Here is a 1,099,183-nt window from a genome sequence, read left to right as displayed (position 1 = left end):
CTAACCAGGGGTGGGGTTGCTTAGTCCTCAGATGGGAGGACACATATTAGCATGCTGTCTCAGCATCCTGCTGTCCCCTCCAAAGGGACAAAAACCCAGCAGGCATTGAATACATTTCATCCTGTAGACTGGCTTTAGAACTATCTCTAAGGAGAACAGAGTTCCCATCTGTCCTGTGCCCACTTCCCCTGCTGCCCTGCCCTTAGATTAGCTTGGCCATTTGCCATAGAAAGTGAGATAAGATGGATACACTATGTGATCTAAAGTCAACACTCAGAACCAATCACTCAGATGCCCTTAGCCTTCCCCATGCCCTTTCCCTGCACCAAGACCCCATCTAGGACAGGACACCGTGTGGCCATCAGGTCTCCTCAGGCTCCTCTTGTCTACTATGAAGCCTAGGGCATGTCTCTTCTTTTGACTGGTACAATTTAGAGGACTCCTGGGCAAGTGTTCTGTAGGTTGTTCTTGACTGGGGTTTGGTTTGGGGGCTCTTCTTATGATTATATTGGGGTTCTGGGTTTGGGAGAGGGCCATTTTCACCACACCTCACCAAAGGTGTATAGCACTAACCTGTCATCACTGTGGAGACTGGCAGGGTCACCTAACTGAGGTGGTGACTGGCAGGTCCCTTGCCATACAGGCTCCTCACCATACAGTTACTGGTTTCCCCACCTGTGCACTTTGCAGGGAAGTTGCATGTCCAGGCCACACCAGAGTAGAGACATGTTCCCTCATGTGAGGACAGAATTGCTGCACAAGTTCTTTGGAATCCCTCTGTGGGGGAGATCTGTATCCTCTCCCTGACTAACCCACGCCATAAATGTTTGTTTTATGCTTTGGGTTATGATCTAATACTACATTAAAAAATATATATGTTGCTTGAATTGTTCCAGCTTTGGCCACGGGGAGCTTTTTGGGTTGGTTTCTGTATTTCTCTGGCATACATTCAGGGTTGTATTTTTATTGTTTGTTTGTTGAGCACTTCCTGACTTTATGGTACTACAAGCACTCCAAGCTCAGCTAATAAATTCCCTACCTCCATCCTAGCATCAGCCATTTCTCGGTGTAACTCTGGTCCTTTTTTTTTTTTTTTAGTGAGAAATGGTATTACAAACCAGAATCAGGGAGAGTTGATATTTGTTTTAAATGCCCGTGAAACCCTGCTTGGTCTTATTTGCCCACTGCCACACCATCCTTTGTCTTCTAGATAGAATCAATTCCTATCTGGTACAATTCTACAGACGGACTGAACAAAAACTATAGGATGAGCCAACAGACCTTCAATCTTTTACACTTAATGACCTCCGCCTTCTCTGTGAGCTGAGAAGAAAACCAGAATCTCATGTTCCACAAGGCAACTTCTTAGATTAGCAAGTGGCCAGCCATGTCCACACTGTTTCTTTCCCCAATGTTTAAGAATTGTGCACCAACACCAGATATAGTTACTTGGAAGGCTGAGGCCAGAAGTTCAACGCTAGCCTGGACAACATAGCAATACCCTACCCCAACCTCCCAATTTTTCTTTGCTGAAGAATAATTATTGCTAAATTGCTCCAGAAAATAAACCCAAAAGTTGCAGTGCTGCTTTGCCAGTGTAATGTCACTGGATAAGTTTCCCAAGGTTATACAAGGCTGCAGAAGCCAAAATATGTGGTACTCACCATAGTCTGGCCAAGCACTTGACATGCATTACACCATCCATGGAGAGCCACTCTGTGGCTCCCACTTAATAGCTCCATCTATCACTCATTCAGTTCACTGTGCACTAGGCTGGCCCAGTCGCTAGGGATGCAAGGCTGACCACTGATGGGTAAGTTCATGTTCTCATAGTTGATAATGGAAAAGGCAGAAAAATATCAGGTAGCAGTAAGTGCTGAGAAGACATCCAGCCAGATGCTTCCCCATCACAGGGGCCAACCTTGAACATGCCTCTATTTTCACCATCACTCTCCTTCTCAGATTGCTGCATTTGTCTTTCCAGCAGTGTGACAGCAGACACAGTGCTGAATATAACTATTTATCTGTCTGCCTCCTTAGTAGACACTATTTCCACAGGAATGCAGGGTGGGTGTGGGAGGGGGTTAGATTTATCTTACCAGCAAAGTATTTTATTATAAGGACCAGATTCCAAAGCAGGTAAAGGGCATGAGGTTCTCTGAAAAGAATAGGTGTGTGGTTTACATCACTGCTGTATCAGTTGCTTTTGTATTGCTTTGATAAAATACCTGGACTAAAGCAGCCTACAGAAGGAAGGGTTTGTTTGAGCTTAGGGTTCCAGAAGGGTAAGAATCCATCACTGTCAGAGCAGGGAAGCATGGCAGAAGGCAGGCATAGTGGCTGGAGCAGCAAACTGACATCTCATATCTTAAACCCAAAGCAAGAGAGCAAATGGGAACTGGTGTGTGGCTTTTGAGCCTCAAAGCATACCCCCAGTGTCATTCTTCCACAGGAAGGCGACGCCTCCTAACCCGACGCTAATAGAACCACAAACTGGAAACCAAATATTCAAACATCTGTGCCTGTGGGGGTTGGGGGGGGGCACATTCTCCTGCAAACTGCCACAATGGCTTTACACCTGAATCCTGTCTTTTTAAGCCTATCGCTTTGTTATTGCCTCATGAACCAAAATGCCTATGTTTTACATCTGCAGGTTCATAGCCCAAGCTCTCCAATACCGTGGGAGAGCTAACAAAGAAGCACATGGGTGAAAACCTTAGCTGATGAAAATTCACAGACCCGAGAAGCATGATGGGACCGAGGGATGTGTTCCGAGGGAGAACGGTGGTAAGCAAAGCCAACTAACACATTCTTCCTGCAATTCACCACTTCAGTGCATTTCCCTGGAGGTTTAAATTTTTCCCTTTATGATACAGGAGAGATAATCTCTTGGAAAGAGCACATATTGTACAAGCAGGGGGATCTGAGTTTGAATCCCAGCCCCCACATTTTTTTAAGAAACCAGTGTGCTTGCACATGTGCCTGTAACCTCAATGCTGTGACGGGGGGCGGGGGGGGGGAGCTTACTGGCTGCCAGCCTACCTCTAGGTTTGTGAGAGACCTGATCAGAACACCTGAAGTCCTCTCCCTCTAATCATGCAGAGACATGTACATTCAAACACACACATGCACATACATACACTACATGTACCACACTAACACACATACAAAAAAATAATCACCTTGTATTATTTATAAGTAAGGTTGTGTACATGGAATTCTTGGGACACAGCCTCTAATAACCCTTAGTAAGTGGTATTGATTAGTGAGAAACCAATACTTACACTCTCACGGCTACTATCATCCAATCCACTGTAAACTCTAAACCCTAGCACATCAGTACTCCTGATAATCCTGTGCACCAGACCACGTGCTTTAATACCCCTACCCTATCCAAGCCCATCTGTGACTGAAATCTTCAATCTCTAAGACAGCCAGTGGCAGTTCTAGAAGCATCGTGTCCCAAACGCCTGATCTAAGACGACAACCCATTTCACCTCTTAAATGCTGTAGCTAAACGTTTCCTGCCTGAGATACACAACACAGATGCACGTTTTATATGCAGGTAATAAATACGTTTGCACAGCTGAAGCTACCGCCAGGGCCACCGAGGAGGCCATCCAGGTGTGAAACCTGCGCGTGCTTAGATGGTGAGGCAATGGGCCCAAGGACTGGAAGAAGTCTCAGATGTGCTGAGAGCAAAGGGTCATCCGATTTGATGCAAGAGCCTTGCTCTGCTACCGGATTTTCTGTGGCCTTCCCTCCTTGCCTGGGGTTACCTATGCCTCTTACCGCATAGCTCCCAGATGCTGAACAACAGTCTGCCACCATGGAACAGAATAGGACCAACCAGTATGATGGCACAAGCATGAAACCCATAACCAAGGCCTTGAGAAGACCAAAGGTCACTCAGGATACTGTCTATAAAAACCATTTATTCATTCAACAGGTTTTATAAGTTCACCTAGTATCTACCAAGTAATTAGTGACCAGTAGGAATACTCTCATGAATATGCTGGGTGAAAATGCCTTTTGGCACAAAGCAGTAGTCCAGCAGTGTCTAGAAGTAGTCTTACAGCCGCACAATATTTGTCACTAGTTACATGCACTGAAGCCCTTGAAGGGGTCATCAGTTGAGAATGTGCTTTCAGCACCTAACTACTAAATACCCCCCAGCTTAGCCACATGGTACCCTGCTGAGCATCTGCTGTCTCCCTAGTGATCACAGGGAAGTCTAGGATCTGTGCCCACTATTGCTGCTCAGAAGCACTAACAGAGAGTTTCACACCATATACTACCAGTTGGGGGAAAAAAAAGTTAAGAATTCAAATTTTGAAGTACAGTTTCTATTGACTATATACCTTTGTAACACCATCAAGAGGCTAAAAACTCATAAATTGAAAAGGTATTCCATATCTAGCCTGTAAAGTGACAGCAGCAACATGGTCTCCATCTTACAATGGAGGACCCATGCTTCCCTTTGGTTTAGTGGTAGAGTGAGGACTGGGGCAGGTGTCTAACTCCTGTATAAATTCTGTGTAGGTCAGCATCAGAGTTCACCAAACAGAATGCCTATTTGACAGCTAAGACATCAAAGCCACTCAGTCCTAGTGACCCTCAATCCAGCTATTGAGCACCGTCCCAATCCTGTCACTGTGGGGAATATCAAGGCATCAATGCCAAACTGCTGATGAGTGAGGCCAGGCTTGGTGGATATTTTTGTACACCACAGCCGGTAGCCAGCACAGTCAGGCAGAAGCCAGGGATGAAGTCTGTCCAAAGCACCACATGTGCCCATCACCGTCCATCATGTCTACCAGATCTGGGGCTCTTTTGGCAACAGACTCACCTTCTGTGATTAAAACGAAGCTTGGAAATGTGGGTATCATTTCATTAATCTTCATCTATTTTGTCCTGTTAAGCGGGAGAGAAAATGTCTGCAGCGCAACAGAATGAATTGGCATTTACAATTCTTTACTTTGGCAAAGAGATTTATCTGTGTCTACCTATATAAAATACTGTTGAAATGAAAAATGTCAAGTCTAGGTTTCTTTGGCAAGAGAGGAGGAATTTTGTTAAGACTGTGGGGGTGACATGTGGCCTGCATACTCTCTCATACATACGGGCTGCGATTATAACATGCCCAGCGGAGCTCAACATGGGCAACCTGTCTCCCCACTGAGTCTGCAGTCTGCCCTCAGAATCCCCTGTGCCCTGTCCTGCCTCGGAATTTACATGCTGACATGAGCCTCTCGTGCAAAAGTCATAGTTGATACGCTTCAAAAGTTTATCTACAAAAACTACTATGTACTTTCAGAAATTAATAACCCTCAAATTTTACCAATTTAAATATATATTGCCTTAAATAATTCATATGAGATTTGGGGAACGTTTCCTTGGATAAGTGTAGGCAAACCAGGAAAGAGATTTTCACACTCTCAGATCTTAATCTTTTGGGAAGCCCGAAGAAGCCAGGAAATAAATACTCCACCAATAAGACTGAAGGAAAGAAAAAGAAAATCTAGTGATATGAAAAAAAAAATCTAGCTATATGACCTTTTCAATTTTGCCTGTTTTTAGCACCAGAGACTAACAACAGTAACCATTTTGAGAGCTGTACACCACAGCATAAGATGAAAAGAGGAAAAAAAATGTTCGCAGAATTATAATCAGCACTGAATAAGTTGAATGTCTTTTCTTTTTCCTTCTTACTTAGAATTACGCATACCTTTATCACCACCACATCCTCTCTCTCTCTCTCTTGCTATGACTACTACTACCCTGAATCATTTAGCAGCACCACAAGTTACAGAGCCAAAATGATAAGAAATTCCAAGACGCTAAGAAAGCTAAGAATGTGATCTACATCCAAATCATTAAAATTCCATGTTCTGCTCTAAACAGGAAACAGAAAACAAAGGTCCCAGAAGAGTAAATTTGGATCGTTACATTGCAACCTTCTCAGAGCAGCTACTGCACAGTGCGGAGCTGGTGTCTCCATGTCTGAATAGCCAGTGTATAAGCGAGGCTGGGTGAAAAAAAAAAAAAAAAAGACTAACATAGGGCGGGAGGAGCTCAAAAGGGCAAAGCTATGCAAGAGTGAAGACCTGAGTTCAGATCCCTAGCACGCACATTATAAAGTCAGGTACAGTGCCAAGTGCAAACATGTAATCACAGGGCTGGGGAGCTGAAAAGAGTCGGCCTCGGGGCCTTCTAGCTAGTCAGTGTGGCTGAATGGTGGCCCGACCTTGTCTTGAAACATAAGGTGGCATCAGTCTCTGGACTTCCCACACATAAATGTGTTATCTGCACACTTATGTAAACAGAGACACAAACAAAAGAAGGCGTGGCTACTCAGATTTCCTTAACCGTCCCCAAAGTTTCAAGTTCTGCATAGAAACGACTAGCCCTTCAGCCTCAGAAAGGTACCTACCTGACCTCAGGTAAAACACAGCTGACTGTGCAAATGGCCTCTGGAAGGATGTACTTCTTCCATGAAAACTAATGTGGTTCCTCAGTGGGGAGAGAGAAGTGGGACCCTGTGCTTTCCAGTAACACAGAGCAGTGGTCCACAGGCACCTGGGAAAACCCAATCTACACACAGGACAGCAGAGGCTGCAACACTGCATCTGTGTACTCCCAGGGGACAGGGTGACTGTGCCAGCCCCTGGTGCCACTTGTGAGGACATTACCCAGCTACCACTGCAGGCACCCTGGCCAACCTGAGCAGCACCTGCAGTGGTGGGAAGCTGGGTGAAGCTGCAAGCAAGGTCACAAGCCTTTGCTTTCAGGGTTCTTCTTTCAAGGTCTCAATTTCCTGTATAAAATAAAAGGTCTTGGAATAAGTGACTGGAACCCCTCTGAACTTAATAAATGGATCACTAATAGACTGTGGCCATGTGGCCACCTCCACAAAGACAGGCCCATGTTCCCTCCAGAATCAATGCATACTTGTTTATTCACTCACCTTAAGTGTGTTTGTCAGTGGAAGGCAAGTATTGCTCCCGTCACACAAAGATGAAATGAAATTTGAGAAGTTAGGTCCTCCCACAAGAAGACATGCCCAGTTGAGAGAAAGAGAGATTTGAACCCAGATCTCTGCTGCACTATCCTGCTAAGAAATCCAAACTGGGGCAGGGGGACTTCAGGCTCAAGATGTGTATCCGTGAACAGGCAGCCTCTGTTTCCTAGCATCTAAAGTCAGGTGAAAAAAGTCAAATCTGTTTGCACCCTGGCACTTTCCAAAGTCCAAATTTCTAACCACGGCATCTGGGAGATGAGGCAGACATGTCACCTTTAAAAAAAAGTCATACAGTGTCACCTCTTCGAATTAAGCTTGCTTGTCTGTTTATTTTTCAGTGTTGGAGAACACATTCATGGCCTCAAGTTTGCTGAACACATCATGCTACTGAATGACAACCAGCATGTAAATTATAATTTAAAAAAGGATCAGCAAGGTGGGGTGACTCATGCCTGTAGCCCCAGCACTCAGGGAGGCATAGGCAAGCAGATCTCTATGAGTTCAAGGCCAGGCTGGTCTACAAAATGAGTCCAGGACAGCCAAGGCCACATAGAGAAACCCTGTCTCAGAAAAAAAAAAAAAAGACATATTTAAAAGGGTCTATATAGATCTCCTGGAACAAAACCAGTCCTGCTGCACCAGTGGCACAGCAGAGCAACACCATGAAGTTTGCAAGGAAGAAGCACTCAGAACCATGTATTGCTGCCCAAGAGCGTGGCTTTGCTTTGTCCCCTTACAGAAGTCCTCACTTCCCAGTCTCCGTATGAAGCACAATTTTAATCTTCATTTGTTTTTCTCAGAGCTGCTTTTAATTGGGAATTCCATACATGCTTATAATCTTCTGAGCAAACCTATCCCCTAACCCTCCCCGTCCCCCACTTTCTCCCACCATCACCAGATTCCCCTCTCAATTTCATGTGGTCCTCTTTTTTTTTTAAAGATTTATTTATTTATTATTATGTATACAGTGCTCTGCCTGCAAATACATCTGCAGATCAGAGGAAGGTATCAGATCACATTATAGATGGCTGTGAGCCACCATGTGGTTGCTGGGAATTGAACTCATGACCTCTGGAAGAAAAGTCAGTGCTCTTAACTGCTGAGCCACATCTCCAGCCCCCCATGCGGTCCTCTTTTACAGCTCATGGGGTCCACTTGGTGCTGCCCATATGTGCATGGGTATAGAACCACCTATGGGAGCATGGGTAGCTTTTTAGGAGCCACATCCCTGAAGAAAACTTACTGCCCACACCCCATTAGACAGCAGTTGCTAACAGCTTCTTGCCTACGGGGTGGGACTTCACAATTCCCTCCCATTTGGAGCTGGAATTTTAGATGGCTCGATCTTGGGCAGGTCTTGTGCGTACACTATTAGGTCTTGTGTGCACCAGCACTGTTGTGTGCAGCAAATATTGTTTCACTGCAGATGCACACTACCTCTGGCTCTAATAACCTTTCCACCCTCTCTTCTAATCCTTTAAACTGTAAACGTGTCCCCAAGTCAACAATTTTATGGTCCTATACTGCAAATGAAAGCTGAGAACATGCAGGAAACCTACAGGTGGCTTTAACAATCCATTCCCAGGAAATAAATAAATAAATAAATAAATAAATAAATAAATAAATAAACAAATGCACAGCTAACATTATGGGTCACAGCACCAAACACCAGAACCCTAAAGTTGAGAAACAGCGCAGTTGGTACTACTGCACTGCAGCATACTGTTAGTCCGGACCTCTGTGCTTTTTTCCGTGTGTGCATCCCTCCACTTGAGTTATTCTCAAGTTTCATATCGCATTGTGTTCTAAAAGGCTCCACGAGGGCCTGCAGGGGTGTCAGCACACAGGAGATTAGCTCCATCTTCAACCTGACCTCAGCTGCCTGCTACAGCGATGGAGAGCGGTCCCTGCATTGTGATTCCTGCGATAATGGAGTAGCCCCAAGCAGACAAGCACACCTGCTGAGAGCAATTAGGAGAGCTAGAGACAGTACAATTAGCACTTATTTGAAAAATATAGATCTATCAAAACAGCCAAAGGTTAAGGCCAAACTTCTGGGAAGATTACAAACCAAGGCCAAATGCAACATCCACACTGACCCCCACTATGGCACTAGGTAACTCAGAAGCTGAACATGGTGTTGCTAAAGGTGTGGGGGGGGGGCGGCTTGAGGGGTGCCAGGATCCTGGCAACATGGCAGCCAGGAGCCAGGGGGCTAAGATTCTATCCTATGAGGGATGAAGGACAAGCCAGGGAGTGTGACAGCCTAAGTCACCTCTGTCCTTCTGGTGTGAAACCTCCTTGATAAGTATTCTGGGTAGAGAATAGTCAAGCTCCACAGAAAGAGGCCCTAGAGAGGCAAAAAGGCCTTGGGTGTGCCTTGCTCACCCAGTGTGTGTGTGGCAATAGGGTTAGGGGGTAAAAGTGAAAAAGAGAAGGGAAAAGAGAGGAGGCAGGGGGGAGAAAGAGAAGGTAATAAGGGAAGGAGGAGGGGGGAGGGAGGGAAGGAGAGAGGCAGAGAAGGAAGAAAAGAAGGAAGGAGGGAGGGAGGGAGGGAAGGAAGGAAAGAAGGAAGGAGGGAGGGAGGGAGGGAAGAGGAGAGGGAAGGGAGAAAGAGGAGGCCTGGAGTACAGTAAGTATAGTTTAAAGAACACAGAAAAGGGCTCAGGACATGAGAAAGACAAATGAAGAAGGCTCTGATAATGTTTCAAATGGAAATGACTCAACAGTTAGACTGGGGGGCTACTCCTTCACACCAAAGCAATGAATTTGGATTTATTTTTCTTCGTTTATTTCTCATTTCTTTATTTCACAGATTTACTGCTGTATATATACATGTGGGCTGTGTGCTAACAGCTGCCCTCTGCCTAAGCAACACAACACTTGGTATGAATGAATGCTAGACGCAATGCTACAAGAAGCCTCTACCGAGCTTTCAAAGGAAAGCCTGAAGGGCCAACTGATATGTTACAGGTTCAGAGTTCCTGCAAGCACTCCCCGGTGCTGTGAGAGCAAGGCCAAAGAGGCAACGGAGACCCTAGAAATATAGCCAACAGCATGAAAAGCCATCCCAAGAAAGTGCCCATGTGGGACTCAACCAGCAAATCTATATGACTGGTCTACCCAATTCTTGGGGAGCCCATACCCTACACAGTGTGCCCCAGATGCTGGACACACAGCTGTAACAATCCAACTCCAAGGCTTCAGCCCTGCTTTTCTCTAATCCCTTCTTCTATTCTTCCTTCTTGGTAACAAAAACATGGACCCTGGAAACACGCAACTTACCCTTTGGACTACTGTAAGGGGATTGCAGCTGAGACTTTGTTTTGAGTCTTGGTGGATACTTTGGACACAGATGTACGGGCACAGCTGGAATAGGTAAGACATTGAGGAAATTTAGAAATGGGCCAGGTGCATTTTGCTCTGTCAGATGCATATGAACCTTTGGGGACTTAGAGTGGGGTGCTGTAGTTTGGATCCTGAATGCTACCCAAAGGCTTGTGTATTAGACTTGATGGTAGAAGTCTTAATAAGCGGGCCCCAGTGAGGGATCTTTTGGTCATTAAGGGGATGCCTTGAAGGAGATCACGGGCCTCCCTATCTCTTCTCCTTCTCCTTGGTTCCTAGCCATGAAGGATCACACATTTCTCTTAAGCAATGAAGAACAAAAGATCACAGAATGTGTTTAAAAAGCCAAAAGAACTGTGACCTCCAAATTCCTCATCTGGCAGTTAAGATGTCCAAAGCCAAAAGAAAAGTAGGTATTTGCTACTGTCTTTCCAAGAACCAATGGGGGAGAGCACCCTTTGTACCCAAAGTGGACGATAAGGGACACTTAGATGTTCAAGCAGGGAGGAAGGCAAGGAAAACCCAGATCTTAGAAATGTAGTGCAGATCCTTTTTAAAAATCAGTGTGACTGGTGAAAGCAAGAATGGTGAGATTGTCTGTGTGGAGGTTTTCAATGCAACTGTCAGACAACTGTAACACAAAGGTGTGTGTGTGTGTGTGTGTGTGTGTGTGTGTGTGTGTGTGTGTGTGTGTGTGTAACAACTGAAGAAAAAGAGGACATGAATTTGAAAGCAAATAAGGAGGTTACATGGGAGGGGTGACAGGGAAGAAAGCCAAGGAAGGAAATAATGGAATTAAAATTTTAAAATATAGAAAAAGGTTGACTGGTATCTGTAGGGTCACAAGATTTCTCCATTTTACGGGACATGGCACCGCATTTGGAGTAAGCTGTGAAAGATTAAGTGAAACTCTAGGGGTGTGAATAAGTGAATAGATTCATTGGGCAAAATATTTTTCTCCAGAACCATTCATGGCTGAATAGGTCAACAATACAGCCTTCAAACCATCTCTCTAGTCAAAACTCACCAAATGCAAAAACCCAGTTTATAATGTTAACCCAGCAATAATTGAAATAACTATATAGACTTCAATTTAAACTGACTTATACTTAACATGTACATTCTCAAATACACCCAAGCAATTCTCTTTTATAGGTCATGTGAGGTTAGACGGGGTCAACCAACTAGAAAGATCTAGGGAGTAAACTACAACCATAAAACAAACTGAGAGTCTCAACCAGAAAATAGCAGAACGTTTAGGTGTAACTGGTCAGTCCAGCCCCCATCCATTGATCGCCTCCATCATCTGCATGTTTTAAGCTCTGGGCTGAATGGAGTCCTGGATTGAGTGAGGTTGACATCCACCTTTCCAGCGCTCAGCAAAATGCCTGTGATGTGGTAAGCGCTAATATTGGCAGCATCCATGCTGAAGAGAATTTAATTATGTTTTAAGACTTTAATTGTCAGGATGGTTGCGAAAATGCACTTGAAAGTGCTTCATCTGGTGCCTGACATGGAGCAGATGTGAGAAATGTTAGCTGACCTTACCCAAACTCTTCCTCACCTCCAGCTGGCCACCCTTGCCTGTGCCCATGCACTCCTCAGGATGCCGCCAAGGGCGAAGCACTGTGCTGGACCCAACATTATTACTAAACAGAGCAAGCTCAGCCCCTGACCTGGGGAGAAAGACACAGAAGTGATGGCAGCTGAGCAAGGCTACAGCTTTACCTAGAGGCACAGAAGACAGCTGGCTGTGTGGGTAGCAAAACTCCCTGGGACAGGACCTTGGGAGGCTGAAGCTGGAGCAGGTGCCTTGCACAGTGCAGGTGGCTTTTGGCATTGCTGGAAGGGGCTGGGGGAAGAAGGAAGGGCTCTGAAACCAGCATCTACATGCCAACACCCTGAGCCTTGTCCTCTTAGATGACAATCCTTCCAAACTCAGGCACCACTCAAGCATGGCTTAATTCTCCTTCCTGAAGCATTATACAAATGTCCAGGTCTTTGTAAATTTAGACATATTTTGGTTAACCTGTCTTTTTTCCTAAAGTTTATTTTTACAGACTTTCTCCATGCAGGGAATATTAGATAATAATCACACACCTAATTAAGAAAGCTTAACTGAACGCTCGTCTGATAAGAGTAATTATGTTTCAAAAGCCCTCCCAAACTGTGCACTGCAAAAACTGGTCTGATCAGAAGCCCAGTTGATGAAACAAAGCTGGAAGACAAATTCACAGCAGCCACCAGAGACAATTAACCAGCTACTGACACAGAGGGTAGCGAGAAAACACACTGCTCCTCATCTTGTAGATAGCCCACTGCATAGAGAAGTTCTTCATCAAAACATTCCTTGCAAATCCATGACTAAAAGAGTCGACGAGGACGATGATGAACACACAGGATCACAATCGCAGAGTCAGGAAGCTGTTAGCACAATGAAGTTCCGAGCACAAAAACAGGCTTAAGTTTTAACAGTGTTTATTCTATAAGAATGTTTCAGCTAACAAGGAAAGACAGTGCTTCTATTAAGGAGAATTATTAATTCTCCTTAATCACCTTGTGATTATGTCTCAAAATATGCTTGAGTTTCCTAGGCTCTGGGGATTATTAATGAGAGCCATCACCAAGCTTTCAACAGGACCAGAGTTGCTGGATAAATCTACTGTGCATGCCCGTCAGTGTGAAAATACCAAGAGAGATTCTGAGGGTCACCTAACACTGTAACACATCAGAAATAAGTGCAAATACTTATGGAGGTCAGAGGTCATTGTGGCAAAGCCAGCTTGCTATGTTTCCATTGTTCATAAAAAAGGAATAATGTAATGTACATCTGGAATGATCTGACAGCCTGGCTTCCTTGGGAGGACAGGAAAGCCATTTGTGTGGCTTATTATTTGAGCCTACAGAGTCTAGGCAGCTGTTAGTGATTGTCCATACCAAGACCCCTCAGAGTGCTTCTGAGACAGCCACACCCATCTTCCTAAAGCCTAGGTGAAGTGACAGGCCCTAGGCTAATGGAGGAACTTTAAGGCATGCTGGGAACTGTTTAAGATCCAGCCCTCTAGGGAAAATGTTGCTGAAGAGCCCTGAAATGTGCACTTGCTCACTGTCAGTATACTAACACTCATTCTGGCCAATGCCAAGCTCTGTGGTGAAGCTACCAAACAGGCAGTTCTCAGGTGACTGCAAGAGGCAGCTCTAGCACTGACCAAGACGGGTAGGAAGAAGGCGAAGCAGCCATAAAGGTTTTTCATCTACAGAGTATGGAAGCCGATAGGTGAATAAAACTACAATAGCTATGACCCCTCCCTCTACCCCCAAACTGCCTATTTCCTACTGCCCAAACCCACAATACATCACCTCACATGGAAAATCAACAACAACAAATAGGCTTTGCTAATGCAGGTGTAAGGACCCCATGGTAGGAGGCTGTCCTTGATTGATTGATTGTAGGCTTTCCATGGTCACAAAGGTCTCACAAGGAAGATGAGGAAAGAAAATAAAGGTAATAGATGCAAATTTTAAAACAATCAAACAATAACAAAAAAGAAAAAAAAAAAAAAGCAGGTCCTCTGGGGGAAGGGCCACAAGCAAAAGACAGCCTCCAGGGACCAGGAATAAAAGAGATTCCTCCTTGAAGCCCTCAGAAACCACATAGCTCTGCAGACACCTAGACTTTAGCCTTTATCTAAAATTAGGTGGTGGGGGGTGGCGGCATGGAGAGATGGCTCATTTGATACGGTGGTAGTCACACAAACATGAGGACCTGAGTTAAGGTCCCCAGCACCCGGCAAAGATCCTGGCATGTACCTACAACCTTAGTGCTGATAGGATGCAAACAGGAGGATTCCTCATATCTCACTAGTCAGTCAGTAAAGGCAATGGCCTATGGGTAGATAGGTAGATAGATAAATAGATAGATAGATAGATAGATAGATAGATAGATAGATAAGGCAGAGAGGCATAGATAAAAAACACTCAACATCAACTTAGAGCCTCCAAATTCATGTTCACAGGAACATATATTCAGGATGTACACATTAACAGACACAATTTTAAAAATCACTTTTAGCTTCTTCTTGAAATATAAAATAACAAATACATGCTTCTCTAACCCATAGGCTTGTGGTATTTGTTTGATTGACAATAGAAGGTGAACACGTTGACTAAATTACAATGGGCATGGAAATGTGGAAATTGCTGTGCCAACACTGAGATAACTAGACACAGGAAAACGGGAATTACAAAGTTATAAAAGAGAGCCCTTTATCTCATGCTAGGCTCAAATAAAACCTGGAGATGAAAGAGCTTGAGCCCCCTTTCAATATCAAACAGTTTCATATTGGAGGGGGAAAAAAGTCAACCTGGTGCAGTGTTCACCTGCAATCTCCATGACTAACAGAGATGATTCTTAAGTTTGAGGGTAGCCGGGTTACATAGAAAGTCTCCATCTTTTTTTAAAAAATCATTTTTCAGGTTTATCTGAAAAAAAAAATCAGACAATGTTACTCAGTTGCCCCTGCCCCCTGAACCCATGTGAAATGTCAGTTAAGGAAAAATGCAGCTGCCCAGGGCATGTGCCAATCCAAGTTGTTAACAGAAACTGAAATTCCCAGGGGGGAAAGGACACCTATAGGAAAGGTTTTACAGAGGTGATTAAAACTTGGTGATTGTGTAGAGGTGGAATATTGCAGGTTCAAAGCCAAGTTAGCTTGGACTATCTTCAGACATTAACAGGCTTTTGCTGGCCAACACTGTGTCTACCTACTGCCCTTGTGCCTACTATGTGAATCTTTCCGGGATGTGTGAGCAGATTTCTACCTTTCAGCACCCAAAATCCAAAAATGTCATCAAATAGAAACCTATAGCAGAGGTGTACCCCTATTCTGCTATAACCCCCAACCCCCACCTGATGTTTTTAAGTGCCTAAGTGATTACTTTTGGTTTTTGTTTTTGTTTTGTTTTTTTCTGTTTCCATGTTGGAGTATGGCATTGCAGGGGGCGGGAGGAGGGTCACATGAATTTGTGGATCTTGGTCATAGTCATTAACAGTGTAATAGTATAAACGATTGTTCCTCTTGAGAGATGAAAGTTGTGTTTTGTTTCCGCAAGTTCTAGCTGCCCACTGTCATCTTCAACAAGGGAGACCATGGAGGAGTAAGAAGGGAGACTCTGGCGTCTTCTGGGCTAGGCTGGACCATTTAAAAACAGAGGTTGTGCACTGACTGTCCCACAAAGTAGGATGGGGGTCTTCCATGACCCTTGACCCTCCATCACTACGCCCAGGCCTCGGAGGGGACAGAAGCACATGACTGTCTCCTGTACTGATTTCCTGAGGCAGCTCTTACGAATGGCACAGACCTGTGGCTTAAAAACCATCCACGTTGACCCACAACTTGAAACCACAAGCCCCAAATGCACATGGCAAGGGCCGCTGTCCCACCAGAAGCTTCCTCCAAGGGACACGCCATCCGCTGCCCTGCTGCCACCTCTGATTCCCATCCTCTCCTCCTCTCTTCCGACAGTTACTTTGGTACTAGAGAAGGACACTGGTGATAACATTGAGCGTCCTATGTTGGGCATCCAGGACAGTCGCTTTGTCCCCCAAAATCTTCACTAATGATACCTGAAGGCCCTGGGACGGTTAGTTTTAATTGGCAACTGGACACCATCCAGGCTCGCCTGGGATTAAAGCCTCCCTTGGGGCACAGTCTAGATCAGATTGACTCATGGTTATGTCTGTAGGGGACTGTCTTGATGACACAATTGGTAAAGCGATGTGGGGAGAGCCACCCTGAAAGTAGAGGCAAGATTCCCTGGATTGCGGTCCCAAATGCATGAGAAAAGGCAAAAGTGAGGCAAGCAAGGGCCCAAATGCCTCATTCTCTCTCTGCTCCTAGCTATGGACCTGACCATCTTAAATTCCTGCTGCGTTGACTTCCTTGCAGTGATGGCTGACAGCCTGGAATTGTGTATCACACTAACATTTTTGTCCACTAAGTTGCTTTTGTCAGGGCATTTTATCACAGCAACACAAACAAAACAAAGACAGGAAGTAGCTGGCCTATCCCAGTGTCTATTTCCTCTTCAAAACATAGACCAAGGAGTAAAGTGGTCCTGGGGAAACTGATGTCTGGCAAGAGGCCCTCGGAGCTCTGGTGGTTTCTGCCCAGGCCTTGCCCCTCTAGAAGAGATGGGTGTATTCATTCTCATTCTCCCTCTCTCTCCCTCCTTCCTCTCTCCCGCCCCCCTCCCAACTACAAAATGGTACCAAAGCCTGCAAGGGATAGGCATACCTCAAAACCATATACAAGAGCATTTCTTGCCTTCTCCTTTGGTCTCTACCAGCAATTATCTACTGTAATGTATTTCATATGTATCTCCCTCCACCAAAGAGAATTCTAGAAAACCGAAGACCCTCATTGGATGTGTCCCCTGTGGCAACCAAAAAACAAACAAACAGACAAACAACAAAAGCAAAACAAAACAAAAAAAACCATAGTGACAGGTGCTCAGAAGGATGTTAGGAAAATGAGTGGTATCTTCACGCCTCACTACAGTGATTTTAAGGCCTGGCAGGGTACTACTGTCTTACACCTGGTCTTATTTTTATTTTTATTTTTTTGACAAAAACAAAGTAGTTAATGCATTTATTCCTGGATTTCCCTCAAATGTGTTCAGTTAAATCATAACCATTAAAAGGCTTTTCTAACAAGACAATTAAGTTGTGCCACTCTCCAGCTGGCGTGAGAGAAGCCATTACGTTTTCTTTGGAATGCTTTCGCCTCATCTAATTAGTTTAAAATGTTGACATTAATCCAGAAGTTCTATTGTAAGCTTAGCACTGCACTGTTCGCCCACCCTGCATGCACTTGGAGGAGCAACTGTGACACTGTAGTAACACACACTTTAAGAGAAAGCAGACTGCCTGCAGAGAGCAGACAAACCTTCACTTCAGTCCAGTATTGCATTAAGCAAACATTGCCTGGAATAGGTATAGATTTTTAATAATCATTGAAATGTAAAGAAGTATTTTACTGCAGTGAGATTGACATTAAAAGTCCTCATTTCCAGCACACAGATGAACCTCATCTGTCACAATAGCCTTTGCAATAAGTGGGTCAGATGCCCTCAACAGAAGCCCTGCCATAACCACATGCTCATGCACCTGAAGTCACAGATGTCTGGGCTCATGTGGTCACATGGGAGCAGAGGGCACAGTTCTCAAGGCATCAACAACTTATGAAAAATGAGGGGCAGGGACTGCTGGGTTTTCATTTGATCAAGGACAATAAAAAAGGAATATACCTTCTCACACACACACACACACACACACACACACACACACACACACAATCTAGTGACATGATTTATCATGTGTGCATGTTCTGGTTTGGGTGCCCACATGTGCACATGCAGAGGTCAATGTCAGGTGCCAGGTGTCTTCCTCAAGTGCTTTCTACCTTCCTTTTTTCCAGCCAGAGTCTCTCGCTGAGCTCAGAGCTCACCGTTGCAGTTAGACAGGCTGGCAAGAGAGCCTTCAGCAACTGCCTGACTGTCTCACAGGACTGGGTTTACAGGCATGATCATTCCTTAAAATAAAGGATCTTTTAAGAAGGAAAAAGCAAGCTTGTGATTAAAAAAAAATCTTCCCTGTGGAATGGGATAGACTTGCATGTATGAACGCCTCCCTGCTTTTTCCTTATTTCTCTTCGGTCAACTGAGACCTGAAAAAATAGATTTTTCAGCCTAGATTCTGGGATGAGTTTGTAAGCCAGTGGCTTTGGAAATTACATTCGGGAGCTCTGTTCTAAGCACTGAGATGGAGTGACAGATGAGAAGGCAAAGGGTGCATTGCTTCTCTCCTGTTCTCCAGGCAATGCCTAGCAACCACTGGCAACAGGAGATACATCCTGGCTTCTGGAATCATAAGATCGACGCTGTGTGTGCATTGTTTGCTTTTTAAGGAGGGTCTCACTGTTTGAGCCCATGGTAGCCCATGGCTCTCTTGGGCCTCACTACTGGCCAGCAAGCTTCTGAGAGCGGGGGTTAAAAGGCATGCACAGCCATACCTAACCACAGATACTTTTACTGAGTGATGACAATTGTAGTTGTTGCTCAAGGGCATAGGTTTCAGTTAGGATTAAGACATTCTGATTAAGACATACTGACATGGGCTGGGTGTTGGGGAAGAGAGAGAGAGAGAGAGAGAGAGAGAGAGAGAGAGAGAGAGAGAGAGCCATGCGTATATAGTGACTATAGCTAATAACACCATATTGTACACTTGACAACTGCTGCAAGTAGATCCAAATGTTCTCACCACAAAGAATGCTAAGTATATGAGGTGTTGGGTATGTTAATTAGCCCTATTAAACAATTTCACAACATATGCATACAGCAATCAAACTATCACGTACTATACCATAAATATATGCAGTTTCTGCCAATTATGCCATACTAAGGCTAGGGAAAGAGCACCGAAGTGGGGAGTAGGTGGCTTTGGGCTTGTGTGGCTGTTCCTCTAAAGAGCAGGCATCAGCAGAAAGGGCAGAGAGCTGAATGATTCTGTATGGGCAGTTGGGATGAGGGATGTAGTGAGGACAGTGGGGGAAGGGTGCAGGGTAAAGAGCAAGAGAGTGAGGACAGGAGGATGGGAGATGCAGAGTAGCCAGTAGGTAGGTTAGAATATATAGTATAGGCCTCTGGGGAGAAGGATACAGCAGGGCAACAGGTGCAGGAGGTTCAGTGTGGGCAGCTGGGTGCAGGGGAAGCAGCATTGGCTTCAGAGAGGATGAGGGATAGAAGATGGGGGATGGGGGTGGAGGATGGAGGATAGAGGATGAAGGATGGGGGAAGGAGGATAAAGGACAGGGGATGAAGGATGAGGATGGAGGATGGGAGATGGGGGATGGAGGATGAAGGATGAAGGATGGAGAATGGAAGATGGGTAGTTAGGGCAGGGGAATGGAGGATGCAGCCAAGAAGTTGGGCAAGAGCAACAAAACAGGAAGGAGCCACACCCCAGTGGAGTGAGCTGCCACTATTCTCCTCTGGAGCACAGGTTAAGTGGTCCTTATTCTCAAATGCTTGAGATCAGAAGTGTTTTCAAATGTGGTAGTATCTACAAATACACAATGAGGCATCCTAGGGATGGGACTCAACTCATTTCTGTTTCATATGCAGCAATCCACATGAAGGAAGCTGATCATACATGAAACAGTTTCATGATATGGAATTGTCTACTTTTAGGATGTCGTGTTGACACTCAAAAAGTTTTGGATTTTGGAGCATCAGATTTTTGATTCTCAGTTTGGGAATGCTCAGCTTCTGCTGTGTTTGAGTCTGTTTTATTCATGACTTCTTCTATCACCAGGCACAGTGGAGCCTCCAGCCTCAGGATGACTTACAGTTGGGAGCCGACTGTGGCCCTTGTTGGAATCAACCTCTAAGGACTAAATGATGAGAAATATGATGACCACTTCTCAAGTTTGTCACTAACACACCATTGTGTCAGGATTACAAGAGATAAATCAAATACTACTTTTCTTCTAAAGGAATGTAGCAATAAAATGACTTTTAATGACATTTTGCTGTACTCATAGATAAGTGTCTTACTCAGCCATCATCAGAGCAGACTCCTTCCTGTAAAAATAAACAGAGAGACCTGCAGGGAGTGAGAGATTTGGAGATATTCAGCACTATGGAATGTCTCCAAATGACTCTAAATCCCCTGCACTGGGGCTCAGGGAACCCTGCAGAAGAGAAAGTGAAAAAAGTATGAGAGCCAGAAGGGACAGAGGACACCAAAGAAACAAGGACTTCTTACTACAACAGGGCCAGTGCATATGAACTCACTGAGACTGTGACAACATGCATAGCACTCAAATGGGTCTAAGCCATATAGTGTCCCAGCACTGAAAAGAGAAGTGAACGCAAGCCCCCTTCCCTAACCCGGAAGCTATAACCAGTTGATAACCACTTACAAAGGAAAAATTAGTTTTCTCCAATGGAGTCTTACCAGGTATACAAACCACAGGCAGCAGTAGGTGGCCAACACAAATCAAACTCAATGGTATATCTGAAGATTCTTTTTTTCCCTCCCATTACAGGTCTCTCTGCATATATACTATGGTTTCTGGTTTTGTGTTTTTATGGGATTTCTGTATGTACATATGGGTGTGTCTCTGTACCTATACATGTTTCTTGTGCTTTTTCTTTGCCCTCTGTTTTTTGTTTGTTTGTTTTGTCCTATTCTGGCTTTTTTTTTGTCTGTCTGTTTGTTATTATCTCATTTTATTTTATTAATTTTCGATGCCAATTTTCTAATGAGAGGAAGAAAAGGGGATATTAATTTAGGTGGACAGAGAGATAAGAGTTCAGGGAGGGGAAACCATAATCAGAATATATTGTATTTAAAAAATATTTTCAGTAAAAAGAAAAATAAAGGGAGACAGAGGCAAAGACAGATCAGCACTGTAATTTCATGGCTGTGTCACCTCCAGACACTGGCATAGCACATATGCCACTTCCTCCCAGCTGCACTGGGGCAGCTATCCACACAGAGACATGCTAACTGAGCAGACTGGGAGCTGCATGAATCAACAGGAACACAGCCACACCCACCCCCCAGCCCCCACAGGAGGACAGCCACACCCACCCCCCCAGCCCCCACAGGAGGACAGCCACACCCACCTCTCAGCCCCCACAGGAGGACAGTCACACCCGCCCCCCCCCAACCCCCACAGGAGCACAGCCCCACTTGCCCCACCCCCACCCCATGCATCTCTAACGCAGGAGCCATCTGGGGAACCACATGTGATGAAGGCCACAGGAGATGACAGGCACACCGTTCTCCAGAGCACTCTGGTGACAACCCACTGAGCCTGTACCAGCTCCTGCCTTTGGCTCCAGTTTTTGCTCATGAGAGACTAGGAAGAGGGGCCTCTGCCTGCCCCATGTTGACTTGAGGCAAAGTCATTTTTGGAGGCTCTCTGTGTGCTTACTAATTATGAGAAGTTTCCAGGAAATATTAATGATGTGTCAAATGATGTGTCATACAGAAATACTTGCGATTGAAAGAATGTAAATGTTGGATGTTTGAGACACAGGAAGAGATGAGTGTAACAAAATGATTGCTTCAGATAGAATCTTCTGGAACAAGGACGTTTTTCCATGAGAGTCTTCATATTCTACCTTTATGCCTGCAGGTGTTGTCTCAAGTGTGTGTGTGTGTGTGTGTGTGTGTGTGTGTGTGTGTGTGTGTGTATGCTCTGAATGTACACTATGCATACTATGTGTATACTTGTGTGCATAGTGTATGGTTAGGTACATGCATATATGTGTGTATGTATGTGTGTATACACAAGCATATGCTCTGCATATGCACTCTGCATAGCATGTGCTCATTCATGTGCACAGTGTGTGGTTGGGTACATGTATATGTGTGTGTTCTACATGTGCACTGTGTGTGCTCTGTACACTGTGTGCTCTCCATACACACATATGTGTGAATGTGTGTATATATGTATGTATGTGCACTATATGTGCTCTGCATATGCATGTACTCATTCATACACATGTGCACAGTGGGTACGTGTTGGCGTGGGCACACAGGTTGTGTGTGTGTGTGTGTGTGTGTGTGTGTGTGTGTGTGTGTGTGTGTGTGATCTTCCTTTATCACTCTTTACCATATTTGGGGGACAGGGTCACTCAGTGAAGCTGTAGCTCATCCATTCTGCAAAATCAGCTGACTAGGAAGCCCCAGGGATGCCCTTGTCTCTGTTCCCCCCCTCCCCCCGGCCGCCTTACTAATTGTGAAGGTTTCAATGAGAAATGTGCCCCATAGTCACGGAAATTTGAACCCTGTTGATGGTGCTACTTGGGGAGGTCTAGGCCATGCGTCTTGCTGGAGGAAGCACATCTCTGGGAGCAAGCTTTGAGATCAAAAGCCCCACTACTTGCAGTTTGCTCTCTCTGCTTTGTGGTTATGGTTCAGAATTAAGCAACCTTTCAACTTCTGTTCTTGCCACCATGCCTGCCGTTTGTCGCCATGCCTCCCTGACATGATGGGGTCCTGTTCCTCTGGAACTGTCATAAGTTGCCTTAGCTAGGGCATTTTATCGCAACAACAGAAAAGTAACTAATACACCAGCTGAGCCATCTCTCCAGTCCCTCAAGTCTTTGCGAGTTATCACGAGATAGTCTGAGGACCCCAATTCCCTCCAGTCCTGACCTGCAGTGTTCAGAGATCTCAGCAAAGGCCTCCATCCTAATATTTCTATGTAAAATGCTGCCATGGTTTGCATAAGCTTTCTCCTGCATGCCCAAGTGTCCACATGCTAAGAAGGGCCCACATCACCCTCACGTGGTAATGCTAGAGGTCCTAGCGCTGCTAGAAGGTAGGAAGGAGCAGCCGGGAGGCTCGCAGCTCGCTGAACACTCTGCCATGTTCTAAGTTGTTCCACCGCCCTCAGTAGCTTTCAGGGGAAAGCTGTCACCAAAGCTTGTTCCTTCGTGCCACCCAGCCCCTAGCTGACTGGTGATGTGAGCATTCAGCCCACACGTTCGCACCCTACCGTTACAATGCACCAGAGCCTACAGCACAGCCTCTGGACCTTCAGCCTCCAAATCGGGGCACAAAATAAACCCTTCTTTAAAATTTGGTCTGTTCCAACGTTTTGGTACAAAAACAAGAAGATGAGTTATAAAAATGCTAAAGCTCAGAGCATCCCAGCGCGGACAAGCTGACTGGAGGGAGACAGGTCACCCACCTCAGCCCTGCAGCTCTTGTTCTGAGTGCTCTCCTACTGAGAGGGTTCTATCAGCAATGGGTGCCGGAGCGGGACCCAAGGGCGCACATGTCAACACCTTGAGCTGCCCCCCCACAGCCCGCTGCACTCCCCTTCCAGAGAGCCCAGCAGACACCATGATGAGCAAATCTCTCCAGTAACATTCAGTTTTACTTCTATCCTGCTGTCAATATGCCAATACTATCAGCCTTCAATCCTACTTTTTCCCATTTTCAGCAGGAAATGTGGCAGTTTTATTCAATCATAGGCGAGAAAGCTTAAGACTGAGGGTTCCACATCCCATCCTGCATTGGACAGCTGAAGTCAGAAAGCCATACCAACTTCTGTCTCTCAGCCAACATCCTTCAAGTGGTATAAGGCTAGGCACCATCCTGGAGTGAGGGCCAGAGAAGAAAGGGGCTCCTGCTACTGCTGCTGCCTCAGGCTCTAAGGAAGATGTCCACAAACTGGGACAATGAACTGTGATAGAGAAAGAACATGGAAGGCAGCTCTGTTCTTGCCCAGCTGAGGGACTGGCTGAGGAAAGGTCTTTAATAGCTTAAACCTATATTGGGAAATAGCCACATTAACATTATAGAAATGCCCTAATTAATAAAAGCATAGAGAGCCTGAAGAGATATTTTATTATTTCTACTTAAATTATCCCATTAACAACCTTTCAAATGGGGTGAAAAATCAGGTTTCCAGGAAGCTAGACCTGGGCATTTCCTAAAGGAAGCAAATCTGACCCAGTTTCAGTGACTAAGCGCCATGTGTAGAAGCATTTGTTAGCTCTGGGCACTGTTCCCAAGCACTGAGGCAGAATAAACAATTGACAGTAGATATTCTGACCTTGGATCATCAACTCAGAAGCCCACACCATGTGCACAGATTAGAGGCTATTTGTAAAATGCCAGGGACACCTAAGTGCTAACACACAACAAGAGCTAATCCGGTAGCCTGCTGAGTCTGGTAGGCCCTGCTTTCAGCATCCCTCCAGAACAGCCTGCAAGGCTAGGGGATGCCAGCATCCCCATCTTAGTGGAAGACTGAAGCCTGATGCCCAGCGTGGGTCCTTCTTGCCTTCTACAACCATCTAGTACAGGTCAGACTCAGGTGGCAGGTTTCCTCTCCTCTATTGGGAGAGACTTTACCCTCATTCCCCGAACCTGTAACGCAAGGTTCCTCAAGGGCTCTGGTATTTTCTTGGTGAGAAAGACAAAGATGAAGTCAGAACTTTTAGAGCCTTCTCCACAGTCTTACCTGCTAAATGAATGCATCTGGTTTCATTTATATCTTTGTTTCACTGTGCACCTTGCTTACCATGTTTTAAAACATCTAATACCTATACACCTAAGACAAGAAAGGAAGAATGAAATAAACTGTTTTATAATTATTTTTTTCGTAAAGTAATTCCTATGTATCCTTAAGTAAGTCTCCTTTTTACTAATTGGGCATTAGCTCATAGATGCCTTTCTACTTTGATAAATAAGCTAAAAACAGGGAAAATTAAAACTATGGAGTCAGTGTCAAGTGAGATAGCAATTAAAAACATTCAGAGAGTAGGAGGGATGTATTCAGTCGGTTTCAATGCATGGGTCTGAGCTGCCTGTGAGCAGGCGCACCTGCAATCCCAGCACGCAGGAAGACAAGCAGGAGGATCCCAAGTTCAAAACCAGCCCGGGGCCATAGGGTAAGCTTGAGAATAGCCTGGAATCCACTCAAATAAAACAAAAGAAAATGAGCGAGTTCTACAGACAAACATGAGAAATACAGGTAGGGCAGAGCAGAACGTGAGGAGGTCATGAAGGGTGGGGCCCTGAGGACACAGCGGGGACTCAAACATCTGCTCTCATCCTATACTGACAAAACTGGAAATGGTGGCATCACTTGTGCCTGGTGGGGTGAAACTTGCTGCAAGCCCCTCTAAGGGTCAGTTAGTGGGACCTAATCAAAATTACCCACACATCCATGCAGCTTTCATTCTCATAAAGGAAGTTACCCTTAAATAAGCGTGAGAGGTGATATCTCGCACACACAGAGCTGAGAGACAGTGTGTGCTGGCTCTAGGCTGCTCCATCCGTGTCCCTGGTCCCCACAGCCTGCCTCTATCACTCCACCCTCTAAAAACCGTTTTTTAAATTCTTTCATTTATAATGCATATCTCGACTGCCTCTTGCCCATTAGTGTACAAGCCTCACTTGGGCAAGGATCTGTTTCTCACTGAGGCATCCTAAGTTCCTAAAGCACATGACGCACAGCAGATGCTCAGCAAAGCCTTGCTAAACCCATCTCAAATCCAGTCCTCAGAAATCTTCATAAAGCAATTCATCCTGCAGCATTCATCCTGAAAGGTATTTTGGTTTTTAAAACAAATTGCTTAGATGTTCTGCTATATGACATAGGCAAAAAGAGCATAGAAAACTTACACACACACACACACACACACACACACACACACACACACACACATACACACACACAAAACAAAACAAAAACAAAAAACTTTTTTTCCTTTTTTTTTCCCACAAGCTTAAGATGAAAGCTATTTAGTGACAGCTAACATACTTTGGAGACCTATCTGGAGGAGTCAATTAAGGTTATGTTCCATTAATACAATCCAAGGGAACTGCCTGAATCCGGGTTTAAACAAAAAAAAAAGAAAAGAAAAGAAAAAAAAAGAAAAGAAAAACCTTTGTTCTTGAAATAGACAGCAAGATGAGAGAACCTGCACTGCCACCGAGGCCCCTGTCTTTCTCGCACCAGTTAAAAGCTCTTCACATTATGCTTTCTTTAAATAAAGTTGTAAAGGAGCATATGTTGAAACAGAACTCTGGAAATGTAATTTAATGGGTGAACTCCTTTCAGCCTCACTCGGTGCAGAAGAGAGTGTCGGGAATTATTACTCTTGACCTTTGTTTCCCTTAGTGGAAAGTTCCGTGAAAAGTTCTCTCGTACCCCTGAGACTCAGCCCTAGTCACAGCTTCAGCTCCACCAAGGTCTCCGGGGGCAAGCTAAAAACGCCGAAGGGTTATAGGGTGTGGGCCCAGGACCTTCTTCAGAGACTCTTCTGAGATGGGCATTGTGGTGCACACCTATAATCATAGCACGTGGAAGCGGAGGCAGGGGGACCATGCATTCAATGGAAGTTATGAGTTCAAGGCCAGCCTAAATTCCTGGGCTACATATCATCTCAGCTACATAAGCAGATCCTGTCCCCAAAATTAAAAAAAGAAGAAGAAGAAGAAGAAGAAGAAGAAGAAGAAGAAGAAGAAGAAGAAGAAGAAGAAGAAGAAAGAAAGAAAAGAAAAAGACTTCTCCTGAGGTTCCCCAGTGCTCTGTGTATCTCTTTACCTTCTATAGTCTTAAGATTCTCCAATTATTTTCTTTTTTAAAATGTATTTATGTATGTGAGTATTTTGCCTACATGTATGTCTGTGTACCATGTGTATGGATGGTGCATGCAGAAGCCGGAAGAAAGCATCAGATCCCCTGGCACTGGAGTTACAAAGAGCTGTGAACAGCCATGTAGGTGCTGGGAATCAGACCTGGGTCCTCTAGGTGTTCTTCGCCACTGAGCATCTCTCCAGCTTCAGCTCCAATTGCCTTCGATGTGTGCAAAATCCTTTGAAATTTGTGTGAGCCCTTGGCACAAGAACACAAGAGACACTGAAACTCCCTTCCTTATCACATTTTTCACACCAACTATTATTGAGATAAGTGGGTAAAATTCTTGCATTAAGCCAGGGGTGCTCTAAGATGTGTGTGTGTGTGTGTGTGTGTGTGTGTGTGTGTGTGTGTGTGTGTGTGTGTGTGTGTGTGTGTGTACACAGAGATACCTATAAGTGACAGGGGCCCATCAACGGCAGGACCACGAAGAGACTAGCTCTGGACTCTCACTAAGTAGAGAAAGTAAGGTGACAATGGGCTGAGTACCAGGTACGTGGTCAGAGTTACAAACTCTCCTGAGCCCATGCGGAGCCACTCATCAGGGGCTTACTAAAGAAGCAGCTTTCCTGGTGAGGCTTCGTGGAAGGCCCACAGCTTCAAAGGCAGTTGGTAGATGACCAAAGAAACACAAGAACCCACTCACTACCCAAACTGTTTAGAAAAGGACTGCAGGAGATATCATCATAAATTAAATCAATGGCACTGAGGAGTCCCAACACCCCCAGGAGTGTGAGTCACTTAGGCTCAAGTGACAGGGATGAAAGAGGTAGGATTCACGCAGTCACTCAGCCAGCTGGGCTGAAGGTCACTTCTGCAGATAATGGATGAGGGTCATGAAAGCGGATATGCTGGGCAATTAACCCAGAGTCAGCCGATCTAAACACTTTCTGTCGAGTGACACCTACTTTCAACAACGGGGGTTAAGTTACAGAAACAGGAGCACCTTTATTTCCCATTGCAAAAGGTGGCATGTCCACATGGCCCAGTCCCAGACATGTCAGGAACTATGCACGCTATCCTCTCTGTTGGCCTGGGAGGCTGTCACCATGAGTCTTACAAACATCTCCATGCATCTAGGCAGGTGAGTGGAAGGTGTACCAGAGAGAGGAGCACACTGCTCCAAACCTCAGATGCTGTATAGAAAACGCTGTAAGATCAGGCTCATGAGAGGTTTGCAACCCACCATAAATTGCTTAGTATTCTTTCTTTATAAGAAAAAAATAAGTACACCCAGGTGGTTCCTAACCCTGGAAAGCCCAGTTCCACTACTTGCTGGGCATGTGATTTTTGGCCAGTGATGCTATCTCAAAGCTTCAATTCCCGAGTGGGAATAGAGACCCAAGGGCTGGAGAGATGCCCAAAGGTCATGAGCATGATTGTGTACAACTCCTGCAGAGAACCCAACTTCAGTTCCAAGAACCCACTTTAGGTTCCAAGGAATCCCACATCCTCTTCTGAACTACAAATACACACACACACACACACACACACACACACACACACACATACATCTTTTTTTAAAAAGATGGATAAGGACCCAAGCAAATAGAGACTGAGTAAGTAGGTTAGTTTATGTATTAGCATATTAGGGCCTGTGAAAGTCACTGCCTAGAGGCTTATTGTTCTAAAACCCCATTCATTCTTCTTCCTGGAATCCCAGGAAGACTACATTTCCCAGAATTCCCTGTGGTGAGGTTAGGTCCATGTGACCAGGTCCTTGTCAGTGGCTAAAAACAAAAGTAATAAAATATTCAGGCTTGGCTCCTCCAATGTGCTTTTCTAGATGGTGTTTTCATGGCTGACTGGTAGGGTAAGAACCGCTAGAGGCTAAAAGAGTCCTGAGGGAGCAGCAGGGCCTCCAGGAGAGAAGCCCAGGAGTGCAAGTCAGCCACCCTTTGCAAGAAAATCCTATCAAATGATCTCAACTAAGAAGGAAAACCATGTTATGGCGAGTCCCCCAAACTCTGGGGGGGTTATTTATTTCATCTGTCATCCCTGACAGATTCGGCTATTTCATAGATGTTCATTACTAAGGTGCTGCCCAACCCCCAACCACAACAGGGCTTGGCCTAGCTCATTAATGTAGAGGAGGGCAATGATTTCAGGAGCGTCAGGTACAGGTCCCCCTGTTAGATTTTAATTTCAGATAGGCAACAAATACTTTACAAGTATGAGTGAGTATGCTCATGGGATTTACACTGGCCACATGGCTCAGTGGGTGGAGGGTAGGGGCGTTCGCCACCAAGCCTGGAGACCTGGGTTTGAACTCCAGAGCCTGCATGGTGGAGGGAGAGACTCCAACCCCCAACAAGTTGCCTTTTAACTCCCACATGTCTGCCCTGGCATATGTGTACCTCCTTCCTCCACATTTAATAAACAAAGAATTAAACAAGCAACAAATAAATAAATGTAATAATAAAAGTATACTTGTGGTTTATCTGAAACTGAAGTATGACTGAATACCAAGCTTTGTGGCTTAATATGTTTGGTTGTGCTACTTTGATTAGAAACAATCGGAGCCCATAATTAATTAAACATTGAAAGGTTTGAAGATGATGCAGCTAATTTAGTTGTGAGTGCCTCTGGGTGTGTCGATGGGGAAGGGAAGAGACTTTAACTTTACCTCGCATACTTCTGTATTTGAACTGTTCTACTGTGAGCACATATTCATTTTTGGAGAAGAGTCAGGCTGGGTGTGGTAGTACACTGCAATTTGAGACCACACAGAGCTGCATAGTTTGACCCTGACACAAATTAACAGAAAGAGAGAGAGAGAGAGAGAGAGAGAGAGAGAGAGAGAGAGAGAGAGAGAGAGGGAGGGAGGGAGGGAGGGAGGGAGGGAGAGAGAGAGAGAGAGAGAGAGAGAGAGAGAGAGAGAGAGAGAAGAACTGAAAAGAAAAAGGAACAGTGGAGACGACGCTGGGCCCTGACAGCCCTGACTGGGGTACCCAGGATGCAGAGGGAGAGGTTTGCAGATGCAGATGTAACCAGATGTGTGCTGGGTGGTCAACTCAGGGAGCTTAAGGAGGCGAACATTTCCCGCTGGGTATAAAGCTATTCTGAAGTTACCAAAAAGAAGATCCAAACTGTACTGAGGCCATGCTTTGAAGATTGCTAGGAGGAAGGATGTCCCCACCGTGACTCTCCTCTCCTCCTAGCTCTGTTGAGGTGCACTGACTGGCCTCAAAAATAAAATCAGTGAACCCTGCCAGTTTCCAGGGAGTCTGCCTTTTCTCTCCGAAGGAGACTTCCCCCACTTCTACCTAGTAAGCTCACACTGGCTGCAGGGAGCACAGTACCCCTAGGCCTAGTTTGACGGGCTGATTTTTTTACCCAAATGCAGACTCTTTGGGGAATGAACAATAGAACAATACTGCAACTCTCATGGCATAACCTCTGACTCTCTCGAGACATCTATCCACGTCAAGAACGGTGATCAACAGAACTTTCACTACACACACACACACACACACACACACACACACACACACACAGTTTTTCTTTCAGTGAACATGAGTGCATGTATACATCATAGTAAACAAATCACGTACACATACACTTTTCTACTTCTTTGGAACAACAGTAAAAGAGAATGAAGGAATAAAGTGGGTAACGCTCGTAGCATAAGGAGTGGGGGGTAAGCTAGTAATGCTTGCTAGGTGGGCATGAAGTGGGGGTTGTGGGGAAGTAACAGGAGTTGGGGCTGCACTCTGGTCTGATGAGCAACTGTAACATTTGAGATCCAGTGGATCTTGCAGAATCCTAGAATCCTAGTGTGAGACACAAAGAAAGCCCATGCTCCAGAAGCCAGCAGGGAAATGTTCAGGTCACTAATTAGCATCCTGTTTCCAGGGCAACTGAACCAAGCCCCTTCTCAGGGTGCTGTCCACTTAGCCACTCAACCTCTGCTCCTCCTTCCTCGTGTATTTAGGGGGCTGGGATTCCCAGGCCTCGGGTGGCCAAGGACAACACAGAATGTCTCACTAAAGTCAAATAAGTCACTCTTTAGCAAAAGTATTGCATGGCATGCTTTTATACTAAAAACAATTTGTTGTTTATACAGGTCTCAGGTTTTAACCGGGTACCCATAGTTGAGTTTGTTAAGTCTGACGACGCTATTTAATGGACAGGAGACTGGCAGGCACAAGGCCGTGTGCCCTCACACACATCTAAAGCACATTAAGTATCATTTATCTTCTTCCTTTTAGGGCTCGAGGATTGCTGAGGTGGGCGCCCTGCTTTTTTATGCCTGACTTGTTCAACATTTAATTCTATCAAATTCCTTTTAAGGAACAGTTTGATTTTTTTTTTTCTGTTGCCAACTCAATTTCTCCCTCTTTACTTTCTTCTGGCTGTTTTATCCCTGCCGATCAAATGCGTCCTTGACTAGACGATGTTATAGTTTGTTTCAGTTGCTCCGTTACTCACATTTCATCCTCTTACCAAACACTTAATAAGTTGTAGTCTATTTTACCGAATAATCTTCCATTTCCCTCAAAGTAACTTAAGGCCACCTTCACCTCCACACAAATGCTGTATCTTATTCTCAGCCGGCTCTTCCTTCCACTTGCCTGTGACTCTTACTGTTAAAGGCCCTTTTGTTACTGTAGCTTTAAACAGGATACTATTATTCTTCAATACCCAATGAGTCAAGATTCTGCATCATTGCCCCAACAATAAAAAGATTTCCCTATTCTCATTTTAACATTCAACACTTGCCAAAGTAAACGTAACACCAAAAATACATGTAATCTTAAATTTCCTAATATCCACACACAAAAAAAGTAAATACAAGTAAGCACCAGTGGTATATTTCATTTAATTCAACATACATAAAATAGTTTATCTCAACATGTAATCAATATTTTACATTTATAAAATACTCCAAATTCTTTTTATTGTGTCACATTTCTAAATCCTGCTGTCCCCTCCTCTACCTAGATCAGCCACGTGACAGAGTGTTCCACTGTTCTATGTGGCCCAATGGCTATTGAATTAGCTGGTGCAGGTCTAAGCAAGGCACAAAAGTATCTCCCACCAAACATTACACCAACCCTGAACTATGCAGCACAAAGGAGCTTTCATCTTAAAATCCCAACCTCACCAAAAACATTCTGCTTCTATAAGCCACTTGCCTGTAATGCAAGAGAAATAGAGAAAACTTGAAAAAAAGTCTATCAGTCAATATAATCTCTTAGCTCTCCCTCCCATCCTAAATAATCAAATGATGATGTGAGGCTCTGGAACATTCTATAACAGCTCTCTGTGAGGCATGGCTCCCACTGACAATTACATCAGGAATAGATACTAAAATGAGAAAATCACCAGTCTATGGGAGAAACGGTTTGCATTTTATTTTACTTCGGTGCTTTCCTCCCAGCTGGGTACCCACTGCTGATAAAGCTGGAGGTGGATTGATATCACAGAGGAAAATCAGCCCAACATTCTGCTAGGAGGCTCACAGTCTCTCCTATTTGGTGGTAAATTACTCAGATTCACAAGTATCTTTCTCATTTCTTTAGAATGGCATTTCTATTAGTCAACATAATAATTTATGGGACTGGCCATCAGAAACTTAATATGAAACACTTCGTGTGAAAAGCACAAATGATTTCTGCTCTGGGGAAAAAAAAAGTCTCCAACATGAGGTTAAACTCAATCTGAAATACTTAAAGATGTCAGCACAAAGTTTAGGGTAGGGGCTTTAGGATGGGAAAATCCAGGCATGGGAGCTCAACTATGTTCATAGCAGCCTTATTCATAGTAGCCAGAATCTGGAAACAACCTAGATGTCCCTCAACCAAAGAATGGATAAAGAAACTGTGGTACATTTACACAATGGAATACTACTCAGCTATTAAAAACAAGGAAATTGTGGAATTTGCAGGCAAATGGATGGAGCTAGAAAAGGTCATTCTGAGTGCGGTAACCCAGACCTAGCAAGACACACACGGTATGTACTCACTCATAAGTGGATATTAACCATATAGTATAGGCTAACCACACTACAACACACAGACCCAAAGAAGATAAGCAACCAGGAGAACCAAGGAGAGATACTTAAGTATCACTCAGAAGGGGAAATAGAATAAACAGCAGAAGCTTGAAGAAATAGAAGGTTGAAGAGAGGGAACAAGGTAGGAGAGGGAACACAGAGAGAAATGAGGGTAAATATCAGACCTTGGGAGAGCAGGGCCTGGAGGACAGAGGGCCTACGGAAAGAAGAGAAGCCACGGGAGGGGCATCTCTGTGACAAGCTGGAGACCTAGGACAGGGTAGGCTTCTGGGAGGATTTGGGGGTGACTCTAGCTGAGACGCCTAGAGAGATATAAAGAGGATACCCTCTAACTAGATAGGACTCCTAGTGGAGGGAGGGAACACCAACCCACCTACAAAAACCTCAATCCAAAAGATGTACAGGGATAAAGATAGAGCAGAGATTGAGGGAATGCCCAACCAAGGTCTGGCCCAACCTGAGACCCACCCCATGGAGAGAATCAACCGCTGACACTGTTAATAATATTCTGCCACGCTTGCAGGTGGAAGCCTAGCCTAGATGTCCTCTGAGAGGCTCCACCCAGCAGCAGATTGAAACAGATGCTGAGACTCACAGTCAAACACTGCGCAGAGTTCAGGGAGTCTTCTAGGAGAGTGGGGGAAGGACCCGGAGAGGGTAGGAGTTCCACAAGAAGGACCAACAGAGCCAACTAAGCAGGGCCTAGAGCGACTTGAAAAGACCTAGGCCTCCTATACTGATATAGTCAGTGGGCAGCTCAGGCTTTCTGTGAGTCACCTAGTAAGGGAGCAAGGGCTGTGTCTCTAACATGAGCTCTGTTGCCTGCTTTTTCTATCCCTTCCCCCATCGTGAGGATGCCTCACCAGAACACAGGGGAAAAGGATGCCTTCAGTCCTGCTGTGACTTGATAAGCTAGGATGGGTTGGTGGGGGAGGCTCACTTTTCTGCGAAGTAAGGGAGGGAGGATAAGGAGAAAAGGGGGGGGGGAGAGGGACCAGGAGGAGAGGAGGGAGGGAGGGAGGGAGGGAGGGAGGGAGCTACAATCTGGATGTAAAGTGAATGACAAATAATTTTTTAAAAGATACCTGTAGTTTAAAGGTTAGCAAAGGATGATTACACCAAAGTATAGAGTAAGAGCAATAGCTTTAGGATGAGGAAAGTCAAGGGTTAAAAAAAAAAAAAAAAAGAAAAGAAAAAAGAAAAGTCAAGGGCAACAAGATGGAAGGAGACCAGAAGAGTGGGGGAAAACAAAGGCAGTAGCCTTCCATTCCACAAGACACTTCTCAGGTCCTGGTGGCAGCTGCCACTCATCACAGGAAAGTCAGCCAAAGAACAAAGGGTTTGGTGAGCAGCCCTGCCAGCCAGACTTTTGCACCCAGGGTAGAGCTGCAGGGAGGCCTGGCCAAAGCCTGAGGCTGTGTACAAAGCCACAAGGTACACCCTGGGAGCTGGCACCACCACCTCGGCCTGATAGGGAGCAGAGCTGCCTGCAAGTGACAGCCAGGCAACCTTGAATTCCACCGTGCTCCCAAGCTGTACATCTTCTCCTTTAAACAATTCCGAGGGAGGCTCGGAGCCAAAGCTGAAGAACAAAGCTGTTCAATGTGCTAGAGATGGGTCAGTTTAATTTCATTGTCTAAACATTGTGGAACTGAAGCAGAAAAAAAAAAAGGAGCAAATGGCATAAATGAACAAACTGAACCCCACTGTGAGCCTGGCTACCAGTCTGTTATTGAGATAGCCTGGCCTGCAGCTTCCAGCTGGTTTGCAGAAATTTCAAGGACCACAGGAAAGCAGAGCACCCCCCCCCCCCGCCGCCATTGTCCCTAGTAGACTAGAATGAAAAAAGGCTAAAGACACTAAAGCGCCCCCAGGAAGATGAAGCTGGCAACTGGGTCAGGCCTTCTGGGTAGGCAGTTCACTGCGACAGGCCCCTTGTCTGTCACAGGAGTCTACAGGGACTGGAACTCTTTCAGGTATAATAAAGACAGGGAACACAGGGCCGCTGCTTCCGCTTGTTCTATCTTGTCATCCACAGGGAAAGGAATGAAACGGGCTTTTAGATATTTTAGGTTTTTACAAAAGGCAAAATATGATAAGAAAGCAGGGCCACTTGGCCTGTGACTCTTTCCCCGGAACTTCACTCACGTCCCTCTGGCTTCCTCCGTCAGGTCTGTATTCAGAGACCCACAGGCTACCACTTCCCTAAGCACAGCCGAGCTTAAGGCTGCTTCCACACGGGGCAGCCAGGCCCAAGGGCGTTCCTGAGTCCCAGAGGCTACAAACTTTCAACCTGAGATTGGGAATAGGAAAGAGAAAGGAGGAACTTTATACATAGCTGATCAAAGAATGTCCAGGAAATCAAGAAATGGCAGAAGGAATGTGGACACATCCCACTTCCCGTTGGTTCCCTCATGGCCTACAAAACAGCTCCTGGGACAGTGGCTTATGGCACCTTGTAGACCAGAGCATCACACATGGGAACAGTTCAAAAACCAGATTCAAGAAGCCGCCTTTATGAAAAATCAAGAGGAAAGAATTCACTAAGCCTTCTGATTCCCCTTTTAGAGATCAATACAGCCAGAGAAAGAACACAGCACCAGAAAAAAAAAATTAATAAAACAATTCCTGATAATTTTCAATATGAAAAAAAAAAAGGTGCAGAAGATGAAACGACATTGGAGTCAGACCTTATATGGCTTCCTGTGAACAGAGGGTGAGGGTGTGCCGTAGGTGATATCTCTTCCTACAGAAATTTATATAAATATGGCAAGGAGCAGCAGACTCCAGCCCAAGTGACACTTCTGCCAGCCCCAGCCTCAACCTCCCCAGGCACTGTCACGGGTCCACTGGCCCCCATCCCATATTGTCTTTGACAGATCAACTTTCTGCCTGCAAAACTCATAGAGGGGAGAAAAGTAAGTCTAGCCCAGAGTACATTTGAAAACTCGACCCGTCATGCGCTAAATGTTAAAACTGTTTACTAACAGGTCCTATTATGGCTTTTATACAAACATTTGTAGGGAAAGAGGAAACACATTTTACACTGGAGCCTCATAAATAATGCAAAAGGTCTAATTTACCATAATCACATCTGACATTTATCTCTCGTCGATAATGTATCGGGCACATGCGTCATTTTATATAGACGCAATTGCAGGGCAGCAGGGGAGCATCTGTGTTGGGGACTCAGTAAATTCCACTGCCCTTTGAACCTATGTGCAAAAATTGCCATCTCCAAAGATGCTCACCTAGGCAAAGGATGGAAATGTCATTATTTCCTAGGTGAAATTAAGTGGGAAATTACAGAAAATGCAATTTAGATGAGAATTTTTTTTCCAAGACATAAATATTCATAACTTGCAAACTGACAAAGCCCCACAGATACCATAGGAACCACTTTGTAAGGAAGCTGATTCCTCCAGATTCCGTTTGTCAGTGACAAGATAATTTTCATAGCAACAAATTAACATCTCAAAGAGAGCTGGGGAGGCTGTGGTGTGTGGGCAGGAGGCAAGCTGGGGTCTAGCAAAGGCGTTCCACACTCAAGTTCTCATTTCACAACTTTCCCAAGAAGACTCACGTACCAGACATCTCTTTCAAGAGCCTAGGACCTTCTCAGCCTTGAAAATTTTTTCTACTGCCTTGTTCTTAATCTGAGTCAGACTTGAGACCACCTTTTAAATCATCTTTTGTAATATCTTCCTTACTATCCTGAAAGGGGATAAATCCACATGTTAAAAAACAAAAACAAATAGAGGCCCAGTTTATCATATAAAAAGAAGTTCAAGGCAAAGGGTTTATAAGAAAACCAGATGAGCTTCAGTAGGTCACCACTTCAGCATGACTACATTAAAGGCGTATTGAGGGCTGGGAAGAATTAGCTCACTAGGCCAGAGCATTTGCAATGAAAATGGAAGGGCCTGGGGTCGAATCCCCAGCACCCAAATCTATGCATAGAGAAGTCCTCCTATAATCCCAGTGTGGGGGCAGACAGAGACACAGGAATCCCCGGAACTCCCTGGCCAGACATCCTAGCCAAACCAGGCCAGCGAGAGGCCGTGCCTCAAAAGGGATGACTGAGAATGACTGAGGAAGATAATGGAAATCAACTTCTGGTCTGTACCCACACATGCACTCATACACACCCATGTAGTATATCAGACACATACAATAAAAAAAAAAATAAAAGTTAAAAAGGCACAGTGAAATATAACTTGTAGCCCTGCATAGGAAGTACAAAAGTACATAGATACAGTGTCTCTCAGTGCCTGTGGCTGCTTCCTTCAGTGATGTCCCTCCTGTAAAATATGAGCAACTCAATGATATACAGTAGACCTGCTCCTGAAAAAAAAAAAAAAGAACTTATTAAAACCATGAAATACAGGGATGTGCTTAGATTAGAATTTAAGCTCAGGCGACTATCCATAGATTTTTTCATCCACCTAGAGTGCCAAGGGGGTATCTGATGTTCACAGAAGGAGCAGGACTCCTGTAGAAGGAGGGCTGATGGGCACACTGAAGAATGCCTATTATGGCTGATGCTTGTACCCCCAATCCCATCAATGGCTGCCACCCATGTGACAGCACAAGCCAGCACCACACAGATGTGATGGAAGGCATCACTGTTACCCTCTTCCTCCTGACACCAAGTCTTAGCAGAGGTCATCTAAGTGGCTGTCTCTGCTCACAAATTCCACTCCCTCTGGAGAGTGGGCTCTGGACACCTTACCCTTGAGATCATGCTCATAAGCAGGGGATCAAATTAAAGCCCAGCTTGGATGCTAAGTGCCAAGGCTCAACATTATATTCTGATTCAGCCTTGAATAAGAACACTTTCTACAACATGTCTGCTCATGTCAAGGGACCTTCCTGAGGGCAGCATCGCCCAGTGGTCCTCAGGGGAACTCTGAGGCAAGTAGTCCAGGTTAAGAGATACCCAGTGGCATAAGACTGGTCCATGTGAGACCTGGTGGCACTCAGAGGAAGGACAGCAGGTTACCAAGAAGAGACTTGATACCCTATGAACATATACAGGGGGAGGTAATCCCCCTCAGGAATAGTCATAGGGGAGGGGAATAAGGGGAAAATGGGAAGGAGGGAAGAATGGGAGGATACAAGGGATGGGATAACCATTGAGATGTAACAAGAATAAATTAATAAAGTAAAATAAAAAAAAAGACTGGTCCATGCATCAGGCAAGGAACTGAGTTTTCTCATCTATATACCTGCTTAGGGCTGTTGTAAAGATTAAATTAAATAATCTTAGAAAATATATCAGGCAAGTGCCTGGTAAGTATTGTTTAGGTGTTTGCTACGGCTATGTTGCCTCATGCTTTTGTTGGGGATATAGGAGAAGGTCTTGTTAATTCCAGAGAAAACAGACCATGGAAAAGGTGTTGCCTATGACAGGTGATGTGCAGGAAGGTGAGGAAACCTGTGTGGCTTGCTGTTTCTCACTGGGGGAACTGCACAGCATCTATCCACATGCAAAGAACAGCAGGGGCCCCTTCATCTCACAGCCAGGACTGTGGCCATGGAGGCTGGGGACAGATCAAGCAGGATCCCTGAACCATACTGAAAGCAAGCTCTGCCTTACCACATGACCAGAGAGTATCATTTCACCGGTTAGAGCTCTGTTCCATTACTGACAACATAGTAATACTCTTTCAAGGCCCTCTGCAGAGGACTGACATGACCGTGCAGACTGAAGCATGTAACAGAGGGCCTTGGCCAACATCACATGCTGAAGACACACTGACTCATTGCAGACCCTGGGAGAGGCAGCTGAAGAAGTACCGTCTAAAGGGCTATGACAAATCATTGTTTCACTGCCCGACATTCTTATGCTCCTACTCCTTACGGTGGGTCCTCTGTAACAACTGGACTCTGTGAGAATTGAGCAATGGTGCCAGCTCAGCTAAAACCTTCATTCTTCACACCAGCTATGGCAACACCAGGGCATGTGGTATAACCACCAGACTACGTGATCTATCTATCTATTTATCTATCTATCTATCTATCTATCTATCATTTATCTACCATCTATCTATCCATCCATCTACCCTCCTACCTATCTATCTTCCTATCAACTACCTATCTACCTACCCAACCTACCTATCATCTAGCTATCAACCATCTAGCTATCTATCATATATATATATATATATATATATATATATATATATATATATATATACATATACACACACACACACACACACACACACACACACACACACACACACACATTATATATATGTGTATATATCCCCTATGGTATGAGAGAAAGCATATGAGAACCGAGGCTGTCTCACATCTCTCCTGCTCATTCCTCACTCACAGGGTATATTCATTACTTCTCTTGTTGCCATAACAAAATACGTGACAAGAGCAACTTAAGAAAAGGAAGGATTTACTCATCTCATAGGGCTCAAGTACAATCTGTCACACTAGAGCAAGTCACAGTAGTAGAATCTTGAGGCAGCTGGCCACACTGCATCCACTGTGAAAAGCAGAGAGCATGGAATGTGAGGGTCCAGCTACCTTTTTCCTTCTGGTTCCCATCTACAGTTAAGGTGGGTCTTTCCATAGCCAGCCTAATCGAAATAGTCCCACACGGGCATGCCCAAAGGCTTGCTTCTTAGATGATGTCAGACCCTACTAAGTTGATAATCAATCTTAAACATCACATGGCTTGGGCAGGAGAAGAAAGTGACAGACTCAGAAGAGTCCTTATCTAAGATCCGGGCCACCACTGCAACCTGAAGCTCCAGACTCAACATTGCTGCTCTCTGTGGAGTCTGTCTTTGTGTCTCCAGCTTTTAAACACCACAGGAATTTGTTTGGACATTACTGTGGTTTGCACATACCAGCAAAGAATAAGGTCCAGTTCATATTCTCTCTCTCTCTCACTGCCTCAGTCACATGTCCACGTGTAGCATGAAGAACTTTCAGTGTCAACACGGGCAGCAGAAGAAACGAGCACCACTGGTAACCGAGATTTCCCCTCCAGCATATTCACCACCACGGAGATGCATGATTGTCAAAACATATCATTTGTGTTAAAAAGAAAAGTCTTCCCCCTACACCCCCAAATAGTCTTTAAAGGAACTTTCTGGAAGTGGGAGGAAGAAGGTCCACCCACTCTTGAATTACTTGATGCTTCTGACTGACAGAATTTTCTGAAAGAAAAAGAAAAATCACTGTACCCCAGGTTTATCATTGTCATGTCACAGACGTGCTAAAGAAAACTTTCAGAGAGGATGTGAAAGTTCCAGAAGGCATCAGACAGATCCCAAAGGGATCCGGGCCTCCTGCAAGCCAAGTCAACACAACCTTCTACTCCCAAGTCTACATCCATCAGCTAGCTCTCAGGTAACTACTCTACTCGTGACAGGGCTAGGCTCCAACTATGCCCCTTCTTCCAATCTTGAAAACAATGGGAATAATTAGGAGGCAAAGGTTTGGAGAAGTTACGTAACTTTCCCCAACTTGAATGGCTGGGGCACTTAAGTACAGCTCTGCCCACTCCCAAACTGAATGATACCAGGCCAGGATACTCATGCAAGCTGCGTCTGCCACTTGCCTTGCCTGTCACTAGGCATGGGCATGAGAAGAAAGGATGTCAACCAGGCTCTGCATGGTGGGTGAGCCCAATGTGAAAATACAAAGAACACTCCTCACCTTCCCAGGCATTCCCTGGATAGCACACTACAAGGTCCACTGAACAGTTTGGACGGCTCACGGTGGCTATAAACAGAAACACTGAGTATTATGATGATGGTAATAGTGCTGATGGCATTGAACAAAAACATGAGATCGTTAAGTACAGCTAGAAGGCAAATGATACTCATTTTAAAATCGTTAATTTAATATCATTTCCCATCACAGGAAGATATTGAAGGTTACGTGTGTGTCCTTGAATTGACCCTGCTCAAACTCGAAGGTCACAGTGATGTGAGGTTTTAGGTCTATAGGTTTGGGGAAAGAAGAAAGTTACATTTGTGCAGATAAAAGAATGGCACGCCCCCTCACTCAAGCACCACCCGTTAGCCACCATCAGCAAGCCCAAAGCTTAGACCCTCCCTCTCTGTCTCTTCTATGTAGGACACCAAGTTGAAGAAATATCATTCTTTCTGACCACTTGACCTTACCTGCCTCTTTGAAGGTAGCTTCACCTATATAATAACAAGGAATCCTGGGGCTACAGTCTGAGTTGCTATGCCAAGTCCCCCCATAACTTACATAGTGAAGCCCTTGTCCCAAGGTGATGGCGGTAGAAGGGAGACATTAGTCCACCATGATGGCAGAGCCCTCATGATTTGGTATGCTCTTATAAGACAGGCCCCAGAGCACTAGTGTGCCCTTCTATCATAGGAAACACAGCCAGGAAACTCCACCTACGGACATATAAGGAGTTATCAGCAGATAGAAGCCTGTTGATTCCCAGCCTTGGATTTCAGCCTCCAAACCTATGAGAGATGCAGTTCTGACGTGTAAATGCCACCCAGTTTCTGCAATCTTGTCACAGCATCCCAAAGAAACTAAGACAACTGAGAAAAGACCACCGTGAGGATGTATTTTTACAAGTGAATATTAAAGACTGGAATATATATATATATATATATATATATATATATATATATATATATATATATATGACTCACTGACTTTAATTGTGTAAGAATAAAACTCTCTCTTTATAAACAATCTATGGTGAGGGCATGATCTGAAGACTGTGATTTCCTGGACCAGGCCTTGGCTCACTTCTTTGTCCACAGAGATGGGAAAGACCTTGAAGCAAGTCTTTGTAACCCAGAACAGGTCCAGAATTGTGTCCTGAAGACAGATCAGCAGCAGCTTTCAGCCCAGGAACTGGTCAATCCTAAGACGAGAGCCAACCTGCTCTACCTCACACAGGACACTCACCTAACTGAGAGCTGAGATCCTCCTTGCCAATATGAGGCCCCGGTAAAGGATGGGATGGACATCAGGGAACAGAAAGAACAAGATGCTGAAGGAGTCAGAAGATCACTCCGTTTCCCTAACTGAACAAGTACAGAGGAAAGTTATGCAACCCCAATAAGGAGCAAAAAACATATTAAAAACCACCTTTGCCCTTACCTTCAGTGGACTTGAAGTCTGACAACCCTCTACAAAAGCTATACACCCTGATGGTTAGTTTCTTCACACATTAGATAAGTCCCTGAGGCTGGCTACATTCTTCACAGAGGTTAGGACAATGAGCCGATTCCAAAATGATTGATGATTGCAAATAAACCCAAATGCAAGTCCTTCTAAGAAAGGACCCTGTGTGACTACACTGGGCATATTCCCACGAAGCTGCCCCTGCCTCATTAAAACTCATGAAGGTCTCAGAGCAGGACCTACCTTTGCCAATTTGTTTTAGAAATATCCATATTTTTAATGCTCAAAACATTTACCAGAGATACACTGCATGGGAAGTCTGGCTTTAGAGAAAGCAGTTCCCCAATCCTCTGACTGTGACTACCCAAAACAAATAAAACTCACCATTAGCCCCTTTTGGGGAACTGAGTCCAACAAAAAGGTGAGCCAATTGATCCTCTGGCTAAGTGTAGATGGAAAGGTCAGGAAAAATGACCCATAATTCTAAGAATTCCTTCCACAAATGTGAGCCTTCATTCCAATCATAGCGGAGGTTAGTGAAGTTATTTATACATATACATGTGTATATGCAGATACACACATGCATGCAGAGTCTCATCCAAGGTCCAAATGCCAGCACTTCACTTCTGACTTGGGCTGAAGCATTGTGGGAAGGGTGAGGAACATTCTGCTGGCTTAATACAGTCAGTCAAAGACTGAGTCCATCTGAGTTGCTCGGGAAAACACTACAAATTATGTCAGAGTGGCCTGCCAAGTACAAAATGAGAGGCATTCTACATCCTTCAGGATTTGGCTGCTGATGCCACCACTAATGCAACTTTACTGAGAAATAATAAACTAGCTCTTTTGGAAGTCTGGGGTCTGCGGGTACTTGCAGACAGGGCCCTGCATTCATTTGCCCATGACCCAGAAAAGTCATAGACCATCCTCAAGAGGGAACCAGGAGAAAAATCACAACCTTGAACCAACAGCCAAACAGGAAGCCAACAAGCATGGCCTCACATCTGCTTCAAAGGGCAATAGAAACTCTGTAGTGTGATCTCAGCTCCAAGGGGTCTATTCCAAGGGGAGTGTCGCCTCTTTTGCCATAGGGCACTGTCACTCAGTCAATGGCTTTCCTAAGGCACGGTATACAGACTCCACCCTGAGGATAGTATTCTGCCCCTTCAGCATCTCTAATCATGAATGAAGGATGTAGCCGGCCTCCACTTGGCCGTGTGTTGCTGTCCTTGGTGCTGAACATCAGGCAGCAGTTCTCAGCCCTGTTGTTCCTCCTAGGTCATTCTGGTACAGCTTCTCCTACTGTTTAGGTTATTTCATCTTTCCTAGTTTGATCGAAGAATAGGCAGGCCCTAGTATGACTATGACCAGTGTTTAACAATCTACAACAAAGATTTCTGTCTAGTTTGATCAAAGAATAGGCAGGCCCTAGTACCACCATGACCAGTGTTTAAGAATCTACAACAAGGATTTCTGTATACAAGTGACTCATCCCACACACTCAGATGCCCCTTAGAATTTTCTTCTGAATGGCTAGCTGGGACAGTACCTGCCTAATGCTGTGTCTGAAGATCTGACAGTTATGTTAGAGCTCAATTCTGTCTGTTTGAAATGCCTGGAACCCCATATCTCTATGCAGTGCACATCGGATTATCCTTAAATATGACCTCATCTAGGAAGCCCTTCTTGGCTGTCTTGTCTTCGTTCTAGACAGAAAACTAATTATGCCTTCTCGCACTGCCACCATATACTCCAGCCTTGAGGTGGGGGGCTTGTGTCTGTATGCCAGCGTCATTGATCCTGATATGAGCTCCTTAAGAAAGGGGTCTGCATTTTCACAAAATTAAGAACACAGATGTAGTGTTCAATTATTTCTATTGTCAAAGTTTTACAATTTCTGTCATTCCTCTACATTCAGTTCCTAGAGAAGCAACACAAGAAGAGGCAAGCTTGGTAGCATTTGATATTAGAATGACTGGGTCACGCTTTCATTCTCAACTTCTAAGACAACTCAGAGCCAACAGGTCACTCCAGAAATAGATGGAGTCATTGGAGGTGGAAGGCTAAGATGTCAAGCCACTTGCCCAAGGTCACCTTATCCATCAGCAGTGGTGTAGAGGTGGGATATAATCTCCAATCCAGACCTCCTCTGAGGGTCATTATACCCTCAAGTGCTCATGGGAACAGCAGACAGGCATCTGATTGCTGACATGTTATAAGATTCCCAGCAGGATGTAGAAAGTGCTCCCATAGTGTCTCTTCCAGGAAAAGGCAGGTCATCTCTTACAGAGCACTGAGCCAGCCTCTGCCTTCTTTGTCCTCATCACTGGGCTCAGGGCAGGATCATGGTCACACTTGGTGCTCAAGACTCCTCATCAAGGAAGTAGATAGGAGCAACGCCCCCTCCCTGTGCCTGACAGATGAGGGCAGCTGTGAGCATTTGGGCTGGATCTTCGATTTTAAAGGCTCATTCCCCTTTAATTCCCCTACTTTATTTTAATATTAACTTGGTTAACTTTCTTCCTTCAGAAGGCATAGGGAAGGAAAGAGGTCATAAATCCAGATACAGGAGAGAACACATTAAAAATGCAGTTCTATTATCTTAAAACTGGAGATGTAATTACAGAAGTCATGTAATATGAAGAGAAATTACTAGAAAAATATTTTAAGGGGCTGGATAAAAAGAGGGAAAGGCCCATACTATTCAGTCTCTAATACACACACAAAAAAAGGGAAAAATATGCCTTCCAGATCTTTCAAATACCTCTCCATTGCCCCCTAAATTATCATCCCACTCAGCTTTTCTCTTCTACATGAATAATTTACACTGATGCACAGTAGCCCAAATCCCTTCCTTTCTTCACCAGAGAAGCATGTGTCTTGGGAGGGCAAGGAATTCACAACCAGATTCATCCAAATGACCTGTGTCCTTTGGGACATTTGAAATTGCAATGTGCAAAGAGCACATCCTCCTGCCGTACTTACTGTTGATGTTGAGAGTTTACCCAAACAGAATGGGATGCCCACAGTAGCAAGTCATTGGGAGGGCACATTCGTCCTACAACTTCCCAATGAGCCCCTGCTATGTGCCAGGTAGAGTGTGCCTCATGATCCTCAGACTGGAGATGCAGCTCACAGACAGGTAGAGCCAAGGAAGAAAATGAGTGATGGAAAACCAATTGGTTTGCATTATGACAGAGGATGCTACAGAGAGCCTGAGAGGGGCCAGCAGGATTCTAAGTGGTCCTAGGAACCCAATACATCCTCAGGGGAAGGAATGCTGGAGCCAGAGGCTGAACAGGTCTTATTGAGTTTGTGAAGGGAGATTACAGGAAGAAGAAAGGCATAGAATATGAATCAGAAGACCAGGGCTCCAACAAGGGATTCTCAAACTCTGACCTGTAAGACACACCTACTCTGATGTCATCTGTGTTTGTAAATAAAGTTTTATTAGAACACAGCCACAACAATGTGCCTGTGTTTCCCATAGTTGTTATCTCACTATAGAACTAAGTAATTGGAACCAAGACCCTTTGACTCACAAAACTCAAAATATTTATTTCCTAGCCCCTCAAAGGGAATGTTTGTTAATTTTTTTTTATCTAGAACAGCTGTTTTCAACCTGAGGCTCACAACCCCTTTTTGAGTTGAACAACTCTTTCACAGAGGTCACATACCAGATATTTATATTCCAATTTATAACAGTAGCAAAATTACAGTTATGAAGTAGCAATCAAAATAATTTTATGGGTGGGGGGTCACCACAACACGAGGAGCTATATATTAAAGGGCCTCTGCACTGGAAAGGTTGAGAAGCACTGCTCTAGAAGGAGCTATAGGAAACTATGCCTGTGAGTAAATATCACTTGTCATTTTCTGTCATGCTATTGACCTCTACAGTGCTAATGTCCCATTTCTAAAAGTATGCTGCAGGCAAATAAAAATTGTGGATGCTAAGGAAATTTGGGAAATGCCGGGGTAAAATTAAACAGATTCCTTTTTTGGATTTCTCAGAGCCATTAGTATGCAAAACTATAATTTTCAAGGAAGGGAAAATCTAAAAGGTAGGAATTCCCAAGTATAACCACTTCAAAATACTCATTTTTTATGTATGTGAGGCTGTGGGAAACCCCTCTGTGAAAAGGTCATTTGACTCCAGTGTAAGTAGTTCTGTGCTTTGCAGAGCTTACGCTTGAGAATAGAAGACAGCGTGGCAATGTCTGGAATCTGGGCCACTAAGAACTGAAATCTGGAAAAGACGGCAGTCAGGACCTTGTGCTTCTGAGGTAGGTTGTCTTGTAATCACACCTTCCAAATTGTCAGGCTTATCACATGCAGGCAATAGAAAAGTCCCAGGAAGCATGCACATACTCTACGTCGAAACCCTGGACTCCAGCCCTGGCCCTGGAGGGATGAGGTCTCTCCGTTCTGGGTTCCTCTTCCTAAGCTAAGACTAGTAGTAACTGAGCAGGACTAAAGGCAGTTAGGTGTCTCCACTCAAAATGCTTCTGACAGACACAAACTGCAATGTTCCTCTAGGAGCTCCAGGAAACCCTACAACTCCATTCCCAGAGAAAACTTTCCTTGCTTGCTCAGTTGCTACTCTGAAATGTGAAGCCATGTGAGCCATGAATAAATGTGAACTCAAGACACCAAGCTTTCTCTTGGGATGGCTCCTTTCATGTGAGCACCAGCCATAGGGGAAAGGTAAACAGACCAGGGATGTACAAACATCTGCCCATGATTCTCAGTGGGATTTACCCATTCTCTTAAAGCCGGTGCTAGGCAAGCCATGATGGAAACCCAAACCTGGGGACTCCAGGCTTGTTAGCTGCAACAAGTCCACAGGCTATTTCGACTTCATCATGCCACCATAATTTGGGGAAGGAGGTCATTAGACTTCCACACCGAGCCTGGTATAGAGAATATCCATAGGAGGTGGCTATGATTTTTTAAAATGCCTACCTCAAACTGACCATGCCAGGCATGAGAGAGGCAACAGCTGCCCTCAAAGTCTCTCCTAGTGCAGCAAATTTTCTGATGCATCCTTAGGCTCCCAGTTTTTTCCAGCCAGCCTGACTCTCTGGTTGAAAATATTTTGTTTCCTGGCTCTATGAGAATGAGTGCTCTCCATACTCACACTGATGAGGACAGACAAGTGCCCTGCCTGCTCTTGACTCCTGACAACTGCATCTCACCTACAATGGCCTTCACAGGTGCATGGTGACTTCTGACAACTGCATCTCACCTACAATGGCTGTCACAGATGCATGGTGACTGCTGACAACTGCATCTCACCTACAATGGCCTTCACAAGTGCATGGTGACAGATACTCTGCCCTGGAAAACGTAGTAGACTACACCACAGAGGCAATTCCGCCATTCCACTATACCTAAATTAAAGGAAAGAATGTTTACAATGAGAAAATGGCTCCATCAGTCATCAGAAGTGCCCGAGACTAGCCATTTGCTTTTCAGCTCCTGCTTAATTCAGGAAAATGTGAACCTAGAAACCAAGAAAATGATATTCTGGTATTTCAAAATAAATAAATAAGTAAATGGGCTTCCTGAAAGGAGAATTTCAGAGAGAGTAAAAAGACACACCTTGGCCAACAATTCCAAGGACACAGGTCTATGTGCAAATCCAGTCAAGTGACACATCAAGTGCTATCATATCACATATTGAAGTGTGCTCCCAAATAATAACAGGATAGGCACTGTACCCTCAAGCTGTCTGCCACCCTCAACACTGAATGTTACGTAATCACATTCTCCTTCCTTCCTTCCTTTTCAATATGTTTTCTGAATAGCAAAATAATATTTTTAAATCCCTGCTTCTCCAAAACTCAATTCTACTTTCTCACCCACTGGTAACTGTGATGGTTTTTAATTCCAATTTTGTTAGGGTTACATAAATTACATTTCTAATATTAAAAAAAATTCTTTTTCAGAGACAAGGTGACAAGGTCAACCTCAGAGAGAAAATATAGAGCAAAGCTTTGTCTGATAATTTCCCATGATAATATGCGGATTATATCTTTTAGATGGAGATGAATTGTAATTTGGAGAGATGCTGTCATGGAGTACTGTGAAATGAACTCAGAAATAGGATTTCAACCCAGTGCTTGACAGATTCATTCCTGTGCTTGTTAGCTGAGCTTCAGTCTCAGCTTCCATTCCCTGCTCTGATTATTTTCAAACTGTTACTTGAGTTATATGGCCCTTCCAGGACTTATTTTCTGTTCTGTGCCTTGATAAGCCGTTCTGCCATCTCAGTGGAAACCCATGGCAAGGAAGTAACTGTCAGGGGTCCACTTCCCTGGTACCCACTGCAGCATGGGCAAAATGCTCACCACCAAAGGAAGCACACACAGAATTAATTAGTGAAGTTATCTGTGTGTGGCTGGGGAGATGGCCCAGTGTATGGTACATGTATGTGGGTGTATGAGGACTGGAGTTTGGATCCCCAGCATCCACAGTTTTTCTTTTCTTTAAAGTGAGCATGACAGCTATGCTGTGTGCAATCCCAGCATACAGGAGGCACAGACAGAACATCCTCAGGGCAAGCTGGCTACCCAGGCTGGTCAACTCTGGAGAGCTCCGTGTTGAAAGAGAGACCCTGACTTAGTAAGTAAAGGAATACAACATAGTAAGGTGCTTGGTGTCAATTTCTGACTTCCACATGCATGACCACACAGGCATACATGCAGCTACAAGCACACACACACACACACACACACACACACACACACACACACACACACATTTTTTAAACGTATCTATGCAGTTTTTCTAAATCAAATAAGGTAGGACTATTGCTTGGGACCTCAGTTTTCTCTCTGAAAAAGACTTATCCAAAGTGACTACAAAGTCATTCTCTAGATTTTCAAAGACAGCATCAAATTTCTCCAAACTTAAAAGCAACCTTCCCTTCCCCTCTGTGAAGTTAGGGATGCGTTATTCACACCAGTGATGAGGGGACTGCTAACATCTGTTTTTTATTTATTATACTGGCTCATCACACAATGCCATTTGTTACCTCTCCTTTACACTTATAATAAAGGGTGACAATATTTATCAAAAAACTCATTATTATGTGAGACAAAAAGCTAAAATTGGATTTTCAAAATAAAAATCGCAATCAAGCAAAATCTCACCGAAAGCAAATAGATGTTTCCATCCTGACATAGGCTCTGAATGCTGATGAGTTCCCAGCGGCTCCGGACAAGGTTGTATCGCTAAGTGGCTTACCCCAAGCATCCTCATTTTTCATCAGTCTTAGTGTGGAAAACACGGCATTTGCATTACAATTCATTTATAACTTCAGCTTTGGGGCAATGCAATGCCTAACTTTGATAAATATCATTGCCTATAAGTACATTCCCAGGAGAGTATATTTATTGACATTTCAAGCACACAAGATTATTAAAGGCATTAAAAATCAGCTTCCAAAGTTAGGTATTTGCCTTGAATCATTGAAATACAATTTTCAATTTTTTTCCCATTCTTCTTATTTTTGGAGACTATGATTACATACGGTATGGTTTGAAAAGTATATTTTCAGGCAAACGAGAAGGTCTGACAGCCTAAACGTAAGCCAGACTCAGTCCTGGGGTTGCCCGTTGTTTCATTTCTCGCTACGAATCATGCCATTGCCATTGGAGGCTCTTACCACGTGAACACTGGGCACAACAAGGAATTGACTCTGAACGTATGTCAACAAGTCTTTGTAAAATGCATGTGTGACCCAGGGTGGTTCACAGAACTATTTAAAGGTAAACAGTTGATGGCAAATAACATTTTAGAGGTGCAAGTAAAGGCTTCAAATCCCAACTTGGCCCCTACAGGTGTAACCATGGAAGTCTTCCCACTCAGAGATTGTGACAGGCAGACTTTCTTAAGTTATTTAATGGAGGCTTAGGTCAGGGTCAATTTTAAGAGGTGCAAACATTTTTAAACTCAAGAAGTGATTTGGAATTAATTGGAAATAATTATCAGTGTCTCCTTCGTGATGGTAAGAATGCCTAGCCACAACTGTTACCCAAATGTAGGCTTTTTACTAACTTTTAACGTCAAGTTTGTAAATAAATAGCCAGCGTTCCAAATGGGAAGGCAATCACTGAATGGAACAATTTGTCTTGGAGGAAATTTATTTACTTTCACAGTCCTTTGTGGTTGCCACGACTGCTAAATATGAATATCTTGAGTAATAGCAGTAACATAATTGGTGTCCGATATCTATTTATCAACACAATTCCATTTCATTATGAAGTACCTCCTTATATAATACATAAGACCGTTGTGCTCCACCTGACAGCGTGATTTACAGTCCTACAAGGAAAGCCTGTTTCTGCAGTAAGTGAAGGGTGGATACTGTACATGTCAGCTGTTCTGATGTTTGCACTGGGGACACAGTGTGGGAGAGGCACGGCCTGCTGCGTGTGGCAGGGGGTCTGAGCTTAGGAAGCTTCGTCATCTCTTACACGGCTGAGAAGTTCAACGATCCCTAATAAAAGCCAACATCTATCAGATGCCCTCCTTCCACTGGCATTTTCAGAGCAATTCCTGGGTATAAAATGAGGAGTTTGTAGGACCCTCTGGGTCCAGAAGAACATCTTGATGGGTAGATCAGGGCCCGGGTTGGGGGCGGGGCATCTGCTCAAACTATTGCACTAACCAAGGACAACACAAGTAGTAAACATCGAACCCCTACTCTGATCTACCCAATGGACAGGACATTCTCCACAGTTATGTGGAGAGCGGGGACTGACTCTCACATGAACTCCGGTGCCCCATATTTGACTACCTCCCCTTGGTAGGGAGGCTTGGTGGCACTCAAAGAAAGAATAAGCAGGCTACCAAGATGAGACTTGATAGCCTATGACCATATAGTGGGGGAGGAGGTCCTCCTCGGTCGTAGACCTAGGGGAGGGGAATAGGGTGAAAATGGGAGGGAGGGAGGAACAGGAGGATACAAGTGATGGAATAACAATTTAGTTGTAATCTGAATAAATTAATAAAATTAATTTTTTTTAAAAAAAATGAGAAGTTTGATCTCTACCTTCTGGGCCCTCTTGGCAGGGCGAGTGAGCATAATGTGCCCTGCTCTAGAGCCATTGACCAAGCAGACTCTGGAGAGCCAGTGAGCAGGCAGAACAGCTGAGTGGGAGGCATGAATGGTTTTTAAAAGACTCCAAAGAGGGAGGCACCTTGTGTCCAAAAACAACTACAGAGTAAGTGACAGCTAACTGCTGGCAGTGACCAAGGCAGCTGGTGGCAGGGAGACCTGAGCTCCAATCCCAGTGACCTCAGTGAATTGTGGGCAGGCTGCTGGGGCTTGGGTTTCAGCGGTGTGTTCTTTTCTCTCTTGGTTTCCTAGTTGTGAAATGCGGCAGGAAGGCAGGCATGCTCATGGCCTTGGTCAGGAGATCTGCCTTTCACACACGCGTCCCTCAGCACGTAAAGTGTTTGCTACATTAAACAAGAGGACCTGAACTCACATCCGTAAGACGCACCTGTAATCTGAGCGCTGGGGAGGCAGAGACAGGAGCATCCCTGGAGTTCAATGGCCAGCCAGAATGGCCTTATCAGTGAGCTCTGGGTCCACTGAGAGACCGTGTCTCAAAAAATAAGGTAAAAAGTAATTGAAGAAAAATATCTGACTTTTACCTCTGGCCCCAACATGCACAGTCCTTACACACACACACACACACACACACACACACACACACACACACACACATACACACACACACACACACACACACACACACACACACACACACAGGGAAAAAGGCATAAAGGAAGAAAAAATTACCAAAACTAAGAGCAATGAGATGGTGTGGCCATTACCTAAGAGACTGTGAGACACACACAGGCCAACACAGTTATGAAGAGGTTCAGAGACTTTCCTGAAGAACACCAGCAGATAGGTCAGCTCCTGACGCTATGACAAAACACCAGAGACTGGTGGCCTAGACAGCAACCACTCCCTGGAAGTCCATGGTCACAGTGCCAGGTGATTCTGTCCTTCCTGGAAGGCAGATGTTCTCACCAAGTCTTCAAGCTCTCACTGGTGAGAAGGGTACTAATCAGGACACTTCTATCCTCATGAGCTCATTATCTCCCAAAGGCCCCACTTTCCGAATATCATCACCCCCGGGTGCCAGTCTTCAACATACAAATGGGAGCAAGGGGCACAAGAATTCGATACACAGCCGAGGACCCCAGCAAAATTCCTCTGCTATGGCTTTCCCCATCTCCAGGCAGAAAGATCAGAAAGATGTCATCAACAGCTACCATGGAATGTCACAGCCGGGCACCTTGAAGATTCAAGAGTCTCCGTGGGTCAGAGGAGAAGCACAAAGCACAGGTGTCCAAGAGGAGTGGCAGGATTACGCAGAAGGGGCTTCTTCAAGTCACAAATGAGAGCAAGACTTCTGGAAGGCTCAGCATTCTGGATCTTTCTGCCTGTCAGTAGCTCACAGGCAAGGCCACTACATTTCTTCTTTGGGTGGAGCAGGTTAACCCTTGGTAGCTGTACAACTCGTTCTCAATTCTAGTTTATTTTCACAAAAATGTAAAAGATGCCCAAAATCCAAAGCGGATAGCAGCTCTCCTAAGTGTCAACTACCAATGGCCCCTTGAAGTGGAGCTTTGAGCACAGTTCCTGCTGCCTCTCCCCAGAAGGCCAATGGAGTGGTTGCTGGAGGTGCTCGGTCCCCTCAGCCAATCAACAAATGGATGAAATGTTAAGAAACATGATGGTTATGTACATGAAGCTTAAGACCCTTCCTTCCCCTCAAGTGTCTGCCACACAGAGGCCATGTAGAGAATCGAGAAACAACCAGTTGACAGGGGCCTTATCTGGGAGGGTCCAAGAGTCTGCTTTTCTGAAGCATGGCACTAAAAGAAGAAAATCCCCCTCAGACATCCCCATTTCATCCTTTTTATTCTTTCTAAGGACTTTCTTCAAGAACATCGGATTTTTATTTTGACAGATTATTTCTGTTAATGGCATCAATTAGCTGACTTCTGACCAACTGTTCTGTTAAAGATGCAGACTGACTGGGGCTTAGGAAAAGCATAAGGTCAAATATGTGATTTCCAGGCAAACAACCTAGACAGCCCTCAGAGACGACAAAGTGCAGCTCAGTCAAGTTGACAATGCCATTCAACCTGGCGTGTGTGTGTGTGTGTGTGTGTGTGTGTGTGTGTGTGTGTGTGTGTGTGTGTTTACTGAGTAAGTGCACAGGAAATATGAAAGCTGCACCAGTGGGAAGCTTCAGGAAGGCTGAGCTCCTGGCAGACAAAAGATGCCTTCTCTCCTGCCCACCTTGTGAGGCAGGGATACCACGATTGCCAAGTAATCAATACCTGATTGTCTCCATAGTTTCAGAGACAATTCTAAAAAGATGCCAAAGTAGGGATCCAGGAGCACCGAGGCTGCATCTGAAGCTGATTCTGGATGACAAATACGCATGGAAGTCAGCAGAGCCTCCCTTCTTCAATGCCACCAAAGGCTGTGACTAACCTGGCCACAGAGCAAACCCAGAAAAGGGCCCTGACATAGCCCAGGGGGCAGATCCCCTGCTTACAACTGCATGGGCTCTGTTTTACTTCAACTTCCTCAGTTTTGCTTCTATCTCTATGGTAACTGGAGTGGGAGTCAGGAGGCAGCCTTGAAAATGATCACCAGAAATCATCTTCTAATTCTATTTCCATGGAAACAGATGACATATCAGTGGAAATAAGGTAATATTTTTTAAGTGAGGTAATCCTTAAAGAGAGAGAGAGAGAGAGAGAGAGAGAGAGAGAGAGAGAGAGAGAGAGAGAGAGAGAGAGAGAGAAATCTCCTACCTAATTTTCCACCAATTTTCAGAGAGCTGGAATTTGAGAATATATACTGCTCATAAAGTGTAAGTGCAATGGCATTCTTCTGAGGTTAAAGGCAAATTGAAGAGACAAAGAAGTGAGGCTGAGACCATACAGTAAACCAGCATATATCAAGAAAATATTGTCTCAACAGTAATCTTAAGAACTTCAGGTAGAACATCCCGTACCCATCACAAGCAAGCCCTGTAGCCTTCCATTTGTATTAGAATTCCCACCACACAGGAGAGTTCTCACCACGGAAAGCAAATGGCTTGGCTGGCAATGTTCTTGCTTCACCAGCATAAGAACCCAAATTTAGGTCCATAAAACCCACAACTAAAAAACCAAGTGTGGTGGCATGAGTCTGCCAACCTAGCACTGAAGACGGCATTGATGGGTGGATCCCTGGATCTTTCTGGCCAGCTGGCCCAGCCGAGCCATTGAGAGACACTGTCTCTAGTAAAAAGGCAGAAGGTGCCTGAAGACTGATACTCAAGGTTGTCTTCTGACCTCCATATATACTCATGTCCATTCATACACTTGCACACTCAAAAGAGCACACACACACACACACACACACACACACACACACACTAAATGAAGCTTTGCAAGAAAGTCAGGTATAAAGATAGAATAATTTTATAGTCAAATAAAGCCAAAACGTTTCTGGTACCATAACAAAAGCACAGGGCATCCTGAGTGTTCGTCAGGATTGACACCAATACCCAAAGGCATCAACCCGGTCATGCTTGCTGCCTCCGCCAGCACAAGTGTAGCTTAGCAAACCACAGGTGACCTTCCAGGTCCTTCTTGTGACATGATGTTGGTCCAAGTCCTAAAATAGAGAACAATGGGTAAAGGACCTGGATTTGGAGGATGAAATGGTAACAAATCACAGCACTTCGGGTCAAAAATAGACGGGGCTCATGAGAGCTTGTGGCTGCAGATAGGTGGCATTTCTGCTAAGTAAATGGAAGAGGCAGATATAGAGGGCCTGCCCAACCGCATCCCAGAAGCATGGTAACAGCTGCCATGCATAAGAGACTTGCTCTTCAGGAGGCCTGTACTAACATGTCACAGGCATCTCACGCAACCCGCTCCACATAAGAAGCAGCATCCTGAGTGACAGATAAGATGCTTGTGGCTCCAAGCCATTCAACCAGGCCTCTACTTGCCTGCCTAATTAGTCACCACAAACACCTCCAGAGTACTCTACCCTAACCAAGGAAATGGCAAGGCCTTTCAGGAGCATGGTAAGCAGAAGTCTCCTAGGGTAAAGGTTCATGTCATCCACTTAAAGACATAGGCAAAGGCTCTTTGGATGAAGATTACAATTACATAGGGAAAAAAAGCAAGTTCTCATGGCTGGAGATGGATCAGCCATTAATACCAATTGCTACTCTTGCAGAGGATCTGAGTTTAGCTCCCAGAGCCGATATCCAATGCCTCATAAGCACCTGTAACATCAAGGCAGGGAAATCTGATGCCCTCTACTGGTTTCCACAAGTACCTGAAAGCATGTGCGCATACACTCATTCAAACCCAGAAATTACAAAATAAAATAAATATTTAAGAAAAATAAGAAGCGAATTAAAAAACAACAACAAAATTATACATGAGGAATAAAGCACCAATGTTCATATTTAGACAGCACAGAAAAATGTGGGTTGTTTAAAGAATAAAATAAATAACCCTTAACAAGAGATAGCCTTAAATCACATTGTAATGAAGAGATGTAAAGAGGTTTGGGAAGTAAATAAAATCATGTCAAAAGGAAATGTTCTCATATTTGGTAACAGAGAGATGACTGCCACTTCACAAACCGCATTAAGATAATGACCACAACAGACAGGTCGAAGTCACTGGACTGTTAAGGCTGACCCAGAGAAAACAACAGGAGCATACGGTTGTGCTTCCAGCACATGCTGCAGCAGGAACATAACTGAATTAAAACATTATAAAATGCACAAATTGGACACCATCATTATCTCTACAAAAGAAATCAGAAAATAAGATAATAGCAAGGAATTGCTGTGGCACAAAGAGAAAAAGTTTCAAGGATATGAGCGGAAGCTCTGAAGGCATTAGCCGGGGCAGACATGGCTATGGGCCAGAGGAACTGTCTCTCTTAAACACATAAAAAGAAACTTTGAAACTAAGGACGGCATTCAGAGCAAGGAAAGCAGAAAGCCTCACAATGGGATGGATGCCTAAAGTCAGGACAAATGAGCCACACTTGCTTGGTATGACATAAGATGTATCAAGGCCTATTCTCTGATGCTTACCTGGAGCTCTTACACAACAGGGCCCTTTCCTACAAAGTATCCTCAAAGCAATGAACACTAGCTATGAGAAATTAACAGTCTGTGCTACGAAGGCACTTGAAGACAGCAAGGGAAACCAACCTGCTGAACTTACTTGCACCCTGGAAGAGTTTCTGGGTCTATGACATTGGTTAGGTACAGATGCAGAGGTAAGGATAGAGTGACTATGCCTGGCTTCTATGGTGAGGTCTAAGAGGCAGGCGGTACAGGAACTCAACCAGTGCGGTGAGCAGGATTGGAAAGAAACTTAACAGCAACTGGGCAATGACCAACCGATCACTACTGCCGCTCCTGTCCTCCACTTCCAGGAAAACTTGAGGTCTTTCTTCAAAACAGATTCAACTTTGTCATGTTATGGTTGTGATAGCCCTGCACCAGGAAAAACTTTAAGGTAACTAATTGCCATAATATTTAAAGATGGACTTTTTAAATAATAACTAGTAATAGTAATATAATAATAACACCACCAACAACAATGGGAAATACAAAGCTTGCTCTTCCCGAGTTCTTTACAAAGGAAAACTTTCTGAGTGGAAAGGGGCAAAGGTCAAATACCACTTGTTTAGTCTGCAAGGACTACAAGGGCTTCACATAAAAACTCCATTTCCACTTAAATTCAGCCGGCCATGCCCTGTAATTATTAGTGAGGTGCTGCTCTAAGATGGGGCAGACCACGTCTGTTTCCATAACGACTTGGTTCAGACTTCAGTGAGAAAGAATCTGTACTTTCAGAAAGAGGTGAGCAGCCAGCTTGCTCGTGTGCCAGCCTGAAAGAAATCAGCTCACAGTAACTCACGACCCTCCACAGCACATTAGCAGCCCTTCTGGAGACCTTTTAATCCCCAAATTGCATTATTATTAAACTTCCTTGCAGCAGGCTATTTTAATGCTAATTGTTGTCTGAATTATGGATCTGAGTAGACACACAAGGGGAAAATGTACACGTTAGGATAGAGAAGGATGCAATTTCTTTTTTTGACAAAGGGCAAAGAGGGGAGAACCTGAAGATGTTCTCACAAAAAGAGTTCCAAAGTCAAAAAAAGTTAAAGAAATTCTGATTAAACAAATTGAACATCTCTTTCTGCCCTGCAACCTTCCCCAGGCGTTCATCTTACTAAAGGTTTCCTGCCTCTTCCCAGGCGGAGGAGTAGGACTTCACCTAAGGCCATGAACTATGTCACCACCTTTCTTGCTCAGGTGCCTTCGGTTTTAAAACTGGCTATTTTACCCAGGGCTTTTCAGTGTGAAAACAGGAGCCATCCTGGACAGTCTGGCGTGGCTGCTCTTCCTTCCCACCCTGCCCGCAGCACCGTGAGCGGCTTCCTCTGAGCCCCCGACACTGGCATTGGAGTTGGCAGAAAGCTGGTCTTCCTGGTGATGGAACTGGGAATCACTCTGGATTTCTCTTTGAAAGCCTAGCACCTACCAAAATGCTGAGCACAAGATGTGTAACAAGGGTTTAGTAAGTGAACTAATGTGGCTGACGAACTGGAGGAGCATTTTAGGCAACGCCCACTTCTCTTCCTATTTGCTCATTATTACTAGGTCCAGGCATATGAGACTTCTTTTATCTAGGCTGAAATGATCAAAGAGTAACAATTCCTAGTTTCAACCTAATCCCCGTACTTTTATTCTAGAACTACGAAACCCTTAACATAAATTCGGCAGCCACCTTCCCCCTACTCCTGTGGCAGAAGATCGAGGACAGAACTGGAACATCACGATTAACATGGGAGAGAAACAGGAGGGTCTGGCTTCTTCTGACGAGCAGATGTCGGGGAGAGTGGAAGACTGCAAACTTGAGGGAGTCACAGTATGTAAATGTCCTATAAGGCTCATAGGCCACATGGGCCAGCTCTCAGGGGCTCTGTTCCAAGCCCACTCTCATTTGGGGAGTGCCTTTCCTGCCTAAGCAAGTTCTGTTTCTAAATCCAACCATGAATCCCCAGAGCAACCCTTCCCCGGGAAACAAGAACCCAGATAGGGGCAGGTTCCCTCTGAACACAGACCTGCACCTCAATACTCCTTCCCCTGCACTGTTTCCTCATGTTTTTTTCTCAAACCCTAATACAATTGTCCTTGAGCTTCTTTCTGAGTCCATTTAAAAATTATTTTATTAATGAGAAACCAAAGGGAAGCTCAGTTGTCCCAGCAGCAAGTCAGTGTCAGATTCTATGACCTCTTAGGTGCCAAAAGTCTTGTCCAGTTCAGTTTTCACCAACATCCTATACATGGAATGAGACATTCAAAAATCCCTTTATGAATGTATGAAGGGTGTAAAAGGAGATTTTTCTGACTCCGGGGTGGGAAGGCATCCACTTTTGACACATCCAAGCAGCTTTGTAGCAATGTTATAGCTAGCAATCAAAGTTTGCCAAACTAAGTCAGGGGCTCAACAGAAATCAAGCACATGGGTCCAGAATGAATAATATACATTTTCTTCCAAGTAAAAGAAACATGTTTGCTCTGGGTTTGCACTGGCTGCCCAGAGTCAAGAGCCTCACTGACTGTGGCCTGTGCAGGAGAGCTTAGCAAAGATAATGCCCAGATAGGCCAGCTTTCTCCAGACATGTTGGAAGTCTCTCAATGGCTGGCCACTTACAGGAGCTAGCTAGAGGCCAGGAGACAAGAAAACATGTACTAAGTAGGGTTTCCTTAAGCCTCTGATGAGGGAGAAAAGACACCCAAACCCAGAAGAAAGGGTCGGAAGTGAAGTAGACAAAAAGACTAAAGAGGAAAAAAATAGAAAGAGAAGATGAAAAGCACACACACACACACATACACACAGAGGGGGGGGGAGGTGGCGTTGCAGAGAACATGCTTAAACAACTCAGAAGTTCAGTAGGAAGCCAGCCTGTGGAAGGAGCAGACCACCTGTGACAGAGCAGCACTTGGGTGTGAAGCGGGAACTCCACTCCTCGGTTCTTTCTCATGGCTCCTGGGTTCCAGTCTAGGAGGAGCTCTCAAATACCGCCTGGTCCGGCCACTCGTGCTTCTAAGTCTCAGGAATCTCTGGGTTCCCTCAATTAAGTCATAGTTCTTGTTTGCATTTTCTTCTATGGCTTTGGACAGAAAATATTCTGTATCTGGATTGCAGAAATTTGTGACTAACCCCTTCTTCCTCTGTAACCTGCAAAGTGCTTACTGATGGTAGACTCTGCCGTCCTTGAATGCAGTCCTGATGGGAGTCTTGTCACTTCTGGAGTCAGTACTGCCACCCAAGAAAACAGCTACAGTGTGCAAGGCATACCCAGATCACACAGAGACCCCATATAGGTTAACTAAAGCCCTTCTATGGCTCCTCTGGAGCATTACCAGGATCCCATTGGTAAAACAGGGTAACTAATGCCTTTGTGTGTGTGTGTGTGTGTGTGTGTGTGTGTGTGTGTGTGTGTGTGTGTGTGTGTGTGTGGCCATATTTTAACATGTATATATCATATATATATACGATATAATATAGCTGCATCCTCTCTGAAGTCTGATGTTTCTAAGAAATGGTTTTCATCTTCAAATTGTAACAAAAATGACTAGAGAGAGGGTTCAGTTGGTAAAGTGTCTCCCATGCAAGCAGGATGTCATGCATTTGGATCCATGGCACCCATGGAAGATCCAGGAATGGAGGTGAACAACTATAATGGCAGTACCAGGGCAGGGTGGAGACAGGCAGACCTCTGAGGCTCTTCAATAAACCAACCTAGCTGGATCAGTGAACTCTGGGTTCAAGGGAGACTGCCTCCAAAACTAAGATGGGGATCAATCACAGAAGCCATCCAGTATTGACCTCTGGACTTGCCGTACACCCATACACATGTGCTCGCTCACTGAAACACACACTCATACACCACACAGACATTGTTTACATTACCAAGTATTTATTAAACTAACTAGAAACAAAGACTCGTGAAACAACTCCATGAAAGTCCTAAAATGGGAAATCCTCAACATCTTGAGGACTTTTTAAGAGCCCTGTGCTTTATGTTTGTGTGATCTGCAGGAACTCCATTTCCCTGCTCAGATTGACAACTCACAGTCTTGCTTCTGCCTATCAATGCAGAATGGCTCCAGCTACTCAATCTGATATGTTCCTAAGAATCACTCTCTCTGTATTTCTCTTGTGTTTGACACTGTTGGACGCGCCTGACAGAGACTAGAGAAGCCTAGACTCCGCTGACACAGCAAACGACAGAATCCACTCATCCTCCCAGTTGGGTTCCAGGTTCATGAAATTTTGATTTCTTCAACATAAGAGAATCTTTAAGATACGAATTTGCTAGACTTCATAGAAACAGTTTCTATTGGGTGCAACTGAAGTCAGTTGGAGGAAGTTTAACTCACTGATTCAACCTTGACTGATACTGCTGAAATGGGAGGGAGGGAGGAAGGGAAGAAAGGAGGGAGGGAAGGAAGAGGAGAGGGAAGGAAGAAAGAGGAGGAGAGATGGAGAAGGAGGGGGAAGAAGAAAGGAAGGAGGAGGGGGCTCCCTAGACTTTCTCAAGGCAAATCATGATCTTGATCATAGAAGAGGTTTGGGGCAAAGAAGAGTTTAGGCTTCCAAACTATGTCTCAGTAGGGATCGAAACATGCCCATGGAGATTGGTTCAAATATTTTTACTCTTTAACTGTTTGAATTTGATACAAAGCCCCCCCCCTTTTTTCAGTAGAAATGGGCAGCTTTCTATCCTTGGAAATCTCTTACCTCGAAGCTGATGGAATGTCCTTTGGTCCCCCTAATTAGGTCTTTAGCAAAGTCACCTGAGTGCCTATCACTGGACTGGCCTCTCCACACAGCATCCATTCCCCTCATTCTTCACTGGAAAATTCGTTGTCACCATTCAGAAATACCTTCTGCTCAGACAGAGATCTTCCTTTCTCAGCTACATAAGAAGGTCCCTCAACCCATTGTCACTTGCGCACCTGATTCTCTATCCCTAGTGCCCATATTTCCTGTGCTGAGTTTGTCAACAATGGGGAGGCACATACGTATTCATAAGTATGTGTCAACACCATGTGTCTTCCTCTCTCCTTCTTCTCCATCTTACTCTGTGAGGGAGGGTATCTCACTGAACCTTGAGCTCAGCTCACCCATTGAGTAGGCTGGCTGTAGAGCAAGCCTCAGGGGTCCTCTTGTCTTTGCCTTTCCAGCTTCAGGGTTACAGGCCTGTACTGCCATGCTAGCTCTCATGTGAGTCCAAATTCAGTTCCTCACGCGTGCCCAGGAGCCACTGTTACTGTGCCGGCCCTGCCACTATTTTTAAACATGTACTGTTTTCTAATTTTCCCACTAAACTCTAAGATCCATTTGGGCAAGGGTCTGGATACATAGTACAACTGCAATAATAAACTGGGAAATAAATACATAAAACAGGACCACACAGGAGAGTCCACAGCCAATTGTACAAAATCTGTGTTAGTTCCCTAACCATCTCCATGAACCTTGAGACAATATATTGTTTTAAAGGACAACAGGAAATTCTATATCCAAACTAGACAAACCCTTTTGCGTAGGGTTTGGAGTCCTAAAAACTGCCCCAATTCTCACCAGCTTGTATTTAGAGGTTCTGGAGAAGATACTAAATCTCTCTCAGCCTCCATAATTTGGCTGACACTCAGCTGTTTTCTGTTGTTTTGTTGTTGTTGTTTATTTTTGTTTTGTTTTCTGATTTTGTGTCTATAAGACTCCTGGGGGCTAACAGCCTGCAACTAATATCACTTATAATAAGCAACACTCTTTTACCCAGTTTTGATGTTTCCCACTCTCGACCAACCAAAAACATCAATCTCACGGTGTTGGAAGCCATGAAATAATACTGAACTAAGGAGTAATTCACATCTTGGTCTCCTGTATCGATACTAAACCAATAGAGGTGAAACAGGAGGAGTTAGGGCGTTCAAGCCAATAAACATGGCCACCCTTGGCTGCAGAAGCCATGACATCCATTTTCCTGCCACTCAATATTGGAGTTCATAAGGCTTTGCAAAAAAAAATTGTGCTCCACTGAGCTTTAGATTTGAGGAGCACAGGGCTAGCCTTGGCCACCTGGAAAAAAATTTCTTCCAGTCATTTCTCATATGCAACAATCTGTGAATGCCTTTGCATAAGCAAACTCCAGAATGTCAACAAATCTGTCCTAAAGGCAGAGCCTTCCTGAACACAGGCTCCTGGGTGTGGAGGAATGTCTTGAGTGGATGTAACAACTGTCAATAAAGTGCTGTTTAGCCAATCATCTGGGCAGAAGGACAGGAAGTGGAAGGTGGGACTTCCTGGAGAGAAGGAGAGGGAAGATTGAAGATTGACAGTTGGGAGGGACAGCTGATTGACAGTGGAGAAGGAGCAGAGAAAGGGCCCAAGGATCATAGTGGCAAGTGTTTGGGATATATGTATGTTATGAGGTTTAGAGTAATTTGTTTAGTTTACCAGTAGATTTATATCAGTTTAGATTCTGCCAGAATAACACAGGCTGGAATGCTGAGGATGCTGTAGATGCCGGCAAGAGTTCCTGAAGACTCTTTTAACAGAAAACAGAATTAAGACAGGTTTTCTAAGAGGGCCCTTCAACACTTTAGCATTGTGAGAGGAAAGCATCCTTGTACAACAAAACTGGGCACTCCATTTTAAAACTGCAACAACGTTCACCTCCAAAGCACTTCACTTACTCATCCACATATTTGAAAATGCAAGTCCACAGTCATCTAAAAAATTCAAAAGATATTTTTGCAGGAATTAACAAAACACTACCTACCACTACATCACACAAACATGAAATACTGTTAGTGTGAGTGAATGTAAACCCTAACTTTGCCCAGTTGCAATGCTGATGGAGAAACTACAGTGTCCAGGATTCTGTGTAAAAGGCTCTAGTGACCTTGCTGATCTCTTTTTCTCATGGGCTTGTTTATCCTTCTATATCAAAGAGTCAACTATAGAGACTAGGAACATGGCTTGGTGTATAAAGTGCTTACTGAACAAGCATGAAGACCTAAGTTTAAATCCTCCAAACCCACATAAAAGGCAGTCACACAATGCGCATGTCTGCAATCTGTCTTGTTGGAAGACCCTAAGCGTGCAGTAAACCTAGACCCCCTTTTCAGATCTAGCCAATGGACAGCTCATTCTCCATGGTTGTAAGGAGAGCAGGGACTGTCTCTGACATGAACTCTGGTGCCCTCTATTTGACCACTTCCCCTTAGTGGGGAGGCCTGGTGGCACTCAGAGGAAGGGGAAACAGGCTGATATGGTAGGAGAGGAGGTCCCCTTCCTGTCACAGGTCTAGGTGAGGAGAATAGGGTGACAGAGGGAGAGAGGGGGAATGGGAAGATACAAGTGAGGGTATAACAATCTAGATATAATCTAAATAAATTATTTTTTTTAAAAAGAAAGAAAGAAAGAAAGAAAGAAAGAAAGAAAGAAAGAAAGAAAGAGCTGAGTCCACCATGTCCAAATAACTCTCCAAGCTCAGCACAAAGTGGGGTACCTTTATCAGCAGAGCTTCCTCTTCTCTGCCTGACCTTATCTGGAGAGGGTCTCTAGGCTTCGATGCCTGACCTGGCTTGGAGGACGATCCTATCCAGACCTCCTGCAAGCACTACTTGACTCAGCATAGGACTCCAGCTTTTCCCCCCTGCCTGTATGATAATTAGGTACTGTGTTATGACCAATCAGCCCTCTCCATTTATATGATAATCAGGTATTGTGTTATGACCAATCAGTCCTTCCTGCCCATAACCCTAAGAACCCTTATATTCCTCACCCTGAAAAACTAAAACGAGCAGCCTCTCTGAAGCTGACTCCTGCAAGTGTTCTCCTTGGTATTTGAACTCCTTTGTTGCTTCTGTCCCCTGTGTCCTCATGGGCTGGTGTCCAACGACCCCAGGGGGAAGGGAAGACTACACCTATAGGGAGGTGGGAGGAAGACCAGGAGGATCCCTGGATGCTTGTGGGCCAGCTAGCCTGTGGCACACAGCAGAAAAACAACGAGGAGCTCCTGCTTCAAATAAGATAAAAGGCAAGGGCCAAGGTGAGTAAATTATAGCAGTTGTGAATTTGTTCAACTGAAGGACTTACTAGCAAGCAAAATATAAGAAAGAAAAAGAAAAGAATGAGAAATAAAATGCAGAACGAGAAAAAGAGCTTAGATCAAAAATGAAGGGAAAAATGAAGAACAGAAACCTGGATAAATAGAAGAGCCTATGATTTATGGGGGAAAATAAGTAGAACCAAAGAATACACTGTGAGCCCAACCCAGGCTCATTCCAAAGCCATACAAGACTTGCGTGAGGCTTTCACTAGCTAAAAGGCCCTGGAAGGGAGAGCCTCTGCACCAAAGACTGCCTTGAGGTGAGGCCTCCTACAACAATCACAGCAAATGAGCTCTCTCTGAGGTTAAGGGATTCACCAATACAAGGCAGCTCTGCCCATTCCTCCAATGCCAAGGAAACAAAGAAGCTGAACAAGGTGACCTTTAGGCCATCAACAATTTGGCTCCACACTGCATCAAGAGCCCTCTGACTGGAATGAGGTCACCCCTGGCCTCGCCAATGTGCCCTGGGGCCAGCCAACTTGAACACATTGCCTCCCAACTTTGAGCTCAGTTGTCACATAGTTCCACAGACATTGTCGTAATGATAAATGGTTCAAAGGTCTAAAGAACCCACTGAGAGCTGCTATCTCGAGAAGAGGAAGGCAGATGGCTTGGAATGTATTAATTGGGGTTAGGGGTTATCTGGTCCAGTCAGTGCCTTTACAGGACCAGGGGAAACCTATACTTCTCTGTTTAATGGGCCTTCTCTAGGAACAATCTACTGTAGAGCAACTATGTGCCTTGTGTGTAGATGTCTATGACCTAGTGTAGGACATTACCACACGGTGAAATAACTCCAACTGAAATCAAGCCAAGCTCAGAATGACAAACATGTCATGTTCTCTCTCTCTCTCTCTCTCTCTCTCTCTCTCTCTCTCTCTCTCTCTCTCTCTCTCATGCAGATCTTAGCTTCTAATTTTTGTATGTGTGCATTTATGTGGGAGTGAGGGCATGAGGGCATGTCCAGCCCAGGAGCCCACGAGAGGGGGAAAAAGAGGACTTAAGGTGGAGGAATGGAAGAGGAACATAACACATGGGATATGAAAGGAAAGGGGACATGCTGAGGGTAGACAAGTTTAAGTGGGGATGAGAGGGAAGGCAGTAAATGAAAGGAGGGATCAACCAAAACCAAGTGTGAGTGAAAATGCCATGAGGACACCTGTAACTCTGTCAGCTAAGCAAAGCAAAACAACACGAAAGAAGGCAAGGCAGAGCAATCAAGCGGGAGCCTCCGGAAGCAGCAGGAATTCTCATCCTGCTTAAGGAATAAAACTGTCCTCAGCATCTAAAGACTGCATCAGAATTCCTTTCCCCAAAACAATACCACTGGGCTTTTCTTTTCCTCTTTTTATAAACTCAGTTACATTTAATTTGTGTAGTATTAAAGCTCATAAAGAATTTCCCTTAAGATACTACTTTTCATCAGAGTACTTTTGTTAGCAGGAAGTCTTTAACATCAGCCAACAGTCAAATGTAAATAAAGGTGTCATCGTTATTCAGACCACTGAATCAGCCATTTTCACATCAGCACTAGAGACACACAGAATGCTGTCATGGACAGTCATATAAAAAACTCTCAAAATGTCCCAAAGGTCCATTAAATTGGACAACAAATACATCAAAATTCACCTTCTAGGGGCTAAAAGGTGGGTCAGTGGATAACATGCTTGCTGTGGCAATCACTGTCCACACAAGACCCACACAAGATGGGGCAAACCAGCATCCAGCATGGAGTACGGAGGGCTCACAGGGAGCTACTGACAGCTGATGACTCTGGGGAAGGGCAAGACCAGCCTTGGTCCTACACCCATACATATACAAGCAGTACAAATTAACTTCAGGGCAAAGTTGGGTAGGGTTGGATAGAAAGGAGTTAACAGGAAGAGTGGAAGTGAATATGACCAAAATACATTGTGTGCATGCATAAAAGCAACACGTTAAAAGATCCATAGCTGTGGTGAACCGATGTTTCCAGGAAGGCCTACGTGAATGCGATTCTCAGAGGCATGCTAAGTGGGAATAAAGAAGTGAACAAAGTGCTTGTTGTGCATGCACCAAGACTGGAGTGTACATCTCTAGTATCCAAATACACAAAAAGCTACATAGGCATAGGTGGCCACCTTTAAGGCCAGCACTTGAGAGATAGAAAGAGGGAAAAGCTAGGGCAAGCTAGCTAAATGGAATAGCTGTAATTGGAGCTCTGGGGTCAGCAAAAGGCCGCGTCTCATCTCAATAAAGTGGGGAGCCATCCAAGAAGACACTGGATGTCAACTTTAGGCAGGCACTTACATGTGCGCATGACACACCACACACAATACACACACATATGCACACCAAAAGGTAGTTTATAGAAAGCAAGCACTATCAAGATGTTGATATCAACTAACAGCTTTTTAAATGAGGAAGCTTACAATAAAAGAAAGAGGGCAGCGCAAGGGGGGGGGGGAGGGAGACCTTCTCCCAAATGCTAAATTTGAATAATTTAATTAGGGCACTCAGGGGTAAAATTAAAGGGACAGCCCATATCTTGAGACAAATGGTGCTCTCCGTTCTTCTCCCACATACCCAGTTAATACAGGGCCAGGATGGTGAGGTGATTTTCATGCCTGTTCACAGGATGCCGAGATGATCAGCTAATAGCCTGCAATACGAGGCTTGTTTAAGATTAATGGTGTGGAGCAAGCAGCATTATAATTTAGAGCTGTTGACCTTGGGAGAACAAATGTGGGGGACATGATGGATCGAATGAGCAGGGGTCCTCAGGACAGCAAGATCATCAAGAAAAGGAAAAGTCCACCAACAGTCTAATCCCCGGCCTGGGCTCTTCTCTTTGAATGCCGCACCAGGCTGAAAGGAGAGGTGGCCAGTTCCACACAGAAGCAGGGGACATTTCGGAGTTCATCACTTAAGTCCCTGTACATCTTTTATGTTCTCAGCATACAGGGAAATATGGGTTTCAGGACCTCGCCTGCTACCATTCCAGGACTGAGCTCCTCTGGTGCAGAGTGCTCAAGGTCCCTCCTCTGTGACTCCTTTTTCTGGGTCACACACCTCAAGTCATACTACTGGAGGTGAAATGTATTTTTAGTGACCACATGGCCACTTTTCTACCACCACAAAAGGGTTTATCTATCACTTGCCAAGAACATGACCAGTGGACAAAGAGGGACCCTGGGCACAGAATAGGTTTTGTTTCTTTTTTGTATTCGAACACCTTCCTTCCTTGGTATGTGGGGCAGGGAGGAGAAGCAGCCCACTCTGAGCACATGTGCAGAGAGTCTCTGAGGGCCACTCCCTGCTCACCTTGCTGAGTTCTTCCTGCTCTGGTACTGACAAAGGTCTCCACATCATTAGCAGAGGGCAAGCTGAGCTGCTCAGTGGTACCCAAGCAGGGGTGGGACCATCACCAACTCTCTGGGATACTTAGAAAAAAATTGGGAAGGAGTATAGTTTGTGAGTTGTAACAACTGGGGCTGGGGTGGCATTTAATGTAAACAGATCCAAACTAAGGCACCAGTCAAGGACAATACAGGCGGTAAACCTTAAACCCCTACCCAGATCTAGACAATGGACAGAACACTCTCCACAGTAGAGTGGAGAGTGGGATATTACTTTCTCACATACTCTGGTGCCTCACCTTTGACCAAGTCCCCTGGAGGGGGAGACCTGGTGGCACTCAGAGGAAGGACAGCAGGTTACCAAGAAGAGACTTGATTTCCTATGAGCATATACAAGGGGAGGTAATCTCCTCAGGAACAGTCATAGGGGAGGGGAATAAGGGGAAAAGAGGAGAGAGGGAAGAATGGGAGGATACAAGGGATGGGATAACCATTGAGATGTAACAAGAATAAATTAATAAAGAAAAAAATTTTAAAAAAATAAATAAATAATAAAAAAAGAAAAGAAAAATGTAAACAGATCCATAATGGGAAATTTCCCTCAGCAGATACTACCAAAGTCCCTTGTTTTAAAAGACAAATCTCAGACTAGATAAGTCAATAAAGTATGTGAACCTGAGTGCGGAGCCCACACCCGCATAAAAGCTGAGCGCAGTGGTACCTCTCTCTAACCCTAGCCTTGGGAAGAAGGGATGGAACAGGTGGCTCCCCAGTACTTGCTGCCCAGGCCTAGCTACTCACCTAGTGGGTGAGCTATGGGTTCAGTGAGAGATCCTGTCACCAAAAATAAGATGGAGAGCCATACACACATATGCAGAAACACATGCATACGCAAACTATCATGCACACACATACACTTCAGGAAAGAAACATATCACTCTGTGTGTGTGTGTGTGTGTGTGTGTGTGTGTGTGTGTGTGTGTGATCTCTCTCTCTCTCTCTCTCTCTCTCTCTCTCTCTCTCTCTCTCTCTCACACACACACACACACACACACACACATACACACACACACACACAGAATCTTAGGGGCTTTTAGGGGGTATTTCTTCTAGTCCAGTGACAAATGCTTTGGCTAGATCATTTAGACCACATACCCATGTGCTCTTCATGAGCCAGGACAGATCCCACCCTTGCTTCATTCTCTCACCAAGAAAAGAAGTAAAGCCTTCTTCTTAGAGAAGAAGGAAGCCCTCAGCTCCAATCCTGAGGGGATCTGGAGCAGAGCCACAGCTGACTGACACAGGCCGTGTTATCATGCGGGTTTGGGTTTTGGTTACCATGTGTCTAGACTAGACCGCAGCCATCCCTTTGGGTTTCCTGTGAGATTTCTCTTCACAGTACTCACCTTAACCTCTTGTTGTAGGGCACTGAGACTGGAGTATAACCTATGGTGATGATTCCTTTCCTTCTCCCTGTGACAAAATACTTGAAAAGCAACTCAAGGAAGAAGGGTTTTTGGGGGGGTCAGTTTCATAGTCCATGTGGCAGGGAGGGTGAGGTGCTAGGAACATGAAGTGGCCGGACATACTGCATCCAATCAGGAACCAGAACAAGCAGATACACCTGCTCAGCTCTCCTGCTCCTTGTGATGAAGTCCAGAACCCCAGGCCACGGATGTTGCAATCCACATCCATGCTAGATCTTCCTACCTCAATGGAATGTCTTTGGAAATCCCTTCATACCCGCCCCCAGAGGTTTTTCTGCTGAGTGATTTCAGATTCTATCAAGCTTCCTCAGAAGGGTAATGATCACACCTAGCAAAGGGACTATTACAAGCTTCCATCACACATCACACCAAATACAGAACCATCACCACAACCTGCACAACGCTGTATCATTTGGCTCCTTACTGCTCCCCCAACATCATTTCTACCATTCTTTCTCCTCGCTGCTCTCTGGCTATAGCATTCTCTGATCACTTCTCAACCTTGCAAGGAATAGTTGTCTCTGGACCGCCCAGCTGTTTTCTACCCAGTGAGGTCTTCTTCTATATCCCTATCTTAAATAGTATTCTTTATTTCATTATCCCACTTATTTTTCATCATCTGGTGAGTACCTAACGTTACACTCTATGTTCTTATTTATCATAACTTCTCATCATTTTTGCCACCAATGGGCATGCTTCAGAGCTAGGAGAAATATCTGTCTTCTCTATCTCTAAATCTTTAAGACAGAAGTTAGCATATCATGTGCACAATAGATATTTGTTGAGTAATTAAAGACATGCTGTATTCATTACTAGATTATAAGGTCTGTGAGAGCACAGCATCTCTTCTCAAATTGATCACAGTGGTATTTCCCAACTACATAATCTTACCATTCTCTCTTCTTTCATATGATCAGACCAACCAAAATGGTGCAAGTGATGACAAACGGAGTCAGGTCCTAATCATCTCCTTGGGTATTTGTCCTTGAAACTTAACTGACCCACTATAAATAATCCCAAGCAAAGAGACTACATGCTAGGTCACCCGCAGGGTTTTGGCCGATAGCTTAACTAATATTTGCCATTATCTGCCTCCAAAAAGTTCCAACCAACAGCCATCAGTTATCTCCAGACCACATCTTTCCAGATGTGCAGAGGCCACCTGTCCATGTCTAAATCCCTCATCCCAGGATCCTCGAACCTGGCACAAGGTTGTTTATTGATGGGAAGATTGTGTGTGGGGGGTCAATACCAGTAACCCAAACTTGAAGTTAGCAGAACCTCAGTGAATATCCTTGAGGGGTACCCCAGCTCTGGCTATAGTCCTCACTTCCTGATCTAGGTTGCATTCCACACATTGTCTTGACTCCAGCAACTCTTAGGAAGAGCACTACCCATGACCTGAGACACATGAAAGCACTACCAAGACCTTCCAGACTGCCAGGGGCTCCAGATAGCTCTAAGTGGCCATGACAGTGAACGTGAACCAGACTGTGAGCTTCAGGCTCTCTACACTCATGGCCAGGAAGGTATAAAGATAAAGTGGTCACTCTCCAAGAAATGCCTGCCACTGTCTTCAGATCAGGAGATGAGGAGGCACTGACACACACTGCAGGCTGGCTTCAGCTCAACCTGCACAGCATTCCTAAAGGAGGCACCTGCCAAGTACATAATAGAAACTAAAGGGCCATACAAGACAGCTGTTTTGTGCATCGTGATCCTGAGCAGTTGGTGAAGCTGCTACCTCAAAAAGCAACAGTAATTTCCCTTAAGGTGAAATGGAAACAAAGGCACAAAAGTTGGAAGCATTTTCTAAGGTCCTTGGGCTGAAACTGTCTTATTTACTCCCTCTTAAACTTCAGCGTTGCCAGTACATATACTCAGTTGCTAACTCACTCACAGAAATAAAGGTAAACTAACTCTGAGGCTGGGGAGACTCAAGACTCCTGGGCTCCGGCTCCTATGAGCTCCACCCAAGAGAACAAGATGTGTGTTCATAAGATGTATGACCGAGCCGGGTGGTGGTGGCGCACGCCTTTAATCCCAGCACTCGGGAGGCAGAGGCGGGCAGATTGCTGTGAGTTCGAGGCCAGCCTGGTCTATAAAGCGAGTCCAGGACAGTCAAGGACACACAGAGAAACCCTGTCTCGAAAAAAAAAAAGAAAGAAAGAAAAAAGATGTATGACCTGCAAAGTAAGATAGCCTACACAATTTTAACCTCATTGTGAGAACAACACTCATCATGCCTTTCATATCCTGGTACCATCCTCCTCCCATGAAGGAGACATCACGTGGCCATGAGCCTTGTGAGGCTCTGATGGAGAAGTAGTTACACGGGTGTGTATTCAGTGTGAGTGCAGAGGCTACAAATGCACAGGAAGCCATCTATGGCCATTGCTGCTCAGACATGTGTGCAGAGCTGAGAGTCACAAAGCTGATATATGTGCCCGAAGGGAATAGCCTTCATGCTGCATGATGCCATCTTTCGTGTGCTCACTGACATCTTAAAGGCAGAGTGTCCATCCTCCAGCATTGTGCCCTATCATGCAAGCCTCCTTTTCTAGTGGCAGCTCCCACAGCAATCCCCCATGCACAGAGCTATCCGCACACTACTTACCCACTGAATCAACCTCGGCGTCTACTCCTCCTCTGGCAAAATGGCCTCACTCCATCTCATTACTTCAGACCATTTAATTTCTTATTTCTTTGACACAAAACACTGATCTCAGTGAAAAATAGCATAAAGCTCATAGAAGCCTAAATAAAAGAGGATGCTGATTATAAATGGGCTAGTGACTGTCTTCAGGGAAAAATTTAAGATTAGCAAATGAGGGTGTAGCGGGGAGTCTTATGGAAAGGCTGGGGGTAGAAGGACCTGAAAGGGACGGGAGCTCCACAAGGAGAACAATGGAGCCAACCAATCTGGGCCCAGGAGTAGGGTAGGGGCTACAGAGACTGATGCACCAGCCAAGGGCCATGCATGGTGAGGACCTAGACCCCCTGCTCAGATGTAGTCTATAGGCAACACAGTCTCCTTGTGGGTCCCAAAATATGGGGAGCAAGGGCTACCTCTGACATGGACTCCGGTGCCCACACATTGCTCATTTCCCCCTGGCAGAGCATTCTTGCCAGGCCACAGAGAGAGAGGATGCAGGCAGCCCAGATGAGACTTGGTAGGCTGAGGTCAGATGTTAGGGGAGGAATAGAGGAGGAAGGGGGGATGGGACCGGGAAGAGACAAGGGCAGGGAGAGGGGGAACCCTACAGTCGGGATGTAAAGTAAATAAATTAAATTTTTGAAAAAGTAGCAACTGGACAGTAAGGGTGAAGAACCCTCAAGTCTTATGGTTCAGGCACAACAAAAGTATAACGAATTTAATTCCCCAGATCTGACAATAAGCCTGAAAATATCTGTGATGGTCCTGGTGACAAGCAGTGAACAAGAAAAACAATGCCAATCTAACTTCAGGCATCCATTCGGAACCTGTGGTTCTCAGAGATGCCTTCACAGAGCACCAATGCCAGCATCCCAGCTACCCTGATGTACAGAGTCCATCGGGGGCATCCTGAACACCAGCATTCCCCGAGGGCCCCCCTCTGCAGTCCTGTGGGAGCCACTGCCAGGAGGAAATGACTCATCTCTGTATTCTCGATGTAGAAAATGATACTACAAAACCGCCACCCGCCACCCAAGGAAGAGCCAGTCAACAAACACTCCGCCAAAATCAGAAAAGGGAACGAGATTACAGAGTATGTTAGGCAGCTAATTAAAACAATAATCATTTCATGTTTAGTGCCTGAATTTCATAATGCTTCTGGTATGTTTGTTATATAACTGGCACGTTAAGCTTTCAAATTAAATAATGCGCTGTGATTTCTTTTCTATTCCTAATTTTGTGTTCTTTGTCATGAACTGCTTTCTCCTCAACACTGTAAATGCTAATGTCCTTTCCAGAGGAAAAAACTGTGTGTGCGCATGTGCGTGTGCGTGTGCATGTGTGCGTGTGTGCGTGTGTGCGTGTGTGTGTGTGTGTGTGTGTGTGTGTGTGTGTGTGTGTGTGTGTGATGGAGCATGTGTAGAGACCAGAGGGCACCTCCAGTGTCAGTTTTTGTCTTCACCCTTGATGGAGACAGGGTCCTTTCATTACCTGTTACTGCACATATCAGGCTAGCTGGTCTGCAAGCATCTGGAGGTTCTCAAGCCTTGGCGTCTGATCTCGCCACTGGTGTTAGAAGCAGACCCTGCTATGGCCCCTGCCTTAGGTAGGGTTTTGGGATCCAAACTCAGGTCCTTATGCTTTCACTGACAGCATATTCAGCAGTCTCCCCAGCACATATGAAAACTGCTTTATCAAACAGGTAGACTCCATTGGTTGAATAAGATGTGGGAGGGGCAGACTTGTGGTACAAACTCAAACTGGTTCCAAGAGGGTTAGGCAGAAACTGAACATTTATATGTTCTAGGGCCATGGAAATTGAACAGCCCTGTTGCATTTGATTCTACACCAACACCCAGAACAAGCCCAAGACTGCGGGCACTGGATAGACCCTCTCTGTATGTTTTCCTTTTCTTATACCTTCCTCCAGTAGTACAGAATGTAAATCATGTAGTATTAAACTTTAAACTTATTGTAAATCCCATCCATACTACAAGACCCTGAAAGGGTCTCTCAAAAAGACTGTAAATGACAGAACATTCAGAAGCTGAAATCTGAAGTTGTAGATAACAAATGATTGCATCCGAATTCAAACAAGGCCCGCAATGACGTTTGGTGTGTTTGGTTTCTGTTTTCTTTCTACACTGCCCCATTTTCCAAATTACCTTAAATGAGCATGCACTGCTCTTCTGATGGCTGAATTGATCAGGGCTCCAACAGAAGATAACAACACAAGCCGACTTGGAGATTCTGAAGAGGGGTCAGGCTCAAAGGTGGAGACAAAGCTTATACCACCTAAAATTATGGCAACTACCGTGCAGTCTGTCTGATCTAGGACTCACAGAGAGCTGCTTCCCAGTGTCCACCAGGTTCTACTAGACAGAAGAAGCCATGCGGCCACTTCAACAGGATGGGGAATGATGAAGGCTCGATATACTCAAAAACAAGATAAAAGGAGCATTTGCAAATACCACTGCTGACACATCCATGAATGCAAACGGAAGGGTCTGAGAGGAAGCTCCAAGCCACGCAGGGACAAGAAGTACTTGCTAGGTAGAAGCCATGAAAATTATCTCCTGAATGGAATGCTGCCTCTGTCCCCTACCTTGAACAATACAGAAACGGGTATCGGGTGAGGTCACTTGGAAGCTAGCCATGAATAATGCAATGTCAACTCTGGGGACCAGGTGTGTGTGAGTGGTGGAAGGAACACATCTACTTACAAGAGTCCCATTCAGCATTTAGAATATTCTTGGTATGGGGAGCTAAGTTTTTAATGCAAAGGGGAAATCTATTTATTCTGTAGAGAAGAGTCCATGCTATTCTGACTGGGGAGGGGCTAGAATCAGGCCCCCCTCCCCTGCAGGCTGCTCTGATGTTCCTGGTGGGCTCCTTCATTCACCTATTTTCTGACGAGTATGGTTCTCTCATATGCTGTTCAGAGAGAATCAATAGTGGGAACATTTCCAAGTCAGTCTGGAACATTTCTACAGACGGCATCCGAAACAGAATAGTTCACAAAAGCAAGAAAATTAACAGGTATGGGGATCTGGCTGCACCCAGGGTGACCGCACAGCCACTGCTGCAAAATACACCCCCTACAGAGTCCAAATAAAGGGCCCCCAAAACACAGAACCAGGGGGTTCCTAATACCACCATGGCACCTGCCAGAGAATCACAGAGGAACAGAGGGCAGAGATTACAGGCGACACGGACGAGAGCAATCTTCAATGCTTCCAGCACCAGGAAGCCGCTGTGCCTCCCACCCTGGGTGGCAATTTCCTTCTGAAACAGCGAGGCTCCTTTTGAAATTGTATGTTGCTTCTCTCCCCTCCCTAAGAACTTCTGAATGTAGTGATTACAAGAAAGCCGGCTGCTGAAAAGAAGCCCTATGCTACCGGTCTCTCTCTCCATCTTTCTTTGTGTTCCTACCAATGCCTCACCTTTGTTTGGAATGTCAGCCTCCCTTGAAGAAGACAAAAGCTGTGGGCTGAGGTTGACTTGCCAGGCAGTAAAGGATCATGGTGAATGCTACGGAGAAAACCAGGTCTTCTCCTCTCTCTGAGTTCATGCACTGGTGTTCCAAGCCCCAATGTGATAATATTACAGCTTTTAGGAAGGGAATTGGGTTCAATAAGGTCATAAGGATAGGGCCCTACTCCAATAGTATTGGTGGCTTTATAGGAAGAGTAAGAGACAGCTAATCTATCTATATCCCTTCCCTCAGCTGTCTACCTGTCTACACACACACACACACACACACACACACACACACACACACACACACACAGGGACATCGTAAGAAGATGGCTACCTACAAACCACAGAGAGTCCCTCCTTCAGAAACAGATCATGGAACTGCTTGACCTCAGAACTTCTAACTTCCACAACTTGAAGAATATGAAATTCTAATTGCTTAAGCCACCCTGGCTGTGATGTTTTGGTGTGACAGTCTCAACGTCTGAGTGATGTGTTGACGTATAACAAGTTACCTCAAAACCTAGTAGTTTAAGCAGTAGTAATTTATTTCCTGTGGCTTCTGTGGAAGAGGAGCTAGGGAAAGCCTCCATCAGGCTGATCTCACCTGGGATCTCTTGTGGAGGTGTTATCGAATCTCAGCTGGGGTGTAACCGCTGTGGGCTAACCAAGATCAGAAGATCAACTTTCAAAGGGGCTCGCTCATGTGGCAGTAACTCGCGGTCAGATGTTGGTCAGGGCCTTCAGCTCTCCTTTACGTGTGCCTCTCACGACATGGTGGGTGACTCCTCACAGCCAAAGGTCCATGAGACCAGATCTAGACTCAACTCTCAGAAGTCAAATACTGTCTCTTCTGCCAGGAAGGCCAGCTACATAGGAAGATGACGGCCAGGAGCAATGGGACCTGGATAGTCTATACCTAATAGATTCGGAGACCAGTCATCAGGTATAGTGGGTAAAAATGGCCATCTTACCAAATGTAATCTACAAATTCAATGCAATTCCCATCAAAATGTCTACACGATTATTTACTGACCTTGAAAGAATTCTCAACTTCATATTGGAAAACAAAACAAAACAACAACAACAACAACAACAAAACCAAATAGTTAAGACAATTCTATACAATAAAAGATCTTCTGGCAGTATCGCCAACCCTGATCTCAAGCTGTACTATAGAGCAACAGAATTAAAAATGCATGGTACTGGCACAGAAACTGATAGGTGGACCAATGGAATGGAATCAAAGACCCAGAAATAAACCCATACACCTATGGACATTTGATTGAGGCTCTTAACCAAACAAACCCACATGTTACACTTTATTTCCGAATCTCCTTGGCTTTAGACTGTTGTGGATGGTGGGCACAATAAGGGCTGAATGGAGGGCACAAGGGGTGAATGGAGCCAGGATACATACATTCTTACTCTTTCTCTCTCGCCTCCCAGAAACCACCAGGAAGGCCATGTGACATGCTGGTCAGGCTATAAAGAGGTATTCTGCAACATGGCAGATGCAGGATGGACATCCTGGAGACTTGTTCAGCCTAGAAAGGCTTTGTGGGTCCCACAGGTGAAGCTTTTCTGGGTAGATCCACGGGCAGCCAAGATAGCAAAGCCACACTATGAAAACCCCCTCTCAAAAGTCCCTACAAAGAGACACCAGGCCTAGAGCCAAGGCCTTCGGAAGACCAAAGTATCAGCCATGGACCAATCAGCAAGAATGGGAGTTTGCTGCCAAGCTTGACAACCTGAGTCAATTCCTGGACCCATATGATGCAAGGAAAGAACCAACTCCTGCAAGTTGTTCACTGATGTGTACCAATGCAATTATATATGTAATTAAAAAATAATGTCCAAAATAATAATCACACCATTTAGAATGAAAGGCTGCCATTTTCATGGCAAGTACTTCCACAATAGCTGGAGACTGTGGGTTGTTTTATTGTAATATGAACACAGGGTTCTATATAAATGATTTCACTGAAACTATAGAAAGACATTAATGATACCAGATGAAGCCATAAAGGTAAAAACAACACCTGAAATGTAGGGATATAGCACCAACCTCGTGGGGCTTGTGGGGAGACTGCCAGGCCACTGCTGCCTCTGTCTAATGAGATTGCTCTATACATCTACTAAAGATGTACATATTTAAACTGTGGCTGCACAGTGTGCCCTCACATGACCTCAGAATCAGGTTGGACCAGACCTCACTTGGCTGGCCTCTACAGGGCTGGCAGGTCAGTAGGCTCCGAGAGTGGCTCAGAATATTAACATTCACACGGAGATGTCTGTCCTTGAGGCAGGCTTCCTAGAGGAGGAAAGATGAAGCCCACAGATTGCCTGCAGAAGGGAAAATTATAATCATTTGGCAGATGGGTAAGGGTACTGGAGCACAGAATATGATTTAAAAAAATGTCCTCATGACCTGATGATGTGGTGTATACCAACAATCCCAGAACTGAGAAGGCTGAGGCAGGAGGATCATGAGCTCCAGGTCAGCCTGGGCTACACATAGAGACCCTGTCTCAGAACCCAAATAAACCAGTAAGAAAACAAAAATAATATTCTAATAATAAGGCCCATTGACTTGTATGTGATTTTTTAAAGTAGTTTTTAACAAACTGGACAATCACACAATTTTAAAACATGGGTACCTATGTCTCAAAGCCCTGGGTTCAAACATGAGCCTGTTGCTTAACCTGAGGCACATTATCCAACCTCTACAAGCCTGGGTTCTTGTTGGTAAGGTGGGAGGTATTAGGACCTTCCTGATAAAGTTACTGTGGATACTAAATGAGTTGCTACATCTAAGTGTGTGAATTAATGCCCTCCATAAAAGAGGTGTCACAGTAGCCTAGCATACAGTTTAAATTTGAATATAAGAAAATAATAATTAGACTGAAAAAAAGCATTCAAAATCAGCGGGCCAGATTGAATCAATTATTTGTTCATCTACTCTATAGTATTAAGAAAGAACATACATATATGTGTGTATGTTTGTGTGTGTGTGTGTGTGTATGTGTGTGTATGTGAGAGAGAGAGAGTACACACTAATACAAATACCCATATTTTATAGCTTCAAAGCCAGGACTAGGTCTACAATTCAGGATTTGGTTACTTAGCCCCTAATTCAGCACTGGCTGAATGCCCGTGCAGCCCAAAGGGAGGCTTTGAAAATGTTTATATTGCTGTGCATTTTATTGGGAGATGTGCTCCAGCCAAGTCCCAGAAGAAAAGGTTAAGTGTGGCTTGAGAGAAGTTTTTCAGACAGCAGTAGCAAACCGACATGAGACAATAAAAGGAACTTAATGGGCTGGAACTTCTTTTTTTTTTTTTTTAAATAAAAAGAACAAAAATCTCAGTGTGGTGCAAATATTGGGGAAAACAATAGCTATGCACACCCCTGGGTTTGCTGGGGTAATGTTTCTTACTGTGGGTCACTTTAATAAGTCTCCAACAGGAGCTACAGCCCCATCCCTCTAAGGTTTCTCTTCACCAACTGTTGTTTCCTCAGCACCTGCCCATCCAGGACCCATTGGCTCTATGCCTATCTTGTTCACCCTTTGGAAGCAGCAGCCCAGGCATAGCCCACACACACACAATGAACACCTAATGAATGCTGATCAAGTGAATACTTAAATTATAGCCCCATAACCCAGAGATCATCCACTTCCCAGTTAACATGTTGTTTTGCAGAATGAACCTGCACACATTTCTCCTTTCTCCATCTTCAGGTATAGGACTCATCCAAGCCCAAGGAGCTGACCTACCATTTTATCAACTACTATGGGCAGAGCTTTCTAATATCTTAAGAAGGACCACCATGCTCTGCAGACAGATGTGAACACTCAGCCACAGAAGAATGAATAAACACTCCCCATGGTCGCACATCTTCCAGTACTTCTGTGACCTGATAGCAACTGCCCTGCCCAGCCTATGGCTCCTTTATACAAAAGAACATGTCTGCACTTTCCTCCAACCAGAAACTGTAGATGAATGAGTCTGTGGCCCATTTACATACTACAATGAACTCACGAGGAAAGAGGAGACAATGTCATTAAAACGGTCCTAGATAACTATTGTTACCTGTCCAGGTCTCTCAATCAGGGTTACTGTTGTTGTGATGGGACACCATGACCAAGGCAACTTGGAAAGGAAAAGGTTTATTTCACTCACAGTTCCATATAACCATTTATCACCCAAAGCAGTGAGGGCAGGGACTTAGGCAGCACAGGAACCTGGAGGCAAGAACTGATGCAGAGGCCATGGAGGGGTGCTACTTACTAGCTTGCTCTCCATGACTTGCTCATCCTGCTTTTTTATAGAACTTAGGACCACCAACCCATTGACGACCCTCCTATATCAATCACTAATTAAGAAATACCTTACAGCTGAATCTTACAGAGGCATTTTCTCAGTTGAGACTCCCTCCTCTCTGATGACTCCAGTTTGGGATCAAGTTGACATAAAACTAGCCAATACACCAGGGCAAAGACAAAGTTCCTTCCCAGAAGACATTATGTCCCTTTAAAGCCTCAGAGAAGTGGCTAGCCATGGGACCTCAGAATGTGACTGTCCTTCTTTACCTTATCCAACTTTAATAGTGTTTAAGGGACATAAACACATGGGCATTCTCATTGTTGAGAGAGGCCTGAGGACACAATCAAGCATACGTCACACTCTGAAGAACCTGGAGGTGTTGCAGATGAGCCATGCAGGGTCACAGTGTGGCGCAGACATGTCTCTAACTCAAACCACTGAGAGTTGCAGCAAAAGCTCCAGAGAAGGAGGCAACATGGAAACCTGTTCTGCAAACCACTACCACCGGCTTGATCAGAGTCTCCATGAGCATCACCGAGAGGGACGCATGCACGGCTGGTGGGTGAGGAGGGTTTCCTCCAAGGCAGGGGTTAAGGGAAAGGCAGATGGGCAGTGCCATGGGCTTCACAGCATCCTTACTGCCCCAGTGGTGGAAGGAACAGGTACCAGCCACGGAGAACAGAAAAGCAAGCCTCCAGGTATGAGAGGAAAGCAAATTCTCCCTCATCTGTGGGCAGGCCACTGACCCAAAGCACTCTTTTTATCAGAAGATGTGCTCTCCCTGGTGGCCTGTACTGACCTAGTGGTCACAGTACTGACAAAGCAAGAAGTCTGCAACTTGGCCAAGAAAGCAGAATAGCCAAGAGTCCCAAAGTACCTGAGAACTGAGTACGAAGGGTTTTTTTTAAAGTATATATTAATGTTCAGAAAGTACAGTTACTTTCTATTCTCCCCTCCCCCTCCCATCCAACTATCCATATTCCTACTCATTTATGTATTCACCTATAGATCCATTTATTCGCCTAAGTACCCAAACACTCATTCCTGCCAGTCATCCACTCATCCATCTTCCCACGTGTCTGCCCAGCTAACTACCCGTTCATATAGTCACTCATTCACTCACCTATCCATCCTTCTGGTCATCCATCCATTCACCATCCACCTAAGTCCTTTTGCACCCATGTGTCCATGCATCCATTGTGTATTAAGCATCAGTGTCATAACCAGTCTAAGCCTCATCTCTGTAGAATACTCCCCAACTGGCCTAACTGAATTTTAAGTACCACTTTGCTTATCCTCCTGCAGTGTTTTTGTTTGAATGTATGACTTATGCTTACAAGGGCAACTTGACTATGGCTCTACCACATAAATGAATTAAATTGAACCAAAGACAATGATTGAAATCATCATTGTGTTAGCATTTATTAAGAACTTACCATACCCCTGGTTACTGGGTGGGCCCTTAGAAGGCTCTCAACCTAGACTTCATGGGTACCTAGTGCTACAGAGGCAAGTCAGGAGGGTACCCAGACCTGTCCAGTGGCAGTCTGAGTTCTTAGGAACAGCAGAGGCCTAATGAGGGACACGTGTGGGTTTCACACATCCACAATTTCCTCCTCCCTCCAAAATAAAATGATCCTTTTCTGCCTTTCACAATCATTACGTTTCTCCTTCAGAATCTTCAAAGGATTTCCCTGAAGCATAGCCCTTTAACATATAAAACGAAACTGAAGAGCGAAACTGGAAAATGACAAATTTGACCCCTAGCGGGCCAGCCTCATCTTAACTCACCAGCAGTCTAGGGGATTTTCACAAGTGTTGTCTTTGGGTTTTGATTCCCAGGCATGACTAGAAGCACTGCTTCCTTCATTCCTTTTCTTTCCTCTTAGGAAGGAAGCGGATATTTGAACCGCACTTCCCCAGAGAAGGTCAAATCTGTGTCCATCCCTGCGTGTCACTGTGTGGCTCTATCTGAGAGAGACATACAGGGAAGGTCCCTTAGGAGCGCCTTCTCTGCTCCGATAAGATGAAGCCCGGCATTCATCCCAGATGCAGACACAGCCTATGCCCTGGCGTGCAGCTCTGGCAAGCCAGCGGGTCTATGGAATGGGAAAGGAGCAAGCTACAAACTGCTCCTCTCCCTGGGACCTTTATTGTGATCCTGAATCCTCTCAGTCCCTGGAGGTCCTGCTTGGGTCCTAGCCAGGAGTTTTCCTCCAGCTGTCCCCTCACCATGACTTCCCTGAAGGAAGAGGATGTCCTGTGGGCCTAAGAGATGTGTCTAACCTACACCCAGTCTCCTCCCCTCATACTAGGTGCCCGTGATCCTTAAATTCCCTGCCCAGTACCTGCCTTCTTGCAGGACAGTACAACTCTTTAGTGGTCCTCCTCTCATTGTGTATAGCCTCATCAAAGAGATGAGATGGCACAAGACATGGAAAACATGGCTCATGGTGGGCACAACATGGAAATGCAAGCGGAGACATGCATGTGTGCACACTGGTTCTCTTGCCATGCAGATTCCAGCCAGGCTGACAAAGAAAAAAGAAGACCACGCTGTCACTACAGGAATAAGGAATCCATTTTTTTTTCTTCTTCTTCCCTGCCTCCTAGAAACATATAGTTACCCATTGTCATTGCCCTGATATAAAACCTTCACCCTGGGACTTCCTGCCCTCGCAGGCTCTTCCCAGTTTGTTCCGTGACCTACATTAGCTGCTGCTCCAGCCATCATCTTAGAGCACAAAACTGGTCAGATCCTACCCTTATCTCCACCCAACCTAGGGCAAAAGCTTCTTCTGAACCAAATATCCCTGTTATCCACTACCTCCTGTCCACCTCAGCATCCCCCTTTTCCTTTCTCTCTGTATCCATGTACAGAGAGAGACTGGACCACATCAGCCTCTGAACACTTCCAACCTTGCCCTGTCAAGTACACAAACTATGCCAGAACTGTGATGCATACTGCTTTGGGCAAGCCAGTTCCACTTCCTGCTATGTTCAGGTTAGCCCCCTTTCATGGGGTGGGGGGTTCTCCTGTATCCCATGGTCTCTAAGGAAGAATTAACCAAGTGGATTATATCCCTTCTGTCCTAAAGTCTATCCATCCCTCTGTACCATGAACCTTACATGAGTGGGACCACAGCTTACTGTCTTTGTCCCAACACCATGTGTGGCACACAGGGGGACAGCTAAAATAGAAAGCAACATCTGATACTACAGTTCCTCCATGCCCAGTGAGCGCTCCTAGGCCATTATGGAAGACAACAAAGTAAGAACTGATTTGACCATGTTACATTTTGAACACCTCGGAAAAGCCCACTTGGGCTCTCAAGCAGAGAGTCCTTGCTTGGCCATTCCCCCAATACCGCGCTCCCTCCCAATGCTCCAAATTCTAAACCCTTTTGAGCCACAGTGATGATGCTCAAAAAGTTGAGATTTGGATGCACTTCACATTTCACATATGCATAAACTATGCAAATTTCCCCCAAATCTGAAACATACTTGTTCTCAAGCATTTTAGATAAGGCAGATCTAGTCCATATTAGCAAAACAACCTCACAATAGCCCCCGTTTTACAAATGAGAAGAGAGCCAGAGAAATTCTACCACAGATATGTGAGAGTCAGACACAGCAGGGCCGTGACCTCCTCCACTAGAGGAGAGTGCTAACAATAGCAGAGAAGGCTAGTGAAGGGACTTGCTTCCATCTTGATCCAAGAGCTACATGGGAAATGCTCCAAGCGATGGCTCTTCTGATTTCTTCCCTCTGCTAATTCTAGGCACACTGAACACTGACTTGAGAAGAATCCGGACCACTAATGAGAACTTTCCCTCCCCTAAAAACCTGCAATACAGACAAGAAAGGGCTGCATGTGACCCTGGGCTCTGCCAGTGGCCTTACCTGGAATGTGCACTTCAGCTCCAGGAGGGGCCAGCATCCAGCCTAGCCCTTCCCACGGCTGTGGCAGAGCAAAGCTAAAAATTCCTCTGCACTAAATTGGTGGTCTTAAAATGCATGTGACACATACTTCTGACAATACCCTTATGCCAAGGATGATACTGATCTCCCCATTTTACAGATGGGGACACCAAGGCCCTGAAGAACAGAGCCGCATGCCCAAGTGCCAAAGCCAGTAGAGCATGCACTAGGAACTCAAGGTTGTAGCTTCCAAACCCTTCCTCTGACATTTATCTTCCATCTTTTTGGGCACCTTTGTATTAGTATTCTGGGAAACATAACGGTTTAGCAGAAAAGGCTAATTAGAAATCAGGGACTATAATTAGCATTATTCACTAACATGAAATATCCCTCTTCTCTGAATCTACAATACAGACAAAGAAAGGGCTGCATGTGACCCGGAATTTCCTTGGTGTCACAGGAGGGGCTGGGCACCCAGCCCTGCTCTGTCCATGTTTGGTAGAGCAAACCATGGGTTCCGCATCTGACTCTTGCTGCCACCCTGTGACGAACAGTGGCAATGGCAAGCAAGTAAACCCTGGGCTTAAAGCAAAGTTTGGGACAGGGGGGTCTCTGACACTAAGATGCCCCACCACCACCAATGAATCCCTCAGCATCTCCTTCTGGGTGTCCCCAACCATGGGCTGTTCAGCAAGACCATGTGGGCTGGACATGTTCGTGGTCCCCAGAAAAGCATTGAGTATTGGTACCAAGGAAAATGAGAGGGTCACAACAGGACTGAAGTACCTTAAAGGGCCCCAAGGACAGCTGAGGCTCCTAAGTTTGTATTCCCTCTACTGAGTGTGCCCCCAAGGTTCCCAAAGAGGTGCTTGAATGCAAACTTAGAATCCAACAGAACCGCCGGTGGTGCCAGCTGCCCCACTGGTGTCAGTATCATCCACTTTCCTTCTGGTTGGTGCAGACAGGGGCTGAGCAGTGTGCTCACCACACCACCAGGAGATGCCACAGAGAATGCCTTCCAGCAAGTCCCCACCCCCATCCTTTGGATTTCCTACCATGTTCTTTCCCAGAGTTGGGAGCAGGAGATGAACCTACTTCATTTCTTTTGGAGCCAGAGGAAAAGGCCCAGTGCCCCTGACAACCACTGCATGGTCCTCTGCTTGGGAGAGTTACATAGGAAGCGGGTGCATCCACACTGTGGTAAGTAATTATGGGCTCAGCCAGCCCATGCTGTTGTCATGAGCACAACGTCTCTTGCTTCAGGTTCGAGCTAATTAAGCTCCCTCTTCCACTGCCAATTCCTCTCCGGGGCTCACTGACAAGGCTAGGGGACTCTGAGCAAGGGGCACAGCCTATGCCGTCATCACCCCATCCGTGGGGCAGGCATATTAGGAGCACGCTTGTCCCAGAAGTGGTACAGTTTGAATAATACAACCTAAGCTCCCAGGCATGGCTCTCTGCTCTTCTCAGAGAAAACTCTGAAAGAGCAGTAGTTTAAATAGTTACTGACTAGAACCAGGGAGGGACACAAGTCACAAAGCCCCAGGGTGGTCAGAGGAGAGGGTAGGCTTATCCCAGCACTTATAAGTTCAGCCTCTAGGGGTACACCAAAGGAGCTCTCCGCAAAGGAACACTAGGATCCTTAAGTTCTCCTCAGCAGGAGAAAGGGGAAGTCTGCTTGCCAGACTAAAAGCTGCTTCCACTGAATGTTTCCCTCAATTAGAAGAGATTTACATAACAGAATAGTAGCGGCCCTGGCAAGGCAGAACTGAGCCTCCCAGTCTTGGGTATGACTCACCTGCGGGTACTAAGAGGTCAGACTCAAGAGTGGGTCCAGTGAAGCTCTTGCACAGTTCCTCGCCTGCTCTCCGGATTCCCTCTGGAATCCATGCTGGAATGTGAAAACCATCCAAGTGCTGTAAATGCTGCGAATGCTAGCCCCCTTCCTGCCACCATCCCTCCCCCACCCCACTCTACTCAGTTTTCACAGAAGGCAAGGACACTGGGCATAACCTGAAGCTTCTGAGAGCTGACTCCACCAAGTAATGGTCACCTGAGCCCTTAGGAGACAGTGGACCTGCAGAGTCTGGAGGTCTTGGTCATCACCACACACAGCTTAACAAAGAGCCCTCCTGCCACGTCATCATCACTTGAGCCTCCTTCAAGGCAAAGGCGAATAGCATCTCGTGTCGTAAAATAAGACTCTTGGATTCTGTTGCAGAGACAGACTCCCACATCCCGGAGTCATTGCCGCGGGCTACCTGGACTCATGAAGGGTACTGCGGTTCTCGGTGCTTGCTCATGAGAGGGACTCTGACTCCTTTTGCTCCTAAGTCAGAACACAGGATGGGAGTGTGTGCTAAAGACCACATTTCCCAGCTGCCTTGACCTTCTCAAAGAGAGTGGGAAGGGGAGAAGGAAAGGATGAGAAAACGAGGGATTTGGTTGCAGATACTGCGGTCCTGCCGCTGTGTGGATGGAGGGGCTAACCACTCTCCTACAGCTCTCGTGGCAGCGGGGAAGGCGAGGAGTCGTTCCAGGGAACCTTAGCTTCATCCATCATTTCTAGATGTGCCAGGCTGGGCTCTGTCCCAGCCCTCACGCTCAAGCACTAGAGCCCAAGGTCACCGACAGTTACCAGAGGACACAAACCAATTAAAAAGTTTGTAAATTTGGTTATATTCAAGACCAGTACTGTCAAAGGAGTCATGGTGGTAGAAAGTGCTGGGTGGGTTTAATGCCCCTGGTTAAGCAAGAGCAGGCACCAAGGCTGCAGTACTGCAGGATGGCTAGCAAGAAGAAGATCCCATCCTTAACCAGGGATCAAGAAGATGGGCAAAACCAGCTCCTATTTGCAGAAGTCTCGCTTTGAAGCCAGAATCCCAATCCTTGTCGCCCAGGGAAGTGGGGACATAGAACACAAAGCCAGGCCCTGTTATGCTGTTCATAACCAATTCAGCACTGAAAAAGTACCTGGACTCAGGCCACTTCTTTTTTGTAAATTTTGATGGTATTAAGTGGCCAGAGGATAGTCCCTTAATAACAGACAGTCCTTTGTGGTACCCAGACTGTCCTGTTCTCAAGTCATCACCAAGCAGCTTGTAGCTTGACAGGCACTAGGTTCCACAAGCTGAAGCGACAGCCCGGCCCCAGACACTGTATGCAGCGCAAGCTCACATCTGTAAAGATCTGCATTTACTCTAGAGTCTAGGCATCATGGCGTAATTACCTTATTTTAATTAGCTGTTGTTAATTCCTGTTATTACTGTTACCCTTAATTTATTTGACTGCAAAATGAGGGCATTGGGGATCTGAAGGAGGCAGCATGCTCTCTCCTAGCAAACTATTACATCATAGTTTATCTTTTTAAAGTCAGTCTTAGGAAGAAGAAAGAAAAAAGCCAGTACAAGCCAATCTAAAAATCTCTAACTATAACGATCTTATAAGCTGGTAATAACAATGAAGAAAGATGCCCTAGGATCTTTTTCTAAACCAATTTTTTTTAAAAAGTGGCTAAAATCAATGCAATCCATCTGTAGAATATTTTAAAGCATAATTTGTATGAATAGCAGTGTTTCAAAATCATCCAAATCCATACAGTCCCACTGTCTAAAGGCCGGAATAAATAGTGGAAATAATTAAACCGCACTTGCCATTACTGAGCCTTTACTGTTTAATTCTACCCTAAAACATAACAAATATGACTTCACTCAATCCTAGTGACAGTGCCAATGAGTGGATTTTATTTTTTCCCCTCAGCAAAATAAACCACAGCAAACTTGGATACCTTGATTAAGTCCACACAGTCTATGAGAAGCCAGGCCAGATTTGAGCCCAGATGTGTGAGGCTGTAGGACTTGGCTCTAAGTGTCATGTGGGTTATCTCCTGTGGAAGCAGGAATGGCTTGATCACAGAGCTCTTATGAAGGCTGAGTGACTGTAGAGTGGGCATCTCAAATGCTGCCTGGCTCTTGGCGAATGTTACGTTGTTGTCAGAAGCATCACCACCATTACCATCATCAGAGAGTTTTGTGCTAGGGAGCCACAAGGAAGAAGAAAACAGTAAAGGGGCCTCCAAGAGCCTGTGGAGATCAGGGAAGAGCCCAAGCATCACCAAACAGTTAGCCAGATGCCGAGATCAGCTACGATGATCTGAGTAATGTTCCAAAGGCAAAGGGGGTGAGAGGGAGGATGGCAGAAGCAACTGCGGATGTAGCACAGAGCCCCTGGCAGAGTAGGAACTCGGACACTAAGCTCGAGACTGTGCTGAGAAAACTGGGAAATGAGCAGGCTGCTACAGGAACCAGAGCAAGAGACTCAGATTGTAGGAAGAAGAGAAGTCCAAGGAGAAGAGACTATACAGATGGGTTCTTGGGACTCGAGCACAGCATCTCTGAAGGCAAGGCTGGACCAGCATGGGTAAGAAAGCCCGCATCTCGGCCACGTTACTTCCTACTTTCCTCTCCAGTCTCAGTGAAGCACCATCTCATTAGCAAAGCTTCCTTTGACTCCAGACCAGAGCGGGTCCTCTGGTGACACGCTGTTAGCATTGCTTACAGCAGCACAAAGGCACCTGCATGCACTAATCATTTGAGAAATTTCCTGATTCCTGCTCTAGACTGTGAGGCCCATGAGGGTGTCTTACACTGTCCTTACAACACATGATTCCTAAGTCAGAGGAGAAGGCTGAAAAAAAGATGCTTGTGGAACAATAAACGAATAAGTAAACCATCAAGTACAGACTATCTGCTCCTGCTCTAGCCAAGTACCAACCATGGTCCAAGGCAACAAAGTCCTCTCTGGAGATGCCTTTCACCTCTTCCCTATAAGTGAAATGGAGAAAGAATGGATGGTTTATGGATTCTGACATCCTGGACTAAAAGCTGCTACACAAGAAGGAAAGTACTAACAGCATCATCTCTCAAATGGATGCTGTGCCACTCGAGAGCTGCATCCAAGGACTTCCGTAATGAATGGGACGTGCTTCTCTCTGTACTCCAGCGCTACCCCCCCCCCTTGAAGCCAGCCAAACGGGGTCTGAGAAAGGAGACAAACAGTGCAGTGCCGCAACCCACAACCCACTGCCACGAGGATGTGGCAGTTTCACGGCCACAGCTGAGGCCATGTTTAACTCACCACTGCACACAGAGAGAACATGTGTGGGAAAGGTTCTCCCTTCCCAAGGCCCAGAAACAAACACCTCAGATCGAACTTTGGTAGCTACAGACTGCTTCAGCTTCCTGGAGTCCTACCAACAAGTTAGGGAGCTTTCTCCAAAGAAAGAGGGGTTACCAGCATGGCATTTCACCCAAGGAAAAGAACTGACCAGATTATCTTCTAAGCAACCATGAAGGCTCATCTGATATGACACATCTTGAGTGCACACGCATAAGTGCACACATTCATATAAGCATGTACACACACACACACACACACACACACACACACACACACGGGGGGAGAGGAGAGTTCATCTGTAGAGCACAACAAACAGAGGACATTTCTCTTAGAGGTTCAGCTAGTGAATCCCCAATAGCCAGCGGTCACAGTTGAGGACAGGGTAGAGCTGGTGTGAACCTGTCTTTTCCCTTACGATCTTATTGATCTCAGCCTATAAAGCTCACTCATTCTCCACAAATATGTATGGACAGTGCCTGCTATCGAAGCTAAAACAAATACAGCAGTAACCAAGCCAGACACCAATCCTGCTCTGGAGAATAAACATTCTGGAGATGACCCTGGGACAAAAACAATGGAGAGAGGGTCTGTGACTGATGCAAAGAGCGTAAAAATTGGAAGACTGGTTGCCATTTGCTGGATTCCTAAGACTCTCAGACGTTGGGCTAAATTTTATCCTCATGATCTAATTTATATTCGTGACAGTTCAGTACGACAGAGGTCATTTCAAGATGAAGAAAACATGCAGCTAAGAAACTGTGCTAGGCTACATCCTGCCCGCAGGAAGAACCAGGATTTGAACCCATGACTAGCTTCTAGCCTCACGAAGCTCGCTCTTCTGCTGCCATGGTAGTGGGGGGGGGGGCTCACAGGGACATTGCTTCTGAGATGTTCACATCCCCTCTCCTGAACCACTCTCCTTCCCCACCTCTAGCCTGGGCTGTGAATACAGCACACTTGTTGAATCTAGACTAGAATTTTTTTTTTTGATTTGGCAGTTTAAAGCAATTAACGTCATTTAGTCAAGCATGTTATTAAGTCAACATTCAAGGAAGGGTGGATCGGGAGAAATGAAAATACCAGGTTATATAAATACCAATTTACTCACTGTCTAAAATATCACAGAACGTAATCATAATGTCAAATATTTCAGTCCCTTTATTCTTGTCTTTCGCATTCAGACCTGACTCTATTCTCATACGCAGCCCCATGAAGGAGGCTACGGTACAAGGCATCCTGGGGGAGAAGTTAGCAGAAACAGAGAAATGTTTACTAAAATTGAGTATCAATTCTGCCTCCTGTCATGCCGAAGCTGTTCTAATCCTCTCTTAGCCATTCAGCTAAGTCCTCCCTGGTGAGTCTGCTGCCAGACTAAAAAAGCTAGGTAGAGCCAGAAGCAACCCCACAGCTCCCAGGCCTCCTGCAGATGCCAGGTGTGGGCAGCGGAGAGGCAAGAGGCACGGGTAGGAAGGGTGAAAGCCGGGATCAAACAAAGTGAAGAGAGAACCTCTGTCCTCCTGCAGTGTAGACTGGGAAACGGGTGTGACTTCCACTCAAGCCCTCTGCAGCTCAAAGCCCTCAGCCCTGAAGGACCTTCGAGCTCTATCACGTGCAGACGCAAGGAAAAGGCATCAAATGCTGAACTACAGAGCAGGGACCTGCACTCTCCTACGCGGAGATTTCATCATGCCGAAACAACTGTAAGGAGGGGGAACCCGGGCCTGAGCAGCGAGAAGAGATGGTCTTGGGAAGGGGTGGGTGATGACATTCAGCTTAGAAAAGCAAAACAAATGTAAACAGAATGACTACATTTGCACCTGGGGTGGAACCATCCAAGAGGCTCTCTCACCCTCGGCTTCAAGATCTTGGCCTGGTTTCCTTACGTAGTGCATCGTGAAGATGAACTGCCAATTCAGGAGCTCCTTGTAAGGGGCTGGTGGAAAGGAGCGGTTCCATACTTACTCATCTGGGGTGAGGTGCTACCTCAGGCCTTGTCCTGGCACACTGAGAAAAGCAAGTTCCTCACTTGAGAAAGGCAGCAGATGCACAAACAATTAATTCCTCAGTAAGTAGAGTGAAAAATCCCAAGTGCGGCCGACGCGCTGTGAGGGTGGCAACCAGAACAACACAAGTACCAAATCACTGTGTGGGTTACATACGAAAGCAACGTTCTGTACGTTCCTAAAAGGCCACTGCCCGGTCTGTGCTCCCCAAAGTCCACTCTTCCACTCTCCCGCTGCCTTCCGATATGTCTTCCCCCACTGTTTGCACTCATACCATCTCCACATTTCTCCACATTTTCCCCACTGGGCTGGGCCAATAACATTGCAAAGCCCCACGGTGACATATGGAGTCCACTGAGGCAACTAACAGCAGCAAGGGAAGCAAAATGCAAATGTAGTTAAAATACAGGTGTTTCTCCACATAGGACGGGATAGTACCCAAGAAACCTGCTGTAAGATGCCAAGTTTTTCATAAAGCACTAACATGATGGCATGAGACAGCGCAGTTACGCAGTCCACTCTACAACGAGGCACTCCAGGTATATTAAATAGGTATACAAAGCAAACAGTCACTGAGAACAAATCATAAAAAATGCATTTTTAAAACAACTACTTGGTATATATATAATTTTTATCATTTACAACATGCTTGTTTATTTTTACATTAGAAATTAAACCTTAGCTGAATACCTGACACTTCAGAACACAGAGAATCTTGCTCACTTTCCAGAGCTGATCAGTCTTTGCATTGTATAATCATGAATACTGAGAACTCCACATCGCACAAATACGCAGTCTAAAAATGATACAAGTATGTTAGGGATCCTTTTAGAAATCCTATAGAGTTATTTTTTTTCCTTTTAGGAAACTCATCCACAACTCAAGCAGCTACTTTTTAAAAAAATCAAATGCTCTAACACAATACAATTCAAAGAAATAGATATACTTATGTTGATACTTATATGCTGGGGGATTGTGGTCAGAAAGCATTAAAGGCCTCGTTTACCCTAAGTAAACCATTATATTTCTGTAGGAGCAGAAAGCTTTGTATGTACAGTAAAAACACTGCAGTTCATGACACAGGATGACCCGACTGGAAGCCAATGTGCTTCACACAGCATTCACTGGCACCATGTGGCACGGTACCATGCACAGTGCGAAGTGCATGTTGTGTGTTGGGAACCAGGGATGAAATGAAGCCACAGACATAGTCCAGGAGAGTGCTGGAAACAACCTATGCTTGGTAACCATCTGGTTTTGAATTTATTTTTTTACTGTTACCAGATTTTTCCCAGCCCCCACATTTGGTTATACTACTTCATATGAGGGTGCGGCCCATGGTTTAAGAAGCTATGCCATTGTGGGGTGCCAGCTGGATGCCCTCGAGAGCGCATGGCTGTATGAGAGCGCCCAGAGTGTTATACTGCACATCCTTAGCCCAGGACAAGAAGAGAATTAAAATTTTACAGCAGCTTCGACTGAATGCATAACACCATCATAAGGCTGAAAATTTATGAGTTGGGCCATGGGTAGGTCAGAGCGTGTCTGCAGAGGATTCATCATTCACACAACCCTGCATTCAAGAATAAGTGTTATGGCTTACTAGCTTTACCAGTTTGTGTTAAGTCACGTGATCACCCTGAACTTAAGTTCATCTAGAAAACTATGAGAGGACCTACCTCGTGCAACTATCAGGATGATAAAATGACTGTTAACATTGTAACTATTTACCCATCATTATCGTTGTTGTTGTTGTTTGCTGTTGTTGTTGTTGTTGTTGTTGTTGTTGTTGAGCAAAGCACATCTTCAGTCCTAGAGTCAAACTAAACTAGCCTGTCACTTACAGGTAACACCTAGGGCACCGCTTTGTATATAGTAGATCGTGAAATCAACTTATCAGGCATAACTAACATTTCAAGATGATCAGAACAACAGAATAAGGGTGGAATGCTGTAACACATCAGAACAGACTCGGGGCGAAAAGAATAAGACAGAACAGAAGATAAAACGCAACACCAGACTGCAACCAGGCACGGTTGTTGAGTGATGACAGTCACAGCACCCAGAAGGCTGCGGGTCTAGAGTTCAGGCTAAGTCTGGGTTATAAAGAAAGATCCTATCTCGGTGATGATGATGATGGTGGTGGTGGTGGTGGTGGTGACGGTGATGACAACAGCAACAATGATGATGACAATGAAGAATAGCAAATTGCATTCCAGAGAATAAGCATAAGCAATGATGGAGGAAAGAGTCTCAGCTCCGAGGCTGTGTGACAAGCAACATAACGTGTATTACTTATTGGGCACGCGGTTTTTTTTTAAAGTTTGAAAGGCACTGCCTCGGGAAAGCATGCATTTCTGTACCCATCATGCCCCTGGGAGAGCAATCCTTGCACAAGGATGAGGAGAGACCTTTTATTGGAAGCAGATGACACCTTTCCTACTGAGGCTCCCCAAACAATTTTCTGTTAAAGGGCTGGAAACCACAGGTCCCTGTAACCTATTTGGGGGAGAAGAAATGCCATCGGTGATAGGTCAACAAATTTCTCTCCATCTCACAAATTGGAGAGTGGCTACTTCAACTGCACTCAGTGATTTCTAAATAAACCGCTTCAACAATCAGCCGTGCACCTGGCTGCTGCCTTCAGACTTAGGGAATGAAATGTCTGGCTTGTTTCAAGGTCTACATTTCTACTGCAGAGGAAGCTTCCATTTGGGTGAGCCATTCTGAGGAAGGACAGACCCTATGCCAGCTTGGGGTTCCTCCCTGAGTCTGGAACAAAACAGCCATAGCCTCCCCCGGCCCAGCACAGACTCCACACACAGAGAAATGTCAGCAAACCAAGGTACACAGGCCAGAAGGGGAAGTCAAAAGCCTTGGGCACGGCATTTCTCAGAGCATGGTCTGAGGGCCACCAGCCCCCAGAGATGGTACTTTGTGCAGATTCCTGGGCTCTGAGCACAGGCACTGAATCAGAATCTCTTAATGTAAGGCCTTGAAACAATGCATTTTAAACAAGCCACGTGACATGACACACTGCACACTCATGCCAGATCCTGCAAGATGGGGCTGAGCAGCCAGACACTGGGAGCAAGGTCAGCAGTAGGGTGGGTAATGACACAGTCAGAGCCACAGAGGTGTGACACAGACAGATGGCTTTGGGGAATGTATACGCAGTACACTGTCACCAAAACACTCAGGGAGTTGAGAGTGACCTCAGCGGCAGAGGGATCCTGGCACCCTATCCCAGCACAGCACCTCTCATTGAGTATTCAGTGGGTGTTTGCTGAAGCAGGAAAGAAGAAAACATTTCCAAGATTTCATCAAAAGCAAATGTATGCATGTGCGCCTCAGAAGACAACGATGGAGCTACCCAAAGCGCGGTCACGGTTGTCTATCCAATCAGACTTGTACTGAAGGAGAAAGTGGAGGCCTTGGGTTTCAGGATGGGTTATGAGTGTTGAATAAACATTTTTTTAAAAAAACGTGCTGTCTCCTCCCAACCTCACTTATTATGGAAAACTCTCCTGATGACCCAGTAAGACAAAATACTTTGGTTGCTAGAGACTCGCTAGGGAACGGACTCTCCAGGTGAAATTCTGGCTTAAATGTGATTTAACTAAGCATTGGTTGCAAATATCCCCCTTTGCAAAAGCAAATGAAGTTGATCTCTAGTAAAGGCCAGCCATGGTATCTAGAAGGTCCCAGCAGTGCCCATGACTGCCTCTTCATGTCACCCAAGAAGCCTACCCCAGAGGCATAGAGTCCTTCCTTCCCTTTGTAGCCTCAGTGCCCTGACATCTTCTAGGCAAGGGCTCAGGCTTGACAGTCAGGGCCCAGCTTCGATTTGCCCATCCCTGATTTCCCATGAGGCTCAGATCTATCCCTGACTCCTACATACTCTCGGCTAGAAGGGCTAGCTCCCAACACGAGTCGCCACTCCCAAGTTCCTTCTCAGTGAACAGGCAAGGCTCAGCTGGAAGGCAGAATATGCACAGCTGATTCTCGGCCACATGAGTGCTCTGTTGCAGAGATATGGTCTCCACAGAGAGGTCCCACATTTGAAAGGAGCTGGATATAGGCCTCCCCCTCCCATCTCCACCATGATCCCGCCCCACCCCACCCCACCCCCAGCCTCTGCACACAATACCTGGTTGGGTCTGATACTACAGGTGGTAAAGACTGGAGAAAAAAAATTCTTTTTGGAAAAACTGCCTCCCACTGAAATTATGTCATCTGCTTCCCATGCCCCAGAGAACAACCTGTACCCTTTCAGAGGGTCTGTACTTAGTGGGGGTTCTCAAATGGGCTGGAAGAACAGACAATCAAACCTGGAGAATGGGCACGCCAATAGAAACAGCCCAAGGTAGCTCCGGGCCTCTTCCTCCCAAGATTCCCTTCCTGGGTAAAGGTGCTAGAACCAGCCCTTGCCAGCTGGGCACAGGTTAAGCCACCCTGTAAGCAGGGCTCTGTGCAGTCTGCAGGTGTAGGAAGCTGCAGAGATGAACCTCCAGATAGTCTGCAACACAAAACTCAGAAACCTAGTGTCACGCATGTAGACAAAAGACAACACAGAGATTCCTAAGGAGTCGGGGTTATGCCCTGCACACAAGGTGAAGCTAGAAGGGCCTCCAGGAAAAGACAGATGAAGTGTGCCACCCTGTGAAGGTGAGGGGGGAGAGAAATTCAAATTCACGTTCCTCCTAATGTCACTGGGAATGTGGCATCCAAGCACTTTATGGAATTAGCTGCAGCAGCTCCCTAATTGCCTTTGCCGAGTCGCCTCCCCCAGGTTGATGGTGGCGGCTGCTGCGGCCCCATCAGTCTCGCTTGGTGCTCCTCACGCACCGCCCCGGCACTGCGGTTGCTCCTGCTGCAGCTGCCAGGTCCCCGCGCTGCAGAGGCACTAGGACCCCCTCAGCCGGGCTGTGTGCTTCCAAAAGAGACTCCCTGCACTAGGGGTACTGATGCAGAAGAGCAGAGATGCTCCAGAGGGGGGAGGAAGAGGTCACCTGGCTGAGACAAGTGTAGTCATCAGCGCCTGCTGGCACTCAGGGGGCTACCGGGTGAAGGACCTGCCTACAGGGCTTCAGCGATAGATATTCTCCCCAGATTAGCCCTCAGGATTTTCGGCATCCAACACCCTAACACTGGAGCTCAGAAACTGGGCATTGGACAGTAAATGGGGAAAGGGGCAGACACTCTGCATCCTTTGCCCGTGGCCGGGAGCATCACTAGCCTACAAGGACAAGGAAGAGGCTGTGCAAGCTATGCACGTCTTCCTTTCTTTATCTGAACACTGATGCATGCTACAGGAAAAATGCTGAGTCCCACTCCAAAGGTAGGTCTATGCCAGGTGCCAAAAGAGGACCCCCTCCAGGTCAGTAAGTATAAGCTGGTCCTGAGGAATCAAATTCCTGCTCATTGTACCCTCCCCACCACCACCACCACCACCACACAGGAGATAAGGGGGCCTCCGGATATCACACATCCCCAGACCTGCCAGGGGCATGGATGAATTTGCCAGACTCATCCCACACAAAATGAAACTGACCCTGAGGGTCAGAGGGCCATGGCTTTCAAGGTGACTGCCAATTGTGCAGAACAACAATAAAATAAAAATAAAAATTAAAAAAAACAGGCACCAACACAGCAAAACATTCAGGAAAGAGAGACGAATGATGGGACAAGAATGTTACTAACCCATTAACCAAAAGACAAAAATTGACCAACACTTCCTAGGCACCGGGCTCTGTGTGACTCTGTACTTACCATGACCTCATTTTATAGAAAAGGAGCCTATGACTTCAGTGCAAGGCTAAGAAAGGTCAGGCTGGATTACAACGCCAGATCTGTCTGGACCCAGGGCCTCAGAGCCCAGGCTGGTTGTTCTACATGGCCGTTGAACAGCCCTGTAGATAATACACAAGGGGCGGGGGCGGTCTACCAAATCCAGTCAGATGCTCAGACATCAAACCTAGTGACAGGGAGGGCTGGCCCTCAGAGGAAAATAAAAGACAAGTGACATCATCTTCCTGTTATAACAAAAGGAAGAACTATAAAAAAGTAAAAGTCTGCACATCTTCCTCTCCTTCCTCTCTCTTTTAAATCCCTTGTTAGACAAGAAACAAGACATTCAAGAAACAAGACAATGAATACAGCTGCAAAGTTAGAGCCGAGTGTAGACAAAGACCAAATCAAGGGATCAGTGACTAGTCCTAGGAAATATCCCAAAGCCTCTCCTGCCCCACCCTACTCTAAGTACTAAAGGTGAGACTTATATAGCCAAGGCCCAATGCCTAGTTGTTGAGCACAGCTACATCTTCTGTCTCTGTTTCTGCATCTTTAACAGCCTTTGTGATGTCATTTAAACAATGGCCCTGACGCCTGGACATCTACTGGCATCTCCGCAGCCAGAGCTTCCTGGTGTGGAAGCTATGCCTCAGGAATAGTGATGATGATGATGATGATGATGATGATGATGATGATGATGATGATGAAACCAGCATCACATCGGTCTGTCCACCATTTGTGCACACTTCCTCAAGAATACTTACTGCTAAGCACCCATCCTCTTGCATTTTGCCCATTGGCCCTCTCAGTTCTACCCTAGAAGCTAATACCTCTGAGTCCATTTGCCAGAGGCTCTGCAACTGACTTAGGGTCCCTGAGACTCTGAAGCCGGTTCATCTAGACCCCCAGCCTGAACGGCTGACTCAGACTCTCTGTTCTCCCCAGACATCTGCTCCCAGGACCAACGACTCCTCTTAAAAGCAGATTTTAAAGTCAATCCTCTGATTTCTAAGTCTCTATATATTTCCTATCAGTCTTAAGGCATTTATTTTCAGAAAAAGAAAAAAAATGCAAGTCTTGCTACTCAAGTAGAAAATCCAGCTATGGCTCCATAATTCTGGAACTCCTGTTCTGGGTAATATTTATTCTCCACAGTTTTCAAAAGATAAGTGATCTGTGAACACTCTGTAGAGAGGATTACATCTTCTTTCAGAGTGGCCAGGACCCTTGATATTCTGCAATACTTAAACCTGGGAACAAAATTTGGATTTTTAAAAAATTAATTACCAATATTCCTTAAAAAAAAAATAAAACAGCACATGACTATCATACACACCTACATACAAACACAAAAGTCCTGGGTGTGTTGCCTTTTAGTGACTGGCTTGAACTATGCCTTTGCCATCTGAATCAGTATGCAAATAAGTTTGTAAATCAGCATGCAAATTCTGTGTAAAACCAAATGACAACAGTGTCCCCACTGGGACCCAGGCCAAAGCTAAGAAAGAATGTTCAAATTTCAGCATCACCACCAAGGAGAAGCCAAATGAGTTCTACTTATTTCTGGGGAGACAAGAAGTCTGCGCCTGTCGAGCTGTTTGCATATGGCACACTGATACTATTCTAATAGACAGTCCACTAATAACGGGAACCCATAGTAGGTGGAGAGCACAGCTGTGCGTTATAGGACTCACATCTCTTGTTCTCTATATGTTTTCCCAACTCTACAACAACAAAATACAATGGGAAAGTCACTGTGGACAGTACAGGCACAAAGAACAAAACAGTTGCCCAATGTGTTTAATTGCACCTTGCTTTGAGAATTACTGGACAACGTCACAGCAAGAACAAACTATCTTAATAGTGACCCACCTTTACCAGGCAAGGGACAGGACTGGGAGAGTTTGGGCAAGAAAACCAAAGAATATCACTTCCTGAGCATGTATAATAAGTGCTTCTCTTTGCCACCACGTCTCTGTCCATTAATGTACACGGTGCATGTTGTCTCCATGTGATTTCCAGGGAGTCAAAGGGACAATAACTTCAAGTCTGTCTCTTGTTCTTCACTAATGACAAAGCAGGATAGTAATGTGATAGAGTAGACAGAAAAGTAAGGCTTTCCTGGGCCATATATTGAGTTTCACACCATCATCCTCAGAGCCTGATGTCACAGACACTTGCATTATTTGTGCCACTTTTTAAAATGTGCATGTGGGCGGTGAGTATGAACGCATGGGTGTGAGTGCCCAAGGGGACAAGAAGTGGGCATCAGATCCCCTAGAACTGGAGCCGCTGTAAGACACTTGACATGGGCTCTAGGAACGGAACTCCAGTCCTCTGCAAGCACTCTTAGCCACTGAGCCATATCATCCATCCGTCTTTGTGCTACTTCAGAATATACAAGTCGAGACCTAGGATGAGCAAGGTAGTGACTAGCATGGCACAACTCAGCCCTAAAACCAAGTGGGAAACCAAATAAACTGAAGAACGTCCTCAGTTGTCCCAGGCTCCCTGCGGGAAGACTCTAGAACCAGATACAATTACAGGATCCCCTCCTGAGAGTCAAGGGTCGGGAGGTGTCAGAAAAGTAAAAAGGAGCCCAGTGTGGTGGCACACCCATAATCCCAGCACTAGGGAAGCTGGGGAAAGAGAAACTCCAGGCCAGCCTGGGCTATTGTGAGCTCATATCTCAAAGAAACATAAGATACGTTGATAAGGAAGAGTGAGAAGGGAGAGAAGAAGAGGGAGCCACAGGGGAGGGAAACTAAGAAAGAAATTCTAAGTCATGTGAAGAGCATGTGGGTGGGTCCAGATTTGGATCCAGACTTGGGGGTCCCATAAGCCAATTATTCCCTTCATCTTTTTTGAAAACAGGATCCCAGAGTTTTAGGAGAATAAGTCACACACACACACACACACACACACACACACACACACACACACACACTTAGGAAGTTGAGCAGAGATTATGGCTGGTCTGAGTTTTCAGGGAAAACAGGAAAGGGAAAGGCTCCCTGGGATTTGAAGAAGAGTTGAGTCTTCAAGTCATAGCTGGAACTCGGCCAGCAGTTTTGCAAGGTCACTGTTTCTCCTGTCAGCCCCATCTCCTGTGCTAAGATGGCGCTGGAGCAGCCTAGACGTGTGTCGCCCCAGCCGACCACCGTCTTAGCAGTCAGCTCTGTCGCTGGCTCTCAGCAACTGCTCACATCTGGTGTGGCACAAATCCACACTGCAAGGTAAGGCAGCTTGGCCTCATCTTGGGGACCCAACCGTCAATAAAACTGCCAGGAGAGCATGCTCTGCGCCCCCCACCTGCTGAAGACCAAGATTCTGAGGGAGGATAAGCAACAGCAAGGGCATCATTGTTGTTGTCGTCCACAAGCTCCACCTGCCGCCTGAGACCTCACAGCTTTGACTCCAGCTGCACCCAATGCAAAGAGAGGCAGAGTCCTGAGGAGCAAAACACCCTGTTACCAAGATGTTTCACCTCCTGAAACCTGAGGCCTGTGAGGTTTCAAACCTCAAATCTGTGAGGCAAAAAATTCTGGTCACCTCTGTGTCAAAAGACCCAAATGGGCACCAGCTACTATAGCCAGAAGTGCTATACCAAACACGCTCTCTGGCTTATACTTGTATACCTGAGCTGATGATGACCTTGGTGGATTTCCAGAAGTCCAGGGGCCAGTCAGACACTACAATTCTGTGACATTCATAAAAACAAATGGCCCTTGAGCACATTCTGCCAACTGGCTTACAACAGCTTTTTTTAAAGTACTTAGTTACTATAGCAGACCCCACCTCCAAGACTTCAAGATGCTGGTAATTCTGAGGGGGGATCGGGGAGGGAAGGAAGGGGGAGTTGGGAGTTGGGGGGGGGGGCAGTTTGCAAGTTGTACTCATTCAACCTCTTTAAGGACGCAGATCAGGACTGCAGATGCTCACGGCCAAAATATAACAGCAGGGCTGCCAAGCAAGCTCTAGAGAGGACAGGGCCAGCAGGAAGAGCCAAGGAACACCAGGTGCCCTTGCCTCCTGTGGGGGGGTGACAGATGGCTAACCAACACTGCTTCACCTCTCTATAGCCCTCCCACCTCCTTTTGGTGTCCAGCATCATTCCGCATGAAGCCCCCGGGAGAAGTCTGAACTTTCAAAAGGCCAGCAAGAGTATTGTCCCAGCAGGAAGTGTCTGTCATGCTGTCCAAGAGGACCCTGGAGTTAAGATGTGTCCACTGTGGCTGATGCACCCATCCTGTAGCTTATGAGCCTCTTTCTCTCTCTTTATGGGGCAGAAGCAGCCACGTCTTCAGCTGACCCACTATCCAGGAAGCAAGGCAGACCATGACTGGCAGGCTCGTGTGGGCACCTTCTCCTGTCTAGGAGAAAGGGGGCTAGCCTTGTCCCACATATGTGACATTCATCCTGACAGGAACTGTACTGTCATGGCTACATCCCCCCGCTCTATGGTACTGGTTCCCTGTCAGCTACCAGGTGCATTACCTTCCTACGAGGTCCTCATATAGTAACCCATGTTAACTGTTCACTCCTGAATCCACAGGTATTTAGGGATCCAGGCCCCAGAGTGCTTAGCAAAGATCATCTGCAGAGCTTCGCATGGTGCATCCCATAATGCCCACAAGGAGTCATTGCCAGGAGCTTTTGATGTGCCAGGCATTGTGCTAAGCACTTTGTATATTTTATTCCATGGACTGTATTGGTCTCCTTTCCCATTTAAAGGCACAGGTTCTGAAATGCTATACCACAAGGTGGCCCAGATAGGAAATGGAGATAAGGCAGGCAAATCTACGTTCTTATGACTCCAAGACTGTCCTCTCAGCCATTATCCTGGCTTTAATTATTTCTGAAGTAATTTCCCAGATGTTACCTCATTTCATCTCCAAAGCGCTCCATGCTAGAGAAAGCCAGGTATTATTAACTCCCCCGCCCCTAAAGAGCAACTTGGTGTTTTAAAAGATCACATAAAACATGTGGCCAGATGTGCAGACTCCAGCAGCCCCGCTCAGCCACTTGGAGAGGCTGCTTGACTTCTGTAGGCCTCAATTAGTCATCTGTGAAATGGGCAGAACAGTGACCCCTGACCTAGCTAGCTTAAAGAAAGATCTGCTGTTGATGTTTTTGAGAGAGGCTTTGTTGTATAAGTCAGACTGGCCTCAAACTCACAATCCTCCTGCCTCAGCCTTCCCAGTCCTGGGATTGCAGGTCTGTGCCACGCCACTGTATCCCAGAACCTGAAATAGAGAGCCTGCAAGTGAATGTCCCCTGCTTCTGCTATCAGATTAAGGGACTTGCCCAAGGCTACTCAGGAAATGACAGAAACAATAAGCAGACAAACCTCTAGACCAGGGACCCCCTTCTTTTAACAGCATGTCTCTAAGGGACAAGTATCTCTGAGTATGCTCCAAGCTCTCCAATGGAACAAGGAAGGGTGAAGGAAGCATCATAATGAGTGAGATGCCTGGGAGGAAAACTAGCAAGCTGAAATGAAGGCAGCTTGCCCCCACGGAAGGCTTAGCCGGGCATCAGCAGACCAGGACTTGCTTCAGCACTCCGCTTTCAACAGGCCCTGAAAACTATGCAGCTGCCTGTGTTCTTCTAGCAGGTCCTCGCATTCCAGCTGCATACACCATCCTGTATGCTAGCCAGAGCCACGCCTGATGAAAAGCGGTCGCTTGGTTCTACACGGGCATCCTGGTTTGCTCTGTTTGCTGAGCCTCTCTAGCAACCCAAGAAGATGAGGTCCTCTCCATCAGCAGGCGGCAGCAGGCACTCTCTGCAGTGGGCGGCAGCCACCTTGTTAGTGCAGGTGTAGACACAGGCATAAACTTAGTAACTGTAATGGTAATGACAGGTGCAATCCCCTACATTGACTGGCAGTTGCTCCCCTTAAAAACGTATAACCAGCGGTCTGTGGTATGAACCCACAGCATTTATGGCTCTGATCAACTTGCCAGTCCGGATCATTTGCCCGTGTCAATGCTCTTTTAACCTCAAGGGAGTTAATCATCTTCCAATAGCAGGTGTCAAGATAAAGGTCCTAAAATATGCAAAGGAAAAGTCATGGCCATCCACTCCTGGTCGAGAGAGAATGCTTTGCTTTCCAATGCAGCCTTGAGACACACAATTTGGCCTCTGAGTTGTTTGTTTTCATAATCCTGGTCAGGAGTAACTGAAAAGCTATCTAAGGTATATATTTAATACAAACTGCAAAGTGGAATGCCTCCTTTAGAGGACCCACCAAGTGCCCCATAAGTGTTGCTCAAAGCAAACAAAAACTTGTCGTGTTTTAGAAACATTATATTTTTTATCAAAGTCTATTTGTATAATAACTTTCTGCTGGCTTGGCATACAGATCATCCCACAACACGCCAGCTACACAGCCAGCAGCCCAAGGTGCTGAGGGTGAGTCCAGGCCCAGGCTGCTGCCTTGTGAAGGGCACTGTGGGTCGGCTTCAGAGTCTGCCAACGGCTAACCACCCAGGGGAGCCTGGGGAATGTAACAGCTCTTCTTCCTCTCCTTGAAGGAAAAGGTGCATTCTGTTTAATGGACTGAGGAGGACAGAAGAAGGTTCTAGCAGGGTCATCAGAGACAGGTTTCGGGAACTTTTCCCTGTGGACAGTCCTCAAGAGTTCACTGGAGTCATTCAAGATGAAACATGGACCATTAAGTCTTCACATAAAAATGGCATTAAAAGAAAGTAAAGTCTCATATGCTAATTCACAGACTGACACTCTATTAACATATATTTAATTTCTTCTATGGTCTCAGACACAACAAAATCTCGAAGTCAAAGGATAGCATCTTAAGCAACTTACACCCCTATCACTCTTGCCTCATAGGCCCTGGAAGGCTGGACTTTGGGGCTGTTTCCTCTGGTACTACCGTTACAGGAGGTGGGGGACCCTGACAGACCCTGTGTGTGTGGATAAAGAAAAGGCCCATTTGTTGGCTTCAGTGACGGCAAATCTGGATTAATGACAACCCTGAGACAAAGGATCCTGCTCACATGACATGTGCACTCATTTTAGCAAGCTCAGCACACTCAGTCACTTACTGGCTGCCTTATGTGGGAGCACCATATACCGCTGGAGATCGATCAAAAGCAGGGTCTGAAATCCCAATTTGCACTCCCGTGGATACATGCTTCCAACCAAAGAAATGAAGGGGGAGTAAAGGCTGTTAAGTGTGCAGGGATGGCGGCCTCACAGTTCTTACGGCTTTGGTTATCCTACCACAAGGTGATATCGTCACCAAAAACTGGAAGCATGGATTGTGTTTGTCCATCCCCAAGAGGTTTCATAACCATAGACTATTTTATTTTATATTCATGTGTCTTCCTAAAATCACACTTATCCTAATAAATGGATAGCTGGACCCATTTATTAATTAATACTAGAAAGATCATCACACTAACAGATCAAAACTCATAGCTGCAATGGAATGGAAACCTGAGGTTTGCCTCTAACGAGAGAGAATTTCATTCATATTTTCAGTCCCTTAATCTTAATAAGCATATGCAAATCTCTTTGAGTTGCACAGGCTGCAGCAGCTCCGAGTAAAAGACAGAAAGCAGGGTATCTCTGACAGAGATGAAATCTTAGGAAACACAATAAACCAAAGAGGTTCACGCAAAAACTTATCAAGGGACCATGTGAGCATTAAGTAGACAGACACCTATCAAACGTGTGTCCTGGTGACAGGGCTAATGAGACCACTAATTGACCAGAAAAATTGGAACTGTCATTTGAGAACTGTCAAGGCTTTAAAAGAGAATATGAAAGGACAAAGTCTACTAATCAGAAGTGGTGCTGTGAATGGACCACTGGCAACACAGGCTAAGCGTGTATCTTTGGGGACGGCAGGTAAATTGTCTTCATTCTAAAACACAGAGCCTCCTTCGTGATCTGTAGAGCTGTGCTTCCTCAGGACAGCACAGCACGAACTCCCAATTCATAATTCACAAATGTTCATTGTTAATTATTTAAAAGTCCATTGATTTCCACATTGATGAAAAGTCATAATTGTACAAAATGGCTAAAGGAACCGGCCTTTTACTTTGCTGACTCCGTCCAGTGGAGAGACACATCGAGAGTTTATGTATTAAGGCCATCTCAATAAATAGTTGATAACACAAAAGCCTGCTTGAGCATTTCAAGAAGCAAATGGCCTGGTGAGTGCTGCTGGAGGTGTCCAAGGTAACGGGGCCTCTTTGTTGTTGTTGATGGCAGAAGCACGTATTACCTGTGCTTACCATCACGGTTCTGGGAAACGTCACTAGAACCCATTATTCCAACAAACATCCATCGCCTGAATGCAGGTCTAAACAGAATGAAAGACTCAGCCTCCATGGAAATCCCCCTAAGGGGGAGGGGATGAAAATCACACTTGCTTAATGACTCCTACTGCAAAGGTTAAAGGTGTGGTGCCTTTGTGTTTAACAGCCAGGCTTTCAGACCTGTTAGAAGACTTCTTGACTCCCAGAATAGAGAGGTGACACGGAACTATGCCTCCCTAAATGGACCCAGCAAAGCACATCTTAGGGGAGAGGGAGATGAAGCTGAATACTGGCACGGATGTGTCCAATAGGAAGTTAATTTAGAGCTGACAAGAAGGGAAAGCCCTGCAGTATGCGCCAGTGAAGGCAGCAGCTGACAGGCCCTCAGGGGCACACCAGTACTGGCCTTGGGGTGGGCGGAGGTCTTCTAACAACCCCTATGCTGCTCATGACTCACTCCCACCTACTTTTCTACAGCCAAAACATACCACTTTAAAAAGCATTTGGATCCCATGTCCAAAAAAAAAAAAAAAAAAAAAAGAAAGAAACTAAGAGGGCAAGACTGCATAGATGACCTACTGTAGTGTCCTAAGCTACTGGCAGGGAGAGCCATGGCACCAAACCAGGGACAACTGAGGAAACAATGACCCTGTGTAAGGTGGTGGTGACTTACAGTCCCTGTGAGTGTCTACTTCAGAGTCCACTGCAAGTCACATCACCTAACAAAGAGCACTGCCAAAATGGCAGACCTCCCAGTCTTCAAACACATCAAAGTGGATGGCCAATTCTTATTTAATTTATATTCATAATAATTACTTTGGAAAGTTTAGGCCCTGGGTGAAAAAAGAAAAGAAAAAAAAATGAAAAAAAATGAAAGAAAGAAAACTTCCATTCTAAAGATGAACATGCTACCTTGACTGAGAGCATGAAGCACCAGTTAGAAAATGACACGAATACAGAAGATTATATTGTGGCATACAGTGCATTTTTCCTTAACTGAGAGTCAAATGTAAATGTCCACACCTTACAAGTGAAATTACGGTCTATTATGCAACCCAGTATTATCACCTGTGAGTTCCCCTAACACAGTGTTAATGCATTTTTCCAATTGAATCTACCTCGTTTTCAAGGCACCTCAATTGTTAAGATACAGAAAAGTGCACAGGGTTGATGCACACTGTTTTGGTTTAGAGAAATAATTCCTAATGCAAGTTGCCAGAAAATTGAAAATAAGCAAGAGGGTGACAGCACCCTCGATTTTCCAAGTGGCATTCCGTCTCTCACACTCAGAGCATCTCAGATCTCTTCCCATTCATGCTGAACTCTCTAACCCAATGTTCTTCAGCGTCTTAAAGAACACAGTCATATCTGGGAGATCAATAGGGCTCAAAGATCTCGGCAGAATGCTCCCCAAATCATCTATCACACACCCTTCTGACCACTCCTGAAAGTACTTGCCAAGCAACCCGAAGCCATGAGTATCTCATGACCCCTGTTGTGGAAGACGGCACACAGCAGCGGATACCCGCCCTGGACCCTAACTGAAAGCACTGCTTCGCCTTCCCCTGGAACGACTGACACGGTGCCAAACAGCAACAAGGAAGGGCAACTAAGCATCACACAGCTGGAAACAATCACACACTTGTCCAGCTGCAGGCCCAGCAAGAGCGGAGCAAGGCTGGCGAGTTCGATATCAGGGGCCACCCTGATGAGAAGGCGAGAGAAGTGTCTGAGCCATTTCCAACTTGCTTGTACAATGAGCAACAATAGGATTGATGGAGTTTGTGCAGCATACGCGTTGTGTGCTCTAACTTCCAGACGAAGAAAAACATGTATTTCACATGCTTCCCAAAAGCTGAGCTAGAAGCTATGTAAGTACAACCAACACCAAAAAGGGGGGTGGGGGGGGCACAACTCCAACATGCAGATGAGAAGAGTCTCTTTAAAGTTATACGATATGGTCACTTCTTTCAAAGCACAGCCAAAATACATAGGCTATGTCACAGTCCGGAGCTCGTCACATAAAACATCTGACAAGCAGGCAGCAAGCCAGAGTACGGCCAAGGCTGGACCAAATTAAAAGAATACTAGGAGGGAAAGGCCATTCTTATAAATGTGGTGGGTCCAAGGCATGTAAATGACCGTCTTATATAAAAGCAGATCAACGCATTAAGTTTTACCAACTGACTAAATTTCAGTGCACTTCTTCCCAATCTAAAGGTAAACAGTCTTCTCTATGGCTTTAAGGAACCTGGTGCCTGGCTCTTTTCCCCCAGCCAGTATACTTTGCCATCCCATTATTGGATGATGCTTTATTATAATACTTGAATTTCATGTGACAAACGGTTTCATATAATGCCCCGATATGCTACTCTCTGAAATGGAATGCCATAAATAAAATATGGACTCTGTTACCAGGCAGCATGCACAACACATATGGCACATTGGCCCAAAAAACACATTTTAAAACGCTTAAAAGTTAACTTAACAATTTTAGCTGTTTATACCCATTCTCAGAGAATGGTCCCCTAAAGGCCACTTTTATTTTCTATTGTCAAGAGAATATTTGGATTAACTTGGTTAATTTGCTAACTTGAAATCCTCTTCACCCGCTCTGATTTCCACCCCTACCCACCCACCAGCTCATTCTTTATCTTAGAAGGAGGAAAAGAGGCCATATAGCTCACGATGTAATTTTAAGCATAATGCTGCCTATTTGAATTAAAACCGATGCAGCTTCTGATAAGTGCCTAATAATCAATTCTCCATTCTCATTACTCTACAGAAATATATGGACGCAGACCAATTTCTGAAGTTTGTGGACCACTCTCCGAGCTTATTACCCGGCAGTGCAGCTGAGTGGAAAGATAACCACATTCATTCTCCTTATCTGTAATGATGTAATGCACCCCAGCCCTGGGTCTAGATGATTGGGGAATAATGGGATTGTACAACTGCAGGGCTGACAAACAATGCTGCTGGTGTCTGTCTGATACATTGAACCCCACGACTCCCATGCAAGGTGGAGGCTCAAAAAAAAAAAAAAAAAAAAAAAAAAAAAAAAAAAAAACGAAAACAAAAACAGGAGCCGGTTCTGCCCCTTGGATGAAGTTAGCATCTTTTGGCCAAGGAAGCATCTGCTCTCGCACTGAGACAGCAATATAGACAACTGAGAGGAGAGCCGGGCAAACGCACTGTTTCCAAGCCCCAGCCAGGACGGTGTCGGAGTGAGTACCCTGCTTTTCTTTGTGTTTAGAATCAAGTGTCATCTAAAAATAACCGGTCGGTAGGGAGAAGTCACTGCACAGTACAATGCCAAGAACCCGGAGATAGGAGACTACTCTGTTAACTGATGCAGCTCTGGGCTCACGTTTGTTTGGAAAAACTAAATCTGCCTCCATTTTCTGTGCTAGAAAAATCATCGCTGTCTGTCACCACAGAAACCTTACCTTTTGCAGAAGCTGGGAACCGGAGTACTTGGCAGCAATGGATTTTATCTCCCCACCAAAAGCGGAAGCCCACAGCTTCACTCTATGGGGAGAAAGGGCAGAGGAAGAAATTAACACCTAGTGTCACCGTCACACACGCGCACACACACCGGGGCTGAGGCTGAAGGAGCAGAACGATAGAACATTAAAGAAAATGGGAAAATAAAGAGAGAAAACGCTCTCTCTTAGAAACTACCAGCACCAAACTGCAGAACCACAGAGGAGCGCAGGTGGGGTTCTGGGGTCACCAGAGTTCAGAATGTGTCATCTCCCTGGCTCTCCAAAAAGACCATGGGCTTTCATAGAAACAACTGCCTGGTTACTTAAACACCTTAAATGAGCATCACCTGGCAAATACTACTCAGAAGAAATCCACCCATCCCCCGCTTCCTGGAAAAGTGGGATGGCAAGGTAGCAGAAAAGAGGTCCATTAAAACAGCCCGTGGAAGTTGCAGTCGGTAAACCGGCTCCAAACTTGGTGCTGTCACTTGAGGTGAACCTCTCCAGGTCTTACACCCTAACCCTACCGAGAGGGCGAGAAGGTCCCACCCCAGTCTCGCTGCTCCACGCTGATGCTGAGAGGCAGGTGCAAGAGGCGAGGCCCGCACCCGCGGCGGGTCCTGCCCAGCCGCACCTGCAGGCGCCCAAACTTGGGTTCCCCGAGTCCCCCGGGCGCTGGCGGCCCCTCCCCGGGAGTCCCAGCACTAGGCACTTACACGGAGAGCGGGATCTGCTGCTCCGAGCGCACCCCGTCCCCCAGCGCGGCGTAGAGAAGCGCGGTGACTAGGAGCGCCGAGGCCCCCCGGGACGCGCAGCGCAGCGAGCCCGGCCCGGCCATCCTGGGCTCCCTCCGACACGCCGGCGGCGGGCGGCGGCGGCGACTGGAGCGGCCGCGGAGAGCTGCGCCGGGCGGGCGGGCGGTGGGCGAGCGCGCTTGGCAGCCTGCTCCGCCGCGCGCCGCCCCTCCTGCCTCTCGCGCTCTGGGCTCACTTGGGGAGCAGGGGAAAAAGGGAGCGGAGTGGGGGGGTGGGGTGGGGGGGAGGGCGGAGAGGAGGTGGGAGGGAGCGCTGGGAAGGAGGCAGGAGCGGGAGGAGGGAGCGAGACGCGCCTCTTGCCGCGGCAGCTGCCCGGCCCCGCCTCGGCGGCCCCGGGGAGTCCGGCGGGCCGCGGCGGGAGGGCGAGAGGCGTCTCGCGGGCGGTGACTCTCAAACTCTAGTGTCCTTGGCCGCCACGGCTCGTGCCCTGCCCTGCCCGGCCCACTGCGGCCGCTGAGTTCTTTACAACTCCGCAGTCCGCCGCCACGGGTGCGACTCTCGGTGGCCCCGGGCGGTCCCCAGGCCCTAGCAACCAGAACGGAGTGGATGCGGGGACCCAGGAGAGAGGCCAAGGACCCCGTTGCTCCACACTTTGCTAGTGCTTGCTCTGGTCAAGAACCCCGGGGATGGGTCAGAGGCGTTGGGATAGGAGCCTGCGGAGGCTAGAGATGGTGCGACCCCTTCCCCATGCCCCTCGCGGTTCCCTGGGAAGAGGCAGAAGTCTGGAAAAGGCCAGCAGGCGGCGGCGGTGGCAGCGGACCCGCTGGTACTGCGGCGGAGCGGGCTGGGGATGGGACAAGGGGGTCGGGGTCTGGAGAGTGCAACGCGGCGTGGCCGCCCACCGTTGCTTCACTGCCGCGGCGACTAGTGAAAAGCGCGGAGGGTGGCGCTGCAGTCGCAACGCGGGCGCCCGAGTCTGGGTTCGGACACGGGGCGCCGGCACAGCCACCTCAGGCGCTCAAGACTATGGGCTGGGGTGCTTCCGAGCTAGCGAGGCTCGGGGCCCCCACCGTTATGCGGCGCACCCAGAGACCGGGGTGTCCGAGCGGGAGAGGAAGCAACCGCAGCACGGAGTTGGGCGGACATCCTTCATTATGCTCGGAGCCCTGAGGCTACCCGCACCAGCCCCAGCCTCGGAGGAGGCAGCTGAGCCTTAGCGAGGAGGCTTCTGAATAACTACAGTGGAAGCCCCAGGACTTCCCTTTCGCCTAGGTCCCCACCCATGGAAAAGCCTTGTCCCCATCCTCACACAAGCTCTAGGGTGTGACTAGGAACTTTGTGGAGCCCTCGCGCGGGCTGGCGGTAAAGACCTGAGTCATCCTCGCCTGGCGGAGCGCAACTCCGGTTGACCCGGGCAGCTGTGCGCGGCTGACCTCGCCTTGTCTCCTAGCGCTCTCGCCACCTGGGTTCTCCTTATGTACATGTTTTTTCTGCCCCTGAGACTTTATAGTGGTCCTTTTTTTTTTCTGTCACCCTGAACCCCAGCTTGCAGAAAACTGAGTAAGGGTGGGCTCTGGCGTCCACTGGGTGGTATCTGACTAGGATCTATCCCAGCTCCCCTAGACAGCGGTCTCTGGAAAAGTTATCTTAGCAGTGGATGCTTGGATTACTGCGTTGCCTGTGAGGGGCTCTTTAAGGGGCCTTTTTCCGAGTACCAGCAGAACTCAGCCTCCATGGGCTTAAAACTAGCCATACATCTACCTAGGGAAGCAGCCTCGGGAACAGGCCCCCCAGGAGAGCGCCAAGAGCACCCCGCCCACGGGTAGTGTCTCTATGGATGACTAACTGGTTATAATGAATTCTCCGCTTCTGCGCACACCTCCCGCCTATGAAAGCGTGCCAGCCCTTCCCAAACCGAACCAAGCATAGCCTGACCCCAGGGCAAGTGGTCCGTATGGCTTTGACACTCAAATTGGAGACTGAGATAAAATTAATTTTCTTGCCAGAATGCAATAGCTTTCTAAATGCAAGCTTGAGTGCTGAATAGGTGAGTACTTACCATCCCTGATTCATAAGGTTTCATCGGCCCCTGTTTTGTATCTGTATGCTAAAAAGCCTTTCTCCTACATTTGTCCATCCACTGAGTAAGGGCCAAGCATCTTGGACAAGATGGACACAGTAGGGCATGCTGTAGGGGCTGAAGGTGAGCTAATCCAGCAACCTGCCCTCCTAGCATTTGTACACAGGAAAAGACCAGGCCTTTCTCCGATAGCAATAATGGAAAAAATGCAAATGTACATTTTGACAGAGGATCAACATTAATGTGCATCGAAAAAAAATACATGTTATGCCTTGATTGGTCTTGTGCCCCTAACTGATGAGAAGTTGAGACAGGGCCAAATGATAGGGCTCGTTGCAAGCAGCCACCTGAGGGTACCAAGGCTGTGACCACCTTTGGTGACTAAGTCATTATGTGCTGCCACCTGGCACAGGTGGACCCCACAGTGGTTTTAAGGCAGATGGAGAGTCTTAACCCAGAGAGAGGATTTTGAGAATTAGTAACTATTAAACACAACGGTCTTAGGCAGAAACATGGTACACTTCCATTTAGAAGGGATATACTAAGTATTTCCTGCTTGTGCAAAAATGAAAAGATCTCAAAGGGTTGTAAGGATGTGGGAGCCTACCACCCAAGTGTTCTGTCCCTTTTCATTATTATAACATCCCATGAATAAAGGGAATCTAGGTGTGCACTCTTACTTAACAGAGGGGTATAGTGAGACCCAGAGGGCTTGGTGAATTGTCCAAAGACCATAGCTAGTTACAGGAAGGTGACCTGGCTTCAGACCAGGATGCTCTGAACAGCAAGGCACTTTCTGCTACATCAAATGCAACATGGAGGATTTGGGTCCTGCTTTTAACACCCAGAGGCAGGCACTTCAACACACAACTTTCAGCTGCAGCACTGAGTCCAGCCAAATTGTCACTGGCCAGTCCTGCCGGCTACCGAGCTTGCACTATGCCCTGCAGCAATGAGCCATGAGATGGCAACAGCTGTAAAGAATGAGCCAGAAGTGGATGCTGTAAAATGCTCAGCTGTTCCTAGAGTAAGGAACCAGCTCAGCAGGAAGACCCCAGAGGACCACTGCCTGGAGGAGAGCTTTTGCCAACCCACCTGCCCCACCTCACTCCTGAGCTTTAGAGCAAGTAAAACCCCTATGTTTGTCATAATACCTTGAGGTTGTGGGGGCATTTCGTAAGTGGTAACAGGACAGCCACACAAAGGTTGTTCGGTCCCACAAGGATTTTCAAATATCCCACTGGACGTTCAAGGAAGAATTACATTTAGAACTAGCAGAATGCAGGACTTAAATCTATTTTTATGTATGAATATATCAATACAAAGGAGCTTGTCTTAATAAACTGAATGCCACTCCTGTGTAACTGTAGGAAGACGGTGCTGATCCTTACCAAGAGATGTGTTTGTTTGGTAAGTGGATTTCTGTTTGTTTTTTTCTCATTAAAAAAAAAAAAATTACTTCCCCAACAGCAACCAAGCTTCCTCGTTCTGAGTCACTATCACAGCTCAACTATACAGGATTGCACAGGCTTTGGCATTTGTGCTTAGTACACACAGAGGCACAAACAAGGAATGGCCATTATATCTTGTGTTTAATCTTGAGTGAGCTTCCCACACTGAAACGCCTCTTATTTTTACAATAATAACTTATTATTTTTTTATTAAATTTTTTGGTATTATCAGATCAGACATCATTGATCTTTTTTTTTTTTTTAAATAAACCAAAAGCAGGTCAGAGTGCGAATCCCAAGCCAGGATGGCAAGGGTGGGGCAGGGGTATAGTGTCTGGCTGGGTAAAGCTGTGCCCTTGTAGGCTGGAAAGAGATACCAGCTAAAAGGTGGTGGTGGTGCTAATGGAGATGCAAACTGTTTGAAGGAACAAAGCATCAAATACTTTAGTGAACTTTTGACCCAGCATTTCTGAGACCTTATCTTACATTTACTAAATAAAAAAGACTTAAAATCCTGGGCCCGTGGAGAGATGATAGGATGTCAACAGCTCTCTTCCTCCGAGAAAGGCAGGTAAATAAAGGCACTTACCACCAACCCTGATGGCTTGAGTTCAGTCCCTGGAACTCAGCTGGGAGAAGGAAAGAACGGACTCCTGAAAGTTGTCTTTTGACCTCTGGGTATATTCTGGGTACACACCGAGAGAGAGACACATGTGAAACATTCACACATAAATGCAATAAGTAAATATTTGTTCTCTCCAACAGCGTCCCCCAAAGCCACCTACCACTTCATCCTATGAACACGGACAGCCTTTTCACACCCAGGTGCCGCTTTGGCTCTCACTCCTCCACACCCGGCCAGTGACACTGGGCCCTCACTTGAAGCCCAGCTCCCTGCTTCCCAGACACACTGGCATACATGCTCACACCCAGAAGCCATCTCTCCCTACTATTGCCACCTGGTCCAGCACACCCCAATTTCAGCCTTCAATGCCTTCAACCACTTCTTGATTGATCGAGTCTCCTTCTGCACCTACGAACACCACCTCTTTAGAAAAGAAAAAAAAAGGTCAAGATCCTCTCTCCGGTGCCTTCTGCATTAAGATCCTTGGCTCCTCAGCTAGCTTTGTGCGCTTACTGTCATCAGCCAGTCTACTTGGAGTTCCAAGGGAAAGCCAGGCTTATTTTCTCCTGAGGCCTTTGCATGTACGATGTCCTGTGCCACATCCCTCTTCCTCCTGATCAGCCTGAGGTTGCTTCTCACGAACTTGAATCTCTGTAAAGGGGCCAGTGTGGAGAGAGCTTCCTGGAGAGGCTCAAAAATAAAAGTATGCACACCTTGGTGCTCCTGGCTGCAGTTCTTTCTCTTCCTAGCAGCTACCACTACTCGTCGATTGGCTGGCTGGTTGGTTGGTTGGTTGGTTCCTCCCATGGCTATAGTAAGATGTTCAGAGTTCTAGACACATTCCAGAAAGGCTGCTGCACGCTGAAACCCCTTTCTCCTAAAATCATAACTTTCATACTTTTTATACTGCAGCATCTTCATCCCTGAGACCCCAATGCCTTGCAAACAGCACTGGGCTTACCAAGACAGTGAGGACCAGGGAAACTGTGTTTCCAGAACTGATCCTCCCAATTCTGGAGGGAGATAAGGAAGATGACACCACATCAAGCACTGGCTTTTGACCTAAATGCTGCTTTCCACCTTTAGAGCCTGCCTTCCCTCCAGGATATGCTGAGGAGACTGTACTGATGACAGGGTATTCTGCTTTCAGAAGCAGTTCAGCCATGTCTGACATACAGTCCCAGGAAAGCACAGACCTGGAAACAGCCTCGGGTCCACTGTGTCAAAGCTCCTGCATAGAGTAGATGTTCAGGCAACCTTGAGCTGAATTCAACCAGATGGGATGATTCTTTCCAATGTTAAGCCTTCTGCTGACCTGGAAGAAGTAGGCCCTGGAGCCCCCAGCACAGGAAATAGCAGTAAGTGGCCAGGGAGCTTACTCAATACCAGATGTGGCCCTTCTATTTAGCAGCTGTCCCAACTCTGAAAAGGTTGTCACAGGAAAGGGCAAAGTGCCACCACAGAAAAAAGGTTCTTGGAGGGATCAGCTGGCATGGAACAGCTCCCCCAAGCCAATGGATGCCAGCCACTGGGGCTAGCGCCAGTTGGTTAGGGGATGGACTTAAGGGCTCTGGGGCTAGTGCCAGTTGGTTAGGGGATGGACTTAAGGGCTCTGTGGTCCTCTGGTCCTTTCCCTATCCTAGCCCCTCTCCCAACATGAGAACAAGCACCCAGTGAGCCTTTGATCTTTATTAGCAAAATGACTCCGTGTGGGTGTTTGTGCCCACGGCTGTGCCTATGTGTGTACATGATTGTGTGTAAGGCCACATATGGCGTTGTATGCATGCGTGTGACTGCACGCACATCTGCGGTAATCATGCCATTGCATTTTCTTAGTCTGCAAACAGAGGTGTGTCCTACAGCAGGGGAGGACTGGCATTCAGTTGAGAGGATCCCAGGAAACTGATTCCAGCTGCCCCCTTTGTCTCTGGGGAACAGGTGCCTCACATTCACATAGCCACCGTGGCTTGCACAGTGAGGTGGCAGCTCAGCAGCCACCCTCTCCAGTCAAGAGAAGATGCTCCTGTGAAACAGGAAGTGAACAGTTGGAACATATGCTGATGCTGCTGTTCTGGTTCGCATCAGGCTGAATGGAGAAGAGAAGGAGGCATTCACGCATCACACACCTTCTAATTGTGTGAATCGAGAGTCTCTTATTTCCATAGAGGACAGGCTGTCTTTTGAGAGCAGAAAGCATCTTTCCGTGGTAAGATCTGCTTCCTTTAAAATAGTTGGAGAAATTGCAAGGCTGCCAAATGTCTATCAAATAGAAACTGGTTTAAAAAAAATTAACCACAGATCATGGCATAATGAAATTTCAGATAGCTACTTAGAAAGGGGGAACACAGCCAGACATGAGGGTGCACACAGGAATCTGTTGGCCCAGAAATGGAGACAGAAGGGTCAAGAGACAAGACTGGAACAATTTAATAAGACTCTGCCTCAGAATAAAGTAATGGAACATGGGTGAGTGATAAAGCATTCTCTAGAATACATGAGGCTCTAGAGTCAATCTCTGTCCCTCCATAGATAAATGAATGAATAACTAACTCATGCTTTTTAAATAAAAAAGAAACGCAAGTTCTAGGTACTGATATGCCTATATGGCAAGCTGTCCATTATACTGCACGTGTTGGGAAAAAAAGCAGGCCATAACACAGTACACATAGCACACACACATCTGTGTCATATTAAAACCATGGATACAGGTGAAGACATTTATTTTCATATGTTTTAATTTGCTGTAGTTTGAATGTGGGAAGTCCTCCATAGGCCCATGAGTTTGCACAGTTAGACCTCAGCAGGTGGTGGCTGTCTTGGACTGTTGTGGAACTTTTAGGAGGTAGGGCCGAGCTAGAGGGCAGTCAGTTTGTGAGGGGCGCTGTAGTCTACTCTGATTACAGCCTAGCTCTCTGCCTCCTTACCAACTACAGGTAACAAGCACTGGTTACATGTTCCTGCTGATCACCATGCCTCTCTGACCAGGATGGAACGTTCCCCCTAAACCAGGCACCAAAATAAACCTCTCTTCCCTTAAGTTGCTTCCCTCAGCGTTTTGTCATAGCAACTAGGAGCATACTTAAACTGGCAACAAGAATCCCCACAACAAAAACAGGGCTGAAGAAACAAAGGAAAAGTATTTTTCTTTTCTTTTTTCTGTTTTTGTTTGTTTGTTTGTTTGTTTGTTTGTTTGAGACAGGGTTTCTCTGGGTAGATCTGCTGTCCTGGAACTCACTCTGTAGACCATGGTGGCCTTGAACTCAGAGGTCCACCTGCCTCTGCCCCCTGAGTGCTGGGATTAAGGGTGGGTGCCACCACTGCCCCAGCCCCAAAAGAAAACTTACGCTTTTGCTTTTAACTCACTGGGATTGTTTGAATCCTGATGAGGAGTGTGTAGAGTAGATGACGTCAGGGGCTAGACACATGCGAAACAGCAAACTGACACAGGTATTTCCAAAGGGTGGCATGTGTGTGACAATCAGCATCTAAAAATCATTCGTGGTAGGGAACGCTTGTGAGCAAACAAAAAGAAGGTCACTTCCCTGGGCTGGAGCAGAGCTCTATACAGAGGAGGAAATACTCCCTACTTTTTGGTTGCCTAGCACCACAGACTCAGCAGTGCTGCTTGGAGCATCCTTAGGGCCCCTAGAATGCATCCACTGGTGCTGTTCTCACTGTGGACAAATGTTCCTAATGCAGAATTTCATTCTGATGCTGCTTTTCAACCAGTTACATGTGAAAACTTTTTTTTGGGGGGGGGGAGCTTTGGGAAGAAAGGATAAGGTAATTAAACTCTGGAGATATCAATAATTGCAAAAGTAAATTTCTCTGCTACACTACATGTATAATAAAGATAAACAAAGTATTTAAAATTTTGCATGAAATGACTGAATCCTTAAGAAAATAAATTCAAACACCACACACGTTTGTATATGTACACACAGAGAGACACACACACAGTGATCTCCTCACACACAGTGTACATAAACATTTACATGGATACATATCCGTGTGTGTGTGTGTGTGTGTGTGTGTGTGTGTGTGTGTGTGTGTGTTTGAAATCAATCTGGGAGCATCCACCTTCAATTTCTTACCTCCAGTCTGACTCTCAAATGCCTTCAGAAGGCGTTATGCCTTCAGTGGGCTGTAGTTTGGAAGATACGTTTATACTGATAAATAATCTACTAAAACATAAACACGTTCTCCAAAAATGCACATTTGGGTGAGATTAGCCACATCTTTATTACATTTGCTTATTTCACAATTTATGCTTTTCCTTGGTGAAGAGATGAGGAGGAGGTATGCAGAGGTGAGGAGGAGGTATGCGTGTGCCACGGCACAAACATGAGAGTCAGAGGACACCTCGCAGGAGCTGAATCTCTCCGTGCACCATGTGGGTCCCAGGGATCAAACTCAAGGAAGTGGTCAGGCTTAGCAGCAAGCACCTCAAGCACCTGAGCCATCTCACTGGCCCTAGATACTGTTTCCATTCTGCTTGTTAATAGTCTGATGCAGCATAGAATAGAACTGGCAGAACAAACAGAACATAACTCCTGGGGCACAAACAGGACCCCCTCGTTGTGTGACCGTTGCATCCTGTTCCTTCTGTACCTGTGCACTTCCTGTTATTTGAGTTGGGATGGCGTTGACTCCCTGTCATGGCCTACTTATTCAAAGCTTCTTGTGAAAAAAAAAATGAGAATGGTCACTTCTTCTTTAGGTCTTGAACAATTATGTATTTCAGGAGTATGGCTTGACGTTAAAGTAAGGGTTCTTATCCAAACTCAGCTGAATGAATTAGAAAGCATTGGATAGGTGTGTTCTTCATTCCATGCATTAAAGCAGCAGTCTTGTTTAACAGAAATTTTGTAAATCCTTTTAAGAACTTGGTGAAATAATTGTGAAGACAGCAACATTTTGCTGTAAGAACATTTATCACAATATTATCTATAGAAGACTGAGAAACCATGCCACTGTCTGAAAATGCTACGTTGGTTAAACTAATTATGGTTGATTCATGTAAAATTATGCTGCTGTTAAACTTGCTATTACAGCTATGGATGTGGCACAATGAGGGAGCATTTCCCAGCATGCACAAGGATTTGGGTTCCATCCCAACACCAGAAGAAAAAGAATGGTGTGACTTGTGCCAGTGCTAGCTGTACAGGTTAGTTCTGTCAACTTAATACACTCTTGGGTCACCTGAGAAGAGGAAACATCAGTTGAAGACTAGCCTCCATCACATTGGCCTGTGGGCAAATCTGTGGTGGCATTTTCTTCGTTAAAGATAGATATGGAAGGGCTCATCACACTGTAAGCAGTGCCACCCCTGCGCATGTGTTCTGAGTTCTATAGGGAAGCAGCTGAGCAAGTCTTGAACAGCAAGCCAGTAAGCAGCACCCCTCTCTGGCCTCCTGCAGCCTCTGCCTCGAGTTCCTCCTTTAGCTCCCCTCAATGATGGAGCCTCTAAGCTGTAGGACAAAATAAACTGTTTCCTCCATAAATTGCTTTTGGTCAGTGTTTTTGGTTTTTGTTTGTATATTTGATTAATTGATTGGTTTTGGGTTTTTTGAGCCAGAGTTTCTTTGTGTAGTCTTGGCTGTCCTTGACTAGCTTTGTAAACCAGGCTGGCCTCAAACTCACAAAGATCTATCTGCCTCTGCCTCCCCAAGTATTATAATTAAAGGTATGTGCCACTGTGCCCAACTAGGTCAGTGTTTTATCATAGCACACACACACACAAAGTTGGATACTACCTTAACTACAAAAAGTCACAGCAATCAAACCCTTTAAATGTATATTTCTACAATAGAAATCCAATGCTTTAAATTTTTATTCTGCCAATGTAGGCATATAAGCCAGAAACATCTCTCAAATATCTTTATTATTAAGGAGTTACTATGTTTTCTTTTTTTTATTCAACTTTTTCTTTTATAATGTAGAAGCAACATATGCATGTAACTTTTAAGGGTTCAGACAGTATAGAAAAGTAAAAGAGGGTATGAAATCTCCCTTTTATCCAAACAAAAAAAACTATTAACATCTTTTGCTTTCAGTGGTTGGTTTTGTTTGTTTTTTGTTTGTTTTTTGTTTTTTGGTGTGTGTGTGTGTGTGTGTGTGTGTGTGTGTGTGTGTGTGTGTGTGTGTGTCTACCACTGTGATATTTATTCTCCAACTTTTTATTATTTAATTACCAACTTAGTCACTTTGCTTCAGTTTGCGTTGTTTGTATAACAGTGGTAGGGATTGAACCTGAAGGTTTTGACAACAATAGGCAGTCTCCTTCCACGGAGTTATAGGCCAGATGTGCTGGCCACTCTTGGTTGTGTCAACCTGCTGATATCTGAAATGAAATACAATCCAGAAATGGGGGGGGGGGGGGAGGGCACACCTATGAGAGATTTTCTGCTTGGTTTGAAGTGGGTGGATCCACTTCTAGTCTGGACCTTTGAGGTAGGAAGACGCACACCTTTGATCTGGATCTTGAGGCAGAAAGACATACATTTTATGGGACAGGCCTTCTGCTGAAAGGCTATATAAGGGCATAGAAGGAAACCTTTGCCCTTCGTCTGCTTGCCTTCGCCTTGCTAGCACATCCATTCCTTCACTGGCATTAGAGCCCACTTCTTTGGGATTCCAGCATATACACAAGACCAAAGAAGACGTCTAGCCGTGTGGGACTTTCTGTTCACAGCCAGGCATTGTTGTATTAGCTGGACTGCAACCTGTAAGTCGTTCCAATAAATTTCATTTAGATTGACTGATAGATAGATTCCTTTTATATATACATAGAGAGATTCATTTCATAAGTTCTGTGGCTCTAGAGAACCCTGACTAATACACCAAAGACCCTGGATATTTATATGATGCCCTCGCCATGGCATGTGTAGGGGTTCACAGAGCAGAGCCATTGCTATCCTGGAGATGGATGCCTGGCGCAACAGGATCATTAGCTTCATTCTCCCACACTCTGTCTCCTTGGGCTTGTCACAATGAGAAGGAATGTTCAGATTAGCTACCCTCCTCCACCACCACTCTATTTCAAGTATGGATATTTGGCACAAATATTTTTTTTGCATGATCAAGGTTTATTGTATGTGTATTTATAAGTTAATTATCCAGGCTTTGTGTACAAATTCACTATAAAACATGAGATCCCAAAACTGCACTTATGATACTAAACTGTTATGCATTTGTTATTGTCAGATTCCGTGATGCTGAGGAGGCTGAGTGGACCCACAGAGAGCACACAGACTTCTAATATGAACAAGCCTCTTTCAAGTCAGCCCTTTCCCTTTCTTTAAACAGCCACAACAAGATGAAAGATCCACATATCCTATGTTCATTGGAAGTTGAAAGCAGTTATAATCTCCAGGCTACAGAGTTCAGGTGAAGGCCTAGAAGAGCACTTGATACACAAACTGCAGGATGATGGGAAGATGGAGGACAGAGAGGACAGAGAGGCCCCAGCATTAGCACTCTCCTAGGCACTGCTATCCCTATTGCAAGGCCTCTCCCCGAAGCAGATGCTCTATCTCCTGTGGCCACTGTGTACGCAGGGCTGAAGTCAAACAACACTGGAGGCAGGATCCCTCCAGGACAGGGAGAGCCGCCTCTGAAGCAAGTAATCACATTGACAATATTTCATGATCTGTTTCCCTGATAACAGAAAAGGAGAAAATATATATGAGTTGGGAAGCAGGCTAGAAAGAAGGCTACCTTACTTTTTACCCAGCTGTCCTTCAAAGGGTGATTTAGGACATCCAGCGATTTAATAAGTGAGGAGAAAGAAAGGGAGGATGGTAAAGATGAATCAAGAGAAAGGAAAACAATGAGGAAGGAGGTGACTAAGAAGATTATCTGGCCAGGCACAAGTCTGAGAGTTTATTTTAAAACGTAAAAAGAAAAGTAAGACTTATCAAAACATACAGAATACTCAGAAAGAAAGAAAGAAAGAAAGAAAGAAAGAAAGAAAGAAAGAAAGAAAGATATAGGCAGACACTTAAACAGAAAGAAAATTTGCTTCCAAGCAGATAAAACCTATGTCTTACTTAGGGTTAGTATGGCTGTGATGTAACACCAAGACCAAAAGAAAGTTGAGGAGAAAGAGTTTAATTAGCTTACACTTCACCACATCACTGCTCATCAACAAAGGAAGTCAGGACAAGAATTCAAACAGGGAAGGAACCTGGAGGCAGGAGCTGATGCAGAGACCATGGAGGGGTGTTGCTTACCCAGCCTGCTTTCATCTAGAATCATCTAGAATGACGAATCACCTGCCCAGGGATGGCACCACCCAAAATGGGTGGGGTCTTTCCTCCTCAATTACTAATTAAGAAAATAGTCTACAGCTGGATTTTTTTTAAAGCTATACTTATTTATTTTGTGTGTATTAGTGCTCTAGCTGCATGTATGCCTGCAGGCCAGAAGAGGGCATCAGAGAACAATATAGAAAGCTGTGAGCCACTATGTGGTTGCTAGGAATTGAACTCAGGACCTCTAAAAGAACAGCCAGTGCTCTTAACCTCTGAGCCATCTCCCCAGCTCCTACAGCTGGATCTGATAGAGGCATTTTCTTAATTGAGGTTGGTTCCGTCCTTTCAGATGACTGTAGTTTATGTCAAATTGACATAACAATCTACGTTATCAATGCTGACAGCATAAGAAACAGTTCCCCTCAGCAATGGAAGGTCACAGCACAACAATGCAAGAAACTCAGGTAAAACATGATCTAACAGTAAAAGGCATGAAACATAAGCTTTTCAGAGTTTAAAAAAGAAATTGAAGAATATAATTTTTTAAACTACTAAAGAAATAAAGTTGGAAGAGACAGAGGAGGAAAGGATTACTGGAGAAAATAGTTAAGAGGCAGAGAGTAGAAATTGTAAAATGGAAATAAAGAAAGGGTTAAAATATTAGCCAGAAATGGATCACATGCAAAGATGATCCAAATATCCACACCTATATTCTTCAAAGAAGGAAACCAAGATAATGAGCAGAGAAAATATTGAAAGATATAATAGAAAAATGTTCATGGGAACATGAAACTTGGACAATCATATAGAAATGATACCTTGCACATTAGGGAAGGGTTAGTGGTGGGTTTTCTTTTCTTTTCGACTTAGTAAAGAAGAGGCGGAAGAAAGCCAAATAAATGGAAATAACAACAAAGAAAAGGAATTGTAATTTTAAAAATATATGGTACAGTTTTTATCAGTAAGTATTTTTAAAGGCGAAGAAAAGTAGCTATAAAACTAAAATGGATCAGTTTACAGTGCAAATATAACTATATATTTATAAAATACTAAAAAATAATAGACATAACAGAAACTAGGGGAAACAGATGTATACTGTTACCATGAGAGAGTGGTTCACTATGGTGTTTTCAGTAGGCCAGAAATGTAAGAACAAAGAGTTCCCAGGTGGCGTAATTAATAAACAGAACTGACTGATATACTTTTAGCATCCTGCTTCCCAAATAGAGAACATATCTTCATTTCAAATGTTTGTATGGATTAACAAAAGAATGAATAGTAAAGGCAAGGAAATGGGTCAGCACTTGCCACACACACACATGCACTCACACACAAACACACACAGGCATGCACACACGTGCACATACACATGCACACAGGTACATGCACACACATGCACAAATACAATTACACATAAAAACACAACTGCACACATGTGCACATACTCACACTCACACATGCACACTCACACACACATGTACACACAAACTCAACAAATGCAAGTAAACATATGCATGTGCATACACAATAAATAAATGGTCCCTGATCATAAATAAAAATAATAAATTTGTTTTTCTCCCTGAAAATGTAAGACTCCCCACTCTTTGGTAAGAGAAGAAACACAAGCATAAATTGCAGGTTTGAGAAACATAAAAGTCTAAGCACAGCTAAGGCTGTAATGAGAGGGAATTTTTTTTAATTTAAATTTATTTTTAAAAATTAATTCACTTTACATCCCAACTGTAGCCCCCTCCCTTGTCTCCTCCTGGTCCCCCCTCCCTCCCACTTCCCCCTATGCCCCTTCCTCTAGTCCTCAGAGAAGGGGAGCCCTTTGCCACTATCAACTGACCCCAGCCTACCAAGTCTCATCAGGACTGCCTGCACGAGAGGGAAATTCTTACCTTAAATGTTAACTATCAATAAAAATAGCTGAATCTCAGCCAATGAACAGACATATGGCTCCAAATTAGAAAAAGAGCCGCATAAGAAGCTGAAAGGCTGAGATGGGTCAAAGGGTAGGAGATGCCACTTTTCCTGAAGTACCCAAGGTTGGTTCCCAACACCCACATCAAGCAAATCACAACCGCCTGTAACTCCAACTTCTGCTCCAGGCATTCTGGCTCCCTCTGCTGGTATCTCAGGGTACCAACACACTAATTTGTTTATTTGTTTATTTATTTGTTTTTAATTTATTTTATTCATTATTTATCATTAAGTTTATTTTATTAATCAATGAATTAATTTATGAATTTAATTAATTAAATTTCATATATGCATATTTCATATATATATTTATATATGTGTCAAGTAGAAGATGAGAGAAAATACCCCAGAAACTACAGAAAAAAAAAATCTAGAAACAAACAAGTATGAAGAGCATTAAGGCACAGAAAGGAAGCCTTGAAGGAAAAGAAAAATGATTCTATCTTGAACAGTATATAAATGATATCAATTATCTTAAAATTAATTTACATGTTTACAATTATTTAATTAAACGTCTAGATCATTTTAAAACAGAAACTTCAGATTTCAAATGAAAAAGTGAACATTCATCAGGTAATCCTAAAATCAGAAATGCTATTACACACCCGAGGGGACCAGAGAGCACCTAGATTGACCCATTGCTCAGCCAGATGCTGGATTCTGCTGTGGTGCTGGAACTCAAGCTAGGGTCTTGATTACTCCAGGCACTGATGGCACTATCTAGATTGTTATTCAGAAACACCAAGAAGAAACTGCCCTATGCCCTAAATTGATTTCCAAACCTTCATATAGGATCCTTTGCAATAGAAATGACTAAGTATGGCAACCTGGTCTCTGTGGGTTCAGAGGGTAGCACAGCCCTGTTTGAGCAAGAATCCCCTGATAAATGCATTGGACCTACCACCATGACATCAGCACTTCTTCCTTAGGGATCCACCACCGTGTCCCACCTCAGGCTGGTTGTGACTGTTCTTTGTAGGAATGCCCCTAGTGTTGCTTTCAAAATGACTCCAGATGGTGGTTTGGCATGACAAAGTATGTACCAAATATTAAAATATATGTTCAAGCCACATTAATTAAACACAATGATAGTACACACACACACACACACACACAGAGAGAGAGAGAGAGAGAGAGAGAGAGAGAGAGAGAGAGAGAGAGAGAGAGAATCTTTTTGTCTACAAAAAAGACATAGAAAATTGTGAAATAAGCATAATAAATCTTATGTAGGTCATTATTATATGACTAAAGATGCATCTCAATTAAAGAGAAAAGAACCATTCCTGGTGTTGAATCAATCTGGGAAATTAAATTTGATTTTGTAGCACACTTGAGGACATACTTATAAGATTTCTATATGAACAAGGAACCAGTTCCTTCCCCAGTACACATACTGAGGGAGCACATGTAGAAAACGTGGGCAGATTCCTTCAAAAAGTTCATATGTGGAAGCTTTTATTAAAAAGCGTATTTCGCAGATGTGGATGGTGTGAGGACAGGAAGGGTGGTGGGAAGGTGGTTTCCTAGCTTCCTTCCTAGTGCCGGGATAAACAGCATGACCAAAAGTACTTTGATAAAAAGTTTGTGTCATCTTACAGCTCACGGCTCATTGTGAAAGGAAGTCAGGACAGAACTCAGGCAAGACCCCCACGGCAAGAGCAGGAGCAGAGACATGGGAGGGTGCTGCTTACCGGCTTGCCGCACCCAGAGGTCGGGTGGACTGGCCCAGCCTATGCCCTCCTCATCTTCCTTCTTGCCTCTGAACTGATTTACCCTGTTGCTGCAGCTGCAGGTTCCTCCTCTGATATCAGAACCAGTGTTTCCAGCCTTCCCTCTCGGCTTGACGACCAGGGACTCTCCAGGAACGCTCCAGGTTTTGGACAGCCGATTGAGATGGCAGCAGCACCGAGCCTGTGTACTGAGCAGCTACTGGGCTCTCACATATGATTCAGCTGTGATTGCTAATTCAATGTAAGCTGAATTAATAAATTCTTTACACACACACACACACACACACACACACACACACACACACACACACACATCCTGTTCCTGAGAACCCTGACCAATGGCTGGACTGCCTTGTTTTGTGGTGATTGCCATTTTACATCATAACTATGTGTAACTCTATAGCGTATTCATAGATGCAATCAATTATAATAGTAAGTTGTAAAGCACATTAGAAGGACAGCTGGTAGACTTATCTCTCAGACAAAGGGTTAAAGACCTATCCATATAAGAATTCCTGCTGGGCAAGGTGGTACACACCTTTAATCCCACACTTTTGATGCAGAATCAGGTGGATTTCTATGAGTTCCTGGCCAGCCTATTCTACATAGAAAATTCCATATCAGCCAAGACAATATAGTAAGAGCCTGTCTCAATAAAAGAATGGGCTTAGACATATGGCTCAGCAGGTATGAACAATTATTCCTCTTGCAGAGGATCCAGTTCGGTTCCCGGCACCTCCATGGCAGCTCACAACTGCCTTTACCTTCAGTTTAGGGGACTCTGGTGCAGTCCTGTGTGCATGTGGTACACATAAACTCATGCAAGTACACACACACACACACACACACACACACACACACACACACGTGCGCGCGCGCACATACACACTTTTAATAAATACATAAAAAAGAATTCTTACAAGCTGAATTTTAAAATATAATAAGTTACCAAATACATAAAGCTTTGCTAGTGGGGTAAACTGGTTTAACTATACATGGATTCCACTCTTGGCTCTGACCACTTTACCTATTTCTGACTTCATCTTCATGTCTACTGGTGGGCTGAAAAAGATGAGAAGGGAGATAGGGCAGGAAACAGATATCTTCTTCAGGTCTAAGAAAGTATGAACTAAAAATACCAACACATCAATGATGTGAGTGGCACCGTGAGAACTGCTCTAATAGATTGTCTCCGTTTCCTATGGTTGAACATACATCACTTGCTTTCCATATAGAAAATGCTGTAATGCAAATGAGAACTATTTCCGGGGAAACTATTACACTTACAAAGTACTTTAAATAATTTTCATGAAGCTCAATTTATGAGTCAAAAATCTTGTTCCTTCAACAGGCAACAGTTTTATTATTCATGTGTCCCACCCACAGAACATGGATGAATTAAGAGAGCTTTGTGAGCTTTTACTTATAAATGTTGCATAATTTCATATTCCAATAGCATGGAATGATTTTAAAGCTCGTTTAAATCTACCTAAGTTATATTTGGAATTTTATTCTATAATTCATTAAAGATGAGGCCTGTGATGGTTCCTAAAAATAGATGATAGAGAAAAAGAATTCATTGGTAATTTATTTGTCCTTAAAAAAAAAAAACAAAAAAACAAAAAACACTCTATTGTAAAAATGCTTCAAACATAAAGAGAACTGTTAACTGACTTGTGCATAACTATCACCCAGCTTTAACTATTTTACCATACTTCATATGTTTACTGTGTATGGGTGTTTTGTCTACATGTACGTCTGTGTACTACTTACCGCATGTCTAAGTTTGCTTTCTACTGCTGTGATAAAGCACCAGGACCAAAACAGAGTAAGGAAGAATGGATTTATTTCACCTTACAGTTCCACATCTCAGTCAACCATGAAAGGAAGTCAGGCAGGAACCTGGAGGCAGGAACTGAAGCAGAAAAAAACAAAAAACAAAAAATGGAGGAGTGCTGCCTGCTGGCTTTCTCCTCAGCACTCTCTCTGTTTGCTTTCTTCTACACCCCAGAACCAGGTGTCCAGGAATGCTGCCACCCACAGTGGGCTGGGCCTTCCCACCGTCAGTCGCTCATGGGTGAGCCTGCAGGCCAATTGTAGGGAGGCATGTTCTCCATTGGGTTTCCTCCTCTCAAGTAACTCTAGCTGTGTCAAGTTTAAAAAAACAAAACAACACATCCAAACAAGCAAACATACAAGCCTCAAATGCCTGCAGGGGTCAGATCCCTTGGAACTGAGGTGACTGGCAGTTACGAGCTGATGTGGGTACTGGGACTCAACCCCTGGTCCTCAGGAAGAGCAGCCAGTGCTCTTAACCACTGGGCCATCTCAGCAGGCCTCTACACTTCATCTCTTTAAAAAGCACAAATGAAGAGCTCCTTCTTATAATCACAGCATGCAGGACACTGAGGCAAGAGGACCACAAGTTGGAGAGCAGCCTGGGTTATAGAGTGGTTTCTGTGTCTCAAAAACAAAAACAAAAACAAAACAAACAAAAAGGACAAGCAAGGGCTAGAGAGATGGCTCAGTGGTCAAGAGCGCTGCCTGCTCTTCCGAAGGTCCTGAGTTCAATTCCCAGCACCCACATGGTGGCTCACAACCATCTGTAATGTGATATGGAGCCCTCTTCTGGCTTGCAGGAGTACATGCAAGCAGAGCACTGTATACACAATAATAAATAAATAAATCTTAAAAAAAAAAAAAAGAACAAGCATACAAACAAATTCAACATTGGGATATTCCATCCATAAGTATTTCAAAATACGCTAAAAGACAGAGGTGCCCTATAGATCCATAAAACTGTACTTTACACCTAGGAAAAGTAATAATAATTCCTCAATATTATTTAATGCTTAACTTAAATTCAAATTCCTCCCATCTAATTCCAAAGTGCATTTTTTGTAGTTCTTCCTTCAAAGAAGATCCTCTTTCAGGGTCAAGTGACTTTCACTTTGAAAAACCTCATCACTCACAGTTTAGAACAGTTGTCGCAGGCCCCACCCTCCTCCTCTCGGTATCATTGTCTTTCTTCATTCTTAACACTCTAACTTAAACTGCTAGCTTTAGAGCATCTCCTAAAATTTAAAGATGGACTTGTGAATTGTACCAAAAAGCTCATTGCAATAAGCCATCACCTCTAAACCCAGCAGCAGGCTCATATTTTTAGCATCAAATTGTGGCACACGGATATCAAAGCTACAAGAAAGACGGGAGGATGGCAAGCTCACGTCATAGGCGCTGTGAAGCTGGTGTGTAGTGGGCTGAGCTGAGTCTCCTTACTTTTTGCTCTCAAAGTCCTGATTCAAGAAAATTGCCTCATCCTGTGATGCTCTCAACCTGGAACTGACATCACAGTCTCCCTTCGGGCTGGAAGGAACACAAGCTTAATCTAGCTCACAGGAAACTTGACTGCAGTGAGCTCTATGACCATAGAAGGAGGGAAAGTGTGAGAGACGGCACCGCCTTTGCAGGAGGCTCATCTGATCACAGACAGCAGAGGTAACAGAAAACGTGCCGAGCTACCGGCACTTAGGGCTAACCAGATCACTGGACTCCAGTTCCCAAGTCTCATCTCTTACATGATTAATTTACATGAGGACACTCAAGGACCAGAAGTACCCAGCAATATTAGTTGCTTCTTCTTGATGTGACCAAGTGCCTGATAGAAACAACTAGTTTTAAGTTAGCTTGACATATTTAGTGTCCTTTAGAAGAGGCCTTCAATTGAGAAAATATCCCCCACCAGAGCAGCCTGTAGGGCGTTTTCCTAATTGATGATTGATGTCGGGAAGTCCAGCTCACCGTGAGCAGTGCATCTCTGAGATGATGGTCCTGAGTGCTATAATAAAGCAATCTAAGCAAGTCATGGGAAGAAACCAATAAGTAGCACCTTTCCATGACCTCCACATCGGCCCCTGCCTCCAGCTTCCTCTGAGGGAGTGTGACCTTAGAGTTGTAAGCAGAAATAAACCTTTTCTTCTCCATGTTGTTTCTGGTCATGGTGTTTTATAACAGAGCTAGAAACCCTGAGTAAGACAGAGCCTGAAGGGAAGAAGGATTTAACTTGGCTCATGGATTCAAAGGGTTCAGTCCCATGGTTGCTTGATCCTGTGTACTTGGAAAGAACATCACGGTGGTGGGAGAGTGTGGTGGAAGAGATTGTAAAACACAGAGAACTGGGGAATGGGGGTTAAGGAAAAGGAAAAGGAGAAAGAGGAGGAGAAGGAACTGAGGACCAGATATAACCAGGAAAGGTATGCTCCAGGGATGCAATTCGTTCTAACTAGACTCTACCTCTGGAAGTTTCCAGAACCTCCCCAAAATAACACTATCAGTTGGGGATCCAGCACTGATCATATCACCATTGGGGGGCATTTCATAGTTACACCAGAACTCTTGCCTTTATATTTCTCTGAGAATTATGTTAGACCATGAATTCCTCACACAGCAAATTAGCTGTCTTTAAGCTTCCCTTCCTGGGTTGTTACGAAACTATGTGTGTTAACTCAATGGCCTCAAATTTTTCTGCTATTGAATGGAAACCATACAAGAAACAAATACTAAATATGGGGTGTTGCTAGGGAGACTTTTACAAGGTGTAACCAAGAAAAAAAAATCCATTTAGAGAGGAAGGAATTCTTAAGTAACCACCACACAGCTGAGCATCTTGTGTCATGTTGACACTTTTCTACACTGGGCTCTAGGTTTTGGGAATGGGTGGTGCTTTCCTTGCTAGGCCAGTGTCATTCACTCACTCCTGAGACTAGAGGTCAAGTCAGCATCACCCAGGCCTAAATCTAGGAACGGTGAACTAAGCATTCCCCTCCAAAGAAAATCAGAAAGCAGGTACCAGCAGATGTAGCCAAATCAACAGCTGGGTGGCCACAGAACAGGGACTAAGTAAAATCGGGGGCTCACACATGGTGAGAAGGGGTGCTCACAGTGTGAATCCCTTTCTCACTTTCATTGCCTGGACTCCCAAGGGCTTCTAGCTAGCTATCCTTGACTCTTGTGTCTATTGGGTCTGCTGTGTCTTCTCTCCAACACAGAAAAAAAAAAAAGTCCCCATACTAAATGTGTTGTTAAATTCTTTCAGGGAAAGACTCCAGTAAAAAGGAGTTTCTGGTCCCAATCCCTTAGAATCATATCACAGTTTAACATCTACGGTGGTGGAGTCTAGCCATAATGGAGAAGATGATGGCTCCCTTGCTTTGGTGTTTTTTGACACCTCAGGAGACAACCTCAGAAGCAGTTATTGAGAAATGGAGGAAAGCAGTTTTCAAATCACTAAGCTCACTTGGCTTTCAGGTAAGAAGAGATTCCTGCTGGGATATGGTCCAGGGCCTTCTCAGGATCCTTGAGGCCCATAGCCCGTCCCCATCCCCATCCCACCACCACCCCTACCCCAAATCCCTGCCTCAAAAGAAGAGGTCCTCGGCACAGAGAGTGCCCCATACTGTTTGTGGTTCTTGCCTTCTTTCCCCCTCAGGCAAGCAGCTCATGCTCAGAAACCAAACTCCATAAGCAGGGTGAAGGGCACCATGAGGTCCTTCTGACCCTCACAGAATCAGAGTCACTTAGAGCCTTCCAGGGAAGGCCACAGGCCTGCTGAAAGATGCATAGCACACGCTGAAGGACAATAAATAAAAAGAACAAAAGGAGAATGAGTAACATTTACAAGTGAATTTATGTTTATACAAAAAATATTTGTGGAAACATGCCTTTCCACTTTGGAGACTCGGCTAATCCATCACGGTGACACTAATGTTGCAAGAAGCAAAGCTGTCAGCCGGTGACCATTACTTTTTAATAGACCACTCCATTTTCAGCAATCACTAACAAAATTGGAGCAGCCCAGTGTGCTTGCAAGAGATGCAAGCTGGCAAAAGCTCCCGGGGAAGCGCCCTGCTGCAGGCAGGGGGCATGCTCACACATAGTCTAGCTGCACGCCAGGAGGGGCATATCCAGGAAACACCTCACACATCTGTGTGAGGCCGGCACGCCATAGCACAGGAGGTGCCTTTGTTTTCTCAAAGCTGTTCTCGTTTTCCATAGAAAGGCTATGTTCCAGGGCTTGGCAGTATGGTTTCCACTTTCAGATTATGTAAGATACTAAAAACACACAGAATGTGGATTACATAGGTTAAACTGTGCTTTTAAAAAAGCTTACCAGTGACACTAAGAGGGAGCTTTCTTAAAGCCATTTTTAGACTCTGATGCATTTGTCTCCATGCCAGAATACAATGAATCCTATGAACATTCGTTCACTCACTCACTCACTCACTCCTTTGACTATCTTCTAGCAGGTGGCAGGTGGGAAATGTGCCTGGAGCTATGGAACATGGATGCTTATAAGCCATGGTCCTGGCTCACATACGAAGCACAGTTAGCCATGCTAAATGTCAGAAGTGGGTGAAACCAAATGTACCAGCAAGGGGCCACTAAGGCATAAAAAAATTGGTGATTTAGCTGGGTAGTGGTAGTACACACCTTTAATCCCAGTACTTGGGAGGCAGAGGCAAAGACAGGTATATCTTTAAAGGCCAGCCTGGTCTACAGAGTGGGTTCCAAGATAGCTAGTGCTACAAAGAAAATCCTGTGTCAAAAAACCAAAATGAAAGAAAGGAAGGAAGGAAGGAAAAGAAAAGGAATTGGTGATTTCTAAAATTTCATGGGAGGACCAGGATAAGATAATGGTTCAGCAGGTAAAAGCACTTACTATGCAAGCCCGAGAGCCTTAGAGACCCAGAACCACAGTAGAAGGAGAAAACTTACTCTAGTGAGTCGTGCACTGTGCACATCCACACATCATCTATAATTCTCAGTCACATGCTTAACAAAGATTTTGAAACTTCACAGGACTAGAAACAAACTTGAAGGGGAGAAATCGAGGTAGAAGGACATGATCTTAAATCTTAGCTATGTTACTCTATATTATTATTATTATTATTATTATTATTATTATTATTATTATTATTATCATTATCAATTATTATTATTTTCCCTTGTTACCTAATTTCAAAAGTAATGCCTTTATAGAAAATATGCAAAAACCACACAAATATAACTACTATTGATATTTTCATTTCTCCAGGAATACATTTTTTTTCAAAATATGTTATACTTCATAATTGCAACCTGCTTAATCTAATACTTTGTACATATGTGTGAATGTGTATAAATGTGTGTGTAAATGCACGCACCTGATATAATATAGCTACAACATATAGAAGTATCAGACAGTTGGTCAGAAAGCCCCAAAGCAACAGGTAATATTTGGTCACCAAGATGGCTCAGCAGGTAAGGGCACTTGCTGCCAAAGTGGATAACCTGAGTTTGATTCCCCAGGACCTAAGGGGAAAGGAAGGAATCGACTCACCCAAAATTGTCCCCTGACCCCAACAGGCATGCTGTGACACATCCTTCCATAAATAAATAAATGAAACAACCAAATAAATAAATCATATTTTAAAATAAGAGGCTATGTGAAGAATCATCAAATAGAAGAAGAAAAAAAAAAGACATAGGGCGAATCATATTTGAACTCACAGCCATATGCCGTCACTTGCCATTCTCCTGAGAAAAGCTTTTTCCTCTGTCCTGACAGTGCTGAGGGGACCATCTTCTAATGTGCCCTGTGAAAAGTACTAGCTTCAAATTCTCTAATATGTAGCAAAGATTTAGAGCCACCCTCAGAGTATTCTGAACGCAAAGATCTTCCAGATTTTAATTACCTCGTAGTCACGGATAGTGTTAACTGTCAGCTTGACAGAGTCTAGAGTCACCTGGGAGATGGGCTTCTAGGTATGCCTGTAGGGATGATCTTGTTGGTACTAATTGAGGTCAGAAGACCTGCTCACTGGGCTGGACCATTCCCTGGGCAGGGGATGGAGAAGGCAAGTTGTGGCCTAGCATGCATCCATCCTTCTGTTTTCTGATTGTGGATGAGATGTGACTAGCTGCTTCAAGCCCCCTACTACCTTGTCTTCCCTGATGTGATCTCCATCTTTGTGGAACAACCCCCCCCCATGTTTGGCATAGTACTCAGATAAATATAAGTGCATAATTATAGCCAGCTTGATTAATTGTCAGCATGTTTGAAAGTGCTTGACTCAACCAGGAGGAACAGAGAACACAGTATACAAGTCACCAGCAGCCAGTAGCATATTCAGAGTACCGTGGACTTCAGTCAGACTGATTGCTGGTCTTGTCAACCTGGCAGTGTTTAGAATCAGCCCTGAGACTGGCCTCTGAGATTGTAGGGGCATCTCAGAGAGGACTAGGAAGAAATACCTGCCCTCCCAGTGGGTGGCACCTTCCGGTTGCCCTTTTCTCCCTGACTGCATGTGTCTATAGCTGCCATGGCATTCCACCATTGACAGTACCAACTGCAGCTTCTGCCTATATGGATTAAACATCAGTGGCTCTCCAGGAATCTTCCAGCACTATTTGGGACTGCTGGGGCCTCCTGACCTGTGGACTGAACAGCTACTAGGTTTTAACCCTCTTCAGAGTACAGATGGCCATTGCTGGGAGACCCAGGCCTGTCCTGCAAGCCCTCCTTTCACAGAATCTACACATTCTATTAGTTCTGTTCCCTGCCCACCCAGAGAACCGTGCTACTACAGTGAGCTACTGCTATTAGCATACATTGTTCATATGACACAATAGGTTTCATGTGGGCACTGCCACACATGTAGAGATCATACTTTGAGCATATTTACCCTCACTTCTCCCACCTTTGATTAGCACACTTTCTCTTCCAAGTAATAGTGCCCCTTTTATCTTCATGTCTTCTCTCTTTTTTTCACAATTGTATTTGTGTGAGGTGGGGCACACGGGTGCCACAGCACTAGAGTGGAGTTCCAAGGATGACTTGCCTTTGAGTCAGCTTGCTTTTCTACAATGAGGGTTACTAGGATGAGACTCAGGTAGCCGGGCTTGGCAGCAAGTGCCTTCACCCACTGACGGAACTCAGCAGCCTGTCTTACCAACTATTTTGAAGAGAAAAAAAATCCATCTAGATTCCATATATGAGACAGCACATATATTTGTCTTTCAGAGTCTGCTTATTTTGCTTAACATGATGATCCCCAGTCTTGTCTGGTTCCCTGCAACCAAGTTGGTCTTGTTCTTTAAAGCTAAATGATGCATCCGTGTATACCCCTGTGGGCTCTTAGGCTATTATGAACAGCACATGATAGACTTGTGTGCACACATCGCTGTTGCTTGCTGACTGTGATTCCTTCAGGCATGCACTCAGGAGGGCTAGAACTTCAGTCAGCGATTTTCACACATGACATCTCCAAGTCCAACGAGGGAGTTGGATTCTATTAGTTCCTTGTCTTGCTGCTGTGACAAAAGGGCATGACAAAAGCAGCCTAATGTAGGTTAAAAAAACAAAAAGCAAAAGCTGCCTGAAAGCAAGGATGTCAAGGGCAGGGTGAGCCCTGGCACATTGGCATGAGCTCTGTGGGGAAGGCCGGGGAGGGATATTCTTGGCTCTTTTCACATGACCAAAGATGATAAGACATGACACCAAGTGTATCCCTCAGTGTACTTGCATTTGCTCAAGCTAACTGTAAATGTCTCCTGTTTTGCTTGCTTTAATAATAATAAAAAGGCTACTTTGTTTACACCACTCTTGAGCTCAGACTCCTGGAGTTCCCCCTTCAGTGTATCCTTCAACCTGAGGAGACTCAGTCTCACTGACCACTGGATGGGTTGACGCCGAGGGAAAAAAAGGTCGATTTTGGCTTACAGTTGTAGGGTACAGGCATCCCAGCCAAGAAACCAGGACGTAGGAGTTAAAGTAACTGTTTGATCACGCTGTATCCACAGTCAGAAAGCAGAGAGAGGTGAATGCAGTGCTCACCTCCTTTTTGCCTTCTTACTCAGTCTGAGAGGATACCAGGGCACTGACTGGTATCACTGACATTTATCACAGGGCTTCCTATCACAGATTCCCTTGTAGCCGCCCTCAGAGGTTTGTTTCAGGGTACTTTTAAATCCTATCAAGTTGACAACCAAGATTATCTGCCAATGGGCAGTGGTAGCACACAACTTTAATCCCAGCACTCAGGAGGCAGAGGCAAGTAGATCTCTGAGTTCAAGGCCAGCCTGGTCTACAGAGAAAGTTCTAGGACAACCAGGAATACACAGAGAAACCCTGTCTTAGACAGAGAGAGGGGTGGAGGGAGAGAGAGATTAACTACCATAGTAGTTAAAAGCAATTTCTATTTCATATGGTAAATTGTCACTGTTACTTTTTTTTTATTGCTATAGAAACAAATATCAACCACAGTTTAAAACAATACCCACACTAGGCCCAATTCTATTGACAAGAAGTCCTGGTCTCTCTAAGTCTCTCAGTGATGAAGTCAAAGTGCTGACCAACTGAGCTTTTATCTGCAAGGTCCAGGAAATGCTTTATGTCCTACCAATAATTTCAGGTTATTGGTAGAACTGAGTCTCTTGTAGCGCTAACCCCGAGGTCCTGATTCTTTTGTTGCCTATCAACCTAGCTCTATTCTCAGCCTCCAAAGGCTGCCTGTAGTCCTTGGCATGTGACCTCTCTAGCCTCAAGCTGGCAAGTGCATGTAAAATCTTGCCCTGTACTTCAAATCTATTTTCTCTCTCTGCTACCAGAAAATTCTTTTTTTTTTTTAAGGGCTTGTATGTTTGGTACAGGCCCACTCATCACCCAGTCTGAATATCAGCTATGTCAAATGTTGGTGCACAGTCAAAGGGGTGGCAGCTTGTCATATCTGGGGATTAGAGCATATATTATTTGGAAGCCATTTTTAGAACTCTGCAGACTGCAGTCTTTAAAATGAGAACAGAAGGAAGGAATTTCCCAGGCTGAATGAAGAACATTAGCAAAGACACGTGGCACTCTGAGTACAACCTGGGAATAGCAGTGCCACGCCCCCTCCAGGCTCAGCTGTGAACCCTGCTGCTTCCAGCATCCCACCTAAGAACAGCTGCAAAGATAGGGAAGGAAACACTATCCTAAGATATCTACAGTATTCCTTAGAGCACGTTAGGCAACGGTGGGCAAAGATGCTCAGGAGATGGGCTGGGCAGTGGTAGAGCACTTACCCAGCAGTATGAAACCCCGAGGTTAATCCTAGAGCCGCAAAAACAAATCAACAATGAACAACAGCTAATAAGCAATGGCAAGCAAACAGAAAGAGAAGCTACATCACCACATTCTTCCCCAAAACAACAAGAACAAAGATTAGGAAACAACTTTCCCTGTTTACCAACAAAGAAACAGAATAATTGTAAAACGCACCCACTTTGCAGGCATTTACATAGAAAATAATTTAAACGAGGATCCCAGTGCTAACAGATAAAGCTGGTACATCCAGAAACTCTTAATAAATGTAACCTGTGAAAGAGACAAGTTTGTACTACATTAAAAAGGATGAAATTATTCCTATCATCTGACCTCATTTTAAGGACTCTACAGAGAGAAAATTATACAATAAAAATATGCTTTGGAGAAGCCTATATTTATGTACTGTGTTTTCATCTAAATGTTTACGAATGAGAAATGGTTAGGCAAACAGTGGTCTCCCCCTCAACAGCACCAGACATCGGTCTCAGAACACCCGCTGTGGAGAGAATCACGCTCTTGCGTTACTCTGCATTATCAAAAGGATAAACTTTTTTTTTTTAAGATAGCAATAGTTCCTACCACAGCTGCTGGAATGTAATGCTCAGCCAGAAAGTTACATGAGAAATTTAGGTTCCTTGAACCCATTCACTCACACACCCTATAACCTGACCTAATAATCTAGTCTCCAATTTTTTTTCTCATTCTCTATTTGCAAATGTCTCTAAGTGAGAACGTACCAATAAAAAGGAATATCAGGGAAGAGCAAAACTATTACATCCTGAGTGTAAAGTTAAAATAGAGACTCTTCTTCTGTTACAACTATGCAAAACACACACACACACACACACACACACACACACACACACACACGGAGTGTGTGGGGAGAGAGAGAGAGAGAGAGAGAGAGAGAGAGAGAGAGAGAGAGAGAAGGGAGAGAGAGAGAGAGAGATCTGCATATAAGCAATATTTAAAAGAGAAGTAGAAAAATAGGAACGAGTTCATTAAAACTAGGGAAGAATCTTTTCTTTTGACCCATAGCAATCATGCTATCAAGCCATTTGTGGGAATTAATAACAGAGGCAGAAAGCTTTCGAAGTCACATACGCATTCTTCCACACTGACTACCGAGCATGCCACCTGCACTCTTACTGGTTATAAAGGGAGTGGGGATGGTTAATTTTTTAAAATGCAGATTACAAGTCAGGGCCTGTGTAAACGTGCACCCTCACCTCTGAGCTCAGCTCTCCAAGCAGCTCAGCAGAAGACAATCACAAGTACATCTCTTCCTGCGTCCAGCATGTTTTGAGGAAATGAGCGCACGCGGTATGTATTGGTGCAGTTTGTGAGCCCTGCAAAAAGTGCACTGCAGAGAAGTGAAACAAAAACCTCCTTTATCAGACCTAGCACCTGCAGTTGTTAACAGCGCTCTTACTCCCCCTCAGCCTCTGACAGCTTTGATTTAAAATCTCTCTTAAAGGTTCTGGGGAGACACTTGAGCAGGTAAGAGTGCTTCTTGTGCAAGTACAAGGAGCTGGGTTCATGTCTCCAGCACACACATACGAAACAAAATGAAGTGTCAGAGCCAGTGCGATTCCGTTCCTGGCCCTCGGAGACAGGGCTTGCTGGCATGCCTGCTTCATTAGCTACAGGTGTAGTGAGAAAACCTGTCTCAGAGGACAAAAGCAGAGACCGACAGAGCAGGACAGCTGAGCTGATATCCTCCTTGAGCTTCTGGGCATGCGCAAACACATACCACATACGCCACAAATACAAATACACACACACACACACACACACACACACACACACACACACACACACTTAAATAAGAAATAGAATATCTCTTAGGAATTCATGTTTCTAACTGAACTGAACAGATATTATCAATTGTTGTGAAGTAATGTAAAAAACAAACAAACCAAAAGTCATGGCATTTAGCCTAAAGCTGAGACAAACTAACCCATCCCATCTACTGTATAGATTTCATTGTTGGCGAATACACATCATCCACCTGTTGTGTTTGCAAATGAAAACTATTTCCATCCTGCTTTACTGGGAATGGGCTATAACAGCCCCCTGTACCTCAGAATCACGAATCTGCTGGAATCTACCAGAAACCCTGCTATAGTAAAGAGAGGACCGTGGTCTCAGTGAAGGTTGTGGTCCATAAGTAACCAGGGTGTTAACCTGCTTTGCCTCCACTGGCCCTGTTGCCCTGTAGCTTTGTTTCTGTTAAAAAGGGAGGCCCCCAGAAGCGGTTTACTTTTAGTTCCCCTACTGTCAGCCAGAAAAAAACAACTCATGCCTCCCCAATGCCGGGGGATCTGCCGCAAAGCCTTCAAACTGTCATGTTTTCCTTTCCATTTGTTTCTATTTTCTCAGAGCAAATGATTGAAAGTTAGACTTTTATTTGGAAGCGTAATTATTTTAAAGGGTACCAGGGCTTCATGTTAAACTAATTTACCTCGCCAAATAGGATGAAGATGTGGGATGTCGATTGGCGAGTTAATGAAATCAGCATAATTCGGTTAAGTGGATCAAGCAACATCATCTTATTCATTTCAACAGATTTCACTCCCTATTTGCTTAGGTGTCACCTATGTAGCTGTGTTACTTGTGCCTTAGAAAGCATCTCAGCCATGATTCAGAGGGACTCAGACATTTTTTTAAGACAGGAAAAGGGATTTTCTACTTAGATAAAAATGAGATGTATGTCATTGCCTCAAAAGAGTGGGACTCTATATGTCACAACAGTAGCAATGACCACGCTACTCAGCTTTGCTTGTGACCAAGACACATGACAGAAACCACTGAAGGGAGTTCCATAGGACGCAGGTCACTTGGCTCCATGTTGCGGGGTCCAATCATCGTAGCAGTGGGAGCCTCTAGTAGGAAAGCCTCTTCGTAGAGGACAAGAAGCTGAGAAGGATGTGGCCATGTGGAAAGGTCATCAATATTTAACAATGAATTATCATTTTAGTGCAATCAGCAGTTACTCCTTAACCAGCTTTATGGACAAATAACCACACAGAGAGACCAGGATCTGTTTCATTAGCCGATTAAATGAACAAGGGTAAACTGTCCACAGTCCACAAGAACACTGGGCCAGCACGGAGTGCTCCCAGGTCCTTTCCCTTTCCCTTTTTCATTCCATCCAGTCCCCAAGGCTTTGGATGGTACTGGCCCAGACTCAGGGTGGGTTTCCCATCCCTAGTCAATCCTCTCAGGAAAGCCCCCATGGTCACACCCAGAGATGCACCTCCTAGGTCTCTTAGGTGACTCAAGGTCCAGTCTAGTTGAAAATGAAGATTCGCCATCATAAATGCCCATATCAACTTCTAATCTTTTACGGGCCCCCTAAGGAATGGAAAATTCTGTTCTGAATTTCCGAGATAAACCAGAGATGCGGGTTTTTAAAAGTTTAATGCTTAGCCTGCTGCATCCAGCATGACTCCAGGGACTGACTTGTCTGAGGTAGAGAAGGAATGAAAAAAGCTAGGAACACACAGACTTGGAAAAAACTGGGATCAGGTGGGCCGGCCTGTCTGATAGAGAAGGCACAGCATCCTGGAAGGGCAGCGTGTTTATTACAGACAGTTGAACAGGAAGGTGGGGCTGTTGCATACAGTTGAACAAGGCAGCTTTATTAAATACCAATAAACAAGGAGAGAGGGTTATTAAATATAGCTGAACAAGGAGGCAGCTTTATTAAATACCAATAAACAAGGAGAGAGGATTATTAATAGAGCTAAACAAGGAGGTGGTTTTTATTAAATACTAATAAACAAAAAGAGAGGGTTACTAGATATGGCTGAACAAGGAGGCAGGTTTAGCTAATTTTGGTAGGAGCAGTCTTCAGACCAAAACACCTAGGCAGAGAAAGCTAAGGTGGACATTTATGCACCTCCTGTCAACACTGACATCCAAGGAAGGCCCTCTCTGTCCCTGAACCTCACCTAGAGAAGGCTTGCTGCTTGCATAGGGTTGAAGCATTGAGGTTCTTCACATAGCTGAGCCCCTATCAATAACCCACATCCAATGGGGTCGTCACTCATTCCCTGCTTTAGCTCATTGCCTGGAAAGTTCTAGAACGGACGGATGAACAAATGGGCTGATTGTGGCAAGCAGCCTTCCAGGGGTTCCTACCTCACGGTGCTCACACTACAGTGTAGCCCTCTCCCCTTGAGTGTGGCCTGGATTTAGTGACGTGCCTCTAGGACATTAAGTGTGAAAGTGAAGGGGTAAGTTTCCAGAGAGTAACCTACAAAACACCAGCCAGGCCATATTGCTCCGCACTATCTCACGTCTGATAAAGCCCAGTGCCAGGTTTCCAGCTGCCCTGCCAGGAGGCCAAACAGCAAGGATCTAACAGTATCTTCTGGCCAATAGCTAGTGAGGACTAAGGCTCGGTCCTACACCCCACGAGAAACTTACCATTCTTATTATTGTGTATGATACATGCATTATTATGTATGTAATATATATATGGTAGTTGGTGTTTCCCAGTCTAGGCTTGAGATAACTGTAGCCTTGGACACCAAAGCAAAGGACTCAGTTAAGCTGTACCCAAGTTCCTGACTCCCAGCACTCTGAAATGTCACTCTTAATTTGAGGGGTGGCAATAATTCACCACACAGTGGCAGAGCATCACTCCCATGGATGCATTCCTATTGTAATGTCCGAGCCTATACAACGGCTCAGAGGTAGCACATATGCTGATCCAGACAGCAACCTAGGTAGTTGGGCACCATGGCAAAGGGCCTGGGAGCTGGCAGGAAATGTGGCTGCTGCATGGCCTGATAGCAATACAATGGGAGTGTCACCTTCTTGTCTCCTCTGCCTCAGGGCTGTATTCTCCCACACCAGCAGCCTAATAGGCCTCCTAGATTTTGTTGTGGAATGAGTTTTAAGGGGATGCTGTTGGCCAAGGCTGTCCCTAAATTTACAGATAGGAATCGGGGCTACAAATAAAAGTCCATATGTTATTATTTAAAAGTTGTAAGCTGGGGAGATGATCAGTTGGTAAAGCGCCCCCTATGCAAGTACGAGGACCCGAGTGTCGGGCTCTAGCACCCAGGTAAAAAGGCAGACATAGTGTCCTGGGGCTCTAATCCCAGAGCTGGGGAGGCAGACAAAGGGGATCCCTTGGACTCACTGGCCAGCCAAGCTAGCCAAGCAGAGAGCTCCATGTTCAGCAGAGAGCCCTTGTATAAAAATATAATGTAGAGATAACTGAAGAAGCAGATGTTATCCTGTACTCCCCTGACCACATGAATATGTACCAACATATTAGCCATACAACGCATCCAAAAATATGCTCATGCATGTGCGCGTGCGCAAACACACACACACACAGAGAGAGAGAGAGAGAGAGAGAGGAAGAGGGAGAGAGGGAGAGAGGAGAGAGATGGTGGCTCTGGCCCTGGATCTGGAGCTACCATGTATTCAGATGTTAATTGCTTGCCCCCCAAGATTCTTACTACTCTAAAAGCAAACCCTCATGTAACCAAAATGGCCTTTGTGAACCTTGTCTCCCAAACTATCTCTGATTGGCCAATAAAAAATGCCTCCAGGGGGCCAGAGAGATGGCTGTCTGGTTAAGAGCACTGCCTGCTCTTCCAAAGGACCTGGGTTCAATTCCCAGCAACCACATGGCAGCTCACAACTGTCTCTTGTAATTCCAAAATCTGACACCCTCACACCAATGCACATTAATTAAAATTAAATAAAATATTTTTTTAAATGCCTACACCTGGGTTGGGCAGAAGAGAAGCACACCTAGCTGAGGTGTGAGGGCTTAGAGAACAGAAGGATCATAGGGAGAAGAGGAGAGAGAGAGAGACAGGAGAAGAAGAGGAAGAAAGCAGGAGTCACCATGAGGTGAGCATGAACTAGCAGCACATGGCCAGGAAGATCTTGCTCTGAGGATCAGCATGCTGGAGAGAAGCAGCCCCAGATGGAACATGTGCAAGGACCTATGGGGATTTTGGATGGGAAGTAGCCAGATAGGAATGATTAGAACAATGTTAAGGCATATTAAAAATCTAATAGGTATCTGAGTACTTTTACTTATATAATAATGAGTTAAATACTAAGTGTTGCATTAATAATCATGCATATTAATAGTAAATATTAATGACCATACTACAATACACACAGCCATGCAATGCACCCACAAATATGTATACACACACACACACACACACATACACACACGAGAGAGAGAGAGAGAGAGAGAGAGAGAGAGAGAGAGAGAGAGAAAGAAGAAGAAGAGAAGAAGAAGAAGAGGAGGAGGAGGAGGGGGGAGGGGGAGGGGGAGAGAGAGGGGGAGAGAGAGAGGAAACTATGATATAGACAAGCCAGCCCACAGTTAGACTCACCAGGAGTTCCCTGACTCCTCACCCACACAGCCTTGTTCTGGAAGCCACAGGATCCCACTCTGGGTTTCAGGACCAGCCCCCTTTCTGCTACCAGCCTGAAAGGATGCATAAATATATTTACACAGATGGGAGCTAGGCATGTCTCTTGGCTAGCACAAAAAGGGGCAGGGCTGGGGTGACCAAAAACAGTGTCATGTTCCCTAGGGAGCCAGGTCTGGCAGGGCATCCAACAAAGACCTACTGCTGAAAGACAGCTAAGTGTGGGGCGCCCACCTGCTGGCTCAGGAGAGTTATGCAAACCTCCCACAGTCCTTAGCCAGAGCAAAGCAGGTCAGAGGTGTTCGGATCTCCATGAGGCACCGCACATGACTAGAAGGCCAAACTGAAAGGAAGGCCTGAGGAAGGATATAACCAAGCAGCCAACAGCCACTTAAACATGCAGAATCCAGTGCCATGCTTTTGAGTGGGCAATACCCCTCGGCACCCGTTAGACACTGTGAAGAAGTCAAGCAATGAACTTCAAAATAGCTTACTCAATGGTCTACTTTTATTCAGAGGGGAAAATGTGTTTATTGGTTTGTTGTTTGTTTCAAGTCACAATGGTAGCAGCCAGTGCCTACGCTTCACTGAAGTCAGATGCCACCACATTGTCCGTGTCTTCTGGACCACTCAACCAAATCTTGGAGACAGTCTGTTTGCTGGGGACCACAGTATATGAGGAGGGAGACAGCAGCTGCTGAGGCATTGCAGAGCAGGTAGTCAGCATCTTCCGAGATGTGTTCTTACAGACCCCTTGGCTGATTCCAGAACAGGCTGCCCTATAAGGTCCTATTCTTGAATGGAATAACCTAGGCCCTAAAATATAGGCAAGCAGCTTTCAATCACACACCTTCCTACTTGACACTCCCCATCCCTTCCACCTCAACCTTCCCAGACCATGAGCATGGAGCTGAAGTCTTTATAGTAAGACCACTCAACGCCCCCTGGGAAGGTCACTTAAACACCCCTTTGCCTAGTTATGCATCCAACAGGTCTGATATTCTTATGAGTTCATCCATCTAAAACATAGATATAATTGGTCTTAATGCAAACATATACCCATTCCTTACAGAATTACATATTCATCTTTGAGTACTAAAAATATAGATACTTTAAATAAGAGGCAGATTCATGCAAACCCAGTGTTTCCATAGACTTCGAGTCTGTTGTTCGTAACATACAGAGACAGACTCTACGGCAGAAGGGCTACGCTACCTTTCTAGAAAAAACAGACAATATTGTAGCTATCATTCCGCCCAATATAACATCTAGCAGGTATTCAACAGTCAGTGAATGAAAAAAAAAACATTCAAGCTTAGATTAAAATACTCAGATCTCTTTCTTCAGGTCGTCTGACATATGAGCAGGTGTGTAAGTTTTCACTGACTGTAATATCCATGGATCATCTGACTTATGCCTCTGTCTTCCACTGGGTCCTCCCGGGTATGGAGTCTATTTTGTGCTCCAGGACCAAGGACAGTGGCAGGAGCATAACACCTCCATAAATACACACTCGAATGTTTATTGAACGCCGCTGAACACAGCCGCAGCGCCCTGCGCTCAGAGCTTGGTGGTTTAATGAGTCCTTCACTTTTTCCCGCAGGAGGAACTTAATAAAATGAGCACTAGATGAAGAATTAAAGATCATAAACTCTTGCCTAGTTTCTGTGCTAACTCCATGGCCTCAGGCAAGTCACTAAACTCTCTGGGCTCCCTTGTCTTCTCTCCTTAACACCATTTACTTCAGTTGCTCTGCCCATTTCATAAAGGTGCTGTGGGGTCAAAAGTGCTATAACAGAGTCACTTTTTTTTTTTAATGTGGGTGATCTACAGCCCCAATAGAAAGAACCCAGGCCTACATGTTCAGGGATTTTGGACTGTCTTGTTGATAGACAATCCCAAGTTCCTGTCTATGCTGGCATCTCAATAGCAACTGAATACACTAAATGGACTCAAAGATGACCACGGAGTCCAGTTATTGAAGCCACTTACACTATGGCCTTCGGGTGACCACTCCAGAATACCAGAGGCAGGCCAACCCGTACCCCTTATAGACCTGTCACACATGATCTTTCTAGAATCTGCCACAATTTCTACCTCCAGCAAGAATTAATTCCACCTATGATGCTGACATGATACCACCGCCTCACAGTTGAAGCATATACAAATAGTGTGTGTGAGGAAATTATTAATTAATTCAATTAATTAAAATAATTTACTTTTTATTCGTCATGCTTTTCAAGGAGAAAGCCCCAATGGGATGGGAGGGGGTAATGGTTGCTAACTCTCCAATAACTTCCTACAACCCAATTTTGAGACAGGACAAGGCTTTGGTCAACTAAGATAGCAAGCCACATAGCAATAAAAAAAAAATGTAGCAATATGGTTTCATTTTCAATACTTGTTCACGACAACACTTCTTTGCCATTTACAATAAGAGTATAAACTTTTTTATTTAAAAAAAAAAGCATGTAGTACTCAATAAAGTTGTTGACTATCATAGGAGGGCAGCTTTGTCACCACCTCCCCATACCCCAGGCTATCTCTTCCTCGCCAACTATATTAAGGAAATGCCTCCTTTCTCACCTGTGGGCCTGCTGCCCTGAGCTCGGCAGGATTCCCTGCCACCGACACAAGTGAGAAGCATGTGCTTGTCAGTCAATACCAGCACACGCTCAGCTTTGGGATGAAAGCCACTCCCACGCCCACCATTTTCCCTTTGAGTGAGAGAAGCAGGAAGCTGCATATCTAAGGGAAACTCCCAGGAAAGATCCCCTAGGGAAGCTGCAAGCACTAAGACTACTACTTACAACACACACACACACACACACACACACACACACACACACATAACACACACACACACACACACACATAACACACATGCATACACACACACACACATACGCACACACACACACACACACACACACACACACGCACACACACAGGCACACACACACACACACGCACACACACACACAGAACACACATGCACACACACATGCACACACACACACACACACACACACACACAACACACATGCACACACACACATGCACACACACTCATACACATGCACATACATGTGTGCGTACACACATTCATGCCCCCTCATACCTGGCCCACACCTCCCTCTCTTCACTGACTCCAAGGGCTGATGTCCCTATCTTCAGTGCTTTTGCTCAGTGACTGGCTCGGAATGACACCACAGCCACCAGAGCTCAGTACTCCCCAAACTGGTGCGCAATAGGTACTCAAGAAAAATATGTCCATCCTAGATGGTACAAATAGTTCCTTCAACACTGCGTATAGCCCCCTGGACCTAGCCCAATCCCAGCCTGGGTCCCCATTACCTTCTGGGCACTGGACACCAAGTACCCAGACCTCTGAGGAAGTCTGCCCAGGAACAGCTATGACTGTGGCCATCTCCTCTCTTTCGGGTCCCTGGTTCCTCAGGGCCACAGTGTTCAGTTTCAAAACGCATTTCTGAGGACAAAATGCATAAGTAGCACAGAGAAAGGACCAGGCAGGGCCTCAGGGGAGAGGGGCAGGGAGCGCTCCAGCCAGGGTCCCAGATGGAGCAGAAGGAAAGCCATTAACTAGATCCATCAGACTTCAGGGGACTGGGTAGGGCCACCCCTCGGCATACATTATGGGCCTTCAAATCCTGAGATCAGCCCCTCCAGGCCACCGGGGGCTGCTTATAGCTGCAGAAGTGATTCCCCCACTCTGAGAAGTGGGCCACCAGGGTCACCTGGGAAATACCAAGGGAACTGTGGGTACCTGTTTGCTCTTGGTTTTGAAGATCCAGCATCTCTCACAGCATCCCCCAGCCTCCTCTTTCAATCTCTCTCAATGTTTCCTTCTCCTTTGTCCCCTGTCCCCAAAGCTCTCAAGTGCACTTAAGCTGGAAGAAAAATTGACCAACAGAGGTATCTCCATTGTACCTGAGACAGGATTTGAGCTCCTAGTGGCTGCAGGCAACCCCCCAGGGCCCTGTTTCCAATGAAACAGGACTGAAAAGTGGGGGAACCAGTTTCCATACCTACCAACCATCTTTAAAACCATGGCTCCATTTCAGGCTTGGAATATCTGATTACAACTGGGTCTTCTCGGCCTAGACCCAGTTTTCTGTATAGCAGTCCTGTGCTAGGGGTCAGTGTTAAACCCATCTTCTACTTTCACTTATATAACTAAAATATTTTTGTTGTTGTTGTTTTGTTCTTGCTTTTTATTTATTTATTCAGATTACATCTCCATTGTTATCCCCTCACTTGTGTCTTTCCATTCCCACCTCCCTCCCTGTTTCATTCTATCCCCCTCCCCTAGGCCTGTCACAGAAGGGGACCTCCTCCCCAGCCACATGATCACAGCCTATCAGGTCTCAATCTAGTAGCCTGCTTACTCGTCCTCTGGGTGTCACCAGGCCTCCCCACCAAGGGGAAGTGGTCAAATAGGGGGCGCCAAAGTTCATGTCAGAGTCAGTCCCTACTCTCCACACAACTGTGGAGAATGTGCTGTCCATTGTGTAGATCTGGGTAGGGGGTCTAGATTTACTGTATGCATTTTCTCCTTGGTTGGCACAGTAGTTGGAGCAGACTTGCCTGGGTCCAGATCCGCTGGCCTTAATGTTCTTCTTGTGGGTTTCTAGGACCTTCTGGATCCTTCTATTTCCCTATTCTCCCTTACTCTCTCACCTGGAGTCCCCATAGGAAGTCCCAGTATCTATCCCACTCTCCTGCTAAGTGAAGACTTTCAGGGTACATCTCTGTTGGGCTAGTGTCCAATTATAAGTGAGTATATATGATGTGCATTTTTCTGTGTCTGAGTTAACTCACTCAGGATGATCATTTCTAGTTCCATCCCTTTGCCTGCAAATTTTAGGATTTCCTTGTTTGTAATATTGTATTGTATGAGTAGTATTCCATAGTGTAAATGTACCACAGTTTCTTTATCCATTCTTCAACTGAGGGACATCTAGGTTGTTTCCAGTTTAGGGCTATTATGAAGAAGGCTGCTGTGAACATAGCTGAGCAAATGTCCTTGTTGTGTTGTGGAGCATCTTTTGGGAATATTCCAAGGGGTGGAATAGCTAGGTCTTGAGGCAGTCTTATTCTCAGCTTTCTAAGAAAGTGCCAGATTGACTTCCAAAGTGGTTGTACAAGTTTGTACTCCCACCAGCAATGAAGGAGTATTCTCCTTTCTCCACATCCTTGCCAGCATATGCTGTCACTTGAGTTTTTGGTCTTAGCTATTCTGATGGATGTAAGATGGAATCTCAGAGTCATTTTGATTTGCATTTCCCTAATGACTAAGGACATTGAGCTTTTCTTTAAGTGTTTCTCGGCCATTCCTCTGTTGAGAATTCTCTGTTTAGTTCTGAGCCCCATTTCTTAATTGGGTTATTTGGTTTGGTGGTGTTTAATTTCTTGAGCTCTTTATATGTTTTGGATATTAGTCCTTTATCAGATGTAGGGTTGGTGAAGATCTTTTCCCAGCCAGTGGGTTGTCACTTTGTTTTGTTGAAAGTGTCTTCTGCCTTACAGAAGCTTCTCAGTCTCGTGAGATCTCATTTATTAATTGCTGACCTTAGAGCCTGGGTTGTTGAAATTCTGTTCAGGAAGTTGTCTCCTGTGCCAATGAGTACCAGGCTCTTCCTCACTTTTTCTTCTAACAGATTTATTGTCTCTGGTTTATGTTGAGGTCTTAATCCACTTGGACTTGAGTTTTGTGTGAGGTGATAAATATGGATCTACTTGCATCTTTCTACATGCAAACATCCAGTTAAACCAGCGCCATTTGTTGAAGATGCTATCCTTTTTCCATTGAGTAGATTTGGCTTCTATGTCAAAATTAAATGTCCATATGTGTGTGGATTCATTTCTGGGTCTTCAATTCGATTCCATTGATCAACCAGTCTATTGCTCTGCCAGTACCATGCTCTTCTAATTACTGTTGCTCTATAGGACAGCGTGAGATCAGGTACAGATCCTCCGGAGGATCTTTTATTGTACAGGATTATTTTAGCTATTCAGGGTTTTTGTTTTTACATATGAAGTTGAGAGTTGATCTTTCAATGTCTTTTAAAAATTGTGTAGGTATTTTGATAGGGATTGCATTGAATCTGTAAATTGCTTTTGATAAGATAGCCATTTTCACTATGTTAATTCTCCTGATCCATGAACAATGGAGAGCTTACAATCTTCTGATGTCATCCTCAATCTCCTTCTTCAGAGATTTGAAGTTTTTTTCAAACAAGTCTTTCACTTGCTTGGTTAGAGTTACTCCTAGATATTTTATATTGCTTGTAGCTATCATGAAGGGTGTAGTTTCCCTAATTTCTTTCTCAGCACAATTGTCAATTGTACCCAGGAAGGCTACTGCCTTTTTTGAGTTAATTTTGTGTCCAGCCACATTGCTGAAGGTGTTTATCAGCTGTAGTAGTTCTCTGGTGGAATTTTGGGGGTTACTTATGTACACTATCATATCATCTGTGAATAGGAATAATTTGACTTCTTCATTTCCCATTTGATCTCCTTTTGTTGTCTTATTGCTCTAGCTAGAATTTCAAGAACTATATTGAAGAGATATGGGGAAAGTGGGGAGCTTTGTCTGGTCCCTGATTTTAGAGGAATTTCCTTGAGTATCTCTCCATTTAATTTGATGTGGGCTATTGTCTTGCTGTAATAAAATATCTTAACCAAAAGCAGTTTATAGGAGAAAGTGTTTTTACTTTCAATTCCACTATATGGTCCATCATTATGGGGACATCAAGGCAAGAACTTCAAGCAGCTAGACATGTCACATATCCTGCCTAGGGGATGGTGCTGCCCACAGTAGGCTAAGCCTTCATTTACCAACTAACTTAGCTGAAACAACCCAGCATAAAGACTCCAAGTCTCTTCTCAGGTGACTGTAAGATGTATCAAGTTGATAATTAAACCATCACAATTCTGTTCTCAGCTCCACCTAGTGAAGCTGGTTGCAAGCACTTGTTCTCCCAGCACTGAGTGTTATGATCATTCACTCTTTGCGGACTACTCACAGGCCACCGTAGCTTCTGGAAGCTGCATTTCATTTGGCTGATTCTCTGTGGTCCATGCCTGAGCACCATCCATATTCCTGCAGTTCTAGTGAGTCTCGGTGCTGTGTGGAACTCAATTTGGGCACACATGCAATTGAGATGGATGTGTCCCCATCCATACTGACATTAGCATCATAGGATGTTGGACCTGTGGGGGCCCTTTTCCTTGGTTACATGTGACTGTGTTTAAAGAATTCCCAGGATTGTCATCTGAAGTCAAAAGCACGATGTATATTTCCGTGAAAAAGCTGTAACCACAGGTTAATACTGTGGAGGTTCAAATGCAGCATCTGTGTAAGTCTGGGATTTAGAGCAATGGTGTTACCAGTTCTCCAGTCTTCCCCTGGAAGAAAAAAATTTCCATTCTACCAAGACATACTTATTATGTTAGATAAACGCCTATTTCTTCAGCTACAGTTCTCCTTTGTTTGGCTTTGATGATGTGATTAAAAGCAAAATATACTAATAATGAAAGATCAAGATGTGGTAGGACCAAGAAAAAAAACCTTAAGTTAAATTTTATATTAAGGGCTGAGGAGAAGGCTCAGTGGGTAAGAGCATTTTCTGTGGAAGCAGGAGGACCTGAGTTAGGGTCCCCAACACCTACAGAAACCAGTAGGCATGCTCCCCCACACCTATAACTACAGCAGTGGTGGGGTGGGCAGAGACAAAAGTATGTCTGGGGGCTTCCTGGCTGGCCAGTCTAGCTGAGAAGTGGCAAGCTCCAGGCTCACTGAAATACTCTCTCAAAAAGTGAAGGGGAGGACAACAGGGAAGGACACTGATACCGTCCACTGGCCTCATCGTGTGTGCACATGGCCTCATCCCTGCACACACATGCACACCCGCATTTGCACACATGCACGCGCACACACACACACACACACACACACACACACACTACATTACATTACACTACACTACACCACACTAAAATATAACCTCAAACTGCCAAACCGCAGAATAAAGCTTTCCCCTCCTCAGTGTTGACTGTGTATCTGTCATGGGCCAGGCTCAACACTAGGCACCGGTGAATAAGAGAACCAGCTGTTGCCTTCATGGGTCACAGAATAGTGGGGAAGATGGGACCAAAACCACTAGTTTAGAGATCATTTACAAAATCAAGCCAGAAGTTATAAGAGGCCTGGAGTGAGGGACGTTTCCCCCGAAGGAACTCAAGGTCTCAGCTGAGTGGGAAAAGAGGTAAGGAGAGGGAATGGATTACCAGGTACTGTAGGGGACAAATAGGTGGGTAGAGGGGAACCTGAAAGCTGGACGAACTGAGGAGATTCCAGAATGTCTGCAAGACCAGAGGCTGCAGCTCTCTCTGTCAGGTGAGGTAGGAGAGGTTCTGGCACACTCACAAGCTCTGCTGGGGCGATGGGAAGCTGCCCTGCAGCCTAGGCCAGTGAGAGATGGAGGGAAAGGGAGAGGAGGAGAGGGAGGGAGGGGGAGAGAGAGGGGAGAGAGAGAGAGAGAGAGAGAGAGAGAGAGAGAGAGAGAGAGAGAGAGAGAGCTCCCTGAGAATAGGGCCACACCCACTACATGTCAGACCTGGCCTATTTGATAGATCAAGCTAGCACAGGAGGCACTCACTAAGCAGCCTTTCTTGCCTTCTTTCCTTCTCTCTCTCTCTCTCTCTCTCTCTCTCTCTCTCTCTCTCTCTCTCTCTTTCTCTGTCTTCCTCTGTCTTCCTTCCTTCCTTTCTTTCTTCCTTTTTTCTTTCTTTAAATTAATTTCTTTATTCACTTTACATCCCAATCATAGCCTCCTCCCTCCTCTCCTCCAGGTCCCAGTCTCCCTCCCTCTTCCCTGTGTCCCCCCCCCCTCCCCTACCCCTCAGAAAAGGAGAACCTCCCACTTACCCATCCCAGCACATCAAGTGTCATCAGGACTGAGTCCATCTTCTACCACAGTGCCCTGGCCAGGTAGCCCCACTAGAAGGAAGTGATCGAAAAGCATGCCAGAAAGTCCATGTCAGAGACAGCCTCGCTCCCCTTACTAGGGGACACGCATGAAGACCAAGCTGCTCATCTGGTACATATGTGTAGGGGGCATAGGTCCAGTCCATATATGAATTAGTGTTTGAGTCCCTGCAACCCCACCCTGACCCCGGGCCCAGGTTAGTTGGCTCTGTTGGTCTTCTTGTGGCGTTCCTGTTCCCTCTGTATCCTTCTACCCTTCCTCCCACTCTTCTACAAGGTTCTCTGTGCTGTGCCCACTGTTTGGCTGTGATTCTCAGCATCTGTTTTGATCCGTTGCCGGGTGGAGCCTCTCAGAGGTCAGCGATGGTAGGCTCCTGTCTGCAGGTATAGCCTAGTGTCATTAATAGTGTCAGGGGTTGGCTCTCCAGCATGTTGTGCCCAGGCATTAGTTGGGCATTCCCTCAATCTCTGCTCTTTCTTTATCCATACACATCTTATAGATAGGGTAGATTTTGGGTAGAAGTTTTTGTGGGTAGGTTGGTGCTCCCCTCCCTCTACTGGGAGTCATGTCTGGTTAGAAGGTGGCCTCTTTAGTCTCCATATCTGCTGCTAGTAGGAGTGTCATCTAGAGTCGCCCTCATATTCTCCCAGGAGCCTACCCTGTCTTGGCTCTCCAGACTGTCTCAGAGATGCCCCAGGCCAAGGATTCTCTTCTCTCTTCAAGCCATCTTGCCCTCCTGCCCCGCCCCTCCCCACATCAGAGTCCCACTCTCATTTCCCTCAGCACTCCTCCTCCTATACTGCTCTCTCTCTCTTCAAGCATTTCCTCTGTCTATTCTGTTTCCCTTCTCAGTGAGATTCAAGCATCCTCCCTTGGGCCCTCTCGTTACTTAGTTTCTTAGGATCTCTGAATTGTAGTATGGCTTTCCTGTGCTATATGGCTAATATTCGCTTATAAGTGAGTACATACCGTGTGTGTCTTTCTGGGTATGGATTACCTCACTCAAAATCATCTTTTCCAGTTGCATCCATTTGACTGCAAATGTTATGATTTCCTTGTTTTTAATAGCTGAGTAGTATTCCATTGTGTAAATGTACCACTGTTTCTTTATTCATACCTCAGCTGAGGGACATCTGGGTTGTTTCCAGCTTGTAGCTATTATGAATAAACGCCGCTATGAACATAGTTGAGCAAGTGTCCTTATTGTATCGTGGAGCATCTTTTGGGCATATGCCCAGGAGTGGTAGAGCTGGTTTTTAGGTAGAGCTATTCACAATTTTCTGAGAAACCTCCAGATTGATTTCCAAAGTGATTGTACAGTTTGCACTCCCACCAGCAATGGAGAGGCGTTCCCCTCTCTCTGCAGGCAGCCTCGTTCGATGATGCTGATGCAGTTCTCACAAACCTTCACACACAGCCATCCCCCTTCCTCTCCATTCCCTTCCTCTGTTGCTGCTTTTGTTTCTCAAGGTTCCCTCTTCCGCTTTGATTCTGCCCTATTTGTTGCTTCCTATTTTGCATACAAAGTATTTAACAACTCCTTGCCGTGTCAGACAAAGAGGAAAATCATCCAGTAAGATCATAGTAGGGCAAGATGAGGGCACAACACAGGCTCCTCTTAAAGCTTGAGTCTACTCATTTTAAGGGAACAGCTAGTAGTGTTTCTAGGAACAACTTACAGAAACAAGAGGGGCTTTTCAGCCTGTTCTCTAAGTGGCCTAACTCACAAGGGAGCCCCTCCCCATTGACTGTGATGCCAAAGCTTAAGGGGGCACAAAGAAAATACTGTGTGCCCCAGTGCCAAATTGATCCCTCTGGGACTGGAAACACATTTTAATCATCAGAGCTCATCCCTTTACTATGGCAAAATTGCCAAGAGTCTAAGAATATTGGCACCCGTGCATAACTCTCTGGGTCCTCAGAAGCATATGCTACATTTTGTTTGTTGTGTTTTCAAGCAATATGGATTTTGGGGAGACCTTCCTAGCAACATGCACAATAAGCCACCTGTCTTGGGTTTGTCTGAATTTGTGTGTTTGGACTCGTCAGCCTGCTGGGACAGTCGCCTTTTGTTTTAATAACCAACTAAGATGACTCATCATCCCACTGCCCACGGGCTTCCCCTGGTGGTCAATGATGCAAGCTCCTGCCCAACATGTCTTGGTAGAAAAAGCTGAACAGCTCCATCAGCCACCCTTTATTATCCAAAGACCTCTGCAGAAAATGGAGTGGATACAAGCTCGTATAGCACAGGGCTGGAGAGGAACTCAAACTGATGTTTATGGAACAGTTGCTGAAAAATACATGAATGAAGTTGTCCCCTGAACTGAAGGACCTGACTACCTGTCACCTCCATGGCACTTGAGTCACTAGTCCTGCTTCTGTTTGTTCCCGAGGGTGATTCTCCCTCACTCTCACTCTGCAGATGAGTTTCCCATTCCCCCTGTGTTGGGAAGTGTTGCCCTCTGAGCAAAACAGCCTCCATCTTCACGAGATCAGTTGTGTCATTCCCAATCCAGCCTACGGACCGTTGACTTTGCTCGCATAAGGAGGTGCGGGGAGAGTCGTGAGATCCTCACTTGAGTGTCCAGACACTTCTCCCAGGCATTAATATGCAACTTCCCCCTAATTGCATATGGCCTGAAGTCAGGGGACTAGAGTGTATAGGCTGGAAGGGGATGCAGTCTGTGCAGCCATGAGGGAGCCATCACCCACGCTGGGTGAAGACAAGCTGCTTTCTGGACACCCATGCTCCTGGCCTTAACCAACCTATCACCTACGCTCTGTACGTAAGCCCAATAAATGCTAAACTTCAGGGAAATTTCAGCTAAGTTGAGGCCTTATGAGGAAGGGGTAGACATAAACATGCTTGCCCCAGGAAAGGAATGTTTTACAATGAGTCACAAGCAGCTGTAGCGATTTGGCAGTTGGTTTTCCTCCCGTTGCATGTTTCCAGGAAACCCCTAGGAAGAGCCTGCCTTCAAATGTCAAAACCTGCATCCCTTATTTCAGTGGTGCCTGAGCCCTCATGGTCTCCACATCTCTTGGTCTTTGACAATGACATTTTAACATAGGGAAACGGCCCTAAATTTACTATTGCATGAGAACCTCCTGGCACCAGATATTTCCCACACCAGATCTCATTTAATCTTTATAATAACTCTACGTAGTTAGTAATGTTTTACATTAGAGCTAACAGTCACTGACTAAGGTTTGCTCAGCTCCTGTTACGCATCAATCCACGGGGCACATTGCATCCCTTGCTGAATTCCCCCTTCTCTGTGAAGACGGCAGTGCTATGGTTCACATTTCACGGATGAGGAGACCGAGGCTCAGAGAGAAGAGAGGGTGGGTCTGCAGCACCCAGGCAGGAGCACAGCTCAGGTCTCCACAACCCCATGACCACAGTTTGTCGGTCCGCTATTGTTTTCTGTACGACAGAGCTGCTTGAGATTCAGGGAATCCAAGGGCAGGTCTCAGAGAAGGCCTCTGCAAATACTTGTCAGACGGGTGAAGGATGTGGCTCTGTGCTCCTCTGCAGAGACTCCCAGAAGCACTCATCAAGAGAGGCTTATTACCCACCCTGGGCCTTTGCTCAATACCATTCAGTGTCCCCGGCGATGGCTCAGGTTAAGCAGTCCCCATCAGTTAGGGAAACGCATCCTTGCTGTGGGCGCAGCATTAAATTTTCATGGGGAGAAAAAGAATGGTAACAGTGGCAAGAGTAAGCTGGACATTTTCCCTAACAACACTGCGGCCAGAATCATCCCTGGTTTCTTTCCATCCCTGAAGTGCATTTGACTGTAGGATGATGGAATGTCCTTTTCTGCCACCACAATCCTGGGCCCTCCCAAGTCAGCCAGCAGAACCTCCCCCTCTTTCTAAACAGTGTCCAGAATGAAGCGGGACCCTGAACAATCAGAAGATCAGGGTCCTGAGATACAGGGAGAGGGGAAAAAGCTCCTGGCTTATGAGATGGCAAAGCTGAGGTTTCTGGCTCTAAAGCAGCTTCCTACAGGGAGCACCTGCTGTTCTGAGCAGACTTGGTCCCAGAAGAAAGATGTCCCTCTTTGGGAGTCACTATAGAAAGAAGTAGCAGGAAACAGCGTGATTCCTGACCTGATATATGGACAAGCCTGCCCCTCCCTTCAGATGAGGAGGAGGAGAAGGAGGAGGAAGAAAGAGGAGGAGGAGGAAGGGGGAGAAGGAGGAGGAGGAAAAGGAAGAGGAGGAGGAAGGAGGAGGAGGAAGAAGGAGGGGGAGGAAAAAAGAGGAGAAGGAGGAGGAAGAAGGAGAAGGAGGAGGAGGAAAAAAATGGAGGAGGAAGAAGGGGGAGGAGGAAGAAAGAGGAGGAGGAGGAGGAAGGAGGAGGAGGAAGAAGGAGGGGGAGGAAAAAGAGGAGAAGGAGGAGGAAGAAGGAGAAGGAGGAGGAGGAAGAAAAAGGAGGAGGAAGAAGGGGGAGGAGGAAGAAAGAGGAGGAGGAGGAAGGGGAGGAAAAGGAGGAGGAGGAAGAAGGAGGAAGAAGGAGGAGGAGGGAGGAGGAGGAAGAGGAGGAGGAAGAGGAAGGAGGAGGAAGAAAGGGGAAGGAGAAGGAGGAGGAAGTAGGAAGAGCAGGAAATTACACCCAGTATAAGCCACGGTTCTCTAGAAGAACACAAGCTGCAGAATCATGTGTGTTACTAAAAGGGATTACACTGGCTTACATAACGTGGCCTGGGTAGTCTAACAATTGCTGTCTGTGGGGCTGGAGAGCCTGAGAACCTCATGGCTGCTTATTGCACAAAGTCGGATGTCTCAGCAGTCCCTATCTGGTGCTAAGGGCTGGAGGATTCCTGTAGCTGTGCTCCATTGGAAGGTCACAGAAGCTGCATAGAAAAATCAACGATGGGTGGCTTCATTAACTGCAGCAATGGAGGAGACGCGCTCACCAGCAAGAAGGCAGGCAGCACAACATTTGCCTGGGATCTCTTAACTTCTGCCTCCCACAGGCTGCTGCCCACACCAAGGAGGGTCTGATTTGCTCAGTTAACACTGGGAATGGCCTCACCAACCCTTCCTGAAGTGTTTCTTTTAGTTGCATCCAGATCCAATCAAGTTAACTGCATTAACCATCACACCCAGAATTGCTGAGAACAGACATCAGAGAAAGCATGGAATTGTGAGGCATGGAGCTTTGATGGCACACACTTCCTTCCATTCACCATTCTGTCTAGAAGCTTGCCAAAGGGAATAATTCTATGTGTGATATTTTAGCTATGAGGATATTCGTTACCAGCAGTGGCTCCATAACAGCATAAAGCTGGGATCAACTTAACTGACCAAGAAAGGAAGGTCGCTTCTAGATTCATCTCTACACTGGAAGAGCCACTAAAGCAATAATGTCCTGTTCTCTTTGGGGACATATAAAGGCCCAGTGTAATGCTAAGGTAGATTAAATCAGAAATCAGTAAGCCTGGAAATACTATAGGCAGGACAAAGGCCAGTGCTTCTAGTTTTCAAAAAAAAAAAATGATTCAAGGGTTGGAGAGGTGTCTCAGTAGTTGTATGTGCATCATGCCGCTCCCACAGAAGACCTGAGGTAGGTCCCCGGAGCCTGTGACAGGCAGCCCACAATTGCCTGTAACTGCATTTCCAAGGGATGCGACGCCTTCCTCCAGAATCTGAAGGCATTGCACTCACACATGCACAAACTCATGCTAAAACACACACATACATAACTACCTTTTTTTTCTTTAAAAAAAAAAGATTTCAGAAAAAATGACATCTTCCACAAGAGCTTCAAATAATATAAAACATACTGGGGTAATTCTAACCAAGCAAGTGAAAGACTTTGTGTGATAAGAACTTTACGACATTGAAGAAAGAAATTGAAGATCTCCCATGCTCGTGGATCAATAGGGTTAGTATAGTAAAAATGGCCACCTTACCAAAAGCAATCTACAGATTTAATGCAACCCTCATCAAAATTCTAGCACAATTCTTTTTTCTTTTTTTTTTTGTGGGGGGGGTGGGCTTTTCAAGACAGGGTTTCTCTGTGTAAGAGCCCTGGCTGTCCTGGACTCACTTTGTAGACCAGGCTGGCCTTGAACTTAGAGATCCGCCTGCCTCCACCTCCCGAGTGCTGGGATTAAAGGCGTGGGCCACCATGCCTGGCTCTAGTACAATTCTTAACAGATCTTGAAAGGACAATTTTCAGCTTCATATGGAAAAAAAAAGCATGCATGTCACAGGTGTACACACACACACACACACACACACACACACACACACACACACACACACCCCAGGGTAGCTAAAACAATCCTATACGATAAAAGAACTGCTGGAGCTATTCCCTATCTCTGATTTCAAGTTGTACTACAGAGATATGGTGATTTTTAAAAAGCATGGGTTTTGGCACAAAAAGTGGATACAATAATCAATGGAATCGAATCGAAGACCCAGACATAAATCTATGAACCTATGGATACCTAATTTTTTTTTTTATAAAATACCCAGAAATACACAATGGGGAGAAACCAGAATTATAAAAAAAATAAATTATTCTGGTCAAGCTGGAATGCTGTGTGTAGAAGAAACCAAATATACCTATACTTATCACCATGTGCAAAATTAAACTCTAAGTGGATCAAAGACCTCAACATAAAACTAGACACACTGAGCCTGGGAGAAGAGAAAGTGGGGAATAGCCTTGAACTCGTTGGCACAAGAAAAGATTTTCTGAGTAGAGCGCTGTTAGTATAAGTACTAAGATGGGCAGTTAATAAGTGGGACCACATGAAACTGCAAAGCTTCTGCACTGCAAGAGACACCATCAATCACACACGGTGGTACCCTACAGAATGGGAAAAGAGGCAAGCAGTGATGTCACACGCCTTTAATCCCAGTACTTGGGAGACAGAGGCAGGCTATCTCTGTGAGTTAAAGGCCGGCCTGATCTTCAGAGTGGGTTCCAGGACAGCCAGGACTACACAGAGAAACCTTGTCTCAAAAAGCCAAAACCAAAAAAAAAAAAAAAAAAAAAAAAAAAAAAATGGGGAAAGAGGTTTTTTTCACCAACTCCACATCTGATAGAGGCTTAATATCCAAAACATATAAATAACTCTAGAAACTAGACATCTAGAAAACAAATAGCCCAATTTTAAAATGGGATACAGATCTAATTAGAGAATTCTCAATAGAGGAAACTCAAACAGCTGAGAAACACTTTAAAAATATTCAACATCCTTGGCCACCAGGGAAATGCAAATCAAAACTACTTTGAGATTTCATATTACACCAGTAGAGTGGCTGAAATCAATAAAACAAATGACAGCTCATGATGCTGAGGATATAGGGTAAGGGGGAAAATTACACATTGCTGGTAGGGCTGCAAATCTGTACAGCCGCTCTGGAATTCAGTGCGGTGACTCTTTAGGAAGATGAAAATTGATCTACCTCAAGATCCAGCTATACTCTTGAGCTTATACCCGGAGGAGGCTTCACCCTACCACAGAGACACTTGCTCAAGTGTGTTCATTGTTACTCTATTTATAAGAGCCAGAAAAGGAAAACCACCTGGATTGTCCCTCAACAGAAGAACAGATAAAGAAAATGTGGTACATTTACAGTATGGAGTATTACTCCTAAAAAAAAAAAAAAGAGGAAGAAGAAGAAGAAGAAAAAGAAGAAGAAGAAGAAGAAGAAGAAGAAGAAGAAGAAGAAGAAGAAGAAGAAGAAGAAGAAGAAGAAGAAGAAGAAATCATGAAATCCCCAGGTAAATGGATCGAACTGGAAAAATAATCATCCTGAGTGAGGTATCCCAGACCAAGAAACACAAATATGCTATGTATTCACTTATATGTGGACATTAACTGCAAGCCAATGATAACCAAGCTGCCATCCAGAGAACCACAGAGGTTAGGTGTAGAGTAAGGGAGCAGAGGGGACAGATACCTCTCATTAGGAAAGGGAAATACAATAGAATGTTATAGAACAGGAGAATCAAGCGGACAGAAGCACAGAAGATGAAGAGGGGAGTATGTAGGCTTCACCTTGTCCAAAGCTACTTTATTTGGGGTTCTTTAATGCTTATACCTCCCTTCCAACCCACCTACCCTAGATAGGAGAGAAAAGAGGCTTATGGGAACAGGAGAAGTAGATCTTTTTTAATTCAGTTCCTGGGAGCAATTCCCCCGACGTCAGTCGGCAGGATTTCAGCAGGCCCGCAATTCCACCAAAGTTGCTGCTGGAACCTGGAGCTGCAGCCAGAGCTCAAAGCTTTGAAGCTTTCGCTGGAGCACTTTGCTCTCAGAGGTCTCAAAATGGAGCAATGAACAGGCAAACAATACCAAGACCCAAAAAGCGCCCCCACCCCCAATGAAGTGGTTTGACATCTAAGTGGGTAAACATCACCCGTTCTCTCACAAATCTGTTCCCCATCCCATACTTGGGATCAAAACAAAAACATGTTTACATCCACTACAGGAGTATGAGGAGACAACTAAAATTAGGGGCCATTAGAGGGGGATTTAGAAACCTAATACAGTAAAAGCATCCTAAAATATATACATATATGAATACAATCTAAATGAAATTGGCAAACATTGGAGAGCTCCAACTGGCTACTTCTTGTCACCAAATGGAGCTTCCAGCACTGAGACTGTGTCATATATAATTGAGATGTTGGCTAAGGGGGTCCCATAGGAACCCCCAAACAACTCAGGCTGTTAACAAGTCGATTAGGTTGCTCTCCACAAACCGACAGCAAAACCCCATTGCTAAAGACAAGGCCTACACAAGTCCTTGATCGTGGAGAAGTTGAGCTGGTGCCTATATAAACACTTCGCTTCTATGGTGTAGCATCTTTAGAATAGGAAGGTACTCTGCATACTATCACAAGAGAAACATAAGCAACAAGCCAGCCACAGACTCTTTGATCTACAATGGTGCCGTGCCTGCAAGCTATGCTAGGGCAACAGTGGCACAAAGCTTGTGGGCGCAACCAACCAATATCTGATTTCACTTAAGCTTATTCCACGAGATGGAGCCCATACAGAACACTGGTGGGGTGATGAACAACCTGAAACTAGATAGCACAGGCATCTAGGGTAAAACCAAATGCTGCCGTTCTAAACAAAACAAAGCAAAAAACTAGCAATGAAATGGATCCCAATGACATTCTGCTCTACTCAGCTCAGTGCCTTGCTCAGCCATCATCACAGATGCTTCCCCTACAGCAGATGGGAACAAATACAGAGACCACAGCCAGACACTATGCAGAGAGTGAGAGACCTGGGCCTCAGGGAACCCCGGGGACGAGGAAGCAGAAAGAGTGAGAGCCTTCTAAATCAACCTAATCAAAGCTCACACGAACTCACTGGAGCATCACGCACAGGCCCTGCAACGGGTCTGTACCAGGCCCTCTGCATTTCTATTAAGGCTTCCAGTTTATTGTTCTTATGGGGTTCTTAGGTGTAGGAACAGGGGAGTTGCTGATTTTTGTGCCTTCTCTTGGGATCTTTTCCTTGTTTGTTTGTCTTGTCCAACTCCAATGTGTTAGTTTTTGTCTGCAGTAACAAGGTATTTCTTATACGTCCCCAGGAGAACGACGCAACACCATTCAGCCTTTCTATTTACTGGCCACTTGTCCCCTGCATGATACTGAGCTGAGCACCCCAAACCAAGAGGCCAGGAAAGGGTTCCACTATCAGAAAGGAAACTTCTCCATCCCTCACGGAAGTAAGCATTCTCGCAGGTCCCATTCGCCTAAAACCTGCATCTCCTGGGCCTGCTCAATTTTCTTAACCAATATTTTTTTATTACAACTTATTAACCGAGTGTACGTCACTTGTAACCAAACTCACCAAGCCAATAGGAAAAGAGGATTAAGGAACACAATAACAAAACTGGAAGGATACCAGTTCTCCTGGCGTAATCAGCAGGATTTCTTCTGCTGGAACCTGGAGTAACCAGAACCCAGAACCTCAGCAGGAGCTGGAGCTCCGAAGCCTTCCCTCGAGCTGTTCTCCCTAGGAGTGTCTCGAAGTGGAGCGATGAACAGCCAAAACTATCCAAAGTCCCCAACAGCCCCGCCTCCAGGTCTGGGCTCATTTATATATCTCCTCCCAGAGTCTGTTAACAGGATCTTTTCAGCTGGCAACAATCAAGCTCCTGTACCAGGTGGTTGGTCTTCCATTGGATTAACCTCACCTGTTCTCTCAGCAGACCATTCCGATCCTATACTTGGGACTGTAAAGAAAACAGGTTTACCTCTCCTTCATGGGCCTTCCTCCCTTCCCTCCTCGCGTCCTTTCCCACTTGTCCTCACTCCAAAGCCTCTTCCCATCAGGCCGTCTGTCTCTTGGGAACAGCTCTGAATCTCCCACAGCTTATAACCGAATGGATGCCATAGAGTAGAAGCTCAATAAATATTTATGGAATGGCCAACAGAATATAATTACTTCCAGAAAAGCATATTTCCTTTATTTAGATTTACGTGGGTGCGATGTCTGATACCATGCCTCGGAACTTTTTTTCAGGCAATTGTGACAGAAAATACAACCCAAATCATCTTAGCAAAGGAAGGAGAATATATCGTCTCCCATAAGTAGGATATTTACAAGCACAGCCTCTGCTGGATCCTGAGGCTCAATAATATGGAAATTGGTTTCTTTCTCTCAGCCTCAACTTATCCTTTTTGGCATCAGTTTCAGATTCTTTTCTCATGAAACCAAGATGGCACTGAGCTTTCACAGATCTGAATCTAACATGGAGTACAAGAAAAGGAAGAAAAGAGGGGTGGAGGGGGAGACCTCTTCTGAAATCCAAGCAAGGATATCTAGACTGGCTAATTAGTTCCTCCCTGCTTGGCTGGCTCATGGGGCTATTCTGACACAATTACTCAGTTTGGGGTGAGGGGAAGTTGGCTCCCCCAACATAATCAGTGTGCTCTTTCCAGAAAAAGAAAGGCTGGGTTGGGGAAAGTGGGGAGACAGAAAACTAGAAAGCCCATCTCGTCTCACCTAAGCACTCCGGCCTGGAATTCCAAGCATACCATTAAACATAAATGTCTCTGGTTTTTCCTCCAACTTGGACAGCAAAACTGCCCGCAAATCCACACAAGACAGCACCTTGTCACAAAGGAAGCCACATGCAGTTCATGAATTTGAGCCTGCCTCTACCCGACCCACTCCAGCTGCTTATGGTGGATGACCTGGGTGTGCAGCTGGTGTGGATAGGAAGGATGCCAGGATGCATCGCTCCCGTTCATACTGGCATGATATGGCAGGACTCACCTGTCATCCACAAACCCCCATTGTGAATGACAGATCAGCAAAGGGAAGACAACTTTGACTTGCATCGCTGACCTAAATGGTCCCTCTCCTTACTTGGAAAATGGGAGTGGGAGCCCAGTAGGCACTCAGAGATGTTGCAAAGATGGAACAAAGTGCAGCAGACAAGATTCGGGGGCTAGCAGGGCCTTCAAAATTCTTGCAGGCAGGTTCCAAATAAGACAGCCTCGGGACATCTGTTACTCATCTGAGAGCAGAAGCAAGGTATGCTTTGTTCTCCACCAGCGTGTTTTCCAAACGCCAGCAACTCATTCCACGCCTGGGCAAGGAAGAACAGCGTGTCAGGATGCCTAAGCTAAGAAATCCCTCTTAATATTATCATAATGTAAAATGATACTTTTTCAGGAGAGTTATTGTGCGCCATGCTCAGATAGCATGAAGTACAAAAGAGACGTGCATATGCAAATTAACCTTCTGAAAAGTGCACTCCAAAGACACTCTCTGAATAATGAATGTGAAGAGCAGCAAGATTACTGGTCACCCAAGCACCAAAACCTGCTCCAGAAACATCAAACATTTGTTTTCTATATTGTTGATATTATATGAAGGAAAAGGTCATAGGGGGAAATGTAAAGAGATTTTACTATTTGAAACAATTACAAGAACAGTCTCCCTCCAGAGCGGGGACATGTACAAGGGCTTAAATGTCACTAACAGTCTCAAATTTATTACATTGGATTTGAAGGGAAAAGGGACATGAAGGGTCTTTTTCATTAAAAATGCTCTTTGATTTTCAGTTGTAGTTTTGGCAGCAGAATCAGCAGGGGAACAATTGCAGGGAACACTGTTCAGAGGGAAGAGGGGACTCAGGCAGCAAGGCACATGGGGCAGCGTCACATGACAGAGCTCCACCTCAAAGCGGAAGCTTGAATCAACCGGCTGAGCTCACTTGGTGAGTTCTAGAAGGAAATATGGACACTGGATGGGAGTACTCACCCTTGTGTGGAACCCAACTTAAAACCCACTGTCAGCTGCCATACTGGGACTGCAGGCTCTACTCTGTCCATCCATGCCACAAGCACTGACATTGTTGGGGCCTGGGCCTCGGGCTGGGGCTGGGGCCAGAGTTACAGTCAGAGTGAGGCCTTCTAGAAGTTCAAAGTCTACAGGGACCTGGCAGAGCGCAAAGATGAGGCCCTCAAACACAAGGAATACAAAGGACTGAGGACAGCCACCCTGGCCTTTGTGTTCAGGTCACTCCTAGCCAGCGGTAATGTAGCAGCAAGCACCCATGCAGCCCAGGGGCATTTGGGGAGGCCTCTGAGGTGTTGGTTTGGCATGAGAACCCTCCTATTCCTGGGAATGTATAATGTTTCCTCACAGCTTTCCTTCTCTTGTGCAGTGGGACTTCCTCTGTGGCCTGACACCTCTCTAGGCTGCTCCCATTTTACTGTCTTTTTTTTTTTTTCAGCTATTTCCCTCAATAAAATCCCCTCACAGACTCTGTTTCTTGGTGAAAATTGTCTTACCACTGGTTCTACAACCAAGATACCTAATGGTGAAATTGAAGAAGACAGAACATATGGGGAAAAGGTTTCTCTGTGCCGGCCACTGTCGCATGCTTGACATGGAGCTGACTGTGAAGACATTCATACTCACTGTTATCATTAAATAAATAGAGTGAGACAACAGATCTGATATGGAGAGATTTATGATAGAAGCATGGGAGATAAGGAAAAGGGGAGAAGGGCACCCCAGGGAGACAAGAGACAAGAGAGAGAGAGAGAGAGAGAGAGAGAGAGAGAGAGAGAGAGAGAGAGAGAGAGAGAGACGGATGATGATGATGATGACGACGACGACGAAGACAACGACAACAGGTGGTGAGTTCCTCCTTTTATCCTGGGCCCCTGGCACTCACCTAGTGGCAGGTGGGTGATGATGTCAGAGGTTGCTAAGCAACCTAGGGGCAGGCCTCTTCTATGGCAAAACTCATTAAGGTGCCACAGCTTGCATTTCTGTGGGGAGACACAAGAGGTACCAAAAAGATGAAACTGTGAAGCAGGTAGTGGAAGAAGCAAGATCTGATCCCACCTTCCGGATTTAGGGCCTATGGGCTTAGCTTGTCCATGAGGCAGGGGCCCTTCACAATCATCACAGCTTTGGGGAAACAGGATGCAACCTCATGGATGCCTAGGAAGAACAGTGAAGGTGCAAAACCAGAGGCCAGCAAAAAGCTGTACTTCCCAGCTGCCTAAAGTAGGGTGACAAAGGGAAAGGCTGATGTGATGATAAATGTTGAGTGTCAACTAGGCAGGATCTAGGGTCACCTTACAGACAGATCTTGGCCATGCCTGTGGGGCATCATCTAGACTAGGTTAGTTTAAAGAGAGAATACAGATCTTGGCCATTCCTGTGGGGCATCATCTAGACCAGGTTAGTTTAAAGGGAGAATTCACTTCAATTGCAAGCAACAGCATTTCATGCCCTGGGATCCTGGACTGAGTAAAATAATAATAATAACAATAAAGTCATCTGACCCCCCTGTCCTCTCTCCTTCAGCTTCCTGACTGCAGTGCAATGAGACCAGCAGCCTCAGGCTCCTGCCACAGTGTCGGTCCCTGTGATGGACTGTTCCTTGGACCTACATGCCAAAACAAACTCTTTTTTCCTTAAGGTGCTTTGGTCAGGCTATGTTGTCATGGCAATAAGGCAAGTAACTAATAAAGCTGTCCAAAGTCACAGATCAAGAGCCAGGAAATGCTGGTATCTGATACAGACCAATTTCCCCTCCCCGGGCCCATGGCCCTTTTTTTTTTTTTTTTTTTCCAGTTTCCCTTTTTAAGACCTTGCTCTCAGCTAGACTCTGACATGCATGCTGCTATGTTCCCTTCTCCTGCTAACAGTGCCTCAGTTTCCTTCTGGGGACTTTCATCTCTCATGCTGTGACCCTTATGTTTGGAGTATGGTTTAACTTCTGATAAGATAGGCCTGGCATTACATTCTGCCTGGAAGAGGGAATTGGTACCGCAATGGGTTTGTGACCAGATGGAAGCAAAGAGATGTGGCAAGACTTCCGCATCCAGTCCTGAATGGGCCCTTCCTTTCCCACTGAACTTGAACTTGCCATAGTACAGATCCAGAGCCATCAGTAGTCTGTCAACATATCCAGGAAGGAAGCCAGTAACAGAGCTGAGAAATAGCGATGTTGCTTGAGCTCTTATATAGAACTGAGTCTGTACTCTGTCTGTTTGGGGAATAGCTCGTTACTCTGCTTTAGACTTTAGGCAGGCTGGGATGGGTTTGTTAGAATGTACAATGGAAGGGAAACATTAGCCAGAGGTCTTGGCATCATACAGAAGAGGAAGAAGGATAGTAAGAGCCACAGAGGTCAAGACCACCACAAGACCACCCACACAACCAACTAGCCAGGGCTCACAGGCGCTCACAGAGACTGAAGTGACAATCAGGGAACCTGAATGATCTGACCTCAGCCCTCTGCATACATGTTATGGTTGTATAGCTTGGTGTTCTTGTGGGACTCCTAACAGTGGAAGCAGCAGCTGTCCCTGATTCCTTTGCCTGCTTTTTTGTTTTGTTTTGTTTTTCAAGACAGGGTTTCTCTGTGTAGCCTTGGCTCTGTCCTGGACTCGCTTTGTTGGCAAGGATGGCCTCGAACTCACAAAGATCCACCTGCCTCTGCCTCCCGAGTGCTGGGATTAAAGGCATGAGCCACCACACCCGGGTCTTTTGCCTGCTTTTGGGACCCCCTTCTCTCCTACTAGGTTGTACCATCATCCTTAATATGAAGGGGCTGTTTAGACTTATTGCAACTTGATATGCCGTGTTTGGTTGCTATCCCTAGGAGGGATGCCCTTTTCTGAAGGGAAACAGAAAAGGATGCAGTGGGAGGCATGGAGGAAGCAATGAGAGCGGAGGAGAGAAGGGAAACTGCTGTTGGGATGTAAAATACGAGAGAAGATTAAATAAATAATTAAAAAAAAACAAACAGTGGAAATACCTTTGACTACCCAAGCCTGTCCCCCCACACTTTATCCCTGCCTCCTAACCTTCTTGACTGGCTGCATCCCAGCAATAAAGGTCCCAGAGTTCCCTGAAGGTGGCCAGAGTCAGTACAATGGCAGCGCCTCAGCAGACTGCTGGCCATCTTCCTGAAACTGCTGACTATAAAGTCCTTGGCCAACCTGCTAGAGGGGCCAGGACTGAACACTAATTCCAGAGGTTCTTGTGGTGACAAGGAACAGGGGTTCTATGCCCAGAACTCTTCTCTCCTTAGCAATCCCTCTGGTTAGTGGATATGAGGAAGGCAGAACTAGGCTAAAGGAGCAGGTAGTATGGAGGGAGCATTTGCACTGAAGAGAGCCAAGAACCACAGGCTAGACACTGCTCTGAACTCTTATCCTCATTAACATCCCATGATGCTGGGCCACTAGTACCCTCATTTTACCAATGGAAAAATTACTCTTAGAAAGAAGGAAACATTGTGGATGTTTCTTGTCCTTTTCCCTGTTGTTTAAAATCCCCTTTGAATACTGGTGATTTTTTTCCACCTTAAAAAAAAGGTAGTATTGGCTGGGAAGATGTCTCAGTGGGTAAAATGCTTGCTGTGGAAGCATAAAGACCTGAGTTGGAATCTCCACAGATGTGGTAGCAGGTGCGTGCACCTGTAATCTCCGTGTTCCTGTGAGGAGATGAGAAGTGGAGACAGCAGAATCTCTCTGTGGAAGTTCTTGGGCCAGCTAGCCTTGTATATGCAGCAGGAAAAAAGGCAACCTGTCTCAAGCAACCTAAAGCAAGGACCAATACCTGAGGATGCCCTCTGACCTCCACATATGCCCTGTGGTATGTACTTATCAATAATCACACACATTAATGCTCATATACACAAAGGGTTCTTTTAAATGAATAAGGTATATGCATAATATAACCTTTCAAGCACTATCAAAGAGATCAGACAGAAATAAATATCTCTCTTGAGTCCTGTCCTCTGAATCCTGATATTTTCTGGGTGCAAGACCTCTGCCACACTTTTAAAAATCTTTAACTCGTGATCAAAATGTGGATAATAATAATATTATTAGCCCCTCTTCATAGCATTAAATTGAGACAGAATTAGATAATAAAGTGCCTACGATGTTAGTCCAAGTGCTCCCTCCAAAGTCTATGCCCTCAGACACACATACTTACCCTCCTGCTTGAGGCCAGGACTTTCCCACCTTTCCCACTACAGATTCTGTTTGCAACAGGTAGGTACTATGAAGCCAGGTGTGGTGGTGAAGGAGAAGAAGGAGAAGAAGGAGAAGAAGGAGAAGAAGAAGAAGAAGAAGAAGAAGAAGAAGAAGAAGAAGAAGAAGAAGAAGAAGAAGAAGAAGAAGAAGAAGAAGAACAAGAACAAGAAGAACAAGAAGAACAAGAAGAAGAACAAGAACAAGAAGAAGAACAAGAACAAGAACAAGAACAAGAACAAGAACAAGAACAAGAAGAACAAGAACAAGAACAAGAACAAGAACAAGAACAAGAAGAACAAGAAGAAGAAGGAGGAGGAGGAGGAGGAAAAGGAGGAGGAGCAGAAGTAGAAGAAGGAGAATGAAGAAGGAAACAAAGAGAGAGGCAGGGGACCAGGACAACAACAACAACAAAAAAGCCTACCCAAGCATAAAAGATGTGTTAGGGAATTTGACTTAGTGGCTGAATGTGTAAGTCCCTCAGTTCTACCCAAAGGAAGGAAGAAAAAGGAGTGGTGGGGTGTCATTTGGCTTTTCTGAGGCTATTTCTGCAATAAATGCAAAGTGCTTCCTACTTCATCAGAAAGATCCCTGTGCCTCCCCATCACGCCAGGGGATCTTTTTCCACTTTGGACTTAAATCCCAGACCTAGCAGCCATCAAGACCCCTCTGAATGTGCCCATGACCAGCACGTTGGTAACAGAGCCCAGGCTTTCTTGCTTTTGCCAAAGTGACCCTCTGTTTTCAGGCTGCTCATTGCAAGCTCAGGATCCCAACAACCCTTCTTGTCCCTTGAAATCTCTCCCACTTGGGTATCTTTGTAGTTTAGCGTGAAGCATGTCTGATGTTTCATGGATGACAGTTACTCCAATTTTACTCAAGCTTTAAGAGTAAGATTGGGAATCTGCCTCTGGAGTTTTTTGCAACACACACATTCAAAAATATGTTTTCCTTTGCTTATGAACATTGTCAAATCCTTATGGCCTACATAAAGCTGCCCTAACCCACGAGGTGCCACAGTGTATGGGCAGCTTGACGCATCTGATTCCAAACCAGGCAGCTGCTTTCCAGCTGTGTAACCTTGACCTTAAAAGAAGAGGGTTCTCTCTGTGCTGTGATTTATTCCTCTGTACAATGAGGACCATCATAGCTGCTCTACAAGGCTGTGTGAGCTCTAGAGACAATGGCTGGCACATAGTAAGTGCCCAGGAAGAATGCCTTTCTTATTTTTAGAGCGGGGTTTATATTGAGGAGAGTGCCTTGGGTTCACAGACTATCTTTTCTGCCACAAACTGCCCACTGAGGGGCCACTGTCAAGTATAGAGTAAGCTGTACCAAGTTTGTGCAAAAGGGCTCATTCCAGCTATAATGGATTGCTTATAGCATCCTTAGAAGCTTAAAGAAAAAAATCTCAGCCTACATTTTCTAGATGGCAAATTGGGCCATCCAAAAGCTTGCCATCTCTTCTTTAACATGAAAGCTCTGATCTAGAAACTTCCGGTAAAATGTTAGCCCCACCACCACCACCATCATCAGGCATCCACGGCGGACAGGAAGGCCTCCAGGCTGGTTACAGTATGCAGTTCCAGATGAATGGATGCAGATAGATGGACATATAGCTAGTATAAGCTATGGCTCTGTGGTTAGCACAGTCAGCAGAGATGCAGAAGCACAGTCTCCACCCCATCCCTCCTAGCTCCTGAGTCCATGGCAAGTGGAGATGGGGGCTCCAATAGAAGCCAAGGTGTCAGGGAGTGTAGAAAATCCCAGCCTCTGTAGTACAGAGGACATGCCTGTCGAGGGCAGAATGTGTGCTGAGTGCCACATGTCCATCTCTACGACAGCCTGTCAAGCATGCTGTGGCTTAGTGGACTGTTTGGGACAATCACTCTTTTCCTGGTGCCAGTATAGCCTAGTCTAGGGCACAGGGATCCACTTTCAGACACTATCTGCTTGGCATTTGGTTATCCTCAAGATGGTCTCCCTGCATGTCTCTTGGGGTGGGTTATGACCTTTATGACCAAAGGTGGAGTAAGTATCTGTGCTTGATACTCTATTTATTTGGCCTCCCACTGTCAGAGGGATTGATCCATCACAGCAGTGAGGGCATTGTGGAGGTGCTTCGATAGCACCAAGTGATACCCACAAAGCAGAAAAGAGGAATGTTGTTTAGAAAGCTGGATGTTGCTACTTAGAAAGTAGTTGCTAAAGTGCTGCCAAAACTAGGAGTGATGAGGTCTGGGGTGGGCTGGGGGTAGGGGTTGAAGTGAAATGGAGGGAAAGTTCAGGAGGAAGAAAAACCTCACCCTTGGGTCTTCATACTAGGACACTAGGTGGCCATCTGTAGGTCACCAAGCATGATCAAGAGAGCAGAAGTGGAGAGGGAAGTGTCATGTCAGTGGTTTGCTGGCCTCTCCCCTCCCACCCCCTTTATCCTATCCTTATAGCATCCCTGCCTGCTACAGTGGCTGTCTTGTAGTGTTATACTTTGCTGATAAGCACAGATCTGGGGCTAAGGCTGCTCCTACATACAAAATAGTTGCTGCTGTCACCCACATTCAGGACCCATCTTCTCCTCCATTAAAGCCACTCTGGAAATACCTTTACTGACACACCTAGAGGCATGCTACAATCTCCTACTCAAGTTGACAGGAAAAAATTACCCATCACTGCATCTCTCATTTGCTCCTCCTATCATGTGTGGCCCGTGTCTCAATTGTTCTCTCTCCATCACCCCAGTTTCTGTGAAGCCCACACTGCCCTCCCTTTCCTTTATTATTCTTTTTTTTTTTTTTTTTTTGCTATTATTTTGGGGGGTATTCTAGAAATGTGTTCATACTTTCACTTTCCACTTTTGCTCTTTTGATCATGCTTGGTGACCTACAGATGGCCAGCTAACATCCCAGTCTGAAGAGTCAAGGGTGATGTCTTTCCTCCTGCTGAACTTTCCCTCTCCTCCATTTCAGCCCCTACCACAACACATCCTAGATCTTGTCACTCCCAGTGTTGGCAGCACTTTAACACCCCTACTCTGCCTGTCCTACTTTCTAAACATCATTCCCCATGCTCACAGCTCAGCTGCTCAAGGACACTTGCGTTCTTCTAGTCTACTAGAAGCTCCTATGCTTTGACCTTATTGCTGTTCTAGTCTCCATCATGTCCTCTCCATCTTCCTTCTCTGCTTACACAGCATGGCCTATCATCATCATCATCATCATCATCATCATCATCATCATCATCATTATCACCACCACCACAACCACCATCACCACCACCACCACCACCACCACCACCATCACCACCACCACCACCACCACCACCACCATCACCACCACCACCACCACCACCATCATCATCACCACCACCACCACCACCACCACCATCATCATCATCATCATCATCATCAGCTTTTTACCTCTCTATAGTTTTTTAGCAAATCAGTTTAGCAAAATCCAATTTAGGCTTAGCCCACCTCACCCCTGTTCTCTACCTGGATGGTTGAAATTGGTCAAAGGAAAAACACCCTGTCATCAGGACATGTGTCTTGGTGTCTCTAGATTGGAATACTACCAAGTCCCCCACTGAACTCATTTCCCATGCCTTCAGCCTGTTTTCAGAATTTCTGCTTTCCTTTCAAAACATCTCACTTCTCTCCCTTCCACCCCCCCCATCAGCTGTTGATTATGTGTAAAACAGCACAACCTAATCATCTCCATCCCCAGACCACCAAGCTGAAGCTTATGTATGGCTCCCCCTCTGTTATGATGGGTAGCATGACTCTTCTTTTATTTATGGAAATAATCCCCACTTCCCAACCTCTGATTATTGTCTGTGTAATTCACCACGCTAGTCAGAGTGAACTGTGGAGGTCACAATGTCCCTCTTCTTGATGCCTCTGAGAACACACCTGTGCACCATGCTTACTACCCAACTCTAGAGATGGAAGGCCTAACCTTCACCTCCACCTCAAGCTGTAACTTCCCAGAAGCCCACTGCCCTTGCTCCCTACCCTTGGGAATACCATTTCCACCTAAAAAAACATCTTGAATTAAACAGAATCTGCCAGTTCACAGGAGCACACATGGTGGCCTTAGTGGACAACATCTTTTTTTTTTCCCATAAATAATTTATTTAATCACTTTACAGCCTGAGGCCAGACCCTTCCTTCAACTGCTCCTAGTCTCACCCTCATACCCCTCCCCCATCTCCCCTTCTTTCAGAGAAAGGGAGCTTCCCTCCCCCACCCCACACCCCACACCCCACCATGAGTACCAACCCATCTTGGTGCATCAAGTCACATCTGGACAAAGTGCATCCTCTCCCACTGAGGCCAGATAAGGCAACCCAGCTAAGCAAAAGGGATCAAAAGGCAGGTAACAGAGTCCGAGACAGGCCCCACTCCCGTTGTTAAGGGACCCACATGAAGAACAAGCTCCACATCTGTTACATATGTATAGGGGGTCTAGGTCCAGCCCATGCATGCTCTTTGGTTGGTGGTTCGGTCTCTGTGAGCCCCCATGGGTCCAGGTTAGTTTACTCTGCAGGTCTTCTTGCGCTGCCCTTGACCTCTCTGGTTCTCTCAATCCTTCCTCCCATTCTTCCACAAGACTCCCTAAGCTCCATCAAATTTTTGGCTGTAGGTTTCTGCATCTGTTTCCAACAGCTGCTGGATGAAATGTCTCAGAAGACAGTTATGCTAGGCTCCTGTCTGCAAGTGGAGTATAATTAATAGTGTCAGGGGTTGGCTCTTTCCCATGGGGTGGGTCTCAAGTTGGGCCAGTCATTGGTTTGCCATTCCCTTAGTCTCTGCTCCATCTTTATCCCTACACTTGTAGGCCGGACAAAATTTGGATAGAAGGTCTCAGCAGGGGAGTTGGTTGTGGACTATATCTTTTATGAGTGTCATTGGAGAGAAATGAAGAGCAGATTGGAAGGGACTGCCATGTCTCTGTCAATCTCCTTACAATCACAAACTGCCACACCAAGGACTTTCTTTTGACACAGCTGTAACCCCAAACAAGTGGACTTTAGAAAGAGGGCAAGGACTAGAGAAGACTTCAAGAACCCTCCAACCCAGCCCTCTCTTCCTGTAAAGAAGCAGCATATAGCACCAAGATGTAAGAGAGTAAGGTCAGACAGAAAGAGTGAGTGACGTTTTCTCGGTGGTAAGGCCTCCTATGGCAGAGCAGGAAGGACAGCAAGCACTAGCTCAACAGTGCCCAGCCTTGGCTCCTAGAACCAGAGTCTGGGAGGGGGCTTGTGCCAGACTCCTGTTAACAGAATGATCTCAGGGCAAATCTATATGGGAAGGATGGCCATCAGTTAGAGAAGATGAAATTAAAGATGTAGTTTAAACAAGATCTAGGCCAGCCTGACTCTGCAGAGGTTCCAGCACATGCAGTGGTCACAGAACAGGAGCTACCTCGTTCAGGGAGGGGCTTCTTGAAGTTTCTCAGTGGGTAGGAGTTGAGTGCTCCACACAGTTGGCAGTTACTTTCAGGTACTCTTAGGTAAGACCGCCTGCACCTCTGAAGGGCAATATTTCTCAATAGGTCCTAGCTCTGGACAATTCATGGCACTGTGGCCAGCAGTTGTAGGAGGCAGAGTCTGAGTCCCAGGAGATGCAGACCAGGCACTGGCCGTGTCTGCATAGCAGCTAAGAGAAAATGCTCTGGATCCCAGCAAAACAAGTAGGGTTCACTATCAGCTGTGTGACCTTGAATAAATTACTTAGACTTTGGTTTCCCGATCTGAAAACTAAGGGGAAAAAAAAAAGACATTCTCTTAGGACTGTTGTGAGCAGCCATTGAGCTAATGGGTAGTACTTAGTCTAATGACTGCATTCAGTAACATTATTGTAATTATTATTAATAATTATATTACTATGATTGCAAGTAATTATAGAGATGATAAAAATTGACAGCTGTGTCATGGAGCTATCTGAAGTTACCGTCCATCCCCAGCATCCCAGAGAACCAGACAGGCATTGTCCATGTCTCAATAACAACTTTAGGAGCATCCAAGAAATAGCGTTATTTTTAGCCACAATGTGGATTTGAATGTGTGTCATTGGCGCTCCCACCTCACCACTGAGATAATTAACCAGAAGCAATTACACTGCACTTGGCAAATTGCAGCTTTGCCCTCTTTGCAAGAGACATGTTTTATTTATACTTCCTCCCTTGGGGCTTTTTGATTGATCACATATTGCGTTCGATAGTTAAAGGTGAAATCCTGTCCCGGACTTTACCTAGGTTCCCCTCAGGGTTCTCTGAGGAAGAAATGACCTCCCATCTTTGCCGCAGCAGCCATCTCCCTGGCGATGTGCACAGCTGAGCAACCATGATGCCTCCCCCGCCTGGGCACATCTGCAGAAGGACCCCTTTCCACGGGAGGCGGGAGGACCAATGCCACACCCTGACTCGGAGGCCTCACCTCCCATGCCTTGCCTTTTCTAATTTTGGAACTTCTGAGAGCCAACACTTGTACAGAATATCGAGTCCTCGGGAGGCAACAGAAGATGGACATTAAAAGTAGAGGCTTCCTGTCGTTCCATCTCTGGGACTCTGGGATGCCGCAGCTTATGAGAGGAAGCTGTATGCATTACTCTCCTGAGCAAGAAGTGAGAGAAAAATGCACATCTGGACAGTTCAAAGTGGACTCGATTACGCCGATCAACAAGACAGTGACTAGAAACGCCTAAGAGGCAGAGGCAAAGTGTTTCTGTTCAGGTAGCTTTCCTCCCCAATATGATCATATGAATTATGGCAACTTTTGTTCATTCTGGTTGTTTATTTGATTGCTCATTTTAAAGACAGGGCCTTTACACCATAGCTTAAGTTTTCCTGGAACATACAGCGTAGTCTGGCCTCATGTCAAACTTAGGATTCCTCTGCCTCAGTCTCTGGCATGCACTACCACATCTGTTTTGTATTAGTGTTTGTGACTTTGTGTGTGTGTGTGTGTGTGTGTGTGTGTGTGTGTGTGTGTTCCTGTTTGTTCAAACACACATGTGCAGTGTGGTTTTCACAACACATGTGTGTGCTTATGTGTGGTAGCCAGAATACAACCACAGACACTGTCCAGCTTTTATTTTCTTTTTGAGTCAGGGTTTCTCAGCGGGCTGGGTAACTGGTCTGTCTGGGCACTGAGTCCCAAGGGTCAGCCTGTGCCCACTTCCATAGCAGATTACCAATACACACCGCCACACCTGACTTTTGACATAGGCCCTAGGGGGTGGAAATAAGGTCCTGTAAGCAGTGTCCTGGCTAAGCTATGCCCCACAGCCTCTGTATTAGAATTTTTATTAGTAGAAGTTTGATATTTAATAATAATAAAAATGACTAAGTTGTTAGCCTTTTAATATTTAATACTTTGCAGAGCAAACAATGTTCTTTAATAAACCTTCAGTACATTGGAGGTCTAAAATTTATAAACTCATGATTTCCCTTTTTCAATAAAGCATGTATTTTTTATAAAATGAAACAAAAATATCCATTTCTTGACTAGATTTTTGTTCTGTTTTACATCCATACTTATCTCTTTTGTGTGAGAGAGAGATACAGACAGAGAGAGATAGAGAGAGAGACAAAGAGAGAAAGAGAGAGGCCTTACTTCATTAGGTGACAAAATAAGAAAGGAAAGGACAGACTGGGCAGCTTTCTTCATAAACAAACCCTGATAAAATCTGCCACCGTGGTGTGGTGAGTTGCCATTTAACCACATCGTCACAAACTAGCATCTGTCACATCCCATGCTCCTCTGGCCTCTGTATCTGGGTGTCTCCCCTGGCGGTATCATTGGTAAGCATCATAGCCATTGCTATACAAGATAATACTTGAAAATAAACAAGGGGAAATACTTTATAACAGATTTTGATCATTCAATTTCCTCTTGATACACTAGCAACTAACTTCTATTTAAAATTAGCCTCAGTTACTAATTATTGGAGTTAGAAGTTGACTATCAGCACCTCGCACATGGCAGACACCACCGCATTAGGCCCAGGAGATGAAGTTGTGGGGTAAACCCTGCTCTAAGGGAGGCTAGAGAGGATGAGTAAGCATCTGTTAAGAAGGATGCTACCAATAAACACACCAAGGAGTGCGAGAAAGAGGAGCAGCCTGACCCTTGCTGGGGGAAACGGGAGCCGAGCTTGGGTGGGTGTTAGCTAATAAAAGACAAGACAGGAAGAAAAAAAAAAAGAAGACAAGACAGGAAGCTAGAGCATCTATGAAGAGCGAGCAGCTGGGGCAAAGACCCCCCAAGGTTCAGACCACGCCCCGCTGCAACTGAAATTAAGAAACAAAACATTCAGACGCCTGGGAGACTGGAATCGTAGGCAGGGTTGCAGCAGTGACACTGCACAGGGTCACTTCCCTGGTAGCTCTCTGACATGCTCCTCACATTTCCTACTAGACCCTCAATCTCATCCATACATTCTAAGTCACGTTGCCATGTGATACAGCGATGATGTCACCCTCGGTTCCAGGGATGGATCCCGGTAGATGAGAACGGTGCTTCGGAGCCCGGTTTAAACATGGCACAAGACACCTGCTGATAAGCCAAGGAAGGAGTGCGGCCTAATCTGGACCTTAAAATGGTGGCGACCCTCAACTGCGTGAGAGAGAAGCCTTCTCGTTCCCGCTAGGGATGGAGAGGGAAGCCCGGGAACTGTGTTCCTGCTGCCGGCCATGGAACTGAGGCAACTAGGTGATCACTGAAGAGGAGAAGCAGAAGGAGCGTGGGCCTTGGTGGCCCTACATTGTCACTAGATCAAGCAGCCCTGAAACCTGAGTCACCGCTGTGCCTCTTATAACAGGCAAAATTGTCTGTGTGTAGCGCGTTGTCTGATACCTGCTTCCAACAGCATCACCCTGGATATATCTCGGGATAGGCGTCCTTACTGCCTTATCCCAAGCTGAGCAATGTCCTGGGGTTTGAGAGGAGGCTGGATAACTGTGTGAGTTATAGACGAGGCCCTGGATAGTCCTCACTCCACCTAGGCAGTGTAGAACTAAGCAAAAAACAAAGAAAAATAAATTTTCTATACAAATTTCAAATGGCTCATATGCAGTGTGTACACACGCATACACACACACACACACACACACACACACACACACACACATACACTCACAGAAACACAGGTAAGAATTATTTGATTATTTCTCTGAGGGAATGGCATTGTCACCGGCCTTTTCAGCTTTGCCTTGCTTGGTCTGCATCCTTTCACTCTCTGCCACTGCTTGGGTTTTCTAAAGAGAATCTTCTTTGCTTCTGTAATTAGACATCAAAGGCAGTAACTGTTTTCTCTATGAATTAATTCTACCCATCACAAAAGAAGGAACATTTACTTTAAAAAATACATAAGAACCCAAAGAAAAGTAATCAGACACCTATCTGGCCCAGACTGTTAGCAAAGGAGAAACATTTCAGGTCTTTGTGTACTGTGTCCGGGTAGTTGAAGACTTATCACTGGTCATATAATAGAATAAAATATCTTGAGAGCATAAATCTGCCCAATTTGTATTTTTAAACCCTCAATTTATAAAATAGTTACTCTTTCTCATTTTAAAGTTCCATTATATAAAACAGACACACTTGCAAATTTTGAAACCCTCGGGAGATATCACTTAGCATCTTTGGGAAACATAATATTTAATTATCATAGCATGAGGTTCTTCTAATGGCGCATTTCAACATCGCTATTGAGAGTTGATTTCTGAGAGGCAAATTAAGTGGTATTTCTCCTCTCACACCTTATTTAAATACAAGCTACATACATAATTATGCTTGATACCATTGCCTCTTAAAACACGTGAAAATTCACTGATGCCCACAGAGGTTTGCCCATCAGTAACGACAATCAACAAAAAGCACCACAAGTGCCACTCCACAGTGATGTGCCTCTAGCGCCTTCAGAGCCCTGACCGCCAGCTGACGCTGGTAGCTGAATGGGAATTACGTCAGCCTTCCTGTGACCACAGCCATTTCAGATAAAGGGGTGCTATAAGAGGGAAGACGGTGCCATTTTCACTAATTACCTTTAAACCTAATACTTGCTCTTTTTTCTTCAGTTTCTGCTTAGTCATGCACTTCTTGCTGCCCTTGAAAAGTAATGTTTTATTTTTTGTTATTTATTTGCTCTCTAAGAATTGTAAATTTATATTTTAAAAAAAATGGCATGAGCAAACAACCTAAAAGAGATAGGCGAGGTGGCACCTTCCCAGCCAGGCCTGTCTCCATAGTGAGTAAGCAATGATGAAGGGAGCTGGTCATGAACGTCTGGGTTCTCCCCTAAGTGAACACAGGGCAGGGCTACCCTTCTCCGTCTCCTGTCAGGTTGGGTTGTGAGCCTAACCTTTAATGGCCGAGCTATCTCTCCATACATCTCTCTGTGACCAATATTTGTGGTAAAGCTCTCTTTAGCTGTGAGAGAGATGCTAGAAACACACGTCAAGGCCACGTGTCCATCAGCCTCAGCCCTTATACGCTAACATGAGCGTGATAGGAGAAAACTCCTTCCATGCAGTCCTGGAAAAATGCCTCCTTTTAGGCAAAGTCACTGCCTGCACTGTTGCATGGGAGAAAGCTAAAAAGAAGGCCAAGATTCCTTCAAATAATGTTCATCACCTCCTTTCCATTTGGTTAACTAAAAGTTCAGCGAACACTTTGGAAAAGATTAAAAACCATCCAAAATCTATACAAAGGTCACTGTATTACAGTAAAAATATTTTCATTATAGGCTTATGGTCAATAATTTAATGCTAACCCCACCCTTAGCTGTGATACGTAGACGGACACTGGAGCGCCCGTGAGCTATAAGGAAAGACTGTGATGAGTGAGGTCAGTCTTTGTACTGATGGAAAACTGCTGATGCAAGCATATTCTGTACCATCTGGACAGCCAACTCAGATAAGGCAGTGCCAAGCCCAGGTTCACACTTGGGTTAACAGTGGCACGGACATCAAATGACATGACTTTGTCAGAGGCCACTTCGTAAAAAAACAAGACGGATGCAACACCAAAGCATACACTGCATTTGTGCCTAGGGAGCTCACAAAGAGCTGAGGCGGTTGGCACTGTGCCTTGGTTTAAAACCCATATGATCTTCGCTTGCTTACTTCAGTTTTATTGGGTTCACCGTCTGGCTCAAATCTAACCCACAAGTGAGGAGGCGTAGGTGTTATTGTTGTTGTTTGACTTATAGTTATGATGAATACAAGCATGAGCTATTTAGATCCAATTTATGGAATCTAAATTTAATATTATAAAATAAGCTATACACTCGTGATGATGGTTAAGGTGTGGTTCCAGGGCCATATTTCCTCTAAATGACTTCTTGAATGGTGTGTTTCAGACTAGATTCAAAGCAGTTCTGACTCTATGAATGGCTGTATTGTCAAGATCCACCGACTTTCTTACCCCCAGGGTCATCCGAAGCAAAAGATCTAGCTCACGGCCTCCATGCATTTCCACTTCCTGCTTCTGACAGAGGAAGCCAGAGAAATAAAGGATGCTGTGAAACCAAAAAGAATCAACCCTGAAACAAATGCATTTATAGCCATTTTTGAAAGGCAGGACCGAATACAGCAGAGTATTTCTTTGCGGTGACTGCGGTGGGAGGGGACAGCGGCACTCCCATCTTCAGTCTTTGTTACCTTGTGGAGAGGAGTAAGAGGTCGGTGTACTATTTTGAGATGGAGCACTCTGCACTAAAAACATTAGCCAAAAGAGCGTCAAAGTAGGCTATTGTATAATGCTGAAAACATTTCAACCCCTTTCAGTTCCTTTTTCTTTTGTTTGTTTCACTGGGTGTTTCTAACTGATTTGATTAATGTCCCCATTAATGTGAAAACACTAACTTATGCTTGCTTCATTGTAGCACTTAATTCTGTTCATGCCTAAGGATGTCCTAGGAGAACCAGTGAGGCTGTGGCAATGCTCACCAACACGTGATGCTGACCTCACTGCGGACCCTAACTGAATCAGGGAGAAAGCACATCTATACACTGCCAATAAGAGCTGTGCCCCTGAACACACTCAATCGTCAGCATACGGTGCTGATGGAAAAATGAAAGTAGCAAAAGAAAAGACTAGGATGATGGTAGTGGTGATGAAAAAGATGATGGTGATGATCTGGGTTCTTTCATGAGTTCAGAAACGCTTAGAGGGTGCATCATGCACCAGGAGGAGAGCCAAAGCAAGTGCCATAAAAATAGATGGTGTGGGAGCTGGAAGGATGGCTCAGCGGTTCAGAGCGCTGGCTGCTCTTCTAGATCTGGATCCAATTCCCAGTACCCACATGGCAGTTCACAACTGTCTGTAACTCCAGTTCCAGGGGATCTGATACCCTCACACAGACATATATACAAGCAAAACACCAGTGTACATAAAAACAAAAATAAATTTTAAAAAATAGATGGAATAAAAGGCAGAGACTGCTCTGGTTTAGAATAGAGTTTTTAGTCTCTTGGTTTTCTGGCTGTGTTACTTTTGGCTTTGCTGTGACCAAAATAAGAGAGCAATCTGTTTTAAGTCATTGTTTCTGAGGGTTCTGTCGCTCTGGGCCTGAAGCAAGGCTGAGTATCACAGTGGTGGGGCTATACGGACAAGGATGTGGTTTCTCTCGTGGCCAATAGGAAGCAGAAAGACACTCATACAGTGTGCCACAGTGGCCCAATTCTTCTACCTAGGCCGTATCTCCCAGTTTCCACCATCTCCAGCCTAGTGCCACTAGCTGGGGACCAAATGTTTAACATGTAAACCAGAACATCTAGTTTGAAAGTAGAGCTTCAGTCACAGAGCCCAGCTTCTTCGCCAGTGTGCAACTGACTCATTCACTCGCTCATTCATCCATCAATCATTTATGGATCAGCCAATGATTTGTTATTACACTGGCCCATATCAGGGAAGTGGGCAGCCAGTGCTAGAGCTAACCCTGGCTCAGGCTTCCTGGACTTTGCAACACGTCTGTTTATACAGAATGCCTCCTGCCCTGACACTGCTCTCTTATGCGTCCGTTGCTTGGTGGAGCCCACTAGAGAAGACCACTCAGACACAGTTCACAGCCCATTGAAAGTCTTTATTCTAGGCTACAGGGATTACACTCAGTTATTCAGGACTTAAGTATGGGGGGGGGGGTAGTGAAAGGCAAAAAAAAAAAAAAAAGCACAGGCTGGTGTCTCACTCTGTAGCTACAGGGGGGAGGTTTTGCACAAGCAAGTAGTTTAACAGAAGCTGAGATCATTTAGCTGGGGCATCTTGATCCTGGGATTCTAAAATTGGGTTAGGTAATTTTCCATGGGGATCTCCATCAAGAAGACCAAATTCTAGTTAAACTTAAAGTGGTCTCCGCAAGAAAGAATACAAGACAGGAAGCTCTGTACTATCTTGCCCTATCACACTCACGACAGTCTTCCTCGGGTGATTTTCTATTATCCTATTTTACTTCCCTCCCCACCCTGAGGTGTTTCTTGGCCACTTTATTCCTCCATTTATTTATTCATTCATTCATTCATTCATTCATTCATTTAATCACTTTACAGCCTGATCCCAGCCTCCTCCCTCATCTCCTCTCAGTCCTATCCTCACGCCTCCGCCCCTACCCACTCCTTCTTCTCAGAGAAAGGGAGGCCCCCCAAGGGGTACCAACCCACCCTGGCACCTCAAATCACAGCAGGACTAAGCACATCCTCTCCCACTGACGCCTGACAAGGCAGCCCAGCTAGGGGAAAGGGATCCATAGGCAGCAACAGAGTCAGAGACAGCCTCTCCTCCCATTGTTAGGGGACTCATGTGTTGGCCATGCTGTGCATCTGCTACACGTGTGTAGGGGGTCTAGGCCAAGTCCAAGCATGCTCCTCAGTTGGTGGCTCTGTTGTAGTTCACAGTCTTTCCTCCTCCCAGATAGCCCTTCATCGTCTATGTAACAATGAGGTTCCTTCTTCTTGCTCTCCACTGTTCTATTCTCTCTTTTGCTATTCTATGCTATTTTTCCCACTTCTCACCATTCTTTCCTGAGAAATAAGCTTGGATGTGTTTGTGTCATGTTTGTGTCATGTCTGCTTTCTCTTCTCTCTCTGTCTCGTCTCTCTGTGTCTCTGTCTCTGTGTCTCTGTCTCTCTCTCTCTCTCTGTCTCTCTCTCTCTGTCTCTCTGTCTCTCTCTCTCTGTCTCTCTCTCTCTCTCTCTGTCTCTGTCTCTGTCTCTCTCTGTCTCTCTCTCTCTCTCTCTCTCTCTCTCTCTCTCTCTCTCTCTCTCTCTCTCTCTCTCTCTCTCTCCTTTCTCTTAGAACAAGCAAGAGAAGCCATCACAGCAGCATTTACCTCTTCACAGAAGAGAGTCGCTCTATCCCTGGATTTATGTTTTATCTGACCAATGTCTCTGTGATGGGAATTTCCTCATTATAGGAAACAATTCCTTTATACATTAGGTCATATGTGAAGGATTGAGGCCATGCTGTATACACTGACCCAGAAGGACAGTGAGGTTCATTCTGCATACACTCTGGGTATCTTTACTGGTCCCAACACTCTGTATTTGAAGAGCAGTTTTGCAAAAACATTTCCCCCTCCACCTACCATCCACCTGAGTCTGTATTTCTCAAGGAAAATATAATTCATCTGAGGTTGATTTGTTTGCACTTCTCTCATCACAATTTTGTTTTGAAGAAGCTGATGTGCAAAAGGCTTCTCTGCAGCTTCCTGGGAGCTTTTCCCTTCGCGAGAGGAAAGGAAACGTGTTTACCAAGGGTAAGCAAAGCCATTTAAAAAAAAAAACCCAGGAGCAGATCTGAAATGCAAATTTACCAAGGGTCAAGGAGGTTTGAAGGGTACAGTCTCTGCTCTCTACCCTGGAAAAAAAGGCCACAGCCCAGTGTCGACCACCTGGTCTTCTCAGTGGAAGTGAATGGGAGCCTCCAACCTTGTACCCGGGTCCACTGAGCAAGCCTTACTGCACATTCTGAGCTGGGATGCGTTCACTGCAGCCAGTAAACGCACCTAATGATGCTCTCAACAAAGCTCGCGTTTTAAGCCTTGTTTTCACTCTTCTTTTCATGTTGTTTTTCTCAGTGAAAGGATCAAAGCAAAGGGGCTACTTTCCCCCCCACTCAATCAGGCAGGAGTTCTTTGAAGTAAATGCGATCCCCTCCTCCTTTTCTCCTTTAAGGACAAACCTTCATAATCAGAGGCTGCTGTGCACCGTTTTCTCTAGTACCAGTCCCTTAGCAGGTGTGCACACGTCTCAGGAAGCGACATCTGCAATCTTTTTCCTTGGATCTCCATGCCTTGTTTTTCACTTGATGAGAGCCACTGGGTGGATTTTAATATGCCCAGGATGGTTGAGAACATCTAAAGACAACATCATCCATTCATCAAAAACACAAGAAAACAAAGACACAAGAGTTCAGCTGAACAGAAAAATAAATCAGGGAGTTTTTGAAAAGACATGTGTAGTTACAGCTTCAGGCTGTCTTCAGGAAAAAAAAAAAGTATCAAAATAACTCCATTAATGATCATCTCAGAAGCAAAATGAAGCTGAACGCTTGTTACTATGGTTCTTGCTTCCACGGGGAATTCAAAGTATCTTACAAAAAAATAATAGGATGGGGAAGTTTTAAAAACAAATGCAGAAGTCAAGCTGAGAGTATGTGCTAGGGAGCCTGTGAGTCTCCAAGTGTGAAGACTTCTCTAATGGGAGATAAATAATACCCACAGCCAGTGAGCACACTCACTGTGTGCTGGCCGCTGCCCTGGGGCCTTATACACTCTCTCCTTTTTATTATACACAGTGTCCTTGTCAAGTGTTTCCATGGTGCTTTGAGCACCGTTTTGATAGAAGAGTCAGCTGAGGCTCAGACTGCCCAAAGCCAACAGGTTGAAAATGGCAGATAAAGCCCAGATCTATTTGTGGGGTTTTTCAGTGCCTGTTATTTGCCTTAGAGTGTTTGCCACACAAACACTGAGGTCACACCTGCCCTCGCTGGGCACATTGAACCAAGAATCTCACCTGAACAAAATTCCTCTCTCATTGTTCTCAACCTCCAAGAGAAACCATCCTGCAGAAGTCTCCAGGCAGGCCTCAACACTCCCCGCTGCATGGTGGTTGTATCGGCACAATTCTCTAGATATTTTTACCTTCAATTTTTTTTTATTGAGTGCCAATACCTATCGAATGATATACTTAAAAAAAAACTAGCATTTTGTCATGTGTAAATCAGACCTTAAAAAAGTCTTTTCAAAGTGAAGAACTCAAGACACATTGCTGAGTCATCAAACCTAAGGACAGAGCTCAATCCCGCACCATACACTCTGCCCCGACCTCCCACAAATAAATAAAATGTATTTGTTCTACTTGGTTTCTCTGTTGCTAAAACAAAACACTGACCAAAAGTAAGTTGCAGGGAGGTTAAGCTCAGTTTACAAATTGCAATCCATCCTTGAGGGAAGCCAGGGCAGGAAGTCAAGGCAGGCACTTTACCTTTTGCTTACAGCCCAGGCCCCACTGTCTAAAAATGGTGCTACCCACAGTGGGCGGGGCCTTCCTACATCAATTTACAGACTAAAAAACTGCTCCATAGACACTGCCACAGCCAATCAGACCTAGGCTATTCCTCAGCTTTGGTTCCCTTTCGCCAAGTAAGTCTGGGTTATGTCAAGGTAAAGACCTCAATTCCACCCCTGTAACTCACAGTGGGTGGAAAGCACCCATGCCCAGGAGTTTGTCTTCTAACCTCCTCGAGTCATGAATGTGCATGTTGGTGTACACACACACACACACACACACACACACACACACACACACACACACACACATATACCACCACCACCATCACCACCACCACCACTTAAAAACATTTTAAATGTTTTTTAAAGTACTCACAGTGGTGGACTGGGGAGATGGCTCAGTGGTTAAGAGCAGTGACTGCTCTTACAGAAGACCCTGGTTTGATTCCCCATGGATTTGAAATCATTTGAGTCACTTCTGGGAGTGTCTAGGAAGCTGCTTCCAGAGACATCTAACTGAAGAAGAGAAAGCCTTCTGCTTGTAAGTGTAGAGCTAAAAGTGAGGAGAGCATCCATCTCGCTCTGCTGCTTGACCACAGACATAATGTGAGGCACTGCCTCGAACTCTTGCTACCACAGCTAAAGCCTCTTTTGACACCACACCTACACTGCAATGGACTATACCCCCCAAACTGTGTGCTCCCACTTGTTAGGTTGCCCAGAAAGATCGCTGATATACTGAGTAAGGACTCTGTAATGAGCTATATACCTACACATTTTGATTTATTGTGTGTTTTGTTTTGTTTTTTCACTTTGTGTTGGGGAGGAGAGACATGCATGTAAGTTGGAGGTCAGTGTGTAAGAGAAAGTTCTTTCCTCCCATGCTGTGAGTCCCAAGAATGGTATTAGGTCATTGGTCTTGGCAGCAAGTGTCTATCCTGAGTCATCTCACTAGTACCATTTTAATTTAGGTAATAATATAATATAACATAGTATATTATATTACTGATGAAAATACACTAAGTGAAGGGAGTTTCATCCACCGACATACTTACTTGTCCTCATTCCAGCTTTCTGCTTTGGTTTGTTTGGGGGTTTTTTGTTGTTGTTTTTTGTTTTTTGTTTTTTGCTTTTTGTTTTTTGGGGTTTTTTTTGTTGTTGTTTTGTTTTGTTTTGTTTTGTTTTGTTTTGTTTTTTGTTTTTGGTGGGGTTTTTTTTGTTGTTGTTGTTTTTGTTTTTGTTTTTTGCCTTTTCCCTGAACTCTCAGCATCACCATGGACGGTTCCACGAGACCATGGAAGTTAGCATGGAGGCTTGGCCTGAGTTCTGCCCAATAGCATGTGAGCAGAAATGATGTGTATTACTTTTGGGCCTACCCCGTAAACCTTCCTCCACGTGTGTACCCTTCTTCTTCTTCTGGCCCCTGCCGGAAAGGAAGCACTGCAAGCCTCACACTGAGATACAACATGGGAAAGGCTTGAGTCTAGGCATTTGGAGCACAGATACCACTAGCCCGACAGAGCTGGTGCAAGAGCAAGAACCAAGCCTTACGTTGTCGTTGAGCAAGGACTCAGCACTCAGCCCAGCACTGCTCTTAGCAGTGGCCCTCCTTTCTCCACCTTTCCTTCTTCCGATTCCTGCTGTTACAAGTTTTTGACATCCCTGAGAGACCACTCCGATGCATGTATCAAAGCTAAGCAAACGCCTCTTCAAAGCGGTGATTTGCAATGATGTTCAGCATCATTGCAGCAATAGCAGTCTCTTTCAGAGAAGAAATTTGTCGCTTACTGCCTCTTCCCTCCTTGTTGCCTGGGAAACTGCTCCTCCTTGTGCCTGGTCATGTGCTGCAGTGAGGTGCAAAGCCAGCCAGGCTGCTAGAACAGGCCAGTGGCACAGATGTCACAAAGCACCACTGAGAGGAGCAGACATCACCCTCCTCTGAGAAACTTAGGCTAAAAGGTTCCCTCAGCCCAGAGAACACATCTCAGTGATGCAAAAGCATAGAAAGCTTAGAATTTTCTGCCCACCTTGCTGTAGAAGAGAAGCTGGGTAGCGAGGACCATAGTGGAAAACATCAAGATAAAAATTCTGTGCCATGTGGGAGAGGTAGAACTGGTCCTTGGGAATTCCTCCCATCTGGGTCAGCACCAGACTCATTTCAGATATCCTGGGCAGCTCAGCCTTATGGGACTACTGCTCTGTTTTCCAACGAACCTAAGCTTCCAGTCCTACACCACACAGCTTTGCCCTTTTATCCACTCTGAATTTGGTTGAGTAAAGAATTCCAGGGTGTATGGTTGAAAAAGAAAATGCTGAAAATTCAATAATGAAATATGTATATTATTTTCTGTCTTTATCAAAAATCCTTTTTTTTTTTAAGCTGGGCAGTGGTGGTCCACGCCTTTAATCCCAGCACTCAGGAGGCAGAAGCAGGAGGATCCATATGAGTCCAAGGCCACCCTGATCTACAAAACGAGTCTAGAACAGCCAAGGCTACACAGAAAGACCCTGTCTCGAAAAGCAAAAAACAAAACAAAACAAAATCTTTTTTTAAAAAACTTCTCACAATCATGAATGCTTTTAAAGCAAGCCTAACTGGTGTGGTACTATCAATCATTCCTGCAACAGTAACTGAGCCTCGGTGTTCAGAAAGGATTCAGGTTTTAACTACAGCTGGTTATCAAAGAACCCCATCAGATTACTCACAAGTGTTGCAGTCATTTGGATGTTCTGTACTGTGATGTGCATTCACTGTGTAAATTAGAGCTATAATCGCTGGTTCACATATATTCCCATCCTCAAGTGCCCCACAGAAAATAACAGAGAACTCTGGTTCAGATTACGCTGTGACCTCCAGACCTTCCCCTGACTGTGGAAGCTTGGAGCTTGGCTAAGTCATAGCTCACTCTGTGATTCTGGCCTCTGTGGCCACCCTTCCATTCACTAGTTCTGAAATAGGGAAGAGAAAGACTGATGACTTAGAAAAGGTAGGAAATTGCCTTCCCAGAGAACCTGAGGTACTGAGCACACCGTTGAACCTGCAGCAGCATTAGCTTTGTCTTCATTCAATCCTTCTTCATCTTTATTGCATATATGAGTCAATACCTTTTTGCTGACAAGTGACAAGCCTATCCCATAGTGAATCAATCAAAAGAAGAAGAAAACTGTTGTCTTTAGTGATGGAAACATCCTGGGGCAGGTCTGGTTTCCAGCAAGAGAAAGCCTAGGAGTGTACATGGAGCCAGCAAATACCTCCATTACTGTCTCTCGAGTCTGTTCTCTTCTGAGTCCGTGCTCAAGCATGGTTTCCTGGTGTGATGCTCCTTAGCACTTACATCCTTACTTGGCTTCAAATCCATCAGGAAAAAAAACAACAACAACAAAACCTTCAGAGGCTAGGGAGATATTATAATAGATACAACTGCTGTCAAGCCTGACAATTTGGATTCAATCCCTGGTACCCACATGGTAGAAGAGAACCAACTCCAATAAATTGTCCTCTAAACCCTATACTTGCACTATGGAAAATGTGTGAATTTGCATGTGCACACACATACTAAATAAAATAAAATACCCCCCTTTTCCCTGTGCTACCTGCAGCAGGCAGGATCGCTAGCCCTGATGTCGTGAGAGCGGGAGAGCTATCCCTGATCCTCACTGGCTGCAGGCAGCACTTAGGAGAGTGGGCCCTGCACCTTGCCTGGACAGCACAGTAGACAGAGAGAGCTGGCCCCACCCCTTGTCTGTGGTGGGGTGACATGGGTGAGGGGGAGATGCCCTTGCCACAGGCGGGTGAGCTGTCCATGTGGTCATGAGTGCAGTAGAGATAGCCCCACATGACACAGGGCAACAATAGGATATCTAAGAGGACTCCCAGTGAGGATCCAGCATTGATAATGTAGCAGAAACCAGAGGCCTCAAAACAGATCAATGACTCATTGCCATGAACATTTTCAGGTAAAGATATGCAAACAAAAGGGTGTACTGTATGATTCACTGTGGCACACTATGGCTTTGCTTTGTTGTTTGTTTTTTTATTCTTCTTTTTTTTTTTTTTTTTTTTTTTTTTTTTTTTTGGTGGAGAGGTTGCAAGGGTGGAGGGCAGATATGAAAGGACAGAGAGATGTGTGGGATTAGGGTGCATGATGTGAAAGTCACAAAGAATCAATAGAAAAAAAAATTAAGCAATTTAAAAAATTTTAAAATCTAAAGAAATAAATCAATAAAATAAAATTTAAAGCTTTACCCCAAAACACTATTTGGGCCATATATGTTCATGCTAAGCCAATTTCTATGGCAGGGCTGTGTATAACGCTCCTGTCAGCAAGACTCACATTACTTACACATCCTCTGTAGCTGTCAAGAATGCTCAGAAAAGGGAACGAGCACCTGATGTTTGGACCAGTTGAGGCAATTAATAGTAGCTGCTATAATAAGCAAAACCAAATATCCATGGCTGAACGGTACGCTGCATCTTTTATTCCTGCGGAGTGAGACATTGAGAGGTTCTGGTTCGGTACCTCCATTGGCAGGGCTCCACCAGCACTAACTCAGAAACCCAAGCCTCTTCCACACCAGAACACTGCTCTCTGTATCACATAGTCTCTAAGGTTGCCATGGGAGGGGAAAGTGAGCCGGATGAGGTGTAACTGTTTGCAGCTGCCTTGGCTTTAAAGTGACACACTAGTCTGTCCCTGCATTCATTGGCGAGAGGATGGTCCTGCGGTCCTGCACAGATGCATGGGGGGCGGGGGGAGGATGGGAAAACGCAATTGAGATGTGTGCCTAGGAAAAGGAAACAGATCTGTGGCCACCTGGACAGTGTCTGATAATAAAAGAAAATTCCCAATTTGCATCTAACACAGCCAGAACTGCTCAAAGGCTCTACGTGGTTCAAACAAACACTGAATTGGAGGCAGCCAGGGTCTAAGAGGTGATCTGGTTGTATCCCTTACTTAGAAGAGTGAGAAGGGAAGGGCATTGGTCCTGATACAAGGCACTGCGGATTGTATTAAGTATTTCAAGGGGACTAAAGGGACGCCCTCCTTTCCCAGACCAGAAACCCACCACAGCCACCGACTCGTCAAACCTTGTTCATATACCGGGCATAGACTGAAGGAAATGTGGTGGGAGTTATAAACAGAACGTGAGGCCCTAGACTACTAGACTAGACTAAGCACCTAGTCCAGTTCTGAGCTCGCATTTGTTTATCTGCCGATTCCGAACTTTCAAGGAGCATTAAACATCTGTTCAGTTTCATTATCTCCCATTGTAACAGCAGCAACGTCCAGATTTCCTAACTGGTAGTCAACCTTCTGGAAGCCCCAAGAGTATATTTTCCTGGTTGTTTGTGTTTGGGGCACTATATCTAAAAATAAAGCTACAGCAATCTGTATCATCTCTGAGGGTAAGAGGTGATGTCTCTGTGTAGAGATGAATTATCTTCTATGCATCTAGCAAATAGTTTACTCCCACAATGCACTTTGTACGTGCAGTCATCACAGCTCCTGCTAATGCTTGGTGAGTGTCAACTGATAAAAGCATGGAGAGCAAGTGTCTGTGGCATCTACAGCCACAAATGGAGCATTTATATCACACACACACACACACACACACACACACACACACACACACACTCAAACCACTGCCCTGCCAAGGCTCAGGGACCACCGCAGAAGAAGGAACATAAGGATTGTAAAAGCCAGCAAAACAATGCCTTCTAGATGTGACAGGAGCACATTTAAAAAAATCATAAAATCACAGTCGCTGTGGCCACGTGCACAAGACCCTCATAAGACCAAGCCAATCCCTATTCCATCATGGAGGGCGAAGTGAGCCTCCGCCCCTAACTAAGAAGCTATTGACAGTTGATGACTTCCAGGAGTGGGAGGTGGGGGTGGGGTATGGGGGTGTGTGGACTCTGATTTCTTTAGCGATGTGGTCTTTGGAAGGTCCACAACAATTCAGTGGCTAGTGCCACACTCATGAGTGTGTGGGAAGCATAAATTTGACTCATTGGGTATAGTTTTTTTTTAAAGGAGAACACAGTTAGGAGGAATGGGGGGGGCAGATGTGGAGTATTTAGGAAGAGAGGCGGGAGTGGTGGATATACTCAAAATACTTTGTACGCATGCCGGGAATCCTCAAAATTAATAAGAAAACATTATCTGTTTACTTTTATTACTCCAATCTCATGGCAACAACATACGGAAGATTTATTTTTGGCTCTTGGGCTCAGAGATCTCAGGCTAGCCTGGCAGCAGCAAAGGTAAGGCAGAACAGTTACAGCAGGATAATTGGGAAGCAGAAAATAAGACTCAGGAAGTAGCCAGAGCAAGATATAATAGTCCACAGGGATATGCTATCATCAACCACCCTCGGTGGCCTACTTCCTCCACCAAGGGCCCACCTCCTATCTCTGTCCAGGACCATATAATGCCATCATATTATAAATCCGCCAAAAGATTGGTCCATTCACTAGACTGAAGCTCTAAGGATCTAATTGAGGCCGGGAAACCTTACAGATACGCCCAGAGGTGCACTTTACTTTTCTTCTGGGCACTTCTTTGTTCAATAAAGTTAAGAGTCAGGGTTAAGTGTTGCAGCAAACGATGCTGAAGATGCCGTGAAGAGAAAGAAGCTTCTCTTCAAGAGTCACAGCGAGGATGAGCATCGCTTCCCAGGAGGAAGTGGCTTCATGTGGGAAAGAATTCTATTTCCTTCACCTACTATAAACCTTCAACTTGCATTTTTGAAGACCCTTATCTATAGTCCTCGGGGCTGTGGATGCTGTGCTTACGCTGTAAGCAAATCGGCCCCCACGAGGTTTATGTGTCCTTTCAAAGAACATTGAGCTGTTGGCAGAGTCACCTTGACAGCTTCTGGTGGGGCCAGACAGGAAACTCATTTGGCTTCCAACACTCCAAACAGTCCCCTCAGCGCTCCTTGATTCGGAAGCTTCTCTCTCCAAGCAAGCCTCCAAGTCAGGGTGACTCTTCCCTTCCTTACCTCATCAAAACAGAACTGTTGCAATGGCTCATTCCCTCGGTCCCTTGCCAAGCATTCAGCTAGCCAACCAACTTGATAACGTGATTCATGATTGCCTGTGTAACATTTCCCAAATAACACATGTTCCTTTTCATAGAGGCCTCTCGGTGAGACATGACCTGCCTCCGTATCGACAAGGACACGTGCAAATCGTGGTGGGAAAACGTCTGGTTGAGAAAGCAAGTCTGGCTTAGCAATCTCACGCTGAGTTCAGCTGTGGCTGGAGGTTTGCTGGACCACAGCAGCTGCCTTCAGATGCACGAGGCAGGTAGCAACTCCTCAAGGAATATGGCTGCAGAAAACCGCCTAATTTTCACCCCACTCCCTCAACTGCCCGGATGCGGGGGGGGGGGGGGAGGACTTATTATATGCATCTGCTTACCAGGCTCCATGTGGATTTTTTTTTTCATTTCATGCGAACATTTTTGAGAAGCCATCTCGACTTTTCTCATAACTTTAGGGACACCAGGGTTTGGTCATCCTAACTCCAGCTTTCCTAGGAATTTTTCTTTCTTGTGTTGCCTTCGGGCTGACCTTCACAGCCTGATCCACAAAAGCAGTGTGCCTGAAGCACGGAAAGCCAGGATGAAGGGACACATGCCAACTGCACCTCGGCTTACTCCGATACTCTCACTCCTGCTTTAAAGAAAAAAAAATGGTATTGCGGTGTGACTGCGGCGACAGCAGCACTTTCTGTTAAGGATCCCATTTGATTGGCTATAGTTCAGTGCTTACTGAGAAAATATTTAAGGGCATGCTTCCGAAAGCAGCTTACCACCCTCCCACGGGCACAAAAACCTTAGTGATTTTACACCCCAAAATAGAGCAACACACATAGCTCACTGCTGCCTTATTTCAGTCCCAGGCACACCTGGGTAGCCCTTGCATCTCATAAATTCAAAGTTGGGGGAAAACCTTTCTGAGAAGCAGACCAACTTAGGTTTCTTTCCATCAGGCTGGCCAGGGAGGACACCAGAGGTGGCATCGTGTGCATGGGTCACCATGACCTCTAACTAGGAGGAGCCCTGGTCGAGGTTTCTGGGGAGCGCGATCAATACCTGTTCAGCCATATCTGCCTGCTGGGTCTCAGGAGAGCTCCCCCACTAGACAGAGGCTGGGGAGCTGGGAAACCTAGGGCTCTAAGGAGAAGCAAACCGTGTATGACCTTCTGCTAGGACTGCTGGGATCCCTGTTCTTCTGTTTTCAAGATGAGCTGGGATGAAGAGAGTTTGGCTTCCATCCGACTCAGCCTTTCCACTGCTGGGAGGTGGCGAGGGGGAGGTTTTCTGCTCCAAGAAACAGATGAAGGGTTGGATTCTTTCCCTAAAATACATGCAGAGACGGAGAATGCTATGTAGGGTTAGTGGCCTGAGATCAGCTTAAGGTCCTTCCTGCAAGGTATCCCCCCAAAAAACCTTCATTTTCCTAATAAGTTTTTTAAAAGTCAGTAGATGGTTTTTCTTTTTTTTTTTTTTAAATGAGTTACTCTTGAATTCTTTCCTCTCCACCCTGTCCCCACCTCTAGCTCTTTGCCATTAGCACTAAGTAAGAATAGAAGACAGTCCCAAAGGCATCCTCTGCTGTCACCCACCCTTACCTAGTCCTTCTCACAAATGCTGCCCTCTGTGACTTCCTGAACCCATTTCCTGCTGAAAGTTGTTCTGCCCAGAAGCTCCCATGCCTCTGCCATGACGAGGCTCCAGCCACACGTGACAAACTCCTTTCTAAGTGGCGATTTCCCTCAGCCTGGACCGGGGTGTCACATGGCTTTAAGATCTCAGTCTCAAAAAAAAAAAAATAATAATAATAATCTCAGTCTCACTGTTCCCAGGAAAAGCCCACCTGTGGTCACCAGTCTGCCCACCCTGCTGTCACCATGATGTGAAGGTTAATTGTATCAACTCGATCGGGTTAAGAATCATCTAGAAGATTAACACAGCATAAGTCCAGGTCTGTCTGTGACAGTGTTTCCAGAGACAACTAGAACATAAAGGCAGTGAATGGATTAGTGAATGATTAATTAATTCACCAATTGATTAACGGATCAGTCTCTTGATGGATTCATAACAGGGTGGCGTTATCAGGAAGGGGTGCTATGCAGGAGGCACGTCCTGATTGGATGATGTAGGTTACTGAGGACATTTTTCTGGAGACTATATTTTTCTCTGACCTTTCCCCTTTTTCTCTGATGCCTGTTTACCACGGTGTGAATTACTCAGCTATGCCACATCCCTTCCCATCATGATGAGCTGTGTGCTCTGAAGCCGTAAGCCCAATCCTCCTTTAAGTTGCTTTTCTCTGGTAAGCAATCATAGTTATGCTAAAGTCTAGTACAGGTAGGTGTCTTTGCAGCATCCATCACTGACTGGACACACCCTGGTCCTACATCCTTCACCTCGTCTGCCTTCCCATCCTTCTTCCCCATCTACACCAAATGTGCCTTCTACCAGGCTCCTCTGGTCCTTCCACAGCTTGTGCATTGTGTACCCTGGTCATGGGAAATGCTTACTATATATTTATTGAACTAATTAAATGACATCATTCCTTTGATGACATGCAATAAATAACAGAGTGACTGATTCCTTTTAAAAGGATGTAAATTGACCTCCAAGAAGACATCATTCGAATGTTACTAGTTTCACCATAGGATAGTTCTGTAGACTGAGTTATTCTTATCCCTCAGAGATTGCCCACCAGTTTTGCTCAGGTCGTCCCTGAAGGCTCTGCAGTTTCTCCTTTTTCTGCCTAAGAAGACAGATAACCCTGTTCTGGTTGGGACCCAAGACATCTCTACAAAGGAGGCGGGCAGTCACTGTGTAAAGCAAGGACTTAACAGTGTGGCCACTCTGAGCAGACATAGGTTCCAGCGTAGCCATTGCCTTATTTAGCTCCCTCAGAGGAGGCACTTTCTTAGCTTCTGTTTTCCTCCTCTACAGAGGTGTGTGGGGTGAGACTGCTAGGGGCTCTCTCCAACAGCTGTTTGCTGCACACTAAGTAGAAGCCACACTGTGAGTTCAGATTTTATAGGAGGAAAAGGTGAGTGTACTAGCTACCATTGTAATAAACACCAAGACCGAAAGCAACTTAAGGGTACTTTACTTTTGGTTTATGGTTCCAGAGGGCTAGAAGTCCATAATGGTGAGGAAAGCATGGTGATAGGAGCAGGAGGCTGAGCAGTCACATCTCAACCACACACAGGAAGCAGGGAGAGCAAGCAGTCAGTACAGGAAAGAAATAAAATGTCAAAGACAGCCCCAAGTGGCCTACTTCTTCCAGCAAGGCTCCATGTCCTAAAAGTTCTATAAGCTCCCCAGACTGTGGTATCCACTGGGAGCCAAACGCTCAACTACACAAGGACATGTGAGTGATTTCTCATTGAAACAATAATAGTAATATTAGAACCACAAATAAAGTGGCCCACAGCACAAAAGTCTGTCTAAATCCTGTGACTTCAGGGGAACACACAAAACAGCCATCACTAGTTGCTGTTGCCCATGGAGTGAGCTGGGTATGAAGAGAAGCAAGTGTGAGGCAGTGGGTGAAGGCTGCTGTAACGGAGATGATGCCCCTTCCTTCGGAAGTACTAAACAGTTAACCCAAAAGGCTGACTTGGAGTCTAGGAAGGTGGCTCGGTCAGTAAAGTGCCTGTCGCGCATGAGTTTTTGACTTGAGATCTCCAGCAGCCGTGTTAAAAGCAAGGCATGGTGGTGAAACTTGTCATTCTAGCTCCAGGGGGCACTTGCTGGCATGCCACCCTAGCCAGCTAGTGAACACTAAGTTCAGCGAGAGGCCCTGTCTCTAAAAGCAAGGTCTAGGCCCAGCAAGTTCGCTCAGCAGGGGAAGGCGCTTCCTACCAGGCTGAGTGACCTGAATGTGATTCCTAGAACCCACAGGTTAGGAGAGAACTGACTCCTGCTAGTTGCTCTCTGACCATCACGTGTGCACTGTGGCATGTGTGTCCCTTCCAAAGCAAACAAGACAAGTAAATAAAATTAAGCTAGAAAACAATTGAGGAAGACACATGATGTCCATTTCTGGCCTCCACACATATGTACACACACACACACACACACACTTGAATTCCTGTGTTCTGACATATGAAGATTCTAAATAGATGGTCAAGTGACAAAGGAGAGATGCAAAAATGCATAGGACTCAGGGCAGCGAGAATCTTCCTCTCTCACCTATATGGGAATATACAGAGAGCTGCTACAAACACAGCCCCATTGCTCATCCCTGATACAAACTTCTCAGGAGGACAGTCACCTGGGACATGTGTCCTCTCTCAGGGGCAGGGAAGTGAGAGGAAGCTCCCAAGACCACCAGGTCTCATTCTAAGTAAAGCAGATAGGGAGACATCTTATGGGTATTTATTTCCATGGTTCCCCTCTGCAGGTGGGAATGTTGGCAGGGAGTTGGGAGAGGGTGCTGATCCAGGATTTGCTTTCAGAGCCCCTCCTTGTCGGAGAGGTTAGGTCAGCCTACCACAGCCCTAAGCTGCAACCCTGACTACCTACCATTCACTGTGCCATTGTGGCCTTAGCCAATTAGTCCAATCCAGCCATTAACAAAGCTTCCAAAAACATAAAAGCTTAATAAAAAAATTAAAAAAAAAAAGAGGAAAGTATGCCTGTCCATGATGGTACACACCTTTAGTCCCAGCACCTGGGAGGCAGAGGCAGGTGGATCTCTGAGCTCAAGGCCAGCCAGGTCGACAGAGTGAGATCCAGGACAGCCAAAGCTACACAGAGAAACTGTGTCTCAAAAACAAAACAAAAGGAAAAAAGAAAAGAAAGAGGGAAGTATTGCAGTGAGTGAGCAGACCCTACAGACAAGTGTGAACATCCCTCACTCTGTTTTTGTAATCCTCTCCTTTGAGAGTAGGCTGCCCTGGGGACTTGCTTTGAATTCTTTAACAAAGGTGAGGCGCAGGGCAGGAAGCCAGTCAGTGTTAATTGCTGTGCTGGAAAATGGCTCACAAAGAACTTGGTGAGAGATGCCTCTGTCCAACTGCCTGAGAAAAACCAGATCCTGCCAACAACCACGAGAGCTTAGAAGTGAATCTTCCCCTCGCTGGATGCTCAGATGAGTCCTCGGCCCTGCTCATGCCTTTATTGCAGCCTGAGACACTATGGGGCAAAAGACCTGACCACACTATGCCAGACTCTGTCCCCAGAAAACCATGAGAAGGGTAGATGTGTGTTTTAAGACCCGAAGTTTGTGGTAATTTGTGCAGCCACAGGTAGCAGATAGCAGTGCCCGATTGACTCGGGATTGGCAGAGCATGGGGTGGGGGTTGGGAGTCCACAGCTGGAGGCCACTGTCTAGACTGTATCATGCCTCCCATTTGTATTTAAACCTCCATATCTTCAAAATGAATAACACTGGTACTTTGTCCTAGCCTCAGGTAAGGGTTAGAGGTGATGATATAGGCCAAGTGCATAAGGCGGTGTGTAGCCCATGGAAAGAGCCCAAGAAAGACTAGGTAGACCCTGCTGGTGCTTGGTCTTCCTTCTCATTTCCACACTACAGTGAACCACAATCTCCGAGGAGGTTTAATGTGGGAATTACAGCATTTAAAGGCACGCATGTCTGTTTTCTTATTACAAAAAAAAGCATGCAATTTTATACGCAAAAGTTCCTTTAACTTTAATTTGCATCTCTGGAAATTGACATCCCCGGTAAGGGTACAGGTTGGTGGCAGAGTACTTTCCTCGCATGTGCAAGGACTTAGGTTTGAGCCTTAGCATGGCACGCATCAAAAACTAAATAAAATGGAACAAGCACCAGGATCCTGTCAGATCCTTCTAAGGACACAATCTTTCTCAAGTTTCTGTAAATAACAAAAATCCATGAAAACAACTGAAATATACTGAGGAAGGGGTTACAGATAGACCTGAAGGCACAGAACAGCTGAGGAAGTAGAGAAATGTCCCAGGCCTTGCAGAAAGCTGTCCCAGGGACGGATAGTGTGGCAAGACCCAAGAGGACAAAGCCACAGCCTTTTCGTGGCCTCGGGGTCTCAGTTACCTCTTCCTTAGACTACTCGAGCTCATGGGAGACCATGACACCACTGTTGCTTTTATGACCAGACACTCAACAGACACTGATTGACTTCTCCGTGTTCTGGTACTAGATGCCTGCTCTATGCACTGTCTTCTGGACAAAGAGACCCCTGGCTGCTCAGGTGGACACTGGTGGCCCCACTACCGTTGACTGAGGTCTTCCAACATTAGCTGAACTGTGGGGACAATAACCAAAAGTGAAAGTCCAGAAAGCATGATGGGTACACCAATATGTGTCTGTGCCAAGTCCTTTCTTTCCAGCAAAGAAACTGAGGGTGTAGTCTAAGACATCTTTAGTGACTTTGGGTGACAGACACTATTATACAGTGTTTACAGTGAACACTAGACTCAAGAGAACATTCTCCTTTGGGGAAGATCAGCAAATTCCCTTAATCCAATGAGCCCATTCTTTTCTTCTTGACATCCTGATGCATACAGGCTGCCGCAACTGGAGGGAACTTGGCAGAAAACATGAGTGGAGCACAGGGTGCCTGTGCCTAACTGGCGTTCTGCCTCAGTGTGGTCTCACATGATGTTTGGGACCACAGGAGTCAGCACTTAAGATGCCAGCTAGTGACCTAGGCATACAATATCCAGAACCCAACTCTGGGGAAACACCCCCTCTGGCTTAGTCCTTGTAACACTATTTATAAATACAGGATCAGCTCCAAGTCCAAGCCAACCTCTGAACCTCATGCAAAGATGCTAAAGATAAAAAGTACCACTCAACTGGAAATTAAACCTCATTCAGTAGAAGCATTATCTTCAATTAGCGTAACTATCTAATGAACACTAAAATGGAAAAAAAAAAAAACAAATTACAGGAGTCACAACTGTCTGGGTTGAAAGGAACCTCACTGGTCAGTATTAAACTGCGCTCTTTCCCCACCTTGTCTAGCCATACCCAGGTGCCTCCTTCACCATGTCTCTAGCAAATTTTTCTCACGTCTACTGAAGCACTAGCTTCTCTTCCAGGTCAACTACAGTTCTCAGGAAATTTTACCTCGAATAGATCCAAAATTGACTTCCTAGGAGCACCTATTAGTTGACAGAGTTTTGGCCAAATCTTGCCACTGGAGCATCATAAACACACCTGCTTCTGCATACATGTCCTCCATGTTTGAAAAGTAAGCTTATGCCGAGGCGTAGATATGCACATTCGTCCTAGAAACAGCTCCTCCACACACCCTTTCTTCTGGGATAAGAGAATGTTAGCTTTTTGTATTGCTATAATTAATTAAGAGATGGGCAGCAGTGTACTCATTGAAAGACAGCCCCTTCCTTCATATGAAACCTAGATAATCTTTGAAACTGAAGAGCCAAAGGGACAACCACGTGATACAACCTGACCAATGAGTTATAAGAGGAAGCCCATTAAGAAACTTCCGGGAAGGCTTCTACTTCCTGATTGAAGGAAATGTACTTGAGAAGAGATCCCAGTGTCTGTGGCTTGTACTTCTCCTAACCTCGAATGCAGTCGTATGGGGAAGTGATGCTGAGAGCAACGACAATCATCTTGGTACCGTGAGGTGACCAAATTAAAGATGAAAGGCCAAGACACGAAGTGTGCAAAGCATAAAGCCAGGAGGAGCTTGGGCTTGGATAATAACGAAGCTATTGTTGCTTACACTGAGGTGGCGCACTTCACTCATCCTGCTCAATGACACAATTGTGGCTTTATCATCCAATCATCATGTACGTTATAATGGAATATATTTTAACCAAGAACAGTTCCCTGGAGTTACAAGTGTCTAGCCTCCCCAGCTGAGACTGATTAGATATTTGGAACCTTTTTCTGAGCCCACCTCTTGACCTCTCTTCCTGGTACAACTCATCTGACAGGTAAAATAATGAAAACTCAAGTCTGTGAAGTCCTGCCAGGCAGAGCTGTTTCTTCCCCGTTCAACATCCCAGATAGAACTTACCCAGCAGCCATCGCCCATGTTGGTTTCAGTTTGCTACAAGTCAAAATTCTCCCATGCTCAGGCCAAGCACTTTCCCCTACGTGGACCATGCAGACCTTCCTGCTTGAAACGAGTCTGGGGCTTTATTTACTTCTGTCTCATTTTTAACATTTGTCTCCATGTTACTTGGCTTGACCTGACTCCTTAGGTTGTCAATGTGGCCATGAATCATTATTCTTTCATCCTGTTGATTAGCTTTTTTCTCACCCCTATGACCGCCTAGAAATGTGACCATCCAGCTTTCACTGTACTCTGACCAGACATAAAGGGCTAGGAGTGGGGAACCAACCCACAACTGAGTAAGGCCAAAGATAAATGCTAACACAACAGCAGCAGTTGGTCCAGCCTTGCTAACAGTCCTGCTGATGTCTAAAAATACCCCACCTTCACACCCATTTTAATTGAATTCTTTCTGATACCAATACCAAAGGGAGGCAGGAGTCATCCCATAGGAAGGAGCTAAACATGCTGAGGAAGAAATAGTGGAAGGGAGCCAACATGTCACATGCTTTAATATTGTGATGTGACATGTGTCAGTCTCTGTGTTCTGAGTGTCCTTATAACAAAAGCTTGTTGGCTTGTGTGCAATGCAATACAAGCTGAAAGGAGTCCTGGGAATTTAAGAGCCCTGCTCTGAAGGAAACTGCATTGTGATGGAATGCCAGCATTTGTTCGATAGCAATAGAACATTCTCAGAATTTATAAAGGAAAGGACCTAACAGTATATCTTTTTATTGTAGACATAATAAGCAGACCCAAAGCAGGGGGAGGGAAACCTGAATGATGTCTGTGACAAATCAGAATGCAGAGAATAAGAGAAAGGGGAAAGGGGAGAAAAAGAAACAAATGCTGAGAAAGTAGTCAGGAAACGTGCTTTTGAACTGCTTAATGTTTGATTCTTAAAAACTCGGGCTATTTGTCATAGTTACCTTCAGCTGTCACCTGATGCAGACTTAGAGTCAATTGAAAAGAGGGAACACCAACTAAAGAATTATCCAGATCAGACTGGCCTGTGGTCTCATGTCTGTGAGCCGTTTTCTTGATTGCTAATTGATGTGAGAGGGCTGAGCCCACTGTAGGCAGTGCCATCCCCGGGCAGGTGCACCTAAACTATATGAGAAAGGTAGCTAAACAAGCCAGAGGGAGCAAGCCAGGAAAGCAGTGTTCCTCCACGGTCTCTGCCACGGTACCTGCCTCCAGGTTCCTGCCCCGGCTTCTCTCAATGATGGTGGGACTCTCTACATCAAAATAAACCTCCACAGGCTGCTTGTGGTCATGGTGTTTACTCCAGCAATGGAAAACAAACTAGAAAAGCCACACACTCAATGTTATGTCCAACATCCACCACAATTTCTTCACATGGCACATACTGCCATTGCCACTTCCACCAACACCACCATCGCCACTGTCACTACTGTCACCAGCAGTAACCGTACAGCGAGGAACAACTCCATCACTGCCAGACAACCACCATCAGAGCTGCGATTATGGAAATATATACGTATAGCCACCAACACTGCTACCAACCATATCCTTACTCCACTGGCTATTCAAAACGTCTCTAATCCTCCCTAGGTACTGTCTGGGGTTCTGAAGAGGAGACCCAGGTTACAGCTCTGGCTCTGCTGCTTGGCTGGCGTGCCTGCTGTAAGTCACTTTGCTTTTCTGCATCTCGAATCAATGAATGCATGTGGAATGAATGAAAGAAATAATATCATATTATTTTTGCATCTGTTCTTAAAGTCCACAGACACAGAATGTTCTATGACGCAGGCGAGTTTATTGCTCTGCATCTCCAGAGAACCAGAAGCTGAGCTGTCTCTGACTGCCCATGCTTCCCTAGTCTAGCGCTGATGATTGTAAGCAGGAAACACAAAGCCACTTGTCCTAAAGTTTCTGTTCCTGCGAAGAGACACCACAGCCAAAGGAACTCTTATAAAGGAAAACATTGGGGCTGGCTTACAGTTTCAGAGGTTTAGTCCGTTATCATGGTGGGAAGCATGGCGGCATGCAGGTAGACATGGTGCTGGAGAAGGAGCTGAGACTTCTACATCTTGATCCTCAGGTGGCAAGGAGGAGACTGGATGTGTTTTACACTGGGCATAGCTTGAGCATGTAAGACCTCAAAGCCCCGCCTCCACAGTGACACACTTCCTCTAACAAGGCTCCACCTCCTCCAATAAAGCCACACTCCCTAATAGTTCCATTCCCTATGTCCAAGCATTCAAAGACATGAATCAATGGAGACCAAACCTAGTCAAACCAACCCCCCACACACACACACACACCTGAAAATGTACACAGAATGTATGTCTCCACATGTGTGGCTTTTAAATCTATTCTCAAAGTTGGCCTTTGAGAATACTGACCAGGATGGCTGGCGTTCAGATGGGACTTGATATTTTGAAGGTGTTTGCTTATTTGTTCAGTGTCTCTTTCTCCCATAGAATGAGACCTGCAGACAACTATGTCCTCACCTTTACCACAGAAGGTTCACAGAATTTTATTAATGAAAAATGGAAACAGCTGTTGCATCGATGTTTGGAATCATTGAACGGAAAGAGCAGAAAGGCTGTGAGCAGAAGAAAGAAATCTTTGTTGGTTGAATAACTGAGTGAATTCATAACCACGGAACCATCTACAAGAAGAAAATGGAATAATGGTTGATAAAAGTTGACCTCAAGACTGCCTGCAACACTGAATTTGGGTGTTAACACTGATGGAACTTGAGCCTAAAGCCAAAACATCTCAGAAGTCTCAGCTACTCCTAGAAACCTGCGAGTGTAAATGGTAGAACCAAGGGCAGATAAACACGTTGCCTCTGCATAGGTCACACAGTGAAGATGCAGAGCCGAAGCCCACAGGACATGCTGGGGAACGACTCCATCTCTCTTTTCTGCCTTTGCCTCCCCACAGGGTCTTCCCAAAGGCTGCAGAGTTCCATCCTTATTGTTCATGAACATTCGTTGAACTGTTTTGAGCATTTTGCACGCATGACATACATGTAACATGAGGTAACTAGATGCTGTTATGTTTGGGAAACCGAGACTCAAAAAGCCAGAGCATTGAGCTCCATGAACACAATTGTGAGCAGCCCTGCTTGGGTGCACACTTTTGAGGGAGCCGGGAACAGTAGCGAGCAAACGAGGGAGGCCATTTGGGACTGAGTAGAAGTGGGAAGGAAATCTCGTGGAAGACTTGCCTAGCCTTGTTTGAGTCATAAGACACAAGACACCTAACATATCCCTCTGCTGGTCCACACCAGAGGAGAGTCTCCCGGTGATCACATGGCTCCCATGGGAGTTTGCTGACATTGCCAAAATGGCTGTTGAGGGGGCGCTTAAAGTGACATAATATGCACAAAACAATGTCAGAAAAGAAGAGTGGATTGTAAAGTTTCCTATACAAAGTGCTTAGAGCAAATAATAACCATGTGAATTAACAACACTCTTTGTGCCCACATATTTACCTACTTAAGATTCCTCTTTCCTTAAAATACAACCCTCTAGTTGAAGATGTGTCATTAAAATGTTAGATAAAGGTCATCCAGAAAAAAAAAAGATAAAAAAGAAAACATCATTCGAACTACAGATTCTTCTAAATGTTCAATTCTTTCCCGGAAAGATTATTCCAGTGTAAACTTGGCCAGTGCTACAGCACTGAGCATTAATCACTGATATAGGTCTTTGACAGTTTCACAGGATAAAATCATACCTTACTTCTCCTCTGATTTGCATTTCTTAGACTATTAAAAAAAAGTTTCTAAAAATTGTATTTGGTACGATTTTTCTTTGACTTTCAACAGGGTCTTTGTAACTTGGTGGGCAGAGCATGTGTTAAGTGTTGTGTGGCCCTGGGCAAGGTTAGGCAAGTCTCTCCCATGTATTTGCTTCCTCAATTTTATTTCAGGGCACATACGCCTAACTTAGTTACTGTGCCATCAACATGAGCCCTGCACAACATATCAGGGGACAGGCTTTTGTCTGAGAGACATAGAAGTGGGTGTGTGGCTGTGTTTTGAAATCAGGAAATGGGAAACTGGAACAGAGCCCTGTCCAGGAGCTGGTATTGACCTCCACATCACCTGTGTAACACAGCTCTTGATTAGCTCTTCCTAGATCCTGCCTAAATCGTCAAATTCGGAAAAGTTTTAAGGAGAAGAAAGGCAGAGGAGTGAGGAAGTGACTCACTCCGTAAAGTGCTTTCTACCAACCACCGTATGTATGTATGTATGTATGCATGTATATATCTGTATGTGTGTGTGTGTGTGTGTGTGTGTGTGTGTGTGTGTGTGTGTGTATGGAAAAAACACAGCTGGGAAATATGAGGTGTCTCTGTAATCCCAGCAATGGGGAGGCAGAGACAGACAGATCCCTGGAGCTCATTGGCTAGCCATATGAGCAGGTGAGCTCCATGTTCACAGGTTTAAGAAGAGAAATGTCTCAGCAAAAGCAAAGTGGGAAGAATCCAGAACATGCCTGATAGTGACTTCCAGACTGTGAATGCTGCACATATACAGATACTTATGCTAACACGTGCACACACACCCACAGACACATGCCAAATAAAAAGGGACAAGAAGCACTTCTTGGAGCTTTCCTGGGACTAACTGAAGCTGGAGGGAAGCAGAACCACATCTCACTTTAACAGCCTTTGCAACTCATTTGGAGGACAGCGGTAGCCACCTTGAGATGTATTTATTACGAGTTTTCAGTGCAGCACCAGTGGGGGTACAAGGAGAAATTTTAAAATAACTACTTATAAACCTTAAATGAATTTAATTAGACAGCTAAAATGAAAAAAGTCTAAATTATAAGCCATTGGAGACATGATTAATTACATGCACATTATGCAGAAAGCACAGAAGCCACCCATGGCTTCCCTCCCGAATCCAGACATTAATATGTTGTTGCCAGCAAGATAGCTCGTAGTGGGGGCAAACGCAGATCCGATGTCTGAAATCAAAGAAGCCATGGGATTTGAACAGAAAGTGTTTCTACCTGTTCTTGAGCCCAGAGGCCACTGAGCAGGAGAGCTACTCCTATCTTTTTCCCAGAAGGCTAAGCCCAGTCACTCCTCATTCTGCCATCTCCTCTGGATCAAGTACACAGCATGGCTTTCACCTGCCCTGCCTGCCTGTTCTGATGGAACGCGCTCTTGTTCTCACATGTAGGGTGAGCCATTGCTTAGGGAGACTAGAGGTGTCAGGCAGGCCACAATGTCATTATCTCAAGAGGAAGCAGTTTTCAAACAATGCACAAATAGAACAACCCAAATTTTAATCTTATAACACATTTACGTGAAAGGAAACATTCTGGAAAGATGCTCTTATATGCTAGCCTTCAAGAATGGAACAAAGAGATGAATGGGCCCTGGCACGGCCTCTTTCTTTGGTCAGGGAATGAAATGGCGTGGAAACCTCCTCCTGGCCTGGCTCTGTGTGACCAGGGTCAGCTGGGAGATGAGATCCTGGGTATTTAAGCATCCACAATAGCAGGTGGGCAAAGAAGAAAGGAATCAGAGTTAAATGACAAGTTCACCCTGTTCAGCTGTGGTCCTGAGTCTACGGGAATTTAGTGAGACCCTTGCTGGGTGGTTGACATGTTTTTGGGAAATGGGCCCCACAGTAATCAGCACAGAGACCCCAGATCTTATGGAGATGTGTTTCTCTAGAAAGAACCAGACATCTTTACAATAAACAAAAACTACATGGTATGTTAGGAGGCAGCAAGGCCTGTGTGCACAATAAGGGTGACTCAGTACCAAGTGATAGGTAGGGCTGGAGCCCAGGACTAAGGGACCTGCCAGATATAGGAGCTAAGTTGGAGGGTGTCTGAGGAAGGAGCTTCTCTAGAAGAGGAAACAGCCAGGAGAAAGGTCCTGGAGGTTAGATGTGTCATGTGCCACAGCATGGAGGCCAGTAAACCAGCTTAGACACAGCTGGGGCAGAAATTTGAGGTCAGATCACCTCCTGGGCCACGGCACATGGTGAGGTTGCAGGTCTTACTCAGAAACACCAGAAAGCCTCTATGGCATGCCAAGCAAAGGATCCAACTTCTCTGTGTGTGTGTGTGTGTGTGTGTGTGTATGTGTGTGTGTGTGTGTGTGTGTGTGTGTGTGTGTGTGTGTGTTTTCATGTATGTGTGTGTATGTATAGAGGTGTGCACACGAATGTGAGGTCAGAGAAGAACCTTGGGCCTAGTTCCTTGATGGCTGCTCCATGTTTCTTTCCCTTGGTGAGTGAGATAGGCTATCACTGCCCTGGAACTCGCCAAGCAGGCTGAGCTGGCCACCAGTAAGTTCCAGGTCTCTGCATTCCCAAGACTAGGATTCCAAGTGTCACCACCACGGCAAGCACCTTACCAACGGACCTTTCTCCCCAGCCCCACTTCTGCTTTTTTTTTTTTAACAGCTCTGCTGACTGTAATTCATCTGCCATATAATTCAACCATTTGAAATGCAACGATGTTTAGTAAAATAATCTGGGCACCCTAATTTTAGAATACTTTTGTCTCTTCCCACAAAGCATGCACACCATTAGTATTCAGGACGCACTTCCTTCAGCACCTCCAGTCCTGGCAAACACTGATCCACTTCTTCTGTCTTTCTAAATGTGCCTGCTGCGGGCATGTCAGCTCAGTGGAATCAAGCGCTACATTGTCTTTTTGCGACTGACTTTTTCATACTGTGCTTAAGGCTCATCCCGGCTATAACATGTACTGGCACCCATTCCTCATGACTATACCTAGTTATAGGATAGTCTACACGTTAATTAATTCATTTCCTCTTAGTAGATATTGGAGTTGTCTCCACTTTGCATTATGATGAATACTTCTTTGAACTTTTTGTATGAATGTTGTTGTTGTTGTTGTTGTTGTTGTTGTTGTTGTTGCTGTTGTTGTTGTTGTTGTTTTATTACTGAAGAATTATCAAATTTTGCTGGGTGGCTACACCATCTGCCCTTCCCACAAGCCCTGTGAGAGAGCTCTGACCCTCCACACCTCACCCATGTTCGTATTGCCTGTCTTCTTTATTTGGCCACAGTAGTAGGCATAGAGCCATTAGTAGTCCACCTTGCCAAATAGACAAGCTGCAGGTCCACTTAAAGAACCTACCTGCCTGAAAAAAATAAGATAGAATGTAACCCAAGACAACTGACCTTGATCTCTGGCTTCCACATCCGTGTGTACAGCCACATACACACACTCACATCACACTTGCATCAAACACACACACACACACACACACACACACACACATACACACTACTGAAAACTAGACTGCCTCTGAGTTTCACTGTTGTAATTTACAGGGCTCAGGGGGAAAAAAAGATGGATGGCTTCAAATGAGGAAATTGGGGTGACTTGATCTTGAACATCACCACACAGGGCTCAAAGGCAAGGTACCCGTAGGGCAGACAGACTCCTAGTAGAAAGAGATAGCTGTAGTTCCCTACAATGAGGTACACCTGACTATACTATGGGAACTAGGTTTGCTTGTTGAGTGCTTAAGGGCAAAGTTATTCTCAAACATGAGAAGGGGTGATGGGATGGCACTTCATGCTGTACCGTCATGTGAATGTCGCTCCAGAAGAGGATTGTAGAATACAAGGGAAAGCACAAATACCTCCATGAATATTTGTGTGAATATACAAATAGCCGTAGGGCACAACACTGGAAGTCACTGTAATGAAAGGAAATGGCAATACTATGTTGCTTGTTCATATGGAACGGCCAGGATGGTTGGAAATGCTGCTTAGCTGGGGCAGCCATGCCTGACTGTAACTCTTTGTTTGCAGAAAAGCAAAGCATGCCTTGGTGGCCATCCCAAGGCAAGGTCTCCTCCACACACACCAAAAGGTCTAAGCAGCCATAACTATGAGGCAGGTTTGTTGGTACTTTCTTCTTCACATAGACAATACTTGCTCAAGGGGTCATATAGTCTTCAAGCTGTTAGTCATAGGCTCTAAGGTTAGACTGTCTAGATGCAAATCAGCAGCACTAACTGGACATCAGTGTTTAGGCCTATGGCTTCTCCTCAACTGACCCTCTGGTTCTCCTAAATGCATCATGGGAATAAGAGTAGAACACACTCCTCCCCCCTACCCCTACTCAGGCAGCCATCGAGAACTAAAGGACGGGCTTGTAATATGCTACAGAAAGTCTGGCCCACAGTCACCATGTACTGACTAGTACAGGGTACTGTCTTGGCCCGTTTGGAATTGCTATAACACATTATCTGTGGCTGTGAACTTTATACAAAATAAGAGGTTTATTTGATTACGTATGGGACACTGAAAGTACAAGATGTGGAAACCCCATCTGTTTGGCATTGGGCACAAGCCTTCTGGCTACAGCGCAACATGGCATATGGCAGCATGGAAGGGGTCCTTATCAGAAGGGAAGAGAACTCAACAGCAAAACCAGAATCAATGGGGACAAGGTGGTGATTCTTTTTATAGCAACCCACTCTCATGGGAACTAATCCGCACCTACCAGACGTGACCCACGCACAAGGCACAGTACTAACTCATTCATGATGGCAGAACCCCACAACCTCACGGCCCCATCCACAAAGACAGACATCGAGCATCTCCACAGCCAGGATGAAGTTTGCCAGTATAGGGCCACCTTGCACAGGCCCTGGCTGTGATTGGAGCATCACTCCCCATGAACTGCAGTCTCCCTTTCTCTCCTACCATGTCCTCAGCCCTTTAGACAGGTCCATTTATTCCCCCAAATACTCAAGACTCCTCCCTCTCATCCTCCCCCTCCTCCCTCTCATCCTCCCTGCTGTCTTCCCCTTAGCTCCAGCGTATTTCTTCTTTCTCTTTTCCATGGAGATCTAAGGTTTGGGAAGTATCCATGGATACGGCTTAGCGGTAGACATAGAAACTGCCTCTCTGGTCCCTGAAGTTTCTCAGCTGTGGTCCTCGGGGATGGAATCACTATCATACCATTTCTAAGATGTTCTAAAAGGGGATTTCAACTTTGTTCTGGCCCCTTCCTCTCCCTTACTTTTCCTTCTTACAACCAAACATGCGCGAGCCTGACTGAACGAACACAAGTTGAGGAACCTTTTTACCCAGCCCATTAAAAGTATTAAGATCTAAAAACTGACCTTGGGAAATGGCTGTGAGAGCTTTATTACATTGCTGGGGGGCGGAGAGGGGGGGGAATAGGGGGTTAGAATAGCAAGCCTGGCTGCCTTGCTTCTGATTTCTCAAGGCTCTCCATACAAGCTTCTAAATTTAGATCTCAAGAATTATTGAGCGTCTACTGGGGGAAAAAATAGTCTGAAGTCCTGCCAAAGCTCAAAGTAACTCTCCAGCTCTTTCTCCTAGAGCCCTTGGAAAGAGACTGGGCAAGGATTTTACACTTGGGGCGGGGCTAGCTGTGGGGATGGTTGTTGTGGAATCCATTGCTGAGGAAAAGATGAGTAGAGGGAGGATTCCCTGCTGACCTGAGCTCCTTCCTTAGGACCTGGGGCTGAATCTTTGTGGGCATTTATGGCATATAGGAAGTGGAGGATAGACAAAACGTCAAAACCCATCTAGCCCATTTAAAAAAAAAAAACAAGATTAAAAACATATTTCAAAAGGTAAAGACATGCCTCAACTCTTTGCTTTATTTTCTAAAAGAGTTGGGTGTTGAGTGCTGAGCACCATTGGAGCAGAAGTAATAGATAGCAAACTAAGAACCCAGATCACTACACAAAAGTGTGCCTGGACATGTGCACATGTGCATGTGGTGTATGTGTGTGTGTGTCTCTGTGTGAGTACATGCATGTGCATGTGCACATGCACTTACAGCAAGAAATGAGTGACGAGGGCTTAATCTGAAGGTCAAAGGGGGTCCAGGGATAGGCCTGCTCAACCAAAGTGATGCACAATCTCCCTCCTGTCATCCCCTGAGGACAAAGGGAAGAGTAGTCACTGGACATCCTGGATCTCTCCCAGTGTGCTCTAAAGAGTTTACTAGCCCAGGGCCTGTCTATTCTGAGCACCAGCTATGCATCAGACATTGTATTAACTATGTCAGTAGACTCTTTGGTCCTCATCACTAACTCTCACAGCATCCCAGTGTAGAAGGAAGATTTCTCAGAAGAGACCAGATTGGGACACGGAAGTCATTGGCAGTGAGGTGACAGTACACGGTATAGTTAGGGTCTGAAGTGTCTCCCATGTGCTAAAGGCTTGGTCTCTAGCCCGAGGCACTAGGGGAAGTGATACTAGTTTAGGAAATAGAAGGTCACTATGAGCATGCCAACCATGGCCACCATGGCGCCTAGCTCTACCACATGTGTCCCTACCCTGATGTTCTGACTCACCACAGGACCAGAAACATTGAAGTCAAGTGACCATAGATGGAAACATCTAAAAGCATGAGCCGAAATAAACCTCCATCCTTTATGTTGATTTCTGGAGGTACTGTGTCATGGTGATGGGCAGCTGACATGTGCATACAGTGTCAGAGTTTCTGCACTTGAGGATAGGTGCACATGCATGTGTGACAGGAAGGGCTGGCTTCATAATTTGCATTTGCAGTTGCTCTGTCTCCTGCCCTTATCACACTGAAGGCCAGCCTGTGTGCAGATCCCCTGTGTGCCTCCAGGGCTAAAGAGAGAAGAGAACAGAAGATGGGGAAAGCAGAGTTTCTGTCCTCAAGGTGCTAGGAGAATCAAGCCTCATTTCTCTAATATTCAAACTGTGACCAAACTCACTCACTGCATGGAGGGCTCTGGATAATTCCCCAATGCAGTCTGACATTGGGAAGTGCAGGGACCCAGAGGTCCTGAGACAGTCAGTAACCAAGTTTCGCCTTCAGAGTGAGAGGTGCGATACTTGTCTGGGTAATGTTCTGTGCCTACACTGGGTATTTTCTGTGGCCAGAAAAGTGTTCCTAAGCACTGGGAAACCACTGGCGCCAATGACTGGCATTTCCAGAAGTCCAGGAGTTGGTGCCAAGCGGAGCGAAGGGAGGTACCTGTGAGACGCTCCTTCCTGCCTACATCTGTGTTGTCTTACAGGCTGCACAACCCAGCCTGGCAGAGTAGGACAGAGGCTGTGTCTGAGCAGACTCACAGATGGCTCCTGTTTCTATGCTGTGTGACCCTAGGAGCCTTTACTCACTCCTCATCCTTGGCTTCCTCCCCCAAAACAGTGAGATGGTGCCACCTTCTTCCTCTTCTTCTTCGCAGGATTACTAGAGCCTTGAATAAAAGTCTTGAATGTGCTGAATGCTAGTTGGCAACATAATTATTTCGATGCAAATTGCTCCTTTTCCTCTACAGACTCGGAATTTTCCCTACACCCAGTTTCCGTTTGGAACTTAATTTAAGGAAACAAAAATGACACCACACTTCCCCATCTCGTCTGCCAGAGTGGCACACCCTCAAGTTTGGCAGTACAGACTAAGGGTACGGCTGCAGGAGAGGGGCACTCCCACCCACTGCTCATGAGGGACATAAATGCTACAAACCGCCAGCAGCCCTCACCTTTGGCACAGCAGGGTTACTTCCAGCAACTTACCTTAGAGATACACTAGGAAAATGAACAGAAAGATACAGGTCCTATTGACCCGTGGCAACCCATGGAGAAATCAATTATAAATACAAGACAGAAATATGAGCATGGGTTCGGGTTTGACAGTCCTGAGGAACTGCCATTGATGGCTTTCGACGTGGTCGTGGTCCTGTGGTTTTGTTTTTCTTTAAAGAGTCTTATCTCTTAGCAGTAATTGCTGAAAATTTTATGAATGGTACACAATGTCAGATGTGCTTTTTTACAAAAGCCAGGGACAGGGAATGTGTGGGTGACAGTACTTGGGGGTTTATTATGGGGTCCTATTTTTGTGTTTGTGTGACAGTTCCCATAATCAAATCAGGACAGTACAGATCAAAAGGAAATCCTAGCAAGCTCACTATATTCCTAGGGCTCCTCCCTCTGCCCAAGGAACCTTAGTTCTCAAGTGCTCTGAAGCCCTCCACACATTTTCAGGGCATTTGAATACTATCTGTGTGCTCACAAGGGGCGGAGTATGGTCCTGTTTTTAAAACTACAGCTTTTGTTTCTATCTTCATTTACCCTCACTGATTAACTTCTTTACTTCTCTGTGTCCTATGTCCTGTGTCCTGTGTCCCGGAGAGACTCCCTATCAGCACAGGGAGATCTCTGTTGCTTTTCCATTGCTACATAACAATAGCTCCACTCCTCCATATGGCCCAGACTACAGAGAGGGTGATGTAGAGACCTGCGTCATAATCAGACACTCTTCTCTCTCCCCCGCTGTCCTTCGGCATCAAAAGGTAGGCTTGGCTTAGTGACCGCTACATTCTCAGTGGGGGGGCCCGGTGCAAAATAAAGGTGCAGCCTCCCCATAGAAAAATAGTTATGAGTTTTTTTTTTTTTTTTTTTTTTTTTTTTTTTTGGTTTTTCGAGACAGGGTCTCTCTGTGTAGCCTTGGCTGTCCTGGACTTACTTTGTAGACCAGGCTGGCCTCGAACTCACAGCGATCCGCCTGCCCCTGCCTCCTGAGTGCTGGGATTAAAGGCGTGCGCCACCACGCCCGGCTTGTTTAGTTATGAGTTTTAAGACAGAGACAGCCAAGCATTAATTCAAGTACAAAAACCTTCCTGTATGAACCAGGCAGGGGTCACGGTCTAGTGAAGTGGCCTACAGCCACCACAGTACCGGTGCTTCTGTGACTGAACAAATAATGCAACCTTACACATTTCTAGTCTGAATTTGAAGCTGAGGTCTCCAATCTTTGTTTCTCATATTTGATGGGGGCCTTCATGAGCCAACCCAGGACAGACTTAGCATCCAAGGGCACTCCCCACTCCATGCAGTGAGGATGCTGTGATGCCTCCAGCCTTCCACACTCTCCTCCTCAAAGTCACCTCCCAGAACCAGCCAATGATGGACTCTTAACCTTCTAAAACTTGATGCAAGATACAGCTTTTATGCATCTCCCTCACAGGTACTGTACATCTGCCCTTTCCGCCATCCTCAGACAGAATGTTCTAGCCAAACTGGGCTTCAAAGAGAGGCCATCAACCACCACCACCCCCTTTCTTGTGACCTACATTGCCATTGGTTCCATGAATGGTGCATTCATTTTGTAACTCAAGGAGACGGATGTTACTATGACAACAGCTCCTGGAGCCACAAGGATGCAAAGCACCTACTTTAAAAAGTTCACTCACCTGTATGGCAAATGGCCTTCATCAGTTGTGTCTACATCTGAATCCAAACAGGGTGAGCTGAAAAGGGCTGATCTGTGGCATCAGAGCTTCCATGGAGATGTCAAACAACGAAAGCAGAGCACAAGAGTTGTTTGGGTTCTTATTTATTCCATTGGTTTAGTGGGTATGTGCCATCACGTATATCACAGAATGACTCTTGGGACTCACTTCTCTCCTCCCACCATACGGAACTTAGGCGTCAAACTTAGGTTGTCATGTTTAGCTAGACGCACCCCTACCTATAAGTGATGACACAACCCCTGGGATTGTTTTAAAAACAATTATTATTACAAATTAGCGGTGCATTCGCTCAGGAATGTGAACATGGCCATAAGGGTGGAAACAGAAGTCTACCAACAAGGACTGATGCTCCATTCAGAAAACATCACCGTTTCCTTACGGATTTCCACTCCACCATCCAGCAAACACTGTGTATGACAGGACGAGAATGAGAGGACGAGGTCCCCTCAGGCCTACATCCTTTCCTTTCACTTTGTCTGTGCACAATGTGACCTCGGGTAAGTTATTTCATCTCTGAACCACAGTTTCTTCACTGGATACATCTGTTTATTCAGTCACGCAAACATTCAGACCTACTCCTTGAGCAACTTCTAAGAGCCCGAAGGACTATCTTCTCCCTCAGGGTGGCTGTCTGGCCTGAAGACAGTGTCCAAATCAAAGTAGATGTCATGATCACTTGTTCTCTTTGTTCCTTCTCCTGACCCATCCCCACTGTTGCTGGAAGTCGGGGTCTCCTGTAATTCCCAGAGCCCCAGGGTTAAGTCCTTGACTGTGTGCATGCGCATACCCATACCCTCTACCTGGATTCCAAGTAGCTTCCCTGAGAGCGAGGATCATCTTGCGAGCCCCTCAAGTCCACTGAACCTGCCACTGAACAATACACCGTGAGCTCACTTCCACATAATCCGAGGATTTGCACAGCCAAGGTCTACAAGGAGGTTTGAACTTTTCCGTGTATTCTTTGTACAATCAGTGACCTTAAATCCAGTGGCAGCTCTGTAATGCTTGTAGTGGGGAGCTTAAAAGAGATGCTTGGGGCCTAGAGAGATGGCTCAGTGGTTAAGATCACATGTCTCCCATTGCTGAAGGCAACACCTACACTCATTGAACTTGGAGAAGCTGAGCTGGTGCCTAATGGAGCCTCCACCCCTACGTTCTAGCATCTTTGGTACAGATAAGCACTCTACTTGCTACCAAAAAAGAAACATAAACACCAAGCCAGCCATGAACGCTTTGATCTACAATGGTGCCCTACCTACAAAATATGCTAGGGTGATGGCAGAGCAAAGCTTGTGGGAGTGGCCAACCAACATCTGGTTTGACTTAAGGCTCATTCCACAGAATGGAACCCATATCCAACACTGCTAAAGTGACCGAGAACTGAGACTAGATGGCCCAGAAACCACATAATACTATTCTACTGAAATAATGACTCCTAATGACATTTTTGCTATACTCATGTATCAGTGTCTTGCTCGGCCATCATCAGAGATCAGAGAAGCTTCCTCTTGCAACAGATGGGGGAAAATGGAGAGACGCACAGCCAGAACATTACCCAGATCGTGAGAGGCCTTGGAACACTCAGCCCTAAATATTTCCATTAAACACCTCCCCTCAGGGTTCAGGAAACCCTATGCAAGAGGAGGCAGGAAGGGTGTAAGAGCCAGAGGGGATAGAGGACACCAAGAAAACAAGACCTTCTAAACCAACCCTATAAAAGCTCATATGAACTCATGGAGACTGAGGCATCATGCCCAAGGCCTGCATGGGTCAGCCCCAGGTCCTCTGCCTATTTATCATGGCTTCCAGTTTAGTGTTTTTAAGAGTTTCTTGAGGGTGTGAACAAGTGAGTCTTTAAGGCTTGTGCCTTCTCTTGGGCTCTCTTCTCTTTGTCTTGTCTAACTTTATTGTGTTAGTGTTTGTTTTATCTTATTTTATTTTATTATAATTACTTAGAAATCTGTTTTCTAATAAGACAAAAAGAATAAATCCAGATTGGAGCGGGGAGGAACTTGGAGGAGTAGAGGAAAGGAAAACTGTAATCAGGACATATTATGGGAGAGGAAAAAAATCTCTTTTCAAAAAAAAAGTCATTTTTGGGGGGATCCAGAGGACCCAAGTTCAGTTCTCAGCCCCCATGTTAAATGACTCACAACTGCCTGTAACTCCAGCTAAGGGGATCCATTGCCCACTTCTGGACTTTGCAAGCATCTGCATACAAGTGGGGGCACACATACACAATAGAAATAACTTCTTTTTAAAGATATAATTGTCCAAGGGCCAGTGAACAAATAGCACTATAAGCAGATTGTTCTGGTTTGGGGGGACATGAAGCCATACATCAGCTGTCAGCAGTCAGGCTGGGGTTGGATTATGTGTACATGGTATGACTTGGGCGAGGTGTAAGAAGAGACTAAAAATTATTTTCTTCTCCGCCCCTTTTAAAGTCCCCGGTCCTCATCGCCTTCCAGTTGTGTATCTGTATTTGATTCTGCGCATCCCAGAGGGGTCCGTTACTGTCCTCACCATCTCCCTACAAAAAAGGCCTCACTCATTTTCAGTCTTAGCAAAAATCTAGGGCCCAGGGGAGTGCTACAAAGATAGAACCAACACCTAACAGAGCATCAAAACTGCAGGGACAAGGGCCTGCATCCACATGCCCTTCCCTTCACTGGAGAGAGAGAGAGAGAGAGAGAGAGAGAGAGAGAGAGAGAGAGAGAGAGAGAATTGCTAATTCCTTCCGGATGCGGTTCTGCTCCGGCTACTGTGTACAATGATCTTCTTACTATGTCTCGTCTTACCATGATTGCATTCAAAACTTGATTACGTTCTATTGATCCTGTCATTTAAAAAAAAAAAAGGCAGAATGCTTTCCCCTGCAGCATCTCATTTGCTTAGTTTGAAAATCTACCTGTGCTTCACACGTTTCAGTGTCTATTTTGTTCCTCACCCCCAACCTCGCCGTTCTGCCCTGTGCACGGCTTTAGTGTCTATTGCTGCTGTTGGCTGGTCTCTGTTACAGCGATTTGCTTTTCACAGCCACCAAAGAGGAACGGAGAAATATGTCTCCAATTCCCAGATAGTGTCACTGGCCAAAGTGCTTCACAATGATTTCATTTATGTTTATTGGTTCCAAGTGTTATTTCTTCCCATTCAAAGTGTCTCCCCTCGTGACGAAGGAAAGGCTGCCTGTGACCTACAATGAGGTCAGCTTCCTAAACAGGTCCTATCCCCACGCTACTGCACACCAGGAGCTCAGTCCTTGTTCAAGACCCAGCTCAACCATCTGCCAAGTCCTCCTTGGCTGCCCCTGGAACTGCAAGTTGATGGAAGAAATTATGGAAGAAAATCAGGCTAAGGACCCAAAGCAGAACCATTAATGCAGTTCCCGTGAAGAAAGCAGCACCTTGAAGAGCTCATGCGGGCCGGTTACCAGCGAAGCCTGCGTTACCGTGACTTCCTCACACTTCAATTGTCTAAACGTCATCACAACTGATGTCAGGTAAGCTGGTTTGAAAACCGCTGGGGCCAGAGCTCTCCCTCATAATCAACAGCCTATAAAATCAAGACTACATTTGAGACTAAGACTTCAGAACTCTAATTACTGATCAGAGGAATGGGACCCGGGTTCTATCTCTGGGCCTAGGAGGACATGTGACATCCTGAACTGCCCAGAAAGTCATTAATGGATAACTATCTAAAACTGGCTGTAGGAACACTAAGGGTAAACTACATAGCTGGAGGCTTTCTGATAAAGAACAGGGTGCAGCATTGCCCCCCCCCCTCCTGTAATAGGCCTGTCAGTCACTTGGAAAGGGAAAGACCCTTGGGAAGAGCCGCATAAAGCCTTTCTGCAACGCAGGCTGGCGCACTGCTCCCTCCAGCCCTTGTTTACTGTTACACCTTGAGAGGACTCTACCTGGCAGTAAACTCTTGCCTTCTACCCTTCGCTCTGTGCGCCTTCTCTGCATTCCTTCAGTGGACATCTCAAGGCCTGGGGGGCAGAACACGAATCCAGAACAAGATCCCAATGACAAAAGCTGATAGTTTTCTTATTTGCTGATTTCTTTTGCTGTTAAAATCTAATGTTGGTACATTCTTATATTTATTTTGTGTGCGTAGGCATGTTTGTGTCTCCGCAGGTATGTGCGTGTGCGGGTGCGGGTGTGTGTGTGTGTGTGTGTGTGTGTGTGTGTGTGTGTGTGTGTGTATGTGTGTATGTGTGTGTGTGTGTGTGTGTGTGTGTGTGTATGTGCGGGTGCGGGTGCGGGTGTGTGTGTGTGTGTGTGTGTGTGTGTGTGTGTGTGTGTGTGTATGTGTGTGATATCAGAGGACAATATCAGGAGTCATGCCTCAGGTACTATCCACCTTTTTCTTTTTCTGAGAGAGTCCTTTTCTGACCTGGAATTGCTACCAGAAGACTCCAGCGCCCCCCATCTCCACCTCCGCACTGCTGGATTTCCAACTGTTTGCCACCAAGCTGGGTTTTATGTGCCAATAGACTGAACTCAGGTCCTCATGCTGCATCTTTCTTATATTTATCTTAAGGAAAGCTTTACCTCTATAAGTCTTACCATAACTAAAAGATAACTAGCTAATTTACAATAAAACACAATGAAAATGAGACAGCATAGGGACTAGGCATGAATTCTGACCATGGATATATGAGATGAAAAGATTATTTTAAAACCCAACTCAGTGGCAAAACCCCAATCCTTTTGGCCCTCCACGCTTACTGTTTGTCCTTCTTCTTTCCCTAGACTTTTAACAGGCTCCTCAAAACAAACAAAGAAACAAAACACCAATCATCTGTGCAAACACTGCTCCCTAGAGAAACCATGCTTTGTACAATGAGATGTTCTAGGGACAGATTATGTCCTAGTAAGTTAAAAAATGGCCATTATGACATATACATTCACCTGAAGCACACATACACAGAGTGAGAGAGGAGAGAGAGAGAGAGAGAGAGAGAGAGAGAGAGAGAGAGAGAGAGAAAGAGTTATGAAAACACTAAGTGAGAAAATTTCAAGCTCCCAGTAATAGGATATATCTTCCACAATCCATAGGATACCCAAGTAAAAGAATTGTATGCAACAATTAAAAATTATGTTTTGGGCCTAGAGAGATGGCTCAGTGGCTAAGAGTACTGACTTGTTCCAGAGAACACAGGTTCAATCCTAGCACCCACATGGTAGCTCACAAATGTCTGTAACTCCAGGATCTGATGACCTCTCTCTGACATAGGCAAAACACCAAGCCACATAAAAAAAACATATATATATATATATATATATATATATATATATATATATATATATATATATGTTATAACAGGAAGGCGTTTGATGAGGACAGGATTATTGTGCCTTGAAGTGCTGAGTCCCTTCCCTTTCTCTAGGAAGAGTTGAGGTGACCTTTCCAGGCCATCAAGGTATGAATACGAAGTCCCAAAGCAGAAAGCCATGGCCGTCAGAAGAGAAAGAAGTAAACATAGCAAGCATGATGCTATCACAATGCTTAGGATTTAGAAAAACAACCAACCAAAAAAAACTCTCAAGCAGGGCATAATAGTTCACGCTTATAATTCTGGCTCTCAGGAAGCTGAGGCAGGAGGATTGCTGTGAGTTTCGGGCCAGCGTGGGCTACACAGTGAGTTACAGGCAAGCCTGAGATAAATGATGTCTTAGTGTTTCATTGCTGTGAAGAGACACCATGACCACAGCAACTCTCGTTAAGGAAAACATTTCATTGAGGCTGGCGGTGTGCAGGCAGACACAGAGCACGCTACATCCGGATCCACAGGCAACAGGAAGAGAGAGAGGCACACTGGGACTGGCTTGAGCATTTGAAACCCCAAAGCCCACCCCCTAGTGACAGACTTCCTCCAGCAAGGCCACACCTCCTAATCTGTGTAGTAGCACCAGTCCCTAAAGACCAAGCATCCAAGCCAGGCGTGGTGTCACACGCCTTTAATCCCAGCACTCGGGAGGCAGAGGTGGGCGGATCGCTGTGAGTTCGAGGCCAGCCTGGTCTACAAAGTGAGTCCAGGACATCCCAGGCTAACACAGAGAGACCCTGTCTCAAAAAACCAAAAAAAAAAAAAAGACCAAGCATCCAAATTTATGAGCCTATGGGGGCCATTCCTATGTAAACCACCACATATGGTGACTGTAAGGCTAGCGTGGGCTACATAATGAGGATGCGTCTAATCAGTGTCAGCATTAACATGAAACCAAAAAGTAACTTTGAGCTCCCTAGCAGCCAGGAAAAGACAAGAAGCACAACAGCAAGTGGCTAAGATAAAAAAAAAAAAGTAAACATTTGGAATAATTCAGGTGAGAAGAAGGAGTTTCTTCGGGGCCTGAAGTTTAAAAAGAAACAGTTTACATGGACTTCATACATACAACATCAACACGTATACTAAGCAATTGCCCTTGACTGGAATTTTACAACAAAGTCTCAAAGAATGGTTTTATGTGGTTGTTTTCAATGACTGTTTGCCATATGAATTAATAAGTAAACGAATAAACAAGTGAAAGAGAAATCTCCGCCAGCTGGGCTGCTCTCCCCTCACACAAAACACATTCATGTAGGTGGGTGTGGCGGCACTAAATGTCCAATGGAGGCTGCAATTACCCCTGAGCTAACTTATTTTTAAAACCTCCCGTTGGATAGCAATAATCCCTTCAATCAAACGAAAATACTAGAACTGGCCGCACTCTCCTGCTAGCTAGTTCCACCGCTGTCTGTGAGGACTGCCTAGCCTGATCTTAATAGGTTCACGGAGCTTGCCTGATGGAGGGGTCCCTGGCTCATTGGCCCATCTGGGTTTATAGCTCTGGTTTGATAACCCAGCTTTCTTAAAGAAGGTTTTCAGGTGTTTCTGGACCAGATCTGCTCCACAAGCCACTGGAAAAGTTAGGAGGAACACTATATAGACACGGCTGGCCACTGGGCCTGGCCACTTCTGTCAGCTGAGGTATCTCACCATTCCCAACTCAAACCCCTCAGTCATTCATCTTGAATTTCAAGAGGAAATTCCTCCTCCTGGTGTGTAGGGTCACGACCTTTGTAGGCGACAGTTTCCAGTGAGAATAGGTGGGGGGCAGTGGGAAGAAATGCCCTGCAAGGGACATCAAGTTTCGGAAGATACTCCCCAAAGGCTACATCAGTCGTTCACCCAGGACTGCTGGCATTGTGTCTTTCTTCAGTGCGGAGATCAAGGCCAGGACCTTACCTGTACATACAGCACGGGCTGTTTAACTCCGCTACACCCCAGCCCTGAGCTGCCTTTAATCTAAAGTTGTCTCCTGCATTGTTTTTATGATTTGTCTTACGCTTCTATTCCTGATTTGTGAAAGCTATTGAGTTTTGTCTTAGTAAAAAAAGCAGGAGAGGTAGAGAAAATAGGCTGCGAGTGAGAGGAGCCACGGCATAGATGGCGCTCATCCGTCCCTCGGGGTTGTCAAACTTTGGATGACTCCTTCACTCTTTCTCCTCCCATAAGCCAGGGGCGGACACTCTCACGTCACAAAAGCTAAGACCAGTGGCTCAGATTCAGTTCCTGCTTATTACATATGCATGGTATCATAAAAAGAAACTAATAACATCACCAATTGACATTTGAATTTCACAGGAAGGCAATGTGTTTTGTTTTGTTTTGTTTTGTTTTGTTTTGTTTTTCTGAGATGGGGTTTCTTTGTGTAGCCTTGGTTGACCTGGACTGTGGAGGCCAGGCTGGCCTCGAACTCACAGAGATCTGCCTGCTTCTACCTCCCGAGTACTGGGATTACAGGTGTGTATGTGTGTGTGTGTGTATGTGTGTGTGTGTGTGTGTGTGTGTGTGTGTGTGTGTGTGTGTAATCCAGTTTCCTCAACTGACTTGAATGTAGTTGAGATTGTATTGTAGTATAGGCTGGAAAGGTAGCTCAGCAGCTAAGAGCACTTGTCACTGTTCCGTAAGGACTGGGGTTCGGTCCCCAGCACCCACATGGTGGCTTAGAACCATCCATAATTCCAGTTCTGAAGGATCCAACCCCACCTTCTGACCTCTCCAGGTACCAGGACACACGTGCGATACATATACAAACATGCAGGCAAAACACTCCAACACACAAAAAAATAAAGTAAGTAAATCTAAAAACACTTCTTAAAGGGTTATACTGCAAATGCAGCCTCTGTCTTCTGATTTTAACAAAACGTCCTAACAAAGCATAACAAGCATTTGCTGCTAGCTATGAAGCAGTAAATGATTATTTTAAAGCTATATGCATTCAGGGACAATACGATGCAATGACCCCTTGTGCTCCCTAGCAGAATCAGTGCTCTCCACATTGCCTAAATTAAAATCAGGATGAACAACTCTGGCCCTTGAAGAAACCAATTCAGTACAGTATAAGCAATGTCACCAGGAGGCCAGCAAACCAGGCCACTTTGGATGGTGATGGGACATTAACCTTTTATGAGGCTGAAAGCCGCTGGGTCTCACATTGCTACAATTTACAAACGTACCTTGGAATGTGATCCCCCCAGTGGGCTGCCTCTGCCTGTGTGCGTGCAGTCTGACCTCCAGCAGCAAGCCTAGAATGTCTACCTGGAGTCTGCGAACCAAATAAAGGCCTCTGCAATGTGCAGGCTCTTCCTTCTACATGCCAAAACCTGGGCGGATGAAAGACAGGAACAACGGGGCCCCCGGGACAAATCCCTGAGCCAGACTGAGCTAGCAGGAACGCAGCATGGGCTATTTAGGAACAGAGTGTGTTTGCCCAGTCACACTAGAAAGTGGCGAGGAAACCCAGTGGTAACATCAGTTAGCCTAAGGCTCATGGTAGAAGGCGTGGCTAGGTGGGGCACCAACACACACACACACACACACACACACACACACACACACATACACACACCAGTTGTTCCAAAACTTGAGTAATTCTATTAACAGGCTTGAATATAATAAGATGCTTACTGGAGAGCTGTTGAGAACTGTAGAGCAAGGAAGCAGGCCAGCCAAGTGCCACCTAGAAGGAGATGAGTGACGTGTGGGAAGATGAAAGAGGAGACAGCTGTGCTGGAGTTTGAAGAAAATGACCAAATAAATGTAGCCAGGGAGTCAAAGGGCTGCGTCCAGGTTCTGCTCTGTGTATCTTGTCTCTAGTCGCTAGTTTAACCCTTGTCAAAATGCTTTTAATGGGGTCCTACGATTATACTTCTGTTTTCTGATTTAAAATATCATCAAGGCTGGGAACTGGGGCCGTAGCTCAGTTGGTAGAGGCCTTGCCTCACATGCTTGAGGCCCTAGGTTTGATCGCCAGCACCAGGCCCCACACTTGTGATCCCAGCACTTGGGAGGTGGAGACAGGATGACCAGATTCAAGGTCATTATCAGGTAGCTAGGGAGTTGGAAGCAAGCCTTGGGGTACATAATGCGCTGTTTCAAAAGATGAGAGGAAAACCATCAGCTTGGCCGAGTCCCAGAGGATTAGAGGTGGCTCTAGGTTGAAATGTGGGCAGGGTGATCTCCAGGCCTGGGTGCCCAGCTCCACATCAGGCAGCTCTAGAAGCCAGGGTCTAGTGAGGACGGTCACAGAGAGCAGCAACAAGGATGAAGGCACCATGTAGAACACAACGTATCTAAGGAAAGGTAGAAGCTGCAAGGCAGAAATGAAGGAAGAAAGGTTTCCCTGAAGACGGTGTGGTTTGGATAGGAAGTGTCCCCACAAAGGCTGCATGCGTTGAAGTCTAGCTGCTGTTTTAGGGGGTTCTAGAAACCTTAAGAGGTGGGGCCCAGCAAGAGGAAGCAGGTCATAGGGTGGTGGGGGGGTGGGGTCCTTGAAGTCTGCATTTTGCCCCCATCACCTCTGGTCTCTCTAATTCCTATCTGCCTTGAGCAAGGAGGTAGGTAAATAGCTCTCCGCTCTCCACACTCCCATTTCCAGGACAGTCTGTCCAGTGTACAGGGCAAAGCAAATCAGAACTGAACCCTCTGTACCTGTGGGCAACTCAGTCTTTCCTCCTTTGTCACAGTGATGCAAAGTAACTACCACAGGAGAAGATAAACCACATCTAACCTCTGGGACTGGAGATATGGAGGGGTCCACACGATAGACCAAAACATCCCCTGCCTTCCCTACTCTAGGCAACCTGGTCCCAGGAGCCTGCACCAAGCTATGATTCACATCCTGTGTCATTACAGCCAGTGAGAGATGCTTTGGTTGAGGCCACCTTCAATACAGTCGTCCACCCCGCAACCTAACAAACACTTATACTGTGCTCTCAGGATAAAGTACTGGCTCTCCAGAGATACACAAAGTGGCACAGTCCTTGCAAGGCCCAGACCTTATGAGAACCTCCTTCCTCCCAGCATGGAAGAAGCTTGGGCAAAGAGCCTCCTTACAGGGTAAATCAAAAGTCTTCTTTCTTTCTTGGGAAAACCTCATTCTTCATAGCAATTTGCTCATACAGCTTCCTGGTAGAAAAGATCAGGTAATAAACAGCCCAGAAAAATTTTCATCTTGACTGTAGCTGCGCTGGTACCATCCGGTCCAAGCAAGTAGAATCTCAGAATCTTCCAGCCAAAGCATTTCCTGTAAGCCCCCTGCCATTGTATCTATGGGCCACTGATGGCTTCCAGATCTGAACCTAAAGGAGCTCTAAAGACAGGTGCTGGAGCCCAGAGACCTGTAAGTTTTAAGACTGCTAACTCTGAGCGAGAATGAGAAATCTTTTCAAAGTTGTTATTGAAGATATTAAAAAGGTTCAGAACGTGATTGGGTCCCCTGAAGTTGGACTACCCATTAAGGTACAACAACAATAAACAACAACAAACAAATAAAAGCCACTTGTTTTATTCTGGTTTTTTGCTGCTATTTTTTTAAATGCCTGAGGCTGGGTACTTTATAAAGGCCTGGCTTCATGTGATTTTAATACCAGCGCTTGGGAGGTAGAGACAGGAGGATCTCTGTAAGTCTGAGGCCAGCCTAATCTAAATAGCAAGTTCCAAGTTCCAGGACAGTCAGAGCCACATTCGGAGAACCTGTCTCAAAAGGACAATGAAGAAGAGGAGGAGGAGGAGGAGGAAGAGGAGGAGGAGGAGGAAGAAGAGGAAGAGGAGGAACAAGTAGTAGTAGTAATTTTTTTTTTTATTGTTTTGGCTTGTAATTAAAGAAGCCAGAAAGCCTAAACAACATGGCTCTGGCAATGTGTAAGGGCCTAGTGGCTGTATCAAAACTTGGCAGAAAAACAGAAAGGAAAGTGGAAACATGCAAAAAGGGTTGAGACATAGAGTGGTCTTTAGTAACCTGTCTTCTCAAATATTAATATGGCCACAGGATACCTGGGCCACTCCTCAGTACAACACTAATCCACTCAAGATGGAGATGCCCCATTATATCCCAAGGACTCTACATCCCACGACAGCGGCACTTGTTCATCATGTTCACTGCTGCTCTACTCCTAATAGCCAGAAACTGGAAACAGCCTACATGTACATCAATGGAGGCAGAGGCAGGTGGATCTCTGTGAGTTCAAAGCCAGCCTGGTCTACAAAGTGAAGTCCAGGACAGTCAGGGCTGTCACACAGAGACACCCTGTCTCAAAAACAAAAACAAACAAACAAAAATATGGAATCTGAAATCTGAGACTAGATAGGCTATGACTTAGAGGAAAATCAACTACTACTGTTTTGTTAAAGCAATGGTTTTCAATCTGTGGGTTGCAAACCCTTTGGGGATTGAATGACCCTTTCACAGGGGTCACATATCAGATATTTCCATTAAAATTCATAACAGTGGCAAAATTACAGTTATGAAGTAGCAACAAAATTATTTTGTGGTTGAGGGGGTGACCACAACATGAGTCACTGTATTAAAGGGTTGCAGCATTAGGAAGGCTGACGACCACTGTGCTAAAGGAACATAGAAATTACATAATTCCTAATGACATTCTGCTATACTCATAAGTCAGTGCCTTGCTCAGCCGTCATAGAGACGGGAACAAATACAGAGACCCACAATTGGACGGTGTGCAAAGAGTGAGAGACCTTGGAACTCTCAGTCCTAAATGGGATATCTCCATCAAATCCCTCTCCTCAGGGTTTGGGAAACTCTGTGGAAGAGGAGGCAGAACGAGTGTAAGAGCCAGAGAGGCTGGAAGACACCAAGGAAGTGAGGCCTTCTAGGTACAACAGGACCAATGCACATATGAGCTCACAGAGAAGCAGCTTGAACAGGGCCTGCAGGTCTAAACAGATGGGATCCCAGTGCTGAGGGGGCACATGGACAGAGCCCCATCCCTAACCTAGAAGCTCTTTCCAACTGACAACCAATCATAAAGAAGAAAATCGTTTTCTCCAACAGAGTCTCACCGGGTATTTAAGGGCAGGCCTCATGCCCAGCGCGGTAAACGGCCAACACAAAAGGAGTGGGATTCTTGGAGGTTTTCTATGTCTCACAATGCTTGGTCTGGGCATTTTCTTTCCCTTACAGGTCTTTGGCTTATATATTATGATTTTGGATTTTGTTTTTATGGTTTTTCTATATGTGTGAATGGGTGTGTCACTGTGTCTGTATGGGATTCTCATGCTTTTTCTTTGGCCCTTTTCCTGTTTGTTTTGTCCTATTCTCGTTTACTTGTTTTTATTTTTTTTTTATTTTTATTTTTTTAATGTCTGTTTGTCTTCTAATGAAAAAAAAAAAAGAAAGGGTATAGATTTAGCTGAGGGGGAGGTAGGAAGCGTCTGGGAGGAGTTGGGGGAGGGAAAAACCATAATGAGAATATGTTGTTTGGAAAATATATATATTTTAATAAAATGAAAATGAGATGCTCCAGGACCTCTCTGTCTTCCACTGGGCTCACGTCTTAAAGGTTCTGCCAGGTCAACACAGCCACAGGTTACACACAGAGGTCTGACACTTCCATCACAGATACTTACCAACACAGCAGCCCTGCTCGGCACTGGCTTTGCACTATCTTTCCAGTGTCCTGCCTCAAAAACTTACCTTTCCGCTTCTCAAAATCACCCTTTCAGCTACAATGTGGATGAACAGTCCTCCGACGGCGTCATCAAGACTGAGATACACTTGCCCCAAGTTTGGGGGGGGGAATGCTGAGAATGCAGTGGCCCAAATGGAACTCACCACACAGGTGTCCAATTATCCTGGAACTAACAAGCCACTTATAAACACAGAAGCAAGAAGGTTTGTGAAGCACAGGTCTGCAAGGGACCTACATCTCTACTCAAGGAAGACTGCCTTTTACGCAATTGACACAACCCTTCCATCTGTCTAAAAACCACTTACATAAGCATCCCCTTTCTCCTTCATCCCTGCTTCGAGTCATGCGTCTCTGCTGGTGAATGCCATGGCAAAAGCAAAAAGTATATACAACTCTATGCCGCCCAGGGCCAGAGGCTAAGGAGAGAAGCCCCCCAGCAGGTCACTTGTTTTAGAAGCACACAGGAGCCCTGCCTCCTGCCTTGCTTGCTCTGCCGCTTCCTGACCCTATGAAGCGAGGAGGGCAGTCAGGCCAGCACCATTCCACTGGTGTCTCAGAGTCCATCTTGAGAACATCTCTCTCAGGAGCCTCCTCTTAGGAGGGGGCAAGTGAGCATTCTTGTGTGCACATGAAAAGAGGGAGGAGTTGAGGCCATTCGAGCAAAGGGATCTTGCTGGGGGATGGTCTAATGTATTTTGATGCTAATTACTGCTTGCTGTCTCTGTGACCCACGTTTTGATTAATAAAAAGCCATCCCACCTGGGCAGGGCTGAAGAGACAGAGGTGTGGTTAGGGTGAGGGGGGGGGTGCGGATCCTGGGAAGAAGAAAAAAGACCACCATGAGAAAGACTAGGTGAGATCTGAAAGGAGGAGGAGAGGATGGAGAATTCGGCCCAGATGAAAAACATTAGCAATTATTTGGCATTATGGACGGGAGGTAGCTGGATAGAAGTTATTAGGAGCAGATGGGATGGGATTGAGACAGGGATCCCATGCCTGACCCACTATGGGAGGTAGTTTAGAGGATTAATGCTTGCCCTGCCCCAGGTTAACTAAGGCTTTTTAAAAATATAACAAATGTCTGTGCCTTACTTGGTTGCTAGCCGGTTATACTGAAATAATACTGATAATGATGATAACTTAAAAAACAATATGACCTCTTTGTCCTTTTTGCTCTGAGAGCTGCACTGGGTATGTACAGGAAGTGCTTTCCCCCCACATCCATTAGCATAGGGTTTTATTGGCACCCCCACTGCGAATAGTTTGGAGGCACAATAAAGCCGGAAAATAGTATGTATGTCTTTCTTTCTTACTTTTATACTATGATTGAACCTACACCCTAGGCACATACTAGACAGGTATTCTATCACTCAGCCCCCCTCTCCCTCCCTTTTTTCAGTTTTTTGTTTGTTTGTTTGTTTCTGGTTTTTTGAGACAGGGTTTCCTGGACTCACTTTGTAGACCAGGTTGGCCTCGAACTCACAGAGATCCACTTGCCTCTGCCTCCCTGAGTAGGGGGATTACAGGCCTGTGCCACCACTCCTGGCTGGTCTCAAGCCCTTTTTTTTTTTTAATGTTTTAACTTTTTTTAAAAGATTTATTTATTATTATGTATACAGTGTCCTGCCTGCATGTACACCTGTAGGCCAGAAGAGGGCATAAGATCTCACTATAGATAGTTGTGAGCCACCATGTGGTTGCTGGGATTTGAACTCAATACCTTTAGGAAGAGCCGGCAGTGCTCTTAATCACTGAGCCATCTCTCCAGCCCATGTTTTAACTTTTTATTTTGAAGACAAGTATATTGGAAATTTTGGCATCTTTAAAAGTCCAGTTATGTAAACATGTTTTTGTTTTAATCCCAGGTGTGGGATATTGAGCTGCTTTAGATTGTCCACAGCAGCAGACTGTTTGCCTTGTGCGGGCTTTGAGAGCAGCATGATCTTTGGCAGCTGCGGATAAGCTTAAGTCCGAGGAGTCTGGAGAGGGGATAGATGCCAAAGCCCAGAGACGACAGGGGGAAAGTGTCGCGAGCAGAGAGTTTACACTCAGAATCCGGAACAAAAGAGTCAGGCCAAGAGCAAGTGGTACGATTAACAAGAGAGGTTTATTAGCAATACAAAGGCAACTACAACAAAAGGCAGCGGCTAAGGCTCCAAGGCCAAGCCACCAATACCATTTCATTACACTCTTAAAACTATCTTAATTCTAATAGGAGTAGCATTTAGCATCTTATAATATCAATGTTCTGGGAGTTTATGCCATTAGGGTATACGACCTGATATCGTGAAGTTCTGCCGAACAGGTTCGCTGCTGCGACTTGATTCAGTTCTCGGGTTGTTTTCTGACAGCGTGTCTGTCTGCTCTGTCCTGGGAGAGCGCCCCGTTGGCTGGCAGCATTTCAAGTGATCATGGTGGCAGCGAGAGAGAGAGAGCTAGCGAGCGAAGAGAGCGAAGAGAGCTGGCTGCTTCTTCTCAGGGTTTTTATACTTACTTTTAACCTTACCCTCTCTAATTCACACATCTAGCTTTCTGCGGCACTCTTATCACTAACTTGCAGTCCTGGCTGCTCCTAGGTCAGAACTTACTACTAAGGTTTTATCTATCACTCACACATCTGGTCAGACGTCAGCTTTTTGGGCTGTCAGCTATTTTCTACGCTGGGCTTTGAAACAAGCCCTGACATGTAGCTGCTTCCTACACTGGGCTTTGAAACAAGCCCTGACATGTTTATTACAGAGAGAGGAGAGCTGGAAAGAAGAAGGAGGCTGCTGCTCCCCCTCTGCTGCTCCTGGTGGCTGTTGTGGAGGTTTGAGGAGAAGTTGGAGACATCCTAAACCAAAGATTGGACTTTCCCCAAGGAACCCAACAACCCTAACCAGCAGGAAGTAGCCCCCTCTCCCCACTAACCTTCCTTATCTCCTACCTGGTGCTGAGAGATTGGAAGGGATTGGAGTGGAGAAGGGAGGTAGAGGTATAAGAAACCCCAATAAAGTAGATAAAAAAATAAACACTCACAGACAAGGTCTTGCCATGTTTCCCATGCTGGCCTTTAACACATTGTAGCCCAAGCTGTAGCTCAGGCTGGCCTTGAGTGACTGGCCAGCCTTGACCTCCTAAGTAGCTGGTATTACAAGTCTCTACAACCAGGCCTAGCTACTCATTCACTCCCTCATTTATTTACTCACTGTTTTATGGTTTTATAGAGCTCATCTGTTTTAGACAAGTGCTCTACTACTGAGCCACATTCCCAGCCCATTTCATATTTTTGTGTTCATTTTTTGAGGTATTTGGGCAAATAGTATTGTATTCTGGATAGTTCTCTAATGGCATTTTTGGGATGGGATTAACATGGTGGTGGTGAGGGGGAACCTAGGCGTTTGGTCGATGCTAAACGTAAACTATGTATGTCCTTAGCCTCCAAGATAAACACTGACGTGTCTGGACTCTGAGTAAAATAGTTATCATCCATAGTATCTGTGACCCATCCAAGTAGATGTAGGCCTTGATTGGGCCAAGACTGACCTCTCATGAGTGAAAGCAAACGCTTCCCCACACTGTCTTTGAACTTGAAGGGTAACTTCCTGGCATTTGAGTTAGCCCACTGTGAAGAATTTAGACTTAATTTACATCTCCACCATCTCACAGAATGATTCGGGGGTTTTTGGTTGGTTGGTTGGTTGGTTTTGTTTTTGTTTTTTTTATTTGTTTTGGTTTGTTTGGGTTTGGTTTTGGCTTTTTGAGACAGGGTTCCTCTGTGTAGCCTTGGCTGTCCTAGACTTGCTTTGTAGACCAGGCTGGCCTCAAACTCACAGCCATCTGCCTGCCTCTGCCTCCCAAGTGCTGGGATTAAAGGCATGTGCCAGCATGCCCAGCTCACAGAACGATTCTTAAGTAAAGCTCTTAGCAGGGCATAGTGACATACACCCATAACCCTGGTCCTGAGGAGGCTGAGACAGGAAGATCCACAGTTCAAGTCCAACTTGTCCTTATAAATACTAACACAGAACTGAATTGCCCCCACACTTAACTTCACAGTCGCTCTTCATGTGTCTCTAAAGAAGAGTGGGGAGGGGCTGCAGGGTTGTGGGATGGGGGCCAGGGGTCTAACTCAGTAGTTACAGCACTTGCCTAGCCATGGGCAAGGCCTAGATTCTATCCCAGTATTGTAAAACTGATAAACTTCTATATAAATACACATCCTGTTGGTTCTGTTTCCCTGGAGAGCCCTAGCTTACACATTATCTAGTCTGTTAATAGAGAAACAGCTAACAGGGTACGCATTTGCCCTTCTTAGCCTGGAAACAAACTAATGCCAGCTTCGCAACACATGTGTGAGCTTAAACAGCCAGAATCACACCCGTCTAAGCAAATTCACGAACCTGATTCACACACACTCTTGAACAGTTAAAAATCGTGAGTCCTACTTCAATAAGAGAAGAAACTGAGGTTCAGTTTCCCAAGTTTACACATGATAGTAAATTGCAGAAACTGACCCCACTTCCTCACCTCTCCCTGTTCTCAAGCCCTTCGCCATGTCACGGGTCTGTCTACTCCAACTCAAATGACTCCGTGAGTTGTTTTGGCTGATGGGACACTAGCAAATGTGTGGCAAGCAGTGCTTATGTGCCGGGGCTCTGCTTCCCCTCAGTGCTGCCTTGCATGGCCTGTCTATCCTGCTTGCAAAGGGAAGACAGGCGGGTTAGAGTGCCCTACGCCCACCCCAAGAAATGCAGGAAAGCTAAACGCAAAAGAGCAGAGTTATGAGGCTGAGCAACCCCCCAAAACCAGTCCTGTTCTGTGTGACCTAGGGTTGGACTCCATGACATAGGCTCCAGCCCGGTTCTCACATCCAGAACTCGCCACACCGACCAGGCCTGCCTACCTGCTCAGTATGGCCACCTCAGGAAATATAGATGTCAGAAGAAGGTGTGGTCTTACAGCTGAAATAAAACTTCTAAAAGTCATGCAAAAGTTTCTTTGTAGTTTTGCCACAAAAGAGCAGCATTTTTTTTTTCCTGCTCATGAAGTGCCCAATAAACAGCAGGCTAAGCTCAGGAACCAGGAATGTCCCAGAAAAGTGGGGATTAGCAACAGAAAAAAAAAATGAGATTAAAAAAAAAAAAAACTTGATATTTCAAAAAATAAGCAGTGAAGTAGTCATGCTAACTTTTTTAGACTCCCTTATGTTACTTTATGGGCTGGGCTTTGCAGACTGGGCATCACATCTGAAGAGGTGGGTGTGGTTCCAGACTTTAGCCTTAGTCCTAGGGTCCCCCTAATAGGCCAGTGCACCTGCCGGGGCCAGTACATTTGCTGTCCAGGAGCTGCCTGGGGAAGCCAGATCTATGTTTCACCCAGTAGCCATGACCAAGCAAGGCATGCAGGAAGGCCAAGGAAAGCTGGGGGTGGAGGGGACACCCAGGGACACCCCAGTTAAAGGAGCTGGGCTCCTGCAATCTGTTTCCTTCTGCTTCTGCCTATGAATCATCCATCCACACTCCCTCCCAAGCAGCGCGTTACATAAATAATGTACAAAATGAGCAAATCTCCACCACCACCATGGAGGAACCTGACCTTGAACTATCACAGAAGAGCTAGGAGATGGACTTCGGGGAGTCCGGGGCCACTCCCGAAGGACAAGGTCTGCTTGACTTTTTTGCATCACTAATGGCTTTTTAGAAGCAGTCACCTTGGAGGCCAAGCGCTGAGGAAACTATCCTCAATGTCAATTTCTCACTAAATAAGATCTCTGAGAAGGAAAAAAAAAAAATCAAAGTAGGCTTACGCACCGATAACAAGAAGGAGCACTGAGCAATCTACTGCTGAGGGCTTGGAACGCCGGTGGCATCCAACTTTGGGTGAGAGTGGGCGTAGGAGGAGGATGCTTGCTAATTAAATGACCAAAATTGTAAGTGATGAGCTCTTTCAAAAACTCTGGGGAGTGAGGCTCTTGATGTGTTTCCTCTGAGAGCCTTTCATAGGCCATGGGAAAATATCACGGCCGGGCTAAGCTGAACACTGAACCACAGACACCGGCCTTACTTCCTGGAGATCAGGTGTGGAAACAAACAGGAGAAATGGTCCCCAGCCGGTAAGGTAGAAAGAAGAGAGGAAAGAGGGAGATGAAAGAAAAGGAGGGGAGGTGGAAGAAGCAGAGAGAGTGTAAGAGCTGGTGTTGAGCACTCGCAGCAGCATAGTCTCATTGTCTTCCTGACAGCTCCATGACGTCAGCGCTGTTGTTACTCCTGTCAAATAGATGAAAGGACTCTGCTTAGGCAGCAGATAGGTCAGCCAAGGATGCATGGCCTCAACTCACGGCCTAAGGCTTGGTCTCCTCCTGACTCCTGTCAAGCTACTTACAGTAAGGAGAACCTGGACATTTCCCATCTGGGTAAAAGCATCTAGGTTTGCAAAGACCTTCTTCACTTTGTATCAACACAGCGAACGACTGTTCTCAGAGCACAGTGTTTATTTCTGAAATAAGCTTTAGCTAGTAGAGCCAGCCTTCGCTGGCCTTAAGTGAACAGCGCATGAATTTGTTTTAGTGGAGATTGCTTCCTCCACATCCGGCCTCCCAGCTGTTCTTTCTTTCCTTTTCTTTCTTTCATTCTTTTTATTTATTTATTTTTTTTATTCTTCCTGTTTTCATTGACACTTTCTTTGGTAAGACGGATCTCACTATGTAGCCTAGGACAGCTTTGAACTAGCAGCCCTCTTGGTTCACTTCTCCAGTGCTGGGATTCCACCAGGGGCTTAAGGACTGCTCCTTAGAATCCTGTTAGCTGATGCGCCCTTCGTTCCGCTTCTGTATTAGTTACTTTACTGTTGCCGTGATAAAGCACCATGACCAAGGCAACTTACAGAGAGCTTTTTTTTTTAATTGAGCAGTTACAGATGGATAAGAATACATCACGACAGAGAAACATGGCAGCAAGCAGCAGGCGGGGCAGCTGGAGCGGGAAGCTGACAGCTCACAGCTTGGACTGCAAACACAGAGAGCTCGCTCAGCATGGTGTTAGCCTTCGCACTCTGACAGCCCACTTCTGGTGACACACATCCTCCAACCGCCCTCCCCAAATACCACCACCAACTGGTGAAGCAGTATTCAAATGCCCAAGACAGCAGGCAGCACGCCCTTCAAACCACCCCAGCATCCATTTGGGAAACATCATCGAGCACCTGCTAAGTTCCAGGCACACACTGATGTTTAGGACTGAGCAGAAGAGATCCCTGCCCTAAAGAGGATCCTAGTCTTTATATGGGGCTGTTGAGGACAAATCATTCATAATTCAGTCTACTAGTGGGACTCAAGCGTCAAAACAGATACACAACACAAAGAAAGATTAAGCAAAGAAAGCTCTATTATAGCCAGCACGCCAACATTATTCCAAATGGGGGAAAACTGAGAGCATTCTCTAAAGTCAGGAATGAGGCAAGGGCGCCCACTCTCTCCACTTTTATTCAATAAAGTACTTGAAGTCATAGATAGAGAAATAAGACAAGAGAAAGAAATACAAATAGAAAAAAAAAAAGACATCAAATTATGCTGATTTTCAGGCAGCATACTCCTGTAAGCTGACACATACGGGGGCGGGGGTGGGGTACACAGAGAGACAGATTGAGTACGCATTTCTTAAAGGAAGAAATTTAAAAAAAAAAAAAAGAAATGTTTGTGAAGTGTTCCACACCCTTAATCTTAATGAAATGGAAGTTAAGACACAGAGAGGATGTGTCTGCCATCCCAGCGCTCAGGAGGTAGAGGCAGGTGAGTCTGTGTAAGCACACGGTTACCCTTGTCTACATAAGTGAGTTCCAGGCCACCCATGGGCACAGAGTGAGACATTGTCTCAAAAATAAAGTTGAGATTATATCTCATCCCAGACTTGATGGGTAGCATTAAGAAAGCAACAAGTGCTGATAAGGATGTGGAGGAAAAGGAGCCTTATAGATTGCTGGTGGGGGTGTGAACTGGTAAGCTGGTGTAGGCGCTATAGAAATCAGAAAATTACAAATAGAACGAATGAATCCAGACATGCCTACCCTGGATGTTTACCCAAAGGGTTTAAGTCAGCACACCACAGAGGTGTTTGCACATTTATGTTTCTTGCTGCTCTATTCACAATAAGCAAAATATGAAGCCAGTTTGTATGTTTAGATTCACCAAATAAATGAAGAAAATGTGGTTTACACGAGAGAATTTTATCTAGCTGTTAAAAAAAAAGTAAATAAATAAGTATGTAAGAAAATGGATGGAACTGGAGATCATTGTGTTAATCAAAATAAGCCAGACTGGGGAAGACAAATATCAGATGTTTTCTCTCACATACAGACTTTAGACTTAAATTCATGTACATATATGTAAGACATAAAAGTAGAAAGGGACCATGGGAGCTGGAGGGAGAGATGTAAAGGAGAAAGCCAAGAGGGGGAAAGAGAGGGGGTTGGAATTTATGTGACACAAAAGAGAAGGGAGCAAGGGAAGGTACGAGAAGAGTGGGGAGTCAAAAAAAAAAAAGAATAGGCAAAAATTCTCTACAGGCCTAAGTAACTGAATGACCACCTCCTACTGACCAAGTGACTTATCAACCACCCAACCAAGTCACCCACATGTATAAAATAAATTAAAAATTAAAAAATATAGCATGGTGCTCAATCCACCACTTCCTCATTTGATTCCAACCAGTATAGCACACTCCCAAAATAAAACAAAAGAGTCAAACATTTCAGCTTTCCAGAACTGGACTCAAGCCAGTACTCTGGGTTTTTGCTGCAGAATAGCCAAGACCCTTTCAGTAAGCCTAGAAATACATTTCAGCAGATGCCAGGACTCAAAGGGTCTGAGCAGAAAACCAGCCCACTGGTCCTCGGAACTCTGTGCGCGACCTCCTTTCCTTACTCCCCGCCCCCACCCCCAACCCCCCCCCCCTCCACCAGCACTAGAAGGCTATGCTTTGGGAACTTCCAAATGATAGGTTACCCCCAGAAAATGCTAGGAAGGCACATGCCCCCATGGAGAAGAGAATAGCTACAGCGTCCTAGATGCACGGCCTCTCCTACTCTAAGGTACAAGGGATATGAGCCATGAGAGCCACCGTACAGACACTAAGCTCCTGGGCCAGCTGCTCCTTCTCTGTTGTTGACTTCTCAGGACGCCAAATTACAAGTCAGGGATGCCAGCCCCTACTACCCTAGTGTTAGAATAAGCATGGCGCCATTTCCACATACTTTCCAAAGTAACTATATTCATTCAATTTGAAAAGAGGAAAGAGCCATCGACCCCTTTGAGGAGGCGGAGGAGCACAAAAAGACCGTGCAGCAAGGGTAGTAAACAACTGTGGTAATTAGGATAAAGCAGGACTTTACTATTTTGTCCTCGGTTGAAGATAAAGTGCCCGAATATTTAGGTGTTTAATCCAAGGCCACTGAACGAGTTTATAGCTGATACCAATGAGGAGCTTGGTGGTTTGAATAAAGTGGCCCCCATAGGCCCACAGGGAGTGGCACTATTTGGAGGTGTGGCCTTCTTGGAGTGGCCTTGTTGAAGGAAGTGTGTCACTGTGGGGGGGTGGGGGGGCGCAGGGGGCGGGCTTTGAGGTCTCAGAAGTTCAGACAGTTCTTTTCCTGCTGCCTGCGGATCAAGATCTAGAACTCTCGGCTCCTTCTCCATCACCATGTCTGCCTGCATGCTGCCATGTTTCCGGCCATGATGATAATGGACTAAACCTCTGAAACTAAGCCAGTCCCTATTCAATGTTTTGTTTTGTTTTGTAAGAGTCGCCATGGTCATAGTGTCTCTTCGCAGCAACAGAAGCCCTAACTAAGACAGAGCTAACTAACTAACCGGCTCCTGGGCTAGCTAGCACTCTGACTTAGTCATTGTTCTGTTGCTGTGAAGATGCCCTGACCAAGGCAACTCTTATAAGAGAAAGCATTTAACTGAGGCCTTGCTGACAGTTCCACAGGGTTAATCCATGATCGTCATGGGGCGGGGCTCGAGCATGATGGCCTGCTGGCAGGCGCTGAAGCAGTAGCTGAGAGCTGCATTCTGATGCTCAAGCAGAGGGACCTACCTGGCCTGGCATGGGCTTTGGAAACCTCAAAGCCCACCCCCAGTGATACACTTCCTCCAACAAGGCCACGCCTCCTAATCCTTCTAATCCTATCAAAGCGTTCCACTCTCTGGTGACTAAGCATTCAAATATATAAGCCTATGGGGGCCATCCTTATTGAAACCACCACATACTCCATCCTCGTTATTTCATTAAAACTCTCGATCATTAGCCATAAAGTCATACAACGCCAGTCTGTCATGAGGGAAACTGAGGTGCATATGCATCATTTCTACACGGTCATGGAGCTTCAGGGGATCCAGGCTCTGTGGGCCCTAAAATGTATACAATTTGGGGATATCTACTTTAAGGACTAGAACATCAAACTACGACTACAAATTTAGGCATTGTATTAGTCAGGGTCTCTAGGACAGAACTGATGGGATGAACACATATTACACAAGGGATTTATTAGGTTGGCTTACATGATGTGGGCTGGATAGTCCAATAATGGTCATCTTCTTCCTGGAAAGACTGAGAACCCAGTAGCTGCTTGGTAAATAAGACTGGATGCCTCAGAAGCGCCAGTATTCTGGGATGGAGTTTGAGAGACAGTCACTGGTATTCAGTTCAGGTTGGAAAGTTGAAGAACCTGGCATCTGATGTCAGCAGTAGCAGTGGTAGAAGCATAGATGCACTTGCCAGCTAGAGGCAAAGGCAAGCAGGCAAAAAGCAGCAGCATTTCCCTTGGACCTCCTTACACCTGGGGTGCCATGTTCTCTAAGGGTAGGTCCTCCCCCCTCAATTAATCCTTACAGAGGTGAGAGTCTTAGTCAACACCAGATCTAGTCACGTTGACAAGGTTACCCATCACAGATCGTAATAGTCAGTGATTTTTTTTTTGTTTTGAAAGAAAAAGTGGTTACAACATGTTGCAAATGTCAAAGTATTAAAAATATCGTAAGCCCAGAAAAATTAGTGATATTTAAAATATGTCTGACATCAATTACTGTCTCTTATACTTGTTGACCACATCTTTTTTTTTTTCTAGAAAAAGAAGAGAAAAATCATTTCATTTCTGTATCATGGCTGATAAAATTTTGTTTTTATCATTTTCAGCTTTAAGAGTGACTGTAGATGGTAGTAGATGGCTCCTTGCGGTTTCTGCCAAATTGTGAGGAAGTTCTGTCAAGTTTTTCTCATCTGAGTCATGACAGTCCAGAGAATTACTCAGTTTTTTTGCCAATGACGTTGGCCTTAAACCAGCATCATGGTGTTGGCCCTACCTGTTGAGCTATTCGTCATACACAGGCATCCTTACAGCCATGACTGCTTCCTTATCACTTATTTACTTTTGCTTTGAACTGGCTCAGAACCTGATATGTGGCCAAGGCTAGCCTCAGGCTAACAATCCTTCTGCCTCAGCTTTCTGAGTGCTGAGACTATAGGCATAAGCCGCACCCCCAGCCTTCAGTCACTCATTTGTAAAATTATTTAATACCTTTATTCTGCATTCAGTCAGTCAGAATTAGAACTCTTTCTCCAGTGAACTGATAGGAGTCATTTGTTTTCATTAATTAGCATATCAAAATTCCAGGAAACCTTTTATTATTTCTAATAAGTGTTTCTTATTATAAATGAACAAATAAATATTCTTTCTGCTAATGGATTTGATAGTATCTGAAAATTTTGCATACACTTGTGTATGTGGTTGTGTGTGTGCACGTTTGTGTGCTTGTGTGCATGCATGCCTTCATGCATGCGTGTGCATGTGTACGTTGCAACACGCATGCCATGGTGTGCCTGTGGAGATCAAAGGACACCATTAGGAGTCAATTCTCTCTCTTTCCACCATGTAGGCTCCTGGGGTTTGATCTCAGGCCCTCAGGTTTGCCAGATTGCCTTCACCTGCCAAGCCATCTTACCACGCCTCTCTCAGTGTTTTCACTTTGTCTCTACCATTTCTATTTCATGTTTCCAGCTATAAATGAAAATGAAGAAATGGAAATGAATTTCCCTTTATTTGCTAAAAATGTTCAAAGATGATTATTTAAAAAATTCACCTAAATTTGAATCAGGATCTTCCATTTTTCACTTGTTTTATTGATGCATCCCAAAAGAGTTCCAGCTGAGACATGTTCATTGTTGTTGTTGTTGTTGTTGTTGTTGTTGTTGTCATTTCATACATTACATCCTTATCACAGTTTGCCCTCCCTTCTCTCCTCCTAGTCCCTTCCTCCTCCTCCTCCCCCAGATCTACTCCTCTTCTTTTTCCCTTCAAATAAAAAGCAGGCCTCTTGGGAATATCAATCAAACATGGCATAACAAGTTACAATAAGACCAGACACCTACCTCATATTCCCAGTAAGAGGGAATAGGTCCCCCAAGCCTTCAATGGAGTTGCAGACAGCCCCCACCCCCACTGTTAAGATTCACACAAAAAAAGGCCAAGCTACACAGCCATAATATATATTCAGGAGACCTAGGTCAGACTCATACAGGCTCCTTAATTGTCACTTCAGTTTCTGTGACCCCTGTGAGCTCAGGTTGGTTCCGTGGGTTTTCTTGTGGTGTCCTTGGCCCTTCTGGCTCCTACAATTCTTCCTCCCACTCTTCTGCAACGTTCCTGGAGCTTTGCTTAACATCTAGCTGTGGGTCTCTGCATCTGTTTCCATCAGTTGTTGGATGTAGCCTCTCTAATGAAGATTATACTAGGCTCTTGTCTATGAGTATTGCGTAATATCTATCGTTAGGAATCATTTCATTGACTTTTTTTTCCAGTCGTGTTTGGTTGTATCACAGATCTCTGGGCTATCCAGCCTCTGGTTCCTGGCCATCCAGGCAGTGGCAGGGGTGGGCTCCATTTCATGGTGTGGGTCTCAAGCTGGACCAGTCATTGGTTGACCACTCCTACAAGTTCTGTGCGACTTTTACCCCAGCACATCTTACAGGCAGGACAATTGTAGGTCGTAGGTTTGTGGCTTGATTGGTGTCCCAATATCTCCACTGGAAGTTTTGCCTGGTTATGGAAGATGGCTGGTTCAGGCTCCATATGCCCCATTACTAGGAGTCTTCACTATGGTTGCCCTTGTAGATTCCTGGAAGTTACCATTGCACTAGGTTTCTACCTCACCCCTGGGTTGCACTCCCAATTCCAATTGTCTCTCCCAGTTCTCTCTCCCTCCATCCCATCCATTACCTGATTCCTGCTGTTCTCATCCTCCCTAGTCCACCCATGAAATTTATTCCATTTCCCCTTCCCAAAGAGATACACACACACACACACACACACACACACACACACACACCATCTCCTTGTTACTTAACCTTTTCAATTTAATTTCCCTTAGCCATACCCTCAAAATGCCGTGGGCCATTTAGTACTACCCCCACTCCCACCACCAAAAAGGACACAGAGAGGAAATCAGAACAGAGACAGCAGGGCTCCACCCCTCCCAGGGCTTTGAAAAGGAGCATAGAATTCCATTGCCATCCTTTCAAGGTTAGGTGCCTTCCCACTGTAAGTGGTGATGCCATTGCAACATTGGCCTGGCTCTGGACTAGCTAAGAACCTGAAGAAACTGCTGGGCAGCATAGGCTCATCTGCCCATCCGCTCGGGAGGCTAAGACAGAAGGATCACAAGTTCAAGTCCAGCCTGATCGGCTTACTGAGGGCCTGCTGCAAACAAAACAAGGGTGACCCATAGGGCTGTAGCTCAGCGCCATGGCAGAGCATCGACTAGCATGCAGGAGGCCCTGAGTCAGTCATGAGGGCTGCAAAAATAGAGAAAAAGAACTAGGCAAAACCGAATGCATATCTTCAGGAGCAGCAGGCTGCTTTCCTGTAGCCAAAGTCCTGTGTTAGATGCCAAGGAATATTCCAGACAGGTTCTGGAAAGCCACACAAAACAAAGCCTTCAGCGAAACCGAGTTCAAAGGGTTAAATTAAACACCAAGGGAAGGAAAATTATACTTAACATATCATCAAACAACAACAACAAAGTGCACAGAAAAGTCCATTTCTGCACTTCCTTGGGAACAAACAGGGCCTCTTGGTCACCTGGGGCCCCAGCAGGTCATCTGCTTTCCAAGAGATTTGCACCTCTGAGCATCACCAGTTCTGTACCAAACTCATCGCCTGAGTGCTGGAGTCCTCCGCTCAGGGGCTGAAACCCTTCAGCACTGAGCAATTGAGGGTACAGCTGTCCCATCTTCCCACAAGGGCACAGAGGGATGATCCTTGTTCCACTCCGGACAGACAGACAGACAGACAGACAGACAGACAGACAGACGGAAAGTACATGTGTGTGTGTGTGTGCATGTGTGTGAGAGAGAGACACAAGAGAGGATCCAGTTATACATTGTGTGCATGCACTTGAGGGTTGCATGTGTACATAAGTGTGCAAGCATGCTTAACAGGCTTTTTATATATACTCTGGAAACCGTAAACAAATGTAATTAAGTGAAGGAATGTTTCACAGCTGACACATCCATCTTTTCCTCCTACTGATGATTAAAGTTATAAATGAAGTATGTATTCCTCATCTCAGAGTCACCAAAACAGACACGCCAAGTGAAAACTCTCATTATAAAATTATTCTGTAACTTGGTTTTCAAAATCATATTCTTAAAATAACAATTCCACCTACTCATGCCACTGGGGAATTTACTGTTGGTAAAGCATATATAAGCATGATTTTGGCTCTCAACAGACTCACAATCTGAGGAGTGAAGCAAAGGATGAAAACAGTCTCAATACCATGTCGTAAGTGAGGGACAAAGAACAGACCCGACACGGTGCTGTGCGGCTCCAGGAAAAAAACGCTAGAAATTTCCAACGAGGGCGTACTAGAGGCACTTAATGCAGTACCAATCATCCAAATCAAAACTGCATTAAAAACCCAAAACAAAGCTAATGCAGTTCTGAGAACCTGAAAACGTCTTGACGAGTGGAAATGAAAAGGCGAGGTGACAGAGCACCTGCTTTCTGCCTCCCCTGCATGTGGTTTTTACACAAAAGTCAATATCATATTTATTCCGTGTAATTGTGCTTCCCTAATCAGAGACCCTGTTCTACCGTCCTCTGGGTTAGCTTGTTTCCCTGCCTCATTGACTTTCTGCTTCCACACCCTGGCAGCGTGTTGCCCTACATTATCCCACAGTAAATTTTAACTGAATTTGCAATTTGAAATCATTGATTTTTTTTTCAAAGTTTAAACAAACAGAAGTAACTGCCAGATATTTCATAAGGAAAACCTTCTGGAAGGGAGTGTTTTGTGAAATCCCTCCCTGAAAGAAGAAATGTGAGAGAGAAGAAGAGGAAAAATTTTAATGAATCAAAAAAAAAAAAGCACCTCAAAGAAGGGTACAGAGTAGAGAATTTCCACAAAGCTAGAGCAACTGGGGAGAACTTTCTAGAATCAGTAAGAAGAGCACCTTAATTTTTTTCAGCAGGACAGAAAACCTCAGGGATGCTAGGCAAATGTTCTGCCACTAAACTATGCCCCCAGGTGTCTTATGCTTTTTATTTGTGCATGCATGCATGGGTTCATGTGCCTGAGTGCATGTGTGTATGTATGCCTGTGTGCTCATGTGTGTGTGTGTGTGTGTGTGTGTTTATGTGTGTGTCATGCGTTTGGGGGTTATATGCATGTCATATGACTGTGTGGAGGCCAGAGGACAATCTTCCACACAGTTAGAGGCAGAGTCCTGTTGTTTGAAGCTGCATGCATATATCAGACAAGCCGGCCACTTCCCATCTCACATAGGAGCTGTGGCCTCACACATGGGTCCTGCCTCCTCCAGCTTTCCGCGGGTTCTGAAGACCTGAACTTAGCACCTCACCTTCTCACAGTAAGCACTTTACTCACTGGGACATCTCCCAGCCTGCCCTTTCTATTTTCGATGTTGCTGAGCATCAAAGAGGCTTGCCAGATGGGCTGGGAGAAGTCTACATGAAGGAAAGGAGCAAGGCGGACTAGAGGCCTGAGTCTCCGAGAGCCCTGGGTTCCTTGCCCTGTATAAAAAGGCTGAGATTTTGCTTCTTCCCATGCTTGTGTCAGTGGAATGGAGCACCAGCACCCAGGGGTGGAGCTGAATGGACCTTCATAAGGAGGTGGCATCAAACCAGGCCTCGGATCTGCGCCTCTGGGTCCATTCGCCTGTGTTACATTCTTTTTATATTTAAGTTTGAGCCAGAACCCCACCAAGTTGCTTAGATGGCCTTTAACTCACTCTATAGCCCAGGTTGACCTTGAACTTGTAATTCTCCTGCCTCAGCCATCCTGAGAAGCTGAAATAATAGCCTGCACTGCCAGGCCTGGCAGGCAGTGAACTTTTTCCTTTTAACATTTTATTCTTTTAATTAGGTGCATGGGGGGGTGCGGGGTGGAGAGAGAGGCATGTGCACATGAGTGCACCTGCCCTAAGGCCAGAAGAGGGTGTCATGTCCCCCTGAAGCTAGAGTTTCAGGTGACCGAAGCTACTCAGTGTGAATGCTGGGGACCAAGCTCTTGGGCTGGCCGTGGCAGCGCACACCTATAGGCATGCTCTTGGGCAGGCCGTGGCGGCACACACCTATAGGCATGCTCTTGGGCTGGCCGTGGCGGCGCACACCTATAGGCATGTATGAGCTAGAGGCCAAAACGGGCTCCATAGTGACTTGAGTGACTCACGGCTATGTAGTGAGACCTCTACCAAAAAACAAAAACAAGACAAACAACAGCAACAACAAAAAAAAACAAAAAACAAAAAAACAAAGCGGTGCCTGATCCCAACAGCTAAGCCATCTCTCCAGCCCAGAAAGGGAACATTTCCAAGATCCTTTGATTGATATCCACCTGTCCTGCTTGGCAGTAACTTCTCTAGTTCTTTGAAGGGAGAGGCTATAAGGACAGGAACAAAACATACTTGAGGCTAAAACACTGTCAACCGATGAAAAGGGAGTGCCCCACTTTGACAAAGTAGATGGTTACCAAAGGCAGAAAAAAAAGCAGCAATGAATATGGGAAACTAGAGTTGGCACAATGGACAAGATCAGCGTGAGACCCCAGAAGCCACCTCTGACAGCCTGCACCGGCAGGGGGGAGAGGGTGCGGGGGGGGGGGGGGGGGGGAGGCAGATCCCGGAGGACCAGCAGAAAATTCCAATGGCCTGGAAGAGGATTCTAGAGCCCTGGGAAGGAAAGGGGAGGAAGGGAAGGAGGGTGGGAGGAGGGAGGGAGGGAGAGAAGGGAGGGGGAGGGAGGGAGGGAGGGAGGGGAGGAGGCTGGCAGGAAGTAGAACCTAACATGGGCTCCAAAGACAGAAGACAGTGAGTAGGCACTCAAAGCCAGAGACTATCACCACTGCCACTGCCGCCCACATATCTTGGTTCCTCTCCTCTGAGATGAGGAAAAAAAAGAAAGAGAGCGAGAACTCTAAATAGCTTGAGCTCCCACAAGCACTGTGCAAGCCATATTAATAGTGCCCAAAATTCACTAGCACCCATCCCACGCAGTCTTACACAGTTAGTGTTGAGCAGCCCCGAGGCGGCTTGTCTGGGTCACAGACACCCTGGGGTTTTACTGGGGTCTCTAATTGGTGTCAGCTTTCTTAGGTGGCCCTGGGACTCTCCTAATTCTGGTACATGCCACAAGAAAGTTGATGGCCATGACTGGATACTGGTTACCTGAAGCCCCAGGGCGACCCCTCCCTAGTGACAAGTTAGGACCCAGGTCTCTGAAGTAGGCGCTGCAACCAAGTCTGCACAGCCCTTTCTATACCTTGTCTCTCCTCTGCCCCACCCTGTGCTGCCCGCAGATGGCATCATCTGTGCGTCCGCAAGGCACACTCCTGATTGGAAACTGCTCAGTGTGTCCTGCAGGTCTCTCTAGAGGACTCAGGCATGCATACGTCCAGTGGCCCCTGAGAGCTAAGGGAAACACATAGTACGAGACAGAGGTGACCCTTGCAACTGCTCAGACACAAACTAAATGGACAGATACTAACCAGGAGCCAAGCCTGGGACTTCTGACCCTCAGGTAACCACTGTCCGTGTAAGCTGGGCACAGGAAAAGTGTGGGTGGGAAGGCCCTGCGCTCTACTGCAGAGCGAATGTGAACTTGTCATCTTCCTTGCCAGAACCACCTTACAGGCAGCTGGGGGTAGGGGAGTCTCTGAGCCATCCTCCTGCCGTAGCAAACTACCATGGACTTAGTATTTATAAAGAGCAGAAAAATATTCTCATTCAAGCTACAAGTCCAAAATCAAAGGACCAGAAGATTGGGTATCTGGTGAGCCCCTCCCCCTACTCCTCCTCCACAGATGATACCTGGGTCCTAATGATAGCAAGGGCTACCTAAAGCCCTAGGCCTCCTGTGAAAAGGCACTAATCTCAGTCACGAAGGCTCTGCGCTCATTACATAAAAGTCTCCCAAAGGCCTTGTCTGCTGATCGCATCCCTTTTGAAGGTTATATCTCAATTTATAAATCTGGAGAGGGCATAAACATTAGGAAGGCAGGAAGGCGTTCAGAGACGGAGCTGAGCGACTAAACTCAGGCAGGCCGAGGGATGACAGGGCCGCGACAAATTCTTCTGGTGCCTCAGTCATTTTTGTTCATTCTAATTTTACTAATAGATTTTTAGGTCAAATCACATTTCCCAGGCATGCACCAGGAGCCACCCACTCAGCACCCTGACGTACATTCGGCACCTAAGCTTCCTGGAGAGTAAATAAGCATCAGTGAATTGCAGAGCTGAAAATTACCAAAGCTATTTCGCTTGTAAACTCTGGGGAACCCGAGGGCCACAGATGGATGGTTGGTAACTGATATTTGTAAACAATCCCCTCCACAGCTGGGGGAACCTGGCTGGCACCACATGAGTCACTGGTTCCGGGGCAGGCCTCACTTCCGGGCTCCCCGCACATCCTCTGTGCAGGAAGAGCACCTTTGGCTTCCTGGCTCCTCAGCAGCTGGAGAGCCCATTTGCCTGGAACCGGATGTGGCCTGAGCCACTTGCCTGCGCGTTCCTGTTCTGTGGCTACTTGTCAAGATCTTCCTTCACAGGAACACCCTGCACCAGATTCCTTGGAGTTCTCAGAGATCTAGAGTGGAGAGGCGGCTCTGCTCCAAGGCCTCAGAAATAGCACAGAGTGAAATCTGCCAGCTAGCAGCTTCAAGAAGGCAGCTCACCTTTCGTGGCGGAAGCAAGCCCCAAACAAATGAAAGTCTCTGATGTTCCCATTCGTCTGGCATATTATTCCCCTTGGAGATGAAACAGCTATTCTTCAGGCCTGCAACTAATGATCATCTTGACCTCTGATGCTCAAACTGGGAGCAATTAGCCATGTCGAGCCATCAGCTCTGAAAGACTTTGGAGCAGGGAGCACGGGCATGCTGGAAACTGTGTGGAGACGTGGTCCTGTGTCACTTCACCACTATGTTATAAGCCCATACTCCCCATGGGCCTCAGTTTCTCCAGGCTCTAGGAGGCACAGAAGAAAATTCATATTCTCAGCAAGGTCTAAGAGGCAGGAACACGTTTCAAATTCTTAAAAAGCAGGAGAAGAGAGCAGACAGATATGGAACTGATTTCTGGGGCCAGTGACTGGTTTACCTTTCAGGAACATTAACAACCTCCTCCCAAATCCTTGCTCGCCTTTATCTGAAATTTTAAATTCTCTGTAGTAAACATCTAGCAGTTCTTTTGGAAGTACTGGGTGCAGGAGCTGGGTGGCAGAGGTAAAATTCTAGGACAGCACTTGAAGACTGATCTCAAGGCCGAGGGTTGGGAGCAGTACGTGGACAGATGCCCTGCCCCTTAACATTTGAAAGCAGGAAGGCCAACAGATAGAGATGTGGGTGGTTATTTACAGGGTTAAAAGGACTCTGGGTAAGGACAGGACCATACACCTAAATTTTTGTTTCTGGGCAGATCTCGGGAACATCGGTTGATGGCAGGCATCTCTGTGAGCTAATTATGGCACAGGCACTCTCAGGTCATTATCTCTGCAGTCCCTTTTAACTGCCCCATAAACAGAGGCAACCGAAGTCACATGATCTACCTAGAGTCACCAAAGTCATAAATGGAAGTAGGGTTTCAACCAGGTTGCTTGGCCTCCGGGCTCCTGTTCTTCCCATGATCCCCCATGGTTCTGCTGGGACAAGGTTTGAATTCATGAATACTTAGGACTCTTATTTGAAGAAAAAAAAGTCTCCTTAGATTTAGGCATAACGTAATTGAAAGGGAATAGGGTTCTAGTAAGACAAATGCATCCTTTGTATGCCAATCCGTAGAAGCTTCGTATCCTGAAAGCAGGCTCACTGGTGCTTACTGTTGGACCATGCTGGCCTTGGCCCTAGGATCCTCTCTTGTTCGTACAACTCCACTCAGGGGGATGGAGAGGACTTACCTCATTACATTTCACTACGGCAGGCTCTGCATGCCGAGGCTCATTTCAGACCCAAGTCAGTGCTTCTCTATTTTGGCTAGAGGACAACTTTATGGTATCAGTTCTCTGCACTCACTTTTTCAGGGACCAAACCCAGGTCCCCTTTACCTGCTAAGCTGTCTCCTTGGCTTGTCACAGCCCCCCTTGCAGCTAACCTTGCATAACCCATGTCAAGAAAGTGGAGTGAGGGCTGGAGAAATGGCTTAGTGGTTAAGGGCACCGCCTGCTCTTCCTAGAGGTTCTGAGTTCAATTCCCAGCAACCACATGGTGGCTCACAACCATCTATAATGTTATCTGATGCCCTCTTCTGCAGATAAAGCACTCATATTCAATAAAAAATACAATAAATAAATTTTTTTTTAAAAAACAAAAGAAAGAAAGAAAGAAAGAAAGTGGAGTGTTACGCAGGACTTCTGGAGAGAGTCATTGAAGGCAGCTGACTTGCCTGGGAGGGACTCTTTGCATTTTTTGTGCTCTGTATGATCTTGAATTTGGATGTGATGCCCAGAGTTCCTACAGCTACTGGAAGCCAAGAATTGGCCTTGTAGGTTGAAGTGCTCCAGAAAAATGATGAAGGAGAAGATAGACGAAGCACCGGTTCCCAGAACCCACTACATCAGCCCTGCACTGCCTACCTTTGGACACCAGAAGAAACACCTATCTTGCTCAGGCCTTATTCTTTGGTGTTTCCTCTAAATAGAGTCAAACCTAACTCTAGCTAGTAGTGCTTTCTTAGATCACCAAATCTAGCAGCAGACAATTAGCTGCCTATGTGAAATCCACATGGTAAAACGTAAGCACCCAGGAGGCTGAGGAGATAGCCCCATAAGGAAAATGCATATTGTGCACAAGCATAAAGACCTGAGTTCAGGTCTCCCATACATACAAAGCCGGGCATGGTGCCATGTGCCTGTAATCCCAGCACTGAAAGGTGGTACGGAAGGACCCCAAAGAGCTCACTGGATGGCCAGTCTAGGCCATTGTTAACCTTCAAGTTCAGTGAGAGACCCTGTCTCAAAAAATAAGGTGGAGAATGAAAAAGGCACCTAATGTCAACCTCTGACCTCCATGTGTGTGCCTGTGCACTCCCCCTACACACGTAACACAGACACATGTACACACATGCATATACGATATGTGCATCCACAAAATGAAAAACAAAACAAAAAACCTAAGCAGTCATTCAAGGATATTATATGGTCTGGTGAGATAGCTCAGTGGATAAGGGGACCTCCTGTTAAGCCTAAAGATCTAAGTCACATTCCCCGGACTCACATGATAGAAAAAGAGAATTAATCCCAGAAAGCTCTCCTCTGTCCTCCGGTTCCATCCATGACAGGTGTGTGCCCACACACATATATATATACACATAAATATATAGAGAGTCATATATTGTTTACATTTATAATTAATAATAGTTTAATATAATATTATATATTAATATAATATTAATATAATATTAATATATTATATGAAGCTGGGTATGATCATGCCTAGCTGTAATCCCAACCACTAGGATACTGAGACAGGAGTTCAAGACCAGCCTGGGCTATGTAAAAAGATTCTGTCTCAAAAGTGTAGGTGGTTTTGTAAAATATATTCCCAATGCTTCAGTACTTGATAATGATATACTTAAGCAAAGTTCCATATGATTCTCATTTTTCAGAACCTGAAAAGTAATATTTAGGCATTAAAAAAAGAAAATCTAGAGTTATACACCAAAATGTACTAGCTGCTATCTATGAGTGGCAGGATTGTGTAGCCTGCTCCTTATACAAAGTATCTTAGTCACTTCAACAGGTATTGGGCATATGACCTGTGGGAGACACTAAGTCAGCCTGGAAAACCTACTGACATCCAGTTGATCAGAAAGACTTCAAAAGCCATTATTCAAGGGACCACTGTCCCATGGTGCAGCAGAGCCTGTGCGGAGGGTGAGACTAACCCTAGGGGGCGTACTCACCCTCACAGGTCACAGTTCTGTTCCACAAGCAGCAGTTAGTCCCTTGAGAGGCCGGAAGGGTTAAATCCAAAGGCATGGGATTTTTCAGTGGCCATATGTGTCTCGAGTAAGGAGGAAGCCCGCAGAGACGCTTCCAAATGTTCAAAGGACACGTTTCCAGGTCTGCAGCTGTGCTTTATTAGGGGGCTGCAGTCAGTACCCAGAAGAATTTGGCAGAACTTACTTGAGAAAACGCTAATGCGCAAGGAGAGCAGATTCATTATATTTGCTCTTTGGAACACAGGTACCAAACAGTGTAATAGTCGTGTTCCGGAGACTTCTGTGGGGTGTTTGTTTACTTATTATTTAGATATCTGTATATATGTGTGTGTGTGTGTATGTGTGTGTGAGAGAGAGGGGGGCCGAGGAAGAAGGGAGGAAGGGAGGGAGGGAGGGAGGGAGGAAGGGAGGGAGGGAAGGAGAGGCGTGGAGGTCAGAGGACAGCTTGAAGGAGGTCGTTTGGTTTTTGTTTTGTTTTGTTTTGTTTTGTTTTTTTCTCCTTCCACTATATAGGGCCTAGGGTTCAGCTCAGAAGATTAAACACACAGCAAGTTCATTTGCATACTGAGCTTCCCATTGGCCCTCTGTGGGCCTTTTGAAACTTGCTAGGCATCTTCCAGTTTCCTAAGAAGAGGCTATAGATGGCTCTCTCCTCGACAGGGAGAGCCATGTAAAAAGCATGCCACCTGGGCTTTGCCATCGTTAACAGCATCTCGGAGGCTTCTAGCACAGGCCTCCTGTTTCCAAAGGTTATGAGTCTTGCTTTAACATCTCTTCTTTTTCCCAAATAGCAGCAGTGAGCTGGCAGCAAGAACACGTCAGCGGCCTCTCTCTACCGTGTGCTGGGGTCTTTTTTCTTCTTCTTTTTTTTTTTTCAGTCACATGGAAATCAACAAGAAAAAAAATGGTTGGGGTTTCAAACAGCTTTATGCTCCCATCTGGAGTCCAAAAAAGGCTCATTTAACTTAACACAGCCACATTTTTCAAACACCTGGTTCTTCACTGGCATTCTGTTAAAGAGGGAAAAAAGGGGGGCAGGCAGGGGGAGCCAGTTCTTGCAAAACAGGAATAAAATCTCAGTTACTGTTTAGCTGCTCGGCAGTGCGTGTGGTGAGAGGTCCTCAGCGTCTGTGTGTCCAAACAGGTACAGACATTAAGTAATTAATGGCAGCACCACGACCGCCTCCTCCACCCGCTGCGGAGCACTCTGCAGAGATACACTAGCTAGCCGGTTAATGTACATTCCACAGCAACTCAGTGAGTCACAAACTCTCATCCCCACCTTCAAAGCAGAAAAGTTCAGAGATGCTAAGTCGCTGGCCCAATTCTTATGGGTGGGAGGCAGCACAGTTAGAATTCCTGTCTTGGTCCACTTGCTCTCTCCATCTGCCACACCTTGTTCTTTTATTTTAGACTTCCTACACACACACACACACACACACACACACACACACACACACACACACACTTATTTTAACTAGTTTTTGTTTCTTTGGAGGGAGGTATGCAGGGTCTTGCCACGTTCCCCAGATTTGCCTCAAACTATGTAGCCCAAGCTGAACTTGAACTCATGACCCTCTTGCCTTGGCCTCCTGGGTGCTGGGCATACAGGTGTGCACCACCATGCCTGGCCATTTTAACATGTACATTTCAGTGGTATTGAGTAACGTTCAGTGGCACAGTGTAACGTTGCCACTACCTATTCCCAAAACTGTTTTTGTCATTTCTAAGACAGAATCTCACTCTGTATCCCAGGCGACACTCGTAGCAACTCTCCTGCCTCGGCCTCCTGAGTGCCCGAATTACAAGTGTCAGCATCCCTGGTTCTACAACATCTTATGAGACAAAGCGAGCTCTGTAGTAAGCAACGACTCCTCTTTCCCTCTCCCAGCCCTGGGGTTCTGCTTTGCTTGTATAACTGTTCCTCTTCTAGGTGCCCCCATTCAACAATATCCCTGCTATGCTTGTCTTTTTTGTGTGAGCCACTTAGCATGTGCATTCACAAAGTAGCATGTGTTACAATCACTCCTTTTACGTGACTAATTGTCTATCACATGTGTACTCCGCTCTCAGTCTCTCCATTCAGTCTATAGAAACTTTCATTATTTTCACTTCTGGCTACCAAGAACACCGCTGCAGTGAAGGCTGGAATATGAGTAACTATTTGTGCCTTTGGTTTGAATCCTTTAGGGTATATGCCTAGAAATAAAATGTCCATGTCCTATCATTAGTCTGCATTGAATCCTTCAGCAACCCAAATTTACTCCATATATGAGCTGATTTGTGTTTGTGATGGAACCTTACAGTGTTGGAGGTGGAGGCTGGCTACAAACTCACCATCCCCCCTGCTTCAGCCTCCAAAGCGTCAGGGTCACAGATATGTGCCTCATACCTGAGGTACAGTCAGTTTGCTCACTGCCATGACGGAATATTCGAGAAAGCAACTTGAAGAAAGAAAGGTTTACTCCGACTCACAGATTGAGGGTAGAGAGTTCATCACGGCAGAGGAAGCCTGCGTGAGGAACATGAGGTAGCTGGTCACAGTGTGTCCCACAGGCAGGAAGCAGAGAGACATTAATGCTGGTGCTCAGCTCCTTTTTATTTAGACCAAGACTCCAGCCAGTGGAACTGTCTGCATTTTAGGGTGGGTCTTCTCATCTTCATCCATTACCTGGAGATCCGTTTCATGTTGTTCCTGCGCCCCATTAAGTTGGTGGTCGTCACACCCGATGATGATCCCAAAGCACATATGAACATACACATGTAGACGCACACATGAGAAAAAGAGAAAGGTAGTTACTAGATAGTTAGTTAGTTAGTTAGTTAGTTAGTTCATTTTTATCTTGAGTAGGAAGAGAAGGAACCAGGCAGACCGACCTAGGTTTAGACTCAGGCTACATCATAATTCAAATGATGGGCAAATCCTCTCTCTGAGTTTGGCTTCTTTGTCTGTAAAATGGCAACAGCAAAATCTAGCTGAATATCTGAAGATTTGAATTCAAATGCCCACATGCCTGTCTAGAATAAGCTGTGGATAGATTGGGAACTTTCCGCATTTTCACAGCACAGAGAAAGGAGAAACTTAGGGTTTTGACTCACAAAAGAGAATGCCTCTTCAAGTCCAACTCATGGGTGACAAGCCACATCAGGACAAGTCTGGGGATTTTGGCTGCCTTAGGGACAGCAAGATGCATAGCTTCCCAGTTTCTGCCCAGAGTGTTAAGAATGAGTATGCCTACCTGCTGTGGTTAGCTTTTCCCGTGGCCACAGGGCCATGAATCAATCAACCCACATCTTCAATAAAGCTGACTGACTGCATGTGGCTCAGAGCACTAAACAACTAAATCCAATTTACCTAGGTGACAGAGAGCTGCTGCATCTCTGTGGATGAGAAAGAAAGCCCTTTACTGTGGAGATTTTTTTTTTTACCATTATTATTATCCGTATGTCCACACTGGTTGGAGTTTGTGAAACTACTCTAGCCTGGAGGAACACTTGCAGAAGCGGGGTGATCAAGGATTCTTTTCTCGTCCCTCATCCCTCTCAGCCACAGACAAAAACTAGGCTTGCTCTCTACTCAGGGTCTGCTGTCCTTGAAGAGATGGTCAGCTGGTGTCCAAGACCTGTGATAGCATGCATTCCCCAGGGCACTTCAAGAAATATGGCTTGATAAAATGGCTGACTCTTCTCAGTGACTTTTCTCTGGGCTCACATGCACAGAACAGCCTTTTATTCCCGGTCGCCACTATCATGGTGCTCAACACCGTCACTTGCTCTGTCAAGGTCAGGTTAGATTTCCATCCTGCTTTGTCAGTTTCCTTTTACCTTCCAGAGCAGTCACCATAGATGGTCCTCTTTTTCAGAAAGGGACAGAGGCCTACAGAGAGAGAAAAAGCATACTGAGGCAACAAAATAGAGCATTGCCCATGAGTAGCTACAGTCAGAGGGAACAAACACTTTCTTTTTTCAAGAGACTTTCCCCTGTGTAGCCTTGGATGTCCTGGAACTCACTCTGTAGGCCATCCTGAACTCAGAGATCCGCCTGCCTCTGCCTACTGAGTGCTGGGAATAAAGGCATGCGTGCCCACCACTTCCTAGCAGAAGACAAACACTTTCAAAGAGCCCCGTTCTCGCCTGAAATCTCCAGGTTACTACTTATATGTGAAATGGTGGCACTACTCAGACACTTGGATGCCCTCAGAGTCTTCGCGTCCCCCCGAAAATGGGGCCCAGGAAAGGATGACAAAGGTGATGGCTGCCTCTGGAGGCTGGATCCCTGTTTTGGGGGTCCCATAACAAGACTCAATGCGTCATGTTTTGTCTTCTCCTCTTTCCACTAAGTCTAAAGATGCACACTTGACATTTAAAGCATGCGAACACAACCTCACCCTCCATCTGTAAGCAGAAAATAGTTCATGTCTGTTGGTAGTACATCTTGAACACCAAGTCTGGTGTTTGATTCAGCCCTGAAAGTGTTCTAATGAGCCGGTTCCTGAGCACCCTCATTACGTTAGTCTGCATTCCTTCAGGAGCAACTGAGATAAAGGTTGGAACTGGCAGAATCTGTTGGTGGATGGACCAGAGGCCCTGGCTGCCACCACGCATCTGAAGAGCCCCTGCTCCTGCATGTCTGGAGTGCATGCTGCCCTGACTACAATGCTTTGCTCCTAATCTTTTGAGCTGCTCCCTCATTAAATATGTAAAGCTTGCCTCGCCTTAATTTGACTAGAAACTGCAGGCACAGAGTTTATATTTTAGGACGGTCAATGAGCACCCAGAAATGTGACTGAAATGTTAGTGCTAGCCTGACTGGGGATGAGACAAAACTGTCTGGTTGGATATCATCGCTGAAGGGAGATCACTCCTATTTTGGGCTAGATGGTAAACAAGCAGAAAAAAGAAAGGGCCATTTACAGAGGCTCTGTCAAAGTTCTCTACTCAAACAGACTTTTAAGAGTAATGGATGGCTGAGTAAATAACGTTTAGAGGAAACATATTTTATCTTTAGGTGGGCCTGGCAGCAGGCACAGGCTTGTAACCCCAGTTACTTGAAAAGTAGAAGCAGGAAGGACGCAAGTTCAAGGCCTGCCTGGACAAATGCTTGTGTCTCTTTACCTGGTACGATGATCTATAAAGAAAAACAAGAATAAAAACAAATAAACAAAACAAATAAACAAAACAAACAAAACAAATAAACAAACCAAAAGAACCCCCCAAACTACCTTGTCCCAGTTTGCTTTCTGATGAAACAGCACAACTAGAAGCCCCTTAGACAGAAATCAGCAGGAGGAGAGTGGAGTATTCCTGGAATGTATCTGACCATGTTGTTTTGAAGGGAGGCTTGTAGGAGGAAGTATTTGGAACTTTGAGCTGGAAAAGGCATTGAGTCCTCAGAGTTTAATGACGGGCTTTCTTGTGGAATCTTAGAGGATGTGACGGCTGAGAAAACTGCAGACAATGAGGTTCTGGCCAGTGAAGTTTTAAGGAAAGTTTAAAAGTTCCCCCAAGACTCTACCAGGGTCTTTGTGTGGTACACTTGAACTAAAAATCCACGGCAGTGCACCTTTGCTCTGCTAGGCCAATGGATGGTGGTTAGCTGTGGCTGGAAAATCAACTGTGATTGATCAAGATAATGCATCACTGAGGCAATATCTTCTGAAAACTATTTCTTCAGGCTCAGCACACAGACGCTGTGGTCCAAGGGAGCCAAGGCTGCATCTCAAGCTGTCAGCCTAACTCGGCAATCTGTAAGAGTCTCCCATGTGATACTGTTTTTGAAGGCATGAGAGAGAGAAGACTGAGGAGGTTCTGGAGAGCAGATGAGGCCCGGCACCAGGTGTGAGGGTCAGAGACCCTGAAGAGAAGTCAGCTTGACTCCATGGCCCCTCCCCAGGCAAGTACCAAAATTCTTGGATACTCAAGCACCTCCTTAGAAATGATGTCCCAATTGCTTGTGTTTAATGTCCACATATATATATCCCCCCACTTAAATCATCTCTGGGCTATTGAAAATGCCTAATATGATGTAAATGTCATATAAACAGTTGTATTGTTTTATGAGCAACAACAAAGGGAAAAGTCTGTCCATAAACATATACAGAAGAAAAGAGAGGGGGGAAGATGGAAGGAAGCGGACAAAGGAAGAAAGAAATAAGGAAGGAAGGTAGGAAGGAAAAATAGTTGGTAGGGAGAAATGAAATGACATGTTTAAGTTCCTCTATTCAATAATTTTACTTGTTATGTGCACCCAAAGATATCACCTGAAATTTTTTATTCATACATTTACTAAGAAATAAAGTTTATTTAAAGTTACACATGCTGAGGATGTACCAATTTGTGAGTAAGATTAAGACAAGAATCTATCCATACAGCAGTTACAGTTAAGAGCACAGCTGGTGAAACATAGCAGACACACTGAGCTAGTGTGGGGACTGAGAGAAAGGGACAGGGGTCAAGAAAGGTCAAGAAAAGCTTTTCAGCAGAAATGGTAAAAAGCTTCCCTGACTCCTGAAGGGAGGGTCAGTCTTGGCTCTGGCTCTGCAGAACTGGCAGCGGAGACTCGGAAGAGTATGAAGTAATAAGAGCTTGGAACCTGGAAGCCTCGGCAAGAGGAACATGGGGCTAGAGGCAGAGGGCAACACCTAGACATCATTGTGATGTCATAAGATCAGCCTTTTGGATGCTCCAGAAAGACTGTAAACTCAGTATCGCAACTGGGTGGCCAAAAGAGATGCCGAAGAGTGGTCGAAGTAATTTATCTATTACACCATTAGGAACCACGCCCCTCCATAAACCTATTTTAGTTTAACTTGTATGGCAATGCAATTTTATGGTCCATAGATTTCTATGATAGAGAAGAAAAAGAGAAAGTGACACCTTTAGTAGTCGTGGCTGGAGTAGCCTCAGTTTATGAAAGCATGCGCATCCTACAGTGTTTACCACAATCATGCAGAGTTGGCGTGATTATTGTCCCCATCAAACAGATAAAAAAGATGAACTTTGGAAGGTGGAGTGATTGATCCAAGGTTACAGCTATTAAGACTCATCTGTGAGATTGAAATCAAAGCCTCCAGAATCCAGCAGCATACTCTCAATTACCATGGTACTTGGTCGAAAAGATGGGACAGCTGGCAACCTAAGACAGCAGACCCAATATTGTAAAGACTGCAAAAAATGAACACAAGCTTAGTTTCAATCTCTTGCAAAATCCCACAAAGTTTACTGCAAAAGAATTCCAAAGCCTTTGGGGGTGAAGAACATAAAACGCTGGTAGGTAGAAGGCAGATTAGCAGCCTAGAGAATGCTGGTTCCTGAGTCAATATTAGGGAATGGAGAACAGAGAATCAAATTCACGTATGTGGGAAACCCTCATGTGAGAGGCGAATCTAGGAGATGAATGTCCAAACATTTGTACTTCTAGAAAGAGAATATGGAGGATCGAGAATGTATACGTCTATCTTCACTAACTCTAACAAATACCTGAGGTAATCAGTTTACAAAGCTAAGGGGGCTGGGGGCGTGGCTTACGGTCCATAATACTTGATCCTGTTGTTTTGGACTCATGTCAGAGCACGGCAAGAGCACTAGGTGGAGAGCAGAGCTACTCAACTTCTAGTGGGGAAGTGAAAAAGAAAGAAGGAGGAGGAGAAGAAGAAAAGAGGAGGAGGAAGAGGAGGAGGAGAAGGCCACCAGCCCACCCAGGTCAAAAGGCTCCCAAGAAGCTTCCTTAAGAAGATATTACCAGGAAAGTGGGTCAGAGGGGAGGACATCCTACTGGGACTTTAGGTGAGAGAAGCATGGGAGAATGGGGAAATAGAAGTATCCAGAGGGCCCTAGAAACCTACAAGAAGAACATTACGATGGGCGGATCTGGGCCCAGGGGTCCTCCTCAAAGTATGGCACCAGCCAAGGACAATACATGCAGTAAACTTCAAACCCCTACCCAGATCTAGCCAATGGACAGGACATTCTCCACAGCTGAGTGGAGAGTGGGGACTGACTTTCACACGAACTCTGGTGCCCCATTTTTGACCACCTCCCCTTGATGGGGAGGCCTGGTGGCACTCAGAGGAAGGATAGCAGGCTACCAAGAAGAGACTTGATACCCTATGAGCATATACAGGGAGAGGAGGTCCCCCTCAGCCACAGTCTTAGAGGAGGGGAGTAGGAGGAAAGCGGGATGGAGGGAGGAATGGGAGGATACAAGGGATGGGCTAACAATTGAGATGTAATATGAATAAATTAATGAAACATATTTTAAAAGAAGAAGCTATCTGATAGAGCACAGAATGCTTAGATGCATTAAAGGCAACTTGAACTGGCTTCTACCAAATGTTGGCTGGCCAGCAGGTGCAGTCCATGAACGGGCTGTTCTAGAAATGTGTCTTAGCGAAGTCTCTGTCTGTAACAAATTACAATGTTTAAAAAAGAGCTAACCATTCATCACAGATAGTTTTAGAAGCATTGATTTTAGACAACGGGTTGAGTCAGAAATAATATGCAAAAAAAAAGTAAAGCAAATTTTGAAACAAAAAATGATTATTAACTTGGGGGAGATTTTGTTCAGGAAAAGGAAAGTAATTATAGTTTTCTACATGACTGAATTCTGAATAACATAAAGTCATAATAATGTAAACATTGACTGTTGATTTAGCTAAAATTATGATAAATTATCTTTGAAGCATGGGAAGTGAGCATGCGTGGTAGAGAGGGAAAAGGCAGGAATCAAATCCTATATTCCCTGGTGAGAAGCCAGTAGATGTTACCAAACAGAGAGGAATCAAGAGGTAAGAACACCACCATGTTATTTATAGATATGGAAGGACAGTTTTTAATCAGCCGTATAAAGGTGGTTTCCTGTAGGGAAGAGAAAGACTGAAGCAAGGCAGATGTGGACAACAACCCTGTAAACTTGATCCTGGGAGGAGGAGCCAGGAAGATCAGAAATTCACGATCAGCGTTTGCTAACATATCAACTTTGAAGCCAGCCTGGGCTACGTGAGACTCTGTCGTAACAAACAAAAACACAGAGAATTAGTTATCTGTTTAAAATATGCACTTGGATTTCTCTAACAAATCAAAATCTGAAGCAAACAACTCTCACATACTTGAACAGACAGTGAGATTACATACTCTGGACTCTGTAGATGGCTCGTTGGGTAAAAGCACTTGCTGTGCAAACATGAAGACCTGAGTTCAAATCTCCATCACACATATAAAAAGCTACATGACCACACATGCCTGTAGCCTACCTATAGGAAATGGAGACAAGAGGGTTGCTAGGGCTTGCTGGCTGCCATCCTAGCTTCATGAGATACCCTGTCTCACACACATACACACACACACACACACACACACACACACACACACAGAGAGAGAGAGAGAGAGAGAGAGAGAGAGAGAGAGAGAGAGATATGCCAGATATCTTCATGAGCACATGGATGTGCACACACTATACACATACAAAATTGCCTAGAACTAAAGAATATTAAAGTCCATCACATAGCTCAACATGTTACTGGTCATCTAAAATGACAATTTCCTTCATTTCCTGTATTCTGAAAGAAATCAGAAAGTAGACATTAGTGAAGGAACATGGGCTTCCTTAAAATTTGGCCAGAACAGAAGAGAAAAATAAAACCAACCTATTTCTTCTCAACCATGTCTGTGGCAGTCATACAATTACAGGCCACACCCATTGTCCCCATTCTCAGCAGGCTGTCCTCACTGTCCCTGTGCTCACCATGCTGCCTCCTGCTTCCGTTCTCAGCACAGAGGGAGCACAAGTGTCTCTCTTTAGAATTCAGAGCATCGCCTCTGCTCCAACAGGGCACAAGTGTCTCTCTTTAGAATTCAGACCATCTTGTCTGGCCCACCAGGGCTCCAGCCTATTTTCTCTCAGCATGGGATCACAGTTACAAATATAATAATCAATACTCATAAGGGGAGGCTATGTTCCAGATAATCTGCTTAAGAAAGCAGTTAAGTGATTGGCATGTTTCAACCAGCTAGAAGACATCACTTTCCAAGCCAAATCCATCGGGCTGCCGGCGATATACAGAAAGCTAACCTTGACTATCTGGTTACAGACCTCAGTGAACGGTTCTGAGCACAGTAGGTCTAGTGATTAATTCTGACAACTTCAAATAATCTTGGAGCATGTATCTATCTTCATCTATATGCTAAAAGATGTGGAGTCTTAAAGATGAAGTCCTGGAGATGTTTAATTAACCCCATATTACAACACAGAAGCACGAAGTCCCTTAAATGCTGTCAACCTCCTATTTTGTACAGGTTTCAAAATATTATTATGCTCTCCTCGGCTTATCGAGGTTTACGGATGGCATTATGCCACGATCCCTATTATTATAATTAGGCATTGTTAAGCCACTGCATTCTAGCTGCTGGAACAAATACTTACAAAGACAGATAGCTTTGCCTGGTGGGACTTCCCTTTAAATAGATGGTGGAGTAATTCGAAGGGAAAAGAAAGAACAGAGTGGCTAAGAAAGGCAGCAGCATTTTATCCATGTTTCTCTGGAAGAGGGAAGGTGATTTAAAATGCTGAAGAGGGCATGTCTTTGTTTGGAGAATCATAAAATCAGAGAGTTAAAGAACATGAAAGAGCTTTGGGAAGCACCTAATTCCGTGGGCTGCTGGGGTGGGAGAAAGGATGTACCTCCATGAGTGTGTGTGTAAATCCTTCCTGGATTTTCCTAAGAAGGTCCTGGGTGTTCATAAAATTCCCAAAGGGTTGATTATATAATCTCTCTCATCTGAGCCTCGTTTTACATTATTATGGAACTAATAGAACTCAGACTTCCAGCATGCTTTACTTTCTATTTGTAAGAAGGGGGTGGGGAACTCTGGGAGGAGCCCCGCCTCTGTCTCAGAGACAACCAGAGCAGTGGCAGAACTCGGAACTATTCCTCACCTCCAAGAGCCCTGGGTTCTCCATCTGCTTCCTAGTGCCTCTAATACGCCATCTCTGTTTATAACCAACGCACTGAGCAGAATTCAGTCATATCCATAAGAGGTGAATGCTTTAAAATAGGCCAGTGGATCTTACATGCAACATGTATCTCCCCAGTTGTGCAGACCAAAAGCCTAGACAGCATCTGTGGCCCCTGTTGCTGGGGGAGGAGCCTCTAGATCAGCTGCCCATTAGACATAGGCCTGAGCACCAGCAGGATGAGTTCCTCACTGCCCTGGAGGTGGGTGCTTGGGGGTGGAACTCTACATTGTAGCTATGCAGCTTGGGTCTCTCTCATGGGGCATTAGTCAGGTGCATCTAGGGTCTTGAATGCCTGGCAAGAGAGAAACTTCAGAGCAAGTAGACTGCAACAAAGTGAGTGAGTTTGTTAATTAAGCATCAACAAGAGAGCGAAAGCAGGCAAGAGAGGACCGGAGCTGGGTGTGTCAGCGGCAGCTATTTACTTCACAGGGGGTTTTGAAACTATGTAACGGATGTGCCACTGTGCCGCTTTTTCTTAGCCTAAACTTTTTATTCTTGAAGAGAAAGCTTTCGGGTACACCACGTAGGGAGGGAAGGACGGAGCTAGAGCTACGACATCGCTCATAGGAATCCATATTTACACATAGGTCACAGGAGGGATAGACTTGGGACATGGCTCCTTAGCCATTGTAAAATCTCATTTGTGATCCTGGCTAGAAAGGAGAGTCCAGGTCTACAGGAGGTCTGGCCAGTTAGTAGAAATCCCTAGGCGTCAGGCAGGAAGACGCTTATATCAAAACCCTCAGAGTGCAAATGCCCTTTCTTTTCTCCTCTCCCTTCTAATTCCCAGCTAGCTATCCTGCCTCCTGGACATACACTTTCTAGCCAGAGAGTAGGTCCAGGTCACCCCAGACCTCTTCCTGAGACTGTGCAGGTCTCGGTGAGTTCGAGACCCAGGCAAGACTCATCTTAGGAGCAGCCCTGAGTAAGTGACTGCCTCTACCAACTATCTCCTAACACTATCTCCTCCTCGCACAGCCATCACCAGGCTGATGCTCACACACAGGGCTCTAAAACTTCCCTGGTTACAGGCAGAGAGACCTGCATATGGGAACAGAGTCCTGTTTTGGCCAGTGTCGTCACTGCCTGTGATTTGGGTCTCAATATGCCTCTGATACCATCCTGATCCCGTTTCTTTAAGACTCAAGCACAACCCAAGCTGGCGTTGGCCCAAGTGGCAAAGGTCTAGCTTTATGTGCGCTACCCCAGCCGCAGGCAACAGTGGAGGATACAAGGGCCCACTTTACAGGGAGGGCAGGATAGCAAGTGTGTGACTTTGCCCTGGAACTTAGAGCTGGGCTAAAGAGGCCACCCCAAACATCCTAATGGACCCCAGCTAAGAAAAGAGCCTCTCCTCAGAAACAGCTCTGAGTTTGGGAGAACATGAAGGGAAGGCCTTCCAGCCCAGCTAGACTCGTCTGTGGCTAATCTTTGACCATAGGTCCATGTTATCAATAACACATAGCTCTATGGGACTTAAGCCCTGGCTGGCCACAGGTGTAACAGGGTGCTGGGGCTATGCCGTACACATTGACTCTGTCCAGGGCTGGGCAAGAGGCAGCGGTGCTTAACCAAAAACTAACTGAAGACCAGGCTAACCTGATTTAAGCATTATGTAATGTGCACGTGCATCAAAACATTATGTGGTATCCAATATATATAATATATGAATATACATATAATTCTGTATTTTTATATCTCAGTTAAAGGATAAATTTTTAAAATATAAGTAAGTTAAAATTCAGCAGACAGCATGAGTCTGGATTTGTTGCAGATTTAGGATTTCCTTTAACTTTTAAAGGTATACTAAAATTCGGTTAAGTTGATAAAGGATTATGGGAATGCTTAAAAATAATATGGTTGTCAGGCTCGTACATGTGTAATCCCAGGACTAGGAAGGAGGATGATGGGATTGAAGCCATTGTAGGCTACATAGAAAGAGCCTGTCCCAAAACAAATGCATATGTAAATAAAAATTGCACACATATTATTTGTGGTATTTCAATCCTGTTCTTATTATAGTTATAGAAAATACTGGGGGCTGGAGAGATGGCTCAGTGGTGAAGAGCACTGGCTGCTCTTCTGGGGGACCCAGGTTCCATTTCCAGCACCCACATGGCAGCTCACCACTGTCTGCAACTCCAGCTCCAGGGGTTCCGACACCTTCACACAGATACGCATGCAAGCAGAATGCCAATGCACATAAAATAACAATAAATAAATTTTTCAATAAATAATTTTTTTAAAAGGAAGACATACTTAAATATTTAGAAAGTTGTTATAGTAGAACCGTTAGGGTCAGAGTCCAAACTCTGACAGCCATAGCAAGCCACACTCAGCCACCTGTCCTCAGTCACCAGTCACATGAGTGATAATGAACAGCAGAGAAAGGAAATATGTGTAACGCGGCACACTGGGAAGAGGAGCAAACACATAGGCCCAGTGACATCCTCCTAAGGGTTCTGACATGATATTTGGGCTTAAATAGAGGGCAAGAGGTCTGCATAGTTAAGCACTCCTGGCCAAGGTGTGGTCACCCACCTCCACTGCCTTGGCTGCAGTCTTTTCTGCAGGGTAGACTAACGAGTTATCAGAAATTTCTTTCCAGAAGACCATGTCCTCCTCCAGCTGGTACCAGAGCCCAACCTTTTCCTTTCCCAGCATATCCCAATTCTCTGGGGAGCAGTGCTTCAGGAGTGTGGTAGCCAAAGGGGGAGACACCGATGTCTCTCTCCAGCAGATCTACTTCCTCCGTGAACTCTCAGAGTTGCAAGTCTTCCCAGGTAGGCATTTGGAAGTGCTTAGAAAAAAGTCAGATTTTGTAAAAGCAGTGTGAAGTTTAAGATGATTTAGTTAATGAATTGTATAATCAGGGATGGCTTTCAGGGACCCCATCTAACCCACACTAATGAAAATGTTTGCTTTCACCAGCAACCAAACGGGACACTAAACCTTCCAAAACGCTGACCGTGCCTGGAGCACTAGCCAGTCTAGGAAATCATCGCCAGCCCGTGAAGCCAGCATGCTGTACATCAGACTGACGGTAGAGCCAGGCATCCTGCCAGCAGCAAGCAGATTCTAAAGAGAGCTACTAAGGCCCCTTCTTTTTTACTATGAGATATTACTGAGTTGATGGGCCCCACATGCATTCCACCCCCAACTCCTTGCACCCCTGACTTGGGAGTTTCCCTAGGAATCTCATGCTAGGGGAGGGGGGGGGGAGAAAGGGAAGGTAAAGCCTGAGGCCAGCAGGAAGGGGGAGCATAGAAGAAATTCATGGAGTTCTGACATCTCAGACCGTCTTGTAAGAGATTGCAGGCAAGGCAGTCCTGGGTTGGTGATGGGAGGGACCACTCCTTGCCCAGGAATGCTTAGCTCTGCATACCTCCTGCCCTCTTAAACCTAAGCTTCATGTACGGCTCCCAAAGATGGACTAGGATGGGCCACTGGACCTCTGTGTTGGGTCCTCTTCCCAGGGAGTAAATCCCCTTTCTCTGCCTGCTTCTCACTGTTACTTGCGTCTTTAACTGGCCTGGTGAGGACAGGTGTTAGGGCCCAACCACACTTGGACCCGATCAACTCAAGAGAAAGTAACCTGTGTTACCAGTTGGCACAAACCAGCAAGGCATGATGAATAGTTGATGACTTTCCCAGGTTTTGTCCCCCGCTTCCAACTATGAACTGATCAGAAACAGCCACCTATGCTGCTATGACCGGCCACATCAGATGCCCAGCCATCGCCTCCAAATAGAACACCTGAGAAGCATCTTTTGGAAAGACCATACAGCTGTCCTGTTCAGCCTGCCTTCAGCCTCTGCCAAAACGTAAGGGGAGGTAGCTTTGAGTAGACAGTTTTTCCTCGTTGGCTGGTCTTCGTTTATTGCCATACTAAAATGCTTTCACAGACATTAAAGCTCTAAACTGACCCAAACATGGGTCTCTCCAATTCCTTCTCACACACTCTCCCCTAACTTGCCTAGCCACCCTCTCCATGGTCAGGCTAGGAGAAATTTCTGCCGGCTCCTTATCCTCACACGCTCCCTGCCACCCCCACTGTCTGCCAACTCCTCCTGGCCCTGTGGTAAACATGACTTCCACTCCTGCCTGTCCTCCACCTACCAGAACTGCATGTGACTGTTTACTCGTCTTCTTTTGTGTCTTGCTCCTTGACCACAGCCTTCAGAAGGAAAGCAGGCCCCTCTGCTTTGCTCACTGTACAGGCAGCTACCAGCTCTGTGCGAGGCACAAGACAGGCCCAGCGGTGAGAAGCCAGGGTTTTGTGTCCAAGACTATTTACTGTTTCGATGACCTCCCCTAATAATGTAGGGATTTTTACAAGAGCAAAAGTTGATACCACTAAGAAAGAGGGGATGTTGTATTTTATTTATCATTATTATTGTGTATGTATGTGCACATGTGTATGTGTGTGTATTCATGTATGTGTGTGCATATATGTGTGCATGTATGTGTACACGTGTGTGGAGGCAAGAGGTTGACACTGGCTGTCCTTCTCTATTGCTTTCCACTTTATCACTTTTGGAAACAGGGTCTGTCACAAAACTTGATGCTCCTAGATGCAGCTAAACTGACTGGCTAGTGAGATCCCAGTCCCACCTGTCTCTGAGGCATTCACCAGCACATCTGATTTTATTTTAATTACACTTATTTGCATGTGCTTATGTGTGTGTGTGTGCATGCACACGAGCACATGTATGTGCATGCATGTATCATGGCACGTGTGTGGAATGTCAGAGAGCTTGTGTCAGTTCTCTCCTTCCACTGTCTGGGTCCTGGAGATTGAACTCAGGTCAGAGAACAGCTTCCAGAGCTCAGATTTCTCCTTCGACTGTGGAGGTGCCAGGGATTGAACTTAGGTCTTCAGACTTGGCAGGAAATGCCTTTGCCCAGTGAGCCAACTTGTTAGCCTCACACACACCCAGCTTTTTATTAGTTCTCAGGTCTGCATGCTCCATCACAAGTATTTTACCATGGAGCCATCTCTCTAGTCAAGGCTGTTACATTTTAGCTATTTCAGTTCATCCGACATTTTCTACATGCAAGACATGAAGTGCTCAGAGCAGAAAGAAGCTAACAAGTGTCCAGCTGCCACTGATCCCATTGAGTGTCAGTGACAAGATGATGACGATATGTTCCCTGACAGCGAGAGACTCCCATTATAATGACAGTGACAGGCACGAAGAAAATGAAACGTGGAATGTGGTAGCTAAGCCACAGAAATACACCAGAGGTGTAAAAGAACACACAGTGTGCCCACACAAGTCACACCGATTTTATGCTCCTCTCGAACACATCTTCCTGAAAGGCTGGGTACAAATTAAGTATGTGGGAATCACATCATTTGAAATATCTACTCCTATGGCTCTGTTGAAGGAATTATCACAATGACACTTTCAAAAATCAATTCCTAATTTAGTTCTTTTGTAAACCTGACACTTAAGTAGAACAATCTTTTTTTCCCAAAACATAGGTCGCAATTGCATTACATTTTGAAGAGCTGAGTGGCCGTGCTAGGTGAACATGGGACGCTGTAATGGGAAGTTCCCTAGCTGGGTTTCTTTAAAATACAGTTGGGCTAGGGAGATGCTCCGGTGAGGAATAGATCCTGTTGCACAAACCCCGGAGATCCGAGTTCACTCTCTGGATTCTTTGGTAGAAGAGAACCAACTCCCAAAAGTTGTCTTCTAACCTCCACACACACGTGATGGCATATGCGCATCTGTGTGTGCACACGTGCTGACACACAAATAGGGTTTTTAAAGTTCATTTAAATACAGGCAGGCATGTGCCTCTTAGCAGCAGACACATCTCAGGTGACTCTGTTGCTTTGCGATCACATCTACAATCTAGATGTGGCAGGTTGGATCCTCCGCAGGGCCTCACTGATGTGATCAAGGGCGTGGGACACAGCAGCCATGAAACTGCTGCCGGCATCTCTCGGAAACATATTTATGCGCAGCCTTTCTTTAAAATGAGAAAGCACACACTCCAAAATAACAATGCTAAGCGAAGTAAATACATACACCATTAACAGATGCTTTTCCTTTTCAAGTGGCGTGTACTGCGCATACTTGTACGCCTCATTCTTGTACAAGACTGGCAGCACTTCGCTACAGACATGAGTAACGCACTGTGCTGCGGATGTCTTCACAGCTAAGAAGTGAAAATTCCAGCTCATTATAATCTTGTGGGATATTTGATCTGATGTGAACCAAAACATCATTAGGTTAGCATATGACTCTATGTTGGTTAGAAAAGGCCATTGGGGTGCATGAAGGGGAGTATGGTGTGGGGTGTGTGCGTGTGTGTGTGTGTGTGTGTGTGTGTGTGTAGGGATGGGTCTGAATTTTAAGTCACCTTCTCAAGGGCAGTAAGAGAGTAATGAGAGAAAAGCATACTACAAACAACCACACAGGAGGAAAGTGTTGCCTAGGCCAAAGCTTAAGGGGCCTCACTGGGCTTCTGACAACTTAAGTTAGACCTGAAAGTGGCCACCAAGAAGCAGCCATTCGATACAGACAAGTAGGGTGAGGGGAGCAGATCTGAGCCCTGGCTCGATGCTATGCCTCACACTGCTGGGAGCTGGGGATGCCCTCCATTAGCATATACCCACAAAATGAAGCCAAGCTCAGCCTTTCTACACTGAACAATAAGCCAGTGGTCAGTGGAGAGTCTGAGTGTCCTCCAGTCCAGCCTACTCACTCCCTAAAGTGGACGTTTCACAGCTGACCTGCCAGGCTTCCTAATGTCGTGTAGCATCAAAAATAGAAAGGCGATTTTCATTTCCCCATGTGTTCTTCTTTCCCGTGGAGACTGGTGTGAATCACAGTCCGTCCATTCACTAAACAGTGCTTTTAGCTCCTACTGGGTGCAAGATCCCAAAAGACAGGTGCCTTGGGCAGAATGGAGTAACCAGAAGCCTTCCACCCCTGGCTTTACCCTTGAGAGTAAAGGAGGCCAACGTGAAACACTGAGTGTCCTAGCAGAAAATGTAGGGAATCTCTTCAAGACATTGAAATAGACCAGAACTTCCTGAACTGAACATCAGCAGTCGCACAGGATCTAGGCCACGTGTCAACAAATGGGACTGCATAAAATTAAAGTTTCTGCACAGCAAAAGAGACTATCAGTAGAGTATATAGACAACCCACAGAATGGAGAATTTTATTAGTTCTACCTTAGGCAAGGGGCTAATAACCAGAATTAAAGAAAACTGTATCCCGAGTGCTGGGATTAAAGGCATGCGCCACCACGCTAATCCCAGCACTCGGGAGGCAGAGGTAGGCAGATCGCTGTGAGTTCAAGGCCAGCCTGGTCTACAAAGTGAGTCCAGGACAGTCAAGGCTACACAGAGAGACCCTGTCTCGAAAAACCAAAAAAAAAAAAAAAAAAAAAAACTGTAGATATTAAATATCAACAGCCGTCAATCAACAAATGGACTAATGAATTGAATTTTCAAACAAGTTTCAAGCAGAGAAATACAGCTTCCTCAATCATCAGGAAAATGAGAAATACAGCTTCCCCAATCATCAGGAAAATGCCAATTAGAACTACTTTGAGATTCCACCTCATTCCAGTCAAAATGGCCACCGTCATCAAGAAATATAGGGACAAATGGTGGAAAGGCTGCCCAGTGAAGGGTGAGTGTGATTCCCTGCTAGCGCACAAATTAACACAGCCATTATGAAAATCACTTTGGATAGTTCTCAAAAATTAAAAATGGAACTACTGTGTGACCCAGATATCCCAGTCCTGAGCGTATACCCAGAGAACTTTCTCCCCTACCACAGAGATATTTGCATTTCCACGTTTATTGCTGCTATATTCACACCAGTAAGGAAATGGAACCAACCTAGGTGTCCAGCACAGATGACTAGGAAATGAAAATCTGCTCCATATATAAGATAAAACATTATTCTAAAGAAAAATGGAATTACAGAGTTTCCAGGAAAATGGATGGGCTTATAGTGTATACTACTAAGCAAGGCTGCCCAATCTCAGAAGGAAAAAAATAAAAGGCATGTTCTTCATCAAATGCAAACCCTAGCCTACGGTGTATAGTGTATATAACATTACAAATGTACCTGTGGGTACAGTGTAACATTTAGAAAGGAAAAGAAGGGTAGTGGCTTGGAGGGCTTCTTTGTTTGGTTGAGGTTTTTTTTTTTTTTTTTTTTTGCCCAAGACAGGCTTGCCCTGGCTGTCTGGACCTCACTTTATAGACTAGACCTGCCTGGTCCCACAGAGACCACCTGCCCCTGCCTCCTGAGTGCTGTGGTTAAAGGCATGCGCCACCACACCCAGCTTGAAGAAAGCATAGTTTTAAAAGGTGAAATTTCTTACTAATGAGGTCACATAAACAGTATATTTGTGTACGTCCTTCGAGTGCTCTCTGAAGGCACAACGCTTTCAGTGAAGAGGAAGCCCTCAAGTGGCCACTGCTGCACGTGATTCCATGACGGCTGGTATTTCTAGGATACCAAATTTTTAAATTATGGTTTTCTTTTTTTTAATTTATTTTTTATTTCATGTGCATTGGTGTTTCACTTGCATACATGTCTGTGTGAGCGTATTGGATCCCCTGAAACAGGAGTTACACACAGTTGCTAGCTGTCATGTGGGTGCTGGGAATTGAACCTGGGTCCTGTGGAAGAGCAACCAGTACTCTTAACTGTCCAGCCATCTCTTCAGCCCCCTTAAATTATGTTATTCATTGCATATTCCTGTAGAATGTAGTTCTTTGTAAGTGCTACTAAACTTAGTGTATTTTATTCTTTAAATAAGAATTTTAGACATGCAAATTATAAAACTTGTTAGAAGAATATTTAAAATATCATAATTTTGAAAATACCTGGGACACAGATTAATGTAACACGACAGGAAGTAGAACCCCTGGGAAACTCCTTTGCTTCACTGTATGCTATAACTCTAAATTGTATTTATGGTGAAAAAAATTGCTTTATTTTGGGTTAATAAATAAATAAAATATAGCCCATGGGTCAACATCTGAATGCATCAAAACTCTGTATTGATATGCCCTCAAATAAAATTACATTCATACTGAACACATATAGACACTTTTCTTGCCATTTTCCTGAAACAATGCAATATCAAAACTATGTAGCATTTGCTTTGGTTTCGGTTCTGTAAATAATCTAGAAATTAAAGTGCATGATGGGCACAGAGAGATGATTCCATTGACAGACTGCCTGCGGCTCAAGCCTGAGGTCTTGAGTTCAGATTCTGAGCACTCAGATAGAATCCAAGGCATTGCGTGCGCAAGGTGGATCAGCAAGTAAAGGCGTTTGCCACCAAGCTTGACAATCTGAGTTTAATCCGAAGAACCCACCTGATGGAAAGAAAGAACTGACTTCTGCAGGTTGTCCTCTGACCTTCACATATGTGCTCCGGTGGAGAGAGAGACAGACAGAGGCAGAGACAGTAAGAGACAGACAAACAGACAGACAGATGACAGAGAGAGAGAGAGAGAGAGAGAGAGAGAGAGAGAGAGAGCTTTTTAAAGCTAGGCATAGTGGTACATGCTAGGAAGGCAGAGACACAAGGATCCCTGGAACTTGCTGGCCAACTGGTTTTGTCAAATGGCTGAGCTCCAGGTTGAGTGAGAGATCCCATCTTTAAAAAAAACTAATGTGGAAAGTAATAAGAAAGACACCTGATGCTGACCTCTGACCTCTAGCCACCTCACCTTTGCAGGGCACTGTGACAGGTCCCCAGCAGTGGGGAAGAGGAGACAGGAAGATCCTTAGAGTTTATTGGCCAGCCACACTAGCTGAACAGATGAGGTCTGGGTTTAGCAAGAGACCTTGTTTTTTGGGTTTTGGTTTTTGGGCTTTGTCAAAGATTTATTTATTAAGTATACAGTGTTTTGCCGGCATGTATGCCTGCATGCCAGAAGAGGGCACCAGCTCTCATTGCAGATGATTGTAAGCCGCCATGTGGTTGCTGGGAATTGAATTTAGAACCGCTTAACCTCTGAGCCATTTCTTCAGCCCCAGAGACCTTGTTTTAAAATAAGTAAGTAAAATGTGGAGGGCAAGAGAGATACTTGACAAAAACATTTGGCCTCACACAGAGAACTCATTTTTTTTTCTAAAAGGAAATGTTAAAATGAGTAAAGTACATGATACACACACACACACACACACACACACACACACACACACACATATATATATATCTCCTTTTATATGAGATCTGAACACCATTTCGTTTTTGTGCACAGCAGTCCTGAACTCAGGCCTCTGTGGCTATCAAGGGATGACTGTAATTACAAATCAAGAGAAGGGATGGAGCAAGCACCCTTGCTGATTTCTTTTCAGGTGCCTTTGGGAGTATCAGGCAGTGGCTTTGCTTGCCTAAAAACAGATGAGAACAGTAGATAGTAGCCCTGCCACAACCTTGCTGCAAGGTCACTAAGAAAGTAACCTGTATCATATTCCAACTGTGAGCAGATACTTTATTCTCAAGCAGGAAAACTCCTGGCCTGTCTACAGGTGAGGAGAGCTCCTACTCAGCCCTTGGCAGGGAGGGCAGCACTGACAGCGAAAGACAGAACCTCGGAGCATTTCAGACAAGGGGCATGACTTAATGACAAAAATACCAGCCTGCCGGACTGCCAATAGCTAGCGTCCATTCCCTTAAGATCTGCCCACATTGCTCCTGTTCCTGGAACTGGTGACAGGAGCTTCCTGCAACAGCGATAGCACTCATGAAAGGGCTCGTGCTTGGCTTCATATACTGCCATCGTCACACTGACAGTCCTAATGTTTTCACCCATGAGCTAACGTCCAAAAGGACAATGACACATGTGCTGGAGGACAAGAGCTACAGTCTGGCTCCTGCCGCCCTCTGGGTGGGTTCTCAGCCTTCCTCTCTCTCACCTGTGGCATCCTGGACTCCACCTGGCCACGTCCACCACCTTGTCCTATTAATGAACACCAATGTTCTTTACCTTCTTCGGGGACCAAGGAATAAGCGTGGGTTCTATGGGCTTGGCTCGGGTGCCCTGTAGTGGTTTTTAATAGGACATGGAGATGACTAGCTCCACTCCAAGATCCTACTGCCACATTGCTAATACGGCAAGGGTAAGCCTCTTACAGGACTCAGTCAGGTACCTGCATATCTCTGGTCAGAGGTTACAGTATTCTCAGGGCTTCCTACCCCCATAGGCTGGGGAATGTATCTATGGAAAGGAGAGATACCTAGCTTGGTTTAATTTACCTCCTCTACAAAAACTGGCAAGAGAGGAACCCAGAAGTTGGTGAGCTCTGTGAGCCAATTGAGTCATAAAGCAGGACCACTGAGCTTCCATTTGAAGTCTGGGGGCCTCTGCCTTCACCACACTCTTCCCGGTGAGGGGTGGCTGTCCTGAGGCACTGTCAAATTTGTCCTGTGGTGTGGGCAAAGAATTGTACGGCCTGGAGAGAAGGCCTGATCAGATAAGAAAGCGAAATGACAGGTGAAGAGAGAAGGGCCACTGACTAGAGTGACAGCTAGAGATCAGAGGCAGGGGGGTTGCTAAAGCAGCGGCTGCCTGAGAGTAAAAGCAGAGATCCAAAGAGTCCCTGACAAAATGTAACAGTTAACTGATCCCAGAGGGCAGCTGACAGACTGAAAGCAACAGTTACAGAGAAGCACCAGGCACAGAAAGAAGAACAAAACTATAGACTTTGTTAGAACAGGCAACACATCCCACCTGGGGTGGGGGTGGGGGGGCTGCCAACCCAGAGGCAGCCCTTCTTAAAGGGGCCAGACCCCGTTTTACAGATCAGCCCAAGTTCCCCAGACCTTCCTCCACTGTGGCTAGGGAGAAAGTGACACTGAATAGAAAAAAAAGTTAAACACCATGGAGTGTCTTAATATATTTTATGTTGTTGTTATAAAATATCTGATGCCAGACAATTTATAAAGGAAAGAGATTCACTTGGCTTACAGTTTTGGAGGATGAGTTAAGGTGGCTTTATCTTTTTTGGCACCTGGTGAAGGCTTTCCATCTGTGTCAAGACCTGGCAGGTGGTATTGTGGGAAAAGAGGACACACATGGAAGAGAAGGGAGCAGGTGGTGAGACAGGCACCAAGAGGCCAGGGGAAAGGCCAGGGCTGCCATCTTTATAACAGCCTGCCCCCCTCCCAACCCTGACCTATTCCTAGGAGACCAGAATTCATCCACCCATGAAGGTGAGGCCTCTGTGACCTAATGACCTTCCCTGGGCCCCAACTTTTTAGGGTCCTACCCCCTCCACCCTACCACACTGGGGACCAAGCCTCCTGCACAGGAACCTCGTGGGGGTGGGGGGACAAACTACATCCAAACCAGAGTATCTGGTCAAGAGAGAGTGAGAGAAACATGTTACACGGTAGGATCTTTAAGCAGCCCTTTTTCCTGCTTTGTTGACAAGAGATCTTGAATTCCGCTTAGCTCTGAATCCGGAAAAAATCCGTCCTGCCTTCTGCAACCACACTAAAGTCTCCAGTCAAAAATTACTTCTAATCTTCCTATGCTTATTAACTGAGTGTAGGGATTTCAGATTAGGACTCTTCATATGCTAATTAGCCCCCCCAGGGCGTGGAATAGAATTCATGCATCCATTTTGAGACTGAGAACCACTGACTCAATCCACGGGGGCGGGGGGTGGGGGTAGGGGGGCGGCACTGGAGAGAAGGGGACACAGTGGACATGCTACTTCAGCTAAGGTGGCTGGGGACAGCTTCACCGAATTCTAGGTTCAGCCAAGTGCCTGGTTACAAGATGGAGCTTTCATGTAACATATAGTGATTTGTCACCTATGGGTGGGGATACAATATGAAAAAGAGTTGGCAACATTGGAGCTGGAGAGATGGCTCAGAGGTTAAGAGCACTGGCTGCTTTTCCAGAGGTTCTGAGTTCAATTCCCAGCAAGCACATGATGGCTCACAACCATCTACAATGTGATCTAATGGCCTCTTCTGACATTCAGGCATACATGCAGACAGAGCACCGTATACATAATAAATAAGTAAGTAAGTCACCGAGCAACCATCAGAGAGCATACTGATGATCTCAGGCAGCTGCTGCATCATTGGGTGATATGATCTTAAGTTACCATATTTCGGGGAGCTGTCTGTGGTTGTAGGACATGAATCAGATAACTGCACTTGTCTGGGAACACACACACACACATACACACACACAGAGAGAGAGAGAGAGAGAAAGAGAGAGAGAGAGAGAGAGAGAGAGATGGGGGGAGGGGGAAGAGAAAGAGAGAAAGGAGGTAAGGGGGTAAGAGAAGAGAGGGTGGAGAAAGGGCCAAGAGGAGGGTTCGTCCTTTTATATGGCCCTGGGCAGGGCCACGCCCCTGTGGAAGGTAGGCAATGACATGACAAGTAGGCAGATTGAAGCAGAATCCTAACAGTTCTGGTTTCATAAAGACCTGACTGAATTTGGAAGGACCACCTAGTGGTCCTCTAGTGAAGAAGCATGCTAGGCCCCACCCACCCCCAGGCTTCTCTAATGAGCATACCAGCTGTTTCAAGCCCCACAAGGCAGAAAGTGGCAGGCCCCGCCTTATAAGGGGAGTGGGGGGGGGGGGCGGATGGTGAAGAAGCCCAGGATCAGGCCAGAAAATCCCACCAGTCCAGGCTACTCTGGAAAGTCCCTTCCCTCCCCATCATCCCCACTTCCCCCCAACCTCCCCAAAAGAAGTCCTGTATAGAGCCTGCCTCATGCTTAGTTCTTTGCTGCTTCTCTCCTGAGCAGTGACAACCACCCTCCTGGGCTTTTCCCAATAAATCTCTTGTGTGAGGTTTGTTGTGTGGTGTGACTGTGGAATTCTGAGGCTTCTGACTGCCAGGATACCTTTCCCCTCAGAGCTACAACACACACACACACACACACACACACACACACACACACACACACACACGGTCTCACTTCATAAGCTGCCCTTGAATTCACAATCTTTCTGCTTCCACCTCTATAGTGCTGGTATTACAGGCCTATGGGCCATATCCAGTCATTGCCTGCATTTTAAATGATGGTATCAGAAAGCCACCTGTGACTTTAAGAGCTGATTTTTCAAAGAAGAATCAATCACCCTCTCTTATGTAGTAGAGGCTGCAAGGAACAGGCTGGGAGCCTGAGTTCACGCCTGCTGCATTTAATCTGGAGGATCTGTCTCCTCTGTGCTTTAATTTCCTTCTACCTAAAATGATGGTATGTTGGGAGGCAGAGGCAGGTGGATCGCTGTGAGTTCGAGGCCAGCCTGGTCTACAAAGTGAGTCTAAGACAGCCAAGGCTACCCATAGAAACCCTGTCTCAAAAAAACAAAATATAAAATAAAATAAAATGCTGGTATGAGAGCCCACACATAGAAAAGGTGTAAAGATTAAATGAGCCAGTCCATATGTAGGACTCCAAACATGCTGGGTACCCAGTCAGTGTTCATAAGGACTCGTGCCATTAGAGGCAAGTTGCTCCTGATTGGAGAAGACGGTCAGGGAAGGAGTGGAAAAGCCTGAGCCTCCTCTGAGGTTCAAAGTCATGGGAGCCTGTGAAGGCTGGACACAACCATACCCCAGCTGAGGGCCTAAGAGGGTCAGTGAACCCTGCAATCCCATAGAACCAGCCTCAGTGTCTGGTTCTTAGACCACCAGCCTTTGGGTCAATTCCTGGGCCCTAGCGGTCAGTCCTAACAAGCAAGGCCCTGGCACTCATCCTCAAGAGGACAAATAAACAGTAGTGAAAAGTGGAGAAGGAAATCAGCCAGTGTGGTCACATGGGGATGGACAACCAAGACCCCCAGCGTCCACCCCTCACCCCACATATACGGGTTCATCTTTGGGGTCCTGACATGACACAAGGCTTAGGCTTAAATAGAAGGCAAAGATGTGTGCAAATAAGCAGTCCTGGTGAAGGTGATGTTCGACCCGCCATTGTCCCTGTGGCTCCAGTCCCTTCTGCAGGGTGTTCTGACAAGTTGTCAGAACTGTGTGAAATCTCTTTCTGGAGGAGAAAGTTCCTCCTCTGGCTGTCACCAGGCTCTAGTCTTTTCCCTTACATAGCATGAGATTTCTGGAGCAATTCCAATACTCTCAGGAACCATCTCGTTCCAATGGTCTGCCAGCTAGCGGTGGCAAAGTGTCTCTCCCGAATATCCTCTTTTCTGCCTCAATGCCGATAGCCCGGAGCAAGACCATTTCTCCCTGCCATGCTCTCCAGAAGACAGAAGCTTCTGTGGGACATGACTGTCTGTGAGTGCTAGACTGTGGCTGGACTGCGGGGCCCAGGGCGGAAGGGAGAAGCAAGGCCTGGCCCCAGATGTCAAGTCTTCTCTGCCTGGGGCTTCTCAGAACTAGAACCGCGCTCTGATTCTCCAGGTTCGCCAGGCAGTTACACACCATGTCTGCTCATTCCTTCGCTTTACTCTGACTGATGGACGGGTGACTTCCTATTGGCGTACCCCCCACACTAACACACACAAATGACACTTCGAATTCAGAGATGCCTCATAAAAAGAGGTTCTGAAAGGCGTTCCTCACCATCCGCTTCCTCGAGCTCGGAGGCAGGTGCCAGATGTGTGGCAGAGCTATAATGCCAAGCAGAGCAGCAGCAATTTTCTCTCTGGCCCACACAATGCCAGGAGCAAATGCAATCAGAAGGCCTCATCTTGCAAGAAGAGGCCCCGCGCCTTGAAGGGCACCAGCCCGTCCACCCACAGTGAATGCTTCAATCAGCAGAAGAAACGGATATACCTTTTACAGGGGGCTGGCTGGCAGCAGAAGCAAGGAAAGCTTAGCTGGGGTGCTGTGCCCCCTCTCTCCAGTGTACAGAATGGGAGACGGGGTGTCGGGAGGACGAATTGCCCTCCTCCACAGTGGCCACCTCCTTTCTCCACCCAAATACTGCCAAACCCATGGGTGACCCCTCCCCCCGAATCGAGGTGCCAGGTGTAGAGCTGACAAAACGGATACAGTGGTGAGCAATGCTTTTGTCTGCTTCCTTCCTCTGAGAGCAGAGTCTGAGTCACAGGCAATCATAAGAGCACGTGCCCACCACCCAAAGCTGCACTCCTTCTGTGTTACGCCACTGTCATCAAGGCAGTGAGGAGCGGATGCGCCCTCTAGTGACTCTTCTTCTTCTGCCCTGGGTTGATGTTGAGACACCCCGCCACCAAGGCTTTAGACCAGTGCTTCTCAACTTCCTAATGCCGAGATCCTTTAATACAGTTCCTCATGTTGTTGTGACCACCAATCATAAAATTATTTTCATTGTTACTTCACAACGGTACTTCTGTTACTGTTACGAATCATAGTGTAAATATCTCTGTTTTCCAATGGTGTTCGGTGACCCCTTTGAAAGGGTCATTTGACCCCTCTTCCAAAAGGGGTCACGATCTACAGAGGTGAGAACCACTGCCTTAGAGGCCTGAAGAGATGTCACCTTCGCTGCTAGGGGTCCCTGAACTGGAGTCTTACTTAGCCTGAAACCGCTAGCATGTAGGGGTCATTGCTGCAGCTGTCATTGCCCTAACAACACACCGCAGTCGAGAAGAGTGAAGATGCCGTGAGACGGCCAGCTTCGTTCGTGTCATCCGAGGGGCCAGAACCACTCCTTGGTTTCTAGGCTGTAACCTGAAGCGAAAGTCCTCATGGGGCTAGCCTAACGGAAGGAAGAGCAACTTGCATCCCAAGAGAATGGATGGCCTGTGTCTGGACATTCAGGAAGAAAGGGGGGGAAATGGATGTCCCAGGACTAGGAAGTGAGGACAAGTAGAGCAATGGGAAAGAAGGGAGAAAAGCAGGAGAAATAAAAGAGTGGAGATGGTTGAGGAAAGGTGATGGGGCAGGCTCGTAATCCCAGCCAGCCAGGAGACTGGGCCAAGAGCATCATGAGCTAAGGCCAGCCTGGGCAGGTTAGGGAGACCTGTCTCAAACTTAAAGTCATAGTAAAGCCTAGGGATATGTAGCTCGGTTGGCCATGAAATTGCCTCATATGCCTGGGGCTGAGTGCAATCAGCAGTGCAGCAGAAAAACAGCGCTAGTAAAGCACACCTACAGTGTAGCACTTGGGAAATCGAGGCAGAGGGGGTCTGTTCAAGATAACCATTGGCTACATGGCATGTTGAATGCCAGCCCAGGGATAACAGTGGCAGCAATGGCAGCAGTGATGATGAAGATGAAGACGATAATAGCGAAGGGTCTTGTCTCCCATCCCTCAAACCTACAGCTTCCTGCTGACGAGCTTGGGAAATTACAAAAGGGTTTTCCTCGGGGAATTGTCATGATGAGGTTTATGTTTTAAGCGGATCCCGGTGCCTGTGGTGTAGAGAACAGACTGCAGTGCCCTTGGAAGAAGCTGTGGTTGCTATTTCCTTTTCCTGCCAATAATGTGCCAGGAGAATGGTGCTCCAACAATGTGACTAGCTACTGCTGGACATTGGAGGGCTTCCCAAACACCACTGGCCTCAGGATTTGCTGGGCTGTTGGAGCGGAGCATGAACAATTTTTGCTTACATGTCAAGTCACCAGATGAACATCTAGGGCCTTAGAGGAGGCCTGAACATGGCCAGGGGCAGACAACTAGTACCTCGGGGCTTCACTGATGATGGAGGTGCCCCCCCCAACCAGCCCTATTCACAGGGCCTCAGTCAAATTCCTCAACACACAGAGGAAAGCTGTCTGCCCACTGAGTCCCCTGGCCAAAGCATGCTTACAAGGCCTGAGCTGCTGGGAAAGGAGCACATGCACACACACACACATGCATACGACACACCACACACACACAACACATCACACACACTCTACTAACCACATTCACAGAGACCTACACACCTTCTTTGTAGAACTCCCTAATGTGAGAAGGAAGAAGGAAGTTCTTTCCCAGACTCTGAGCTCTCTGAAAGTGCTATCCACTTTTCTTGGTTTTTTTGTTTTTTTGTTTTGTTTTGTTTTGTTTTTAAGCAAAAGGTAGAACACGCACAAGCTAAACTCCTGCAGGGCCCCGGCAGGGCAGGGGTGTATATGGAGGAGTGCTTGTCTACCTAGTAGTGTCCCTTAGGTACTTTTTAAATTCTGGTTTGGCTGTAGAATTTCTGAGGCCACAGTCCTACTACTTAGCCCAGACGGCCTCAAGCACTCCGTCTTCCTTGCCTCCACATCCTGAGTGCTGACTCTAGATACCCTAAGCCTGTTCCTCTGACACACAGAGAAATGGGAACACGTGCCTTCCGCCCCTCAGTAGGACGATTTGGCTTAAGTAGGTAATGATGCCAAAAGCTTATACCTAAGGATGTGATAAAAATATAGCCGAGAAAATTGTCATCTCCAGGAAAGGTGCTACTGAGAATACAGCCCACTACCATTACTAGGGTCCTCTGTATGGAGACCATGGGGGTGGTGGGGGGAGGTTTCTCTCTGGTCTAAGAGATGTCAGGAATTACTGTCCTGGTTCTGAGCATCTGACTGGTCATGGGACTGACCATTCCCCCTTAAGAAATGCTAGAAAGCTAGGACCATATCTGTGATCCACCCCAACGCAGAGAGTGTCAGTGTCCTCTGGGGCTCTTGTGGTTCTCCACCATAGTTTCCTTTTGCCCTCGTTGCCTCACTTGCTAATCTTTACTGTATTATTCTTGTAGCACATGGCTTTTTAAGGCCTACCTTACCTCCTGTTAGAGCACGGCGGAAATAGATTTTTTTTTTTAAGTACAGCTATGTGGGTTTGGGGATACTTGCCTAGCATGTGCAAAGCCCTTAGTTTGCTATCCAGCACTGCATAAAGTCAGATATGGTGATGCGTGCCTGTAATCCCAATGCCATAGAGGTGGGAAAACCAGTCATTCAAGGCATGTAGTGAACTTGTGGCCAGCCTGCACTACATGAGACTGTCTCTGAAAAAAGACCTATTAGTGGGGGCTGGAGAGATGGCTCACAGATTAAGAGCACTGGCTGCTCTTCCAGAAGTCCTGAGTTCAATTCCCAGCAACCATATGGTGCCTCATATCCATCTGTAATGAGATCTGGCACCCTCTTCTGGTGGGCAGACACACCTGCAGGCAAGATGTTGTATACATAATAAATAAATAACCTTAAAAGAAAAAATAAATGCCTATTAGCTCTCATTTGCCATCATTGTTGCAAAGCAGCTACTAATGACAAACATCATGACACTCAAGTAGAGCGTGACTCCCGGTGATTAGCTGGAGCAGGAAGCCGGAGAATCATTACAAATGGTGTGGCTTAGCCATAGACAGAAGAGAACTTTAGGGTATTTTTAAATCCCATTTCATGCAGAATGTCTCAAGTAGACTTAAAAGGAATCCTCGTCCACCCAAAGTTGGCAAGATACAGGTAATTGTTGGAGGCAGTCAGGCTGGGTGTCTACCTGCCACTGATGGCCTTGGGGTGCTCTCATTGAACCAAGTCTTCAACGATTCTTCCCTGAATCAAATGCTCGCCTCCCCAGTATATATGTATTATAATGCTGGTTTTTCTAAACAGTAACTTTCCTGTTGCAGCTACCCTCTGCCTACCCCTTTACCTGTCTGTCCATTACCTAGACAGTCATGCACTGATGCAATGAGGACCGGCCTGAAAATCCTCATTAGAAACTGGGAATTTGCCATTCATCTTGCCTCCACCCCCACCCCCTGCTCCCCCCCCCCCAGAGGCAAGCAGACAGGCTGTGCTTGTTCTCCATAATTTTTTTTCTCTCTCTCCTAATCAAGTAAATGATCACACCCAAAGCTGTTTTCCAACTGTTCAGCCACAGGCCTCCCTCTCCCCACAGTAAGTCACCAATGACTTCCCTGAATATCTTTTGAATTTTAGCTGCGAAATCTAGTGTTTCTAATGGCATATCAAGTTTCTGATAAAAAACCGCTGCTTTCCATTTTCCTCTCCTGTTACTTTTGGATAAGTTTTTCAACAGATTGACAAGCTGACTTAGAAACACGAAAAAGATGCAGCCCTGGGTTTTCCCTAAAAGCGGTGCCCTTCCTGCTTTTGTCTTCCTGCAGGGGCAGCTAAGACGGTTGGGGGTGGGGTGGGGGGATAATGATGACAAAAAAATGCAATTCTGGAGTTGTCACATACAGCCTCCCAGAAAATGCCAATTTTCCACATTAACCTTTCTTCTAGAAAATCACATGAACACAGACTTTCATGGGTGCAGCCCTCGTCCTGTCCTTGATGGTTACTCGGTGTTCCATCTGAAGGCTCAGGGGACAATAGTGTGGCTTCTCCATCTCAAGCTGCTAGACACCTCTTCTGCATCTCCTTAACTTGTGGCACCTTCCTCCAGCTTCAAAGACAACAAGTTCACGCCATAGGCTCCTTCCACTGCCCTCTTCTGTCTCTTTGTTGTACATCAAAGGGCCCTTAGGATGATGCTGAACCCCCTGGCTTATTTCAGAACAATCTCCTTGCCTATACTAGGGTCCATCAATAAGATTCCACCTGCAACTTACAGCTCCCTTGCTGTGAAGTGTAATATAGTCAGTGATTTTATGATCAGGGCTCAAATATCTTTGGGGGATGACAATTCTCCCAGCCAAAGCAATGAGTCCTTGAAGAGAAACACTGATAGAGTCTCCGTTAAAGCTTGCAACATTCCTTTTTGTTTGTTGTTTGTTGTTTGTTGTGTTTTTAAGCCAGGGCACGCTACGAAACTTGGGCTGGCTTCAAGTTCAGCCTTCCTGCGTCAGCCTCCACAGTGATTTGATTACAGTTATGCACCAACATGCACAGCAACTGCAACATTCCTAAGTTGTTAACAGTCACTTTCAAGCTTTGTGGCACTGTCATTTCAGTAGCATCGAGGCATCTCCCATTTTTATTTCTTTACTGTCACGCTGTCACATTTATCCCCACCCCTATTCACCAATCAAAGGAAAGACAAAAAATTGTCCTTGATGTTCTAGCGGCCTGATCTGAATCAAGCATCCTCATCATCAACTTTCAGGAACACTCCACTTCTACGCTCACCTTGCTCCTCAGCTATGGCCAAGTGACATGCAATGTGGCCATGAAACCGGAATTGTGCACATCCTCTCTGTTTCATTAGTGGGCATCTAATGGGATGCTCACTTGCCACAGTGGTCACAGAGGAGCACGTTAGCGAGGATATGGCATAAGAGCAGTAGCTCCTGGAACGCCTTTTGGAGACCTGCTCTGTCTCCGCAGACTCAGCGTGAGTGAGTGGTGTCTGAACCACTGTTGTGCCAAGCCAGCTGGGCTATTTTTTACCATAACATAGAGCGTCTAGCTTAATTGATAGAAAGCCCTTCTATGAACTAGAAGCACCTTCTTCAGTGCCACCACCAAGTGAAGGGAAATAGTAACCACATCATTTAAGGACATGACGGGCACAACTCCCGAGCTCGACTGTTTCTGACACCTGTAAACCATCAGACTCAACTCTTACATTATGTACGAAGGCCTACTGCAGGATAATAAGAGAAAATGTTAATCTTTACATTTTTTTTTACAGTGATAAAAGTGAACTTTGGGCTGAGCATGGTGGTAGAGGCCTTTGATCCCAGGACACAAGAGACAGAAAGACAGACCCCTATGAGGTTATTCGAAGCCATCCTAGTCAACATATAGTAAGGCTGTGGTGGTTTGACCAGGTATGGCCCCAATAGACTCATGGGTTTGAATGGTTGGCCCATATAGAGTAGCAGGATTAGGAGGCGTGGCTTTTGGAGAAAGTGTGTCATTGTGGGGGCAGGATTTGAGGCCTCCTATACCTGAGCTACTATACCTGAGCTACTATTCCCATTGATACACGGTCTTTCCTCTACTGCCTGTGGATCAAGAGATAGAAATCTCAGCTCCTTCTCTGACACCACACACAATGCCTTGCTCCCCACCATGATGATAATGAGCTAAACCTCTGAACTGTAAGCCAGCCCCAAATTAAATGTTTTTCTCTATTAGAATTGCCATGATAATGTTGTCTCTTCATAGCAATAAAACCTAAAACCCTAAGACAAAGATCCTGCCCTAAGACAAAGGAGCCTTGAGATGCTGGTGGTCTCAGCTTAGTAGACTACTATCATGTGTGATGCCCTAGGTCCCATCCTCAGCACCAAAACGCTTGTAACCCTTTATATGGCATAGTATTCTTTGCCTGTTAGCAAAGTATTGATCATTATGGAGGATGAACCAGATATTCAGAGGAAAAACCTTTTGATTACATTACTCATGCTGACAAATGTCAAACCACCCTTGGTCTGTGCATGGCAGCTGATATCGAACTGCACATTAAGAAAGAGTTAAACATTTGCTTCCTTTACTGTACCCTAACAATGATTGGGAAGTGTGTAATGCAGGTGTTCCGGGCACAGTGGTGTATGTACCATAGGAATCGAATACATCTTCATGAATGAGGATGTAATGACTGTTGTTGAGTAGAGTAAATGACCTTCACAGCAGATCATATTCAGAACACACTTTCTATCTTGAAGTCAGCACTCAAATCAAATATGCGCCCTTGATGCCAGGCCTCCAGGATCCCCCATGACAATATGGCTATAGATTTCCCCTGAGGATTTCTGAAGCCCTACTAGTTCTTTCTTAGAGGTCAAGCCTCGTTTTCTTTATGCTGTTCTTCTCCTTCACAGAGAGGCGGCCTAAATGCCACCATCTTACCTAGAACATAAATGCCTGGGTCTTTCCTGATAGTGACTCAATAGTGCTCAACAGCTTGCAACGCAAACTTCTCAGATTAATTTGCTTCCCCCTGTTGGGATAGGCATAGATGATTGGGTCAGCCATATGGAATATTAATTTCATATGCAAATGAGGCATTAGTAACCATTGACTACTGTGCAGTTTGGTGAGCAGTGAGCCATTTATTATTTATCAAACACGAGATTAAGAGACAGTTTGGATCAAACGTCCTTTTGCAAAGAATTTAATAAAAACTTCCCTTAATTTTCAGAATAAAAGAGAATAAATTAGTCAGTCATTACATGACCTTCACAGCCTAAGGAACTGAGCTGTCCTGGAAACTGCAAAATTGGGGTGTTGGCTTCAGCCTTGGGCTGCCAGGGCACCTTAGGGGACCACTAACGAGAGAAGAAGCTGGCAGGGCAGAGCTCGCAAAAGGACAACTGCAGAATACTGAGTGTATTCATACACACATCTGCCGGACCACAGCTGTTCCCACAGTGTGTCATGAGTTCAGAAGTGGGCAGCGCATGAATTCCCCGAGAGTACAAGCTTGGAGTGACCTACCAAGGACAGGGATGGAGTCGCCATGGCCGCTAAGGAAACAAGGATTTGAAAGCAGTACACCCTGTTTTTTTTTTTTTTTTTTTTTTGAAAGCCACGTCTCTTTGCATTTCATTGCTGATTTACAGTGGGATTTGTTTTGTTTTTTCTTTGTTTTGAGAAAGGGTTTTTGCTATGTAGCTCAGGCTAGCCTGGAAATCATTATCCTCCAGCCTTAGCCTCCTGTGTGCTGGAAGTAAAGGCATGTGCCACCATGCTGGGACACACTGATTCTTTGATGATTTTTTTTTCCTCATAGGCTAAATAACATTACGTCAATGTTATTACCGTGAAAACTGTCACCAAAAAGAGTCTTAAGCAATCAGGTTGAGATAAAGGAGTGTCTCTCCCTCCTCCTCCCAGCTGTTTCTGTACTCATCAGAAGAAACCAAAAAGGGCGTAGCAAAGGGGTGTCTGGTTGAGACCGTTGCCAGTTGCTGCAAAGTGTGGGATAATACCAGCAGGGTGTCGGAGGAAAGGAGAACTCCCATCCACGGCTCCCAAATGCCTGCCTTCTCACTGGGTTGCTGCAGAGAGACCTCAGCTGGTTTTATGTTGGGGCTCTACGGCATCATATCAGATTTAGTTCCCCTTCCTCACTAAATGAGCCCAAGTTGTAAAGCAACTCAGCTGCAGTGAACAGGCCTCCAAACGATGCTGGACCACGGATCTCTCCATCTGCCATAACACTAGGAGATGGTGATGAATTTTGATGGGGCAGAAAACAACTCTATATATGCTGGTAGGACAGCACACGACAAAGGTCAGGGAGAAATCTATTTCAGAGAGAAGTTTTCGGCACGCTCACAGTTGCTCATGTGTTTCTGCAAAGGTGCTGGCCATTTTACAAGTGTGGTTCATGCAATGCTACATCTTTTCTAGAGATGCCACATTTAGTTACTCAAATTTTAGCCCACATCACACAGAGACAACAGTCTGAAAAGTAAAAGCTTTGTCAAAAGCACGTTGTTTTTGTAGCACCTATAATCCCAGCTACCTAAGAGGCTGAGAAAGGGGCCTTCCTGGGCTCAAAAGTGAGTTCAAAACCCAGGAAACTTAGTGAAATTCTGTCTCAAATATTAAAAATATATGTATGGTGTGATGGCTTCACTAGGAATGGCCCCCATAAACTGCTATGTTTGAATGCTTGGTCACCAGAGAGTGGCACTATTAGGAGACATGGCCATGTTGGAGGAAGTGTGTCATGGGGCAGGGTGCAGGCTTTGAGGTCTCAAGCCTGGCCAGTGTGGCATTCTCTTGCTGCTGCCTGCCGATCCAGATGGAGAAGTCTCAGCTCCTTCTCCAGCACCATGTCTGCCTGCACGCTGCCATGCTTCCCGCCATGATGATAATGGACTAAACCTCTGAAACTGTAAGCCAGCCCCAATAAAATGTTATAAATTATAAAGTAAAATGCCGGTAATCTCAGCATTCGGGGAAGCAGAGGCGGGCAGATCTCTGTGAGTTTCAGGCCAGCCTGGTATACAAAGTGAGTTCAGGACAGCCAAAGCTACACAGAGAAACTCTGTTTTGAAAAACAAACAAACAAACAAAAATTTTTAAGTAAAAAATAAAAGGAGTTGCTGTGGTCATGATGTCTCTTCACAGCAATAGAAACCCTAACTAACAGAGGGCCAAGGCTATAGCTCACTGGTAGGACATTTTTAAAAGTCTCACACTCAGTCCCCAGTACCAAAACAAATAAACAAATAAACACTCTTATTTACAGCTAATCAGTAATTGGGCTGACTTAAAAGCACTGAACCAGTAAACCTGACTTTTCCATGCTGGCTAGGTATTGTTGTTAAAAGGCCAATAATAGTTTGATAAGTCTCCTCCTTTACAGCGGCTAGCTTTTAAAGCAAATCTTTCCAAAGGAATTCTGAGGCCACATTCAGGCGCTGAGCAACCTTTGCTAAGCTGTATGAGGAGATGTCATTTGTACGCCGATGTCAGAAGAAGCAATTGCACCATTTACGTGTGGGATCTCCCTGTTGTGGGAACGGAGCCTTGATAACAGAGCTGAGCCCACAGTGTGCTGCAAAGGGCACTGTTGCCAGGCAAAAGAACTCCGTGGTCCTCTCACAACAGGAGGAGTGTCCTCCTCCACTCAAGAGCATTTTTCTACCAATGATCAAGTTAAAATTATTTAATAAATACAAGGCACACAAGTTCCTGCCATGATGTGATGACTCTGTGCCTGGCTCCCTTTATCACCACAATACAAAGCATTAAAGCACCAGTGAGGCATAAAACTGCAAGTCAGAGGGAGGCATCTTTCTTCTTCTTCTTCTTCTTCTTCTTCTTCTTCTTCTTCTTCTTCTTCTTCTTCTTCTTCCTCCTCCTCCTCCTCCTCCTCCTCCTCTTCCTCCTCTTCTTCTTTCTCCTCTTTCTCTTCTTTCTCTTCTTTTTTCTTCTTCTTCTTTCTCCTTCTTCTTCCTCTTCTTCTTCTTCCTCTTCCTCCTCTTCTTCTTCTTTTTGTGGTGGAGTCAACACATTTTAAAAGCATCACTTACAATTATGAAGGTATTACTTTTAAAAAAACATTTTAAGAATCACAAGAGCCCTTTAAATCAGCACAAGAGCACAGATGTGAGAATGTGGCCTAATGTCAATTCACAGGATAAATTTAATGCATTAATACTTGCTCCATTTAAAAATATCCAAAATGTCCAAAAATTATGGAAGAATTTTTGACATTAAAAAGCCTCTATTCAAGAAATGGACAGATGATTTTCTTGGGCAGCCTTAATGACCAATACAAATTGTCAGAGAGGAAATTAAGCTGTGTTGAGGGGAGTAAAAATGAACAAAAGATTCTCTCTTTTTTTTCCCCTATAGACTCCAAACATAAGCTGTGACGGCCTAGCATGAAATCGTAGGTAAATCTATTGGCTTTCAATCCCACATATCAAATTGCTTTCCTCTCCACAAGGGTGGGAGGCAAAAAAAAAAAAAAAAGAAAGAAAGAAAGAAAGAAAGAAAGAAAGAAAAAAAGAAAATGAAGGCCTGAAAAGATGGAAATTTGATCCTGAACTCCTCCAAAATATTAATAACAGTAGTGGCTACAGCTTATGAATCCTGACCCCATTGGCTAGGCATGGGGCTATGGTTTTAAGTATTGCTATTATCCTAAAGTTATAGATAAGGAAATTGTCTCTCTCTCCAAGGCTCCCCGTAAATCCAGCAGATGCAATCAAAGTTGCCCACAACTAGCAAGAGTGGAGTTACCTAGGGCTGGGCTCTTTGGGGTCCCCTAGCAAACAGGAAACTGAAAGCTTGACTCCACCTAAGCTTCATTTTGTCTGGGTTCCTGCTGGAACTCAGAGCAGCTGAGTCCTAGTGAAATCCCTCATCACACTGGAGCACATCTCTAAGTGGGCGCTCTTCTCAGAGGCCAGCAGGTGCCATGACAATTCACACTGTCCTGCCCCAAACCATCAAAAGTTTATTATATATTCATGCAGACACATGGTTTTCTGGCTTTGTTAGCTTTATTTTTTAAATTATTTTAGTTTTCTTTTCTTTTTTAATTGGATATTTAAACTACTCACCCTGTAGCTCTGGCTGGCTTCAAACTCACATTGATCCTCCTACCTCATTCTCTCAAATGCTGGGGTTATCAGGACCAGCATAAAGACCTTTTGATATATACTGGCTATATCATATTTTTTGTTTCTATAGATTAAAATCATATCACTTATGTTATATATATATATATATATGTATATATATATACACACAATCGTATGTGTGTATATATATATACTATATATATATGATATATATATATATAATTCTACTTCATTCTTTTTTATATCTACCTAGATTTCTACCAAATGAATATATTTTATATAACCATTTGCATACTGCTGGGTATTTAGGCTGATTATCATTTTCTGCTGTGTTGTTTTGTTTTTCACAGTGCTGGAAAACAAACCTAGGGCCTTACTCACACAAAGTGCACACTCTGCCACCCCAGCGCCCAGTCTCTGTTATTATAGACATGCTACAATAATTGTCGCTGCATGCTGATGCATTTCTGAATCTATCCATCAAGAACTCCCTGGGTTTGGGGACTTCAAATGCTGGCAGATCCTCAAACCAACTGCTTTTTTTTTTTCTGCACATGCTCCTCAGGCTTGGAAGACAGGCTTTTGGCTCGGTTGTCCACCCCTTGTCCTGCTTGCTTCTCTTACACTCTCCCTTCCTCTTCTCTGTTCTGTCTCTTCTGTCTTTCCTGCACCACTCCCCACTTCCTGGCCATCCTTTTACTACCTCACTTAACCAACACAGAGCATCCTTAAAACAGAACTTATTTTGTGCCAAATTTTCTGTTTCTGTTTATAAAATATCACAGTAACTCAATTTCAATATCTTTAAGATAAACAGGAGTTTAGGTTTGGGGAACACCTACATTAAACTTTCTACAAGGCTGACTGACTGAAATGTCAATATTTGTGGAGAGTTAGAATGTTGCAAATATAAAACCAAGTATCTTAGACCATTTTAGCCCACGAAATAAGCTTTTATTTCCCATCCTGTGTGTGACCTAATATCCTTGTGGTTATCAGGTAAGTCATCTCAGGATGAGCAAACAGGCCCAGAGCTTCCACCAGCCCAGAGTCTGAATACGTCATCAGACAGCACCTGAGACTGGACCAGAGCTGGGGCCCCTCAGCTCATGCCTCCTGGTGCATGTGAGGTGTCTTCACTTAGGGCTTTAGAGATTTTCTGGTATTAAAAAGACATCACAAATGTTACCAGTTTGGAACACAGTATCTGGGCTAACCTGAATCTATGTTCCCAAGCTATAGTCACTCACATTTGGCTCCAGAGTAAACTGTCTCTTATTTCCTTTAGGGTAAGAGGTGTGTGTGTGTGTGTGTGTGTGTGTGTGTGTGTGTGTGTGTGTGTTGAAAATGGTAATCAAGTCACTTTCGAGTGGCTCTGTATTTCAATGATCTACAACAGCAAAAAAATTAAAATTTAAATTAAAAAAAAAAACTAAAAAATTAAAAACTTCTCCATACCAGATGCATAGAACCAGTGTATAAAATATCAAAATCTTTCAACAAAGACAATTAAAATTCAGTCTATTATCTGCAGTTTCTATGTTGTTACTTCTGTGTTTTCTGGTTTGGGGTATACAATGCTGAGGTGTCAAGACATTCAAACTTATCCCACCATTTTTTTTTCTACCAGCCCTTTAGACAAGAAGACAGTGAACATGAAGAAGCCGCTTAACTTCGTATTTACACAGCCAGTCCCCCTAGGCGCAGAGCTTCTCCTGCTCACCTGCATTGCTCTCCTAGAGGAGCCCACAGAGTGTTCCCAGGCAGACACGCGAAAGCAGTTCAAGGAATACCAAAACCATGTTAGACCCCGATTAACACTGTACCCAGAAGAAAAAAAAAAAAAGAAGCGAAACTTTGATTTTCTATTTCTAAGGTAAACACTACTGGAAATATAAGCATTGATTTTGATAGGAAGAAAATCTATATAATATGCTTTGTATAAAGTTAAGTTAAAAAATAAAACCTAATAAGTAGACAGATTTCCCTTGAACTACATGGAGGGGGAAGAGGTTGACAAGACTATGTATGTATGTATGTATGTATGTATGTATGTATGTATGTATGTATGTACGTACATATGTTAGGGAACAGGAAGATATAGTCATAACTGGAAGATAGATCCGCTTGAAAAGTCTAGAAGGATATGCACCAAATGACGATACTGCTAATCTCTGGGGGTTAGGATTTGAACTACTTTTTTAGTCCTACCCATGTGAGCCCCCCAGTTCTGCCGTGGATGAAGATAACCAGCGCACACAATACTCCGTGGCAGCCAGGCGAGAAGCTCAGGCCTGCAGGCCAGCACTGTGGAGGCTGAGATGGGAGGCACGTGAGCCTAAGGCTGGCCAGGCTGTACCCTGAGACTTGGTCTCAAAAAAAGAAAAAAAGAAAAAAGCACTGAGTGTTTAAAATTATAAAAAAAAAAAAACTTTGTTAAAAGTAAAAATATTTTCAAGTCTTTGCAAAAAATATACCTAGAGCTTCACTAAATTCCAAATACATGACATTTGACACGATAAGTTTTGTTGATTCCAAATTTTCATGCTTCATCACAGAGTTGGTAGCCGATTTTTAAAAAGCTCTAACAGTACTCACTGATGGTAGTCAGTTTGGTTGTAGGTATTAAATAATTTGATATTCACACAGGGTGATCAATAGACTATGGTTACCAGCAAAGACTTGTTCCCGCAGCAGTTTAGTAGCCTGAGCAAATGAACAGTGTCAGAGCTCCCAACCAGCCCCAGGCGTTTCTGTCCTACCTGTTACATGCTTCATGCTCACTGTAGTTAATTTATTCTCATACGCTTACCCCAGGGAACTAACTATTAATCCACTTTCTGTGACTATAAAGTTTGCCTTTCCTGGGCACCTCATGAAATAAAATCACACGTATGTAGTATCTTACAAAGCTGGCTTTTTAACTTAGCGTGTATTTTGAGACTCATCCATGACACAGTATGTCATTAGTTCATCCTTTTTCACTGGCTAGTGGTACTCCACTGTGTGGATATACCGATGGTTTGTCTATCTACTCAGCAGTCGGTGGACATTTGGACTGTTTCAGTCTTGAGATACTATGGATAACACTGTTCTGAGTATCTCAGGCCGAGCCTTTCTTACCATTATGCTTTTCTTTCTCTCTATACCTAGGAGTGAAATGGCAATATTATGCAAAAATTTTATGGGTTTTTTTTTTTTGAAAAGTTGCAAAGTATTCCCAAGTGGCTACACTATGTCACATTTCTCCAGGCAACGTATGGAGTTTCTGTCCCTCCACTCCTTCAACAGTTCGCATTGTCGGCCTTCCTTATAAGAGCCATTTGAGGAGTGTGAAATGTTATCTCACTATGCTTTTAAATAGCATTTCCCTAATGAGCAATAACGTTGGACCTCTTCTTTCATGGGCTTATTAGTCATTCATATGCACATACATACATACACATACAAGCATACACACATACATACACACAAACATACACACATACACATACAACTTTTTTTGCAGAAAAAAACTATGTCTCTACCTTTTGCCCACTCAAGTCTTTATCTTCCTATACTTAGATTGTACTTGTTCTATGTGGACTCTTTGTGTCTTTCATTGAGTGTGTTTTACAACCATGTCCTTTCAGACTATTTCTCGGCCTTTTACTTTTTTTTTTTTCTTTTAAAGGCAAATCTGCTGGAGTTCTGGTAGATATTTCATTTTATATTTATCTTTAGATCAATATGAGAAGGGCTAGGATGTTAATAACACTGACTCTTTCTTGCCCTATCTACTTTTTAAATTTTGTTTTAACATTTCTCTTAGCAAAGTTTTTTTTTTCCTTTTGACACAGAGTCTCACTTGTCATCCTGGCTGTCCTAGAACTTGATATGTAGACTAGTCTGAGGGGGTAAGTGACACAGGCTCCCACGCCTAAACAAGAAGCTGACGCATGCTTACAAAGGAAAAATTAGCTTTCTCCAATGGGTCTCACTATTAACCACATTATTAGCCATAGTTAAGGGAAATTCCCATTGCCAGCACAAAATGAATACAAGACATTCTTACAGACTTCTTGTCTCCTATTGCTTTGTTTGAGGGTTTTTTTTTTCCTTATTGGTCTTTTGCTTGCATATTATGGTTTCTGATTTTGTCTTTTTGTGGTGGGGGGGGGGTGTTTCTTTTGTTCTTTCCTTTTTTAAATTCTGGTTCATTTGCTTTGTTTGCCTATTTCTAATGAGAAAGAGGGTGTGGCTTTGGGTTGATAGGAAGATGGGAACATCTGGAAGAATCTGAGGGAAAGGAAACTCAGCAGTGAGGAGGAGGGTGTAACTCAGCAGTGAGGGTGTAACTCAGCAGTGAGGGGGAGGGTGTAACTCAGCAGTGAGGGTGTAACTCAGCAGTGAGGGGGAGGGTGTAACTCAGCAGTGAGGAGGAGGGTGTAACTCAGCAGTGAGGGGGAGGGTGTAACTCAGCAGTGAGGAGGAGGGTGTAACTCAGCAGTGAGGGGGAGGGTGTAACTCAGCAGTGAGGAGGAGGGTGTAACTCAGCAGTGAGGGGGAGGGTGTAACTCAGCAGTGAGGGTGTAACTCAGCAGTGAGGGGGAGGGTGTAACTCAGCAGTGAGGGGCCTGGTTTTACAATAAGCTGGATCACGCACTTTACAAATAGTCTTCCTGGTTTTAAATTCTTCTTAGGTACTTCCAGGTTTAAGTTCCTGATTGCTTGTGGTCAAAATGCCCACTCATCATTAGGATCCTTGCAACAAACATTTCAAGGAAGAGAGGGCAAGCATACATGTCCAAGCATGAGCGTTCTCTGATGGGAGCTGTACACAAGCAGTGGATGTTCTGTCTTCACTAACCTCACTCATTTGCATTGGTCTAAAAGGAGAAACGTATTTGTAAATAAATTTAAAATAATAATTGAGAATTTATGGCTAAGACCTTAGTGGTCATCTAAACAGAAATCCTAACAAGACAGTCATGTTGGTGATTATAAAAGCTGTGTGAGGCTGAGGTGGGGGTGGGGGTGGGGTACTTTTTATGAGACGTCATCAGGTTGATTGGGAAAACAAAAGAAAGGAGAAAAAGAAAAGGGAAGGAAGGTTATTCGGAAACCATAGTGGTTTTCCTGGCATGTCAGCATCTTTTAACAACAACAACAACAATGCATAGAACAATTTAAGAATCTAGAATGTATAGTTTTAATATTTTCATGGATTGAGTTTGCTTGTTTAGGGACGGGCTTTGGAGTCTTCCATTTTAGTTTCATTTGGTTTTTGAGGTTTTGGTCTTATTTTGCAGTCCACACTGGTCTCATAGTGAAGATCCTCCCTGATCAGCTTCCTGAGGGATACAGTGACAGGCATTCATACCTGCAGCCGCTGAGTCTGTGCAACCTTGGCGTTTTGTGTATTTATGACATTTATGTGAAATTAACCTAATGCAGTTAGATGTCAGCTTGACATCCCAATTTTACATGTATAATTGATTTAGACTTGTGGGTTGTTTTAGTTTAAATCTTCATAGGTCTATTACAGAACTTAATATTTTTAATAACTAAAGATTTTCCACATTTATAAATTTAACATAATGGATTTATATGAGTTACTTAAGTATTCAGAATGTTTTTAAGTCAGACAATTATGATACTTAAAAAGAAATTGAATCTATTAAACTCATAAAAGTAGTTTAAAAGGAATATGGTCAAATTTGTAAATGGGACCAAACATTAACTAAATCCCCTTTTAAATGGTCGTTGTGATTTGCTGGAGTTTTAAATACAATATTTATAATTCAACTTAGAAGTTTCAGGACATCCAAGTTTACCCCTAACCCTAAGCCTAGTAATAAATCAAAGACTAAATTTTAAATCAATCTTACTTCTGGGTAATCTCTTTTGTGTATAAAACTGTGTCAAGAACCTTAGAAATCATGCTTGGCCATTACAACAGCCCATCTCTGGGGAAGACACATCATCACTCAGCAACGATGGATACAAACTTACTGCATGCCAGGTAGACATGAAGACAGAGGTGCTCACAGCTATGTTGTTATAAATTTTAAAAGTCCCAGTTGTTTGATTTCACCAATAAAGACTGAGGAGCCAAATGCTGGGGTGAAATCCTACTAGCTCAGACAGGCAGAGAAAGCACTGGCTGACCTTCAGACTCAGCTCCTGTCCCAGAGGAAAAAGCCAAAAGCTAAAATCCCAAAATCCCCCTCGTCTCCAAGTTGTCTTAAATAACCATTTCAAAGCCCCTCCTTTCTGTTTAATCCCTGTCAGCTGGTTTCTTGCTCCACCTCTTGACCTAAGGTTGACTTTATTTAGCTCTAGGATTAAAGGTATATTCTAGGGCTGAGCCAAAACCACAGTACTTGTTTATGGTAAACAGAAAACTCTTGAGTTAAAGGTATTTCTTAGCGCTGAGCCACTCCACAACTAGAAACAGGTTTTTACAGTTCCCAATCTCCGAGTCCACAATGGGATCAGATATCCTGCAGCACAAGTTCCTTGCAGCGCCTCCGCAGGGATCTACAGTACACGTGCATGTGGAAACCAGAAAGGCAGCTGTGGTGGTTTGAATGAAAACAGCCCCGATAGGCCTATGGGAATGGCACTATAAGAGGTGTGGCCTTGTGGGAATGGCACTGTAAGAGGTGTGGCCTTGTGGGAGTAGGTGTGGCCTTGTTGGAGGAAGTGTGTCACTAGGGGTGGGCTTTGAGGTCTCAGATGCTCAAGCCAGGCCCAGTGTCACTCTGCCTCCCTGCTGCCTGCTGATCCAGATGTAGAACTCTCAGCTTCCTCTCCAGTACCACTTCTGTCTGTGTGCTGCCATTTTCCCACCATGGCAAGCGTGGACTAACCCTCTGAACTACAGGCCAGCTTCCGGTAAATGCTTTCCTTTATAATAGTTGTCATGGTCATGGTGTCTCCTCACAGCAGTAGAAATCATAACTAACACACTAACCAGAGGCATTGACTTGTGAAGTAAACCCGAGAGGCTGACGGGGTGCTATTTTTGAAGTAGCAGAGCATGCTGATGTTTGTCTTTTGAGCCCAAACTTCTCCTTAAGCCTGTGAGCATGTGTGGCAGGGGTCCTGTGATAAACATGTACGGGGGGTGCCGTAATGAAACCCGTTATGTTGCATATTAACTAACTATAACAATAATATTAAAAGAAAAAATAGAGAAGAAGGAGGGGGGAAGAATAAAAACCAGGCTGGTGAGACGGCTCAGCTGCTGAAAGCACTTTGTGCAGTAAACCTGAGTCTAGTCCAGGAGCCCCCATGGTGGAAAGAGAGAGCCAGTTCCTGGAAGCTGTTCTCTGACCTCCGCATGTGTGTTATGCGTGTGCGTGCACAAACACTAACGGTACTGTTAAAGAAGAAACGTGTATGGTGGTGATGGTTTAGCCAGCCAAAAGCTGCCCTCCTCTTCGTGGGGGAAACCATACGGGCTTTGTGCCAAGCGGAACACGGGAGAGAAGGGAAGACAGGAAACTGAAGCAGAATGCTAATGGATTCCGAGAGGTATCATGGGCCAAATTCAAGATGAAAAGGAGGATCAAACTCCAGCAGATAACGCTAGGCTTTTGAGAAAGGTAGAAACTACCCTCTGACCCCAGCAAGCCTAGCGGCTCACACGTCCCAGCTTCTCCAGGCCCTGTGTGGTGAGGTGCATACATCTAGGCAAAGAACTCAAGTAGCAGAACTCCGCCATGACACCGTGAAGTCAAAGAAAGCTCAGACACAGAAATTTCCAGAGCCCAGCTTAGGGCCGGGGCTGTGCATGGCACTGAGCACTCCCCCTGCCTGTCTTATGGCACCCTGACCACAGGCATCCCAGGAGGCAGCCTCAGAAGCTGTGCCTGGCAGCCTTTGACTGAACAGTGCGCTCAAGGACACAGCTCAGCAGTGTCAAGCCAGGACTTGAATGCACTCTCCCGGCCAGTGAGCAATATTGCTCCCTGTTACAGAATATATGCTGCCTGTCTCCTCGCTTAGAGATAGATGAGGTAGAGACCTGTCTTCGTGTTTTGTGGCATGCGGAGGGTGGCAGCCAGCCAACGGCAGGAACCCAAGCAGAGAAAGAGGTAATTCAGGCCCTGAGTCAGCATTGTTCCTGATGACAGTTAAGCTAATGGAAGCTGCAAAAGACGGCCAAGAAAATTCTTTGTTTTTCTCCCTTCGCGGATCAGGATCCGGGGGTCGTTTGAAGGCTCTGCCATGTGAGTGTCTTGAATAGTGAGGCCAAGCAGCAGCCCCAGTGTGCCCTTATGGAAGCTCAGCCCTCCATCTGCCCCGCTTCACCGCAAGAACACCTCTAAGAGGAAGGAAGAGATCGCCTGGAAAATGAAGAGCTTCAGAGCAGATTGTCAAGAGAGAATCGTGACCAAACCACCCGTGTTTGCCTACAGCATGCACGTCGGGGTATTTGCACAGAGAGCAACCTGCTTGCTCAGTGCAAGGGTGGGTAATCCCATCGGCATCTGGGCCACTGGGCCAAGTGACAAGGTGTAAGTTCCCAAAGCAAAATGGCTAGCGTTTGAGTCCTGCCTCTGCCTCTCACTGGCTATGGAGCCCTGCGTGGAGGAACTGCCTGATCTGAGTCTAAATTTCTCATATGTAAAATAAGAGTAGTAGTGGCTTTCCCTATGCAGGGTTGCCATGGCGGCTAAGTCAAATGGTCCCTGGAGTGTGTTCAGCGCCAAGACTGGCACACAGCAGACACTCAGGGATCCTGTGTACAGAAGAAGTCCACCCTTCTGGCTTTTAGGCTGCTGCCCAACTCTCTTCCTCCCCAAAGCTCAGGAACAGCCAGCTCCAATGGAACCCAGAGTTCACCCACCACGCAGTCACTCCTCAGCCTTTGAGCACCTCAGGCTGTAAAGGAGTACATAAATGCTGGCAGTGGTGGTGCTCGGCTTTAATCCCAGCACCTAGGAGGCAGAAGCAGGTAGATCTGAGTTTGAGACCAGCCTGGTCTACAGAGCAAGTTCGCAAGTTCCAGGACAGCCAGAACTACACAGAGAAGCCCTGTCTCAAAAAAAAAAGAAAGAAAGAAAGAAAGAAAGAAGAAAAAAGTGGATAAACAACCTCAGTAAGAAAGTCTTTTTAAGTTTTTAGTCACTGGGATACTTGACCAATAGGAAGAAATCTCTGAAAAGTTTCAAGGACCTTGAACTCCATCAAAGACAGAGTAGAAATACAAGACAAGACAGAAGGTCCCTCCTTACTGAATTATGCCTGGGTGCTACAGAGAGGCAGACTGTTCAAAGGCTTTCCTTCCTCTCGGCTCAATCTGTAATGTTAGACAACATAACTTCTCCAAGGATTGTTTCCCTTATCTAAAAGACAAGGACGATCCCTACTGGCTGACGGGACTAATATAGGAACTGCTCATAAGCACACCACAACCCAAGCGTTAGCTGAGTGTGGCAGCACCTGTACTCCCAGCACTCAGGGACCGTGAGGACCATGATTTCAAAGCCAGCCTTAGCTACCTAGAGCAAAGCCAAACCAAACAAAAACCCAATCAAACAAGCAGAAAGCACAGCAGTCTTCTTTCACCTCTCACATAGAAAGCCATTTCCTAAAAACAATTTCTGCTTGAGGCTTATGTATTTCGTTTCATGGTGATCCGCCCGAGAGGAGCTGTCTAAGATGCAAAGCTCGGGGCCTGAGATGATCCAGCTTTGGGGTTCAATCCTAGCTAGAACATGCTACGTTAATTCTTGCAAAGAAATCAAAGATAAAGCTTGTGAGATGTGGCCCCCAGTACTCTGAACACGGTGGCTTTCTATTGGGGAGAGCAGGGGGTGGGAGTCGGGGTGGGGTGGGGGAGTGAAGTTCTGTTTCTCTAAGAGACATTCAGAGACCCACCTCGCACCTGGCCTTCGATGACGCCGAGGGCCTAGTATAGATGCTGCACTTCACAGCCCGCCGCACCTCCCTGACATAACTTAATCCACATAAATGCCAACAAAAAGAATATGGAAATGTTTATTTAGATAAGCCTAAGAAACTGACATGAAAATAATAGACCCAAACAGATTCTTCTCTTAAAGCGCCTGAACCGGACTAAAGCAGCTCAACGGGTCCACCTGCAGACTGAACCGAGCGCCTACAAGATGCCAGTGGGCAAATCTCCTCAGAGTCTCTCAGAGACAGCCCCAGAAGACCCCTGCCCTGAAGCACAAGACACAGAGTTGTGACGGAAAACATACTCATTTAGGGCCTACTGTGTGTCAGCTTCGGCACTTCTGTTCCCTTCCTGACCGTCACACACTGGAGCCCGTATGTTTCACAATGGCTGCCGGCAGAAAGGGCTGTCAACTCTGTGCTACTCTTTCTGGGCATTTCATTCAGTATTTTATAGATATGAGCTCATCAAGTCTGCTCAAAAACCACATCAAGTAGGATTTATCAGTCATTGAAATGAAAGGTGAGACACACAAAGTATTATAACAAGACAGGACCCTTAATCTGCTGTAACCCAAAACCTAACCCTAACCCTAACCCTAACCCTAACCCTAACCCTAACCCTAACCCTAACCCTAACCCTAACCCTAACCCCAACCCTAAACCTAACCTTAATCCTTTACCCTAACCGTAGCCCTAGTCCTACCCTAGCCCTAAACCTAACCCTAACCCTAAACCTGCCATAACCCAAAACCTAACACTAGCCCTAGTCCTAGAGCTAACCCTAACCTTAAACCTAACCTTAGCCCTAGCCCTAGGCCTAACCTTAACCCTAAACCAAACCCTAGCCCTAGCCCTAACCCTAAGCCTAACTCTAGCCCTACCTTAGCCCTAACCCTAAGCCTAGCCCCAACCCTAAACCTAACCTTAACCTTAACCCTAACTGTAGCCCTAGCCCTAGCTCTAACCCCATTTCACACAAGGCTTATTCTAACCTTGCATGGTCTTGTCACTCATGGAGTGGTCCTAGTATAAAGCTACAGAAATGCCAAAGGGGATGACCCTGAAGTGGCAACACCAGGAGGTCATCATAATGTAGACCATCACAGTAATTTTCATAAAACTGGAACTGCTTGGCTTTTTGTGGATTTTGTTGTTTGTTGGAGGATCTGGCTTTCAGTGGTGATGTTCACTGTTGTTGCTTAAGTGGCTAAATACCTTCACGCAGTTCAAAATTAAAAAGGAAAAGCTGAGGTAATGGTTCAGTTGGGAAACAGTTTTGTAAGCAGAGGATCTGAGTTTAATCCTGATATTAAAAAAGCAAACAAGTAGACAAAGCAGCAAACAGATGTGGTCATACTTGACTGTAACACGAGACATGGAGGTGAAGGACCCCCTGAGGCGCACTGCCAGCCAGTGTAGCCGAACCAGTAACCTCCAAATTCAGTGAGAGACCCTGTCTCTAAGTAAATAGATAAATAAAAGGGAAAGCGGTTGTGGAAGGCACCTGACATTGTCCTCTGACCTACACATACATGAACACATAGACCCATAAACAACAGTTCAGAAGGACTCAGCAAGTGTTCTGTTCTTGTCTGTGCTAGTCAGTCTCTCTCCCTGTAGTCGAGCAAAGCTGCCTAGATTATCTTTACAGAGCTTCCTTATTGCAAATGCAAACATAAAAATGCATACATACATACATAGACACATACATAATACATACATACATAATACACATGCATACATGCATAATACATGCATAACATAATTTGTTCATATATAATGCATACATGCATGATATATACACACATATACATATATGTATGCATAATACATGTATCTATACATACATAATACCTACATGCATGCATAATTTATACATACATAATACATGTATACACACATAATACATTTGTGTATGCATGCATACATACATATACACATGCACTCGTACACACATACTGGGAAATGGAGAGAAGGGAGAGTACTTACAGTCACATGTTTCTGCACCTTGCCCTGTTCCTGAGATCCATATCTAGAGATTCTTCCTTCCCTTGAGATGCCTTGTTCCCCGTGAGAGCCGTCCTCCCTGGACACTCAGGTTATGTCCAGGCTTTGGCTGTTACCAATGATGCTGCAGACAGTGGCTCAGTCGGAGGGTAAGTTTTCTTATGTGAGAGTGGATCTGGTAACAACGTAAACATGGAATTGCTGGTCAAAACTGTGTGATTGAAAGATGGCACTTTGTTCCCTTACACAGATTGGTCAGACTTGGAGTGTGTAACCCCTGTCACTCTCACATACTTGATCCAAGTGTTCCTAAGACAAACTGCTTAGCTGCCATGGTCAGGTATAACTTATGATTTCAAATTTTTACTATCACCAAAAAGGGAGAAATTTCCCAATGATGGACTATTTAATAAAGGTAAATGAAAATAAAACTGGAAAGTGTAGCTTTTACATTACTGGAACTCTGCCTTTGTCTATTTACGTGTCACCAGGTACCGTGATGGTTAAGGCAATAATGATGCAAACGTCCCTCAGAGGTGTACACATTTAACCCCAGAATCTGCCTCACAGCCCAAGTCTCCACTCAGGAAGGTGTGGGGAGGTGTTCTGTGTGGGGTAAAGCACATGAACTCACACTGAGTTAGGCACAGCTAAATGCCTTATAAATGAATGCTGCTGGATGCTACTGATGCCAGCTACTCTCCAGCCCTCTTTGAGAGCTTACAAGCTCCCCACACATTTCCATGGGCAACTCAGACACCATAGAAACGAAACTGTCAACTCCGCATCAAGAGGAAGGGCTGCATGCAAAGGCATCTAGTCTCTACAGAAGACCATAGAACAAGACCAGCTTTCTGATCACTGGGGGTTACTTTGCTACCCTCAGGAAGTTGGATGCACCATGCAGAAGGTCTGCTGCCCAGTACAGTTAAGTGGTATTAGCTGTCCATACCATCCACAAGGCACTTCTCAGCATCACTCATCCTGGTAGACATGTTGGACCAACTGAGCTTTGCTTTCCACTGAGTACCTCCCATCCCGAATCGGATTTAACATAGAGCAAATAGAGCCTCTGCTGCCGAAGGTGGGAGGAAAACAAGGAGAGCTTAGATCTTGCCACCAGGGTAGCTTGGCTGCTGGGTACCTGAAGAAGGAGAAGCTATTGAGGTGGCCACGTCTGCCCCTCCCCCTTTATCTCTGGCATCTTATCTGGGCCTCACAGAAGAATGATTGAAAGGGGCCACAGTAGAGGGAAAAAGGATGTGAAGGCGATGAGGGTAGAGAAGGCTCATGGCTAATCCCCAACAGCTCCAAGAGCTCAGCCCTAGTGATAAAAGGATCTGGCAGTAATCCATCCTCTCAAGAAAGAGATTTAATATCCTGGAGGGTGAGATGCACGGGCTGGGCATGTGCTCAACTGATTTAGTCCAGCAAGGTTGTTACTGATAGAGTCAGCGACTTTAAGCTTCTCTTTATTCGAGTTTACAGGAATGAAAGTGAATGAGCGAGGTTACTTACCGTCTAGCGTGATTATATAAGATTGGCATATCTATTTTCAGAGATTTATTTTTTTATTTTATATGTGCGTTCTTGTCTGTATGTACACCGCGTGCGTTCAGGTACGCACAGAGACCAAAAGAGGATGTTGCAGCCCCTGGGACTGGAGTTAATGGGAGGTTTTCAGCAAGGGGTAGGGGAACAGGATAGAGGGCAAGGAGGGAAGGAGGGCGGCCATGTGAGTGCTGGGAACCAAACCCAGGTCCCCTGCCAGAGCAGCAAGTGCTCTTAACCACTGAGGCACGTCTCCAGCCCCAAGATTGTCATATCTGAATATTACGTTTAATTAAATAAGTTAATTACACCCAATTTACAGCTAATCTAAAAACAATTGTTCCACTGGTCTAAAGTCTTGCAGCACTCTGGCCATCATTTTTTCCCCAACTCAATATTATGTACTGTGGTGCCACCTAGTGGGCAAAATGGAGGTAGCATCCACACAAGAGCCCACAGAAAGGGCTCATGGAAGTTATAGAAAACTGCTCCTCGGGTTTTATATGCGACTTCCCTCTACTGGAAGTCCCACCTGGCTACACAAAATGGCAACTTCAGGCTCCATATCCCCCGCTGCTAGGAGTTTCAACTGGGGTCACCCTCAAAGACTCCCAGGAGCCTCCCCAGTCTCAGAGATGCTCTCCCCACACCGATTTGAGTTCTCTCTCCTGACCTTTCCACCCAACCACGATCCTCCCTTCACCTGATCCCTACTCCCTGTTACCGTCCCCACCCCCTCTTCCGCCCAGTTCCCTCCCTCCATCTACTTCAGATGTCTATTTTATTTCTCCTTCTGAGTGAGATTCAGGCATCCTCTCTTGGGCCGCCCTTGGCTCCTTTGGGTCTGTGGATTGTAACATGGTTACTATAGTGTACTTCATAGTTAATATCCACTTATGAGCGAGTATATAGATGGAGCAGAGATTGGGGGAATGGTAAACCAATGACTGACCCAATTTGAGACCCATAAGAGGAAGCCAACCCCTGGCATTATTAATAATATTCTGCTATGCTTGCAGACCGGAGCTTAGCGTAACTGTCTTCTGAGAGGCTTCACCCAGCAGCTAAAGGAACTAGATGCAAAAGTCCACAGTCAGTCAATAAGCTGAGCTCGGAGAGTTTTGAGGAAGAGTGGAAGGAAGGACTGAGGGAGCCCAAAAGGTCAAGGGCACCACAAGAAGACCTACAGAGTCAACTAACCTGGGCCCGTGGGGGCTCACAGAGACTAAACACCAACCAAAGATGTTCAGGTTAGACCTAGACCTCATGCACATATGTAGCAGATGTGCAACTTGGTTGTCATATGGGTCCCCTAACAATGGGAATAGGGGCTCTTAGTTGCCTGCCTTTGGATCCCTTTCCCCTAGTTGGGCTGCCTTGCCTGGCCTCAATAGGAAGGATGTCTTTAATATTGCCCTGACTTGATGTGCCAGGGTGTGTTAATACCCCTTCGGGGGCTCACCTTATCTGAGAAGGAGATGGGGGAATGGGAGAAGGGACGTGAGGGTAGGGCTGAAAGGAGAGGAGGGAGGAGGCTGGGATCAGGCTGTAAAGTAATTAAATTAAAATAGTAGTTAATTAATTAATTGATTAGAAAACTGCTCCTCAGGGCCACCAGTTTCAGTTTCAAAGTGTCCTAGAATCTCCTCTGATCCTGAGACCAGGTTTAGATTTGTGGCTTTAATAAAGCAGAAAGGTAAGAAGTCAATAAACCCATCTGTTCCATCTACAACATTCGCCCTTGTGGAAATGGCAATGTCAGGCCTGACAGAAGTCTGAGGGCCAGTCAGGTCACACATGACTATCTCTTTTAAGGTGAAAATTAGTAGAACTAGCCAGGGTGGTGTAACAATGGGGTGGCCAGGTCAGACTACAGAGAATCAGTAAAGATTTGGTAACCCCTTGAGTGTTCCCTCTGTCACTTGTCAAGATGCTACCGCTGTGTAACGCATTCCTTTGGAAGTTGGAAAGCATCTGCAGCCCAGCATACCTTGGTGATGCTTTAGGCCATGCCAGCATTTGGAGGATGGAAGGTGAATTAAGGGTGAGAGAAATCTGAGCATGGTGACACGCACTTCTAGTCCCAGCACTCCCGGAGAGGCAGAGGCAGGAGGATCTCTGTGAGTTTGTGAACCAGCCTGGTCTACAAAGCTAGTCCAGGACAGCCAAGGCTACACAGAGAAACCCTGCCTCGAAAAGAGGAAGAATGGTACAGAGAAATGTTTGAAGAAATAATGTCCAAAATCGCCTCAAATTTTGTGAGTGAGTGAAATAAATGTATAGATTCAAGATTCTCCAAACTCCAGGCAGGCAAGTATTTATTTTTAAAGACCAGACATACAAACTGCTAAAAATCAAAGAAAACAAAAAACAAAATCTTCAAGCAGTAAAACATTGGTTTCTCCTCAGGGACGAAAAGGTCAGAAGACAATAGACAGCAGTGGATGGCCTGTCAGCCCAGAACTCTAGGTCCAGTAAAGACATCCATCCTCCAAGAGGAAAGGTGCTCTCTGGTAAATAACCCCAGAGGCAAGTCGGCAGGCCCGGCCTGCTGCCGAGAGACACTCCTGGGGCTGTAGGAAGATGATCCCACATGAAAACTAAGACACAGGAAGGAATAAATGACAGCAAAGAAAAACCAGAAGGCTGGTTTCCCTGCTTAAAAGTGGTGATTTACAGCAAAAATCATAACATCTTATAATGAATGAAGTTTATAATATACACATAAACTATATTTAAGTAGCACAATATTAACAGAGTGAACAACAAAGCTATGGATGTATAGTATAATAATCCTCAAAGCAAACACACACATGCACACACACACACAAAACACTATAGAGATATAGCTATAAAGCTAATGAAATTATACTTTCATTCAAAAAGACATACAAATCATAATAATATTTCAAAGGTAAAGAGAGAATTGGGTGAGATGATGACTATGGTTTGGAGAAATTTATCAAATGTTTTCTTCACCTCTCACACCAAACAGAACATAGTGACAAAAGAGTGACAGTGCAGAAATAACAAAGGTGGGGAGCTTCCTTCATAACACGGAAAAACTGACGGAACGGGAATTTGCATTGTAGCTCTTAATTTGCATTTGGGATGAGGATCGGATGGATAACATATTTGAAAGTCCATCCAGCATGTCCTGTCTGGACAAGGCTAATAAGAGTTACCACGAGCTAAGGTCTCCCAGACCAGAAGGATCTACAGAAGTCAAGAAAACTGTCTACTCTTGCTTACAGTTTATTATAGTGAAAAATCCTATTACAAACTAAAATACACACAGAAGGCTATGTACATAGGGTAAAGCCCAGGAGAAACCCACGCAAAGTTCAAGGTCGGGCTGATGGTAAATGTCTCTTTCTGGTGTAAAGGACTAGAGTATGGCCAACTAGGTGGAGACAGTAAATACACAGCTACATAACTTCCCCTATTGACACTGGGCACCAGGCTCAGGGAAGCTTCCCAAGTTGAGAATGCTTGACGTGTACATCATCAGAGCCCAGGTAGTTAAATGTTCTTGGGTGATTCCACTGGCTAGGCTTCCAAGTTTTACCCGGCTTCACAATCTTTGTATTTCAAGAGGGACACTCAGCCTCAATACATCTGTTACCACTGGTATATTTATTTTCTCTACTCTTAATTCTTCTACCTTTTCAATGAGTTTGTAGGGTTTTTCCCTACACTACCTGTTCTTTGGCGTAGTATTTTGTACTATTTTATTTTTCTCTCTATTAATTATTGACTGTAAACAAGTGCATTGAGCTGTCCGTGGGTAACCAGATATAATAAGACGAATTCTTCACACATTATAAAAATTAATATTTTCACCAAGAAGATAGACAAGCCTACTGCCCTGGTGGGTTAAGAGACACAGTGTTTGGCTGTGGGTCTCTGCATCTGCTCACACTGGTTGCTGGCTGATGCTCCGCTCATGACAACGGGGCTAAGCAGAGCTAGGTCCTCTGCATATACCTTATGGTTGTGGAGCTGGGTGTTCTTGTGGGACTCCTAAATGTGAGAGTGGGGGAAGGGGTGTCTCTGACTTTTTGTTTTTTAGGAAAACAGAGGAGGAGTTGATCTGGGGAAGAGGAGAGGTAGGGGGAGGGACTGAGAGAAGTAGAGAGAGGGGAAACTGTGGTCAGGATGTAATGTAGACAAGAAGAATAAACATTGAGACAGACAGACAGAGAGACAGACAGACAGACAGAGACAGAGAGAGACAGAGACAGACAGACAGACAGAGACAGAGAGAGACAGAGACAGACAGACAGAGCGCAAAAAGAAGACAAATGCCAAAACAGTAGACTTAAGTCCAGCCACAGCAAAAGTTGTACTAAATGTAAGCAATAGCTACAGTATCCAAAATGGCAGCCTCTCGGCACATGCACCTACTTAACTAAACTAAAAGACTAAAGCTTCCATTTCACAGTCACACAGGCCACTTACTAACTGCAGGAGAGTCACATACAGCTAATCGTGGCTCTTGTGCCACACACGCAGGACATACATGGAACATCTCTTCCATGAAAGGAAGTCCTGTTGGTCAGCGCTGGCCTAAGTCCTGACTAAAAGGTAGAACTTATAAGGTAGATGAAATTATGGTAGCTCCATGTTCTCTCTAAGAGAAATACTCTGGGTTTGTTTTTATTTTGGGTGTTTGAGACAAGCACTCATCTTGCAACCTAGGCTGGCCTATTAACTCATGATCCTACTGCGTCAGCCTCCGTAGTCATGGGCCAGATCGCCATGTTTGTGTGTATTTTAAATGACTGCTTAGAATTTTTTTTTTGTCCATAAAAAATAATTTACTTAACTAGTTTTTTCACTATTGGACTTGTAACAGTTTGCTAGCTTTAAAAAAAAAAAGTACTTTAAATATAAAGACAAGCTAGATTGAAAGAACAATGACAGAGCTAGGTGTGGTGGTACACACCTGTGATCCCAACACCTAAAAACGCAAGTAGTGCTGAGTCCTCCGCAGAACGTGGCTTTCTCTATATGTACATACTTATAATGAAGTTTGTCAACGGGGCACTGTAGCCAGGTGTAATAAGCCATGCCTCTAATCTTACCATTCAGGAGGCTGAGGTGAAAGATCACCTTTGAAGCCAGCCTGGGCTAAGTAGTAAGTCACAGTCCAGCCTGAGCTATATATAGTCTATCTCAAAAACAAAACCAAAGCAAACGGGTACAGTAAGAAAGAGATTAACAACTAATTATATAATCGAACAACTCCAGCAAGACCATAACAAGAACTGTGCAAACATCTCTCCGATTATCCTAGTGCACTCACTACACATGCGTTCTTGTCATGTGAGGTGACAAAGTCCCACATGATGACATGAAGAGAGATGAATGACTAGGCATGTACATTGGTGCCATAAACTCTGCAGCCTGAATTGTGACTGCAGAGACAGCATGACTCGTCATTCCTTCCTCACAGTTTTCATGGGTATGGTTTTTGTTTTCGCCATAGATCCTAGCAGCCTCAGGGTAGGACGGTTGAGGACGTTCATCCTTTCACCCAAGGGAAGCATATTATCACGTTACTGTAATGTGCCTAAGTTGCAGAACCCCATTCCTACTCTTTTAGGAGTAAGAGTCACTGGAACACAAGCACCTAGCACTGTGCCAGTCAATCTGAGAAATAGAGTTGGCTGCTAAGTGACTAATGGGCAGAGAGCATCTGCAGTGTTAGTGAAAGGATGCTTCACAGCCTAGGGAGCATAGGCTGGTACAGCAGTGAACAAAGAGCACTGCTAAGGAACATCCAAATATGTTACATGTCAGAGACATAAGGACAAGTCATAGAGGCTTTGCTAGACAAAGTTCCACAGACCTCAGCTGCCCAGCATGATCTCTAGACACCCAGAATAGCTGTTGAGGTTTTGCTTGACAAAGTTTCAAAGATCTCCTCCTGATCACCACTCCCCTTACATATTACATATGGTCCAGGTATAATTTTGTCTAAAAACTACCTTGAAATCTGCCTTTTCTCCTACAACTGTCATTCTCTATTTCTCACTTTGTCTATGAGCCCTAATGATATTTACACTGGGAAAATTTCTTCCCTGAGAGAATGTTGAAAGAAGGCATCTGGCCAAAGGTTTGAGACATGATTGAGTTTTTTACTCTGACTGTGAGCACCCAAGCAGAAACTGCTTGAAAGAAAGTTAGGATCTTAACATAACAGTACTTGGCTAGATAATGTTAGCTGTAGAAAAGTTTCTTTAGAATCTGCTTTGAGAGCAATAGAAGGTGGGCGTGGAACATCATTCTTTGCAGATATTTTACAAGAGAGAACTCTTTGGCAGTTAGCCTAGGCTTGGATAGCACACCTGTTGGCTTGGGACTGGGAGTAAGTCAAGTTTTTTCTTTATTAGAGAACATTTAGCTCAAGCTATGTTTGCTATGACAATCATGGAAACACAATGGCTTTAGCCCAGGGAAATTTATGATTAAACTTTCCCAAGCATTGTTTAAAAAATAATAATCAGGTCATGCTGACCATTGCTTGGAAATTGATTTATTTTTGTTGTATGCTTTATTATAGATTATACATAACTGTTTGTATTTCTTTGTGAGACTCTTCTCTTGCTTTGTTGATTTTTCAATGTCCTATTGATTATAAAAGATGAGAAAAATCATGATATAATCTGTAATGAAAAAAAAATGAATTTCACTTTAAATAAAGTGCTGGAGTTAGCCCAAACGGTAACAGAGACAGAAAAGTAAGAGTAACAGAGAGTAAGAAAGAGACACAAAAATGTAAAGGTCTCCTGGGCTATAAGACCTTTCAGTTTATACCACATATGCCTGAGCTAGTATTTCTTTTTCCCTCTGTCCCTCAACCTCTCCTCAACAGCTGGCTCCTATAGCCAATTGTTCCCAGTGGTTGGTTTCCCTTAACCAGCTGCTCACTGCCTGCCTACTTAACTCTCCCTGCCTCAGATCCACCAAGACTTTCACTTCGTTCATCTTCACTGGTTCCCAAAGGGGAGCTGCAGGAGTTATACAGTTAGTTATACATAGCGGGAGGGGGGCAGGGAGCCCATTCTGGTTAGAACTGTTTAAATCCACAGGAAGAAACTGTTCTGAACAGGACCACACGCAGTAGAAAGTGTTCATTGCACGAGCCCTCTAAGCTAGGTTATCTCAGAACAAACTAGGTTAGCACAGAACAATAATGGACTTTTATACTTATAAACCTGTTAACAAGGTGAAGCTGTAGATCGTATACTGTTACACTTCCCATACTGTTAAGGTATATTATGCAATTTGTAAACGTTTCCAATAGAAAAGATTAAATAGTTACATGTTTTGATGCTTAAACATCAATTATCTAAAGAATTCACTATGGGGGCACTAGCTTAGTCAAATAGTCTCTATTACAAAATTATCTTATTTTTATTCTTTGACTTTTTTGTTTGGCTTGTTTGTTTTCATAGAGGGTCTCAAGGATGCCAAGTTGGCCTTAAGATTGCTGTGTAGCGGAGTCTGGCTTTTAATTTCTGATTCCTGCCTCTGCAAGTCTTAAATCCTCTTCTTGATACATCTTGAATCTTCCTTTCTAACCTTCAAACCCAAATCCCAAATTGTAGCAATCTGCACAGGTGTACTGAGGGACAGCATGCTGTGACCATTGGAGACTGTCACCATGGCAACAGGGTGGATTAGAGAAGAGGACAACTATGTCTGTTCCTACTTGAACAACTCATCATATAATAGTCCAGTGAGATGACAGTATCTCCAAATGATGTTGCACAAAGTTCAGTGTTTGAGCTGTGCACCTACCAGGTGTAGTGGCACACACCTTTCATCTCGGCTTCCATGAAGGAAAGGCAGGCAGATCTCTGTGAGCTGGATACCAGCCAGGACTATAGAGACTTTGTCTTAGAAAAAAAATCAAACCAAAATGAAGCATTCAGGATAAAGCATGAAGCTCCTTGATCTGCCCACATCAGCTTGTATCCTTCCAAGAAGTACCAGCTTGTTTTTGTCCCTCCAGTCACTCTCCTGCATGTGAGGTGCATTCTCACCCCATGTCCCCTCTGCTGCAGAGTGCCTGAAGTGAGGTTTAATCTAGTCATCACGCAAAAACTTGAAGCTCTGAGCTTTTTTCAAGTAAAGTTCCTTCTGCAGCATTGGTAAATCGTAATTCATTTGCCAGGATTTGACAAATCCGCCCAGTATTATTCCCACGAACACACAGAGAATCTCTGAGCTACTTTAAATATGGGAGACCTGGATATCCCAAAAGTCTTCTAAGAGCCAAATTCTATCAAAGAACCAGGAAATGAGAACTTAAAAATCCAAACCCACTGTCATCACTGACAAATTAGTTTTACCATCAGCAGTGTCTTGATTTCTTTCTTGTTGCTGTTATTTTAAAAAAAAAAAAAAAAGCCTGACTGTGACGCCGGTTTCCTACCTCCCTGAGGCGCTGGCCAGCTTCCCTGGGCAATCAGTCAGCTTCCTCCCTTCTTTCCCTGATCCCGGTGAAACCTCCACTTGTGGCGCCTGCGCCACCGTGGTACCAAGTCAAGGGCGAGGGACTGCGGATTTAACTCATGCGCGCGCGCATGCGCGCGCACACACACACACACACACATACACACACACACACACACACACACACACACTAACACAGCGGGTCCTTTGTGCTAAGAGAGCAGCAGCCGCGGCAGCGGTTTATTCTTCTCCTTCCCAGCGTTCCAAAGAGCCTTATAGGCAGCCAAACAGGAATCCTCCTCCCAGGTGAAATCCCTCAAGAGGTAATCGCACACAGGTGGAAAAGTCTCGAGGAAGGGAGGGGCGCGTTCTCAGAGCAGTAAACACGACTAGCTAACCAAGATAAGCACAGACATGGAAGCTGCTAGAAACAGGACATGAAACAGCAAGACAGGCAGGCAGCCCAGTCTGGCCTGGTTCCTACACCTGACAAAAGCACCATGAAGGAAATTCAGCTTATTGTGGCTCAAGGTAGTCTATCACAGCAGAGATGTCAAGACAGCAGGAGCTTAAAGCAGCCGGTCACATCATGTCACAAGAGAGCAGTGAACACAAGCATGCTACCCCTGTCTCCATGTACAGAGTCCAGGCTCCTCTCTCAGTTCAGACAACAGCTCCTCTTCCTACTGAGCTGGGTCATCCTGCATCCATCAGCATAGCCAGGGCAATCACTCGCTCACAGATGTGCTCAAAGGCCTGTTTCCCAGGTGACGCTAGATGGTGTTCAGTTCACAAGTGGTAATCAGCTGATTTCTTCCAAGCCTGAGTGTCAGTTCTGCTCTGAGGATTATAGACAACACACACACACACACACACACACACACACACACACACACACACACAATTTAACAACCAAAAACTAGTGAGATCCACAGCCTGGAAGCTGGAAGGCTGCATCTTGAAAAGATTTTCAAAAATTAAATAATCGCATGACAGATTTGTAAAGATGATCAAAATTCAGCAGGCCGCATATGCTGCCGCTCTGCGATGGCTTCCTGGGCAGTCACAGTAGTTGGTGAGCACCTTATCCTAAAGCTTTTGATATTCTGCTAAGGACTGATAACATCCACTTCCTTTCAAATCAGACAGTCTGGCAGTGTGCAGCAGCCAGCCAATCAGCATGCAAGGCTTCCCTGCTGTAGTGTGCAGCAGCCAGCCAATCAGTATGCAAGTTTCCTTGCTGCGGGTGGTTCTGATGAGAACCCGGAAGCACAAATGCCTTGAAACTCTTCATAAGCCCTACACAGACTGACAGCAAAAGTGAGCTTCCTTTCAGCAAGGCATATGAAAGAGGAGCCCCAGCTGAGAAGATCACCTCATTTTGGAGAATGGGGAGAAATGAGGCAATTGTAATGTTGTTTCCTTCGTCCATGGAATCAGAATTCCATTTAGTTGTGTGACAGAGAAATAACCTGTGAACTTCAAAAGTGACAAAATAAAAATATCCAACAAAAATCATCCTGGCTTAGTCAATGTTCTATTGTTGTGAGGAGACGCCATGGCAACGGCAGCTCTTATCAAGGAAAGCATTTAATTGGGGCTGGCTTACAATTGTCATCGAGACAAGCAGCGTGCCAATGTGCAGGCAGACATGGTGCTGGAGAAGGAGCCGAGAGCTCTACACCCAGATCTGTAGGCAACAGGAAGAAAGATATGCTGGGCCTGACTTGGGCCCTTGAAAGCTCAGAGCCAACTAGCATTGGCACACTTCCTCCCACAAGGCCACAGCTACTCCAATAGGCCACACCTCCTAGTCCTTCTAAGTAGTGCCACTCCCTGATGAATAAGCATTCAAATATATAAGCCTGTGGGGGCCATTCTTCTTCAAACCACCACACTTCCCATTTCTAAAACTTAGAAGAGTCAGCTAGCTTATTTTTAAAATTATACAAGTGACATGATGGCGTGCTTAGGGCTGTCCTAACAGATGGGCTGTAACAGATGCCACAGATGGTTTTAATCAACAGAAATTCATTGTCTCACAGTCCCAAGATTAGAAGTTAAGAGTTGATGTAAAGGCAGTGTTGGTTCTCCAGGGGAAGAACCCATCCCAGCCGTTCTCCTTGGCCTGCACCTGGCTGTTTCATCACTTCATTGCTTTGCACTGCCTTTCTCTATGCATGTCTGTGTCCAAATCTCCTCTGTCATCAGGACAGTAATTGTTAGCACATAGGCAGCTGCCTCTAGGTTGCTTAGCAACTTATGACATCATCGCCTGCCACTGCCAGGAGTGCCAGACTATAAAGAGGCCGACCTCCCACCTTATCTCTTTCTTACTTTGTCTCTTACTCTGTCTCTGTCTGGGGCACCCCTCCCCCTCCTCCTCCTCTCCCCACGCTTCTGCAATAAATCTTGTACATGTTGTGTGGTGCATGTTTTACAGTAATAACAAGATTAAATCTCACCCTAGTGATTTTACCTTAATGATTTTAACTCAGTAAAGACTCTATCTCCATATATAGTGGCATTCTGAGGGGTTTTGTTTTTGTTTTTGTTTTGTTTTGTTTGCTTAATAGGCACAAATTTGAGCCTCCAGTTTATGGCTGAATCACCAAGGTTCTTGTGTCCCGAGGCAAAGGATTGCACAGGGGACATATAGTTAGAAATAAGAATAGACAGTTTATTTAGAAATGGAAAGACAAGGCCATGACAGGACATTTTCATAGTACCAGCCTCCCCAATATTTTTTATAGTGTGTGCTTTTCCCACACCATGCTCTATCATTACGGGAAGTCCAGATGGGGCAAGGCTCCCAGTATCTCTCCATAAACTGCCCTTAGGATGTTCTCTTTGTTATAGGAAGCCCCAGGTAGGGAAGGCCTTCCAGGGTTTCTCTGTAAACTGGCTTTTTATATGTCAGTCTTTTTATGGTACTATCTATATTTAGATAGATAGATAGATAGATAGATAGATAGATAGATAGATAGATAGATATTTAAATATATACATATAGGCCAGGTGTGATGACACACCCCCTTTAATTCCAGCACTTTGGAGGCAGAGGCAGGTGGATCTCTGTGAGTTCCAGGTTAGCCTGGTCTACAAAATGAGTCCAGGACAGCCAAGGCTACACAGAGAAACCCTTTCTTAAAAAAACAAACACACACACATGCTCTTTTCTTTTTTAAATAATATTTATTTATTATTTATAAAGTGTTCTGCCCGCATGTGTGTCTGCATGCCAGAAGAGGACACCAGATCTCATTGTAGATGGTTTTGAGCCACCATGTGGTTGCTGGGAATTGAACTCAGGACCTTTGGGAAACCAGACAGTGCTCTTAATCTCTGAGCCATCTCTCCAGCCCCCGTGATCTTTTTTTTTTTAAGAACTTCATATACAATGCAGTGTTCATATGTCAATCTTGGTGTAGGTTTCTCAGGTCTCTACACTGGGATTTATCATTGCAGCATATGAACTTATGGAGTTAGTGGCACACATCTGTAGTGCCAGAACTCAGGAGGCCAGGCCAGGAGGACTGAGGCTTGAAAACATCTTTAGCCTGGATGGCATCCTGAGACCATGCCCCCAAGAGCAAATAAGTCCTCACTCCATAACTCAAACCAGCCTCAAACCCTGCATCTCCAGTTTAATGTAAAGACCTAAGATTACTTACTTCTTCCTCCCTTTGTCAGAGTTATGAAGAGTTTATGAAAATTTTGTTAATTTTTTTTTTTTTTTAGAGAACTGAGTCCAGGTTTCATTCTCCTTCTCTATTTCTTTTCTTTTCTCCACTTCTTTACCTGCTTACCTTTATTTCATCCTATCTCTCTGCTTTGGGTTAGTTGGTTCTCGTCTATACGGCTTCTTTTTCTCGGGTTCTTGATTCTGTGCTAGGAATTGAACTCAAGGCCTTACACACTAGGCGAACATTCAACTACTGGGCTACACCCCCAGGCCACTCCAGCCTCCGAAAATGGAAAGTTAGGTTGTTTAAAGTTTTCCTCTTGTAATTCCATCCTCATCCTCCTCTTCCTTCTCCTCTTTCTCCTCCTCCTCTCCTCCTTCTTCTTTTCACAAGGGTTTCACATAGCACAGGCTAGACTCAAACTTACTATGTAGCCAGGAAAGACTGGGCTTGGACACCTGACAATTCTACCTCCATGCCTGAAGTGATGAAATTACTGGAGTCATCACACTTGGAATTCTGGGTTTTAAATACAGGCATTTGAACCTGTAAATTCTCTTCACCGGTGCCTTTGCTGAATGGCATGTATCTGGGTGTTGATCTGTGGAGCTATTTTAGGTCTTCTCAAAATTGGAGAAATCAATCTATCATCTGAGTTGTTGCCCCTTTTCCAGTGACTTTTTTTACGCGTGGGTTTGCATACATTGACATAGTTGATAGTGTCCCCATTTTCTTTATTGTTTTTCTCTCTTTTTTCCCCTTTAAACAACTATAGTTGCTGATAGTTCCATGGTTCGGGCTGAGTGTCCAAGATCAAGGTGGCAGCATGGTTTTTCTATTATTCACAATGGATAATATCATTTTACCAAACTTTGTTTATACATTTTTCCTACCTGCTTAACTTCATTATTGAGCCACAGAAGTAAATTTTAATTTCAGTTTCTGTAGTTTTCCCCTTTTTAAAGATTTAATTATTTTATATCCAGTGTTCTGCCTATATGTACACATGCAGGCCAGAAGAGGGCATTAGATCATATTATAGATTGTTGTGAGCCACCATGTGGTTGCTGGGTATTAAACTCAGGACCTCTGGAAGAGCAATCAGTGCTCTTAACCTCTGAGTCAGCTCTCCAACCCAGTCTCTGTAGTTTTCAATCCAGTATTTTTTTTTTTTTGGTTTCTCTTTATTCATCCTCTTTCCCTCCCTGCCCACCCCATGTGTCATGCGTGCATGCGTGCGTGCGTGCGTGTGTGTGTGTGTGTGTGTGTGTGTGTCCTCATTTTGTTTGATTTTTTACTGAGATTTCTAAAAAGTTTGCCTAAATTGAGATGAAATAGTTAAGGAGGGTAGTGGTGGCACCAGTCCTTAGTCCCAACACAATAGAGACAAAAGCCAGGCAGAACGCCTGAGTTCCAACCTGGCTTCCACAAGCTTGACCCCCTACTGATAAAATAAGTTGTTTAAAAGAGACTGTTGAGGATTTAAAGTGATATTTTTTGGTATGTTCCTTTTTCTTAGCAATGGATCGTATATACTTACTGATCTAAAGGATAGATACACATCAACCTGAGGTTTGTGTTTTTAAAAAAGGGGTAATAAAAATGCTTTAAATATGTTTTGTTGGTCAAGGTAAAGACATAGGTTGAATGGGGAGACAGATGTGAAGCTAATGGCTCCCACGTTGAGAAGGAGTGAGACAAAACCACCCACAACAATCATAAAAAGCCAGGTACATGATACCTATGGCCTAAGAGATATATTTTGTTGGTCAAGTTAAGGACCAAGGAAAGGTTAAGAAACAAACATATAAGCTGCCTACGTAGGTACAAGATACCTACTATATACATAAACACTAAGATAAAACAAGAATCTATCTGATGTTTATTTAAAACTTAATGCCTTTTTTTTTTCCTGCTCAGGGCAGCCAGCTTGTTTCTAAAAATGAGAAATATTTGCTTGGGAAACAGGTTGTGGCCTAGCTTATACATCAAGTGCCACAGAGCCTAAAAAAGGACATTTAAAACTATGCAATCTTATTTGATTCCAATATAATTGTATGTTCATTGTTAATGGTGATGTTATATTTTTGCCTTTAAAAGAGGTCAAAATGAAACAGACCTGAGTAAAAGAGAGACTGCTAACTTAAGTCTATGTTTACATAAATTCAAACTGCAGAACAAGCAGTTACCTTATATTGCTAATCCCACTACATGGGAATAGCTCTGAGACTGGCTGAGACATGTGCATCCTGCACACCTAATACATTCATAGTTTTAAGACTGTCAAATGCTTGTGAGAAATGTTTTCAGAATAAAAGAACCGGACACTAACGCTGGATCAGACCTGACAGGATTCATTCCTCCAACAGGCTGAGACACTGACATCCTGCATCCTTCATGTTCCAGCCCCAAGTGCTTTGGTTGCTGTTCCCCATCACAGAAGGACAGCTTCAAAGAAGACTCCTGATCCAAATTGGTCCAGCATTTCAGACTGTCCCACACAAGACTAACATTAAGCCTAGAATTTCTCAACATTTAGAGACTGGACCACAAATACTGTTTCCAGCTTGTTTAACTTTTTTTTTTTTTTTAAAATTTGGGCCCCCTACAGGTATTATCTGCCCCAAATCAGCTTGAAGAACCCTTAAGAGAAATACATCCTTTTTCCTTAAGGGGGCTTGGGTAGGTTTTTGGTTGCTTGCTTGGGCTATAGATATATATTGTCATTAAAAGGTATAGAGATAGGGGTGATAATGAAAAAAAGGGGAGTATAGAGATATGTAGGGATGATAGGACAAAAAGTAGATTATTGAATCTACTCCTCAACTTGAGGCCTTAATTGTTACTTGTAAATAGGGTTAATTTTGACTCATTGATATAGAATGTTGTATATTGATACAAAGTAGGTTTAATTTTGATACATTGAAATGGAATTCAAATTTGATATTGTTCTTCACACATTATATTTCTACTCTGGCATGAGGTATTGTATACATACAGTTCAATTAATACATAGTTTACTTCCAATAGTCTGATGTGTTATTGTAGGCTGTTTAGGATAATTAAGCGATACAAGTCAATTGTTGATTAATTCATAGTCATGTATACATGCTAGGTTTAACAGATATGATTCTATAGATAGATATGGTAAAAATAGATAAGGGCTTCAAAAACCTCAGAGACCTACCGAATATAGCATTTTAAAATGTTTTTATTATTTTAAGGATTCTTTGACAATAAGACAGGTTAACTCCTGGCAGCACCCAGCCTAGCACAAAGAAGATGATGAGCATTGAGTGTGGCAAAACAGCCACTGGACAAAAATTCCTCATTTCTCCCAAAGACAGAATTCTGCCTAAAATGGGCAAACTTGGATGCAGGCAGTCGACAGCCAGACTCTGCCAAGACAGGGTAAGCAAGTCCTCAATGGTTCCTGCTTCACAAATATGTCTGTCAGATATATTGGGCCAGAAGGCTGAAGATGATGCTCCAACATCATAGAGGGTTTTGGGTGACTGGTCAGGCAGTAAACTGTCTCTGTCATTTTCATTTGGAAGCTGCTAACCTGCACTTCCCTTTTACTTAGGCACTAAATTTATTCCTTCTCAAGCCTCTTATGGTGTTGAAGACCAGATAGTTAATTTTAAAATTAAGCTTAGTTGTTTAGGAATTAAAAAGATACTTTTAAGTCTAGATAGATACTTTTAGGTTGATAGATTTGAGCTTTAATAGATGTTAATTTAGGTTCAAAACTTTAGATTTACCAAGATAAAATAGATAATATTTTCTACAAGGTTGCCAAATACATTTTGATTAAAAATTATGTGTGTAAGTCTTACCTATTGGTTTTTATAATTTCCCATAATTGTACTTACTGTATATTAAAAATGGCCTTTTTTTTTATTTAGACAGAAAAGGGGAGATGTTGGGAGATGGTCTGATGTATTTTGATGCTAATTACTGCTCACTGTCTCTGTGACCCACCTTTTGCTTAATAAAAAGCCATCCCACGTGGGCAGGGCAAAGGAGATAGGTGGGGCTAGAGAGAGAGGAATTCTGGGAAGAAGAAGGACTGCAACATGGAGAAAGGAGAGAGACCTGAAGGAAAGAGAGGAGGGCTGCCATGGGTTAGATGGAGGAGAAACACGTGGCCTGTGTGGATGGAGAATCTGGCCCAGATGAAGAACATGAGCAAGTATATGGGATTATAGCTGGGAGGTAGCTTGATAGAAGTTATTGGAAGCAGATGGCATGGGACTGAGGCAGGGATCCTGTGCCTGAGACCCTACTATGGAAAATAGTTTAGAGGATTGATATCTGCCCTGCCCCGAGGCTAACTAAGGCTGTTTTAAAATATAATAAGTGTCTGTGTCTTGATTGATTGCTAGCTGGGCCTACAGATAATTTAAAAACAATAAAAACCACAAAGAGGTCATGGCACTTGCCCAAGTTTTCATTTCAAAGTATGGAAGAACTAACCCCACTGAACAACTGTAAATGAATAGAAAGGATCACAAACAAAATTATTCATCACAACTTGTAATTCATGTTGTTAAACACAACGCTACTTATGGAAATTGGTTGGAATAGTATCTGCGACACAATCTGTGCTAAGCAAATATTAGCTACTTATTGTCTGCCTGCTCTCTTGCATAATAGCAGCACACGGTTAAGACCTGTGAAAGTCATCTAAGTAAGAAGGGCGGGGTGTTTGAATGCGTCTAAGATCTAGAGCAAAAACTAATGGTCCAAAACCTTTCTGAAGCTCTCTCCTTACCGAATCCTACAATTTGTGCAACATGTAACACACACACACACACACACACACACACACACACACACACACACACCACACACTCCTTGACCATGATCATAGCAACAAGGCAAGCTCTCAAAGAAGCTCCCAATCACTCAGAGAATCGAGGAAAACCATTTCCTTTACTGGGCTTTAGTTTCAAAATTACTTCCTTCATCCTTAAAGCTGAGATGCTGCTTCTCAAGGGTCTGAGTTAGAGAAAACAAGTTTCTCATGGAGTACTCCAGGCTACTATGTAGAAGACCTCCTCAGATTCCCTTGGTCCCTGGGGATCCTTCGGCCTTCTGCATATGCTAGGGACATGGGCGTGGTGGGAAGAAGACCTAAGGGGACTAACCACAGAAGTCCTTATCCACAGTGCTTCATGATTAAGTTGGTGCTCTTTGAATCCAGTGACTGAGCAGACGGGGGCGGGGGGCGGGGAGGCGGTCAGCAGACTGCCTGTGTCAGTGGGTTCTCTCTGTGGGTCCCGGCCGTGGAACATGGGTCTCAAGCCTCACAATAAGCTGAGCCATCTCACAGTTGCCAGATAGCAATATTTATTCACACCATTAAGGCGAACTCTTAGTTTCTAACAAGAATAACTTTCAAAAAAAAAAAAGTATAATTATCTATTTCTAACTATAAAATGAGTGCGTGTTTGTTGTGGAAAATTGGGAGCTATAAATAGATACAATGGAAAATATACAGCTTTTATGTAACCCTATTAATGTGCTTCTATACAAATATACTTCTGCTTTTGCATTTCTATACTGCATATATTATTGTATATTAGCTTTCTTTAACTTAATGTGGTTTTCCATTATTTTAATGTATCATATGCTATTGTAGTCCAAAATTTAATCCCCTACTGTATAATGAAATACAACTTTTTATATTGTTTCAAAGAGAACCAGGATAAATATCCTTGCATACAAATTTCTCTGAACACTTATTGTTTCTTTAAACTAAGTCCTAACATTGAAAATACTCGGTTAAAGATATGAACACGTCCAAAGGTTGTGGTCAAACATGTAGTGCAGCCTGAGTTCTTTGGAATTTTAATTTTCTAAGAGCAGTAACCTAATCAGTGACAAGAGGCATATTCTGGGTGGCTTCCCCGTGGGAACAGCCTCAGATCCATTCCTAAGTTCCTACTTAACTACCACATCCCAGTGTGAACTGTTTATACTGTCACCTCCCTGAATCAGGAGTCTGAGCAAGGCTCTATGTCTTGCATGCCCTGCACTAGCTCCCCCTGCTTCCCTCCTCATCCCCCTTAACCCCCCCACACCCCAGCCCTGCACCCAGGGCACTATGGCAGCAGACTGAGGGAGCAACAGGTCAGGACCCACAGAGGCTATCAGCACTTCCATTTGCTTCTCTCCTGTTCAGCACATGTGGTCTCCAAGGTACTTGTAAAAGATCTCAGTCTGAATGTGAAAGGTGGGCTGCCACTAAGGAGTGCCTAAATCCATTCAAGAAAAATGGAGAAAAAGTATCAAGCAACACTTCTTCGGTTGCCAGACTCTAGTTTCAATTTTGGTTTTGTGCTTCCCGTTGAAACCAAGAGAGGATTCTACAGGAAAAGAGAGGAATTTCTCAGAATTGTGAAGGATGGTTTTTGAAATTAAGTCCCATTCAACCTCAGGTAACAGTTACTGTTTTTGATGTGATGACAAAATACCTGACAGAAGTGACATGAGGGGTGAGAAGTCAGTTTGGGCTGACAGCTTTGAGGGGGCAGGGAAGGCAACGGCTGCTGGGGCAGCTCCACCCATGGTGTTGGGGATGTGAGCCTGACTTCTTCAGACCTCAACAGGGAACAGCAACCAAACTCTGGTAGACAGCCAGCAAGAAAGTAACAAGGCTTCAACAACAATCTCCCTAGCTGGGTCACAGAGATGCAGTTATGTTCATGTAAGCCCAGCTGGCCATCCCTCATCCACAGACCATAAAGATGCCCGAGTCATTTCCACTGACCCTATCATTAAAATGGCAGAGTGCCAAGGAAAATAAGGTCCTATTGATCTGTTTAGTCATGAACAGATTAAAAGTAGAGCCTTTGCTGAAGGATAAATGTGTTTAAAGCAGCCATGCCTTAGTTTACTATTCACAACTCTGTTTCCTGCTATAATTAATCATGGGTTTTGACTACATTAGAAAAACAGTAGTTGTTCTGGGAAGCTTACACATAAAGAACCTAATTTTTAAAACTCAAATACAAGCAGCGTCGGATGCTCTAATTCCTAATCTAACACGCTGATTTGGGAAATAGATGAAACACCTTCCACTTTTGTCAAATGGGATTAAGTAATAGGTACTAACTTTCCTTCTGAGGACAACTAAAGGGGTAAGAACAGCATGAGAAAGATGGTTTAAAAATTAAAGAGCTAAGCCAGGCAGTGGTGGTGCACACCTTTAATTCCAGCACTAGGGAGGCAGAGGCAGGTGGATGTCTGACTTTGAGATCAGCCAATTCTACAGAGAGAGTTCCAAGACAGCCAGAGAGAAACCTGTCTCAGAAGATAGATAGATAGATAGATAGATAGATAGATAGATAGATAGATAGATAGATAACTGAGGAAATGCTTGGCCAAGGTTTAAGAGAATCCAAGCTTGGTATACAATAGTAACTCTACAATACTAATAAGGAGGATAAAAGAAGGCCAGCCTAGATAGTGTGACCCACCTCTAAAAAAACAAAAGAATCAGATTATCTGGATGTAGTGGCACACACCTGTTTTCCCAGCATTGAGAGGGAGAGGTAGCAAGACTGTGAGTCTGAGGCTAGCCTGGAGTTACTTAGGAGAAGCCTGTCTCCAAAAGGTAAGAAGGAGCAAGAATGCTGTAAGGATAAGAGATTTTGACACCAAGCCTTCTTTCTGATTTGGATTCCCAGTGTCCACATGATAGAAGAGACCCAATCCCCAAACACTGTCCTCTAACCTTCACATACATTCAGTGGCTTGATTACACACACACCACCACCACCACCATCACCACCACCACCACCACCACCACCACCACGAAATAAAATATAACAAAGAAAGAAAGAAATGGCTCTAAGGGACTATGAGAATCCAGAGTTGACCTGTCAGGGAAGTTCTACTACCTGTTTGGAATTCACTAAGCAGTGCTTAAGACAGTGTCACTCAGCCACAGAGGCAAACCTTGCAATCCAATGTTGCAGGGATACCATGGTGTATCCACTGTATCTTTTTATTTCAATATTGCTATAGGGGTCATATTAAAACAACACAAGATGAAAGAAACACCAAATGTATTTTACCAAGTCAGTGTGTTAATAAAAGTAGTAAATTATATAGGTTTTGAAGTCACATAGCAAATAGTCTATATCCTAATTTAGTAAATATAAAAATTGATGCTATGTTGAGATCCATAAGCAAGCTAGTGAAATGTGTACTTCTATTGTTTCTTAAACTCCATAAGGAATAGAAAGTTAAGAAACAACAACAGGGTTTCATACTGCATTCCACATTGGCCTGAGATTCATGGCAGTTCTGCTACCTCTACCTCCCAGATGAAATGGAACAAAGGACTCAGTTTATCTGGAATTACTTGTTTGAGCCATCACACCTGGCTAGGAAAGTGTTTGGGGACTACAGAACACAATTCTGAAAACAAACAAACAAACAAACAAAAATGCAACGATTAGTTAGTGCCCCTAAAAGGCAATCAATACTTACACGGTGTTGCTGTGAAAATTGAGACCAGTGCATTCCATTTATCACTACTATTGTTTGCATTGGTCACTGGGATAGCTAAACCTAGATGGATGTAAAAGGTTACAAATTTGGGCCACCAGAGTTCGTGTGAAAGTCAGACCCCACTCTCCACTCAATTGTGGAGAATGTCCACTCAGAGGAAGCATAGCAGGCTACCAAGAAGAGACTTGATACCCTATGAGCATATACAGGGGGAGGAGGTCCCCCTCAGGAACAGTCATAGGGGAGGGGAATAAGGGGAAAATGGGAGGGAGGGAGGGATGGAAGGATAGAAGGGAAGGGATAACCATTGAGATGTAATATGAATAAATTAATAAAATATATTTTTAAAAGGTTACAAATTACCATTTGAGTAGTCATTTCTCTTTTAGGAACGGTGCTGGAGGTTGGTCTGATAGTCTTTGATGAAGACTGTACCTTGTCTAAGAGCTCATTTCTGTTTGACTAATGAAAAGCCATCACACCTGGGCAGGGCAAATGGGGTAGGCGTGGCTAAGGCTCTGGGCTTTGAGAGAGACAGAGAGAATCTTGGGAGGAGAGAAACCAGGGAAGAAGAGAAGGAAGGAGGCTGGGGCCATGGGTTAAGTGGAGAAGCGCATGGCCAGCCTGGGTGGAGATTTGTCCCAGATGATGATAATTAGCAAGTATTTGGGATTATGGATGGGAGGTAGCTCAACAGAAATGATTAGAAGCAGACGGCATGGGATGGGGGCAGGATATGGGATACCTGCCCCAATATGGGATGCAGATTAGGGGATTAATAGCTGCCCTACCCCAGGTTAACTAAGGCCATTTTAAAATATAACAGGTGTCTGTGTCTTGATGGATTGCTAGTGGGTTAGAAAATACTGCTGTAATAATAATAATTATAGGCCTTATAATAAACATTATTAGGCCATACTGATAAAGTAACCACAACAGAAGGGAACTTGTATTAGTTCTTTACCTCATTCTTGTGACAATAGCTAAAGGAAGGGTTATTTTTCCTTCCATTTCCAGGGCACAGTCTATCACAGTGAGGGAGTCCACCTCAGGAGCTTTCAGCAGCTGCACCTACATTCATTGCATCTGTAGTCAAGAAGCAGAGAAAGGTCCGTGCTTGGCTTGCTTTCTGCTTTCTTTCAGTCTGGGACTCCAGCCCATGGAATGGTACCACCCACGGTTAGGGTGGGTCTTCCCACACAACAAACCTAATCTAATTATCCCTCACAGGCATGCCCAGAGATTTGTTTCCATGGTGATTCTAAAGACCATCGAATTGACTAACAATATTAACCATCACAGAACCAAAAAGTTAAAGCTAGATATTTAATGTTGTTTTTATCTTGTGTGTGTGAATGTCATGGTGTTGGGATGACACAGAGATCAGAACAGGGCACCAGAGCTCTTAGAGCCTTAAGTGCAGGCAGCTATGAGGTACCTGGCATAGATGCTTGGTAGTAAACTTGCCTGCTGTAGCTGTATTCTGAATGATCTGTCTCCCTAGCTACGGGATTGCTGCAGTGACAAGGAGGTAATCCACTTGAGAGACACCCAGAAAGCCTTTTCTGGGGTGTCTAGAAGAGAAAAAAATGGACAGCTGTCCTGCAACTTTGAGAAAACGGAGATACTTTCAAATAATTTCTAGAAAAGATCTAGCTTTCTATAACAAGAGTACCACCATTGACTGTATCTTAGTACAATACCTCTGCTTGTGTGGAGAGTTAAGGGTACAAATTACAGGACACAGAAGCTATGGCCATACTGCATGAGCTCTTTAGGACTCAGTTACCTCATCTGTGGAATGGGAATAATAAGAAAGCCTGTTGAATGATTATTAATAATAGATTCATATCATAATTAATATACATTAATTATTCTATTATTATTAAAGCTGATTGTTAATTCAGTGGCAGTTATTCTTTAACCTGCTCCTTTATAAATTAAAGGCACAGAAACCTGTTAGGTTTTTAATAAGCCTTTATACCCTGGAGTTGGGCAGATACCAACCCCCTAAGCTACTTTCTCCCAGCCACACGTCCCGTGCCACTTGCCTTAATCACTCCTATCTGGGCTGCTTCCCGTGCAAAACCTCCATAAACACTTGCACATATCCCACTTGGGCTGCTTCTGCTCCATCAGGCCAGTCCTCAGAGCAAGATGCTGTCAGCCCCATGCTTCGAGTTAACCCCATGGTGACCCGCTCCTTTCTTCCTCTTCCTCTCTCCCTCCTCATGGTCCTCCCAGACCCCAAACCCCACAAACCTTGGCTCCTCCTGCCTCTTTTCTGCCCAGCCCAATGCCAGCAACTTTATTATCCAATCAAGGATAATTTGGGAGCCAAGGTTCACAAATATCATTCTGGACACGTGAGAGTTTGCTCATAGGACAGCAAGGATCTTGGGGGGTAAGCAATTAACACTTGAATATATAGTAGTTCAGATCAACCCCAACAGAATCCATTTATTATCTGTGGTGCTTTGACAAGGCATGGCCCCATAGACTCATGTGTTTGAATGCTTAGCCATAGGGAGTGGTACCATGAGGAGGTGTGGCCTTATTGGAGGAAGTGTCACTGTGGGTGTGGACTTTGAGGTCTCCTGTGCTCAAGCTACGCCCAGAGGCACACAGTCTCCTGCTGCGTGCAGACCGAGATATAGAACTCTCAGCTCCTTCTCCAGCACCATGTCTGCTTGGATGCTGCCATGCTTCCTGCCGTGAGGATAATGGGCTAAACCTCTGAGACTGTAAGCCAGCCCAGTTAAATGTTTCCTTTGTAAGAGTTGCTGCTCTTCACAGCAATGAACCCCTAAGACATTAGCATTGAGATATAAAAAAGTTAATACATGAACAACATTCAGAACACTGTCTGGCACTGGTAAGTATTACATAAACATGAATGTTTTGGTGATAACTGAATCAATAAATATACATAGAACATGCACCTGTTCGTTCATCCCACAAACATTTACTGAGTGCTTTTGTTGCGGGAATCTTCCTAGAATAAAGCACTCCAACATCAAGCAGAAGAGAGGAGAGGTCACCAGTGGACTGTGGAATAAAGTTGTGATTGTTCCTAAAGGCCACCGTATTTAATCTAGTTTGCACTCTCACTTTATACTCTAAAGCCACAAGGTGAGGTGAAGAAGCAAGCAATATTTTACAGAAGTGTGTGTGGCAGTTAGCATGTTGTTGAGGACAAAAAACAAATAGTTGTTTCAGCTGCTTCTCCAGGTTGTTCTGTTCCAGGCGGCAAGTGAAGTCATGGTTGGCAAATAGGCAGCACAAACAATGCTTTGAACAAATCACTAAATAAATCAATAAGTCTATATCTAACAATTGGCCTTTCCACCTTATTCTACCTCACCTTTTCTGCACCAGTCCAATACTGTTCTTATATTAGACCAGTCATATCTAGCAGGAATGTTCAAAATCTGAGACAGAGAAAAAAAATTACATTTCTCTGGTAATCACATCAAGATGTAAAAGGAGAGCCGGGCAAGGTGTCCCATACCTGTAATCCCAGCACTCAGGGAGGCAGAGGGAGGTGGATCTCTGAGTTTGAAGCCAGCTTGGTCTACAAAGTGAGTCCAGGACAGCCAGGACTACAAGAGCAACCCTGTCTAGAAAAACCAAAGTAAGAAGAAAAAAAAGATAAAACTATTTTAATCAAGTATTTTGGCTATTTCTTTCCTGGTCTCACACTGCTCTTTCAGTGGAACCAGGTCTACTTCCCAGCACCCACTTCCCAGCACCCACCTGGCAGCTTACAAATATCTGTCACTCCGGTTGCACCTGTCATGGCCACCAAGTATGCAAGAAATGCAAAGACATGCATAGAGACAAAACACCCTTACGAATTGTTTAAATTAAGTCTAATCAAACTTTTTCAAAGCAAGGCATGTTCCCATAAAATGAAGTGACAACTTGTGAAAGCTGAGGAAAAACTTACGGGAACCAAAGCCGGGAAAGAGAAGACAGTGTTTTGAACCCTGAACCATTTCTCCAGCCCTGGATTAAAGTTTTAACAGGTAGGCAAAATTCTCAATAAGACAAAAACACACGCACCTAAGCAAGAATTCAGGAAAACGATGGGTCTGTTAAAGACTTAGAAATTAGAGAGAAAACTCTAAGCTCTATCAAGGGACCCTTCTGCAGCAGACCAGGAGTTAGTTGGCAGGCAGTGGCTAGAAAGGCGAAGGAGCAGGGGATTGGTAAGGCCGCATTGACCCAGCAGCCGAGAGTATCATGAGTTGGGATGAAAGGAGGCTAGGGACATTTAGCTAGGAAGTCACTGCATTAAGGCTAAATAAAATCTAAACAGAGGAATGAAGAGGAAGGATCTGGTACTCAGGTCCCAGGGTTTGCTCCCTTCCGTGTGTGACCATCGGTACTGTCTCACGATGTAACACGCCTGCTGGCCTGGAATTTGCTATGCAACTCAGGCTGGCCTCAACCCACAGTACTGCCCAAGCCCTCCAACTGCTCAAATTACAAGTGTGCACCTTGTACAAGTGTACAAGACAGGTAAGGTTCCTGCTCCCTTAATGTTTTATTAGGGAAGAGTGACAAAACTAAAAAATTAGGTTAATAATTTAATATTGTGATAAGAGCTATGAATAAGATGACCAGAGATGAGTAAGCATGGCAAGGCAAGCACTCTGGAGGATGAAAGGTGCTGAACGGACCATGAGTCAGCTAAAGTAACTGTGTGTGTGCATGTGTGTGTGTGTGTGTGTGTGTGTGTGTGTGTGGAGAGAGAGAGAGAGAGAGAGAGAGAGAGAGAGAGAGAGAGAGAGAGACAGAGAGAGACAGAGAGACAGAGAGACAGAGACAGAGAGGAAGAAGGAGGAGGAGGAGGAAAAGGAGGAGGAGGAGAAAGAGGAGGAGGAAGAGAGGAGGAGGAGGAGGAGGAGGAGGAGGAGGAGGAGGAGGTGCAAATTTCAGGGAGGGGAGTGAGGTGTTCCCAAAGCTCTAAAAAGACTATTTCCAGGGCATGGCTCCGCTGGGGGTGTGAAGCAGGAAGCAGTACATCAGTAGACAATGGAAAAGACCCAGACTGTAAGAGCAGTAGGAAGTCATGACATCTCAGCGCCTCAAAGGTTCTAAGCAGAAGAAGTTTTTAATAGAAGGCACTCTTCTTGCTGCAGCTTAGGAAACTGCTTAAGGATGACAAAAGTATAACCTCGGACTTCAGTCAGAAGGAAGCAGGGTACAGAAAGTGAGCGCCATCGTCATGGTCTAGCTCAGGACGAGAAAGGCCCTTGAGATAAATCACTGACCCAGGGTGGGAAGATGGCTCAATGGGTAGAGCGACCGCTACATAGACACGAGGTTCCAGCATTCACGGAGAAGCCAGGTGTGGGCGTGCACACCTGTAACCCTGGTTCTGGAGGAGGAGGAGGAGGCGGATGGCCAGCGCTCCCAGCCAGGCTACCCACTTGGCCAGTTCGATGATCATTGAGGACAATATCTCAAAAAATAAAGTGGAAAACACCCAACATCAGGTTCAGAGTCCACATAAGCACTCACTCGCTCCCCCCACTCTCTGTGTGTGTGCGCATGCGCGTGCGCACGCGCGCAGGAAGTCACCATGGAACACAGGCTGCACACAAGCACAGGTATATGCCACTACGCCTCACTTAGCACCACTTTGTTTTACACGGGTCTATGTCCTGGAACTCCTGAACTCACAGACACTGATCTGCCTTGGCTTCCTAAGCACTGGGATTAAAGGCATGTGCCACCCTGCTCAGTTGAAAACGCCTTCTTAGTTCCAAAATTTATGTATTTTCCCTTTAAGGAAGGAGATAGGGTTCTTCCAAAAATGACATGGAGCTTAAGAACTAAAAAGAAAAAAGGACATACATTAAGTCCCTACAGTGGAAAGAGAAGCTACATGCAGAAGCTTGTTGACTGTCAAATTTATGGCGGAGAAGTCGCCTCGGAGCTGAAGCAGCAAGGAATATCATTCAAATTGACTGACCGCCCAAGACCTGTCTTCTAATGTATGTCACGTGTCAATGCTGACAGGCAGGGAAAACTGTCATTCTGCAGTTGATTTCTTTTCCCTGGTTGTACCACTGCGCTGTTTAAAATGGCACTTCTTAGCTGCAGGTGGTGCACGCCTTTAATCCCAGCATTTAGTAGGCGAGAGGTGGGTGGAAATCTGAGTTTGAGAGCAGCCTGCTCTAGAGAGTGAATTCCAGGACAGCCAGGGCTACACAAAGAAACCGTCTCGAGGGCGGTGGTGGCGCAAGTCTTTAATCCCAGCACTCAGGAGGCAGAGGCAGGTGGATCGCTTTGAGTTCGAGGCCAGCCTGGTCCACAAAGTGAGTCCAGGACAGCTAGAGCTACACAGAGAAACCCTATCTCGGAAAAAAACAAAACAAAACAAAAAACAAACAAGCAAAACCCCAAAAAGACAACAACAACAAAAAAAAAAAAACGAAAAGAAAAGAGAGAGAAAACAACAACAAAAATGCTACTTCTTGAATTCATATAGATCCACTTGCCTCGGCCTCAGAAGTACTGGATTAAAGGCCTGGTCTACAAAACAAGTTCCACGGCAGCCTGGGCTACATAGACCCTGTCTCAAAAACAAAACAAAACAAAACAAAACAAGAAAACCAGCTAGGTGTGGTGGGGAACACCTTTAATCCCGGCACAGGGAGGGAGGAGCAGAGGCAGGCCGAGCTTTGAGTTCAGGGCCAGCCTGGTCTACAATGCGAGCTCCAAGCCAGGAATACAGAGTGACACCTATTTCAAAAAAAAAAAAGGAAAACAAAAGTCACGTCTTGTGAACTCAGAGCAGAAATACTGGTTTAACGGGGATACGCCCAAGAGGGACCTATCAGTGACTTCCCCCAAATCTGATGACTAAGTTCTTCATGTTTGAGCCATCACCTCAAGGCCTGTCCCTTCCACGCCACAAAACAGCAACACATCTGGAAATCTGAGTAAAGGCTCTTCAAGCCACTTCGCGCCTGGCAACCTTGCTGACCCGAACCCTGTGCTTATGTATCAACTAGAAAGCGACCTCGAGCCGGTAGCGAAGTGGAGCCAAAAACCTTCCACAGTGAAGCCGGAACCAAGTTAGGGAAGAAAAAAAAAAACAACTCAAACAAAGGCACGCCTAAACGTCATATCCGGTCTCCTGACTCACAGAGCGTCCACACCAGTGGAAGTGACAGGTGATTGGGCGGAACATCCAGTTAGGCGTGATCTCCCAGTAGCCAATGGGCTCTACCCACCTCTACCCTGTCTCTATTAGTGGCTGTGACGTAAAGGGCGGGGCGGGAGGCTAGTTAGGGAAACGGCAAGGGGCCGGTCTTCTTAGTCGCTTGGAGGCGGGCAACCGGAGGAAAGATGGTTTACATCTCGAACGGTGAGTGAGCGCCTTTCCCTAGGTTGCTTCTGTCTTCGCTCGCCGGGTCCGGAGCTTAGGGCGACCTCCCCTCCATCAGTGCCCAGTAGCCGGAAGGAGTCGGCAGCGATGGCGGGGGCGGACCCGAGGCGCATCGCCGAAGGCCCCTGGCTGCCGCTGGGTGGCCCGGGTGGTAAACACCGGCCCTCCGAGCCCCGCCGGCCTCTAGTGGGGGCTTCCTGGTACCGGCGAATCTCCGTTTGTGGATTTGCGACTGTCATCTCAGGTGCTGGTGTCTTTACCCGGTAATGACAGTGCTGCTAACCCGGTGTACGTAGCGCTTTTGGTTTGGGCCACTATGACAGCGTTCTTTGCTTACCAAATGGTTCGTCTTTGTAACTGTTCTGTTCAGGTGGTATGTTATTATCCCTGTTTTTTTTTTTTCCGGATGCAGACTGAGACGCAGATAGATTGAATAGCTCGCTCACGATCACAAAGGCAGTATATAACTTCGGTCAAATTGAACTCCAGTATTACCAACCATACGTACTGCCTATATAATGCGTACAATAATAAGGCAGACCTAGCACGACTATGAACAAAAAAATTGAGCCCGAGTCTCGCTTTGGCGTTTTGTCTGCCCTATGTACGTTAAGCTGGCCACTAAGTCACAAGAGATCCTCCTCCCAGGCAATACAAAAGTTCCGATAGGCTTTTCTCCTCTGAGAGCCTAGGCTAGTCTAAGCCTAAGATTATTGCCTAAATTTGAAAGAACCTGGGGAGCAAGTCTCTAATTACTGAACTAGGAAACCTGAGGAGGACAATTCACTAGGAAACGTGGAAAGACAAGATACTGTGTGGCCAGGTCATATAACTGTCAGAACTCTCTTTGTGTCGTGGGTGAAAATCCTTGGTGCAATCCTAGAAGCCCGTCTTGGGTCCCTGGAAGTAACCTGGTTGTATTTGATCCATCTGTGTATCTCCAGAGTTTACGGCAATGGTGAGGAGTCTTTTTGGCTGCGTGCACTTTGAATTTTCAGAATTTCACCTCCTGCTTACAAAGCTTTGGGATAGGTGGTGAGTTGGGAATTGGAGGCAGAAGAAGCGGTTCATCTTAGTTTTTGGTTCTTTCCGATTTTGTTATTTGTGATTGAGGTTACTAGCTGTATGCATTATTAAATAATTGTATAGGGCATAATTATTGTACAGTATGTAGCGTGCTCTAGAGGACTTTTATTTACCAAAGTTTTGTAGTTAGCAAAGGCAATTTTATTCTTACTGCCCTCTGGGGACACAGAATTGTGTCAGGTTCTGCCTTTGCAATTTAGGAGAAAGCGCAAGAGCCGTGTAGAGTGATAGGTTTAGTGCTTAGGGTCACCAAGGGATAATTGATGGGCTCCAGCTGGATCCCATCTTTGGACTGCAGTGCATCAGTACTTCAGAGAGGACTTCCTGCAGCTGACGCCTCTTAATCTCCATTCGCTGCGAAGGTTAGCAGTGGAGTAAGTTTCCTCAGACGCCATCAAAGCAGAGCTAGAAACAGAGACAAACTCATCCCTTCCCTCACCCTTGCACTGTCTAGCCCCCTTTCTGCTCTGCCTCACTGAGGTTAAATTCAAGTGAATAACTGAAAGTGAGCTGATAAAGGACCGAGAGAAGTCAAGCCTGCCGGGGTGGAGGAGGTAAACTGCAGAAGGCCTTCAGAGAGGGGAGGACAGGTGGCTGATGGCCGGCTGCTCCCCCGCCATCCGTCCTCTGGGTACAATTCTGCTTGAGAGAAAGAAGAGTCCATTGTTTGACTCAGAAGCACAGAATTACAGAAAATACTGGCAATTTTTAATAAAGAGTGCGTGAACTTTTCAGTATTTGAACCATATACATTCTTGGTATAAGAATTTTATTTTATTAGCTGGGTATGGTGGTGCACACCTTTAATCCCAGCATTTGGGAGGCAGAGGCAGGCAGCTCTCTATGAATTCATGCCCAGCCTGGTACACAAAGCAAATCCAGGACAGCCAAGGCGACACAGAGAAACACTGTCTCAAAAAACAGAGAGAGAGAGAGCGCAGTTCACCCAACCCATTGGTGTTCTTCAAAATGCAAGAGTAAATATGTTTGTATGTTCGTGTTCATAACGGCATGATTCATAATAGAAAACCAAGATGTCTTTACAGGTGAACAGGTTGTAAATATATATATAAAAAGAAGTTTTTGATAGGCTGTCATGTGGCTAAACCCTAAATTATGCTAAGTGAAGCAAGCTGTTCACAAAAGATGGAAATGGCTTGATTCCTTTTATGAGATTTTACAGAAATTTACAGAGGTAAGAGCAGATTGGTGGTTGCCAAGGGTTACAGGGAAGCAGCAATGGGAAGTCAAAGTTGAGTGGGCAGAAGACAGTAGTTTTGGAAGTAGGCAGTGGTGATTGTGGACGAGCTCACACAGCTGTGCACTCAAAAATGATCACTTTTATGCTGCATACATCTTGCCACTAAGCTGTGTGCATTTTACCAGTGAGGCAGGGAAGGCAGATAGAAAGGAAATGCCTGGAGTGGGTTCCCCCACCAGAACTGCATACATAAGGAGGCCCTTAGCAAAGGACTGGACTCTGGAGCCCAGAATTTTACGTCACTCATGATGGACTTCTGATGTTTACGGTTGTGAAATAGGAAGCAAGTTAAAACTACTGATAAATGCAATGTCAAGTTGTGGACTTGTGGCACTCACTCAATTTTTTTTTTTTCAAATTCTCTCTGTAGGACAAGTGTTGGACAGCCGGAATCAGTCCCCATGGAGATTGTCGTTTATAACAGATTTCTTCTGGGGAATAGCAGAATTTGTGGTTTTTTTGTAAGTATAAAAGCATTTATTTACTTGCATTTATACTAAAGCCGATTGAATTACATTATGTTGGTTCTCTTTGAGAATGTCCTGCATGTGTATAATGTATTATGATCACACTGACCCCTCTTTTTCTCTGCACGTCCCCACATGTTGTCCATGCATCCTCTCCTGACTTTATGTCCTTGCTTCTTATTTTTATGACCCACTAAGTAAAATTGCTGCCATATGGGTGTGGCCAGCCCCAGAGCATTGTTTCCCTACCAGGGACCACAGCCCTAAGGAAAACTGCTCTCCCTCTCTGAGCAGTCATCAGCTGTCAGTAGCTCTGTGTAGCCCTTCCACATCCATGCTCAGCTGCCTCCTGGCTGCATCGTGTGCAGGCACCCACAGCTTGAAAGAATTCGTGAGTGCAGCATGTTTGGGAGACACTGTTTTGTCCCAGTTCTTCCTGGCTTCTGGCTCTAAAAGTCTTTTTTCCCCTTTTTCCATGCTGTTCCCTGAGCTTTTGGAGACATTGTGTGATAAAGATGCCCACTGGTGGCTGCGCATTCCATAGACCCTTAATCAGGGCACTTAGACCAGCTGTGAGTCTCTGCATTCACTATGGTCCAATGCATAAAGAAGCTGAGGCACCTTCTTCCAATTGCAGTCATTTAAATAGCTTCCCAAAGGAAAAGTAAGGCTTTTATGACTATGAATATAATGATGAATTAGTGAGCTTGACCATGCCTGAACCGTTATGGGAGCCATGGCAGCCTATAGCCAGACCTACCCATTCTCATGTCAAATTACTTCTTGGTTTTTGGCTTTTGAGACCAAATGCTGTTATGTAGCCTTAGATAGCTGGTTTAGTGTTACCTATGTAGAGTCTGAGCTGGCCTAGAATTCACTGTAGTCATCCCGCCCTGGCGTCCAAAGTGTTGAACTTATAGGAGTGTGTCACCAGTCCTGGATCCGCACTCTTAATGAAGGGTTAGACGTCAGTAATAAAAGAGACAAAAAAATGAGCTTCTCAGTCATTTCAAGCAGTTCTTTATTAAATAAGATTTTTTGTTGTTTGCCTTTTACATGCTGTGTTTTCAAAATTACCAATTACAAGTCTTATCCTGAATTTGCATAAATATTTGAATGTCTCATTGAGCGTTGTGCCAGCTAGAGCTAGAGTTATCTGAGAGGAGGGGACTTTAGCAAGCAGCCCTCCTCCATGGCCTCAGCATCAGCCTCAGCCTCCAGGGCTCAGCATCAGCTTCAGCCTCCAGGGCTCAGCATCAGCCCCAGCCTCCAGGGCTCAGCATCAGCCTCAGCCTCCAGGGCTCAGCATCAGCCCCAGCCTCCAGGGCTCAGCATCAGCCTCAGCCTCCAGGGCTCAGCATCAGCCTCAGCCTCCAGGCCTCAGCATCAGCCTCAGCCTCCAGGGCTCAGCATCAGCCCCAGCCTCCATGGCCTCAGCATCTGCCTCAGCCTCCAGGGCTCAGCATCAGCCCCAGCCTCCATGGCCTCAGCATCAGCCCCAGCCTCCATGGCCTCAGCATCAGCCGCAGCCTCCATGGCCTCAGCATCAGCCGCAGCCTCCATGGCCTCAGCATCAGGCTCAGCATCAGCCCCAGCCTCCATGGCCTCAGCATCAGCCCCAGCCTCCATGGCCTCAGCATCAGCCGCAGCCTCCATGGCCTCAGCATCAGCCCCAGCCTCCATGGCCTCAGCATCAGCCCCAGCCTCCATGGCCTCAGCATCAGCCCCAGCCTCCAGGCCTCAGCATCAGCCCCAGCCTCCATGGCCTCAGCATCAGCCCCAGCCTCCAGGCCTCAGCATCAGCCCCAGCCTCCATGGCCTCAGCATCAGCCCCAGCCTCCAGGCCTCAGCATCAGCCCCAGCCTCCATGGCCTCAGCATCAGCTGCAGCCTCCAGGGCTCAGCATCAGCCCCAGCCTCCAGGGCTCAGCATCAGCCCCAGCCTCCAGGCCTCAGCATCAGCCCCAGCCTCCATGGCCTCAGCATCAGCCCCAGCCTCCAGGGCTCAGCATCAGCCCCAGCCTCCAGGGCTCAGCATCAGCCCCAGCCTCCAGGGCTCAGCATCAGCCCCAGCCTCCAGGGCTCAGCATCAGCCCCAGCCTCCAGGGCTCAGCATCAGCCTCAGCCTCCAGGGCTCAGCATCAGCCCCAGCCTCCAGGGCTCAGCATCAGCCCCAGCCTCCAGGGCTCAGCATCAGCCCCAGCCTCCAGGCCTCAGCATCAGCCCCAGCCTCCATGGCCTCAGCATCAGCTGCAGCCTCCAGGGCTCAGCATCAGCCCCAGCCTCCAGGGCTCAGCATCAGCCCCAGCCTCCAGGGCTCAGCATCAGCCCCAGCCTCCAGGGCTCAGCATCAGCCCCAGCCTCCAGGGCTCAGCATCAGCCCCAGCCTCCAGGGCTCAGCATCAGCCCCAGCCTCCAGGGCTCAGCATCAGCCCCAGCCTCCAGGGTCCTGCCCTGACTTCCTCAGTGATGGACTATGACTGTGGAAGTATAAGCCAAATAAACCCTTTCTTCACAGCTTGCTTTTGGTCATGGTGTTTCATCACAGCAATAATAACCCTAACTAAGACAGATATAGTATCAGTAATACTAGTTTGCATGTTCAGTATAACTTATTATATTCAGTATAATGTCAGTCTTCATATTGCAAGGGATGGCGAGGTGAGTGTCACTGTGGAAAGTGAACAGCAGAGGAAGTTACCCAGGAAGGGACAAGCTAAGGCCCTAACTTTAAGTTACCAGTGCAAAATTTAATGACTAATACATTTCACCTAATCTATATTATCTATTGTTTTGCCTTAATTAACACCTCCATCTCAGAAATCCCAACATTCAGAATTCAGAATCCGGCAGTGGTCAAGCCAACCTGGCCTACACAGAATGTTCTAGGCCAGCCACAGCTGTACACATAGTTGACCTTGTCTTTGGGGTGAGGAAGAGGGGGAAAAAGAACAGAAATTGCATTTTCTTCTGACATTCTAAGAGGCTCTGTGCCTCTGACTATAATACCCTCATCTAGTTCCTCCACAGATGGAGACTGTTGCCTGAGGAATTCAGGCATGGTGACTGTGAGATACTGGTAACAACAGAATTCATCGGGGGTGGGTGATGACTGTACGATACTGTAAAAATAGATTCTGTTGAAACTGAACAGAAAGCATGAAACTGATGAGGACTCTGGTTTCATGCTGCCTACAGGGGTTCTTAGCAGATGAGAACTGCGAGGGCAGGTGGCTTTGCTGTACAGTGTGGCACAGCTTGTATCAGACACCTGCTTAGGCTAATTATGTCCAGTGGATTTGAGGAAATGTAGGCTTAAGCTAATAAGTTGGGTTAGTCACCGTCCCACAGAGATCTTTAAAACCATGGGAACACACTTGGTGGTGGTGTCAGAAGCAATACCCCTGCTGTCTTCTGTCCCTCGTTTCAGTTTCAAAACTCTGCTTCAGCAAGATGTGAAAAAAAGAAGAGGCTATGGCAGCTCCTCTGATTCCAGATACGACGACGGAAGAGGGTACGCGGAGCCTTTCTTACTCATGTTCACCCCTCATCCATTGTGTTGCTTACGTGAGACTTGCAGAAATTAAAAGATTAAAGTCCTTGTCACAAAATTAACACGTTACTACAAATCAAAAGTCAGGTTGCATCTTCTGATAAACAGAGTCAAACCGGCAGGATGATAAACATTGTAAATATACCGTGGGAAAGGCTGAGGACTAAGGGTCAGCATTCAGGTCGAGAGACTTCACAGCACAGTCTGAATGCCCAGCAGTCGAGAGACATTACGGTGCAGTCTGAATGCCCAGCTGCCAATCAGCAGCTGACATGAGAAGCAGCACTGGGCTGAGCTTGGGTTTACTCGTCACAGTTCACATGCATTGTGCAGCTGACAGTTAGTGTTGGAACTTTTGATTCCTGACTTAGAGTTTGCTTCTCTTTTGCTGGGAGAAAGCATTGATCACAAACAACTTGGGCAAGGAAAGTTTTGTTGCAGTCCGTCATCAAGGGAGATCAGAGCAGGTACCGAGGCAGAGAGCATGGACAAAGGCTGGTTTTGACGCCTGGCTTGCTCAGCTGTCTTTATTATACGGCCTGAGCCCACCTGCTCAGGAATGGCACCATCCATAGTGGACAATTAGCAATCAGCAATCAAATGCACCGGAAACATGCCCTCCCTGTATCCCAGTCGGAGGGAGGAGATCCCTCAGCTGAGGCTCCATCTTCCCAGGTGTGTCAAGTTGACAGCCACGATAAACCATCCTACCAACTGTTAGGTCTCAAACCTGGGACAAATGGCTGAATGGGGTGTCCAATAACATATCAAAGTAGACACTGGCGGACAGTTTCTCCCTGAGTCCCTACCTGTTAGAAGGGAGAGCTGCATACCCCAGCCTTTACCCTAATGTTCATATAATCCAGCCATTTTGGTTACTTGGCCCTTTTGCTCTACCCTTTACCAGCCTGGTCAATGGCTTCTCTTCCCTTCCCCACTCCTCCTCGTGTGGCCCTGTTTTCTCTGGACTCTCCCAGGTGTCACTGCCTGACTATGATCTCCCTTTCGTCTACAGTAAACCTTCTCCACCATACCTATAGGGTTTTGTTTTGGAGCACTGGGCCCTCATCCAGGCTGCATATTCCTAGCTGGCCTTGAACCTCTGATAATGTCTATGTCCCAAGTGCTGAGAGATGGTTGTAGGGTACCATGCTGGTTTTCCTGTGTTACTGAAAAAAAGGTGTAGTTGAATGCTGAATAAAAAGAACCAATTGGCCAGGTGTGGTGGTACACAACTTTAATCTCAGCTCTTGGAAGGCAGAGGCAGGCAGAATGTTAGTTTAAGGGCAGTCTGGTCTGTATAGAAAATTCCAGGCCAGGCAGGACTGTATACATAGCAAGGCACTCTTAATAAAGAGAGAACCGACTAAAGCTGGCTTTACCAAACAGTAGATACTTTTCTTTTTTATTAGGCCCCCAGGAAACCCTCCACGAAGAATGGGTCGAATCAGTCATCTTCGTGGCCCCAGCCCTCCTCCAATGGCTGGTGGATGAGGAAGGTGAGTTAAAAGCTCAAACTATTTTGCAGGATTTTAATAAATGCCTCCTTAGGAATATTTTATTTAGGAAAACAAATTGTATTTTTGGTGGGGAGCTTTTGAGACTGTGTGTGTGTGTGTGTGTGTGTGTGTGTGTGTGTGTGTGTGTAGGTATGCACATATAGGGATGGGTACCTATGGAGGTCAGGAAAGAGTCAGTTCTCCTGGAACTTGAGTTGCCAGCAGGTGTAAGCCGCCCAGCATGGGTACTAGAATTCAACTTTTGTCCTCTGCAAGAACAGCTAGTGCTCCTAACTGCTGAGCCGTCTCTATAGAAGTTGTTTATTATCTAGAGAGATGTGTCTTAACCCTTGAAAATTTATTGATTCTATTATCAAAATATCAGTTAAGAAAAGTTTTTTTTTTCCTTCCTGTTTATCATTCTTTCCTTTAGACCGCCGTGGCTGCCAACCCTCTTCATTCTTCCAATCCCTTAAGACTTTCATGGTGTGTGTGTGTGTGTGTGTGTGTGTGTGTGTGTGAGAGAGAGAGGGGGGGGGAAGCAGAGAGTTCCTGTTTAATAAGCAGTAGCTAATTGTTTTAACCTCTTTTAGGTAAATGTCTGCTCTAAGAAGCAGACAACGAGACATGCACGTGTGTAGAAGGAAGCCATCAAGAGGTGAGGAGCGGCTCGCGCAGGATAAGATGGTGTATGTCTAACCAAGGACTGCTCTGTGTCCTCACAGATGGATGAGGTCATGCCGGGAAGTCCCTCTGCAGGATCTGGCCTGACTGAAATGCAGTTCTATAAATGTACATGTTTGTCTCCTTATCTTTTTTTGTATAGTTACTAAAGTACTAATATGAGTTTAAAAAGTGAATATTTTTCGGTTGCAAAACTTGATTCTTCATCTTTATATGATCAAATCCAAAATCTTTGACCTGGAAGAAATAAAGGCCATGTGTTTAGTCCTGTGTTTTTAGTTTTGTTCAGCTCTTTGAGCCACCACGCCCTCTGCTCCAATGTATACAGTCCTGTTAATGTTGCCTTTTTTCAGCTTTTGAAATACTGTTCATTGTTATTTTGCTCTCATTTATAAATAAACTACAACATAATTGTTTCAATAGTATACATTTGCTTGTGAATTTTTGCTCTCCCTTTTTGGTGGGGGTAGGGGTTCGAGACAGGGTCTCTCTGTGTAGCTTTGACTGTCCTGGACTCGATTTGTAGACCAGGCTGGCCTCGAACTCACAGTGATCCGCCTGCCTCTGCCTCCTGTGGACTGGGATGAAAGCCGTGCCCACCATGCCCGGCTTGGTTGTGAATTTTTAATCTTTAATTATCAGGACTTTGTAAGACCCCAGACATCAGAATTGAGCTTCAAATGGCTGGCTGTATGCTGATCAACCTTCAGCGGACTCCGCTGCTAGCAGTCTTGACAAGCAGGAATGTGGTCCCATTGCTTAAGATCCTTCCTATTTGCCTTCGGCTCTTCTGGATCCCCTTCCATGTCTTCCTAGAACCCTGTTCACCCTGTCCCTACTGGGTACACTCATCTTTGGAGACTCTTAGTAGGCTGCTTTACTGCTGTGAGAAACACTGATCAAAGGCAACTTGGGGAGAAAATGGGGTTTTTGCTACTCTACAGCTCACGGTCCTCCGTGGAGGGAAGTTAGGGCAGGGAGCATGAAGGAACACTTCTTACTGGCTTGCTTTCGATGCTTGCTCAGCCTGCTGTGTAGTACAACCCAAGGCCATCTTCTCGGGGGTGGCATTACCCACAGACGTCCTTACATATTGATCAATCAAGGAAGTGTCCTACAGACTTGTCTAAAGGCTGTCTTGACAACGACAGCATTTTCTCAATTACGGCGGCTCCTCGTAGGTTATTCTGAATTTCCAAAAACTAATCGGGGCAAATGTACAGCCGAGGCTGGCCTTGAACTAGAGCCTGAGATCTTCTTACCTACACCTCCAGGGTGCTGGGATTACAAGTATACATGCATCAGCTCGCTTGGCTAGTGCCAAGCATGGAACACTCGATAAATAGGCATGGAAACTCTAAACACGGATAGCAGTACACACCAGTGTACTAGGGTTGAACATACTGAGGTAAGAGCTATTTATACCTACCTATCAGAAAGGGGTGGGGGGTTAGTATCACAACACACTGGTGTCCAAAGAGAAGAAAGGTGATTGTGTTTTACAGTAAGAGCATTTTTTCGACTATGCAGTTAGGACCAACCCGTTTTATGTTTTTAGCTCATTCTTAAATTACACAAATAAATATGAAGGCCCAGAGCCCAGCAGCCCCCTAGATTGTGTGGCTGTGACTGGCGGAAGCATTAAATTTCAGCTAATTGTAGTAAGAAGAACATGGCCTCAGTAGGTGACTTAGGTCACAGGCACAGAGAAGCTACAGCTTACACTAAGAGCCTTCTCTGACTCTCAAGATGGAAAAGACACGGTGTGGGGTGGGAGGTGATCCAACTGAGAGCAGTCTTCTGGCTGACCTGAGTTCTATTCCTAGGACCCACAAAAAAGGATGCCCTAGAGTTCTTATCCTCTGAGCCCCACATACGCTCCTTAGCATGAGTATACACACACAGACACACACACACACACCAAAACAAAAATCAAGCGTAGCTTTATAGACCACAGGCATGGGAGGGAGTGGAACAGCTTAGAAATGTGGCTAAAGTGCGGCTCACTGGGTAAGAGCACAATCTGTGCTCTCTTGAGGTCTTGAATTCAGATCAAAGCACCCACATAGGCTTGGGCATAAGACCTGTACTCACCTATATCCCCAGATGTCAGGGAGAGAGGATATGGCTGTTTGCTGGCTATCAGCTGAACTCAAAGGTTAGCGAAAAACACTTTTTTTTTTTTTAATGTGGAGTAATAGAGCAGGTCAACCTGCTGTCCCTTGGCTCCGTGGGTGTGCAGTGCACACACAAATACAACAGGAGCTAGATCAAGTATGGTGCTGAAGGTAGTTGGCCATAGGCTTGAAGCGGTCCTGAGTGTGAAAATGTCATGTGTACAGCCACAACCGACTAGTTTGTAATAAAACACGGAGCAGCTATATGGATGGCTCATCAGAACAGGAAGCCCAGCTTAGGGGCTGCTGGAGCCATCAAGCAGGAGTGGGCTATGTAGCATCACAGCCAAAGAAGTGAACGATTCAAGAGACAGTTGTGATGGTTTGGGTGTTAAGGCAATGGATGAGCAGCCACATTACATACCTGGTTTATTATTGGGGGCCTTGCCATCCCCTGCTCCACCTCCTGCAGGGAGTGGGACTAAGAATTCTGTATTTACCAGGCAGTGGTGGTGCAGGCCTTTGATCCCAGCACTCAGAGGAGGCAGAGTAAGGAAGATCTCTTGCAATTTGAGACGGCCTGGTCTACAAAGTAAGTTCTAGGACAGCCAGGGCAACACAGAAAAACCCTGTCTTTAAAACTAAAAATATTTTTTAAATTCCGTATTTAGTTTTAATTTTGCAATGCTTTTGTAGAAATCTGAAGTGCAGCTATCAAATGGGTAAAGCCATGAAATTCAAAGAAGTTATTCAAGGAATGTGCCAAGAAGGGACCTACTCCCAGAGAACCCAATCAGCAGAGGCTGGACTTAGCAGGACCAGCGAACTGTGAGAACTAGGAATATTATGGAACCTGTGAGCGAAGACCTGCGGGGTCGAAATGAGACAGGTTAACCTCAGACTCACACAGAACCCTCAGAATGTATTAGGGTTAGATAAGGCGGCATACACCTGCAATTTCTGTAAGTTGGAGCTAGCCTGATCTACATAGCAAGTTCCAGGCTAGCCAGGGCTAAGTAGTGAGGCCACGTCAAAGAAAATTAGTGGTGGCGCACGCCTTTAATCTTGGCATTCAGCAGACACAGGCAGGCGAGTCCAGGGCAGCCAGGCTACGCAGAGAAACCCTGTCTCGAACTCCACCCACCCGCATCCCCCGAAAAAAAAGAAAAAAAAAAAAAACTGTATCCTGGAATGTAGCTCACTGGTAATAGGAGCATTTCATTCATAAGCCCTGGGTTCAATCCGTACCATCACCAAAAACAACGGAAAAAACAAACTCCACCCCTGCCGGGCCCTCATTCCCAGAATTCTCTAGAGCTGACGCCAATGGCGGCCATCTTGACTGTGGGCAGCTAAGAGCAGCTGCGCCTGCGCGATGGCTCTCCTCCACTTGCTGTAGCGGCAGTGTTCGTTCCTGAGTTCCGGGGCTGGCGGTGGTCGGCAGTGGCAGAGATGACTCAAGCCGAAAAGGGGGACACGGAGAACGGGAAGGAGAAGAGCGGAGAGAAGGAGAAGGAGCAGCGCGGCGTGAAGCGGCCCATCGTGCCCGCGTTGGTGCCCGAGTCGCTGCAGGAGGTGAGGGGCGGGGCGGGGTGTGTGTGTGTCTGGTCTTGGTTAGCCTGGGCCTCTGCTGCTGCTGGGGCCGAGAGGGACCGGTGCATAAGCGAAGGGATCAAGGCTCCCTTCCTCTGAACGCTGGTCCTAGGTTCCCTGTGCGAAGTAGCGCGCGGAGCAGGGCAAAGCCAAGTCCGTGGTGCACAGCTTTCAGGTCTCAGCTGTAAGACGTCACAGTTCGGTGCCAGCCTGGCTCCCAGGGACGCCAGTCGATACTTGTTCAGGGATGGTTATAGCCTTAGCCTGTTCCTTTGTTCGCAAATCTCAAGACAGTGGAGGTCATTTCACATGTAAAAGCAGGCAAAGGGTAGCCTTTCCTTAAATAGACATTAAAAGCCCGTGTGTCGATAGATAACAAGTTTAAGTCAAAATTTTTTATTTAGAATAGCATGGCTCACACTCTTACTAACGAGGGCACAGTGATAAGAAAACACCTTCTTATAGGGAAATCGGCCAGGACAGTGCACAGCTCTCAGAAGAAATAGGGAGGGATTAATTAAATGGGACCGTCCCATACGTGGGTTAATGAACTAACCGGCGGGGCCTCTGTAAAACGCATTGGCGTGGTGTGCCATAGCTAGTTCAGAGGACCGATGGGGGCTGGGACACACAGCCTTAACAAGGAGGCCAGAGGTCTCAGGGAGTCTAGAGACGTAGAGGGAGGTTACAGAGCTATGCATGGTGTTATCAGCGGTGAGTCTCGAGCCCTTTGAGAGGGGGCACCTATCTGATAGCCTGCACATCCGATGTTCACATTATGCTTCATTACCGTAGCAAAATTAGTTATAAAGCAGCAACAAAATAGTGTTATGGTTGGGGTCACCGCAACCTAAGGAACTGTATTAAAGGGTTGCAGCATTAGGAAGGTTGAGAACCACTGAAGGTTCTGGGGAAGAGACGTGCCTGACACCTGGACCTAGAGAGACTGTAAGCGACTGGTGACGTAGACAGTAAGCATTGAGAAAGACTGTAGATCTGTTCAGTGTCCGCGCAACAAGCTTGTAGCCTCATCTCTTCATTGAGGGCAGTGGAGAGTTTTGGAATGAGATGCTAACTCTTAATGAATGGCGTTGTGACACATCATTTTTATTTACCCTTACCAAAAAAAAAAAAAAGCAGCAAAATAAATCTTGGTGTTGGCCAGGCAGTGGTGGCGCACGCCTTTAATCCCAGCACTCGGGAGGCAGAGGCAGGTGGATCCCTGTGAGTTCGAAGCCAGCCTGTTCTACAATGTGAGTACAGGACAGCCAAGGCTACACAGAGAAACCCTGTCTCAAAAAAAAAAAAGGAAAAAGAAAAAACAAAACAAACAAACAAACAAAACCAACTAGGTTGAGAGGATTAAATAGACTGGAAAGATCTAGAGCTAGGCACGGTCTTGATTGAGCAGGCTCCAGCCTTTCTTATATGAGTGAGCCACAGAAAAGTTTTGAAAGAAGATACACAGCAAGAGCAGGGTAAAGGAGGTACCAAGGACTTGGCTGGGATTATGGTTCTGAATAGATAATTCTGTTTTCTTCCTTGTTAATCAAAGCTCTTAAAAGAAATAAAAAAAAGAATTCTAAAAAATTACGTACATGGATGGGTACCTTGTAAGTGCAGGTACCCATAGAGTCCAGAAGAGGGCGCCAGATCCATGAAGTTGGAGTAAGTGGTCGTGAGCTGCCTGACACGGGAGCTAGTAACCAAACTCTGGTTCCCCCCTCAAGAACATTGCTCCTTCTTCACTGCTGAGCCTTCTGCCCATTCCAGATTCCCTGCTTTCAGAAGTATGGCCAAGGTCTGTCCTTCCCTTACACTCTGCTGAAACTTTGCGTGTCTCAGCAAGTTTTGGAAGCATAAGTTTCCCCCAAGTGAGCTTGAATTCTCTCCCGTGAGAATTACAGACCTAAAGCAGTTATTCCATAAAAGCCCACGGCTGTCACCTTACACTTTTGGACTTGTGCTGCGTTGTCCACTTCTGACTTCCTAGGACGGGAGTCGTAAACTCTGACTTTCAACCCGAGGCTCTTGCCAGGTCAGGTAAAGAGCACACAGTGACCAAAACACAGGTGACAACGGCATGCTGGGGCTGTTGGTGAGTGTGGCTTCCGACACTGGGAAGCTGTAGTTCTGTGCTTCATTGTTTTCCTCCTAGAACTCCACACGCAAACCTGACTGAGCGTAATTGTCACCCCAGGAACTTTTTAGTTAGCCAATTCCTAAGCCTCCTGGGGCTTCTCCGTCTAAAACTCTGCAGGGAAGGCTTGGGCTCTTTCCTCTTCTGGGCACAGCTGTCTTAGCCGCACTTGGCACCGTCTTCTCTTTCATCCACGTGTATTCCTCACTCAACAGAAAGTTCTGTGATAGTAGAGACTTGGCCTTGACTACCATTCGACCTATCCTTCCTGGCATATGCTCAATTAACTATGTATTAATTTGCGCTGGAGGACTTTGGTTTCATTCATATAAGTTAGAATTTATTGGAGTGGGTACTGAGTCAGCTCAAGTGAACACAGAAGATTGTGTTCAGAAGAGCGATGTAATAGGCTATCTCTCAACTCTTTACTGAAGTATTTTGGTGCTTTTCAGTCTAAGTCTGTGTGTGCTAGCGAGTTTGTGCCAACTTGACATAAGCTGAAGTCATCAGAGAGGAGGGAACCTCAAGTGAGAGGAGATGCTTCTACGAGACCGGGCTGTGGGCAAGCCTGTAGGGCATTTTCTTAATCGGTGATTGCTGTAGAGAGCCCAGCCCGTTGTGGGTAGTGCGTCCCTGCGCTGGTGGTTCTGGGTTCTATAAGAAAGCAGGCTGACCAAGAAGCCAGTGAGCAGCACCCCTCCGTGGCCTCTGCATCAGTTCCTGCCTCCAGGTCCCTGCTGTGTCATGGTCTTTCGTCACAGCCATTGTAACCCTAACTAGAACACATCTTGACAGGAAACATCCTATAATGTGTTACCTGAGTGTTAGAGAATCTGTTACCTGTGTATCACTAAAATCACGGTTTGTTTTGTTTTGTTTTTTATGTCTGCAGCAAATCCAGAGCAACTTTATTGTTGTCATACACCCAGGTTCAACAACTTTAAGAATTGGTCGAGCCACAGATACGCTTCCTGTCAGCATTCCTCATGTCATTGCTCGAAGACACAAACAGCAAGGGCAGCCCCTGTACAAGGACAGCTGGCTCCTGAGGGAAGGATTAAACGTAAGTCAGAAAGGAAGAGGCGCTGGGAGAGCAGCCTGGTTATTTCCAAGCGTACCTAGGAATCTTGAATAAAAGTCCGGAGAGTTCTACTTTTTAAAAATAAAATCATTCAGGGTTGTAAGTATAATTTTCATCTTAGCTAGTTTCCTGTTACTGTGATAAAATACTCTTAACAAGAGCAATTGGGGGAGAAAGGGCTTATTTTGTTCTCAAATAGGGAAGTTGAGGTGGCGGGAACTTGAAGCAGCCAGTCACACCCCCAGTGTAGCGCCAGTTGAGAAGCACATGCATGCACGCTCACTGCCACCCACAAAAAGTAATTTACAATATTATAGTAACTTGAAATATTTCTTGATTTATCAAAAATATATAAAGGAATATAAGTATTATATAGAGGTATAAAGAGTCTCTGAAATACTTTTTTTTTTTTTGAGATGGAGTCTCACAATGTAGTTAGCTTACCTAGTACTCACTATATAGATCAGGCTGGTCTTGAACTCATAGAAGTCTTCTAGCCTCTGCCCCTGTAGCACCACCACACCCGGCAGCAATTTGCATAGCTTTGAAATTTTTTTATCGGTCATAAGACACTTGCGGTTATAGGGTTTAATAGGTAGTAGGGTTTTTGTCTGGGTTCCATTTTGATATTTTTGTTTGTTTGATCTTTGAAATAGGTTCTGTCCTTATAGTCCAGGCTGACCTAGAACTCCAGATCTTCCTATCTCAACCTCTCCAGGACTCAGATGCTGCCATGCACTGCCACACCCAGCTCTGGAATTCTTAGGGTTACCCTGTCTAAGCAAAGATTCAAGAAGTGCTACTTGTTGATGAGAGAAAATCTACCCATGGATGGATTGTGTTTATAGCATGCCTTGTTTTCTCTTTACACTAAATATTTTATACTGATCATCCTTCATTTTCTCTCCAGAAACCTGAAAGTAATGAACAAAGACAAAATGGCCTTAAAATGGTGGACCAGGCAATATGGTCTAAAAAGATGTCAAATGGCACAAGACGAATCCCTGTGTCACCAGAACAGGTTCCTGTCAAATTTATTATCTTCCCACCTCTGTTGATTTAGTCGTGTGCTGCTTAGCAATGGGGATGTGTCCTACAGCGCTGGAGGAGTTTGTTGTCCATACAGTAGCGTCTACGGCAGAAGACTAGATACTGCATCTTATGCACATCTGGACTCTATGGCCCAGCCTGTTGCTCCAGCCCCCAGATGTGTACAGTGTGTTACTATGCTGCATTCGGTAGCCAGTTTTACCTCAAAGATGTCCATGTATGTAAATAGTCAAAAAATACAGTCCGGACTGGGGGGTTAGGTCAGTGGTTAAGAGCACTGGCTGCTCCTGCAGAGGACCCACACTCAGTTCCCAACACCACCCGGTGGCTTACAGCCATCTGTAACTCTTCTCCCCGGGGATCTGATGCCTTTTTCTGGCCTCCGAGGGCATCAGGCAGGTATATAGTCCACATGCAGACATGCAAGTAGACACTCATACATGTAAAATAAAAATGAAGAAATCTTTGGAAGAAAACCCATCAGAGCCACAATGTGCAGCACACACTTGTCATGACTGTGTGACTGGAAGCTGCCCTGGGTGACAGTGAGTGAGTGGTGGGTGATTGTAGGCCTAGGGCATGCCTGTCTACTGCTGTAGACTTCATAAACACCACACACTAAGTTTATCTTATAAATTTCTTAAATAATAATTTAAAAACTTTAAAATGTTTCAACTCGTTTGGTGAAGGGTTTTGTTTGCATGATCTGTTGGGGAAAATGCATATACAAAGAATTGAATTGTGCAAAAGCATGGAGTCAAAGTAATGGCTCTATAGTAGCTAAGATTTGCGGGAACGGAAGGAATCACCTACACTTTTTTAGAAGTTGGGAACTACAACCAAAGTCGTCTGTTCGTTACTCAGGATGTGCGGCAGGTTTTACCAACAGTGCCACCATCCGCAGTAGTGCACCTAATTGTGGGCAGCACAGGGGAGTTTTGTGTCCACTTCTAGGGTCTCAAAGATTTATTTTATGTATACAGTGTTCTGCCAGCATATACTCCTGCCCACCAGAAGAGGGCACCAGATCTCACTATAGATGGTTGTGAGCCACCATGTGGTTGTTGGGAGTTCTCATGACCTCTGGAAGAGCAGCCATTGTTCTTAACCTCTGAGCTGTCTCTCCAGCCCCGACTCCAGTGTTTTAGTTTTGATGTTGGTCCTACCCCACCAGGATGTTCAGCTGCATGGGGCATCCACAGCTGCCAGGCAGGGCACTCACTGGCCTCAGCATGCAGGAGATGCGCCACCCAGTACAGCTTCACTCTTTCATAATAACTCTTGAAGGTATTGGTGTTAGTAACAAGCATGGTGGAGCTCTGAAAAGTCTTTATATCCTGTAAAGCTTTTTGAATTTTTTTTTTTCACTTGAACTTTTTGTTAAACCCTGAGACACACACACACCCTCCCAAGCCCACACAGTTTCTAAATCACTGATATATATCGCTGTCTCTTCACGTGGGAAAGTCTTCATGGGCAATAACATGTGGGGCGATCAGTTCCCATGGTAACTACTTCTTCTATATTACCTCCTGAAGGCCCTGCCTCGGGGCTGGTCCTTTCTATTAAACTTTTTGAAAATTTATAAAGAGAAGGCATACACTACATATAATAAGTCTGTAGTGCTAACTGTTATATGGAATATAAACTAAAGTGTGCTTGTTTATTTCGGGGTCACAGATTGTGCGGGGTTGTGCATGCTGTACTGCTGTGTGACACCCGAGTGAGGCTGTGTGCTGTGTCCTGTGGGTGTGTCGTCAGAAGGTCTCACCTCCATTGTGAGCCTTTACATCCACTGCTATCTATGTGGCCTGTCACTAAAATTCTGTGGCACCTGCAGGATGCGCGTTCACTCCCTAAGTCCTTATGCGCATATGAAGTAGAATTTCCAAGAAGAAAGGGAAGAGCGGAAAGAGGGGAGAGGACCAGTCGGTATTTTGCCATGAGTCTCGGTTGTGGGGAGGAGACAAGGGGGCTCTTGGACTGGCCCCGCCTGCAGCTCATTTTCCAACTTCTCTTCCCAGACACGCTCCTACAACAAGCAGATGCGACCGGCCATTCTGGACCACTGTTCTGGAAACAAGTGGACAAACACATCTCACCAGCCTGAATTCTTGGTAGGAGAAGAGGTAAGAAGCTCTGACCGTGAAGGGAACGCGAAGAAAACAGCTGACGGTCCTGAAGTTTGCTATGTTGTTCCCTCACAGTCCCTGAGCCTGTTTCTGAGGAGCAGATGCCTACCGTGGCCCTATGTTTTATTGGAGACCCTATGCTCAGGGTCTACAGCATTCAGAAAACACTAACTTCTGGCCTTAGAGTTCTGAGTGAGTCCAGAAAACCCTGAGAGACAGCTGTAACCGTGTACTTCTTCCTTTCCTAGGCCTTATACGTTAACCCACTGGACTGTTACAACCTTCACTGGCCTATCAGAAGGGGTCAGCTGAACATCCACCCAGGCCCCGGGGGCTCCCTCACAGCCGTCCTGGCGGATATCGAAGTGATATGGTCTCATGCAATACAGAAGTATCTGGAAATCCCGCTGAAAGACTTAAAGGTGAGGGGAGACCGCAGTTATTTGGGCTGTCTTTAGGATTCTCGAGGAGCACAGGTGCTTATTACTGAGTTGGGCATCACATAGTGTCCTTGAAGCGCTCTCAGCTTTTGGGTAGTGGGGATGTGTCCTTTACTTAGTCCCCTCCGGTGATTTCGATCCCCTTACAGACTCCTTGGAGTCTGAGCAGCGCTCTGAAGCCTGCAGGCCTGCTTGTGTCCTGGCTTTGCTTTGTACCTCACTCGTCCACATAGAGGCTTGAGCTCTTGCTGCTGCCGCCCCCGTGCAGGGAAGCCCCCCTAGGGGTAGGCATTATGGGATTGGACTTGACTAGAGTGTTGACACGGCCTTCTGTTTTCCACTGTTCTTTTTCAGTATTACAGGTGCATCTTGTTAATCCCTGATATCTATAACAAACAACACGTGAAAGAACTAGTCCATATGATACTGATGAAGATGGGCTTTTCAGGTATGCCGGGTGCCTGTGAAGCCCCTCAGACTTCCGCGTCACTGACAAGGGTAATTGAGTTCACCAGTCTATTTAACTGTGTAACCTGAAGATTGGTCTCACGCAGTACAAAACTTAGATGTTTTCCCAGAGACCCCTGGGCTCCTAAGTAGAGTTGGTCATTTGTGTCACGGTGTCTGCTGCTGTGCTTCTGATTGTCGCCACTCTGCCTCTTTTTCATATTAGGGATCGTGGTCCATCAGGAGTCTGTGTGTGCTACATTTGGGAGTGGCTTAAGCAGCACCTGTGTGGTAGATGTTGGGGACCAGAAAACGAGCGTGTGCTGTGTGGAAGATGGGGTGTCTCACCGGAACACACGGTAAGGCTCTGAGGAGGTGTCATTTCCTGATTGCTGTCCCATCGCAGTTGGGTCAAACCATCACAGGCCAGAAATTATCTATGAAATGAAGTCTGCACCGGAGTCCAGAGAGACTGGGGAGTATATGTTCTGGTGAGGCTAAATTTATGCCGACGACCTTTAGGGGCTTTCCAGCACACATTCACAGTAGTGGTTCCTGAGGGGCACAGTGTGCTGCTGTGCAAGTTAGCTCTGTGTCTCTTGTGTGGTGGGTTACATCCCTATAGCAAAGCTTTATTAAGCAAGTCTTGTGGAATCCAACCAAGCTTTTCAGGTCTAAATTCTAGGGTTTTGAATATCTGCTTTCCTCATCGTAATGGTGCATTGCTGTTCAGTAGTGAGTAACGTAATGATGTCTGTCTCCTTGTCACACCGCTGCTGCTCAGGTTAGTAAAGTGAGCACTGACTCAGGGCTGTCTGTAGCTTTCAAACCACAGGGTAAGGGCGAGTCTGTCCTTTCCCACCAAAACGTGCACTGGGATACTCGTGTTTCATACGCTCATTAGAGGGCAGTTGTCCCAGCCTCTCCCGTGTACGTCTTGTCTGTGCCTGACTCTTTGCTCTGCTAGTGAGGGAGAAGCCAGCCTGCTGTATGGTAAGCACGTTGCTTTATCCACAAACTGGACTCGACTTTGTTTTCCCTATCCAATACTTATTTGTAAAAATCTGACAGTTTTTAGGCATTCCACCATTCTTGGAGTTCTAGTCTCTCATCTACCTGGTTTTGTTGTTGTGTTTTGTTTTGTTTCAATTCTTACAAAAGATATTTCTTAAAACATGCTGTGTGTCTTCTTAGCTGAAAGATTAACCATCTTCCCTTTTCTGTTAACTTTAGGCTTTGTCTGGCATATGGAGGCTCTGACGTGTCGAGGTGTTTTTACTGGCTCATGCAGCGAGCGGGGTTCCCTTACAGAGAGTGTCAGCTAACAAATAAAATGGATTGCCTCCTCTTGCAGCACCTCAAAGAAACCTTTTGTCATTTAGATCAGGTACTAACAGAATGAATTTTGCTGATTATCTCTGGTTCCAGGGAATATGTAAGATATTAAAAAGGGATTTACAACTTTGCCAGCCTCATGCTGTCTATTCACCTAAATTGGTGAAGCCTGGAAGCTGAAGGCTCTTCTGCTGTGCGAGCTCTTGGGCATAGTCAGGGTTGTAGAGACTGCCTCGGATTGCGTGAAAAGTATTAGGCACTGCCACAGGCCCTGACCCCTGTGCCAAAGGAAGGTTGAGGGAAATGAATAAAACACATAAGGGCATAGGTTCAAATGCTCAACTACATGTGGCTCTACGCAATTTTAAATTGTGGATTATCACATCTAATCATTTCACTGCTGTATGTGGATCACTTCAGCCTTAAACTTTATTTGGGAGATATAATTATGTATCTTATAAAAGTTGGGAAACATAAAGACTGTAAATGTCCCAGCTACTGAGGACATATTCTCACTGAGTATGTATACTGATGTCTATAAGTAATGGAAAAAACAAAATATAGAGGGGGCAAAGGTTTCAGAAATTAAATAGAGAAAGTACAGTTGAACTCTTGCTTTATGAAGTTATAGTAAATGGTACAAAGCTAGAGGGTAGCCAGTGTGTGTGTGGACTTTGTACAATGGAGAGGCCGATGCTTGCATCCTTACTGACAGTATCTTTTCCTGGAATCAGGACATCTCGGGGCTTCAGGATCATGAGTTTCAGATTCGGCACCCAGATTCCCCTGCCCTGCTTTACCAGTTTCGGTTAGGCGACGAAAAGCTCCAGGTAACTAGGTGTGTGTGTGTGTGTGTGTGTGTGTGTATGTATGTGTGTGATGACAAAAAGCTCCAGGTAACTAGGTTGTGTGTGTGTGTGTTATGTGACAAAAAGCTCCAGGTAACTAGGTTGTATCTGTGTGTGTGTGTGTGTGTGTGTGTGTGTGTGTGTGTGTGTGTTATGTGATGAAAAGCTCCAGGTAACTAGGGGTGTGTGTCTGTGTGCGAGTGCGCACTCACAGGTAGACAGAAAATCATCCCGTTCAGTGAAACAGACTGGGACTATGGAGGTCAGAGTGCCAGCTAAGCCAGAGTAGCCCCGGATAGAATACAGATTAGAACAAATCTGCTCCCCTACTTTTTTAAATATTGTATTTTAATTAGATGTAGATGTGTATGTCTGCATGGATGTGTGCATGTGTGTGTGCAGGTGCCTGCAGAGTCCAGAAGGGGGCATCGATATCCAGGAGCTGCCAGTGTGGATGCTGGGAACTGAACTCGGCTCCTCTGCCAAGGGCACTCTCACCACCGAGCCCTCTCTCCAGGCCCCAGGCTCATCTTTTCCTTTTCAGAGCCAGGTGGGTGTAAGATGGACAATGGTCTTCTCGAGACTCAGAGGGTAGATTATAAAGTACTGACTTACATTTGCGCTGAGTCTCACATGGTGGATTGTGAGTTTTCTGGTCTGCCGGTCTTTCAGTCTATCGTGCTGCCCAGTGTGACATGGGGCATCTGCCTGGTGCCTTTTGTCTGGGGAAGAATAAAGCTCCACCCTTCTTTGGAGACAGCATCTTTGCCTAAGCATCCTTCCTTCTGTGCCCAGGCTCCAATGGCGCTGTTCTACCCAGCAACTTTTGGGATTGTCGGACAGAAAATGACGACGTTGCAGCACAGATCCCAGGGAGATCCCGAGGATCCACATGATGAGCATTACCTGCTGGCCACACAGAGCAAGCAAGAACAGGTATGCAGCAGCTCTGCTGGAAAGAGGAGACGTCATCTCCTCACCAAGGAGAGCTCTGCCAGCATTAACAGCTCCTTGGGAGCAGTGCGACTTCAACAGCCGGCCTGGTGCTGTCTTCAGAACAGTATTTACATTTTTAATTATTCTGTACTTACTTAGTATAAAAAGTATTGGTATAGGCATCAAAGCTGAATTATTTGTTTGTATTTTGGGCCCAGTAATTGGATGACTGCTTAAGGACATAAACTATAGTTCTTGACTGCTAATTTGATATCAGCAGCTCATGATGGAGACCAGAGGTTGAACCCTTGTTCATCTTTGTTCCTTTCCTAGCAAGAAGGAGGTAGATTGGTCTGAAAATAAAGATTCCCTCACAGCCACTAGCCTGTAAATCCCATTGAAGTATTCCAGTGAAAAGGCCGCTGACAGGGAGCAAGTCTCTCAGGGTTGACATTTCAGTTTTAAACCCACATGTCCAGCACCTATTTTGGCCTTGACAGAGCATCCTCAGGCTGTGTGTGTGCTGTGGTGACTTTTGCTTAGGGTGTCCTGAGGAAATAGAAGAGGTAGACCATTAATTGGACAGCACCAGCCATGTCTGTTCCAGTCAGACCATCGACTGCTTTCTCTCTTATTTACAGTCTGCAAAAGCTACCGCTGACCGGAAGTCTGCATCCAAACCCGTTGGCTTTGAAGGGGACCTCCGTGGCCAGTCCTCTGAGCTTCCAGAACGGCTCCATTCCCAGGAGGTGGATTTGGCTTCCTCACAGGGAGACTGTTTGATGGCTGGCAACGACTCTGAGGAGGCCCTCACCGCACTGATGTCCAGGAAAACTGCCATCTCGCTGTTTGAAGGAAAAGCCCTAGGCCTTGATAAGGCCATCCTGCACAGCGTAGACTGTTGTTGTAAGCACACCCTGGGTACCAGCAGACCGAGAAGGGAGGTGGAGATAAGTGAACTGGCCCAGCCTTGCTTGTGAAGTGCAGCATTTTCTCTCAGAAGTCATCAAGCCTCCTTCATCCTTTCCTTGCCCGGGGCTGGAACACAGTAATGCGGTGCAGATGGTTCCTGGCCCCTTAGCACTTGTACTGCCATTTAGTCTAGTGCTGGCAATGAAGATTGTCACACAGACCATAACATTACAGCCCTGTTAGGTGCTAGAGTTGAACTAAAGAGTCCCAACTGAGTTTCCAATCAAGATAGGTAATAAAGAATTCTTCCTTCTCCGGAGGAGCTAGAGGTAGCTCTCTTGAATCCTGAGAGAGAGGAAGGATGAGTGGAGGGGAAGCATGCAAATGCTGGTGGCATTCTGGGCTGAGGAATCCTGAAAAAGCAGCCTGGTTAGTCAGGCGTCCACATTACACCGGAACCCGCATGTGCCTGCCTCCTTAAAAGTTGGTTCTAATCCTAGTAGTGGGATGGGCACTGGCTGCAGGTCCCTGGCTGCAGCGCCATGCGTGCGTTTGGGGACAGATCCTTGAGGCTGTTACATTGTTCAGGTGACAGATAGTGGATTGGCCATCTAGGCGGGTAATTGATTTCACTATCTTTTCAGCATCTGATGACACCAAAAAGAAGATGTATAGCTCTATCCTGGTTGTGGGAGGCGGTTTGATGTTTCATAAAGCTCAAGAATTCCTCCAGCACAGAATTCTCAACAAAATGCCACCTTCATTCAGGCGAATTATTGAGAATGTGGACGTGATCACAAGGCCCAAGGTGAGTTGTTTCATGATGCAGGCTGGACAGTACTCACATGAAGCCAGCATTGATCACATCTAACTGTAACATGCATGGAGAGTGAAATCTAGGGAGGCCCAGGCTTGTGACTGGGGAGTCTTGGGGACTTGGAGAAATGAAAACATTAATTTTTTAGTGGGTCACAAATATGGCAGAAGTTCTGGACTCAGAGCTAGATTTCTTTTGGTTTGGTGTTTTTATTTATTTATTTATTTATTTATTTTGGTTTTTCGAGACAGGGCTTCTCTGTGTAGCCTTAGCTGTCCTGGACTCACTTTGTAGACCAGGTTAGACTTGAACTCTCAGAGATCTGCCTGCCTTTGCCTTCTGAGTGCTGGGATTACAGAGTGGAGATTATAGGCATGCCCACCACACCCAGCTGGTGTTATTTTAATGATTGATTTTATGTTATATGTTTAAGTGTTTTGTCTACATATATGTACATGGTGCCTGCAGAGGTCAGAAGAAGAAATCAGATGTCCTGGAAATGGAGTTAAGATGTTTGTGATCTGGTGTGTAGGTGCTAGGAACCAGCCCAGGTCCTCTGGAAGAGTGGTTATTAATGCCTGCACCATCTCTCCAGCCCTGATTTGGTCTTTTGAGGTGTGCAAACTCACTGTGTAGTTAAGGCTGGCCTTGGATTCCTGGCCCTCCTGCTGCTGCCTCCCAAGTTTTGAGGGTTAAGGCTGGTGTGCTGGGCCAGTGGCGAGACTGGCTTTCTTTTTCTGGTCCCTGCTCTCTTTGACTTTAGCCTTATGCAGACTGTAGGTGGGTCAGGAGATGACTGGCTTTCTCTTGCTCTGACAACCAGCACTGCTCCCGTTTTGTCTCTCTGGCAAGAGTAAGGAGCTGGTCTGGGTCTGTAGACTAGGGATTTTCAAGGACTTTTTTGTCTTGAACTACTTTAAAAAGAAACTCAAAGCCACAGGAGTTGAAAAATAGATCCTGCCTATATCTGGAACTCCTGGCAGTGTTTTCATATGTTTTCTTTGAGGAGAGGGTTTGAAGGTCCCCTTCATCTGCTAGCACTTTTATGTGTGTGTGCATGCATACAGAGCATGTTCAGTGACATCTTCAGTATTAAAATTGAGAGGTTCTTATCAGCTAGAGCAGAGATGACCATGTGGCGAGTTCTGCCTTTTGTTCTGGTTGTCATAGTGCAGGGAATTGAACCCAGAGCCTTGCATGTGTTAGGCAGGTGCTTTATGCTTGAGGTACACCCCAACCAATTTCCTGTTTTGTCTGCTATTGACTGAGCAGGAGTCCCAACCCCACTTGTAGAAAATGATGCCAAATACGTCTTACCTGCCTTTGCCGAAAGAGCTTTATCTTTGTCTAGGACATGGATCCCCGGCTGATCGCATGGAAAGGAGGTGCAGTGTTGGCGTGCTTGGACACCACTCAGGAGCTGTGGGTATATCAGCGAGAATGGCAACGCTTTGGTGTCCGGATGTTACGGGAGAGGGCCGCTTTTGTGTGGTGAAAACCAAAACCACATCTCTGGACACGAAAGACTTAAAGAATCTATGTATTTTAATTTATTGACCTTGAAGCTTAATTTTTCCTAGGATTAAATGAATTCAACTTTATGTTAAAGTATGGCGTTGATTTGAAATTTTTTTTAATAATTTATTCATTTTTATTTTATGTGCATTATATGTCTGTGGGTGTCAGATTTTGGAGTTATAGACAGTTGTGAGCTGGGAATTGAACTCGGGACCTTCGGAAGAGCAGATGGTGCTCTTAACCTCTAAGCCATCTCTCTAGCCCCTGATTTGAAATTATAATCTACTCACAGTCCGATGCACTCCCTGATAGGGAACCTTGCTGTCCAGCCTTCTGGCCTGCAGCCTCAAGGGGTGCTGTGTGACCACGGAACCAGCTGTGGTGTGTTTCCCCTTTTGTCTAGCAGCAGAGCTAAAGTCTCTCTGGGTTCTGCGCACATTATACAGGGTCTTGGAATTAAGCCCTGTCTTTGTAACAGCCACCCCCCAACTTGTGTGTGTGTCTGTTTTGTTGTTTGATTTACAGAGTGCCAATGCAGAGCCTAGGCTTCCTGAGGCAAGGCTTCAAGGCTGTTCTGGCTGGTTTTGTCACTGTGTTTCCTCTAGAGTAGACTTAGGAAAGGAGCAACACAGTACCAGAAAAGGAAACCTTGTTCCTTTCCTAAGCTACAGAACCAATTTAGAGCTGTTAGCCTATATTGTGCAAGTAAAACAGGTGGCTGCTGCAATTAATAACTTCATCTTTAAGCATCTAGTTTGCCTTTTCCTGAAGAACCAGGTCAGCTGACTTGACTCTGTGAATGTTCTGGAGAAAAGTTGAACATGGCCATCCGCACCGCTGGTCCTGGGCCCTTAGGAAGCCCCTGCATGCAGCAAGTAAAGGACGGCGTGCGTAGGCAGGGCCAGGGCGGGTGGAGCAAAGTTGCTTTGGCTGGCTGGCAGGCATCTGATCCTGGCTTGGAAAGTACTGGGAGAGATAAAAGTAGGGACAGACGAGGCATGGATGTAAGCTAGGACTGGAGGAGTCCATGGTGGGGAGACATACTGGTACCATGAGGATAACTGGGCAGAGCTCAGTAGGCTAGGTGCAAGAGGAGTCTGCTGAGTTTAACCTGATAATACTATTTGGATATATACTTCCAAATTTGGAAATTACCTGTTCTTTTACATATTGGACCAAATTTATAGAGAGTATGATTTTACATTTCTGGGCTGTTTGAACACAGTTTACATTCACTCCCATTGTACTTGTTCTCCGCATGAATGTCTCTTACAGTGGTAGGTGATGAATTGGAGGAGGCTGGTTTCTGGGCCAAGTCTGACACAAGCCATATCCATCTTCTCTCACTTTCATAAGCCTGTGGCCACTGTCTTCCGAGTAGCTGAGCCCTGCCACACCTGCACTGCCTCAGCCATTAGATTGTGTGCTCATGAAGGTGGATTCGTAAGACGTGGCTTAGAATGCGTGCTGTGCCCCTTCACGTTGGTCCTTTTCTGCTTGCTTTTGTATTGCTGCAGATTGAACCCAGGGCCTTTGCATGATATACAAATACTCTATCACTAAGCCGCACCCCCAAAACCTGACCTTTGAGGATTATGTGCAAGTACAGCCTGTTTTGGTTGTTTAGACAGTCTTACCCTTTAGCCTGTAATTCACAGCCCTGCCTGCTTCCCTCCAGAGCACCGTGATATAAGGTGTGTACCACGGGGCCTGGAGAGACAGCTCAGTGTTTCAGAGCACTTGCTGCTTTTCTGCAGGATCTGGGTTCGATTCCCTACACATGTTAGGCAGCTCACAACCATCAGTAACGCCAGCTCTAGGAGATTTGAGGCCATTGGCTTCTTGCGAGTGCATTCTCCTGTGAGTGGATTCTCACACAAACCTACCCACATGCAGCCACATAGCACCTACATAATTAAAACTACATATTTTTTCAAAATGTTTGTTACAACCCTAATCAAAAAACTTTGCTTTTGTTTTCTTTAAACAAGATCTCTCAAGGTAGCTCTCTGGCTGTTTTGGCACTCACTATTTAGACCAGCCTGGCCTTCAACTCAGAGATCTGCTTGCTTCTGCCCCTGCCTCAGAGCCCTGGGATTAAAGGCATGTGTGACCATGCCCAGCCTCCAGGTACAAATATTTTAATAGTCAACTACCTGAAACTGGATCACATTACAAAACAGATTTATTATACTGTACAAAGCCTTACTAGACAAATGCATATGCTAATATACATTTTTGTGGTTTCTACATTAAGAAAAAGCTGCTTCAAGATAGAAAAGGGCTAGAAGACTCAAAATATTACAAGTCTGTGTCTTATGACTGCTTGTTCTGCTTTTGTTTTGTTTTAAATAAGATTTATTTATTTATGTTAGGGGCTGTAGAGAGGTAGCTCAACAGTAAAGAGCATTTGTTTTTGCAGAAGACCCTGGTTTGATTCCTAACCTCCACACGGTAGCTCCCGTTCCAGGTGATCCAGCACGTCACGCACTGAGCATGTGTGTGGTACACAGACACGTGTAAGCAAAACACTGCTAGAGTGTTTGGCATGTAGAGTGCCCTTAGAAGCCAGAAGAGGGTATCAGAGCCCCTGAAACTGGACTTAAGATGGTTATGAACCACCACGTGGGTGCTGGGAAGTAACCCAGGCGCTCTGGAAGAACAGCCAGTGCTCCAAACCTCTGAGCCATTTCTCCAACCCTTGGTTTTTTTCACGTAATTGATTATAAAAAAATATATTACTTCAAGAGAGCTAATTTCAGTTTAAGATTAGCTTTGACTTGAACAGGAATGTTCTGTAATAACCAAGAACTCTGGGAGCTAGAACAGGAAGCTGATGAAAGTAGACACCGGGCTAGAAGCAATGTGGTTTTGTTTGTTTGGGACAGAGTCTCACTATGTATCTCTGGCTGGCCTCAGACTCAGAGGTCCTCCTGCCTCTGCCACCTGGGTGCTGGAATTAAAGGTACGTGCCACCACATCCAGCTGGTGATGTTTTTATATTCAATTACCGTCACCCGTAAGGGACTGGGATATATTTCAGTGGCAGAGCATCTGTCTAGGATGCCCAGTGCCCTGGCTTCAATTCCTGGCACATCTAAGATTAAAAAGTAAAGGTTGCCTGTCCAAAAGTTTGGCAAGTGAAGACACTGTACAAATAACAAACATTACAGTAGTTACATGTACACTGGGTCATCTGGTCAGGCAAGATGGGTCCAGCTTGTGTGTGAATTAGCGAGTGCCTCTGAAATGGATTATTCATTAACAGATTAAAATGTTACAGGGCTAAACAGTCCTATGTGTAGCATAGAGCTTGAGCGTGCAAGACTGGCCACCTGACTGGGAAATGCCCTTCACTTCAGCACCAGGATGCTGAGTTTTCAGTGACAATCACTGGGCTTTGAGTATGTGACTGAGCTTTGCAGATTTAGAGTCCGCTCATTGTAACTGCTATCTTCCTAAAACTGGCTAGTGGCTAGCCTTAGGCATGTGTGCTCGAGTTCTGACTCTGCAAACTGCAGGGTTAAAGCAAGTTTTGTACATAGCACTCCCTATACATAGCCTGTACATTTCAGGGCCCCCCCAAAGCTTTTGGTCAGTGGAATTGGTAGAGGAAGAAGGCTCAGGGTCTCTCTCTTCTCCTGGGCAGACTACCAAGGCGGACAGCTTCCTTGGCAGGCTTGCGACCGTTTTCTCATTGACATGTTTTGTGTCGCTTTGAGGAGTTCTGTGTGGAAAGCAGCAGCATCCTTCATGAGACGATACTTAGGGCAGACGCTCAGAGCACTGTAGTTGCCTTTGACGTCCGCTCCTCCAAGACAGACTACCAGGTATTTGTGCAGATGAGTCTGGCTGCTGAGATCGCTACAAAAAAGGTTAAAGGCCAGAGGGAACAGATCCTGAGAGTCCTCCCTGGCACTGCCCTCGCTGTGGCCACAGGCACTGTCACAAAGGGTGTGCACGTCACCGGAAAGGAGGAAGACCACTTTATCTGCTGCTTGCTTCTGTGTGGTAAGCCACTGCACAGGACCCATCTCAGCTATTTTCTTTTTCTGCCATTTTTCAAGGATGACCTCACTTCTGCAATAGTTTTGAAGAAAGTCAGTGAAGCGACAGACTGTGTGGTGGAAACATATCTCAGAAGGGTAGACCACCAGGACCTTAACAAGGGGCAGGAGCATGGAAGTAACTGGAAAGGACGTCTTGCTCCTTCCTGTGGGGGAAACATTTGTTAGTTGAACAACAGGTAGCAGGCCTTCAAAGTAGGCTAAAGCATCACTAATAAGTGATCCCCACCAGAGAATGTCAGCCAGGATCAGGGCTTTGAGCACCTGAAACACTGATGCTTAAATCTCAAAAGCATTTTAAAAGGAGCATTTCTAAATCTCTATCAAGAAACCAGCCTATCTGCCTTCATAGTCAAGCTCTCGCCCCTCTCCTCCCCTTCTCTCTCTCTCTCTCTCTCTCTCTCTCTCTCTCTCTCTCTCTCTCTCATAAACCCATAAGCTATTTAGGTTTAATGGCACCGTATTTGAAGCAAGCTGTTAAAACTTCTGTTCTTTGACACAGATGTGACCTCTGCACATCAGGAGTTGGGTCATTTTCCACCTGCAGGTGTAGAATTCTTTATATCACTTTAAAGTTAAGCCCCATGCTGTGCTATGCAACAAGATCATGTATAAAGCAACTCTAACCCTGTAGCTAACATGGTGCCCACAGCATCTTCCAAATACAAGTATTCTTGAGGGAAAGCACATGTGGCTTTCTTAGCTTTAAGTGTGGAATTTCATCCTCTGCCATGCCGTAGCAGTAACTCACCGGGTACACCAAGAACTCATGTAGCTGTCCTTGAACAGTAACTTAGGATGTTCTTTAGACCCTGATCCCTTCCTCTCCCCCCCCCCACCCCAAGGGTGGAGAGTGCAGGTTTCTGCTGCCACATCCTGCTGTATTTCTTTTCTACACATGCAGACTATGGGGATCTCACTAGAGCATCTTCAGACAGGGACCATCCTTACCTCGCCTCCAAGTTAGGTAGATCCCAACGGCCAGCACCCATGTAGCCACCACCAGCACCAGGAGGAGAGGCAGCCAGCCTCCCAGCATGCTTCTGTCTACAGGAAACAGCTCTGTTACCTTCAGCAAGCAAAGCTACATTTGTCCTCTATTTGTAAATCGATTCTTTTGTTCTCCTTCCTGGATGTTTAGATCTTTTCAAACCAAGGGCCAGAAGGTCTTTCGGTAGGGGGTGGGATGTGGGGTGGGGGGGTTGGGGTGTGGGTCTGTTGATTAAGGGTTCTTTCCCAGTATTCAGGTCACTTCCAAAAAAATGTATTACTGTGGGCTGGAGTGATGGTTCAGCCATTTCAGGCAGGCTTACACAGACACTAACAAAAAGGTATTACTGTGATGTATGTAAACGCAGGCACACATGTGCCACACTGGGTGCCAGGAGGTCATTCCTTTCACCTCAGGTTCCAGGGCTGAAGCCCAGGTTGTAAGGCGCGTATAAAAGTGAGTCTCCCGGCTGAGTGAGCTCACCAGCCTTCTCCCTAGATTCTCAATGGAATTGGGGACCGTTCTCTAAACTCAGGCTTCTAGATCTTAAGCATACAAGCATTTCCACTGTGGCAGCTAGCTTGTGAATGCTGGGTTTTGTTGTTGTGGTGCTCGTCGTTTGAAGAATTTTTGTTCCTCAGGATGAACTTACGTACATAGCACACACAGCTCTTTGTCTACATAGAAGTCAGGGTTTAGGGTGGCTATCTGCTGCCTGCCTGGCTACTTGGCCCCACCCGTGGGTTGGTTTCAGAACATTTTATTTGTCCATTGTTAGTAAAAAGAACTGACGCATCTCTAAACCCAGAGACATTTCCCAGAACACAAGCTCAGGCACCAGGGAGGTGCCAGGGACCTTGATTTGTTAACCAAATAAGATCCAGAAAAACTGGATGCCTTGAATGCATGCTCCCTCCTGGGCCCCTCATGGACCCGGCCCCTGCTCACGCCAGTTCTTGATTCCCATTCCATAGCCTTGTGACACCTTGAGCAGCCATTTTGCACTCCCCCCCCCCCTTATCCTGCTTTTGAAAAGATAGTGTCTTCTTAAAAAAAAAAAAAAGCCTTTATTCTTATTTAGTTATGAGGTCTCAGTTCAGGGTACAGGCAGGGACTTCTTAATGCCCCTCACAGACACAGCATAACCTGTTACTATCAAAGGGGCCCTGTGTGTCCAGAGCCTGTTTGGCCATCCGGTGGTACTGACAGGTACTTACTGCTCTCTGGAGGGAAGGGAGCACTGGTCTCTGAGCATAACGTAACTGTTCCCTCACGTCGGATGCAGTCATTGCCACAAGTGTGTAAGTATGGAGTCAGCTAAGGAAAAGGAGAGGTCAGAAAGTTCCAGAGTGCCTTGGGAGATGCTCTGCAGTGTCCTCACTTCCTCCAACACAACTCTTCTTCCCCCTAAACCCGACCCTTTCTTTTTCTGTTGCCTCTTGACATGGTCAACAACTAGCCCACAAATCCAATCTGGTGACCCAAGACCAAAATACCAGCAATGCCCTTGAACTTTGTACTTGTTGCTGACATGGTATTTTCCTTATCTAAACAGGCAGCTACATCATAATAAACATACAAATCTTCTCCCTGGACAATAGTCGTGACTTCCCAGGCACTAGGAGAGCCCGTGACTTCCTGAAAGGTACAGTTACAGTGGTGCCAGGGTCTGCTTTCTTGGCCACCCTGAGCACTTCATGTTCCAGGGAATGGAGAATGACTCTTGGGTGTGGTTGTGTTGCACTGTGACCCTCTGTATACCCATGTTGTAGACTACAGGGACCTGACTTTCTCTTTCAATCTGGGCGAACTGAGGCTTTCGGAAGACAGACAATTGCTCTCCAAAGTTGAGGCTCCAGCCTTCCAGTTTTAACCCTTTGCAACTCTGCTTTTCAATTAAAACTGGGGCTTTGGAGAAATAAAATGGCTCTTCTATCTTAGAATTACTCTGAGGATCCGTGGTAGAAAATAGAAATAAAAGCCCTTTGGGAAGTCAGCAGCCAAAACACCCCACGTCTGTGAAGACCACTAAAGAGTCCCTGCCAATGCTGCCTGACTAGGGCTATTGAAAAGAGACTTGCCATCCTTAAAACGCTGCATCAGTGGGCTAGTTTGTATCAGTTGTTGAATACTTACCTGGAACTCAAGACATCCTACCACATTTTTCTGACCATAAGACACATTCCTCCCCCCCCCTAAAAAAAAGTGGGGGAGGAAGGGGATTAGGGTGTGCCTTGTGGTCCGATTACTGTTTTTACTGTTTTTCTTGTTTTACTGCTCTCTAAAAACTGGTCTTATGGTCAGGTGCGTCTTATAGTCCAAACAATACAGTAGTTCAGTCCCTAGCGCCCCACCACACATGCACACACAGAAAGCATGCCTGATTCTCTAATGTCCTTCCCTTCCCAGACACTGCAGCTCACCTGAACCACAGCACCTTCACTTTCCGCCTCCACAGGAACGGCTACAGATGTCCGCGTCAGTCTATTCTGGTGTGGATAGGTGAAACACAGTCAAGAGCTATCAGGTGTGAGTGAGTGGACAGACTGTCAGTCTTTCTGACTGACTGCTGATGCATCAGGCTGTGTGAACAAGGACTCGCTTCAGAAGCCTATAGCTTCCGCCTTTAGTTGACTTTAGATTCATTTTCCCCAGGATGTCTACAGAGCCTTGTTTCTGCTGCATTAATCAAGGTCGCCTAGCATGCTTGGACAACAGTTAGCTCCAGGATCTCTTGAAAGGAAACCTATTCAGAGGATCCTAAGTGTCTGTACTTCCCTTCAAGATACCACAGCTGGAGGTTGGGGTGGGGTGATAAGGAAGTGAAGGGGAGAGTACCTCCAGCACTTTAGAAACCCCCAGCAACACGGTCCGCCGGATGAGAACCGTGTATGTGTTTCCAAGGGGATTGGTTGTGAAATTCACTTCAACCGTCTTCTCGTTCTTCTTACAGGCAGTGATATTTGGGTCCCACAGGCTTCCTACAAGTTGAGAGAAAACTGCATGGGTGACCTGATAACTCCTCCCTTATCTTAGTCCCCAAGGGGGCCTTACAGAAACAAATTAAGTCCTTAGGCACACACCCAAGAGATAGGGACGATAGTCTCTCTTCTGACAGGGTTCCCAGAGCAAAGTATCTGATGTCTGAGAAAGTTAGGGACTCGCCACCGAATGCCACTACTTTGTTAAAAATAGCTTCCTTGAGCTGGCAATGGTAGGTAGAGATTGCAATCTGTGACTCAGTTCAGTGCTCACCCTACATTTTAAGGTAAGAGAGCTAGGAGCTCTGTTTTCTCCTTTCTAGGGGAGGAAGAGGAGCCTGAATTGAGGAGGTATGCCCCAAAACATGGAGTAAATGCACTGAGGCTCCAGGGCTGACAAGGCCAAGCTGCCAGCTCTCCTGGATACGAGGAAGGAAGGAAATGCCACACACATTACAGGAACCTCTGACAGATCAGCTATCAGAAAGTCCGTTGTCTGGCTCATGTGACTTGCAAATAAGACTGGACAAGTTTCCAGGAACTTGTATATAATAGCATGGATTATCTTCCCTGCCTGAGCCCTGGCTGGGTACTGGTTCTAGGAGGGATTCACAGGGCTGACTCCAGGTCCTGGACCTCACCCCCCTCACAGCTCCATCCTTGTATGGTGCTTTTGGTGGGAGGAAAGAGCTTCTCCCCACCCCCACCCCCACACACACCCCACCCTGGCATCACTAACTTCATTAGCATCATCGCAAGGCAAGACTATACCGCTCTGCAGTTTATATTCACCCTTAGAAGTTGGGATGCGGAACGGTCCTAACGCAGCTCCTTCCTAATTCAGAGGTTAAGTCTACCATAGAGAAGGTAGTCTTTCGAGAAGGCAGCTGGGGCCTTACTGGAACAAACTCTCACCCTATTTGTTAATCTAAACAGAGGGTACCCGGAGCCTCCACTGACCACAGGTCAGTTGTGATAAACAGGTGGAAAGGCTAGTGGGATCCTCCAATCACAAAACAGCTTTCCATGGGCAGTGCCATTAAGTGAGGTTTGGGATAATGATAACTTGTTAGTTTAGCTGAATGGGGGGGGGGGGGTGAGTTCCTGTAGCTGTTGCTGCCCTATGTAAGCCTAACAGTCTGTCCCCGTCTGCTTGGCTGCTTCACCTGTCAGGATAGATGAAGCTTCATGGGTCCAAATCAGTATCTCCAAATGATAAAATCAAAAACGCTACATCTACTTACCAGCCTCAATGCACTGCTTCTTGTATTTCATTACATGATTCAGGCAGCCTGGAAATTTGAATGAGATTGTTACATTTGAGTAAAAGGTATCTCTAGTATAACTCTTTGCCCAGTATATTAATATTCTCTCCCCTCCCCCTCCCTCTCTCTTTCCTCCTCCCCTTTTCCCTCCTCCTCTCCTTCTCTCTCTCCCTCCCTCTCGCTGTCTCTCCAAATATGAAAGAGACAACAAATCTAAACAGGATACTAACATACTGTTAAACAGAAAACCATCCACCCATGGAAGCTGTAATCAGTCCCATTTAAGTACGACCTTTATCCAAACAATCTCCTTGGGGTGACTTGGAAACTGAAAAGTGAGAGTTGATAATACGTGTAGGGTCTGCCTCTTCCAGGGACGAGGCTCTAGGCAGTGGGTCCCAAGCCCTCACTAACATCATCACACACCCAGACAGAACTTAATGAAGAGGATTCAATGCCTTCTGTGGGATTCATACCCAAACCTCATGTCCCTGGCCTACATATGAAACAAGCACCAGACAATCACACACAAAAGACAATCTAGATAATGTTTGACAAGGTCATGAAAAACAGCAGCCAGAGGAGGCTGAGGTGGCAGAAGGGACTAAGTGCCTGTGGCACAGGAAGAAAATTTAATGGAAAAGCAGCTGAAATCTAAAGAGCCCAGGGTTTAGTTGACAGAAATATGCTGATATTATCGTCCTAGTTTTCACAAATGTACCCTGAAGACCAGAGGAACCAAGAGATATGGACACTAACTTACCCTCCCCCCCCCAAAACAAAATGAAACCATGTCACCAGGAAAGCTGCGAAGTGCTGTGTAGTAAATAGTGTGGCACCAAAGCCATCCTGTACAGCTTAAGGCATCAACCACAAAGGAGCTTCACCACTGCTATGGGCACAGCCCAGGGCAGGTACCTGAAGAGATGATGCATTCTGCATCCTGCCCTGGACCCAGGGACATGCTTTCCTCATATTCACCTAGAGTAACCCTCTCCTCCCTAAGTGAGGAGTAATTAGTACTGTGTCCACGGGATGACAAAACTGACAGCTTCAAAGGGTTCCCAAGGCTCTTTGCATCAAACCACATGCCATTACACACATGAGACAGTAAGACAGAATAACCAAAGAGGTGAGGAAGTTTACCTGGCGAGGTGAAGTTCACAGACAAAGAAGGGCTGTCCTCATTCATATTAGCATTGGGGATATTATGGGCCCCAATGAGATAGAGTGTGCTCAGCTCCACAGGAAAGCCTACATAGAAGAACGTCCACTGCAAAGCAAAGCAAAGCAAGGCATGTGTACAGTGCAACAGCAGAGCCTCTGAATGGGGCCATTTTCATTTGTAAAATTTTTCACATTTATATTTAGTGTGTGTGAATATGTGTCAGTGGGGGATCATGCCATAGTGTACATGGGAAGGTCAGGACAACTTGGAGGAATTGTTCTCTCTACCATGCAGGTCCTACAGACTGAAACCTAGGTTGCCAGGCTTGACACACACACACACACCACCACCACCACCACCACCACCACCACCACCCCCAGCTTTTCACCTGTCATTTAATCTCTGTGTTCCAGCTGAAACAGGTCTCTGGCCAATGCCCATGTAGGGACTGGGCCCAGCCCAATTTGCTGATATAACTCAGAATTAGAGAGTGTGGTCTTTTAGAACCAGGATATAATTGAAGTCTAACTCCCCTCACTTTGCTGGGCATTCAGTCTCAAAGATGCTGACTTCCCAGGCACTGGGCAGACATGTGGAGTTTGAACCCAGGCAGCTTGTTCTGCATCACAGGTTTTCTTGCTCTGCATCATCAGGCTTTTCTAAAGCACGTTCACACTCTCCATGCAAAGGACCCATCTGTAGAATACAACCATGTGCCCAAAAGTGCTTACTTTGCCGCCGGAAGGTCTGGTCTGACTTTGGAAGGCCTCTGTGTAGTTGCACCTCACGCAGCTGTATGACTGCATGTTGTTTTTGCCAGTCACACAGATCTTGGTGGCCTTCAACAGGCGTATGCTGGCTGCAGAGACAGTGAAGTGGGAAGTTGTTTCATTAGCGCTTACGTGGCTCACGTGGTACTCAATGGTTTAAAAGACTCATCTCAGCTATGCGTACCGCAGCAGCCAGGGTGCAGACAGAATGAATGAGGAAGTTTGGGGAGTTCTGGGGATGTTTCTGCCTGGGCTTCCACAGCTCCTCAGTGGTGGATGTAAACTCAAATTCCCTGACCCCTGCTGCTTCTAGGTTGGTCTGAAGTGTATAAAGTGCCTGTGATTCGTGGTGCATCTTCCTTGTCCTTGTTCTAGGTCTCTAGAGGAGGACCGACTGCTGGGGGTAGTCTTCCAGTGCATGCATATGGATACTCCTGTTACATGTGCCTATGAATGGAATTGATGGGTGGGTCCTATACACTGCACATTTCTGGTTTAGTAAATGCTTCAGGCTTTGGCTTTGACTTATTTTTTTTTCTACAAAGACCCTCTAAGCATCAGTACCAGACTATGCCTGCTGCCCTAGGTCCATGCAGACTATGCCTGCTGCCCTAGGTCCATGCAGACGTTCTTTCTTGTGTGTCTGATCCTCCATCCCTACCTTCCCAAGTTCCTTTTAAAATCCATAACAACATCAACTAAAGACCTCACCCTGCTTGACATGGGGCCAATGCCTATTGTAGCATCTCACAGGAGTCTCTCTCTTGGGGCCCCTGCCCTGGTCCTTCCAGCCCCACTCCACTCCAGAGAGCACAGCTCTCTTTGGGGGCATCTCTTGACATTGCTTGTGGCTGCCTGTCCTACTGCTACTATGAAAAATGTACTGATGAAGCCTGTCACTCATTTTCCCAGGTCACACCTTGAGTTTTTGAGACAAGGTGTCACCCTGTAGCTCAGGCTGGCCTGGAACTCAATATATAGCACAGGTTGGCCTCAAACTTGCAGCAAGCTCCTGTTTCAATCTCCTTGGTGCTGGGCAAATGGACTCTTGACTAAACCAAGCTTAACTCTGGCAGATGGAAACCACAAGCCCAGGCATTAGGATCCCAGGATTGGCTTGTCTGAGGAACTTACATGTTGCTTTCAGCATAGTCTGGAGGGAATGCCAGGACTTTCCTGACGTCATTTGGGAAGTGGGAAAGCTTAAGTCAGAGCTTTTCCTAAATACAGGGAATCATCTCTCCCATGACATACGACTGTAGAAGGCCACTGCTCATCAGTGACTTTGCACACTTATTCACACTTACACATGCTTATATCAGTATAAACTGCCCCTCAATGCTGACCATGCTTCCTTTAAATCACTTACAAGACAGAGTGGTCCCCAAACCTCCATCCTGACTTTGAACCTCTAGCTTAGTCTGGTTCTTTTGTGTGCCACTGTCAGCAAGATTACAGATACAGCTGCATAGCTCTTTGCACTCTGGCTGCTTGTGTTTGTGGTGTTCGTATTGTCACAAACAGAGAGAACATTCTCACTACAGTGCTAAGCTCCAAGCTTTCCAGTTTGTGGTCCTTCTTTGCTCTTGGTCATCTGGATGCAGTTATGAGCAATGCCACTGTACACATCCTAGGATGTATCTTTTAGTATATACCTATGCATGTCTGTGGTGTGTGCCTAGGAGAGGAATTAATGGCTCCTATATCCTACACTAAACATTTCTGGTTTAGGAGATAGGTTTTTGTTTTGTTTTGTTTTTAAGATTTATTTATTCATTATTTATATATTATTCTGCCTGCATGTGAGCCAGCAGGCCAGAAGAGAAGAAGAGGGCACCAGATCTCATTATAGATGGTTATGAGCCATGAGCTATGAGATAGGAATTGATCACCGGACCTTTGGAAGAACAACCAGTGTTCTTAACCTCTGAGTCATCCCTCCAACCCTAGGAGATAGTTTGATGCGAACTTACCATCTGCCCGGAGTATCCAGCTTATGTTCATCAAAATTGAAAAGTCCTCTGTTGCAACACCTGTTTTAACAAGTTCCACTTGGAGGTCCCTTAAGTCTCCTGGAGTGAGAGTGTGTTGGACCATCCACTCTGGAGATGGTCCTGGGCAAAGACAAGAAGACGTCTATGACACTTGTACTGGCTGGTTTTATGTGTCAACTTGATACAGCTAGAGTCATCAGAGAGGGAGGAGCCTCAGTAGAGGACATGCCTTCGTGAGATCCAGCTGTAAGGCATTTTCTAAATTAGTGATCAATAGGGGAGGGCCAGACCATTGTGGGTGGGACCCTCCCTAAGCTGCCAGTCCTGGGTTCTATAAGAAAGCAGGCCAGTAAGCAGCACCCTCCATGGCCTCTGCCTCAGCTCCTGCCTCCAGGCTTGATGAGTTCGTGCCCTGACTTCTTCCTTCAGTGATGGATTGTGATCTGGACATGTAAGCCAAATAAACCCTTTGCTCCCCAACTTACTTTTTGGCTGTGGTGTTTTGCTGCAACAATAAAACCCTAACTAAAACAACACTCTGGTTTCGGGCCTTGTCAGGTGATCTGTCCTGTTCCACCTCTCATAACCCACATCTGCTAAGGAAAGTCAACTTCTAGATGCTGCATAGATTCTCTCGGCCTCATAGTTCCAAACTACATGGCACTTGGTGTGTTCCAGGGTGTGTGTGTGTGTGTGTGTGTGTGTGTGTGTGTGTGTGTGTGTGTGTAGTATAGTGTGATGTGTGATGTAGTTGACATGCTTTCTTTCTCTCTCTCTTTCTCTCTTTTTTTTTTTTTTGGTTTTGAGACAGGGTTTCTTTGTGTAGCCTTGGCTGTCCTGGACTCACTTTGTGGACCAGGCTGGCCTTGAACTCATATCAATCCACCTGCCTCTGCCTCCCAAGTGCTGGTATTAAAGGCGTGTGCCACCATGCTTTCTAACATCAATTCTGCGTTCTCCACACCTCAGCCATGGACTCCAGCCAGCTAGCCCACACTGTGACCAGTTTCTCAACCCCTCACCTTTGCTGCCCCAGCCCTTCCTGCTCACTCTCCCAATTCACATTCTTGGGCAAAACCCACTCACTCGTCAAAGGCTGCCATGTGTTTGCTTCCTACTCCCAACACAGGTGTCCCTTCCCACCACAGTCACTATCCCTCTGTGGCATGGCAGCAACCGCTTCCTGCTTAGCATGGTGAGTCCACTCTGCCTGTGTGCTAACTCATCAGGAGGCCGGCCCATCTCAAACACATCCTTACTCCCCAAATTCTGCGTTGAAAGCCCTCGTTCCTATTAGTTAACAAGGCAACGCACCACCCCGTGCCTGGTCCCCCGTGGCCCACTGCCGGATTCAGACCATCTTAACATCCAACTGCACTTCCAAATACCCATTTTCTAATGAACGCACCTACCTCTCTCAGAGCCACACTGAATAGTCTGCAGGAAAGAGAGAAACCAGATGTCATATGGAAGCCAGGGTACCGCAACACTTTACCAAATTAAGCAAAACATCATCTTTTTCCTTAGATGCATGCACGGGTGACACATTTTCAAAGAAAAGACAAGCCAGGAGCTGGAGAGATGGCTCGACAGTTGAAAGACCATATCGGTCTCGCAGAGGACCCTGCATCTAGGTTCCAGCTCCCGGGTCAGACAACGCACAACTGCCTCTAAGTCCAGCTCCAGAACTCAATGCCTCTGGCTTCTGAGGACTTGTGCACTTGTACATGTGTGCACTCACGCACCTGTGCATACACACACTCAACTAAAAATAAAAGTCTTAAAATGTATTCAGAGAAAAGAGCTAGTTTGATTGCACGTTACCACTTGAGGGGGAATTAAGCTACCCCACTGTAGGCTGTGATGGGCCATGGTTTGGGTGAAGTCATCCTTTGTCCCTGTTTTATGACATCCTTTTACTAAACAAAAAGAGCCACCTAGGAGGAACTAAGATCGCGTTGGACGGTAGTGAGACAAAGTGCAAGAAAAAGCCAAGCAACAGCTCTACACTTCAGACTATTTCATTTTCCTCACAGCAGCTGCTCCCAGGACAGGTTTCCTTTTGCATAGAGGACAAAGACAGCAGCTGGCAGCTTGAGGACACCATAAACAAGCATTGACTTCCCACAACATCTAGGACACCTTACACTGTGGGAACCAGAGAGGGGTTACAGCTAAGTGCCTTTATGAGGATGAGCTTTTTTTCTTTTTCTTTTCTTTTCTTTTGAATGACTCGAAAGATCTTTCATTCATGGGACCTGGAGAAGAAAGGTTGATGCCTACAGGAATCAACGTGGTCCAAGACGGGAAAGAAAAAGCAAGCAAGCAGACAGGTACAGGCTGTCTGGTGAGCCAATAGGTAGGTAGCACAGGTGTGAGCAATACTGTCGTCTCATCATGAACCTGGAGACGAGGCATGCCACCTTGTGAAGTGAGTGCCACCCTTTTATTGAGGGGAATACTAAGACTAGATGAGCTCAAATGCCCAGGGTGGCATCTGTGACAGACCTAAATCTCATGCCCCCAGGCTGGAAATAGAAGGATGGTGAGAGTGTAAGGCCCATTGAGGTCATCTCAGGGGGGCAAATCTGGCCCCTTCCAGAGGGTGGTCCATGAACAATTTCCTAGACAGGTGAGCAGTCAGGTCTGGCAACTGTCAGGGTTCAGCTAAAAGGATAGGAACCTAGGGAAAGGATGCGGGGAGGGGCATGCTTACCGGCTCTCGGAGCAGGGCGCTCCTGCACATTGCAGCTAGGCTCAGCAACACTGGTAGCATGGCCCGGCTACCACACGGAGCTGGGGCAGGCAGTTCAGGGTCTTTTTTTTTTTTTTTTTTTTTTCCGAGACAGGGTTTCTCTGTGTAGCTTTAACTGTCCTGGACTTGCTTTGTAGACCAGGCTGGCCTCGAACTCACAGAGATCCGCCTGCCTCAGCCTCGGAGTGCTGGGATTAAAGGTGTGCTTCCAGGGTCTTCTTATGCAGGCGCCCTAGGCTGCACTATCCGGGCTCCACCTCTTACAACACCTCCCTGGGGGCGGGCGCTGGCCAGGTCCCAGGACAGTAAAGTGGCGGCTCTGTGGCCCGCAGGGCTCGTTGGGGTGGGCGGGGTACGAATGACTCGGTACAGCAGCCTCTGCGCTCTTCCAGCGAGCCTCGCGCACAGGTGTGTGCCGCAGGCCAGGTGGGGCGACCGCACCCGCGCCTGGAGCGGGAGAGAACTGTCCCGACCCTTCCTGAGGAAAGCTCGCGACGTTCTGGGCCGCCAGTTAAAGCGCAGCGGGCGAGGATCAGCGGCTACCGCCTTCTGGGTGCTCGGAGCTCCTGTTCAGTAGCCGACCTAAACCAGCCCAGGTGCGGAGCTACCCTGGGTAAGTAGCGATCGTCCGGCCCTAGACTGGGTGGGTCGAGGGGACCTGGAGCTTCTTTTACCAAGAAAGGGTCCCAGAAAAAAAAGGAGGGGTGGGGTGGAGACTCGAGCCTCCAACACCTCCTCGGCTTCTTTGAGGGAACCAGCTACAGGAACTTACAGTTACAAGGCAAGAGCGATAGGAATCTCTACCCCTGGCCTCTCGGGCTTTCTGGTTAAGTATATTTTCGTAGAATGAGGTCTGGCGGTTACATCTGGGGGTCCCGACGCTGGTGTCTCAGCGTTTGTGGGTTCAGAGCTGAGGTTCTGACATTTGGCAGTGCCGCTGCCTGAAAAGAGATCTGCCGGGCTCTCCACCTCCCAGACCTTAATTCTGGGAAGGTGGCCCAGGGACCATCCTTCTGAGATGAACCGGCTTGAGGGGCTGGGGGTGGGGGTGGGGACAGCTCAGTGTCATCTGGGATTAGAAAAGGGCTACAGAGTTTAGAACTCAGCTGCTTCATACGGGCAGTAGCAGTGTTGGAAAGACCAAACTTGTACAGAGTGGAATTGGAAGGGAACCCTAAGGCACAAGTCCTGTGAGAGATCGGTTCCTGCTGAGAGGTTAGGCAGAGTCAAGCAACTGTGTTTGCTGAATAATCCTTACTAGGATATAGACTTTGGTTATCTGTGAGACTCAGGTGAAGGTTCTGTATTTGGTCCACATGGAACAGGCCCAGTCCCCAGCCTCTGTGGGATTGCAAGGGATAGTTTCCTGAGAGAATTGTCCTGGTTCCTGACCACGGGGGCTTTACAAAAGGGAGGTTGTAGCCCCACCTAGGCCTGGTACTGTGCTTTCCTGGGCCCCCTCGCTCAACCTCTGTCACCTGCTTGGGCCCAGTGGTCCCTGGGAACATTTCTAGTTTTTATAGTGGCCTTACTGAACGGTAAACACTTGCTGGCTACTTGCACCAGGGTACAAAGGTGAGCGCTCTTGGAGATGAGCGCAGAGACAGGGACTTTCAAGGCCAGAGTGCCTGCCCCCGTGCAAAAGCAGAGCGGAGATGGCCTTGTTTTCCAGTTTTCCGTCTGAGAACTTTGTCCCATGGGGCTGAGGGACGGGCCAGATGTTTTGATGACAGTCAGTCTTTGGGTTTGAGAAACAGCCTGTCTGTTCCTGCAGATCAAGTAGGGGGAACACAGCTGACTGCCAACATGGCATTCATTCAGCGAGTGCTGAGTGCCAGCACCTGGCCAGGCTTGGCGCTGCCCTGGCAGAACACACCCCACTGTAGTAAGGTCTGAGTAAAGAGAAAAGGGCTTTGGGACAGCAGGGAGTGAGAGGTCAGGCCCAGGGACAGGTCTGCTAGTCAACCATTTCTTGGCCCTTGAGACATAAAGGCCAATAGGAGGCATTTCAACTCCAGCACCAGAGCTTATGGTGTCACAGGGCTGCACAGTGGGCAGTGAAAGGAAATACAGGCAAGGCTCAGCAGCCACAGATGGGGTCACACCTGGGCCAAGAGGACATGTCTGCCTACCTTTGGGCAGTTCCATCCTGCCACAAGTGCCCTCCTCGCCCCACAGTGATCCTCTATGATTGAGCATTCAGCGCCTAAGGTGACCTGCTGGAGTGGACCCACTTGCTTAGCTATCTAAGCCTCCATAACCAGAGAGGCGGGGCCACGGATGTCGGGAGGGCTTAAGGTGCTTCTCCCGGACCGCAAGCCACTGCCCTTCTCATGGCCTCGGGTTCCTTCCCTGTACAACGAAGTGAGTGAACCATGACAGCGAAGAGGGGACTGGAATCGGAAGGAAGCAACCATTTAGAGATTCTCCGGCTCCTGCCTTAGTCTTGCATTCAGCCTGCAAGCCTACAAGAGCCACTGAGCACAGCGAGTGTTCATGTCCAGGGCCTCGGTGGGTGTTTATTACATTCCTGAATGAATGAATGAATGAATTCACATATGCCTTCCTCCAAGGCCTAAATCTGCACACATAGGAAGGTTGCTTTGGACTTCTTTTATTCGTTTGTTTGTTTTATTTCATTGCATATACAGTATTGTGCCTGTACGTATGCCTGCACACCAGAAGAGGGCACCGGATCTCATTGTAGGTCATTTGCTGGGAATTGAACTCAGGACCTCCAAAAGAGCAGCCAGTGCCCTTAACTGCTGAGCCATCTCCTCAGCCCCTGTTTTGGACTTCTTCTGTCATGTAGGACAAGGTCACAGTGTGGTCCGGAACTGAGACCACACCTTTGCCCGTCACCCAGACTTCCAACAGGCTGTGTGTTGCCACCTCAGCTGAGACTTCAAGTCTACTGGCTCCATGACTCACTTGCTATCTGTTGGCCATGGCCAAAGCTCTTGGTCTCTTGCTACCTCAGTTTCCCCGTGCACCTACAACATGAAAGTGACATTTGCTTGTCACTCTAGCAGGGCCATCAGGAAACTCAGAAGAAACCAGAGTCAGTAAAGCAAGTTAAAGGGCTTAAATTTGCTGTGTGGTTTAAGAGCAGGGGAGATAGGACAATTAAGAGGTTTTTTGTTTTTTGTTTTTTGTTTTTTATTCTACTATATCCATGCTCCTAAATGGGAAAATTCCGTTGGAGCCCTAACTTTTGTAACTCTGCTGTATCCTGAGAGAGAGAGAGAGAGAATAGAGCTGTGAGGGTTGTTGACATATCCTGAGGCTAGCTTCCACCCACGCAGGTGGAATTTTCCACTTTGGGTTTTTTTTTTTTTCTTCAAATATAAATCAAGTCACTGGGCAGTTAACAGTGGATTCATTGTCTTGTGAAGAGGGAGCCGGTTCTGGCGAATACCAACTGCCTGCCAGGGCTTTTTGGCCAGCCCTAGCTGGGAGAGCAGCCACTGGAGCATTCCAGCCTCTGGCGCTGCCTCTGCCCTCTGTTCCACTCCAGCTGCTTGGACTTGGCCGTAACTAATTTAATGCTATTTTTGAGCCAGAGACCCTGAGGGTCACCCAGGGCTTACAGTCCTTGATTTCCAGCCTGGGTGTAGAACTCCATATATTCTCCTCCTGGTAGGAAGGGCTGGCACAGAAAAACCCCTAGACTCGGGAGTGATTATTATAGTTCAGTGTTAATGCCACCCAGCCAGGGCATGTGAGAACATGGCCTGTTCACGGCAGTGATCTCAGTCCATGGACACTTAGGGTAATTTACAAGTTTGTTATCATTACGTTGGGACTTAAAAAAAGTATAGACCACAGAGGACATGGGTCCTTTTTCCACTCTTCAGAGCCTCATTACAGATGGAGTCAGGCACTGTCCTGAAGCAGAAGGCAGGAGGTGAGAGGAGTTGTTGATCATTAATCATTGGATTAACTTGTAGTTGATATTTCTATTGGTCACAGGTGAGGAAGGGTCACATTCTGTATGTTGTGGAAGAAAAATATGTGATACATCAATGAGGTTAAGAAAGGGGGAGGGGGCTGGAGAGATGGCTCCGAGGTTAAGAGCACCGGCTGTTCTTGAGGCTGGGGGAGTTGGGCGACCTCTACCTTGATTTGTCTCTGCAATGAGTTTAGTGATAGCACAGTTGTCATTTACTACAAGGAAGTGGTTGGATACTTTTAAGTCGCTCTCCTTGCTGTCTTGGGACCTCCTGCGTTACTCTGGCTCAGAAGTCTAGGAGGGGCCACGTATGTAAGATGGAGGCAGGAAGATGGTTGTGAAGGGTCTTGCGCAGGGCAGGTGCTATGGACCCACTTGAAGGTGGCTTGTGGCGGGGGGGGGGGGGGGGGCGCTCTACAGCTGGTAACATTCAGGTGAGCATGCGCTTCAGACCTCACAGGCCTTATGGAACTGTTGCGCCTAGTGTAGCCAGAGTTTCAGGTCAAAGGCCTGCCTCCAGCAACCCCAGCAGGCTAGGCTAAATCACTCATCCCTGTATGTCAGTTGGGCGGGGGGGGGGGGGGGGGGTGATGGTGATGGTGATGGTGAAAACCGAAGTGAGGAGGTTGAATCCATGTGGCCGCATTAGGAAGGTGGGTAAAGAAAGCCCAGTGACCCCCAACCTGGCAGGGTGCATCTGTATGGTTAGTGAGGGCAAGAAGGCTGCGAAAAGACACGTCTTTAACAAGCTGGAGCCTAGAAAGGCAACCCTCGGTCTTAAGAGAGGAGGCAGCTGTGGAGGTCAAAACAAAGTACAAGTATTTGTGTTGGATTTGGAAACCTGGGAGTCTGGTTGTACCAGCAAACCTGCATTGGAAAGGACGTAAGATGAGACCCACTTCGCAGACATAGGCTTCGCACAGACTTAATTCTGCTTCCCTATTTCTCCTGTAGAGAAACAAATACATTTTCTTAAAGAAAAGTCAAAATAAAAAAGAATGAGGACTAGGGCTAGAGGCGTGCAGTCCTGATTAAGGTGCGGTCCCCTTATTCTCTCAATTCTGGTTCTGCAATGTGGTCGAGGGAACAGCAAGGCGGCTCTCCCCCGTTCCTGGCCCAGGATTTGACCTCACCCAGGGGTAACTGCCCTCTTCTAGGGTTGGTCGGCCCTGGCGGGTTCTGCAGTTGTTAGACTCCAGAGTGACTGCAGGCTGAAGACAACAACTTAGCTTCTAGGGGACCAGATAGGCTAGGTGGATAGACATGCCTTCGTGGTCCCTATGCCTCTGAGAGTCCTGCTGGAGTGTGACCGGCAGTAGACAAGACACACAACATGAAGGTAGCGAAGCCCGGCTTCTGTCCTGCTTTTAGTTGCCCCGTGAGCCCAAGGCAGGGCTGTGAGTAAGAGCCGTTTCCACACCAACTGTTGTATTCTGGAGAGACAGACATCACTCTCTCTCTCTGGTGGAGAGAGCTAACAGCTTTGGGGTGTCTTCAGCATTGAGGGTGCAGTTTATGACATGCTCTAGGTGTCTATGGTGAGTGTGTAAGTGTTGATTACTTAGGTTACTTTCAGATTTTTTTTTTTTAATCTCTCACGGGCTGATCTTAAAGCACACTGAAAATTAACCCCGAGGGTAAAGCAAGCCACACCAAAGTCAAAGCTGTGTCCACTGCAAGACCAGAGGTGAGGTCGCTGAACCAGAGACGCTTGGAGAAGTTTCTCGACTCTGCCTTCCTTCTGTACTTCTCTTTCTCAGAGAGTCAGGATAGTGTGCGGGCCGCCCCAGCGGAGACTGCACTGTGTCCTGCCACCTCTGACATGAGGTGAGTTTGCTAAGGGAGACTGAGAAACTTCTCCAACTTGAAAGAGAGTTGCAGCAAGGCAGAGCATCTAGAGGCAGTCCCAGGTTCCAGGGAGCAGCTCTGTCTGTGCCTTCCCCACCTCTCAGCTTGATCTTGAGCCTGGACCAGACCTCTGCTTCCCAAGCTGGTGCTCTCTTCCCTCCCTTGTTGGTGATATTTGAGATTCTAAGATAGCAGTGGCTGAAATTCTCCCTTGTATGGAAATTTGAAAGCCATATACAAATCTAGCGCGAGGGAATTGAGGTGGGGACTCCTTTTCCCTTCTCTAAGTTTCCTGCCTTCCTATCACCTGTGGGGAACCTTGGTTTTTGTTGTTGTTGTTGTTGTTGTTGTTTTCTTTCATTCTAAGATGACATTTTTAAAAAATGCATAATCTGCAATGTAAATGTTATGTAAATACAGCACTGAGGAAATGAAGAAAACATATCTACGCATGAGTATTTCCCCTCCCCCTCCCCGGCCAGTTTTTCAGCTTGTATTTCTGTTCATTAACACCCCACCCACACACCCAAGACCATTGTCATATCTTCCAGACAATGGTTTCTTCCTCAGATTCTAGTCCCTGGATTCTAGTCCCTAAGATCTAGCTAAGAGCCACGTGATCTCTTATTTCTCTCACAAACTGTAGATCCACCCCCCCCCCACCCCACCACCTGCACACCATTTTTATGTAATTGAGTATACTTTAAAGAAATGTGTGTGGTTTTCTCTCAACACAGATTCTGTGGACAAATGTCCCTCATCACAGCCCTCTGTTTTCTGTATTTTGTGTGCTCTATGGGCGATGCCGAATGGGCGTATCTGAAAACACGTTGTCATTCCAGTTGAAGTTTTAAGTTAGCATCACAGGGTATTTCCCAGGTGGCACTGCAATCTTCCATCTAGACTCTGTTCCCGGATGTCAAGAGGAATCCTTTGTTTTCAGGTGTCTCCTTTGGGTGACGTCACTTTGGTGAGGTCCAAGCTGACCCTTACCCACTTCTTTTCCTACCTCCGGTTCCAGGAACCCCCTCACTCTTAGGATGCTCCAGCAATTGCTGTGGAGAAGCGTGGGACGGAGCTGTGGGGAGGGCAGTGGTGGCAGGGCACTGTTAGGACACTGGGGAGGGTTTAGGGAAGGAGTTGTGAAGCCTGGCCAGGTAGGGTCTGTCGGGTGGACAGAAGTGGACACCAATTACGTATAGAAGACCCAGTGCCCCTCTGTACCATGGTTTCCATGTCTGCCCCACCCCCTTTTATACCAATCTTTAACCCGGTACCTGCTTCTGACAGCTTTAGGCTCCCCCGTTGCTGCTGGTAAATGAAACATCTCCCATCTCCGTGTTGGCCCCTGATGGGTAACGGTTGCTGACTCAACTCCACCAGGCTGCCAGTCTTTTTGCAGCTCTGGCACCTGCACTGGGCTCGTCACAAGAAGGGCCTTTAATAATCCCTGAAGAATAGTTTGTTTCCTCTTGTTACCCTCTGTTACTAGACAAGAGCCCAGACACTGAGACCTACACTTGCTCAGCTGGAGCCAGTGCACTGTGTGTCCCTGCTCCAAGGCCCGCTCTGCTGTCCAGCCCACCCACCCATGTACAGCACAGCACAGCACAGTGTGTGGGGAGCTCCTAGCTGGAGTGTACCATCCTTGAGCCAACCTGAGCTGCTTCCATTTCCTTCTGCTGGTCCCTTAGCTCAGGGAAGGTACCCAACAGTAACCCTGCTGCCTCCTATCTTCTTAATACACCTTCCTCTAATACATCTTGGGCAAATCAGTGTCCCTACATGCGACTTCAAGGGAAAGGTGTGGCAGGTAATCCCTCCCCTCCCCAACACAGGAGCAACGTATCCCCTGGATTGCAGGATAATGAGTGGAGAGGTTTGTTTTGATTCATAGCTCAGGGGGTGCAGGCTGTTAGGGTGCAGAAGGCATGATGGTAGGTCAGAGCTGGTAGCAGTGGCTTTGTGCAAGATGCCAACCAAGAGTGCTTCAGGCAGAGTGGGCTGGGCTAGAACCCCAGGCCCATAATCCGCTGCCTCCAGCCACGTCTGGATATCCCTCCTAAAACAGCTCTGCCAGCTGGGGACCAGGTGTTCAAACACACGAGCCCATCAAAGATAGTTCAGATTCACACTGTAAAAGGCAAGTGGGCGTCTAGCCCACGTTAGGTCCCCGGGGCTCCCCACCTGGTGTTCTGTCTTTTATGATGCCCATTATAGAGAAAGGCGATCAGCTAGAAAAGTAGAGATGGGCACAGGGCGGATTCTTGAATGCAGAACCCAGTGTGTCACTGGAACTGGGACAGGTGCTATGGGAAGGGAGCCGGAAGGAGCAGCAGTACGTCCAAGAAGCCTCACAGCAGGCAGTGTCCACCTCTGAAGTCAACATGCAGGACTCCAACTGGGAATCACCCACTTGGATTTTGCTGCAAAGAGAAGGCCCCGGGACATGTGGCGTCAGCATTGAAGACTCCCAACCCTTAAGAGTTTTCTTGGCAGCCTCTGCTCCGTGTATGAAGTAAGTGAGAAGTGGAAGAGTGAACTCTGTTTGGACTGGTGAGAGCAGACTTTGCAGGGTGGGTGCCCCCAAACCCTGTGACTCTCTATGTAAGGATATAGGAGAATGGGGGTGCAAAGCCTAGAAATTTCTGTAGAGGAGAGGAGAGTGGGAAGAGCCTGGCTTCACCTGGGCAGGGTGAGAGGCAAACCAGATGGCCTGTTTTTTGATACCTCCTGGCTCTGGAACGTGTGGGGGAGAGTCTCGATTCCTTGGACAACGGGTTTAATGGCCCTGATTTGGGGGTAGGGAATTTCCCTTACTCTGTCTTGTCCCATCCACAGTGACTCCAGCAGAGTAAGGGTGAATTCTGCCTGTGCTACAGGGGCCAAGAGGGTGTGGCCTTGTCCTCCCTATCCAGATAGCATCTCTGAGAGGCCAAGGAGCTCTCTGTTGTGGGAGATGAGCATCCCTCCTGTAGCTCTCTGCTCTGTGTCTGTGCAGAAAGATTCTTAGGAAGAGAAATTTTAGTTTAAGAAAATTATGATCCTATGTTGATGATATGAGAAATGGAGGGAAAATAGATTTTTGAAGACAATGCCTTAAATCTTGTTAACATGCAATTTTGTTTATTTGTCAAGACATTTATTTATGTGGCCTACATAGGCCGACCTCTATGAACCCCACTGTGACCCTTGTGTCTCATCTTCCTGAGGACTAGGACTACCAGAAACATGAGACCACACACCCCACAGGCAAAACTTTTTATTTAATTGGGTTGCACTGGGGATTCAGTGAAGTGCATGTGATACTTGCTTTATCTGTGTCTATGTCCAGGTAGCCTTGGCCAGGTTAGGATTCAGAATTTCCTGTGTCAGGCCGGGTGTGGTGGCGCACGCCTTTAATCCCAGCACTCGGGAGGCAGAGGCAGGCGGATCGCTGTGAGTTCGAGGCCAGCCTGGTCTACAAAGCGAGTCTAGGACAGCCAAGGCTACACAGAGAAACCTTGTCTCAAAAAACCAAAAAAAAAAAAACAAAAAAACCAGAATTTCCTGTGTCCCTCCTGCCTGATGCTTCCTGTCTGTTGTACCACAGATGTAGATGTATGTATATGCATATAGGCCTGGCCCCGACATCTCAGACTGCCAGGAACAGTTGGCTATAGGCCATATGCATGCAGGTCCATCCTTAAGTGTATCTTTCCAGCCAGTATTATAGAGTGCAGCCTCTGAGCAAGGCTCAGCACATGGAAAGTGGGACACAGAGAAAAGTCCCAGGATGAGTGTGGCCAGTGTAGACGAAGGCTTCTCTACAAAGCTGATATTAAGTGAGGCCAGAGGAAAGGAAAGCGTGAGTCAGTTCAACAGGAACTGCCACAAGCACCTGGAGTGGAGGACAATACATGCACTAGGACCTGAGGAGCTCACAGTGGAGTGGGAGGCGACAGGCAGTGACAGGGATACCCTGCACAAGGCCCTCAGAACAGCAGGGACTCTGAGGCCATCAGGAAGCTATCTCTGGTATTTTAGGGAGTTAGGTTGCCTGGGATGGAGGTAACAGTGAAATTCCTATTAGAACCACTAGACCGTAAGTCTCAGCTCAGAGACTGAGCCTCCACGCTAGGCCACCCCCGCACTCACCCAGAAACACTGTAGGCCTGGTGATGAGGTAGTGGGACCACTGGCAAAGATCTGCTAGGCTGCAGGAGAGCAGCCAAACCATTGCCAACCCCCTGGCCTCCTATGCTCCAGCATGGTGTTTGGTGCCTCCTGTCCATCCCATGTTCAGACTACGACCTTGATGTGGCTTAATCGATAGGGCTGGTGAAGATGCTTGCATCCCCTTGTACGTTTGGGGGGGAACCCATGCCCAGAGCTCGCTTGGTACAGGCAGCTGTTCCTCATGACAGTTTGATGCATGGCACGGTGTCCCTGTCTGATGACACAGACTCTTCCTACTTGGCAAATCCATCATCAGTTGGCAGCTTGTGCCAGGAGTAGAAGGGCAGGTGACAAAGTTCAGATGATCTACCTCAAATCCCCCAGTTCTGAAAATGACTCCCAGATTGGTGTGGGTAACCATGGCCTCCAGCATGAGGATCCGGGCCCTGGGATCAGTGACAGGTCTGAAGGCCGGGTAGCCTGGAGCGGTGCTGGGGCTCTCTGGGAAGTGATTTTTCTGGGCCTTGAAGCTCCTGAGTAGATGATCTCTGGACTCACATCTACCCGATCCTGCCTAAGATGCTAGGGCCATATAGCTACTGTTTAAGTGGGTTCAGGGGACACTTTTGTATGGATGGACTCCCTTTTCAGCAAGCTGAACCCTGTTGGTGGGCGTTCGGGTCGTAGTTTGTGGTATTAAGGCCGCAGGATGGACCCCCTGGTGCTTTGGGCCTAGCTATGCAGCATTCTCTTTTAGTTGAACTCCTCTGAGACCAAGGACTGTGCCTTTAAGGTTCCAGTGTGCCCACTGTCTCCTGGAAAGGATTACTGCCCCCTAAATGCTTCCAGAGCAGAATCAATATTTGTCAAGGAGCCTAAGTTCCTCAGACCAAAACTACTCCTATGCTTGCTAGGCTGTGGGCCTGGCTGGGTGTGGTCAGTCTTCCTCAGAGCCAACTCTTCAGATGACTGAAAGCCAGGAGTTCTTGGGGCCATGGGTCTGACCCTAGTATAGCATGTACCTGTTATGTACTGAAAGAATATTGAAAAGAACACATGCACGGGTGCACACACAGTCACACACTCATGGGGATAAGGAAAGGAGTGCCTTTAGGAGCCCTGTTCAGAAGGTCCTTTCAGATGGTGTGCAGCATTCCAGCTGCACAGCTCTGAAGTCTGATTAGATCCCAAGTTAGGGACTTGTGAAAAAGTGGGTAAGCACTTTATTCTAGCTCCAGTTCCTTCATAACTTAGCAGCACCCCAAAATCACCAGACTTGGATGACTGGTCATGGACTCAAAACCATGAGCAATACAAATGTTCTGGCCACAATACATACAAACATACATACATACATACATACATACATACATACATACATACATACATTTGTTTTCAAGAGAGGGTTTTTCTGTGTAGCCTTGGCTGTTATGGACTCACTCTGTAGACCAGGCTGGCCTCAAACTCACAGAAACCCACCTGCCTCTGTTTCCCGAGCGCTGGGATTACACACGTGCACCGTACATACTTTTTAATACCTACTGATGTGAGCCATCTTAGGTCATGCTATGGAGGCCTGTGACAGCAAAACCCACAACAGAACAGCAGGGTGTGGTAGCCTTGTGTTTGGGATTCTCCATTTAAGTTCCTCTGGGTATTTGATGTGCACACCACATCCAGACAGATCCAAACTACCCTGAGGTGGGGGCGCAGGTGTCATGGTGGAGGAGTTGAGGGCTTGCTTGTGGTAGGAGATGTGGTTCTGCAGTGCCTGGGGTGATGGAGAGGAAAGGGAAACTGGCCCCTCTTCCTGCCTCCTCTGGCCCACAGTCCTGGTGAAAGGAGTCCACTTTAATCACTGCCCTTTCTGTTTCGGGCCTTGATACTGGTTGCCTGGATTGGGAAATAAAACACAGCAGATGCAAACTGAAACCTTGGGGTGCGTTCCCTCCTCAGAGTACCTGATTTCTCAGATCTGTGTGGTTTGATATGAAGGGTTTAGTTGTTTAATGTCTTTTTGGCAGTGCTTGGCTTCGCGTGCTAAGCTGGCCTGGAGCTGCCTTCCCTGCACCACTGAGCTCAGCCCTATCTGAAATCTCTATGCCTTTCTCATTTAAATAACAGTTACTTCACAGTTGCGAACTGCTTGTGTGTGTGGGGGGGGACTGTTTTTTTTTGTGTGTGTGTGTTTGTTTGGAGAGGGGTGGGGAGTGGCTCTTTTAACCACTTTTTAAGTTTACTGTTCAGTGACAACCTTTACCACCACTGACCGGTCTCATAGTTCTTCAGCTAACCCGACAGAAGCTTGCCTTGGCGCCCATTGAGCAGTTTTCTTTTCTCTTGTCCCTGCCTACAAATTAACCTATCCTTGGCTTATTTCACTTGCCACAGTGGTTTCAAGTTCCATTTGTGTTTTAGTTTATAGCAGAATTCCATTTCTTTTTAAAGGTGAGTAATATCCCATTGTCTTCACGTACCCCATTTTGCTTATCTAGTCACCTGAATACACAAGTCCACGTTGCCCTGTGTGGCTGTGACACTGCTGCGCCATTGCCCGCCTGAGTCCGTTCCTTCCCCTCACGGTGAATACCTACAGGGTAGGACTGCCGGATCCTGTGGTAACTCTTTAACTATTTGAAAATCTGCCAGCTTGAATCCCCCAGTGGCTAGCACTGGACTCCATCACAGCAGTGTTCAAAGGCCATAACTTCTCGACGTCCTTGCCAACTCTTGCTATTTTCCACTCCAGGCGCACTGATGGGTACGGACTGATAATTCTTTGTGGCTTTGACTGGCATTTCTCTAATGACCCGTGAAAGCTTACACATATTTTTTTTTTTCTCTCCACTACCATCTGCTTTAGAAAAACGTCTATTTAAATCCTCTTCTGCTTGTGTTCATCCGGCCTTTGCTGTTAAGTTTTGGGAGTTTCTTGTACATCCTGGGATGTTAGCGCCTTATCAGACATGAGGCTGGCAGATGTTCTCTCTCCTGTGGGCTTGTCATTTCACTTGGATTTTGTGTTTTGCAACAGTATCTTGCAAGGTACCCCTGGACCCCTACATAGATCAGGTCGGCCTCACACAATGATCTTCTGTTTCTTCCTCAAAAGTGTTACAATTACAAAAGTGTTCCACCCAGACCCTGCCTGTCACTTCACTCTCATCAGTGTCCTTTGATGCACCAAAGTGTTGTTTTGAGGAACTCAAATTTATCTATTTTTTCTTTTATTACTTGAAATTTCGGTATGATATCTGAGAAACTATTACCAATTCTAATGTCATGGGGATTTGTCCCAGGTTTTCATCATAGAGTTTTATAATTAATTTCTGTGTGTATGTGGTATATTCATATGTGCATGTTCATGTGTGTTCATATGTGTATGACTGTGTATACATGAGGCCAGAGGTCGTATCCAGTGTCTGTCTTCTATAACTCACCATTCTATCTATCTATCTGTCTGTCTGTCTGTCTGTCTGTCTATCTATCATCTATCTATTTATTTCCATAGCCTAGGATACTTCAAACTCAGTGTACCCCCACACCTGACTCCACTTTAATTTTTGAGCTAGGGTCTCTTATTGAACCTAGAATTCCTGACTCAGCTAGGCTGGTTGGCCCTCCAGTCCCAGAGACTCTCCTATTTCTGCCTCCCCAGCAGTGAGATTATACACGTGCACTACCACATCTGGCTGTGTGTGTGTCTGTGCGTGTACGCATGTACACATACACATACCTCTGTTTGTGCTCATGGTCACCAACAAATGAGGACACTCACCTTTTCCCCCTGAAACAAGTGAGCCATAACTAGGCTGGTGGCCAGCAGATTCCACCAATCCGTCTGCCTCCATGTTCTCCAGCGCTGGGGTTACAGCTCCCTGTGTGGCTTGCCCAGCCTCTTACGTGGGCATGGCAGATTTGAATTCAGGTCCATATGGTGCAGTAGCATTGACCCATCTTCCCAGCCCCTCTCCCTGCCTTTGTGCACAGATCCTAGGCATCTGAACTGAGGTCCTCAGGATGGCACAGCAGACAACTCTCCTAGGCAAACACCTCCCCCGCTTCTCTGGTTCACTCTTGTCTGTGGCAAAAGCAGAGGTCCAAGCTCATGCCCTCGTCTGTGGCTTGCGTCCCATGTAGCATTTGTTAAGAAGGCCCTTGTTTTCCTCTTTGAGTGATTTTGGCCCTGGCTGAAAGCCAGTTGGGCCACGTATGCAAGAACCCGTTTCCGCTCTGTTGCATTAGCCCGCATGCAGTGCTGCAGTTTTGGTGGCCCTAGAGCAGCAATTTTGATTTGAAATTCTGAGTCTTCTCTTTTTGTTTTTCTTCCTGGGGTTTTGGGTTGGTGGTTTTGACGTTGGTTTTCTTCCTGGTGTCCCTTGAGATTCCACATAAATTTTTAAATGAATTTTCCTTTTTTTTTTCTTTCTTTACATTAAAAAAAATAATCTGTCGTGTGTGCATGCACCACTGTGTTCATGTAAGGGTCAGTGGGAGTCACTTCTCTTTTTACAACACACAGGCTCTAGGCTCAGTCTCAGGTTGTCAGGCTTGGTAGCAAGCACCTTCACCGGTAGAAATTTCACCAACCCCAAAATGAGTTTTCCTACTGCAAAAAGCAAATGCCACTGAAACTCTGGTAGGAATTGCATAAGCCCCACCTTCCAGCCTAGGAACTTGGGATGCTTTTCTATATTTTATGTCATTTTTAAAAATTGTTTTGAGCAACATTTTATGGTTTTCAACAACCAATGTGATGGTGGGCCTTGACTGTCCACCTGCCAGGATTCAGAATCTTCTAGAAGCCACACTTCTGGTTGTGTTGGTGGGGGCGTTTCCAGAAATTTGGCAGGGAGGCAGGAGCACCTGCCTTAAATGCAAGTGGAACTGTGTCACATGCTGAGACCCTACACTGAATAATCTACCATCCACCTCTTTCCTGCTGCCTGAGTGCAAACACAATGTGACCAGCCGCTTCACACCCCTGTCTCCTCCTTCCCCTCCGTGTATCCCCTCAAACCGTGAGCCACTAACCTTGCTGTTTGTCAGGCATTTTGTTATAGCAGTGATAAAGTAACTAATACAGTATTTCTTTCAAATCTCTGGCTAAATTTAATATTTAATCCTAATCTTTTGCGTTCTCTCTCTCTCTCTCTCTCTCTCTCTCTCTCTCTCTCTCTCTCTCTCTGTCTCCCTCTCTGTCTCTCTCTCTCTCTGTGTGTGTGTGTGTGTGTGTGTGTGTGTGTGTGTAATCCTTTTGGCAAGAACTTGTGTGTTGGTTCCATTCTTAATTGAAAAGCTCCCTTGCTGCCAGCACAACTAAAGCTTAACAATTCTGCTGTTGCTCTGTGAGCCAGCCTTTTATCTTCATCAGTTTCCCCCATTGTATTTTTTTTTTAATCTCTGCTCTGATCTCCAGCGTTTCCTTCCCTCTGCAGCCTTGGTTTAGTTTGCTCTATTTTCTAGCTGTTCACAGGATAAAGATCTTCCCTCTGTCTGGAGGTGGCAGATGCAGCTCTGGACACCCGATAACACCATGCTCGTTCACCGCATTGCATAAGTTGGGGTGTCCCGTGTTTTCTTTCTCATCTGTTTCACACGTTTCTAATTTCCGCCGTGATTTCATCTCTGACACACTGGGGTTTTAGAAGTATTCATTTCGTATGTTTGTGAGTTGTCTTTCTGCATATTGATTTCTAGTTTTGTTCCACTGTGGAACAAATAGATTCCTGATACGTTTTCTGTCTTTAAAAATGCATAATCTGTCCTGGAGGTTTGTGTGCACTTGAGAAAAAAAAAATGTGTTTCTGTTGTTGGGTTGGGTGCTTTGTATGTCTCTCTTATGTCCAGTTGGCTTGTGGTGTTTTATCTTCTATTATTAATCTGTCGTTATTGAACTCTGACCATTGAAGTCTTCAATCACTGTAGAACTATTTTCCCTTCAAAAATCTCAGTTTTTGTTTCATAAGTTCTAGGACTTTCATGCCTATATGAAAGGCACGGTTTAAAAACATTCAGGCTATAAGCGCCTCTGGTTTTCTTTCTATAGTATGGCCATACTTTTAGGATCTTCTGTGCTGACCTGAGGTACTGCGGTTCATTCACTCTGTGGAGTTTCTTTTCCTCACTGTCCTCTCCTCTCCTCTTTTCTCCCCTTCTCTCCTTCCTCCCTTCCCATCTCCTTTCTTTATCTCTCCTTTCTTTTCTGAGGTAGATTCTACGTAGCTCTCGCTGGTCTTACAATGCTGTCCTCTTGCCTCAGTCCCCCACGTGGGGAATAAGAAGCAAGCGCCACCATGTCCAGATGTGCACATTTCTTCGTGTGGCTCGCCTTGCACAGCCTGTAGGCCGCGGTGATTGGGCCTCAGTTACTTTTTGGTTGTAGTTCACTGGCTGCGTGCACGGTGCAGCTTCTCGTCGCATGTTTAAGAGCCAGACGTGAGGATCTCCTTTGCTAAGGTGTCCGTTAATGTCTCTGACCCATTTTAGGACCCAGGGCGTGTCTGTAACTGGTGGCCTTAGGGGTGTTATTCGATGTGTGTATTTCATGTGACAGTCCTTAGTCACAAGGCCAGGCCTGGTTTGTCCTTTCATTCTCTTGATGGTAGCTTAGTAGACATTTTTTTTAAATGAGATCTAGTTTTCCAGTTTTTTGTTTTAGTATTTGCCTTCAGCTTTCTATCTTAGGAAGTCATCATCAGCCTCCACCCCCCCACCCCAAGCTTTCCTTTGTGCTCTAGGACTTTTTGTTTTAGGCTTTGTGTTTTAGACTTGGGCTTACGATCCATTTTGAACTTTGAAGATGCATCCAGGTCTAGCTAGCATCACTTGTGTGCCTGCAGTGGCTCTGGCTCCATTTCGCTGCTTTGTTTCTTGGTCGAAGATCAGTTGATGGTTTCCTGTCCCTTTGGCAGTGCCACACTCTCTGTTACGATGCTCCGCAGCAAGACTGGGGGTCAGCTAGTGCCAGCCCATAACTTAGTTCTCTCTGAATGTTGTGTTGGTTGTTTTGAGGTCTTTTGCCTCAGTATATGAATTTTTGGATCAGGTTGTCAATACTCACAAATCTTGCCGGGATATTTATTGGGAATGCATTGATTATAAATCAAATTGTAAAGAATATAGACAATCTTGAATCTCCCTGCTTATCAATACGAAATATCGCTTCATGTAGCTAGTTCTTCTTGGACATTTTTCACTAGAGTTTGGTGGATGTCCATTGCAAACGTGCTTTAGATTTATTTCTATTTATTTATTTATTTATTAAATTCAATGGCAGTGTGTTTTCCCTTCAAGTGGCCTGTGCTCGCTGCTGGCATTTCAGAGCATGGCGTTTCATCTCAGCCTTGTCTCCTGCCATTTTGTTGAGTCTGCTCCTTCTTTTCCAGGAAACTTTTTGGTCAGCTCTTTGAGATTTTCTACCCAGATGTTCATGTTGGGGCCAGGTGACATCATGTCTTTCTTCCCAACCTGAATTCCGTTGACTTTCCTTCACTTGACTGTTGAGTTAGCTATAGTGTCCAGTGCGATGTGGCGGTAGAAGAATTGGAGAGAGACGGTGTCTTTGCCTTTGCTCCTGATTTTGGTGGGAGAAAGCTTTTGAGTTCCTTGCGACTAACCCTGGAGTTTATTATAGGGGTTTTGTAGATAATCTTTATCATTTTGGACAGTGGAGAGGTGCTTTTTAAAAGTTTTGCCAAGTACCTTTTCTGTATCTTTTGTTTCCACATCTTGTGTGATAATTTACTTTCTTCCTTCTTTTCTTTCTTTCTTTCTTTCTTTATTTCTTTCATTCCTTCTTTCAACACAGGGTGTCACTATGTGTGGTCTGTAATTTGCTATGTAAACCAGCCTGGCCTTGAACTCACAGAGATCCACCTGCACTGGGATTAAAGATGGGTGCCACCACACCTGGCTTCATGAATTGATTTTTCTTTCTTTTTTCCGTCTTCTTTTTTTCAGTGTTCTGTCACTGTTTAATGGTGTTTCAGAACAAATAAAATCATATAATCTCTTAGAAGGCATAAGAAACAGTTGCCAACAGAAAAAATTTTTTATAATGTCTGCAAAGTTCAACCTTGTGGTACTTGCGTCACTTCACACTTGAATGACATTTACAGAGATGGAAAATTAAGAGTTTTTTTTGGGGGGGGTTGTTTTTGTTTTTGTTGAGACAGGGTTTCTGTGTATAGCCCTGGCTGTCCTGAAACTCCCTTTGAGGCCAGGCTGGCCTCGAACTCAGAGCTATGCCTACCTCTGCCTCCCAAGTGCCTGGATTAAAGGCATGCCCCACTACCACCTGACAAGAGATTTTTATTTTTTAAATTACAGACATAATAATGCATAAGTTGGCCTTTACTAAAGATATTCAGTAAGAAAATGGAGTCCCTATAATCTCAGTTGTCTCGGTGCTGTTTCGTCTCTGCCACCTGCTCCTTGCTGGGTGGCACAGCCGTGCTCCTCTCTGGATGCTCACCCCGCGCTTGCTCCTCTGTAGCTATCCGTGCCGTGGCTTTTGGTGTCCTTTCTTCTGTCCGCTCTTCACCAGGACCCTACAGCGCTCACCTCCTCACCTCCCTTTGCTTGTGACCACCAGGATTCCTACTGTGGTTTCTCCGGTTGTTCTCAGCCCTGCAGTGACCTCAGCTCCCCCACTTCCATCAGTCACACCCTTTCTTCTTTAGACTAGGATGACAGCTTCTGTATTTCCTGTCAGAACAAGAACAACCTTCTTTGCTATAATAGCCTCAGGACTCTTGTTTTAGAAGCCTCTGGCACTGTGACTGCTAGAAAGTTCTCCATGAACTGTCTTCTAAACTTGTCTTCCTAGGGTCACTGCTGTTAGTTCCTGGGCATTTTTCTTCTCCTTCTCTTTTCTTTTTCTTTTTTCTTTTTTCTAGTTTTTTGAGACAGGGTCTCTCTGTGTAGCCTTGGCTGTCCTGCACTCACTTTGTAGACCAGGCTGGCCTCGAACTCATAGCTATCCGCCTGCCTCTGCCTCCCGAGTGTTGGGATTAAAGGCGTGCGCCACCACCACCCGGCTTCCTTCTCTTTTCTTTATTTTACCTTTACTGCTGCTTTCTGAAGTCTCAGCAGAGGAGGAGGAGGAGGAGGAGGAGGAGGAGGAGGAGGAGGAGGAAGAGGATTTGTTTTATGGAATGTGTCTGTGCATGTGCTTACTTCTGCTCTTCTGTAACGTTTTCTCCTTGTACCTTTTCCTTTTTTTTTTTTTTTTTTTTTTAATCTACCTAGTTTCCTGTGACACTTCTGTTTGGTCAATAACTCTAAGAATTCAATGTCAGGGCCTTCTTCACAGTCACTCCCGACACAGTCCTGTCACTTGAGGTCAAGTTTCTCCCCAGTGCATTTTATTGCAGCGCACACCCACTGTTTCTCATCTCTGCTGTTATTAGCTCCAAGAGGTAAATTGATGGCCCCGGGGCCTCAGTAAGAATCGAATTGGAATTGATTCCAGGAAGACCAAACAAGGGGCAGTTTCCCTCTGTACTGGCATGACCCGACTTGTGACATTGAATACGTTTTGAACCTGAGCACTCATGTCATCGTTGGCATCTCTCTCTCTTTGGAGCTCTTTTCTGCCGTTCACATCCTGTTCTGTCTCTCCTTCCATTTCCTCTTTTTCTTTGTCTTCTTTTTTTAACTCCTGCTGGGGCCCTATCTGTGCCGTTTAGGGCATTTTTTTCAAAGCTCTTTTCCCGCCAGCAATCTACCGTCACGTGACTCTTGTTCTCGAAGGCACTGCTGTATGAACTCTTGTTTCCTTTCGTCACGCGCTCTCTCCTGTTCTGCCATCCACGCTTTCTTGATGTTGGATTTGGACACAGGATGAAAGTCCTTTTTGCACATGAAATGGGTGAACGATTTCCCATTTTGGAATTGGAGGTAGGGAAGGCAGCATGTGGGTCTGTGAGGTCTGTAAACAAACTCAGGGCACTGTGAAGTGATTTTCAGATTTGAAATGTTTCAAATGATGAACATCCCAGGGGCAACCCTACTTGGATTTGGTACATAAGATCTTTTTTTTTTTTTTTTAAATAGAGAACTGGAGTCAAAGCAGTAAAAACATTGTAAATTTTATTTATATGTGTGTGTGCAAGTGCAAGACAGAATGTTATGGCATGTGTGTGGAGGTCAGAGGTCCTCTCCTATAGTATAGTCCACAGGAACTGAACACAGGCCAGCATTCCTGACAGCAAGTACTTGCCCTCTAAACCATCTCCCTGGTACAAAGTGTCTGGATTCAAGTCACTACTGGTTGGTTGTGGGATTTTTCTTGCCTGCCCACCCCTTTTCCCTCAGCTGCATTTGCCCACTGTGAGACCCACAGCAGGAGATGTATTCATCTTTGCTCATGAGAGATGCTCATCTATAGTTGTCTTTTCTGTGATGCTTTCATCTGTCTGGTTCTGGTATTAGTGTCACACTGGCCTTTCAGAATGGGTGAAGATGTCTTCGCTCCATTTCTTCTTACAGAGACTGGAGAGCATCTTTGCACGCCCGCCCTTAGTGTTTGGTAGAGCTCTCCCAGCACCCACGTCTCCCGGCTTGCTACTTTGTTTTAGATTGCTGTTGTTTACTATGTATACTGACTTAACCTAGCATTTTGGCACATTGTATCTTTCACGGAACTGATCTGTTTTTGTCTAGGTCTCCAGCTTAGACCCTTCTTAGCCACATGTTAGTGTGGTGGTCTCAAAATTCCCACGTCCTCTTTCTTTCTCTGCTATCCCCTTTCACTTCTCTCTTCACATTTTTATCTACAGAATTTTCTTCACCTAGTCTTCCGTTTCACTGATCTCCCATTACATCTAATCAAAACATATTTGTCCCTGGTATTGTACTTTTTCTTGCATTTTTGTTTTTAAATAAAGCTGATCATTTCAAATGTCTATCTCTTTAATAGTGGGGTGCGGGCTCTATGCATTGCCACAGTGTGGACGTGGAGGTTACAAGACAGCTTTTAGGAGTTGGGACTCTCCTTCCGCAGGGTCTGCTCTCTCCTGTCTCTGCCACCCTGCATACTCGGGACTAGTTGGCCCACAGACTTCCGGGTGATTCTCCTGTCTCCCGCTCTCATCTCACTAGAGGAGTGCTAGGATTACAGATGTGTGCCACTGTGCCTGGCTTTTATTTACACGGCTCCTCAGGACACCAGGCTTGCTCAGTAAGTGCTTTTGCCCAGAGATGTCTCCTCAGCCCACTGGCACTTTCTTGAAATTCTGCTCGACATGTCCGCTTGTCAACTAAATCGTTCCTGATGGAGATTATCTTGGCTTGTGTAATGTCTTTGTTTGATGGTGTTAACACCAGCAGGTCTAGTTCTGTTGCATGCTTTTTCTCTTGTAAGGAGAGCATTTGGATGGTTGTTAATGGAAAACTGGCTTGTGTGTAACAGGCCAGTGGAGCCTGGGTCAATGTTGTCTGCTTACGAAGGATGCACCTGTCTTGGTGGGCTATTATGAGGAGAATGTGTCCACCCATGGAGAGCCGAGCATTGGGCCATTGCTACATGGGGCCTGCAGCTGGAGGTGTTGGGGGGGGGGGGGACTCTGCAGAGTTCCTGCCTCAGACACAGTGTTCAGAAGGCTCTGCTACCTTTTTCTCCTTCATCTGTCCCCCCTCCCTCTGCTTCTAGGGCAGGCCCTGGTTACCCAATACAGAGCTGAGGGAAAGCTGGGGGGGGGGGATTTGTCACAGTCTGCATCTAGGTGTGCCAAGAAAATGACAAGGGACTTTCAGCCCTTTAATGTCAGCTTCAGTGTCGACTAGAAGTTGTTGGGGTTTTTTCAGATGCTCTTGTCACCAGGAGTTCAACGGCTTACCTAGGATATTTTCAACCTTTGCACCAGCATGTGGGGCATGGGTGAGAAAAAAGCCATCAAAAGGCATTGGCATATACCTACAAGTAACATAATGTGGACTGAGCCGGTTATATTTAATTGTATTATAATCTCAAAAAACAGCACTGTTTTTTTAAAAAAGCCATTGGCATTTCTCGGTTAAAGCTCTACTACTCTACAAGGTGCCCTTGCAAAGTATGGCTGTGACCCTGTGTCCTGGTGCATCCCAGGACCTCTCAGGCTGTGAGCTCCACAGTCTTGGCCCCTCGCCCACAGTTAGTTGCTTACTTTGTCCCTCTCCATCTGGAAAGCTTCCCACCACCCGACCCCTGTGCATTTCTGTAATAAAATGCAGTGGCCTGCCTTAAATAGGATGAACAGCCCCTTGTCTTTCGGGCCGGAAAACCTTCCCATTCACCAGCTAGATGCAGTCTCCAAGTTCCTGTGGACATCAAAGCCTGTGGAGGGAGCTCCCCTCTTCCCCAACCCCTGTTCTAGATTAACATCACCTTAATGAAAGTTCTAGATCCCCCAGGGCGGTGGCTATCCCATGCGACAGCCTTGCCTAAGCTAGGCAGGTTCTTCGCTGTGTCAGCATGGCCACCGAACTCCACACTGCTTCCGCATATGCTGTAGGATTCAGAGCCTTAAAGCCGTCTTTCCTGTTCTAGGAAAAGAATCTTCCCACTCCTGTCTGTGGATAGAGGAACCAGGCTGGAATCATGTGGCTGGTCCTTAGAGGCTGGAGGAGAGGATGTCTGAGCCCTCATGGAGCCCTGGCACGGGCTGTGCAGGGCCAGCCATGGCCTCCCTGTCGCCGTGCTGCTGCCAGCGCAGCCTCTGTGGGCCAGGATGAGTACAGCTTCGTGGTGGTCGGCGCAGGCTCTGCTGGCTGTGTGCTGGCCAGTCGGCTCAGTGAGGACCCCAGCTATCAAGTGCTGCTGCTGGAGGCAGGGCCCAAGGACTTGCTGCTGGGGAGCAAGAGGCTCCAGTGGAAGATCCACATGCCAGCTGCCCTTGTGGCCAACCTGTGTAACGACAGGTACAACTGGTACTACTACACTGAGCCGCAGCCAGGCCTGGATGGCCGTGCACTGTACTGGCCACGAGGCCGGGTCTGGGGGGGCTCCTCATCCCTCAATGCCATGGTCTACATCCGCGGTCATGCCGAGGACTATAACCGCTGGCACCGCCAAGGTGCTGAGGGTTGGGACTATGCACACTGTCTGCCCTACTTCCGCAAGGCGCAGAGACACGAGCTGGGTGCCAACAGGTACCGAGGTGGTGACGGCCCACTGCATGTGTCTCGGGGCAAGACCAACCACCCCCTTCATCAGGCCTTCCTGCAGGCAACACATCAGGCCGGCTACCCTTTCACCGAAGACATGAACGGCTTCCAACAGGAGGGCTTTGGTTGGATGGACATGACCATACACCAAGGTACCAACTTTTAATTATTCCTCCCTCTAAATTAGTCGCCCCTTCTGACTCCCATCATGGCCAGTAAGTGCCAAAATAAGACTGGTGTTACATGAGAGGGAGATGCTGTCCTCCCCTCCGTGTCACAGGACACAGCCCAACTGCTTGGGCATTCGCTGAGCCTGTAGGCCATGTGGCACAGCAGAGGTGACTGCAGAGGCTCCAGGGGCCTGCCAAGCCTGGATGGAGCAGTCAAGCCTTAATAGCCACAGGTCTAGGAAGCTGAGAAGGAGGTAGGGATTTCATTCCTGTTGTGCCAATGGCCAGGACGAACATGGTGGCCTGACTTGGGGCAGGAGAGGCTGTGGCAGGGTGAAGAAACAGCTCTGTGTGATGAATGGGCCATGGTGTTGTAGAGACTTGCAAGTGAGTGAGCTGGGGCAGGAAGAGACAGTGCAAGACCACTTGCCATCACCTCTTTGTAGATGGGGCAAATAGACACAGAGCAGGCAGTAGAGGGCCTTGCTCACAGAAGGACAGAGCCAGCCACTGGGCTCTCAGTCACCTGGACGGCAGGATAGGGTATCCAGGTCACAGACATACCTTGAAGGCAGGCCTTGCATTGTCAAGGGCAGGGTAGATTTGCTTTCTCCAGCAAATTTCTCCTGCCAAAGTATGAGGGGACCTTGCTTCATCCCGCAGGGAAACGCTGGAGCACAGCCTGTGCCTATTTGCACCCAGCACTGAGCCGGCCCAATCTCAGGGCTGAGACCCAGGCTCTTGTGAGCAGAGTGCTGTTCGAGGGCACGCGTGCAGTGGGTGTTGAGTACTACAAGAACGGCGAGAGACACGAGGTGAGTTGACGCCTATGGGAGGCGTGGCGACCTTTAAGGGAGGAAGGGATAGGCAGCAACAGCCACATGCTCTTGTCTCTAAGATGAGTTGAGACAGCTGGTAGCAGTGGCGAGATTGTCCCCGAGGTCTCACAGGACAATAGAGGTCAGGAGCCCCCAACTCCTGCCACCTGCAGACTCTAGGGTACCCGAGTACCTCCATAAGCCTCTGCCTGCCACATCCACCCTTAGCACCTTCTCCATGGTTTCAAACCCTTAGATCGATGCGAGAAGGTTAAAAAACCAACAAATGTAACCGTACTATTTATACACGGTGCTTCTCTTCACTCGGTAATAAGTCAGAGACAGCCTTGCTCCACACAACCCCCCCCTCAGGCGCTCTGGCTATTTGTGCACTCTATTCTCTGCCACCCCTGCTCCGAAGGCCCCTCTTACTGCTACAGCTACTCCTGATAGTCATACATGGTGCCTCGATGTGCCGATTGCTTTTAAGTAGCCAACCAGCAAACTCTGCCCCCACGACCTGGGAACATAGTCTCCACAGTGACATCGTTCCCCAAGGCCACGTTCTTGCATTGATTGCTAAAACTGGGTGCCTCTCCATGAGGCAGTAGAAGAGCTGGCTTTTCGAGAAGTGCGACTTGTGGTCCCCTGCCTCTTCCAGGCTTATGTCAGCAAGGAGGTGATCCTGAGCGGGGGCGCCATCAACTCTCCCCAGCTGCTCATGCTCTCTGGCATCGGGAATGCAGATGACCTCAAGAAACTAGGCATCCCTGTGGTGTGCCATCTGCCTGGTGAGCCCCCTCCCTGACCGCTGAGCAGAGGCGGGCACTGTAGAACCCAGCAGCCTGTTGCTTGGGGTGGGGAATGTGGGGGATGTAAAAGTGCCCCATCCTTCCTATAAATCTGAGGGCCTCTGGGCCTCACTGGACACTCCTATTCCTACACCCTGGGTCTCTATGCTACTTTCCTTCACCCTCCACCAGTCAGCCTCAGCACCCTTTAGAGAGCATCCTGTAACAGCAGTAGGGCTGAGATCACCACCAGGGCAGGTCTGGGGTGTGAGATGCCTAACCCCAAGGTTTACTGGTTGCTCTAAACACAAAGGAGGCCAGCTCAGGGCTCCCGAGCCACTGTGCACATGAAGACCCGAGCTTTGTCTTGAAAACTGCCTGGGATGTCCTTGAGGGATAAGCTGTCTTGTTTCTTTCCACATCCTCCATATGCAAGGGGCTGGCCTCTCACAGGGAGCTTTCCTTGAGAGGCCTAGGGAAGTGGTCTGTGCCTCGACTGCTCAGTGTGCCCGAGATTAAATGAGCTTAAGTAGTGTCTGCCTCGCATGCTGGGCCTGCTGCTTCCTTCAGCTGACCAGGGGAGACGATGAGGCTGACAACCATCTACCTGGACCACAAACAGTTGACACTTACTAAGCAGGACCTGTTGTCATTGTGGGCCCTGTCCTTGGAGGGTGCTGCTGAGGAGTGCTAGTCAAGGGCACCCAAGTGGCTGCTGTGGAGGGAGTGACAGAGCAGGTGGCTTTAGCAGCATTTGAGAAGGACCAAACTTGTCTACTAGAGCAGAAGTAGTGTCTTGAGCAAACAACTTCTAAGCTGGGGCCAGGGCAGGCAGGTGCCCTACAAGATAAGTAGAATGCAGAGAAGTTTCCAAAACCAGGGCTTTGCCTCTGCATTAGCCAATTTTTTCTAACCACTCCTTCCTGCCCCAGGAGTTGGCCAGAACCTGCAAGACCACCTCGAGATCTACATTCAGCAGGCATGCACACAGCCTATCACCCTCCACGCGGCCCAGAAGCCTCTGCGGAAGATCTGCATCGGTCTGGAGTGGCTCTGGAGGTTTACAGGTGAGCCTGCCTCCCGGTAAACTTGGTGGCTATGGTCTCTGGGCATCATAGTTTTCTTCCTAAAGAGCTTCACGTTGCTAGGCATAAAGCTGATGGCAGTTACCCAAGCCCGTTTTCCTGTCTGCAAGGTGAGGGTACAAAGGTCCTGTGTGGCAGGCCGCCATGAGGGGACAAGAGCACATGTCGAGGAGGACCTTGATCAAGGTGACACCTATAGAGCAGGATGTGAAGGGCTCATAAAACAAAGCAGGTGGCCTTCGCAGACCTGAAGCTGCTCACTTAGTATTCAGCTGGTATTTTAAAGTGGCTGCCTGGAGAAAGAAGAAAGTGATGGACAAACCTTGATGTCAAGCCCCAAGCCCAGGTCGACAGGGAGAGGGGAGAAGAGGGACACTGGGAACAGGTGGTCCCCATGTCATATCCTGACCGACTCTTCTGTTACCCTCATGTGACCTTCAGGAGATGGAGCCACTGCCCATCTTGAGACAGGAGGGTTCATCCGCAGCCGGCCTGGGGTCCCCCATCCAGACATCCAGTTCCACTTCCTGCCATCACAAGTGATTGACCATGGGCGGAAACCCACCGAGCAGGATGCTTACCAGGTATACAGAGAGCCATGGCCTGAGACTCTGCCTTCCTGCCTCTGCATTAGAATAGATTTCCATGGTGTTATCTGCCCTACTATGTAAACCTTCATTTGGTACTCTACCCCCAGTGGCTTCTGGCTGGCTGGGAAAGGAAAAAGAACCTAAACCTTAACCAAGGGAGAGAGGCCAGGAGTCAGCCCGCAGGCTCATCCCTTGAAAGTCTCAGACACAGGAGTAAAGGGCAGACAGGGGATGGAAGAGTCCGACGCTAAACCCTGTGTGCTCTACACTGACTGCTGAGTCCCCACCCATGGGGATCCTGGGGCTGCTCTGAGTTTCCAAGTTGTAGTGAATGGAGATTACTTGAAACTGTTTTCTCTGGACCCTTCTAGGTACATGTGGGACCCATGAGGAGCACAAGTGTGGGCTGGCTCAAACTGAGAAGTGTCCACCCTCAGGACCACCCTGTGATTCATCCTAACTACTTGGCAACAGGTAATGTAGGAGCTCCGTTTGTATCTCCTGGGCCCAGCATAGAATTCAGGAATTTTTATAGGGTTCCTGTTTGTCCCTAATCCTTACTCTTTGTCCTATTTCCTAGCACTGGGGTTGTCCTCAGTTCTGGGTCACACGAGGTGGCCCGGGGCCTCACTGTGCACAGCAGGACAGGGGTACTGTCTTAGACACACCTGCAGGAGGAACAGGCACCAGGCCTGTGCCTACTACCTGCCTGGCCTTTCCTGCTCTTACTTGCAGCATCCCCAGGCCTGCCTCCCTGCATTCAGCAAAAATACTCACGCCTTTTACAGCCCATGGCAAGGGAGTTTGAGAGCCACATGGTAGTAGAGACAGCTTGTATATCTTTATCACCAGTTTACAGGCGCCAGACCTCAGACTCAAACCTGGCCAAGAGTGGCACCGTGTGTCTAGGATGCTTGGTTACCAGTAACTGTCTCTGGGAAGGTGACAAGCACTTGTAGCTTGGTTCTCCATGCCCCTGGTCTTTGCCCCCTGGTTCGCCTTGGCCAGCAGAGTAAGAGAAGGGTCCCTTGTTTATTTCTCCTCCACAGAAACCGATGTCGAGGAGTTCCGCCAATGTGTGCGGCTGACCAGAGAAATTTTTGCACAGGAAGCCTTGGCTCCCTTCCGGGGCAAAGAGCTGCAGCCTGGAAGCCACGTCCAGTCGGACAAAGAGATAGATGCCTTTGTGCGGGCGAAAGCGGACAGTGCTTACCACCCCTCCTGTACCTGTAAGATGGGCCAGCCCTCTGACCCCACCGCCGTGGTTGACCTGCAAACCAGGGTCCTAGGGGTTGAAAACCTCAGAGTTGTCGATGCCTCCATCATGCCCAGTGTGGTCAGCGGCAACCTGAACGCTCCCACAATAATGATTGCAGAGAAAGCGGCTGATATTATTAAGGGGTACCCTGCACTCTGGGACAAGGATGTTCCTGTCTACAAGCCCCAGACTCTGGCCACCCAGCGTTAAGGGACTGCTTGAGGCAAGTCCCTCTTGCAGTGTTTCTCGGAGGGCCCTCTGAAAAAGGCTAGCATGTAAGCTGGGTCCCTCCTCCCGACCTCCTGGGGTTAAAAGGGAGGTTAACTCTCGCCATGATTTTGTCTCTTCAGTCCTCCAGCCATCTCCAGCCACGTTCTGCGGCTAGGAATGGAACTATCCTTTCCCGGGTCTCCCACCTAAGGCCATTTCTGCAAAGGCAGGGTGGTTGAACTGGCCTGGGCTCTCCAACGAAGCTTTAGCTGAGGCCAAGAGCCAGGCAGAAGCTCAGCCAGAGCCGGCACCTGAGCTCACGTCCCTGGTTAGAGGGAAGGGCAGCCAGCTGGAGGGTACACTTCCTCGGCTTCACTTCTCTCCAACTTGTTTCAAATCTGAAGAGTGAGGTACAGGAAAGGGGGCTCGGGTGGGCTGCGTAACTCATGCCTACCTCTCTGGTTCTGGTTCTGACAAAACTGTTCTTGATGAGAGGCTTGCAGGATATTGTTCAAGAAAAGGCCATTTTGACCTTACTGCCAAGGATTTCATTATTTAACCCTTACCACAAAATTATAGGAATACAGAGCCAGTCCCACATACCAGGTCACTACTGAATACCAAGGACATGAGCCTAAGGGGACCGTTCACAGTGGCCCTGGAAGTGGCCCAGGCAACCCTGCAGTCAGGCCTAGGGATTTCTTATTCTCTAGACATGGGAACAGACAACATGGCACCTAGGCTGATGGAGTACAGCAAAGTACAATGGAATGAAAGATAAACCAGTCAGTATCTGAGTCTTGGGTGGGAGGGGGACAGGTGCCACCTCAGTGATCTGTAACTCCTTCCTGATTTCAATGTGATCCAGTAACTTGTTTCTGAGCCAAGATGCCGCATCCTGACTGTTCTTACAAGAGAACTGAAGACCAATTTTCTGAAGCTGTCTGAAGCCACCATCTGTAGTGGGGAAGAAAAGGATCACTGCACAGAAGCCTGCATTGCTGAGCCAAGAATGGAGCGCGAATATCAGAGCTCCACTAGTACTGCCTGGGAGGGACATGAGCTGCCTTCTGGACTGCTGAGTCCAGAGAAAGACCCTTCCAAAGGTTAAACAAGGAGTATAAACCACTACGTTTGCTTTGAAACCCAGGCGGCTCATGTTTCATCTTACATGCACCTTGGCACCTTCCCCGCCTTTTCCTGTTCAAAAGGAAGCTCAAGAAAGAAAATCCTAGGCCTGTCAGGAGATTTTCAAAGAGCAGGTGTCACACAGTCATTCATAGCATCCTTAGCAGTGTAGGCTCCACCCCTGGAAGGGAGACAAACTCTGGCGTGCATGCTCCTCAGACAGAGCCAAGCCTTTCTCTCAGTTTGGCATACCAAGCCCCGGTCCTTATGTTGATGTGACTCAGCCACATAAGGAAAAAGACTTCCTGGAGGCAAGAAGTGGATGTTACATGCACAGAACTCACAGATGGTATCGGGGTCCTTGCTGAAGCCCTGATGGCCGCTCCTGTTTGCAGCCCAAGCGGAACAGCTGAACATACAGGGCAGTCCCGCCTGCAGTGTCTGGGCCAAATGCCAGGGCTGCCTGCAAGTCCCAGTGCCACCAGGAAGCCAGAATGATGCAAGTTTGCTTCGGTTATAAATTGAGGCTCACACACTGAGTCTCATGGGGACAGACTCATTAGCTAAGTAGGCTCCTTGGTAAGGGGCCTGTAATACCTAAAACATGGAAGGCCATATGTTTCCAAAACTGGTGCACACACACACCTAGCAGGCGTATGGCCCAGGGTTGACCCCCCAGCATTAAGAGCTGCACGTGTGCCCAGAGCTGTGAGTGGGACCCTGCTGTGTTGGTGGAACTTGGGCCTATCTCTCACTGTTGGCCGACTGTGTTCGTGACATGTTAATAGGTCATACAGGGAGACGGGAACAACTTGCCAGCAGGCGGTGGGAGCATTGTAACATACAAGCCCTTCTGCCCCAGTGCCAGCTGCAGGGTAATTTCCATAAATTCAAATAGTTTCTTCTCACCCACCACACCACATCCCTCAAGCCCCAAGATTTTTCATATTTCCACTGATAAACTACCACAATATCAAACCTAATGCAAAGATTTTTTTTTATCTTCAAAATTGGGGGGAGGGGGAGCATGAGCTACTCCTGGGCCCTAGCTGGTGGCCTGGGTGGCTCCTTCTGGTTGGCCTGCCACCTCCACTGTATATTCTTCTACCACTCACCTCGCCTTGTTCTGATATCAGAAGCCAGAGACCGAGAGCCTCCCTGCTTCCCACAAAACAGAGCTGGAGTGGTTTTTTTTTTTTTTTTTTAGGGGTGGGAGGGGACAACGATGATGTGGTACTGTTTTTTACAAGTTAAACCAACACCAACACTCCATCCCCCGCCCCCCCCACCCCAAATGCAGACAGCATCTTAGATGGTAAAGAAGCTCACAGCATGAAATCAAACTGGTTTGGCTTGAGACCTGGCCCACTGTAAGCAGGCGGTGCCCCCAGCTATATTCTCCTCAAGTGGCTAGGGCTAGACCCTCAAAGTGCACCCTCTTGAGCTGGGGGGGGTCTACATACCTAACGGATATTCCAAATGAGGTTCTCACTGTTGGTTAGCAGATCATAGTAATTTCCACATTTCCTAATGTCGTTAGAAACATGAGCTTAAACTAAATGCACCATTCCAGAGAACGTGAAATCATTTAGGGGGTAGGGTGGGGTGGGGTAGGGAAACCAAAAAGCAGAAGCATTTAGTCTTAAAACTTCCTTGGGAGGGGGAGTTTAAAAAACATGCTCTACAACTTCAAATTTTTCTTACAAAGAGAAATTTAATATCAGATGAGAGGTTGAATCAGGCTTAAAGCAGACATACGGGGAAGTGGTGCTGCCTCAGAAGCCAGGCAGCTGTGACGGGCTCAACTCTGGGGAAGGTAATCACCCACTCCCGAGCACACGGTGTGAACTGCTGATGTTAAGTTGCACAGTCAGACAGACAGACAGACAGACAGACACCCAGCAAGACAGAGTCCAACGGAAATGCTGATGGCAGTTTAGCCCTTTAGGAGAACAGCGCTCTCTGAGCTGGTGTGAAGTCACTGCCAGCCTCGGGGGAGTCCGAGGGCAGAAAAAGCTGCCTGAAGCTCTCAGGGCAGAGCCAGCTGTGTGAAGAGAGCTTCCCATACAATGAAATTAGTACACAGTTTATTCTGAAGAACATTTTGCATTTTAATAAAAAAAAAGGCCTTATGTCAAGAAATAGTCATTTACAAACCTTTGAAGTGATTTTTTTTTTCCTGCATCTGGAGTAAGAATGTCTTCAGAAGAGGTTGTGAGGTCTTTATGACAAAATTTATTTACAAAAAAAAAAATTGTTCCCACAGGTTGTCTGTGTACTAGTTAAAAATTTTGAACCCAAACTGCTACCTGTATTTTTAATTGCAGAGAACCCTTAGCAAAGTAATGGGATGACGTCACATGACTACTGACAGAAAGGGAAGCCTTGACAGGTCCAATGACCCCAAAGCTCACAGTCCCCAGGCGTGCAGTCAGAGTGCGTGTGCTCTCGTGAGAACTTCAGCCCTCATTAGTTTCGTATAACAGCTCTCCGAGAGCACACACTGCAGAGCAGCCGTGCAAGGCAACAGGGCTCTGTACAGACCCCAACATTCATAGGTGGCCACAGTGCTCCCCTCTCCCCCCACGCCAGTACCTCATATTTCTTAAGCATCCTTGGGGATGTGAGCAGATGTGCATCATTCACTCCAGCATCAGAGACCCAGAAGTATCCTGTATGGGCAGCTGAGGAAGCCAGACCAGTGGATGCCACTGGGCCGAGTAGCCAGCTGGACCTGCTATATAACTGACCAGAGAATTATTAAAGTGAAACCAAACCAAAGGCAGTTGCAACCCATGTGGATACAAGGTACAATACAAAATCATAGAACCCAAAGAAAAGACTGCAAGTAGTCAACTCGATATCTTATGTAAAGATAGGTTTATAGTGACTCAAAATATTTTAGAAAAAATTCTGAAGTGTCAAGTTCTTTTGAAGTTTCTCCCCCAAAAGGTTCTTCTGCTGAATATGTGAGGACTGGCTCTAATTCTCCTAGTTCTGTTTAGCCCAAGTAAAAATACTAATAATTTCTAGATTTTGGCGGGAAACTACAATTGTTAGGACCCGTGGATATTGCTGCAGTTCAAATACGGAACGATAATTACAAAATATAGACCATCTCTTTACAAATACAAATTGTATATTACAAGTCATGTACAGTAAATCTATAATTTTTAAACAAACTAACGTATCTAAGTTTTACCTGGTTTGCAAGTGCGGTACTCTTCCAGTCTACAGTTGCCCTTAGTGTGACAGAACTGGCCATCTCAGTGATGTTCTCCTATGTAAACTGGCATCGCTTAGCAAAACTGTCCAGTCCCACTCCCCTTGTCATGGTCACTAGTGGCTGGGCTCTGATGTGTACCATTCAAAACAGCTGCACAGGAACCAGGAAGCAGTGTGTTGGGGGAGGGGGTTCAGAAATGGATATGCTGGGCCCAGTGAGTGTCAGATATGCTAGACTGATGGCTGAGGTAATGACACAGGTGTGGTGACTGTCATCACCTTTAACCTTCCTCTCTCCTGTCTTCAGGCAAGTGGGCATGTGCAGTGGGTGTGAGATGTGGACTCCTGGGCAGCCCTTCCAGCTTCTCTGCAAGCCGGGCTGCCCTTCTCACCCATCCTCTCAAGGGGCCAGACACACGTTAGTCTTCTGAGGCTGGGTCTGAGTATGTGGCATACCACATGCTTGGCCACTCAGAACCTGTTCCTACCAGGTTTATGGCTTCCGTGAGGCGTGGTATCTCTTGTACAAAATTCTAATTGAGCATCTGTCTCCCAACCGGTGCCTAACCTTTCCTAACTATGAGGCACTTTATCCTTGGCCCTCCTGTGCCGTCTCAGGCTGGAGCCAGCCTGCCCTCACTGGGCTACAAGGTGGTGATGCAGATCATTTCATCCGCCAGGTCCTCTTCCTCTCGCCCAGGGTCTGGCTCTTCATCACTGTAGCCAGGACCAAAGTCCTGGAGTTCATAGTCCTGGCGGTGTGAGCTGGGGCCCATGTCCCCATTGGCTCGAGGACACACGCTGCCATTGAGCAGAGTGCTGGCCGCACTCTCCATCTCGTCTATGGTTAGGTCACAGGCGTCGGCAATTTCATGTTTTGTTGCTGATACAAATTTTGGATCCCTTGCGTAGCGCCCCAAGCCTTCAGATATCAGGACCTGCACAGGAAAGAGGATCAGTGGCGTGAGTGGAAAGGTCTGCCTCAGCTCTTACCGCATGGCATGCTTTAGGGAGGCCATCAGCCACGCCTGCTAGACTTGACACCACGTGAAACTAACTGCAAATGACTCCAGCTCTGGCCATGTCAGAGAGCAGAAAAGCTGCACATGGTTGAGCAAGAGGGGCACAGTTCGTAAGATGATGGGACTCTTTGACAGGGCTTGGCAGTGCCAGCTGGTCTTCACCCAGGTCTTAAACACCACACGTGCTGCTGAGAAGAGGCCACCCTCAGGTGATGTGGCTGCAGAGCGCGCCCACCATGTCACCACTGCTCCCTCCCCAAGGGAGGGCAGGCGGTTCTGTTTCTGTTTCCGCCTTGAGACTTGCTGCACCCGTACTCACTGCCTCCACCAGGCTGTCCGCGCTCCTTTGCTTGTCACTGTTTTTGTTCCGGAAGCTGCTGGGGACAGTCAGGCTGGCTGGTGTGAACGTCCTATAGGAGATGTCGGGCTCATCTGTGTACCAGGAACTGCGGTGTAGGGATGGCAGGCTGCCATTGACCTGGTCCAGAGACTCTGATCCATCCACCTGGATCAAGGGAGTGTAGCATGGGGTCCAGTCCCGGTACGGAGGGGTTGCTGGAGGGGTGGCCCACGACCGCGTAGAGTGGCTTGGTGAGTACTTCTGGGCTTTACTGGAATCTAGGCCTGCAACGGCCATGATCTGAGGAGGGAAGCAGAAAGAAGGAAGTCTCAGCAGTCTGAGCCCCGACTTGAGCCCCGACCCCAAGTCTGCCTTGTGGCTGGCTGCTGTGCGGGGCTGCCTCTCAGAATGCTGAGGAAAGATGCGAGTGTAGCAGAGAAAGCTCAGGAAAGCTGGCAGAGGAGCTGGGGCCTCCTAGCAGTGATTTTCCTTTTCCTCAAAGCCATGAGGCACTCTCCATGACTGCGCTGTTAGTTGCCGACTCACATAGTTGTGTCAGGATGAGGAAGAACTGGGATGGAGGCTACGTGGGGTGCGTGAACACACCTACGCAGCGTCTCTCTGGGCTTCAGCACTGAAGCACACTTTAAGAAATGCACGGACTGCGGCTCATTTCCCTCCGCTCCAGCGCCACTCATCCTGCAGTGAGCGTTCTGTCTGCCCTGAAATGCTGGGCACAGCCTTGGTTCTCACATGGCCTCCGTGGGAGAGCCACCTTGAGATGTCTGCACTGACATTGTGGTTGTAGCCAAAGAATGGAGGACAGCCTAGGCCAGTGGCTGAGACAAGACCTGGGCGTGCAGCTGCTGGGTCACAGGCCCCTTAGAGACCTCCTTGACTGGCATCTAGTGATCTGGGCTTTCAAACAGTTCAACTTTTGCCAGGCGTGGTGGCACGCGCCTTTAATCCCAGCACTTGGGAGGCAGAGGCAGGCGGATCACTGTGAGTTCGAGACCAACCTGGTCTACAAAGCGAGTCCAGGACAGCCAGGGCTACACAGAGAAACCCTGCCCCCCCAAAAAACAAAAACAAACAAAAAAAACTGACTTTCTTCCATGTTGATACTGGCAAATGGGCTCAGTGGTTAAGAACACTGACTTGTCTTCCAGAGGACCCAGGTTCAATTCCCAGACTGCACGTGGTAGTTCACAACCATCTGTAAGTCTAATTCTGGGGATCTGATGCCTTCTAAACCCCAAGGGGACCAGACATGCATGTGGTGAGCATACACACATGCAGGCAAAAGAAAAAATAACTCCAATTTTTTTTTGGGGGGGGGCAGTTTTCAAGACAGGGTTTCTCTGTGTAGCTTTGGCTGTTCGAGATTCACTGTGTTGACCAGGCTGGCCTCTAACTCACAGTGATCCTCCTGCCTCTGCCTCCCGAGTCCAAAGCAGTTTTGTTTTGTTTTGTTTTGTTTTTAAGTGCAGCAGAGGCGACTAAAAAACCTGCAATGGCTACTGAGTGCTAATGGGTTCAGAGCCTGGGATCAGAACCTCAGAGACCTGTGTCTGTTAGCTGGCTGGATGCAAGTTTCTGGCATCTTCCCTTGATCACCCACTCCACACAGCATCTCTGATGAGAAACACACACACACACACACACACACACACACACACACACACACACATATGAACATGTGTATTCATATGTATACACATAAGCAATGCATGCTTGCACACATACATCTATCCTTACACCTCAGGGGAATGGGCGCTGGGCTCTGGTTCAGTTGCAGGTCTTGTGGGCTGGTAGCCCCCTTAACCCACAGAGGAAGGTTATGACCAGAGGGCCAATGCACAGGAAGTTACCCAAGTAGCTCAATGGAGGAACCACCTCTCTGGGGAAATACTTGGTAGCAGCAGGCATTACTGGAAATCTTACAAGTGGCCGCATTGCCTTAATTCGGACTGCACCAGCCCGAGTGTTCTCTGACAGGAAGCATGGGATCCAAGCCCAGTTCACCCCTTGCTGCATGCGGAACTCCAGCAGGATGGGCCCTGGGGGGTCTACCAGGGAAGAGAGTGCATCCCAGGTGGGGCCCTGGCAAGGGTGAGGCCAGAGTGGCTCACCTGCTGCTGCATCAGGTGCAGGGGCAGGGCAGCACGGTGAGGCAGGGCAGGTGACGGAAGGACATCATCTTGGCTGCTTTGCCTTCGCAGACACTCAAAGTTGAAGGAGGACCTCCGATGGGCTGAGAAATGAGAGCACATGATGCATGGTGATGTAAGTCCTGGCTGGAACATTGCGTCTCAAGAGTCAGGACCACTCCCTGAGGGGTTTAAGCAAGGAGCCCAGGAAGAAGCAGGCCTCCTGTCTCATCCAAGAGAAACAACTACACCTTCCTCCAACTAGGGATGGGAGGACTAAAGGGAGCAACCCAGCTGTGAGATGTTTCTATGAGGTAGCAATGAATCACTTTCCAAATGTTTGCCTGCTCTCAGGCAGCACAGGGGAATCTGTGCTGAGTCACGAGCCCTGGGGTGTATAGCAGAGATCCACTTAGATCTTAGACACCCCACGTCCCACGTTACCCTAGCTCTGCCTTCCAAACACTCTGCAGTCCCCAGACTTGGGCCTCTAATTTAAGTGAGAGATTCAGCTGATCAGCTTAACGAGGCAAAATAGTCAAATTCTTTGCTTGGAAAAACCTTCCTTCCCTAGCCTAGATGTGGGCACATCTAAGACCCGGCCATGAGCTCAGCACTTGCAGACAGAGGCTCGCCGATGACCCACAGCTTTCGGATTTATAGAACATCAGGCTCAGAGTTCCGGGGTCCTTTGGCAAAGCCAGTGGGGTCCTAGGAGCCCTTCCGCTCTATCATGGACTTCAGGGAGCCCGATCCGTGCTTTGCTTTGATCTGACTGCACTTTCTGAGTTGCTGGGTGTTCGTTCCTAGCCCAGTAAAATCCAGCATGACCTTGGTTCACGTATGGGAGACCCTCAGGGACTGGCCCAAAGACGCCTCTCAGACATCTCGGACTTCACAAAAAGCTTTACAGACAGGTCTGCAGTGAAAAACAGGCCAAGACCTTGGGTGGCAATGGCCAGTGGAGCTAAGGCAGAGTCAGAGCTATACTCAGGACCAGTGATCACTGAGGAGTGTGCTGGGTGGGGCCTCCCAGATGAGCTGCCACTGCTCATAATGCAAGCTACTCCTCGCCTGATAACCAGTGTGACCACAGAACATGGGACTCTAGACTCCAAGACCTGGATAGGCCAGCCGCTTGGAGCTGTAGGGGAAACAGCCCTGCCCACGCATTCAGGATCTTCCTCTAAAATAAGCCCCAGGTCCCTTGATCCAGGGACCTCTCCATTACCGTCTCTGGAAGACCCGGCTTCCGTCTGCCCTCACCCACTCCCATTGGCTAAGAATACAGGCCAGTGTAGCAAGCTGTTCTCCTGGCTCCAGGTCTGCAAACTGGACAGCAGAGCCAATGCCCTTCCAGGTGAAGAAGGTAACTGGTTCTCCCTGGCCAGGCTGGGCCCGGGGACAGGGTGCTCAAGTGTTCCCTAGGCTGTATGGGTTGGGGGAATAAGTGAAGATAAAGACCCGAAGAAGGAAGCAGGAACCAAAGGGCAACAGACCTCTGCTGAGCCTCACTTACACCTGTTTCCTTTGGCAGCGGGGGGGAGGGTGCAGGCTTTCACTCAGCAGCATGTGTTTAGGGCTAATTAAATATTAAGCACTCCACTGGATGTGACTTTCCTCCCAGCAGGCTGTGCCAGCTGGAGTGGGACACGGCCAGCCTGTTCTTTCCTGTATGCACAGGCACGTTTGGGAACTCCTGTGTTTCAGCTGCTTTTGGTTACTAAACAGAATCCTCAACAACTCTTCATTCCTCAGAAACATTAGGGATGGATATTCTCAAGTATCACAAAGCACCCACACTTGCAAACTTCAGCCTCCCTCCCAGGGGTTGGAAAAGGCTTGGGTATAGCCATGGCTATAGGAGAAAGGAGAGCCCCGCTTTTCTCTGGGCCAGCAGAAGAGGCCTGCTCCTTCTGGAGGTCGGCCAAGGCCCCATACTGCCCCGTGGACAGAAGGCGATGGCCGACCTGAAGCAATGCCGGAGAGAGGGAAGGAAGAGGGGGGAGGGGCAGGTCTGTCGGAGGCAGGGGTCCTTAAGACAGTCCTGGGCCCCCGTAAACTCTGTATCTAAATTCACCCTCCCCCGCAGAGGCTCAGTTTCCCCATTGTGAGGTGACAGAAATGGGCTGACCATATGAATCTCAGAGTAGACACAAGCTCAAAGGCAGTACCTGCCCTGCCACAAAAGCCTCTTCCTGGATGTGTGAATATTTGGGGCCACACCCCACCTCTCTCTGTTTTCTGGAAGAGCCAGTTTTGGGGGTATAGACAACACACAGGAAGGCACTGTTTGTGGGGAACACTGGCTGGTCTTAGGAGTTAGCTGGGTCGCCCTGGGAGCACAGCGTCATCATTCATCCCAGGGGTAGGACAAATGCAGACACGGTGCCTTCTGAGAGGCTTCACCCTAAACAAGAAAGCTGGCCTCACATGGTGGCGTGGGAGGTAGAAGGCGTCTCCTCGGAGATCTCCGTGAATCGTAGCCAATGGGTGAATCATCATCTTCCAAGAAACCTTGGGGGTGATGGTAGCCTCGGGGCCTCTCAAAGTCCATGGAGCTGCCTGGGTAATAGCTGTTGTAATAGCTGTAGTTTTGCCTGGCAGTTGGCAAGAGAAAAACGAGAAGGTGCATGTGAGGTTCTGGCCAACAAGCCTTGACCTAGCTCTGACAAGCTTCACGGTGGAGAGCAAGGACCACCTTGGGCAACTAGGGGAGGAGGCTTGTGGTAAGCCACACTATGGTTGTTTTCACGCCCAGGCAGGCACAGGCCCAAGGCACATGGTGATCACACAGACCTTGTCAGCCTGGCTGCCTTTTATTTATCTCCTGGAGACCATTGTCCTAAAGACCTGCCCTCTCCAGGTACCTGGCAGGGCATGATTGTTTAGAGAACTCCATCAGCAGGCAGGCAGGCAGGCTTGACACAATGTGAGAAACAGGGGAGGCCATGGTGGGCTCCATGGCCGGGTTCCCCTCTGAGGGGCATGATTCAATTCCAAGAAAAGCAAATGAAAAGCCTTGCCTGTTGCCACTGTTAAGGTAGACTGAGGCCAGCAGGGGTGGCAAAGGACCTGGGAGGAAGAAGCCCCCAGAAGTGGGAGTCACAGGCCCATTTGGCTCTAAACTAGTGAATGTGGAAGTTGGACATTGGAGGAAGCTGGTGGGAAAGGGTCTGTCAGCGCACAGGGAAGGGTCAGGCTGTGTCTCAGGTGCCAGACATGGCCTCACTATAGCACCGGGTCAAGTTTGTGGCCCCAGCGGAGAAGACAGTGAGTGATCTTAGGTCAGGGAAGATGGGTGGGAGGTGATTCTTGTCCTACTGCACTGGCTGTAAAGTCCTAAAGCAAGGTGACTATTTTTTTTTTAAAGATTTATTTATTTTTATCTTATATATGAGTGTTTTGTGTGCATGTATGTGTGCTTTGTGCACGAGCAGCAGGAGGCATCAGAGCCCCATGGAACTGGAGTGAGTGACAGTTGTGAGCGGCCATGTGGCTGCTACAAACTGACCCCGGGTCCTCTGCAAGGTCAACAAGCACTTTTCATCCCTGAGCCGTGTCTCCAGCCCTGAAGAAGGCCTACGTTAGCCAGCAGCATTCTTTCTTCAGGACAAAAGTTGGGAGAGGTACCTCTGCTTGAGGGAAGTTGTTCTAACCTCTTGTCTGTCCCCTTGCCCTCAGCAGAGACCCTTTCATTGGAGCAGGAAGCAGGGGCTGTTCGCTGAGACCCTAGACAAGCTGCTGTGCCAACACAGACAAGGTTGGTGTTCCCAAGTCAGCTAATAACTCATCTCTCAGGCCAGGTGTGGTGGCACACACCTTTAACCCCAGCACTTGGGAGGTGGAGGCAGGCAGATCTCTGTGAGTTCAAGGCCAGCCTGGTCTATATAATGAGTTCCAGGACAGCCAGGGCTAAGTAGAGAGGCCCTGTCTCAAAACGCCCCCCCCCCAAGAAGAACTCATCTCTGAAATGACAGGGGTCTGTCAGCCATGGCAGGTCTGGTTCCCAGGTCCAGAGCCCTTGCTGAGGGTCTCCAAGGCCCCTGGTGACATAAGGTAAGCTTGATGTTTGGAGGAATCCTAAGCAGGAGCAGATGGAGTTGGGGGAGGGCTGGGCTGAGCTCCTCACCTGCTCCAGGTGGGAGAGCTGTCGTCCTCACAGCACTCCTCACTACTGAAATACTCCTGCTCCCCTAAGCAGCGGGGGTCTCGGAAATAGCCGTGTATCTCAGGGTCTTCGCGACAAATAGTTGGAAGCTGTTCATCTCCGGACTCAGACCTGCAGTTGGGAAAGAGATCTGAGGACTTGAGCAGGTGGCAGCTAGATCCTTGAGCCATGCCTCTGCACCAGCCTGTGCCCCCTCTCAGAGCGCTTGCTTCTTCCTACGCACTCCTGCCCCATGGCAATGAGACTACGGAGGTGCGTGTGTCCAAACCACTGTGCCCAGAGACCTTGAGACTCCCGCCCAGCCACCCACTGGCCCCAGCTCTAGTCAGTGTGACTTCAGAACCTAGGACAGAGACCTTTGTCCTTCTGACTGCACTGGGTCAAACTGAGGCTACCGGGGAAGTTCTGGCTTTTGTGTCACCAGAGAGGGGTTCCTGGGAAATTTCTCCCAAGGTTCCCACAGACTGCCCTACCCCAGGTCAGCACAGTATTTCCATGAAATGGCCCGCTTCCTCCTGGCCTCAAGCTGCAGGAGGCCTAGTGAGCTCAGTGACATCAAACCAGAGCGCCTCGTTCACACATTCCTCGGACCGAGCCTCCTGATCTTACTGGAAGCAATGAACCTGCGGCCCTTTCCTTTCTTGTCTCCCCCAGACTGACCACTCCACCCATAATTAAGTCCAAGTTAACACATATACATGAGGGTTATCCCATGCACACACACTGAGGGTTATGGGAAGTCAGCCAGATGGATCTGGTCCTGGTCTTCAGGATGTCAGAGCTATGATGCTAAGTCCACATGAGGATATGGACCCTAAAGCAGCTAGACCTGCCCAGCTACCCAGGGAGAGCAGTGGGCACCAGATGTTTGCAAGAAATATAGTGGGAAGTGCTCATGAATGCAAAGCTCTGGCATTTCGAAAACGTATTAGGTGACTTGGCTAAATGGCGCGATTCCTCTTCCTTGGCACTGAGCAAATGCAGCGGGTAACAGGACAGCACAGCATTTTAAACAAAGACAGAGGCAACAGGCACCTACCTAATGTAAGTTTCATAATAGCGGGTTCTATCCAGGGAAAGCACACCGTGGGAGGGAGGGAGAAGAGAAGAGTTAAACATTCCCTGAAGCACTGACAGCAAAGACACTAGCCCCCCTTTTCAGGAGTATGGGTGGGCAAACTACAGTCTGCTAGCCAGGTATGGCCTACTATCTGTTCTCATGTGGACCGTGAGCTGGGAAGAGACTTACATTTAGAAAGGGGGCAGAAAATGAAGTAAAAAAAAAAAAAAAAAAAAAAAAAAGAGAGAGAGAGAGAGAACCCTTTCATCCCTTCTAATCCTATAAGGGTCAAATTTTGGTGTCTACACGCAGAGCATGATGGGAACACAACCACATTAGTTCACTTAAGACTGTTCCCTGGCTGTGTTCACCTTGCTACGGCAAGCTGGGTAGGTTTGCAAGAGGGACTGAATAGTCCTCCCAAAAACTAAAATACTGGCCCTTTACGGGAAGTAGTCGCCAACCCCTAGCTCAAAGCATGTTGTCATAACTGGGGAAGGCGGGCTCTGTGGCTGCTGGTGTTTTAAGAGACCACTCCACACGACAGAAGGGTGGGTAGCGGGTGACCCCTCACGTGGTGGGTGCCTCACACGGAAAATGTATGGAGAGACCAAGAGATGTGTGGCACTCCGGTTCAAATTCAAATGTCTTCTGGGAATTACCACGTGCCAGAGCACGGGGCAGAGGACTTGCCTCATCTGTGGAATGTGCGTGACGGGGAGGGGAGGGGGGCGGGGCAGACGCCGTAACGCCTTTTCAAGGTTACCTTTTAATACTGGACCTCCTTTGAAGCTCTCGATCGTGCTTGTAGGAGTAATGCCCATTTTCAGACACATGCTCAAGGTCCCCAATGCTGGGCCGCTTTCCGTGGGCAGCTTTGGACATATTGGCGTTATTGAGATTGGCATTGGTTGAGGTGGGAACTTGCTTCCCTGTGGAGCTATGGTTATGATGGTTATGACACACCGAATTTCCTGCTGGAGGAAACAGCGGTTTCTCAGTATCACTTGCAGGTGGCATTGAAGGCCTTTGGACATGCAGGGGACGGTGGGTGGTATTGGTCTGCTGAAGGGACTCCCTCCTATCACTATTAACATGATTGACATGGTTTCCAAGCAGGGCACCATTTCTCTGCAAAATAATGGGAGACAACACCAGGTAATTTAACAAGTATTTGATGCAGGCTGGCTATGCTAGGTCATTTTTTTTTTCTCTCTCTCTACATGAAACACAAACTCTAGGCAAGCTCCAGAGGATCCCTGTGAGACAACCTGAGTGTCTCGGTGGTCAGGTGAACGTACTCATGTGGCGGTTGGCCCACCTGAAAGGAGGAAGGTTACCAAGTTCTGAGCTGGGGGAGCAATTTCTCTGCTGCCCCTTGGGCATGTTCTTCCAGTCGCTCCACAAGATGAGGTGACTTAAGGCCAGCTGGCTTGGTGGGTAGCCCCAGAGTCGGTGGGGGGGGGGTCCTTGACATTTTCTGTGAGCTGGGAGGCTGAGGGCTGGCTGGCAGATCAAAGAACTGGGCTAGAGCAGAAGAAGGGCAGCGTGGACAGCTGCTAGAAAGACCCAGAATGTTCCTGTACTCTGGTCAGTTGGCTGTGGCCAAGCTGAGAGGCTGAAGGCTCGGGGTGGGGGAAAGCTCAGGAAAGGGGCTGCTGGTCTGGCCCACAGGAGGTGCCGCCGGACGGAGAGATGCCAGGGTGGAGACGGGCAGGGTATGCAGGCCTCTCCCTAGCCCCTGCCACTGGTTTGTATTCTCTACACTCCTCTGTGGATCAGCACCACCCCAACCAAAGTCCTGCCCCACTATCTCCATGTGGCCAGTGTGTAGCTAGGCGTGGAATAATTACTTTGAATACATCTTCTTCTTCTGGTTTGGATTCTTCTGGCTCATCATCTTGCAAGTCACAGGATATAGCACGTCGGATTTCTGGCCCAATGTCATGCAGAGTCCTTAATCCCGCCTAAGTCAATGAAAACGGCAGAACAGGTTAGACATCAAGGAGCCCTGGTGCAGCCTGATGGAGCAGTGGGGTGGAAGCCTTCTCCAACGGCCAGTCCAGAGAAGTACTGACTAATTTCAACTGTGACCTAGGGTGCTTGGGATGTGGTCAGGAGGTCACAATGGGACTAGGATGGGCTGATTAAAACCTGTCATCAAGTACTTCCTCAGCAAATACCTCACCTACAGTACTGCTTCCCAGTACTATGGGCGGTCACAGCCAAGGGTGCGTGCCCCGGACTAACTGACAGTCTTCAGAAAAGCTGCTTGCAGAGAACAACACCCTGAGCCCTGACCAGGACAAGGAATATCACCTAGTTATTCTTAAAACAAAACAAAACGAAACAAAAAACAACAAAAAAAGAGGGGACAAGAATTGCCTGGCTGCGTGGAGGATGAGCTGGCCTTGGTGCAGGGAAGCAAGAAGCCACTGGGGCCACTGACTCACTGTAAAGCATGGAACCGGTGAGTGACATCATACATTGCAGTCACCAGCACACTCAGATCACAAGCAAACAGATCCACAGTCACACAGGCTGCTGTGTAGTGAGGCCGCTCCAGCCATCAGGGTGCCCGTGGCCTGGAGCCCATGCAGGCTGAGAACTCAGCGGCACTGGCATCAGGGTTTGGAAGTTCCACACAAATTGAGGTCTTGCTACCATCTCTGGGCAGGACAAGGGCCACGGGTGACAGCTCCAGGTTTTATACTTCCCCACAGACCCTCTCTGTAGGGCAAGCCTCTGCATTGTCCACAGCTGTGTTGGGGAAACACCCTGAAGTGCATACAGCCTGTAGACAGGGGAAGGTGGGATCATTAGCTCTGAGAAAGTTGCATTTTCAGCATTATTTGAAGAAGATCGAGATGCTGACTTCAGACTAACAGGGAGTTCATCCCCCTCCACGGTTGCTCCCTGGTCTTAGGCTCTACCTCCAGTATCCAGGCAGCAAACAGTAGCCTCTACAGGCTAGCAGAGATTTAAGACACTAGCTGGGCATCCTTCCTTCAGCAGTTTGTGCTCCAACCTCAGGGCCATTTACAGAAGAAAGCTGTGGAGGGCTGAATCCCTGGGTGGAGACCTCTTTCCCGTCCTTTCTCCTCAGCACCACACAGAAGGCTAGTAGCTTTGGGAAGGGCTGAGATAAAGCACAGTGTTCATTCCAAGACACTCCTGTGGTGGGACAGATGCCTGGGAGGAGGGAAAGGGAGGGAGGGGGTAGGGGAAAGGGGGAGGGGAGGCAGAGAGGAGCTAAGCAGAGCTGGAACCTCTGGTATGAAGACACATATAACCGGTCCCCTCCAGACACCGGTGGTGACAAAAGAATGTAAACAACTAGAAAGTTGTTTAGGAATGTCTCAAGTGGTCCTCTATAAAAGTAGCCAGGTCCACAAGAACACATGGCTCATTAGCCAATTCTGCAAGAAAGGGCAGACAGGGCCGGCTTGGTCCAAACCCTTCTGTGACTGGAGACCAGCAGGTCCTTCTGTTTCAGGAATTGTAGGGACAAATGTCATGCTAGGAATCGAAACTTTATGGGTCCTGCCTAGGAGAGCTAGGCAGAGGAACCTTAGTTCCTGGGGAAGGGGACAAATACACACATTCCCAACTAAAACTAGCATGAAGCTTAAACATGGCACCCTAAACTTATTACAGCCCATGGAACATGGTCATGAAAATTTTCTGCCAACCCTGGGTCCCAGACCAGTTTGTCATGTGGCCACAAGAGCTGTCACCTACTGTGGTGCCCTTCTAATCACAGGCACTAATGCACACGTGCTTTTGAGAGTGCATGCATGTGTGTGCTGGCATACACACACAGACACACACAGACACACACACACACACACACACACACACACACACACACAGAGGCACACATGCATACCCGTACGCACGCATGCACACACGCACACACCCTCTCTCAGGATTCCTATGCCCAGCATACGTTCTATTCTAGGTCTGCAGTAGACCCACCTCTATTCCTCAGAAATCCCAAGAAGACAATCCAGTGTTGTGTTGTCGGGAGCTGTCACTCAGCACAGCTGCAGGCATGGAAAGAAAGGCTACACCCATTCATTCCGTTTTCTAGGGTGCAATTACCAAGACATAATAAACTTGGTCAAAGTCCCCTTGTCTGAATTTGGGAGAGAGGTCTGTTACATATTTGAGGTTCAGACAAGAAGACTCAAGGCTTGAAACCTCTGCTGCTGTGCCCACAAAAATAACATGGCTTACAGTCACAGGTTGGCCACCTGTGATCGACACGCGCAGGTAAACTATGCATATTAGTGCATACTTTCAAGGCATGGGGCCAAGAACACTCCCCAGCTTATACCACAGTCTTGCTGCCATTTAACTAACGGGACTAGGTGTGATTAAAAGAAATAGAAAACTATTTATTTGGATAATTTTTTAACATCATCCTCTGTTGATGAGTTGACATTTCACTGAAATACACACGGAACAGTTGCATAATGAAAACAGAAACGGTCTCCAGCACATCTTCAGAGATACACAAGATTAGGATTCAGTCGACAAGAATGGGCAGTAAACAGACACAGGACAGAGAGTTTGTCCGCAACATATATCATGGACAGGGTTGAGAGGTGGCTTGGTGTACCACCTCCCAAAACAAGTAATGACAACATGTTTGTTTTTTTTTAAAGAGACACCAGAGGAGGAGAGAAGGCATCACTCTTCCCAGATGTGAAAGCCGAGGGTTGGAAATCATGATCCTAGTTTGCAAAGCACACCTGGTAAGAGTGGGGCTGACTTCGCTCTCTTGCGTAGGGCCTGGGAGCAGGGGCCCAACACATAGGTTCCCGACTAGAATTGAAATGAAGCTTAAGCACAGCACCCTGAATTTATTACATATCACAAAACATGAGAATGAAAATTGTTCTAGCACACATATCAAGCTAAAAGATAGCTTAGGCTGTTCCAAAATCCCATAGGCACAGAATCCAGTTCCAGAAGTACAGACAACAGCCTTAAGCCCTCAGAGAAATTAGTCATTCACAACAGCAATGGTTTTTTTTGTTTTGGGGGGAAAAAAACCACTTTACAGTAAGTAAAATTTTCTCATCTTTCATATTTTGTGTAAGTATCTATCTCTATCAGCAAAAATAGTTTTAATTTTAAATGTGGTCATTAGCAGTTAAATCCACACAAAGCCATATAAAGTCATTCCCATTAACATCACAGTAGAGTTATGGTTTTGAATAAACACAGAATTGCTATAAAATATAAACATTATCGACTTGTTTTAAGATGTCCAATCTTACAAAATATTAAACAGGACCAAGCCTAGTTTCTGTTTGACTTTAAAATGCTAGCTGTTATCATAAATATTTGTTTAAAAAAGAAATGTTGGCGCTTTGCCTGTAGACTGCTCCTTTAAGTTTTAGACACCATTTAATTGGAATTTTATAGATATTTACTCTACTTAATGATTAAGTCACCAAAAATAAATTCTCTCTCAACATGTCTGAAGCAACAGCATAAAGCGTTCTGCTGTGGAGCAGGATTGCCCATTTACCTCCCTTGCTCACTCTCAGGGTGGAGCGAAGAGCGTTGGCTGCCTGCTTCTCCACAGGAGCGCCTGCCAGCCAGCTGCCAGCTCTCACATCACAGCATGCATACACAACCGCCCGGAGACCCACTCCAGACCTACGCTGTAGCAGTGGAGGAGAGAGAGGCAAGTCTCCAGGCGGCCTTGGGGGAGACCCTCCATCTTCACAGTGTGGATGCCAGGGCTTCGGACTTCTGCCAAAGAACGAACGCTACCCTGGCACAGCCTGCTCCTCAACCCAGACACGCCTCATTCAGCCAAAGCCGCCTCTCTGCAGTCACCTCACTGTTGACAGGTTCTGGTTAATTTTCTCGGAGGAGGGAGGATTTGGCCCACGCTCAGTTACAGGGGACAGTTTTAGACTAGCTCTATTAGAAGACAGAGCTAGAGATTAAGTTCTGATAGATGAACATACTTATCTACATGCTGTCCTCCACCACCCCCTCTGCATACGTGGGCACACCCCTTATATCACGGCTTTCCTCCAGGGAAAGTGTCATGGCGTGGCCTTTGTGTCCACTGTGAAGAGTGAAGGGTTCAGGTCATGGGCACTTCATCTACAGAGAGCCCTCCTCCCCTTGAACAGCCTGAGCTAACAGCAGGCCTGGAGTCCCTGAGGGGCAGCCCTGGGCTGTACACACTCTGAAAGCTAAAGTGGGTATTTAAAAGCTTTACCTAAGTAACCTATGGCTCTCTCTCCCTGCCAAGGACCAGAGAGATCTGTCTTTTGCAGTCCCACCTTTTTAAATTTTTTTTGTTTTTTGTTTTTTGTTTTTGCTGGACACTAAACCAGGGCCTCATGCACATTAAGCAAGCACCACTGAGCCACACTCCCAGCCCTTCTGCCTTGATTCTTGGTTTAAGTTGAATATCAGAACCAGAGACATTTTAGAATACAGAAAGCATTATGTATAAAACCTAGGCTCTAAAACTTTAGGCTTCTTATCAGTATCATATTCCTGTCGTTGTGAGCCGAGATGACGTGCAATTGGTTAAACTGTGTCCTGGACCTAGTCAAAGAACCAGCAAAGATTCCTGGACCCTAGCTTTGTTCTTCTCACGATGCAAAGTCAACCAAGCTGCAGGGAGAGGGTGGTAACCGGGTCTCAGGCACATGCTCGCTCGTTCCAGGTTATCAATCTAGCACAGGCAAGCTGTTAACACACTTCCTCAGCATGGAGATGACACATGATCCTTTGTCGTCCCACTCACACAGTCAACCGTGCTACCCAGACGTGGTGAGGATTTTGAACACATCTCTAAGACCAATTCTAACCATTGCTCTTCCAGGTCAGTGTGGACAGTGAGGCGTGACCATATCACTTGACCTTTGGCCTAAATTAGAAGATCGTGTGGGCTGCCTGGGCAGAGGGGCAGGAGCATTCCTGTGAGGAGTGTCTGCTGCAGCCACACAGGAGCCTCCTGAGCACAGAGGGTCACAAGGTCCTGGCATCTTCTGCCTTTAAGGGGAACTCTGGGTCATCTCCCCAGGGACAATGTGTTTCAAGGTGGGGGTTCCATGGCCCTCAAGGCATCCTGAGACGCCTTTAGAGGTCCATGAGGTCACTGTGATTTGTCTAACAGTGCATGTCCCTGGCCTGGTGCACTCTTATTCTCTCATGAGTGTGCAGTGAGGTTTCCCAAGGCTGAGTGACAGAGTGATGTCACCACCACCCGGCATCTTTGTGCTTACATGTTCTTGTGTTTATAAAATTAATCAGCTTTGATTTATAAGACAGTAAAATGTTGACGTACAAGGGTTCTTGATACATTTTAAGAACAGGAGAGATCCTAGGATCAAAATGTTTGAGAACCACTGGCCAGTCTGTCCTCCAATGAGCAACACCGCTGTGGGCTGATGCTAGCCATCTGCTGCTGTGACCCGCCTACTCTTCTCCACCTCTCCCTATTATGTGGTTTCTCCAAGCCAGCCTTTGCCTCTTCCTCTCAAGTTTCAGTGTTGCAGGCACGATCTGCCATGTCTGGCTGCCTTTAACACTCCATCATGGTTGTTTCAGTGATGTTTCATTATCCCAGTGGAGTGAACTTTCTCAGGCCTAGGAGAGCAAGCTTCCCCAGGTACCCATTCCCTTGGGAACCCTAAGTCCTACTTACCTAGCTCTTTGCTGAAGATAACTGACTGGTGATACGTTAGACTACTCAGGGATGCTAGCAATTAATTACATGTGCTCATAATGAGAGTCTTTTTACTATTACATTATTTGCCTTATTTTTTTCATTAAGGACTTTGAGACATAGTGATGACTGACCCCCCCAACCCCAGCTTCCAGAAAGCTGTGCCGGTCATCCTATGGGCTGATCTGAATTGGGTCATACCACGGCCTTTGATTCTGAGAAGAGCCTGGCTTCCACCCTACCTTTGCTTCCCTGTGATGGATGCTGGTCTCCGTCACATTTGACCCAGGAGCTAAAAGTTTAACACTGTGGACTCAGGCGCCAGGTACCAGGTTTGCTGCACTTGTCCTGGAAGATTTTCAACATGGAGCCTGACTAGTCTCTTAAACCCTCCTCTCCGCGGGATGTGGCTTCTGCAGTCTGACTGTGGCCGGATGTCAGGAGGCCTGGGTCCCTGTATGTGGAAGCTGGGGGTAGTCCTCTCTGCTGTTGGTGGTCTTCCCTAAAGTAGCCTTGGCTACTGACCAACCAACTCGGTTCCTTAGCAACACAGCCAAGCCCAAAGGGACACCACTCCCAGAGATTCTTTAAATCAGGCTTGTAAGCAAGTTAACATTACCCAGCTTCTATGGGCTTAGGTGATCTATGGAGAAAGGCCTGTATAACCCTACCCATTAGAACTACATGAGGATCTAGAAACAGAAGCTATATCAAGGCTGGCGTAGAGAGGGTAGGTCAGGGGAGCTGCTTGCCTAAGAGACCACCTTTTTTTTTTTAACCCATGTCTGCAAGGCTGGCCTGTTCCCCTCTCAGGGGTGATCTATCAGTTCTCTGTAGATTCTGATAAAGTGTCTTACCCAGGCACTGCCCAGTCATCACACAGGTGATCCCACAGACCTTGCTGGGATGAGCAATAGCTCTGTGCTTGCTGGAGCATGGGGAAATGCAGGGGAGGGGCCAGGATCCTGGCTGAGAGACTTGGATGCTAGAAGCAACAGCTGTGGGTACAGCATTCATACCAGACATGAACGGGCTCTGACCTTTCCCAAGGGGCCAGGCACACCAGGGTGTATGGCTTGGCTCCCTTCCGTTCCCATACCAGCACCCGTGGGGACCTTTAAGCCAGGAGAATGAATACAACCCACATGGGCTCCCAGTGTCACCATCATCCTTCATGATCTCGGCTGGGCCTGTCTCCACAGCGAGGTCAGGAAGTCCACCATGGTGTAGGCCAGTCAAGCCACATGGCAGGGAACCTCTGTGGTCAAGAGCAAATATCATAGGCACAAGATGTCACTAGAGAAAGCCCTTGTAGGCCTCCCAGGGATAGGCCTGAAGGAAGCATGCTGCCCACTAGGGGCCCCTCCCATCTCAGCCTGGCCTTCAGGGTAGCTGTACCCCAAAGAGGCTTGGAGGAGCGCTCCTTTCTGCCACAACAGGCTGCACAGCGTCCTCGCTCCCCCTTCCTCACCTCTGCACCTCACCTCATTATCCGCCCCACCCCCACACCTCACCCACTTGTGTACCATGACACAGACACACGCACACATGTGCACACACACACCACTCCAGGCGGCACACTCCAAGCCAAGGAGAGCAGTGACTCGGAAGCCCTTTGTCTTCCTCCACCTCGTTTCTTTTTTTTTGTTTTAGGTTCTCCCCCTTTGCTCTTTGCTCTGTGAGTACTGATCCTCGTTGGCCATTTTTGGCATCTTAGACTAATATCAGAGGTACAGACTTGACCCCCTTCTGGGGATGGGTTTAGGATTTGAGGGCAAAGCTCTCATCAACCAACACTTTGGGCAAAAATCTGCTGTTGTTACCATGTGAAAATGTGACCTGACAGGTTGCCCGTTTGCATCTTTACGCATTGCCTAGTATCGTCAAAAAGGAGAATTCTCAATGGATAACTACAGTACAGAACGGAAAAGAGATCAAACCAAACCAAGAATTACGTGAAGTTCTGGTAGTAAACAGGCATATGATATTATTATTGTTGTAGTCTTAATAATAAGCAAGTATACGTCCAAGGAGCTTTACAATCACTTAGCTACTCCTCACAACAGCCCTGTGAGGTAGGTCGACATTATTACCCCCATTTTACAGTTGGGGAAACTGAGGCACAGAGAGGTTAAGTGTCTTGCCCAAGGTCACGCAGCAAGTAAATGCTGGAGCTGGGACTAGAACCCAGGTTCCCTGACTCCCAGTGTCCTTGAAACTAGACCACACTGCTTCCAAAGAGGCATCCCAGACTGGCTCTGAGCGCAAGCTAAAGACGGACAATGTTAGATGAGGTTTGGGTGTGGCGGCATTTCCCGCAGACAGGGTCAGATGGAACCTGAGGTGTTGCCTGGTTGGTTTTGGCATGCGGGTGTATGTGTTAGTTTCAATGGGTGTGTCTGAGCTTCCTGGCCTTCCACTTATTAGTGCATCCTGGACTGGGTCACCGCAGCAAGCAGGGCCGGGCGGTCAGGAGGTCATGACGTACTGGCATAGAAAAGGAACTCTGTCTGCTCAGTTCCAATCAGCCTGCCAGTCTTTGGGAGTTCGGGCAAACTAGGGGTGCAGGACTTTGGGACGGAGTCAGCTGCCCACCTTAGGCAGGTCTGCTTAACATTTTTATTATATATATACACACATATATGTATATATATAAAAACATTTTATTTATCTTTAAAAAATTTTTTTTACTGGCCAGCATCAGCAAGTTGTGTTCATTTCATTTCTCTGTGGGGCAGCTGCCCTTCTCCTCTGCTCTCTTTCTCTCTCTCTTACTCTGTCCTTTCCACTGAGTCTCTGGCTCGGGAGGGGAAACCGTAACTCAATACATTCCCTTTCATGAAAAGGAACCACCATGAGCAGTGTCCGCAACAGGCAGCCACGGCTCCACAGATGAGCCACAGCCCCGCTTCTGCCTTCCGGAGGAGTGCCTTGCTCGGAAGGGGTCTCCCCGGGGCTTTGGGATTGCTCTTGCCTGCATTTCTCCTGAAATGCTGCGTCAGTAGAAATAAGCCCGAGTGTGAGTTTGCCCTTTCAAGGCCTTAGCCACAAGCGCCTTCGGACTAACCAGCTTGGTGCGGGTAGCTCAGGCAGAGAACTCTAGAGCATCCGTTCAAGCATCTGAAACAAATGAATCAGCCAGTGAAATCCCATCTGTTAGCATCTGTTCTCCTCTTACATTAAAAAAGGAAAACAAATATATATATATATATATATATATATATATATATATATTTTTTTTTTTTTTCTTTTCTTTCTTTTTTTTTTTTTTAAAGAGCAGTGCTATGGCTTTGGGTAGAATAATACTTCTTAAAAAAAAATCTTACTGCCTTCCAGATTAAGGTGACATGATTAACAGGACCACACATAGGTCAGATCTCTGGGAGGATCCTGTTTTCCTCTGTCTTTGTGCACCATGCCTCTCTGAGGAGGCCACAGTAAGGGACACTGAAGACTAAAGCTAAGGACTATTTGCATAGCACCCACATCCCCCCACCACCCCCACCTGTGGCCACTGCACAGCCATTAAAGCCTTTCAACTTAAACACCTAATCCTGAGGAGCTGTAATGAATTGATGGGCATTTTAAAGTCCAACTTCTAAGCAGAAGAATAGCTGCCTGGGATTCCCATGGTTCATTTGGGGTGGCCTCTTACGCGGGGTGCATAGAGGACAGTCTCCTCAGACTTCAAACAAAAGGCTTGAGCATCAAAACAAAGAGAAATGAACAAAACTTAATCCCACTCTGGGATCTTTTGTTGGATCCCAGCAGGGCACTAGAGTTCTAAGAGCGTGTGGCATCCCGGAAGCCCCTCCTCTAGAGGTACAGATGGGACCCTCTGGTTGCATTACTGCTTGCAGGAAAGGGGACTGAGAATTTCCGTGGCTGCGTGACTATGTTCCTTTACTTGTTTGCTCCTTGTGGAAACTTGCAGGTCACTTGGATGTAGCAACATGGATGACGAGCAAATGCCGAGTCAAACTAAAGGGAGGATGCATATGGCGGATGGGTGAGAGAAAACCAAAAGGCTGGATGCAGCTTCTCTCTGGCTCCCATCCTACAAGGACTAGAGAGAAGTTCAGTTCTAATGATGGGGATGAAGGGATGGAGGGGGTGGGGAGATGGAACGTGTGCACTCATTCAGACCACAGAGGCCAGAGGACACAAGGGCCCAGCTCCCCCCATGCAGAGGCAGGGGCACCTTCAGTCATCACCCACCACAGGGGAAATGAACACTGCAGCTGGTCTGAACAACGTGGGGGAATCAGGCTGAGCCATGGCATGGACTGAGGGTGCTGAGCTTGGGTGCCAGACAGACCTCACTCTGCAGGCCAGCACGCACAAGCTTGGCTGTTCACGTCTGCTCACACAATAATGCCACACTCCACTACAACCAGCCTGGGAGCCTCAGCCTGCCCCGCCCCGCCCACCCTGCAGCACCCCGCTGCCAGAAGCCTAACAGTTCCCTTCTCAACCAGAGAAGCCCACCCGGAGTAGCTGTCTCAAGGATGTGTCTTTGTCCTAGCTGCATCAGCGCCTTCCTCCCACAACCCAGCCTGCCCCCCTAACTGCTACGCCACCCATGACAGTTCATAATGCAGAAAGGGAGGCCTCCTTAGGCACTAATTAAATGTAGAGAAACAAATCACGTTTAAAGCCATTTCTACAGCAGAGGAAGCCAAAAATGTAATTAGAATTATCCATCAAGGAGACAAACATTTTCTATTTTTAATGCTTGTTTCAGAATCAAATGCCTTTTCAGAATTTAACTGTCAAAATTATGAACACAACTTAATTTTCTATGCTGTATACTTAATATAAATTATAGGCCTAGCCTCAGTTCTCAATAGAACCCTGGAAGAATATATCTGTATCATCTAACTAGGAATATTTGGCTTCTGCCAATGAAACGAAACTCTTTAAGGAACAAAATGAAAAGTCTTAAACAGGAAAAAACCCTTGATGTTATCTTAGCATAATGTGGGTGTCTCTCACACAAAACCTTTAGAGCATACTGTTGGCACCACCAGAACCTTTGGCTCAAGGCTCAGTTAACTCCACATGCAAAATGTGGGGACTACTTAAGCCATGTATTGTTTATCCTATTTCAGAACACCAACCATAGTATCTGGTCACCAGGGTGAGCCTTGAGGCTGCAGAAAAGATATAACCCACCCCAATACACACACATACACAGGCACAGACACACACAGACACACACACACACACACACACACACACGCATGAACACATGCACACATGTGCATACACGCACTGGTGCACGCACACACACATGCACGCATGCACACACACGTTTATGCCACACCTGCCACTGAAATCTGAAGAGTCTCTTAGCTCAGAGACAAACTGACTGCTACAAATTGTGACCCAAGCTGTAGCAGAGATCAAGTCTCCCATGGAAAGCCAAGTTTTGATCCCATCAACTAGACTTCTAGAGCAGCAAGCCAGCCCAGCTAGGCAGAGGATCACCACAGAACTCAGAAATCCAGCCAGCCTCTCCTATGGGCCATAAGGCCAGGTGAGGTGAGGGGCAACCTACAGCACATGCCAGTTCTCTGCTGGTGCCCAACCTAGCAGGGGTGCCACCAGGACTGTACAGCTCAAGGGACTCCTTACGTCTACAAACTCGGCGTTTTAGTTTCTGTCATCAGAGGCTACATGTAAACCATATTAATATTAGAACTAGAGATGTTCATTTTGCAAACCACAGGAGCAGGAGGTGAAAAGAACTTTAATAGAAGCTATGGCCAGAGACGGCAGCAAGCCAAATGGCTGAGCCTATATCTCACGGAACTACCAAAGGGTCACATGATCAGGGAGCGAGCGGACACAGACTGACTTGAGAAAATCCTACTTGCCCCGCCAGCTCCTGGGATCTCAACGTGCGTTAGCTGGTCACGGTCCACTAACAAGGTCATCCACTAATCTGTGGTACACAAGCAAGCACACCCCATATTCCTCATCACCTTCATCCTTACTCATATTCCCTCTCACGGCAAGATCCCAGTCAGGCCTTAGCTTCCACAGTTATCATCCCTTGGAACATACAACAACACTGGGGATTTGTTCCTGGAACAAAGTGCAGGACTGTTCCATGATGGACCTTAGCAACACCTACAAGCCACATTGAGGAACTGTGAGAACGGGGACGTGAGAGCCATTTTTATGTAAACTTTTTAAAGGCAAGGAAGATATGTTTATTCATGATAGACTGAAGGCACTCCAGGTAACGTGACAGCAGGACTTCATGACAGCTGGCCAACTTCTGTACTTCCCTTCTCTCCGCTCTTAACATCTGTCCTAGCCCTCTTGATCCGCCGTGCCTAGCTCCCCTGCCTCCTTGTCTCTCCAGGCTTGCTTCCCACCCAGAGCTCTGGGCATCTCTAGGATTCTACTGCCCTTGGATGCCTGACCCATGATTGGACCAGATATTCCTAAATGTCACACTCACACTCAAGGGGCCTGGTAGTCATGTGTGTGTGTATGTGCATGTGTGCATGTGTGGTATGTGCATGTGTGTGTGTGTGTGTGTACCTATGTGTATGAGGGGGCAGGTCCTAAGTTAGAGCAAAGGGAGCTGGGCTGGAGGCTGACCTATGTGTGTAGCACTTGCACAGCAAGCCTCACTTTCATCAGGAGACAGCACACAGAGACAAACACCACACACACACACACACACACACACACACACACACACACACACACACACGCACACAGTACATACTAGGGAGTGATGGATGTTATTGAAATGGACCAAAAAACCAACAAGGCAAGGGGGTAAGAAACAAACAGAAACAAAACAAAGCACTTGCGTTCAGATGGAAAGCTGTTGGCTGAGCAGCTGGACCCTGAGCCCAAGGCTATGGGAGGGGGCCTGCCTCGAGGATGCTGCCTTTGGAGAAGACCTGGGTGCTAGGGTGTGAGGTGAGCATTCACTCCTCCTCCCATCACAGCTGTCCTGGGGGCCCCTGCACACAGACCAGATGGTGGCAGGTGTAGGGTTCAACGGAGAAGACAAGAAGAGGGGGATGAACTTACCTTGTGGCCCAGGAATGGCTAGTCCACAGTTGTGTGGGGGGGGAGTGTGCAGTATCTCAGATTAAACAAAATCCTTGTGGCACTGTTCAACCATGAATAGTCAGCTCTCTAGTATTTCAAATTAAAGCTGGTAACATTGTTAGTGAAAAGCGAAGAGAACAAGAGGACAATTCACCTGCAGGGCAATCGCAGTGTTCTTCGCAGGGTGCCTCCCCACCAGTCCTTGCTCTTTCCGTTTCTTGAATTTCCTAAAGTAGTCCTGTATCAGGAAAGTGGCATAGAACTTCCCCACGGTTACCTCATCATCTAAACGGAGAGACCAGACACAGCTCTCCCGAATCAGCACATTTGGACCAAGAGCCTAAACCCTCACTTCTGGCTAAGGGCAGGGGTGGGGCGGGACGGCGCCCAAAAGGCACCCGGCTCTCAGTCTATAACACAGGTTGCTCAGTCTAGCAAGAAGCAAAGCTTTGCAAAGCAATTAAGGCTCAATGTTAGAGTCAGTTAAATTAAACTGATCCTTAAAGTTGCAGAAAGTAATGTATATTTATCACGAGTTAAATAAAATAGCATATTAGTAACGATATGAAACGCCACTTTGGTTATTTACTTCAAATAAACACTGCAAACAGAAAGGCCTTGCAGGCCACATTTTTTTTTTTTTGCACTCTGCGTTTAGAGATTTGCATGTGTAATTACCACAAGCATCAAGTGCAATTAAGCATCCAAATCCCTATGTCAGAAGGTGGAGACCTAGAAAGGTGACGGACGAGCTTGGAAGGAGAGGAAGGTCAGAACAGAGACTGCAGATCCAGCTCTCACACGCTCCCCCACTCTCTGCCAATAAGCTCTGAGACCATTTCTTGGTTTAGAATTTGGAACTGCTGCATTTCTGCATTGCAACAACAGCTCCAACTAACCTCAGCACTGAGTGGGCTTTATCTCTGCTCTGTTCAGAAACAACCTCTATCATGGCCCACTGGGGGAAATCAGAACCCTGCTGACAACTTTGAAGGCGATGCATGAGGCAGAATCGAGGCTCTGACTGTCTCATGGTAAACCACTATGGACATGTCAGTGTTTCCTGTGTTCCCCCGAAACCCCGAGGGTGATGCCACCAGATCTGTGGGGTGCTGAGGTGCAGCCTAGCTTGTGTGGGGCTGTGTTGGGAGCTGTAGGCCACCTGGCCGGATGTGAAGAGGCTGAGGAACAGCTGTGGGTGGTCAGGCTTCTGGTTAAGCGGTCCTTACAAGAGTCACATGGACTGGGGTAAGAGGATCAAGCTGGGTGAGCTCATGTTCTCCCCTATAAAACAGAGTTCCAGCTCAGAAGAACTGAGGATGTTTAAGAGAAGCACTCCAACCCTGCTGTGGCCTGTCCTGCTGTCACGTGCCTCCAGTTACAAGCCACCAGTGACTATCTTTCAAACCAGGCCAACATTATCATTCAGTGAGATGGAGTCTAGCACACAGAAGGCTTGGGGGGGGGGTCACTGGGACCCACTGGATCCACTAAAACAACTTTGGTGGGGTTTAATTAGTGTTCACTTGGGATGTATGGCTGATTAATGGTTCCCACCCAGAGACCGCTAGGCTGGAAAGGTTCCCCAGCCATTCCTGCCAGAAGCTGCCTGGCATTATCTTGCAGGCTTTTTGGGGGGTGAACTGGCCTTGAGAAATGTTAAGTTCCTCCTGAGCCCAAGCCAAGGGAGCCCTGGTGTGGTGGAGTGGCTGCTGAAGCAAACCCAGGCCTCTATGCTGATCTGAACTCAAAGTTCCATGACTGGATACTGGCTTGTCTACACTGCCCAGTATGGCACCATGCACAGGCAAGCAAGCCAAGAGCTCCAGGGCTGCAGAGCTCGTGCTTGCCCTATCTCTAGCTTCTGCCAACTCTGCCCATCAGCCATAGCTGGGCACCATGACTAGATATCTAGGGATGTGCAAGGCCAGTCCAAGCTCCTTGTGGGTCTCATAACCTCTACGTAACAGCCTTCTAAGAGAGAGAGAGAGAGAGAGAGAGAGAGAGAGAGAGAGAGAGAGAGAGAGAGAGAGAGAGAGAGAGATTGCATGACTGGCCCAGGTCAATTGGCCAAGACTTCAGCCCAGGGCCTTCTCCTGCTCCAATCCTACGTCTCTACAGAGAGCCTGGCTCTGGCCATACCCAGCACTGGCTTTCCTTGGAGCCACCTTTTCAGTGGTGTTAGCCTAGCCCTGTCTTTTCCTGGCTCTTTCCTAGTAGACCAGTGGCTGCTGGGACAGCGTCTCCAAGGAGCCCAGAATCTATGCCACATTCAACAACACTTTTGTACATCAGGGCCCATGAGCCCCGGGAAGCTCCTTGACTCAACACCGAGGCTCGTCTCACTTTCTAGTAAAAGATATGCTGGCAGGACTCAAGGGCGATCTGGTTATGCCCACTGAGATAAAGCAGCAGTACCGAGAGACCCGGCCCAAACAACAGCTCTAAAGAACAAGAAAATCTAAATCTTGATCAGGACAGGAGAGCATTAGAGAGAAGCAATGAAAGTGGTGATGCCAGCTGGGATCAACAGAACAGTTGAGCACAGAGAGGACCAAGGAAGCAGAGAGACGGCTCAAGGATGAAGACTCACAGGTGGGAGGATTTCTGGGGGCAAGGGGCTTCTGAAGAGAAACGGGAAGCCCAGGAACTGGCAGAGATGACAAGAGAGCACTGAGAACTCAGGCCAGATTCCAGACTGAGGCCTCGCAGCCCCATGGCCACTGGGAGTGGACAGACTGCAGGCAGAGAGTAGAGAAAAAGATGCTCCCAGCACGTCCTCCATAGCTGGTTCCTGACGTCACCTTTCCATCAAGCTCATGATGAGCAGTGACAGCTTCCATCAGATCCCAGTAGCAAAACTGCCTAGACAAGCGTCCTGCTCTGCTCCCTTCACCAGCTCTGAGGTCTCTTCAGCAGCCCAAGGGCACAGGCTGACTGCCCACTCTGCTGCTCTCTAACCACAGGGTCCTGTGGGAGGCACTGACACCTGGAATTGCCCATCTATTTGTCACAAGGCTTGTATCATCGTGTCCTTTCTGAAGTGTGCCATGTTGAGGAAAAAGTTGGAAACCATTGGTCTGCTGGGAGAGAAGAGGAAGAGGAAGAGGAAGAGGAAGAAGAAACCAGAGAGACAAATGATTTACACTAAAATCTGACCTGGAGCTATCCACCAAGGCCTGAAGGTCTCTGCTGTTTGGTCTCCTTGGTGGCAAATGTGCTCATGTGAGATGCAAACTAGATAAGCCGGTGCTAAACTGGGCACAGGAACAAACACTGCACAAACTTCTAGAGCATTTTATTTCCTCCTAAGACTCTAGTTCTTCCCAGGTATCATATCAGGGAACAGATGGATGCCTATCACCTTAAACCCCAAACCCTGTAAAGAAACAGAGAACCACCAGGCCCCAGAACTGGGGGGATGCATTCACACTTCATGAGAAGTTTTAGTGGAGACAAATGTTGATCAGTTTTTCAAAGGAAGAGCACTTAGGTCACAAGCTAAATTCTGAGCTTTTTTTCCCCTACTAAGAGGGAAAGAAACAGGAGTGTCGTAGAGATGCAGGTGACACTCTTCGATCACACCTTGTGTGAGGAGAGCTATTCCTGGGGGCATTAGACGGGCCACTATGGAGGTGGTGTTTCCAAAGAGAGAGGTGAGTGTCTCGGGCTAGTGTGTGGAAGGTTTACACAGACAGGCACAGCCTGCTATTCTGAAGCATGCATCTGTATTTTGGCAAACAATGTAGGGGAATCCAGTTGGCAAGAGATAACTCTGATTCCATGCCACCACCCTAAAACAGAATTGCTTCAGAATATTCTGGGAGTTGAAAGGAATGGAGGCTGCAGAGGAAGCTCAAGCAGAGTGTTACAACATTTTAAAAAGCGGCTCATCTAAGCCATGCGACCACTTGGATGTGCAGCTGAAAGGAAAAAAGCGGAAACCAAGAGGAGTTTTAGAAGTGCAGAATCAGGTCTGGGCGGGGGGGGGGGGGGGCGTCTGTGCCTTGAGGTAGAAATTTCCCCCATTTTGATCATTTCTTTCTGAGCCATTTTCCCAGAGTTGAGCCAGTGGCTAGGCTAGCTCTGGGTGGCCTTGAACCCCTAGGGACAGACAGTCCTACTAAGGAGCAGAACTCCCTCAGAGCCACCAGCTCTCACTTTGTGGGTGCTAGACTCAGCTTCCGAATCTTAATCATGCCACCCTATTAAAGTGCTATTGGCTATAAAACATACCAGATGTGTGACATGTGTCTAGGCAAGGGTTAGCTAGACTGCTAGGAGGCGGGGACACCGGGTAAGCAGATTCTGCACTTTTAAAACTTGAAACAAAACAGTTGGAAAATAACCATCTCACTTCTATGTTCACATGTATTTAAACAAAAATAGAGAAACAGTGTGTATATATATATATATATAATATATGGATATTATATATATGTAAAATCTAAATGTTTAGTCAGTTAATTTGTGATAAATAACAAAAGGAAATAAACAAGCATGCTTGTTAGCTCTACTTATAAATCTCATTAAAGGGCATTCTTGGTAACTACAGTAGGAAATTGTCTTCTTAAAGTTACTTTAGAAGTATTTTCTAAAAACTACCCATTTTTTCTCAAGACATTTAAAGCTGGAAGCTAGTTTTAAATATTTCTTTTGGGTCAAAAGTACAAGATGTTTCCTTGTGTGAGAGCTGTCATGTTCTTTTCCATTGCTTTTTCTACTGACAGCAAAGCCCCTGCTCCAGGCACAGGGGTCTGGACTCCTCCCCCACTGAAGCCTCTCTGGCCTCCTGTCACCCCAAACACTGTCATGTGAAGCCAAAGGGCTCCTTTACCTGTGGGTCTCACACTCTACCGGGCTAGGAAAGCACCCTGCATGTCCCCTCTGGGCTGTCTGGAGGCGCTGCCACTGCCACTAAGTCCTCCATCAAGAGCTACGTGGGAACTAGGTTACACTGACCACCGGCTGGAGGGACAACTTGGTCCAGCAGCTTCATGCTCGTCTTCTTCCAGATTTTCTTTATCACGGCTCGGAGTTCCTCATTAGCTTGCTCCAGGTTCCCTGAATCCAAAAGGCAAGAAGAGGGCTATGCGGACACTGCACAGACGAGCCTTTCATCTGCGGCCAGAGCTCTCTCCTGCCTGGCACTGTGTTGCTGGCTTCTTGTATTGCCTTCTGATAGAACCCTCCCCTTGGGCTCTCCACAGTGAGTGCCAAATACTCTTCCTTTATTTAGAAAAGTTTATGAAGCCTACACAATTTGGAGGCCCACCACTGGGGAAAGATGATTTCCACCTGGGAATTCAAGAGGTACTCTCTGTTGCCATGGCAACCTCCCTCAGAGAGAACCTATGTTCCTCCTTTAGCTCCTAGACCAGAAGGCAACTGCCTATTCCTCCTCCCCTTCCTCTTCCTCCCCTTCCTCTTCTTCTTTTCCTCCCTTCATTGCCCCTCCATTTCCTTTCCCTGCTCCTCTTCCTTTTTTTTTTTTTTTAAGATTTATTTATCATGTACAATGTGTTCTGCCTGCATGTACACACACAGGCCAGAAGAGGGCACCAGATCACACTAAAGATGGTTTTGAGCCACCATGTGGTTGCTGGGAATTGAACTTAGGACCTTTGGAAGAACAGTCAGTGCTCTTAGCCTTTGAGCCATCTCTCTAGCCCCAGCCCTCCTCTTCCTTTTTCTTTCTTTGTTCCCTTCTTTCCTTCATCCCCACTCCTCTTTCCGTCTTCCCCTCTTCTTCTTTTTCCTCTTGCATCTCCTCTCCCTGCTCCTCTCAATCCCCTTCCTTCCTCTTGCTTTTTCTCCTCCTCCCCTTCCTCTTCCTTCTCTTCTCCTTTTTCTCCTCCTTCTTTTCCTCCTCCTCCTCCTTCTCCTCTTCCTCCTTCTCCTCCTCCTCCTCCACTGCACCCCAATCCTGCCTTTGTTCCTTCAGACTAAACATCACCCAAATAAGACTCAGGCCCTACTGTGGGCACTCATCCCCACCTCACAGCCTTGACTCCTTCCTAGAAGATGCTTGTCTTTCCTACTGCTACATCAACACACACGGCCATCCTCCCTTCTGAGACCCTTTAATGCTATTTGTGGCATAAGAGGCACATGTTGGACTGGAAGAGGCTAGTTCTGTTGGGCAGAGCTCCAGGTTGTGAAGAACAGCTGCCCTCTGACTGGATGCATGACTCTACTGTCCTCTCTCACCCCCTTCTTGTCTCTCATAAAGGCTTCTATCTCCTCACCTCAGGCTCACTCCCTGAGACCCTGCAGCAATCTGCTTGCCATGCCCCTATAGCGCAGTCTCTGAGCCAACCCCAGAGGCACATTCCACTGCCAGCTCAGGCAGGTTTGAGTAGGGCTGAGTGTGGCACGATAAAGAGCAGAGCTGAGATGTGGAGCGGCTAGCACACCCCACATGCTGACCACGGTGTGTGCGCCGTCCACCCAGCCTGCTGAGAACCGTCCCTGGCATCTTTTCCATGCAGTTCCTTTTTAGGGACAGAGAAGTTACTGCCTGCAAGTGTGAGTTGCCTCACTGATGGTGCTGGTGAAGAACAGTGGGAGTGGGTCACCTGTGGCTTTTGTCTATGTCCCCACATGTCCTGCAGTGTAGTAAGCAGTGTGGTGAGCCACCTGCAGACATTATGGGATGGAGCAAAGTATAACGGAAAACCAGAAGGGATGTGGTGGTCAGTTGGCCAGACACACATATTCTCCCTGTAGCCACACCGTTTCCCAAGGCACCCCAGTAATTAAGAGAAGGTCCGGAAGGGAGACCCAAAGTGGGTGTGTGTGGGGTGACGGCTCCCACTCTTTCCAGGGAATGCTCACCTTCAGTCTTGATCTTGAGAGCTGTCCGGACCAAAGCAAACAGGGTTGCATTGAACATGACCGTCCCATCGCTGTTGAGAGGCATGTTCATGGCAACTAATCTCTGTAGAAGAAGAAAGAGCTCCTCAGGAGAATGCAAATACCCTATGGTAGCACGTCCCTTTTTGATATTCATACTTTGTTCATCCCTCATTCATGTTCTGGGCAACCCTCACTTCAACTCAACAGCTGTTTGGCAGCATCTCTAATATAGTTAATTATAGGTATCAACATAACTAGTCTCTGGCTGCCCAGACACTGGGTTAAATAACATCTCTAGGTATGGCCGTGACAGTGTTCTGAAGAGACTAGCATTTGAACTGATAAACTAAGCAGAGCAGATGCCTGTGAAAGTGGACACTTGTCATTCAACCACAGCACAACAGAGCCGAAATTTCCCTCTTTGCCTGCCTGCTTGAGGTGGGACACCAGTCTACTTCTGACTGACAAGCATTGCATTGGTCCCCTGGTTCTCGAGCCTCAGTCCTCAGACTGAACTGTGCCACAGATCTGAGTCTCCCACTAGAAGATGACAGACTGTGGAACTTCAAAATCACATATCACATAATAAACCTCTTCTTGTGCATGCATGTATGTGTGTATACATCTATACATTGGTCACATATACAGACATACACATATAGATGCCCACGGAGACCCTATCAGTCCTATTTCACAAGAGAATACTGACAAATACAACCCAACATCTGCGAGGATCCTGGGATAACAAAGGTCAAGCTTCAGTCATGAAATCTAAGTGCTGACAACTGAATGCTATTTGGTGTTTAACAATTAATAACTACATTAATGTACCACAATTTCTTTATCTATTCTTCTACGGAGGGACACACAGAAATAGGCTGTTTCCATGTTCTGGCTATTATGAATAAGGCTACTATGAACATGGTAGAGCATATGTCCCTGTTGTGTGCTGGAGCTTCTTCTGGGTATATTCCAAGGAGTGGAATAGCTGGGTCTTGAGGTAGCCCTATTCCCAGTTTTCTGAGATAGCACCAGATAGATTTCCAAAGTGGTAGTACTAGTTTGCATTCCCACCAGCAACGAAGGAGTGTTCCTCTTTTTACACATCCTTGCCAGCATGTGGTGTCACTTGAGTTTTTTATCTTAGCCATTCTGATGGGTGTAAGATGGAATCTCAGAGTCGTTTTGATTTGCATTTCTCTGATGACTAATGATGTTGAACATTTCTTTAAGTGTTTCTCAGCCATTTGATATTCCTCTGTTGCGAAGTCTCTGTTTAGTTCTGAGCCCCATTTCTCAATTGGGTTATTTAGTTTGGTGGTGTTTAATTTCTTGAGTTCTTTATATAGTTTGGATATTAGACCTTTGTCAGATGCAGGGTTGGTGAAGATCTTTTCCCAGTCTGTAGGCTGTCGCTTTGTTCTGTTGACAGTGTCTCCTGTCTTACAGAAGCTTCGCAGTCTCATGAGGTTCCATTTATTAATTGTTGACCTTAAGGCATGGGCTGTTGGTGTTCTGTTCAGGAAGTTGTCACCCATGCCAATGTGTTCCAGGCTCTTCCCCACTTTTTCTTCTAACCGATTTAGTGTCTCTGGTTTTATGTTGAGGTATTTAATCCACTTGGACTTGAGTTTTGTGCATGGTGACAAATATGGGTCTAATTGCACTTTTCTACATGTAGAAATCCAGTTAGACCAGCACCATTTGTTGAAGATGCTATCCTTTTTCCATTGAATAGATTTGGCTTCTTTGTCAAAAATCAGGTGATTATATGCATGTGGATTCATATCTGGGTCTTCAATTCAATTCCATTGATCAACCAGCCTATTGCTGTGCCAGTACCATGCTGTTTTAATTACTGTTCCTCTATACTACAGCTTGAGATCAGGTATAGAGATTCCTCCTGAGGATCTTTTATTGTATAATATTGTTTTAGCTATTCTGGGTTTTTTGTCTTTCCATATGAAGTTGAGATTTGACCTTTCAATGTCTTTTAAAAATTATGTAGGTATTTTGATAGGGGTTGCATTGAATCTGTAAATTGCTTTTGGTAAGATGGCCATTTTTACTATGTTAATTTTCCCAATCCATGAACAAGGGAGATCATCCCATCTTCTCATGTCGTCTTCAATCTCTTTCTTCAGGGACTTAAAGTTTTTTTTTTTCAAACAAGTCCTTCACTTGCTTGGTTGGGGTAATGGAATACTACTCAGCTATTAAAAACAAGGAATTTCTGAAATTTGTGGACAAATGGATTGAACTAGAAATGATAATAATGAGTGAGTTAAGCCAGAAGCAGAAAGAGTCAAATGGTTTATACTCACTTATATCTGGACACTAGCCCAAGGGGCATGTCCCATGAAAGTCTTATCAGGAAAGTGGGACAGAGGGGAGGACATCCTGTTGGGACTTTAGATGAGAGAAGTATGGGAGAATGGGGAAACAGATGGTTTCAGAGGGCCCTAGAAACCTGCAAGAAGAACATTATGACAGGTGGATTTGTGCCCAGGGGTCCTGCTCAAACTATGGCACCAGCCAAGGAATATATGTGCAGTAAACATCAAACCCCGACCCAGATCTAGTCAATGGTCAGGACATTCCCCACAGTTGAGCGGAGAGTGGGGTCTGACTTTCACATGAACTCTGGTGCCTCATACTTGACCACGTCCCCTGGATAGGGAGGCCTGGTGGCACTCAGAGGAAGGATATCAGGCTACCAAGAAGAGACTTGATACCCTATGAGCATATACAGGGGGAGGAGGCCCCCCCTCAGTCACAGTCATAGGGGAGGGGAATAGGGGGAAAGCAGGAGGGAGGGGGGAATGGGAGGATACAAGGGATGGGATGACTATTGAGATGTAAAATGAATGAATTAATAAAAAATAGTTTAAAATAAAATAAAAGAGAAAATGATATAAAAATAATTACATTATTAACTAAATGGCATTGTCCATGTACTCAGCTTGTTGTCATTAGTCAGCTCTCTGTGTCTTGGGGCCAGATCCCCCCTCTAGGCACCTCCTTCAGAATTTTATAATACTTTAACGATACAGCAAATATGAAGGCCAGGCTCAGGGACTGAGCCTGTCACCCAGTAGAACCCACTCCTGACCACGACCCAGAGAGAGTGCTGTCCGCAAGTCTCCAGAAGCAGAATGCCACGTGCCATCTCCGGAGCTCTCCATGGCTCCTCCCAAGGCTTGGCGTTTCAGAATAGACTCCTACTACCCACTTCTCACTCCTCCCCAGGTACCTCGAATACCACTGTCAAGGAGAGTCACAGGAGAACTTGGGGGTAAGAGACACCCTCTTTGGGCTCCAGTCACCTCATTGTAAACTCAGACAGCAAGCCAGGCTGACAGGCCTTGCGAGGATTGAAGTAGATCACAGACACAAAGGTTTTATGTCTTCCATGTGGTAAGGGTTAAATAAATAATGTTTATATATTTTTTAAATTTCTCGCTAGGCATGGTGGCATATACCTTTAATCCTAGCACTTGGGAGGCAGAGGCAGGCAGATCTCTGAGTAGGAGGCCAGCCTGGTCTCTACAGGCACTTCCAGGTGAGCCAATGCTACATAGTATGATCCCCATCTGAAAAACAAAACAAAGCTAAACCCAAACTTAAATGATTTAAAAAAAATTTTTTTTGGCTAAAATTTTATAGCAAAAGAAAGATCTAAATGTTTTTCCCGCCCTACTGAAGGACTAGAATGTGGTTGCCTAGGCAACCTCCCTAAATTTCAGCTCCTACTGTCAACCTTTGCTGTCTCCAAGTCAGTGTGGCCAAGAGGACTGTGGCACGCACTCACTTTTCCTGACCAAGGCCTACGTCAGCCAAATGAATGGCTTTGTGCCTTAAGGACACTTGAGCCCTTAGTTAAAGGAAGCTGGAATGCAGACAGAGATGGACTCAATCCGCTGGGCTCCGCGTCGCTCTTTGGACTGCATGGACTTCTTCAAGGAGCTCGGCAGGCAAACCTTGTACCCCTGCTGCTACAGTGACATGAGACTGTTTCTGTGGGATCTATGGGAAAAAGACCAAGGAGAACTGAGGCTCCACATGACCAGTGTGGGGGTGACAGAGACAGGGTAGGAGATCCGAGCTCATCCCAGGGACACTTGAGCTTCATGCCCCAGGGAGGGCTCTACAGAATTGTACAGCAGCAAGGCCACATGCAACATGCCACCATGTCCGCACTGCCAATCTAGGGTCGGTCTAATGTCTACCGCTGCCAAGCCAAGGGCTAAATTGGTTCTTTCCTCATTACCCTCTCCTCACCTGGCTGCAAGGTATCCCCCATTGTGCTTCCTCAGCCAGCAGCCTCCATGGTGCCCGTGCCCCTTCCCCCACACCCACTGCCTGCATCCTGGCTGCCCTGTTCACTTCTTTCCTTCAGTCGGCTTCGTCATACCAACACAATCAACTCTGAGGTGGTGGCTCGAAATTCCTGCCTCTTCCCCAGACTCATGTTCTCCACTGGGTTCGGGGTAGCATGGACTATCAGATCAGGCCCAGCTTAGGCACGGAGCTCTCCGCCACTTCCTCTGGTCACAGGGTGGCCCAATGGCTTGCTGTTGGCTGGGCTGAGGGTCCCCTTCTCTTTCTTCTGTCTGCTCTGTACTCCCTTCCGAGGAGCCCCGCCTGCCTCTGACTGGCTCCTGTGTAGCATCTGTTTTTTTACGCTGGTTTGCTGGTGCTGGGCATCAAACCCAGGACCTGGCACGTACTCAGCTACATCCGCAGCCACCTGGCCCTGACCTAAATATCACTTCCTTTGACATCTACCCCAGTGCCAAATTGCAGCACTCCCTTCACCTTCTAATTATTCCTGACAGGAGTCTAAGTATTACAAATTTGACGGTACCTCCAAGGCAGAAAACATTATTATCTCCACACATCCAAGACCGTAAGGAAGGCTTGGCCGAATGTCAATTAGTGTATATGTGTGAGGAACACAGCAGTGAAGAGGTTGTCTGACTCGGAGGCAGGACACTCACCTTACACGCCACTCGGTGTGGACATAACTTCCCAAACCCCAGGGGAGGCTGGATTCGTCGGAGCAGAGTGACCACGTCAAGGTGTTTTATCCTTCCCCTGGAAGCGAAGCACAGCCTGAGGTCCTAGGCAGCACTCCCCGGCACGAGCTGTCAGTCCCCCACCTCCACCCTGCAGGATCACCACTGACACTGACATAAGAACGCCCACAAGCCAGATGGCTGCTTGTCAACCTACTTTGCTTCGGGGTCATACTCTGACCATATTCTTTTGAATTCGTCCAAGTGGTGAGGCCCCAGAATAGACCAGTCCCGAGTCAGATAGTCAAAATTGTCCATGATAACAGCCACAAAGAGGTTGATGATCTGGAAAAGTCAACCAGGAGGGTGTTTCAGCGGTAGTGGGAGGGACCCCTTATACTGCTATCGTCCTCCTAACTACAGGGGCATGGAATATTGGAACCCACGTATCCAGATTGCAGAGGCAGGCCATAATACTCTCTCACTGGAGAACGGTTAGGAGAAGGGCAGGAGTCCGACCAGATGACTCGGCACACACTCAGGAGGAGGCGGGGGGGGGGGGGGGCTCATTAGCTGGCTCCCCGAAGCACACTGTAATCTTATAATTGAATTGCAGCTAGAGACAGCTCACACTTTAAAAGCTCTTAAAGCCATGTGCAGTGGCTTTGAAATTTTCAGAAAGGAAACAGTAGTTTATCAGCGAGCACCCAGCCCAACCCAGATGGCAGTGACACGTGCTGGATCAAGCACAACTGCCACCTGTCTGGTAGGTCCCAGAATAGGTCAACCTGCCTCAAAGCATTATGACAGGGCAGCGTTACTGGTCTGAACCCCAGATGGTAAGGCAGTTGTGGAAACGGAAAGTGGGGGCTGTTGAGACCACTTACCAGGAATGCGCAGAGCATGTAAAAGCTGATGAAGTAGACAATGGCGAAGTTGCTGCCGCAGGTGTACTCCTCTCCCGGGCTGTAATCTGAGTCTGGGTCACACAGCTTCCCCGGGAGGCAGGCAAGCATGATCTCCTGCCAGGCTTCCCCCGTCGCACACCTGTTTATATTAAGAGAAAGGGCGTTAATTGGGGAAGGGGCAAGGAAATGGTGGAGCAGACATTTGGGAAGAAAATTCTTAACTTGTGTAAAATGTATGCAACTGTAGCAATGCCATTTGGATTGTCAGATACAATTTAGTAACTAGAGGCCCAGGTATAATATGATTTATAAAAGTGTCTAAGGCAATTCTTTATATAAATGGATATTCCCTTTTCTCTGTCTCTTCTTCAAACATTCCTATTGCAATTATTTAATGATTAGTCCTGATTGAGTTTGTTGAAAGAGTTGGAAACCACCTAAATTATAAGCAAGTTGTTACAGTTACTGGAGTCATTAGATAGTGCTTCTTTGTTTCTAGAAAGCTCTCTCAGTGTAAGGAAGATTGTTTGTAAAGTTAATTAGCTGGGATTAAAAATGATCCCATAAAATATGAGGCTATAATGCTCTGTATTAGCTTTGCAGAATATGTTAGTCGTGAGCTTTGCCAGAAAAACCAACTCCACCCTTTGGGGCCAAATTTAAAGCAAGAAATTATTAAATATTAAATAATGACCAAGAGATAGATTTTGGCCAGGACCAGTAGCCTTAATTTCCTATCTGGAATGGCCTTGAGCCACATGTTGCAGGGGGCTTATAATGACAAAATTTTAGGCCACCATACTTTCCCATGAGGCTTTGTTCTTGCCCAAGAACTATAATTTCTAGCATTCCAGGGTGCTATCTGGTTCCTGGGCATGTCAGGTGTACAGGTTAATTTTGGAAATTATAAACACCCCCTCTGTGTCTGTTTCCCTGGCTGTGTTCTGGCACATTCTTCATGCATGAGTATCTATCTACTGTGTGTGTGTGTGTGTATTTGTGCACATTTGTGTGTTTCTGTAGTGTCAGCTACAATCTGAATGGCCCCAGCAGTTTTAACAAGGCAGGTAGTCCCTCTCTAGCTGAAATGCTGGTTTGGTTTACGAATACAAAATTGGGCCCAGTGAGATGGGCCAGCCGGTAAAGGTGAGTTCAGTTCCCAGAACCTGTGTAAAATGAAAGAAGACTAATCCCACAAATTTGTCTTCTGAACTTCACATGCACACAGTGGCATATCCATCCCGAACATATATTATATGCACACATACAAACATATACACATACATGCATATATACACACATACATACATATGAAATAATAATAATGTCTTCTAAAGGTATAAAACAGCTGAGCATAGTAGAACATTTTGAGAGGCTGAAGCAAGAGGATGGTCATGAGTCTGAGGCTAGCCCACACTACAGGGTAAGTTCCAGGCCAGCCTGTGCTACACACTGAGATCCTGTTTCAAAACAAAATAACTAACTAACAAATACAGAACAACAATGACAGAGCAAGTCTGTGCAGACATAACCAGGAAGAGCACACATGACCCCACCCCTTCCAGAACTCTAGGGCACCCTCCCCCCAGGACCTGGTCACCTGAAGAGCAGCAGCACCGCCTGGGGAAACGTCTGGAAGTTGTTGTTCCTATTGATCTGGTTGTTATCTCTCATGGCCACTTTGCCAAACATCTAGACAAGGAAGTTATTAAAAGAGAAAAGTCAGGTTTTTGTCATTGTTACAGTTTGGAATTTAACGGGCCTCCCCAAGTTCACGTGGTGAGAAGATTGTTCTCTGCAGGTGGCACTGTTGAGAGGTAGCAGTATGACAGGCCCTGAGGTCATTGGCCCCTGGGGTTGTGTCTTCACAGGGGAATGTAGGAAGCTGACACCCAGCCTCTCTAAGCGGTTCTGTCCCATGATGCATTTCTACGATGGTATCCTGCCTTGTCATAGGGCAAAACAGTGGGCTGTCAATTGTGGCCTAGATCTCCTCAACTGTGGGCCATAGGAAACGTTTTCTCCTTGAGTTAATTATCTCCAATATTTCAGTATAGCAATGAAATGCCAGCTAACACAGTCATATAGGAAGATTTATGTGATTTTAGAACTAACTCAGGTTTAATGAACAACTAGGGCTGCCTTAGGACACCTGGCACTTTCTGCGGTTGGCATAGATCCGCTGGGCACAGCGTGTCCCCTGAGCTGCCTCTTTCTCATGAGGCATATAGCTCGTCTTAAAACTCCCAATAAAATTCCTACAAGTACTTCTATGCCTTCGGGACAAGAAAATAAATAAATACAACATCTCTCTGTGCTGGAGTTACCTCATCACCCACCTGCTCTAGCCAGAGCAACAGCATTCCACCCTCTGGTCATCTGGACCCAGAGCTGTTCACCGCCCTCCAGCTGCCCCAGGGTGTTAGGACCCAGCTGCACATGGGGCCCCAGACCTTTCCCAACCCAGGAACACATGCTGCAGCCTCTGAGCCTAAGAGCCTGCGTCCATGCCTCCCTGGAGAGGTGTGCTGTCCCAACTCAGTCCTAACCAAGGCAACTGGAAATCCGTGCGTAGCCCACAGATGTGACAAGGCATGGTCCTGCCGAGTATCAACAGGCTGTGGACTGCTGAGTGTCTTCCGTCATCAGGACAGAGCACGTGGTCTTCAGCACTGATGACTGGGGCATCCTCTTGCACTGGGGCGCCTGCGGCATTCTGCTGCTCAGACCCACCACAGGTCCCCTCATCTAGGTCACTCTCCTAGGACATGAGTGCCTGTGTTGGCGGAGGGCTGCTAGCACAACACACTCCTGCTACATCTTCAGCTCTGCATCCTTCTGGGTCTGGTTCCCCCTGGCAGCAGCCCTGTCGTGGGAGCTCAGTCCCACCTGAGGGGCTATAAGGCTCTCCTTCTCTCCTCAGTACCCAAGGCATCTGGCTGAAAACATCACGGCCTTGTCTTTCGGCTTTACCTGGCCTAGGTTTGGACCGGGGCCACCTTGGAAAGGGCCCTGTGAGGAAAAGCAGCCGCCGCTCACCTGCATGCCGATGACTGCGTAGATGAAGAACAGCATGGCAATGAGGAGGGCAACGTACGGGAGCGCCTGCAAGAGACAGAGTGCTGGGGTTGGCGGGCGCTGGGCTTGGTGGGCGCTGGGCACCGGTCCTTGCCCTGCTCAGCCCTCAGGAGGCCTGGCCCAGCACAGGGGATCCGAGCATCTGCACACCCAGTGCTATGAAACGTAGGCAGGCACGGTTTGCTTCCCAAGCTTGTTATTACTCTGTGCTAACCCTACACGTTTCCCCATATAGACTCATGGATGCTGGTGAGCTCTAAATGTATTCTGCAACCTTCATGAAAACACAATTGACCAAAAGTGTTGCCAAATACCAGATGCCCCAGTTGCCTCGGTTCCCTCTGTATCTGGGGTCGGGGCTAGGGAGTGCTTGTAGAACAGCCAAGAAGCTCCTTGATGCACCTTGATTCTGGCTTCCCTTCGGATGAGCCCTCAGGAGTAGAATTACTGAGCCAGAGAGGGTCAAAAGCCATTTCAGAACGCAAGCCACTTTAAAACGCACCATGGGCAATACAGTTTATGAAAATATCCTCAAAGAGGCTGCAGGTTTTGCTGGACCTCACAGTTAATACCCCTTGAGGTCGCTCAGCGCTTTATCCTGTCACGAGCTCAGCCTGTTTGTTTTAACTTGTCTTTAAGATAGCAATATAGCAACCAACCTAAATTGCCTTGGATTTCCTATGTAATCAACTTTACAAGCTAAGATAATGCAAGCCTATAATAAGTTATGTACTCCTCTGTGCCCTTGGCCCAAAAAGCAATTCATGTATGCATGCGTTTGTATGTATGTGTGTGTGTGTGTGTGTGTGTGTGTACATGTGTGCATGTGTGCTATAGTAATAAGTGCTGAAAACATAAAATAGGTTGAAAACAATCTTATAAAACAAATATTTTCCACAAGTCAGCACCCAGACAGAACGTGTGTGGTGTGCTTGCAGCACTGAGTGCTCTGGGGTCTGGCATAAATCACTCAATCCCTTGCAAAGCCTGTTAAAGATCCCTGCCAAGTGGCCCTTATTCCTTCAGCATGTGATGCTTTCTATGCTGCATAGAAAATACAGAGCAAAGCCCTTTCTTAGGGACAGTGAGACATCGGTCAGCCTGAGGTATGGCAAGATATGGCGACAGATCAGACATATACAAACGACAGACTGCAGGCAAGCCAGCATGTAAAAATAACAGCCAGACCGAAGTCAGGGAGAAACAAGGAGTCTTCAAACTTGGGGCTACTCTTGGTCAAATTAACTCAAGGGGAACTGCTGAGCTCTCTCTCCTTAATGCAACTCGGGCGTACTGTGCGGTGTCTGGGGCTATCTTTAAGGCTTTTAACTTAGCCAGGTGACCATCTGAAAACAGCTACAAAGTCAAGGGCTGGGCGCAGGAAGAAAAGAGGTTCCTTTTAAGAGCACTCAAACAAGTAGATGTGTCTGGCCCCAGACCCGAGTTCTTTCTCCGCACACCCCCTGACAGCTTTTCTCCATCACCACACATGGCAGCTACATCTATGTGCATTGTAGCACAGGGCTGCCTAGGCTATTGGGATAAATACAAGCACAGGTGATAAGAATAGCCCTTTCTCGCCTGCCTAAGAAAGTGCCTCAGAGTGCTGATAGGCCGCTTACAGGCTAGAGGCTCTGTAACTTGCAGCCTGGCCCAGTGCTGCAGCGCTATGCCAGCAGATACAGTGCTTGCCAGAGTCCCAAAAGGCTATTCTCTCCACAAAGGCTCTTTGTACTTTCTTCCTAGACATCCAAATGTCTGAGGGCTATGCTGGCAGACTGTCGCAGGGCAAATCACGATTTTGTCACATGGCTTCTTTACCTAGTTTTTTTTAAGTTTAATAATTTCATCAAGAAAAAAAGATTGTTTTGCATGGCTTCACTCCATTATTCCAGTAGCTCATCTCTGGAACATGATATAAGTGACCATGGAGTCCTGCAGGGCTTGGCCACATCCCATTTCTCTTGCCCAGGATGGTCCTGTCTCTCTCTGAGCTATACCCTCTTTCTCAGTCTCCATCCTTTTCAACAGGACTGTGACTTCCTTTCTGTGAGCTTCTGTTTTATCCTTTCCCTAAATGCCATCTCTTTCCTTTCCCCCATTCACTGGGGGGGGGGGGGGGGGGAGAATCACTGTGATTTTCCACTGGTTATCCCAGAGGTGGTGAAGGGCAAACTTGGAGCTTCTCTTTATATAACTTGACATGTTATAACATTTGACTAATCAATGAAACTCGGCTGACGAAGAAGTGAAGGCGCATGGCTCACTCTGCAACGTTTGTACATGTTCATGAATTCCCTATATAGCTGCACCTTTTTACCACAAATCTGTATTTATTCCTTATCCTCAACCAATTCAGTCTAGATGAGTGTAATGCCTACAGCAGGGCACCAGAAGGTGCAGGGGAAGCTGGCTCTGCCCAGGAATGGGTCAGAACCAATCTAAGGAGCCATAGGTGTCAGATAAGGCCAGCTAGATACCTAGATAAACTGAACTCTAATTCTACCATTATAATTAGAAGCCATTTAAGAGAGCTATGTGGTGGTTTGGATGAGAATAGCCCACCTAGACGCTTACGTTTCAGTGCTTGGTTCTTCAGTTAGTGGAACTGTTTGGGAAGGATTAGGAGGTGTGGCCTTGCTGGGGAAGGTGTGTCCCTGGGGTTGGGCTTTAAGGTTTCCAAAAGCCTAGGCCAGGCCCAGTCTCGGTGTCTATCTCTCAGCCTATAACTCGCAGATAAGACGAGAGCTCTGAGTTACTGCTCCAGTGTCCATGCCTGCCTGAACACCGCCATGCTTCCCACCATGCTGGCTGTGGACTCACCCTGCGAAACTGTAAGCAAACCCCAACTAAACGCTTTACTTTTGTTGCTTAGGCCACAGGCTGCGGAGCTTCGGGGAATGTGTAGTGACCTCCCTGCCTCAAACACCACTCTTACTAGACATTCTGGGCAAGCAAAAGTCCCAGAGACTTACGTTTCTTTCCATCTGGAAAATGGTGCAGATCTCTGACTTTCAGGGCCTAATGTCTGCATTTTGTTTAGCATCCCATAATCTCTACTGACATAGTATTCACGGGTGTGTGTGTGTGTGAGAGAGCGTGAGCGCACGCACATGCATGCGCACATGCGTTGGGGTCTTCTGGGACAGATGACAATTCCTGCCTTACTTGTGCTCTCAGGGAGAGAGAGGGAAGTCCGGGTCGCTCTTACCTGAAAGGACTTGATGAAGGTCCACAGCAGTGTCCGGATGCCTTCCCCCCTGCTGAGAAGCTTCACCAATCGCATCACTCGGAAAAGACGGAAAAAGGTGATGGAGATTCTATTGCTCTCTTCAGAGTTCTGAAGGATTATCATGGAGAGGTCAAACCCAGCAGGAAGCAGAACGTGCACACAACACTTTCAGACACACAGCAACAGACGCAAACGTGACAGAGGTGAGAACTGGAGATGTGTTTCTAGGGCCTTTCACCTCAAAAAGCATGGTATGAAAGGAGAAGTCACGTGCTAACAACACAGGGGGAGGGTTGGGGGGGCGGGGAGACTGCATCCACACAGCACATGCATGTCCACGTGTTCTACTGTGTGAGAGGAGAGCGCTGGGCTGCTCAAGAGTACTGGACACTGATGATGGATGCAAACCACTGCAGACACTGCTCTGGAAGGACGGTCATGAGAATACAGAACGCCAGTGGAAGACTCGACATGGTCAAATAAACTCAAGGGGAAGGCCCAGCCCCTGGGACCAGCCCCTGATCTTACCCCAGGTGTGGCGGTTGGGAGAGGGACATTTTCACTTTCAGTTGGCTTTAAGAGATCAAAGAGTGACATGTATTAATGAAGCGGGAAGGAAGCAGTGGCTCAGGAAGACAGTCCCCCCTTTTACCAGTGTGCAGTTAATGCCTTAGGTCAACACAGCTGCTCCCGGCCTGAGAAGACATACTATTCTAGTCTAGTTTCCTCGTGGGGAAGTGATGTCTGATCAAAGACTGTGGGACGTACCTTAGTGGTCTCTAAAGACACAGGTTCCGAGAAACCTGCTTCTCAGGCTCAGTCACAGGAGCTGACCCCCTACAGCAGGCCTCCTGGTCCAGGACATAGGAATGACTCTAGCCACAGGGCAACCGGTGGCTCTGCCTGTGGGTCCCATACTTAAATGTTATGCGTGCTCCATAGGATCTGTGTCTCTGCTGAAGGGCTGGAAGGCCTCATCAGTGCAAGGGACAGAGGCAGGCTTCTCTCCAGCAGCCTGCACTGCTTGGCTTGAAGTTCAAACCTGACCCTAGTCAAGCAAGCACTGCAGTCTTCAGGACCCTGGAAGGGCCATGGCCCAGATTGTCTGAGCCCCAGCAGCTCTGCCTCACCTAGATCTGTGTGTCCAGGAATGGGCTCATTTGCTTCTCTCACCTCCGTGGAGGCCTGAGCCCTTCTTCACCCTACTCAGTGCGGGGAATTGCTTATGAGACTACAAAGATGAGTTTCCCCTTCCCGGAAGCATCTTTAAGTGACAATAGCCAGGATGGGGAAAGGACAGCCTCCAGTCTCTCCCGCCAATAACTGCCATTTCCACTGAGGCAGTGGGTCTTCCTGAGATTGGACAAAGGGCAGGCTCCTCTGTTGGTGATTCCCAACGAAGGCTTTCTGTGGCACACAGTAAAACTATACAGGGAAGGTAGGTGGGTGTGCTGCTAGCAGCTTCCTTCCCTGGGGGAATGGGGAAAACAAAGGCTTGTTTCTTAAGCTGCTTCCTGAGACCAAACATAGGAATTCTATGACCCTTAGTAAAATAATAATAATAATAATAATAATAATAATAATAATAATAATAATAATAATAATAATAGTTTGGATACATCAGAGTACACTTGTAATTCAGCAGTGACTCTGGACCCAAGTTCTGACCACTAGAGAGGGCTCTTGTCCACTTAGATACGCAGAACAGCTCTAAGAAGGCACCTCAGAACCCAGGGTCATTAATTTTGTTAAGTTCTTTTATTGCCTCATACCAGAATTAACAATATTTCCTTAAAGGAATGGGCCTTCTTCTCCCCTTTAATTACATAGGAAGCAGGGTCTCACACAGCTGGGTTGGCCTCAAACTATGATTCTTCTTGTCTCTCAGCCTCCTGAGTTATGGGGTTCCAGGTGTAAGCCACCGACATTTAGCTTAGATCATGAGGGTTTCGTTGTTATTATTATTTGCTTTTTAACTTAGAGCTTTAACACACACAGGAATTAGATTCCCAGGACTCTTGCCCCCATATCACTTTCCCTAAGGGCCATGGAGAGAGAGGCATCACTCTTGCCCAGGCAGCTAGATGGTGCACATGTGTGTACTGTGCATATGTGTAGTTGTGTGTGTGTGCACACCTCCATTTGTCTATGCTCAGAGGACTGGAGAAGGCAGAACAGGGCCCTCTACAACTATGTTACCAAAATGCCCATAATGTATGTGGGACCTGCAAGAGCATCGGTAAGCCTGCTTGCTCTCTCTGGCCTCCCTCTTCTGCTTCCTCCTCTATGCTGCTCCATGACAGGCCATTTGTGATCTTCTTCCTTTGGGCTGATGAAAGCTGGCTAAACTGACTTTTGAAGTGAAATGTGCATCTTTTTAACTGTATCTGAAGAATGACAATCATCAAGCATTAAATTTGAAAAAAAATTTTTTTTGAGACAATGTCTCACGTAGCCCAGGCTGGCCTCAAACTCACTATGTAGCTGCCTCCGCCTCTCATGTACTGGGACTGCAGGTGTGGACCATGACACTTAGTCAAATTGTCTTTTTGTTTTGTTTTGGTTTTGTTTTGTTTTGTTTTGTTTTAAGGGGGAGGAGAGGAGACAGCATTTGTCATGAGACAAAGCAGTGGACCACACAACAAAGGGATGAAAGAACAAAGCACTTCAGGCTGCATGCACCCCCAGAATGGCCTGAGACATCGCCCCCGCAAACACACATCCACACACATCAGAGGGCAAGGACTGCTATAGGGGAGGATGCTTCAGCAGGAGTTGGTGACCGTGCAAGTTGCCAAAGTATCTTCCGAACTGGAAGGCCCCTAGGATGGCTTTGCTCCATCTGCAAAGAAGGCAACTTCTCTGACCCTGGGAAACGCTGAAAAGCACCGGGAGCCAACATGCCACCCAAGAGTTATTTTTGGGTCCTTCTATCCTTCAGGAACTCTGAAAGCCACCAAACTATTCTAATGTGCTCTCAGGGTGGAGAAGTTCGGTCCCTAGCTCACAGCGATGTTGGGCCAAGTGTTCAGCAGATAGCTTAGGGCAGTGGAGCCGTCACAGAGGGCAGGGCCACTGGAAAACCCGTGTGGGCTGTTCCAGTGGGGCAGGGGCTGTTGGAATTGGTGAAGGGACAGGATTTGGCTGCAAGGGGATTAAACTCCACCTCTACTGCTTTTTTCCAAGGGATAGAGGGGCATTTGGGATGGAAGAGGGTATAAGTGACCTGGCACTACGCTCAACTTCTGAGATCACTCACAGGTAAGCCTAGAGGACACGAGGCAGGGGAAAGACTTGCTCCCTACATGCCTTTCCCTTCAAGAATGGCCTTGAGGAGCCGAGTGATCCATGTTCAATAGAATTCCACTGTTAGCTATAGGTTTGGAACAGATAGCTTCAGTAGCTTCTGCTATTGCGAGTTCCTGCTCCTCAGCCTGGCCCCTGGCTACCTACCATATGAGAGCTAAACTATTTGCCCTCATTCCGACAACAAGCGGGTTGAAAGGGTGGAGACCCGGTCTAAGCTGGGCCCTTGACAAAGCAGTCCTAGGATCTGGGAGTGAGCCTCTGTAGATTTGTTTTGTTTTGTTTTTTTTTGTTTTTTGTTTTTTTTTTTATGTTTTTTGCTAAACACAAAACGGCCACAATTTCTAAGCAAGTCCACTCTCTCCCAGGCAACAATGGGATGGAAAAATAATGCAAAATATCAGCAACAGCCATCCCTGGGTCAGAATGTTTGTTGCTTGGTCATTTCAGAACTCAAGGAACAAACAGGCATCCAAGAGACAGCAAAGTCAATCTATCGGGTGTCATCCAACATCCAACAGTTAGCAGCTTGGTGAGATTACAAAGGTGAAGGGGGCAGGTCCAGGAAAGCTATCACGCCAGGAGCAAACAGGGCAGGGGAACATGGAGGGGACACAAGAGGGAAAGAGCCAGGTGAGCATGCAAACAGGACAGTGCAAAGGGCCACCCCTTTCTTTGTTTCTTTTCTTTCTTTCTTTTTTTGCAAAGAATACAAACAAGCTAGAGTTCTCATGGTCTAGATCACTCCTGGAAGGCTGGGCTGGTGAGTCACAGTGCCAGTGTGACTGACCAAGAAAGCCTGAGCTCAGGCCCCCACCAGGGACGAGGACATACGGGAGAAGAAACAGTTTAGATGGGCACGGCTGATCTTTAGCAAGTCCTGTGAAACTCAGTGGAACACCAAAGGCGGGAAGCAGAAACAAAGTGTACAGTCTCTGGAAGCGCGTTTGCTTAACGACTTCACCGTATATATGATTATATATACTTGCCGCTACAATTTTCTAAAAATAAAACCAACATGAAAAATCAATTAGGCAACAGAAAAGGAAGACCAGCGGAGTCTAGGGGAGAGAGCATAGCGGGTTAAACATCACAAAACATGATGATGATGATGATGACGATGATGAGGGCAACTCAAACCAGCCAACAGTGGAGCAACGGCTTTCGTGCTCAGTTGACTCTGGACGACAGAAGACAAGGCACTGAGGATGTGACATGCGTTGCTCTCCTGGGCAACTTGGGGAACTGTGTATGTATGAAGGGCGCAGGAATAAATATTCCCATTCTTACATATCTATAACATCAGAGATTAAGAATTTCCTGTCTTTCTTTTTAATTTTTGGTTATTCCCAGAGCCTAGCTCCAAGCCTACAAGTAGTGAAACTGTTGTTCAAGATGGAGTAAATGAACAGGGAGCAAAACTTTTGTGTCAATGACAGTGGACTGACAACTGAGATCTTTGCACGTAACCCAGGGTAGGGAGCTGCCAAGGCCAAGGTTAAGAAGTGTTTGGTCTCAGAGTACAGCTAGTCAGAGAAAGGCCACTGACTGACAGCAGGTTTGGGAACTGGGAACGTTCCCCAGCGCGAGTCTTTGGTGAGAGCTGGCTATCAGGAAAGAGGCCTTGTACAGACACCGGGTGTAAACTGCTAACTAGACACACAAGTGTAGGGCTGCCCAACCCACAGAGAAGCACAGCTACCCTGAGACACTGCAGGCAGGGCCAGGCTAGGGATGAGAAGCAGGGCCAGCGCCCAGCCCGTGAAGCAGGTGTTGCCGCTGAGTGTGCTAGGTCATGCTAGCTGGCCAGCAGGTGGGCAGCATGAGAAAGCTGGGTCTAGCTGGTCAACAAGCCACGGCAACATCCTGGTACCCAGGAAATAAGAGTTTATGACTTCTGGCTCGCAGCACCTAAAAAGTCTGTTAGGACAACAGCTAGTGGTATTTTAACATCTGTCATAGGTTGTTGTTGACCCAAGGGAAGTTCCATCATAGATACTCCAAATGCCTTGAGATGATTAAAGCAGTCAGATGCTATGCCACACGGCAGTCAAGGTAGGGTCCTGCTGTTCTTGCAGTAACACTAGATTACTTTACACCCAAATGTCACTGACATATTATGAATGACAAGTTTATAGCTGGCTATAGAATATGTTTTGTAAAGTTGAATTTATACTGTCTGAGCTCAAGGTTGCTATGTGTGTGTACCCAGGCCTAGTAAAATATCCTCTTACCATCTTGACATTGCACGGATTTTGGTGTGACAAAGCATACTTTATATTTTGGTGGCCATGGTAATATCTTGCAGTCTACTTCACATAGTATACAGGAAGATTGCACAAACTAGTGTGTCTTCATACCCTTTGTTTTAATAAGTATTTTCACAAATAGTCACATCATGTATTCCCAGCAGATATACTCACTCTGCTGGGCCTATGAGTGAGAAACTGAAGCCTGGGTTCAATAAGTCAATGTTGAAATAGGGCTGGAACTGCCAGGTTAGTGGCTGTCCACCCACCCATGCTGACTGAGGTCAGCCTGTGCTCATTGGACCGTTCCCATTTGGTCCAGGAGGTCTGGGCACCAGGATGGAGCAGACAGCTCTCAGCCTTGTATATGTCAGCCAGGCAGAACAGAGCGCTGGAGTGGCAGGGGCAGCACTGGACTGGCAACACAGAGCAGAAGCCAACACCACGCAACAGGACTTCCCCTAGCTTGGCTCACCGCTGTGAAGGGTATACACGCTGACACCCACTGAAACCTACAAATGGACAGGGCCCTCTTCTGTCTGCCCTGGACCCTCACTTGAGGAAGCTGGTGTCCCCCTTCTCAAACTCTGATGTGTGAGTTGTCAGTCTGCTTCTGGTGGGGACTTGATTTGCCTATTACACGTGTTCCCCTGTTAAGAATAAACTGCACGTGGCGAAGAGGGCACTGATTCGCGACACACACCCGCAACACTCTTCGGGGTCACCAGCTAGGTTGAAAGCAGACTCAAAGCTAAGAGGACATGGCGGCAGCCACCTCAGCCCAGGCGTGGCTATAGAGGTGTCCTGCGCCATCACAGGGCCATCCATCCTATAGCTGGGAAAGCTGAGACTTGAAGATTACCCAGCTAGAGAGCGGGGCACTCCACTGGTAGAGCATGCTCTTTTAAAAATAACTGTTTCAGTTCCAAGGTGGCACGTTTTACGCTCAAGCCTCCATTTCTTTAGGGGAAGGGGTGGACATATGACAAGGGAGGGGAGGCCACACTGACTTTCACCTTTCAAAGTGGATTAGTGTCTGAAACTCTTATGCGCATGAAGATTCACGGGTGTGGTCTCTTCCACCATCAGACTTAACAAACCACGTTAAGGGACACGGAGTTTGCTACTTACATTCACTTCAGTTATAGCAATATCAACGACGCTACCAACAACAATTAAGGCATCAAAAGTGTTCCATGCATCAGTGAAATAGTGCTGTTAGGCAAGCATTCAGAAGCCACAGAAGACAGGAAGCACAACAGGAAAAAAAAGAAGAAAAGGACAGCGTTAACAATGTGCCACTCGACTACTTGGGAAAAAAAAATCGCCCCAAGACAAACATGTCATAGATGCGTCACTTTGGATGGACTTTGACAGAGCAAATGGAAACAACCAGAGACACCCTATCTTACCTTGCCTACTAGTGCCTGGGGTCAGTGGTGCCAGAGAGTCAGCCCTGCAAAGGTGATTTGTGTCTGCAGAGGCCTTGGGCTAAGGCTCTACTCTAGAAGGCTCTTTCCCACAGCCTCTGTGAGGAAATGTCTAGTTTCCGATCATGTGTGACTGGGATCTGTGACTTGTCCAGGTGATGCCACATCAGGGCAGGGAGCAGAATGTGCAGACAGGAGAGAGAGGACGCAGGCCACACAGGTGCATACTTACGTCGGCTTCGCTGAGGGCCACGTCTATAATGCTGCCGATTACGATGAGGGAGTCAAACGTGTTCCAGGCGTCACTAAAATACCCCTGGACAGAGCGGGCAGGGGCAGATGTTTATGAGCACTTATGAAGGGAACATCACATGGATCATATGAGGGGACACATCCGAGTCCCCACAGCACCCGTAGCAACCAGGGAAGGGGTCAGGAAAGCCAAAGGGGAGACAACAATACTGTCCACTGGTGGAAAGGGGCACAGAAGGGTGGTTGTGCTCCCATGTGTGTGAGAAAGGGCCTGAGTAAGAATGGGCATGGACAGGGGCAAACATGTGTGTACACACACACACACACACACACACACACACACTCACACACACACACACTCATATCCCACAGACTTATGGCCCTGGATAGGTAGAGGGTAACCCTGTCCTGACACCCAGAGTGTCCACCCCAAACCTTCATGAGCTGATGAAAGAGTGAGGCTCCCCTATACCTCCCTGAGTCTTCAAGCTCCCCTCATTTTTTCTTTTCCCACTTAAAGCCACCAGATCAGCAGCACCCCCTCATCCTCACTAGTCCTATAGTGCAGTGGGATTCCCAAGAGCTCTTGGCTTGAAGGAAGGACACAAAGAGACTCGTCTAAAGGTCCTCACTTGCAGGGCGGCAGACACAGAGATGCATAGAGCCTTAGAGCAGAGTCCTGTGGCAAGGACACTCTTGCTTGTGGAGTAAAGACAAGCCGGAGCAAGTCCTGTGGGGGGGGGGGGGAAGACTCTCTAGGATGAAGAGGATGTGTTAGTGCTCCCAGATGGCCAATGGCCTCCTTCTACCCTGACCCTTGCTTTTCTCTGTTCTCTCCCTCCTCCAGGCTAAGTGAACTCCTCTAGATCTGCCAACAGCCTCCCTGGCTCTTTCCCATCTCCTGATACCTATGCAAGCCCACTGACCTTAATCAGCTCAAACCCACTTCCTCCTTTGATGCCAGCTCCTTCACGGAACTTTCCTATATCCGTCTGACTGCCTCTGTACTCTCTCACACTGAGTGCCTTTCTCACACCTTCATCCAGAAGGTCTGCCACACCAAAGCCTTCCAAGGATGAGGACCACATAATGTATTCTATCATCACTTCCATCAACTGTGTCAGCAACCCAGAACCTTGAATCCAGTTAGTGTTTGATACAGGGCCATGTCTTTCTCCACAAACTTGTACCCTAGTTTTTCCTGGCTCTTCGTTTTTTAGGGACTTGTATCTTGTGTCAGTTGTAACGTACTTGGGACTTAAAAATGTAGATGTATATTCTCTGTGGTTTATGCCTTCCAGGACCTTCACACTACATCCTTAACTGGCACCTGTTGACAATGGACACCATGGGGAGCCATACCAGAAGAGGGGCTACATTCGGTACAGAGCTAGAGGCTTCCAGTTGCCGAGGCTATATTGCCAAGATCTGTCTTGAAAAGGTAAATCATGTTTTAAGAGTAAAAAAAATCCAGGTCTGAACTCTAGAAAGGGGGGGGGGGCTCAGCATATATACAGTGAGTGTATTTACAGCCAAATAAGGAAAAAGAGCAGAAGTACTTTGAAGTGTCAAGGCCCAGAAGCCCATGATCAACTGCAGGGCTAGAAGCCTCTGCAGAGCCACAGCTATCTCTTGCATTCTGGAAAAGATGGACACGATGACTCCTAACCATCAAGAGTGGGATGTTTTCCTGTTTATGTCTGATGGCACTCCCATCCACCAACAGGAAGTCATTCACTCTGACCGATGCTTACTGCTTCCCTTTGTTACTGCTGACAACGAGACTCCCAGACGCAATGTCAGCGAGTTCTGATCTACTCTTGGTCCCTCCTTTACAACTATGGTGTCTCTTACACTTGGCCCCCACTGGCTGGCGCTCAAAAAGTTCTCTCTGAAGTTCATGGAGCTGACAAACGGAAGTGTCCTGCCTCAAATCTAACAGGAATGTTTACTTAAAAGCAAAGCTCACAGCTCCTCAGCTTGCTTCTTATGAACACAGGATTCTTAGCTGGTCAGATAGAGGGAAGGCAGGCACTCCTGATGTATGGACACCTCATGTGGTCTGAGGCAAGGTAAAGAGCTGGCCCCAGGATACAGGAGAGCCTCGTGCTTTCTTCCCAAGGCAGTCTCCTGGGTCACACGGAGCCTCCAGCATCACAGAGTACTCTCAAATGACTTACACTGCTGCAAGGGAGTAACAAGTAGTTCTTTACTTGGCTGCATCACCACACACTATGTTGATGGACAGGTCCTTGCCCCGCCCCCCACACCCTTTTTATTTTCTCCAGACTCTCTTACAGGGTGGAATGAACTCCTCAATCCAATGCTAAGACTTCAAAACACTAACAGAGCACCCTAAGACTGGGCCTCCTTCCCTCGCTTCCTGACTGGCCTGTGTTCCAAGCCCTGCTTTTCTCATCTTGCCTGGTGGATGCACAGGAGGACAGCTCCACCCTGTGCGCTCTGTGCAGCAACCCCTCTTGCAGCCCTGATCTTTCCACAATGATCGGTGTTCTTGTCTGGGTCATTCCTGGTACACCATGGTGGATAAAATCCCTCCAGATCTGCAAGATTAGGGCGTCATACTCCCTGAGAACTTTTTGGAAGTCTGATACATAATAACAGCTTTCACAGTTCCAAAATGGCGCCCACATCCTTATAGTTCACAGCCCAAAGACCAACACACCCTCCTCTATCTCACAGGAGGTTTCATGGTTCACATGGCTGCAGTAGAAGGCTCTGCCCAGGTGCTCTGACAGTCCAGGGGAGGCAGAAATGGCAGCCCTCCCTTTCTTCCCACACACTGATTCCCTGTTTAGTAGCCTCCCATTTTGTGAAATGGCTGCCTGGGCCATGACTCAGCTCCTCCACCCTTTCTGCACTAAAGGCACCATGGTTCCTCACACAGGGCCCGTCCCCACCTACCCTCCCACCTGAAGGAGCAACACACGCCTCTGTAACTGAACCCTGAAGCCAGGGCCTCTCAAGTGGAGCCAGCAGCTAACAAACACATCCTCTACCCCTCCTTCCCTCTCTCCCTCCCTTCCTTCCTTCCTTCCTGTCTGTCTTCCTTCCTTCTTTCAGCTCTACATTCCTGAAAAGACCAAGTGAGTCAGCTGCATGTAATGGCTTTTATTATACAGACATATTTCTGACTCTGACATTTCACTTATTGTGCTTAATATTAGGTCTTGTGTTTTTGTTATTTGTTTTCTTTCTTCTTCTTCTTCTTCTTCTTCTTCTTCTTCTTCTTCTTCTTCTTCTTCTTCTTCTTCTTCTTCTTCTTCTCCTTCTCCTTCTCCTTCTCCTTCTCCTTCTCCTTTTTGGTCTTTTGAGACAGGGTTTCTCTGTATAGCCTTGGCTGTCTTGGACTCTCTTTGTAGACCAGGCTACCCTCAAACTTTCAGAGGTCTGCCTGCCTCTGCCTCCCAAGTACTGGGACTAAAGGTGTGTGCCACCATGGGGCCAGGCTCTGTTTGCTCTTTCTCAATATAGGGCTTCCTTGTGTAGCCCTGGCTGTCCTGGAACTTGCTCTGAAGATGGCTAGTTAGTTTAAACTGTTGATGGGACATGACCTAGACTGCTCCGAGGAGACTCTCAATGAAGGACATCTGCATCATGTTGGCCTGCTGATAAGCCTGGGAGCAACTTTCTCAACTGGGTTAACTGAAGTGGGAATGCGTACCCTGGATATGGGTGGCACAGGGTCCTGGACTGTGTAAGTGTAGACAGGTAGCCTGTTGACCTGACCTAGGACACCAATGAGAAGAATTAGAATTTAAATCCCGGGGGCTGGGGGGCAGTGGGAAATTGAGGGAGAACACTGTCTCGGTGAATTTGTTCTCCTCCCATTGCCTAGCACAAAGCACTATATGTAAACCATCAGAGAAACATTGCTTTTCAAGAGCAAGACTGGTGCCACTGTTTTAAAGGTTCTCTGGATTATAATTTGAGGTCATCTGAGGCCATGAAAACACCTTGCTGAGCAAAACAACAAGGCCTGCACGTGGTCGGTGGAAATCACCCATTTAAAAACTTTGATCTATTAGTACTGATTGCAAATTAGCTTCTCTGGTGTAGCAGTATTGCTCATCTGTTCACAGGGCCCTGGGCACTCCTCCCAGGCTTGCAGACTCACTGGGCCAAGCAGTGCACTACAAGCCACTGATGCACTGACCTTAGAGGGTACGTATGGGCATGTACACTCTCATATACTCACACATCTAGGCGCGCATGTATGCACACAAATAAGCACACACACACTTAACGTGCTTACATGCTGTGGGGTGTGTGTGTGTGTGTGTGTGTGTGTGTGTGTGTGTGTGTGTGTGTGTGTGTGTTCTCCTCAACCTGGGCAAGCTTTGGAGAACTGCAGAGCTTAATCACCAGGCACAGGAGCACATGGCACAGGGTTGCTGGGAAATGTCCCATGGGAATGTTCCGTGTACATTTCTCAAGAACTTTCCACATTCTCACTCTGCAACCTTTTCCGTCAGTTCAGACAAGTATTGTTCAAAGAAGTATAGGCGAAAGAGAAGCAAACCAGAGTCTCCGAGGAGGTTCTGATGAATTTGGAAACGGAGGCGATGTTTATGTATGTAGATATGGACAAGTCACAGTATGTAACATCTAGCCATGCGCAAGGTGCCAAATTTGACCCCACTGCAATCTCCCCAAGTCATCACTTACAAATGTCCTTTCTTTTTGGTCCACAAAGATCCGATTAAAGATTGCCTAAGAATTACTTCAAATTAAAGAAAGGAACAGGCTGGAATTCAAAATCTGTATAATTCTGAGTACATGAAACCAACCATTTCTGAAGATGTACAAACACCCAGGACCAGGCTCTGTCATTCTCTCTTCTGAGAGTTGTGTCTATGCTAGGAAGAAGACCCCACAAGTCATCTCAGCTCGGCTCAGCTCCTCAGTCTAAGGCTTTAGAATGAAGGAGGACCATTGCCTGAGGAGAGCGGTGATGGTGTAACAGTGTGAGTGACAGTTTCCAGGATGGTGCTACATAGCAGGCACCCTTTAAACACTGACTGTAATAAGTCCTCACTCTCCACCACATCCCATAAACTGGATTATGAGTCTTCTCATAGACAGATGAGGAACTGGGCACAGGGCAGGGAAGTAACTCAGCTAATCCAGTAAGGGATGGACTGAGGGTCTGGGTTCAGATGTTTCACAGTGGTGCTCTCTGATGTCCAGCTTCATGGCTTGGAACACCTCAGCCCTTGGGCTTTGTGGGGCTGGACTGACTCCCTCCCAAGGAAGGAGCAATGCACTCATTCCTTCAACAGAGTGCAATGTTGTTCGTGATTCATTTTCTTGCAAACAAGTGCAACTTTTCTAAGTCCAACAAAAGATGGTGCATCAGCAAGAGGTACTAGGACCTCCCATAAAAGGTAAAAAAGGATGCAGTCAGCCAGCAACAAATAAACGCTGTCTTCCTGCTAGAGATCTCAGAGTGAAATCAGGGTCAGCTCTTTCTGATGGTTATCAGACACTCCCCCAACTACTCAGATAAATGAGCTATATTTTCCTGAGACAGCATGACAATGCCGTGCTAGAGACAGAAAACTGGGTTTTAAAATGATCATCAGCCTACAAATTCCCAATTCTGTTCTATCTTTTTCTCAGAATTGTTTTCATAGGGTTTTGGCTTTGCACATTTATTTTCCCATATGTATAGCAGATGTCGTAATCAGATTTTAACGTTCTCAGATGGTAAACTACTGAGCTAGCAGGGCAGTTTGGCATAATTGAGTAACATGAGGCTAAAAGAAAGCAGGACCCTTTCTCGGGTGGTTCAACAACAGCCTTTGCAGAGCAGATCCAACAACTTACCTTGGGCTTAAATGCGATGACTTTCAAAACCATCTCGACAGTGAACACTCCCGTGAAGACCATGTTCAGAATGTCCATGGCATCACTGAACATCTTCGACTGCTCATAGTGCTGTGGAGGAAGGCAGAGGCACCGCTGTCAAAGCCCCATGATCTCACATCCTTGCAATGGGAGGTCCCCTGACACCTGCACCCTGGGGTCACTTCCCACCCTCCAGTATGGCATTCTCTTCCAAGATTTCATCCCAGCACTACAAGGTCATATGGTGAGCTTCCACAAAACATGACGGGGTTGGGGTTATCCATGACACAGTGAGGGTGACTGGAGGATGGAGGAAATAACATGCCCGTTCTTTTAGTTCAGGTATAAGGGGAAGTCAACCTTTCTCTGTTGGGAATGATGCTCAGGTCCTTGACTAACACATTGCTGATACCACCTAAATGTCTACAGATAAAGGTAGAATGTGATTAGTGATAAACCTTATACTACTTAGGTTTATGGCTCATTAAAGGTGGTATTACGCAGGCTATACAGTTTCACCCTAGATCAACATACAGACCTCTTTCTAAGTTTAAAAAGTTTAGAAATGTGCCTGAACACATGCGCCTCACTATAGACCTGTCTTCTACAAAGAGCTGAGGGCTTGATTTGCGCAGGTTTCAAGCCTGAGCACAGTCTGGTTGTAGACTTTGGTACTGGCTTCCTGACCAAGTGTCATGTCTGTCAGACAGTAACTTCTTAAAGGCTCACTGTCAACACTGCTCTGCAATCTGATTTGGCCAAGATCAGCAAGAAGTTACTATAACTCAGGTCAATATTTCAAAAACTAGAAAATATCTGACATTACCACATCAAGAGCCCCTTAAAGGCTGGGATAGAACTTGGGTTTTCTTCTTCAACAATGAGCGCCACTGTGGTAGGTCTAGACCAAAGGTTCAAACACTGGACCAGAGAGATGGCTCAAAGGACCCAGGTTCAGTTCCCAGCACCCACGTGATAGCTCACAATCACCCACAACTCCAGCTCTAGGCCATCTACACCCCTCTTCTGACTTCTGTGGGTACCAGGCACACACACAGTGCACATACATACATGGCAGCAAAACATTCAATAAACGCAAAATTAAATAAAAATAATCTAAAAATAATTTCAAAGTGCTAGACTTGAAGAATTCATCAGAATCCTTTGCCCTGAAACACACGTGGAAGATTATTCACATCACTCATAAAGAAGGTGTGACATGGGGTAAGGACGGAAGCCAGGACAGAAGCTGAGGCCTGTGTGGTGTCATGGCTTTGGTACCCAGCCACTCTTGGACACCACACACAGTCTCTGTGGAAGCATTACCCACAACCCTATCACCCAGGCAGATCCAAACATACAAGTGACCTTATGTGTCTACCAGGACAATCGTCAGGCTGAATAGAACTCTGACTACACTATCAACCAGGCTTATCAGAGACCCAAACCCTTCCTCTTGGGAGGTGGCACATGCTGCCTTGGGGATCTGGGGTACAGAGCTGTGTGGCACCCTCAGGCTTGTCCCCACAGTGACCTCCATTTTTACCTGCATGGCCAGGCAGAGCGTGTTGAGCATGATGAGGACGAACATCATGTATTCAAAAGGTGAGGAGTTCACCACGTACCAGAACTTGTACTGGTATGGGTTTTTAGGGATGTATCTCCTTAAGGGGCGTGCTTTCAAGGCATACTCGACACACTGACGCTGCAACGGTAGAAAAAGGCAAACATAGGGGTGTGAGAGCTTCCAAAGAAGAGCACATAGTGGTCATTCGCCTAGAAGAGCTCACTCCAGCCCTCCAGGAAGGGCCATGAACAACAGGGAGGAAGCCGCAGAGTCTTTGGTAGGATCTAGCATTCGCCTCACAGTAACTGCAGAAGTGAGGGGAGCAGCCCCTGGGCTGGCTGGACCTTGTAGACAGAGCTTGTGCAAATTTGCCTGAGGATCGGCAGTGTCTCTTAGGCAGGGGTGGGGGTGTGGGGACCTGGACCAAGCCTTGTCAGGACCTTCCTTGTCTGCTGGCAGGTGCTGATACCAGGTCTGCTTCTGTTGTCCTCCACAGGAGGGAGCCAGCTAAGGACAGGCACGGGATCTTCAAGAGCCATAGAGGCAGCTGGACGCTCTCTGGACACTCCAGCAGATCCAGAAGGGGCCTGTGCAGTCTCATGGGTTGGGAGCATCTCCAGAGGGCAGTGAGGATGGTTACACTGTCCCTCTGCTCCCTCAGGGTCAGAGACTAGTCCTTATTTGGAGCCAGGCCAGAGGGAGCCTCCGATTGGCCTCAAGGCTTATTCCTGCCACTCTGCCTCCCCTCAGCAGGCTGCAGACCAGTTCTCTCTGTGTGTGACTCCTTGTCACTCTAACTCTGGGGACACCAGATTCCAGCCTATAACTCCATCCCTGCATGGTTCACCTAACCTTCTCCTCACTTTCCTTTCTCAGGTAGGCAAAGAGATAAGCCAGATTCCCCCAGATTATCACTGGTAGGGTCTACAAGGACACTCTGACATAGGAGAGTTCTTCTACAAACCAAGTCAGCACCATCCTCAATTTCCAGAGCAGTCACAGTTGCCACTTGGGCAGGGATACCTCATAATGCCATGCCCACCTCTGTAGGGAGGCTACACTGCCAGACCATTCTTGCTCACCATGTCCCCTTATAGAAGACGGGAAACTCTATAGACAGACTTTCAATCACATACGCTAAAGGTTCAAAAGACTGTCTAAGGGGCAATTCCTTCATGCCTTCATAAATTGTCTCCAAATGAGCTAAGGGACCAAGACCCCAGGAGCAGAGATGCACACGATGTCACTGAGCAGGTGCAGGCGGAACAGGGACAGGGCACAGCTCCTGGCTCCCTTGCTTTAACATAAAATCAGAGCCAAGGCTCCTACTCCTTCCAGGGCAGCTAACACAAAGAGGGAAAAGAACGATGCCAGCATCTTTAGCCCAAGGTCAGTTTCTGGCTCTTCCCCCTAAACGACAACAACTGTGGTCCCCAGAAGCCACCTGGCAATCTCTGGGAATATTCTGGTTCCCTACTAGAGGAAGGAGATGTCAGAGGATGGAATGGGTGGGGCCAGGGATCCTGCTCCTTGCCCTACAGTTGTACCCTGAAAGCCAGCCTAAAACATGACTGGCACAAAGGTCAAGAAAGTCTGCAGCAGGAAGATACTGAAAAGCCTCTCTATGGGGGACTGTGCGAGCTTGAGGGAGTAATTTGAGGCTCTGGGTCACAGTACTAAGAGTCTAAGCCATTGCTGGTCAGCCATGACCATGGCTTCTGGCCCTCAGTGTTCTCCGATTGCTCATCACAAGCTTGAGGAATAAGTTCCCCAGTCACAGTCTGCTCCGTGTCTAGTGACCAACTCTACAGAGATTCAACATGGCTGACAGTGTGATCCTGACAGGGCCTGAGACTTCCTCTCCCTGTGTAGAGAAAGACACTGAAAGAGGAGGTACTCCGCTCTTGCTTGAGGGACAGAAGGACAAACAGTGTGTGACTTTAACCTGATTTTTGTCCAGCTCACAGTTCTTATACTCCTTTTCTCCCTGTTCCTGGAAGGTGACGATGACAAAGCCCACAAAGATGTTCATCATGAAGAAGGCAACGATGATGATGTAGATGATGAAGAAGATGGAGATCTCCACACGGTAGTTGTAGACGGGACCGACATTCTCTCCGTTTGAGTCAATAGCTTTGTACAGCAACCTGGAGAACAGAAAAACTGGGTGAGAACAGTCCCACTGTCCAAGCAGCCCAGCCCATTGCCCCACCAGATGCACCCAGAATTCCTCTGCACAGTCACAGTGTGTGTGTGTGTGTGTGTGTGTGTGTGTGTGTGTGTGTGTGTGGTGTGTGTGTTGGGGGTTACATGAAGAACTCTGAACACAGCCAGGTCACTGAGGCATCTTCAGTAGTAGGTGAGGGGTTACCCAGATATAATCACTCTAAGGATATCTGGAGAACTGAAAAAAAAATCATAGATTCCACAAATAGTCAACAATGCAACCTTCTACTAACAGATAAGAGATAAAGAACATCACGTTGATATATTGGAGGAACTGAGAATTGTGTGTGCACTGACAGACACACTACACCCAAACAGGAAGTTCCCGCATCAGACAGAACTCTTGAGAGGAAGGACGCTATCACAAAACACCCCAACTTCAACTAACCCACTCCAATGCAGTCAGTCCTTCAGGACCCCATCCCACAGTGCAAGCATCCTCTCCTTTTATCTTTACTTCTCTCTAGAAGGGCAGTGTGTGAACTCATCCATTCACTCCTCATGATCCATCCTCCTTTTAATGGAGGGGCATCCAAGTGCCAAGGTCACGAGGTCACAATCCTCAGGGGCAAAGTCGAGAGCTGGGCTCAGGTCCTGTGGCTCCAAGCCCCAGGCTGGTTCACACCCCATCATCTGCCCCAACGGCTGACTGAGGCAGAGCGTCCAGAACCCGATATTACCACAGTTGTCTCTTCAGAGTGTAGCTCTTACTCCACACCTCTCTTTTCCCACATGAGCTCCCTAGTGAGCAGGTGCTACTCAACTGTCTGTAGAATGTCAGAGAACATCTGTCAGAGCCACTCCTTAGAGCCCTGGCAGCCAGTAAGAATCAGCCTGGGCGCTCACCTCCTGAAGCACCTCTGGGCATGGACAGCTGAAGGAAGGCAACAGGGTGCCTTCTATTTTCCTGATATCCTTTCTCACCCCAATCACCACCACTCACCCAGACTGTATGAGTATGAGATGGCTCTACCAGCTCTGGACTCTGGGTTCTGAGGACAGTGACACTGCCTCGGTCATGCTGTCTCTCCCACACTGTCTAACATGTCATGCTGTATGGCACTGGTAGCAAGGAGCTATGTTGTGAATGAGTGTGTAAGCACCTTCATGAAAGGAATGGCGTGGTGACAGCTTCCCACGGCTGGCACACATTAGCGCCCATTATGGATCATGATGAGTGAAGAGATGAGTTTAAGCACTGTCAAATCCTCTTTACTAACTTCATAAGGGCAGCTGCGGACAGAAGCTTATAGAGCAAATGCCTCTTAGGGCCTCCTTAACCACACCCAGAGATGCCAGTCCAGGCCCTTGACAGCTGAGAGCCTGAAGCAGGATGAGGATGTTTAACACCTGCCTGTTCAGATGGAGGAGACATGACGGGCAAAAAATGTTGACAGGTTGCCCAAAGTTAGTCACAGGTGACCTTTCCAGCTGTGAAGAGCAAAGTCAGAACTCACTCCTGGATGGGTGACAGAACAGAGTCCCCCAGGAGCAAAGAGGGATCCTGTGGGAGACTGGATTTTCTTGTCTGTTGGTTGGTTTGTTTTCTGAGACAGGGTTTCTCTATGTAACAGTCCTGGCTGTCCGGGAACTCACTCTGTACACCAGGCTGGCCTCGAACTTACAGAGATCCATCTGCCTCTGCCCTTGCCTCTGCCTCTGCCTCTCCCCCTGCTATTGCCCCTGCCTATCCTCCTGCCCCTGCCCCTGCCTCTGCCCATGCCCTTGCCCCTGCCTCTGCTCCTGCCCCTGCCTCTGCCCTTGCCCCTGCCACCCCTGCCCCTGCCTCTCTCCCTGCCCCTGCCTCTGCCTCTCCCCTTGCCCCTGCCCCTGCCTCCTAGAGTGCTGGGATTACCGGTGTGCATGCCCACTCTCGGCTTCCTGGATATTCTTTATACTCACGCAGGCCAGCCTTCAAAAGTCGAGACGGTGAAGAGAGCCATCATTGCCGAAAGCACATTGTCGAAATTGAAATCACTGTTTTGCCAGATCCTCTCACGAACCACGGGACTGTCGACATCGCCATCCTTATAAAGAATGAAAAGCCCCCTGTAGAGGAAAGACATTATAGTCATCTTGGCTTCACCCAGGAAGTATCAGTCAGTCCCACAGACGTACTCCACACGTAGCCACAGCCAAGCCACACACCGGACAGTCTGGGGGGAGCTGCTCCTTTGTTCACCCCACATTTCATCTACTCTACAGCTCCAGTAACTCTCTAGTAATGACCAGTGAAAGTGCACTTTCTGGGGCAGGAGCAGCAAGAGAGCCAGTGTTCATGTGCTGGCAATTAGCTACGGCCAAATGGCAAATGTTCCTCATGTAAGAGAGGCTGGAAATGTGTGTGAAAGCATTGTAACTTGGCCACAGAGAGTCCCATAAACTCTAAGAAGCAAGCTGAGGTATCTGCTTATCCCCCACTCTAGCTCCAACAATCTCTTCCGTTATACACCATTGGTATTCCCAGTTTCCTTTGTCACACACCATTTCCTACAGAACTGTGCTCGTCGACGGAGCCATGAGACAAAGCCTACTCCTCTCCTTTCACAGCAATAGGAAGCTAGAGGGAAGGGCCCACATAGCCACAGTGTGGCTGTACTATTCGGCTTGTGGGGTCCTCTGCGTCCCTCAGCCTGGGCCAGTAACATTTTTTTTGGAGCTGTATGCAGTCATAGGCAACTTGTACCTGATGTTCTGTGGCCACAACCATTTGTTCAAGGAAACCCAAACCAACATGTATGGGGCAGGCAGCTAGACCCCAGCCAGCTGTAACCGTATAGGTCAGGGATGTAGATTTCCTGTAGCCTTAACTCTGGGCAGTGTACACATGGACTGTAAGATTCCATATTTACTGAGCATCTGGAATTATGAGATGTGAATGGACATTTCTGTTGGCTGTTGTGAATAGAAATATTACCAAAGCGTGGGCAATAGCAACAAGGAGCGAAGAAGTGCCAAGTGTTCCAGCAGGGGGTAGGCCACTCCTGACCACTGAGACCTGAGCTGCAAGACTGACTTGGGAGAACGCCATTCGCACTCTTCACAGACAGCAGGGGAGACACTGGCGGCCCTTGTCTGTTATCTCGGGGTTCCTCCCCCAGTTTGTAAGCTCCATACTAAGTAGCCCGTGCCGTCTTCTCACTCTTTTGGGATGATAAAAAGGATTCAAACCTTGAGAGAGGTGCTGACTAAACAATAATGTGACTACACTGACCTAACTGTACCCTGAATACAGCAGCTGATTTCACTTTCCTTGAGTTTCACTTGAACAAAACGCCAGGCACTATGCTTCCTTCCCGGCACGAGTTGAGTGGACACGGCCTCTCCTCCTTGACAAGCCCTCCTGAAATGCTAACGTGAGCAAATCCGTGAGGCCTGCTATCCCTTCTTCCCAACTCCCCAGCCTGCTCTCGGGGTACCCACCTGCACTCCTCGGGGTTACTTTTGGCTTCATCCGTGCATCGATAGAACTTCCCCTAGGTACAAAGCAGATGGAGACTCAGTACAGGCTCTCCTGTGGAAGGCGGCTCTAGCCCTGAGCGAGAGAGAGGGCAACCCTACCTTGAACAGCTGCACCCCAATGCATGCAAACATGAACTGGAGCAGGGTGGTGACGATCATGATGTTGCCGATGGTTCGGATCGCCACAAAGACGCACTGGACAACGTGCTGGGGAGAAAACAGAGAGGCCACGAGGCTGCTACTACCCTTCCTTGTTTTAGCCATGAAGTAAGTTCCCAGCAAGCAAAGGATTCTGTATTTATGAGCATTTTGACCTGAATTTCTAACTGTTCTAACCTCATGCATTGTTTTTTCTGGTTATCCCTGCACGAGTGTTGATGTGCACTTTTATTTTTATTACATTTGCTTACTGTGTGTGTGCACACGCATGTGTGCATTTGGAGGCCAGAGGGCCAACATGCAGGGGCTGGTGCTCTCCTTCCACTTGAGTCCCGGGATTTGAACTCATGTCATCAGGCTTGGTGGCAAGTGCCTTAAGCCACTGAGCCATTCCACCGGCCCAGGGAACACCTTTCAGGTGCCCTTTCTTGGGCTTCCTCAGAAGAAGTCAGTTTAACTGAAAGAAACACCACCCACCCATGGGCTCACAGGAGCCTCATGCCGGGAAGGCCTTACAGAGATGTAAGCACTTTAGGCCGGTGTATAATCCATGTGAGAATAGATTATAACTTAAAATAAACACAAAGATAGACTGTTGTTAAGGAAGTAACAAATGATTACTGTAATTATAGCCACACCCTATCTCCAGCTAACAAAATCAAACGCCATTTTTCTTGTGTGTAAGTGTGTAGTGATACATGTTATGTGAGTACATGTCCCCACATGCATGCCTGTTCTTGTGAGGAGAGTAGAAGAGGACATTGTGTGTCCCCGTCAGCCTCTACTTTATACTCTTCAAATGGGGCCTCTCACTGAACCCAGAGCAGGGAGAGCCACCAGGAAGCCCTTTGCTGTCTCAGCCACCTCATCCGTAGCACTGGGGTTGTAGGAGTGTCAGAACAGGCCTGGCTTCTTACATGGGGTCTGCAGATTTGACTCAGAGCCTACCGCTTGTGCAGCGAGTCTCTTACCTGCTGAGCCGTCCTTCAGTTTTAGAATGACACTACTTGGCAGAGGCAGCTTTTTTTGGTGGAAGGGTCCTACTCTGAAACTCAGCAGGCCCCAGCTCATCTCCAGACGAGAACAGTTAGTAACTGCAGCCATCCCCAACCCAAGCCAGCCCCACTCCAAGGAGAGGCTCAATACCTTAAGTCCTTTTGCTCTGTTGATTGCTCGGAGAGGCCTCAAGACCCTGAGAACCCTCAGAATCTTCACAACGGAGATGGCGCTGGATCTAAGGAGGGACAGAGGTAAGAAAGCAGGCAGCGGTGTGTGCTACAGCTGGAGAGGGAACTGGGGATCAGTTACCTCATGTGCCCATCACTTTAAGGACCCTACATAATCATGTGGCTTTGAATTGATCTCTCTGCTCCTTTCTGCCATAAAGTGGGCCTCCTGCCTCCTGAGGGAGCTGACAGAGGCCCTGCTTCAGGCACTTTATGGAGACATTTTCAAACTGTTATGCTAATGTAAACACTAGATTCCTGACATTTAGATTTCAGGGATTAAGTCTGGGGACATGTGCTTTGGTGCTAGGGCTTTTCTGGCTTCCACAGGGTAAAATATGGTAGGAGAGATGAGCAGCACACATCTGGGGGGTGGGGTGGGAGTGGGGGTGATAAATGCAGTGTGCTCCACCAAGGGAGGGAAGGCAGGGGCGCCTGGGCTCAGGGGCAGCTGGGAAGGCCTCTCAGGGATGTGGCATCCGGTGAGCCCTAAAGGAGTAGAGTTAGCTCACAGAGGGGAGAGGGGCTTAGGCTGCAGCAGCAGTGCATGCGTCCTGGATGGGTGGGTTTGGCTGGAACACAGGCCTGGGAGGAAGTGTGCAAGAAGAAAACCCTGTAAGGGCATAGACAGCTAGGGAGTTGATGAGAGTTGTGAAGGGACTGGACTGAAGGTTCTCCTGGGAAGTGAATTCAGAACTTCCTCCATGGGTAGCAAGCCGGAAGTGACAACAAGGAAGGCGACTCTAGGCAGGAATGCTTGATGCTTGTTTGGTCCAAAGCAGGCCCCCAAGATGGTAGTACTGCTGACAACATCTTAAGTGACAGGCTAGACTTTGTCCAGGCAAGAAGGAGGAAGCAGGCCCATTTCCCTCATCTGCCTCCACAGTCAACCACCCTGGGCAAAGGTCATGTAGCTCCTGACCAACCTAAACAGCCGACAACAGATCAAAGCCCCTGTGCCAACTCTCAGGCTGTTCTGGTCCACACCCCTTCTGCCACTACCTGACAATGCTTTCCCTGTCAGCCACTGTTCTCTGTCTGCCACTACGGCCACCTAAGACATCGCCCAGAAGTCTGATTGCCAAATAAACCATCTGCTTTTCTTCCCACAGAGCGGTCTAGGCCAGTGGCTTCACTGTGCCTCACTTATTGTCCTATCTGGGTCTCCTCAGCTAAGGGGCTTTTGTACATGTGTGCGTGCGCACGTGGGGTGCTATCGGGTGGGCCCAGAGCAGATGCTCACAGGCCAGCAGGAGAGTGAAGTGAGGCCACAGAAGATGCGAGCACAGTTGATTGCCCCAGGTACTGCACAGGGTAAAAAGGCAGTATTTGGCCCCACAGAAACTGTATCCTGCAGGCACAGGAAGTGTAAGGGGTCCCAAGAGACCACCAAGGCCAAGCTCCTCCTGCGGCGAAGGAAAAGTGCCACCCTGAGAGAGGATACTCGAAGGCTTGGTCTCGGCCTGAGAAGAACCCAATTTGTTCTCTCTCAGTCAAGCTGTCATTCATCTGTGGCTGAAAGCCAGTTTCAAAGAGGATAATACACTCAAGCTAATAGCAGGCACAAGGAAAAAACAGAAGCAAAAACAGGAAAACACAAACGGCCCCAGCACTTTCTGCCATGGGGCACATTAGGCCATCCTGGCTGTAATCATGAGACAGTGGCCAGCTTGAATGAATTAGGTTCAAGTTCCCCATGGAAATTCATTCCACTGACACACAAATACTTACTGAATCCCAAAAGACACCAGAGACACCCCAACAACCAGCATGTCCAGCAAGTTGAAGTAGTTCCTGCAGAAAGCCCCTTTGTGCAAGAATGCTCCAAACGTTGTCATCTGTAAACAGAAACACGTGTATTTACTGTTTTCCTCCTCCCCTCCAGGGTCCAAAACCAAACAAGCCAAAACGTGGGCTCTTCACAAACTCTTGGCAGAAGCCTGACTTCATTAGTGGCTGCACGGAAGGAAGACAAACTCAAAGCGACGGGGCTGAGTGACTGTGTAACTTACTTCAGAAAATCCGGAAAGGGGCGGAGGGCCATAGGCTCATGTGTAAAGACACCGTTCCCAGCTCTCCCAAGTCTAGCGACTCTACAAGTATCAGGTGTAGCAAGGAGGCTGCTGGGTGCTGTTATACTAAGCCAGTCTCGTTCTCACATTACACACCCTGCATAGCAGGAGCACACATAGTGGGTGCTCTAGTGAGGTGTCTGTGGACCTGACAGGAAGAGTTCAACAAGGAAGTTCTCCCTCGTTAAATAACATGGTAAAGCAGAGCCTCAGTTAACCAGGCTAATAGATCTATGGAGCAATGCTCCTCAAGGCAGCTGGAGGGCGAGGCACCAAATGGCAAAAACAGGACCTGGGTGCGGACCCCATGTGCTTTGTGCCAGTTTTTACCACAGGGCCATAAGCCTCAGTCCCAACCACTGCTCTGCTCAGCCCGATGTTGAGGGGACTACAACCAAGCCCACTGGGTTACATTTCAACAAGAAAACTCAGGTTTTTAAAATAAGATTTGAAACAGAGTTGAACATATATGGGGTGGGTGTTTCACATTAATTGAGGTTTTGTCACCAGAAGATTTTGTGAGGAGCCCAAGTCCCTACTTGCCCAACATAAAGTGCTTTTTTTTTTTTTTTTTTTTGTGCACACATATAAACCTCAAAATACTTTAATGACAACTGTAATTAAGACTCTTCATTTCTCAGCTTCTCCCCACAGGGAGCTGGTTGCAACAACAGATTCAGAAGGCCCAACTTGTGGAGGCTGCTAGTCCTCTACGGTATCTGCAGACCTCTGAGCACGTCGGAAGGAACCTCCCCATGGGGTGCTCACAGGGACACAGCACACACAGTGACGATGCCACCTGCTAGGCCATGCATGGGCAGCACATTCGGGTACACCTTTAGTCTGTGCACACGGAAGCCCATCCCATTAAAACAGACACAGGACATCTCCACGCATCTTGCAAGATGCGCTGCAAGGAAATAAATAGTAAGTTACTAGTCAAGGACACAGAAGCCAGAGTGTAGTGCCAGGAGCAAGGAAGAAGCGGTTCCTGTCACAGCCTGAGTGCTTGTCCTCTGACTCTGAGGCGAGAGTTCACACAGGGTGCCATACCCGTTATTAGTGAACACATTTCAAAGGATTTTTTTTTTAAAGAACAAAATATAATTCCAACTAGAGTGTGAAGAAGAAGCTCCTACATGCACTCAAAGGTTAAAGAAAAACTGCAAAAACACGTTGGAATGGTCACAGAAAAAAAAATATCCTTTAGTTTAAAAAAAGTTTAGCTTGATCACAGAAGAAAAAAAAAACAAAAACAAAAACAGTTCAAAGCACTTCACGCATCTCTCCTGTGCGTCACAACACAGGAGGAGCCTCAGTCACAGGGCTCGCTGGCCTGTTACCTTCAAAATGATCTCAAATGCAAAAGTACCCGTGAAGACATAGTCCGCATAACCTAGCATCTGGAAGGGAAGCAAAGAACGCAACCATTACTGCTGCGGCTGCACAGAGGAGGGGGTCAAGGAAAAATGTGTTACCTTTAACAGGATTTCAACCGTAAAGATGGCTGTGAAAGCATAGTCAAAGTAACCCAGTATCTGCAAGGCACAATACACGGCAATCAGAACAGGGTACACAGACAAGTTGTGGCAGATCCCTGCCCATGAGCAGAACCCCCCATTTGTGCCCAGAGACCCTTCTCCTGGGCAGGACAACCCTGCTGCTCCCAGGGGAGGGCTGAGATACTCGGAAAGGCACACCTCTCCCACCCACAGCTCCTGTGTGACCACCAGGGAATGCTGGGGAGCCTCGCTTCCTTTCCCCATTCAAGGCAACTGGCTTCCCAGGCTCCTATCCAGGCCCATAGTGGCTGCTTTCCAAAAATCCTCTGTTAATAATCCGCCCTCTGCGTGAACAACCAGTGACCTGTAGCCCCTGGTACATGAGATTCCTACGCACTTTGCAGTTTTGAACTTGGCTGACTGCAATGTGCTGCCATCTAGCTGTGCTTCCTATTGGTGAAGGAAAATAAATAACCATGTTAACGGTGGGGCTGAGTGTGTAGCCCAGTGCTGGAGGCTCTTGCTAACTGAGCATGACCATAGCACGGCTCTTGCTAACCCAGAAGCACAAAGGTTAACATTTTCAATTTTAAAGCATAAATAAAAAGATGCTGATGGCATCAAATGAAGTCAGAAAGGTTCACGTGTCCTGTGGACCCAGGACTATTTAATTAAGTGGTTTCCCTACCCCGCCCTCATAGGTGGGATGGCTAAGTCTGTGAAGCATGGTTTGCACTTAGCATCTTCCTCTGGCCACGCTCTGCACCTAACTCTGCTTTCTCTCAAGCTGATCCTTGCCTTTCCGGGCCCATGCAAAGAGTAGACTGACCTAGCATTCCAGTTTGTAGTTTAGGTGTTCTATCAGCATTCCTGAAAATGCCACCTGCTCTCTGAAAAAGTCTTGTGAGCTCCAGATGCAAGGCTCCTGATTTCCTTCAGAGCCATGAAGACTCAGAGGCAGGCCAAATGGGTCAGGAGCAAGACGTCTAACCAATCCAACAAAGTGACTCATAGTGTATTGACGACCCTATGACTCTCAGCCAGAAAGACGGCAGCCATGACTGCCAGTACACAAACCTGTCCCGGGTGCTGATCTCATGGATGTGATGTGCTATGGCTCTATCTATCTATCTATCTATCTATCTATCTATCTATCTATCTATCATCATAGTATATGTACAGAGGTCAGAGGGCAACTTCTAGCTATCAGTTTTCTTCTTCCGCCATGAGTCCCAGGGATTGAACTCAGGAGGTTAGCATGGTGCCGATGCCTTTACCTGCTGAGCCATCTTGCCAGCCCATCTATGGTTTTTGAAGGAACTGAGGACGTCAATGTTAGGAAGACTGTAGAGACCATTTAGGTTTATCCTTTTTGTTTCAGACATGTGAATGTTAGGAATGGGGTGGGGCGCCTGTCAGGCCACAAAGCCAGTAACGAGGAAGGAAGCTGGTGGGGTATTAGTCAAGAAGGATGTGTTATCTCCTCTACAGGAGCTGTCACTGGAGCACACAATACCTCTCCTCCAAAGAAGAGGAGCTGTGCGTCCCTTCCATGGAAGTGGGGGAGCTCCACTCCATGGCAGCTCTCTTCAGAGGTAACTTCCCCAAACTTCTGATTTCTGGGCTCCTGGACATTGCTAGGGCAGTTCTGCATAACTGTGTGTTATCAGGTCAGCTATCGGCTCCACCACTTTTCCCTAATTCTGTTTTAGACTCTGAAAGGTCCTGGCAGCCACACTTACATGGTGCCCAGAGGACAATCCAAATTCTCAGACTTAAGTACTTTCTTCACAACCTTCTACTCCCTTTTCACTAGAAACCCAGCTACTATTACAAGGAAACACTGCAGTGTTGTAACAGCAACACACACGCATACGTACATCTCTCTGAAAAGACAAGGAAAAACGAGGAAACAAATGTGTGGGACAGAGACTTTAAGAAGAAACATAAACACACTCCTCTTGGACACTTAGCCTGGGCCAGCTCCTCACCTGGGAAAGCATGGTTTGTCTCTAAGCACCTTTTCTGCCTCACACTTCATTTTGTGGAAAGTCAATGACAAGAGAGGCGGTCACTGCATTTGAATACCTAAATGAAGACAGCCTTGGCCATCTCTAGTCAAGGCTGTGCCTGTGAGGATGGACTGAGGCTCACTGCCTCCATCTTTACAGGGACAGCGCCTGAGCTGCAGGGGAAAGCCCTTTTCATAGTCTCCAGAGAGCATCTTCTCATCACTGGGAGGTTTGCCAGGGACTGGAAATGGGGAGCTGCGGTGTGAGGGTGTGGTTGCTGAGAGATCTGGGGCCCTGGTCCGATGCTGTGTCTTCATCCTAATCATCTCATGTGCAGAGAGAGGCAGCCACCTGACAGCTTCACGCTCCTGCTGCCCCTCCTGGGCAGTGCCTCGGCGGCCACCAGGTGTGACAGCCAGCAGGCCCATGGAGTCTCCTCAGTGCTGCTGAGGAAGAGACTTTGAAGCAAAGACTTTTTCAGAACCGTCTCTTCTAACACAGATACATCAGTGCACCATCCTGAAGTTGATGAATAATCAAACATTTAATCACTACCTGTTGCTCCTTTCAGCTTGTGTTTCTCTCAGTGGAGTAGCTGAGCAGCCTCATGTGAATTACACCTAGGAGAGAGCTTTCACTAGCCCCAGGTCAGAGCTGCTGGATCTACGTGTTCACTTTCTTCCCTTGAAACTCTAAAGCGCTATCACTGGGCCTCTAGTGGGGAAAGGGAAACCCCAAAGGAGCAAGGAAGTCCCCTGAAGACTCTGGCAGTGCTGCAGAAGCTTCTGGTAGTGTCTCCATCAGCTTTGTCCAGAGAAAGCAAATCCCTGGTACCACACACTGTGAACACAGGAAGCTCTAGCCCCAGCCTCCTGTTCTCGGGCCTGCTGTCCAGGATGGTCCTAGACACAGCCAGGCTGGCGCTGAACCCTGAGGTAGTCCCACCCACACCCCCTCTCTCAGAGGCTTACTGTGTTCCGGAATGAGTGGCTGCGGATGGGGTCCTCGGCGGCAAGGGCGGCACTGCTCAGCATGATGAAGACCAGGATGAGGTTGGTGAAGATGTGGTGGTTAATGAGTTTGTGGCAGCCCACACGGATCCTGTGGAGAAACGCTCTGCCTGAGACTGCGGGGGCCCTCCAGGGTGTGAGGCTTCTTCAGGAGAGAGCAGGAAGAACTGGCCACAGGCTAGGCTTCTTGCTTTCCACCCAGATCAACAGTACGACCCACAACTTGCGCCACAAAGCCTATGGCCAGACTGTGGTGTGAGCAGTGTGTGTGTGTGTGTGTGTGTGTGTGTGTGCGCGCGCGCGTGCGTGCGCGCGCGCGCGCGCGCTCTGAGTGTGCTACAGAGACCATCCCATCCAGTCCTCACACATGGGGTTACTGTCCCTCCAAAAGATGGAAGATGAGACTGGGGATAGAGCAATGGCTCAGTGACTAAGAGCACTGGCTGCTCTTCCTGAGGACCTGGGTTCAGTTCTCAGCACCTGCACAGCGACTCGCAACTCTCTGTAACTCCAGACCCAGGGCATCCAATTCCCCCTTCTGGCCTCTGTGGGCACTGCACACATGCAGTACAGAGACATGTAAGCAAGCAAAATATGAGAAAGCTGAGGTTTATGGATATGAAAGAATGTTGAGGTAACAAAGCTAGTAAGGACCAGGGGTATATTTTTAAATCAGGCATGTCTACCCCTATTTTTATTTCTACCACAGCATAAAGCCTGACTTATAACATGAAACTGGGACAAATTAAGTCCCTTGAGTAACTACACAACACACTACCACTCAGCTTAGCTGCAAAATAACTGGAGGCACAACTTAGGAAGACACTTCTGTAACAAACGGCCGAGTCCCAGCCGTTGGGTCGCCAACTGATCAGACTGCACTCAAGTAAGAGCCAGGTGGTGCTGCGGCCAGGCAGGCCTGACTCCCCCACTTCGGAGTTCTGCCCGAGGTGCCACACTGTAGCTCATGGGACGGCTTGGCTTCTGCTCTCGGGGCTGCCCCACTCGTGAGTCACTCTTTGCTTCCCTAAACTCTGTCAAATTTAATTTGCCCAAAGTTTTTATTTTAACACAAAGAATGGGACGCATTCCTGTCTTTGCCGCAGAGCAGCTGTTTTACAAATGTGATCTGCGGCAGGCGAGAGTTGTGACGTCTCCTGCTGTCTGCGAAGTTTGTCATAAGTGTCCTATTTTTAGCACACTTTCTTACTTTTGTTTGCTTATTCTTTCTCCCTCTCCGTCCCTCCCTCCCTCCCTCCCTTCCCTCTTCGTGTGTGTGTGTGTGTGTGTGTGTGTGTGTGTGTGTGTGTGTGTGTGTGAGTTTGTGTGTGTGTGTGTGTGTGTGTGTGTGTGTGTGTGTGTGTGTGTGCAGGTACACAGGCCACAGTGTGCATGTGGAGTTCACAAGTCTACTTTTGGGGGTCAGTTCTCTCCTTTCATATTGGTCCCACAAACTCGGGTCATCAGGCTTGGTGGCAAGCACCTTCAGGCACTGAGCCATCTCAGTGGTCCATGAATGCTCTATTTTTTATTCAATAGTTGATCCACAACAGGCAGTCCTTAGACGGCAAAGAAAAAGTTGCCTTGTGGCTTGTTCACACGTAAAGGTCTCATTGTGCCATGTGATGGTTTTCTCCCTGACTCCTGCAGCCCTGGGAAGCAAGGAGGACCACTGGGTCTATCAGCCCAGGTTCAGCTCCTTCACAGTGGCTCTCGGGGCCCATCAGAACCTCCCCTGTTCCCCTGTGGTGCCATGCAACTGGGTCACAACATCCTCACTCTCGATGTTCAGATTTAAAGAGTTTTCTTTTCTTGGCTGCTGTTGTTGCTTGGACTAAAGAATATGATGCATTTTTCCCTTGGGAAAAAATAGCTTTTTATTTTCAAAACTAAGAATCACCTTTATATGACAGTGACCCCTCACCTCCCTTCTAGTCTCTCATCTTGAGGCTGCTTACCATTGTGCACTTCCTGGAAAGATGGCACACTGCAGTAGCTGGGCCTGAGGAAAACCTTCCATGACTATGAATGCAAGGACACTCTTGACTTCTGGGAAAAAGGACCCATTCCTTCTATACATGTATATATGCAACAAACTACAGGCATCGGTAATGGTGTCACACAGTTTCCTGTCTTGTTTGTTTGTTTGTTTGTTTGTTGTTGTTGTTTTAAAGGATGTCCACTGAGGAGCTATATAAAGATTATCAGGGTGAGCCAGATCACTCACCAGGCAAAGACTCTGTGTGCAAGCCTGATGGTCCGAGTTCGATTCCAGAATCAACACAAAGGGAGAGCGAACCAAACCCATAAAGTTGTCCTCTAACCTCCCTATGCACGGTGGCGCATGCGCCCTCCTGTCATTCACACACAATACCAACAAATTAATTGTGTAAAAGGTCATGACACTGTCATGTTTCAAGGCTTCCAGCATGCCTTGCTTCCCACCCAACTCTCTCCTGTAGGCCTGTGAATTACACAGTGTTCCTCTCTGACAGCCAAGAACTGCCTCTGCAATTCTTCTAGAAACCTTCCCAGGAGCTACCTATCTCCCCCTGGCAGCTCATATAATCCCAGATGATTTAAACCTGGAAACCAGCTAGTAAATAGACTTCTTCCGCTCACAGCCTGTGAGTCATTACCATGTTCCTGGTGAGCACCTCATCATTTTAATAGGAGAAATGCTATTTTAAGCACAGTATCACAGTGCTGAACCAAATCCCTGCAGCCTATAAAGCAACATGAGCAACACCATAAAACTCAACAGAGGGGAAAAGGTCTCCTAAGTGAGACCTGAAAACTGAAGATGCAGTACAGACCCTGCTTACGGAATGCTCATTCCACGAAACCTCTTAAGACAAGATCCACTTGTTAAGAAAGGGTCCTATTGGTGGCCACGGGCTCCCCCAGAATGTCTTATTGAGCTAGACACTGTCCTATAGCTGTTCCCAGGCAGAGGCAGGGAGGGCAGGGATTCTAGAGCAGACACCTCTGGGGACTCTGTGGGACCTCCAAGGGAACAGGGACTTCCTCAGGGCTGAATGAATGGCAAAGGCGAGGAAGAGGAGAGGTGCTGAAGGGATGTATGTTTTCCAGGAACACCCAGGATCAGAAGGGGGCTGTGGACCACTTTGCTTTACCCACCCTGCGAACCTCAAGAGTCACTGCAGAGGGACAGGAGCAATGGGACTGAGAGGAGAATATTTACGGGTTGGTCTTGCTAAGAATGAAGAAAGCGCTTCCTTCGGGGATGGGTGCAATTTTCTCCTTCATGTTCAGCTCCGAGATTCTGCGAGGACGGGGACCAGCAGGAACCTCAGGCTCGTCCTCCTCCTCCTCCTCTTCCTCTTCACCTACTTTAAACGGGACAATTTTATAGGTGTGAAAGGTTGCATATGGGTTTGAATGATTGTTCTCAACTTCACATTAAACCGTGGCTTAACTTTAACAGCATCTCCTGCTTCCACAGACTAAAACCTGTCTTTTCCTTCAGACTATGTGCATGGGGGTGGGGACACACCCTGTCTGGTGTGCCTAGCTCCAAGATCTGGGAAGCAGGCCTCCTCCAGGGCACAATATGGTCACAAACACAGGTGAGACTCTCACCACCACCCTCCCAGCATCTGGCTGTTTCCCCACCACCTCCGGCTCAGTTTTAGTCTGAAGAACTGTGTGGACTTTGAGTCACAGGCTCGCTTGCCTTCAGCCTTCAACATTCCACAGCCATTTTTTTTTTCCTAGCAAAAGCTTTGCCTAGCTATCCATCTTCCTTCTCCCTCCTCTGGAAACTTGAGTCCATCTGTGCTGCCTGTGACTTTGGGAAAACAACAGAGCTAACTGCTCTCCAAGACAATGAAGCCTACAGCCTTGGTGGGCTCAGTAGTGTGCCCCCACCCATCACCCCAAGGACCAATATCACCAAACTGAAGGTCCCTCTGGGCCTCTCCCTCCCCAACCCCCAACATACCTGGCACATCACAGGGTGGGTAAGGGTCCTTATCTTCGGTCTCCTCCTGATAATCATCAATTGTAACCTAGGATGAGAGAGAGGAAAGGCTGACTTGACACACTTCAGAGCATGAGGGCTCTTATGCACACATGCACGTGTGCGTATGCTCACATGTACACACATGCACATTCATGCAGAGATGGTAGATGGAGATTCTGCTTCAGCCAGAAGGCCCAAGAGCAGGTAAGAGACAGGCCACCACCCAGGTCATGGTCAGCGGGCACTGTATCTCACAGCAGATACATACGCTGTGTGATAACCGCATTTAGATTTCTGTCTCAACTGAACTGTGGACTCCATGGAGCTTATTCTAGTGTTCGACATGCAACTGCCACTCAGTATTTACCAACCCAATGAGCAAACACATCACAGAAATATTCAGAGCTGTCACAGGTGTGATGAAGCCAAATGGTGCAGCCTTGAAGGCCCCAGGACCACCAGACCCTACGTCATCTCTGGGAACAGACGTCTACTAACAATCCTGGTTTTAACACCCACTAAGAAGATGCTAACAATAATAATGATGGGTTACATCTGAACACATAGTTGCAACTCAAAGTAAAACAAGAAGTCCAGCTGCTTGAATACCCATGTCCTCTGGTGAAATGTTGAGTAACTCCCTGGGTAACTCAATCAGACTCTTCAGTGTCTGTATGGTGGGTTCTCTTTTCCACAGCAAAATATCACACCCAAGCCATTGTCATAGTGTAAGTGGTACAGCGATGGCAGCACCAACAGAATCACTTTGAAACAAAGAAAAGTTACTTTGGAAAAATTACCTTGTTGTCACTGTTAGCTATCTGGTTGACTTCTGGTTTGTTGTTCTTTTTGTTTTCTAGGCTTTCTTTTCTATGAATAAAAGAACAAAAGAAACCAAATAACCATATTGCTATGTGTGAAAGTGCTAACCAGGATTCTGAGTCAACAGTGACGAATGAAGGATCAGAATTCAACTGGAAATACTGGTGGCAGGAGCAGAGTGCAACCCAAGCTCAGTGATTCAGCACAGGGATGTGTGGCTTCCATTGTTTGCTCTGAGGATAAGAGCCAAGGGCCTGGTCTCTACCCAAGAGCCCCTTCTTTTTAGTTGGTACCACATGGTCACCTATAATCATTGAGGAGCAGCAATAAGGGGCCTCAGGTCTTGGGGAAAAGCATGTCAGAGTCCCTGGCTGCCCTCAGGAAGTATGGCAGGACACTCCTAGCACCTCTGGGCCAATGCCTCGGTAGAAATGAGACTTTACCTGGCAATCTTTTTCCTTTCCTTTTCTTCAGCTTCCTCTTTCTGAGCAGTGTTCAAACTTTCAGCGTCAGCCAAATTGTCCACAGCAATGGCCAAGAAGACGTTCAGTAGGATATCTAATTTGAAAATCTTAAGGCTACACAACATGTTTTAAATGCAACCACATATAGCTGATAATGTCACACTCCTCTGCTCATGTGGGCTGGGAGTGGGTCACTGTCCCTGGTGTGATACTCGCTCAGTACAACTGGAGAACTTGGCAAAATCCTACCTTAAAAATCAAGCAAAAGACATAGAAACCTATAGAGGGTCTCCTGAACATCCACAGAGATCCATGGAAGCACACACAGTGTCAGTGTCCACTTGCTTGTACACTGCTGTACATTCGTGGAGCGCACTGTGATTTGTTTTCTTTCAAAGCACACATTATAACATACACAGTCAGGGGATCCCTGTGCAAAGCAGATGCCTTCAAAGGCCACATGTGATGGAAATGCTGATCTCATTGCACAGCATGGCCTCCCGAGTCTGCAGCTAGCTCCTCTACTTTTCACCCTGCAGACGCCTGCTATAAACAGCAAGCCAGCTCTCCTGCCTGAGGAGGCTAAGCTGTGTTCTGAAGGGCCACACTGACTAGACTGTGGCTGAATGTGGGTTTTGTAAACGGCAGCATATCAGGCAAACAAGCTTTTCAAGTTTTATAAATTGTTAACACTGCTTGTGATGTTTTCTAGAATTTTCAGAACAATGTTTTCTTAACAAGAATACAAGTCAGAAGATGCAGTCACTTCCTTACTCACTAGCATTTATGAACATGGAAAAGCCCAGGGGTCTGAGGGGAATTCATGAGGTCTTCTGCTGTATGGCTATTTCCTTAAGCCTGATGCCCAGCCTACAGCAGGGCTAAGAGAGCGACAGGAACAGTAGACTGTGCCCTATGTGCCCCATGTATTAGAAACTTCCGGGTGGGCTGTTGAACACATGTATCTGGGAAAGCTGCCAGGGGCCTAATGGTAAGATTGTTGTGAGGAGATGCCATGCCTAATCCTAGTCAAGACTCCCAAAAAGGTGGAGACCTGGGTGAGTTACATCGACACTTGGACAAAGCATCCATCCTGGGCTGGAGACAGCACGGAAGGCATGGAGACTCCTCAGAGAGGCTTTGCAGTGGTGGCTCGGGCAAGTGTCAGCACTGGGAACAGTGGTAGAAGGCATGTCTCTCAGTGGACCCCATGAGGGAATAACCCCATCCCTGGCCTTGCAATGGTACTAAACTTGTGGGAAGTGGAGTGCAAATCTGCATCAATTTGCCACCTGCACTCAGAGGCACAGCCCAGACTCCCTAAACAGGGCTGTTGGGTGAATTCATGCAGAAAGATGTACAGAGCATCCCAGGAAGGCCAAGACATGCTGGGCCTTGGGGATATGGGAGGAACACAATACAGTGGAGTATCGCTTCCAGCCAGAGACAGAAAACACAGCAACTCTTTAAAGCTTTCATGTGGTGGCACATGCTATGAAGGGCTTCAACATTAAGCCAGAGAGGAGTGGCAGGGAGCAATCTGCAGGCTCGAGCCTAGTGCACAGCACGATTACAGTCAGTCAGGAGGAGAATGGAGGAGAACAACCGTCTACTTAACAAATGTTCTCAAGGGCCGCTATGCACCGTCTTACTGGGGAACATGAAAATACAGAAAAGGAGGCAGCCTATGAAGCTACCATCTGGAGGGGAGGAAAAGGAGCACCATGCAGTCTCAGTGGACAGCGGACCCTGCACATCACCAACAGACACAGACAGAATCCGAGGGAGATTCAGAGGACAGTGAGCTCATCTCCGAGTAGGAAAAGGAGGAGAGGGCACTAGAATTGAGCCCAGCAACGTAGGCATGCTGGGAGAGTGTTCCCAGAAATCCCATAGCTTAACACACTGCCCCTGAGGACAGCTGGCACTAGCTAAAGAAGGCAGGGAGGGGTGAGCTGCAGGGACCACTGTGGAGTTACTCACAGTAGGACTTTCACAATCAGAAGGGCGGAGAGCATGAGGTCTTTGTGCCTGTCCACACACTATTCACCACGGTTCTGAAGGCTCTTCACACGGTCTTGTGCTCAGCACGGAAGAGCCGGAGATGAAACAGACACAATGACCAAACATTACAAGACCCTGAAGGGGCGGGTGGGGGTGTACACACTGGCCCCACAGTCAGCTGCTATGGTCTAGGTTATGGCTCAGCAAGGAAGAGGGATCAAACAAGTCAGAAAAAAGGCTACCCAGCATGACATAGATAGGCGAGCAAAGCAAGACTGGGACAATCTATTGCAGCTCCTCACTGCTCAGGGGGTGACACAGATGTAGCCCTAACCTCTAGGCTTCCACGCTTGTCATGTATGAAGACATGACGCTAACTAAGGTCATTATCTACTGGTGCCAATATAAGCACTGTTATCCCCAGTCATGACTCATACTGTATGGCGCCCATCTACCACATGAGAAACAAACAAACAAACAAACAAAAAACAAAAAACAAAACAAAGCCAGCGTGGAGCTAACAAGGGAAAGGCATTTGTCTCTCTTAGCCCTACAGCTGCCACCATTGTCACCATGGGCAGATTTGGAAAGAACAAGACAGTGATGGTGGCCACACAGTCCTGGTGGGTCCAAAGGATACAGTTGCCACAGATGAAAAGGATGATGAAGTAGATGCAGACAATCATCCCGGAAGATGACGGGCCTCCGTAGGCCATGATGCCGTCATACATCACCGCGTTCCAGTCTTCACCTGTCAGGATCTGAGAGGGGGAGGGTGGGGTCAGACAGCAGCAGGCAGACGCCTCAAGACCACAGCTGCTGTCCTACCTCGGCGGCCTTTCTCAGCCCAGCTCACAGGGAAATTGACCTATCAGCGTTCCTGCTGATCCTTTCATGGGCAAACAAGAGCTGTTTCCTCTAGTTTCTACTTCTCCCTTGACAGAGACTGATGTTGGTACTTGCCTGTCTGGTATCTTCATCTATAGATTAACACATATACACCCCTGGCCCAGAGAAACAGAACACTGGTAGAGTCTCTTATTTATTTTGTTTTAATCACAAAGTATGTCATATTTCTACACCTGGCTTTTTTTCTATCCAGTGATATCCGAGACCCTGTTGAGAAGGCTCTTCCCATTCATCTTACTCAGTGCATAGGATTCCCCACAGCAGTGGACTGCAGAGACGGGAATTCCATCTGCGCATTTTCAGAATCAGGGAATTCTGTCACATGCAAGTGTATAAACTATCTCGAGTAGACATAGTCAATTTCAAATGAAATCTTCCCTACTGATGATACCTGGTAATCCAATCCACTCAGAAATCCAACCAGGTAAATACAGACAACAGTTTTTAAATGTGCAGCCCCCATGAGGAGAGAGTTTCTTTATCTTCTACCTGGACCAGAATCAAACAGCAAACGGGCAGATAGAAAAGTGGCTCTCGACCTCATGCCTGATGAAACTACAGTGAGAAGCCTTTCACCTGCCAGACTAGCAGCGATCATGAAGTACACACACCGACCTAAACAAAAGGAAGGAGGCAGGGGCAGCCTCCATGATGCTGCCTCAGAGTGAATGAATCCCACTGGTAGAGCCGGCCTTTTGCCCAGCAGTTCCATGCGGAGGGCATGTCCTGCATGCCTAATCCCTCACGTGTGCCTAGTGTATCCTGCATGGTCAGGGCCTCCCGCTGGAGCACTGTTTGTATGAGCAAGGGCGGGACACAGCTAACATCAGTGAGTGACTGGTCACAGAAATAATAGCGACCTACACCACAGAGCCTATGATGTGTTTGGAAGGAGGATGTAACCTTCTGTGGATCAAGTGGGTAGCCTGTCTCTTAAAGAGTGGAGTGGGCCACCCTGCATGCAAGCCCACCATAAGTGAGCAGGCAGGATGACTCTTAACCATGTGCGAAAGTCTAAGATGCCTTGGAAAACTGTTTGGTAGTGGTTACTACCGAGAAGAAGGAATTAGTGGCTGGGTGGGAGGACTGCCAGTTTGTATCTTTTTTATAACACTTAAATTTTGCACGATATGAATGTATTACAAGAAAAAGGTCACAAGCGTTTCCTGATTTTGAAATAGGATTATAGTCCATCATGGGTTTCAAACCGTAGGGTGTGACTTCACATGGGTCTGCTTAACTGACCATGAAGTTATATATATATAAAAAAAAAACCTGGCAAAAGTAAAAGGCTTCTGAACATATAGCAAGCAAAAATTAATACAAAACCAAACCTTTCCTGAGCCTGAGATGTTCCTGGCAGCGCTCACGCATGCTGCATTGCACAATGTCCCTGCAGCCTTAGATGTGAGTTCTCAGCATACCCACTTGGTACTGTGCATGCTCTCACACCACACATGCCAACAAACCCCGCCTGAACGCCCCTGGCTCGGATCGCAGACTACTGTATGTTGTGAACAGCAGTGTTTGTGCTGCAGACAGTAAGCTTTCTGCTCCTATAGAAACACATGGGCTGACTTACACAAAACAAAGACTTGCACTGTTTTCCCATCCTATTTCCTCAGCATGTAGCTCTCAGATTATTGTGTCTTTGGATTGGATTGTGTTTGAATAAACTTGTTAAATAAATTACAGTTTGGGATTAGGGTGGGGTTTCCAATAATTTCTGAAGGCCTTAAACATACTTCTGCCTTTTTGTATATATTTGTGTAAAGTGGCATCCTCAGAAAGATGATTATAAATTCAAGATATTGATAGCTTGAAAAGTGATGACAATGCTCTGCATCTTTTAGTACTCAGCCAAGAGTTAATTTGTGTGTATGTGTGTGTGTGTGTGTGTGTGTGTGTGTGTGTGTGTGTGTGTGGTGTCTGTACATGTTCATAACGGTGTACACGCAAGTGTAGGGTAGTGTCAATGTTAGGCATCTTTCTCAATCACTCTTCGCTGTGTGCTCCGAGGCAGGGCCTCTCGCTGAACCTGGCCAGTGCTCACTGGTTTGGTCAGGTTGGCTGGCTAATAAGCTCCGAGTGTCCTCCTGTCTCTGCTATCCTCCCCCGCACTGGGACTACTAAGATGAACTGCCATGCCCAGCTCCTTATGTGGGTACTGGGGGTCCACACTCAGCTCCTCATGTGTGGCAGGAACTTATCAACCCTCTCCAGCCCCAAGACTTAACTCTTTATTTATTGTACGGCTTAGTATGCAAACTTGCACTTATCTTCAGTGGTGAAACTGTATGTCTACTAAAGATATGCTCTTTAAGTGTTTAAGAAGCCCTGGGGTCTAGCAGTAATTCAATGCATCTCAAATGACCGTATGAGAAACCTTCTAGATCAGTCTCTCTAGACTCATGTTCCTTCAAAGAAGGGTAAGTGACTTAACAAAGTCACAGTGAGGACAGGAAAAGCCACTTTGATAACCTACCCATTTCCTGGCCTTCCTATGACCCTCCCTATTCTGCAGAGACCAGGTATCTGGATGTTTGCTGCTCATGTGGGAAAACTAGGGAGGTGGATACCACTGTGAACTAATCTGTCAGGTTCTGCGCAAGGCCGGGGCCCAGCTGAAGAGGGCTCAGTGTACCCCAGCTCCCAGGTGGCACTGTGTCTGGTATGCTGCTGCTCCAGTGGCAGGACCCCTGTGAGACACTGTCAGAGACCCCACAGCACAATTAGCTTCAGAGCCTGTGCTCCCACTCCAAGCAAAGGGCAGAGGCAGGGACAGCCCCGACCACACAGACTACTACACAGACATCCCAGCTGCAGCTTCCAAATTCATTCACCTCTCGGCTTGACTCTATTATAAGTAGGATTGCAAACATGCCTTGTAAATACAAAATAAAAATAAAATTAAAAAGCAAGCAAACAAACTAGTGAATAATACAAAGATTTTAGAGTCTATTTCACAGAGCTCTCACAAAAATTAAAAAAAAAAGGATATTTTGGTTTGTCTTTTTGCCATATCACATAGGTATGATATATGTCATATCACATAGGAAGACACTGTAACACAACCAAGGTACACAACACGGAATTTGCCAGAGGACCACAAGGCTGAAATGATTGATGACACGGAATCTTTGTGCCTTGCTGAGCTGTGGGCAGACACGAGAAGGCGAGGGCTCTGGCTCTCTGGCTTCCACTCACACCTGCTCTCAGGGTGTGGGACGTGGGGGATGGGGGCGGAGGCAGGAAGGCTCACCTGGAACACAGTCAAGAGTGCTTGTGGAAAGTTGTCAAAGGTGCTTCGCTTGGTTTGTGTTTCATCAAAATTAAACTTCCCCCCAAACAGCTGCATCCCCAGCAGGGAGAAGATGATGATGAAGAGGAAAAGCAGCAACAGCAGCGAAGCAATGGACTTCATGGAGTTTAACAGGGACGCCACCAAGTTGCTCAGGGAAGTCCAGTGCCTGAAAGTCAAGAGGAGCGGGTAAGCCCACAGTCCTGTGAGGAAAGGGGAGAGCATGCCCTGGTCAGGGAGGGGACAGCTGAGCAAACACCAGCACGATGCCCAAGTCTTTACCTGGTCACTTTGAAGATCCTCAGGAGGCGTACGCACCGGAACACAGATACCCCCAGGGGAGACATGAGTTCTAGCTCCACCAGGATGGTTTCGGTGATTCCTCCACACACCACAAAGCAATCAAACCGGTTGAAGAGAGAGACGAAGTATGCCTGGAGGCCCAGGCTGTACATCTTCACCAGCATCTCACAGGTGAACAGAGCCAAGAGGACTTTGTTTGCAATATCTGGAAAGACAAAGGGTGGGTGCACTCCGAATTCCCCTCTGGCTCTCCTCTCTCCCGCCACCTCCCACCATCCGTGCCCACAGGAGGCACTCCTCCCAAGGCAGCATCCCAGTCTCACTGCTGCACTGGCGACAGCAACCATCCTTATTGTTGCTGGCCGCTCCCCAGGTATGAGTCTGTAGCAGTTACTTGGTTTCTCTGGGACTCAACTTCACTGACACAGTAGAGATGTTTATCACATGGATCTCTGAACCCTCTCAACACTAGACTCTTAAGATTTTACATTAAGATCATACTATGATTTTTTTCTTTAACACCCCCATACACTTCCTCATACATACACACACATAAAAAAATAGATAAATAAATAGAAGTGACATTGATGACTGACCACTTGTGGCACCCTAATGTCAGTTTTTATTTTTTATTTATTTATTTCCTCTCTGTGTCGGGGGAAGTGTGCATGTGTGCTTTGTGAATACTTGTGGGTGGGGTGGCCATGTGCCCGGGCCAAATGAAGATGCCACATGCTCTGCTCTAACACTCTCTGCCTCAGTCCCCTGAGGTGTGGCCCCTCACGGAACCCAAGCTAGTCCCTGTAGCCCTCATGTCTCTCTCTGTCTACTCCATAGAGCTGGGGTTTCAGATTTACAGTGCCGTGCCTTGCTTTTTACACAGGTGCTCTGGGGATCTGAAGTCGCTCCTTCATGCTTACACAGCAGGCACCTGACCTCCTGGGCCATCTCTGAAGTCCCAACACCATTTTCAGTAGCAAAAAATAATGCCGTGCAGGCTGAGGACGGCAGAAGCAAAATACACAGAGTGACAGCTCAGGATTTCAAAACCATCTTGTCTAGCTAGAAAGAGCTCTTTCAAGAACGACCTCCACACACCTCCGTTGTAGCCCTTCAAAGTGGCAGGGTCAAAGTCACTTGCCAAAACCACTGAAGAGGGGATAGATCTTTCAATGCGTCAGGGAGAAGGGGCTATCAACGCCAACATTCCTGGGTCCTGGGCTCTCTCAAGGTCTGGGCATAAGTTGGCTCATGGTGCGTGGTGTAGGCTGCATACCTGCTCCAGGGCCTGCCTGAGTCAGAACTGTTGTACTACCTTCTAAGTTAGTGCTAACTAGAACGTCCTACAGCCCCCGTTACACCACAAATGGATGACGCTGACCAGCCGTCAGCTGCAAGCAGCTTGCATTCAGAAGAAAAGAAGACCTTCCAGCTGTACCTTGGATCTGCGTCAGCCAGTCTGGCTGATTGTAGTGCTCAGAGGAAATGGTTAAGGTGTTGAGAAACACCAGGACAATAACCAGCCAGTAAAACGTGACAGACTTCACAGCAGCCCTGCATCTCCTGCGATTGAACCGGTTCCAGCGACGCCAGCGACGGCTGAAAAACAAGCAAGCATTGCTCCTTGGGCCATGGGCGAATACAGCTTCGCAGAGGCCAATAAGCTTTATTGAGTGATAAAAGCTCGGTCTATGAGGCTTAGGAAGGAAGACATGAACTACCCGCAGAGAAGCAAGCAGACCCCGTGATGTAAAAGGATAGTCTTGACATACCGCTTTAAAAAGCATAATCGTGAATGAATCATGCTATCACTTTCCCTCTGCCGGCTATAAATAACTCCAGGATCTGCAAGTGGGTCAGGGAACCTAGACATCCATAGAATATTCCTGAGAATATTCAAGATGGCACCGGTGCACGAAGCTCTCGTGGGCACCATGTAGCATGTAACCTGTTGAGGGCAGCGGGGCAGAACCACTCAGCTTACTATATGTATCTTGTGGAGTGGCTTAATCATTACATACAAATTATTAGGCAGCAAAGCAATCCATGACCACGGCTCTCTTTTTAGGAAAGCTTTTCATCCTTTCTTGGAGCTCTCGCATCCCTCTGGTACCTCGTAGGTGTCGGAGTGGGACATGCATCTCCGTGCTGAGTCATCAGGTGCCCTTTCTAACTAGCAATGCTCAAAATACACCTTCAGGAGAACATCCAATATTGAGTCGTGTTTTCATAAAAATAAGATGAGCAGAACCAAACAGACACGTGACATCCCCCCCCCCACCTTCTGTCTCTGTTTGTAATTAGGGAAAGACATTTTCTCCTTTTGCCTGTCTCCTTTTGGAAAACACTCCCCGTCTCCTTGCCCCAAGCAGAAGGCTAGGCACTGCAGACTGCTCTTCAGTAACCTGGGACCCAGGGAAGAACCGGGCAGGCCACGGAGTCCCCTTTCTTCTGACTATGCTGCCTCCATGTCAGGGCAGAGACTGACTCAGCTTCGTTGCTATGCTAATCACATGAAACCCAGGAAGCCAGCAAAGGACCTGGAGGCAGCAGGTGGTGCTTTGTGTTTATTTCACTCTGCAGTTTCCAAAGGAACAAATGGCACCTAGAAAACATGAGGAGCAGTGCAGACAACTCTACTGAGGAATCTTAACCGCTCAGAGCTGAGTTCTCCTGGGACACATGGCCCTACACACATGAAAGGCAGTCCCAAAAGGCTATGCTTGGCGTGTCTATCTTCTACAGCAGTGACAAGGCACACGTGACTTCAACATCCAGAAGGCCTGAGCATCGTATCCCCGGGAGACATGCAGGCAGCAGCCCTAGCCTGACTCTCCTGGGCTGGCTATGTGTGGGTGGCGGGAAGCCTGCATTCCTGAACACTGGCTATGGAGGTGTCTGGTGCTGGTAGATGGAGATGCATCAGGCACAGTTCCAGGGTTGTTGGCCTTGATAGGAATGAAGGATTGTGGGTAAATGACAACTGCAATTTCACCCCGAGTCTGGTCCCAGCTTTTAGAGAAGGGAGCCTAAAGGATCTCCGGAAGAGCCGGAGAAGGCTTCTCTGCAACGCACAGTCTGGGCTGGACCTCCACGACTAAGAGCTTTGCCGAGGCAGGTAGAAGTCTCCCTGGGGGGAGAAGGCACCAAGGCAAGACACCACTCTTAGATTTTACTCAAAGTCAGATTGACACATAATTTACATGCAGCGAGTCTGTTCTCTTTAGGGTTATGCTCACAGAACACACATCCATCAGTCGTGAGAGTCCGTGTGTGCCCTACCCCCATCCTGAGCCTGCACCGCAAGCACCTTTTCCACTAAGCTCTCTCAGTGGCCCTCTCACGAGTGTTTTTCTTCTCCTCCTTCCTGTCACTGAGAAGCATCGTACCACATGAATACGTCACAACTGATATGCTCATCTTACTACTGGCCGGGCATTTGGGTTATTTCTAGTTTAAGGTAATTGTGAATGAAACCACTATAAACATATATAATTTCATATATGTATCTTTCTCTTACAAAAATGCCTCAGAGTTGGAATTGCTAGGTCATATCATTAATGTAGCTTTGTAAGAGACTATTACATGCTTTTTCAAAAGAGTGTGTCACTTAACATACCTGCCAGGACTGCACAAAAATAGCCATTAGCCTCCTCATTGGAACTTGGCATCACCAGATATTTGAGTGTGATCTACTAATATCAGTATGTAGTGGTATCAAATTATAGTTTTAACTTGAATTTTCCTAATAAATTATGTTCACTTCATGTGCTTATATATCATGCATTTCTCCTTGTGACCTGCCTGCTGGAACCTTCTTTCCACTCTTATATGGTCATTTTGTCACTGATACTATTTTTACATATTATTATCTCTATATTAGATACCTGACTTCTTATCAGAAGTGGTTTGCAAATATCAGGTCCACGGCTTATTCTTTTTATAATAAAATAAAGCTAGAAGCTTTAATTTTTTTTTAAAAAAAAGACTTATTTATTATTTATGCATATTGTGCCCATATGTGTGCCTGTCTGCCAAAAGGGGGCATCAGATTTTATTGTAGATGTTTGTGATCCACCGCGTGGTTGCCGTGGTTGTTGGGAATTGCACTTAGGACCTTTGGAAGAACAGACAGTGCTCTTAACCTCTGAGCCATCTCTCCAGTCCGAAGCTTTAATTCTTACAGGAATCAACCTATCAATTTTTTTTCTACTATAGATCATGAATTTCTAAGAAATCTTGGTCTAACCTATGGTCACAATGTCTTTCTCCCATTTCTCTCCTTCTAGAGTTTCAACAGGTTTAGGCTTTATTGTCCACAAAATGCAGGCATAAGGTCTGCTGAGACTTACAAGATGAACATGTTATCTGCATCTAGGTCAAGAAACTGAACACTACATGGTACCTTAAACGGCCTCTAGAACTGTCTTTTATGGAAAATCTTTCTGAGAAGTGACTGGAGAGTTGATAAGGAAGCAAAATGTTGTTCACGTGTGGTTGGGCCCTGTTGTTTTAAAAGCTGATGCTCCTGTCCTGCTTCCTCAAGGCAGGGTTGTAATACTTAAAAGACTGACTGAATTTCGGACTGCATGTATGAACTCAAGTCTATACCAAGTAGATGTCAAAGTCCAATACAAGCTCTCTGGGGGAGTGGGGGTGGGGGTGGAAGAAAATGGAAAAAAGAACTGACCTGAGTTTGGATTTCGAGATGGCTTGACTGAAAGGAAAGAAAACAGCGTTAAGACTCCCATTTGGAAGGCGTGGGCGTATATATGCTCCCACCGCTAAAGCGGAGATGGCTAAAGCCATGCACAGAAGCCAGAACTCCAGTCCCCTCTGGCTACAGCCGGCCAGCTGGTTTAAGGGCAGAGCAGATATCAAGGTGCTAAGAGTGTGCCAGGAGGTGGGTGGGGCATCCTTGAGGGCCCAGGCAAGAGAGGACGAACTCTCAGATGTCTAGGGTGGCCCTGGAAACAGCACAGATGTGGGGGTCTTTCCTCTCCCTCCTGCAGAAGCCAGGAGGGGCCTCTGTGGCGTGCAACCCTCACACCAACAGTAGCGACTGCCACTCCTGCTGGCAAGGGATCCTGGCTCCCCTGATCACCAAGGGGGTGAGGATGGGGACACCGCATGCCTTTGCGAAGCCCAGTGTTCTCATCTGCAAAACGGGGACAGCAAGTCCACTCCCAGTCCACTTCGTGCCATAGAGAGGACAGAGCGGGAGAACAGAGGCAAAATCACTCCACGGGCCATTGCGGGGCTACACACTAGTGTGTCATTTTTATGAAAATCTGCCCCAAATGGGGCTGAGCTCTCTTAAAAATGACACCTGCGCTTTACGGGAATAAGACGTAGAGGATGCAGGCCGGAAGCAAACAAATCCAAACAGCACAGGGCTCCCCAAAGCAGGCCGTTCTCAGCACATTCTGCATTGCTGCCCCAACCCGTGCTATTGCAGCCCACTCATCTAGAGAAAAGCCTGGGAGCTGCAATGGTAGGGTGTCCCACGAGGCTAGGAAAGGGCAGTGCACACATGGCTCCAGAACAAGAGGCCACGAGCAGAGGAGGGCAGGGCCTCCAGGTCCAGCTGCTGGGCATGAGGTCGGAAGGTTCCATGGGTGAAGGAAGATTTAAGTATGTGGCACATTCCCCAGTCAGCAAGTCTGCCATTCAAGCCCTTTCTTCAAAGCACAGATACCAAACCCAACCGGAAGGAGAATTCAGCCTTTACCCCCACCGCCGACACCCAGAGGGCCCAGTCTTGGCCGCGCCTCTTCTTTTCCACCAGCACCTAATGAACACAGCAGGCGTCTGGGTTAAGTAGCACACTTCCCAGGCTCTGCCTCACTGGGACAACTTCACAGGCAGAGGCATGTACGATGCTGGGATGTCCCAACAGGCCTGGTATAGGAGGAGGGGTACCAAAGGGATGGAGGCAGCCTGTTGGAGCCCAGCGGATCTCCTACTAGAGCCCCAGGACTCCACTGCCCTCTGGGTGTGTCCTCTCAGCGTTAGCATCTTTAAAATGACAGGTGGGGTAAAGAGGACAAGCAGCCCCCCCGACACTCACCAGAGGCTTCCGCAGCATCCCTGGGTCTCGCCTTCACCACTTACGTTCTCTGTGTTCACAGATTCAGTCTCACTGGTGGGCATGCTAGCTGTGAGGAGAAGGAAAGGCTTTAGACAGCGTGCTGTGGCATGAAGTGCCAGGGCATGGGCCAGGTCCGACTCTCAGGAACCAAGGAGGAGGCCAAAGACCATACGGAGCACCAGGCTGAGCAGCCAGGCCTCTTGGCTGCACGTGAGCCTTTGCTTCCAGTAGCTTCAGAGAAAGCCAGTATCACCTTCAAGAGACAATTCTGATGGCCCAAATGCTTCCCAAGAAAGGAAGCCTAGGTGCCACAGAGTCGAGCCTCCAGGTCTACCTCAAGAGATTCTCCCTATCTCAGAGTTACAGAGAGCGCCTCGGAATGGAAATGTTTCTACCGCGCCTCCTTGAGCATCAGGGATTAGCTCACAACTCATATACAAGCATTTACAACACATTCAAGAAAAGCTGTTGCAGTTGGGGAGGGAAGGCAGTGCAGGAGGACACCGCGCACAAAATCCATTTCAAATGTTAGGCGCTTCCCTCAGTCTGAGGCAGTCGATCTGATACCTAAGTTCCCCTGAGCTTGTAAGGCCAACATGGAAAAGCTACTCCCCAGGTAAGCCAGGCCTGGAGCTCTAAGGGAGTAGGAAGAAATGGGCTTGGAGTAGGTGAGGGTTCTTGCCAACCACTGAGGAAGGCAGGGTTGACTTCGGTCCCAGATCGGAGCTCTCTGAGCCCCGTGTCCATGCCAGGGTCCCCAGAAGTGGCACAAAATTTGTCTACTAGTGCCTGGAGGCCCAGAGATGCCCCAAAGCCAATGTCTAACATGAGGCACCTGTAAGATGAGGGGTGGGCAGTTACCTCAGGGGGCTGTGCATAGCGCTCTAGGTAAAGATGGCTGATTACCCAGGGGAACGGGTGGAGCTGAGAGGAGGTAGCCCAAAACCCAAACTAGGGGAGCCACCTGAACACATGTACATCTTTTTCCCGAGGTAGAATCACATCGAGGGGCTGTTCAGGACTTTATGCTTCCCACGTGAAAGGCTTGCTCCTGTGGGCAGTGCCTATAGAGCTGTGGCGGACGTTTTAAGTCTAGCCACTACTGGGAGGGTTATTCTTCTTTCTGCCAGCTGTGTGGCTTCCTACCCCTGCTGAGGAGAGATGCAAAGCTCACCACAAGGATGAAGGTGAGACTAGACTCACAGACCCAGAGGTCAGAGAGTCATGTTTGCCAAGGGCGCAATGGGAAATCCCTAAGCCCTTTCCTTTTGTGAGCACTCAAGCAGCAGAGCTTGCCCCTGTGGGAGGCTCTGCAGCTACTTCCAGGCACACCCAGGCACAGGTTTCAGAAGGAAAGGGCAAATGAGTAGAAGCACACGCTGACTACACTTGAGGGACTCTCCTGTTCTTTGTCCTTGACTTCGAGGCAACCAACTACAAACCTCCATTTGCTCTTGAACCCACCGGAAAAAATAAAAGAGAAAGAAACAAATCAGGAAGTCTCATCGTCTTACACAGGAACACCCTCCATTAAGACTTACGCACGCACACATACACACACTCATGGGCAGTTCCCTTCCCCTGGTATGTTCCATGCTCCTACCTGCAAAACTAGGTCTCACGCACTCAGGCTCGCAGCGCAGCTCCCTTGAGGTCTGTCCTATGATCTTATCTGTAAGACTATGCTGTAAAAGTCAATGCAGCTGCTTGCTCTTGCAGTGACAAGGTGAAGAAAGCCACACTGGAAACTCTTTTCTGATCCCTCTAGGAGCCCCTCTCTTTGTGAACTGGGGTAGTTGGTGGGCTTTGAGGTGCATTCAGGGGAATGCCCTGGCCTTGATCTGCCTTACCCTTCCTGGAGACATCCGGCTTCTCTTTGAACTTGTTTCCTAATGATAAAATGGCAGTGTGAAGCACACGTCCAGGGCCATTTCTGTCTGCATTAAGTACCTCTCAATCCTCACACTTGTCATATTGAAACATTACTATTTTTCAAAAGTAAGCTTCTGAACAGATAGGATCTTGTGGCTTGTACTCTCTGCAGTTTAGGCTCATGTCGTGCTCAGTGCATTTGCTTGCTCTTCGTTCCTCTAGCTCATTTCCCAAATAGTCAGATGGAAACAGGGGAGCGACAGCAGCCTGCGAAAGGGGGGGGGACACCCTGCTTTGCACCTCTATCTCTATGCCAATTATTAGTGAGTGTCTCTTACTAGGCGCTCCCCAAGGCTGAGCAGAGAGAAAGGCAGGAAGCACCCCTCCTCATACACACACCCCTTGAATGGCAGCCAACACTGGGAACTGTGTGGTCTTGAGGCCAGGCTGCACAGAGGTGAGGAGGGCTCTCTGCTCTCTGAGGTTCTTCCATTTCTTCTCAGGTAGGACAATGCCTCAGAGTAGTGCGTGCTGCTTATCGGTCCTAAGTTGAACCTGCATCTGTGGACTGACTTCGCCCAGCCTCCGCATCCTCATCTGTACAGTTAAGAACACTTGCCTCAGTGGTGCACGCCTTTAATTCCAGCACTCGGGAGGCAGAGGCAGGTGGCTCTTTGTGAGTTCGAGGCCAGCCTGGTCTACAAAGTGAGTCCAGGATAGCCAAGCATACACAGAGAAACCCTCTCTGGGGGGTGGGGGGGAAAGAAGAGGCTCACTGGGTGTCAGTCATGAGCAAGGTACCCCAGCACAAACTGTCAATTCTCCAGAGGCTCCCTGTAGGCCCTGTACCTGAAGCAGAAATGGACTTGCAGCTTCTCCCTATGTAGATGGCCCTAGTGTGTCACCGTAGAGGATGACAGGCACCTGCAAACATGAGGTTCTGAGAGGTCTGCCTGCACCCTAGCAAAGCCCAGACACTGGCTCCTGCTGGAGGGATAGGGGTAGTCACTCTGCCAGGATGCCATGGAGGCCTTAGGAAACAGGCATCTGTCCCCCAGGGACCTGCCTGAGGGCTTATTACATGGATTTTTCTAATTCTTCTGTTTTGACTTTTATAGAGTCCCAATAGTCACCAGTACAGCTTACTGCTGTCTCCAGGAGCTGGCTGATCTCCTGGGTGTGGCCTGTAGACGTGAGAATAGTGCACGTGTGGGGAGTACACTTGCTCAGTTTGGGAGAGTTTTGATCTGTAGAGTTTAAGCATGCACCAACCCTGTAAGTACACCAGTCTGTTTGAGCATCTGTCCTGAAGCTGCAGACACGGTGTCCACACAGGAATGAGTGCCAAGTGGGATGGAGGTGAGCTCAGCATGGAGCTGTGCATCCCAGCGGCAGGTCCTCTGCTTGGTCCTCTGTGCAGCCATGTAATATTCTGGGCACTTTCAGAAGCCTCTCCCAACACTGACGCACCCTTCTGTCCTGGTTGTTTTTAAATGTAGGTGAGATCCTTTTGGGACTAAGCAAAGGAGGCTCAACCCAGTCATTAATACAAAAATAAGGGTGTGAAAGTGAAGGGTAAAATGCTTAACTTACGTATTTCCTCATCAACTTTCACTCTATAGACAAGATGTTTCGCAACCTTATCTATTGGCTGTATGAATTCAGAGGCACACACACAAGTACATGTACACACACACACACACACACACACACACACACAGCACCTTGGAATGACATTCACCACTAACAGACAGATCATTTCTTTCAGTGACCTCAATGACACCAGACAAGAGGTCAGGAAAGCCAGGGGCTCAACATCACACAACTAGGGAAATGTACTGGCTGTGTCTGTGCGTTGTCACCTGAGCCACAGGACAGTCCCTCCTCCAGGGTCCGTTTACTTGTGGCCTGCTATCAGAAAAAAAAAAAAAGCACCCCCAATTGTTTAGTTTCACTACCAGCAGCTAACGGTCGGGTCTCCTTATATCTTCTCAGCTTTTCAAGGCTTCAAAGAGACCAAGGCCAGAGCAGCACTGGGAAGTCACTGGCCACTACCCTCCTGGGCAGTCCTGCAGCCTGCCTGGGAGAACTCGAATCTAAGTCCTCTCCAGGGGTAATGTCCAGGAAATACAACACAGCACATAAGTAGCCCCTAGAGTGCCTAAGCCACCCCAGGAGACTTGGATCCTCCCGCCACAGCAGCCCCAAAGAGGGCTTTTCATACCACGCACCACAGCGAGCTCTCGGTCCTCCTCCTGAAACCCGTCACAACAGCAGCTGCTTGCACAGGTGTCCTGGGACTCCGAGGCGGGTTTGCTTTTAAAATTATTTTCTCTTTTGAAGTGCGTGTGTATGTGCTTGCAAATGTAAGCCACGTATGTATGCAGGTGGCCAGAAGAGGGCGTCAGATGCCCTGGAGCAGGAGCTGCAGGTGTGTGTGAGCTATCCCATGTTGGTGCTGGAGACCAAACCCCAGAGCTCAGAAAAGAGCGGTAGGTGCACTTAGCTTACCTCCGAGCCACCTCTCTAGCCCCTTTTATCTGTTCTTCTCAGCAGAATCTTTCTTCTACACTCGGGATTTCTTTTAGCATTTCCTCTAGGCTGCTGTGGCTTCTCAGGGACGTGGGGCAAGAGATGAGGCTGAGCAACTCATCTGTGGAAGAATTGGGTTCCTTTCCCAAGGTTGCAAGGGGTCTGACCTCAAGCTCTTCTGTTTCTATATCATTTTCATGACAAGCATGAGCAGTGCCATGCTGTGACAAGCCCACTCCTCCCCAAAGTCCCAGGCAGCCCCCGAAGGCACTAGAACATGCCTGTGCTAGTGTACGTTTCTGACACAGGGCAAGAGACTTCTGTGAGGCAGCCATACTCATCCTGGGAAATGTGGGTCAAGGTCAGACTAAGGTCTCCAGGTCTAAAGCAGGAACCGTGCTCAGAAAGCTACTCTTTCCTTGTAACAGCGGAAAAGGTGGTATAACTTCCTCACAAGGTTCCTGCTGCACTGTCCCCAGCAGAGTGGTCCTTGCTCCCATCAATACAAGGCTCTTCCTCACTTGGTGAAGCCAGTTTCCTAGAAGGAGAAGGTGGCTTCCTCTCTCTTTCTCTCCATCTCAGAAAACTAACAGAGATGCCACACCATCCTTAAAACATCTCAGGACCCAAACTGCTCTTAAGGAGGGTGGCCCCAAGGAGGAGGTCACCTCTCTTGGCAGAGGCCCCCAGGAATAGCACCAGGATACCCTCCTGCTCATCAGTTCATTGTAAATACTAAAACCTAGTCTTATTTGGAACTCTAAAACAGCAGGTCAGCTCCAACCTTGGCCTGTCTTGGTGTGCAAGCTTTATAGAGTTCTTCCTTTTTAATCCTCTTTTTGGGGGCCCCGTCTGACAATCCCCCGATTCCTTTCCTCTTCAGGCCTTCTTGGAGACTAGGACTCTAACAGACTCCATCACACTGCTCCTCTTAACCCCTGAGTTCAGTGTTTTTACAGGAGGCAGTAACCACTTCAACAAAACCATGCAATGCTTCCTCCTTCTGCCCAAGCAGCAGTTTGTCCCTGAAGCCCACGTCTTCTCAAAGACTCTTTCTCTTCCTGACCAGCGTCCATCTTGGTGTCAGCATGAGGCTGGCCATGCCGGCCTCTCCAGGCAAAGCTTGTGCTGCTCTCCAGCTACAGCAGTGACCCATAGCCAGCTGGGCAAGGAACCAATTCTTGTCATGAACATCTATACGGTAAGAGTCCTGAAAGCTTTGCCAAGGGGTTGGAGGACTGGGTGAAAGGTATGGTCAGTATTATTTAGGACCTAACTTAGCTATTTTTCAAATAAGACTATTCTCGTTTAAAAGATGTGTGTCACTGGGAGTGGCGGTGCACGCCTGTAATCCCAGCATTTGGGAGGCAGAGGCAGGCAAATGGCTGTGAATTCGAGGCCAGCCTGGTCTACAAAGTGAGTCCAGGACAGCCAAGGCTACACAGAGAAACCCTGTCTCAAAACAAAACAAACCAAGCAAAACAAAACAAAAAGATGTGTGTACCCCCAAGACTTTTTTTTTTTTTTGACCTCACTCTTGAAGCTGTGACTGCTAGCTTTAGCATGGCCTTGGGTAGATGAGCCAAAAACAGCCAAGAAGCAATTTGAAACATGCCTGGGGGAAAAAACCCAGTCAAATAACATTATTGGAATTTCTAAACAGTTTAAATTTAAAAGTATCATTTAAGGAAAAGCATTTTGAATCGTGTCTTCCAGGCTAAGAATATTCACACTGAATCAAATGAGCTGCCTCAGTTGGTTCAGCTGTTTCTTTATAGATACAGGCCAAACAAAAAAAAAAGCACCATCTTGGTAACGCCACACACTTGAGGGAAAGGCAAGACGAGAACAGCATGACCAAGCGTCAGAGAAACCAAGCGATTGAAACATAGGCATCTTCCGAATACACCACATAGCACACGCAGCTCACATGATGCCTATGCACAAGGACAGGATAGCAGACATGGCGGGCAAGGAGCCTCCGACACGAGCAAGTCCACCTCAGCAAGTTACCGTGGTCTTTAGCCCTGCGTTGTCGAAAGCAGCAAAACTTCCTTTTCTTCTTATCCTCTCTTAGCAAGTCAGCCACCGTGACTCCTTCAGGTTAAACACAGGCAATTCCATTACCTCACAGCAGAGGGCAGCAAGAGCAACGCAAACATGATAGCCAAGCAGGCATGCAGGCTGGGCTGCAACAGCTGGTCCCAGCCTGCATAACAGAGGCAGCTTGAGGCAGGCCTCTGATCTACACCTGAGGTCTTCCCTCCTCCTAGACAGGAGTCTATATAGCTCAGGATCAGAAGGGATGGGAGTATTTGTCCACACGCCCTAGAGAACCTATTCTAAATAAACAATAAACCAGCCTGCTCGAGACGCAGGTTTCCTCTGTTTGACCGTGTACCTGAGAAGGTGCCTGAGGGAAGTGCTCTTCAGGAGTCAGGGGCCCTGGGTACGGTCTGGTAGTGTCATGTCAACCATGACTGGCCTCTGGGGCGAGGCAGATGGAAGAAAAAGTAGGCTCCGGATTCTGACAATCCAGGGTTTGCTCCAACCATACCTCACACGGGCTGTAGGAGTATGGATTGGTTACCTAAAGCAAGGGCTGGGCCTGAATATACTTCCTGGTGTGGGGTTGCTGGAAGAAGGGAAAAATGAGGACCGAGGTAAGATAGGCAGTGTGCTCGGCTCCAGCAAGGCATGGCCACCCACAACTGTTAGTTACCATTACTACAGCTCTCCTAAGGGTCACTGGGTCACAGGAGGGACAATGCTAGCATCCCTGACTTCTTGCAGTGTTGTGTTTCTATAATCACGCCAAGCTAGCTGGCTAACCTTTAAGGCAGAGGCTACATGCTCTGAGACGCAATGTGCAGGCAGCTGGAGCAGGCCAGGGCGTGGGAACATAGGCCTGCCCTTTCGGTGGTACAATTCTACAAAGGGTGCGCTCTCTCAACGGTGCCAGCCTCCTTCTCCTGACCTACCCCGGGAGAACATAGCACAAACGTTCAAATATTCACTCCATGAACACAGTCCATCAAGGAAGCTCTGTGAGAAGGCTCCAAGTGAGCAAGAGTCCTGTGGCCTCTGCTTTTCCACAACATGGGTTGATCTTGGAATGTGCTTCCGTGCCCCTCCCGGGAGTGGTAAATAGGAGTGAGTGCACTTTGGATCACTCATTACACCTGGCTATTGTTACTTGTTCATTTGCCACTTGCAGCCACTTGTGTTTGCACACTTTACTCAGGTGACTCTTTTTAACCCTCAGCATATAAAGTGACTGATGCTCTGAATAAGGACTGCCTCATTTTTTTGGGACCCACTCTCCCAAGTTCATGCTGCCAAGGAGAGCAGCAACGCTCGTGGAAGGCTAGAGCTTGGGTTCAAACCCCGGCCTAGCCACTTGACACCTGTGTGGCCTCAGGACACTACATCACTTCTGTGCACTGTGGTTTCCTCATCCATCGAGCTCCCGTCTCATGGAGCAGCGTGAAGAATAAGAACTCATGTGCCCACAGCCCCAAGAACAGCATCTGATGCACACAAAATGCCTGATAAATGCTAATCACCACTCTGTGACCTTTGAGTAAATAAATAACAGAATGCTTAACCGTGTGCTGAGGGCCACGCTCCAGCGGCCCCTCATAATGCTGCTTTAATCATCCCAGAGGAGAGTAGGCCAGGCCAAATGACTGCTCCCAAGACTAACCAGTGGACGCTGCGTCAGACCTCTGACCCCAGGGATTGGCCCTCCCGTCCATCTCTCTAGTTACAGCGCTCCCAGCTGCTTCTGCAGAGAGGGCAGATGACCTGGACACATATTTATCATGGATGACCCACTGCTGCTGTTTCTTTTTTATGGCTTTCAATTCTGAGCTGCTTCTCTTGGGATACTTTATGATAAAAAGCAGTCTTATAAAGTTTAAAAAAACCACAATCTTTTTGTTTGTTTTATTTGAGACAGGACTTTACATATCCCGGGGCTGGTCTTGAAAAATAACCTTGAACTTCTCATCACCCCGTCTCCACCTTTCCAGAGCTGAGATTCCAGGGCGTAGCATGTCCAGTTTACAAGGCGCTGAAAATTGAACCCAAGGTTCCATACGTGTCACACAAGCGCTCTGCTAACTGAGCTACGGTCCTCATGTGCAGTCTTTCAAGACAGGGCCAGAAAATTGCCACAACTTTTATTTGCAGACAGCTATGCTACTCCTGACTCTCTGCTGACCTCTGAGAGCAAATGGTGCAGGGAAAAATCAACCAGGTAGCATAGGCAGCCAGGTGACCTTGTGCACTGAGGTCAGTGGTAGTGGAAACAGTGAGAGGCAGGTAGGGCGTGGCCACCATGCTGAGACCTATGAGGGAGCACAGGGCAGCCAGGTAGTCCTGTGGTCCACAGGGGTTGCACCTTCTCCTTTCTTCTGGGCATCAATTATCACTTCTTAGAGTGGTCCCTAAGAGTTCCCACCATAAGGCGTCCCTGTTTCATTAGGTAAGAACTTTAGAATGGGCTCCTTTTAAAATGGTTTCATTGTTTTTAATGTTTTTTTTTTTAATTTAAAAACACCCTAATCATGACAATGAGAAGAGATTAAAATAGAATTTTAGGCTTCCAGCTTTTAATCGCCCTAGAATAACGCCATTGTTCACAAAGAAGCAGCTGCGCGCATGTCAAAAAAGTCTCTCTCTCTCTCTCTCTCTCTCTCTCTCTCTCTCTCTCTCTCTCTCACACACACACACACACACACACACACACACACACACACACACACACTTGGCAGGGTTTCTAAAAAAAAATTTGAAGCTCAGCAAAAAGTTAAATAAATTATCCTTCAAAATTCCCCAAATGCTCAGGAACTAACTTCTGAGATGATTTTGTCTATCCAATTAATTGTGGCACAGCAGCTTTCTAACAGCAAATTTACACCTCAAATGTCTTAAATAGTCCAAGGGTACTCAGAGGAGACTCCCGTGTCACCAGCACAAGATAGCTGGTTTGGAGACAGCCCTGCCTGGCCCTGTTCAGCCTTAAGGGGACTCAGCCACTAACACAGGTCAAGACTCAGAGGCTCCTAACTAGAGCACCTAAGACTGATCCCAGGAGACTACGAAGAGGTTCCCTCCTGTTTGCTTAAAGAACCAGAGCTTCTGAGCCAGGCACTGAAAGTTACAAGACTGCTGGGTAGGTTGTAAGGTATGGTCAGAGCTGGAGACTCAGCCGTGGTGTGTAACATCAGAGAGCAGATGGCGTGAGTGCTTGCTTCACACCTGCTCCCTGATAGCAAGCCTGAGCAACCAGAAAGCAGTGCTACTGGACCTCAGAAGGTGCCGAGGCAGAGGGGTTGTTTGCCATCCCTTTGGAGAGCAATACAGTTTCTGAACAGAAGTATAGATCAAGGGTCCTTTAAGGGGTCCTCAGCCTGAGATTGGCTAGAGATCTCGTAGGCTCCTCAGAAACGTAATAGATACACACGTGCTGTGTTCTGCCAAAGTCGGACAGCAGCACGGAGGACTATGGTTCCAGCTGCAGGACTTCCCGGCCCTGGTCCACATGCTCAGTGAGGAGTGAGCCTCAGACTGTGCCTAGACCTTCTAGGCGAGGGCTCCACCATCAGGAAGGACTTCTTTTCATAGCCTCAACCCCTCAACCCCTGGGAGGAAGCTGCCAAGTCTCACCCAAGACCCAGCTGAAGAGAGTGGCCAGTTAAGTCATCCTTTTAAGCCAGCAAGGAGAGTGAGGAGCCTGGCACCACACTGTACCCTCCCCCAGCTCCCCGAGACACTCCGGGAGCAGGGCTGAGGTGTGAGGTACAAAGTGAGGGGGTTCTTAAGCACCCGGGGATAATGCTGACTCCATAGCGAGACCACGCCACCTTTACTCCCCTACCTGCTAATTAATGCACAGGGATAGTCCCAGGCCTGGCATGTGCAGGTGGCAGGGCCACTACTGTTTGGCTGTCAGGGCCATGTGAGTCTGGCTGAACTCCTGCACCCTGTGGTTGGTTTTCTGGCCTAATATTTAAAAAAAGGAGCTGGCAGCCATAGTGGTGCCAGGGAAAGTTCACCAGAACAGCTTGTCCAGCAAGTTCAAGATTCCCTTCAGCATCACCAGGAGACTTAGCGGCTCTCCTCTCTAGTCATGTGACTCTCACCATGGTACTCACTGTGTACTGGAGGAGCCACACTCCACTTAGAAGTTGCAACTCAGCTTTATGGGCTTGGGAGCTCATTACTCGGTTAATTCTGAAGACCTGAGGTGTACAGAGTGTCCTGTTTCTTTCTGGGACGTGACCAAACGACACGTTCAAGTGCTCTGAACATTTGTTACCTTCTGCCTCTTTTCCATGCCATTTCCTCAGTCTGACTCCCCTCTGCCCCACCTTTGGCAGCTAGAGGATGCTCCTCCGTCAGAGCCCAGCAGGGAGGACTTCCTTGCACCCCCATCCTTGCACTCCAGCACCCGGGACCCTCTGGGCTCTGAGAGGAGACTGCTGGACTCTTATTCCACTGGCAGTGTCCACATTCTGCCCTATCTAAGCCACCACCACCTCCTCCTCTCTGCAGCAGGGGCTTCGTAGATTAGCCATCTCAGAGTCAGGCTCCTTACGGAAAGGGACAGGACAGAGGAGATGCTGACGTCACATAAGACAGTGATCCCTTTAGGACCATCAGAAGACGTCAAGGACAGGAAAAACCACTCTTTGCAGCTCAGGCCATTATGAAATGAAAATAAGAACCTCTACCACGGACAGCAGCAGCCCGAGAGGCTGGATTAGTAGATGTGGATCATCAAGGATATGGCACGCCAGTGGCATGCAGAAGAGGACGCAATCATTTCTCCGGGTTATACACGACACGATGTGTTTTGAGCTTGGGAGAGCGAAGCAGATGGAGGCCAGCTTCCACAGTTGGCACTGCGAATGGAGAACAGGATGGCTATGCTCTGCACTGGCTGGCTCTGTCAACCTGACATGATCTAAAGTCATCTGGGGAGAGGGAGCCAAGGCTGAGGGATCGTTCCCCGAGTCTGGCCTATGGGCAAGTCTGGTGGGGGGCGGAGCGGCATTTTCTTGACTGATGTGGGAGGACCCAGCCCCTAATGGACAGTACCATCATCTCTTGACAGGCGGCCCTGGGATACATAAGGAAACGACCTGAGCAGATCGGGAGGAGCAAGCTGGCAACCACTGTTCTCATGTCCTCTGCTTCAGTTCCTGCCTCTGGGCTCCTGACTTACGTGTCTCCGTCTTGACCTCCTCTGTGTTGGACTATAAGCAGCAAGCTGAAACCACAGTAAGCTGAAACAAGCCCTTTCCCTGCCAAGCTGCTCTTTGTCTTGGTGTTTCATCACACAAACAGAAAGCAGTCTAGGACAAGCACCTGCAGCGGGGCCTAAACAGCGCGCCGTGAGCCACAGTAAAGCTACAGAAGGCCTACAGAGGCCTTAAGGGTTCGGGTGGGCTTGTTCCCAAGGGGAGCTGTGCTCATCTCTCCTGTGTAATCACAGCACACACATCAGCAAATGCAGAAATCAAACCGCCTCCCCCTCATCAACCTTGAGCTGGTGTGAGAGACAGACACCCTACCCTGCCCCAGAAAGCCTCCTACTGTGTCACTGTGTCCTGAGGACAGGCTCCTCGCCCTCAGGCACGGGGGCCCTGACCCCTCCCTGATGCAGTGGGCAGTGAGAGGTCAGAGGCCACGTCCTGCAGAGTCCCCACCAGCACACCAACATTACCGGCAGCTGCAAAGATCCACGACACCGCAGAAGGCTCTGCAAGGCCAGCTCAGAGTAGAGCCCAGACTAGAAGAGACGCCATGGCTACTCGGGCTGAGTCCTTCCACCCTGGGTCTCTTTAGCGTGGGCTTCTCTGTGCTCCATTTCACAAGCCTGCCTCTTCTGGCCTGCCCACCTTGGAGCACTCCACCCTTTAAACTCTCCGTGCTCATCCAACAGAGCTCCTGAGCATGGCCTTTGCCCACCCATGCGATTCCTAGGACAAACGCTTTCTCCTGAGACTCAACTGTGCTCCATAGACACCAACCTTCCAGGCCATGCCAAGTGGCCCCATGTGTCCTAAATCTTCATCACAGCTCCTGAGGTCCCCACCGTCCTTTGTGTGACCTGAACCACTGGCTGCATTCGTTCGTGGTGGGTCTAAAAAGGAACCAACCACAACTCCAAAGGGCTCAGCTCAGCAGGAGCCTACTCAGTACCGTCTATGTGGTAGGGCCAGCCTTGGTTTCCCAGCCTTTCAAGGGCCATTGTTCTTGAAGCCTTGGTCTTTACTACCAACCATTCGGGAACAAATCAGAAAGCACTGTAGCCAAATGCACTGTTAGATTTCAATTTCTACCCTTACCCAAGGCCCAAATGTTCCCAGGGTGACTAAGATCACGTCTGTGGGAAAAGGATGTGGGTAAGAGAGACTCTGTGATCAACAAAAGCAATTAATTCCAGTAGTTGACTGATTATCGGGCCTTGCCTCCTGCAGAAAGCACTTAAGGGTGCCTAGTGTCACAGTGTGGAGCCCAGGCAGGTGGGCTGCAAAGCATCGAGCAGTGACTCACTCACGGGCCTCTTAACAACTGGCTACCACAGTCGGGCTGCTTTCTTCCTGCGCTGATGGCCTAAGCACTTGGCTTGGTGTGGAGCCTACTGGGGGAGGGGGGCAGTTCCCGTGGCACAGAGGCAGAAGAAACTTGTTCTTCAAATCCTTGTGCAGGTGAGCTACTTGTTGAGGTGAGGAAAAGCACACGCCCTCCCCTGTAGCTCCAGACTGAGACTCTCTCCCTCTACCCTTGGCCCACAGAGACATGGGGCTACTGAATTCCTAAGGTCTACAATGCAAATGGCTGTTCTCCTCAACTAGGAAATCATCTTACATCTGAACCCCACGCCTCAGGTGGAGACCCAGACTGTGCAGGGATGTCCTGATCTCTCTGTGATGTGAACAGGCAGAAGGGAGAGGGAAGCTGGGAAGGCACATTTTACTCACAGCCCAGGGGTTAGGTGCAGGGGATGGGGGCACACACAACACAGCAACTCAGTCACACAACAAGTCTGTCTGGTCAAGAGCAGGAAGGGCAACACCTACTGTTCCGTTTGCCTTCCTCACCACCTTCCTCTTCGTTCTCAGGATCTATGTCTTCCGCCTGGGTGATCCAGTCCAAATAGCCCTTGAGATCCTCTTCTAGCTGCTGCTTCTCCCGAAGCTTCTGGAAATCTCCACGTGCTTTAGCCTTCTCTCTTTCCTTTGAGAACTCTCTGAGAGAGGCAAAGAGGACAAAGCAGCGGTGTTAGGGCGTGTGTGTGGATCTGCGCCACGAGCTGCGTGCCCTGCGGTGCAGGTCTTACCGCAGGACACACAGCCTTGAGTACGATTACAAGAGCACAGCAGCGGAGCCACACACGTGCACAGGACAGAAGACAGTGTCTCCCTGAGCAGAATGGTGGGCATCAGAGTTGCAGAGACCACACTGAAACGCATGCATGGCTTATTAGGAAGTACACGCCCTTCAGGACGGCGATGCCAAGAAGCCTGGACCCAAAACCTCAGAGTGGGCCTTTTCCCCCTCTCCGTCCACTCGGACACCTGGCCACCCACTTCATAAGGAAGAGAACCAAGTGATCCAGACTGAGGTCAAAGAGAACACTCAGAGCAGTGGGCGTGGATCCAACAGACCCATCTTGCAGCCCAGCCTCCCTTCCTAGGCAATACCTCCACTGCCAGGAGGCACCCACGTTTGTCTTAACCTTTGCCTCTGGCCATGATCTCTCCCAGCCTGCCCTGTAGGCGGTGGGGTGACAAAGCAACCTGCTGCCCATTTATGAGAACGCTTGCCCTGGAAAGGTTCTGGCAGATGCACAAGTGTCCTCAACTGTTTGTTGTTTCTCTCTGCCTCCCTTGACTGCAACCCTATAACCCTGTATCTGTGCACACATGCAATACCCCACACCTGTTCAGGCCAGTCTGAGAGTTGGGTGCACAATGGCTCGATTTTTACATACAAGGAACCACCTGCATTTCCAACTGTTAGCTGTTAACAGGGGCAAAGCTATGTGAATTATGGGTCTGGGGCACACAATTAAAGCTGTTAGGAAGCGGGTGAGGTTACAGGCAGAGAGGCCTCTGTACACAGACCCTAGCACTGTCACACAGCTGCTGCTGTCTTCCACCCGCCTGCCATCCCATTCAAAGCCGGCGTGGTGACCTCACTAACTCTAGGAGAGGGGAGACCCCTGCTTTCATCAAGCCTGTTCCCTACTCTCTCTCCTCACGCCCCTCTCTCAACTCCAGGCCTTTTGGGAGCTGAATGGGCACCTAAGCATCCGGCAAGACTGGAATCTTTGCTCAGACATTTTGCTCCACTGTCAAGGAGGGTGCCCACACACTGCCCTGATTCTCTTTGCCATTCAGACCCTAGGATCCGGCCTCGGCCTTGGCCGGGCCAGTTCATCTCCATTTTGCCCTCTGAAGAGGGCAGAAGAGGTGAGGTTGTGGGAGGTTCCAGATGTGGTGCACAAGACATAGTGGCGTGGGCCTTGGAGGGTGTGCGGGATGTAGGCTAGACCTCCAGCCAAAGCCCTCCTTCTGAGGTTAATGCCTTCCTTCTGGCCTCAATACAAACGACTCAGAGTGCTGCATTCTGCTGCTGACACAGCCAGACGTGGAGGACGGATGAGTTTTCTAGATAACCAGAGCTTCCCAAACCATAAGCAATGCACAGCTCAGCCTGGGACATTTGCTGACTTGTTGTCAACTCTGAGAGCTACATTCATCCAGAGCCACCTCCTCAAGAAAACCCAGAAGACCTGCGTGAAACATGCCCACAGGAAACAGCATGAGAAAATGTCTTCTTAAGCACCCGTGAAGATCAAGTGGGTATTCAATTTTATTATTTACCGCAAAGGACCCTGGGACAGACCTTTGTCATGTTTTGATTCTGGTCTTATCACACTAAATGTACATTATTACATATTAACAAAGTTCTTACTCTGGATTCATACATGATCTGAGTTCTTTTTAAAAAATGATCACAGAAGTTAGTTAAATGTTATCCTATGTAACTAAGAATGTCAGAAAGTAAAATTTTAATTTAACATCACATTTACTGGTTTACACCAGAACTATAAAAAATGTCTCTCATGTCACTTGCTCATCATGGTGGAGCACATGTGCAAAACCCTTCGTGACTAGGATTTCTCAGAATAACTGTGCCAATACACGTCTATTCGTGAGACAGCAACCCTTGCCAGCGCCACAGCCTCCTGCCCTAGGTTTCACCTCCAGACTATGGTGGCAGGTAACAACCCCAGTGGGTGGTAAAATGAGTATTTTAAATAGAATCCCACCATTTTCTAAGAAGTTAAATGATACTCAATATTGCAAAAGTTTATCCAAACCAAGTTGCTCGTAGAAATGATAAGATCTTTGCAATTGTCCAGAAAGTCTGAAAACAGTTACAGTCTAGGAACCTACCTGTCTTGGTCCAGAATTTTGTGATGTGTGTGTGAACAGAGAAAATATGACAGTGCTTGTACCAAAATGTGCATATAATGCTTTGTTTTTCGCACATGAAGGAGGGGGAGATAGGGAAACAGGCATGCTTCTATATGATGTGTTGGAAAGAGCAGAAAACAAGGCTGGAAGCATCTGAGGAGATAGCCTGCTGGGCCATGTGCTTGAATGAGGACCCAAGTTTGGATGCCAGGCATCTGAGGATGAAAGCTAGGTGTGGCTATATACCTGTAACCCCAGTGCTGGGGTAGCAGAGACAATGGATCCTAGGGACTCACTAAGCAGCCCGACTAGCCAAAATGGAGAGCTCCGTGTTCAACAAGAGAACCTGTCTCAGAAAAGTAAGATGGAGATTTTTAAGGGCGGGAAACTGGCATTGACCTCTGGCCCCTGCACACACACATGTGACACCTGTGCACAACCCCTTTACCTGCCCTCTCTTGCACATGTGCTTAAGAACAGAGGAAAACAATGGACAGAAACGAGGGGGTAGAAGAACAGAGGATGGAGTGTTTTTCCTAAGTGTATTGTTTTGTGTAGTTGTGACTTTTGAGGCTAAGTGTTCTTTACATCATGGATTGTAAAAAAAAAAAAAAAAACAAATCAAGTGCTGAGTGGAACAAAAATGCCCCCTCATTGGAAGTTGATCAAAACAAGTTCATCTGATTGTGCTTCAAACAAATACTGTGACCATCTAGAAGGAGGAGGGCAGAAGGGAACGGAAGCAGCACATGAACAGAACAGTCAGTCCTGGGCAAGGCTGGGACAAAGAGAAGGAAAACAGAAATGCCTGGGGTCTACACAGGCTTGTTTTCTGGCTTTGGTAGGGCTTGCATATGTGAATACTCGTGTGTGTGTGTGCATGCGTGCGTGTGCGTGTGCGTGTGTGTGTGTGTGTTGGGTATGATCCTGAGACTACCTCAGAAGCAGGGCAGGGTCTGACATGAGCGGTGCTGATGTTGGGGGCTCTCGCAGTGGGAAACAGCAATGGTGGGGCTGGAGAAGACCAGAGGGAGCCTGCTGATGGCCAGATGTTCTGGTCCACGGAGTTTGCGGAGACTCAGAGGGCTAAGGGGTTGAGTGTTGAGACTGCAGGAATGCACCCTGGAATGGGAACCGGTACAGCTGTCTACTCAGGATGTCTAAATGGTTTCAAATGATGCTGATGCCTAAGTACGTGCTTCAGTATGTGTGTACACATGTGTGTAGAAGTGTATGTGTCCCTAACCCAGTCACAAAACCTTCAACCTACAATTTGCCCTGCCAGCATGATGTGCTAGGATAAAGATGGCCAGAAATTGTGCGAGTGGCTAACTGAGGCCCCGGCCATGAGAAGGATCCCAGCCCTGACACTGACTGGAGGACCAGAGGCCAGAGGCCAGATAGGCCAGAAACCTAGCGTAGAACCAAACATGAATGTGAAAAAAAATGAAATGATGGGGGCTGGAGAGATGGCTCAGAGGTTAAGGGCACTGATTGCTCCTCCAGAGGTCCTGAGTTCAATTCCCAGCAACCACATGGTGGCTCACAGCCGTCTATAATGTGATCTGGTGCCCTCTTCTGGCCTACAGGTGTCTGTGCAGCCAGAGCACTGTGTGTGTGTGTGTGTGTGTGTGTGTGTGTGTGTGTGTATAATAATAAACAAATAAATCTTTTTAAATAAATGAAATGATGCCTAATCATATTCTGCTATCTTAGATCAGTGCCTAACCCAATGGTCATCAGAGAGGCTTCATGCAGAAACTGATGGAAACAGATGCAGAGCCCCATAGCCAAACAGAGTTTGGAGAATCCTGCTGAAGAGGGATTGCAGGAAGGATTGTAGGAGCCAGAAGGACAGAAGAAAACCCACAGAATCAACAAACCTAGACTCAGAGGAGCTCATGAGACTGAACCAACAATCAGAGAGCCTGCATGGGCCTAACCTAGGCCCTCTGCATATGTGCTATCATTGTGTGGCTCGGAGTGTTTGTGGGACTCCTGTCCGAGGGAGCAGGGACTGTTTCTGACACTTTTGCCTGCTTGGGGCCCTTGACCTCCTACTGGGTTGCCTTGGCCAGCCTTAATGTGGGGGCGGGGGGCAAGTGGCTAGTCTTATTACAACTTGACATGCCATGTTTGGTTGATATCCCTGGGAGGCCCGCCCTTTTCTGAAGGGAAATGGGGTGGGTAGGGGAGGAGTGGATGGGGAGGGAGAAAGTCGAGGGTGGAGGGAAGGGGAAGAAACTGAGGTCAGAATGTAATATATGAGAGAACACATTAATAAAAGTAAGAAGAACTATATGTGTCCTAGTCCCATGTGTGGCAAGGGTCCAAAGGCGGTGCTCCTAGTTGGTATAAGAGCACTGGGTGTCCACAGCAACATTTCTCAGAATATTCCTCACTCAAAGGCACAAAAAAAACCAAACCAAACCAAAACAAAACAACCAAATCTGTCAACAAATATCTGCAATCCCATCACTTGGAGAGGGAAGTACTGAGACAGAGGACTACATGTGTCCAAAGCCAGTCTGGATGGTATAGTGAGTTCCAGGCCACCCTGGGCTACAGTATGAGACTCTGATAAAAAAAAAAAATCAAACCAACGAAGACTCTGTAATCATTCTAATCAATTGCAAATGTATGTTGCTGCCAGTCCACTCGAGCCCACTAATTTGAACGGCATGTGCCTGATGAGAGTTGATTGACCTTGGAGTCCATTTTTTGGGGTGTTGCTTTTCAAGTCTCTCTCTCCTAGGATGTCCACTTCAAACAGGAATGCAAGAAGACTGAGTATAAACACACGCCCCAGAATACCTCCCTGTGGGAAAGAGAGCCTCTGACTGCTGGGATTATGGGTCCACGTCCAGACATGCCATCTGGAGCCGCTTCCCCCGGCAGCCTGCCACTGCCTGTATGAACACAGGCCTCGTGTGGTGGACTTTTCACGGCTGGCTGGCCAGAAAGCCATCCATTTTATTTCCTCTTTAAGAAGCCATCACTCAACAAGAAATCCCCCGCCCCTACATCTCCAACAGGAGGACTACAGCGAGTCTCATATTGTGCAGTCTGTGTACACTTCATCTGCCATGGCATCCGCTATGATGCTGCTGAGCAATCCCTAGTCCCCACTTCTAAACAGGGTCTGTAAGCCTCTGGCTCATCCAGGTACTTGTCATTCAGAACCAAGAGCCAGATATGTCCCTGTCCCCTCCCATAGACTGAGATTTGCCATCCTTACTGATGCATGCTTACTGTGAGGGACGGGTGGCTGTCCCCTCTGTATGGGTACCGAGGCTCTGTGAGGCCAGGCACCCCAGCCCATCTAGCCGCTAAATGCCACTCTCCTGGACCTCATCATGTGCACATGGGGAGCAAGGGCAGGGAACAGGTGCATGGAGGGGTGAGAATCAAAGGTCAGAGGGCTGGGCGTACAGCTTAACGGTGGACCGCATGCCTGGGACGCCCAGGTCCTAGCTTTAATACAAAGGGAAAGAATTGGAGGCAGTCTGAAAAGACCCTCAAATTGTAAACTAAGGAGCTTAAGTTGTTGTTTCATTGCATTGAGACAGAGCCTTGCTGTGGAGCTCAGGCTGGCCTTCAACTTGTGAGTACTGACTGGGTTTACCCCCTGCCTCCATTTGTTTCCTCATAGGCAATAGGAAGTGCAGACACATGAAAATCACTACTAACTTAAGTTTTATAGGTGTCATGTGTGAAGCAGAGAACAAAGCCAGGGAGAAACTGATGGTGGAGAGGTCAGGGGCATTCTGTAAACATAGATGATGGGCTAGATTTACTACTGATAGGTATGTAGCAAAAATAACGGGCTCTAAGACCTTAATTTTTCTTACACTACAATTTGGAAAAGGGCCCATGAGACTTGCCATTGCTGCCTCAGCTATGCCCATCCTGAGGCCCCTGCTACTTCTGCCGTGTTTATGCTAATCTCTTAGGTCTGGCACACCAGTGTGACCTTTATACACCTTTCCTCCCAACTGCCACACATATATTCCTTGCCTTCAGGAAGGAGTGGCAGGGTTGGGGGCGATGGGGAGAGTTCATGCTCATCCACTGAGAGGCTGCCATGGGGGAAGAGAAGGCAGACGTACTGGGTCCCCAGGGGCCAGTGGAGTTTGAAAACAGCTGATTCCAATACAATTCCTAAGAGACCAGGTTCTCCAAAGTGGAAATGTGTTGCCTTGGGAAGCAACAACTTCTCAAGGGGGACAGACAGGTTGGAATGAACTAATGCTTACCATGGCTCTGTAGTGACAGTCGGCCTTCTCCAGGCCCACAGACACTGTCTGCACCCTAGCTAGTACCCTAACGTACTTTCTCAAACGGCAGTTCTCATCTTCCTGGCCTTATCCTTGACCAGTAAAGGAAAGCAGGAAGGCCACCTGCTGGGAACCGGTCCCCTCCCTCATTTTTGCCCCTTACCCAGGGCAGCAGTCCGGCTCCCTTCGAGACCTGGCAGACAGACAGGAAGCATCAGCACTAGAGAAGATGAAGGGCTGAGTGAGTTTAGGAGAAATGGCTGCCTGACCACAGTGCAGTGGTTCACCACTCCCCCATACTTAAAAGGCCCCAAAGACACGTGCAACAGGACACAGGAGCAGCTTCAGCAGAGTCAGAGTGTGTGGGAAAGTGGACTGGGTCTCTGTGGGAAAGCCTGGGTCTGTGCCATGCTCCTCTTTTCCTCCCTCCCTCCCCGACAACAGAAAACAACTCTGGCCTTTGCTGGCATTTGTATTTAGACTCTCCAAAGTGTCTTTACATTCACTGTCTCATGTGCTGTTCACCTCTCAGAGTGACATGGGCAGGACACAGGTGCTCTTGTTCACAAAGACCAACACTGAGCATCAGCAAGGTCCTGTCACATGACCAATTCACAGCTGGGCTAACAAGCCTTTGCACCAAACATCTTTGCCATGGTCCCACTGACCTCACTTCTTGCTAACACAGGAAGGGGACACCAAGGACACTCAATGAACCAGGGACAGACCAGCAAGGTAGAACATACCCCTCTGCTTTCTGCATGTTCGGGGTTTCTTCCAGAACCCCAAATCAGGAATAAAGTGCTAGCCCCTGCCTGCATATTTCCCTATGGCTGCCTTCCTCTCATGCCTCCTAGAGGGCTCCACTTCAGAGAGACTCCTGCCTCCTACCCAGGTACCCCGGACCTGAGTACACTCCCCATAGTCTGCAGAGAGTCCCCCAAGCCCTGACATACCTAAGATTTCCAGATCCTAACATGGTGAATTACAGAACCCCCTGATTAGCTAAAAGTCCTAGAGAGAGAACAGTTGCCCTGCAGTGGGTCACTGCACACAAACACAGGAGCAGAGCAAATGTGACTGCCCCAAATGCAAAAGGCTGGCAGGCAGGCTGCTGGGGAAGTTTCATTTCTCAAATGCCCTCTGAAATAAGCGGACCACCGGGAATTTAGAGATGGGGCTGTTCTCAATATTTGTTTTTAACCATACTTGCATAAATGGAAGACAAGCAGATGAAACCCCTGTATAGACCCACTAGCCCTGAGACAAGGAAGGCCGGCAGAAACACTAGGGTGCTGGTTTCTAGTAAAGCAAAGGATACAGAACTCATCAAAAATCAAACACAGTGTGCATAAAAGCAAGGACAAGGGGGAAGCTGAAGGCTGTTTTCCCCAGTAGAGAACAACCTTCTTTAGGCCTAAATCACACCCATTAATGGAAAGACCGAGGATGAAAAGGCAGCGTGGCCTGGAGCGGTGCCGCATACCTGTAGTCTAGTGCTTGGGAGCTAGAGGCAGGCAGATCAGGACTTCAAGGCCAGCCTCAGCTACACACCAAATTCAAGGCTAGCCTGGGCCACATGAGAACCTGACTAAAACAGAGAGGAGGAGAGGAAGGAAGCAATGAAGATAGCAAAGGAGGGAGGGAAGTGGAAAGGGAGGAAGGGAGATGAGTTAAGGCATTCAAAGAATATTCTGGCACCTCTAACTAACTTCTTGAGTGCACAAAGGCTCAACTTCTGTTCAAGAAAACAACTGTGTAAAGAGTTGGCAGGGATATGTGATGTTTCACAGACGGCAAAGGAATTTTCTCAATCATACTTGCTCAGGTCAGAATTCATCAAGAGCCTCGTGCTTGTTTCCGGAGTCCCTTCACCATGAGAAGCCTGCAACCCTCGGCAGCACAGTCTCTCTGCGCCTGGTGCGTGGTTCAGGCCAGTGTGGGTGCTGAAGACCCTGCACTCTTCCAGAGGAACTGCTCCTGCACAGATGGTATCGGCGGAGAGGCCTAAAGCTTCTCTGTAACAGTGCACTTCATTGGCTGCTGTGAGGTACTGGATGTCAGTAAGTGGGTCGGGTCAAAGGAACCAGGGAAAACAGAGGGCCCTGTGCACATGGCAGCTACGCGGAGGAGGAGAAGGAGGGTTAACAACCAAACATAGCTATCCTTTGAGGCTTCTTGACTGGAATCAACCCCACGATGACTCCAATGGCTCTTCCTGGCACTGCGCTTTCTAGCTTTTTCCTGTGGTATCTGGTGTGACATCATCTCAAAATGACCTCTCCTCTCCAAGTCCTTCATGCTTGCCTTGGTATGGAAGTCTGAGGATGGTTTAAACAGGAAACAGTTTCCATCTTCAAGGGGGCGGTGGGGAAAGGGGCCACTGCTCTTGATGACTAGGTTGCATCAGCTGATATATGGAAAACCCAGAATCGGCCACAGTGCCACCCCAAGAGCCCACAGACTCTTTCCATGCGGCACTCACCCTGGGCCACTGGGCAGAGGGTGTGTGCACCAGCGTTCTGGCTGTCCTGTCCTGTATCTCCTGCCTCATTCCTAGTCGCTGCTTCCTTGAAATGCTCTCCAGCCATCCTAAAATCACCCCCTTTCACCCAGCCTCAGCACTCTTCACTGGCTGCAGGTCCCTCCGCAGCTTTTTAAGACCATGTCCTGGGCTGGGGCAGACGTGAGGGCATCACTGTGCCATCTCTCTGGCACTGCGGATCCCCTGCATTAGAACCTGCATTGGCTGAACTCATTTCACAGCCAAGCAGTTGTCATCTAATGGCCCTTCCCACACAGCAGCCTGTAAAGTCCGTGAAAGAGGGACTGGATCTTATCACAAGCCCTGACCAGTCAATAAGAACCAGATCGGTAAGTGGGTGCTTCTAGAAGTAAAAATACTAAGTTGATGACACTGATACCACAGATTTGGATATCGGGGCATGAGTGTCCACGTACGTTTCCATCACTTGAAAATATACTCACAGCATCTTTAAAAAAATTTTTTAGCAAGAATCCGAGTTAAGTCTAAAATCTATAAACATAGCAGCAAAGTATCTCAGACATCTTAGAATGAAACATGGGCTGCATTTGCTGTATTTCCTTGGATGAAGATGGGAGGACTTCCCTCTCTTCAAAGGAGGACTTCCTTCTCTTCAAAGGAGGACTTCCCACAGCTACCAAAGACATCCAAATTCTGGGGAAATTGTGGTTTGGTTTGGTTTTTTTTAGAGAGCTGAGGAGAATCTCTGTAGGACTCATGGTAAACATTACAGACTTCTTTGACCATGTCCCCTGGAGGCACTCAGAGGAAGGATAGCAGGCCACCAAGAAGAGACTTGATACCCTATGAGCATATACAGGGGGAGGAGGTCCCCCTCAGTCACAGTCATAGGAGAGGGAAGTGGGGGAAAGCGGGAAGGAGGGAGGAATGGGAGGGTACAAGGGATGGGATAACAATTGAGATGCAATATGAATAAATTAATAAAATATATTTTAAAAACATTACAGACTTCTTTCAGACTTTTAAAGATAAGGTTTTTTTGTTGTTGTTTTGTTTTGCTTTAGGGTTTTTTTGTTTTTGTTTTTCGAGACAGGGTTTCTCTGTGCAGCCTTGGCTGTCCTAGACTCACTTTGTAGACCAAGCTGGCCTCGAATTCACAGAGATCCACCTGCCTCTGCCTCCCGAGTGCTGGGTAAAAAGTTTTAAGCGGTGTTCTTAAAACACTCTTTAACAGTGCAGCCTTCCTGTCAGACATGGCTTTCTCTGGATGAAAGCCATGACGTGAGCAGATAAGCAGAGTTTGTATTACCACATATTTTATAGCATCCTTTAAATACTTCTACTTAAGTAATATACCTCACTAACTTGTCAAGATTGTCAGATAGATTGTTTGTTTGTATGTTATTATTGCTTTAATGAAAAATATGGTAAATGTGTACCTGAAAGAGTGACTCGGGAAAATATGCTCCGTAGTTAGTCAGCCTTAAAAGACGAAGAGGCACAAATAGACATGTTCACAGTAGGTTTGTGTACCTGGAAGAGTGACTCGACAGGGTGCAGGACCGCAAAAGATAAACATGTTTGGAGGTATCCTTCTTATGAACCCAAACAGGATGTTGTGTGAAAGGCCTAGCCAGACTGCCTGCCACAGCTAAGCAACATGGGGAGGGGGCATCCAATTATAGACGAACAACACAGGCCCAAGGAGGCTAGAATTGGGCCAACCCATCAGAATGTTCCCAAAGAACATCCTACCCTCAGTTTGTGTAGAAGGCAAACCACCTGGTCGGCTACAATGAGGGGACCAAGCACCCTTTTCAGAAGTCCCCCAAAGAAAAGCATAGTGGCAAGAAAATACAGGCAAGAGGACAGGAACCCCGAGATGTGCCCCCCAGTTAGTAGGCCTTAAAAGACTAAGAGGCACAAATAGACATGTCCACAGTAGATTTGTGAGGCACGTGGGGGTGGGGGCAAGTTCTCAGAAGACAGTGTGCTGTTCAGTCTGCTTTAGGAAGAGAATCACCCTGAGAGAGCATGAAGCAAGCCCCTGGGAAGTACCTGGTGAGCCTCTGGGGGAGTGGCCTCCCACAGGAGTTCCCCTTGTCAGACACAGAAAGAGCTCCTGGCCAATGGAAAAGCAGCATGGGCTCTGGAGACTCGCAGGTCTCCATTAATAATCACCTCACCTCTCCCAGTTGTGTCGCTCTGAGGAAACTAAGGGACCTCCCTGAGTCTTCATTTTTTTTCTGTATGAATCCTAGAAGCCTCATTCATCTGCAAAACAGAGGCAAAGACCTCTTACTGTACCAACGTGGTACAGAGGACTGAATGAACAAACTGAGTGAAGCACACAGCCTGGCAGCTGGATATAACCCCAGTTGCCATATTAACAGTGATATGAGCAACAGTTCTATGCCTGGTCTCACATAGTTCCATCCCGGCTCGACGGCTGAACTGCACAGATCCTGCCTCCTCATCAGAGAGAGCCAGTGGCCACAAGATCTCCCCAGCCTGCACCCTCATCTTCATACCGCACCCCTAACACCACCCCCTGTTCCAGGGCTCTCCTTAACCGGTCTTAGTTTTATAGTTCAGATGTAGTTCAGAACCACTCAATGCTTGAACAGTATCCACAGCTCCAAGGAGAGAGCGTGCTTCTTCAGCAGGGGCTCCCAAATGCACATCCACTCTCCTGCACCCTTGCTGGGCAGCAAGCTTGGAGCTCCCTGGGAGCCTCGTCCTCACACACACTAGCTCTCTGACAGGCCTGAGGCACCAGCACTTGCTTGCCACATTGGAAGGGCTGGAAAGCTCCTGCCTTTCTTTACTGTCTGTATTTCAACACTCAATCAGCCCAGCTTCCTTAAAGGAGCCCTCTCTACCCTGGCAACCCCCCCAACCATCACCCCCCTACCCCCATCACCCCCATGCCCCCCCACTCCCCTCTGTCACACTCTTCAGCACCAATCTATGCTGACTCATTGCCAGTAAGAGATAAGGTGCATCTGGAATTCCCTGGCGTGTCTACCGGCCTATTCGTAAGTCGCAGTTAATAATTCTTGACAGGGGACCCTCTGGGAAGAGGGTGACAAGTGGGGTCTGCCTCCCCCTGCACTGGAGTCCTTTAGATGATACAAAAGTCCTCAGTGCTCAAGGGCTGGAAAGGCCCAAATGCTTTCGGGCTCTGAAGATGGCAGCAAATGACTGAAACCAAGATTTATTTTAAAGCAGCTCTTTAAGGGAATGCTGGAGTTCTGAGTGGATTGATGCTTTGTGTTGGCATCTGAACCAATGTCTTATGACAGCGAGACAGACATGGAACCCTGCAGAGAAACACCAGCGAGTGCCCAGACCTGAACAAGGGGTTTCCTTTCCTAGGAGATCACACATGACACCCTTACATGTAGACAGGTCTTTCAGGCTTTCACGCCGCTTCCATTAGTTTCCTTCATTCTCAGGACATACAGGGAATGAGGCCATCCCATTTCAAGGACAAGAAAGCCTTGGCACAGAGAGGTGAACTGTGATGACCCAAGTCACAACTCTAGGAAGTGTGGGGCACAAGTGGAGCCAGGACTTTTGACGTGTGATGTCCCACCATCCCCCATACAAAAGGGGACACTGACAACCACACCATAGGAGTCGCTACACCCCAGGCCTGTACAGAAATCACAGCCACATGTGATGTAAGCCACTGAGGGATGTGGCGATCTCAGCACAGAGGCCCAGCATCCCAGGTTGTGTGTGCTGTGATAGGAGCTTCTGAAATCTCCAAAGCCAGGCTGCGGGATGGCATCCATGCGGAGAGAAAGGTCCTCAGTCAGCTGAAGACCCACACCTATGACATGGTGTCCACACGGTCTCTGCCACTGTTTCTGCCCTTGCTTTCTAGTCCCGACATGTCTGATCATCCCTTTATTCCTCTGAGCTTTCTTGTCACCAACTCAACCTTCTCCTCAACTCTCTAGTCCTTTCTAAGCCCTCTGAGATGCTGCCCCAGAGTGGCAAACTCTTCTGAACCCTCAGTCTTTCTAGGGGACCCCAAACACTCCTTGATGCCTGCTGCTCAGTCCTTGGACCCTCCCTACAGTTTGTATGTAGGAGTAAAATTGTATGCTGGCAGTGACTCTATGTGTTGGTTTTAATTCCAATAAGCTTTTGTCCTCTTTATTTAGCCCATGTAAGCAACCATGGTGTCTATGAATAGAAGTAAGTTTTTCTTCTTTCCCAATCTTTCTGCATTTCATCTCTGTCTTGCTTTAATGTGCTGCCCAGTATCATCAGCTCAATGCTGAAAAAAAAAAATGAGCTGGTAGATTTATCCACACCTTGCTACTAGTCTTAGGAAGAAAGTTGTTAGTCTTTGAACTAAGCCTGATGTCAGCTACAGGTTGCTGTAGAGCAGTGGTTCCCAACCTTTCTAATCTGTGACCCTTTCATACAGTCCCCCATGTTGTGGTGTCTCCAAAAATTATTTAGTTGCTACTTCATAACTGTAGTTTTGCTGTTATGAATGGTAAGGTAAATATCTGGTATACAGGATATCTAATATGAGACCCCAGAGGGGTCACGACCCACAGGTTGAGAACCACTGCTGCAGTGGTTTCCAGGTTGTAAAAGTTCTTGTGTAGTACTCATTTGCTGAAAATCAACAATGCTTCTGAAATAAATGGCCAGTGGTACTTTCTGCACTTGCTGAGAGTCACATGAATGCTCTTTCCCATTGTTAATGTGGTAAAAACACACTGTTAGATTTTCCTAAGAATGGACTGGCACATAGTCTATTCCACATAAGCCTAAGTCTACTGACACAAAAGAAATGCTGCTTGCTAATGTTTGAGAACATTTGTATCTGTAACAATGAAGGCTACTGCTGTCCTATTTTGGTAAGTTTGGGTGTTAAGACTACTTTGGCACTATTATCAGACAGGTATTTTTCTAGGAATGACAAAACATCTTCTAAACTGAAAAGAGTCCAATGTAGGCCACTAGTTTCCTTTGAAACTTTTCATTTTTGAATTTTAAAAGCAAATACAGCTGTTGTTGTAGTGTTCGCCTTACATTCCAGCACTATGAAGGCAGAAGCTGGTGGACCTCTGTAAGTTCGAAGCCAGTCAGGTCTATATAATGAGTCCAGGACAGCTAGGGCTACACAGTAAGATCATAAAAAAAAAAAGAAAGAAAAAGGCTCGAATATATAATTATATAGTCAGATGTAAATTTTCTTAGTAAATGTTTTTTTCTTTTGTTTTCAAAGAATTTCCTTCCCCCTGCTAAGTTACTGAATATATTGTCCTAAAATTGCTTTCCGTGTTCTCGTTCTCTCTCTCTCTCTCTCTCTCTCTCTCTCTCTCTCTCTCTCTCTCCCTCCCTCCATCCCTCCCTCCCTCTCGTTTTGTTTTTTGAGACAGGGTCTCTCTGTGTAGTCCTGGCTGTCCCAGACTTGCTTTGTAGACCAGGCTGGCCTCGAACTCTCAGAGATCCACTTGCCTCTGCCTCCTAAGTGCTGGGATTAAAGGCGTGCACCACCACGCCCAGCTCTCTCTCTCTCTCTCTCTCTCTCTCTCTCTCTTTTTAAAAAAAGATTTATTCATGCATACAGTGTTTTGCCTACATGTACACCTGCAGGCCAGACGAGGGCACCAAATCTCATTATAGTTGGTTGTGAACCACTATGTGGTTTTTGGGAATTGAACTTGGGACATTTGGAAGAGCTAACCTTAACCTCTAAGCCATCGTCTCTGTATTTCCTGTGGTGAGGCCTCTTTCTACCACTGTTAATTTACTCTTTTTCTTTTAAAAATTACTTTTAATTGTGTTTATCGATTTCTCAAGCTTTTCAGAGTCCACTTTGTCCTCATCTGTTCTTTCATTCTTTCTGCTTGCCTGGGTTGTCCCCACTTCCTCTTTCTGCACTGGAAAGCATAGTGTGTGTGTGTGTGTGTGTGTTACAAAATTAAACCTCGCCGGGTGTGGTGGCACATGCCTTTAACCCTCGCACTTGGGAGTCAGAGGCAGGCAGATGGCTATGAGTTTGAGGCCAGCCTGGTCTACAAAGTGAGTCCAGGACAGCCAAGGCTACACAGAGAAACCCTGTCTCGAAAAACAAAACAAAACAAAAAACCCACCTCTCCAAAAAACTACAAAATTAAACCTCACATCCTTACAGGCACAGCAGCAAGCTTCCCCCAGAACACTGCCTTAGGTGGATTGTGTAAATGCTGAGATGCTGAACTCAGTATTATTTAAAGTATTTTCAAATGCTTCTGGTAATTTGAGTCATGTTACAGAACAATTAATTCCAAGTTATTTAAGATATTTTATAAGTAGGTAGCCACTGTTTTTTTCTTAAAGTCATACAAATTGGAAAAACAGACTTTTTCTTTCTTTCTTTTTTTTTTTTTTTTTTTTTTTTTTTTTGCCCCAGACTTTTTCATTATTGTTGTTTGGGTTTATTTTTTAATTTCTAAAAACGACATCTGTTTGTTAATTTTTTGTGTTGGGGTGCATCCCACCACAGGCATGTGGCCATCGAGGGCAGCCTGGGGGTGTCAGGTCTTTCTTTCCACCATAGGGGCCTGGGAACCAAACTCAGGTTGTCAGACTTGGTGACAAGTTGCCCGCTGTGCCGCCTACAGACCCGTGAAAAAACATGCTTTATAAGTGTCATTCTTAAAAGATTTTTTTTTGAAAAGTGCTTTACAAGTATTTTGCCTGCATGTATATCATCAGCACCACATGCATTTTTGGTGCCACACAGGCAGTAGATACCCAAGAACTCGGGTGCAGACAGTTATGAGCTACCATGCTGGGAACTGAACCTACATCGTCTGGAAGTGCTCTTAGCCATAGAGCCATCTCTCCAGCTCTTTTGAGATTCAGTAAAGAATTTTTCATAGCCATGCTGTGGCTGTTCTGTTTGTTCTTGAAAAGAATGGCACATGGTGTTCTGATAAAGTCAACTGGGTGGTTGTTTGATAGTCATTAACCTAACTATAATCTAGATACTTACTGCTTTTCTTAATCTCCTTACCCTATCAGTCAATTACTGACAAGAGATCATGGACATTTCGTCTGGGCTTGGGCCTCACCACGTTTCTACTCAATTTGGACAGGTCTGGCTTTAAGCACACTGCATCTGTTACTAGGAACAAGTGGTCACGGTCACTGCTTCTTGGTGCACTGGCTCCGATTATTACAGGATCTCTGTCTCCCTCCCCTCCCCCCTCCCCTCCCCTCCTCTCTCTCCTCTCCCTCACCTTTCTCTGCCCTATTTCTGGAAATGCTTCTTGTATTGAAGTCCAATTTTTATTACATTCAATATTAACCTTGCTCCTTTGTTTGAAGTTCGTGTTAAGTTTTATGGCACCCTGCATTTTTATTCAGTGCTCCAATTTCTGTCTTTAATTAGAATGGCACAGGCACTGTCGGTGAATTCAGTTATTGATGAGGCTGACGACTGTCCACCATCCTCCTGTTTCACTTGTTTTGTTTGTTTTTCTTGAGTCAAGTTCTTGCTATACAGCTCAGGCTGGCCTCGAACTCACAATCTTCTTGCCTCAGCCTCTCCAGAGATAGAGCTCCAAGGATGAGCCGCCATGCCACGCGCTGTGTGCTTTTCTTGCCGGCACTGAAAGTGTTCCATTTATCTTTCCTCCTCCTGACTTGTTCTGCATAACTGACAGCTTGTGGCACTTTGTTTTATTTTTTAAATGTTTAGATTGTCATATGCATGCTTACATTAGCGTGGTGATCCCTAACGCACATTTTCTCTAGCGTATGCATATTTTAAGGGCTTTACAACAGGAAGACTCCCCTTGAGTCCTTCTGTCTCCCCTGTCCCTGCTGCAGTCCCTGGAAGCCTGGCACACTCCCCAGGGTAGCCTGATGACACTTTTTACAATGAATTATGTCAATTCAAGAAATTTAGAAATGAGAAAAGATCTTTATCTTTACATTTGTCATTTTTTGGGTTTTTATTTATAAATGTATATTTGTTTCTACCTAAAGTTATTTGCCTTTTAGCATGGAGGGTTTCCTTTAATATTTCTTGTAGTGTAGATTTGTTGACCAGTTCTCTTCATTTTTATTTGATATCTTCTTTGCTTCACTTAATTTTTAATTTCTTTCTAGATTTATCTTTCTTTTTCTTTTTGTTTGTTTGTGTGATTTTGCTTTTCTTTTTGTTTTTGAGATGTTTCTCTGTGTAGCCTTGGCTGTCTTGGAACTTAAATTTTTTGAGGAGTATTTTTGCTGTACAGAGTTTTTCTTCAGCTCCCTAATCAACACTGGGCCTTGCACATGCCAGGCAAGCATTCTACAATCGAGCTATAAAACCTTTTTCAGCTCTTCAAATATATCATTCCATTGGACTTTGACTGGCTTTTACTATGTCTACAAACTAAGTCAATAATGCACTTTCCTCCACTTAATTTCATTTGTATGTGTGCATGTGTGCATGTGTCGGTATGTGTGTAAAGGCACATGTGTGTACATGAGGGTGGAGTGTGCATGTGTATGTTGGTATGTGTGTGTAAAGGCACATGTGTGTACATGAGGGTGGAGTGTGCATGTGTATGTCGGTATGTGTGTGTACAGGCACGTGTGTGTACATGAGGGTGGAGTGTGCATGTGTATGTCGGTATGTGTGTGTACAGGCACGTGTGTGTACATGAGGGTGGAGTGTGCATGTGTATGTCGGTATGTGTGTGTACAGGCACGTGTGTGTACATGAGGGTGGAGTGTGCATGTGTATGTCGGTATGTGTGTGTACAGGCACGTGTGTGTACATGAGGGTGGAGTGTGCATGTGTATGTCGGTATGTGTGTGTACAGGCACGTGTGTGTACATGAGGGTGGAGTGTGCATGTGTATGTCGGTATGTGTGTATACAGGCACGTGTGTGTACATGAGGGTGGAGTGTGCATGTGTATGTCGGTATGTGTGTATACAGGCACGTGTGTGTACATGAGGGTGAAGTGTGCATGTGTATGTCGGTATGTGTGTGTACAGGCATGTGTGTGTACATGAGGATGGAGTGTGCATGTGTATGTCGGTATGTGTGTGTACAGGCACGTGTGTGTACATGAGGGTGGAGTGTGCATGTGTATGTCGGTATGTGTGTGTACAGGCACGTGTGTGTACATGAGGGTGAAGTGTGCATGTGTATGTCGGTATGTGTGTGTACAGGCACGTGTGTGTACATGAGGGTGGAGTGTGCATGTGTATGTTGGTATGTGTGTGTACAGGCATGTGTGTATATGTGAGGGTGGAGGCCAGATGACATCCTTGGGGTCAATTCTCTCTATTTAATTTCCCTTAAACTATTATTCTTAATTTTTGGCCAACCAATGTGCCTAGGATTGATTTTCTTTTCCACTTATTAGGTTTACTTTATATATTTACATTTCTTTGTTTCCCCTTCTCCATCTATTTTTCTTCTGGGACTCCAACTTCACACTCACTAACTTGCCTTTTACTGTCCTACATACCTGTAGCCTTTTCTCAACTTTCCCCCTCTGGTTTCTGATCACTTTGCAGACACAGTGTTACTCCAATGGTAATTACTGTCTGTTTCTTTGTGGTGTGCAAATCTTTTCCCTTAATTTCTTTTTTTTTCTCTCTCAATTTCTTGAAGTTTTAAACACAGTGACTTCAACATCTGATTACCTATTGCAATGTTTCTGTCACCTCCTAGTGTGCTTACCCTGGCTGTGGCTGTTTTCTGCTTCTTTTCACAATTTTTTGACCATAAGATGAAGTATTTGGGGGAATGGCTGCATTTTAGCCTCTTCCTTTAATGAATGTTGACCTTTTGTCTTGGCAAGTGCCTAATTGATTGTCCATTGGGTCTGGTTCTTTTGAGGCTAGTTCTCACAGTGAACATGGCTCCCGCCAATGCCTGCCTTTCCTGAAATCCCACTTCAAACCCCACACAGTTTACTCACACCAGAGCCCAGCACTGGGCTCCCCGGTAGCTGTTTTCTCACAGGTCTTGGTGAGCATGATCTAGCGCCTAATTAGCTATGCTAGTGCCCAGAGACTTCTGGACCCTTTCTCTGAAATCCCGCTGTCTCATCAGCCATGAACCACTCTCCGCCTCCTTGGCCCTCTCCTGGGCTTTGCTGCCTTCCACAACAATTCCAAGAGCATTTCCAAGGCACGAAAACAAGGAATTCTGGAGCTATGGATCCCAATCCTGCAATGCCCTTTCCCATTTTCTGAAAACAGTTGTATTTTGTCCTATTTTAAATTTCTCTATAGTAAAAAAAAAATCCAAGTTGCTACCATTAGTGCCTTTTGATTGGAAGCAGCTCACAACAGCCTAGGCTGGCTTCCTAGGCACTTTCTTTGCTCACAGCAGCCTAGGCTGGCTTCCTAGGCACTTCCTTTGCTCACAGCAGCCTAGGCTGGCTTCCTAGGCACTTCCTTTACACCCCCTTAATGCTAAATCCATTCACATCACTGCAGCTATGGTGACTACTGTATGCAGATTTTGTAGCATTAAACTAAGAAAAATTTCAAACATTCACAAAATCATAACGGATTATAGAACGAATGCCACCTGTATGCCTAGCAGCTGAATTCCACAAATAAAATCTGCTAAGTTTCCTTTATCACCTATCGATGCAGCTCTGTAGATGTCTACCAATACAGCGTTTCTCCTGGTGCATTTTAAAGGGAATCTGAAGACATTTAAATGTCATAATTTTTTTTTTAATAAAATTCAATCTTAAATCACACCAATTCTTGATTAAAACTTTTCTGTGATTTCTCTACTCTGCAATTATGACCAAAGCTTACCACAGGCTCTACAGAGACCCAGGTGAGCCCAGCACCGCTGGCCAGTCTCTCCCCTTGTCTCTGCTTCCCCGAGGCCTCAGGTCCACAGGCCCTGCCATCCCAGCTTTGTTTAGTTTCTCTAGTGTCTTCTGCTTCTTCCCAGTGTCCAGCCTTGGAGGAAAGCTAAGCCTCCCCCACCTGGCCTGCCTACAGGGGTTATTCACTCATTCTTCAGCTTTCCAGGATACTCTCCATGCACCTGAGCCATGCGTCAGCTGTGCCCGCCGCATGGTGCGTCCTACTTACATAGCATTTCTAAATCTTTTCTTCATCTTAAGTTTGCCTACTCACTTAAGAGTTTTTCATAAAGACAAAACTTTTTTTTTAAAGTCACCTTTCTACATAGCTCAGGATTGCCTTGAACTCACAATTCACATGCCCAAGCCCCCTGTGCTAGAACTGTAGGCATGAATCACCATGCCCAGGCCTCTACTGTGAGCTCATTATAGCAACCCCAGCGGCTAGTGCAGCACTTGGCAAATGCATCCCCCTGTGGAGGTACTCAAAGATTACTCATGGGGCTCTCTCTCCCTTCTTCTTGCTCTTCTTGTCTGTGTCTCTCTCTAGGGTACCTCTCCCCCATTCCTTCTCCCGCCCCATGCTCATTTAATAAACTCCTCTACAGGAAAAAAAAAGAAAGAAAGAAAAGAAAAGAAAGAGAAAGAGAAAAAAAGAAAAAGATTACTCATCAGATAGATGGAGAAGCCAATCTTTTTTAAATAGGAAAGAAGGGGAGATAATGAATATGAATCTAAAGAGCCTGTCTACTTTTTACTCATCTGTTGTTTGAATGCAGCTAGAGGGTACCGAGTACCTAAGGGTCAGCGCTGCCTCCAGGCATAGTCACTTTATTTCAGAAAACTAGAGAAAAGTCATTGAGAAAGACCCACCGAGGCAGAGTCCACACCTCTCCATGGCTCTTTTGGATGCCAACATCCATTTTCTGCCAGGATTGTGCATTCATATCTCATCTGTTTCTCAAAGACACAGCTAAGATTTGCAGGGCTTTGCTTTATGGGTCACACCCCCTCCCCCGCCACCCAGAAAACGGAGCCTTTTAAAGCAAATGTATCTCTGAGTCATTTAGGGCAAACAACTTACCTGGACCCTCTCAAGGTTCTCCCTTGTACTGTGGGACCTGAGGATGCTGTCTCACGTGGGCAGGTAAAACCTGTGCTTTGGATGCACGTATGTGCAGATTAAAACGAGAGCCCCAAGAAGAAACAAGCGCCGAACTGTAACAAAGAGAAGTTCTGCATGTGGCAGGCACACTGTCTTTGTGTATGCACCAGGCTGCCCTACAATGCCAACATCTGAGCGATGAAAGCAATTTTACCAGCCTATACCAGAACACCGAGCAGAAGAAGAGCCCGTGCTGGAGTGGAAGTAACATCCCAGAGACAGTCATCGCTACGGTTCTCACGAAGAAGTCAAATTATTAAACTCATAAACATCTTTTTCATTGTAGGCAACTGTGAATGCCACCAGCAGAATGAGGAACACATGGAAATTATGGCTTTAATTTCAACTCTTAAGGTATCACCAGTTTTGTGAAGAGCAGAGCCTGTGTATAAAATCACAGTAATGAATTCTACTCCCCTAGGACTTGAGATGAACAGACTCAACAGTCTGCCCTGCAATTCTGCTGCTCTTGACAACCTTCTCCCTTCTCCTAAGCTGCATAACAAGATGGGTGCGGGCGGGGAGATTGCTGACAGTCTGCTTTGGACACAGCTCGCCATGGGCAAGATGGATGCCCAGGAGGGCACATGAGGCCAGCAGTGCCTCTCAGGTCCTCAGAGGCCTTTGCTAGGTGTTATCAGAGAGTGTGTGGTCAGAGGCAGATGATAACCACAGCTGACAAGTTAGAATGCTCTACTGAATCCGTTTCTAGAGCCTGGCTGCTGTCCACTGCTGTTGCCAGGGAAACGGGTGTCAGCCTGACGGAACAAGCATCAGCAAAAACTTTCTCTTACCTCGTTTCCACTGATCCAGCAGCCATTTCTATGGAAACAGCAGCTGCCAGCCAGCAGCAGAGAGGCCACACTTACTTGTGACTGTCAGGTGTGGCTACCAGCCTGCGCACTTCTGGGTCCGTGATACCCGTAGCACTAGGATTCCTTTGTCAGCTATGCAACAAGGGAGCTCAGTGTCCAGAGGAGATAAGCATGCTTAGCCTGGTTCTTTACTAGAAAAGAGAAATTTGGTGTTTCTCCTTTTACAGCCAAATTGGAACTTAATTTCTTACTTTACCAAAGCCAAACTGTGGCTCTTTCCAGTACCCCAACTTCATTATCAACTCCACTCACAACATGACCTCAAAGTACAAGGAGAAGAACACCCAGCTATGAGGACAGGGTCTCCAGACAGCCTCATCCAACGGAAGTGAAATTATGCGGTATTTTGTAGTCTTTTGGGTCAAGTGACCCTTCAGAGGTGTCTCTGACATTCTGAAAGCCTGGGGAGTACTAATTATACAGAGAAGGAGAAACGTAAGTGTAAGAAGTCTCCAGGAGGAGTTCTCCACCATTCCCTTTTCTAAGACAAAGTGTCACTATGTATCCCTGGTTGCCACACAACACGCTATATAGACCTATATTGAACTATATTGAACTATATTGAACCCTCATGGAGATCTGCCTGCCTCTGCCTCCTAAGTGCTGAGATTAAAGGTATGCGCCACCACTCATGGTTAAAGCTAGACTTTCATGAGCCTTATTAGTCATTTGTGAGAAGGATTTTCTTGTCCAAGCCCAGGATTCTCATGAACTCAGTCCATTACGTTCCTATTCTCCAAGATGGGCTAACAGTTATCTCAGGACCCGGTGCTATCCCTCTTAACTTTGCAAACATTTAGATGCTCTCCCACAACGAGGATGTGTCAGAGGTGTGGACACCTGAGGAGTTCTGCTGCTCACGCTTTATCAGTAGATGCGTGCACAAAAATGTGAACTGTCGTGAAAAATATGTACAATGACTATTCCTAGAGCACCTGTCTTCACTTACTTAGAAAATACCTAAAAGTGATACCCGACCCCCTGGTGTGTTTTACCCCATGAGACAGTACTCAAGAAAACATCAGATATTTCCTAACACACAGTGTCATGAATATAACTGGACCAAGGTCCAACCACCATGCTGTAAGCCTGACTCTATTCTGCAAAAGTCTGGCATAGTGCAGTCTGCAGTCTCTCCAATGACATTACCACCTTCCCTCCCCATTTGCTCTGTGCACCACCAATCTTTATTTAGGAAGCCAAGGCTTCAGAAAAGCAGCCGTGCTGTGCTTTGTCTTTGTCAGGGCCTGGTGTTTTATGTGCTCAGAATGGAGTCTGGCACCCTTGCTGTTTCGTTTCATTTTGTTTTGTTTTTTTAAACAATGCTTTTTGCTTTGCCCAGTTTGACCCCAAACTCTTCAAGCTGAGATAAACTGGCCTGGAGGCAGTTAACCTCCATGGTCAACTTGACTGGATTTGGATTGCTAGGTGTACTTGGACAGCACTCCCAGAAAGGTTTACCTGAGGAGGAAAGGCTCATCCTGAGCAAACATGGCACCATCCTGTGGGCTTGGGTCACAGGCTGAATACAAAGGGAAGAAGGCAAGTCGAGTACAGCTCACTGACAAACCTTCCCCACCACTGTGGACTGTAACCCCCAGAACCATGCGCCCAAATATACTCTTCCTCGTCATGGTGTTTCTGCCAGACATTTTGTCCCAACAAACAGAAAAGTTGCCGACCCAGGCTTCTATTAGAAAACTCGGTAAGTGACTTTAACAGAAGTCTGTGGCTCAGTAGATTTGAGGCTTACCAGAATACACAGACACATACACACAAAGTTAATTTAGAGCCGACTGGTTCTGAAGTTGCAGACACACGGGCTCAGTTTACATTCAGTTTTATGTCCTAAAAGCGGGCTTATGAAGAACAGCTATTGCCTGACAATATACAGAGCCTGCTTCAGAAGATCTACTTCAAATATTTTTTTTGTAAGATGTTAGCAAAAGCCTTGAATTCCCAGACCAATGACAAATGGCTTTAGCCTATTATTTCAAGCAGGCCCAGGAGGGAGTTTGTGTAGTATTATATTTTAGACACGATTGGCTTACTCCATTTACACATTTATATAATAAAACATTTAAATGTATTGTGTAGCTTTGATTTCTCACTAATACAAACCTATCTTGCCCAATTGCTGGTAACTGACTTAGAAAGGCCAGTTCGCCTTGTTCCAGATCACTTGGCTACTCTTCCTAGAACCTTTCTGACAGTTGCCCCAAGGGGTCTACATTCTGCAGTGCTCTGACGGCTCCCTCCCTCCCGTACGAGGAAAGTCCTCTCAGAGGGAAGGATTTGACCCAAATCACACAAATGGTAAAAGGCAGCGTAGATTCTGACTGTAGTTATTTAAGCCACCATGCTGCCACTGCCACTGATGCAAAGGAGAAGACAGTCCTTACTATGTATAATGCAAATAACAGTGACTTCAGTCTGCACGCAAAATACTTCACAACTGACGAAAAACCCCTATGCCCTATGGTCATCTCTGGTGCCATGAAGTATAGTGCACGTGTGTATAATCAATGCTCTCTTAAGTCGCTTCCTGGAAAACGCAAGAATTTCTCCTCTTGAAAATTCCCTCAGAGACCCCATGACTATCCGCACCTCACCAGGGATGGGCATGGGGAAGGGGGGCTCTGTGGACTGAAGATAGGACGTGTGTGATGAGTAAGAGCCTGGGAATGTCCCCCATGCGGTTCTACAGTCATCAGCAGATCTCAAGCCACGCTGTGAAGTAGCGAGCAGGACAGGGTTATTTCTGTATTAAGGGAGAGGAGACTAAAGATCAGAGTGACTGAGACCCACTGTGACCATGGAATACTGGCAGGGCCCAAGTCTGGGTTTCCTTAGGACTTCAGGAGCCGAGACCACTAGACCACTGAGACCTGACACCACAGAGGCATGGCAGATGGCAGCGGGGGGTCCTGAAGTAGAGACGCAGGCTGCCATCAACGAGCACCACTGTCCCTGTGGTAATGCAGGCTCTCCTATGTGCTGATGCAAACCTTGAAAGGGCCAGGACTTCAAGGAACAGTCTTAGAACTGAGCAGTCATCACGTTTCTAAAACACTGGAGTGGGAAGATCCACAGACACACACTGACTCCCCAAACCGCAGACCCATTATCGGATCACTCCGTCAAGGACAACCAAATGTTAAGCTGCAATACTAGCTAATGACATTCCAGCTCTTCCCACGGAGCACCGTGAGCAGAGATGGTGTCATCTGCACCCAGGCTCACAGGCCATGCAATTCATGAGCTTCCGTCTCACCTTGAGGAAGAAACAAACTGAAACAGAGAGCATTTTCAGAAGCTCAGCCTACATATGCCTGAAAAGGTGCAAGGCCCGAATCAACTGTGAAGATTAAGCCTCAAAAGGATGTCACGGTCAGATGCAAAGGAAGGAGCCAGGAAAGCAGAAGCCAATGTTTAAAAAGGGTTAATATTCTAGACACTGTGGTACACGCTTATCGCCCCAGCACTCTGGAGGACAAAAGGAGGATGGCCACTCATCTGAGCTAAGGCTGGATTGAACAGTGAGATGCTGTCACACCACACACACACACACACACACACACACACACACACACACACACACACACACACACACAGTTTTTAAAAAGAAAGGAAAAGGGTCTGGTTCCAGACACATAAGCTGCCAACATCTAGTGAGTCCTCCTTAGGAGGCAATAATGCATGGAGTCTGACTGAAGTCTCCATGATGGGGCTCTTGGAACTCAGGTGGTTTTAAGACTATACCTGTTAAGTCTCAAAGCCCTGTAAGGGCTATGTCACAGAAATGCCTTCTGACATTTTGTGCCATTCCAGCTTTATAACACCTCTAACATTGCCTAAAAAAAGGAAATTGTGAAGATTCTTAAGATTAAACTAATTTTTTGTTTGTTTTTGTTGTTTGAGGCAGGGTTTCTCTGTGTAGCCTTGGCTGTCCTGGACTCACTCTGTAGACCAGGCTGGCCTTGAATGCACAGAGATCGGCCTGCCTCTGCCTCCCGAGTGCTGGGATTAAAGGTGTGCGCCACCACACCTGGCTAACTAACAGTTTTTAATTTTGCTTTAACAATATCAACAAAAATGCAAACAGAAAAGCAAGAAAGGCACGGGCGGGCAGAGAAGTGCAGGGAACCCTGGGAGGTAGTGGAGGCCAACGGGCCCAGGCAGTTCCCCTGAGAGCCCGCATCACCCAGCTTGGCACTTGCTATGCAGCTTGGGCTGCAGTCTATGCCTTAGACACCTTGGCACTCTTCACCTCTGGCCCAGAGCCAGGTCCTGATCAGGAACTGGGAGAATGCTGGCCAAAGAGCTTTGCAGATCCACCTCTGACTCTGTCCAGAGCCTGCCTCAGCAGTTCTTACCAAAGTGGCTTGGGGGGTGGGACGGGAGGAAAGGCAGTGCACACCCTCTAGGAGTCTGGGCACAGCATGAGCTGACAGCTAACATCACCGGGAAGCCACTGGCTTGCCTGTTAACATTCAAATATCATTTGTTTCTCCTTCATGGTTTTCTTTTGACATAAAAGTAATGCCTTTTGAAAACTTGTTACTGTCTCTCAAGATGTACTTCAGTAAACTGTTTGGTTAGGGTGAGTGCTTTTTTGACCCTCTGGTTTGGGATTCCTCTACGAGGCTGCGTGTTGAGCCCTTGCCTCTTATCTTCTGCTTTTGGTGTTTTTAAACACCTCTTGGTTTGGCTGCTGGGGCAACAGTTCCTGCCCAGGGAGGGGGAGCTGAAGATAAGGCATGTCACTGGCACTGTTAAAATTAGTGGTTTCCATGGCCTCCGTCAGTTTAGCTGGGTTAAGGAGACATGGGGCGCCAAGGAACTCACAACACAGTTGCGGCTGCTGGCCTTGTATGGGTAGTTCCTGTGGCAAAGTTTCTCCAGCTACAACTGCCACGCTTACCATCCTAACCCCAACTTCAGGCCACAGAGGCTCAAAAGGAGGAAGGTCTTTGTAGCAGGGCACGAAGGCTCGTGCCTTTAATCCCAGCACTCAGGAGAACCAGTGTGAGTTCCAGGCCAGCCCGGGCTACAGAGTTAAGATCTCGTTTCAAAAATAAAAGAAAGGGAAAACGAAAATGAACTATAAAGTTGAGGAGGAAGGCCTTTTAAAGTTTACAATCTATAGTAGAGAGCTCAGGGGGCGCTGTCTCCTCAGTTCTGTCTCTGCCCCACGGGGTAGGGTGGGGGGGATGCTCCATGGGGTGGGGTGAGGGGATGCTCCGGGGTCACCTGCAGATGAGAACTGGCCACATTCAATTCATGCCAAGGCAGGTTTGGAGGAGACTGAAGAGAGGAGTCAAGGTGAGTAACTGGACTCTGCAAAAGGCAGCATCTCCAAAAACCGAGATAAAGCTCACTTTACTAACTCAGCTACATGAAGACATCATGTCCCTGAGATACAGCCTCTGAAAGAGCAAGATAAAGTGAGTGAGCAGATAAACTCTGGAGCCAGTCCATCAGTGTGATTTCCTGAGAACGTCTGGGCCAGAGGGAGGGGGCGTGGCCTGCTCCTGGCCTGCTCAGGGCAACGGCTGTGAGTAGGAACTGATGGTTGTGTGTACTTGCTGTTGTTTTTGTTTCGAGTTCAAGGTTGGCTATTTTATTATTTCTTAAATTTTCAAATTGTACAGACTGTAAACATTACCGGTCTACTTCTTAAGACAACGCATTTTTTAGTAACCTTGTTTAAAACTGAATACAATTCTTAAGTAAATATTTTGTCCTAACTATACGGCAACACCACAAATATAATTAAATAAGGCTGATGATGAGACACCCATTGTGTTTTTCATGGCAAAATCAAACTCTTACTTATGGAACTGCTTTTGGGAGAGCCCCCATCCCACTTTGATGGGGGAACTCTGCTTTCTGGGGTGCCTCAGAGATTCTGAGATTCACAGCTGCCCACGGGGATTCTGGAATGGCGTCTCCCACCACAGTAGGGCACAGCCCCTCAGCCCAAGGCCCTGCCCAGGCCCATAGCACCTGAGCCTGACAGAGGGAGGGAAAGTCCAGAGATAGGCATCAAACAAAATGAATTTTTAAAAATGATGACCAAATGCTGAGGACGGTAAGGCAGTGGGGAGCATGTGTGTAAAAGCTGAGTAGCATTCTGTACTAAAATGAACACCCTGAGTCAGAAGCATAGCTCACACGGCAATGGCAGCAACAAGTCAAGCTAACAGAGGGTCCTGACCTCAGGAATTCGGCCTTTGAAACTACTGATTATTTATGTACTTTTTGTTTTTTTTTAATTTATTTATGCATTCATTTTATATCCCAATAGTAGCCCCCTCCCACCTCTCCTCTCGATCCCTCCCTCCCTTCCTCTTCCCCATAATCTAGGCTTTACTACAAAATCTGAAACACCACTATTTACAATGGACTGAGAGTGACTCGAGAGGGTCAGGTCATGTACTAATGGATTAAACCCACAAGAGATCAAAATCTCTCCCTGGGGGAGACCAAGGCTAGGAAGCCTTTTACTTGCTTGTGATTCCCCTCTAAGGGAAAACATTTTCATCAAGTTAACAGTGCTTGGCAAGCATCAGAAACACAGAATCTCACAGACAGATGCAGGCAGAGAGAACCACAATTCAATCCAAAAGCAACGCACAGAGGGCACATCGGAGTCCAAAGGCATGCAGAGAAGCCACCGGGGAGCAGCTGGAGGACACACAGGGCTGCCTCCCACGTGGCAGCAGAAAAAATGTGCAACACAGATCCAACTGCTTACCCACTAAGGACACCAAGAACCAGGTTAAGGACGAAAAATGAGCCCAGGATGATCAGACTAACAAAATATACCCAGGGCCATTCCCATCCTATTGCATCATTTACCTGTAAAATGTAAGGAAATCAGTTATCAGTTATCCACTTAGTAAAGAGCAGAGCCCTGGGTGCAGCTGCAGGACCACCTGGGGCTTTGGCTGGAGGTTAGCATGCTAAGGACAGAGCTCGGCTGAGTGTGGACCCTTACACAGTTTCCCTCAGGGCAGAGCAAACCCCAATACAGACATCTTCAGCAAGGGACTCTCCAAAGTCAGCCCCGACCACTCATTTAGCTATAGTTTTGTGCCAATTAATGAGCATTGTATCTGGCTCCAAACCAAGAAAGCAATTATAAATGTATCTCATTTTTAGGACAGACAAAAGGCCAACCAAGGGAAATTATTTAAATCCCAGGCAACAATACTGATTAATTAATTCCTGGTCAATAATCTCTCCAAGGCTTTCTTTCATGATAGCTGGTGAGGTTCCCGGAAACAGCTTCGTTTGGGAAGCCTGGGCAGAAGGGAGTGGTGCCCACCCACTGGCTCCTTCTAGCAAAGCCTGTGTGGTCTTGGCAACTGTCCCCAGGTCTCCGCTTTCAAGAGGAAAGAGATGTAGCTTACCCGCTCAATACACCGAGTACAAGATTTAGTACGAAAAATGACCCAAAGATGACGAGACTGACAAAATACACCCAGGGCAATTCAAAGCCCATAGCATCATTCATCTGTAAGAAATAAGACGGGCTCACAGGAGCAGGTTAATAGAGCCTTATAAGGAGAGAGGATCAGGTTAGAGAGACATTCTATACATTGAACTAAACATTTATTGAGACTGAGACAACAGCAGCCAGCAGACACCCATTACATATTCCCAACACACACGCACACAGGCACACAAGCACGCCTGGCCACACAAACGAAGACCAATGGAAGCCTCAGGCCAAGGAGCAGATCCTGGTCCCATGTGGGGGGAATGAGACTTGGCTCCCTGATGAGCAGTTTCCAGGAGAAGTCTCAGGACAGGAGCGAGCCAATGCTGACCAGCATCCTAGATGCTGCTCTGCCCCAGAGGTCAGGCCTAACTGCTTTTGAAATTTGGTGGAAAAGTCTTAATAGTAGAATCAAACCTGTACCATTTGGCTCTTTAAACCCTTACAAGAACAAAAACTAGCTTGGCATGGTGGTGCACGCCTTTGATCCAGCACCAGGAAGTCAGATGGATCTATCCGCTGCCTATCCGGAGATGGTCACCCTATCCATTTACCCAAGGAAGTCTGGCCCATCTTGGATTTGGATTATCTGCAGCCAGCGAACTAGAGCAATACAGAGTGAATGAATGAATACTTAGCATCACTGCGAATACATGGAAACAAGAAAATGTTCCCGAGGTCAGAAGCTGACACGTGTTCAGAGATGCTTTGGGAGCTGATTTTTGTCCTCAGCTGTACCGACTAAAAGAAACAGGCTTTAACTGAGATCTGCTCCACCCCAGCTCTGTGGTGTGACAGGTGTTTAAAAAGGCAGGACTGAGCCAGCGGGACACCCGACTCCACTTGGAGCTCAACTGCTCGCTCAGGCAAAGCCTCCTCGTCAAGCGTCCCAGGCAGGGTCTGGAGTGAGCAGCCCGAACCCACGTTCTTTTATGGATCACAGCTGACTGGAACTTTCCAGCAGCACAGGTCAGCATTCAGTGGGACGAACTGAACACTGAACGCTTCCTCCCTGAGGAAGGAGATGTGAAGGGCCAATCAGGGAACAGAATCGATGGCTCCAGGCCCTACTCTGTAGGAGCAGCCTGAATGCGCAGCCACTCTATAATCTGGGCAGGCCCACTGCTCTCCTCTGGCAGGTGCAAACCCTTAGGGGTTTAAGCCCTGTGCCTTTTTGCACATTATCTGATTCCAGCTTTTAGCTTTACAGAAAGAGTCTGATGCATTTTACAATGTTTGCCTCATGTAGAAGCCAAACAGGAAAAGGGGCCATTAAAAAAAATTACCTAACATCTGTTGGGGAAGTCTAGGGAGAGCGCATTAACCCCCCTATGAAACACCTGTTTGGCCACATGAACGCTGATGTGCTTAATAGAACCCTATCCATCTTCACATCAGCAATTAGAGGGATGAATGAGCTAGGGCCATGGCTTCAATTGTTGATCTAATTAAGTTGGATAAACTAATTTCAGCAGGAAGGCAGAGGGTAATTCTTCCAAAGCAACTAGACTGCCAAACTTATTTAAAAACACCCATGTAGGGAAGAAACAAGCCACCTGGTGCGGTGGCCAGAGCTTCGGCCTTGAATCAACACTTGTGACAGAAATGTCTGGCCTCTGTGGGAGCTGGGTGCGTATGTGGCAGGGGAGAGAGCGCCCTAGCACATGGCACCTTGCTCTTGAGATGGGCAAAGTCTGCTGACCAGGCCATCTGCCTCAACTGCCCTCCTCAGGCCTCAGCAGTGTCTCTGGTAGGGCTCTGGTAACAGCTGTCGGCCCTGCTGAGGAGGGAACATCTTATTTGAACTTCTTGGGGGTGGGTGCTCTGTGGACTTGCATCTTCTCAAATTGTTGTCACACACAGAAGAATGGCTGAAGAGGGCTGAGGGAAGGGGAGAGGTAAACAGAGCCGAGCCGGCTGGAGCATCTCTTCTCGTGGCCAGAAGAGATGAAACTTAAGCTCTCAGGGCCAGTCTTTCTCCCCTCACACCTGCCGCAGAGCAGAGCTTGTCATACACGTAGGGGAAAAAAAATCACAATTGCTGGGCTGGTCCCCCACATGCCCATATCTGCCCAGGGCTTTGTCTGCGTGTTCTTCATCAACAACAGAGGTACCAGCACGAGGCAAGGCACTTCAATTTAGATTAATTTTAAAAAGTATTTATGTTAGCCACAGAAGAGAGGGCCACCTGACACCCAAGACAATTTTCTATGTCGCCTCAGTTTTCTCTTACTTTAAAGGCTTAAGTGCCCATGTATGCCTCAAGTTAAAGGAAAGCTTAAGGCTTCTTGGGTTCTGTAACTTTCGGAAACTGCTGGAATGCCTTAGGCTTTGGGAAAGGAGAGCCCTTGGCTGCTGGGACACAGAAGAGTTTCCCAGGTACTTTGACTGAGAGGAGCTGTCAGGTGATCTCAAGCATTTCCAACAAGGTCCCTCAGGAGGCGCCTCCACAGCCCTGTGTACCACTGAAGAAACAGCGTGGTGCCAACACAGGAGGCCATAGGGGACTCAGACAGACAGCACCCTTCTAAAAGGTGCTGTTCGTTTCCTACATTTGAAACATTTCCTCTGAAGGAAACAAACAAAATCCTCTAAGTTGAAGGAAAAAGATCACGTCATCTAATTGTGCATCTTGTAGCCAAGGACACGAAAGCCCAGAGGGACCCAGGAACCTGCCTTTCTAGCTCTTTTTCTGAAGTGCAGGACAGTCTCCATGGACAAGACATCTGCGTGAGCCAAACAGTGCTTTAAAGTTGTTTGTGGAGCTCACTTCATGAAAAACTGCAATACGTTCCCCCCTCCCACCACACACACACACAGCAGTTTGTGATCCTGACTCCCCACAGCTGCAAATAGCTCCGTCCAGGTGTGCCTCTGTGCACAAGCCTTTCCAGGACCCTGCCAGACATTTGCCAGACACTCTTGAGAATTACGGCCTAAGTGCACTGGAGAACTCTGGCTAAATATAAACTTGTCTAGATGCGAAGATTTTGTCCACCATACACAAAAACCTAAACATTGAGAAATGTGTTTGCAATTGATATTTAAAACTGAATCTCCTTTATCTCTCAAGAGAACGGATAAAAATACTCCAGCATGGCCCCGTCTTCTGCAGCTGAGGCAATGGGCTCGGGCCATGGAAGAGTGGCACTGGCTGTAGACTCGGTCCGTGGAAGAGTGGCACCGGCCGTGTGTGTGGCACCGGCCGTGTGTGTTTGTTGAGCACCTGCTCTAGCCCAGGCTCTGCACTGGGCAAAGATGTCCTGTCCTAGAACAGGGGCTTCCAGCTGACTTTGGCCCATAAAATACTGGGAAAGCTTAGATCGTTGGCTCCTTCCTAGCTCTATGATGAGCTAATAAATGCAATCAACAGTGATTAAAAACAATCCCAATGAGTTTCAGACAGTAAGGTCTTAGAGAACACTCTGGAAGACATTACTCAGCTGCCCCTAGTGTTGTAAAAGGACCCATAATCCACTGTCAAGTGGAAGAGCCGTAGGGAACGTGGGCTGGGTTCTAGTCTAGGCCAGCGATCCCTCAACTACCTGAAGGCCAGATCTACTTCTCCTTTATATGACTTTCAAAAGCTACAAATGGGCTTCATGTTTCTAAGTGGTTGTGGGGTAGGGAAGGACACTTTATGATGTATAAAAGTCATAGGAAATTCAGATTTCAGGTCCCATAACGGAAGCCTAGCCAAGACAGAGCCATATCCATTCAGTTATGCTTATTTCGTGGCTGGCTCCATGCTCAATGGCGGAGTTGGTGGCTGGACAGGCGACCACATGCCTGCAAGGCCAAACGTGTTTGCTCTTAAGCTCTTTATTAAGTAATTCACAGATTCCTGCCCTTAATCAAGAACTACAAACACTTGCTGCAGGACCCTGAGAATGCTTTACATACTGTTGTCTCCATCTTCAAGATCGCAGACCTTCTAGGAAGGGACAGACTAGAGCAATGTTGAGGAACTACATGTGCTCCTCCATCATGATAAGGTGTTATGTAATTGATAGAGGATGAAATTAAGTTGTTAAATTATTAGCCATGTTATTGCCATGGCAACAATAAAAAATTTCATCATCACAGGTGATACTGAAAAGTTCTCAAAAAAGCACATGAAATTTTCTCCTATCCGGTCACACAGTCCTGAAATTTTCTCTGCACGACAACAGGACAATTGCTGCCAGAGAACCAATGTGCAAAGATGTAAGATAAACTATAAAATTGTCTATTAGTCAAGGCATGTTGGACCAGCATCTGGCAATGTACCATGACAATAGAGAGAAGACAAATCTGAGAAAGTCACAGACTTTTACTTAAAAAAAAAAGAAAGAAAGGAAGGAAGAAAAAGGAAAAGGAAAAGACTTCCCTACTGTGTGGGGGAGGGAAAACCAGAGTTTGGGCTCCTGTTGCTGATGCGCTTTGTTTATCAGCCATGTTGCGGGAAGTTTGGAACTGAGCTTAGCACTGCTCAGGAGCTGCCATGTTGGTGACACAAGTGAAAACCAACACTGTCCCAACCTGGGAGCACCATGTCTGATGATGCCTGCCCTTCCTCTCCATGAGAAGGTATTGCTGTGGCTATAATCAACATTTGTGTCTACAGATGTGCACACACACACACACACACACACACACACACACACACACACACACCACGCTCCTACAACAATCAGAGAGAGGGATGAAGGACAAACAAGCTACAATGAGTTGGTGATACTCATTCTTCACTTAACAGAACACACAGCCGATCCTCAGCATCTACAGGGACCACCCACAGCCAAAGCTGCTCAAGGGCCTCAGATAAAATGGCACAGATTTGCATATGGCCTATCTCCACATACCTCTATGTGCTTCTATCATCTCTGAACTACTTTTAATTCCTAAAAGCATTAAATAATCATTATACTATATTGTTTAGGGAATGGTTACAAAACAAGTCTGAACATATTCAGTGCAGATGCCCCCCCCCCTGAATTACTTTCAATCTGCATTTGGTTCAGTCAAATGTGGACTAAACCTATGGATGCAGGGTCTGTAGATACGGAGGGCCGGCTGGACATGAACAACCTACAGTCTCACATGCATAGTGTTTACCAGCGAAGGGAAGCAAGACCTATGGCTAAGCATTCTCTGAAGGTAGAGAGTGAGAGAAAACCCTGTCATCTTTAGGATTTAAAAACTATCAGAAGCCGCTTCTCCATTTCTAAGCCTTTTACCTAGAAGCTGCCTAGTCAAGAAGTACTGCTAATTTCCTCTAAACCAGGGGTTCTCACCCGTGTCAGTGCTGTGACTCCTGAATACAGGCCCTCATGCTATGGTGACCCCCAACCATAAAATTATCTTCGTTGCTACTTCATAACTGTAATTTTGCTACCATTATGTATCTCAATGTAAATATCCTAGATACAAAGCCTGTGAGAGGGTCGTTCAACCCCTAAAGGGGTCACGACCCACAGGTTGGGAGCTGCTGCTCTAAAACAATTCCCTACTAGAATACTAGTTTGACCTATTTAAATTTGGGCTCAAAGTCTATAGGCTAGCTGTATACTCCTCTACCATGGGGTAAAAATGATTTCTAAGTTTCTGTGAGCTTTAAAAATTCTACCTATAAGCAAAGCCACTGGGGGGAAATGGCTGCTGTACTTTATTTACGGCAAACCCTTCTGGCTCTGCCAGGAATGAGAGGAATCAGAGCCTAGTCACCAAGAGGTCATCCACCTGTCAGAGGGTCAACCAGCCCTGGCACTTTCTATCTTCTGTCATCTCTGCCAGAGCTCTTTGGCTCAAAAGCAAGGGGAGTGGAGGCAGAGCGTGCCCTGGCTTAGCTGACAATGATGCTGGGGAAAGAGAGGGAAGGAGAATAGAAGGTAAACTGATGACAAGCTGTTGTTTCATAAAGCTATGGGGCACACAAAACGGGCCCTGTCTGTGTTCCCCACCTCCCCTTTAGGCTTTATGTATAGACTGTGGGAATCAGGGGCTTCCTCTCTGAGTTTAATCAGGACAGCCCTGGCCCCTCAAGTTCTCAGAAGGGATTAGTGGGCAGGAGCAGCTTCAGTCAGGAGCAAGCCCTGGAGAGGCCGAGGACTAAAAGGCCAGGCGCTAAGGCCAGGCAGCCGCCTTTCAGGGCTGGCTTCCCCTACAGCAGGTGGGGGGGGGGGGCTCACCAAAGGAAGACAGGGTCTAGGTCTGCTTCCCTTCCCAAAGAGCTGACCACCGGGGCACCGTTCACTAAGGGAACAGCGCGCTGTTACCTCCCCTTGAGCTGCTTACCCAGTAGAGCACATCTGTCCAGCCCTCCATGGTGATGCACTGGAACACAGTGAGCATGGCAAAGGCAAAGTTATCAAAGTTAGTGATGCCTCCATTGGGGCCAACCCAGCCACTCCTACATTCCGTGCCATTGGCGGTACACTGGCGTCCATTCCCTGAGAACGCACATGGTGCTGGGTCCTCTTCAGCTACTATATCTACAGAGAGAGGAAGCAGAGACACCGCTTAGAAGAGAAACATGACAACACCCAATGCCGCCACCCTTGCCACCTCGGAGTTTCAGCTGCCCCCTGAGGTCGGCTTGGAATAGCTCCTCACCAGCAGAAGTCAGTTTCTTCGGGTCACCCACCACCCATGGCCCTGCACACACGTTCACACTGCCTCTCCTAGGCCGCCAGACAATGGTATAACCTGCTTGCCTGGTGAAGGCCCGACACCCCTCGCCTACCGCCTCCACCCCACCCTCCTGCCCCGTCGAATCGGCTAGGGTCCGTTCCACAGTAGATCGGGATGGAGAAAGCAGAATAGTCTCACTTATCCTCAACATAACTCACACAGAAATAGGGAACAGATGGGAAGAAAGGCTCGGGAGCTCAGCACCTCCCCAAACCAAAACGTTCTCATGTTAGGTTAATAATTACTGTCACAACTCACCTGAGTCAGCAAAAAAACATGTTTTGTGCATTTTTCCAATAAAAAGTTCCAATCCTATAATAGCATAGATGATAATTACAAATAATACCAAAAGGGCTATGTGAAGGAGGGGGACCATGGCTTTTATAATGGAGTTCAGAACAACTTGTAAACCTAGGAGAGAGAAAAATTCATTTGTGAGTTAGGAAGACACTTCAAATGAGCCATAAATATAATTCCTAATGATGCTTGCTCCGTTTATGACATACAGTAATAAAATTTAGAGATATTTCAAAGCTGTTAATTAATACTAAGCGTGGGTATGACATAAGCTAAAAAGAGATTCTTTAAAATCATTTACTCCAACTCCTTCATTAGACAGATGGACCAGAGACAGAGAGGGGTGGCCAGTATTGAAGTCATTTATTCACGTATGCACTAATATTTGTATCTATTTAATAAAATCACCTGAATATTTACTATATGCAAAATATGGAGATTAGTGCTTTGAGCAATATAAAGATGAATTATACAAAGCAGCACTCTCAAAGAGGTTATAGTCTAAAAGGAAATGTAAGAATTCAACATAAGTTAGTCTCAGGTAGTCTGTAAGCATTATATGAGCAACAGTGAACAGAAAAGTAAAGAGGAATAAAAGCCCTGTCTATGCATAGGGTGAGGACAGAGGACCTGCAGGAGCTTCCCGCTTGTCTGAGCCTGTAGACAGATTCCTACAGGAAGGCCTAGGCAAAGAACCCACACAGAAGTGAGGGTGCGCAGTGTCCATTGGAGTCGGGGGGGGGGGGGTGTCATCAGAGCGAGTCATAAAGGCCATCAGCAAAGAGAAAGCCAGGTTTTGATTTTGAGTCTGGAACCAGACCTGAGTCCATTAGCAAACTTTGCCTCAGAGAGAGCATGAGGACAGCAGTAAGCCTGAAAGGCAGAGACGCCACTCAAGGGAGGTGGGGCTCCAGGCAGGTTGGAAAGAGAAACACAGGGCCTGAGGTCAGTCAACCACAGGCTGGAATGAAGAGAATGTGCCTTCGCAGTGCTCCAGGGATGTCAGCCAGCGTCGGGGGCAGATCACAGCTGTCCTCCGTCACCCCCAAGAGAAAAGCTACCAAGAAGAGACATGATACCCTATGAGCATACACAGGGGGAGGAGGTCCTCCTCAGTCACAGTCATAAGGGAGGGGAGTAGGGTGAAAGAGGGAGGGAGGGAGAAATGGGAGGATACAAGGGATGGGATAACAATTGAGATGTGATATGAATAAATTAATAAAATGTTAACAAAAAAACGAATCCCTCCACGTGTTTCTAAAGGCAGTCCCTCTAGGATAGAGGGGGTGGGCAGGGACAGCAGAAGGCTGAGCGTAACTTTAGAAAGGTTGGGTTTGAATACTCGGCCCAACATGAGGGTGCAGGGGGCCTGCCGCTGAAACGTGTGCTTGAGAGATGAGAGACTCCAATACGACCCCAAGCTGTGGCTCAGGTCCAGACACCAAGGAAAAAGACACAGCGGCTGTGAGGGAACGGAAGGACAGACAGGTGGGAACCCAGAGCCTGCGCTTGAGCAGCGTCTTCCTGGCTCAGTGCTTACTACCTTGCACCACCCCACCACTCAGGGCCTCAGCTCCTAGAAGGGTTACTCAGCCATTCTCTCTCTTCTCCCTTCTTATTTTCTTAACATTTATTCAAGAAAGAACAGAAAACAAACACTGAGATACTAGAGTCAAATCAAAGCAGCAGCTGGAATGCTACCAAGACAAAGAAACGGAACCCCAGGGGCTACAGCAGTGCCCCCCACAAGCACTCCTGGGAGGAGGCGGAAGCAAAGAGGGGAACAAGAGCCACACCCAGCAAGGAAGCTGCCCCTCCCCAAAGCCTTCTTTGAGGCTAAAATTCTGGGGTCTATCTTTAAATGTTTAAACGGTTTCTTTTGAAAACAAGACCAAGAAGATGGTTTTTAACATTTTTGTCTATTGCAGGCAATGAACAGAGGAGAGAGCACTGACTCCCACATACATGGACAGAGTTTCTTGGCTACTATTTTGATATTTTCTATTTTTCTTTATTTTAAACATTGGAAGGGCCATTCCAAAGCACCTAAGAGTTAGCTCTTAAACTCCACTGCAGTGCGGCACTGGCCTCGTGGACATATTCACGTTTGTGTAACTGCTGCGTTTCAGACTGGCCAGACTCATGAGAGATACCCAGCTGCATCACAAACTAAGCAGATGTGCTCTCACTACGTTCACTCCTTGGGACATAGCCAACATGCTCACCACGAAGGCGTGGGAACGGTGCCGTGCCAGGCTGAGGAGACCTGGGCCCTGTGTGGCCACCCATTAGTTGTAAGAGCTCAGAAGTCATGAGCTCCTAATTGGCTTCACTGAGTTCCGCTAGGAGACAGTGAGAGCCGGCCAGAGGGTCTTCGGTGCTCTCTGGATTCTAGCTTTGCTCTTTCTTTTGTCTGAGACAGGGCCTCACTATATAATCCTGGCTGTCCTGAAACTTGCTCTGTAGAACACACCTCGAACTCAGAGATCCACCTGCCTCTGCCTCCCAAATGCTGAAATTAAGTATGTGCTCCATCGCATCTGGTGCTCTTTGTGTCACCCTGCTTCTAGGTTGCTTAGTAACCTCTGATGTCATCACCTGCTGGTACTAGGTGTGTGACAGGCGTGATTCAGCTGCACACCACATGTAAAGGACCGACCCGTCACTGTGCTCTCTCCCTACCGAGGTCTCTCTCCTCCTCTCTGTATCTGGGGTGCCCCTGCCCCCATCCCTCTATCCTGGGTCTCTCTCCCCCCTTCCTCTCTCTTCTCTCCTCTTTCCATCCTCTCCCTCCCTTCTCCCTCCCCCCTCCCTTCTCCCTCTCTCTCTTTCCTCTCTCTCCTCTCTCCCCTCTCCATCTTTTCCCTCCTCTCTCCTCGCTATTCTCTTCTCTCTCTCTCTCTCTCTCTCTCTCTCTCTCTCTCTCTCTCTCTCTCTCCTCTCTCTCTCCCCTTTCCTCCTCCTCCTCCGTTTCCACCCATCCACCCTCTCTCTCATGGCTCTCTTAACTCCCCTCCCCTTCCCTTCCCTTCCCCCAAATAAATCTCTTGATATCAGATCTGTTGTGTGGCATCCTCTATATTTACATATATTACAACACCTAGAGTCTGATAAACATTTACCAGATAATAGAATGTAGGTGGTGAAAAGGGTCCACAAATCACACATACAAAATATAATTTTAAATAATAATAAATTTTTCAGTTTTGTTTTTCAAGACAGGGTTCCACTATGCAGCCCTGGCTGTCCTGGTACTCACTGGACCTCTGTCTCCCAACTCAGGGCAAAGACACATGCCACCACCACCCTGCACTGGTGAGATAGTTTGATTCCTAGAACCCACATGGTAAAAGGAAAGAGCTGAGCCGGGCATGGCAGCGTACACCTGTAATCCCAGTACTCAGGAGGCAGAGGCAGGCTGATCTGATCTCTGTGAGTTTGAGGCCAGCCTGGTCTACAGAGCGAGTTCCAGGACAGCCAGAAACCTTGTGTGTGTGTGTACAAAAAAGTTATTTAATTTTTGAAAATAATTCTACATGACTCAACCACACACCTTTGGAATGCGGTTGCCTTTCCCTTAACTCCCTATCGAATCTGTTGCACAAAAATATTATATTCTGTGGAATAGCCTGTCTTTAGTGAGAAGACAATGCTTTGGAAGTATAGCCAAATATTCCTGGGCATTTCAGTGGTTTCAGGTGCTAGAGAAGAAATCCCCAAGTCCACAGCTGAAAATAGCATGCCCTGGAAGCCTTGACTCCTCTCTCCCCAAGCCTATTTGGATCTGAGGAGAACGTTCCCTGACACAATTAGCTAAAAGATGGGCTTAAGGTCAGAGCCTTGTTTCTCTCGACCTATAAGTGAGTGAGACACAGACCACCCCAGATTACAAACAGCCTTGTGTCTTGGAGGAAGGAAGAGCAGAGAACTGTTCTTTGGAGTTTATAGAGCACTAACCCCTCTGTAGAAACCTCCTCAGCCCGAGGAGCCAAGGCCAGGCCAGGCCAGTTCCAAAAGTTTGTGCTGGCGAGGGCCGCTCATGCACGCACGAGCCACAGCTCCAAGTCTGCACGCAGCACACGCCAGAGGCAGGCTGTCCTGTCATTTGCTCTTTAGGGGGAAAGGCTGTCATGGTTACTTTGAAATTAGATTAAGCTGTGACAACTAAATCTGAAAGCGCATATTTGCTCACTAAGCTTCTCATTTCATCAGCTACACGCAGCGGTGCCAGCCGTCGCCAAGGTGCTTCTATTTCTCTCAGTGGCTTCCAGACAGTTCTGTGGCTTTCTGACTTGCGCTGATCTTTTTCAATGAAAATAAATGAACCATCTGGAAAAATAAGTACACTTAAAACGCCACTTCCTACATTTTAAATGGTAAATTTGGAAATGTAGTATTTTTTTTTCCAGAGGAGTTTAGTGCATTCTGAGTGCCTAAGGCTTAATAAAACTTCATGAAGACATTCTGAAAGGAAAAGAATCCATGTTCTAATGGCTTTCTGAGTTGTGGCAAGTGGGTGCAGCCAGCAGTCCTGCATCCTTGCTCCAGCTCTGAGTACCCCACCTCCTCAGAAGCAGCAACGCTAGGACAGGTTTGAGGATGTCTACATGCTCCGGGCCCCAGAAAGTGCAGTCTTTCCAAGGCAAAGGCCAGGCAGGCTCTCCCCTCCCAGCCCAGGTGAGACTCAGCTTGCCCAGTGGCCAGAGTCAGAAGGCAAGCAGAGCCAGGCATTGGCTGACATGGTAGGGGCTGCTGGAAGGCAGCAGTCTCCCTCACTCCCGCTAGGATCTTCCTTCACGGGCTGGAGAGGTTCTCCTGCCACCGTCACACAGCACGGTGCCGTGTTCTGTACACGGGTGTGGAAACTGACAAGTTTATTCCTCTTCTCAGAGAGTGACAGGCAGCAGTAGCAGCAGCAAAAGTGGAGTCCATCAGAGTTCCCGGAAGTCTGGCCTCCCTGCCGCTCGCCCCTCAGGGCCCTCCACCGACTATACCGCTACCACTACTAGTTGAGGCAGGCTTGGGAGTGGGAAGAAAACCACCGGACACCATCAGAATGCAAAACTAGACAAGAAACAGGAGGCCAGAAGCCCAGGTCTCCCACTGCCACCGAGTCTCGCTTCATCTGAAGAGCAGATGACAGTAACCACCACCTGTTCCGCCTTCAGGAGCGTCCTAGAGATGCACAGCCATGGTGCAAGCTTGTATACCCCAGCATCAAGGCAGGGCTGCTGCTGCAGCTGCTGCTGCCAGGTGCCTGCTAGGTACAGAGCAACTCACCTCAGAGCAATGTTTCCTGATCCTGAGACCCACCCACCAGGGAAAAGGCAGCACTTCTAGGGGTAGGAAGCAAAATGTGCTTACTGGGCACTCCTGATACAAGTCGAAGTGGTCTTAACACTCGGAAGGCACGGAGGGCTTTGACATCAAAGCCTCCTGATTTGCCACTAGAGTGGTTCCCGCCTTCTGTTTCTTTGGTTAATTGTTCCAAAATTACACTAAACAATCTGAAAGAGGAAGAGAGAAACAAGTGTTAGTCTGTCACCCAGGTAAGCAAAACAGGATGATAATAGTAGTTATTTTTGAACAAGGGCTAATTCTGGGTGGCTGCTAACCAAATTAAAAGGCAGGCTAGGCAAAGGCGAGGACCTGGCCATGGAGCCCCAGTCTGCCCTGCTACCTGGAAGGACCCCAGAGAGAAGCGACTCAGTTCTGTGTTCACCCCCCCACAAAGCACCCAGAAGCAGGGGCTCACTGAGCATGATCCCAAGAGAGCAAATGGCACTGTCTTGATCCCAGGGATCTTGGTGGCCACGGCTTGTGACCCAGGCTCTACGCCAAGTGCCTCTCATCTGTCACCATGCCCGCCTTCACAAAAGGGGTCTCATGCCGCATTATCAAGGCCCCTTCACACACACGCGGTAACGAAGTTTGTGAGAAAGACTCATCTGCCCAAGGTGAGGCCACTAGTGGCAGAGCTAACATCTGGACCCGGGTGTGTGACTGACAAGGATGTAAGAGCCGGGAGGGCAGGGAGTTTTCATCTGTTCTGTTCAGTTTGCCTGTTCTAACTCAGTTCCTGAAACAGTCCCTGACACATACAAAGCACTCCAGAAACATCTTGGTGAATAAATAGGTGGACAACTTCAAAGCTCTCCATCTTAATGTGTTACCCCACACCCAGTGCAGTCACTGACACCGCCCCCCCGACCTGTACCCTCCTTGAGGTATTTGGCAAAACAATGTGAATCGAAGATGCCAAGAAGCTGTGGTGTGCAAAGGCTTAAAGAGCTACCTAAGGGAAGGAATTACTATCGCCGTTTTCTCTTCTGAAATGTGAGTGATGTTGTATCTGGCAGTGATGACAAGTTCTCTCCGACTCTCAGAAGGTTTTCCGGATAATGCTATTTTCGGACAATCTGCTCACTTGACAGTTACTTTTGCTTTTTTAAAATAAATATTTACTCTTTGGAATGGTTGCTCTTTTTTTTTTTTTTAAGAGTAAATATAAATTTTCCCGTTGCAAATAGCATCAACTCTAGCCAATCAGATTGTGGGTATAATTGGCCCAGCAACAAAGAAAAGGTTTCTAAAGTTTAATTAGCAGCCAAAGCAGAAATTCTGCCCCCTCCTTGACAGGCCTCTGGGTCACCAAGACACTGGGTCCATAAAACGCAGGGTGGTCTGATTGTGGGCCTGATTAGGCACAGCTCTGTCACTCCAGGGCTTTTATAGATACTCTGTTGTTTTAATAACAGAACAGTAATTAGTAAGGACCCAGGAGGGACATGAGCCACATCTCCACCTCTGCAAAGCTTCTGACAAGAGCTGGCCTGAGTTCTGACTGGGGAAGTAGATCAAGGTTATGGCAGGTTATTATGTTGGCTTTTTTAAATGGCTGTAAACTTCTGCAGCAAAGCCAGCGTTAAAAGTCTCTCTCCCAAAAACCAAGTTCACAGCTTCAGAGAAACAAAGTAAAAGGAAGAAGGAAAAAAAAAACCCTCAAACTCTGCAAATGTGGAAGCCACAGGAATTTTCAACCCAGAGTTAGGAAAGCAGCTTCTGCAGATGGTGACTGAAATGCAGCTCTCAAGCACGGGGTGACTGAGGCCTGCTCACAAGCATTGCAGCTTTGCAACGTAGACCACCCAGTCACTTCATCCCCCATTCTCAGCACTGTCCTTGAAAAAAGGTGACTAATGTCTCTGCCACTTCAAAAGTACCGGAATGGGAAGCTGGCCTCCGCTTGAAGTTGGTATGGGTTGCGATGCCTCTTCTACGGGGCTCAGTTTCCCTCTCAGTGAAATGAGAAGACTTAATTAAGGACTTCAGATTCTACAGTCTATTTCTCTCCCACTCCTACCAATGATAAGGGTGGCGGTGGTGGTGGTGGTGATGATGATAGATCACCATGGTCCTCAGCGCCTGAACAGATATGGACAGGAGAAGGAAGCAGCAATATAAGATGCTGGGTTGTCATTAAAGAGGAGAAAAGGCCACGCCCAACTGGCTGAGGCCAGGTGCAGCTGAATGGGGACACCATGCCCTTCCTCACAAAAGCTTAAGTGACAATCTTGCCTAAGAACCTGAAGGGGTGGGGAAGGGTTGATGCAGACCAAGCTCTACTTTAAAGGAAGCAACTCCAGGCTCAGTCCTCGTGTGCCCGCAGTACTGAGAGCCACATTCTTAGTGTCTCTTTTAGTGGGAATACTGACAGAAGTAATGGGCCCCTCTCGACTCAGAATGGAAAACTCACGGGATAGAGAAACAGAGTGTAGATGGAGCGTCAGTGAGTGGGATTCCACCCAAGCAAAGGTGTCACGGCTGATCATTCTCTTTTTTTATAATTTTTCTTCTGCTCTTGCCATAACCAACCACAATTTAGTAAGAATTTTACTTTGTGGCTTTTTTTTCCCATGGTGGTAGGGAGTGGGTTAATATTTTAGATAATTATCTAAGGTGAGGTGGTTTTTTTTTTCTCTAGGATTTATTGTTATTTTGTGTGCATTGGTGCCTTGCCTGCACGTATGTCTGTACCGGTGCAAGATCCCCTGGAACTGGGGCTACAGACAGTTGTGAGCTGCCATGTGGGTGCTGGGAATTGAACCCAGGTCCTCTGGGAGAACCATCTCTCCAGCCCCAATCTGTGAGCTTGATATACTAACAAGAAATACCATTGACTAGCCCTACCTTGTTATGTTTCCTTTCAGAACATCACCACAGTTTGTTTATTCCACATATGAGAAGTGCATCTGTTTAAAGTCTAAGTTAGCTGAGTTATGACAAACATGTAAGGAAACGCAGCAAAGCCTATCAACCCAGAGGAGCCCACCATCTCCAGCAGTGCTCCAGGTCGCCTGCAGTGCCACCCTCCCTGGATGTGGCTACCTCAGATGGGCTGGCTACTTATCTCTGCAGGCATTTTACTTTTCTAGGAACTATATAAGGAACCACATGGTATGATTTTTTGGGTTGTCATATTTTTTGAGATTCATCCAAGTTGTTAAACTTATTAGTTTCTTTTATTGTTAAGTAAAATATTTAATTAAATAAACATGCCCTGATGATTTTTATCAATGTACTTGGCTCTGTAGACACTATTTTCAGCTTTCCTCTATTTTGAAGAAAGTCTTTCTGTGGACATGTGTTTTCATTTCCTCGGATGAATACCAGAAAAGTAGTCATATGGTCACATGTCACATGGCAAGTGTTTTTAATCCTGGAAGAAAGTGGGGAAAATCTTTCTAAGTGGTTTTACCACTTCCAGCTTTAGAAAGTGGGGCATGAGAGGTTCAATTATTCCACATGTTGGCTACCACTGGCGTCTTTGCTCTCTTCATACCCAGTAGTCCCAGTAGGCACACAGTGCTGTTACTGTGCTTTTAATCCCCATTTTTGAGATTACGAACAATGTTCAGAGTCCTGTTGGATGGCCATGTATTTTAAAATGAAGATCTATTCAGATACTCATTCCACACTGTGCCAGTTTCTCCAATGGTTCTTTATACACGTGAAATGTATATATATATATATGACCAAGGAATGTCTTTCTTTTATTTTCTTTTCCTATGTGAACTGCTTTTTTTTCATTCTTTTCACATTGACTTTTGAAGAAAAGTTTTAAATTTTGATAAAGTTTATTCTTTTCATTGTCTCTTTGATGGGTGCTACTTTCTGCCTCTCATGTCCCAGGCTGCCCTTGAACTTACTGCATCTTGATTGATTTTCTAAGCCTCCTCCACTTATGTGGAAATTTTTTTTTTTTAAAGAAACGTAGTAAATTTTATTTTATTTTATTTTTTGGTTTTTCAAGACAGGGTTTCTCTGTGTAGTCTTGGCTGTCCTAGATTCACTTTGTAGACCAGGCTGGGCTCGAACTCACAGCGATCCGCCTGCCTCTGCCTCCCAAGTGCTGGGATTAAAGGTGTGCGCCACGACATCCGGCTTTATGTGGAAATTTTAAGAGTTCACCACCAGTACTTATGTGTTAGAAATCTTTGCATGCTTAGGAATCATAAAGTTTTCTTCAGTATTTTCTCTGTGAAGGCTTTTAGTTTTAAATGGTAAATATGTCTATGGTCTGTGGGAAGGCAACATTTACACAAGGTATGAGGTAAGAATACCCTTTCATATTGACGGATAGTTGTTTCAGCACTGTTTACTGGAAACAGTTTCCTCATGCCATTGAATTATCAAGGCATCTTTTTCTAAAATCAATGGATAGCATACACACGGGTCTATTTCTAGATGGCCCTATTTGATTCCATTGATCTTTATGTCAACTCCTACAATCAATATTACACTATCTTGACTCCAACAACATTAAAGCAAGCCACAGGCTCAGGCTCCTGCTTTGTTCTTAAAGATTTGTTTGGCCAACTCTCCAACTTCCATACAGATGCTAGCAAAATCTTGTCGGTTTCCCCAAAGCCTGCTAGTATTTAGATTAGGGTTCAATCTATACCTTGATGTGGGAAGAACTGGAAACCCAAGATTATCGAATTTTCCAATACATGAGCACAGTACCCCAATCTTTCCTCAGATCTTCTTTGATTCTTCCCACAAAGACTTGGCCATTTTAGTGAGCTATCTGTATTTTATAGTTTTGATGCCACTGTAAATAGTAACATTTAAATTTTTTTTTTAAATTGCCCATGGCTAATATATAGAAGGTCCTATGATTTTTATAGTGACTCTTTATCCAGAAACATTGTTAGGTTCACTCAGAAAACTTGATTCTCTATGATTTCAGCCTTAAATTCACAAAGATTTATTTTATGGCCCAGAATATTAACTCTTGATGAAAATTTCATATGCATGCGAAAAGAATGTGTATTCTGCTCTCATTGATGCAAAGTCCTTTGAGACGGTTAAGGTGATCGGTGGTATTGGTCAGGTCTCCACATCTACAGGACCTAGCCACTCCATATAGAGGTCTGGGGCACACAGCTGTAATGGTACATTTGTTGGTACATCTGTCGGTACATCATCTGTCGGTACATCTGTCTGTTCTTTCTTCAGTTCTAACAGTGTTTGCTCAAACACTTTGAAGCTCTGTTACCAGATATCTGAACAATGAGCATTCTTAAATCATCTCAATAAATAAACGTTACGGTTATGGAACGTCTCCCTTTGTATGCCTGGTAACTACTTTTTCTATAGTCTGCTTTGTTGGATGTTGACATAGCCCCTCTACCTGCTTTTTCTATCCGTTTAGTCACAAATTATTTGTCTTTGCATTAAAGAAGGCTGAAAAGAGACCTTAGAAAGTTGAGTCTTATTTTTATAAATGGCAATCTGACAAACTCATGGTATACATTAGGGCTGCGCTTGGTCAATCCTTCCATCTTGTTACTTGTTTTCTGTTTACTTTAGTTTTCTTCTTCTCTATGCTTCCCCAGGCTGACTTGTTTGTTCTCGTGCATCTCTCTACTACAGTCAGTCTCCACTGTTGTCTTAATAGTAATAACTAAGGCTCTGCATTTCTAGGGGCTCGTGTAGGCACAGTGTCAAGAGGGCATCTTCTGCGAAGGGAAAGAGAGTAGATATTTTAGAATTTTCAGACCTCAGGATCTCTGGAGTTACGAGTAAACTTTGTCATTAAACATCAAATAGAACAAACAGCTACACATATACGCATAGCTGGGTTACAATAAAGCCTTGCTTGCTAAAGCAGATGTCAAAACGCTTAGCTGATGTGGAGCAATGGGCTTCGTCTAGAGATGTTTCTAGGCTCTTGGGTGGAGGCTGGATAGTCTGTCCATCTGGCCTCCAGAATTTGCAGTCTACACTTTTAACTGTTTGTGCTCTAACTTCTCATCCTAGTACTGTGCACACCTGACAACAGCCCACAATGACATCTCTGTCCTCTGTGCCACTGTAAGATACGTTGCTGCCACCAAAGGCACAATACATTGGTTATTTGGTTTTCGAGACAGGGTTTCTCTGTGTAGCCTTGGCTGTCCGGGACTCACTCTGTAGACCAGGCTGGCCTCAAACTCACAGCGATCTGCCTGCCTCTGCCTCCCCCCTGCTGACATTGGAGGAATGAGCAACTGCATATGGCTGCACACAATATACTGTTTGCTTTTGTTTTAGACAATTACCTTTAAGGGGATTTTAAAATGAGAGTAAGTATCTTCAAGTTTATCCCATCTAGAATTTGCCATTTCTTTTTTTTTTAATTTAATATAATTTATTCACATTACATCTCGATTGTTATCCCCTCCCTCCCTCTTCCCCCCGACCTTCACTTCTGATGTCATTTTTCTTCAGCCTGAAAAGCTGTCTTAGCATTTTTCGAGGTGCAAGTCTGTCAGTCATGAAGTCTCAACTTTGGTTTGTCTAAAAATGTTTCCATTTTGACTTGGGTTTTGGAAGGAATTTCACTAGATGAGAACTCTGAGCTAACGTTCCCTAACACTCTGTGTCTGTTGTCTACGGGCTTGTACAGATGTTGAAAGGTCTGAGATGTCTCTTTTTCTGTTTTCAGATTCTCTTTATCATTTACTATTTATTTATTTATTTATTTATTTATTTAAGCATTTTTTTTCTGTGCCTGTGATACACCTTTCTCTGGGTTCTTTGATATAAAGCTTTGCTAAGGATTTTGAACTTCTGAGTTCATTTTCCATCATATATGAAACATTTAGAACCATTACCTCAGGGACTTTTCTTTTCTCTCTCCTCCTTTTAAAAAAGATTGCTGGCGTATTTATTATGCATGAGTGTATATGTGCCTCTACATGTTTTATGTGTAGTGTGTGTGTGTGTGTGTGTGTGTGTGTGTGTGTGTGTGTAGGTATTCACAGACCCCAGAAGAGGACATGGGTCCCCTGGATCTGGAACTACAGATGCTTGTGAGCTGTCATGTGGGTTCTGGGAACCCAGGTCCTCTGTGAGAGCAGACGGTGCTCCTAGCTGTTGAGACACTCCTCCAGCCTCTAAGACTCCAAATACATACGTGTTAGGGCATAATTCACAAGTTAGTGAGGTGGTGTTTATTTCTCCTTAATTATTATTGCTACATCTTCAAGTTTCCCTATATTTTTGTCTTTGGTATTGCCTGATACGCTGGTGAGCCACTCTAGGGACCTTTTCATTTCAGATGGACTTTCCAGTTCTTGAAGTTCCATGTGTTTCTTTTATTATTCCATCGTTCCCCACTGTAGTCATACATTACCTTAAAGTCCACAAGCACATTCATGGCTGCTGTTTTAACCCCTTACAAAGTCCCTTGCCATCATCTCTGGGTCTGTTTCTATTCATAGACTTTCCTCCTGTTAGGGGTCACACTTCTTTATATATCTAGTATTACCTGACTTCAGGTAAGGCACTTAGAATGATCATCTAAGGATTTAGATCTTATTTTTCCTTTGAGAAGTCTTGCTTCATTTTACGGGGTAATTAAGTTACTTGCTTATCAGTTCTCTCTCCTTCAGGCTCCTCAAAGTTTCAAAGAGTCTTTATGCTAGAGCAAGGATAGTAGAGTTTTTCTGTAAAGGGCCAGAGAGTAAATATTTTAAGGCTTTATAGACTGGAATCCTCAACCCAGGGGTGTAAACAAATGAGCGCTGCTATGTTACAATAAAACTTTATTTATAAAAATAGGTGGTGGGTGGCTAGAATTTGGTCCCCTGGACATGGGTTGCCAAGCTCTAGTCTAGTTCTAGGTTAATTCCACTACTAGTGGCTCTTCTAGGGTGTTTGCTGATAGTCCACAGTGTTCAGTGCAGTAACTTACTCTGGGGATTTGGATCCCAAACACTCTTCAGTCTTAAGCAAACTGGTTGTTATTTATTTTATATTCCTGTGGCCTGTCTCTCTCTGTTCCCTAACAATCTTCTTTTCTTGGCCTCGTGGAATATAGCTTAGTTTCAGCCCAAACTCCAGGGGCCTCAAGCACATGCACAGATCTCTCTCTATTGCTCTCTGGCTCTCTCCCTCCCCACTGTAAGTTTCTCGGGTTTCCTGAGGTTTTATCCCCTAAACTTGGTAAGATCACCACACATTGGCTTGGTCCCCTGTCCCTGCGCTGTTCTGTTGTGGGCAGAATGTTCCAGCAGAAAAAAAAAATGCCAAGGTGAACACAGCCTGAGGACAAAAGAAACAAAGCTAAGGGTCTCCATTCTCTAGTCTAATAAAAATCCAGTGGCAGGAAAGGCACAACAAGATTTTCACAGAACCGAGGGACATCTGAGGCTCCTGCGTGCCACTCCCTGACAGGTGTGCCAGATAAGAAGAGGTATTTGCCATCATGCCTATCTGCCACCTATTCCTTTAAGATGCATTACCTCTGCAATACAGACCTAGATGCCGATGTACAACAGGAGGCTTTTATAAAAGCTAACCTTTCCCCTCTAAGTCTAACCATCCGATAGGCCACTACTCTGGGCCCCATTTTCACTTCCTAGGGTAAAAGAACATCCCAAAATTTAAGCTGCTCTCCTAACAGGGAGGAAAAGTAATATCTAATGAAAAACCAGAGGACTCATGATACAAACAGGTACTCCAAACGATAACCCAAAGTGTTCAATACAAAAGGCAACTGAATAAAGCCACGGATATGAAAGCAGAGGGTGGCTTTAAAAGCTCTCTCAAAACTAGAGGCATGTCAGCAATGAAGTGCTTGCCGCTCTTGCAGTAGTAGATCTGGGGTTGATTCCCAGCTCCCACCACAGTGGCTCAAAACTGTATGTTATTCCAGTTTGAGGGATAGGACACCCTTTTCTGGATCCCATGGGCACTAGATGTGCATGCAGTACACAGATACACATTCAGGTGAAATACTAATACATATAAAGTAGAAGTAAATTAATCTGTTTAGTGTTCTCTTGATGGAATGAAGCCTAATTTTAGGAGAAAGTTATAGAACAGCTGGATTAAGGAGCCCCAACACAGGGGCTATATCCTGTCTTCCCTGGTGGGTATTTGCTCCAAAGACCTGATCTGTGTTTCCTCTGCTGGCAACATTTCAGGGTGTAGAAGGAACAGGACAACACAGACCTCTATTTTTTAATTCTAACATTCTTTAACTAAAGCTACCAGCATCTTCTTCTTCTTGCAACAAGGTTTTGAAAGAACACCTGCTTCTCTGCATTTTCTAGTTTATTTTACCATATGCCAAATACGTGACATTGTTCAGACGCATGTTTTGTTATTTAAAATGGGAAAGTAGCATGCCAGAGTTTCTCCCACAAGTCAGCATAAAAAAAACATAATAGCTTCACTGAAAGGATATTAAACTGCAGAGTACCTCGCAGCTAGGAAGGCTTTGTCATATGATACACATGTTTTTAACTAGCAGGGTGCTAAGTTTTAGGAGCTGCATCTCCTTGACTCCACCCACCAGCAAGGCAGGCCTATTTGTGGAAAGTCAAGGCCCTGTGAGGTGAATCATCTCTCATTAGCAGCTGAGACTTCCTCCAACAGCATGTCACTGACTTCCCCAAGCACAGCATCAGTCATGAGCCATCTTCACGCCTGACTCTGCCCAGGGACTGACAGCAGCTCTGCCAACATTAAAGGAACTCCTGAAAGGTCCTGGTGCCATCACCCACAAAAGGACAGCCATCTTCCCCAAGAAGGCTGTGCTCCCCTGACCTCCCAGCCACACCTCCACTTTCCAGATAAACGTTTCCCCAAAGCAGGGGGGACTTACCCTACTATTACTATAACAAAATCCAGTAAATTCCATCCATTCCTAACATAAGCATTAGGATGCAGCAACAGTCCATACGCTATAATCTTCAGAAATGTCTCCACTGTAAAAATAATCAGGAAGGCATATTCTACTTTTTCCTGTAAAGAGAAACAAATGCACCAAGCAGGGAAGGGGGGGGGTGGGCAAAGAAAAAGAAACAATGATTAGAATCAACAGCTTAGAGATATAAACACTTCCCCCTACAATTTTATCATGGGAACTACAGCCACTACCCTGCACCTGGGCCGGGAAAACATTCTAATTTTAATGCTGAATTTCTCCTAAGCAGCTAAGTGCTAAACACTATCATTCCAGGCTGCATTATTGCATTTTGCCACCTGCCCTGCTGCATGCGCAATGAGCCCTGCCTAGGACACAGCGGACATGTTTTCTACTTGCACACATTTGCACAACACAGCATGTTTCCCCCGAGATTGCCAGTCCAGGCCCAGAAAAGCACAAGGATGAAGCAAACATTTCAAGGATGGCTTTAAACAGAACGCCCTCTGGAAGAACAGAGACGTGACAAGCTTTGCCCTTAGTGTTTCTTGGGTTTTCTTCTGACATCTCAAGTTAAAGCCAGCTTTGTCACTGCAAGGCAAGGTCACCTTGGACAAGTACCTATTTTGCTCTGGAACTCAGATCCTGAAGACACTACCTAATGACTAGGATGCCTCCTCCCCCGTCTGGCACCGCTGATGGGCCCCCAAGCAACCTCCTGGGGATACAGTTCTGTCTCCATCTTTGACCCCATGGCTGCTCCCCTCTGATCACCACATACCCCTGTAGCATTGCCTGGTGGCTAGAACTTCTCCAACTCCAACCCAAAGACCCCACAAGCAGACAAGGATACCTCGATCAACAGGTCTAAACACATAGGCTCCTTCTATAAATGTTTTCTTTATACAGCTCCAATTTTAAAAGCAACCCAGATAGACAGGGCCGCCTATAACCAACCAGCATTCTCTGGCTTCAGTCTACCAAACAACAACAACAAAACCCAGCATCAACTATGAGAAGTTTTCTCTGTGGGCTCTAGAGTCCTCTGCTGCTATCACCCTTATGGCCCCAGCCTCTAGAATCAAGCACTTCACTCATTAACATGCCCATCACAGAAGGCTGCAATGAATAATACGACCCAGGGAAGAGTGAGCTTTTCCTCCATATTACAGGCACCACGGAAGGAACTAGGATTAGAAAAACATCCCAATCCTGGCCCCACTTGTGAACACTGTGGTCTGGAGTGTGACATGGGAGTTTCACGTGTGTACACAGAGAATCTCTAAAAATCACAAGGGTTCGCAGGAGGACACTCCTCCACCTGTGCCAGAACCGAAGACCTTAGCCACAGCTCCTCTGCCCTTCCTTTTCCAAGGTCACACAAGAGAAGGCAGACGCTGCTGTTACATGTGACCACTATTGTAGACATGCATTTATAAGTGCAAATTTATGCTTTCTAAAGGAAATGCTTCTGGATAGGAACTTCTTATTTTGGAAATCATCTATTAAAATATTCATTTCAGGATGATTCCTACAGGCCTTCCTAAAAATGGTACGTATCTATGCGCTTATGCATTTGCTTGAAGTAGATGCAGCAGTCTTCTGCATTTCTATGGAAATGGAAATGTCTAAGCTACCCCTAGGCTGCAGGCCTCTGCGGCCAAACAGCTGCCTCCTGTCTCAGGCTGCCCCAGGATAGAACTTTCTCACAACTTGTCACCAGCATCTTCCCTCTGGGTCACTAGGGCACTATCTGATTGCAGACTGTGCATCCAGAACAGTGGCCACCATTTTGACTCTCCACTGGTTATATCAAAGTCAATTGATCAGCTTTACATTCCCTAGCCCTAGCCCTAGAACATTCTTGGCTTGTAGCATGCTCCCGCATGTGCGCGTGCGTGCGTGAGTGTGTGCATGCGTATGTGCATGTGTGTGTGTGTGTGTGTGTGTGTGTGTGTGTGTGTGTGTGTGTGCATGCACATGTGTGTATGTGTTAAGTGTGCCTCTCCTCTCACTGTGTGGATTCAGGGGGTTGAATTCAGGTCATGAGCTCTTGGCAGAGAGCATCCCCACCCACTGAGCCACCTAGCCAGCCCTGGCCCTTGCCATTTCCAAGCCTGCCCTCCAATTCTCCCTGGATCCTTGGAACACTGTCACAGAAGTCGAAAAACTCTCTTTTCAGTTAGACAGAATGTTTATGATTTTAAAGCCCTAACTCATACCCAATTCCCACCCATTTATGCCTTTTAGGTACATTCTTGGCTGGCTCATCCTGTGTGCCCCTCCCCCAACCTTCTGGTCCTCCTCCCCACTCCTGCCCCTTACTCCCCTCACACAGTCATATCCTCTAGGCTAAGCAGTCCTGAGCATGCTCCAGAGTAGCACATGTGTATGACCATGACCCTACTAGGCCACACCCAGACCTGCAGGCTGCTGCTCTGTTTGCCACCCAGATTCCTTATCCCCTCCTTGCCATATCCTAAGTGGATGTCGTCACTGGAACATAAGGACACATCACACAGCACCCCCCCCCACACACACACACACTACAATAAACACAGTGAGGGCCACAAATAAAATAAATACAGAAATACTGTGAGGTCCAGGGTTTGACTCTGCACTGGGAGACAGAAGGAACATAAACTCTGAAAACTCAAGGGGGGTGGGGAACAAAACAAAACATGTCTTTAACCAGAGGCCCACATCTCTAAAAATCCCCACCTAGCCACGCCTACCACCAAACGTACATTGTCAATATGTCATCCAGACTCCTAGTTCTAAAAGAACGAGATAATCTAAAAACAGCACACTGACTTGAAGACTCCTCTTCCCTTTCATCCTCTCTGCTTTATTTACTAGGCCAGACAGGAAAATAGTTTCGGCTGCCATGCGGTCAATATTCATAGCAGTTACCTCCCTACGTCAAGACAGCACCATACTTCAGAGCCGGGAAAAAGGCAGAGAACAGAGAGTACACCTACCAGACAAGCTTGTTTTCCCCTCTGCCTTTTATTTATAAGTGATTATGCCACTATAATATGAGGGCCATTAGTATAACTGAATGGTTAATTTTTTTATAACCATCCCTTCTTCTCCTCACCCTCCTTTTTAAAGATGCCGGTTCCTCTTCCCAAAATTTTTAGTGAATTACTTGATGGAATGAGTTATAAGAGATAGAAAATTGCTATAATATGGTTCTTTGTTAAAAGGATTTTGTCAAATACCAAACAAGCAAACACAACCTAGTGGTAGACCAATTGGCCTACAAGCCAGTGACATCCAGTGCTCAATTCTGACATTACAAAAGACTCCTAAGAGACAACAAATTGAGTGTTGTTTTTGTTGTTGTTGTTTTTGTTGTTGTTGTTGTTTTTGTTGTTGTTATTATTATTATTATTATTACTACTACTACTACTACTACTACTACTACTACTACTACAAAACAAAAATTGAGGAAGTGTAAGTTACCTGCTTCAAAAGAATTGCTCATTTGAAGAAAGAAAGTGAAATTGAAAAAGACAACACAGGAAAGAGTCTGGAGGCCAAGAGACCAAAGTGACCTGCAGCGCAGAGGCACAGAAGTTTGTAGCAGAGAGAGCACTGAGCACCAAATACAGAGCCACAGCAAGGAAGAAAGAGGGGAAAGCTGGGGAGGCAGAGGTGAGAACCCGCCAGACTTTGAACAAACTAACCCTTCTCCACAAAGTGCAGGCCAAGGCTGCATCAGAAAAGCGACCCCTGCCCAGTTCACCAGGAAGACTGATTAATTAAAACCCCCTCTCTCTGCCAAGTATAGCCAGGCCTACATGACTCAGCCAGCCCCAGCAGGGGTTTCTGCTCTCTGACAGAGGTCCTGAGTATGCAGTGCTGGTCAGACCCCGACACCTGAAACTACTCTATGTAAGACCAAGCCTCCTGTGAGACTATAAAGGCTCAAGTCTAGTTCTTCCTTGTAAGATGGGGGTGAGGGTTTCTTGTGGGTGCATGTGTGTACAAGTGCAAGTGTAAATGCACACACATGTGGAGGACACAGATCAACCTCAATTGCCATTCTTCCTCAAGAGCTGTCCGCCTTGGTGTGTGGTTTGCCTGGAGCAGATCAATTGAGCTTGCCACCCACGGAGCATCAGGGAGCCAGCTATCTACCTACCCACTGCCAGGACCACACGCTTGCCAATGTGCCAAGACTTTTCACATGGGTTCTAGGGATCCAACTCAAGAGTGTTCCTGCTTACACAGCAAGCACCTGGCCCACTAGCCATTTCCCCAGCCCTCAAATCCAACTCCGGAACTTGGTTTATCATCTTAGACAGCAGATTGTTAACGCTGGGACAGACTCTAAGTCAATATTTTTTTGAACTGATTTCCAGTCTTTAAACCACTTAACCCCACAGAGGCCTTTAGGACACCAGAACTGTCACCGCGCAGGGACTGGGAGATGCTGGAATACTTGGTCCTCTTCTCCAGGACTCTTGTGCTGTGCATTGTGGCATCAACATGCATCCATCTGTCTATGCATGCATCCATCCCGAGCTGGTTCTTCCTTAGCAAAGCTCAGCATCTGACCCCAGAGCCCCCAGCTGGCTGGCTGACAGGTCTACAGAAGCAGATAACAGCCAACTGCATTTACTTCTTGGCTTTGCTCATCCATGTACATGGCCCATGCCTTTGAGAAGGTTTCCCTGGCTTGTAAGAAGATGATTTAGTCATTCCTTTGTATGCCCAGCCAATGCCCTTGCACTCCTCAGCTCTCTCTTTCCAATCATCATTCCTTCCTGTCTTTGTAACTCTAGTACCTACCACTGCACGCACCATAAAAAAACAAAACAAAACTCACAGGTTCTATTAGAAAAACAGTGAAGGAAAAAAGGTGAAAAATAAAGTAATAAAACCAGACATACAGAAAACTAAAAAAAATTACAACTACTTGTGATCCTAGGATATGTAATAAGGAAAAAATATATCTAAGTTATTATAAATTCTTTCTAGAACAAGTCTGAGGTAAAACAGTCCAATTGCTGAAATAAAGGCTACTTTCATCTTACCTTGTGTTAGTGTGGATAAGAATGACCCATATGGCTTAGGGGGTTCTGCTCAGACTATTGCACTAACCAAGCACAATACAAGTAGTAAACATTGAGCCCCTACTCTGATCTACTCAATGGACAGGACATTCTCCACAGTTAGGTGGAGAGCAGGGACTGACTCTCACATGAACTCTGGTGCCCCATATTTGACCACCTTCCCTTGGTGGGGAGGCCTGATGGCACTCAAAGAAAGAATAAGCAGGCTACCAAGATGAGACATGATAGCCTATGACCATCTAGTGGGAGAGGAGGTCCCTCTCAGTCTTAGACCTAGGGGAGAGGAATAGGGTGAAGGCGGGAGGGAGGGAGGAATGGGAGGATACAAGTGATGGGATAACAGTTAAGTTGTAATCTGAATAAATTAATTATAATAAAAATAAAAAATAAAAAAGAATGGCCCATATATTTAAATGCTTAGTCACCAAGGAGTAGCAGTATTTAAAAGGATTAGAAGGATTCGGAGGTGTGGCCTTGTTAGAATTGTTAGAGGAAATGTGTTGCTGGGTGTGGGTGTGCAGTGGGCTTTGAGGTTTCAAAAGCCCACACCAGGCCCAGTGTTCATTCTCTCTCTGTCTCTCTGTCTCTCTCTCTCTGTCTCTCTCTCTCTCTCTCTGTCTCTCTCTCTCTCTGTCTCTCTCCCTCTCACTAAGGATCAGGTCGTAGCTCTCACCTACTGCCTGCATGCTGCCACGATGATGATAGACTAAACCTCTTAATCTGTAAGCAATGCTCCAATTAAATGCTCTCCCTAATAAGAACTGACTTGATCATGGTGTCTCTTCATAGCAATGGGACAGTGACTAAGAAATATCTATCTGGTCCTCAAATTTCATCCTATCTCCAGCCAAGGGGTAAAGTCAGCCTTGTATCTCTACTTAACAGCTGGTCTCTCAACTTTTCTACTTCCCATCTATGAGAACTCTCTACTCTGCACCATGGCCAGCCTGTTCTCTCTCTCTCTCTCTCTCTCTCTCTCTCTCTCTCTCTCTCTCTCTCTCTCTCTCTCTCTCTCTCTCTCACACACACACACACACACACACACACACATGCACACATGTGCACACGCATACCCACAATGTCATCCTGTTTCTATGCCCTTTGCCCATCGTGCTTCACTGAACCCAGTGTTCCTATCTCCAAATATAAACATTTCCCTCTTCAGAATCATGCTATAGCTTGGTGATACATGGATTAAAAAAAACAAGCCCTATGTAGTTGTGTGGGCTAAAAAAAGAAGCATAGAGCATAGAGCTATCATATTTGCTTTCTCTGAGCCTGGATTTAGCCACTGATCATGCCATGAATGCCCTTGGGCCACATCTGTTCCTTTTTCCTATATTTTTCCACTCCGTTTTCAACAGAAAAATTTCACCTATGCTTCAAGTCTTGACTTAAATAATACTTTCTCAGCAAAACTTTTATTGACTTCCCAGACAAAACTAGAACCCACTGTTATATCTTACCATGGTCAATTAGAATTCATACTCCCAATTCATTAAAAAGTTACCTCTATACTAAAAACTCTAGGAATAAACCTACACATACACAACCAACTAATCTTTGAAAAAAGTATCTACAACACACAATAGAGAAAGGACAGCATCTTCAATAAAAGGTCCTGGTTAAACCGGGTATCCACAGGCAAAAGAAGGAAACAAGTTCTTTATTTTATGCCACATACACAACCAAGAAAAAATGGATCAAATACTTAAATTTTAAAAAGTTAAGTAAAAGTATTAGAAGAAAATAGAGTAAAACTTCTTTACATTCGATCTAAGTCAAGACTTTAAAAAATTTGATCCTAAAAGCATAGGCAACAAAGAAAAAAATCATATAAACAGAATTGCACCAAACTAAAAAGCCTATTCAGAGAAACAGCAATATAATAAAAGGCAACTTACAGAATGAAAGAAAATATTTGCAAACCATATAACTGAAAAATATTATCCAAATAACATAAGGAACTTAATTCATTAGCAAGGATACAATATGTTCTTCAATTTCCCAAAGGATATGAGTAGACTTTTCTTAAAAAAAAAAAAAGACATAGGAATGACCAATAATTATGTGGGAAAACACTCAAATAACAAATTATTATAGAAATATAAATTACATATAACGTAAAAGTACTAGAAGAAAACAGTAAATTTTCTTTACATTTGAATTGAGCCAAGATTTCTTGGGATATGACCCCAAAAAGCATAGGTAACAAAACCAAAACTTACATAAGTGGAATTGTACCAAGCTAGACAGCACTTCACACCTGACGGAACTGGCCGTCACACAAAGTTCAGGAGATCAAGTGCTGGAAAGCATGGAGAAAGGGAATCCTCGTGCACAGCTGGTGAGACTATAACGTAGTACACTCATATGTAAGATAGTATGAGATCCCACCAAGATTTCAGAGTGGTCTTACCATCTGAAACAACAAACCCACAAGAGGGAAACAGCCAAAGGAAACAAAGTTAGGCTGCTGAGGAGACTCAGATGCTGCCATGCTCGCTGCAACACCGTACACAGCAGCCAGCGTGCAGAAATAACCTAAGTGTCCATCGGGGATGTGCAGATAAAGAGGAGACAGTTCCCTTGAAGAGAAAAATACTCTCCAAAGAAGGAAACGCCAACATTTGCAACGTGGGGTGAACCTGGAGGAAATGGTGTTCAGGGGCATAAGCTAAGCACAGAAAGACAAACAGATACTCAGGATTTCACTGATGTGTGGCATCTAAAAAAAAAAAGGCAAAGAAATGCACAGAGAGAGTAGTAGTTGGAGGGAGCTGGATTTCAGTTAGACGGGAAGAAGCTCGCGATATCAACTATACAACGGCAGGAGCAACAACCAAGCATAATATGGTAGGAAACTGCTAAGAGTCTAAACATTCTTGCCATAAAAAGTATGTAGGTAAATATGGGTATGCTAATTAGTAAATATGGGTATGCTAATTAGCTTAGCTCCTCCATTCTACAATGTATCCTCTATGCTAAAACATGTTGTACATCATAAATATGTATAATCTCTATCAGCCCTAAAACAACTTTTAAGAATTCTCTAATATTGTCTCTCAAAAAAAATTGTCCATGTCTATAGGGCCTGGAGTCATTTCTGCTTCACGCATCATTAGATTCCCAAGGCCGATCACGTTACTAGACACTCAATATCTGTAAATGAATATGTGGGCTGGACACCCTGTAAGAGGATAAGTGACAAATCTACATGCTTTGTCTAAATAGCACCAGGCACCCCTTCCTGCTGATATGGTCTACAATGCCAGGCCCCCCTTGGTTTTGCCCAGGTGCAGGGAACCTTGCATTTGGGTGCAGCCACTTGCCCTCTGTCTGTGCCTCATGGTGGGGCCAGGGTACTAGGCACTGAGGTTGAAAAGAATATACACAAATGGTGGTAGGTGTCCTCAGAGGCAGGGGCTTAATGCATCAGGGCAGGAGAAAGAGGCCAGGACAGACAGACAGATGGCTACAACAGGCCTCGCATGCAGGTGACAGGGTCTGGCCTCCCTTTCTCACCCATAAAGGGAGCAGACCGAATTAGATGATCTTTCCCAGCTGGAAAACTACAATTCACCCGACAGGCAAGGCAGCTCAAACACCAGCTTCACAGGCAGCTCCTGGTAGGTCCCTGAGACGCCCAAAGACAGCCATCCCAGGATAGCAAGAACTAAAAGCAGCTGCTATTCCTCCTAGTGGCCGGGTCACCCAAGGTCACCACGCACATGCGGGCTGAGCATGCTGACACAATCCCACTTACTGTTTCACCCAGTTCAAAAGGTAACCCCAGGGAGCTCTTGGCTGCTCTTGCTCCCTTTTGATAAACCAGGGCAACCCTAGTAAAACACTAGAGGGTGAAGCCCAGGCAGGTGGCCTCTGTTCTAAACCAGACAGCTGCCTGGAAAGCTAATTTGGTCCCCTGCAGGCTCCAATGAAGTATACACTTAGAGCCTCCCCATGGGTAGTTTAATGGCACATTTACATGACAAAAAAATGACTCTAATAGTCTTTGGTGTGTCCTTGCCCATCCCCCCCCCTTCTCTGTATAAACTGTACATGACATCTGTGTCCCCTAAGTTCAACCGTGATGTCACTTGCTTATTTACCCCTCCTGACTCTCCGTTATCTCACATAGAAAACAGGCATAACCCATGCCTGCTAAGTCTAACCAAGTTACAGTGAAAATCCAGCAGGGAGCTTTGCAAACTGCGCCACAGCATTGGCCAAATGCTGCCCTGAAGGAGGGCAAAGGTGAGCCAGTGTCCCCGTCTATGAGGCTGTGTATGGATGCAGTGGCCTATACAACTCTCCTGAGACCCTCTGGCATTCCAGAGACCCTAGAACCACCAGGTGCGAGAGAACCCTGCCTAGAAAGCTGGCTCCAATACGCCCAGAAATGACAAATGGAGAGGCCAGCGGGGTAACCTCAAAGACACCTGGTCTCTGAGCAGAAGGGACCTCATAGCTAGGAGCAGAGGAAGCTGATGTACGCTCTCCTGGGTCACCAGCAGAGTGCTGGGAACTGACGCTTTACCAACAAGCAGAGAGCGGTCATTCTACATGCAGTGGGCTACGAGGGTCCCTGGCATCCAGCAACACTCCCAGGTGGCAGGGCCGTGCCTGTTTTCCAGGAACTACCGCTTTCTTAGCTATATCATTCCACGAGCTGCAGGAATTGGCATCGGGAGCTGGGCAGCTGACTCAGGGCAGGCAAAGGTCCCACCCACACCAAGCAGGTCCAGTCAGCACTAATCCTGGGATTTGCGCTTCAGCAATAGATAAGAAGTTGGCTGACTTAACTCTCAAAGGCTGTAAGTCTGAAGCTGAGAGAAAAAGCTAACACCAAGAAAGGGTCGGCCAAAGACTGGGAGAGAAAGTCAGACACACAGATTCAGACAGAGGTAGCCCCTGGCCCCCATTACCAATTGATTAGCCCCTGGATCAGATGTAAGCTGCAGTTAGGAGCCGGCCTCCTGATAGTCTGGGCCAGTTTGGGTTAGCTGGCGGTCTAAAGCACGCGGAAAAGCCCCAGCTACACACAAAGACTGCCGGCAGTGGCTCATTTACCAAGAAAAGACTCCATTGAAAATACCTTGTGACACACAGGATCAATGGAGGGCCTCTCTACAGAAGACCTATGGCTCTGCCAGCCACCCTCTCTGGAGGTCACACAGGCAATGCTCTCCAAATATACTGCTTTAGGTATGTATTCCACCCTGGCTCCTGCACTCTTGGCACTCCCTCTCACTGGTCATGTTTCCCACCTGATCATGGTGGGGGGAGGCAACTCTGGTGGGGACACCCCACATCTGGCAGCTCCCCACTTCCTTGCCCACATCCTCAAAAATCACTGCCTCTAAAAGAGGGATCAGACACACACCCCCTTTTGATTTCAGTCAACAACACTTACTGGGTATCTGCTCCATACCAGGCTGATTCAAATATGTCCAAGATGTCCGCATCCTCTAGAGGGGCAGCAGATGCACATACAAAACTTTCTAAGCACAACAGAACTGCACTTATGCTACAGGGACTCCTCCTGGGAGTCTGGTGAGAGAGTAGTGGGTGGAACACTCGGGAAAGCATGAGGCTGGAGTCTACTGACTCTCCCACAACCAGACGGACTCTGCAAGCCTGTTTCAGCCCCACGAATGCTCCCTCACCTCGTGCCTCCCTCTTCCCGCTCCATGGTCTTTCTGCTCCAGCCTACTGACTCCCATGATGCCCTGCACAGGGACATGCTCCTTGTTTCATCTGTCCTTCTTGCCCAAGTCCTCTGCAGACTCCCTGGGCATCTATGGTGCTCAGATCGTGTGACAATTTGGACAAGTCTTGACATAGTTGTTACAAACAACACAAACCAAACATGTCTACCTCCTTTGCAGAGCAGAAATCATCAAACACTCCAAAATAACAGGGATCAGTATGCTTAAAGTCAAATGTTTTCATTTCAACAAGAAAGTCATTCCTTTTCCCTGTTAACACAACCAGAAGAATGCTTTTCAATTTGTCTACAATTAAATTTGCCAACTTCTGAATTTAAAACAGCATCTCCTTTAATTTTCCTGATGTCCGTTCAGATTCCTATAACCAGGACACAGCTGCCACTGGAGCTCAAGTTAAGGCTTTCCCGTCTCTTATCCTGTCAATTATCCAAGCTAGAGAAAGAATGGCTGGAAAGAGATTATGGTTTACACATCACATGTGAAGTCCCCAGACTTAGTTATTTCTGGCTCTCAGCAGTGTCAACCAAAAACACTTGGCAAATGCTTCCCTTTTTTCTTTTGGCTGCTACCATGCCATCCAGACTCTGGGTCCACTTGAGCAAGCCATGGCCATACCAGTAAACACTGCAAGCACCCAGAAAGCTGGAAGATGCTGGGGTATGCATCACCACAGGACCAACACCAACAAATACCACCCAGGTTACTTTGGGAAAGCTGTTGTGAGGCATCACCGGTTAAAGAGAAACCAGAGCTTCTGCCCAACTGTCAACATGGATAAACTGTGGACACTGGTCAATAAGCAGACACATGTACACACTGCAAAATACAACACAACACAACAACAAAACAAAACACCGCAAGACTAGAGCAGCTCCCATCATTGACATGGTACCATCTGGCTACTACAAAGTTCCAGACAAGGGAAAGCTACCTAGGCAGCCTGTCATGTGAAATTCATGCCAAATCCTTCACCAGCAGAGCTGGGAGATTACGGGTACTGGAGGCCCCTGTGTCCTGGTGGCTTGAAGTCACACAGAGGGGTTCATTAAATGCTAACATGTGTGATGTCGTGTGAAGGGAAAAAACCCAGCACCAAAAAAAACCCCAGCAGTCATGCTGTCCTCTTTGAAGAGCCTACAGTGCACCTAGCTGGTGGGAAAAACACAGTTCTATACTGCCTTCATGCCTGCTACCTCTTACCTGGACCAACAGATTGCTGCCTTAGTTACTACAAAATATCATGACAAAAGCAAGTTTTAAAAGAGCTCTGGGGGCTCATGGTTCCAGAAGGTTGGCACCCATGACCATCATGGCAGTAGCTGAGGGCTCACATCTCGACCCACAAGCACAAGACAGAGAGAGACCGCTAACTGGTAATGGTGTGGGCTTTTGAAACCTCAAAGCCTACCCGCGGGGACACACCTTCTCCAGCAGGGCAACACCTCCTTATACGTCCCAAACAGTGCCACCAACTGGGGTTGTAGGTTGTGGCCACATACAGTGAAGCTGATTTGAATGTGAAGGTCACAAAAAACTTGGCAACAGTATAAAGTTTCTAAACATGCAAGGACCAGAAGTTAATCAGCACTCAAATGTGTGCTGAACCTGAGGTGTTTGCAGCAGAGCTTTGCCCGTGTTGCATCATGGGGCTTCACTGGAGCCTTGCTTCCAATCTCATGACACACACACACACACACACACACACACTTACATACTGTGCACACTGGCATGCCACACAGCACCCATGAACACCAATGAACACTGCCTTAGATGCCTGAGCTCAGAGTCAAGACTACCATCTACTATGAAATGCAGCATTTTTACTGCACGTTTAAAGTGTTCTGCTCTTATAGAAACATGATGGGGTTTGATGTTGTTTGTTATTGATGTTTTGGTTTTGGTTTTTTGAGACAGGATTTCTCTGTGTAGCCGTGGCTGTCCTGGGCTTACTTTTGTAGACCAGGCTGGTCTCAAACTCACAGCGATCTGCCTGCCCCTGCTTCCCGAGTGCGCCACTATGCCTGGCTGAAACATGATGATTTAATTATGGAAAATGAAGTCCTTGAATATTTTCCTACCATCATGTCTTAGCAAGTAAATATCAGATTAAAATATCTTTGGATTGGCTTGTGTCCGGATATCTTATTTTTTTAAGTTGCTGTTGGAGTTGTTAGACTGAGTTTTATTTAAAAAAAAAAAATCATTCCATGAATTTTGGTTTAGGGTTAGGACAGAACTTCTGAACATACTTCTGCCATTTTGTGTTACACATTTATGTGAGGTGGTGTCCTCACCATGGTCATCATAAAATCCAAATTTCAATTAACTTTGGGAAACACTGAAGATGTCCCATGACTTGTGCTATTAGATATGCATTCAAGACTTAATTCTTCATAAAAAAAAAAACAAACAATGTGCACACTCATATCATTAGTATGAAAATTTGCTTCCCTCTTTAATAAATGGTAGAATTATAAACACATCAAGGAATTGCTTTAATATACATTTCTCTTTATAATCAGTAAGTTTATTTCACTTACCTATAAACTCAGAGTCTTAGTTACTGTCTCAGGGCTGTGACAAGAAGCAGACTTAAGGAATAAGGGTTGGTGTGGCTCACAGTCATGGCGGGAAAGCTGTGGAGGCAGGAGGCTGCTGGTCATATTGTGTCCAGCGTCATAATGAGTGAGTTCACACAGAAGCAAAAAGAGCTAAATGGTATATACTCACTTATATCGAGACACTAGTCCAAGGTGTACGTCCCCATGAAAAACTGTACCTACCAGAATAGTGGGTAAGAGGGGAGGACATCCTATTGAAACTTTAGGTGTGAGAAGCCTGGGAGAAAGAGGAAATGGAAGGACCCAGTGGGTCCTGGAAAACTACAGGCGAGTCTGGGCCCTGGGGCCCTCCGCAAACTGTGGCAACAGCCAAGGAAAAAATAGGCAGTAAAAACCTTGAACCCCTACCCGGACTAGCCGATGGACATTCTCCACTGTTGAGTGGAGAAGGAGATCTAACTTTCACACAAACTCTGGTGCCCCATATTTGAACATGTCCCTTGGACGGAGATGCCTGGTGGCACTCAGAGGAAAGATAAGAGGTCACCAAGGAGAGACTTGATACCGTATGAGCATATTCAGGGGGAGGAGGTCCCCCTCAGACACAGACTTAGGGGAGGGGAGGGGAGTAGGGGGGAAGTGGGAGGAAGGGAGGAATGGGAGGATACATGGGATGGGCTAACAACTGAGATGTAATATGTATAAATTAATAAAAATGTATTTAAAAAAAAAAGAAGCAAGGAGTAGTGGGTGCCTGGGCTCATTTCACTTCCTCTTTTTCAGTCTAGGGCAAGGGTGCAGTCCATATTTACAGTGACTCTTTCTACCTCAGTTGATCTAATCAATAAAATCCCACGAAGGGGTGCCCAGGGGCTAACCTAATCTAGATGACCCCTCACAGGCATGCCTAGGGGCTAACCTAATCCTACGAGATTCTCGCTCAAGGTGAAAGTCAGTATCAACCATGACACCTAAGATTACATAAAACCTTTCTCAAGTGCAAAGTACTCATGAGAGGAAAAGGTTTAAGAAACTCTCATCTTGCCACTTGACCCTACCAGATTAAGGGTGCCCTTGGGAGTGAAGTCACCGAAGTCTTCACAGTCTACACACAGTCATGGCTGCTGTAACGACACCTGTCCCGGTGGCCAGAGCTATCCAGCTCCTCCCTTGGGGCAGGGGTCATGCCAGGCAGCACTTTCATTCTGGAGAATGGAGGCAAAGAGCCTGGGTTCTGGCCTTGGCACTGCCACTTACTATGTGTGTGGACTCAGGCAAGTGACTCACTCCTTCTTTATCATAAGAGCTCCAAGAAAGGAGTGTGCGTGTTCACGTCTATTATGTACTAATGATGCCACATGCAAACACAGAAGCCAGGGTCTGTGGGTGGCAAATTCCACACAACACACAGGCTGAGACTACTGACTATGCAATGCTTCCTGCATGGCTACAGCCATAGCCCAGGAGCAGCCCCTGACCCAGCACAGTGTGACTATTCAGCCAAGGACAGCATCCCCAGAGATCCCTACAGTTTAAACTCAGGCCCTGGCAGAGGGCTGACCCCACTTTCAGGAAGATCCTACACCATCCTCAGCTGTCCTGTGAAAGCTGAAGACTGAAAGGGCCCAGCCTCCAGGCTTCGTGCCACCCACTTCCTCACACTGCGAATAAGATGTAGCAGGTGGCTAGGGTTCTGTGGACCGGCAGCCCTACAGCATGAACAGCTTTCCACTATGAATTTGCTGAGGGCAGAGGAATGTGGATCATGTCTTTTCAAATAAATTTATGAATCAAAGTTTACAGCTAAAATTAAGGGGCATTTGAGGGGTTGTATAGAGACCTAATATAATAGAAACTTGCTAAAATATACACATATGTGAAGGTGATCTAAATGAAATTGCCAAAAAATGTACGAGACAGAATCCCAACTGGCCATCTCTTGCCACCCAATAAAGCTTCCAGTACCAGGACTAGGTTACATCTAATTGAGTTGTTGGCTAAAGAGGTCCCATGGGAATTCCCAAGCAACTCAGATTGCTGCCAAGTCTGAAGGTTGCTCTCCACACATTGACAGCAAGACCCATTGCTGAAGGCAACACCTGTATAGAACAGGGAGATGTTGAAGCGGCATCTACACAAGCCTTCATCCCTATGTTCCATCATCTTTGTCACAGGACGGTACTCTGCATGTTATCAGGGAGTAACACAAACACCAAGACAGCCACAAACCCTTTATCTGCAATGGTATACTGACTGCAAGATATACTAGGGTTTTAGGTTAATGGTGGCACAAAGCTGTAGGGGTAACCAGTAACTGATCTGATATAAGGTCCTCTCCATGAGATGTAACCCATATCCAACACTGCCTGAGTGATGAAGAAACTGAGACTAGACAGGTCAGAGAGCGGGGGAAAGCAAATAACACTGGTCTAAAAGGAAGGAAGGAAGGAAGGAAGGAAGGAAGGAAGTGATAAAGTTGCTCCTAATCAAATCTTGCTGTATGATTAGTGCCTTGCTCAGCCGTCATCAGAGAAACGCTTGGGGGAGGGGAAGAATATGATCAAAATATATTTAAATTTTAAACCTGTTTTAAATAATAAAATATAACAAAAAGTGGAAAAGAATGTACAAATACTTAAAGTGCAAAATCTACAATTGAGATCAGTATCTCATAAACACACACACACACACACACACACACACACACACACACACAAGATTAATAACGCCACATCTCTAACTCACCATCATTTCATATTAGAGAGTAACATTAAGCCAATGAAGAGATGTCAGAGAGCTTCACATCATGGCCTTAAAGGAAAAGTGACGGAAAAAGTGAGCCTCCACAGATCCACATTGGAGAAAAGCTGCAGGAGCCTGTCAGTCACTGCGTTGGCTTGGTCCAGCCAGTGAAATCTCCCTGTCAGCCATCACCTTGCCAACCTTCCAAAGCCAGGAGAGAGGACTCTGCATTGCCCTTTGACCTCAGAGACACAGCATCCACATGGGATTTCTACACATGATGCCACAGCCAGCAAACCACAAAGCTCTGGAAACACTTTCTACTTCTACTTTCGAATATCTCTAATTTGCCTGAGATTTTCCCCCTCTGAACGTCTTTTATTTCTATTTTTAAATTTTTATTTACTCTTCTCTCATACAATACGTCCTGACCACAGCTTCCCCTACCTCCTACAGTTTGACAACACAGAAAGAAAACAAAATTTCCTAGAGAAAATTACACAGAAGAATTAAGTGACCAGAGGAACAGAGAGCCAATCACAGGGGCAAAAGAGCACCAGCCTGTCCTTGCTCATTTTACATTGTAACAAGAAGGCTAGTTTCAAGTGAATACATATGAAGTTAATGTAGTAGTTCCTGTGTAACAATTTTTGAAAGTAGAAATAAAATATAATGGGAAACATTAGAACTCATGGGAAATATCAGAATGTTCTAAGGCTAAGTGTAGTTGGGCATGCCTCCCACACTCAGGAAGCAGGGGCAGGCTGATATCTGAGTTCCAGGTCAGCCAAGGAGGCCCACCCCCATCTTGAAAAAATAAAAAATGAGAGAGAGGGTGGGGAGAAGAATTACTAAAAGCATGCATATTTTCTTCAAACGCTTGCTTCAGATGGCACACTACTGGCTGAGGAAGAAAAGAGTTGAACAACCCACCTCTAGAAAGCAGGGATCTAGAATGTTGGGGGACAGAGGTCAATTTATTGTGGCTGGTTTCTGAAAGAAGTGACTCTCTGGAGAGAGAAACAGAGTTAGGCCAGGTTAGACAGAGGCATCCCTGTCCGTCCCAGGAGAGCAACTGAGGCCAGCCTGGAACTCAGCCATCTCTAGCCTGTGTGGAGAGGGGAACAAGTGAGCCTACGATGAGAGTTCATGTGTTCTTGTGAGGGAAACAGGAGACAGAGCCGGGCTGGAGCAGGAACGGGCCCCAGGCCGAAGGCCTTCTCATCACACACGCATGGTTCCCGATGACAGCCGTCCTGGAAGCCATGTGGGCAAGGAGGACATCGCAAATGCCGCCCCTGCCCTCACCAGCCGTGTGGCCCTAGGCAAAGCACAGAAACCCCTTACATCACAGTCTCCTGGTCATTTTATGGGGCAGCAGCACTAACTGGCAGAATTAGAAGTTTCCAACATGTGGAAAGCCTGTGGTCACTGAGCTGTAAGCGCTATACTCGAGGGTCTCTGCCAACTCGGGGAAGGCTTTCACTTCCTAGTCAGATCAGAGGCTTCTGAAAATTGAGAGGCCACTCTCCTAACTCCTTTGTACAGTGCTAAGGCCAAAGGGGACATGCCAAGCACAGCCTACCACAGGGCGGCCTGCAGTGAGAGAGACTACTAAAGCACGGGGGAGCTGGAGCTGCCCTTGCCCAGCATGCAAGAAGCCCTGGCTTCCATCTCCAGGGCCACAGAAAGCCAGTGTATGTCTGTAATCCCAGCACCTGGGAGGAAGAGACAAGAAGATCAAAAGTTCAAGGCCATCCTTAGCTTTATAGCAAGTTCAAGGCCAGTCCCAGCTAGAAAAGATGGCCTCAAAATCAAACAGAAAACATCAGGGGTTTGGGGTGGGCTGTAAACGAGCATCTTGAAATCAGCACCATTATTAAAGTCCTACTTGGCTACCTGAAAGCTCAAAACCACATCCATCTGGCTAACTCAGCCCAGACAGATGCCTTTTTAATGGTTTCATAATCACTGAGGTCAGTCATCATTTTAATGATGATTAGTGTTGGAAAAGACAACAGGCTTAATACCACTGCCTCAGTCAAAATCCATTCATAATGGAGACCACCCAAAAGCATCATGCCTGAGCACCACACTTCTGAGGCGGCTGTCTGGCTACTCTATGCCTGGGGACAGCACAGCTCACTTCCCTCAGTCCTGTACCTGCAGCCCCTGCATCGGAGCACTCTCACAGCATCAGCATCTGGGACGCCTGAGCACAAGCCCTTGAAAGCACTGGCAGATAAAGAGAAGCTATTTTCTAAATGTCTAAGTTTATTATTTATAAAGCATCCGGGTGAGTTAGGATAAAAATGCAGTGAACAAATACAGGTTTTCCGTTAATTACAGTAATGTTGGTGAATCAGACATCAAATGTCTGGAAATTACTATTTTTTACGGCTTGTGATGCTGCCCAAATGCCAAACATTAGAAAACCCAAGTACAGAGTAAGTGGTTCAACTGTAACATACAGCTTGCATCCTAAAAGGCATCCGTTCCTTTGCTTACTCTACAGCCCAGATACACAGAGTCCAGAGGAAGACAATCCCTCGCAGCCAGTGGGGGGGTTCAGAAAAGCTGCTCTAAGAAGCTATCACTGGAGCAGCACGCTGTGGCTTTTAGATAGCAGGCATCTACTAAGCCAAGATGAGGCCAGCTGAAAGTCCATAGGATAACTTCCTGTTAGTAGTTCCTTACCCTGTAGCATAACGCAGCTGGAGACACATAAATTGGGTGCAGGATTCCCACTTGGTCTGGCCATGGACGTTTCCCCTTCTGGGCCTGGGTTTTCTAGTCATGATCTACACTATTTTCCAGGGTGAGAGAGTGTGCAATGCTCAGGGTGCAGATGCACAGTTAATGGGGCTCCCATTATACTGGAAGCACGGCCAGCAGCTTAGGTCTTCCCTCCTTCCTAACTCAGCAGTTCTCTGTATTGACTCCTTTCAGTCTACACGGCTGACCTGACGTCTTCTGTTGTTGTTGTTCTACTGGGTAAAACACAGTGCCTTGTGCCCAAAACACGCAGACAGACCTGAGAAAAAGCTCCTTTGATTTCTAGAAAGTTGCACATTTTCATTTCCAACACTTGAAGTAGATGCTTTCTATGCCCTGGCTATATTTGTCCCAAAGTTTATGTTACTTGGTTTGCTACTGTACCTACCTAACTTAATTATGATAAAACATGACTAAAACAACAACAACAACAACAAAAAGAGCTGTTGCATCTGAGAAAACCAGGCAGAACTCTTTCAGAATCCTGATATGGAATACTGCTATATCTTTTTCTCGGTGGTAAAGTCAGCTATAGTTGAGACAACAGCAAAAGAGAGAAGTCTTAAACTCTTAGAATGGTTGCTTTCTTCTTGTGTTTTCTATCAGTTCTGTTTGTTTATTTGTTGAGATGTGGCCTCAAGTGGAGATCCTTGAGGACCAAATCCCCTGCCTCTTTCCAACCACAAACACAGAATTGTAACATGCAGCTTGCTGGGATAATAGGTGTGCCCCATCACACCCAGCTCCTCATTTTTAAAAAAAAATTTTTTTGATTAGTTCTTTGAAATTTTCATATAGTGTAATGTGATCGTATTCACCTCCCTTCCCCCAACTCTCCCCAGACCCACCCCTCCCTACCCATCCAACACCCACCCTCCCTCCCGCCCTCCCGCCCTCCCTCCCGCCCTCCCTCCCTCCCTACCCATCCAACACCCACCCTCCCTCCCGCCCTCCCGCCCTCCCTCCCGCCCTCCCTCCCTCCCTACCCATCCAACACCCTCCCTCCCTCCCGCCCTCCCGCCCTCCCTCCCTCCCTCCCGCCCTCCCTCCCTCCCTCCCTCCCGCCCTCCCTCCCTCCCTCATCTGTGCCGCCCAAGTATTTTTGGATGTGTGGTCTTCCACTGGCATGATGTAGTCTACTTACCAGGGGCTCCACTCAGAGAAAACTGCTTTATTCGCCCAGCGGCTACCAGCTGCCAATGGCTTGGCATGTATGGGCGGGGTTACGCGCTCACTCCCCTCTGCAGGCTGGAATTTGCTCTGGCTTGGCCTTACACGTGCTTTGTGCATCCAGCCCCTTATTGTATTAACTGGGAAGCGGATGCAGTTATAAGTATCTTTTATAGGGGAGAGAAAATGGGCATGTTGGCCAGGAGGGAGACAGTGCAAGCACAGCCCGGGGCCCTGCTTCAAAAGATGAGCCAGCCAACGTCCAGTCACATCCAGACTAAAAGAATCTTTAAGATGTGCTCGTGTGTTTTAAACAAGTGTCTTAGCTGACTTCTAAGGATAACTTAGCTGAGCATATAAAAAACAAGGACAGCAAGAGAGAAACTAGTTGGGGTTCCTGTCTTCTGTTCCCTCCTGAGCTCTGGTGTTACACTGTCAGGAGTCTGTCTAAGAACCTGGTAACAAATACAAACACACAGCCACCGATGCAGTAAGAACTCCAGTACACAGTGTAATGCTCTCACAATACCCTTTGAACACACTGCTAGGGTAAGTACCAACTGCCTTCACACTCGCACCTGGGTGTGAGGTTGGCAAACTATCCAAAGTTACATGTTCTATGCCAATCTCTGTCCTCTTAGTGTGTCATAACAGAGGAAAATGCTCACGTGTGTGTATGTGTGTGTGTGTAAGAGAGAGGGAGATCCTGAGATCCATACGCAGCGGCAGAGCATTATGTGGTGGTGGAAACAAGAGGGAAGGAAGGACAGAGAACGCATGAGCTTAAGTGAGAAATGGAGAGCATTCGAGAAACATCTGGACAGTACTGCTTATGAGAAATGTGGGCAACTGCTAGCAGAATTGACAGCCAGCAAGATAGAGTTCCCTCAAAATAGTCAGCCTGGCGCTGATGATCTTAACACGACTTCACTTACATCAACAAGGAGTCTTGCATTTGCCACCACTGAGTGGATGCTGGGAGGGAGGTGGGGTGACCAAACAAACAACATGAGCGGCTTTTTCAGGCGACGTTGTCACCCCTTCCCCACTCAACCGTTTTTCATTTGTTTAGATTTATTTATTTATTGTATGTTTCTGTGTGTTTTGGCCGTATGTATGTATGTATGTATGTATGTATGTATGTATGTATGTGCACCATGTGTATTCCTACAGCCCAGAAGTCAGAAAAGGGTGTCAGATCCCCTGGAACTGGGGTTACAGATAATTGTTAGCTGCCATGTAGGTGCTGGAAACTTAACCTGGGTCCTCGGCAAAAGTAACAAACGCTCTTATCTACTGAGTCATCTCTCCACTCACCCTGCCCTACCCATTTTTTAAATTAAGGTAGCTCAGGTTGGTCTTTAATGTAATATGTATGTAGCTGAAGCTGGCCTTAAAGTCTTGATCCTCTTGCCTGCTACCTAGGTTCTGGGATTCAAGGCGTGTGGCACCATGCCTGGGTACCATTGTGTGTGTGTGTGTGTGTGTGTGTGTGTGTGTGTGTGTGTGTGTGTGTGTGTTTTATGTGTCTCTTCTCAGGGCCTCATCAAGAAGAGCTGAGATGACGTGAAGGCAAGCAGGCAAGGAAAGCTAGCTTCTTGAGTTACATTGTCAGTGACGGTTCAAAATGAGTACTTGTCACCAGACCAGAGCTGGTGAGCTACAGCCTCTGGTGGGCCATCTTACCTTCATAACTGAAGCTTTGCTATAAAGAGCCACCTCATTTGTTCGTATTGACTGTGGATGTTACATCTATGACAGAAGAGCCAAATAGTAAGGACAGAAACTCAAGGGTCCACAAAGCAGAAGTTATCTGTTCCTTATAAAGAAGGCTTGCTGACCTGGGTCTGGACCAGTGGTAGCCAGGAGACAGAACACTTTTGGTTTTCACATCTCTGCCAGAAAAAGGTGGGAACTGATGATCTCACTCTTGGTTCCTTCTCCAAGATGTGTGCTGCAGTGTGTTTTTGCTTAATAGCTAGGCTGTGTGTAAAATTCTAGTGGATGCCACTGCAAACAAATGTTTTTATAACAGGCCCCTATAGCCTTTCCCTGACTGCCTCTTGGGGAGACATTCAGCTGCTGAAACCACAGTGTCAGTGGGGCTTTCCACAGCCCTCACAGTCACTGTCACAGTGCCCAGGCTGCTTTATACAGAGACACTACAATTCAGAATTGCAGACATAAAACAAACTGCAACTCAGGGTATAGTTTATTTTTTTAAGACCTTGAAGGGTCTGATTCTTCATTGTTCCCAAAGATGCCTTCAGTTTTCACTCTGCATTTAACCAAACTTCCTATGAGACTATAACATAATGGTAATTTTTAAAAATCCCACAGCCACAGAAAAAGAGGGTTAAAATAATAGTGTCTGCAATGTACTTTAAGGGACATGGCAGTCACTGTAAAGAAATAACATTAGTATATAGCAGGCCCAGAATCCTATTGTTGACTGCAAGATTTGGGGGGCGCGGTAGTTACAGAGGCCAGAAGCGTTATGCATACATTCTTTTATAAGAACTTTCCCTCGAACTTCAACAAAGAATACCACCACAGAAAAAGCACCAAAACCACAATATATGGCCCCAAAGGAGGAAGGCTGAGCCCCTGATACTTGGCCTTATACATATGCCCATGTATGGCAGCGTGCGTGGATCAGAACAGAATCCTTCACCCTACCTAAAAGGGAATGAGGTGCTTCCTGTTGCTTTGGTCAAGGGAGGACAGGCCTCTCTGCAGAGAGGAAAAGGCACAAGCTGGTCAATTTGCAAGAAAGCAACAAATGAGTTCGCTATCTCTGAGCCTTCTACACTCCGCCTTCCCATCCCAATAAAGCGAGGCTTCAAACAGGACATAACTATACTGTCTTCAGGAGCAGAGAAGCTGGAAGGAGCGCTCTCTTCCTAGATCTCAGAACAAAGGACTCAAGAGAAGCAAGGGCAATCCTGTTTCTAAGAAGCAGCTAGTACCTCACTCCCAAAGTACTCTTGGCTTTGGGAGATTCCTGAAATGATTCTCTTCTGGCCTTAGAAGGACAGTCACTATGCCTCCCTGTGGTCTGGCAGGGACTCACAAACTTCCTATGAGTTGCCTATGAGCCAAGTGAGCCACACAGGGTAGCTAGATTGAACTCTTTCTGGGATCTCACCCAAGGGGGCTGGCTGCTATGCAAGGTCACACTACCCATCAAAGGCTAGGAAGGAGGAACCAGAAGGGCTGACTAGAGCCACATGCCCCTGTCAGGACCTGTTTAGTAGGGTGGCCTCCAGACATCCCGCAGGGGTTCCTGTCTGTGGACACCTGTCAAATGGAGTATGCAGCCACCTGGCCAGTTTTAGCTAGAGAAGCTACAGATCCAACCAGGAAAAGACACTGCAGCAGTATCTCAACACATAAAAATGCCCGGAAATGTTCTTCCTCCTTCCCTTACTCAAAAACAGAGACATGCCCAAGGTGTGGCACATGGGACAAGGACCATGCCATACTCTTGCCGGGATCAGGACAATGACGTCCTCATAATCAAAAACAGCCAAGGAGAGCTAGTCTGCCTCAGGTGTCATACAAAAGGGAGGGTAGACACTGGAACTAAACTTTCAATGCTAGAATTTGAGGTTCTATTGATCGTAGAGGGTATGAGGTGCTTGCACTCACAGATAAGTACTGGGGAAAGCAGGGATGTTAAGCCCACAGGGCTGCCTCTTTAATGGAAGAGACATATAGCATGCTTTCAGTCTAGAAGGCGGGACTGGATGCAGTTATAGTCTGATGATCTGTGCTATCTGTAGGGCCCGGACACACCTGGATCCCCAGACTAGTAAGCTGATCCCTGACTCCTCCTCCCAAGACCTTTATCTTGAGCACTTTTTTTTTCAGTCAATAGAACCCATCGTTATGCATGAGATACCACATGCACTTTATAAGCTTGATGACTTCTGAAGTATCTATATGACTGAGACAATGCCAGGTCCTCCCTGGCCCTTAAGATGACGTGTGTAGCCTAGGTATATAACCCACCTTCATGGAGGAAGTGACATGTACTTTGAGAAGGGTCTTGATGTAATTATGAATCTTTATACACATGGGATTGTGTTACACCAGAAAGCTTTTTCCAAATAGTACTGTACTTACTTATGTCTAAAATAAACTTCCCAGTGTCAAACTCTCCAAGTTTGAACCAACACCAGCTACTGAATCGTGTTGAGTCAGATTTCCTTCTTGCCTCACTTGGATCACCACTCTGGCAGCCCTGGCATGTGCAGAGAGCCCCCCCCCCTCACATCCAGCTAGTGAAGTGCAGAAGGGAAACTGAGGCTTAGAAGGAAGAAAACTGTCTAACATCATAAGCTAAGGCAACAGCTAAGGACAAACTGAAATGACAGCCACTTGTGTCTGCCGTCCCTCTACCACCACATCTGAGTATTGTTTTTTCACAAGCGTTTGGCTTTCTAAAACAATCAGAAAGGACACAAGTCTGTGGCTTGGGATGTAGGCCAGGGACTCACAGAGAGGATGAGGATGGCGGAAGAACTCCTCAGCACACTCTGCCCTCTCGCTCTTTCCTTCCCTCTTCTGTTCTTCAGCTGCTATCACCCCTTGTCTAGCAGCGCATTTAGGGATCCTTCAGGTTTCTCTTTTTTATGTACCTCAAAAGGGCACCTTTTAACATACACACGCACGCACACACACACACACACACATCATCATCATCATCATCATCATCATCATCATCATCATCCCTGCAGCATCCCCTGGGAAAGTCTATCCCATACCTATCCACTAAGGAAACCACTAACCCTCACAGGAATTGTTTCTACTGCATTGGTAGGGCCATAGCTCACAGGCTGAGCAATGTGTGGTCTAATGGATGCCTGCTTACATGGATGCACTCCCAGGGGAAGCAGCATAGCACAGGAGGCAACACCAGTGCACACTCCCGGACAGGAGCTGAGCTTGGTCCGGGAGGGGGAAGGAAACAAAAAGCCCACCTGCTTGGGAAAGGCTTAGGCATCAGGAGGGGAAGCAGCAGAGCAAACTCTTTGCCAAAGGACAAAGTTGTTTTCCATGAGCAACCTCTGCCGTTCCTCTATTTTTCCTTTCTTGTACTTATTACTGCATAGATCAGTTAAGAATGAGCTCCGTGGCAATTAAAAATGAGAACAATGCTGCTGCAACTTCATTCCAAGAAAAGAGAGAAGGAATGCGCATCGATGTAATCTCTGTCCTCGGCTCACTCCAGTTCTGCACGGGCTCAAGAATGTCTCCTCTCTACTCAGAGGTTACCTGATGCTAACTAGAACAACACAGCCAGCATTCTTGTCCAAAGGCCTCACAGTTAAAACGAACAGTCAGTACCAGTGCTTTGGGGATGGATGGCTTGCACCTGGGGGTAGGGAGGGGAGATGGCCATCCACCTTCTACTTAAATCTCTGTTGAAAGAGAACTTTTTTGGTCACTGGGTATATTAAAGTTATGTACTAACCGCTGTACACCCCCCCCCACATACACACTCCATTGCCCAAGCTTCACCCACGTGTTGGTTCTTTATTCTACAGAGGACAGCGCAGTGAAAAGCTCCATTACAGACCTGCTCCACACTCCAGCACATTACACTAACCACAAGTCCATTCAAGGCATGGGGGAAGTGGGACAGAGTTATAGCTGTGATTGGAAGACAAACGCAAAGGAATTCATTTAGGTGACAGGAACGAGTTGTGGGTGGGGGAGGGCAGAAGAATTGTCCACGTTTCATAAGCCAGCTCTGCCGCAGAGGCTCCATGGGGGGGGGGGGGCGCGGTTAGTGAAACTCTGAAGAAGAGAAGAAGCACAATAGCGCTGTGTAGGAAAGAGCAAGGGCTGCAATTCTCCTCCGCTCGTGCAACGGCAGGGGGCATTCTCTACTTGCCTCCACATTCACTGTAGATGTCTTCACACAGAGAGAACAGCTGGGAGGATTTTAGAGTTGGATGGCCACATAGCTACAAAAATTCTGATAACAATCCTGACACATCTGCTTTATAATATATAAGCCATCCCTGAATTGACCTTTTAACACTGTCACGACCCCTCTAGTGGAGTCTGTGTGACAAACGTTACTACAGAACCCGAGGCAATGACCCCTACCCAAGGGAGAGCCTTCTGGAAATGGGTCTGATGCCCCTGCCAGGAGTAACTGATTACAGCTCTTCTTTTTCTCAGTGTTTTGGAACATCTTGACTGCTTCTGCCTTTGTTTTTACTTTCTTATCAAGAACTTTTCAGATGTAACTGTGTTGCTAGGAGACCTTAACTTGAAACTGCAGCCAAGGGTCATTCAGGCAAGTTTACCACTAAGTTCCATTCCACTTGTTAATAAAAACATGGCTAAAAATTAATCATAGTTCACATTATGACTTACAAATAAAATAAAGTGTTTAAGTAAGCTCCAGATAGTGGCGGAAGAGCTAAGGAAAAAAAAGCTGTCCCGACTCACAGATGTTTGGCATAATGAGAAAACATTGGCCTTTAATAAAGAGGGCACATGCACTGATACCAATCTAATGACTTATGAATGATTGTTCAGGATTGATGACAACATTATTACACTGCATCCTGTATTTTGAATTGTATGGGAAAAAATGTAACCACGAAAACATACCCCCGTTTCAAAATGTGTATAAAAACCTAGCTCGTTTGCCAGCAAAATACACTCAGATTCAAACAGCAACCTCTGGGTTTGTCTCTGTTTGTCACTCGCCTATCTTCTGTCCAACGATGCTTCAAGAACTCCCAAACCCAAGGACCTATACTTGACTGAGACGGTCTGTGGCACAACACATCTTCCTTTTAGATATATTTCAAAACAATATACAAGCCCGTCTATGTTTCACTACCAAAGAGTTCACTTGCTACAGGGTATTGTGGTAAATGTCTGTAACCCAACGCTTGGGAAGCAAGGCAGCAGGAAGCTGAGGCAGGCAAGCTGTTGAAGCCACCCAGGGATATTTAGCAAGACTATCTTCAAAACACAAAGCAAAACACCAAGGAAGGAAGGAAAGATCTAGAGTTTAATATATACATATGGGATTGTTAAAGAATAATTTTTAATCAAGAAATACATGAACCTTTTTACCCCATTTAATAAATTTAGATATATTCTTTACTTAGAAAGGCTTTCTTCCACTCTCAGTATACCATGTCATGTGGCAACAGTTCTAACTTTTTCATTACTGAGTATTGATCCACTGTATGATTATACTAATGGTTTATTTATCCCTGACCTATTGATAAATACCCACACTGTTTCTAGTTTTTTCCTATTATGAATATTGCCATAATTTGTGAGTAAATCTTTCTGTAAATACAGGCTTCTGTTTCTCTTGGATCAATACTGAGGGATGAAATCATTGGGTGGTGTGCTTGTTGGTTTTAACTGTCAACTTGACACAATCTAGAATCAATTGGAAAAAGAGTTGTAATAAAAAATATCAAGATAGGGTACCCTGTGGGAATGTCTGTGGTGGATTGTCTTAGTTGCCGACTAATGTGGGAAGACCCGGCCCATTGTGGGCAGCACCATCCCTAAGAGCTACCCAAGAGAACACAAACAAGGGTCTATATAATTACTCTCTATTCTTGACTCACAGATATTATGTTTTAGATTCCTTCCTAATCTCTCTAATAATGAACTGCCTCCTGGGACTGTAAGCCACTGAACTCTTCCTTCTCTAAGATGCAGTTTGCAGGGTATTTTATCACAACAACAGAAATGAAACAAGAACAGGCACTAAGGTTGAAGAAGTTTCTGGGAGTTCTTCCACCACGGAGCTTGTTCCTCTGCAGAACTGCACTGATGCCATTTGAGTAGCTCAGAGCCCGCCACATCCTTGAATAAATTTGGAATTACCTTATTTTCTTCATTTTAGTCACTCTGTGTGGATATGTAATAATATATAACTATGGCTTTAATTTGCATTTTTACAAAGGCAACAATGTTAAGTATCTTTTTGTGATCCTCTTGGCCCTTTGTTGAGTGTATTAAAAAAATATCTGCTGACTCCTCTACCCACTCTTAAGGTAGAAGTCTTTGTATCATTGAGCTGTGTGGATGTGTTGTATGCCCTGGACACAAATTTAAAAGAAATGTTTTGCAGACATTTCCTCACAGTTGGTGGCTTGATATTCATTCATTTTATAGCAGCATCTTTGGAGAGGGCTAGTCTTGTCTTTGCTGATCTGACTGTATCAGTCTTCCTGGGTTCTTGCTCCCTGCACCTCGCTTTAGAAGCATGAACTCATGCCTCCTGCCCTTGTCTTCCTCACAAGCATTCTGGCCTATACAGCTTCTCATCACTGTACTCCTAAAGCAGCTTCTGAGCATGCGCTCAGATTGCTGATGTTGCCTAACATAAACTTCAGCAAATCAAATGGCTGGGCCACTCTGAGTCTCTTCACAGCTCCCATTGGCTTGCTTCTGGGTTTTGAGCTGAGCTCGTGGAAAAAGCACAGGGCGGTCTCCTGCTGGGACCTCAAGAGCTGCAGTAGCTGCACCAAGGGACATTTCTATTGATTTCCAGGAATTTATTCTGGCTTCTTCTGTTCCTTCCTGGACTGGCATTTGCCCTCTGGGATTGGAGTAGTTCCTCCTATTCTAGCCTCTGCCTGCTTTACCTGCAGGGCTCATTCGATGTGGAAAGTTCCTTTCAAAGTTGCCTTTCAAAGACCCATTCAATGTTCCTCTAAAAGAGAAACTGTGGCCAGGCCTGAAGACCTATAACTGCATCTCAGTAAAACAAAGAGAGCAACAACCTCACCAAAAAGGTCCAGACCCCCCTGCACACAGTGCCACAGAAACATCCCTAATTTGGTATCTGTCCAGGCCCCGCCTCACCTTTTAGGACCTGGACTTCTTGGACTGAAGTGGAAGGGAAGGCAGGAGAGGCCTTTCCAGAGCCCTCACGGGTCCTTCTGACATGAACCCTCGTCTCACAATGTGGTCCTGGCATCCTACTTAGGTTTTCAAAACTTTTCTTCATCCCACTTACAGCAGTGGGTAACTATCTCTTTCATCATAACTGCCGTGCTATGACTAGAAGCTTCAGAAGCATCTGTTATGGCTTGGTGACTATCACATCACCAAACCTTAGTGCAGTACAAGGGACGAATCAGACGATCTGTATTTACAACAACAACAACAACAACAACAAAAGGCACATGTGCCTTCCCTCTGCGGTGAGTGACAAACTCCTGAAAGGAAGGGTTCATGTCTTCTACCCCTGCCCAGAATTCTTCACACTCACTAGAAAGATGGCTCAAGCAAAGTAGCCATGCACCCTGACATCTGATCCTCAGCTGCCCCACACAGGGCCCAAGTGCCAGAGATAGAGCAGTGAGCCGAGAAGACGCCAGCTGGGCCTGGGAAAATATCTCCCCAGAGAAAGGGAACATGCTCTGTAAATCGATGACCATGATGGTCACAGGGCCTGCCCTAGCTCAGCCTATCCTGAGCAGTGCCACTGTAGGTCTTGGTAAGCAAGCATCTCCGCAAGAAGGCTGGCTGTCACCTCCACAGCCCCAAGTATATCACCAATGCTTCTCAGACACTTGAACATTTATTTAAAGAAAAATATCAAAATAGTGATCATTATAGAAGAACAAAGGGGAGATAACGGAGAATGTTCCAGAAAGTATTTCTAATTCTGACTGGCAACCTTCTGAGGGCCAGAGTTAAGGCATGAAAAATGTAACAGCCAACTCAGTTGCCTTCTGTGTGGGGGATGGGAGAGACTCTGCCCTCATACTGGGAACAGGTACAATCCAGGTGCTGGACTTTGTGTTGACAAGGACTACTACCCAGCAAGGAGAAACTCCCGATGATGACATATGTGCAGGCTTACAGAGAATCCCAACATCTTGTGCACAAAGGAAAGACACCAGGAGAGAGCGGCCTCTGGGAAAAGCCAGAAGAGGGTAGGCTCAGAGGGCTCAGAGGGAGGCTGGGGTGCAAGGTTGAAAGGCTGTGGTAGTGAGGGGTGAGCTGAGGAAAGCAGGTGCGGACTAGAGCATCACAAGAGCCTAAATGTTTCACTGTGTGAGATGGTAGTGGCTTCCAAGCAGCAGAGAGCCAGTGATGTTGTCAAAACTGTGTCTGAGCCCCAGGCTGCAGCTACAGGAGCACACGTGGCTCCAGGGACAGCTCCTGGCACCAGCAGGAATCTAGGCTGTCCGCACAACTGACACGGTGCTGTGATTCCCAGCCACATGGATGGTGTGAGCAAAGCCCCGTGCAAACAACAGTGCGGCCAGCACCTGGGCAACCCTGTCAAGTTCTCCCACCTCCACGTGTTCTCTGTAAGTGCAACTGAGGCTAAGTTCCCTGCTGGGTGCCATGAAGCTGCAAGGAGTCATCAAACTATCAAGTCAGAACCGAGCAAGAAAGCCAGGATCAGGAAAAGGAGATTCTTGTGACTTGGAGGATTTGACTGGCAGGTCAGAGTAACACAGGGCACGGCCACAGTCACGGAGCATCTGGTCTCCCTCCCCCCATGAAGAATACCCCAGCACCTACAACTTGAAGGGGGGAAGTGACAGACAGATGCTCTTCAGAGAGCTTCTACTCAATCTCCAGGTTACTTAGCCTTTGCTACCACACACATTCTTCATGCCACACCCACGTCCACACTGGGTTCACTTGCTCCCATAACAGCGTCTCTTTGGGTATCAGAGCCCCTGCTCTAGAACAGTGCTTAGGAGCTCAAATGATCCTGCTAACTGACCAGCTATGGTTCCCTCCCTGGGCAGCCAGCCTTGACAGCACAACCCAGTCACCCGTGGCCCTCATAAGCCCTGCTTCCCAACTACAAAACGGATGTTAAGAATTAGAGCAATAACAGCTAAAGCTCGCTCAGCACCGGCCGTGAGCCTTTCAGGCAGCCTGCTGGACTGGTGGTTTCAGTAACTTTGAAAAGGAGATCCCTGTGTGACTCAGAAGACATGACTAGAAGCTCTGAGTTATACAGGGCAGAGCCACAGTCATGGGTTCTGGTTACTTCCTCCATAAGGAGTAGTAAGGGGCGGAAGAGATGATCCCACGAGGTATACAGCCTTGTTTCCATGCAGTTTGCACATGAAGTAATCACTCACACACTTTGGTCTCTTGATGCTGCTGAACCAACACGACGGGCGGAAAAGGGGTAATCTACTATAGTAGCTGGTTCTTGTTAGTACAGGGAAACTGCTTTCAAGGTGGAAGCAAGTAGGGAACGGTTGGAAGCCAGCTGACTGTCTTGGGCAGCGGTTCCCAACCTTCCTAATGCTGAGACCCTTTAATACAGTTCCTTTTGTCATTGTGACTCCCCTCAACCCCCCTGCCAACCACAGAATCATTTTCATTGCTATTTTGTAACTATAATTTTTATTACTGTTATCAATCATAATGTAAATATTTTATATACAGGATATCTGATATGCGGCCCCCGTGAAAAGGTGGTCCAACAGCCCTCCCAAAGAGGTCAAGACCCACAGGTTGAGAACCACTGTTCTAGGGCATTTTAATGCTTCTATACCATGTGTTAAAAGTTCATGTGAAACCATAGTAGCCAAAACCAGGAAGAAGCTGCTGCAGTCCCCACACCCTAGGTGCTCAGAGGTTGAGGTAGGGGAATTGCTTAAAGCCTAGGAGATGAGCGATGGTCAGAATAACACACTCAGACACTAGAAAGAAAGAAAGAAAGAAAGAAAGAAAGAAAGAAAGAAAGAAAGAAAGAAAGAAAGGTACAGATGCATAGAGAAGGGACAGGGAGGGAGAGCTGATGATGTGGCCAAGACCAGAGTAAACAGAAAATGTTTTGGGAAGAAAAGCCAGAGGTGTCTATTATCACATCATGACTAATGATATAAATGAGAATTATAGCTACTTGCATATTGCCTTATTTTTTAGATATATAGTTTTCATTTCTCTATGTTAATATTTTCTCCTCTCTTATTTTGATCTTATATGCAGGTGGTTAAAAATTAACTTAGCTAACTTATTGAAGCAGAACTTCGTGTTTAGGTAACAGAGCTATGACTGAATTTGAAGAAGTGATATAGTCAGAGAGAAACATAGTAGCTCCTGGGACTGTGTACATCCTAATTTGCAGGAGAGATGAGCACTTCTCTTCTTGCAATATAGTCATCTCTGTCCTGGTATGCAGCAGTAATTATGGTGTTGTATGGAAGTTCAAACACATACAAAGGGAGTGCAGCCGGAAGCTGGGTAGCCAAGAGAGTGGGCACGTGCCAGCTATCAACTCACTGCCTCTTGACTCCAAATCGCCCATCTTACTGCTTTTATAAAGATGTACAAAGATCCTTTAGATACTTCCTGTGCCGACTGGCACAATGCTAAGCCTTACCAACAGAGGATGCTGAAAAGAAACTGTCAGGAGAGAACATATCCTCTCATGATCCCAGCATACTTGCTTAGCAAGTTCCTGCATCCTGGGTGACTTCCCCAGCAGCCAGGAGTACCCCAGTGCTCTCGGCAGCATCCCTGCCCTCTGCTCCCTGCATGTTATAAACAGTGCCTTCCATGGGCCAGCTCCAGTGAGCAGCTTTCCTTGGTGCTCTGTGAGCTGGGCTGCAGGTAAATTTCAAAGGAGTGAAGTTCAAGCAAGTTCGATCAGCACAGAACTAGACTGACTCTTCCATCATCTGCAGGATAGCACAGCACCTTCTCTGCCATTCGGTGGACTACAGCCAAGACCTGTGCAACAAGCTCCTGCCCCTGGCCTTAGTGGATGCACCTCTGGAGCATTCTAGCTCTTCTCTAAGAGTAGTGTCTGTACTCTACCCGATGTCTTGTCTCTGGAGTTTGATCTATTTAATATTCACTCATTACTTACACTATTCCCATTATGGTTAATAATTTTGTGAAATTTTGGCTGTTCGAATTGCTATGTGGCCAAGAATGAGATTCAGTAGCCTGGCTCTAACAAAAAGTACAAGATTCAAGGAACCTTTTAACACTACGTTATAAGGAAAACTATCAAAAAGGGGGCTGCTCTTAGTCCACACAAATGCTGGGGGCTTTTGAAGGGGTTTTCGGCCCGATCAGAAGTCCCTTCAATGTTGTATTATGGAGTCTCAAAGTGCCCTCAAAACCACCCTACATGCTTAGTTTGTACAGACATTTCCAAAGGTCTCTCACATACTGCTTTATGTGAATCCGTGGACACCAAGAGGTAGCTGTGCAAGTGCACAGGAAGCAGTGGCTGAGGACATGCGTCTCTCACAGTAAATTACCAAGAGGCAAGTGTGGATTCAGAATGAAGACATCTGGCTTCTTATTCAGGTCCTGGGACTTTCACTGTTTTTCTGGGAGATAAATAGTGAGTGTGGGAAGAAGAGAGAGAGAGAGAGAGAGAGAGAGAGAGAGAGAGAGAGAGAGAGAGAGAGAGATATGATAAAGAGGGGTAAGCGGTGGACAAGGCCAATTTCTTTTAGGTCAAAGGGAAATTGAAGCTTCAATGTTAAGACTTTGATGCAAAGCATAGAAAGGTTCTAATAGCTCTGCCTGGAACCTGTAAGCAGTTTACAAGACAGTTTAATTTACAAGCTTTAAGTTCACTTACTGGATTACTACATCAAGGCAATTCAGGCGCGTTCTGCATGCAGAAGCAATCTCGTACAGAATAAGGTGTCCTCTTAGCTATAGAGCCTGTCAGCCACGGCTTCTCAAGAGTTGCACTGGAGATTTGTCTTCTGATCTTGAGAACTGTGTTTCTTCTTCAGCGTGATCAGTTCTTGCTACAAAGCGTGTGTGTGTGTGTGTGTGTGTGTGTGTGTGTGTGTGTGTGTGTGTGTGTGTGTGTCTGACCATGGTGAATAAAAAGAACCATGGTGGTCCTCTTGCCTTAAACAGGTAAAGTACTGGACGAAAAAGAGGATGACGGTAGAAGAAGGAGGGATTGCTGTCGAACACTTAGCAGTAGAGAATGAATCTGCTTTGTGGTAAATTAGTAAACTCTGAGAGAAGGCCAATCTCTTTACACCAAGGAATCTCCCCAAATTGCAGTTGATTCTGTCTGAGGTGCATGCTGGGATGTGGAGCAGACATCAGAAGCCCCAAGCAGAATGCCGAGGTCCCTCTGAGTTGAGGAAGCAGATTGGAATTCAGGGAACCTGAGGTCAGTAGACATTATTCAAAAAAAGTACCCATATATTCCTTTAGTCTTTGTTGACAGCTAAGTCATGGGTGTGAGGCTAAAACTCCATGAAGCTAAGCAAGAAGTAGCTAAACTTTTAACTGAGCTAAAGCCTCAAAGAGGGAAGAATCCGCTAACAGCCCGAGCCCAGAAACTGCTGATCTCTTGGGTGTTTGAGACCTCAGCAAAGATAAAAAGCAGAATGAGTCTCTATGAGTGGCAAATATGAGTGTGACCTGCCACGGCAGCACGATCCACATGCATTAAGGGAAGCCTCAGCCACTCAGCCACGATAGTCACAATGCCCAGCGTACACGCAAAAATTACTTAGAATTACCATGAGGAGAGAAGCAGGAACAATAGCGGGTCTGTTGTTGTTTCTGTTTTTGTTGTTGTTTGCTAGTTTTGTTGAATAGAAACAGATATGGAATGATGAGATAAGCAAGATCTAAAACCAGCTGTTAAACTTTTATTCAACAATTTAAAAAAAACAGTAAAAAAGGAAGTATAAGATGTTTAAGGGAACACAATTTCTAGATGACTATGTCTAAAAATGCTTTAATGACTTGATGGAGTTAATATCAGACTAAAGCAGATACCAGGCAAATATGATTCACCATCCTAAGCTGTTTAAGTGTGTGGTGTGTGTGTGTGTGTGTGTGTGTGTGTGTGTGTGTGTGTGTGTGTGTATGTGCGTGCACCTATGTCACGGTACATATATGGAAGTCATAGAACAACCTCAGGTGTTGGTCCTCAACTTAAAACAAGGTCTGTGGAGCAGAAGAGCTGTGTAACCAAGAAAGCTACCCTGGAGCAAGAGTGAGCTTGAAGTGTGGCCAAACCCCAAAAATCTCATCTTGAGACTTGCAGGAGTAGGACGCCCCCCTCTTGTTATGGGCCTACACTTCCCAACACACGTAGCCTTACAGCCCCAACCTCCCTTGGAGGTGGCCATGTAGCCTGGTGGCCAGGTTACAGATTAAACTTCCTCTCTCCTTATAAGGCCATGCCCAGCAAGCACCTGGAATTCCTATTCATGCACATAAGGCGTTTCCAAAACCTTGGCCCCAGGCAGTGATGTACACTCACCCCAAAAGCTTCTACCCACTCCCCAAAGGTTTAAATAACCTTTGTTCCCCCCAATTAAACAAGTTGTCTCATTGCTATGAGTGGTGAAGTAGGCCAGGGAGGCAAAGGTTTCTTTCTTCTTTCTTTCTTTCTTTCTTTCTTTTTTTTTTTTTTTTTTTTGGACTGCATATGCCAGACTATCTGAGATACAATCTTCCAGAGGATTCTCTGTCTCTGACTCCCATCATGCCACAGGAGAGCTGGGATTAGATGTTCATGCCATGCTTCCAGCTTTTATGTACGTTCTGGGGACATAAGATCCTCATGCTTGCATGGCAGGTGCTTTTACTCACTGAAACATCTCTCCATCAATAAGCAAAGTTTTATGGGAATACCTTTTTTTGTGTATATTGTCTCTGGATCCCACTATCATATGATGTAGAAGCTGAGCTTATGTTAAAGAGCGCATGACCTGCAAAGTGCAACATATTTATAACTTTGTCCTTTTCAGAAAAAAAAGTTGTTATCCTTATTCAGGTAAAATGCTGAAATAAATAGTAAAGCCCAAACTACATCTGGGGTCTCCTGGGTAGGTACTATCATAAAACCAGATAAAATAAATTTTAAAACAAAGAACCATCATCTGAGACAACACACAGACACTTCATAATGATGGAGTCAGCAATCTGTCAAGATGTGACATCTATGGTTTGAGTGTGCATCCCAAGGGTTTGTGTGTTGGAAGTTTGGTTCCTAATGTGACAAATGGTAGGACTTGTGAGAGGCAGAGCCCATAGGTAGGTGGCCTTAGTTCACTGGAGGTAGCCCTTCCATGGAAGGGATTAACATAGTTCTTGTGGAATTCCATTCATCTTCTGGCTTGTTTTGCCATGCTATTTCTCCATTGTAATACCACTGCCAGGGAGTCCATACCAGTGCCAACACCATGCTCTTTAAACTTGTAGCCTCCGTAACTATGCACTTAAGTAAATCTCTTTTCTTTATCAGTTATCCAGCTTCGCATATTTCATTATAGTAGTGAAACATAGGCTAACATACAACCTTAAATACATGCTGATACATCAGCAAAGCTCTAAAACACAAGCAACAAAACTAACAGAACGAAAAGATAAACCCACAACTATGGTTAGGAACTTCAACATTCCTCTCTCAGTGGCTAATAAAAGAGGTATAAAGAAAATCAGTACAGAAAGTCAGAACACTTATACTAAACAACTTGATTGAACTTACAGGAACAATAAACCCTATTTTCAAGTTAATATGTAGCATTAGTCAAGACACATGATTTGCCAGTATGTAAAACAAGTATCAGTTAAATTTGAAAGACTGTAAAGAACATTCTCTGATCCTAACAGAATTTGTTTAAACACCAACAACAGAAAATATATCTGGAAAATTTCAAATATGTAGTAACTTAAAAGTTCCATAGTCAAAAAGGAAAAATAAGAAAATGCTTTGAATTGAGAGAAAATGATATGTGACAAAAGTGGCAGCAATATATGAACTAGACTACAGCAAATGTGACACTTCAAGCAGTGGTTCTCAACCTTCCTAATGCTATGACCCTTTAATACAGTTTTAGTGACTCCCAACCACCAAATTATATTTGTTGCTACTTCATAGTTAAAATTTTGCTATTGTTATGAATCATAATGTAAATATCTGTTTTCCAGTGGTATTTAGACGACCCCTGTGAAAGGAACATTCAAACCACCCCCCCAAAAGGTCGTGACCCACAGGTTGAGAACCAACAGCTTAGAGGGAAGCTTATAATCAATATTCTGGAATTAGAAATGGAAGTATAAAATCAATTGTGTAAAGCTCTGTCATAGAAAAGATGACCAAGGTAAACCGAAAATAAATAAAAGGGAAGAAACGAATAAGGGTACTATCAAGATGAATGAAATTTAAAATGAGCAGACACAGAAAAATCAAGACACTAAAAGTAAAACTCAAGTAAACATTCAATTCTATACTTAGTTGATCAGTAAAAAAGATAGAAGGAACAAATCATCAGTACCAGAAGCGAAGAAAATGACATTACTACAGAACATACAGACTCTGAAAATATAGTCAAGAAATATTGTGAGTGAGGTTACACCAATGTAGTTGATGACTAAACAAATGGGGGAGCATGAAAAAGAAAGGGGAACACCTTCAAAGATTAAAAACTTCCAAAGCTCAGCTGGAAAGAAATAGAAAGTCTGAACAGTCCTGCATCTATTTAACAAATTGAATTGTTAATTTAAAATTTTCCACAAAGAAAACTCCAGACTCAGACCCTTTGACTAGTAAATTTTGTCAAACATTTCAGATGCAAGAATGCCAATCCTACACAAAGCCATTTAGAAACCAGAGGAAGAAAACACACTTTTCAACTCATTTAACGAAGCCAGAAAGCCACAGACATTTAAAGAAAAAAAACTACAAACCAACATGCCATATGTTCACATGCACTTAAAAAAAAACCTTAACAAAACACTAACAAATTAATTAAATAGTATATAGCAAGAGTAGGCCACCACAATCAAGTGAGATGTGTCCTAGTGAGACAAAATGGCTTTAATACTTGAAAGCAAATGTCACTCTCCATAGTAGTATACTGAAAAACAAAACAAAACTATATGGCCAATTCAAAACCTGGAGGGGGTAGCTGTATAGGACGAAGGAGCCTAAATGGAAGAGTTGTATGATAAGATCCCATCCCAAAGATATTATGAATTATCTAAAATGGTTATATGTAGAAAAACACAATTGTGAGCCTGGCTTCTTACCCCAAGGCTCTGAGGGGAAATCTACCCTCAGGCTCACCCCACTGCTGGTGGAGCTAATAGACTGAGGTTCGCCTTACTACAAGGTGACACCCAGGGTCACTCTTACTTTAGAAGCTGTTGGCATCTGCTGGGTTACCAGCTCTCTTATCCATCCACACAGCCAGCAACATGGGGCCTAACTCTTTTCTTCTCGGTGCCTGGTTGGCTTCTACTTCATCCTTTTCTCAATTAAAGGATATATGAGTGAAAACTCTGTCATACCCACTGAACCTTCCTAATGAGTCAACTGGTGAGAAAGTCAAATTCCATCTGCATTTGTACCAAGGGGGGACCTTCCTTCCATATCACAGGACCCAGGAAATGCGCTCCTCACTACTTTCCCCAAGAGTATGCCCAAACAGATAGATACTTACATAAAATATTCATGGCAGTCTTACTTCTAACAGTCAAATACTGTCTATTTAGTTTTATAACCAAGACAATGTTTCTTAATGCTTGGACCCAAACACACAGCAGTAGTCTGGAGTAGTCTGGAGGATAGAACCTTTGTTTTGTGTGGAGTAAGGACATTGCTCATTGGGGAAAACACTTGCCGTGCAAGTGTGAAGACATGAGTTCAAATGCCCAGAAGCCATGAAAAGCTGGATGTGGTGGTGCATGTGTGTCTGTAATCCCAGTGCACCTACTACAAGAAGGGAGGTGGAGACAGGAGACTTCCCAGCTAGCCCAGGGACCTGTCAGCTAGCCTACCCTATGCGACCCTGTCTCAAACACAATGGAAGACAAGGACCAATACTTGAAGCTCTTTAATCTTACATGTGCCCACATTCACACATGCCCATGCACACATCAACCCACAAAAGGTAAAACACTGTGGACGAGCCATATGGAGCTACACCACCCAGTAACAAGATAAACAAACATCTGATAAAGAGACAAGAACACATTCTGGATCCTTTCATTTGTATGAAACTCTGAGAGGGGCAAACCTAGCCTACAACAAAAAAAGGCACATACATCAGTGTTTGCCTGGGTCAGGAACTAGAGTTGTTTGGTGGTTTGATTGAGAATGGCTCCCATGGGCTCTTATGTTTGAATGCCTGGTCCCCAGTTAGTGGAACTGTTTGGCAAGGTATTAGGAGGTGTGGCCATGTTGGAGGAGGTGTGTCATTGGGGATGGGCATTAAGGTTTCAAAAGCCCATGCCAGCCCCAGTCTCACGCTTTCTGCTGGTGCATCAGGGTGAGCCCTCAGCTGTTACTCCAGCACCATGCCTGCCTGCCTGCCTGCAACCACGCTCCCCACTGTGATGATAATAGATTAACCCATCTGAAATGTAAGCAAGTCCCCAATGCTTTCTTTTCAAAGTTGCCTTGGTTGTGGGTATCTCCTCACAGCAAAAGGACAGTGACTAAGACAGGTAGGGACTGACTAGAGGACAAGAAAAACTATCATTTATGAAATGTTACATATCTTAACTGGGGGTGATTGTAGAAGGAAATGCATTTGTGAACACTCAAATCTGCACACTTGAAGGTACACAGACAAGGCACTGCATGTAAATTATACCTCAGTAAAATGACTCAGCTCAGTTCCCTTCCCAATACACTTGTGGGAATCAGACTCCAAACCATGTCACCTTTGATGACAACATGTACACATCCCCCGGCCTGCCGCCGTGCCTCAGTTCCAGGTCCTCACTGTCTCTCGCCCATGTGTTCCTGCTCTCTTTTCTCCCATGGTCAAGGCTATCAGAAGACCCGATTCCCACTAAGGTGTGTGGCAACGATGCAGATGAATATCGCTCACCATAATTGAAGGTAATTCATGTTGTCACATTCGCTGTAACCTGAGGTCACATCTCTGGAGTCAGAGATGCTGTTCACCTTAATTGTGACTGACACTGCCTCTCTCCTCCAGGCAAAGCCTGCCCCCAATCTAGGCTTTCTTCGGTTCAGCTTCCAGCAGCTTCCTCCAGATCTCTGCAGTTCCCTCTCCCTCTCCCTCTCCCTCTCTCTCTCACTTTGCTTTTTCCGTAAGTGAAAAATGACTAAATGGTCAAATTCCTTTCTTCCAAAAGGAAGAATTGGCTTCATTTCAGCCAATTAAGCATGACTACAATGCTTATTTCAGCCCTTTGCACCTATTATTGGGTCCAAAAGAACCTGTCTGCTGACACAGTTGTCATGCTTTGGCTCCAATGGGAGCCTTGTTGGTGTTTCCCAGTCTTTGCCAAGTAGATGTAGAAACAAACAGGCCCCACGGCTCATCTCCCCAGAGCCTCGCTCAGGGAATAGTTGAGGCAGCTCTGGGGAGGGCGGGCACTTCAGGAAAGCAAGATGTCTTTTTCCCAAGGGGCTTAGTCCTGGGAGCTGGGCCTCCAGGGAGTCACCTTGCTCCTGGTGAGTATTGTGTTTGGCAGAGGAGACTAGATGTGCCTCCCTAGGATGGCATGAACATTAACCAGGTCGTGGCTGAAAAGGTTCTCTGAAAAGCACAAGTGCATGGCATGCTTCAACTTTAAACTTTCGGGTGGCAGTGCTTTAAGGCGGGATATTCTCTTTGGTTTGCTGCAACCCATGTCATCCAAGCACAGTATTCTTAACTGGGCCCTTCACTTTTATTGCCCGTCTAGCGTCTGAAAAGGCATCACAGTTCATATGCCATAAAAATACTATGCAAGATGTATAATGCTCTAGCCAGAAGCTGTGCAATATTCAGGCGTCTTTGTTTGTTTGTTTGTTTGTTTGTTTGTTTGGCCTAGCTACCTGTCTACCAGCATGATAAGCAATTATACCACGTCAATAACTTTCAGTCTTTCTCTCTCTCAGCAACCATTACTGAACCTAGGCGTCTACATCCACTCGGGTGCATGATCACACATTCTTAGAAAGGGAAAAGTGCCTTTGAGGGGCCAGAAGATGAACTCCATTGCCTCCCTGAGAACTCAGCACCGTATCCAGCGTACAGTGGTCTCACTGCACGTGACAACTGCTAGTGTCTGGATAATCTCCCTACCCGGAGCCATGCTTCTCACCATGGCGACTGCTGCATGGGACATTTATTTGTGAAAGTATGTAAAATTGGCTACTGCATTCCCTTTTTCTTTCTAAACTGGCTTTTTATCTGTATCTAAGGCTAGCTTTGCTATATAGCCCAGGTTGGCTTCCAACTCATGACCGCTCTACCTTAGTCTCCTGAGTGGTGGGATCATTGTATACGAGTGCTGCTATGACAGCCATGTTTTGCTTATTATTTTTGAAGTCATCTCTACTCAAGGTTATGTCTTTAAGGAGGTCCTCCTTGCACACATGAATGACATCCTTTCTCCTGTAGAAAAGAAAGGAATAGTTGCAGCCCCAGCCCCGTGAGGTGGCCTGAGAAGAACAGCCACGGTGAGAATCTACTTGTGGCGTGCTCATGGCAGCAACCATGCCAGTGCCTTGCCCTGCAGAGGACCTTAGGGAGGGCCATGGGCCTGTATGCAACCATAACATGAAGACAGTGATGTTTCTGTACCTTCAGACTTGGGCAGTACTCCCTAGTAGAGGAACAAAAACTACTCTCATACTAATACGAAGAGATATACTTCACCACAGCATAAACAGCAATACTTCATTAAGTACAAGGTACTTTATAGCTAAAAAGCACTTTCATGTGTCCCCGTTAAATAATCCACCTTGTGGCATGTGCGTTAAGATGGTCTACCTGTCCCTGTTTCATATCAAAGTGCAGCAAAACCAATCCAGATGCCACATGCTGCTCCAAGCACAGTTGAGTACCCGTCCTGGCCCATTGCTGATCTCTTATTGGAAAATACCGAGCCAGTAATTATTCAACGACATATTCAAAAGTATTTCATTTGAATTCCTCCTTGGCAAGCCAGCCCCCTTTTCATTTGCCACACAGCCCAGGGGTATTCCTTGCTCCCCAATTAGAAGGTTCAGAACGGCTCTGACGAGCTGTCTGCCCATGTGCGGACCAGTCATCTAGGCGCCTGCTCACTGACATCCTGTGCGGCTTGCTCTAACTGTGGCCTCCATTTTTGTCTGCACCATCCAGCTGTAGGAACCTAATATGATACAAAACAGGATTCCCCCAATCACCTCCTCTCAAGCCCCACAGGACTCATTCTCACTTCCCACCCCTCACCCTGTTAAAGAGTCTCCATTGTCACTGTATCCCAAGGCAAAGGAACCAGTCAGCCAGTAAAAACTAACCCCAAAAAGAAATAGAGCCAAACTCTCAGCCCCGAGCCTCAGGTGTCTGCCAACTGCTTTCGTACAAATCTGCTTATGTTGCGTCTTTCCCGTTACCTACTAAGAGCGTATCTGGATGTAGACATCTGCTGTCCGTCCCTCTGTTAAATCCCCCACGCTTCATTAACTAGAACCCACTGACTGCTAAACCGTCCAAGTGGAGGTTCCCAAATACTGGCCCATAAATCAGAATAACATGAAAAAATTGTGGAGGAAAAAAAAACCCAACAAAAAACTTTCTCTTGGGGTTTCCTTTTCCATGTACCACAAAATCCTGACACAATGGTCTTAAAATGAATCACAAGGTACAGATTTTTGGAGCTCCTCAAGGATTTCACTATACTAAGCCAGGGCATCAGGGCATGGCCACTGGACCCTCTACCGCTGCCCACTTTTCTAGGGGCTATGTGCACTGGGCTTGTAAACTACAGCCTCGCCTAGCATGCCCATCGCCTTACGGTTGTTTTGGACTTGTAAACCACTCTCATCTCATTTAGAGAACCAAACAGCACATCAGTGGAGTTTGAGGTGGCCGAATTGTAAATCCTGGCCACCACCACCAAGACCCCAGGGGTAGGCTTTGTCTTGTTTTACAAATGAGAAGTCTGAGCACAAAGAGGCCAAGAAACTTGCCCAGCAAGTTAACATTAGGGGAGGCGGTCCAACTCCAGCTGTCCTGCTTCTAAGCTTGTGCTCATGGTGCACAGTGCCTTTCAGGGTGATGGTGAGAAGCTTTTTTCCTATAGAGGTTAGGTGACAGGCCTGACTTCATGACTATAATAAGGGAACTTGGCCTGTTCAGTTGTCTGTGCAGGTCCCTCGGGAGATGTAGGTGCACAGCCAAGACAGAGAGCGGCTTTGTTTCTGTGTAAACCTGTACTTCTCAAGGGGCCTTCCCAGCCCTCCACGCCCCCAAGGACTTCACTTGCACCACAAGGGTTGAACGTGACACAATAGCCTGAAACTCTGCTGCACTCTCTGTGGAGGAGGGAGTGGGGATGAGGAGAAAGGGTTTACAATCCCACGCCAGTTAGAGCCAGGCATCGCAGTGCAGACCCAGCCAGCACTCAGAAAGACTGCGAGTTCAAGGCTGGCCTGGTCCATGTAGCAAAGGCCCATGGGAAAGGGAGATGGAGAGAAGAGGGGGGGAAGGGAGAAAAGAGGACAGAGGAGGAAAGGAGAGGGAGGGACTGAAAATGAAAGGGACTAAAGAGTTCAAGAGGAGAAAAGGGAACCAGTTTTCCACCTCCCATGCAAGGGCTACAAAGCTTGAGAAGCCAGCAGAGAGAATGAAGGAAAGAAGGGCAGCAAAGGCAAGCAAGGTCTCCTGGGAATGAGCTAGCTCCCAGAAAAATGGGTCAGGACTGGCCCTTCCCCAGCGCTGGCTGCACTTACCATGTGATCCTTCCTACAAGTGCTCTTATGACCAAAGGCCCTCAAGAAGCTAAGCAGAATGTGCCGTGCATTGGGAACCCCCCAAACTGCGAGCTAAGTGGGTTTTTATTTGCAAATTGCTCACACTCAAGTATTTTTATTACAGCAACAAAAGCCAGAAACAAGAAGCAGGGACAAGCGAAGTGATAGATAAAAAGAAAGCTTCCTGGAGCCATGAACTACTTCACAATGGGCACAACCCAGAGCGTGGTGTCTTGGGTCTTGCATCAGCATCGAAGCAACATTCAACTAAGCAATAACCATCCTCCTGGTAACAACAGCTTCTACCAGGGAAAAAACTGCCAGCTCTGGTCAAACAAGCTGCACGCTAGTAGATGAGGTTCTAAGTGGTCACACATGATCAGCTGATTCAAAAAACAGCTGACGGCAGCAGAACTGGGGTAATACAGTAAAAGCGTTGTCATTAGCAGTGCTGGGAACATGCTCTGGTTTAAAGGCTGCAGCAGGGCACGGTGTCTAAACTGATGGGTCTACTAGACTTTGATAACACAAGTTCAACTCCAGCCTCGCTGTGCCATTTCAGAAGGGCATGAAAAGTGTGCCTCTTGGTGCCAGTCTGCATCTAATATGGTGGTGAGGTGCCATAAAATAAAGATTAAATAACTATGAGAAGCTCCTTCCACCATGCTTAGCACATACCAAGTCAGAGTTGCCGCCGCCACCATCACCACCACCAGCAGCAGCACCAGCACCAGCACCTCCACCCCCACCAGCACCAGTACCACCAGCATCCCCATTCCCACCCCCACCAGCAGCAGCAGCAGCAGCAGCAGCAGCAGCCTGATGTAATTTGCTCTGTGCAGTCAGGAAAAGTCTGCAATTGAGCTATAACAGAACAGCATTCTCGGAGCTGACTCAAGTTGGCAGGGCTTTTCTCCTCCTGAAAATCTTCCAGCTATTTTAGAACCCCTTAGCTTCTAAAGTCCCAGGATTTTGAGAATCCTGGAATTTTAGATGCTGCAGGATTCTAAATCCTACAGATTTAATCTTATAATTTTGAGAATGCTAGGTTTCTTTTTAATCAGTCTCCTTTGCTACTAGCTCAGGGAGAGGCAGGTCTGGGCAGAATGGATAGGCTCACAGAGGTGTGCTGAGATTAAAGAAGTGGATTTAGTGTTACAATTTCTTCACATTTCAAAATTAAGACCCTTAGTACACATGACAGAAGCAAGGCTTGGTTGTACTGAAGAAAAAACCCATAACCCTCTTTACACAGTGACTATTCCCAGCAAGGGGGGGGGGGGGGGCTGTGGGCATGCGTGCAGCATCAGGATCTAAAGTGGAGGTGGCATTTTTATAAGCTGCCTAACAAGACGGCTTAGCCTTCAACTCAGGGACAGGGGACACAAACACGTGCCCCAGACAGTTCTTTCCTCACACCAGACTGACGGGGCAGGACAGAGTTGCTAGGCTGTCCAGCCAGCATGCGGCAAGTGTGGTGAAGGGAAGGGTCCAAGGGTGAGGGGAGAGCTGAAGGGAGGGCACAGACAGCTACATGTGTGTGAGGTGCACATTCTGCATAGGGACTACCTTTAACCATTCAGAGCTTACTTCTGCAGCAAATAGGGGATGCAAAGCTACAGAGGAAAGACAAAATTTCCTCTTGTGACTGCAGTGACTTGGCTGCCTCTTATAGGTCATCCTCAAGCCCACCCCCCTCCAAGCATCCTGGTGAACAGGCTGAAAGGCTATGGTATTGTTGGTGGCTGGGAGTCACCAGCGATGGAGCCACACTCCGCAAAGACTTCAATACCAAGCCTGCCATTTAGCACTCGCAAACCTAGACACACCTAGGAAGAGGAAATCTTAATTGAGAAAACGCCTCCATAAGACTGGCCAAATGCAAGTCTGTGGAGCATTGTCTTGATTAACAACTGATGTGTGAAGGCCCCAGCTCGCTGTGGAAGGTTCCGCCACTATGTATGTGGTCCTGGGTTGTATAAAAAGACAGACTGAAAGCCGGGGTGGTGGCGCACACCTTTAATCCCAGCACTCTGGAGGCAGAGCCAGGTAGATCTTCATGAGTTCGAGGCCAGCCTGGTCTACAAAGGGAGTCGGACAGCCAGGGCTACACAGAGAAACCCTGTCTCGAGAAACAAACAAACAGAAGACAAACTGAAGAGCAAGGCTTCTGCTTTAGTTACTGCTTCTAGGTCCCCAACTTGAGTTCCTGTCCTAACTTCTCTCAGGGACAGAATGTGACTTGAAAGTTTTAAGGTGAAACAAACCCTTTTCCTGACCAAATCACGTAAGGACGTGGTGTCTTATCATAACAATAGAAACCTAACCATACTTGAGCTGCCTTTGGGGGCCAGATTCAGAAGCGTATTATTCTTCATTTAACTGGTCCTCACAGTCCACGATGGGGCATCAGTCAAGGAAACTGAGGTGCTAGGGGTAATGTTTCCAGACACATTGCCATGGTTAGAGAATTTTTTTAAAATTCAACAAAAGCGTGTCTCCACCAAAGGAGAAGAGGAGCCCTTTGAAGTTCAGAGGTAAGAAGGGTCAGATGGAGCGCTTCCGCTCGCAGTGGGTCCTCAGAACCGCAAACAAGCCAGGGCCACATCAGGCGCCCCAGCTCACTGCCTATCCTTGCACATCTCTAGAGTTTCTAAGGGCTGCAAAGCCGGCTCCTTCCATGCCTCAGTAATTCCAGAGCAACCGCACAGACTGCTTCATCTAGCTGCAAATAAGCACGAGCCGCTTCAGCCTGATTAGTTTGTCGGGACCTATAAACAGCTGAAGGCAGCTTTCAGAATTAGGCCGGACATCTCATCACAGGCTACAGTGCACCAAGGTAGGAGTGAGTTCCCTAGCGCTGTGGTAGCTGCTGGGAGAGCAGAGGGCGGAGCAGAGACTAGACAGGGCATATTGAAGGCGCAGGCTCACACAGCTGCCGGCGATTTAGCGGGATGGCATCATTCGGTCATTGCTTGCATTTAAGAATACCATGCTGACTTTATAGGTTAGGAGACTGAGGCATCAAGATATGAAAAGTATCTAATCAGGGTCTGGAAACTGGTTATGTCAGAGCAAAGATTTGAACTCGGGGATATCTGACTCCCAAATCTGAACCCTTAACTATTCAGTTAGTTTAGTATCAAATTTCATCAGTTTTGGAACTGGGTGCAGTGGCTTATCTCTATAGTCCTCTATACACTTGTGAGCCTGAAGCAGGCTTACCATGCGTTCCCAGGCCAGTGTGGACTACAAGGTAAGACTGCCACAATCCCCAAATTTTTCTAAGTTTTTAATGTCTTAAAAAAAGAAAATACCTTATAAGTTCTATCAAAGACTATATAATTTCATATAGTCCCAGATCCAACAATTTCAAACCTAAGAACTATTCTTTTTTTTTTTAAGATTTATTTGGATATTTAAGTGTGTGTGTGTGTGTGTGTGTGTGTGTGTGTGTGTGTGTGTGTGTGATCATTTGCCACATGTGTTCTCGTGACCTTACCCTGGAACTGGACTCACAGATGCTTGTGCTCACTCTTATGTAGCTGCTGGAAATTGAACTCATGACCTCTGGAAGAGCAGCAAGTGCTCTTAACCACTGAGCCATCTCCCCAGGCCTATACTTAAGATTCAGTCTAATGAATGATCACGGATATGCATGAGAATTTGGCTCCCGTGTAGTTCTAACAGACCGTGAGTAAAGTGGAGCATCAGTGTGAACAGGTGTAGAAGGTCCTGTAGTATGATATGTTTTAAATGGTCCCATATCCATCATTTACATTTTTATTATCTTTTTTCTATATGCTCTGAAATGAACATGGTTTTACTTGAAGTTATTTTAAGCTAGTATAAAAAGGGAAATATAGGCAAAAATTGTCCCTAGGAAAGAAGCTACTACATTAAAAAGCAAAAGGACTAGTGGCTTTGCTCTGTGGTAGAGCACTTCCCAGAACCTTAAGTTCTGTGTCCTGCACCAAAAGAGGAAGAGGAGGAGGAGGAAGATGAGGAGGTGAAGGAGGAGGCTGGTGTGATAGCTCAGTGGGTAGAGGCACTTTCACCAAGCCTGCTGCCCTGAACTCTATCCTAGGTAACTACACAGTGAAAGGTAGGAGCTAGCTCCCACAAGTTGTTCTCTGACACCCACATTCCTGCCATGGCATACACACCCACATACATACCCAAACACAACAGATGAACAAACAAATAAATGAATAATTCAAATATTGCTTTCAGTGAAAGACTGCTTAAAGTCCAATTTGTATGCAGCTTTTTAACCAGCAGCACAGCTGCAGCACTAAAACAAAGGCACAGATAACTTGCAAATTCGGCCACCTAAAATTTACTTCTCTAACCAGCTGATGTGAAGGCGCCCTAAAGAAACCTGTCAGATGTCACAACACTTCTTAGTCGTTACAGTGTCCAAGACAGGTCTTTCCAGATGACTTGGCCAGTCGCAGAGCTGGACCAAGACCAGATCTGTCAACCCCAGGCCAACCATGTCCCTCTCTGCCTGTCTTTACTGAGTAACAAACCTGCATTCCCTCACTGAGGTAGCCCAGGGCTTGACAAGGCAGCTCTTTGGAAGCAAGCCTTTCTTCTGGTTTGGGAGAAAAGTAGCAGTGAGCCAAGACACACGGAAAAGGCCATCAGACCTACACACAACAGCACAGGCTTTCCTCAAGCCCTTGTCAACAGAAAGCAATCCAAAATCAAGCACGGAAGTCTACAGTAAACTTTATTACTTACTAATTATATCTTGACGATGTATGATTCCAAAACCTGACTTCTGTTACTCTAATTACCAAGCACCTTTCACTTTCAAATGAGAATCCAATCGATAGGCCTCCTAAAGAAGAACACAGCTCACTTTCCCCTCTAAAGCCCCAGCAGGAAGTGATGCATGCCAAACCGCCGGAAAACGGCCATGCTGGGGGAAAGTAATTCCAACTGTTGGTGACCGAAAACACCGAAGCCCCTGAGTTCCAGCCTCACTTTCGAGCCTCAGCCACGCTGGTTAGCATGCTTTGTCAGAGCAATGACAGCAGATCTCAAAACAAGAAAACCACAAAGACAACAACACATCGAGAAACAGCTGGCACTGGAGACTCTCCTCTCAGCGTCACGGCGGTGCCAGTGGGCGAAGTAAGGCAGAGCTGGTCTCTGGATTCCACAGATCCCAGCCCACTATCTCCAGGTGCCCATGATCTTGGCTCCGCCCTCAGAGCTCTGCTCTCTTGACGACACCACGCTCCCCCAGCTATGTCCTGCTTTGTTCATTCCTGATCAGTCATCAACCTCCAGCGTAACTGAGGATTTAGTCATTTTGTTTATGAGTTCCCCCTCTCCCTAATGAACACAAGCTCAAAAAGGGCAGAATTATTTTTGTTGATCTTCACCGAGATTTTTTTTTTATTATTATTATTCACTGCTATATTCCCAACTCCCAGACAACATCTGTCACATGACAGGCCATTGAATGCTCACTGTACGGCCATAAGAGGACAATGTTTATGGTGTGTAGACCACTAACCAAGTTCATGGGTATCAGAGTGAGTTCACTCTCTTCCTAGGGCTTAGGGCAGCAAGTGATGAAACCTGTTCCTCTTAGGGTGAATCAATTCCATATCTGGAAAGACACCCCGGGAGACTGAGCAGGTCTGTGCTGATGCCAGGCTGGGTTGTTGACAACAGATGCACCATTTAGTGACACCATCACTGTGCACACCCCAGCGTTCTCTCCTGCCCAGCCCATCTGTTTTAATCACCTGTGCGCACATGTTACAAAGTGTACTCATTGTTAATTGAGCATGTATCTTCATGAGCAGTAGGCTAGACTTTTTAAGAGAAGAATCTAGAAAACATTTTCAAGTTTTCTTAAATTCTTATGCTGCATCCTTCTCTCCACCACCATCTCTTTCCCTACTATTTCAACTGTGCTCTAGGTGGATGGAGTCAAGTCTGTTGGCATCACAAGAGACTCAAGAGATGGTGGAGTAGGTGAATGAGGCAGTGGGTAGGAACCCATGAAGACATGGTTCAAGCCTGAGCCAGTGGTCACCAGGGAAAGTGAACCTGGTGTTAGGACAAGAGGCAAGTCCACTTGCTCCTTCACCACACCCAGGCCTCAGACATGATCCTAGATTGTGGGTCAGAGTTCTAGGAGTGGTAGGCTTCTCACTTAGCCTTTTGTGTCTACCCTTGTCCTCCAAGTGAAAATATTCTTGATATCTGCCCTGAAACCCTCTAAATGCCTCCCAGTGGGGTCTTCTCACGACAGTGCCATCTGTATCCTTCACTGGGTAGGTAAGCTGGTTGTCATGGACCCTACTCACTGCCCACTTGAAGACAGACTCAGACAAAAAGGTTAGACACCCCCTTCATTAAACAGCTGTCTATAACACTGGGTTGAACTAATAGCTATTTTAAGAGTTAAACAACCAGCTTCACTAAAATAGGCAACCAATGGACAGAGAACATGGGAAAAATACAAACTGAAAAACTGAGGAAAGACATCAATCACAGACAATGGGACGCTGAGACTGCAAGGGATTAAGTGCCTGTTGTGCACAATCTCTGACCAATTGAGAACTTCAAGATGATCTCATTTTCATAACTGGGGAGAAAAATGACAGGCAATGCCTCATGGGACTTCATGATCAGACCGGAAGTCTTCACATCTTGACCAGAGGAAGGAAAACGGGATCCCCACTATACCCATGAGGAGGCTGCCAGATACAAGTGTAGAGAATGACGGATAAGAAAGGACTCACGGAGGCCACCGTACTCAGACACGGAAGAGCAGCGCTGGCAGCAGCCCATCTCCAGCTCTAAGACCTAGGCCTCTCTCCTTGCCTAGAAACCTCTTTATAGACCCCCAAACACATCTGCTGCCCCTTCACCTACCTCCCTTCCCTCCTAAGGTGACACTCTGTAATCACCTACGTCCTCAAGTTACGTACGCAGTCTTGTCCTCTAGGCATGACAGCCATTGTGATCTTGAAACTGGAGTGGGCACGGCTGCTTAACCGCACACCTCCCTAAGGCTGGAACCGCACAGGAGGCACTGGGTAACACCCCCGCCCCAGCAAGTGGCAAACACCTGCTAGGGAGAGTCTCTTCCTGGAGCTGCCACAGAAGTTGCCCATGGTTCACCAAGCTAGACCCGAGTGGAACTCTTCAGTCTGTCACTGTCAGCGGCCATTCTGTTCCAATCTAACTTCCGACTCCTTGTGTTCCCAGACAGCATATAGACACCCCCACTTCCTTCTGTCCCTCCCAACTCAAAGAGGAGTTCTCTGGACATCTGTTGCTTCCTCCTGACCTCTGTTGATATCTCACACTAACTACAGTCCCCCCTCCCCCGCCCCTGCCCCGGCACCCACCTTGTCTCTCTTATCCTATTTTGACTGTGGACATTTCCCCAGGGAAAGTAACAAAACACGTGTTCATGTGCCTGCCCTGGTAGAAGCAACTTCCAAGAGCAGCCTGTCCACTAAATATATGCAGGACCAGAATAGGCCTCTGCCTAGATGGTGCTCAACAAACACATAGGAGGTGCCTGGACCACCTGACAGAAGCAGACTCGCCTGAGCATCCTGCATCTGGCTGGCTTCTGGCCTTGAGCATGCTCAGTTGTCGTCCTTTCTGAACTGAGGCAGCTGGCTCTGAGACTGGGCATGTTGCTTCACGTGCTTTAAAGTAGCACAATTACATGTCTGAAGCTATTTCTTTTTATTTTTTTATTTTATGTATATGAGTGCTCTGTCTGTATATACACCTGCAGGCCAGAAGAGGACATCAGATGGTTGGTATGGGTGGTTGTGAGTCACCGTGTGGTTGCTGGGAATTGAACTCAGAACCTCTGGAAGAGCAGCCAGTGCTCGTAACCTCTGAGCCATCTCTCCAGCCCCTGGAGCTATTTCTTCAGTGTGGCCATTGGTATGACTTCCCACCCATGGGTGGGGTTCCTTATATTAATGGACCATTCCTTTAGCATTTGCATAGAGGTGGGGCATAGGCACATGTATGATCTCTATTCCATGTGCTCCAAATACGGTAGACTTTGCCTGGGCCTAGTGGGTTTTCTCACTGAACTTAACTTCCTGTCTTCCTTTTCTAAGCTCCTTCCTTTCCTCTTTCACTTTCTATGCCTTCTAAGAAAAGCAGCAGTTCCCTGGAGTGTGTACCCAACTTCATGCGTCCTGACTGGAGCCCATGCAAAGCTGGCTGGATTGCAGCCATCATGCCATTGCGGGTGCTCCAAGTGCAAGAGGCAGGTCATAGGTGGCTGTGGTGGTGGCAGCAGGGGATGGGGTAAGGAGGCATGGGGTGGGGTGATGAAAATTATCCACCACTCTTTTTTCTTCCCCTTGCTCCTTATACTTCAGTGCCAACAGTATGTCGGTGACTTTAATATCCCTGAGAGATGGGAGCATTCTCTTCTGAGCTGGGCTGCAATCAAATTACCTCCTGGTCACCATCAACTGCTAGAGTGTCTCTGGGAGGACAGTAAGTATGCTGACCTTGGGGATATTTCTTCTAAGGTGTTAACTGCTTACAGGCATCTACTGTGGGAGAGCGATGCAGAAGTGTTTTGGAGAGGCAGTTAAATTCACCTCAACTGTCTCTCCCTTACTTATCATTTGGGCCTGAATCAATTGCTAGGGAGGAAGCTTAGACACAAGAAACGATGGTTGAAACGGAGAGGAAACAGTTTCCTATTCACAATCAGTTTTGTATCACACTGTCCCATAAAAGCTCTTTCTTTGCAACAGTTTTTTTTTAATTGAAAACAATCTTCCATCCTGTTCTATCTCCAAGTAAAGATGAACTCCATGATGCTGCCCATAAGCTGTGGCTCGAATGACTGACTGGCTTTGGGTCTCAGCTGGCTCAATTCCTTCATTTTCCTTCAAACAGTTTCAGCTCTGGAAGACCTTAAGAAAAGCCTGCATTCCTGCCTAAATGCTACACTTAGCTTTGAAAACTACTAACCCTGCTCACAGGTTGAGAAAAGATAAGGGGGTGGAGGAACCAGGGCTGAGGGGGGAGGGGGTGTGAGGTGCTACAGTTTAGAACACTGGCTGCCAAGGACGCATGGACAACAGCTGCAGAGCAGTGGAGTCTTCCCTGGAACAGGCCATGCCCGTAATTAGGCAAGTGCCCTTCTGCTAAAATAGAAGGAAGTTCCTCCCTTCCTCCTAATTAGCCTGTTGGTTCACTTTCTCTAAGTGCACGAGAGACCTGAAGTGATGGTAGATTAGTTATACTGTGTCCCTCTCCTCCAAACCTCCAAGTGGCTCTCTACATGATCCACAGCACAGCCCAAGGCCCTCTCTACATCCTGTCTATGACTTTCCAAGCCCTTCCGTCCCACTCCATTCCAGTCAGAGCACTTCCTTACCTTCCCAAGACAACAGATGTATATACACACTCCCAGCTCTTGCTGTGTCTTTACATTCAAAGACACTTTCCCTGGATGTCCCTTGCTGCTCCCCAGCCTCTGCTTATATGTCACCTTTCCTAAGAGGCCCGCCCTCCTTGGGTGCCCAGCACACAGCGGCACCACCTTGCCCTCTTCTCATCACTCACTGCCTTTCCCAGTAGAAGATAAGTTGCTCGCGCGCTCAAGCTCTGTCTCATCCCATCAGCATGCAGTTCCATAGAGCCCTGCCTGGTTAATGATACCTGTTGCACGGTAGGTAGCCACTCTGGCACTTTCATTCTATCGATAAGTGGAGAAATGACATTTGGTTTAAAAGAATCAGCTGAGCTGGGTGCAGTGGCACACACCTGTAATCCCAGCAATCAGGGAGGCAGAGGCAGGCAGATCTCTGTGAGTTCAAGGCCACCCTGGTCTACAAAGCAAGTCCAGGACAGTCAAGGGTACATAGAGAAACCCTGTCTCGGAAAAAAAAAAATCAGCTGTTTCTATAAAGACAAAGGAAGAAAAGTAGCAGAAGGGATAAAGAACCTGTCACTGAGTTTTGCCAAAAGTTGGTAACAAAACATGACAGGTGATGTGAAGTTTAACACGCACTTAGGATGTGAACCAATGCCCAAGAACCACTAAAGCGACACCATACTAGGTCAAGTGGTTACTTCTCCCTGTAAGCTTTTCTGAAATGATGAGGGAGTCCCGAGTCCCTCCATGCTTTGTGACGTTCCCAGGAAAGGAAAAATGTCACCTTTCCCCCTCAGTGGTTTATAATCACACAACTACAAAGCAAAATACTAGTGTAAATCAAGCCACGTACTGAATGGGCAGAGACACAGACAGGAGCAGCGGAGTTGGGAAGATATCCTAAGGGACACCGGGGAAGGCTGCGGTACTGGGGGTGGGGGGTGGGGGGAGGGGGAGGGGAGGAGGATGCAGAGTTCCAGGAAAGAACTGCAGCCACCCAGATAGCATGACAATCATCTCCTTGTTATGTGAGAGATGCACAGCACAGTGACCCTGACGTGAGCGGGCTCTCTGAGAAGGCAGATTGGAGACTGGAGAGGAGGGAAGGGCTCTGAGTCATGGCTTCAAATGCCAGGGTTCCATGCCCACTCAACTTGTGTCTTTCAGTCCACGAATGTTTATTAAAATCCCATGTGTAGGGTGAAAAGATAGTACAAAGCACCACAGGAAGTAGAGAACACCCCCCACGAACAGCAGCCAGTACATCCCAGATGCTCATGTGTGCCTCAGAATGCTTAAGGGGCCACTCCCTTACGTCACAGACAGTCCCCTCAACACCAGGAGGTGGGTGCTATTCTCATACTGTAGATATTCTGCGAGCTTAGGCTCCGAGAGATCCCTGCCCCAGTGTCACTCTGCTACAATTAATGAAGTTAGGATTTAGCTCAAGAAGTTGGTCCAATACCTGTGCCCTTCAAAGTCACTAGACAACATGCCCAGACAACAGAAATTATAATCAGGATGACCACGGTTATTTTGTGAACTAAAAATCAGGGCACTCCTGCTGACAAAGGGTTTTTTTGATCTACTTCTGATTACAAGAGACAGTCAGAGATGGCATTTGGATGCCAAAATAATAGGATTTCTAGGACATTTCATGGACATGAAGAAACAGAAGGTCTGAAATTTGGGTCTGCCCTACAAAACCTAGGCCAGGTCTTAGAAAGAAAAGTACATAGACAATAAGCAACAATTCCAAGGTAGGCCAGGACAGGTGCTGCAGGAGAGCCAGCTGATCCCAGCCAGTCCCGGAAGGCTTCCCAGAAAATGAGCAATGATCAGGAACCCAAAGTGGTAGTGGAAAAGGAGAGGGAAGTGTCATCCTGGAAGAGGGGACAGACTGGGCAAGGGTCCTGAGATGGAAGAAATAGCACTTTTTGACTAGAACAGAAAGAGCCCAACATGGAAGGACAGTCACAGAGAGGGGAAGTAGCTGAGCTGAAGGTGGTGGGTGAGCGGGACGTGAGCTAGCTGGGCCCATCCTAAGGCGGGATGCAGAGGACCAAAGGAAAGGACGCCTATGGAAGTGTGGGAAAGGCCTAAGCAGCTCTGCTGTGTGATGGAGACAGACGGGGCGGTCCTGAGCACACAGACAGGACAGACAGGCTATCGAAGAGAACGCTGGGGCTAGAAGCTGAAACCATTATCCATGCCACAAAGTCACAGTGAGAGTAAGAGTGAGAAAAGAGGGAGGGAAGGGAGGCCAGCGCACAGAAGGGCAGGGCCATAAGATTCAGATACAAGTCGGAGGGGACATTACAAGCTAACTAGCAAAGCCACCAGGGAACTAGGCCACATCTGGGCAGTGAACTGAGAAAAATGACCTTGACCTTGAACAAGAGGCTAGCTACAGTCACCCAGTCAGGACAAAGCCAATCCGAACTCACCTCCACAGACTCTACACAGCTGCATCACGCCCAAGTCCCAGGAAGTGCCACAGGACAAGTTAACACTCAGGCCACGTGCACTGGAATTGTCACCCCAGGCAAAATACACACTTCAGAGGCCACGCTGTCTCCTGCAGCTGAATGTGAAGCCAGTGTCTTTAAACAATCATTCCTCCTATAATCTTAGTTTATAAATTATGCTAATAAGAAAGGGGCCTGTAAACAGCATGAATAATGAAATATAAGACATGGACTTCATTTGATAAAATATTCATTAAAGGTTTAATTAAACTGGGGGAAAGACACTGATTTCTGCATGAAGAAAATCCCTGTGGATCTGAGGAAGTAAAGACTCAAACATCTGTTGCCAGTCAGAAACTGTGGTGACTAGAGCTGTGGCAGTGAGCAAACGCACAGTGGAGGGGCTAGAAAACCAAAGCTCTTCTTAAAAAAAAAAAAAAAAGTAAAAAGTGAAAAATATTAATGAAGACCGTTCCGTTCCCTAACTTAAAGATCTCTATATTTCCCACCAGCGAAAAGGATCGGGATCTGTTCGCCTCGGAGTAACTATGAAGAATAACTCCGTTTTCTAAGCTTCCAGCCTGGCGCCTCATCTGTAATACTTCAAAAACTAAAAAGCATATTTTTAAGACTCCTGGCCACATCCGAGACTCAACTCCTCCCAGGTGAAGTGGGTCTTGCCTGTTGACCTCTCTGTCCAGCTCTTAGGCAGCGTCATCTCAAAGTCGTTTCCTTCTGTGACCCCTGTGAAGCACTGCTCTGATCTCCCCAGCCCCCAGCTTTGCAGGGAAGCCAGATTAGGCAGATGCATCCTCCGTTACAATTATCTGCACATCCACCCAGCTATTAGGCCACCAGCCCCAGGCTGGAAGCGAGGCTTGTTCTGAGTCATTCTTCTGTTCTGGGAGCAGCGACTTCAGGTGCTCAGTGGACACTGACGAGTGAGTCAGAGAAGGAAGCCCGTCTCTGTGCTTTCAGAGTGCCCCACGGAGGGGTCCTATGAGACCCAAAAGAGTAGGCCTTTTGGACATTAGTGTGAGAAATCACCTACCCCCTCCCCCAGCCTGCCCAAGCTGCCTTTTATACACAACCAGCTGCCTTTGTAGCACTAAGGGCCATAAAAATGCATGTACCTTCTAATTGAAGAAATGCCTCTGGGAATGTATCCAAAGAATTAATCCCAAATTTGAGAACACTGTGAATATGTTGCAGAACCATTCCTTCTTGCAAGAGCGTACTGCAAGAAGCTAATTAAGTAAATTGGGGTACAACTTGGTGGGATGTGTACAGCCTTAAATAAGTGCGGCTGCAGAAGCATGCCCACCTCTCCTTCACCCGCCCACTGCTGATTAGAGTCGCTGCACACAGACAATATTGATTCGCCGCCCTTCTTACTGACAGGCCTCCCTTTGGCATTACAGGATGTTGTCTGAGACTTAAGGAACAGTCTCCATTAAACAAACACAGACATGGCTGCATCTCTAAGCCCCGGCTCTGATCTGAACTCGGACTGTGGTGGCCTGGGTCAAGTCTACTGCTTCAACTATTCACTGTGTCAATGAGTCTGAAGCCTGCACTTCCCAAACCCTGTGTCCAAGAGCCTTCTTGGTGTCACCACCTGGCATTTTACAGGCATCACAAACTGGAATTGTCCCACCGAGTCCACAGTCCTACCTCCCTTCCTCGAACTGGCCACTTTGTCAAGGGGTGTGGCTGTGCACAGCCCTTAACCAGCACTTGAAGACAGAGGCAGGTGAATCTCTGTGAGTTCCAGGCCAGAAGGGGGTACCCAGTGAGAGCCTGTCCCAAAACAAATAAACAAAACAAATAACTAATATTAGTTTTACACGACCACAGATAGTCTCCCGTCCTTGTAAATATTGTGTGCAGTCCAGCACGATTATAGGTGACAATGAGTTCTCTCTTAGCACTGGAGACAACGTAGAGTGGTAGCAAGAATAGGTACCAACTACTGCATCAGAGAAATGAGGAAAACCAGAGCATGGACAGAGTAGGTGGCCCGGGGCTAACAGCTGTTTACTTTTCAAGGAAGTGAAATACCAGTACAAAGAATTCCAGACACACACACACACACACACACACACACACACACACACACACGGGTGGGGAAGTGGCGGGAGGGCAAACAAACACAGGGAAACCCCAGTGGAAAATGCCTCTTCTTTGCATGAATCAATTCCCTTAACCATCACACATTGTGGTGAGATTGATTCACAGCCCACAAGGACTGATACCCATACCAATGAGGTGTCTGACCCCTTGCTAGAATCCTCGGGAGAGTTCCAGTGTTCTCAAGAGGAGAGCAGTTTCTGGCCCATCACACATGGACTCTACGCACAACTTGGAACCTATTTTGTTCCTGAACCATAGCCGGAACTATTTAAATCAAATAAGAAAAAAAAAATGTGAAAAGAAACAGGTGCCTTGAGGTGCAGCCCCTAGGCAGGCGCTCGGCTGTGGCCTGTGCATGCCACCGGGACAGCATCATGCAGGCTTCTCACCACCTGCCCATGTGAGCTGCGCTTCCCTCCACTATGGGTGTCAAGGGTAAAATAGAGGACACATCACTGGGAAGTCGGCAAGGTCAAGTGGGGTGGGGTCAAGTTATTAAAGCACTTTGGTTGGAGGCCATCCTGCTCTACACAGCCAGGGCTACACAGAGAAACCCTGGCTCGGAAGAAAAAAAAGCACTTTGGGCAAGGAATGACCCTGCAATTAGAGGGCTGCCTCTGCCCACTGCCCCTACCCCATGAGGTCTTGTCCCCTGTAGAAATGTCATTATCAGTGGGCTCTGGGAAGCCTCAGCCCCAGGCCAGCAGCAAGCAGCTCCCTGACACAAGGGCAAGGTCTCCATGCTCTCGCCTGTGAGAACTGAGTCAGGTGCTCAGTTCACGAGGCAGCAGTTATGTTGGGAAGTGGAATTACAAAGCAGGCTTTGATAAAGCTGCGAAAATAGGTCAACTTGGCTTCAAGTTCTGTGCCTGGCCCCAACCCAGAGTCTGTTTTGTTGTTTCTTCCTGTCAAAAAAAATTTAAGACAATAAATTTTTTTTTCTGGCATGTAGACTGTAAGTGGGCCAGCCATATCTGCTCAGAAGCAAATCCAAGCTAGACGCTGTTGGCCAGCGCCCTAGCCTCACTCCCAGGATCCTGGCTCCCTAAGTGGGAGGCCCCTCTGGGCAGGCAAGAAGTCGTGTCTCACCAGGGTTGTCAGCCCTGTGTTTCACCTTTGCTGTTTCTATTAATTAAACTTGATTTCTGAAGCAAGCGTTTCACCAGGAGTCTAGCTGTGACTGGACAAAGGCATGTGAAGAAGGCAGCTCTGACCCACATTAAAGAAAAGAAAAAAAAAGGAATTAGGCAGTGCAAATTGACATATCCTTTTCTTTTAAAAAGTGTGAAAAAAAGGGTGTGAATCAAGCTTTCTGTTCTTCAGGAAGGCCTCACGTCTTTGTCTACTGAGACGTCTCTGTCTCTCCATGCCCTCCCACCACCCTGCTTTTCCAAACCAGAACCAACGGACTCTAATAGAATCATTGGGACAGTATGGCAGGCAGGAGCCATGGGCACTTTGCAGATACACACTCTTCTAAGCCTTTCATTAAGACAACATCCCCAGCGCAGCAGTTATTGGCCGGGAATATTGAAGAAGAGGTCTTCCCTCCTGTTTCAAGGAGCCACTGGCTCAGCTGGGAAACAAGACCCCAACACAAGCCTGGGCGGGTGAGCGAGGGTAAGCCCCCCTGAGCAGGGACTGGCAAGCCTTTCTCCTTCTGACTCCTGCCTCGGGGCTCCTAGGAACTGCGTGGCCAGGCACAGGTGTATACAAAGCAGCACAAGGGGGCTTCTGAAGCAACAAGATGGTCAGGTAGAAGCAAGCGGGGCTATTATGGGACCTATAGATAATAGCAACAAAATGGAAGAAGCCCTGGAAGAAATGCAGCAAAGCCGACCATCCAACCACTTAGCTCTCCCCACCCCAGCCCACCCCTATGCCACACACGTCTGAGTTTCTAATGACACCTACTGCCTTGTATTAGTTACAGCCGCCCGTGTCCATTGCCTCCTGGATATAAAAAAAAAATGCTGAGGATAGTACATGCTCTGCCTCCCTCTCAGTGCACTTACTAAACCACCAAATGAGCTCTCAAATGAGTGAGAATTACCCAGAGGAGCACGAGAATAGAGTGATGGTCACACTGAGGTTCCCAGGTGCCCCCGGGGTTAGCCCTTGCTCCTTTCGGCTCCTAAATCTCATGGTCCCCAGATACAGGTGTGGACCTAAGTGAGCAACCCTACCTGTTCCTAGGGGCCCGTTTGGATTTTTCCATGGTCTTCCCTTGACTTGAGAACAGCTTGTGCTGGCAAGCAGCAGCCCTTGCTCCGAGTAGGAAATGTACGTATCCTTGAAACTACAAAGCTGCCAGCTGATGGTGCTCTGCTTAGGGGCACTAACACACTATATCCTACAGCTGCTATCTCTAACAGAAGGCAAGGCCCCAGGGTACAGACTCTCTCCTTTTGAGTTTCAAAAAAAGGATTTGAACAACTATGAGGTGCCCACTTTTATCCCTTGATCTCACTGTTTCAGGGCAGACTAAGCCAGGCGGGGAAACTAATGCCAATTTAGCACCGTGAAGCTCTTTAATGGGCCAGCACATTAGCGAGATGCCAAGGCAGTGGCCCACATCCCTGCCCTCTGCCTGGCACCTCACATCCAACCTGGCAGAGCCCCCCAACCATAAACAGTACAGACTCACCAAGAAGAAAGCCCCTGAGGAGGGTAACACGAAATGCTCGAAGGCAAGTAAGATGGCTCGGTAAGAAAACCATAGGAAAGAATGGAGGATTTACATGCTTATCAAAGCAGAAGACACTTACATAGGAAGGATCACTTTCCGAGTCACTTAAAAGGCAAAGTAGAACAAGAGACATGCCAGGACAGTCGCACGGCATCATGGGAGGATGCATTCCCGCCAAGACCAGAATACTAAGTAGGGCTGCAGAGCCCGAGTGCAGCACCAGAGGCCTCAGAGGGGAGCTGACCCAGAAATCCACATAGGCTGTGAGAGCAGCTGAAGGCTCCCCTGGGGGCAGCTGCTTCAAGACATCCAGATGTTGTTCCAACTTCCACCAGCATCCACCAGGAACCCTGAGATGTGGGTAGAATGAACCGAGCTTCGGTTGGCCTACAAGACTTTCTGGTGCCTCCAGATGAACTCACTGACAGGGCCAAGGTGGGGAGGAGAGAGATGACAAGGCTCAGAGATACAGCTTTGCTACTGCCCAACCCTTGGACACTGGGTCTGTTTCTCTCCGTGCCGTAGCTGTCCTGTATTTAAATTAGATACAACTTACTGTCTTTCCAGTCTTGACATTAAAGAAAGACATGGAGTGTTTTAGCATTTGCCCTGCCTCAGACTGGTCATGGTCCGGAGCAGGCTACAGAAGCAATATCAAGATTTTCTTGTTGACACTTCACTTTGGGACAGAAGATACAAGATAGCTGTTAAGAGAGAGAAACAATCTCACCAGTATGTGATGTGTGTGTGCGTACCTGCCTTGGAGAATGGAAAACAGACATAAGGTTAATCTTGCTTCTTTCAAGGCTACATCCTATGGACAACTGTAAGAGCTTGTGGTTTCTTAGTGTTCTATATTCACAGTTTATCTTTTTTACTCACTAATTGGTACTTTTCTAGACACAGTAAAGTACCAGCTTTCCAAGATACCAGGGAAGAAGGGGAGAAGTGTACGTCTGCTAGCCACATATCCTGTATCTCAGCATCCCATCACAGTCCGATGACAAGAGAAGGCACTCATATGTGTATGAAGCTCAGCCAATACCAAGAATTCCAGACACACACACACACACACACACACACACACACACACACACACACTGAGCTGCGTAAGCCATCTTTGAGGGACACCTGGCCTCTCTACTGGCTGTGACTGGTCCCATGATTGGCCAGGCAGCCAGACCTGGATCATCCAACTCCTGCTCAGTGTGCCTTCCCTCATTACCTACCAGCACATCCTACCTTCACTATCATGTGCCAACCATGTTGAACATATATGTGGAACACCTATGAGAAGACGCTGAGGAGAAAAGATGAAGTTGGGATTACAAATGAACATCCATCACAGCACTAGAAAAGCAGGGGCATCTCATCTGTGTTTTTATTCACTGAACAAGTATCAAGTACCTGCCTCACCATGCTAAGCACTATACGGAATCACTAGAAGAGAAACATTGGGTTCTAATACAAAGCTGCCCTTGGCCGGGAAGAAGTCTCAACTCATGCTCTACAACAGGGAACTCTCTTCCTCTAGTCAGGTACATGGGATCAATTAAAATGCACATTTAATTAATTGCCCAAACAAGTACATGTTGTATAGACAGCAATATGGTGAGTGACAGAGGGCACAAAGGAGCTGACCAAGTGTGAACAAGTCCTTCCTCTGTTCCCTGGGTTAGCGACTGAGAGCAGCTGGCAGCGACACTGCTAACTTACTGCCGAACACTGCCGGGGACTCACAGTCAGCAGCAGAGCAGTGCTGCGGTGTTGGGCGCTCAGTGTCTACGGAAGAGAGCTGTGTCAGTACTGAGAACTCAGTTCCAAGCCCAGTCGGGGAAGAACAGTATGCGGCACTAAGTGCTCGTGCTGAGCGCCAAAGCATCGGCTGGGCACTGTCTGTGGAAGCACGGTGTTGAGATGAAACCAGGCACAAGCCTATCATTGAGGACAAATGAGAAAAACAAGGGAGCGTGTGATTATTCACTTGCTAGCTTTATGGGCTTCCCGGTCATCACATTTTGCATTCCTTCACAATCCCCTCAAATGAAAAAAGTCAGTTTTAGAGTACGGTATACATGAGTGCTGCCAAATTTCTCGTTCACAGGAGGCTGTGAAAAGCAGAGAAGGCCATGTTGGTGACAGCTGGAGGACAGCATCATGAGGGCAAGTGAGCCGTGGTGGCCTATGTGTCTATGGACCTATGTATCTGAAGCCCATTTGGGATGAAATTTGAAAAGATGTAGCTACCCGTCTACCAGGTTACAGTAGCACCCTTGCCCTCCTTTTTCTAAGCCTCACCCCAGATTCTTCTGCCTGTCTTGGCTTGCTTAGTCTCAGGAAGGTCTCAGCATCATTTCATGCGGTGCCTAACTGCCCTGCCTCCACCTTGCGTCCTTGCCCACAAGGACTCAGCTTGTGTGCACGTAGACAAGAAGCAGTATAAAACTAAGGCTTGACAAGCCCAGGCCATCTGCCCCCCCCCCATTCCGTCACTCACAGCCCCACCTGGCAGAGGCAGACCCTCCCAGCAGCTGGCTGGGGACAGAGGTTAAGTCCAGGACAACCTTGATTCGTGCAAGGGGAGGTTTTGAATATGGTTTTGATCATCTCTAAGACAGCAGAAGGTGAAATAAAACCCCCTGTGAACCTGTGTATGGAATGGCTACTTCTGAAACTTTGCAAGGATATCATTTCCTAAACGACAAGGAGTTTTGGCTCAGGTGTCAAGCATGAGGCACCTTTAACTGGGGTGCCCTATAATAACAAGGTCTTTTAAGTAAAAGAAACCGAAATAGAAAACTACCTGGGGAGATGTTTCAAATTAATTAAGGATCGAGAAATTTGATTATGATTAACTGAAGTTCAAGTTGTAATTTGCTGTTTTTAACATGGTTGCTCGGTCCATCTGTTCTATTCCAGAATGCTTCAGAATGTCTTTTCTGGTTATTTTACATTTGTTGAATAAGCCTGCCAACGTCAGCTTTAGCTTACTGTTGAGAGTAAAAATATTAAGACAGCCTTCTAAATTGTAGCTTGGAATCCCAGCACTCTCCATGGAAGTCACCTGCAGCCCTCACACAGAGGCAGAGAGCAACTCTTTTTTTATTATTAATTTACTCATATTACATCTCAATTGTTAGCCCATCCCTTGTATCCTCCCATTCCTCCCTCCCGCTTTCCCCCTACTCCCCTTCCCTATGTCTGTGACTCAGGGGACCTCCTCCCCTTGTATATGTTCATAGGGTATCAAGTCTCTTCTTGGTAACCTGCTATCCTTCCTCTGAGTGCCACCAGGCCTCCCCATCAAGGGGACGTAGTCAAAAATGGGGCACCAGAGTTTGCATGAAAGTCAGACCTCACTCTCCACTCAACGGTGGAGAATGTCCTGCCCATTGGCTAGATCTGGGTAGGGGTTCCAAGTTTACTGCACGTATTGTCCTTGGCTGGTGCCATAGTTTGAGCAGGACCCCTGGACCCAGATCTTCTCATCATAATGTTCTTCTTGTAGGTTTCTAGGACCCTCCGGATCCTTCTATTTCCCCATTCTCCCATGCTTCTCTTACCTAAAGTCCCAATAGGATGCCCTGCCCTCTGACTCACTTTCCTGGTAAGTGAAGACTTTCATGGGACATGCCCCTTGGGCTAGTGTCTCGATATAAGTGAGTATATACCATTTGACTCTTTTTGCTTCTGGATTAAAGACCTCAACATAAAACCAGAGACATTAAATCAGGTAGAGGAAAAAGTGGGGAAGATCCTGGAACACATTGGCACTGGAGACAACTTCCTGAACAGAATACCAACAGCCCAGGCCTTAAGGTCACCAATTAATAAATGGGACCTCATGAGGCTGAGAAGCTTCTATAAGGCAGGAGACACTGTCAACAGAACAAAGCGACAGCCTACAGATTGGGAAAAGATCTTCACTAACCCTTCATCTGACAAAGGTCTAATATCCAAACTATATAAAGAACTCAAGAAAGTAAACACCACCAAACCCAATAACCCAGTTGAGAAATGGGGCTCAGAATTAAACAGAGAATTCTCAACAGAAGAATATCAAATGGCTGAGAAACACTTAAAGAAATGCTCAACCTCATTAGTCATCAGAGAAATGCAAATCAAACAAAACTGAGATTCCATCTTACACTCATCAGAATGGCTAAGATCAAAAACTCAAGTGACACCATATGCTGGCGAGGATGTGGAGAAAGAGGAACACTCCTTCATTGCTGGTGGGAATGCAAACTAGTACAACCACTTTGGAAATCTATCTGGCATTTTCTCAGAAAAATGGGAATAGGGCTTCCTCAAGACCCAGCTATTCCACTTCTTGGAATATACCCAGAAAATTCTCCACCAAACAAGGGACATATGCTCAATCATGTTCATAGCAGCCTTATTTATAATAGCCAGAACATGGAAACAGCCTAAGTGTCCCTCAGTAGAAGAATGGATAAAGAAACTGTGGTACATTTACACTATGGAATACTACTCAGCTATTAAAAACAAGGAATTCCGGAAATTTGTGGACAAATGGATTGAATTAGAAATTATCATAATGAGTGAGTTCACCCAGAGAGCAACTCTTAACCAGCTCTCTTAGCCAAGAACTCAATGCTGACTCTGGCTCCTCCTCTTCACCCTGTGCACTTTGCCTGGAGCTCAGGCCTGGCCACAGCTGTGGCATGCCGCCCCCACAGTGCACCCTCAATAGTCTTGGAATTGTGAGGTGGTAAAAGCGAGGAGCCAAAAATGAAGCTCCAGGTAACTGGACACACACCTGTGACAAGAAAACCCTAGCAATCACAACACTCTAAGCTAATTCTGCTAGTCTGGGGTCTCTGCCACCTGGTTTTCCAAACCACACACAGGTGAACCTCAAACCCCGGAACCACACATACTGCCGATGCAGCCTTCATCATCACATCTTGACGCTCTATTCAGTTCCTTCACCAGCAAGGAGCACGAAGGCGTCCCTCCTCTGTCTTCATTGGACCCCAAAGGACTCTCACCCGAGACTCTTTTATGTTGTTTCTCTGCCAGAGCAAGGAGCAGTGGCTGACACAAAGCCTGGCCTAACATGAACACCAAGAATGAACGAGTCTGCTCCCTATCCCTCACCTCTCTCAGCCACTATTTTCTTTGATCGCATCTTGCGTGCCCTATAGCCATGTCTAGAAAGCTCCGCCTCAGAGGCCACACCCTTGATGCCTTGGGAGCCAGGCACGGCGCTAGACCTCCTGGCATGTCTCGCTTCCCATCCTCAGCCTCATATCATAGTGACTATGCCCAGGAATGTTGGGCTGTAGACCTTAGGAAAGGGGCTTTTCTTTGTACTTTTCCATTTCCTACAGAACTACTGGCTGTTTGGTATATAATATAGATTCTCCTAAGTCACTTTGATAGATAATAAAAGCTAATGAAGCCAAATTTTCTCCTGCCATTTTCTCCTCACTTACAAGAGATATTTTCAAAACACATAAAGTCAAGTCAAATTAAAAGCTTATAAATATAGAATATGATTCCCTCTGTCCTTTTCAAACATTTATAAATATATACATAACAATAATAAGCAAAAAAAAAAGAAAGAAAGGATCGGAATTTGAGAGGAAGTGGGAATTAGGTGTGGGGGTGGAATTACAGGACAGGAGAGAGGTTGTTGGGGGAGGAGGGGGACATTATGAGGTAAATACAGTACATGTATATGAAATTGAAAAGAATAAATTTAATTTTAAGACATGTAAGATCATGAAAATAGTGCTTTGGAGCTGGTGCGATGGCTCAGCAGTTACAGCTGTGAGCTGCTCGCCCCTACTGACTTGAGTTTGATCCCAAGAACCCGCCCACAGGGGGAAGAAGAGAATCGAGGAGTCCACAAAGTTGTCCCCGGAAGGCTGCATGTGCTCCATATCATGCACGTCCCCTCCCCACTCCATCATGCACACATATGCACACCACTGCTTTAAGATGCAAGGCTGGGCTGGTGGGAACAGGTCACTGCCGGCAGGCCCCAAAGGTATAGTCTGGCCCTGCTTCCTGGCCCACTGAGCTGAGCTGAGTCCCCAGCTTGCGCTCTTCTACTACAAGTTCCACCAAGCCTTCTCCACTATGATGCTGCGTGCTCTCCATCTATAAGCCAAAATCAACCCTTTCTCCTGTGAGTTGCTTCTTGTCCATTACTCGGTCACAGTGATAAGAAAAGTAATTGGTACAAATAGCAAAGGTAGAATGTACTTGGTGCTTTAAAGGAGCATCTTGGGAGCCACTTAGAGGAACTGCAGTCTTTCTAACTAGTCCAACCATTGCGGAAATTAGTATGGTGGTCTCGTGACACACTAAAAACGACTAGAAGTGGTGACATGCACCTTCAGTCCCTTTACTTGGGAGACAGAGGCAGGTAGATCACTGTGAGGTAAGGCCACTCAGGACTACAAAGTGAGGCCCTGTCTCAAAAATCAACCAAGGAACAAAACTAAAAATGCATCTATTATACAGCCCAGCTCTATCACTCCTGAGCATTTACTCAAAGGACTCCAAGTCAGCAGACCACAAAGACTCCGGCCCATTATTGTCCACTGCAGCTCTACTCATAATGGCTAACCTAGGTGTCAGCAACAGGGGAGTGGGTAAAGGACGCAAACCCGGAATATTTACACAATAGGGTTTCTTATTAAGAAAAAAGAGTAAAGTTGTATCTCTTGCAGGAAAATGGATGTAACCAGAGATAATCGTATTGCATGAAGCCAGTTTCTGAAAGACAAGTATCACATCTTCCCTCACCTGTAGTTCCTAGATCTTCCACGTACATGAAGTATGTTAGCACATGTGACATGAAAGTAGAAGGAAAACTAGGAGAACAAAGGCAACGGATGGAGACAGCAACGGCGACAAAAGGGGCCGAGACACGGGGGTGGGAAACTCTTCTTCTGTTTGTGCTACCAGTGGTGTGGACAATGAACACATACAAGTGGAAAAAGAACAGAAATAAAGTGTAAGCAACTACACTGGTTCTCATTAGAGAGTGGGAGACAGAAAGAGAAAGAGGTGTGCTTCATTTCTTATGTGGGATAGTGGTACGAGCCTTTAATCCTGGCAATGAGAAGGCAGAGGCAGGTGGATCTCTGTACACACACACACACACACACACACACACACACACACACACACATACACACACACATACACACACACATACACACACACACACACATACACACACACACATACACATACACACACACACACACACACACACACACACACACACACACCATGCCCGTTGCACACCAGTCTCTCAGCACACATCACTTACACGCATCCATTAATTCAAACATTTGCAGAGTGTCCACTGGGCCTAGACCGATCAAAACAAAACAAAACAAAACTAGATATCCTGCAGAGGGAGAATAGAATTTGCTCCTTGTCCTCAAAGACCTCTTATTCTAATGAGGAACACTGACAACAAAAATATAAAGAAGAAAATACAGTGAGTGGGGACAATGGAGGGGAATAAGCCAGGCAGTATGAATCAGGGGCGCAGGATTTTAGATAAAGATCCAAAGATGACATCGCTTGAAAAGGTCACCATGAGAAGGTCAAAAGGGAATGGAAGCCAGTCAGGCAGAAATCACAGTTAAAAAAGAAGAAGAAGAAAAAAGTCTCTAGACAGAAGGCTCAGCAAGTACAGAGGCCCTGGGGCAGAGCAAGTCTGGCATGTGTGAGGAATAGCAAAGAGACAGTGTGGCCAGAGTGGAATACAGAGCAGAGAATCAGAGGCCAAGCAGAGACAAGGCTGAGTCACACCCATAAGCGAGGCAGACACAGGCTCTTCTCTAACAGAAAGTAGAAGATGGCCAAACCAATGAGCAAATAATGATTAAATAATGTTACAGAGACAAGAGACACAAAGAACTGGGAGTGGTGGCACCTCCCTGTCATGCCAGAATTTGGAAGGAAGAACAGGGGTTCAAGGCTATACTCGGGAACAAAGGAAACTCAAGGGCAGCCTGGGCTATGTGAGATCCACTCAAAAACACAAGTTCGGGGGAGGAGGAGGAGGGGACTAGAAGATGAGAGGGAGGAAAAAAGAAGGCAAGGAGGAATCAGAGCTGAACAATTGTAATCTAGAATGTTCTATCACACAGAAAAGCTGGAGACCATCACAATCATTGCATTTTGGTTCACTGTCTTAGGCAGCAATGCAAACTGGGAGATCTAAAAGATAAATGGTTACCATCCCACTTAGGATTCATGGGCAATTTAAAAACATACCAGCACTTGTGGTTCTGTGACTGTCACCCTGGGAACAGGACAATCACAGCCCTTCCTTTTCCATGTGCCCATCTCCCCCTCAGCCTCCCTGCCAACAGAGAAGGCTTCATGGCATCAAAAATAGCCTGGTGAGACTGACACACTTGAAGCTGCTTCAAGCAGCCATCTCGTCCTAGAGTTTCCAAGCGGACAGTGCAGGAAGCTGAGGAAGCTGGCGAACAGCCAAGCGCGCTGCGGCCACCGCACTGCTCTGTCCCTGCCACCTGGCCTTACTTAGTATTTGGGGAAGGCATCTGCCCATGGCTCCTGTTTCTGTCTCCTCCTTAACTATCGTGTATCAGGATGAGCACATCACCAGCAAATCAGGCCCGGGGGAGCCAGCCGCACAAACATTTCCTCAGCACAACCCAGTCTTAGCTCCTTGTCCTGCTTCTTGGTTTAAGAATGCCCTCCTGCCAGGAGCAGTGGCGCACTCGGGAGGCAGGGGCAGGCAGAACTCTGTGAGTTTGAGGCCAGCCTGGTCTACAAAGCAAGTCTAGGACAGCCAAGGCTACATAGAGAAACCCTGTCTCGAAAAACAACAAACAAACACAAGCTAAAACAAACCAAAGTTTAAAAAGAAAAAAGAAAAAAAGAATAACCTGCCTTGCTGGTGCTGACGCAGGACCCTACTCACAATTGATGATTTCAGGATGAAGAGCTCTGTGACAGCCAATGAACCTGCCCTAGTCCTTCAAGAAAAATATAAACTGAGGAAGGAGCCAGGCAATCTCTCTGGCAGGGACAGTTCGATGAACTGAATCACAGGTGGCCCATCTGCCTACAGCCAGCTCCAGTCTTGCTTTGCCCGAGATCCGTCCTTGAGTCGTTCCGCCTTTGTTGATCCCAGCTGCTCTGGAACTGACGCAACTCACCTGTTCATTCCACATGTGCTCCACACTGTACCATTGTGTCTGTAAGCCCGTCTCTCCCACTTTCCTCTTGCTCTTGTTTTATCTAATAGTGTCAGGCCATGTGTGTTTGTGTGCACATAGATGGATTACGTGGTGTGTGTGTGTGTGTGTGTGTGTGTGTGTGTGTGTGTGTGTGTGTGTTACATAAGATGTTTTGGTATATTGTTTCAACAGCTGTACTCACAGGGCCCTTTTCATTCCTCCTTTCCCTCAATAGGTAAAATCAATAAACATCGTAACTGTGGCAGCTGTTGACCGGATATGAAGCCAGAAAGTTCCTTAAGGTCTTTTTCAGCCTGTTTAGAGTGTATGTATAATAGTGTGGTCTGTACTTGCTAGGCCTATACTTCAGGTTAATCGATATAAGAGCTCAGGAAAGTGTCTCTGGCTACATACGGCTACCTAAGCTGGTGTTCTGTGCTTGTTCTAAGCTTTGGAATTATGTTCAGTGCTCGCACACGGTCATAGGAAAGGGTCTTCCTTACAAGATGAGTCCTTTCCAACTAATTAGGAGGTTCATATCCTTAGAACATTCCAGTGCAAAGCATTCCAGCTAAGTAAATTGTACTGAAAGGGAATCCTTGAACTTCATAGCAGAACAAATTCCTGAAAGGAAAGGAATCTGAAGGTGGACCGCAAGTCCAGCCAAGCTTTCACCAAAGAAGCAATGCTCTATTAGTTAAAGAGCAAATACCAATGTTTCTTTGGATTATAAACTTATTAAAGATTTTCAAAATGTGGACTGGGGAGATGGCTCAGTGGTGGAGTGCTTGAGTGTGGTTCCCCAGACCCCACATAAAAGCTGGGAGCCACAGCACCAATCCCAGTACATAGGACTCAGACAAGATCTCCTGGAGCAAGCTGCCAGTCAGAGTGCTAAAGCAATGAGCTCTGGGTTCAACTGAGAGACCATTCTAATATAAGGAGTGAACAGCCATCAAGAAAGACATACATGCCTATACACACATGTGCACATGCACCCAAACCCCCGTTTGTATGCACCTACACACATGCAAATACACACTACACTAGTCTTGGTGATGGTTTCTACTGCTGTAATGAAACACCATAACCAAAACAATGCAGGGAGGTAAGGGCTTATTTGGCTGACACAGCCATGCTTTCATTGTTTATCAGCAATGGAAGCCAGGACAGGCACTTAAACGGGGCAGGGACCTGGAGGCAGGAGCCGATGCAGATGCCATGGAGGGGTGCTGCTTACTGGCTTGCTCCCCATGGCTTACTTGGCTTGCTTTGCTATAGAACCAGGCCCACCAGCTCAGAGATGGCACCACCCACAATGGGCTGGGCTCTCCCCATCTATCACTAATTTAAAAACAAAACAAAAACACTCTATAGGATTGCCTGCAGCCCAGTCTTATAGAGGCATTTTTTAAATTGAGGTGCCCTCCTCTCAAATGACTTCAGTTTGTGTCGAGCAAAACTATCCAGAATAACACTAAACACATACACATAAGCATAAGAAATTTCAAAATGCAAAGAATCCTAAAGACCCTATCTACACCCTTAGCAGCATGGCAGCTATCAGCAAGCGCCTGTGACAGGCCACTGATGCTGCCTGCGTTCTGTACACTCAGCACCGAGTCTCTCCCAGTGGCCCCACCAAGCAAATATTTCACTTTCAAACTGAGGAAGCCACGGGCCTCGGCTACTTTATTTTGACAAAAGCACTGCAGCTATTTACTAGCTGAACAAGAATTTAAACGTAGAGGTCTCTGGCTCACAAAGATCTCCCTGCCCCCGCCCCCCCCCCAGCAGCCTCCTGAGTCAACCATAAAGAATACACTTATGCTGTAGACTGGAGCGGGGGTGGGGGGGGTTGGTGGAAGACTGGTATCAATTAAACATAGATCTAGATGAACAATCACTTTATCCAATGGATTTATTAAGAAATTGACTAAGATAGAGGTCATCTGTGAATGACTAAAATGCCCTGGAAGGAGGAACAGTTGAGACCGGGCATCCAAACGGAGAGCTGGTAAAATACTGGTGCCTTCACAACCTAAATCATCCATTCAACAAGGTATCTATTAAGCACCTACTATGTGCCAGAGACCTTAATAGGTGCTGTGGATGCACAGTGGATAGAGACCTTCCTGCGAAGGTCATATTGTTCTGTCACATCCTCTGCAAACTCAGTGCCAACATGAGCTCTAAAACAGAGTGTGTAGGATGCGCGGGATGGGCCACGCCTCTCCAAAAGCAGAGGATGTGTGAGCCTGAGCTGAAGATGGCTTCTAGGTGGATCCGAAGCCCAGATAGGTGAGATCACTGATGGCAGGCATGCTGAGAGATACGAACGGTGTGAAGATGGTGGGCCTGAGCAAATGGGCAGGGCAGAGGCCCAGGAGAAATCTGGAAAGAAGCCTGAGAGGAACAAACAACTAATGGGTCGGAGGGAACATCAGAAGTGGGGCATCCTGGGAGCCACAGGAAGACATCGCAAACAGCAGATGTTGGATGGGACAGACATGGAAAACTATCTGAGGACTCTTACACAAGTGAGGGCTTAACCTAAATGAGAGCTGCGTTCTCAGAGTGCTGGGAACAAAGGCCTGACCATCATTCTGACGGGGACAGAAGGGAGTATATACAGAAAGCAATTGAAAGAATCTGTCTAGAGAAGGAAGAAATGAGGATGTATCTAATAGCTCGAAGGGGCTCCATAGAGAAGAAATGGAAGAAACAATAATGGCATATTTCAATGCTGACTCAACAGATCCGGTATAAAATAATGGTAAAAAGCCAGCAAGAGACAGGAGAGCTACAGTGATATGCATTTTGACAAGCAAGACTGAATCAACGTGGCAAGCAACAGACAGAGACCCCTAGGGCATGGTCAGCTGTGGGCACAGGCAAGTAGGGGCACAAAGAGCTGGTAGCAAAGACAGCTAAGGGTAAGAACAGCTAGGGGCAAGGATTACTGGGGGCGGGGGCATAGGCACCTAAGGCCTGTGGGTGGCTAGAGGGAGCGGTGTCTGCGTGCTCTTCCACATTATCAGGAGAGGCTGCAGTACTATGCAAGGAAATACAGGGAGAGGGTGACGAAGGTGATGCCAAAATGGGAGGTGCTTCATTTATGGTGGCATCAGTTTTCTCACAGAAATGGGAAGTAAGACCATCAACTAACAGCACAGAACCAGCGCTGGGGGCTTTAGGGGGAAGAGAACATAAGAACCATTGTTTAGACATCAGTAAGTATAGTATTACGTTCTTTCTAAAGTCAGGGGTCATTTTAAAGAACAGCAGCTGTCCTAGCTGACAGCAGTCACAAGGTGAACATTCGTCCAAGGAAGGAAGCAAGCGATGCTTCCCGGTCATCCTACTTCCACCAAGTGGCGGTGTCTATGGCGGCTCATCTTCTCTGGGGAAACCCAGACAGCCTCTGATACCTCTGCCTCTGTAGAGCGGGGACCAGGTTCAGCGAGGTACGAGTCATAGGGCTGAATCTCCCATCTACTGGCCCACCTTGTTCCTCTGAGTGAAGGAAGAACCCCATAAACCGGAGCTCTCGCTGCCCACGGACTTTTGCCACAATCCCGCCTGGCAAAATGGCCACAGCCCTGCTCTGGCTTCTGCCTAAGCACTAGCCAGGCCCACTGCAGGCCACAGGCAGGAGAGATGGCTGTAATTGCCTGGAGACTCATTCATGAAGCACTGCTATTGGTGAGTATCTCTAAACCATGAGCGTATCCTTTATGAACATGGGATGTTCCAGGAGTTGCTACACTGTCCCCTGCTGACCCCTTGCAGCTTTTATACTGAAGTGTGAGAGGTTATCACTGCTCTGTAACCACACACTTGAGGCTAGATTCCGGTGATGAGGGAGGAAGAGTTCCACTCTCTGGAAAGGTGCCTGTGTTCGTTAGGATCACGAGGCACCTTTGAAAGAAATGCAAGTAGTGGTGTAACCAGCAAAGACTTCAAGGCTGGCATATATGGGTAGCCACAGGTACATGTCTCTCTAGCCCTGCCATCCAGGATCAGGTCTGTGAGTAACACTAGCTCCTTCACAATGACCAGGAGGGCTTGTTCCTCCAACATTCTGTACAGAAGAGATAAGCAAATACTGTAACTTGAAAATGATGACTTGGACAGCAAATAAAAAATTCTTGCAAGCTGAATTTAGCATCAGCAATGAAACATGAGTGAGCCTTTACTGAGGAGACGAGTCACATATCTGGCACCACACTAGCCACCAAAGAAACAGCAGTGAACAAGAAAGGTTGGTCCCTTTCCTCGTAAAGACCACAGTAATGGAATTTTATTACCCAAGACTCAAGAAAAGCACATAAAGGAATCCACGATGGAAATGCTGCCACAGCCAGCAGTCTGAATATGAAATCACACTGTTAATTCACTGAGCTCCTCCCTAGGGAAAACAGCACTACCCACATCCCTTGTTAGCGGATAGCCAGAGTCTACCATGAGCAAAGCAGCCTGTGCAGCTCAGCCCTAAGCCCCAAAGGAAGACAGCAGGCACAACAGAAGGGGGGAAATTAAGACAGACCTTTGCCTCAAGATGCTCAGTGTGTGATAAAATAAATACCCTTGCAAAGGGCTGTTCAGATGGCATGTGCATTCCAACAGGGGCAAGCAAGATGCTGCAGGGCTCTGCGGAAGGGCCAGAGGGCTGATGGCCTGACGCACGCCTGCTCCAGGGAGCCTCTCTGGACTCTGCCTTAAGCAAACAGCTTCTTACTGATAAAGAGAGCTAATCAGTGATTTCCTGAGTCATACACTGACCTAGGCACCAAAGGCACCAGGGGAAGGGGGCAAAGTCCCCACTCTCCGGGCAATGGCAGGGTGTTGGGAGGGAGTTGGAGAGGGCAGGAAGCCGTAAATGCCAGGTGTGACAAGGGACTCCCATGGAGGGCAGCTGTGACTCCAGAGGTGACTCAGAAAAGACCTCTCTGAGATGACGTCTGAGCTGCAAACCTGGTGATCACACCTGGAGAGTCACATCCCAGGTAGAAGGCAGGAGGAGCAAAGGCAGGGGCTAAAGTGTGCTCAGCGTTTGAAAAGTACGCAGGGGAGCCACAGAGGAGCCAGCCTGGTGACACAGATGAAAAGGGGGCATTATTAAGACATGATGGGGACCACCAGGAAATGACACATTTCTTTCAGCTGTGGTAAGCCCTTGTCAGTTTGAAGGCTGCAAAGGCCTCAAAGGTATCAGGGTGTTCTTGGAGACACTTTCCCACAGTCTAGAATTCTCAAAAGCACATCCACAATCCTTCACGGCGCTCCGGGAGGTCAGTGACAGAACACGTGCCCAGAGCGTCTGAGGCCCTGGGTTCGATCCTCAGCACTGTGAGAATATACAGAGCCTAATCAAGCTTCACACTGTGGACAACAGTGTTGAGGAAGGCTGATGTTTGCACAAATGATGCTTGAAATGTGAGTGGTGTACAGCATAAGAGAAAGTGAAATAAATATTTCCATAAAGAATTTACCGAAGAGGGTTGTTCATGCCTGCAGCGGCTCGTCACACCTTGTTTGACATCGGTCTCATGTAGCAATCTCAAGACTAAATGTGTCCCCAATCCCGGGCCCTCTAGCTCAGCCCCCTCCAGTGGAATCGAGGCAGTGTTAATTAGCCACCTGCACAGCAGCCCTTGACATTACGCCCACTGATGCACAAGGCAACTTGAACGTGTTTTCAACTTAAGGACTCCCAGGAAGCTTGGTTCCACACGGCTTCCACATTCTCATGTGTCCTGAATTACTACTGCAACTGAGCCAAAACAGAGGAGCCCATCAGATGACTCTCCTTGTACTCTGAGTTGACACAGCAAGCGTTCCTGCCCTGCAGGTAAGCAGGGGTCAAAGCATTCACCTGAAATCACGGAACTTTTAGGAAACAAGCTACTTTAACACCCATGATAAATCATTTTTTAGAGTCCAACTTGCACGCTTTGTCATGTTGTTTTGTTTGTTTGTGGGTTGTTTTTTTGTTTGTTTGTTTTTGCTTTTGTTTTTGGAGACAGGGTTTCTCTGTGTAGCCCTGGCTGTCTTGGACTCACTCTGTAGACCAGACTGGCCTCAAACTCACAGAGATCCGCCTGCCTCTGCCTCCCGAGTGCTGGGATTACAGGTGTGCGCCACCACTGCTCAGCCTGTCATATCTTGTTTTGAATCTGTTATTTTTCCTTCAAAGAGTAAGAAACTGTCCGAGACACTTTTGATAAAGTAGAACAAGATAAAATGATTCGACCTACCAGATATCAAGAATTGTTACAACTGTTAATGCCCATGTGATGGTGCCAAGGGACAGACAGACAAATTGGCTACTAAAACAAAACAGAGACCCCAGGAAGGGATGGGAAAAGAAGGGGAAAAACTGCTGTTGCAGAGAATTAGGTAAAAGTCACACGCCTGTGTAAACTGTCTGTACTGGAACAACTGTAATAAATACACGTGGGAAAAGGCTGAACCAGAGCCCACCTCACACAGGCTCACGGTAATAGCACTTGATACCTAAGCTCTACAGGAAAACGTCCTAGAAAACAAGTCATAATGTTGTATCAAGCTGGGGCAGATCTTTAAAGAAGTCTCTTGTGTGTGTGAGTGTTTGGCCTGCATGTGTGTCTGTGTACCACTTGTGCCCACAGAAGCCAGAAGTCAGTCTCCTGGAACTGGAGGTACAGCTCAGTGTGCGTGGCCCTGGGTGCCAGAGACCTGGTCCTCTGGAGGACTGGTGCGGGCAGCTGAGCCTTCCCTCCAGCCCAGAAGCATTCTCCAGCTGCTACAGCTCACCTCTCAGCTGTGCGTTCACCGCCAGTGTGACCTCAGCAAGCCATAATACTCGCCACTAATGTCATTATGGAGATTAAGTGAATAGACATTTATAAATACATAGGAATGTGTCCAGCACTTTGTAAATGTCAGTTAAATAAACTAAAGAAAGAAGCCTAAAGAAAAAGATCAATTTACTCCATTAAAATTTAAAACTTCAGCCAGTCACAACTGCCTATTACCCCCAGTTCAAGGGGATGCAGCACCCCTTTCTGGCCTCCACAAATACACGGTACACAGACATATATACAAGGACTCACAAATACACATGAAATATAAATAAATCTTTTTAAAAAATAATAACTTCAGATCATCAAAAGAAGGCACAAAAAGTAAAATAAATATACAAGTCACAAAGGAGAAAGTATATCTATAATACATAATCAACAAATGTTAGTCTACAGACCATATAAGGAATTTCTGTAAGTCAGTATGAAACATAGACAATCCAGGAGAAAAAAAATGGGCAGGAAACTAAACAGCCATTTCACAGAAGTGGAAAATTAAGTGGTGGTTTAAAAATATGTTCAATGTCATTAGGCACTGAGGAAATGCATAATAGAATCACAATGACGGAGCCTTTTAGAACAATTAGTTTAAAAAATGTTTAAATTCTGACATTAATCACTAGCAAAGGATACGAAGGCAGTCAGACTGCTTACACGTGACTGAAGGGTTAGAACCTGTGGGAAGTGCAGAGAGGGTACACACGCTGTGAAGATGACATTGCAACCTCACCTCCGAGAAATCCTTTGCACATGTGCACTAAAAGAAATTGAGATTTAATTTGTGTACCATTTGTGAGAGAAGCATGGGAGAATGGGGAAATAGAAGGATCCAGAGGGTCCTGGAAACCTACAAGAAGAACATTATGATGGGCAGATCTGGGCCCAGGGGTCCTGCTCAACTTATGGCACCGGCCAAGAATTATACGTGCAGTAAACATCGAACCCCAACCCAGATCTAGCTACTGGACAGGACATTCTCCACAGCTGAGTGGAGAGTGGGGACTGACTTTCACACGAACTCTGGTGCCCCATATTTGACCACATCCCCTTGATAGGGAGGCATGGTAGCACTCAGATAGCAGGCTACCAAAAAGAGACTTGATACCCTATGAGCATATACAGGGGGAGGAGGTCCCCCTCAGTCACAATCATAGGAGAGGGGAGTAGAGGGAAAGCAGGAGGGAGGGAGGAATGGGAGGATACAAGGGATGGGCTAACAATTGAGATGTAATATGAATAAATTAATTTTTAAAAAGGAAAAAAAAACATGATAGTGGAATCAACCAGAAAAAAAAAAGTACCTTTTGGATCAAAGGGAAAAGAACAAGCACAAATACTCACCAGTAGCAAACAGATGAACATCAAATATAAACAAATAAAATTACAGGGAAGTGCTGAACATGACAGAGGGAAAATGAGCTACAGACGCTCTGGTGCCAGAGCCTTCACCTTGTATGTCTCCCACAGGGCCCTATGGCAAAGGTTTCCCCACACAGAGTGGTACTGCTGGGAGGCTGGGCGTTGCTTTTTCTAATTTTATTTTTATTTTGCTTTATGTGTGTGGGCTTGGATGGCTGGAGCTGGAGTTAAAGCTATGAGCTGCCATGTGGGTGCTGGGAATCGAACCTGGGTCCTTTGAAGGAACAGACTGTGCTTGTCACCATCTCTCCAGCATCAAAGTGGGGGAGACTGTAAAGAGGTGGGGCCAGGAGGATGTCTCTAGTCGCTGAGTGCATGCCCTTGACAGAGACTGCAGAACCCAGCCCCTTCTCCATAGATTCGGGCGCTAGACACAAATGAAATGAGCTGTTTGCTGTGCCGTGTACTCCTGGACTTAAGTTACTGCCCAGCCACAGACCTAAGCCAACAAGACCAACCAAGGACTGGCTGCTCCAAATCCATGAGTCACAATAAACCTTTTCTCTTTATAAGATGATTTTCTCAAGCTTTTTGTAGTAGAAATCGAACACACTCGGTACAATTTTACTCATTCAGACTTTAAAGCTAAAGAAAATGTTGCCGAAAAATTAATATGTATGGCAAAATGATAAGGAGGAGTGTTTTTTTGTAAGATGATGGACCAAAAGCTGCATTCGTGTGAGCTGGTTAGGGAAAGAGTCCATACAAAAATCAACAGCTGTACTGCAGACAGAAAAAAGAGGAAGCCCTGGAATGTAGAAAGGCAGTAAGAGAAAAGCTGAAAAACTGCCCAGAGGAAAACAAATGTCAACAGCAAAATGAGCAGGAGATGTAACAGAGAGAAGGGAGCCAGGCTGAGGATAGCTCCTGGCTGCAGCTGAGCAGCTCCCGGCAGTGGGAGGGAGGGAGGAGAAGGCCAGTCCATCCTTCCGTCGGACAAGCCACAGCCCTGACAAGCTTCAGGCCAGGTACGGGTTCTGGTAAGACGTAACTGGCTGGTAGATGAGGTCCACGGTGGAGAGAAAGCTCATTTCGTCTCTCAGCATGACTCTGGGGCAGTGGAGGTACCACCTTGAAAGGTAACCTGCTGTTTAAAACTGAGCTATATCCCAGGGGCCTGACAACAGCAAACAACCACAAATCAAAGAGCCTGAATTTTGCCACAGTCCCAGGGCAAAAGATGCCTTGGGAGGCAGTTCTAGAGAGGATGGCCAATCACTGGCGAGCTGGAGAGTGAAGGTAGCAGGAGGCTCTGCTCAGGTGGGTGTGGAAAGGTAGCTCTGCCTGCTGCAGTATCATGCCCCATCAACTCTAAACGACCCAAAGTTTAGTTATCCCCAGCGTGAGGTCAGGGCGTCCATGGACCTCAGGAGCCTCCTAGCTGCTGCTCACTGTGGCAGAAAACGACAAAGGCCCAGCCGTGTGCATGACCCAGGCAGCCTCCCTCTCCCCAGCAGATGATCAGCACTTAGGAGGTCTTGGGAGCACAAAGACGGGCTGTCCACCTCGACAGAATTTAGCGCTGTGCTTGTTCCTCGCAGTCCCAGTGTGATGAGGGGACACCTCTCAGCTAGGACATCAATCACCCCAGCAAAGATGGTGAAGGGGCTTTTAGGCAGGGTGAGAAAATCCTCCCAGCCACAAACTGCAGAGCTGAGCATGACCAGCACAGAGAAGGGAGTCTCCTTGAGTGCAGACAGCTCTTGTGCACACTGGGCCGACACAGACAGAGCGGCACAAACCGCAGGCAAGACGGCAGCCGATGAGGCCACCCGCAGGCTCTGATTTTTGAAGCCCAGGAAAGAGACTACCCCCTCCCCCCACTACCCTTCTCTTTTCTTTTTCTTTCCTTACTTCCTCATGCACTCCCTTCTTATTTGTACTATTCCACTTTTAGCTATAATTTTTACTTTGTATCTTTCCTTTTTTTTTTTTTTTTTTTTTTTGGCTTTTCATAGTCTCTTTCTTATATTCATCTAATTTTATTTATACACATTTTCACTCTTAAACAATTTCTTCTTCCCCTTTTTATTTCCTTTGTTGCTGTATGCCTCCCCTTTTGTTCCCATGACACTTTAGTAGCATTCTACTTTATCTCACTTTTAAAACAAAAAATTGTAATTTTTGTTTGTTAGGTTTATTTGTTTTGTTTGTTTTGTTGGTTGTTTTATTTGTTTTGTTGTTTTTATTTTGGTTTTGGTTTTAGTTTTTCAAAACAGGGTTTCTCTGTGTAGCCCTGGCTGTCCTGGCCTTGCTCTGTAGACCAGGCTAGCCTCGAACTCACAGAGATCCACCTGCCTCTGCCTCTGCCTCCTGAGTGCTGAGATTACAAGCGTGCACCACCATGTCCAGCTTCATGTTTTTATTTTTATTACTCTTCATACACCTATCAAATTCTGCTTTTTGATTTTTAGAAAGTATTTCTCTCTTGCCCTGTTATTTGTTCTGCTTTCTTTTCTCCTTGTGATATTCTTCTCCATTTCTTTTTTCTTCACTTAACCTCGTTTCTCCTCTATTTCCATTTCCTGCTTCCTGATTTGATTTCATTCATTTAGTAGTTCCATATTTATTCTAATTTTTTACCTTCACAGTACATTCTGCATTAATTTTTCCATTTTAGTTCCATGATCATTGGTAATATATTAAGTGGACTTTAATCAATTCTAAGTATCTTTAGAGCTCGTGCAGTTCAGTATCTGTGCTGTTAGAGCCTCCTGTGAGAGCGGCATGGGGGGGACTGAGTCCTCAAGAGCAGGCTGCTAAATAAGATCATCTCCACAGAAAATGAGGAACATGTAAACTGTAAGATGTAAAATCGCAATGCAAAAAAGGAACACAAAAATGTAAGGCAATGAGCCAGGTGTGGTGGCGCACACCTTTAATCCCAGCACTCGGGAGGCAGAGGCAGGCGAATCACTGTGAGTTCGAGGCCAGCCTGGTCTACAAAGTGAGTCCAGGACAGCCAAGGACCCACAGAAAAACTCTGTCTCAAAAAACCAAAAAACAAACAAACAAACAAAAAACAAAAAAATGTAATTTCACCAAAAGATTTTAACTTTTCCAATACTGATTTCAAATACACTAAAATAGATATAAAACTAAAAAAAAATTTCAAAAGTTTACTAGTAAAAATGGCTGATGACTTCTAAGATGATACAAACAAGGAGATTAATTCAACCCAGGTCTCAGACAGAAAAGTAAGAAAAAACAAACAAACAAACAAACAAACAAACAAAAACCAGGAGGAGGAGATGTTAGAGAAAAGGGTGAGAAAGTAAAGAGGATAAAAAAGTCAGCAGGGAGATTCAGATTTTGAAAAGATCTAAATAGAAATGCTGAGAGATCAGAAAACAACCCAGGAAATCAAAAAACACAATGGAAAGTATTATCAGTGGACTTGAAGAGGAAGAGGAAAGAATATCAGGGACGGAAGATTAGGCCAAGGAGAGAGTGCAACCAAACCTCAGTAAAGAAAGTAAAGTCACCTGGACATGACCATGCTGTTATGAACACTGGGATACACCAAGAAAACAAACCTAACATCACACAGGGTAGAAGGAGCCGAAATTAAAACTAAACACAGAGGAAAAACTATGCAATAGAACTGCATAGAAAATCCCCTAATTCTAAAAGAATTGTCTGTGCCATATCATACTCAAGATGTCAAAAATACCAAGCAAAGGAGCAATACGGAAAGCTGCAAAGGAGCTGGGGGAAGACTGGTGGATGAGCAGTTGCTGAGCAAACATGGGACCTAAGTTCAAATCCCAGGCGCTTACGTAAAAGCTGGGCATGAGAGCACACATCTGTATCCTAGAGTCATTAGGGACCACTTTAAAACTTACTGTTCCATAAACAAACAAACAAATATATAAATTCCTAAAAAAAACCAGAATAACTAAATTCCTGTGTGACTTACCAGATTAAATCAAGATATAATTTATAGCAAAAAGAAAGAAAGAAGAAAAGGAAGAAAGAAAAGAAAAAGCACAAGATTGAAGTAGTAATAAAACATCTTCCAACCACAAAAAGCCAAAACCAGATGGGTTCAGTGCCAAAATCTACTAAATCTTTAAGGAATAGTTAATGCTAACAGTCCTCAAACTCCTCCATAAAAAATAAAGGATTGAGCACGGCCACGCATTCTACAAAGGTGTTGCTCTGATGCCAGAATCCAGTAAAGATACAACAGCAGCAAAGCAGGTATTGACCAATTTCTCTAATTAGCATAAATGCAAAAATTCTCAAAAATAAAAATACTGAATTTAAGTCAAGGTCACAGTAAAATCATATACCAGTTGCTTTAATCCCAGGAATGAGAGTTGATACAATGCACATATATCAATAAATAAAATACAATGTAACAATTTAAGGACATAAATCATGATATCCTAAAATGGGAATAGGGCTTCCTCAAGACCCAGCTATCCCACTCCTTGGAATATACCCAGAAAATGCCCTACCACACAACAGGGACATATGCTCAACCATGTTCATAGCTGCTTTATACATAATAGCCAGAACATGGAAACAGCCTAAGTGTCCCTCAGTAGAAGAATGGACTAAGAAACCTGTACATTTACACTATGGAATACTACTCAGCTATTAAAAACAAGGAATTCCTGAAATTTGTGGACAAATAGATTGATCTAGAAATTATCATAATGAGTGAGTTCACCCAGAAGCAAAAAGAAACAAACGGTATATACTCATTTATATCAAAACACTAGTCCAAGGGATACGTACCATGAAAAACTTTACTTACCAAGAAAGTGGGTCAGAGGAGAGGACATCCTATTGAGACTTTAGGCAAGAGTACCATGGAAGAATGGGGAAATAGTAGGACCCACAGGGTCCTGGAAACCTACAAGAAGAACTTTATGACAGGCAGATCTGGGTCCTGGGGTCCTCCTCAAACTAAGGCATCAGCCAAGGAGAATATAGGAAGTAAACTCCGAACCCCTACCAAGACCTAGCCGACAAACACGATATTCTCCACCGTTGAGTGGAGAGTGAGATCTGACTCTTACACGAACTCTGGTGCTCCTTTTCTGACCACGTCCCCTGGATGGGGAGGCCTGGCAGCACTCAGAGGAAGGATAGCAAGTTACCAAGAAGAGACTCGATATTCTAAGAGCATATATAGGGGGAGGAGGTCTCCCTCAATCACAGACATGGGGGAGGGGAGAAGGAGGGAAGTGGGAGGGAGAGAAGAATGGGAGGAAACAGGGGAAGGGCTAACAATCGAGATGTAATATGAATAAATTAATAAAAAAAATTTTAAAAATCATGATATCATCTCAAAAGGCCATTTGACAAGGCTCAACACCCTTCATGATAAAAGCCCTGGAAAAGATGGGAACAAACCAAACATACGTCAACATAAGAAAGGCTACATATGGCAAACCTAGAGCCAAGATTCTATGGAAGGGAGAAAACATCCCCCGAAACTCAGTAATGAGACAAGAACGCCCTATTAGTCGATGCAGCATTAAAGTCTTAGGTAGAACAATAAGACAAGAGAAAGACAAAGGATCCAAATAGAAGGAGCCAAAGAATCTCTATTTGCAAGCTACATGTTCATATATTTAAGACCTTGAAGTCATGCCAGAAAACTTTTATACTTTAAACACACTTTCAGCAATGTAGCAATTTACAAAACTAACTTACAAAAATCAGCAACTTTCAGCTGATATACTATGCTCATATACTATGAGCTATAAAAATCAGCTATAAAAATCAGCTCATATACTATGAGCCTGCTGATTAAGAAATCGAACAACTCTATTTATAACCACATTTAAAAATAAAGTATCTAGGAATAAGCTTAACCAAAGAGGTGAGACACCTCTCTTCTACCATGGAAACCCTTTAAAAAAAATACTAGGCGATGGAAAGATTCCACACACACACCCCTATGCTCATGGGTTAACAGAATATTGTAAAAATGGCTGTATTACCAAATATGATCTACATTTTTAATGCATTCTCCATCAAAATTTTAATTACATTCTTCATAGAAGTACAAAAAGTTGATAAAATTCACATATAAAGCTATAAAGACCCCTAATAGTCAAAGCAATCCTAAGTAGAAAAAAACAATACTGGAATTTTACAACATCTGATCTTAAATTGTATTACAGAGTCATACTATCAAAAGAAAACACAGCACTGGCACAAAATTAGAAATGTAAGGCACAGCCTCTTAACTTTTTAACCAAGGCTTGAAGCATATACTGGGTAGCTTCAGCAAACAGTCCTGGAGAAACTCAGTGTCCTCATTGTAGAACAATGAACGAGATCTGTATTTATCACGCTGCACAGAAACCAATTCCAAGTGCTCAAAGGCCTTAATGTAAACGTGAAGCTTTGAAACTGCTAGAGGAAAGCACAGGAATGGCTTGCTTCTTAATTTATGTGATTAAAATATAATGACCAAGGCAACTTAAAAAAAAAAAGCAATTGATTTGGGCCGCACAGCTTCTGAGGGTGAGTCCATGACCATCTTGGCAGGGATCACAGCAGCGGGCAGGCATGGCATTGCACTGGAGTAGAAGCAAAGAGCTTCATGCTACAGGCATGAGGCAGAGAACACGCTAAGGGGTGCGGGCTTTTGAAGCCTCAAAGTCTGTTCCCCAGTGACACACCTCCCTCAAGGCCACGCCTCTCCATCCTTCCCAAACAGCTCCACCAACTGGGGCTCATTCAAATATGTGTGTCTATGGGAGCCACTCTCATTCAAAGCAACACAAATAAGCACGGGCAAAAAACTTTCTAAAAAGGACTAAAACAGCACAGAAAATAATCAGACTCGAGGGATGGAATTGTATGAAATTAAAAACCTTTGACACAGCAAAGGAAACAATTACAAAATGAAGAAACAGCCTACAGTACGTAGGGAAAAGGCCTTTGCCAACTACACATTTGACAGAGGATTGAAATCAAAGATACATAAAGATCTGCAAAAACTAAACACTAAGAGAACAAATTACCCAATCAACAAATGGGCGACTGAACCAAATAAATAGCTCTCAAAAGAAAAAAAAATACAAGGCCGGGCGTGGTGGCGCACGCCTTTAATCCCAGCACTCGGGAGACAGAGGCAGGCGGATCGCTGTGAGTTCGAGGCCAGCCTGGTCTACAAAGCGAGTCTAGGACAGCCAAGGCTACACAGAGAAACCTTGTCTCAAAAAAAAAAAAAAAAGAAAAAAGAAAAAAAAATACAAATGGTAAATAAATAGTTGGAAAACAGTTCAACATCCTTGGCTATCTGGAAAATACAAATTAAAACTGCCTCGAGAATCTGCCTCATCTGAGTCAGGACAAGTGATGGTGAGGGTACAGGAGAGATCCTTGCTTCCTGCCAGTGGGAGTGTAAACTGGAGCAGCCATTATGGGAGTAAATCCAGACTTTACTCAAAACACTAAAAATCCAGCTAATCTATCCCTGATACACACCTGATGGTATCTGAGTCAGCACACGACAGAGACATTTTGCATGTCCATGTTTATTACTGTACTGTTCACGATAGCAAAGCCCCGAAACCAGCCTAGATGCCCATCAACAGATGAATATATAAAGAAAATGTGATGAACCATGGAATTCTCTTAGATGTAAAGAAAAATAAAATCATGACATTTGTAAGGAAATCAGCAGAACTGAGGATCATGTTAAGGAAAAGGAAGTCCAAACTCAGAAGGCAAGTATTGCACATCTCCTATACAGAATACAAATGTAAATTTGTGGTGTGGGGGCATTAAAATAAAAAGGTGGTATGAGAGGGGAGGAAGACATCACAGGAAAGACAGGAAGGGAAAGCGGGGGTGATGACGTATATGTGTCAGAAAGGAGAAGGAAGGGCTGTATGGGCAGAAGTAGAGTGCCAGGAAGATGGGCATGGACGAGCTGGCAGTAGGGGGAAAGACAAGTAAGAGTCTAGTGATGTGTGTGTACAAAAATGCTATAAGGAAAGGCACTGCTTTGTATAACAAGCTTTGCTGGCATCATGTTCTTGTGGACTGTGTACAGTTTACTCTTGTTCATTCAAATGCTGATTTCTCAACCCCACTCTCTAGTCAATCCAGGTATTCAGTTGTGATGTGTATTCTAAGTATCCCCAGTTTCGAGTCTGTATCAACATGTCGCCATTTGTTCTCTGTTTTGTCAATAAAAACAGACTAGCCAATGCTGATCAATAACAAGGAATAGGGTAGGACATTCTGATCCAGTGAGGGGAGGAAAAAGAGGAGGAAGAAGAGGATGGAGCCACAAGGACAGATGGAAACAGCAAGAGAAACGAGCCAGGCCTAGGAGATGATTTAAAAGCAAGGATAATGTGGGAAATCTGAATGGAACAAAATACACTAGCATGGAGGTTTAGGATGGAGTAATTATTGCACAGCATTGTGCTATAGGCTAATTAAATAGATCCTGGTCTCTGTGTGTGGTTAATTGGGTATAAAACTGGTTAAAGAGTAACTGCTGATTTTACTAAAACAATAATTCAATATTAAATATTAATAATCATTCAATAAAACTTAAAAATAAAAAGACTATATATTTTTTTAAAAAACACAAGCACAACATTCTGGATAATGCCCCTGCCATGAGAGGTCCAGGCTGCGGGAGGGACACATAGTGAGGAATGCTTTAGTCAGTGGGTCAGTCCACAGTTTGACTGCCTCTTGAGTTAACTATCTTAAGATGCCTTCAGCATCAACTCAAGAGCGGAAGATGATCTCTTCCACACAAAGGCCATGGCAAGCCCAGCAGCCACAGTGTCTTCTCCCTGGGCTCTCACTGCCCCCTCTCCCAGCATGGCCATGGATAAACAGAGTAGCAGCAGCCTGACAGGTCACAGGTAGGTTCCTAGTGCACTTTCACCTCTCTAGAGCTGTTATCTGCAGATGGTATTTACCCTCCCTGAGCTTGCATTGCCTCAGCTGTACACTGAGGAACAACAGGTATACTTCACAGAGTCTGAGGTATTCAAACTGTCCACAATCCCTTACTGGAAACTTCTATGGTCATCTGTGTTTTAGAATTCAAAAAGTTTTAGCTTTCAGGAAGTGAGTAACCAACATTTCAGGAAGATCTCAAGTAAGACACTTCTAAGTAAGTGTCTTGGGGGCAAAAGCTAGCAAAAAGACTCACACGGAATCAAGAGAAGGTGAGGATAAGAAGCACGCTACAAGGCACCACACATGAAACTTAAAGGATCACAGATGTACTTGGAAAGGCTGCAGAGCGCAGAGCGCAGTATTTCAGGTTATGTTTTGCCAACGAAATGGGTCAATAAGAAGTCCCGCCTGGTTTAGAGGGTTCTGCATTTAGAGCCGCGTGTCGGAAAGCACATGCCTGTGCCCCCAGGACTCCCTGCACACACCGGAGAGCCGTGCTGTTCTCAGCCCTGCGCTTCTCAGCATGGAAGCCCTGTGAATCTAGCATAAAACAACTTAGTGCAACCAAACACTCCTCAAAGGATCCCATGCATGGGCGCCACTGCAGTCTCACTGCTCATCTTAAACCGCTCTTGGGGAAAGGGATCTGCAGCTGAGACTATTTAAGCTGGTTGAACTCTATGCTCCTTAAAGGTAGAGACTATGTCTGAGTTAAAATGGGAGTGCTGCTTTCTATAAAAATAACTAAAGAAAAAAAGCAAACTGGGGTGTCACTCCTTTCTTAAATGACAGTTTATATTCTCCTTTTCTAATCACATTTTTTTTTTAATTAAGGGGCTGGAGGGACACCTCAGCTCAGTGGTTAAGAGCCCTGTTCTTGCAGAGGACCCAGGTTCATTTCCCAGAACCCACATGTTGGCTCACAACCACCTCTAACTCCAGTCCCAGGAGATCGAACACCTTCTGTCAGCCTTCAAAGGCAGCAGACACACAAGTGGCATACATCCACACATGCAGACAAACACTCATACACATAAAATAAAAACAAAATTGAACCAACACAAGCATGTAAAGAAGATTTTTTTTTAACTGAGGAATAAACAAAAGCAAAAGAAAAATGTTTTCATAATAAATGATAAGAAATAGCCAAACACTACAAACCAGGAACACTCAGTACTCCATCAAGGCCTCTATTTTCCTAATTTTATCACTGACTTCATAAAAAAGAAAAAATACTAGCAGAAGCGTAGTGACTTAAGCTGGGTCCTGGTAGCATACACCCACAGCACCAGCACTGAGGTAGAGCCATGACCAGATTCCTGCCCTTCTTGAGAGGAAGAAGCACATAAAAGCATAAGACATAGAAGAAACCAAATTTCAGCACAAGCCACTAAAGTGGGGAGTGTGAGACCAGTCTGGGCTACACAGCAAGATCTTGTCTCAAAAACATAAACAAGAGGGAGGGAAGGAGAAAAGGGCAAGGGAGGATGGGGAGGGGAGGAGGGAGGAGGAAGGAAAGGGGGAGGGGAGGAGAGAGGAGAGAGGGGCAGAGAGGGGAGAGTGGAGGAGAGATGGAAGGGAGAGAGAGGGAGAGGGGAGAACGGAGGGGAGATGGAGGAGAGAGGAGAGAGGAGAAAGGGGAGGGGAAGGGAGATGGGAGGGGAGGGGGAAGGGAAAGGAAAGGGGAGGGGAGAGGAGAGAGGGGAGGAGAGGGGAGGGAAGGGGGTGAACCAGTACTAGCTTAAAGAGCTAACTCTAAAATAAGCAAAACATAATCTAGGGATATACTGTGAAAAACTGAAGATCAGAAGGAAGTAAAATGTTTACTTTATTTCCCGTTATAGCTCCCCGGCTCTCAGTCAACAGCCGCCACAGATGGCACCAGCACCAGATTGTTCTCTGCTGCTCACAGCCCTCGAGGATGAGGCACACTACCTTTTCCAAAGATTCCTGTCTGCACTTAGTGCTCCTTGTCCCCACCAGGACACACACGGAGGCCTGGTCCCCACGTGGCAGTGTTGAAAGGCATGGCTTAACAAAAGATGTGAGGGACAGGGAGGTGGAGCCCTTAGGAATGGATTCACACGTTTGCTTGAGAAGAAGCAAGCATGCACATGTAAAGTCTACAAAAACAAGGCTTCGGCACCAGTCACCAAGGCCTGACTGGAACCCAAGCATCGCAGCAGTTATCACTGCATGGCTGCTTCCCACCTCAGCGGCCTCACTGACAGGCTAAAATGTTTGCTCTTCCAGCCCTTTCCAGACAGCCTGCCATGCTGTGAGTTAAATCAGAGGTAAGCTTATCTCATCACAAGCAGCATTTGACAACGCCACGGTGTGCATGTTAAAAACACATCCTAGAAATCCACAGAAACGAGCTCGGTGAACCCATCCCCACCCACGCAGGATTTGTGTTACAAACAACAGCGCTGACTCTAACGTGAGGGCTGCAGCTGCAGGCAAGATCGGGTAAGAACACCCACCCTTGGCCCAGTCCACGCCAACGAAAAGCTGGGCAGAAAACACAGGGCATCTGAGGACTGTGAGATGTAAACTGTAACACGGAGACCTGGGAGTGGAAACTGGAACTCAGAATGCCTTCAAAACAGGACTGAATTTTCCTTTTTCATCCTGGTCTCCCAGTATCACCTAGTGTAGATCCAAAGGCAGCCTGCATCCAGAAATGCTCAGCATGTACAGACAGAAGAAGCCAGCGAGGAAAAAAACCTTTCAAACACAAGGAGCAAAAGAAAAACAAAACCCTCCACATTCAAAGAAAGCCTCACTAGAGCTGTGCTTTTTCTTTTTTCTTTTTCTTTTCTTTTTCTTTTCTTTTCTTTTTTTTTTTTTTTTTCTCATTGCCACCCCAGCCCTTGTAGGGGCCAAATAGCAGGGCCAATCAGCTGGGCGGACACCAAAACTCCCAAAGAATGTCTTCCTCAAGAAGAGCTATAGTCTCCAGGGCACAAGGTGAAATCCCCATTGCTTTTTTCTTTCTTTCTTTCTAGCTATCTGCTGCCTGATCCTGGACATAGTCAAGGAAAATAATGCATCCGAGTAGAGAATTAAATGTTCTGACTCCATATCTAAAGGATGGCAAGAGAGGGCTTGGGGAAATCAGAAATTGTCAGAGACTGCAGAGAGGAGCTCAGGAGAGTCATACGACAGAACACCGTCTTCTCATGTACGTTCACCCTGAGCTGTCCGCTCTGGGTCTGACCCTGACAGCAGCACCAGTGGCCTTGAGGTTTTCCACTCTGAAAAGCTCACACCCCAGCTTCCAGGCTGGAGAACACACACAGGCGACATCATAAAGACTGGAGCAGAACCGATACTGGAGACACAGCCCACAGAGGAAAAGTAGAACAACTCACTAGCTGCCTGCAAACAGCATGGACAAGATCCATGGGCGGCAGCATCACACGACAGGGCTTCCGGGTCCCTTACCTCTGGGCTCGAGACCAACAGCGGTCAGGATGCTTCCGAGTTTGGAATATTTGCATACACTTAACAAGGTATTTTGGGAATAGAATCCAAGTTAAGACACACAATTCACTTACATTTCATTTGGATCGTGTATATAAGGCGATCCTGCATCATGTTCTGTGCGTCTGTACAGATGTGGAATTTTCCACTGTGATATCATGTCAGTTTTCAAGTTCTTGGATGTTGGAGAACTTTGGAATTCAGATTTTCAGATTAGATGTGTTCAACCTATATTCAGAATGCTCATACTATAACCCAAACTTACTCAGTAAAAGTCACCTTGCAATGGAAGGGCAATCAACACTCGGGACATGGATATGAGTGTAATCAAACAACTTAAGGGAGCTACTGTGAGCATCTCCAGGAAGGACAGCAGATTTATCCTCCCCTAACAAAAAGGCAATCCAAGAGCGGAGAACGAAAAGATAAAGAAAGAAAGACAAATCTTTCAAAATGCCACCAGATGCATGCAACGGCACAATGGAAGTGACAAGAAAAAACAGTGGGTAAACCTGAACACAGACGAACAGATCATGCACAGAAACGTGAGAGAAAGGGTGTAACAGCGAAGAGCACCTCCGAGGCCTGTGGGAAATGCTAGCACGCCTAACGTTCACGTCGCCAACATCTCAGAAGAAGGAAATCGCTTTAAAATGCAGACTGTAAGTCCTCATGTTTGGCGAGAGGCAAATTTACAGTTCCAGGAAATGCAGAGTCCGTCAGATCACAATCAAACTGCTAAGAACTAGAGACAATTGAAAAACCTGGAAGAAAGCAATATATATCAGGAATAATAGTTTCGAAAGTTATAGATTTCCCAGAGGAGCCCACGGAGCTCACAAGGCAGACTGTGCAGCTAAAAGAAGGTAACTGTCGATTCCAAAGTCTGTGTCAGCAATAAACAGCCTTTTTAACGGAGAGGGAACAAGCATTCCTAAATTCCACCAACAAACGGAGATGCTGGATGGAACGGGCAAGTTCTTAGGAGGAAACACTGACTGAAAAAGAAGACGTAAGACATGGGACATCAGAACAGGCTTGCTATAGATAAAACGACTATTAATTTTAAAACTTCCTACAGACGTTTGGGAAAAGTCTGGGCCCGTACTTCACGTTCTTCCAAGTGTTTAAAGAATTCATGTCAGTCTATCATAAACACAAAACATAAACAGAGAGGATATATAAAAACACCGAGGAGATCTCAAAAAAAGGCCAACATCGTTTATGAATACTGGCAATTAAACTGTCGTCAAAGGGCTGCAGAGACGGCTGAGCAGGTAAGAGCACTTGCTGACCTTGCAGAGGACCCAGGGTAGTTCCCAGCACCCACAATGTGGCTACAACTGTCCTTACCTCCAGTTCCAGGAGACATGACACCCTCTTCTGACCCCCATGGGCACTAGGCACATGCATGGCGAACATGTTAAGTAAATTTTAAAATTTTTAAATAATCATCCAACAAATACTAGCAAACTGAGCTTGTCACAGAACACAGAAAAATCTTTGTCCACAGACCAAAAAGGGGAGATTACATTGAAAGAAAGAAACAATATAGCACACCCTGCAGAGGGGATGGAAGGCAGAGAGCTTGTGGCCTCGCCACAGAAGCAGAAAAGTCATCTGACAAACTCCGGCAACTTCTCACAATAAAACAATTCAGTCACCTAGCAACAAGAGGAACCACGGCGTCTCAGTCTAACAAGGGCCACACAGTGCTCACAGCTCCATCAAGTGTAATGGGAGAGATTGAATGCTTCTCCAATGAGACAGAATAATAAACTTGATTTAAATGAAGTAATAATAATATGTCCAAATAACTCAAGGAAGACCTATATAAGCATATTGTATTTGGACTGGAAGAAACAACATATACTTGGAGATGCCAATTCTCCACAAATTGACCTATAGACAAAAGGCAGTCAAAATCGTATCAGGTTTTAATTTTTTTGGTTTAGTTTATAAAGCAACAATTAATTTAAAATTGACAAAAGAATTCCCTCTTATAGGAGCTCAAACAATTTTGAATGATACTGAGAACTCACTGAATTTCATTATTTGCAGCAAAGCTGCAGAAAGCAAGCAGTGTTTAATGATGGATGGCTAAACACAGATCAGGGAACAGAAATGACTCACTATGGCCTAGCCATTTTTTAAAAGACCTTTTTAAAAAAATATTTATTTATTTATTTAGTGTATCTGAGTACTCTATCTGCATGTACACCTGCAAGCCAGAAGAGGGCATCAGATCCCATTACCAATAGCTGTGAGCCACCATATGGTTGCTGGGACTTGAACTCAGGACCTCTGGAAGAGCAACCAGTGCTCTTAACTGCTGAGCCATCTCTCCAGGCCCAGACTAATGATTTTTAACAAATGCTTAAAGACAAGTCATCTGGGGAAGACAGCTGTGAAACCATTAGAAACCTTTAAGAACAGGAAACTGGCAAGAGCCTCATACGGCCAAAAATTCACTCAAAATAGATCCAAAATCTTAACATTCAGATTATAAAGCTTCCAAAATGAGCACACCACAGAGAATTTTTACTGTCTACAATTGGGCAAAGAGAGTTGAATAGGATACAAAAAGCATGTCCAATTAAAAAAATAATAGTAATAAACCTGAAAATGTTTGCTCTGCAAAAACACTGAATGAAAAGACAAGCTTCAGACAACACTTGCCAATCATGTATCTGATGAAAAGACCCAGATGCAGGACATTCGAGGGACTCACCAAGTCCTGCAGCAAAGAAACCAGTACTGCAAATGGGGAAAGAATAGAAGGGGGCTGGCACCAAGGAGCATGAGTGAATGCGGACAAGTGGGGGAATGATTCAATGTATCATCCATTAGGGATGCAAACACTACCACATACTCATTAGAAAAGGGTTAAAGTAAAAATGTGGACACTCTGAAGTGTTGGGAAGGGTTCTAAACAACTGAAACTCTTATGCATCTCCAACAGAAATATCAAATAGTGTGATCTGGGACCGTGTATTATTATGTTTTAACACACCAAGTGTATGATCCAGCAATTCCAGTCCTTAAGTATAGATCCAAGAGAAATGAAAAAGTAGAATTTCCACAGAAATCTCATGTTTATAAAAGCTCTGTTCATGATCACCAAAGACTGCAAAGAACACAAATTTCCTTCTACAGATGAATGGTTAAAAGATAGCAGATCTATAAATATAATAATATTGCTCTATACAAAGGAACTAACAAGTGACATACTCTATTGACCATGGGTGAGTCTCAAGGACACCATGCGGAGTGATTCTATTTGTATGGCGTTCTAGAAAAGACAAAACTATGTGACAGCATGCATCACTAGTTGCCAAGGCAGCAGAGTTAGGGTTTCATTACTATGAAGAGACACAATGCCCAAGACAACTCTTATAAAGGAAAACATTTAATTGGGGCTGGCTGGCTTACTTCATTATCATCATGGTGAGAAACATAGCAGCGTCCAGGAAGACACAGTGCGCTGGAGAAGGGGCTGAGCATTCCATCTCTTGATCCCCAGACAGCAGCGGGAGATTGGATGTGTTTCACACTGGGCATAGCTTGAGCATTTAAGACCTCGAAGGCCCGACTCTACAGTGACGCACTTCCTCCAGTACGGCCACCCCTCCTAATAGTGCCACGCCCTATAGCCAAGCATTCAAACGCATTAGTTACGGGGGCCATACCTATTCAAACCACCATACAAGGGTTCTGGTTAAAGAGAAATGTAACCACAGAGGGGCAGGATAAATAAATATGGGGCAGTGTGATAGTTATATATTCTGATTGTGGTGGAAGACAAAACGATCCACAGGCCGTAGCTCAGAGAACAGAACTGAGCATTCACACACACACACACACACACACACACACACACACACACACACACACACAGTTTACGTATGTTAAGTCTTAAAAATAAATAACGAATAATCTTGGAAGGACATATCAGGCAAAAAGAACACCTAAAGCAGGGACAGGAAACTGAGTGAGAAGCAGGCAAGCTCTGTCCTGGGAGGTGAACCCCACATGGAGTTTCCCTTCCCAATGGGTCAGGTGCAGCCAGCCAGAGGAGGGGGAGAAACAGACCACCACTGAGAACGAGTTGAAGTGGACACAGTGATGAGCCTGTGCAGCACTGAACAACAGGGCTGGGACTTCGGGGTTAGAAGCCTTAACGGACTTTTCAGAACCTCCATAGTCTGTGGAAAGTAACTAATGGAAAACAGAAAAGGCAGCCAGAAGGCAACGGAGGTTGAGACAGGTGGCCCATCCTCCAAGGCCACCTTTCAGCTAAACTCCATCAGCAAAGGCCTGTCTTGCACCTACTGGGATGGCTGTGGCTGAATCCTTGCTAATGTTCAGTATCATCCATGGTTTTGGAAGACAGAACATTAAAAAGCATAGTGGGAAATCTGGTATTGATTCATCTTAGAAATCTGCGATGCTGAATGCTTACTAAGTTTTTGTTTGGTTGGTTGGTTGTTAGTTTGGCTGGCTTGGGTTTTGGTTTTGGTTTTGGTTTCCAGCTCAGTCACTCCAGTAGAACATCCTAAGACGACACTACACTCCCAGGGAAAGTGGCATGCAGGCTGCGGGAAAACAAAGGTTTGCTCCAGAAGTCCCTTTGATTCTCATGTTTATTACATTTCAGTATATTTTCTTTAACAGCACATCAAATACAAAGTGCTTTCCAATAACAGTAGCATTCAGAATGAAAAAATTTAAATGGGGTGTTTCCATGTGAGATTAAATAGATGTGCAAGAGTAGGATGGTGTGACTGTCCCCCCACACTGCCGAACCCTTCCAACGCTTAGCAAATGCAGACTCCCAGAAGCTTAGCCTGCTTGAGCGGTCATCAGTTAGGACAATATTTAGTGATTCTGTAGTGGGGACAAGGCCACCTTCTGGACCCTGTGGTTGCATTCTCCTGGAGCTAACGCCCTTGCACTGTGCTATGGGAGAAAAAGCAAAGGACACCCTGACACCTGACCTTGAAACAGAAAAAGTAACTGAAGGAGATAAGCAAGTGCCTTTTGGAAAAGTCATAGGAACTGGTAAGGAAATCTTCACGCGCACCCAATCCAGTAACGGTCCTGTTATGGACTCAAAGGTGATGGGGGAGAAAAAAGGGCCCTGAGCTCATCAAGACATGCTCACCATCAGTTTGCTGGCTGGCAAGGCCTGGGAGCGGGAAGAACTCTCCTTCGTGCAGGGGGAAAGGCAAGCAGAGAAACAACCTGCTCATGGTGTCAGTAACAATCAACCTGGCTACTGCAAAAGCCACTTAATGACTTCCAACCTCTGGCCATTTTTTATAATATTTTTATTATTTAGCTTACATATCTTTTGTCTGTGATACAATAATGCAAATTCCAGTTTTGAAATACACATATCTTAGGATTCAGCCAACCCACCCAATTCCCTGGTCATGAGCCTCGTGTGTGTGTATGTGTGTGTGTGTAATTTATCATAATATGTGTGTAATACATATATGTATAACATATTGTATATATGTATATAATGTACTTATAATATACATGTTACTATATGTATTATATATTATACACATATGTAATATATATATACTTAAATATATATATAAAACCAGAGTGGGAATACACACTTTATACTAAGGTCTCTGCTACAATCAGCCTAAAGGCATTGGCGCATGCATCTAAGCAGACTGCTGTCTCTCAGGACAACAGCAGTCACAACTGCAGTGGAGCATTGCTAAGAATTCCCACATCACCAGCATGCACCCTGCAGGAACTTGCTCTTCAAATGCAGGAGCCAGGTGGTGAGTGCATAGGCCAGCTGCAGCAACAATATAAGCCACACTTTTTATGCAACTTACTGAGGACTGGCACTCTGTGAACAAAAGCCTCACCTAATTAGAAACGTTAGGATTTTATTAAAACTGTCACTAAAATAGCTCCACTAATGGGTAGTAAGGCCATTCTGCATCCATGTGTCAAATAAAAGTTAAAATATTTTTAACTTTGTCCTGAAGCTGAGATCACTGCTCCATAGCTTCTCTTAGTGTCCCTGCTTTAATGCACAGGCAGACAGCTTGACAGATACTCCTGAGTAACCGTTACTAAGGCCAGACGCTTTCACAGAACCTGGTGGCAGCCGCTCTCACACAGTGCAGCAATCCTTCCTGAAGCCCTGAGTTTCCTGGGCACTCGGAGGGTGCCTACCCTGGGGAATCACACAAGTGTAAGACACAGCTACTGATCGGAGAGAGTTTGGGGTTTATGAAGATAGAAATTTCACAAGAAAGTTGGCAGTGACACATGGCTATAACCCCAATTCTCTAAAGGCTGAAACAGGAAGATCACAAATTCCAGGCTGTCTTGTTAAGAGAAGACAAGACAAGAGACAAGAGACAAGGAGATGGGAATAGAAAAGGAGATGAGATGAGGGAGGGGAGGAAAGGGGAGACAGGAGGGGGGAGAAGGGGGGGTTAAGAAGGAAGGAGAGAAGAGGCGCCGAGGAAGGAGGAAGGGAAGGGTGAGACTACAGCCTGTTCCATATTATCATGGCAATTCTCAATTCAGAGTGGAGGATACTTAAGAAAAAGAAAGCCCCCCTCCCTGACACCAAGAACAAAGAAATAAAGTTATCTACAAAACTAACAGAAGCAGAAGAGCCCACATCAGTGGGAGAAGGCAGTGTGGACTGCTCCTGGCCCGGCTGCAAAAGTGAACTCAGCAGCAAAGTGTCACACTTCTCACTCACATGCTCCAAGTCCAAGAGAAGACAGGAGGTTAGTCTGCAGCCGTTAGGAAGAACCTCCCATATTATCCCTTCGCTAAACGGGCACTGTCGAACTGCATTCTAGTTGGGCATATGCCCACAGACCTGCTGCTCTCAGACTCGGCCAATGGGGAGACGCACAGCTGGCCACAGTGCTGAGACTAAGAGGCTGAGTGCTTAGTTAGCCCCAACCAGGGCACCTGTGTTAACCTCACCATTATCAAGGCTCAGGGCACACGATAGAAGAGGGGCCAGGGGATGCGGAGGGGTGCTATGAAATGCTGTTTTCTGGGCATGACCTGGATGTTACAATCATGAACTCAAAGCAGCTGTTGCTACCTGCACAAGACATATATAAAATCAATTCAGCCAAAATGCTGGCCTAGAGGGAGAAAGTGGTCTCCAGGCCCAGGCCCTCCTGGAGAGCTGCTGGCAGTGGACACCTGCCTGAGGAAGGAGAGTCTAGTTCAGCTTTCACTTGGCTTGTATCTCTATGTGGCCTTGGCTATCCTAGAATTTACTATGTAGACCTGGCTGGCCTCGAACTCATAGAGATCCTCCTGCTTCTTTTTTGAGTGATGGTGATTAAAGGATGTGCTACCACACCCATCTCTGGAGATCATTCTTTATTGAGGACATGGCCACTGGGGGCTTTCCCATGCTCCCGTGGACGGCCCCCACCCATGCACATTTACGAGGCACTAATTAAGTTTACTGGGCTATCAAAAAGAAGGAGACACTAGGTTAGGAGGGAGACATGTTGTAGAGTCTATGAGGGAACCGGAGGATGAAAACGGGAGTTAGATATGGTCAGGTTTCATTGTGTATGTGTTTGAAGTTGTCAAAAATAAAGAAAAAACATGAAAACCTCAGCAAAAAAAAAAAAGAATAAAAACAAAACATTTAAAAACAAAGAGAGAACTGAGACTATCAACCAATACTCACGTAGAAGCGCTGGGTGACACACTTACCCAGCAGAAAGGGTATCCGAGGGGATCCCTCTACTCACTCTGGAAGCCAGTCTAATCAAAGGTTCCCACTGTAAACTACTGCAAAAGCAATTCAGGAAAGAGGAAGAAACAGACAGGGGCATCAGATGGCAGCCTGCCTTCATGTTCTGGGTAAAAAGAGAATCCGTGAGGTCTTAACTAGGGGGTGGGGGAGGGGGTGGCAGTGGATGGATACTCTGTTTGTCATATAAACTGACACATTAAATGCCAAAGCGCTAATTTGTAGCACTGCTGGAAATGCTCTTCAAGCATTAGTGTAGGCTCAAAGTCTATTTTGGGGAAAAGTGTGGCTTTTTCTTCTTAGCATCTACCACAGGCAGGTGGTAAATGGTAGCTATCTTATGGTTTATCTGTAAACACCTCACACAAGCAGGCACACAAACATGTGAACCAGGGACTCACTGAGAAAGACAGTGGGGGCATGGTGAAAATTAGGTCATGCTGGCTACAACGCAAGCTTCTGTGCCTGTCCTGTCTGCATAACCAAGGGTAGGGACCCTATGTAATGGCTTCTGCCTACAGGGAGCCGAGAGAGCCACAGTGCCAGCAGGTGGAAGGCAAGCCAGGACACAGAACCTCATACCCGCCAGTGACCAACCCTCTGGAAAGTCACTGTGTGCCCTTGGCCAAGGAAAAGACCTTACACCTGTGCTATTTAAGTGTGCATCAGCACTAAACTGGGGGAAATTTTTTTTCTTGGATTGAAATCTGGCACCATGGGGCGTAGGACCAACCTAAATGTATTTCCTCAACCATGAAAGCAGCCATCTAATTAAAGCCCAGCCAAAATCGGTGAGGAGAACTGTATCTTCATCAGTTTAAGATGTTTTTTGGCACAGAACCCCCAAAAATATAACTTTAAAGAAAAATTGGCAAACAACTATGCCTTAATCACGTTGTCTTGATACCTTTTCAAACATTTTAAGCAGAAATGATATCATTGCCGTAATTATATTTATTTTAAAGGGGGCTGACTAAACAAATTTCAGAACATATTTCCATCCCCAAATTAAGGAAGTTATTGCTCACTTAAGTAAAAATGCTTTGGGATATTTTCTTATTTAAATACCCGTAATTCTAAAATTTATATTTTCTTCTCAAATCTTCTCTCACAACCTTTCAGACAAGCCAGGCTCCTATGGGCCTAAGGACAGCTCGTGTGGCTGTCCTCAAGACAAGGAGACATAAAATAAAGGTAGCCGGAGATACTCCTTAGAAGTCTAAAGTGAAATGCAGCAAAGATGGAAAAACAGTCAGTCTTAAAGAATAAGTGAGGAATTATCCAGCATTCTGAGACCGGATTATATATCCGTGGGGAATCTTCAAATGAGCCATGAAATAAACATCCTCAAAGAAACTGGCAGTGGGCAGGTCCCATAGAGGCCTGAGCCAAACCCAGAGGAAAGCCTGCTGGCTATGACAAGTCAAGAATGCACCTCAGGCGGCTCCCACAGCCTCCGAGGGGGTGCCTGGTGGTGAAGGGAAAATGGTGTTCTTCTTCAAGCCTGCCCCACAGTCCCAGGGTCACTTAACACCACTACTCACTGCCTTTGAGCTTTGGGGAGCAACACAAATGTGGAGGGAGCAGGAGCCAGACCTCTGCGGCACCTGCATGCCACGTGATACTCAGGGCCACGAGACCATGTATAGTCAGGAAGCTTGTCCATGCGGCCCCTGCTCCTGCCTGTCCAGGCCAGCACACTGCAGAGTACGCAGGTCCCACGCAGCCAATCTATCCCATTTCAAGTCTCATATTCTTTAATATGTTAGCCTATATGGTAGACATGCAGAAATGCTCAGGAGGAAAAAAAAATCTTCTGACATTTGAAAGTAAAAGGACTTTTCTACCATAATATCTTACTAAAAGGGCTAAGGTGAACAGACGGTACAAGAATACCATTGGGAGATTGTCTATCAACTCAGATTTCATGATATATTCTATCATGACCAGAGGGCTTGGAGAGAGAAGAGAAACCAAGGGCAAGGGCCTTGTGGTGACAAGCTGGAGACCTACACCGGGGCAGGCTCCTGGGAGGACATGAGGGGTGACTCCAGCTGAGACTCCCAGTAACGAGGGTCATGGAGACTACAGAGGCCACCTCCCAGCCAGCCAGGACTTCTAGTGGAGGGGGGGAACACCAACCCACCCACAAAAAACCTCAACCCAAAATTTACTCTGCCTACAAGATATACAGAGATTAAAAACAGAGTAGAGATTGAGGAAATGTCCTGGCCCAACCTGAGACCCACCCTATGGGAAAGAGCCAACCCCTGTCACAATTAATGATACTCTGCTCTGCTTGCAGAAGGGAGCCTAGCATAGCTGTCCTCTGAGAGGCTCCACCCAGCAACGGATTGAATCAGATGCTGAGAATCACAGGCAAACATTAAACGGAGCACTGAGAGCCTTGGGTAAGGGGGGTGGGGGGAAGGGGGGTCGGGCGGGATGACCCAGAGGTGACAAGACCAAAAGAGCCAAATAGCCGGGGCCCAGGGGGTCTTATGGAGACTGAAGTGCCAACCAAGGACCATGCATAGACTGGACCTAGGCTCCCTAGACATATGTAGCTGATAGGCAGCTTAGTTTTCATGTGGGTCCCCTACTAAGGGGACCAGGAGCTGTCTATGACACAGACTTTAAGTGTCAATTTTTTAAAAAATGAGGAGCTAGCAGAAACTAATGGAGGTTAAGAGAGGTGACGTTTTCTTTCATAGTTGAGGGTATGAGGCTCAGGAAAGTAAGAGTGTCCACCCAGGGCTCAACACACCAAATCCACCGCAGAAGAGGCAGGACCAGAAGCCCAAAGTTAGACGACCGCTCCTCTCCCACATGGTCTCACGTGGGTTCAGATCCCTGTGAGGCTCCCATCTCAGAAACGTTCCCTACGTGGATCGACATGAAAGCGGGTTGTAGTTAAGACAGTTAACTGAACACAAAGAATTGTGAACCGAGCATGAGAGGAAACTGAAGCCTGCAGAGCAAGCTGCGGGGCTGGATCTCAAAGCAGCAACGAAGAGGTGGCATTTGCATTTGCATTCAACATATACCCTTTCTTTCTTCATTCTTAAAGCCAGAGTCTAGTGTGCTCTAAAACAACACAAGGATTTGTGGAACCCTGAAAATAACCAGATTTTTAAAGAATGTTGTTATTTGTTCCTATACTGTTAAAGGCTCAATACCCCCACAGCAGTTTTTTCATGAGTGGGTCTTGGCAGGTCCAGCGGAAGCCCCTATGAGTACCAACTGAACTGATTTCTTAATTTCTAGAAGGAGAGGAGATACGGTCAATTTCTTTGCTGTCTGGTGACTTCCTCTGTAAAATGAAAATGATGCCACCCCATCCTGGGCCTCAAATGGGGACACTCAGGCAGCATCTACTATGAGGGTCCACTCTACAGTGGAATTCATTCTTATTTCTCTAAATACATTGCATTCTTATTTCTGAACACACAAATGAGAAGGGAGAGAAATTATAAGAAAAGAAAGACAAAGAGAAATCTGATGACAGAGGACCAGAAACAAGAATCAGCTCCATCCAAGACTCAATGGGCAGTGCCTGCGGGACCCCTGGTGTCCCAACAGTGACCCAATAAGCAGGGAAGAGCAGAAGGCCAAGTGCCTACCTGGCTGCCTCTGGGGACAGTTAACTATGTGACCTACTTCAGAGTTTTCTTTTTAAATGTGTACCTGCATGCGTGCGTGCCTGTGTGCATAAGTGGGTGTGTTACTTACAATGGGCAAAATTAAGCTCTGCACTGTGGAAAATTCAGCTTTCTAGAAAGATGAATCCATGAAAGCACAGCCTATCAAGGTGTGTTTTCTTGTTCCATTATTTCATGCAACATCAGCAAAGCCACACACCAATGTGTCTAACGTGAGTCTTTCTAACCATGCTGCCAAATGTGCACTCAGGAGACCAAGGCACAGAATGGAAGGGTGAAGACAAAGTGCAGGCAGCCAAGGGAAACCAAAGTACAGAGGAATCTGCAAATCACCTCTTTGGCTTTGGCTTGATGGAAGGAAAAGAAAACTTTCCGTATTTAATGAGCCCAGACCTCCCTGGAGCCTGCACCTGGCTGTGGGATCTAGAATAATCTTCCTTGGCCTGGCACTCTTGTCTTCTGGAACTTAATCTTGTAGCTCATGCTTGAAGGGTGACCTGGCAATGCCAAGGAAGGGGATGGCATTTTAATCATCTGTAGGGAAAATCTTTTGATGGAGAAAGGACAGTAAGAGGGACATAGGCAAGACGCTGCCTTGCTGTTTTCACCCTCTATTGAATACACAGCAGTATGAAAAAATCAGAGAGGAACAGGAGGCCTCGGTGAGAGCTGCCAGTGTCCCATCACTAGGTCATGACAGCCAGCAAGGAGGGCAGCTGTCTAAGGCACCACTGTCATCACCTCTAAGGGCTCCTTCAAAATATGCTTCCCTGCAGAAGACTCCCCATCTCCTCTCAAAGCCCCGTCAGCTCATAGAAATGCAGCCTTCAAGGTTTCCAACCGCCAAGCACACGCTCTCAAGTGCAGGTGAGCAGAATCCTAACCAAGGTGCTCATCTGAAGAGCTGCCTCGTGACTTCCCAGAAGTAGAGAGAAGGGAAGACAAAGCTTGAGGTCCCTTGTCCCTCAGTCCTTGCATAGACCCAGAACACAGAAAGGAAAGAACTGCCACTGTGATTTTTAAAGTTTTTTTTCATACTCATTTGTAATTGTGTATATGCATGTGTGCATGCATACATGCATGGGTATGTGCACATGAATCCAGGTGCCCATGAGGGCCAGAGGCATTGGGTTTCTCTGGAGCTAGAGTTAAAGGCAACTGTGAACCCATATGGGGGATCAAATGCAGGCCCTCTGCAAGAGCAGTGTGTGCTCCTAACCACTGAGCTGTCTCTGCAGCCTCAAACACAGTCATTGTCAAGACTATCTCTACTACCAGATTAAGGCTCTATGAGGGTAACTGCTTGTTAGTGAGGCCCCAGATTACAGCTACCCTTGGTAACTGTCACAGGCAAATGAATCCGGGTAGACAAGGTAGGTGAGCACCAAAGGCCACACCAGGGATTTGCACTCAGCACACAGTAATGGCAGGACAAGGTCTGATCATGCAGGCCTGTTCCCCAAGCTTTTTAGGAGGCTGAGGCAGGAAGATGGTGCCATAGGCTACAGAGTGGGTTCAGGGCCAGCAGGGTAACACAGTAACACCCTGTGTCAGAATGGAGAGGCTGGAGATGTAGCGGTAGAATACTGGCCTTGGCGTGTGTGAGGCCCTAGAGATTTCCATTCACAGTATAGAAAGGAAGGGGGGAAGGGGAAGGGGAGGGGGCAAGGGAGAGTACTGGGCAAAGATGCCTAGTTGTGCTGCTACTAATCTGACATGTATTCAGAAGTCCTTAATAAGTCACTCAGCATCTGCAACTTTTGACTTTCCCTAATTTATAAAGAGGGAAGGTGTAAGATTCTTGCCTTTTCCTCATAACTGATTGTGGGTAGCGTCAAAGAAAGACCAGGTCTGGGGCAGTGGGAAGCCCCAGGGGCTGTGTGTGTAGGCAGCTAGCCAACCCAAAACAGTTCCAGGTTCAGTGAGAGACTGTCTGAAACGAAAGAAGTGGAGAAACATCCAAGGAAGACATCCAGATGTCAACCTCTGGCCTTAAACACATATGCATGGACGTGTGCACCTGCACATATGAACACATATATAGGCACACACATGCATACAAAAGCTCTTCTGGTTGCTGTGAAGTATATATATAAACACACATTATGTATGTAATAATGTAATTTATGAGCCACAGCTTCACCAGGCTGACTTTCCTAAGCCTTTCATATATGAAAATGTCATTTGTCTGTGAAATATTTCAATTTGAATAGCTGTTGCACTTGTTTATAACCATGCTTTACATTCGTATTATCACTCACACACACGCGCACACACGCAAGCACACACACTCATAAAAGCAAAACAGTCAAACTTGCCTGAGGCACAGAAGATTCATCTGTCTACTAAGAAACTAAAACCACTCTCCCCTCATCAGCTACACCTTGGTATGATGCTGTGTATTTAGCAATAATGAGGCTAATGGGACCTGGAGAGTTGAGCCCAATAATCCAAAACTTGCGGCAAAGGAATAACTTTGGGGCATAGTGAATGAAGAAGAAATGCCCAATTGTGATTAGCGTAGGGTCTCCTTCCTGCTAGCCAATCCTACCTTAAATGGCTTTTAGAAGGCTAAATTATGGCTGTGACCATTTGCTCACTAGAAGCCTAAATCAAAAGCTACCAAAACCAAAACCAAGGGCAGAGACGAATTAGAGCCCTGGCCATTAAGTAGCTACATACTTGGTGCCTACACATAAAAGCATGGCCACAGTGTGATTTGGGGATCTCAATCCCAAATTTGGGCCCAATGAGGTAAAGAGTTCTAGCGCTGCTCTGTTGGGCTCTTGGAATCAGCCCGACTCCAAGTCTAGCTCCCAGGGCCTCAGGGCCCACTCCACCCTAAGCAGCACATTCTCCCTGCTCCTGGACTCTCCTGGTTGAGCAGTGGCTACACCTAAATTACCAGCTTGGGTGCTGTGGCCACAGCCATAGCCACACCCCTCACATAGCCAGCAAGCAGCTTCAGAGGGACCCAGGGCCTGAAGCCTAGTGAGGGACATCTAGCAACAAATCTGTGACTTTAGTGTCTCAACGCCTTTTAGGGAAGAGTCTCCCTGCCCACCATGCACACCAGGAGATACAGTCTGTGCCTTGTTGCCATCAGCTCTCATATCTCTACTGGTTGCTCCCAGGCCCCGACCCACTTCGGCAATTGCTTTTTAAGAAATGTGTTTAATATGGGAAGTTTTTCTATTGGTCTTCTTGGGGAGTTCTTGTCCCCTCTGGGGCCTTCTACCCTTCTTCCACTCTTCCACAAGACTCCCTGAGCTCTGCCTAATGTCTGTCTGTGGGTCTCGGCATCTGTTTCATTCCGATGCTGGATGGAGCCTCTCAGAGGACAGTTATGCTAGGGCCCTGTCTGCAAGCACAGCAGAGGATCATTAATAGTGTCAGGGGCTGGCTCTCTTCCACGAGGTAGGTCTCAGGTTAGGTTGTCAACCAACCTAGGTCCATGAGGGCTTTATAGAGACTAAAATACCAACCAAACAGCAGGCATGGACTGGACCTAGGCTCCCAACACAGATGTAAGTGATGGGCAGTTTGGTCTTCACGTGTGGTCCCCTAGCAAGTGGGGTGGGCGGGGGCTGTCTCTGACATGGACTCTGTTGCCTGCTTTTGGATCCCTTTCCCCTAGCTGGAATGCCTTGTCTGGTCTCAATGGAAGAGGCTGACTTGATGTTCTGGGGAGGGTCTTTGCAAGGAAGTGGGGGTGCTCTCCTCAGAGGGAAGGGGAACAGGGAAGGGAGGAAGAGGATGGGAGGGTAGGATGGGTGGAGAGGAGCAAGGAGCTGTGATCGTGATGTAAAACGAATGAATAAAAATTTTAAAACCATGCCGAATGAAACACTACAAAGGGTACCCAAAGAATCCCATCAGAGAACTCAGTGTAAACTGATCACTTCCTCCTCATCCACAGCTCCTGTTCCCTGAACTCAGCTGCTTTTGGATGACTACAGTGCTCAGGTCTGGCTAACTGCATCAAATAGAATTTTTAAGTGTGTGTGTGTGTGTGTGTGTGTGTAGAGAGAGAGAGAGAGAGAGAGAGAGAGAGAGAGAGAGAGAGAGAGAGAGAGAGAGAGTCTGTCTTCATGAGTCCTTGTGTTTTTCTAAATACCAAGTTACTTAAGTTTTCATGTGTAACTAAAGAAAAGCACTGTGGCCTTTTGAGCCATCAGAGACCCTAAAGTACTATCCTCACGGTACCCTCCCCCTGGCAGTCATCACTCTCAAAACGCTCACTAGCTCCTGAGAACCTCCTTTGGACTCGGTTTCTCAGCAGAGTGACCAAGGCAACGCCAGATCACACATATTTGCTTTATGGGGGTCTCTGGCCTTCACAAGCTCTGAGGTCTTGTGAGAGCAAGAGCCAAGCTGCTGTGGCTTCTGTGAAAATGACACGAATGACAAACTGCCCTCTTGATGCAATGGGGAAATGAAAAGGGACCCTCTGCACAGTCTGACTTCAATAAGACATCCTCGAAGCCGCGCAATCACGGACTGTAGTCACAGACACAACCTAAATGATCATTTAGAACCACCCTCTCCTCTCAGCTTAGGGAACTGAGACCCCCCCCCCATTAAAGCCACCTGCCTGAGGCCTCATATCATAGTTTCTTTGTTACTAAAACAGAGCACCCACAGTTCCCAGCCTTAGCATGCCCTCTCCCTGCTCCCCTTTCAGAACTACAAACCATTAGCTAATCCGCCCCCCCCACCCCCCCTCCCCCCCCCAACCCCCCCCACCCCCCCACCACCCCCCCAACCCCCGCCTCCGGAGTCCTTCCTCTGTGCTATTGGTTCTCAGCCTTCCTAATGCTGTAACCCTTTAAGAAGCAGTTCCTTGGGCTGGAGAAATGGCTCAGCAGTTAAGAGCTCCGACCCCTCTTTCAGAGGACCCAGGTTCAATTCCCAGCACCTACATGGCAGCTCACAACCGTCTGTAACTCCAGTTTTGGAGGTCAGCACCCTCACACATACATGCATGCAGTGCTCATTAGAAAAAAATCAATAAATTATTTTATAAATAAATGAATAAATAAATAAATAGCAGTTCCTTGTGTGTGGTGACCCCAACCATAAAAATTTATTTTGTTACTACTTCATGACATTTTGGCTACTGAATTGTAATGTAAATGGCTGGTATGAAGAACAGATGATATGCAAACCCTAGCAAAGGGTCATCTGACGTGCCCCCAGGGGTCGGCACCCACAGATTTAAGAACCACTGCTCTGTACCAAGCACATGGCAAATGTTTCGTATGCTCCATCGTTTCAGCCTCCCACCCTCTGTGAGCCTATGAGGAAGGTGGTGTCCTGCCTCACATTCTACAGAGCAGGGGCCAAACAATTGCCCAGGGCACAGTGTGAGCAAGTGACACAGCTGAGATCAGAACCCAAGTCTGAAGGACCACGCCTGAACTTTTAAGCCAGATGTCAACTCTACAGGGTCTGCAGCTCACTGTGCCGTCCAGGTGCATGTAAATTGTACACACAGCTCTCCTCAGAGAGGGAGCTTCCATCTTACTCCTGCAAGCAAACCCAACATGCAAGTGATTCCCATTGGCCACCTGGCAAATGCCCCACGACTTGCTGGGTCTCGTCCTCCTCGATACTTTTTTCTTGTATAGAAACTCTCCGGACCGGGGCTCTCACAGCCTGTCATAACCAGTGGAACTTTCCCTGCCACATTTGCAGGTTTTCATGCACATGAGAGACAGCCCAGGGCCCTTCTGTCTCAGACCTTGCATTTTTTACACTGTACCATGTAAATTCTAAAATTGGACATGCAGCAAAATTGGTCTCTTCATTGGTGATTTTAGTTGTCCAACAGAAGAGACCATTCAAAGCTACACGAAAAGAAAGGACACTGTGACCAGAAGCACTTCCATGAGTTGGACACTTCCCTGAGCTGGACATGGCATCAACTTGGTAGGTTTGTATGCTGCCCTGTCTTTCCATTCACAAAATGTACTGGTTGTGACATGTATGTCTTCAGTCCCAAGGTCCTTTAATAAATTTGCAACAGCCTTCACTGATGGCCTGACAGAGGCTGACTGAATACAAAATTAAATCAAAAAGGCATTTAAAAAAAAACAACAACAACACAGGCAAGAAATGAACACACAGGAACACTGAAGACTGCATGCCCACGTGGCAAAACTACGGGTGGTTTTTATTTTCTTCTTCACACGTCTTGCCTTCTAGTTTGCATTACTTGTAGAATAATGACATCCCATGGTCTCTCTCCCTCGACAAGAATAAGTTCAGACTCTGGAACTGGACAGATCTGAATCTGAGTCCACTTAGAAGCCATGCGACCGTGAGAAGGTCATGTCTTCATCTGCACGATAAGATGCTTCTACCACGGCAGCCTGGCACACAGTAAGCACTCAGTAAGGGTTAACTATTATTGATCACTAATTATTATTCACGTCCATCATCGATGGGTGCCACATTCCTGGGCACTTCCCACACGGCTTACTCAAGTAAGGCAGGCACTGGAGAGCAGACATGCATGGGTTCTTGTACACCCACAGTGATACATATTGAGATGTAACAAATACTGACTAAAGTGTAAATGCCAGAGTCCTTTAGCATCCTCTTCCTTAGCCTCAACAGAGACGGGGACTGATGGGGACTGGAGGTAAGAAGTGACATTTCAAGGGTTGTTAATTTAAAAAAAAAATCAAAGAAATTACCAAACTAGGCTGGCTAACCTCATGTCAAAAGCACTGAGAATCAGCTTGAGAAGATCCAATGAAGCAGACAGGGGACAATCTGAGCATAGGTAACTTCAAGGGAACACATTAAATACAGTTAAATTCACAACACTTAACAATTTACAAAAGCAAAACGAATCTATTTGTTGTGACCACTTCTGAAATATACACCCCCCAAACACACACACACACACACACACACACACACACACACACACACACACGCAATTAAATATAAATATAAAACAAAAAGCAGCCTAGCTAAGAAGAAAGAAAAAAATATGACAGCATCTCAGACTCTAAGTACAACACACACAGGAAGTTCAGGAGCCAGAGGAATATTTGAAATAATCGCCCAGGGATGTGAAACTTCCACCTAGCAAATAACCTTGTTTCTCTGAAGAACAAGCAGCGAGAGTAAAGGAGAAGAAGAGAGATGTAGAGAGAATGAGCGGATTAAAACAGACTTAAAACACAGGCTCCGGATCACTGTGGAGACCTTATCTGGATCCTAATTCAAACAAACAGTACAAGAAACCAGCCTTTAAAAGACACTATAAATAACACTCGCTGCTCAAGTTTACATCAAGGAACTGCTGCTGTAGTTCACATGTACTAATGGATGCTGGCTACGTCTCTTTTAGGGATAAGCAGAGATTAAACAGTGTGATTAAGATCTGCTTCAACATAATACAGGAAGTAGATGGCAAAGATGCTCAAGAACCGACACATATGGAACAATGTTGAGGCTGAGTGATGGGCACACGGCTCCTTTTCTGCCTCTGTGTCTTACACTCACCTTTTTTTTTTTTTAAACAGTACTTTCTGAGCATACCAAGCATGCTGTGAGGAACTGAAGCAGTGGGAAGGGCCACTCTGTATCTTAGGATGCTATTTGAAAACTAAGCGTGGGAAATTTCATTTCCATTATGAGCATGTTAGAGGGGATGTGGTCTGAGTAATGAGATTAATGGGTAATGTCTTATTTTCTTTATGTATTAATAAGAAGAATTTTTAAGGAAAACAAAGTCAAAAGCTGAACTTCAAAGAGAAATCCGGTAGGAATACATATTAAGGCAAAACTCCCCCAGCATCTAGTCTCTGGATGGGCAAACTCTGTCTTTAAAGGAGCAGACCGTAAATATTTTTACACAACTGCTCAGTTCAGCCACTGTTGAAGGACAGATGTCATGTAAATGCAAGAGTGGGGCTATTTCCCAATAAAACTATTTACAGACACAGAAATGTGACATTTTTACAAACCACAGCATTATTCTTTTTGCTCAAAGATTTAAAAATATGCTAACTAGCTCTCAGGCTATACCAAAATAAGACTGGGGCTGGCTTGCCTAGGGGGCAAAAGACTACCAACAGTCATTCAATAGCCTTCTGGTTCAGAGAAAAACATCTAGAATGTGTAGATGACCCATGCTTATGTCTTTTAACATGGCAGTTCCCATGCTTTTCAACAAGCCTCTGTGAAAAATCACTACCATATGTTAACAGGACTGTTTGCAATTATTTCATTAGAGATAGAATCTACTTTCTCAGTTTAAAAAAAAAAAAAACGGTCAGGAAAACACAAATTTGCTTCAAGCCACGCCAAGTTCAGCTTTAAAAAAATGACCAGAGCAAGAGAAAAACCTTTGACTCTTAACCTCCTCTATTATTAATTACGTGACTTAAGCCTTCAAATCTTTTGCAAATAAAGGAAAAGGGAAATTCAAAACTCTTCTGCTCTTTACCGAGTCATGAATCCTCTTAAAGTTTCCAAAAACAAGAGTTATAAGCCTGAAGGCACCAGCCTCCACAGAAGCACAGGCAGCACATGCTGTCGAAGGCCCAGCCATACACCATAAAAATATGATAACACCAATGAAAAAGAACAAAGGAACTACGGAGGCCTCCACAGCAGGCCTTACCAAAGGGCTTATTTGCCACAAATGTGTACTGAGCACAGACTACGTGCTGCCCCCCAACCCTACCTGATCTGCACTGCCAACTAGGAGGCAGGAATGCTCACACCCCTCACACTCAAGACTCTAAAACAAGCTTCCTATTTGATAACTTCTTAAAGCTCATTTTCATTAGTTTTTAATTAGATGTGTACATGCTGGGGGTGGGGTAGGGGTGGGCATGTGCATATGAGCTCAGGTGCCCACAGAGTCCTCTGCACCTGTGGTAGGTGCTCTGAGCCACTGAGCTGTCACTCCAGCCCTACTATGTGATAACCTTTTAAGAAAGGAAAAACAGCATCCACTTCTGAAATGCAGTTCTGCTGGGCATGATGGGCCATGCCTGTGATCCCAGAACTTGAGAAGCTGGGGCAAGAGGGTTGCCACAAGTTCAAAGCTTGGCTACGGAACAAGACGCTGGGATACAGAGTGAGATCCTGTCTCAAAAGGTAAATTAAAGTAGCAAAACAGAGCTTTTCTCTTCCAGAAAAGGACTACAAATGTGTGGTCCTAAATATAACAAGATCTGTCAGTATAACTGCCCAGCCCAGCTTCCATCTTACTTTGATGGCCAATAAAAAAAGAGGATTTCAAGTAATTCCTTCACTTCCCACTAGTCTGCGGAAGAAAGGATCCTTGTTTGTTGTCTGTAATCTCAAAAGAAACGCCATGTTCTAATTCCACTAAGAAAAAAACCACTAAGATGATACATCAATGCAGAGTTCAAGCTGGTGGCCCTGCGTGCAAGCCTTTTTCTACATGGGAGGTAAAGCCTGTCAGTCAGTTTTCACCCACAGGTCAAGAGGCAAGATTTCTAAGCCAAAAATAGATTTTATTTGCCTTTAAGCGGAAGTGACAGGCAAATACCACATAATCTGTCCTAATGCTGGAGCCTCTGCATCCTGTGGCTCTGCTCCAGATGCCCAGCAGATGGAAAGGCTCCCTTACCATGCATTTCAAGAAGGCAATCTACCCATAGGCCAGGAGAGGCTCTGCTTGCATCAGCAAGGTCCTCATGAGAGAGTGCCCAGGTGGCGTGTGCCCAGTGATGACTGCCACTGTATCAGAGGAGCAAGTTGAAAGGGCAAAAATAATGAAGGCACATATCTATAGGTCATCATTGGCTTTTGTCTCCATGAGCTTGACAGGATGATTTTTTCAGTGCCTCCCCACTCACATGAGTATGTCCATAAACAGGGGAACATGTAGAGGAAAAGGTGCCAGTCTATTTGAGTGATCTGTGTCAGAGAAAAAGCCAAGGACGCTGAGAGACACATACAGAACCGAGAGACACTTACAGAGCCAAGGCACAAAGGCAGAGAGACAGAGAGAACAACAAGTTGAACAACAAATGTCCTGAAGGGGAGCTGGCACGGTTGGATATCTGCAAATAGCTGGGCCCTGTGCTGACAGCCAAGTCTCTTATATTAGTATATGTATATGAAGAGACACATTGATATTAAAATAAACATATTATGTATTTAATTAGACCAACTGGAGATTGTAGTTTGGAGGGACAGATGCTTAGCGTGGAAGAAGAGTGAGCACATAGATGAGACGGAAGGGAAGAAAGCCAGGCAAGCACCATAGGCTAAGATGGAGGTGAGAAGGACGCACCCTAAGGGTGATGGGATAGCAGCAGGGAAGCGCGCCCTAAGAGAGCCCAAATGTGTCCATGAGGAAGAGAGGGCAAGAGAAGTGACGCTCTAGAGGTGAGAGGCACGCCCACTGCCTTCCCAGTTCCACAGAAGGCAGAGGGCATGCACATCAAGTCCCTATCCCCTGGAGATGCGGAGGGACAGAATGAGCACAGGCCCTAATGACGCTCCAGATACACAAGGCTGGAAGAGATAAAATTAGATAAGATAAAGCTTAAGCCAGCAATTTGGAAAGAAAAGCAATCAGTCGAATTACAGAAAGCAATAGCCACAGGAGGGGAGGGGAGGGGAGGGGAGGGGAGAGAAAAGGAGGGGAGGAGTGAGCAAGGCCAGCTCACATACTCCACCCCCCAGGAAACTTCCGGAAATAGCTCCAGCAATCTCTGGGGGCCACTCGAGGGATCTGAGGAATCTGAGGTACTTTCCTTGTTGGTTTATGCATGTGGAGTCACTGTGAAGAGGTTCTCCAGGGCCTTAGACAAAGAACCCACCCTACAGAAAGGAGTCCTGCTCCCCCACATACCCACAGTACCCAAAGTACAAACGAAGCAGGCATGAGCACTGTCACCTATGAAATCACCTACTGTGGGCTGTGAAATGGCCCAGTGGGTGAAGGCTTTTACCATGCAAGCCTGCTAACCTGAGGTCAGTCTTCAGAATCAATATGAAGGTCGAAGAAGAGAACTAACTCAGGTCAAAGGAGAGCTGTCCTCTTCCCTCCACACACATCCCATGGCACACACGTGTGTGCGCACACTAATTATAATAATTGTTTAAATCTCATAATGTTTTAAGTAGGATTAAAATTTTGTATTGGGGCCTCATTAATAGCTATCCTGGGCATCATGTGGCAACGAGCTTCAAGTTGGACACATTTACAGAGCATGGCCTCAGTTCCTCTCGTAGAGCTGCATACATCATCCACTATTAATTTTTCAATATTAGTGGTTCTAAAATGCACCGTGCCTATGCTGAATCTAGAATCCATAATTATTGGAGCTAGCACTGCCATCATTAAGTACCTAAAAATACAATACCCGCCTCAGGGCCCAGCACAGAATAGACACCAAAAAAGACATCGAAAACTACCTCTAAAAGTCAGTCTGGAAGCGGGGCAGCAACATCCTAAAGCCTACTCTTAAATTCTAGCCAGTACTACGCATGCTCAGTGTCCCCAGCCCCGCCCCCCAGGACCCGGAAAAGGGCATGTTTGGACTCCAGGGAAGCTTCCTCACGCCTGTTATGGGAGCAACCTCTGGAATGAATCCCAGGTCAGAACTGAAGGTCACCTTGTGAGAAATGTCATCTCAGGAAAACAAATTTTATAGAGAAAAATCTCTTCAGATGCATTATGCGCACGAGAAGCCAGACAGCAGATCGGTAGACCCCGTGTGGTGGAGAACGACAAAAAAAGGAGTTTAAACACAAACGTCTGTCCCAAACGTTTTTGATCACAGCCACTCAAATCTTTTCCTATTTCGTGGCACGCCTCCCTCAAAAGTTATTTGAAAATATGGACCTGACCTGCTTTTTAGATGGCACAAAGTTATATATGCTATAAAGGTCACAGAAACACTAAGATGATCAAAATAAAAATAGGAAAATATGTCAGATTTAAAAAAAAAAAAAAAAAAGTAAAGAGACGGAGCTGGAGAGATGGCTCAGCAGTTCAGAGCACCGGCTGCTCTTCCAAAGAGCCTGGGTTCAATTCCCAGCACCCACATGGTAGCTCACATCTGTCCACAACTCCAGTTCCTGGGGATCTGATGCCTTTTCTGGCTTCCACGGGTACCAAGAATACATGCAAAACACACATATTCATAAAAATAAAAAAATAAAATAAAATAAATCTTAGGGAGATATGGGTGTGGGGAGGAACTGAGCAAGCCCCTCTGTCCAGGAAGCAGTGGGGCGGACCAGGAAGCAGTGTTCCTCTGCTTTAGTTTCTGTGCCTCTAGGTTGCCGCACTGGCTTCCCTCAGTGGACTGTGACCTGGGATATGCAAGCCAAACAAACCTCCCCAAGCTGCTTTTAAAAAAAAAATTTTTTTTAAGTAAAAATACATATTTAAAACCTTGGCCCATCCAACAACTATAATCAAACAATAAATTCCACTCGGCTTCTTTGAAGCCAATACAAAAAGGAAAACATGATTGGAAACCCAGATATGTTAACAACTCATAGCAAGATGTGTTAGAGAAGCAAGGATAAGACATCCAAAGAAATTTGATCTTGCAGAGAGCCTGTGTTGCAAAGTTCTCATTTAAAACCTCAGTCGTGCTTGAAAACTGGCTGTGTGGGTGCTGCCAACAGCACCAGGACAAAACCTCCCCACGACCTCAGGCAAGCTCCCTCAAGGGCCCCAGAGGAGAGGCCATGAGACCTGACCCCCTGACCCTGGTCCTGACCACTGGGGCTGCACCGTACTGCAGGCATTGGGCTCAAGTGGCCCGCAGCCAGGCGGAAGCAGGGAGCGGCCACGTCTCGGGCTGTGGCTTTCTCCTCCACACACTGCTTCACTCTGTCCCACCTTCTGCCACGGCGTCAGCTCAAACCAAGAAAGAATAGAAAACTGAATAAATGTACAGACTGTCTAAAGATATAACCAACATTCACGCCTATCAAAGAGCATATCCTGTCAAAACAGTCACATTCTAGACAACAGGCCACTTACCGGAAAATCAGAAGGCATCAACTAGAGAGAGGCATGGAAGTCCAGTGCTTTGAGAGGTACACAGAATTCCCTGCTAATACCCATCTCTCATCTCTTCCCTTGTTTTGAAAGGCCTGATTCACACCCTCCCACGTTCCGCACACCCACCTCAGCATACAGCCTCCTGGAGGGTCAGCTGATGCCGCAGCAGGACATGTGGTTGTGGATTCTGAAAACAATGACCAGGCGAGCACAATTCTCGTAACCCATCGAGCCAGGTCTGGCGCTGCAGGCCTGTAATCTCAGGTACATGGGAGGCTGAGGCAGGAGAATCACACACACACACACACACACACACACACACACACACACACACACACACGTTCCAAAAGACTCTCCTTAGGTAAATGCAGTAGAGCAAACAATATGTAGCATGTCACCAGAACTTCAGCGGAGGCAAGCTGGACAAACATGGCCTGCTGGCTCTCGTCTCCGCTGGCTGTAGAACATCCTAGTTTGTAGAACGACCATCTTCTCTGCAAGAGCACAACTGACAAAAGACCCCAGGGGCCCTGACCAAAGAGCGAGCAGACACCTGTTACTACCTGCTGTTAGCCTCTGCCATGCAATGGGACCTGCGTTACTAAGATGCTAAGCACAGCAAGGCAAGCTTTGTCGCTTTTGTTTTAAAGGGGGTTAAAAGCAGAGCCAGGAAGGCTGGCCTGCTCAGAGTGCCTGGATCTCAAACCAATACCATTTTTTTAAGCCTCAAAGAAAGCTAGGGTTTTGAAACCACAAAGGAAAGTACCCCCAAAGCTGGCCGACTAGGTGAGGAGGGAAGATGGCATTAACAAGAAGGCGCCTCTGTAGAAAAAGTATTCCAGACACTCTGAAAGGGAAGAATTATCTAGCGGTCAACCCAGAAAAACTAAGCCCCCAAATGACTTAATCACGATTCTCTCAGTCCAAATCATTTGTTCCAATACTCCTTATATGTTAAAGGCCCTGGCTTTTGCAGACACTACATTCTCCTTTGCGTATTTTTAAAACATTTTTTGCTATAATTTACTAAAGCATCACTGAGAATGTCAAGGTTTTCTTAAGCACCATTTGATGTCACTTTTTAAAAAGTCAGATCTCTATTATATCTGTGATCTCAACCTTATCCTGTCAGCCACAACCCAGAACGTATTGTTCTCTGGGATATATTTATTAAACACATGCAAAGAGTGGATCCTTAAGGAGAAGCGATACTTGACCATGGACTCTCAACTTGCGATGTGGTTAATATGCGTCAGACGTGTCTTACTGCATTTAGTGCACCTAACCCAAATAATCTCAGAGCGTAGCGACGTAGCACATAAAGAAGCAAAGCTCACGGTCACAGCTTGTCATTGCTAGAGGACAGGCAGCGTGTCACACTCAAAAATGCTTTCTACGCAATGCGTTCCCCTTAGACCAGCATAAAGCCAAAAACAAACAAACAAACAGGTCAGACCACAGTAAGTCAGGGGCCATCTACAGGCAGTCAAGGACTGTGTGTACTAACTCAGGGACTGTAAGTCAGAGAAGGCTTTGGGATGTCAAACAAAAGCCTTCAAGGATGAGGAGGATATGACTGGTGAAGAATAATGCAGGAAGTGCGTTTCATGCTGAAGGAACATTTTCAATTAATGGCCCCAACCCAATGACCCTGTTAATGCAGTGCTCCCCCAGAAAAACAGAGGCAGCACTAAGGCGAGGCCTGTGGCACTTGAGAACTGCATACCACCCCACAGCACTGTCTCTGCCTACCAGCCACAGACGTGGCGACAGCAGGGAGAGGCACAACCTGTCAATCACAAACCCCCAGATGCTCCACACGATGTTGTGGGTCCTTGCTTACAGGTGCCAGGCTTTGCCCACGGTGTAGTCAACCTTCTTTGATTCTTGGAAGAAAATTAGGGAAAATATCCTACTGACTCACACATGACAAGGCATGGGATCAGCACTGGTGGATATGGGCAGGATGCGCATCCACACGTGTCATTCTGAAGACACAGGAGTCACACGTGCCCCAAACCCTTCCATAACCATCCTGTCAGTCCTGATGTCTCTGGAGTAGCTCTGCAGGCACTAGACCATTGCTCTCGACCCCCCCCCCCTCTCTCTCTCTCTTTCTCTCTCTCTCTCTCTCTCTCTCTCTACACACACACACACACACACACACAGAGCTTCTGTCTCACCCAAATGGACCATCAGTTCTCCTACTTCCATTCTAAGTCAAGCCTCTTCTGAGCTAAATTGAATTTACAATCCTCATCCCAATCAGAAATCACAGCCATAGTGGCAACCTACAGTGCCACCAACATAAATGAAAAGTATTTGATTTTCTCGGAAGCAATTGCCAACTTGATGCAAAGTAATTTTAGCTGGCTTATGACTAAGCTTTTATTCAAGAGAAATAAAACCAGAAAGGAATACAGAGGGAAAGCATAGGAATCAAATACTCGCATATAATAAAAGCATATAAATTGAATAGGCCACAAATTACAAATGAGTGACAATTGAAGAGTTCATTGTCGGTGTTACAAGAAATTGCAAAAAAAAATACATAAACACAGTTTTAACATAAGTGATGGTATGAGTCGCTCAACCCACTGAGAATACTTCCCAGCATCTTTGCTGTATTACCTCACACACAACAAGTACACTGTTCTGTAGATATTGCATAAGTGAATAAGCAGAGAGTCTTATGTAACAAGTAAAGGAATTCTACTTTTCATAGTAGCCGTGCTCAGATGTAGGAAAATTTGGATTCTACTGCTAGCCGTAAATAGTATCAAACCACCCTTCATTTTAATTCAAATCCTGATGCTAACACCAAAGACTTGATAAGGCCTGATAAGAACATGCCAAGATCCAGAGCAAGATAGTTTAAAAACTCAAACTAATCAACATATAGGAAGGGTATTAAGATCAAGTAGAGTTTACCCTGGGGACACAAAATTGGTTTAACATCTAAAATTTAATGAACTCAAATTAAAAAAAAACCTTTATAATTATCTTAATAAATGCATAGAAGGTATATAATGAATTTCAACATCCTTTTATAACAAAATCCTCATCAAAGTAAAACAGAACACCTTCTCAATCAGTACTGCACACCTATGTAGATCCCCACATCACTGCCCTCAGTGAAAGAGGACACTCTCCTTCTCAGCTCAAGAGGGCAAGGGACCACACACACACACACACACACACACAGACATACACACAACACATACATACACATATACACACGAACACAATACACACACACACATAGACACATACACACAAACACATACATACACAAATACACATATACAAATGAACACAATACACACACACATAGACACATACACACACACCCATATACAGACACATACACACAACACATACATACACATATACACACACAACACATACATACACATATACACACAAACACATACATACACAAATACACATATACACACAAACACAATACACACACAGAGAGCCATGGAAAAGAATGAAGTAAGGCTGATTTATTATTCACATCATGATGGCATTTAAAGGAAATCTTTTAAAATCTTCAAACAAATACTGGAAATAATTAGCCATTTTGACAAGATTGATGCATATAAACCACTATATCTTTAAAAATACAGCATGTTTCTATAGACTAGCAACAAGCAAGAAGATTGTTCATAAATCCTATTTATAGCATAAAAACATAAACTATAAGGATATATCCAGCAACATGTGTGTAAGACTGTCACATAACATTGATGAGAAATTTAAAGAAAAATCCAAATAAATGGGGAAGTACATCATTTTAATCAGTATTATTGCTGTGCTCTCCCCAAACTGACCTACAGATTCAAGATCCTCTCACTCCACAGGAGCCTACTTTGTAGACATTTACAGTATGGCTCTAAAACTTCCATTGATATGTGAAGTACATATAATAACAGTTTGAGGAGAAAACAAAATTTGAAGTATTAATGCTACCAATTTTGAGATTTGCCATAGTTATTCAAAACAATATACAGACAGCACAAAGATAATGGATCAATGGACCAAAACATGCTTTAGAAATAGTACTGTGTTTATATTGTCCATTGATTATTTTTCTTCCCAAAGGTACCAAAGCAATTCAATAAAAAGAGGAAGGTGCTTTCAACATTTTACTGGAATAACTAATTAGCTGCTGGTCTATGTGGGGGAATAATTTGACTTCTACCTCATACCACAAAAAAATAATGTGAAGTGGGACAAAAGTCTAAATATATAAGCTAATATAGAGAGCACTAGAAGACGTAAGAGAGTGTCTTTGCTGTTTTGCTTACGACACATTGGATAGTGTTAACAATACAAGGGGAAAAAATTAAAACTTATTTCAAAATGAAAAGCAATAGGCCGGCAACTGTTCTGTAGATCCCCACATCGCTGCCCTCAATTCTGTGTGCTAGCCATCGATCTGCGGTAGCCATACTTTAAGTTTTAATGAGTAGCTTTATTATGCATATAGCAAGCAAAAGTATAAGAACAGTAAGCAGAAGATAAAAAGGAGTAAATAGCAAAATACACTCAAGAGTTTACACCATCCAACAGAGACAACTGGCGAAGCCTGAATCAGAAGCAGAGGTAACACCAAATGAGGCTGAACACCACCCATCAGGAGTCAGCACAGGACTGCACCTCCACCCCATGGATGAGCCACCAACATTTGGATGTCTGTCTTCCCGTTCCCAGTTCAGCACTACTACATCATGGCATATGCTACAGTAACCTCTGACCCTCTTGCTGCTCAAGAACATAATGTTTTACTCTTGGGATGGTGTGCTGGTCACTGTCTCTCTGCCACAGCATGGGCAGGGGAGGGACTAGCCCAGCTAAGGACTAGGCATCTTGGAAGATATTTTGAAACAAACATGCTTGGGTCTGAAATGGAGTAGGGGTAACCCCACTTCCAGAGTTGGCTTCTCAGCACAAACAGCACATGATAACTCACCAATAGTGTCCATTTTACGGATATACCTCAATGACTGAGTCTTTGCCTACAGTGACCAGAACTCTGGATTTGATTCCTAGCACTAGAAAAAAAAATCGAAAGCAATAAAATTGAATTTTTTTTCAGATACTTTATAGTTCAGAATCCAATATTTTCTCTCGGTTATGAATTTAATATGGTCCAGCTAGATATATGCCAGAATAATTCTAGAAGTTTCTAAGGACTTAAAAAAAAGCAGAACAATATTGTTGCATGGAGCATATTTACTAAATATTATTGAGTAATACATTGAAACATGGATAAAGGTAGAAATAAAGTTCTGAATAAAAGGACAAGAGTCTTTTTCTTCAGGGTTTAATTAAAGTAAAAAAAATTTAAATGGCAAATGTCAAGATATGAAACATAAAACAAGAAAATAGTAAAAACAAAAATAGTGTCTTTTCCCATAAAATATTTTCCATTCAAACCATATATAAGCAAAATTTCCCCTCTCAGACAGAGATATTTGATATAAAGCAGAAAGTGAAGCACTTACTGACCTCATCAAAAAATCTAAAGTTATCTGCCACACATCAACTTACACGCAGTGCTCAGCGGCACTGGATGCCATAAGTCAGGAGAAGAACAGATGTCCAGTCCAGACCTTCCCTTCCTGCAACAGCTCTCCGCAGGGATGCTCGCTTCCCGTTAACTGTCCATTTCATCGGCTCTAGGACATCTCCAATGATGAGTGTATGCCACCCACCAGAACCAATCAGGGTTCCTCAAAGCCTTTCCACCCCAATTGATGTCACAAGCCAACTGTAACCTCCAAAAAAACCTGTGCTTCTATCATATTTGGAAGAAAAAAAAAGCCAGACATAAAACAACTTAAACTGTGGGATTCCATTTATAATGACATGAACAGGCAACTGCAATTGATGCACACAGAAATTAAAAATAATAATTTCCTGAGTAAATCTGGATGAGTAGGAGGAAAGAAGGAAGCAACTCCAGACTTTTCAAACTTTTCTGTGTCTTTATCTAAGTGGTAGTTACGTGTGTGTGTGTGTGTGTGTGTGTGTGTGTGTGTATGTGTGTGTGTGTGTGTGTGTGTGTGTGTGTGTGTGTGTGTGTGTTCATTAAGCAGTATACACCAGAAGTGAGAATCTTTACCACAGACACATAGGTCAAGGCTTTAAGTATCTCCTAGAATGTCCATTCCTGACATATTATGACCCAGACAATCTGATTTTAGTATCAATTGTCAATAAACCAGACATCACTTTCCTTAAAACTGCCTAATGATTGAGAAGCTAGGCTTTTGACTAATTTGTGGACATGTTTTTCAAAGTCTTGAAACACAGTCCTACCCAAAACCCAGAGCAGCGTTAATACTGCTCTAATCACAGTCAACTGGGTGCTAAGTGCACTCCTTTTTCCTCTCAACTAATTAACGCTGTAACTATGGTCCTATGCTACAGTACAAACACTATGCGGCACTTTAAGGAGGATTGTAGACAGGGACAAATGAGCCATTGTTCGTCAGCCCAAAGCTGAGCGTCCTAGCTATCATTCGCACCCATCCGAGGCTCTCTGAGGACAATCTTTACCTGGATAAAGCATACCAAGATAAATGACTTGAAACTGGTCGACAAGCTGTTCACATTCTAATTGGGGAACTACTTGACTATAACCAAAATGTGTAAACTTGACTGATGTTGTTTCATGCAATACAAATTGTGGTAATTTGTTTTAATGGCAGAAGAGGTTTGCAAAGGCATAGCTGATCAATCAAGCCAATGAACAAAGACAGAAGTGAAAGGACACATGCGCCCACTAGGAACTCAAAGCCTATCAGGATGAGCTGCACCATATGGCTCTCTAAGCAAACCCATCAAAAGTTATGGTGGCTATCTAAGAAATTCAACAAACTCCATCATAAGGCAAAGCCCACGCTGAAGGGGCAGAGTGTGCCAACAGATATGGGACACTCAGGGAGACCCCTGAGAGTGGGCCTTGGAAGCTCTCTCCATCTTTCTGAGCATTAGGTGTCCTGCCTCACTCTAGAGCAGGCTTGTTATAAAGATCAAATGAGAGAAAGAGCATGAAATCCTCTGCCTGCACTCTGTGAAGGCTATGACTAGGTGGCGGGCTGGGGGCAGGGCGTGAAGGGGCAGGGAGTGGGGTGGAGGGGGAGGAATGACCTTCTAATGTCGCCCCATCAGGAAGCTCTCAGATTCTCTTGGTGGGGACCCACAGGGGAAGGGAGAGCTCAGAGGCTCACAGAATGTTAGCTCTACGGCACACTTTCAAGAAAAGCCCTGGCGTGCACCTGCTCAGTTCATAAATTAGGACTTAGGTTAGCACCTCTTAGGCTGCTCTTTCTACATTCTCAGTAACTGCTGGTTTACTTCATCACTCCTTCGTTTCTCCCAATGGCCGCCTGACGTGGTGACTGCTTTAAAGGCAAAAGTACCCAAGGCTCAGGGAAGTCAGAACATTCAAGGGGGTTACACTCTCACATCTCTAGAGTCTTTATGACAGCCCTTGCTGTGCAGAACTGCAGACAGATTAAAGTTTGAGACGCGTTTCTCTGTGCTTCACGGGTCAACTGTCCTCACTTACCGCTGCATCTTAGCATTCAAACATCCTGAAGAGTCCTGACACTAAAGCCCTAATGCTTACCCAAAAGAACAGTGTTCTCAAAAAAAAAAAAAAGTCTAGATCCAAATCCAAGTGCAGCCAAAACTGCAGCATAGACTCACAGCAGAATAAACTGTGGTCAAGAGTCTGTCAGGTAGAAACAGCCTCAACAGTGGTCAGGCCTGACTATGCCACTGTTGCCTAGAAATGAGGGCTGGGACCATCTCCATCCCTAAACCACGTAGGGAACAACTGCTCCTCCCTAGGTCTCCAGGTGAAGCCCAAGACCTGGGCTTGTCAGGCAATGCTCCTTGAAGCCCCTGCTCATGACTTGGTCAGAATGGCCACGTGACCAATCTGACCCAATAGGATAAGACAAATCTGTCTGGTAGGTTGGACCAAAACTCACTCTTTCTTCCACAGAAGGGAGGTGGAATCTCTGGAAAGGAGGTGGAAGGGTGCAAGCTTAGGTGCTTGGCTCCCTCCTGCAATTCTGAGGGAGGGGAGTCTGAGAGTGGAGTCAGCGCACAGGAAGTAGAGCCAGAATGAGGAGAGAGAAACCAGACCCCGGTGACATCATTTGAGCCCTGGGTTTACTCCAAGATTTATCTCTGGACTGGCCAGTTATGTGCACCAATAAATTCTTCTTTTGCTTAGTCCTGTGCTGTTTGGGCCCATTGCCTGCGAGCAGAGGAATCCTCCCATACCTGTGAAGGGCTGTCTGCCCCTGTTGAACAATGAGCTTCTTGTAGCCAGAGGCTGACTTCTGGCTCCTCAGTGAGGGCTTAGTGAACTAGCCTGGTGCTTGGCACATTCGGAGAGCTCGTGATATATGGGAATTAAATAGGTCACCTGAAGCAGAAAAGAGGAAAAACCACATAGCTGCCATTTCACCATTAGTTCTAGCTCGCTCACACTGGACTCCTGGCATCCTACTGGACAGCCATGGCCTCCCAGGCGCTCTGTATCCCTATATCCCATGTTCCTCACAAGACAGATTCCAAAGGAAGCAGGAATGAACCTCTGCCCTGACCTAGCCCTTCTGCCTCCTTTTAAAATGGAGATGTTTGTCACAGCTTCAGTCACAACAGACAGAGAGCACTTATTCACAGGGACTTATGGGGACTACGCTCATCCATGGCCGTATGATCCTTACTTCTACATCCCAAGGAGCTAAGCAACAGCTGTGAGCTGGAGGCAATAGTAGGGTCTTGGGAGATAATCTACCCTGAGGCTTGCTCCTAGAAGGCAGAACGAGAAGCCAGGCTCAGATGTGCATCTGGGGTTCTTCCTTACTGACTCAAGCAGGGCTAGGACAGACAGACCTCTCTCCTCTACTGCCTACAGAAGAAGTTGACAGAAACTTTTGCCCAAATTCAATCTTAAGCAAAAGCTCAAACACATAAAGATGGAGAGATGGAGTGAGGAGGGAGAGAGAAGAGGGAGAGAGGAGAGAGAGGGGGGGAGCAAGGAGAGAGAGGGAGAGGAGAGAGAAGGAGAGAGAGAGGGAGAGAGAATACAGGAGGGGACTCTAGTGGGCAATGGCAGCCAAAGGACACGAGTCCACACTCTCTAGCCTCTACCACAGCTGCTCCAGGCTACACGGTATGTCCACAGGACACAGGAGGCCTGCCCCTTGTTATTTCATTGTTAATCAGAAAATATGAAAATCAAGGAATGAGCAGCAAATTAATACACAGCTGAAAGATATGGCTCAAATGAGTGTTTAAAACCATTTCCATTTTCCTTGGCTGAAAAGGCCAGCTATCCACAGGCTATGTGAAAGGAAAACAAAGGCAGCCAGCCAACTAATTCAGCCTAAAAACTTCCTCTGCTCCAAACAGAGAAGCCTGGGCTCTGGTCAGTGCTGAGCAAGGAAACTAACTAAGACGAATGCCGGTGAGGCTCCAGATTGAGACACATAGGAGCTCTGACCGGGTCGCAAAACTGCCCACATCTTGTCCCAAGAGCCCCGTCCTTGATAGCTGCTCTGGAAGTACATCAGCTGCACCCAGGACCTCTTCACCTTGTTTCTAGGGCTTTCGCACAGATCTTTCGTAAACTGTGTTTCAAGGGCTAAACTTGTGCGTGAGTTTATCTTGTGGTTTGTGTGCTGGGGCAGCTGTCAGTAAGCTTGTCCTTGAAAAGAATGGTTTTCCACTTCCTAGGAGACTGCAGACAGGCTTCTCTACTAACCAACACAGTCCGCATCCTTAGCACAGGAGCCCGCACCAAGTCCGTGCTTGCTACTCCTTGCTCTGGGAATCCTCACAAGGGTCCTGCTGGGCTCTGCTCACTTACAGCCCAGTCCAGGAAGAAAAAAAAAAGTTACCCTTCCACTCGGTGTTGAGAGTTCTCAGTGTCAAGTTCAAAGACTGTGATGATTACAACTTCCAAACTAGAAATGATATTCTGGAACCTAGAGGGAAGGCACATCATACCTCAGAACCCCACCTACACAGGACTGCTCCCAGAGGAGAGACGCCCCACAGAGCATCAGCAGCCGAACACGCCATGCCAGTCTCTGAGTGGAGGCCACGGTGTCCTCGCCCTCAAGGCTCTGAGTCCAGTGGAGACAGCTGACCTTCACAAAAACAACAAGGCTCTTTGTTTCCAGGAGCTCTCTTTAAAATCAAGGGCAGAACTCCCTTCAACAGATCTGCAGATAGCCTGGAGGGCGAAACAAGAACCTGGTGATCTTGCCATAACTGAAAGATTTCTTAATACTTCCTAATTACCAGTGGCCAAGAAGGGCATGGCAGTAGGATGTGGGTGAAATTAATATCAGAGTTCATACAGTGTCTTTAAGAAGCCACTCTGCTTTTTTTGGTGCCCCGGAAGTCTTAGTCTTTGTGAAAGCAAAAGCACAGCCCATGGTGTTTGGAATGTACAAATGGCAAGGAACCACAGACCTCATCTGTGTTTCATCTAACAATTTTTGGTGCTCTTGGTGAACCTAGGTACCACTCACAGTGAGCTGGGCCCTCCTACATCAATTGAGAAAATGTACCACAGGCTTGCCCATAAGCTAGGCTGGTAAGACATCTTCTCAACTGGGGATCCCTCTTCCAGAATGACTCCAGCTTGGGTCAAGTTGACATAAAACTAGCCAGGGATATACATCTGTTGGCTGAAAGGATACACGCTTGTGGAGGCACCAGTAACCAAGCCTCGAACTACACAAAGGAAGCATCTCTGCCATAGGACCCACCGGCCATCTAACCAGAGCGCCGAGGTTGCCAAGAAGCTCAGAGGCACCTGTATGAGAAGAGCGCCCGAGCAGCATGCCCACACAGATGAGGCCAGGGGAACAAGCTAGGTTGACCAGGGTAACAAGCTAGGTTGAGATGAACAGAGTGCTAGGAGTGACTGGGTCCAGTCTGTCCAAGAGAACTTGCAATAATGACAAAAACATCTCACATGTGTGCTGCCTGGTAAGCATATGCAGCCAGGAGATAATGCCCCTTTTATATTTCATTTTAATCATTTTAAATCCTTTTGGCCACCCATCGCCAGTGATTACCATTTTAGGATAATGGACAGTATGATGCAAAGCTAGCCTCTTGCGCAGTATGTGCATTGAAACAAAGGACCAAATTCCTTGTGTAAAAACAAATGATGCAACTGGGCATGGCACTTCATTGTCTATAATCCAGAACGCCAGAGGTGAAAGCATGGAGGATAGCCTGGGCTACACAACAAGATCCTGTGCCCCCTCCAAAATAATAAATAAATAAAATAAGAAAGAAAAAATAACAACACAAACATGGAAGTGCTTTGAGTCAGTTTCTTTTTTTTTTTTTTAAAGTGTAGAGTTTGAAGTCTATGTGCTTCAAGGGTGACCATGCTTACAGCCTATTCACTCTCCTTCCCTAAACGCATCATCTAGCCTTCCCATCCTCACAGTGAGGTAGGAAATGTGCATGCACCAAGGCGAAAGGTCAGAGGCTTGGATTGCAGGCCCATTTCTAGTCTATAACCTTAAGCAAGGAGCCTCTTCTCTAAACCAAGTGTCCCCCAAGTCACCCCATATCACACAGACATGAGAAATGAGACAGGACAGCTCACAAGCCTTTTTGTAATTATGAGATCCTAAGATAAGAACATGGATAGATAGATAGATAGATAGATAGATAGATAGATAGATAATAAATAGATGATAGATAGATAGATAGATAGATAGATAGATAGATAGATAATAAATAGATGATAGATAGATAGATAGATAGATAGATAGATAGATAGATAGATAGATAGATATCGATCCATAAGGACCCGGGGAGATGACTTGGTGGGTAGGAGCACTTGCTGCCCAAGCATGAGGACCCTGGGACCTACACAAAAAGCTGGTGTGGCCCTGTTTATGCACAGGCAGATGGAGCGGACAAAGACAGGAGGCTCTCCGGGAACTGCTGGCAGCAAGCCTAGCTCCAAGCTCAGTGAGAGGCCCTGTCTCAAAAGAGTAAGGCAGAGAAGGATAGTGCAGGGTACCCAATGTCCTCCTCTGGACTCCATGGACCCATGCACATACACAAACACACACATACACACACATCACATACACACACATACACACACATCACATACACACACATACACATTCACATACACACACTACATTTACACACAAGAAACATAAGAATTAATCAAATTTTAACACTTTTACACCATAAGGACAACATCAAGGAAGTAAGAAAACAATAGGAAAGGAGAAAACATTTGTATACCATATTATTGATTAGAGACTAGTAACCCGGAACATAAGAAGAACCCACCAATTCAAAATTAAAAAATGAGCCCAGGGATTGTGAGTGTGGTCAGTGGTCGGGTACTTTGCCTAGTACATGGGAGAACCTGAGTTCAAGTCCTAGCACCTAAAGTAAAAAAAAAAGGCAAGAAATAACAATTTCTGAATATACGTGTCTTCAAATACACAAAGAAATATCCAACAAGCATTATGAATTGACACTATCACTAGTCGTCAGGAGGATGGCTTCCAAAGCTCTAATTAAATACCCCGCCACACCCACCAGGCTGGCTAGAATCTAAAAGAGACAGTAGCAATGTAGCAGGAAAGTGGGGAAGGAGGAACCTTCGTACACTGCTGATGGAAAAGTGAAACAGCACAGGTGCTGTGTAAAAAAAAAAATCACCAGCACATCAAATATTAAAGACCTAGTGATTCCACTAAAAACTGTGCATTCTACAAAAACTTATACATGAATTGTCCTAGCAGAACTGTGAAAGCAGCCAAAAGCAGAAGCAGGTAAGCATGGTGGCACAGCCCAACTATGCCCAAAGCTGAGGCAGAAGAGTCACTTTAAGCCAGGAGTTCAAGACCCGCTGAGGCCACACAGAGAAACCCCTTCTCAAAAATAGAATGCCAACAACTCTAATGTCTATCACTTAATGAAAGTGTAAGTAAAGCACGGTATACCCATACAATGGGAGATTATTCAGCCATCAAAATGAAATACCAATACTTGCTATAACACAGATGAACCCCGAATGGCGTGCTATGTAAAATGAAGAGGCCACTGTCGTATGCGCACTTACATGGCACATTAAGAACTGGCAGATCTATAGAGTCAAAAAGAAGAGCAGATAATAGGCAGAGGTGGGGCAGCGAGTGTTGGATAGACAAGAAGTGTGAGGAGTAATGGGATTTTGTTTGGGGTGGGATGTTCTAAGGTTGATTTTGATGATGGCTATTCAATTCTGTGACTACAGTAAAGATAACTGAATTGTACAATTTAAACTTGTGGACTGTGTAGCATATGGCTATCTTAGTAAGGCTGTCTCTTTTGGTTTTTTTGTTTTTGTTTTTAAGAAGGGGGAAGAAAAGGAAGAGGAAGATGACAAAGAAAGGAAGGAAGGAAGGAAAGGAGGAAGATATGGCTGTGCCCTCCTCCCACACAACTGGCCCTGTTCTCTTTCACCCCAGGTCCCAGGCTGAGGTGCAGGTGACCAGGGCCGCTGAGCCTGCCTACAGAACAGTGACGTAGGTCAGGCATTCCCTTGTAAGTGAGAGGGATTTCCCTATGAGGCAGCTTGTGATATCTCACTCCCCGGGAGTAGGATACTCTCCGCTGTAGCTGATATTAAATTATCTTAACTTTTCTGGTATCAAAAATGGACTTTTGCTTTAAAAGTGGGGGTGGGGAGGAACAACACCAAAATATACAGTGTCCCTGTCAAACCCAGGGAGCCCTGCCGGCAACCCGAGGAACTGCACTTCTATCAAGAACAGCAACAGCTGCAAATGGTCTGAGCACAAGGCTTCCATGGAGCCCGGCCCTGCAAGGGTCAGCATTAGTGCCTCCAAGACTGTGTTCCTTGACTGACAGTCCTCTGGGAGTGACATGAAGGAGTGACATGCCAGAGCATAAAACAGCTCATGGGGCATTTTCCTGAGATCAGAGACTAAAGACAAAAGTCTGGGTTTGAAATATCCGGGCACAGGAGAAAGTTGGAGCAGACCAGAGTGTAGATTTATAGAAGTGTGACGGCAAAACAGTAGGGCTGTTTTGTTTAATAAACACACCAGAATCATGTAAATACATGGTCCCTTCCAAGAAGCAAGCCCAGGAAGCCAAGCACGCAATTCTGATGATACTACTGTTCCCCAGAGCATGTTCAAGATGCCGGCAAAGACCTTCAGAGCCCCCAACACATTCCATTTAAGAGCATCAAAAGCAGAAAGCCTTGGTTCTTTGAAGACACATTTTACTTTCTTACAAATATCCAAGTATTTCTCCCTGAGCTGGCTGGAGAGTATTGTCAGTGTTGATGCTGGGTCACCATCTCCAGACAGAAGCAAGGCAAAGGGAAGCACAGACAGACCTTGGCTGCAACTCTAAAGACAGGTGTCCAATGTCACTGGTGCAACCACTACAGTGACAGCTCGGAGTGAGTTTTCATGTTTTTGTTGGGCAATCTTAATCTCCTTCCAAGGGTCGGGGTGCAGGGAAGAGCTCTCACTGTCCCCAGAACTGTTCCCAGTTGCAAAGAAAATCCCTTGTGAAGAAAATAGGATCTAGCAAGATAGTTCATTGTGTATGGGTGCTTGCCATCGGGCCAGATGGCCCACATGGTGAAAGGGAAAAATGACTCCTGCAAACTGTACTCTAATCTCTATACATGTGCCATAACACACAAGCACATACACACAGAGACACACAGACTTACACACAGACAGGCAGAGACAGAGAGAGACTGAAAGACAATAGTCAGGGCTGCGGATGTATCTCAGCTGGAAGAGTGCTCGCCTAGCATCCCAGATGCCTAGGTCTGATCCTCAGCACTGCATAGGCATGGAATGGTGTCTCACAGCTGGAATCCCAGAATGGAGGAAGTCCAAGCAAGGGGATCAGAAGTTCAAAGTCATCCTCAGCTAGGTAGCAAGTTAGATGTCAGTATGGGCCATAGAAGACTTTGGAGGGAGAGAGAGGGTAGGGGTGTCAAAGCAAGGCGAGTGCGGTGACACATATCTAAAACCCCAACACTTGAAAGGCTGGCATAGGATGAGCCAGAGTTGAAGGCTAGCATGGACTAGACAGTATCAAAAAAAAAAAAAAAAAAGGAACAGGAACATGAAAAAAAAAGAAAGGAAACAAAATAGTCAACACAATTAAAGCAACCACAGGGCTGCCTCTTGCTGACATGTAAAACTTCATTAATGCTCAGTCGTTTACTAAGCACCACCCATGCCAGAAGGGTTACAATAAAGGGAGGACAATGTCCCAACCCACAGGTTCAGTCTTGGTAGATGTAGGGAAACAGCCTCATATCAAATACAAACAGACCGATAGTTTGGCTTACCCCAGGGAACAAGTCTACTCAGGACTCTAGAAAACACCCCAGCTCACACCCCAAGTGCACAACCACTACCCACAGAAGGAGTCGAGACCCACTTGGCAGTGCCTCCAGCCTTAGATAGCCATCCAGCCTCAGGCAGTGACCGAAGGCCATCGATTTGGTTTTTCGTCACAGACAAAATGAAGCTAGATGGAGGAATGGGCTGAAGATGTGATATTAACTGTGCTCTGTTCACACCCACAGCCTGGGGAGATCACTGGCCGGCCTGGGTGCCTGGCTAGTGAGCCTATCCACTACTAGGCAAAATCGTTTGTAGTTTGCAGTTCACAGGCACAGTAGATTCTACAAATCTCAAGGAGCTCAAGGAGCAGTCTGGATTTCAAAGAACAGCTGGCTGGCTTTGACATCCTGAAGCAACAACTCTCGGGTGGGTGGGAGAGGGCCTCCAGCTTCAGGTCCAAGTAGCTTGTCACTCCCTCCCTAACCCTCATCTTTGTCTGCATCTTCAAGCATCTCCCAGAACCTTTGCCATGATGACACTCGTCAGTACCACTCTTCCACGTGGGACCCAGGCTCGCAATGGCATTACAGAGACCCAGGAGTGCAACTGGCGCTCAGGGCCCTGTGTAACTTATACATAAACTAGAGGCAAGATAGGCCTGTAGCATGAAGACCGTCTTCAACAGACAGTAGTGAGAGTAATGCCTTTCGTAAATGCCCTGCCACAGAGACCATGAAGTACTTTCCCGTATATCTGACTGAGTTTGCACCCTGAGGAAAGGGAGAGGTGGTGTAACACCAAGGTGAGGTTACACAGGAGACACTCACAGCCAGGCCAGCAGCAGCAGTAGCACACTGGCCCCTCCGTGGCTGGCTTCTCTTAGCCCATTAACTAACGTCTTGGTAAACGAGGGTTCACTTGGGTGTGGCTTTACTGACTCCTTACAGACTTCACGCCAACTGAAGCAAAGGAACAGCCCCACCTTCTCAAGACGGGAAAGCAAAGCCAAGGCAGGGAAGACCACTTGCTCAGTCACAGAAATAACCACCATCAAAAGCAAGACCTGAACCCAGACCTGCTGTCCCAAAGACCCAATAAAGGGACGAGATTAGGGGCCATCTCCACACGAAAACACCCTTCCTTCACTCAACAATGCTAGGAAAGTTAGAATTCCACCCCCATCTATAGGTGAGGCCAGGGGCCAAGGAGAAGATATAGACACCTGAGCTCCCGGAAGCCGTGCTTCTGGCAAGGATCATCACCACGTATAAGGCTGGCCGGAATGACAGACATGCAGTGGGGAAACTCCATGATGCCAGAAAAACAGCATGGCAGAAAGAGCAGGTGATGCCTCTGCCTCATCTTCAGCATGAGCAACAAGCACAGGACCCCATGAAAGCAAAAGCAGCCTTGGGGCCTGGGACAGACATTGGCCATCAGCGTTGTTGTGCCAACTCCAGGAGTCACAGAGCGAGCCAGCCCGAGCCCCCCTGACATCTGCTTTGCACTTTGCCGTTGTTCTCCTTCCATTTCGGAGCAACATGTAAAGCAAAAGTTGACAAGGGCCCCCACTGGGGCCAAGCATAGAACAAGAGACCACCGATCCCACACGGTCCAAGTCAGCTGGCGGGGTGGCACGGAAAGACTTCACGGGCAGGGTTGAGGGGTCGAGCGCTGCCTACACAGGGGGGTCAATCCTCCCAGCCACAGCCACGGTTAAATGAGATCCTCACCACTGAAGGAGCAGTCATGGTCCAGGCTCTGCCCACCTAGGACCAGCAGCCTCAGTGCCCAACTCGGTTCCTCACCCGGTGTAACCAGTGTCCACTGGCACACTGACTTGGGCTAGCCAGTGAAACAGACGGAGTGGATAGGCCTGGTGAGAGCAGCATCTTCACGGTGGCCTTGGAAAGCAGGCTCCACTGCGGCAAAGGGTCCCGAAAACATCTCCAGTATGTCTGCAAGGGCCCCGCTCCCCCTTCACTAGGATCCCTGGAAGAAGCCAGCGAGTCTCCCTGAGCCTCCGTTTCTTCATCTGTAAGCCTGCCTCCCAGCAGTTCCAGGCCTGGAATAACCTAGCAGCATCCTTGCCTCTTAGCTTTGCTCCCTTCACACAGCTGTGAAAGGCAAAGCTGGAGACAGCCTGGGGAGTGACTCCAGTGCCCACCAGGCACCTCTGAGGCCAGCTCCAGCCAACCTTCCAATGCTCAACAAAACTCAACTGAAACTCCAAAAGTCTACACTTCTCCAAAGGGTCAAGAACGAAATAAAGTCTACTTGATGCCCAAATTTCAACCCTACTATTGTCACTTTATTGCTGATTGGGAGGGGTCACCTGATGGCTGCAGGGCTATGCAAGCCTCTGCCCTGATCCCCTCAACCTAAAGCACAGTTCCTGGCCCCAGCTGGGAAATGCCCTCTAGATTGGAATGAGACGGGACGTGAAGCTTACTGGGAATGTGAGACCCACGGAAGGCTCTGCAGCCGCTCCTCCCTAGCTCCCAAGAGAAGATGTCCACCTAGCTCAGCAACTGCTAGGCACAATCCAGTGACAAAGGCCAATACTACTGCGCCTTTAGTTATAGCCGAGGAAACGGAAAGAGCTACAGGAAAGCAGACAACAAAGACCCGTTACATCCAGGAACAAGTTCTGCCGATTCTCTCCAGTACTGGAACCACCTCTGGCCAGTCCCTGACCACTTTTACCAAATTCCTAAGGCCGTCTGTAGCCGATGAGTCTGGCAGCTTGGTATGCGTGAAGACAGCAACAGTAGTTTACGGGGCCAGATGGGAGAGAAAAGAGTGAGCACAGTGCCGGGTTGGCAGTCACACAGAGGGAAGGACTTGAGGCTATTAAAAGTTGTCTCAATCCCCAGTTTGCTTTAAAGAAACTATCTTTTTTGCCACCACTGCCCCTGGTACTCCCAAACCCTGGCCCCCAGTGGCATCAGCTTGTTACCGGCATGAGTGGGAAGCACAGACTACCTGGGCTAAGCTCCACTTGACTCCCACTCACTGGGTGACAGGGGTGACAATGGTCAAGTTACAATGCTCAGTCCAAAACCAAGACTGGCTGGTCCATGGAGAGTCTGTAAGGTCCTTACGACATGTGTGGTGCATTACTGAGCCAAATCAACACCAGGCATCCTGCCTGCTAGTGCCCAGCTGGCTATAATGCAGCAAGTCAGCTTAATCCATTAGACAAACCTACCACTCCAAAGCTTTCTGTGCCCCCCGATAGTATATTATCACCTCATGAGCCTTCTAGAAAAAATAAAAAGATTTAAGAAGCATGTCTCTTTACCAATCCCCGCCCATCCTCTACATTCTAATTTGTAATCATAAATGTCTGCATTTCACTTCCACCTGGTTTAAAAACTCTGAAATGAGCCACAGGTAGAGTCACCATTAATTTATATTCCAGCAGTTCGGAATCTGTGTAAGCACAGAGCGGTTCACTTGTACATTGTCATGAAAGAAGGACTAAGGGCGTGCTCCTGATACAGAAAGGCAGCATTTTGCCATTTACCCACTTAAGATGTTTTTGTACAATTTAAAAGCAGTCCTTTCAACACAAACAGTGCTTCGTTATGTCCCATTGTCATCTATTTACTGAAGAACATGCAAGGATGTCAGCTCTTGACAACACTGGCCGCTTCCTAAGATTAAAATAATAAAACAGCATCTCTTGGGAAATGTTTTTGGGTTGAGGGGAATGAGGAGTGAAGGCTTCTGGGAGAATCTACACCATCCCTTGGTCTCTGGCTTGGAGCAGGTTCCCACTATGAGCAAATGCACTTAATGGACTAGATTTTACACATAGTAAATGCTCAAAAACGTGAATGGCTGAATGACAGCTGCGTTAAGCTATTCATTTTAATAGTCCCAGTTTTCATGCCGCTTTATATAATCAAAGGATTACTTTAAAATACAGACATGCTCTCATTCATAGAGTTAAGTGTTCTGCCCTGACCCTCTAGACAAAGAGTGAGTGCGGAGACCATCTGTGTGCACAGCGCTTGTGACTCTCACAAAAGCACAGCAGAGACATGCTCCCAATGCCCAGTATCCTACCTTATGGTCTGTACAAGGACCCACGCAGTAGACTCCTCTTTGGACCTGGATCCTAGAAAGTGCTCAGTGAACTCGCTGGGCTGTGTCCCTTTGTGAAGAGGATAAAAGCTATGGAGGTCCAGGCAGCTCTCTTTCTTGCCACTACCGGAAATTCTAACGGCCAGCAAAGGGCCCAGGTGCTTGAGCACCATGTACCTGAGGGACACAGCAGCTCTAAAACGTTTCAATTTCCTGTCACACCCACTTTCTGGGCCTGGAAGATGGTTTGCTGGGTAAAGGCACTTGCCATACAAGCCTGGTGACCTGAATTCATGCAGAACCCGTTTAAAAAGGTGAAAGCATCAACTCTACAGAACCCATCAACTCCAGAAAACCATCCTCTCACATCCACACATCAACACTGCGGTGCACACGCAATAGTAAATAAGATTAAAATTCCATTTTTCTTTTCTTTTTTTTTTTTAATTTATGTATTGTTTTTTACTTGAATGTTTTGTCCGCATGCATACCATGGGTAGGTTTGTGCCTGGTAACCATGGAGGCCAGAAGAGGGTGTTGAATCCCCCGGAACTGTGAGATGCCATATGTAGGTACAAGGACTCACACTCAGGTCCCCTGGAAGAGCAGCCAGCGCTCTTTAACCAGTGAACCCTCTCTCCAGTCCCTTAAAATTCCGTTTTCTAATGCCCTTCAGTGCCTTTGGGAATAAAAGGGGCAAAACCCTATATAAATTCCGTAAGACAGACAATGTTTACTATGTATAAAAAAGAAAGTTAATATACAAGAAATGGGGGAAGGCAGAAATTATCATGTAATTTTTTTTTCTCCTCCAGATAACAAGAACTAGGACGCAACATCAATCCCAAACTAAAGTACAGCAAACACACCGAAGCTAAGACTCGGTTTGGGGCCAGTAAGAAAGTCCCACGGGTAAAGGTGCTTGCTGCACAAGCCTGGTGACTTAGAATCAATCCCTGGAACCCACGCAAATGTGGAGGAAAAGAAATGATGCCACAGAGCTATCCTCTGACCTCCACACATGCCAGGGCACACATGCCGACACACGTCATGTACACACAGTAATAACAATTCATTTTTAAAGCTTGGTGTTTGTTACTTATTTTCTTAGTGCATCTGGAAGCACTGCAGTGCATAAATTCATAGTTCGCAGAGCTTCCAGAGGAGCCTTTTATCTGAGTCAATGGTTCACAAAAGAGTCTAATATCTAGGGCTTTGGGTCATGGACCATCTTCCAGGTACTCCAGCATGCCTGCAACCCAAAGAGGCCAGACCCTGCCCCGGGAGTCCTGTCTCTATGGCCTGAGATGCAGAGGAAATAGTCACTCATCAGAAGGAACTGACTGATGGTGTCAAAGGGGCGTGACCTAGGAATAAGACAAGGTACATCGAAGATCTGGACTCACATACCCTGTAGCTCACGTGCCCTGCAACTTAGAGCGTGAAATTCTAAGAACTGAGCCAGAGAGGTATCTGCCTGTATGCACAAAGAGTGACATGGGAGGATGTTCAACAGGGTGTCACTTAAAATAGCAAACTTTCGGGCTTCATATAAGTGCTCATCAGAAAGAAAACAATTAACTAAACTGTGACCCATTCATGCATGGAATACTTCCACAACTAAAACGCTGTCAGAGCTCTGCTTACAGATGTGGTTAGACTACATACAGGACACAGGAAGTAGCACAGGAAGTGTTCCTACTTGAGTGGCGTTTTAAATACTCAAACTGTCCATACATGCATTTCCAAAGGCACTATATATATGCAAAATGAAAAACAATCCTGAAGGTTTACAGCAGACTAATTATGGCAATTTCAAAAAAGCTGTGTGGATGAAACGAGAAGTTACTTTGATTACTTTAACTATTTAAAGCAATGTATTCATTCATGTGTCACTTGTATAAACTTTAAATGATGATATTTAGTAAGAATTCAAAATATGAGAAAGTAATATGGCTACTCTCTAATCTCCCAGTACAGGGTTGCCTTAATGAAAAGGCAGCAACATGGCAAACCACACCCAAAGGGCATAGAAGGCCCAGCATAACTGGAACCAGGAGTCTAAGTGAATCTTTGTTAAGGTACCCCAATATTCTGTCTGTCTCTCTGTACATGTGTGTGCATATGTATACAACGTGTACAAGTGTGAGTGGAGGCCAGAGGTCAACATTGGATGTCTTCCTCAAATGCTCTCTACGTTTGTTTTTGAGACAGGGCCTCTTATTGAACATGAAACTTGCTAGTTTGGCCTGACAGCAAACCCCAGGGGCCTTCTATCGCTGCTTTCCCAGGACTGGAATCACAGGTGCACGCCACCACACCCAGACTTTTTTTTTTTTTCTCGAGACAGGGTTTCTCCATGTAGTCTTGGCTACCCTGTACTAGATTTGTAGACCAGGCTGGCTTTGAACTCACAGCGATCCACCTGCCTCTGTCTCCCAGAGTGCTGGGATTACAGGTGTGCACCACCACACCCAGCTACCCAGACTTTTTTTTTTTTTCTTAATGTAGGTGCTCAAGTTCTTCTCCATGGGCACTAAGACCGGGTAGGCCCTCCAGATCTGACTGCCCATGGGGAGAAGGAAGAGGAACATGAACCCCTCATTCTGCCCCACGCTGAATGGGCCCGCTGCACAACAGAGGCCTACCACATCGCTCTCAGGCTGCACTGGTCTCTCCCCGCGGTCAGCCTCACAGTTCCCTCTAGCCTGGCCCTCATGTTTCAACAGATGCCCTGGGCTTTTAAAGCTACCACTCACCTAGCAGGGAAGGAGAGACGCAGCAGGGGTCTAGGCTGAGGCCCAGTGACCACACAAGCATGAGGACCTGAGTGTGAGTCTCCAGCCCCCATGTAAAAGTCAGGCATGCAAGCTTACGTCTGCAGTTCCAGGGCTGGGGTGGGAGATGGGGGTGGAGAGAGGCAGACTCCCTAGAGTACATTAGTTGGCCAGTCAGGCCAACAAGCTATGGGTTCAGTGAAAGACTCTGTCTCAAAAAAAAAAAAAAAAGAAAAGAAAAGAAAAGAAAAAAGAAAAAGGAAAAAAAAGGAGGAGGAGGTGGTGGGTCTCCAACAACTGAAAAAAAAATCCAACAGAGACCTGTACATACATACATGCACATAGCACATACACACATACACATAAACATGCACACATACCTCACCCATACACAAACACACACACAATAAATTAACAAACAAACAAACAAATAAGCAGAAATTACTGTGGTATCCCAGCACTTGTGAGGTTGAGGCAAGATCATTTTTTTTAAAGCCTTGGCAGTCCTGGACTCACTTTGTAGACCAGGCAATCTGCCTGTCTCTGCCTCCTGAGTGCTGGGAATAAAGGCATGTGCCACCATGCCCAGGAGGCAGGAGAATTTTAAGTTTGAGCCCAGCCTAAAACTACATAGCATTCCCATCTCCAAAAAAGAAAAGAAAAACAACTGCTTTGAGGCTCTGGGGGAAGAAAGAAAGCCTTTTTTTTCCAGCCTGAGCAGTGTCTGGGACCCTTCTCCATCCTTGGGGCACAAATAAGTCTTCAATTCACCCTATAAGGCCTATGTCAAATAGCACCTCCTCCAGGGAAGTGCTACTCCCCTCTCTCTGTCTCTGTCTTTCTGTCTCTCTCTGTGTCTCTGTCTCTCTGTCTCTCTGTCTCTCTCTCTCTCTCTCTCTCTCTCTCTCACACACACACACACACACACACACACACACACACACACACACACACACCATGGTGACATGAGGCTGACTGAATCGCTCACATAGTTCCTCTTTCATCCTCCACCTCTAGCTGTCCTCACAGTTTATTTCTCAGCTTTACTTGCCCAACAAAGCATCCTTACTGCCCACAAGAACCTCAGCCTGGAGAACGCCAACCCCTCCTGAATGTAGAAGGCAAGATGCCCTCTGCCACTTTCCTGACTCCAGCACATGAACAGAAGAGGACTTGAAGAACACACCAGCAGCTTCTAATAGAGGCAGAGGCTTCTGGGTGGCCTTCCAGGCTCTGATGGACCTGGGACACTGCACAAACATCTCTACCACAGTGCATGCATGTGGTGGGTGGCAGCACAGTACAGCCCCTATGACCCGTGTGGCTCTTCAGGACCTTTGTTGGGTGAGGCGCTGTTGGAGTCTACCTACGGGCTCTCCCTTGATCACCCGTATTTAACAAGACACATGTGTCTTCACCACTGGGCAAACTGTTCCCTCTGCATCAGCTACTTGTCACATTTTGAAAACAATTAAAAATCAGAAAAGTGGTAGCAAGGCAGATCTGCCTACCAATCTACTTCAAGAGTTTCATCCTCCTCCTGGTCATTTTTTATCTATTAAACTTGAGCAGAGATTAAGAAGGGAAAGCACATCCCGCACATCTTCCCCTCAATGATCTGCAGTGATCCAAGGAGAAGGACTGTCCCCAGGAATCAGTGGGACATTGGCCTCAGAAGCCAAGGGGTAGAACAGAACCCCACTGCCATCTCAACCCCTGCTTTCTATAGACCCGAGGCAGTTTTCGCCCCCTGGACCTTTGGGTTCCGCCAAGTTGATAAACTGCAGTGGCATGTGGCTCTGCAGCAGAGCATGCACCTTACCGCGCTTGAGACTCTGTGGGTTAAATCCCACAACAGGCACACAGACCTACACTTTTTCTTTCAGTCGGGCCCACCTGTTCCGGCTAGCACTCTCATATACCCAAAAGTTCTCACTTTAAGGCAGTCTTAGGAGAGTCCCCATGTAATACAACAGTGAGATTTGCTTCTTTAAAAAACAAGCCAAATGCGTGAAGATCCTGCTACAATTCTTCATAAGGAAATGTAACAGTGGGACTCTGGACCTTTAAGGCTGGATGCTATTTCTCCAAAGCCATTGGTACTCAACTGAAGTCAGGTCCGTTCAATAAAAAAGCAAGCTGGGCAATCCGTCCTTTGTCAAAACGTAGCGAGTCAATGAAAGAGATGGAGTGCTCCACACCGTGTTGGCGGGATCAGTTTTAGGTAACATTTTATAAGTCCATCTGCTCTGGCCATTATGTTGCTCTCCCTCCACCAATCCTCACATGACATGTGACAACCCTCCCCCACCTCCCAAGAGAAATCACTCACACGCAATCTCTGTACATACACAACTAAACACAGAAGCCAGCTCACAGCAAGATTCAGAGAGTGCCGGGCAAACACTCCCATTCTTCTCCCCTGGCTCAAATAAGAAGAGTTTAATTTACCATGAAACGAAGACACAATCCTGAAATAACAGGTGAACTCTGACAGGTGTTTCCTGTAATCTCATTAATATTGGACAAGAAGTCAGCAACACATTAATCATTAGCCAAGTGTTGAAATTTAACTAATGGTCTATAAGGACATACATGGGCTCCTCGCGTACTCACTCGTTGATTTACTCAGTCATTTGGCATGCACTTCCTGGTGCGCCTACTATGTGCCAGGTGCAGACCTAAGCTCACAAATCGAGAGCCCTGAATCAGACTCCATCCTCAGCCTCTGTGAACTCCTATTATGATTGCATCCAAAGTCTATTAACTTAATCAAGATGGCCAGGGGCACCCCCCGCCCCGTGCCCCCGTGCAGAAGCACTGCACACAAGCCACTTCCCGTGACAGCTACTGAGCAAAGTAGAAAGAAGGCAATGCCTATGAATAGGAAAGTGTACTGTGCTAAGCAGTGGCCAGGGAGGAGGCAAGTATGTACTTGGGCAAGGAGGGTAGGAGGCAGGGAGTACTCATGGGTCAGAGAAGGCTAAACAAAGGAGGAAGCACTTGAGCTATCTTGGAAGAACAGCTACAAGCTAAACACGTGGACATAAGAAACGCAGCCCTGGTAGAAGCAACAGAGCAAAGGCCTATGTAGATGAATGCAGAACTAACACCCACAACACGTGCCAAGCCCAGGAATCAGGCTAAGTGCCTTCTGGTACCCTATTACATACACCTCACCTTACTCTGCAAAGCAGGAAGAGGCTAAACCATGTGACCAGGCAAATATAGGGAGCTTGTCCAATTAACACTGTCCACAAGATGCAGGGAGAACACAACCACAGAACCTCATCCCTCAGCATCCTTGGCCACCGTGGTGTACCCACTCCCACTGACAAGTGCCCATGCCCTGGCAAAGCCACATTCAGCTATTTGGCACCAGGGAACCAGAGCTCCAAATGTCTCTGAGCCCAAGCTCTGAGCTCCTGAAGAATCCTCAGAGAGACCTGTCACCCAAGAAAACCCTTAACGTGGCTCAGAAAAGGGACAGGGTGAAGCACGTCTGAGACACCTGGTCAGTCGCTGCCCTAAACTCTGGCTTACTGACCATTTACTATGTGCTACTGTGCCAGGCACAGGGCAGGGAGCAGGAAGCGGGTCACTGAATAAAACAAAACACTCAGTATCATGGGTGGATTAAGATTCCTTAACTCTTTAGATCCAGGTCAGAAAAGGTATTATGCGGGAGACCTATGTTTGAGACTATTAAGCAGCTACATGGAGTCATCTTGGGGGAAGAAACAGTACAAGGAAAAGACAGGAAGTGGACAAGTAAAGGAGGGGTGCATCTGGGAGTTTCAGTGAACAAATGGAGGGGAGGATGCAGCTGAGGAGCAGAGAATGGAACACAGCAAAGGCCAGGCTAGACCAAGTGACCCCCAAACCACAGTGTCTGGCCTCTTCTTGATGGGCCACGGGAACCACAGAAGCCTCAGGTTCGCTCCAGAATATCGTCTGATAGTTAAAGGATGAAGAGGAAGGGGATGACAGGAAGATTTTACAGAGGAAAAAGCATCAGCACCACAAAAACGCAAACATCTGGCCTCGGCAAGATGAAGGCAAAGACTCGGTGAAACTTTTGCTCAGTTTAAAACTTTATTTCCCAGCACTTGGGAGGCAGAGGCAAGCAGGTCTCTGTGAGTTCAAGGCCAGCCTGGTCTACAAAGAGAGTCCAGGATAGGCAAGATAACACAGAGAAACCCTGTCTCAAAAAAAAAAAAAAAAACAAAACCCAAAAACAAAATAAAATTTTATTTCCTGAGGCCTGGTCTGGGGAGGACCCTTTGCTAAACAGAGAAGACAGAAGCTGAGGCGTGGATAAGCTCTGTCCTCAGGGGCCCCAGGTGAGGTGAGAGACAGACAGCAAGGGTCCCTGGGGATTCCCCCCAGTTGGAGGAGAGGCTCAGGACCAGGTTGTGCCAGCTCTAACTGCTGGACAACGGACGCCATCAGTCTGCTTATAGGAAACCAAACGTGAATGCAGTAAAGTGTGTCCTTTCCTTCCCTCCCCCACCCCCCTCCCCCACCTACCCCCACCCCCAGGGAATGCAACTTGCCATCATCCCCACTCTGACACCTGAGGCAGAAGAGCAAGAAGAGAAAAGAAACCACAGACACTTTAGTGGGAACAGAGGAAATGCTGCTGCTACTGGGAGGGCTAGTGCTGTGGGAACCCAGGGAGCCGCGCCGTTTCCATGGCTTCAGCCTGTAAGTCCACAAGTGAAAGCTGCAGAGAGACTCTGTGTTCGTGCTTTAAAAATAATAATAATAATAATAGTCTAACTCTGGGAAAACTTGTTGCCACCAAGGTAGTCTCCCAAGTCCCCAAAGCTGGATGTGTTTACACACAACACAGACCAAACACAGACTAGACCCCAGGGGATGGTGACGTTTCTTACTCAACAAAAGTACTCAATTCACTACAAGTGACCTGAAATGGGCAGAGACGTCAGCCTGTAAGCTGGCCCTGCACCTCAGCCTAAGGCTTGCCACACACGTTCTCACCGAGCTCCCAGGCAAATAGGGTCGCCAGAGCCACTATCCAGCCAGCTTTGCAACCCATGTTGGCTTCTGCCCTTTGCTTTGTCATTCACATTATAAACGGAAGGTATTTACTACAGATGAAAAATAAGCTTTGCTCAGCTGCCTCTAAACCGGTCCCAAAAATAGAGCAATCGCTTTGGTACAAATTGGGTCAAATGTATAAAAAAATAAAAAAATAAAAGCCAACCTGACTCCCTGGCGGGAGGACAGTCATGGCATGGGACCTCGCTCAGAGTCAGGGGTAAATCCACCAAGAGCCTCCCAGCCCACGGTGGGAAAGGAAATGTTTAAAGACAGGCAGCGCATAAACTCATCTGACCATGTGACCAACCGAGTAAAAGCAAGACATTTTTAATGCCCTGAGTTGGGGATGCTCAGGGCAGAAATCAAAGGAATGTATATATTGGTTTTCAGAAAGGCTGGCCAAGCTAGTACATGACCGCCTCCCCTCAGAACAGACTTCGCACTTCAGAACTACCCAGAAGCTCTGCTGGGAAGGGCAACAAGGAAGAAGGGAGGGTTAGCTACCCCCTCCATGTTGTATCTCCGCACTTCTTAGCTGAGACTTCCAAATGGCCTGACAACACTGCTATTAGTATCCTGAATTTTCCTAGGAGGGAAAATTTTTTCAGAATATTAATTGGCTTATGTATTCAGCTATGTTAATTATTCCATTGATCTAAATTAATCTGCCATTCTGAAAGGTATTTATTTTCTAAGTTTGTTTAATCATTTCTCTTGAGTTACAAAAAACAACAAACTGGGTCACCATTCACGTTGTTAAATTTGGTAACAAGGCTAACACCATCTGCGGCCTAGACTACAATGACCCAACCCCATAGACAGAGGCTTTCCACCACTTCCAATTTTCCTTTTTAAAATGGTAAAGTCTGCAACTGAACCAAAGGTCACTTAAAATGTCCAAAGTCCCACAGGTACTCTCTCACAGCAGAGGTTGGGGGGCAAGAGGGGGGAGGGGGCGGTGTTTATAGGGGCCTCCTATTAGGCCATAGTTTTCAGGAGTAACAGCCAAAAGTTTTAATTCTTTAGAAAGCAAACTGCCAAAACACAAACACAAACAGGCATCATGTTATACCTGAAATACACACAGCATTTAAAACGCCATACGAAATCCAGAACATACACCATGAAAGCCAAATTCATAAAAGCACAGCTTCCTCTCAGGCTGCCAGCCAAGCTCTGGTTGACCAGAGAGTCTAGTGCGTGGAGCATTTGCCTTTGCAGCCTTCCTTTCGTTAAAAATGGACAGCTTCCACACAAAACTCCAAAGCAAAAGGAACCAGCTAAAAGAAGAGACTGTAGGGGGAGAGAGCATCCTGCTGCCCCCAGCACTGGTCCCTTCCTTCATCCACCGCTCTGCATGGCTTCTGATGGTAAAGAACTAGCTCTGGCAAGGATGCTGCAAGGCCCAAACATACTGAAATGGCTTCTGCACCATAGAAGAGAGACAACAGAATGTCAGACATTTTTAAATAATCCTGGTGACCTTAGTCGGTCTCCCTAATTGTCAACTGGGTAAACAGAAATGTAGAAAGGGGGCGAGATGTGCCCCACCCCCACCTCCCACCCCAACACACCCCAGTGGGGCCGCTGAATGAGGCAAGATCCAAATTTCAGTCTAGTGCTTTTCAGTGCCTTTCTTTTTAAAAAAAACTCTATCCACTTTTCCTAAAGGAAGTTCCGTGAAACACTAGTTCCATGATATTAAACAATCTTCTGCAAAAACAAAAAACAAAAAAAAAACTGTTTAAAGAATCCATAACCAATTACTTTCAGTGATTGGCTGAGTTAAACAAAGCGAACCCTGCTTTTTAGCTGCACTACTTCCCAGAGATTTTTCTCAGCTCATGCACACTATAAATGTTTAAGAGGGCAGTAAAGTATATGACAGCATCCTGGAGCATTTAACCATAGATTTGTTCTAAAATCTACTTGGAGTATTTTTGGAGGCTGTGGGGTGTAAACTCCATGGCCATACTGATTTATTTCCCAAATTGTATAATTAGATTTGTTGCACTCTACATCTATAAAAACTAATATCTCACATATAAAAATCTAGCATGATTCTTATTTACATGAGAAATTAACCACAGTATCCGCCGCTTAAAAATAACACTAGATTTTTTTAGAGCTAATATACCAAAAGCCTAGGTAGAGAAAAAAACTATTTTAAAACCCTTCTATAAATTTCTTCCATAAAAGTTCCATCTCTTTACAGAAGACTCGTGACTTTGAACACTTTCATTCAGCATAAATCTAAGAATTCAGGCCAAACCTAAAAACCAGTAACAGCAACATAACCCCACTGTTACAATGCTTGGGAAAATACAGCATACATAGTTGTATAAAATACACCATCCACACAACAGGCTGCCAGCTTAGGCACAGATTACCACATGCCATCACAAACGGGAGTTCTAAGTCACTTACCAAGTTATGATTTGTTGAATTAGAATCATCTTCAGGGAACGGGATGTAAATAGCTAAGGCCACACAATTGGCAAAAATAGCCAATAATATAAATATGTCAAATGGTCTGAAGGTTTTTGTTAAGGCACATATGCATTGTGTGAACACTGGCTACCCTTCCTACCACATTCACAAGTATCTCACATCTAAACTGCTTTTAAAATAAAAATCACCCACCCACTGCCCACCACCACCACCACCACCACCCATAGGCCCACCCACCCCCACCCACCACCACCCTGGCCCACTGTTCATAGCCCATCACCCACAGCCCATCCCCCTACCCACACACACATGATTCTGTGGCTATTGTGACTGCAGGGTTTCCACTGGTACCCTCACAATGGGTTGTCCTGGCACGTGACCTCGCCTCAGCTTTCTCTTCTACTACAAGGATGACACCACACTCATTTTTTTGGTGCACCTTGTGTTTTAAGACCTGGAAGTTACGAGCATCCAGTTAGGTCACTGTATGAAACAGGTCTCTGCTTTCTGTAACTTATTAAGTGACAAGGGTCTTAGTAAGTCAGCTGTCATAGACAGAAACCATCACAGTAGCCATCACAAGATAGACCTCTCCCACAGATACTAGCTACCATGTTAGAACCGTTTTTTTCAGAGGCTATTCCTGGATGGGTCAGTCTAAACTCCTGATGGGGATCAGTCCAGGCAAAGCCACGGGGCCATCTCCTTCCTCTCTGTGACCCTGTGTGACATGTCCCAGCACCTCAGATGCTGTGAGAATCAGGCTGCCAGCTCCCTCCTCTGCCATCTCAACCAGAGTAATCAATAGCTATAACTGTTTCAGATTAGAACTGGGCTGCGCTCACTTCATAATGTGCTGTTTCTGTGTTCAATTTATAAACAAATTAAATTTAAAAGCCACAAGAAATCACCACCAGACACTTTCAAGACAGGCTCTAACCATTTAAAATCTCGGAGGGCTGACTGGAAGAGCCACTTTGAGATGAGCCTTCAACAGATTCCTGCTTAAGCATTCTATTAGGAAGAGGAACTGTCAAAACCAGCAACACAAAGTTTGACATGTTTCAGCCTTTTCCAAACAGTAGGTTTGGTGGGCTCTGACCTAGTCTGCAGGTCCTGGGTTTGAATTCCAACAGTGCTGATATATAACACTAACACACAAGAGGCAAAGCAGCAGTGTTACTTAACTGCCCCCCACTCCCTCCCCAGGTGCTGAAGATTCAGGCAGAGGAACAGTCTCCTGTTGACGGCCTTCTGGGAACCCCCAAAGTGACAAAGCGAGAAACAAATGCCCCTTGCCTCTCTGGAGATAGATAACTTCAGGTTCTGTAAAGCCTCACCCCTTTGAAGAGCTGGGCTAACTCACAGGACAGGAATAGCATTATCCTCTTACTAACTTTGATGGGTTTATTTTTAAGCCAGTTAGCTTTAATCATATTGATTTCTCAACTCGCTTATAAAATCTTTTACCCAGGGATTTGACTTTAGGAAGACTTCAAAATTCTCCATTTTCCCCCTCCTGGCAGGTCCCCTCTGACACTCTAAGTCAACAGCCCTGAAGTCATTGCCTATAAAGACACACTTAGTGCTTCCCCTCCCCCACACCCTTTCTTTCTCTCTTATTTCTCAATAAATACCTAAATGATAAGCCTGCAGACCTGACAACTATTAACACTGCTCAGAAAGGCTAAGTGTAAGACTTTGTGGTGTTTCCTTCTTGGCAGTGCTCGGTTTCAGTCAACAGGCAGCAGAGAATACAATCTTACCACCACAAGAGATAGGTGGGTCTGGGCCAACAGCTGCTTCTTATAAGGAGAACGTCTGGCCACCACCCCTTGCCAGCCTATAAAAGCAGTCTGGCTTTGCCCAGGGCTAACAAGGGCCTGACCAAGCTGCTGAATGAAGGTGTGCATAACCTGTTCCCTAAAATGGAAGGCGTCACTACCTGCTATAGAAGCTGCCCCATTGTACACAGGCATCCTGCACTGGCAACTGTATCTCCTAAATCCCTGTGCACATATTTGCATATGGCAGCTCACGAGAGGAAGCTAGCGGTGAGGTGCAGGAACACGCCGGCCGACTATATATAAACTTCTATATACAAACTACTGTGCACAAAGAGAGCCAGCACCTCACCCAACCTGGAAGGAACGACCCCACTGAGAGGCCTCTGCTTGCTCTGCATCACCTCATACCAATCTCAGGAAAAGGCAGGTTTCCGCAAGTGCAGCCACTAAGCACACCCTAACTGAGCAGCCCCCTCTTGGCCTATATGAGATTTCTGTCCTCAGACTAGAGAGTTTAAAGAGAAACACACACACACACACACACACACACACACACACACACACACACACACACACACAGCCCCAAGTATGTGAGAGATGCCATAACTCACTCTAGAGGAGAGACATCTGTGCTAAAAAGAAAAAAGACGTGAAAACCTTCAAATCCTGCCCTGGCACTCAGCAGCTCTCTCCAAAAACCTTTCTAGACAGTTGCTTCATTTTAACTCCTGTCCATGAGCAGACAAAATGAGTGAGCTAAGACAAAGATCATGCAGGTGGCAGCTGCCGTGAGGAGAGTCCAGGTTTTTAGGGGTCCTCAGCCCCACTTTCTAGCTGTCACCCAGCAGTCTTACAACATGGCTGCTCCCTTCTCTGAGCATGGCGAGGAAAGCTCCATGCACACACCCCTGTCTGCTGCCAGGAAATACTCAGAGGGCCTGTTGGCCCCAAACACCCTTCTGGGAAAAGGAAATGCTTTATTTTACCCAGACCAAAGAAGCAACTGATTAATTAGAATGCACGGGCTTGAGAGAAGGCTTCAGCCAACCTTCCTAGGGGGTGGCAGTCACTGCAGCCTGGCCCCAGATCGGGGGAGGGGAATAAACAGGTAAAGCAATATTGGTATCCAAGACCTGGGGCATGGCAACCATCCTGGGGGTGATCAAAGTTCAGCTTTAAAAATACAGAGACACTCCAAAAGGGCAAGTGTAAATTTTAGTCATTGGAACCAGAAGATTCCACTACAGGTCACTTCCAGTACAGACTGTATGTAGATAGTCTCGATGGTTTTTTGTTGTTGTTGTTGTTGTTGTTGTTGTTTTTTAATCAGCATACCAAGTTATCAACAAGTTAAATGCATACAAATGCCCCCAAAACAATAACAGCTTTAAAACTATCCAGCATCCTATGGCCAAAGGTCACTTTCATATTTAAACTCCCTACCACTTTGAAGTTGCAGTCTTCACTCCCTTCCCCCAGCACCACACACACACACACACACACACACACACACACACACACACACACACGTTGAACCCAAATATACCCATGGAACCACCCTCCGCAAGCTGAGGAGATCGGAAGCGTAGCCCATGAAATCCCTTGCCTACAGCTTCTTCTGTTGCTCACATTCCAGACTGCTGAGGCTCTGAGAAGTGTCACTGCAGAAAGCAACTCCTTCTGAAGCACAGATGGTAAATGAAAAAGACTTCCCACGGGAAAAAAAAGGATACTTCCATTCCACTATACTAATGCAGGCTCTTCGGATGGGGTTATTGAGAGATAAACAGAAAAGGGCTCGGGCAGGTCGGCTGTTGGACGAGTTACCCTGTTTTTTGCTCTTGGCGTATTGCTGACGTTTTCTTTGGGAGAGAGAGCCTACAGGTGGGGGTGCGGAGGTGCTCATGGTCTGGGCGGCCTTGGCCTGTCTAGCAGCATCGATTGCAGCTTGCCAAGACAGGACAGTTTGCTTGGAGCTGTTCGGCTGAGAAGTTGGTCCTTCACCAGAAATAGGGAGTCTGGTGCCTCTTGCATAGTTTGCCTCTGAGGAGAAGGAGAAAAGAGATTATTTTTTTAAAAAAGATTCTTCAGTCCATACTATCTTTTTTAAAAAGCAAAGGTGCCTCCCATCAATAATAAAAGGAATCATTCTTGTGTTCCCATTTTGAACCTCGTGTCCTATTTCTCACAAGTCGTGGGGTTTGGCCGGGCAATGCAAGAAGAACGCACAGGGCTCTGCTCTGAGTGTCAATCATGGGGGGGGGGGGGGGCCCACTGCTGCGCCACACCCAACCACATTAGGACTCCGCCATACCTGCATCTTCAAAGAGAATCCTTTAGTGCATCTCTTCTGACAAACTGAGGCTATTCTCATGTCTATCCTGTGTCTTGTCTGGCTCTGAAAACATATGTATCTCTCTCTCTCATGGCTTGACAGATACGCACAACAGCCTCTCTCTAAAATTCATTACCACCACCACCACCATACACATATGCACGCGCGCGCGCGCGCACACATACACACATGCACACACACCACTCACTCACACACTACCAATAATGCAATAGTCTTCACCACTTTTCTGGTGTTCCTCCAACAGATTTCCACGGCCACATGGGAATAAGTTTTCATGGCACCAAGGCAATACCAAAAGCCCCACAACAAATATCGAGAGTATGTGCTAACACTTCCTGCAAATGAAAATTCATGATGCTTGGGACTCATTTCCTCCACAAGCTTCCGAAAACAGAAAAACATCTTTAGGGCTTTTTTGCATTTTAAATTGCAGCAGCAACAGCCAAGCCAGCATCCAGTCAGCCTGCACCTAAGAGAGAGCACGCACTATACCAGGGAAACCTCCAGGCCTATGGGAGAATTATCACAGTGTAGAGTAGCATCTAGGTACACACAAGGCAAATACCCAAGGGGGCCTCTCCGTGTGTGACTCTCCTCTCACTGTGGGTCTGGCTACTCCATGGACAGTCTCACAGGTGCTTGAGTTGAGCTACCACCATTGCCTCTGCTGAAGCAGATGTCAAAGTGAGAGCAGTGGAGGGATGGGCGTTTGCAAAGCCAATTATCACTAAGTAAAGAGTCAAAGCAAGCACAGGTCTCCTGCCTTGCAAGCCTGAGACAGAAGCAACGCAAGCAGGCAGGCGGCGCACACTCTGAGCTCAGGGACTAGTCTTGCCAAGGTTTTCCTTTGAGAAGCGCTCATCGGGAAACGCTTGGAGCACAGCAGGGCTGGGAGATGCCAACGACCTCCAAAGAGGGAGGCTGGCCAAGAGCTACCCCCCAACCTCCCTAGATCCGGCCCCGCTGGTGTGGAAACTGCACGTGGTGCTGTGGCGAGGGCTGAGCTGCAGAGCCAGCCCCACAGCGGCAGCGACTCACTGGGCATTGCTAGGTTACCGACGTGTGCACAGGAGGCGCTGGGAGCGGGAATACACGCTTCACCCGACCCTGTTCCCCCAGAACCCAAGATCTGGGGCTTCTCCCAGGAAAGGATGGGTGTGCACTTTACCAAGGGACCCAAAGGGTAAAAGTGGAGCGATCTCAGAATTTTTTTTCTGATGCTACTAGAGACCTTCTTAGTCAGCCAGGGGCGGGGGGAGGGGGGGAGGAGGGGAAGGAGAGAAGAGGCTGGAAAAGGGGCTCAGGCTGAAGACTAACAACCCCCTCTTCCATCGCTGGGGGCTATGAAAGAGGAAAGTTGAGCCCGAGGACACCGAACCTGAATCACCTCACTTGCGCCCCTTGGCTGCACAGTACTCCACACAACCAATGGCCGCCCCCACCCCAACAAATGCAGAATTAACTCTGACATTCAGGGCCTGAAGGGGAGAACGGAGTAGCTGCCGTGCACCACCCCTTTCTATGTAGATGACACCAAGCCAGAAGCGTGGTCTCCAACCCCCTCAACCCACCCAGCAGCGCATCGGAGATGGGGGGTGGAAGGGGAAGAGGCGGTGGGAAGAGAAGGACCATGATAGGATGAGGTTTGGCAGCGGGTACCCAGGCTCTGGTTGCTCACCGTTCGCGTGGTCCTCTTGCTGCTGCCGTTGATGCTGCATTTTTTTCATCATCATCATCATCATCATCCACGAACATTTATTGAGCGCCTACTGTGTGCAGGGCACTATGCTCAGCGTTAGGGAGGGGGAGGAACGGGTAAAGGGGGTTACGGGTAGGTAGGAACCTCAGTCCCTGCCCTTATTTTCGCTTCAGCAGGGGGTGGGGAAGGACAGAGACAAATAACCAAAAATAAGGATAATTTATAAAAACCGCCTGCCACCCACGCTCCTTCTTTTTTGAAAAATGGAGCAAAATAAACTTTTTGTAAAAAATAAAATCGGATGTATATATTATCTTAGTAATATATACATGTAATTTTTTGCTGCAAAGGAGAACTGGCTTGGTCCCCCCTCCTCTAGCGAAGGGACGCCACGGAGGTGCCAGCCCGGCCGCCCGGGCCGCTTGGCGCGCCCCCCATGCCGCCCGTCCGCCCGCCGCGGTGCCCGGTGCCCCGCCGCCGCCGCCGCCGCCCGCGCCGCCGCTGGCTCGGGACCGCGGGCAGCCGGAGCTCACATCCGGGGACGGAGGCGCTCGCCCGCCCGCCCAACCGCTCCGCGCCCGCCGCGCCGCGCTGCACGCCGGCTTCGCCCTGGCGACGCTGCGCGCCCGCCGCCGTCCCCCGCCCTCCCCCGTGCGCCCGGGCCTCCCACCAGCCGCGCCGCGCCCCAGCTGCCGGCCTGCGGCCCACGCAGCCCCCGGGCTCCACGACGCGCGCGCCTAGGATGCCGCCACCCCCGGGCCTGGCGCGGCCGACCGAGGGTTAAGCGCGCTGCGGCCGCCAGCCGCCGGGTTAACCCCCTCGGTGCCGCCGCGCCGGTGCCTTTTCTCCCAGCAAGGCCCGTTGGGCCCGGTGCCTGCTGCGGAGGGCGTGGAAGCGCCTCTCCGATGCTCGGCGCCCCAAGGCGGTGGCTGCTGAGGTCTGCTGAGCTGGTTCAGGTGGTACCCCTTCTCGGCACACCTGGGGGGAAGCCCCGCCCCCCCGCCCCCCCAGGAACACAGGTGCCCGCATCAAAGCTCACGGTTCCCAGGCTCTGCCGGGACCAGACAGGCACCCCCTACCCACCGCTTCCTCCAGTTTTCGGGGCAGAAGAACGGGGGAGCCCTGCTCTTTAGGGAGCACTCACTGTCCTGGGGAACTACCCTCAACCCTGAATCCTCCTCCTCCCTCGCCCTATGTATATGTGGTGGCAGTGGGCTCCTTCCCCCTCGTCATCACCTCCACGTGTGTTTGGAGGCAGGTACCGAGAAGTAACTGTCAAGGTCTTTCGAGCCGCTAGTGCTGAGAGGTATAAAGTGCAGCTCAAATGGATGACTCCTTTGGGAAAGAATACTTTGTCTTGTACCTTCTCCGCCTCCTGTTTGGAGTGGGGGAGGTCTACAGGCCCCAGCTCCTGTCTAGAGGGGGAAGTACTGTATCTAGTGGGTGACTGATAGTTTTCATTTAGCTTTGCGCTGACTGTTGGGGAAAGGCCTTTGCTTTGTTACTTTGCAGGGTTCGATTTATTTGCCTTTGTTCAGATCTGCTTGTTCCTACTGAGTTTTAGAACGGTTGGGAACAGTATCTTTAAAGCAAACTGCTCAGCGTGAATTAAGAAAATAAACGTTTATGGGAAGGTACTCCTTGCTCAGAGACGACACACTGAGCATCTTTGATTGTTGCACGGGATCCACCTGGGAAGAATGGCTCTCCAGGGGTCTTCCTAAGAGGAGTGTCTAGTCAGGAAAGATGAAAACAACCATGTTTGCCTGCGTTTTGACTTTGCTTCTTTGGAAAGCCGCAAGGTTGGGAAACAGCCCTTGGCTGGAGTATTAGAAAGCTGGCCTGAGCAACCTCACCTGTGACTGGTGCTTAGCTGAACTCTAAAAGGATGCGAGATGTTTCCCCCTCAAAGAACTTATCCTTTGCAAGGACCGGTAGGTCACTGTCCGAATTCCAGGTCTAAAGTTCAGCAGCCTCTGGAGACTTCTACCAAAAATGGCATGCTAATACTGGCCCACAGTCCAAATCAGTTCAGCCAACATTCACAAGGCATCTGAGAGGAGAAGTTGTCTAGGCTAGGTGTTACCAGGGTAAGTGTGTGGCACAGCCCCTTCCTCAAGGACAAGCCTTCCAGTGAAGGAGGCAGACGATGAGCTATATATAACAAGTGTGAGGAAGCTCTCTGTGCAAGGATTCTAGGGAGTCCTTGCGCCTGAAGGACTCTGAGAAGCTCCCCCCAGTTCTCAGTGAACTGCTTGCTTAACTGGGGAGGGGGAAGAGGTGGCACACAGGGCAGTGAAGCCATTCTGTCCCCATCAAAGTGATGGACATAGGCCATTACGCTGTTGTCTCAGCCCATAGACCTTCTGAGCTACAGTCCTGAACCGTAATATAAACTGTAGACTCCGGTTAGTAATAACCCATTGGAACTGGTTCAACAGTGGTAACAAGTGTGCCCCACCAGCACAAGATGTAATCATAAGAGAAACTTCTGGAGAAATCTACTTTACTGTGTAAATTCCCCCATAGACCTAAAAATGAGTTTAAGTCTTTTAAAAAGCAGGGGGCTAATTTAATAGGGCAACAAGAGTGAGTTGTGAGAAGAATGGGGGCACAAAGGCGACTACTGTGCTGGGTGGGATCTGTTTGAAAATAAAGGGGTGCACAAGGTTGATGTGGACCCAGGGAGGACCAAGCCTCAGACCCAGTGGAAGAAGGCTGTTTGCTGGTTGCCTAACACCGGACCAGGCTCCTCCAGTGGGAACCAGCTAGGGGACTTTAACTGAGAGTTGGCAGGATTAAACTGTCTGGGCTCTACACTCAAGATACGGATGGGTTTATGGGATTGAAGGGTTTGGGGTTTTCTTCTTCTTCTTCTTCTTCTTCTTCTTCTTCTTCTTCTTCTTCTTCTTCTTCTTCTTCTTTTAATGTTATTACATTTACTTGTGTCGGGGGGCCAGGACTGAATGTCAGCTTGCCATTTATTGCTTTCACCCACAGAGCCCACGGAGTGGTACCTTGACAGCACCTGGAATTGAAGTTTTGGCCTTTCCGTCTTTGCAATGTCATCATCAAGTTTTGAGGGTTTGGCTTTTTTGTTGGTTTGGTTTGGGTGTGGGTTTTTTGAAGCAGAAGTTGGGTGTTTTTATTTTTGTGTTTTCCGTTCTACACAGTTTTGCATGCTTTGGTGCACCTGAGTAATTTAAACATACTTATATTCCCATGATAAGTTAAATTACTGGGAAAATAAATGTTAGCTAATGTTTTGTAAGGTTTTCTGTGTGTCAGGCTCTAATGTAGGCATTTGGCAGGTCTCATTTAATTCCCATAGACGCATATGAGGAAAACAATAGAGATACTCATATTTTGCAGATGACAAAAGTGATGCCCAGGAGTTGAGGGACTTGCCCCAAACCACACAATTACCTAATGCTGAGCCAATAAGACACAAGGAAAGGCCACTCTAATGGCTTCTGAGGGCAGGACAGCCATTGCCTTCAGTTGTGTAGCCAAAACTGAGCCCACCGAGTCCCACTGAATAGTTCCATGCTTGGCCACACAGATGGTTCTGGTTAAAAGCAGAAGGTCACAAGCACAGAACAAAAAGGCCTGAATGTGACTAAAGGGGCCTAAAGGCAGGAGGCCAGGACTACAGTGGGAGGAGGGAGGTAGCGGAGGGTGTGACTGCCTCCTCAGCGGAACGCTAGTTACACGGAATACATTTAACCAAAACTTTAATGAAAAAAAAAAAAAGTAGACATTGGTCCTCTGTGCAAATACTCAACCTTGTCACTAGCCCTCTGATTCAGGGTATTCTCCGTGCCTTTAAAATATAAAACATTCCCACTTAAAGGCACAGGGTTGGCATTGTACGCACAGCACCTCAGAGCTCTCTTCTGACCCCAGCACAGCCTCAGGAACCTAACTCTCATCACAAACCAGTTACCCCATCAACTCCTCTCTGCCTCTCACAAATTATCCATCCCATGTGCAGAAACAACATGTCACTTCCCCAACCATAAACTGCCTCTCCTCTCTCCCCACATCCAGCCTAAAACGCCTATGACCAGCTTTCTGCCCACCCTTTTGCACCGTTCACCTTCACTGTGGTCAGCAGTCTCCTCATTAGGCTGTGGACATGCTGTGCTCATTTCTGACTCTGCCTTGGCTCAGATTTATTCACTGACCTGAAATCTCTGCCTTGCTGACCTCTAACTAAACCCTTGCTATTTAACAAGCCTCTGTGAAGTCCGCAGTTCCCACCGAAAGCCTCCTGCGATGGGACCAGTCGCCTACCCAATGTGAGAGCCCCATTTCACCCGTCTTCGTATCACAAGCTTTATTTCTTTAGTGGTGTGGCTTTTGTATATCTTATGCGATTTCTTTTTTTCTTTTCTTTTTATCTTTTTGGCTGTAAATCCTGTCTCTCCAAACACAATTCAGGTCCTTAAGCAAGGATCATCTCCTGAGCAAACCCCCCCCCCCCCCCCGCCTCCAACTTGCCAAGTGTTGTGCTCACAGCAGGCACTAAATATTCTGATTAATTTTCATGGGCTCATAAAAGCTCATAGATGTCTCGAGAAATTGTCAGCTAATATTTACCAAAATCCCATAAAGTTTATTGCAGCAGGCCCTCCAATGGTAAAAATAGAAAATAGAAAATCGGGTCCTTCGCACACTAGGAAATCTAATTAAGAAAGACAAGCAAATAGATCCTGAAGGCTATACAGAGTATATCCGTAAACACACTGGGAAATTGAGTCGGAATGAGTCTCTCCACCCACAGACCCTGATGCAGAAGAGAACAGCCCTGACCTAGTGACCACCAGAAGAGAAATAAAGTTGTTTGGGGCTGTGTGTCCCAGTGACATGAGCAAAGTTGTGAACTTGTGCCGAAATCAGTAAGCAGACGGCCGCCTGGGACCAAGCAGAGCTTAGAGGAGAAGGGGAGTAAGACCCAAAACCAAGGCCAGGGGGACTCCCTAATTCTAGCTTTCTAGTCAGGGTGTTTCCCCATAGGCTGCCAATACCTATAAATACCCCGGTGGAGTCTTCAAATTATGACAGTTGCCATGGAGCTCTGGTAGATAGATTTTCTCTATTGATATTTACCATATTCAAAATTCAAACTGGGAACATTGGAAAATCAATTTCAAACAGTAATAAAAGCAGTATATGTCAACATGCTGGATTTTTTTCAGAACAAAATAATGACACCAGTGAAGCAATGGTCTACGTTTTTGCCAATGTCTTCACTAACAAGCTGAGTGAAGACAGATTCAGGTACCTGTTACTGCATTCAGTCTATATTGACAGCTATGTGGACTGATGTGTACAATGAAAGCCCAGCCTTCCGTAGACGCAGTTGGGAAAGGTGGGCCATTGAGCAGGCCTCTCAGATAACACTTGGATATTACTCTTTACTATGACACCAAGTCTACTTTTAAAGGTTGCTTGGAATGTAGAGTTTGAAACCCTGTTTTACTCGGTTACGTAAAAATCCATGTCTATATTGCAGTTTGAATGGATCTTTCACCCACTGTTGCTTTTATAATGTCATGCATTGGTCATTAGGAAAACATTGGTTCACTGAGACACACATTTTCCAAATGTCAACACATTTTATCATACAGCATTAAAAAATACATTTGTTTTTATCACTACCAATCTCATCAGAAAATCTTTAATATTGGAAAGCTGTCAAGCCACTGGTGAAAGAAGTTTTTCAAATGTATAATTTTCACTTGAAAGCTCAAGTTTTATAATTGGCACAAACACTGCCAAGTTTTTTTTTCCCCTTTGAAGTAACTAGCTCACTTCGTTTTCAAGAAAATATCTGGATCTGAAGAGCCAAACTTTGTCAGTAAAAATGATGTTTCATGGAAAAGGAACCCATCCCACAGTGGCACTGTCACTGTGCAGCAGAAATGTTTCATGCATTTGTCCCAATTTGTAACCCAAAATGTTAAGAAGATTTGATCTTGTTAGTGATATTTACTGCTTCATCAAGGAGATTCATGCACATTTGCTTCTGTGTGCAAGTTCAGGGATGAGCAGGTTCACAGGTACGTGTATGGAGAGGCCAGAGATCAACCCAGAATTGGGGCCTAAGAAGAAAGTTTTTTATACCAGCCCAGGAGCTCTGCAGTAAGATTAGTCTGGCTGGCCAGCTAGCTCCAAGGATCTGCCTATCTCTGCCTCCCCAGTGCTAGGATCAGCACAGCCACCCCCCCACCTACAATGCTCAGCTTTTCACATATGTGCTGAGAATCACACTCAGACACACTTGTGCCTGCACTGCATGCACATTGCCAACTGAGCTATCTTCCTAAGTAAAACAGCTTTGGGTGCTCTCTCTGTCTCTCTGTCTCTCTGTCTCTCTGTCTGTGTGTGTGTGTGCGCGCGCGCGCTTAGATGTATTGTCTGGGTATGTGCTATAATGCAATGTTCACCAATTCACTTTGGTGTCACTGCCTTGGTTTGTGTACCACCACCACCACTTTCACTGTTGCTGATTCTTTATTGTCAGTACAGGTGGCAACAGTAGAAAAGTCAAATAAGTCTTATTGTTGCTAGGGAAATAGGTTTGACTTCTAAGGTCCCTCAGAAGGAACATGCCCCACCCCCTCCAGGTAGACTTATCAGATAAGATATAGCATGCCTAACTGGTGCCTGGGACATGCTTAAACTAAAAAAAAAAAAAAAATTATTTCCAATTTAATGTTAAGCTTCCCGTATTTTTATTTGCTACCTCTGGGAGTCTACAGACCACACTTTGGAAACATGTAGTTCTGCTGCTCCAGCCACTTTTGAACAGAGACCTATCAGAGTTGTGTGTCACGAAAAAAGCTCTGCCCACAGTAAGCAAGTCAGAGCTGAGGGTAGAAGATTCGAAGAATGCAGGAAGGTCTGAGGGGTCAATTGGAAAGATGCTGCTTATTAAGTGCAGTTATTACCAGGGCAAAATATCCTAAGATTGTACTGGAAAAAAAAAAGAAAAGAAAAGAAAAAAAAAACAGCCATTCAGGAGGTGGCTTCCAGGGAAGGAGGGTCCCTCTGCCTCTGTCCTGGAGTAACTAGGCACCCCACACTCCTTTTTAGCTTTTCCTGCCTCCCATCACCAGGGTTTCTCAGTTATAACTTACTAAGACTCCACCCAATGAAATCTGCAGTCTGTTCTTCATGCTTGGCCCCATTTCAAGAAGAGTCCAGCCGGCCTTTATCCTCCGTCAAGCCACTGCTCACACCAGACAAGAGCAATTCCAGTGCCTTTAACTGCTTCATTCCCATCTCCCTTAACCCAGCTTTTAAACCGTCGCTCTCTAATGTACCGAGTCCTTGCTTCCCCAGCTGGGAAAGCCTGGCCAAATCCCATAGACACAGGCCGTATCCATTATCCATGAATCTTAAGTTTCCCGTCTGTGAAATAAACCAGTCATAGCACTGATCTCTAAGGGTTCTTAATATTCTCGTGCAGAATGCCAGAGAGGATGGCCTTTACACTCAGGTAGATTTGGCCTCAAAAACTGGCCCCACCGAGCTATATTGTGTGGGGAAGCTACTCACCAATTAAGGCCTCGGTTTCCCCAACTTAAACACTAGAGTGAAGCCAGGAACACTGATGGGAGATATCTGTGATCTCAGCACTTGAGGAGGCTGAGGCAGGAGCATCATGATACATTTCAGACCTGCCTAGTCTATATGGTGAGACCCTGCCTTCCTCAAAAGAAAAGAGAAAAGAACCCACCAAGGATAATTGTACTGATCACTTGCAAAAAGTGTGCAGCCTCTGTCACACACATCACGTTGAATCACAACATGGGTGTTTAAGTAGACCCAGCTAGAGAGAGGAAAGAGAGGGAGGGAGGGAGGGAGGGAGAGAGGGAGGGGGAGAGAGAGAGAGAGAGAGAGAGAGAGAAAGGGGAGGAAGGAGCCATTTAAAAGGTACCTTTCCCCCCTCTCCCTCTCTCTCTCTCTTACCCCTCTCTCCTCTCACCTCTCTTACCTCTCTCTCTTACTTACCTCTCACCTCTTCTCCCTCCTCTCTGGGTTAACCCCCCTTTCCTTCTCTCCCCATACTCATGATAGATAGATAGATAGATAGATAGATAGATAGATAGATAGATAGTACTTTTCTTAGAGGATCTCTGAGTTCAAGACAGCCTGGTTTACAGAGCAAGTTCCAGGACAGCCAAGGTTACACAGAGAAACCTTGGCTGGTGGGGGGAAGGGAGCAGTTCCTTCCTTTGCCTGATCTTAGCTCTTATCTTTATCTTCTGCTCTAGAGTGTCACTTCCCAATTAAGATATAATCCACTGTACAGTGATGGGTCCCCCCTTTAAATTAACAGCATTCTATCCTTCAACATGGTCTAAAATCAACAGAATACAATGGGGTTTAGTGGTCTTTGTATTCTGTTCTATTTTAATACCCAGCACATGTTTTAGCATCTAGGATTCAATAGCTGATGTTAATAAATCCCTAAGCAGATAACATAGATTGGAGATATTAGTATTTGCCCACCTACACATGGGCAGCGCCATGGCAAAAGCAGCGCATGAACTTAGCCAACACCACTGAAGCACAAGTCCGGGTTAACAGCACAGGCCAACTACTGGAAATAACACTGAGACACCAATCTGTACCCAGTCAGGCGTAAGAGCGAGTTTATAAGGACAGGAAGTTGTTACGGAGATCCAGAGAGTAAACACACGTCAGAAACTTTATAGTTCAAGCATTACAGTTTCCTTTTTGCTCCTTCAGAGCAGTTGTTTAAATATTCAGTTCACAACATAAAACCAATGTTTAAATGTCACCAGAATCTCTCAGACCCTGGGTTGCTATTATGTATGTAGACCTGGCTTCCTTGCTGTTTTTTTATTTAATTTGAATCACCACAAATCTTTGATATTAATGTAAGCTTTTTTTTTAAACTTTTAAATTAAAATATTCAAAAGGGGCATTAAATAGAAAAATCACTGAACTATCAAGACTCTCCGCAGCTGGGCACATTAGCACATGCCTTTAACCCCAGCTGCTCCAGAGCCTGGGGTGGGACTTACAAGTTCAAGACCTATCTAGCAACATGACGTCCCATCTCAAAAAATTAAAAAGTTTTCATTTACTTTTTTTTTTCCAAACAAAATCCTTAGAAATGACCAGTGGTACAATCCAGATGTGTGATACACACTCATAATCCTGGCTGCTCAGGAACCTGAGACCAAGAGATAGTGAGTTCAAGGCCAGCCTTGAAACTTTAATAAGCTGGAACTGCAGCTCAATGGTAAATTGCTTGCCTACCACACTTTATCTGAAGAGGAGGAGGAGGAGGAACAAGAACAAGAAGGAGAAGAAAAGAAGGAGAAGGAAGAGGAAGAGGAGGAGGAAGAGGAGGAGGAGTGGTCTTATACACCAGAAAATATGGTAGCTAGATTTTATATAAATAAATGCAAAAACTAATTTTTAAAATTCCAGTTTGAGAAAATATGTCAAAAATACATTACAAGATCTAAAAACACTTATTTTGAAGGATTATTATAAAAAAAATTAGATAATTCAGTAAAGATTGTTTCCATGCTCTAATGACCAGGTTGGCACTATATCACACCCAGAAATTTGGAACTTTCTATTCAGTTCATCCATTTCTCAGGTTGCTATTTTTAATATGTGTTTATAGTACACTGGAGACATCTCAGTCAATCATGTATTAAGCAAAAGAATCACTATGGCAGGGAGCTACACATGGTAGTCTTCATTGTCAACACGCCTATGAAACTAAATATTTGTTAGTCTTCTGTTTTGATAAATACAAGGAACACATGGAGCTGAAAGGGAACCGTATCAAAAGCTCCATGGTTTTTTTCCCCAAAGGCTGGAGCTACTTTAACATTAAATAGCTAAGCATGCCAAGGTGGATGGGAGGGGTTTACAAGTTGCCTTCACCACAAACATGCTAGATAGGCTTCTGAGGACAGACTAGAGTAAGTAGTTAATGCAGCAGCACGCATTCCATCCCATGAGGCTAAAAGCCTGAGCGAGATGGAAGAGCTGTTGGGACTCTTAGCTCACACCCACAGCGTTGTCCCCTGCCCCATGTCCATCCTTTGCAGCAGGCTCTTACTGGCTTCCTGCCCTGGCTCCTTCCGCCTCACTGGCTTCCTCTGTCATCCACAGAGCTTTCTTCTTACAAACTTCTCCTTCAGTGCCTTTACTTCTTTTTCAAATGCTCATCATAAACCTTCCAAGATACTACAGCTACTGTCACTCGCTACAGACTGATGACTAGGAGGCTGTTGCACGAAAGCCCCAGAGTCAGCTCAAGGTTCCCGTTTTGGTCACTCTTGGTTGACATTCTAGAACGCAGTAATGGCACAACTTAGAACTAAGCAGAGTAATAAGACTGAGAGGCTCAGAACTTCAGTCCTACTTCCTCACTGCTGTGAGAACTTTAGCAGTCTCCCTAATATGGCTTCTTCAGGCACAAAATGCCTGCCTCATAAGGTCACAGCCATGTGGCAACATAAAGGGGCTGGAATGAGACCATTTTATATATCATGGAGCGCAAGACCTATGGTTTTCAAAGTGTAGTTACTGATGCCATAGCAACAGCAGCACCAAGGAACCTCTACGACATTGCCAGCTTATTCAACCGGCCCCAGACTGACTGGCTGGGACGTTTGAGAGGTGAGACACCAGAGTCTGCGTGTCAACAGCCCTCCAACTGACTGATCCATTCTGACTTGAAGACATTGCACTACACATGGGAACCTCTCTATAGCTCTGGGTAGACTGAGGCAGCAGAAGGAACATTAGGGTCTTTGTATTGCCATGGTACTATCATGTGACAAGCACCATAGTTTTTCCTCCTTTTGTTCTTCAATTGTTTTTGTTTGTTTGTTGTGACATAGGGTTTCTCTGTGTAGCCCTGGCTGTCCTGGAACTCATTTTGTAGACCAGGCTGGCCTTGAACTCACAGAGATTTGCCTGCCCCTGCCTCTGCCTCTGCCTCTGCCTCCGCCTCCGCCTCTGCCTCTGCCTCTACCTCCTGAGTGCTGGGATGAAAGGCGAGCACCATCACTGCCCGGCCTTTGTTCTTCAGTCTACCCTTCAAAATAATCTACTCTTCAAAATAATCTACCCTTCAAAATAATGATGCTGGATCCCCATAATGCTTACAATCCCCATAATGCTTACAATGTAGGTCATAAAATTGCTGACTTCTTTGAAGGCTGGGAAACAGTCTGAACTAAGAAAGCCTAAAACTCTAATTTGTTTGTGCCTTCAACTATACCAGAAACAAATTCTGCATGTTTCTACCTGGCACACTGTTGCCAGAAATTGCATCATTATGGCTTCTTTAAACCTCCTTTATTCCTCTCCCAGAAACACCAGTGTCTTTAGGAACAAAACACCCTTTACTTCCCAGATAAGAGAAACAAAAGAAAGGGGTGTGACCACGTGCTCTCCAGAAGCAGGATGCCTGCAGCCAGTTTGGGAAGAACATTCCAAAGTGAGTATTTGTGGTCGCTTTAGACAACTTTTACTTCCTTCACATTTTCCCCAAAGGCCAAGTGTGCCTACAAATTAGTAATCACAGGTGCATGAAACCCTTAAAGATTGGCCCTGGAATAGCAGGCTGAGAAGGAATAAATTGACCACAGGAGAGATAGAACCAAATGGGTAGATCTTGTTTATCTGTGTACTAGGAAAGATAGAAACAGTACCACATAACAATCATAGAAACGAGTCTTCCAACACGGAGACTTAGCCTTCTGCTTTACAGTGAGCATTCTGGTCACCCTTTTTAAGAAAGACTTAATCCGGGCAGTAGTGGAACACACCTTTAATCCCAGCACTTGGGAGGCAGAGGCAGGTGGGTCTCTGTGAGTTTGAGACTAGCCTGGTCTACGGAGCAAATTCCAAGACAGCCAGGGCTACACAGAGAAACCCTGTCTCAAAGGGGGAACAAGTATTTACATTGTGCCATATAATTTAGAAAGCATTCTCACGTATCCTTGCTTACTACATCCCTATGAGAAAGAAAAAAGTCTCGATTACCAAGAAGAAAACTTGGGCATGGCTACTCCTAATATATGGCCCATGTTCATAAACTATAACGTGAACATATATGATTCTGTGTTCCCCCAACTCTAAGCCTACTTCATCATGTTAGTGTGTGTTTTCAAATTTGGTTACACTCTACTGCAGAGATGACACGCATTAATGCTCAACTCCCATGCTGTCTCAGAAAGAGGGGTGCTGGGGCTCCAGCGCCCTAGGGCAGTGTGTGACTCTCAGGCTCCCATCATTCGAGTAGGTTCCCAACTTACCCCCACTGTTTACCTCCTCCATGCTTTTAGAGCACAAGAGCTTAATGACTTCACAGATGGGCAACATCGTCAGCCATGGAAGAGAGTCTGCCACACATAATTGTATTCTGAAAATATCACTGGGGAAGTGTGTGGATGAGTCACAGAGCTGGCAGGGGAACGTCTCACAGGCCAGGCCCTGCTGGTAATGAACTCCACAGGCCTCTCGTGAAGGTGGCCCAGGCACGCCCTTCCCAGACTCTAGGCCGAGGGTTGTTGAGGCCAAGCAGAAAAGTCAACGCTTGCTCTATCACTGAGGTCGACGTGGTGGGTTCATGCACAGAAGTTGGGCCTGAGCTGTTCTAACACTCCTTCCAGTTCTACTGTGTACACAATGGAGCCCTTCGCTCTATGGACTAACCTTGTACCATTTCTAAGCCTCCAGCTCCCTGCTCTGTAATAACAAGTTACAAATTTCACCCTTCAGGCCCTGTCCTCCAATGTGACATAACATAATACCTGCCAGGTGTTATTCACCATCAACTCTAAGTGGGGATGTCTGCTACTAAGTGAACTCCTCACTGTCCCCTACAAACCAGCTCTCAGCAGCGAACTCGTAGTCAGCCATTTTCTCAAGAGACTATAATAGAGGTGTCATCTCCTTTGTGGAGGATTGGGTTTGTTGCTGTTCGTTCTTGTTTCGGGAGCAGACTCTGCATTCTGCTACATGACCTTTATTGGATCTCCCTTTTCTTCCTTTTCTGTCTTCAACCCTCTCTACAACTTGGAGCTCCTTCAAGTGTCTGATCTCACCCCTACTGAGTCCGATTTGGGGGGGTCTGGTTTATCAGTATCTGATAAGTAGTCCTAAACTGCTTTGCCTTCAGAATTACGGTACATAGAAAGGCACATAGTACTCACGTTCTGGTTGGGGGGCTTGGAGTGGACATAATATTCTGTCTATTTTACCTGTTTTGTTTGGAGTCTCACTCCATAGATTAGGCTCACCCAGAACTCAATGTATCAAAAGCTGGCCTTGAAGCCGAGCATGGTGGTGGACGCCTTTTATCCCAGCACTCTGGAGGCAGAGGCTGGCAGATCGCTGTGAGTTCGAGGTCAGCCTGGTCTACAAAGCGAGTCCAGGACAGCCAAGGCTATACAGAGAAACCCTGTCTTGAAAAACCAAAAATTAAAATTAAAAAAAAAAAAGCTGGCCTTGAACTTGTAGCAATCCTCTTGCCTCAGCATCCTAAGTGGTGGGGTGACAGACGTGAAGCGCCATACCCGGGAACGTTCCATGTCTCTCCATGTCTTGCTTACTGTGAGGTCATTAGATGCCCCTCGTTTCCAGGCGTGCTCTGAGTAGCAAAGGCCTAGAGTCCCAAGTGTGACAATCTCTCACTCTGCCTGGCTGTAAGGCCACGTTTCATCTCACATTTCATTTCATGTCGGCTGTAGACCGGCCACCCCATTGATTCTACCTGGAACGCCTGACGCCCTTATCTATAGTTAATTAAATCTCTCCCTTGTGCCAGGCCCCAGCTCAGACTCTGCTCATCTTCCCTACTTACCTAAGTCTACTAGTCCTTTTACCCTTTGATCTCCTTCAGTGATGGAGTCAGACTCCCTCCCCAACCAGAAGTGCTTCAGCTAGTGACAGATGAACATCAGACAAAGGGAAATCTAGGAACCGGGTACCTTGCTGACAAGTCATGTTCCTTTCTAATGGCAAAAGTCTACCTGGTAATGGCTAAATCACATCAGTCAACTTAGATTTTTTTTTTCCAAGTCATTTGCTTTATCTTCAAAACAACTTCAGAAACAGCAGCACAGTGGGCCTGTGGGCACATGAGATATTGGGACGGAAGGTACGTACATGTCAGGAGCTGAAGCTGCTTCTGTGAACACTCTAGAGGAATCATGGGAGAGGCCTCGTCCCACCTAGCTGTCCTCTTCCCGCTCACCGTAACTGATCAGCAGACTGAAGTCCCGTAAAATAGCTGCTTAGTAGCGGGCTTGGGACCAGCATCTAGCTTTTAGAATGTTGGATGATTCCGTATCCAGCACCTCCCTAAATGGCTATATATTCCTCTGTGTGTCAGGGAAACCAAACTGGGAAATACTGAATGGCAACATGCTACAAGATGGCAGTCTGCAAGGTCAGACAGAGGTCACAGCAGAATCCTATTGCCTTCTGCTTGGAAGTTAGCCCCCCCCCCAAATCAAGTTTCAGGTTTCCAACTGTCCCTGTGGGTTTCAGTCTCCTCTCTAGTTGGGTCTCCATCTAACCTAGCATTCCTCGCTGCTGGATCGTCCCCCTCAGACTTGGTTTCTCAGAATGAGTGTTGACCCATAAGGCAGCAGGTTGCTTCTGGGCACAGCCTCTTTGACATCTTGAAGTTGGAGATGGAGCACTTGTCCGAAGTAAATGTGGACCTCAACCTCAGAGTGGCTCATCCCTTAAAGGAACATTTCTAGGATAAAGGAGCTTTACTTCTCACTCCTAAGAGGCGTCCTAAGGCCCCTGCAGGTAGAGCTGTGCTGTGTGGAACCCAGATGATTGTCACGCTGTGGCCAAAGATGTTTAATTGGATTCTGAATGGTGAGAAAGCAGCAGGGAGCTGATTTTGTCAATCCTCTGACAAGCGAGCACAAGCGCTGCGGTTACTTGGCTACTGTGGTGGCCCCTGGGGGAGTAACGCCATGCGGATTGCTATCTCCACTTGTGGGGATAGTCGGGTTGAAAAAATTAGGGCCACGTGGCAGTAATAGTGACACTTCCAACAGAGTCACTTTTACCTTGGTGTGGATTCTATGATTGCAAAGAATTATAAACTCCATTAGGAAACAATGAAAACATTCCTTTTAGCCCACTCTCCCCATAAGCAAATTTCTCTGAGCCTTAACATTAATAATTTATTTTTCATAATGTTTCTTTGTTTCTATGCTGTTCTTTAAGCCTCTGGGGTAGATCAAGGCATTGCAACCTCTGGTTTATAAAGGAGTATAATTGGATTTATAATGCCCGGGCCTGAGTTGGCCAAGGCTATACAGCTAGTGGATGGCTAAACCGGAACTGCAGCTCAGTGGATGGCTAAACCGGAACTGCAGCTAGTGGATGGCTAAACCGGAACTGCAGCTCAATGGCACTGACAGAACAGAGGTGGGGGAGGGAAGCAGGCAGATGTGGCAGCAAGAGGAAAGCCTTCAGCGGCAGCGCCAGAACCATTTGAAACATAGCGAGTGGACAATTCCAATTCCTGCCTCTTCATTTCTGGAAGAAAATGATCCCTTGGTGGTGACAGGGCTTAGAAGAACAGGCCGCGTTCTAAAGGCCAACTTAAAGTGAAGTTTCCACAGTCAGTGCAAAGACTCCCAGCTCTTCCACGTGCTGAGAAGAAATGACTGTGCCATGGTCAGCCTTGAGTGGAATGTTTATTTTCTATTACATCTATTTGCATGTATGTAGGCACACACACATATGCCACAACATAGAGGTCTTCGGGCTTGGCAGCAAGTGTCTGTACCCACCGAGCCACCTAACCAGCACCTAACTGAGACATTTATATCAACCACCACTGATGCTCAGGAAGCATCACAGAAGAGAGAGGGGAAAGAATCATAAGACCCAGAGGATGGAGAAGAATGCTACGAAACGCTGTCTTCTAAACAGGACACGGCCATTGTACCCACGAACTCAGAGCAGCCTGGCTGTGCCTGCGCAAGACCTGCACATGGTCAAGCCTGTCAATATTTTGGCTTGGGTAGAGCAAGGACGCAGGAGGCATGTTCATTAGTGTAGTATCCACAGGAGCAAGGAAGAAGAACCAGCCTAGGTGCTCATGAACAGATGAGTGGATAATGGCAATGTGACATTTATACACCAGGGACTTTTACTCAGCTATAAAGAAAACAATGGAATGATGAAATTTACCAGAAATGGATAGACCTAAAAAGTATTAAACAGTGATTTGGTCTCAGAAAGAAAAAAAAAGCCATATTCTCTGCAATTTGTAGACCCTTACACTCAGTGTTTGCATGTATATAAATAGGGAGGTAAGAGAATAGGCCTAAACTATGAAACTAAATGGCAGACCATGAGAGGGGACAAGAGGCATTGAGAGAAAGTGGGGCAGGGAAAAAGTCAAACGCAACATGAAAGCAGCAAGGAGGCGCCTTGGGGTGAGAGAATAAATATAAATATAAATATAAATAATATAAATATAAACAGGGTAGGCGAGGAGCAGGAATAAAACAACAAAAACAAATTTTGTTTGAAGGGTGCAATAATGAAACCTAACACTTTGTGAGCTAATAAATAATAGCTTAAAACGCTAAAGGTGTCACTTTTCTAAAACCAAGTACAATAGCCACTCTTTCAGTCTTGCCCATGAATGAGTGTTTGTCATTTTCCCAGTAGGAGCTACACATTAGGAAACACAAACAGTGGCTACAATCCTTTAAGAAAACTGGCTAGAAATAAAGAAAAAAAGAAAAAAACTGGCTAACTAGAAGCCAGAAAGAAGACAAAAAGACTGAAAGTCTTAGCTAAGAAGTCAAACCATCCAGAAATGCATGCCTTCTCAGAGGCCAGAGCACCCAGGCTTCACGGAGCTCTGTTGATGTAGTTCCTAAGTCACGTGAGAAGAGCCCACAAAGGGGACGGTGGGCGGTACACGGGCTTCAAGAGACATCATGTTAACAGAGGACACGAAGATATTTCCCAATTCTCTTCCTAGAATAATTCTAAAAATCATAATTGAGAATAATGTGAGCACAAAGCCAAGGCAATTATAGAGAGAAGGCAGTCCCAGTGAGTGCACATCTACAACACACCGCGCATGCTCCTAAGGCTCCAGGAACATCTCGGAAGAGGAGGCAGAAGGATAGTAAGAGAGCCAGAGAACAGGGAGCACGCTGTGGACTCGGCTGTCCCAGAAAAGACACGGAAGCTACACCCATGATACAATATGGCTGCCTAAGTAAGACCTGAACGGTAACGATCTCAGTAGGCAGGCTAATGCAGAAGAAGGAAGTCTCATAAGGTTCCACCCCCAGATAAGGAACTATAAGCAACTAATGACTCCTGAGGGAGGGAGAATTAGCCTCTCCCAGGGATGAGGAAAATCCACTTACTGGTTATCCAAAACAAAGTGATTGGCCCGAAGCCATATACACGCAAGGCACAGTGAACAGACTCGGTAGGTCATATTTTTATATGTGTGTGTAATACTTTTTTTTTTAAGCTATCAGTTTGAGAGGGAATGAAGGAAGGCTATGGGAGGCCGTAGGGAAGGAGGGAAGTGATATAATTTTTAACTAAAAAAAAGGAAAAAGAAAAGCAAATGACAACAAAGCAAAGGAAGGTAAAAACTTAGTACACCCGAGAGATTCTGACAGGAAGCAGATCAGTTCAACATGGTGCTCAATAGAAAAATAACGGAGTGACAGGAGCTGGGGCACTTGGTCCTATTCAATCTAGACTCAAGGCTCCAGGCCTATAACACTGGAAAAGCTTGGAAAATGTATTTCTCCTCCATAGAAAAACTACAAGGCCATGACAAACTAAACTGCACAAAGTAATTGGGAGTAGGTCAAAACCAGACATAAAATAGAGAGATAGGGATAAGCTTTTGAAAAAATGGGAATTGGGGCTGGAGAAATGGCTCAGTAGTTAAGAGCATGGGCTGCTCTTCCAGAGGACCATGGTTCGACTCCTAGCACCCACATGGGAGCTCACAACATTCGGTAATTTCAGTCCTAGGGGATCTGACACCCTCTTCTGACCTCTGCTGGCACCAGGTATGTACATGGCACACAGACATGGCACACATACAAGCACACATGTGGGCCAAACATGGGCTATCTCTGTCTCTTTTACCTTCTCTTGGGTCCCTTTTCCTCCTACTGGATTGCTTCATCCAACCTTGATATGAGGGTTTGTGCCTAGTCCTATTGTAACTTGTTATACTGTTTTCAATTGATATCCTGGGAGGCCTGCTTTTTTTCTGAAGGGAAACAGAGAAGCAGTGGATCTGTGGGAGAGGGGAACTGGGAGACGTAGAGAGAGAAAAAAACTACAGTCAGGATGTAATGTGTGAGAGAAGAATAAATATCTTTTTTAATTATCCTTAAAGTGCTAAGAGACGAAGTCATACTGCTCAGAGCCCTATATCCTAATAAAGGAAGGAAGATAAAGTTATTTTCAAATAAATGAAAACTAAATGAATTTCAACCATTAAAAAGAATAGAAAACTAAGTTCTTCAAGAGAAAGTAAAGTTCTTTAGAGAGTAGACACAAATTTTAATCTCTGGGGGAACACATCAGAAATGGCAAGTATGTGTGTAAATACAGGATAATATACATTTTCTTCCTCTGTTGATTGCTTTACAGATGCATGGCTATCACATACTGAGGTAATAAAACCATGTTATAGACTCTGGCCCAGGAAGCAGGCAGGCTCCTCTCCTCCTTCCACCAGTCTTATCCCCAGCTCTGCATCAGCTGTGGCCTCACCTCCTCCCCTGCCCATCTCCTCCACACAGATCTTCCCCTCCAAACTTTATCACCCCACCCCCAGCCTTTATCCCAGGCCCCAACTCCGGCAGGCATTCCCTGGGAACCCACTGGCCAAGCCTGCCAGAGAAGCACATGGGACAGCAAAGCAGGTAGGTGAACTTCAGCTCTTCCCCCTCTCTCCTCTCCTCTATACCCAGCCCTCCAGTCTCACCCCCAGCCCTGCGGCAGACTACCTGCTATGGCCTCTCCTCACTCTCTGCCCCATTCCCAGGTGACTAAGCAGATTCTGGCAGAACGCCCTTGTTTCCTCCCTTTTATGGACGCCCTGTGGCTCCCTTTCCCCCCAACCCCCAGCCCATTCCCATTCCTAAATGTCCGTTCCCAATACCTAGCAACAGATTTTACCCAGAACCCCCAGTGGCTGCACCTAACAGGACCCCAGGCAACACACAGCCACCATACCCTCCTAAAAACCAGAGAGGGCAACAGAGTCCAAGGAACAAAATAACCACCCAACAAAGACAAGAATTAAAGCTTTTCAAACTCAGACACCTGAAAGCATAAAATGCCACAGCATAAAAACACAATCAAAACAGCCAAGACAATATGTCCCCAGTAGAGCCCAGCAACCGGACCTACCACAGTAGGTTCTAAAAGCTGCAACAAAGATGGGCGGCAAGATAAATACCTTAAACCAACCTTTATAAATATAATAGAGATCTTTAAGGAGGAAATGAATAAATCCCTTAAGGAAATCTATTAAAACAAAAGCAGTGGAAGAAAATTAATAAAAACAGTTAAGCCCTAAAAGTGAAAATATAATCAATGATGAAAACCCAAATTGAGGAGAAATCTAGAAATAAACATATTAGAACTCAAACAAGAACCTCAGAGGCAAACCTCACAAACAAGATACAAGATGGAAGAAAGAAGCCCGAGCATTGAAGACACAAGAGAAGAAAATGTTAAATCTAAAGAACTTATGACTCAAAACATCCAGGAAATCTGGGACAATATGGGAAAAAAAAAAAAAAGCAAATCTAAGAACAATCCAGGTCAAAGGCACAGAGAATGTTTTCAGCAAAATCATAGAAGAAATTTTTTTTAACCTAAAGTAGATGCCTATAAAGGCTCAAGAAGCTTACAGAACACCAAATAGACTGGACCAGAAAAGAAAGTCCCCTTGGCACATAATGATAATCAAAACACTAAACATACAGAACAACAAAAAAAGTATTTGGGCCAGAGAGATGGCTCAGAGGTTAAGAGCACTGGCTGCTCTTCCAAAGGTTCTGAGTTCAATTCCCAGCAACCACATGGTTGCTTAGAACCATCTATAATGAGATCTGGTGCCCTCTTCTGTCATACATGCATATATGCAGGCAGAACACTGTTAATATAATAAGTAAATATTTTTTAAAAATATTTAAAGCTGCAAGAGGAAAATACCAAGTACTATATAAAGCAGACCTATTAGAATAACACTTGACCCCCCCCCCATGGATACTCTATAAGCCAGAAGGGCCTGTACAGATGTGCTGCAAACTCTAAGAGACCATAGATACTAGTTTAGACTGCTATACCCAGAAAAAACTTCCAATCACAATAGAGGGAGAAAAAGAAAACATCCCATTATAAAAGCCAAATTTAAGCAATATCTATCTACAAATTCAGCCCTACAGAAGATCCTGGAAAGAAAACTCCAACCTAAAGATGTTAACAACATTCAAGAAAAGACAAGAAATAATCCCAGACCAGCAAATCAAAAGACACACACACCCCACAACCACAACCACAACCACAATGACAACAAAATAGCAAGCATCAACAAACACTGCTCATTGAGATCTCCCAATATAAATGGTCTCAATTCCCCAATCAAAAGACATAGACTAACAGACTAACAGAATGAATGCAAGAATGTTCCATCCTTCAGCTGCACCCATGAGACACACCTTAACATCAAGGATAGATATTGCCTGAGGATAAAAGAATGAAAAAAGATATTCTAACCAAATAGACGGAAAAAGCAAGCTGGTGTAGCCATCTTCAAACCAAAATTAATCAAAAAAGATAGAGGACACCACACACATATCAAAGAAAAAGAAAACGGGCACTGCAATTTTAACATCTATGAACCAAACACAAGGGCACCCAAGTTCATAAAAGAAACATTACTAATTCATGCTCACACTCTGATAGTTGGAGACTTCAATACCCAGCTCTCACCAATAGGTCATCCAGATAAAAACTAAAGAGAAATCCTGGAGTTAAAAGATGTTATAAACCAAACAGACATAACAGATGTTTAGAGAACATTTCTTACCCAAATTCAAAGAGTACACCTTCTTCTCAGCACCTAACAGAACTTTCACTGAAATGGACGGTATACTCAGACACAAAGCAAGTCTCAACAGATACAAGAAAACTGAAATAACCTCCTCCATCCTATCTGGCCACAGTGGATTAAAGCTGGACACCAACAACAAGAGGAACAACAGAAAGCTTACAAGCTCATGGAAAGTGAACAATTCTCTACTGAATGAGAAATGGGTCAAGAAAGAAATCAAAGACTTTCTAGAATCAAATGAAAATAAATACACAACATGCTCAAACTTTTGGGACACAATGTGATTCTAAGAGGCAAGTTCATAGCACTAAGTTCCTACATTAAAAAATCAGGTCTCATAATAATAACTTCTCAGTACACCTGCAAGTTCTAGAAGAAAAAGAAGAAATCACACCCAAAGTGAGTAGTTGGCAAGACATAATCAAACTCAGGATTGAAATCAATAAAATAAAATCAAAAAAAGAACAATATAAAGAATCAATGAAACAAAGGATAAGGTTTTTGTTTTGTTTTGTTTTGAGAAAAATCAAAAGACTGACAAGCTCTTATCTTAATTAAAAGACAGAGAAAGGGAGAAGATCCAAATTAACAAAATCAGAAATGAAAAGTAGGATATAACAACATACATGGAGGAAATCTAGAAAATCTAAGGACATGCTTTAAAAACTTGTGCTCCCACCAAATTGAGAAATCCAAAAGAAATAGGTAATTTTCCCAATAATACCACTTGCCAAAGTTAAACCAAGATAAGCAATTTAAACAGATTCATAACCCCTAGTGAAACAGAAGCAGCCATTAACCGTCTTCCAACAAAACAAACAAACAAAACAAAACAAACAACAACAACAACAACTCAGGGACACACAATTTTACCACAGATTTCTACTAGACTTAAAAAGAAGAGATAAAAACAAATAAAAAATAAAAAAATAATAAAAATAAAAATTAAATTAAAAAAAGAAGAGTTAATACAATATTCCTCAAATTATTCCATGAAATAGAAACAGAAGGAACATTGCTTGCCCAATACATTTTATGAGGTCACTGTTACCCTGATACTCAAACCACATAAAAAGGCCTGGAAAAAAAAAAGAATTATAGAACAATTTCCTGAATGAACACAGATGTAAAAATACTCAATAAAATACTGGCAAACCAAATCCAAGAACACATTAAAAAAAAAAATTCACCATGACCAAATGGGCTTCATCCCAGACATGCAGGTATGGCTCAGCATATGTAAATCAATAAATGTAATCCACCACATAAGTAATATCCATAAAAGGCCTTTGGCAAAATCTAACACCCCTTCATGATAAAAGACCTAGAAAGACTAGGCTTACAAAGGGCATACCTTCACATAATGAAGGCAGTATACAGCAAACCCATTACCAACATCAACTAAAATAAAGAGAAACTCAAAGCAATTCCACTAAAATTAGGGAGTAGACAAGCTTGCCCACTCTTAAAGTCTTAGCTAAAGGAATAAGACAACTGAAGGAGATCAAGGGGGTACAAATGGGAAAGGAAGAAGTTCAAGTATTTATATGTAGATGATATGATAATGCACATAAATCTAAAAATTTCACTGGGAAACTCCTACAGCTGGTAAAGATTTTAAGCAAAGTAGCTGGTTACAAAATTAACTCACAAAATTCAGTGGCCTTCCTATACAGACTGAGAAAGAAATCAAGGAAACAATAGCTTCCACAATAGCCTCAAATTATATAAAATATCTTGAGGTAACCCTAGCCAAGCAAGTGAAAAACTTGTATGATAAAAGCTTCAACATATTGAAAAGAAATTGTGTTGGTTTGCATGAAAATAGTCTTCGTAGATTCGTAGGGAGTAACATTATTTGAAGCCTTGTTGGAGTAGGTGTGGCCTTTTGGGAGGAAGTGTTTCACAGCGGGTGGGCTTTGAGGTTTAAGAAGCTCAAGCCAGGCCCAGTGGCAAACACTCTCTTCATGTTGCCTGAGGATCCAGATATAGAGCTTTCAGCTCCTTTTCCACACCATGGCTGCCTGTGCGCCACCATGCTTCCCATCGCAATGATAATGAACTAAACCTCTAAACTGTAAGTCAGCCCCAGTAAAATGCTTTCCTTTATAGGAGTTGCCACAGTCATGGTGTCTCTTCACAGCAATAGAAACCCTAACTAAGAGAAAAATTAAAAAGAAATCAGAATATGGAAGTATCTCCCATGCTTATAAATTGATAGGATTAATATTGTAAAAATGGCCATTCTACCAAAAGCAATATACAGATTCAAAGCAATTGCCACCAAAATTCTTCACAGATCCTAAAAGAATCATTTTCAGCTTCATACAGAAACACAAGAAAACCAGAATGGCTAAAGCCATTCTGATTAATAAAAGGAATCCTGGAGGTATCACCATTTCTGACTTCAAATTGCGCTACAGATAGTGATAAAAACCCTCATGGTGTTGGCTCAAAAACAGACATGTTGATTAGTGCAATCAGATTGAAGACCCAGACCTAAATCCACACACCTATGGACAACTGATTATTGATAAAGAAGCCAGAAATAAACACTAGACTAGAAAAAAGGAAAGAGTCTTCAGTAAATGGTGCTGGTCGAACTGGATAACCACATGTAGAAAAATCCAAGTAGATCCATACTTATCACCCCACGCAAAACAAATCTAAATAGATCAAAGGCCTCAACATAAAACCAGACACCCTGGGCCTGATAGAAGAGAGAGTGGACAATAGCCTTGAACTCACTGGCACAGGAAAGACTTTCTGATCGGAAAACTGTTAGCACTAAGAACAACAGTAAGTGAGACCTCATCAACTGCAAAGCTTCTGTAAACCAAGGGACACCGCCACTCAGGCAAAGTGGCAGCCTACAGAACAGGAAAAGATTTTTATCAACTACATATCCACTGGAGAGCTAATGTCTAAAATATATAAACAACTCAAAAAACTAGATATCAAGAAAACAAATAATTTTAAAATGGGGTACAATCTAAACAGAATTCTCAAAACAGGAAACTCAAATGGCTTGAGAAACACTTAAAGAAATGTTCAACATCCTTAGAAATCAGGGAAATGCAAATCAAAACTACTTTGAGATTTTATCTTACAACCATAAGAATGTCCTACACCAGTAAATGAAGGACAGCTTATGCTGGCCAGGATGGGAAGTCTCCTCTATTGCTGGTAGGACTGTAAACTTGTATAGCCACTATGAAAATTAATATGGCAGTTCCTTAGGAAGATGAGAATTAATCTACCTCAAGATCCAGCTTTCCCACCTGTGGTGATTTGAATAAGAATGGCCCCCATCGGCTCATGTATTTGAATATTTAGTCACCAGGAAAGTGGCACTATTTGAAAGGATTAGAAGGATTAAAAAGGTGTGGCCTTTTTGGACAAAGTTTGCCACAGGAGGTAGGCTTTGAGCTTTCAAAAGCCCATGGCAAGCCCACTCAGTCTGTCTGTCTCTATCTCTGTGTCTCTGTGTCTGTCTCTGTCTCTCTGTCTCTGTCTCTCTCTGTCTCTCTCTGTCTCTGTCTCTCTCTCTCTGTCTCTCTCTCTCTCTGTCTCTCTCTCTCTCTCTGTCTCTCTCTCTCTCTCTCTCTCTCTCTCTCTCTCTCTCTCTCTCTCTCTCTCTCTCCTCTCTTCCCTCTCCCCTCTCTTTGTATATCAGGATGTAGCTCTCAGCTATTTCTCCAATACCACACCTGCTGGTCACCTTGCTCTGCACCATGATGATAAAAGACTAAGCCTCTGAAACCATAAGCAAAGCCCCAATTGAGTGCTTTCTTTTTTTTAATAGTTGCACTGTTTTATTCACAGCAATAGAACAGTTACTAAGACACCACTCTTTGACATAAACTCGAAGGATACTTCATCCTACCACAGAGATAGTTGCACAACCATGTTCATTGCTGCTGTAGTTATAATAGCCAGAAAATGGAAACAACCTAGATGTCCCTTAACAGATGAATAGATGAAGAAAATATAGTACATTTACACAATGTTTTTTTTTTAATGAAATAAACAGGTAAATGGGTAGAACTTAAAAAAAAATCATCCTAAGTAACCCAGATCTAGAAAGACAAATATGGTATGCATCTGCTTTTATATGCCAATTAGCTGTAAGGGAATAATAACCAAGCTAGAACCTGCAGAACCACAGAGGTTAAGTATAGAGTAAGGAACTGGGGGGTGGGGAGACACTTAGATCATCCTGGGAAAGGGGAATGGAGTAGATAGTTATGGGTGAACTGGGGGAGGAGATGAAAAGGGAAGATCATTTGGGGGGGGCGGAAGAGGAGGGCAAGGAAGGAATACAAGGAGAGACAGCTAAAATTATGGGCCATTTGAGTGGTAGTATGAAATCCTAATACAGCAGAAGCTTTGGAAAATATATCCATATATGAAAGCTATCTAAATGAAACTGTCAAATAACAGGGGAGGCAGAACCCCAACTAGACATTTACTATCTCTAAATAAAGCTTCCAGTATTGGGATTGAATTACATCTATTTCAGTTGTTGGCCAAAGGGGTACCACAGAACCCACAAACAACCCAGGCTGTTGCCAGGACTATGGTTTGCTCCCCACGAGCTGATGGCAAGGCCCCGCTGCTAAAGACAACATCTACACAGCTCGCTGACCATGGAGAAGCAGAGCTGGTGCCTACATAGATCCTTCACCCTTACATGCTAGCATTAATGTATGATGGTACAGGAAAGTACTCTGCATGCTACTAAAGGAAAAACATAAACACCAACCCAAACACAAACCCTTTGATCTACAATGGTGTCGTGCCTGCAAGATATGCTAGTGCAAGGGTGAAACAAATCTTGTGGGGGTAACCAACTGGTACCTGATTTGCCTTAAGCTCTGCTCTGTGAGATGGAACACATACCTGGCATTGCTCGGGTGACCAAGAACCTGAGATTAGATAGCCCAGGGACCTATGGTAAAAACCAAATAATACTGTTCTAAAAATAAAATCATAGCAATGAAATGGATCCCAATGACATTCTGCTCTAGCCAGGTCAGTGCCTTGCTCAGCCATCATCACAGACGTTTCCTCGTGCAGCAGATGGGAACAAATACAGCGACTACAGCCAGACACTATGCAGAGAGTGACAGACCTGGGAACACTCAGCCCTCAACAAGATGTCTCCATCATGTCCCTCCCCTCAGGCCTCAGAGAACCCTGCAGAGGAGGAGGTAGAAAGAGGGCAAGAGCCAGAGGGGATGGAGAACTCTAAAAAAACAAGGCTAAATCAACGTAATCTGGGCACAGATGAAAGCACAGAGACTGAGGCAGCATGCGCAGGGCCTGCACAGCCCTGCACCAGATCAGGTCCTAGAGCTGAAAGGAGAAGTGGACACATTGTCCCCATCCCAAACTCAGAAGCTATTGCCAACAGATAACCCTTTGGAAATGAAAATTTAAATTTCTGCAAATGATTCTTATGAGGGAAACAAATACTCTCAAGGGTAGACTGCAAGCAGTAGTGGGCAAGGAGCAAATTATCTCTTTGGAAGCTCTTTGTCTCATAATGTTGTGTCAAGGCTTTACTTGTTTAATTTTTATCTTTTTTTTTTTGTTATATACGTTACCCAACAGGTCCTTTGCATGTATATAATGGCTTGCAGTTTAGTGTTTTTATCAGATTCCTGGGTGTGCAAACGAATGGGTCTCTGCACCTTTGTCTGTTCCTTGTGCTTCCCTTGGGTTCTTTTTGTTTGTTTGTTTGTTTTGTTTTGTTTTGTTTTGTTTTCCTCCTATTCCAATGTATTGGGTTTTGTTTAATTTATTATGTTTCATTTTATTTTACTTTTATCCATTGGAAGCCTATTTGTTTTCTAATGAGAGACAGAGAGGGGATGACTCTGACTCGGATGGACAGTGAGGAGGAATTGGAAGGAACAGAGGGAGCAGAAACCATAATCAGGATATATTATGTGAGAATGTTTTTAATTTTCAATAAAGGAAAAGACAACGGGGCTAACTGAAATAATACCTTTGCATTGTTCTTATAGGTTATCTGAAAAGCAGTGCAGTATTTACTCTAAGCTGACTGAAGTAAGTGAAAAATGTGTAATCCCTGGAGCAACTGTGTAGTGATAGAACTAAAAAGACTAAAAATCAATTGCTAAAACATATTACACTGGCCTCAAAAACAAGAAAGTAGGAGAAAAACCAAAGAAGAGAACCACTTAAAGAAATAGAAATGAATATTAAAAAATAGGAGACATATCAATAATTACTTTAAATGCAGATTAACTAAATACTACAATTTAAATGAGCATTTATTTTTGGACTAGACGATAAAAGCCATGAGCCAATCATGTGCTGCCTATAAAAGACATGCTGGATATAAAGGCATGTGTAAGGTGAAAATGAAAGGACAGGTGAAGGGATACCACATGAGCACTGATCACAGGGAACCAAGAATGGCTAGAATACCGTCAACCAAAAGGGGCTCACAGGTGAAGATCATAATGGTAAAATAGTCATTTCACCAGGAGACATAGCAACTCTACGTGTGAAAGTATTGAACAGCTCAGCTCAAAAAAACATACGAAGTGAAAACAAAGCTAGGGAGAGAAAGGAGTTCACTATCACAGCTAGAGATTTTGATTCATTTTCCTCAACAACTGACAAAACTGATGTGCTGTTAAAACGTCAGTAATGATGCCAGGCATGGTGGCACATACCTTAGAGCTGGCACTCAAGAGGCAGAGACAGGCAGATCTCTGGGAGTTCAAGACCAGCCTGGTCTCCACAGAGAATTCAGACCAGCCACGGCTACACAATGAAACCCTAGCCAAACAAATGATAGATTAGATAGATAGATAGATAGATAGATAGATAGATAGATAGATAGATAGATAGATGGATGAATAGCTGGGTAATAGGAGACAATATGAAATAATTGAGAACACTATAAATAGATGGATAGATGGATACATAGATAGAAGACAGTATAAAATAGTTCAGAACACCAACCACTTCAATCTAGTTAATCTTTATTAAACACTAAACAGTAAATTCAGATAATATTACTTTCAGATGCATGTTGCATGTTCATTAAGATGGACTACAGATGACTCCATAAAGCAAGTCACAACAAACAAATGTTTTAAAAATCAAAATCTTATTTTTAAAGTGAGTTTCCCAATCTTATTCATCTATTTTCTCTTACTATCATAAAATGCCTGAATCTTGGGGTTTTTTTTTAAATAAAGAAATTAGGTTTATATAGCTTACAGTTGGATCTGGAAAGTAAAGATAGATGGTCCCAACTATTTAGCCTCTGAGTATGGCTGCATGAAAACACAACAGAGACACAGAAACAGAAGCAGCTATTTGCAAAAGAGATAAACAAATGTAGTGGTCTCCATTTGAAACATCTAACTCTTGGGAAAATTAACCAGGGTCCTACAAGAATTACATGAACTCCTTTTAAAAAAAGTTTATTTCCAAATGATCTAATCCCATTGTTCTAAGCCCTACATCTGAAAGCTTTCGCCTCATGATTACCATACTATAGACCCAGCATACTATAGACCCAGCATATGGCACATGAATTGCTGGGAGGCAAATATACACCATAGTCTAAGTTAGTTAGAAATCAATAAAAACGAAACCATTGGAAACCACCAAATGTATGAAAATTGAATTTATCACTCCAAACAAACAACACCAAAAATAATTATCAAATAAGTCTCAGGAGGCCTAGGGAATATTGTGAACTGAGTGAATAGAAGAAGACTGGACTGTTTAGGATGGAGCAATGTCAGTGTCCATTGCTTATATTTAAAAAGAGAAAAAGCCAGGAGTGCTGCACGCCTTTAACCCTAGCACTTGGGAGGCAGAGGCAGGAGGATCTCTGTGAGTTCCAGGCCAGCCTGGTCTACAAAGCAAGTCCAGGACAGCCAGGGATACACAGAGAGAACCTGTCTCAGAAGGAGGAGGAGGAGGAGAAGGAGAAGAAAAAATTTAAATCAATGTCCTAAATGTCCATGTTAGGAAACTAATTAAAGCCAAAAGTATGTAGAAGGAAGGAAACAATAAATGGGGGGGGAGGGGGGGCGGGGCGGTGGCGGGGGGGGGGGGGGGGGGGGGAGAGAGACCAGAAAAACAGTATAGAAAAATAACAAAATGTTGTTTTGAGGGCTGGGATATAGCTCAATTAGTTGAATATTTAACCTTGAGTGCACAAAACACTGGCTTGATACCCAGAGTCATACAAAGCCAGATGTAGTAGCACATGACTGTAGATCACAGCACTTGTCTCAATAAATAAATAAATAAATAAATAAATAAAGTAGTTGATTTTGCTGCAGATACTATATATGTGAGTCATTACACATGGAGAAACCGAGCTGGTGCTAACTGGAAGCCTCGTTCTTGCTGGTTTTCTTTCAGAATCCTGAAAGTGATGTGCACACAGTTGGAGGAGGCAAGTAGTCATTAATCTTATCCAGCTGAGAACCCTGAGAGGTACAGTAGTGACCAGCCTGGCAAGGTATGCCCACTGGTACCATAGTGGCATGAGTGTTATGGGACTAACCAACCACTTTCTAATTGGCTTTAATCCTGCTCTACAGCGTGATATACACACCTGGCACTGTGGTGGGACGGGTCATGACCTCTAGAGAAGAACGTACTACTACCATCCTTCTAAACACACATGGTTTTAAACCAATACCTAGGGAATGAACTGCTATCTCCTCAGATCGGTGCACCTCTCAACCCTCAATAGAGAGGCTCCTTTCTGCACTAGATAGGAATTAATACAGAGACCTACAACCGGTTCAAGCGCACAGATTTAGGCACTACAGAATGATCAACCCTCATAGGGCGTCTTTAGGTCTGTACAGTGGTTGTGACGACATACACAAGACCTGTGTAAGCTGAAGTCACACAAAATCCTGGCATGGGTAAGGAAGGCAGGCACAAAGCTCCACCCGAACTGAGGAACCATTGGCAATTGGCAGCTGCCGGAAGAAGAAATGCTTGTTGTTTGTTTTGTTTTGCTTTGCTTTGCTTTTAAGGATAGGTCAATCATGTTCCAATAAATGGCCACACAGCCAAGTGTATATGGGCAGCACAAACTGTACTTGATGGGTTTTTGAATGGAGGAAACAAAGTCGGATGGGTAGGGAAGACAGATCTAAGGGGGGGGGAGGGAAATGACTATGACCAAAAGACATTGCATGACATTTTCAAAGAACTCATTTTATATTTTAATTGAAATAGAATTATAATGCTTAAAGAACTAGTTCTTTCATGAGAAAAACATTGATAAAGTCCTGCTTAGGATGAACAGGACAGAGAGCATAAACCATCAGTGTTGTGAGGGAAGGGTCTGCCCTACAGCTCTTACTGTCTCAGGGTTCCATCTCAGCATACTTAACCAACAGGGACCAAAAATATGCGGGGGAATGTGTGTCTGTAGTAAACGTATGTAGCCTTTTCTTGGTGGTTTTTCCTAAGCATGTGGGACAGCTGTTTATATGCACATTCTGTTGCGTCCACTGTGACAAGTGATCTGGAGCCCATTTAAAATATACAGGAGATGTGCACAGCCTCTATACAAATAGCTATAATGTTTTACATAATGTGAGCATCCATAAATTTTTCTGTCATTGGGGGTCTTAAAACCAATCTCCCAAGGATACTAAAACACAGAAGAAAATTAGTATCAGGAAATATAAGTAGTTTAACAAAGAAGAAAATTAGTAGAAAATGTATGTAGTTTAACAAAATGACAAATTAAACGAAACAACTGCCTATAAAAATAAGACTTCCTGAAATTAACACAAAATCGAGCAGAAATTTCTAATATTTCAGATGTTTAAAATTGAGTGTATGTTCAAAGGCTTATATACAAAGAAATCATCAAGTCCATATTGTTTCACTGGTAAATTCTATCAGCCGTTTAAGGAAAATTACTGTTAATTTTATACAAACCCTTTCAGAACTTCCCAGCTAATTATGCAATCAGCATAATACTGCTGCTAAAGACTGACAGCCACATTATGGGAGATCAAATTATATATTATCATGCCTTGTGAACAGTATTAGAAAATTGAATTCAGCAATATAGAAAGGGATAAAGCAAACCCCAGAATACAATAGAAGCTTAACAATTAAAAAAAATTGGAGAATGTAATTCACAATTTCAGCAGACTAAACAAAAAAAAAAGCACATAATATAAGGTTGAAAATTGCTTGACAAAACTTCAACATCCATTCAAAATTAAAACTCAGAAATCTAGCAGCAGAAAGGAAATCCAGGGCTATCAGAATGGTTCAGCAGAGAAATGTGCTTACAAACAAGCCTGATGACATAAGTTCAATCCCTGGAGCCTACAGTGGAAAGATGTCCTGATTCCAGAAAGTGATCCTCTGATTGCATGCACATGTTGTGACACATGTACACCAGCATGTATACATACACACAACAATAACAATAATAACAAGCAATTAAGCTTAAGTTTTCTTTTAAGAATGAGATTTTCAAGGTTGGGCCTGGGGAAAGAAGATAGCGAGGAAGAAAAGCATTTGTCTGACACGTGAGGCTCTGTGTTCAAATCCTCAGGATATATGCAAAAGTCCAGAAAGATGGCTATGTGACAGAAGCATCTGTAATGGCAACACTCCTACAGGGAGGTGAAAGATAGGCTGGAAAATGCCCAGGAACACTCAGGCTAGCCAACTAGCCTGGCATGCTCAACAGCAAAACAGGAGACAGCAGATGACAAATGACAACCGAGGCTGTCTTCCGACCTCCATACATGCACGTGGCACACAGGTGCCCACATTCACACTTATGGATACACACACACACACACACACACACACACACACACACACAACATATATCACATACACACAAATTAATTCTTAAGAAAGTTCTCTAAGTTGATAGGGTCTTCAAAAAAATAGCTAGTAAAGCACTGAATACTCTGCTCATTTCTTATTCCTTACTGTATTAGAGGTACTAGCCAGCAGAATTAGACAAGAAAAGTAAAGCAACAGAAGTTTAAAAAAAAAATGAAAGTGTTCATACATGAACTCCCAACACAATCTACAAAATATTGCTAGAATTAATAAGTCAGTCTACCAAGTTAGCAGTATACAGTTGATGCAGAGCCGTTAATTATAGTCCTAGAAAGTAACAACCACAGAAAAGTTCTTAAAATAATTTCCCTTAACAGTTGCATTAAAATTCATGAAATATGCAGTGATAATTTCTCAAAGATACGTGTGAGACCTATACACGGAGAACTACAAAGCGTGACTGAGAGAAAATTTAAATTTTCTAAATGAAAGGAGACTCAATATTGTAATTGCCTGCTGCCCGATTAACAACAGTTGTTCTTTGTTTTTTGTTTGTTTGTTTGTTGTTTGTTTCAACACAAGTCTTTTAATTCAGGATCTTGTTTTTGGAGCTGGGTAACCGAGGTCTTACTCATCAGCCTGTTGCTCCGCTCCCCTTTCAGACACGGAGATGCCATCCCAAAACCTTCTTCTTCTGTCCTTGCTTTTGACTGACGTGGCTTGCTGAATCAGCCTCTGAACTTGAAGTGAGTTCAATGTCATTTCCTTGCAGGGGGAGTTCATCCTTCTGGGCTTGAGAGAGAGGCTGGACAAGCAACACCCGTCCCCATCCGAACCCTGCGGATGCGTTTTTTCACCCAAGAAATTTCGGATTTCAACCCAAGACCCATCCCCCTGAATAAAGACGTTGACGGGGATGTGAGCATACAGACGTCATCTCGTAACGGAAGCCCAGCGTAACACCCTTCCTTGCTCGTGTTCTGAACATGACTCCAGATGGCTCAGACAGTAGCCAGTTCCTTTCTGTTACCCGCCATTTGTCAACCCAGAGCCTCTCTTCTTTTTCTTTCCAAGGAGACTCAGTTCTACATTGATGTGACTGAAGCCACTCCAGGGAATTCCTCTGGGGCCCTTCACGACGACTGTGTGCCCCTTCAGAGTGATGTCAGCGTTTTCTGGGATGTCTTACAGCGAATAGCGCTTAGAGCAACAACAGTTGATTTGTGAGTCCCTGGAGTTTTGTTTTGTTTTGTTTTGTTTTGTTTTGTTTTGTTTTGTTTTGTTTTGTTTTTTCAAGACAAGGTTTCTCTGTGTGGCTCCGGCTATCCTGGAACTCTACCAGGCTGCCCTGGAACTCACAGCGACCCACTTGCCTCTACCTCCCGCGTGCTAGGATTAAAGGTGTGCGCCACCACGCCTGGCTGAGTTCTTGGATTTTTATAATGCTGTGAAAATACTACAACCTCAATACAAGCTATGCGTTACGTGTTGAATTTTGATCTTTTCCCAAGGGAGGGCACACTCTCTCCTGAGATGCTGGGCAGACGCAGCATCTATGGCGCCTGGTCATCCACGTGCTCACAAAGAGCAATCAACTGTACTCCACTGTTACAGTGCCTAGGACTGCGATGTTAGCTGGCAGGTTTAGCTGTAGCACCTGTGGGGCCTTTCCAAGTCAGAGGTCACCGGTCATAGCCCCAGATGTGCTCAGCTCTTGATTTTTTTTTTGAATATGTTTAAATATTATTCTATTTTTATTTTAGGTACAAGATATTTCATCTGAGCCAGGCGTGGTGGCACGTGCCTGTAATGCCAGCACTTGGGAGGCAGAGGCAGGCGGTCGCTGTGAGTTTGAGGCCAGCCTAGTCTACAAAGTGACTCTAGGCTCCAGGACAGCCAAGGCTAACACAGAGATACCTTGTCTTGAAAAAAAAAAAAGGTATTTCATCTGCATGTATGTATATGTTCCATTGCCAATGAAGGCCAGAAGAGGACATTGGATCCCCTGGAGCTGGAGCTAAGGATACCTGTGAGACATCATGTGGCTAGGAGCTGGGTACCAAGCCCAGGTCGTCTTCAAAAGTAGTGAGTACTCTTAACTGTTAAGCCAGTTCCTTCCCCTCTACTTTGTAAACCTTCCTCTTCATTCTTTTTTTTTTTCATTCTTTGCTTTTATTTGGTGTCACTTCTGCTCCATTTTCCTTATTTCCTATCCTTTTCTTCTAGCTCATCCACTTATCATTTCTACATGTGCCCTAAAGGGTGTAAGAACTTGGCAGCCATCTGCACTACCCTCTGCTGTCTCTCTTCTGCCGTTGGTAGTGTCGCGCTGGTGGCTTTCATCAGCTCCAGCAGCGTTTCTACACCTTGTACAACTTGTTCTTCTCTGCTGGAGTTCGATGCCTCCAGCGCCGGCTTCCCACCGACTCCCACAGAGATGCTCAATTGCAACACAGAGCACAAAGAACACGAAGGGCAAAGCAACGTAAACTCCCGCTAAAGATGACACCCCCTCAGCTGCAAAACTCAAAGACACTTTAGAAAATGGAGGCCAGGCAATGGTGGCACATCCTTTAATCCCAGCACTACGGAGGCAGAGGAAGACGGATCTCTGAGTTCGAGGCCAGCTGGTCTACAGAGCTAGTTCCAAGACAGCCAGGGCTACACAGAGAAACCCTGTCTCAAAAACAACAACAACAACAACAACAAAAGATATAAAAATGGATAAATTGCCAGATGAATAATTTAAAGATTTGCTTGTGCCGGGCAGTGGTGGCACATGCCTTTAATCCCGGCACTTGGGAGGCAGAAGAAGGTAGATCTCTGTGAGTTTGAGGCCAGCCTGGTCTACAAAGTGAGTCCAGACAGCAAAGGCTACACAAAGAAACCTTGTCTCAAAAAAACCAAAAAAAACAAAAAAAGTTTGCTTGTATAAATCACCAGTGACTTAAAAGAGGATTCAAAAGAAACGAATGAAAACCCAAGACCTGGAGAAGAAAGTCAGAAACATATCTGAAAAACAATACAGACCAAAAACTAAGCAAAGAAACTGAGACTTCGAAAAAGGTTAAGTGAGGGTTGAGGATGGAGTTACGTTGGTAGACGGCTTCCTGCAGACATGCATAAGCCCTGCCCCGTCTTCAACACTCCATTAACTGGGACATGCGGAGCACTCCTGTAGGCCTAGCAACCAGGAGGAGTGGAGTAAGAAGGAGCAAGAGTTCAAGGTTATCCACCTGTATATAGCAAAGTTCAAGACCACCCCAGATTGCATGACACCCTGTCTAAAAAGACAGACAAAACTAAATAGAAATGTTGAAAATTAAACTCAGTAAATCAAATAAAAACAATCAAAAGCACTGGGCATTGTGGTGCACACCTTTAATCCCAGCACTAGGGGGGCAGAGGCAGGCAGATCGCTGTGAGTTCGAGGCCAACGTGGTCTACAAGTGAGTCCAGGACAGCCAAGGCTACACAGAGAAACCCTGTCTCAAAAAACCAAAAAAAGTAATAATAATAATAATAATAATAATAATAATAATAATAATATCACCAATGGACCAGGCTAAGTGAAATAAATAATGCCAGGGATATAGGACAAGGCTAAAAATACACTCTACTCAAATATCAACTTAAGAACTAAATGAATCAGGGCATGGTGGTGCACACCTTTAATCCCAATATTCAAGAGGCAAAAAAAAAAAAAAAAAAGGCAGATCTCTATGAGCTCAAAGCCAGTCTGGAACATATAGAGAGTTCTAGGCTAGACAAGGCTACATAGTGATAACCCCATTAGAAAAATCCAAATAAGGGCTGGAGATATTGCTCAGCACTTAAGAGCATTGCCTGCTCTTCTAGAGGTCCTGAGTTAAATTCCCAGCAACCACATGGTGGCTTACAACCATCTATAATGTGATCTGATGCCCTTTTCTGGCATGCAGGTGTACATGCAGATAGAGCAATCATATACATAATATAAATTAATCAAAAAATTTAAAAGAAATATCCAAATAAATAAATAAATGAACTTGACTACAACTTCCAAGAAGCCTGGGATATGGAAAAACTTAGGAAAAAAAAATCTAAAGCAAAGTCATAAAAAAAAAAAATCTAACGAATGAGCTTACAAGCAAAAAAATTCCCAAAAGTAGGGAAAGAAACACATTATAATCAAAATGCCTTAGTATACAACAACAACAACAAAAATACTAAAACCTCTTAGAAGAGAAATGCCAACTTGCTTAAAAAGGCGAACATATCAGAGCTTTCAACAGAAACCCAAAAACCATGAAATCACAGGGTGATGTGTTTCAAGCCCCGAAAGTAAGTAAATGCCAACCAAGACTGTTACATCCAGTAAAAATACCCTTTAAAACTGATGGAAAAATAATATTCCCAGACAAAGTAAAGCAACTCATGACCTCCAACCCATGAGCGTGGTATTTAAAGAGACGCTAAAGGTGGAGGAGAACAAAGCTACTCTCAGCTGTGATGGTGTGGTGAGGATGAAATTCCATACGAAGAAAAGGTGCACAGAAGGAAACGAAGAAAGAATCTATCATGCTCACCACAGTAATCCATCAAAACGTAATCCAATAGGGGAGGTGGGGAAAGGCAAATAATAGACAAACCAACCAGAAAATCAATAATAAAATCACAGGAAATAGTAAATATCTCTCAGTAATTACTCCAAATATAAATGATGGTCTTGATTCTACAATGGACTGATATATGGTAGTTGTATGTGTTAAAAAAAAATAATAAATAAAATGTACCTATTGTCTCCTAGGAACATGCCTTACTGGCAAAGGCACTGAACAGACTAAAAGTAAAATGATGGACATCAATTTACCAAACAATAATAGTCAAAAAAATTAGCCATTACATAGCTATCATGATGGCAAAGCAATCTTCAAACCAAAATTACTACAAAGAGATAAAGAATGCTACTAAAAATTAATAAAGATTAAATTAATAATATCAAGGAGACACAATAATTATAAATATGCAGTTTACTAATTATTGGAGTACCGAATTTAATAAAATGGAAACTAATGGGCATCAGAGGACATATTGTAGGGATTCTGCCACTGGAGTGGCACCACCAGCGGGCCACAAGATCAAAGCCAGCATCAGCAAGATCAAAGAGGCAGCACCATGGAGGGCAGCAAGGCTCACACACATACTCACACACACACACTCATTTAGGAATTTCTCCATGCCGAATACTACCAGGCACCCACCAAGCTGCCAACCCTATGACAAGAATACCTTCTCCAAGCTGCGGGGAGCCCACTGCTTCCTGCCCCGCCCCTTCAGCCCCACCCCCCCCACCTCCCGAGTCCTTCAACCCAGAGTGCCTAACAATAACACCACTCTCAAGAGCTAAGTAGCCCTTAAGCAGCTGAGCATTAAAATTTATAGTGGCTTGCTAGCAGTCCTCCTTCCCGCCCCAGGGCGCTCAGCCCCTCCTTCCTGCTGTGGAGCTGGGGAGAGAAAATGGCAGTGGCTTCAGCCAGCGTATCAGCGGGAGCTGTCCATGGTGACTGACTATTCCTGCCTCAGCTTCCATGGGGGCTGTCTATGGTGTCTGTTCCTGCTCCAGCCAACTGCTCAATGAAAAACCAGACACCTTCCCTGCCTCAGAAAGCCTGGGGCCGCTACAATGGGAGCTGTCCACGATAACAACAACCTTTCCTGCTTCAGCCTACTGCCTTCACAATGGACTCTGTAAATTTTGGACACGTTGTAAACTTTATTACCCCCTCAAGGCAGAAAATTGGCCCAACCTCTCTGCCTGAGAAAGCTCCAGCAGCGCAGCTGCCCCTCACCACCTCTGTAACTGCCGTCTCCAGCAGAGCCAGCCACTCCTGGATTCTCCTCCTCTTCTAGATTCATCCATACAACAATAGTGTCTTTTAAGAGACTCTTTTACTGGAAGAAGAGGGGGGGAGGGGCGATGAAGGAGGAGCAGATGTCAGGCTCCAAGGCTCCTCAGTTCCTAAGGATTTACGGGCAACCCTTTCCTGGGAGCTACATCATCTGTGTTGAGGAGGCCTCCTCTCAGAGCTGTAAGGTTCCCTGACTCCCGCGTCTCAGGACACTCTTGGGACACTGTCCCACCTCAAGGCAGGGATCCTTTCCCAGATCTCAGAGTTGTGGACACCCTTTCACCCAAGTACTGGAAGACAGGTCATATAACACACACAATAACCCTACACGAACAACAGCATCAACACATATAAACCATGAAACAGAATTGGATGATTTCAAAGCCCACTCATGCTAACATGCGACCCAAGTTAAGAAATCAACAAAGAAACTTTGAAGCTAAATTATATCATAGATCAAACCGTCGATCATAAACTTAACAGATACACGTGGGCTGTTCCATCTAACAAACATAGAATACCCATTATCCCCAGCAGTCCACGGACTTTTCTCTCAGAAACATGACATTTTTAACCCATAAATCACTTCCTATGGAATGCAAAAGAACCAAATAATAATTTGTCTCTTATCAGACTACAGTACAATAAAATTAAAAACCAATAACAAGAAAAAATACAAATATATGGGGGACTAAAAAAACACACCATTAAAAAAAAAAAGTGGGCTAGAGAGATGGCTCAGAGGTTAAGAGCACTGTCTGCTCTTCCAGAGATCCTGAGTTCAATTCCCAGCAACCACATGGTGGCTCACAACCATCTCTAATGAGATCTGGTGCCCTCTTCTGGTGTACAGGCACACATGCGGGGGGGGGGGGGGGGAAACACTGTATATGTAATAAATTATATGCAACAACCAAATAAATCTTAAAAAATAAATAAAAGCATAACTTATCAGAAATGCTGTCAGGCAACTAAGACAGTTCAAAGAGGAAAGATTATAGCTATGAGTGCTTACAGTAAAATACACAGATTTCCAATGAATAAATAATTCCATTATCTACCAAAATTAAATGAAGAGGACATGAACAACTTTGAATTATCAGAAGCATCAAGATTGAATCCCAGATAACCTCCTAACAAAGGCAGGTGGAGCCCAAGAGCTACTAGCCAGCATACTTGGACCACCGAGTTTGCACTTCACTGAGAGATGCTGTCGCAGGGCAATGTGTCAGACAGCATAGGCGGAGGACATCCGGCATCCTACTCGTTAGCACACTCATGTCCGAGCCACACACACAGCACACAGGAAAACCATCAATTCTATATTTACATTTATACATGCTTGATGTATTATTTTGCCTTGAAGAGTAGGCGGGGGTGGGTGGGTGGGGGAGGGAGGCTAAAGAGCTGACTCAGTTGATTAAGAGCATTGCCTGCTCTTCCATAGGACTGGGGTTCAATTCCCAGCACCCACATGGCAACTCACAACTGTCTGTGTGTATGTGATGAGCCAAAAGAGAGTGTTCAGCATCTATAATCCTAAAATATCAAATATGAAGTGTGGGGCTAGGGATGTACCTCAATGGTAAGGCCATTTGTTTAGCATTTGCAAGGCCTTGACTTCAATCTCCAGTACCAAGTATGCACACACGTGAGTATGCACATATGTGTGCATGTGTGTATGCATTCGTGTGTGTGTGTGTGTGTGTGTGTGTGTGTGTGTGTAAATATATATAATATATACAAGCTGATCTGATTCCACCAGAGGAGAACTCCACACCTGACTTCACATATTGAGTCATTGTCAAAACAGTAATGAATTAAAATGTTGAAAAAAAAACCCTCAGGCCATGTGTATGAGGTACATATAAAAGACAAATGAGCTTTGTCTTTAGTCTAAGGCTTAAACTATTGTATTAGATATATGCAATATTCCAAAAACCTATAGAATTGAATAGCTGAATCCAGCATGTCAAATAAAGAATAGTTTGTGTAGATGTATGACTGTAAATATGTATACATATGTATACACATGCATGCATATACATAGATATATATGAATGACAAAGGGTAGGTGGCTGGGGCAGTTGAAAGAGTTCAAAAGTCATTACTTGTAAGTAAACTATAATGTATAGTTGACTGCTGCAGTTCTAGAATCCTTTGATCTCTCTTTAGCTTTTTAATATAGGGTAATTTATGATCCATTTAAGACACTGATTAAAAAAAAAAACAGAACACGGAATACTTTTCTTTCCCTGATGTCAAAGAAACAAACAAACAAAACCTCAGCTTCAAGGCCAGGCATAGTGGTGTGCACCTTTAATTCCAGCACTCAGGAGGCAGAGGCAGGCAGATCACTGTGAGTTCCAGGCCAGCCTGGTCTATAAAGTGAGTTCAGGACAGCCAAGGCTACATAGAGAAACCCTGTCTTGAAAACAAAAAACAAAAAAACAAAAAAATAAAAAACAGAAAAAAAGAAAAAAAAACTCAGCTTCACACCAACACCATCCATTTCCAGTGCTACCTGCTATAAATCACTGTCACTCATCATCAGTATGTGATAAGAGGCATTTGTACACATGGCCCTACACCTCAAAACACGTGTGATTTGCTAACGGAGAAAGAATACAGACATTCAGGAGACACTTGGGATAGGGTTCTCTGATTTAATCAGGTGAGGCATGTGGAGCGCAGGCGCTCCAGGCATGAGAGAGCTACTGTGATCTCCAAAGACTAGCATCTGAGAAAGTATTGTGAGGACAGAGACTCCTGTGGATGCTGAGATAGGTCGTAAGGTACAAATGTTATGCTCTGTGCAATCTCAGGCTCCACTCTCTCTTGGTCACATCTCTAAAGTCCGAGTACGTGCTTTCCAGTGTACAGCGGTTTGAAAGAAAATGGCCCCCCATTGGCCCCTAGGGAGTGGCATATTAGGAGGTGTGGCCTTGGAATAGGCGTGGCTTTGTGGAAAGAGGTGTGTGACTAGGGGGTGGGCTTTGAGTTCTCAGAAGCTCCAACCAGTTCACTTCCTGCTGCCCGCTGATGAAGATGTAGAACTCTAGGCTCCTTCTCCAGCACCATGTCTGCTCACTGCCGTGTTTCCCCGCCATGTTGATAATGGACTAAACCTCTTAAATGTTTTCCTTCATAAGAGTTGGTGTAGTCGTGATGTCTCTTCACGTCAACAGAAACCCTAAGACACCGTGTTTCCATTGGTCTCAAAGCCCTATCACTGATAACACTGCTCATGAACACCCAGAAAATCTACTGGACAATGGCAGAGAGAACTGACAAGTCCTGGCTCTATCTTCACTTTGTGAGGCAGGTCAGAACTGGCAGGAGTGCGCATGCGCGTGTGCATAAGTATGCGCATGCGTTGCACAGATTAAACTCCATAGAAATTTCCTTTTCAGTCCTTCTCCATACACTTTCTGACACAGGATTTGAACCTCGGGTTCACTGTTTCAACTAGACTGGTTGAGCAGAGAGCCCCTGGGTTGTGTCTGTTCCCCTCAGCACTGGGGCTACAGGAGTGTGTTGCCACGCCCAGCTTCTTTTTTTTTTTTTTTAACATTTTATTTAACTTTTAATTTATGTGCATTGGTGTGAGAGTGTCAGATCTTGGAGTTACAGACAGTTGTGGCTGCTATGTGGGTGCCAGGAATTGAACCCGGGTCCTTTGGAAGAGCAGGCCGTGAGTGCTCTTAGCCACTGAGCCATCTCTCCAGCTCCCTTGCCCAGCTTTTAAGTAAGTGTTGGGGATCTACACTCAGGCCTGCCTCCTTGCAAAGAAAGTACTTCATCCAGTCAGCCGTCTCCCCACCCCAACCTCTTTCTGGTTTCTGAGACAAAGTCTCATGTATCCCTGACTTGGCTTAAAATATATAAATATATAAATTATATATTTCACACACACACACACACACACACACACACACACACATATATTAAAGCTTGCTTTGAACTTATGATCCTTCTGCCTCTACCTCCTGAACGGTGAGATTACAGGGGTGGGCCGCCACACCCTGACTGTGTGGTACCAGGGAGCAAAGCCAGCACCTCAAGCATATTAGGCAAACACTCTTACCAGCTGAGCCACATCCCCTGCCCTGCCTGCCAGAAGTCTATATACCCCACTGTGCAGGAAAGAACCAGAAGACTGGGGTAAGTTAGGTGGTTCCCTAAATCACCACACAAGTAGATAAAATTAAAAACAGAGATGAAAGTATGTATCTTGTGACTCCAGCATTGGTAGATAACTTTTTTCTAAAAAACACATGCTTTTGGTACAACTCCATGAGTACTACCAGATCTTTAAGTTCAGCTAGATGCGTATGGTTAGAAGTAGAAAGAAAAGGTTGGTGAGATGGCTCCACTGTGGACAGATACTTGATGCCAAACCTAATGACCTGAGTTCAATCTCCGGAACCTACACAGTGGAAGGAGAAAGCCAACGCCTCAAAGTTCCCTGAACTCTGCATGTACATGAACATGTACATGAGTGTACTACTCCCCCCCCACCCATCCCCCGACACCAAATAAACAAACAAAATTTTGTTTTTTTAGAAATTGAAAGAGAAAAGACAATTGCTACGTTCTTGCTTCATTGCAGGCTTTGCAGTGAAGAAGAGGGGTTAGCATATAAATGGCATGCTCCGGAAAAACTGCTGTATCCAGCACGCGCTGGCTCAAACAGCGAGTGAGCCCTGGGTGGAACAGCAGTGGTAAAAAGCAGAGTAACCGAGAAAAGGAAAGTGCAAAGGAGAGAGCCAAGCAGTGAGCAGAGTTCGCACCACAGGCAAGGATGGGTGTCTAGAAATGAGCAAGCTATGGCCTCTCAGACCTGGAGGAAAAACAGAACTCAGAGCACCCCCGGCTGCAGATGGAAATGACATGAGTCCTCTGGCTTAAGAGGCCTCAGGGGAGACAAGTACAAAGACACCACATCAACAGCACTTCTGGGACAGGAAAGGCCAGGAGAGCGGACTCAGTGATACTGCCTTCAACCACCAAAAACAAAGATGGAGACTAACAGAAAGAAGTAAGTCAAATGCCCAGATCTATCAAGACTCAGAACAGCAATGTCTGGGCAGTCACAGAGCCATTCAGAGCTCAGTGAGCTCACACATCCACTCGATGAATCGGTGCCACATTCCTCCTGTTCGGTGACAAACCTGGGCTCCCCAAAAGCTGAGTAACTCATCCAAGGTCATGCTGCTGTTTTGTAGTAGCTCTAGGAAGAAAACTCAGTCCTTAAGAATCAATATTCATATCAGTTTTTTTTTTAAAGTCTTAAAATCATTTTGGTTGGGACTGGGCATGGTGGCATGTGGCTACAGTCCCAGTAGAACAAACTACCCTTCAAGTTCAAGGTTAGCCTGGGCAACATAGAAAGACTACATCTGAGACAGACAAATGGTAGATGGATAGATAGATAGATAGATAGATAGATAGATAGATAGATAGATAGATAGATGATAGATAGATAGATAATATTGTTTTAACCTGGAAATCCTGTTTTTAAGCATATTGAGAAGCCCCACTTTAATTTTTTTTCATGGTAAGCTTTAAGAAGCCTAGTTCTTTAGTTGAGCTATGGAATATTATGCACTATATGTAATTACACACTTTCACTTGACCCTCAGTGGAGTCCTTGTTTACGTCAACATCACTGCAAACACAGGAATAATGCCTTGTGCTATGTGTAACAACTGTAGCACAATGAGGGACAGGAATTGAGACCAGGTGTTGCATATACAGTACAACCTATGGTTGCTCTAATCAATCAGTATTTACTTTTAGTTGATAGTTACTTTTTCTATCATTCAGCTTCCTAATAAAACATGCATTACAGTAGAATGTTGTAATGACAGTGTAATAGTAGCTTGTGTTTTCATTTTGAGTGGCTTTTTTAAAAAAATCAAAAATATAGTTTTTCTTTTATTTCCAGGTTTATTGGGGTCTAATAGACAAAAAATACTATATATTTAGGGTACACAATGTGATAATTTCAATATATGTATGTATACACACAGAGAGACACACACATATGCACACACTGTAAAATGATTTCCATAATCAAGCTAACATATCTATCAACTCAGCTAGTTATCCTTTTTTTGTGATGGGAATACTTGAGACGCATCCATTCAGCAAATTTTAAATATACAATACAGTATTACTAACTCAGTCACCAACTAATATATTATCTTTTTAGAATTTGTACAGCATGCGTGTGTGTGTGTGTGTGTGTGTGTGTGTGTGTGTGTATGTATGTGTGTGTGCCTGTATGCCATAATGCACATGTAGAGGCCAGAGAACAACTTAAAGGAATCAGTTCTCTTCTTATTCTACCACGAGGTCTCAGAACAGAACTCAGGTCGCCAGGTTTGGCTGCAAGTGTCCTTACTTGCCTGGTCATCTCTCTAGCCCAGAAGTTGAAAAATTGTACTGTTCAACCAGTAGTTTCCCTTTCACTTAACCCTACCCACTAGTAACTTATTACAATGAGTTCAAATATTATTGTTATTATTTTTTTTATTTCACATACATGACATATGCAGTATGATTAAATGTTAAATAACTTTAGCCATCAGAGAAATAAATACCTATAAAAACTGCTTTGGTTTGTATCCCATCCAAATCAGAGAGGCTATCATCAGGAAAACAAATGGCAAATGCTACTGGTCTTTGGGATAAGTGGGACTCTTGTTCACTGCAGGTGAGAATGTAAACTGGTCCAGCCACTACAGAAATTGGTATGAAGTTTTCTCAAGGGAAAAAAAAAGCTGGCAGTAATAGAACCACTACAGCACTCAGCTCTACCATTCCTGGCTATTTACCCAGGATTCTAAGTCAATAAACCTCAAGGACACTTGGCCATCCATACGTACCTCTACTTACTAAATACCTGGAAATGAAATAACCTAGGGGAGCAAATGAGTAGATAAAGAAAACATGGATCATATACACTGCAGAATTTTAGTAGCCATAAAGAAAAATGAAACCATGAAATTTTCAGGAAAATGGGTGCAACCAGATAGCATTGTATTAAGTAAAATAAGCCAGACCCCAGAACACAAATAGTGTGGGTTTTCTCTTATATATGGCACCTTGATTTAAGATCATATGTTTATGTATGCATGTGTGTGTGTTACATACTGTAGGAACCAAGCCGGACTGGGCTGCCTGCCTGTCATGCTGTTTCATGTCCTGTTTCTAGCAGCTTCCACGTCTGTGTTTGTCTTGGTTAGCTAGTCGTGTTTACTGCTCTGAGAACGCGCCCCTCCCTTCCTCGAGACTTTTCCTCCTGTGTGTGATCACCTCTTGAGGGATTTCACCTGGGAGGATTCCTGTTTTGCTGCCTATAAGAAGGCTCTTTGGAACTCTGAAAGGGACGAGAAATAAACCGCTGCCATGGCTGCTGCTGCTGCTGCGGCGGCGGCGGCGGCTGCGGCTGCGGCTGCGGCTGCTGCTCTCTTAGCACGAAGGACCCGCTGTGTTAGTGTGTGTGTGTGTGTGTGTGTGTGTGTGTGTGTGTGTGTGTGCATGAGTTACATCCGCAGTCCCTCGCCCTCGACTCGGTACCGCGGTGGCGCACAGCACACATGTGTTTGAAGCTTATAAAACTTGAAAGGAGATATTGAGAAAAGAGGAATAGATCTCAAGGGAGAGCTTCAGGGCTGGGAAATAGGGTCAGGGAATGCAGGTCATAAGATAACAGAAATGGAGACTATCTGGGGAAAGGAAAAGACCAGTTGGGCATGAGGGACACAGAGAGAGTAATGAAGGAAAAGAACAAATGAAAGCCAAACATAAGGACATACAGATAGGAAGAGGCCACAATAAAACCCTTACTTTGTACACCAACCAAAAAATTAATAATTTTAAAAAAAACTTTCAACCTAGTTACAATAATGCCGTAAACACGCAACCAGGAAAGGATGTGCTACTGGAGACGTGGTTTCTGAGGAGATGAGTTCAATCCCCAGGACTGACATGCAAAGTCAGGCGTGTGCCATGTGTCTGTCATCAAAGCACTTGTAAGACAAGCATTCACTAAGAGTGGGAAGCCGGGTAGGCAAGGTTGGCCACAATCACTAGAAAAACCCTCAACGAGCACTTTTTTCTCTGTAAGATCCAAGGGCCCAGATGCCGCGGTCAGCTTTGCTAGCCTAGTTCGGCCCTGCTTCTTAAACGGCAGGTCCCTGTCCCACGTGGGGTCACGCAACCGAATGTGGATGAAATGAGAAGTTGACAACAGTAAGAGATTTCATAGTGTGCAGGGACTAAAAAAATAATCAGAGCTCAACTGTGTGCTGAACCCGGGGTATTTGCAGCAGCGCTCACACATGACACGTCACGGCTTCCCTGTGCACACAGCACAGCACCAGTGAACTCCGACAAATCCCATCGCCGGAGACACCTGGGCTGAGTCCAGGCTACCCTATATTATGATTTGCAGTGTTTTTACTGTACACATATCGTTTTCTACTCTAAAAACATGATGGTTTAATTATGGAAAATGAAGACTTTGAACATTTTCCTACCATCATTCCTCTGTATAAATCACTTTGGGCTGGACCGGGTTCAAAAGTTTGATTTTTAAAGTTGCTGTTGTAGTTGCTGACGTGACTTTCATTTCATTTAAAAAAAAATCATTCAATAAATTTTGGCTTGGGATTGGGACAGAATTTCCAACAATGTCTAAAATGATCCCCAAACATACCTCTGCCGTTTCATGCTATACATTAATGCAAAGGGATTGCCTCAGCATTGATTATCATAGTCAAAATATTAGTCAACACTGAAAAGCCTCTGTGTCCTGCCGTACCAAATGTTCAGCCAAGATTTAATTTTTTAAAAAAGCACAAACATCCATCACATTGGCATACAAATTTGCTTTCACCTTTAATACGACTGGGGGAGAGAGGTAGCTTGGTAATTAAAAGCACTGGCTGCTCTCGCAGAGGCCCACGGTTAAGTTCCCAGCACCGTCATGAAGGCCCATAGCTATCCGATCCGTCAGCTTCAGGGGACCTGACTCCTCTCCTGGCCTCTGCTGTCACTGTACTCACATGGCGCTCTTGCATGCAGTCAAATCACTCGCACCCATAAAAATAAATAAATCTTTAAAAACAAACTAAAATCACTCATTTTTAAATGATGTGTATACCAAATAATCATTTAAAAAATACATTTCTTTACGGGTTCTTATCACTGAATGTTTTGTTTGTATTCCTATTTTATATACTTAAATACTCAGGGTCATGAAAAACGTTTCCGGTGAAAGAGGGCTGTTAGCACATAGCACATGCGGAAGCCGGTACAGGAACCTGAGGGCAGCTGCTGCCGGGATGAGTGAAGTGATACCGTGCGCAGACACCCACCGTGAGATCTGAAAGCTGGGGTGGGGTGGGGGGCACGCCAACAGACAACAGAGGAATTGTCAAGGGGTGAAGCTGGAGGTGGGGAGGACAAGCCAACAGGCAGGGGAATTGTCAAGGGGTAAAGCTGGGCATGGGGGGGGCAACGCCAACAGGCAGAGGAATTGTCAGGGGGTGAAGCTGGCTTCAGAAATGCTTCTGAACCCCCTTCGTCCTCTAACAGAGTCCACTCTCAACTTCCAACTGTACTAAAAACAAAACAAAAGATTGCCAGAGTTGGAGAGGGGAAAGAGTATAATCAAAATATAGAATATGAGAAATTCTTAAATCAAATTAAAATATAAATATATTATTGCTTTCCATGATACATATGAAAGTCTTTAAATATACACATATAACAGCTGCTCCTTAAAGACTGGCTGAAGAATTAATTGGTTCAAGACTTATGATTATGAAAGATCTACGTGTGCTTAGGATTGGATTAAGTGATTAAACCCGGGTGAGAAGATCACAGGTTGAGTTAATGCTGAATCTACCTCGGTATCTCATTGCAGTGGAGTTCTAGAATGATTTATTAGAAAATTCTATCCCAATCCCTAGCCGAAATTCACTGAATGATTTTTTTTTTAACAAAAGTCAGTTCAGTAACTACAACAGAAACTTTCTAATCAAACCTTCAAACACAATCCAGTTCAAGAGCTTTCTGTTTACTGTAAACAAGTCTTTGAAGTGTGGCTCAGCCCTTGCGCACACCTTGAACCAAGAGCTTTCTGTTTATTGTAAACAGGTGATTATGGTATGGCTCAGCCCTAGCACACATCTTTAATCCAAGAACTTTCTGTAAATGGGATTTGATGAAGTTAACCCTAGGTCAAGAGGCAGAGAAAGAAATCAGCTGACAGAGATTAAACAGGAAGGAAGCACACTGAGAGAAGGGTATTTAAGACAGTGGAAAAGGCTGGGCGTGGTGGCGCACGCCTTTAATTCCAGCACTCAGGAGGCAGAGGCAGGTGGATCGCTATGAGTTTGAGGCCAGCCTGGTCTACAAAGTGAGTCCGGTACAGCCAACGCTACACAGAGAAACCCTGTCTCAAAAAACAAAAAAACAAACAAACAAACAAAAACAAAACAAAAAAAAGAAAGAAAGAAAAGAAAAAAAAAAGAGTGGAAAAGAAGAAAGGGCTTTTGGCATTTCCCTTCTGGGATGTTGACTGAGTAGGAAGGTCAGCGGCGTACTCTCTCTGCCTCTTCTAGATAGCAGGCTTTCACCCCACTATCTGGCTCCTGAGTCATTATTGGTAAAATCGAGTGATTAGGTTTTAGTTTTTAAAACAATAGTAAAAACATTGCAATAATATATGGTGGTGATTTACAAACAGTGAATAAGACTTACAGAAATAGAACTTTCATCCAAAACCTTCCACTTCAAGTAGCACTACAGCCTCTACCACAGGGACACACACACATTAAAGAGGGGCTGGTAAGATGGCTCTGCAGGAAAGAGTACTGTGGCTGGGCCTGACAGCCTGAGCTCAGTCCCCAGCACCCGCAGGTGGAAAGAGAACTGACTTCCACACGTGTGCCCTTGGCATGGACATACACACACATTAAATAAATGTCAAAAAAGTTAAAGATTATTAATGAGATGCTAAGCCTACCAAAGGCAAGGCAGAAAGTTAAAAGCTGGCAACAACAACAACAACAACAAAAAAAAACCTTTAAAGACTTCATTCAGGTATTTGACTTAGGCCAGTAAAACTAATCTGAGTAAGAACACCTTGAATATTTAAAACACATTTTAAAGACCTGACAGTCCTGGTCTATTTTTAATTAACCCGTCTTTATTCTTAATGTGTCTGTGTCTAATGTTTTTATTGAACTAACCCTCCCATCCTGCAGAAACCCAAAGAAAGTTCTACTCCAAGTTTTCAACAGAGTTTGCCACACTTCTCAGACAAGGAAGTAAGTCTGTTTGCTAACCTTGGGTCTGATATCCACAGCTTCCTGGAGTATATAAGAAACCACTACTGTTAACTATAAAACAACTCAAAATTTTAAATGCTGGGGCCAGATGCTAGCTGCTATGATGTAGGTCACAGTGATCCCTCGCCTATTTCTACCCTACACGGTATGCACAGCACTGCCAACTGCACTTTTAAGCATATGTTCCTTAGACCGTGTGTCTCACACTGCACCTTACATAACCAGGCGCTCGGCCAATATGTATGAGAGGGCTAGCGCGGCTCAGCATTAGAGCAAGTCTTAACTAGCATGGATGCAAGTCCCTGGCCTCAGTCCCCAACATGAAAGAAACATACCAGAGAGATGAAGCGCAGACATACATAGGCTGTTGGTACATGCGTGTTTGAGGGGGGTCTCTGGCGTTAGACTAGCAAATATTCAGCCTCCCCATTTCCAACAGAGGTGGGGCTTACTGGGAGGTGAAAAAGTACAAAAGAGTTAAGAGAAAGGGACGACACCCCACTTTAACGTCTGCTTGTTATCCCACTATGGCTGTGCCCAAGGGTCTAGTATTTCCAAAGCATCATATGTGTGCACTGGGGTGAAAGAGTGCAAGCTGAGCATCCCTGGACAGCTGCTTGTCAAGCCATGACACTTCCTGACACACCCTAGCACCTTCGCTGAGCAGGTAACTTTCACTGAAGCCCTCGTCTCCTGAGTAGCCAGCACCCAAGCCCATGCCTTCCTTGTGACCTAGCAGTGTCCCACAGCCTGAGGACTTGCCCATGAAATGAAGACACTGGTTTTATGTGGAGTGAATACTATACACTTTTCCAAACTTGGTCAAGAATAGTTCTTTTATAAATAAATAAATAAATAAATAAATAAATAAATAAATGAGCTTGGCAAAGTTCTGGAAAAGGTTGTCTTTTTAAAGTATGTACAAAGATTATTTTGGAAAGCTGGAAAAAGAACGCCTGCAACTTTACCAGAGAGTCAGAAAGAAAGGTAATTGGTTTCTCTGAAAAGGAGTGACTGCTCTATTCGTTTCCTCTTCTAGCTATCGAAGTGGGCACCTAGGGAAGAGAACAGTTAATTTATAAAGCACAAAAAGGCATTTTCGGATGGATATAGCACTTCATTTTAAGTGGACTCTAAGAATTGTTTCAAATGGTTTAAATTAATCTCTAACACAGCTGTGCCTTTAAAAAACATGCTTCCTTACAATAAAACCATGCGTTCATGTACCATGAGCATTTTTAATATCATTAATGCTGTTATGTCACTGTCACACAGTCTGTTGAAGTGTTTCCAAGCTTTGAAACTCCTCATGAGTTTTGCAGACCTCATTCTGTCGTGCTTCTCCAAATAAGGACATGATATCAAACAAATATCCAAAACTCTATTAAAATACTGCTCGTGAAGAGACAGGCCTTTCTCATGAGTAATATTTATAGTGAGCCGTACTTAACCTCACTGAACCATACAGTTGATGGAGGAAAAGAATCCATGCTCTGGCTTACAGTTTGGATCTGCTACTTTAAACCCAGGTAAGAAACCTCAGCTGTTCATGCATGTAGGGAGGACGGCATTACGTGCCTCAGAGGTATTTTTGTAAGCAGGCTGATCTATATAGCAAAGCTACAATTTCATCTTTCACGCAAGCCCTTATGTGTGTGACAAGCAATGTTCTGTTGCCCTATAAGTTTATTTTATTTTCATTTATGACATATTGATATTTTCATTAAAATATAATTTGGGAAGAGCACTTCTTACCTTTCATTTTTCAAAAGTATCTCCAAAAAATATATTTTAACATTTGCATAATGTGCCAATGGATGCATATTTTCTTTTTCTTTTTCTTTTTTTTTTCTTTTTCTTTTTTTCTTTTTCTTTTTTTCTCTCTCTTTTTTTTTTTTTTTTGGTTTTGGAGAAAGAGTTTCTCTGTGTAGTCTTGGCTATCCTGGAACTTGCTTTATAGACCAGGCTGGCCTCGAACTCATGGAGATCCGCCTGCCTCTGCCTCCCAAGTGCTGGGATTAAAGGCATGTGCCTCCACTGCTGGGCTGTATAATATCTTTTGATATGGTTTCCTTAAGTTATTTTTAAATTTTTGTTTTTACTTTTATTTGTGTATGTCTGTGCATGTGCACAAACACACATGCATGTCTCAATGCCAGAGAAAGCCAGAAGAGACCATCAAATCCTCTGGAGCTGGTTGGGAAGCCCCTGAGATGGGAGCTGGGAACCGAACTCACAGCCTCTGAAGGACCAGCAAGTGCTGCTAATCACTAGCCCATCTGTCTCTCCATGCCTGGCTTCTCTCATTTTAACAATGACTGTATCTTTGTTTTTGGTTACTCCTTTAAGACAAAGTCCTAAAGGGAAATAACAGGGCCAAAAAAAGGGACGGGCAATGTGAAGCCGTGGTCTGTGGGAGCCTTCTGAGCTCTGCCTCTGGTGTAATTTACCACTCAGTGCTCTGGGACCCGTCCCCTAACACTCACCTCCTCTGATAAGGTTTTCCATTTGTCATCAATAGTTTTAGACTTTCAACTATCCCAAAGGAGATGTTAAACATTGGGGTGGAGACGGCTTTGGGGGGCATTTTTCAGTATCCAGGTGGTCTTCATCCCTCTCAAAACTCTCTCCAAAACAGGGAAGAAAAGAAACAGAAACTTCACATAAAGTCAGTAAGTGGACAAAGAAAAGAAAAATGGGCTTACCAAGAAGAGACTTGATACCCTATGAGCATATACAGGGGGAGGAGGTCCCCCTCAGTCACAGTCATAGGGGAGGGGAGTAAGGGGGAAATGGGAGGGAGGGAGGAATGGGAGGATACAAGGGATGGGACAACAATTGAGATGTAACATGAATAAATTAATAAAATTTTTTTTAAAAAAAGATAAATGGCTTAACAGAAGAAAGAAAGGTCAAACCTAAGACTTACAAAGAAAAAGGCCTATAGAATAAAAACCAAATTGTCCCCCCCAAGAACTCTAGAGAATCAGGATGGATAAGTAGGAGATAAGTAGGGATGGACCAGAAACAGCTACAAACCCCAGAAGCCAGCCTCCTCCGCCTGCCAGATGAAGCTGATCCCCCCCCCCCCACTCCCAGCAGGACAGATGGGCCAGGTCCGCTGAAACAGAACCAGAGCTGCTCCAATCTAGAGGACAGTGGCTCGAGGCAGAGAGGGTTGTGTGAAAACAGAGCTAAGCGGAGGTAAAACGAAAATCTGCACAGTGACCAAAATAACCTCGGTCCCTTCCGCTACGTTAGGATGACAGGCAGGCTCCCTGAAACCTCAGGCAGGAGACTAGATAATTCCTTCCGGGAAAACAGTGAATGGTAGATGAGCAACACCCACAGACGCGCGTACACACGAACTCATCCAATACATATTTATGGAGTGATGTGGTTCTGGGTACATGGGCCTGAGAAATGAACAGAACAGAAATCCCTCACTTCGAGGAGCTTCCACCCTACTAGGAGAAAGCAAACAAAAACAAAAAGACAAAACAAACAAACAAACAAAAACCCAATAAATTACGTAGTATACAGAGAAACTAAAACCTAAAAGTAAGGGGAGGGGATGCCAGAAAGCAGTCACATATACATGTATGTATAAGATCGTATGTGACATGAAAGTAAAAGCGCAGAGATTTGGGCAAACCAAGGGGACTAATGAGAGAGAGAAAACATGCAGAGGAAGGTCATGGAAGAGACTAAGCAAAGTACATATGAGGCCAGTGCGTTTCAGTGGATGAGCACATCATAGAGAAAAAGGTCTGCATATTTGGTGTGCAGACTAAACAATAGTCCTAAAGGATCTCAAAGAAATAGTAAAAGATAGTTTACCCTTTCTGTGGTAACTACATAGTTTTAAAGTAGCCCTCCAAGAACAACACAGACTCTTTTCTGGCCTGCTGGAATGTGAGCGGCCTCCACCACACGTCCTATTGTGATGGACTGAGATGCTCCACTCTGCTTTCCCCACCATGACCAACCCAAATCCTCTGAAAGCATCCAGTGGAGAACTCTGGCAAACACCTTTAAGTTGCTATGGGAACGTTAGTTACTTTACAAGCCTGTCTGGGTGGCTTCCCATGAAAAGAGGAACCTGTGTTGATTCCAAGCCTAATAGCTTCATCTGAAGATAGCTGGAACCGTGTCTGCAAGGCACGAACGGAAGAACCTCTGTGTCTGGTCCCTCCACCTGGCAGGAAAGAACAGTGTGGCCACCTCCGCTGGAATCTTGACTCCTGGCCAGGGGGAGAGCTCCTCCCCTTCCTGCGACAAGTCCTCAGCAAGCCCTGTGTGTAGTCGCCAACAGCTTGGAAGATGCTTCTTGCCGTACAGTATCCCCACCAACCCATCTGGCTCTGTATACAAAGATGAGCCAGGATGAAGTGGTCCATCTGGAGGGCTGCAGGCCCCGCACCATCATTCCTGCAGTGTATAAACAATGCCCTCAGTGACTCTTGGGGAGGACCAAAGGCAATACAGCTGCAGAGCAGGGGTTGTGACTACGGTGTAGCCGTCAGGGCTTGGAAGCCCCTTTACAAGCAGTGGCAGATATAATAAGAAGGCCCTTTACTAAACAAGATGGAAAGGATTTTTTTAACTTAATTTTTTTTTTGGTTGGCATGTAAGATGCTGGGTTTCACTTTGTATGTGTGTGTGCATGTGTATAATTATACATCAAATAAATAGAATTAAAAGGTGTTTCAATTTTGTAGTTTCTAAAAATAATAAAAAATAAAATTGCGGAATCTAAAATTTTGTCTCTAACATACAGTTTTCCAAAAAACTACTGAAGAATATTTTTAACCAAAATACAAGTTTCAACAAGAAAACGAAAGAATTAATAGATTAACAATGTTACTCAACCTATGGGTTGTGACCCCTTTAGGGGGTGCATATCAGATATCCTGTGTATTAGATATTTATATTATGACTCATAACAGTAGCAAAAATACAGTTCTGATATAGCTATGACATAATGTCATGGTTGAGGGTCACTAGAACATGAGGAACTGTATTAAAGGGTCACAGCAGGTTGAGAACCACACTATACAGGAGAGACAAAAATGACTTATCAGGATGATGGCAGGGGGTCCTCAAAGCATATAGCCTGTGGCCCTAGAGAATCCTGGGTAAGATTGGAAAAGAATGGCAGGAACCTCGAATGGGGACATCCCCAAGAAAGAGCAAAATGAAACCGAAAGCTAAATTTTTAATAAGCTGGTAAATGATATTTAAGGTGATGTCCGAAGAAGTAGTATTACATAAATATTATTAATATAATGGATACCTAGAACAGTGTCTTCAGAATTGAAGGTGGTTACATCTTGGAAAGGAAGAAGTTATGGGATCACTGGTTTTGTTTTTAGCATCACCTCCACCTTAAAATATAAGGATGGATTATTTTGCCAATAGTAAAAATTGCTTCTAAAAATGTTAAAACTATCGCCAGGCCACAGGTGAGGAGGATGTGCTCAGTCCTAGTGCGGCTTGATGTGCTGGGGTGGGTTGGTAGTGGGGGCTCCCCTGTTCTGAGGAGTAGGGGGTGGGGTGGGAGGGAGGTTGGAGAAGAGGAGGGAGGGTGCTGCGATCGGGATGTAAAATATTAATTAATTAATTTCTTAAAACGTTAAAAGTAATTTTGTGATATCAAAAATCTAGGTCACGGAACTAGAGGGGAAATTGTCTTGTCACAAACAGAGGAGGCACCACACATTATATAACGCTAAGGCTCCTACCCTCACTCCTTAAAGTGAGGGATAAATTCATAGAATCGGAAGGTGTTAGACTGACGCCGTCGCAGAACTCTCGATGCCACCAGTGTGCCTGGTGTCTCACTTACTTTGTTCTTGCCGTGATCAAACACCACGACCAGACAACTTATCAAAGAGTTTCACGGGGCTTATGCTTTTAGAACGTTAGTCAGGGACACAAAAGCATGGCGGTAGCAACTGCTAGAGCCCACATCCTAAACCACAAAAAAGCAGAGAGCACACAAAGCCCGCCCCACGGACACACCTCCTCCAACCAGTCCACACCCCCTAGCCCTCCCCCTAACAGTTCCACCTACTGGAACCCAGGTATTCAAACACGTGAGCCTCGGGAGCCCCATCTCATTCAAATCGGCACACATAGCTTCCAAAAACAGTGTCCATGCCCCTCTGCTAGCTCATCCGGGTCTCTGGAGTGAGGCACAGGACTAACGCCATGTCCTGATACGAACGTGCCCAACCCGGGCGTGGTGGCTCACGCCTTTAATCCCAGCACTTGGAAAGCAGAGGCAGGTGGATCGCTGTGAGTTTGAGGCCAGCCTGGTCTACAAAGTGAGTCCAGGACAGCCAAGGTTACACAGAGAGACCCTGTCTCGAGAAAAACAAAAACAAAAACAAAAAAACAAAGAACGTGCCCAACAGTACTCAGGACCAGATACGTGGGAGCAGCAGAGGAGCAAGGTTTGAAGTGGGCATAATTAAAAGCCCCAATTATCATACATTTCAAATTGTAAATAAAGGTTATGTTAATCAGCTTCCTGTCGCCTAAACAAACGTCTGACATATCCAACTTATAAAGAAAAAACATTTACTTTTGGCTCATAATTTTGAGGGTTCCAGACCCTGATTGGTGAGCCCTGCGCATGTTGTGCCCGTGATGAGGGACAAAAATCAGAGGAATATGAGGCAAAGAAAAACTACTCACCTCATGGCCAAACAGGAGAAGGGAAAACAAGGAGGTGCCCAGGGCCCCCAGATCCCGCCCTACGGCACATCCCCAGTGGCCTCCCAGTAGACCGCAGCCTCTAAAAAAATTCCATCATCTCCCACATACACACACAAAATAAATTAATTCATCAATATAAAAAGTTGAAATAGGAAAGAATCTTATCACTTAAAATTTTTAAATGCTAGAAATTACCCCAAGTTTGATAGTAATTATGAACAACTACATGATAATCTGTGATGAGCCATTATAAGATTTAGTTTATAATTAATTATTAATAAATCTAAATTATCACTAATAGGAAGAGACAAATCAATAGTGCTAAGGCTTCTTTTCTAACCGCCTCATAAAATGATACTTCTTCGTGTTTAAGGAGGTGGTCAGGTTGTGCTGCAAAAACAACACGCAGTGAACAGCTTGCTGACTTGCTTTTAAAATCCTGCTGTTTGGGATACCGTGGTGTTCACTGGCTTATAAATTGTTAGCATTCTATTGTCATTACTTTCCCATTGCAAATAAATTTCCATTTGTGCTTTAGTTTGTGTTTTCAATTTTGATTCTTTATTAAGGGGAGGGCCCCCAAAATGAGGAAGGTCTTGGCCGCACAATAATTGAATCTGCCCTCGGCAGAGCTTGAAGAGAATTGGAATGTCCACTTCTATAATTCTCAAAGGAAGCAGAACCACGCTTCCCTATCTGGAGTGCATTTAGAAGTTGTAGGGCTGTTTCTGTTCTCCCAGGAATTTGAAGAGAGCCACTCAGGGTCTCGTGGGTGGTGTGAAGGACTCAGCACTCTCTCTCTCGGAGGAGACAGAGGACCTCACATCCAGAACCAACTCTCCTTCCTTTGACTACCCAGCATGCGCCACGTTAGCCACATGGGTGATGAACTTAGTCCCTCAGACCCAAATCTAGAACAAAGCCCCTTTCTACATATAAACACATATTTTTGTACAGTTTAAATATAGACTGAATTTTTTTTTTTTTTTTTTAGGAATGCGACTAAGGAAGAAAGATCATACTTTGTTTTGATTGGAACTTTACCAACTGCTCACCATTTCAGAAAGTCACATCACTGACAAGAATGCTACTGGCTGTATTTGATGGCCCATAAAAATGATAAATGAAACCCTGGGCTGCATCCTCAGAGACATCTGAAGCTATCACATTTACAGGGATTCTCCATATAGCTGCGAGTGTCTGCCTACTGTAATATGCCGTCAGATACAGGTGGATCTAAAGTACATGTTATTTAATGTAAGGTCCCTTCATTTCTTTTTATATTATACTTGATATACTACATTGATTTCTAATTATATGCATAAGTGACTTATATTATCATTGAATTTCATTTTAGGGCAGTAAAGGAAAATGTTCAGATAAGTGATGACCCGGGACCTGATATTGCTGAAAGCTGCTCTCTGCATTCAGGGACCTCACCACTCAACCAAATGATCTTCTAGAATGCTCTGAATGACAAAGAAATCCATTCCTATTAAAGTAGAATACTGCTAGGTCTAGCGGCGCATGCGTATTACCCCCGCACTCAGATGTGTAGGGGAAGGTCATGAGCTCCAGTTCAACCCTGGGTTACATCGCCAATTCCAGACCATGGTGACCTACATGCCAAGTCCCTGTCTGAAGAACACAGAATAAGACACCTAAAAGGGAGAGAAAGGGAAAGTACCATAAGCTGTGGCCCAGCGTTTACACCTAAGTGTGTGTGAGTGGCCTTTGCCCCTTCAAAGGGCCCGATGTCAAGGGAAGTGACCGCCTGGACCAGGCCCTGCCAAAACTACCAAGGTGGGAGAGGCTGAAGAGAGAAGAGTAGAAACAAGGTGACAAAACCCAAGCTCGACCTCCCCAGCTCCACTCTTGTGATAAATGTCAAACTTCTGAATCATCCTACAGAAGAAAACAGTCCTTTACTACCTGAGTCACCAGGGGTGACTTCTCTATGACCAATGCTTTCCACCTACACTGAGCCACAGGGCCATGTCTGGCCCAGGGAGTACAGGAGACATTGACAGTCACCAAGACTATTGCGGTGAGCTGCCAAGGAGTTAGTGTTTAAGAGGTAACTCAAAATAATAATCTCCTGGCCTACAAGTTCTTACCTGGATTGAAGCAATTAAATAAATAAATAAATAAATAAATAAATAAATAAATAAAATAAACCACACCACATGGTTTTCTGAAGCAGCCTAGAAATCCATGCTAAGAAGAAGCGTAGGTCTTTCCTATAATCCAGGGTTGACAATGAAAATGAAGAGGAGGCCAGCCATTAAAACAAGAGTGAATTTAATTCCAATACATTTCGGTGAGTCAGAAAAACAAACTATAAAATTTTTATTCCGTGGGTAATATTAACCAAGCACAGGGCCAGTGAAATGACTCAGCCTGTAATGGCACTGCCAACCTGAGGTCAACGCCTAAGAGCCACAGAGTGGAGGAAAGAACCGACTTCCTCAAACTGGCTTCTGCCCTCCACACACAGGCCATGGCATGGGCACCTAGCACACACGCAAATCAGTGTCATTTCAAAAACATGCATAATGTGGTGGTTTAAGTGAGAGTAACCCCATAGACTCAGATTTGAATACTTAGTCCCCAGTGGGTAGAACTGTTTGGAGAGGATTAGGTGTGGCCTGGCTGGAGGTGGTGTGTCACTAGGGGCAGGCTTCAAAAGCCTGCTAGGGAAGTTTCAAAAGCCCAGGCCTTGTTGTGTGGTGAAGCATTTTCTGGGTATATTGCAAGGAGTGGAATAGCTGGGTCTTGAGGAAGGCCTATTCCCAGTTTTCTGAGAAAGCGCCAGATAGATTTCCAAAGTGGTTGTACAAGTTTGCATTCCCACCAGTAATGAAGGAGTGTTCCTCTCTCTCCACATCCTCGCCAGCATGTGGTGTTGCTTGAATTTTTGATCTTAGCCATTCTGATGGGTGATAGGCCTGATAGCACTCAAAGAAAGAATAAGCAGGCTACCAAGATGAGACTTGATAGCCTACGACCATGTAGTGGGGGAGGAGGTCCCCCTCGGTCTTAGATCTAGGGGAGGGGAATAAGGTGAAAGCAGGATGGAGGGAGGAACGGGAGGATACAAGTGACGGGATAACAACTGAGTTGTAATCTGAATAAATTAATAAAACATAAAATTAAAAATAAAAGCCCAGGCCACTCCCACCAAGCTCTCTGTGGAGCTCCTGCTTGTGGATCGGGTGTAGACTCTCAGCTGTTGCTTCAGCGCCGTGCCTGTCTGCCGGCTGCCGTGCTCGCCACCACAATGGGCATGGACTCACCCTCTGAAACTGTGAGCCCAATAAACTCTTTCTTTAATAGGAAAGCATTTAAGATACATGAGACCTACATCTTTTCGCATCATTTTTTTTAAATGCTTAAAAGCAAATTTGTTTTGTACTCTAACAAAAAGATAGATAGATAGATAGATAGATAGATAGATAGATAGATAGATAAGACCAAAGTCCTGGCCACCTGCCGCCACCACCTCACTTTGTTACACCTTCCCCCTTGCACCACTCTTTTTTTTTTTTTAACAATTTACTTGTTTTTATTTTATATATATGAGTATTTCGGTGTTTTGCCTGCATGAATATCTGTGCACCACATGCATGTAGTGTCCACAGGGGCCATATGAAGGCATTAGATTCCCTGGGACTGGAGATATACTTGTGGGTCACCACCATGTGGGTGCTGGGCACTGCACCTGGGTCCTCCGCAAGAACAGGCTGCTCTTAACTGCTGAGCCATTTCTCTGGGCCTACTGCGACCATTCCTAACCTCAAAATCACAATCTGAGACTACTCTTCACCTCTCACTCTAAATATCCAGTCACTCTACTCTTTATTATACTCTTGGCCCCATTGAACTATCTGGTGTTGACTTAGATACATAGGAAGCACCGTTTCTTTCCTTTATGTATCTTGCCTGATACGATTCAGCAGCCGTTACATCATTCCATGGCAGCGTTTAGTTGTTCACCCCTTCTATTCCCATGTCTTCGTTTCATATTGGGCAAAGGGGGAACAGGGAGCAAGCAGAGTCCCTCTTTGAGGACATTACTCCCCAGATATAGATACAGACAATTCAGCAAACAATTGGCATTGCAGGAGCTTTTCCTGGGGAGACAAGAACGAACATTGGTTCCCTCAAGACAGCACCAAGAACAGATCACAGCAACTGGTCCACGGAAGTCCAGCATGGTGAACTGATGAGCTTATTGGGCTTACCTAACAGAGCATAGCTGAAGGAACTGACAGTCATGTGGGTGAACCCCAAAGCAGCCGCAGCACCAGAACGCCTCACCAGAACATGCGTGAAAACTTCCCCATAGCAACACGGATGGCGTGTCCCCTTTAGCTAAGCGTCTATATTATATACACTCTAGCACCTCTCAAGACTATAGGACCATGTGTAGCCTGCACAGGAGGTGTCTGCAGATGTGGCTGGGCTCCCAGGTAAGGGCTACTGGTCATTCCCACCTCAGCTTCTATGAGGGAAAGTCAACAGGCTTGACCGTGAGGGCTACAAGCAAGTGATCCTACCTGCTCTGATGACAGGGCAGTGGCTGTTTGTTGGGGCATGGTCTGATGTATTTTGATGCTAATTACTGCTTGCTGTCTCTGTGACCCTTTTGCATAATAAAAAAAAAATTCATCCAACCTGGGCAGGGCAGGAGATAGGTGGGGCTAGGAAAGAGAGGAACTCAGGAAAGAAGAAAGACTGCCATGAGGGAAAAGGAGAGAGACCTGAAGTGAAGAGAGGAAGGCCGCCATGGGTTAGCTGGAGAAGAAGCACGTGGCCCACGGTGTGGATGGAGAATCCGGCCCAAACGAAGAACATTAGCAAGTATTTGGGATTATTGATGGGAGGGAACTTGATAGAAGTTATTGAAAGCAGATGGCATGGAATTGAGACAGGGCTCCCATGCCTGCCCCACCATGGGAAGCAGTTTAGAGGACTGATATCTGCCCTGCCCCACCCCAGGCTAACTAAGGCTATCTTAAAATATAACAAGTGTCAGTGTCTTAATTGATCGCTAGCCAGGCCTACTGATAATACATGTAATTTAAAAACAAAGAAGTGGCGCCCAACATGTGCCCTGCCCAGGTGGCATGGCTTTTTATTAAACAAAAGGTGGGTCACACAGACAGCAAATAGTAATTAACATCAAAATACATCAGACCATGCCCCAACAGCTGTTAATCTTGGAGGACAGAGTGCCAGAGTTAGAATTCATGGGATCTGGGGTGTGACCGGAAGTGGAAGGGGTTGGGAGTGGGGTCTAATTCAGTTAATGGGGTGCAGGGTAGACTTCATGTAGAGAAATAGGTGAAACCTCAAGAATAGGCTATCCAGTCAATGTTTATTACATAAAAAGTGTATGGGATTGTCATGTGATTCACCAGTCAGGTCATTGTCATGTGACTTTTGAGGGGTCATTTAAGCCAAATCCTTTACTCAGCATATTGACTATCCGTCCACTTCCCAGTTCACAGTTAGTAGTAATAACAGTGGGTTAGTCAGCTTTCTGTTGCAATGACAACTACCTCAGAGAAAAACAACAAGAGGGAAATGTTATGTGGTGATTTGAATAAGAATGCTCTTACTTTCTCACATACTCTGGTGCCTCACCTTTGACCATGTCCCCTGGAGGGGGAGACCTGGTGGCACTCAGAGGAAGGACAGCAGGTTACCAAGAAGAGACTTGATACCCTATGAGCATATACAGGGGGAGGTAATCCCCCTCAGGAACAGTCATAGGGGAGGGGAATAAGGGGAAAATGGGAGGGAGGGAAGAATGGGAGGATACAAGGGATGGGATAACCACTGAGATGTAACAAGAATAAATTAATAAAAGAGAAAAAAAAAGTGCAGACAGTCAAAAAAAAAGAATGTTCCCCCCATCCCTAGGGACTAGAGAGATGGCTCAGCAGTTAAGAGTACTGACTGCTCTTCAGAGGTCCTGAGTTCAATTCCCAGCACCCACATGGTGGCTCACTACCATCTATAACGTGATCTAACGCGCACTGTATACATGACAGGGATTAGGAGATGTGGCTTTGCTGGAGAAAGTATGTCACTGGGGGTTGGCTTTGAGGTTTCAAAGGCTAGAGCCAGGCCCAGTGACTCTCTCTCTCTCTCTCTCTCTCTCTCTCTCTCTCTCTCTCTCTCTCTCTCTCTGCCTCCTGCCTTGCAGATCCAGTTATATCTCTCTGTTTCTCCCCAGCACCATGCCTGCTTCTGTGCCACCATGCTCTCCTCCATGACAATGATGGACCAAACCTCCGAAACTGAAAGCAAGCTCCAATTAAATGTTCTTTTATGAGAGTTGCCATGGTCTTGGTGTTTCTTCACAGGAATAGAATGCCAACTAAGACAGTTAGCCTCGCAGTTTCAGGGCTTTGGTGTTTAAGCCATGCCTGGCATATTCCCTTGCTGGGAGCCTGACCTCACAGCAAACAGAGGCTTAGGTCACAGCATTTGCTCACTTCCCCCCAGCAGAGAAGCAGAGAAACAACCAGGACAACTTTTTTTTTTAATTACGCATCTATAAAACAAACTACAAGCTGGGCATGGTGGTGCATGCCTTTAATCTCATCACTCAGGAGGCAGAGACAGGTAGATTGCTGTGAGTTCGAGGCCAGCCTGGTCTACAAAGTGAGTCCAGGATAGCCAAGGTTACACAGAGAAATCCTGTCTCCAATAACCAAAAAAAAAAAAAAAAAAAAAAAAAAAAAAAAAAACCAAAACAGAACAAAATTCTACATACAGCAGGGAGAACCATGTGACAATCATGAGTTTTATAAATATTACATTCATAGTGATTTGGCTATTTGTATTTATCAAACTTAAAGTAAATTTCTTTCCTGTCTTGTTGGGTCTAAATTTCTGAATGAAATTCAATATCTATCCTATCTCAACTTTAATAATTTAACTCCTTTATCTTGATATAAAAAGATCTTATCCCCTAACCAACTAAACTTGATTGTAAAACTAAACTATCAGTGCCCCTCAGAGACCCGAGAAAAAATAAAACTTAAGTTCCTGAGTGAACCCGCAGTGGAGGTTAGCAGCTTCCAAAATGAACCAATTGACTGAGACAGTTTACTGCCTAAACAGTCAGGTCTTCAAAAGCCTTAGGGACACACAGAATATATCATTTAAAGATGTTTTTTATAATCCTAAAGTTTCTGTGACAAGTCAAGTTAACTCCTGAAAACACCCAGCTGATCTCAAAAATGATGATGAGCATCAAAGATCCTCCTTATGGAGATGGCTTCAAATGTGACAAACCAGCCACTGGGCAAAACGTTCTTGCTCCTGCCACAAACAGAATTCTGGCCAAAAATGGGCAGCTTAGATGCAGGCAGAGTTGACGGCCGCACTCTGCCAAGACAGGGTAAGCAAGTCCTCAGTAGTTCCTGCTTTGCAAATAAGTCTGGCAGAGATATTGGGCCAGAAGCCCGAAGATGAGGCTCCAATATTATAGAGAGTGCAGGAACAACTTTTAAAGGCACACCCTCAGTGACCAACTTCCACTAAGTTCAGCTCTTCAGCCACCTTCCAAAAGAGTATCCCCAACTAACAACCAAGCCTTTAATGCATGAGACCCAGGCTGACATTTTATATTTAAGCCATAACAGATTGTGACCTGTTCTGTTTGGAAAGTTCTGTTTGGAAAGACTTTGTTTACTTACTATGAAACCTTTAATTTGTATACGCTACAATCTGCATGTCACAAGTGTTCACGTGGCTGCTCAATGAATAAAAACAAAGTTTGAAAAACAAAGAAGCTGAGAGGGTGAAGGAACTTGCCACCAAGTCCGATGACATAATTCGAGGAGATAGAAGGAGAGCACTGATTCCTGCAAGTTATTCTCTGACCTCCACACATGTCATGATACACACACACACACACACACACCACTAAATAAATAAGTGTAAAACAATTTTTAAACAAATAAATTAGATTCCATCACAAATACAAGGGTGTGAGAATAAGTGAAGACCCAGGAATGACTGACTGTAGGCAGCTCATCGCAAGTAGCATGTCCCTAGGGGTGGGGCTATGGAATATATGAGGTGACATGCAAGGCAAAGCAAGAAGGGCACTACAAAGACATGCCAAAGTAACTTCAATTTCCATATCCTGGCACTCAGGCCCCACCTCCCAGGCTGTGCTTTGGTGTACCAGCTAGGCAATTCCTACTTGCTGGCTTTTTATGTGCTACTAGGTGTACTATGATATTACTTTCCACTACTTCTCACTCCTGGGCCACTCCAAACTTGCCTGAGTCTCCCACACACCAACATAAAACACACCAAAAGCAGACTTCGATTTTAAAATTTCAATAAATGGAGCCGGGTCTCATGGCACACATCTTTAATGCCAGTTCTTGAGAGGCAGAGGCAGAGGCAGGCTGATCGATGTGAGTTTGAGGCCAGCCTGGGCTACAAAGCAAGTCCAAGACAGCCAAGAATACATAAAGAAACCATGTCTTGGAAAAAAAATCAAAATAAATGAGCCAGGCAGTGGTGGCTCATTAATCCCAGCACTTGGTAGGTAAAGGCATGAGGGTATATAGATTTGAGGTCTACAGAGCAAGTTCCAAGACAACCAGGGCTACACAGAGAAACCCTAACTCAAAAAAAAAACAAAAACAAAAGCAAAAAAAAAAAAAAACAGAGAGAGACAGAGACAGAGAGAAGAAGGAAGGAAGGAAGGAAGGAAGGAAGGAAGAGAAACGAAAATTTCAAGAAATGAAGTCCAGGAGTGAGAGATGGCAGGCGGATTAGTAGGTTGAAGAAAGAGACAGCATGAAGTATTCTTTAACTACAGAAGTACTCACCGAAGAGTTTAAACAGAGTTCTTGTATGCCCTAATAATGTTGGCTTATAGTTTAAGAACTGCTGAGGTGGAGAAAACATTAAAATATAATACTGCCAAAGGCAATTAGGAATAGAGTCATTGTTCCCCACTGGGTGGGAATTAAGGAGGAAGTTACACTCTGTTTACTAGTACTCGCTGGACACATCCATTTTTAGAGACTTAGTCCCCTGCAGAGTAAGACACACCTAAGCCATTCGTCAACACCTTCCTCCAACAGTCACTCAGTCTGTCCCTGCACCAGGCAGTACAGAACACAGTGAGGCTGGTGCTCTGAACAAGCTACCCATGAGGAGATTGCTTTCAAATGGGCAAATTGTCCTCCAGTGGAGACTGAAATAAATGCTGACAGCGGCCTCGCTAGTCTGTAAGGGTCACAGCCACTTCAGAGTCGACCTGATGATGGATTAATGAGGTAATAGCAGGGAGAAGAAGTACCAGGGTCTAGGTTTCTGGTCCTGATTCTGTCAGTGATTTATAACATGGTTGTCTGACACGACACATGTGCATCTTGGTTCTTGATTTCTCCACTTGAAGAATCGTGAAGTAGCGAACCACGTAAACTTACCTCAAAATGAAGACCAATCGTCATTCTTGGTTTTGCACAGCTAGTAGAGCAATGCTTTATGCACTACGCAGATGTGGCTACTGGAGTGCGACGGGGGCGGTGCTACTTTTACATGGTCCTGCATTTACATATCATGGAACTCGATGCACAGCTGTTAGAGTCAGGTATCAGCACTGCCAATGACCTGCAGCAGCATTCCTACAGTGGGGGCAACGTAGTGATGGCTTGGAGTCCAGAGAACTGAAACATTACAACTAAATAACCAAGACCCCATTACAGGTCCATTGCGAAAGGCCCCGGCGATTTGCTTAAGATTGTTTACTGTTTAATTTGTCTCTACTTGTTCTCCAAACAGTGATTTCCTGAAAATCTATGGAAGTTCAGATGGCATATGACCGTGCTCACCCCTTGACACGCTCTTAGCTCTCAACCTTCCTAATGCTGCAACCTTTTGATATAGTTCCTCATGCTGTGGTGACCCCCCCAAACATAAATTTATTTCAGTTGCAATTTCATAACCATAATTTTGTTACTGTTGTGAATTGTAATGTAAACATCTGATATGCAGGACATCTGGCATGCTACCCTGTGAAAGGATCGCTCAATCCATAGGGGTCGAGACCCACAGGTTGAGAACCATTGCTCTAGTATAAATTATCTATGTTTGGTTTATTTATGGCCTGCCTCCTCCAGTGGAACATAAGATCCACACAGCCAGGAACTTTGTCCCATCCTGCCGTATGTTCAGCACCTTGAACCGTGTTCATACAAGTTAAGCCATTTAGCAAAACTGTTGAGTTGGCACATGGGGGCACACTGATCTGAATTAACATAAACTGTTTTTCAGACTCTGAAGAAAGTTTTCACAGAACTGTTGAAACTGTTAAACAATAGAGAATCCAATGACAGGCTGAAACAGGATCTCTCCACAGCTCAGGCTAGCCCCAAATTTGGCCTCAGCTTCCTGTATCCTGAGATTACAGACAATCACCATTATGATATGTTAAAGAATTGATGTGTGTGTGTGCGTGTTTGTGTGTATGTATCTGTGTGTGTGTGTGTATGAATGTGTGTGTGTGTGTGTGTGTGTGTGTGTGTGTGTGTGTGTGTGTGTATACACATGCACGTGTGGAAGCCAGGGGTCAATGTTGGCTTTCTTCTTCATTACTCTCTACCTTTTCTTTTTTCCGATCTTAATTTTTGAGGCCACGCCTCTCACTGTACCTGGAGCTCACTGGCTGGCTAGTGAGTTCCTGTCAATGTGCCTGTCTCACCCCAGACTTCCAGGACTGCAATTGCAGACACGCACAATGCTGGGCTTTTATGAGGGTGCTAGGGATCTGAGTTCAGGGCCTCACGCTCAACGGCAAGCACTTTTCCAACTAAGCCATCTTCAAAAGCCACTCAAATTTGTTTAATATGGAGTCAAGCTGTAAGAATATTGTAAACTGATTAGTAAATGCTACTATGATTGGAGGGGTGAAAAAGTGAAACTTTGTTGACTTCACAAGAAGGAAGCTTGGGCAGGGCATGGTGGCACACACCTTTAATCCCAGCACTCAGGAGGCAGAGGCAGGTGGATTGCTGTGAGTTCAAGGTCAGTCTGGTCTACAAAGCGAGTCCAGGACAGCCAAGGTTACACAGAGAAACCCTGTCTCGAAAAAAAAAAAAAAAAAAAAAGGAAGCTTGGTGTTCAGTGTGAGGGAAATGTCTGGTGTACAGAAAACAAGATGAAAGAAGAGAACCAACTCATGAAAAGTTGCCCTCTGACCTCCATATTTGTGCCATAGCACAAATGCATGCACACTTGTACACACACACACACAAACTGATTCTTTTTAATTAGATTTGTTTGTCCTATCTTATGTGTGTGTCTTTCCTGCATGTGTGTGCAGCACGTGTGTGCCTAGTGCTCAAGGAGGTCAAAAGAGGGGACCGGATCCCTGAAACTTGAAGTTCCAGGTGGCTGTATGTAACCACGTATGTGCTGGAAGCCAGGCCTGGACCTCTGCAAAAGTAGCAAGGGCTCTTAACTGCTCAGCCATCTTTCCAGCCTCTCCCAATTAATTTTTTAAGTTAACAACCTCAACTGACAGAAAAACTCTCTCATTGATGGTTAACTTACATAGTACCAGAAGGAGCTAGGCAAGCTCCAGGAAAAGAAAAGGCTTCTATGGTCTCACACAGTGCTAGACCCTGCCTGCTACAATGCCAACCTGCCTGATAAGATGTACCCACCGATGCAATAGTGGCCTGACAGATATGGGAGTAACCAATAGCTTTCTGATCAGATCTGAGGCCTGGTACTCTAAGCGAAGTCTAAAGCCCACGCATGGCTCAACACCTACTGCTGCTGCTTTGCTAAGTGGCCAAGGTGCTGAATGTAAGTAATATTGTGAGTGTTCAGCCATGAGTGAGTCATCTCTTCCCACCTCCCTCCAGCCAAGGCTTAGGGAACACTGTAGGAGAGGGGCGAGGTGGGAAGGAGAGCTGTGGAACGCTGGCTTCTGCACATGGCCCGGCTCTCGTGCACATTAACTTACTGCACCTGCGGTTACCTGCACACAGTCTGTACAAGATCAAGCCCATCAAAATGTCCAGCATGGATGGTGGAGGGACCCAGGGACCCTTGGCAGAGTTGCTATTGGCAGCTGACAGATGCTGAGGGGAGAGTCACTGTCCTGTGAGGACATGGCTGCTATAGGGAGCCCACACTCCCAGTGGACAGCTCCACACCCACGCACTAGTTAAATCTTACAAGATCGTTAATAGCATAATAAAGGGAGGACATGGGGTTGAAAAGGAGGCAGGTGGGGGCACTAAAGGGAGTCGGAGGGAGGTACTAGTGGAAAGATATGGTTAGGATATATTGTATAAATATATGGGAGTTTTCAAAGAATAAAAAGCATCATTTAAAAATAAAATCTCTGAAAGATTAACATTGTGCCTCTCAGATGAAGTATAAAGAGTCTCCTTTCCTTGCATGCCCAAGAATAATTAGAGCCATTCCTATAGTAACTATTTAATTAGAGTTTGTTGGCTGATAGAATCCCAATAAAAGACATGGATTTTTATCACTCTATATTACTCACAGACAAACCCCACTGGAAAGTAAAATTCGCACAGTTTTATTTCACATCCATCTTTTGTGCCTTTTTCCATGGCTGTCAATGTTTAGAGTCCAGGAAAAAAAAAATGTATTGCCAACTAAGTCATTGCCTCATTAGGAAGCAGGGTCTGAAACCAATTTTTCAGAACAATGACTTGTTAAGTGGTGAAAAATGCAGTGTTTAGTCATGGAGAAAATAAAGACAGATTCACCGTGCAATTTGTGTTTTTATATATATGCTAAGAGATGAGAATTTAACAAGGGAAGGGAGCTAGTCTATTATGGATGTTCTCCTTTGGTGGAAAAAATAATAATAAATGCATACCTTAATGCACCAAGCAGAAGGGTTTCTTCCTCTGCCCCTCAGAGCCTCGCAACCCCATATATTTTTTTTAATTCAGAACAAATGTTGGCCTCACAAAAAGGTGAAGAATGTCAGAATGGGGGGCATAAAATGCCAAAAGCAAATCTCCCCCTGACAGACAAGCTGGGTGAGTGATTTCGGGTGAGGGCATGTGGTGAGTGGTCTGTCAGAGTTGCCAGGGACCGCTGAGTTCTTCCTGAAGGGCACCAAGGGCCCAAAGCTGAAGGGAGGAGCTACAGAAGTGAGAAATCACCGCAAACATCAAAGTCAAACAGACCAGACCTGCGCCCAGTTTTTCATAAGAAGTATCTCAGAATAACTGTGAGAGCAAGTTCCATCCTAATTATTTATGTGGTCTCTCGGAGATAAATGGATGGAAGATAGAAACAATTTGACTCCATCCAGTACGGCCACTGAAAGAGGACAGAGGACAGAATACCAATGCTTTAATATCAGCTTGGCCCGCAACTGAAAACACCCTGCGATCTTTCTTTCCAGGGTCCAGAATGCATCGTGCCGTGATTATTGCTGCTGTAGAGTAATTGCTTTCTCCCTGCTCCTGGCCACAGATTTTTAACCATCAACTCCAACAGATTAGTCAGCAAATTTATACCATTTATTACAGCAGAGGCCGGGTCAAAGAAGAGAAGCGGCTCCACCCAAATGTGTCACCCAAAGAAAAGCAATCCCTAAAAACAGGTTCTCCAGATGGGTCAGCCTACCACATCAGATCAGAGAGACAGAGACAGAGACGACACAGAGAGACAGAAAGACAAAGTGAGACAGAGAGAGGGAGCGAGGGAGGGAGGAGAGAAGGAAAATGTAAGATATCCTGCTTTATCACTCTTGCTTTATTTCCTCAAGAAAGTACCCACGGTGCTGGTGAGATAGGCATTCCTGCAACATTGACCAGCTTTTTACTTGGACACTGGGGGTTTGAACCCAGGTCCTTATGCTTGTATGTCAACCACTCTTATCTACTGAGACAGAATGTCCTTAGCCCCCATATCAGATTCATAATCTAAAATACGTCAGCAGGCAGCAGAAGGAATCCCTGCCGTTCTCCAGTCTCCAGGCGCTGCTGTCTCTGACTCTGATGGTCTCATCAAGGCTGCTGCTGTGTGAAAAAGAAGGTTTGGGGCATCATGGCCCTAACTTTGTAATGTACGTGTGTCGCTCCCTCCTGTTTCCCTCTGAGGAGTCTACTCTCCGCCATAAGAAGGAACAAAGTACTGACTGGCACATGACCCAACGTGGATGAACCTTGAACATGCTACACTCAATGAAAGTCAGATTTGAGGGTAAGCAAACTGCATGATTTCATTTACTTACAATGTCCAAACCAGGGATACCCATTGATAATGGCAGAATTATCACAGCAGTTACTCATTGCCAGGAGATAAGGCTGAGGAAGTGGGTAGGAGCCACTGTCAGTGAGTGTGAACTTTCTCTGGGAGATGGGAAAATATCCTAAAATTGTATGTAGGTGGATGCTTGCCCGTCTCTGTGAATGCAGTGAAAGCCACCAGGTTTTACCCTTGAAGCAGGTGAATGTTACGTTTTGCGGATCATGTCTCAGCTGTATAAGATATTGGGGGAAAAAGATGAATGGTGTTTGTAAACGAAGTGTCCGGAAATAATTTCGGGTGAAATGAAAAGCAGCCCAGAAACCAGGCCTGCATTATGAGCTGAAGCAGGCTTGAAAACACGTTGCACAAGGCCCCCGCTGCATGAAGAATCGCTGACTGATGGCCCAGCTGCTGCTTCTTTGGATTTGTGACCTCATGTGTGGCAGGCTTCTGCTGGCCGCTCCCGGTGGCTGAGCACAGCAGGGGCACTGACGCAGGCCTGTGCCAGCAAGAACCTGCATCCTCCAACAGGCAGCTTGGCTCCAGGATGTCTCCCAGGTACCTAGCACCTCGGAAGCTGAGTACCAGCTCTTTTCTGCCGGCCAGAACTCATGGTGAAAAGGGCAATCGGAGCTCACTTCATTGATATTTACAGAGATAGTAAGACCCTGGGTGATAAAGTGTTGGGCGAGAGGGGCAGTCAAGGGATTTTGACATCCTACAAGGGCCAGCTAGTACACTGCGGTGTTCAGCCACCCAAAGTGCTGTTTAACATCTACAAGGAAAAAGGAAGATGAGAGGGTACGAGGGTGGAGCTGGACAGTGTTCTTCCCAGTGAGGAGTTGGCTCCCTTCAATGCTTAGGCCCAAGGCAATTTTTCATAACCTCATGAATTTCATATTATTGTTTTTTTTAAACAATATTTTATTCATTCTTGATTTCATGCAATGTATTTTCAACAGTTCATTCTTCCTCCCCCAGCTACAACCCCCCTCTTTACCCTCCCATCCCTTCCCACCCAACTTTCAAGTTTTCCTCCAACTCCAGTTCAAAGCAATTTTTAGATCTAGAACTTACTGCCCAAAGAAAGATGAAATGTCCTGAACCCGAGGCCATGACAGCACAAGTGCAGCCAAGACTCCCCTGCCAGTCCTTCAAAGGGCCTGGGGCGTCTTGCTACTGCCACTAACATATCATGGGGATAGAAAGTTCCAGACATTTTGAGAACTACTCGACACAGAATCTAAGTTAAAGTGATAGCTACAGACCTAAAACATCATGGTGGCCTCTGTGTTGCTCTCTTGTTTGAAGACCGAGCAGTAGAGCCCTGGTCATAAGTTTTTGAGCCTGTGTGACAAGAACTTTCATAGTAAAGAAGGCCACATAGGAGCTCTGAGACATCTCCTGTGAGGCAAGATAGTAAATAAAGGCAATATGCACTTAAAGTGGGTGGATGCAGCCAGGCACGGTGGCGCACGCCTTTAATCCCAGCACTCGGGAGGCAGAGGCAGACGGACCGCTGTGAGTTCAAGGCCAGCCTGGTCTACAAAGTGAGTTCAGGACAGCAAAGGCTATACAGAGAAACCCTGTCTCGAAAAAACAAAAAAAAAGGGGGGGGGAGGCAGACGCAGAATAATCCTATCTAGAGACCTAAAGGAAGTAAGGCCTATAATATTCCATTCAGTTCTCTAGTTTGGTCCCTGAAGAAACTGCACAGAGGCTACAGGATGCTAGGACCTTACAGCCGCCACCTTGCCAAGCAGCTGTCCCCACTGCTGCTGTGCTGTGCTGTGTGCAGCATGAGTGACACACGCCTAGTAAGGCTTTGGAGACAGGATATGTGGACAGGATTTGGAAAATGCATCCTGTGAATGCATGCTTGCATTCACATGAGTCCAGTGACAATATTCATCTACATGGAAGGTGGCTGTATGCTAGAGGCCTTGGTAAGACACACAGGGGCAGGGTGTGGGAAATCAACTGCTACTCCATGCATCCCTCTAATGACTCAAACACAGTCCTGGTTGATGAATTCCATGCCTGAGAAGACAGCTCCAGCCCATGTCATGTGACATGAAGGCTACCAACTGTGATCAGAGCCCAGAGCAGGAAAGGGCTGCACGTTGTGTACAACAGACCTGTCCAGCCACTTGTGTTAAAAATTCCCAAGACTCCATGACACAGGAGTGTTGGGGATGGGCAGCAATGCCCCTGCAGAGAATTGAGTGTTGTTTGGAAAGTAGTTCCTTAGAGTCAGAGTGCTTGACCCTGAAGCAAGTAGGCACAGCTGCCCATTAAAAACTGGACTCTGTTGGACATGCCAAGTTGGACATGCCAAGTGAAAACCCATAACAGCCCCAGCAACATGCCATCACAAGACAGGAAAGATGCGTCTGTGACCCAGCCTGAGCAGGTTGCCCAGACTCCCGATCTCCACCACAGCATGCCTGAACGTCCCTCTCAACACACTCAATGGCCATTCTGGAAGTTCTACAAAACCCACCGGCAAGGTGGGAAATGCCATAGGTCTGGCTAGCAAAATGGTTATGTGAATAAAATCCAAACTGTGTCATGGCCACAAGCTGTATGTGGTTATGTGTTGCCATGTGCAGAAACTGCATCACAGCCACATTCAGAATTAGCTTTGAAGGAAGATGGGGGCGGGGGGTCCTCCGTGTGGATGGGTCCTAGCAGCTCACTGGGACATGCTCCTTGTGAAGAAGTAAAAGTAGCCTTGAAGTGAAGCCATTTAAAGACTTCTGAGCCATGGATAATAACCTGGGCATTACTCAGGAATCCGGAAAGTGGGGGCTTGGGGGGGAGCTTCCCAGCCCTCTCTTGCCTCAGCAAGGTGGCAACTGTCGTCAGCTGGAAGAGTATTGTTGTCAAAGGCTCAGATCCCTCAAAATGAAAATCTGAGCCACATAACCGAGAAGCTACTGAAACCTACCAAAGTGGTGGCTGAGGGTGAGAGGGACGTAGAATGGACAGATGGGAATTGGTCCTCATCATGGCCCAATCACAGAGAGGGGCCCTGTGGTTTGTCCCACTAACCTCTGTGGAGAAACACGCCCCAAGAGAGACAGATCTGTGTGTGGCAAGGAGTGAACACTGGCGGCCATTAAAAACGGATGGCTCGTACTTCTTGCTACAGAGTACGCAACTGACCAACAGCCCCACCTGGTAATTATTACTGTGGGGTATCAGGACTGGCTCCTGTGAGTAAGACAGACTCTGACTGGGGCTCCCCACCCCCACCCCCCACGTCGGGCTGAGCCTCCTCTGGAAGTGTGCTGCAGGCCAGGACTCTCTGACTCCAATCCTACTTCCGTCCTTTCCTCACCCCACAAATGCCCCCCCCATCACAGTCTGTGTCTCCAGGTTCCTCTCCCCAAGGAACCCCCACCCCATGTTGGGATCTGCTTCCTGATAGACTCCAAATAACACAGGCTGCCTGTAGTTGGGCTAAAATCGAGTGGCGAATCGCTATGTGAACGAGGCGCTTTTGCGGCTAGAGAGGATTTTTATCATTACCCACTCTGCCCAAAATAGGTGTCATTATTACCTCCTGCCAGGAGTCGAGTGATTGCGTGGAGTGTGCTGGCTCCTGTGTGAGGCACTAGAGATGATGAATGGGACAAAACTGAAGGCTGGGTGTGATCTGTTCTCTTCATCCACTCAACTGCTGCTGGGTAGACAGCGTGAATACCTGCACGGTTCCTAGCACATGCTGCCAGGAGTCTTGGGACTAGGAGACCTCTTTGGGATTTCTATGGAATTAGTGAACCTGAATAAAATGTTAGTGATTTGGGATCTAACCAGAAAAAAAATAGTAGAAAGCTCCAAGTTGACACGAGAGCACGCTATAGTAAGTGGCAGGTCACTCATCTTAACTCCCTGCCCAGTGAGGCAAGTGTCACTGGAAGACCCAGGTTAGGTGACTGATTTTTAATAGCCTCACTTACAGCCTTCCTGAGACCCTCTGGTCACACCTGGAGGCTTCTCAGACGTGCCCTAGAGTGTGAACGAGTGATGGAGACCAAATAAGCTGTCTCTCTCTGGGACTGAACACTCTACAATGTTTAAGTGGGAACGCCACCACCTGCCACTTATTAACAGACACCTCCGGTATACAGGAAGCTGTGCTGATGTCCGGAGCTTTTCAGTCAGGGGTCATTTTCAAACATCTAATGACTCATGAGAGCCTCAGAAGTGCCAGACAACAAGCAGGACAGGCATTGTCACTGCACTGTCTAGAAACACTCAGTGGAACACGTACAGTCAGATCCTGTTTTTCTCATTGCCTTGCTTGTTCAGCCAAGCCTCAGAAGCGTTTAGCCTTCAGGTTTATTATTCGTATTAAGACAATCACATCTGACCTGGCATGTAGCTCATGCTAGTGGTGGCAAGGCCCTGGGTTTGATCTCCATTATTACAGAAGAGAAAAAAAAAGACGATTAACATCTATTTTTCCACATGTATGGGCACCTGTGTGGAGTATACACATATGTGCACACATGTGTGGAGGCCCACGGCTGATGTTAAGCGTCTTCCTTGGCTGCTCTTCATTTTACTCATTGAGGCAGGGTCTCTCCCCCTGAGCCCCGAGCTCACTGATACAGCTAGTCCAACCAGCCAATTTGCACCAGGAATCCCGTCTCTGTCTTCCAAGCACTGGAATGACCGGCGGGCCAGCATGCCCACTGCATTTACATAGTGCTGGGTATCTGAACTCCAGCCCTCACACTTGTAGAGCAAGTATTTGCCAACTGGGCCATCTCTCTAGACCATGATGACATCTGTTTTATATCAACCAAAGCAGAGAAGTCAACTGGTATTGGGTTGACATGCTCCACCTAATCTCCCTTTAAAAAAAAAAAGTCGCTTCTGGCAACTATCCCTACAGAGGTCACCCAGGTTAAAGATGGTGGCGTTGACAAGGCTATGGCAGCTTAGCAAAGACAAGCCCCCAAAGACACAGGAGGTTAAGCTAAATCTGCTTTCTCCAATTTGGGGCACTCACCAGGGTCATCCTTTCACAGGTTCTGAGCTCCCCACTGAGCCAATTGAGGCTTCCACCGAAATTGCTTTGAAACACAACTTGTTCCCTCCCCTCCCATGGGTTCTTATCCCCCAAGGCAATGTCTACTACAACCACTGCTAATCTTCAACTGGTGCCAGCAGTCTCAGAACAGCAGCTTGAGGTTAGGGTTTTACACCTAGATAGCCCAGCTGGCAGTGAAAGAACATTACAGCTGTGCAGGTTGCACAAACTAACCTGGGTGAACTGGATTGAATATAGCGATGGAAAGTAAGGCCCTGGCTGGCATGATGGGTCAAGCAGTAGGAGAAAGATGGACAACACAGTAACAACAAGGACAATGAAACCAAGTGGCTACTGCTAAACACAGTTGCCCCTGTGGAAAAGATAGTGGAAAGCTGAGCGTGATTAACAACAAGAAAAGCTAAGCGTAAACGCTGAGCAGCTTCTCCCATAGCATATGGATAGGAGAGTTGGGCTAGCCAGATGAGTAGAGAGCTTGACAGCTCGAATTTGACCCCTGGATCCCACAAGGTGGCAGGCCATGTCACACTCACATGCACACGCTAAAAATATATATATATTTTTAAAGAAAAGGTCAGAGAATTAAACCCGGTTCTTAGGACAGAACAGTTGAATTCCAAAGATTGGAACGATGGTAGGTGTCTTGGAGTTTCTTTCTATTGCTGTGATGACACACCATGCCCAAAAGCAGTTTAGGGAGAAAAGGGTGTGTTTTACTTACACTTTCATATCACACTTCATCATTGAAAGCTGTTAGAGCAGAAATTCAAACAGAGCAGGAACCTGGAGGCAGGAGCTGATGTAGAGACCATGGAAGGGTGCGGCTTACTGCCTTGCTTTCCATGACTTGCTCAGCCTACTTTCTTATAGAACCCAGGACCAGCAGCCCAGGGGTGAGGTACCACGAACAATGGTCTGGGAGGCTGGGCCCTCCCACATCAATCACTACGAAAATGCCCTACAGGCTTGCTCACAGCCAGATCTTAGAGAGCCAATTTCTCAAAGTTTCTCTTCTCAGGTGACACTATTTAATGTCAAGTTAACATAAAACTGAGTGAATTAACCCAGATGCAGAAAGACTCACATGGTATATACTCACTTATAATTGGACACTAGCCCAAAAGGGATGTCCCATGAAAGTCTTCACTTACCAGGATATTGGGATAGATGTGAGGAATTCCTACTGGGAGTCTAGGTAAGAGAAGTATGGGAGAATGGGGAAATAGAAGGATCTGGAGGGTCCTAGAAACCTACAAGAAGAACATCATGATGGGTGGCTCTGGACCCGGGGGGTGGGGGGGTGATGGGGGGTTCTGTTCAGGCTACTGCACCAACCAAGGACAATACATGCAGTAAACATTGAATCCCTACTCAGATCTAGCCAATGGACAGGACACTCTCCACAGCTGTGTGGAGAGTAGGGACTGACTCTGACATGAACTCTGGTGCCCCGTATTTGACCACTTCCCCTTGGTGGGGAGGCCTGGTGGCACTCAGAGAAGGGATAAGCAGGATACCAAGATCAGACTTGATGGCCCTGTGACCATATAGTTGGGGAGGAGGTCCCCTTCGGTCACAGGCCTAGGGGAGGGGAATAGGGTGCAAGCAGGAGGGAGGGAGGAAGGGAAGGATACAAGTGAGGGGAAAACAATTGAGATCTAATCTGAATAAATTAATTAAAGAATTTTTTTAAACTAGCCAAAACAGTAGGTTTGCTATGCCAGGGCCTCAGGTGAGAAAGAATGGGGCCATTACATTCAGGAGACATATGAATTCTTAAAAATGCTGAAGCAGCCTACTGCTCTCCACAGAGAAGAGCTAGCTTCTTCCAGAAAAGCATGTATGTGTGCATAGACGCACACACAAACCTCTACATGCACTCCCGTCCTCCCTTCTGGCTACCAAGTTGAAATGGTTCAAGTTTGAAGTGGAAGTTTCTGGTTTCTTTGAAGACTTGGTTGTGTCACATAACATTTTTCTGGACGAGATCTCGTAAGGAGGCATGTGATGTTTTTCTGGAAGCAGAAGGTGCGTGATGTTTGGAGGTGTAGTATAAATAGGACCCCACAGACAGTGGGAGAGGGCGTTTGCATTGCTACCCCGTCTTGCAACGCTTCGCTGGTCTTTACTGGTCTTCGCCCGTCTTTGCTTCACAGACAGAAACATTCCAGAGAACCTCTTGTGGTACTCCGGCTGATTCTGACCACTTCCAATGACTTGTGTCGGATCCACGGAACCTTGCGGTTTCTGCCAGATTGTGCCACAGCTACAGATTCATGAGACTGTTTGGTGTTGGCTATTGGACAGGACTACTGGTTTCCTGACAGTGAAGAACGGTATTGGCCCAAGGAACTACGTCTAAACAGGTCCACGACCCCTTTTTTCTATTAACATTCTTTCTTCCCTTCCTCCAGTCGGTGGTTAAAAGTGAGGTTGAAGTGTTTAAAACCCCTAAATAAAGTAGATGTAGAAAATCTAAGCCTACACGAGCCACGGTGTAATCCAGCTATGTCACAGAAACAAATAAGCATGAAGTCTTAGGGCTCCCTATGTTGAAGCAGGCCGCAGGGGAGTGTTAAGTCAGGAGCAGATGCTGTGGGCTGCTGGGGGAAGGAGGGTCACGTCACACAGGAGCTGTAGGGCCTAGCTAGCACATCCTGGCAAGAGCGCAGAGAGGACGCAGGGGACTGGGTTCTGAGGGTGCTGGATCAAGAAAGGGAAACATAAGGATGAAGAATGGAGAGTTTATTACTTCAGGAGTGCTCTCCAGGGATGCATGATATAAGTCCCTGGCAAGCATCCCAGGCAATGGGCCGCATTAAGTGAAACAAGCATACAAATGTTGCCACAGCCGATGATGGAAAGGGGGATTAAAAGCCTTGGAGGTGGAATATCTACGACACGAGCCCAGAAAACCTACCAAAGGACTGGATTTCTTGGGAGGACGCAGAGAAGCCACGCTGCTTCCCAAGCATCTCTCAGACGCTGGTGGTGGCTGTCCCCTGAGGGCCAGGGCTGACAGCAGAGATTCCAGGGCAGAATGGAGCTCCCTGGCAGAGACGATGACCAAGGTGATGGAACCTTCCTCCTAGAACCCTACCCTGTCCCCAACAAGAAGAGGCCAGGTGGTGGACAGCGCTTAACTGTCGGAGAACCCAGAAGCGTAATGATGGCAGTGAGCACTAAGCTTGGAGGGACATGGTGGCACAAGGTGGGGATGGGAGTCCTGAGACACAAAGTTACAGAAGCAATCACTAGAATATGGAATCTCTGGGACTAAAGTAGGTTAGGAAGCCAACAAGGACACTACACAACTGTAAAACCCAAAGAAATCAAGACTAGATCACCAAGAGGCCGAGGGCCATTGCCCGAGACAAGAGGTCACGGCCCCCTCATCTAACCTCTGAACCTGACAAGAAGAGGCAGCTCTATAAATGGAAGGACCCTGCAGCATTTGACACTTGCATAAAGTAACAGCATCAAATGAACCCGTGGCCACTTGCTCAGGTCACCACACACTCAAGGAAGAAAATATCTGAAAAAGACAATCAGACACAGGGTCCAAAATGGCGTTGTTCACTGCCAGAGTCCTAAAATAGCACCAAGTATGTATACACACACACACACACACACACACACACACACACACTCACAGTGGTGACAGGGGATGTAGATTAAACTATAGCTTTGGACCAAGCCCATGTCCCAGGAAGCCAAGTAGGTTTCAACCCACACAACAGTCATCCCTCTATCCTCAAACATTTTACCAGACCAGCATGCTTAGAACAGCTATATTGTCCATTTAGCTTGTGGGGTAAATGGTAAAAAAAAAAAAATCCTTTCACTCCTTATCTTACAAGTAGGCCAAGATGGGGAGAACAGATCAATATTGCCTCCGGCAGAACTCAAAAAAGTGAGTGAACCTAGATCAAAGGGATGCAGAGAAATTGGTCTTTCCTTGACTTCTCTTAATCAGCAGCCTTGTTTCTGCAAAGAAAGGAAAAGTGAGGTGTGTCCTAAAGCATCAAAGTGAACCACTATAAAGCAACCGATTAGTAACTCCAACTGCAACTGGTCTACCTGGAGTGTCTTCCCTGATGGGACGAACTGAAATTGCCTCAGGCAAATAATCCCTTAATTTTTATGTCTTTCTCTTGCAGAAATGACGATCAGAAACCATTCAAGTCTGCTTAGAACAAAGAGCAGTATTCATTCATAATCGTGTATATGGTATATGTTTTCAATCTTGAGGTTCAGTCATACAACTCTCCCACCAGCCCACCAGACTCTCAGCCAGACCAGCCTGAAAATCCCACAATGCATCAGGCTGCTTACTGTGGCTATAACTGCCCTGCCTGGCTTGATAGCTGGACAAGCATCTAACACATTAAGGGCTTAAGCAAGTGTATCCTCCAGAGGATGGAAGAGAAGTCTACAAACACTAGAGTCTACCACATCAGGAAGATCTGTTATTTCTGGTGTGCCAACATTGTATCCTCCAAAGCTAAGAGCAAATGACTGCATCTTGTATCTCCCACTAAACATGAAAAGTAAGTTTAAGCATGCTCAGTAGGCTTCTTTGGGTTTGAGAAAGCGTACTTCATATCATTGATGCTACTGTGACCCATGTGTCAGGTGATGACTACCAGTTGTAAGAAGACTCCAGGACAGGAGATAGTTCTGTGGCAGGTCCAGGCTGTTGAAGAACAGCTGACTGAAAAGCCATCATAAGGATGTTAGGAAATGCCCACTGGGGAAACCGCAACTGGGGAGCCTCGGGTTCTAGAACAAGGAGGTGCCCTCTGCAGCAGAGCTGCATCCACTTTTTCAAAACCTGTTCCTGGTTTGGGAGAGCTGAAGCATCTGGGAGGGCTATTCTAAATGAAATTATATCTAGAGCGAGCCAATATGAACTCAGTTCTGTGTGATCTGCCAAATTATAAGGTTGGCAGGTCCAGCAGAATCCACTGAGAGTTGCATCTGGGAGGATGCAAGAGGGGTCAGAAGTAACAGGCACGCTGCTCCAGCAAGGCACCACAGACCATGCTCAGGCTGTCCTTACTGTGCCATTGTCGTGTCCCTCCGATCTGAAGCTCCTTATGCAGTGGTTTTCTTTTACAATAAGGAGCCCAGCTTAGGTTCTTGGTCAGTTCACGATTCGAAGGAGAAGTCCGGGTGTGGTGCACATGGATGCAAGAGATGGGAGGAGCTCCAGTCTCAAGCCAGAGTTCATAGCTGGATTTTGGTGGCACCCACTTTTTATGCTAGCACTCAGGAGGCAGAGGCAGATGGATCTCTGTGTTAGAGGCCAGCCTGGTCTACAAAATGAGTTCCAGGACATCCAGGGCTACACAGAGAAACCCTGTCTTGAAAAACTAAAATTAAGAAAAAGAAGTTCATAAAGAAAGAGCAAGCTTGTAGCGCATGCCTTTAATCCCAGCACTTAGGAGACAGAGGCAGGTGGATTGTGGTGAGTTTGGGGCCAGCCTGGTCTACAAAGCACGTCCAGGACAGTCAGGACTACAAAGGGAAATCCTGTCTTGAAAAAAAAAATAAGAGCAAGCTTGAGGCTGGAGAGATGGCTCATCGGTTAAGAGCACTGGCTGCTCTTCCAGAGGACCCAGGTTCAATTCCCGGCACCCACATGGCAGCTCACAACTGTCTGTAACTCCTGTTCCAGGGGATCCAACACCCTCACACAGACACACATGCAGGAAAAACACCAAATCACATAAAATAAAAATAAATAAAGCATTAAAAAAAAAAAGAACAAGCCATAAACTGAGGATGTCTCTGCAACACTCTGAAAACAATGAATTTGAAAGTATAATATATATGCAACAACAAAGGAAAGGCCACTCAACAGCCTTGACAAAATCGACAGGGTTGTGATCCTAAGTTCTGTAAAGGCAGAAGCACTGAGTTGGTTTGATGAAGATCAAAGCTTTCCACAGCACTTAAGCATGCACAGCAATAGCCAGAGCCCAACAGAAAACCAGAACACACTCATTCCTAATACAGGGTAACTAATATAGGGAAATGTGCCCCTAAGTGATGGAACATCTCAGAAGTCAACTGGGATGGTGATGTGATAGAAATAGCAGCAACAACAGGCAGCTTTTATCATCCTTGAGCGTGATGGGTATCAGCAAACAATGACCTAATGACCCAACGGCCAAACCCAGCTCAGCAGCACTTCTTAGAAATAAACTTTTATTGAAACGCAGATACATCAGTTCAAAGAATTGAATAAAGAGTAACAGGAAAGGTATGACTTACGAAGCTTAAAATACTTATTCCTTGGCATTTCACAGTGCTCACCCTTAGGATAGAGAGGCAAAGGGAGAAAGCAATGCTCTGAAGTTGCATGGACGGTAGTCACCTGCCAGAAACTCAAGTCATAGTAGGGATGCTCCAACTGAGATACTGCTCAAGGCAGGGCTGGGGGCTGGAGGTAAATACCTGGCTGTGCCCTCCAATCATCCCACAGGCAGCACCTCCCACTTACCAACCCAGCTGAGACAAAAGCCAAAATACACAACCTGCAAGCATAAGTGTGTTCTTGCAGTATTGTTAGTATGGGGTTGGGAACAACATGGAAAGTACCAAGTCTCCAGCAACAGGACAACTGTTAAAACACTGTGAGAGTAATATAATACATCACTACACAACAGTGAAAATAAATGAACTTCAGCTAGGTAGAACATTTGAATCGTGTGTGTGTGTGTGTGTGTGTGTGTGTGTGTGTGTGTGTGTGTGTGTTATACCCCGAAACATACTATATGATAACCAGCCATGGTGGCACGCCTATGAACCCAGTACTCAGAAGACAAGAAGATCATATGCTCCTGAACTACATAGTAAGAACCTGACTCAAAAAAAAAAACCTAAATATATCATTTTTACATTTTAAATCTAAAGAAATGAAGAATAGAAAATGGTTCAGAGATGAGGGGAGTAGAAGCAGTAGCCTTAATGGTATTGGTTACTTAAAACTTTATTACTAAATTATGTACTGTCTCCACTGACATCCACGTTAGTATTAATCTTCACTACTTGCCAATTTTTATACTTTTACACATATTTACATCTTTAATTCTGTCTTTCCCTTAAGTATTTCAAAGACTGTGCTAAAGGAAGGCTATTCCTTTATATTCAATGACATAGAAGAGGCTGTATGACAAGACCTTTTGTTACCAAGACCACCACCAGGCTGTTCCAACCCATAATTATAATGTAGACAAAATCATCTCGAGACTCTCACCCTCCCTTGAGAGATGAGATCTAGAAAAGTCCAGATACATTATGGAGGAGGAGATGGAGGAGATTTTAAAAGACACAAAAGTGTCGCCATGGAAAGTCCCTATGTGTATTATGCTGCTGCAGAGGCTGAAAGAGCCAGCAATTTCACAGTGACAATGACACACATGAGGATCTGGGGTTCGAGTTCTGCAAGGCAGAAATGGAGGTACCAGGATGTCCAGAAGAGGAAGGGACATGGAAGAGGAGATTGTCAGGGCCATGAAAAGTGGATTAGGATACTGCACCTATTTTTTTTTAAAGATGTGTTTTATTTTTATATAATTTGCTTTATTTTTTACTCAATGTACGTTCTGGGAACTGAACTTGGGTCCTCTGGAAGAGCAATATGTGCTTTTAGCCACTGAGCCATCTCTCTGACCCCAAGGTGACCTTATTTTCTGACACTTGGGATAGCAGTTCTGGAAGTGATTCACAATATGATCTTGAACCGACCGATTCAAGTCCTATCTCAAGCTCTTCTCTCTGGACCAAGACAAAGTCCATCTGCTTTCAAGGGATTATTTTCCTCCCTCTCCCTGAATCTATCAGCAGCAAACAGTTCAATAGGAAGGGTCCCCTCCACTCACGCCTGGTTCTGCTGTAGTCCCGGTGGGACGCCCAAAGCCACTGTGACTTTGTGACTGGAGTGGCTGTGTCTTGCCCACAAAATGTTATTACACAGCCCTTCTAAGTTTCTGGGTTTTCCATTCTTTTCCCTCTCTCCTCCACGTTGTTCCTTGAGCCTTAGTCTGGTATAAATGACTTGTTTAGAACTAAACACCTCGTGCAGTCATGAATCCCTGCCCTCGTTGCCACTTGCTTGAAAGAGAAGCTTTCCTGATTAATTCTGAGAGTAATGCTTATCTGTGGGTATAAACAACTCTCTAGAGAGCTACTTGACACACTATTATCAATTTAGCTAAACAACTTTACTCGGTTCCCACCTAGGACCTGATCTTCCCCACCATGAGGGTTGGGTGTTGTTGTTGGTGGTGGTGGTGGTGGTGGTGGTGGTGGTGGTGGTGGTGGTGGTGGTGGTGGTGGTGGTTGTGGTTGTGGTTGTTTGGTTTGGTTTTTTAAGCAGGTATCCAGTACCAGGCGTGTATCCCTTCCAGGGGAGTTGACCTCAAACCCAAGCAGAGAGCAGTTGGTTACTCCCAAACCTGTAGTGTTGCTATTGTACAAGTGTACATCTTGCTTGGCAATTTGATCTCTGGAAACCGAACAAGCAGTAATAACAACAAAATAGCTTATTGCTTTTTTTTTCATTACTTAAAAAATGATCTCTCTTGGTATTACACTTCAGACCAGTTCTTTTGACAGTTGAACATTTGAAAAATGTTGTAACACTGCTCCATGACCTTCATAGTTTCAGGATGTGCAATCTGGTGCCCTTAAAACTGTCTTACTAACAATTGAGATGTAATATGAATAAATTAATAAAATATTACAAATAAATAAAGACTAGCTAAAAATTAAGACAAAACTGTCTTTATTGAGAGTTAGCCCCCCCCTTTTTTTAGCTACTTCTAAGACTTTTTTTTCTTTATTGTTTTCAGAAGCTTAACTACATGCCTTGATAAAGATTTCTTTGTGCTTACTTTATTAAAGTTTACTAGGTTCTTGAACATGTAGGTTTTTTTCTTTCACCAAACTTAGTAAATTCCTAGCAACTGCTATTACTTCTTATGAATACACTCAACAATCTTCTCTTCCTTCTTTCTTTATAGACCTCTCATGATACAAATGTTCACTCTCTTGTTAATGTTGCATAGGTCTTTAAGGCTCTGATAAATCTTTCAGACTGATTTCTGCTGTTTCTTCTATTTGATTGTTCAGATAACTAAATCCTATCTGTCCATTTTCAAGTTCATGAGTTCTATTCTCTGCCATTTCTAGCCAGTACTCAATCTGTCCAGCAAAATATGTATTTTAGTTAATATATTTAAAATTGTTATGGCTTTTTTATAACTTTATTTGCTGACATTATTTAATATTTTTGCTTATTTAAAGAGAATTTGCAATTGATGGTTGAAGCACTTTTTATGATGGTGACTAAAATCCTTGCCAAATAATTTTAATACCTGATTCATCTCAGTATTGGCACTAGTTGACGGTCTTTTCTTATTCGAGTTGTGGTGTTTCTTGGTTTTGGTGTGATGGATAATTTTTGTCACTAGATGTTTTGCTTGTATTATTTATTAGATGAGTCTTGATTCTATCTAAGTCCTTGTAAGATTCAGTTTTGATGAGCTTTGAGAACCCTTACAGTGCTGTTCTGGTGCTGGCAGAGCCCTGCACTGCTCTTGCTGGCGCCATGTGTAGAAGCAGAATGCGAGTCCTTCGGCCACCTGCTGTTGCAGGATGATCTTCTGGGGCCAAGGAGTGGAGCAGAAGCCACTGGCCTTAGGACTCCTCGTGCCAGTGAGCAGAAGGCAAGGAAACCCATGGGGAAATTATTCTGAATGACATGAGTCTCCAATAATCACTTTTTAAAGAAGTCTTCCACGGAGTTCTAAATGTGTTGTGTGTGATGCCTTCAGTGTGTGGCATCTTGGGATATGCAAATAAAAGGCACTGGACTTCTCGTCTTGGTAAGGATGAAGCCCAGAGAATATCCTAGAGAAGACACATGAATGGCCTAGAGTTCAGAAGAATAACAAGTAGGTGTAGGCAACTTAGATGCAGGCAGAGTCGGTGGCCGCACTCTGCCGAGTCAGGGTAAGCAAGTCCTCAATGGTTCCTGCCCTGCGAACAAGCCTGGCAGAGATATTAGGCCAGAAAGCTGAAGAAGAGGCTCCAGCGTTATAAAGTGTATTGGGTGACTGGTCAGGCAGTAAACTGTCTTAAGTCAATTTGTACATGTTGAAAGCTGCTAACCCACACTGCTGGTTCACTCAGGAATTTAAGTTTTATTCCTTCTCAAGTCTCTGAGGGGCATTGAAGACAAGATAGTATAGTTTTACAACCAAGCTTAGTTGATTAGGGGACCAGATCGTCTTAGATTAAGTTAAAGAAGTTAAGCTATTAGAGTTGAAATAGGATAGATACTGAATCTCATTCGGAAATTTAGGCCCAACAAGACAGGAAAGACACTTACTTCAAATGGCCAATTTGAATGCAGATGGCCAATTCCCTATGAATGTAACATGTATAGAACTCATTATTCTCATGATTGTCACATGGTTCTCCCTGCTGTATGTAGTTTGTTTTATACATGTGTAATAAAATGAAAGTATTGGGGCTGGAGAGATGGCTCAGAGGTTAAGAGCACTGTCTGTTCTTCCAAACGTCCTGAGTTCAATTCCCAGCAACCACATGGTGGCTCACACCCATCTACAATGAGATCTGGTGCTCTCTTCTGGGGGGCAGGAGTACATGCAGGCAAAATACTGTATATGAAATAAATAAATCTTTTTTAAAAATAAAATAAAATGAAAGTATTAATAAAAAATTTTTTAAATAAATAAATAATAAAATAATTTTTTTTAACGTAGGGGTAGAGATGAGCAGAAGAGCATGCCACACAGGATTCACAGACAAAAAGGAGGCGAAGGGGCAAGTCAGTCTTCTATGTGTTTCTTACGAAGTGTACAACCGTGGTACGTGAGCTTATGCAATTTGACAGTAAAAGACAACTGGCCACCTAAAACTGGCATTCTCTCGTGTAACGTGGCTAGCCACAAGATACTTATGTGAAATATTTCATGGATACGAATGTTAATAAGAAACACTAGGAATATAAGATCAACTGTTTGGAGAAAAACAGCATAGAGAAAAGTATAACCCATGTGCAAATCAATATGTTCTGAGTGGACCTTCTCCATTATAATTATCAACACATATTAATTGTAGAAGTTATTGAGGTTTACTGTGACATTTCCATGTGCGTATATGTCACGTGTCAATCATGTCCACCACCCTCCTTCTAACCCTTCCTCTCCTTTTTCTTCTCCATTTTCCTGCTAATAGACACTCTAATGGTATGATGGCTAGTTTTATGTCAACTTGACACAAGCTAAAGGGAGCTCAATTTTTAAAATGCCTCCATAAGATGGGGCTGTAGGCAAGTCTGGAGGGCGTTTTCTTAATTAGTGATTGATTGGGGGAAGGCCCAGCCCACTGTGGCTGAGGCCACCCCTAGACTGGTGGTCCCATTTCTATAAGAAGGGCTGAGCAAGCTATGATGAACAAGCCAAGGTGATGAAGCCAGGAGGCAGCACCCCTTCATGGTGTCTGCATCAGCTCCTGCCTCCAGGTTCCTGTCCTGCTTCGAGTTCCTGTTCTGACTTCCTTTGAGGATGAACAGTGACTGGGAAGAATAATCTGAATAAGTCCTTCCCACCCCAGGTTGCTTTTGCCATGGTGTTTCATCACAGTGACACTGACCCTGACTACAACAAACGGATGTGAGATGTGAGATGGGATTTCATTGGCATATCCGTTGGGCTTTGTTTGTTTCGTTCAGCAAAGTGTTGCTATGCAGTTCAGAAGGTACCTAAACTCACCAATATCCTACCTCATTCTCCCAGGAGCTGGGATTACAGGCATGTAGCCCCCCCCCACCCCACCCCCCACCCCCACCCCCACCCCCCACCCCCCCCACCCCCCCCCACCCCACCCCTGCCCCATATCCAGCTCTCTTTGTGGTTTTTACTTGTATTTCCCAGATAGATAATGAGACTGAGCAGTTTTGGGTTGGCTTGTTCATTTTCTGAGACAAGGTCTCAGCATGGAGCTCTGGAATTTGCTATATAGACCAGGCAGGCCTCAAACTTGTAGCAATCCTCCTGCTTCTACCTCCACAATATTGATACTTCAGTTGTATGCCACCATGCCCAGCCATTGAGCATATTTTCATAAATGAATTGGTCGTTTTTATTTATTCTTTTAAGAAATTACTATACGGGCCATATGCTTGCGTACTGGTTTTTATTCATGGCGTTAAGCTTTTATATATTTTGAATATTAGTCTCCTATCAGATGAGTAGTTGGCATAGATTTTCCCCTCTTTCGTAGGTTAGCTATTCATTCTGTCATTCCCCTTACTGTGGGAAAAACTTTTTAATTAATGAGATCTCACCTATCAATTCTTCTTTGTTTGCTAATTTCTGATGCTCTTAAAGTCCTGGGAAATCCTTGTCTGTGCCAAAATCTTCAAGTGCTCCCCCTCTCTCCTCCATTAGTTCTGGAGTTTGGGGTCTGCTCCCTTTCAGCTGTCAACTTGCCCCGCACTTGAGAAGAGGAAGTCTCTGCTGAGGCAGCGTCTCTCTAAGATGATGGCCCTGTGGTCATGTTTGCAGGGTGGTTTCTCCATTGGGAATTAATATAGGCCAATTAATAAACTGCGGGCGCTGCTGTCCCTCCCTGGGCAGGTGAGTCTGGGTTGTCTAAGAGAGGTAGGAAGCTCCCCTCCAAAGGAAGAATAGCAAGCTGGCTGAGCAAGGCAGTCAGCAGCCTCCCTCACAGGCCCTGCTGTGATCCCTGCCTCAGATTCCCTCGATGGTGAACTGTAAACCCTTCCCCCAAGCTGTTTTTTGTCAGTAACAAAAAAGAAAATTAATACAGGGTTTTACAAAGGTCCATTTTAAGTTGGTTGTATATAGAGTGAAAGATAGTTTGCCTCTTTTGCATGTGGATATTCAAATTCCCCAACACCACTTGTTAAAGAGGCTATCCTCTACACACACACACACACACACACACACACACACACACGGGGGGGGGGGGGGGGGAGGGCAAGGGGATCTTTATTTAAAAATCATCTTTTGAGAATAAAGGACCTGCTACACACTGTCAGCAAGCTGTTTGATACACTGGTAAAAATCAAACAGAATTCCAAATGATCGAGCTAAATTCCAAAGCTGCAAAGTTAAACCCTTTAAAAAAAAAAAAAAAAAAAAGGCTGGCTGGTAGTGGTGCATGCCTTTAATCCCAGCACTTGAGAAGAAGAGGCTGGCAGATCTCAGTGAGTTCGAGGCCAGCCTGGACTACAGAGCTAGTTCCAGGACAGCCAGAGATGTTACACAGAGAAACTCTGTCTCAAAAAAAAAAAAACCAAAATAAATAAATTAATAAAAAACAAAAATAAATAAAATAAAAATGGAAGGTGTCTTCCTGCTCATTTCCCAGAAGGGAAATAGCTCCAGGCCCTTGGGTGGGCTGAGCCCGTCATGACTGCAGCCCGTGTTGTACAGTGCAATAGTTCAGGGGTGAAGATGGAGACGGGGACAGTGTCAGAGCAGATGACTCAAGGAGGAACAAATAAGGAGACACCAATAACTGACTGTGTACAGGCTGACCGGTCTGCGCCTCTCAGCATGCCCGGGTAATGAAAAGGGCTGACTCATCTGGGGGATGATAAATAGAACAATCACAGGCATTTGCAAAGTATTGATTTCCTTGGGACCTCAGTGGTTTTCGTGGCAATAACCTAATTTATAATCAGGCAAGCCTGGTAGGCTTTCCCAACACAGACCTATGGTACCCTGCGCATCCCGTGGCAAAGGAAGCTGGAGAGCGAAGGTGCAGGCTTCATCAAGACCACATGGAACAGTTCTAAATGGCTGGCCTCTGGAGGATGCTAGAACAAATGGCTTCAGATTACGTGATGGGCCATGGTTAAGGCATCAGCTGCCTCCCAATCCACCCTCCAATCTAATTAAGTCTAAATAAGTGTTGCTAATATGATTTGAAATATGGGCACAATTGTCAGATGGTTCTTGACAGAAATAATACACAGTGTAGAACAGTGATTTAATAATGATAAAAGCGAGCACTTACTATATGCCAGGCACTAGTCTAAATACTTTACATGTAATTCATCAACAGGTTCCACAAGTGCCACTTTATGACCATGATCTCCATCATCCACAGAACAAAACTGAGGCAAAGAAGTAACAAAGAGAAGGGGAAGACCCAAGAATAAAAGCTGGGCAATCTAGCCCCAGACTCTTTTTTTTTTTAAAGATTTATTTATTTATTATTATGTACACACTGCTCTGCCTGCATGTACACCTGCAGGCCAGATGAAGCCATCAGATCACATTATAGATGGCTGTGAGCCACCATGTGGTTGCTGGGAATCGAACTCAGGACCTCTGGAAGAGCAGACAGTGCTCTTAACCTCTGCCCCAGACTCATAACCAATATTCTACGCTACTTCTCAATATTATTACTAATAATAATCTAACAACTATACTGCAGTAACACTAGAGTACATCTTTAAAATTGGGATTTGGGGTGGGGGAAGTGAGAAAGGAATTAAAGAATTCTTTTTCCCCATTTTGTTCAAAATAAGATCACTATCTTTTTTTTTTTTTTTCCTCTTGAGATGGGGCTTCCTTGGGCTCTCCTTGAACTCCTAGCTCAAGTGATTCTCCTGACTTAGTCTTCCAAGTCTCGAATTGTAGGCATGACACCATGGCCAGATAATTTCATCCTTAAGTTTGAAAGGGAAAAAAAAAATACATTCAGACCTTATAGACCTGAGAAGAAGTGACAGTTGTCCTCATAGGATTCTGAGTAACATGTCAAAATTCAATGTATATACACCAGCTATGTTCATTTCATTTTATATAACTTTTATATCGCAAGGAAAAATAAATATTAAAGTAGCTGGTGGTGTTAGGGTAACATAAAACTGAGGGAAATGGTATATCTGTAATTTACTTTGAGATGCACCCAAAACTACCACAGGTTAGTGGTCAGATGAAGGGAAGTGTGGGTGCCCACACACGTGATGAGGAAGTGTAGTCATAGCTTCCAAACAGAACCTTGGGGGAATATTATTATAATCACCACCTGGGTTATGAAATCATCTTTCCAGCTACTTAGGGAGACTCTTCCGTGTGTCCCATGCTAGTCACAGCCATTTGCTCCCTCTTTCAAGAGGCCACTTTGTTGGTTTATTATTCACACATGCATTCCTAAACACAGTGGGAGCTTAATTTGATCCTTTCTCAACTTAAAACTTCTTCATCCAACCCTTTCTCTTCACTTGCCTGTGGTGGTTTCCACAGTAGAGACTCTGATGGCCACGACTTCCTTTTAACAACACTGCCCTCTCTGTTCTCCAACCACCTGAAACTTAGCAGCTGAGTCCAGTTTGACGAGCCTCAGCTTCTATCCTTCTGTCAAAATGAAGCGACTGTGTTCATCCATGAGAAGACACTTGATGCCTGCTTTTTCACTTTTTCTTTAAGAGAAAAATTTAAGGTGAGTGCTCTTCTTGCATGACAGAGGTAGAAAGAGCATGAGACCCTTTGTGACTGGAGGTAAGATTGTGTGAGCCAGCTCTTGGGTTCTAGGAAGTGAGCCTGGCTCGTCTGCATAAGCAACAGAGCTCTGAACTGCTGAGTCTCCCCTCCTGCCCTTACTTTGTTTGTTTGTTTTAATATTGGCAGTTGCTTGCGCTCAATACCTAGGTTCACTAATTTATTTGAGACCAGGTAATATAATATGCTAATTCTAGCCCATTGTCGTTCCTTCTTTTTGTGGTTTGTTTTTGGTTTTGTTGGTCGTGGTGGTTTTTGTTTTTGATTTTGTTTTGAGACGGGGTTTGTCCTGGACTCTTTGTAGACTAGCTGGCCTCAAACTCACATCAACCCCCTGACCCCAGCTGGGATTATAGGTGTGTGCCACTGAGCCCAGCTGCGTTGTTTTTCTTTAATAGCCAATTAAAAGATTAAAAGGGGAAAGGTAAAATAAACCATGGACTGTTTTTAATACAGGTCCAGAGTAATAAACTTGTACATTTGTCATCCTCAAAACGTGGAGTTCTCAAGCCAGGCGTGGTAGCACACGCCTTTAATCCCAGCGCTCAGAAGGCAGAGACAGATGGATCGCTGTGAGTTCAAGGCCAGCCTGGTCAAGGGAGTCCAGGACAGTCAAGATAACATAGAGGGACCCTGTCTCACAAAAACAAAACAAAGAACACTGTCTGCTCTTCCAGAGGTCCTGAGTTCAATTCCCAGAAACCACAGGGTGGCTTATAACTAGCTATAATGAAATCTGGTGCCCTCTTCTGGTGGGCAGGTACACATGCAGGCAGCATGTTGTATACAAAATAAATAATCTTTAAAAAAAAAAACTGAAGTCTGGGGGGAGTTGTTCTTTTGTTTGTTGTTTTGATTTGAGGTTTTTTGTTTGTTTGTTTGGTCGTTTGGTTGGTTGGTTGGTTATTTGAAACAAGATCTCACTATGTAGGCTTAGCTGGTCTGGAACTCCCTATATATACCATGCTGACCTCAAACTCATAGAGATCCTCCTGCCTCTGCCTCTACCTCTGGAGTGCTGGGATTACAACACATATGCCACCAAACCCAGATAAATTTAAATGTCATTATTAAAGCTCAACTTGTTGGTTTTTAACCAGCAGGAGCCTCTTCCAATGGCCGTAGATCTTTTGTCCACAGTTCCAACAATCCTTGAAAGCTTCTCCTCCGTGTGGTACCCAGAGTGTTCTACTTCAGCTCCTATAATTCTTACCTCAGACCTAGAAGTAACCGCTTCTCCAAAAAGCCCTGCATTTTACATTTTTGCCTTGTTGGGGTTTTGTGGTTTGTTTGTTTGTTTGTTTGTTTGTTTGTTTGGGTTGGCCTTTGAGACAAAGTCTTGCGATGTAAGGCGTCACCATCATCGTGTAGGTGAGTGAGATTGGGCCTCAAGTTCGCAGAGCACCTGCCCCTATAACCTGAGTGCTGCTGGGATGACCAGCAAGCTCAGCCATGCCCAGGATAAAGACGTAATTCGAGACTCTCAGCCTTCGAATAGGGCTGATTCCTGGTGTGCTACTAGGAAGTTGATGCCAAGATCCTTGTCCTCCAGGATTAGGAAGATGATGGGGTTAGAATGTCTCATCAAATCCCCTGAACTGGAGTTAGAGACAGTTGTGAGCTGCCCCGTGGGTGCTGGGAATTGAACCCAGGTCCTCTGGGAGAGCAAAGTGCTCCTAACCACTGAGCCATCTCTCCAGCTCCCTCTAGATTTTTTTTAAAATGGAGGTCCATGAGAACAACTTTGCCAGGTTCTTGCAGGCTGATCAAAGTTTGTGTCAGTCTTTCTGCATATGAATCCCCTAGCTCATATGCCCTTTCCTGGACTCTCTTAAGTATGTTATTTTATTTTGTTCTGGCATACGGTTTTGTCATCAAAGGATGATAATAATCTAATTTTCTTTGTTTCATAAGTCACATGCTTTTTGTACCTAAAAGCTTTCATGAGGAAAAAAAAAATTGTTTTCTTTAAAGCTCAAGAAATCTTCTGTAATTTATCTTGGTGTTGGTATTCTGGGTCAGCACACTTAGGTGCATTGTGTGCTTTGAAATGCAGTTCAAAGCACTCAGGAGAATGCGACAAAGTTTCCTCCCCTCCTGAGTTTTCCTACTTGTTCCATTCCCTTTCTCTAGTCTTCCTCCCCAGGACCCCCTCCTATTAATGCAGAAGTCCCCTGCTCTGCTGTACCTGTCACTTCTTGAAAATGTCTTTAATTGTCTCACTTCTATCTGGTTTTTAAGTTATATTTCCTGGGCTGTGAAATCCCTCAGTGGGTAAATGGTACTTGCTGCCGAGCTCGACAGACTGAGTTGGCTCCCAGCGACCCACGTGGTGCAGGGAGAGAACCAAGTTACCCTCTGATCTCCCCACATACACTTATGCTGTGCACCCCGCACCACATAAATAAATAAATAAGTGTTAAAAAAATAAATATGTGTTTAAATTTTTACTTCTCTTTTACCTTCTTGGTGTCTGTTTGATCTAAGTGTCTCTTCAGTTTGGTTTTCATGTTTAAAGTGAAGTTACTTTTTCTTTTCACTGGTAGTTCCTCCTTGAAGTTTCCCATCCGCCTGTCAGTTTTTCTAATACTGATGCACGGTATTTTTTTTAAATGGGGATGTGATGTGCTCTCTAACAGCTCGTGTTTTGAAGGCTTGGTCTTCATCTACTGGATCCAGTCACTGAGAGGTGCCTAGACCACTGAGACTGTGACCTAGCCAACGAGTTCCTCCCTGGTGGCATTCCTGGGAGGTGGCGGACCCTAGGGGAGGAGGCCATGCTGGAGGACAGGAATAGTGCAGGCATGCCCCGGAAGAGCATATCTTCTCCTCTGTTCATGTCTCTGCCCTCGTGAGGTGAGCAGCCTTCTCTGTCACAGAATCTTGCCACCATAATGTTCCCACATCACCGCAAGACCACTACAACAGAATCAGCTGACTAAGTACTGAAACCAAGGCCAATAAAGCTCTCCTCCTTTTTTCTTTCTGTAGTATTTGTCATACAGCCAAAACAAAGAGTGACACAATAGTTTTCTCTTATCTTTTGCCATTTTTTTAATATTTATTTATTTATTTATTATGTATACAGAAGTTCTGCCTGCATATACACTTGCACACCAGAAGAGGGCACCAGATCTCATCATAGATGGTTGTGAGCCACCATGTGGTTGCTGGGAATTGAACTCAGTACCTTCGGAAGAACAGACAGTGCTCTTAACATCTGAGCCATCTCTCCAGCCCCCTCTTTTGTCATTTTTATTGCCTTTTGGTACTTTTGAAATACTCTGTTACTGTACTCCATCTATCTTTTGAGCGTCCATTCCAAAGTGCTTTGTCTCTGCTGCCTCCTTATGCCTGAAAACACTGAAACCCAGAGAGGGAGAGTAAGCAACAGTTGTAGGCCCAGGCCTAAACAAGACATTTAGACCACGCCCTCTAAGGCTCATGGAACACTGCAGAAGAAGGGGCAGGAACTATGTAAGACCTACAAGACAGAGTAAAGGGTTATGAAATGCCACTCTCTAGGCTCCACACAACTATTGCATTTATTAACTCACGACATGTAGTCTCCTGCACTGGGTCCATACAAGACTGTCTCTATCAGCAATAAGCCAATGAAGGAAAAGGGGTTCATGAGGTACCCTTTGCCTTTGAACCACTCACTGTTGGGAGACTCTGGGAGAAGCAGAGTTGTGCCCACTGCTGAACCCACCACGTTCCAAAACTTAGCTCCAAACCCATGGTCATACAAAAGGCCTTGGTTAAACTCAGTGGGTCAGAAAACAAAATGAATGTCGTGAAAGTGGGAAAGAGATTTGTAGAGAGCAAAAGGGTTGCTGATGGGGTGGTAGGGAAGGGGGGGGGGGGATACAGGAGGAGGTAGGGAGGCTAGTTGTATGTACTGTGTACACGCATGTAACTGTTTGAAAGCAGATTTAATTAACAAAAGAAAGAGGAGTGGCTGATCATTCAAGTCTACTTTTAAAAGTATGAAGCCGGGTATGGTGGCGCACGCCTTTTATCCCAGCATTCGGGAGGCAGAAACAGGCAGATCTCTGTGAGTTTGAGGCCAACCTGGTCTACGAAGTGAGTCTAGGACAGTCAAGGCTACACAGAGAAACCTTGTTTCAAAAAAAAACAAAAACAAAAAACAAAAGCAAAAAAGTATGAAGAGCTATGTAATTTCAAAAACAGATTTACAAGTTACTGTTTTCTTTGGAGAAAAGTAGGGGAAAAGTTTTGTAAAGCCATCCAGTCTGCTTTAGGCCAAGAATTCCAAAGTAGGTCACTCTTTCTGGAGACTGGAAGTTTGTTTCAGGAAACTTTCCCCTTTCACACTTCAAAAGCAAATAAGCTATCAATGTCAAAAGAACTGTCTCCAAACAACACTCTTTTAAAATGTCTGACGAGGCTTGGTTAATTTCTTCTGCAGTGTCATCTCAGTCTCCGCTTTGAGATCCTCCTCACAGACAAGAACTATCTCTGACTCCTTCGTGCAAATTGAAGAGAGAAATCCCTGACATTATGAGTAATATAAAAGGCCGTTTCTAAAGCAGATGCCTTTCAGCATCAACACTGAACATACAGCCCGGCCTTTACTGAAGTGTTTGATCAAATTTTGATGTCAAACAATAATATTTAATTAGATATTTGTCTCTCTTGACATAAAAGGAACTTACAGAGAAATTATTCAACAATTTCCCATCAATAAAGAACTTTGCCTTCAAGCTGTTTTAATCATTTGACTTTTGTTTTTTTGTTTGTTTGTTTGGTTTGGTTTGGTTTGGTTTTGGTTTTGGTTTTTCGAGACAGGGTTTCTCTGTGTAGCCTTGGCCATCCTGGACTCACTTTGTAGACCAGGCTGGCCTCGAACTCACAGCGATCCGCCTGCCTCTGCCTCCCGAGTGCTGGGATTAAAGGCGTGCGCCACCACACCCGGCCCAATCATTTGACTTTTAAAATACAAGCCAGACTTTAACCCCAGGACTCAGGAGGCAGAGGCAAGTGGATCTCTCTCTGATCAAGGCCAGCCTGGTTTACACAACAGATCCAAAACAACCAGAGCTACAAAGAGAGACTCTGTCTCAAAACAAACAAATAAATAAAAATAAAACAAAACGCAAGCTAGAGATGACAAAATGGCTCAGCAGATAAAAGCACTTGCCTCTAAGTCTGACAGGCTTTCAAGAGTTGCCCGCTGCCCTCCACACACACATACTGTGGCATGTGCACACCCACACTCGCAACACATGTCCACCCCACACACACTAAATAATAAATAAAATTAAATTTTTTCATGCAAGTGTCTCCACAATTATTTTCTACTTTATTCAGATTGATAAAAATCCATTTAACTGTGATAAATTTAAGTTATATAAATATTAAGCCAAGTGTCTGTGAAAACAATCATCTTGTCTAAGGTATAGTAAAAGCCCAGTCTTTTGATTGAAGGACACAGATCTCTGAACATTTGTATACACAAATTTCTACTATGTAGAATTATATGTTAGTTATAGTATAGTATATGTAGACACTGCCACTACAGGTCTTGCCACCTAGATAGAACCTGAGAAAGGCCAGAAGCTTCCTATGCACCCTTCTTGCACCCAAGTTGACTCCCAAAGAGTTAGCAAAGGCTGCAGCACTGTCCTTGGGGTACAAGGCACTAAGCAGTGTTGGGGGAAATCACTGATCATGCGACATGACTTGTAAAGTGGTAGTGAGAAAGAAAGGGACATGGAAGGAAAAAAAAAGGAAAACTAGAAAAAAATCAAAGGGGGCGTCCTGGAATAAGACAAAAATAAAAGCAAATGTCTGAGTCATAAAAACACGATCTCCACTCATTGAAGAGACTTCTGTCATTACTGTCACCATCCTCAGGATATCGAATCACCATTTACTTTGTCACTATGTACAAAGCGCTGTAGTCCCCATGAATCCTTTATTCTCTCTTTTTTTAAAGATTTATTTATTTATCATGTATAGCCTGCTCTGCCTGCATGTACACCTGCAGGCCAGAAGAGGGCACCGATCACATTATAGATGGCTGTGAGTCACCATGTGGTTGCTGGGAATTGAACTCAGGACCTCTGGAAGAGCAGTCAGTGCTCTTAACCTCTGAGCCACCTCTCCAGCCCCCCCTTTATTCTCTTTACAACTCTAGCGGGGAGTCATTCCACTTGACATCACAGATTTACTTATATGTACATTTCAAAGCAGTATTATACATTACATCTAAAAAGTAACAACAATCCTAAAATCCATCAACTGATGAAATTTTAAACAAAATTTAGGATATGTATATGAAAGAGTATTATTCAACACTAAAAAGAAATGTATTGATGCATGATAAAACATGACTAAATTGCAAAGAGACTATTCTGTATGAAAGAAGATGGTGAAAAAGATTACCTATACTTTGAGGGGGCTTGTGTGAACATTCTAGAGTCGGCACATTCATAGAGAAAAGAAGACTAGGAATCCCCTAAGTCCGGGAGCACGGAGGAAAACTGGGAAATGGTTGCTAATAGGTCTGGGATTTCTATGGAGATGACGAGCCTGTCCTATTGGTTGTAGGGATGCCTGCACAACCGGTGAATATACTGAAAAACACCCAATAACGTACTTAACTGGACGACTACAAGCCACATGGATCATATAAGTGATAAAAATGATATTGTTGCCGGGCGGTGGTGGCGCATGCCTTTAATCCCAGCACTTGGGAGGCAGAGGCAGGCGGATCGCTGTGAGTTCGACGCCAGCCTGGTCTCTAAAGTGAGTCTAGGACAGCCAAAGCTACATAGAGAGACCCTGTCTCGAAAAACCAAAAAAAAAAAAAAAAAAAAGATATTGTTTTCAAACAATGGGCTGAATTAAATCATCACCCTTTGGGGAAAGGAGCTGAAGGAGAACTGGCCTGTTCCGTTCAAAGAGTGCTAGAAATAAAAGAGAAAGTGTTTCTCTGTGCTGGGACTGGGAGCCGGCTATCTGATTGCTAGCCATCTCCACTAGCCAGCTGTAACTTTGAACATAGAAATCTTAAAATATGGGAGGCACAAAATCTCATCATAAAAAAAAAAATGCCACTGGCGTGCTGGTCCGTAGGTGTGCCTTACCGTTTCTATTGCTGTGAAGAGACACCATGGCCACGGCAACTCACATGAGGAAGAACATTGAATGGGGGCTGGCTTACAGTTCAGAAGGCTAATCCACTATTTTCACTCGGGGAGCACGGGCAGCACACAGACAGACACGGTGCTGGAGAGGTGGCTGAGAGCTCCCCACGAGGATGGGCAGGCAGCAGGAAGAGACTGAGACACTGGGCCTGGCTTGAGCATCTGAGACCTCAAAGCCCGCCCCCAGTGACACACTTCCTCCAACAAGGCCACACCTACCCCAGCACAGCCATCCCTCCTAATAGCGCCACCCCTTATGGGTCTGTGGGGGCCATGTTCATTCAAACAACCAAAGGAGCCTTTGTACACATTCCTGCCTTTGTTCACCCTCCCATAACCCCGTCACCCGGGAGCCTAACTCCTCGGGCCGTCTCCCACACACTGTCAGCCAGGTCTATAGTCTTCATCATGTCTGGATGACTGAAACTGCTCCTTCTAGGTCTCTCTGCCTCTATCCTGTACCCTCTCCAGCCCCCACAACCACATTACCATCCAAATAATCTCACTAAAATAAGGCCTGCGGGGCCTCGCCTGCTGGCCCTTCTGTGTGTTAGAGAGTTCATCCCGGATGACCTTCAAGCGGAGGGGTGTAGTAGAGAGTGATTAGGGCACTGAGGACACTGGCTTTCAAAGGGTTAAAGTAAAACTATTGGAGTAATCCCAGCACCGAGGGAAGCAGAGGCCAAGGCAGAGGCAGGCAGATCTCTGTGAATTCGAGGCCAGCCTGCTCTACAAAGTAAGTCCAGAATAGCCGAGGCTACACAAAGAAACCCTGTCTCAGAAGAAATAAAAAATAAAATAAAACTCTTGGGACCCGTGACTTATTTCTCACAAGTGGGCGATTAGAAAACAGCAACCCTATCTCCCTCGACTATGTCTTTACGGTTTCCTCTTCCACCGTGTGACCGCTCCCTCTCACACACATTCCCTTCCTAATGATGCCACGCACCGTGAGATTTTCACCAGAGCCAAGCTAATGCCAGTCTCTAACACTATGAGCTAAATAAATCTCTCCTTCGTAAAGTGCTCAGCCTTAGGATTTTTGTTATAACAACAGAAATGTCCTAATACTCTTCCCTTCCATTTTTCTCAAAGGATGAAAGCCTTGGCAACACGTGATCACAGGCCTGGGGATCCCCCATGTCTCCCCGTTCTCACATACCCATGCTGTGCTACACTCTTCTCTCCTCCTGGTAATTCCTAGACTGATGGTAGCTCATCTGATTGACTCTAGGGAGGTAGCTGAAGGAAGAACTGGCTAGAAAGTAACACGAAGGAATGTTTTTGTTTTTGTTTTTTGTTTTTAGTGATAAAAACAGTTTACATCCTGACTGGAGTGGTATTATATATATATAATATTTGTCAACATTCGTTGGACTACATTACGATCTGCACTTTGTTTAAATTGTTTAAATGTTAAGCAACAACAACAAAATGACAGTTAAAAAGCATCATTTTCTAAAAACAAGTTTCCCTCAAGGCCCACACCTGTCACAGGCTGTTTTAAATTCCTGCATTCCTAGGTGGCCTACAAATACTCTTTTTTTTTTTTTTTTTTAATTAATTTATTCATATTACATCTTGATTGTTAGCCCTTCCCCTGTTTCCTCCCATTCCTCCCTCCCTCCCACTTCCCCCCTTCTCCCCTCCCCTATGTCTGTGATTGAGGGAGACTTCTTCCCCCTATGTATGCTCTAAGATTATTGAGTCTCTTCTTGGTAACTTGCTATCCTTCTTCTGAGTGCCACCAGGCCTCCCCATCCAGGGGACATGGTCAGAAAAGGGGCACCAGAGTTCACGTGAGAATCAGATCTCACTCTCCACTCAACAGTGGAGAATATCGTGTTCGTCGGCTAGGTCTTGGTAGGGGTTCGAAGTTTACTGCCTATTTCTCCTTGGCTGGTGCCTTAGAAACAGCCTAAGTGTCCCTCAGTAGAAGAATGGACTAAGAAACTATGGTACATTTACACTATGGAGTATTACTCAGCTATTAAAAACGAGGAATTCCCGAAATTTGTGGACAAATGGATTGACCTAGAAATTATCATAATGAGTGAGTTCACCCAGAAGCAAAAAGAGACAAACGGTATATACTCACTTATATCAAAACACTAGTCCAAGGGATACGTCCCATGAAAAACCTTACTTACCAAGAAAGTGGGTCAGAGGAGAGGACATCCTATTGAGACTTTAGGCGAGAGTAGCATGGAAGAATGGGGAAATAACAGGACCCACAGGGTCCTGGAAACCTACAAGAAGAACTTTATGACAGGCAGATCTGGGTCCTGGGGTCCTCCTCAAACTAAGGCACCAGCCAAGGAGAAATAGGCAGTAAACCTACAAATACTCTTATCACGAGAGTCAGCTTATCCTACTGTACACGCACAGCTACTGAACTTATCTCTCTATCTCAGCAAACTATAGCCTTAGGGTACAAAACCAGTCTCGATGCTTGTGCATCCCTAAGAACCACTACACCTTTAGGCATCCCCAGCATCAAAAAAAAAAAAAAAAACAACAACAACACTTGGTCACTGCCTATTGGATACGTCAAATTGAAATTTATGATGCACAGAAGATGGTGTAGGTGATTATCAAGATAGAGTTCTGGTGGTTTACTATAACTAGAAGGGAAGGGAGGGTTGGAGGGAGGAAAGAATGAAATGTTTTTTGTTTGTTTGTTTGTTTGTTTTTCGAGACAGGATTTCTCTATAGCCTTGGCTATCCCAGACTCCCTTTGTAGACCAGGCTGGCCTCGAACTCACAGTGATCCGCTTGTCTCTGCCTCCCGAGTGCTGGGATTAAAGAAGTGCACCATCACACCCGGCTGAGAATGAAATGTAATCAGCAGCTACAGTTGGAGTCATCTTTCCCGCCACTGCTACCCTCGGCTCCAACACCCACATCCCACAGCCTCACACACAAAGCCCTGCACCACTGCTTTCTTTATCTTCCTTTTAAACAATTTAAACCAATATACTATATGTGCTTGGGGTTGCAGGGGACACCTCCTCAGTGTGGTTGAGCTTGCCTGTTTATTCCCCCTTTAACACCAATAAAAGTTCTGAACAGAGGCACCTAGAAGCGCAGCTGTGCCCCGTGTACGGTCAGCAGGGATGAGAGCAAGTCAATTTGCCAGGGGAGAAAAATTCTCTTGGCTTCTTATTTAGGCAGTTCACCCTAATCTCTTCAAAACACATGTCTGAGGGAGCTTTATCATCCCTATAATTAACTTAATTTAGATAAATATTAGTCACCAGAAATTTTACTTTACAAACTTAGCTATGGTTGAATGCTCCGAGAAGGCCCTAATGTGCTACAGGAATCAAGGAAAGGCTAACAAGCTTTGACAGCTTAGCAGGTGCTCCAAGGAGACTGGAATCCCAAGAGAAGTATGGCGCAGTGGCGCTCGCTCTCTCCTCTCAAGGTCATTGTCTTGCCGAGTGTCCCCATACTTACTGACCTAGACAGGAGTTGTACATCTTCCCTCTGCCCTCCCCAGTGAGCACCCCTGCCCCCTGAAAGACCTCTGTCCAGAAAGAACTGAGACCCACACATTTCGTGACAGAACTGACTGAGACAGGCTCGCCCTTCTCCTCACCAACCCTAAAGATCCAAAAGCTGAAAACCGAAAAGATAATTTGATGTGAACTCATTCATCTGGCCATGCACCCTGGCCTGAATTAGCATGAGATTATTTGTGTAAATTTCACATCAATAGACCATTTTGTATGACTGTTCACCACTGTCCAATTACAGAACTCCGTCCCGGGCCACAATGGCAGTATTACACAACAAATACCGTATGCAAAATATCATCTTCCCAAAATCCGAAAACATCTGAATGCCATACTTGCTCTGGCATCAAATGTCTTAACTATGCCTTTAATCTCAGCACTCAGGCAGATCTCTGTGAGTTTGAGGCCAGCCTGGTCTACAAAGCGAGTCTAGGACAGCCAAGGATACACAGAGAAAACCTGTCTCGGGGGGGAAAAGTCTTAACTAACTATGTGATTATACGCTTAAGTCTACTTGAATGCCAACTGACTTGATTGGGTGTGGCATGTATCATGGCATTTCTGGGTCTCCCTGGGCAGAAAAAGTACCATGGCAGCAAGGAGTAGGACCCAGTTGCCTGGTAGCACTGTTGCTGTCCTACCTTTTGAGGGAGCGAATGACCCATAGGAGAAACAGCGTAACTATCACTTGGCTCTTTGAAACAATGGGTAGGTGATGGTGAGAGCAGCTGGACCCTGACACTCAGCTGTGCGAATGCTGTCTCTGGGAAAACAGTCTGTCACAACAGTCACAGTTAGCTGTGGGTGCCAAGGCATCCACTCAGGTCCATAGATTTGGTCCCCCAGATAACCACCAAAGTTTTTATTGGCATAATATGCAAATGTTGGGGCATTTAACAGAATCGCAAACTTGGTGTTGAGCAACTCCTGAGAACAGGGTGTACTGCATTAGTGTAAGCTGAATGACTTTTAGAAAATCAAACATGGCCCTGCAACCAGTATCAAGAGTCAAAAATCTGCACTCGGGAGGCAGAGGCAGGCAGATCAATGGGAGTTCGAGGCCAGCCTGGTCTACAAAGCGAGTCCAGGATAGCCAAGGCTAACACAGAGAGAACCTGTCTCAAAAAAAAAAAAAAAAACAAACAAACAAAAAGCCAAAACAAAAAAAAAGCCAAAAATCTAATATCTGTACACCAAAGAACCGCCATAATATTATGATTCCTTCCCCAACCTGACTTATAAGAGTCTGACTTTCCCAACTTGGCATGTCTGCCGGCCAGCCTTTCCTCCTCTTTCCTTCATCCCTAGAAATCAAACCTAGGCCTCTTCCATTAAGCTGTCGCCCCAAGCCCAGCTTGATATTGTCTCCAGTGGGGAGGAGCAGAGCCAGAAACCCATGCAAGTGAGTCAAACACTTTACCGTTGATCTCGCATCCCAAAGCCAACTTAATTTACGTTCAGCAAATGGTTTGCCATTAAGTTGACTGTTTAGTGATGACTAGGTTTCCCTCTGACCTTCTGAAGACGCGATGGAGTCGAGCTACAGCCAACACACGCAACTCAAGAATCAAGAGGTCAGACAGGAGTGCAAGACAGAGGCAGGGGGATCAGGGTTTCAAGGCCAGCTTCAACTACAAAGCACATTCTAGGCCAGCCTGGGCTACATCTCTGTCCCTGTCTCTCTGTCTCTCTGTCTCTGTCTCTCTGTCTCTCTGTCTCTGTCTCTCTGTCTCTCTGTCTCTGTCTCTCTCTCTCTGTCTGTCTGTCTCTCTCTCTCTCTCTCTCTCTCTCTCTCTCTCTCTCTCTCTCTCTCTCTCTCACACACACACACACACACACACACACACACACACACACACACACTTGGAGTTGCCTTAAACAAAGCCTAGCAGGAAGCTGGTTATGTTGGCTCTTTGAAGGCTAGCCTATCTAGAAAAAACAATAACAAAATTAAAGAATATTTTTTCATATAGATCCGGTGCATGTTTGTATGTTTCCTGCATGTATGTTTGCACACCACATGTGAGCCTGGTACCTGCAGAGTCTGTAAGCGGCCTATGTGGATCCTGGGAATCAAACCCCAGACCTCTGGAAGAGGAGCAAATGCTCTTAATCATTGAGTCATCTCCCTAGGCCCCAAAGGAAATTTCTTTAAATTACTCAAGAAGTCAAAGTCTGCTTACAAGAAATATCACAGAAAATAAGTTTAAACACATTGATTTAACTACATATAATTTTAAATTCATAAAATATTTTTTATTGTAGTTGCTGGGAATTGAACTCAGGACCTATGGAAAAGCAGACAGTGCTCTTAACCGTTGAGCCATCTCTCCAGCCCCAAAATAGTTTTAATAAGATAAAATTCACAGCAGGCGTGAGGGCGCTCACCTTTAATCCCAGTACTTGGGAGGCAGAAGTAGGCAGATTGCTGTGAGTTCGAGGCCCAGCCTGGTCTCCAAAACAAGTCCAGGACAGCCAAAGCTACACAGAGAAACCTGGTCTCAAAAAAAAAAAAAAAAAGAAAGAAAGAAAGAAAGAAAGAAAGAAAGAAAAAAAGAAAAAAGAAAAGAAGAAGGAAGAAAAAAAGAAGATAAAATTCACATAACATAAAACTCACCACTTTAAAAGGCGTGGTTCAGTACGTTTGCAGGGTACTGCCACAAAGACCACTACCCAATTGCAGAATATTTCTTTCCCACCAGATGTAGTGTCACATGCCTGTAGTTCCAGCAGTTGGGAGCTGGAGGCAGGAAAATTGGAAATTCAAGGCCAGTATGTACTACACAGGAAGTTAGAAGCCATCTGGAATATAAGGTACTTTGCCTCAAAAACAAAAACAAAAACCCAAACCTCTTTTTTTTAATACCATCAAAAAGCATCCCTGGTATCTGTACTGTCCACTCCCAGCCTCTTCTTCCCCAGGCCCTGGCAATAAGTCTCCTTCAAGATACCTATTCTGGGTACCCCACACATACTGCACAGACTTTTCTGGTTAGCATCTTAGCATGGTGCAGTCAAGGTTCCCCCTCTGCCCCCTGCAATGTCATGTATCAAAACTTCATTTCCTTTTTGTGGCTGCATCATCAAATTACGTAGATATAGCAGATTTTCTTTTCTGTGCATCAAAGGATAAACATACGGGTATGTCTTCCCTTTGCTGTTGGGAGCAATGCTTCCTTAAGCATCTGTGTACACATTTCTGTGAGAAGCTATGTTTGCAATTTTCCTGCACATACCAGGAAATGGAATTTCTGTGTTACATGGTCATTTTAACAGCCTGAGGAACTACCAGATTATTTCCCAAAATGGCTACAACATTTTGTGCTGCTGCCAGCAATATATGGGGTTCTGATTTTTCCACATCTTTGTCAGCCCTTATGTCTACTGTTATTATTGTTGTTGTTGTTGTTGTTTATTGTAATTCTAGTGGGTGTGAGGATGGTATCTCATGATTTACTTTCCTAATGAAAATTGCATTTGTCACACAAAGCATGGTCAACAAATATCAGCTGTATGATTTTTATATAAATTATATTACATTATAAAATGCAAATTTGTATGTTAATAAAACATATACTTATGTATAATATAAATTAGCTTTTAGCAATTTCTAAACTGTATTTTGTAATTATCCTCTCCATCCTCTCTTGCCCGTAGAAGATGAGGCTCTCTACAGGCAAGTGAGCCAATGATGGCTTAAGGTAAAGACAGATGGCCACGTGAGCTGTCTGGAGGGTTAGAGAGAGAAACTAGAAATGTTAAAAAGTGTGAAGACAAAGATACAATTTTCAGTCTTTGGTTAAACTCTAGCCACTTGCCCACCTGATCTAAGTCCCTGAGAAAGAAGCAGTTAACTTCTCCAGGAATGCTTAATTCAATAGCATCCTGGCCGCGCCCTTCTTTTCTGGGAAGATAACACAATATATTCCAAAAGAAATAAGAAACAAGACACATGAGTCTGGGCTCTAATTTCACCGCTAATTCTGTAACCCTGGAGATTTGCCTTTCTTCTCTGACACTCTGTGTCCTAGTTGAGGGAAGGTTAGAGCAGGAGAGGAAGGGAACAAGCAGGAAAGAAAGAAACCGAGTGGAGAAAGAAGGAAAGATGGGAGGGAGCAGCCAGAAAGGGAGAAAATGCCACCCTACCACCCTACCCCCACCCCTCCACCCTCCACCCACCACCACCACCACCTCGGTCATGGAGAAAGGAGAAGAGGGTGCCAGTCAGATCTTCGGGGACTGCATTTCTGAAATCCCTTTGCAACTCTACGGCAAGCAGCACGGTTCCAGCCAGCGTTCATGTTTGTGCTTGCTAACCTTGCTGATGGCACTTCTGTCACATTGGCTTTAGTGAGCAACGTATAATGCCCCAAATAATCTCCTCTCCTTGTGGAATCTCTACCCAAGAATCAAGCGTCCATACATCTGAAACAGAGGACGTTTCTATGCCAACCTCACAGATGGGCATGGAGGCTGACTCCCCAGGGACCTCAGGGAAGATGTGCAGAACAAATGTCCCTTGGAAATCACTGTGTGAGCCCATAGGTTGGAGGAGCTGTGTCACAGAAGAAGAAAATAGAAGGCTGCTACCATTTCACATGCAGCTCAGCCAGCAAGGGTGCATCAAGCAGAAAACAAGCAATTTTTTAAAAATGGTCCTGCGCTTGCCATTTTTCTGGGGAGAGGGTATCTGTATATGCTAACAACTTGTGGTTTAAAACCATTCCGGTTCCTGGGAATACAGCAGGGCACAAAATGAAGCCCCTGTATTCATAAAGTCTACAAGCAAGTGGACAAGGACTGCAATAAAACAAATATGTGTACATGTGTGTATACATGTAGGTGCATTGTGTACATGTGTGTGCACATCTATGTAAGAATCTACTTAAGTATAAGTGTGTGTGTGTGTGTGTGTGCGCGTGCGCGCGCGCGCGTGTACACTGTTAAGTGCTTTGAAAACAGCTAAAGAAACAGAAATTTGCATAGAGAATATGGGGAGGAAGTGGGGAGCTATGAGATCCACCTGTCTCTGCCTTCCGAATGCTAGGATGAAAGGCGTGCACCACCTCACCTGGCTGCAAGTTGGTATTATAAACAGGACCCATTGGGTGCAAATACAGATCATTTGGTAAAGTGCTGCCTAGCATGCACAAAGCCCGAGGTTCAGTTTTCCAGTACCTCATAAACTAGGTATGTGATGTGTGCTTGTAACCCCAGCGCTTGGGAGGTAGAGGCAGGAGGATCAGAAGGTCAGGGTCATTCTTGGCTCTGCAGAAAGTTTGAGACCAGTCTCCGATATGTGAGAGCCTGTCTCTAATTAGTTAATTAGTTAACTAAAATAGAACGGAGTTGCATTAACTAAGTAACGCGTAAACAAAGAATTGAACAATAGGAACATGAGGCATCTGGAGAAAGAACATTCTAGGCAGAACAGTAAGTGCAAACTGCAAGGTGTATATTTGAGATGAGGAAGGGAGAGGAGGCCACTGTGTCTAACTCAGAGACATCAAGGTAGAGATTAGCAGGAAAGGACGTGATGGGGCGGGGGAAGCCATCGTTTGGAGGGCTTGAAGGACAATGTATGGACTTTGGCTTTTATCCTGAGCAATGTGGTGACCTAGTGAATGATTCTTAGCAAAGAGGGGCATGACTCACCTTGTCTTAAAACAATCTCTGAAGCTAAGAGTGCCCATAGATGTGCTGGTAGAAACACCCGTCGGCAGTTGATAAGCTACCGGGAGGGCTAGGGAGATGGTTCTGTGGGTAAGAGTGCTGGCAATGCAGACAAGAAAATCTTATTTTGAATCCCCAGCACCCACATAAAAGCTGGCATAGCCATGCCTGTAACTCCAGCATGGGGGTGGGGAGAAGGGAGGGTGGGCACTGACTGAGGCAGATGTGGAAACTCACTGGCCAGCCAGAGCAGCAAAGCCTTAGATCAGTGATAGACTTTGTCTCAAAAAGTAACTTGGACAGCCGTAGAGTAAGACACCTGAATCCTTCTCTAGCCTCTCTAAATACACACACTCACACACACACATGCGTGCACATGCCTTTATATATACTACATCCACACAACACGTATGAAAATAGTCGGGCTTCCCTAGGCACAGCGTCTAAAGAGGCAGTGAGGAGCTGGGCTCTGGGTAAGCTTTGGAAGAAGAGCCGCAGAATGTGGCATAGATGCAACGTTGGGCGGGGTGTGAAGAAGTGGCGCACGACTGCTAAGTTTCTGAGCTAAAGCAACTAGAGGAGAAGTTTGTGGAAGAAAGAAATGGGAGGGCAGGAGAGTGACCCCCAAGGTCAGTTCCGGGGAGTGCTGATTGCGCAATGCGTGTTGGGAAGCAGAGAGGAGGTGAACAATTAGTTCTGGAAGTAGAGACAAAGTCCTCGCTAGGGGATAAATTTAGGACTTGATGACATCATTTCCTGGCTAAGATCAAGTGTAGGATTTGACGGCAGTGTACAGCACTGAAATCTATGAGTGCCTGCGGGTGCTCGGGGAGTGCCTGTGAGAAAGAGATCTCTCAGCTGAGGGGTGAAGGCTCCCCAACATTAAGATAAGGAGGATGCATGAAAGAAGACTGAAAAATGTACCCCAAGACTGGAAGCTCAAGAAAGAGAGGGTAGGAGAGATGGCTCAGAGGCTAAGAGCACTGCCTGCTCTTCCAGAGGTCCTGAGTTCAATTCCCAGCAACCACATAGTGGCTCACAACCATCTGTAATGTGATCTGATGCTCTCTTCTACCTGAAGTTTACATGCAGGCAGAGCACTGTATACATAATAATGAATAAATAAACCTTTAAAAAAGAAAGAAAGAAAGAGAGGGTGTTCGGAAGGGCAGATGACGGAAGAGGGGCTATCACTGATCAAGATAAGATGTGCTTAGTGACTCCATTACGTAAGACGTCAGGAAGGGGCAGTTCCCGGCAGGTGGCGGCAGCAGGTCAGTGGTTACCGGAAGCTGAAGCTGAGAACTTGTGTAATCCATGATGGGGATGGAGTTTCTTTTGGAGATTAGGAAAATATTCTGGGATTAGAGAGTTGCCGACATGACTGCAGTTCTGAGAACAAACTAAAAACCTAGCCGGATGTGGTGGTTCGCGCCTATGAGCCCAACACTCAGAGGACCATCAGGTTAAGGCTAGCCTGGGCTACGGAGTGAGACCTGCCTCAAAAGAGAAAAAGAAAAACTACCAAATCGCACACTTTAGAAAAGTGAGTAGTTTGGTATGTAAATTAGATCTCACTTTTTTAAAATATGCAAAAAAGGGAAGCCTCAGGCTTGACCACGGGATTTAGCTTTCTGGATGCCAAGGACAGTTTGACCGAGCTGGTGGTGGTCATTAATTTAAAGAGAGAAGTGGGGGAAGGGGGAAAGAGAACAGTAACATCAGAGCATGGATGTTAAAAGCGGTGGTGCACTAGAACACACCTGCCATGCTGAAATGCGTTCATAATAAGGCGCACAAAGAAATCACAAATAAAGAACTCAAAATCAAATTCAGAGATGAGAGGGCAAAAACTCACTATTTTGAGACTAATAAATAAGGGAGGGCAGGTATCTTCCCTTTTCTGTCCAAAGTGCTCCCCTGAGTCCCCACTAGTAAATAAGGGTTAATCTCTCCCTTAAGAGGGCGTTCTAGCTAGTCCGTGCGCACCAGCACTTGGGGACCTTTAGTGAATTAAGGCATCTATGCACTGAGCATCAGCGCCTTTTAACACCTCTCAGTACAAGCCTCCCAAGGAAGAAGACCCCTCCCACCACTTCTGGCCCCGCCTCCCCGAGATCACACTGCTCCGCCTCTGGCTTTGGCTGTTTATCTGCCCCACCAGGATACAGGCAGCAGAATCCAGAGGATGAGCTGCATTCTGGTTCAAATACATTTTTTTGTTGTTGTTGTTGTTGTTGTTGTTGTTGTTGTTGTTGTTGTTGTTTTTGTTTTTGAGACAGGGTTTCTCTGTGTAGCCTTGGCTGTCCTAGACTCACTTTGTCGACCAGGTTGGCCTCGAACTCACAGCGATCCGCCTGCCTCTGCCTCCCAATCAAATACATTTTTAAGAAATTACAGCAGGAGCTGAAGAGGTTGCTTAGTAAATAAGACGTTTGCTTTGCAGGAGCAAATACCTCAGTTTGGTTAGGGGGAATGCAGGGTTTGGCAGCCTGCATTTGTCATCCTAGCGCCCAGGAGGCAGAGACAGGTGGGTGGGTCCCTGGACTCACTGGCCAGCCTAGACTAGTCTACTTGGAGTTTAGGGGCCAGTAAGAGACCCTGTCTCAAAAAGAAGAAAAATAGTTGGACAACACCTAAAGAATGCTACCCAAAGTTAAAGTTGTCCTTGGGCACGAGCGCACACACACACACACACAGCTAGAGAGAATTAGAGGAGAGGCCTTGGGGAGAATAAGTTCATCCAAGGAGATGGTACAAGACAACCAAGAAACAGGACAAAAGGAGACCCCCTGGGAGAGGGACAGTTTTCTAGAACAAAGTTCTAGAGCGAGCATCAGGCAGCTGCCCCAAGCACAACCAACTGTATATTCCCCCAGCCATAAGATGCCAGAAAAAGGATTTCTTAGCGGAGAAAGCCTGTCACCTAGTTTGTTTACATTCAAGAGATGCCAAGCTATGAACCTGAAGCGCTTCCTGTCCTTAGAGAGCTGTCCCTTGAAAGGGTTGCTTTTTCTGGGGACCACGATTACTCTTCACCAATAACCTCTCAACTTCACCAAAAACATCTACACAAGGGCCTTTTGGTAATTTTTTTAAAATATGTTTGGCTTTTTAAAGAGGAAATAATAGAGATATCAAAGTCCATAATCCCATTGCTCAGATTCCCTGTTTCTTTGTTTAATAGATGTAATATAATAAGGAGAAGCCTCCCTCCTCCTCACCACCCGCTTCTACCCTCTAAAGACAACCACAGCCCCACAGCCCTTTATCCTTCAAGAAAAAACTTCGCACACCTCTTATAAATATTTGAATTAAAATTCGTACACAAACCCCAGGGTACTTCAATTCTCCAATTCATTTCTTGCCCTTTATGCTTCAGCCCCTGGCGGCCCTTCCCAGCACATTTATTTCAATGGCCACAGTGCATCTTTTAAGAGTGCTTTGAACTTTATCATATCTAAGTCTCATCAAAATACAGCGAGAAAAGAATATCTCTATTTTGCAGATAAGAAAACTGACCCAGAATGAGATTAAGTGGCCTGTGGGAGGTACCAAGGGAGATGGAAGTTGAGCTAACAGTAGATGGTGGCTTCCTCTTACTCACTGTACCACTGCGCCTCCCAGTGGCACTCGGGTGTCATTTCAGCCCGCAGCGCCACAATTGTCACACTTAGTACCTTCCTCCTCATAGTCCATCAGTTTTTAGAAAACATTTCATCTGAATTAAGACCATCCCACAGCCCAGCATGGCGGCGCACACCTTTAATCGCAGCACTAGGGAGGTAGAGGCAGGTGGATTGCTGTGAGTTCGAGGCCAGACTGGTCTACAAAGGCAAGGCTACACAGAGAAACCCTTTCTCTGGGGGAAGAAAAAAAAAAACATCCCACACTCTAAGGGAATGTGTGTCTTTATCAACTCTTCTGTCTGGCAATTTGGGAATATCTCATTATAATCTCAGTTACCACAACAAAAAACCTCTGAGATAGGAAGAGGAAAGAAAGAGGAGGAGAAGCCGGGGCGTGGTGGAGCACGCATTTTATCCCAGCACTTGGGAGGCAGAGGCAGGTGGAACGCTGTGAGTTCCAGGCCAGCCTGGTCTACAGAGTGTGTCCAGGACAGCCAAGGCTACACAGAGAAACCCTGTCTCAAAAAAACAAAAATAAAGGAGGAGGAGAGGATGATGATTATTGAGTGGTGGCCACCTGACACTGCCTGGGTGACCAGGAACCAGAGGTAGGACAGCCCAGGGACCCAGGATAGAACCAAACATGGGGGGGGTGGGGGGTGGGAAGCCAATGAAATGACTCCTAATGACATCCTCCTATGTTCATAGATCCGTGCCTAGCCCAGTTGTCGTCAGAGGGGCATCAGCCAGCAACTGATGGAAACAGATGCAGAGATCCACACCCAAACATCAGTGGGACTTTGAGGAACCCCACAGAAGAGAGGGAGGGAGGGTTGTAGGAGTCAGAGGGGTGGAGGAAAACAGGAGAACATGGCCCACAGAAGCAATTAAGCAGGGTACCACAGGGGCTCACACACTGAAGCACAAACACAGACAACTGACGCTCATACTGTGTGGGTATCAGCTAGGTCTTCTGCATATTCCTTATGGTTGTGTAGCTTGGTGTTCTTTTTTTTTTTTTTTTCCAAGACAGGGTTACTCTGTGTAGCCTTGGCTGTCCTAGACTTGTTTTGTAAACCAGGTTGGCCTCAAACTCACAGAGATGTGCCTACCTCTGTCTCCCAAGTGCTGGGATTACAAGCGTGTGCCATCATACCTGGCAAATTTGGTGTTCTTGTGGGATTCCGAACAGTGGGAGTGAAGGGTGTCTCTTACTCTTTTGTTTGCTTGTTTTTTGTTTTTCAAGACAGGGTTTCTCTGTGTAGCCTTGGCTGTCCTGGATTCATTTTGTTAGACCAGGCTGGCCTCGAACTCACAGCGAATCCACCTGGCTTTGCCTCCCTGAGTGCTGGGATTTAAGGTATGCACCACCATGCCTGGCAGCTCTTACTCTTTTGCATGTACTTGGGATCCCTTTTCTCCTACTCGGTTGGATATCCCTGAGAGACCTTTTTTTTTTTTTAAGGGAAACAGAGGAGGCGTTGATTTGAGGGAGAGGGAGGGACTGGGAAGAGTAGAGAGAGGGGATGTAATGTATGAGAGAAAAATAAAAGTTAAAATAAAAAAGATTGAGTGGTGGCACATACCAATAATCCCAGGACTTGGGAGGTGAAGGCAAGAGGATGAGGCGGGAAAGGACAGACTCAGCTGCAACGGAGATTGAGACCATTCTGAGCTACATAAGATTCTGTCAAAACGCACAGTTCAAGAAGGCTTTGTCTGGGCATAGCGCCCAGTAGTAGAGAGTTTACCTAGCACGTGTGAAGCTCTGAGTCCAATCCCCTGGGGGAGAGGGAGGAAGAAGACTGACCTACACAGTGGTATGCTCCTGTTAACGTAATCCCACCATTTATGGGGTAAGGAGGTAGAGGATAAAAAGTTCAAGGCCACCCTCAGCTGTATAGGGAGCTCTAGGCCAGCCTAGGCTGCAGAATATCTTATCTCGAAAATATAAATTATTTAGTTAAATTTCCCATTGAAAATGCAATTCAGAGTCAGGTGTGATAGTGCTTGGCTGTAAGCCTAGCAGTTGGAAAGCGGAGGCAGGAGGATTATTAAAAGTTCAAGGCCAGTCTACATAGCCAGTTCCAGGCTAGTAAGGGTTAACAGTTGTTTGAAAAATAATAATAACAAAAAAAACAAAAAAAACAAACTAATAATAATAATAATAATAACTCAACTTTAAAAAGATACTTAAATTGAGGTTTGGCAAAGGCTATACAATAGTTTGCTTAATGTCAATCTTTACCTACACTAAAAATCAAACCACACAGAGCCAGGTTTTTTTTTTTTTTATGATCAGGAGGAGTCACATGCATACAGGATCCATTACTTTAAGTAGCCATTTACCCTCAGACATAAAATAAACCTTAGGGGCAGACAAACTTTGCTCTGTGCCTTGGAAGCAGGCAAAACACACTCTAAATAAACCCCTCCCATCTAGCATGTTTCAATCCCCCTACTCTAATTAGGGTATCCTTTCCAGAAGAGTCTTAAACCTCAAGCCAATGAAGTTGACGTATAGAACCATCATTAAAGAACACCAAAATCTATAATAGCTCCCTTCTTTGCATAAGCAAAGGACTGCTAGGGGCCGGAGAGATGGCCCAGTAGTTAAGAGTACGAGTACTTGCTGCTTGCTGGGCGGTGGTGGCGCACACCCTTTAATCCCAGCACTTGAGAGGCAGAGGCAGATGGATCTCCATGAGTTCAAGGCCAGCCAGGACTACAGAGCGAGTTCCAGGACAGCCAAGGCTACAGAGAGAAACCCTATCTCGAAAAACCAAAAGAAAAAAGAGTACTTGCTGCTCTTTCAGAAGACCCAAGTTCAGTTCCCAGCACCCGCATCAGGCAGTCCACAGATACATGTAACTCAAAGTGCAGCAGGTCTGATACTATCTTTTGCCTTCCACTGGCACCCACATGCATGGCATACACACACACACACACACACACACACACACACACACACACACACACACACACCACATACAAGTAAAAATAAAAATAAAGCTCTTTTTTTTTTATTTTTGTGTGTGTTTTCTTCGTTTTTGTTTTTCAAGACAGGGTTTCTCTGTGTAGCCTTGGCTGTCCTGGACTCGCTTTGTAGACCAGGCTGGCCTGGAACTCACAGTGATCCACCTGCCTCTGCCTCCCAAGTGCTGAGATTAAAGGCGTGCACCACCATGCCTGGCTATAAAGCTCTTTTTTTTAAAGTACCTTTACTTTCCCTTCTGGTCAGGTAACAGTCCGCCTTCCCCAAGCCAAAGGCTCAGAACAGTAAATGTTTGAAACATTTCAAAAAGATAAGCCTTCTTTGCACAACTTAATGGTAAGATGAGAGGGGAGGGAAAGAAAGCTGTAGTAAGTCAAACATAATGTTCTCCCCTCTGAGACTTCTTCCTTCCTGTCCCCAACACCAACCCTGACTTACCTCTCAAGGCTCTAATATGAATCCCCCTCTGCTCTGAGTGTTGAGAGGAAATGGAAGCCCATGAACTAGAAAAATGGTGCCGCAGTCTGGAGACTATATACATGAAGCGAACCTTCAGAGACACACAAAAGCCCCACCCCCATAATATCGGTTGTTAAGGGACACAGTAGAGGACATTGTTGGACCTGCTTCTCTGCCCAAGACTATTCTGTCATTTGTTGTCTATCCCTCTTGCTATTGGTACGCTTCCAACTAAAACCTGCCTCATGACGTTGTAGGACTTGCTGGGTTTTGCCTGATTGAACTATGTTTAGCTTTGTTTTGAAGACTGTTATGTCATATGGATTAGTGTCTTGCCTGCATGTATGTATGTCGGCTCACATGTATGCCTGGTGCCTGCAAAGGCCGGGGGATCCCCCTGGAACTAAAGTTATAGATGCTTGTGAACTCCCATGTGGGTGCTGGGAAGCAAACTTGGGTCATCTGCAAACAGTAGCAAGTGCTCTTAAACAGTGAGCCTTCACTCCAGCCCTTACATTTATCTTTTAAAAGGATGCTGTTCAGAGCCATGGGTGTGGTTGGCACAAGCCTTTCACCTCAGCACTGAGGCAGAGGCTGGCAAAGCTCTGTGAGTTCTAGGCCAGCCTGGTCTACACAGTGAGTTCCAAGACCACCAGGGCTACATTGAGAGACCCAGTTTCGATGTCCCAGCCCCCCAAAAGGATGTCATTTAGCTGATGCATGGGTGGGGCTTTGAGAATACAACCCCCATCTTTCTTCAATTGCTAGTCCGAAAACAAATTCCAAACTCAGCTCGGATTCTATCTTTTATGATGACTTACTTATTCTTCAGGAAAGAGTCCTAATTAATGAGCATAGGAAGGCATTTCTCCAAGTCCGTCTGCTGTGGGAAGCAGGCTGTGCTGGCCTGTCTGCCCCCATCAATTGCACTGTTCCTGGCTCCAGAAGACCATCCAGAAAAATACACCTAGGAGAAATTGCTGTCACTCTGCGCTGGACTAACTCCCTGGGCAGCTTCTTCTTACCGAGCAATGCGCACTTGACCTTGGCTAACAAATGCCCTCGCTTTTAAACACGCGTGCATAGACACAGCGGGTTTTTTTAGTCCCAACCTCTGATGTCCTTTTGCTCAGCGTCTGGCATGTGTTAAGTGGCAGTTGATGGCTGTGGGTTCCAAAGTACAGGAAGTGTGAACTGCAGCGCCACCATCCACTTCCCAGACAGAAAGGATGGTGTTTGAACAGCCAACCGAGGGAGGCGAGGCGTGGCCTTGCACGAAGGCTGATCCATATTTCAGCCATCTCCCCAGCCCCACAATGCACTTTTTTTTTAAGAGAAAAAGAACGTTTTTCAAGAGCATCACTCCCAAAGAGAATCTATGTTTTTCTCTGTAGTGAACCTCCAGAAATACAAACCAGGATAACTCTTTTGTCCTTTTAGATTACCCAATTAGTAATTCAGTATATGCATGTATATGATGGTGACAGTTTTAAATAAAACTGGATTAAAAACCTGTGTAGAAATTCAAAGGAACACCAGTTCTGTCTTTCCTTCCATATTCAAAATGATATTTTTCTCTTCATCATTGTTTTAAGAGACAGGTAACCCCAAAGCCAAAGATAATGCAGAGGCTGCCACCATGGCCATAGCCAATTGCTTAGTGGGCAATTTGCTTTGTTCACTTGGTCCAAAGAACTAGGGAAATCTAATACATGAAGACTTACTATGGGCTGAACATTTTTGTTCCTCAAAATTCCTAAATTAAAACTTAATCCTTCCAGGCATGGTGGTGCACACCTTTAGTCCCAGAGGCAAAGGCCAGTGAAACTCTGAGTTGGAGGCCAGCTTGGTCTACACAGTGAGTTCCAGGCCAGCCAAGGCTAAATAGTAGCATCCTGTCTCAAACAAAACTTAATCTTCTGGGCAGTGATGTTTGGAGATGGGAGAATCTGGGAGGTGACAAAGTCATGGGTTTAGATCCTCATGAAAGGGATTAGAACCCTGATTTTTTTGTTTGTTTTTGTTTTGTTTTGTTTTGTTTTGTTTTGTTGTTTTTTGAGACAGGGTTTCCCTGTGTAGCCTTGGCTGTCCTAGACTTGCTTTGTAGACCAGGCTGGCCTTGAACTCACAGTGATCCACCTGCCTTTGCCTCGCAAATGCTGGGATTAAAAGCAAGCACCACCACACCCAGCGAGTAGAACCCTGATTTTAAAAATTGGGTACTATTAGAACTCTCATAAAAGAGGTTTGAGGGAGATTTTTTTTTATTATTCTCGACCCTCCACCAGCCTTAAAAAGGAAGATGTAAATTAATCAACTTTGCCTCTGAGAACTGTTTTTGGAAGGACGAAAATCCGAAGAGTAGATCTTTTTATAGTCAGTGATGTGGTTTTGAAAGACCTTTCAATTCCTATCAGAGAAGACGCTGTTCAAACTTCAAAAAGCAGTCAGTATCTTTGGGAAGAATAAAGACTTCTTGCTCCTTTTAAGAAGGCATGGCAGAGCACAACACGGAAATTATCTGTCTGCAGCTGAGCACTCAGGAAGCTGAGGCAACAAAAGCATCTCAAGTTCAAAGGCAGCCTAGACCACATAGTGAGTTCTAGGCCAACCTAAAGTACAGCATAAGGCTCTGTCTGAAAACAACCGAAATTTACTTGTCAATTCAGCTCTGCTGATCTGTCTTCAACAATCAGAAGCTACGTGGCTCTGCTTTTTTTTGGTATGGCAGATGCTTTGGTGGTTTTCCACCAAGAGTTGTACTTGAGGAGTTTAAGAATTTTATTTACACAGGACTAAGATATAGCTCAGAGGAAAGAGTGTCTGCCTGGCACATTAGGCCCTGGGTTCAATCCCCAGTAGTGCCAAAAGAGAGAAGGAAAAAGAAAACCACACAGTTCAGTTAGTGTTAGGGTTAGGGTTAGGGCTAGGGTTAGGGTTAGGGCTAGGGTTAGGGTTAGGGTTAGGGTTAGGGTTAGGGTTAGGTCTAGGGCTAGGGTTAGGGTTAGGGCTAGGGCTAGGGCTAGGGTTAGGGTTAGGGCTAGGGTTAGGGTTAGGGTTAGGGTTAGGGCTAGGGTTAGGGTTAGGGTTGATTAAGGCTAGGGTTAGGGTTAGGGTTGGTTAGGGCTAGGGTTACAGTTAGGGTTAGGGTTAGGGTTAAGGGTTAGGGTTAGGGTTAGGGTTTGTTAGGGCTAGGGTTAGAGTTAGGGCTGGGGTTAGGGTTAGGGTTCAACCCCAGCTGTCATGCATAAAGCCAGGCATTGTGCTATGCACCTGTAACCTCAGCACTAAGAGGCAGAGAGTGGAAACTGTGGGGATGACGGGGTGCTCGCTGGCAAACAGTCTATCCGGTCAGTGAGGGTGAAGCTCAGAGAGAGGTCCTGTCTCAGAGAATATGGTAAAGATTGATAGAAGACATCCAGTATTGACCTTTGGCCTCCACAGGCACACTGCACACACATGGCACACACTCATGTATGCAACATATACGTACAAAGAATTTAAAAATTAAAAAGTGTTTGTGTATGTTCTATTATTATAAACCATGGGTAGACATTTTTTTCCCACTCATGTCTCAGTTCTCAGTAGAAGTTTAGCTCAACCAGACAAGCGGAAGTTTGGAAACCATGTACGATGCCCTGAGCTTCACTATTGAGCACTGAGAGGCCATCAGTGGGAAGAGAACGGAAACGGAGTCACTGACAATGAGCACAGCTTCGCCATAGGAAAGCCCCCATTTAGACAGCAAACTTCAGACATAATGCCTTAACATTTACAGATAAGAAATTCACTACACTACTAACCAGTTCCCTGATGTTATTTCTTCAACACCGAACATTACAGAAATAAATGAGCTTCAAAACCATTCTTCAAAAGATAAATAAGGGACCGAGAAATATCTTAAAAGGTTAAAGAAACATTAACAAGTGTCCTTTCCTAACTCAGTAAATCTCTTTTAGGAAAAAAAAATTGGGTAGTTTTGCCTGCTGGAATAATTAATATAGTAACCATCCTATGGTTTTCAAACAATTTTACCAAAAAGGCATTTATATAATAAATTTGAATGTGTGGAGCATAGTAAATACAATTCTATTTGGTTCTTGTTCTAACATTACCTTTCTACACCAGCTGCTTCTGGATTTTCAGCAAAACTTTTCTTGGTGGTTGTAAATCTTCATCGTTGCTAATGGTTTCTAGCGCTTGCAAAGGTGTTGTGCTAATGCTCTCACAAAGTGGGAGGCACCGAGCAGCACGGGACGACACAAGAGAGCAGGTATTTTATTACATTTCTGCCCCAGATCGCTGTTTCTAGGAGGTAATGCATACATTTTTAATCCTCCTTCTGTTCTTGAGCAGTGTAAAGAGGACCACACCTGACCTAGTTCAGTCTCTTATCACAGCAGCGGTAATCTCATTGTGCTAAAGTAATTGGTTATACTATTATATTTTAAGTCAGTGGTTATTGGGTGGCAAAGTGTAATGTATGCCCTTCTTTTTATTAAACGAATACTGAAATCTCCTTCTAAAATCAAGAATAGGTATTTTTTCCTTACATTCAAGGCTACAGACAATATAAAGATGAACAAAAAATTTTATATGGTATGTCCACCGTGATATAATGCCACTGAATTTTACCATCTCAGTAACTCAAAGCAAGCTTTAATACATCCTGTTTCACACTAATATTTATGTAAGTGCAAGTGAGTGAGGAAGAGAATTTTCTAAACCTTAAGCCCTTGGGATGAATTAATTCAAGCTAGACAAAATATAGTTATTCCAGAAATCATACGAATGGTTCACCTAAGAAAGATTCCAGCACAGCTATATCAGCTTTGCTCCAAGTCCACCTGTGTTGAAAATCCAAATTAAGGCAGGGAAAAAAAAAAACTTGGCCGGTGAAGGAGACACGGGAGTTTTATCTCAGAGTAGTAGAGGCTGTTGGAGATAAATAATTCACTCTTATCTGAGTTCCTGGGCAAACTCAACCCATAGGCCTTCAGCAGCTTGTCAGTGCCTTGGATCTGACGGGCTTCAGTTAAAGCTCATGGAGCGAATTGAAAGCAAACGTAAGACAAATCATGTTCGTTTTTGTTAGAAAAACAAATACTTGTAAATGAATAATGGTAATGTGACACTCGAGACACACACACACACACACACACACACACACACACACACACACAAAACCCGACTCCAAGCAGAGGGAACTTAGGCCACTCTTCTTCAGAGCTATCAAAGGAGCCTGCAGTTCCCAGAACTGACACAGCAAAAAGACACCTTTAATCAGATTCGTCCCACTGTGTTCACTTAAAAACACATTGTAATTGGCCTAAGGAGAAAGGAGCAGCAGAGTTAAAGGCGTTTGGAGAGGATCTGTGGAATTGACACAGAAAAGCAAATTTTAAATGACAACCTCCCACTTTGCTTAGCAAATTGCTTCCTGATGCAGATGAAAAATCAATTGCTTAATGGTGTAGACAGATTTTTTTCTTCCTCTTTAGCCATTCTGTGACTCTGTAAATGCGGAGGTATGACTGGAGTTCTTTTAAATTTTTGACTTATTGTCAAAGTACAAAGCAGTATGTTCTGGTAAATCACATTGCTTCCCTTCCATTCTACTTCAGAGTGGATTTTTGGGAGGGGGTGAGACAAGGTTTCTCTGTGTAGTCCTGGCTGTCCTGGGACTTACTCTGTAGTCCAGGCTGGCCTCGAACTCAGAGATCCGTCTGCCTCTGCCTCCTGAGTACTGGGATTATAGATGTGTGCCACCATGCCCAGCCAAAGTGGGGGCTTGATGCTGAGTCTCTAAACAACTTGAGTAATATAACTTCCTCACATGGACACTAAGGTAAAAAGGAAACCCCAACAGGTATAATCCCTCTAACCCAGCAGGCCTACCTTTCATCTATAGAACAGTTGGAGGAGGACGTTCCTTCACCCCAAGCAGGCAGCTCCATGTGGGGACTTGGGTCTACAACCTTTTTTTTTTTTTTTAATTTCCAAGATAACTTTAATTCCCCAAGAAAATACACATCAATAGTAAACACCTCCACACCTCCAACATTATGGCATATAAGCTAGATAATTTCTGAATTTTCCAAAACACAATGGATAAGTACAGGACTTAGAAAAATATGGATTCTAATGACAAGTTTACATTCTGAGCTTTAAGCTCAATGGCACCCAAGATTCCCTTTTTATTTAGGGATGCTGAGACTGAAACAGCACAGCATGGCAAAATAGAGGCCAATTTACTCTCTCCATGCAGGAGAGAGCACGGACCACGGTGCACAGGCTTTCATAGAAAGCATCTTCACCCAGAGCATCTGTACATTCTAGGGGGCAAAGCCACACTCCAGGCTGCGGCATAGCTCGATATAACACATACATTTGCTCCATGCAAGGACCTAGGGATCCACCACAAGCACCTGATGCTCTCCTGACCCTGAAAAGTTCAACATGGGGTCAAGGTGCTGCCCTGTAGTCACCAGCTTTCACTGACCCCTGACTTCTCTGGTCAGCTCTGCTCAGCCCCTCCAGCTTAAACCAACAGGATAAGCAGTGCTCCGTAGGCCAACAAAACTCTGCTGAACACTGGACACAATCTCGTCGGTCCTTCTGTCTTTGTGCATGATTTTATTGAACATCTTTACAGGACAACCACATCCAGCCTCCAGATGCAGCTGCCAAGACCCTGTTATGCCGTAGGCACCGGCTGGGGCATGGCAGGTGGCTCTGGCTTGCCACCCTTCTGCTCTGAGGTGGGCGTGGTGGACAAGATTCCATTCTTAGCTTCCACGATGCTCACATGATCAGGCAGAGGCCTCCTGGGGCCAATCTTAATCCCTTGAGTCCCAGGGTAGCAGGATCTTCTCTTTGATGCCCAGCATACCCTGTCTGAGGAGCACATGGCTCACAGCAGTGTCAACATAGCAGTTAACAGGGTCTCCACCATGAACCATCAGACCGTCCACAAACCTCATGTACTTGGCACTCTGTCTCGCAGCTTTGGCCCCACTCTCTGTAACGAACCGAAGCCTGCCATAGCAGGCCCTTCCGCATAGCAAGCCCCCCAGGAGTTAGTAACATAAAGACTCTGCCTAGGCAATGGCACACAGACCTCTTGGGGCCACCTTCTCTGCATAGACCTCTACGTTGACTTCAGGGAAGCCAAACCTCTTTCGGACCATTGTAGTCGGCTCTCTGATCTGACGGCCCTTCTCCCCAAGAACATGCTGTGCTCTGGGAGCTAAAATAATGATTTCTGTTCTGGTGGTATAACTCGGACATCACCTCCAGAGTAGCCATTTTCAGCCAGCTCCCGAGTGAGGAACTCATTCAGGTTAGCTTTGAAGACGTCATCAACCACACACTTGCTCTTCTTGGAAATCTGTACCGCTATCCCGCAGCCGCCAAAAGGAAAAGGGGTCTACAATTCTTACTTCCTATGTTATTCGATTTTTTTAAAAGATTTATTTGTTATGTATACAATGCTCTGCCTGCATGTGTGCCTGCACGCCAGAAGAGGGCACCAGATCTCATTATAGATGGTTATGAACCACCGTGTCGTTAAATTCATGACCTTTGGGAAGAGCAGCCAGTGCCATCTCTTATAGCCCCACCATTGTTGCCTGACCTCACTAAAGGAAGGGGAAATAAGAAACATGGAAGGCCATGGACTCCATTAAAGCCAAGCCTGCGGATATATATATCACTTCCTCAGGCAGTCCACTGGCCAGAATTGGTTTATACAGACCCACCTAAACCAAAGATGCTGCCCATCACAATGGAAAAAGATAAGAAGGATTGTCCTTAAACTGAAGGGCAAGTCAACCGACTTCCTCATGCTTTGGGGCTTTTATAAGCAGGTGACAATTCTGCATACACAGCACCTGTATTGACAGCTTATTAACATACATACCTATGAGCTGCCTCGGTGACAGTCTTTCAATTGACCATGTTGCTATTATTTAGAATATTGCTGTGACACTGGCAGACACATTATGTTGGATGAAGTGACAGCAAAAGGCACAAACTTTCTACCTGAGAATATTAACAAAAACACTATGTTCAGGGTCATTTTGTCTGGAAGTCAGTGGATCAAGTAAATGATGTTCTAATGTTGCCCTACTCTTCTTTCCCCACCACACACACATGTAATGAGGCACAGAGTGTCAAAATCCGCCTTCAACATGGGGGGCCCTTCTCCAAGTGCCATATGCCTTGTTTGTGGTTTTCAAACAGGGCTGTTGTTTAAGAGATTTCAATACGGATTCTCAGCACTAGGGTTAAGCGAGAAGAAAAGGTACTCATTGAGAGAGTCAGACACCCAAGATGCGAGTGTGGGCCTCTCAAAGGAGAGTCACCTTCACCTTCCTTTATGAAACGGTCTCTTGCTGGTCTGAAGCTCACCTAAACAGACAGATTGGGCCAGCTACCTGTCTCTGCCTCCCTGTAACTGGGATTACAAGCATGAGCCACTAAACCTAGGTTTTTGGGTTTTTGTTTGTTTGTTTGTTTTGTTTTGTTTTGTTTTAAGCTCAAGTTCTGAGATAGAACTCAGGTCCTCATGGTTTCAAGACATACACACTACTGACTGAGCTGTCTGCCCTGTCCTAAAATGTGTATTTCTGCTCCAGGACCATCAGCCTAGACCAATTCACACATCAGAAATCTAATTCTAGAAAACATTTAGCACCTTTATTTTAAAAACAACAACAACAACGTCAGGCAGTGGTGGTGTACACCTTTAATCCCAGCACTTGGAAAGCAGAGGCCAGTGGGATTGCTGTGAGTTCGAGGCCAGCCTAGTCTACAAAGCAAGTCCAAGACAGTCAAGGCTACACAGAGAAACCCTGTCTCGAAAACAAACAAAAAACAACAACAACAACATTTGTACAGTCTAGGCATGGTGGCACATGCCTATTGTAAAGGAATGATAATGCACCACCATGGCTGCTTTGGCCAGGAATCACATCCAAAGACCTAGGTGATCGAGCTGGAATACAGGCTCGCCCTTAGTATACACCGTTAACCCCTCTGGCTGGAATTTAGAATATACCTTTAATCCCAAACAATGCCATCTAATTGAGGGGCAGACAAAGTGATGAATCAGAGAAAAATTTTGACAGAATGAGTCAGAGATAGGATATGCCCAACAGACAGAAGAGAAACTGCTGAAGAGCAGCAGAGAGAGTTGGTGGAGACGGTACATACAGTTTGGTAAAATCTGATGCAGTTAACTTATGGGCAGTTGAGCCTGTGCAGTTCCATCATGGAGTTCAGAGGCAATTTTCCCAAGCAGAGCAATTCAAGGAGAAGCAGAGAGAAGGCAGTCTGAGGAGTGTTGAACAAGAACAACTGAGTTGTTCAGCCAGCCAGAGCTCAGAAAGAACTAGAAAGGGTGATCTTATTCAGCAGTAAGTCTCGGAGGCTGAAAACAGTCTAGCCCTAGCTTAGCAGGCTGGGAGCTGAAGGCTTCAAGGTCTAGGCTTGCAGAAGGTTAGATTGTATGGAGGCTAGAAGCTTCCAGATCTGGGCTTAGGAATAGTTACATAGAAACAGTCTGGGCTCAGCCCAAGCCATGTATTCGGGTTTTTTGTTTGTTTATTTGTTTTTGTTTTCCAAGGCAGGGTTTCTCTGTGTAGCCTTGGCTGTCTTGGACTCCCTTTGTAGACCAGGCTGGCCTCGAACTCACAAGGCTCCATTGGCCTCTACCTCCCGAGTGCTGGGATTAAAGGTGTGCGCCACTACCACCCGGCAAGCCATGTATTCATAAAGCTTGGGTACGACGCTCATCTCATCCACCTCTTCTGAGGAAATCAAAACATTTACACCTATAGTTCCAACTGCATTAGAATCTGAGGTGGGAAGACCATGATCAGCCTAAGCAACAGTGGGAAATCCAACATTTTTTTAAAAATCACTTTTATAAAATATTTTAAAATACGAAAGCTCAATACCTTTAAAGGAAATGAAATAATTACTCTTAAGCATTCTGTAAGGACTAAATTATAAGCTTGCAACTGCTTGGATAATAATCACACACAATGAATTAAAACAGGTATCGGTGATGAACAGCAGCATGGAGGTGACAAGTTTCACTCACACGTAGCCAGTGTAATTCAAGGGCGGTGGCAAGACACATGATCTGCCTGGACACCGGAGCTAAAAGCCACTAAGCCCAACCCAGCAAATGAATCATGATATGACCTTGGGGAAGTTAGGTTTCAATTCTCTTCTTAAAAGGAACACCAGAAATAAAGAGATTCTTCTAGAATAAAACTTTAAAAAATCCAAGCAGAGGAACTGGGGTAAGAAAGCTAAAGGGAAAAGAAGGAGACAAAAATACACATGGGGAAATTGTTGTATTGAAAGGAGGCTGAGCTGGGTGTGGTGGCACATGCCTTTAATCCCAGCACTCGGGAGACAGAGGCAGGTGGATCTCTGTGTTCAAGGCCAGCTCTGGGGAGGCACAAAGAGGCAACTCCTTAAGGCTCATCTACCAGCCAGCCTAGCCTAACTGGTGAGTTTCAGACTAACTTGGGCTGTACAACAAAACCTTGTCTTGAAAACGAAGTATTTTGAAGATGATTTTCTATTCCAAAGATGAAAGCTTGTGTAAAAGTAACCTTTATTCACCTGATATAATTGTATTCAGCTTACTGCCAAATACGATCACCCTTTCTAGTTCCTTCTGGCTGGTTCCACTTAGCTACTTAGACTCTAAACTCCTCTTGAGGCTGATTGATTCAGACAGGCTTCTTCCAGTTTCTGACTAAATTGTTCTGCTTGGCCTCATACTAACTTTGGCAACCTGCTGGAATCTTCTGGCTCCTTATTTAGTGGCTTCACATGTATCTAGCTTGTTGTCTCTACAACATGTCTCTGTCAAACTATCACAGTAAAAGTGCCTCTTCCTCTCTCTCTCTCTCTCTCTCTCTCTCTCTCTCTCTCTCCCTCCCTCCCCCTCTCTCCCCCCCCTCCCCCCTCCCTCTCCCCTCCTTCTCCCCTCCCTCTCTCTCTCTCTCACATCTCTTTCCTATCCGTTCTCATAAGGGTTGGGCATATCCTATCACTGAGTCATTCTGGCAAATCTGATTTGTCACGTTGCCCATCAATTAGACATTGTTTTCAAATATGGCTGCTTGCTTCTAGAAACTAACCTTGTCTTCACTATTTGGGATTAAAGATGTGTGTTAAGGACACAGCTATATTCCAGCCAGATCACACAGACCTAGAAGGCCTTCGGATGCGATCCCTTGCCAGAGCAGCCATGTTGCTGGATTAAAATCCCTCTACAAACTGAATCTGCTTCAGGAGTCTAGGCTTGCTTAATCCAAAATAATGAATTAAATATTGCATTAGCCAGGCATGGTGGCACATGCCTGTATTCCCAGCACTCAGGGAGGCAGAGGCAGGCGGATGTCTGAGTTTAAAGCCAGCCTGGTCAACCAAGCGAGTCTAGGACAGCCAGGGCTGTTACACAGAGAATCCCTGTCTCCAAAAAAATAAGAAAAAGAAAAAGGGAAAAAAATATGTTACATTTTCCTGGTGAGACATGAACAAGTATCTGTCTACTCCAGACCGAAAGCAAACAACAGACTAAAGAAATGGTCGTCCCCCACCACCCCCCCAGGTCTAACATGCTTACTTACATGTGCGTGGATGAGCAATTGTCCAAGCAGTTCCTCCCTTGGGCTTCTGCCTGGCCTCCCAGGTGGTCTCATGACCACCAGTGAGCCCTCTCCTCCATGGAAGTATGTTAGTGGGCCCAGTCTCGTGAGGGTCTCATAGGTGATCACAGCTGCTCTGATTTTAAGACAGCAACAATTCAATTGTTAAAATAATTTATTGCTCTAACCCTGACACTATTAACAATCCTCTGCTGTGCTTGCAGATAGGAGCCTAGCAGAGCTGTCCTCTGAGAGGCTCCACCCAGCAGGGAATCAAAACAGATGCTGAGATTCACAGCCAAACATTGGGCAAAACTTAAGGAGTCTTGTGGAAAAGTGGGGGTGGGGTGGGGGATAAAAGGACCTGCAGGTAACCTCCTGCAGGAGCACCACAAGAAGATCAACAGAGCCAACTAACCAGGGCCCAGAGGGTCTTGTGGAGACTCAAGCACCAACCAAGGGCCATGCATGTACTGGACCTAGGTCCTCTGTACAGATGTAGCCGATGGGCAGCTAGGTCTTCATGTGGGTCCCCTAGTAAGGGGAGCAGGGGCTGTCTCTAACATGGACTCTGTTGCCTGCTTTTTTTTTTATCACTTGCCAGGCCACAGGGCAAGAGGACACACTCACTTCTTAACAAGAGTTGAGTGTGGGTCGAGAGGATATATATGTGGCCCGTGGGTCAACCGCAGTTTATAAATATGAAACGGGAAACCCCGTGTTAGGATGAGGGGCTTAATCTCAGTTGGGCATGTTAATTAGGTTCAATACGTTGAGAGAGAGGGCGACCTTGGTAGTCAGCCTCAGGAGGAAGAAGTGGAATAGACCTTGGCAGGTTGCTTTAGGAATGTAATCTAATGGTTTTTAGCAAGGCAGAGGAAATCGGGGAGAAGGGCAAGACCAGCCAGAGCCAAGCACGCCAAACTGGAGCTGGTTAGCGTCCCCTCACCGCATTTTCTGGCTCAGGTGGAAATAAGGGCTTCACCCTCTGTAATTCAAAGAGCAATGTCTAGGGTCAGGTATTTGCTTGCTTTCAGTTTTTTTTTTTTCCCCAGAGCCGAAAACAGAGTTGGAAACTGGGAACTGGCAACTACTCTGAAAGTTCGATAAATGTGTATACGAGGGAGGGAAGGGTGAATAAATACTAGGTTGCTTTCTGCTTTTGTACTTGTTTCACACGCGATTCTGTGAGGAATGTGAACTTTGTCTTTCTATTAATAAAATGATCTCGGGGGTGTAAAACCATAAGCAGTACAAATCTGTGGTGTTATTGTGTTGTTGCTGCTGTTTTGTTCCGTTACTTTTCGAGACAGTTTCTCTGTGTAGCCCTGGCTGCCCTGGAACTCTCTTTTGTAGACCAGGCTGGCCTTGGACTCACAGAGATCTGCCTGCCTCTGCCTCCCGAGTGCTGGGACTAAAGGGAGTGGGCAACCACGCCAGGCGTGTGGTAATATTTTTTATGAAATTTTAAAGTTTGTTCTTTCAAAAGTGCTCATTTGTGCCAAGGTGTCTTCAATAAAGGAAAATGTTGGCTTTTTAGGCAACTCAGTGAAAATAGCTGGGTATTTTGCTTTACTTTGTAGTGCTATCTGACCCCTTAAAATACCCAATAAATGTTTGCAGTTTTTTTTTAAGTGATCTACTTAATATTTTACATAATGGAGATCTTTATAAAGCAATAGAAACCGGGCAGTGGTGGCGCACGCCTTTAATTCTAGCACTTGGGAGGCAGAGGCAGGCCGATCGCTGTGAGTTCGAGGCCAGCCTGGTCTGCAAAGCAAGTCCAGGCTAGTCAAGGCTACACAGAGAAACCCTGTCTCGAAAAACAAAAACAAACAAATAAATAAAGCAATAGAAACATTTATCTGGGACCTAGATGAGGAAAAAGACGAGCGCAAGAGGTTAAATAAGACTCCTGTGTAGTTCTGGGCAGGCTAGTTTGGCTGCTTTAAAACAATTCTTTCAAAAATTACTGTTAACAGTGAAAGCGCAGTCTAAGGTCGGGGGTACCAAACAGTCCCCCACTTCCTCGCTTGTTCTGAGTTTTCTAAACAGTCTATGAAGACCCATTTCCACAGAAGCATTTTAATTCTGCGCCGGCCCCACTGGCAGGAGCCACGAGCAGGAGTTGAACCAAGTCATAAGCCGCGGGATGGGAGGACTCCAGACTTCCCCCTTCATCAAGGCTCCGCCGCGCAGGCGCGGAGGCCGGTAACTTCCGGCAGATGCGGGCCTAAGGAACTCGGAACCAGGCTCCCAGGGCGTTGGGAGAGGCGGAGCCGATTAGCTGAAGTACCACCTTCCTCAAGGCCCGGCGGATTGGCGGAAGTGGAGGGCTAACTGAGCTGGGGGAACTTCGCCTGGATGGCACTTTCCTGTTCTCGAGTCCGCCCCCGCCGGAGGGGCTCGGCTCCGGGATCCAAGATGGAGTCGTTGAGTCGAGCTGGGCAAGAGATGAGTCTGGCGGCCTTGAAACAACACGACCCCTATATCACCAGCATCGCAGACCTCACGGGCCAGGTCGCTCTGTACACTTTCTGCCCCAAAGCCAACCAGTGGGTGAGTGAGGCCCTGCCTCGGAGGATGCCAGCCAGGCCGCTGCCGTCTCTTAAAGGGGCCGCGCAGGCATCTTAGGATTGGGGGTGGGGGAGTGAAGCTGGACACTTGGACCTCAAAGGCGAGGCCAGAACCTCTCATTTAAGGCGAGGCCAGAGCCAGAGGGGGTACGGGGGGGGGGGGTGGCACGCGGGCTTGGAGGCAGGAAGAGGAAAAAGTAGACCAGAAACACAGCAGGGAAATCGGATGGAGGGGAGAAATGAGGCAGGATCAGTCCTTTGGGGTCGGTTCTGGAGATTTGAGTGATTTAACCTTCTCTACAGGTAGCGTTGTCAGGATAGAAGAGAAGTTAGTTGGGTTTTTTGTTTGTTTGTTTTTGTTTAAGTGATTGAAAGCCTGTGTTTGAGACTTTGAGGACTGTCGGATAAATTGCGTGTAGTTAATTACAAAATCCACCCGTCTCCCCCAACCGACCTAAATGAGATGATTTGCATCCGAAGCTTTAAAAAAATCAGTTTCAAGAGTTAGTTCAGCTTTAATCAAACTCTTCGGTTTGGAAACGATCTCAAGCCATTTAGAGAAAAGCCTACTACAGTGAGAAGCGGGCTCCTTGGAGACGGTTTGGAGGGAAAAGAGACCAGTGGTACGACCTTTGACGGCTCACATCTTGAGTTCTTTTTTGATTTCGTGTGTGGCAAGGAATCCTGAAAGTTAAAATTGCCTAATTACTGACTCTGGTTAGCCTCAACTTGAAGCACCTGTAATTGCTTTTTTAACGTGATTTCCCATTTTATTGTGACTGACTCTTCCTAATTCATTCAGCTATAAAGAGCCTCACTTTTAATTGGTTTTAGAAAAATATTAAAGCACTACACCTATGCCTAAAACCTGAACATACTCTGTTACAGCAAATATAAGACTGCTACTGGTTATATATTCCTGTTTTATTTCTTTCCGTGCAGAAAGTCACACCCAGGACCTCATGATGCTAAGCAAGCCCTGTACCTCTACCGATTGGCTATATACCCAACCCAAGTTACAATTTCTTAATCAAATTTTCAGGCATTTCTTTTACAGACTTACCAAAATTTCCTAAGGCATAAAATGGCTTCTATCCATGATTCTCTTTTTAGTTTGATTTGGGTTTTTGAGACAGGGTTTTTCTGTGTAGTCTTCGATGTCCTAAACTGGTTTTGTAGACCAGGCTGGCCTTGTGCTCACAGAGATCTGCCTGCCTCTGCCTCCCTGAGTGCTGGGATTAAAGGCGTGCCCCACCACGCCTGGCTTCTACCCCTGATTGTTTTTTCGTATTTTATTTTATTTTTTGGTTTTTCGAGTCAGGGCTATCCTTGATTCTTGTTGTATGTTTGTTGTTTGTTTGTTTGTTTTCGAGCCAGGGTTTATCTGTATAGCTTTGGCTGTCCTGGACGACGCTGGCCTCAAACTCACAGCGATCTGCCTGCCTCTGCCTGGTGGCCAGGCTATCCCTGATTCTTAACAAAGTTCTAAAAAAATAATAAATTGTGTTGGTAACCACAAAATCTGTTACTCCTAAAAATATTCCTGAATTTCCAGAAATGAAACAAAGTATCTTATAAGAAAATTTCCTGAGGGTTAGAGATTGGGCTCAGTGGTACACAGCTGTGCATCATAAACCCTAGGCCCTGAGTTTAACCCTGAGATCAGTTAAAGGAAGAAAGTTTCCATTCTTTTTCTGTAAACTTTGATAGACTGTTAAAGTTTTGTTTGGTTTTGTTTTTTTACGTTTCAGTGCACAGTACCTTGACTGAAGTTTTAGCTTTTACAGAGTTAAAGCTGGGGTGGAGAGGACTTGGGTTCCATTTCCAGCACTCACATGATGCCTCATCCACCTGTCACTCCAGTGACAAGGGATCCAGTGCACTCACATGATGCCTCATCCACCTGTCACTCCAGTGACAAGGGATCCAGTGCACTCACATGCTGCCTCATCCACCTGTCACTCCAGTGACAAGGGATCCAGTGCACTCACATGCTGCCTCATCCACCTGTCACTCCAGTGACAAGGGATCCAGTGCACTCACATGCTGCCTCATCCACCTGTCACTCCAGTGACAAGGGATCCAGTGCACTCACATGATGCCTCATCCACCTGTCACTCCAGTGACAAGGGATCCAGTGCACTCACATGATGCCTCATCCACCTGTCACTCCAGTGACAAGGGATCCAGTGCACTCACATGATGCCTCATCCACCTGTCACTCCAGTGACAAGGGATCCAGTGCACTCACATGATGCCTCATCCACCTGTCACTCCAGTGACAAGGGATCCAATGCACTCTGCTGCCCTCTGTGAGCTCCAGGCACGTACATGTTACATAGATATATGTGCTGACAAAACATTCATGAACAAGTTTTAATGGAAAAAAAAAACTTCCTACATAAGAATAAAAAATAAAGCTATTTCTGTTTTGTTTTTCCTGTTCCTTACTAATTAAAATAGAAAATTCCTACAGATGTAAGCATTGTTGGATTGGACATTACCCACACTTATATTAATACCTATAGGGTTTAATGGATATACAACTTGTTTGGTTTTGTTGATTGGTTGGTTGGTTGGTTGGTTGGTTTTTCGAGACAGGGTTTCTCTGTGTTAGCCTTGGCTGTACACTGTAGTCCAGGCTGCCTCCCGAGCACTGGGATTAAAGGTGTGCTCCACCACGCCAGGCCGGTTTGTGTGTTTGTTTGTTTAAAGTGACGTGCCTTAGACATTCAAAAGTGAATAATTTGGAGGCTGAAGTGCTTGCATCCCGTGCATGAGAAGCGGGGGCGCCCACATAGAAAGCTGTGGGAGTGGATGCTTGCTCTTCTACTCCAACCCCGGCCTCACTGACCAGCACGCGTAGCTAGCGTAATCGTCCAGCTTCTGGCCAGTGAGCCCCCGTAACTCAGAAGAAGAGGGAATAACACCTGAGGTTGACTGCTGGCCTCTACATAGTTACACCCAAATGCCTGCATGTGTTAACACACACACTAACACACACACACACACACACTTGATTTCACCGTAGATAAAAACAAGTTGGCCTTAAAGCACTTATTCTCCACTGAGACCATTTGGCATCGGATTATTAGTGGGAACCTAACAGAATTATCATCTGTTACAGGAGAAGACTGATATAGAAGGGACCCTATTTGTGTATCGCAGGTAAGTTTTTAAAGTATGTTTCTATTTCACTTGAATGGTGAGCAGTGTCCTGTAACATTGTCCATTTCTGTTGCAAACTTGTCTTTTGACCTTTCCCACTTGTCTCCAGTCTCCATCCATTCAGGCTGTGGGGTCCCCTCTAGAGGCTTCTCTTCCTCAGCCTAGCAACACTGTCTCAGAAAAGAAAGTCTTTCCTAACTAAAGCATCCCAAAGAGATGCCTGCCCAACTGTCCCATGGCACGTGTGTACATGTGAATGGCTGTGAATACAGTATAATACACTGCTGTAAAGTAGTTGACACGTCCCTTGCCGGTCTGTAGTTTCTAATGAGAATCTGTCTTCATGACTGTTTCTGCCCCTTTCCCACTTCTTCCCCAAAGTTCTAGGTTATTCACAGTTCGTACATAGTTTACTTTCAGCTTCTCTGAAAATTAATCCTCTAAATTGTTGATTTGCAGTGGCTTACGTCTTTACCTTGTTTGGCAACATAGGGGCCTAAAGGGCCACCCACAGGAGGATATGGCAGTCATGGGACACTGTGTCTTGTTCTTAGAGGCAAGTCCCTTCCCTTGTTTTCTAGAACTTGGAGTGGTAGCAGCAAGGTTGCTGGCGTCTGGTTCTTTTTATGTGGCGTTACTGTTTGGACAGCCTTCCTCCGCTGCTGCTAGTTCAGTGCTTTTCTGAATGTTAGGGAAAGATCATCTGTTCCCTTCAAGTGCAAGGGTTTTGATGGTTGTGTATCAAGCTTCTCTTTCTTTAGCACTCTGTTTTCTGTTCTTTATTTTCCTCCTCTAATTAAAGGTCTAGCTCCAACCTCTTCATTAGCAATATGAATCTCTAAGAACCCCTAACTATTATTAGGATATTGGGGTCTGTAAATTTGGGGATTTAAAAAAACCGGTCTAATTGTTAAAGAATAGAACATATCTATTAATTGTAGAAAATGATAGAGTGAGTCACTTCATTTAATACAATTCATACAGACTTATATAGCATTGGTTCTAAGAAAAGGAGGCCTAAGAACCTCTGTTTGGGGATTTGTATGCCTTAGATAAAAGTAGACTAGAATGTCATAATATTACCTTGCATGAATCAAAAACAGAAAACTGGATTTGGAGTTTTTAATTTGTGTGACTTTGGGCACAGACCTTAAGTCGGCTAAGCTCGTTTCTTAATCTGTAGAATGGGATTTCATTATGTCCCCATGATGTCACCAAAACAAAAGAGAACTCTGAAGTTTTAGGTTGAGGACTGTTTAATGGATTGGGTGTTGAATCCCCTTGGAGTGAGCCACCGCAGCCGGCCACAGGCTGGAGAGATGGCACAGCAGTTGAGAGCACTGGCTGCTCGTCCAGAGGACCCGGGTTCAGTTCCCAGCACCCACATGACGGCTCACAGCTGTCCGTAACTCCAGTTCCAGGGGATCCAACACCCTCACCCAGACATCCATAGAAGCAAAACACCAATGTACATAAAATAAAATAGGTAAATCTTTTTTAAAAATTCCCTTGTTAAGGAAGCTAAGAGCAGTCTTAGTGTAGAAATCAAGACCATCTAAAGAAAAACATAGAAAGGCCTATTTAATGAAAAATCGTTGCTGTAATAAGTGGTAAACATAGATAGTCTTGCACCATATTAAAAAAAAAAAAAAAAAGCTGGCCGGGCATGGTGGCGCACGCCTTTAATCCCAGCACTCAGGAGGCAGAGGCAGGCGGATCGCTATGAGTTCAAGGCCAGTCTGATCTACAAAGTGAGTCCAAGATAGCCAAGGCTAACAGAGAAACCCTGTCTTGGGGGGTGGGGGTGGGGGGGAATTGAGGCTTAAGCCCAGGACTGGGCTCATGTTAGACAAACACTCTACCCAGCCTTGTCTTTTGCTTATGGTTTCAACTGCTCATCGTGTCATGTGACGTAGAGGTGTGGGCATTTCTTTTCAATGAGAATAAAGTAGTAGACAGCATCTCTGCAGATTAAAGGCTAACACATGTTCCTCCTTCTCTTTAAATCGCAGGTCAGCTTCACCTTACCATGGTTTTACCATTGTCAACCGCCTGAACATGCACAATCTGGTTGAACCAGTGAATAAAGATTTGGAATTTCAGCTCCATGAACCATTTCTTCTGTATAGAAATGCAAGCTGTAAGTATTTAACAGTGTGACTTTAGTTTTAGGATCTTGGATTTTGGAGTTTAAAATTAAACAAAATATAGCCTACATTCTGCTTTATGATTATAAATGTATATCTTGGTAAAAGATCAGACCCTTTTTAAACGTATCCATCTGTGTGCGTGACTGTGTGTGTCTGCGTGTACTTAGGCCACAGCCCATGTGTGGAGGTCAGAGGACACCGTGCAGTTCTCTTTCCACTGTGTGTGTTCTGGGTGTGGGGCTCAGATTGTCAGGCCTGATGGGCAGGCCCTTCACCCACTGTGCCGCCTCACCAGCCCCCAAACCAAACAGTGTAAGCTGGCTCTAAAACTGAAGAGACCTTTGCAAGTAGCTGACTTCGGTTGCTTTAGGTCACTGTACCAGCTAGCCCAGTTGTTAGCATCATATTGTTTCTGTCGTCAAGTATGTGGTCATTGGTTTTTGCTGTAGCACAGAGTCCTCGTCTGCTCATGTCCCTGAGCCACAGAACTCAGTCTGGCAGACACAGAATGGAGCGGCTGCTCATGCTTGCCACAGAGAAAGTGCTTTGCCGTGGAGGGCAACTCTTTTTGACCTACTGGTTTAATAGTTCTAGAAGGTACAAGTGCTGTGCCAAAAGATAGAGAGTAACCAAACTATGTAGGGCGACAAGACTCGGTGGTGCGGGGCATACATTTAGTTGGGGAGTTCCTAGTTCAAGGGCTTGTCAGGTGTTTCTCCAGGTTCTAACAGTGAGTGCTCAGAGTAGATAGTAGTACTTTTCCAAGATTGTATAGATGTGCCTCACCTCCCAGTGGAATTACTTGCTGATAAGCTAGCATACATTGAAAGTTTGTTAATATACTTAAGCTATCAAACATCATAGCTTAGCAGCACAATAGACTGTGCTGTGTTCCCTGCCGTGATGACACGGGAGTGGGAGCTGTGCCTGGTTGTCACTGCATAGCACCGAGGGGAGTACCCCACTGTGTTGTTCTTACCCCTGTTTCAAACAACAACAGACAACCAGAAGTTGGGAGGCTGGGGTGTGGCTCAGCGACAAGCACTGCCCTAGAATGTACAAAGCCCTGGGGTCAGTTTTCAGCCAATATTTAACTCCTTGAGTAAAAAGTAGCCTGAGCCGGGCAGTGGTGGCGCACGCCTTTAATCCCAGCACTTGAGAGGCAGAGGCAGGGGGATCTCTGTGAGTTCGAGGCCAACCTGGTCTACAAAGTGAGTCCAGACAGCAAAGGCTACACAGAGAAACCCTGTCTCAAAAAACCAAAAAAATAGCCTGAAATACTTCTTACATGTATCTGCATATGAGTCTGTTTTGCCACATGTGTCAAGCTGTAATGGTTCCTAAAATGCCTGTAAGGAGAAACAAAGAGGGCTTGTTGCTCTGTTGAGGGTGTGGCTGGCGTAGGGGCAGAGCACTTGTTCAGAGTGTGTAAGACACTGGGTTTGAGAACCAGCGCTGGAAAAAATAGAGGGAAGGGGAGTGGAGAGAGAACTTCCTGCGAAGCACTTTGCCCTTGGTTCCTCTGAGCAGCCTGCTTGTAAGAGAATCTTGGGATACTTACGTATTTACAGTTGTCTCACTGACAGGATCACTTGGCTTGAGGCTAAGGTGGAAATAGAGTCTCATACAGCTGGCATTTGTAAGTGGCTGGCAAAGCACTTTATGTTCTCCATACCCTTTCAAGACAAACAGAGCAGGCTAACTGCATTTTTTGTTTGTTTTGTTTTGGTGACAGGTTTCTCTGTGTAGCCTTGGCTGTCCTGGGATTGCTTTGTAGACCAGGCTGGCCTCAAACTCACAGAGATCTGCCTGCCTCTGCCTCCTGAGTGCTGGGATTAAAGGCGTGCGCCACTACGCCCAGCAGATCAGGCTAACTGTAACACAAGGTTACAGTTATTAAGAACTGTCTGCAAACCAAACTCATTCTAAGAAATGGTAAAGTCATTCTTAACGATTTATTTGGCATCCCTCCCCTCCGCCCCCCAGACAGGGTTTCTCTGTGTAGGCCTGGCTCCCCTGGAACTCACTCTTTAGATCAGGCTAGCTCAAACTCAGAAATCCGCCTCTTCCTCCCAGAGAACTGGGATTACAGGCATGCACCCCCTCATCCAGCTTTTGAATGAAGAAATAACTTACACATTTCAGAAAGGAATGGCATAAAAGCTGCTTATGTGTATGTCTTGTTTCAGTAAATAAAAAGGATGCTGGAATACAGATTCATGCATTGTTCAATATGGCAAACACTGCAGCAGAGAGATGTATAAATTGAAATGGGTTAAGCAAATTAAAAACAGCATTCCTTACACACAAGAACCACACCCTGGCACTCAGTAGTCAGTCACACATAGCAGGTAGTCGGTGTTAGTGCCAGTACAGAAGCTTCCATCACTGTAGAGTTCTAGCAGACACCATTGTTCTAGAATGTGAATTGTGTGATTTTACTGTTGCACCCCTCTTTGAAGAGCAGTAGTGCTAAACTCCACATTTCTTTTTCTTTTTTCTTTTTTCTTTTTCTTTCTTTGTGTGTGTGTGGGGGGGGGGGACAGACAGACAGGGTTTCTCTTGTGTTCCTCACTGTCCTAGACTCACTTTGTAGAGCAGGCTGGCCTCGAACTCACAGAGCCTCCTGAGTGCTGGGATTAAAGGAGTCTGCCACCATGCTGGGCGACTCCACATTTCTTTACTACCTTGCTAACTCTTGAACAAGTTTCTGAACATCTGAGTATCTCGTTTGTTCAGAGAGATGAAGGCAGGAACATTGTCACTGTTCAGTGACCACAGAATCGGCAACCCCTCAATTCTAAACTGAAATTCAACTAAAGCCTTGTGTAGCTACCAAAAGGCTCTGAGAATGAAAATATAGTATTTTTTTAAATTAAGATTTATTGATTGATTGATTTAGTATATAATGCTTTGCCTGCATAGACACCTGCAGGCCAGAGAGGGCATCATATCACATTACAGATGGTTGTGAGCCACCATATGGTTGCTGGGAATTGAACTCAGGACTTCTGGAAGAGCAGTCAGTGCTCTTAACCTCTGAGCCATCTCTCCAGCACAAAAATACAGTATTTTTCAAAGATTCATAATAATCACTGAATCCAGTGAAATTATGTTCACTAAGATTTTACCTTTTCTTCACAGTGGAGTAGGTAAGCAATATTTTGTATAAAGAAAAGCTAAAAATAAATAAATCAACTAAATAAAATAGTTTAGGATTAGAAAAAAAGGTACAGTTCAGTGTTTGTTTTTTCCTCCTACATTAATGCTAAAACCTAACCTGAGTGAAGAAGAGCTGGGTATGAAGGTATAACTTTAGTTAAATGGGCCGAGTGTCTTGGTGGTATCTCCCACAGGAGAGCGAGGGAAGAACAGCGACAGGGTCAGGTATAATTACCCATACGTATAATCAGATCCTAGCACTGTACTTAATGGACAAATCCCCAAACAACTCAACAGCTTCCTGACCTGACAAAGCTATGCTCCATGCTTAAAACTCTTAGACAAATGGACACTCAAGAACATCCTAAGACCCCCACATCGCCTGTGCTTTCCCCAGGGATGGCCTGGATAAGTGAGCTCTTTGTTCAAGGAAGCAAATCTTTGTGTCTATACCATTTAAAGGCATCAGTTCACTTTTCTCCACAAGAGATGTCATGAATACTGCTGCTGGTTAGTCTACTAATTTTTGATACTGAAATGGGGTAAACTTACAGAACACAATTTTGTGTTGACTCCAGTTACATTCTGAGTAGCTGCTAAGTTTTCATAGAATAAAAGCAGACAGTAGTTTGTATGCTTATAAACCTGCCTTTATTTGTTATGCACATGTGCTAGAGAATCACTTCTCAAATAACGCTAACTCTATCAAGTTGGGTTCTATTTGCTTGTTTGCTTGGTTTTTAAAGACAGGGTTTTGCTATGTAGCCTTGGCTGGCCTGTGTGGATGGGTAGCCTTGAACACAGGGCTAGGAATAAAGATGTACGAGGCTAGCCTAATACAAAGCAGATCCAGAACAGCCAAGGCTTCATGGAGAAACCCTGTTGAGGGCTGGAGGTGGGGTGGGGAGTAGACTTGAAAAATAACCAAGTGGAACTTACAGAAATTAAAATTTTAATTACTAAAATAAACTGCCTACATTCAACAACTAATAAGCAACAGGTTTAAAGACATGTGCATGCACTCAAGCACGCATACATTGTTAAATTAGAAGAGCTATCTGAGGAAATTGAGAATGAATCCTCAAAAGGGAGAAGGGAATGGAAATAGGGCAATTACAGAGTCTAACATGGTGGACAAGGTTGTTAAAGTTGATTTAGAAGAGACATTAAGAAATTAAGATGAAGAACTTTCCAGAATCTATAAAGGATGAAAGTCTTAGGTTTAGGCATTGGATTGGGCCCAGGCAGGAAAGAACTGCTCCCCCAGCCACATTATGGCAGAGACAGAAGGAACCAAAGTCTGCGATCACCAGTCAGACTGACCACTTAGGGCTCCCAGGGCTGAGGGCAAAACAGCCGGCAAGTGACCATAAGACGTTTCCAGCATTTGTCTCTAGGAGACCCTGCTGTGGGGACTTAGAAAGCAGCCCTCTCTAGTGCACAAGTCCCCAGACATGTGTGGCTATTGAGGCCCTGAAATTGTGCTGCTGCTGCTGGGTTTGTTTGGTTTTTTTAATTATATTTCCATTTCATTACTATTCCTTAATTTTAATTTAAAGAGTAACATGATTCCAAAAGTACAGTTTAAAAAAAAGAACATTGAACACAGAAGAAAGGAGCTAAGGAACAATGGTGAAGAAAAAAGAGAAAGGCCAAGAAAATGGTGAGGGTCCTGAGAGACGGCTCATCAGTTTCCAGAGCTGGCTGCTCTCACAGAGGACTGGAATGCAGCCCCAGTGCCACATCAGGTAGCTTGTAGCTGCCTTTGACTCCAGCCCCCATAGGACCCCATACCTCTGACCTCCAAGTGCCCACCTGCATACCCACTCAGACACATAAAATTAAAAATAATAAAAATCTTTAAGAAAGAATGGTGAGCAAAGAAATAGTGAGATAGGCAATGGCTTTCTAAAACAATGAGATGCCTACGTCTAGTAGCGGTATCAGAAGCTGAGCTGTGGAGGATAGCTCAGTGGTAGAATTGCTGTTGTATTGCTTACTGTGGCCAGGGCCTGCGCAGACACAGGAAAGCTGAAGCGTAAGATGAGATTTTCACACTGAAAGCATCCCAAGATGGAAGTGAGAATTGCTAAAGCCAAGCCCTGTGACTCACACCTGTAATCCAGCACTCTGGAGGCTCAGGCACAACGGCTGCTTAGTCTCGCCTCTCATTGCTATGATTGCCTGAGCTACAAAACAAAACCCTGTTTCTACGGGGAAGAAGGAAACCAAGTGTGGTGGTGCACACCTTTAATCCCAGCACTCAGGAGGCAGAGGCGGGTGGGTTACACAGGGAGTCACAGGACACCCAAGGACACATAGACTGTGTCTCATGAATGAATAAAAATATAAAGAGAAGAATGAAAGATGAGAGGCAGAAAGAAGAAAAATGAGAGTAGCTGGATTGATTAGCTGTGAACTTTTACGTGAGATTATGAATGATTGGATCAGGAAAATTTAACTGAGAAAGGATGAGGTGACTCTGTTAAGAACACATGACTGTCCAAGACTGGTGGCGCCCACCTGTAATGCAGCACTCGGGAGGCAGAGACAGGTGGATCTCTGTGAGTTCGAGGCCAATCTGGTCTACCAATCGAGTCCAGGATAGCCAGGGCTACACAGAGAAACCCTGTCTCAAAAAAGAATACACGACTGACAAATCTCAGTAGGGATGCAAATAAGAACATTTTTAAGCTAGTTTGTACCTACTATGTGTGAAAGTTATAAAATGAATGTTGAAATCTATAATTATTGCAAATATCTCTAAGGTTGTGGGGTAGTATGGCTCTCTGGGAGAAGAGGTTAGGAAAGAAGAAAAAAGGAAATCTGAATAAGGATGAAGGAGAAGAAAAGAGTGGAAATTAATCGCAGAAAGCAGAAACTGCATTGCAACAGAGTAGACCCACAAAACACCAACCTCCTCTGTAGGTGATATGATTGACCCATCGACGGTAAAAATAACCAGAACAGGTATGGCGAGCATGTTAGGAATACATAGCCAGTGGTATTATTTTTAACATGCAATTTTTAGAAGTAGTGAACTTTTGCCTGTGAGTTTAAAACTTAGCTGAGGTGGGGGTTTCCTAAAAGTACCCCATTTAATGTCCTCAGACCTATGAGTGGCCTCAGACTGCACAACCGATTGTCTCCCCATCGCATCTAAGGAACTTCCCAGGGGCATGTTCTGTTTGTAAATGACACTAAGACAGTTCTCGGTGGAGACCAGACTGAAAAGGCAGAGCGGATTGACTTCATTTCTGGTCTCACCACCGCAGACTGTGTCCTTACACTTCTGTGGGGAGGAAATCCTGCTTCATTATCCACCACTCCGTCACAAGGCGCCTCACTGATCCTTCTCCCCAGTGTGAGGGGCCACTGCTTGCTACTTCTGTGGACACCTTAGAGCTACACCATTACTTAGTGATGAAATAACTCCGAGAACATCCTGTAAGATTGCATTCTGAGCAACAACAACAGAAGAAGACACATGCAGCTGTTTTTTTTTCCTACAGCTAGACTGTTTGTAACAACCAGTTAATCGCATACGTTAAGTTTGGGATACCTTCAAGTTCTGTGGAGTCAGTTCTGACATTGAATCGTTTTCTTTTATGCAAACTATCTCATAATGAGTTCCTTTGACAAAAGCTATCTCAAACTGCTTTTTACTGTTTTTAACTAAACAAAGACGAGTTTAACTCAGATAGTGCAAATTCAGTATTTATTAAATTATATTATCTGCCTAGCAACTTTGCAGATCTCATGCCATATAAATCTTAAAACTGTTACGTATTTTCAAAGAACTTTGGTTTGGGGTAGGGGGCTTTTTGGTTTTTGGTTTGGTTTGGTTTGGTTTGGTTTGGTTTTGGTCCTTGAGTTCTCTTTATTTTCTTGGTGAACTTTAAATAAAGTTTACTGAAAGGTATTCACACTTTCAGTGACTTAAGTCTGTCTTCCTCCGAAGGGTTAAGAGTCTTAATGGAGCCGGCAGGGATAACTCCTGACTGTAATTCTCAGCGCTCTAGAGGCTGAAACAGGAGGACTGACCAAGGCTGAAGCCAGCCCAGCAAGCACCATGTAGCAAGACCACCTCCTCCCACCCCAAGCACACGGGCTGTTAACACAGCAATGCTACTTCATTGAGCCTGGAGCCATACATGTAAAAGAGTGGCAAAAACGGATGATTTTAGGTCTGTAACTTAAACTAATTATCAGTTGTAAGCTTGCTCTGTCAGCCAAGGCTACACAGAGAAACCGTGTTCTTGAGAAACGAAAAAAGAAAGAAAATCTGATCTGTCAAGTGTGATGATATTTTGCGTGTTTTTCTTAGTAAATTTTTTTTTGTTTTCTCTTTTGGTTTTTGTTTGTTTGTTTTTCTAGACAGGGTTTCTCTGTGTAGCCTTGACTGTCCTGGACTCACTTTGTACACCAGGCTGGCCTCAAACTCAGCACCGATCCTCCTGCCTCTGCCTTCCAACTGCTGGGATTAAAGGCACGCACCACCACCACCTGGCTCTTAGTAATTTTCTGTGACAGTATTTACCCAATAGTTAGAAAAAAATCTGTGTTACAGATTGTGTCTTCTCGGCCCTAACCTTACTCTGCACTGGGGGAAGTGGAGTGGTAGTTTTAACCAAAAGAGTAATAATTATGTGCACTTTATTATTCTTAGCAGTTTTACTGAGGGGATTATCTAAAGGAAGACCACCTTTCAGGCTTCTCCCCCCCACCCCCCTGAGTGAAGCCAGCCTCTGGAGGCCACCTTCCTCACGTCAAGGTGTTTTCTATAATCCCAATTGAACAGAGCCCTTTTCTGGTTTCCCAGGAACACCTGACTGTGCTGATCTCCAGCTCACCTGCCACTTCTAAGCTGTAGCGATCTGTGGTTTTTATAAAGTAGCATGAAACTGCTCATCTCGATAGAACCCAATCTGGAATTTATCCAGCGAGCACTGACGTCCCAGTTATGTTGCTCTTTAGCCTTCCTAACCACCGTCAGCCACCTACAGACACAGCTGATAGGAAGAAGATAATAACTGTTTAACTCACCTGAGAAGGCGTGGGAGAAGTCCTCCTCGGTTTCCACTTCACTTACAACTTTGCCTTTATACCGGGTATCAGTCTCTTGGGAGAGAGCATTTTTAATTAAAATTAGGTCACTAGAAAATGTCGGAAGGTTCATTTCCACAGTGTTGAAAATGCAGCCGCCAAGTGGAAAGTTTCAGCAAAGAAACACTGTAGCGCTGCTGTTTCTGTCTTTCTCCTTGTCCTTTCTCAGTTCAAGGACAAGTCAGAAGAGTAGAGGTGGTAGGTGGCTTGTGGCATTTGGAACAGATCTTCAGACTGCAAGAAGTTTCTTTGCAAGATGAGTTTATAATTTATCAAGTCAAAAAATGTGAGTTCTACCTCCAGACTGAAAAAGGAATTTATAAACAGTTAAAAAAAAAAAAAAAGTCCAGCAGTTGGTTCTTTGTGATCTCGCAGCTCAGCACAGTGCTGCTCGCAGCCTGAGGAAAGGGAGGTGGTCTCCACCAGCTGCAGCCCCGAGGTTCGTGTGATTCTGTAATCAGAAAGGAGAGAGAGGACCCGTGGCAGCTGCATTAGCCTGGCCTCTAGGACCAAGATAAGGAAAGAGCCCTCCTCACTCACGCTGCGGTTATAGCTTGAAGAGGTAAAGGGCCCTGGGAACATGCAGGGCTCGGCCGGGAGCTGCCTCTGAGGCCATGAGGTCACACACTGTGAAACGTATTGCTCCATCTCCTGCACTCTGCTAGAGCTGCTGCCAATCGCCTCTTGGTGATTTTTTGAATCCTTGAGCATTTCAGAATGTTTAAAAAGGGTCAATTTTATTATTATTCACTACTTATTGGCTTTTTCTCCCCTAACCTTTTTTTAATCAGGTAAAAGCAACCTTTATCTTTGTGTTCCAGTGTTATATTAGTTGTAAGTTAGATAATTGCATTGTTTAATAAATTCTTTGATTTTTTTTCTATTACATATCTAGATGATAGAAGTATGTCAGCATATATATGTGTGTATATATATACATATATATATTTCACATTGTGAAATATTCATGACTGCTATAAAAATTGAATCACAAGGTAACCACTTGCCCAAGAACTAAAGCCCTGTGGAGTGGGCAGCATAGCCCTAAGACTGTTCAGTGCCCTGGGAAGTCCAAACAGATGCCAGTTTACAAAAAAAAAAAAAAAGTCACTATTTCCAGGCATAACCAGCTTTGTCTTTTTAGTTAAAGGAAAACACAGGATAAGCATTTGCTGCCAACATAGAAAAATTATATATTTGATTCTTAAACACACATGCCCCTGGATTATTAGTTGTTGTTGATGATGATGATGATGTTGTTGTTGTTTTAGGTAGAGACTCGCATAGCGCATATTCAAGGTTGGCCTTGAAATCTCTGTGTAACCAAGAATGACTTTGAGTTAGTGATTCTCCTACCTCAGTCTCCCAAGCGCTAGGACTCCAGGCATGCACTACACGCCCTGCTTATGTAGTATTGGAAATGGAGCCAGGCTGTGTGCATGCGAGGCGAGCCTCTGCCAGCTGAGCTACAGGCGCATCCCCACACCCCTGGGGTTCTGTGATCACACAGTACTAACATCACTGCCAGTACTGATCTCAGCCAGAGTTGTGGGTAGGACCCGCCATCACTAATCCACAGCACTCAGTCTCCTATGCACTATAGGAACCCATGCTTACGCCTCTGATTTGAATGATCTCGTAATCAACTAGTAAGAAAATGCATGGGAAAGTGGGGGGGGGGTGTTGTGTCTTAAACCATAATTAGATCTATATCCCAAGGTTCTAACTGTACATTCCAGAAAGTCTAAGAAACAGGAATTTGGGCCTAAATGCCAGATGCCATTTCCCACTCCTTATCTTTCCCGTCTAATGTTTATAGAACAGAGCGCAAGTACATGGCTCGGGGTGGTGGACATGTCCAGCGTTGTTTCACACCCATAGTCATATACAGCATGGGTTGTGGAAACCCTTCCTTGAGTGGTGAGCACTGTGATAATAGTGACCAGAGTCTTGTATCAAGTGAAAACCATGGTTCTTCCCTTCATTTGGAGTTGTCCGCCATTTAAGAACTTTAATAAATGGGAAGCATCAGTCTTAATACTGTTACATTTGTTTTCCTAATTCCCAAATTCAGTGGGTCTGAGTCCCACTCCGAGATCACGTGGCTTCTGCAGTGTATCTTTAATTTTGAGAGGGTACCCTTTTAAAATAAGCCGAGGGGCTTGCAGAGTAGCACTTTTAAGTCACATGGTTCAAATCTTCTACTCAGTGTTGAGTAAGTAGATAACCCTACTTAGATTTTAGGGTTGGGGCTCTTTGCCATGTTAGTGTGCACCGCTGTTCTGAGGTGACTGCAGAAGGAGTAAGCCGCTGTCCTGCTATTGCCTGCCTTCCTTGCTGATACACAGCCTGCTCTTGTCTCCGTGTTTGCAGCCTGCCAAGTGTCTTCTGTTAGAATCAAAGGCCAGTCTGTCTTTGGCTCTGTACAGGGGCTGCCAGGTTTACTCCTCTCTGAAAGGAAATGATCTGTCAGTGTAGAGACATTTGTTTTCTTACTAGATGGAATGGACTGCTGTTTATATAGCTGCAGTGTTCCATTTCTGATTAGTAAAGTGTATTTGGCTATATGGAAAGCCCATTTTCTTGGTTTTGCTTCCTATTATAAGAAATCTTCATGGCTGTAAGACATTTATTTACATGTATGTACATGTGCCTGTGTGAGTTTATATGCATCGTGTGTGTGTGTGTGTGTGTGTGTGTGTGTGTGTGTGTGTGTGTGTGTGTGTGTGGCCTCTGGACCTGGAGTTACAGGCCTTTGGGGACTGAGTTCAGGTCCTCTGTGACAGCAGTGAACTGTCCTTATCGCTGAGTCATTCCCCAGCCCCTATATATATCGTTATGACTATTTCCACTTTGGGGAGTTGGTTTGTTTTTGTTTTTGTTTTCACAGTACTAGGAATTGAACCAAGGGAATATCCCCGTTTCCCCTCCACCCTCGTGCTGCGCTAGCCCAGAAATCCATAGTTCTTTTCCTGTTCTTGATTTTTCCTTTGTGTTTGGGGGGGGGGGGGAAGGAGGGAGAGAGAGAGAGAGAGAGAGAGAGAGAGAGAGAGAGAGAGAGAGAGAGACTGCTGACTGTAATATGGCAGCAGTCAGAGGACATCTTGCAGAGAGTCAGTTATCTTTTATCATGTGAATTCCAGGAATTGGAGTTAGTCATCAGGCTTGGGGACAAGTGCCCTTACCTACCAAGCTATCTCTCCAGCCCCCAGATGTTTTATAACCCTTAACAGTGCCACCAGAAGCCGCCTTTTCCTACTTGGCTCTGTATTAAGAAAAGTACCAGCCTCCTCAGATCTTTATAGAATATAAGAATAAAAAGGCAGCATATATGTAAGAGTGAGTTATAGTAGCTCTAGAATTCCTGAAGGTTTTGGCAGTCTCCAGATTGCTTTGAATTTTCTTGATCTTGTTGTATATACCATATACAACTTACATAAAGCTGAATAAAATTACTATAAAATTATACTAAGTAGCTTGGTCTTCATACAGGACTCTTTTGAGAAATAGACATTTCCCCATCAGCTTTTAAGTTTTTCTCAGTTTTATAATCCAAATGCTTTTAGCAGCTATTTTTTTTTTCCTCACAGATTCCAAAGGAAAAGGCCCCCAGTTGAAAAGTAGGAGAACTACTTGATCAGGGGTATTTTCGCATCTGTTGCTTTTTATGGGAGTACAACAAAATCACATTATACTCCCTACCTTTTCAGTGACTGCCATTATGTGTGACTGATTTGGGGCCAGAAGTCAAAACATATGGTGGTTATCCACCAACTAGCTCCCTTTGACCTTGAGAAAAAGCATATATGAAACAGGTACACATCATTATTTGCTGTGGCAGAATAATAATGCATTGCCAAAAGCCTCCGTCTTTTGTGATACAGTTAACCAGAGACTATTTCAGGACATCTCAGCACCAGTTGTCGGCAGCATGTGCAGGACCTGTGAGTGTAGGTTCTCTCAAGAGTATTTAAGTTGGGTTTGGAGACAAGGTCCTCTGTGGTCTCAGCTATCTGGCAGACGGATCTGTTTTTCCTCACTAGTGGCAGTGACATGCTTAGTGGCAGCTCCCTGAGCTTCCTTGCCAGTTGCATGCACAGAGCTTTTGATATGTTGGCAGACAGCACTGATTCTTGGATGCGTCTCTGAACCTCTACAGGTCTGCTTCTGGCAGAATTGAGTGTGACTCTTATCCTTTGCCCATTAAGCTATCATCCTGGCCCCCTTATCTGTTTCTTTGCAAACATGCCTTTGAAAGTGTTTGGTTCTTTTTTGGCAGTATATTTGATAATGGACAAGTATAGAAGCAAATGTCTTATTTCTAAATTACATTGGATTTCTTGTAAGAGGAAGGGGTAACTTAAGTGAAGATTTGCCATAGGCAGGCAGCTCTGATGAAATTACTTTAGGTTTCAATTTGAAATGTTTTCTAATAGTTTAATTTGGAATCCCTGGCTCTTTACCCCAGAAAGAGCTTTGTGTTCCTTCCTCTCCATGACTGATGCACTACATGTTCTAAGCACTTTGTTAGCACTGCAGCTCTTGTGACTGTGTCCAGGTGTAAATTGTGTAGTGTGTGAAAAATGGAATCTTCTGTATTGGGATTTGGTGTTTTAGGTGTTCTGAGCCAAGGTTGAAAAGGAGATATTTAAAGAAAGATGACTGCTGTAATTGCCATATATGGACTCTTTTGAAAGCCTTAGTGTAATTTACTCTATGTTGCGATGAGATTTAGCTTCTAGACCCAGTTGTAGATAATGCATAATAATTTTCCCTCTGATAAGGCTATGTCTATGTTCCTTCCATTGAGATGTCAAAGTTGAGTTAATTTGTTAATTTGCCTTATGTAAAACATTCCAAAATTCCTTGTTCATTGAAAGCACATGCAGTATTTTTAAATTCTGTGAGTAGAAGAATTGCTTTAAGGGCCAGGCATGGTGGTACCTGCCTTTATTCCCAGCTGAGGCAGAGGCAGGTGGATCTCTGTGAGTTCAAGGCCAACCTGGTCTACAAAGCAAGTCTAGGACAGCCAGGGCTGTTATACAGAGAAGCCCTGTCTTAAAAAAAAAAAAAAAAAAGAGGAGGAGGAGGAGAGGGAAGAAAAGAAGTACTATATCCAAGTGCCATAAAGATCTATGGCCATAAAAAAAAAGTCTATGACCATGTGGGGGTCTGATGGTTTAGGGCAGTTTCAGTGTCATTGAGGCTTTCCATGACAGAACATGGAACCTTATAAACAGGGTAGTGAAAAAAATTCCTGTTCATGTTCTTCATTCATTAAAGTAAAGCCATTTGCTTACTCTTGTTTATTTGTATCTAATTTACACAGCAGCAACAGTAGGGTAACCTTTATAAAAAGTAAACAAAATGGTCTGAATTCAGTATGCAATGAATAACTTGCCACCAAAATAACCTTTATTAATTAGTTTTATAAATTGATATATTCTAATAATATCTTTATAGAGATTATTTAATAATTTCTTTAAAATGTGATTGTTTTAAAACCTAGGAATAAGATCTTTAAGTGGCCCAGGTTAGCTTCAAACTTGTTCCTTCTGCCTCAACCTCATGAGTGAGTTATTAGGCACATGCCGTGATCACACCTAGCTTCTTCTTTTGTTTGTTTTTTGTTTTGTTTTTCAAGACAGGGTTTCTCTGTGTAGCCTTGGCTGCCCTAGACTCGCTTTGTAGACCATGCTGGCCTCGAACTTGCAGTGATCTGCCTGTCTCTGCCTTCCAAGTGCTGGGATTAAAGGCATGAGCCACCACACTCGGCACACCTAGCTTCTAATAACACATTTTTAATATACTTAAAATGTATTGAAACCAGTATACTACTTCAAAAATAATTTTTAAAGAAAAAATAAATTTGAGGCTAGCTTAGGGTATATAGTAAGACCCTGTCTGGGGGAAAAACAATCACCACTACCACCCATTTCTGGTAATATATACTATTTACCTGCAGTCATCACATGCAGGAGTAATGTTTAATAAAGGAAATGTTTCATTGTCAAAAATAAGTAAATAAAAATTTTTGAAGCCATTTTGATGGTGCATCCCTCCTCAGTTCTTGGGAAGCAGAGGCAGGGGACCAGGTGAGGCCAGCCTGGGCTATGTATCTAAACAAAAACAAACCTAGTAAATAAAAACACAAAGTACAATTTCTTGTGTTGGTATTTCCATAGCATGTGCAGGTGTGTGTATGTGTGTTCGAACAGGCCCTCATATATCTAATGCCAGCCTCAAACTCTCTAAGTAACTGAAAACGACCTTGAAATACTAATCTTCCTGCCTCCCCCTCCCAGTGTAGACATGGCAGGCATTCACCGTCACACTTGATTAGTGCGGCGCTGGGAATCAAACCTAGATGTTTTCTGTACTAGGCAAGCACTCTACAATCAGCTACACCCCTAACTCTGGTTTCTTTGAAGCATGGTCTTGCCGGTGTAGTTCAATCTGGCCCCAAATTTGTGATTCCCCTCACTTCAGCCTCCCAGGTGCCAGGATTACGTAATATATGCTACTATCTCCAGCTTTGTGCTATCCTTTTAATATGCACTTTAAACTTAGCTTTTTTTCTTTGAGTTTCTTTAGTCTTTAAATGTAAATGAAATTCACTGCTTTGGCGGGGGATTGTTGGTTGGCACACACCTTTACTCCCAGCACTCAGGAGGCAGGAGCCAGCCTGGTCTACAAAGAGAGTTCCAGGACAGCCAGGCTGTTACAGAGAAACCCTGTCTGGGGGTTGGGGGTGGGGGGATAGTTTTATGGGGCTGGCAAGATGACCCAACATATAAAGGTACTTGCTGCCAAGCCTAATGGCCTGAGTTGGATCCCCAGAACCCACATGGTAGAAGGAAAGAACCAATACCCTGTAAGTTGTCCTTTGATCTCTGTATACACGCCTTGACACACATAAATAGGTGTAAAAATAAATTTAGTTTTATGTTACTTTTAATGCAGTGAGATTTAGGTGCCAAGTATGGGATGGCAAGGCAGGTGCCCTGGGAATATACCAGCCTGTGTTAAAACTAGTGGGGTTTTTTTTTCTGGTTTATTAATAAGCCACCTAGTTGTCTTCTTAGACTCCCGTTTTCCAACCATAAGAAGGCATAGCACAACTTGAGCAGTCAAGAAATGATTAGTTTCTTCTTGATAAATACAACTATAATGTTGTATATGATGTTACAGAGCAATCAAGAACTCTAAAAGCTAGACAGAGGAAGATGACGGGGGGGGTGTGGCAGACATGCAGACCAACCCAGGAGGAGGATGTCTCTTTCAGTCTTAACATGATGCAAGCCTGCCTAGCAACAGAAGGTAGCCCAGGTGGACCTGGCCTCCCATAGATTGTGTGGCACTTGAGCCAACAATACTAGACAAGCCAAGCAAAGCTGGCAAGAAGGATTGGAAGTTCTGCTAATAACAAGTGACCACCAGGGAGGTGCTCTCCCTCCCTCCAGGAAAAAGTCAAGATGGAAATGTCAGAGGGGCTTATATCTCCAGTCTGGCCTGTGAGATACCTGGGAGTGGTAAGTGCCCGCCTTCCTGTGCAGCACTGGCTGAGAACCTACTAAATTCCTACTGCAAGAAATCAGAAACAGCCATGTGTGCTGTCACATGCCTATGATCCCAGTGCTTGGCAACGAGAGGTGGGAAGATTGGAGATCAAGGCCAGCCTGGGTTCTGAGAGACCTTATCTAAAGTTTAAAAAAAAAATTAAAAGGAAGAAGAAAGAGACAAAATTAACTCAAAGCACACAAAAGGGAGAAAATTGTAAAGATGAGAACACAAATCAATGTAATTGAAGAAAGTGAAGAGAAATCAGTGAAACAAACAGGTTGTTCCATGAAGAAAGCCAGTACAGTTGGCGAACTGTTTGGTGTTGAATGTTTAACACGAGGGCAGACACGATGAGAGTCGGGAGTAGTGCTGCATGCATAGCACTCCTGCAGTGGAGGGCCAGTCTCCAAGAACAAAAACAAAATTGTCTCTACTAGGGGAAAATGAAATATTGCAAATCCTGCAGCTGTTAAAGTACATGAGATTTTATGAATTTTATATTCATAAACTCTTGATGACTTAGAAGAAATGGAGTAACTACTTAAAACTCACAAATGATGACAATCAACCAAGATAAAATAAATAACATGAAGCTAGTACTGGTGGCGCATGCCATTAATCCCAGCACTTAGGGAAGCAGAGGCAGGCAGATTCCTGTAAGTTCGAGCCAGCCTGGTCTACAAAAGTGAGTCTGGATAGCCAGGACTATTACACAGAAAAACCCTATATCTTTAAAAACAACAACAACAGCAAAATCCACTGTCCATTGGTCTTTTTCAAGACAGGGTTTCTCTGTTTACCCTTGGCTATCCTGGACTAGCTTTGTAGACCAGGCTGGCCTCGAACTCACAGCAATCTACCTGCCTCTGCCTCTTGAGTACTGGGATTAAAGAATAAACTTTTTAAAAAGGAAAAAAACAGTCACTCTTGCTATCTACTTTTCTCCGTGTGGAGGTGGTGGTTGTTTTTAGTTAGAATTGGAACATTCCTTGGACCAGGTGTGGGTGGCCCCTCCTGCCCCGCCCATCCCTCTTATCTCCCCCCCCTGCCCCCCACCCCCCACCCCTGCTTTTTCAGGTTCCGCCTTGTACCCACCCCAACCCCAGGACTGGTCTGTGATATGTTGTCATCTGTTAAGATGAGACAAATTGAGAAAAAAATGAGAACAAAACAAAAAATAATTGCATTGCAGTTTTTACTTTTTAATCACTTTTTAATAACTTCACAAATAAATGGTGGCAAAACCTAAAAAACACACACACATACGCACCAGGACTTTGGTGAAGCATACTTACAAAAACTTAACGACTGATAAATTTTTGTATGTGGTAAAGGGCTAAATGTTTTTCCCCTGAGATCAAGAACCAGGCAGTGATGTGCATTTTCACCACTGCAATGCAGAGCATCACTGAAACTTGTGACCACTATGATGAGCTGAGAAAGAAAATACTACAGGAACACAGTCTGTTTCTAATCAAATGATGTGTGTGTGTGTGTGTTGTGTGTGGGGGGGGGGGGAGGCAGGCTCTTAGAGCTGACAGAGTTTGATAAAGATCAACACCAAAAAAGTCAATTGTAAGCCTGGGGATTGTAGTACAGTTAGAGGGCAAGGCTTTGGAGTCAGTTCTCTGTACCACACAAAAAATAAATGTATTGCATTTTAATGTACTAACAACATGATAGAAACAAAAAATGCCTTAATCTGAATTTGGTGGCACACTCCTCAGGTCAGCCTGAGCTACTCTCTCAAATACCAAAGTAAAACAAAGCCCCCATCTCAAAAATAAATAAATAAAGCTTTAGAAAAAAAATCTCTCCATGGAAGTGTTAGGAGTTAGGCTCTGACATAAATTTTTACATAAAAGGCCTTAGAAACTAAACAGTCTTTGTGGTAGTTTGAAACAAAATGGCCCCATAAGCCACAGGGAGTGGCGCTGTTAGTGGGTATGGCTTTGTTGAAGAAGTGTGCCACAGAGCGTGGGCTTGAGAACTCAGCTCTTCAAGCCAGGTTTCTGGTCTCTTCCTGCCACCTGCCAATCTAGACGTAGAACTCTCAGCTCCTTCTCCAGCAGCATGCCTTCCTGTGTGCTTCCTCGCTTCCCACCATGAAGATAAGGGACTAAACCTCCGCACTGTAAGCCAGCCCCAGTCAAGTGTTTTCCTTTATAAGAGTTGCCTTGGGCTGGTTGTGGTGGAGCACAGCACTCAGGAGTCAGAGGCAGGGGGATCTCTGAGTTCGAGACCGTCCTGGTTTACAAAGCGAGTCCAGGACAGCCAAGGCTACACAGAGAAACCCTCTCTGGAAAACAAGTTGCCTTGGTCATGGTATCTCTTCACAGCAATAGAAACCCTAACTAAGTCTTAAAACAAAGTACAAGGCAACTTACTCGTTATTAAGCCCTATTTTATACCTATTCTAATCAAGACATTGTAGGAATAGACAAATAAGTGGAACTGAATAAAAGAATCCAGAAACAGATGCATACAAAAGAGGTTCCACTGCTATTTACAAAGATGGAAGGGTGTCCTGGCCAGAAGAAGGCTGTTGTTTCTGAGAAAGAAGGCGGGCGCATTAGATGACGTGATGGGTTAGTGCACTGCCAGCCTCTGGACATAGCTTAGCTTAATTGGTGTGGGAAGACTTGCCCTCAGACCTCAGCAGCAGTGTCAAAAAGCAACTGCTTCCTGAGTGGGTGTAGGGAGAGCAGCTGCCTCGGCCTCCTGCCTCAGTGATTTATCTGCAGGAGATAGATGGTAACTCAGAGCAGTCAGTAGGCCTGCCTGGCCATGGGCTCTGTTCAGCTTACATCTTCAGTGTGTTTGCACACCATATACCAAAACTGCTGTGATGGCTTATTTATACATTGTCATCTTTAATGATGAAAGTCATTTATTTTGCAACAAAAAATTCTAAGTCCTTGGTTCACCATCTTGGGAATAAGAAAAGGTAGCAAGCCAGGCATGGTGGCACATGCCTTTAATCCCAGCACTCAGGAGGCAGAGGCAGGTGGATCATTGTGAGTTCGAGCCCAGCCTGGTCTACAAAGTGAGTGAGTCTAGGACAGCCAAGGCTACATAGAGAAACTCTGTCTTGAAAAAAACAAAAAAAAAAAAAAAGAAAAGAAAAGAAAAGAAAAGGTAGCAAAACAAGTGTGACTGACTGACGTCATGTGTAAACAGTTATTTTTTTAGCTGTCTTTTAAAACTTTTTCATCGCAGTTTAATTTTATTCTAGTTAAGATTGCAGAAACTCCTGGGCATGGTAGTGCACACTTGTAATCCCAGCACGCTGGGAGGCAGAGGCAGGCAGACCGATGTGAATTTGAGGACAGCCTGGCCTACAAATCGAGTCCAAGACAGTCAAGGCTACACAGAGAAACCCTATGTGTGTTGGCGGGGGCGGGGGAGGATTCAGTCAAGACACCCATGAATTCTGCTCTTTGCCTAGCCAGTGAACTTGGTTTTCAGTAACTAAGACCGTTTGTATTTTCTTGTTAGTCTGGAATCATCATCAATCCTGATTGAGTCTTAGTTTACTCGGCAATCTTTTATTCTGACTAATATGTAAGCCAGCATCTGATATTTAGTGGCAGATTATGATGTTTTAAAGTGTGTGTGTGTGTGTGTGTGTGTGTGTGTGTGTGTGTGTGTGTGTGTGTGTGTGTGTGTGTTTTAACAGGGATGACCCCAGCCACTGAACTGTATCCCCAACTGATTTCTGGGGGACAGGGGGTGTTGAGACAGGGTTTATCTGTGTAGCCTTGTAGACCAGGCTGGCCTTGAATGCACAGAGATCCGCCTGCCTCTGCCTCCTGAGTGCTGGGATTACAAGCGTGAGCCACTGAGTTAATTTTCTTTTGAGACAGCCTTGCTTAGTTGCCCAGGGAGGCCCTGAACTAGCACTCCTCCTGCCTCAGCCTCCAGAATAACTGAGACCCTAGGCATGTTACCAGGCCTCACTTGGGTTTTGTTGCCAACGTTTTGCGTGTTTTACCTGTCCTGATTTTAATGGCTTTGGGGAAAGGCTCTGTGTTTCAATGTATTCCTTTTTTCTTTAGTGGGATTACTAATAATTTAAGAATCTGATGATAAATTTAATATTATTTGATCATGTACTCAAACTTGAAAACTTTGTGCTTATCTCTTTCTTTTCCTTTCTTTTTCAAGTGTCAATATACAGTATCTGGTTTTATGACAAGAATGACTGTCACCGCATAGCAAAACTCATGGCTGAGTAAGTATTTGTACTATTCCATAAATTAATGAAAGAAGAAACATTACTCCAATCCCAACTTTTTTTCAGTACTAACATCTCCTAGTTAATGTATATCCTCTTATTTTCCTTTTCTAAAAAACTTACTAACAATTTTATTTGTACCAACGTTATGTGCATTATTTATTTTCTTTGGCATGTAAAAACAAAAATATTTCAGGTTTAAAAATATTAAAACAGACTTCAGAAACAAAGTAAGCAGGACTTTACAAAAGATACTTTCAACCGTGAAAATGACAAACATTTAAATAGACAGACTCAAGTTGATAAGAACACAATCCAAATTTGGTAAAGCATACCTCAGATGCTAACCCTGAGAACCACATTTGTTTTCAAGACTCCATAAAAACCACTCCACCCTCCCTTAACAGAAAAATCCAACCAATGTTATCGTAGCGCCTAACTACACAAAAGAGATCCAGTTTCTCTTTTTCTTATAATACATCAATCTTGGCATTTGCAGGGACAATTTCAATTTTTTAAAAGAATATTAAGCTCTATTTTAAGAAACTCTATGTCCTCTATTCACAAAGGGGCAAAAAGGTGTCATACAGTTATCTTTACTTTCTTAGGTTAAAAAAATTTTTTTTTTTAAGTACAAAAATGTCACAGTCTTTGTAAATTCTTTTTCACTCTTTTTACTTCCAGGCAAAGGACCTATTTTACAGCTGGATTTTAGGAGCTTGCCATTCAGTCTTTGTTGTTATGATAATCGCACAGGCACTTTGTACAATATTCAAATTTACCGCTTTCCCGTTTGCAGATTGCTCGCTCTAAATAGTGGTCATATTTTGCTGACAAATTACATCGAATACAGGCTGTGAGGCTTTCGGTGTTTTTCAGTATCTTTGCCACCTCAGTGAACTCGCTGTGCCAGCTGCAGGCAGAACCCTTCCAACCTCGCTGGCTAGGGGGCTTGGCTTGAGCATCTTATTTGGGAGGCACCCAGGTTGATGACTTGTGAACAGAAGTTAGTATGGTTCTGCCCACAGCGTATCCTCTGGTCGAAGCATGTAGTGACAGCTTACTGTTTTCAAGGACTCTTTGCGTGCCTTTGCTGTATAGCCGGAATGCTCCTTTATCGTTTTCTAGGATCTTCTTCCAAATTCTACTCACTTTAGACAGATTTATTATTAAGTCCATGTCACTGAGCTTTGTCAGTATATTAGCCACCAGGTGTTTGAGCCCCCTCCGGGAACGCTCAGTAAGGATATCTATGTGTTCCAGGCCCATTTTCTTCCCAATTATATTTTGTAGTCTGAAGTTTCCACCGGCAATAACTTCCTTCAGCATTTCTCCATCCACTTGAGGGTTTCGTGTGCTATTCTTTTTTAATGTTGGCAAACCACTCTTTGGAAATGCAGGATGGGCAGCTGGTTTTGTTGGGATAGTGGTCTGGGCTCTGTGCTGGCAGCAGGCGCGGCTGGGGACTGTTTCTTAAATTCTCCAGGATACAGAAGCCATCCTCCTGTTCACTTTGATGCGTGAACGATGAGTAGCCGCTGTCTTCGTGCAGTCTGCTGGCCGCTAGCTCTTCTATTTCATTTGAACTACTGAGTATTTTCTGCTTGCGCTGATTTTCCTTGTTATCGTGTCCCACAGTTGGTGACTTCGTGTAAGATGGCCTTGTATTGTTTCTAACGCAGTCCTTACAGGAGGGCTCCAAACACACAGGACTTAGGAACCTTGTCGCCCACTGTCCTCAGGCTTAACCACTTCCAGTTCAGAAAGATCAGGATTGCAGTTAAAACACTTCATCTTATCAGAAAGAACAGAGCTTTCTTCTTTACAGTCGTCCTTGTGGTCCATGTGCCAAGTTCGCACAGACAGGAGGATGGCCGAGGAAGGCACTGTAGGCATGCTGTCTCATACTGGAGAGCCTGGGCTCCAACACAGGTGCAGTGACCACAGGAAAGAGATGGCCAGCCTTGGCGCCAAGCTGTAGCTCTTAAATGGCCTTAATTTCCTTTTTATTTCCAAAAGTTGGCAGAGCTTTTTTTTTTTTTTTTTTAATTACCTATAATCAGTCCAACTGGTCCTGGTATATTTACAAATGTCTGTTCCCTTTTAATGTGTGTGTGTGTGTGTGTGTGTGTGTGTGTGTGTGTGTGTGTGTGTGTACACATTAGATTGATGTGTGAGGTTGTTATTTATAAATGTAAGAACAGTTGTTTAGTGTCAGCAGCATCTTTTGGATTATTACATTTTCCTTTGTAACACTTACTCCTGCCAAATTAAGTTCTGTTACTCTCATCAAGATTTGTATCTATGTGTTTAGAGGAAAACAGTCTTAATTTTTACTGTAAGCTTTAGTCGATCACCTAAAGTGTAATAGTGTACCCAGTAATTTCAGTTCTAGGTATATTCACATGTCTTCAGAAGGTACACAAAGGCCGAGTTATAATGCAGGACTACTGGTGTGTCCTGACTGAATGTTTATCCATTCCCTGCTCACTCATCCGCTCTGGCTGTGAGCTTGCAAGGCAAACTGGTTACTGCTAGTTGCACCTTGCAGGGTTCCTGCCTGTAAGTCAGTCGTACTGGAAAAAGTGTTGGCTTTCTAGAAGCACAATGCTTTTAAAATATTTTATTTGTAAAGTTATACTACTTTTCAACAATCAATTTCCTACGTGGCTTCTCAGCAGTAAGCTGAGGAGTTTTCTTATATTGTGGTCATCAAAGGAGTTAGGAGAAGAACTGCGCCCAACAGAATGAGGACTGACAGACACGCTTATGTGCTGTGGAGCTGGAAAGAACATGCCAAGCAATGCTTTCACTCACCCTCATCCCTAGTCCAAATCCACTCCTTCAAATGTGTAAGGTGGCAAAGCTTTCACAGCACTTTTAGTTAGTGCGGTGATCTCTGATTTACATAAAGAACAGAGGTACAGGCAGGCAGATAAGTAATAATGAAAGATGGTTTTTCCCTTCTCCTTTTTCTTCAATATTTGATGAACAGAGTCATTTATCCCAATGTTAGCAGCAACATTTGCAAGGCATTCTCCTTAGATATAAATAGGCCAACCACTCAAGAAGTCATTATCAGCTGGGCACCCTTTAATCACTTTTTTGGGACACAAAGTCTCCCTTCTTGTGTAGTTGAAATGTGCTATGTCATCCAGACTGATCTTGAACTCATAAGCCTTTCACCTTAGCACTGGGATTACAGACATCTGCAGTCATTTTCACCTTAGCACTGGGGTTATAGACATCTGCAGTCATTTTCACCTTAGCACTGGGATTACAGACTCTGCAGTCATTTTCAGTAACTTCCTTCAGTTCCCATTTTTATTTTCATATCCATTTCAGGGATTAATAGTCTTTTAGAATGAGCCTTCAGTCTTCAGCCCTAGTAACAGCTGAAGTTTGGTATCTGGAGTGCCACCCAGGCCCTCAGAAAGAACTTCAAGATAATTGTCCCTCAGTAGTTGGCAGGGCTCAAGCAGACACAGTCTGCCTAAACCTCTCCTCGGTCTAAAATATGGATCCTTGCTTTGGTCAATGATAGAATGCTAAACTTAACATTACCGCTTTGGATGTTTCTCAGAAATGGCTGTTTTAACTTCGGAGAGCTTGTGAAAGGTTGTTTATTCTTCATCTTACTGTCTTAGGTGCGTGTTTTTGGACTTTGAGAAGGGAGAGAAGCAAGGGGGGCAGGCAAGCAGGCAGACATGGTGCTGGAGAGATAGTTGAGAGTTCTATATCTAGATCAGCTGGCAACAGGAAGAGAGAGACACTGGGCCTGGCTTGAGTTTAGGAAACCCCAAAGCCTGTCCCCAGTGACATACTTCTTCCAACAAGCCACACCTAACAGTGCCACTCCCTAGCCTTATGGGCCTTATGGGGGCCATTTTCATTCAAACTGCCACACCCACACCTTCCCAAGCAGTCTGAGCAAGTGGAGACCAACTATTCAAATGCAGAAACCTATGGGAGCCCTTTCTTTCTTTCTTTTTTTGTTTGTTTGTTTTGTTTTTATTTGTTTGTTTGGTTTGGTTGGTTGGTTTTATTTTTTGGTTTTTTTGAGACAGGGTTTCTCTGTATAGCCTTGGCTGTCCTGGATGCTTTGTAGACTGGGCTACCCTTGAACTCATGAAGATCCGCCTGCCTCTGCCTCCCAAGTGCTGGGATTACAGGGGTATGCCACCACGTCCGGCTTTATGGGCGCCATTCTTACACAAACCACCACAAAGAGTGTTGCCTTAAGTTTAAATTGGAAGAGACCCTTAAAGCCAGCCCACCTTCCTATGCCTTTCCTCCTTACCACCCCAACAGCTTTGGGTTTAGCAGTAATTAGCTTCATGGGATAGCCTGTTCTTTGGGTAAACAGGGGGATAATTGGATGATGTTCTTTTGAACCAAAATCACAGGCCCAGTCCAAGTCAGGGAAAGACTGAACACAAGCTTGGCCAGGCTAAAGGAGGTAGGTTGGAAAGCCTGTGTGATGGAGGCCTATCTTGTGTCTGAATCAGGCTGGGGGTGGCCTCTAGCTAAGTTTTAAATAAGCTCCTGATACAGACCTGATTTTTTTTTTTAAGTCTACCATAAAGCCTATGATTCTATATTTCTTGTTGATATGGGAGTAATTACCATCTTAAAAGCTAAGATTCGGTCTGGGGAGATGGCTCAGAGGTTAAGAGCACTGGCTGCTCTTCCAGAGATCATGAGTTCAATTCCCAGCAACCACATGGTGGCTCACAACCATCTTTGCGATCTGGTGCCCTCTTCTGGCCTGCAAGTATACATGCAGGAGGAACAAGCTAAGATTCTAGAGAAAACTACACATTACTATAGAGGAGCATTGCTTCAGAACATGGCTGTTCTGGCAAGAGATCACATCCAAAGACCTGTGTGGTCCAGCTGGACTACAAACAAGCCTTCAACCCTGGAGACAGAGACAAACAGCTGAGTTCAAGGCCAGCCTGGTATAGAGCAAGTGTCAGGTTTAACACACACAAAAAAAACAAAAACAAAAATAGGTCTAGGCATGGTGGTAAATGCCTTTAATCCCAAAGGAAGGTAAAGTTAGTTTGTAGAAGGAAGCACCCATGCTTGAAAGTGATGTCTAATTGAGTAGCAGACAAGGTGATGAATCCAAAGATTTGACCGAATAGGATACATAGTTTTTAACCAGGACAGCAATAGAGAGATGGGCTGCAGAGAGAGAACTCAGGTGAAGGCAGAACAGGCCAGAAAATGAGAAAAGGCAAGAAGATTGGAGCAGATTGGTGAGTTAGTTTGAGGCCAAACAGAATGATTCTAGACCAAGAACAAAGCCAGATTAATAAAGTCAGCTGGGAGAAAAGCAGAGCCAGAACAGCCGAGTTGAACCAGCCAGCCCAGAGCTAAGAAGGAGCAAGTGAGGGTGAGCAGGTTAAGGAGTAAGTCTCAGAGACTGGAAACGCTCTAGGCCTAGGTTAGATTGTACTGAGGCTAGAAGCTTCCAGGGCTAGGCCTAAGTTAGCAGAAGGAGGCAGTGAGCCTCCCGGAGAACAACTGAGCCAGCAAAACAAAAGTTCCTTTCACACATTACTTTAAAGCAGCAGAGGTTTGGGGACAGTGCTCCATGGTAGAACACTTGCCTAGGATGTTCAGGTACGTGGAGATTGGGGTGGGAAGGTGGCAGGGAAAACAGTAAAGAGTATAGTTGAGAACGTCTACAAGCTCTCAAGCTCACCCTCTGTAGAGAGTCACAGGACAGCTTAGCATGGTAAGCCTAGAATGGACCTGGGGCTTTGGCTCAGTAAGAGCACTTGTCCACGTACAGGGGCCCGACTTAAAATCCCAGCATTTGTGGTGGAGACAAGCAGAGCCAAGGAACTCAGTGACCAGTTACTATTGGAAACAGTAGCCTCCCCCCCCACACACACACCCAGAGTTTCTCTGTGTAGCCTTGGCTGTCCTAGACTCGCTTTGTAGACCAGGTTGGCCTCAAACTTACAGAGATCCACCTGCCTCTGCCTCCTGAGTACTGGGATTAAAGGTGTGCGCACCAACGTCTAGGTGACAGTAGCCTTTTTACTGTTGCTTATGTTACTCATGTCTTTTCAAATAAAGCCTTAGTGGTGGGGGGGTGGGGCACACAACCTTTAATCCCAGCACTCAGGAGGCTAGAGGCCAGCCTTGTTTACAAAGTGAGCCTAGGACAGCCAAGACTACACAGAGAAACCCTGTCATGAAAAAATAAATAAATTAAATAAAGCCTTTTGCTCCTGAATTGTTTCACTACCTGACATTATTGCTTTGAATTCGCAGTTAGCACAGTTACAAAGGGAGACTTGTACTCATAAAAAAAAGCTTATGGCAGGAAGGGCCTGTTCATTGCAGCTTGTGGCTGAAATTTGAATGCATTTTTAAAGTTGGTTGCATTATTAAAATCTATACGGGAAATAAAATACCGATGTGATCCCCACCCAGCTTTTAGTTCCTAACATTTTACTGAAATGGCTCAGTTGCTTCACCCCTTTTCTGTGATGAGGAGCAAGGATGCTATTTTAAGATGCAGGCCTGTAAAGAGTTAAGGACCCCAACCTCACTAATGGGTTTCTTTAGACTTTTGCCTTGGAGAATTTGAAGTGGAGAATTAAATGTTGTCCATGAACACACAGTACATATCCCATAGCCACCGAGTTTGGTCACATTTAGTGCAGATCCTTTTGTCTGCTTAGAGAATTTGCCGACATCCATTTTCAAGGCTACACGGTATGCCTTTCAGTTTCCCATGTCTTAGTACTGTCCATGAGAAAAGGACATGCTTGGAGGCATGTCTTAGTATGCTTGCTTCTGTCACCAGAAAGGGATTCATTCTACTTATGGCTTTCTAAAGGTTAGGGACTGTTCACTGTTGGAAGGGAGACAGTGACATGGCTCAGTCATGTATTTCTGGAATGAGGTAACCGGGCTCTTTATCTAGTGCAAGGGCAGCATCATGTGACACCCTTACTTTATCCTTGGAAAGTGGACAAAAGAGTGCTGGGGTCCACTTGTGTAAAGTGGCCTTTCTAAAGCCTGTTTCTCCTCCTACAGTGTGGTAGAAGAGGAAACACGGCGCTCCCAGCAGGCTGCTCGAGATAAACAGAGTCCCAGCCAGGCCAATGGCTGCAGCGACCAGAGGCCCATCGACATCCTAGAGATGCTGAGCAGAGCCAAAGATGAGTATGAGAGGGTAAGTCTCTCCGGGTGCTGACCACCAGAGAACACTGAAAGGGGGAGCAGGCCTGCCAGAAAGTCACCCCAGGGCCAGCAGCAGTTTAGAAAAGAAAAACATCTGTGATTTCATCTGTTTGCCTCAGAGCATTTGGTAGGAAAAAAAACTCTTATTTACTTATTTGGTTTTTTGAGACAGAGTTTCTCTGTGTAATAGTTCTGGCTGTCCTGGAGCTTTCTTTGTAGACCAGGCTGGCCTCTTAACTCAGCAATCCGCCTGCCTCTGCCTCTCGAGTACTGGGATTAAAGGTCTGTACCACCGCTCCCGGCCTTTGCATTGTATTTTACAAATTAGCTGATAGAATTTTTTCCTAAGTGGATTCATTAGAAAATAACAATTGTGGTATGTGAGTTAATATATTCAGCTCATATTTACAAATTGTTCACTCTGCTAAACAGTAGATACTTGTGCTGCTTTCTTTGTTGCTGTGGTAATAGAGTGTCCTGTTCCCTTGCTTGGTTGTTTCTTTGTTGATAGAGCCTCTCTTCAAATATTTATTTATTTATTTATTTATTTATTTATTTATTTATTTATTTTATGTACATGAGTGTATCTGTATGTACACCCTGAAGATCCCAGTATAGAACTCAGGACCCCTGGAAGAGCAGACAGTGTTCTTAACTGCTGAGCCATCTCTTCAGCTCTGGCAGGGTCTCTTGTAGGCCAGCATGGCCTTGAACTCCTGATTTTTCCTGCCTTTGCCTCCTGAGCACTGCAGACATTTACAACCACCCTAAAAGCACTGGACACTTCTTGACATCAAAACCCCATGCTCTCTGGAGAAATACTTGGGCTTTCCACTTCCATGCTTTGTTCCCTTGTCTTCCCCTGCTGAGTCGCATGCTTTCCTGTGTTTGTATTTCACTTTCTGTTTGCAAACCTTCACAAAACAGCATGAAGAGGGGCCGTCTAAACCCAGGCCTCTGAGCTGGCTGTGACCATAGCCGCGTGCCTGCACTCTCAGCACAGGAGCCTGGGGCAGGGTTGCTAGGGATTTGAGGACAGCTTGAGCTACAGAGTGGGACCCTGTCTCAAAAAAAACAAAAACAAGGACCAGCTGAATGTTGGAGTGAGTAAAAATAACTTGCTACACAAGTCTGACAACCCGAGTCTCAAAACCCGAGTTCAGTCTCTGGACTGCATAGTGGAAGGATGGGATTGGATTCCCCCAAAAGTTGTCCTCTGACTTTCACACACCCTGCCATGGCATATATGAACCCACACATCATATGCATGTATGTACAACCATAACAAATAGAATAATTGAAGAATAAATCATATTTGCAGATGGTGGTTCATACCTGTAATCTCAGCACTTAGGAGAGCAGTAGGAGACAGGCAGGAAGACTTTCATGAGACTCTGCATCTCCCTAACACCCCCTATACACAAAAAAAAAAAAAAGTTTAAAAATTGTTTTTTGAACAGTTACCACTAAAATATTCAGGTTGTCCAAAAGAATTCAGTAAATAATGTTAGCGTATCTGCTTCTCCTCTTTCATCTCTCCTTTCTCTGCTCCCTTCCTCTCTCTCCCCCAGCAGACTTGGGCCTTCATGGTACACAGGCACAGTGGCTCACGGTAGCATCAGCTTCGCCACAGAAGCATTTTTTCATATGCTGCCTTTTAATATCTCAAGAATCTAGAGTTCAGAGAACAGACACTGGGAAAAGTATTCTGGAAGGTAAAAGGTTTCTCCTTAAAAAGCAATCTTGCTGGGCGATGGTGGCTCCCGCCTATAATCCCAGCACTCAAGAGGCAGAGACAGGCATGGATATTTGTGAGTTCAAGGCCAGCCTGGTCTACAGAGAAAGTTCCAGGACAGTCAAAGCTACACAGAGAAACCCAAAAAACAAAAAACAGCTAGGCCTGGTAGCACATGCCTTTAATCCCAGCACTGGGAGGCAGAGACAGGCAGATTGCTATGAGTTTGAGGCCAGCCTGGCCTACAAAGCAAATCCAAGACAGCCAGAGCCACACAGAGAAGCATTTCCTGGGGGGAGAGGGGAGGTGATTCTAGGCTAGAGAAATGGCTCAGTGCTTAAGAGCACTGGCTGCTCTTCTGAGGTCCTTAGTTCAATTCCTAGCGCCCACAATGGCAGCTCACAACTGTCTGTAACTCCAGTTCCAGAGGATCTGATACCCTCACACAGACATGCATGCAAGTAAAATTAATTTTTTTAAAGCATACTTACCTTCTAGTAGAGAAATAAAGAAATATAGAAACAGTTTCTGTATCTATAAAAATTCAGTATTAGAGCTGGGCGTGGTGATGCACATTTTTAATCCCAGCACTTGCGAGGCAGAGGCAGGTAGATCTCTGTGAGTTTGAGGCCAGCCTGGTCTACAAAGGGAGTCTAGGACAGCCAAGACTACACAGAGAAACCCTGTCTCAAAAACAAACAAACAAACAAACAAACCAAAAGATAGGGAGGGAGGTGAGGGAGAGAGAGAGTGAGAAACACTCAGTATTGGAAAGCTGTGCGTGATGATGCATACCTTTAATCTCAGCACTTGGAGAGGCAGAAAGAGGCAGATTATTCAGTATTGGTGGCTGGTAAGAAAGCTCAGTGGTTACAGAGCAGTTTCAGAGGATCCAAGTTTAGTGCCCATGTGCTAACTTACTCTGTTAGTAATTTCAGTTCCAGGGAATATAGCTCCCTCTTCTAGACTCTGTGAGCACCAGGAATGCAGCCAAAATAGTCATCATACACATATAAACAAATCTGCGGAGAATAGGGGAAGAAATTAGGAGTGGGAGAGGTGGCTCAGTAGTTAAGAACACATGTTGCTCTTGCAGAGGACCCAGGTTCTATTCCCAGCATCCACAAAATGATTGACAGCCATCCTAAATTCCAGTTCCAGAGGATCTAATGACCTCTTCTGACCTCCGTAGGCACTAGGTGTGCGCATGGTACACACACACATATATATTTAAGCAAAATACTCACATGAAATAAGTGTGTGTGTGTGTGTGTGTGTGTGTGTGTGTGTGTGTGTGTATTTGGGGGGGCGTGGTTTTGAGACAGGGTTATGTAGTCCTGGCTGTCCTGTACTCACTTTGTAGACCAGGCTGGCCTTGAACTCAAACTGAAAGAGATCTGCCTGCCTCTGCTGGGATTAAAGGTGTGCGCCACCATGCCCAGCTTAAAAAAAAAAATACCTTTTTAAGAAATTAAATGTTGGAAAAGCAATCACCTATAATAAATCGTGATTATGAAAAATCATAAATAAAAATAAAATTTGAGGGATTTTGTTTATTTTGTTGTGGTTTGGCTTGGCTTGATTTTCATAGCTCCCATCACATAATACCTATGCTATTTTTCATTGTCTCTCTGTGTTCCCATGAGTACTGATGAAAGCTACCCTGAGTGGTGACTGGATCAAAGTACCCATGAGACAGAAACTAGATAGTGCTCAGTGAGGCAGGTTCTGCCAGGAGTAGCCTTGGCTTGCTTCTTTTTCCTTTAACTTTTTATGGTGTGAGCATGCTCTACCGACTGTGCTCAACCCCTAGACACTGGAAACTCTAGTGTCGAGTGGGCAGTCTAAAAATCTGATAAGGTTTCTATTTTCAATTGCTGCAAAAGCATCTTCTATTGTAAAGAACACTTTGGAATACATAAGATGCTATCCAAGGTTAGAGTCAAGTGAAATGTTTGAAGATATGTTGAATCTTTAGTGTTCTGTGTATAAGCTTTCTTTTTGTTTTTTAAAACTATAAATAATGCTTGCTTAAATAAAGGCTTTGCTTTCTGCCTTGTTTGCCTATTTTACCATCCGGAGCTGTATTAGCAGTGACTCTGGACCTACATCTTGGTGTTTGGAGGGACTGTCCCCAACAGCAAGCACATAGGCAGATGGTCCTCTGCTTCTTTTTGATAGATTTGAGCCATTGGCACAGGAAGGGAGAATAAGCAAGGCCTCAGATTTAATGAAATGTAATTCCAACTCTAAATCTTCCTCCTTCAGTCAATTTATATAAGATAGTCATCTTTTTCTTCCCCTCCCCCTCTTTTGTAGGGCCTCTCTCTGTAATCCAGGCTGCCCTCAAACAAACGATTCTCCTGTCTCAGCCTCCTGACTTCTATAACTACAGATGTACACTACCACACCCAGCACAGAGCCATATCTTGCAAAATATTTATAGGCGACTGTTTGAAACTTAAAATCCTGTAAGCATTTTCTCTGTAATTCCTGTAGTTTTGGGGAAGAGGGGGTTGGTTGGGTTTTGTTGTTGTTTGTTTTGTTTTGTTTTGTTTTCAAGACAAGGTTTCTCTGTGTAGCCCTGGCTGTTCTGGACTCACTTTGTAGACCAGGCTGGCCTGGAACTCACAGAGATCCACCTGCCTCTGCCTCCTGAGTACTGGGATTAAAGGCGTGCGTCACCACGCCCAGCTGGAATTTTACATAAGTCATACCCTAGATTTCTCTTAGTTCTTTTTGTTAGACCTCAGCAGTGCAGTCCTGGAGCCAAGACACCATACATCACATGAATCCCAAGATGTCAGGCTAGCCTCCAGACTCGTTATGTAGCCAACCAAGGATGACCTTGAACTTGTGCTTCCAGTTCCCAAGTGCTATAATTGCAGACATGTGCCACCATACCCAGTTTATATAATACTAGGGATTGAGCCTCCTTAAAGATTTCACCAAATATAAAAAATGGCACTCCAACACTGTTGTATGTGATTGTACATACCGCCTACATCTTTTTTTTTTGTAAGATGTATTTATTATTTATACAGTATTCTGCCCACCCCAAGAAGGTACTAGATCTCATTACAGTTGGTCGTGAGCTACCATGTGGTTTCTGGGAATGGGGACCTCTGGAAGAGCAGGCAGTGCTCTTAACCTCTGAGCCATCTCTCCAGCCCCGTACCACCTAAATCTTATGGCTAACTGCTGTCATTAACACAGAGAAGATAACAAACCTGCCTCAAAGACCCTACACAAGTACCAAAACGCCCTGAAATGCTTCAGAACGGTTAGTTAGGTGCCCATAGCCACAAAGCCGATCTCAAAGTTCTATGACGGATTGCAAAGTCCAGTAACTCAAGAGCCACTGGGGCCATAGTTGACCTGAGGCCCACTCACCGCCCGCTCGCCAAGGTTATCAGAACACAGCCTCAGTGGCCACTTGGCCTCACTGAAAAGTGACAGGGCTGCACTTCCTTCTTTCCTGCTCCTCAAGGAAACACTCAGTTTTTCATATTTATGAGCATTATCCTTCTGCTCTGGGATCTTCTTAGGAGCAATGTTATGTTTCTCTAATATTCAGTGCCGTTCATTCCCTGCATGGGGTCATAGTGATTGGTGATGACCCTGTCCAAAGAGCAGCACGTTAAAAGATTAAGATATGGCATAGCCTTTCACAGACTGTCTCTCTCACCCTAAGTCAGATGGTGACACTGGGTAAATGTGTAGCTGGGCATGGTGGTGCACACCTGTAATCCCACCAATGGGCAGTGAAGTTTGGAGTCGGTTCCTGTTGTGTTACTCGGTTTGTTTTCTTGACATAGACAATACTTAGAAAAGCTGGAGCAAATATTTCAAATGTAACTTAGGTTTCCAAAATGTCATAGTAACATAGTAACACGTGGAGTTACGATCTACCCAGTGATCGTGTGAGGATTCTTGTGAGTTTTACCATTGGTTGTTTATTTCTTGGTACTGGGGTTTGAACCCATGACCATGGGCATGGTAGGCAGTTCCACCAGTGAGCCACACACCCAACCAAGGATTCTTTTTATTAACAAAACTACTTTTCACTTGCAGCATCACTTTTAGCAATTTTGAATTTAAATGGTATCGAAGTGACTGGATGTCCATATCCATGCACATACACAGAAAATGCACCTTGAGCAAACTGCAGCATCTTATTTAAATTCAGCTCAAACTGGCCCCTAAATCTAAATGTAAACATCAGACTATTTAACTGAGAGGAGAGATGCTTCAGTCAGATAAGGATCCCAGCTTGACTCCCGGTGCCTGTGTTTTGGGGCTCAGGACAGCGCTGTGGAGCAGCGACTAGAGGCTCTGAGATTTGATGGCCATCCTCCAGTACAGTGGACTCCATGAGCTAGCTCCAGGTGCAGTGAGGCACCCTGACTTACAGAGTGATTGAGGGCATCCTGCATCAATCTGTGGCCTCTGCATGCACATAGTTGCACACAAAAACCACTATCTACATGTGGAGAAAAAAAAAAGTCCTACAGCAGAGTCAGGTGTGGTTGTCATACCTATAATCCTAGGGCTTGGGAGGCTGAGGCAAAAAGATCATAAATTCAAAGTCAGCCTGGAATACACAGTAAGACTGCAAAAAATAAAATAAAAATAAAACTTTTAGAAGAAAAATATATTTACCATTGTACCCTGATTTATCTAGTGAATTGGAACGTTTGATGTCTACACAAAAGTTATTAAAGCTATGTTCATAATCAGAAACTGAAAATAGGGACTGAGGAGATGGCTCAGTTTGTAAAAGAGCTTTCTGTACTAGCATGAGGACCAGAGGTTGACTCCCATCACCCACATAAAACAGCATGGCTGTGTCAGCCTGCACTCCCGGCTGGAAGGGATAGGGAGCAGGGAACAGAAGGATTAAGGATTTGGGGTTAATTAAGGGTTTGCTGCCTGCCTGTTCAGCTGAAACAGTGAGCCAGGTTCATTGTGAGACCCTGTCTCAAGGAAGGTACCTGAGCTCCTCCTCTGGCTTCCTTCCACGCGGGTGCTCACCCGTGCATACACGTGGAGTTACTATACATAGGCAAATACGTTTTTAAGAACGAAAATGTGCTGAAGAGCTGGCTCAGTGGTTAAGACGCCCTGCTGCTCTTACAGAAGACCCTGGTTCAGTTCCCAGTGCCCACAGATCACAGTATCTGTAATTCCAGCTCCAGGAGATCCAGTACTCTGAGCAACTCAGGTACGAGGCACATACATGATGCACATGCATACATGCAGGCAAAACACTCACACATATAAAATAAAGATTTTTAGAAATAAAAATAATACAAATGTTACATACTCAGCAATTAAAAAGGAATGAGCTACTGATACTATAAATCAGTTTTGCGTGAATCTTCAAGGCTTTATGACAAGTGACAGAAGCCATTACCATCCGACTTTATGTAGCATTTTTGAAAAGACAAAACCATGGCAGAGAACAAACCACTGTTTCTTGGAGTGCTCCGAGGTCATGACCTTAGTGGGCCATCACTGGATGACCACCTTTGCAGTGGTGGCAGTTCTGCTCGGCATCCTGGCGGTAGAAGTGGGCATACAGATAGAACTGTGTCTCCCAGCAGTGAAAGGCATCCTGTGTGACTTAAATCTTGGGAAAAGCCATAACAGTTGGAGTTGTCACATATAGAAATAGAGATCTGCAGCCAGGCAGTGGTGGTGCATGCCTTTAATCCCAGCAGAGGCAGAGGCAGGCAGATCACTGTGAGTTCGAGGCCAGCCTGGTCTACAAAGCTACTCCAGGACAACCACAACTAACACAGAGAAACCCTGTCTCAAAAAACAAAAACAAAAAAAACAAAAAAGAAAGAAAAGAAATTGAGATCTATACTTTATAGAAACCTTATTATAGGCATTATGTGAAGAATCATAGAATTATTTTAAGAAAAAATTTTTTGCTTATTTTTCAATTAAGGCATTTTTGATAACTTCAAATGTGAACCAGATTTTAGACAGTCATTCTTCTTCAGATCATAGACTTTTTCTTTTAATTCTTTTCCAAGAATCAGATGGGCGGCTCAAATATCTCCAGCCCTGGGTTACAGCCAAGCACTCAGCTCTCCAATCTGGGAAGCACCGAGACTCTAGAAGACACACCCTCTGGGTTACAAGATAAGGTTCGTACAGTCGAAGCCCTAGCTTTGTCAGAACAACAAACACTGACCTCTCCTAAGGACTTGAACTGCTGTGCAGGTTTGCTTCCTCGCTTGCCTGTCAGAGCCTATGTGTGACGTACTGACATGCGCCCTGCTCCTTTCCCAGGCCATGACACTCTCATCTGGACTATACCAGCAGCCTCCTTGCTGATCCCCTAGCTTTGTTCTTGATACGGCCTTCTCAGCACTACACCAGGCCAGCAGAGGGATCCTGCTAACCCTGACTTGGATTCCTCTGCTTTTACAAACTCCCGTGGTGAATGGTTCACAACACTGCACCCTGAGTCTGGCCCCTCCCTCCCCCTGTGCCATCAACTCCTACTTTTCTGCTGTGCTCACTTAGCCGCCATCACAGGGCTTTGACCTGAGGCTTCCTTGGCTTGCAGTGCTTTTCTCCCATGGCTGTGTCCATTTCCTTCTTCTCATCTCTCATCCTCCATTTAGTCAGGGCCATCTATACCCTCTGCCTTCTGTCCTCCTGATTGTTCTATTTTCTCACTGACTTTAATTAGTTACTATAGTTTGGTTTGGTCTTTATTCACTGTCTCATGCTATTGGGACCTGTGGCTTGCTTCTTTTTTTTTTTTTTTTTTTTTTTTTTTTTCTTTTTCTTTTTCTTTTTCTTTTTCTTTTTTTGTTTGTTTTTTGTTTTGAGTCAGGGTCTTACTATGTAGCTCTTGATGTATAGACCAGGCTGGTTCCTAGTTCTCAAATGCTGGGATGAAAAGGAAGCACCCATGGCCACTCAGGACCCACAGTTTTCTCTCCCGGTTCAATGCTGTGTCTTTGGGGGGTTTTGAGGCAGGTTTCTCTGTGTATCCCTGGCTGTCCTGGATCTCACTTTGTATCAATGCTGTGTCCATAAAAATATTGTTGAATTGATTTTTTCTCTTTATAATTAGTGCTCTGATAAAACAACAGATACTATGTCATTATACCTTTTCTGTTAATTATCAGAGTGATAAGTAGCTTACAAAGAGCCAGATGTGATAGTGCACATCTGTAATCCCAGCACTTTGGAGACTGAGGAAGGAAAGTTACGAGTTTGAGGCCAATCTGTTGTGTTATATAACTTTTTCCAGACCACCGTGGCTAGCAAAAGCAGATGCTATCCCGGTAATAACAATATGAATATACACATAATACAGAAAGAACCTGTGTACTCAACCCTATTTCCTGTTGATAACATCTGTAAAGTATGTACCGTCATATCCAGGGTGTTGACACAGGCCCACGGTGCTCATAGTTTCTCAGTTTTCACTGTCCTCATTTGTATGTGTGTGTGCGCACTCCGTCTGTCACTCTGCTCTGAGACAGCTTTACCTATTCACCGTCATAGTTGTAACAGATCCTGCTTCAGTCAACACAAGGATCCTTTGTGATGCCCTCTTACAACCACAGTAGCTTCCCAGTCATGCCCTCTTTCCCTACCACCGTCTTTTTCATTTCTTTTTATTTTCCCTTTTTTAAAAAAAGATTTATTTATTTATTATTTATATATACAGTGCCCTGCTTCCGTGTACACCTGCAGGCCAGTGGAGGGCACCAGATCTCATTATAGATGGCTGTGAGCTGGGAATTGAACTCAGGACCTTTGGAAGAACAGTCAGTGCTCTTAACCTCTGAGCCATCTCTCCAGCCTACCCCCCCCTTTTCTTCTTTTTTTATATTTTAGCTTTTTGAGACAGTCTCTCTGTATAGTCCTGACTGGTCTGGAACTCAGCGTGTACACCAAGCGGTCCCAGACTCACCGAGATCTGCCTCCTGAGTTCGTAGGTTAAAGGAGCACACCCAGTCTGTGCGTGCCCCTGCCAGCCACTGACGGGTCTTTCCAAACCAGGAATGTGAGCCTTAAGCAAATAGAAGCATAGTTTGTAGTCTCCTGCGAGTCTGTCTCATTAGCATAACCCCAAGGCTTGCTGAGGTTGCTGTTTGTTCCCCGCCTCCTCCCTTCCCTCTTCCTTGGAGAAGGTTTGAGCCCATGCATGCGAGACAAGATTGAGCCACGGATGAGCACTGCAGCCCCGGTTTGTAAATGATAGAGCAGTTCCTACTGTGTAGCCCATACCTGAAATACTTGAGGGTTTCCACAGGCCCACGGAGGTGCACACCTTTAATCCCAGCACCAGCCTGGAGGCAGAGGCAGGTGGGTCTCTGAGTTTGAGGACGGCCTGGTCTACATAAGTTAAGGCTACAAACCCGGTCTTGAATTTGTAGTGCCTGCATATGCGTGTGCACTCAGGCTCGCTCTCGTGCGCTCGCTCTCTCTCTGTCTCTCTCTGTTTCTCTCTCTCTCTCTCTCTCTCTCGCTCTCTCTCGCTCTCTCGCTCTCTCGCTCTGTGTGTGTGTGTATAGTGAGAGATCTTGGAGTAGGACCTAGATTTAAACCGGAAATTCACTTGGGTTGCATATAGATGTGGCCTAATGGTAAAATTACAGGTTATTTTTCAGTACGCTTTTGTTTTAATTTTGACTTCTCACATGAAGTGCATTTTTTCATCCGTGGCCTCGCATTGGGAATTAAAAGATTTGGGGCATGGGGCATTTTAGATTGTGGGTTTTTAGATGAGGAACACTCAACCTGTATAACTTAGTATAACCGTTTTGAAACATTTCCCTGTTAAAAGGATATTTGGATTGTATGCATTTGGGGGCTATTACGAATTATGTAGCTATGAGTATTTTCTAAGTTTGTCTTTATTAGCATGCATTCTGCATGTTAACAAGATTGTTGTGTTACAGTTGTATATATAGTATACACCATTAAATCTACCTTACCTCTCCACCCTTGTTTTTCATCTGTTCTGAGGCAGTGTCTCCGATAGCCCAGCTGGCCTCGGACTTCCTGTATAATCTGGAATCAAACTTGAATTTCTGATCATTCTGTCTCTACCTCCCAAGGACAGGGGTTACAGGCACGCCCCGCCATGCCCAGCTCTGTACATGTGCATACATGGGGAGGGCACAACCACCTCGGGTGCCATCGCACCTCCCTTTTTCTTTTATTTTATTTCATTTCATTTTTAAGCAGTTTCTCATTGGCCCACAGCTTGCCATGATGCCTAGCTAGGCTGGCCAGTAAGTCCCCCCATGCCCACCTGTCCAGCACTCTTCGAAAACACAAAATAAAATAAAATTGTATTTTTTTTTTCTGTTAAAACCAAGGAATTATAAGTCATTGAGATTTGGATATTGTCAAGAGCTACATGGTTGTCTAAAACAACTGCAAATCCCTAATCTGCTCTTACACAGAGGTGCTGAATTGATTGATCACACTGCCACCTAGTGCTGAGACACAAAGTACGTTCCACTTCTCTTTTTTTTTTTTTTTCTTTTTTTCCTTTTCTTTTTTTTAGATTTATTTCATTCTACTTCTTATCTCACTTATTAAATTCTTTTGGTAATCTTTCCCGAGGGCGTTTTCCCTTGTTTTTTCATTTTTAATTGTTTTTATTCTTTAACATAGAAATGTCTTCTGCCTGAAATTTCTGCAGAATAGCCCTAAAACTTTGTCTTTCAGAATTGGTGTGTGTGTTGCAGCATAAGCATTGTGACCCACTCTAATGTGCATTAATGGATATGGCTATTGTTTTCCAGCACTTTCCTTTGGTTTTGTCTAAGTTGGACTAGATTGGGCTAAGCTTTCGGGGATAGTCTCATCCAGCCAGGAGCTCAGTAGGTAGGTGAGGGTGGCTTTGAACTTCTGATTCTCTACCACTGTCTCCTAGTTCTGGTGTCACAGTTGTACTCTGCTCCCAGCCTGCTGAGTGGTTTGGGGGCATGGGGAAATTGGTTGGTTGTCTGGCTTGGAACACACTTTGTTGCTTGGCCTCACCTTAAATTCAGACTAATCCTCCTGCCTCAGTCTCCCCATCCTGGAGTTGCATGTGTGAACAATCCAACAATCCATCAAGGTCTAGTCCTTTTTTGCCACAGAATCTTGAACCATTTGTTTTATCATAAAGAATTTTTAATTATTGGACATTAAGCAGTCAGGAAGCTGAAGCAAGATTGTTGAAAGCTCAAGGCCAGCCTGAGATACACACTACACACTATACACATACACACACACACACACACACACACCTGAGATACACACTACACACTATACACACACACACACACACACACACACACACGCACGCACGCACACACACACACACATATATATATATGAATGAATGAATGAAATAACGCAAGATCTGAGAGATCTGAGCTATATGTAGCTTGGTAATAGAACTGTAAAAATAATTGTCAAAATTATGTTTGTGATTATAGTTTCTTGAAGAGGTTTTTTGTTTGTTTTTTGTTTTTGTGTTTTGATTTTTCAAGACAGGATTTCTCTATGTAGCCTTGGCTGTTCTCGAACTCACAGAGATCCTACCTCTGACTCCCCAGTTGCTGGGATTACAGAAGTGCATCGCCATGCCCAGCTGATTTAATTTTTTAAATGTTCATAATTATGTAAATTATCTAGTTAATATTTGAGAATTTGAGCCTTGGTATATTCTTATTTAGGAACCCGGCTCTGGAGAAGTAAGAATATGAGGAAATTGAACCATGTGAATTTTTAAAATTATTGTTGTTGTTGTTGTTGTTGTATGATCTATAAAGAGATTTTGATGTAGAGTCACCATGTAGGAGTAGCTCTCTGAGTCTGAGACCAGTCTGGTCCATATAGTTCGTGGACAGCCAGGGCAGTCCATGCAGAGAGACCCTGTCTCAAAGTATAAAATCTCTCCAGATTCAGAATCTCACTTTTAATATAAGGCCACAGTGAAAAGAGGAATAAAAATTATACTTTTTATGCATGCACGTGTAAGAGTTATACCACTGAGTACCGCTTCCCCAGCTCCCACCTTCAGTGTCAATGTTTTCGTTTTTCTTCGGGATTCTGGAACTTGAGGGTGTGGAGGAGAAAAGGCTGGCTAGACATGGTTAAAGTTGTTTGGGGTATTTAGGTTCCTGCAGGACAATACTAACTTTTTACAAAGAACAGTAAAAGTGAATTACTTAGAATTTGGTTTTCCTCTCGTTGGCATCATTTCCCTGGATTTTACTGACATGGGCACTTAGGCACAGGTAGCTATGTTGTGGTATAGCCTCTTAACCTTAGCCACAGTCACCAAGGGAAACTAAGTAAATGCTGGAGCTCCGCAATGCAGAATTGTGTTACTAAGCAGATTTCCATCCTCAGATCAAAAGAGACTTTGATAGCAGCTGGTCTTGAAACATTTCCCTGTTAAAAGGATATTTGGATTGTATGCATTTGGGGGCTATTACGAATTATGTAGCTATGAGTATTTTCTAAGTTATTTCTAACCCTGCTGCATTTTAGAGTGCTCCAGGCTTTTGTTTTCCTACTCTGTTCTTGCTTCTACGTATTTCTGTGTGATGGAAAAGAATTTTGGTTACATTGGTTTCCAGAGAGTTCTTTCATTGTGCCATTTGATTGTGTTTTTCAGTCTGCTCCATCTGGTCACAAACACCTGACAGTAGAAGAGCTATTTGGAACCTCTTTGCCAAAGGAGCAACCAGCTGTTGTGGGTCTAGAGTCAGAAGATGTGGAGAAGCTGCCCGGAGATGCATCGCAGAAAGAGCCCAGCTCCTTCCGCCCATTTCCCTTTGAGCAGTCAGGGGGAGCTCCTCAGTCGGAAAACCTGGGTGTCCATTCTGCCGCTCACCACACAGTCCAATCTGAAGTCACCGCTCCAGTGCTGATCACCCCTGCCTCCATTGCACAGTCAGGTGACAAGCATGCCTCGAGCTACCCAATCCCACTGAGCCCTGTCCTCAGTCCCACTCAGCCAGCTGAAGCTCCTACCACACCTGTGCCCCACTTACCTCGGAATAGCACCTTGATGCAAGCAGTAAAGACCGCACCTCGACAGAAATCTCCACTCCTGAACCAGCCAGCCTCTGAGCTAGGCCACAGCAGTCTGATCGCTAACCAGAGCCCCTTCAGAGCCCCGGTGGGCCTGGCGCACCCAGCCAGCACAGCCCTCCCAAGTGTCGATCTGCTCCAGAAACTCAGGTTGACCCCACAGCATGACCAAATACAGCCGCTTGGGAAAGGTGCAGGGGCACCCAACTTTTCTTCAGCAGCTGGCCAACTGGCCACCCCTGAGAGCTTCATAGAGCCTCCCTCTAAGACAGCAGCAGCAGCAAGAGCAGCAGTCTCGACCTCCCTGAGCAACATGGTGCTTGCTCCAACCCTCCAGGTACTGAGAGGGGCGGGAGCGCGTGGAGGGATGAAACCACAAAGGCCTCGGTTTTAGTGATGACACAGTTTTGTATAGGTGTCTTATTTGTGCACCAGCCATGCCCAGCCAAAGGTGTAGTGCATGTATGTGTCTGTCTCCAAAATCTGTAACTGAATGGGGGGGGGGGGCGGGGGGGTGGGCATGGGGGACCAAACCTGAGGCGTCAGCACTGGAAAATGAATAAACTGTAAGCTGAGGAGTTTGGATTAAGTCCTCAGACCTTGGGAAGACACCAAAAGGTTCTGAAAGAAGAGTGACTCGTTGGAAACAGCAGGCACAGGAATCGGGTCACCCATTACAGAGCAAGCTGTCGGTCACTTGGGCCTGAGCAGCAGGGACCTGGGTTGGGCAGTGTGGACGAACAGTCAGTGAGGCTTCATGGTAGATTGGTAGAGGGAGGAGGAGAGCTTTGCCCATCGAAGTAATTCATAACCAGCAAACTTACAAGTGAGAAAAGGAGCCAAGTCCAGATGAGTGGTGCGAGGTCACAGCTGGAAGGCAGTGGGTGTGCTCCTCAGACTTTACTGCCTTTCAGTTAGGACGGGCCGTACTGCCTGGCTGTGTAGGCGTCACAGGCCTCGAGTGCTCCTGCTATTTGGGGATGGGGTCTGATAAAATGGAAAAAAGCATGGAAGAAAGTTTGTTTGCCCGTCACTCAGCCTGGAAGCTCAGGCTGCGGTTGTGCCTCCTCTACATGCCGCCCTAGGACACAGCACTGCACTTTTGCATGCTGCCTGGCAGAGACCACCTACATACGTGTAAATACTCATTCAGATGGCAGTGCTAGCGTTAAGGTCTTATTCTTGCCTGGTATAGTGGCACAGCCTTTAGTCTCAGTAGAAGTCCAGCCTGGTCTACATAGCAAGCTCCAGGCCAACCAGGGCTATCCTGTCTCCAAACAAAAGACCATGGGTTGAGTTCCCTTGTACTTGCTATGCAGCGTCAGTTCTTTCCCAAAGGCCATGATAGTCCACATCTCTAATACCATAGTTAAGCAAGTAAGGCAGAAGAGGCTCAAGTTGGAGACCAGCCTCAACTACCCTCGTCTCAAGACAACAAAAGAAAGTTCCTTCTCTTTCTCTACTGAATAAGGACAAAACTGAGTGTTGAAAGTATACTTAGGGTGAAGGCTGGTTAGTGCCACTGACCAGATTCAGAGAGCCTTTGAGGAGTTGAAGCTGGCACACAGTTAATAATAGAGCCACCTGCCTGGCATGGGTAAGGTCCTAAATTCAACTTTCAGCACTGCAGAAAAAAAGTTGTTTTAATAATTTGTTCTCAGCCAGGCATGGTGGCCAGCAGATATCTGAGTTTCAGGCCAGCCAGGACTACACAGTGAAACCCAGTCTCAGACAGGCAGACAGATGCATAATTCCAGCTGCTTCAGAGGCTGAGGCAGGAAAATTCCAAGTTCAAGGCCAGCCTCGACCTCCAGACAAGTTCCAGGACTGAGGATGTGGCTCACTAGTAGAGTTTGTCCGTTCTACACAAGCTCTGACTTTGGTTCCATCCCACTTACAGTCTCCTGAAAGGTTCTGCCCACACTTCTTGGGGAGGGGGTAGGAACTCCACAGGAGCCGCTGTCTTGTGCCCTCATTGTGGAGATGAGTCATTGGTTGCGTTACCAACAAGTCCTCTCAGCCTCTGAACCATTCCTTGTTGATAACACAGATCTGTCACCAAACTAACACATACTTGCTGTAACTGTTTGTCTTTTTTCCCATTCATCATTCCAGTCTATGCAGCAAAACCAGGATCCTGAAGTGTTTGCCCAGCCCAAGGTGTTACCCAACGCCATCTCGGTAAAGACATCCCCCCACCCCACCTCCCCACCCCAGGTGTGTGTGTACCCATGTGGAAGGCCAGAGCTGACATTAGGTGTCTTCTATAGTTGCTCTCCACCTCCTGTGCCCTGGGATTGTATGTGGGCTGCCGCCACACTCACCCAGATTCTTTCTTATATCTTCCCGGGGATCCAAACTCAGGTCTTCACAAGCTAACCTAACGCAGGCATAGCAAGCACTTAGCCATTCCCTCGGCCCTGGGATGTCCCTTTTCTGAAGAGACATTGAACAGTTTCAGGTTCTGCTGGGTGGGTGGGCTCTTACCTTAGCGAAAAGTTCTAGCACTCGAGCTCTGACCTGTCTCAGGTGCCCCTTCATGGACGGCATTGCTGTGGCTTGCAGACCTTGCTAACAATGTCTTCTTGGGATGGAGAGATGGCTCAGAGGTTAAGAGCACTGGCTGCTTTTCCAAAGGTCCCAAGTTCGATTCCCTGCAACCACATGGTGCCTCACAACCATCTATAATGAGATCTGGTGCCCTCTTCTGGCATGCAGGTGTATATGCAGGCACAGCATTGTATACATAGTAAATAAATAGGGTTTTTTTTCGTTTGTTTAGTTTGGGTTTTTTTTTTTTTTTTTAAGTTTTTCGAGACAGGGTCTCTCTGTGTAGCCTTGGCTATCCTGGACTCACTTTGTAGACCAGGCTGGCCTCGAACTCACAGCGATCTACCTGCCTCTGCCTCCCGAGTGCTAGGATTAAAGGCGTGCGCCGCCACCACCCGGCGTGTTTGTTTTGGTTTTTGGGTATTGGAGACAGGGTCTCTCTGTGTAGCCTTGGCTGTCCTGGACTCACTTTGTAGACCAGGCTGGCCTCGAACTCACAAAGATCCACCTACTTCTGCCTCCTGAGTGCTGGGATTAAAGGCATGCGCCACCATGCCTGGCTATAAATAGATCTTTAAAAAACAAAAAACAATGTCTTCTTGACAGCAGGTGGGCCATCATGCGTCATTTGTAACTGAGTGGGTGCTGGCCATGCATCAACCTGGTCTAAGTAAGAGATACTCCCAGGAGACAGCCACAAGCCCTCACTTGATGACAAAGCCTCCTCAGCCTGCATGCTTCGCTGATTATTTCTTACACACTCACCTCATTTTTACACATGTCCACTACTCCCCTTCACCCACCAACCTTGAAAGACAGTCTTCCCATGGTACTTGCTCACCTACCTATGAGTCTATACCCCTGTCGTGCATCTTTGGAAGTTAACCTTCTGTCTGCTTTAGGTTAGCTTGTTCTATTGGGCTCATCAGCAAAAGCACTTAGCCCAGTTTTATATCAAAAGGCAAGCTAAGAGAGCTGGAGAATTGACCCAGCATCCACATGGCAGCTGCCAGGCCAATTCCAGAGATCCAGCACCCTCTTCTACCTCCATGAGTGCTCCACACACACACTGTGCACAGGCATACATGTATGCAAAATACCTATACATATAAAATAAAATCTTAAGGGGCTGGAGAGATGGCTCAGAGGTTAAGAGCACTGTCTGCTCTTCCAGAGGTCCTGAGTTCAATTCCCAGCAACCACATGGTGGCTCACAACCATCTATAATGTGATCTGATGCCCTCATCTGGCCTGCAGGTATATGCACAGGTAGACCATTGTATACATAATAATAAATAAATCTTTTAAAATGAGTAAATAAAATAAAATCCTAAGGAAAAGTGTCAGAGCAGATCAAGCTAAATGGCTCAGATAGCAAGCCTCAGATTCAACAGGGTAGAAGATGAAGGTCAACACTAAGGCTGTCCTCCGGCTTCCATACCCACTCCACAGAACTCACAAATACACAAAATTTGTAAAAAGAAAAAGGCCAGGTGTGCTGGTGCACCACTGTAATCCTGCACTTCGGAAAAGAATTCTGGGCCAGTCTAGTCTACATGGTGAGCTCCAGGCTAGCAAGGGCTACACCGTGAGACCCTGTTGAAAAGCGAGACAGGGAAGAGAGGGCAAGAGTCTGGCTCTGCTCTGTGCTGTGGGTCTCATCATGCTGATGACTATTACACTTCCCCTTTGTGGGCCTGGCTGTGTGCTTCTGGACTGCAGTGCAGAGTGACTGTTGTTCTTTGGCCCCCACAGGTCCCTGGCCCTCCACTGGTTACTGCAACAACCATGGCAGTATCTTCGGTCCTGCTGTCCCCCAGTGTGTTCCAGCAGACAGTTCCCAGGTCCACAGACCTAGAGAAGAAAGCAAGCTCCTCCTCTCCCCTCACTGTTGGAACACCAGAAAATCAGAGAAAGCCTTCCATTATTCTCAGCAAGTCTCAGCTCCAGGACACACTGATCCATCTAATAAAGGTATGTAGGGTGACAGCGTGGTCTTGAATTTTGTATCTTAATAAAACAAGGCTTATTATACATTGGTGCATATTCAAAAACCTACTTGGGAGCAGCTTCTCTCTTCCCAGGTATAGCCTCCTGATGGAGTGATGGCTACACACTCCACCTGTCATTGTGACTGCCTCGGAGGGGAGGGTATTTGGGGAACTTTTCACACCGATCAGTTCTTGTTTTCTTCATTTGTTACCAAGGAAGTCAGTTCTGAGGAGGTGCCTGATGCTGTGTCTTCCCACCTTTCCCATCTCTTCCAGAATGACCCCAGCTTCCTCAGTACACTTCATGAAGTGTACTTACAGGTTCTGACTAAGAGCAAAGACAGCCACAACCTATGACTGCAGCAGAGTCAACGCGAAAGCTGGGGTCCACCTCACAACCAGGCAGGCTTCATCCTGGAACATCTGCTAGAACCTGGAGCTTCGAGAAGCCTGAGTTTGAGCCTGAGATGAGCCTTCTTCCTTAAAGATGTTTTCTAGAGACATTCTCAGTGACGACGGAGGTTTCACTGTGAAGCATCACCAGCAGACCTTTGTTTGACAAAAACAACAAAAAAGACCTTTGTGCTGAGTTACGTGGGTGTTTTCATCGGCTGTAAGCAAGTGTGTGCAATGAGGAGCCCGATTGTTAGCTTGCTTTCCAGGCCTCGGGGAGGAGCCACCAGCCTTGCGGCAGAGCTCAGTGGAGTCCGTGCCCTCCCTCCTCTTCTGCCCCTAGAAGCTCTGAACTGAATGCCAGCTCCAGAGTAGCTTCAAATTTTAAGGATCAGAATTTAAGTTGATTCTTTGGAAGGCATTTGTTCGAGGGAAGTATATTTTCTATGAGCACCCCGCTTGGGCCTTAAAGCTTCTGGGATTTCTTTGTGTTTCAGTAAGTGTCCCTGGTCCTGCCGCGTGAAGCACGGCTGTTTGGGTAGGGCCCAACTGGGCTCCGGTGGAGGAGGTTCCACACCTTTGCAGCGCAGGCCGGGGCTGCTCAGATCCAGATGCTACCAGAAGGCTCCGCTGCAGTGAACCTCAGTGGGTTAAGTGTCAAGTTTGTGTGTGAAGCGCAGCCTTATTTTCCTTTTCTGTCTAAACACAGTTCAATTATTGTTGATTGTTTTTCTTAACACTTTGGCAAAAGGACCAGTGGACCAATCTGACAAAGCCATTCTGGTTCCATTCCTCCAATGTGCTGAGAGCATTTTAAAGCTATGCAGAGAAGGGAGCTGTGCTCACACTGCCTGTCCTTTGTTGTAGAATATGGAGTCAAAAAGCAAGTGTGAGACACAGAACCTCACAGTATCTTCCTGGGCTGCGAGCTCATCCAGCCACAGCAGGAAACTGTATAGATGCTTTGTGATGCTGCTATTGATCTGCCATGGTTTCTATTTATTCTTTTATGGCATGTAATGGTGTTTAGTAATATTTTAATGTAGAACTTGATTATTTCAGCAATAGTGATTTGAGATATTCTTTGAATGAAAAGTGTCTTCGTTTCTATGATACAGGTCATTTTGTAGTATTTAACCAGTTCAGATGCACTGCTTCCTTCTCTAAGCACTATTTAATGATGGGTAAGAACCCAGTTGGCTCAACCAGCTCGCGTCAGGGTTCGCTGGGAAGGATGCTGACCGAGGCGACAGTTCCCCTGAACAGTTGCTTAAGCTTTAACGGGAACTCAATCAAAGGCTCATCGATTTCTTTCTAGCTGAAATTTTAGAAAATTACTTATTAATTACTTGTTTTACTTTGGTCTTAGTTTTTTAGCCTAAAGGATACTTCAATTGGCTCATGCTGACGTCAGCTGCTTCCTGGCCGACGTCTGCTTCTCGGTTGAGCGTCTTCTCTCGCTGTCTGCCTAGTTGTGTGTGAAGTGTGCAGAATTCAGGGAAGCTTAAGGCTTCTTCATACGCAATTAGAGATAGTTTCATGATAGTATGTACATTTAGCAACCAAAAATTAATTGTTCATGCATCATCTAAGACAGATAAAGTTGTAGTGAGATGGTGAGTGTGATGACAGCAGGAGGTGGTGGTCACAGGGCCATTCTCATAAAGTGAGCATGCCTGTAGGTGTGATCGCCCCTACGTGTGGTCTCAGTGGACGTCAGTGAACAGACGAATCAAAGCATTCTTCTTCCAGTAGGTATTTGAATTTCACTAATGCTTTTAAGTGTGTGTAATATTATGAGAGGGTGAAGAGGGGTACCCTAAAGAGCATCTGCAGTCAGATCTGTTACTTTTCACCCTTTAATCCTAGGAATGACTAGATAAACAGAGAAATAGAAACCCTGAGAAGGAAGGCTTCCTCCATGTAAGTGTAAACTTCTAAGTGCCGAAGTGATGGAGACTTGAAAAGGGTAAACCTGTTTCAACTCCCAGATTTATATACTCCAAGCGTTGACTTAAAATTCAGAAGCCAAAAGTTCAGATCATGATCGCTGGGAAGCCAGGCCAGAGTGAGTCCCCACAGAGCCAGGCCAGGCCTGCAAGTCAGCTGCATTGCCTTGCTCCTCATTCGGCCTTACTATCCAGAACCTCTGCTAGCTAGCGTAGCTTGCGTGTTTACAGTGTCATTGCTGGAACCTTAGTTGAACTGAAAGGGACATTGGAGATGCTTCTTGCTAGGTTGGCAGAGCCCAGAAGACCACATTTAGGCCACTCTGTCCATCTGTATACACACCCCACCCTTGCCCTGTGGTCAAAGGGTCTGGGAAAAACAGACCAGAGTTTGGAGTGCAGCGTGTTTGGGGTGTCGCCAGTGAATGACACTGCTCTTTTTTGTTGTGTTAATGTATCTTTGAATGAGTGCACACCCCAGCTAATGCCCCCCCCCCCCCCCCCCCCGTCCCTCTCAGGCTGCCCCATTCCTGGTTGTGTCTCCCAGGCTTCCCTTAAGTCCTAAATGTCAAGTGGCCATCGGTATCAGGAAAGGCTTTCCCTGCCATCTCCATAGGGACTGTCCACAGCTTGCCCTAGACAGTGGCCTTTCATTCCAAACCCAAAGATAAGGCCTTGGCCCAGGCTTGGCTTAGATACCAGTGACCAGATTCTGCATGTGCAAGCATTGGTTCTGGGTGTGGCCTGAATCCTCTTATGGGAATTATAAATGCCATTGAAGCCACTAGCAAGTGATCTGTTTAAACCATGCAGCATTATTGCTCTTTCCCCCCAAAGAATGTCATTTGAAATCTTGTCATTTCAGTAGAAGAGGCCATAACTGCCATTGTAACAGGGATAATAGTAACGCTGAAGGCGCTCACCTGCGCATGCAGTGGAGTCGGCCGTCACACCAACTCAGAGGGAAGAGAAGGGCACAGGAGGACCCTGTGGGTGGCAGGGACTGAGGGGTCACGGCCTGTGGCCCACCCGCTTGCAGACTTTGGTTTTCTTCCGTTGTGTTCAGAGTGCATTCCCTCTGGGGCCAGCAGTGCTCCGTTTTCAGCAATCCAGACTGCTGGGGTCTGAGCAGAGCAGATTACAGTGGACTTTAGAGGCCTCTCCCACACACAGCAGTGCCATGAGGGCCAGGGCCTCCAGGAGCCTGTTTGGCTTGGGTTTGGGGTTGTGTTGCTTTGGTTTTTTTGGTTCTTCAGTTTCAGCAGGAGAGGCGTGCAGTGTTGCACGCGGATTCAGATTTGGCATCGTTCTCCAAAACGCTGCAATGCAATATCGATCACTTTGAAGTGGGAAAAAATGCAAAGTTGTGTTTCCCTTTTATCTGTGAATCCTTAAGAAGCGTGTTGTTGCTGTTCGTGCTGTGGGTGGTCTTACTCTCCCTGCTTCGGCCCCGTGGCTCTCGTGACTCACTGGACCAGGTGCTCGGCTCTTGGAGAAGCCCTGCACCACCGTGAAGCTTCTGTTCCCCGAGCGCAGTGCCACCTCAGTAACCTTCTTAGTGCTGTGGGTTTTATACCATCTGTGTATGTTTGCAAATATTAAGTTATTACATGTTTTAAAATGAGCATTTTTCATCCTAAATTTTATATGTTTGCAAATATATTTTTTTAATAAAATTTCAAAACCAAGTTTTAGCACCTACTAAAAATTCTAATTGTGTTTTTATTTAATTTGTATGATGGGAGCTTTGACATGAATTGTACCTCCTCAGAGCCCGTACTGCTCAGGTGAGATAAGGGCAAGGAGCAGAAACAGCCAAAGTCAAGATTCATCTTCTGTTTCTCCAGAAGAAAAGCTGTTAAAGACAGGCACATTGGGGGCGGGGCTCCGTGCTTAGCTGCACAAGGCCCTCAGCACCCGTTTTTGTGTGTGTGTCCTTTTTTTGTTGTTGCCACCACGGTGAAGGCACACCTCTGTACCCCAGTGCTCGGAAGGCACTGGCTAGCCGATTTAAACTAAACAGCTCCAGGCTCATAGACCCTGCCTCAAAAAAATAAAGTGGGAAAGTGGTTTAGGAAGACATCCGATGTCATCCTCCAGCTTCCACACACACTCACAGGCATGCATGCACACGGTTGTACCACACACACTCACAGGCATGCATGCACACGCATGTACCACACAAACCCACAGGCATGCATGCACACGGTTGTACCACACATGCCCACAGGCATGCATGCACACGCATGTACCACAGGAGCAAAGGTGTTCGTGTGTCAAATGACCATATTACAACAAATTCAATTTAAGATCTAAATTGGCTTTCTTTACAACTAGAATCCTGCAATGTTTCCTTTTTAAATTTAGTTCAACCCATGGACTTGTGTGTGCTAAACATGCTCTAGCACTGAGCCAGTTTGCAGACGTGGTGGTGCACACTAAGAAAACCAACTCCTCCAAGTTGTCCTCTGAGCTCCATATGTGTCATACCCACATGTGCAAATATGTGTAATTTAAAAAGTTTTTAAGCCAGGCATGGTGGCATACGCCTTTGATCCCAGCACCCAGGGAGGCAGAGGCAGGTGGATCACTATGAGTTCAAGGCCAGCCTAGTGTACAAAGTGAGCCCAGGACAGCCAGGGCTACACAGAGAAACCCTGTCTCAAAAATACCAAAGAAGAAAAAATTGAAATAGACAGTAGTTGAGAAAAACATTTGGTTCAATCTCTAGCTTCCACACACATGCACACACAAACCCCTGGGAGTTTAGGTCACTGGTTTCATTGGAATTTTGAGAAAAACTATATTCAGGAGATCCTGAATATGAGCTGCAGTTTTCTCTAAGATGAGGTCAGGGACTTGTGGAACCTTTTTAGAATGCTTTCTCTTACTGTGTGCAGATCTTGGTTCATGGGTTAGGAAGATGCTGCTGGAAGTCTGGTTTGAGTAAGGAGCATGTGACTGACTGACCTGTCTCGGAGCTGTCAGGATCCCCTGATCTAAAGGAGCTGGCTGTGGGGCACCCCTGTAAGGTGAAGGGGGGAGCACTGTTGATGAGTGCAGCAAGAAGCAGTCATGGCCCAGGTGTGAGGGCCCACACCTTTAATCCCAGCCTTCAGAGGCAAGTGGCGGATCTCTGAGTTCGAGGCCAGCCTGGTCTACAAAGCGAGTCCAGGACAGTCAAGGCTACACAGAGAAACCCTGTCGTGGGGGGGCGGGGGGCGAGGAAGGTCATGTGGGCTAGGGAGTCAAATAGCACAAGTGTGAACTGAGTTCACAGGGACCCACAGCATGCCAGGTGGCTGCCCCTCCTGTAACTGAGTATTTGGAAGGCAAAGGTGGAACTGTATTAGTTAGCTCTAGTCAACAGACAGACTTGGCTTCAGTGAATAGTGTGAAAAGCTATTATGGAAGACTCCGGCCTTGAGTCTACACAAGTGTGAATACACACAAACTCATGCACCCCACACTGTACACAAAAAGCAAGAAAGACCTGGCATCTGACATTTCCATGATTCAGACAACGCAACTTACTTAGTTCACGTGCCATGAAGAGTCCCCTTAACAGCCCTCTAAGACCGCTGGGATCCACCACACATGGAGCCTGTGCTGTCCACACGGTGGTGGTGGGATCAGCTCCCTGAGTCTCAAGAGCCTTCACATCTTGCACACACACCTCAGGTTCCCTGGACAACTGAGCCAAGAAAAAAAGGTAGAGCCAGCTGCAGGCCAGTTTTCTATTTAAGATGTATTTTTTATTATGTATACAGTGTTCTGCCTGCATGTACACCTGTAGGCCAGAAGAAGGCATCAGATCACATTATAGATGGTTGTGAGCCACCATATGGTTGCTGAGGATTGAATTCAGGACCTTTGTTTGTTTGTTTGTTTGTTTGTTTGTTTTTAAAGATGTACACCTGCAGACCAGAAGAGGGCATCAGATCACATTATAGATGGTTGTGAGCCACCATGTGGTTGCTGGGGATTGAACTCAGGACCTTTGGAAGAGCAGGCAGTGCTCTTAACCTCTGAGCCATCTCTCCAGGCTACAGGCAGGTTTCTTACAGGCAATCTGGGTAGAACAATCTGGGAGGAGGTAATGCAAGGTCAGTATGATAGTCCCATTATGTGCAATGCTTGTTTCAAAGGAATGTAAGCAATTTTAAAACACAATTACAGGAAAAACTTTAATGTTTGTTTCATGTGCCTTCTGGGAATGCGTTTTCCTTTGACTCCTCCACCCCCAAGAGAAGTGACTCCGTTGCAGCCTGGGGAGAGCATGGGGATGGACCAATGATCAGTTCTCCAATCTGAAAAAGGCTCCAGAGTTCACAGTCTGTGCATCCAAGAAGCAGCTTCCTGGAGATCAGCCTGCCTCTGTCTCCTAGGGTGCTGCTACAAAGGCAAGCATCACAGCGCCTAGCCCTTCATACCTCTATAAAAAAAAAAAACTCAAGCTGGATGGGTGGTGCACATCTGTAATCCCAGAACTCAGGAGGCAGAGGCAGGTGGATCTCTGCAAATTCAAGGCCAGCCTGGTCTACAAATCGAGTCTAGGACAGCCCAGGGCTGTTACACAGAGAAACTGTCTTGAGAAACCTTTAAAAAAAAAAAATCAATTTCCCTCTGGTATTCTGACCTGGACTTCATGGAGAATATAACCTATGCCTCCACACACAATTTATTTTTTAATTTAGTAATAAAGTTATTTGAAGATAAAATGCTTTATATTAACTTCCATTGTCTGCGCGGGATTTAATTTTCCTAGAGGTCCCTCGGTCTTCGCTGTAACACCTCCTGTCCATGAAATGCTCAGCGCTCAGCATAAGCCTCTCCAGGGCACAGCACACTTCAGGGTCAGCCCCTGTGGTAGCGGTCCTCAAAGCCAAGCAAGCACCATATTGGGGGATCCACTGTACTCCACCTTGCAAAAGTTTGGGCTTGTTAACATTTATACCTTCACCTTACCTGGCATAAGGGGCCGTAATATCCTCTCTACCACCTGCCAAGGCCTCAAGTCACCTGGGGAGAGGAGGCGGAACCTTCAGAGACTGGGTGGGGGTGGGAGTAGGACAGGTTTCCATGAGGGGCTACTCATTCCTCCTGAGTAAGACTTTTCAGGTGCAGCCCGCTGGGGGAGGAGTGTCCACAGCCCTTTAACTCCTCACCTAGGCTCAGTAAGGAGGTCCAGGCAATTCATTGTTTTCCCCCACAGTGAACTTCTTCAGTGCAGGCCTTCATTTTGTTTGTTTGTTTGTTTGTTTGTTTTGTTTGTTTTTTGTCGTTGGGACCTTGGGAGGAGGGTAGACATTGTTTGAAGTTTCTCTCAAGGAAGGAATTTTAGCAATGAGTCCCATCCCCACCACAGCCTCAAACCAGCCTCTAGGCCTCTTAATCACCTAAACCAACCTGGGCTTCCGCCCAATGGCAGAGCGAAAAGCTGTTTTGAAGCCAGGTGACACATACCTGTGATCCCAGCCCTCAGGGAAGCAGAGTGGATCTCCATGAGTTCAAGGCCAGCCTGGTCTACAAAGCGAGGCCAAGACAGCCAAGGCTACACAGAGAAACCCTGTCTCCAAAAACAAACAACAACAACAACAAAAAGGCTGTTTTGAGTCCAGCTCAAGATGCTGAGATTATTAATTAATTCTCCTGGAGGACTTTGGGCACTGTGCTGCTGCGATGGCTGGCAAGTCAGCAAGCTCAGCATCTTTGGTCCCTGGCACTTTCCCAGGCTCTGTCTTGGAGAATGCAATGGATCAGTGGGCAAGCAGGTAGGAGAAGAGGACGCGTGCACAGAAGGTACTTGTTGGTCTCTTTGTCTGAAAGGCTGGGATGGCAGCCCTTCTGTGCTTGATACCACGTGCATTAGCCCACGCAGGCATACCCACTCCACGGAGGACAGGGCGTGTGTTAGCACCGCTGTTCTTGTGAAGTGTCGTGAATCAAGATGTGGGGCGCTATGCATTGCCAGAGTGAGCTTCGCTCTCGTGATACCTTAGCTCATCTTACAGTCAAGAGAACCAAGTCACCTACAATTGTCACTGCAAGGTCACCCAGCTAGACCATGGCAGAGGAGCTCCATGCCTTCTTTTGGGGTTTGCGAGGTCCATGGAGAGGACCTCTGGGTCCCTAGAATTGTATTTTTAAATGACAGCAGTATTGCTTCGTGACTTGTCAAATGGGTAGGTTCAAAGCTTCATTTCTCCTCCTGTCATTAAGAGCTGAAGAGACTGCTGAGATGAAGGGGCACACTGACAGTCCTGGGACAAGTGACCTCAGCCACAGAACTGTCAGCTGGAGTGCTGGGACCTGGGGGTGCGGGGGGGGGGGGGGGTCTGTTGGTAGAGTGCCTGCCTAGCATGCAGGAAGCTCTGCGCTGGATCTCAGCCAGCTGATGGGAGAATCAGAAGTTCAAGGTTATCCTCAGTTACATGGAGAGTTCCAGACTAGCTTAGGCTATGTAAGTCTCTATCCCAAAGAGGGGGGAAAATAGAAATTGTCCACTGGATCCAAGAGGCCAGGGTATTTCACAGTGAAAATTGGAAGGAGGCAGGAATAAATCTCTTACACTTCACCCACGCTGACACCATTAGATCATCACAGTCTTGCACAGAGTGCTCTGTAGGAGCACAGCTTGCTGTTCCATCGTTGGTTGGTTTTCTTTGTTGTTGTTTTTCTAGACAGGGTTTCTCTGTGTAGCCTTGGCTGTCCTGAACTCACTTTGTAGACCAGGCTGGCCTCGAACTCACAGAGATCTGCCTTCCCCTGCCTCCCAAGTGCTGGGATTAAAGGTGTGCACCACCGTGCCCAGCCTGGTTGGTTGGTTGATTGGTTTTCTTTTTTTCTTTTTTTTTTAATTTATGTGCATTGATGTGAGGGTGTCAGATCTTGAGTTACAGACAGATGTGAGCTGCCATGTGGTTGGTGGGAATTGAACTCTGGCCCTTTGAAAGAGCAGGTGGTGCTCTTAACCACTGAGCCATTTCTCCAGCCTTTTTTTTTTTTAAAGATTTATTTATTATGTATACATATATATACAGGAGAGCGTACCTGATCTCATTTATAGATGGCTAGGAACTACCATGTGGTTGCTGGGAATTGAACTCAGGACATTTGGAAGAGCAGGCACTGCTCTTGACCTCTGAGCCATCTCTCCAGCCCATGGTTGGTTTTCAAAGAGAGAACAGTGTCATGTTTTTATCATGTCTCTCTGTGTGTATGTCTCTGTGTGTGTGTGTGTGTGTGTGAGAGAGAGAGAGAGAGAGAGAGAGAGAGAGAGAGAGAGACAGAGAGAGAGAGACAGAGAGAGAGAGACAGAGACAGAGAGAGACAGAGACAGAGAGACAGAGAGACAGAGACAGACAGACAGACAGACAGACAGACAGACAGACAGAGACAGAGAGAGAGAGGGAGGGGTGGGGGAGAACTATTGTGTGCAGTTGGTTCTATGACTTTAAGCCCGGGGGGGGGGGGGGGGGTCCCCTCACTGAGCCATCTTAGCAGCCCCACGCACCGCAGCTCTCAAAGCTACACTTTTTGGGGGGAGTAGGGGTGCTTTCAAGGCAGGGTTTCTCTGTGTAGCCTTGGCTATCCTGGACTCACTTTGTAGACCAGGCTGGCTTTGAACTCACAGCAATCTAGCTGCCTCTGCCTCCCAAGTGCTGGGATTAAAGGTGTGCGCCACCACACCCGGCTTTCAAAGCTACACTTAAACACACAGCAAAGGAACATGGGGCAGTGCCTTTTCTTTTTTTCTTTGTTTATGTAGCCCAAAACTGTCAACTAAAATAAATTCCTAAATAACCATGGTGTTTCAAGCCTGGCATTTGTGCCCTATAGAAGCTGAGGTGGCGTGGGGGAGGGGGAAGGCGCGCGCGCATGCGTGCAAGTTTAAAGCTAGCCTGGGCTACACAGTGAGTTATAGGCCCACCTGGGCTATACAGTGATATCCTATGCTTATCTGTTTATTTGTTTTGATTTTTTTTTTAAAAAAAAATAGCGTCTCACTATGTAGCCTTGGCTGGCCTGGAACTTGATTTATAAACCAGGCTGGCCTTGAACTCACAGAGATCTGCCTTCCCCTGCTTGAGTGCCAGGTGGTCAGCTAAGCCTCTATTTTATAAGTAGAAAGATAGATAATAAATAAATAGATAGATGACAGATGGATAGATAGATAGATAGATAGATAGATAGATAGATGAATAAATGAACTCCTACAAAAGGAAGATGAGAGCAGACAGAGGCCATGGCTCAGTATCAGTGTGCTTGCCTGGCTGGGATCCAAGCACCTTCCTCCCTTTCCACATACTCAAGCAACATTTAGAGCATGTCACGTTTTTTTTCTCTTGTCATAATTACCTCCACTTACTCCTCATAGTCGTGTTTGGGGACATTCTCAGCACTAAGCCCTAAGCTAAAAGGGAGACCTGAACTGGAGGTTGGTGTGACCAGCCCTCTTTGCCTCGCACTGCCACGGCCACCTTCCAGTGTGCTGCTCTGACAGTTGACAGGAGTCACTGCCTCAGCCGCCTTCTCACTCTTGCCAGCTGGACAGAGTTACAGCTTGTTGCAGGAATTTTTTGTTGTTGTTGCGATTATTTCAGAGTTCACCAAGTACTGGGTATGATGAAATCCCAACATTTTGGAGGCTGAGGCAGGGGGATTGTGGATTTGAGGCCAGCCTGGCCTTCACGTACACACACAAATACATGAATTAAAATTAATTTTTTTTTTGTTTTTGTTTTTGTTTTTCGAGACAGGGTCTCTCTGTGTAGCCTTGGCTGTCTTGGACTCACTTTGCAGACCAGGTTGGCCTCGAACTCACACGATCCTCCTGCCTCTGCCTCCCAAGTTCTGGGACATTAATTACAAATTAAAAATTTAGAAAAAAACAAAAACTTGCTGACCATGGTCACCTCCTCGTTGGAGCTTTCTCTCAGCTGCAATCTGAACAGGAATTGCTTGTTTGTTTGTTTGTTTTGTTTTTCGAGACAGGGTTTTTCTATTACACAGAGCCCTGGCTGCCCTGGACTGTCTTTGTAGAAGCTCAGAGAGATCTGCCTGTCTCTGCCTCCTGAGTGCTGGGATTAAAAGCATGCGCCACCACACCCAGCTTCAATGGGAATTCTTTATAGAACACAATGCTGCCTGAACGCATGCGCTCTGCAGACCCAGCGCCTCCTCGGAGCTCTGAACCCAGGCAGGCTCGTCCTGCAGCTTGAGCATATGGCAGTAATGAGAGAGCCGTGTCCCTGGGCTGCCTGGGGGACCAGCCATCGACAGTCCTCTCCTGCTGTACACAGTAGCACTGGGTAAATGCTTGCACCTGGTCCTGGTCACCAGATCAGAGGCCTGGCTGAATGCCATTGCCAGGTCTAGAGTTGGGGTTAGGATTCTGAGAGAGAGACAAAGAAACTGAGCTTGGGATTTGGATGGATATAGTTCGTCATTGTCCCTGCCCCAGTGTTGTGAATAAGAAGATACTGTTAATGGCTTCCAAGTGTCCCAGGGGCAGTTGTGGCCCAGAGTCATTAAGCCCTTCCCCAAGCTTTTTGGCATTACCCTAAATAGCCGTTGCCATCCACCGTGAGCTACTCACAACCAGCCCAGGAGATGATCCACCCACAAAACAAAATTCATTTTTTAAATGTTATTTTGTGTGTATGGCTGGTCTGCCTGCACAAACATCTGTATGCCATGTGTGTGCCTAATGTCCACAGAAGTCAGAAGACAGTATCAGATCCCCTGGAACTGGCCTTAGGGATGGTTGTGAGCCACTATTCAGGTGTTGGGAGCTGAACCCAGTTCCAACAAGCAATCTCTCTAGGCCCCAAAAACACTGATTTTTATATCCATGGGAACATTGCAAATACTACCATCGCTTACCACATCCTGCACAGGGTAATCTAGGAGCTATCAGAAATAAGACACCGATGGCGATCTCTCCCTACCTGCTTTGCCCAGCTGGCTGCTAGGCAGGGCCCAGCCTCCCTAAAAGCTCCCTGAGGAGCACCACTCATGCCCAGCCCAGCCCTGTAGAGCACGGCTCCCTGAGCAGAGCCCACAGAGGCTGCCCACCCTCCACCCAGGGAGACACCATGCCTTAGGCAATGCCAGGCAGGACTTGACTTCTGAAATTACAAGTTAGAATGACTTGGCACCTTTTCTGTACATTTAAGGAAAGTAAACCCAGCAGTGCTGGGCGGGGCTTATGGGATGACTCAGAGGGTCAACCGTACAGAGTAAACATGCTAGGTCGTGTCTGTAGCGGCTCCCCTCTCCCTGCAGCGCAGTGCTAGCTGGAGTGTGTGTGTGTGTGTGTGTGTGTGTGTGTGTGTGTGTGTGTGTGTGTGTGTGTGTGGTTTATCCGATGGGAAACAGATGGGCCATCTTCCTCTGTAGCAAGAGTAATTCAGGAGCAAAAAGGATAGGGAACACAGTAGCGTTGGGAGGGCTCGAGACAGGGTTTCTCTGTGTAGCCTTGGCTGTCCTGGATTCACTTTGTAGGCTGGCCTCGAACTCACAGAGATCTGCCTACCTCTGCCTCCCTGAGTGCTGGATTACAGGAATGTGCCACCACACCCAGCGGGAACACAGATTTCTAATCCCTGCACTCAAGAGGCTGAGGCAGGAGGATCAAGAGTTCAAGGCTAGCCTGGGATATGGAAGGAGACCCTGTCTCAAAATTAGACCTTACAGAAAATGGGCACTAAGAGATTTGTGGCAGGGAATGGGCTCAGCCCACCTGGAGGCTGGCAAGTTGGAACTGCATTAGGTTGCTGCACTCTCAGCACCGAAGGCCTTGTCCACAGAGGAACTTTCTCCTATCTGTCCCCTCGACTGAGTAGGTCAGAGTCACTGGATCATCTGGGATATGATCACATCTACAAGATGCCAGCACAGCCACACCTAAGTTAGTGTTTATTTAATAACTGGGAACTATAGACAGATAAATTAGCTCTTTAAACTGACCACACACCCACATGCACACCCAAGAACATATACAAATGTGCACACACACACACACACATATGCATGCATGTATAGGCATATCTCATTCACATGCACATGATTGTAAGCACACATGACTTTAAAAATTACATTTATTGGGCCTGGAGAGATGGCTCAGAGATTAAGAGCACTGACTGCTTTTCCAAAGGTCCTGAGTTCAATTCCCAGCAACCACATGTGGCTCACAACCATCTGTAATGAGATCTGGTAGCCTCTTCCGGCACACAAGCATACATGCAGACAAAACACTGTATACATAATAAAGAAAAAAAATCTTTTAAGAAATTACATTTACTTATCTCATGCTTGCATGTACACGCCACAGCACAGGTGTAAAAGTCATCCCCAACCTTGTGAATCCTGGCGATTGAACACAGGTGGCCAGGCTTGAGGGCAAAAGCGTTTACCTCCTGCTCCATCTCTCTAGTTCCAATAAAAATTTTTAAGCAATAAGAAATACAATTATAGCTCGATAATAGCACTCTTGACTAGAATTCTCAAAGCCCTGGTCCTAGCACCACAAAATAGAAAAAAATGAAAACTGTCAAAACCTCCCTAAGATCTCCCTCTGTACACACTCTGTTTAAAACAAAGAAGATGCTATAGCAAGAGGTGATCCCAGGCTGAAGGAACTGAAATGCTTACGGGCTGGGCTTGCAGCTCAGGGGTAGAACACTTACCCAGCATGCACAAAGCTCAGGGTTTGAACTCCAGCATTAAAGGATGAAGCAAGGGCTGGAGAGATGGCTCAGAGGTTAAGAGCACCTCCTGCTCTTCCAGAGGTCCCGAGTTCAATTCCCAGCAACCACATGGTGGCTCACAGCCATCTGTAATGTGAAAATAAATAAATAAATCTTTAAAGGATGAAGCAAAAAAAAGAAAGAGGAGGAGATAAAAAGAAGTTAAGATCCTCATCTATCAATGCTGAAATTATAAAACAATTAAGCCGGGTGTGATGGCTCACGCCTTTAATCCCAGCACTAAGGAGGCAGAGGCAGGTGGATCATTGTGAGTTCAAGGCCAGCCTGGTCTACAAAGGGAGTTCAGGACAGCCGAGGCTACACAGAGAAACTCTGTCTCAAAACACACACACACACACACACACACACACACACACACACACACACACACAATTGGGCGGTTTTTCAAATGATTGAAAGCTACAGTGGCAGCCTGGTTTGGGGGGAGCGGGTGTGCCCCGTAACCTCAGCACTTGAAGAGGGAAGGCAAGAAGATCAGCTCACGTCTGAAAAGAGGAAAGTACATTGTCCACAGGGCTCAGTATAGCACCCTGGGTGTCCACTCAAAAGAACTGGAAACATGCCCGCCCATACGAACATTTTCCCACCACCATCCAAATCAGCGTTCACAGCAATGGAACCGCACAAGTGGCCCTCAGCTAGTGGCTGGATAAACACAGAACATGGCCTAATCCACACTGTGGATTGTTACACAGCTGTGGAAAGGAAGAAAATACTGACCTCAATACACGTAGCACAGCATACACATCCCACCCAGAAATGTAACAATTGTTTAAATTAGCCATACATGGTGGCACAGGCCTTTAATCCTAGTACTAGGGATGCAGAGGCAGATAGTCCAGAGGAGCCAGAGAAACCCTGTCTCAGAAAAAAAAAGTTAAAAATTAAAACACTAATAACAATAAGCCAGGCAGCGGTAGTGTATGCCTTTAATCCCAGCACTTGGGAGGCAGAGGCAAGTGGATCTCTGTAAATTCAAGGCCAACCTGGCCTACCTAGGGAGTTCCAGGACAGCCAGGCCTACATAGAGAAACCCTATCTCGAGAAAAACAAAACAAAACAAATAACAAAAACAACAGCAACAAAACAACCAACTGAACAAACAACAACAAAAACCCTAATAACCAAACCACTGGAAATTGATGATGGACAGGAATGACCATCTTTTTTTTTTTTAATGTGGACTGCTTTGTGAACATCCATGTCGTCTTGCACAGAGGTCATGCTAAGCTAATCTCTGTATTGTTTGACATTTGTACAGTTCTAAGGAAGCAAGCACTATCCTTAGACTTCCCTTAGGTCCAGCACAATGGTGACACTTGCCACAAAGACCTGAGCTCCTGAACTCCATCTTGGAACCCACACAATGGAAACAGAAAACCAGGTTCTGCCCCCTCCCTTCTCTCTCTCTCTCTCTCTCTCTCTCTCTCTCTCTCTCTCTCTCTCTCTTTCTTTCTTCCTCACACACACATACACATGCACCCACACACATGTGTGCGTGCATGTGTAAATAAATAAATAAATAAATAAATAATAAACATACTTAAATATTTTAATTAAAAAAATAAAGACCCCCATCTCCCCTTGACAGCAGCTGAGTTTATTCTACTGAGGTGACTTAAGGTGGAGCGCTAGCCACCTTCAGGTTTGGGGAAGACAAATGATTACAAGGTTAAGTGTTAGAACTTTCATCCGTATCCACCTCTCCTCCTTGGAAGCGAAGAGAGGCTTGAGACGGAGCTCGGCCACATCTCTTAGGTGCTGAGGTGACATGCTTCAGTGACAGACTGCTTGCCTGCCTTCATGAGGTCCCGGGGTTGTCAGCTGCACAAAAATAAGTAATACTCTTAAAAAAACACACACACAGAATCTCTACATAGCTTTAGCTGACTTAGAACAAGCTATAACGACCAGCCTGGCCTTGAACTCAAAAATGTATTTGTGAATGCTTCTTTTGTTTTTGTTTGTTTGTTTGTTTGTTTTTTGAGATTTTGTCTCTCTAGTACGCTATTCTAGAACTCACTGTGTAGATGAGGCTGGCCTCAAACTCACAGAGACCCATCCTTCTGCCTCTGCCTCCTGGGTGCTGCACCACCATGCTGCCTTTGTCTGAGTACTCTGGAGAGGTGGGTATGCAGCTCAGTTGATAGGACACTTCCCCTGGTGGGTATGAGAGCCCTGGTGATGAGCCCCAGCACCACATAAGCCAGGCGGGATGGTGCATTCTGGAGGCAGAAGCAAAAAATCAGAAAGCCAAGGTCATCCTTGACTACTTAGAGAAGTTGAGGTCAACCTGAGCTACCTGAGACCCTACCTCAAACAAAATTAAATGGGGGCTGGTGAGATGGTTCAGGAGGTAAAGGCACTTGTCACTGACCCTAGCAATCTGAGCTCTATCTGCAGAGCCCACACAGAGAAGGGATCAACTCTGCAAAAACTCCTCTGATTTCCACACTGGCCTTCACACACGCACACATACACACCATGAATGGAAACATGCAAATAGCCAGGCATGGTGGCGCACACCTTTAATCCCAGCACTCGGGAGGCAGAGGCAGGTGGATCACTGTGAGCTCAAGGCCAGCCTGGTCTACAAAGTGAGTCCAAGACAGCCAAGGCTACACAGAGAAACCCTGTCTCAAAAGAAAACAACAACAACAAAAACCCAGAAAACAAAAAACAAAACAACAGAAAGAGCCAACAAATGAACAAAGGGAAAATGAGAAACAGTATGTGTGCCTGGGTGAGCTGGCTCCCAGCTGAGTAAAGCTGATGCAGCAACCCTGTCCTCTGTCCAGATTCTCCCTCCCTGCCTCTTCCTCTCACGGGGCTGGCCTGGATGCCGCACAGGGTCCATAGGAACTCTGTAAAGCTCTCCCAATTTCCCCTCTCGTGGCCCTGTGGATTGTGCTGGTTAATTTTGTCAATTTGACACAAACTAGAGTCATTGGGGGAAGAGGGAATCTGTAGGGAATCATCATCACCATCATCATTATCATCATTTTATTCTTATTATTATTTTGTTATTATTACTAACGATTGGTGAAGATGGCCCAGTCCACTGTGGGCGGTACCACCCCTGAGCTGGTGATCCTAGATAGTGTAAGAAAGCAACTGAGCGAGCCTGGGGAGCAAGCCAGTAAGTAAGCAGTGTTCCTCCATGGCCCCTGTTTACATCCTGCCTCAAGGTTCGTGCTTTGAGTTCCTGCCTTGGTTTCCTGTGATTGACTATGATCAGGATGTATGAGCCAAATAAACCCTTTCCTTCCTGCTTTTGGTTAATGGTGTTTGACATAGCAATAGAAACCTAAAAAGGAAGCCGGGCGTGGTGGCACACGCCTTTAATCCCAGCACTCGGGAGGCAGAGGCGGGCGGATCGCTGTGAGTTCGAGGCCAGCCTGGTCTACAAAGTGAGCCCAGGACGGCCAAGGCTAACATAGAGAAACCCTGTCTCGAAAAGCCAAAAAGAAAAAAAAAAAAAAAGAAAGAAAAAGAAACCTAAAAAGGACGTGGCTCCAATAACTTCCCCGAATCTACATCCCACTGCTGGAAAAGGACATTGTCTGAACGTGCCAGCAGATTTCAGATGCCATGGCCCAGGGGTGTTTGCTTCTCCCAGATGGAGACTGAGCCCCCAAGACTCTGACCAAGCACACAGGGTCTGACACAAAAGGGGAATCCAACCTCTGTTACAATGAGTAGTGTGAGAAATACCCATTTAACAGATGCAAAGAATCTGAGCGCCAAGGATGGTCAAAGAGCCGTCCAACATGGAGTAGTAGACTTTGGATCCCTGTCTTTGAGATTCCTTCTCACCCAGGATGGGACCTCACCAGTTAGAGGCAAAGGTGACTCAGCCAGCAAAACCAGCTTTTCTGGAGAATTCTTGCCAAAAACATCCAGAGCTCTCAAAGGATTGCCACCCTCTGACCCAGTAGTTTCTTGTGAGTTGCCCATCATGGTAAAAAGCAGAAAACAGACCAAACAACCCTGATACAGACCCAGCCTTGCGACTGGATGACACACACCCACTTGAAATAATATCTCTGTGGCTAGTGATGTAAAGGACTTAGCTAGTAAAGGTGCTGGTCACCAAAGCTGACCACCTGAATGTGACTCCCCAGCTTTTCACATGGTTGGATGACAGCACATACTCCTGCAAGCTGTCCTTTGACCTCCACTGTGGCGTGCCCTCCTCCTACCTTCTACACACACATCAAATTAATTAAATTAATTAATATAATTAAAAATGTATGATCTTTGATGAATTTTTAAGTGCTAGGGGGAAATATGAAAGAAATGATATATTCTAATGATCTTGATAATTTATTTAAAGAGCCACAATACCAAACATACAGTGAACAGTGAGTATCCATTTTCAGCCTTGCATGGCCATCTGAGGTGCATAAATACCTCAACACTAAAATATTCATCAAGTAGACAGGTTAACAATGGTCTTCTTTGTGTGAAACTGTACATGATTTTAGTTAAGAGTTTTCTGTATTTCCTTAGTATATGTGGTTTGGTTTTCTATAATATGTTGGGACTGAACCCGGGGCCTTATGGGAGCTAAGTAAGCACTCTGTCACTGAGCTACAAATATAGCCTTAAAAAAAAATTTTTTTTAGGCCAGAATGACCTTGAACTCTTGAACTTTCTTTTATTTATTTACGACAGGATCTCACTATGTAGCACAGGCTGGCCCTTGAACTCTCTGTAATCATCTTGCCTCATCCTCCAAGTGCTGGGATTATAGGCATCTACCATTACACGTGGCTCTTCGCCCTTAATGTCCTTTTTTTATTTTGCTGTTTCACATCTGTAATCTAGCACTTAAGGAGGCAGGATGAAGTGTTCAGGGTCATCTTTGACCACCTAGTGAGTTCAAGGCCAGCTTGAGCTACATGAGACGCTATCTTAAAATAATAATAATAACAATAACAACAATAATAATAATTTTCCTTGTGAGACAGGGTCTTACTAAGTTTCCCAGGCTGAGTAGGACCAAGAAGGTCTCAAATATCTGGAACAAGCCTGGTTCGTTTGTCAGGTTTTTACAATAAGCATATCTTACTTTTTTCGTGTGTGTGTGGTGGTTTTTTGAGACAGGGTTTCTCTGTGTAACAGCCCTGGATGTCCTGGACTCGCTTTGTAGACCAGGCTGTCCTCAAACTCAGAGATTTGCCTGCCTCTCGAGCACTGAGATTAAAGGTGTGCGCCAACACTGCCTGGCTGCATATCTTACTTTTATAATCAGAAACTTGAAGGTTTTGTTTTGTTTTGTTTTGTTTTACATAATTCCATCCAAGAGAAATTAGAGATGGTCCCCTTCTTGGGTACCTTACCAAAAGAGGTATTTCCAGAGCTGAAGAGAGATGCTCAGTAATTAAGAGCACTTGCTGCTCTTGCAGAGGCCCCAAATTCAGTTCTCAGCATATGGTGGCTTACAACCATCTGTAAATCCAGTTCTAGGGGGTCTAGTTCCTCAGACACACAGGCAAAGCTATCACACACATAACATAAAAGTAAATAAATGTTTTTTGAGAGAGAAGTGGGGGGGGGGGGACCGGGCCTGGTGGCACACACTTTTAATCCCAGTACTTGGGAGGTAGAGGCAGGTGGATCCTATGACTTCAAGGACAGCCTGGTCTACAAAGTGAGTCCAGGACAGCCAAGGCTACACAGAGAAACTTTGTCTCAAAAACCAAAAAAGCGGGGAGGGTGGGGGGCGATGGAGTAAAATAGACGGGCATGGGGGAGCATGCCTTTAATCCCAGCACTCCGGGGGCAGAGGAAGGCAGATCTTTGTGAGTTAGATCTACAAAGTGCGTTCGGGACAGCCAGCGCTATTATACAAAGAAACCATGTCTCGGGTTGGGGTGGAGGGAAAGAGATAGAGAGAAATCCCAAAAATGCCTATGGAAGGAAATTCTGGTAATCGGGAGGACGGTAGTTTTACTAATCAGTCTATAAGTCTCAGCCAGGTGCTCCCGTGGGGCACCGTGGAGGGCAGTGCGAGGCGCTCGTCCCGGGGCCCATGTTGGCCCGGCGCCCTGGCTGTGAGTCAAAGGAAGTGTCCCAAGGCCATAGCCATGGACTGGCTTCAGTACAAGGCCTGTGCTGGCTTGGGGCTCACAGCACCCAGCTGAGGCATGCCCCGGGAGTGCGCACATGGGCCCAGGGCCGCCAAAGTAATGCCAGTGCTGTCACTCAGAAAAGCAGCTGCTAGAAGCCGTTCACGCCTCATCGGTGCCCACTCAGTGGATGGTGGATGTCGAGTGGCAGATGTGTCCGAGCACATCAGGGTAGCCTCACCCTGAGTTGCATCCGGACAGCCAAACAGTGCAGGGGCCCATCCACAGCCCGAGGCTCTACTCTCAACCTCAAGCATCCCAGGCAGCAGGCTGGCTTATGAAACACAGGCATGGCTTTACATAATCACGGGGAGTGCAGAGCGCATGTTCATGAAGGCCCCCAACCTCAGCAGGAGGTTTTTCAAGACGGAACTTTCTTTTGCTTTCTTCTAATTATAAAAGCCAATTGTGGTCGTTGCCACCAAATCCCTGAAAGGAAAAGGTAATAGGTAAAGTAGAAACTGTAAATCCCTCTCAGTCCTGCCCTTCCAAACCTTGTGTAGTGAGAATTCTAGAATCTTGGTTTCTTTTAAAACACAGAAATATTATCTGAATGTATTTTTGTTTTAATCCCAGGTGTGGGGATGTGGGGCCGCTTCGGACTGTCTGCAGGAGCTGACTATGATTTCCCTCGTGCTCCCTATCAGAAGTGTAGTTTTGCCAGCTGCAGATAGTTTCTGTGATTGTGTGACATTTGGAATTCTGGGAACTTTTCAGAGGGTATAGATGCTAAGGTCCCATGAGGTAGGGTTGGTGGTTGCTGGTTGGATGTGGTTTGTTAGTAGTCATGCTCTAAGAAGAAACAAGAAGAAAGAAATTAGGTTCAAATACCTCCATCTCTCTCCCCTCTAGCCTTTCTCTCCTGTCCAGATACACGTGTGTTTGTGTGTGTGTGTGTGAATGTGAGTGACTGTGTGTGTGAGTGTGTGTGTGTGTGAGTGAGTGTGTGTGTGTTGGAGAGGTCAGAGAATGTTGTGCCCAGATCATGAGACCTCCAGAAACCCACCAGGACTCAATACTGATGCAATTACAAGAGGATCTTTTTTTTTTTTTTTAAACATTGAAACAGGTGATTCTTTGGGTTTTTGTTTTTGTTTTAAGATTTATTTATTTATTATGTATACAGCACTCTACCTATATGTACCCCTGCAGGCCAGAAGAGGGCACCAGATCTTGTTATAGATGGTTGTGAGCCACCATGTGGTTGCTGGGAATTGAACGCAGGACCTTTGGAGGAGCAGTCAGTGCTCTTAACCTCTGAGGCATCTCTCCAGCCCACACAAGGATCTTTAATTTTTGACTTGAGCTGGGCTCTGACTGTCACCAATGCAGTGGTATCTAGAGAGAACCCTGCATTCCAACCCAAGCTGAGGTTCCTTTCCCTCCCAGTACGCCCAAAGCAAGAGAGCTCCAGACTGGCAAGTTCCTGTTGGTCGAGATACGAAGGGAACCTTGTGCTTTAAAATGATTGGTTGTGAGAGGGTGCCAAAATCACAAATGGTTCTGGTTTTCTTCTCTCCCTCTCCCTCTCCCTCTCCCTCTCCCCCTCCCTCTCCCTCTCCCTCTCCCTCTCCCCCTCCCTCCTTCCCTCCCTCCCCCCCCCCCTCTCTCTCCCAGTTTCCTAGCAACCTTATCTCCTGTGGGCAGAAAGCAATGCAACAAGACTGTTGCTGGTTCCTCCCTGCCGCTGAACAGATTATCTCCTGTAGTCCTATTTCTTAACCTTTGCCTGAGTGACCCTAAAATCCAATTTTAGTGCTTCTGATATCTCAAGAACAACTTTCAGGGAAACAGTTCTCTGCTTCCACTGCGTGAGTCCTAGGTCTCAGACTTAGACTGTCAAGCTTGGCAGAAAGCACCTTCACTCACTGAGCCATCTCTCCAGCCCCCCTCATCCCTTTAAATTTGTTTTGTTTTGTTTTGTATTGTTTTTTGTTTCTCAAGACAAGGTTTCTCTGTGTCACCCTGGCTGTCCTGAACTCATTTTCTAGACCAGGCTGGCCTTGAACTCACAGGGATCCACCTGCCTCTGTCTCCCTAGTTCTGGGATTAAAGGCATGCACCATCATGCCCGGCTTGCCTTTAAATACTTTAAATTTTTATTTTATTTTATTTTGAGGCACAGTCTCACTATAAAGCCCTGACTGTCCTGAACTCACTTTGTACACCAGGCTGGCTTCCAACTCACAGAGATATACCTGTTTGTACTGAGATAAAATGTATGTGCACCAGCCAGGCACAGTGGTGCATACCTGTAAAACCAGCATTTGGGGAGGCAGAGGCAAGTGGATCTCTGTGAGTTTGAGGCCAGACTGGTCTACAAAGTGAGTCCAGGCCAACCAGGGCTACACAGGGAAACTCTGTCTCTAAAAACCAAATAAATAGCTATGTACACCATTTTCTGTTTTTGACAAATATCTATGTGCTTTTCTGCCCCTTGCTTTTGTTATGAAATAATGTGCAATGGACATCTTAGCTTTTTTTTTTTTCCTCCCTGGATAACCCAGTCTGACATAGAACCTCAGTTCTTCAGGTGCATTTAATCCTAGCACTCAGGAGGCAGAGGCAGGTGAATCACTGTGAGTTCGAGGCCAGCCTAGCCTACAAAGTGAGTCTAGGACAGCCAAGGCTACACAGAAAAACCCTGGGTCAGAGAGAAAAAAAAAAGAACCCCAGTTCTCCTGTCTCAACTTCTTTTATATAGATTTTTATTATCAAATATTTTTTACATATACATTTATATTATTACACATATGTACAATAAACTACCTATAGCAAGAAGAAGCATGACACAATCAGGAATTATATGATTACATTCTTAGTGTTTTGGCCATTTGTATTTGGCAGCCTTGAAGAAAACATCTTTCCTATCTTGGTGCATCTTAAATTCTGAATGTAAATCAATATCTATCATATCTCACTGTCCCAACGTCTTAAGTATTGCTATTACAGGTGTGTGTCAGCTCTCTGGACCCAGCAAAGCACTGAGCTTAGGGTTGCCTAGCCCCACTACCCTACATCTGAGCAGAGTTGCTGCCAGAATTCCCAGAACCCCAACACCATTGCCTGAGTGTCTTGTTACCAATGCAGAGTCCTAGGCCCAATCCTACAGGGACAGGCCAGAGGGCAAATGTGATGCCAAGTAGAGGACCGTTACATCTGCTGGGGCCACTAAGGAGCAACATTTCCCCATGGGTCCTTCTATTTTCTATCGCCCAGTCACTGTGCTTTAAAAAGACTTTGTTTTTGTTTTTGTTTTTGTTTTGTTTTGTTTAAGATTTCTTTATTACATATACAGTGTTCTGCTTGCATATAAGCCTGCAGACCAGAAGAGGACAATTGATCTCATTATAGATGGTTGTGAGCCACTATCTGGTTGCTGGGAATTGAACTCAGGACCTTGGGAAGAGCAGCCAGTGCTCTTAACCACTGAGCCACCTTTCCCCTTTCCAGCCCACAGAAGAGGGCACCAATCACATTATAGATGGTTGTGAGCCACTATCTGGTTGCTGGGAATTGAACTCAGGACCTTGGGAAGAGCAGCCAGTGCTCTTACCCACTGAGCCACCTTTCCAGCCCTAGAAAGACTTTTCTTAAGAGGTTTGGAGCCAGGCATAGTAGAACAGGCCTACAAGCCCGGCACTCAGGAGGTTTGAGTTTAAAAGCCAGCCTGGCTACATACTGAGATTCTGTTTTTAAAAAGCAACCACTTTGGAGGCTTGGTCTTCTCTTTGGCCCTGATCCTGCCCACTACCACCAACGGATGCCTGTACATGGCGTCTCGGGACCACCTCTTGGCATGGAGTTCTGGGTTAAAGAGCATGAATTCTGCCAGGTCTTGGCTGCCAAAGCCTGAGCCTCCGTGTCTGAGGTTCCAGTTCAGGCTGGTAGCAGGAAGGCTGGCTTTACCCAGGGCCTCAGTCAAGGCACAGAGGCTTTGCAGGAGTCCAGGAAGAAGCTGGGGGCGATGACACCAGCTCTGTTGAGGGAAGAGCAAGACATGGGGCCAAGAGGAGAGGAAGCTGGGAATCAGTGAGCGTCTGAGACGATGATTTGCAGCTCAGCTCGCTAGTGGGGGGTTCGTATCCTGCCAGCGTGCATGTGAAAGACTAGGAGGGCAGGGCGTGGAGGCTAGGATTGTGTGAGCCATCCAGGCAACCTCTCCCATCCATCCTCACTCTCCACGTGATATCCCCTATAACCATCCCAATAGCAAAACCAGGGTGCATGCTGTCCTCTCAGCACCCCAGTGGCCTCCCAGGACATTCTGGTGGCCATGGATGTCCCAGGGGGAAACTGAGTCGGCACCCCCTAAGGGTGGCTGCACTTTGCTGGAGGTCTTGTGTTGGTCCTGGGGGAGAGCTCACTTAAGCGCGTGGCTCTGCTTTCAGGTTGCCATGACCTTCGCTGTCACCTGATGCTGGCAACAGGATATCTGTGCCACTTCCTACTTCCAACAGAGCAGCTTTGTATCTCAAGGTGGACAAGTTAGGACGGACAGCATGAGCTGGAGTGGCCAGATTCCCTTCTGAGAAGTCTTTCTGACACCTGTCATTGGCTGCGGCTCTGACCCTTGCTGGCTGTGTTAGCTCAGACACTTTACTGAGTAATGCTTTCCTTTCATTGGCACTTACTGAGCCCCTACTATGTACAAGAGGTCACTATAGTTCATAGGAATAGATCCAGAAGCTAGAACTGTCGTCCTCTATTCTTCTGAAACTGACATAAGATAAATTTAACCCCAGCACTCTGGAAGCAAAGGTAGGTGAATCTCTGTGAGTTTGAGGCCAGACTTGTCTGCATTGTGAGTTATAGGCCAGTCGGGGCTATACATAAAAAGACGCTGTCAAGAAAGAAGGAAAGAAAGAAGAAAAGAAAGAAAGAAAGATTTATGTGCTTAGCTGCTAAAGATTCATGTCACCAGGGGGGCACGGTGGTGCATGCCTGTAATCCCAGCACTTGGGGAGGCAGAGGCAGGTGGATCTCTGTGAGTTCAAGGCCAGCCAAGGCTACACAGAGAAACCCTGTCTCAAAAAAACAAAAGAAAGGAAGGAAGGGAGGGAAGGAGGGAAGGAGGGAGGGAGGGAGGGAGGGAGGGAGAGAGGGAAAAAGAGATAATGCAGCTAGAAAGGCAGCCCTGGCCAGGTGTGGTGGCGCACACCTTTAATCCCACACCTTTTGTGTTGCTGAATATGTGCTTCTGTGAGTGCATGTGCACACGTATATGCATGAGCTTCTGTGAGTGTATGTGCACACATATATGCATGTGCTTCTGTGAGCGCATGTGCACACGTATATACATGAGCTTCTGTGAGCGCATGTGCACACGTATATGCATGAGCTTCTGTGAGCGCATGTGCACACGTATATGCATGAGCTTCTGTGAGCGCATGTGCACACGTATATGCATGAGCTTCTGTGAGCGCATGTGCACACGTATATGCATGTGCTTCTGTGAGCGCATGTGCACACGTATATGCATGTGCTTCTGTGAGCGCATGTGCACACGTATATGCATGTGCTTCTGTGAGCGCATGTGCACACGTATATGCATGAGCTTCTGTGAGCGCATGTGCACACGTATATGCATGAGCTTCTGTGAGCGCATGTGCACACGTATATGCATGAGCTTCTGTGAGCGCATGTGCACATGTATATGCATGAGCTTCTGTGAGTGCGTGTGTATACGTATATGCATGCGTGTGCAGGCCGAGAACCTCGGGTGTCATTCCTCCTGGGCTGTTCACCCATTTCTAGTTTAATTTAATTTTTGAGATAGTGTCGTTAACCTGGAGCTTGCTAAGTAGGCCAGCTGTACTAGGAGGCCAGTGAGCAGCACAGATCCACCTGCCTCTGCCTCCCCGGGGCTCAGATTTCAAGGTCACATACATTCCACCAGGCTAAATGCAGGTTCTCTCGTGCTTGGGTCCTCTGAAAAAGCAGCAAGTACTCCTAACCACTGAGCCATCTCTCCATCATGGCCCTTGATGTTCTTAAAGCAAGGAGAGACACTAGTGTGCTGAAACAGATGGGGTGGAGGCCACAGGAACAAGAGAATGGGAGAGAGGCTAGAGGGCTTATTGACGATTGATTCCAACAGTGGAGGGAGACCGCTGAAGGACAATGGTTGGAAGCAACAGGAATTTTCTCTGGCGACCACAAAGAATACCAATAGGGGGCTCAAAGGATCTAGGGTGTAAGGGGAACAAGAAGGGAGCCGGAAGCCAGGTTGGAATCCAAGGCCTTACTCCCGAGGAGATGTGGTTTATGAGATATCCGAATGAAGACCTGAACCCACAGGCAGGAGAACTACCCTAACAAACAGGATGCTGGCAGCACTTCCAGAACCAAGATTCTGATTCCAAAGTTGACCTTAGGGAAGACCAAAAGCACCGGAATACGGCTGAAATCCAGGGTGAACCGAACCTAACCTGTAAAATTAACTTTTATTCTCCAGAGGTAATAATTGTGATCTCGGAGGCTTGCTGCCTCTGTCTACTAACCACAGAGTTCTTTCTGAACTCTGGCTGGCTGGTTCAACTTTGCTGTTCTGGCTCAAATAAACTCTAGCAATTTCTTCTAATCTTCTGGCTCCTTCTCATTCTCTGGCTCGTTCTGTCTTCACCTGTGGCTCGCTTGTTCTCTCTTCAGCCTGTCTCTGTAAAACTCTCCTGGTAAAACTGCCTCTGAATTCCACACACTGAACTTCTCCAGACTCAAGTCCACTACACTGCCTCTCAACTCACTGACTCAACCCAACTGCCTGAAGAGAACTGACTAGAGCTCAGAGATCTACATGCCTCTGTCTCCTGAGTGCTGGCATAAAAGGTGTGTACCACCAGGCCTGCATCTAAGCTTTTCTTCACCTGAAACTTGCTCTATACCAGGCTGGTCTTGAACTCAGAGATCTGCTTGCCTCTGTCTCCTGAGATTAAAGGCATATCTGTATTCCAGCCAGACCACACAGACCTAGAAGGTCTTTGGATGTCGTCTCTCGCCAGAGCAGCCATGCTCTGAATTAAAATTCCTCTAGACCCAATTAATGTGGAACCCCAGAAAGAAACAAGATCTTAGAAGCCTATGATGGTCAAATGGAGTTAGGGGCATTTTCACTATGATGGGTACATAGAAGTTAGCTTTTATTATTATTATTATTATTATTATTATTATTATTATTATTATTATTATTATTATTATATTGTTATCACATGCAAGTAGGCACACGTGTTCCTAACCCTAACCTGCTCAGTCTGTAGAATGTCACATGTATGTATGTTTTCAAAGTTGACCACTTGGTACTGGGTAACCAATCGGTGTGCTCTTCCCGGGAGAAGACTATTTCTCCCACTCTCAGGATTCCTTAGTTGCCTTTACATCTTTGTGTAGGGTTGAAAGAGAGCAAGGATGGATACATGGAAGGGTTTGGAGGGAGGCAAGAGAAGGGAGAAATGTTGTAACTATATTGTAATTTAAAAAAAGAGACACGGTGGTCAGATAGATGGAAATGAACATTCAGAAATAAAAAACATATACCTGTCTAGTTTATTTTTCCATTCCCAAATAGATTATAATTTTCCACTGTGAAGAAGGAGAAGGAGAAGCAGTGCCACTGGACAGGTGGAAAAATGGAGAACTGGGCTAAAAAAAAAATAAAAAGTTGCTGCACTCAGAGCCACAGGGTTAGAATGCCCAATGGGTGCCAGGGCTTGCCTCTTTGGACCAGTTGGTGAGCATCCTGAGGACAGATGTGGCACTTGCCAAGGCTTTGAGGGTTGGACAATCTGAGGCCACATGACTCCAGGCTTGGGTCAGGTCCTTGGCAGACAGGCACCAGGAGAGCCCACCTCTTTGGCTAGGGCCAACAAAAAGCAGGAACTATAACACACTCACAGTCTGGTTGGGACACCTGGGAAACAGGCCAGACAGGGAGCACTTGGGGGAAGGATGCGCACTAGCACAGGGCCCGTTGATTCGAGACTCTGGGAGTCTGAGCTATGTGCAGGACACAGAGAGGCCCTGGATAGAGGCTACACTGGTGCCTTCCTCTGCCTCGGCCCAGCACCCATCCACAGGCTTGCCTTCATCTCCTCTCTGTAAAACGCAACTTCCTCCTCCAGAGACAGTATTGTGTGTCATGGATTCAATGAGACAGATCTAAAGAGGCTGTGATGGCAATGCTTTCTGATACCTCCACTCTGGGAGGTCCACCAGGTCTAGTAAATGCAGTAGGTGCTCCTGTCCCTACAGACCCAGGGACAAGCCCAGTAATCTCTCCGAAGAATCCACTGTTGTCTGTAGACTCTAGTAGTCTGAAACCAGCCTGCTCCTAGTAACTGCTCCTAGTCTGCAGGCTCTAGTAGTCTGAAACAGCCCGCTCCTGGTAAAGCCCTGGGCTCTTTTGGGGGCTGAGGATAGTCCTGTGACCTTAACGGACCTTGCCAAGTCTTAACTTTTTCCTTACAAAAGTGCAATTACATCTCTCTCTCTTCTCAAGCGTACCCAAGTCAGCCGAAGAACTCTGAGGCATGCTTAGAACCTGGAGTAGAGGCAAAGTTACTTTGTTCCTACTGTTAGTGTGAGTGGCTAATTCCAACAGAGCACACTGTGCCTAGACATACACCCCAAGCTTGGCAGCTTCTAAGGGTCCACTAAGTGCTGGGCGGGGCCAGAGGCCGCTCGTCGGTCTCGGGTGATCCGGCGCCCCGCCCCGCCCCCGTCCCGCCCCATAGGCGGGTCCTGAGGAGTCTTAACGCACTGGCCCGCAGCGCCCGGCCTCGGCCCTTGTCTGTCCCTGCCTGAACCTCGGTCGCCGCTGTCTCTGTCCTCGGCGTCTTCGTCCTCGCCCGACCGCGCTATGGAAGGTTACCACAAGCCGGATCAGCAGAAGCTACAGGCCTTGAAGGACACGGCCAATCGCCTGCGCATCAGCTCCATCCAGGCCACCACCGCGGCGGGCTCTGGGTGAGCGCACGGTTCTGGCAGGGCGGGGAGCCGGGTCCTGCCGCCTCGCCGGCTCCGTGTCGCGCAGCAGGATGTCGCCACGAGAGCGGCGGCGGCGGGGGCGCGGTCAGATGGCGGAGCTTTCCGCTGCTCCGGAGCGGCCGAACTCGGCCGCGTGGGCCTCGGTCTCGCGAGCGCCTCCACCCGGCCCGGCCTTTCCCGCTCCCGCTGCACCGGGGCGCACCTCCTCGGTCTGCGGCTGCATGCCAGAGGCCACCATGACTACTACTGGTGGGAGAAACTGGCGCACGTGTGGGCCCCAGCCCCCCTCCACCAGCCTGTTGGTTCTACTGGCTTGCAGATGGGGAAACTGAGGTCCCGGGTTTAGATCCGTTGTCCAAGGTCAGCGAGAGCTGCGATTTCAGCCCTTGCACCGTAAGCAGAGAATCTTTGTAGAGCCCACCATTATGCAGGGTACTAGGGGCCCACTCTTCTAGGCTTTCCTTCTCCACACTTATTCCTACTCCCGTTATATGTAGGTTGGGGTCCTGCTTTGGATCCCGGCGCTGCTGAGGACTCCAGGGTGGGGACAGTGAGGTGACTCGTGGACGCAGCCACCTGGGCAAGGGAGGCTAGACCAGACAGGAAGCAGGAGGTTGGAGTGTGAGGGCTGGAGGGGAAGGAGGTTGGCAAACCTTGGAGAATGAAGAGGCGAGTCCCACGAGGAAAGGGAAGTTTCTGGGGTAACGGCATTTCCACACTGGGTGGTTTCAAGAAATTCTGAGGTCTCTATCGGGTCTGGTGTAAGACCACTGAGACAGAGGTGTGGGCATCGTGGCATGTTTTGCGGGGGAGGGGGTGGGGGGGCTGGGTAGGGAGGGTTCAGGAACCCAACCAAGCTGTGAGCTTAGAACAAAGACCAGGATTCTGGATTCTGGCCAGTTCCATACGGGACATATTACTAACGGAGCACATCTCGCTGGCCTTTTATTAAGTGTGGGTTACCACTTACTCCTCGTGCTTTTTGTTTGGTTTTTTTTTTGTTTTTGATTTTCGAGACAGAGTCTTTCTGTGCAGCCTTGCCTGTCTTGGACTCACTTTGTAGACCAGGCTGGCCTCGAACTCACAGCGATCCACCTGCCTCTGCCTCTCAAGTGCTGGGATTAAAGGCGTGTGCCACCATGCCCCGCTACTCCTCATGCTTTTTAAGATAGGTGGTTCTCAGGTTTGAACTGGGGAGCCCTTTGCCACTGTCCTTCCCGTGCATACTTTGGACCTGTTATCTCCCTTGGGTTTAGCTTGCTGCCTGTGGTGTAGGGTGTTCCCTGCCCAAGTAAGACGTGACTTCCTTTCATCACTGCCCTCTCCTTAGCTTAGCACAGAGTAGGTCCTCACATCCTTTACTGCTTGTTCTCTACTGGCCCCTACGACTCTTCTGGTCTGAAGTCTAGTCAGAGAGGCAGAGCAGCCTACCAAGCTGGAGAAGCATGTGACCTTTCCAAGACCAGGGAGCTGCTAAGTGGGTGCTCCTGAGGTGACCCAGTGCCCTTGAGTTGTATTCTGATAATCAGTTTACACATGAAGACATTGAAATGTAGTGTGTTACGTGATCTGTCCAAACTGGTAACCAGTGGCTGTTTAGTACTCCCTGGTGTGGGGCTGCTGTAGCAGAATGCCCTCCAGGGCACATGAGCAACAGCAGGCAGGAGAATAAAGGTGCAGGGGCAAGCCAATTGGAGCTTGGAGAGAAATTAAGTAACATTTAGAGCTGTAAGGGGCCTTACTTCTAAAGCAGGGGTGGTCTCCAGGGGGGAAAAGGTTGCTCTTGGCTACAGAGTTACACTTAGGCTTACAATGTAGCCTTGGGCATTCATTGAAGTCTTTGAATGTATCCATGTGCAAGATGGAACAGGTGGGTATGCAAAAATAGGATGAATGTGTTGGCTTGCGGGTTCTGGTATATATGGTGGATATTTTAGGTGCAGAAAAGTACTACTTGGAGAAATGTTGTTCTTCAGAAGGAAGTAACATTGCTCCTCAGCCCCTGTCACAAGAATGATTTTGAAATGTTTGTGCAAAGAGTATATGCGTGTACAGGAAATACTAGAGGAAGTCTTGGGACGTTGAGTGTGTTTTGGCTATTGAATGTTTATTTGGAGGCAGTGAGAGAGGTCCACCAAGTGAGGGCAGGTGCATTACTGAAGGTCCGACCTGGTCAGTTGTGGACAGCTGAACTGACCACCCAATCAATATGTCCCATACTCTGGAACAATAGAAGACTTTGGTTCAGCCTTCACTGGCCACCCACTGAGGCTGGACATCCTATCAGGGTCCAGGTTGCTGTTTCAGGATAGCAAGAAGTCTCGAATGGACAGACTTCCTGGATTACATCATTGGCCCTGTATGCAATAGACCTCACCAGGCCACAGAAAGTAAGCACACTGGCCTTTGTGTGGGGAGCTGGATGGACAGGACATCCACTGGGGCCTTTCTCTTGAAGCAGCACCCACACTGGCCAGACTCGGCATGTGCAGAGGCAGCTGTCGCAAGGGTCCAACTCAGCTGAGCTTGAACAAAATAAAACTCCAGTGGCCTTGTCCGAAGTGGTCAGGTTGCCGAGGCTGGTGTTCTCAGCCCTCACCTTGCAGGGCTAGATTGTGTGAGCACCAGAGGATACACCGGTCCCTTCGGGTTTCTGATCCCCAGCTTCGGGGAGAGTACCTGGGAGGACAGGTCGGTCCAGTCCTGGCTTGAGAGAACAGCAGACAGGTCTAGTCCATCTCTGCTCTGAACAGAGATGTCCTTGTCAGATCCTACCTTTCTCAAAGCCTTAGGACCATACAAAGATGGTTAGTCTTTTTTTCTTTTCATTACTATAACAAGATACATGAGGCAGTATGGCTTTACAGAAAAAAGGTATTTTTTGTTTTGTTTTTGTTTGTTTGTTTGTTTGTTTGTTTGTTTTTGGTGGTTAGTTTGGTTTGGTTTTGGTTTTCCAAGACATGGTTTCTCTGTGTAGCCCTGGCTGTCCTATAGTTCACGATGTATGCCAGGCTCCTCTGCCTCTGCCTCTGCCTCTCAAGCACTGGGATTAAAGGTGTGCCACCAGCACCCCAGCAGGCAAGAAAAGTTTGTTTATTTGGGTTTTTTTTGGGGGGGTTGTTTTGTTTTTAGATTTATTTTATGTGTATTAAGTGTTTTGGCTGTGTGTATGTATGTATACATGTGCATGCCTGCTGCCTGTGAAAGTCAGAAGAGGGCATTGCATCCCTGGAGCTGGAGTTCTGGATGCCTGTGAGCCATCATGTGGGTGCTAGGAACTGAACCTAGGTCCCTGGCAAGAGCAACAAGTACTTTTAACCCCCTGAGTCTCCTGCTCTCCAGCCCAAAGAAAAGGTTAGTAGGTTGTTAGGTTTGTTGTTATTTAAACTTGTCATTTTAGATGCAGGAAGTTCAAACAGCACCTATGGGTTAGGCTCGTGGTGGGAATAAGTGTGAGATGAGGAAACAGCAAAACAGCTGGGTGTGGTGGCGCACGCCTTTAATCCCAACACTCGGGAGGCAGAGACAGGTGGATCGCTGTGAGTTTGAGGCCAGCCTGGTCTACAAAGAGAATCCAAGACAGCCAAGGCTATACAGAGAAACCCTGTCTCAAAACACAGACACACACACACACACACAGGAGGAGGAGGAAAAAAAAATAAAAGAAACAGCAAAACAGGAAGTCGGAGAGTGAGTGGGGTCTCACAAACCACAGTAGCATGGCAAAGCATAACCTCAGCTCACCTAAGGACCTTCCAGGGTTCCGGACCACCCCTGTGCTCGGGACTAAACTTCCAGTATGTAATTCATAAATGACCTCTAAACCATGGCTTTCACATCAGTGGGGCTGAGGGGTCAGTGTGAGCAGGCCCTGGGGGCCCTCCCCCTGCTGTTGAAGTGGTTGGAACTATCTCCCTGTTCCTCTCTCTAGCTTTCAGGGACCTTCTGACCAAATGTGCAAAGGGCCCTGCAATGACTCTAGCCCCTGTGTAGACTCAGCCTCTTCAGGCACAAAAGGGCTTCCGAGGGCCAGCTTCTCCTTTCAGGCTGCTTGGGGCCATCAGCCTGCCTCTCACTGAGGCAAGAGCAAAGCGGTTGAGATTGCCTCAGCAGCAGAAGCAGCAGCAGCAGCAGCGGTGTTTCTCAACTCAGGCTGAAGACACCTGGCTGCTCTTGGACTTCGAATTCTGGGCTCTTTGACCTGGTGACCCTGAATCAGCAGAGCTAAAGGCCTGGACTCCTTAAAGCTGGGGAAGAGGGGTGGACATTAGATGAGCCTCTCCTGGAGACAACCTCGTGGCTTCCTGTGAATTCATACTGGCTCCTGGTCTTGGCGTAGCCTCTCCAGAGCTTATGGAATCAAGTGCCTCAGTGTTCAGAGCAGCACTGGGATTTTAGGTAGGGTGTCCTTGTACCTAGAAGGGAAGTAGAGTAGACCTCACATTGGGGCACCCACAAATTGGGGGGTGGAGTGGGGAGAGATGTGATGGCTGAAGGCTGTTCAACTCGTCTGGGGAGTGCAGACACCTGAGAACTTCCTTCACTGGGCTTTCTCAGCACCACTCTTCGTTCCACAGACAGATCTGTAACGGCTCTGTGGAGGGGCACTTGGCAGAGTGAAAGGTTTTAAATGTACACTTCCGGCTTGTCTTGTTTTGTGGTACCAGAGGATGGGCCCAGAGCCAGGCAAGTACTCTACCACTGAGTTGTATTCTCAGCTAATCTTGAGATTTTTTTTTTTTTTAATCTACATAGTCATTGAAATTAGTGAATTTATCACTTTGAATTTTAGGGCTTTTCCTAGCCTCTGAAAGCTCTCTCCTGCCTGTCTGCAGTTTCCTCCCCTTCCCACACTGGGTCTGATTTCCTGTCTCAGTGAATTTAATTCTTCTGGGTATTTCATAATGCAATTGGACAGAATGAGGTCTTCTGCGTCTGGCTTCTTTCACGTGGCATAACATGGAGATTTGTCCGTGCTTCACTCCCGTTTATAGTTCACTATTGCCGTGTATGGCACACAGTTTGCTTCTTCGCGCACTAGTTTCTCTTAGCGTCTTGATTTTGCCCCAACCCTGCTGATGGCAGGCATTGGGTCTCTGGACAGGTCACTTGGCTTCTGAGGACCCTGACAGTCCCAGCCTCAAAATAGGAAGCTCGTCACACTTGATGTGTGCTAACATCAGTACAGTTGTGCTGGCTGGGAAGACGTCAAACAGGACAAAGATTGAAGAAATGGTTTGAGGTCCAGGACGAGGTTTGTTTTGGGTGGGAATCAGCTCGGTGTTTGAGGGACTTCTTTCTGATACCCAGACTTTATTTAGAAATAGGATCTTGCCAGGCATGGTGGCCTTTAGTCCCAGCACTTGGGAGGCAGAGGCAGGTGGATCACTGTGAGTTCGAGGCCAGCCTGGTCTACAAAGTGAGTCCAGGACAGCCAAGGCTACACAGAGAAACCTTGTCTTGAAAAACAAAAACAAACAAACAAACAAACAAACAAACAAAAAACCCAAACAATACCACCAAGAAGTAAGACCTTACTATACAACCGTGACTGGCCTGGAACTCAGCCTTGCAAGTGCTGAGAATCCAGGTGTGCTGCCACACCCAAATTAACGAATATGTGCATTTAAAAACAAAGCTTTGTGCAAGCATGAGGACCTGAGGTCAGATCCGCAGCACCGTGTAAAAAGTGAGTGTGGCAATGCACACCTGTAATCCAGCTGTTAGGACCCCAGGGGCCTGTCCAGCCCAGTTGGTGAGCTACAGGTTCAATGAGAGACCCCCATCTCAAAAAACAAGTCATGGAGGGAGGAGATTTCTTTGTCACTTTTTCTTTTTAAGATTTATTTATGAGCCGGGTGTGCTGGGGCACTCCTTTAATTGCAGCAGAGGCAGGCAGATCACTGTAAATTCGAGGCCAGCCTGCTTTACAAGGGGAGTCCAGGACAGCCAAGGCTACACAGAGAAACCCTGTCTCAAAAAACCAAAAATGAATAAATAAAGAATGTACATAGTGCTCTGCCTGTATGTGAGCTAGCAGGCCAGAAGAGGGCACCAGATCTTATTATAGATGGTTGTGAACCACCATGTGGCTGCTGGGAATTGAACTCAGGACCTTTGGAAGAACAGCCAATGCTCTTACCCTCTGAGCCATCCCTCCAGCCCTGTCACTTTGTCTTATCTTTCCTTATCTTCCATTATCCTAGAAGAACAACACTGGGCACTGGTGGCAGAGGCAGGCAGATGTAGTTCCAGTTCCAGCGTAGCCAGGACCACACAGAGGAACCCTGTTATGAAAAACACCAATGAAAACAGGGTCCTTTCTTTTTTTAAACAGGGTCTTAATGTAGGCCAGGCTTTGCCTGCTTGGGCCTCTTGAATGCTATGGTTACAGGCATATGCTACCACACCTTGCTCTAAATACTGTTTCTGGTATTGCTCTTCTCATTTAAAAAAAAAAAAAAAGTCAGCCAGGCGTGGTAGTGCAGGCATTTAATCCTTCACACAGGAGGCAGAGGCAGGCAGATCTCTAGCCAACTTTTGACTCCTTTTTTAAAGGTTTTTCTGTAGTCCTGGCTGTGCTGGAGCTAGCTTCCTAGCTGAACTGTTAGCACCTGCGGCCCCTCAGAACCTGTGTAAAGAAGCTGGGTGTGGTGGTATATACACGCCCATAATGCTGCAGTTTAGTTGGTGAGTGCCAGGCCAAGGAGAGTTATCTCAAAAATCAACCAGCATGGATAGATAGCACATGAGGAAAGACCACCAAGGCTCCCCCGTGCATGCACTTCCATACACCTGAGCATGCATCGTACAGATCTCTGCTCTCTTGAAACTCAGTCCACTTGTACTTGAGCAGCTTGGTCTTAGCTGCCATTTCCTGTCCCCCTTTGGCCACAGTGAGCTCTTGGCCTCTCTGGTTTGTCCACTCACTGAGAAACCATGAGGCCCCTTCTCTGGCCTTTCCTACAGGGAAACCTGAGACCAGAAAAAACTGCTGTTGAGTTGGAAGCCCTCCTGGTGAGGGGGCCAAGGAAGCTTGTGTGTGATCTGGAGAAGGCCAGAGGTGGGGAGAAGCAGGTGCCTGGGAGAACTGTTACTTGGACCTGGCTCCAAACTGAGAGTCTTGGCCTATAGATGAGTAAAGCCCCCGAGAGGTGTGGTGCCTTGCACCCTCAGCCACCAGTAGCACTCTATTTTAGCTTTCACTGGGCTCCCCAAGCACAGCATCCCCTTTCATAAACAAAGAAGCCAAGCTCCAGGGGCGGGGGTGAGTCCCATACATCCTTTGTGATGCAACCCATATGTCCCACTCAGAGGACACATAGGTTCACTTAATGGGTTTAAAAACTACATCACAGCTGGCCGGATGTGTAAGGAGAGCTTAAATCAATGGTTTGTTCCTGTGGAACTCCTCGGCTCTCTTCTATGTCGCCTCCATGTGAGCCAGGGCACTCTGACACAGACATCACTGCCTTACAATTTCTCTGTGGTCAGTAGGCGGAGTTCCCGCTCCTATCTTGCTTCTCTCTGGGGCTTCCTCATACAGCCTCAACGCTTCCCAACCCCCTCAAATTGCGTTCTTTTTTTAAAGGCTTTTTTTTTTTTTTTTTTTTTTTTTTTTTTTTTTTTTTGGTTTTTCGAGATAGAGTCTCTCTGTGTAGCCTTGGCTATCTGGACTCACTTTGTAGACCAGGCTGGCCTTGAACTCACAGAGATCCGCCTGCCTCTGCCTCCCAAGTGCTGGGATTATAGGTGTGCGCCACCACGCCCGGCCTTTTTAAAGGCTTATTTTATTTTTAGTTGTGTGTATGGGTATGTGCATACGAGTGTAGGTGTCGGAGCCCCTGGGGCTGGGATTAGAACTTGGATCTTCTGGAAGAGCGGTATGAGCTGAGTCATTTTAGGAATTGGGCTGCACTCAGAAGTGGGGGCGGGGGCAGCTGGTCTGGGGGCAAGGGATTAGGGTCCCTGTGAGCTGGGGAAGAGCTTCCTGTTTACATGTCGTCACCTCCCTCTTTTCAGGTGTAGTGTTTCCCTCATGACCAGGAGTTCATAGAGATGGTTAAGTATGAGGCTGTTGTGTGTTGGGAATGTGGGGACTAAACCAGCATGGATAGTTCTGGATTCCTTTACTAACACGTCTTATGCCGAGAGCCATTGACCTCTAACTGACGGGAAGCCCCAGAGGGGAGGAAGCCGCTGGTGTGAGTCCCACCGAGGGTTGCATGTGCCCTTGAGCTTGGTATTGGCATGTTTTAGTGTGGAGCGACTGGAGTGACAGTATCAGGGCTGAGCCCAGCTGCATGTGTGGGAAGCTGACCTTAATAGAGTGTGGCTAGGCAGATTCTGGGACAAGCCAGGAGCTGCAGCCTCTGGCTGCATTCTGGGGGCCAGGGACCAGGTAATCAAGCGAGCCTGTGACACCTGAGCTAATAGGAGCTCTAGGTTATAATCCTTGTGCTTTCTGAAACCATTCCGTTATCAAAACAAGATGCTAAGCAGAGACTGGACAGCTCCACAGCAGGAAGGGCAGGTTCTTGCCTTGGCGAGCCTCACCCCACCTCAGCTCTCCACACATGGGGGGTGGGGGAGGGGAGAGTATGTTACTTTTATGATAGCCTGTGTGGAAGATGAGCTTGTGTGTTTCATGGTTCCAAGTGCTAGCTTTCTGAGTGTCTGTTCTAAACGCAACCAGAACACTAAGGTCCGATGTTTCGGGTTTACAGACCTTTCCTTTCCCCTCTGCCCATAGCCCCAAGGGACCCTGGGGTGGGCAGAATGTTCCTCATTAACAAGTGGATTTTGGGCGGCCTCTTTGGGGTGTGGCTCCTTGATCAGTTGTAGAGGTGCCATCCCTCCATAGCTGAATCCTTAGATGTCCTCTAGGAGCTCCTAGGTAGGGATTAAGCTCTACCCTCACACTGGGTACTTTCTGGAAGGTACTCACTAGCCATTCTAGATCCTAAGCCATCAACAGTAGCCTCTTCGAAACCCCTACCATGTTTCTAAGGAACAGGAGCACATGGCTCTGATGGACCAGGCCCCTGACACATGGCCACAGTGGATGTTGTAGGTTAGGTTTCAGGGCCATGATGCTCATGTCTTTCTTTCCTTGGCCACAGCCACCCCACATCATGCTGCAGTGCCGCCGAGATCATGGCTGTCCTGTTTTTCCACACAATGCGCTACAAGGCCCTGGATCCCCGCAACCCTCACAATGATCGCTTTGTGCTCTCCAAGGTAAGAGCCTCCATGCTGCCAGCCACACCTGCCCGAGGCTGGGCCCTGTAAGGACCATGGAATGGCGAGTGGTCTTGGAGAAGACCCACCGGTCAGTCTAAGCCCCGCCCACCTGCTTGCCTTCCTCCGTCCTTCATGCCTGGTGCAGAGCTGGTAAATTGTGCTCGAGCTAAGGAGCCAATGCCCAGAACTAATGGGTTAATCTTCGAGTAGCCTGGTCCATCAGAAAGATGCTTCAAAGATGGGTAGGAGGCAGTGGAACCTGCTCTTCTGCTGGTGCGTGCTCAGTTTTGATGCTGACAGGTGGCACTCAGATCTAGGTCTGGAGAGCCTCTGTTGCCTTCTGCCTGAGTCCCTCTACTTTGTGCCAGCATCCTGAAGTTGGCCAAAGCTTGCCTTCCCTGTGAGTGACAGCCCACCGCAGTATGGGAGTGTGGACGGACGCCATGTCGGTCTTTCCTCGTGTGGTAAAATTCACAGCTGCAAACCATACCACAAGTTGCTGGAAAACCACCCTGTCCTCTGGCCTGGCTCAACAGCCTCTGGCCTCCCCGGGGCAGGCTACAGGGCTTAGAAGTCTGTCCCAAGTATGTCCCGCACCAGAAGCAGGGATTAGGGTGGCGGCTGCCTGCTAAGGTTTTGGACTCTCAGCCAGCCAGCGGCACAGCTGTGCCCTGTCATGGTGCCTACCCACTCTAGGCTGTGGGAACTATGGGCTGAAAACCAAGAGTCTGGAGAGGGAAAAAAGAGGAGAAGCGGCCTTCAGGAGTTTCCTCATCTGCAGTGGATAGCCTGGTCAGCCGGCTCAGCCAGGCCCTGGAGCTGGAAGAGCCTCAGTAGCTCAGCTTCTGACCGCTCCCTTGTGCACCCCTCGCCCCCCACAGGGCCATGCAGCACCCATCCTGTATGCAGTCTGGGCAGAAGCTGGGTTTCTGCCGGAGGCCGAGCTGCTGAATCTGAGGAAGATCAGCTCTGACTTGGATGGGCATCCTGTCCCGGTAAGTCACCCAACAGGGGGCCTCCTGGACCTGTCATCTTCCTTTCCCAGGCATGAGGGTGAGGCATGAGGGAGAGGAGCCAACTGTGATGAGGAGGGAAGGCTGTGGGATGGGAGCACATTGTGTTCGCCTCAGCACAGGGGCCAAGCTTCCCTTCCCCACAGGAGCCCCCAACCCATGAGGTGGTAATACCACTCAAGGAGAGAGGCCCCTGGAGAGCCGCCAAGCTGTGTTAAGAGGTTTGGTACCCAGCCTGAGGTCACACAGCTCACTGGAGGACAGGGCTCAGAAGTGAACCCTCTCCCCTAGTGACTCTGTGGTCTGGATCAAGAACTCAGCCTTGAGCCAGGCGCACGCCTTTAATCCCAGCACTTGGGAGGCAGAGGCAGGCCAGCTGTGAGTTCAAGGCCAGCCTGGTCTACAAAGCAGCTCCAGGACAGCCAAGGTTACACAGAGAAACCCCTTTTTGAAAAACCAAAAACAAACAAACAAACTCAGTCTCCAGAAGGACTTTCTGCAGAAGAGTGGCTCACTAGCTCTGGGTGGCAATGCTGTCCTGACTGCCATGACCAAGAGAATCCAGGACCCCAGGGGCGGGGTGAATTGGAAACAATCAGCTCTTTACTTGGGCCCTTGAATAACTGGGGCTCTCTCTTACAACAGAAACAAGCCTTCACTGATGTGGCCACTGGCTCCCTGGGCCAAGGTCTGGGAGCTGCTTGTGGGATGGCATACACAGGCAAATATTTCGACAAAGCCAGGTAACCCCCGCTCCCTACTCCTACCCTTGGTCACTTTGGGAAGGGGTCCTTTGTGGCTCCCCTTCTTGCCTGATTGGGGCTATGTAAAATGAACACATCCCATCTTCTGACCTTAAAGCCCTGAAGATGGGAACCAGGCCAGCACCCTTTTCAGATGGGACAGACTCAGGGGACCCTCCCAGAGTCTGGCTGTCAAGCCAGATTTGCTCCCTAAGTACATGGCGCTACCACACATCCTTGGTCTGGTGTCAGGACCCTGGAAGTATCCAAGGAGACTGCCTCTCCGTTCCTGTCTGGCTAGGTACCAAGGAGCCTGGCCTGGCTACTTCCGAACAGGATTAAATTGTGTTCTGGAGGGCTAGTAAAGAGGCTGCACTGGGTGGGTAGAGCCTGGTAGTTAGGGTAGCTATTCTGGCACCAGGTGGTTTTGTAGCACTCCCAATGCCCTCTGGGACAGATTTCAGCCACGTGATCTGCTGTGGACAGATTGTGTTTAGGAAGCAGAGTGTACAGGCTGCTAGGAGTAAGTGCCGGTCAGAACAGCTTCCTCCGGTCCGCCATGTGGGAACAAGGCTTGCCCCTGGATAAGCCCCTGAGAGATGGGAGGGGTGTACAGGTGAACACTTACAGAGAACACTTACCCACGTACTCTGGTCTTGCTCTGGGTGGCCGGATGGCACACTCATAGTCCCCAGGTGCTGTGTGAGCAGAGCTGCCTAGGAGGGCTGGAGGGGACTGCCCTATAGCCCACGACATCCCACTTCCCTGAAGACCAGAGTAAAAGAGTGGCCACAGCCAGGTGGCTCTGAGGACAGCTGGCCGCAGGAAGCCTGACTGCCCTGCCCCCACACTGGGGAGCACTGACTGTTCCTAGGAAGTTCCCTGGAGGTGGAGACTTCTGAATCTCTCTAGGAGAGCCCAGAGCTTGCAGGACCCAGCCTCTCAGTCCAGGGTCCCCGGCATCACAGCTGAGCTTTAGGGCTGGTGTAGCTACACCCAGAAATGATTCACTCTGGGGTGAAGTGTCTCAGAATTGAGGTGTGTGCTTAAGGACGGTTTATCTGGCCGAGAACCAGTGATGTGAGTTAATTATTCCCTACAGTGAAATAATCACCTGTGAAAGACAGAATAGAACAAGGCAATGCAGGGAGAAGGGCTCCCGTGCGTTCCCAGAGGCTGGCTTGGCTTAGAGCCAGAGTCGGCTGAGGCCTGGGCCCTCAGACAGTTCCGGGGGTGGGTGGACCAGCCGAGGCACCAAGAGATCTATCAGGCCCAGCTAGGCACCCAGAGGTGGCATGCAGATAGGGCCAGGTGGGTGGCTGGCATTCTTTCCCTGCAAGCTCTTTAAACATTTTTTGTTTGTTCTTAAGTACATTTATTCGTCAACACTGGTACAGTTTTAAAAAACAAGTTTCTCAGTGTTTTCAAGTTGCTGGTATGTTACTCTTTGGGATTCAAGGACAATAAATCAGAGTCCCGGGGGGTTTTCTCTGGACAGTGATGCTAGTACAGGCATTCAGACAGATCACAGTATAGTACAAATCCCTACCATTTGACAGATGGGGCATCTCCACCAAGGGTTAGCCTGGGTGCCCTTATCTATTCACACAACACCTTAGGATACACTGCTTCCCCACCTTAGTCTTTCGACCATGTGGGGCCAGCCTTGTCTCTGATCGTGAGGTACAAGGCTATGCTGTCACCCTGCTTGGCTCCAGTCTGACTTTCTGGGAGTGGGTTGAGGATGGGATACAGCCACTCTACCTCCAGAGCTCTTCCTGGAGGTCAGGGTCCCCTCATGCCCGCCCTTCTGGGTCCTATCATGGAGGTCCTCCTGGGAAGCTGCTGTATCAGGCCAGAGCTCCTTTGTGGTAACCTGTAAGGAGAGGAAAAAAAAAAAAAAACAGCTTGAGGAGAGCCAAGTTTCAGAAAAGCACATGACTGAAATGTGGGCTCCTCCTGGCCCCACCTAGTAGACACCTTACCAGAGAAGCCCCAGGCAGGGAGACGTGAAGGGAAGTCTCTGGCCTGAGCCTGCGGGAGTGCTGAGTCATGCTGACGGCTCTAGCAGCTTGGCTCTGGGCCTACCACCAGCCAGCATGAGGGCCTTTCTCAGGAGCAGCTAGAGGGCGTCTGTGTCCTCTGTGAGCCTGGGCAGGCAGAGCCACACAGCTGGACACCGGGCAAGGTATAGGGGTACCCCACCCCAATCCTAACACCCATCCTTCTGTGTGCATTTGTACATAGCAAGGAGCTGACAGCCAAGGTGCAGTCAGACATGTTTGTAACCTTCAGACAAGTCCTTTGACTCACATGAATGCTTTTTCTTCTCCTCTGTGGATTTGGGGCCTCACTAGCTCAGGGCCCAGCACCAGCCATAGGTGGGCCCATGGTGGAGACAGTGACTCTTGGCTGGGTCTCTGAACCAGTCCCCTGCCTCTAGCCCCACCCCCTCTCCACCCCATCCTCTCATGGGGCCAACAAAACTTCTGCTCTGAGCGATGTATCCCGACGTCTTACCTTGACACTCTGCCTGTAGTGAGGGGAGAAAGCTCCACTGGAGAAGGTCCAGGACAAGTCTTGGGACTTCAGGAGAGCCTATCTGGTCCCTGTGCTGAGCAGCTGCCCCGTTCTTCCCCCTGGTGGAATGACCCTGGTTCCTAGGGTCCCATCTGTCCAGTCCCTGCCGGGGAGCCGGCCTCTCAAGCCTATTCAACCATTCTTCCTTGCTTTTCTCTTGCCCTGACAGCCCCAACGCTGACTCTTGTCAGCCAGGTCCCCGTCATCTCGGCAGCCTGTCCTGTGGCTCCTGGAAGCTTCCAGGTTGGGTGTGAGCTGAGCGCTAGGGTCCTAGTGATGCTGTTGACCTTGACCTTTCCGTGTCCCTGCTGCTTGCTGTCCATAGCTGCACCTCTACCCAGTCGGTTTCCTGGGAAGGGGATGGTGTTGAGGGCTTTACTCTCCCAGGGGAGGGGGACCGGCCCTCCCACCCGCCTCTTGTCCACAGCTACCGCGTGTACTGCCTGCTGGGAGACGGAGAGGTGTCCGAGGGCTCTGTCTGGGAGGCCATGGCCTTTGCTGGAATTTACAAGCTGGACAACCTCGTTGCCATTTTTGACGTGAACCGTCTGGGCCAGAGTGAGCCAGCCCCTCTGCAGCACCAGGTGGACATCTATCAGAAGCGCTGTGAGGCCTTTGGGTACGTGTGAGGCTGTGGCCTGAGAGGGCTCTTTAAAGCAAGTTTATTTACGTGGTTGCATAGCTTGCCACCTAGACACGAATCTGCTCATGAGGCTCAGTCAGTGAGGCCAACTCAGTCAGTAAAGGACATGAGGCAAAGGTGAACGTGAGAGGGTTATTCCAACCCCAGCCAGCCTAGAGAGCAGGAAGGGGCTTCCTCGGCTAGGGAAATGGTGTCAGGTTTTCGGCACTTGAGCCTTTGGTGACAATGAATGCTGAATCCAGTGTTGCAAAGCAAGGAAGGTAGGTGCCAGCCTGAGGGCTCCTCACCTCAGTGTTACCCCCTCAGCCCCAAAGACAAGATGCTCTGCAGCTTGGGGGCTCTGAGGTGCCACACTGGCTGAGGGTGTGGAGGGGGCATGTGGTGGTGAGGTCACAGCTCAGTGGTAAAGCCCTTGCCTAGCATGCCCAAGGCCCTGGCTTCAGTCCCTAACAGTGATGAGGTGTCCATGGCCACAGACCTGTCCCAGTTCCTTGACAGATGTTAGGTAACATGCTTGCAGTTTCCGTGGTCAGGTGTGTCCTCCAAACAAGCCCCGAGCCAGACGTTTTATGAATCTAATAACGGGTGGGTTCCAAACCCAGTGTGTTGTGTGCAAAACCGCTCTTTGGAGGAAATGAGTGGATCAGGATGGAAGAGGCAGGGCATGAGCTAAGCTCTGAATTATTTGGAAGGAGGGAAATTAAAAGTAACCAAAGGAAACAAGATAATGTGGGGAAAGAAAGTCCGTCCAGATTGGAAAATGTCTTCTTAACACTTTCCAGCTGGAGTTTGGCCATGGGATGGCATGCAGACAAGCTCCCAGATGCTGGGCCACATCTTTCCCCTGAGGGCTTCTCTGGGTACTCTGGCACCTGGCTGCCCCCTTACCGTGTGCTCCCTTTGTCCCCAGCTGGCACACCATCATTGTGGATGGACACAGCGTGGAGGAGCTGTGCAAGGCCTTTGGTCAGGCCAAGCACCAACCGACAGCCATTATTGCTAAGACGTTCAAGGGCCGTGGGATCTCAGGTCTGTGTGTGAGCTTACCCCACCCTCACAGTGACCCTTGTGCTTGGAAAAATGCCTGCCCTTGGCTGTTCCCTAAAGCAACTGGTCTCAACTGAGGGGTATGGACGGACAGAAGGTTCTCTGAGTGAAAAAGCCCCTGTACACTACCTTAGTACAGTCCCCCAGCTGGCTCTGACCATCTGCCCTGGGTTGCAGTGTAACACAGTAAGAAAACAGTCCAGGAGCTCCTAGGAAGACCCAAATTCTCCTCAAGAAAATGCAATGAAGTAGTGCATGGCAGAGGCTTTTACAGGTCCCTAGACGAAGCTTCCCTACTTGAGAGTGAAGCAGGCATAGCCCTTCTGCAGCACCAGGGGCGAACTTCACATCCCAAGACTTTGTTTAACCCTTGCCTGCTCTAAAGATGGGGAAAAAAATCAGGCTCTAAGTGATCAGAGACAGTGGGAAATCTCACCCCAGTTCAAATGGTTGAAATAAAAAAGAACAATAGGACCGGGAATATGTGGTGTGTGTGTGTGTGTGTGTGTGTGTGTGTGTGTGTGTGTGTGTGTGTGTGTGTATACACAGGTATATATATATACCTGTGTCCCAGCACTTGGGTGCTGGAGGTGGAAAGAGAGCAAGGTGACCTTCAGCTACATAAGGAGTTTTAGGCCAACATGGGTTACGTGAGACTATGTCTCAAAAAGGAAAAGGGGGCTAAGTAAGATGGTGTGGTGGATGAGGGTGGCTGCTGCCAAGCCTGAGGATTTCAGTTAACCCTAGAACCCACTCAGGGCTTTGAAGGTACCTCAGAGCTGCCTGGTACTTCCTGAGAGGCTTAGTCTCTCTCATCTTGGATCTACTTGGGCAACACTGACAGCTTAAGTCCCTGCATGGTGGAGCTCTGAGGGGACGGGAGGGCCCCCACTCTGCTCACAAATGTGACACATTAAGTTAGAAGTACTACTCTCTGTCCCTTTCGGTCCTCAGCTTCCTCGCAACTACCCCAGAAAGCTGAGCCTGAGTTCTCCAGCAGACTTTTCCGTATGGGCTGTGGAGAATGTAGCAGGAACCTGCTGTTATTTTAAAAGAAAATCCTAATCGTTCTATTTTACCAATAAAGACTCAGGAGACAGATGCTGGGGTGTAAACCTGCTAGCTCAGAGAGGCAGAGAAAGCACCCAGCTGACCTTCCTACTCAGCTCATATCCTGATGGAAAAGGCCCCAAAGGCTTACTAGCTGACAGCCCAGGAGGAAAAGGGAAAAAAAAAACCCTTAAGGCCAAAGGCTTGGTAGCCCAAAGCCCCAAAGCCAAGGTCAAGGAGCTGAGGAGCTCAAGAGCTAAGGTAAAATCCCAGGTTAAAGAGCCAGTGCGCCAAAGAGCCCTGCCATGTCTCACGCTGTCTTAAATACCCCTCAACTCCAAGTCCCTCCTACTCTTTAATCCCTGTCAGCTGGTTTCTTGCTCCGCCTCCTGACCTAGGGTTCACTTTACTATATCCTGTGTACAGACAGCTCTTGGATTAAAGGTGTGTGCTAGGGCTCAACCAAGCCAAACAAAAGACAGGTATTTATAGTTCCCAATCTCAGGGATCACAGTGGGATCAAATATTCTGCAACAGCCTGCAGGGACAGTGACAACGGGGACACACGTCTGCCCACACATGGTTCCTTCTCTTCCCATTCATCTAGGCTGAGCTATTTCCCTGGGCAGTGGGCATATAGAAGACATCATCGGCCACCCTAATGGTGCCCCGTTCTTTTCTGTGACATCACCGTTCTCTTGGTTGTCCTCTGTGGGCGGTCTTCCCTGACCTTCTGTCCGTGCCTACAGGGATCGAAGACAAGGAGTCCTGGCATGGGAAGCCCCTCCCCAAAAACATGGCCGACCAGATTATCCAGGAGATTTACAGCCAGGTCCAGAGCAAAAAGAAGATCCTAGCCACTCCCCCTCAGGAGGATGCCCCTTCAGTGGACATTGAGAACATCCACATGCCCACCCCACCCAACTACAAAGTGGGGGAAAAGGTACCTGGTTGGCTCCTAGGAACTAGGGTGGGCCTATTTCTTTGGCTTCCCAAAGTCCAGGCTAAGGTGTGCCTTCTGGAGAGCTGTGGCAAAGAGGGAAGCCAGGGGGAGCTTGTGCCTGCAGAGGCTCAGAGGCCAGGGTGCGTGGCAAGCTTCTAGTTGAAACGATTGCAGAGTTCAGGGCCGTTTCGTGGGTCTGGTGAAGCTGGGCAGAGCTGTCTTGATCTGAGGCATTTCCCTGAGTGAACCTGTGCAGCCTGCTCCGAGCCTTCCCGGCCCCTTGCCTTCCAGTTCCGGGTGTTACTGGCCTTATTTGCTTTCTGTCTCCCTTTCTTGCGCTTGTCGTTTTCAGTTTCTCGACACCAAGTTTCACTATGTAGCACAAGCTGGCCTCAAGTTCAGCATATTCTTGCCTTTGACTCCGTAGAGCTGGAGCTACAAGCACATGTTATGACCTTGCCCGCCCTCTGCTGCCATATTGTCCCTCAGAAGCATCTTCAAAATCCCCAGGTGTCAGACAAGTCTACAGGTCTGAGCCCTGCATGCGCCTCAGTGGTACTCAGGGGCCTTTCTTCCTCCCCACAGATAGCCACCCGGAAGGCCTATGGACTGGCCCTTGCCAAGCTGGGCCACGCCAGTGACCGCGTCATCGCCCTGGATGGGGACACCAAAAATTCCACCTTCTCGGAGCTCTTCAAAAAGGAGCACCCAGACCGTTTCATTGAGTGTTTCATTGCCGAGCAAAACATGGTGAGTTCCAGGGTAGGCAGAGGGGCACAGCCAGCCACAGCTATAGGACTGCCATGACAGGGGGGCAGTAAGCTGAAGCCCTCCCTCTTCCTCCCCTGGGCAGCCATATTGGCAATGCCAAGTGCCACTCACGGGTCAACTCAAAGAAACCACAAAAGCAGCATTGGCTTTTGATCTTTGATAGCCACTTTGGGGGTGTGGTTATTCTCAGGGGACAGTTGCGCATGTGAGGAGCTTGTATGTAGGACAGCTGTGGTGGCAAAGGGGACTTGCTGACCTACAAAACCTTTTTTTAAGATGGGGCTCCCACGTAGCCCAGGATATCTTAGATTTCAGTATGTAGCTAAGGCTAGCTTGAATTCCTGATCCCGCCGTACCCTGACTGCTGGGATTACAGATTGTGACCATACATGGTGTCAAAGGGAAATGATTTAAGAGTTTTAAGGTGGGTATGGTGGCATGCCCCTTTAATCCCAGCGCTTGGGAGGTAGAGGCAGGTGGGTCTCTGTGAGTTCAAGGCCAGCCTGGTCTACAAAGAGAGTTCCAGGACAGCCACAGCTGTTGGGGAGAGAGAGAGAGAGAGAGAGAGAGAGAGAGAGAGAGAGAGAGAGAGAGAGAGAGAGAGAGAGAGATGATATTTCAAGTTAAAGGAGTTTGGGGTTGGGGAACAGATTTCAGAGTCCACAGGTATACAGGCATCTCCCATGAGTTGGCATGTTAGGGTCACAAGCTCCTCCCCTTCCGCGTGTGGCCCATGGAGGCTTCAGGGCTGATCTGCCCCTCTGGTCCTCAGGTGAGCATTGCCGTAGGCTGTGCCACACGCAACAGGACAGTGCCATTCTGCAGCACTTTTGCAGCCTTTTTTACTCGAGCCTTCGACCAGATCCGCATGGCAGCCATCTCTGAGAGCAACATCAACCTCTGCGGCTCCCACTGCGGCGTGTCCATTGGTGAGTTTAGACCGGATGCTAACACTGATGCCTTCCTTGCATGTGGGAGGACGTTGTTGGGACCAAGGTACCAATCATCGGCTGCTTCTTTCCAATGCTCCAGGGGAAGATGGGCCTTCTCAGATGGCCCTGGAGGACCTGGCCATGTTTCGGTCAGTCCCCATGTCTACCGTCTTTTACCCAAGCGACGGAGTTGCAACAGAGAAGGCAGTGGAATTAGCAGCCAACACAAAGGTTAGTCATGTGGCTGTTCTTTTTGAAGCTAATTCTTCCATAGAGGAAGAGGGCGGCACAAAGCAGAACTGTTCGCTGCCTATCCAAGCAGGCATTTCCTGACCTTGTCCCTGGTATTTATAGCTTAAATGAAACAGAAAAATAAAACATACCTGTTTATAGCTGCCTCCTGCATCCTGAGATTAAAGGTATGTGCCATCACACCCAGCTGAAACATACCGTTCTTAATACGTCACGGCAGGCATGGCCTGTTGATCTGCACACTGCCTATGTGACCACTGATGTCTGCCCTCCTTTAGTTGAGCAGAGTAAACTGAGCCTCACAGTCCTGACCAAGATCTGCCACAGACTGGCAGATCGCCTAAGGCAGGGGCCAACTCTATTGAGGCATTCTGGGGAGTAGCCCCACTGAGAGGCTAGGCTAGTCCATGGCCACCTTCTAGAGGTTGCTTCCAGTCAGATTAGCCAGCCTATGGATGCTTGTCATGTGTTCAGAGGTGCCAGCTACAGAGAACAAGCCCCACCTCCCTGCTATAAGGGCCAGGACACAAAGGCCGTACCCAGTTTATAACTGCCTGATGGCTGAAAGAAGCTTGTATCTAGGAAGAGCGGCCCTCTAGGAAACTGCTAGAGAGAGGGCTCAGAGGTTAAGAGCACTGACTGCTCTTCCAGAGGTCCTGAGTTCAACTCCCAGCACCCACATGGTGGCTCACAACCATCTGTAATGAGATCTGATGCCCTCTTCTGGCCTGCAGGTGTACTTGCAGGCAGAACACTGTATACATAAGAAGTAAATTTTTTTTTTTTTTTAAAGAAAAGAAAACTGTACCCTCTGAGGTCTAAACTGTCCTGTTGCTCAATTTATCTGTTCCGTTCTCAGGGCATCTGCTTCATCCGGACCAGCCGCCCAGAAAACGCCATCATCTATAGCAACAATGAGGACTTCCAGGTTGGCCAAGGCAAGGTCAGTGCCTTTCAGACCCCAGAGAGCCACCCACCTTGCCGCTACCCTGACCCCTAACCCCTGAACTTCACTGTCCCCATGCCATCCCCAGGTGGTTCTGAAAAGCAAGGATGACCAGGTGACAGTGATCGGGGCCGGCGTAACTCTGCACGAGGCCTTGGCTGCTGCAGAGATGCTGAAGAAAGGTAAGGGGAAGGTGACTGGGAAGGTCACAGACTGAGCACATGTTTGGGGTTAAAGGTTACACAGAACCTCTAGGTAAGTGATGATGACAATAACTGAAGCCACCCTTTGAACTGTGACACCGTGTCTAGCAAGATGCTGAGTTCTTGGACTGGTGTCTATAGTCCCTACCCTGTGACCCCAGTGTATCAGGTCAGAGGCCTTGGAGCCTGCCAGTGAAACTATAAAATCACAGTTCAGCTGAGCACTAGTTAAACGAATTATTCACCATCGTGGTGTCTCCGTTTCCCCATCTGTAAACTAGTGCTTAGCCTTTATGACCATCCTGAGGACTGAGGTGTGGCCTGAGACTAAATACTATTATTATAAGTATGTTAGCTAGTGCTGTTGCAGGGACAGGTGTTAGCCCCCTCTCAATAGGATCTAGGATCACCAGGCGTGTCACATCTCAAGCTGTGAGAACCAGAGAGCAATAGGCAATAGCTTGGTTAGGTGACCTCTGTTGGCTTGTGCAGTGTTAGGGTGAACGGGACTGAGGCTGTAGCAAGGCAGGCCCCAGAGGCCACGACAGTCTCACCCAAGCAGGGTGTCTAAGCAGCTAGGTATGCTGAGCTCCTAGCTTTTCTTTTGCGAAGCTCGCTGGCTACAGCTCTTCTCCCATCGGCCTTTACCTTAGGTCAGACGTCTGAAGGCCTCCCTTTATCTTCAAAGGCGTAGGAGGAAAAGAGCCTTGTTCTCTCCCTGAACAGCCCACGGGGCACACAGCTGACCACAGTCTCCCTCCCAGAGGGAGTTGTCAAGCAAAGACTCAACAGTGAGAGCAAGAGGCCAGACGGCTAGCCCCAAAGAGTAGCTCTTCCTAGGCCCAAGGTGACCCCGTTCAGGTTAAGGAGGTCACTGACGTTCTACCACGGGGAAAAACACAGGGCCCAGCCTGTCTCTTAGCCGTGCCCCGGTCTTCCCTCACAGAGAAGGTCTCCATCCGTGTTCTGGACCCCTTCACCATCAAGCCCCTGGACAGAAAGCTCATTCTTGACAGTGCCCGAGCCACCAAAGGCAGGATCCTTACGGTGGAGGACCACTACTACGAAGGTAACTGGGGCCGTACCAGGCTGGCAAGGGAGGCTAGAGAACGTGGCTAGGGTCAGGAAGCCAAGGGTGGACAGTCTGCCTTTGCCACACATGGCCTGCCAGGGCCCTGTGCAGCTGAGCCAGCCAGCAGCTATGAGTTGCCCGGGTCCCTCAGCCAACGCCCAGAACCTCATAAGAAGCCGAGTCTCAGCTGTACCTGGATAAGGCTGTGGGTTTTCTGGCTACAGCTGAGCTCCTGGGCCTCAGATAAAGGCAGTAAGATGATTGGACAGAAGCAGAGGGGAAAAGCAATAGTGGGTGTCATTTTGTGTCCGTTACAAGCATCTTCTGTGCATACGTGCCACTTCTTGCTTACAGAAGCCTCTGAGGAAGAGATGAGCTTAGACTCTTAGGTCAAGCAAGCGCACAACTCCTGGGAGTCAAGCTGATTTCCACCTGTACCACACATGTGTGCACACACATGCTAAATAAATAAATGTTTAGCCGAGCATAGTGGCACATGCTTGTAATCCCAGCACTGGGGAGGCAGAGACAGGCAGATCTCTGTGAGTTTGAGGCCAGCCTGGTCTACAAAGTGAATCCAGGACAACCAAGGCTACACAGAGAAACCCTGTCTCAAAAAACCAAAAAAAAAAAAAAAAAAGAAAGAAAAAAGAAAAAGAAAGAAATACTTAACATATTAAAAGAGCCAGAAAGGCTTAGCAGTCTTCCAGGGGACCTTTGTTCAATCCCTAGCGCCCACACAGCACATCACAACCATCTGCAATGCCCTCTTCTAACCTCTGAGGGCACGGGACATGTATGTGGTTCACAGACATGCAGGCAAAACACTCATTTAGGGAAAACTTTAATTACATAAAGCTAAGTGACACGTGGCAACATCCCTTTAAATCCCAGCACTCAGAAGGCAGAGACAGGTGACTCTCTGAATTCAAGGCCACTGTGATCTAGAATAGGCCAGTCAAAGCTACAGACAAAACTGAGTGTGGGGCTCCATTCGTAGTCTTTTGCTAGTGTGCATGAAGCTGTGGTTCAGTCCCCAACACTGCATAAAATCAGGCAGGTTTATGCTTGTAATCCCAACACTCTGGAGGTAGAATTGAAAGAATCAGAAGTCCAAGGTCATGCTAGTTTGCGACAATCCTCTGGCAGATTAGTGATGTCTGCTCTGGCAAGGTGGGTGGTGCCTGTGCCCAGGGATAAGACCTCTCTGACTTCTTCTTTGCTCAGGTGGCATAGGTGAGGCAGTATCTGCTGCCGTGATGGGTGAACCTGGAGTCACTGTCACTCGCCTAGCTGTTGGCCAAGTACCTCGGAGTGGGAAGCCAGCTGAGCTGCTGAAGATGTTCGGTATTGACAAGGACTCCATTGTGCAAGCTGTGAAGGGCCTTGTCACCAAGGGCTAGGGAGGACCTGGGGTGCCGGGTGGGGGAACTGCACATTCCTGGAGGTTCTGGCAAAGGTGCTCAAAGGTGTACTGAGAGGAGACATAAATATATGTTTTGAGAAAAATTAATCCTGAGCCTCTCTTTTTCTTTAATGTGAACACAGCCAAATGGCAGTTGTGGGAAGAACTGGGGGAAGGGCAGGTAGCTGGCCCTCTCTGCTTAGGGTCAGGATTTGGGTGGATTCAGGAATCCCCTCCCCAGACCAAAGCTCAAACTGCGCCCTCCCAGCCACAGCCAGGCACTGCAGCCTGCCTTTTAGCCACACTAGGCTCAAGCCCCTTCCCTCACCAGTGTGCCCTAAAGGAGGCTGTGAGGTTCCCTCTTGGCTTAGGAACTTTCCTGAAGGTTTCATAACCCCCTCGTGTCCCACAACTTCTGCCGCTCTGTTGTTGACAGAGCATGGAGTAGAAGATTCATTCGTTCTTTGTCTTCGTCCTCTTGGGGGTGGCCACTGGTGACTCCCTAGGAAATCTTCAGTGCCCTTAGGGAGGACGAGGCACATCTGTGGAGCGAAGCACACGGCTGTCTGCCCCTTAAGTCTGGACAAACTGATGAGCTGCTTGGCCAGATCTGACTGTGCCAGGGACTGTGTGACACCAACTCCAGAAACAGCCTGGAAGGAAGGTCTCAGGGGTGTGACTAGGACTGTTCAGTGGGTGGTGGAAATGCCCTTCCTTGAGAAAGGTGAATTCCAAAGACAGTGAGACCCTGTCAAGACAAACAAAACCAGGCCAGGTGTGATGGCACCTGCCTTTAATCCCAGCACTCTGGAGGCAGAGGCAGGCATATTGCTGTGAGCCCTAGGCCAGCCTGGTCTACAAAATGAGTCCCGGACAGCCAAGGCTACACAGCGAAACCCTGTGGGGGTGGGGCTAGGGGATAAGGCGGCTTGGCATCAGGAAAAGCAAAGCTCTGGGATCTGGGGTGCTTGGTCACCACCAAGTGGTCATCTGTGGTACTACAATGCTAGACACATACCCATGCATGCACCCAATAGGAATCTGGGGAAAACTAAGTAAGGCTGTTTTCTGAGCTCTGGGCAGCAACTGCTCCCAGCAGGTGGAGGAGGGGACAGTGACATTACTAAACTTGTTTTTTGGTTTGGTTTGGTTTTTTCTTTTTTAGTTTTTTCAAGACAGGGTTTCTCTGTGAAGCTGTGGCTGTCCTGGACTCATTTTGTAGATCAGGCTGGCCTCGAATTCACAAAGACCGCCTGCCTCTGCCTCCCAAGTGCTGGAATTAAAGGCATGCGACACCACCACCTGGCGGCCATAACTGAACTTTGTATTTGTACATTTTGTTGTTGTTGTTGTTTTGTTCTGTTGTTGTTTCGTGACAGGGTTTCTCTGTGTAGCCCAGCTGTCCTAGACTTGCATTGTAGACCAGGCTGGCCTCAAACTCACAGGGATCCACCTGCCTCTGCCTCCCAAGTGCTGGGATGAAAGGCGTGCACCACCATGCCCGGCTGTACATTTTATTTAATCCTTACTACAAAATACCATTTTAGACGACGTTCCACTTGGCCCAGTATGGACAGTAAAGGACTGCAACTTGGATCTTTGTGACCACCTCTTTTGTCCCTGCAGCCTCCTTAAAGAAGCTGTGCACTCCGCCTTATGCAGAAGTCCTTGTCCTGCAGGGTGATGGAAGCAGCCTACAGCTTAGTGCCCTTGTGTGCCAGCAAAGTTGCTGCGCTCTCTAGAGGTTACAGGCCCACGCAAAGATATCTCCAGAAGGGAAATGGGGCAAGCACACCAGCTGTAGGGCCTGTGAGGATCGGCTGAGCCTCTATCCGCTAGTCGCCTATAGCCAAGGATTTGCAAGGCAGACGGGCAAGGACTGAAGGTTGGGTTGGGGGCGGGGCTTGAGTTGGGTGCAGTGTGCTGAGAATTTCGTAGGTACCTGGGCCAGCTGTCAAGTACAGTTCGGGTGGAATTGTGTGTGTGTGGATGGCTTCAAGGAGCAAGTGGGAGTGGCCAGACTCCTTGCTAGCTCATGGGGCTCCTGGAGTCAGTCCCTAGCATAGCATGGGGTGAGGGTCAGGGAAACACTTGACTTCCAAAGCAGAGATGGGAGAGGTTGCCTTCCTCACCTTCAGGCTGCCCAGCCTCTGGAGACCCACAGACTCTCACAGGAAATAGTAAAAGGGCTTCAGCAGGCAAGCAGATGCCTGGGGGGTAAACAGGCTAGAGGCACTCTCAAGGCCTGTGGCCCAGTCACCTAAACTCAGTCCTACAATATCAAAGACTCAGGAAACTGACCTGTAGAGACCCAGGGGCTGTGAGGAGTGTGTGAAACTGCTGCTGGTTTTCAGGTTTGCTGAGGATTCCAGGGTGTCCTGGAATCCCAGATACCTAGGCCTTGAGACCTTGAAGAACCCATCACTTCTCCATTAGCCTCTAGGGAGGACGCCTAGATAGAGCATCTGAGGCATCCTTGTAACTCCTGGGCCTGGTCAGGGCCAAGGCTCTAGGCTGCACAAAGGCTGCAAGGCTGACTTTCCCTCCACCAGTGAGTGCCTCCTGCAGGAGGCAGAAGGGGGCAAAGGCTCCGGCCGTTCACACCGCCACAGGGCCAGGCAATGTGACACGGCCACAGGAAGGAAGGCGCCCTGCTCAGTTCTCAGCTCCAGCTGCACAGGTGGCAGCGCAGGGGAGCCTCACAAAGCTTCCAGATCACAGCTGTGGAGGAACAGATAGGTTGTCCTGCACTGGGCGTCATCTCCTCAGGCTCCCAAGCCTCATCTGTTAAATGGGAACAGGACAACTTGATGAAGGGGAGAGATGTTAAATTATAGCCTTAGTACATTCAGACAGATAAGGGCTCAACCATGTTGATTTTCATAGCAGTTCATTCAGGGCAAGTAGCCCTTAGCACCAGGTTTCCCGTGACTGCAGACATGAGGCCGCCTGCAGCCTGTGAGTCAGGCCCAGAACTCAGGGAGCTGCCCGGCACACTTGGCTGTTAGACTTCGTGATGACTGTCATCAACACAACCCTGTCATGTTACTGACATCTAATGACATGCTATACTATTCACCCTTTCAAAAATACAAGTCAATGTTTTTTTCAGTATACTCATCAAGTTGTGTAACATTTTTATCATCCATCCCTGGACAGGAAAGGTGCCTTTTATCCACCACCCCCAGGATGGGGATCCACACTCCTGGCTGCAAAGCTGGGGTGATGTTCTCACTTCTGCCAACATTCCTTCCCCAGGTGACCACACACAGAGGCCTCTGTCCTCTGTGTCCTTTCCCCACCCCTTTAAAGATTTTATTTACCTTTATTTTATGTGCATTGGTGTTTCACTTGTGTGTGTGTCATTGTGACCGTGTCAGATCTTGGAGCTATGGACAGTTGTGAGCTGCCATGTGGGTGCTGGGATTTGAACCCAGGGCTTCTGGAAGAGCAGTCAGTGCCCCTAACCACAGAGCCATCTCTCCAGCCCTGTGTGTCTTCCCTTTAAGAGTGGGAAAAGATAAAAGAAAAGTCATAGCAGGTACTCTGGGTGACATTCCAGAAGCCAAGCCCCTTGGACACCTGGGGTTTAGTGGCATGTCGCTGTGTGTGGCATTAATTACAAAAATAGGTCATTGGTCAGTATAAACTATGGGCAGGAGTAAGTCAGTGTCGGCCACAAGGCTTTTCCTGCCCACATGGTGGCTCAGTAGAAACCCCCAAGCCAGTATTCTTGCCCTTCTGTGTGATCCAGGGAAAGGGACTCACACGTACATGGCTGGGTGCTGATGGAGGTCCCACAGCACAGACACCAGGTTCTTCATTGGAGCTAGCTGGGGAACAGACGTGCACTAGGTCAGTCACAGCCTTGGGAGGCATGAGCCGTTGGGTCCAATCGGCAAGGCAGGAGAAGTTTGTCCTTGTAGCTGTCCCCAAGAGACTGAGCCTGACACAGGAGGGCCCTCTGGACTGGGTCTAACAAGTTCTGGAAGAAGGGAGGAGTCCAAAGCTACAGGAATGCCAGTCTTAGGCTCTGGCTACATAATAAAACACAGTGGAAGCGGGGCGGTGGTGGCGCACTCCTTTAATCGCTGCACTGGGGAGGCAGATGCAGGCGGATCTCTGAGTTCAAGGCCAGGTTGATCTACAAATGGAGTCCAGAACAGCCAGGGCTACATAGAGAAACCTTGTCTTGAAAAACAAAAGGGCCGGAGAGATGGCTCAGAGGTGAAGAGCACTGTCTGCTCTTCCAGAGGTTCTGAGTTCAATTCCCAGAAACCACATGGGGGCTCACAACCATCTATAGTGAGATCTGGCGCCCTCTTCTGGCCTGCATGTGTACATGCAGGCAGAACATTGTATACATAATAAATAAATACATCTTAAAAAAAAAAAAAATCCACAATGGAGACTAGTGACCACATCGGTGAGAGCCCATTGAAGAACAGGAAGAATAAGAAAAAGCAAATTTGCTTGTTTTGCCTGTGAGTGAGGAGATACTGCAAAGAGCATGGCAGACCCCAAAACAGCCTTCATCTGGCATGAGTGATGGCTGCTCCGTAGCCACATAGTTTCTTTCCCCCCTGTACACACACACACACACACACACACACACACACACACACACACACACACCAGTTAATCCAACTCCTCCCACATACTCTAGCACCTACCCCTTAGGTTACTGCCAGTTAGAGCAGAATTGCATAGAGAAGGCTTTAAGGAGCAGTTGGCAGTGGCTAGACTCTCAGGTGGGGGGGTCCAGTGACCATCCCTCCCCACTCCAACAGGTAGGCATCTGATGGGCTCCCCAAAGCAGGCATAGCTAATCTGGTGACAATGGCAGCTGCCACTCAGAGGACTGAGTCCCGCAACCCTCAGGAAGATACACTTCATGTGTTCTCTTTAAACTTATGTGGAAAGTTTAAAGGTGCATATATGTCTTCAGCTGTGTGCTCACAGGTCACTAGGCTAGAAAAAAGATCATGAGAGTAGCCGAGATCTTAAGGGAGGGTGGGGGAAGAGAAGATGATGGAATTGATGTAACAGGAAAGCAGAAGTGAGAACTGTGGGAAGGAAGGGAAGGGTCATGGGGTATGCAGTGGGGGAGGGGGACGGACGAGAGCAAAGAATAACAGCACACGTTCGTTCATAAAGAAGTCATGGTGGGAGCCCAGTGTGGTGGCGCGCACCTTTAATCCCAGCACTCGGCAGACAGAGGCAGGCTAATCTCTGTGAGTTCGAGGCCAGCCTGGTCTACAGAGGGAGTCCAGGACAACCAAGGCTACACAGAGAAACCCTGTCTCCAAAAACCAAAACCAAAACAAACAAAAAGGTGTCATGGTGGAACCCTTTATCTTATATTCTAACCTGAATAACAATTATAATATTGAAAAAAACACAATGAGGGTCAAATATAAGCAAAGTACAATTATATGTGTGTATATAAAAATGTCATAATAAAACCATTTTTTAAAAATAAAGATTTATTTATTATGTATGCAATGTTCTGCCTGATGTGTACCTGTCCGCCAGAAGAGGGCACCAGATCTCATAGATGGTTATGAGCTACCATGTGATTTCTGAGAATTGAACTCAGAACCTCTAGAAGAGCAGCCTGTGCTCTTAATCTCTGAGACATCTCTCCAGCCCATAAAACCACTATTTTAAATGCTAACAAAAAATTAATGAGAAAATAAAGGGCAAGGTTTGATGATGCACACCTTTAATCCCAGTATGAGGAAGGAAGAGGCAGAAGGATCTCCAAGTTCAAGGCCAACCTGGGCTACATATTAAATTTCAAACCAGCCCGGGTTACATAGTAAGACTTTGTCTCAAAAAAAAAAAAAAAGAAAAGAAAAAGAAAAAAGAAAAGAAAGAGGAGCTGGAGAGGTGGCTCAGAGGTTAAGAGCACTGTGTCTGTTCTTCCAAAGGTCCTGAGTTCAATTCCCAGCCACCACATGGTGGCTCACAACCATCTATAATGAGATCTGGTGCCCTTTTCTGGCATTCAGGCAGAATACTGTATAAATAATTAAATCTTAAGAAAGAAAGAAATGGGGGCTGGAGAGATGGCGCAGCGGTTAAGAGCACTGACTGCTCTTCCAAAGGACCTGGGTTCAATTCCCAGCACCCACATGGCAGCTCACAACTGTCTGTAACTCCAAGAACTGATACCCTCACACAGACACACATGCAGGCAAGACACCAATGCACATACAATAAAAGTAAAATAAATTATTAAAAAAAAGAAAGAAAAATGAAAAAGATGATAAACTGGGACTTTTGAAGAACAGGAGTTTCAGAGTTGTGTTTTAGCATTGGGAATCAGATGGCGCTAAGCAAGCTCTCTGCCACTGAGCTATATTCTTAGCCTCTGGTGTCTCTTAGAAAGATGACGATTCTGTGGCTCTAGGGCCTTATTTAACACTTGGCTTTCTTTTTTGTTTCTTTTTCTAAGACAGTGTTTCACCTACCCCAGGCTAGCCTCAAACTTGGTGTGTAGCTGAAGATGGCCTTGCACTGCTGGTCTTCCTGTCGCCTCCACCTCCCAAGGTGGGTTTTAGGCCTGTGCTATCTCACTGGACTCTCATTCATCCTTAATTATTTTTCGTAGGTCCAACTTCTAAATATAGTCCCTCGAGGCTTCCACATATGAATTTTGGAGGATATCATCTGGCCAAATAGCAACCCCAAATCCGTGAAGCACTAGGCTCACCCATCTCCTCCCAGGGCAAGACCAGTCTAAAACTTGAAATTTAATAGGAAAGGGAAAGTATCTGGGATTGAAAAGGAAAGAGGGAAAAGTCTTCAAACATGAAGTGGAAGGCTGAGGAGATGGCTCATGGGTAAAGTGCTTGAAGTCGCATAAAAGCCAGGCAGCATGTGGCTAGCCCGGCACTGGGGAGCAGAGGCAGCATGTGGCTAGCCCGGCACTGGGGAGCAGAGGCAGCATGTGGCTAGCCCGGCACTGGGGAGCAGAGGCAGCATGTGGCTTGCTGGTCAGCCATTCTAACTTAAATGACAGCTTCGGGTTCAGCGAGAGGCTCTGACTCAAAAAGTAAGGTGGGTAAGGGATTGAGGAAGACACCTGACACCAACCTCTGGCCTCCATATGCACCCACCACTGCACACACGTGTGCGTGCACCTATACACTCCCCCAAACACACACAGGGAGTGGGAGCCCTCCAACAGGCTCACCCCTAACAGACCCAGACCGTGTTCTGCATCCAGACCCTAACTACCGAACAGCAATCGTCTCCAACATCAGTGGTGTCGCTACCTAGAAGCCTGTTTCCGCCTGCATCCCCATCTGAGACTCAAAAGTGAGACTGCCCACACAGCCGTACATGCGTCATGACTCCCGCAATGACTTCAGACCTGGCCATACTCGAGCAATGCTTCCCACATGTTTCCACGGAGAAAGGACGTTTGACAGTCTCAACAATAGCAGTAGCAGCAGCAACAACAACAACAACAAAATCCACATTCTTCCAATGTTCGAATTCTAGACATTTCAATCTGTACTGAATGTCCGAAAGTCTGAAGCCCATCATCCAATCAAAACTGTGTGTAGAGCTTTGTCCCTTCAGAGGAGGTTACTTGGAGACAAGCTGGGACCTTTGTGCAGCTCAGCCATCCGAGGAGGTAAGAGCACTGAACCTCACCAGCAGTTTTCTTTTACTGGTCTAGGTGACACTGACCTCACCTTGTCTGAATCATCTGAGGCCTGTGTTACCTTACTTTACACAGGGAAGAAAGCCTGGGTGCCATCTGTACGGTCAGAGCATGTGGCTCCTGGGCTACGGTCAAGCCTTGCTTTAAGCACACAGCACTAATGAGTGGAGATTTGTGCTGGGTAGAAAGGAGTTTTCTGGGCCTGGATAGTCACCCCCTATGAAGCTGAGCAGGGCTCCCTCCTAGTAGAACCAGGGCCAGAATGGATGGTTTTTTGTTTTTTGTTTTTTTTTTTGTTTGTTTTTTTTTTTTTTTTACTGAAGAAGAACCCGAAGCCTGCTTGACTTTGGCTGACCAATAGAGACTGTGGACAGATGAAAAGCTGTAGGTCAAAAACAAAGTTACCAGCTGGGCATGGTGGCACGTGCCTTTAATCCCAGCACTCGGGAGGCAGGGGCAGAGGCAGGCAGATCTCTGACATCTCTAAGTTTGAGGCCAGCCTGGCTTACAGAGCAAGTTCTAGGACAGTCAAGACTACACAGAGAAACTTTTATCTCAAGCAAAGACAAAAACAAACAAAAATCAAAACAAAGCTACCCTAAGTTCCAAAACTATCTTAGGCCCCTTATTAGCTACTTAGCTTAACTTCTGCATCTGACCCAGTGTTCCGGTGACAAACAGGTAAACTGCTTACCCTAGCAGGCCTCTGGCCTCCACCCACCCTAAAACTAAGAATCTTAGTATCTTAAGTTCGAGGGTAGCCTAGGCTAAATAGTGTAATCCTGTCTCCAAACACACACACACACACACACACACACACACACACACACAGTGTTTTGAATTCTCAGGATAAACCATTTCTTTATTTCCTTTGAAGAGAAGTCCTTGCTTTGGGTCTACAGTCTCCAGACCTACTTCTCTCCCCAACAGTGCCTGCCCCTCTCTCTTCCTTTTTACATGGTCTCATTAAGCAGTCCAGATGGGCCTTGAACTCACAAAGATCTACCTGCCTCTGCCTCCCAAGGATTAAAGACGTGCCACAGCCAGAAAGATTTTTTTTTAAGTGTGTGTGTAGATATGCTTGTAGAAATCAGAGGCCAGACAGCCTCTGGTATCTGGCTGGACACTTCCATGATTTCCCTGTCTCCACCTGCCGTTTCTTCACAGGAACACTGGTATTACAGACGCCTGCTTTGTGAGGCTTCTGGGGATCTGAACTGAGGCTTTCATGCCCAGCAGGGAAGGGCTGTACACACTGGGCATTCTCCTCAATCCCCAGCTGCCTCTTGACATCCTCCACCACACCCAGGGAAACTTCTAGAAGCTGACACATCTGATTAAAATACACTTCTCCGGGGACTGGAGAGATGGCTCAGTGCTTAAGAATACTGCCTGCTCTTCCAAAGGACTGGGTTCAATTTCTGGCATCCACATGACAGCTCACAACTGTCTTTAACTCCATGATCTGACACCCTCACGCCAGCACACATAAATTAAATAAAATATTAAAAATAAAATAAAATACACCTCCCCCAGGGCACCTAGGAATGAATCCTAGCTACCAGGAAAGGCCCTGAGGGACCTCCCTGGCTCCTGCAGCCTGCATCTGCTCTGTGCCCCAACCTGAAACTCTCAGTTCCTCAACAGTGTCTCCCACTTTCTTCTCTGCTTCCTTTCCAGGCCAGGCTTAGGGCTAAGGAAAGCAATAGTCAGTTTGACCACAAGAAAAAAACGTGACCCAAATAGTAGGTGGAGAGAGAATTTGGTGATGGAGGAAGGGTTTCAGCCAAACATTTATTTATTTTGGAAACAGGGTGTCTGTCTGTGTGTAGATCTGGCTGTCCTGGAACTCACTTTGCTGACCAGGCTCAGAGACATGCCTTCCTCTGTATCCCAAGTGCTGAGATTAATGATGTGGGTGGCACACAGCTTTAATCTGAGCACTCAGGAGGCAGAGGCAGGCAGATCTCTGAATTCCAGACCAGCCTGGTCTACAAAGTCAGTCTAGGACAGCCAAGACCACACAGAGAAAACCTGTCTCAAGAAACAAAAACAAAACAAAACAAAACAAAAAAAAAAGAAAAGAAAGAAAGAAAGAAAGAAAAAATATGTTCCACCACCATCATGCCTTTTTTTTTTTTTTAAGATTTATTTATTTATTTTTATCTATACAATGTTCTGTCTACACTCCAGAAGAGGGCACCAGATCTCATAATAGATGGCTATGAGCCACCATGTGATTTCTGGGAATTGAACTCAGGACCTCTTGAAGAACAGCCAGTGCTCTTAACCGCTGAGCCATCTGTCAGCCCTGGAAACTTCTTGAGAAGAGGGAACTGAAGCTAAGCCTGAAGGGACAGCCTTGTTTGGACTGTTTGGGTGGTGGGAGGGTGGGAGAAGGGTTGGCCATCTGTTGCAGAAAACCAAACGCCCAGGGTGAGATAGGAGCAGCATGCAGGCAGACGGAGGCTGGGAGATCAGGCCTTTGTGTAAGAACACAGAGTCCACCAATCACAGGGCACTCAGTGGTCTATCCCGGGTGGCCTCAGGTAGATCCCTCGCCACGCAGAAGAGACTCTACTTCCTTTACAAATGACACAAGAGCTGTCACTCTCCTTAGAGTGATCTTAGATCTCAGGCTGGGTCTCATAGTGTTAACATGCTGAAGAGTGGGGCAACGGCAACCAGAGATGTGAGCCCCGGCTCCCGGAGAAGTAACAAGGGGTCCAGCCCCGGCTCCTGCACTCACAGTTCTGAGATTCCAAGCAAGCCTTGTCTTGGGTCCTCAACCAAAGGCAAGGAGAAATTGAATTCCAGGCTTCTGAAGAGAGCCTAGAACGGCCCGTCCCATGCCCAGCCTGTCTCTGGAGGAATCCCATTTTTACCTTGCAGTTCATAGATTTTGCTAGTGTGGTGTCATGCCATGCATTTGTAATTCTGGAACTGGGGAAACCAGTGCAGGAGGGAGACTTCAACGAAAAGACCATACCTAAAGTTCACTGGGTGGTCAAAAAGCACAACAAAATAAAATAAAATGCTCACCATTATTATTTACTAGGAAAATGCAAATCAAAGCCGAAAGAGACTGCTTTTACCCCTGCTAGAACGGCTATTCTAAAAGTAAAATTAAAGCTGGGCGGTAGTGGCACACACCTTTAATCCCAGCACTCGGGAGGCCGAGGCAGGTGGGTCACTGTGAGTTCAACGCCAGCCTGGTCAACAAAGCGAGTCCAGGACAGTCAAGGCTACATTGAGAAACCCTGTCTTGAAAAAAACAAACAAACAAATAAATAAATAAAAGTAAAATTAAGCAAGGCATGGTTGTGCATGTCTTTAATCCCAGAACATGAGAGGCAAAGACAGGCAGATCTCTGTGAATTCAAGGCCAGCCTGGTCTACAGAGCAAGTTCCAGGACAGCCAGGGCTACACAGAGAAACCCTATCTCAAACAAAACAAAACAAAGAAGAAAAACCAAAACCAACAAAAAAAAATAAGTAAAGTTAAAAATAGTCTATCTGGGGCTGGAGAGATGGCTCAGAGGTTAAGAGCACTGGCTGCTCTTCCAAAGGTCATGAGTTCAATTCCCAGCAACCACATGGTGGCTCAGAACCATCTGTAATGAGATCTGGTGCCCTCTTCTGGTATGCAGGTGTTACATGCAGGCAGAACACTGTCTACATAATAAATAAATAAATAAATAAATAAATAAATCTTTAAAAAAATAAAATAAAATAGGCTGTCTGAGAGTTGCAACACTAGAAAGTGCTGTTGGCTCTGTGGCATCTGCTGCTGCTGGAAGCTGTGGGGTATAGCAGCTGCCAAGGGCTGAGGCCTCTGCATTAACCCAAGAGCAGTAAGCCTCTAACCTGCGAAATGTGTTGAGCCATAAGTGAAGGTCTGGGGTCCTGTGGAACACGGGGAAGCCATTAGAGGGAAAGTGGGGTCAAAAGTGTGTTCAAACCTGGAAAATCTTATCCCCAGCTCAGCAGGAGTAGGATCACACCACCCCTGCCATGGGCAGGCCTGCTTGTCTGAGCCCTCATAGCCATGAGCGCCCACCTCTGCCCCTCTCCCAGGAGGTAATGGTAGCCAGGTTAAATTACTCTCCCCTTCAAAAGTCACATCAGCAGCACATGGAATTTCTTCTTATGCAAATGAGGCATTCCTAGTGCCCTGGCCCTAGCCAATGAATGATGTACACTCACCCCAAAAGACCCTACCCATATCCCAAAGGTTTAAGTAGCCTTTGTTCCTCCCATTCAATGAGCTAACACACTCAAGCCTGCCTCAAGTCTGTTCTTGTCATGTCCACAGCCGCCTGAGGTCTACTCTGTTCCCACCATTCAGCTTTGCTTCCCCCTCTCAGGATCCACCAGTCAGGATGGGCCCCCCCCCATCTCCGATAGCACCACCACAGCAAGAAGCCAAGCCTGAACAGTACATAAGTACCTGGCTTTGATAAGAGCAATAGGCCAATAAGTTGTCCTCGTGTGTAAAAATTAGTTCTATTAAACATGGGTATGACGGGAAAATGCCACATAAAAGTCAAGATGTAACTCCATCCTATGAAGACAATAATACTTCTGAGACCACAGACGGTGATGATGCCATCAGTGAGCTGGTCAGAGCTGGTCATGATAGCTCAGCAGGAAAGATATGTGCCACTAGGCTTGACAACTTAAATTCTGGCCTTAGGATAAATGTTTATCCATGTGGTAGAAGGAAAGAACCCACTCTTGAAAAGTTGTCCTTTGTTGAGCTAACTTGATAACCTGAGTTTGACCCCTGTATCTTATAATCTCCTCAAAGTTATCATCTGACCTGAATAGACCCACTCCATGACTTTTTGTTGGTGGTGGTTTGGTTTGGGGTTTTTTGAGACAGGGTTTCTCTGTATAACCTCGACTGTCTTGGTATCATCTCTTACTTAATTTTTTTGTTGTTATTTTTGTTGTTTTTTTTTTCGAGACAGGGTTACTCTGTGTAGCCTTGGCTGTCCTGTGCTACTTATGGCTACACCCACCCCGGCAGGACTTATTTTTATTTCTCCTTTCACTCATGGGTATTTTCAAGTGTATTATTTAGTAAACAAATGTTTGGTGACTTCCCAGATATCTTTCTATACTGCCCAACGACTCAATTGCTTGTAGTCATACTTCGAATGACATGAGTCTTTTAAATTTATTGAAAATTGTCTTCTTGTTTTGTTTATTTTGAGAGAGTTGACTTTGTTTTATATTTGATCAGGTCTCACAGTGTAACCTGAGCCATGTATTCATGGAAACCCTCTCGCCTCTAGCTCTCAGGTGCTGAAATTACAGTTGTATAATCCTCACCAGGCTTTGAGAATTGCCTCAGGACATGTGATCTTTAAAAAAAAAAAATGTTAGGGCTCAGTGGGTAAGGCAGACAAGCTTACCGACCTGAATTCAGTCCCTAGAACCTGTGTAAAGGTAGGAGGAGAGGACCCTGACCTCCACCTATGTATCAGTGTGCACGCACACACACACATCTTGGACAGGAACCCATATAAATAATGATAATTTTTATTTTAAGAAATGAAGAAGTTAGAGAGATGGTTCAGTGCTCTTCCTGAGGACATGAATTCAGTTGCCAGCCCCTGAATTAAGTGGCTCTAAACCACCTGTTGGCACCCCTGTACACATGTGCTTGGCCTCTGTGGGCACCTGTTCACATGTGCTTGGTCTCTATGGGCACCTGAACACACACACACACACACACACACACACACACACACACACACACACTTAAAAATAAAGTCTTTTTAAAATATATATATGACCTTGAATAAGACAGGTGGTCATTAAAGTGATCAAAATTTATGCTACATCCCAGTTACCCAAAGCTAACCTAAATAATTTAGATCTCAGCATTTGAAAAGATTGAAGAGACTACCAATTTTGCTTCTTCTAAAGTAGATTTTAGCTGGACATCATGGCACATGCCTTTAACCCCAGCATTCAGAAGGCAGAGACAGGTGGATCTCTGTGAGTTTGAGGCCAGCCTGAGTCTAAAAAGCAAGTTCAGGAGAGCCAAGGCTACACAGAGAAACCCGGTCTCGGGAAGAAAAAAAAAAAAAAAGACACCTGCAATGTTAGCATGTACACCTTTAAATCCCAGCACTTGGGAGGCAGAGGTAGGCAGAGCTCTGTGAGTTCGAGGCCAGCCTGCTCTACAGAACAAGTTCAAGGCTACAAAGAGAAACCCTGTCTCAAAAAAAAAAAAAAAAAAAACACAAAACAAAACAAAAAAAAACAGTGATGTGCTCTAGGCTGTGAAATACTGAAAGCCCGGGGATATCTCTGGACTACTTCTCTCACTATAGTGGAGCATGGTGTTTCCCAGGGCAGAGGCCGCATGAATGGCCACTCAATAAAGTGGGTGGGAAAGATGCATAGCAGCGTGCCAGTGCGTTAACCTGAGAAGCCTGCACAGCCGTGAGTGAGAGAGCAACACACAGATGTGCTGAGAACTTTCAGGAAGAGTATTCTGGCCTATGTACACTGACATGACAATAATGGCACGTAGTCTATAAGGACATGTTACATCACGTGACCTCTGCCTATGCAGTTTGAGCTTAAGGCTTCACTGAAGCTACATTACTAGTCCGTTGTCTTGGAACTCCCTGTTTCTCTGCAGAGATGGCTCAGAGGTTAAGAGCCCTGACTGCTCCTCCAAAGGTCCTGAGTTCAATTCCCAGCAACCACATGGTGGCTCACAACCATCTATAATGAGCTCTGGTGCCATCTTCTGGCCTGCCAGTGTACATGCAGGCAGAACTCTGTACACATAATAAATAAATCTTTCAAAAGAAAGAAATCAGGGTGTCCAGTCTTATTTGTTCCTTTGTGTAGATTTCTGTCTCCATCTGGAATAATTTTTCTTTTGATTGATTGATTGATTGATTTTTGGGCAGGATCTCTTACGTCTCAAGCTGGTCTCCAACTTTCTTTGTAGTCAAAGATGACCCTGAACTGTGGCCCTTTGTCTCTACCTCTCAATGCTGGGATATAGGCCTATGCCTCCATCCTGGAACCTGGTAAGTAAGTTTCGAATGGATGTTGTACATGGTCAGTTATCTTATCAGGTGTTGAATATTTGTTGAATGGGTGCAGTCTCACCACGTAGTTCCTGGCTAGGATCTTGCTCTATAGACCAAGTTGACCATATGCTTTCTGGATCCTCTTGTCTGTGCCTTACCACTGGGATTACAGGTGGGCGCCATCACCTCCAACTATTTGAATTTCTTTTCTTTTTCTTTCTTCCTTCTTTTAATTTAATTTTATTTATTTATTTTTACAGAGAGGCTCAAGCTATTCCAGGCCATCTTTTTTATTTTTTTAGATTAATTTATTTATTATTCTGTGTACAGAGTTCTGCTTGCATATACATCTGCACTCCCGAAGAAGGCATCAGATCACATTATAGATGGTTGTGAGCCACCATATGGTTGCTGGGAATTGAACTCAGGACCTCTGGAAGAACAGTCAGTGCTCTTACCCACTGAGCCATCTCTCCAGCCCCTTTCTTTTTAGTTTTTAAAGATGGGGTTTCTTTGTGTAGCCCTGGCTGTCCTGTAACTAGCTCTGTAGACCAGGTTGGCCTTGACTTCAGAGATCCACCTGTCTCTACGTCCCCAGTCCTGGGATTAAAGGCATGTGCCACCTTGCCTGGCTTTGAATGGTTTGTTTTCTTTTTCCTAGATATTCTTAGGCTTCCTTCTAGAATATTTAAATTGCCTGGAAGTCAATGGGTCTTTTGGGGTTTGCTTCTAAGTTTTATTAGGCAGGAAGGATTACAACAGTATCTAGTCTAGAATTTTTTTTTTTTTTTGAGACAAGGATTCTCTGTGTAGCCTTGGCTGTCCTGGACTGACTTTTGTAGACCAGGCTGGCCTCAAACTCACAGCAATTCACCTGCCTCTGCCTCCCAAGTGCTGGGATTACAGGTATGCAACAACATGTTCTGCTGAATTAAACTTTTTTAAAGATTTATTTTAAACTTATGTGTTTGGACTGTTTTGCCTGCATGCTCTTTCTGTACTACATGTGTGTTTGGTGCCCACAGAAGAAGACATCAGAGTCCCTGAAACTGGAGTCACAGGCAGTTGTGGGATGCCATGTGGGCGCTGGGAACGGAAGCCAGGTCTTCTGGAAGAGCATCATGTGCTGTGCCCTTAATCACCGAACCACCTCGCCAGCCCCTAAGGTTAATTTTATTCTGCTACTAAAGCAAAACCTCTTTGGGTATAGTAGTACCTTATGGCCTTTGAATTACGAGGCTTTCCACCCTGCAGCTGTAACAGGCCTCAGTCCTGGCCAGTGTGAGGTCAGAGGACCGTGACAATTCAGTGAGACGGTTCTCTCCTGAAGCCCTGGGTAGTATTCTCAGGTGACTATCTGAAAGGATGGGGGTGGGGGTGGGGAAGGTGCAGGGGATGGGGTGTCTGCGGCTATCTAGATTTCTCTCTCTCTCTCTGTGGCTCTCTTGTCTCCTGTGAGATCGGTGTGGTTGTGTTCCTGGCCTTGCATCCACGTAGTTCACCCTGAATGTTCAGAGTTGGCTTTTTCTTGGAAGATCTACACTGTTGTATGTAGCATCCCCTTCCCTGTGCACAGCCCTGAGATCACAGACAAAGGGTGAAGCTGGGTGACCATGAAGTTGCTTCTGATGGCTTGGAGAACACTGGCCTTGGTTGCCTGATGCTGTGTGTGTTAAAAACTGTTGTCTTGGGCTAGAAAAACAGCCAAGCAGTTAAGAGCACTGTCTGTTCCTGAGTTTAATTCCCAGCAACCACACAGGGATCTGATGCCTTCCTCTGGCCTGAAGGTATACATGCAGACAGAGCACTCATATATAAAATAAATAAGTAAATAAGTAAATAAATAAATAAAATAAATCTAACAAACAAACAAACCAAAACCCTGTTGTTTCAGCCCCAAATGGTGGGGGATGCCTTTAATCCCAGCACTCAGGGAAGCAGAGTCAGATGGATCTCTGTGTGTTCGAGGCCAGCTTAGTCGAAAAGCGAGCCCAGGACAGTCAAGGCTACACAGAGAAACCCTGTCTCAAAAAAACAAAACAAAACAAAAACAAAAACAGGAAGAGGAGAGGAGGAGGAGGAATTGTTGTTTCATATGATCTCTTTAATTCTAGCTTGGCTGAAAGCAGAATTTCACATCATATTTCCCCCTGAATAAATAAACTGCCATAAGTTTATATGATGGAATACCATATAACCATGGGAAGGAATGTACCTTAACTAGTCTCAAAAAAATGGTGTGCTATCTGAGATGTTCCAGACAGACATAGTTGTCGAAACAGCAGGTACATCAGTGGTTGCCTGGGAGTATAGGGGCCTATGGGTAATGGTGGAAGGTGTTGGGTCACATTTTGGTGATAGAAATGTGTTGTAACGCTGGGTGTAGTGGTGCACACCTTTAATCCCAGCACTCGGGAGGCAGAGGCAGGTGGATCACTGTGAGTTTGAGGCTAGCCTGGTCTACAAAGCAAGTTCAGGTCAGCAAGGCTGCACAGAGAAACCCTGTCTCAAAAAACAAAATGAAACAACAACAACAAAAAAAACCCAAAAAACAAAACAAACAAACCAGAAATGTGTTGTAGTTTTATCTACTTTATTTGAGGTCTTTACCTCTACCACCCTTCCAACCACCCAACACTGGGTAGGAGAAAAAAAGGTTAGAGGGGAAAGGGGATGTAGACCTCTTCAGATTTTCCTTGGGGCAAGTCCAATCTTCATAGTCAGAATATCCAGCAGTGTAGCAAACAGCAAACACAGCAGCAGGGAGAGCAGCAGCAGGGAGCAGCAGGGAGAGCTGCTTGCTTGCTTCCTTCCTTCCTTCCTTCCTTCCTTCCTTCCTTCCTTCCTTCCTTCCTTCCCATGTCCCTCTGTGGGCCTTGGCATTTATATTCTCTCAGAGACCTCAGAATTAAACTATCTGTCACTGGCAAAAATCACACCCCTTTCAGAGCAGGAGACATAGTTATCAGCTGTGGACAAACAAAAGCAGCCCCATCTCCCACACCTGGGATTAAAACAAAAACATATTTACATAACATAATAACAGGTTTTTTTGTTTGCTCGTTTGTTTGTTTGTTTTTAAGATTTATTTATTCATTATGTATACAGTGTTCTGCCTGCATATATGTGCTTGCACACCAAAAGAGGGCATCAGATCCCATTACAGATGGTTGTGAGCCACCATGTGGTTGCTGGGAATTGAACTCAGGACCTCCGGAAGAGCAGCCAGTGCTCTTAACCTCTGAGCCATCTCTCCAGCCCCTGCTTGTTTGTTTTTAAGATTTATTTATTTATTATGTGTACAATATTCTGCCTGCATGTGTGCCTGCAGGCCAGAAGAGGACAACAGATCTCATTATAGATAGTCATGAGCCACGATGTGGTTGCTGGGAATTGAACTCAGGACCTCTGGAAGAGCAGCCAGCCACTGCTTTTAAGCTCTGAGCCATCTCTCTTTCAAAGTCAAGAAGACTTTGAAAGCTCAGAAGCTCAGAAACTAACAAGACTTACAAGACCCTCCCCAAAGTTACACAAGCGGCAAACAGCTGCAGAGGGAGAGGCTTCCTGGAGTTGTCTGGCAGGTAACTCAGGGACACAGCTTTCCTGAATCATCATACTTACCAGGATGTTTTGGTCACACAGCTGACTTTGAGTCACCAGGCTCCTGCAAGTAACCCCAATAAACTCATAAGTTCACCAGGATAGACTTGGGTGCAATCCTTTTTTTTTTTCCATTTACCAAGGTCATCTAAGGTGAGTAGGTGTTTGTTGACTCGTCCCCTGAAAGTCATGCGCCTCAGGCTAGAGAAAGCCCCACAAACTAAGAGCAGTGCTGGGCTCCTGGTAAAAGAGGAAACAGAGTGTGCCTAGGCCGCCCCCCTTCCCCTGGGCTGTGGGTAGGAGATTAAAAGGGCTGAAATTACATCTCCAGTGTTCTGTTTCTTGATCTAGGACAATCATTATCTATACTTTTTTTTAATATCTGAAAGTTTGCTTAACAATTTTATTTGTTGGGCTGGGTGTTGGTGACGCACGCCTCTAATCCTAGCACTTGAGAGGCAGAGGAAGGTGGGAGTTTAAGGCCAGCATGGTCCACAGAGTGCTCTCCAGGACAGCCAAGGCTACACAGAAAAACCCTGTCTCAAAATTGAAACACACACACATACACACACACACACACACACACACACACACACACACACACACACACGTCAGAAAGAGCTACCACCTCCCCTTATGTTGGGGACCCCTTCCTGTTTCATGTGTAGAAGGCCCATGCAAGGGCCTTTCTCTTTCACTTTCTCTTCATCTACTCAGAAAGGCCATGGACACATAAGACGCTCTGCTGTGACCTCTCACGTTAAAGTTTGCTATTGGCTTTCCTGGAAAATTTTCACTTTCACTGCACCCCTGAGGTGTTGATCTCCTCCAGCTTTGCACAAGCTTTGGAGCAGGCCTTTGAGTTGGCAGGGGACAGGCAGCTGGGGCTGGGGCCACTGTTGCAGGAGCTGAGCTCCTTCCCATGTGAGCGTGGTCACCACCTCTGGCCAGAAGTGCCAGGCTCATAAACCCGATCACAAAACGCCCATTTCTTACCACCCCACACTAAACCATTTAAACCCCTCCAGCCAGGGTCGAGATGAGACAGCCAGGCCAGTGACATCAGTGCCAGCACCCGACTCAGCACTGTGCGGACAGGGTGCAGCCCCCAGGACCGTCTGCACCTCCAGGGACCCTGTAGTCACACTGTTCACGCCCAGCCCCAGGGCCCTGTCTGCTGCGGCAGCTTCCCTGCCTCTGGCTGCTTTTCTGACCTCAGCCTCTCGCCTACTCACTCCTCTTAATGTTTCAAAACTTGGAAATGGCACATCCATAAAGAAAACCGCATAGGACAAAAGTGCCGTGTAAGGAACGTTCATAAAAGGACCGGGGTAACCAGCTGGCAGATCAAGAGTTAGAACGCCTGTTCTTTAAAAAGCGCTGTTAAATCGTGAGCACTTTTGAACATGGACAAGCTCAGAAACTAAAATAAACACCCTTAGATCCCCCACTGTGCTCTGGGCTAAATTTTTTTAAATTTTAATTTATTGTAATGTATTCCGATTATATCTTGTTTTCCTCTCACTTGTATCTTCCCGATCCCGCTTTCCCTCCCTCTTCTGCCCTATTCCCCCCGCCCCTAGACCTCTGACAGAAGGGGACCTCCTCCCTTACCATATGATCACAGCCTATCAGGTCTCATCTGGATAGGCTGCTTCCCCTTTGTCTGTGTGCCACCAGGCCTCCCCACCAAGGGGAAGTGGTCAAATGTGGGTACCAGAGTTCATGTCTGAGGCAGTTCTGGGCGAAAGTCTAATGGCTTTTCTTGTATGTTCCATTCTTCTAGACTAGACCCCAGGGCTTTTCTGTTGCTCAACTGAGCTACCATGGCCCTAGACTCCAGAGTTTAATAGGTAAAACGTAACTGACGGAAGAAGTCAAGGCCTGGAGGGTCCCTCAGACTCTCAGGTCTCTCCTTCACCTCTAGAGCTGGAATCCGCATGGGGACACCAGTCTCCTGAATGTCTGTGCCTGGGCTGCAGGCATCACAAAGTATCACAAGGAGGCCGAGGCAGTAGGATCACAGGTTTGAAGTCAGACTGGGCTACAGAATGATAATCCGCTAGAAAAAGGAGGTGGAGCAAGAGGAGGAGGAGGAGGCGGGGCTTCACAATGCACCTCCCCTTTCTTCCCACCTCACCTCCCCTCTTTAAATACGTTTTGAGTGGTGGCGCATTCCTTTAATCCTAGCACTCTGGAGGCAGAGGCAGGCCGATCCACGTGAGTTTGAGGACAGTCTAGTCTACAAAGTGACTCCAGGACAGCCAAGGCTAACACAGAGAAACTCTGTCTCAAGAGAAAAAGAAAGAAAAATGTTTTGGGAGAGTTTAGGTTTTTTTCTTTTTTGTTTGGTTTTTCGAGATAGGGTCTTTCTATATAGCCTTGGCTGTCCTAGACTTGCTTTGTAGACCAGGCTGGCCTTGAACTCACAGCGATCTACCCGCCTCTGCCTCCCAAGTGCTGGGATTACCCGCCACCACAGCTGGCTGTGAGTTTAGGTTTTTGTGGACATGGTTTAACTACGTAGTACAGGCTGGCCGAGACTCACAGAGCCAGGATTACAGGTAAGAAACATCCCTTTGACCGAGGACACCTTTAATGCCAGCACTCAGGAGGCAGAGGCAGTTGGATCCCTGTGAGTTAGAGGCCAGCCTGGTCTACAAAGTGAGTCTAGGACAGCCAGGGGTTACACACAGAAAAACCCTGTCTAGGAAAAAAAAAACACCCCAAAATAAATAAAACAGAGGCTTCTCTGTGTAACAGCCCTGGCTGTCCTGGACTCATTTTGTAGACCAGGCTGGCCTCGAACTCACAAAGATCCACCTGCCCTTTCCTCCTGGGTGCTGGGATTACAGACATGGGCCACCGTGCCTGGCTCCATTCCAGTCATTTCTATTTGTTCCCTTAGAAATATTTCGCCACAGCATTTCTGCCTGTGAGATGCTCCAGGCTACCACCAAGCTGCCACTAAACAGAGTCACTGAGAGGCTCCATGACCGCACCAAACTGCTTTCCTTGGGACCGGAGGCCGATTTCTATGCCCCCTGTTGCCAAGGCTCTGTGTCCTACCAGCACTTAGTGTTATCAGACTTAACACATCGCTCACTGTGGGACTTGTGCAGTTGGGGGTGCTATCAGGAGTTAGCTGTATGCTTTCTCAGGGAGCCTTCCTTGGTTGCTGGTGCCTACCCAAGACAAGCCAGCACCTCCCCAGCATGCCCACGAACCCCCTGCGCTGTAACCCTGTTCTTACACACCTGCCTTCCCAGCTGCCCTCCAGGTCAGCTCCTTATCTGCCCATCTCCCTTCATCCTGCACAGCCCTTACACACAGTTGGTGCTTACTAATTGCTCAAGAAGGCGAGCAGTAAGTCTGGGCCTCCCTTCAGGCTCATGACCCCTGCTGCACCAGGGAAGCCTCTAGCACAGGGTCTGCCTCTAAAAAACTGTCCAAGAAACCCTGTAGCGACGTGTGGCTCCAGGCCTTGGGTGCTCCTGGCCAGGAGTCTGGAGGCCTCCTCCAGGCTGCCCCGGGGCGCTGCTCTTGGAACAGGAGCAGAAGATTTTGAGAGTGAAGAGTCACAAAACCAAACAGGAGCAGAAAAAAGGGGCCACCCCGCAGGCATCACTTGCTCTTACCGCTGCTGCTCCTTTCGATGGCGTGTCGTGACTGGTAATTACCACCCTTCATATCACTTTATTTTAAACTGTGCCAAGAACTGGGGGACATTTGACATTCACATTTTCTTTCTCATAATTTAAAGCCACATGGGATCCATTTGCTGTTCCTATCAGCCTCAGGCCCTCATTTTCCTGCTGTTCAGCTAGCTGACGGCTAAAAGTCCACAGAGAGGGAGGGGGTGCATGAAGGACCCTGCTGTAGACTCCAGATGCCCAGTCCAGGCCTCTTTACCCCATTGCTGTACCTGGGAAGTGCCCCCTCCCCCTCTGGCAGGATTCCCCACAACACTAAGCCCAGCCATACCTTACACGTATGCGTATTTGGCTGAAAACATCTAAAGTGCTCATGGAGTTAAGAATAAGACCCATCTAATGGGGCTGGAGAGATGGCTCAGTGGTTAAGAGTGCCGCCTGCTCTTCCTGAGGTCCTGAGTTCAATTCCCAGCAACCACATGGTGGCTCACAACCATCTGATATGATATGGTGCCCTCTTCTGCAGACAAAGCACTCATATACAATAAATTAAAAAAAAAAAAAGACCCATCTAATGTTTGCAGAGTGTTAGAGGGGCTGGGTCTCAAGCAGCACGGAGAATTTTCTGTAATGCCTGTAAGACCCCCACACAGGGGACACTGTGTGTGCATGCTATAGATGACAGCACTGAGGATTCACATCCCTAGTCACTTAGGCTTCTTGCTCTGGGTCTGTAGTGTCACTGTGCCTCGTGGCAGGAGTGCTTGATATAAGAAATCTGTTTACTTCGTGATGGCTGAAATCAGAGGAGCAGAGAGGGGTCGGGTCCATGTTCGGTGCCCTCATTTCCTTTTCCTAAGACCACCTCCTAAAGATTCCTCCACCTTCCTGTGTAAGTCCTCGGCCTGGAAGCAAGCCTCGAACACCCGGAACTAGGCAGTGTGGTGCGTATACCTGTTATCCCAGCATTGGAAGGATGGGTCAGGAGGATTGTGAGTTTGGGGCCAGCCTGGGTAAGACTACCTCAAAGAAGAAGAAAGAGAAAAAAAGAGGAGGAGGAGGAGAGGAGCTGAAGAGACAACTCAGAGGTTAAGAGGACTTGCTACTCTTGTAGGGGAATGAAATCCATTTCCCAGCACCCACAGCAGACAGCTCACAACTGCCAGGAACTGCAGCCCAAGGGGATCCAATGCCACACCTCTGGCCTCCATGGGTACCTGCACACACGCACATACACACTCACACACACACAGGAGAGGAGCGGGGGTGGGAGAGAGAGAGAGAGAGAGAGAGAGAGAGAGAGAGAGAGAGAGAGAGAGAGAGAGAGAATAAATTTTAAAAAGAAAGAAACAGGACCTACAAGATGGCTCAGCAGACAAGGCTACTTGCTCCCAAGACTGATAACCTGAGTTCTATTCCTGGACCCCACACGGTGGGAAGAGAGAGAACCAACGCCCTTAAGTTGTATTCTGATGTCCACAGGCATGCCGTGACACATCTGCATGCATATATGCGCATGTACACACTATTAAAAAATAAACAAACTTAAAGAAGCAAACAAAACTCCTCCTCAGGAGCCTTTAGAAACTAGTTAAAACCCAAACAATAGCACCAAGGAACCTGCTAGGCCTGGAAGCTAGGGCCTTACACTCAGATGCAACAGGCAAGTGTGCCGGCTTCTAGTTAGTTTTCTAGTTTGGCCATCAGCAGTGCTGACTCCTGGATGTGCCAGGTGGCGACTGAGTCCGTTATCAACAAGGCCTTCACTGCTGAGCTATTATAGATATCCCTGAGTCAGAGTTTTAAAACATCTCTTCAATTTTTAAAACATAAAACCTTTAATCTCAGCGCTCGGGAGGCAGAGGCAGGTGGATCTTTATGAGTTCGAGGCCAGCCTGGTCTACAAAGACAGCCCAGGACAGTCAAGGCTACACAGAGAGACCCTGTCTCCAAAAAAAAAACTAAAAAACAAACAAACAAAAAGCCTTCTTTCCAAACTAGATAGCTAAGGACAATTAAGCCAACAAAACCTATTCTGGAACTGTGTTGTTTTTGACTCACTATTGAGGCAGAGAGTGTTTGATTGGCTTATTTTTGAACCCATGACTTAAAACTCAGGAAGTGGCTTCGAGAAGCCTTGCGGAGCCATAGGCAACAGGTGTCTCATATGCTGGGGCTCCGGGTAGATGCTGTGCTCCTGAACCGGCATCCAATCCTCAGCTGGGGCAGTGAGCTTCTACCAGCTGAAGGACATTACCTACCGAGGGCTTGACCTTGAATCACCTGTCACTGTTAATGTCCCAGGAGATCAGCTCTGCTCCCACCTGCTGCACCCTTCTAGCGCAGTAAAGGGAGGGAACAGAGAAAGGGCAGGGCTGTACTCTCTCTTGCCCCGCCCTGTGCTCTCAGCCACTTACCCAAAGTCTGGACACATCTCCTGCCCTCTGCCTGCGATCTCAGCTCACTGTGCTGCCTGTGAACCTGCAGAAGGCAGGAAGGAGGAGCCAGGCTTCTGACCTATACTGGAGGGGCCATGTTGAGGACACAGCTGGACTGTCGCTTTCGAAGGTTTCCGTATGACCCTGTGACTGCCTACTCACGCAAACCTGGCTCATTCCCACCCCCCTCCTCTCCGGCTCCAGTTATCAAACTGTGAGCCCACAAAGACACCCACTGGGCATCTATAACCTCCAAAGGCTTTCCAGGGCCAAGCCAAACTGTGCCTCTCCTAGCTAGCTGTAGCTCCGGCTCCTTTTCACTCTTCCTGGGGCCTCTTGAGCCAGGGAAGGGCATCTTCTCATCCTCCTCCTGACCAGCATTGAGCAAGCCCAGCAGCCTGTGAGCAATTATGCTCATTGCCAAAGAGAGCATGACAAGGAAAGCAACCCACAGTCTCCAAGGAGCCTCCCAGAGCTAGGGGGCAAATCCCCCATTCCTCAGACCCTCTGCTGACTCATTGGTGAAGCGTGGAGCTTAACAGCCAGCAACGGCCGTTTCCTCGGGCGCACACATTTGTGAAGACTAATTACAGGCCACAACGCAGGGGAAATGGTAAGTACAGAGCTCGACCTAGAGCCATTGTCACGAGCCTGTGGGCCACACACAGTGCATGCCAGGCCTACTCATTCATATCTGCCGAGTGGTGGCTCTGAGCGATACCCACAGAGCTCCTGGCACACAGCAGGCACCTGCTCTTGCCAAGGAGCGTAAGAACTCAGGCAGATAGACGCACATCAACACCACCCACAGCCCATGTGCCCACCATCCCAAGTGACATCAGTAGAAAGATCGACTCCCAACAGGCCTTTCGGAAGAAAGGACTTTCCCACAGGGCCTTGGCCTTTGTGCAGCACTTAATGTGGGCTGAGCAGCAAATGTCAGGGCTTTCTGGGTATGTATTTAACACAGGCAGAGGGAGGAAACTGTGGGTCTTCTAAGGCCCACTTAAAAGCCAGATTTAGGAACAGACATTAAGGTTCGAAGACTGAAATCATAGAAGCTATAGTTGTGGAAGGGTGAGGTCGATCAGACAATCTGAGAGCACCTCAGACCTCAGGAGCCTGATGCCATCTGGGTCATGGTGACTCAGGCCAGGCTCCGCACTTTGTAAGCCTTTCATTGTCCTTGGTCCCCTTGTTTTCAGATCTTTCGTGTGACGTCCTCCGTCCTCAAAGGGGATAAAATGGCTTTGGCCGGATGTCAGGATTCAGAGCAAACCCAGCTATCCAACCTCTGGTGTCCCATAGGCAGCCATCCAAGGTCATCTGCTAGGTGCAGTTGCAGGATCGGGCAGGGGGAGGGGCGGGATCCAGAGGTCCCATCCAGCCTTGATGGTTCTGAAGTGGAGGCAGGTGCCTGGGAAAGCCTTAGAGGGAGGTCTTGCTAAAGTGAGGCCAAGGCAGCCATGGGAAGCCCTGCTGCCCCCCCCCCCCCCGCCCAGCCCTTCACACCCTAGAAAATTCTGAATGTATCCTCATTTCCTCTTATTAGAATCCACAAAGACTATGTGCCTCCAGCTTGTATCAGTTGTCCACACTGTAATGATGTGTTGGGGAATATGGCCAACATAGGATGGATACCATTCTCTGAGACAATATAGATAGTTGTTTATGCAAGGAGAGGTATTGCCTCTGAGACAGGTTAAAGTGAGGAAGTGTTGAGCATCGCGTCTGGCGTGAAGACTGGCTGAGGGCTGAGTCCCTGCAACGCCTGCTAGGCAGCCTCCACCAGGGGGCGATGTAGCCCAGCCAGGCAGTGGGCAACGTTACCCTGCCAAGTGGCCGCCTCACAGACCCATGGATTTTTCTGTCTGCGGTCCTGGACACAAAGCTATGCTCCAGGGGCTCAAGACACGAGCCTCCTCCACACAAAGGCTGGCCTGGCAGTGCTAACAGGTGACTTGATTTCCAAGGTGTGGCTTTTTTTTTTCTTTTTTCTTTTTTGAAGCAGCTTTTTTTCCCCTAGCTTCACAGGGCAATATGCAGATTCTCACCTTGCCTAACTTGCTCTCCATCCTGCTGCACATAGACATCGGGAGAGCTTTCTACATAACGATGTCTGGGCCTCCTCCAAGATCATAATGTAATAAGCCTTGCCTGGCTAACCTGGGTTTTGGGGTTCCATGGCTCAGTCAGGGACTGGGATCCCTGCATAGAACGTGGCCTGAAAGATTGGTACCTTTCATCAGTACGCAAGCTGATGTATCCTGGATTCAAGAAGCACCGCCTGACACCCTTGACTTCCAGGTGGTCTAACAGACACTTAGAGTCTAGCTGGCCTTTCCAGCCGTTCAGCCACCCATGCACACATTCATCCACCCACTCATGCTTCTTTCTTTTCTGTAGCTCCACCCTGTACCCCCAGATGCCAGTGCCCTCAAAGGCAGGCACATCTGCGACTAGAGGAGTGGTTCAAGGGTTAAGAGCGTATACTGCTCTTCCAGAGGACCCAAGTCTGACTCCCAGCACCCAAAATGGGTGCCTCACAATTCCCTGTCATTCTAGCCCCCAGGGGACCCAATTCCTGTGGCCTGTGAGGACACCTGCACTCACACGTGCGCGCGCGTACACACACACACACAGACACACACACACACACACACACATAAAAATATATTTTAAAGCAAGCACATGGAAGCAATAAGGTGGAACCCCAGTGAACCACTAGTTTTGTTTTTTTTTTTTTTTTCTGATCTTTTTTCAAAACTCTTGGCCCTACTATCAGGAAAATTCTGAAACAGCTCCCCAAATGCCCAGGCTTCTGCTCACTTCTTGTTTCCTTCAGTTGAGACATGCGGAAGTAGGCACCCTGGCAAGTCAGGGCATGAGGTTCTTGAGTACCTCTGCCTGAAGGGGGAGTGACTGCCTACCTGCCGTCCAATCAGAAGCACCTAGGAGTCCCATGAGGGGCGGGGTCACAGTGCCCGCTGTTTACTGAGTCAATGCCATTTATATACATACCAATGTGTCATCCTAGACAACAGTAGTATCACCCTCCATTTTCCAGGGGAGGAAACGAAAGTGAGGCTCTAGGAGGTTGTCACTTGTTGAGGTCACTAGGACACAGAGCATTTAAAACCAGGGCATTTTAACTGCAGGGCGTGTGCTCCTGCCCCCAGGCTCCAGAGCATCCGGTTCCTCAGTCCAGCAGGGAGTGGGGTGCTAGCTCTTTTTTTTACAATGGAGGCTGAGCTTCCCGCTGCTTGCATACCCCCTTGGCAAACGAAAGGGCAGTCTGCTTGCTCCCAGGCCCCTACATGCCAGGGAAAGTGGCTTTAAGCCTAGCATGAGAGGCATTTCCTAAGGCCACTGGGCCAGGCCTGGCACCTACTCAAAAGCTGGGAGCAGGGTTAGAGATGTGCGCGGTCAGGCAGAGTCAGTGTCCCTGAGGGCTGCTTCCCACAGGGAATCAAGCTTCCTGAGGCAGGTCCCACAGCCCTTAGACTACACCGCCAGGCATCAGGCGCTGGCCATTATGAAGCCTGCCTGAGGCAGCTGCTCCATGAGGCAGCACGGATTGGTGGTTCTACTGCTCAGGTGAGGAGACTGACACTGATAAGGAACTGAGCCAGTATGTGGGTAGCCTAAGTGAAACTCAAACCTAAGGCTTCCTTTCCAGATACTGTGTTCTCACCACTCCTTACTGCCTCAAGCTGACAAACCAACTCAGCCCTCCCTTTCTCAAGGGGAGGGAACCCATCTCTGCATGTAAAGCTGTGTGCAAGCCTCTGCTTCAGAGCGGCAGGCCGGACGGTAGGTGGCGGCCCCAAACACCAACACTGCTTCTACACTACAGCCATTGGCCGTGGCCTCACGGAGATTCAGGAGGCCTTGGCGTGCTGTAGCAGGAGCAGGACACTGGGGACCCTAGGCACCTCCCTCTAGACTTCCTTTATCCCCGTGTTCTCCAGCACACCCCATAGGGTCACACTGTGAAGATGAACGGCCCTGCTCTGGGTGTCTAGGCTGGCCCAGCACAGGCGCAGTGCAAAACAGTATGGAGAAAATGAACAGAACTATGCTCCCATCCCCATAGGCCTCTCCCTGGGCCAGTTTCAGTCCATCTCGCCTTCCCAGGCTGTGGAAACTTGTACCTCAGCCCAGAAAAATGAACTGCTGGCAGTCAGCAAGCGGCTGCTGTGACCAGCCAATCAGGAGCTAGAACCGCCTTCATCCACATCCAGGACAAAGAGCGGGGTGGGGGTGGGGGCAGGGGGGCAGGGAGGGCCATGTCTGAAACCTGTGCCCCTGGTAGCACGCAGGAGGTAGGGACAAACTGGACGCATGGAGACAGCGAGGGGAGTCCAGTCAGGGTGTCCCTGCACACCACGGCCACCCTGCCTCGCAGGCAGCTGCCAGGTGCTGTGTCTCGGAGCCTGAGTCCTTGACTGTAGGGTTTGGTTGACATAATGGGGCACGCCTCAGCACCCCACTCAGGCACTAAACATTTTCTCTCCTACCCTGCCCCTCTCCCCTTCTCCAGGCAGGCAAGGACTCCTGTGGAATAATTCTAGAACTTGGATGCTGACTCCTCTCCTGAGAATGGAGTTTAACAGTAACGAGATGTGCAGTTTCAGGCACGCCTTTAATCTCACCGCTCAGGAGGCAGAGGCAGAAGGATCTGTGAGGCCCACCTGGTCTACAGAGCAAGCTTGAGAACAGCTTTGCAGTTACAACTGTCACCTCTTTGCCCTGCCCCCATCACTCACAGATGAGGATATTGAGGCTTAAAACAACCAAGGGGCATGGCCTTTTTTGGCTAGCTACTTTGGGATTTGAATCCAGATATGCCTAAAGGCTTTTTTCCTTTCCGTCTTCCTGCCTAATCTGGGGCCAGTCTCTCAATCATTTTTGAATTATTATTTTTAAGACAGGGTTTCGTATAGCCCAGGCTGGCCTCAAAACTTGCTGTGTGGCTGAGAACAGACCTGGACATCTGATCTGCCTGCTCCCTCCTCCCAAATCTCAGGCTTATACACTGCTGGGGGATAGGGCCTCGTGCATGTTAGGCCAGCACTCTACCAACTGAACCACATCCCTCAGGCATGCATAAGTGTGTGTGTGTGTGTGTGTGTGTGTGTGTGTGTGTGTGTGTGTGTGTGTATGAAGTGATGGAGCTAAGCAAACACTCTAGCCCCGAAACACACTCCCAGCTCTCTGCCTCTGCTCTCAGGCCCGGCTTTCTGCCTCTCTGAACTTTTCTGGGCTGGCCCTCTCCGCCTAGAGACAGATTATAACCTGTCTCTCACCTCTTACCATGTACCCCAGAGAGACATCTGGGGCTCCTGCAGTCCCAGGGCCCTGAAGCAGAAGGAAACCCCTAAACACAAACACATTTGCATGAAGACCCAGGAGTCTGTGACTGCAATCAACAGTGGCAGGAGCACCTGCCACCAGCTTCCTGGGACATAAACGTCCCCACAGCCAGGTTGGTACCATTCAGTGTTTATTTAGACACACATAAAAGAACCTTGTGGTTCAGACAGTTTGTGCTTTTTTTTTCCTTTTGGTCATATATATATATATATACATACACGCATGTGTATATATGTATATACATACATATACACTTTTTTTTAAAAAAAAAAAAGGTCAACACATACCAGTCCCCTACATGCTTTCTAAACTGAGCAATATATACAGCCTATTATATATATGTGCATATATATAATATATATTTCAATAACTACATTCAAGTAATGAAACACAGGATTTACAGTTTCCCTCTGATGGCAAAGGGAAAGCAAATTCACAAACAGTTCACAGAGGAAGTGTACTGTGAGCCCCGCCAACAGGAGCCGAACCCTCTGAGGATGAAGGGGACAGCAGCAGAAATCACCCAGTCACCCGCTGTTCTCCAGGGGCAGTGCGGATGCAAACCAGGGCGCACCGGCCTGCTCTGCTGGGGCCTTTAAAGCAGGTCTGGGAGCTCACTTGTCCAGGAGCTGCTCAAATTTGGGGTTCACAAAGGAGAAGCCATGGAAGGCTGCCTGGTCCATAGAGTCGATGAGGTTCTTGTCGCTGTAGGAAAGGCGGGGCTTCTCACTCAGGAACTCTTGGTCAAAGTTGCTGTAGTCCGCAGGGGATTTCTGTGAGGAGAAGGCAGCAGTGTGTGAGTGTGACTGCAGGGGTGTCCCCAAGGTCTGCCTTCAAAGGCACGGCAGGTGCCTGGGCCTCTAGGGGACCCTGGTGGGGGCAGGCCAGGGCAGTCTGCTCAGTGGGGAAAGAGGACGTTACTGGTAGCCTAAGGCAGCCCCAACCCAGGGGAATGCTATTTCCCAAGGGATGAGGAAGGAAGGAAGGCAGGAGCACAGGGGATGTCCTCAGAACAGGCCTGGGAACTATGGACCATGTCTGTGGGCCACATACCTCCTGCTCTGATTTTTTTTTTTTTTTAATATTTATTTTTCGTTTTTCAAGGCAGGGTTTTGTTGTGTCATCCTGGCTGTCCTGGACTCACTCTGTAGACCAGGCTGGCCTTGAGCTCACAGTGATCCACCTGCCTCTGCCTCTGTGCTAGAATCAAAGGCGTGCGCCACCATGCCCGGCTTCCCGCTCTGCTTTTAATAGGGGCCTATAAGCTAAGAATAACTTTTTCTATCTTTGGTTGGTTGGTTTTGGTTTTGGTATCTTTGAAACAAAGTCTCATTATGTAGCCCAGGCTGTCTACATATTCATGATCCTCCTGTCTCAGCCTCCCAATTGCTGGGATAAAAGCCAAGCACCACTCACTCCCAGCTCCAGCCTCTATGATTTTAAATGGTTGGGAGAAAAAAAGAAAAAAGAAAAGAAAAAGGCTCTCCAACAGCACATGAAAATGAAGTCAAATACAGATTTCTGTGCCCACAAATCAAGTTTTATGACTACACAACCAACCACCCTCATTGGTTGACACTCAGAGTATGGCTGCACTGAGAGCACGGGGCCTATAAAACTCTAAATATTTATTCCCAAGCTGTTTATAAGGAAAGTTCCTAAATCACTGCCCCTGAGGACTGGATGAGATAGTTCCAGGTCTCTTGTGATCCTTGGGCCAAACTGAGCTAGAGGTCACAAGCATTTGAGCCGGCCCAGTTTTGGTTGGTAAGTTGTTGAGAATTGGGCCTTGTATGTGTTAAGCAAGGGCTCCCCCACCTGAGCTGCGTGCCTAGCCCTCAGTGCTGGGTTTTGATAGAATCGGAAGCAATATTTTTTAACATTTTAAATTCATATTTCTGGCTTCTTTTGAAAACTGGCGCATTAGGAGAGCCCCGGAGTCACTTCCTTCCTTCATCTTGTCCCTTACCATAGCCCCAGAGATAAACGTTACTATCCCATTTGCAGAAAAACAGGCTCAGAGACATTAGGCCAGAGATTTGATAGGCAAAAGATTGGAAACAAGTTTTTGTTTTTGTTTTGCTCTTTCAAGACAGTCTCATGCAACTGAGGCTGGCCCTGAACCCCTGCTCTTCCTGCCTCCACCCCACCCCTACTCCCTACCCCTCACCCCCGAGGGCTGGGATTACAGATGTGCACTGCCATGCCTGGTCTTCTATTTTACCTTTACTTGGGAGGCACTGGCATGCTAGGGGAGTACTCTGCCACTGAGCTAGCTACACTAGAGCCATAGGGCTCACTTCCTGGCAGGCCCATCCTTGGGGCTGAGAGCCCACTGCCCTACTACCATACCTGCCTGCCCTGTCATCTTGTCCGACCTCACCACCCCCACCCTGACACACACACACACACACACACACACACACACACACACACACACACACACCCCAATCCCCGCATAGGCTGTTTGTTCACCACAGCAGCCTAGATGGTGGAGGAAGAAACCACTCTTAGGAGCGAGAGCCACATGCTGCTCTTACAGCTGGGCCAGCTTGTCACCTGCTCAGGGAGCCTCTGAATGTGAGAGCCACAAGGGGAAGCACTCTGATGTCTCAAAGCACAAATGTGGGGCATGCCACAGAGACTGCCCAATGAGAACAGTACGTCCCAGCAGAGAACAGAGAGTGAGTGAGAGGAAGGCAGCCAGAGAAGGAGCTATGATCTCAAGAGGGACACTGTGCCCTAACTTCTTTTTTTGTTTGTTTTTTAAGAGACAGGACCATGCTGTGTAGCCTGGGCTTGCAGTGGAGAACCTCCTGTGTCCAGCTGAGCATTAGGATTACAAGTGTACGGATGTACACACCAGCAAGTTCCAATTTCCCAGCAACACAATCTACTTGCCTCAGAAACTGCCAGTGGCTGCTGCGCAAACCTCTCTACCTGGCTGCCCTCTGCCTGTCCTGACAGCCTGGGCCTCACAGCGCACTCTGCTCTCCGCATTCCAGACTCTCACTGCTATACCCTCCGCAAAGCAACCCATGCCAAGTGTGCCCCGTGCTATTTCCCATCCTATTGGCTTCTATCACCGATTGCCACCAGTGTGCAAATGTCTCGTCTGGGTTCCTCTGGGCACCTCACCAAAGCCCGGCACAGTGTTCTGCACCCAACAAGGACTCAGCATGTCCAATATTGATTGGAAATGGCTGTGACTGGTGAAGATTGGTAGAGGATGAAAATGAAGCCCTAACTCTGGTGGCCAAAACGTAGTTCCCGGAATGCAGGGTCCTGAAGGATTTAGCTACAAGCATGGCTGATATCACCACGTGATGTACACTCATGGTGCTGTGTACCTGCAGGAGAGCTTAAGTCCAGGCTTATGAGTCAGACGACAACACCGTGAGGTCCTCTCTCTCTCTCGGTCTCTGTCTGTCTTAGACAGAATCTTCCTATGCAGCCCTGGCTGACCTGGATTTAAGATGATTACTTACCTCAGCACTAGGTGTCTCGCCACAGCCACCACTGCTGTCACCTTCGCTGGGATTACAGGCGCATGCCACTTTTTGTTGTTTTGAAACAGGGTCCCCCTATGTAGCTCTGGCCAGCTGGGGACTGACCACGAAGACTACTAGGCTGGCCTCAAACTTGTGGCTACTCTCCTGCTCCTGCCTCCCAAGTACTGGTAGAGCACACCTACAATATCAGGCCTGCCTGTTTCTGTTTCTGCTGCTGAGGAGAAAACCTGGGGCCTTGTACATACTAGGTTAAGTGCACTGCCACTCAACCTGGTATACTCCCCAGCCATAGTTCCAAATGTCTGTTGAAATTATGAGAACGCAAGAGGAGAGGCTGTGGTATGCAGCATGCCAGGGGAGATCAGGAAGCTGGCTGGCTGGAAGGGAAAGGAGCAGAGCAAGGGAGGGGCCAGGCTTGGGGCAGGGCAGGGGTTGACATACCACTTTGGGCTTAAAGGGCGGCTCCACCTTCCGCTTCTCCAGCAGCGGCCAGTTGATAGTCTTGAAAAAGGGGTGAATCCTGATGTTTCCTGTCATTCCCAGCCTCTTGACAGGCTCCCTCTCGAACAGCTGCAACCCACAGGGGTCTTGGTCAGGACTCAAGGCCATGGGAAACTGGAGCCCTGAAAAACGGCTGACAGCCCAAGGGCCCCCAAGACTGGCCAGGCTCAGCCCAGGGAATTCTGGGGCTGAGAGTAATGCTGTATGTTTTCCTGGGTACTGAACATTGATGGGTTTCTATGTGCTGCTAGCAACTCTGAGGCAGTTTGAAGATAAGGAGAAGGAGGTTAAGTGACCCGCCAAAAGGTCACCAGCTCGTCAGACAGAGCCAGGACTTGGCCTCAGGTTTGTCTGTCTCCTGACCCTTAGCCCTTAGTCACCACACCTTGCCGATTCCAGACAGGGAACTCAGAATGGAGTGCCTGGGAACAGGGATAGAGTAAGGCTTGGGATGTGTCAGGCATGGACCCCAAGGAGCCCCTATTCCAGAGGCAGGCTCTCCTGAAACCCCAAGGGCATGTATTGGCAAGGCGTACCTTCTCCATGATGTCCTTGGACTCCTTGGTGATCCAACGGGGATAGTGCGGTGTATCCACCCGAATAGACTCAAAGAGTTCATCCTCATCATCACCATGGAACGGAGACTGGCCAATGAGCATCTCATAGAGCAGGACCCCAAAGGACCACCAGTCCACGGAGAATGTGTACTTCAGGCCCTGCAGGATCTAGGGGCAACAGTGGTCAGAGTAAGGTACCAGCCTTCTTCAGGGAGTGTTTCTGGCACCACCCTTCCAAGGCCAAATGCAGAGCTGCACCCACTCACCTCAGGGGCGATGTAGTCGGGGGTGCCACAGAACGTGCTGGCCCGGTTCTCCCCAAATATATTCTCTTTGCACATACCAAAATCAGCAATCTTGATGTGGCCATCCCGGTCCAGCATGACATTGTCCAGCTTGAGGTCCCTGAGGAGAGGTTAGGGCAGAATATCCCTGGGTGAAAGTTCTCATCCTGCCTAGTCTTGCTGCCACACGCCGGATTTCATCCCCGCAAGTCCGCAACGTTCCCTCGGAGCACAGGAGAACACAGAGGAGAAAGCAGAACTCGGGGGAGCTAACACACAGGCCCCTTTGGCAGTCACCCACTATGCTAAATGTGGGACATACAGTACCCTACTCTCTGAAGCCCTGCGTGAAGTTCAAGAGTGCTGATGTCACTTGTCCCTTGTCACCTAACTGGCTGGCAGATATGTCCCACCCCCTTCCACCCAGCTGAGGTTTGTCTGACTCAACAAGGGCAGGGACCATGTTGGTTTCTGTCATTAGTCATTTGAATAGATAACATGGGAACAAACAAGTAATGCAAGTGCACACACAATACAAGATCTATCTCTACTATCTCTTTTACTCTTTTACCAACCACCAGAAAGCCTTTAGCTTTTTATTTATTACTTTTTCCAATTTACACATATGTATGTGTGTCTGTGTGGGGAAGTGCACATGAGTGGAGGTGCCCACAGAGGCCAGGAGAGGGCGTCAGATCCCCGCAGCTAGAGCTACAAGCAGTTGTGAACTTCTGGACATAAAGGCTTAGAACCCTACCCTGCAAGAACAGCAGGTGCTCTAAACAGCAGGTAAGCCATCTCTCCAGTTCCTCACTGTAACACCAGTATAAGATACACATTGTCACGTGGCTTAGTTTGGTAGATTTCTTTTCATTTTGTGAGACCGAATCTAAATATGCAGCCAGGCTAATTTCCCCCCTTGGGTTTTAGACTTGTGACAAGCGGCTGAGGTGCATATTTAACATACCAAAGCAGACCTGGCCTCCAGGTTCTCCCAGCATCCTTCAGTCCCTACCTGTTACAGGGCATGGCTGGCATATCCCACGCTCCACCCTGAACTTTCCAGCTCAGGGGCTGGGCTTCCCTACACAATCCAGACATTTTGGTTCTCTCTCTCTCTGCATTCTCTCTTCCTGGGTGTACATACTTTCTCTCGCTCTTCCTTTCTGTCTCCCTCCCCGTGGTGACTTCTCTGGCCTCATTCCTTGGGGCCAGTGAACCTGCCCAAGGGCTGCAATCAATAAACCTGCCTTTTAGGCATTAATCTGACTTGACTTGGCTCATTTCATCAGCGGAGAAAACCTGTTAGTTTTTTGTTTGAGACAAAGTCTCACTATGTAGCTCTGGATGTCCTCTGTAGGCCAAGCTGGCCTCAAACTCCCAGAGATCTGCCTGCCTCTGCCTCCCGAATGCTGGGATTACAGGGGTGTAAAGCCACAACTTGGTTCTGCAGGTTAATTTCTGCCTGATAAACAGTTCAGTATCATTCCACATCAAGACACAGGGTGCAGCCTCAGCCCTTCCAGTGAGAGTGTGGGGTTCCACCCCAGGATGAGCATATGTACTGGATGAAGACTTAAGGAACCAGCTCATATTGGTGAAATCTTAGATTGCTCAACTGCAGCTCTGGAGTAAGAATGAGGAGGAAACCCTGTACCTGCCAGTGCTGCCCCTCTTCCGACAGTACCGAGGATGTGCAGTGAGCCCCCCTCTTCCGACAGTACTGAGGATGCTCTGTGGGCCCCCTCTTCCAACAGTACCGAGGATGCGCAGTGAGCCCCCCTCTTCTGACAGTACAGAGGATGTGCAGTGAGCTCTCAGCTCCAGGAGCTGCACCAGCCTCAGCCGAAGGAGCAGAAAAGCTCTTGCATCCAATGCTCATCCTAAGATGCACTCCCAGTAGTGGTGGAACTGTGACCAGGCCAGGCACCACCCTTCCCAGAAGTCCCCACAGCCGGGCACCACCAATACCTACCTGTAAATGATGCCTTTGCTGTGTAGAAACTGCAGCCCACAGATGATCTCAGCTGCATAAAACCTGAGCGAGAGACAGTGTTCCAGGACTCTGCCCACCAGTCCCATCACCCCCCCCCCCCAGGGCCGGAAATGCTATACGTAACTCTACTAACATTATGGACCCAATCAAACGCATTTTTATCAGGTATGTGGGGGCTGAGAGCCCGGGCGGCAAAGTTTGAGCTGAAAGCTTAATAAGCCAAAGCTCTGCTGTAGGAGGGGCTTCTGTGGACACAAACGTGTGAACACACACCAGTAGTTTAGGGGCACACACATTCTTGACAGCATTACTACTGTAGTCTAGTGCACACACCAGGGTCCAATGTTATGCAGGGCACTGTCCATTCTGCTGTCTGGCCGAGGCCTGAAGAGAGGACGGGACCTGTGCGCCTGTGCTGGCCTCACAACCAGAACTTGCTCCCCACACATCGTCCCAAGTCTCCCCGGTGCTTAGCTAGCTCTTTCCTAACTCAAGCTTTTCTTGGGAAGAGGAGAGAGAAAAAAAAAAATAAAGGACAGACTGGCCATACACTCAGCCAGAGCCCCTCTCTATACACAGGGGCCCTCACGTACGTAGCCCGGTAGAGCTCGAAGCGGCCTTTGTCCTGAATGTGGTACATGAGGTCACCGCCATTGAGAAACTCCATCACGAAGAACAGGTGGTCCTAGAGCGGGGCAGGGAGTGAGCAGAGGTAAAGGCACAAGTAGGAGGTAGCCTTGCAAGAGATCACAGCGCTCCAACAGGAAGCACAGCGCACAGAACCTGGGCTGAGGGGGACAACTTGGGAGAGGTGACTAGAACAGACACAGCCCCACCGTAGGGAAGATGACAGGGTTGGGGCAAGTCCAAGAACCTTGGTCTGGAAGGTACAGATGAGGTGGGTGAGAAAGGGATTCTCCCAGGCGAGCGCCAGCACCCGCTTCTCCACCATGGTGCACTCCACGTCATCGTCGATCAACACCACGTCCTTTTTCAGGTACTTGACCGCAAAGAACTGATCTTTGCCCTTCAGCTCTGCAAGCAGTACCTACCGGCGGGCAGGATGCTGAGCAAAGGCCCAGGAGGGTACCAGCACCCAGCCTCTAGTGCCCAACAGGAAACCCCTGGTCCTCAGGCCGCCCTCACCTTGCCAAAGCTGCCTTTGCCCAGCACTTTGTGGAAGGTGAAGTTCTCAATGCTGCACCGGGTGCTGCCTTCCCAGATCTTGCCATAGGTCCCGTTGTTGTCTGTTAGAGAGAAAGAGAGACTAAGGTCTCAGTTGACACAACCCCGGCCCAGGGGTCAGGAGCGGACTAAGCAAGGGGCCTTGGAGAGGAGAGAAGGCCCCACTGCCTAGGTGAGGGTGGCAGCTCTTTCTAGGCCTTACCAGGCAGCGAGAAGGACTTACTGGAGCCTCAGGGGTGGGCCGGGGAAGGAAGGGGCCTTGGAGAGAGGGGCTCAGTACCTTATCCCAGGGCTCACTGGGCAAGGAAGACTGTCCCCTTTTCTGGCCCTGTTGGAGGATAGGATCTTTAAAAGGGACATTTGACCCAGCGTCACCTGGAGTGTCGTCCCCAGAGATCCCTGCCTTCTTCTCGAATCCCTGGTATATCCCGACATTCTCTGAAGATCCTGAGTCCAGCTTCCGCAAAGATCTCTAGGGAAAGGGCGTAAGAAGGAAGCCAAATGGTAAAACCACTGTCAGAAGTCTCAGGCCAGGCAGAGGACCCTCAATTCCAATGATGTCAGAGGGGCAGAGCCCAGGCCTTCCAGGCCTCATTCCGCCCTTCCCCTGGCCCTGAGATCTGAAAGGCACACTCTTTGGGCAGAAATCTAGCAAACTGAACCATACCTTCCTAAACATTTTTTTTTTCTTTTTAGGTTTTTCAAGACAGGGTTTCTCTGTATAACAGTCTTGGTTATCCTGGACTTGCTTTTTGTAGACCAGGCTGGCCTCAAACTCACAGTGATCCACCTGCCTCGGCCTCCTAAGTGCTGGGATTAAAGGTGTGCGCCACCACGCCCAGCACCGTCCTCAGCATTTAATAAATCATTTAACCTCATTATTAAAAACAGTTTTTATGAGCTGGGCATGGTAATACACGCCTTTAATCCCAGCACTTGGGAGGCATTTTTTACAGGCTGGAGAGATGGCTCAGAGGTTAAGAGCACTGGTTGTTTTTCCAAAGGTCCTGAGTTCAATTCTCGGCAACCACATTGTGGCTCACAACCACCTATAATGAGATCTGATGCCCTCTTCTGGCCTGCAGGCACACATGTATAAATAATAAATAAACAAATCTTTAAAAAACCAAAAACACTTTTTACATGTATTTCTGTGTATGTGTACATATGCATATGCCACAGGGCGCATGTGGAGAACAGAGGACAACCTGTGAGATCTGTCTCTCTCCTGTTCTGTGGGTTCTATGGAAGGAACTCAGTCTTTCAGGCTGAGTGGAAAGTGCCTTTACCCACTGAAACATCTTGCCAGCCAGTAACTTCAGTTGTGACTCTAAAATTTCACTCTAAAGTTTTGCATAATCCATTAAGTTCCAGACACACACACACACACACACACACACACACACACACACACACACGAGAACCCCTTTCTCATACACCCAACACACAGTACACACTGTGCATTCGTACACCACACACACACACCAACACCCACATACACACCCACAAGCGCCAAGCTTAGTGATACACACCTTTAATCCCAGCACTGGGGAGGCAGAGGCAGCCATATCATGTGAGTTCGAGGCCAGCCTGGTTTACAAAGTAAGTCACGGACAGCCAAGGCTACACAGAGAAACCTTGTCTTGAAAAACAAACAAACAAATAAAAGAAACACACACACACACACCCCATATATGTTATGCACATACAGCACAGATATGCATACATAGCATACACTCCATATAGCACATAACCTACATGCCACTCCTCCTTGTATTTCACACACTGCATACACACAGTGTAAACATACCATGTATACTATGCACATACAGTATACACATGCACATACTACATACTCAATATACCACCCGCCCCTAAATACCACACTCTAGGCACACATATTACATACCAAATTCCATGTGTATACAAATACCACATGCACACATGTCTCACATACACAACACCCACACTATAGATATCATATACACACATACCACACAAACCACACCACACATGACACACACGTAACATAAATCTAGGCCTTGTTCAAGATATCCCAACAGTCACCTCGGCAGCCCCTGACACCTCTCAGGTTACAAACTGCCTGAATGATGAATGTCCCAAGAAGACAGGGCCGCCTCTCTGCTGCCTACACTCATTGTTTGTTTTCCAGAAGCCTCACCCACCTGAGGCTCCCCTGGCATGCTATCAGCCCTGATACCCTCGGCTTGCACTGCCCTATGGCCAGGTCCCATAGGCAAATGCCTACCTGGCTCACTTGGTTCAAGGCCTCAGCCAAGAGCTTCTGGTTGATACCACACAGGTTGGCCACCTTCTCCCGGCATTTGTGGTGCACATTCATGCCACAGTCTGCAGAGGGAGAGGCAGAGGCAGAGCCGGCAGTGTTAGGTCTCGGAAATGGGCAGGGAGGAGAGGAGACAAGAGGAGTTTTTGGGCTGTTGAGCAACTGGGGACGAGGGCATCTGAAACTATCGTGAGCATTTCAAATATTTCATGGTTTAAATAAAGAAAATGAAAATAGCTGGATATGGTAATTCACAGCCAGAATCCCAGCAACTGGGAGGCTGAGGCAGGAGGACTGCTCTGAATTCCAAACCAGCCTTGACTACTGCGTAAGACCCTCAAAGAAAGAAAGAGAAGGGGGTGGAGGGGGGGAGACAGATGGGGTAAAGAGAATGAAGGAAGCAAAGGAAGGAGGGGGAAAAAGGGAGAAGAGGAGGAAGGGTGGGAGGGAGAAAAAGAGAGAAGGAAGGAGAGGGAGAGGGAGAGAGAGAGAGGAAGGCGGCTAACTACAGCCTCTTTAACATCTGGGATAAGCGAGATAGGCAGCTTTCCTCAGGGCCTTGAGCTTCTCCTCAGGGGAGCCTGGGAGCAGGGCCTACTAATGCATGCCAACCCTTGGGGAAGCACCTCAGGCCACTTGCTCCTCAGCACGTAGCTCAGAGGGATGGAGCCTTAGGCCTCCTGACAGTCAGGACGGCTAGTGAAGGGCAAACAGAAGACATAAGGGTCAGGGCGAGAAGTCTCAGGGTAAGGAGTGAAGGCATCATGGCGGGTACAGGGGCTGAGGAGGTTTGGGGGGCAGCTGGGATCTGGGTAGCACACACCTTCACACTTCAACCCCTGCTTCACCAGGCCCCAGAGCAAACTGCCGCAGTGGTCACAGAAGGTGGGGCTCATGTAGTTGTAAACCTTGAACCGATGTGGCATGTCAATGTTGAAGCGTTCTTTCTGGAACTGGAGGGGAAGGGGATTATAAGTCAGAGATCACATGCCAGTTCCCCCCAGAATAGTTGTCAGATTCATAACAGCGCTCCCACCAGGGGCTGGGAAACCCAGAGGCCCAAGGAGCCCAGGCAAGGAAAGGTGAAAGAAAGGGAGAAAAGAGGGTGAGCCCCACCCAGAGTCTATGGTACCCACGGCCCTCCCATTTGTCCAATCCCCAGACCCCCAAGCCTTGGGCCCAGCTCACAATGGTGTCCCGGCTATTGGCAGCAGTGCCAGTGCAGCGGCCGATGATCTTGTCAATGCATTTCTTGTGGATGGCAGCGTTGCATTCTTGAAGGGGCGCAGGCCCAGGACGGGGAGGGGAAGCACCAAGAGAGAGGCAGAGTCTGAGCTGGCATTGCTGGCCAAGTACAGCCCTTTGCACAAAGCCAGCCTTCTCGCTGGCCGCCCACGCCCTCACCCTACACAGGCCTCAGTCTAGGGTTTTATTTTTCCCTCCTCCTGCTAGCCCTTACAGAGGGGCCTGGAAAGCATGGGCGAGAGGTGGGCCAATCTAAGGGGTTGTACAAATTAGAGACCGCTGCAGCACTCCCAGCAGGGGGTAGGGGTGGGCTAAGGGAGGATCTGTAGGGGTAAAAGAGCCCCTATTTCCTATTTCTTTATTCCAGGCCAGCAAATAGCTGCTAAGTTCTCTTTCATATTTACACATGACACAACCCAGGACAAAGACACTATCCATCCACGTAAGCGCAAAGCGCATAGAATCATAACAATAAATTTCTTTTACTGACCGCTTACCACCTACTAAGCCCTTAAGACACAGCTTACATAACTTATCCAGTGGATCTTCACACTTGAATCTTAATATTATCTCTAGTTTATGGACGAGGAAACAGAGGCACTTGACCAAGGCCGTACAGTGAGTGAATGGTGGCACGGCCCGTGCCTGCTCACACCTGCAATCTGCAGAGCCTGCTCCCCACTTCCTGTCATGGTGAAAGGTGTGCATGCACTTGGGCACCAGAGACACTTGCTTCCGAGGCAAGCACACCAAGTCAGGGGAGAGCTAGTGACGATCTCACCCCCACCCCCAGGGCCAGAGACCTCATGTGTGTCCCTGGTTAGTTTGTGGCTGGTTTCTGTGTAAATCTCTACAACAGCCTACTTTGGGCCACAATCTGAGAACATGCACGGAGTTGGGAAGGCATGCGCAGAACTGGCTCTGGCCAGCTGCAACAAGCCAGCCTGGCACTAACTGACTTGAGCGCACACACTCATGTACACAGGGCTCTTGTCCAGACTTGCTATACTGACCCAGGGACACAAGCGACAGCATGCGTCAGCACATATGGGTGCACACACTGAATAGAGGAAAGACTTACGCCTGCATTTGTAGCCTTGCTTGTTGAGGCCCCTGGAAGGCAAAGCCAGCAGAGTGAGTGAAGGTGCTGCAGTTTGGTCCCTCCCTCCCTCCCTGCACCACCCCCAGCAGGTGTCGCCAGCCCTTACCAGACAAACTCTTTGCACACAGAACAGAAGGTGGGCTGCCCAAAGAAGGTGGCAATGAACTCATGGTTCTTGATGTAGTGGATTTTAGCCTGTTTAATGGCTCCACGACGGTTCATGGTTGGGAACTTGGCCTCCTCCTCACTACGCATAGACTGTTTGCAATCTACAAGCCATGTGCTGAGGTCAGCCCCAGTCCGTGAAGGGTAGCCCCCACTTCATTCCCTCCCAAGATGGCCCTGACATATCCCCATGGGAGTCGCTTCCATATTCCTGCAAGCGCTGCCTCTGATCTGGCAGGTGAGCTTGCCCATGCCCAGTGAAAAGTCTTACCGCCATCTTCTAGGAAATACTGCACAGACATCAGCACCTTGGCCTGAGGCTGCAGGTCCAGCTGCAGGGGTGGGAGGCGGGTGTCAAATCGGCCTGGGCCAGGTGAGACTCAGAACCCACCTCATGGCTCTCCCCCAAGGCCAAGGGGCAGGGACCCTAGAGCCTGGCCAGACACCTGCCTGTCCAGGATGGGCAGGGCCCCGCCCAGGCCCCGCCCCACTCTGCACCCAGGGTATTATTACATTTGGGGAAGTGAAAGGATCCAGCCCACACCCTGCTAGGCCACATGTCCAGGAGTAGTGAGGAGGGAAACTCCCCACCCCACCCCCATATGCACATGCAGACGCCACACCACCATGCCTGAGACACCCACACTGTGCACTCTGCAACAGGTTCTTCGCTAGCCTAGACAGTCCAGAGGGAAGGGCCCAAGCCTCTAGCAGGATCTAGAGCCTGTGACATTTCCTCAGGGAGCACAAATGGCCAGGAGGCTCCTCTATCCCTGCCCAACTAAGAGTTGAGCAGCCCCGTGTTATCCTCTCTTCCATCTGGGCTTCTTCACTCCTCATTGAAGGAGCTTCCAATGGTCTCTGAGCCTTTTTAGGAAGACATTTTAGCTGCGGTAGCCTACAGGATTGTATTGGCACTGGCCTCCTGCTGCCACCAAGAATACTACCACAGATGCATGTAGCCATGGGCATGTGCACGGAGTCCTAGTTCCAGCCAAGTGAGTGGACCCAATGCCAGCTTTCTTCTCCTATCTCTTTGCCACTAAATATCATGTTGGTTCCATGCCTGGCTAGACCTGTAATATCTTCAAAACGCACCCCAAAATAGGAAAACTGGGTGCCTCTGAGAAGGGAGCCTGGAACACACCACTTTGCGAGGCATATTCTGCCTTTTCAAAGCGAACAAGTGGGGAGAAGTCGGTGCATGATCAAGATAACTTCCTTCAACGTCTGCACGGTGTCAGCATCTACAGGGTCTCCAGACTCCGTGGTGCTGGAGACAAGCAGTCTACCACTGAGCCACGTCCCCAACTCTAACTTTATACTTAAAATATTTGAGATGGGATCTCATTAAGTTACCCAGCAGGGCTGGGCATGGTGGTGCACGCCTTTAATCCCAGCAGAGGCAGAGACAAGAGGCAGGCGGATATCTCTGAGTTCAAGGCCAGCCTGATCTACAAAGCAAGTCCAGGACAGGTAGGAATACAAGAGAAATCCTGACTTGGGAAAAAAAAAAAAAAAACCAATCAAACAAAAAACAACAACAACAAAAAAGTGAATGTTCCAGTAGCACAATTCGTTAGCACATGGTACTTATAGAAAGAACAAAGAAACAACAACAAAAAGTTACCCAGCAGGTCTTGAACTTGTGACCATCCCAAGGACATAGGATTATAAACCTGGGACACCACAATTGACTTGTAATAGGCATTTGTCATTAGTGCTCATTTTAACTAACAAGGGACCTTGAAGTAAGATGTTTTTTACTCCTTCTAATGGAAGTAGGAATAGCTCAGAGGGGCTGAGGATTCAAGGCCAGGTCCCGCGGCTACAGAGGCGTCCTGGGGAAGATGTATCCTGGTGATGATGGGTCCTGGGGATGATGGGTCCTGGGGATGATGGGTCCTGGGGATGATGGGTCCTGCAGTGCTCACACACCAAGTCCCCACCCACTAACATACAAGGCCCTGGACCACGAGCCTCACCCAGAACTCAGCCTTGCCGTTGTTCTTCTTGCAGCGCTCGGCCAGCACGGACACGCCCACAGTCACCTCAGACACGGGGTCTTCAGCTGCCCGCATCAGCACGATCTGGATGACGCGGCCTTCATAGATGTGGGCATCAAAGGTTGTCTTCCACTCGGGGTACATAGTGGGCTTCTTCTGTACCAGGGTCTTCCCTCGCTCTGCGGCAGGACCAGGCAGGAAGTCAGGCTGGGACTAGTGCCCCCTCCCTGGACCTCCTCACCCCTTCAGATCTACACAGTCTACTTTCTCTCTGGCCCTGAGGATGTGCTATGGCTTTCAGGATCCTACTGGACACCCAGCAGCCTCTAGTGCCTTCTGGATGCTCTGGTAGGTCCCACCTCTAGTCCTTTTACTGTTCCCTTTCCTGTAACCCTTTTGCTTGAGCTCCATTTCAACTCCCCTCTCTGTCTCCATTCACCCTGCGATCTGTAAGAGCTGCCACATGCCAGCCATGGATTGGTGGCAAGGGACATAGCCTGGCCCTGTCTCAAGTCCCAGACAGAGACATAAACCACTGCATTCCTCAGGTAGCCACTAAGTTGCAGCTGTGATGTGACGGAAGAGGGGCAAATGGTTCTAAACCTTCCTGCAATCAAGTGGCCCAACCCTAGGATTCAGGGGCAGCTCAGCTAGAACCTAAGAGGTTTGTAGGCGGTAGCCAGCAGGGAGCAGAAAGTGAGACTAGAGGGAGAGGTGCCTCCTCCAGTAAAGCCATCCTGACCTTAGGCTGGGACAAGGCTTTCCCTAGGCTCCCTCAGCACAGGACTCATTTGCTGTGACCTGTCCAGCTCCCCCTGCTGGGGAATAGGGCAAGGCTGAGTCAGTCCAGGACCACTACAATAGCCTCAGTGTCCAGCTCAGAGCCTGGCCCAGGCAGACATGTGGAAATCGTAGGGTGAAACCCAAGTGGTGGGAGGCTCAATTTAACTAGGGTCAAGTGTGGAGAACTGGGTGGTTCCTGGCTTCCTGCGTCCTCTGCTGGGCTGCTCAGGGAGACAAGGGCCCAGAGAAGAAGGGAAGCCTCCTTCCACTCCGAGCCCCATGCCCCTCTAGGGACTAGCTTCCAACCTTACCTGTGCTGAGCGCCTCCTTCATCTTCACAGCACAGAACGGCTGGCTCGCCTCGTCCTCGGCCTGCAGGGAGCCCAGCTCGTAGGAATTAAAGGAGATGCGCAGGAATGGCGCCATGGTGAAGCCTGCAGTGAAATTGTGCACAGGAAGGGATGAAGTCAAGGCGCTAGAGAAGAGAACGGGGAGAGAGATGCGGCTGCCAGGGATGCTCAGGTACCCAGCCCCCACAGAGCTCACACCACTGGACCTGACCCACATGGTACACCCAATGTACTTGTCCCTAGGGTCAATGGGCAAAGAGGGGCAGTCTAACAGAAGTCTGGACTTGGGGTACCTCTGGTAAAATGAAAAGACAGGAAACCAGACTGTTGAGCACTGCCACTGTGGTGGTTGCTTTTTTTTTGTCAGTCTATCAAGCCAGGGCACTGTCCCCATTCCTGAACTGGGCCCTAGAGGCATTTGAACCTGTGATCCTTAGACAGTCACTTGGGGAGTCACTCAGTGGCCTACTTATGGTCAGTTACTGGACACTTCTGCATGCCAGGGACCTAGTATGTGTTGGGCTCAGTGCCTCAGTGGCAACAGCTGCCCTCTTCCCTTACTGGGCTCTTGAAGCAGCCCTTGAGTCTCTGATGATTTTGCTCATAACCACGAGGGCAGAGGAGGCCGGCCAAACCATCCTGTTTCATCAGCCAAGGATTCCCCACTCTTTTGATGGGGAAACTGAGCCTCAGGCTGAGCCAGAACTGAAAGCTAGAGCTCTGCCAGCTCTGCCCAGACTTTGCTCAGCATACCCCACCCTTCTGAACAAAAGCCCCTCAGGGTCACATGACTCCTGCCTCTTTAGATTTCCTGCCCTTTCAAACTGAGAATGGAGGCAGTAACCAAGCAGGTAGGGAGGAACACAGTAGGGGGGATGTGAAAAGGGGAGGCAGTTTCATATTTTTCTCCAAATATAAAACTATTTTAATGTTGAGTGTAATATACAAAGCTGGACCCAAGGCACTCACACCCCTCACACACACACCACCACCACCACCACCAACAACAACAACAACAACAACAACAACAAACAACAACAACATAGCTGCCAGCCTGAAGCGGCTCCCTCCAGCTCCTCAGCAGGGCAGCCAGGACAGCTGCCAGGTCTGCCTGGAGCTCCCAGTCCAGATGAGCTCAGAGGAAACACTGACCTCAGCCTGCAGCCAACCCAGAGTGCCCAGCCAGAGCTCAGGGCCCACGCCAGAGCAGAGCAGGCTGACTAGAGAGGCCCATCCCTCCAAACCTATCCTGGTCTGGTTCCTCCTCAGTAAAAGTGAAAGCAGGTGTGCACTCTCAGCCTGCGCTCAAGTCCCCACGTGTCCGGCCTGAAACCAGCAGGTGGGCAAACGCTGAGTGCTCGACCCAGACAATTTGGAGGGTAGAAAAGGAGCTGCAGCTGTGGGCTCCTTCTGGCCTGGAGCATGCTATGAGCCTGTGTGGTAGTGCAGGGCGACAGGACTACAAGAGTCCTATCCTAGTTTGCTCTCTGTTGCTGTGATAAACACCATGACGAAAGCAACCTGAGCAGGAAAGGGTTAATTTCATCTTCCAGCTTGCAGCCTGTGCAGGAACCTGGATGCAGAGCTGGTCAGAGAAGTTGCTTCCCTCCCACATCAACCAAGAAGACGCCCTGTAGACTTGCCTACCCGCCAATCTGATGGAGGCATTTTCTCAAGTGAGGTTCCCTCTTCTCAGAGGATCCCAGATTGTGTTAAGCTCGCAAAACCCTAAACCTAACCAGCATAAGGACTTACACCATCATGGAAGTGTGTGTGCCTGTGAGGTGAGGCCATGGGAGGGCACAGCATGATGGGAGGTCAGCAAATGGTGCAATAAAAAGCAAGCTACACAGGCCTGGCATTGGTCACATGTAGCAGTCTTGGTTGGATGTCCCAAATCCCCAAGAGGGGGTGGGGAGACATCTTGGACCTCCTAGTGACCTCAGAATCCAAGGCATACAGCGTCCCAGTGAGTGCTTCCAGGGTCTGGAGAGATAAGCAGGGCCCCTTACAGCACACATTTGCCATGGGGCCTGTGTCCACATACCAAAGGCCAGATCACAGTGGCCACAGCTCCGCCTCCTGCCTCTCAATGAGATAACCCAGGAACAAAATAGGGCAGTGGGCAGCTTTCCTTAGTAACTCAGACAGTAAAGCTGAATAGGCAGAGAAAAAAGAGAAGGGGCCTAGGCTCCTCGGGGACAGGAAATTAGAGCCATCCAGGCAGCAAAACGGCAAGTCTGGCTGGATGTGGGTCCCTGACCGCCATCGCTGCTTGGCTATGTGGCTCTGCAGGCCTCCTGGACTCTGAGTCTCTGAACCCCATATTCCAGATGAGGACTTGTCCCTGGTCTGTCATAATGATAAGAAGCTCACTAGGAGCTGGGCATGGTGGTGCTAATCCTAACACTCGGGAGGCAGAGGCAGGCGGATCACTGTGCCCGGTCTCCAAAGCGAGTCCAGGACAGCCAAGGCTACAAAGAGAAACCCTGTCTGGGGGGGGGGGGGGGGAGAGCAGCCCTCTAGGATAAGGGCCAGCCTCACCCTCACAGGCCTAGGTCATACCCTCTGGCTAATGCTGCCCTCATGCCCTGCAGCACACCCTCTCTGAGTCTGCTCATACCCACTGTGTCTCTTCTACCTGTCCACCAGTTGGGGAGAGCTGGGAAACGGTCCCCATTCCTGAGACAGGAAAATCATGTCTGCAGGAACATGTGGCAAGTCGTCCTGGACTGGGAGGCACTCCACACACTTGCTGGCCAGCCTTCCTCACAGCTCCCTCTGGTGTCTAGCTCTGTCTGCAGGCCCACAGCTTTCCTGGCCCCTAGCTTATCCAGGGCTCATGGAGCTGTGTGAAAGAGACAAGGGGTCAGAGCAAACACAGGAAGGTGATGCAGGGGCTGCCCTCGAGGCCTGTGCTTAGGCTCAATCACACTCACAGCCGCCTACTGTTATAAGCCACCGGAGGGAAAACCACAACCACAGCAGGTCTGGGCCCCAGCTCTAAAACCTGCATCCAGGCCACAGTGCTACCAGCACAGGGGAGCCGTGGTCTTTGTGGGCTGCCATGGGACTACCCAACCTTCATTCAGGGGTCAGATCACTTTGCTCCAAATTCCTGAGCCAAAAATGAGGACAAAGGCCCTGCTGGTGCAGATACCCACTTGCAGCCCTCAGACCCCAGGAGGGAAACAAGACACAAGAGCTAGCTAGCATCTGCCTCCATCTCAGCGTGACCCTGAGAAAGACTCTGGGCAACGACATCCATCTGCTCAGTGAAATCAGTCTGCCCCACAACCCTGCTGTGTCCGAGCGGTGCTGGGAAGCACAGCGTTTATAAGCCCCGTGTAAATAGGTCCAGGTCCACAGGCCCCAAAGGAAGGACAATGGCTCAGCCCCAGGCTTTGCAGACCCAGGGGACAGCAGGGCTATCCTCACAGCACTCCACAGGGAGCAGGCAGGCCTTCCCCACTGTTGGGGGCACTGAGTCTCCCTGTTCCTGCTCCTCCAGTCTGTCTATGAGGAAGAGAGCTGGGGAAAGAGTCTGACAGCCAAGCTGTCGATCGCAGCTCACCCACTTCTGAGAAAGACTGTCCCGGCCAAGATGACAACATTTACTGCATTATGCCTTGTAATTACATTAGCTCACTTCATCCCTGTGTAGCCCCAGGAAGTGTTTTCTGCATGAAGAAATCAAGGTCCAAGGAAGGTAAGTGACTTACTCAAGGTCACACAGTCAGTAAGTAGTGAGGGAAGGGGGCGGGAGATTAGAATGTAGGCCTGTGGGATGCTGCAGTCCATGGTCTTTCTAGTGGATTCTGCCGAGGGAAGATGAAGAAGAGGGAGGGAGGTGGGAATGGAGGCAGATAAATATAGCAGAGCTAGCACAAACACTTATGAAGGCAGAAAAGCGAGGTCAGAGTGCAGAACCCTGTGCCTGACCTACACTCATCCTGAAGGGCACTCCTCTCCTCTTGCGCAAGGGTAGTGCAGACCCCTGAACTGTTTTCTCTCCTCCGTTTCTGAAAACGTGGGAAACTGGCCCGGGTCTCTATCCTTGCCAGAGACCAGAGGCCTTGAGGTGAGGAAGGCAGTGGCCAAGCCGCAGCAGGCAGGTCACCTTCTCCAGAGCAAATAAAAACCTGTTTGCAGCCAGCCCAGAGAGCTGAGAGAGGCTAGCCTCAAGGTGACCAGGGAGGCAGTGTTGGCGGTCCCCATGGGTGGCTCCACATGTGGTGAGGAAGGGAGCAGAGGCTGATATGTCCACCTCCTAAAGGGACAGAGGGAAAACTAAGGCCAAGGTTCGCACGAAGGGTCCCAGCTCTCACAGCTTTCCCTCCACCTTGGTCTGATTCTGCCTCAAAGGCCATAGGGTTGTGGCCACTGGACAGAGGGGAAAGCTTGGGCTGGGGGTGGGGAAGAGGGACCAAGGTCAGACTTCTATGGCAAAGTGAACGGGCCCAAGAAAACATGAGCTGAGGGCCCTGGTGGATCAATCTGACTCCTTCAACAGATTCCTGGGAACAGACGTCTCATTTAGCCTTCTCCTACCCACACCTGCCCAACCTCGGCCTGGCATCCACTGCCTGCCCACTGAAGGTGCCATCTGCTGCCAAGACTAGGTTAGGTGCAGATGGCAGCAAAATGGTGCCTCCTGGGGCTGCCACTCCACCTGGTGCACGGGTCTTGGAGGGATGAGTGAAGGAGAGAAGAGCAGACACAGGATGGATTGAGAGGTGATGTGACAAGCAGGTGAGAGGAAGCTGGCCCTGCACTCATAAAGGACAAGGGGTAGAATGAAGAAGAACCAGGCCAGGCCTGGGAACAGGCAGGAAGTATCTGGTTGGGAGGCTGACCTCCATGGTGGAATTCCCAGACAGAACCAAGTCAAGGAGGCCACAGGCCTTCACAGCTCAGGAAATAGGCCCAGCTGGGATCGCAGGCAGAGGGAGAGAAAGCCTCTACCAGAGCCTACCGCCTCACGTCAGAGCCAGGTCCCCAGAACAGGAATGCCTTCCACGGGACTGCACTCATGACCTTGCCACGGTTCCTCCTTCCCCCCCTCCCCTCCCTCCCTCTATGGGACCAGTTACTGCCCATGTGCTCCCCTGGCCCGGCGCTTCAATACCATTCCTCTCAGCCCTCTCCCAGCTCTGACTCTGTCCACAGCATGGAACCTTCTCAGCTAACACTGTTCTAGAAGAAGCCAGAGGAGTCAACCTGGCTTTAAGGCTCCCCACATCCTGGCCCCATTCTCTTCTCCACCTCAAATCCCCCTGGATGTTTGGCACCTCACTTTCCAGCCCCCCATAAACCTGAACATGTCCCCTTAGCCAGAATGGCAGCCTTCTCATACATCCATCTAGATTGTTCCAAAAGCATCCCTGGTAATCTTCTTCCCCCACTCCCAAGGAAGGCAGCTGCCTCCCTGTTGGTAACCTGTGCCATCTGGTATCTGAGAATTTGGGGTGGCTGTAGGTGGGAGGTGGGGTGGTGTCCCCTTGTCTCTGGCTTAGTCATAGTCAGTCCTGGTAGAGCTCAGTGTGGAATACTTGCTAGTATACATAAGACCACAGATTGACTCCTTAGCATACACACACACACACACACACACACACACACACACACACACACACACACAAAATCACAAAACATGAAAACCAGGATTAATTGCATGCAAGGGTGATGGGCCCTGTCAGCAATCCCAGCACTCAGCAGAATTGGGAATTCCAGGCTAGCCTGGGCTACAGAAGGACCCTCCCTCAAAAAAAAAAAAATCGAAACACAGTCCATAGGCAGAGGAAGTGGAACCGCGTGGCATAATCATACCTCTTTAACCACACAAGGCTTCGGCTACCCTAAGAACCAAGTGAAAGCTGGAGTCTTTGCTCAAGAAAACATGCATGCTTATCGTCTGCCCATTATTCTGCACAAAACAGGGTGGAAGCTAGGGCCACAAAAGTCTGTCCCAGCCCCAGGTCAGTGAGTCCTAGTCAGTGAGTCACACAGAGACAGCAGGTTGCTGGAGGACCAAGGATTACTAAGGATGAAAGCAAGCTTTGCTCAGGCATTGAGAATCAGGAATGAGAGGGCTGAGGTAAAAGTGTAGCAACAAAGGGCTCCTGGCTGGGGTGGCGGGAGGGTCTTTAGCCTGAGTGGTTTCACAGCCAACCCTGCCAGAAGGTCTAGATGGGTTAGGGCCAGGACTAGGGTTCCTGGCTGTCAACGGGCTCGCAAGCCCTTGGCCAACACACATGAGGCAGGAACTCTTCAAGGGCACAGCCTACATCAGGCACGGAATAGCAGTCATCTAGCTGGTCCCCAGATCAGGGATCTCCGAGCCCAGCGAGAGAGAGAGAGAGAGAGAGAGAGAGAGAGAGAGAGAGAGAGAGAGAGAGAGAAAGAGAAAGAGAGAGAGATCCAGGTACCCATGAGGGAGAAACAAAGGCCCGTAGCCAGCAGCTCCTTTGAGGATGAGAGGTTCTCTGTAAGGAACCAGGGGAAGGGGACCATCCAGGACTCTCCAAAGACAACCACACACATGTACACACATGGTGCACCAACGAACTTGAATAAAGTCCGGCGTGGGGAGGCTCCTTAGAAGGTAGACACACAGGGGTGCACACACAGTCCTAGGATGACACAATGCATACACAGAGGAACGCCTCCCACTCAACCACAACTGTCACATGTCAACACAGAGCCAGGCATGTGCACTTGCACACACACCCACCACACACATACAACCACATGGTGTGATAACCCATAATATACAGATGGACAAGAGACACACTCTAGGCAAAGAGATGACCACAGAGGCCTGGAAGGACCTTGCATACGTGGTTAGGTTCTGGTACCAAATATAGTTTTTCCTGTCACAGGACCCTTGGGCACAAGGGCTGGGAAGAAAAGGAGAGACTGGAAAGGATAGCAGGGAACCAGGCCAGGATAGGCTTGCCTCTTCAGGAGGTCCAAAGAGAAGTTCAGAATATGGAAGAGAAGGGACAGGCTGGTCAGGCACATCCCTAGGCAGGCCTTAGCCTGCCCACTGGCCTGCAGGGCCCTGAGGAGAAGTGAGCCAATGCTGAAGATAGAGCTCACAGGTGACAGTCACAGGCCAGGCAAATGAAGGGAGGGCTCTAAGCGCTGTGTTGGGGGCAGCCCACACATGACCTCTATGAGCCCCAGGCTCACAGAAGATGACCAAGAGGTTGAGCAATTAAACCAAAGCCACAAAGCCAACGCGGCCAGGAGGGGGAGGGAGAAACAGTCTCTCAGAGTCTTAGAGCTGCCCATCAGACTTAAAAGAGGGAGGGGCTATGTTGGGAGGTGGGGACTGCTCGGCTGGCCCCCAGCTGTTGGTCCTAAGCCCATGTCTTACACCTTCTCTCCTTCCCCTGTCCTCAGTGAGGGTCCCCAGAATGTTCAGATTTATAACCATAAACCGTTTTGTGTCTGGGAGAAGGCAAAATGGCCACTTTGGTCTTTTGCTATCTGTCTATAACCTCCAAGTTGGGCAGTGCGCCCAGGACCTCAGGGATCTAGAGAAGGCTGGAAGAATCAGGAACACCCTCAAAGGTGTGCCATCCCCTCTCAACTAATAAGTAGAGAAACTGGGGGGCTCTGGCTTAAACGGGCTGGGTGAATGCAGTTCAGAATGTGGCCAAGCCTCTCTAGTGTTCCCATCTGTAATGGGAATGACCTTACCCATAGACCGTGCTGAGCACAGGGCCTGGGATGAGGCAGTGATATACTCAGAAGCTGTCAACCCTGCTATCCGCAAGCCTGGCCCTCTCCTACCTGCCCACTACCCATCTCCACCATCCTTGGTCCTCTTGGGGTTAATCCAGCTATGGGATGCCCCAGGCTGCTGTTACTCTAGGATCCCATGGAGGCCAGTATAGATGAGTTGACGGGCAAAAAAGCCCAGGTCAGCACCAGGTCAGCACCAGGTCATGGCCTAACAGTCTCCTGATAATCTAGACCCCTAAGCTTTCTCTGGCTCTGCCACCGATGGACTCCAGAGAGCCTCTACCATGTACCCAGTCTACACTACATAGACATCTGATCCGACCTTGGCCTAATGACTCGCCTGTTTACGCAACATGGCTATAGATATGATCCAAAGCTTCCGTGGCTGTTGTGAAAACAAGCAGCTTAGTGACCACAGGCCTTCCCTTCTGGCCCCTAGGCAGGGACCTTTGAGGGACAGCTCTTCTAGCTTGTATCGGAGGTCTTTCAAGCTTCCCCACCAAGGGGGGGTCCTCTCCTCCCCCAAGCTGGCTTTGGATCATCAGGTCTCACTTTGGACCTAGAACCCTGTACTGTAGGCTTATGTGCCCACCTGGCTGTCCAACCTCACCACATGAGTGAGTCAAAAAAATACTCAGATCAGCCCACAACAACCTACTGATGTCCTGCTTCCACGTGTTCGCATCTGCCAGCAGCGCCCACGCTCAGTCATCAGGCCAGGAACCTGGGGCCTGCTTTCTGCTTGCCTGCCTTGGCCCCACGCAGCCACTCCCAAGTCCGCCGCCTTTGTAGCGAACCTCAAGGCCTCTCCTGCCTCTGCCTCCTACCCAAAAATGGTTCCTACTGCTGCGCCCAGACTAAACAGCTGCCTGCCTACTGCTCACCCTCTCCTACTTTGCCTCAGCTCCAAACAGGGCTTTCTTTGAAGACTTTTAAGAGAGTAAAGCAAACTCTGTCACCTCTGACTCGGCTCTTAGCGTTTCGCAGCAGGTCCATCAACCTAAAGCTTTGGCCTCCCTGACCTCGGCAGCTGCCTTCTCCTCACTCCTGTGCCCTGGCTACAGGGACCCCTTTCACGTCCCTGACAGCCAAGTTCCTTCTACAAGGAGCCTCTGTGGCCAGTGTTCTGTCTTCCTACACACTAACCAACACCTTCCCGTCATTCAAGTCTCACATGGACACCCCTGCTCTGCCCATTTCACAGATGAGGCAGCAGAGGCTGAGAGCTGTCTAGTTTCTGGCTTGGGTATATAGCCATGAATAACTACCTCAGACAATGCCTGGTGTTGCAGAGGTCTTGCCCCCGAACCTTCTGGATGTCCTCCCTCACACTCTATATAGGTTTCCCCTGATCTCCAGCCCTCCAACCTCCTGAGCCTGGATGCTACAGCACCATTCTTCGTCACCAGACACTCCCAGCCTCTTGGTCCCAAACAGCAGTGGGCACAGATGAGCTGACCTTCTCTGTATTCCTGGGACACGAAGGCCCCTCCCACCAGCTGCCACATGCCAGTGATGCAACATGGATAGACAGATTTGTCCCACTTTGCAACCGAATGAGTCCCAGATACCCAACACTTCCCTGACTCCAGGGGTCCCAAGGATGGGCAGCCTGGCAGGAGGGCTTGCCACCCACCTCCCTAAGCTAAACCCAAAGTCCTATGGGGGTGGGGGGGCGGCAAGCAGAGAGGAGCTGGAGGGAGCCCTAAGCAACTATGGGAGGGTGCTGCCTTTCCCCTCTCTTCACCCACTGTTCTGAGATCTATTTTCCTCATGGTGAAAGAGAGCGAAGGGGACACAAGTAGGAGCGGGCTGAGCTGCTGACTGCGCACAGCTACTCTACCCTGAGCTCCGGACCAGGACACGGGACTCACTGAATCAGCAGAGCCCTCCCCAGTGCCTAGTGTTATGGGCAGAAGCAGAGCAGACAGAATGGAGGGAGTGGGGGGGGGGGGGCCCGACTTCTCAGCTGGGTTCCACAGCCACGTGACACCAGGCCAGTCTGAGCTCATCAATAATGACACATTACCAGCGTCACTTGCAGGCACTATGTGTTTTAAATGCTCTCAGTTCCTGATATTTTGTTTTTGTTTTTCTCAAGACAGGGTTTCTCTGTGTAGCCCTGGCTGTCCTGGAACTCACTCTGTAGACCAGGCTGGCCTCAAACTCACAGAGATCTACCTGCTTCTGCCTCCCAAGTGCTGGGATTAAAGGCATGTTACTGCTATTTTGCATATATTATCTTCTGTTTCCCAAATGACTCATAAATGTGGATATAAACTTGATTTTGTCAGGTAGGGAAACCAAGGAACTGAGTGTGAAAAACACTTACACAGATTTATCCATCCAGCTGCTCCGTGCTTTTGGACCGCAGAAGAGTCGCTGCCACCCCTGAGGGGGTTGTGCCTAGTGGTGCTAACGCTCCTGTGCTTTAGCTTACGGGCTTGGAACAAGGGAGAAGCTGGGGTAGTGGGGTTGCAGGAGACTTATTGGCCTCAGGCCCCTGTCTCCCACTAGAGTTCCAGAGGAGCCTGGACAGTCTTGGTATGGAAAGCCTGGTCAATTGACCAGCCCACAGGCCAGCCGTTGCTTCCCTCACAGGCAGAGAGGGGTGAGGCAAGCCACAGGCGGAGCTGGTCAGTCCTACTCTGAAACCACTTCCTGGGCAGCCTAGAGGAAGTCAGTCTCTGGAAACATCTTAGACCAGCTGGGTCTCTCCCCTGGGCTCAAGACATGAAGAGTGGACCCCAGGAGAAAAATGCCCCACCACACAGGCTCCAGGGCTAGGCAACTCCACTCTCTTCAGGCATAGTGAGTGGACAGCGCAGCTGTAGGTCCACCTTGGCCTATGATCATCTTGTCCCCAGGATCAAACAGCCCACTCACTTCCTCTTCTGTGGCAGTTAGCCACAGCTTGCAGCAGCTGACAGGACCCCTCCTCCACACTTGTACCCCTATCTCCAACATCAAACCCTTGTCAGCCTGGGGGCCCAGGTCATGTGGATCAGTGTGGCCTAACTTCCTCCAACCCTGGTAATCTTTTTTTTTTCCCCTTCTGTTTTGTTTTTGTTGATGTTGTTTTTTTGTTGTTGTTGCTTTCGAGACAGCGTTTCTCTGTGTCCTAGAATTCACTCTTTAGACCAGGCTGGCCTCAAATTCATGGAGCTCTACCGGCTTCTTCCTTTTGAGTGCTGGGGATTAAAGTGACATTACCACCCACCTAGCCCTGGTAAGCTTAGCTACATTTGGAGCCTCATTGTCAGGTGACAGACTCTGGCTGCCAGAGTGGATAATGATCCTCACCGGGCATGGGCACGATGTGATGGCGTGTGAGCATTCATAGAAGGAAGTAAACCTCTGTATGAGTGTCTGAGTGTGTCCCTTGAGGAGATGCATGTGAACACGGTGTGCTTATGTGTAGGCTGTGTGTGCCTGGGGCGAGTATGCCTAGTGCAGCCTGGCTTTGTCTGCCTGTGTGAGCACGTGTGTGCCTGTCTCTGCCCAGAGGACAGGTGATGTTTGAGAGTTTGCAGTAGGCGGGGCTCCAAGGCTAAGCGATGGGGAAGAGCTGGCTTCCCTTACTTCAGGCAGCTGAGAACACCCCACCAGGTTTGGGGTAGGATGTATAGAAAGAAGATCCAAGCCAGGCGTGGTGGCGCACGCCTTTAATCCCAGCACTTAGGAGGCAGAGGCAGGTGGGTCGCTGTGAGTTCGAGGCCAGCCTGGTCTACGAAGTGAGTCCAGGACAGTCAAGGCTACACAGAGAGACCCTATCTCGAAAAACCAAAGGGGGAAAAAAAAGCCCATGTCCTACCTTCTAACACCCCCACACTAACTGTGGCTAACAACCAGAAGGGTTGGCTGGTCCCAGGAAGGGGGGCTGGTCACGGGCGATTCCTGGAGGGAGACCATCCTTGCCAGCCTGACTCAGCCTGTCCCCAGATTCCATTACATACATTTATACCCCCTATACACATATCCATACGTGTGAGTGTGTGTGTGTGTGTGTGTGTGTGTGTGTGTGTGTGTGCCACACATGCAGACCTCTGCCCACCGGAGCACCTCTAGCCACACACAGAGCTACTTCCTCCCTCCCTCCTTCTCTGCGTCTCTTCCTTCCTTCTTTTTCGTTTGTTTTGGGTTCTGGGGCTTCACACAGGCTAAGCACACAGTGCTACAATACCAGGGTCACAGGACTTTATGGCAACAGGGGCTCAAGGGAGAGACTGGCTGCCTTCCTCGGGCATTCCTCAAAAACAATGCGCAGCCAAGCCCGGCCCTGAGTCAGGGGGCTGAGGAGTGAGAGGGGGAGCGTCAGTCCTCCTGGGAGTCTCCATACTATTCCCAGCCCAGTATCTAACCCCGCACGGGACACAGATGGCCCTGATTCCATGTGACATGAGTTCAGTTTAAGGAACCACGGAAAAGCTGACACCTCCACCCTAACCCTGGCTTACACACTACGTTCCCTCCAACTGACCAAAGATAGCGTCATCATCCTCTGAGCTCCAAGGCCAAAGGCACAGCCAGGTATCAGGTGGCAAACCCCTTATGTACAAAGCAGAGGGCACCTCTCCCGGACTTCATACAGCTTCTGAACGAACCCCGGGAACCAGCCAGTGCCAGCGGAAGAGGACAGATCTTGAAGAGGAAGGGTCCTCGGCACAATACCCATTTTCCAGAGATGACCTATCCTACCTGGGCCTCCCAGCTCCTGGCTCCTGCTGAGCTGCGGCCACTCAGTAACCACCAGAGGTAAGCAGGCCCAATGCCCTTGCCTGGGACAATTTTCCACAGACCTGTAGAACAGGAGAAAACAGTTGGGCTGGGAAGCACAGGCACTCCAGCACCAGCAGCCTCCGCATGGCCAGCACAGGCCAGCTCGGCCTGCAAAAGGCTGCTCTGCTGGGTGAAGGCGGTCAGGCTTCCCTGGGCTTGACTTTCTCTTCTGTGAATTCTCTTGGGAACCAGCTTTGTGTCCCTTCCATGTTAGGGTCTAGAACACTGTGTCCTTGCCCTTAGAATGACATTTCTAACATGTCAGGGAGGTCATGGAACACAGTGGAGGGAACAGGGGGTGGGGGGAAATACCTGTTCTGACCCTTCTGTCAAGGAGGTGGCCCTAAAGGTTTTGGAGTTACAGGGTATAATCAATCAAGCACAAACCTCAGACAATTCCTTTGAGCCTTTTTTTTTTTTTTTGGACTGGGTCTCTGTGTACCTACCTACCTCTGCCTCTTGGGTGCTGGGGGTTTTTGTTTGTTTGTTTGTTTGTTTTGGTTTTTTGGTTTTTGAGACAGGGTTTCTATGTGTAGCCTTGACTGTCCTGGGCTTGCTTTGTAGACTAGGCTGAGCTGCTGAGCTCGAACTCACAGTGATCCGCCTGCCTTTGCCTCCTAAGTGCTGGGATTAAAGGCATGTGTCACTAGGCCCAGCTCTAAGCCTTTTTGTTTTGTTTTTGTTTCTTGAGACAGGGTTTCTCTATGCAGCCTTGGCTGTCCTGGACTCACTTTGTAGTCCAGGCTGGCCTCGAACTTATAGAAATCTGCCTGCTTCTGCTTCCCGGGTGCTGGGATTAAAGGCATGTGCCACCATGCCCAGCCTCTAAGCCTGTTTTTTTTTTTTAAGTGGAGGAAAATGTTGCTGCTCCACTGCCAAGGTGGCTCCAAGGCTTTCACAGTGAAAGCAAGGGATGACCGGGATACAATGGAACGTATCTGTAAGGCTAAGGCATAAAAAGCAAAAGTTCTAAGGCTAGCCTGGGCTACATGGAAAGTTCAAGGCCAGCCTGGGCAGCCTAATGAGACACTGTCTCAAAAATCAAATAAATAAACAAATAAACAAATAAATAAATGAAGAGTTTAGGATACAGTTCAGCGGCGCTTCCAAGCAAGGCCTTGGGTTCAGTCATTGGTGCTACCAAAAAATGCAAGGGGGAGGAGATAGTGGCCCTAGTGACCCATCTAGTGTTTTGTCATTTCAGGTGGCTCTCACATTACTGCTGCACAATTATACAGCTGGAAACACTGCGGCCCAGAGGCATCCTGAACAGGAGGCATGGCAACCGCAGCCCAGCGCCCTGGCTTAGGCATTTCCACTGTAAGCTAGGTCTCCTTAAAAGGTCCCACTCCCCAAGAGACCCCCCCCCACACACCGATACTTCCTGCAGGCGGCAGCAGCCTCGGGCTTTATCTTTCCATCAGTTCTTGAATCATTTCTAGTTTAAATTTAAATTCCAATTAGTTGTGCCAGATAAACGGTGTCAGATGCCTGCAGTAGTCACAGTTCTGAGTCACCCCCCCCATGTCCCCCATGACAGCTGCAGAGGCTAGAGTGGGGTTGACTGGGGCCTGGCACTCTGTGAAGAAACTAGGCAGGGAGCCTAGTCAGGGCAACAGGAGAGGCAACAGACACACTGTGTGTGGGAAATATGGCCCGGGAGCTCTCCGGGTTTTCATTCATCCTAGATTCCAGAAGAGTGGGACACACAGCCAGGGACAGTCCCCACATAACAGTTCACATGTTGTGCACCACTCTCAGTGTGTGCCAAGACGGCTGAAGAATCACTGACCCCTGGGCCCTCACTGCCCACACCACAAAGCAAACTCCCCACAGAAGCCGGGTTTAGGACACCTGCTCTTAAAAGGCGTGGTAAAGATCTGATGCTCCTTTGGTCCAGACCCTGAGGTCTCAAGCTTCCCACCACAACATCAGGACTTGCCCCTAGCTTTCTCCATCCCTCCAGGAGCCAGGGGCCAGGCTTGCGCATGCTGAGCACACACCCAGCACCTCCTGTTCTCCCATAAGTTCACACACAGCTTAGGCACTGATCTTCCCTCCCAGCCCCCCCCACCACCACCACATACCCTCTCACGCCCCTCCTGTTGCTGTCACCCACCCTCAGCCACTGCCGCTCCTAGACACACGCCTGCAGTTTCATGCTGTCAGACTGTGAGTCTCCTACCAGTCACCCTTTCCCACCACAGCTACATACTGCCAGTGTCACCTTCCCCACAGTCCTGTCAGATACCAGAGCTTTTACAACATCAAAAGTGCTATCACCGAGAAAACACACACAGACACACACACACACACACACACCACCACCACCACCACCACCACCACCACCACCACCACGGGCACACCACAGCTGCCCTCTGCTGGCCTGTCCGCCACACCCCAGCCTAATCCATAGCAGGAATGAGGAAACCTAAGGTCCGGTCCCCTCCCCTCTGTACAAGATCAGCTTGGTCACAGAAGACCAGCAGCAGAGGAAGAAGAGCCAAATACGATCACATGCACACTTACCCAGACACGCTCACACATGACCTAAATGGGTTGGCACACCAATAGTGTGAGCCCCCACAATTAAAGGGTCTAATGTACTCATGGCCCGCTGATCACCACGATGCAACACACATAGGACTTTTGGGGCACACAAGGTCACTGATACATGAGCAAGTAAAAACACAAAATATAGAGGGGAGACCGGTGACAACTCACCAAGACATGATGTATGAAGTTGCAAGGGGCATGCAAAGAGCCTCAGAACACTCAGAGAGCCGTAAATACGTACAAACAAGTCACATGTGAAAAAGGACACATTCACAGGGGAAGTCCCGCTGTGATGAACAACACACAAGGAGACATAGCATACCCACAGGACCAGCCGCAGATACCACAGCAAGACACCAGGCTCCTCTGAGGGGCCAGGGTAGGGGCCAGAGGTGAAAGAAATCTCCCTCACTCGCTCTAAATCCTCCTGATCAGGTTGGAGTAGGGTGCTTAATGAGGCTCCCTTCCCTCCCCTCCCCTCCACCGAGGGAGTTGGGGAAGTAAGAGCAGTTGTGCTGGTGCTCTCTGCCTCTCTCTCCACTTGAGAGAGTAGAGCAGGGCACTCCCATCACTGCTGCCTTCATCACCACACTGGGCCCCCAGAGGGGGTGGCGGCTCTCCAGAGGGACCGAGACTGACAGCACCAGGCAGAGGCTACCCGGATAGGGGGCTCAGAGGAGTGGAGAGGGCAGGAACATGGTGGAGGCTGGAGCCACGCCCAGCCCAGAGACAGATGGAGAGCCAAGAAAGACACCGAGACTGAAAGAAGAGATAGGGCGAGGAGGAGGCGGCGCCGCGTGCGGGGACTCAAGCACAGGAGGCTAGGGCTACCGGCGGCCCGCCCCAGCCTCCGTCGGTGGTGAAAAGGACCAGAGGAGGCTGGACAGGCAGGGGTTAGCGAGCGTGGGCCGGGGGCGCGGCCCTCGGAGGACTGGGTCGAGGAGGTGGAGGGCCTGGTGGGGGTGGGGAGACGGAGTTCTCGGACAGAAAGGGGCAGACAGACCTGGCCTGGGAGCGGAGGGTCAGACAAGAGGGGGTGGGGACCGACGAAAGTGCAGAGGCCCCAGGGAGATTCAAGAAGATCGGACGGACCCTCGGAGGGGCTGAAGACACACAGGGGGGTAAAGATGCCGGGAGTAGTCCGGGCGTGGGCTCTTGCCGTCGAAGAGAGGATCAGACCAATCAGGGGACCGAGGCACCGGCGGGTCTCCGTGCTCCGCAGGACTTTGGCTGCTCAAGGCTCAGTTTCTCAGTTTCAGAACCGAGAACCGAGGAAGCAAGGAGGGGGAAGGAGGCTACCGGGCGGGAGACGGGGCGAGAGGAAAGGCCGCTGCGCCTTCGAGTTAGCTGAGACCCTGCGCCCGGGCCCAGCTCGCACTCACCTCTCGACACAGGGCCAGGCGCCAGGGGTCCCGGCGGGCCGGGCCGGGGTCTGTCTAGTGGCGCGGCTCTCCCGGATGCGCGTGGACGGGGAGGTCGGCACGGGTCTGATCAGGACCGAACCGGCGGCCAGTGAGGACCGCCTGGGTCCCGGCACGGAGGGTAGATGTCCAGGGGCCGCTCGGGGGATCCCGCAGCCGCAGCCTCCTGCTCTGGCGCCGCGGCACACGGAAGTGCAAGGGGGCGGGCCCGCGCGACCTCACCCAGGTGCCGGCCCCGGTCCCGCCCCCACTCAGGACCCGCCCCACGGGCGCCCGCCCCCTTAGAAGCTCCGCCCACGAGAGCTAGGGGTCCAGTTCGACTCCGCCTCTTTCGGTGCTGGTCTCTCTGTCCCCAGATCTCTTAGCTGTCTCCTGGCTCCCGTCGCGGCCCTCCTGCCAGTAGCACGCTAGCCATCCCATCTCAGGGGACTATTTTATAAAGGAGGACTCCGAGGCCAAGTTGGGGGGGCACAGCACACACAATGGAGCCCAGGAGGCACCGGCGGGGCTTCCCCAACTACTTGCGCCCACGCCCAGGACTCCCCACTGGCCAGCTGGCCCGCCTCGCCTGGCCTCATTCCTCTTCCTGCTGGCTTGAGCGGGGCCACGGACAGGCTCAGTGCCCACCGCCAGGCCTGCCCATTCCAACCCTGGCGGAGAGAAGGAGCTGGGAGGTCTCCAGGGCAAAAGGCTCTAGCCAGTCTGTCTAGGCACTGCTTCTCAGAGAGTTATGGGAATTACCGCTACCCCAGTCTTCCCAGTCTCTCTCCTGTGCCCCACGGTCCAGAGCTCCACTTGCCTCAGTCAGGAACATAAAAGGAACTTGATTGTCAGCTGTAACTCATTCATTCATCCGTTCATTAAGGGTCCCTGGGCCCAAAGTCTGAGCACCAAATGGGAGCCAAGGAGCCCATTCGTTTGTCCCCAAAGCCCAGAACACTAGGCTATTACGTTGTACTTAGCCAAAGAATCACTTCCTGGACTGAGCAGATGATAGTTTGTCTGGCATCCAGAAGGCTGTGTTTGATCCCCACCACAGAGTAAAGCACAGACGGAGACTCTGAACGAAACTCCAGTACCCAGGCAAAGAAGGTAGGAGAATCGTGAGTTCAAGTTCAGCCTTAGCAAGTGGAAGCCAGCCTGGGCCTTTGAGACCCTGTCTCAAAAAGCAAAACAAAGCAAAACAAAACAAAACAAAAGATGACCCTTCCCAGGAGGCTAAAAGAAGGTTCTAGAATCCTGAGGTCCCTGAGGTATTTCTGGGGGACCCACCTAGAAGGAATAAAAGTCTAGACAGCTCTTTGCCATCTGAGGCTCAAGAGAAGTGCTCCCCCTCCCACCATGGAGGTTTGAGATTTCCAGGAATGGGGGACCCTGACGAAAATGTATAACCCCAAACCTCACTTTAACCGTACATTGGGGATTGAGCTAGGGATCGAAAACCACAGTGACTCGCTCTTCTATAGAAAGAGGAAGACTCCTGGTTCCCCCTACCCTGGAAGAAGGGACCAGTTTGAAAATTAGCATGTAGGTCCCTAGTCCTGATAACTGTCCCCAGCCTACAACAGTGGATTCTTCCCACAAAGCTGACTCTGACCCAACTGGTTCCTTTTGGAAAGTCAGCCCCCTTTTCTCCTCACCTCAGGCTTCCCAGCATGCCGTTTCCTGAGTCATTGCGCACCAACATTTCTCTACTTGCCCCCTCCCAGGCCTCTCCTCCTTGATGCCCCAGGTGTAATCCATGGCCTCTCCTTCAGCTAAAGGATCCTAGTCTTTAGTTCATCTGGGAAAGGTAATTGCTTGAGCAGAAGGAAAAGGCGTGCAAGGTGAGCTTCAGGTGACCTTTGCCCACCTGGAGTCGGGTTTCACCCTATCTGACTCTTATTCTAGAATCACAGCAGCCAACCCAGCCTCTCCCTCAACATCAACAATGGACCTACCCTGTGCCAGGGACCACAGCGGGAGAGCCAGCAGCATCGGGGGAGCTCGAGGTCCAGCCAGAAACTCGTCTTCCCACATGCTGCTTCCTGCCATGGAAAAAGGAGATGAAGAATGGGGGTGATTGGTGACGGGTGGGGGGGGTGGGGGGGGGTCTACGGTCCTGGGCGTGGGCGCAAGTAGTTGGAGAAAGGTGACTCCTGGGCTCCATTGTGTGTTGGGGTCGGTCCTAGGTGCCAGATGTATGTATCCTGCATTTGGTCTTCAAGCACCCAAGGAGTGAGGACCACCATGAGTACCAACTTTGGTGACTAGCAAGTGGAACTGTGATGTCGTAAGATGGAGAGCGGCTAAGACTGACCTGGCCATGCTCTGGCAAACATAGAAGAGAGACGCTCACAACCATCTATAGTGTGATCTGACGCCCTCTTCTGGTCTGCGGGTGTACATGCAGGCAGAGCACTGTATGCATAATGATAAATAAATAAATAAATATTAAGAAGAAGGAACTCAAATGTGGGCTGCGGCCCCCAGCCCCGCAGTTGCCCTTTAGTCTCTGCACTTCTGTCTTGGTGCCAGCGCTCCCGGGATAACCTCTTAAAACTGCGACCCAGCTGCTGCCAGCATCGCCATTCGCCCATTCCCGTTGGTTGACAAGGGAGCGGAGCCCAGTGGAGCCGTCGCCCGGGGCCCTGTGGGCAAGAGGCTACAGCACGAGTTGATGACCCTCATGATGTCCGGTGACAAAGGAATTTCCGCCTTCCCTGAATGAGACAAACTGTTCAAATGGGTAGGAACCATTCCCGGAGCAGCTGGCACCGTATATGAAGACCTGAGGTATAAACTCTCCCTAGAGTTCCTCAGCGGCTATCCTTACAATGCACCCACAGTGACGTTCCTCACCTGCTACCACCCTAGTGTGGACACCCAGGGCAACATCTGCCTGGACATTCTCAAGGATAAGTGGTCCGCGCTATATGATGTCAGGACCATTTTGCTCTCTATCCAGAGCCTGCTGGGAGAACCCAGCATCGATTGCCCTTTGAACACATATGCTGCTGAACTCTGGGAAAACCCCACAGTATTTAAGTAGTACCTGCCAGAAACCTATTCAAAGCAGATCTCCAGTCAGGAGCCCTGATGCAGGCTATGCTGTTCTTCTTTGTGTGGTCGTCTTTGTTCTTAGATGGTCTGTCCTTTCCTTATTGCTAAACTGTGGTGATATTTTTGTTTTATTTGTTTTTTTTTTAAAGTTAAGTCTGCTTGAACCCTTAACAATGTATATTAAATAAAAACATGTTGGTTGTTTTTGTATAGAAGAAGAAGAAGAAGAAGAAGAAGAAGAAGAAGAAGAAGAAGAAGAAGAAGAAGAAGAAGAAGAAGAAGAAGAAGAGAGATGCTTCTATCTAGTGACTGGCCCAAGTGCCTCAGAGAAGACAGGCTTGTGTGGGGGTCAGAGACTTCAGGTCCAGGTTGTCTAGGGCCACTCATTGTGGAACTGGGTGGAACTGGGTACAACACTGGGTAGGCCTGGGCAGGGTCCGGACGAACTGCCTCTAACCAACTTAATAAGGGCCTACTGAGGCCTCGAAGGAAACGTTGGCTGTACCACATGCTGACTCTATGGCACTGACTGTATCATGACCACATCCCTCCCAGCCTAAGTTCTCACCTATGAAAAAGGCTGCATAGACACAAACAGACAGACAGACAGACAGACACACACACACACACACACACACACACAGAGAGAGAGAGAGAGAGAGAGAGAGAGAGAGAGAGAGAGACAGACACAGACACAGAGACACAGAGACACAGAGAAAGAATATAGCAGAGTCCCAACCAGAGTGGATGTCTCTAAAGATTTGGTCTGTATGTTTGTATGTTCAGGGTTACAGGCATGACCATTGTGCTAAGCCACAGGCTCTCAGCATCGAAAGGGTCCTGGACTGTCTCTCGTGACACGGAGTTTAAATCCTCGAGCAAGGCTGGACTCAAAGCAGCCACCAGAAGTGACTCTTTCTTTCTTCCCCCTCCCCTTCCTCTCTTTCCTCTCCTCATCCTGGTTAACAAAAAGCCCAGGGATGAGGTGTGGGTGGAACCGAACAGCAACCGCTCAGGGCTGGTCCTCTGTGGTTCTCTAGAGGGCTTGTCCAGAGGAGAAGACTCCTGCCACCCTGGCACTGTCCAAAACCATGAGCAAAATAGAGTCCTAAAACCTCTGAAGAAGAGGTCTGGGATCTAAGCAAGCAACCTGAAAAGACACCCCCCTCCAACCCCCATTTTCCCTGAGGCCCACCAGCTGAAGACAGGACAGGATCTCCCATGTGATCTCTGCCTGCGGCTAGTTCTTGTCCTAGACTCAGTGCGGTTCGCTCTGTCTCTGCCTGTGTCACCATTCTGGCCCAGGGCAGCCATCTCTACCACACCCAGAGCATTGGCCTGGTCAAGAGAAGATGGACTCAAGTTTCTGGAACAGGAAACACAGGCAGCAAGAATGATATATTTGGACAACTGCCGGGGGGCAGGGGAGCCTGGCAGTGTTTTTTGGGGGGCAGTGAGGTGAGAAGGGTACTAGGGGCATGCCTCTGCCTCAGGCCACAAAGGCTGCCACCAAATTTTCAGCCTCTGGCACTAGGTGAAGGGCAAGTAAAGTCAGGCTCAGAAGGTCTCATGGGTAGTGCCACATGGCATGGAAGTGTGGAAAGGGCCAGGTTATTGCTCCACTCTGCTCTGGACTCACGATTTTCCTCTGCACAGGCTTCCTCCTCTGTGGAGTGGAGATGCTAATGACGACATCTTGTGGCTGAGATGGAGCTGCTGAGACCAGAGAAGCAAGCTCAGTCTGGGTGGGTTCCAACTGTCAGCACAAAGTCAGCAAGGCTGGGAACCCTCTTCCCTAAGTTTGTTTAGTGAAACTTGAGGAATTCCTGGAGAGAAATGGGCAAAGCGCTTGGGGACAGCAGGGTACAGGGCTTTCCTGTGGCTCTCATGAGTACAGCCCTAGGCTGTCCCGGCTCAGCACTGACCTTAGCACAGTTATGGCCGGGCTGTCTTCTGAGCAGGCTCCTCTGTCCCAGTTCCTCACAGGGACCTGGGAGTGGCAAGGAGGGGCAGAATTGCTAGGGCTGGTCACCAGTGACAGCTAGAGACACGAAGGAAAAACCAGGTCTCCTGTGCTGATCTCCCCAGAAGCAAATTGATTTGCCTCTGCTGGGGTTTACACTAGTGTCCTACCACAGAGGGTGAAGGCCAAGAGAGTGAGGCAGGAATGGCCTCACCAACCCCTCACTTGCTGTTGCGTGGGTGCCTCAGTCCCCCTCAGAGGATGGCTCATTGAACTTTCTGTGGCCTACTGGAAACTGAGGACAGGGGATGAGGTAGCCCTGAGATAAAAGAAGGTCCTTGGAGATGCCAAGGGCTATAGACATACGCTCCAGGGGACCCAAGCCACAGAAGCCCTCACTGACAACAGCAACCCCCCTCCCTCCCCTGCACCCTTCTGCTGTACCACCACCACCACCTTGGCAGACACCCTCCCCTAGCCTCACTGGCATTGCGCACTGGTAAGAACAGGCTTGCAGCCTTGCCCCGCCCTGCCCTAGGGAAGTATTTCACAGCAGGGATGGGGAGGTGCCAGAACTTCCACGTGATTCTGGCTTGACTATAAGAGACTTGGCTCTATTCCTGGGTCCTATAGCCACCTGGAGGCTGCCAAGACACTGACACCTGCCCTGGCATTGCCTTGCTCATGATCATGAGGACAGAGCCTGGTAAGGACCCAGAGCTGGAGATGGCAGACAGGCAAGGAGAGCCACTGAAACCTAAAAATATAAAGACCCATTGGCTGCTTTGATGGAAAAAAGGGATGTGTCCTTTAAAGCGAATGGAACAGTCCCATTTGCAGAAGAAAGTACAAGTGTTTTGTAACTGCACAGATCTCCACAGACGGATCTGCCCACACCTCTCCTCAGAAGGAAATGGCTGCCTCCTACCCCTGCAGACTGAACAGAGCAGCCTAGAGATCAGGACCTCTTTACCTTTGTCTTGAGACTGGCAAGTGGCGCTGAGCCCCCCTGACAGACTTCAACTGGCATCTCCTGGCAGGGCTCTGTGCAGTGGCAGTGGGTAGTGCCCAAGAGAAGTGGTTGGGCCAGTTGGACCAGCAGAGCTCGACCCAGCAGCCTACAGTCAAGGCCTCCAGTGGTATGAGAGGCCCTGGGGCACTTCTGCCGTGCCCCTGCCCTCTCTCCACATCCCAGTCTCTGCTTGCTTTGTATTTTGCCCTTAGAATATTTTTCTATTCAGCTCTTAGTATCTAACAAGACCCCACACAAGCAGGCCTTTTGCAGAAAGCCTTTGCTTCTCATAAGCTCACCCCAAGTCCAGCCTTCCCAGATTCTTCTGAAGCATACCCTGCCCCTGCCCCGCCTCAGGCAGAGGTCCCAGGCAGGGAAGAACCAGTACACAGTCACCAGGTTGGCTGGCTGTGTGACCTGAAGCAAGTGCCAGCCCCCCTCAGGCTCCTTTTCTTCAGCTGTAAGATCTTCACTCCCCAAGACTGCCCCGAGACTAACTTAACATTAGCCACAGAGAGCTCAGCCCTGTGTCCAGCACTAGAAACAGGCAGCTAGGCTTGTCCGTCCCTGTGCCCCACACTGCCCCATCTGCCAATCCCAGCAGCTTATGGTAGGCAAGGGGGAGCCCACACAGTGTAGAATGTGTTCCACTCGCCAGCTGCTGCCCACCCAGCCCCAACCCATCACCTTCACAGGTCTGGGCCAAGCCTCTGCCCACAGCCTTTTGTGGGCACAGGCTGTGACCATCTTGGCCACAGAGGCCAGGCAGCCAGCCAGCCTGCTGAACAGGCTTGGACAGGAGGAATTGTAAGCCCTTGAGGTAAAAAAACAAAACAAAACAAAACACACATAACACACACAAAAAAACAAACAAAAACAAAACACACTCACAAAAACAAACAAACACACAAACACACACACACACACACACACACACACACACACACACAGTCAATATCCAGGCCAGCATCTCAGGACCTATGACAACAGGGCAAATGGTGAGAAAGCTATCATTTCTGGGTACAGGGTAGAATTTGGGTCAAGGGCTGGAGTACAGACTTTAAAGCCTTCAAGTAGGCCACATGGAGGATACAGACTCAGCTGGTTTCTGACATCGAGCCATACCAGGCTTCCTCAAGGTGAGCTTTGGAAATGAGACCTCAGCCACGGGTACCAGACCCAGGATCATGGAAGTTTCTAGATGAAGAAGAGATCTAGGACCCAGTTGAAAGCTCTGGGCGGGAGTGGGGGGGGGGGATGAATTAAACTTTTGATTTGTTCTCTGGTTTTATAACCTAGATGCTTGGGAAGTTCATGCTGAGGTTTGTCCTAGCTCCTTCATGTTCCCAGAACAACCCCGCTGGCTTGGCAGAGGGTGAGGATGGGTCCCTGGGTGTGGACTACTTCTGGCCGTGGTGGGGATTGAGGTATTATTTGGAGGATAGAAAGTTGAGGAGGGACCACAGAAGAGGACCAGTGGGTCCCAGGGCTGGCCTCCAGGGGCTGCAGCAAAAGTGAGGTCATGCATGTGTACTGAGGTGCCCGCAGGTGTCTGTGTGTGGCAGAGTTAGCAGGAAGAGAGATTGTGGGAGCACCCCACCTTCCCCCTTGGGTCTCAAAAGTTCCCCTTCCATACCATCCATATCAGACACTGAAGCCCCAAGAATGTTTCTCCCTCCCTCAGACGTTCAAGAAGGTTCAGTGTCATCACAGCCCCTGTAGGTTGCCACACGTGGATGCGTGGTAGAGCTATAACCTTGAGCAATGCAGGATGGGCTTTCTTCCCTCAGGCTAAAGCCTTGGACAATTCAGAGGGCATCCGTGGCCAGGGTTCCCAGGCCCTGGCCAGACAGCAATAGGCCCACACTGGTCAGTCTTCTGCCCCAGCCCTTATTCTCAACCTTACCCCCCACAATGGACTCCACCTGAGTCAACCCCCATTCACTGTGGGAGCTTGTATGAATCTCCATCACTCTCTTGCTCAGTATCTCTGTTCATTCCTTTGTCCTCACTTTCACCACAGTGCCCTTCATCTCGTGTCTGGCCACTTCGCAGCCCCATCTACTCAAAAGACTTCCTCCCTCAGGCCTGACAATCTTTTCTCTTCATGGCAGCTATGTGGTCATCTTATAAAGCATTCAGGACTCACTCTTTGGTCCTGAGGCTGGTCCTGGAGCTCTAATAAAGAGGTCCAAAGTTCTGACCTGCCACTAGCCCATGTAACCTAATCTTTCCTTCCTCTCCGGTCAGCCTCCAAACTCCAGGGACAGGACACACAGACCCCACAACACCTCACCTCTGGGCCTTTGCACTTGGCATTTGTTTTACCTGTGATATAACACCTAGCTAAGCCTTTCTTTGTGTTTAACTGGGTGCTAGCTAAGTGATGACTCCTCCAGGTCAAAGAAGGTAAAATGTTTGTCCATCCCTCAGCACAGCCCAAGGCCTCCCACTTCTGCCTCTGTCAACATCCCTGCCCAGCTGCCAAGCCCCAGCCTGATGCTCCACCCCAGGTTACTGAGAAAGAGTGAACATTCAGGAAGAAGTGAGGGCATGGCATTCCCAGAGAGCCTGAGGTGCTTCCCACAAGAGGCATTCTGGGTAACCTACAGGGCCATGCTAGCAGATGACAGGGCAGTAGATATGGATATATGACCAGGCTCTTCAGCTGGTTTAGTGCTCAGGACAACCTGCCCAGTCAGAGTAGCCTTGAAGACCCCAAGGCACAGAAAGTTGTGTTTTAAGGCCATTCTGTAGGTCGGGTGGTCCAGCCACATCCCCTTCAGTCTGTGAAGGCCACATTTCCCAGATAACAGACCAGAGACATGCTGGCTTCAGAGGCAGAGATGCCCAGTCTATGTGTAACCTCCCTCCCAGCTCAGCACCCCCTTACTATGTGACCTCAGGCGGTAGCTTCTCTAAAAGACGAGGAGGATGAGAGGCCCAACTGCCAGTGCTCATGAGGTGAGGACAGAGTGAGGGTGGGAAGGAGGAGGGTGGCCACATCCTTTTTCTACCTCTCCCTCCCTCCTCAGTTTGTGCTGGAACCTGACGGGGGAGGGAGCCGCGCAGCTGCCTGCAGCTCCTCTTGCCTCTGCCCTCTTGGCCCTTGGCAAGGAGCCTCTCCCAGGCCCCATGAGGGCAATCTAGGCAGTGTCCTGAGCAGAGGGGACTGCGGATGACTAGATAAGAGAGCTAGCTGCTGCCTAACTAGTGGCCTACCCCTGGGGCATTCCCACTCAGCCACAGGTGAAGAAAGCAAGGCCTGGGTAAATCCTTGTCTGAGGCCACACAGGTTGTTACAGGGGACAGAGGCTAAAGTCCAGGTTCCGTGTTTGTCTGCGTTCCTTGGCCTGCTCCTCTGTCTGTATGCAATCGTAGCTGGACTCTTCTCCATGACTCACTATCTTCCAGGGGCTCCCTCATTCCTTCCCACGCCCCCGGAGCCTAAGCTTCCTGAAGGAGTCAGAAGAAGGTATGTGAGGGCCTGCCCCAACCTTATAGGTTTTATTGAAAGGAAGTGGCCAAGGCCAGGAGTCTCCTAGGACTGCAGAGTGGAGCATTATCTTCTACTGAGGAGCTATGTGACCTTGGACAAGTCACCTTCACCTCTCTGGCTTCAACTTCCTTATCTGTAGATGAAGCTACTAGTAGCCCCCCTCCCCCTGCCCCATAAGTCCCAGGAACCCGGAAGAGAAGGGGTTAGCCCGGTGCCTACCTCAGAGTACATGTTCCATAGTTGCTGCTGGCTCTGTTACCGGGCTTCTGTATAGTTATCAGCAAGGTGCGTTTTGAAGCGAGACACCGCCTGAAGCCCTTTGTGTCAGGCTTGTAGATGCTGACTGAAAATCCTGACAGGTTAGTCTCCATCAGAACCTCCTACAAGCTAGGGAGATTAAGACCCCAAGAAGCAAAATGACTTCCCAATAGGAGACTTCATTCAGTGGAGTCAAGAGTAAGTACCCACTGGGTACCAGTTTCTGTGCTAGGGCTAACCAAGCTGGGCAGGCTCTGGGGAAGGGTAACCCTGGCACTAGCCAGGATGATCTGGAAGGAATTCCCTTTTTTTTTTTCTCAAGACAAGGTTTCTCTGTGTAGCCCTGGCTGTCCTGGACTCACTTTGTAGATCAGGCTGGCCTCTAACTTACAGCAATACACCTGCCTCTGTAAAGGCATGTACCACCATGCCCAGCAGGAAGGAATTCCTTAGAGGCAAGGGTGGGAAGGCTGAGAAAACATTCCATGTGGAAGAAACAGCCCAGGCAGAGACCTGGGAGCAATACAGCAGCTGTAGAGTTGCCCGTTCTAGATGCCAGGGGGAAGGGTGGAGGTAGATTGGGTAGACTGAGGCCTGGGGCCTGGGTTTCACCCAGTGGACAGTGAGGAGGGCACCCTCAGTGACCTAGAATGCCACGCAGACGCCCGGGTATGCATTGAAGAGATTGAGAAATGAAACCATGGAAAAGGGGTTTTCCAGGCAGAAGCTGCAAGAAGGGCAAACCCAGCTCTTGTGAGTGTGCTGGGCCCTGGACTGGGAGTGATGAGGCACAGCCTTTACAACTTACGGTCTCACAGCCACGAGAGCTGGGACCAGGGTGCCCTCCCTCACAGGCAGTGCAAGACTGGCAACTAATAGCTGACTCCTCCACCTGCGTGCGAGTGCGCGCATGTGTATGTGTGTGTATACACACACACACACACACACACACACACACACACACATATCCAGTTGCCCTTGCCAAGGGAAGCACTGAGGCGACCACAGCCCGTTCTGGAAGCACACTTGCCCACATAAAAGGGCACACATGAGTGAGTCCAGGAAGGCTTTTTCAATCTTTGCCCTTCTGACCTTTGCTCAAAGAGCTTAGCTGGCTCAGCCCTTAACGATGGACCGATGGGAGTCTGGCAAGGAGACCCACGGTGACTCACGGGTAAGGGAACCATTGTGTGTGGAGTTCCAGGACTGCCTCCAAACCTCTTTCTTTCCTTTCCTACCATTTCTTTCCATTTTCTCTATTGTCTATTCTTTTTTTTTTTTTCCTTTTGTTCCTCTTCATCATGCCCTTTCCCCTTCCCTCCCTTGCTGGGGATGGAACTTACCTCCATGCACTCACTTTACCGCTGAGCTATAGATCTTTAGGCTGCTGTCAATTCTAAAACTGAGTTTATGTCTCTGGGTTCTCAGGGACCAATGTCCTGCCAGCTGCCTTTGTTCCCTCTACAGCTGTAGCCGCCCCACCCCCACTCCATGCCTGAGTGTCCTGTCCTCTCCTCCTGATCACTCCCCGTTGCCACCATCCACTTGTCTCTCACCCTATATGGGATGAATACAAGCAGCTGCTCCAGACGGGCCAGCTTCCCACGCTGGCCCTCCCAGTAACATTTGTCAACATGCTTGTTGTCTTCTCCAGCATGCTGGGTGTTGTGTAGAAAGTGCCAAGGAGTGTCTTATCACGGAAGTTAAAATGGATGGGGTTGGTCTGCATCTCTGTGGCTCTCTGCACTGAGGCTTGTCCTGGAAGCCTCTTTGACCCAGGGACATCAGGGATCTGCCAAGGGCTCAGATGCTGCAAACAAGTACTTACTTAAGCAATTGGGGGAGCAACAGTACATGATGCCTGTTGGTGCTAATGTCTGTGAGTGTCCAAAACCACACAGGCACACACAGAGAACTTGTCCCCCTGGAATCTGACTCCTGGGCTTCCTGCCTTCCCCTGCTGCTGCTTCTGGATGGAGCATTTGAGCTTACCGGTCACCGTCTCTTTCTTCCTTGGTGTAATGGATGGGTAAGCGAGCGCATTTGTTCATGCATTCTTAGTGGGAGGGAGAGTTGGGGACAGCAATGCAGGAGGGCAGGCGAAGGGCCGGGTGCAAACATGGCCTCTAAAAATGCCCTTGAGGTGCCCTATATCATCCCAGGGAAACCTGCGCCAGCCAGATGTTATGTACACTTACCATCCTAGCCCTCGGGAGCCTGAGGCAGGAGAAGAATCCTCAACTTGAGATCATCTTCAGTGACGTAGTATTAGGGCAGCCAGGGCTAGTGATGCTCTGTCAGAAAGAAAGAAAGAAAGAAAGAAAGAAAGAAAGAAAGAAAGAAAGAAAGAAAGGCCAAAGTCAGCCAAGGCCTGTGCATTTGAGGGAAGAAGGAAAGGGACAGAATTAGGAACAGCTAGGATAGAGAGCCCAGCCCACTATCTCTCTCCTGGCTTTTTCTACTTGCTTTGTGTTATAGCCTACAAAGCCTGGAGTATTTCTTACTGGCTTTTCAGGCTTCCTTGGTCTCTCTAAAAAGGAGAGCACAGGCAAGAACAGGACAACAGGGTCTCTATGCAGACCATCCTCCTTGGAAGGATAGTCTTCCAAACAAACAAACAAACAAAACAAAACACCAACCTTTGTTCCCATGTGGGAGCAGCTAACTGGCACATGGCTGCCTTAGGGCATCCAAATAAAACCTGAAAAATGCTGGCCCTGCCCAGTACTGCAGAACTCTGCTGAAAGGTAATTATAGGTGGCCTGGGATGACCAGCTCTACCCACGGTTCAGAGCTTCCTGGGCCCAAGGCAAGGGCTATATGGAGCTCTCCCCTCCCTTCTTCTATTCTGATCCAGGCCTTTAGGATCCAAGCATCCAAAGTCCTCAGCTTTGATGCCTTCTGTCAGCTCACTTGGGCCCCCCAGCCCTGCATTTTGTCAGGGATCCCTTGCATGTCTAGGTGAACTCTAAACTCTGAAGAGGAGATGGAGAATGTGAGCTTTGTTACTTTGTCTCTCCCCCTGCCCCCCCCCCCAAAAAAAGCTGAGGATGGAACCCAGGGCCTTGTGCTTGCTAGGCAAGCGCTCTACCACTGAGCTAAATTCCTAAGCCCAGAATGTGAGTTCTGAATCCCTACTAAAAAACAGCAAGTCCGGGGCTGGAGAGATGGCTCAGTAGTTAAGAGCACGGCCTGCTCTTCCGAAGGTCCTGAGTTCAAGTCCCAGCAACCACATGGTGGTTCACAAGCATCTATAATGTAATCTGATACCCTCTTCTGACCTGCAGGTATACATGCAGACAGAACACTGTATACATAATAATAAATAAATCTTTTTTTTAAAAACCCAGTAATTTCAACTTCCCTCTGTGAGTACCACAGACAGGGTGCTTACTACCTGGCAGGCTCTCAACTTATACCTGCCACTGAGTTCAGAAGCTGCCCACAAAACCCTTGTGTTGTAGGTACCATCATTAGCCTCATTTTAGAGGAGAGGCTGAGGTCCGGGGAGTCCAAATGACACATCTGGTAGATAGCCATAGTGGGCTTCCCATCCTAACCCCTGCTGAGTTTCGGGCCAGAGTTCACAACCACCAGGCTAGCTTGTCTCTGAAGCCACAGGGGCAAAAGTGAACAGGTACCTGGGCAGGACGGAGCAAGACAAGTGAGTGGCCCAGCAGTATCCATAGCTGGAGGGGACAGATGGAACTGTTGGCCTTGAGGAGTGCACCTTGACTGTAAAGGCTTAGGTGGCACAGGTAAGTTAGTGTTTGGAGGAGTGACAGAGTGGCAGAGACAACAAAACAATTTGTTTGGCTTCCTTATTGCTTGCCCTCCCTGCTGTGCTACCTACTTTGAGCCTGCCTCAGAGTTCAGGAGCCTCCTCCTTGGTTTGTCTCCTGCGAGAGAGTCTCTCTCCAGGACACCTTTGCGTTCACATTACCTGGGCGGCCTAGCAGGGATGCCTAAGACTCTGATGGGCATAGAGTCTTAGGACCTGCCTCCTCTGGCACAGTACTCTCTGCCTCAGCCTCTGCCAAGATTTATCTTTGGAATTTGCCTTGAAGTACTCCTGGTCCCCACTGACGAGTGAGGGCCAAGCTGTGACCGCCCTTGACTCTGGGCTCAGGATTTCAGTCCCTACTGCTGGGAGAGTCTTCCGGTCGTCTATTAATAACTGACTCCTTGTTGCATGACATTGACTTCCATCCTCTTATTCTTGATTCCCTTCCTGGCTCACAGTAACGTTAGAGAGAAAAGAGCTCGTGTTCATATTTCTTGCCTCCACACTAAATGGTATCTCCAAATGACCTCTGCACTGACCTTGTTACCAATCAGTAAGGGACACAGAACTCCTGCTGAGTACCTACTCTGTGCGGCCTGCTGCTGAGTGGAAGGAGGGGGTCTAAATGTCCACGTGGGTGCCCATGCTAACGGATTACTGCATTTACTGCCAATCCTTCAGGAATATAGCTCAGCATCCTTCTCTCACAGCTCCAGGTGCCACACATGAAAATCGGAGCCTTTACCCTCCCTTCTGTATACCCCACCTCCTACCAAGAATTGAGGCCAGGCTCCGGCCAGGGCTTCTTGTGTAAGGCTGTCCTGGTCCTGGGCCACAGTGCCGGTGCCCTGATTTCTGTCCTCATTCTCACTGCCTGACCCAGGATCATCTGTCTTCTTGACTCGGGTTCCTGTAAGGCTCTGATAGCCTGGTTTGGGGACACGGCCCCAGAGTGGCACAGTACCTTTAGATAACTGTGTCAGAGAGCCTTCACAGCCTTTGCTCTGTCTCCATCTTGGGCTCTCGGCTGATGCAAATCTTCACAGGGTTGCTCTGGGGCCTGAGGATTGCAGAGCCCGGCAGATCAGCCACCTGAACAAAGCAGAGCAACCGGCTCACTCCCAGGAAAAGGCTGCAGTTGCCTTCTCCCTTCCCTGCAGTTTCAACCCTTCAAATGTGTGAATCAGAACTCGACTGTTTACTCAAGTGTGGGGGTGGGGAAGCAGGGCTCAAGTCTCCCTGAGAAGCAGAGAGGCCTGACCCAAGGTCCTAGAGAGAGAGGTCTGTAAGGGAAAGAGGCAAGCTCTCAAATGGATTCTTTTGTTTTGTTTTATTGAGGCTGGCCTTGAACTCCTTATGTAGTCCATGTAGACATCAGTCATAGCGAGCCTCCCGCTTTAGCCAGGATTAGAGGTGTGTGCCACCATGTCCAGCTCTCTCAAAAGGATTCTTTTTTCTTTCTTTCTTTTCTTTTCCTTATTTTTTATTTTTTTATTTTTTTGGTTTTTGAGACAGGGTTTCTCTGTGTAGCCTTGACTGTTCTGGACTCACATTGTAGACGAGACTGGCCTCGAACTCACAATGATCTGCCTGCCTCTGCCTCTCAAGTTCTGGGATTAAAGGTATGCGCCACCGCTGCCCGGTCTTCTCAGAAAGGTTCTTGAGAAAGAATTCGACTTGGATTGGATCCAGTAAGCTCAAGCCCTGCCCTGTCACTTGGGTCTACATTTTCTGACCTGTAAAATAAAGATTCACACAATAACACTTGTCTCCCAGTGGTAGACTGTTTGCCTGGCACATGTGAGGCCCTGGGTTTCGTCCCAGCACCACAAAAAAATTAAGAAATTAAATTAAACAAGGCAATTTCTTCTACCGTCCACATTGTTGATGAGCACCCACTACACATCACCCTTTGCATTCAGCCCCCAGGGAGGTGACTACTCTTTTGGAGCTGAGAAAGAAAAAGAGCAGACAAGTCACCAGGAATCACATCATAAGAGGCAGGAAATGACCAAGTAGAGTGAGCAGAGCCCTGGTGGGGCACCCTAGGATTATGAGACACTCTGTGCCCACCCAGGAAGTCAAAGGAAGACTTTTGAAGGAATGGCTCCAAAAGGATAAAGGCGAAGGGTAGCCCAGGCCCTGGCAAAGGTGAGGGGGTGACCATGGGGTATATCAGTGGTTCTCAACCTTCCTAATGCTGCCACCCTTTAATGCAGTTCCTCATGTTGTGGTGACCCCCAACCATAAAATTCTTCTCCTTGCTACTTCATAATTGCAGTGTTGCCACTGTTATGAACTATAACGTAAGTGTCTACTATGCAAGATATCTGGCCAGGTGTGGTGGCGCACGCCTTTGATCCCAGCTCTTGAGAGCCAGAGGCAGGCAGATAGATCACTGTGAGTTCGAGGCCAGCCTGGTCTACAAAGTGAGTCTAGGACAGCCAAGGACACACAGAGAAACCCTGTCTTGAAAAACCAAACAAGCAAACAAACAAACAATAAAAGAAAGAAAGAAAGAAAAAAGAAAGAAAAGAAAAGAGAAAACCCAAAAATCAAAACAAACAAAGAAAAAAGCAAGATATCTGATATGCGACCCACCCCCAGGTTGAGAACTGCTGGTGTATATGAAGGCACTCAGTCCTATACAGAGCATATATTTAAAAACTACAGGTCAGGCCCAGTCCAGGGCTCCAAACCTGTAATCTCAGCACTCAGGAGGCTGAAGCAGGAGGATTGCTGCAAGTTCAAGGCCAGCCTTGTTTTTAGAGTAAGACTGTATCTCAAAGAACATAAATAAATAAAGAATAAATAAATAATCAATCCAAGGCCGGAACCCAGGCAGATTGCCCTGGATATGGAATAGACAAACTGGGTCAGGCGTAGCCAGAGAGCTGTATTATTTACTGCCCTGGCTATAAAATATTTACATGGCTTCCTGATCATCTGTAATGTTTGTTTTCTTACCTTTGGGCTCCTGCCAGGTAAACTGTGAGCCCTGCAGGTCACCAATGGGAGGGGACCCAGGGCACTGGCAGAGGGAGGGCTTGATACCAGCAGGTCTGAGGTTCCTACCCAAAGGACTCCAAGGAAAGCCAAGAATCTAAGAGTGCAAGGGGAAGAACTGACAAAGGTCAGGCTGTGGGGAGAGGCCTGTTACAGAGCAAAGACAGATTGGCACCCCAGCATCACCTGGCCATGTGGTCCTGGACAGCCTGCTGGACTTTCTTCTTCTTCTTCTTCTTCTTCTTCTTCTTCTTCTTCTTCTTCTTCTTCTTCTTCTTCTTCTTCTTCTTTCACCTTTTGTTTTGTTTTTTTGCTACAGAGTTTGTTTCTCTGTGTCACTGTGTAGCCCTGGCTGTCCTGTACTCGCTTTGTAAACCAGGTTGTCCTCAAACGTACAGAAATCCACCTGCCTTTGCCACCCAGAGTGCTGGGATTAAAGGCCTGCACCGCCACGCCCAGCTTCTGGTTTCTTTATGGTAAAATGGGGCTAACAACAACATGGTAATTTCTTTGTTTTGTTGTTTGTGTGTTTCTGTGTGTGTCTGTGTATATGTGTGTGAGTGTGTGTGTGTGTGTGTGTGTGTGTGTGTGTAAGTATATGTGTGTGCTTGTGTATGTGTAAGTGTGGTGTGTGTGTGTGAGAGTGTGTATGTGTGTGAGTGTGTATGTGTATGAGTGTGTGTGTGTGTGTGTGTGTGTGTGTATGTGTAGGCCAGAGGCTGATGCCAAGTGTCTTCCTTAGTTGTTTTCCACCTTGGTTTTTGAATTTTGGGACAGAAACTCTCACTGAATCTGGAGCTCACCTATTGGCTCTGCTGGCTAGCCAACAAGCTCCTGGGATCCAAGTGTCCTCCAACCCTGGAGTTACAATTGTGCTCAGTTTTCATAAAAATGCTACAGATTTAAACTCAGCTTCTTGGCTTACATGGCACCAACTGAGTACCACTCCCCACCACAGTCCATTTTTTGAGACAGGTCTCACTAAGTTGTCTGGGTTATCCTTGAACTCACTCTATAGGTCAGACAGGCCTTGAACTTGCAATCCACTCGTGAGAAGGGAGAGAGGGTGGTATTCAAGTGGAACAGCAGGCCAGGCCCTCAGACTCTTCTAATATACCTGTATCCCTCACCCAAGGGACTCCAGGGAAAGCCAGGAATCTAAGGGTGTAAGGGGAAGCACGGGCCAGGAGGTGTGTCTAACTCCCTGAGGGGAGGGGGCCTCTCAGTCTAGGCAAACTTGGAGTTCTTTGCAGCTGGAATCGATGGCTCCAGAAAGTGGGGACCTAGACCCTTGGCTCACAGGCTTGTGGAGACGAGGGGGAAAGTGAGACCAAGACTTGAGGGCTCCAGCATGGGGCAGCAGGATGGAGACAATGTCAGGAGGACAAGGATGATGAGGTCTGCAGAGTCCTGAAAGTAGCTTCCCGTTCTGGATGTAGCCAAGAAGTCAGCCCACACACCCAGGGACTTTTCCCAGGCCATCTTGGACCACTTTACCAGCATCTCCACTGAGAACACTAAGGACAGAGACAAGAGGGATCGTAAGGCCATATAAAAATGGGACCAAAAATTGGGTAAGTTGTGTCCTAGCTCTAACAGTTCTTGATTTATGGACTTCCAGTTAGAAGACCTAGCAGCCTTCCAGCCCAGTCAGCCAGCAGGGAAGGTACCCCCTCCAAGCCTGTTTGCCACAAGTCTCTCATGTCCTTGCCCTGCTTTGGTCTTTGTCTATGGCAGGGGCTCCCAACCGCTACACCAGATGCCAGCAGACGAGAAGCCGTTCTTCAACACTTTACACTTTGATACAGAGTTGAATATAGGGAACCCATTGTTCAAGTGGTAGAAAAGTGGAGACACTGTAAGAAATGGAAAGGCCCGGAGAGGAAGCTGAAGGGAACAAATGAGAGAGAGTGTGTGAGTGTCGAGTTAACCCTGGAGGTCTGCAACGGCAGCTTAGGGAGTTTTCTTGCCAAGTTTCTCAACAGCAGTTTCGGCAGGAACTTCCTGCATTGAGGGTTCACTTCCCTCCCTGGCTGTAGCCCTGCAGGTGCAACTAGCTAGAAAGCCCACTGCTTCCCCTGCAGGGTTGCTGCAGAAACTAGGGCCCCGTGTACTGCCCCTCTGCTCTGTTATGCCCAAGGAGAGCAGGGTCTGCTGAACCCTAACACCAAGAACTCAAGGATATAGCTGAGGACCATGACCCTTTGAGCAAAATTCTTGAAACCCAGGGAATCAAAATCTCTACCCCTGTGAAATACAACACCAGTCACTCAGACTTTTTGCTTGTTGTTGTTGTTGTTGTTGTTGTTGTTGTTGTTGTTGTTGAAACAGGGTCTCACTGTATAGCCCAGGCTGGTCTTTGTCTTACCATTCTTCTGCCTCAGCCTCCCAAATGCTGGGATCATAAGTATGTACCACCATGCCCACCCCACTCAGTCTTTAGGCCAGTTTTCAGCCATCCAAAGGACCCACAGATCTTTATTAAGAGTCTGCAGTGTGCCGGGTACATTTTGGTGTTTAAACACACACACACACACACACACACACACACACACACACACACACACACTCTGGGTGTGGTGGTGCTCACCTTTAATCCCAGCACTCAAAGGAAGAAGCAGGCAGAGCCAGGGCTACACAGAGAAACCATGTCCAACCAACCAACCAACAAAAACCATAACTATTAAAAGAATACATTTTTGTTTTAATCCCAGCTGTGGACGATGAGGCTGCTTCACAGCAGCTGACTATGATTTGCCTGATGCTCTAACATAGGTGTGATTTTTGCCCACTGCAGATAGTTTCTGCATTGTGTAACATTTGGAATTCTTTCCAAGTTCTTTCCAGAAGGTGTATAAATGCTAGGGCCCTCAAAGGCTCCGTTGTTGGGTGTTGGTTATTCAGGGGGTTGTTGGTTGGTTGTTGTTGGTCATTGTTGCTCGAACAAAGAAGAAACAACAAGAAGAAATGACATATCCTGACAGAGAAGAACAAGCTGTTCCAAGGAACTCGATGGCCCTAATCAGCAGGAAATAGTCTAACTACAATGTCACCCCATTTCCAGCCCCTGACTTTACTCAGGGATTTCTTTCTTTTCCTCTCTATCCTTTTTTCTCTCTTATCTAGTGTTAGGGGGTTGAAAGGGTGTAAAAAAAAGGGGGGTGGGGGCCAGGCATGGTGGTGCACGCCTTTAATCCCAGCACTGGGGAGGCAGAGGCAGGCGGATAGCCATGAGTTCCAGGCCAGCTTGGTCTACAAAGTGAGTCCAGGACAGGCAGGGCTACACAGAGAAATCCTGTCTTGAAAAGCAAAACAAAACAAAACAAAGGAAAAAAAAAAAGAAGAAGAAGAAGAAAGAGAGAAAGAAAAAGGGTGGGGAAGGGTGAAAAAAAAGAGCCCATAAAGTAGCAAAGTCTGGTTACAGTTTTACTTGATTCCAATCTTGGAAGGTGAATACTATTATATAACTCCATTTTGAATACAGAAAAACAGAGGCCGTACAGAGTCAAGTTACACTAAGATGGAGCTGAGCAATTTTATATTTCTTCTCTCACAGCCCTAAAGTACAGACACAGAGAGCCCTTGGCATTCACCATGTCAACATTTAGGGTTTCAAGTGTTTGAGAATGACTTCAAAGATCAGACTTTTTTTTTTTTTTTTTTTGGTCTTAGTATCACTGAGGCAGAATTTGAGTCCTGCCCAAGTCAAGGCTGGTGCTGGGAGAGAGTCACACATTTTGAAGCTTAAATGAAGAGAACAAAGGCTGAGCTCTTGGTCATTGGGAAGGCATAGGGGACAGTCAGTCAAGCTCTGGGTTTGGGTCACTTGATCCCTTTTTATAGTCACGTAGCCTTAAGCTAACTGTATCACCTCCTAAGCTGTAAGAGGAGATGTACAAGACAGACCTTGAAGGACTCTGGTAAGGACCGTGATTGGACATGTACAAGTCCAAATACTCCTGGAGCATAGTTAGGTACACAAAGAAAATGACAAGGGCCTGTAAAGAAAATGAGGCATCATTCAAAACTTCTCCACGGGTCCTGCAGGCCAGGTTGGTAGGAGGACAAGAGGAGTGATCCCAAGGGGCTAGGGCAGCCACGAGTACCCGTGTCATGTCAGAGAGACATGAAGGTCAGACCATAATGACTGGGGACGGGCTCAGGGGCTCTAGCCTGTGTATGAAAGGCATTTCTGTTCCTTCTTAAAAGTGTCACCCAGGCACACAGGACTATTTTCTGCATACCAAACGCCAGGGATGATGACGATTTAATACCTGTGGTCACTATGGTATCTGTGAGGCTGGTCCAGAGACCAATGCCCCCAGCTTTGCTTTCACTGGAGGAAAACGCCTCTAGCACTCCCAGGGAGAAGAGCTTCTTCATTGCTGAACAGCATTAGGGGTGTGGCCAGGGCCTCCTGACCTTTGGCCCTTTGGCCAGTGCTACCACTTCCTTCACTAGGTCAATCAGGATGTGGGTCAGGACACCCAGTTGTGAGGCTTTGGCTCCTTCTATCGTGTCTCAGCTCCATTGCCAATCTGCAGAGTCACTCACGGAGTCCCCAGCTGAAGTAGTCCTCCAGAAGGCACCTGCCTTTTTGCTTCAAGGCACTTATCTGGACCTGTAATTACCGTATTGGCTTGGTGATAGTTCTTGGTTTATTGTCTGACTTCCAGCACCTGCGGAAAGTGCCTTGATTCAGGCTCCTTGAGTGTATCTTAGAGCAGTCTGTTTGGTGCTTATCACCTAATGGGCACTAACAAATATTTGCTGAATGAGCAAATGGTAAACAGTGTGGGGCGGGGGGGGGGGGGGGGAGAAGGTTCACATTGGATGGAGGTACAAGAACAGCAGATAGGAACACAGACAGCCTGGGTTCCTGGCCTAGCTCTGCCTCCGATAACTAGGGGACCTACGCCCTCAGTCTTTCCATTGATTTCATTAGGTCTTTGGGGATATGGGTTTCAAGACCTCCCAGGTCCTGATATTCTGTGCCTCTGAGGGGCCCCTACCAGGCTGTAACTCTAGGAAGCCTTGTTGGCTACTGTGAGGCAGTAGTTGCCATGACAAATACAAGTGTATTTATTTTGAAATATTTTCTCAGAATGTCTGTGTCTGGGCCATCAGTGACTAAGCCCAGAGAATTTTCCCTTCCCTTGGGACAGCCATAGCATATGACTTGGGACACACACACACACACACACACACACACACACACACACACATACACACACACACATTACTATGCATACAGGACACACATCTTTTACACGTGAACATATACACCGATACATGCATTTATTATTGCATATGCTCAGGCATCTAGAAACACATAAACTCATTTGGTCACATGCACATATGCACAATTATGCGCTGGAACACTCACAGACACATTTGCACATGCACATCCTCTTCTACTGCATTAGCCCAAGCCCCTCCCATGGGCAGCTTGCCCCTGCTCTCTTTTCCCTCTTGGTTCTGTTTATTTTTCTTAGCTATGATGAGCATATTTGGAGAGGGATCTATTTTTCACCCTATCTGGAAACATATTTCCCCTTGGCCATGAGCTTGGCAGTTCAGTGAGAGAGTCCTAGTTGCCATGTTGTGGGCTGGGAGGCCTAAGGTCTACAATGGAGGCAGGAAGGCTCCCTGCGGTGGTCTGGCAGCACGGCGTGTGTGTGTGTGTGTGTGTGTGTGTGTGTGTGTGTGTGTGTGTGTGTGTAACACTTTACTTCATCCTCACAGAAGCAGCTATAGCTGAAGAAAGTAGTTCCCCCCCCCCCTTTGTTCCTTCCATCCAACCTGGGGTTGCTCCAGCCCACTTTAGCACCTTGTTTTTTGTTTGCTTGTTTGTTTGTTTGGGGTTTGTTGTTGTTTTGTTTTTAAATAGGGCATTGTAGATCTTCTGGTCTCTCTAAAGTTTTAGATGGTTAAAAATAAGAGTTGTATTTCATGATCATTTCCTTTGCTCTAACATACCTGAGGACCTGTGCATGCACCCCCTTCTCCTTTCAGCTTCGTAATGAGTGGGCTGGTTATAGCATTATTCTGCAGTTTCACAGATTAGAAACCCAAGCGAGGCTCAGCGTGACCAAGGGGCATGCGTAGGTGCGCACCAGCCAGGGCAGGGCGGGGTCCTTCTGCCATCCCATTCTCCAACACCCCACGGTCTCTAGTCCCCCCCCTTGCATCGACGCCTGGAGATGGCTAAGGGTTGTGCGACTGACTGGTTGGTGGTGGTGGATTTAAGCTGTCTCAAGGATGTACGCATGGAGGATGCCTGCCCTGTTGCTTCCATGGGTAGTTGCCGTACCGGATCAGCTTCTGAAGGCCAGGTTTTGATCGAAGCAGCGTCGGGTGTGGTGAGGCGGACCTCAGGGAGGGTGGATTGATTGTACAGACAGAGCCTCTGAAACCCGAGCTCCCTGCACGGCTTTCCTTTTAGGCGTACTGTCTCTTCCGGTACAGCAGCCCAGGAAAGCAGAGCAGGGCAAGCCCTCACGCAGTAAGCAGGGTCCTGGCTTTGTGTCTCCTTTCCGATTCCCCCGGCAGGCTGCGACGTAATCAGCCACTTAGTAAGCGTTGGTGAAAACCAGAAGAATTTAAATGGGTACTAAAAATTTAAATGTACATGTATCCAAACAAGATATTCAAATGACCATAAGAACATAAGAAGGTGTCCAAACCTCACTAGTCACTAGAGAAATGCAAATCAAAACCATAATAAAATACCATTTCACACCCACTAGGATGTCTGTGGCCAAAAGATGGAAAGTAGGAGACTGGAGAGATAACTCAGCAGGGAAATCATTTGCCACTCACACTCAAGAATTTGGATCCCTAAAAACCACAAAAAAGGTAGGTGGGTGTGGTGGCCTGCCCATTACCCAGCACCACAGTTGCCTGCTCAGACTATCTGAAATGGAGCAAGAGCACTCTGGGCTCATCCAAAGACACCACCGCCTCAGTACATAAGGTGGAGAGCAATGGAGGAATAAAAATACCTACCACATGGACTCAAACACTTACATGTGCGTTCACACACACACACACACACACACACACACACACACACACACACAGAGTTGAGTAATAGGAAGGCTGTGGAGAGACTGGAGACCTCATGCATTGTGAATAGCAATTTCTTCTTCTTTTATTTATTTATTTTTTTGTGAATAGCAATTTCAATTGCACAGCCACTGTGGAAAACAACTTGGCAGCTCCTCGATGGTCACATGAGTCGCCATAAGACCTAGCTATCCCACTTCTAGAGAACTGAACACAGATGTCCACATCAAAACCTGTACACAGAAATTCATAACACAACATTATTCATAACAGTAAAAATGTGGGAACAACTCACAAGTCCATCAACCATGAATGTGGAACAGCCATTCAAAAACTATATGCCTGCAAAATGAACTTGAGACAGAAGAAGAGGCAGGAAGAGAAGGAAAGGGCAAAGGGAAGGAGGGAGGGAAGGAGGAAAAGGCTGGTTAGCCAGATGGTGGTGGCGCACGCCTTTGATCCCAGCACTCAGGAGGCAGAGGCAGGCGGATCTCTGAGTTTGAGGCCAGCCTGATCCACATAGTTTGTTCCACTCCATCCAGGGCTACATACTGAGATCCTGCATCAAAGAAGAAAACAAACAAACAAAACAAAACAAAAACAAAAATCTTATGGGAATGGAACCCAGAGGTTCAAAAATATTAAATGTGTTTCAGCGTCCAAGGGAGGAAATAACGTCAGCTCTGCTGATGTAAATATGACGAAATGATGACAATCTCTTGTATTTGTGGAGCACGTTTATTCTACGTACGTGCCTAGTGGTGTAGATTTATTCATATGCAGCGCTTTATTCCTTAGCATACCCCTCATGGCATCACTTCCGCTTTATAAACCATGAAACACTGACAAAGACTTGCCCAAGGAGCCTTTGAGCTTGAATCAGTCCATCTACTAAATTCACAAAAATGGTTCTATGTGACTTGGTGGCCTTCTGGCCTTCTTTCTACATGGTGATTCACACCCACAATGAGAGCAGAAAGACCAGAATGCAAATCGCTGCTGCAGGGTGTCAGGGTGGGGTGGGGGTGAGGGTGGGGGGAGGGGAGGGGGAGGGGAGGGGGGAGGGGGAGGGGCCTGGTTCTCATCTCTGGCTTATTTCCAGGGCTGTTCCTAAATTGGTAGAGTGCTTGGCCAGTATCCATAAAGCGCTGGGTCCAGTGCTCAGCGAGGCATAAACCAGGAGTAGTGGGCACCTATGAGTGAGCAGCTTTTGAGCAGCTGGCCTGGAAGCACGTGGCTACTTTTCAGCCAGACTGTGGCTTTAAGGGACAGGAAACTTAGCACATGCTTCGAGGAGGGGTGGCCTAAACCCTCAACTGGCTCTGACCCAAATTCTTTGGGGTTATGGATACACAAGGGCAGCCTCATGTGATCTTTTTAGTGTTTAGCCTTAGACTCAAGAGCCCCAGGGACAGCTCCCTTCCCACCCACCCAGCCCATAAGAATCCCTGCGTCAGGTCCAGGCCGACAGCGAGTGGGCCAGGGACATTTCCTCACCAGGGACTTTTTGAATTCCCTAGAAGCAGCTTGAGGGATAGGATAAAGGGACGCTCTGACGCTCTGCAACTAGGATTTAATCCCAGCTCAGCCAGCCCTTAGAGCCTCCGCTCCTTGACTTGTAAAATGGGACTAATTATATTTTGTCAGTAGCCCGCCTTCTAAGACTGATGGCAGGACTTGGTGAAGTGAAATGCAGAATCTAGGGCATGAAGGAAGATCCAGGATGAGAGGAGTCACAACAGACACCTAGATAAGGACACGCTTCGTATACTTTTTCTTTTTGGAGACAAGGTCTTGCTATGTCTAGCTCAGGTTGGCCTTGAACTCCTGAAGATCCTGTCTCGGCTTCCTACATGCAGAGACCGCAGATGTATACCATACCATGCGTTTGCAGGCTTGCACCACCCCGGTGTCCTCAAATGCCATATGCCCAAGCTCATCTGCGTACTTCCTCATACTACACGACTGTGACCTTGCTTGCACTCAGGCTTTCACATCCGCAGACATAAGTTCACAAGCATGCCTATTCACACGTGTCACGTATGTATCTATACATACTGTCTCAAAGCAAATTCTTGCAGGCAGGTCAAGCAAATTCACACTGACCTTGACCCCATTTATAAACACCTCTGACTGTTCCCTCCCCCCCTCTGAGACAGGGTTTGTTTGTGGTAGGGTTTTGTTTTGTTTTGTTTTGTTTTAATTATTATTTTTTCCATCCCTGGCTGTTCTGGTTGTCCTGGAACTCACTCTGTAGACCAGGCTGGCCTCGAACTCAGAGATCTGACTACCTCTGCCTCCGAAGTGCTGGGATTAAGGCATGCACCACCATGCCCAGCTCAAGATTTATTTATTTATGTGTTTTTTAAATGTATATGAGTGCTTTGTCTGCACATATGTCTGCACACCAGAAGACAGCATCAGACACTTGTGAGCTGCTCTGTAGTTGCTGGGAACTGAACTCAGGACATTTGGAAGAGCAGTGAGCGCTCTTAAGCGCCGACACATCTCTCCAGCCCTGGTTTTGTTTTTTGAGACAGGGTCTCACTCCACAGCTCAGGCTGCTTCAAGCTTAAGAGTAAATCGTGCTGCCTTATCCTCCTGACTGCTGTGCTTACAAACAGGAACCACCGTGCCCTTCATTTATATTTATTCGCACGCTTGTGTTCACCCTCATGGACTTGCTGTTCTCAGGACTGCCAGCTCAACACTGGTCACAGGCTAGAGGGTACAAGAATTCTGCACCAAGAGTGGCTACAGCCAACGCCTGTGTCCACCCCCAGGGTCAGCAAGTTCCCTCCTCTGGGTTTCAGTGTTTTCTCTGCCCTACATCACTCTCCGTTTGATCAGTTCCTCTCTACTTCAAAAACATCCCCTGAAGGGAACCTTCTTTGATGCTTCAGCCAGAAAGATCTCTGCACCCTCCCCAAGCCCTCTGTTCCCTTCACACTTTTTTTTCCCCAGCACCTCAGTCTGCCTGCTCTCACCCTGGGTTCTTCCCAAGAGAGACCCTGAGCCCCGAGAGGGCAGTCATGGTGGCTCATTCTGTCTTGGGCCCCTTCTGTGTCCACCTCAGAGCGCTGGATCTGGAATGAGCCATATTGATCTTGTGGGTACTCTGCACAGATTAATGCTGAAAGAAGCCAGGCTAACCCCAGGCTCTGGTGGCTGCCCAACCAAGCTTCTCACACCACTCCACAGAAAGGCCTGGGGTGGAGGGCGTGCTGTGTGCATACTTCTATCCAGGGATATTCCACAAGACTCTCATTTACACACTGTCTCCAGGCCCTGATGTCCTGACACTAGCCCTGAAAGCATGACCTATTGGAGGATCAAACTAGCCCAGGACAGATCTGAGGGCTTGCTTTATTGACTTTGGGCAGACAGATGCTTCAGCTTACTGAAGCAGCCAGATCTCTCAAGGTGCCTGAAGATCTCCCCTCAGGCAGGACTTTGGCCAGGGCATCATAATCAACCAATTAGGGTTATATAGTAAGTTTCAGGCTACACAAACCAAAGGCAAAACCAACCAGACAAACACCACAAAACCAATGGAGATTCCCAAACCCTTCCTGAATCGTAGCTGCTGAGGTGGAGCCCAGTGTTCAGAAGTGAGGGTCCAGTCCACGTTCTGGCATTTCCAATCACTACCCCTCAATCAAGTCCCTTAACTTTGCCAAGTCTGTTTCCTGTTCTGTAAAACAGAGGGGACAACCATCTTGGTGGGGTGCTAGAAGAACCAGCAAAGTGCCCAGCGCACTGTTTATGTTCTAGTTGGAGGAGGGGCCTTGCTGAGGGTTTTCTGGGCAGCAGGAAGCCTTGGTCTGGGAGAGCCCTCGCCCAGCAGGCCATGCCACCTAGTGGCTATTATGTGGGAACATGCCCAGCCCTGTGCTTCCCACTCAGGGGAAGTCCAGGCCTCACCTTGCTTTTACTCTGCCATCCACCCACTGGCAGCTTCCCTCCCATCCTGCCCCATTGCCCTGGAAGTCTAACTGGCTCAACCCCAGCCCTGGCACCTCCCACTAGTTCAGGAATGAAACAGGAGTCTCAGATCAGCTTTCCCTGGCAGGGAGGTCACTTGGCACAGAAGCAAGTGGCAGGGAGGACGACAGCTCCTTTAGTGACCACCATTTATAGTCTCGAATTCTCAAGGAGTATTTTTTATTCTTTCACGATCGATTTCCTATTTGGGGTTCTGTGACTTTTTTTTTTTTAATTTTTGTCTCTCAGTAGAATTTTGTTCTTGGCCAAACTTATCTGCTAAAATCCTTACATCCACCTTAACAGTACGGACAATATCTGTATTTATATCTACATCCATACCCAGATGAGTATCACAGATACTGGGGCTTAAACCTAGGCCTTCACACAAGCTAGGCAGTTACCGTACTGCTGAGCTATAAAGCCAATCCTAATATCCCTATTTAAAACAATCAGTGCTGACCATGCTCCAGTGAGTATATGGGCAACACAAATTAGACTTGCTTTTCTTTTTCTTCTTTTTTGGTGGGAGAGTTCACAGGGGTAGGAGAGTGGGCCTAGGAGGACTAAGAAGTGAGATCAGGGTGCATTATGTGAAATTCACCAATAATAAAAATATTATTATGTTGGGTTAAAACAAAACCAACCAACCAAATAAGTAAACAATCAGCATATTAGGGGGCCACACAGTGAGTGGCAGAATGAGGATTCAAGGATAAATCTGTCTGGTGGTCAAAACCTCACATTCTGAGTGTCAGCACCCAACAGAGCCTCGAACTCACAGCAGTCTGCCTGCCTCTGCCTCCCGAGTGCTGAGATTAAAGGCATGCACCACCACGCCCAGCCCCTCACTCATCTCTCTTAAATCTTCTTCTTCTTCTTCTTCTTCTTCTTCTTCTTCTTCTCTTTCTTCTTCTTTTTCTTCTTCTTCTTCAATACTAAGGGTCAGAATCACATGTTTGCACATGGTAGGCAGGCACTGCATCTCTGATCTGTATGACCAGCCCTCAAATATCTTTTTCATATGGCCACTGATCCACCATAACCAGCCTTCAGATGCCTTCCCTATATAGGCAGTGGCACCACCACAAAGGCTTTGTCTTTATGGCCTAATATCTCCTAAATGTGCCTGTATGTCACCACATTCAGGACTGTTACTATATGAATTTTGAGAAGACACAGACATTTAGTTAATAACAAGTACAGACTGTGAATAGGCAGGGGCCGGGATGTGGGCCCTGGAAAGGCAAAGAGTACTGTCAGGGAAGAGATTTGGGGAGAGAAGGTGACAGAAACAAACAAACAACAACAATAACAACAACAAAAAACCTGACAGAGATTCTTTGAGGACCAGTAAGGGACCCAGGTTTTTGGTTTTTGTTTTTTGCTTATTCGAGACAGGGTCTCTCTGTGTAGCCTTGGCTGTCCTGGACTTGCTTTGTAGACCAGGCTGGCCTTGAACTCACAGTGATCCACCTGCCTCTGCTTCCCGAGTGCTGGGATTAAAGGCGTGCACCATCACGCCCGGCACAGGACCCAGGTTTTTATTTGTTTATTTTGAGACAGAGCTTCACTATGTCATCCTGACTGCTGTGGAATGTACTCTACATAGATCAAGCTAGCCTCTAACTCAAAGAGATACAGCTGATTCCTGAGTGCTGGGATCAAGGGATCCAAATTGTGAGGGTCTAAAATGTACTGATAGAGACAGTGAGGATGTAAAAGGTGACAGGAAGTTAGTTGAGAGCAAGGAAATGTACTGATAAAGACAATGATGATGTAAAAGCTGACAAGAAGTTAGTTGAGAGCAAGGAAGGCTTAAAAGCTTAGGAAAAGATGATCGTGTATGTTAGGGACTTTCAAAAGAAAATGTGTAAAGTACTTCTAGTCTGTTCTTTGATCCATTCTGCCCTGGCCTACGCTGCGCAGATGTGAACAGGCACTTTACACCTCCAGGGCTTATTTTTCCCCCTTCTCTGACAACCCAGCCCAAGCACCAGAGCTTTGGGAAGCCCTCTACAAAGCTACATGTACGAAAATGCTGTAGTGAACTTGTGGTCCTCAATTCTTCCTTGGCAATATGGGAGATGTCCTGTCCAGCCTAATTGGGGGCAGGGTGCGGTGAACGTACTTGTGTGATGGCCAATGGCAGGAACCTGACTAATGACTTTTTCCTGACACCATTGTTTGTTTTGAGACAGGGTCTTCTGTATCCTTGGCTGGCTACAAGCTCATTATGCAGCTAAGGAACATCGTGAACTTCTGACCCTTCAGCCTTCAACCCTGAGTGTTGGATTTCAGGCATACACTACTAAAGTAGGCGTAGGTGGTGCTGGGACTGGACCTAGGGCTTCATGAGTGTTAGGCGACACTCTTATCAACTCCTACACCCCCAGACTCTGGCCCCATCGTCTAATAGTGACCACATTATTTGATTTATTTGCAAGAGAGACACATTCATAAAAGGAAATAACTTTCATTAAATTAAAAAAAAAAAAAGCAAGAAGAAGGTTGTTTCTGGTAGAGCATTTGCATGAGTGCATGAAGCTCCAGATTCAATCCCCAGTCCTGGGAGGTGGGGCAGGGAAGATCATAAATGCACTTGCCAATTGGCCCAGCAGGTTAAGCGCTTGCTTTGTCAACCTGCCAATCCTAGTTTGATTCCAGAACCCACGTGAAGGTGGAAAGAGAGAACGGACTCCCGAGGGTTGTTCTCTGATATGCACACACCCACGCTATACAAAAATAAATACTTAATTAGAAAAGCAAAACACAGCAACAAAGAAGATGCCACCTTGATTCCTGTAATCTCATCATTTAGGAGCTGGAGACAGGAGGACCAGGAGTTCAGGGCCATCCTAGACTCCCTCAGTGAATTCCAGGCCAGCCTTGGCTACACAGCAAGACCCAATTTAAAATAGCAGCTGGAATCCCTGCACTTGGGAGTCAGAGGCAGGCAGATGCTGAGTCCTAAGTGAGCCTGATCTACATACACATCGAGTTCCAAGATAACCAGGGCTACATAATGAGACCTTGTCTCAAAACAAACAAACAAAACCGAAAAAACCAAAAGACCACACTTGGACCTGGGGGTGTGCCCCAGTAATTCCAGCGTTGCAGAGCCTGCGAGTTCTAGGCCAACATAGACAATAGGGTCCAGCGTTAAACACACTCTCAAAAACAACAAAAGGAAAGGAAAGGAAAAGTAAGGAAAGCCAAAGGAAAACAAAACAAAAGCAAGAAGACACTAAGACATAGCCTAAAACCAAGACACAGACTATCAAGCTGTTTGAACATTCAGCTTCTGGTGCTCCGCCCCCGCCGCCAAAGTCCCTAATCAGGAGCGAGCCTGGCCGCGACGTCACTTTCCCGCGACGAAGCAGACGCCGGCCGTGTTTCCTCCTCTGAGCCGTGGCACTGAGGCTATGGGCAGCCAGGAGGTGCTGGGCCAAGCGGCCCGGCTGGCCTCATCGGGTCTCCTGCTGCAGGTACTCTGCTGTGCCCCCTCCAGCGCGTGGTGCCGCGGCCAAGTCTCGTGGGGAGGCTGCCCTGGGTCCCCGGCACTACAGGGGGTTCCATAGGACGCTACGGCGGCAAGGAGGGGCGCCGGGTCTAGGAGTTGGGAGACTGCGATCCGAGTCTTGGCTGAATGACTACAAACATGTCATTTTCTTTCTGAACATTGTACTTCTGTGTAGCAGTAGGAGGCAACTCAATCAAGTGGTAGAGGCAGAGGCTACTTAGTGCTCAAGAGTCTGATATTTTAAGGGGTTCATTTCTTGTGTGTTTCACTCTTGGTCCTCAAAACACCTTTCTTTAACTCTGATTCGCATTGAGTTTAGAGAGACCATACCGTATAGCTAAGAACAGAGATCCGGGTTCAGGCATTACTTGCTGTGTGACCCAGACAGGTCACTTCTGGCCGGGAGCCTCTAGCTACTTGTTGACAGAGTGAGGGTGATAGCACATACTTCAGAAAGCAATTTGTAGGGATTGCTTGGACTCACTTGAATAAGCGCATCTATCACAGTACCTGTATCCCAGTGTGCACCTACTAAACTGCATCTGCTGTGTGTCCTTGGACAAAGCGTTTTTGGCTCTTTCCCCTGCCAGATACGACACTTGCCAGTCCATCCACATAGTATCTAAAGATTCTCTCATCCCCTAGAAGTCACTTCTAAGTCAACTTCCTCATTTTTCTCGATGCCTTTTTCTCCAGCTTATCAACCCGACTTCACACAAGTGCCGAGCCAACCTTCATCATTATCCTAGAAAGGCACAGAGAGGTTAGGAGAGAGACCCAGGCTGAGTTAGACTCAAGTGAGACGACAACTTTTTTTTTTTTTTTTTTTTTTTTTTTTTTGGTTTTTGCGAGACAGGGTTTCTCTGTGTAGCCTTGGCTGTCCTGGACTCTCTTTGTAGACCAGGCTGGCCTCGAACTCACAGCGATCCGCCTGCCTCTGCCTCCCGAGTGCTGGGATTAAAGGCGTGCGCCACCACGCCCGGCTGAGACGACAACTTTTAAGATAAGAATTACAGCCGGGCGGTGGTGGCGCAGGCCTTTAATCCCAGCACTCGGGAGGCAGAGGCAGGTGGATCGCTGTGAGTTCGAGGCCAGCCTGGTCTACATACTGAGTCCAGGACAGCCAAGGCTACATGGTGAAACCATGTCTTAAAAAAAAAAAAAAAAAAAAAAAAAAAGAATTACTAGGCGTAGTGGCACAGCCTTTAATCCTAACACTCAGGAGATAGAGGCAAATGGTTCTCTGTGAGTTCAAGGCCAACTGAGCTCCAGTCCAGCTAGGGCTACGTAGTGAGACCCTGCCTCAAAAAAGGTTAAGATAAAATAAAGTCACCTGACTTTTCTGAACATCAGTTTATACTTTTCTTTTTTCTTCCTCCTCCTCCTCCTCTTCTTTTGGTTTATCTGTGTAGCCTTGGCTGTCCTAGACCAGGGTGGCCTTGAACTCGGAGATCCGCTTGCCTCTGCCTCCCTGAGTGTTGGAATTACAATTGTACACCAGTGCACCCAGCTTGCTTGTTCTTTCTCTCTCTCTTTCCTTCTTTCTTTCTTTCTTTCTTTCTTTCTTTCTTTCTTTCTTTCTTTCTTCAGGATCTCTCCCTGTCTCCCTAGCTGTCCCATAACTCACTGTGTAGACCAGACTGGCCTTGAACTCAGAGACCTGCCCTGTCTCTGCCTCTGCCTCTGCCTCCCAGTGCTAGGTTTATAGGCATACACCACCACTCTGGTGTTTGAGGTTTTTTTTTGTTTTGTTTTGTTTTTTTTGAGAAAAGGTATTGCAAGTAGTCCAGGCTGGCCTTGAACCCTTGATACGCTTGCTTCAGTTCACAAAGTGCTCGGGTAACAGGCATGCACCACCGTCCCAGCAGCTTTCTCATCCTGAATAGGACAGTAATACAGCCTCACAGGGTCGTTAGGAAGATTAGATGAAACAATCTCTCTTACTTCCTGGCACATTGTAAAGTGCTTCCCGTGTGTTATCTACTTTTATTAGTGTAATAGAGTTTTTAAATGGCAGTGTAGGGATAAAATAAGGTGAGCGACGTAAAGGATACAGAAAAGTGCCTTGCACTCGGTGTGTGCTTCATGGATGCTGGCCACTCCTCATTTAATTCCTCATTTGTCTAGCTCTCTGTTTTCCTGTTTCACAGTATACGTGAGTTCAGTGTGGTGCGTATCTCACTGCCTAGATTAGTTTCGGAAGACAGAGACAGGTTACAGCAGAAGACACGCTGGAGTGGGCTCAGGTGGCCTCAGGGTAAAGTTAAGCTGGGTCACTTGTTTGCTGTTTGTTTCATTCTGAGTTTTATTTTCAGTGCATCTGCCTGGTTGTCATTTGGTGTTGGAAGTTGAACCCAGAGCACCCCACACATGGCCTAAGCAAGTGCCTTATCACTCACTGGGGTATAGTCTCAGCCTTGGTTGTCTCTTGTTGTTTTGCTCTGAGACAGGGTCACACTGTGTAGCCCTGGCTAGGCTAGAATTCTCTGGGCACATCAGGCTGGTCTCCGATTCAAAGAGGTTTGCCTGCTTCTGCCTTGTGGATGCTGGATTGGAAGGTTTGTGCCAGAATGACTAGCCTGCTTGGTGGCTTTTATGGCTCAAATTGTTAACAGATGTAAACCCTTTTTATAAATGTAAAGGTGCTTTTTGTTGTTTGCTTTTGTTTTTTGAGACAGGGTTTCTCTATAATCTTGGCTGTCCTTGACTCACTTTGTAGACCAGGCTGGCCTCCAACTCACAGAGATCCGCCTGCCTCTGACTCTCAGAGTGCTGGGATTACAGGCCTGTGTCACTCTGCGCAACTAATGTAAACTTGTTTATGAAAGTAAATGGAGGCTATGTTGCTGAAGGGGCCACCAGGTAGACTTAAAACACTAAATAGCCATAGGAACCTGGACTTTATTAGCTCAAACCTTTATTAGAAGACACTGATATGACCTAAGACCATTAGTGTCTTGGACAATAATAACTTTTTTTTTTTTTAATTGAAGACAGGGTTTCTCTGCGTAGCCTTGGCTGTCCTGGATTCACTTTGTAGACCAGGCTGTCCTTGAACTCACAGTGATCCACCTGCCTCTGCCTCCTGAGTGCTGGGATTAAAGGTGTGCACCACTACCGCCCAGCTGACAATAATAACTTCTTAAATGTACAATTTGGTTTTTGAGACAAGGTGTTTCTCTGTGTAGCCCTAGCTTCCTTTGTAGACCAAGCTGGCCTCAAACTCACAAGAGATTCACCTGCCTCTGTCTCTTCAAGTGCTGGGATTGTAAGCGTGCACCACCACGCCTGGCTTAAGTGTATAATTTGGATTTTTGTTTTGTTTTGTCTTGTTTTTGTTTTTCCCCAAGGCAGAGTTTCTTTGTATAGCCCTGGCTATCCTGGAACTTGCTCTGTAGACCATGCTGGCCTTAAAGTCAGAGATCCGCCTGTCTCTGCCTCCCAAAGTGCTGAGACTACAGGTGTGTACCACCACCACCTGGCTAAGTGTGCAGTTTGTAATCAGTATATATTACTGTACAAATAATGGGTTTTACAATTGTGTGTGTGTGTGTGTGTGTGTGTGTGTGTGTGTATATGAATTTAAAAAAATCATCATAAAATGTAGAGTCCTTGAATGTTTTAGTTCAATTTTATATGCTTCCTTAACTTATAATGTTGATACTTAAGGTAGCTTTGCAGCTACATTTTATTATGTAATTTTTCTGAGGTGGCCTTTAACTTATACATCAAAAATGTTTTCACTTCTATGATCTTTTTTTGTTTTTGTTTTTCGAGATAGGGTCTCTCTGTGTAGACTTGGCTGTCCTGGACTTGCTGTGTAGACCAGGCTGGCCTTGAACTCACAGAGATCCGCCTGCCTCTGCCTCCCAAGTTCCGGGATTTTTTTTTTCCCAAGTACCAGGATTAAAAGCCACTTCTATAATCTTATTTTATCCTTGTAATCAACCTTATGAGACATTCCCTCATTTGACAGAGAAATTGAAGCCTGTAAAAATTAGAAGATGATGGATGCATTGAAGAGCTGAGTGATGGGTTGAGATTCAGCTGAGTCTCTAATAAGACTATGAAGTGGCTTCCAGCCACCAGCACTGAAGCAGACTTTGGAGTGTGTGTATGAGCCTGTATGATTCTAAGAGGCTACAGAGCTTTCATCAGATAGAAAAAAAAATCATCTCTGACTCCAGAAACATGGTGATAATCTTGGCACTCTGCGACACTCTAGGAATAGTGATCGTGGCCCAGAGAGTTTCAGACCATGGGAGTCCTCTAGTCTACACTGCCTGAATCTTCCAGAATGGCAGCTTTGTATGTGGGTAACCGCCGTGTGCTTAACACAGACTTGACTTGTCATCTGGGGCTGGGATGAGGAGAGAACAGGAGTGAAACTTGCATCCTGTTCAGCGTCTCCATTTGGGAGCCTCATTGAATTGTGAGTTCCTACTCTCCTAGGTCTCATGGGAAGGACTGTTTGTTTAGGGGGTTCTCTTTAATGGACAGGCTTGAAAGTCTTAGGATGCGTCCCCGTTAAATGACAATAGCTGGACTCTTCTCCCACTCCTGTTTTACATTATGTAATACAAGGGGACTTCAAGGGGATTAAATGTCATTGGAATCCCTAAATATTGCCAGGCAGAGAAGAAAGAACTTAGATCCCTGATTCCTAGTCAGCCTGCTATACTCTGCAGGCTTTTGTGTGCACAGTTTCTCAATAGGATTTTGAGATTGTTCAATATCTTGACAGTGTCATCCAAAAATGTGTTGCATTGCATCCATAGCTGTCTTGGGACTCAAGTGGCCCGTGGCCTATAGATTGGATATGTCTGCAGAAAGTTTTAGCTAGGGCCCTGGACAATGTGAACCATTTTGAGCTAAAGAGTCAACCTGCTGAGGCTTCTCTCATCTCATCGGTAAGTACGGGAGATTCCCAAATGCCTTCCTGGGTTCTAGGCGCACTGCTCAGGGTAGTGAGAGACTACAGAATTAGAGTTCACAGAAAGCAAGTACAGTGAGGTGCGCAGCCTAGCAAAGCTGCTTGTGTCATCACATGACTTCGGGAGAAACAGCTGCACGGTCCTCATTGCAAGAAAGTCAGCGCTCCACACATAATTCAAATGTATTTTCTTGTAGGTACTGTTTCGAATAATCACCTTTGTCTTGAACGCATTTATTCTTCGCTTCCTGTCAAAGGAGATTGTGGGCATAGTGAACGTCAGGTAAGAGGAACAGACCCTGGCACTGTCCACAACTCACAAGTCACAGACTTTGTCAGATTGTACCCATGTGCCCCCATATGATTTTAGGATCTTATGCCTTTCCCAGTAGCTGAGCCATTCCGTGGTGAGCTGAGGAGTGCAGGGGGGGGGGGCGGGTGAGTGGGGCGGGGATGTGCAGGGGGGGCGGGGGCGGGGGATGAACGGGCACTGCTGTGGTTAATGGACCCATGTGGTGTTTTCCATTAGCAGCCTCCAAATGCACATTTCTCCCTAGCTGTTCCGGTTTTTCTGCTCTTAGAACCCAGGAGAGGAGTGGGAGTAAATCATTGCGAATTGTGTCTCAGGTGTAATCCTGTGTTCTTGCCCTGCTGACACAACACAGGAAGCAGGAATTCTGCAGTTCGTGAGGACGTGCCTCAAAATTGCAGGCCTGCCTCAGCCAGCTGCCTTCAGTTCTTCCTCAGTGATTTTGTACTTGAGACAGTGACTGGGATCACGTTTGAGTCCGTGTGATTGGTTCTGTGGAAAGTGAACTGGATTTGTCTTGTCAGACTCAGCTTGTTTCTTCTCTGTTCTAGGACACCCACACTTATTTTGTCTTCCCAAAGGACACACACACACAAGTGTATGAAATGATGTCTTTAGAATAGCTCAGCGTCTCAGGTGTGTCTTCATAGCCTGGTAAACAAAGACAGTATGTTCTAGACAGAATCTCATGCCTGGCATTTACCAGCCAAATGTTCGTGGTGTTTTCAAAGAGCCCTATGGCAGTTCTCAAACTTGTCATTGGCAAAGCAGCCTGCTGAAGCTTTGTACTAGATAGGGTAGGGTTCACAGGCTGGTGAGGCAGAGAGGAGTCGTTGAGATGTAGTATTTAAAAAGCAGGAAGAAAGAGGGATCCGATTTTTCTCCCTACGCATTCTCCCCCAGATGGCTAAGTTCCTGCCTTGACAGCCTTTACCTGCTCTTCGCCGCAGTGTAAGGCAGGCTTTGTCTCCTCCTCACCTGCAGGTGCACCTTGGGCAGCCTCATCAGGCCTCTTGGCCGTAGAGAGAGGCAGGTAGACCTCAGCTGCTTTTCTGTAGGTGCAGGAAGACTGACCCAGGTGCTCGCCACCTGCAAGGTACTCAGGACAATCTTCCTGAGTAGGGTTTGCAGCAACCTCTGTAGTGGCAGTCTGCTTTGCTGTTTGTCCTGACACTCTTTTGGCTAGCACCACCATGTGATAGACCCTCTGCTTCTCTCACAAAGGTTCCAGTATCACCAGGAGGTCGCCTTACTGTGTGGGGTGATAGCTTGTCTTTCTCTCCTTACAGTCAGGAGAACACCTCTGCTCACAGCCATGAGGCTGCAGGCTCTCTGGTCACTGCAGCACTTGCTGAGATGTAACCAGGCACATACACAGTCAAGTGTGTCTTGTCTGGTTCCTAACTGTTTGCCATGTGGGTCAGATTGGTGGGGGTGTCTTGTAAGAGACCAGAAGTGTTGATGATTGTCTTGTTTTTTCTGCCGGGCTGGAGATCCTAGGCGAATGCTATACCACTGAGCTATATCCTTTTTACATTTTATTTTGAGATCAGGTCTCACTAAGTTGCTCAGGCTAACCTTGAACCAAGCCCAGTAGCCCTTGATCTTGTGGTCTTCCTGTCTCAGCCTCCCAAGTAGTTGGAATCACATGTCTGTGCCACCATGCTTACCACAAGTGACTTATGACCAATAACTTTTCTTACTCCTGTTGCTAGGAGAATCTCAAAAGTTCTTTCAACAAAAATTAAAAACAAGCCTGGAGGCCTTACCAATTTCTGCATTTGCTTTGCAGACTAACACTGCTTTACTCAACTACCATCTTTCTGGCCAGGGAGGCCTTCCGAAGAGCCTGTCTGAGTGGGAGTGCCCAGCGGGACTGGAGTCAGACCCTCAACCTCCTGTGGCTAACGTGAGTTGTCCTTTAGCAGATGACACATGTCAGGAGGGCTGTAGTGAAATGACAATACCTGCCTAAAGACAGCTGTCTCCAGCCTGGCTGTTCAGTGGGTTTGGGGGAATAATTCTAGCCGCAGGATGGGGAGAGTGTCTGAGTTAGGTGCTGTTTAGTTTGTTTCTCTCCAATAGCCAGGAGGGGGTTCTGGCTGGGGTTCTGACCTCCTGCTCCCAGTGTTTTTATTCCTCGTCTTTTGCCCTATAGTTTCTTTTTGAGCTTTCGTCAACTACTTAATATTTTTAAAAAGCCTATTGAGGCTTTCTTTACATTTTTCTTCAGTTCTTTAGAATGTTCTAGTAGCCCAACTATGTCAGCTGAGAATTAAAATGGTTTTCTCTGGCTGAATCTCTCCCTGCAGGGAGGCTGGTGGTGGAGGTGTTTCCCAAGGCCGCCCTTGCATAACTCTTGCCTCATAGAGATGCCTGTCAGAAGGGCTGGCAAGTGTTCATCTTATTAGCAAAATGACTCCCAACTGAGTAGTCATATTTAAGTGCCCTGTGATACACACGTGAAATGAGCACCATGCTGGGGACTGTTGGTTATTTGGGGTGCATGACAGTGTATAATGTCTCTCAGCCATTCTAAGCATAGGCAACAAATGGGGTTTTCTTTCCCCCTGGAAATTTGCCTTATTGATTTAATCAAAACCAGAGGATGTAGTATAGGATTTGGAGTTAGATCAGGATTGGGCCCCGTTTCTGTTCTTTTTTGTTGTTGTTGTTTTTCTGTGTAGCCCTTGCAGTTTTGGACTCCACTTTGTAGACCAGGCTGGCCTCGAACTCACAGAGATCCACCTGCCTCTGCCTCCCGAGTTGTGGCATTAAAGGCATGTGCCACTATGCCCAGCCCTGTTTCTGTTCTTGACCACCTGTTCATAATCTTAGCTAAATTACCCATCCCTTTCAGCCTCAGCTTCCTTCTAAATGAGGATAACGACTGAGGATCATTGTGAACGGTTAATGAGATAAAGGGTTTAATCATGGTACCAGGCATGCAGATGATGCTTGCATTCCCTACTAGCTTCTTACGAAATACCTACTAGCTTCTTACTGTGGTAATTGGTTTTATTATGACTGTTGTTTTCATCTAATGTTATTATTTTAATACTTAAAACTTTGAATAATAAAAAAAATACCTTTTTTATTCTTCTAGTGTCCCTCTGGGCATATTTTGGTCCTTACTCTTGGGCTGGGTCTGGTTGCAGTTGCTTGAAGTGCCTGATCCAAATGTGGTCCCCTACTATGGAACTGGCGTGGTGCTCTTTGGTCTCTCTGCAGTCGTGGAACTTCTGGGAGAGCCTTTCTGGGTTTTGGCACAAGCACATATGTTTGTTAAGCTCAAGGTCAGTGAACCCCTTGTGAGTAAGAAATGTGAGTAATAAGGGAAAATGTGGGGTTTTGTTGTTGCTGTTGATAGTTTTGGGGCCATGTTGTCCGGGCTGGGCTGGAACTGACAGAGATCCACCTGCCTGTGCCTTCTGAATTCTGGGATTACAGGTGTGCACCACCACATCTGGATGTGTGATCTATTGTGTATTTTTTATGTTATGTGATAGCTATTTTGCTTGCATGTGTATCTGTACGTCATTTGGGTGCCTGGTGCCCTGGAGGCTGGAAGCAGGGGTTAGACCTCCTGGACCTGGAATTACAGGCAGTTGTGAGCCACTATATAGGTGCTGGGAACTGAACCCAGGTCGTCTGGAAGGGAAGCCAGTGCATTTAACTGCTGAGCTCCAAAGCCTCCAGATGTGTGGCATTTTGAAAAAGCTTCTTATAGGAAAGAATGGTTTTTCTAGATTTAATTGGAAAAAGGTAATATGATTTATTACTTTAAATTTGTCAGATGAGCCAGTCACAGTGGTGCATACTTATAATCCCAGCACACAGGGAGGCAGAGGCCAGCCTGGTCTACAAAGTGAGTCTAGGACAGCCAAGGCTACACAGAGAAACCTTCTCTCTCTCTCTCTCTCTTTTGTTTTTTGTTTTTGTTTTTGGTCAGATGAGCTCCATGCTAAAGTTTGTTTCTGCCAATTGAGGCATGGTGATGAACATGTGTAATCCCAGTATCCCAGAGGCTGAGGCAAGAGGATGTTGTATTCAAGGCTAGCATGGGCTACTTAACAAGATTTTATCTAAAAAACAAGTGGATAGGGCTGGAGAGATAGCTCAGTGGTTAAGAGTACTGAGTACTCTTCTAGAGGACCCAGGTTCAATTCCCAGCACCCACATGGCAGATCACAACTGTCTGTAACTCCAAGAGCTGAAACACACACACACACACACACACACACACACACACACACACACACACACACCAAGTGTGGATGCCAGAAGAGTGATTCAGTTAGTGAAGGAGGACCTGAGTGTACAAGAAGGACCCGAGTTTCTATCCCTGCACCATGTTATAAGCCTGTAACCCAGCACTGCAGATCCCAGCACTGGGGGGCAGAAGTAGGAGGATCCTGGGTCTTCCTGGCCTGCAGTCTAACTAAAATAGGAAGTTCCAGGCTCAGTGAGAGACATTTATCTCAAAAAGTAAGGTGGAGAGCCAGAGAGGGACACCTGACCTTAACCTCTGGCCTTCAGGTGCCTACACACACACACACACACACACACACACACACACACACACACACACACACGGGAGCCTGGGGAGGGGTTACTTCCCTATGTTATAAAGGAATAACAGGTTTTGTACTAAGGAACTTAAGAGAATTAAAATTTAGGAATGCTATAAACCATTTCAGATTTTTCTAATGATCTTTAGTTGTAAGTAATGTTTCTTTTTCTGTTTTAAAATATATTATTTATTGCATACTAGCACATACATATGTTTAAGATGTGTGTATGTGTGTGTGTGTGTGTATGTGTGTGTGTGTAGAACATGAACGAACCACCCACATCCCAAGAAATACAGCATTATTATTGATGCTTATGTCCAGCCATGCCCCATTCCCTCTGCCAGGGTAACCACAGTGAATTTTGTGCTTGCTATGTGTTTTCATCTCCACTCTTTGGTAATATTGCACCTTTCCCTCTGTGTGCAGGTTCTTGCTGAGAGCATGTCGGTCATCCTCAGGAGTGTCCTGACAGCTTTTCTTGTCCTGTGGGTGCCTCACTGGGGTCTGTACATTTTTTCTTTGGCTCAGGTGAGAATCATGGCGTTACTCTATGTAATCTACATTTCTGTTCTCCCTTCCTGTTCCCACTAGCCTGTGGGAACAGGCTCACAGTATGCACGCTCTGTCGAGAGTTGAAACTCCAGACTTTTGGCTTGCCACCACTTCTCCAGCTACTGTTTCACATACTGGCACCACTGGTGTCCTTAGGGACCAGGGAGGGCATCAGAATTCCTTTTAGACATTCTGTGCGCAGGTCGGTATCAAACTGATCTTGATTGTGTAACAGGCTTATGGGGGAGCAGGGAAAAAGCAGAGGGGTGGAGTAGGAACCACATTGTATGTGTATTCTTTTCCTTGAATTTCAGTCAGCTGTTTGCAGAATAGGAGGAAACGCTGCCAAGTATATTGTAAACTTAGATTGAAATCTCACATAATTCAGAGAGTCCATAAATCAAGTCCAAGCAAGTACATTTTCAGTTTTAGCAATTTTGGCTCCATGCAATGGTCTATGTATGGTCTATAGTTTGAACTCTAATAAAGATATTGCTGGATGAAAAATACTGTTTTAATATGAAGCCTAATGCTGGGCATGATGGCAGACACCTTACATGGAAAGACCCTGTCTCCAACAATAAATAAATAAATAAAACGTCACTAGTAATGAAGCCTAGAGTCAGACCTTAGAGAGGCTCTGTCTCAACAACACACATAAATAAATATTTAAAAAGTAAATAGCAGTAAAACCTAAGGTTAGATATTTACCAGATATCAAAAAGGCATATGAAGTGACTTGTAGGGGGTCTTGTTTTGTTGAGACTGGCTCTTGCTGTGCCGTCCAGGTTCACCTTGAACTCAGAATTCGCCTGTCTTCCGTTTGCCGGCTTTCCTGTGGTTTGGGTTGGTTGTTTGGTTGTGGTCTTTGTTTTGGAGGCAGGGTTTCACACTGTGGCCCAGCCTGGCCGTGGACTTCAGCAGTGCTCCTGTGTGAGCCTCAGAACTGCTAGGGTCAGAGGCAAGACCTTCTGTGCCTGGACTGTAGTCTGCAGTTCTCAGTCGTGTTGAGATGGCAGATAAAGGTGCTGCTTAGTAATGGCTTAGCTGACCTTCTTTCCTATTTCCTCTGGAAACTACTGATATTTTTATGGAACACAAAGTAATTAGATTTAAAATTAATTAATAACAAAGATACCAATTTGCAAATCGATAAATAGTTTAGAGAACGTATCTATGGTTATTTTTCCCATATTTTATTGGATCTAGAACTGTAGTTTTATCATAATCCTTGTTTTTATGCATTCTCTCTGGTAGCATAGAAGGGCCTCAAAGTGACACAAGATGGCTGGCTCTTACTGTGGGAAAGGCACTTGGCACTGCGTGGTTTTGTTTTTGTTTTTTTCAGGACAGGGTTTCTCTGTTTAGTCCTGGCTGTCCTGGAACTGACTTTGTAGACTAGGCTGGCCTCAAACTCAGAGATCCATCCTTCTCTGCCTCCTGAGCTCTGGGATTACAGGCCTGTGCCACCATTGCCTGGCTCACTATGCGATGTTATAGTTTCTACCCATGGTAGAGTCATAGTTCAATGAGGGGAAACTGAATGCATTTGTTTCCTTACTGTGAGACTTCTACAGGCTCCATAGGACAGTCACTGCCAAAAGTATATGAGCCAGTTACACCTCACAGCAGCAATATGAACCCTGCCCGGCCCCTGAGTGTACTCTTGTCAAACCCGCCTCCAAGGTCTTCCTTAAACAGTCCATAAAACACACCTCAGAATAAGTAAGGTATGCCAATATCCAACAATAAAAACATAAGTCACTCAGTTAAAAGCTGGGCAAAGACTTTGAACAGACATTTCCCCAAAGAATATATAAAATAAATGGACCAAAAAGCACATGGAAAACCTTCAGGATCAATAATTATTAGGGAAATGCAAATCAAAACCATAGGGGAGCCTGGCTTTAAACCCAGCACTTAGGAGGCAGAAGCAGGTGGAATTCTGGGAGTTCAAGGCCAACTTGATCTACTTTGTGAGTTCCGTGATAATCCGGGATACACGAGAAAATTTCATTAAAAACAAACAAACCAACCAACCAAAAATAAAAATAAAGCCACAGTGAGGCACCACTTTACACTTTCTAGGGTGGGTATTTTTTTGCTAAGTATAGAATAATACGTGTAGGTAAGGTTGTGAAGAAAGTGAAACTAGTACTTTTCTATCTACACATAAAGTATTGCAGCTTCCATGAGAAGCGGATGGCAGTGCCTCTAAAACTAAACAAGATGCATCGCAGGATCCAACATTTCCACTCGGAAATACATACAGTAAAGAGCACAGCACTGTTCCACTTGCCAGACGGTAGACAGCACAAATGCCCACTAACTAATGACAAAATTTAGTTTGTCCATTCCATAGAATGGAATATTACTGTTCTAAAAACTGCTATGTATGGTGGCATCCATGTAATCATGGCACTGTGGAGGCAGAACTAGGAGGAGCAGTGCAAGGCTGAGGTCAGCCTGGTCTCCAGAGTTCCAGGACAGCCAGATTCATGCTAAGAACAAACAAACAACTATTGATGCGTTCTACAACGTAGATTAAATCTTGGAAACATTATACTAAGTGAAAATCAGGCATGACTCCATTAATATATAATGTCTAGGATAGGCAGGACCACAGACACAGCACATTAGTGGTTGCTAAGTGCTGGGGGAATGAACAGTAATTGCTTAAAGGTTGCGGCTTCCTTTTAGGGTGATGAAAATATTAAGGAATTAGATAGTGCTGCTGTGTTGATGGTTTTACAAAATGTAAGTGGACTACATGCCACTGAATCCTATAATCATAATGGTAATATTTATTATGCGACTTTCTCCTCATGCTCAGCAGGAAAGCAAGGAGAAGTGGAGAAGCACACTTATCACAAGGACATGGGTAGTAGTGTTGTGGCCACAGTCACACTGCTTGTCATTTAAGGCCCGAATGAGGAAGGCTGGCAGATGGCAGGCTTCATCCTTACACGCATGGTTGCAAGTAGGGCACATAGGAGGCTAAGCCTACCAAACACGACTCCTCGACTCCTCGTTTCCCCTGCCATGTGCCTCTTAACAGCACTTCCCTAGGTACAGACAAGTAGGAAGAGGGGCTTGAACCAGACATTGGTGGCACTCAACTTTAATCCCAGCACACAGGAGGCAGAGGCAGAGGCCAGCTTGGTGTGCAGTGCAAAATCCAGGACAGCCAGAGCTATATAGAGAAAACCTGTTTTGAAAAGCCAAAAAGAAGACTGAGAAGGAGGAGGAAGAGGAAGAGAGAAGGAGAAGGAAGAAGAAGGAACAGGAGGAGGGAGAAAGAGGAGGAAGGGGGGAGGAGGAGGAGAAGAAGACGACAAAAAGAAGAAGAAGAGGAAGAAGAAAAGATGGAGAAAAGAGGTCCCAGTCCTTGAACTAGGGTACACTGCCGTTCTTAGGAGGCAGCCTTTGGCACGTGTAAGCTGGAGGACCCCTCCTGACCAGAGGGAGCTATTCTTCATCCTGCTTGGGTGGAGGGCGAGGGTGACCTTCTTACAACTCCGCCTTTTCCTCTTGCAGCCTGAAGCACCTGTCACCTTGCCAATGTCCTGGGTGGGGAGGAGAGAACCAGTAGCTCAATTCTGCTTTGTAATCAGAAATGGCACAGGTTCCACAGTTCATGGAAAACCCACTCCGGAATGATGGCAAATTCCTGGCTGTCAGCACGTCAGTTTGCTGGGTGGGTACTGACATTGTGCCATTTGAGCTAGTGGCCATCTGCCATGATGGTTGTGTTCTTCACGTGAAGTGCGGGGCCTGGGCACAGAGGTGCTGCGGCAGGGCTGGGTCTGAGGGAGTGCCTGCTGCTCTTTGGCAAGTGCAGTTAATAAGACAGTTCCATTTCTTGATTGACCTTGGAGATAATATTTATAGTCCTGTTGTAACTATGCCTGTATCAAAACAATTTAACGTCAGCCCTTTTATCTTCTGGTTTCAGCTTTTCTATACTGCTGTTCTGGTGCTCAGCTGTGTGATTTATTTGGTAAAGTTACTGCGTTCCCCAGAGTCAACCAAGCAACTGACTCTTCCTGTCTCCAAAATAACACAACTGTTACCCAGTGTTTCAAGAAGCAGAGTGAGTAGTGCATTTTGTCCCTTATCATTTGACTCACTGGTGATGGCTATCACTGAGACAAAGAAACTGCAGCTGGCTTATTTTTATAATAGGAAAGAGAATTTTACAGATTGTATTTATTGAGTGCTTGCCACACACTAGGTCAGGATTCCCAAATCTTAGCACTGGTGACTTTCGGGCAGGACATGCTTTGTTGTAGGACTGTTGTATATGCTGTGGGATGTTTAGCAGCCCTCGCCTCATGATGCCAGCAGTCCTATCCCCACCAGTGCAGCACTTAGCAACATCTGCACACACCGCCACATCTCCCCAGAGGCCAAACTGCTCCCAGTGGAGAAAAACTATGCCAGGCCCCAAATACTTCACATACCTCAACCGGGGCTTACAACCTTGAAAGGCCAGCATCTCACTCTTAGTATATTAGGGCTGAGGAGTTAAGGCTGAACAAGTAAGTACCTGTCCAAGGTAAGGGTGGAGTGAAGTTAGGAGCAATCCTCCTGCCTCAGCCTCCTGAGTGCTGGTATGAAAGATAAGAAAGCTATGTCTGGCTCATAGTTTATTTTGTTTGTTAGTTTGTTTTTGTTTTGAGATAGGGTTTCTCTGTGTAGCCTTGGCTGGTTTTTTGTCTTTTTTTTTTTTTTTTTTTTTAAATCTTGGTGTGAGACCAGCATTTCACGTGAGTACATTCCTGTCAGATCAAATGAGAAAGCTGGATGCTGGCGTGTGGGAATGAAGCATCACCTTGTTCTGCTCACTCTCAGGCTGCTTGCCTTGCACTCCCAGCTCTGATGGGGTCAGTGCTGCTGGCCAGCCTGGAGCCAAAGCATCTCACGGTCTCACAGCCTTCACTCAGATACTCTCAGTTGCCGCATGCTGAGCATATGCCTTATTCTCAGCGCTTGCTTGTTTGCTTGTTTTTAGTAGAAAGGTGCCCGGTGGACTTCTCTTTTGTGACTACTTGAGAAGGTTGCCAAATATGTGAGAATAGAGTCTCAACAGTTATGGAATCCTGTTCTACGGCTTTTTAAGAAGGCCCAGATAGTCGTATGTCAGAGACAGGCGTGCTCTCGGTTGTTAACAAGCAGTACTCCGTTCTCATCAGCTGGCTCTTAGGGGACCTTAATTGGGGATGGTTTTGGCTACTGTTGTGCCATATCGGTGGTATAAATGGTTAGGACTCCAGATTAGATGAGTCCCTCTCCTGCCAAGGTCTCCCAGTGCCAAGGTCTCCCAGTGCCCGCCGTTGTCTGGCCAGCTTTTCATGTTGACCAGCCTCTCTTCTCCAGCACGTTTTTGAAAGGAGCATTTGAGTTGTTGGTAGCTTCTTTTAGTTTAGTTTAGTTTAGTTTTGTTTTTTTTTTGAGACAGGGTTTCTCTGTGTAATAACCCTGGCTGTCCTGGACTCACGTTGTAGACCAGGCTGGCCTCAAACTCACAGCAATTACCTGCCTCTGCCTCCTGAGTGCTGGGATTAAAGGCATGTGCCACCACACCTCGCTCTAAAGTTTTGGTTTTTTTAAAGATTTATTTATCTAATGTATATGAGTGCTCAATTTGCATGTACACCTGCATATCAGAAGAGGGCATAAGATCCCTGTACATATGGTTGTGAGCTACCATGTGGTTGCTGGGAATTGAACTCAGGGCCTCTGGAAGAGCAGCCAGTGCTCTTAACCTCTGAGCCATCTCTCCAGTCCCAGAGTCTTTATTTTTAAAGTGAAACTGCTGGCCTTCATGTCTCATGGGGCTCTGAAGACTTTAGGAGCTCCATAAAGCTATTTGAAATTTGAGGAGAGCCATTCAAGAGGAGCATGATAGCACAGGCCTGTAATCCCAACTACACAAGAGGCTGAGGGAGAAGGAGCAAGAGCTCAAGGCCTGGGCTATAGGGTGAGTTTGGGACGGCCTAAGCAGCTGAGTAAGACTGTGACTCAAAATTTACAGAAAGGAAAAAGTCTGAGGATATAGCCTAGTATTTGTAAGGCCCTGGGTTCAGTCCCAAGTAATGCCAGAAAAGGAAGGGGGGGGGGGAGGGAGGGAGGGGGAGAGAGGGAGAGATATGGGGGGTGGGGGGGAAGGAGGAAGGGAGTAATCTACAGTAACCACTCTTTGCCAGCAGTAACATGAGGCCATGGTGAATCCTCTGTGGTGGAGGGAGAGCTCCAATACACACCCAGCCAATCCCACTGCGAGACTCTGCATTTTAGTGTCCTCGGAACAGAAGCTCAGGGTGGACAGAGCACTCTGTCTGGGAGCATTCAGGAAGCCTTCCTGGAAGAAGCTGCTTTTGAGCCAGAACTTAACATGCATGGTGATATTTAGGACCATAGGAAACAGAAAAGCATGCGTAAGCCTGTCCTGTGCCCTCGTAGGGTTGGGATTAAGAATATGGGGATAATTGGGGTGCTTGAGTGGACCAGACAGGAAGAGTGAAACAAGTGAAGGGTGGTTGGGGAGTGTGAGGGGAGGTCAATGGCACCGAGAAGCAGTAACTTCAGTAGAGTACAATCTGAGCTTGCAGCTTATTGGAGATATTCTTTTTAAAATTAAATGTGTTCTTCCACAATTTCCTGTATGTATACTTCTTTGCTATCCGGACACAGCCTCTCTCCTACTACCCCTATCTACCCTGCCGTTTCCTACAAACCTCTTTCTTGTTTCATAACTGAAATGGCTGTGCTCTCAGTCTCAACCCTGAATGTTCCCAGGTAGAGCGCTCTGTCCACCCTGAGCGTCTGCTCTGAGGACACTAAATGCAGAGTCTCGCAGTGGGGTTGCCTGAGTGTGTGTCAGAGCTGTCTCCACCACAGCGCATTCACCATGGCCTCACACTGAAGACATGCTTGCTGTGGTGACTACAGCTTTTCACTTTACTTTGTGACCCACTGAGTTTAGCCAGGGCCTCTGTGTGGCCATGGGTTTGGAGTTATCATTTATAACCAGGCAAAGACAATGGTTCTCCTTCTCCCAGAATCTTGTTGTTGTTGTTTTGAAACAGGGTCTAGTGTAACCCAGGCTAGCCTCTAACTATGTAGCTGAGGATACCCTTGAACTGTGATTCTTTTGTCCCTACTTCCTGAGTACTGGGTTATAGGCATGGGCTATCACACCCATCTGAAAGGTTTTGCATGGCCATGTAGAGGAGCTTCATAGTATCTTGTCCCTACCAGCTCCATCAAATAGGACTTCTTTCTCTCTTTTTGAGATAGGATCTCACTATATAGCTGGCCTTAAGCTCTTATTTTTTGTTGTTGTTTTTTTTCTGTTTTCTTGTTTTTGTTTTTCAAGACAGGGTTTCTCTGTATAGCCTTGGCTGTCCTAGACTCACTTTGTAGATCAGGCTGGCCTCGAACTCACAGTGATCTGCCTGCCTCTGCCTCCCGAGTGCTGGGCTGGCCTTAAACTCTTAATGCCTCCTGCCTCAGAGTTTGAGTGCTAATATCACAGGCATGTGCCACCATGCCTAGCTAATCTTAATATATGGCAGAACTTACCTCATTTTGCAGATGATGAAACTAAGGCCTAGCAAAGTTAACAATTTTGCCCATGGCCTTTGTGCTAACTCAAGAGGCAGTTTAAACCGTAAGCTTTAAGCCTGACGCCAAAGCCTAGACCTACAGTGCAAAGGTTTGGCTGGAGCAGAAGTTATACTTGAAAAATCGCAGTGGGAGGCTGTGGCAATATTTCAGGTACAAAATGATAAGGACAGTGATGAGGTGGACAAAAATGGGAGGCTGGACAAGTCTAGGGCAGTCGGAGGCCTGTGTGGACTGGGGTAGGAAGGGAAAGGGGAGCGCCTATGAGGTAGTGGAAGTGATGGGCTGTGGCCTCTGGCTTCCCAGTGACTTACCAGTGTGGGAGGGACCCAGCTGGTCACCCTGAGTCAGAAGAGTTTGGGAAGAGAAGAATGACTCAGCAGGACAAGCCTGCTTCTGGTTCCAGGCTACTGCCCATCGCATTTCATCTTCCATGCCGCATTTCATCTTCCATGCCGCAGAGTGGGCACCAACACAGCGAGGATACAGAATGTCTGCCTAGGAGAGTTCAGAGAAATTCATGTCTGTTGTAGACCAGAGTGCAACAGGACCTGCCCAGCTGTGTTGAATAGTGTCCTTCACCATCCCTGTTCTGAGTAGAAGGAGTCAAGGCCCCAGAGCTCACTTCTTCTTTTCTACCACCCAGTGGCTGGAGAACCCAAAGCCTCAGAGACGGCCAGTGGGTCCTTAAAGATCACTTTGGCTGTAGTAAGCAGCCTTCTGAATCCCGGGACACTGGCACTGAAGACATTAGGAGGAAGATGTTGTTGAACGCAAGGACATTCTTCACTTCCCAAGGGATTACTCTCCCAGAGACTTTGTCTTTTGGAAGCTGAATCATTTGCCCAAGCACATTTACTGGCAAGCAGGCTTTAACAAGAGCATCATGGGCTCTGGCCTAGTGGCACACACCTCTAATCCCAGCATTTGAGAGGGTTAGGAGGGAGGATGGCTGCAGGTTTTTGAGGCCAGCTTAGACTACCTAAGTGAGACTGTCTTGCACACGCACACGCACACACGCACGCACGCACGCACGCACACACCCCCAAGAGCCTTAAAGCCACTGTCAGGACAGGGGCAATGTGAGGCGATCTAAGCCTTCTTCCCCAGAGCTGACCAGACTGTGGAGTCATGGTCCACAGCGCCCTCTTGTGGTGTTAAGTTGTCTAGCAGCTTTTGTTCTGGAGAAAAGAGAGCTGGTTGGACAGTGTTAAACAAGTGGCTCAATTCCTTCTGCCTGAGGAACGTTTACTTCAGGGTTAGAGACACCCTGGCATCTACTCAGAGTTCATTGACACCCTGAAGGCAGCACAGTTTGGGAGGACTCACTCCTGTGCTCTTCTTGTCTAAAAGCAAAGAAAGGGGAGAGGAATCGAGGCTGAGAAGAGCCCTACTCTCTCAGGTGTTGTAGGATGGCCCTGTTTAAATTAGCCAGTTAGCCCGAGCTGCAAGTGACTGTAGAGCATTTTGGAATAATCTGAATTGAGGGAACAGTAAGTTTAGAATACATACTGCTATTTAAAGGTTAGAGTGAAAAAAATAACATGGAGTGCTGCTGTATTTCTTTATATTGAACATGTGACAAAAAAGCAATATTTTGAGTTAAGTATATTAAAACTGGAAAGTAAGATGTGATGGTGTGTCCATAATCCAGCACTGGGCAGGTGGAGGCAGGAGGATCAGGAGTTCCGTGTCATTCGCAGCTCGGCTACATACAGAGTTCAAGGCTGCGTGGGCCATATAAGACTCTACTTCAAAAAAAAAAAGGAGGGCTAGCTCATTTTTTAGAGTATTGGCCTGGGTTCAGCCCCCAACATTACATAAACCAGGTATGGTGGTGTGGGACTGTGATCCTAGCACCTGGGCAGTGGAGGCAAGGGGGCAGGAGTTCAAAGTCATCTTCAGCCAATGGATGGCTTAGTTGATAAAGTTGCTCTTGTTGACCCAACTTGGTATTCAAACCCTGGAATCGCCTTGTGCTGGTGGTGCATGCCTTTAATCCCAGCACTTGGGCCGCAGAGGCAGGCAGATCTCTATGTGTTCGAGGCCAGCCTGGTCTTCCAGGACAGCCAAAGATGTTACACAGAGAAGCCTCGTCTCGAAAAACCAAAACCCAAACCAAAAACAATCAAACCCTGGAATCCATTTAAAGGTAGGAGAAAAGGTGTCCCCCGACCTCCCCAATGTACTAACCCACTCATGACCATCCACGCGTATTAAGCATACACACAAGTTCTGTTCTACCATCCACGCATAGTACGCCTACACACAAGCTCTGTTCTACCATCCACGCATAGTATGCCTACACACAAGCTCTGTTCTACCATCCACGCATAGTATGCCTACACACAAGTTCTGTTCTACCATCCACGCATAGTATGCCTACACACAAGTTCTGTTCTACCATCCACGCGTATTAAGCATACACACAAGTTCTGTTCTACCATCCACGCATAGTACGCCTACACACAAGCTCTGTTCTACCATCCACGCATAGTATGCCTACACACAAGCTCTGTTCTACCATCCACGCATAGTATGCCTACACACAAGTTCTGTTCTACCATCCACGCATAGTATGCCTACACACAAGCTCTGTTCTACCATCCACGCATAGTATGCCTACACACAAGCTCTGTTCTACCATCCACGCATAGTATGCCTACACACAAGTTCTGTTCTACCATCCACGCATAGTATGCCTACACACAAGTTCTGTTCTACCATCCACCCATAGTATGCCTACACACAAGTTCTGTTCTACCATCCACACATAGTATGCCTACACACAAGTTCTGTTCTACCATCCACGCATAGTATGCCTACACACAAGTTCTGTTCTACCATCCACGCATAGTACGCCTACACACAAGCTCTGTTCTACCATCCACGCATAGTATGCCTACACACAAGTTCTGTTTTGTTTTTATGAGCTAGGGATGGTGTTGTAGATACTTGCAGCAGCTCTCAGCAGGCTGAGGCAGGAAGATCATAAATAAGGCTAATGTGGGTTATACAGTGTAATGGCTACTATTGATTATGAACCGAACAGGACCTAGAATCACGTAGAAAAGGAAGCTTTGGGCATGGCTGTGAGGGAGTTTCTTGGCTAGGTGAATTGGGGTGGGAAGGCCCACCCTCCATGTGTGCAGAACCATCCCAGGAGTTGGCATCCTGGACTAAAATAAAAGGAGAGAGGAGCTGAGACTGGGAGTCTGTTTCCTGCTTCCTGACTGTGGCTACAGTGTGAGCAGCTGCCTCACGCCCTCCCTGCCCCTGCTTTCCCCTCTGTGATAGGTCCTGGACCTGGGAGCTAAAAAGCCTGCCTTCCTTACGAGGCTGTGAAGGGATTTTGAGGAAGCAACAAGAAAAAAACTAATCCACATGGTGAACTTAAGGTTATCTTGCTACATAGTTAGATCCTGGTTTGAAAAGCAAAACAAAATTATTTTACTTGTTTCTTCTTCCTGCTTTTTGTGTCTTTAGAAAACTTAGCATTATATTTCTACTGGGTGGCATCGTTCTGACTTAACACCTGACATTCCAGGATCTTCATGGGACAGAGAAGAGTCCCCACTGGGAACTGAGGGAAACTGGTTATTCCATGGTTCCCTTTGTAGGCAGCTTTCTGGCTTCTTGGCTACTTGTCTTATAAGTTGGTCAGTTCTGTCTGAGTGTTTCCTTCTCACCTTCCTTAGGAAATGTCAGTTTGAGGCCCCTGGAGGTTCAGAAAACCCTTAGGTAAAATTAAGTTTTGTCGTTGCTGTCATTGTTTTAATCTGTCCTTTTCTTTGTTGTACCGTCTCTGACTGGGCTGCCTAACCTGGGAAGGTTGAGTCTTTTGGAATATGTGAGTGCTCCTTACAATTGGGTCAAGGCCCTAAGTGGCTGAACATAGCACCAACAGAAGGAACGCGAGGTGGCGTGTGCCCTTTAGCTCATGTGCTTCAGACACTCTTCAGAGAAAAGAGCTGAAGGTGAACTGTGGTCAGTGCACTGTCTGGGCCTCAGAGGTGTCCAGAGGGGCAGCACCAGTGTTTTAGAGTTCTTCGTATATAATTTAGGCACCCCAAGACTTTGCCTCCAAATTTTGGAAGTCAGCTTTCTGTTATTATAACAAATACCTGAAATAAATTATAAAGAAAGTTTAGTGTAGTGTAGTTTTAGTTTTGTTTAGAGACAAGCTCTCACCTTATAGTCTCTGTGGCCTCAAACTCACTCTGTAGCCCAGAATGGTCTTGAAGGAGGTCAGTCCTCCCTTCTGCCTCCCAAGTGCTGGGGTTACAGGAGCCACCACTCCGAATTGTTTGTTATTTGTTTGAGGGTTTTTGTTTTGTTTTGAGATAGGGCCAGCTTTGTAGTCTAGGCTGGCCTAGAATTCCCTTTATAGCCTCGGTTGCTTCAACCTTCTCAATACTGAGATTACAAGATGCCCATCCAGTTTCCACCCATGGTCTGATGATATTGATGCTCTGGGCCCGTGTCAAGGCAGCGCATTGTGGCAGAAGAGCATGGCTGAGCAAAAGCTGTTTCCCTCCTGTCTGGGAAGGGAGTGACGAGACGGGGCTGGGAGCCCGCGGTGCCCTCCAAAGCACACCCTTAGTGGCCAAGCCCTTGTCACTGGGCACCTCGGAAAGGCTCTGCCACCCTCCTGTCGGGTCCCATTGAGGACCAGGCTTTCAACTCACGGCCTTCAGAAACATTCAAGATTCAATTATAGCTGCTGTGTAAATGACTTTCTCTTGTTTTTTATATTGGAAGTGGGAGCGGTGTCTTCTGTGTTCTTAGCTCTGACTGAGGATTCAGTAGGAACTATTCAAATTATTCAAGTTGGGGCCTTATGGGCCTCTCAGGAAGTGCTTAGATTTGACATGCTGGAAATTTTGTTTTATGTTTTGTTTCTATTTTAGGCATTTATCAATTGGAAAGAGGCTAAATTGACTTGGAGTTTTTTCAAGCAGTCTTTCTTGAAACAGATTTTGACAGAAGGTGAGTAAAGCAAAAGGTCATGTTGAGTAGTGGGAGCTCACAGAAGAAGCAAAGGATTACACAGGAAGGCTGACTGCAGAGTGCTTGTCTGGGGCCCCTTCACAGAGGACCCCTAGAATATGCTCGCTTCATTTTGTTTTAAACAAAGACAGGAACCAATAGTTATTTAGCTTTATATTTTACTTAAGTTGCCTACTTTAAATCACTTTATGACCTTACAAAAGATTTTTTTGCCCTCTGTTTAGGGATGAGAAATCTAGGTCTTTGTTAGTCAGCTTTCTGCTGCCGTGGCAGAACACCTGAGATAGTCAACTTTAAAGCAGGAAAGGGTTAATGTGGTCCAGTTAAAGTTTTAGCCCATGGTTACTTAGCCTTGTTGCTTTGAGCCCAAGGTAATGCAGTGCATCACGGTGCTAGCATATGGCAGGGGGACAAAGGGTGGTGTCCTTAGGGGTATGCTCCAGTGACCCAGCTTCCCCCCTCTAGGCCTGTCTCCGGTAGCACCATGGGCTGGGCTCAAGCTTAAACACACTTGGAGGAACACTTCATACCCAGTGCAGCAAAGCCTAAGTGGAAAAGCCCATATTAAGTAATTTAGTATATTCATTATAAAAGTGTTATCAGTGACAGGAAACTTGAAGATTAGAGAAAAACATAAAATCTCATCATTGTACCCTAACTTTTTATATGTTTTCAACTCTTTAAGAACTGCCTTTCACATGTGGTCCGTAGAGTGTATACGCTCTTCACGTTGCCCCTGTGTTTCTTGTACGCTGTGCTGGGTGCTGAGAACAAAGACAGATGAATGTAACAGGCCGTGGCCTCAAGAAGCGCATCCGAGCCGGGCGGTGGTGGCGCACGCCTTTAATCCCAGCACTCGGGAGGCAGAGGCAGGCGGATCGCTGTGAGTTCGAGGCCAGCCTGGTCTACAAAGTGAGTCCAGGACAGCTAAGGCTACACAGAGAAACCCTGTCTCGAAAAACCAAAAAAAAAAAAAAAAAAAAAAAAAAGAAGCTCATCCGCTCTACCCAAGCCGCTGATGCGGCGTGCTTAGCTAGTGCGTGGTGTGGGCTCTGCTTGGAGATTTAACTCAGTCAGCACAAGGGCCTCGTTTCCTAGAGTTCTGTTAGGAAACCAAAGAGGAAAAGAGATGTAGACTCTGATGGGGTCTCGTGCCCCCAGGGAGCCTGCGGGATGTGATGAAGAGCCTTATCTTGCCAGAAAACAAGGGGGAGGCAAAACAAAACAAAACAAACACTGTAGGTGGTGAGGATGCTCAGGCACGGGCAGACCGACCAGAGCTGCAGTAGAGCTAGCCCCGGGCAGGGGCAGACCGACCAGAGCTGCAGTAGAGCTAGCCCCGGGCAGGGGCAGACCGACCAGAGCTGCAGTAGAGCTAACCCCGGGCAGGGGCAGACCGACCAGAGCTGCAGTAGAGCTAGCCCCGGGCAGGGGCAGACCGACCAGAGCTGCAGTAGAGCTAGCCCCGGGCAGGCGGGATAACCTAGAATGACAGTGCGGCGGGGCAGAACCATGAGTTAGTGTAGAGGAAGCCTTAAATGCCGAGCAAAGGAGCCTGGGCTTACTGCAAATACTAATGAGCTGTTTTTAGGTGAGACCTCAGGAATTGACAGGGGACTATACGGTTGTCTTGGTATCAGGTTTTGGTTCCTAGACCAAGCCCAGATATACTAAAATCTAAGGATACTCAAGTCCTGTGTGTAAAATGGTGTTTTTTGAATATAACTTAAGCATTCCTTTCTTTTATGCTTTAATTGTCCCTAATGCAATGCAAGTGCTGTGCAAAGTTATCATTATACAATAATAACAACAACAACAACAATAATAATGCCATACATGTTCAGTCATGTTCAGCTCAAGTGCATTTATTTGGAATGTTTTTGATTTACAGTTAGTTGAATCATTAGAATCCCAAACCCTCAGATACAGAGGCTGACTGTATTTACAAAAGTTAGAACTGTGCAAAGTTAGGGAGGGTAAGAGTAGCACGGAGAAGCCGAGTGTGGTGGCGCACACCTTTAATCCCAGCACTTGGAGAGAGTGGGGAGGGAAGGCAGAGGCAGGCAGATCGCTGTGAGTTCAAGGCCAGCCTGGTCTACAAAGTGAGTCCAAGACAGCCAAGGCTGCACAGAGATAGGAACCTGAGAGGACCCACAGGGGCCCCTGTTGCGCTCCCTTGTCTTTACAGGGAGACAGAGCAGAGGGAGGAGTCTGAGAGAAGAGGGAGCCCTGCCTTGTAATGCTTTCCTTTTTGAGTTGCCAGCAGGTCAAAATTTGCTCTTTGGGGCTGTCGCCACTGTTTGGTACTCTGTCTCTGTCATGGACAGGGTGATTCATTTGTGGAAAAGAAAATTCAAGCCAGGCATAGGGGCACATGCATTTAATTCCAGCACGCAGGAGGCAGAGGCAGGTGATCTCTGAACTTGGGGTCAGCCCGGTCTACATAGTGAGTTCCAGGATAGCCAGGGACTACTTGGAGAAACCCTGTCCTCAGAGAGACCTCCCTTAAGACTTGGAAGTCATTTTCACTATTAACATTTACAGTCTCCCATATTGTATTGGTAATAGGTTCGTTTTGAAATAATTTTTGCTTGTTCTTAATTTGTCTCCAAGATTCTGTCAATGAAGACAAAGCACTTCCTGAGCTACTGTTGTGAGATGGCATGAAGTCATGTTAGGACACTGAACTAATATGTATCTATCATCTATCTATCTATCTATCTATCTATCTATCTATCATTGGTTTTAGGAGACAGGGTTTCTCTATGTAGCCTTGGCTGTCTGGGACTCTTTTTGTAGACCAGGCTGACTGAACTCACAGAGATCTGCCCTACTCTGCCTCCCAAGTGCTGCAATTACAGGTGTGCGCTACTGCGCCCAGCTCTGAGCTGATCTTTAATTGGTTGTCTAATGTTTCTCTGAGAAACAGCCAACTGGAGCTGTGCGTGGTGGCACACACTTGTAAGCCCAGCACCAGGAAGGTATAGCAGGAGGCTCTCAAGGTCAAGGACACTCTTCAGCCCAAAAAAAGGTTATGGGGAAGGTGTTTATCAATTGGAAACATACAGAGGTCATAGGGAAAAGGAGAGAGGAAATGGACGTTGCATTTGAAATGCTAATTGCTTTGTTTTTCTGTTATAGGGGAACGATATGTGATGACGTTTTTGAATGTATTGAACTTCGGCGATCAGGGTAAGATGCAAGTCTGTAGTGTTTTAATTAAAGATGGATACCATTAGTCAATACTAGGTCTTTGATGATACCCTGTCATGTGACTTAAGTGGCAGTCCTGTTGGGATCCTTACTCTACCAGCTTCCTACAGGTCTCAGGTATCTATTTTGAGGGGTGGGGCTCTAGGAGAGAAGAGACAACAGCTCATCATCATAGTCACAAAGATCTGCACTCAGTTAGTGTGCTTGGATAAGTCTTTCAGGGTTTTTTTTAATGCTTATTTTTCAATGCGATACCAGAGTCATGGGAATAAAAGTAGCAAAAGACAAAAAAGAGGTGGAAATCTAGAAGGAAGCATCAAGTCAAACCGATAAAAGTTTCACATTGATGGCGTTTTTAAAGGGCTAACGATAGAAGTGCCTCTGTCTTCACTGTATTAATGGCAGGATTATGGTTGAATACTGTATAGGTTTTCCAAGATTTGGTACATAGATCTACCATTTCTTTAACCACGATGTGAATATACAGTTTATCTCAGAATTTACAAGCTTTTGGCTGGGATAGCAGCTTGATTAGTGGAGTGTTTTCCTGGCATGCACGAAGCCGAGTTCGATCCCCAGGACCCCAGAAAACAAAGTAGTGTGTGGTGCACACCAATAATCCCAGCATTTGGGAGGTAGAGAAGGAGGAATCAGAAGTTCAAGTTTTTCAGGCCTGGGCTACATGAGGCCCTGTATCCGAAAAAGAAAAAAAAAAAAAGATATAAAAATTTTAATTAAATGTTAAATTGTAAAAATAATTTTCATATAGTACTATAAAAAATAAGAACTAATATGTTTATTATTTATCCCTTTCTGTTTTGTAGGTGTATATGATATAGTGAATAATCTCGGGTCCCTTGTGGCCAGGCTAATTTTCCAGCCAATAGAGGAGAGCTTTTATATATTCTTTGCTAAGGTCCTAGAGAGGGAAAAGAGTGCCACGCTTCAGAAGCAGGTGAGGTCACTTCTCAGGTCATCTCCAGGTGAATGGAAAGAGATGTGGGGTAGTTTTCCTTCAGTTTGACCTCACACTTCCTTCTGGAGCTCCTCCTCCTCCTCTTCTCCTATTTTGCTTTGTTTTTTTGATGAGGGTCTTGTATCCCTGTCTGGCTTTGAACTCCCTTTACAGCCAAGTTCTTGGTCCTCCTGCATCCACTTTCTCAGCAGTGGAGGTAAAGACACGAGCCATTCTTCTGCCACTTTCTTGCTGTGGGCAGGACCAGGGCTTGCTTCTCTTCTCCCAGCTGCCCCTTTGTCTCACCCCGTTGTCCTCCTGTGTGATCTTACTCTTTGTTTAATCAGTTAATTCTTGGGGTTTTGTTTTTGTTGTTTGTTTTTCTGAGCCGGGGTCTTGTGTAGCCCAGGGTGGCTTTGACCTGAGCTCCTGCTTCCCCCCCACCAAGTGCTGTGATTTCAGTCATGCGACATCACGGCAGCTTGTGCAGTGTGAGGGATCAAACTCAGGGCCTTGTGCATGTTAGGCAGCCATCTCCCAGCTGAATAGATCCCAGCCCTGGAAACACTGACAATTCTGACTTAGTTGTAGAGGAGTTGTACCCTTTATTATTTCATTAATTTACTGCCTGTGGGATGCATATACGTGAGTGTGCAGGTGCAGGTCCCATGAGTGCACATGTAGAGACCAAACCAAGACATCAGGTGTCTTTTATATTTTCTTTGCCTTATGCCTTGAGAATGGGTCTCTTGCTGAACCAGAAGCCACCATTTTGACTAAGCTGGATGTCCAGAAAGCCTTTGGGATCTGTCCATCTCTATTCTCAATGCTATGGTTACAGGCCCATGAAGCCATGCCTAGCTTTAAAAAAAAAAAAAATTAACATGGGTGCTGAGGATTTGAACTTAGATCTTTAGGCCTTCATTCTTGCAGAGCAAACCCTCTTACCTGAGGAGCCTTCCCTGCTGCCCCTTCTGGGTTTTATGTAATTAAAAGTAATATAGGTCCACACTTTACATGTCTTAGAAGATACTTAATAAAATGCAGTTTATGTCTCGTAACTGAAGGTAAGAACGGGTTTGCAGTGACTTAGGAATCTTTTCCTATATGTACACTGACAGGAACAGGCTCTCGAGCCATCAGTCAGAAGAAGCACAGATCTGGCAGTTGCCTCAGCAGCACTGGAAATTGATCTTGAATGAGTTGAAAACTAAGCCTCCCCCTTGCCACCTAAGGAGCCATGACTCACTTCTCCCTTTCATTTGCTTGCCCTTGCCGGAGCAGCTGGAGCAGCTGGAGCAGTGGGCTGTCAAATGGTGCAGGAAGCAGGCCTGCATGAGGTGCTCTTTAGCTCAGGTTCAGCTGACTTGCTTCCTTTTCCCCTGGCCAGGAGGACGTTGCTATGGCTGCTACGGTTTTGGAGTCCCTCCTCAAGCTGGCCTTGCTGACTGGCCTGACCATCACAGTCTTTGGCTTTGCCTATTCTCAGCTGGCTCTGGACATCTACGGAGGAGCCATGCTTAGTTCGGGATCCGGTATGTGCTAGGCTCTGTAAGGGATTTGTTCTGATCTCTAAAGAGAAATTCAGGCCGTGTGCACACAGGGTTGACTTCTGGGCTATTGTGGGAAGAATGTCTGAATAGCTGGGCCTTTGACGCTGTTCTCTCACTCTCAGTGCACGGTCAGGATACGGTCAGGGGGCAGTCAGGGCTTATACCAGGACGATCCGCTCTCCATTCTCACTTGAAGAAGTAGTGAATCCTCCTTGCTGTATTTTGCCAAGTACTTCCATGTGTTTGCTCTAAGCAAGGGAGGAAAGCAGAGAGCAGGGTGAGTCTCTACTCGGTGCTAAACACATCTGAAGATAGTAAATACCTTGTAAATCTCAGAGTGTGGTAAGCCAGAGCTGTGGAAGGGTAACCCAGAGCCCTTTGCCTAGCATAGCATTGTGTATTCAATCTACAGCCTCTCAGTTTGGAAAGAGAAAAGCATGGGCTGTACCTATCACTGAAACACTGGGGCCAGGCTGCTGAGACCTGCTAGTCCTTGGGGCTTTTCACCATTTAAAGTGTGCTGGGCTCTCGGCTGACTATCCATTTGCAGTTTTTGCCCTGGGATGAGCAGAGATGTGTTCACTTTCTCAGGTCACTAGGCAAGAACCTGGATTCTCAGCCACCTCATCTCAGTGTAAAGGGCCCCATTAATACTGTTTACACTTCCCCGTTTCAGTTGCCACAGTGGGGTTCATACTCTTCACACTGGAGGGAAAGGACTGTGTTTCTACACCTTAAAAATGGTTGTTCAGGGCTGGAGAGATGGCTCAGTGGTTAAGAGCACTGCCTGCTCTTCCAAAGGACCCAGGCACCCACATGGCAGCTCACAACTGTTTGTAACACCAAGATCTGACACCATCACACCAATGCATATAAGTTAAATTTTTAAAAAAAAAAATGGTTGTTCAATTCGAGGATATACCTATGAAGCCTGTGGTGTGATTTGTGGCTTCCGAGGGTATGTACTTTAAGCAGTGCATTTCCACCAGGCAACTGCTGGAGGCCTCATCAGGAAGTTTACGTGCAGGAACTGGGGATCTAACAGTTTATGCCAGCTCTTTCCCCTTAGCAAGCAGCCCCCAAGAAATACCCTTGGCTCTAACACAACCACAAGATGCTGCCTAACGGACTGCCCAGCCATCATCATGCTCATTTGGCTGAGTAATTAATCATAGAGATATAACTTGGCTGCCGTCACTGTGCTGCCTCTGCCTCCCAAATGCTGGGTTAAAGGCATGTGCCACTACCCTCGGCCCAACGCCTTTTACTTGTGACCAAGGTCCCACCCCACCAAGCCCACACGCTCTGGGTAGCATCAGTGCTGTGTGCACATTGTCTGCTGGGTTCCCCTTATACCATTCTCCTTTCCTTGCTCTGACTAGTGTTCTGTGTCCAGATGAATTTCTTGTGCCAGACAGCATTCACACCACTGTTGTTCCCAGCCCATCCCAATAATGTTTCCTCATCCCTTAAGTAGTTCACAGAACTTGACTTTGCCCAGAAAACATTCTTTCATTAAGCAGAAAAACTGTCATATCTTCATGGCTTGCCCTTATAAGTTTATTTATTTGTTTATATATGCATGTATTGGTTTATTTAGGTGCCAGGAATTGAATTCAGAGCTTTGCAGGTGCTAAGGAAACACTCTTAACCACTCTCAGCCTAAGTTTTGTTTTTGTTTTTGTTTTGGTGTGTGTGTGTGTGTGTGTGTGTGTGTGTGTGTGTGTGTGTGTGTGTGTGTTTTGCTGGGTATCAAACCCAGGGCTTTGTTCATGCTAGACCATTGAGCTACTCCCAGCAGTAGTGTTGCTCTTAAAAGAAGAATTTCAGGTCAGTTGGGTATAGTGATACATGCCTTTAGTCCCAACACTTGGGAGGCAGAGGCAGACAATCTCTGAGTTTGAGGCAAGTTCCAGGATAGCCAAGACTACATAGAAAAACCTGCCTAAAAAAATAATTAATCAATTAATTAACTTCAGGTCAGTGAAATTATACAGCATGTACACTTTTGTGTCTTTTTGTTCTAAAGGTTTTGACATTTGTTCATACATAGATTCTATTTTTAATTTTTTTTTGTTTGTTCGTTTGTTAGATAAGGTCTTATGATGTATCTTCCTTGACTAGCCTAGAACTCACTATATAGACCAGGCTGGCCTACAACTCAAGGAGATTCATCTACCTCTGCTTCCTGAGTGCTAAGATTAAAGGTGTGTCCTACAGTGTCCTGAAATATTTTCTTCTTTTTGAATAATTTATTTTTAAAATTGTATGTGTATAAATGTTTTGCCTCTGTGTGTGTGTGTGTATGTGTGTGTGTGTGTGTGTGTGTGTGTGTGTGTGTGTGTTGCATGCATGCGTGGTGTTTTTAGAGTCTAGACAAGGGTGCTGGTTCACCAGAGGTGGAGTTTTTTACAGTTACAAGCTACTATATAGATATGGGGAACTGAACCAGGTCCTCTGAAAGAACACCAAGTGCTCTTGACTGCTGAGCCATCTCTCCAGCCCCTTTTAAAAAATATTCTTGCAAAACGAAGCACTGTAGCACACACCTTTAATCCCAGGGATTTTTGTGAGTTCGAGGCCACCCTGGTCTACAAAGTAAGTCCAGGACAGCCAGGACTACAAGAGAAAGCCTGTCTCAAAACTGGAAAAAGAAATTCTTGCTAAGAACTATTGCTCTGAATGGAAGGCCCACAAGTTTGCTTATCTTTTTTCCTACTGTTGCTCAGTTTGGGTGATTGTGAATAGAATCAGTACACATTTTGTGGACATGTGCATTCATTCTGTTGGATGGATACCTAGGATGTCATTGAATGGGCATTTGTTTTTATTAGAAATTGCTCATTCAGGGAACATGGTGTTGTATGCTTGAAATACCAGTTCTCAGGAGGTGGAGGCAGAAGGATCATCTTTGGCTACTTAAAGAGTTTGAGATCATCCATGGCTCCATGAGACCCTGTCCCCCCAAAACAAAATGACAACAATAAAAAGAAAAAGAGAAAAAGAAAGAGAAATTACTTGCTCATCTCTTTTTTTTAATAATAGCCCTCTGAAAAGAGAGGAATCAATCCCTTGGTAAAGCTTCTAGTCTCTGGCCTATAATTTTAAAAAATGACTATTTGCGTGAGCGCACACATGTGTGTGTGTGTGTGTGTGTGTGTGTGTGTGTGTACAGTCACCACACATGTGTGGAAGTCAGAAGGAGTTCACAGGAGTGAGTTCTCTTCTTCCATTATGTGGGTTGCAGGGATCAAATTTAGGTCATCAGTCTTGGCAACCAGCACCCTTACCCATTAAGTCGTCCTACTGGCCTTGCCCAACAAGTCTTAAAAATGCATTGCTGGGGCTGGAGAGATGGGGGCTCAGTGGTTAGGAGCACTGGCTGCTCTTCAGGAGGACCTGGGTTCAGTTCCCAGCACCCACATGGCAGCTCACAACCATCTGTAACTCCAGTTCTAGAGGATCTGGCACCTCGCACAGACAGCATAGAGGCAGCATCAATGCACATTAAAAAAAATAAATCTTTTTAAAAATTCATTGCTGATTGTAACACCATATCACTTTTTCCTTTTTGTTGTTGTTGTTGTTTGCTTGTTTTTTGAGACAGGGTTTCTCTGTGTAGACTTGGCTGTCCTAGACTTGCTTTGTAGACCAGCCTGGCCTCGAACTCACAGTGATCCATCTGCCTCTGCCTCCCGAGTGCTGGGATTAAAGGCCTGCAGTACCATGCCCGGCTCCATGTTACTTCAATTTAGGAAAAAGTTCTGTAGCTTTCACTGTGACCTAAAGGTTCTGTCTTGCAAGTTTCCTGCTTGCCCTGGGCCCTGAGCTATTCCCAAAGGGTGTTTTCAACCTGCTCAATTGAGATCCCCTTAATACATAGAACCACTGGTGTCTTCAGTGCTCAAACTAGCAAGCATCACCTCTGTGCTGATTGAAAATGCTTGCATCTTTGCTTGAGGACCAGATAAGCTTTTAGTTGTTTAGCAAGAGATCTGTGCAATTACTCTTCACTGTTCTTTTAATTTTACCTGAGTATTGTCGTCAGTGTCATGGGATACTAGGAGTCAAGTAGGCATGTCGTCTCCCATTGCTACCACTAGGTCCCATGACCCACTTGTCTGAACATGTGGTGGAGCTAATGGTACATTCCATTTGACTTTGGAATCTCTGTTGATTATTTGCTTGTAGGTCCTGTGTTGATGCGTTCCTACTGTCTCTATGTTCTCCTGCTTGCTATCAATGGTGTGACCGAGTGTTTCACATTTGCTGCCATGAGCAAAGATGAGGTTGACAGGTGGGTAACCTAGAAAGTACACCTTTATCATGGCCTTTGGTCAAAGTGAAGTAACTTGCTAATCCTTTTCTTTCTGAACATGGATTTGTCTACACTTTTCTCAGAGGCCATACTAGACCACAGTGTGGTACCTTCCAGAACTGACCACCATTGCCCTGGCCTTACCTAGTGGAGCTCGGAGGCCAGTGTTCTGCTTCCTTTAATGGGCATGGGGGCATCATCCAGGAAGGGCTGTGCTTGTTTAGGTGTGCAGTCAACCTTAGGAAAAGCTAGTCTTCCATTCTACTGCACCTCTGCTCGGATCCCTAAGAATGGGCCTCAACTCCAGAGGTTATTTGGTTGCTTTTCTTAGGGGCTAGAGAGATTGCTCAGCAGTTAAAAGCACTGGCTGTTTTTCAGGAGATCCAGGTTCAAGACCCAGCACCCACATGGCAGCTGACAGTCAGTCTATAACTGCAGATCTGACACAACATCCTCTTTTGGACTCCTTAGCTGGTACATACATGTAGTGTGCAGACATAGGTGCATGCAAAGTCACCTATGTATCGGTGACTTTTCCTGTACCTATGTATATATACACTTATATATGTGCAATCTATGTATATGTATATATATGCAAATTCTTGTCTCTAAGAAAGGGATTTGTAGTTCTTCAAGAATCTCAGGAATTCTGTACCATCTTTCTAAGAAGAAGGCTCAAAGTCAGATACATATTTCAACACAGTTATTCTCTCTTAGCTCCAGATTGGGACCCCTGCCCTGGAACCTTCCCTTGTAGTTGTGTTCACAATCTTCCATGGAGATAGTTAGAATTAGAGTTTCTTGTTTACCCTACTCTTACTGTTCTCCCATCATATCTGTACAGTCAGTCAGTAGCCCCTTGAGCATGTATGTATATTTTAAAATATCCTTCATTATTTTGATGTGAAATAGCTTAATACCTTTGATCCATACGCAAGGTCGCCAATTTTTTATATCCTAAATGTCAAAAATATTAGGGCCGTCTCCTAAGATGTCACTGTAAGAAGAAGACAAGGTGAAACGGTAGCAGAGAGAGTAGGAAGGGTGGGTGTGAGGGACGGCGAGTGGCCTCCCGTCCACTGTCCCCTGATTTCTGGATCCTTGGAGGTGCTGTTGAGAACTTGAGAGGCCTGGTCTGAGGAACACAGTGAGGAAGTGTAGCCCAGAGTCAGGGAGTCCTTCTCCCCTCCAAAGCAACCTCTGTCTGTCCTTATCTTAGATTGCAGCGCATAAAAGGCTGGTGACTTTGCTGCATTGTGACTGGAGTCTAGCCAAGATGCTAGCCAGACTGATGAGGTTGTTTTAGGGACTTGTAGCCTTCTCCCAGGCCAATAGAATTGAGTTTTAGGAGACTTGAGCCAGGGAAACTACTCATTGCCAGCTCCAAGCAGTTGTGAATCTGATGGAAATCGTTGGTCTGGAGTACAACATGACCTGGAGCGCATGTGTACATGCATATGACAGAAGCAAGGGTCCATAAAGCAGGAAGCGTCTCACTTGTGCACAGGATACGTTGATTCTTTTTATTCTCTTTAGTTTCATTTTCAAATGAACTGTGTCTCAGCACAGGTAAGATGAGATGGCTTGACAGGTAAGGTGCCTGCTGCCAAGCCTGAATACTAGAGTTCGATCCTTGGGACTCATGGGTGTAGGAGAAAAGTGACTCCTGCAAGTTGACCTTTGATCTCTACATGTGTACCACAGCACATGTGTACTCTTATATTCATACATAGACATGCATACAAACAAACAAAGCAATTACAACTGTAATTTAAAAGTCTTGAAGACACAGTATGGCATACTGAATTAATTTTCCAGCCAGTTGGTAGATCACATCCCATGATTTTACAGAGATTGTCAGCGAGCGCATGGTCACCTCAGCTAGTTAGGTTTATAGCTGTCAAAGTGCTTTGAGCCTACTCTTTCCTCATGGGTAGAAAAGTCTATTTAAGTTTAACTTTGAAAAATACCACATTTCAATCTGAAAGCTGTTTCTAACATTGAGTAATTTACAAATAAAATATAATCTAAAGCATGCTAAGGGTGAGATGTGACAGTGTGTAAACTAGGACTCTATCACACATTACAAGTTACATTTTCATGTTAACAAAGTAGTGTTTAGGGTTACACCTGGGTTATGGCTGGGCATGAAGGTACAACCTGTAGTCTTAGCTCTTAGGAGGCTGAGGCAGGGAGATTAGCTCAGGGCCTGAGGGTTGCAGATATTCAGCAAAGAATGCTTGCTTAGCTTGTGCAAACTTAGGTTACTAGGCTTAACTCTGAGCACCTCAAATGGAAAGAGACAGAAACAGACCTAGGAAGAGATTGAGAGATTCCTAAAGGCCAGCCAGCCTGAGCTATATATATAACAAGTTAGAGGTGAGCCTAGGCTACATTTTTTTGTCTCAAAACAAAACAGCAACAACAACAACAACAACAACAACAAAAACCAAGACAGAAAACAAACAAACAAAATCCAACAACAACAACAACCAAGAGTTGAGCCAGGTATTGTAGTTCAAGTCTATAATTCTAGTACTCGGGATGTTCAGAGTCAGCCTGGGGCCTGGTGTGGTGGTGCACGCCTGTAATCCCAGCATCCAGGGAGGCAGAGGCAGGCAGATCACTGAGTTTGACGCCAGCTTGGTCTACAGAGTGAGTCCAGGACAGTCAAGTCTACACAGAGAAACCCTGTCTCGAAAAACCTCCCCCCAAAATAAAAAACCAAACAAAATCAGCTTGGATTACAAAATGATATCCCATACCTAAAAAGAAAGAGAAGAGAAGAGAAGAAGAGGCACGCAGAGGCAAAGGCGCTTGCTCGCATGTGTAAGGCACTGGGTTTAATGGAGCACAAGAACCATAATAAACCAGCCCTACCCGTGTAAAAACACTGGATTATGGGAACTCAGCTGTGGTAATGTGAGCTCAGAGATCTTTCTATAAGTGGATATGGCCACTTGTTATGGAATGTTCTTGTCTTGGGGCAAGATACTCACCTCCCCACTTTGCTTGTCTCCCCAGGTACAATTTCACCATGCTGGCACTGTCTTCCTCATTCTTGGTCTTATCCTACCTCCTGACCAGCTGGTGTGGCAGTGTGGGCTTCATCTTGGCCAACTGCTTTAACATGGGCATTCGGATCACACAGAGCCTTCACTTCATCCACCGCTACTTCCAAGAGAGCCCCCACGCACCCCTGGCTGGCCTGCGCCTGTCACCAGCTCTTCTTGGGGTGTTTGCCCTCAGTGGTGGGATTACTAGTGTTTCAGAGGTAAGACTCCATGCAGCCTTCATACCACTTGCTTCTGCTGTGGTGTTGTCCACTGTTCGCCCCTCTCCCACCCAGCCTGAACAGACTAGTTAAGCACTTCTCTCCTCCTGTCTTCTCCAGACCTATACGTGTTCCGTCGAGGGGACAGGAGAAAGTCATATTTTCATGTATTCTGAGTTATGGCTGGCTTTAAGCCTGTAGGCTAATACTAGTAACCCCTAGCCTCATCACTGTGCCTTTTATCTGACTTGGAAGCTGGATGATTGGGCTAGAAGATGGCTCCTTGAATAAGAGTGCTTACTGCCTATCCTGAGAACCCAGGTTCAGTTCCCAGCACCCACCCACCTATAACTTCAGTTCTAGGGGATCCGATGCCTTTTTGAGGCATAAGGCACACGTACAGTGCACATATGCACATGTGTTGATGTATATACATGAACCTTTTAAAAAGCTGGATGATAACGTCTTTCCCTGGTCTGTCTGTCTGGCAGTGACACTATTTCTTTCCCCAGGCATTCCTCTGCTGTGAACGGGGCTGGCCAGCTAGGCTGGCACACATTGCTGTGGGGGCCATCTGCTTAGGAGTGACCCTTGGGACAGCATTCATCACAGAGACCAAGCTGATCCACTTCCTCAGGACACAGTTGGGTAGATCCAGACTCAGTGACAAAATGACATGACTTTGATGATGCTTTGGCACTTTTGGTATCTGGACTCAATATGAAGTGGGTCCTTGGACATGCGTTGCTGTGCAAAAAGCCTTTCTGTGGAATGAGCCACCCAGGAGGTGAGACTGAAGAAGAGATATGATCCAGTCCAAGGCTTCCAGCCAAAGGAGGAATGTTCTTTTTAGTGAAGACCAAAAGACCTTTTTGTTAACAAACTCTGTCTTAGATGTTAATAGTTAACCATCATTTGGCCAAGAAAAAGCAATGTAACCATTGACCAACACAAGAAGAGTTACTTTTTCTAGAAAAAGAAGTAAGGAGTCTGAAGTTCCACACCAAACAAGAACAAAGTGTGACCTAAGAATTGTGTCTTTCAGCCGGGTAGTGGTGGCTCATGCCTTTAATCTCCAGCACTTGGGAGTCAAAGGCAGGCAGATCTCCAAGTTCCAGGCCGGCCAGGTCTACACAGAGAAACCCTGTCTCGAAAAACAAACCAAAAAGGAAAAAAAGAAAACTGTGACAGCTGGGTGTGGTGGCGCACGCCTGTAATCCCAGCACTCAGGAAGCAGAGGCAGGAGGATTGCTGTGAGTTCCAGGCTAGTCTGGTCTACAACGCGAGTCCAGGACAGCCAAGGCTAACACAGAGAAACCCTGTCTTGGAAAAAGAGAAAAGAAAGAAAGAAAAAATTGTGGCTTTCCCCGTGTCAGTGCTGTGGTTTTAGTTTTTTTGAAAAGGAAAATGCTGCTCGGTGAGAATATTTCTGAAATAATGTTTGCAGTCCTGGGGATTGAACCCAAGGCCTCATTCATGCTAAGCATGAACACTGAGCTATATCCGTATTCCTGGCCCACACAGTGATAAATCCAGGGGGTGGAAGGATGGCTCCGTACTTGAGATCACTGCTTTTCCATAGGTCCTGAGTTCAATTCCCAGCAACCACATGGTAGCTCACAACTACCTATAATGTGATCTGAAGCCCTCTTCTGGTGTGCAGATGTACATGCAGATAGAGCACTTATATACATTAAAAAATATATATATATATATGTATATATATATATTAATTTAAAAAGAGGACAGTGATACATAAAGGAGATGCAGATCAGTTTCCCAGAACGCATTAGGGGGCATCTTTGCTGTCATGGTTAGTCATACTGTATCCCCCAGAACAGCTCATGTCCCAGAATAGGTACTGAGGATTTTTAACTGTAGAGTGTATGAAACTGCCTGATGGCTTTAGATCTAGCCACTTAAAAGAGGGGAGCTTTGATGGGAAGGGTGGGCTGCTTTGTCTCTTAGGAGGTGCTGCTTTCCAGCTTTCCTTAGTTTTGCCGTAGAAGTCGCACAGGTAATAACCACAATTACATAGATATTTCTTTTTGTCCTTAGAATAAAACAGGACATGTTGCATATGGCAAGAATCAGAGTCAAAGCCTCTTAACTGACCCATTATTTCCAGTACTGGTCAGGACAACTGTGTTTCAGCCCAGAACAAGAGTAGCAGTCCCAGAGGTATGGACCCCAGGCTACCTTATAAGCCAGGCTTCCTGCACCCCTTGTGCTGCTCCTGCAGGTGAGATCATCAGGCCCTTTCTGGGTTGTAAAGTAGTTTTTTCTTTTTCCCCTTTTGATATGGTTGCCCTTTGGTATTGTATGTACAAACTTTATAATGACTGTCAATAGTTAGTCCTCTGGCACAGTATCCCCATATCTTCCATATTTGCCTCTAGAGAGCCAACAAGGGCAACTAGTACCATGCATTAGGGCCAAGCATGGTAGCACACACCCTCAGTCTCAGTACTCAGGCCTAGGAAGCAGAGGCAGGTGGGTCTCTGAATTCAAGGCTAGCCTGAAATACATAATGAGGCTCAGTCTCAAAATGAAAATGCAGACAAACAAACAAACAAAACCCATCTATTTACCTTTTAAAAAAGTGTGTCAGCTGGGTGGTGGTGGCGCACGTCTTTAATCCCAGCACTTGGGAGGCAGAGACAGGAGGATCGCTGTGAGTTCGAGGCCAGCCTGGTCTACAAAGTGAGTCCAGGATGGCCAAGGCTACACAGAGGAACCCTGTCTCGAAAAACAAAAAAACAAAAAAAAAAGTGTGCCTATGATTTGCATATGTGTGCAGGTGTGGGCACTCTTGTGCTGTGACACACTGGTGGAAGTCAGAGAGCAAGTTTTAGGAGTTGGTTTTCTCCATCCACTGTGAGATGCGGGATGGGATTCAGATTGTTAGGCTTGTGTGGAAACTTTTTAATGAGCCATATTGCCAGCGTGGCAAGTGCATCATTTAAAACCATTTGCTTAGAGCTAATACCAAGAGGCCCAGATAACAAGAGTCAGTAGCAGATTGAGGCTGGGGCCCATTCACCTTGACTTATTTTTTTGTTATTTTGTGGTACTGGGAAGATATGCAAGCTCTCTAACACTGAGTGAAACCTCCAGCCCTTTACAAGAGTCTTGGGTTTTAAAAAATTATAATTATAATTTATTCACATTATATCCCAATTATAATCCCCTCACTTTTATCTTCCTGCTCCCACCCTCCCTCCCTCTTCCACCCTGTTCCCCTCCCCTAGACCTCTGACAGGTGGGGTCCTCCTCCTTCACCATCTGACCACAGCCTATCAGGTCTCATCTGGGTAGCCTGCACCCCCTTCCTCTGTGTTCCCACAGGGCCTCTTCACCAAGGGGCAGTGGTCAAATGGCGGTTGTCAGAGGCAGTCCCCTGCTCCCCTCCCCCGTCCCCACGTGGAGAATGAGCTGTGCATCGGCTACATCTGAACAGGGGGTCTAGGTTCTCTGCTTGCAGTGGCCTCGGTTGGTGCAGGCCCCCTTGAGTCCAAGAGTCTTGTTAAGTGGCTTTGATTGGCCTTAAACCTGTGATGCTCCTAGCCCCTCAGTAGCAGGGCCGTGGGGGCAGTGCGCCTGGCTCCCTAGATGTGCCCTATCTGTTCAGAGGCTTCTGCTTGTATTCAGGGACAGTGTTTAAATGTAAGAATCCTGGGCAGCTAGGGGTCCTCTGAAAGTCTAACTTCTGTTGGGTTTTGTAAGGCTGGGTCCAGCTGGCCCAGAAAGATGAGTAGTTCCATGGTAGCAGACGAGCACACAGAAAGCAGCGCTCTTCCTCCCATGTCTTCTTGCTGTCCTGTGAGCACATAGGAATGGGCGGCCATCAGCGCTCATGGACTCTTTTTCTCTGACTGCCCCATCTCTTCCCTAGAACCCACTTGTAATCACCACATTGCCCACTTAATCCCAAACCTAGACTGTGGTTCCTAGACTGCCTTCCTCAGAGTCTCCTGGACCCAAGGAGTTCCAGGATCTACTCCACACCCTCAGAATCTGGGGTAGAGCTCAAGGGTGAGCTCTTCAGCAAGCCCACACGACTGTGTCGCTGCTGAGCTTGGTCCAGCCTGTCATCCTCATCATAGCCGGCCAGGACCAGTCATGCCCACACCCTCAGTATCTGTTTTCTGCTCCTGGCACCAGCAGCTGGTGACTTCTGAGTCTAGGGGAGCAAGACCACAGGATTCTTGGGTAGAGAGGGGCTCTGCAGCTAACCACAGGCTCCTCTCTGCTCACCTCTCCCCATGCTGTTTTGCTACTGTAACAGGGCCCATTTTACCAAAAGATTGCCGCCTGGACAGCAGCTCAAGGCTCCTTCCCAAGCCCTTCTTGTTTCTAGAAGTAGTGCACGGCCCTGCATTTCCTCATTACTATCCCTGCCTTCTTAGCAGTTGGCATTTTGGACCAGGCCCTGCACAGTTTTCAACCGCTTGGCCAGCTCTCTGAAGCCCAGGTGAATAGAGCCATGGCCTCTGGCACTTACACAGGATTACGTCCACATTGCACAGGCTGCCTCTCTTTACTCATGAAGGACTTTGAGGAATCTCCCACTTTGGGTTTTATTGATTAAAATAAACGGAGGCTTCTCCATGGAAACAAGTCCAGAAGATAGTTCCTTTTATAAAAGGAGGAAGGCTTTGGTGTTGGGGAAGACGAGCCACTGGCACTTGTCGCCAAGGGAAGGGGGCTGCGGGGTGCTTGCTGGTGAGGAGAACCCTCAGGAGCCAACCTGCTGCCTCAGGTGGCCGTGAAGGAGAGCTCTGGGAGTTACACTGGAAGCCTAGCAGCAAGGATCCGGTTGAGAAAGATGAGCTGAGGTGCATTTATCAGAGTCCCATAGAAATTTCCTGAAGGCAAATCATGACTAAAAAAACAAGCAACTGAGCAAGAATTTTGCTCTCAAACACAGCTTTTGCCTGGCAACATAGCTGTGTGGGTAAATGTGCTTACCATGAAAGCATGACCTGAATTTCATCCCTGGAGTCCCCAGGTGAAAAACAGAATGAACACCACAGAATTGTTCTCTGACCCTCACATGTGTGTCATGGCATATACACACATCCCATAATAGGTAACAATTTAAAAATAAATGAGTCCGCTCCTCCCTCCCCCCATTTCCCTTTTGATGACTACTCCATGACTATCCAGTAAGGGACTCCTGTATATAATTTTACCCAGATCTAGGATTTTGTCTACTGCATCTGAGTGCATTGGCCCTTGATATAAGTGTTACACCTGTTGACTCACTTCTAAGGGCAGCAGAAAGGGTGTTTCCTTGAGGAATTCAGAGAGAGGAGGGACACCGTGTTATCAGTCGGTTTCCATTGACTTTGACCAAGAGTTAGTCCTCCCTAGCTAGAACTGTCTGGGTACATCAGAGCAAAAGAGCTTGCTGTAGTTTATAGACTGTTAGGGGATTAGTGAAGAATGTGTAGGTGCTTCTTCATTGTCCTTCAGGAAGGAGCTGCTGCTTGTTCCTGTCCGTTCCCTCCCTGCCAACTTTCTCCACCATCCTGGGAGGTGAGACTTCAGGTGAGGAGGGGCTTTCCTTTCACTGATAGTGACTTTGCAGTATGCCAAGGTGATCCCAACCTCTTCAAGGCTCCTACAAGCTGTGGCTGGGTAGCTGGCATGATGTTATCCTTTACAGGTTTGAAACTTCCTGTGATGCTTTCTTTGTATTTTGGAGCCAGTAAATTGTCTTTCTGCTTGCAATAGTCAGCTTTTAACTGCAATGACAAAAAGTCTGTACTAAGCAGTTTCGAAGGAGGAACATTTGGTGTTGGCTCTGGTGTCAGAGGTTTTAGTCCGTGGTCCCGTGATTCTGTTGCTCTGGGCCTGTAGTGGCACAACGCCATGGTAGCAAGCATGTGTGCACAGAGCTGCTTGTCTTGTGATGGCCAGCATGCAGAGGAAGCAGCCAGTCCCAGCATGCCCTTCAGGGTGTACCCCCAGTGACAATATTTCCTCAGCTTCTGAAGTTCCTGCCACATCTCAATAGATCCTCTTACAGACTGGCAACTAAACCCTCAACAGAGGAGACTTGGGAATGCTCCATATCCCTTTGAACCATTTCTCGGGTTCCTAAGGAGTTGAAGAGTCTGCCTCACCTGAGATTGACAGGGGTTGGACTTGCAGTTTCTCCTAGCCACACAGTGGGATAGTTCTCTTTGTTAGGGCCCAGACAGCTGACATCAGGGAGCAGGCTGGTGGGCCACTGAAGGAAAAAGGAGGGCCCAGAGCCAGGCGCTGCTCTCTAGATAATGGCTGTATGTCTCCATGCTGAGGCAACTGTTACCACCATTTTTTACCTACAGCCTTCCACCATTTCTTTTTGCTTCCAGGCATAGAACCTCTGAAGGAGAAATGGAGCTGGCCCTTTATAAGGCAACTGCTATGGGTTATGCATCATAAGTGAGTCAGTGAATGGGTCATCCTGGCATCAGGTGAGCCCTAGCCCACCTTGTTTGTAGATAGAGGCTCTGTCAAGTAACATGGTTCATCCGGGGTTGCCTTTAGCCCCTGGTGCTCCATGAGGTCCTGTCACAGAACAGCTTCCTTGCAAAGTAATCTTGTAGGTCACTTGTTGCATTCTGTCCTTTCCTTCCATAAAAAGCACCCTCAAGTTGCAAAGCTGTTACTACTGTTACAAATGTGTTGCAGCTCTGAGGGAAAAGGTTCACCCAATGCAGGTGTTGCAGCTCTGAAGAAAAATGTATCCTGGCAGGCCAAGGAATTCTACAAAGTTACACAGCACAACAAACCTCACACAAGAGATTTATGGGGAAAGATACAAGAGGGTGGGGCCACTGCTCAGGAGAGAAGCAGTAGGGACCAAGCAGAAGGCAGACTCTTTTTAAAGTTTTTTTTTTTTAAAGATCTATTTGTTTTATGTGAGGACTGTATCTGCACATACCAGAAGAGGGCATCAGATCCCAGTATAGATAATTGTAAGCTACCATGTGGTTGCTGGGAATTGAACTCGGGACCTCTGGAAGAACAACCAGTGCTCTTACCCTCTGAGCCATCTCTCCAGCCCCCAGACGGCAGACTCTATAGGGTTTGTGTGTGTGTAGGATGGGGAAGCTTTCCAGGGTGGCCTGATCTTGGGGCAAGCTCATGGATTGATGGGATTCTATGGCCTGATCTTGGGCTTTTTTTTTTCCCCCTGTAAGGAGCTTGCTATCTGTACCTTGAGGGGATGGAAACAGCCATTAGAGTAGCCTGGGTGAGGTGTCTGGGCACTCGTGCGTAGAATGCCTTAGACCAGTGCTGCTCTGGCTTGGCAAATGCCTGAGACAGAAGCCATCTGTCTTCATTGTGGTCAGTGTGGATGCGTGAGTCCGCAGTGCTGAGCCTTCCTTACCACCAGCCTCTTCTTACCCTGAATCTCATCTACTCTACCTTGTCACAGGCCTGGGCCTTGGAATGGAATTAGATACTCCATCAACACCCATCAGTGAACATTAACTAAATGAGATATGGCTGCTTTAGTCACGTTGGGAGGTGACAGCTAAAGACACGTTTCTAGTTCCTGTCTGGAAGATCCTGACACTCTTTCCAGTTACGTGGACCTAATAGTGCATGGCTTTCTCCAGCCTTGGTGGGTGAGCAAAAGGGAGGTCTGCGGGACAGCAGGCTTCACCCTGGGTAGCACTGACTTTTCCTTCCTCACCCACTGCTCATTCTTATGAGCCCTCTATGAAAATCATGAAATAGTAGGCGTGATGGCTTGAGCCTACAATCCCAGCACTCAGGAGACCAAAACAAAAGGAGGCCAGCCTCGGCTACAGAGACCCTGTCTCGGGAGGAAGAAGCAGAGGAGGAAGAGGCATGGTGAATGGTGACTCTAGAGTGAACAAGGTGGCCAGCGGTCCCCCTTCAGAAGGACTTTCAGTTCTCAGGAGAGTTAGGTACCAACTCACAAAGGGAAGCTGGCAATCCTGGAACTTCCGGCTGAGGTGGGTAAAGGTCTAACCCCTTCAGCCTCAGAGCATTGTCTGTCCCGCTTCTCCAGACAGAGCCCCCCCCCCCCCCCCCGTTGGATCCCACAGGAGAAATCACAAAGGCCCCAAAGAATAAGCTCTCATAGCCAGAAGACAAACAGCAGTGTTTTCCTCTATGCGCGTTCTGACTAGAGACATTGCTAGCGTAGCCTTCCTTGTTTTCCTAGTATGTTGAAATAATTTCATAAAAAGACAGATTAGCCCAGTACATCTTTATGTTCTCAAATTAGAGCTGAAGATTGCTCTGTCCCTCGTGTGGCCTCTGATATCCCTAAGAGGCATCTCTCTGATGACAAGAACACGTTCTTGCAGGTGTGCAGATGTCAGACGATGGGGGGCAATTGAAGGACAGAGCCGCTTACATTTGTTTCTTTTGTAACGGAGTGAAATCATGTGGTGCCCTGGCTGCCAGCAGAGCTCGTGGGCACAGTGCCCAAGTACAGGGGTTATTCTTGCCTCTGCTTCCTCTTGGCGCTCCTTGCCTGAGAATAGGAAGCCTGGCACTGGATGGAAGGCCACCAGAGGGGGTCCTGTTGTCATCTTATTTTTTCTATCTGTGTCATCAATGGGAAAATTGACATGTCTATGTCTGTATTTTCAAGCACCCCTCAGGGATTTCCATCTGTGTGACTGTGTGTGCATGTGTTGTGCATATGCATGTGAGAATATATAGTATATACATGTGTGTATGCACATATGTGTATGCGTGTATAGTATATACCCATGTGTGCATCATGTGCATTTGTTTATGGTGTGATTTTTCTTAGGGCACTCTTGTACTTCATGCATTTGGTTATACTTACCCTGGCTGCCCTTCTCTAACTGTCCTTGAACATGCCTTCTTGTCAACTGTGAAATATATTGTCTACATGTGACAGGTGAGGAAGCCCAGGCATGGAGAAATGGCCACACAGATGAGAAGAGAATGGCAGAGCTGAGATCTGCCTAAGGCCCGACTGCTGTCCTGTCTCAGGCTTTGTCATCCATTCTCAGCATCTCTGTTCATCCAACTTGAGGTTCTACTGTAGCTGACAAAGGACAGAGAACCAGGAACACAAATACTTAACAGCTTTTGGCTGAGTAAAAGCTTAACAGTTATGTTGTCAAAACAAAAAAGTGAAAACATTATTCTTAAACTTTATGTGTATGAGCCGGGCAGGAGTGGTGCGTACCTTTACTCCAGCACTCAGGAGACAGAGGCAGGTAGGTGGACCTTTGTGAGTTCAAGGCTAGCCTGGTCTACAGAACAAGTTCCAGGACAGCCAAGGCTATACAAAGAAACTATCTTGGAAAACCAAAAAAAAAAAAAAAAAAAAAAAAAAAGAAAGCGTATGTATATGTAGTATAGTATATGTGTGTATGTGTGCACATATGCTATGTGTGGGGGTTTAAGTGAAAATGTCCCCCATAGGCTCAAAGGGAGACGTGGCCTTATTGGAAGAAATGTGTCCCTGGGGGATGAGTGTTAGGATTTCAAATGCTCAAGCCAGCCTCAGTGTCGTTTTCTCTTTCTGCTGCCTTCCGATCCAGATGTAGAATTCTCAGCTACCTCTTTTTCCCCCAAAATTTATTCTACATATATAAGTGCTCATCTGTGTATACCTGCAGGCCAGGAGAGGGCATTAGATCCCAATATGGATGGTTGTGAGCAACTAAGTGGTTGCTGGGAATTGAACTTAGGACCTCTGGAAGAACAGACAGTGCTTTTTTTTTTTTTTTTTTTGAGACAGTGTTTCTCTGTGTTACCTTGGCTGTCCTGGACTCACTTTGTATGGTCTACAACTTGAACTCACAGAGATCCACCGGCCCCTGCCTCCCAAGTCCTTGGATTAAAGGCGTGCACCATCATGCCTGGTCAGACTTAACCATCCCCAGCCCTCGCAGCTACGCCTCGAGCACCATGTCTGCCCTTCATGCCACCATGCTTCCTGCCATGATGATAATGGGCTAAACCTTTGAAACTGTAAGCCAGCCCAGTTAAATGCTTTCCTTTGTAAAAGTTGTTATGGTCGTGGTGTCCCTATAGAGACAATAGAAACCCTGACCAAGACACTGTATGTGCAAAGTTGTGGGGTCAGTGTTAGGTATATTGCTCTCCCCTTATGTTTTGAGATAGGCTTTCTCACTGAACCAAGAGCTCATCAGTTGGCTGGGCTGGCTGGCTAGTGAGCTCTGAAGATCCAGCCATCTTTGCCCGCTCTGGCCTCTTACCATCTTACAGCCTCCAGTGGGTTGGAAACATCCACCACCATGTCTATATTTTACTTAGGAGCTAGAGATCTGTCCCAGGTCCCTGTGCTTGCACAGAAGACACTGTCTTTTGAGCCATCTCCTCAGTACTCTGTCCCCCTCCCCTCCTTTTTTTGAGACAGAATCTCACTGTGTAGCCCAGGCTGGTTTTGAACTCATGATCTCCTTGCCTTAGCCTCCCCAGTGCTAGGATTACAGGTATATGCTACCGCGCAGGTTCTAATATGGGTCTTATGTAATTGTCAGCTTTCTGTTGTCCTTAACGTTGCGCAATCCACTTAGCCCAGGACCATTTTGTTGGTGAACACAAGTTCCTATGCCCTTCTTGGCTTCTTCTTGGACGGGCTCTAGGGTGCCCTCTAGAGGCTGATTAAGGTACTGTACAACCTTTACTCCTCACACCTTTTCCCTGGTCTTTCTCACTGGTACCTTGCAATGGCCCTGTGCTCCCACGTTCTCCTCTCTTCTTCCTACACCCCTGGTTTCTTTCTCCCTTGAGAATTAGAAAGGCAGATGCTCGAGACACCCCAGACCCGGCCCCCTTTGTTCTGTCATGTTCTGTATCTTTGAACTAGGCACTCAGTTCTCTAAGCCTCACTTTACTCATCTAAAATGCCCCTGATAGCTGCTGCTCCTGTGGGGAGGCAAGACTGAATGGAAGCCCATGGGCTGCACTGGCAGGGGCACCGACTGCTAGCCTAGTGGAGTTCAGTAAGCAGAATTATAAATCTATTCACAGAGCCACAGAGAAGACACTCTAGGGATGTTAGCGGTACCCTCTTCTGCCTCCCGCTCCCCACCAGCCCAGTCCTCAGGAGAGGCCTACATGTAATTGAAGGGGTTTTCTCAGTGGAAATATTTCTTTCCCTTTCTCTTAAAGAAAGCTCTAAAGGGGGAAATGAGACCCTTTGGCCCAGCTGGTCCTGAAGGGGGAGAATGGGGCTGAGGACCAGGTATCCAGAGCAGAGACTAAGGCACACACCCCAGCCAGGCTGAGGAACCAAAGCCATGGCTTCCAGGAGGGGCCTCAGCTGCCAGCCCAGGCCTCCCCTGAAGACTACAAGGATGCTCCCGAAGCTTGTTGAGTGATTTTCAGCAATTTCAGCAATTGCCTCCGCTGGGTGGTGAGATGTTTTTTCTGTAGCCTTAGATTAAGCTAGACAGAAAATGAATGAGCCGGTGAAAGGAGAGAACGTGGCTTTGTCCAGGGAGGCCAGCTGCTGTGAGTGGCTTCTGAAGAAAATGGAGAGGCTTGAGTGGGCTTTCAGGTGTGCGGGCTGTAGCGCACATCCCTCTTGCCGGTGGCAACCCAGGAGGACACTCTTGCATATAGGCTCACTCAGCAACTAGCAATTGTCAGGGGCTTTACTTTGAAACCACCTGTCAGAGATTGTTCCAGAAATATGTTTCATTTTTCCTTTTTACCTTAAAAAACAAAAGACTAAAACCAACCATTGTCTCTTGAGTCAGCCCCTCAAGTTTAACCCTTGCGAGCTCTGCTTCTCTTTATTGTCTTTCCCGGTACTGGGTGAAGAAGGTTCAGCTTAACCGGTTCTCTGGTTCTAGAACGTTGGTTCTCAACCCATGAGTCGTGACCCTTTGGGGGCTGAACAACTCTTTCACAGGGGGTCACCTAAGACCACTGGAAAACGTAGATATTTACATTATGATTCATAACCATAGCAAAATTACAGTTATGAAGTAGCAACAAAAATAATTTTATGGTTGGGGGCCACCACATGAGGAACTGTATTAAAGGGTACAGCGTTAGGAAGGTTGAGAACTGATGGTCTCGCACATGTGATGGCCAGAGAGTGATGTCATACGTGTGACTGCCAATGTTCCTTCCTGGAAGAGACATGTTCTGTCCCCACTAGGACTCATAGCCAGGCAGGGAACATTAAGTCAAGTCCTGAAACTGACCTTCGGCGAGGCATGAAGTTGACATTTGGAGTCTAGAACATACTCTCCTTAGTGAAGTCTGATTTCTATGTAGGGCTCTAGTGCTTGCTTATTACTGTTCCACAGACACTGTGAAGCCAGGTGTGTGGCACACTCTTGTAATCCCAACACTTAGGAAGATGAGCAGGAAGTTTTCTTATAGCCTGGGCTACAGAGTGAGATACTCTTTCAAAACAATAACAACAACAGTAAAAACAAAAATTCACTGCAGAGGCCCAGGGGAGTCAGGGTTGAGCACCCCCTTAGAGATAGGATAGGGATCAGAGAGCTAGTGGGCCTGTGCACTCCAGGACTGGAGCCTGGGTACAGCCACCTGCAAGTGGGACTGCTACACCAGTATAGTGCTCACCATGGGGTCTGGATATGTATGTGTGTTGTTTTTTTTTAATAATAAGTGATGTTATCACTTGCTATTATGTACACCAGCTATTATTGTATGTGTCTGTGTATGCTGTGTATACATGTTTGGATGTGTGTTCACATGTGTATGGATGTGTTTGTGTGGGTGCGTTTTTATGTGTATGTGGAGGCCAGATGTTGACCTGGGGCATCTCCCCTCAGTGGCCCTCTACTTTATTTATTGAACTGGAACCTGGAGCTTGCAGATGCAATTCAGCTACTTGAGCCAGTTTGCCTCGGGGACTCCCTGGCTCTGTCTTCTGAGTGCTGGGATTGCACAGCCACTACACCCACAAGCCTTCTTATGGGCGCTAGGGTTCTAGACCCCAATCTCTATACTTGAGTGACAAGCAAGCATTTTAACCACTAAGCCATCTCTCCAGTACCTTATGTCATATAAATGATAAACACTAAATTATGGAGGGCAGCCAGTGCCCTGCAGAGGACCTCACATCCATTCTGTGGTGCCTCTCCTGTCTGGCTGCCTTGCTCAGCCCTCCACAGTGGGTCTCTTTGCTGTGTTGCATGTCGTTGCAGCTTTCCCCCACAGAGTGCAAGGTTCTGAGTTGCTGTGAAGAATACTCTGGAGCAGAGACATGTTAGAAACCAGCCTTTTACCGGGTGTGGTGGCACACGCCTTTAATCCCAGCACTCGGGAGGCAGAGGCAGGTGGATTGCTGTGAGTCTGAGCCAGCCTGGTCTTTAAAGCAAGTTCAGGACAGCCAAGATAACACAGAGAAACCCTGTCTCAAAAAACAAGCAAACAAACAAAAGACAAAACTCCAAAAATAAAAGAAACAAGCCTTTTAGGCATTTTGCTGCCTCCTGGGAGAGAACTTCACCTTCCCTCCATTCCAGCTTCACCCTCAGGGTACATGGGGTGAAAGGGAGCCTACTGCGAATAACCTGAGTGATTTATCCTGCACTGGAGCCCAGGCCTTGGCACCTGTAGATCAGGGGACAGATGGGTCCTGTCACTTGGGTTCTATGTCACAGTACCAGATAATGGTCAACGTTAGGTGGGACATCATGTCACCTATCATTAGGCCAGGAAGTCCTGCAGGGACCATGGAGTTTGGTGTCTCTTACTGAAGAAGTCAACAGCCACGGCCTGGGTCTGTAGACTCCCTGACTTCTCAGGCACAGGCAGGCGGGGATGTGATAGCGAGGCTCAGCCACTGAGCGTGTATTGCCTCTCCGTAAGCAATCATGAGTAGCCCAGTGCTCCGCTCAGAGGATACGATGCTGGCTGAAGAACTAGGAGGCGAAAGCTGTCTGGTAAACAGAAGAAACAGAACAGCCGAGTTGAAGTCTCTTGTCTGCTCCTTCCCTGGAGCAGGGTGGCCTCCTCCTTAGCAAACTTTGGGGTGGACCATCTCCTGGCCTCATTCCCCTAGACAGAGACCTGGGGTGTCGCCCCTTAGGCTCAAACCTCAGTTCTGTCGTGTTCGCGGTGTGTATACCTGGCTTGTGTGTAGAATCGAGGTCTTGACAAGTCACGCTGGCTGAGGCCTCCAGTGGGCTTTGGCACAGACAACCCGAGGTAGCGCTCTGGAGCCCATCTCTGCCCCTCTCCTCTTCCATGACCTTGAATAGTTGATTCACCTTCTCAAGCCTCAGCCTGTTGTCTATCCAAACCCTGCCTGTTTCGATTTTTAACTTGTCTCTTGATCAAAATAATAGAAGTTTAAAAGGTCAAGCATGCTGCAAGGATGCTAATGGGAAAACAGCAGATTCTGACCGGCACCACAGGCTCCCTGCTGCTTCCAAGGCTCTTGTCTTTCTATGTTGCCATTCCTTGCTTTTCTGCCTTTAGAACCCAGCTTTCCTTCTGTGAAAAGGAGCTCTGATAGCCGCCTCCCTGCACGCCCACCTCATCCTTCCCATGTCTCGTATGTTACAGGTTAAATTGCTGTTCAGTGTTTACATGTTAAAAGCTATTATGTGTGAACATTGTTCTCTGCTATGCCAAAAGTAGGCGTCTGCTTCCTCTCTGTTAACATCCTTTGTTTTTCCCATCAGCTGGATTTTTGCTTGTTTATTTGTTAAGACAGGATTTCAATGTGTAGCCCTAACAGGATTGATTCAGGCTGGCCTAAAGCTCATGCAAACCTTCTTCCTCTGATTCCTGAGTGCTGGGATTACAGGCATGTACTAGTTTGTTTGTATGCTTGCTTGGTATGTGTGCGCGTGCATACACATGTGTAAAACAGGGTTTCACGCTATAGACTGAGCTGTCTTAGCACTATGAAACCCAGTTGGCCTCTGCGTCTATTAATATCCTTTTGTTTTAGACCTCTTGAATGGTAGAGTCACTGGCGGGAGCCACCACATTTAACCCCTAAACTATAACTATTTCCTTATTTTTTCATTTGCCCAGGTTTTTTTGGGAGGCAGATATTTATGTTCTTTATAAAATCTAGAACTCGGACTAAACACTGTAAACGTTCCTCAATCTGTCACAGCCTAACTGGACTGTATGGATCTCAACTATATCTTAGAGATGGTGTTCATCTAGAGATCCCTCACCGTCCTGTCCTACTTGCTGTCCTGTTTGCTGGACCCCAGAGTGAGGAAACTAAGGCTCAGAATAGTAGAAAGATGGAGCAGAAGTGTAGGTCTAACTAAGAGGTGCAGTTATGGTCATGGACCACCTGACCAAAGGATGCTGCAGCCTTGCAAATAGGACAACTGGCATGGGATGTCCACAACCCAGGACAGGGGCTTTGGAGCCTCATTGTAGGGAACAGAGGCAGGCTTCATGTCCATCCTAAGTGAGTCCCTCCAAGCCCATTTCTGTCTCCTATCTTGGACAGATCTTAGAACAGACTGGACTTTAAGTTTGGCTTGACATCCCATGCTATATGCTGGCCTCAAATCACAGAGATCTACCTGCCTCTGCCTCCTGAGTGCTGGGACTAAAGGCGTGCGCCACCACCCCCGGCTTGACAGGGAGATCTGTGCTTTTTCTGTAAAATGTGCTAAAAGTTCCTTACCCGGCTGTCAGGCTGAGGCATCTTCCTAGGGCCACCCATGGTGTAGAAAATATAAAAATATCTAATAATATTTATTATTAAATTAACCCATAACTATTACAGTGGTATTACCTAACTCATCATAATCAACAAGTCACTGACACCTGTGGTATTTTAGAACAAGCCTTATTTTATGTGGGGCTGGGCAGATATTAACCCCCTACACTACCTTCTATTGTTTCCCAGCCCCTGTCCCATGCTATAGGCTTTAATCATTTCTTTTTTGTTTTAGTTTTTCGAGACATGGTCCCTCGGTATAGCCTTGGCTGTCCTGGACTCAACTTGTACACCAGGCTGGCCTCAAACTCACAGAGATCCACCTGCCTCTGCCTCCTGAGTGCTGGGATTAAAGGCGTGCACCACCACAGCTATTTCCCATCCATAACCCCCAAACATTTGCTTATACTGTTCATCTGGACCGATTCTTTCGACGTGGAACATCAGAGTTCCTCCTCCTGGCCCATGTGGCTCTTTCCTATCCCGTGGCAATTCTGCTCTTTGCTCCTCCTCTCATAGATCCTCTGTCCCCTAAACTCTCGAACCTTCACTCCACCTCTTCCTTCTGCCCTGCCAGGGAGGTCAGGTTATACAGCAATACTTGAGGTACGTGATAGTCTGCTCATAAGCAGTAAGAATTATAAGGTTGGGGGGGGGTGGCAAGCAGTTAACAAACACAAAGCAGCAGGCCATGCGGTAGCACACCTACACTTACTGCAGACAGGGCTGCTCCCTGTGCTCACTGTTACTGTCCTGCATCTCCTCTATCCGGCCGGACTAAGCGCTCAGCTCATTGCCAAGAAGCTCCACACTGCAGGCAAGTCATCTCTACACCCGGCCAAAGAGGCTGAGGCTAATCACGGAGAACACAAAAAGGTTGAGGCTGGGAGCCTTAGGTCCAAGGTCCCAGTCATGCAGGAGTGCTAGTTCACATGTAGGCAAGACCCACACTTGGTGAACCAGGTCCTTAAGGGAACCTCCTGAACCAAGAGCTGCTTCTTCTTCTTCTTCTTCTTCTTCTTCTTCTTCTTCTTCTTCTTCTTCTTCTTCTTCTTCTTCTTCTTCTTCTTCTTCTTCTTCTTCTTTGGTTTTTCGAGACAGGGTTTCTCTATGTAGCCTTGGCTGTCCTGGATTCGCTTTGTAGACCAGGCTGGCCTCGAACTCACAGCTATCCACATGCCTCTGCCTCCTGAGTGCTGGCATTAAATGCGTGCGCCACCACGCCCGGCTTTTTCTTCTTCTTCTTCTTCTTCTTCTTCTTCTTCTTCTTCTTCTTCTTCTTCTTCTTCTTCTTCTTCTTCTCCTCCTCCTCCTCCTCCTCCTCCTCCTCCTCCTCCTCTTCCTCCTCCTCCTCCTCCTTCTTCTCTAGTTTTTTGAGACAGGGTTTCTCTGTGTAGCCTTGCCTGTCTGGACTCCTTTTGTAGTCCTGGCTGGCCTCAAACTCACCTCAATCCACCTGCCTTTGCCTCCCCGAGTGCTGGGCTTACAGGCATGCGCCACCACACTTGGCTTGAACCCAGAGATCTGAGGATCATCATTCAGTTACAAGGCCTGCTTACCTTAGCAGCTGTGTACAGTTGTGCCATGCATGTGTTCCCACAGCATATCTCAAGTGAGTTCTGCCACAGTGTCCACCCCAGGGCCATAGCATTTTCCTTGCCTCTGACAGCAAGAGACAATGGGTGGGTTCCAGGGGGCACGAGTGAGATGGAAGAGACACAGATCTCTTCTTATGTCTGAAGACAACTCACCAGGATTTAATCTGCAACTGGAATTCAGTCAGCTAAGTAAGGAAGAAGTGTGTGGTTGTCAAGGCAACACCAAATTGCCTAGGACCAGGTTGGTCTCTAAGGGGGTGGATATGCAGAGCCAAGCCTCTATCTCCTTGGTAGAGACTGTTGTGAAGAATCAAAAGCATTCTGCCCACTACCCCAGCTCAGGGTAAGGGGGGGGGGCATGGGGGGGGGCAGATTGTCCAAGCATACCGAGTTCCAGCCACAACCCTTTGCTCAGGGAATACTTGCCACCCTCAGTGACTAGATGTCTCAGGCTGTGCCCTTCTCCTGAGGGCTAGCTAGCCCCACCCCAGAGAGCTCATATTTGGAGTCTTTTCCGCCCCCCTCGCACATTTTGATTCTAGTGTTCAGCTTCCACCTGTTGCCTGGTATATGAGCACAGCATGGCATGTCCCTAGAGTCTAGTATGAAGGATCAGAAAACCACAGCCTCAGTTATTGGAGTGCCAACAACTGATACGTCCATTTACAAGCACATAGCCTGCCAGCCTGGCCTAGATAGCAGTAGGCAGAGGAGGAGAGGGCTGCTCAGGAGGGGAAGTGGTTAAGCATCAGAAGCCTTCTCAGTCCCACATCTTATTGTCTTGGGTGCTAGAACAAGGGTCCAGCGACTCAGCAAGCCTCCCAGCCAGCCAAGTCGGGCATGTCCATCTCTATGATCCCTTGGGCATGGCTCAGAAAGGGACTCCACAGTTACCTAAGACATGAATGGTTGTATGAATCGTTGACCTGGGCTGTAAGGAGCGGCGACAAAAGAAATGAAGCAGTCCAGGTTTGGAGAGCGGAATCTGGTAGGGCTGAGTTTGGGAACCTTAAATGCCAGGCTGAGAAAAGGGCATTTGTTGGCCTCCTTGTCTTCCCATCTATTGTCCCCGGAATGACTTCATTTCCCAGAAGGCTGGGGGGGTGCTTGGCAGATGTGGCCCTATTATCTCACCTCCCTCAGAGAGACAGATACCTGAGGGCTCATCCCCCAAAGCCTATCAGCCCAGCATACTTTATTGCTTTTGCTGCAGGGTCTGTGGGCTTTCCCACTAGTCCAATTAGCACTAATTGGAATGGGGAAGTGCGCACAGGAGACAGGTACAGATCTGGAGCTCTGATGTCCTTGTCAGAGCTTTGGAGACATTGAGCTTCCTGGGACAGGCCCTTCCCAACAGGAACAGAGATCCCTTGGGGCTATTGTTGAGGGACTCCCTCTGACTTCCGGTGCACGATGGAGCCAGGAACAATGAGTCCTCTGCTCCTCCTCCCCCCCTCCCCCTCCACCCCAGGGCCCAGGCTGCACCAAACACCTGCAGCTCATGCTGGAGGCCCCAGGGCAGGGCAGGCCCACTTTCATCTCTGAGGAGTCTTCCTCACCTGACAGGAGTGAGAGAGACGTAGGAGTTTCCTGGAGGCTCCACTGCCCCTCAGCCCCAGCCTAGCCAGCAGCCTGATAAAGGCTAGCAAAGCCTTACTGTTCTGGTTGGTACACACTTGCTCTTGGGAACAGAAGTCCAGAGTCCCTTCCCACAGAGAACTGAGACTTCCACCTCGGGTAACACCTCCCTACCCCCGACCCCGCGCCAACTTGTGTTTCTGCTTTTGAGATGGAGTGCCCATAGGCAAAGCATCTTTGTTTGTTTTGATTTGTTTTTCTAGACAGGGTTTCTCTGTGTAGCCTTGGCTGTCCTGGAACTCTCTTTGTAGACCAGGCTGGCCTCAAACTCACCACCTGCCTCTGCTTCCTGAGTGCCAGGTCAGGTTCTCCAGATACTGTAGTTTCCTTCCTGTCAGGCTTGAGAGGCAAGCATCTTTCCCCTGAGCCATTTCCCCACCTCATAAGAGGTTTTTATTTGGGGAGTGGTGGTGGGCCCTAGGGTCCACATGGACTTCCGGCTATCCCCTGTATCTGCAGAGTGTATTGTCCTTGTTCATCTGCTCACAGCCTTCAGAGGACACACACGGGAGAGTCCTGTCCCCTAGCGGCTGCTCTGCCAGGCTTCTCTGGAGGATCCTAAGGCCCCTCTGCTTTCTCTAGTGCCTGCTATACAGGCTTATGCCACAAAGGCAGAGTCCCGAGAAATGCTACCCCGGGATCCTGATCTGTGAGCACCCTGAAGTCTCAAGGGCCCCGTTTCTAGAGGTGACCACCAGTTAGAGGCCCTGGGTGGTTCTAGGCTGGGCCATAGGGTCTCTGGCTACTAAGAGGGAGGCCCAACAGTGCCCATGAACAATGACCAGCACAGCGTTAATGGGATGCCCAGGCTGGGATGGAGGCCTTTCACTCTGAGTTCTAGTCTCTGTCATATTGTGACCCAAGCCACTGCCAAAGCCGCCAAGCCTCCTGCAGAGCCTCCCTGCTATCCCCCCCCCTGCACACCCACACCCGAACACCACAAGGCATTTGCTATACTTAGGGTAGTCTGCCATTTACTATTTAATTACAATTTTTTCTTTATGTATTTGGGTGTTTTGCCTGCATATATGTCTATGTACCACATACATGCCTGGTGCCTGAGGGAGTCAGAGGAGGTCATTGGACCACTGGGACTGGGGATGATTGTAAACTGCTCTATGGTGCTGGGACTTGAACCTTGTTTGTTTGTTTTGTTGTTGTATTTGTTTGTTTGTTTTGTTTTTTCCTCTCTCTTTTAAAAAAAGATTTATTTACTTATTTATACAGTATTCTGCCTGCATGTGAGCCAGCAGGCCAGAAGAGGGCACCAGATCTCATTATAGATAGTTGTGATCCACCATGTGGTTGCTGGGAATTGAACTCAGGACCTTTGGAAGCCAGTGCTCTTAAACCTTTGAGCTATCTTTCTAGCCCCTTGAACATGGTTCTTTGAACAAGCAGCTGTCCTATTTACTTATTTATTTATAATGAGACTTGGTCTCTCTATTATGTATCTCTGGCTGTCCTGGAAGGCAGATGACACCATGTCCACTGGAGCCAGTGATCTTACCTCCTGAGCTATTTCTCCATCCCAGTTACTGGGTTTTTAATTACACTAGAAGCATCAGGACAACCTCACTTAAGAATGCTTCATAGGGGCTGGGTGTGGTGATTGAGAGGCAGATCTACCAGCAGAAGCAGGTGCATCTCTCTGAATTAGAGACCAACCTGTGCTATATAGGAAGTTCCAGGCTAGTCAAGGCTACATCGTGAGACCCTGTCTGAAAACAAACAAACAAACAAACAAACAAACAAACCAAACAACACAAGCTAAGTTGGCACATGCCTTTAGTTCTGGTACTCAGGAGGCAGTGGCAAGGTGGATCTCTGTGGATTTGAAGCCAGCCTGGTCTACATAGTGAGGGACATATAGAATTATATAGAAAGACCACGTCTCAAAACAAACCAACAAAAAAATAAATGAAAAGGGAAAAAAAAAGTAACACAAGCCAGACAGTGCACACAATTGTATTGCCGCTATTCAAGGGGTGAGAGGATTGCTTGAGCTGAGAAGGAAGCCACAACTCAAACAAACCCCAAACCCCAGTAGATCAGTGGGGATCGATGCCTGTAACCTCAGTACTCATGAGGTAGGGAGATCTCAAGTTCAAGGCCATCCCTGGCTACAAAAACCAGTAAGAGGGCAAACCTGGGCTTCATAGCAAGACTCTGTCTGAAGAAAAAAAAAAAGCAATGCAATAAAATGAAACCAAAAGACCCTTTTGTCTGTCTCTACAGGCTCGGAACTCAGAAGGACAGGAGTTGGGTTTTTGTTTTTTTCCTCTATAAAGAGAGAATAATACTGGTTGCACTACAAAACAAGTTACTGTATTTCAAAGAAAGTGGGTTTGGTAGTGTAGGGCTGGCAAGATGGCTCAGCCGGAGAGGAGCTGTGGAAAAGCCTAACTACCAGACCATATATACAAAGGTGGAAGGAGAGAATTGAACCCCACACGTTTGTCGTCTGACCTCTGCAAGCACACTGCGGCGTGGAGCCCTTCCTCTGCACCAACAGACACACAGTAATGAAAACATTGAAGAAATGCAGAAGGGCCCATGACTGGTTCATCAAATGTTGAGTGAAGTTTAGCTTCCCTTCCTGAGGTCATGCCTGTCCCTGCAGAAGACCCCGGAGGCCGCAAAGCCAGTGGCTGGGGAGGGCCCTGGCTTCCCATCTCCGTCTTCTAATTTTGGTATTCAAAACACAGCTCTGTTCCTTTAAATCCTCAAACCCCAGATGGTGGCACACTCCTTTAATTACAGCCCTCAGGAGGCAGAGGCCAGCCTGGTCTACAGAGCAAGTTCCAGGATAGGCAGGACTATGGGGAGAAGCCCTGTGGGGGGGGGGGTGGGAGGAACAAAACAACAACCAGACCCACCCATCTTGACGAACAACTTGAGTTGATCCTAAGTAGAGAGAACCAACTCCTGTAAGGTGTCCTCCGACCTCCACACACGCACACAAATAAATAAATAAAAAGCAAATTCTGTCAAGCGTGATGACTCATGCCTGCAATCCCAGTACTCGGAGCTGTGGTCGGGATAGCCTGACCTGTGGAATGAGTTCTAGGCTTGACGGGCTAGAGTGAGACGCTGCCTGAAAATGAAAAGAAAAGACCCCTTAAACTTTAATTTTCAGAATGTACTTTCTCCTTTCTTCCCACTGACCATGGTTAGGCTTTAGTTGGGGTGGGGGCAGGTGGGGAGGTGAGGGAAACTGGCTTCCAGCCTTAGATATCAGATCTCACATCCAGGGTGCTTCCAGAAGACTCTATTCTCTCATGGAAGACATGAGGTGAGACACAGCTCCCCCAAATCAGCCATTTCCTTTCCCCTCCTCTCAGGTCCTTATGATTGACACATCACTTCTGCAAGTCTGTACTGAGGTTACTGCAATTCCAGCTCCTGGACACACATGCTTATGCTGTGCTGTTACAGACTGGCTACGGACACCATGCCCCACCCACACCCACACCCCCATGCCCCCCCCACATCCCCCAGGCTGTGTGCTGAGGTACTGGGGTGTAGAATCGCTGAGCTGTGAGGCAGCTACCACACCAAGCTCTAAAGAAGCCATGTCCACCTCCAAGCAAATGGACTTCTCACACCTTACGGTGATAAGACATTTTCTTGAAATACTGCCTTTTAATGTGAGTTTCTCTGCTACAAGTTTTTGTTGTTGTTATTTGGTTGGTTTGGTTTAGTTTTTGGTTTTGGTATTTTGATATAGGCTCTCACTATGCAACCTTGACTGGCCTGGAACTCATAGAGTTGTTCCCCTACCTCCCCACTGTTGGTACTGGACAGAAAGAAAGATTGTAAGAGCCAGAAGTAGTGGGCATCTGCCACAAAACAATATTTTCTGGACACGACAGTGCTGGTGCACACATGAATTAACAGTGAACTTGCACAAGACCTGTGCAAGACCCCAACCTGTGCCAGGTGGTGGTGGCACACGCCTTTAATCCCAGCACTTGGGAGGCAGAAGCAGTAGGATTGCTGTGAGTTTGAGGCCAGCCTGGTCTACAAAGTGAGTCCAGGACAGCCAAGGCTATGTCGAGACAAACCCTGTCTCAAAAACAAAAACAAAAACAAGATCCCAACCTGGATGGGGAGGGGCTCATGAGGTCCCACCCCCAGAGTGCAGCTATTAGCAGCTGCTGGCTGCGGGGGAGAGACAATCAGTTTTCTTCAGAGATGTAGCCCTGAGCAACATCTGTGTACCCTTGGCTGTCCTGGACTCGCTTTGTAGACCAGGCTGGCCTCGAACTCACAGTGATCCACCTGCCTCTGCCTCCCGAGGGCTGGGATTCAAGGCGTGCGCCACCACGCCTAGCCCCAACACACTTTTTAAGTGTTCTCTTCCGTGGCTTCCTGTCTGGGCTACTTTTGTGTGTTGGAGGGAGGAGTTAAGGTGGGGGTAAAGGTTGCCACTGAAGCCTCCCATGTACCTCCCTCTCCGCTGTGTCTACAGCCATCGATACCACAGCAAAAGGAGCCTCCTTGATCTTCAGTCAGCAGGAGCATGGATGGGGGGAGGGGAGGGCTCCACATGGTCTCTAACCACAGCGCAGACTGTCTGACCCTGGACATCACCATGGCCTCAGGTGGCAGCGCAGGCCACACCATTATACCCACCCCCTCCCGGTGGCAGCACAGCCTATGGATGTGACTGCAGGCTGCAGCTCCGACCACAGAAGTCTGCATGGCCCCTTGTGGTAACCTGTGCCACAGGCATCATCCCGGAGCCTCTGGTGGGGTGTAGGTGGTCCCAGCCCTGCTGGCTCACCCAGCTGCTGCCTCTTCTGTCTGTACCCTCCAGTGCTGGGTGGGGCAGCATTTATTTATTTATTTGTGTGTGTGTGCGTGTGTGTGTGTGTGTGTGTGTGTGTGTGTGTGTACATATGGAGGTCAGAGGACAACATGAAGAAGTTTGTTCTCTTCTTCCACCATGCGAGTACTGGGGATTGAACTTAGGTCATTAGCTTTAGTGGCAGACGCTTTTACCTGTTGAACCGCCTATTATTTTTTATTTCATTTCTTTACTAAACTAATATTTTAAATTTTATTTATTTTATTTCATCTTATGTGTATGAGTGTGTGCCCGCTACCCTTGGAAGGCAGAAGGAATCATCAGACTCTTGGAACTAGAGTTATTAGTGATTATGAGCCACCGATTTGGCGCTGGGAACCAAAGTTAGGTCCTCTGCAAGGCTCTTAACCACCAAGTCTCTCTAGCCCCTTTCTTTCTTTCTTTCTTTCTTTCTTTCTTTCTTTCTTTCTTTCTTTTTTTTTTTGAGACAGGGTTTCTCTGTGTAGCCTTGACTATCCTCGACTCGCTTTGTAGACCAGGCTGGCCTCGAACTCACAGAGATCTGCCTGCCTCTGCCTCCCAAGGGCTGGGATTAAAGGTGGGTGCCACCACACCTGGCCTCTTTATTTCTTTTTTATTTATTTGTTTGTTTTTTCGAGACAGGGTTTCTCTGTGTAGCCTTGGCTGTCCAGGATTTGCTTTGTAGACCAGGCTGGCCTTGAGCTCACAGTAATCCACCTGCCTCTGCCTCCCGGGTGCTGGGATTAAAGGTGTGTGCCACCACACCTGGCTTTCTTTTTTATTTATTTATTTATTTATTTTAGCCTCACTGCAGTTTCCTCTGCTTCCTCTCCTCCCAATCCTTCCCCCTCCACGCTCTTCCATTTCTCCTTAGAAAAGGGCAGGCCTCCTATGATATCAACCAGCCATGCATATCAAGTAAGACTAGGCACATCGGAGACTAGGCAGCTCTTCTCCTATGAAAGCTGGATGAGGCAACCCAGCAGGGGAAAAGGGACTCAAGGGCAAGCAACAGAGTCAGAGACAGCCCCTGCTCCAACTGCTAGGAGTCCCACAAGAAGACCAAGCTACACAACTGTAACTTATGTGCGGAGGGGCTAGGCCAGTCCCATGCAAACACGCTGGTTGGCGGTCCAGTCTCTGTGAGCCCCTAAGGGGCCAGATTGGTTGATTCTGTGGGTTTTCTTGTGGTGTCCTTGACCCCTCTTCTCCTACAATCCTCCTCCCTCTCTGTTGTGGGATTTCTCAAGGTCTACCTAATGTTCGGCTGTGGGTCTCTGCATCTGTTTTCATCAGTTACTGGCTTGGGATAGATGACAATCTGTGAGTATAGCAGAACAACATTAGAAATCATCTCACTGGCTTCTGTGTGTGTGTGTGTGTGTGTGTGTGTGTGTGTGTGTGTGTGTGTGTATGTGACCAGTCCTATTTGGTTCTTTCCTAGGTCTCTGAGATCTCCAGCCTCTGGGTCCTGGCCTTCCAGGCAGTGTGATGGGTAGGCTCCCTCTCATGGTACGTGTCTCAAGCTGGACCAGTCATTGGCTGGCCACTCCCACAATTTCTGTACCACCTTTTACTCCAGCACATCTTATAGGCAGGACAAATTGTAGGTCAAAGGCTTTGTGGCTGGGTTGCTGTCCCAATTCCTCCACTGGAAGTTTTGCCTGGTTACAGAAGATGGTCAGTTCAGGCTCTGTGCCCTGCATTGCTATGAGTTTTAGCTAGGGTCATCCTTATAGATTCCTGAGAGTTTCCATTGCACTAGGTTTTTAGCTTGTCCCAGAGATGCCCCCACCACACTCCACATGTCTTTCCAAGCACTCTCTCCCTCTTTATTTCCTTTTCTATCAAGAGTCTGTTACAGACTTCGCCATGTTTTTACTCTATTTTTATGTTTTTCTTATTGATTTTGGGACCTTTGTATATCCTGCTTGTTACTCCTTTGTACTATGTGTTGCAGTTTTTCCTCACAGTCCTTCGCTTGTGCTGTGACTTTAAGTTTATGTCACCTGTCTTATAGATATCTGCTTTTTTTTTCTGGATGTGTATCTTGTGATGATAACCTTGCAGAAGTTCTTTGATGTGTGTAAGAGATCAACTCCAGGCTTGCAGCCTCTGATGGAGCCAGAACTGGGGCAAAGGGCTTGTCAAAGCCTCATAGCCTGACCCTGGCTGGGCCTTAGTTTTCATGGCTATTGAGGGGACTTGAGGTGGATTTGTTCCCACCCATTGAGTTGCTATGGAGACCAGAGATGCCCCTGGAAGTCACGAGCTAATGTAGTGAGATAATGACAGTTGCCATAGGATGGGCCCTTTGGGTGTCCACCACTCTAGCCTGAAGGATCTGCTCCTCAGTTCCCAGACTCTCCCCATCCCCACCTGATTACTCTGTACCCCCAGCTTTCTCCTACATGTCCCTTTCATCCTCTTCAGTCCCCTCCTTTTCCTAAGCCTTTTGAAAGTTCTTAGTGTCCTCTCAGCCCATTGGCTAAGAACCCCACCCACACCACACTCCACTTTCTTTCTTTCTTTCTTTTTTTCTTTTTTCTTTTTTCTTTTTTTGGTTTTTCGAGACAGGGTTTCTCTGTGTAGCCTTGGCCATCTTGGACTCACTTTGTAGACCAGGCTGGCCTCGAACTCACAGTGATCTGCCTGCCTCTGCCTTCTGAGTGCTGGGATTAAAGGCGTGCGCCATCACGCCCGGCCACACTCCACTTTCCTCCATCTCTGAGACTCACCTCTCCAGCCCTGAGCTGCTGTGATCTGGAGCCTGGCTGGCCTTCCTGTCAGCTCTCCTGGAATCTGGGGCTGTTCTTTTTCCACTGCCGCTACTACTACTGTTCCCTACTAGCCTCAGCACATCAGCCTAGCCCCAGAACCTCCCTGGCCCAGAGGCCCACATCTGCTCTCCTATTAGGCCACACAGAGGGACAAGTAGAGTTGGAAGGGTCACCCTGATGCCTGACTTTTGCCCAGTTTTTCCAAATAGATATACCCAGATGCCAGACCCTGCACCAGCCTACATATCTACATGCTGTTAATGCTGGGGCTATCAAGAAGGGCAGCCTCTCTTGAAACAGAGACCACTACCTCAGGCTCCCGTTCTTAGCTGGAGTCGAGAAAAGCCTGCAGATTTGAGTCAGCCATCTGCCTGGTCCCCACTTTGAGACTGGACCTGCCTCTTACCCAGCCCCAGGTTCCTGCCTAACACTTAATGTTTGTCTGGCTGAAATTGTGGCAGGCATGTTCTTTTCATGGGCTGAAGCAATTAGGGGTTTCTGTTCCAAAGTGACCCATGTTGCTGAGTGTGGTGGCGCACGCCTTTAATCTCAGCACTCAGGAGGCAGAGGCAGGTGGATCACTGTGAGTTTGAGGCCACCCTGGTTTACAAAGTGAGTCCAGGACAGCCAAGGCTACACAGAGAAACCCTGTCTCGAAAAAACAAACAAAAATACAAAAACCCAAACAAACAAACAAAAACCAGAACAACCCACTGGCTTTTCCTGACCTCTGACTCTGTGAGAAAAGGGACAGTAAGGATCTCAGGGGCCCGAAGGAGAAAGGCGATGGAGCAGCTGCTGCAAAGTCAAGCCCAGATCCTTGGAGTTCAGTGTGGTCAGGTTCTGGAAGAGGCGTCAGGGCCTTTCGGGATGCCTCTTCTACTAGCTGCTGTTTCTACCAGCGCCCCCAAGCTCACTATCTCATTTCCTGCCCTCTCACAGAGTACCTGGGACTTCGTGGCTAGTGGCCACCAAGGAAGACCTCCAGGAAAATACAAGATAAACAGCTGAAGATGAGACGGCCTATTGGGAGGTCTGAGCTCACTTCATTGTGACACAGAAGGACCTACCTGGGAGAAAGGGACTTGCTGTGGGGAGTGGTGCGGGACAGGCTTTCTGTTTGCTGTAGCTCTGGAGAGTTGCACTGGAGACTGTCCAGTGGGTGGATGGATCTCAGGCGGGTAGCATTTGAGTCTCTGCTCTGTCATCTATGGGGAATACACTGCTTACTCCCCAGGTCTCTGGTGAGGGTTAGCAGTGCATTGGAGGGTATGACATTTCATAAAGCAAAATATGCATAAGCATCTTGTTCATTTGTGGAGACAGCGTCTCACTGTGCAGCTCTGACTGTCCTGGAACTCAGTGTCTACATCAAGCTGGCCTCAAACAGACAGAGATCTGCCCGCCTCTGCCTCCTGGGTGCTGGGATTGAAGGTGTGCATCACCATGCCCAGCTCAGAAGCAACTCTTTTATCCCCTCTTCTTTTGTTTGTTTGTTGTTATTCTCTGTGTAGCTTTGGCTGTCCTTGAACTCACTCTTTAGACCAGGCTGGTCTCAAACTCATGCAACTTCCTCCTTAAAGATAACACACACACACACACACACACACACACACACACACACACACACACCAACACCAACAACAAAACAAAGCATAGAAAACATCTTATTGTGGAAGCTGTAGCATTCCACAGTGTGTCTCACAGTACACCTCCCTCTGTTCACACACCTTCACTTGCAAATGTTCATTGCAGTGAGTCATTGGTCTGATTCGAGGTCTCTGGCTTCTGTGACAGCATCAGTATTGGATCCTTACTGGGCCTCTTCCCGGTTATCCTGTTGTTGTCCTGTATCATACAGATCCTGCAGCTTTGGAACAGCAGAACTGGCCCTTTCACAGGTCCCAACAGTTTGCAGATGATACAGATTTTGGGGTGAGCCAATTCAGAGCCTTCGACCTGGGCCTGCCAGCTTTCCCTTATTCACTCCACCAGGGTGAGCTCCCCAGCCCCACTCTGGCTAGGCCACCCAGTGCTGTCACTGGCAGGAAGCAGGGTCAGCTTTCTTGCTCTCATGCTCTTCGGGTTAGCTCACCCACACCCACGCCTCCAGAGCCAGTTCCACATGCTGCCTAGCTAAGGTATGGTGGCCCAGTCACCTAGTTGCTGCAGCCAGCGAGGGGCTGGGCCCACTTCTCTACTCTCACGTCCTTGTGAGTGGCTCACCAGGGCCTCCACTATGTTGCCCAGGTAAGGTGCAGGACCCTCTCTTCTGAGTGATACAACTAGTGAGAGGGCAGGGCTAGCTCTCCAGCTCTCATGACCCCAGGGAGAGCTCTCCTGGCTTCTGCAGATGGCAAGAGGAGGAGGGGGAGGGCATAAGCCCCTACACTCACACTACCTCACCTAAGACAAGTGATGGGGCCAACTCTCCTGTCCTCATGACCTCAGAGCCCATTCTCCTGACTGCTTCAGGTGGTGAGGGGGAGAGGTAGGGGGGCACATCACCACCATACCACCTCATGGACAAGGGTCGAGGTAATCTCTCTTGTGTTCTGGCTCTCAGGACTGGTTCACCTGTGCCCCTGCCACCAGGATCATCTCTGCTGTGCTGTCCAGGTGAGTGCAGGACCAGCTCTCCCGAGTGCTGCAGCTGGTGAGAGGCAGGGCTAGCTCTCCCAAGCGCTGCTGGGTGAGAGATGAGGCCAGCTCTCCAGAGCACCACATCCAGTGAGGGGCAGTGCCAGTTACGCACAGCCCCTGGACATCCACGTGGTCCCCAGTGGCTACCCAGAGCAGGGACATCCCTATGTTCTCTAGTGCTGCTATAAGCCATGGACATCGACACTGACCCCTGCTGCTGCATAGCCATGGACTCTGATGTGGCAGCTCAAGCTGGGACCTCACTATGGCCCCAGATGGCAGGGCTGGCCACTCACAATAGGGACTCCTCTCCATCAACTCTAGCTCCATCTCTCTTCATAATGCTCAAGCTGCTCCACTTCTCTCCCATCTGATCACCACGTTGTGGTGGCTCCTGCTGCAGACTGGTCACGTGACTGGCAGGACCCTGGGCGACACCCTCCATCCATGCTGTGTGGTGTAGCAGCAAGCAGGTGCCTATGGCCCACCTGTGTCGTGCACTAGAGGACAGGTCTTTGGGTGGCATGGCAGTCCACAAATCTGTCTGTCTTCCTCTCTTATGCTGCACACTGCCTGAGGGATTTGATTTGATTTTTATGAGTCCTAGGCATAAGACAGCTTTGGCCACCAAGCCAGGCATCAAGCTAGGATGAACAAAGGACTGCCATCTGCTCTGCCCCTGACTGATAGAAGAACACCACCACCAAGGTGTCTCTTTGTCCATTGCTGGGGTTAGAGGGGTCAAGCAACTCTTCACCAGAAAACCCAAGTGTTTATCGGGAGCCAAAAGAATAGAGGCTATTCTCCTAGCTCCTGTTCAAGTGTGTGCCCATGTCTGTGGTACTGTGTACACAATGGATTCTGAGCAGCTCAGGAAGCGCAGGCTTAGAGCTGGACATGGAACTCAGTTGGCAGTGTTTGTCTCGTGGTCAGGCTTGTCTAAGTCCCAGGTTTGCTCTCCAGCACCACGGAAGACTGTCATGGTAACACACACCTATAATCTCAGTTCTTAGTAGATACGGGCTGGAGCATCAGGAGTTCAAAGCCATTCTTGACCACATAGAGAGTTTGAGGCCAGCCTGGGATACATGGCTCAAGAGGAAAAGAAGAAAAGAAAACCCTAGTATCTGGCAGTGCCATGTGGTACCTCTTATCCTTCACCCATGGCCAGGTCAGTTGGTCCCTCTGGCTGTGATCTGCTGAGACTCTAATAGGAGGTATATTTATGAGTTGCCATAAAAGGCTCTGGCACACTGGTGATTAAAAAAAAAAAGCCTCCCAAATTGCTATAAACCCACCATTTGCATGTTTATGACCCCACTCAGTAGCTAGTGGCTTATATATTCTGGCATACTAACACTACACTTGGAGGTGCAGTTCCCCTAAACGATGAGCTGGTGCAGGCTCAGGGCACTGCTGTGGGGCCTACGAGGCTCCTCTGGGAGCATGCCCTGCAGGATTTTGTTTTTAAACCTCCAGTGAGGAATAACTTACCCTTGCTAACATGCATAAAACCATAAATGGGCTACTAGGCGCCTGACTAGACTCGTGCCGTATAACTACTGACCCCAGCAGGCTCTGCCACTCTGGGAAACGCCTTTGTGCCTTTTCACTGTCAATGTCCTTTGTTCCATAAGTACCCGCCATATGGCCTCCGTCCACAACGGCCAGTTTTGTTGTCCCAGGATTTCATCTACAGGTAGTCAGCTCTTCAGTATCCGGCTTCTTTGAGCGACGTGGCATTATTTAGAGCCATCCTTTTTGCCCAGTGAGACAGGTGTTTATCTGCTGTGATAGTCGTCGCTGTCAGAGTTGGTGAGCCACACTTGTTGATCTGGTCTCCTGTTGTCTTTGCTGGGTTTCTCTCTCTCTCTGTTTCTGTGTCTCTGTGTCTATGCTTCTGTGTCTCTCTGTTGTCTCTGTCTTTCTCTGTCTGTCTCTCTCTCTGTGTCTCTGTCTCTCTCTCTCTCTCTGTCTGTCTCTCTCTCTGTCTCTCTCTCTCTCTCTCTCTCTCTCTCTCTCT

At 46.4% G+C, this 1,099,183-nt stretch overlaps 10 protein-coding genes, 8 long non-coding RNA genes and 4 pseudogenes across 43 annotated transcripts in view; 11 read left to right on the top strand and 11 right to left on the bottom strand.

Annotated features, from left to right (window-relative positions):
- Positions 1 to 108,975, bottom strand: part of CACNA2D3 (calcium voltage-gated channel auxiliary subunit alpha2delta 3) — a 798,196-nt gene extending 689,221 nt beyond the window's left edge. The window contains exons 1-2 of the mRNA XM_084794478.1: positions 108,724 to 108,975; positions 107,969 to 108,050 (exon numbers count right to left, since the gene is read on the bottom strand). Of these exons, the coding sequence (XP_084650604.1) occupies positions 107,969 to 108,050; positions 108,724 to 108,845 (204 nt within the window). The 5' untranslated portion in view covers positions 108,846 to 108,975. The remainder of the gene's footprint in view (positions 1 to 107,968; positions 108,051 to 108,723) is intronic.
- Positions 108,976 to 188,816: 79,841 nt separating this feature from the next.
- Positions 188,817 to 308,137, bottom strand: LOC311604542. Its single transcript, XR_014781553.1, has 6 exons — positions 308,084 to 308,137; positions 298,069 to 298,261; positions 236,334 to 236,553; positions 192,680 to 192,837; positions 191,897 to 192,150; positions 188,817 to 188,950 (listed from the first exon to the last, which is right to left on the bottom strand). It is a non-coding gene; the product is annotated as an uncharacterized lncRNA (long non-coding RNA).
- A 19,408-nt stretch (positions 308,138 to 327,545) lies between these two features.
- Positions 327,546 to 336,694, top strand: SELENOK (selenoprotein K). Its single transcript, XM_084795042.1, has 5 exons — positions 327,546 to 327,699; positions 330,438 to 330,528; positions 333,964 to 334,047; positions 335,499 to 335,585; positions 336,179 to 336,694. The coding sequence occupies exons 1-4, from the start codon at positions 327,681 to 327,683 to the stop codon at positions 335,578 to 335,580; spliced, it is 276 nt and encodes a 91-aa protein (XP_084651168.1). The 5' UTR covers positions 327,546 to 327,680; the 3' UTR covers positions 335,581 to 335,585; positions 336,179 to 336,694.
- On the bottom strand, positions 331,622 to 332,582 carry LOC311604856. Its single transcript, XR_014781710.1, has 2 exons — positions 332,005 to 332,582; positions 331,622 to 331,743 (listed from the first exon to the last, which is right to left on the bottom strand). It is a non-coding gene; the product is annotated as an uncharacterized lncRNA (long non-coding RNA).
- A 3,029-nt stretch (positions 336,695 to 339,723) lies between the features above and the next one.
- On the top strand, positions 339,724 to 353,725 carry ACTR8 (actin related protein 8). Of its 2 annotated transcripts, none has more exons than XM_084797110.1 (13): positions 339,724 to 339,961; positions 343,012 to 343,182; positions 344,111 to 344,221; positions 346,275 to 346,379; positions 346,631 to 346,804; positions 347,177 to 347,270; positions 347,496 to 347,628; positions 348,503 to 348,656; positions 349,339 to 349,434; positions 350,248 to 350,388; positions 351,030 to 351,294; positions 351,945 to 352,108; positions 353,469 to 353,725. In XM_084797110.1, exons 1-13 carry the CDS (start codon positions 339,839 to 339,841, stop codon positions 353,610 to 353,612), a joined length of 1,875 nt encoding a protein of 624 aa, XP_084653236.1. In that variant the 5' UTR covers positions 339,724 to 339,838; the 3' UTR covers positions 353,613 to 353,725. The 2 variants fall into 2 exon arrangements, with proteins under 2 accessions (XP_084653236.1, XP_084653237.1); XM_084797111.1 differs by having other exon boundaries at positions 339,831 to 339,961; positions 343,049 to 343,182.
- Positions 353,726 to 355,802: 2,077 nt separating this feature from the next.
- IL17RB (interleukin 17 receptor B) lies at positions 355,803 to 369,843 on the bottom strand. Its single transcript, XM_084797116.1, has 11 exons — positions 369,588 to 369,843; positions 368,284 to 368,308; positions 366,851 to 366,991; positions 364,839 to 364,966; positions 364,086 to 364,212; positions 362,919 to 362,966; positions 361,532 to 361,674; positions 361,117 to 361,182; positions 359,911 to 360,010; positions 358,654 to 358,749; positions 355,803 to 357,848 (listed from the first exon to the last, which is right to left on the bottom strand). The coding sequence occupies exons 1-11, from the start codon at positions 369,645 to 369,647 to the stop codon at positions 357,286 to 357,288; spliced, it is 1,497 nt and encodes a 498-aa protein (XP_084653242.1). The 5' UTR covers positions 369,648 to 369,843; the 3' UTR covers positions 355,803 to 357,285.
- Positions 369,844 to 369,978: 135 nt separating this feature from the next.
- On the top strand, positions 369,979 to 398,800 carry CHDH (choline dehydrogenase). 2 transcript variants are annotated; one of them, XM_084797114.1, is made up of 8 exons: positions 369,979 to 370,239; positions 392,117 to 392,885; positions 393,567 to 393,718; positions 394,383 to 394,512; positions 395,445 to 395,579; positions 396,039 to 396,181; positions 396,559 to 396,661; positions 397,237 to 398,800. In XM_084797114.1, the coding sequence occupies exons 2-8, from the start codon at positions 392,168 to 392,170 to the stop codon at positions 397,653 to 397,655; spliced, it is 1,800 nt and encodes a 599-aa protein (XP_084653240.1). In that variant the 5' UTR covers positions 369,979 to 370,239; positions 392,117 to 392,167; the 3' UTR covers positions 397,656 to 398,800. The 2 variants fall into 2 exon arrangements, with proteins under 2 accessions (XP_084653240.1, XP_084653241.1); XM_084797115.1 differs by lacking the exon at positions 369,979 to 370,239 and adding an exon at positions 375,235 to 375,405.
- Positions 398,801 to 401,037: 2,237 nt separating this feature from the next.
- Positions 401,038 to 706,980, bottom strand: CACNA1D (calcium voltage-gated channel subunit alpha1 D). Of its 15 annotated transcripts, none has more exons than XM_084797091.1 (50): positions 706,538 to 706,980; positions 704,237 to 704,546; positions 700,693 to 700,798; positions 556,082 to 556,221; positions 546,286 to 546,428; positions 540,883 to 541,035; positions 540,229 to 540,425; positions 533,864 to 533,967; positions 504,359 to 504,528; positions 490,839 to 490,926; positions 490,500 to 490,559; positions 489,459 to 489,485; positions 486,207 to 486,367; positions 484,748 to 484,973; positions 484,427 to 484,634; positions 480,896 to 481,016; positions 478,231 to 478,345; positions 477,766 to 477,835; positions 476,945 to 477,011; positions 476,186 to 476,333; positions 472,942 to 473,071; positions 469,935 to 469,994; positions 468,116 to 468,222; positions 466,305 to 466,392; positions 465,099 to 465,206; positions 464,961 to 465,013; positions 463,440 to 463,586; positions 461,257 to 461,458; positions 459,291 to 459,449; positions 457,724 to 457,834; positions 451,854 to 451,937; positions 451,323 to 451,406; positions 445,165 to 445,209; positions 444,616 to 444,744; positions 441,366 to 441,431; positions 439,927 to 440,018; positions 438,306 to 438,465; positions 437,636 to 437,763; positions 437,401 to 437,497; positions 432,380 to 432,482; positions 430,505 to 430,606; positions 425,697 to 425,827; positions 412,605 to 412,718; positions 411,518 to 411,882; positions 410,731 to 410,757; positions 409,653 to 409,802; positions 407,954 to 408,120; positions 405,503 to 405,624; positions 403,350 to 403,670; positions 401,038 to 402,946 (listed from the first exon to the last, which is right to left on the bottom strand). In XM_084797091.1, exons 1-50 carry the CDS (start codon positions 706,602 to 706,604, stop codon positions 402,653 to 402,655), a joined length of 6,627 nt encoding a protein of 2,208 aa, XP_084653217.1. In that variant the 5' UTR covers positions 706,605 to 706,980; the 3' UTR covers positions 401,038 to 402,652. The 15 variants fall into 15 exon arrangements, with proteins under 15 accessions (XP_084653217.1, XP_084653224.1, XP_084653225.1 ...); XM_084797098.1 differs by lacking the exon at positions 533,864 to 533,967 and adding an exon at positions 533,206 to 533,309; XM_084797099.1 differs by lacking the exon at positions 533,864 to 533,967 and adding an exon at positions 533,206 to 533,309 and having other exon boundaries at positions 476,186 to 476,330.
- On the top strand, positions 412,725 to 421,563 carry LOC311606095. Its single transcript, XR_014782193.1, has 3 exons — positions 412,725 to 413,221; positions 415,422 to 417,840; positions 417,880 to 421,563. It is a non-coding gene; the product is annotated as an uncharacterized lncRNA (long non-coding RNA).
- Positions 706,981 to 738,808: 31,828 nt separating the features above from the next.
- On the bottom strand, positions 738,809 to 740,274 carry LOC311605047 (large ribosomal subunit protein uL6-like; annotated as a pseudogene). The gene is made up of 2 exons: positions 740,268 to 740,274; positions 738,809 to 739,765 (listed from the first exon to the last, which is right to left on the bottom strand). The product of its transcript is annotated as a large ribosomal subunit protein uL6-like (transcript).
- Positions 740,275 to 827,631: 87,357 nt separating this feature from the next.
- On the bottom strand, positions 827,632 to 828,558 carry LOC311605046 (small ribosomal subunit protein uS3-like; annotated as a pseudogene). The gene is made up of 2 exons: positions 828,514 to 828,558; positions 827,632 to 828,380 (listed from the first exon to the last, which is right to left on the bottom strand). The product of its transcript is annotated as a small ribosomal subunit protein uS3-like (transcript).
- Positions 828,559 to 834,785: 6,227 nt separating this feature from the next.
- Positions 834,786 to 890,184, top strand: DCP1A (decapping mRNA 1A). Of its 2 annotated transcripts, XM_084797112.1 has the most exons (10): positions 834,792 to 835,185; positions 838,330 to 838,370; positions 840,383 to 840,510; positions 860,519 to 860,585; positions 867,651 to 867,789; positions 875,577 to 875,690; positions 881,195 to 881,950; positions 883,729 to 883,794; positions 885,919 to 886,137; positions 886,431 to 890,184. In XM_084797112.1, the coding sequence occupies exons 1-10, from the start codon at positions 834,991 to 834,993 to the stop codon at positions 886,509 to 886,511; spliced, it is 1,806 nt and encodes a 601-aa protein (XP_084653238.1). In that variant the 5' UTR covers positions 834,792 to 834,990; the 3' UTR covers positions 886,512 to 890,184. The 2 variants fall into 2 exon arrangements, with proteins under 2 accessions (XP_084653239.1, XP_084653238.1); XM_084797113.1 differs by lacking the exon at positions 875,577 to 875,690 and having other exon boundaries at positions 834,786 to 835,185.
- LOC311606094 (F-box only protein 5-like) lies at positions 860,631 to 865,130 on the bottom strand (annotated as a pseudogene). Its single transcript has one exon. The product of its transcript is annotated as an F-box only protein 5-like (transcript).
- A 2,029-nt stretch (positions 890,185 to 892,213) lies between the features above and the next one.
- On the bottom strand, positions 892,214 to 894,054 carry LOC311604519. Of its 2 annotated transcripts, XR_014781534.1 has the most exons (4): positions 893,963 to 894,054; positions 893,665 to 893,787; positions 893,465 to 893,518; positions 892,214 to 892,582 (listed from the first exon to the last, which is right to left on the bottom strand). It is a non-coding gene; the product is annotated as an uncharacterized lncRNA (long non-coding RNA). The 2 variants fall into 2 exon arrangements; XR_014781535.1 differs by lacking the exon at positions 893,963 to 894,054 and having other exon boundaries at positions 893,665 to 893,860.
- Positions 894,055 to 915,133: 21,079 nt separating this feature from the next.
- TKT (transketolase) lies at positions 915,134 to 938,337 on the top strand. Its single transcript, XM_084793924.1, has 14 exons — positions 915,134 to 915,365; positions 924,509 to 924,626; positions 925,511 to 925,624; positions 926,288 to 926,385; positions 929,393 to 929,584; positions 930,519 to 930,637; positions 932,455 to 932,648; positions 933,234 to 933,398; positions 934,192 to 934,348; positions 934,452 to 934,582; positions 935,463 to 935,546; positions 935,638 to 935,731; positions 936,699 to 936,821; positions 938,052 to 938,337. Exons 1-14 carry the CDS (start codon positions 915,259 to 915,261, stop codon positions 938,225 to 938,227), a joined length of 1,872 nt encoding a protein of 623 aa, XP_084650050.1. The 5' UTR covers positions 915,134 to 915,258; the 3' UTR covers positions 938,228 to 938,337.
- Positions 938,338 to 962,601: 24,264 nt separating this feature from the next.
- LOC311606097 lies at positions 962,602 to 971,139 on the top strand. Of its 2 annotated transcripts, XR_014782196.1 has the most exons (3): positions 962,602 to 963,275; positions 967,991 to 968,150; positions 970,810 to 971,139. It is a non-coding gene; the product is annotated as an uncharacterized lncRNA (long non-coding RNA). The 2 variants fall into 2 exon arrangements; XR_014782195.1 differs by lacking the exon at positions 967,991 to 968,150.
- Positions 968,152 to 1,000,621, bottom strand: PRKCD (protein kinase C delta). Its single transcript, XM_084797109.1, has 18 exons — positions 1,000,499 to 1,000,621; positions 983,991 to 984,113; positions 982,876 to 983,075; positions 981,162 to 981,222; positions 980,832 to 980,994; positions 980,705 to 980,736; positions 979,567 to 979,652; positions 979,202 to 979,331; positions 978,343 to 978,443; positions 976,449 to 976,545; positions 976,035 to 976,135; positions 975,763 to 975,936; positions 975,482 to 975,573; positions 974,868 to 974,930; positions 972,875 to 973,013; positions 972,588 to 972,776; positions 971,992 to 972,120; positions 968,152 to 968,811 (listed from the first exon to the last, which is right to left on the bottom strand). The coding sequence occupies exons 2-18, from the start codon at positions 984,103 to 984,105 to the stop codon at positions 968,653 to 968,655; spliced, it is 2,031 nt and encodes a 676-aa protein (XP_084653235.1). The 5' UTR covers positions 984,106 to 984,113; positions 1,000,499 to 1,000,621; the 3' UTR covers positions 968,152 to 968,652.
- On the top strand, positions 973,020 to 974,856 carry LOC311606096. Its single transcript, XR_014782194.1, has 3 exons — positions 973,020 to 974,149; positions 974,190 to 974,555; positions 974,593 to 974,856. It is a non-coding gene; the product is annotated as an uncharacterized lncRNA (long non-coding RNA).
- A 1,284-nt stretch (positions 1,000,622 to 1,001,905) lies between the features above and the next one.
- LOC311604517 lies at positions 1,001,906 to 1,006,605 on the bottom strand. 2 transcript variants are annotated; one of them, XR_014781532.1, is made up of 5 exons: positions 1,006,516 to 1,006,578; positions 1,005,505 to 1,005,569; positions 1,005,219 to 1,005,295; positions 1,002,837 to 1,002,937; positions 1,001,906 to 1,002,564 (listed from the first exon to the last, which is right to left on the bottom strand). It is a non-coding gene; the product is annotated as an uncharacterized lncRNA (long non-coding RNA). The 2 variants fall into 2 exon arrangements; XR_014781531.1 differs by lacking the exon at positions 1,005,505 to 1,005,569 and having other exon boundaries at positions 1,005,219 to 1,005,292; positions 1,006,516 to 1,006,605.
- On the top strand, positions 1,003,137 to 1,003,714 carry LOC311604516 (ubiquitin-conjugating enzyme E2 C-like; annotated as a pseudogene). Its single transcript has one exon. The product of its transcript is annotated as a ubiquitin-conjugating enzyme E2 C-like (transcript).
- Positions 1,006,606 to 1,009,958: 3,353 nt separating the features above from the next.
- LOC311604518 lies at positions 1,009,959 to 1,013,632 on the top strand. The gene is made up of 3 exons (XR_014781533.1): positions 1,009,959 to 1,010,029; positions 1,012,213 to 1,012,340; positions 1,013,169 to 1,013,632. It is a non-coding gene; the product is annotated as an uncharacterized lncRNA (long non-coding RNA).
- A 17,887-nt stretch (positions 1,013,633 to 1,031,519) lies between these two features.
- RFT1 (RFT1 glycolipid translocator homolog) lies at positions 1,031,520 to 1,069,140 on the top strand. Of its 2 annotated transcripts, XM_084796885.1 has the most exons (13): positions 1,031,520 to 1,031,641; positions 1,036,807 to 1,036,892; positions 1,038,712 to 1,038,828; positions 1,040,026 to 1,040,215; positions 1,041,920 to 1,042,021; positions 1,046,001 to 1,046,138; positions 1,054,585 to 1,054,663; positions 1,057,826 to 1,057,876; positions 1,058,722 to 1,058,852; positions 1,060,243 to 1,060,387; positions 1,064,597 to 1,064,702; positions 1,067,748 to 1,067,997; positions 1,068,510 to 1,069,140. In XM_084796885.1, the coding sequence occupies exons 1-13, from the start codon at positions 1,031,579 to 1,031,581 to the stop codon at positions 1,068,675 to 1,068,677; spliced, it is 1,626 nt and encodes a 541-aa protein (XP_084653011.1). In that variant the 5' UTR covers positions 1,031,520 to 1,031,578; the 3' UTR covers positions 1,068,678 to 1,069,140. The 2 variants fall into 2 exon arrangements, with proteins under 2 accessions (XP_084653011.1, XP_084653012.1); XM_084796886.1 differs by lacking the exon at positions 1,046,001 to 1,046,138.
- Positions 1,069,141 to 1,099,183: the final 30,043 nt, after the last annotated feature.

Source organism: Acomys minous, assembly GCF_964271855.1.
Source record: "Acomys minous genome assembly, chromosome: 9".
In the NCBI taxonomy this organism is placed as follows: Eukaryota; Metazoa; Chordata; class Mammalia; order Rodentia; family Muridae; genus Acomys; species Acomys minous.
This window is presented reverse-complemented; position numbering and strand designations above follow the sequence as displayed.

Bases quoted from the DNA above. Each gene is read 5' to 3' on its own strand.
- TKT (XM_084793924.1), top strand. From the start codon at position 915,259: ATGGAAGGTTACCACAAGCCGGATCAGCAGAAGCTACAGGCCTTGAAG. The intron at 929,585-930,518 runs GTACGTGTGAGG...CTTTGTCCCCAG, and splicing joins AAGCGCTGTGAGGCCTTTGG to CTGGCACACCATCATTGTGG. The intron at 934,583-935,462 runs GTTAGTCATGTG...TTCCGTTCTCAG, and splicing joins AATTAGCAGCCAACACAAAG to GGCATCTGCTTCATCCGGAC.
- CACNA1D (XM_084797091.1), bottom strand. From the start codon at position 706,604: ATGATGATGATGATGATGATGAAAAAAATGCAGCATCAACGGCAGCAG. The intron at 533,968-540,228 runs GTAAGCAGCTCA...TATTTCTTACAG, and splicing joins GGACAGATGTGCTCTACTGG to ATGAATGATGCTATGGGCTT. The intron at 410,758-411,517 runs GTAACCTTGAAA...TTCCCTGGATAG, and splicing joins AGGAGGTCCAGTATTAAAAG to AACCCGCTATTATGAAACTT.
- DCP1A (XM_084797112.1), top strand. From the start codon at position 834,991: ATGGCACTTTCCTGTTCTCGAGTCCGCCCCCGCCGGAGGGGCTCGGCT. The intron at 840,511-860,518 runs GTAAGTATTTAA...TTCTTTTTCAAG, and splicing joins TCTGTATAGAAATGCAAGCT to TGTCAATATACAGTATCTGG. The intron at 883,795-885,918 runs GTAAAGACATCC...TGGCCCCCACAG, and splicing joins TGTTACCCAACGCCATCTCG to GTCCCTGGCCCTCCACTGGT.
- RFT1 (XM_084796885.1), top strand. From the start codon at position 1,031,579: ATGGGCAGCCAGGAGGTGCTGGGCCAAGCGGCCCGGCTGGCCTCATCG. The intron at 1,054,664-1,057,825 runs GTGAGTAAAGCA...TTTCTGTTATAG, and splicing joins GAAACAGATTTTGACAGAAG to GGGAACGATATGTGATGACG. The intron at 1,067,998-1,068,509 runs GTAAGACTCCAT...TTCTTTCCCCAG, and splicing joins GGATTACTAGTGTTTCAGAG to GCATTCCTCTGCTGTGAACG.
- SELENOK (XM_084795042.1), top strand. The intron at 330,529-333,963 runs GTAAGTATAAAA...CCCTCGTTTCAG, and splicing joins GCAGAATTTGTGGTTTTTTT to TTTCAAAACTCTGCTTCAGC. The intron at 334,048-335,498 runs GTACGCGGAGCC...CTTTTTTATTAG, and splicing joins AGATACGACGACGGAAGAGG to GCCCCCAGGAAACCCTCCAC.
- PRKCD (XM_084797109.1), bottom strand. From the start codon at position 984,105: ATGGCGCCATTCCTGCGCATCTCCTTTAATTCCTACGAGCTGGGCTCC. The intron at 979,332-979,566 runs GTGAGCTGGGCC...CTTCCCCTCCAG, and splicing joins CCAATAGCCGGGACACCATT to TTCCAGAAAGAACGCTTCAA. The intron at 975,937-976,034 runs GTGAGGGCGGCC...GCCCGCCGGTAG, and splicing joins GCAAAGGCAGCTTTGGCAAG to GTACTGCTTGCAGAGCTGAA.
- ACTR8 (XM_084797110.1), top strand. From the start codon at position 339,839: ATGACTCAAGCCGAAAAGGGGGACACGGAGAACGGGAAGGAGAAGAGC. The intron at 344,222-346,274 runs GTTCCTGTCAAA...TTCTCTTCCCAG, and splicing joins TCCCTGTGTCACCAGAACAG to ACACGCTCCTACAACAAGCA. The intron at 346,805-347,176 runs GTGAGGGGAGAC...GTTCTTTTTCAG, and splicing joins TCCCGCTGAAAGACTTAAAG to TATTACAGGTGCATCTTGTT.
- IL17RB (XM_084797116.1), bottom strand. From the start codon at position 369,647: ATGCTACCAGTGTTGCTGAGCCTAGCTGCAATGTGCAGGAGCGCCCTG. The intron at 366,992-368,283 runs GTAGGTGCGTTC...GTCTTTGCCCAG, and splicing joins TCAGTGTGGCTCTGAGAGAG to GACCATCTCCAGAGTGGATG. The intron at 364,213-364,838 runs GTAAGCACTTTT...TTTGCTTTGCAG, and splicing joins CCAGACCTTCCGGCGGCAAA to TGGACGTTCTTCTATGTAGG.
- CHDH (XM_084797114.1), top strand. From the start codon at position 392,168: ATGTGGCTGGTCCTTAGAGGCTGGAGGAGAGGATGTCTGAGCCCTCAT. The intron at 394,513-395,444 runs GTGAGCCCCCTC...TTCCTGCCCCAG, and splicing joins TGTGGTGTGCCATCTGCCTG to GAGTTGGCCAGAACCTGCAA. The intron at 395,580-396,038 runs GTGAGCCTGCCT...TGTGACCTTCAG, and splicing joins GTGGCTCTGGAGGTTTACAG to GAGATGGAGCCACTGCCCAT.